We start from the raw sequence: 1,031,329 nt of genomic DNA on the forward strand, positions 1-1,031,329 counted from the left end.
TGCAAAAAGCTGGAGTACCTCAGCGGGACAGGCAGCGTCTCTGGTTATTAGGGTCGAGACCCTTCTTCAGACCCTTCCTTTGTCATGTTTGTTTTGTTTTTGAAGAGGCATCAGTAAACATTCAATTTGGGCAGGGATTAAACACGTTAAATTGTCAAGCTAACCATAAGAAGAGTTTTTTTTCCATTAGATTTCGAGAACTGTTTATTTGGATGGACAGTAGATGCCTAAGTCAGAAAATTTGTACGGAGCTCTGGCAAATATATATTTTCAGACAGCTACTCTGCAGAGAGCACCGCCCGTTGGAGTGTGTTCCAAGTGTACCGACCGCTCTTAGAGCTACACATTACTGCAGCATTTACATAAATATTGGCCCACTGTGGACTACCTAATCGCGGGTGGCATGAGAATCCGTCTTCCATTTGCATAGATGCATTTTTTATCAGAAAAGATGAAAGTCAGTGAATTTTCCATACTAATCTTGCAACACTGAAGCTCGTGTTCAAGCAGTGGAGATTCACAAGTTCACAAGATATAGTGGAATTAGGCCATTCGGCCCATCGAGTCTACTCCGCCATTCAATCATTCTTGATCTCTGCCTCCTTATCCCATTTTCCTGCTTTCTCCCCATAACCTTTGACACCCGTTCTAATCAAGAATTTGACTATCTCTGCTTTAAAATTATTCACTGACAGCCTCCACAGCCCTCTGCAGCAATGAAATCCACAGATTCACCACCCTCTGAATAAAGAAGTTCCATCTCACCTCCTTTCTAAAAGAGCGCCCTTTAATTCTGAGGCTATGACCCCTGGTCCTAGACTCTCCCACCAGTGGAAACATCCTTTCCACATCCACTCTATCCAAGCCTTTCATTATTCTGTAAGTTTCAATGAGGTCCCCCCCTCAACCTTCTAAACTCCAACTCCAGTGCAGTCAAACGCTCATCAAATGCTAACCCACTCATTCCTGGAATCATTGATTCATCAATGGGTAATGTCAGAATACAGATAATTCTGCTGTAACACTGATGAAGAGTCCGAACCCAAATCATCATCTGTCCACTTCCTCCACGAATGCTGCCTGGCTCGCTGAGTTTGACCATAATGCCATTTTGATCAGGCACTACAGAAACACAATTAAAAGTTACATTGGGAATTAACAAGCAGAAAAAAACTGTCTGAAAAAAAAATGTGTTGAGGGGGAAAAATTGCGTCCATGTAACCTCCCCACTTAAGCCTCTTAAGAACACGTAAGAATCATTTCCCCCTCTATTGTCACATGTTCAATGATACTCTATTAAACAATGTAACACGCTGCCTTTAATATTTTTAGCTTGCAGTAACAAAAATAGAATTATACTTATTATAAAATATTCCTTATTTATAAAAATCCTGTAGGAAAGAAACATGATTATTGTAAATTTGAAACTCTCTTGCTCCACCCCCCCCCCCCCCACCTTTCCCCATTGTTTTCATGACACAACCATCACATTATAGCAGAACTCCGAGTCAAATGAATATTAAATCAAGAACCCTCCGATCAAAATGCCTGATGACCTTAGGCCATGTGTGCATCGATAAACCATTTACCCATAGAGAGATCGGAGGAACTTTTTAATATATTGCAATCTCTTATGGGATAACATTTAATTTTTAAATTCATTTTTATCAACATGATCATGTGTGTGCTTGAGCGTGTACATGTAGAAGGACTCCAGTGAGTTTTCTAGCACTTCTTCAGTCATAACGATATTCCGATATAAAGTTCATTCCTTGGATAACTGTGCAACAAGTAAAAGAAACTAGTGAAGGCTGAGAAAGATGAATGAATGAAGGAAGGATACTTTATCATCGCATGTGACTTATCACAGTGAGATTCTTTGTTCTGCAAGCATGAGGTATGCAAATAATCGCCACATAAAGGGCACTGCCAAAGTTACAAAGTATTCCATTAAGTCCCCAATGGTCCCGCTTTGTTCTTGGTGGTCCCCCACACCGGTTCTCCCTTTGTTCTCAGTGACCAACACCCCCCCCCCCCCCCCGCCCCCCCACCATGCTAGGTCCCGCTTTGTTCTCAGTGGCCCCGCCACACCAGGTCCCTCTTTGTTCTCAGTAGACAGTCTGGCACTCACGTGGGCCTGTCAGACGTCTGGCACAACAAATGGTCCAACGTTGCAGCTTTACTATTATTTAGCTCCCACACAGTTTAGTATCTGTTAAAGTGAGTTAATTGGCTGCAGTTTCCTTTGTTTAGTAGAATAGATGGTGAGAGGAGGTATTGAGGGGGGTGGTTCTGGGACACTAGAAATAACTGATGAGCTTTCCCATGGACCTAACTCAACGAAACACCAGTGAAGGGAGGTGCCCACTTGATAACCCCAATGATATACTTGCATCTACACAATCAGTTTTTTTTAATGAGCTTGTTAACATGTTGGTAGCTGTTTGACGCATAGTTCGTTATTGTCCTTAGCATAAGTTGGTATATTCAGTTAGTACGTATTTTGGCTTGGGGCTTGGTATTCTTGTCTGAGCGCTTGTACTGGTGTTATAACACAAATACTTTGTGTTTTAATTGTAATCCACTGCCATTATTTATCAGCGATAGATTCTCAAATGTATTGGATTTCATATGTCATTGCACAAAAAGTGAGGGCTTCAATAAATTATTTAAACGTTCGTACTGTACTTCAGCTTATTTAATTGTAAATTATTTTGAAACATGTTACCATTCTAGCTATTGAGGGAGTGCAGCATAGGTTCACCAGGTTGATTCCCGGGATGGCGGGACTGTCATATGTTGATATTTTCTGAATGGTGGCCGATTAGGAAAAGGGGAGATGCAATGAGACCTGGGTGTCATGGTACACCAGTCATTGAAAGTAGGCATGCAGGTGCAGCAGGCTGTGAAGAAAGCGAATGGTATGTTAGCATTAATTGCAAAAGGAATTGAGTATAAGAGCAGGGAGGTTCTACTGCAGTTGTACAGGGTCTTGGCGAGACCACACCTGAAGTATTGAGTTTTGGTCTCCTAATCTGAGGAAAGACATTCTTGCCATAGAGGGATAACAGAGAAGGTTCACCAGACAGATTCCTGGGATGGCAAGACTTTCATATGAAGAAAGACTGGATAGACTCGGCTTGTACTCGCTAGAATTTAGAAGATTGAGGGGGGATCTTATAGAAACTTACAACATTTTTAAGGGGTTGGACAGGCTAGATGCAGGAAGATTATTCCCGATGTTGGGGAAGTCCAGAACAAGGGGTCACAGTTTAAGGACAAGAGGGAAGTCTTTTAGGACCGAGATGAGAACATTATTTTTTACACAGAGAGTGGTGAATCTGTGGAATTCTCTGCCACAGAAGGTAATTGTGGCCAGTTCATTGGCTATATTTAAGAGGGAGTTAGATGTGGCCCTTGTGGCTAAAGGGATCAGGGGGTATGGAGAGAAGGGAGTTATGGGATACTGAGTTGGATGATCAGCCATGATCAAATTGAATGGCGGTGCAGGCTTGAAGGGCCGAATGGCCTACTCCTGCACCTATGTTCTATGTTTCTATGTTTCTATGATAGAATGGAGCGGCTGGGCTTGTATACTCTGAAATTTAGAAGGATAAGAGGGGATCTTATTGAAACATATAAGATTATTAAGGGTTTGGACACGCTAGAGGCAGGGAACATGTCCCCGATGTTGGGGGAGTCCAGAACCAGGGGCCACAGTTTATGAATAAGGGGTAAGTCATTTAGAACGGAGATGAAGAAAAACTTTTTCACACAGAGAGTTGTGAGTGTGGAATTCTCTGCCTCAGAAGGTGGTGGAGGCCGGTTTTCTAGATGCTTTCAAGAGAGAGTAAAGGGCCTGTCTCACTTTCACAAGGTAATTTACAAATTCTCCCGAATTTTCCCCTGATTCAAACTCGCAGAATGTTCGCAACGAGTCCGTAGGAGGTCGTAGGAGTTTGTAGATATATCGTAGCGGCTATTTATGCTAGCCGTAGGCATTTGTGGCATCAGGTAAGTCGGGACGTTTTTTCCAGCCCGATAAAAAATGTCCACGAGCAAATAAATGGTCTTGATGAAAGAATTAAGTCGTGAAAGTGGGACAGGCCCTTTAGATAGTATGTACTCTCCAAAGAATACATACAAGTCCTGTCCTCCTGGGTTTTAGCAGGAATGCAAACCATCCCTCTCCCAAATGTGAACCAGTGTTTTTATTTATTTAGGGTTTTTAAGGCTGCAGTTCTTTGGAACCTCACTCAGATGAAGCATGGAACCAGAATTATTTTTGTACGCTTTATGTAAAGTTTGCTGTGTTGTAAATTTTAGTATGGAAGAGTAAAACAATATGTTGATATGATAAGATCTTTGGCTGGCTATCATTTTCTCTCAAAGTTTCCAAGCACGATTACGGCTAATCATCAGCAAACTTATTGTTTTTCTCTCTGGAAACACTGCAAAAATAATTTCAAAGACGTTAGCATAAAAGTCCACCAGGGTGCTAAACTGACATGAACCCTGTTGCCATTCAATGAATGATATGCTGAATGCTTTCAAATTTTGTGCAGACGAAGATATCTCCTGAGGTAGACTATAACCTTATAATATCCCAAAGGTTAGTAGGCAATGGAACATTTTAGAAGTGGTGTTATTGAAATGTAGGAAAACAAAGCAAATTTTGGTACTTAACTAGGCAGCAGAAATAAGAATTGCGAGTACAACCATGTTTGTATTTTTTAGATAAGAGCGTAATAACATATTCTTGTCTATTCATATTCAGCTAACAATGATCTATTCTACATGTTCCTTGATTTCCATTCCTATTGTCCCATTTTCACACCTTACAACTCCTTATCTATGTATCTCCCTCTCCCCTGACATCAGTCTGAAGAAGGGTCTCCACCCGAAACATCGCCCATTCCTTCTCTCCAGAGATGCTGCCTGTCCCGCTGAGTAACTCCAGCATTTTGTGTCTAATAACATATTCAGTCTTTTGAGCCGGTTTCGCCCATCATCGAGATCTGCCAGAAAACAGAAATCTTATCAGTTTGAACTCAGTGGCTGACTTTCCATTGTCTTCCTGATAGAGAATTCCAAAGATTTGACATTTTCTGCATTTTCATCTTTGTCCTAAATGTTTTGCCCCTTCTTTTGAGGTCCTCAGTTCTTTACTTCACTGCCATGTGAAAAATCCCACCAATGTCCATCCTCCAGCCTTGTCAGAGCTCAATGAGATCTCCTTCCTTTCTTGAGAACTCCGGGGATTCTTGACTTAAAACAAAGCGTAGAACAAAGAATCTCTCTTCACCACCAGAAACTGTATGGACTGATGATCCACAGTGATGGGTGGTGGGTACGTAGAACAATCTGCCAGTGGAGGTAGTTGAGGCAAGTGCTAGAACACCACTTACGAGGCATTTGGACAGGTACGTGGATAGAAACGGTGATGTGCTTGGAAGTGGGGTGAACCTTGACTTGGTTCGCTGCTGGCCGTGATAAAGGCCTCAGATGAGAGAATTGCGCAACCCTCTCACGAATGCTGTGCTTCTCCCAATTCCTTGCTTCTGCTCCATCCGTTATCATTTGTGCGAAGTGTTTCGGAGAGGGAAGGCCTCAGGGCCCCCGGCCCATGCTCACCCCTTGAATAATGAATTGGGGAGGAGGACGGAGACTAGGCTGACGCTGGACCGAGGGCCCAGCGGGAGAAACCGGGGGGGGGGGGGGGGGTCTTATCTTCAGCGTCCTCGAGGCCGGCTATGGGAATCCCCCCCCCCCCCCCTCCCCGGGGAACAAGGGCTGATGAGGACCGGAAGTGGTGAGAGACATCGGATCACGGGATGACCGGAATGGATGAGACGGCTGCTACGGGCTTTGTGGCCAACTGCAGCTGGGATTGTAGAATGGCCCCAAAATGGCGTCTCTTGCATATGGACTCAGTGGGCTGTTCTGTGCGTACTGTACTGTCCGGGGTGATTGTGCTTATGTACGGGGTTGGTCTTGCTGAGCTGTGTGTACAAGTTGTATTTGACTGTACCTGGCGCACGTGACAATAAAGAGACCATTGAACCATTGACATAGTATTTCACTACAACGCCATGAAGTGTAAACAGGTGTTGTTAAGGATCGATTAGGGAAAATAAGAAATACTAATGGCTGCCACACTATGAGAGAAAAATGTAGACTTACCCTGAAACAAAAATGGTCTGGGAAACTATTCACATAAAATGCTTACTTGCTTGTGCATAATGAACAAGTGGGGTACTATTTTTTCTCTTCTGTTGCCTGACAGGCCCAAGAGTGGGCAGTCATGCCTTCAGTACAAAGACACAAAATGCTGGAGTGACTCAGCAGGACAGGCAGCATCTCTGGAGAGAAGGAATGGGTGAGGTTTCGGGTCGAGACCCTTCTTCAGACTGATGTCAGGGGAGTGGGAGAACTGGGAAGGGGGACGGGATGGAGAGAGAAGGAAAGCAAGGGCTACTTGAAGTTAGAGAAGTCAATGTTCATACCGCTGGGGTGTAAGCTACCCAAGTGAAATATGAGGTTCCTCCAATTATGGCTTCAGTACAGTCGCACTTTGTGTGGCTCCAGATCGTTCACATAGGAAAAGAATGGGTCGACTGGGCTTGTATTCACTGGATTTTAGAAGGATGAGAGGTTATCTTATAGAAACATATAAAATTATTAAGAGATTGGACAGGCTAGATGCAGGAAAAATGTTCTCGATGTTGGGGGAGTCCAGAACCAGGGGTCGCAGTTTAAGAATAAGCAGTATGCCATTTAGGAGTAAGATGAGGAAAAACCTTTTCACCCAGAGAGTTGTGAATCTGTGGAATTCTCTGCCACAGAAGGCAGTGGAGTCCAATTCACTGGAAGTTTTCAAGATTTAGCTCTTAGGGCTAACGGAGTCAAGGGATATGGGGAAAAAAAAGCAGGAACGGGTTACTGATTCTGGATGATCAAAGGCTGAATGGCCTATTCCTGCAACTATTTTCTATGTTTTTATGTTCTGCTTTAGAGGTTCAGCCTTTCAGATACTGCTGTCAGCGTTTTTCGAACCAGAAAATGACTTGGCTGAGCTGCCTTTTGAAAGGAAATCACTGGGCTCCCTCCGAAGGTTATCCTGAATTCCAGTCTGAGATCTAAGCACTGACCAAGGGCTGTGTTTAGAACGAAATGTTATAGAAATGTGGAACCTGCAGTTTATTTTGATTACTCAGTGGTTACAGAAAAAAATGCTGTCGGAATTTACTTAAAGAATAGGGAGGTACCTGATTGTGTGCCAGCAATAACGCTGGGCAGGAATTCCATTTCATTTTATTTTGCAGGCCGGAAACTAACAGCATTCAGAGGTTGAAAGGGTGCTGTTTAATATTGGCAATTTGCTGCAAGCTCATTTTCAGGGCTCAAGTTGGGAGACATTAGCCTAGAAGATTAAATCTTTCATCTTTTCCAGTTTTCTCCACTCCTCGAAAGAATTATCCAGTTTCAGCTTCATGGCAAGAGAATCAATCAATCAACCTTTATTGTCATCTTGCAAGCAACAGTTGTACAGTGCAAAATGAAAAGACGTTTCCCAGTGAATAGCGGAGCATCACACATGAAATTTAAAACATTTCACACATAATAACACTAAAAACAATCCAGTCCCTGATGGAACAGTATAAATAGTTAAAAGCAGGTAAAAACACAATGTTAAAATACAATAAACCAATCATAAAAAATGTCCGGGGCAGCTGATTTGAGTGGCCAGTGCCAGTTATTAAAGTGTCCGTGCCAGCCACAGAATCAAGTGACTGTGAGTACAGAGTGACTGTTTAGCAGCCTCACAGCCTGTGGCAGGAAGCTGTTTAGCAGTCTTGTAGTCCGGGCTTTGATGCTTCGATATCTCTTGCCTGATGGCAGGAGATCCAGGTGTATGTGGAGGGGGTGCAGTTTGTCCTTAGCAATTCTCTGAGCTTTTTTCAGACAGCGGCTCTGGAACAGTTCTTGTACCGAGGGTAGGGAGACGCCAATGATCCTCTCTGCTCCCCTCACTACCCTCTGCAGAGCCTTCCTGTCCGAGCAGTTGCAGGTGCAGTACCACGTATTTATGCAGTACGTGAGTACAGACTCCACCGTGCCCCTGTAGAAAGTCCTGAGGATGTTGGTGGGGAGTGAGTGAATCAAGAGTGTTTTATTGTCATATGTCCAGGATGGGACAATGGAATTCTTGCTTGCTGCAGCACGACAGGTTATGTGAATATGTAAACATTGTACATAACGGGGGAGGAGAGAAATAAAAAATAAAAAGTTCAATAAATAACAAATATAGTGCAATAATAATATAGGCTTTTGCAGTTCAGAGCTCAGAGCTTATTCGTTGTAGTGTTTAATAGCCTGATGTCTATTGGGAAGAAGCTGTTCCTGAGCCTGGATGTTACAGTTTTCAGGCTCCTGTACCTTCTTCCTGATGGCAATGGTGAGATGCGAGTGTGTGACCAGGATGGTGTGTGGGTCTTTGATGATTTTGGCTTCCTTTTTGAGGCAGAGACTACGATAAATCCCTTCGACGGTGGGGAGGTCAGAGCCGGTGATGGACTGGGCAGTGGTCACAAATTTTTGTAGTCTTTTTCGCTCCTGGACGTTCAAGTCGCCGAACCAGGCCACAATGCAACCAGTCAGAATGCTCTCTATCGTGCACCTGTAGAAGTTTAGGAGAATCCTCTTCCACATGCTGAATCTCCGTAATCCTCTCAGGAAGTAGAGTCGCTGATGTGCCTTCTTTATAATTGCATCGGTTTGCTGGGTCCAGGAGACATCTTCGGAAATATGCACGCCCAGAATTGCTCCAAAGGTCAGGGGGCTGACTTTTGGAGCAATAGATGTGCAGTGTGTAGGAAGTGGATCCGTAAATGAGGAGGCATAGGACTAGTTTGTGTAGGAAGGAACTGCAGATGCTGGTTTAAACCGAAGATAGACACAAAAAGCTGGAGTAACTCAGCGGGCCAGGCATCATCTCTGGATAGAAGGAATGTGTGACGTTTCAGGTTGAGACCCGTCACCCATTCCTTCTCACCAGAAAAGCTGCCTGGCCCGCTGAGCTACTCCAGCTTTTTGTGTCTGTAGAACTAGTGTGATGAGTTGAGTGTGAATTTGGCAGACCGGTTGGCTTGTTTCCATGCTGTATCTGTAAACTATACTAGGGTACATATGTGGAGGTGCTAGCTGAGGCTTAGCTATCAACACTCCAGCCCTGAAAAGGTGGGATGAGGGTTCCAGGCTCATTCCAGAGACTTTAGTTCTGCCCTGCTCTTCAGTCAAAAGAGGTGACATTGTGGTTGAACTGTTACAGAAGAAACATATTGGGTGTTATCCCAATGTTTCAGCCAATATGTAACCCTTGAATAGTTTTACTAAAAATCACATTAGAGCTACGAGTCCCTTTTGATTATGAGTCTCAGTGCTCTTAGTGAGATTGACTGATTGTGTACCAATCGACTGACATCTTGGGCAGCACAGTGGCGCAGCGGTAGAGTTACTGCCTTACAGCGCCAGAGACCTGATACTCTTCGATCCTGACGACGGGTGCTGTCTGTGTGGAGTTTGTACCTTCTCCCCGTGACCTGCATGGGTTTTCTCCGAAATCTTCGGATTCCTCTCACACTACAAAAGCAAGTTCATTGGTTTGGTGTCAATGTAAAAAATTGCCCCTAGTGTGTTGAGGATAGTGTTAATGTGCAGGGATCGCTGGTCGCTGCGGACTTGGTGGGCCAAAGGGCCCGTTTCCGTGCTGTATCTCTAAACCAAACTATAGTCACAAGAGTGACCGCATTTCCAAAGTGTCTCATTCGTTGTAATGTGTTTATGTGGTGGCCTGACATCATGAAAGGCACTTTGTATTTATTTGGGTAAAACCTGCTATCTCTGTTAACTAGTGTTTTTTTTATTCCATTTTCAATCAAAAATGTAATGACACATTCACATATCAATTTACTCGCTAAACACGAGGGGTTATTCTGAATTATCTCAAAAATATGATCTGCGTAAATCTCCTTGCTTATGTACAAGGCATTACATTAGTTTAGTTTAGTTTAGTTTAGAGATACAACACGGCAGTTGGCTATTCGGCCAACTGAGTTCGCACCGACCAGCGATCCCCGCACATTAACACTATCCTACACACATGAAGGACAATTTTACATTATACCAAGCAAGTTAACCTACAAACCTGTACGTCTTTGGAGTGTGGGAGGAAACCGAAGATCTCGGAGAAAACCCACGCGGTCACGGGGAGAACGTACAAACTCCCGCAGTCAGGATCGAACCCGGGTCTCCGGCGTTGCAAGAGCAGTAAGGCAGCAACTCTACCGCTGCGCCACAGTGCTGCACTGGGGACTTGTGCAATCAAGTATATACATAGCTGAAATCTGACACATAGGTCATTAGTCATTGAGGTTTTAGGTCGTCTGGCTCTTTCCAGGTTATCAGTGGAGATATCATTGAGATGAATCAAGGAGGTCAAGGTTGCATTATTCAGTTGAGCCAACAACACCATCAAGGTTAACATATGATGAGCGTTTGACAGCACTGGGCCAGTACTTGCTGGAGTTTAGAAGAATGAGCGGGGACTTCATTGAAATTTACCGAATAGTGAAAGGTGATGGAGAGGATGTGGAGAGGATGTTTCCACCAGTGGGAGAGTCTAGGACTAGATGTCATAGCCACAGAATTAAAGGACATTCTTTGGAAAGCAGATGAGGAGGAATTTCTTTAGTCAGAGGGTGGTGAATCTGTGTAATTCTTTGCCTCAGAAGGCTGTGGAGGCCAAGTCAGTGGATATTTCTAAAAGCCCTGTCCCACTGTACGAGTTCATTCAAGAGCTCTCCCGAGTTTTAAAAAAATCAAACTCGTGGAAGCACGTATGTACGTAGCGGGTGCGTCGGAGCTTGGGGACGTCTCTTAGCGGCTCGTAACGCTAACGGCAGGTACACGGGAAACGCGGTAAGCTCGGGAAGACTCGTGAAGATTTTTCAACACGAGAGGCCATTACCGTAAATCTCCGAGTTCGAATCAGGGCAAACTCAGGAGAACTCTTGAATGAACACCTACAGTGGGACAGGGCTTTAAGGCAGAGATAGATAGATTCCTGATTAGTACGGGTGTCGGGTTATGGGGAGAAGGCAGGAGAATGGGGTTAGGAGGGAGAGATAGATCAGCCATGATTGAATGGCGCTGATGGGTCGAATGGCCTAATTCTGCTCCTATCACTTATGACCTTATGATCTTTTGATCCTCATCGCATCTGACCAGAAGTTTTAATTGACCTGCATGGGATTTCACAACCCAGGAAGTCACTGACTTGGACTTGTGTCACAACTGGAGACGATGCATACTGTGACTCAAAATGAACTGTTTAAATGTTATGTGTTGGACGGAACTGCGGATGCTAGTTTACACCGAAGATAGACACAAAATGCTGAAGTAACTCAGCAGGACAGGCAGCATATCTGGAGAGGACGGATCGGTAACGTTTTGGGTCAAGACCATTTTTCAGGCACAGTTCATAGTCTGAAAAGTGATGCTGCCTGTCCTGCTGAGTGACTCCAAATGCAGCTGCTGGAATCTTGTCATTCCGCTGACTGGTTAGCACGTGACAATAAACTAAACTGAAATGGTTTCGGAAGCTCCATACAAGAAATTGCAGCGAATTGTGGACGCAGCCCAAACCATCGCACAAAACAACTTCCATTCTATTGACTCCATTTATACCTCACGCTGCCTCGGCAAGGCCAGCAGCACAATCAAGGACGAGTCACACCCTAGCCACTCCCTCTTCAACCCTCTCCCATCAGGCAAAAGGTACAGAAGTGTGAAAACGCACACCTCCAGATAGATTGACAGTTTCTTCCCAGCTGTTATCAGGCAACTGAATCATCCTACCACAACCAGAGAGCAGTGCTGAACTACTATCTACCTCTTTGGTGACCCTCGGACTGATCAGACTTTACCTTGCACTAAAACGTTACTCCTTTATCATGTATCTATACACTGTAAATGGATTGATTGTAATTATGTATTGGCTTTCTGCTGAGTGGTTAGCATGCAACAAAAGCTTTTCACTGTACCTCCTAACAATCAACTAAACTAAAACTAAACTAAAGGTGGCAGAAATGGCAGAGAATAACATGCTGGAAGTTTGTTGGGTGAAAGATAGGCACCAGTGGGAGTGAGAGCAGAACTGCAGGGCACTGTGGAGACAAGGATGAAGGATACATCCACAACAGCAAGGGAGAACCACAGTTACTGAAGTGCAAGGACATCGTTCTATCTCTAAACTAAACTAAAAGAATCACAATATATCCCAGAGTGGAAAGCAGATGTGGCAGAGACAGAGAAAGTGAGACTAATGGGTCTGTCCCAGTTAGCCGATTTTTTAGGCGACTGCCAGCGACTAGTTCAATGGAATTCACCAAAGTCAGCGCCGGTGACATCATACGTCACCTGGGGGCGACAACGTACGACAGCCCAAATTGTTGCCACTGTCGGCGAAAAATGTTCAACATGTTGAATATTTTTCAGCAGTCGTCTGTAGTCGCCTAAAATAGCGCCTAAGTGGGACAGGCCCATAATGGAGGCGTTCTTACAGGTCCTTTGGGGGAGGAGATGGAGTCAAGTAACTGTGGTAGTCATAAGCTTATAAATGCATAAGGGATAGGAGTAGAATTAGGCCATTCGGCCCATTAAGTCTACTCCGCCATCCAATCATGGCTGATCTATCTCTCCCTCCTAACCCCATTCTCCTGCCTAGTGCCAGGAGTCGGTGGGTTTGTCGTAGACAACAGTCCATAGTCTGCCCCCCTGTGATGGAGACAGAGAGATGAGATGGGCCGGAGACGGTCCAAGTGAATTTGAGGATAATGTGGGTGTTCGTGGTAAAGTAGATGAAATCGTCACTATTCTGGGCAGGTGTAGGAGGCGGCCACCATGCAGTTTCCAAGTAGCAGAGAAAGTGTTGGAGAATGGTGCCAGAGTGCACTTGGAACGTGAGTGTTCAACATCACCAACAAAGGGGCAGGCAGAGCTGGGGCCCATATGAGTGGCCATGGCCACACCTTCGATTGTGAAGAGAGTGAGGAGAGTCATGAGGGAAGTTGTTAATGCTGAGGACAAAGGAGAGTGTTTGTAGAAGGGAACTGGTTGTGTCCCTGTGCATGAAAGAACCAAAGGTCCCCAAGACTTACTGGTAGGGAATGGAGGTGTAAATGGACTAAATGTCCACAGTAAAGATGAGGCAATGGGGGCAGGGACACTCTTCAAGTGTTGAAGAGCGTGTAAGATGTCTTGGGCTGAACAACTGGATAAGTGGGGATGGGGGGTTGGAGGTGAGTTTGGTGGCACTGGAGCAGGCAAACTGGATAGACACCACCTCATATTCTGCTTGGGTAGCTTCTTAGGCCCCCTTCGGTCATGGCTGACCATGGGTGACTCCATGGTGCTATTCCCTATATGGAGGATGCCTGTGCGTGACTTTGTTTAACGTGGGGAGACTGGTGCACAGACAGCCACCCCGCGTTCCTCGACAGATCTGGGTCAGGATCCAGTGGCATGGAGTCCAAGACGACCGGAGACCCTTTTCTGCTGCGGCCTTCATCCGCCTTCCCAGCCGTTGTGACGCTCCACTAAGGTCAGCCATCAACCTCCGCCTGTTCCACCGTTGAGGTCTTGGTTGGATTGCTCTTTGTCAGAGACCTCTCCCTCGACCTTACTGCCATCGGTGGCCCTACCAGGAGCATAGCTCCAGACGGCATCGCCCTCAGGATCTCAGGACCACACAAGCTTCTCCACCACGACAAGGTGACAATCCACAGAGAGGTAGGGTAGCTTACAGCCCCACGATATGAGCATTGAATTCTCAAGTTTCAAATAATACCCACTAGGCCCTCTCTATTTACCCTGTTTATCATGCTCCATTATGGACAGTTATAGTTTTCCAAACGCATGTGTGTTAAAATTCCATCCCCTCCCCAGGCACTTTCCCCTGCAACCATCCGGGATGTAAAACCTGCCCCTCTACCACCTCTCTCACTTCCCTCCAGGGACCACAACAGTCCTTCCAGGCGAAACAGAGGGTCACTTTCATCTTTTACAAACTCATCGACTGGATTCGGTGTTCCCGATGTGGTCTCAGAGTCGGGGAGTGGTACAGCTTGCGGTGATCTGTTTATAGATGATGGGAAAGGGAGGAAAGAAACAGTGCGGTCCAGGGGTGGAGAACTACAAGGCTGGAGACTGCGGAGGGGAGGTTGTGGTGGGAGTGAGATTGGTAACAGTCTGGGGGATGTTCGCCTGGTGTTCATCTGCGGGGGGATCATGGTGAAGGGGTAAGTGTGAGGAGGTGTTGGGGAGCTGACACCTGGCCTCAGCATAGTGGAGGTCAGCCTGCCAGACGGCAACAGAAACAATGAGCTTAGGACGTAGAGTATTGTGAACGTTTGGCTGGCTAAGTTGGCACAATACTGTCCCTTGCTGCTTTTTGATTTGTTGCAGCTGTTTTAACTAAGTGATTCACTTTGGAAAGAGTAAATATGCTGGCTAACTGGTGGGTTTTATTGACTTCCTGCAAGATCTTCCACAGCCCTTGACCTACTTGCACGTCTCTGGCTGATGCAATGGGTCATTTATTGGCCAGCATTGCACACCAAACACAGCTCGGAATGAGTGTCAGGGAACATGTGTCGGTCGGTCATAAGTGATAGGAGCGGAATTAGGCCATTCAGCCCATTAAGTCTATTGTGCCATTCAATCATGGCTGATCTATCTCTATCTCTCCCTCCTTACCCCATTCTGCTGCCTTCTCCCCATAACCTCTGACACACGTACTAATCAGGAATCTTATCTATCTCTGCCTTAACTACATCCACTGACATTGCTTCCACAGCCTTCTGTGGGAAAGAATTGGCACAGATTCACCACCCAAGAACAGCAGATGCTAGTTTAAAGAATCTGAGTCTGAAGAAGGGTCTTGACTCGAAACATCACCAAATCCTTCTCTCCAGAGATGCTGTCTGATCCGGTGTATTACTCCAGCTTTTTGTGCCTATCTTCAGGGAACACATGCCTCCTTCCTGAATCCTTGCAATCTCTAGTTTACAAATGTCCCTTCCTCCTGCTGCAGTGTTTTAATAGAATCAACATCTGTCTTTGCTGGTGACTGTGCCAAGTGTTTGCTAATTGCAGTTCACAGCTGATTAAGAGGATTATGGTTTCACCACTTTCATTGGCTGGAAACTTTCATTTGTAACATGTAGCCTACATTTTTGTTCTCAGACATAAACTGTAAGTGCGGAAATCAGTAGAAGGGTGTTTTTGTCTAGCCTTTTCAAAACAAAAGCCCCATTTTTTTTTTCCAAACGGTTTATCCTCTTGGTTTATGTACAAAAATCTTTAACCATAATGTCCCAAATCAAATTGCAATATTTCAAATAACTAAATTAGTTAATTTCTACAGCTCAAGCATTATTAGTATTACTTAAATATTCACCATACCCAACAATAGACATAGTAGAAGAACTTAGCTTGGTTTTGTAATGAAGATTTGCTAAGTGTTGGAAGGAAATGCAGATGCCATGATCACAATGAATGGCGGTGCTGGCTCGAAGTGCCGAATGGCCTCCTCCTGCACCTACTTTCTATGTTTCTATGCTGGTTCAAACCGAAGATTTGTCATAAATTGAGCCAGGATGTTTAGGCACTGAAAAACTCTGAAATAGGCAGGCAAAAAGGCATAATAATATTACAAAAAAGGCACGAAAAAGGCATTCATTGACTAAAAAGGCATGTATTTCCACCACCAAAATATGGATAAAAATTATAATATAAAGGTATACTACATTAAATGACCAAAGTTGCCGGTTGCACATAATTACTAGCATTTTTTTCAAATTATCTGATGTTAAACTATGCCGCCTGTCAGACAGAATATGCTTCAGTTGTGAAAAACGTCTTTCTACCTCAGCTGAGGTCACTGGTGCATACCCAAAACAAGCTACAGACTCTATATTCATGTCGATATCTTGTGCATTACAACTACCTTTGAGAACTTTAGCTATGTTTTGTATTTCTTCAAGATCTTTGTTAGCTAAAATCACTCTCTCACATTGTCCTTGTATGTCTTTACCTACATCGTCAGGAACTACGAATATCATCAGTTACTTTGTTGAAAACCTGCAAGTTATTCACTAATGTTTCGCCACGTTTCTCATGGGAAGTTATAGCTTTTGGGAAGTTTGCAAAATTAGAAACAATAAATAGATCTTGGAGAAGACTGAACCAGCGGGCAGCGGCACGAATGAATGAACGACCGATGGTGGCGCCCCCGGTTTCGCCCCGGTGGTGGAAATGTTCTTGTAATTTATACTATGTTTACACGTTAATAATAACATTAATATCAATGTGTTAACATAGTAAACGTCATTGGAATCACGGTACAATGAGAAAACAGCACGACCTTTTAGCAAAGCTACAAAAAAACGCTGATTTAGTCACTCGATCGTGAAAAAAGGGCATTATCCTGGTGATAGTCATGGCATATATGGCAAAATCCCGGCTCTAGTCATAAAGATTTAAAACTAAACTAGTTCGGAAACAAAAAATTGCACCAGGGCTCTGAACTATTGTGTAGGGGGGAATCGCAGATGCTGGTTTACACCGAAGATAGACATAAAATACTGGAGTAACTCAGCTGGACAGGCAGCATCTCTGGAGAGAGGAATGGGTGATGTTTTGGGTCCAGACCATTCTTCACTCTGAATTCCGTACTCGGTTTCAGACGTGGTGCAGCGGTAGAGTTGCTGCCTTACAGCGAATGCAGCGCCAGAGACCCAGGTTCAATCCCGACTACGGGTGCTGTCTATACAGAGTTTGTACATTCTCCCCGTGACCTGCGTGGATTATTTCTGAGATCTTCGGTTTCCTCCCACACTCCAAAGACCTTTGTAGGTTAATTGGCTTGGTAAATGTAAAAATTGTCCCTAGTGTGTGTAGGATAGTGTTAATATGCGGGGATCACTGGTCGATGCTGACCCGGTGGGCCGAAGGGCCTGTTTCCACGCTGTATCTCTAAACTAAACTAAGCTAATCCTCTGACCTACTATGCACTTGAGAATAAAGGAGTGCATGTTAAAAGCAAGCTTTGTAATCCTTAATCAAAACATCCGCTAAATCTTTATCTGCTCCCATTGTTCATTGAACAATACCTTTGTACAATGCACTAAAATCTCAGCTGCAGTTAAACAATTGAAAAGCTCTTCAGAACCAGGCTTGGCCAATTATATGAAAAACTGTGTACGAACTTGTTAACAAAATAAACGTCTTTAGGTAATGAGCCTGAGCTGATTTGAGGCATGAAAACAGACAAACTCCTTTTATTAAAAAAAAAGCATTGCAAACTGGAAAAACACCACAGTCTGAAGAAGGGTCTCGACCCGAAACGTCACTCATTCCTTCTCTCCAGTGATGCTGCCTGTCCCGCTGAGTTAAACCAGCATTTTGTATCCATCTTCGGTTTAAACCAGCATCTGCAGTTCCTTTCTACACACCTCATGTTCTGCTTGGGTAGCTTAAAGCCCCAGGATATGAACATTGAATTCTCAAGTTTCAAGTAATAGCCACTCGGCCCTCTCTACATCCCCTATTTATCTTGCTTCATTATGGACACTTCTAGTTTTCCATATACATGCCTGTTAAAATTCCATCCCCTCCCCAGGCACTTTCCCCTGCAAACAAAGGAGATGTTACACGATACGATGCGAGATGATAGAACTATATTTATCCCAGGAGGGAAATTGATCTGCCATCAGTCATAAAACACAAGGTACATGAAACATGAAATTAAAGTTACGAGTGGAAAGGATTGTGGATGTGAAAAGATTGGGGGGGGGGGGGGCCAGTCTCAGTCTACCTCACGATAGAAGGGGAGGAATTGTAAGTTTGATAGCCACAGGGAAGAAGGATCTCCTGTGGCGTTCTGTACCTGGCCCTATACCACCTCTCTCACTTCCCTCCAGGGACCACAACGGTCCGTCCAGGTGAGGCAGAGGATCACTTTCATCTTTTGCAAACTTATCTACTGGATTCGCTGTTCCCAATGTGGGCTCATAGAATCATAGAGTCAAAGAGTGATACAGTGTGGAAACAGGCCCTTCAGCCCACACCAGCCAACATGTCCCAACTACACTAGTCCCACCTGCCCGCGTTTGGTCCATATCCCTCTAAACCTGTCCTATCCATGTACCTGTCTAACTGAATCTTACAGGTTGGGATAGTCCCAGCCTCAACTACCTCCTCTGGCAGCTTGTTCCATACACCCACCACCCTTTGTGTGAACAAGTTCAAGTTCGCATTTATTGTCACATGCATCATTTGGTAAAGTTACCTCTCGGATTCTGGTTAAATATTCTCAGGTCCTTGATTCACCTCCTCTGGGCAAGAGATCTGTCCACTTACCCAATCTATTCCTCTCATGATTTTATACACCTCAATAAGATCACTCCTCATCCTCCTGCGCTCCAAGGAATCCAAGGAGTCCCAGCCTACTCAATCTCCTTTACATCGGCGAGGCCAAGATTAGATTAGACAACTGTTCTGACGAACGGCAGGTCTCGGTCCACCAAGGCTTCAATCAATCAACCTTTATTGTCATCTTGCAAAGCAACAGTTGCACAGTGCAACATGAGAAGACGTTTCCCAGGGAATACCGGAGCATCGCACATGAAACTTAAAACATTTCACACATAATAACAGTAAAAACATTCCAGTCCCTGATGAAACAGTATAAATAGTTAAAAGCAAAAGCAGGTAAAAATAGTAAAAGCAGCAACATTAAAATACAGTAAAACCAATCATTAAAATGTCCAGGACCGCTGATTTGAGTGGCCAGTGCCAGAGTTATTAAAATGTCAGTGCAAAGCCGCAGAATCAGGTGACTGTGAGTACAGAGTGACTGTTTAGCAGCCTCACAGCCTGTGGCAGGAAGCTGTTTAGCAGTCTGGTAGTCCTGGCTTTGATGCAACGGTATCTCTTGCCTAATGGCAGGAGATCCAGGTGTATGTGGAGGGGGTGCAGTTTGTCCTTAGCTATTCTCGGAGCTTTTTTCAGACAGCGGCTCTGGAACAGTTCTTGTACCGAGGGTAGGGAGACGCCAATGATCCTCTCTGCTCTCCTCACTACCCTCTGCAGAGCCTTCCTGTCTGAGCAGTTACAGTTGGAGTACCACGTGTTTATGCGGTACGTGAGTACAGACTCCACCGTGCCCCTGTAAAAAGTCCTGACGATGTTGGTGGGGAGTGAGGCCTGTTTGAGTTTCCTCAGGAAGTGCAGTCGCTAATGGGCCCGTTTCACAATCCCAGTGTTGTTCCTGGACCAGGTGAGACTGTCTGTAATTTGCACTCCGAGGAACTTTATGCTCTCGAAGAAAGCTTGCTGGAGCTTTCTGTCACTAACCATTTTAACTCCTTCCCATTCCCATACTGACCTTTCTGTCCTTGGCCTGTGAAATTGTGTGGGTGAGGCCACGCGCACACTGGAAAAGTACCAACTCATATTCTGCAGGGGCATCTTACAACAATATGCATAGTGACTTCTCCAGCTTCAAGTAATACCCCCACCCCCAACCTGATATGTACATATTTCTTCCACCATTTGCCACCACCCTAGTTACTCTGCTCCTTTCCTTTCCTCCGCATATTTATCTCCATCCCCAAGATCCATATTTCTCTTTTATCCTCCCTCTTTCCCGTATCCCCAGCTAATCAGTTTAGTTTATTGTCATGTGTACCGAGGTACAGTGAAAAGCTTTTGTTGCGTGCTAACCAGTCAGCAGAAAGACAATACATGATTACAATCGAGCCATTTACAGTGTGCAGATACATGGTAAGGGAATAACGTTTAGCGCAAGGTAAAGCCACCAAAGTCAGATCGGGGGGGGGGGGGGGGGGGGGGGTATTCCAGTTTTCTCACTCACTTCTATGCCTTTTACCTGATGAGCGAGGGGAGAAGAGGGAGTAGCCTGGGTGCGACTTGTCCTTGATTATACTGCTGGCCTTGCCGAGGCAGCGTGAGGTATAAATGGAGACAATAGAAGGGGGGGTTGGTTTGTGTGATGGTCTGGGCTGCGTTTGTGTGATGGTCTGGGCTGCGTAGCCCGTGACCCCTTCCACCCATAATATCTCCCTATGGCTTTACATTTCACACCTTCACTTCTTTCCTTATCTGACATCTCTTCTTCAGCTTCAGCCGCTTTGTCATTTATCGTGGCCCATCTGCCAACCATCCTCACCTGTATCCAACTAACACTTGTGAAAATATACGGAATTGCAGATGTTGGTTCACAAAGTGTTGCAGTAACTCAACGGGTCAGGCAACATCTCTAGAACGCCAGGCTCTGTCACGTTACCGCCATTTATTTTTCCAGCTTTCTCCCTCCATTTACGTTAGGCTGAAGAGAGGTCCCCGACATGAAACGCTGTCTATCCATTTCTTCCACTCCTTTCCAGGCCCCCAATCCCTCAGCTTTACTGTGGACATTCAGTCACTCTACACCTCTATCTAGGGTTGCCAACTTTCTCACTCCCAAATAAGGGACAAAAGACCAAAATATGGGACAAATTCCCGACGGCAATTCGTTGACTGACTTGGCTGTGGCTGGGTGAATGATGAGTTGGCCCGGGTGCTGGACTGCACACAAAGCTCAGCCCAGCGGGCCAGCTGAGGAGTTTTGGCCCACACGATGGCGCGCGCAAAGTCCGGCACCCCATCCAACTCATGAACCGATGATCGGCCATGAGAAGGAGGGGTGGTGGTGTCGGCGAAGGTCCGTAGGTCGGACAGCTGGCTGGGCTGCCGACTGACGGGGCCATGGGATGTCCCAGCTAATATGGGACAGTTGGCAACCCTATCTCAGCCTGATCTCAGACAACGATGAGAAGGCCTACCGGGAGGAGGTGGCTGATCTAGCACTCTGGTGCCAGGATAACAGCCTCCTCTTGAACATCAAAAAAACGAAGGAGCTGATCATGGACTTTAGGAGGGCACATCATCCGAGGACGTACACTCCATTGAGTATAAATGGGGATCCTGTGGATAGGGTGAACTGTTTTAAATATCTGGGAGTCCACATCTCTGAGGATATGACATGGGCATCACACGCCTCAGCACTCGTGAGTAAGGCAAGGCAGCGCCTTTACCACCTCAGGCAATTGAGGAAATTCAGAGTGTCTCCGAGGATCCTCCAGTGCTTCTACGCAGCGGCGGTGGAAAGCATCTTGTCCGGGAACATTACCATCTGGTTTGGGAATTGCTCTGCCAAGGACAAGAAGGCTCTGCAAGAAGGCTCGGCCGAACGCACTATGGGAACTTCACTCGCCCCCCTGCAGGAACTATACAACAGGAGGTGCAACTCCAGAGCAAACAAAATCATGAGAGACCCCTTCCACCACTGTAACGGACTGTTCCAGCTGCTACGGTCAGGCAAACGCCTCCGTTGCCATGCGGTGAGAACGGAGAGGTTGAGAAGGAGTTTCTTCCCAGAGGCAATTCGGACTGTAAACGCCTATCTCACCAGGGACTAACTCTACAGAACGTTTTTCCTTCTATTATTTATTGTGTAAAAGAATATGTGTGTTATGATTGTGTTTATAATTTGTTTGGTTGTTTTGTTGTTTGTCTTTTGCACAAAAGTCCGCGAGCATTGCCACTTTCATTTCACTGCACATCTCGTATGTGTATGTGACAAATAAACTTGACTTGACTTGACTTGACTTGACTATCTCCATCCTCCACCAAGAAGACCTTAAAACCTTCTGTTTCTTCCTCGACTGCAGAACCAGCTAATTTCCCTCCACAGATGCTGCCTGACCACTGAGTTCCTCCGGCCGTTTACGTTCTGCTCAAAATATGTTGATTAAATTGAGCACCTCTAATTAGTTCTGTTGCTAACAGTGTCTTTTACATCTGCCATCTGTGATGAATCTTTCCAGAGTGCAGTGCAGTGCAGAGCGGAGAGTCTGGAAAACACACAAGCAAAAGACCCTAACAAGCCAGTTCAAATCACAAGGCTGACCAAGAACGCAGGAATGCAGCACCCTACCATTGTGGTTTCAGTGGCTGTTCCGACAAATGCTGGAGACCAGCGTGATGTTTGTACTGCAAACAATAACATCTACATAAAAGTGAACGTGAGGGGCAAAAGTTACAAACTCACATCATGAACCCCTCTTGTCTCTCAAGGAAGAGCCTCAAAATGGTGTCATGGTGAGCGTGTGGATAAGATTTAGTATTTTTCCTGGCCAGTAAATTGCTGGCATGAAAAAAAAAACATCAGTTTGGCAAAGCAGAGTGCTGACGTCATTGAGTGCTGTGCAAACTTGTGCAAGCACTGCAGGGGAGATCATTTAGAGCCAGCATTCTCCATTGTTGAATATTTTATCACCAATTCCCCACGGTTCACCTTGTGCAATCAGTTACGCAATGCCGCTTCAGTTCCAGTCGTAAGATTTAATCTTGGGTTCGGGTTTTAGAGTTTTCAGATGCGAGCTATGATCTAACTTGAACATTTCAACATTGGTTTTGGTTTAGCTCAGTGGGTTTTTTTTGTGGGATAGACTTCAAACGAACATTTTTTTTGTATCAATATTTTGGTCTCTGTGAGCTTAATGTGTTGAGAACTTTTCCGAACATTGTTACTGGAGAATTGCAGTTTCCATTAAAGTACACCACCCAATTTCATTCTAATTGTCATGGAATTTAAACAGTAGACTGAAATAAAAACAGAAACTTCGAACGAAGGGTCTTTGTCCTGAAATTCTAGCTCTGTTTCTCTTTCCACAGATGCTGCCTGACCTGCTGAGTTTTTTTTCCAGTATTTTCTGTTGTTATTTGATTTCCTCTAAACAGGATACCAGCAGCTGAAGATAGACCCAAATTGCTGGAGCAACTCAGCGGACAGGCAGCATTTCTGGAGGGAAGGAATGGGTGACGTTTCGGGTCAATACCCGAAACGTCACCCATTCCTTCAATTGAGTTACTCCAGCATTTTGTGTCTATGCACTGTGTAAATGCGGAGTAGTCCAAAAGTCAAAAGAGACTTAGTTCCTCCCACTCTGTTGTCCATTGGGCAGCAAGCTATCGCCATTCTATTCGGTCAAGTGCGACGTCTTCCACCCTCGATAGGTTTGCGTCCCGGGCTTCCAAATCCTTCTGGAATGTTCACCTCCATGAGAGTTTAGGTCGGCCTCTTTGCCTTCTTCCATCAGGTTGCCATGTCATTGCTATCTTAGGTGTACATTCTGGTGACATTCTCAGTACATGTTCTGCAAATTTCATCCTGCGTACCTCTATGTCCTGGCTGAGAGACTTTGTTGCAGTTTCCCGGTAGATCTCCCTGTTTGTGATGTGGTCTCTGTAGCTAGTCTTCAGGATCTTCCTCAAGCAGCGTTGTTGGGATGCATCCAATGTATTTTTCATCTTCACATTGATTTTCCATGTGTCACTGGCATAGAGGGCTGTAGGGAGGACTACGGACTGGAAGAGTTTGACTTCAGACATCTTGGATATCCCGCCACTAGACCATATTGGCTGCATTCCTCTGAAGACTGATGCAGCTTTACCAATTCTGGAGATGATGTCGACCTCTACATCTCCATCTACTGTGAAGATGCTGCCAAGATAGATAAACCTTGTCGCATTTTCCACAGGTTCCCCATTGATTATCAGTTGGTCTATTGGTTGCTGGTCTCCAGTCTACATGGTCTTAGTCTTCTGGCAGCTGATCCCCCTTACTGCTTATTGTCGAGATCGACTATGTCATTCGGAAGACAATGAACAAACCTGACTTTGGAATACTGTAGAGAACAGGAAGACACCTCACAGACCTAGATTTTACCGACGACATTGCTCTACTAGCAGAGTCGTGACACACCCTTCAAGAGATGACAACCGCTCTGGAGGAGAATGCATCAAAGGTTGGATTAAAGATCAGCTGCCAGAAGACTAAAGAGACTGCAAAGACAAACAAATCTTGGAGTAAGAATTGTCGTTGCAGTAATGTTTAATGCTTGCAAGGAGTTTTATAGACTCTTTTTAAAAATCCAAGTTATTGTTTTTTTATTGCCAAAGGTGACACGTTTCTGATTCACAAAATGAGGTGTATATCCTCTCTGCTGTCATTATTTTAGAAAATTGCTAATACACACACTTGTAGGTTATAAAGTCAAGCTGACATAATTGATGGGTTTTCCATGAATATGTTGTTTATGGGGTTTTTTTTTGTGAAGTGTTTTTACGACATTAGTTTGTGATACTGCACCACTGAACAATATACAATAGGGAAACTACACATTTCAAAGTCACTGAATTAATTTCACAAAGGTGAAAATTCTTTAAAGATGTTTTTTGGTATGAGCGCAAAAAACATATTACCATTCAGAGAATTATGTAGTCGGCAAACTTTATTCGGTTGCAACGAAAATCCAGATCCCTGGAACAGAGATGCTTAATATTTTAGAAGTCCTAGGTTTTCTGGTTATTTGTGCACATAAATTATCTTCAGCAACAAAATGTACACAGAAATAAAATGTGAAACGGTTTAGCACTTGTTCTACAGTATACAAGACAAATCTATGAATGTTTCAAGCCAGTTTCACCGATGAAGGCACTGCTAACTGAAAAGTGGTCATCCTTGCTTACTTCTGTGTATCTCTCCCTCAGCTTCCCTATGCAACTCCTCGTCGTCTTATATCTATTATTGTTTTTCTTCTTCACGCTCCCTCTGGACTCTGGTATTTTTCTTGTTGCACTACTTGTTGTACTGGTGTACAGATTACACTCATGTATAGCATGACTTGACTGGATATCAGCAAACTATTTTTTGTTGTATCTTGGTCAAATCAACAATAACATACCAATACTACTTTGGCCTCTAAAGTACACAAGAAATCTGGAAAATCTGTCAGTAGAATCAGGATTTCCACGTTTGACTGTGCATGTGTGGAAGTCCTGGATTTGCTTCCTTAAAGATAGCAGAATCAAGGGAAATTGGGAGAAGGCAGGAACGGGGTACTGATTGTGGACGATCAGCCATGATCACATTGGATGACGGTGCTGGCTCAAAGTGCCAAATGGCCTCCTCCTGCACCTATTGTCTATTGTCTATTATTGAATGACCAGCTGTTTCATTCAGAACCATCAAGATGCAGGTAAAAGTACTTTGAACCCTTCCAGAGACTGTGACTAATATATATTTTTTTAGTTTTAATTTAGAGATACAGCGCGCAAACAGGCCCATTGGCCCACCGAGTCCGCACCGACGAGTGATCCCCGCACTTTAACACTATCCTATACCCGCTAGGGACAATTTACACTTACACCAAGCCAATTAACTTACAAACTTGTATGTCTTTGGCGTGTGGGAGGAATCCGAAGATCTCGGAGAAAACCCACGCAGATCACGGGGAGAAAGTACATACTCCGTACAGACAGCATCCGTAGTCGGGATCGAACTCGGATCTCCAGTGCTGCATTCGCTGTAAGGCAGCAACTCTACCGCTGCGCCACCGTGAAGCCTCTTGATGACAATTACTTTGTCATCCTCTTGGTGTCATTTCTAATGAAAAAACAAAACAATTTTGGATCTCTATCTAACTTGCACATGAAAAGCAAACCACGTGAACAAGATATTACGTTGCTCCCACCTTTGTACCCAGAAGTGTCGGAGAGAACTACAGATCCTGGTTTAAATCGAAGGCAGACACAAAATGCTGGAGTAACTCAGTGGGACAGGCAGCATCTCTGGAGAGGAGGAAAGGGCGACGTTTCGGGTTGAGACCCTTCTTCAGACTGATGTCAGGAGAGGGGGCGGGACAAATATAAAATGTAGTCGGAGACTGTAAGACTAGTGGGAGAACTAAGAAGGGGGAGGGGATGGAGAGAAAGGAAAAGCAGGGACTACCTGAAATTGGAGAAGTCAATACTCATGCCGCTGGGGTGTAAACTACCCAAGCATTATATGAGATGGCTGTTCCTCCAATTTGCGCTGGGCCTCACTCTGACAATGGAGGAGGCCCAGGACAGAAAGGTCAGATTGGGAATGGGAGGGGGAGTTAAAGTTCTGAGCAACCGGGAGATCAGGTGGGTTAAGGCGGACTGAGCGGGAGGTGTTCAGTGAAACGATCGCCGAGCCTGCGCTTGGTCTCGCCGATATAGAGAAGTTGACACCTGGAACAGCGGATACAGTAGATGAGGTTGGAGGAGGTGCAAGTGAACCTCTGCCTCACCTGAAAAGACTGTTTGGGTCCTTGGATGGAGTCGAGGGGGGAGGTAAAGGGACAGGTGTTACATCTTCTGCAGTTGCAGGGGAAAGTACCTGGGGAGGGGGTGGTTTGGGTGGGAAGGGACGAGTTGACCAGAAGGGAATGCAGAGGGAACGGTCTCTGCGGAAAGCAGAAAGGAGTGGAGATGGGAAGATATGGCAAGTAGTGGGATCCCGTTGGAGGTGGCGAAAATGTTGGAGGATTATGTGCTGTGTGCAACGGCTGATGGGGTGGAAGGTGAGGACAAGTGAGACTCTGTCCTTGTTACGAATGGGGGGAGTGGGAGTAAGGGTGGAGCTGCAGGTTATCGAGGAGAATCTGGCGAGAGCCTCATCTATAATGGAAGAGGGGAACCCCCGTTCCCTAAAGAATGAGGACATCTCCGATGAACTTTAATGGAAAACCTCATCATCTGCGCAGATGCGGAGTAGATGGAGGAATTGGGAGTAGGGGATAGAGTCTTTACAGGAAACAGTGCGGGAAGAAGTGTAGTTTAGATAGCTATGGGAGTCAGTAGGTTTGTAATGGATGTCAGTCGATAGTCTGTCTCCTGTGATGGAGACCGTGAGATCCAGAAATGGTACGGAGATGTCGGAGATGGTCCAAGTGAATTTGAGTGCTGGATGGAAATTAGTTGTGAAGTTGATGAAGTCAGTAAGTTCTGCACGGTGCAGGAGGTAGCACCGATGCAGTCATCAATGTAGCGTAGGTAGAGTTCGGGGATAGGGCCAGTGTACGCCTGGAACTATGATTGTTTGATGTATCCTACAAAGAGGCAGGCATAGCTGGGGCCCATGTGGGTGCCCATAGCTACGTCTTGGATTTAGAGGAAGTGGGAAGAGGAACAAGAAGCCCACTGGGTCCGCGCTGACCAGCGATCCCCACACATTAATACCATCCTACACCCACTAAAGTAAAACTAAAAATCAAATCATATTAGTCGCAGTCTCTGGAAGGACTAAAAGTACTTTTACCTGCATCTTGATGGGTCTGAATGAAGCAGCTGGTCATTCAATAATAGACAATAGACAATAGGTGCAGGAGTAGGCCATTTGGCCCTTCGAGCCAGCACCCAACCATTCACTATGATCATGGCTGATCATCCACAATCGGTTCCTTCATGTTTCCATGCTGTATCACTAAACTAAACTAAAGTAAACTATCAGTCGGCATGAATGTGATTGGATTTTTATGATGAACATTGCTGAACATTCAGCAACTGAGGAATTATATGATGCAGTAACAGATTATTAAATAATTCAAATATTACTCTCGGGAGCAAATCAGTCTCAGTTTAGCTGCCCTACAGGCATTTTTTTATGCTAATGTCTTTCCTTGTGGTCTGAATATAAGTGTACATTGTGCCAAATCCTCCCAAATGTAACCAGTATTAACCAACAGCTGGAAGAACCATGGAAAATGTTCCCAAATTAAGATCAAGCCAAATTGATTGTCATATGCGCGAGTACATTGCAATGAAACATTTTCAGGAGCATCATAGCCACACAAACTTGGACAAACACACAAAAGGGGGCGAGAGGGGGGGGGAGAGGGAGAGGTGGGGGGGGGAGAGGGAGGGGGGGGGGGAGAGGGAGAGAGAGAGGGAGAGGGGGGGGGAGGGGGGGTGGGAGAGAGAGAGGAGAGAGAGGGGGAGAGAGGAGAGGGGGGGAGAGAGGAGAGAGGAGGGGAGGTGAGAAAGGAGGAGGGGAGGGAGGAGGAGAGCAGGGGGGGAGAGAGGAGGGGAGGGTGAGAGAGGAGGGGGAGAGAGGAGGGGGGAGAGAGGAGGGGGGAGGAGGAGGGGGGAGAGAGGAGGGGGGTGAGAGAGGAGGGGGGGGTGAGAGAGAGGGGAGGGGGGTGGAGAGAGAGGGGGGGGGAGAGAGGTGAGGGGGAGAGGGGGGGGGAGGAGGGGGGAGGAGGGGGGGAGAGAGGAGGGGGGAGAGGAGGGGGGAGAGGAGGAGAGAGGAGGGGGGCAGAGGAGGGGGGAGAGAGGAGGGGGGGAAAGAGGAGGGGGAGAGAGCAGGGGAGAGAGAGGAGGAGGGGGGAGGGGGGGAGAGGAGAGGGGGGGGAGAGGTGGGGGGGGGGGGGGAGGGGGGGGGGGAGGGGGGGAGGAGGGGGGGGACAGAGGAGGGGGGAGAGAGAGAGGGGGGGAGAGAGAAGGGGGAGAGGAGGGGGGGGAAGAGAGGAGGGGGGGGAAGAGAGGAGGTGGGGGGGAGAGGAGGGGGGAGGAGGGGGTGGAGAGGAGGGGGGGGCAGAGGAGGGGGGGGAGGAGAGGAGGGGGGGAGGAGAGGAGAGGGGGGGGGAGAGGAGGGGGGGGAGAGGAGGGGGGGGAGAGAGGAGGGGGGGGGAGAGGAGAGGGAGGAAGAGAGAGAGGGCAGGAGAGAGATGGGAGGGAGAGAGGGAGGTAGGTGGAGAGAGGAGAGAGGGGAGAGAGGAGGGGAGAGGAGGGGAGGGGGAGAGAGGAGGGGGGGAGGAGAGGAGGGGGAGGAGGAGGGGGAGAGGGGGGGGGAGAGGAGGGGGAGAGAGGAGGGGGAGGGAGAGGAGGGGAGGGAGAGGAGGGGGGAGAGGATGAGGAGGAGGGGGGGAGGGAGGGGGGGAGGGAGGAGGAGGGGGGGAGAGAGGGGGGGGAGAGAGGTGGGGGAGGAGGGGGGAGAGAGGGGGAGGGGAAAGGGAGGGAGGAGGGGGGAGAGAGGAGGGGGGGGGAGAGAGAGAGGAGGGGGGAGAGAGAGAGGGAGGAGGGGAGAGAGAGGAGGGGGGGGAGAGAGGAGAGGGGGGGGGAGAGAGGAGGGGGGAGAGAGAGGAGGGGGGGGAGGAGGGGTGGAGAAAGAGGGGGGAGAGGAGGGGGGGAAAGGAGGGGGGGGGGAGAGAGAGGATGGGGGGACAGGAGGGGGGGGAGGAGAGAGCAGGGGGAGAGAGAGGGAAGGGAGAGAGGGGGGGAAGGGGGAGAGGGGGGGGAGGGAGAGGGTGGGGGGTGAGAGGGAGGGAGAGAAAGGAGGGGGGGAATCCTTGATGATAGATGCCGCCTTCTGTAGGTGTTTCCGATGGAGTGGAACGGTGCCTATCATGCATGGACACAGTCCACTGCTCTCTACAGCCTCTTGTGTTTAGATGGATTGGAATTGCCATACCTGGCCATGATGCAGTCTGTCAGGATATTTTTGCCTAGTGGTCTCCCGGTTGCTAAACGCTTCAACTCCTCCTCCCATTCCCACACTGACCTTCCTGTTCTGGGCCTCCACCATTGTCAGAGTGCAACCCAACATAAATTGGAGGAACACCACCTCATAGTGCACGTGAGCGGCCCCTTCCCTCCCCCTTCCTAGTTCTCCGACTAGTTTCACTGTCTCCTGATTAAAATTGACTGATTGTATGCCTCATTGTCACCTTCCCCATAGCTAACAATGGACCCTTCAGCATTTCCCTTGAGCATCGTCCCCTTTGATCTGTTGTTTTTACACCTAACCCTTCAATATCTCTATGTCTCCCTCTCCCCTGACTCTCAGTCTGAACATGGGTCTTGACCCGAAACATCACCCATTCCTTCACTCCGGAGATGCTGCCTGTCGTGCTGAGTTACTCCAGCATTTTGTGTCTATCTACTTTCTACACTACATCTAGTTTACAGTTTGCAGTTTGATCCTGTCTACGGGTGATGTCTGTACAGAGTTTGTACGTCTGTACCTTCTCCCCATGACTGCATGGGTTTTTTCCGAGATCTTCAGTTTCCTCCCATACTCGAAAAACGTACAGGTTTGTTGGTTAGACAGAGAGACACAAAATGCTGGAGTAACTCCGCGGGATAGTATTTTCCAGCTATTTGTGTCTATCTTCGGTTTAAACCAGCATTGCAGTTCCTTCCTACAACAGGTTTGTAGGTTAATTGACTTGGTATAAGTGTAAATTGTCCCGAGTGTGTGTAGGACAGTGTAATGGGTCTGCCCCATTTAGGCGATTTGTTTTTAGGTGACTGCCGGCGACTAGGACAATGGAATTCACCAAAGTCAGCACCGGCAACAACCTACGTCACCTGGTGACAACCTACGTTAACCTGCCGACAACCTACGACAGCCCAAATTGTCGCCACTGTCGCCGAAAAAATTTCAACACGTTGAAAGTTTTTCGGCAGTCGCCTGTAGTCACCTAAAAAATCGCCTAAGTGGGACAGGCCCATTAATGTTCTGCATTCGCTGGTCGGTGCGGAGGTTTGTTGGAGCATCCAGGGACTAATTTCTCTAAACTCCTAAGAAAGTAGAGGTGCTGGCGTGTCTGCTTTGTGATTATTTCACTGCGCTAGGCCTACAACAGATCAACCGAGCTGTTAATGCCCAGGAATTTGAACATGTGAAATCTCTCCTTTATCGATCTACCAATGAAAAACTAGCATATGGTCTCTTAAATGCAACATTAAGTAAGGCTGGATGACAACATTATTCCTTGCATGTATCTGCGGGTAGGTTGACCTTTGCTGACCTTTGTTCTTTGCTCTTTTCAGTGATGGAAGAGTTGATTGTGGAATTGCATCAATTTCTGGAACTTCTAGACCGTGAATACCTGACCTCATCCGCCAGAGAGAAAAAGACTTCAGTCTGCAACGTCCTGCGGAGGATCAAGTCAATCTCTGGTCAGTGTACAATACCATCCATTGCAAGTTAATATTCATTCCATTTCAGAAGACTTTAATGATTTATTAAGTGTCCGAAATTCCAATTGCTACTGAGTCAGGTCGTGGGTGGATCATGTTTTTGGGCAGAAATACAGCACATTGTTCCTTGCAAAGAAGCTTGTAATTCTAGTAGTGGATTAGAGTGAGCCTGATCGTCCTCCATTCAAATGTATCTCCAAAGAATCTCTGGGTACCATGGAAGTCCTGCCATTATGAGTATAGGTGCCAGGGGTTATGGGGAGAAGGCAGGAGAATGGGGCTGAGAGGGAGAGATAGATCAGCCATGATTGAATGGCGGAGTAGACTTGATGGGCCGTATGGATGATAAGACATCCACTGAACAATGGCAGCTGACGGCTGATATGAGATTAGGCGCAGTGCTTATAAATGGCCCAGTTAGGCCAATTGACATTGGTCAATTGTAAAGTTCAGCTTTCTGTTTGAGCTAAGATATTGTCAGCTCTGATGATGAAGCAGATTATCGGGGCCAGAGAGTCGTGGAGTTGTATAGCACAGAAACGGGCCCTTAGACCTTTCACGTACATGATGACTAGTTTGCCCATATACAATAAAGCCATCTGCACGCATTGGAACCAGTGTTGCCCACTAGATAAATGCCTTTTAAAGATACGTGTGGGAAGAAACTGAAGATGATGGTTTACATCAAAGATAGACACAAAATCCTGGAGTAACTCAGTGGAACAGGAAGGATCTCTGGGGAGAAAGAATGGATGTTGCATCATCAGACGGAGAGTCAGGAGGGAGGGAAACTAGAGATATGAAAGGGTACAAAGAGCATGTAAGGTGTGAAAAGGACAAAGGAAAACAGACATTTATCAAGGAAAATGTAGAATGGTTCATGTTGGCAGAGGGGAAGGTGACAACGAGGCATACAAACAGTAAAATTAATTAGGAGGACAGTGAAAGAATTTGGAGAACTAGTGTGGGGGAGGGATGGAGAGAGAGGGGAAGCAAGGGTTACTTGATGTTAGAGAAATCGATATTCATACCGCTGGGATGTAAGCTGCTCAAGCGAAATATGAAGTGTTGTTCCTCCAATTTGCACTAGTCCTCACTCTGACAGTGGAGGAGGCCCAGGACAGAAAGGTCAGTGTGGGAATGGGAGGGGGAGTTAAAGTGTTTGGCAACCAAGATATTGTGTAGACTCAAACGGACTGAGTGAAGGTGTTCAGCGAATTGAATCGAGGGAGGAAGTATTGGGACAGGTGTTGCATCTCATGTGGCTGCAGGGGAACGTATGGGGGGTTGGTTGGGAAGGGATGTTACCCAGGGAGTTGCGGAGGGATAGGTCTCTGCGGAAAGAGGAATGGGGTAGAGATTGGAAGATGTGGCTAGAGGTGGGATCCTGTTGGAGGTGACTTTAAGATATTACTTTTATTTGATTCCACTGCCTTGTCTGGCAAAGTATCAGCCAATCTCTGTTAAAAATTACTTTCTCCTCAGATCCTGTTAAAACTCCTTCCTTTCACTTTTAAACTATGGCCTCCTGTTTTTGATACCCGGGCTATGAAAAAAAAGAAAGAATTTGAATACCATAGCAACGCCTCTCATAATCTTATACACTTCTATCAGGTCACCCCTTAACTTGCTTTGCTCCAGGGAGAACGAGCCCAACTTATCCAAATATCTCTCCTGAACTAAATGCCTCCAATCCAGGCAATATCAGGGTGAGTCTTATTACACCTCTCCAGAGGAATTACATATTTCCTTTAGCATGGCAACCGGAATTGCAAGTTTGGCAGCCACGGTGGCGCAGCGGTAGAGTTATTGCCTTACAGCGAATGCAGCGCCGGAGACCCGGGTTCGATCCCGACTACGGGTGCTGTCTATACGGAGTTTGTATGTCCTCCCCGTGACCTGCGTGGGATTTCTCAGAGATCTTCAGTTTCATCCCACACTCCAAAGACAGGTATGTAGGTTAATTGGCTTGCTAAATGTAAAAATTGACCCTAGAGGGTGTGGGATAGTGTTAGTGTGTGGGGATTGCTGGTGTGCGCGGACCCGGTGGGCCAAAGGGCCTGTTTCCGCTCTGTATCTCTTCACTTTACAGTGTTTATAAAGTTGCAACATAATATTCAACTCTTATATTTTATACCCTGAGCTTTGAAGGCACCATCCTATCCTTCCTGTAATGCCGCGTTCTAGGAATTATGGATTTGAACTCTAAGGTCTCCCTGTTCATCAACATTCCCTGGTGCCCTATCTTTTGCTGGATATGTCCTACCCTGTTTAGCTTCCAAATTGGGATTGTATTCCATAATTTTATAACATTTCACAAACTAACAAACTATCAACAGAAGTATTGAGCAAAGTTAAAAAGTTGAAGTCATTTTTGATATTATTGTACCACAGAATCTGATTCGGCTCAAAGACTACCCATGAAATTTGGAAAACAGATGTTATATTAGTAAGTGTAGGAGAGATACAGCATGGAAACAGGCTCAAAGAGCTGGAGTAACTCAGCGGGACAGGCAGCATCTCTGTAGAGAAGGAATGGGTGACATTTTGAGTCGAGTCCCTTAAGTGTGCCTGTCCCAGCTGAGTTACTCCAGCTTTTTGTGGCTATCTTTGGTTTAAACCAGCATCTGCAGTTCTTTCTTACACATGGAAATAATGCAGGCTCTTTGGCCCACCATGGCCAAGGTGACCATCCATCCCCATTTACAATAAACCTACACTGATCTAATCTAACTTTATTCTCCCCATATTAGCACTCATTTGTACATAAGGGGCAAAATTCAGCGGCCAGATAGCCTACAAACCCGCACGTCTTTGGCATGTGGGATGAAACTGGAGCACTCTGAGGAACCACACGAGGCCAAGGAGAATGTGGAACTCAGGATTCCGAGATCAGGGTGGAACACAGGCGCTCTGACGCTGTGAGGCATTGGTTCCGTGAGCTGTGCTGCTGCGCCGCCTCTCTTCTCCAACATGAAGTCTCCTCAACACGTTACATTCAGCACAGGATTCCAGCGATGCGGTTTGGCACAACGCCGCAAAGCAGATCACGCAATGAAAGCCCTGATTCATCAAACCTGAATGCCGAATATGAACAGGCACATGGAGAGAGAGGATGAATGAGTTCAATAGATTAGTCAGAGGGTAGTTAATCTGTGGAACTCATTGCCACAGAGGGCTGTGGAGGCCAGGTCAGTGGACATTTCTAATTCAGAGGTAGACAAATTCTTGATTAGAACAGATGTTAAGGGTTATGGGGAGAAGGCAGGAAAATGGGATTAGGAGGCAGAGATCAGCCATGATTGAATGGCAGAGTAGACTAGATGGGCCGAATGGCCTAATTCTATTCCTATAACTTGTGAACTTGTGCCTAGTGCCTTGTTCCTCTCCATCAACACTGTGAAGTTTTGACCAGTGTATTATTATATATTTCATTAGGGGAGATTGAAGGCGGAATCCTGATGATGTAATTAGTTCCTGGAGGCGTTTTATCATAGTGCTACACACCTAGCAAGTTTTAAAGTCTGAAGAAATGTCTCAAACCGAAATGTCACCCATTCCTTCTCTCCAGAGATGCTGCCTGTCCCGCTGAGTTACCCCGGCATTTTGTGTCTAGCACGTTTTAAAGGCCAGGCGGGAAAAACCTGGATCGATGCAGAAAGCTGGAGTAACTCGGTGGGTCAGACAGCATCTCTGGAGACAAGGAATAAGTGAGATTTTGGGTCGAGAACTTCCTTATGCTCTGGAACTCCCCCTTCTCATGGCCGCTTCAGAGAGTCAGGGGAATGGGAAAAGAGAGATATAGACGGTGATGTAGAGAGATATAGAACAAATGAATTACAAAAAACAATGAAAAAAAGTAACACGATGAAGGGAACAGGCCATAGTTACCTGTGTGTTAGGTGAAAATGAGTTACAGGCAATGAAACTCAACAAGACGACTTTGAACCTGCTACGACTTGAGTAAGGGAGGGATGGGGAGAGAGGGGATGCAAGAATGACTTGAAGTTAGAGAAAAAAACTTGGTACTCAACGGGGACAGGCACTGAGAGAATGTGAGTGTTAAATTTAGCCAGATGCTAAGCGTTCCTCCTGGCACCATGAGCTGACCTAGCGGTTCCCTACATTTACCACAGATCGTTTAGTTTAGTTTAGAGATACAGCGCAGAAACAGGCCCTTCGGCCCATCTAGTTCACACCGCCCAGCGATCTCCGCTCGTTAACACTATCCTACACACACTAGGGACAATTTACACTTATACCAAGCCAATTAACCTACATTAACCTATAAACCTGTATGCCTTTGTAATGTGGGAGGAAACTGAAGATCTTGCAGAAAACCGACGCAGATCACGGGGAGAACGTACATACTCTGTTCCCTTAGTCGGGATCGAACCCGGGTCTCCACTGCTGTAAGGCAGCAATTCTACCGCTGCGTCACTGCTGTGTCACCCAATCATGCTTGCTTACTTGTCTGCCTGAGATCATTTCCATTGAGTCTTGGCCACCCTCCTCCTGTTTGTGTTCCTTCTCTTCCCATCCAGCACTTCACACCATTCCTGATAGATATGGACAGGAGCGATGCAGAGTAGAATAATACGCCTGGGAACGAAGATAGCTTGTGTTTTCTGCCAACAGGGCAGGGTGACCCTGCCTCTTGTCTTTCCCTCATGAACTCTTGCTCCAAGCTAGTGAAGGGATGTGTTTGTCACACTGGCTTAACCAGCTGTGACATGGAGCAGCTCGAATAAAACACGCCTGTTCACTGCTTCTCTGCAGTGATTTCAGAACAAGTCCGTTATATTTGACGTTGAATTGCATTTCACAGATCTTATGATCGATTTGGCACCTCGCTGGCCACGGTATTCTCTGCATAGTTCTCCATGGTTTCCCATTCCAGCTGCGGACCTGGATTTGTTGGGAGCCGTGTCTCTAATTTTGAGACACAAAGTTTTCAAGACTTTGTGAGAAGCAGCTGCACTTCACAGTAAAGGCTCCTAACTTGTGCAAATTCTACTTGTGGTGAAATTGGCACGCAGTTTAATGCGACTTTCCTTCAACTGACCTTTTTGCTGAAGAGTCTTAAATTAAATTAATCAATTAAACTTTCAATTAAAGCAAAAGTTTTATTTGAACAGTTCAGATTATCCAGATGTGATGGCAGGCAGTAATTCGTTGTCGTATAGGTGTGATCAGTTAAAAGGAATCTAGAAACATCTAGTATCTGCACCAACACACCAGCTCCCTGAGATGCCTGGTCTGTTTTGAGGCTGGTATCTCTTCTGCCAGGCTAATCAGCTCTGGTTTGCAACCCAAGATAGACACAAAAAGCTGGAGTAACTCAGCAGGACCAGGCAGCATCTCTGGAGAGAAGGAATGGGTGACGTTTCGGGTCCGAAGAAGGGACTCGACCCAAAACGCCACCCTTTCTTTCTCTCCAGAGATGCTGCCTGTCCCGCTGAGTTATGCCCCTGTCCCACTTAGGAAACCTGAACGGAAGCCTCTGGAGACTTTGCGCTCCACCCAAGGTTTCCATGCGGTTCCCGGAGGTTATTGTCAGTCTCCCTACCTGCTTCCACTACCTGCAACCTCTGGCAATCACCTGCAACCTCCAGAAACCTTGGCTGGGGCGCAAAGTCTCCAAAGGTTTCCGTTCAGGCTTCCTAAGTGGGACAGGGGCATTACTCCAGCATTTTGTGTTTATCTTTGATTTTACTTCGGAGTCACGAGAGTGACTACGTGAAGAACCCGCCAGGACGCATGCGTGCCATATTGCTACACGCATTTCAAAACAACAGGCGGGGTGGAACGACGTTCCCCCGCAGCGGGCAAGTTTAAAAGCCGGGACCGACAAGTAAGTGGTTACTCTGCGGTCATTATTGGTCCCATACTGTTTCACAGGTGGGGAAATGATGGATAAATCGAAAAAGTCAACTAGAGCTGCGACAAAGCTGGCGGGGGAGGACCGCGGAGTTGCGGGCAGCCAGCAGCGGTCAGCGGCACAGGAATCACCCGTAATGGGATCAGCTGTGCCCGACTTAGCCCCCGCACCGGCCAGATCAACACCGCGGCCGGGCGGGAAGGCAAAACAAAAAACAAACAGAGCCGTTGACTCTGATGAGGAGCCGTGAAGTGCCAGCGAGCGTGCGCGCTGGAGCCGGATGGAGCGGCTCATGGAGCAGATGCTCCAACGTGACAGACTCCGGGAGATGGAGTCTAGTCACCGTGGGTCATACATAACACCCACAGCAGCACCTTACGTAGGGCTGCACAGTGCATCTCCCCCGTCAAAGGGCAGTACTGGGGGTCAATTCTGGGCTGACCCCGAAGAGGGGTTTGCCGAACAAACTACAAGTGTGCAGGGGGTGCAGGAAGGAGAAAATCTACTGGACATGGTGTCCAACTACATACAGCTCGATCAGACTGGAAGAAACCTAGAACAGAAACTAGCTGCCAGCATTGATTTCCTGTCATTCAAGCAACTACAGGAACAGGCTGTGATGGACACCACTGCCAAATAACTGGCACCAGGAAATTGCGTATCCCTGAATGTTCCAGTCGTGAATAATTGTATCTGGAAACACGTCGGAACAGGAGTTAGAAGCCTGGATGTCAAGCTCCAGAAAATACTAAAAGTACTAAGAGCAGGGATCACAGCATTCGCTCGCACAGTGGATGGGAAGGAAATGTCGCAAGAACAACAGGATGCACTGGCACTATTCTGCAATACGCAGTATGAAATCAATAGTATCAGAAAGAGTGCCATCTGACCTGCCTTAAATCCAAAATTTGCAGGCCTCTGCAAACCTGGAGACACAAAGCCACCAATATTATTATTTGGGGGAAACCTGTCCAAGCAGGTTAAGGAGCTCGATGAGGAGGCAAAAACCCTGGGGCTCATAAAGGCAACAACAACAAGGACCTCCCACAGCCAAAGACAGCACCCTTATGCACCCACCAGCAGAACAAGAGAAGCTGGTGAATGCTCAAAGGCCGGGCATACAGGACAGCGGTCTTTTCTAGGCCATGGCCCAGACCGGCCTTCGTGGAAAATGCGCAAACCCCAAACCCAAACCCAAACCCAGACACCGGCGCCTCAACCTCCTAGAAGACTACACAGGAAGAAGTAAACCTTCCACTGGTAACGATGGAGGTAGGTAGGTCTGGTCCCTTACAAATTATAGGAAGTGTGGATAACACACATATTGGTGGAAGATTACACTTCTTTTGGGATGCATGGAGTACATTAACTACAGACACTTATATCCTAAACAGTATCCAGGGATATACCATTGAATTTGTGCACAAAATTAGCCCCCCAGTTCAGCATGTACCGAACCGAACGTTCGTAATTGACGAAAAGAAAAATTAGAAGCACATGCTGAACTGGTGAGACTTCACGCAAAGGGGATAATTGAAAAACCCCAACACAATTCTCTGGAATTTGTGTCTAATATCTTTACCAAAAACAAAAAAGATGGTGGTTGTCGCATCATCATAGATTTGACCAAATTGAATACATGTGTGCAATATATTCATTTAAAAATGGAAACCTTTGTTACTGCCAAACAATTGATTTGCAAAGGCTACTTCATGACTAGCATCGACTTAAAATATGCTTACTATTCAGTGCCTATACGGACTGATCATAGACGTTATGTAAAATTCAACTGGATGGGGCAGCTCTGGCAGTATAGAGCTCTGCCCCCAGGCTGTTTACAAACATTTTGAAACCAGCCCTAGCGTTTCTTCGGAAACAAAAACATATGATCATGGCCTATCTAGATGACATATTAATTGTGGGCAAAACTTTGGAATTAGCCAAACTAGCTGTATCAGCCACCAAACAATTGTTTGAGAAACTGGGGTTTATCATCCATCCAGTTAAATCTAAACTAACGCCTTCCACCATAATGGATTATTTGGGGTTCACTATTGACTCAGTTCACATGTCGGTGACTTTACCAAAGGACAAGGCTACAGTCTTAACTGAGGCTTGCAACAACCTCATTGACATCAGTGAACCATCTATCAGATTGGTAGCAAGGGTGATTGGCAAAATAGTGGCTGCTTTTCCAGCCACACAATTTGGACCTTTGTATTATCAAAATTTACGAAGGGCAAAAATACAAGCACTCAAAATGAATGCTGGTCATTTCGAAATGTTCAACGACAGAAAGATAGATCAGCCATGATTGAATGGCGGAGTACACTTGATGGGCCGAATGGCCTAATTCTACTCATATTCCTTATGACCTTATTCTATCTTCAAGTTGCTGCGTCATCAGGTTGTATGGCCGGTTCTGGAGGTGGGAGACAGAGAAACGGGCTGGTTTGTGCAACAGCTCAGATGCATCACGTTTGGGACCTCTTTAGCCTTGCCAGCATGTGGGGGCTGCCCGGTCCAGTCAGGTGGTCAAATCAGATGAATGTAGGAGGAATGATTAATAAGCCGCAGAGGACACTAAATAGGTTTGGTTGATATTGAGAGGAATGTAGAGTACAGCAAGATATTCATGAGTTGGTAAGAATGTAGATGTAATTTAGTCATGATAAGCTTAAAGTGATGCATTTTTGGAAGGACTGATATGGGTTGGGCACATACAATGAATGGTTGCATCAATTGGAGCCCTGTGGAACAGAGGGACCTCTGTTTACAAGCCCAACAATTGCAATAGGTGGCAGCACATGCAGATAGTCGCAAAAGCAGATTGAACACTTGCCTTCATCATCCATGTTGAGAATATAAGGTCACGACCATTGTGATACAACATTGATTGTGCCAGTGCTGGTGGATTGTATACAAATTTGGTTCCCAAATCAGCTGCCCAGAGCAGGTGAATCGAGGACCAGAGGATACAAGGTGAAGGGGGAAAGATTCAATAGGAATCTGAGGGGTAACATTTTCACACATGTGTGTATGAATATAACAAGGTGGGTGTATGGAACAAGCTGCCAGAGGAGGTAGTTAAGGCTGGGACTATCCCAACATTTGAGAAGCAGTTAGACGTACAAGGATAGGATAGGCTTGGAGGGATATGGACCAAACGCAGGCAGGTTGGACTAGTATAGCTGGGACAAGTTGGCCGGTGTGGACAAGTTGAGCCGAAGGGCCTGTTTCCACACTGTATCACTCTATGACTATGATTGGAAAGACAGAGTGAATTGGTCATTCACCTGGGTTATTACCGGGTAGAGATTGGATAGGAAACTTTTGTTTTTAGTTTAGTTTAGAAATATAGCGTGGAAATAGGCCCTTCGGCCCGCCGAGTCTGTGCCGACCAGTGATTACCCATACAATAGTCCAATTCTGCACACTGGGGACAATTTACCGAAGCCAATTAACCTACAAACCTGCATGTGCACCTACTTTCTGCCCACAAGCAGAAACTGAAAATGTTATGATCTAGTACGGGAAGTCATACAGTGCTGGTCTGTGGAAGAAGATGAAATGCAACGAGTGCTGGACTGATCCATAATCAAGGTCGCTGCGGCTAACCGAAAAGTGTATGCAACAACCATTGCGGGTTTCATCAGTAAACGTGTTAAGGAGTGCAAGACAGAGAAATCGATCTGAGTGTCCCGCAACAGGAATGGTGAGGTATACTCCCTGGTGAAGACCAATTCTGTACATTCCAGTTGGATGATCTTGACCCGTGGGGTGGGAGATTGCAACCTTCACGTGGTCCGCCCTGTTTCGACGAATCCAATCAACCCGGCGTGCACAATCAAATAAGATCAAATAGAACAAGTTGGCCTACAAACTTAGGCTGTGCACGCCGTACACAAGAAGAAGAAGAAGATCTCGAACCGTGAGGACATCAAGATACGACCTTCACAAAGGCAGCAGGGATGCCATGGGATAATTCTGGGCCAAGCTAGAATTCCAAAATAACCACACCGACAACCTTGAGGCTTGGCTTTAACGCCTCAATGGGCCACAAAGAGAAGTTGCACAGATTCACTGATAACAACGGCAACGCTTCCAGCGCCGGAGACCCGGGTTCGATCCCGACTGCGGGTGCTGTCTGTACGTTCTCCCAGCGACCCCGTGGGTTTTCTCCGAGGTCTTCGGTTTTCCTCCCACGCTCCATAGACGTACAGATTTGAAGGTTAATTGGCTTGGTACAAGTGTAAAATTTATGCCTAGTGCATGTAGGGTGGTGTTAATGTGCCGGGATCGCTGGTCGGTGCAGACTCGGTGGGCCGAAGGGCCTGTTTCCACGCTGTATCTCTAAACTAAACTAAACATAAACTAAACAAGGCAGGTCAGGGATGAAAAGCAGGTTATTGGAGTGACGTTGTCTGCCCCTACAGCCTCAGCTGCATCTATACATATTGTCGCCCACCACAGATGGAAAGCGACTGGGCCAGAAGGAGTTCCCTGGCCATGTCCTTGGAACCAGCAGGGACCAGCTAGCAGGAGCATTTGCAGTCCTTTTTTATTTCTCACTATGCAGGTCTGAGTTTTAAGAAGACCACTACCATCTCAGTGCCCAAACAAGGTCACGTGCCCTGATGATTACTCTCTGGTGGCTCTGTCATCCACCAGGAAATGCATTGAGAGGAGTTTTGAAGAGGATTTGATGTTTAAGGCATTTGCACAGAGAGTGTGGTTGATATCTGAAACCTGTTGCCAGAGGAGATGGTGGAATCAGTTATAGAGAAATATGTAGGAAGGAGCTACAGATGCTGGTTTAAACCAAAGATAGACATAAAAACCTGGAGTGACTCAGCGGGGACAGGCAGCATCGCTGGAGAGAAGGAATGGGTGACGTTTCGGGTGGAGACATTTCTTCAGTTTGAAGAAGGGTCTTGACCCAAAACGTTTCCCATTCCTTCTCTTCAGAGGTGCTGCCTGTCCCGCTGAGTTACTCCAGGTATTTGTGTCTATGAGAGAGATATGGCCACTTCAGTAGGCAACATTAGATTAGATTAGATCCTTTATTTGTCATTCAGACCTTTCGTTCTGAACGAAATGTCGTTGCCTGCAGCCATACATATAATAATAAACAACAAAACACACAATAAACACAAATTAACATCCACCATAGTGAGTTCACCAGGCACCTCCTCACTGTGATGGAGGCAAAAGTCTTAAAGGTACTGTCTCTTCCCTCCTCATTCTCCCTCGGCGCTGAGGCGATATGTTGTTACCCCACCGGGTGATGGTAGTCAGTCCCGCGGCTCAACCGAGCTCCGCAAACGGGCCGGTTCAAGCTCCGCGGCCTGGGGTGGTCGAAGCTGCCGCCCTCCAGTCCAGCGGACGCAGCTGTTGCCGCGGGAGCTCTGGAAAACAGGCACCAGCCTGTGACCTGCGAGCTCCCGACGATGTCGTCCACTGGCCCGCGGCCAAGCCCCGGATTCAGGTCGCCACCGCCGGAACGCCGCCTCAGCCACCGGAGCGCCGTCTCGGCCCCGCGCTGGACCACCCTCACCGGAGCGCCGTCTCAGCCCCGCGCTGGGCCGCCCTCACCGGAGCGCCGTCTCAGCCCCGAGCCAGGCCGCCCTCACCGGAGCGCCGTCTCAGCCCCGAGCCAGGCCGCTCTCACCGGAGCGCCCGAACGCCGCCACAGTTCTGAATTCGGCCAGCCTCGAGTTGGTGAGTCCTGTCTGGCTCTGACTTCGGAGCCTCGAGGTCGGTCGCAGTTGGAGGCCGCCAGCTCCGCCATTAGGCTTCAGCGCAGACGGAGGTAGAGAAGGGGGGATACGACAGAAAGAGTCGCATTCCCCCGAAGGGAGACAGAAAACCATGTTTCAGCCCCCCCCCCACACATAACACAACCTAATAACCAAAATTTAAGTAAAACAAGACAAAAAAAACAACAAAAAAAGTAGACAGATGGACTGCAGGCGAGCCGCAGCTGTTCAACAGCGCTGTCACTTCCGGAATGGAAGCTAATCTAATCAAATCTTCTCTCCCACCCCACCCCCCCCGCTCTTTTAAAGTACACTGTGCACGCCATCTTTAACCTTCCTGTTAATCATGGTGTGTGTCTGTATCACCTTGGCTTTGTACCGTGTGAATTTCAGGCAGTGCTCCCCCGCTTTCCCTGGTCCCCGCCTTTGTGATGTGTTTGTGTGGGTTCCACTCTGACGGTCACCGTTCCAGTTCGCGATTTTTCAGGCGAGTGCCGCGAGCTTGAAGGTCGCAGGCAGTCCGCTGAACTGTCGCCTAAGTGGGACAGGCCCTTTAGCAAACTGCAGGGTAAAATTAATTTTTACTCAGTGGGAAGAGAGCAGCATTCCTGCCAATGTTCAGTGAGGTAAAGGGGCTGCTCCTTGCCTTCTGGCTACACTTCTCACCCACCATCCTCATCTTCGGGCACCCTACGCTTAGGGGAGAGGGTAGGGCTGAGGATGTCCTGGTTGGGAAGCTGGCCATTCGCGAGTCACGGCACCAGGTGGAAGAAGGCTCTGCCTGAGCCGGCTGCCTGCCCCTTTTCCTGGGTTACGTCCGCACCCGCGTGGTGTTAGAGAGGGACTACGCGCTGTCTACGTACGCCCTGGTGGATTTCCAGTACCGCTGGGCACCGCAAGGGGTTGAATGCATCCTTGACAAGGAGTGTAACAATGTTGTATAGTACTTTATTTAGTATATTTGTTTGTCTTGTATTATGGTGGTGGGTTCTGTTTTGTTTTATTGTAAATATTATTTTAAATAATTGAATACCTTTTTATAATTTAAAAAAAAGTTCAGTAGGGACTATAGCTAACAGGGATAGCATAGCAAGTCCAGTGGAAAATGGATAGCTTGCCGTTTATTAATGTCACACCTTTGATATCAGGTGAGGATGTGCAGCAGTTGCAGAGTTCAGACTGAAGAAATACAGGGAATGTATTTAATCCCCAGAGTATACCTGTCCCAGCAAATTAGCTGGTTCGCTGCTAGTTTATTTTAAGGCTTAGACCTCTTTTGCATCAGACAGACAGGCTGAAGACCAGGAGCCAAAATAGTAACCAAATCCATGGACACCGCTGTGCAAGTTTGTAAAAACGTCACTTTTAGTTCCAGCAGAAATGATATCCTCTTCAATCGCTTCACCATGCTTTAATTCTAGCCAAGGATTGCAGTCTGATCAATCCAAGTACATTAGGAAACTGAATTATAAGATTGCAGGCTTCTGGTCCTCAAAATAAACTTGACCAAGACTCAGCAGCTCCTTTCACAAGCCACTGCTGAATAATGATTGTGCATGTTGGCAGTCTAGGCGTTCTATCCTTGCACATTCCACCTTTTCTCTCTCTTGCTTCATCTCTCTTCTTTTCTCTTAACTATAGCTAAAAGTCAAAATTGAAGCTGTACAATAACTGTATTATGTCATATGCCGCTGGTTATATTTTTGTACACTTGCTTCTAATAAATAAAAAAAATAAAAAGAATAATGATAGCGCTCTCCTGGGATAATGGACAGGTCGCTGCTCTCTGAAGGGAACCAGTTGCAGGCACGGTATGGTGTTACATATTATGCGTAATTTTGTTGATAAGGCAATCTAGCTGTGATTTATAAATTCATCAAGAACCATGATGATTTAAAAAAACCCTGAAATTTGTGTAATTTGTACAGAATAGCTCAAAACTATAGCCGAGATTGGAACTGGAACATAAATGAACACATTGCTTCCATGTAGGGTTGCCAACATTCTCACTCCCAAATAAGTGACAAAAGGTGACAAAATAAGTGACAAAAGGTGGCGCGCTGCCGCAGTGTGGGTACGGTGCTCACCCGGGATGAAGTGAACCGTGTCAGCCTTTCCGTGGGAGGAAGCGACGAGGGAGGGACTTGTGAGGAATCGTGCAGGAGGCAAGATGGACATTGAACGGCAACAGATCTGATGAGCCGGTTGATAAAATCTCAGAGCTGCTACCTGCTGTGACAATGCACCATGTGTTCACTCCAGCAGGGAGATTTAAGGGGCGTCGGTGTTCAGGGAATTGGTGAGCACTCTGACCGAACAGGGGCGGTGGTGGGAGTGGGGGTGGGTCGGGGCGAGGCGGGCGGTGGAGAGACGCCAAAGAGACTTCATAATTAAAACGTGGAAATTAAAAACACTCCAAGAGGCAGAGGACTGAAGAGGAGAGAGAGGGAGGAAACTAACCCGGAGAATGAAAACCCACACGCGCCTGGCGGTTCAACCCTGAACACTCTGGTGATCGTGGGTTAGGAGTATTAAATGCATTTTCGACTTACGATATTTTCGATTTACGATGGGTTTATCGGAACGTGACCCCATCGTAAGTTGAGGAGCAGCTGCTAGTGGCAGTCAAATACGGGACAAGGGCGGTCCCGTATGGGACAAACCAATTGAGCCCAATATACGGGATGTCCCAGCTAATACGGCACAGTTGGCAACCCTAGTCAAGTCAAGTCACATTTATTTATATAGCACATTTAAAAAACAACTCTCGTTGGCCAAAGTGCTTTACGTTTGTTATAAGAATAGCACAACAAAACAAACTACATACATATATACATGTAGCCCTCAATCAGAGGACGTCAGGAAAGGCTTGGGAGTATAGATAGTCTTTAGTCTTGACTTAAAAGAGTCGATGGAGGGGGCAATTCTGATGGGAAAGGGGATGCTGTTCCACAGTCTAGGGGCTGCAACCGCAAAGGTGCAGTCGCCCCTAAGCTTATGCCTAGACCGTGGGATATTCAGCAACCCCAAGTCGGCCGAACTGAGGGGCCTGGAGGTGGAGTGGTGGGTGAGAAGACTTTTTATGTAGGAGGGGGCCATTGAGGGCTTTGTAGACATGGAGGAGGATCTTGAAGTTTATACGGAACCGCACAGGGAGCCAGTGGAGAGAGGCCAGGATCGGGGTGATGTGGTCCCTTTTTCGGGTGCCCGTCAGGAGTCTCGCTGCGGCGTTTTGGACCAGTTGCAAGTGGGACAGGGAAGATTGGCTGATGCCAGTGTAAAGGGAGTTGCAGTAATCTAGGCGGGAGGAGATAAATGTGTGGATGATCTTTTCCAGGTCATCAAACTGGAGGAATTGTTTTATTTTAGCTATCGTCCGAAGCTGAAAGAAGCTAGCTTTTACCACGGCATTGACTTGTTGTCAAATTTCAGTGCTGAGTCAAATATCACGCCAAGGTTTTTGACATGAGGTTTGAGTAGTGGGGTAAGGCTTCCAAGGCTGCCTGCTATCATTTTGATTGAGTCTGAGGGGCCGAGAAGGATGACCTCAGATTTACTCTCGTTTAGTTGGAGGAAGTTCTGGGCCATCCAACACTTTATATCCTCGAGGCAGTAGGTAAGGTTAAACAGATTAGATTGGTTTTTGGGCTTCAGGGGGAGATAGAGTTGGGTATCGTCTGCGTAGCAATGGAAGGAAATGCCGTGCCCGAAACGTTGCCTATTTCCTTCGCTCCATAGATGCTGCTGCACCCGCTGAGTTTCTCCAGCATTTTTGTGTACCTTTGGAGTATTGCGTTCAGTTTTGGTCACCCGCTGCAGGAAGGATGTAATTCAGCTGGAAATGGCACGGAGAAGATTTATAAGGATGTTGCCAGGGGCCGTGGGCCTGAGCTATAAGGAGGGGTTGGGTAGGCTAGGACTTTATTCCTTAGAGTGCAGGAGGCTGAGGTGTGATCTGATAGAAATGTATAAAATCATGAGGGCAACAGATTGGGTAAATGCGCAAAGTCTTTGCTTTGAGTAGGGAAATCAAGAACCAGAGGACATACGTTTAAGATGAGAGGGAAAGATTTAATAGGAACCTGAGGGGTATTTTTTCCACCTGAATGGAATTATCTGCCGGAGGAGGTCATAGAGGCCTGGAGTGATGAGGGTCAGTAAATGCAATCAACTTAGATGGGGCATCTTGGGCAGGATGGACAAGTTGGGCCAAAGCACCCTTTTCTATTGCTGTATGACTATAGCTCTCATTTGTGGATACAGAGTGGAAATAGGCCCTTCAGCCCTCTGAGTCCGTGCCGACCAGAGATCCCCAGACACATACTAGTGACAATTCACAATTATACCCAGCCAAGGAACATACAAACCTGTATGTCTTTGGGATGGCCCTATACCTTCCCGAACGAGTGCAGTGCCTACAATTCCCAAGAAATTCAGCACCATCCCAAACATAGTCTGCCTGGTTGGCACACTTTCAACCGCCATGAACATTCATGTTCTCTGGTACCAGAGCACAAAGGCTGACTGTGTATTATTTAGAAAATGCACTGCACTGAATTTACCCACCCACACTACTTCAACACTCTCCCATACCCACGGCCGCTGGCCCTTCATCTTTGTAGTCTAAGTCATTATTTCATGTTAGAGCAGCAGAATTAGGCCATTTGGCCCATCAAGTCTACCCCGCCATTCAATCATTGGCGATCTATCTTTCCCTCTCAACTCCATTTTCCAGCCTTTGCCCCATAATCCCAGATCGCACTGATCAAGTCCTAGACTCCCTGTCTAAATAGCACAGTGTAGAACCTTCAGCAGAAACTAAATAATGGTTCAAGTAGCTTTCTCACCATAATCTTGCCGATGGTATTCAGGAATTAATAATATATTGTACAGGGCCCTCGTGAGACCACACCTGGAGTATTGTGTTCAATTTTGTTCTCCAAATTTGAGGAAGGACATTCTTGATATTGAGGGAGTACAGCGTAGGTTCACAAGGCTAATTCCCGGGATGGCGGGACTGTCATATGTTGATAGAATGGACATAGAATGGATAGAATGGAATGGCTGGGCTTGTAAACTCTGGAACTTAGAAGGATGAGAGGATATCTTATTGAAACATAAGATGATTAAGGGTTTGGAGACGGTAGAGGCATGAAACATGTTCCCGATGTTGGGGGAGTCCAGAACCAAGGGCAACAGTTTAAGAATAAGGGATTTAGGCCATTTAGAACGGAGATGAGGAAATACTTTTTCACACAGAGAGTTATGATTCTGTGGAATTCTCTGCCTCAGAGGGCAGTGAAGGCCAGTTCTCTGGATACTTTCACGAGAGAGTTAGATAGAGCTCTTAAAGGTAGCGGAGTCGAGGGATATGGGGAGAAGGCAGAAACGGGATACTGGTTGTGGATGATCAGCTGTGATCACATTGAATGGCGGTGCTGGCTCAAAGGGCCAAATAGTCTACTCCTACACCTATTGTCTATTGTCTAAATAAAGGTTTTACTGGTGATGACCAGTTCCTGAAAATTATTTCAAAATTTGCTCTGAGATCTTTGGTTTCCTCCCACACTCCAAAACCGTACAGGTTTGTAGGTTGTGTAAGAAAGAACTGTAGATGCTGCTTGTCGCTTCTTGTGCGTGGTGGTGGAAAGTTTGGTGGAAACAGGGCCTTGAATACTCTCTAGAATTTAGAAGATGAGAGGGGATCTTATAGAAACTTACAAAATTCTTAAGGGGTTGGACAGGCTAGATGCAGGAAGATTGTTCCCGATGTTAGGGAAGTCCAGGACAAGGGGTCACGCTTAAGGATAAAGGGGAAATCCTTTAAAACCGAGATGAGAAGAACTTTTTTCACACAGAGAGTGGTGAATCTCTGGAACTCTCTGCCACAGAGGGTAGTTGAGGCCAGTTCAGATAGCTATATTTAAGAGGGAGTTAGATGTGGCCCTTGTGGCTAAGGGGATCAGGGGGTATGGAGGAAGGCAGGTACGGGATACTGAGTTGGATGATCAGCCATGATCATATTGAATGGCGGTGCAGGCTCGAAGGGCCGAATGGCCTACTCCTGCACCTAATTTCTATGTTTCTATTTTTCTATGAAGTAAGTCGCAGCTATTGCAGTAGAGAGCCTGGTGATTTTTTTGGCGACTGCCGGCATCATTGACTGACGTATAGGCCACCAAAAAAATCGCGGCTTGATGCGGCGTGACGCAGTGTGATGACGTATTGACGCGCAGTGTTTCCGCAACAAAGTGCCGCAACATTTATTTTATCGCCACCTGATTTTGAAATGTTCTAATTCTTTTGGCGACCCTGATATGATGCCGGCAGTCACCGAAAAAAATCGCCAAGTGGGACAGGCCCTTAAAGTGACCGCTTGGTTGTAGGCTAATGTAACAGGCCTACACTTCACTACACAGTTCTGTATCTGAAGTAGGGCTGAAGATAACTTTGTTTTTTCTCCAACATTGTAGTGGGTATATGTTTATTGATTGGACTTTATCGGCATCTATAAATGTTGCCTTCTTTCCTGCTAATCCGTATATTTTGTTCCAGATTGTCAAATAAAAAACTCTATGCAGAAGCACAATTTGCCATGCAGCGTTCCTGCTCCACCTCAGATACCTCTCCCTGAGATCCCTCATCCATGGCAGGTAAGTATTCTTCTGCCTCTGAGCATGTTTAAAAAATATTATATGCCATATATAAAACTCAGTGTGTTATCCAGAATATTCCTGTCGTTAAAAAAAAAGCATGCAAAAAAAAAACCTAAACTATTAACTGTGAAGGAAAAGTTATTGATTGTTTGTTAAGCCACATTAGTTCATTTAGCATTCCAGAGATTTTAGAGGATTTTGTTGAGATAAAGTTGGTGTTACCTTCCCAGTCTCTTGAGGTAAATGATCCAGGTCTCAGGAACATGTAAGAGAACAGAGATTGCTGATATTCTGTAGATCATCACTTTCAGATCTTGCTCCTCCAATTCTCTCTTCATCAATCAATCAATGGTGCTTTGGCTCATTGAAAATAATAGTTAATTCGCATCATCAATGTCTTCTTTCACTTTGAGAAGTCTCCCGTGTGTGAGAATGTTGCACTCATCCAGTAATTTGCGGTGACTGTTTGTCGTCAGAGATGACGTTTGGTAGAGGGCCATTATCTTGCTTATTTTGAGCCAACCATTAAAAAAAGAAAACATTTCCATTCATTTCATTATATTTATTTAGCTGGTTTTATTTTAGTTTAGTTTAGTTTATTGTCACGTGTACCAAGGTGCAGTGAAAAGCTTTTGTTGCGTGCTAAGCACTCATCGGAAAGACATAGTGGAAAACACAAGGGTTTATATCCCTTATGAGGACTTACTTCCATGCTTCTTCTCGCATCCCGCGCTGATATCTAGCTTTGTATCCTCAGTAAAAGTTGAATGGAGCGACTGGGCTTGTATACTCTGGAGTTTAGAAGGATGAGAGGGCATCATATTGAAACATATAAGATTATTAAGGGTTTGGACACGCAAGGAAACTTGTTCCCGATGTTGAGGGAGTCCAGAACCAGGGGCCATAGTTTAAGAATAATTTAGAACGGAGATGAGGAAAAACTTATTCACACAGAGAGTTGTGAGTCTGTGGAATTCTCTGCCTCAGAGGGTGGTGGAGGCCGGTTCTCTGGATACTTTCAAGAGAGAGTTAAGGGTCTGTCCCACTGTACGAGCTAATTCAAGAGTTCTCCCGAGTTTCCCCTGATTCGAACTCGGAGAAATACGGTAATAGCCGCTCGTAGGTACTCGGGGCTCTCGTGAACATTTTTCAACGTGAAAAATCTTCACGAGCATACCGCGTTTCCCGAGTACGTGCCGCTAGCGTTACGAGCCGCTAAGAGACGTCTCGAGCTCCGACATGCCCGCTCCGTACATTCTATGTACTTCCCACCAGTTTTTTTTTTAAACTCGGGAGAGCTCTTGAATTACCTTGTGCAGTGGGACAGGCCCTTTAGATAGAGCACTTAAAGGCCCTTTAGATAGAGCTCTTAAAGTCAAGGGATATGGGGAGAAGGCTGGAACCGGGTACTGATTGGGGATGATCAGCCATGATCTCATTGAATTATGGTCTATTGTATTACACTTGGTTCCCTCATTTAAATCAGGACCTTTTACTAAAGATTCCGGCTGGGTATTGACATTTTGATTTCAGTGAGCCGTTGTTCGGAAAGGGAAATTGTACTGTGGCAAACGAGCAGAGATAATAAAAATGTGAATTCTGTCACGTGTTTGCTATTGATATTTGGACTGTTAAGATGTTAGGACTGTTGACCTATTGGTTTGTCAAGATCCGTACAATCAGTTAATCTGAACATTTTCTTGGTCTTTCAAATGTTAAATGTAGCCCGTTGGTCATCTCTGATTGGTGCTGGCCCGTTTAATATGTCAGTCAGGGTATCAGTGTAGAGTGTGTCATTTGGCAATGACAAGGTCGAAAATATAGAGAAGGCAAATCGCACGTTATTTGTTTCGAAAAAGCTAAAAAATGGGATCACAAGATTTAAAGTGCATTGCAGGATTATTGCACTGTGCGGCAAAATGTAATTTAATCATGGGGCCATTGATTTGTTAGCATCTGAAGTCCATGGCATTAATTGTAGGCACTGACGGAGGGAATTTTGTGTTATTTTTTGCTGTATCTGTACCCTGTTTCTGGCTTTGCTCAGATAGGAACAGACACATAGAAACGTAGAAAATAGGTGCAGGAGTAGGCCATTTGGCCCTTCGAGCCTGTACTGCCATTCAATATGATCATGGTTGATCATCCAACTCAGTATCCTGTACCTGCCTTCTCTCCATACCCCCTGATCCCTTTAGCCACAAGGGCCACATCTAACTCCCTCTTAAATACAGCCAATGAACTGGCCTCAACTACCTTCTGTGGTAGAGAATTCCAGAGATTCACCACTCTCTGTGTGAAAAATGTTTTTCTCATCTCAGTCCTAAAAGATTTCCCCCTTATCCTTAAACTGACCCCTTGTCCTGGACTTCCCCAACATCGGGAACAATCTTCCTGCATCTAGCCTGTCCAACACCTTAAGAATTTTGTAAGTTTCTATAAGATCCCCCCTCAATCTTCTAAATTCTAGCGAGAAATTTTACTCAGAAATTTTTACTCAGAAAAACACAGACACAACATAAAACAGCTTGTAGATCAGCGTTCAGTCTACCGAACATATCGGTTTATTGAAGGCCCTGACAGTGCGCACTGTTAAAAAACACTATGGGTTTTCTCAGACTGTTTCCCCGTGCGTACTATTCAGCCCCTCAATAAACCAACTTGTTCGATAGACTCACCGCTGATGATGAGCTGTTTTATGCTGTGTCTGTGTTTTTCTGAGTAAAAACGGATGCAAGGTAGAACGCAAAATAGCACAGACTGTCCATCCTACATAATGCCTCTCTTCACATGTACCAGGGAAGGGGGTGGTTTGGGTGGGAAGGGACAAATTAACCAGGGAGTTGCGGAGGGAGCGGTCTCTGTGAAAAGCCAAAAGGGGAGATGGGAAGATATGGCCAGTGGTGGGATCCCGTTGGAGGTGCGAAAATGTCGGAGGATTATCTGTTGTATGTGACGGCTGGTATCATGGTGATCACATCAATAACTAGCAACAGGTGATTTGCAAATAAGTTTACCAAGTTTTATTGGGGAAGGATTCGGAAGCCTCAGGGATGCTCTTTCCTGACCTACCATGGATGGATGTGGGAACGTAAGAAAAATCTTAGTTCACTGCAGTTCTTTTGGACTTTGGTTACTCATGATGCTAGGACATTGGTTGGGGTCGCATTTGGAGTAATGCGTGTGGTGCTAGTCGTTCCCATTACAGGTAAGATGTGGAGGCTTGGAGAGGGTGCAGATGAATTTTACCAGATTCTTACTTGGATTAGAGGGTTTCAGCTACAGGGAGAGGTTGGATAGACGTGGATTGTTTTCTCTGGAATTTCAGAGGTTGAGGGTAAGCAGCAGAATTATATAAGATTAGGAGACGCTAGAAAGGGTAGACATTCAGAACCTTTTCCCCAGGGTGGAAATGTCCAACACTAACGGGCATTCATATAAGGTGAGAGGGGTACAGGTTAATGGAGATGTGCGGGGCAGGTTTTTTGGAAAGGCCAGGGATGGTGGTGGAGGCACATACGATAGCGGCATTTAAGAGGCTTTTTGATAGACACACGGAAGTACAGGGAGTGGAGGGGTATGGATCATGTACAGGAAGATGAGAGCAGTTTATCTTGGCATCATGTTCGGCACAAACATTGTGGACCGAAGGGCCCGTTCCTGTTCTATGTTCTAAATCGTTCAGATAACACTGGGCTGTTGAACGACCAAGCTTTCAATATCACCGGGTGTTGCACAAATAGCTTCTAGAGGTGCTTCTGAAGACATGGGCTCTTAATGGGCCCGTCCCACTTACGCGCCTTTTTCGGCGACTTCTGGCACCCGTCATAGGTCGTTGCAGGTCGCCGAAAATGTTGAACATGTTGAAAATCCAGCGACGACCAGAAAGATGCTACAACACTTTAGGTGATTTGGAGACTAATAACGACCATACAGGCGACACCCTGGCGACATGTCGCGGGGAGAAGCCTGTATGTTCGTGAGTAGTCGCCCAAAGTGTCGTATCTTGTTCTGGTCGCCGCTGGATTTTCAAACATGTTGAAAATTTTCGGCGACCTGCAATGACTTATGACGGGGGGCCGGCAGTCGCCAAAAAAGTCATGTAAGTGGGACAGGCCCATAAGCAATTCATTCACAGGAGCCCAGCGGCTGTGCTTGTGAAATGTCAGAGGTAAACATCGCAAGCAGCTGGAGATATCCTGCAATCTCTGGGGCAATTGCGGTTCACAATCTCTTCCGCTCACCTCCAATAGTGAATTGAGTGGGAAAAATAAAACCACATCTTCCTTTCACAGCCACAGGAAGAACTGTGAAGGCCACATTAAGGAAATAGGTTTATGACCTGAGCAGCTGCAGATTTACACTAGGGTTTCATTATATCTACGATTTGTTGTCACTTTCCAGTATTTATTGCCTGTCACTAATTCCCATTGAAAGAAATGGCAACGGGTCATATTTTGACTTCCTCCCCCGCCCTGGTCTTTGTACTAGTTTCACTCTCGTCCTGGTGAGTTTCATTGTCTGCAAAGCTTGTTGTCACCCAGCCCACAGCCAACAACGGACTACTTCCTTGATCACCGTTAATTTTCTGCATGTCTTTCATTCATTTGTTCGATATCTCTCCACGTCACCGTCCATATCTCTCCTTTCCCTTTCCCCTGACTCTCAGTCTGAAGAAGGGTCTCCCATTCCTTCTCTCCAGAGGTGTTGCCTGTCCCGCTGAGTTACTCCAGCTTTTTTGTGCCTTTCTTCGGTTTAAACCAGCATCTGCAGTTCCTTCTTACACACCAAGTTTTATTTTAGTTTATAATCATGGTTACCGAGGTACGGTGAAACACTTTTTTGTTGTGCTCTATACGGCCAGTGGAAAGACATTACGATACATGATTACAATTAACTGGTGTGACTTAAAAAACAAATGAAGTGATGGTGTTTTTCCTTAAACCTAATATCCAGGTTCAAGTGAGTTCAATTGAAAAGAATGGTGGCAAGCGTTGTTCATCAGGACAAATTCAATCATTCTTTAGAATCTCACCAGGATATAATCAGATCAATTGGAAAACTTCCTGAATAGAAATAGTGATGAAACCTTCATACATCTTGTTATTGGTGTTAATATTAGTTTATTATTGTCACATATACCCAAGATACAATGAAAAGCTGTGCTTGCATGATACCCAGTCAAATCATAGGCACACGAGCACATTCAAGCCATATGCAGGTAATGCAATGAGAGAGACATCAGAGAGCATAATGTAATGCTACTGTATTAGAATGTTACGGTTAAGGGGCCTGTCCCACTTGCCGATTTTTTTCGGAGACTGCCGGCTTCATTGGCTGATGTATCAGGTCACCAAAAAAGTCATGGCGTGACGCGGCGCGATGACCTATTGACGCGCGGTGTTTCCTCAAGTGTCGCAACATTTTTTTTTGTCACCGATGGATTTTGAACTGTTCAAAATCTTACGGCGACCCTGATACGTCAGGCAATGACGCCAGCAGTCGCCGGAAAAAAACGCCAAGTGGGACAGGCCCTTTACAGGGAAAAGTATCCAAGGTCTGCTTTGAGGTGGGTTGGAAGATTAGGGCAACACCTCAGCTTATGAGGGATTGATAACAGCAGCAAACAAACTTCCTAAATCTGGTGCATGTCTGGTACATGTCTTTTCATGCCCAACACCATCCTGTAATGCCTATTCCCTACCACTGGTTATTTGACACACATGCATATTTTTGTTCTATTGAAGATAGACACAAAATGCTGGAGTAACTCTGCGGGTTAGACAGCATCTCTGGAGAAAAGGAATAGGTGACGTTTCCGGTCGAGACCCTGCTTCAGACCACCTTTTTGTGTCTATCTTCGGTTTAAACCAGCATATGCAGTTCCTTCCTACACTTGTTATTCTATTGACTTCTGTTGCCTCTTGTGCGACTGTGGTTTCCACTATATTCTGCCTTCTTTATTCATTACAGGTGTCCTCTGCATTGCATCTGTGCTATGTCCATATCATGATTGTCTGTATCATGATTTTCCATAACATGAATCTGCATTATCTGTGTTTTTTGTGTTAATTCATTTACTTTTTTTCACATAAATACCGTGAGAACGAATGTTATTCCGTATCTCAGATTTTTGGGTAGTGATTTGTAAATGCTGTATGGGCAAATTTCTGTTATTGGTTTAGTTTAATTTAGAGATACAGCACGGAAACAGGCCTTTGGCCCAGCGGGTCCGCGCCGACCAATGAACCCCGCACATTAACACTATCCTGCATGCACTAGGGACAATTTTTACATTCACCAAGTTAATTAGCCTACATACCTGTATGCCTTTATAGTATGGGAGGAAACTGAAGATCTCGGAGAAAATCCACGCAGGTCACGGGGAAAACGTACAAACTCCATACGGACAGCACCCGTAGTCGGGATCGAACCCGGGTCTCCGGCACTGCATTCACTGTTCAGCAACTCTACCGCTGCGCCACCGTGCTGGCCAAGGGGTTTGGGGACCAAGTCCATAACTTGCTGATAGTGGCAACGCAAGTAGATATAATTGACACCTGTGAAGAGAGTCACAAGTTCACAAGTTATAGGAGCCCATTCGGCCCATCGAGTCTACCCCGCCATTCAATCATGGCTGATCTGTGCCTCCTAATCCCATTTTCCTGCCTTCTCCCCATAACCCTTGACACCTGTTCTAATCAAGAATTTGTCTATCTCTGCCTTAAAAATATCCACTGACTTGGCCTCCACAGCCCTCTGAGGCAATGAGTTCCACAGATTAACTACCCTCTGATAAAAGAAGTTCCTCCTCACCTCCTTTCTAAAAGTCTTGATCAAAGAGTCTTGGCTTGTTTACCAAGAAGGAGCAGGAGTTTTTTTGTGTGAATGGGTCATGAAGGAGCTAATCCTAAATTGGAACCTGCACTATTCCCCAAGGGATAAGTAACAGATCTATAGGGCCCTCAAAGCCAAGGTACTGCAGGAATACAGGAAAGAACAAGATGCTAGATAAAAGGAGCATGAGGGAAGGAATCAGTAACCTCTCTCTGACAACTATGACATTTGTAAGTACTTTACGACAGCCAATGTAATCTACAGCTCAATCGCCTATTAGAGAGATGTTCTCATGTGGTAATCGGAAAGGGGTCTCACAGCTCTGCCTCAGCTATAGTCATTGCTAGGTTCCTGCTCAACCATATAGTCATACTCATAGAGTGATACAGTGTGGAAACAGGCCCTTCGGCCCAACTCGCCCACACCAGCCACCAATGTCCCAGCAACCCTAGTCCCACTTCGTGTGCGGATGTGGTGTCGATGGACGAGTAGCCGAAGCAAAAGAGGTGGAAGCCAAATAACCGAATAGAAACGAAGCCGAAACGCCAACTAACCAAAAGGGTCGGACACCTAAATGAAATAAGAGAAAGAGAGAAGGGGAGAGAGAGAGAGTGGGGGGAGAGAGAGGAGGAGAGAGAGAGAGAGAGAGGAGGAGAGAGAGGGGGGAGAGAGGGAGGGGGGGAGGGAGAGAGGAGAGAGAGAGAGAGGGGGGAGAGAGAGAGAGAGGAGGAGAGAGAGAGAGAGGGGGAGAGAGAGAGGGAGGGAGAGAGAGAGGGAGGAGGGGGAGAGAGAGGGGGGGAGTAGAGAGAGAGAGAGGGGGAGAGAGAGAGAGAGAGAGAGGGGGAGAGAGAGAAGGGGGGGGAGAGAGAGAGAGGGGAGAGAGAGAGAGGGGGGGGAGAGAGAGAGGGGGGGAGAGAGAGAGAGAGAGAGAGAGAGAGAGAGAGGGAGAGAGAGAAGAGAGAGAGAGAGAGAGAGAGAGAGAGAGAGAGGGGGGGGGGATAGAGAGAGCGAGAGAGAGAGAGAGAGGAGAGAGAGAGAGAGAGGAGAGGGGAAGAAGAGGGGAGAGAGAAGGTGGAGACGGGATCGTGGGGGTCATTTTCCCACACAAGCCCGAGGTGGCTGGGCAATCTGAACCCAAGCATCAAGTTATAAGCGGCCAAAGGTGTGCATCCCTCTGGACAGCCCCCACTCTCCCACGGCCACCCTCCGCGGGCTGCGGGTCAGGTGGAGCGGAGGTGTGGGACCAATGTTCATCCCTCCACAGTGATGTGATGGACGGGGGGGGGTCTGGACCAATCGCTGAGAAATCCCGCCACCCAGTAACATCATGTCCGTTATTTGACTTTTTTGTTGAGCGGCATGAGGCCCGTTGGCTTGTAGGCGACGCCGCCTTTCGGGTAGGTTGCGGTTTGTCAGAGCGGCCATTTGGTGAATTTGTTTTTAGGCGACGCAGCCTTTCAGGTAGTTGGCTTTTAGGCGTCCCACCCTTTTGGTTAGTTGGCTTTTTGGCTTTGTTTCCATTCGGTTATTTGGCGTTTTGGCTTCATTTCCATTCGGTTATTTGGCTTCCACCTCTTTGATTCAGCTTCTCGTCCATCGGTGCCACGTCTGAGTGCCGTCCCACTTGCCTGCGCAGGTCCATAACCCTCCAAACCTGTCCTATCCATGTACATGTCCAATTGTTTCTTAAATGATGGGACGGTCCCAGCCTCAACTACCTCCTCTGGCAGCTTGTTCCATACACCCACCACCCTCTGTGTGAAAAAGTTACCGCTCAGATTCCTATTAAATCATTTCCCCTTCACCTTGAACCTATGTCCTATGGTCCTCGATTCCCCTGCTCTGGGTAAAAGACTCTGTGCATCTAGTAAAATACTGTGCATCTATGGATTTTGTCCATCTCTTCCCAGAGGCCAACAAACAGCTGCCCAAATCACAGTTTGGACTCCATCCGTCTGGAACCACAGTGAACGTGCAACAATTCTGGTGGAAAGGCAAGCACCTACATCAGCCATTTCAACTTCACAATAACTATGGAGCAATCGTTTTATACTTGTCTTCATTTTTCCTCTTTCGTCACTGGATCTACACAAGGGGCAATCTCAGTGAAGGTCTATGTCAAACAAGGCTGTGATATTGTCCTAACATTTGACTGTCCTTCAAACGTCCTCACTGCAATGTCAGGGTGCAAACATCATGTGGGAGGGAAACTCTAATCTCTGGCAATGATGTTCCAGAGCAATGATTTTCCAAACCTCAATTGTTGAGCTTCTCTATACTAGTGAAACATAGAAACATAGAAAATAGGTGCAGCAGTAGGCCATTCGGCCCTTCGAGCCTGCACCGCCATTCAATATGATCATGGCTGATCATCCAGTCAGTGGCATGCTTCTGACCAAGATCCAGCCATTAACTGAAGCAACAAGGGGATGGACCTGACATTCAAGATCCATAAGAGAAAGGTTCTCTCCGCATTTGTTCTGCAGCAACACAATGATCCTAAACATACTGCAAAAGCAACAAAGGTGTTTTTCAATAGACATTAGACATTAGACAATAGGAGCAGGAGTAGGCCATTTGGTCCTTCGAGCCTGCACCGCCATTCAATGTGACCCTGTCTGATCATCCACAATCAGTACCGCGTTCCTGCCTTCTCTCCATATTCCTTCACTCCACTATCCATAAGAGCTCTATCTAACTCTCTCTTGAAAGCATCCAGAGAACCAGCCTCTGAGGCAGAGAATTCCACACAAAGTTAAAAAATGGTCAATTCCTGAGTGGCCAAGTCAATCACCCGATCTGAACCCAATTGAGCATGGTATTTATATGCTGAAGAAAAAACTGAAGGGGAATAGCCCTCAAAACAAGCATAAGCTAAAGATGGCTGCAATACAGGCCTGGCAGAGCATCACCAGAGCAGACACCCAGCAACTGGTGATGTCCATGAATCACAGTCAATGGGGGGGACTATGTCTAAACACTGCTGTAAATTTTACATGGTGAAACCAAAATGTGTAAAAATAGCCTTTAATAAAATCTGACAATGTGCACCTTAACCACATGTAATTTTTTCCTATTACAAATCTCAAATTGTGGAGCACAGAGGCAAATGAATAAATGATGGGTCTTTGTCCCAAACATTATGGGGGCACTGTATAGATGATGACGTGGAGAGATATAGAGCAAATGAATGAAAGATATGCAAAAAAGAAACATGGATAAAGGAAACAGGCCATTGTTTGCAAGGTGAGAACGAGAAGCTGGTGTGACTTGGGTGGGGAAAGGATGGAGAGAGAATGAATGCAGGAGTTAAAGCCCTGTCCCACTGTACGAGTTCAATCAAGAGTTCTTCCGAGTTTGCCCTGATTTGAACTCAGATATTTATGGTAATGGCCGCTCGTAGGTACTCGGGGCTCTCGTGGACATTTTTCATCCTGTTGAAAAATCTTCACGAGTCTTCACGAGTTTACCGCGTTTCCCGAGTACCTGCTGTTAGCGTTACGAGCCGCTAAGAGACGTTCCCGAGCTCTGACGTACCCGCTACATTCATTCTATGTGCTTACCACGAGTTTGATTTTTTTAATCTCAGGAGAGCTCTTGAATTAGCTCGTACAGTGGGAGAGAGCTTTTACTTGGTTAGAGAAATCAATATTCATACCCCTGGGTTGGAAGCTTCCCACACCAGCTTTTCTTGACCTTGACAGATTGCCTTCTCAGAAGAAGAGGCTAATTTAAAAAAAATATTCTGCACCTATTTGTACAGCATACCATTATCTTTAAATAGAAGGAATTTTTAATGTCACGGCTCCAGGCAACCTGTTTTGCGCATCACACTTTGAATTAAATTATTTAGTTTTAGATACAACTTTCAAGAGATATTTGGGTAGATTAATGGATAGGAAAAGTTCAGCAGGCTCTGGGCCAAATGCAGGCAAATAAAACTGGCCCAGAATTGGTCGGCATGGACATATTGGTCTGCATGGACAAACCTGTTTCCATGCTGACTAGCTCTTTGGCGCTTCTAGCATTAAAGGGCCTGTCCCACGAGCATGCGACTGCATGCGGCAAGCACGATCTAACATAATCGCTTGAGCCATACGGCCTCGCGGGGCCGGTCCCACTTCGATCGCCGGAGCCGTATGGAGTTGTGCCGAGCTGGTCCCGACATCGCGCGGAACTCAGCAAAACTGACACTGTCCAAAAATTCCGCGCGGCAATGGCCTGCCGGCCCGCAGCCGCATTGAAGCCGTACGCACCGCCTCGACGGGCATGCGCAGCGTCTCATCACCGTACGCAGCGTCTCGACGCCGTACTCAGCATCTTGAGGCCGTACTCAGCATCTTGACGCCGTACGTCACACGCGAACTTCCCGCGCACTTCGCTCGAACTTCACGTCAACTCGTACAGGATCACTCGACCTCCGCGCGGCCCCCGCTTCCGGTTTGCTCGTGCTTGCCGCATGCAGTCGCATGCTCGTGGGACAGGCCCTTAAGGCTCTGTGACCGTGTGGGTTCTGCCAGGCGCTCTGATTTCCTCCCATATTTCAATGTGGAGCTGTTAAGTTAAATTAACCATTATAAATTGCCACATTGTACGTGGTAAGGACAAATAAAAGCATCACAGGAGGATTGATGGGCATGTGTGAGAGAGAATAACTTATAGGGTTTCAGCGGGTTAAATCAGGATGGAACTAAAATAAATGGATTTAAAAAACTACTCCCCCTGGGAACCAGAATGGTCTGATAGACTGAATGGCTTCCTTTTGTGATGAGTACAAGATCATTCCTGAATATGATGGATCTCACAGCTGCATTACATTTATAAAATTAAAATTTATGGAATACTGATACTTGCAATGTTTTTTTCTCATTGTTGCGACGGAACTATTAAGGAGATTGCAAAGCAGAGATTCTCTAATCTTATTTAGTTTTTAGTTTAGAGATACAGCGCGGAAACAGACCCTTCGGCCCACCGGGCATGCGCCGACCAGCGACCTCCGCACATTAAAACTATCCTGCACCCACTAGGGACAATTTTGTTACATTTACCAAGCCAATCAACCAACAAACCTGTACGTCTTTGGAGTGTGGGAGGAAACCGAAGGTCTCGGGGGAAAAACCCACGCAGGTCACGGGTAGAACGTACAAACTCCATGCAGACAGCACCCGTAATCGGGATCGAACCCGGGTCGCTGTACCATTGTGCCACCATGACTGCTCTTATTTGAGATAAAACCTGTTTGTTTTCTTCCTGTCAATGTAAATTATTTTACACCATTTTTTTTTCGCCTACATGCAATCGATACAGCAGTAAATTCCATGTTACCAACGCATTAAATTGAAAACAGTTGGCTTGAGATTATTTATTGAATAGTACATTTACGATAAGAGTTTTTGCAATGGTTTCATCTGTCAGCTATCTAATGTCCTCGATTAAAATATTTGCTGGCTGCTCTCATGGCTGATGGTAAGACTTACAGAAGGTGTGGATGATTAGCACTAGGGCAGCTGGCTTGCAGGAATTGCCCTCCACCCAAATGTTCTCTTTATCCCAAGGGACTTTGATCGTACCACACGATGTAAAGTGAGAGAACTATGTATGCATTGTACTTTTTGTTTGGCCATAGTCTGTACATGCTTTTATTTAGACCATGCTTTTAGACCAAATTTGTCAGGACGATATTTTTTCATAACCCAGGAACCCGGTGAGGTGTATAAAATTATGAGAGGAATAGATCGGGTAGATGCACTGAGTCTCTTACCCAGGGTAGGTGATTCGAGGACCAGAGGATATAGGTTCACAGTGAAGGGGAAAAGATTTAATAGAAATCTGAGGGGTTACTTTATCACACAAAGGGTGGTGGGTGTATGGAACAAGCTGCCAGAGGAGGTAGTTGAGGCAGGGACTATCCCAACGTTTAAAAAACAGTTAGACAGGTACATGTATAGGACAGGTTTGGAGGGTTAAGCTGCTGTCCCCCTTAGGAAACCTGAACAGAAACCTCTGGAGACTTTGCGCCCCACCCAAGGTTTACGTGCGTTTCCCGGAGGTTGCAGGTGGTTGCCGGAGGTTGCAGGTAGTGGAAGCAGTTAGGGAGACTGACAAAAACCTCTGGGAACCGCACGGAAACCTTGGGTGGGGCGCAAAGTCACCAGAGGTTTCCGTTCAGGTTTCCGTTCAGGTTTCCTAAGTGGGACAGGGGCATTATGGACCAAATGTGGGCAGGTGGGACTAGTGTAGCTGGGTCATGTTGGCCGGTGTGGGCAAGTTAGACCTGTTTTCACTTTGTTTCATTCTATAATTCTATGACTAAACCATTTAAAAAAGTATTTAGTGTCTAATATATGTCAGTTTTAAAGCTATTCCTCATCTCCCAGCCTGGACCTGCATTCCCCTGCAAAATATGGTAGCAACGAGTAAGGCAGATGTCAGCTGTTAGGGATCCTGGGTGGAATTCTTCACTGACCTATGTTATGGGATTTCGATTCAAGTGTCTATTGTTAGGTAAGAATAAAAGCAGCAATTTCAGAGCTTCTTTGTCTTTCTAAGTTAATATTTTTCTCTAAAGCAACTGCACGGTCTCATTAAAATGGTAAACAAATTAAAAGTGCTTCACAAGAAAAGTCCTCCCACAGATTGGAAAACCTTGCTTGCATATCATGCTTTCAATCATATATTTTATTCTGAAGATAGACACAAAAAGCTGGAATGACTCTGCGGGTCAGACAATATCTTTGGATAAAAGGAATCGGCGACGTTCCTGTTTTCACACCTTATGTGCAGTGGGGGATGGTCACCCTGCTTCTTCCTGAAGTCAATGATGAGCTCTTTTGTTTTGTTTGTATTGAGTGCTAAGTTGTTCTCTGAGCACCAGCCTATTAACCTCTGCATCTTCTCCCTGTAAGCTGACTCATCGCCCTCAGTTCAAGTTCAAGTTCCAGTGAGTTTATTGTCATGTGTCCATGTATAGGACAATGAAATTCTTGCTTTGCTTAAGCACACAAAAAATAGTAGGCATTTACTACAAAACAGATGAATGTGTCCATATACCATGATATAAATATATACACACATGAATAAATAAACTGATAAAGTGCAAATAGCAGAAAGTGGTTATTAATAATCAGAGTTTTGTCCGAGCCAGGTTTCATAGCCTGATGGCTGTGGGGAAGTAGCTATTCCTGAACCTGGTTGTTGCAGTCTTCAGGCTCTTGTACCTTCTACCTGAAGGTAGCAGGGAGATGATTGTGTGGCATGGATGGTGTGGGTCTTTGATGATACTGCCAGCCTTTTTGAGGCAGTGACTGCGATAAATCCCCTCGATGGATGGAAGGTCAGAGCCGATGATGGACTACTTTTTGTAGTCTTTTCCTCTCCAGGGCGCTCAAATTGCCGAACCAAGCCACGATGCAACCGGTCAGCATGCTCTCTACTGTGCACCTGTAGAAGTTAGAGAGAGTCTTCCTTGACAAACCAACTCTTCGTAATCTTCTCAGGAAGTAGAGGCGATGATGAGCTTTTTTGATAATTGCGTTAGTGTTCTCGGACCAGGAAAGATCTTCAGAGATGTGCACGCCCAGGAATTTGAAGTTCTTGACCCTTTCAACCATCGACCCATTGATATAAATGGCGCTGTGGGTCCCCCTCCTACTACTTCCAAAGTCCACAATCAATTCCTTGGTTTTGCTGGTGTTGAGGGCCAGGTTATTGCGCTGGCACCATATGGGCAGTTGCTCGATCTCTCTTCTGTACTCTGACTCATCCCCATCAGCGATACGTCCCACAACAGTGGTGTCGTCAACGAACTCGATGATGGAGTTCGCACTGTGGTTAGCTACGCAGTCATGGGTATAGAGTGAGTACAGCAGGGGGCTGAGCATGCAGCCTTGAGGTGCTCCCGTGCTGATTGTTATCGAGGCTGACACATTTCCACCAATACGAACAGACTGTGGTCTGTGGATGAGGAAGTCGAGGATCCAGTTGCAGAGGGATGCGCAGAGACCCAGTTCTGCGAGTTTGGTAACCAGTGAGGAGGGGATGATTGTGTTGAATGCCGAGCTGTAATCGATGAATAACAGCCTGACATATGAGTTTTGTTGTCCAAGTGGTCCAGTGCGGAGTGGAGGGCCAGCGAGATCGCATCCACCGTTGATCTGTTGTGGCGGTAAGCGAACTGCAGTGGGTCCAGGTTTTTGTCGAGGTAGGAGTTGATTTGCTCCATGATCAACCTCTCAAAGCACTTCATCACCACTGGCGTTAGTGCCACTGGTCGATAGTCATTGAGGCACGTCACCTTACTCTTCTTGGGCACCGGTATAATTGATGCCCTTTTAAAGCAGGTGGGGACCTCAGCCCTCAGAAGTGAGAGGTTGAAAATGTCCGTAAAAATTCCCGCCAGTTGGTCCGCACAGGTTTTTAGAACACGACCGGGTATACCATCAGGACCAGGTGCTTTTCGGGGGTTCACCCCTCTGAAGGATTTCCTGATATCGGCCTCTGTGACTGAGACTGAAATGCCATCACAGCGAATGGGGGATCGGGAAGGCACATCAGTATTCTCCCTGTCAAAGCGTGCGTAAAACGCATTGAGCTCGTCAGGGAGTGATGTTTCACCGACATTCGAGCTGCCTCCTGGTTTCGCCTTGTAGGAGGTGATTGCATTCAGGCCCCGCCACAGCTGCCGAACATCTGTCTCATCCTCCAGTTTGGAGCAGGTCCCGTTTGGCCTTTTTGATGGCCTTTTAGCCAAGGTCAGGATCGGAGGTGACTTCTCATGTAGGCCACTGTATCATCGGAGAGCATGAACAGGACTGCCCTGCAGAGTGTCTGGACTTTCCCTTTGAAAGACTGCCAGGGTATCTCAAAGTTCATCCAAGGTTTCTGATTGGGAAACACTCGGAAGGTTTTTGCCCTTAAGTCAGTCCTCCACACATTTCTTTAGGAAGGGGGTCTGTAAAGTCCTGACTGTGGCGTATTCCCCTTTGTTCAAGTCCGTTGCCTGAGTCCTTGAACATGCGCTGCCCAGTCCTACAGACTCCAAACAGTCCTGGAGATCCAACCTCTGCTCCCCCCCCCCGACCAGTACCTGCTCTGTGCTGTCCTCAGAGTCTGGGAAGCAGCTTCCGAAAGTACTGCGCTCTTCAATTGCTGGACTGTAGGAAGCCCGTGGGTTCAGCTGCGGGAGATCGCGCTCTTCAATTTTTTGGAAGTTGTAGTGAGCCTTTTATTTTCCGAGCTCTGCAAAAGTGACTGTAGGCAGGAAGAAGCAGCTTACAGAGCAAGTTGGCCTACTGCTACGCAAAAACACGGTCGGACATTACCGAAGTGAGGACGAGGGATAGAATCTTTCTTCGCCATCTTGATAGGCATTCTGCTCCCGTATGCAAGTGACTTGGATGGGAGCAGTGGGGCAGTGGGGAGAGGGGGTGCGAGGGTGTTAGAGTGTGCTCTGGTGCGCAGCAGGAGGGCATGTTGGTGGAAGTTTATAGGGAGTCCGATTTCTTGAGGTTCGGGCCTTATTGAGGTCCCCAGCATATGGTGGGGGAAATGCCTCGGGGTAAGACGTAGTGTGTGTGTGGAAGTTGTTTGTTGACCACGGCGTCTTGTGCAGCTCCTCCAGTGCCAGACGGATGTCTGCCATGGGGTGGGATGTAGACCCGCGGTCAGGATAACGGAGGTGAATTCCCTTGGGAGGTGGAAGGGACGGCAACTTCACCGCCAGATGTTCGAGGTGTGGAGAGCAGGAGTTGGACAGGACTGCCAGGTCGGAACACCACGCAGAGTTGACCATGAGGCAGACGCCCCCTCCTCTCCCTTTCCCAGACGCCAGGGTACGGTCCATACGGTGGATGGAGAACCCTTCAGGCTGGGCCCGCTGAGTCTGGGGGAGGTGGGAGCTGGGGGATGTTGTGTTCGAGGCCATGTCTCTGTGTACGATTGTGAAAGCAGAACACAAATAGAGCATTCCCTCAGCTCCCTTTGATAAAGCAGCCAGGTTGCCTTTAAGTCCTCCACCTTTGTTTTGCAGTAGGATGTTTGGCTGTAGGACTAGCCCCAGTAGGATAGTAGGGAGAGGGGCTGAACATAGTTCCCCTGCGCTTCATTTTGACCTGACTTGCTGAAGTCCAATGCCCGTAAATTGAAGCCACAGTTCCCTAGAAAACGACACAATGGTGTCAGGCTTCCCCTTTGTTTATCAGAAAAAAAAATGTACTGTAGTTGCTCAAACTACATGTCTCGGCAATGTTTCGATCCCGTGCGAGCGAGGTGGTCCTGCGCTGGAATTGGGGATTCCCTCACAGAGGAAGAAGGCTCCAGTGTCATTGTTCCAGGGCAGTTCCAACCCGAAGTAACGAAGTCTCTATGCTGGGCTCATCCTGGGCCGTTTCCAGGCCAATACCGTACCATGGAGCTGTTCCTCAAACTGGTCGGGTGATTTCGCAGCCAGCGCTGGGAAAGCTTAAAGTCCGGGGACAAAGTACTCTCTTCAAAGTGAGGAAAAACTCTGATTCTGAGCCTTTAGCAAGGGTTGTGAAACGCAAAAAAGGCTGGAAAAAAAGTGAAGCGAGGTCCAGCTAAATGGAGAAGTTCAAACTAGAAAGAGGGAATGTGATGTTTGGTGGACTGTGTGGGGTGGGAGGACCCGTTGCTCCTCCCATGCAGCAGGTGGCGCTGCACAAGACAAACGGTGTGTGGGTGTGTGTGTGTGTGTCAAGTCAAGTTTATTTGTCACATACACATACGAGATGTGCAGTGGAATGAAAGTGGCAATGCTTGCGGACTTTTGTGCAAAAAGACAAACAACCAAACAACCAAACAAACTATAAACACAATCATAAACACACATATTCTTTTACATAATAAATAATGGAAGGAAAAACGTTCAGTAGAGTTAGTCCCTGGCGAGATAGGCGTTTACAGACCGAATGGCCTCTGGGAAGAAACTCCTTCTCAACCTCTCCGTTCTCACCGCATGGCAACAGAGGCGTTTGCCTGACCGTAGCAGCTGGAACAGTCCGTTGCAGGGGTGGAAGGGGTCTCTCATGATATTGTTGGCTCTGGAGTTGCACCTCCTGATGTATAGTTCCTGCAGGGGAGCAAGTGAAGTTCCCATAGTGCGTTCGGCCGAACGCGCTACTCTCTGCAGAGCCTTCTTGTCCTTGGCAGAGCAATTCCCAAACCAGATGGTAATATTCCCGGACAAGATGCTTTCCACAGCCGCTGCGTAGAAGCACTGGAGGATCCTCGGAGACACTCTGAATTTCCTCAATTGCCTGAGGTGGTAAAGGCGCTGCCTTGCCTTACTCACCAGTGCTGAGGCGTGTGATGCCCATGTCATATCCTCAGAGATGTGGACTCCTAGATATTTAAAACAGTTCACCCTATCCACAGGATCCCCATTTATCCTCAATGGAGTGTACGTCCTCGGATGATGTGCCCTCCTAAAGTCCATGATCAGCTCCTTTGTTTTTTTGATGTTCAAGAGGAGGCTGTTATCCTGGCACCAGAGTGCTAGATCAGCCACCTCCTCCCGGTAGGCCTTCTCGTCATTGTCTGAGATCAGGCCCACCACCACAGTGTCATCAGCAAACTTAATTATTGAGTTGGAGCTGAACCTAGCCACACAGTCATGTGTACAGGGAGTACAATAGGGGGCTGAGGACGCAACCCTGGGGCGATCCTGTGCTCAGGGTGAGGGGCTTCGATGTATTCCCTCCCATCTTGACTACCTGGGGCCTGGCGGTGAGAAAGTCCAGGACCCAGGCACACAGGGAGGTGTTGAGCCCCAATTCCAGTAGCTTCCCGGCCAGTCTGGTGGGGACTATCGTGTTGAAGGCTGAACTGTAGTCTATGAACAGCATCCTCACGTAGCCCCCCTTCTGGCTGTCCAGATGGGAGAGAGCCGTGTGCAAAACCTGGGAGATCGCATCGTCCGTGGATCTGTTCGGACGATATGCGAACTGCAACGGGTCCATGTTCCGAGGGAGGAAGGCGCAGATGTGTTTCTTCACCAGCCTCTCAAAGCATTTCATGACTACCGAGGTAAGGGCCACCGGACGGTAGTCATTCAGACAGGCTGGGGAGGCATTTTTTGGTACATGTACAATGCTGGATTTTTTGAAGCAGGCAGGGACCACGGACTTGTCCAGGGAGAGGTTGAATAATGTAGTGAGCACTGGAGCTAGCTGCGTAGCACAGGACTTGAGTACTCGCCCCGAGATGCCATCGGGGCCTGCAGCTTTTCTCGTGTTCACCCGTGTCAGAGCCCTCCTCACGTTGTGCTCGGACAGCAAGAATGTGTGCACATTCCTCCCTTCAGCTTCGGTAGCCAGCCCGCTGGCGGTATTGTCGATAGTCGGCAGACCTGGAGTGGTGTTGCCCCTCTCGAAATGAGCGTAAAAGGAGTTCAGGTCATCAGCTAGGGAGGTGCCGGCACTTGCGGATGAGGGAGGGGTGCTCCGGTAGTTGATTACAATCCGTAGCCCCTGCCACAGGCTTCTGGTGTCCTGCTGCTCCATCTGTAACTCCATCTTGTCTCTGTACCTCCTCTTTGCGTCCTTCACCGCCCTTCGCAGCCTTGTAGACGTCCATGTTTCCTGATGCCAGGCCCGAGTTGTAGGCAACGGTGCGAGCATTCAAGGCCACATGAACAGACCTGTCTACCCAGCGTTTTTGGTTCGTAAAGGTGCTTACCCTTACCGTGGGGACGATATTGTCGGTTACTGTTGCGATGAAGTCCATGACTGCTTCCGCGAACTCACTGACGTCACTGGAACTTGCTTCAAACATATTCCAGTCGACATCGCTCAGTGCATCTTGCAGCCTGGCCTCTGACTGGTCGGACCATTGCTTTACGCTCCTCGTCTCTACCGCTTCCCGAACTATCCTCTGTTTATACTCCGGCAACAGGAAAATGGCAGCGTGGTCAGATTTACCTAGGGGAGGGAGTGAAACGGCCTTGTAGCCTTACCTGAACGGTGTGTAGCAGTGGTCCAAAGTTCTCTCCACCCCCTGCCTGTCTAACTTTCAAGAGGGAGCTAGATAGGGCTCTTAAAAATAGCGGAGTCAGGGGATATGGTGAGAATGCAGGAACGGGGTACTGATTGGGGATGATCAGCCATGATCACATTGAATGGCGGTGCTGGCTCGAAGGGCCGAATGGCCTATTCCTGCACCTATTGTCTATTGTCTATTGTCAATTGTTTCTTACCCCCCCTACCCCAAATAAAAGAAGGAAATGCTGGGCTTTGGTCCGATCTTGGATCCATCAGTTAATTTACCAATCAATCCCTGTGCCTGTGCTGGCTTGGAATTTTGTGTTCCTGGCAACTAATCTCTGCTGGCCAGAAATGAACAAGGAGGGGCATTCCAATTCTGCAAGTAATATTCACTGGGATGTTTTCAATAAACTTTCCTTGCTTCAAGAAGTCTGGATGGATCCTTTGAGTAAGTTTTAAATCACATCCCCGATACATAGCTATGTTGTGGCCTTGATTACTTTTGAGCCCAGGTCCATTAATAGTGTAGGAAGGACCTGCAGATGCTGGTTATAAAAGCAAAGATAGACACAAAATGCTGGAGTAACTCAGCGGGACAGGCGGCATCTCTGGATAGAAGGTCTGAAGGAGGGTCTCGATCCGAAATGTCACTAATTTCTTCTCTCCAGAGATGCTGCCTGTCCCGCTGAGTTACTCCAGCATTTTGTGTCCATTCATAGTGATATCTTAACAAATTGCATCAAGCCATTTTTGAGGCCAAATAGCTCAAAACGAGATAGGTTGAATTAGAAAACAAGCCTGAGGGTTTCTTTGCCAGAAAATCTGCTGTAGGAGTCTACATTTGGGTAACATTCTGAAGGTGGAAATAAGTTTAGTTTAGTTTAGTTTACTTTAGAGATACAGCGCGGAAACAGTCCCTGCGGCCCACCAGGTCCATGCCGACCAGCGATCCCCACATATTAACACCCACAAGACAAGATACAAGATACATTTAATTGTCGTTTGGACCCCTTGAGGTCCAAACGAAATGACGTTTCTGCAGCCGTACATTACAAACAAATAGTCCATGCCGACCAGCGATCCCCACATATTAACACCCACTAGGGACAATATTTACATTTCCCCCCCCCCCACCCACCCCACACACACACCCCCCAACAAAAAATAACAAAAACTACATAAAACATAGACAGAAAATAATAAAATGCGGACAGACTGCAGAGGCCGCTGCTGACGAGAGTCGCGCCGCCTACCGGACAAGGGACACTAGGGACAATATTTACATTTACCAAGCCAATTGACCCACCTGTCCGTCTTTGTAGTGTCAGAGAAAACCGAAGATCTCGGAGAAAACCCACGCAGGTCACGGGGAGAACGTACAAACTCCGTACAGACAGCACCTGTAGCTGGGATTGAACCCGGGTCTCTGGGTTCATGGAAAATAACCTTTCTAATGGTTTTCGTGAAGAAATGTGACTGCACCATTGCTATGAGTTGCATCTTTATTTTTCATGCTCTCTGCTTATTTCATACATTTTCATAATTTTAACATTCTTAATACTTTTTTTCTCAATTTCTGGAAATTCATCTTTTGGAATTGAATTTTTTTGTCCCTCTTTGTGCAGAATGTCACAAAGTGGTAGGAATAGAATTAAGCCATTCTGGCCCTTCGAGTCTACTCTGCCATTCAATCATGGCTGATCTATCTCTCCGTCCTGACCCCATTCCCCTGCCTTCACCACATAACCCCTGGCATCTGTACTAATCAAGAATCTATCTATCTCTGCCTTAAAAATATCCACTGACTCCAAATTCATGTGTTGGAATTCAGGAAATTTGGCCCAAATGATATTGCAATCGTTAATTTAATTGACGGACATTTGGCAAGTTTTATGCTGGAGCACATGTTTGCTTTGCTGTTGGATTTCATAACATGACACCACAGGAGATCCTTCTTCTCTTGGCAATCAAACTGTACAATCCTCCCCCTTCTGTCGTGGGGTAGACTGAGACCTGACCCCCCGCCCCCCTCCCCAGTCTTTGCACATCCCCAATCCTTTCCACTCGTCACTTTCATTTCATGTTTCATGTGTTTTGTGTTTTATGACTGTTGGCAGATCAATTTCCCTCCTGGGATAAATAAAGTTGTATCGTGTCGTATCTCCCTCAATGCAGAAATCGTTTTTGGAACATGAAGGTGATTCATGCCTAGAAATGCCCTATTCAAATTCTGGAATTACATGAACTAACTTGGAAATGGCTATCATGTTCAGTCTGGTAGGAAAATGTTCAAGTTTTAGTTGCCCAACCCTGTGGAAAAAGAAGTGTTATGCAACTGAATTCTTTTTTTACCTCTGATATCACTTTCTGTTTCACATTTGAAAATTTTCATTGATGGATATTGAACAATTCAAAATTAATTCAGATTAACTATCATTTTGAAAATGGAAGTTGTGGTTAATTACAGATCTAGTTGCATCATTCAACAACAGTAGAATACATATATTTATGTTATGAATTAACTTAGAAGCAGCGGCTCAGCAAGTAGATGCCACTGCCTAATTCTATTTCACAAATCCAATGTTAAAATATCCTGATGACTATTTTATTTATAATTTCTGTATGGAACGGTGTCTGTCTAATCAGTTAGTTTTTCCATGGCCCATGGTTGTTGCCAGTATCATAACATGAACCCCTCTATCTGACATGGCTGCATTAGACCTTTATTTATAGTACATTTAGAAATTATACAGACCCCTTCACTTTTTCCACATTTTGTTACGTTAAGAGCCTGTCCCACTTTCATGATCTAATTCACGCCCTTTTTTACTCGTGGACATTTTTCATCAGGCTAGAAAAAAATGCCCTGACCTACTTGATGCCACGAGTACCCACGACTAGCATCATGGCCTGCTACGACCTACCTACGACCTCGTGACGACCATGCTGCGAGTGCGAGTCAAGGGCAAACTCGGCAGAGGTCGTGAATTAGGTCGTGAAAGTGGGACAGGCCCTTTATTTTCAAATGTATTAAATTATTTTCTTTATCATCAATCTACACACAATACCCCAGAATGAAGAAGTGAAAACAGGCGTTGAGAAATTTTTGCAAAGTAGTTAAAAAGAAATAACTGAAATATCACATTTACATAAGTATTCAGACCCTTTGCTTATGACACTCAAAATTGAGCTTCGGTTCATCCTGTTTCCATTGATTATCCTTGAGATGTTTCTACAACTTGATTGGAGTCCACCAGTGGTAAATTAAACTGTTCCAGGAAATGATTTGGAAAGGCTCACACCTGTCTATATAAGGTCCCACAGTTGACAGTGCATGTCAGAGCAAAAAACAAGCCATGAAGATGAAGGAATTGTCCGTAGACCTCCGTTACAGGATTGTGTCTAGACACAGATCTGGGGAAGGGTATAAAACAATTCCTGCAGCATTGCAGGTCCCAAAGAGCACAGTGGCCTCTGTCATTCTTAAATGGAAGAACTTTGGAACCACCAGGACTCTTCATAGAGCTGGCTGCCCGGCCAGACTGAGCCATCAGGGGAGAAAGGCCTTGGTCAGGGAGGTGACCAAGAACCCGATGGTCACTCTGACAAAGTTCCAGAGTTCCTCTGTGGAGATGGGAGAACCTTCCAGAAGGACAACTATATCTGCAGCACTCCACAAATCAGGCCTTTATGGTAGAGTGGCCAGACGGAAGCCACTCCTCAGTAAAAGACACATGACAGCCCGCTTGGAGTTTGCCAAAAGGCATGAGAAACAAGATTCTCTGGTCTGATGAAACCAAGATTGAACTCTTTGGCCTGAATGCCAAGCATCACATCTGGAGGAAACCAGGCACCGCTCATCACCTGGCCAATACCATACCTACGGTGAAGCATGGTGGTGGTAGCATCATGCTGTGGGGATGTGTTTCTGTGGCAGGAACTGGTCAGGATCAAGAGAAAGATGAACGGAGCAAAGTACAGAGTGATTCTTGATGAAAACCTGCTCCAGAGCGTTCAGGACCACAGACTGGGGCGGAGGTTCACCTTCCAACAGGACAACGACCCTGGTCCAGAGTCTGGACTTGAACCCGATCGAACATCTCTGGAGAGACCTGCAAATAGCTGTAATTCGACGCCTCCCATCCAACCTGGCAGAGCTTGAGAGGATCTGCAGAGAAGAATCTGAGAAATTACCCAAATACAGGTGTGCCAAGATTGTCGCATCATACCCAAGAAGATTTGAGGCTGCAATCGCTGCCAAAGGTGCCTCAACAAAGTACTGAGTAAAGGGTCTGAATACTTATGTAAATTTGATATTTCAGTTATTTAATTTTTAATTACTTTGCAAAAATCTCTACACGCCTGTTTTTGCTTTTTTATTATCGGGTATTGTGTGTAGATTGATGATAAAAAAAATGAATTTAATCCATTACAGAATATGGCTGTAACTTAACAAAATGTGGAAAAAGTGAAGAGGTCCGAATACTATCTGAATGCACTGTACTTCCTCAGTCTCCTGAAACCTATGTCAACATTGCAAGTAGTGCAGAGATGCTACTCTTTGAGGTGCTGGCCTTTTATTGGGTTCTTAGCTCCTGGTAACTTCCAAGCAGGATGTTCTGACTATGTTTCCCAACATTTGATATTCTATGTGAGTCACAGCGTTGGAATTCACACATGTCTTTTCAATGTCACCTTAAGTCACTTCCAGATGTTTGTCAGCCTGACGCCAATAAGACAAATGCCATATAGGACGTGTGATACTAGTGCTAGGGGGCGCCATCAAGTATTGCTGCCCTGCCAGCAGCTGTTAGTCCTCTCACTTTTTAAAAAAAATTTTAGTGAGTTAAAGTATTTGTTTTGGAGGTCTTCTAGTCTTTTATGTGGTGGGTGAGGGGAGGGGAAGGGGGGAAACTTTATTTCCTAGTCCCTACCTGGTCGGAGAGACGGCTTCCCTCCAAGCTGCTTCTTCGCCCCCTCCTCGCGGCCTACCATCGGACTGGAGCGGCGTTTCCTGGCGGGACCGGCTGGGACTACAGCTTCGGCGGCGGCACAGCGCAGGGACACCATCACGGAGCGGGCGATGCCTTACCGGGTCGCCGTACGGTGGGCTCCGGAGTGCTGTGACAGCCAACTCCAACATCGAGGAGCTGTGACTGCGGGCGTCCAGCCGCGGGCGGCGCTGGATTTAAAACACCGCGGAGCCTGGGATCCGAGATCGCCAGAATCGGAGCTCCAACCAGCGCGGCCTGAGGACTTCGGGTGCTGCGGTCTCCGGGGAGGGAGCAGCCGCTGCAGACATTCCAAGCCGCTGAGGAGTATTCACCCGACGCCGGAGTTCCAGCTTCCCGGCAAGAGGGCCTGAAAACATCGGACTGGCTGCGGAGGCCACAATAGGCCCGACTATTGGTGAACAGGGGATGGGACTGGACTTTGTTGCCTTCCCCCACAGTGGGAACCATTGTGGGGGGATGTTTTTATGTTTATTGTTAAATTCTTAAATGTTATGTCTTATCTTTATTCGTGTGCTGCAATGGCAAGTCAAATTTCACTACACCAATTGGTGTATGTGATAATAAATGTCCTTTGTATCCTTTGTATTTGTATACTACATACAAAACGTGAGTCATAGAGTGATACAGTGTGGAAACAGGCCCTTCGGCCCAACTTGCCCACACCGGCCAATGTGTCCCAGCTACACTAGTCCCGCCTGCCTGCGCTTGGTCCATATCCCACCAAACCTGTCCTATCCATGTACCTGTCTAACTGTTTCTTAAATGTTGGGATAGTCCCAACCACAACCTCCTCCTCTGGCAGCTTGTTCCATTCACCCACCACCCTTTGTGTGAAAAAGTTACCCCTCAGATTCCTATTAAATCTTTTCCCTTTCACCTTAAGCCTATGTCCTCTGTCTTTGATTCACCTACTCTGGGCAAGAGTCTGCATCTAACATGACACCCATTTTCCTAATAACTGATAAATCACTTCATAAAGGATAGGAGCCGAATTAGGCCATTCGGGCCATTAAGTCTACCATTCAATCATGGCTGATATGTCTTCCCCTCTCAACCCCATTCTCCTGCCTTCTCCCATTGACCCCTGACACCCGTACTAATCAATAATCTATCTTTGCCTTAAAAATATCCATTGACACGGCCTCCACAGACTTTTCCAAAAGCTTCACATCTTTCCTGTAATATGGTAACCCGAACTCCACATAATACTCAAAATGCAGCCGTTACAACGTGTTATAAAACTGCAACATAACTTACTGACTCTTATACTCAATGCAAACCATGTGCCTTCTGCATCATTTGTTTACTTTGCCACTTTCAAGGAGCTATGAACTTAGAACCAAGATTTCCCTTTGTTAAGGTGCTGGTTAATACACAAAAGGACACAGAGTGCTGGCGTAACTCAGCAGGTCAGGCAGCATCCTATCATGTTCTTCAGGGATGCTTCCTGACCTGCTGAGTTACTTCGGCACCTTATGTCCTCTCAATGCTGTTAAGGGTCTTTCTATCAACTATATACTTTCACCTTGCATTAGACCTTCCAAAGTGCAACAATTTCACTCAAATTAAATTCCATCTGACATTTCTCCACCCATATCAGTAACTGATGTAAATCCCACTGTATCCTTTGACAGCCTTGCTCACTGTTTGCAACTACACTAATTTAGGTGGCGTTTGCCAATTTACTCACCAACCCATTTATGTTTTTGTCCAGGTTGTTTTTGTCCACGGTGGCGCAGCGGTAGAGTTGCTGCCTTACAGCGGCAGAGTCCAGGGTTCGATCCCAACTATGGGTGCTGTCTGTACGGAGTTTGTACGTTCTCCACGTCACCGCGAAGGTTTTCATTGAGATCTCCTGTTTCCTCCCACACTCAAAAGACGTACAAGCTTGTAGGGTATAAATATAAATTGTAAGTGTGTGCAGGGCAGTGTTAATGTGCGGGGATCGTTGGTCGGTGCGGACTCGGTGGGCTGAAGGGCCTGTTTCCGTGCTGTTTCTCTAAACTAAACTAAAACGAAACAAACATTTGACTATACCTAATCAATCACATTGTGGCGTAGTGTGCACCGCACTTGTTGATCAGGCGCCTGTTCCGGGTCCGAGCGTAGTGTGCACCCGGTCTGGCCGTCGTGCACGCCGTCCTGTCCGTTTTGTACCTCGGGTACTTGGGGGGGGTCCTGTGGCGGTCCCACTCCTTGTGCTAGGTTTGCCACGGGGTTTACCGGTCGACTCCCGAGGGGTAGAGATAAGAATGTCGGTGTGTGTTCTTGAACTGTTGGAATTAAAAAGCTTCTTTTGAATCCGCCTGGCGCCCGGTCTTTTCCTGACCTTGACCAGGCCACTACACCATCTATTTTGTTCTTATTCTCCATTTTCTTGCAACTGACTGTCCGGAGTAAACTGTCCAGATACTCCTATCTTCCCCCATTGAGTCCCAGATTACCTTCATCACTTACTACCCCTCAGCAACTGGAGAGATTAAAGTCTTTATTTCAGGTGGCACAGTGAGCAGACAGACCAGCCATCTGCACTAAATTGACATCGGGCCATCTCCTGGGAGAGACTTCAAAATTAAGTCCAGGCATGGATACAGGCAGCAGCAGGGGGTGAAAAGGCGGTGAGATGGGGAGGATCACAGAGCAAACAAGATTGCTGAAAACAGCCTGCATTTTTTTTTAAACCTTCAACTCAGCTCTTTGTAGCATTTGTGATGAGTCCAGTGTGGTTGCTGAAGCATTCCAGGGCAACAAGCCCAGCCGTACGATCACTCATCAAAATCATATTCATAGAGCGGCCCTAAAGAAAAGTTTATTGCATCCTTAATATTTGCAAGTCCAGGCTTTTAAGGGAAAGGCCCCTACGGATTTGGCATTGGCTCAGAACTTCAGCATTGATAAGTTGCAGGACTTCTACCAATACACTGGATATTGTTCTGTTCATTTGAGCATGAGAAACAGGGGACACACCACAAGTTGTACCAGCTTCAAAGTCGTCTTGTTGAGTCTCATTGTCTATAACTCATTTTCTCCTAGCCCACAGCTAACAATGGCCTGTTTCCTTTATCATTGTTACTTTTTCGCATATCTTTCATTCATTTCGTTTAGAGATACAGCGTGGAAACAGGCCCATTGGCCCACCGTGTCTGCGCCGACCAGCGATCCCCGCACATTAACACTATCCTAGGGACAATTTATTTTTACATTTACCAAGCCAATTAACCTACAAACGTGTACGTCTTTGGAGTGTGGGGGGAAACCGAAGATCTCGGAGAAAACCCACGCTGGTCACAGGGAGAACGTACAAACTCCGGGCAGACAGCACCCGTTGTCGGGGTCGAACCCAGGTCTCCGGCGCTGCATTCACTATAAGGCAGCGACTGTACCACTGCGCCACCGTGACCATGTTCTATATCTCTCTACATCACCATCTATACCTCTTGCTTCCCTTTCCGTTTGAAGCTGGTACAACTTGACTCTCAGTCTGAAGAAGGGTCTCGACCCGAAACGTCATCTATTCCTTTTCCCCAGAGATGCTGTCTGACCCGCTGAGTTCCTCCAGCTTTTTGTGTCTATCTTCTTACAATACAGATCAATATCGTTCAACAACAAGGCAGAAACAGGAGGTAATATCAGTATTGGTTAACAATGCGGATGATGCAATATCTTCTACTGATCACATCATAATTAAACATAATGGGAGAAAGCTTGTGCATTGTGGCATCCTTATGGCCCCGTCCCACTTAGGTGATTTTTTCGGCGACTAGGCTGTTGCTACATGGTCACGGGGTGACGCCTGCATGGTCGTGAGGAGTCTCCTCAAGTCGCCTAAAGAGTCGTAACGTTTGTCTGGTCGCCACTGGATTTTGAAATGTTCAAAACCTTTTGGCGACTGTGGGCTTGACGTAGCTTGTCGTCTCCTGTCGTAGGTGCTGTCGTAGGTTGTCGCCAGGATGACACAAGTTGGCGCTAGGTGACGTTGATTGTCGCCGGGTGCAGGCTCCGGTGAATTCCATTGGCGACGACCTACGTCAACCGGCGACAGGTACCGGCGACTGAATTGTCTTCAGTTGGCTTCAGTTTTCACCGGCAGGGTCATTGCTTGTCGTAGCTTGTCATGGGTTGACTTTGGTTGACTTTGGTTTTTGTAGGTTGTTGCCTGTGTAGCATGACGTCGACTAGGTGATAGCTTGTCATAGACATTGTCGTGGGGGGGTCCAGTCGCCGCAAAAATCGCCTAAGTGGGACAGGTCGTTTACTGACATAATCTTGATGCAAGCCTTCGTGAACCTCTTGCAACTCGTGTAGCAGGGAATGCAGGTCTGATGTCAAAGAGCACACTTCCTTTTTTACAATATGTTTGTTATGTTTTTGTTCCCATTGTAATTCTTATAGTATCTTTGTGCTGTAAAACATGCAATAGTATGGTGAAAGTTGTTGTGCTAGTTCAGAATTCAGGAGGGTCCTTGCCTTGCAAACAGTCTGATAGTGTTCAGAATAGAACGCCCTGCAGAGATTGAAATGGAATCCATCTGTGTTGATATTGGCAGCGTTGTTCTGCTGCCCAGCTGTATGGAGTCACCATCGTGAATTCTCAGAGCACCACTGAGTCAGACAAGCAGCATTTGTGTCTCATTTCCTCTCTTGCAGTATCTGGATAAAACTTGGGAAAACGGGAAACTGTTCCACACATTTGACCTGTTTTAATTACAAGACAGTTTATGAAAGTCATGCTTTTCAAATAAACCATCATCTTTTTTTGTTAGGAAAAATGTTTTATGTTTCTGTAAAGTACTTGGAGACACGAACAGGACATATTCAAGGCATTCAAATCTGGCGGCAGGGTGGCGCAGCGGTAGAGTTGCTGCCTTACAGCGCTTGCAGTGCCGGAGACCCGGGTTGCTCATAGTTACAACTTGTTGCACATTGTCGTATATTTTTACACATTGTTGCACATTGTTACATATTGTAGCACGGGTGCTGTCTGTACGGAGTTTGTACGTTCTCCCCGTGCCCTGTGTGGGTTTTTTCTCCGAGATCTTCGGTTTCCTCCCACACTCCAAAGGGGTACAGGTTTATAGGTTAATTGGCTTGGCATAAATGTAAATTGTCCCTAGTGTGTGTGTGTGTGTGGGATAATGTTGATGTGCGGGAATCGCTGGACGGCGTGGACTCGGTGGGCCAAAGGGCCTGTTTCCACGCGGTATTTCTAAAGTAAATAAACTAAACTAGATACAACAATTCCTTACACTGGGCCTTTTCTTTTGTCTGTGATATTCATGGTTCAGGCATTCAAAAAATGAGAACTATTTAAATATTTCATAAACAGGAATTTATAACTTTATTTATTTTAAGAAAGAAAAGAGGGAGATATTTGATGGGCTGGGGGCACAAGCTGTTTAACACCTGTCTTGATTGTTTGAACGAATCACAGAAAGCCAGTTGTAACAGACTACCTGTCACAATTCAGAACTATTTTTAAATGTTTCGTAACCAAAATGCTTATTGAAAAGCCGACCTGGAAGGTAAAGAATTATATGTATTTATAAACATGGATAAAACTATTCATTCCAGCCAATTCAGATTGGTACTCACTCCTCATAGATTACACAGTGCTCATGCTGTGATTTTCTGCTGTTCCCAGAGATATATATTATCTCTTCCTTCAACCATCTATCAACAGTAGAAGTAAAGGGGCTGTCCCACTTGGGCGACTTAATCCGCGAGTTCTGGTGAGTTTGCCCTCGACTCATACTCGCAACATGGTCGACACAAGGTCGTAGGAGGTCTTCGTATCTCTCATTCACGCTCGAGAGTGGTGTCCGCATAGTCGAGGCCTCAGCTAGGTCACGGCGTTTTTTTCAATATGTTAAAAAATGCCCGGGAGTAAAAAAAGGTCGCCATGGAAAAAATCGATACTTTTTTTACTTGTAGGTTTAGTCGTAGTAGGTCTTAGTAGGTCGGCATGTTAGTCATAGGTAATTGAGGGTAGTCGAAGGAAGTCATAGATAGTCTTCATCATAGTCGAAGGGAGGTCGAAGGAGGTCGTCTTCACTCTCCACTATTCGGTGTCCAATTTTCCCAAAGTTAGTCGTAGCTAGTCGAAGCTGGTCTTCAACATAGTCGAAGGAGGTCAAAGGAGGTCTTCAACATAGTCGAACAAGGTCTTCAACATGTCATTTGTTCAAACTCTTCTAAACTCGCCAATTAGGTCGCCCAAGTGGGACAGCCCCTTAACAACTAAAACTTGGGTATCACCTTTAATGCACATTGGTAAAAGGAAGTTTGACCCAATTTCATTATCAGACTAAGTTTGAGGTTAAGACGCTTGAAAGTTATCTGTTGGAGATGAATCATCTTCTGCCTCCTCTGTTAAATCTCTTCATAACTTTAAATGCCTTTAGAGATAAAGCAAGTCCACGCCGACCTCGCACATTAACACTACCCTACACACACTAGGGACAATTTAACATTTTATACCAAGCCAATTAACCTACAAACCTGTATGTCTTTGGAGTGTGGAAGGAAACTGAAGATCTCGCAGAAAACCCGCGCAGGTACCACAAAGGTGGCAGCATTGATAAATTTAACGATGGCATTTGAGCTGTCTCTTTCCACAGTCATAGGTATAAAGAGAGTAGACAAGGAGACCGAGCACGCAGCCTTGAGGTGCCCGTGTTCTGATGGTTAGCGAGAAGGAGGTATTGTTGCCAATTTATGTGGTTCGAAGACTGTCAACGAGGAAGCTAGTATCTGAACCGAAGAAGGGTCTCGATCCAAAACACCACCTATTCCTTTTCTCCAGGGAATCTATCTGACCCGCTGACTTAATGCAGCTTTTTGTGTCTATCTTCAGGAAGTTGAGGGACCAATTGCGTACGAACGAGAAGAGAGTGAGCTCCCTGATTTTGACAATGAGTTTGGAAGGACTGATATTGTCGAGCTGTGGTCAGCCCGATATACATGTTCCTGTTGTCCAAGCGGTCCAGTGCAGAGTGAGATCGCATCTGCTGTTACTCTGTTTTGGCAGTAGGTGAATTGACATTATATTATGTGTCGGAAGGAACTGCAGATACACCGAAGATGAACACAAAATGCTGTAATGTAGTAGCTCAGACTTAAAGAAGGGTCTCGACCCGAAACATCACCCATTCCTTCTATGATGATGCCTGTCCTGTCTGACTTTATATTGTGTAGGAAGGAACTGCAGATGCTGGATAAAATCGAAGGTAGACACAAAATGCAGGAATAACTCAGCGGGTGAGGCAGCATCTATGGAGCGAAGGAATGAACAACATTTCGGTCGACCCGAAACATCATCCATTCCTTCGCTCCATAGATGCTGCCTCACCCGCTGAACTACTCCAGCATTTTGCGACTTTATATTGTGTCTTCCTTTCACGTGAAATTTAAATCTTCACAGACAGTATTTGAATGGTGTTTTTTTAATTAATATTCTATGAATATTAAATCCTATTATGATTTATTTTTGGTTCATAGTAAATAAGTATGGTTCTATAAAAGAACTATCTGTGCAGTAAAAACAGAAAATGCTGAAAATATTAAGTATAGAGGAACAGAATTAATATTTTAGGGTGATAACCTTTCTGTTTTTATATCAGATATCTACTTTTTGTGGAATACTGTAGGTCACTCCCCTACATTTGAGAAAAATTGACATTAATTCCTACTTTTTGTATGTTTGTTTGTTTAAAGGAAGTTATGTTTAACTTTAAAATCTTTCTCACAATTCAATGGATTTTACGAGGATTAATATATACCAAATCAACTGAATTTTCGCATGACATTTTTTTTTTTTTTTTTTTCAAACTTGACAAAGGGTGGTGGGTGTATGGAACAAGCTGCCAGAGGACGTTTCTGAGGCAGGTACTATCCCAACGTTTTAGAAACAGTTAGACAGCCACATGGATAGGACAGGTTTGGCGGGATATGGACCAAAAGCAGGCAGGAGAGACAAGTGTAGCTGGGACATGTTGGCCGGTGTTGGCAGGTGAGCTGAAGGGCCTGTTTCCACACTGTATCACTCTATGACGCTATGACAGGACAAATTTTCCACTGAGATGCATTGTAGATCAATCAGCGGATATGCTGATCTGATTGGAAACAGTGATGTAGATTTGCACCCAGCAGGTGTACAACGTCTAAGGTGCTTAACTGGACTCTTGATGGAGTCAAACAGTGAATTTCTTAACTTTGCAAATCTCCCTCCTGAAATCCATACTGTGTTAACCAGACACAAAGACAGTGAGCCACCTGTAGGGAATAGGTGAAATTGACTGCTGTGAGAAAGGTAACTGAAGCTTTTTTTATTGTTTCAATTAAGGTTATTAAAATGTTTAGATTTCCTTATGTGCGTTAATGGTTCTAGCATTAATTAAAAAAATTTTAAATGTCTTTATGAATGTCACTGCAACACGTGATTTTTAGCTTAGTTTTTAGAGATACAGCGCGGAAACAGGCCCTTCGGCCCACCGAGTCCATACCGACCAGCGATCCCCGCACACTAACACTATCCTACACACACTAGGGACTATTTACATTTACATCAAACCAATTAACCTACAAACCTGTATTTCTTTGGAATGTGGGAGGAAATCGAAGATCTCTGACAAAACCCACGTACTGTAGGTCACGGGGAGAAGGTGCAAACACTGAATAGCATCCGTAGTCGGGATCGAACCCGGGTTTCAGGGGCTGTGGGTTCTGTAAGGTGGCAACTCCACCGCTGTGCCACTGTGACCGCCCTTGTATTGGGCTATGCCCTGCCCTAAATAGACACCAAATGCTGGAGTAACTCAACATCTCCGGATAGAAGGAATGGGTGATGTTTTGAGTCGAGACCCTTCCTCAGACTGAGAGTCATTGGAGAGGGAGACACAGAGAAAAGGAAGGGGAAGGTGTGAAAATGAGACATCAAAAGAGATGGAGTTCAAGGAAAATGTTGAATAGATCATTGTTAGCAAGGGGAAGGTGACAACAAAGCAAACGGAGATGAAATGTAATCAGGGTCATTCAGAGCTGCCCAAGCGAAATATGAGGTGTCGTTCTTTCAATTTGCGCTGGGCCTCACTCTGGCAATGGGGGAGGCCCATGACAGAAACATCAGTGTGGGAATGGGAAGGGGGAGTTAAAGTGTTTAGCAACCGGGAGATCAGGTAGGTTTAGTCGGACTGAGCGATCGCTGAGCCTGCGCTTTGTCTCGCCGATGTAGAGTAGTCCACACCTGGAACAGCGGATACAGTAGATGAGGTTGGAGGAGGTGCAAGTGAACCTCTGCCTCACCTGGAAAGACTGGCTGGGCCCTTGGATGTAATCGAGGGAAGAGGTAAAGGGACTGGCCCTGTCCTACCCTGGCTGACCGAGAAGAAACATCACAGTCAGAGCAGATTTTCCTACATATGAACCATTTTTAGAATGATTAAACTCTAGAGTTTAGAAGGACTCTGGGTGAACATCACTAATTTATCAAACAATGGCCTATTCATGAGATTCTGGGACCTGCTGGGACATACTGCTTTCAGATCATAAAAACACACAGAAGGTCACAAATTACAAGTTCAACTGTCTCTGCCTCTGTCTCAGTAAAGACAAATAAAGCTTTAGCCTTTATACACAGGAAATAATATATTATGTAGAGACATTGCTGCAAAGAGAGTCATCAAGAATCAATGTCAAGATTTCATGTTTCCCATGGTTATTCCTCATGTTCAAACTGGTTATTTGCTAGGGGGGTGGGGAAGTTATTATAAACTGGTTAATTGAACTGTTCCCATTAATGATACATTGGACCTGATTGCCCAAAGTGAGGCCTATCACCAGATGGCTTCATTCCCCTAAACCTACCTTATCTAGATCTGGAAATGTAATCTCACTGGCCCAAATCGACCTCGAAACAAGCAGCAAAGTTAAGAGCAACACTGGTGGCAATTAAACACTGATAGACAGCAGAGCCTTGTAGATAGACACAAAATTCTGGAGTAACTGAGCGGGACAGGCAGCATCTCTGGAGAGATGGAATGGGTGACTGAACAAGGGCCTCGACCCGAAACTTCACCCATTCCTCCTCTCCAGAGATGCTGCCTGTCCCGCTGAGTTACTCCAGCATTTTGTGTATATCTTTAGTTTAAACTAGCATCTGCGGTTCCTTCCTACAGCAAACCCCCGGTAACCGAGCTACCAGTGGGTTTCTTAGTGTTTTTGAATGACTCTGCCATTGGAACCATTAAGGACAGAATAGACATATTACAAAAATACTGAAATTTAATTAAAATAATAAAAACAATAACTCAATTTATTCCCTTGGGTCTCTTCCTTTGAATTGGTTTGTGGATTTGCAAACAACTGCAGATCCTAGAATTAGACTTCACTTTAGACTTTAGAAATACACCATGGAAACAGTCCCTTCGGCCCATCTAGTCTTCGCTGACCATCGATTACCACGTACACTAGCACTATCCTACACACACAAGGGACAATTTACAATTTTACCATAGCTAATTAACCTATGAACCTGTACGTCTTTGGAGTGTGGGAGGGAACAGGAGCACCTGGAGAAAACCCACATGGTCACAGGGAGAGAACGTTCAGACTCCGTACAGAGGACACCCATAGTCAGGATCGAAGCCGGGTCTCTGGCACTGTGAGGCAGCGACTCTTTCTGTTTTATTACATCAGGTTTAACCTGGTGCAGGATCAGTCAGCTGGTGTCACAATTTGGCTTTGAATTGCTAACAAAATCCTCAGTACTGGAATCATTACATTTTCACAATCAGAATTTTTTTTCAAAAGCCCTTTGGGGTTTTTTTAAAACTGGACTTTGCTGGCTTTACCTTGCACTAAACGTTATTCCCTTATCGTGTGTACACTGTAAATGGAATGATTGTAATCATGTATTGTCTTTCTGCTGACTGGTTTGCACGCAACAAAAGCTTTTCCCTGTGCCTCGGTACATGTGGCAATAAACTAAACTGAACTGAAATAGCATCGCGAATAAATGTGGAGAAGAAGACATATGGGATGCTTACCTTCATTAACTGGGATGCAGAATATGAGAGCAGCGATATGTCCCGGCTTTGTCTTTCCCAGAGAGCAGGGCATGGAACGATTTTAGAGGACTTTAGCAAGACCACAGTATTGTGCGCAGTTCTGGTCACCACATCACAGGAAGGACATGTTTGCACTGGAGATGGTGCAGAGGAGAATCACCAGGATGTTGTCTTGTGATCTCGTATTTCACACATGAAGAGAGACTGGCGAGGCTGGGTTTGTTATCCTATGAGTGATGGAGCCTGTATGAGCTGGATTCAGGCGTATACTATATTGAGAGATACGGACGGTGTAGATAGGAAGCCTTTTCCCATTCACTCCTCCCTAAACATGTCAAAAATTCTACTGCCTTCTCCCCATGGGTATTGTGTAATTAAGAGTCTGTTTTGATGCTACATTACTAAAAACGAGGAAAACTTCAAGATTATTAATAAACCTCAAAAGGAAAGATTGGGGCCAAATGGCGACTCAAATGGCAAAAATGTGATTTTGAATGAATACTTTGCTTGCAGAGGAGTGGTTGATATGGGTATTGGCATCAAGGAGGAAGGACATGAACTATTAGTAATGAAAAACTCTGGCTGAGGATACATTTATGGGATCTAACACATTTAAAAGCTGCCAGCATCAGATAAAACAAATTCTAGGCACATAAAAGGTTCAAAATGGAATAGAAGAAGCCTTCACTATTATTTACCCTAGAAAGAGTGGATGTGGAGAGGATGTTTCCTCTAGTGGGAGAGTCCAGGACCAGAGGTCACAGCCATAGAATTAAAGGACATTCCTTTAGGATGAGGAGGAATTTCTTCAGTCAGGGTGGTGAATCTGTGGAATTCTTTGCCGCGGAAGGCTGTGGAGGCCAAGTCAATAGATATTTTTAAGGCAGAGATGGATGGATTCTTGATTAGTATGGGTGTCAGGGTTTACGGGGATAAGGCAGGAGAATGGGGTTAAGAGGGAGAGATAGATCAGCCATGATTGAATGGCGGAGTAGACTTGACGGGCCGAATGGCCTAATTCTGCTCCTATCACCCGTGAACATGAATCTATCAATCCCCTTTAATGTAGACATGGTGTAGGTGGACCGAAAGACAACAAATGTATTGACGTTTAATAATGGAGATGGGGATACTCTGGCTAACTGCAGATAATTCAGCTTGGCATCTGTGAAGACCAAACATTTAAACTGGCAATCAAGAACAATCACTGTGTTTGCATTTGTGAAGGGAAGGTTGTGTATAATCTGATTGGTTTATTAAGGAGATTTACTGATGAAATAACAATGGCTTCATGGAAGGAAACAGAGGGTGATGGTGGAAGGTTGCTTCTCGGACTGGAGGCCTGTGAGTAGTGGTGTGCCTCAGGGCTCGGTGCTGGACCCGTTACAGTTTGTCATCTACATCAATGATTAGGATGAGAACGTGCACGGCAAGATTAGCAGGTCGATTGAGCAGCTGAGTAGCAGGCAGTGACTGTGTCCTTGTAATCATCAGTTGTGCATGGAAATGCAGTGGAGAATTATTATAGCTCTGAAACTAGGCCATGAGTAACAGGATAATTTTTGTCAATGCTGCAAATGCTGTTGGCTAAACTTTGCAGGACAGAGGGAAGTGATTTATTGTTTTCCCAAAGCAAAGGTTGGGGAGAGAGAAGCAGCAGCCAGAAGCAGCGATAGCGAGTAATGGCTGGATGTAGGTGAGTCAGTGGGAACGGAGGTTTAAAAAGAGCGCCAAAGGCCCAGGTTCGAGTAATTTACAAATTAGCCCTAAAGTAGTTGATTAGGTAACAGATATAAATCAGTGCAGCTGTAAGGGAGCGGCCTTGTTGTGGTGAAGTGCCTTGGTGAGTAAAGTGCGAGTCTTTGGCTCGAGAGTCTTCGGCGAGGAGACTACGCTCAAAGGTAGAGAAGGTGAGAGGCACAACCAATTGGGATTTGCCGACTGAAATAATAGCAGGCAAGTTGCTGCAGTGGGACTCTTGCAGGATGTGGGAAGTCAGGGACACTGCTGGTGCCTCTGACGACTACACCTGTAGAAATACTGCCCAGGTGCAGCTCCTGAAGGATCGTGTTAGGGAACTGGAGCAGCAGCTGGATGACCTGGGGATCATCCGGGAAAACGAGAGCTTCCTGGACAGGACTTACAATGAGGTTGTTACACCAAGGATACTAGAAGAGCAAAGGTGAGTGGCGATGAGGAAGGGAAATAAGCGTGGAGTGCAGGAGATCCCGGTGGCTGTACCTGGTGTAAACAGGCACACCCTCTTGGAAGCTGTCGGGACGGACGACACTTCCAGTCCGAGCGGCGGACAGGTCCTTCAATTAAATCCTGGCGCTGAGGGTCAACCAGAGAGACCTACGTCAGGTAACGTGGTAGTGGTAGGTGACTCAATATTGAGAGGTACAGGCAGGAGATTCTGTGGCAACAGGCAAGACTCGAGGATGGTTTGTTGCCTCCCTGGAGCCAGGGTCCAAGATGTCTCGGACCAATTGCTGGGCATCCTCAAGGGGGAAGGGGAGCAGCCGGAAGTGGTTGTTGGCGGGAAGAAGAGGAAGGAGGTTTTGCAACGTTAGAGTTTAGAGATTTAGGAAGAAGACTGAAAAGCAGGACCTCCAGGGTGGTTATTTCCTGTTTGCTTCCAGTACCTCGTGATGGTGAGGGCAGGAACAGGGAGATGGGGGATCTGAATGTGTGGCTGAGGGGCTGGTGCAAGGGGCAGGGATTTTGATTTATAGACCACTGGGATCTCTTCTGGTCTAGGGGGGACCTGTACAAAAGGGATGGGTTGCAACTTAACTGGCAGGAGGTTTGCTAGAGCTACACGTGTGGGTTTAAACTAAATAGCGGGGGAGAGGGGTTGATAAATTGGGTATATGGATGGAGTTAAAGGGAATGAGAGTACAGGAAAAGACACAAAAGACTCCCAAATTAATGGGACGTAATATTCAGGGAATATCCAATCGAAAAAACAGACAGGTGGGCAGAGGGAGTGGGGTGACTCTGTTGGTAAGGAATAAAATTCAGTCCCTTGCGAGGGGTGACATAGAATCAGAAGACATAGAGTCATTGTGGATAGAACTGAGAAATTGTAAGGGTAAAAATACCCTAATGGGAGTTATCTACAGAGCCCCAAACAGTAGGTATGTTACAAAACCTACCTGAATCGTCATTGGGAATCTGCCCAAAGCCATGTCCGCGATTTTGGCGCTGTTTGGAGGGGGCGGGTTTAAAACGCGATTTTTACTAGGCTGTTCTAATCGCAGATGTTCAGCCTAGTAAATCATTAACGAAAAATCGCTGCAAGACCCGGTCGCAAAAGGTATTATTAGTTTTATAGGCCTCGATAATATAGTTATAATAATTTTAAAATCACTCTCTCACTTCGCAACCTCTCGCAGCCCCAGGGTTTTATAAAGCAAACAATTAAAGGTATGCATCTTATTTTTACATTAAATGGGGCGTGTATGTAACCATGTTTATAAAGTTTTCTATAGCGAGTAGTTCATTTTGGGCTTTTTATATCCCGCAGTATTATTCTCGGCATTTGAGGGCACTAATCCAGCGCGATGTGAACGTTCTAAACCAGCGCGTTCACAGGAACCCACTAGAAACCGATTTAAATGGGCATTTATTTACAGCAATTGAACACTAAATTCCTTCCATTTGGCCTATAAATTAATGTAAATTAGATATAAAAATCATGTTATATTGTGAATTATTTGTGAATAATCTTTGGACACTTAGGCTATTTAAGAAATGGATGTTTATATCTAGTAATTGAATTTTGATTAAACATGATTTTCTTTTTTAGTATTTACTATTTGTTTTAGCGTTTAACTTTATAATCTCTACCTTTTTTTCTAAAATTGAAAAATTGAGGAAAAACAACGTGTACAGAGTTGCTTATTGGTTGCAGTCTGAGGAGTATGATGATGCTACTGATTATGATATGCCAATGTACCAGCTAGCAATTGATCTTTTTCATAAAGACTTGGTCTTTTGCTAGAAATTGTAATTTATTTACCTATCCATAACTGACTTACAGCATATTATACAATAATATTAAACTTCTGATCTTGAGAATATCAAATGTTTGAATTTTCAAGGCAGTCTGGTTGAAAGGCAATACCATTTCTGTCACCGGGTCAAAGGTTTTGTAATTAGCTACAATTAGGTAATTAGCTCATTATATGCTTTAATTTCATGTCATCCAAGTAAGATTGTTTTATATTTTTTCAGAATGCTTCAATCTATGATAGGTGAAAATTTCATTCAGTTCTCTTACTTCTTAAGAAAGTTACGGGCTTTTGACTATCCAAGATCACAGCTTTTTGGTAATGTCCATTGAAAATCAATAGGAAACAAGATGCTAATTTCCGAGTATGAAAATGGCCATACCTTTTTTAATACTTGAGATATGAAAGTGAATTTGGTGTCAAATTAAACTTGTTGTTATGCTTTATCTGATGGGATAAATTGCAGACTTGATTTTTAAAATCTCAAAATTTTGTAACATTGCTACAAACAGTAGCCTTGATATAGGGTGCAAGTTGCATCAGGAGTAAAAATTGGCATGTTACAAAGGTAATGCTACAGTGGTTCTGGGAAATATACTGGTAGACTGGGAAAATCAGGTTGGTACTGGACCCCAAGAAAGAGAGTTTGTAGAGTGCCTCTGAGATGGATTCTTAGAGCAGCTTGTTCTGGAGCCCACCAGAGAGAAGGCAATTCTGGATTGAGTGTTGTGTAATGAACCGGATTTGATAAGGGAACTCAAAGTAAAGGAACCATTAGGAGGTAGTGACCATAATATGATACGTTTTAATCTGCAATTTGAGAGGGAGAAGGTAAAATCAGAAGTATCAGTATTGCAGTTGAATAAAGGGGACTATGGAGCCATGAGGGAGGAGCTGGCCAAAGTTGACTGGAAAGATACCCTAGCAGGGATGACGGTGGAACAGCAATGGCAGGAATTTCTGGGAATAATCCAGAAGATGCAGAAACATTTCATTCCAAAGAGGAGGAAAGATTCTAAGGGGAGTAAGAGGCGGCTGTGGCTGACAAGGGAAGTCAAGGACAGTAAAAAACTAAAAGCGAAGACGTATAACATAGTAAAGATGAAAGCCAGAGAATTGGGAAACATTTAAAGAACAACAAAAGGTAACTTGAAAGGTAATACGGGGAGAAAAGATGAGGTACGAAGGTAAGCTAGCCAAGAATATAAAGGAGGAACTGAAGGAAAATTACATTAGTCAGGAAATGGTGTTGGATAGACAGATGGGACTGAAGGCTGATAAATCTTTGTGGTAGACTCTCCTAAAGTCGCAAATAAGGTCGCCGAAGGGACAGGCTCTTCATAGTGAGAGTAGGATATAATTTCTAAAACACGTAGTACATTCCAGGAACGTACTTAAGAAAGAAGCTTTCCGATTGTCCCCGGGAAGTGCATCGAGTTCCCTTCATATTTAAACCAGTAATCTGGGTGAAAAAAACAATTTGCAATGTAAAAGACCATTGAGTATTGGGTGTGAGTTTAGTGTGCAATTAGAATATATGCAAATATCTTGCATCCGTTCATCAAGTCTTCCATCCAAGTTAATACTAACCCACAAAATGGACCAGAATATGCCTCATGGATCAGTGGGGCCTCGCGGGTTGACCTGCAGACGGCCGTGTGGCGATCGATGAAGGCGCGTGGGGACAGCCGTGAGGGGGGGAAGTGGGAAGAACAATAGAGGGGACGGTGTGGCGGGATTGCCGTGACGTTGGAGGAGGGGTGAGAACAAAGGTGAAGCTGGCGAGAGTAGTTTGTAACGTTATGAGCGACCTTAATGTAGCGACTATGTGCATACCTTGGGTAAGCAAGCAAAGAATTTCACTGTGACTTGTCACATGTGTCAATACAGTATTCCATTCCAAATATGAGTGGCCTCAAATTGTATTGATTTTTGTGTTTACATCATGACCCGATTACCGAGTAGCTGGAAACCAAGTTATTTTCCTGGTCTTTTATTTAAAATTTAATATAAAACTTCACTGAGATATTTACTCTACTTTAAATGTATTTTAGGGTAAAGTGCAAAGGTTCTATGGAAAAGATACAAAATGCTGGAACAATTCAGTGGGACAGGCAGGAATGGGTGATGTTTCGGGTCAAGACCCGTCTTCAGACTGAGAGTCAGAAGAAAGTGAAATGAGAGATATAGACAGTAATGTAGAGAGATATAGAACAATTGGTTTCTTTCCATTTGGGATCCAAATTATTCAATTTCTTTGTTCTATATCTCTCTACATCACCATCTATATCTCTAGTTTCCATTTCCCCTAACTCTCAGTCAGAAGAAGGGTTTCGACCTGAAATATCACCCATTTCTTCTCTCCGGAGATGCCGCCTGTCCCATTGAGTTACTCCAGCATTTCATGTCTACTTTCAGTGTAAATCAGCATCTGCTGTTTTTTCCTATACGATGGAAATGATATCCTGATTATACTTACTCCATCCAAGGACCCAAGCGGTCTTTCCAGGTGAGGCAGAGGTTCACCTGCATCCTCCTCCAACCTCATCTATTGCATCCGCTGTTCCAGGTGTCAACTGATCTACATCGGCGAGACCAAGCGCAGGCTCGGCGATCGCTTCGCCAAACACGTCCACTCAGTTCGCATTAACCAACCTGATCTCCCGGTGACTCACCACTTCAACTCCCCCACCCATTCCGAATCCAACCTTTCTGTCCTGGGCCTCCTCCATGGCCAGAGTGAGTCCCACCTCAAATTAGAGGAGCAGCACCTCGTATTTCGCTTTGGTAGTTTACACCCCAGCGGTATGAACATTGACTTCTCCAATTTCAGGTAGTCCTTGCTTTCTCCTTCCTACCCTTTCCCAGCTCTCCCACAGCCTACTGTCGCCGCTTCCTCCTTTCTTTTTCCCCGCAGTCCCCCCCCCCCCCCCCCCCCCCCCCCCCCCCCCCCCCCACCCCGACATCAGTGTGAAGAAGGGTCTCGACCCGAAACGTCGCCTATTCCTTGACTCCATAGATGCTGCCTCACCCGCTGAGTTTCTCCAGCATTTTTATCTAACCTGATTATACTTGGGTTTTTTTCAATGACCCTTTAAATGTAAAGTCTAAAACTTAAGACAGATAAATAATGTACTGTTATAGATTAATTGTTTCCTTGTGGTGGAGTTATTTACCTTGATTATGAGTATAGTCTAAAGAGGATTGAAAGGGATATTTGTCAGTGGGGTTCTTGTCCTCTAGTACATCTTCAAGATTTTTTTTGTGAATCAGACTCTGTGAACAAGAGAAAAGCTTTCCTTTGACAGCAGCTGAAATGTTACTTGTGCATTTTCTAGCATGGACCTTGGAGATAAGAGGGGGTGAGGGGAAGGGTTATTCATTTTTTGGGCTCAGCATCATTGTAAAGAGCCTGATAACAAATGAACACAAACTGAAGAGGCTTTGTATTGAAGTGGAGGAAGCTAAAGGGCCTGTCCTATTTGAGCGACCGAATTGGCAAGTTTAGAAGAATTTAGGAGAGTTTGAAAAAATGATATGTTGAAGACCTCCTTCGACTATGTAGAAGACCTCTTTCGATCTCCTTTGACTATGTTCACTTGCTACGACTAACTTCGGCAAAAATTGACACCGAATAGTGGAGCGTGAAGATGATCTCCTTTGACCTCCTTTCGACTATGATGAAGACTATCTACGACTACCTTAGACTACACTCGACTACCATGACTAAACCTACGAGTAAAAAAAGTATGGATTTTTTCCCATGCCAACCTTTTTTTACTCGCGGGCATTTTTCAACATGTTGAAAAATATGCCGCGTCCTAGCTGAGGCCTCGAGTACGTGGAGACCACTCTCGAGCAAGAAGGAGAGTTACAAAGACCTCCTATGACCTTGTGTCGACCATGCTGTGAGCATGAGTCGAGGGCAAACTCGCCAGAACTCGCGAATTAGGTTGCCCAAGTGGGAGAGGCCGTAAAGACGGAGGGAGGATAGGGGGGGGGGACTAGATAGAAGCACACAAATTATAAGGGACATAGACAAGTTAGATAATGGGAAATTCTTCCTCACGGCAGGTGTGTTTAAACCTAGAGGGCATAGTTTAGGTAAGAATTTTAGAAGGGGTCTGAGGAAGATTTTTTTTCTCCTGGAGTGTAGTTGGAATCTGAAACGCACTGCCTGAGGAAGGTATTCCCACAATATTTAAGGCATTTTTAATTGAGCACTTGAATCATCAAAGCACAGGAGACTATAGTCCTAATGCTGATGTCAGATTGGTGTAGATAGATGTTTGTTGGTCAACATGACTGTGGAGGCCCAATTGGCCAAAATGCCGCATGACTTGATGTTCGTATCTTCCAATGTATGCCTTTTCTTTGCCCCACAGCTCTGCCCTAACCTCTGTGTCTGAAGACAATTGCGGGAATTGTATGGTTATGTCTTGCTTGTCAGGTTTCTGTTTTAGAAATTGATGCTTTTACTTCACCAGCTGTGGCCCTTCCTTTGTTCTGGTGTGCAAGTTACATTCATGATAGTTATTTTGTTATTTTCTACATCAAGCAGTCATGTTTTCATGAAAGCGTTGAAACGTGAAATCAATGTTCACTGCTGCTGTGTGACCTTTCATGATATACTTCAGAGATATATATAGAGACATACTCAACAAGGGAGAGAGTTGAGGGCCTCTCCCACTATGGCGACCTTATTGGCGAGTTTGTGAGAGTCTGCGCTCGCCACAAGCTCGCAGCATGGTCGACACATGGTCGTAGGTGGTTTCTAGTAAGTCTCCTTCATAGTCGAGAGGAGTTCCCCCATTGTGGTTACTACTCGCGCCTCAGTTTGGTCGGGGAAAATTTTTCAACAAGCTGAAAAAATTTCCGCGAATAAAAATTGGTCGGCATGGAGAAAATTGATACTTTTGAACTCGTAGTGCAGTGGTAGTGGGGCCACCATGTCGTTGTAGGTAGTTGAGGTAGCCGTTGGTAATCTCCTTTGCTGACCGGGTATTTTAATTGGCTCATTGGGGGAAAAAAAATCGTAAGCATGAGTTTTCAGAACCAAGGAAAACTGACCGGTAATGTTAAATGCCCGCTGAACTTCACAGCTGTGTATCTCTGGCTTATTGAAAGTTGCCTGGCTTCTTAAAAGTGTCTCCACTCCTTCTCTCCCCCCCCTTCTCCCCACCTTCTCCTCCCATCACACCCCCCTCCCCATTCTTTTAAATGACTTACCGTACACTGTGCCAGCCGTCTTTAACCTTCCTGTTCAACTTGGTATCAACTTGGCGTATGAATTTCAGATTTTTGTGTGTCTGTCTGTCTGTCTGTCTGTTTGTCTGTCTGTCTGTCTGTCTGTCTGTCTGTCTGTCTGGCGGTTTTTCAGGCGAGTGCCCCCGAGCTTGAAGGTCACAGACAGTTTGTTCAAACGTCTCGTAAGTCGGACACGCCCTTCAGTCCATTGGGACCCCTCTAATCTGTGATGACCAAGTCAAGAGTGTTTTATTGTCATATGTCCCGGATGGGACAATGCAATTCTTACTAGCTGCACCACAACAGAGTATGCAAATATATAAACATAGTACGTCACTGGGTAAGAGAAAAAAAAAAGAAAAAATTCAATAAACAAGAAATATAGTGCAATAATAATATAGTCTTTTGCAGTTCAGAGCTCAGAGCTAATTTGTTGAAGTGTTTTACTCAGAGCTCCTGTGGATTTGGAAGCAACAGCAACAAAGAGAAGCAGGAGATAACACTGATTGGCTCTAGCCCGAGTGGGAGGAGAGTTAGAAGTGAGTCAGAGGGGGAAAACAGTTGAAAACTGAGGAAATTGGTTTGTAAATTGGTACATTAGGCAATTTATCAGTCAAAATAAGCAAGACGTCTCTTGGGGAGCGGCAGTGAACGAGCGGCCTTGTGAGGGAAGTGCCCATGTAAGAAAAGGTGTGAAAGCTGAGTCTCACATTGCGAGTTGACACAAGAGGTACCACAAAGTGAAAGACTCGTGGTTGTGTACGAGATTGCAAGTGTATGATCAAGAGTTTAACCGAGTTCCCACGGGTATGACAAGTTTGCCGTTTACTTGTCATTTCTGCGATGTTCCAAGTTCATCTCCTGAGTTACTCTTGAGCCAATCCTGATTGAAGGTTTGTTTTAATAAGCAACAGTGTTAAAGAAGACCTCTCCATCCTGTGGCTTTGTTTTAAAGATAGAATTCAGAGCGGCCGCATCTATTGATGTGACCTACAAAGGGAAAATGCGCACCATCCAGTGCCAGAGCAGTTATAATTATGCGGGATAGTTTTCTAAACCAACATGTAGAGGAACCAACGAGAGAGCAGGCTATTCTAGACTGGGTATTGAGTAATGATGAAGGGTTAGTTAGCAGTCTTGTTGTGCGTGGCCCCTTGGGCAAGAGTGACCATAATATGGTTGAGTTCTGCATTAGGATGGAGAGTGACATCATTAATTCAGAAACAAGGGTTCTGAACTTAAAGCAAGGTAACTTTGAGGGTATGAGACGTGAGTTGGCCAAGATAGACTGGCAATTGTTCTTAAAGGGTTGACGGTGGATATGCAATGGATGCATTTAAAGACTTGTAGAGGATGAACTACAGACAAGGCTCATCCCAGTTTGGCAAAAGAATAATCAGGAAGGTAGTGCATCCTTGTTGTAACGAGGGAAACTTGGGATAGTAGTCAAAACAATAGGTAAGCATACAAGGATTAGAGTGAAAAAGCAGCCTACAGAGGACAAGGGTTCTGAACTTCAAGAAAGGTAGCTTTGAGGGTATGACACGTGAAAGTGAAAATAGATTATGAAAGAAAACTGACAGGGAACATAGAAACTGACTGCAAAAGTTTTTATAGATATGTGAAGAGAAAAAGATTAGTTAAAACAAATGTGGTCCCTTGCAGTCAGAAACAGGTGAATTGATCATGGGAAACAAGGACATGGCAGACCAATTGAATAACTACTTTGGTTCTGTCTTCACTAAGGAAGACTTAAATAATCTGCCGGAAATAGCAAGGGATCGGGGGTCAAATGAGATGGAGGAACTGAGTGAAATCCAGGTTAGCCAGGAAGTGGTGTTAGGTCAATAGTCAATAGTCAATAGTCTATTTAATTGTCGACTATTGACTATTGACTATTGACTATTGACCTAACACCACTTCCTGGCTAACCTGGATTTCACTCAGTTCCTCCATCTCATTTGACCCCCGATCCCTTGCTATTTCCGGCAGATTATTTAAGTCAATTATACAATTGGATGGATTAAAGGCCGATAAATCCCCAAGGCCAGATAGGCTGCATCCCAGAGTATTTAAGGAAGTAGCCCCAGAAATAGTGGATGCATTAGTGATAATTTTTCAAAACTCTTTAGATTCTGGAGTAGTTCCTGAGGATTGGAGGGTAGCTAATGTAACCCCACTTTTTAAAAAGGGAGGGAGAGAGAAAACGGGGAATTACAGACCAGTTATTCTAACATTGGTAGTGGGGAAACTGCTAGAGTCAGTTATTAAAGATGGGATAGCAGCACATTTGGAAAGTGGTGAAATAATTGGACAAAGTCAGCATGGATTTATGAAAAGTAAATCATGTCTGACGAATCTTATAGAGTTTTTCGAGGATATAACTAGTAGAGGGGATAAGGGAGAACCAGTGTTTGTGTTATATCTGGACTTTCAGAAGGCTTTCGACAAGGTCCCACATAAGAGATTAGTATACAAACTTAAAGCACACGGTATTGGGGGTTCAGCATTGATGTTGATAGAGAACTGGCTGGCAGACAGGAAGCAAAGAGTAGGAGTAAATGGGTCATTTTCAGAATGGCAGGCAGTGACTAGTGGGGTACCGCAAGGCTCAGTGCTGGGACCCCAGCTATTTACAACATATATTAATCATTTGGACGAGGGAATTGAATGCAACATCTCCAAGTTTGCGGATGACACAAAGCTGGGGGGGAAGTGTTAGCTGAGGAGGATGCTAGGAGGCTGCAAGGTGATTTGGATAGGCTGGGTGAGTGGGCAAATGCATGGCAGATGCAGTATAAAGTGGATAAATGTGAGGTTATCCACTTTGGTGGCAAAAACAGGAAAGCAGACTATTATCTGAATGGTGGCCGATTAGGAAAAGGGGTGATGCAATGAGACCTGGGTGTCATGGTACACCAGTCATTGAAAGTAGGCATGCAGGTGCAGCAGCAGTAAAGAAAGCGAATGGTGTGTTAGCATTCATAGCAAATGGATTTGAGTATGGGAGCAGGGAGGTTCTACTGCAGTTATACAGGGTCTCGGTGAGACCACACCTGGAGTATTGCATACAGTTTTGGTCTCCTAATCTGAGGAAAGACATTCTTGCCATAGAGGGAGTACAGAGAAGGTTCACCAGACTGATTCCTGGGATGTCAGTTCTTTCATATGAAGAAAGACTGGATAGACTCGGCTTGCACTCTGTAGAATTTAGAAGATCGAGGGGGGGTCTTATAGAAACTTACAAAATTCTGAAGAGGTTGGACAGGCTAGATGCAGGAAGATTGTTCCCAATGTTGGGGAAGTAACTCAGCGGGTCAGACAGCATCTCTGAGTAAAGGAATTGATGATGTTTCAGGTCCTGACGAGCTAGTTCATTTGCCTGCATTGGGTCCACATCCCTCCAAACATTTACTCTCCAAGTACCCGTCCAAATGTGTTATAAATGTTGGAGTTGTACCTGCCTCTACTACTTCTCCTGGCTGCATGTCCCTTATGCCCACCACCCTCTGTATGGAAATGTTGTACCTCATGCACCTTTTAAATCTTTCCCCTCTTACATTCAATCTCAAGCTTTTGTTTAGTTTAGAGATACAGCATGGAAGCTGTATTGATCGGCTAACCGTGTCCTTGCTGACCATCAGTCACCCATAGATTAGTTTTATGCTGTCCCATCCTACACACTAGCGGTAATTTACAGAAGCCAATTGACCGACAAACCTGCACGTCTTGGGACTGTGGGAGGATGCCAGAGCCTAAGCAGCCACAAGGGATAACCTACAACTGTGCACAGACAGCCGGTGTAGTCAGCATTGGACCCAGATCTCTGACACTGTGAGGCAGCAGCTCTACCGCTGTACCACTGTGCTGCCTTAGACTCTCTGTGCTGGGGAAAATGACAGTGACAATTGCCTTTATCTATGCCTCTCTCATGATTTTATATGGCTCTATAAGGACACCCACCTCTCAGCCTCAGAAACAAGTCACGGTCAATCCAGCTTCCCATTCCTCAAGCCTCCTAGTCACAGTAACTTCCTTGTGAATCCTTTCCAACTTAATGACGTCCTTCCTATAAGTGTGTGACCAGAAATGTACACAATACTTCAAGTGTGGTCTCAACAACAACTTGTACAAATAAGGTCATAAGGTCATAAGTGATAGGGGCAAAATTAGGCCATTCGGCCCATCCACTCTACTCCGCCATTCAATCATGGTTGATCAATCTCCTTCCTAGCCCCATTCTCGTGTCTTCTCCCCATGACCTCTGACACCTGTACTAATCAAGAATCAATCTATATCTGCCTTAAATATATCCACTGACTTGGCCTCTACAGCCTTCTGTGGCAAAGAATCCCACAGATTCACCACCCTCTGATTAAATAAATTTCTCCTCATTTCCTTCCTTCGTCTTCTTACCGAGTCCACGCACAAGATTAGAAGTTGTTCAGAGCTGAACACACTTCAGGGCATCTGCACACAATGATGTCAGCCTTATGCTTCCTGTGTGTGATGGTGGAAAGATTGGTGAAACGGGGCCGTGACAAGAACGCTCTCTGCTTGACCCCATTTCCTTCCTAAAAGAACGCCCTTTAATTCTGAGGCTATGACCTTGAGTCCTAGACTTTGCCACTGGTGGAAACATCCTCTCCACATCCACTATCCAAGCCTTTCGCTATTCAGTATGTTTCAATGAGGTCCCCCCTCATTCTTCCAAACTTCCTGAATTCTCAGGCGACCTGAATCCGGGGCTCGGCCGCGGGCCAGTGGACGACATTGTCGGGAGCTCACGGGTCACAGGCTGGTGCCTGTTTTCCGGAGCTCCCGTGGCAACAGCTGCGTCCGCTGGACTGGAGGGCGGCAGCTACGACCACCCCGGGCCGCGGAGAACTGGCCCGTTCGCGGAGCTCGGTGAGCCGCGGGATTGATTACCATTGCCCGGTGGGGTATCGCCTCAGCGCAGAGGGAGAAGAGACAGTAACCCTAAGATTTTTGCCTCCCATCACAGTGAGGAGGTGCCTGGTTGAACTCACTGTGGTGGATGTTAATTTGTGTTTATTGTGTGTTTTGTTGTTTATTATTACATGTATGGCTGCAGGCAACGACAAATAAAGGATCTAAGATCTAAGTCTAATCTAAGTCTAAGTTCAGCGAGTACAGGCCCAGTGCCAACAAACGTCCAATTGTAACATGATGTTTCAACTCCTGCATTCAATGCCAGCATCTGCAGTTCCTTCCCACACATGACTATTCCTAATCAGTTCTTGCCTTTCCAGATGCTGCCAGATCCTGTCCCTTAAACATCCCTGCAGACACTTTCCCACCACTTAAGTGTGAAGAAGGATTTTGACCAAAATGTCTTGTCCTTTCCCTTCACAAACGCTGCCTGACCTGCTGAGCCACTCCAGCATTTATTTAATTGCCCCCGCTAATGTTAGGCTCACTAGCCTATAGTTCCCTGGTTTGTCCATGCAGCTGTTCTTTTTTTTTTGTTTTTTTGTTGTTTATTTTATTAGAAGTTAATACAGTACAAAACAGTACAGTGGAACCTAATTTTAGGTGTCAACTATGTCATACCGTAATCCATTCTATGTACAACCTCTAGTTTTATGTTATGAGAAGGAAGTAAGTAAGACAAGAAAAAGAAAACAATAGAAAGAGGAAGAAGTGGAAAAATAGATGGTAGAGAGTAGACAAACATGCAGCTGTTCTTAAATAAAGATACAACATGAGCCAACCTCCAGTCTACCAGTACTTTACCCGTGGCTAATGAGAATGCAAATATCTTTGCCAGGGTCCATACAATTACTTCGCTAGCTTCCTTCGCTAATGGCCTCAAAATATCCCTTGTCAACCAATATTCCCTAATCCTGCCAACCTTGGCCTTCATTCATGCATGCTGTCCCTGTTTTAATGTTGAAAGCCTCCCACTTGCCAGATATCCCTGTAACTGCAAACAGTCTTCCCCACTCAACTTTGGCAAGGTTGTGTCTAATGCCTTCTAACTTTGCCATGTCTTAATTCAGGACTTTAACTTGTGGACCTAGCTGTTTCCAAAACTCTTTTCAAATTAATCGAATTATGGTCACACTGTTCCAAACGTTTTCAGAACCCTTTTCAAACGAATGGACTTACGGTCATTGGTGTAAAAGTGCTCCCTTACTGACACTTAAGTCACTTTCTCTGCCACATTTTGCAATGGGAGGTAAAGTGTTGCCTACTCTTTAGTAGGGCCAGCTACATATTCTTTGAGAAAACTTTTCTGGACGCAAAATAACAAATTCTGACCCACCCAAACCTTTGCGCAGTGTCAGTCCCAGTTAATATGTGGGAACTTGAAGAAGGTAACCCTTTGACTACTATAATATCTGGAAATCAATTGATCTCAGTTTTGAATGCAGTCAAAGACTGAACCTCCATGGCCCTCCACGGTAAAAAATTGCAAAGTTTCATCCCTCTTTCAACTAAAGGAATGTCTCCTCTTTTCAGATCTATTTGGTCTGTCTTAGAGTCCTGCTTCTAGTTTCCTCAGCTAGCATAAACATTCTCCTCATAAGGTCATAAGTGATAGGAGTAGAATTAGGCCATTCTAAGGGTAAGGTGTGAAAACGAGGGATTAAAGCAGAAGATGTTCAAGGAAATGTAGAATGGCTCATTGCTGACTGAGGGGAAGGTGACAACGAGGCATACAAACAGCAAAATTAATCAGGAGGACAGTGAAACTAGTGGGAGAACTAGGGTGGGGGAGGGATGAAGAGAGAGGGAAAGCAAGGGTCAACTGAAGATAGAGAAATCAAGATAAATACCACTGCCCAAGCAAAATATGAGGTGCTGTTTCTCCAATTTGCACTCACTCTGACAGTGGAGGAGGCCCAGGACAGAAAGGTCAGTGTGAGAATGGGAGGGGGGGAGTTAAAGTGTTTGGCAACCAGGGGATCGCGTAGGCATGTGCGAAGGTGTTCAGTGTCCTTGTCATGAAGTGCTGGATGGGGGTGGGGTGGGGATAGGGATGGCGTTGTTGCATTTCACAACTGTAGTCCACAAGGCAGCACTGCAGTGTGCCTCTGTGACATGGGGCTGCATGGTGGTGCAGCGGCAGAGTTGCTGCCTAATGCCCCTGTCACACTAAGGAAACCTGAACGGAAACCTCTGGAGACTTTGAGCCCCACCCAAGGTTTCCATGCGGTTCCCGGAGGTTGCAGGTGGTGGAAGCAGATAGTGAGATTGACGAAAACCTCCGGGAACCGCAAGGAAACCTTGGGTGGGGCACAAAGTCTCCAGAGGTTTCCGTTCAGGTTTCCTAAGTGGGACAGGGGCATTACAGTGTTTGCTGTGCCGGAGACTGCTTCGGAAGCTTGATTTCTATGGTATTCGTTCCAACATGAAACGATGGATTTCCAGTTTCCTGACAAAACGTCTTCAGCGTGTGTGTGTGTGAACGGAAAGAGCTCCAATTGGCATCCAGTGTTGAGTGGTACACCTCAGGGCACAGTACTTGGCCCACACCTATTTTTGCTTTACATAAATGACATCCATGAAAAAGTCGCAAGTACGACCAGACTTTTTGCTGATGATTGTTTGCTGTACCGTCCAATTAAGTCAGCTGATGATGAAGATGCTCTCCAAAAAGATCTCGATACTATGGTTGAGTGGTCACAACAATGGGGCATGCAGTTAAGCCATTCAAAATGTGAAACTATGCGTGTCACCAGAAAGAGGAATCCAAGCGAAACATCTTGCAATATACTTGGTGCCACCCTGGAAGAATCCAAACAAACCAAGTATCTTGGCATCAAATTGCAGAATGATCTGCGTTGGAATGGTCAGACTCATCATGCAACGGTGAAAGCAACAGGTCTCCTAAACTTTCTGAGGTGCAACTTTCATCATTGTTCAACTTCTGTCAAGGAGAAGCTATACTTCACCCTCGTTAGACCTCATTTGGACTACGCAGTTGCAGCATGGGACCTATACACAAATAAAAACATTTCTTCCATCGAACGTGTCCAAAGACAGGCAGCTCGATTTGTTACTAACACCTATGAGAGAGAAGCGAGTGTCACCAAACCGCTGAATTCTCTGGGGTAGAACCCTCTCCAAGACAGACGTGAAGCTCACCGTTTGACCTGTTTTTACAAAATGTTAAATGGTCAGATCGACATAGACTACACGACCTACACCAAACCCAAACCAATTAGGAGCAGACGAGGGCATTCGATCCAATTTGTGATCCCAGCTACAAAGAACGGCAATTTGTTCTTAGGGCATTCGATCCAATTTGTGATCCCAGCTACAAAGACAGATGTATACAGCAATTCGTTCTTCCCCCGCACAATTAAAGCATGGAATAATCTCCAGCCAACTATAGTTACCCAACCAGATGCAACTAAATTTAATGTAGCTCTTTCTTCCCAATTGCCCTTTCTGGCTTAAGCCCTCCCTTCACCACCGCCAGTTTAAATTCCATTTCGAATATTTTGGAGGACCAAGAAACCAAGAAGAACCCAGATTCAATCCCGACGGGTGCAGTCTGTACAGAGTTTGTACGTTCTTCCCATGACCTGCGTGGGTTTTCTCCGAGATCTTAAGTTTCCTCCCACACTCCAAAGACATACAGATTAGTAGGTTAATTGGTTTAGTAAGTGTGCAAATTGTCCCTCATGTGTGTGTGTGTGTGTGTGTAATATGCGGGGATTGCTGGTCGGCATGGTCTCGGTGGGCCGAAGGGCCTGTTTCTGCACTGTATCTCTGAACTAAAATAAACTAAATTGTAGGTAACATATTCATTGCTGAGCATGCAGAAGTGCAACCCACATGTAAATAGTGGCACCAGGAACTGTAGATTCTGGAATCTTGTGCTGAACACAAAGTGCAGGAGTAACTCAGCGAGGCAGGCAGCATCTGTGGAGGATATGGATCGACAATGTTTTAGATCAGGACCCTTCTGAGACTCGAGAAAGGTCCCAACTTCAGTCTGAAGAAGGGTTTTATCCAGAGATTCTGCCTGACCCACTGAGTTATTCCAGCACTTTGTGTTCTGTACAGCGCAAGGAGAAGAATCTTTAAAACCCTTACTTGCAGCGATTTGTAAACCTTCATAATGATTCAACCTGTTTTGAACTGCATAGCTTCAGGCCATGGTTTCTTGCTTAAATGGAATATACCATATCTGTGAGAATTCTGGTGGCAATATCTGAGATGAGCTGTTAATGTCTCAAGCATTTGCAATTAACGCAAACTTGTGGAAAAGAGAACTAGATGTAATTCCCGCAGTGATGTTGTTGTGCAGCGAGACTGAGAGAGAAAGGTAGACAAAAAATGCTGGAGTGACTCAGCGGAACAGGCAGTACCTCTGGAGAGAAGGAAAGGGTGACGTTTCGGGTCAAGACCCTTCTTCAGACTGGGGAGAGAAAGGGTTTGAGTGCCTAGTACTGCCCTGCACATCTTCTTCCAGTCAGTGAGAGATAAGTATTTCAAGGGCTATGGGGAATAGTCTGCACATTTTCTTTGACTGCCTCGGCATGCTGTTTAGTGCGGACAGCAGCTAGAAGAAGGGCAAACAAAATGACAGGACTACATTCCAAAAAAACAGGCATTTATTTATTTAACTGAACTTAACTTCAAAAAACACATAGACTCAATTGCTTCTTCCATGTGTTTCTCCCAGTTTTGGCAGTTGTCCAGCCAATCTCCCCCATCCACTTTATTATCTTGACTGAGTTTAGTACTTGAAGTGTTTTGGTTTTCAAGGCTCTCCTTTTCAATATTTTTGTTCTGTTTTCTCTCCCTCCCTTGGCGTTTACAAGATTGTATCGTAAAATATAGAGCTATAAGATGGAGATGCCAGAACTTTTCATTTAATCAATATGTCACTTTCTGAAGCTTTTGGACACAGTTGTTGATTCAGATTAAGTAAGCCACGTTTAATGTGTGTCCAATGATATTTGAATTGGGTTCATCATTAATTATAAATGAGATTTTTGTAAAACCAGATTTGATGTAACGTGTTCTGTGGTTAGGTTATTTCTACACTTTACAGTGAACAGCAAATGATTGCAGTGGAGTATTTGTAGGAAGGAACAGTAGATGCTGGTTTACACCAAAGATAGACACAAAATGCTGGAGTAAAGGGCCTGTCCCACGAGCATGCGACTCCATGCGGCAAGCGCGACCTAAAGGGCCGGTCCCACCACCATGCGCCTGCATGCGGCAAGCGCGACCTAAAGGGCCGGTCTCACCAGCATGCGCCTGCATGCGGCAAGCGCGACCTAACGTGGTTGTTTGAGCCGTACGGCCTCGCGGGGCCGGTCCCACTTCGATCTCCGGAGCTGTATGGAGTTGTGCAGAGCTGGTCCCGACATCGCGCGGGGCTCCAAAAAACTGACCGCGTTCAAAAATTCTGCGCAGCAACAGCCTGCCGGCCCACAGCCACCTCTACGCCGTACGCACCGCCTCGACACCGTACGCCCGTCGGACTTCGCTCAAACTTCACATCACTCACTCGACCTCCGTGCGTACACCGTTGAGGCGGCTGCGGGCTTTAGGTCACGCTTGCCGCATGGAGTCACATGCTTGTGGGACAGTCCCTTAACTCAGCGGGAAAGGCAGCACCTCTGGAGAGAAGTAATGGGTGATGTTTCGGGTTGAAACCCTTCTTCAGACTAGTCAGGGGAAAGGGAAACGAGTGATATATGTCCTTGATCATCGTCTGCTTTGATCTGTTCTTTTCATACCCTGCATGTTCTTTGTACCCTTCCTTATCTCATTTCCCTCTCCCCTGACTCCCAGTCCGAAGAAGGGTCTCGAGCCAAAACATCTCCCATCCCTTCTCTGCAGAGAGGCTGAATTGCTCCAGCATTTTGTGTCTATCTTCATTGCTGATGGGTATCTGTTGTCCTAATCTAATAACTGTTCTTCATGTCCTCTAGCCATTAGATAACAGCCCACCACCACTGCCAACGTCCTCCTTGCCTGAAGGATATTATGAGGAAGCCGTACCGCTGAGTCCAGGAAAAGCTCCAGAGTACATCACTTCTCGAGGTACATCTAATGACAAGGAGGAGTCAAAATGAGCGCATATTTCTGAAATGGTTCATTCAATATTTTGAGGGTTGAATACATGTGTAAAATAATTCTAGACCCCATTTAAAAAACATTATGCACCAGCATTCTGTCACAACAACTTATGTGAAAATATGGGAGTATACAGTAGCTTCATTTGTATTCAAACACATTAAAAGGAAAACGCTTGAGTCATGCTTATGCTGTAGAAATGCTTTATTTTATGTAAGTTTAATTTTATGATATTTGTTTTACCTAGTTTTGAGATACAGCGCGGAAACTGGCACTTCGGCCCACCTATTCCCCGCTGACCAGCGATCCCTGCTTATGAACACTGTCCAACACATACACTAGGGACAATTTAAACTTATACCAAGCCAATTAACCTACAAACCTGTACTTCTTTGGAGTGTGGAAGGAAACCGAAGATTTTGGATAAAACCCACGTGGACACAGGGAGAATGTACAAACTCCATACAGACAGCTCCCGTAGTCGGGATGGAACTCAGGTCTCAGATGCTGCAAGCGTTGTAAAGCAGCAACTCTACCGCTGCGCCACCGTGACACCATAATTAGTTGATAGACTGTCTATTATACCAAAATCAGTAGCTATATAGAATTATATGACCAGTGATTCCTCTTGTGATACATTCACAAGCATGCAACAGAAAATCCTTGGGCTCGTTATACATTATTATAAAAGCTGAAATTATATTGAAATTATTTCAAAATGTAATGGGATTTCATGCCAAAATTTAATTGGCATCTTAAATTCTGGAAATTAGATTAGTAAACTGCAATTGGTCCTTAATGCACCCACCAGGAATAGTTATTATTGCTAAGTTGGTTTTGGACATTTTGAAAGTCCCCCCAAGTAGCATATTTTATCATTAAAACTTGCTCTCACATTGAGTTTATTAAACATATACATTTAAAACCGTAATAATATGATTAAATTGTATTACGATCAATTTTAAAAAAAAGTGACAAATTGTCTTTCTGTTGTTGGACATCTAACTTGATACGAGCGGGTACAGGCCATTTTTTTGATGAAATACCATTAATAGGCCATTTTTTGATGAGAGATAGTTGACCAAAACAAATTGTATTTCCCTTTCTGTAGATATAGCCTGACTCTCTACGCGTTCTAGCTTTATTAATTGAAAGATGCAGCATGGAAACAGGCCCTTCGGCCCACCGAGTCCATGCCGACCATCGGTCACACATTCACACTAGTTCTAAGTTACTTCACTCATGGTAATTTAGAATGTTCACTGAACCTGCGCACCCGTATGTCTTCAGGATGGGGCGGGAACCCGAATGAAACCCACATGGGCACAGGGAGAACATGCAAACTTAACATAAACAGCACCCGAGGTCAGGATTGAACCCCTGGTTTCTGGTGCTGTGAGGCAGAGCAGGTAGCAGTACTCGCTAGAATTTAGAAGATTGAGGGGGGATCTTATAGAAACATACAAAATTCTTAAGGGGTTGGACAGGCTAGATGCAGGAAGATTGTTCCCGATGTTGGGGAAGTCCAGAACAAGGGGTCACAGTTTAAGGATAAGGGGGAAATCTTTTAGGACTGAGATGAGAAAAATATTTTTTACACAGAGAGTGGTGAATCTCTGGAATTCTCTGCCACAGAATGTAGTTGAGGCCAGTTCATTAGCTATATTTAAGAGGGAGTTAGATGTGGCCCTTGTGGCTAAAGTGATCAGGGGGTATGGAGAGAAAGCAGGTACAGGATACTGAGTTGGATGATCAGCCATGATCATATTGAATGGCGGTGCAGGCTCGAAGGGCCGAATGGCCTACTCCTGCACCTATTTTCTATGTTTCTATGTTTCTGTGTTCTACCTGCTGTGCCACTGTGCCTGACATTTTCATTTTAGAATAGTTTGGCATTTGGTTTCTCCCTTGAAGTAATTAATCAAGTACTACAAGGTTCCAGTGTTCTCTGATCTCTCTGGTAACAACATAAAAAAACACAAGATAACTATTGCATCAAATAAATTAAGTGTATGTCTGTTGAGGCTAATTCCTAGATAGCGGGACTGTCATATGTTGACAGAATGGAGCAGCTGGGCTTGTATACTCTGGAATTTAGAAGGATAAGAGGGGACCTTATTGAAACATGTAAGATTATTAAGGAATTGCACACGCTAGAGGCAGGAAACATGTTCCCGATGTTGCGGGAGTCCAGACTCAGGGGCCACAGTTTAAGAATAAGGGGTAGGCCATTTAGAACGGAGAAAAACATTTTCACCCAGAGAGTTGTGAATCTGTGGAGTTCTCTGCCTCAGAAGGCAGTGGAGGCCAATTCTCTGGATGCTTTCAAGAGAGAGTTTGATAGAGCTCTTAAAGATAGCGGAGTCAGGGGGTATGGGGAGAAGGCAGGAACGGGGTACTGAATGTGGATGAACAGCCATGATCACAGTGAACTCGAAGGGCCGAATGGCCTTCTCCTGCACTTATTGTTTACTATCTATTGTCTATTGAAGGCAGATGCAAATTAATGCAGCTAAATATGACATTGCATATTGAAATGCAAATCAGAAAATGTGTCTGTATATGTGTAAGTTGGCACAAGATGCTGGAGTAACTCAGCGGGACAGGCAGTATCTCTGGATAGAAGGAATGGGTGACTTTTTGGGTCAAGATCCTTCTTCAGACTGACCATCAGGGGAGAGGGAGTTACAGAGATAAGAAAGTGTAAGAGATCAAAAGAGATGAAGATCAAGGAAAACATAGAATAGTTGTTAGCTCGGAGAAGGTGACAACAAAGCAAACAGAGATAAAATGTAATCAGAGGGACAGTCCGACTGGTCGTGGAACTGGGAAGGGGAAGAGATGGAGAGAGAGGGAAAGCAAGGGTTATTTGAAGTTAGAGAAGTCAATATTCATACCGCTGGGGTGTAAGCTGCTCAAGCAAAACATGAAGTGCTGTTCCTCCAATTTGCGCTGGGCCTCACTCTGACAATGGAGGAGGCCCAGGACAGAAAGGTCAGTGTGGGAATGGGAGAGGGAGTTAAAGTGTTTAGCCTATGTAAGGAACTATGGGATTATTTTGAACATTAACACTCAGATTTTAAAATCTGAAGACACACTACCAACAAATCTCTGAATCTCCATGCACAAAGGGGAATTAAGTTTGCAGGTGGAATTTGTCCTACAAATCTTAGGCCCTTCCCAAAAGTAAGGAAGAATTTATTATGTCAAAGGGAATTTAATATTTTTTTCACTTAAACAGCTCCAGGAAACTATGAAAATTCAGCAGCCTAAAAATAAATAAAGATACTCATCATAAAATTGACAGAATAGTATTGTTCTGCAGTTCTGGAATTATCAGCTGTTGAATTGAAATGACATGGTTGCAAATAGTGCATATAAGATTAGATTTGTCTTTGAACAATGACAAATATATTCCTTTATATGCTTAATGCTCGAGACAGACGTCAAGCCTAAACAATCTAAGATATAAAACATTTTATGAATGGAAACTATTCAACTCTAAACAAAGGAGCAGTCTGTTAAAAGATTATGCAAGGCCTGAGTTTCATCTGACTTGGCCTCTCCTTTCAGAAACTTAAGCCAACCATAGGTCCTCTGTATATTGTGAAAAATATTTGAGACTTCTGCCAGAAACGCTTCTGGTTGCCAGAAACGCTTCTGGTCATAATTGGTGAATAGTTTTCTAAGATAACCTTGGAAGATGTAATATTGACAGTATAAGTTCATACGTCATAGGTACAGAATTAGGCCACTTGATCTATTGAGTCTACTCCATCACTCAATCATGGCTGACCTATCTTTCTCCCACAACTCTATTCCCTTGCATTCTCCCCCTAACCTTTAACACCCTAACTAATCAAGAATCTGTCAATCTCCGCTTTAAAATTATCCAATGACTTGGCCTCCACCATCGTCTGTGGCAATGAATTCCACAGATTCACCACCCCCTGACTAATGAATTTCCTCCCACATTTCCTTTCTAAAGGTGTGTCCTTTTATCCTGAGATTGTGCCCTTGGGTCCTCGACATCCTTCTGAACTCCAGCGAGTACAGGCCCAGAGATGCCAAACGTTCATCTTATGTTAACCCACTCATCCCCGGGATCATTCTAATGAACTATCTCTGGACCCTCTCCATACCAACGCATCCATCCTCAGATACGGGGAGAAGGCAGGAACGGGATACTGATTGGGGATGATCAGCCATGATCACATTGAATGGCGGTGCTGGCTTGAAGGGCCGAAAGGCCTACACCTGCACCTATTGTCAATGGGGCCCCAAACTGTTCATAATATTCCAAATTAAGTCTGACCAATGCCTCATAAAGACTTAACGTTACATCCCTGCTTTTATATTCTTGTTCAGTTGAAATGAATACTAACATTACATTTGCCTTCATCACTACCAATTCAACTTGCAGGTTAATCATTTGGGAATCCTGCACCATCACTCCCATGTCCCTTTGTACCTCCTATTTCCGAATGCTCTCCCCATTTATAAAGTAGTCTACGCCTTTATTCTTACTACCAAAGTGCATGACTGCACACTTTATTACACTCTGTTCCATCTGCCACTTCCCTGCCCACTCTCCCAACCTGTCCAGATCCTTCTGCAAAGTCCCAGCTTCCTCTACACTACCAGTCCCTCCACTTATCTTCATATTTTCTGTAAATTTGGCCACAAAGCCATCAATTATATCATCCAAATCGTTAATATACAATGTGAAGAGTAGCGGACACATCACCAACCCCTGGGTAACCCCTGGGTAGTGGTCATGGTGGCACAGCGGTAGAGTTGCTGCCTTACAGCAAATGCAGCATCGGAGACCCCGGTTCGATCCTGACTATGGATGCTGTCTGTACGGAGTTTGTACGTTTTCCCCGTGACCTGCTTGGGTTTTCGAGATCTTCGGTTTCCTCCCACACTCCAAAGACGTACAGGTTTGTGTGTTAATTGGCTTGGTAAATGTAAAAATTGACCCTAGGGATAGTGTTAATGTGCGGGGATCGCTGGTCGTCACGGAACCGGTGGGCTGAAGGGCCTGTTTCCGTGTTGTATCTCGAAATTAAACTAAAAAAACTAAACGCCATTAGTCACCGGCGACCATCCAGAAAACATAGAAACATAGAAACATAGAAATTAGGTGCAGGAGTAGGCCATTCGGCCCTTCGAGCCTGCACCGCCATTCAATATGATCATGGCTGATCATCCAACTCAGTATCCCGTACCTGCCTTCCCTCCATACCCTCTGATCGCCTTGGCCACAAGGGCCACATCTAACTCCCTCTTAAATATAGCCAATGAACTGGCCTCAACTACCCTCTGTGGCAGAGAGTTCCAGAGATTCACCACTCTCTGTGTGAAAAGGCCCCCTTTATTCCCACTCTTTGCCTTTTGCCATCCAGCCAATCTGCTATTCACGTTAGTATCTTCCCTCGGAGACCATGGGTATCTCCTCTCAATCTCTGCGGTTCCAGAGGAAAGTTGTACTATATACCATGCGACAGATGTAGATTAGAGTAATCCTGGAGGAGGCTTAAAAGTTCAGGGTGAACATGACCCTCACTTCCACTACGAGATTTTTACGAAGCAACGAAGAAGCTGGAACATGAATGACATGAAGTCTGATAAGGTCACAGATGCGAGTGTGGACCAACTGTGAAAGTACTGTGGCACGGACATTAATCCTTTGACTTCCCGAGCAGCCTGGTTAGACAAGGTGTCGCAGGTGCTGAGCCCTTGTGTGCATCTGCAAACTGGTCCCCTTGGTACCTGCATTGACCTGAGGTACATCATGAAGGCTGGTGACATCCAATAAGAAGGCGGTTGGGCCAAGTGACATGTCTTTAATTTTGTGTGGCAGAAAAGTGATTGAAGATGCAAGGAAGGCCCATCGACAGTGTGAGCAGCAAGCTGCGTATGTTGTCAGCATGCAGAAAGGCAACAGTGTGGCAGTCAATGCAGGATTCTCTGCAAAGTTGCTTCAGAGTCTTTGGTGTTAGTCAGAAGCCGATTCTTCCGATGGGCTCCCATTGGTTCCTTTCCCCAGAGATGCTGAGTTACTCCAACTTTTTGTGTCTATCTCCCATTGGTTAATTGCACTTGACGTATTTCATAAGTTCAGAGTAGAATTAGGCCATTCGGCCCACCCAACGAGTGTGCTCCACCATTCAATCATGGCTGATCTACCTCTCCCTCTCAGCTCCATTCGCCCCATAACCCCCGACACCCTTACTAATCAAGAACCTATCAATCTCTGCTTTAAAAATATCCATTGACTTGACCTCCACGGCCATCTGTGGCAATGAATTCCACAGATTCACCACCCTCTGACAAAATAAATTCTTCCTCATCTCCTTTCTAAAGCTATGCAAGTAAGAAAAAAATGAATTGAAAATCTTGCTGATGAAGAAGGTTGGGCATCACACTATTGTTGACATTATTTGGGTGCATTCGATGCTTGGAAAGTCCACGAGTCAGCATGAAAGTCTTGTCCAAAATGTAAGCATATAATGATACGGACAATTGTAAAAAAACTTCAAAGTACTCTTTTGACCCGGTTTCCTGCATTGTTCTCGACAGACTATGATTCAGATGCCATGAGCAGCTCCTATGAATCGTATGATGAGGATGACGAGGACGGGAAAGGAAAGAAACTGAGACATCAATGGCCATCTGAGGAGGCCTCAATGGACTTGGTGAAAGATGCCAAGATCTGTGCATTTCTTCTGCGCAAGAAACGCTTCGGACAGTGGACAAAACAATTCTGTGTAATCAAAGACAACAAGCTACTGGTACGTTTAAGAAGGAACTTCGCATTTACACCCTTCACGTTTTTCTATTCTCTACCATCTATTTTTCCTCTTTTTCCATTTTCTATTGTTTTCTTTTTCTTGTCTTGCTTATTTCCTTCTCAAAACATAAAACTGGAGGTTGTACATAGAATGGATTACGGTATGACATAGTTGGCACTTAAAATTAGGTTCCACTGTACTGTTTTGTACTGTATTAACTTCTAATAAAATAAACAAAAAAAAAAAAAAAAGAAGGAACTGCAGGTGCTGGAAAAATCGAAGGTGGACAAAAATGCTGGAGAAGCTCAGCGGGTGAGGCAGCATCTATGGAGCGAAGGAATAGGAATCAAGACCCTTCTTCAGACTTAGGAGGAGATCTTCTTCAAAGTAGACATACCTTGGGGAGATTTCGCAGTGGAGTAGACTAAATGTTTAAGAAAGAACTGCAGATGCTGGAAAAAGGGTCTCGACCCGAAACGTCGCCCATTCCTTCGCACCATAGATGTTGTTTGACCCGCTGAGTTTCTCCAGCAGTAATCTAATGTTATGGTTATTTGGGTTTTATTCTGACTGTGCAATGCCTTTTAATTTAACATTTGACTTCTTGGGACCAAGTGTGAAGAATGACAGCTTGGGTGGTGTCATTCCTTATTTGCACAGCCCACCCCTCATGAGCATAAGCACCCCCCTCCCCCCCACCCCCCCCTGTGAAATGCATTCAATGAAGCAGTACATCTCTATTGCCAGACTGTGTGCAGGAAAGAACTGCAGATGTTGGTTTACACCGAAGATAGACACAAAATGCTGGAGTTTAACTCAGCGGGACACGCAGCATCTCTGGAGAGAAGGAATGGGTGACATTTCGGGTGAAGACTGAAGAAGGGTCTCTCCAGAGATGCTGTCTGTCCCACTGAGTTACTCCAGCATTTTGTGTCTACTAAAGATGTGTGGATTGATAGGTTCAATGGCCACTGCAAATTGGTAATTGATGGAATGGATGGGAATGTAGAAGGGGATTGCAGAGCAAATTAGTGAGGAAATGGGAAGTAAAGGCAGGAAATGCTGGAAACACTCAGCAGGTCAGGCTGCATTATGGGAAGAGAAATATAGTCAACCTTTTAGGGCAAAGACCCTTCATCCGATCGTCCTAAGTGTTTCCTGTATTTTCTGTTTTTAGTTTCAATTTCCAACATCAGCAGTTCTTTTTGGCTTTCACTTTCTTGGGGAAATGGGGTTGCACTGTGAGGGGACATAGTCTTGAGCGACCCAATTCCTCTTTCATAGTTTAGTTCAGAGATACAGCACAGACAGAGGCCCTTTGGCCCATCGAGTCCGTGCTGACCATCGATCCCCGCACACTAGATCCATCCTACACACACCAGGGCCAATTTACAATATTTACCAAAGCCAATTAACCTACAAACTTGTATGTGGAGTGTGGGAGGAAACCAGAGCTCCCGGAAAAAACCCACGCGGTCACAGGGAGAACGTACAAACGTACAGACAGCACCCGTAGTCAGGACCGATCCAATGTTTTTGACGCTGTAAGGCAGCAACTCTACCGCTGTGCCACCATGCCACCCCCTATATTTTCTAGGCAATAAAAAGACATAGTATCAATCTGATCAAGAATAAAGCTTATCACTATATACGTGACAAGAAAATAAACTGAAACTGCTGCACAGCACAGGTTCCATTCATCCATCTGGCCCCGAAACGTCACCCATTCCTTCTCTCCAGAGATGTTGCCTGTCCTGCTGAGTTACTCCAGCATTTTGTGTCTACCCTGGCTGTCCCACGATGCATTTACATAGTCTATTCTCTGCAAAGGCTGTTTCAATCTGGATGGACTGCAGGGCCTCATTGCAGGGCCTCCCAACACTGTTTCCAATGTTCCACTCTCTCCACAATGAGGTGGGACGCACAATGTCTGTTGACAACATGCTGTAAAGTCATTGAGAAGGTCCATTCCTTCAGGACACTATTACTTCTGATATTCTGCAAGATATTTCCCCCGCTCTCCTGAGATCCAAAGCCTGCCTTATCATCTGGATCAGTAAAAAATTATTCTGTAAATATATGAAATTTCTTCTCTACTATATGCTATAAGCAGCACTTACAATACAAGGCTCTGCTCAGTTTTGGGAAGTGACTGCAATAATCCTGTAAGTTGTACACTTGTTGATCATAAAACACTGAAGCTGTTATGCACTTGTTGGTAATTAATTTGGGATTTAATGTTTGATTTTAGTGCTACAAAAGTTCAAAAGATCATCAGCCTCAGATGGAGTTATTGCTGATGTCCCACAATATGTCCTATGTTCCGAAAGACAGCAAAAGGAAAAAACATGAGCTCCGCATCTCCCAGCAAGGAGCCGACGTGTTGGTGCTGGCCGTGCAAAGCAAAGAGCAAGCAGAGGAGTGGCTGAAGGTAGGAAGTTTGACATCTTGTTGACCTGGTGGGATTATTCATATTTGTTGGCTCCACCAATTTTTCACCATAATTGGCAAAATTAGCAGACCTTCAGAATTTGAGGTGGAACAGTTGTACCTTGTACCTTCCGAAGAGTCCACCAGGGACTATACTGGAAGTTGGACAATTTTATACTGGACAATTTTTTTTACCTTTATCAAGCCAATCGATCAAGCCGATTAACTTACACACTTGTACGTCTTTGGAGTGTGGGAGGAAACCGAAGATCTCTGAGAAAACCCACGCAGCTCACGGGGAGAATGTACAAACTCTGTACAGACAGCACCCACAGCCGGGATCGAACCCGGGTCTCCGGCGCTGCATTTTGCTGCAAAGCAGCAACTCTACCGCTGCGCCACACTCTTCTGGTTCCCTGCCTCAAAGTTACAGCAGATCTAGAGATCCTGCGGAAATGTTGGTCCATCGGCTATGGTGTATGGGGCTTGTAGGACTGAGGCAAACATTTTAGCAAAGGCAACATTGTGGGTTTCTCTTCTGATTTTATTTGCATAATGGGAAAGAAACTTGCATGTTTACCTGTCTGAATATGTTTGTTTCAATGAGTTATAAAATCATACAGAACGCAACCGGGCTCTGCCAACTGTTAAGCACCCATTTACATTAATCGCACAATTCCATTTATTCTTCTCACTTTCCCCTGCATACTCCCCTATTCTTCCATTCACCTACATACTAGCAGTGGTTTACAGTGGCCAATTTACTTAGCAACCTTCATGACTTCATGCAAAGGAAACGGATAATGTGCAGACAGATAAGAGTTGGTCTTGGCATCATGATCGGCACAGACACCAGGCCAAATAACCTGTTCCTGCGTTGTACGGTTCTATGTTCTGTGTAACTCTTATGTGAAAAACATAACCCTCATATTCTACAGTATTTAAATTTCCCCTCTCAACTTAAGCTTAGTCCCTCTAGTTTTAGACTCCCCTGCACTGCGGAAAAAAACTGTGGCTATCTATCCTATTCTGCCCCTCATAGTCTATAAACCTCCATTAGATCACTTCAGCCTCCTTCTCTCCAGGAAACAGAGCCGTAGTCTATCCAGTCTCCCTGATAATTCAGAGACCCAGGTTCGATCCCGACTGGGGGTACTGTCTGTACGGAGTTTGCACGTTCTCCCCGTGGCCGCGTGGGTTTTCTCCGAGATCTTCGGATTCCTCCCACACTCCAAAGGTTTATAGGTTAGTTGGCTTGGTATGAGTGTAAAACTGTCCCTAGTGTGTGTAGGATAGATTAGTTACTGTGCGGTGATCGCTGGTTGGTGTGGACTCGATGGGCCGAAGGGCCTGTTTCCGAGCTTTGTCTCTAAAATTGAAAATAAAACGAAAAATATTTTTACATCGAGAGTGTCAATTGCCTGGAAAGCAGAAGTGACAGTGATATTTAAGAGGCATTTAGACGGGCATTTCTGTATGAATATGTCGGAAATGGGGTGATCGGGATCACGTGCAGGCACAGGGGGTAGTTTAATTTGGCACCTTGTTCAGCACAGACATCATGGACTCGTGTCTTGTTCCTGTGATGTACTGTTCTATGCTCTATGACAAAACATTGTTTACTTGAGGACCAGATAGTTTGCTTAACAATGGCATCAATTATGTTCTGCACAATTAGATACTCATCTGGACTTCATGCAACTAATTGAGCCATTTTCAAATCTATGATTGGTTTGTAACTAAAACTGAAAGGCAATTTCCTCCATTGCAGTGGAGAAGATTGGAAACAGATCTGTATAATAGATGACCCAACAGCAATTTAGGGTCGATTGTAGCAATCTATGCTGAAATTCTGAAGTTGATATCCATTTTATGACAATGAATACACACACGTTAACCCACATTACTTCATGAAATCTGGACCAAGAAATTGTGTTAGAAATATGTACGATAAGCATTACGGGTGGCACGGTGGCGCAGCGGTAGAGTTGCTGCCTTACGGTGCTTACAGCGCCAGAGACCCGGGTTCGATCCTGCCTACGGGTGCTATCTGTACGGAGTTTGTAGCTTCTCCCCGTGACTGACGTGGGTTTCTCCACGTCACCACGTGGGTTTTCGTTGAGATCTCCTGTTTCCTCCCACACTCCAAAGACGTACAGGTTTGTAGGTAATTGGCTTGGTATAAAAATATGATAATTGTCCCTGTTGTGTGTAGGATAGTGCTAGTGTACAGGGATCGCTGGTCGATGTGGACTCGGTGGGCCGAAGGTATCTCGCACTGTATCTCGAAACTAAACTAAGCTAAACTGAATCAGGCTGCTACCAAATAATAGGAGAAAAACTGGCAAGATTAATTGCTTAAAATGTGGACTGATGAAAGATCATTGGAGTTGCACAAAATGCTTTCAAAGGATATCCAGAGAAGCAGTTAACTTTGGATCATTTGCCGGGGGATATTGTGGAGAATGAATGAAGAATAATGTTTGGTTTAAGCAATGTAATGCATTTCCTTCAACATCCTGAACTTATCAGAAAATGAACAGCTGCATCACAGACTGTAAAAACTTTAGATTCCAGAGAGGATTGAGAAATCTTTGAAAGGTCTTTCCCTGTCTAGCTTGTAGTTTAGGTCTGATAACAAACCTCACGTGCCCTGCGTGAGAGCTTCCCACAAAACCAACAAAGGCAGGCAAGGCCAGGAATAATTTCCTGAAGAGAAATACCCTGGATAACTGTGGTAATAGTGAACCTCAACTGCCAATTTTCAGCCACGATGCTAGTGTTTGTTGTGGCTGGGCCAACCATCAACAATAACAAACGTTGTACATTTAGCTTTTTTAATACAATGTAATACCAACATTTTATTGGCCGTCACTTATTGTCCCAATGGCATCTTCCATCCAATTTCCAAGAAAAGTAAGTACAAATCACTAAACTGGTTTTTAGATATTTATAGCAAAAGATAGGTTTAGTTTGGATATACAGAATGGAAACAGGCCCTTCAGCCCGGGTCCGCACCCACAACAGATCCCCGCACATTAACACTATCCTACACACACTAAGGACAATCCACAATTAAATAACATAAGAAAGGTTTTGTACCAAAATTATACTCCAAACCATTGTGACATTTATGAAGTGTAATGATGCTTTCTCAATGCAGTAGGCATGTATTTCAATGATAAACGTTAAAACTGCCAATTACTTTTGCTACAATTAAACTCCAACTTCCTTTTAAGTTAAACTGTGCCAAGAATCACTAGCAGAATTTTGATTTTAAAATGCTAACGTAAAAACAGCTATTCACTGGTATTTTTAAAGAAAATATTGATGGATAAATTTAGGAGAATATCCCTTCCCTGCATTCCTTCCTTCCCTCTTTGAACTGATGAAGTTACAAAAATAATGAAATTATTTTTAGTTGGCCTGTTAACCTCTCAATCTTTGCTGTGTGGGCGTGTGGTTAAATGGTGGAAAGTTGAGTGGGTAGTAGACTATTTCAGAGCTTGCAACAAGGAACTGCTGCTTTTGTGCAATTTTGTTAGAAGAAGGACTGTAAAAGAACTGTATTCTCTTTTCAGATGAATTTATGATCACAATGCAATCGCGATATTTCAATTTTTAAAATTTAGTTTCTTTCTTTTTAATACTCGTGCATGTTCTTACAGGTGATAAAGGATGTTGTTGTACTTTGCAATGTAACGACTGAAGCAGATGGATCCATGACGATATTTCCCATTAACAAGGCAGAATTGGAGAAGGTAATGTCATACTGATTTCCAATTACTAGGTCTGGCAGCAGCATAAACAAAGCCCAATGGGCAGATCTGAAAGTATTTATTAAAGCTGCTATTCACATGAATAAGTTGTAAGTTTTATATTGGCATCACAGATTGAAATCCAATTGATGAGCTGTCTTCATTTGTGTTAATCGATTACCAACATTAAAAGACCTTTATTCCCGAATCAGTTGGGGTCTATACACAGGCATATGTGATAGGAGTGTGGATCGCAGGCGGCACTGAGGCTTTATTCTTTGGTACGATCTCCATTTTTCTGGTGTGTGTCCCATTGCCGAATGATCATGGAAAAAGTGCTGCATTAAAGCAGCCTTACTTTCAACATCTCCTTTTCCTCTCCTCTCCAACTCAGTGGATATTTTTAAAGCAGAGATAGACAAATTCTTGATTAGAAAGGGTTATGGGCAGAAGGCAGGAAAATGGGATTAGGAAACAGAGATCAGCCATGATTGAATGGCGGAGTGGAATCGATGGGCCAAATGGACTGATTCTACTCCTATAATTTATGAAATTATGAAGCCTGTAAATCGGGGGTTCCCAGCCTTTTTTGTCCCATTTACCCCTGGCAACTTTAATAGCACATAACAATGTTATTTCACTTATTTATGAACAACCAATGATGAACAGATACCGGTATACCAGAAACAAACACAGTCAGTCAATGAGAAAAAATATGTACAAATCCAGAATCAACAAATTTACCCCCTGAGTCGGCAAAATTTACCTCCTGGGGATAAATTTACCCCAGGTCGGGAACCCTTGCTGTAAATGAAGAATTCAGTTTGATTTACAGACCATTTTTAAAACAAGATTCACACTCCCCATTTTCTTTCTTACAATTTAACTTTCTGTATTAGTGTTTGCTCTGGCCATTGCTTTGGCTCTTGTGTCTGTCTCTGCTGCGGTCTGATAATGTGGCTCTCTCCTCTGTATATATTTTTTCTTTAACTCTGCTTCCTACTTGCTGCCTTCTGAAGTGCTGCGTGCTAATAATAGATTTGAGTTGGCCAAACGTTCACATTTCCTTGAGAAGTGTGGGAAAAGAAACACATAGAGTCCAGACAAAAGATGTATTCTGATTGCATGCGGTCTTGGAATGTGTTAGCCTTCTGACTGAGAAAACGGAAAAAGTAAATGAAGCACATTTCAGTCCTCCATTATTGAGCATTACATGCACTCACTCACATACACCTTCACTCCTACACTTTCACTCATAAACACTCACTCACTCTGTCACACATACTCTTACACACAAACACACACTCTCTTAGTTAGTACAACATATATTAGGAATTGATGAATTGATGAACACTCAGCCTTTCCTAAACAATGCAAGGAAACCTGCTTCTGCGTAGAGTTTTAATGATCATGCAAGACCATGGAAGATGACTAGGTACTAAATCATTTAAGAGATTTAGCAATGTTTGAGAACCGGTTTAGAGCCAGGCTGCTAAATAGATTCTGCACAGTAATCTTCACAACTGAACCAATCATTAGAGTGTGGTTGGTCCTTGGCAGTGAGACTGCTGCAATTGGTCCTTTGGAAGAATTGATGAAATGGACTTGGCCGAGCCCCATGGTGACCGAGCACATACCGTTGGCGGAGGTGGCCTTCAGCAGCCTGATGGATGCTCTGTCCCCAGGGGCTACGACATAGGCCTCAACAACAGCCGCTTCACCCGAATCTTGTGATGGGTGAGGAAGGGCTCGGTGGTGCATTTACGACCCAGAATGGCGCCGACCATGTCCGCCCACTATAACCAGAATCCATTATTAAGGGCTCCATTAATACGCGGGTTTATGGTATAGAAGATGGGATTTTATGTTACAGTTAGTTTAGTATTTTTTTAGATTAGAGATACAGCGCGGAAACAGGCCCTTCAGCCAACCGAGTCCGCACCGACCAGCAGTCCCCACACATTAACACTATCCTACACACACTAGGGACAACTTACACCTATACCAAGCCAATTAACCTACAAAACTGTACGTCTTTGGAGAGTGGGAGGAAACCGCATATCTCGGAGAAAACCCACGCAGGTCACAGGGAGAATGTACAAACTCCGTACAGACAGCACCCGTAGTCGGGATTGACCCAGGTCTCCGGCACAGCAAGTGTTGTAAGGCAGCAACTCTACCGCTGCGCCACTGTGACTGCACCTTATAGGAAGGATGATATTAAGCTGGAAAGTGTGCAGAGAAGATTTAGAAGGATGTTGCAAGGATTCGGTGACCTGAGCTAAAGGGGGAGGTTGGGCCAGCTAGTACTGGTCCTTGGAGCACTGGAAACCGAGGGATGATCTTTTAGATGTGTACAACATCATGTGGAGAATAAATAAGATGAATGCATAGTTTCTTGTATCTGGAGTTGTGGAATCCAAAACCAGAGGACATAGGTTTAAGGTGAGAGTGTCATAAGTTCATGTCACACATGATAGGTGTAGAACTGGGCCATTCGGCCTATCAAGTCTACTCCTTCTTTCAGTCATGCCAGATCTATCTCTCCCTCCTAATCCCATTCTCCTGCCTTCTCCCCATAACCTCTGACACCCGTACTAATCAAGAATCTATCTGTCTTTGCCATAAAAATATCCATTGACTTGGCCTCCACAGCCTTCTGTGGCAAAGAATTCCACAGATTCACACCCTCTGACTAAAGGCATTTCTCCTCAACTTCTTCCTAAAATAACGTCCTTTAATTCTGAGGCTATGATCTCCAGTCCTAGACTCTCCCACTAGTGGAAACATCCTCTCCATATATTCACTGTTCTGTACGTTTCAATGAGGTCCCCCGCTCATTCTTCTCTCTTGGGTCTCATATTTCACCATAGGTCATTTATGAAATTAATCGTCATCTTCAATATGCCTACACAACCTTTGAACAATTAAAGAAATGCACATTTACTAGAAATCTGGTTCAAAAACCACAAAACAGACACTGGAAATCTGGTGTGATTTCCACCCATTCACTATGAATATAGTCTTGAATATACTCCAAGAAAAATGCTAGAAAAACATCAAGAACTGTCTCTGGCATTAACTGATCAGCCCAAAGCATCTGATTTCTTCAATGGTAGACATAAATGCTGGAGAAACTCAGCGGGTGAGGCAGCGTCTATGGAGCGAAGGAAATAGGCGACGTTTCGGGTTGAGACCCTTCTTCAGACTGATGATGGTGATGGGGGGTGGGGCTGGAAGAAGAAAGGAAGAGGCGGAGACAGTGGGCTGTGGGAGAGTTGGGAAGGGGAGGGGACAGAAGGAGAAAGCATGGACTACCTGAAATTGGGGAAGTCAATGTTCATACCGCTGTGGTGTAAACTACCCAAGCGAAATATGAGGTGCTGCTCCTCCAATTTACAGTGGGCCTTATTCTGGCCATGGAGAAGGCCCAGGACAGAAAGGTTGGATTCGGAATGGGAGGGGGAGTTGAAGTGCTGAGCCACAGGGAGATCAGGTTGGTTATTTCGAACCGAGCGGAGGTGTTGGGCGAAGCGATTGCCAAGACTACGCTTGGTCTCACCGATGTAGAGCAGCTGACACCTAGAGCAGCGGATGCAATACATGAGGTTGGAGGAGGTGCAGGTGAACCTCTGCCACACCTGGAAAGACTGTTTGGGTCCTTGAATGGAGTCAAGGGGGGAGGTAAAGCGACAATTATAGCATTTCCTGCGGTTGCAAGGGAAAGTGCCAGGAGAGGAGGTGGTTTGGGTGGGAAGGGATGAGTTGACCAGGGAGTTTCGGAGGGAGCGGTCTCTGTGGAAAACCGATAGGGGAAGAGATGGGAAGATGTGGCCAGTGGTGGGATCTCATTGGAGGTGGTGAAAATATCGGTGGATTATTTGTTGTATGTGATGGCTGGTATGGTGGAAGGTGAGGACAAGGGGGACTCTGCCCTTGTTAAGAGTGGGGGGATGGGGAGTGAGAGCAGAGTTATGGGGTATAGAAGAGAACCAGGTGAGAGCCTCATCTATAATAGAAGATGGGAACCCTTGTTCCATGAAGAATGAGGACATCTCTGATGCCCTGGTTTGGAACACCTCATACTGGTTGCAGATGTGGCGTAGATGAAGGAATTGAGAGTAGGGGATGGAGTCCTTACAGGAATCAGGGTGGGAAGAAGTGTAGTCCAGATAGCCATGGGAGTCAGTGGGTTTACAGTAGATGTCGGTCAGTAGTCTATTGCATGCGATGGAGATAGTGAGGTTTAGAAACGGTAGGGAGATGTTGGAAATGGTCCAGGTGTATTTGAGTGCCGGATGGAAGTTAGTGGTAAGCAGCACCTCATATTTCGCTTGGGCAGTTTACATCCCAGCGGTATGAACATTGACCTCCAATTTCAGGTTGTCCCTGCTTTCTCCTTCTTTCCCCTCCCCTTCCCAGCTCTCCCACAGCCCACTGCCTCCGCCTCTTCCTTTCTTCTTCCCGCCACCCCCTCCTCCCCCACCCCCACATCAGTCTGAAGAAGGGTCTCGACCTGAAACGTCGCCTATTTCCTTTGCTCCATAGATGCTGCCTCACATGCTGAGTTTCTCCAGCATTTTTGTCTACCTTCGATTCTCCAGCATCTGCAGTTCCTTCTTAAACAATTATTTATTCAATGGTGAGGTTCTGCGGATTGGTCTTCATTAGCTCGATTGCCTACTGAAGTCTGCCATCATGCTGAGACCCCCACAGACTAGCATACGTCCACCAGTGTCTTGACTGCGTGATGGAGTCAGAGATGGAGTCATGGAGTCATCACGGGAACAGGCTCCTTTGCCCAACTTGTTCACGCCAACACAAAATGTCCCATCCACGGATGTCCCACATTCCCATGATTAGCCCATATCCCTCCAAACCTTTCATATCCGTATACCTGTCCAAATGTTTTTAAAAAGTTGTTATCGTATCGGCTTCAACTACTTCCTTTGGCAGTGTGTACCATATACCCACCATCCTCTGTGTGAAAAGGTTAACCCTCGTATTCCCATTAAATCTTTCCCAGGAATGCGCAGGTTAACCTATGACGAGCGTTTGACAGCACTGGTCCTGTACTCGCTGGAGTTTAGAAAAATGAGGGGGGACCTCATTGAAACTTATAGCGTAGCACGAGGCTGGTGCTAGATCAGCCATGATTGAATGGCGGAGTAGACTTGATGGGCTGTCTGGCTAAATTCTGCTCCTATCACTTATGATCTTATGATCTTGCGATATGAATAAGATCTTGTTACGGGGTGTTTTTTGTTGTAGTACAGTACTGTGCAGTGGAGCAGTTTGGTCGAGATCCTTGGTGTTGTTTACTCCTGGAACAAAATTGTAAATGGCTTTGGGCTTGGCTGTCAGGCATGACTGCAGACTGCGGTGTGACTACTAACATTCAGGCGACCATGGTTCTTGAACAAATCACTGCAGATCGAGCAGTTTTGTGTTAGCTTTGAAATTATCTCCACTCCCATGGCAATGACAGGCCCGCCTTTACTCTAATTGACTCTAGTGTCAACTCTTTGGTTAAGACCATGTCTCCAATGACTGTGAATTAAATGTAGGTTGAGATGGATTTGTGTGGGAAGGAACTGCAGATGCTGGTCAAGAGTGTATTATTGTCATATGTCCTGGATGGGACAATAAAATTCTTACTTGCTGCAGCACAACAGAATATGTGAATATGTAAACAGGTAAACATAATACATAACGGGGGAAGAGAAAAAAAAGTTCAATAAATAACAAATATAGTGCAATAATAATATAGTCTTCTGTAGTTCAGACTTTAGAGCTTATTTGTTGCAGTGTTTAATAGCCTGATGGCTGTAGGGAAGAAGCTGTTCCTGAACCTGGATGTTACAGTTTTCAGGCTCCTGCACCTTCTTCCTGATGGCAATGGTTTACACCAAAGATAGACACAAAGTGCTGGAGTAACTCAGCGGGACAGGCAGCATCTCTAGAGAGAAGGAATGCGTGACGTTTCGGGTCGAGACCCTTCTTCAGACCAGTCAGGGGGAAAGGGAAACGGGAGATATAGATGATGATGTAGAGAGATGTCGCATCGAGTCCCTTTTTCATACTGAGAGTCAGGGGAGAGGGAGATACAGAGATATGGAAGGGCAAGGTGTGAAAACGAGACATCAAAAGAGATGAAGTTCAAGGAAAATGTAGAATAGATCATTGTTAGCTTGGAGAAGGTGACACCAAAGCAAACCTCGATAAAATGTTATCAGGGGAACAGTCAGACTGGTCGGAGAACTGAGAATGGGGAGGGATGGAGAGAGAGGGAAGGCAAGGGCAATCAAATTTGATCAATATTCACTGCGACCCCTTTTAATTAGTAGTCAAACGCTTCAGTGAGGTGGAAAATGGCCATGCACAGCGTTGCTGCTGCTTCTATGTGCATTTCATTTGGGCTTGTCATGTGGTGTATCTACATTTACTATGTGACATCCACCCAGATGGATGGACACCGCACTCTGACTTGGACATTTCAACACACATGAGGTGATTGAGCAGAGAACCCTTTGATGAAGATTGTTGACTGACAAGAAGTCAAAGACTTTTTTCCACTTAAAAAAAATCACAAGGGCAGTGGTGTGTGCACTGCGGTTTTAATATTACTTGATGAAGAGTTCACAATCTCATCGTCCATATCTGGAACTAAAAGCATATATTAGGAGACCTCAATAGACTCATAGAGTGATACAGTGTGGAAACAGGCCCTTTGGCTCAATTTGCCCACACCGGCTAACATATCCCAGCTACACCAGTCCCACCTGCCTGCATTTGGTCCATATCCCTCCCAACTTGTCCTACCCATGTACTTGTATAACTGTTTCTTAAATGTTGGGATAGACCCTGCCTCAACTACCTCCTCTGGCATCTTGTTTCCCTTTGTGCAAAAAAGTTACCCCTCAGATTCCTATTAAATCTTCCTCCCTTAACCTTAAACCTATGTCCTCTGGTCCTTGATTCACCTACTCTGGGCAAGAGTCTCCGTGCATCTACCCAATCTATTCCTCTCATGATTTTATACACCGCTATAAGATCACCCCTCATCCTCCTGCGCTCCAAGGTATAGATTCCCAGCCTACGCAACCTCTCCCTATAGCTCAGACCCTCTAGTCCTGGCAACATCCTCATAAAATGTGCTGTAATTATGACCACATTCAAAAAAGACAAATCCAATCATGCCATTCGTCTGCCACGGAGAATGTCGTCATCGAAATCTACTTGTAGATTGTGCAGCAATTGGAAAAAACATAATGTAACTGGCTGTATTGCTATTTATCAAGCTAGACATCCTTGTTTCCTGGACATTTATAAGCTTAGCTAATTCTGGAGAGTAAAGTGAGTGGGCGGCCCGGTGGCCCAGCGGGAGAGTTGCTGCCTTACAGTGCTTACAGCAGCTGAGACCCAGGTTCGATCCTGACTACGGATGCTGTCTGTAGGGAGTTAGTATGATCTGCCCGTGACCACCTGGGTTTTCTCCGAGATCTTCGGTTTCCTCCCACACTCCAAGGACGTGCAGGTTTGTAGGTTAATTGGCTTGGATTTGTATACTTGGTATAAGCGTAAATTGGCCCGTTTCCGCCCTGTATCTCTTTCCTAAACTAAACTAAATTGTCCACTTGTGAAATATTCATTCAGACATATATCTAAATGGAAGAAAAACAAGTCAGGTCATAACTCAAGTAAACAGTTTCCTGAGACGTGGTGAAAATGAAGGCCGATGAGAAGGGAGATAGATTAGTGAGAGGGAATGGCACTTCTAGTTAAGGTTAGAATGCTATAAATTAGCTGGGATTAGGATTTATGTTCTCTTGGAGTTTTGCCTGTGGGAGTCAGGAACTTTCTCAAGTTTTCTAAACAGACTTAAGGATTTATATCCTTATATTTTTCATTTCTCCCAAGAGATTACACAATTGCAGGGGTGGGCCAACAGTGTGTGTGTGTGTGTGGCTGCTTCGTGTGTGGATCTGGGAGGTCTGAAGGATATGAAGCCTTTTCCTTGCCTATCGCTCTGGATGTGTAATCTCCCAGAATGGTCAATGTGGGAATGGGAGGGGGAGTTAAAGTGTTTGGCAACTGGGCGATCACGTAGGTAGAGGCAGACTGAGCGGAGGTGTTCAGTGAAACGATCGCCGAGCCTGAGCTTGGTCTTGCAGGAGTCCACATCTGGAACAGCGGATACAGTAGATGAGGTTGGAGGAGATGCAAGTGAACCTCTGCCTCACCTGAAAGTCCTTGGGCAGAGTTATAGGGACAGGTATTGCATCTTCTGCAGTTACGGCATGTTACTTACTTACATACTTTTTATTACAGACTCAAGGTCCAGATAAAAGGCAAGACATTACATGGAATAAATTGCATACAAAGGCACAGTAAATTACATAAAAAAGCACAATTCATGGTTTAAGATCACAAATAAAATAAATCAGTGACAACAATACCAATGTCTCCACAGCTGGGATTGGTAGAGTGTAGTGCGAAACCTTATGTTTGATAAGGCCAAGGTGATTTCATTTTCAGTCATTAATCTGGCAAATAAATTTATACATAAGATTTCTTAAGACATTTTGTAAAGTATTGACTCCTGCAGCCACAAACATTTCACTTGTACTACACCATCTAGGTCTCTTAAGTAATATTCTCATGGCATCATTATAACCTACTTTAAGTCTCTGTAAGCTTGCCTTTCTGTAGTTTAACCACAGGTGTGCAGTATAGAGTGGTGTACAATATGCTCTGAACAGAGACAGCTTCACCCCATCTGTACACGCACTAAACAAGAAGTTTGCTTGTGCATATTTTAACTACAGGCGCACAACCTTTTATCCGAAAGCCTTGGGACCAGACACTTGTCGGATTTCGGACATTTTCGGATTTCCGAATGGAAGATTTTTAGCGTAGATTAGGTAGGTAGCGCGGGCGGCTTGAAAAGTCTGGAGCGGCTGCCTCCTCCCCGGAGACCGGGGAATCATTGGAAATCATTGCATAAATGTTAGTCAGTTAGTTTGGAGGGATTTTATGTGGTGGTGGTGGAGTAGGGGTGAAGGGGGAAACTTTAATTCTTAGTCCCCTACCTGGTCGGCGACTCCCAACCTCGCGGAGCTGGGGGCTTCGTCCGGCCGCGAGCGGCGCCGGTTGGAGCTCCGACCCCGGCAATTCTACTCCTGGCTGCGCGGCTCCAAATCCAGCGACGCTCCGCGAAAGTTGGGTCGGCGGCCACAGCGCCCCGGAGCTTGCCGCACGGCGACCCGGTAAGGCATTGCCCGCTCCCCGCTGGTATCCCAGCGCTGCGACGCCGCCGCCTCCCGACATTCGCGGAGCTGGGGCGTCCGGCCGCGGGCCGCGCTGGATTTGGAGCGCCTCGCAGCCAGGGGTAGAGTTGCCGGGGTCGGAGCTACAACCAGCGCCGCCCGCTGCCCCACCGGCCACAGCACCGCGGAGCTTACTGCACGGCGACCCGGTAAGGCATTGAACGCTCCCCGCCTCTCCGACCAGGTAGGGGACTAAGACTTAAAGTTTACCCCTTCACCCCCCCTTCACATAAAAGCCCTCCAAACTAACATTTAAGCAATGATTTACAGATGTTTAAGCGTCTCCCGGTCTCCGGGGAGGAGGCAGCCGCTACAGTAGTACAGACCTGGGTTGACCGTGGGTCGTTTCGGGTCAAGTTTGGCGCCAAACGCGAGCTTTGGTGCGCAGACGACACCTGGAAAAAATGGCCGGTTTTCGGAGTTTTTCGGTTTCCGGAACACCGGATAAAAGGTTGTGCACCTGTATTTGTAAAATTGCAGTATCCTATAATGGTCACCAAAAATGTTACATTCTTGCTGTACCTTATGCAAATTATGCTCTTACTGCTGCCATGGTAGTATAGGAAGTCAAGTCAAGGTGTTTAGGACTTGAATACCAGTGAGTTAATAAACTACTGTTCCTTTACTTCAGTTCCATTTTAACCCTTAGGAGGGCAATTGAAGGTCACACCAGGTTGAATCTAGCCATGTTAGCTTCTGGTCTTCCCTTGGACATTTCCTCTAATCTTATGACAATCATACCTAACCAGTCCAAGTCAACGGGTCAACGGTGTGGAAATATCAGTGAGGGTAGAAACAGAGAAACATAGAAGAATAGATGCAGGCCTGTTTCCGTGCTGTATCTCTAAACTTAAGATCTAAACTAAACTAAAATACAAAGTGATCAATTATGGAAACACTGTGATTGAATGTTGTTGGTTAAATGTCTTTTATTTTAAAACTTAATTCAAGAACCATTGGGTATTGCCAGAAATACCAACGCATAGAAATCTTTCTGTTTTTTGTCATTGCTGTAACACAGAGCAACAGGAGGAGGTCGTCCCTCCACCTTGTACTTAGGGGAAATCTGTGGAGAGCCTGCTGAGTCAGCGTTAATAAATGATTGATGATATCTAATTTCTTCTTCCAGAAGTTATCTTCAGAGAAGCCAAACTCAGATGGTGAAGGACACTTGGAAAATGGAACTCATTTTGGAACGACAGATAGTAAAGACCAAGGTGAGTACCTTCTGTCATGCAAGGATTCTCTGTTGACAATATAGTATTTTAATTATATTGTAATTATTTTAATTGCTTTGTAAGGGCAATAATGATACTGCCCGGGTCATTGCTGAAAGCGATGAATATGATTCAGTGAACAATTTCTGCTTTCTATCAACCAAAAAGACATTTCCTAATAGTTTATAATAACAAGGAACTGCCGATTCTGGTTCACACCACAGATAGACAAAAAAAGCTTGAGTAACTCAGCGGGTCTGGCAGCATCTCTGGAGAAAATAGACAGGCAACGTTTAGGGTTGGGACAGTTTAGTTTGGTTTAGAGATGCAGCACAGAAACAGGCCCTTTGGCCCACGTGTCCGTGCCGACCAGCGATTCCCGCACATTAACACTATCCTACACCCACTAGGGACAATTTTTACATTCACCAAGCCAATTAACCGACAAACCTGTACGTTTTTGGAGTGTGGGAGGAAACCGAAGATCTCGGAGAAAACCCACGCAGATCAGGGGGAGAACGTACAAAACTCCGTTTGGACAGCACCCGTAGTCAGGATCGAACCCGGGGTCTCCAGCGCTGCATTCGCTGGAAGACACCAACTCTACCGCTGCGCCACCGTGACCGCCCTGATTCTTCAACCTGATTACAGGGAGGGGTGGGGGGAGTGAGAAGAGAGAAGAGGAGTCCAGACAAATCGACAGGCCGCAAAAGATGACCTGAGGCGAGTGGCTTCACTGATAGGCAGATTTTTTGGACAAAGGCTAGAGGTAAAGGAAGGTGTCAGCCCGAATGGGAAGCATGCAGTTGAGAACTGTGAAGCTAGATGAAGGAGTCATGGTGGAGGGGGGAGGGAGGCCCCTTTAACAACCTCCTCCTTCACCCCCCCCCTCCCCCGTTGATTCCCTCCCCCCCACTCCCTTCTCCTGAACCCTGGCTGACCTGGCACCAGTTTCTTGCTCCAAAAATCTTTCATCTAGCTTCACATTTCCCAGCCATGTATTCCATTTGGCCACACACATACTCCAATCCCCAGCCTTCGTCCAACAATCTGCCTATCAGGGAACCTCCTCAAGACAGGTCACCTCTTGCCAGCTGTGAATCTTCTCGCTTCCAGCTGTTTTTGCCCCCCCCCCCCTGCAAATGTCACCTATCCATGTTCTCCAGAGATTCTGCCTGACCCCTTGTGTTCCTCCAGTATTTTGTGTCCATCTTTTCTAATATTGTGTCGTGTGATTTTTGTTTTCACTTGGCAGTATTATGAAAATATTAATGTATCCCTTCGTTTTCTGGGTGATTTGTCTGACGCGATTTAGTTTAGTTTAGTTTAGAGATACAGCGCAGAAACAGGCCCTTCGGCCCACCGGGTCTGCGCCGACCAGCGATCCCCGTGCATCAACCCTATCCTATACCCACTGGGGACAGATCCGGGCTCAATCCTGACCATGGGTGCTGTCTGTACGGAGTGTGTACGCTCTCCCCTTGATCTACGTGGGTTTTATCCGAGATAGAAACATAGACATAGAAACATAGAAATTAGGTGCAGGAGTAGGCCATTCGGCCCTTCGAGCCTGCACCGCCATTCAATATGATCATGGCTGATCATCCAACTCAGTATCCCGTACCTGCCTTCTCTCCATACCCCCGATCCCCTTAGCCACAAGGGCCACATCTAACTCCCTCTTAAATATAGCCAATGAAGTGGCCTCAACTACCCTCTGTGGCAGAGAGTTCCAGAGATTCACCACTCTCTGCGTGAAAAAAGTTCTTCTCATCTCGGTTTTAAAGGATTTCCCCTTTATCCTTAAGCTGTGACCCCTTGTCCTGGACTTCCCTAACATCGGTAACAATCTTCCTGCATCTAGCCTGTCCAACCCCTTAAGAATGTTGTAAGTTTCTATAAGATCCCCTCTCAATCTTCTAAATTCTAGAGAGTGTCGGGTTATGCTTGTAATAAGGCTCGTACGACGACGTAAACAGAGTATACCTTTAATCTGTACAACAGCACCAACTGCAACAGCAGCCTGCAACAACCTCGTGTGTAAGCCCAGGCAACTCCCTAACTGCCCACACCCTGGGTTCCAGTCACATCCGGTTACTGGAGCCTGGCTTCTGTCACACAGGGTCCTAGTGCCCCTCTGCTCAGCCTTACACTATTATTGCATAATACCACAGAGAGTCTTCTAAATTCTAGAGAGATCTTTGATTTCCTCCCACACTCCAAGGACGTACCGGTATGTAGGTTAATTGGCTTGGTAAATGTTAAAAAAAAATTGTCCCCAGTGGATGTAGGATAATGTTAATGTGCGGGGATCACTGGTCGGCGCGGACCCGGTGGGCCGAAGGGCCTGTTTCCCCCCTGCATCTCTAAAACTAAAAACTAAACAAGCTGCCAGAGGAGGTAGTTGAGGCTGAGACTATCCCAATGTTTAAGAAACAATTAGACAGGTACATGGATAGGACAAGTTTGGTGGGATATGAACTAAGCGGCGGCAGGTGGGATTGGTGTAGATGGCTGGCGTGGGCAAGTTGGGCCGACGAACCTGTTACCACACTATATGACTCTATTACATTTAAGCAGTACCCGGAAGATCACATTGTAAGAAATTGTTACCTGTAACATTAAAAGCTGAGAACTGATGGTTAGACTAGACCTATCGTGGATGGTGCACACACACCTGGCCAAATGTTGACATCCTGTAGCACAAATGTCTATGATCTCATGATTGTTTAAAGGAAACACAACACATAATTTTTATTGACACATTTGTGAGCTATGGGCAGAGTTTACAGATTCAATAATTAATGACTAGAATTTTACAGAACAGGAGGAGACCATTTGGCCCATCATGCCTGTAAAGAGGAGTCATCAACACACTGTGTCTTTACTACTATTTATTGATAATACACAAACGTTACTGCCCTAGCTGTACGTGGTCTGTCACATGAGCTAGAGAGAGATCAATGGGTGGGGAGGTTGCAATTATACTTCTGATATGGGGAGTGGTTAGTAGTGGTGAGGTCACTATATTAAAGGTACATGCACGTGTCATCTACAATGCCTTTGCTTATTTAGAAAGAACTAGTCAGATGGATGATTCCCACAATCTTCACCATGAAGTGGATGTTCACCCAACATTATCGTAAAGATGTGCAAGTTAATTAGGCAGAATAAGCCCATGTCATTTAGCTCTCTTAATGGGCATAGTTGCTGTCAGCCGTGCAGAAGTTAATTGGAAATTGTAATTATGGCGTCTTCGACTGAGGCTGGTCTTGTGTGTTCTACTGGCCGAATGACCCAGCACCTAAAGACTGAGCTTGACTTTCTCTAAAACATGGGCGGCACGGTGGAACAGCGTTAAACTTGCTGCCTTACAGCGCTTCCAGCGCCAGAGACCCGGGTTCGATCCCGACTACAGGTTTTCTCCGAGATGTTTGTTTTCCTTCCACACTCCAAAGACGTACAGTGTTGTAGGTTAATTGGCATGACAAATGAGAAAATTGTGTGTGTCGGAGAGTGTTAATGTGCGGGGAACGCTGGTCGGCGTGGACCCGGTGGGCCGAAGGGCCTGCTTCTGCGCTGTATCTAAACTAAAACTAAACAATCATGTTCACACCCTCTCACTGCACATCACAGATCGTGGATCTGCACTGAAACGTGACCTCATGCTTTTTCCTCAGGCTTCATTCTTGTTTTCAAGATGAAGGGTGTGCCTGCCAGAGCAACATCTTGTCTAACTATTAATTTATGTTGCTTTACTGCAACTATTCCTGCTTGCTAATCATATTGCTATAATCAATCTAAGATGACTTCAACCTGTTTGTTGAATCTCAGCTGTGGAATTTCTGGGCAATGAGTACTGGTGAAAATTAGTTTCTTAAGGGGCCAGATCATTCATTTCCTGCTGCTTGAGCACTAAGCTGTGACAACTGTTCTTCTGTCCAAATATTTATATTAAATCAAGGAGGAGTCTGTTCCTTGTTGAACTAGACATTGATGTACCCGCTCGGATAAGGAACCTATATTACTCGCTGGTTTAACATCCATTAAAATCTTGTTTCTGGTTGCCTTGTTTGTGATTTCATTTGGTGTGAGTCTCATAATGCAAAAATATACCGTCAATAGATCCATACTAAAAAGATAATTATAGAGGCGTAATAAGGGTGTCACGGTGGCACAGCGGTAGAGTTTGTGCCTTATAGCACTTGCAGCACTTTGGGTTCGATCCTGATGACGGGATCTGTCCATACGGTGTTTGTACGTTCTCCCCGTGACCGCGTGGGTTTGCTCCGAGATATTTGGTTTCCTCCCACATTCCAAAGATGTACAGGTTTGTAGGTTAATTGGCTTGGTGTAATTGTAAATTGCCCTTAGTGTGTGTAGGATAGTGTTAGTGTGCGGGGATCACTGGCCGGTGCGGACTCGGTGGGCCGAAGGGCCTGTTTCTGCGCTCTATCTCTAAACTAATGTAAACTAAAGATTTAATTACATATTAAAGAAAATTATTGGACAATGTGGGCTTTATTATGCTCATTCCACTGCATCATTTAAGAAATCTTTAATATTTGAGCTGATATTTTTGCAAGAATAGATACCTGGAATTAAATTAATTATTAACCAGTGGCAGAAGCAGTTGTTTTCACTTGTGATGGAATGGAATATGCGGGAAAGCTTGAAAAATGTGAAATACATGGGCATTTGTATGAAGGAACTCCAGATGCTGGTTTAAACACAAAGATAGACACAAAATACTGGAGTAACTCAGCGGGACAATCAGCATCTCTGGCGAGAAGGAATGGGTGACATTTCGGGTTGAGACCCTTCTTCAGACTGAGGTCGGGGGGGGAGGGAGGGGGGGGGGGGGGATACAGATATAAGGAAGTGTGAAGGTGTGAACACAGGGCAAAGGAAATGAAGGTTAAGGAAAATGTAGAATAGATCATTGTTAGCTGGGAGAAGGTAACAACAAAGCAAACAGAGATAAAATGTAGTCGGAGGCAGTCAGTCTGGTCGAAGAACTGGGAATGGGGAGGGATGGAGAGAGAGGGAAAGCAAGAGTTACCTGAAGTTAGAGAAGTGAATATTCATACCGTTGGGGTATAAGCTGCCCAAGCGAAATATGAGTAGGAGTAAACGGGTCCTTTTCACAGTGGCAGGCAGTGACTAGTGGGGTACCGCAAGGCTCAGTGCTGAGACCCCAGCTATTTACAATATATATTAATGATCTGGATGAGGGAATTGAAGGCAATATCTCCAAGTTTGCGGATGACACTAAGCAGGGGGGCAGTGTTAGCTGTGAGGAGGATGCTAGGAGACTGCAAGGTGATTTGGATAGGCTGGGTGAGTGGGCAAATGCAGTATAATGTGGATAAATGTGAGGTTATCCATTGTGGTGGCAAAAACAGGAAAGCAGACTATTATCTAAATGGTGGCCGACTAGGAAAAGGGGAGATGCAGTGAGACCTGGGTGTCATGGTACACCAGTCATTGAAAGTAGGCATGCAGGTGCAGCAGGCAGTGAAGAAAGCGAATGGTATGTTAGCTTTCATAGCAAAAGGATTTGAGAATCGGAGCAGGGAGGTTCTACTGCAGTTGTACAGGGTCTTGGTGAGACCACACCTGGAGTATTGCGTACAGTTTTGGTCTCCAAATCTGAGGAAGGACATTATTGCCATAGAGGGAGTGCAGAGAAGTTCACCCAGACTGATTCCTGGGATGTCAGGACTGTCTTATGAAGAAAGACTGGATAGACTTGGTTTATACTCTCTCGAATTTAGGAGATTGAGAGGGGGTCTTATAGAAACTTACAACATTCTTAAGGGGTTGGACAAGCTAGATGCAGGAAGATTGTTCCTGATGTTGGGGAAGTCCAGGACAAGGAGTCACAGCTTAAGGATAAGGGGGAAATCCTTTAAAACCGAGATGAGAAGAACTTTGTTCACACAGAGAGTGATGAGTCTCTGGAACTCTCTGCCGCAGAGGGCAGTCGAGGCCAGTTCATTGGCTATATTTAAGAGGGAGTTAGATGTGGCCCTTGTGGCTAAGGGGATCAGAGGGTATGGAGAGAAGGCAGGTACGGGATACTGAGTTGGATGATCAGCCATGATCATATTGAATGGCGATGCAGGCTCGAAGGGCCGAATGGCCTACTCGTGCACCTAATTTCTATGTTTCTATGTTTCTATGAGTTGCTGTTCCTCCAATTTGCGCTGAGCCTCGCTTTGACAGTGGATGAGGCCCAGGACAGAAAGGTCAATGTGGGAATGAGAGGGGGAATTAAAGTGTCCAGCAACCAGGAGATCAGGTAGGTTCAGGCGGACAGAGCGGATGTGTTTAGCGAAACTATCGCTGAGCCTGCGCTCGGACTTGCCTGATCCCAGCCCCTCTTTCTAGAATCTACACGTGCAGTTAGCCCTTGTGGATGTGGAAGGCCAAGCTTGTTGGACAGAACACTCCAGAAACCATTGACATAGATTGATTGGAAGCAATGTTTGAAGTGCTGAAACAAGGAGGCTCTCTCCACAAAACGTCCTTGAAAATGTTGGCAACTGTCAAAGCCCTGCCAGCTGTAAAGTCCGTGGATAATATTTAAAAAATAAATATTTCTGACATTTGGAGATAAATCACATAACTACAATCATAAAACAAATGTAAATTGCATTAAAAAAAAAAGTTGCCCAAGTATTCACATACAAGGAATTTGCCTTGGTGCTCTGCCCACAAGTGACAACATGACATACAGTGACAGTTAAGAATGATACATAAAACATTAAACATTAATAATAAAACATTATTCGTTAAACATAAAATACCAGTGCAAAAGGAGGCTACTGATATTTGGTTATTGAGTAGAGCTATTACTCTTGGGAAAAAAAAGCTGTTTTTATGTCTGGCTGTGGCAGCTATGACTGTCGCCTTCCAGATGGAAGTGATTCAAAGAGTTAGACTTGGAGAACGATACAAGAAGCAGCATAATACTCGGATATCTGAACATGTGTGCTGTGCACCTAGTTGCAGAGTGAACTGATAGATTTGGCTGAAGATAGACACAAAATGCCAGAGTAACTCAGCGGGACAGGCAGTATCACTAGAGAGAAGGAATGGGTGAGGTTTTGGGTTGAGAGTCTTTTTCAGGCAGATAGATGTGGCTAGTCACTGATTCATATTGTAACCTATGGTGATCCAGGCCATGAAGGAAACTTAACGGAATCCTCGGGATTGTTAGCCATTGGAATAGTCTACTTGAATCAAGCCGATTGAGGTGCAAGATTTATCAGCAAATTAATGTCAAACATGGTGTGAGCAAATTAATGTCAGACTTGTGCAAAGTGTTCACCTGGGCTCACTATCATCAATAGCTCACTTTAAGTGCAATATAAATCTCCTTAGGCCTGTCCCACTTATGCGACTTTTTCGGCGACTACCGGCACCAGTCCTAAGTTGTTGCAGGTTGGCGAAAATTTTCAACATGTTGAAAATCCAGTGTCGACCAGAAAGACGCTACGACTCTTCGGGCGACTGAGGAGACTACTCACGACCATACAGGCGACAGCCTGGCGACATGTCAGGCGACCCTGTATGGTTGTGAGTAGTCGCCCAAAGAGTCGTACCTTGTTCTGGTTGCCGCTGGATTTTCAACATGCTGAAGTGCGGGGGGGGGGGGGGGGGGGGGGTGGGGGGGTTAGGGGGGGGTGTCGACCCCCAGCAGGACCAAAAACAAGACCTGTCAAAGGGCGGATGAGCTTCTAGCCAGCCAACTGCCATGCACAGATCAGTAGAAGTTGCGACCACTGTCGTACATAGCATTGTAAGGAATGATGATAAAGCACACACACCAAAATCCTATACTTCCAGCGGCGGAAGTCTGCAGGAACTGGAGGACAGAGATGTGTGGTGCGTCTGTCACCGTTCCCATCAGCACCACTGCGTCGCTAATGTTTTCAACGATGTTGAATGAAATGAATGAATGAAATTATGTGAATAATGATGGATGAAGTGTAGTAAACCTTCTCTGTATAGCTTGTAATGTATTTACATCTTTACTTAAATAAGGGCAATTCTGCACCCAAGCCTACAGATGTGGTCTCTCCAATGCCCTTAAGGGGCTGTCCCACTGCGGCAAACTAATGTGAGAGTTTAGAAGAGTTTGCCCTCGACTCAAACTCGTAGCATGGTCGACACGTGGTCCTAGGAGGTCCTATCAGGTCACTGGAACTCTCCCACATGCTCGAGGGAAGTTCCCGTATACTCGCCGCCTCAGCTAGGATATGGAAGAGTTTTCAACATGTTGAAAATTTTTCCTCAAGTAAAAATTGGTCGGCATGGGTCTTTTAAACTCGTAGTGCAGTGGAGTGGGGTTGCTATGTAGTTACAGGCAGTCGAGGGCAGCCGTAGGCAATCTCCTTCACTGAACAGGCATTTTAATTGGCTCATTAGAGTTTTCAGGACCAAGGAAAACCGACCAGTAGGTAAATGCCCGCTAAACTCTATTAAACTTCTTAAAAGTGTCTCCCCTCCTTCTCCCCTCCTTCTACCCCCTTCTCTCCCTTTTCTCACCTCTTTCCTTCTCTCCCCCCCCCCCCCCTCTCTCCCCCCCCCTCCCCCCCCCCCCCCCCCCCCCACTATGTAGCCGCTTTTTAGAGTGGCAATGGTGGCTCAGGGGTACAGTTCCCCCGCTGCCTGACAGCACTTAGGGATGCTGGTTGGCGCGGAGTCCGTGGTCCGAAGGGCCCGTTTCTGTGCTGTATCTCTAAACTAAACTAAACCTAAACTAAACTCCATGTAGGGCTTTCTTAATGGGTCAACTCCTCTGATTTCTGAGCCAATGCATTGCAATGTAGATGTGGAATTAAGCTGGAGGTTCGGTAGCAGTGCAACAGTCCTCCAGCTCTGCCTTTGGACACAACAATTGGTTCAGGAACAAACTTCAGAGCAGAAGAGGACCCGGCGTTTGGGGGATTGCCGTGAGGGATGCTGTATCAGAACAATGGAGGTCCCAACAAGGGGGGACCACCATGAGGAGGGGGGGGGGGGTGCCTGACAGACGGAGAGAGGGAGGGGGGTGGGGGAGTCTTTGCAGGAGCGGCCCGGGAGCGGGGGGGGTGGGAGGGGGAACTAAAACAAAAGATGATACTGGCGCGGGATACTTTTTAACTTTTTCGGCGCCATTTTTTGTAGCGACTATTTGCATACCTTGGGAATGCAAACAAAGAATTGCACTCTGACTTGTCACATGTGACAACAAAGTATTCATTCAATCATTCAGATGCTCAAAGCACTTGGACCCTGAATATTGATTGTTGTTTGTGACATATCTCGCACCCAAGATCATAAACGGGAACAAATAATAGTAATTTTATTTTTTGTTACTTCATTTAATCATAATGTTTTTCACTAACTTAAGTTACACGTTGTGCTTTAAGGTCTTTTTTTCACTATTTTGTTAAAAATCATATTTTAATCCTTTCAACTGTTTCTAAATGAATATTATGATCAGGGATATCTAAGAGAAATTCAATGGTCTACAAAGAGCTATCAAAGGATCTCAAGATGCCCCAGCAGACCAGCTGCCTCCTGAGACCTGATAATTTCCCATGTATCACTCATCTTAAAGAGAAGGCAATGCCACCAAGGCTATAATTCCTTTGAACGCAACGAGTCGCAAAAATAAGCATGGCTTAGTGAAAGGCTTGTATAGAGTGGATGTGGAGAGGATGTTTCCACTAGTGCAAAAGTCTAGGACCAGTGGTCATAGCCTCAGAATAACAGGACTTTCCTTTAGGAAGGAGATGAGGAGGAATTAATTTTGTCAGAGGGTGGTGAATCTGTGGAATTCATTGTAACGGAGGGTTGTGGAGGCCAAATCAGTGGATATTTTTAAGGCAGAGGTAGATGTATTTTTTTGATTGTTACCAGTGTCAGAAATCAGGAGAATGGGGTTAGGAGGGAGAGGTAGATTAGCCATGATTGAATGGCAGGGTAGACTTGATGGGCCAAATGGCCTATTTCTGCTCCTATCACTTATTAAAATGAAATAGTGCAGAAAACAACAGTAAAGTGTAGACTTGATCAAATGGACATGCACATTTTAGTCAAAATCGTAATCTAAATCTATAACAATAAGGGGAATTTTGAAATGAACAGATTGTATAAAATGGGCAATTTGACTTCAAACAGCTGCTAACATCTCACTCATGGGAGGTAATTATAATTTGTAAATCAATCAAAATTGATTCATTAAAAATCACAAATTACAAATTACTTCCCTGATTAGGCAGTAAATAATAACATAGGAATATTATTTTTCTTATCGAGTCCACACACAAGATTAGAAGTTGTTCAGCCAGAGCTGAACACACTTCTCGGCATCTGCATAGAACGGTGTCTGTCTTGTCGCTTCTGGTTCGTGGTGGTGGAAAGATTGGTGGAAACAGGGCCGCGACGTTAACGCTCTTTCCTTGACCCCATAGGTACATTTAAAAGATATTTGGACAGGTACATGGAAAGGATAGGTTTAAAGGGATAGGGGTTAAATGCAAGTAAATGGGACTAGCATAGATGGGCATTTTGGTCGGCATTGGGCTAGATGGGCTGAAGGGCCTGTTACCATGCACTATGATTTTATAGTTGTCCAACCAAAGTGTGCCAGAATACTGTAGATGACAATAGACAATGCTAGAATGATGAGATAGAAAAACAAAATGCTGAAAAGAGATTCAACAGGTCAGGCAGCAGCCGAGGAGAGAGAAACAAAATTAGCATATCTAGTAGGTGACTTTTCGCCAGAACTGATGATGAGTGACGTGAGGTCCGGATGCCAATCCTACCGTCCATTTTGATGACACAATCACTTGGCAGATTTGGCACAGCATGCAGCTTTGAAATTGAACCAGGTGCAGAAGCTTGATGTCTTGAAGGGTAAATCTGAATTTCTTGCATCAAACAGGAAAAGGGAAGAAAAATGCAAAGGCTGAACCAAAAGGAGCTGTGAGCAAGGTCACAGGAAAAAAGATTACAAGGATCATTGGCCTTGGGAAGAAGAAGCCATCGACAGATGAACAGACTTCATCTGCAGAGGAAGACATCCCAACCTGTGGTAACATTTTCTCAATGTTGGCTGTTCCAAAGCAGTAATATAATATTTATATTTTTACAAGGATTATATGTTGTTTACTTTTTAAAGTCCCCATTTCATTGCAAATCTGAGGTTTTCCCCTTGTGACATTGATTGAACAGGACAACCATGGGAATAGGCCCTTCAGCCCATCCAGTCGGCGTTGACCCATTGGCGTTCGTTCTGTGTTATCCCACTTTCTCATTCACTCACTTCACCCCCGGGGCAATTTGCAGTGGCCAGTGAAAGTACAAACCCTTTGGGATGTGGAAGGAAACCGGAGCAGCCGGATGAAACCCACACGGGCTCAGGGAGAACGTGCAAACCCACACAGCACCCAAGGTTAAGATCAAACCCTGGCGCCGTGTGGCATCAGCTCTACCAGTTGCACCACTGACGTTGCCCTTATCCTTGGGGAACCTCTACAGAAATGCAACACCCATAAATGATCATGGAAACCAGTTTGGCAATAGACGATTGAGTAGATAAGTATTTCTATCTTCCATTGTGCTTTCTAATGAAGGTACATTAAGGACCTGTCCCACTTAGGCTATTTTTTAGGCGACTACAGGCGACTAGGCTGTCGCCACATGGTCGCTGGGTGTCGCCTGTATGGTCGTGAGTCGTCTCCTCAGTTACCCAAAGAATCATAGCATCTTTCTGGTCGCCGCTGGATTTTCAACATGTTGAAAAATGTTCGGAGACAGTAATCGACGTTGGGTTTGACGCCAATGAGCGTAGCTTGACTTCTTCTGACGTAGGTGCTGTCGTAAGCTGTTGCCGGTGCTGACTTTGATTTTTTTTTGTTGTTAAAGTTAATGGTTCCATTTCAAATTTTATGTCGAAGAGGGGGGTCCATTCGCCGTTTCTTCGGTGACCTGCAACCTGCGACCTGAACGTTCTTTGACCTGAAACATTAACTCTTTCTGTTTCTATGACAGTCGCCGGCAGTCGCCTAAAAAATAGTCTAAGTGGGACAGGCCCTTTGCTATTCACGAAGTCCATTTATTAGCAAAGGACATAGGCTCTAACCAGATTTGGTCAGGTACCAATAATGTGATTTTAGAACATTTATCATCAGCAAATGAACTATGGACTGCGAAACAAAAACACAAGCATAAAATATAACTGATATATATTTTCATTTACCTTGTTTCTAACCAAGAGCTACAACAGGTATGGTGTAGATGTGTAGAAAATGAATATTTTTCTGCCTTGCTCTGATCCTTCAAGGTTACCTGAACGTGCTGTCAAATAATCGGTGGAGAGAACGGTGGTGCATAGTGAAAGATAACAAGCTGATCCTTCACAAAGATAGATCTGACCTGAAGATTCACATGGCTTCCATTCCTCTGCGTGGATGTGAAATCATTCCAGGCTTGGATTCCAAACACCCACTGGCATTCCGCCTGCTCAGGAACGGACAAGAGGTTGCAGTCTTAGAGGTGTGGTATTGCCATTTTGATAAAAGTTCTTTGACCTGAAACGTTAAAGGGCCTGTCCCACTTTCACGACCTAATTCACGACCTTTTTTACTCGTGAACATTTTTCATCAGGCTAGAAAAACGCCCCGACCTACGTGATGCCACGAGTACCTACAACTAGCATCACGGCCTGCTACGACCTACCTACGACCTCCTACGACCTCGTGACGACCATGCTGCAAGTACAAGTCAAGAGCAAACTTGGCAGAGGTCGTGAATTAGGCCGGAAAAGTGGGACAGACCCTTAACTCTTTCTGTTTCCGCAGATACTGCCCGACCTGCTGAGTATTTCCAGCATTTTCTGTTTATTTAAATTTCAGAATTACAGCATAGTGTTTTAAAAAAATTTTAAGAACAAAGAACAGTACAGAAACAAAAAGCAGGAGTAACTCAGCAGGACAGGCAGCATCTCTGGAGAGAAGGAATGGGTGGCGTTTCGGGTTGAGACCCTTCTTCTGACCATTCCTTCTCTCCAGAGATGTTGCCTGCCCCTACTGAGTTACTCCAGCTTCTTTATCTGTGTCTATACCTTCGGTTTAAACCAGCATCTGCAGTTCCTTCCTACACGTAGAACAGTACAGCACACAAACTTGACACAATGTTTGTTTCAAATTAAACTGATCTCATCTTCCTACACTTGATCCATGTATGTCTATTCCCTGCACTTTCTTGTGCCTATCTAAAAGCATTATCTATTGTCTTTCATGTCTGATCATGTATTGTCGACAGATGGCACAATGGGCTAAGTGTTCGGCTGGCGACCAGAAGGTAGCCGGTTCGAATCCTGCTTGGAGTGCATACTGTCGTTGTGTCCTTGGGGCAAGACACTTCACCCACCTTTGCCTGTGTGTAAATGTAATGTAATTATGTGAAGCACTTTGGGGTCAATGCAAGTTGACTAAAAATGTGCTATATAAATAAGATTATTATTATTATTATTATTATTGTCGTTCTGCTACTCAAGTATGGTCTTACTGCTAATCATGTATTGTCTTTCGGCTGAATGGATAGCAGGCAACTAAAGCTTTTCACTGTACCTCGGTACACGTGACAATAAACTAAACTGTTACTGTTGCTGTTACAAGTTTGTAAATGCCACCATCATATCTGTCTCCACCACCACCCCAGGCAATGTGCTCCAGGTCCTTGCTACTCACTGTGTAAAAAATAACTTGCCCCGTACATCACCATTAAACCTTCCCCCCGCCAAGGGCACCATGTAATCCCGCGCTACCTGCTCCATGGGCGGACAGTCGGCAACTAAACCATCTCCCCCACCTGGTTTGCCAGGTGAGGAGAGGGCTGTGGACCCCCAACAGGACCGAAAACAAGACCTGTCAAAGTGGGATGAGCTCCTAGCGAGCCAACGGCCATCCACACTTCAGTAGAAGTTGCGATCACTGTCGTACATAGCATTGTAAAGAGCCTCTCCCACTTGGGCGTCATTTGCGCATCACACATTTGTGAATCCCCAAATCCTGGGGCGCCGCGCGCATCCGCACGTCACTGCCTACGCCACCACACCTCACCACGCGCCATGAGCACGTAATGCACGCCATGCACGCATCATGTGCGCGTCGTGACGCGTAAATGATGTCGCGTAAATGACGCGCAAATGATGCCCAAGCGGTACAGGTCCTTAAGTCACCGTGCCCTTTGATGTTTTCAATGATGATGATGACCTTATAGCTATGCCTTCTAGTGTTTGATATTTCCATCCTGGCAAACAAGTTCTGACTGTCTACCTTTTCTATGTCCTTCATAATTTTCTATACTTCTATCAAGTGTCACCTCAACCTCCGACATTCCAGAGATAACAATCCAAGTCTATTCAAACTCTCCCAAGTTGCAAGCCTCTAATCCAGGTCGCATTCAAGTAAACCTCCACTACACCCTCTCTGCATCCCTTTCTGTCATGGGGTGACCAGAACTGCATGCAATATTTCAAATGTGGCCTAACCAAAGTACATCATGATGTCCTGACTCTTATATTCAATGCCCAATATTTTATGATTAAATCCAGGTTTGTCCCTTTTTAAAAAGTAAATAATAAATATATGAATGAGAACAATCAAGTGAAGTCACAAGTGTCATCTACATTGGGAATAGAATAATGAAATTCGTACCTCATGCAGCTTTACAGGCGCACTAACACAACCATATATCACATACAGTGGCTTGCAAAAGCATTCATACCCCTTGAACTTTTCCACATTTTGTCACGTTACAACCACAAACGTAAATGTATTTTATTGGGATTTTATGTGATAGACCAACACGAAGTGGCGCATGATTGTGAAGTGGAAGGAAAACGATACAAAAACGATTACAAATAAAAAACTGAAAAGTGTGGCATGCAAAAGTATTCAGCCCCCTTTACTCTGATACCCCTAAATAAAATCCAGTGCAACCAATTGCCTTCAGAAGTCACCTAATTAGTAAATAGAGTCCACTTGTGTGTAATCTAATCTCAGTATAAATTCAGCTGTTCTGTGAAGGCCTCAGAGGTTTGTTAGAGAACATTAGTGAACAAACAGCATCATGAAGCCCAAGGAACACACCAGACAGGTCAGGGATAAAGTTGTGGAGAAGTTTAAAGCAGGGTTAGGTTATAAAAAAATATCCCAAGTTGAACATCTCACGGAGCACTGTTTAATCCATCATCCGAAAATGGAAAGAGTATGGCACAACTGCAAACCTACCAAGACATGGCCGTCCACCTAAACTGACAGACCGGGCAAGGAGAGCATTGATCAGAGAAGCAGCCAAGAGGCCCATGGTAACTCTGGAGGAGCTGCAGAGATCCACAGCTCAGGTGGGAGAATCTGTCCACAGGCCAACTATTAGTCGTGCACTCCACAAATCGGGCCTTTATGGAAGAGTGGCAAGAAGAAAGCCATTGTTGAAAAAAAGCCATAAGAAGTCCCGTTTGTAGTTTGCCACAAGCCATGTGGGGAACACAGCAAACATGTGGAGGAAGGTGCTCTGGCCAGATGAGACCAAAATTGAAGTTTTTGGCCTAAATGCAAAATGCTATGTGTGGCGGAAAACTAACACTGCACATCACCCTGAACACACCATCCCCACTGTGAAACATGGTGGTGGCAGCATTCATGCTGTGGGGATGCTTTTCTTCAGCAGGGTCAGGGAAGCTGGTCAGAGTTGATGGGAAGATGGATGGAGCCAAATACAGGGCAATCTTGGAAGAAAACCTGTTAGAGTCTGCAAAAGACTTGAGACTGGGGCAGAGGTTCACCTTCCAGCAGGACAACGACCCTAAACATACAGCCAGAGCTACAATGGAATGGTTTAGATCAAAGCATATTCATGTGTCAGAATGGCCCAGTCAAAGTCCAGACCTAAATCCAATTGAGAATCTCTGGGAAGACTTGAAAATTGCTGTTCACAGACGCTCTCCATCCAATCTGACTGAGCTTGAGCTATTTTGCAAAGAAGAATGGGCAAACATTTCAGTCTCTAGATGTGCAAATCTGGTAGAGACATACCCCAAAAGACTTGCAGCTGTAATTGCAGCGAAAGGTGGTTCTACTAAGTATTGACTCAGGGGGGCTGAATACTTTTGCATGCCACACTTTTCAGTTTTTTATTTGTAAAAAAAAATTGAAAACCATGTATCATTTTCCTTCCACTTCACAATTATGCACCACTTTGTGTTGGTCTATCACATAAAATCCCAATAAAATACATTTACGTTTGTGGTTGTAACGTGACAAAATGTGGAAAAGTTCAAGGGGTATGAAAACGTTTGCAAGCCACTGTAAATATACAATAACCCAATATACTATCAGTAATACTAGGTTACTAGATCATAATGATCCAAAATGAAATATGTTCTGCAACTTTTACTAAGTCCACAGTAGATATATGCTGAAGTAAGGTTGAGGTTAGGGTTGCGCAATGCGCAATTAGAACGGAGACGAGGAAACACTTTTTCTCACAGAGAGTGGTGAGTCTGTGGAATTCTCTGCCTCAGAGGTCGGTGGAGGCAGGTTCTCTGGATGCTTTCAAGAGAGAGCTGGATAGGGCTCTTAAAAATAGCGGAGTCAAGGGATATGGGGAGAAGGCAGGAATGGGGTACTGATTGGGAATGATCAGCCATGATCACATTGAATGGCTGTGCTGGCTCGAAGGGCCAAATGGGCTACCCCTGCACCTATTGCCTATTGTCTATTGTCTATTGATTCAAGAGCCTGATGGTTCATGAGATGAACCTATACATGTTCCTGGATGTCACAGTTCTCAGGCTCCGGTGCCACCATCCTGATGGGTAGCAGTGAGATGAGATCATGCCCAGGGTGGTGTGGGTCTTTGATAATATTACTTGCCGCTTTGAGGCAGTGCTCACTGCAGATATCTGTGGTGGCGGGGAGGTGAACGCCAGAGATGGACTGGGTGATGTCCACCTCTTTCTGCCGCCTCCTTCATTCTTGGGCATTCGAATCACCGGTTTTGCGATTAACTGCAGTGTTTAGTGCAAGAGTCGACGGCTTCAAGAGCAGGTCGTGAAACTCTCAGAACTCCTCCTGCAACAGCCAAAGATCTGCAGAACAAACTAATGGTTAATTATCATCATTGCTTTACTGCGTAAGTGACAGGAGGAATTTACTGAATGAACATTTTAAATTGAAGAGACCTGTACCGAAGCCAAACTGATAATGGGTGGTGCGTGGGGTATTGGGAAAGGGGAAGGTCTATAGTGGTGGAGATTGAATCCATGCTATTTCGGTTCTAATGGAGAAAGATAAATCCAACTCATTTTTTTTCCATTGCAAGATGATAGGAGGGAGAGATTCCACTTTTAACAGAATACAGATCTTCCTTCTTCTGCAGGAATTTTCCCTTGTTGTTTTTGAATATTGTGAGTAATAAAATGCTTGCCAGAATCAACTGCTTGAATCCTTTGCAAATATAAACACATGTAATCTCCGCAGCTATTGAACTGTGTCTGAACATTTAGTCAGCAGCTTTGTGGCTGTCACCCATGAAATGTTTATGTAGCGTACAGATATCAGAAAAGGGCCACATGTTTCTTGCAAAGATTAAACATTCTGGAAATTGTCTTAGCTCGACTGCATTGAGCATTCACTATTGTATCAGCTACTTCAGGGATGGGCAACCTTGTTCTGCATAGGGGCCAGGACGCATGTCTGTGAGCGGATGGCAGGCCACAACTATCACGTGCACACATGGATCCCCGCCCCTTCGAGGAAGCCACTCATGCTCACTCGCCCCCGGCCTGTTGACAACCCCGATCCCGACCAAAGATCACCGAGCGGATCATTGATCCCGACAGTCAAGCCCAGACACAGAAGGTGCGCGGCCTTGCCGGCGGCTTTGCGCAGGATGCGGTACAGCCAGAGTTTGGCGCTGCTCGGCGACTCCGCCATTGCAGCCGCCAGCGCAGGCCTCCTCGCGTCCTTGCCTCACCGCGCCGGGGTGCCACAGCCTCGGGCCCGGGAGGTACCGGAGATGATGGAAGTCTGCGGGCCGGATGATTATGGGAAAAAAAATACTTGTGCGAGCCGGAGGATTTCGAGTTACGGGCCGCATTCGGCCTGGGGCGGGGGGGGGGGGGGGTGTAGGTTGCCGAGCCCTGAGCTCCTTGTTCCAATCCAAATAGTAATTTCTGTTGAATAAAGCTTTTCACTGTACCTCAATACACATGGCAATAAACTAAACTAAACTAAACCTATAATCAGCAGGGAAGTATAAAAGCCATTTACTCCATTAACCAGAGATAAAGAAAATACACTAAATGCTGGAGTACCAGAAGCAGGTCAGGCAGCATCCATGGAGGACATGGATAGGTGATGTTTTGGGTTGGAAACATCAGAGTCCGTAGAATTGTCCTGACCTGAAGCATCTTCTATCCATGTTCTCCAGGGATGCTACCGGACCTGTTAAGTTAGTCCAGCATTTAGTGTCTTTCCTTGGTAAACCATCATCTGGAGTTCCAGGTCCGGCAGCATCCCTGGAGAACATGGATAGAAGATTTAGGTTGAATTTTATTACCATCACGTGTCTTGTCTCGTCATTGTTAATGTTTGCCTTAAGAAAACAATCTCCTTAGCTGTGGTCTAAAATAAATTATAAATTGATAATACCAGACAGAAACAATGGTCTCAGATATATTTGTTTGATTATTGAGCTGTAATTATTCACACTACTGCAATGAGTTGTTTTCAGTAATGAAGATGACATTTTATAAATATCGCCCACAATTATGTTATAGGCTGAATCCAAAATCTTCAGAAAGCACAAATTACATTCAATCTTTTTTTGAAAAAAATATCCTACGATATTGTTTTTTGCTCCCTGCCAATGTCACACATTTACAGAACTTCAGTTAATTTTGCACTGTTGAGCATTTGTGTTATGTGGGGCTATTCTAAATCTGCGAGCGGTGGAAAACTGATTTTAATTTATATGATTTAATTTGCAGTGAAGGGTAGGCCCCTTGTAAATGTGACAGAGCAGAGCGATCTAGGAGTACGGATACAGAGTTCCCTGAAAGTGGCGTCATGGGTAGATGGGGTGGTAAATGTTTGGTACATTGGCCTTCAGCAGTTGAGTATAGAAGTTGGGATGTCATGCAAAGTTGTGCAAGATGTTGGTGAAGCCACATTTGGAGTACTGTGTTAAGTTTTGGTCACCCTGAATAGTTTAGTTTATAGATACAGCGCGGAAACAGGCCATTCGGCCCACCTGGTATGCACCGACCAGCGATCCCCGCACATTAACGCTACACTAGACATACCGGGGTCTTTTTTTTACATTTATACGTTTATACCAAGCCTATTAACCTATAAACCTGTACGACTTTGGAGTGTGGGAGGAAACCGAAGATCTCAGGTTAAACCCACGCAGGTCACGAGGAGAACATACAAATTCAGTACAGACAGCACCCGTAGTCAGGATCGAACTCTGGTCTCCGGCGCTGTAAGGCTATAGTTCTACCGCTACGCCACTGTGCCGCCTATAGGCCTGCTACAGGAAGGATGCCATTAAGATGGAAAGTGTGCAGAGAAGATTTATGAGGATGTTACCAGACTAGAAGGACTGAGTTATAGGGAGAGGTTTGCTAGACTAGGACTTTATTCCTTGGAGCATAGGGTAAGGGGGTGATCTTATGGAGATGTATATAATCATGAGGAAAATAGATAGGGTGAATGCATAGAATCCTTTACGCAGAATAGGGGAAACAAGAACCAAAGGTTTAAGGTGAGAGGGGAAGGATTTAATAGGAAGCTGAGGGGCTTCTTATTCACCTGGAGAGTGAAGGGTATATGGAACAAGATACTAGAAAATGCACCCGCTGAGATTCTCCAGCTTTTTTGTTGCACCCGCTGAGATTCTCCAGCTTTTTTGCTGCACCCGCTGAGATTCTCCAGCTTTTTTGTTGCACCTGCTGAGATTCTCCAGCTTTTTTGTGTAAGAAGGGTTTCGGCCCGAAACGTTGCCTATTTCCTTCGCTCCATAGATGCTGCTGCACCCGCTGAGATTCTCCAGCTTTTTTGTGTAACCTTCGATTCTCCAGCATCTGCAGTTCCCTCTTAAATACTAGAAAATGTAGTTGAGACAGCTACAATAATTTTTTTTTAACTTCGGCAGGTATATGGTTAGGAAGGTTTAAGAGGCATATTGAGCAAACGTGGGGCACGGATGAGTTGGATTGAAGGTCTCGAGCCGAAACGTCACCCATTCCTTCGCTCCAGAGATGCCTGTCCCAGAGTTACGCCAGCATTTTGTGTCTATCTTCAGTTGGATTGAAAGGCCTGTTTCCCTGCTGTGTAACTATAACTGCAATATAATTTGTTATTACAGTCGCCAGATAGGTTGCCACTTGTATTTAAGATCACATACATTAAATGTACATAAGAATGTAAACTTATTTCCCACCTCACCTCATCCAAACAGTGTAACAATATCACCTGATATCCTCACAGTAAAAATAAGTTCCTAAATTAAATCACTTTTTTCCATTTTTTTCATTGGAAGATTAGCATTTTCTCAATAGAAATGTTTAGATCACGACACAATTATAACAAAGTATTTAAACTTATAAAACAGTGATCCGAGGAAGGTGAAAATACTGTAGCAAGGATGCTGAAGAGAGACACAAATTGCTGTAGTAACTGGCAGCGTCTCTGGGTCGTCCCATTCATCCAGAGATGCTGTCTGCCCCGCTGAGTTACTCCAGCATTTTGGGTCTATCCTCAAGGTAAAAATGCTGTCTCCAGTAGCTGAGGAGCCTAGAACAAGCACTTTAACCACAGATTAAATGCATAATACTTACAACCGCGGATAAAAGGAATTCCTACACAGAAAGCTGTGAGACTGTGGAATTCACTTCCGAGGGCTAACATTTCAATTACAAACTGTGTAAACATTCAAGATTAGATTAGGAGAGTTGATGAAAGAAAAGAGGCTGAAAGAAAAAGAGAACTAGGCAGTCAATTGTGATTAAGTCGGGAGGGTAAACATCAACATCTAATCATTGGATCAGTGGCATTTTTCCATCGTGTTGCTGCACCACCAGACAGGACAGTGCCCTGGAAGGTTTACATTTTAGAAGAGAAGGCCAAAACTTACAAATATGAAGGATGGAACTATCTCTTTGGAACAGGTAAAATTTGTTGATGTCCAGTCTACTATTGACTTAAAGGACAGAATCAAAGGGCGTTCCTTCAGGAAGGAGATGAGGGGGAATTTCTTTAGTCAGAGGATGGTGAATCTGCGGATTTCTTTGCCACTGAAGGCTGTGTCAGTTTATGTTTTTAAGATAGATTCTGGATTAGTGCGGGTGTTAAGGGTTGTGGGGAGAAGGCAGGAGAATGCGAAGGGAGAGATAGATCAGCCACGACTGAATGGCGGAGTAGACTTGCTGGGCCGAATGGCCTAATTCTGCCACTATCCCTTGACTGCCTTTTCTATTGACTTCATGAAATGTAAATCTTGTCTATCCTTTATCTGGTTGGAACACTCATTCTGTGCCTTTGCATGGATGTGCTTTGTTTAAATGCCGAACCTGTACTTGAATCAGCTGCAGCACGCTGACCTGTTATTGTGCTCTGCCATCTAGTGGTTGCAATCAAAGACTGTAAATATGTATCCATTGAAAATACTGGGAAGTAACCACCAGTGAAGAAGATTCCCAGCAATGGTTCTGATGTCTCCAGGAACCTGGTACTAGCAATACAGGATGGAGGAAAAGTCCATGTGGACCTTAAAAGAACATGTGTGTTTTTCATTTATTTTTCAAAATGTTCATGTATTAATTTGAAATGCCTTGGAAACGGGTGCCGTGGCAATGCAGTTATTGGACGAATAGCCAAACAATGGCAAATTGGCTGTTCGGTTTCAAGTGACATGCGATCCAAAGATGGGCTTGCCAGTGAACCAGTGGCAAGAATATAGGATGACTTAGGAGTGTAAGGCTTAGGAAGTTCGGCATGTCCCCAACCATTCTCACCAACTTCTACAGATGCACCACAGAAAGCATTTTATCAGGATGCATCACAGCATGATTTTGGAACGGCTCCATCCAAGACCGCGAGAAATTGCAGCAAATTGTGGACGCAGCCCAGAACATCACACAAACCCACCTCTCTTCCATTGACTCCATTTATACCTCACATTGCCTCGGCAAGGCCAGCAGCATAATCAAGGACGAGTCACACCCTGGTCACTCCCTCTTCTCCCCTCTCCCATCGGGTAAAAGGTATAGAAGTGTGAAAATGCACACTACCAGATTCAGGGACAGTTTCTTCCCAGCAGTTACCAGGCAACTGAATCACCCTACCACAACCAGAGAGCAGTGCTGAACTACTATCTACATTACTGGTGACCCTTGGACTATCTTTGATCAGACTTTACTGGCTTTCTCTTGCACTAAACATCATTCCCTTATCATGTATCTATACACTGCAAATGGCTCAATTGTAATTATGTATTGTCTTTCCGCTGACTGGACGTCCATAGTGAAGATGAGGAAGTCGGGGCCTGGAAAACGGAAGTTATGAAGGAGACGAGGAGCATGTGAGGTGTCTTGGACATAGGTGGGGAGGGATTGGACCGGGGGGGAGGTCTACTTAAATGTAGATGTTTTAACTAGTAAATTAAATGTAGATGTTTTAACTAGTAAATTTGCAAATGACACCAAGATTGTTGGAGTCATGGAATATGTGGAAGGCTGTCAAAGTGTAGAGAAGGCTATGTTGGTCAGTCAGTCAGTTACATAAATGGGTGAAGAAATATCAGCTAGAGTTTAATCTGAGCACTTTGGCAGGTCGAACTTTAAGAGGAAATGTACAATTAGTGGCAAGACACTTAGCAGCATAGATGGTCTTGGTGCAATCTTGGTGTCCAAGTCCATAACTCCCCAAAAGTGGGCGCACAAGTAGATAAGAGTTGCAAAGAAGGCATATGGCATGCTTACCTTCATTGTCCAAGGCATTGAGTGTAAGAGCGAGGAAGTCATGATGCAGCTTTACAGGACTTTGGCCTGGCCGCATTAAGGGCCTGTCCCACTTGGGCGACCTAATCAGCGAGTTCTGGCGAGTTTGCCCTCGACTCATACTCGCACCATGGTCGACACGAGGTCCTATCCTTCATGCTCGAGAGCGGTCTCCGCGTACTTGAGGCCTCAGCTAGGTCGTGGCGTTTTTTTCAATATGTTAAAAAATGCCCGCGAGTAAAAAAATGGTCGCCATGGAAAAAAATCGATACTTTTTTTACCCGTAGGTTGTAGTAAGTCGGCATGTTAGTCGTAGGTAATCGAGGGTAGTCGAAGGTAGTCATAGATTGTCTTCATCATAATCGAAGGGAGGTCGAAGGAGATCGAAGGAGGTCGGCTTCACTCTCCACTATTCGGTGTCCAATTTTCCCAAAGCTAGTCGTAGCTAGTCGAAGCTAATCTTCAACATAGTCAAAGGAGGTCGAAGGAGGTCTTATACATAATCGAAGGAGGTCTTCAACATGTCATTTTTTCAAACTCTCCTAAATTCTTCTCAACTCGCCAATTAGGTCGCCCAAGTGGGACAGCCCCTTTAGGCTGCATGCAGTTCTACTCACCCCAACACAGCAAGGATGGGGAGTCATTGGAAAGTGTGGAGAGGAGGTTTACCAGAATGGTGCCTGGATGAGAGGGCATTCCTACAAGGGGAGGTTGGACACTTGCATTGTTTTCTTTGGAATGTTAGTGGTTGAAAGGCAAGCGAGATAATCAAAACCTTGTTCCCAGGATTGAAATATCAAATACTAGAAGGCATAGCTTTATGGAGAAAGGCGATGATGAGGAATTCCTTTGGGCAGTGTGGTGAATCTGTGGAATTCATCGGCTGTGGAGGCCGTCAAAAGAATATTTTTATGGCGGAGATTGACAGATTTTTGATTTGCACGAGTCTCGGGATATGAGGAGGAGGCAGGAGAATGGGGTTGAGAGGGAAAGATAGATCAGCCATGATTGGATGGCGGAATAGACTTGATGGGCCGAATGGCCTAATTCTGCTCCAATATCTTCTGAATGTATGGTGAGAGGGGAGAGTTTAAATGAGTTGTGCAGAACAAGTTTTTTACACAGAGGGTGGTGAGTGCCTGGAATGCATTACTGGAGTGGTGGAAGCAGATGGATTAGTGGCATTTAAGAGATTTTAGGATAATCACAAGGATATGCAGGGAAAGGAGGGATATGGATTATGTGCAGAGTTGTTTTTTGTATCATGTTCGAGTTTGTTTAAACATACAGTGCGCTGTACTCTTCTATGTTTTATGAATTTAAAAAAGTAAAACTGTGGAACAGAAATCACACCAAAAGTGAAAATAAATAACTGATATGGTGTGTAGGAAGGAACTGCCGATGCTGGTGTACACCAGAGATAGACACGGAATGCTGGAGTAACTCAGCGGGACTGGGAGCATCTCTGGAGAGAAGGAATGGGTGACGAGAAGGGTCTCGAAACATCACCCATTCTTTCTGTTCCAGAGATGCTGCCCTTCCCGCTGAGTTCCTCCAGCATTTTATGTCTATAACAGAGACAGGTTTATTTTACAACTGGCCCATTCAGGATTGTAATGGGATATCAAGCAAAAGAAATAATAATCACAAACTTGTTTTGTTTGCCGACTTGGTTGTTTCAGTAGACGTTAATCTTCCAGAGAATATAACTAAATACCAGAATTAAGGGTAAAAATTGAAATGTTTCAATACTTTTAAAATGTTGCATCCTTGCAACTTCATTTGAGACCAAAGATAGATACAAAATGCTGGAGTAACTCAGCGGGTCAGACAGCATCTAGGGGGAGAAGGAATGGGCGATGTTTTGGGCTTTTTGTGTCCAAACCAGCTTCTTCCTACACATTTCCTTTGAGACCAAGATATATGAAGCCAAAAAGCAAATAGTGCCCATTCACTTTGTGATTTTGTTAAGCATAGTTATTTTTATTTCTCTTCAACCAAATCCTGGCTAATATAGAATGACCAGCCAATCTTTATTTATTTTTCTACACATTATGCTTCCCTGCCCATCCACTTCCTTATCCGTTTCCTTTTTGTCATGTTATCAACTGTTTTCATACACAATGTTCTGCTCTCTGTCATTCCTCCTGATCTCCTGTCTGCTCAATAATATTGGACAATAATTCAAACTTTTCGATTGTGACTATTTAATTTGAACTTGGCTGTGACTTTTGAATGAATGAATGAATAAGTTTATTGGCCAAGTATTCACATACAAGGAATTTGCCTTGGGGCTCCGCCCGCAAGTGACAACATGACATACAGTGACAGTTAGGAATGACACATAAAACATTAAACATATATAATAATACATTATCGATTAAATATGGGAATTAAATAAAATACCAGAGCAAAAGCAGGCTGCAGATTTTTGGTTATTGAGTGGAGCTCACTAAGAGCTTTTAATGCTAAGATTAAGACACTGCTTATAATCTGGTCAGCTGCTTCATCTTTATTGCTACAGGTGAATTTAAATGTGTAATGTCGTGTAATATATGAGCAACATTTAAAAGTCGAATTTTTTACAAAATCTGTAAAAAAAAATGTGTTCATTTAGTTCCTGTCCTAAATTTAATTCCACGCTATCCTCAATCTAATCGCTCAGACTGAACTAGGCAGTGTATTACTCAACCCACTGAGGTTCTGGTTTTGCATTATATCTATCATCAGACCACTTACTTCCATTAAAAATATTGCCCACCTTTGTACATTCCTGTCATACACTGCCACTGAAGCACTTTGTTCTTCATCTAGACCTGCTTTTTCAAACGCTCTGATTGCTTTGACCATTGGTGCATAAATCCATTTTTTTCTCAAATGAAAACTAGTTTTCACAAGGTCTCTTCCTAATCTATCATCTTTGACCTTGTTGCCCTAAATTGTCTTCCTGTTCTTTCATGCATGAATTTCTCTTACAATCTCTCCACAATCTACTCCTGCCCACATGACTTCTTTATCTTTGAATTTCCCACTTCAATTCTGGTTCCCCCAACTCTAATGTTTACACCCCAACTTGACCCTGTGTTTGGTTTCTGAAATGTGTTTGCTAAACCATTTACCCCTTCACTTAACATACCTCCTTTCCTAATCTGCCCTTCCACACTTCATAACCAATCTTCCACATGTCTTTGTTTAAGAAGGAACTGCAGAAGCTGGAAAATCGAAGGTAGACAAAAATGCTGGAGAAACTCAGCGGGGACAACAATGCTGGGGAAACTCCCGCTGAGTTTCTCCAGCATTTTTGTCTATCTTTTGTCTTTTGTCTATTTGTCTTTCGTCTCTTGTCTATTTTTTTATTTCTATTTATTTTTCATTCACAGTGAATGGACACTGGTTGAGCAATGTTTTTTTGTTTCCTCTGGGTATGTGAATACTCAGGAAATGACAATAAAGATATACAAATAAAAAAAATAAAAATAAAATATCTTCCACATATCTTTGTTCTATTCTGTGCTCTGATATCAACAGTCAACATCTCTTTTCATTTCCATCATACCGCCTTCAGTCAATGTAAAGTGTTTCATGACATTTTAAACATATTAAAAATACTTTATAAGCGTGGGCTACTGGTTCTATGTCACGGTAGTTTCAATGCATTAATGTTGCATCTCTGGCATTCATCCTAAATGTTACATAGCTGGGGCAAAGCTCATTTGTTTTTTTTTATCACATTTTTTTTTTAACTATTCTTAATAGGTACATGTGACAAAAAACTGACCTTGAAACCTTGTAACCATGAGTTCTGCTCAGTTTTGTTAATTGCCATGTGTGCAGTGCATTTTGTGATATTCTATCATTGATGGATATACATGTATTCAAAGTCATAAAAGTTAAGCTGAGCTCTTAAGACATCAGTTAAAGTGGAAAAGGGTTACTAAAACTGAAGATGAAGATATTGGGTAGATGCACAGAGTCTCTTGCCCAGAGAGCGGGAATCGAGGACCAGAGGACATGAAGGGGAAAAGATTTAATAGGAATCTGAGGGATAACTTTTTCACACAAAGGGTGGTGGGTGCATGGAACAAGCTGCCAGAGGAGATAGTTGAGGCTGGGACTATCCCAACGTTTAAGAAACAGTTAGACAGGTACATGGATAGGATAGGTTTGGAGGGATATGGACCAAACGCAGGCAGGTGGGACTAGTGTAGCTGGGACATGTTGGCTGTTGTTGGACTAATGGGCCCGTTTCCACACTGAATCACTCAATGACTATGACTATAACTGAAGATCTTGTAAACGTATCTTTTCTCCTAATAAAATGATCTATTTCTACAGATCGTGTCTCATAAGCTACCACTAGATATGCACCATTTTGTTTTTCCAGACTTCTTCCGGAGAGGAGCTGGGAAGATGGCTCGGCATTTTACTATCTGAAACGGGTTCATCTACAGACCCAGCAGCCTTGCATTATGATTACATTGATGTAGAAACAACCTCTAGTGTTATACAGACTGCAAAACAATGCTTCAAGTAAGATTTTTTTTTTTTTTTAAAGTTTCAAGTTTTAAGTAAGTAAATATGTTTATTGGCCAAGTATTCACATACTAGGAATTTGCCTTGGTGCTCCGCCCACAAGTAACAACATGACATACAGTGACAGTTACGAATGACTCAGAAAACACTAATAATAATAAAACGATAATGATAAAACACCATTAATCAAGCATGTGAAACAACAAGATACCAGATCAAAGGGAGGCTACAGATTCTTGGCTGTTGAGTAGAGCAACTACTTGTGGATGATACTTACCTGGCAGGGGATGATCTTGGCTGTTGAGTACGCCTGCGAGCAAAATGCTACTTTTGAGTTTATATAAAAATAGTTTTGGGGTCTATTTGTGTGTATGGCTGCAGAAATGGCATTTCGTTTGGACCTCCAGGGGTCCAAATGACAATTAAATTGACTCTTGACTCTTGGATAAAAACAGTTTTTATGTCTGGCTGTGGCAGCTTTGACAGTCTGGAGTCGCCTTCCTGAGGGAAGTGAGTCAAAGAGTTTGTGGCCAAGGTGAGAGGGATCAGAGATGATCTTGCCCGCTCGCTTCCTGACCCCCTGCAGTGTACAGTTCATCAATGGAGGAAAGGTTGCAGCCAATAACCTTCTCTGCTGATTGGACGATTCGCTGCAGCCTCCAATAGTCGTGCTTGGTGGCTGAGCCAAACCAGACCATGATGGAGAAGGTGAGAACAGACTCTACGATAATTTAGAAGTGAGCGACTTTTGAAAAAAATAAGAAATCTACAGCTAATAACATTGGTGTGTAAACTCGAGCAGGTTTTTATTGTAAGTGTTACCTGGTGGTCCTAATTTGTAATAAATAAATAATTACTGCATTAGCTAATGGCCCAGGTTTTCCACTGAAAGGCACACAACACAAATTCACCAACCACATGTGTAGGAAGGAACCGGCAGCATCTCTGGAGAGAAGGAATGGGTGACGTTAAAGGGTCTCGACCAGAAATGTCACCCATTCCTTCTCTCCGGAGATGCTGCCTGTCCCGCTGAGTTACACCAGCTATTTGTGTCTATCTTTGGTTTAAACCAGCATCTGTACTTTCTTCCTGTGAACACTTAGCTGGTGCCAAATTGCTGAATGTAAACCAGTCCTCCAATGCTGAGTAAAACTCATCAGAACCACAGGTGACAAATCCCCCTTCTCTGAATTGCCTAACTGCAGATTAGCAAATCATCCAAATTCACAGAGAAACTATTAAAGAGAGTGAATACCAGACACTATCACAAGCATGCAAACATTGGGAAAAAAAACTATTAAAAGTTATACATTTTTAGGTTACTTGAGTTTAGAAACACAGCACGAAAACAGGCCCTTCGGCTCATCGAGTCCGCACCGACCAGCGATCCCTTCACATTAATGCTACCCTACGCTAGGGACAATTTTTACATTTATACCAAGCCAATTAACCCACAAACCTGTACATCTTTGGAGTGTGAGAGGAAACCGGCATTCTCGGAGAAAACCCACGCAAGCCCCGGGGAACGTCCAAACTCTGTACAGACAGCACCCGTAGCCAGGATCGAACCCCGGTCTCTGTCGCTGTAAGCGCTGTAAGGCAGCAACTCTACCGCTGCGCCACCGTGCCACCCCATTGTTAAAATATTAAAATTAAATATACACTTAAAACTCCAGAAACACACTCAATTAAATCCAAGAACATGTAAATGTAAATTAAATTATATTTCTCCGTGGCATTCTGTCTTGTCCATTCAAGTGAATTGATTTAATGGATTTGAAGCTATCACATACAGAGCTACTGCCATTTCTGTGGATGCTCTGAGCCAATTCATTTATGTCCATAGAATGTTCACAAGGATACGGGACTTTTGTTGTTCAGAGAGTTTTGTTGTACAGAGAGTGTTGTTGGTTGTGCAGAGAGACTGTGGAAGCTGAGATTTGCTTTTCTGAGAGTACTTTAAGGCAAACTTAGAAATACCATAGAAACTAGATATCTAGATAAAGAGGTGTATAAAATCATGGGAGGAATAGATCGGGCAGAAGCACAGTCTCTTGCCCACAGTAGGGGAATCGAGGACCAGAGGGCCATAGGTTCAAGGTGAAGGGAACAAGATTTAATAGGAATCTGAATCACTTTTTCACACAAAGGGTGGTGGGTGTATGGAACAAGCTGCCAGAGGAGATAGTTGAGGCTGGGATTATCCTAACTTTTATGAAGCAGTTAGACTGGTACATGGATTGGACAGGTTTGGAGGGACATGGGCCAAATGCGGGTAGGTGGGACTAGTGTAGCTGGGACATATTGGCCAGTGTGGACAAGTTGGGCCAAAGGGCCTGTTTCCACACTGTATCACTCTATGACTCTAAGCAAAGATTATTAGTTTACAAAAAAAGATTACGTGCAAGTACAGATTACAAATTGAACTGTTTCGGTAAAGACACAGGAAACAATACATTATGTACAGACATTGCTGCTAGTATAGTCACCGCAAACATCAAGAATCCATGTCAATATTTCATTTTTCCCATAGTTATTCCTCATGTTCAAACTGGTTATTTTGAAAGATAGGCACAAAATGCTGGAGTAACTCTGTGGCTGAGGCAGCATCTCTGTAGAACATGGTAGAGGTAACAATTTGGGTCCAGGGCCCTTCTTCAGACTGGAAGAAGAGTCTGTAGGAGTGTACCAATCTTCCCCAGAGATGCTGCCTGACCCGCTGAGTGACTCCAGCACATTAAGTCTTTTTTTGAAATGAATTAAATTACATGAATTTTTAATATACTTGTGGGAGAATTGACAGTTTTGATCAAAAGCAAACAAATCATTATGGAGAAAAGAAAAATCAATGTTTATTCCCTGATGTGCTATAAAGGGGCTGTCCCACTTGGGCAACCTAATCCGCGAGTTCTGGCGAGTTTGCCCTCGACTCATACTCGCACCATGGTCGACACGAGGTCGTAGTAGGTCTTCGTAACTCTACTTCATGCTCGAGAGTGGTCTCCGCGTACTCGAGGCCTCAGCTAGGTCGCGGCGTTTTTTTCAATATGTTAAAAAATGCCCGCGAGTAAAAAAAGGTCCCCATGGAAAAAATCGATACTTTTTTTACTCATAGGTTAAGTCGTAGTAGGTCGTAATAGGTTGGCATGTTAGTCGTAGGTAACCAAGGGTAGTCGAAGGTAGCCGAAGGTAGTCATAGATAGTCTTCATCATAGTCGAAGGAGATCGAAAGAGATCATCTTCACTCTCCACTATTCGATGTCCAATTTTCCCAAAGTTATTTGTAGCTAGTCAAAGCTGGTCTTCAACATAGTCGAAGGAGGTCAAAGGAGGTCTTCTACATAGTCGAAAGAGGCCTTCAACATGTCATTTTTTTTTTTAACTCTTCTGAACTCGCCAGTTAGGTTGCCCAAGTGGGACAGCCCCTTAACTTATTGCAGATAGCTTGTAAAATGGAACTGGGTATGTATCATACAAAACCATGGCTATACTGATAGTGAGTGTAGTACTAATTGGATAATACTTTCAAAGATGCAGCAGAGGCATTTTGGACCAAATAGCTACCTCTTTCAATGACGTAAGGTTCAATAGGAAAACATTTTCAACTCTACATAATAAAAAATATGATGTATTAATTTTTCACCGATTTCTTTTTATCTTTTCAGTTTATTACATAGACGCTCAATATCACCAAACAGATATGGTGTCAACATCACCAATGGATATGCATGTCCTCGTGGAGTCTCTCTTCATTATGATGATGTACCTTGCCTAAATGGAACGGTAAGACAATTGAATTAGTATTTATTTTACCCTTGATAGTTTTGCACATAAATTTAATACAACTGGTGCAAATAAACTGCTTTAACCTGGAACATTGTGCTTGCATTTGCAGTTCTTGTGTTTGGGCAACGGGGCATGCATGCAACTTAAGGGCCTGCATCATTTATGCGTCATGATGCGCGCATGGTGTATGGTGACGTAGGCAGTGACGTGTAGTCGCGCGCGGCGCCCCAGGATTTGGGGATGTACAAAATCTTTGCGCGCCCAAGTGGGACAGGCCCTTTACTTTCTTAAAGCCAGTGAGAATTTTTATTTTCCCAATAGCCTAGAGGAACCTAAAAATAATGTGTTAGGTGAGCAGTTTCATAGAAAATCTATAACTCTGAGGGCAGCCGTTCGGGCCATGGTCTGTATCAAAATTGAGCGAATCAACCTAATAACTTTTTCCTCCATGAACTCTAGCTCTGCAGGTGACAGTTTTTCACCTACACATCCAAGTGGTCAATGATCAGAGGTTGAGAGTGTACGTAGCACAGTGGTGCCGCGATAGTCACTGCCTCACAGAACCAGAGACCCGGGTGCGATCCAGACTATCATGCTGTCAGCGGAGTTTGTAATTTCTCCTGTGACCACGTGGGTTTTCTCCGGGTGCTCCAGTTTCCTCTCACATTCCAAACATTTGCAAGTTTGCAGGTTAATTGGCTTCTGTAAATTATCCCTAGTGTGTAGGATGGAACAGGCGTGCAGGCACGGACTTGGTGGGCCGAAGGGCCCGTTTCCACACTATATCTCTAAAGGATAAAGAAAACTTATAACACCTTCCTCCCTGGACTCTGTAACTCCGTAACTGCAGGTGACAGTTTTTCATGTCAACATCCAAGTACTCAACAATCGGAAGCTTCTGCTTCTTCCATGCTTACTGGCAGTGTGTTCTGGACCCTGCCTTCATCCCACCAAATGCCAACTGAAATTTACCTTCTATCAAGAAGAGCATAGGTAATACCTGATGATAATTGGATAATTCATGACAATTTCAACCAAATAGAAAACAGCTCGGTTTGGATTGACTTGATGATAAAACTCTTTCTCAAGAAGCTCAAAAATTCTGAAAACTAAGAGAGCAAAACATAAATTTCTATTACATGCTAATTATCAAATGTTCTGAATAGCTGGTTAAATATCATAATGCAGTGAGTTATGGGAAGTCTATCATTATGTTGTGACTAAGCCCTGACAAGATTGGCAAAATAATGAAAATTTAGATGATTTTCACTATGCAATTGAATTATGTAGTTATTCTGTATAAACGTTGCGATCTAGTAATTCCCAGAAATATTGCAGCAACGTTCAACATTGGAATCTGATTGCATCATTAAAACTGTGGATGTATTTCGTGTGGAGGTTCTGCAATGTATTTGTAAAGGGCCTGTTCCACTTGGACGACCTAATCCGCGAGTTCTGGCGAATTTGCCCCCGACTCATACTAGCAGCATGGACGACACGAGGTCGTAGGAGGTCTTTGTAACTCTCCTTCATTGTCGAGCGTAGTCCCCGTGTACTCGAGACCTCAGCTAGGTCGCAACATGTTGAAAAATGCCCGTTAGTAAAAAAAGGTCGCCATGGAAAAAATCGATACTTTTTTTACTCGTAGGTTTAGTCATATTGGGTCATAGTAGGTCGGCATGTTAGTCGTAGGTAATCGAGGGTAGTCGAAGGTAGTCGAAGATAGTCTTCAACATAGTCGTAGGGAGGTCAAAAGAGATCGAAGGAGGTGGTCTTCACTCTCCACTATTCGGTGTCCAATTTTCCCGAAGTTAGTTGTAGCTAGTCATAGCTAGTCGAAGCTGGTCTTCAACATAGTCGAAGGAGGTCGACAACATGACATTTTTCCAAACTCTCCTAAACTCTTCTAAAATCGCCAATTAGGTTGCCCAAGTGGGACAGTCCCTTTATTCTGTGTCTATTATAGGAGTGGTTGGTGGAGTGGGGGCAGTAAATGGTCCTTTGAACATTACTGTTGTGGGCTCACATTGCCATCCAGTAAACGGGCTTGACAGACCAAACATGTGCATTAAAATGCATGCAAGCGGACTTTAGGATTTGATCCGCATACTATCCGCACTATTTTAGATTCCACTGCAACAAATTGGCCTTGTTGAAGGTAGACACAAAATGCTGGAGTAACTCAGCGGGTGAGGCAGCCTCTCTGGAGAGAAGGAATGGGTGACATTTCGGGTAGAGACCCTTCTTCAGACAAAACCCGAAACATCACCCATTCCTTCTCTCCAGAGATGCTGTCTTACCCGCTGAGTTACTCCAGCATTTTGTGTCTACCTTCGATTTAAACCAGCATCTGCAGTTCTCTCTTACACAAATTGTCCTTATCGTTGGTTTTAATGTCAACACCGATTACGTTGGTGAAATGACGACCATTTCATTTTATTTTGTAACTGATGCTGTTTTTAGTCATGATTTATTCTTTTTTTAAATTTTAATATTTATTTTTTTTCCTTCTTTTTTCTAATTATTTATTTATATTTATAGATAGAAGAAAATAAAGAAAGAGAGAAATAAATAAATAAATAAGAAAAATAGAATAAACTATCAATAACACAACTTGGGAGATAGGTCCGTAGGTCATCTAGTCCTGGGTTCAGGCTTCAGTCCGGCCTCCGTGCTGGTCCAACCTACCCCTTCAAATAATCTATAGCTCGTCATGATTTATGCACCGACGAAGACATTCTGCTAATGGATAGATAAAGAATATCAGCCCCGCTCTCTCAGCATTTTCCGCTTATTTCCAGTGCATGTTTTGCCTGTTTATCGGCACTGCGTTCAGCTGCTTGTTTCTTCCTCTAACATCTGAAGCTTGCTCCATATTGCATCACAGGAACAGGAGGTTTTCAGCACTAATACTAACACCAGCACCCCCTGCTATGAGGTGGTTGACAGTGGCACCACGGACCTGTACGACAACCTTCCGCCACCAAAACCAATCGCCCGCAAATCTCAACCAGCCAGGCTGCAGAATAAGCTTTCCACTGAGAAACTGTCCTCTAAAAATAACAAACCTCTTGCCTCTTCACCTCTGACTTCTACGCGGTCTATGACTAATAAAACTAACACCTCTGCTGCGGAAAAGGGAACAGTCAAGACAACCTCGCAGGTACTTCTGTAGTCCACAAATTGTATGAATGGTATTATGTACGTACATTATAAAACAAACTGTGGTCCTTCTGTGTAGAGCATAATTCACAATCTTTTTTTTAAATAGACATTTGTGCAGCTGATTGTTCTATGTATTCTGTATTAAAAGATGAGGGTGTATTTTAGAGAAGATTCTCCTTCGTCAGCATCATAAGTTTGATATCAGCAAAAACCTGGAAAATACTTTTAAGAGCATTTGTATCCACTTCTGCCATGGGTTCTACAAGTATTTCTGTAGAAATGTGCAGTGACGAACTGCAGATGCTGGTTTAAACTGAAGATAGATACAAAAAGCTGGAGTAACTCAGCGGGAGAGGCAGCATCTCTGGAAAGAAGGAATTGGTGACATTGGGTCGAGACCCTTCTTCAGACCTCTATAGAAATTACCCCTATCAATGTAATTTTAATTTTATGTGAGAGGAATGGTTAAGAATTGCTTCACCCTCCTTTAAGAAAGGTTTGATAGTGTTTTGATTTGGTAAACTTGATGTATAGATTATCCCAACTTCATTAGTTTGGGGGTTTTTTTGGGCATTGGGGAAAGGACTCGAGTTGCATGGTATTCTCGGGCAGTTATAGCGTTTAATCGCATAGCATTGAAACAAAGACAGCCACCTACTGGATTTCTACCTGTAGTACAACTATTCATGTTTCTTATCCAGATGTACTTGGATTTTCATCAGTTGTGGGAAGGATATAAATCTCACAATATGTTGACTTTTGTCAGTATTTTATGAAATGATAGAGACATGGGACATGGCAATGGGCCCTTCAGCCTAGTAAGTCACTGCTAACCTTTTTACGCCAAAGAAACCATTTTATTTTTTCACATTCCCATCAAATTCCCTCAGATTTTACCATTTATAGGCTAACTGCAATTTAGCACGGCAATTGACCTAAAACCGCGCTAGGTCAATTTTTTGGATTCTTTGGAATCCACTGGATTCTTCGGATTCACTATTTGGAATTTGGCTTTTGAGTAACTTCCAATGGGTGGCTTGTTTCATCCCAGTGCTCACAACATAGAAAATACCCCAAATACCACTGGATGGGAATCGTTTTAATAATAATAATATAAAATAATAATAATTTTGTTTCCCTCCCATTGTAACAATTTGGTGATTGAATTTGTGAGAAAATCGGAGTACCTGGCGGTAATCCACATGGTCTCAGAGACAACATACAAACTCACCACTGACGGCATCAGATGTCCAAGGTCAAAGTGTTCGAGGAACTCAGCGGGACATGCTGCTTTTCTGGAGGGAAATGGGCGTATGACGTGTTGGGTTGGAACCTTCTTCAGATTGATCAGTCTGAAGAAGAGTCCTGATTTAAACAGTCTGCTCATTTCCCTCCATAAATATAGCCTGAACTCCTTCTGTCTTAATTTAGGGCAGCACAGCGGCATAGCGGTTAGAGCCACTGCCTTACAGCGCCAGATACCCGGGTTCAATCCAGACCATGGGTGCTTGTCTGTATGGAGTTTGTACGTTCTCCCCGTGACTTGCGTGGGTTTTCTCCAAGATCTTCAGTTTCCATCCCACACTCCAAAGACGTACAGGTGTGTAGGTTAATTGGCTTGGTGGAAATGTATAAATGTAAAATTGTCTCTAGTGTGTGTAGGATGGTGAGAGGGGCAAAGTTTAAAGGAGATGTGCAAGGCAAGTTTTTTTTTTGCACAAAGGCAGATGCACTGGTGGCATTTAAGGGACCTTTGGACAGGCATATTTATGTGCAGGGAATGAAGGGATATGGAATGCAATGGAATGGAATCGAATACTTTATTGTCCCATGTGACAAGGCATGGTGAAATTCTTTGCTTTCATACATACCCAATGTATACAAATAGCGGCCACCTACGGCACTGACGTTACAAAGCACGCCGGCTCCTCCTTTTGTCCTCCCCCTCCCTCCACACAGGGGTTCCCCCACGCCTGGTCTTCCATTGTCCATTGTTACCCCTCCCTATTGTACATTGTTCTCTTCCCCCTCCCCATTGTCTATTGTCCATTGTTCTCTCCCCCCTCCCCTTTGTCCATTGTCCTTCCCCCTCCCTCACGGCCGTTCCTCCATGTTTTCATCGACCGTCGACCACGGGACGACCCACGAGGCATCGTGCCGCGGCGGCAAGGCTTCACCACCGCCGATGCCCCATCTCCACAAAGCTTCAATGCTGCTTGGTGCATTGAGCCACATAGAACAGAGAACATTACAGCACAAGAACGACATGGATTAAGTGCAGGTAGATAAGAGATGGTCTTGGCATCATGTTCAGCACAGACATTGTGGGCTGAAGGGCCTGATCTTGTGCTGTAATGTGCTATGTTTTATGTGTCTCAATGCGCCAAGCAGCCTTGATAACTACGTCTAGTAATGTATGATCAGGCTGCTCTAAGACAAGCAATGCATCAACAGCAGAAACAATGGAACAGAGGAAATCTGTCGATTTCTGGTAAGACGCATTGTGGCTTGAGGAATCTTACAAAAGGAACAGTGGCCAACTGCTCCAGTATCAATGAGCAGCCTCTGTTACCTCCCAACATTTCCTTCCGCTTCTGTGTCTGCAGGTTGACAATCATCAACATTGTTTGGGCAGCAGATTCAGCATTTAATTTCTGTAAAGCTGCAATATCTCACTCAGAATAAGGCTGTTAGGAAATGCAACACACAATTCTAATAATAGTGGCCGCAGACATAAGTCATGGTTAAAAGGATTTCCGATAAAAAAACAAGGCCAGCTGGATGCAATAAAGGATATTGTGACATCTCCTCCCACCATATCTTCTTTTGGGAAAGAAGTTTGTTTGTTTTTAGTTTCTGGTAGCAATGTGGCCAAAACTGTCACTGGTCCAGCCGTTGGGTGATGAAATGTCTTCCTAAGGAACAGATTCCCAATGTGTGCCTTTGAATATACAGACTTTGAAGTACATGATGCTTTGATTGACAGTAGAGGACTCAACCATCAAGAGAGACTCAAGAAGTTAGTTCTAGATATTTGTACACAAAGTGATGGAGTAACTGCGGGTGTTACGGATGTGCAGAAATGGATAGGTGACATTTTGGACTGTGGCCCTTCTTCAGACCAACATCTGCAGGTTCTTGCTTCTATATTTTATGGAGTTTAGGAGTGACCTTGTTTGTATATGTAAGACCCAACAACGGGATGGTGGCACAGTGGTGGAGTTGCTTCCTTGCAGGGCCGGTGACCCGGGTTCGATCTCGACTAAGGGTGCTGTCTGTACGGAGTTTGCACGTTCTCCCCGTGACCTGCGTGGGTTTTCTCCAAGATCTTCGGTTTCCTCTCACACTCCAATGACGCACAGGTCTGTAGATACATTGGCTTGGTGTAAGTGTAAATTGTCCCTAAAGTGCATGTAGGGTAGTGTTAGTGTGTGGGGATCGCTGGTCGGTATGGACTCGGTGGGCCGAGATACCAGTTTCTGCGCTGTATCTCAACAAAACTAAACTAAAGTGAGGGTATATGATAGGATAAATGTAGAGATATTTTCACTCGGGTAAGAGTCTTGAACTAGGCGACAAAATCACAAGATAAAGGCTGGTCATTTAAAACTGGTGTGTAGTAATTTATTTTTGCATAGGATAGTGAATCTCTGGAATTTTCTGACCCAGGGTTTCATGGAGGCGAGATGATCAGTCATATTTAAGGCAGAAGTAGATACATTTTTTGAAAGATCAGGAAGTCAGGAAAGTAACACTATAGAGGAGTGCCCAGCATACATCAGCCATAGATAGTCACAAAATTGGTCAGCATACATCAGCCGTAGATTAGATTAGATTAGATTAGATTTGTTTATTGTCATTCAGACCTTTCGGTCTGAACGAAATTCTGTTTCCCTGCAGTCATACATATAATTAAAAAATGACAAAAACACACAATAAACACAAATTTAACATCCACCACAGTGAGTTCACCAAACACCTCCTCACTGTGGTGGAAGGCAAAATCTTAAAGTCTCTGGCTCTTCCCTCTTTGTTCTCCCTCTGCGCCGAGGCGACGGTTCAAACTCGCCACAGCTCAGAGGCCGAGTCAGGTCTCCGCCGCTGCCGCCGCCGCCGCCGCCGCCGCCACAGCTTCGGTGCCGAGTCAGGTCGCCGCTGCTGCTGCCGCTGCTGCCGCTGCTGCCGCTGCTGCCTCGGTGCCGAGCCAGGCCTCCGCCGCTGCTGCCGCCGCCGCCGCCGCCACACCCTCGGTGCCGAGTCTGGTCTCCGCCGCTGCTGCCGCTGCTACAGCTCCGTTGCCGCCAGCTCCGCCATTAGGCCTCGGCGCAGACGGAGACGGGGGATACGACCGAAGAAAAAGTTGCATCCCCCGAAGGAAGAGGCCAAAGCATGTTTCTCCCACCCCACCCACATACATACACAACTTAATAAAAAACAAACTTAACTAAAACATGGCAAAGAACAAAACTAAAGAAAAAAAAACAGACGGACTGCAGGTGGGCCGCAGCTGTTAAGCCAGCGCCGCCATCTTGAATGCATTGGATGGCGGGGCAGGCTTAAGGATTTAAGTAACCCATATCTGCTGCTAGTTTCCTGTATTCCACTAATGAATCAAGCACCCTCCATAATGTAAGGAACCCCGAGCAGAGAGCATCTATGCAGAGGGTCAGAGTTATATGTCAAATTGGAATGGAGTGGAATGGAATATTTTATGGTCACATGTGAGAAGTCACAGTGAAATTCTTTGCATGCATAACCCAAGGTATGCAAATAGTCGCTACATAAAGGGCGCTGACAAAGGTACAAAGAACGGCGGCTCCTCCTTTTATTCTCCCGCTTCCCCCACCTCCATTGTTCTCCCACGTTCTCCCACCTCACAGCAGTCCTCCACGCTCTCATCGACCGCCAACCGCGGGCGGACCCTGTTTGTGTTGACCTTTTGCCAGACTCAGATAACATTGGGGAGGATAAAGGCCAATGCATCCCCCTGGACCCGAAGACTTGCATCTTAGGATATATGAGGAAGTGGCTGTAGAAATAGAGGATATATTTTTTGTAACCAAAAATCACTTGATTCTGAGAGATCATAAAGTGGAGAACTACTAAATATTCAAAAGTGCTAGTTCCGTAGAAACTGCTGGCCAGTTAGCTTAATGTGTAGGAAGACAGTGCAAATGCTGGTTTGCACGGAAGATAGACATGATATGCTGGAGTAACTCAGCGGGATAGGCAGCATCGCTGGAGAGAAGGAATGGGTGACGTTTTGAACCTGAAGTAAGGCCTCGACCCGAAACGCCACCCATTTTTTCTTGGCAGCCTGTTAGCTTAATACCTGTCATTGGGAAATTACTGGAATACATTATTAGGGGATTAATAACAGAACATTTTAGAAAATCATGAAAAAAAAGTCTGTGGTTTCATGAACATGAAAGCATGCTTGACATGTTGGCTATCGTGGATATAGAAACATTTGATGACGTCCCGCTTAATGGCTACTGTCACAATAAGAGCACATGGGTGTGGGATAGTATATTGTCACAGGGAAGTGACGAGCTAAACAGAAAACATAGTTGCGATGATTTACAGATTAACAATCAGTGATTTGTGCGGTCCAATGATTTGGCCTCAATTACTTTAGTTTAGTTTCGAGATACACCGGGTCCGCGCCGACCAGCGATCCCCACACATTAACACCATCCTACAGCTACTAGGGACAATTTTTACCTTTGCCAAGCCAATTAACCTACAAACCTGTACGTCTTTGGAGTGTTGGAGGAAACCAAAGATCTCGGCGAAAACCTACGCTGGTCAAGGCCCCCTAAAATGTGGCACCTAAGCTGGGTGAGGTGACTGATTTAGACCTGATCGGTACTTCCATGGCCCGTCGGCGGGTCAAATTTGCCCCCTGCAGCCAGAGCTCGGGAACTCCGAATTGTAAGGGGATCTTATTGAAACATCTAATATTATTTAGGGTTTGGACACGCTAGAGGCAGAAAACATGTTCCCGATGTTGGGGGAGTCCACAACTAGGGGCCACAGTTTAAGAATAAGGGTTAAGCTATTTAGAACGGAGACGAGGAAAAACTTTTTCTCACAGAGTGTTGTGAGTCTGTGGAATTCTCTGCCTCAGAGGGCGGTGGAGGCCGGTTCTCTGGATACTTTCAAGAGAGAGTGAGATAAGGCTCTTAAAGATAGCGGAGTCAGGGGATATGGGGAGATGGCAGGAACGGGGTACTGATTGTGGATGATCAGCCATGATCACATTGAATGGCGGTGCTGCCTCGAAGGGCCGAATGACCTACTGGACCTACTGTCTATTGTCGACTCCGTACAGACTGAACTTGTAGTCAGGATCGAACGTGGGTCTCCGGCGCTGGATTCGCTGTAAGGCAGCAACTCTACCGCTGCGCCTCTGTGACCACCATAATACTTGTAATCTATTAATAACTTGGATGAAGGGACTAGGTAGTTTTGTGGGAATACAAATTATAGCTAATAAATAGTATTTATTAATACTAATAAAAGTCATAAGGACTCGAAGTGGCTGCGAACTGTTATAGTAAGGTTAAATGAATGGACAAGATTTTGGGAATGAAAAAGCAAATGATTGTTTTAAGTGGAGAGAGGCATGAAAATGTAGTCGACGAAGGGATATGGGGACCTAGTACATGAAACCCAAAATGTTAGTTGGCAGATGTGCTCGGTAGTTGGGAAAGGCAAAGAAATGTTCATAAGTTCATCCATTCTAGCAGCAGAATAAGGCCAGAATAAGGTCTACTCTGCCATTCAATCATGGCTGTTCTATCTTTCCCGCACAACTAGCGTTGCCAACTTTCTCACTCCCAAATAAGGGACAAAAGTCTGGCGCCCCATCCAACTCATGAACCGATGATCGGCCATGAGAAGGAGGAGTGGTGGTGTCGGCGGTCAAGACAGACAGCTGGCCGGGCTGCTGATCGACGGGGCTACAGGCGAGGTGCTGTTGCTGCACTCCATGGGCTGCACTATGTCGAGACGGGTGAGACGGGGCCGGACGCAGCGCTCCGACCCGACAATCCCCTCAACCCGAGTAGTAGCAGTCAAATACGGGACAAGGGCGGTCCTGTATGGGACAAACCAATTTAGCACAAAATGCGGGATGTCCCGGCTAATACGGGACAGTTGGCAACCCTACTCACAACCCCATTCTCCGGCCTTCTCGCCATAACCTTTGACACCCGTATTAATCAAAAATCTCTCTATCTCTGCCTTAAAAATATCCATTCACTTGGCCTCAACAGCCCTCTGTGGCAATGAATTCCACAGATTCACCACCCTTTGACTAAAGAAATTCCTCTTCATCTCCTTTCTAACAGTACGTCCTTTTATTCTGAGGCATTGGCCTCTGCTCCTAGACGCTCCCACCAGTGGAAATATCCTCTCCACATCCACTCTATCCAGGCCTTTCACCATTCGGCAAGTTTCAAAGGGTGTGCCCCCTCATCCTTCTAAAGTCTGGCGAGTACAGGCCCAGCGCCTTAAAATGCTTCAAATGTTGGCATTTATTCCTGGGATGAAGTGATTGACATATATTATTGTGCCAATTCTCAGTAGAGTTTAGAAGAGTGAGAAATGAGCCTATTGATAATAAGACTTGGAGCGGGACTGAAGCTGAGAGCATATTTCCCCTAGTGAGGATTTCCAAAGCTAAGGGGCGTAGTTTCATAATAAGGATTCACTCGTTATAGACAGTGATGAGAAATAACTTCTTCTCTCAGTGGGCTGTGCACCTTTGAAATGTTCTACTCCATAAGAAAATAACAAGATTGTAAGGAAAACACAAAGTGCCGAAAGTGGGTCAGGCACCATCTGTGGACGGAATGGAGGGTCTTGCTCAGAAATGTCATCGATCCATTCTCTCTGCAGATGTTGCTTGATCAGCTGAATTACTCCAGCACTTTGGGTTTTGCCCAAGATTCCAGCACCTGCAGTTCCTTTTGTCATCAAAGTCGTATGGAATTTCATCAAATATTATCTAATGTCTGTTTTCCCTCCCACTTCTGCTAGGCAAAGGGGAAGAAAATGGCAACAATTGTAAACGGTATAACAGCAAAACCAAAGATTGGAAGCAGTCAAGTGAAGAAACTATGTCCTAGTGCAAGTGTTAAACGTGCTGCATTGAGTAAGTGTTTTAGGTTTTATCGTATCATATCATACTTAGTCCAGCAATACCTAGCCAAAACTGGCGATGGTGTCAGCTTTACAAAGAGTCATTCATTTACCAGACGATCATCTTTTCGAATTGCCACTGCAGTAAGTTCTGGTCAAAATAAATGGTAACGTCTCTTTTCATAGAACATGGTAAATGCAATGTAGGTTGCTGGTTTTGTCTAATACCTGCTTTGATCAATAATCTCAATGCTTGGAATTATTGGAATTGATGTCAATTGATAGGTTAGTTTTGACACCAGCCATTTGCTACTTCAGTCTAAAGTCATTAAAAGGATGTGGCATTAATTTGCAGATGCCGATCAGTATAAATATGGTAAAAATCGGGTGGAGGCTGACGCAAAAAGATTACAGTCAAAGGAGGAGGATCTCAAAAAGCAGAAGGAGATCTTACGCACCCGCCTCGCTCAGCTGAGAAAAGACAGAAGGGATCTGAGGACAGCCATTGAAGCTTGTGCAGGTATTCATTTTAATCCTTTCTAAATCCATCTAAAGAAGATGCTTCAGCTACAAAAACTGAGCTTTAAAATCCGGCATAGAAATTAATTGTTGACGACTGATACAGCAATAGAGTTTCTATTTTACAGCATCGGAGACCCGGGTTTGATCCCGACTACGGGTGCTGTCTGTACGGAGTTTGTACGTTCTCCCCGTGACTGCGTGGGTTTGCTCCGAGATCTTCGTTTTCCTCCCACACTCCAAAGACGTATAGAGTTTGTAGGTTAACTGGCTTGGTATAAATTTAAAAATTGTCCCTAGTGTGTGTAGGATAGTGTTAATGTGCGGGGATTGCTGGTTGATGCGGACTCCGAAGGGCCTGTTTCCGCGCTGCATCTCTAAACTAAACTAAGACCCATCAAGAAATCAACCAACTAACTGACCCATCAAGAAATCTTTCGAAGAAAAGCTGAACCTGGTTGATGCAGGTTCAACCAAAGCTGATTCTGCATGTTCATCGTCACAGCCCCAGCTGAATGTAAACAGAATGTTAACATTTTCTTCTCCCGTCTCTCTGTTTTCTCATTCCAATTTTCATCTGCTGAAATACAGATTGTGTACAGAAATCAGGCATGTCTACAATGTCATCAAAGATTGACTCTGGGCGAGGAGTGATTTTTATGCCGCAATGTCCTAATAGAAATTAAAATTGTGATGGCAATTGAATTGAAATTGAGTGGCGCTGAAGGGCCGATTTATTTGACAATTTCCCTCTAATCGTTGGGCTAAGATCGGGTGTGTGGTGAATGGTTCAGCTGAGTCGATAAACAAAAACCTAGAAGCTGCTTAAGAACGCAGCTTAGCAAATTTCAATTGTGTATAAAGTATATCAGACAAACTCCATATCGCCGAGGAGTTGTTTTCAGCTGTGAACCTTTCTCCCTGCACACCAGTAAATACTGGCATATGTACCTTGCAAAATCTGACAACTTGCTGGGGAAAGCCAACAGGATTCCTTCTGGCAGCTCTGCATGACAATGGGGTCTTCAAAGATGTAGTACGATCGTGAGGGTGGGGGCCAAGTCACGCCCTCGCCACAACAAGCTGTGAAAACAAGCAGCTCGACCATCTGCAACCACTGAATTAATTGGTTGTCAGGATTGCTAAATGCCTAAAATGCCGAATGCTTTGTTGTGTTCAAAATCTGTTGAAGCCATCATCAATATTGATAGGGATCGCTGGTCGGCGCAGACCCGGTGGGCAGGAGGTGCCCGCTTCCACGCTGTATATCTAGAACTAAAAATAAAAATACACCTAACACTGAACCAGGGGCCACAGTTTCAGAATAAGGAGTAAGCCATTTAGAATGGAGACGAGGAAACACTTTTTCTCACAGAGAGTTGTGAGTCTGTGGAATTCTCTGCCTCAGAGGGCAGTGGAGGCTGGTTCTCTGGATACTTTCAAGAGAGAGCTGGATAGGGTTCTTAAAGATAGTGGAGTCAAGGTATATGGGGAGAAGGCAGGAACGGGGTACTGATTGGGGATGATCAGCCATGATCACATTGAATGGCGGTGCTGGCTCGAAGGGCCGAAAGGCCTACTCCTGCACCTATTGTCTATTATCTATTGAATAAGGAGTGAAACGTAAAGCCGGAGGGAAGGATATGGGTGGAAGGGAATGGGGGAAGGGAAAGAGGGGAGATTAAAGGGAAATGGGACAGAGTAGGGAGGGTATGAGATGAGAGTATGGAGGAGCAGCAAGAAACAGTGTTGGGAGTGGCGGGAGAGAAATGTGCGTGCTGTGAGTTGGGGGGGGTGTGGGAGGAGTAATACGTGTGATCTAGGGATTTACTTGAGGTTGGGAAATGTAATGTTCATGCCATTAGGTGGGTAGGCTCCCCAAGGTATGAGGTGCTGTTCATAAATGAACGTTCCCACATTTGCATGTGCCAAAGAGGTGGCCATTCCGGTCCATCAAGTCCTTGCTAACTCAGCACAATCCCATGAAGCCATTGCCCACTTCCCACCCATGCCTTTCCGCTGCACTGATTCTCCTAACAACCCACAGTACAAGGGATCAATAGCAGTGGTCTATAACCCTACCACCTGGCACATGCTTGGGCTGTGGGAAGAGGCTAAAGAAATTAGTGTTGGCACTAGATAGTGTTAATGTGCGGGGATCGCTGGTCGATGCGGAAGCGGTGGGCCGAAGGGCTTGTTTCCGTGCTGTATCTCTAAACTAAACTAAACTGGGTAAATCTACAGCTATGGAGAATGTACAGACAGCAGAGGATGGGAAGGGTGTGATCGAATCTGGATTACATGCCAAGCCATGTTTCTCATCTGTGTTGTTACTGCTCACAGTATCACAGTGGTGCTCAGTTCTGGACCGCTTCATCTTTAGGTCCAATATGTGCAGTTTAGTTTAGTTTAGTTTAATTTAGTTTAGTTTCGAGATACAGCACCAACACAGGCCCTCCCAACCTCTGTACTCAATACTCTGACTGATGGACGCCAATGTGTCAAAAGCCTTTTTGACCACCCTCAATAAACCTTGCTCAACCAGGGCAGGGCGGTCATGGTGGCGCAGCGGTAGAGTTGCTGCCTTACAGCGCTTGCGGCCTCGGAGACCCAGGTTCGATCCTGACTACGGGTGCTGTCTGTACAGAGTTTGTACGTTCTCCTCATGACCGTGTGGGTTTTCTCCGAGATCTTCGGTTTCCTCCCACAATCCAAAGATGTACAGGTTTGTAGGTTCATTGGCCTGGTATAAGTGTAAATTGTCCCTAGTGTGTGTAGGATTGTGTTAATGTGCGGGGATCGCTGGTTGGTGCGGATTCGGTGGGCGAAGGGCCTGTTTCCGTGCTGTATCTCTAAACTAAACTAAATCTGGAATACAAATCAGAATTACTGAGGGGTATCTGCTAGATTGTAGAATGATGTTATCAATGCAATGAAGCAACCTCTGAGGCTCTAAGAAATTTCTAGAACTCGACCATGCTTTGTATTCACGATCATGCCTCAGACCCAAGATTTGAACAAGGTTCCTCCTCTTCTCATACCTTTTCTGAGTCAAACCCATCTTTCTTACTTTAAATAAATGGTTACAGACAAATCCTATGTTCATCTTCCCCAGCTGAGTTATCTCACCAGAGATAGCAGAAAAGCTCGAAGTTTTATAACAATCACAATATTCAGAAGTGTACAATAGACGATAGACAATAGACAATCGGTGCAGGAGCAGGCCATTTGGCCCTTCGATCCAGCACCGCCATTCACAGTGATCATCCACAATCAGTACCCCGTTCCTGCCTTCTCCCCATATCCCCTGACTCCGCTATCTTTAAGAGTCCTATCTAGTTCTCTCTTGAAAATATCCAGAGAACCGGCCTACATCGCCCTCTGAGGCAGAGAATTCCACAGACTCATAACTCTGTGTGTGAAAAAGTTACAATCTCCTATGATGGACATTTGACACATATTGCATCTCATGATATTCTCTGATTTCTCCTTCACTAAACTTCATTCTTCCAAAACCAAGAGGTTTGTTGGCGTAATTTCAACAATGCTTTGGTTGTAAACAGACTCTAAGGTCCAATGTTATTTTCCACTGTCTTTCATTTTTAATGTAGGTAAGAAGTCTCAGGTTGCTCTGGAGACGAAACTGAAGAGACTGGAGGAGGAGTGCAAGACGAAAGAGACTGAGCGTGTAAACCTGGAATTGGAGCTGACAGAGGTGAACGAGACCCTGAAGAAAGCTCTTGCTGGAGGCCCCTCACTGGGGCTGACAATAGAACCAAAGTCCTCAAGAACCTCCAGCCCACAGGTAAAGACAGGTGCACAGATATCACACCATATGACACGCGTGTGGTTTTAACGGACCAAGGAATCAAAGACCAAATCTGACACCCACAAACAAATAAAGACACAAACAAATAAAGACACACACATACAGTTTTAAAAGTATATAGATGTCCCGAAACGGAATAATTAAATTGTTACAGATGTGTACACATAGTGCTCTGGAAACACCCTAATAAACAATTCTAAAATAGTTCAGTAGCGGTAAAGGGCCTGTCCCACCAGCATGCGATTGCCTGCGTCTAACGCGACTAAACGGAAGTGGAGTTCGCGCTCAGTTCGCGGTAAGTACTTGCTAAGTACGCACAATGTTTGTACTCACCAATCAGTTGGACGTCGCACGGCGTCGGGCGGTGACGTCATCGCGCAATGGCACGCTGGGCGCTGATGTCATTGCGCAACGCCACTAGCTAGGCGTACGCCATAATGATGCTGCGTACGCCCGTCAAGACACTGCATACGCCCTCAATGCGCCTGCGGGCCGACAGGCCGTTGGCGCGCGGAATTTTCAAATAGTGCAATATTTTTGGAGCCTCACGCATTGTGGGGACCAGCCCCGCACAACACCATACGCCTCCGCCGATCGAAATGGGATCGGCCCTGCGAGGCCGTACGCCTCAAGCGACCACGTTTAGTCGCGCTAGATGCATGCAATCGCATGCTGGTGGGACAGGCCCTTAAGAGAGTCCAGGACCTCATGAGTCACTGAGTTCACTGTCTGGGCACACGTGTGGGGGTGCTGGTGATCTGGAGCGTGGCCTGACAACTCAGTCCTGATCTTGAAGGAGGCAGCGTGACGCTCTCCGGCTTCTCCCTGCAGTTCACTCTTGCCTTGGGAGAAGGCGCTGGTGGTCTCTGGTTTATCCTGGTCCCACAGCTTTCAGCTTGAAGAGATGGTGCTGGTGGCCTCTGGGTCACCCTCCTTTCTTTCTTGCCTTCTTTTCTTCTTCTCTTCCTTCTTTCTTTCCTTCCTGCTTTTCTTCCATATTTTCTTTCTTCTTCTTCTTTCTTTCCTTCCTCTCTTCCTTCCTGACAACGGCCAGGTGGCCAAACCAATATCACCTTCTCGGACCCGGCCGTTACCAGTGATGCTATGGATCGATCTCTCCTGGCCTGTCAGTCAGTGTAGGGATCAGAGCAGCATATCGTCTTGGTTGTCGTTACCGTGGCCTTCCTGTGGACTTTTTAGGGAACTATGTGTTTGTCTGCCTAAATCCCACCAAAATTCTTGATAACCAACTTCACTCAATTAAGCATTAATGTTTCAGGAGGGTGACTCTTCATTAGAATCTGAGCATTTGAAGAAAAGGGGAGAAAAAGTGGGCGATGGGATGAGAGAATAAAATAATAAAGGGGCTCTCCCACTTGGGCGACCTAATTGGCGAGTTTAGAAGAGTTTAGGAGTGTTTAAAAAAACGACATGTTGAAGACCTCCTTCGACTATGTAGAAGACCTCCTTGCACCTCTTTCGACTATGTTGAAGACCAGCTTCGACTAGCTACAACTAACTTCGGGAAAATTGTACGCCGACCTCCTTCGATCTCCTTCGGCCTCCCTTCGACTATGATGAAGATTATCTACGACTACCTTCGACTATCCTCGATTACCTACGACTAACATCCTGACCTACTACGACCTACTATGACTAAACCTACAAGTAAAAAAAATATAGATTTTTTCCATGGCGACCTATTTATACTCGCGGGGATTTTTTTAACATATTGAAAAATACGCCGCGACCTAGCTGAGGCCTCGAGTACGCGGTGACCACTCTCGAGCATAAAGGAGAGTTACGAAGACCTCCTACGACCTCGTGTCGACCATGCTGCGAGTATGAGTCGAGAGCAAACTCGCCAGAACTCGCGGATTAGGTCGCCCGAGTGGGGCAGACCCTTAAGTCTATGGTAGGAAGTAGGCCGGATGAAGTTAAAAGACAAAATGCTCTTCTGGACTGCCAGCCTCAGTGTAAGATGTAGAGTGAAGTGCGGGCACATTAAACAGGTGACCCAGTCTGAACCCAGCGGCCTGCAGGAAAATAGATATATAGATAAATACTTCATTGTCACATGTACCATGAAGGTACAGTGAAATTCTTTGTGTTTGCATACCCAGTACACAAAGCTGACCCTCACAACGGCTACAAAATCGAGATTAGCAATCTGGCCTAACCAGATTGTCCATTGGTATATATTGTGTAGGAAGGAACTGCAGATGCTGGATTACACCGAAGATAGACACAAAATGCTGGAGTAACTCAGAGGGACAGGCAGCATCTCTCTGGAGAGATGGAATGGGTCACACCTTACCCTTCCATATCACTAGACTCCCTCTCCCCCTGATTCTCAGTCCGAAGAAGTCTCAGTCTCGACCCAAAACGTCACCCATTCTTTTTCTCCAGAGATGCTGCCTGTCCCGCTGAGTTACCCCAGCATTTTGTGTCTATCTTCAGCGTGTATTTGTTGTCAGCCACTACAATTGAAGAGAAGAACTGATCCAGAGCATGCTCATCAAGTTCATCAAAAAGTAGTGAAAACGGAAGCTGGTCTCCTCATTCACGTAAATCAGGAAAACCTACAAGATGGCACATCCGAATCCAGTTTTCATGCTGCCATGCGAGCGCAAGGCATTCACCTCAGTACAATGCAACTTCTAATCAGGATCGCAGAAGTGAACGTCTTAGTAAAGCTTTAAGATAAGCACATGGCTATGTAGAGAATGGATGAAGGTAGGTTACATGCAGGCAGAGGGGATTGGTTTAACTTGGAATCGTGTTTGGCTCAGACATTGTGAGCTGAAGGGCCTGTTACTGTGCTGCACTCTTCTGTGTCGGAAGGAACTACAGATGCTGGTTCACACCGAAGATCAGCAGGACCGGCAGCATCTCTGAAGTGATGGAATGGATCTGAAGAAGGTTCTCAACCCGAAATGTCACCTATTCTTTCTCTCCAGAGATGCTGCCTGTCCCGCTGAATTACTCTAGCAATTTGTGCCTGTACTGTTCTATGTTCTATTAAATAGCCCAGAAATAACGATAAACCTGCATCTTTCCAACATGACGGGAGGTGTCTTCTGTTATGTGCACGCAAAATACAAAATTATGAATGGGTCCCTGATTTTTTCACTGTATGCATAGTGCTTAAACAAAATGTCCATGATAATGGAAACATTAAGGTAAAACTGAAATAGAAATAATGTATTTTCCAAAGTTCCCACACAATCATGATCTTAGTTTTTTTAATGGGTATTGTAATACATTTAATTGAAATATTTCGCAGGAGCAGGGTGCAGAGATTCCTAAATTTGCGATATTTATCATCTTGCAATGTTCCTTTTCCAGTCTCCTGTCTTGTTACCTCGTACGCTGGATAATTCTCCAGCCTCGAGCTGCGACACAAGTGACACCGAGCCGCCAGCACTGCCTGTCAATGCGGCTATTCTTGGCAGAAGACCAACTTCCATGGTTTCTTCCCCGAGTCGAGGACATGTCCGCAGGAAGGCCAAGGTAACCCAGATCAGCGGAACGCGCCGTCATTTCACCCAAAACCTCCCCGTTGCAGTCATAAGGTCATGTGATAGGAGCAGAATTAGGCCGTTCAGCTCATCAAGTCTACTCTGCCATTCAATCATGGCTGATCTATCTCTCCCTCCGAACCCCATTCTCCTGCCTTCTCCTCATAACCCCTGATACCTGTACTGATCAAGGATCTATCTATCTCTGCCTTAAAAATATCCATTGATAGCCTCCACAGCCTTCAGCGGCAAAGAATTCCACAGATTCATCACCCTCTTACTTACTAAATAAATTCCTCCTCATTTCCGTGCTACAGGAATGTCCATTTAATTCTGAAGCTATGACCTCTAGTCCTAGACTCTCCTACTAGTGGAAACAACCTCTCCGCATACACTCCATCCTAACCTTTCACTGTTTGTTTCAATGAGGTCCCCCCCCCAGGTCCTGGAGTGCTAGAGTATAATTAATTGTACCATTGAACAGTTAGGAAACATTTCCCAAAGATATTGCAAGGCCTTCAGCGCTTCATCAGCGCTTCAAACATTGTCACATTTCGGATTTTCTTGGGATATAGGAGGCAATTTGGCTCCTCTAATCTATGCTGCCTTTCATCGCAATGCCACCAATCTCATCCTCCCCCACCCCCTCAATAAAATGACCCTGTACCCTCTCCACGTTTGACTTGATTAAAAGTGGAATTAACTGGGGAACGCTCTGAACACACCGAAGCAGTTCTCTAAATCACACTGCTTTTAAAAGCAACTATTTGAGAAACACACAAAAACAATCAGGCTAATTTCACATTATTTCCTCTTTGATTTATTTTTCTATTCTTTGTCTCATTCATTAGCTTCTGGATGCACTGAGCCACACTTAGGGTTGCCAAATAACCTGTATTAGCCGGGACATCCCGTACATTGGGCCAAATTGGTTTGTCCCATACCGGCCTTGTCCCGTATTTGACTGCTAATATGCAGGTCAAGGGGACAGTTGGGTAGGAGCGCCGCATCCGGCCCCGCCTCACCCGTCCCGACATAGTGCAGCCCGTGGTGTGCAGCAGCAGCGTCTCACCCGTGGTCCGTTCACTTACCGCCGACACCACTGCCCTTTCTTCTCACGGCCGATCATCAGTTCATGGGTTGGATGGGGTGCCGGACTTTGTGTGCAGCTGAACACAAAGCCCGCCGGCTGGGCTTTGTGTGCAGTCCAGCACCCGGGCCAACTCATTAATCACCCAGCCACGGCCGAGTCAGTCAACAAATTGCTGTCGGGAATTTATCCCTTATTTTGACCTTTTGTCCCTTATTTGGGAGTGAGAAAGTTGGCAAACCTAGATACACTTCCCACTCTGGCCAACACTGAATATTGTGTCATGGAATCACACAGCGTGGAAACAAGCTCTTTGGCCCATTTCATCCATGCCGACCAAAACTCCCCATTTAGGCAAGTCCCAATTGCCCACCAAGTCCAGATCCCTCTAAATCTTTCCTATCCATTCATCTGTCTAAAGCTTGACATTAAACCTGCCTCAACTATTTCCTTTGGCAGCTCATTCCATATACCTACCAACCTCTGCGTGAAAAAGTTGCCCCTTAGCTTCCTATTAAATCTTCCCCCTAAATATGGGAGCTATTGATACTCCTGGGATTCCCTTGGTTTAAAGTGGGCTGCCTCAGATTGTCTTTAATAAAATTGGTACTTCACTGTTTAAGAAAAAAATAATATTTTTGTCATCCGAGTGGCCTTGTGACAAAATCAACTTTTGCCTCATTATACCTCCGCCCACGACTCCATCCAAGGACCCCGACAGTCCCTTCAGGTGAAACAGAGGCTCGCTTGCACCTTCTCCAGCCTGTGTCCATTGTTCCTAGATAAGGACTCCTATATATCAGCGAGACCAAGCGCAGACTCGGCGATCGTTTCCCTGAATACCTTAGCTCAGTCCCTGAATACCTTACCTCATATTTCACTTGGTCAGCTCACACCCCAAGAAGGGTCTCGACCCGAAATGTCATCCATTCCTTCTCTCCAGAGATAATGCCTACCCCGCTGAGTTACTCCAGCTTTTTGTATCTACCTTTGGTATGAATATTGATTTCTCTAACTTCAAGTATTCCTTGCTTTCCCTCTCTCTCCATCCCTCCCCCACCCTAGTTCTCCAAGTAGTTTCACAGTCTTCCTGATTGATTTTACTGTTTATATGCCTCCTTGTCAACTTCCCCTCAGCCAGCAATGAACCATTGTACAGTTTTCTAGAGCATCATCTGCTTTGATCTGCCCTTTTCACATCTTTGTACTCTTCCATATCTACAGTCTCCCTCTCCCCTGACTCTCAATCTGAAAAAGGGTCTCGACACGAAACGTCACCCATTCCTTCTCTCTAGAGATGCTGCCTGTCCCGCTGAGTTACTCCAGCATTTTATGTCTACCTTCAGGACTGAAGATAACTTGCATTCACTTCAGTTCTTAGGAGTAGAAGATGAATGAAGGAGTAGCAGGAATTCTTTAAACATAGGGTGACTATTGTTTGCTGGCTGCCACGTGCACCTGACAGAGAGGACCTGGAAAGTTGCAGACCAGTCTTTCTCACTTGCACATAAGTTTGAGCATCAGTCGTAGCTAATATTAATAGCTGTGAGTTTAGGGCCAAGTGATATTTTCCTATCTTTCTTAATCGTGATTTTGGAGTCTAAAAGAAATGTTTCAATGGCTTTTTAATCACTTTTTCTTTTTTTTTTACAGGAATGGGAGCTGAAGAATGGAACATAAAAATAAAAGTTTGCAATTTTTAATATTTATTTCCCTAACCATTACGTTCCAGACCAGAAGCACTGTTACTGAATCCCTTACTTCATAAAAAAAAACTATGCAGAGTTTGTGGTCACATTACTTGCGGAAAGTTAAGCAGCAATTCTATATTGAAGTGTAGTTGTTATATGTGAAATTTGATAATATTTAAATTGTGTCCATGAGGGCCCTGACCATCTCCACTTTTTTACCGTCTATTGGCCATGCGTATTTTTGCAGACACGGACACCACAAGTTTTTCTGCTTAAAGAATATCTTGGCTGCTTTAATAATTCTGGGCAAGATAAATTCTGGACAACATATGGCAACTTCACAACCACAATACAAAGGGAAATATATATTTATGACAAAAGAGGCATTTTGGTTGCCCTTTCAAATTATGATTGTATTTGTAAGCACAATGAGTATTTTGTGTATGGTGCTCTTCGAGGAAAAAAAACGTCATTGTAAACCAATGGGTCCAAGACAATTTACAGTAAGAATGTGAGAACGTATATGTAGTTATGTTCTTATGCTCTTGACAGTGGTGAATCATTTTATTGTACACACCATATTGTCTCTTGATTGTACACATTGCGTGTTTTACCATACACAATTATTGTCTGTTTTTATTATATACACTCTATCATCTGTTTTTATTTTTACACTTTTTGACATCTGTTTTTATTGTACACTATTGCTGTTCAAAGTGAGGAAAAGGGGACTGGTGTTCAAAAGAACCCCAGAATTCTGCAGGTTTTTGTAAAAATGTTGTTGGTTCTTTAAAGTTAAATTCACATTTAGTTTCCATTCAGTTTGGTTCCCATAATTGCTTGTTCATTCATGGGTCCCTGTCAGGATAATGTGGCTTTTCCACATGTCCTAGTATTTTAATTATCCATTTTATCTACAATTTGATACACAGGTAATTTTTGACATAGAATTTTGGTAAAGAATTTAAATTTTTTTTGTAAAATAGTTGATGTGCTTTTATACGTTTAAAATGTAATTATGTATAATTTAACTTGAAATCAGATCATATTTAAAATTTATTTCTCACAGCTCCCATTTGATTTCAATGGTGAAGTATAAATAGAATGAAAAACAAAAAAATGTGAATTTCAAGTACTAGATTTTAAATAGGGTTCGTTTTCTGGAAAACATTGTATTAATTTGATGACCAATCGTGACCATCACATTATGGGCTTGGCGACTGTGGCTGAATTATTTTTGTCATAGAGATTTTTCGCAGCAGTTTATCTTAATGTCATTTGATTTTCCGCATATTAATAATGAAAACTGAAAATGGTGAAAAATCTAATGGGTCTTCAGAGAGAGAAAAATAGATTTCATTTTTCAGATTGATCACTTACTGTATTCAAGGTGTGTAATGTCTACAGTGTTCTGTATTCACTTCAGAACATAATCTTCAGATTGGTTCTTATTTGGCCAAATAATTTATTGTCCTTGGACTAATTTGAAACAAACATTTCTGAAGAGGGTCTGATGAAGGGTCTCGACCCAAAACATCACCTATTCCTTTTCTCCAGAGATGCTGTCTGATCCGCTGAGTTACTCCAGCTTTTTGTGTCATCCTTTTTGTGTAAAGTTGCTGTAGTCATGCATTTCTTCAAATCACTTGTCCTCGATACCATTGAATTTGAATTATGTTCATCGAATACATCTCTGAAATGGTTTTATTTTTCAGAATATGGCAGCTATATTTAGTATTACAACTTTCTTAGAAAACATCCCGGGAAACTAACGATGTATATGTTGCCACAAAAGGTTTTATAGAATTATTGTGCCTTGCATTACTCATTTTATGTGCTAGTTCTTTGCTTTGCCTTGACCTTCGAACCATTCCGCCCTTCTGCTTTGTACTGATATTTATGGCCAGTCTCCACTGACCTTCTACTTTTTTCTCCCTCTTTCACTTATCTCGCTTCACCTGAAATACATCTTCGTTTCTCTACATCAAATTGTTATCTTTTGAAGACCTAACCTAAAAATAGACTCTCTACTGCAAAGGGAGAATCTGCTTTACTCAGCAAAAATTGAGGTCAGTCTATCCATTTTTGGACCATCAACATCTGCTTAATATCTAGGTTTCTAAAATATGTCCACTGTTTTAAGACTTCTGCCATAATCATGTGTGCTAAAGCCACCAGAAGCCAGTTTGTGAGTTAAACAATTTGAGTGTACGATTATGGACTGTAAATTTAGAGTAGAAATGTATTCAGAAAGGTAAAGTTTATGTAGCCATAATGTTACTACTCTAGATATTAAAAAATCGCTATGAATCATTTTTTTACTTCAGCTATAAAAGCTGTTAACAATAAGCATCAATTATGAGCCATGACTGCGAGCATAAATCAAAGAGAAATTCCTGGGCTATGATGAACTGCAATAAAGTTATCTCTGGGAATGAAGGTGAAAGAAGAAATACTTTTCTATGTTTTGTACGGCTTAGCTGTCTCTACTGCATTGCCAGAAATGCCACTGAAATACTGAAGGAATGTACCATTACCATGCTTTTGTCCTTCAATACCTGGATGAATGCATTGGATCTGGAAATATGCCTGCTAGACTCAGATTAATTTGCTCCTTGTACTGGTTTCCTTTTAATTATTAACTTAAACATAGGTTCAAGGTGAAGGGGAAAAGATTCTACAGGAATCTGAGGGGTAACTTTTTCACACCAAGGGTGGTGGGTGAATGGAACAAGCTGCCAGAGGAGGTAGTTAAAGCTGGAACTATCCCAACATTTAAGAAACAGTTAGACAGGTACATGGATAGGACAGGCTTGGAGGGATATGGACCAAACGTGGGCAGGTGGGACTAGTGTAGCTGGGACATTGTTGGCCAGTGTGAGCAAGTTGGGCCGAAGGGCCTGTTTCCACACTGTATCATTCTGATTGTTGACAGCTCTTGGGTATAAAGAGACAGCTATGTATTCTACAATTTCAAATCAGGCTTCCACTTCAATGCAAAAGGGTTACGGAAGTGGGTGGGATGTTGTCCCAGATACTTGTACAAAGGCCAAGGGAATTGCATTCAGGACATTTTTGGGTCGCTGTGAAGCTGCCTTAATAGCACAAGCCCTATTTCAGATTCTTAGCACCCTTAAAGAACAATTTACTAAATTTCTTTCAGTTCAATCAGAATGCACATCTGTTTTTACCTGATCTATCTTGGCCGAAATAATCATACTTAACTGCCTACTGAAGGTCATTGAAGAAGAGTAGACGTCTTTCTGGCTGTTGCTAGCATGTATTGCAGGTAAAATCAGACCAACTATGTTTTAACAGGTTGTACAGTCTCCCATGCTGTCAGTTCAGTAGCAGGCCATTGTTAATTTCTGGTCAAAAGGTTTAAAAATTCTTTCCCTACAGGGATTTATTCAACATCAAGGCATGGAGTCAAAAGCTTGAATCTCATTTGTTAAAGATTTCATCCATTCTTTGCTTGCTATCTCTGACAAAAATCTTTATGACTTTATTGCAATAGCAAATAATTCTCTTTTTCACTGTGATAGATTCCCATGCCTCGCACTGTCATAAAGTTAGTATCTCACATTGGTGTTCATAAGATCTTGCTTCTTACTCCAAATAGTTGGTACACTGTGTATTTCGTGCATTCTACATATTTCACTTCGTTCGCATTCATCTCACATTGCTTGTATCTCAAAAATCTTTATGACTTTATTGCAATGCAAATTTCTTTTTTTCCACTCCCATGCCTCGCACTGTCATGTAGTATCTCACATTGGTGTTCATAAGGTCTTGCTTCTTACTCCAAATAGTTGGTACACTGTGGACTTCGTGCATTCTACATATTTGAAGGGCATCCTCTGTTTAGTTTGGAGATACAGCACAGACACAGGCTCTTCGGCCCACTAGGTCCGTGCCGACCAGCGACCCCCGTCCGCTAACACCATCCTACACACACTGGGGACAATTTACACTCATACCTAGCCAACTAGCCTATACATCTGTATGCATTTGGAGTGTGGGAGGAAACTGGAGATCCTGGAGCAAACCCAAGCAGTTGCAGGGAGAATGTACAAACTCTATCCAGACAGCACCCGTAGTCGGGATCGAACCTGGGTCTATGGCGCTGTAGGGGCAGCAACTCTACTGCTGTGCCACCTTGCCACCCTGATGTAAATACATTTGCATTTTTACACAACAGATCTTTTTATAGGTTCACCGAATCAACTATTTTCAGATTTTTTTCAAAGATGAGCCAATTTTCTTCAAATTACATGCACAATTATTTTTAGTACTTATTTGTTGCCCACAAACCAGACAGGGCCCTGCCACTGGCATGTCGTGCCTGGTTGCTATTTATTTGTCTTTGGTAATTAAATTTATTATATATGAAATGTCAATTGAAAACTATAAATTTGAGATTATAAAATATTAGAATTTAGAAATAGGATGACTCATTGGCAAAAATAGAACCCGAGCAAATATTTGCAGTAAAATATTAATTCTCGATTCTGAACTTAGATATGCTGTGTTTTGCTTTTGTAAATTATTATAAATTTGTTTAGGTGTGATTTATTTTATAAGCTGTCTGATCAAGGCTTAAGATGACTGACGAAGCTGTACACTTCTATCCTTCATGAACTTGGTTCTCATAGAGCTTAATTTTTCTTTAAGGGAATTATTTTATCAATTTATACCACGTTGCTGGGAATATAAACCTGGACGAAACATTTTTACATTGTATGTTGATTTGCATTCTCAACTCCTGAATCTGGTCTCCTGATTCATTAAATGTGACCTCACTGCAAATAAAAATGTGTATATCAGGAATCCTCTCAAATATCAACTCTCCCTAAAGCCTAAACATGCAACATTCAAACGCAATTGGGTGCATAATGTCTTACGATATGATAAAACTTTATTTATCCCATGAGGGAAATTGAATAAGAACACAAGATCCATGAAACATGACATTAAAGTGATGAGTGGAAAGGATTGGGGATGCCCAAAGATTGGGGGAGGGGGCAGGCTCAGTCTCAGTCTACCCCATGACAGAAGGGGGGAGGAGTTGTACAGTTTGATAGCCACTGGGATGAAGAATTGCCTGTGCAATTCTGCTCTGCATCTTGGTGGAACCAGTCTGTTGCTGAAGGTACTCCTCACGTTGACTAGTGTGCCATGGAGGGGGTGAGCTGTATTGGCCAGGAGGCAGTCTTGACTATTTCAGTGCATTGATGTACTGGCGTGGCTGCACAATTTCTACTCAAAATGTTGACAATCCTTCCCTCCAGAAGGCCCACAGTTTGACTTGCTGTATGTCCCTTGCCAATTGTATGTTGCTCCACACCCTAGCACCTGCAGCCTTTAGTGTCTGGCCATCTAAGACCATCACAACTTTTGACCAATTTTCCAAAGGTAGATCCAGTCTTGAGCAATTTTTCCCCAGCGAACAGAACTGCTGACACGAAAAAACAGTGTAACATTTTGAAAGTTTGAGGTATCAATATTGACATTGGTTTAGTCAGAAGAATCTTTAGTCAGCGGGTGGTGAATCTTGGAATTCTTTGCCACAGAAGGCTGTGGAGGCCAGGTCAGTGGATATTTTTAAGGCAGAGATAAATATTGATTAGTACAGGTGTCAGAGATTATGGGGGGAAGGCAATAGAATGGAGTTAGGAGGGAGAGATATATCAGCCATGATTGAATGGCGGAGTAGACTTGATGGGCCGAATGACACCTATTCCTTATGACCTAATAAATGTAACTTAAACATAAAATGCTGGAAACACTCATCTATGGAAAACTGATTTAACACTTCAAGTTCAAGGCACGTTGAATGCAAGTTAAGCTTAAAAGGCACGCAAACAGAGCTTAACTCAAGGGTGGCAGATTAAATTACATACCGTAACAGATCTTGAGGAATCTAACAAAAAATGAGAGTACTTTATTTACTGGACTCAATAGTCCATATTACCTTATTATTTCAGTCTAGTCTATTGTCACCTGTATCGAGGTTCAGTGAAATCTTGGTATTATTTATTCATCCAGAATGTTCTAGAAAGCACAAAATGCAAACAGAGGATGCAAGTAAAATTGTTGTCAACTCTCATAAACTCAAAAGACTAGAGGACAATACTTTAACATACCACAGGTTTTTATTCACAGTACTTATAGCCAGTACTTGATTAGTACGGGTGCCAGGGGTTATGGGGAGAAGGCAGGAGAATGGGGTTAGGAGGGAGATGATTGAATGGTGGATAAGACTTGATGGGCCGAATGGCCTAATTCAACTATAACTTATGAACTTATGATATCCGCCACCCCCATCCCACCAGCACAATAAAAGAGAAGGGTTGTGTTGGGCAGGGCAAGGAAATGACAAACATTAAAAACTAAACTAAATGAGAAACTGAGGCATGAAGGACAGAATGTGTAAATTTCAGCTGAGATATTTGTCACCCCAGAGCTTCATTTATTTCTCATTATCCCCAGCATGGATTTAGCTTGGTATTTTGTAATGCCTCTTCCATCTTTGTGAACTGAGTATCATCTACAAGATCTTGTAGTTTACTGATGGCATGTGTGAGTTGACCAAGAGGTTTTTTTCGGACCACAACTTCACTGTGATGTAATGGTTCGCTTGTAGGAGTAGCCACAGTCTTGATTGTAACCTTGATATTACTTTTTAAATAAGTTAAGTCAACATGAGATCCTGTATAAACAAAACTTGTATATGGCAATTATTTCTGCACCTTAGTGTTTTGTTACTTCTTTTTGTAAACTATTAATGTCTATGTGTATTAGTCCAACTTAGACAACATTTGTATATTAAAAGCTAAATGAATTGAAAAAAAATCAGATTTCTTGCCATTTTTCCTCCCACCCAGATTATAAATGGGTATGTTGTGTTAGATGTAATTTTCATTTTAAAAGTAACTTTTACTGATTCATAAAAGTTCTCAGGCATCAAACCTCGTTAGCTCAGGGTAATGCAAAGATTACTAGAGCCAACACCATTGCCAATGTTTACTTTGATTTTTTACATTAATTTCCCAGTACCTGTATTGAAAATCACAAAAATACATCTTTTCACGCAATGTTTAGTATAGTTTAATTTAGAGATACAGTGCGGAAACAGGCCCTTCGGCCCACCGGGAACACGCCGACCAGTGATCCCCGCACATCAACACTGTCCTACACACACTGGAGACAGTTTTAACATTTACCAAGCCAATTAACCTACATACCTGTACCTCTTTGGAGTGTGGGAGGAAATCGAAGGTCACGGAGGTCAGCGGGAGAACGTACAAACTCCCACGCAGGTCACGGGGAAAACGTACAAACTCCGTACAGACAGCACCCATAGTCAGGATCGAACCCGGGTCTCTGGCCCTGCAAACACTGTCAGGCAGCAACCCTACTGCCGCGCCACTGTGACCAACCACTGTGAAAAGGCTAAATCTATTTATCAGCAACCATCCAAAACCCAGTTGCAACCCTCCATCAAATTATTCATGGCAGTGAAGCAAGAATGACCTGGCCCCTCTGCCTCTTCAATTATGCTGTTCAAAGGTGTTCCATTTATATCTCACTGGTCATGTTATCCAGGAGAAGCTGGAAGTGTTTACGTTGGTGAAGGCCCATACAAGTGTACAACATCATGTAAAAAAAATTCAATTCACATTTAAAAGTTCAGTGTTGCTGAAATTTAATTTCTCTACGCTCGCTCTGTCCTGTGAAACAAATGCGTAGAGGTGTATCTGCACTTCAGTGCCTGCCTATTGAAATAACATATTGAAATAAGTGACACACCAAAGAATGCTCAATTTCTCCATCCTTCCATTTAAGTTGACAGAATGGAAATCGGTCACGTGGAAGTCATGCATCAGGGCACCATTCATATTCTTGAAATGTCATTTCTTTCACAAAAGCATTTAAAATTGAAAACTTTCATACCCATGACAATTAATAATATGGAGCCACAGCAGATGATGGAATCTTGCATAGAACTCAAACTGCTGGAGTAACTCAGCGGGTCAAGGAGCATCTCTGGAGGACATGGATAGGCTACGTTTCAGGTCAGGGCCTTTCTTCAGATTTGAAGAAGGGTCCCGACCTGAAACGTTACTTATCCATGTATTCCACACATGCAGCCTGACCCACTGAGTTACCCCAGCACTTTGTGTTCTACAGTTAATAATGTTAGTTTCTACTTCTATGAGATTGCGGTTTTAAAGTTTTAGTTAAGATTTTTAGAGATTTACCCTAGTTCCGGTTTTTATGTTCTATATAAAAATAACAAAGCTGCAAGCACTCTTTGTACAAGCATATATTGTACAAGCAAATGTGATCTAGCATCATAAAACAGCATATCATGCAAACATTCACTTTATATAAAGAACATTTTGAATTGAAAGCTGACAATGAGCAATAATTCTGAATGATGTTTAAACGAACAGCTGATAAAGTTGTCTTCAAGAATTTACACTGAGATGTGACTGAGGCCTTTGTTCCTGAGAAGTCGCCCTTGCTCACCAATATATAAATTGCCACAAAAAATTAAATTTTAAAAGCATATGTAATGTCAAACCACAGGTACCACAATAAACTATATTGGTAATATAGTTTAATCTCAAAATAATATTTTAGGCATATGAATCTGCATTCAATATGGGTTTTTACTAGTTTCTGTAATTAATGTTTAGTTTTGTTTAGAGATACAGCACGGAAACAGGCTCTTCGGTCCACCAAGTCAGCACCGACCAGCGATCCCCGGACTTAAAACAATTTTTTTTTTTTTTTTAATATTTATTTTATTAGAAGCAATTGTTCAAGGAGAAAGTAATCAAAATAACAATTATACAATTTTCGTACAGCTTCGATTTTAACATTTTATAAACTAATAACTAAATCGGAAAAGAGGAAAAAAAGGAAAGAAAGAAAAGAAAGAATTTCGAAAAAGACACGAAAGAGAAAAAATAAAAAAACCCTGAACTAATGAAGAAGTGAAAGAAGCAGATATATATCCCACTAATTGATCTGGTTTGTCAGTCAAGCCAAGCCTTATTTTTTCCCAGATGTAGTGTCTCGGTCATTTCTGTGATCCACATCTTCACTGTGGGGACTGTTATCTTTTTCCAGAATTTAAGTATAATTTTTTTTGAAGTTATTAAACCCTAGTCAAGGAAGCATCTTTGGGATATCGTTAAATTAGGGCAGTCTTCTGACATTCCTAATATTATTAATTTTGAATCTGACTCCAATTGAATTTTAAGTGTTTTAGAAATGATATTTAATATACCCGCCCAGAAGTTTTTTATTTTTATACAGGATACAAAATAATGAGTTTCTCCGAGTGGCTTCTTGGAAGTGACATTTATCACAGAGGAGAGACAGTTAGGAAGATCTTGTTCAATTTGAAGTAGTATAACCTATGCAATACTTTAAATTGTATCAGGTAATGCCTGGCATTTAAAGAACAGTAGTGTAGTGTATGGCTTTCCTCCCATATATCTTTCAAAATGGGTAAACCCAGCTCGTCCTCCCTGTAAGATTTGAGAAGTTTTCCCTCATGCTACAATCAACAAAACCAAAGAGCTGCATTTTGGACATTTTTTTATACGGGACTGGGACTGAGAGAGAGAAAAGCTGCGGTCAGTTTTAACAAGGGATGTCACAATCAGTGGGGCCCAAGATGGCCGCGGGACCTCGTGACCAGCCACAAAAGCGAAACCCCACAGCCCAGTCTCTGGGTTTCTGCAAAGTCACGGCCTGAACAATAGATGGATATTGGCCGTGCATAAACCCTCGAAACCAGGTCAAAGTCCAGACTCTGGGGCGTTGACATCATCAGGCATCACAATACCCCAAGCCGACCTACATAGTTAATCTCGTTAATGGAGCACAATAGCCCATAGAAACCTACCTGGCCGGTGATGGGAAAACCAGTTAAACCCATTCTTATCGAGAAACAAATTAACAAACCGTCTAGCCATCACTGGTACTCCCGGACATAACGCAGAACAAAGAGAGAGCTCGAAACCCATCTAAGCCATCCCGACTGGTACTCAGGATTAGAATAACTGGCCACATAACGAAGAACAAAGGAGGGAGAGCACTCGAATCCCCGCGGAGTTGGAGAGAACAAAGGAAGCGCTTAAAAAGCGGTCTAGTGTGACCCACTCAGGGCGGAGGCCACGTGAAAGAAAAGGAAAGCCCCCTGGGCGAGGTGACCCCCCGGACCACCCCGAAAGACTGAGACGACCGCCGACGACCCTTCCACAGCCACCTAATCGGAGGAAGCAGCACGACCAGCCAGTAACCTCAGTAATCGCCCCATGGTGAGCATGTACCCCGATCCTGCACATCCTGGACGTAGTTTAGTGTAGAGGGGAGGGGGAGGGGGTTATATTAACGGGGTGTAAGTGTAGATGTGCTGGCAAATTTTACGATGTGCCGTACGTTCCCCATCCTGCACTCGAGTATTGTATCGTAGTTATTGCGTCTATGATCCCGAAACAGGAACTGTAATTATGCATATGCCTTATAGAACTGTGTCAAAGTATTCATGTACCATAGTCCCAACCGCTAAATAAAAGTTTTTTTCCTGTTTAAACCCTGGTCTTCAAATCTGGTCTGGTTGAATTTTCTGCACTATCAACGCTCCTGCAACTAAGTCCAGTGTCTAGAACCGTAGGGGGTGAGTGGGTCGAGCCACTCACGGGGAACCAGTGTGCGCGGCCTGGTCGAGGGACCAGAGCAAACCACAGGGACCTTAGGCGAAAGCTCGATGCAGAAAACCCTTACATCCCATGCTCGCCTGTAAATCTCAGAGGGTGGGGTGTCAATGTTTAGAAGAGTGTTATAAATGTAAGATATCAACTTACTTGTATTGGCATGTCTATTCAAACAATCGTCTAATATATCTGGACCCATAAGAGGACAGTCTTGTGTATATGTTTTCACATAATCTCAGATTTGAAGGTATCTAAAAAAATTATTGGCATTCAAGTGATATTTCTCCTGTAGTTGTTGAAAAGAAGAGAGAGTCCCCTTCTTATAGAGGTCTCCCACAGTATTGATTCCCAGTTTCTTCCATTGAACAAACACCATATCTAAAGTAGACGGTTTAAACAAGGGATTATTTGCAATAGGAAGAAGGAGAGACATATTTCTCAATTTAAGACTGAATTTCAGCTGCTTCCAGATACGGACAGTACTATGTATTATCGGATTTTGCTCATACGTTGACTTATTCAAATGTATTGGAGATAGGAGGATCGAGCCTATACTAAAAGGCAAACAATCTTCCCTCTCCATTTTTAACCAATTTACATGTTGACATGTATCGTCCAACCAGAAAGTTATATTTTTAATATTAGTTGCCCAGTAGTAAAAAAGAAAATTAGGAATTAAATCCTCCATTTTCTTTGGATTTGCACAAATGTCTTTTGTGTATTCTATGGGTTTTGTAGTCCCAAATAAAGTTAGTGACAATAGAATCAATTTTTTTTTAAAGCTTTTAGGGAGATATATCGGTATTGATTGAAATAAATATAAAAGTTGCGGAAGGAAGATCATCTTTATGGCATTTAATCTACCAATAAGGGAAGATAGGAAGTGTTTTCCAAAATTGGATGTAGGCATACAGTTTAGTGATTAATGGTGGGAAGTTTATTTTAAACAAAAAGGAATACTTTCTAGTCACGTAAATTCCAAGATATCTGAACTTTTCAGTAACGATTCTGAAAGGAAATTGTTGGAGTTGAGAAGGGTCTTGTTCTTTTATTGGCATGATTTCACTTTTGTTCCAATTTATTCTGTATCCAGAAAAAGAACCAAATTGTTCTATAATGTTTAGAACATTTGGAATACTAACTTGGGGATTAGTAATGTATAAAAGTACATCATCTGCATATAACAAGATTTTATTGGTGGCATATTTGGTATTATATCCATAAATGCCTGAATGGGGCCTGATACTCTCAGCAAGAGGTTCTATGGCTAAAGCAAATAACATTGGAGAAAGGGCACATCCTTGTCTGTTACCCCCAGATAAATAAAATTTAGGTGAAACCATTTGATTTGTCAGTATTCTAGCTGTCGGATTAGTGTATTAAAGCTTCACTCATAAAGTAAAGTTTTCTCCCAATTGAAAATTTTCCAACACTGTGAAAAGATAAGACCATTCCACTTGGTCGAAAGCTTTTTCTTCATCTAGAGAAATAAGCCCGCACTTTAACACTATCCTACACACATTAGGGACAATTTACACTTTACACCAAGACAATTAACCTACAAACCTGTACGTCCTTTGGAGTGTGGGAGGAAACCAAAAATCTCAGAAAAAATCCCACGCAGGTCACGGGGAGAAGGTGCAAACTCCGTACAGACAGCACCCGTAGTTGGGTTCGAACCCGGGTCTCTGGCACTGTGAGCGGCAACTCTACCGCTGCGCCACCGTGTTCGTAAGGAGAAGCTATAATAAATTACATGATGCTCCTAAAATGCAGAAAGAAAGCAAATAAACGTACTTTGGATCCATGTGTTTATTAAACAAAACTGCAAGTGCATTCAGTTTCACAGAAAGGTATAACTTTTTGAATGCGTTCGAATACACAGTAGGTTGCTTAGCTCCACAGCTTGGAAAAAAATTAATTGTGCTCAATGCATTAATCAAAATATAGAGATTGAAAAGATCCCATTGAACAAAATAAGTACCACATCCAGTCATTTATTTATTGATGTGCACATATTCTCTGTGCAATGAAATTAGACAGACACAAACAATTAATGATCAATTACACTGTGCAATCAAACTGCAGATTTTTTGTTAATCATTATAAGTAGCGTCAAACAAATAAATATACAGAGATCACCGTTTTGTTGCAACGAGTAGGACTAGCAGTCTAAAACATTACTCTAACTACCAAAAAAAACTGACCGGAGAAATTATGTACAATGGCAATGTACAAGTAACAACACACCCAGCTTGCCAAACGTATAATTAATGTGGGCATTTCTGTGTAGTGTGCAGTGTCGTTACTTATACTGCAGAGTGCACCATCTGAACACGTTAAATGTGACCAACAAGTAACCAAAATGTGTTCAGTTAACTGACAAAACACCGACAATGGTGAGTTGACTGTGTTTACAAGACCATCCAGTGCGATTGACCATATGCATTTTATCAATAAAAATGATCTTCATCGTTTTTTTTTTAAATATTAACACTTTCCATTAACCATTTGATCATTTGAATGACATCAAAACACCCTCTTAGAAAAACAATGTTGTTGCCAATTTTAAAACAAGATAGCCTGAACGCATTTTTTGATTTCAGATCAATTAAACTGTAGTCACTCGGACAAGGTGGTTTAAAAAGGAATGGCATAAAAATACATCCGATAGCATAAACAACAGGGGTAGGCGGCAGGGGCACTGGTGACCTCAGGTCCGTGTCACACGCAATAATCTACATCCTGCCACCACAAGCAGAGACGAGAGACTCCGATCCACATGGTGACAATAATAGAATCAAGTGTGTAAGTTGTTTAGAAGGCAGCACTAATGTGGCACAGCATACAGAATAAACTGACCTGTGTGTCTTAATTTCTGATCGGTTTCCAAGGCTCTATCTGCATTCTGGGCAATGTTGCCTAGAAATTCAAATAGGTTATATTTTTTTCCATTGTCATGCAATTGAAAATGGGTATTGTTTTTTCCCGAGTGAACACACTGAGGAACAGTTCTGGGCTCTCCACAACTTAATCAGACAATCCCACTGGGCCCTGCTTGGCTGTATACCTCGTTCCCTGCTTCGCCAAGATTCCAATCCTTCATTTAGTTTAGTTTAGTTTAGAGAAACAGGCCCTTCGGAGTCTACACCAGCCAATGATCCCCGCACATTAACACCAGCCTACACACACTAGGGACAATTTACTCTTATACCAAGCCGATTAACCTACAAACCTGTACGTCTTTGGAGTGTGGGGGGAAACCGAAGATCTCGGGGAAAATTCACGCAGGGCACTGGGAGAACGTACAAACTCCGTGCACACAGCACCCGTGGTCAGGATTGAACCCGGGACACGGGGCTCTGGTGCTGTAAGGCAGCAACTCTACCACTGCGCCACCGAGCCGCCACATCTTCCCACTCTCTCCGGTTCTAATGTTCGCAATGCCATTGAATGCTGGGCTCCGAGGCCAGTCACAGCCCTCCAGCTCATCGCCTGTGCAAATCCTTTGGAAAGGTGGCTCTGGTGTTACATTTCTGCCCAGGGAAATGTGTAAGATTGTGTCTGCTCACACCCGGGATCTCACAGTTTGGACACAACTGAAGTTTGATATATGGGTCAATGAGAGCCAGTTTCCCAGCACCCCAGACTCCACACCATTTCGCATCACCTTCATTGATGCACCAGAGGCTTCAGGTCCTTAACTGAGCAACTTAACTGTACCTTGTGTCATTTCAGGTACTTGATACCTGGTGGTTTTATTATTTGTCTCTTAAGGTGAAAGTCGACCTCTTATCAGCAGAACTGAGGAAAGCCTCGAAATGAACACAGGATCAAGTACTAAAGCAGACACAAAGTGCTGGAGTAACTCAGCGGGACAGGCAGCATCTCTGGAGAGAGGAATGGGTGACGTTTTGGGTCAGGACCCTTCTTCAGATGATCAAGTTCTAAATAGAGAACTGCATAACATTTGGTGACAGACTTCAAGGATATCCAAGACCTATATCAGCTATCTGCAAAGTACCTTTTAGAGTTGATTTTGTTTTAGTTTAGTTTAGAGATACAGCGCAGAAACATGCCCTTCGGCCCACCAGGTCCCCTCCGATCAGCGATTCCCGTACATTAACACTATCCTACACATACTAGAGACAATTTACACTTATACCAAGCCCAATAACCTAAAACCTGTACGTCTTTGGAGTGTTGGAGGAAACCTAAGATCTTGGAGAAAACCCACGTGGTCACGGGGAGAACGTACAAACTCCGTACAGACAGCTCCCGTAATCAGGATCGAACCCCCGTCTCTGGCACTGCAAGCGCTGTAAGACAGCAACGCTACCGCTGTGCCGCCGTGCCGCTCCGTGATATTTACGATCAATAGTGCACCAATCCTAAAGTTACAGAAAGGCACGGTACAATGGATTTTCAAAAGCTTGACTGTCTTGGACAAATCTGCACAGCCTTGTCAGTAAATTACAGTCAACAAATCAGATATCAACAGTGGATAGGGAGGCATAGCGTCATGCGTTGTGGAAACAAGCCCATTGGCCCAACTTGCCTATGCCAACCTACATGCTGTGTCTGCACTACACCCACCTGCCTGCATTTGGCCCATATCCCTCTAAACATATCCTATCCATGTACCTGTCCAAATGTTTTTCAAACATTGTGATATTACCTGCCTCTACTACCTCCTCTGACAGATCGTTCCATATACCTACCATCCTTTGTGTAAAAAAGGTGCCCCTCAGGTTCCTATTAAATCTTTCCCCTCTCACCTTAAACCTCTGTCCTCGAGTTCTTGATTTACCTACGCTGGGTAAAATTGCATTTACATTTATCCTATCTTGACCTCTCATGATGTTATACACCTCTGTAAGATCACCCCTCATCCTCCTGCGCTCCAAGGAATGAAATCCTAGCCTGCTTAACCTCTGCCGCCAACTCAGCCTCTCAATTCCTGGCAACATCCTCGTAAATATTCTTGGCACCCCTTTTCCAGTTTAACGGAGCTAATACACTGGTTAATAGCCTGTCATCTGGACTGGGAATTGCAAGGGGTGAAATGAGTTTTGTGACTCAAAGGGGTGACCGGAGGAAGGAACAAATGGAAGTCTTATAGAGGTGTATAACATCAGGAGAGGTAAAGATTGGGTAAATGCAAAGTATTTTACCCAGAGTAGGGGAATCAAGAACGAGAGGTTTAAGGTGAGAGGGGAAAGGTTTAATTGGAACATGAGGGACGACTTGTTTACACAAAGGGTGGTAGGTATATGGAACGAGCTGAAGCAGATAATAGGATGTGTGGCAAATCACAAACAGTGGAGACACAAGAGACTGCAGATGCTGGAATGTGGAGCAACAAAAAAAAAAACCAAACTGTTGGAGGAACACAGCGGGTCAATCAGCATCAGGACCTCACTGCCTGACCCTCTCAGTTCCCACAGCAGCTTGGTTTTGGCACATAAAACATTACTTCAGTGTTTCACTTCACGGATGCTGCCTGACCCGCTAAACATTTCCAGATTTCAATCTGCATATCAGATTGCCATCAGTTGAAATGTTGTGCTTTTGGCTAGTCCGTCCCACTAATGTTACAGTGAGAAAAGCCCTTCTTTTGTGAATAGGAACTCTTCTAACTGAATGTGGGACAGCAAGCCAATAGCCTTCTTAGAATAGCAAACGAAATTGAGGAGAAATTGATGGTAGGTATATGGAACGAACTGTCAGAGGAGGTAGTAGAGGCAGGTAATATCACAATGTCTAAGACTAAGTGAAACCTCGGTTGAGCATAGCGTGCAAGACATGTATAAAACTTAAAGATAGCGGAGTCAGGGGATATGGGGAGAAAGCAGGAACGGTGTTGCGATTGGGGATGATCAGCCATGATCACATTGAATGGCGGTGCTGGCTCAAAGGACCGAATGGCCCACTCCTGCACCTATTGTCTATTGTCTATTGTCAAAAGCTGGAGTAACTCAGTGGGACGGGCACATCTCTGGAGAGAAGGAATGGGTGACGTTTCGGGTCGAGACCCTTCTTCAGACTGGTTAGCGGTTAGCGATAAGGGAAACAAGAGATGTAGACGATGATGTGGAGAGATAAAGAACAACAAATAAAAAATATGCAAAAAAGTCACGATGATAAAGGAAACCAGTCAGCAGACACTCTGGTTTGAGGATGTTTGTAATTTTTTCCCCCCAGTATATTATTCTACTTACTGCAAGCAGCCAGGCTTTAGCAAGACTGGCCTCCGAGCTACGTGCCATCACATGTGATTTACTGGTTCTGATGCCATTCTGACCGATATCAGTTCGACTGCAGTGATACAGGCTGTTCACTCCAGTACTTTCGCTGGTGTTTACACTCGAAATCATCCCTCAGCACTTTATTTAATCTCACCAACAAATAGTTGTCACACACAGCATCACCGAGGAACACTAGTTTAAGTGGGATCTTCAATGAGGCTAGATTAATAGTGGCAGGACAGCAGCATAGAAAGTCCAAGAGAGGAAGAGTGATTTAGGAACAAGTACCTATCTAACATACGGTTCTTCAGCTCAACTTCTCACTGCAATGCATATTTCTCTTACTCCAGGAGCTCTCTGGCTCATTTGTGACTTCTGTCAATTTGTTGTCTAACTCAGCCTCATTTTTCAACAGCTTTAGTCCATACTGATTCAAAGCTGGCAGCTTGGTCGGCCCTTTGTGGGCTGGATGTTTAGCAATGACACTTTTAGCAATAATATTTAGGAATATTATTAATATTTAGGAATATTAATACGATATTTAGGAATAATAATCCTAGCATTTTATAGGCAATTGAGCCATGTGGTTATTATAGACAGAGAACTCCAAATGCAACAAAATATCTAGAAACAGAAGTAAATAGTTTCCCCTTTCTTCAGCTAATGTCTTAAATGGGAAAGCGAGGAAGAATGAACAGGAGACAAAGAGACGCCAACTAGAGGAATGATTGAAGAGCATTGGATGGCTTGTTTCATATTGCCAGCCTTCTCAGCCCTGAAACTCACGTATGCCCCAAATCAATCATTAATGGACAAGCAATATAATTAGATTATAAAGTTAAATCATCAAGCATTGCTTCAGACTCGTTTTGTGTAGATAACAGTCAATTCCTATGGCATTGTTAAATAAAACAAGCTCCTCTTCAGATTCTTATCGAGTAGATAACAGTCAATTCTTGTGGCATTGAACACACTGAACAATGCAGTGATATTAATGACTGCACGCTTAAAAGGTGAAATGTGCCTTTTGGTTACACCTGTAATGTTCAAATATGGATATATATTCAGCCTTGAATGTTAAAATAATGTGACAGTCCCCTCTGGGACTCCTTCAAACTTCACTCATTGTAATACCATCGCTTTTAGCAACAGTACACATGACACTGCATACTTGCATTTGATGGGGGAGACTTCATCTGAAGAGCATGATAAAAATTGTTAACATAGCTAATATCAGAGGAGGACCTATAAAATGTTAACCGATGCTTCACATCGCAGCGTAGAAAATATAGAGAGTAGAGGAAGCCATAAGCCCCTTACACCCGTTCTGTCATTCAGCGCTGATGTGAACCTCAAGACCATTTTCTAAGCTTGCTCCAGTTCACATAATATCTTTATAATATCAGTCACTGTTGGAAAATGTCTCACGGGAGTTACATCCCTCATATTGACTGCTATTTTGGTGAAAACTGACTCTGTTTTTACTTCTAAATATCCCAGCTGTAATTTCAACATTGTCACTTTATTCCGGATGACTCCCACCAAGTAGTTTGCAAGTAATTTATCTGCATCTGTCCTATTCAACCCAATTTGCATTTTAATTACATTAATCAGATCACCACGTGGCTACCCCCCCCCCCCCCCCCCCCCCCCGTCCGTCACCGAAAGGTTAATACCTTCTCTTCTTACCTTCATTTTTCATTTCTTAAAACTGCCCGGCAATTCAGGATTTCTACTATTTTTCTCGGCTATGAACGGTGAATCTAACAAAGGCGTTTGTAAAGGTGGTCGGCAAAGGTTTGCAATTTTTCGAAGAGCGTGATTATACGGAATTGTTTTTCTGCACTGGCCGATTTTCTTTGAAAAGAGCCGTCCAAATTGCCCCAGACCCCTGCTCTTTCATCTAAGCCATGCCATTTCCAGTGATCACCCCAAGCAGCCAACAACAGGTACTCCAGAGTAGCAGATCATAGAAGTCGTCAGATTTCAATGCAAAAGGGTTACTATAGATTTTAAGGGGGGGGGGGGTCAAAAAACATGTTTGTCAATTGAAGAAGCAATAAAAATCCATGAAAGGTTAACAGAGAATAAGAATGAGTTGGAAAACTATAGGCCTTTTATATATAATTGTGCAGAACGTCTCATCTGACAGGTTGGATCGCAGGTCCACTGAAGGACGTGAATAATTCTCATCTTGTTAATTGACAGGTGCTGGAAAAGAAAGTGAAGATAAACATTTACTCTTGCACGTTTGATCAAAGTAGATTGCCTGACAACCTAAGCAGGGATCAACGCCTTACTTAATTTTTTATATATAAAAGCAGATATGTTAAAAAAAAATCAGAATGTAATGGAAATAATGTGGACTGTCCGTACAGGAATGGGCAAATGTTTTACAACGCGAAAGTTTTCTTAGATGAGACGCAAGAAGAGGAAAGGTAGAGTGGTTCACGCAACAACTTATTGAAGGCTGCTTGCTCTCCTTCCTGGCAGAGCTCAATCATAGGAGGATGCAGGGCTTGGTATGGCACAGAGAGCTTCAGGGGTCTGATTGTGAATCCACTCTCTCTCTTCGGGTGCCTTTAACACACTGACGCTTAATTGAAGACTTTGTAATTCTAGGAGGCTAGATTGCCCACTGTCCCACCGCCACACTGGAGTTCGTTTCACTTCATCACTTCACCCGTCCCCAGGAACAACAAAACAAAATGGAGGCGAGTCTTCACGCATCACCCAGAGCGAACATCAGCTACTCAAATAATTGTGCGTTTCCCGGGAGTTTATGCTGAGAACCACAGCAGGGTGACCACCTGTCAAAATAAAATGGTTGATTAGTTCCAATCATAAATTGGACATTTCTACATTCTGCTGTCTGAAATTGTTCCAAGACTCTGGGCAGCACAGCGGCGCAGCGGCAGAGTTGCTGCCTCACAGCGCCAGAGAATCAGGTTCGGTCCTGACTATGTATGGGTGCTTGTCTGTATGGAGTTTGTACCTTCTCTCGGTGACTGCGTGGGTTTGCCCCAGGTGCTCTGGTTACACAGGATTGGTTTTGGTTGTAAATTGTCCCTAGGGTAGTGAGCGGGGGTTGCTGTCGGTGCAGAATCAGTGGGCTGAAGTTCCTGTGTCCACGCTGTATCTCTAAACTAAACTAAACTCCAAACCTTGGCAGAAGCCAATGACTGGAAAATGAGGTGCTTTGAGTGGGTCTCAGATCCACAAATGTAGACTGCATCTGCAGTTCCCTCTTACACACAATGCCATTGAGTTGAATTTCCAGTTTGAGAATTTAAACAAATTTTTAAAGAATGCAATTCAGAATGCACATATAAAATGCCTAATTTGCGAGTATTCTTTAAGCTGTTTATTTTTTAGGATTCTTTGTACATCCCATCACTTGATACCCAAATAGCTTGCTAGTACACTTTAGCGGGCACGAGAAAGCCCGTGGACCCGTTGGACCCATTGGGTCCCCATCGTGAAACCAGTCAAATGCACACGGTAGTATTAGATGAAAATGGCGATCTGAAAATGGCGATCGCATTCCATCAGCCGTGCCTGCACAGTTGGGGGAGGATTGCCGGGCCCAGCACCATTTTCAATTGTGTCGCGGCTGACGGGCCTGACACTGCTCCGGCACGACGGCCACGATGAAACTTCTCCTATTCTAGGATCATCTCGAAATAGCAATTTGTAAAATAGGTGCTTGTCAGAACAAGCAATTTTTCTAAACTGCTTGACGACAGGTTTTGACCTGAAATGTCATCTATTTCTTTTCTCCTGAGATCTTTCGCCTGTCCCACTGAGTTACCAGCAATTTGTGCCTATCTTCAGTTATCTTTCAATTAGATCCATTGTAGCGGCACATAGGATATAGAACATCTAACAGCACAGGGCAATGACAGGCACGGCTGTGGGGAATTAGTGAAGAGCAACAACAAATGGACAATTAGGGGAGGGCACTGGTAAATAGGGAATTAGGAGAGGGTCTCGACCCGATGTAACAGCATTGTCACTTTTACAAAGGGAAATGCTGGGCCATTGTTAACTAGAGAAAAACTAAAAAAGGAACAGGGGTACCTCCTCCGTTACCTAGCGTCTGTGAATCCAAATCATCATCGATGTATTCTTCCCCTTGAATGATGTTCTGTGTGTCTTCACTGTGGTTGACAGGACTAGTCATTTCCTGCTCTTTTTCATTATGCATCTGAGCATAAACATTCCGCCCAGGTATCTTCCTGCAACACAAAGCGACTGTCAGAGAGTTTTCACCCAGAGTGTTGCCAATCTGTGGAATTCTTTGCCACAAAAGGCAGCGGAGGCCAGTTCACCGGATGTTTTCAAGAGAGAGTTAGATATAGCCCTTGGGCCAAACGGAATCAAGAGATATGGGGAAAAAGCAGTATCGGGTACTGATTCTGGATGATCAGCCACGATCTGGGGGTCCTTGTTCATTAGTCAATGAGCGTAAGCATGCAGGTACAGCAGGCAGTGAAGAAAGTGAATGGCATGTTGACCTTTATAACAAGAGGATTTAAGTATAGGAGCAAATAGGTCCTTCTGCAGTTGTATAGGGCCCTAGTGAGACCACACCTGGAGTATTGTGCACAGTTTTGGTCCCCTAATTTAAGGAAGGACATTCTTGCTATTGAGGGAGTGCAGCGCAGGTTTACAAGGTTAATCCCTGGGATGGTGGGACTGTCATATGCTGAGAGAATGGAGCGGCTGGGCTTGTACACTCTGGAGTTTAGGATGAGAGGCGATCTTATTGAAACATACAAGATTATTGAGGGTTTGGACACGCTAGAGGCAGGAAACATGTTCCCCCGATGTTGGGGGAGTCCAGAACCAGGTGCCACAGTTTAAGAATAAGGGGTAGGCCATTTTGAACGGAGACGAGGAAACACTTTTTCACACAGAGAGTTGTGAGTCTGGGGAATTCTCTGCCTCAAAGTGCGGTGGAGACCGATTCTCCAGATGCTTTCAAGAGTGTGTTAGATAGAGCTCTTAAAGATAGCGGAGTCAGGGGATATAGTGATAAGGTAGGAACGGGGTACTGAGTCTGGATGATCAGCCATGATCATATTGAATGGCGGTGCTGGCTCGAAGGGCTGAATCGCCTAGACCTGCACCCATTGTCTATGTTTCAACGTTAAACCTCCATGGCATTTATTTCATTTTGTTTTAAAGGGTTAATATTTGGACCCCATGATCACAGAGGGGAGCCTCAACCATTGGGAGCCCAGGTTGTAATTGTGAGGTATAGGGTTTATTATTTTACCATTCCTTCAGATGAGGCAGGAAAGTTAGGTTCAATGCCGTTTAGGTAATGTTAAACGATTATAATCGTAAACATGCAGCCATTTGTTAAAATATTTACTTTGTCTGTTGAGATACCGGACCTGCTAGTTTTTAATACATGGATGGTTTTTAATTGATGCATGTAAATTGTCACAGTGCAATGACTCTGTAGGAGCTAGGAAAATAAAGGCAAAGTAGTTTCACCCCATTAGCTGTAAGAATTATGGAATCACAGTGAGTTCAGTGTTATTCTACATGTGCTACATCATTCTTCAAACATACTAACATTATATAGAATATACATTGTTTAAGAAGGAACTGCAGATGCTGGAAAATTGAAGGTAGATAAAAATGCTGGAGAAACTCAGCTGGTGAGGCAGCATCTATGGAGCGAAGGAATAGGTCATGTTTCGGGTCGAGACCCTTCTTCAGATTGAATATACATTAATGATTTAGATGAAGGGATTCCAAGTAACATTTAACAAATTTGCAGATGATACAAAGCTGGGTGGCGGTGTGAACTGTGAGGAGGATGCAGGGTGACTTGGACAGGTTGGTGAGTGGGCAGAGGCATGGCAGATGCAGTTTAATGTGGATAAACGTGAGGTTATCCACTTTGGTGGCAAAAACAGGAAGGCAGATTATTATCTGAATGGTGTCAAGTTGGGAAAAAGGGAAGTACAATGGGATCTGGGGGTCCTTCTTCACCCGTCAATAAAAGTAAGCATGCAGGTACAGCAGGCAAAGAAGAAAGCGAATGGCATGTTGGCCTTCATAACAAGAGGAGTTGAGTATAGGAGCACCGAGGTCCTTCTGCAGTTGTACAGGGCCCTAGTGAGACCACACCTGGAGTATTGTGTGCAGTTTTGGTCTCCAAATTTGAGGAAGGATATTCTGTAAAATGATAAAGAAATACACATTTCACCTTATGATTTGCTGGCTGCATGGATCATCTACACCTTCTGGGTATTCTGCTGGTGGTTATCGGAAAATAAACTTTGTTTTTTCCTTCTGTTTATTGCCCTAATTCATCTCCCTCTATCTGCAATTCTCCGGCTAGGTTAACTGCGATTAACAATTATTCATCACCCTCTGTTGGAGCCATTAAGCTTAAGTAAGTTTATTATAGTCATGTCTCGTTACCTCTATTCATTATCTGCCTGTGTGAATGTGGGTGGGATTTTATACGTAGTCTGGGGCGTGTTTTTGGCTAGAGGAGTCTGGCGGAGACACTCAGATGATTAGTTTCAGTTTGATGTCGGGCATGGATTGAAACAGACCACGAGCATGATCGGGACATATATATGTTGTCAGACGATGTACTTCCACAGGAAGATGTTTTTATGATTTATATGACATGAATGGAATGATGATTAAGAACGGAATGTGATGGACTATATCATTGTTTTGTATTACTACAATAAAAAACAATTAATCAAGACTGGAAGACTTATTTTTACTATCGCCGGAGCTCGTGGAGTGCGTGAGACTACTATTCTAATCATGCCCGATAAATGAGTGGTTGTCGAAATTGGATTTTGAGAAGGTTGTAAAAAAACACCATAATACCCTCTGTTAGACAGCTCCAATGGTATTAATGTTGCCTGTATATTCTTGGTCTCTACCCTCCCTTCCCCACTCTGCCTCTTCTCTGTAATTTCATACTGTGTTCCCACTTTTCCATTCCAACAGAAGGCCAGTATTTGTCATGCGACCTTTGTTCCTCTCTCCAACAGTGTTGCCCGCTCATCTGAGTGTCTCCAGCACTTTCAATTATTATTTCAGATTTCCATTCTGTAGTTTGTCGTGATTTTTTTTTTAACCAGCGTGTTGTGTTTGGGTCACACGAAGCCCAGTCTCCATCAGCAGCCTGACTGCCAGGTGAGTCGAACAAAACCTCTTCCGATTCACAAAGCTTGCCAATAACTCTGCCAGCAATTCCCTGGCATCAGAAATACTGGAATTGTGTGCAGGAGGAAGTTGGAATTGTGCCTCAGTGGGGCGTCTTTCCTAGCCGGGTGGAACAGGAAGTGTGGTCTGCACAAATATTTACATGTGCGTGCAGTGCTTTTTTTTGTTAACAATGTTAAATATAGAAAGGGAAGACAGTCAGAACTTTTTTCTCAGGGTGGAAGGCAGAGAGGAAAGTTTAAAAGAGACATGCAGAGCAAGTTTTTTTCACACACTAAGTGGTATGTGCCTGGCGTTTTAGGGGCTATTAGATAAGCACGAGAATATGCAAGGAATGGAGGGATATATATTGCATTCAGACAGAGGAGATTAGTTTATCTTTGTATCATGTTAGGCACAAACATTGTGGGTAAAAGGGCCTGTCCTGCAGTGTTCTATGTTCTATGTTTAATACAGCAAACCTTTGATATTACAGACCTCTTTATAACAGATTTTGGTTAGAGTGGACGGACCTACCGACCTTCACTGCCAGGCAGGGCTGTCGATGCCATTTCCCACCTGCATTGCCTCCTCACCTGTTTCCGGGCCGGGCTATCGATGCCACCCCCGGCCCAAAGCATCACCCTGGCAACTCCAAGGCTAGGCTAGGCCTATGCACCTTCATCACCAGGCCAGGCTGCTATCACCACCCCAGGCCCACAGTGACATCCCAGGCAAAGCTCCACCCTGGCAACTCCAAGGCTAGGCCTACCGACATTCATCACCAAGCCAGGCTGCTATCACCACCCCTGGCCCATAGCACCACCCTGGCAACTACAAGGCTAGGCCTACCAACCTTCATCACCAGGCCAGGCTACTAACACCGCCTCCGACACACAGTGCCATCCTTGGCAACTACAAGTCTGGGCCTACCGCCATTCATCACCAGGCCAGGCTGCTAACACCACCCCCGGCACACACGGCCCTCCCAACTGTTGCTAGGCTGGGCTGCCTCCCTGCAGACCGGAGCTACTGCTGCCTCCGCCGGCCACAACAGCTTCCTCTGCCATGGCTAGGCCACACCTGCCGCCGCCGGCTCTCACCTGCACTCCAGCCATCTGCGGGCCGCGACCAGTGACTCCACCATTCCTCGTCTCAACTCACTGGTTAACGGACTGTGTCCCCTCCCCATATATCATATACCTACACATCTAACCTCGCCCATACTTTGACAGCTAGGCACCTGTCAAAGCAAAGCCACTGTTCAGTCTGAAAGTCTGTTTTTATTTCAATTTTTAGGCCTATTTTAGATATGGTAATTTAAATTTTTAAGCTATATGTATTTATTCTGTTTTTATTAACTGCACTGACGGGAACTGATTGAGAAACAATTTTTTCGTTTCATCTGTGTATGTAAGTACTCAGTTAAAATGACATTAAAAGTAAATACTGAAATACTGAATACTGAAATACCTGTATTCTAGGCTCAGTTCCATACAGAGAGTCTGAAGAAGAGTTTTGACCTGAAGCGTCACATACAGTATCGATGTTCAAAGATAGACACAAAATGCTGGAGTAACTCTGCCTCAGAGGGCGGTGGAGGCTGGTTCTCTGGAATACTTTCAAGAGAGAGCTAGATAGGGCTCTTAAAAATAGCGGAGTCAGGGGATATGGGGAGAAGGCAGGAACGGGTACTGTTTGGGGATGATCAACCATGATCACATTGAATGGCGGTGCTGGCTCAAAGGGCCGAATGGCCTACTCCTGCACCTATTGTCTATTGTCTATAGTTGGATTCACCTAAATATTTAGCATTTAACATTTCATTAAAAAATTCAAAAAAAATTATTGACACCTCTAATAGTATAACCATCCTCTCTCTTTCCCTTCAAAAATACTTTATAAGTTGCCAAGTAATTTGAGATGTGTATGAGATCACGGATCGGCCTCTACAGACATCTGCAGACCCACAAGTAGTCGGTCCTATGGAGTGGAGAGGACAGTCGTACTCGTTTTTCGAGTGACCGCCGATCATGATTATAAGTACATAAATGTGTAGCGTACATGTCATTTTCTCTAAAGATGTGCCGCATTCAATTACTTACATGGATCACTATCAATCAGCTATTGATTTTTTAGAGACAGTTACTGGGGTCAGGATGAAGCCCTCATAGCTTTCGAAACAGCACAGTTCAATGTGGTAAGGAACAAACACTTAAGTTACTCTATTATAATGACCAGGAGGAAAGAGTGACCTTGACAATCACAAGTTCCAGGGCATAAATCAAACTAAGTGCTCCCATCTCTCAGTGCGACCAGTGCTACAATTCAATGAGCATGCCGATACTTAGATAGAAAGCTTAGCGGAGATTTGCCAAGTTGTTGGTGATTCAAAGGCAAAACACTTGCGGTGGACAGTTTATCCCTGTATTTTTGGCATTTGCTTTATAAATACTGAAATTTGATTGGAGAAATCTCAAATTGGCTTTTCAATATCAGGGATGTATGGTAATAATTTGTTGAACTAATGAAATTTGCCTTGCAGTGTGGTATGTTAAGCCTGCAGAAATCCAGTTTCTAACAACAGAATTGCTCTCCCCTTGTCTACAATGGATTAAATGTTGGTCGGAGAATGGTTTGTTGAAGAGACCGTTGTTGTTACTTGTTCATAAAATTTTAACATTCTTCTGAAAATTATATTAGCAGTCAAAAAAAGGAAAAAGCCAAAAACTGCATGTGCTCAACTTCTGAAAAATAAAAAATAAACTGTTGGAATTAAGCAGCAGGTCACGTTCGTTTTCATTCAGAGAAAAATGAATGTGCAAATGTTGCACGGTCATGGTGGCGCAGCGGTAGAGTTGCTGCCTTACAGCGAATGCAGCGCCGGAGACCCGGGTTCCATCCCGGCTACGGGTGCTGTGTGTACAGAGTTTGTACGTTCTCCCCGTGACCTGCGTGGGGTTTCTCCGAGATCTTCGGTTGCATCCCACACTCCAAAGACGTACAGGTTTGTAGGTTAATTGGCTTGGTATAAAATGTAAAATTATCCCTAATGGGTGTAGGATAGTGTTAATGTGCGGGGTTCGCTGGTCGGCATGGACCCGGTAGCCCGAAAGGCCTGTTACCGCTGTATCTCGTACATCTCGTATGTGTATGTGACAAATAAACTTGACTTGACTTGACTTGACTATCTCTAAACTAAAAACTAAACAAAGGGTCTCCTGTTGTCTAGAATCAACACTGGAGCCATTGCCCAGAATGTTGGCAGGGAGAGGATGCATTGTTCCTCTGCTGACCAGGAGATTCTTCAGCCAAGTATATAGACATAAAAATCTAAAGTAGCTCAGCAGGACAGGCAGCGTCTCTGGAGAGAAGGAATGGGTGATGTTTCAGGGTCGAGACTTCTTCTCACAAGTGGTTGGAAACTGCGGAAAGGGGTGCATGAAGAGATTTTGGTGAACGTTTGCCTGAAGATTATTCACCCAAGGGAAAAACCGCATAGTGGCAAAATGTTTAAAGAGTTCAAGTTTAAGTTCAAGTGAGTTTATTGTCATGTGTCCCTGTATAGGACAATGAAATTCTTGCTTTGCTGAGCAACTGAGAAAGAACTGAGCAAGGCAAGATTTCTTACTGTCCACCCTTGGCTCAAAGTTTCACTCCCTGCTGTCAACTACTCAAACATGATCCTGTTCACTATAATACACTTCATCTACTCCTGCTACATTCGGAAGTTCCATCTATCCTTCTGAAGAAGGGTCCTGACCTGAAATGTCACTTATCCATTTCCTCCTCAGTTGCTGCCTGACCTACTGAATTTCTCTGGCAATTTGTGTTTTGCTCACGATTTCAGCATCTGTGGTTTCTTGTAACTCCCTCCTCTCTTTGCCGTCTCTTAATCTTGATCACTTATTGAATGGATGCACACTTTGAAATTGAATATCTCATTCTGAAATCAACTACAAGGCTATCCTTCATGCATTATGTTCTTTCCTGCAGCACAAGCTGGTGACCATTTTGCATCAGCAGACCACAGCCAGTGGAGGATGAGACCTCTTTTAAAACTTACTCCCCAATGAAACAGATCATGGACTCCTCAGTCATAGAGTCATAGAGTGATACAGTGTGGAAACAGGCCCTTTGGCCCAACTTGCCCACACCGCCCAACATGTCCCAGCTACACTAATCCCACCTGCCTGCGTTGGGTCCATATCCCTCCAAACCTGTTCTCTCCATGTACCTGTCTAACTGTTTATTAAACTTATGCTGTAGTCCCAGCCTCAACTTCCTCCAATGGCAGCTTGTTCTATACACCCACCACCAATTGCATGAAAAAAGTTACCCCTCAGATTCGTATTAGGGATAAAGGCCATCAGTGAAAAGGTTGGAGGTAATGTTCCATCAGGTTTCCACTTATCTCATTCTACACATCTTGTATGACACCAGCAGGGAAAACTTCCTTGGCTGGGTTAGGCCATTACATTCTTATCTCCTCCCGCCTTGATTACTGCAACTCCCTTTACACTGGCATCAGCCAATCATCCCTGCCCCGCCTGCAATTGGTTCAAAACGCCGCAGCAAGACTTCTGACAGGCACCCGAAAAAGGGACCACATTACCCCGATCCTGGCCTCTCTCCACTGGCTCCCAGTGCGGTTCAGAATCAATTTCAAGCTCCTCCTTTATGTATACAACTTACCCCCACCTAAATTCACAATCTGCTAACCCACCATTCTACCTCCAGGTCCCTCAGGTCGGCTGACTTGGGGCTACTGACTATCCCGCGGTCCAGGCATAAGTTCAGGGGTGACCGCGCTTTTGCAGTTGTAGCACCTAGACTGTGGAACAGCATGCCTCTTTTCATCAGAACGCCCCCCCCCCCCCCCCCCCCCCCCCCCATCGACTCCTTTAAGTCTAGACTTAAAACTTGTTTCTACTCACAAGCATTTCTTGAGGTCCTCTGAGGGAGCGCTGTATGTATTTATTTCTTGTGAGATCTATGTACCACTGTACGTAACACGTTAGACCTGCACTAATGTAAAGCACTTTGGTCAACGAGAGATGTTTTTAAATGTGCTATAGAAATAAAATTGACTTGACGACTTTCTTGACCAAGGTACAAGACTGTTCAATGTTGGATCCTTTTGGCCAAAGCACTTACCTTTTCAACTTGTGCAAGATGAAAGCTCCGACGACGATCAGGCAGATCACAAACATCACCACGACAACCCACACGCCTTTTCCTCCAAAGCTTTTCTGGGTAACTGAAGAAACAAAATGTGACATAATATTGAAGACTAATAGTCTGATATCAAATTATAACATAAGGCTTTCTCTCCTTGAGCATGTTCCCCCAAAAAACTAATTATCCTTATGTACAAAAAGATAAATTTAATTAAAAAAATATTGTTCTATATCTCCACTCAAAATTTTGAATAAAAATCGATATGTATTTCATAAAAGATTAAATATGATAAGAACGGATGGGAATTGGTATTTAATATTTACACCCCTGTAGACCAACATCATATATATATTAATTCAATGCCTCAATACAATTCGATGGGCCGAATGGTCTAATTCTTCTCCTATGTCTTATGATCACTGAATGACAACAGGCTCTGAATTTGCACCAATGCTACAAGCAAGACATCTGGTGCAAGAAACATAGGAACATCAGAAATGGGAGCAAAAGGGCCTGTCCCACTTACGCGATTTTTTCGGTCACTTGCCGGCACCCGTCATAGTCGCAGCGGGTCGCCAAAAATTTCCAAAAGTTGACTATCTGGCAGTGACCAGACAAAGGTGGCGGGGTGACGCCTGTTTGGTCGTGAGTAGTGGCCCCAAAGAGTCGTACCTTTTTCTGGTCGGCGCTGGATTTTCAACATTTTGAACATTTTCGGCGACCTGCTGCGGCTATGGTGGGTGCCCGGCAAGTCGCCGAAAAAAATCACGTAAGTGGGACAGGCCCTTAGGTCATTTGGTGCCTCGCACCAGCACTACACGATCGACTTTTGATCAAATTACTATTTCTAACTCCATATCCCTTCCATTAATCCAAATAAAACCTCACAAATTCTATCTTGGGTACATTCATAAACTACGAGTGTTATTGCATTATTATTGTTTGTTTTTCATGTGTACATACGTGTGTGTGTGTGTATATACACGCTAAACTTTTTTTTTCTCATGTATGTTATTGTTTACAGTGAATAAGTTTTCATATTGTGTTGTGATGCTACAAGTATGAATTTTACTTCGGAGTCACGTGAGTGACTTCGTGAAGAAGCCCGCTTCCACGCATGCGTGTCATATCGCTACACGCATTGCAACGAGTCACACAGCGGGGAACGGCGTTCCCCAAGCGGGAGATTTGAAAGTCGGGAACAGCAGGTAAGCGACTCTGCGTTCCTTTTTTCTACTTACTTTTAGGTGGCTGCGGAAAGCCGGCGGGGAGACCCGTGGAGGGCGAGCAGCCAGCAGCAGCAATAGCACGAGTTTCCCTGGGGGGGGGAACAACCTGAGCCCGACTTTGCTCCCGCACCGGCAAAATTCACCTCTCGGCCGGGCGGGAAGCAAAGTAAAAAAGGTCCCTATGCCAGTCTCAAACGAGACTGGCTTGGGAGCAGTCGGTAGCAGCCAGCACAGAGGCTGCGGGACAGACAGCTCGGACCAGCGGTACCGGGGCTCGAAACGCTCAGCGAGTGCAGCGGCACTTATGGAGTAGGAACGGGACGTTCGGGCTGAAAACTTTCTTCACAAGGTAAGGGCCAGGGATCCATAGGAACAGCCGGGGTTACCGGCTGCGGAACTGCCGCGAAGGACCAGGCCCGTGAACACTGGGGTCGGTCCAAGCGGCTCGAACCCGACACAGGGAACGACGGTCACCGGCGGGAGAAGGAAAGTCGGGAACAGCAGGTAAGAGACCCTGCGTTTTCCTTCAACTTACCTTTCTAGGTGCAGACATGGACCAGGTCCATGTAAGGTGCAGAAGGCCGGCTGGAGAACCGCGGAGGAGCGGCAGCAGCAGCAGTAGCAGTAGCAGCAGCAGCGGCAGCGGCAGCAGCAGTGGCAGCCGGCAGCTGCAGGCGCACAGACAGCGGCAGCAGCAGTGGCAGCCGGCAGCTGCAGGAGCACAGACAGCGGCAGCAGCAGTGGCAGCTGGCACTTCGTGAGGGGCTGGCAACGGCAGGAGCAGCATGGGCACATCGGTTCCCGGAGAGGGAAAAACACCTGTGCCCAACTTCGCTCCAGCATGGTGAGAAAGTCATTTCTCGGCAGCAAAGGACTTTGCAGTTGACTGGCTGCAATCTACTACAAGGGACCAGTATGTGAGTACCAGGATCGGTCCCAGCGGGGTTTTAGTTACAATAATCGCTTCTCGGGTTTTTTTTGGCTAAGATCAAGTGTAGTATCTGTTCTTATCAGTTTAATATCTGATACACCCCTTATCTAGGGACTATATATATTATATAAAAACTATAGTAGCTGTTATCATCAGTTTTAATGTCTTATATGTCCCTTATCTAAGGACCATATAAGTAGGAGTGCCCAGAATTGAGGGCATTAGAATGGGGTTGACCGGCTGCAACGACCATAAGGGACCAGTACCGTCAGTACGGGGGTGGGTCCCAGGGGTCTTAGATAAAGGAGCAGCCAGGAGTGCTGAGAGCGTTGAAGTCAGGTTAAAGGAATAGATGGAAGCAGCTGTGCCAGTTATCCTCCACACCGGCCATATCCACTTCACGGAAGGAAGGACAAAACTGGAGAAGGAGGACCATGGAACAGCGGGCAGCCAGCAGCAGCCAGCGGCACTTGGATCAACCGTAGTGGGATCAGCTGTGCCCGATGTCGGCCCCGCACCGGCCAGATCCATGTGACCGAGCGGTAGGCTAGACACAAATCAAACAAGGTAGTGGACTCAGAAGGGTCCGACTTTGCATAACCACCGGCGACCAGCGCCCGAGAGGGCTGGAGCGGGAAGAAGCGGTGTATGGAGCCTTGCTCCAACGTGATAAAACCACAGCAGTACCTCTTTGAGGGCTGCACAATGCTTCTACCCCATCAGAGGGGAGCACTGTGGGTCAGTTCTGGGTTGACTTGCAAGAGGGGTCCGCAGAACAAAAGACAAGTGGGCAGTTAAGCCCCACATGGGTACCCCGTGTGGGACCCTAGAGATCTCTAACTCTATAAAAAAGAGTAGGCAGGACCCTGATGGGCCAGAGCCTGGTAATACAGCGTCCCATGATCCTAATACAGCAGGGACTCTGCTGGACATGGTGGCTGATTACTTTAACCAAGTCAAACATGGGTAGACTTGGATCCAGGATGGCAATAGTATTACTATATGTCTGGCCACATACGCCAACAAGAAAAATTTACAAACACTGGCCAGACATCTGCCACCTGGCAACAGTGAGGCATTACAGGTGCCCAGTGTAATCCAATGCATTTGGCAGCATATGGACGAACATCAGGAACCAGCTAAACGTAGGTAACCAAAGACCATCAAGACGCACTAGATCTGTTTAATAATATGCAATATGACCTGAACTACACGTGGAAGGCGGCCATTCAGCCAGCACTAGGACCCCAAAAATGCTACCATTTGCAAATAAAGAACCGTGTGTGGACTAAGCTAAGACACTGGGGCTCATCAAGGCCAGCGCTAGGGCCTATTTTGGAGCATGATACCAGCCACAGGCAAGGCCATACAAAATGTGGCTCATACCAGTAGCAGTGTCAGAAATCAATATAACCTGCAGGATCCATTTTAGGGTATGGCCAGGGCGGCCACCCTGTGGAAGATGCGGAAGCCTCAACCTCCCACACAACCCCGAACAAGAAATATTAAACCAGAACCTAAAAAAAAAAAAAAAAAAAAAAAAAAAACAAGGAACCAAACCACCCAACCATGGAGGTAGGTGGGTGGGGTTTCTTCTGTTAAATAGGGACCTACGAGGGTAGGGGAGGTTGCAACACTATAGTTATGTATGGTAGATAATCACTACAGATTCATATAATCTCAGCAGTATTCAGGGTTATCTGATAGGGTTTTTCTCTCCTCCCGCCTTGATTAACCACAGTACATCATACACCAGAAGGGCAATTTGTCCCTGTAAACCAAACAATCTAAAACACCGCCACATGGTGCTACAAGAATTGTACACAAAAGGGGATTGAACATATTTATTAAAAATAAGATAGAGTAGGGTTGCAGGATTATCATTGATTTTAACCCCTAAACACATTTGTTCTAGATATTCATTTTAGGATGGATGCTCTTATTATTCATAAAGACTTGGTGTCAGTTGCGGGTTTCTATATGGCAGGCATTGACTCAATAGAGGAACTTTGGCAATATAGAGCTTACAAAAGGGGCAATCATTAGCCCCAATATTATGTACTAAAATTCGTAAACCAGCTTGGCATTGTTATGTAAATAAGCCATAGGGTGAGGTTTCCCCCCGTTCGGACCCATCATTGGGGTATTAGGGAAAATTCAACCACACTCGGCATCTGGAATTTTCAGAGTACCCGACTGACTTTCTCAATCATGGTATTTCAGTCTTACAGGGGATGGTGTTAGAACCATGTTCCCTATGAACATTGCCAAAAAATTATTGATTTATCCAGTGACTGGAGGCAGTCATCCATGCCACAACACTTTGGATTTATTGATTTGTAGAGTCTAACAGACCCACTACACTGTCAGACAGGACGATGAATCTCATCTCATCTGCACTAAGACTGTCAACACGGAAGCAGTACCTTGGACACATCAAGAAATGGGGCATATACTGCTTGGACAACAATCTCGACCAAAAGGCCAAGAACATTCTGGCCGTATTGGAATTTTAACAAGCCTCCATTAGGATAATCGATGGAGCTACAGTGCCATCAATAGTGCCCCAAGTGCACTCTCCAATTACCTATCACAAGGATCGGAACGGCACGCGGTGGGAACGCACCCCTGGTAAGCTAACCAGGTACTCCGAAATCTGGGACATGGGTGTCGTTTTCTCAACATGCTGAGGAGCTCGTAGCTCATAACAGCGTTGTCACCTCAGTAACAGACCAGGAAGATGGTTATGCTCATGGTGTTATTTACCGCACAAGAAGTCCAGCCATTAAGCAAACTGAGCCTGGACTCCCTGATCATCTCACCGAGAAACTGGTGTTGTCATACAGGATTTAATAAAAGAAAACAGATCGGGTTCCTCGGGTCTAGGGTTTGATTTTATGATACACCCATATGGCAAACGACTGTGTATAACAAGACACATCTAACAATACATAGCATATACTCAGAACATTCGAGGTCAGAGTATGGAGTGGTTTATCTCTTACAAGAAACTGCATGATAGGGTCACGACTCAAACTATTTCAAGATGGCTAAAATAGGTCCTAAAAATGGCAGGAATAGACACTGATGTTTCAACTCTCATTCCACCAGGACTGCAGCAACATCCGCAGCAATATTATACAGGTACCCACAGACCAAATCCTCAGAATGGCAGGAGGGTCATTTAAAAAAAAAAAAAAAAAAAAAGGGGTTTTCCACAGGTTGTATAATAAACCAGTTAATTTGGAGCCATCATTGTATTAAGAAAACATTTTAGGTTCAACAAAATATTTTGGCCGATAGGTTACAGGGTTATGATTCTCAAATTTAAAAAAATGTTATATATTTTTTTCGTTATACCACACAACTCTTTGTATAATTGTGTTTTAAAACTACTAATGATGCTCTCTCCCAATACCCAAGGCAGTTGTGAAGCATGGACTCGTTCCACGGCATGAGGTCACAGAGCTTTGAAATCTTCACGAAGTCACTCACGTGACTCCGAAGTAAAATAGTAAGATTAAACGAGAACTTACCAGTTTGAAGTTTGATCTGTATTTTATGAGGAGTTACGATGAGGGAATTCGTGCCCTCCGCTCCCACCCTCTTATGATCATATCAAAAACTGGTATCTCTTTGATAATCTTACTATGTTAGATCATTATAGGTTTCTGTGACCTCACACCGCTGCTTTGAAGTATGACACGCATGCGTGGAAGCGGGCTTCTTCACGAAATCCCTCATCGTAACTCCTCATAAAATACAGATCAAACTTCAAACTGGTAAGTTCTCGTTTAATCTTACTATTTCATTGATCTATCAGGGACATGACAATAAAACACTCTTGACTCTTGATTCAGCAATATAGCCCCGACAGCCCTCATGGGAATGGATTTCCAATCATTCACTATCCTCACTGAAGACATTTCTTCTCATTTCAGTTCTGCACAGCTGACCCCTAATTTTCAGTTTGTAACCCTTGATTTGAATCTTCCCATTACTTTGATCCTAACAAAACATTAGAAGCGTAAGATATAATCAAACGGGCACAGTCTAATCAATATCTTCACAGGACATTCATCTTCTTTAAAGGAATCAATCTGGTGAACTTTTGTTACACTCTCGCTTGATATCTGTCCTTCGATAGGGAAAAAACATCTGTACATAGTTTCAAAGTATGGCTTTCTAAGGCCCATTAATGTTGCATTAAGACAATTTTATTCTTGTCTTGCAATAAAGGCCAACACACTTACATACCTAACTTCTCTAACTTCAAGTAGCCTTTGCTTTCCCTCTCTGTCCATCCCCTCCCCCTTCCCAGTTCTCCAACCAGTCTTACGGTCTCCGACCACATTTTATCTCTGTTCTGCCCACTCCCCTGACATCAGTCTGAAGACCCGAAACGTCACCCATTTCCTTCTCTCCAGAGATGCTGCCTGTCCCGCTGAGTTACTCCAGCATTTTTTGTCTATCTTCGATTTAAACCAGCATCTGCAGTTCTTTTCTACACTTACTTACCAATTGTTTGCTGTATCTGCATGGAAATAAACACAAAATGCTGGAGTAACTCAACGAAGCAGGCAACATCTCTAGAGAGAAGGAATGGATGACATTTCGGCTCGAGACCCTTCTCGAGACCGGACCCGAAACGTCACCCATTCCTCCCATGCAGAGATGCTGCCTGACCCGCTGAGTTACTTCAGCAGTTTGTGTCCACCCTCAGCATCTGCGGTTCCTTCCTAAACATTTTGGCTGCATGCAAATGTTCAGTAATTATTGTACAAGCACATTCTGGTCCCTCTGAACACCATTACCTTTCCATCTCTCACTGGCACAATTTAAGCTCTTCACTCAAGCCTAGTTACTTTATGTCCCACCTTCGTGCTTTCTAAATTTCCTGGGGTGATTAGTTTGCAACAGAAGGTAAATTCATCTGAAATTGGCTCATCGATAGTACGACTGGAGAGCAGATCCTCCAGAGATATTTCTCTCTCAAAACATGTTTCAGGAGCTCAGGCAATTATATCTTGGGCTGAGGTCAGACCAGTGGGTTTTTGACTTCAACGTTTCCAGTGTGTTGCAAGATTCTGGAATTGTAAACCTTACATTGGTAGGAGCTTTGTTGTCGAAAGTGTGGATGTGTACATTAGAACCTAACCTGACTTTAATAACTTTCAAGTCTGCTTTAATGGCAGACATAAAATGCTGGAGTAACTCAGCGGGTGAGGCAGCATCTATGGAGAGAAGGAATAGGCGATGTTTCGGGTCGGGACTCTTCTTTCGACTAATGTCGGGGGGAGGGGGGGGGAAAGAAAGGAAATAGGCGGAGACGGTAAGACTTGTGGGAGAACTGGGAAAGGGGAGGGCAAAGAGGGAGAAAGCAAATTAGAAAAGTCAATGTTCATACCGCTGGAGTGTAAACTACCCAAGCGAAATATGAGGTGCTGTTCCTCTAATTTGCGCTGGGCCTCACTCTGGCAATGGATGAGGCCCAGGACAGAAAGGTCAGATGTTGTGACCATACCTGCTCTGTAATCTGCCAATGTGACAGTCACTTCAACTCCAGGTTTTAGAGAGATTTTTACTTGGTTTTCCGTCAGAGCTTCGATTAAAGAATCGATTCCCTGTGTAGAGAAAAAAAAAAGCATAATAAAACCATTAACTGAATGAATAATTGCACAGCTGCAGGTCACTAACATCATTCTCAGGAACGACAATTCTAATCAGACATCAGAGCAACGCTCACTCAGATTGCAGGGGTAATTTAGTGGCAATAAACATACAACGAGTAAAATAAGCCATTTAATATGATGTTCATAGTAAATTTATGAAAGCATATTTAGTATTGGACTGGAGTCAAGGAAAGAGCGTTCACGTTGCATCCCTGTTTCCACCAATCTTTCCACCACCGCTCTCTGGCTGAACAACTAATCTTGTGTGTGGACTCGATAAGAAGAAGTAGTATTGGACTAAAATATTTTATCTTTCCTACTCTAATAGAGTCATAGAGTGATACAGTGTGAAAACAGGCTCTTCAGCCCAACTTGCCCACATGTCCCAGCTACACTAGTCCCACCTGCCTGCGTTAGGTCTGTATCCTTCCAAACCTGTCCTATCTATGTCTAACTGTTTCCTAAATGTTGGGATAGTCCCTGCCTCCACTACCTCCTCTGGTAGCTTGTTTCATACACCCACCACCCTTTGTGTGAAAAAAAAAACACCCCTTATCCTCCTGAGCTCCAAGGAATAAGGTAAGAAGGTACTAATGGGAGTTATCTACAGGCCCCCAAACAGTAGCCTGGATATAGGGTGCAAGTTGCAGCAGGAGTTACAATTGGCATGTTGCAAAGATAATGCCACTGTGGTTATGGGAAATTTCAACTGGGAAAATCAGGTTGGTACTGGACCCCAAGAAGGGGAGTTTGTAGAGTGCCTCCAAGATGGATTCTTAGAGCAGCTCGTACTGGAGCCTACCAGAGAGAAGGCAATTCTGGATTTAGTGTTATTTAATGAACCAGAATTAATAAGGGAACACAAGGTAAAGGAACCGCTAGGAGGTAGTGACCCATGTGTTTGTGGTGAATTCTAACACAACATTTAACTCCTTGAAACCCTGCACCAGAGGCTGCAGTACATTGTCAATTACTTAAATATCCATTAGTACTCCACAAGAACATAGCAACCAATTGTCTTCTCTGATTCATTTAATTGATGAAGAAAAAACTTTCACAAAAAAATGGAATGTGTTTTGCACATGGAAGCATTGACAATCAACTAAAGACAATGCCTTATAATCAACTGCTGCAGTAAACATGACCTGGTACCTGGCTTTTATCTAAAGGGAGATTTTGATTACAGACAAAATTAAGGTGCTACATTCGACTCTACAAGGTGTTTCCAGAGCTGGAAGGCAGCAGTGCAGCGGTTAGTGCTGCTGCTCCACACCGGACCCAACAACCGTGACCTTCAGTGCTGTGTGTGGAGTTTGCACCTTCTCCTTGCCACCATGTGGATTCCCACAGGTGCTCTGGCTTCCTCCCACTTCTCAATGACGTGCTGGTTGCACGGCTGTGAAATTACCCAAATGTTCATGAAATTCTTTTTCTCTGATGCTCTTGTTGGTTTTACTCTCGTCCACCCATTTTTGAAATATTATGGACAGATTCTCTCTTCTAAATTCATGAACCAAATGTAAATGTGACAAAATCCTTGATAAAATCAATGGTATAGAATTGGCTGTTTTCGCGCATATTTGCATGACCAGATTAACCACACAGCTTCACATCAGGCACCTTCTCATTGGTTGTGTTCCGTTTCCTCTTTGGTTTCTCTGGTGGCGGGAGCAGGTACAGTTCTGCCGTGGTGGGTAAGCCTATTCTTACCACTGTCAGCAGTAGTTCCTCAGGGATGCCTGTTGTCTGTAACAACAAGACAACATTAGTATATTTTAAACTTTTTCCGCTGACATTATTCTATCCCCTTTCAAATAATTGAATGGCGTGCAAGATACCTTTGTGCCTAGGATGAAATAACTATTAACGGACTGGCTATTAAAAATAGTTCTAAATGGCCACCACTTCAATTGGTCACCATGCCACAATCTTAGGTGTAGGAAGGAACTGCGCATGCTGGCTTAAACTGAAGATCGACACAATATGCTGGAGTAACTCAGCAGGACAGGTAGCATCTCTGGAGAGAAGGAATGGGCGACGTTTCGGGTCAAGACCACAATGTTTATGCCAAAATTCTAACAATGTTCATGAAGTTGAATGAAACATCATATCAGTTTAAGCACCCCAAAGGAAATTCCAAATATCCAAAGAGTGACAAGTTGGTCTTATAGACAGCACATGTGTATGTAACTATCTTGTAACTATCCGTGATAATGTGACCTACGTGGATATGAGAGACGCAAGCACAGCTTAATTCCAGATTTTTACATTCTTGCATGATAAAATAATCAATATATGTACTGTGCAGCAGCAGACAAAATTGTCAGTGTCATTTTCAGGGCAAAGGTTATATTCTTTAGCGAATGGTGAAATGTGATCTAATCATGCATGATTACTTGTGTAGGAAGGAACTGCAGATGCTGGTTTAAACTGAAGATAGACACAAAAAGCTGGAGTAACTCAGCGGGACAGGCAGCATCTCTGCAGAGAAGAAATGGGCGACGTTTCGGGTCGAGACCCTTCTTCAGACTAATTAGATAACCGCAGAAGATGCAACACCCGTCCCTATACCTCCTCCCTCGACTCTGTCCAGGGATCCCGACAGCCCTTTCAGGTTAGGCAGGGGTTCACTTGCACCACCTCTACTGTATCTATTGTTCAAGATGTGGACTCTTATACATTGACAAGACCAAACGTCAATTCCCTCGCTCTCTATCCCTCCCCCACCCAAGTTGCACAAGCTTAAGGGCCTGTCCCACTTGAGCGACCTAATCCACGAGTTCTGGTGAGTTTGCCTTCGACATACTCGTAGCATGGTCGACACGAGGTCGTAGGAGGTCTTCGTAACTCTCCTTCATGCTCGTGAGTGGCCTCCGCATTCTTGAGGCCTCAGCTAGGTCACGGCGTTTTTTTCAATAAGTAAAAAAAGGTCGCCATGGAAAAAATGGATACTTTTTTTACTCGTTGGTTTGGTCGTAGTAGGTCAGCATGTTATTTGTAGGTAATCGAGGGTAGTGGAAGGTAGATAGTCTTCATCATAGTCAAAAGGAGGTCGAAGGGAGGTCGAAAGAGGTCGTCTTCACTCTCCACTATTTGGTGTCCAAATTTCCCGAAGTTAATCGTAGCTAGTCGTAGCTAGTCAAAGCTGGTCTTCAAAATAGTTGAAGGAGGTGGAAAGAGGTCTTCTACATAGTCGAAGGAGGTCTTCAACATGTCATTTTTTCAAACTCTTCTAAACTTGCCAATTAGGTCACCCAAGTGGGACAGCCCCTTTATCGTTGTCACCCAACAATCAGCTAACAATGGCCTGTTTCCTTTATCATCGTTACTTTTTTGCATATCTTTCAATCATTGTTCTTTATCTCTACATCACCGCCTATATCTCTCGTTTCACTGATCCCTCCCTCGTCTGAAGAAGGGTCTCGATCCGAAACGCACCCATTCCTTCTCTCCAGAGATGCGGAGGCTGAGTTACTCCAGCTCTTTGTGTCTATCTTATGCATAAATGACTTGACTAATATTTAAGTCTATAAACAGTATACAGATAATTAGTTTGCGAAAGGGGCTGGATGTAAGTATTGGAAAGGCGCTGGAAATTCCAAAGCAGTGGGAAAGTAGGACCAGCTTGATTGGAATTGCATGGGACTGACATGTAAATGATTAGTTCAGCATCTTCTGTCCATGTTGTGATCATTCTATGATTCAATAGTAATAAAGGTGCTGTAAAGGTCTGGAAGATAATATAGCCTTTGTCACACTTGGGTATATTTTTAACCTGAGCAAAAATGACCGTTTATAGAAATGGTATTCTCCTTTCTCATTTCATATGTCTGCAAGATTCTAGCGATCTTTAATGGACACCGCACAATAATAAGTATCGCTCGCAACGATGCGATATAGGAGAAAGTATGTTTTACTCCAATACCTCTGCCAAAATCCTTGATATAACCTGTCCAATATCTTCTCTCCACTCTGGTACATTAGGATTGTAACTATCAATGTTCTGAGAAAATTCAAGGGGTAGGACTTCCAACTGATCTGAAAAAGACAAGGTTTGTTTAGTGTTTAAGAAAGAACTGCAGATGCTGGAAAATCGAAGGTACACGAAAAAGCTGGAGCAACTCAGCGGGTGCAGCAGCATCTATGGATCGAAGGAAATAGGCAACGTTTCGGGCCGAAACGTTGCCTATTTCTTTCGCTCCATAGATGCTGCTGCACCCACTGAGTTTCTCCAGCTTTCTTGTGTACCTAAGGTTTGTTTAGTCTTGTGGTACAGCATGGAAAGGTCAGCTGAGGTTCAAGCAAAGAGAGTGGGGAGGGGGTGCGAGGGTGGGTGGGGGAGAATGGGGGGGGGGGGGGGGGGGGGGGGGGGGGGGGAGAAAGGGAGGTGTTGTGGGAAGTTACCTAAAATTGGAGAATTCAATGGTCAATCACATTCACAACCGCTCTTGAAGGTGGCAGGGCTAATAAACAATGGGGTTAAGATGGCAAATGGTACACTCGCCTTCATTACCCGGGGCATTGAACACAAGAGCAGGGAAGATGTGCTCGAGCTTCATAAAACATTGGTCAGACCTCGGCTGGAGTACTGCGTACAGTTCTGGTCAACAAACTATAGGAAAAACATGGTGGCGTTGAAGAGGCAATGGAAGAGATGGAGGATCTCAGTTTTATGTTGCGACCAAAGAGACAAAGTCAGTTTTCCCTGGAGTGGAGGCGGTTAAGAGGGCATAAGATTGAGGGTATATAAAGTTCTTGATTAGTACGGGTGTCAGAGGTTAGGGGAGAAGGCAGGAGAATGAGGTTAGGAGGGAGAGATAGATCAGCCATGATTGAATGGTGGAGTAGACTAGATCGGCCGAATGGCCTAATTCTACTCCTATTCCTAATGACCTTATGACTTTATTACAAGGGGCGTAGATAGCAGAGACCGCAGGAATCTTTTTCCCTTATAAAGGTTAAGGGCCTGTCCCACTTGCCGATTTTTTCGGCCACTGCCGGCGTCATTAACTGACGTATCAGGGTCACGGAAAGATTTTGAACATTTCAAAATTCAGCTGCGACATAAACAAAATTGCAACACTTGAGGAAACACCAGGTGTCAATACGTCATCACGCCACGTGACGCCGCATCACTCCGCGACTTTTTCGGTGACCTGATACGTCCGACAATGATGCCAACAGTCGTCGAAAAAATCCCCAAGTGGGACAGGCCCTTTAGATAAAGCTAGAGGAGATAGGTCTAGGATATGGGGCAAGAGGGGTTGAGAGGGGATCTGAAGGAAACCTTATTCAGCCAGGGAATTGTGAGTACCTGGAAGACAGTGCCCGAGAGATTGTTGTGAGCAATGGCACTGATGGCATTTAAAAGCATCTAGAGGAGCATTTAAATTGCTCAGGCATTGAAGGCTGTGGACCAAATGCTGGGAGTAGGACTAATACGAATGGCAGCCTACTAGTCCGACAGGCCTGTACCCATGCTATGACTTTACGATTTTATTGAAATCCATTTATGAATGTATAATATGAAACAGTATTAAATATTATTGTAGGACAAATGGGATGCATTCTTTTGAAGTCAGCAGAAACATAGAAACATAGGGTGCAGGAGTACGTCATTCGGCTCTTCGAGCCAGTACCACCATTCAATATGATCATGGCTGATCACCCAATATCAATACTCCATTCCTGCTTTCTCCCCATATCCCTTGATTCCGTTAGCCCTAAGAGCGAAATCTAACTCGCTCTTGAAAGCATCTAGTGAATTGGCCTCCACTGCCTTCGGTGGCAGAGAATTCCACAGATTCACAACTCTCTGGGTGAATTTTTTTTTCCTCTTCTCAGTCCTAAATGGCCTACCCCTTATTCTTAAACTGTGACCCTGGTTCTGGACTTCCTCAACGTCAGGAACATTTTTCCTGCATTAGGCCTGTCCAATCACTTAAGAATTTTCCATGTTTCTATATGATCCCCTCTCTACCTTCTAAATTCCAGTGAATATGCCCAGTCGACCCTGTGAGGTCCATTGACCCTTATTGCCCTCCCTGCATTTCTCTGGGCGGAGGGGGTGCTGTGTACCTGGGATGGGATTCCTTGAGTATGGTGGGTACTATTGGACAGCTTCTTGGGTAAAATGGGCAATTGTGAGAGCATTCTTCTTCCCAGCTCCCGAAAATTGAAAAGCAAAAATCTCTAGAAGCTGGAAAAGTGAAGTAAATACAATGTTTTCAGGATAACACCAGGCTGAGGAAAATGGTACAAAACCCATTTTGGAATTCCCAATTCTGCCTAGGTGAAGATGGCCACAATGTGCGGGGTCATTCTGGTGCGATATCCAGTAAAGGGCCTGTCCCACTAGGCAATTTTTTAGGCGACTGTCATAGTCGTAGCAGGTCGCCTAAAAACCGGCGACTGGACTAATGGGCCTGTCCCACTTAAGCTATTTTTTAGGCGACTGCCGGTGACTATGACAATGGAATTCACCGAAGTCAGCACCGGCGACAACCTACGACAGCATTTGACAGAAGACATGCTACAACAAGTCCACGGTAGCCGACTGTCGGCGAAAAGTTTGAACATTTCAAAATCCAGCGGTGACCAGAAAAACGCTATGACTCTTTGGGCAACTGAGGAGACCCCTCACGACCATACAGGCGACACCCCGGTGACCGTGTGCTGAAAGCCTAGTCGCTGGCAGTCACCTAAAAAATCACCTAAGTGGGACAGGCCCTTAAAGAGATAGGAATTATAATGTCTGACAGTGTTTCTGTCAAAACGTTAACTGTTCATAAGGTCATAAGGAATAGAAGTAGAATTAGGCCATTGGGCCCATCAAGTCTATTCCGCCATTCAATCATGGCTGATCTATCTCTCCCTCCTAATCCCATTTTCCTATAAGGTCATAAGGAATAGGAGTAGTTCATTATAATATCTAAAACAAATAAGTCTTCAGGAACTGACATTTTCGAAGATTTTGAAAAGAATCGTTTTATACTTACCAAATATCCTCACCACTTTAGAGTCCTGAACCATGGAGCTACCACAGGAAGCCTGGACTGTGACTTTAATCTCACTATCCTCAGGAAAGCTGGTTATCAGACTGTTTTCCAGTGTGAGACGAGGCTGCAAGAAGTGGTACAAAAAACATGGCAAACCGTTACCTTTTCGCTCGTCGGAACGGCACTCGATAAGGCATGTATGTGTGAATCGTCACCCACCTCAAGACTGTCTCCCAGCCACCACTGAAAGACTGTGAGGTTGGAGTTGCTGGGCTGCAACAGTGCGGTCAGGTTCACTTGCTGGTTTCTGCGGATGACTGGCAGTACCTCCAGGTGCACGGCCAACAGTGGCGCTGAGGAGATCCGGGATAAAGGAGTCAACAAAGCATCCGCACACATCACCACGCAGCTAATCAGCATCTGGACAAGAACCGACTTAACAAGGTATTAAACATGTCTTGCATGCATTTGGCTAACCGGTTCACCGCCAAGATATTTTTTCCCACGTATATTTTTCTGCAGTCAAGGAGGACTTGACTAAGCCAAAACCAGTATATATCGGCGATGGCACTGAGATGTAAACAACAGCTGAGTATACTCAGATGTTGCCTTCAACAGGTTAACCTACTACATTTCACTTACAGTAACGGTTTTCAAACCATACACTATTGACTGTTGAGAAAGGTCGGGTTGGAAATGAGGAAATGTTTCTTCTCAGAGGTGAACAAATTATTGGAATTCTTTATCCTTAGAGCTATGGACATAGAGTCATTGAACATATTCGAGTCAGCTTCTGACAGGCATTTAAGTTATATGGAAGTCAAGGGAAATGGGAAGAGAATAAAAAATGACTTTGCAGTCAAGACTGTACCATCCGTGATCTTAGTAGAAGATAGACACAAAATGATGGAGTAACGCAGCGGGTCAGGCAGCATCTCTGGCAAAAAGGACTAGGTAATGTTTCAGGTCGAATCTGGTCGGCTTGAGAAGTTGACTGCCCATGTTTCTTATGTATACCTGGGAGGGAAACTAGATGAGTAACTATAGGCTGTGGATGGTACACACTGCCACCACTGTTGTTTGGGTCGGAGGGAATGAATGTTGGCAGTCATAGAGTGATACAGTGGGGGAAACAGGCCCTTCGGCCCAACTTACCCACACCGGCCAACATGTCCCAGCTACACTAGTCCCACCTGCCAGCATTTGGTCCATATCTAAGGTTCAAAGTTCAAGTTTATTTGCCACATGCACCAATTAAGGAACAGTGAAATGAGTTACCACGCAGCCACACAATCAAAAAGAGCACAATACACAATAGAATTTAACATGAACATCCACCACAGTGGAATAAACACTCTCAAATAGAATTACAGGTGCACAACCTTTTATCCGGAGTTCCGGAAACCGAAAAGCTCCGAAAACCGGACATTTTTTCCAGGATGTCATCTGCACACCAAAGCTCGCGTGAAGGAGGAAACTTTAATTCTTAGTCTCCTACCTGGTCGGAGAGGCGGGGAGCGGGCAATGCCTTACCAGGTTGCCGTGCAGTAAGCTCCAGAGCGCTGTGGCTGCCGACTCCCAACATCGCGGAGGTGGGGTTGCGGGCGTCGCGGTTGGAGCTCCGACCCCGGCAACTCTACCCCTGGCTGCGCGGCGCTCGAAATCCACTCCAGAGCTTACCGCACGGCGACCCGGTAAGGCATTGCCTGCTCCCCGCTGGTATCCCAGCGCTGTGGCCGCCGACTCCCAACATCGCGGAGCTGGGGCTGCGGGCGTCTGGCCGTGGGCCGCGCTGGATTTGGAGCACCGCGCAGCCAGGGGTAGAGTTCGCCGGGGTCGGAGCTCCAACCGGCGCCGCCGGCGGCCAGACGCCCGCAACCCCAGCTCCGCGATGTTGGGACTCAGCGGCCACAGCGCTCCGGAGCTTACTGCACGGCGACCCGGTAAGGCATTGCCCGCTCCCCGCCTCTCCGACCAGGTAGGGAACTAAGAATTAAAGTTTCCCCCTTCACCACATAAAATCCCTCCAAACTAACTGACTAACATCTAAGAAATGATTTACAATGATTCCCCGGTCTCCGGGGAGGAGGCAGCCGCTCCAGACTTTTCAAGCCGCCCGCGCTACCTACTTAATCTACGCTAAAAATCTTCCATGCCGAAATCCGAAAAATTCCGAAATCCGAGAAGTGTCTGGTCCCAAGGCTTTCAGATAAAAGGTTGTGTACCTGAATTCTACAACTTGTGAGCACATTTTCAAATAGACTTGAAGACAAAATAAAAAGTTGATTTATTCGTTTTGCCTCTATGGATACTGCCAGACCTGCTGAGTTATTCAAAGGTTCAAAGGTCTGTTTATCGTCATGTGTACCAGTTAAGGCACAGTAAAATTACCATACAAATTACCATACAGCCATACTAAAAAAAAGCAACAAGACACATAGCTTTTTCACACAAAGGGTGGTGGGTGTATGGAACAAGCTGCCAGAGGAGGTAGTTGAGGCTGGGACTATCCCAACGTTTAAGAAACAGTTAGACAGGTACATGGATAGGACAGGTTTGGAGGGATATGGACCAAATGTGGGCTGGTGGAAGTAGTGTAGCTGGGACATGTTGGCCGGTGTGGGCAAGTTGGGCTGAAGGGCCTGTTTCCACAGAGTATCACTCTATGACTGCCTTAAAAGTACCAATTGATGGCCTCCACTGTGGACAGCAGAGCTTTATTATTGATCTATTGGTCTGTGATCACTTAATTCTGACTATCGTATGATGTTTTTGCAAGTTAACATGTATGTTTTCCGATATTGTAGACTCATCGGACTGTCATGTCAAGGTTAAAAATTCCTGATGTTTCCTCAAGATTGACCCGTTGCACTTCTCACTGAACCGCTCTGGCCCCCCTGGTTTGACTGTAATGATTGAGTGAGTGAGTATACTGCGCCACGTGATTAAGTGGGAATAGATTTTCACTGCAATTGATGGTTCATTGCAACCCATGGTTGGCTGGTTTTGAGGTGCATGACCCATATTGAGTTTGCACCGGTTTGAGCTACTGCGGTACTTTGACTCCAAGGGCACTGTGCAATAGTATGATACGATAGAACTTTATTCACCCCAAGAGGGAAATTGATCTGCCAAGTCATAAAAACATAAAATACATGAAATTAAAATGGAAAGGACTGGGGATGTGCAAAGATTGGATGGGGGGGGTGGGGGGGGGGGGGGGGGGGGGGGGAGAGTCGAGTCTCTAAGTCTATCCCATGACAGGATGGGGAGGATTTGTACAGTTTGATAGCCACAGAGAGGAAGGATCTCCTGTGGCGTTCTGTCCTGCATCCTGGTGGAAAATCCCAACATGGTGAGATGCACCTGGAGCAGATAGATGGGCATGATTGAGTTCAAGTTGGTCGATCCCTCATGACCCTCATGATAGTTCACCCATCACCCGTCGACGGGACTCTGGCAGCTTAGTCTGTGGTGACACTGGCCTTGTTTATGATGGTGAAGCCCATCCACTCCAGTTACAAACATTTCCATTTCCCATTCCTACAATGAAAGCGGTGAAGCCTGACAAGCTCATGAGCAACACAATAATATTTCAACAAAACCGAACAAAGATAAATAATCTCACTTTCGCCACTCCCTGTTCGATAGCTTGAAGAATCAGGCCAAATGCTGCACATTTTCTCGACAAAATGGACACTTGTCATAAGTAATAGGAACAGAACTAGGCCATTCGGCCCATCTAGTCTACTCCTCCATTCAATAATGGCTGATCTATCTCTCCCTCCGAACCCCATTCTCCTGCCTTCTCCTCATAACCCCTGACACCTGCACTAATCAAGAATTTATCCATCTCTGCCTTAAAAATATCCATTGACTTGGCCTCCACAGCCTTCTGTGGCAAATAATTCCACAGATTCACCACCCTCTGTCTAAAGAAATTCCTCCTCATCTCCTTCCTAAAGGAAGGCCCTTAAATTCTGAGGCTATGACCTCTAGTCCTCCCACACACAGAGGTACAGAGGAACAGGTTTAACTCTCCTGAATAGAATGGTTTCCATTCCTAGTGGCAGAAAGTGCAAATTCAAGAGCAAAAGGGTTTAACGGTGGTCTTGCTGAATTGTATAGACTCTTCAAAACAATTCCCCTAGTAATCCAAAATCTTGGGAAAAGTGGAAAATATCACAATTTATACCATCAATCCCACCGAGCATTTTTTTTCTCATAAAGATCGTCAAACATTTTAAAGAATATGTTTAGTTTAGTTTAGAGATACAGCGTTCAAACAGATCTTTGGCCCACAAGTCCACGCTGACCAGTGATCACTAATACAACAGTGAAAATGCGATGCACCAACTTACTGTTGACCTGAATGTAAACCATGGCTTCATCAGACCCTGCAGAGTTTTCAGCTTTGACAGAGACGCGGTAGATTCCTGGGTTCTCGTATCCGTGCTGAATTGGCTCATCCATGAGTGTGAGGTTCTCATAAATGGCCTTGAAACCATCCCCGAGATCCACCTGATACTTTGTGTTCAGTGTGTCACCCTGTAAACGAAAGAAGTGTCAGAACAAAGGAGCTAATGAAGATTGTATATCAAGCGGTGGGTGCACTATACATTCCCTGAGGCGTGCAGACATAATCAATGACAAGTCCCCAAAGTCCCTGCTGAGTTGTGGCTGGATCTTTCACAAGGATGTGTAGTAAACACCATTCTCTGTCATGCAAGGTACATCTGTTTGGGCACACATCTTCCCTCCTCCCACCCATCCATCATCTCCCTCCCACCCTCCCCCACTCCCTCCTCATACGCCTCCCCACCCCACCCCACCCCCAACCCCCCACCCACCCCCCTCTCCTTTTCAAAGAGAAACTTTTAAAGAAAGATAAAATAGGAAAGGCACTGGCAAATACTAAATGTTGTTACAATGATTGTGAGCTAATTATGGAGAGGATTACTGAATAATATCCACAACACAATGAAACAATGAACACAATGAAACTCCAACTAACCACAGAGATGTTTGTACAGATAAAACTGATATTTCATTTAGGAATTATAACCACCTGCTGAGATTATATAATCATGACATTCTAGCCTGTGATATTCCACAAAATCTATGTTGAAGTGTTGACATACTGAAAGTATAACACAAAACATTTTCTCGTTCAAATTTCTATTGATGCAAACTCATTTATGAGGAATATTTTTAGGAGAAGGATATGAATTAATTGTTCATTAATTCTCCCTTTGAATTTTGATCTTATTTATTTCAGTGGGCAGTCACAGTGGCACAGTGCTGCCTTACAGCAAAATGCAACGCCAGAGACCCGGGTTCGATCCCGACTACGGGTGCTGTTTGTATGGAGTTTGTACATTCTCCCCGTGATCTGCGTGGGTTTTCTCCGGGATCTTCGGTTTCCTCCCACACTCCAAACACGTACAGGTTTGTAGGTTAATTGGCTTGATTTTACTTCAGAGTCACGTGAAGAACCCCGCCAGGACGCATGCCTGTCATATCACTACACGCATTGCAAAACAATCAGGCGGGGTGGAACGACGTTCCCCCGCAGCGGCAAGTTTAAAAGCCGAGACCTGCAGGTAAGAGGTACTCTGCGGTCTTTTTTGTTGTTCCCATACTGTTTTACAGGTGGGGAGTCAATGGACAAGTCCAAGAAAACGACGAGGGCTGCGACAAAGCTGGCGGGGGAGGACCGCGGAGAGTTGCGGGTAGCCAGCAGTGGCCAGCGGCATATAAATCACCCACAATGGGAACAACAGTGCCTGACTTCGCCCCCGCAACGGCCAGATCTACACCGTGGCCGGGCGGTAAGGCAAAACAAAAAACCAACAAAGTCGTTGACTCGGACGAGTCCGACTTCGAGCAGCCGCGAGCGGCCAGCGACCGTGAGCGCTGGAGCCGGATGGAGCGACTTATGGAGCAAATGCTCCAACGTGACAGGCTCCGGGAGATGGAGTCCAGTCACTGTGGGCAATTTATCACACCCACAGCAGCACCTCTTGTAGGGCTGCACAGTGCATCTCCCTCGTCAGAGGGGAGTACTGGGGGTCAATTCTGGGCTGATCTTGAAGAGGGGTTTGCAGAACAGAAATCAAGTGTGCAAGGGGTGCAGGAAGATGAAAATCTACTGGACATGGTGTCCAACTTCATACAGCCAGACCAGACTGGCCGAAACCTGGAACAAAAACTAGCTGCCAGTATTGATTATATGTCATTTAAGCAGCTACAGGAACAGGCTGTGATGGACACCACGGCAAGACACTTGGCACCAGGAAACTGTATATCCCTGAATGTTCCCATCGTAAATAATTGCATATGGAAACACGTCGGAGCAGGAGTTAGAGGCATGGATGTCAAACTCCAAAAAGTACTAAAGCTCCTAACAGCGGGAATAACAGCTTTCGCCCGCACAGTAGATGAGAAGGAGATGTTGCAGGATCAACAGGATGCACTGGCACTGCTTTGCTATACGCAATACGAAATAAACAGCATCAGGAAGAGTGCCATCCGACCTGCTTTAACACCGAAATTCACAGGTCTGTGCAAACCTGGAAACACAAAACCACCAATTTTACTATTTGGAGGAAACCTATGCAAGCAAGTCAAGGAGCTCGATGAGGAGGCAAAAACCCTGGGGCTCATAAAAGCGACATCATCAAGAACCTACTACGGCCATAAACAGCACCCTTATGCACCCACCAGTAGAACAAGACAAACTGGTGAAAACTCGAAGGTCCGTTACACCGAACATTGGTCTTTTTTAGGCCATGGCCCAGACCGGCCTTTTTGGAAGATGCGCAAACCTCCAACATCAACCAAACCACAAACCCAGACACCGGTGCCTCAACCTCCACGAAGGATTTACAAAAAGAAGTGAACCTGCCACTGGTAACTATGGAGGTAGGTGGGTCTGGTTCCTTACAAATTGCAGGGAGTATGGAGGTTGGGGGGAGATTACACTTCTTTCTGGATGCATGGAGTATGTTAACTACAGACACTTATATTTTAAGCAGTATCCAGGGATATACCATAGAATTTATACACAAATATAGCCCTCCAGTTCAGAATGTACCGAACCGAATGTTCGTACTTTCAGGTAAAGAAAAATCAGAAGCACATGCTGAACTGGAGCGGCTTTACACAAAAGGGGTAATTGAAAAATCCCAACACGAACCGCTAGAATTTGTGTCCAATATCTTTACCAAAAACAAAAAAGATGGTGGTTGTCGCATCATCATAGATTTGACCAATTTGAATACATTTGTACAATATATTCATTTCAAAATGGAAACCTTTGTTACTGCTAAACAATTAGTTTCCAAAGGCTACTTCATGGCTAGCATCGATTTAAAAGATGCTTACTATTCAGTGCCTATACGAGGTGACCAATGATGTTACTTAAAATTCAACTGGATGTGACAGCTTTGGCAGTATAGAGCCCTAACAAATGGGTTAACATCAGCCTCCAGGCTGTTCACTAAAATTTTTGAAACCAGCCCTAGCGTTTCTGCGGAAACAAAAACACATGGTCATGGCATATCTAGATGACATACTTATTGTGGGCAAAACTTTGGAATTGGCCAAAAAAACTGTAACAGCCGCAAATCAATTATTTGAAAAACTGGGGTTTATCATCCATCCAGTTAAATCCAAATTAACACCTTCCACCACAATGGATTATTTGGGGTTCACCATTGACTCAGTTCACATGTCGGTGACTTTGCCAAAGGGAAAGGCTATAGTCTTAATAGAGGCTTGCAATAACCTCATTGACATCAGTGAACCATCCATCAGATTGGTAGCAAGAGTAATTGGCAAAATGGTGGCTGCTTTTCCAGCCACACAATTCGGACCTTTACATTACCAAAATTTACAGAGGGCAAAAATACGAGCACTCAAAATTAATGCTGGTCATTTTGACAGACCAATGAAGATACCAATCAAAGCTATAATGGAACTAAAATGGTGGAGAAATAACATTCGGCATTGTTCCAATCCAATCATTATGAGCAACCCTTCCATGGTGCTACAAACTGATGCCAGTGCACTTGGTTGGGGTGCTACCAATTCCATCTCCAGCTGTGGAGGTAGATGGAATGCATAGGAGGCGTCATTATTACAAACACTGGGCATAAACTACCTGGAAATGTCGGGTGCATTCCATGGCCTAAAGTCATATTGTTCTGGGTTATATCACCAGCATGTTAGACTACACACACAATACACAATACACAATACAATTTATTTGTCACTTGAACCTCATAGAGGCTCAAATGAAATGTTGTTTCTACAGTCATATACACAAGAAAAAAAGACCCAAGACACAACACAATTTACACAGACATCCTCCTCGCTGTGATGGAAGGCAAAAAAAAAAACTTATCTCTCCCCTGCACTCCCCTCCCAATGTCAGAGTCAAAGCCCCCGGCCGGCGATGGCAATTGTCCCGCGGCCATTAATGCCGCGCCGGGTGATGCAAGGCCGACCTTTTTTTACTCGTGTACATTTTATATCAGGCTGAAAAAAACGGCGCAACTTACTTGAGGCCACGAGTAAGCGGAGACCACTCACGAGCATGAGGAAAAGTTACGAAGACCTCGTGGCGACCATGCTGCGAATAGTAGTCAAGGGCAAACTCGGCAGAGGTCGCCAATTAGGTTGTGAAAGTGGGACAGGGGCTTTAGCCTCATTTCATTTATTTCACCATTCTGTTCTCATGGATGCTTGGCTAGGAATACTATTACACTTCCCGTGCGTTGTAAGCAGATTTCATTCACAGGTTAGTTTTATCTAGTCTGTAGATTGATGAGCTAGTCTCCTCTCTCTCGCTGATACATCCAGAAGATTACCCACTTCAATTTTTTTTTTGTAATTGTGAAATACAAAAACAGTAGTTTCAATCAAGGAAACATTTATTTTGTAACACATTCACTGAAGACTAAATTTGTGCTGCTCTTATTTAATGTTATAATGGATCCTTATAAGAGCTGTTTTGACAATAGAAAATAGACAATAGACAATAGGTACAGGAGTAGACCATTTTGCCCTTCGAGCCAGCACCGCCATTGAATGTGATCATGGCTGATCATCCCCAATCAGTACCCTATTCCTGCCTTCTCCCCATATCCTTTGACTCCGCTATCTTTAAGAGCTCTATCCAACTCTCTCTTGAAAACACACAAAGAATTGGCCTCCACTGCCTTCTGAGGCAGAGAATTCTGTAGTAGCCATTTAACTTAACTCAGTATGTTATAACTATAACCAGTTACCTTTACATTTTATCTGCCTGTAATTATGTGGGTGTGATTTATAGGTAGTCTGTGGCGTGTTTGTGGCTGGGATTCTCGCGCAGACTCGCTAGTAGTTTAGTTTGAAGAAGCATGGGGCAGAGGTCACAGCTTTCCACCATGCATGAGTTTGACCACGAGTAAGATCAAAATGTGCTTAAACAAGAAGAAGTTTGGATGAATATCTTACTGTTTTTACTATTACAATAAATAAATTAATAATTAAGAGACTGTGTTTGGAAGATTTATCTTTTGACGGCATTGAATGTCTGGTGGAGAGCTCGTGGATGTGTATCGATTATCTTCTGATCCTGTCTTCAATCATATTGACTAAAGGAAAAAATCCTTGAAACGATATGAAAATCTGTCACTATGAATTCCAGATTCACAAAGTGAAAAGCTTTTTCCTCATCGTCGTTCTAAACGGCATACCCCTTATTCTTAAACTGTGGGTTTATTGTATATAATATCAATTCAAAATTATTTAATTGATATTACTAAAAATCAAATAAAAATTGGATACAAAAAGCCACAATCTGCAATCCCAGTCGCGTATTAACACTATCTCACTACTTTTGCACCAAACAGTAGATTATATTGATGAGGCAACAATTAGATGACTTTTTAAAATGCTTAGGAATGCGTAGGAAGGATCTGCCGGTGATATCTTACACCAAAGATAGACGCAAAATGCTGGAGTAACTCAGCGGGACAGGCAGCATCTCTGGAGTGAAGGAATGGGTCACATTTCGGGTTGAGAGCCTTCTTCCAACTGAGAATCAGGGGAGAGGGAGACGAAATATGGAAGTGTACAAAAAGCATGTATGGTGCTTTACACCTTAAGGGCCTGTCCCACGAGCATGCAACTCCAAGCGGCAAGCGCGACCTAACGTGGTCGCTTGAGCCGTACGCCCTCGCGGGGCCGGTCCCACTTCGATTGGCGAAGCCATATGGAGTTGTGAGGAACTGGTCCCGACATCGCGCGGGGCTCCGAAAAATGACCACGTTCAAAAATTCCGCACGTCACGCGCGAACTTCCCTCGGACTTCGCTCGAACTTCACATCACTCACTCGACCTCCGAGTGGCCCCTGCTTCTGGTTTGTTCACGCTCGCCGCATGCAGGCGCATGCTGGTGGGACCAGCCCTGTACGGGGATCACTCGACCTCCCCGCGGCCCCCGCTTCCGGTTTGGGCGCGCTTGCCGCATGCAGGTCGCATGCTCGTGGGACAGGCCCTTAACGTTCTTTCTGTTTCCAGGCATCAATTACTTAGTATGACTTGAATAAGTGCAGAGATGGGACAGAAATAAATTACTTTCATTTAATTCTTGAATCCAGAGAGTTGATAGATTTTATTTTGAATTATGTAAGTTCTGGAAATGCAGGTCTGCTGCTTCGGTTTACTATACCTATTCTGACTGCCAAATTATTTTCTGAAAGCGCTGAATTCCTTGGAATTAATCAGTCTAGCACAGTCTGTATCTTTTAAATATTTGGTAGACACAAATTGCTGGAGTAACTCAGCGGGACAGGCAGCATCTCTGGGGAGAAGGAATGGGTGACGTTTCGGGTCGAGACCCTTCTTCAGACATCTTTGAAATATTTATTGGATTCTAATTGCTCGTCGCTGAATTACTTTGGGCAAACAACTAAACTTTTTGTTGAAGATTAAAAAAAAACACAATTGAGGCGTATAAGAGAGGAATAGATCGGGTAGATGCACAGAGTTTATTGCCCAGAGTAGGGGAATCGAGGATCAGAGGACATGGGTACAAGATGAAGGGGAAAATATTTAATAGGAATCTGAGAGGTAACATTTTTACACAAAAGGTGGTGTGTGTATGGAACAAACTGCCAGAGGAGGTAGTTGAGCCTGGGACTATCCCAATGTTTAAGAAACAGTTAGACAAGTACATGGATAGGACAGGTTTGGAGGGATTTGGACCAAACGCAGGCAGGTGGGTCAAGTGTAGCTGGGACATTGTTGGCCGGTGTGGGCAAGTTGGGCCGAAGGGCCTGTTTGCACATTGTATCACTCTATGACTCTGATTAGGTTACACATGTTGTGACATCGGTATTATGGAAATGATGTTACAAAAACAACATCTAAATATGGAAAATGATTGTTGAGTGAATGATGCAACATTCTCACAGGAAATTCTGATAACATTAGCATCATTTTCAGCTGTGTACAGCTACACACTGCCCAATGTTAGAAGCGTTAGCTCATCCTAAGACTATTAATAGAATATTGTGATCATCATAATATATATATATATACATATATTTACTGACAGCTACTATCGAAGGTGGCAGCTGTGATCTTGTTAACACATGCAGTTTGTTTTATTCCTGTAACTTACGTCAGAGTTACAGCTGATGCTGAAGGCAGTCTGTAATTGAATCTACTTGCTAGCACAAATTGGAAATTTATACTTCCAGATGAATGTTAGTGCATTTTTGCATGGATTCAATGCCAGATTTTATCTGAATTTGTGAAGGAAAACTGGTAGAACATGCGGATAGACACAAAATGCTGGAGTAAGTCAGCGGGACAGGCAGCATCTCTGGAGAGAAGGAATGGGCGATGTTTCGGGTCGAGACCCGTCTTCCGACTGAGTCGGGGCAAAATATTAACTCGTGTTCTTAATTCCAATAATAGGTAGTCGATGGTAAACGTGTGCGGCAGGAGATTGATGGGGTCTTGAGATGCTCCAGTCAATGGGTGAGGTTTCATCAGCAATGGGAGAAAGTTCGTCGCTCAATGTCAACTCACCTGGAATTTGAGGTTTTGTATTTCACCTCAAGCGAGGTCAAAGAGACACAATCTGAACCAAACATCTGTTTAAGAAGGAACTGCAGATGCTGGAAAATCGAAGGTAGACAAAAATGCTGGAGAAACTCAGCGGGTGGGGCAGCATCTATGGAGCGAAGGAAATAGGCAATGTTTCGGGTCGAAACGTTGCCTATTTCCTTTGCTCCATAGATGCTGCCTCACCCGCTGAGTTTCTCCAGCATTTTTGTGAACCAAACATCTGGTGCCTTGTATGTTTTTAAAATTAAATAACATCTTCAAAAGGTTCTTCGTGATTAACGAGCAACAGGGTGAATGTTAACATTCTCCACAGAAATCAATGAAAAAATAAAATGCTCCAGATCAATAGTGATTGTTTGAAAGCTAACTAATTTTGACATGTTGAAGGGATGTGCATAATTGTCTAAGACAATTATAAAACTCTCGTCTTTTAAATGTCAAGGGCTGAGGTAAGGTAACTGATTAATTGATTGATTAATCAGAAGATACAGCAAGGAAGCAGGCCCTTCAGCCCGATGAGTCCATGATGACTATCTATCATCGTTCACGTTGTTCTATGTTTTCCCACTGTCACATTCATTCCTTACACACTAGGGTCATTTCTACACACTATCTATCATCGTTCACGTTGTTCTATGTTTTCCCACTACACATTCATTCCTTACACACATAGGGAACCCTTGGAGGAAACCCATGCAGTCACATGGAGAGCCTGCAAACTCCGCACAGAGAGAACCCAAGGTCAGGATCGAACCTGGGTCTCCTGAGCATTGTGAGGCACCAGCTGAGCGACTGTGCTGCCTCTGTTTCGTATTTGTGGCAAACCTGGGAAATCACAACCAGAATGGCGGGGGAAATAGCGTGGAAATAACAGAAATTAAGCTAAAAACCTACGTTTTTTGGATGTGGGAAAGGCAGAGCTGCGGGAGGAAATCTAGGGAGGCTGTGCGTCTCCACACAGACAGCACCCGAGGTCAGGATTGAACCTGTGTTGTGATGCAGCAGCTCCACTCACTGCTCTACTGTGCAGCCATTGGGACCAGAACACTCAGCGTAACTAAATTATCAGGAGCTGTTGAGGGCCTGTCCCCCTTTCACCACCTAATTCACGACCTCTGCCGAGTTTGCCCTTGACTCGGTTAAGGATAAGGGGGAAATCCTTTAAAACCGAGATGAGAAGAACTTTTTTCACACAGAGAGTGGTGAATCTCTGGAACTCTCAGCCACAGAGGGTAGTTGAGGCCAGTTCATTGGCTATATTTAAGAGGGAGTTAGATGTGGCCCTTGTGGCTAAGGGGATCAGGGGGTATGGAGAGAAGGCAGGTACGGGATACTGAGTTGGATGATCAGCCATGATCATATTGAATGGCGGTGCAGGCTCGAAGGGCCGAATGGCCTACTCCTGCACCTAATTTCTATGTTCTATGTTTCTATGACTCATCCTCGCAGCATGGTCGTCACGAGGTCGTAGGTAAGTCGTAGGAGGTTGTGATGCTAGTCGTAGGTACTCGTGGCATCAAGTAGGTCGGGGCGTTTTTTCTAGCATGATGAAAAATGTCCACGAGTAAAAAAGGTTGTGTATTAGGTCATGAAAGTGGGACAGGCCTTTTACTCGTGGGTCAGAATCTTCATGACCAACATATTATTAGCAAAGCGTGGCATCGCGGAGTACTGATTGTAGATGATCCATGGATGGTGATTGTGGATGGTGGATGGTGGTGCTGGCTCGAAGGGCCGAATGGCCACCTCCTGCACCTATTTTTTATGTTTCTGTTAACTTCACTTTGTGCTTGTTTAAATTCATCGACATGTCAGCATGATATATTTGAAAAGCGAAATTAAAATAATTGGATTTTCCCTAATGACCAGCCGGAGAATTGTACCAGGGGTTGCAGGCGTCAGATTAAGGAGGGTCCAAGGACAGGCCCAAGCTCGTTTCAGGGTGGGTGGCGATAATTCAATCAACAAACTGCTGACAGTTCTGCTTGCCCACTACAGGAAGGATATGGAGGCTTTGGAAAGGGTGGAGGGAGGTTTACCAGAATGCTGTCTGGATTAAGGGGTATTAGCTACAGGGAGAGCTTTTAAGGCAGAGATACACAGATTCTTAATTAGTGTGGGTGTCAGAGGTTATGGGGAGAAGGCAGGAGTATGGGGTTAGAAGGGAGAGATAGATCAGCCATGAGTGAATGGCGGAGTAGAATTGATGGCCTAATTCTGCTCCTATCACTGACAGTATGTCATGAACAGAATTGGATTGTTTTTTTCTGGATCGCTGGAGATTACAGGGAGACCTGATGGAAGTATATACAATGATGAGAGGAATGGGTAGGGTAGACAATCAGATTATTTTTATCAAGGTATATCAATCCCATTTCAAAAATGTGGTTTTAATGCTGAAATGTTTTAAGCTGCACCAGATGTACCACATCTTTCCACTCTGAAATGTGTGGGGAGCAGAGGGAAAATTAATATCTGTCTATGCTCAAGGCATCGAAAGACTACAAATCAACGATATTTCTGCAGTAATATTCATAGAGTGATACAGCGTGGAACGAGGTCCTTCCAGCCAACTTGCCCACACCGGCCAACATGTCCCAGCTACACTAGTCCCACCTGCCTGCGTTTGGTTCATATCCCTCCAAACCTGTTCTATCCATGTACCTGTCTAATTATTTCTTAAATGTTGGGATAGTCCCTTCTTCAACTACCTCCTCCGGCAGCTTGTTATGCATCAGATTCTTATTAAATCTTTTCCCCTTCGTCTTAAACTCCTGTCCTCTGGTCCTCGATTCCCCTACTCTGGGCAAGAGACTCTGAGCATCTACTCTCAACTACCTCCTCTGTCAGCTCATGCCGTACACTCACCACCCTTTGTATGAAATGGAGAAACTTGACTTTGACTTTTGTTTTGGTATAATTCAATACAGGTGTCAGGGGTTATGGGGAGAAGGCAGGAGAATGGGGTTAGGAGGGTGAGATAGATCAGCCATGATTGAACGGTGGAGTCGACTTGATGGGCCAGATGGCCTAACTCTGCTCCTATCACTTATGACCTTATGAACAGATTTGGATTGTTTTTTCTGGATTGCTGGAGATTTCGGGGAGATGGAAGTATATAAAGTTATGAGAGGAACGAGTAGGGTAGACAATCAGAATCTTTTTACCAAGATATAAAAAGATGGCCATGGTGGTGCTGCAGTAGAGTTGCTGCCTTACAGCGCTCGCAGCGTCGGAGACCCGGGTTCGATCCTGATTACGGGTGCTGTCTGTACGTTGTTTGTACATTCTCCGCGTGACACGAGTGGGTTTTCTCCGGGTATTCTGGTTTCCTCCCACACATCAAAAAGACGTGCAGGTTTGTAGGTTAATTGCCTTGGTATAAATGTAAATTGTCCCTCATGGGTGTAGGATAGTGTTAATGTGTAGGGATCGCTGGTCGGCGCGGACTCGGTGGGCCAAAGGGCCTGATTCCACGCTGTATCACTAAACTAAAAATCAAATACTCGAGGCAGAGGTTTAATATGAGAGGGACAAAGGAGATGTGTGATCAAGTTTGTTTTTACACAGAAGGTGGTGATTGCCTAGAACGTCCTGCCAAGGGTATTGATCGAGGCAGATATGTTAGTGGGATTTAAAAGGCTTTTGGGTAGGCACGTGGATATGTGGTGAACGGAGGAATATGGATTACCTGCAGGTAGATAAGTGATGGTCTTGGCATCATAATGAGCACAGACATGGTGACCTGACGGGCATGTTCTTGTGCTGTAATGTTCTATGTTCTATGTGTAAATTATCTATTTATGCTCATAAGTTAAAAGTACTGATCCAAAGTGATACATGCACTGGCCATTATGCTAGTGTAAAGCTAAGGGATCAATTACATAATGCTTGATTATGCCTGTGCTATACACAGTAGCTGTGGCAGCTAGAGCTTCATTCATGTATAATTGATGCATTTGCTCTTTTCATCAGTACCTCCCCTCTTCCTTGAAGATATTGATCCCTCAACAGAATGCAGAGACAGCTGCTGTAATTACAGTTCTTTTCACATCGCAATTTTCATGTGCACACTTTGCCACTTAATATAACCCTCACCTTTAGATATGCAGCTTGTCCTCACAACATTCCCATCACGCACATTGCCACGATTTTATCAATAGTGTTGAGCAGAAGGAAATAATTCACAGATTCAGAAGTTATCAGAGTAGAATTAGGCCATTCGGCCCATCGTGTCCACTTCGCCATTCAATCATGGCTGATCTCTGCCTCCTAATTCCATTTTCCTGCCTTCTCCCCCTATCTCTAAGATAGAATTTGTCTATCTCTGCCTTACAAACATCCACTGACTTGGCCTCCACAGCCCTCTGTGGCAATGAACTCCACAGATCTGACTAAAGAAGTTCATCCTCACCTCCTTTCTAAAAGAGCACTCTTTAATTCTGAGGAATTTAATAGTAAGATTAAACGAGTACTTACCAGTACGAAGTTTGATCTGTATTTTATGAGGAGTTACGATGAGGGATTACGTGAAGAACCCACCCAGCGCGCAGGCGCGGCATACTTCCAAGCAGCGGTGTGGAATCACAGATAGACACTAGTTGAAGTAAAGATAGTAAAGACCAACGAGACATTAGTCCGAATTTGATCTATATAATGAGGGTGGGAGCGGAGGGCACGTAATCCCTCATCGTAACTCCTCATAAAATACAGATCAAACTTCGTACTGGTAAGTACTCGTTTAATCTTACTATTTTACTTCGGAGTCACGTGAGTGACTACGTGAAGACTTCAAAGGTCTGTGATTTCAAACCGTGTAACAGTTATATCACTCACTGCCGAAAGATCATCGAGGGAGGAAGTGGTAGCTAAAGACCAACAAGTTTGTTTAGTTATAAAAGAAATGTTTATTAACTATAACAAAAAATAGCTCCCATGGGCTTTAAATCATAACTTTGCGGTTTCTAAAATGGTATCCGCAAAGACGTCCTGTTCCATCAGCGGTTTCCTGTAAAATCGTTGGAATGTCGATTCCCTTGACCATCCCGCTGCTCTGAGGATGTGGTCTAGGGGAACCTGCATCCTATCCGCCGCTGAGGTGGACGCTGCCCTGTTTGAATGGGATTTTAAAACATTTGTGTTAATCCCTGCCATGCTGAGGACCTGTTTCAACCATCTGGATAATGTCTGGCTGGTAACCCGTCCAAAAGGCTTTCTGTGGCTAACCCATAAGGCTTTCTCTCTCCCTCTAAGCGTTTGGGTTGTGTCTAGATAATGATGAAGGTGGGTCACCACACACAGCCTAGGTTCTGGAGGGTAAGCCCGGAAGATCAACGGGGAGTTTGATGTACCTGGTCTACTTTGTTTTACCAACCCCGGCATGGTGAAAGTAATGGTATCTGGGGTGGTCACCATGTAGTTCAGATTTAGCTGATGGAGCGACTGAACCCTTTGAGCTGAGACAAGCGCCATGAGCATGAGGGTCTTATAAGTGGACTGTTCCAGGCTCAGGGATCCCACCGGAGGCCAACCTCGAAGGTGTGTCAGAACTACACTCACATCCCACATCCCACATGTGAGTGTATCTAGGTGTAGGGGGTTTGGTATTAAAGATCCCCTTAAGGAGTCTGATGACCAGAGGGTGGGATCCCACACTATGCTGTTCTATCGGCATGAGGTATGCGGACAGTGCGCTCCGAGCCGTATTGATGGCACTGTAGCTCATCTTGAGATCATGGTGCAGGTGGGCCAGGAACTCCAGCACATCCGAGATCGAAGCCGTCTTGTAGGATGTCCCTGCGTCCAGACAGTACTGTTCCCATTTCCTGATGAAGGTCAGGTACTGTTTCTTGGTGGAAACTCGCAGGGATGCCGACATGGTGGTGATTGTTCTGTCTGATAACCCCAATCCCCGGTAAGGCCTGTTCAAAATCTGGAAACCAGGAGTTTCAATTTTTGGTGGCATGGATGGCTAATGCCAGTTACCGGGTGATTCAATAATTGGGGGTGGTGTTGAAGGACCATTGGTGTCTCTACCACCATGTCGTGGAACATTGGGAACCATGGTTGGGTAGGCCAGTCGGGCACGACCAGAATGCCAGAGGCTGAGTCTGCCTGAATTTTCTGGAGTACCCGACTGATGAGGCAGAAGGGAGGGAAAGCATAGAAAAAGAAATTTCCCCAATCCAGCGTGAAGGCATCTACCGCTGCTGCCTCTGGGTCTGGTTCCCAAGCCACATACATGGGTAGTTGGTGATTTAACCTAGACGCAAACAAATCTATATCTGGCGTACCATATTGCTTGACAATTTTAGCAAATAATTTTGGGTCCAACATCCATTCGATGTTGTCGTTGAATTTTCGTGACCTGGTGTCCGCCACTAAATTTAGCTTGCCTGGTAAATAGGCAGCTGATAGCCAAATATGTCTCTCGACACACCATTGCCAGATTATAGCAGTTAATTTGTCGCATGATACTGATTTAATGCCACCCATGTGCTGGATATAAGATACTGCCGTAGTGTTGTCGATCATAATTCTAACATGCACGTGCCGCATATCAGATGCATATGCTTTTAGCCCATAAAAGGCGGCGAGCATTTCCAAAAAGTTAATGCCCAGTGATTGTAGTAGCGATGCCTCTGAGTTAGTCCATCTGCCACCTGTGCTGTCTATGGAGTTAGTAGCTCCCCAGCCTAAAGCACTGGCATCCGTTGCAATGGTTATGTAAGGATTGGTTACGGCGATAGGACTGTGACTGTGCCAAATATTGTCAACCCACCACTGAAGTTCTGATTTGGCTTCAGCGGGTAAATCCATTTTGCGATCATAATGCCCCCTATGAAGGCGTAATGCATGAGTCCTTGCTCTTTGTAGATTTTGATAATGCAAGGGCCCATGTTGGGCAGCCGGAAATGCTGCTACTATAGAGCCAATAACTCTGGCTACATGCCGTATTCTAGGTTGCGGTGTAGCAATTAAATAGCTACAAGCTTCAATAAGTGAAACTGTTTTGTCTCTGGGCAGAGTGACAGTCATGTGAATCGTGTCAATAGTGAAGCCTAGGTAATCCATGTTAGTAGTAGGCTCCAATATTGATTTATCTGGGTGAAGGATAAAACCCAAAGTTTCAAGGAGTTGTTTAGTGGCTAACACTCCTGCGACAGCTTGTTCCCGTGTTCTTCCTAATATGAGAACATCGTCCAGATAGGCCACAACTAAATGTTTTAGTTCTCTCAATTTCTTCATGGCCACTTTAAGAATTTTCGTAAATAGTCTGGGAGCTGTCGTTAAACCATTGGGCAAAGCTCGGTACTGCCATAGCTGGCCCCTCCAGATAAATTTCAGATATTTAAAGTAATCTTTATGAATGGGTACCAAATAGTAAGCATCTTTGATATCTATGCTTGCCATGTAGTATCCCTTGGAGATCAGTTGTCTGGCAGTGACAAATGTCTCCATTTTGAAATGTTGATACTCAAAAGACTGATTAAGTGACGTCAGATCAATAATAATGCGACATCCACCATCTTTTTTGGTTTTGAGAAAAATATTTGATACAAATTCTTGCGGCTCGTGTGTGGTCATTTCTATGATGCCTTTAGCCACGAGCCGATCAAGTTCAGCTTGTCCTTCTACCTTCTCAACTGCCGAGGGAAGGAACACCCTTTGGGGCATGTGCTGAACTGGCGGTTCTACGCCTGGTTTGAACTCAATTTTGTATCCACTAATACTGTTGAGTATAAACTTATTGTTAGTAAGGGAGCACCAAACATGCTTGAAGAACCTCAAACGTCCCCCTGTTAATACTACACCCTTTGTCTGTGTATGTTGACAGGAACCAGACCCACCTACCTCCATGTTCACTTGTGGGGTCGTTTTCGGTGGGTCTGGCCCAAGGTTGTCCGTGTTGGTGCTGCGGTGGGGCGGCGCATCTTCCCACGGCTCCGCCCTGGGCCCCGCTCTAAAAAAGAGCTCTGGGGGTAGTGGGAGGCGGTCACCAGGCTTTCACCAGCTCGGTATCTGCTGGTGGCTGCCGAGGCGTGCGGCCAACTGGGTGTCTTCACCCTGCTCGGTCCTGGCCCTGCCCTCATGAGGCCTACTGGTTTTGCCGCCTCTTCCAACTCCTTCAGCCTTTTGGCCAGATCCGCACCAAATAGCAGCGCCTGTCGTTCGGGCGCTGGAGCTTTACAGAGGCCGGCATATGTTGGGTTGAGGGCAGGCCTGATGTTGTCCCGCCGTAGGTTATTTAGCTCATACGTGGTGCTGCACATCAGTGCGAGGGCATCCTGCTGGGGTATGGTCAGGTCTTCATCCCCAACGGACCGAGCAAAGGCGGTGACGGCTGCTGAGTGGAGCTTCAGGACTCGCTGCATTTTGACTTCCTGAGCCCTGATTTGCTGCCCCAGCTGGTTCCAGATCTGCCCATTGACCGTCTTGACCCTCAGCGCCTCGCAATTTTCTGGCGCTATGTAATTGTCAAGGGCCTGCTGGACAGCCTTGTCCTGCAGCGGGTTGTTGGACAGCCTGTTTATGGTGGCCGCCATTCTGGGTGGCAACACCATCCCAGTTGTTGGGGGCGCCGCATATCGGCCCACTACACCCAGTAGCTCTTCTTCCGGCACGCCCGGCATGCTGACGGTATCCTCCGCCTGCCCTTGGGATAGGCCAGCCCAGTCCTGGCCTCCCTTACTGCCCTCGAACATAGAGGGTACAGAAGGGTGTGGAGAGGAGGAGGCCAAAGCCCGTCCTCCTGGGAGATGCCGCATCTCCTCGTTTATCATTCGCTCTAGGAGCTGCCTCATGCAGCTGATCCGAGCGTCTCCCCTTTTCGGTGGGGGAGAGTGTTCCCGTTCCTCCGATTCATCGGAGGACACCGGCCGGTCGGTTTTATGAGTCGCCTTCCTCCCTGTGCGGGGCGTTGAAATCTGCAGCACTGGGGGCGGCTCGGTGTCGGGTGAGCGGGAGCGTTGAAAAGGCTCCTCCGCTGCGAGAGGCTGCCGTCCCGCTATGGACCCGTCCTCGGGTGGAGTTGGGCAGGCAGTCCTCCTGGCTGGTCGCTTGCGAGAGGCCATGATTCTCTCTAGAGCGACTCTGTAACAAAAAAGGCACTTACCTGAGGTCTTGTCTTTATGCTGCAGCTGGAGAGCCTGGCTCCAGCTGCTGCCGCTGTTGCACTGCTGACGTAATGCCGCGCCTGCGCGCTGGGTGGGTTCTTCACGTAGTCACTCACGTGACTCCGAAGTAAAATTCGCTTCTGCCTCCAGAACCTTCCACCAACCATGACTGTAATGCAATGACTCTGAACTCTATGTGGATTAGTTCCTACTGAAATAACCCGTTATGCTTATCTGAATTACTGAGAAGTTGTGACCACTGTTCAAACAGCAAAGTTTGCACAGGATGGTCGGATATAAAACAACTTAACTACGTTCAAAATATTCCAATTACACCAAAATGATTTCACACATTGCATAATTACAATTTTTTTTAAATTACAAAGATAGTGATTTGATTATCTCTGTTTATGTTTCGGACCAATTTAGCGTGAATAGACAATAGACAATAGACAATAGGTGCAGGATTAGGCCATTCGGCCCTTCGAGCCAGCACCGCCATTCAATGTGATTATGGCTGATCATGCACAATCAGTACATCAGATTTGATGTATTTCGCCAACCTTTGGGGATCAAAATCTTCAATAACACATAACAATATCCATGTGTATGTGTTAATGTGCACCTATTTGCAAATGTTGGCATGAAAACAAAACAGTAATGGCTTTTGGTTACAATGAGAAAGGTTGCTCCTACCTGGTTCTGCGAGATTAAGAAGGTAACAGTGTCACCAGGGCTGACTGCCAATCTCTCTCCTTTCGTGACTATCTGGAGACCTCTGGGAGCCATCAGTGGGCACAGGTGCTGCGTGGAACCTTGCCCCTTGTCCAAACCACCCTTGCAGACGTTGAGGGCCACCTTCCTGTAACTGTCCAATACATGGGAATCTTAAGCATTTGCAGCCACACATATCATACTCATTAAATGCACAGACAGAGTGAGGAAGAGGGAGAGAGAAAGGGAAAGAGAGAGAGGAAATTTGGCACACTACAAACTTCATGTATTTGGCTTTGTATCATTCTTCCTCCTGCCACCAATGTTATAGAGTCATAGAGTGATACAGTGGGGCCAAGGAAAGAGCGTTCACGTCGCAGCCCTGTTTCCACCAACCTTTCCACCACAACGCACAAGAAGCACAAGGCAGACACCATTGCGCAGATGCCGAGAAGTGTGTTCAGCTGGAAACAGACCCTTCAGCCCAACTTGCCCACACCGACCAACATGTCCCAGCTGCACTAGTCCCACCTGACTATGCTTGGTCCATATCCCACCTAACTTGTCCCATCCATTTACCTGTCTAACTGTTTCTTAAATGTTGGGAGAGTCCCAGCCTCAACTACCTCAACAAAGCTTGTTCCATACACCCACCACCCTTTGTGTGAAAGTTACCCCTCAGAATCCTATCAAATATTTTCCCCTTCACCTTGAACCTATGTCCTCTGGTCCTCGATTCACTTACTCTGGGCAAGAGGCTCTGTGCCCGATCTATTCCTCTCAAGGAATATGTTTTTTGCAATATGTTTCCCAGCCTAGAGAGAGAAGCACTAATCAAAGTTATGCTGAAGAAGCATATTTGGCAATGCTGCAAGATTTTCTCAATTTCACAGCCAGTCATGAGATTCTGAATGAAAACAAGCCATCAGCAGGTTGATCAACACCTAAAGTATCACATTTTTATATTTGCAAAAACACCTCAGGATGAAACACGTGTCATTTCCTTGACTACTTTACTTTGGTGCCAATCTGTTTTATACGTCAAACAAAATCACAGAGCATGTGAATAAAGAGCTCTGCCAAGCACAAAGCCCATCATACCCTATATCATGTACAATGCCACTCACTTTGCCTCCAAATGTATGAATGAAAGTTACCTGATCAGAGTGCAGGTGATAATAGAATCATGTCTTGAAATATACTTTATACTCCATCGTGAAGGAGAACTGATTTGTCTTTCATTAACAGCATGGAATAAAAACAGGCGCTTGTACAGATCCTCCTTGGGTTACCAATGCCCAACTTACGAACATAACCATAAACTGTTTGTTGATCACGCTCCAGGAACAATGATTAAATTCAAATCAAAACTTGTCTTGAAAGAAACCTGCTGACAAGTAACCTCCCAGTGGCTCAGCACTTCAACTCCCCCTCCCACTCCGTCTCCGACCTCTCTGTCCTGGGTCTCCTCCATGGCCACAGCGAGCAGCACCGGAAATTGGAGGAACAGCACCTCATATTCCGTTTGGGGAGTCTGCATCCCGGGGGCATGAACATCGAATTCTCCCAATTTTGTTAGTCCTTGCTGTCTCCTCCCCTTCCTCAGTCCCCCTGCTGTCTCCTCCCATCCCCCAGCCTTCAGGCTCCTCCTCCTTTTTCCTTTCTTGTCCCCGCCCACCCCCGCCCCGATCAGTCTGAAGAAGGGTTTCGGCCCGAAACGTTGCCTATTTCCTTCGCTCCATAGATGCTGCTGCACCCGCTGAGTTTCTCCAGCTTTTTTGTGTAACCTACCATTGTCACTTAGCCACTGCCAATTGTCGCATTGCCACTGCCAATTTCACCATGGGCCGCTTAAGAGAGTTGCTTTGGAAATTGTCAAGCAATTGTTTCTATTGCTTCATTGCTGATCATCCAAATACAGTACATTACAGAACTACTATCTACCTCATTGGAGACCCTCAGACTATCCTTGATCAGACTTTGCTGGCTTTACCTTGCACTAAACGTTATTCCCTTATCATGTATCTATACACTGTCAATGGTTCGATTGTAATCATGTATTGTCTTTCTGCTGACTGGTTGGCATGCAACGAAAGCTTTTCTCTGTCCCTCGGTACATGTAACAATAAATTAAACTGAATTGAACTGAATCTGTTTAATGATTTGGCTCCCGTTTCCTCTGTGATAGAGAAGTCCACAGGTTAATTGCTCTTTGGAAAAAGATATTTCTCCTCATCTCAGACCTAAATGACATACCCTGTGCCCATCGGCTAAGATTCCTGATTCAGGACTTCCCCACTATTGGGAATATGCAGTTGTAGTCTGTCAGTGCCATCAGGGTTTTATACGTTTCAGTCAGATTTCTTCTCATGCTATTAAACTGCTAGTGCAATATAGGGGCAAGCCAGTGCAGTGATAATGTAGCAGGCCAGCAAGAGATTCATATATAAAAAGGCAATTTGATGCTATCAATTCTTCCACCAATCATTCAGCAATAATTTTTTATCGATCACAGATTACTATTACTGCCCAATAGCTTTAGAAATTCCACTACCTCCTTGACAGTAATATGGATTGTCATGAACATTTCTCCATTAACTGCAGTTGGGAAAAAATGTTGGAGTAACTCAGCGGGACAGGCAGCATTTCTCTATTTTACTTCGGAGTCACGTGAGTGACTAAGTGAAGACCCCGCCAGCACGCATGCGCAACATAGCGTCTCAGGCAGTGCAACGCGACGGACGGGAGTACGAGCTCTCCCACAACAAGTTTAAAAACGGGACCTCCAGGTAAGTAAACTTACTCTGAGGTCGTGTTTTGCAACCCTTGTTCTACTTTACTTTAGGAACATGAACAAGGGAAAACAACCAAGGAAGGTCGTACCCCGTCCGACTGCGATAGACCAGGAGGGTCCCAGCAGTGGGGGGCGACACCTGGACCGCACAGGCTGCGGTCCTCAGTCACCGACAACATTTCCGAGCCAAGCCCTACGCCGCTAGTAAAGCTCGAACAACCACAGCGGGCAGGAGGTAAGGCAAAACGGAAGTCGGACCGGCAGGTCTACTCGGACGAGTCCTGCGCGGAAGACTCACCGCCCGAGAGTGGCAGAGGTAGCCGTTTGAGCCGTATGGAAAGGCTCATGGAGCAAATGCTTCAGCGGGACTTGCTCCGGGAGATGGGGCAAGCTCGCCAAGGGAGCGCAAGCACCTCCGCTCCAGTGCACTATCACGCATTGGCCATCGCATCACCCTCAGCAGAGGGGAGCGTTGGCAACCAGGACGGGGCTGGTCAAGAACAGGGGTCACTGGCTGAAGAACCCGGGAGTATGCAGGGGGTACATGATCAGGAAGAGCTGCTGGAAGTGGTGAACCGCTACGCGGCAACACCGCGAGCGGGGCGGCCGTTACAGTGTAAACTGGCGGCCAGCATTGACTACCTGTCCTTTAAACCACTCCAAGAGCAGGTAGCCAATGAGGCGTTGGATCTTTACACGCCTCCCGAAAATTGCATTTCGCTCAATGTGCCTGCCGTTAACAGTCAAATCTGGGGGTACACTGGGCAGGGTATCAGAACCCAAGAACTTAAATTGCAAAAAATATTGAAGCTCCTGATGTCGGCTATCACCTCCTATGCTTGTTCCGTGGACGGGGTTGACATGACAACAAACCAACAGGACACCCTGGCTCTACTGTGCAACACACAGTACAAGATTAACAAACTCCGGAAGGAGGCCATTAGACCTGCCCTCAACCCAAAATTCGCAGGACTGTGTAGAATGCCGACCTCAGAACCACAGACCCTGCTATTTGGCAAAGACTTACCAAAGCAAGGCTAGACCTGGATGATGAATCCAAGGCATTTGGTCTCATGAGGGCAGGGCCCGGAACGAGCAAAATCACGCAACCCAGACGGCAGTACCCCCACGCATCCACCAGTAGGCGTCTACTTCATGGTACTGGTGAAAGCTCGGGGCCCGCATATCATCCTCGGAGGTCTTTTTTAATACAGGGCCCAGAGCGGGCCCCATTGAAAATGCGCCACCCCCCAACAGCACCACCCTGACAAACAAGGAACCAGAAACTGAAGAAGTAAACATCCCACCAATAACAATGGAGGTAGGCGGGTCTGGTTCCTACCAGTACATAAAAGGTGGAGGGATTGTGCTAACATGGGGAGACTACACCTGTTTTTGGAAGCATGGAAGTCTATCACACTTGATAATTATATACTAAAAAGCATTCAAGGATATAAAATTGAATTTATTCAAGAAAACATGCCACCAGTTCAGCATGCACCTCAAAGGGGCTTTACCCTCTCACTAAAAGAAAAAAACATGAGGGACAAGCAGAACTGGTGAGGTTACATACAAAGGGAGTCATAGAGAAATCTAATCATGAACCTTTGGAATTCGTTCGTATCAAATATATTTACTAAAAGCAAAAAAGATGGTGGATGTCGCATCATCATTGACTTAACCACATTGAATACTTTCGTTAGGTATATACACTTTAAAATGGAAACATTTGTGACTGCCAAACAATTAATTTCCAAAGGATACTTTATGGCAAGCATCGACTTAAAAGATGCATACTATTCAGTACCCATTCATAAGGATCATCGTAGAAACCTAAAATTTACCTGGATGGGGCAACTATGGCAGTACAAATCGTTGCCTAATAAGTTAACATCAGCCCCGAGACTGTTTACCAAGATATTAAAACCAGCCCTGGCAATATTAAGAAAACAAAAACATATCGTCATGGCGTATCTTGATGATATTTTGATAATAGGCAAAACCCTGGAATTAGCTAATTCAGCAGTATTAACTACTAAACATTTATTTGAAGCTTTGGACTTTGTCATACATCCAGGTAAATCTGAGTTGACGACATCCACAACTATGGACCATCTGGGATTCACAATTAACAATTAACTCAGTCCAAATGTCTGTAACGTTGCCAAAAGAAAAATCAACAGAATTGGCACAAACCTGTAAACAAATTAATGGTTAACAATCAACCAACCATTCGGCAAGTGGCAAGAGTAATTGGGAAATTAGAAGCAGCATTTCCAGCTACCCAATTTGGACCTTTGCATTATCAAAACTTACAAAGAGCAAAGGTGCAAGCGTTAAAACAACATGCAGGTCACTTTGACCGAACCATGAAATTGCCGATCGAAGCATTATCAGAGTTACAATGGTGGAAAGAGGACGTTTGGCATAGTTCCAGTCCCATCATTATCAATAAGCCAATATTAACTATACAAACAAATGCCAGTGCTCAAGGCTGGGGAGCAACTAATACCATATCCAGTACAGGTGGTAGATGTGCTAATCTAGAATCATCACTACTACAGACACTGGGCATAAACTATTTGGAAATGATGGGTGCGTTCTATGGTTTAAAAGCATATTGTTCAAATATGCACCATTTGCATGTTCGTTTACAAATTGACAATACCACAGTGGAGGCCTATATTAACCATATGGGCGGGATAAAATCGATATCATGTGATATTTTGGTCAACACAATCTGGCAATGGTGTATCGACAAACATATTTGCAAATCAATAACTTATTTACCAGGTAAGCTAAATACAGTGGCAGACACCAGGTCACGCAAGTTCAATGATAACACCGAATGGATGTTAAACCCTAAAGTATTTGCTGAAATTACAAAGCAATATAGCACACCAGATATCGATCTCTTTGCATCCCGACTGAATCACCAGGTACCGATGTATGTCGCTTGGGAACCAGACCCTGAGGCAGCGGCGATGGATGCATTCTCGCTGAACTGGGGGAACGATTTTTTTCTATGCCTTTCCCCCCTTCTACCTTATCAGTCGGGTGCTACGCAAAATACAGATGGACTCTGCTTCAGGCATTTTGGTAGTACCCGACTGACCTACACAGCCATGGTTCCCAGTGGTCCTTGACAGGGTCATAGAACCACCCATGGCCATTCCCAGCGGACCAGATCTACTGATCCACCCTGTCTCAGGCGAAAGTCACCCATGCCATGACAGAATAAACCTGTTGGGGTGCAGATTCTAAAAAGACCTTTACTGGACCTGGGGTTGTCAAATAGAACCATGGACACGATGACAGCATCTCACCGTCTTTCCACCAAGAAACAATATCTCTCCAGTATCAGAAAATGGGAAACATACTGCTCGATTACAGTGACAACCTACAGATCAACCACCATAACAAATGTACTGGAGTTCCTGGCCAGCCTTCACCACAGTGAAGGTCTGAGCTATAGCACTATCAATTGTGCTAGAAGTGCACTGTCAGCCTATCTAAGGCAGGCACCAGGACAACAGGCCATAGGGTCTCATCCACTGGTGGCCAAATTAATGAGAGGGACCTTCAATTCAAACCCCCCTAGACCTAGGTATACCAAGATCTGGGATGTCAGCGTTGTCCTGACATACCTAAGGGGATGGCCACCAGCTAGATCCCTCACTCTGGAACAGCTAACCCTGAAAACGGCCATGCTGATGGTGTTAGTCTCAGCACAAAGGGTCCAGTCCCTTTATCTACTCAGACTGGACAATATGGTCATAACATCAGACCAAATAACATTCACCATTCAGGAGCTGGTAAAACAGAGCAGGCCAGGAACTTCAGGACCCATTATGGAATTCCGGGTGTACCCACCTGACCCCTGTTTATGTGTCATGACTGACCTACTACTATATATCAACACAACCAAAGATTCCCGAGTGAGAGAAAAGGCACTATGGGTCAGCCACAAAAAACCTCATGGTCGGGTGTCGAGTCAAACCATTTCTAGATGGCTCAAACAGGTATTGGGAGCTGCTGGAGTGGATACTGATATTTACGCATCTCACTCCACCAGGGCAGCATCCACGTCTGCGGCTAACAGAATGGACGTGCCATTGGACCACATCCTGGCAACAGCGGGGTGGTCCATGGAAAGAACTTTTCAAACATTCTACAACAAGCCATCAGCACAACCTGTTTCATTTGCAGAGAGAATTTTAGACTCTGCAAATATATAATTTAAGCCCGGGGGAGCATTATTTTCGTTGTTATTGTTTCAAATAAATACCATTATTGGTTTATAAACAGATTTATGTTTGATTACGATAACATACTTCCTCCCTTGGATGACTTCGGCAGTGAGTGAAGCATGGACTGTTACACGGTTTGAAATCACAGAGCTTTAAAATCTTCACGTAGTCACTCACGTGACTCCGAAGTAAAATAGTGAGATTAAACGAGAACTTACCAGTTTGAAGTTTGATCTTTATTTTATGAGGAGTTACGATGAGGGATTACGTGCCCTCCGCTCCCACCCTCAATTATAAAGGTCTACTGGTATCTTAGTTCTCCTTATCTGTACTATGTTTATTTCAGTTATTGTGTTGTTTCTGTGATTCCACACCGCTGCTTTGAAGTATGTCGCGCATGCGTGCTGGCGGGGTCTTCACGTAATCCCTCATCGTAACTCCTCATAAAATAAAGATCAAACTTCAAACTGGTAAATTCTCGTTTAATCTTACTATTAACAACCACAGGTTCCCTCAGCTTCTCCACAGTAACAACAGAGGAGAAATACTCAATGAAGATGTGCACCACTCAACCTACCTCCTGTCCGCTCACTCATCATCACCGGTGAGTCGGCCAGCCACAATGGAAATGTTGGTGAATTTACAGATAGCATTGAAATTGCTTAGTCAGATGTTAGGATTGAACCCAGATCACTGGGGCTGTGGGGCAGCAGCCCTACCAGCTGTGACATCCCATATTCTTACACGTACTAATGCCACATCCACATAAATTAGTCATTGGCAGGAAGAAGAGATGAGGTGAAGACTTCTGTTTATGCCTGATTAGTGCAGGTGTCAGGGGTTATGGGGAGAAGGCAGGGGTTAGGAGGGAGAGATAGATCAGCCATGATTGAATGGCGGAGTAGACTTGATGGGCCGAATGGTCCAATTCTCCTCCTATCACTTATGACCTTATGTTCTAAATTAAGCATTGGAAGAAAGCAATTACCAATGTATCCCATGACACAGCGCAGAGAAACCGATGATAACACGTGAACTGTGAAAGGGGAAAGTATAAAGAGAGGGGCGGCAGAACAGACAGAACAGGAGATATGAAGTTTTTAACTTTGACAGACAAGTTTTTTTTTCCTTTCCCAACATGCAGCACCTACCCAGAGCTTCTGGTGTACGACTGTCCAGACTTGCAATCCTCTGAAGGTGACTCTGGGTTGTACCAAAATGCAGGGACACATCTGCCATTGGCCTGCTGCTCAAATCCGTAATCACTGCAAAAGAAATACAGCCATGAAGGAACGGAGACCATGATGATGAAATAGTTCAAGCAGCATCGAGTCGATTTACAACCTGTTATCAGGCATGGTAATTCAGACAACTGTTACTACAATCCATCATTTTCATTTTTCTGATGATATTTGAACAGATAATAATAATAATAATAATAATAATAATAATAATAATAATAATAATAGTAATAATTATACTTTATTAGCCGAGTATGTTTTGCAACATACGAGGGAGTTCATTTGCCATACAGTCATAGCAATAAAAAGCAACAGAACACACAAAATACATTTTAACATAAACATCCACCACAGTGACACCTCCTCGAAAAAAAGGTTCAATCTCTTATCTTCTTTGTCCTGCCGTGGTCGGGGGCTTCCCGTGACGGGGTGATCTTGGTTTCCGTAGCTGGAAATCAAGCTCCCACATCAGGGAGATCTCATCTCCCCCGCGCCGGGTGATCGGACCCCGGGTCGGGGCTGTTCGAACCTCTTGCAGCTTGTTGCTTCCTGACATCAGTCTCCGCCCGAGACAGCGAGCTCCTCAATGTTGGAATCCGCAGGCCACGGCTGGAGCGTTGATCCCAGGCAAGGGATCACAGGCTCCGATGGTAAGTCCATGTCCTCGCAGTGGGGCTTAAAGTCAGTTTCGAGCAAGGCCGCCAGCTCCATGATATTAGGCCGAAGAGTGACCGGAGATATGATCCGGAAAACAATCGCATCTCCGGCAAGGTAAGAGATTGAAAAAAATTCCCCCTCCTCCCTCCCCCACCCACATAAAACAAACCAGAGAACATTAACACAAACTTTTAAAACACACTAAAACTAACAAAAAAGACGAAAAGACAGACCGTTAACGAGGCTGCCATCGCTGATGGCACCACCCAGATGCTAATCTATGTCATGTTACAATAAGATAGAACTTTATTTATCCCAGGAGGGAGATTAATTTGTTAACAGTCATAAAAAAAACACAAAATACATGAAGCATGAAATTAAAGTGGCGAGTGGAAAGGTTTTGGGGATGTGCAAAGATTGAGGAAGTTGGGGGATGGGGGGGGGGAGTCACTCAGTCTATCCCACGACGGAAGGGGGAGGAGTTGTACAGTTTGATAGCCACAGGGAAGAAGGATCTCCTGTGGCGTTCTGTACTGCATCTTGGTGGAGGATGTTCATGCCTGGAAAACATGTTGACAGTCTACCCAATAGGTTCTATATAACATTCGCGTTAAGAAACAATTGTGTTAAAATTAGAGTGGTGGAAATTCCCCCGTGAAACTTCTAAATTGCTGCATACTTGTCTTCAACTGGTACCTATGACCTCTTGCTGAAATAGATAGCTGGAGTTGGATGGAATGCCTTCTTAGACGTGGGTATCACATCTATACTTTTGTGATTATGTGGCACGTTTTAGTTAGATTATTACAGCTGCAGTACTTTCCTTCTATTTATTGAGTATATTCATAAGTATAATCTTATCCGAACTTATAGAGGTGTATGAAATCATGGGAGGAATAGACGCACAGAGTCTCTTGCCCAGAGTAGGTGAACCGAGGACCAGAGGACATAGGTTCAAGGTGAAGGGGAAAAGATCTAATAAGAATCTCAAGGGGTAACTTTTTCACACAAAGGGTGGTGGGTGTATGGAACAAGCTGCCAGAGGTGGTAGTTGAGGCAGGGACTAACCCAACCTTGAAGAAACAGTTAGACAGGTGCATGGATCGGACAGTTTTGGAGGGATATAAACCAAATGCTGGCAGGTGAGTAGTGTAGCTGGGATATTTTGGCCAGTGTGGGCAAGTAGGGCCAAAGGTGATCCATACTGTATCACTCTATGACTCTATTAGAAGTGCAGACATTTCTGAAAAATGTGACAAGGAGAGTGAAGAGGGAGCATTTTAATCATTTAAACAAGTACAGACACAACATATAGTGCTGGATAACACCTGTTTTCTGTACATGTAGATGCCTACACCAAAGGACAAATTGGGACATATTCACCAATGGTCGAAAATTAATTAGCTGAAAAGAAGAGAACTATTTTGCAGTCCTCTTCAGAGTCCTTGATGCTCATTGCCTTGATCTTTCTCCCGAGCATGTTGTATAACTTGATATACAGAAGTGTTTTCCTTGATTGAATACAATCAGAAGCATGCTGTGAGACTGTCAGGCAGGAATGATTCATCGGATGTTGAGACAAGATGTTGAGGAAAGATGTGGGCGACTAGGCTTATGTTGACACAAGTTTAGAATGAGCGGAGCTATCAAAGACAGCAGTAAAGTTCTGCTGGCTGGTGTGCACAGACTTTATATCAGAAAAATATCTCCCCTGGATTGCAGATCCAGGACCAGGTTTCACCATGCCAGGATATAGGGAAAACATTTTGCAAGTTCACAAGTTGTAGGAGTAGAATTAGGCCATCCGGCCCAATGAGCGTAATCGTGTATTGTCTTCCTGCCGTCTGGATAGCACGCAAAAAAAGCTTTTCACCGTACACGTGACAATAAACTCAACTGAAACTGAAACTGAATGTGATTTTCCTCAATTGGAGCCCGCTAAACCTATGGAATTCTCCACTACAAATGGCTGTGGAGGCCAGATCACTGGATATATTTGAGAAGCTCCATGGATTTCTGGGTATAGGGGTCATCAAGGGACTCGGGGAGAGAGCAGCATTGAGGGCATTACAGTTATAGAGCTGCACAGCATGGAAACAAGCCATTTTGCCTGCTTAGTCTACGATAAGCAAGTTAACCTATTGGGCTAAGTTGCTTATATTACCCCATTGCCCTTTAAACCCTTCCTATTTATATATCTTTCTAAATCTATATTACTAAATCTCTGATCTTGACCGCTTTTGGCCGACTGTGCGATTTCCGAGAGAACACCGCCAGCTATGGCCGTAATTTTTGGCCACCTCGCTCAGAGCCCCCCTCCGTCGTGTGAGTGCGGAGGATTTTTTCCGTTGATGAATAATTAGAGAGATATTAATGTTTCTACAAAATTCCTCATTCTCTCTGCTGCCCAACTGGCGGCAGGGGGAGGGACTATAAAACCAGGAAGTGTCGTGCCTCACTCAGTCTCTGCCAGAACCAGGAAGCGAGAGGGTCATGGCTCACGGCTCTCAAAGCTGCGAATAACACTGAAGGCACGTCTACTCCACGGTGAGTCCCCAAGATGCGGCTGTAAAGTGGCTGCAGCCCTTTTAAAAAAGTTTGTGTTCACAAGTGAAATTTGGTTGTCGGGTGTCTGCAGTTCAATTGTTTGCCTCGCCTTTTTTTTAACAAGTTTGTGTTCACAAAGTGCATTTTGGCTGTCGGGTGTCCGCAGCCCAATTGTTTGCCTTGGCTTGGCTTTTAAAGTCGTTGCAACAGTTGGATGCCTGCCCAAGCATCCATACGGACCACAATGTCTATACTAGCCCTCTGGAAACCAGTACCTTTGGCCCGCAACACCCATAATAGCGCAACAGACAGCACCCCCCACTGGTGAGCAGTATTGGAATTGGTGGAGAGGTGGAATATTGCGTTGGTGACCAGCCCTCCTGTGTGATGCTGGGACCCACTTAGTCTAGTTATTTATAAATATAATACATTATGCAATTGATTTAAAAAAAACATGTAGTTACCATTCAAAATCAAATTCTGTGCACTGGCAAGGTTTGGAGGAGAGGGCTGATGTGAAGTTCTTTCCTTTAATACACCAGGATGATATTTTCCGTCTGCGGAACCGTCTCTGCTCTCCCATGATGCATTGCTTCTCCTAAATAGAGACATGCTGGTGGGTCAGTTGGCACAACTTCATATCTCATAGACAGGCACAAAAAGCTGGAGTAACTCAGCGGGACAGGCAGCATCTCCGGAGAGAAGGAATGGGTGACTTTTGTGGGTCGAGACCCTTCTTCAGACTGATACCTCATAAAACACACAATGGGAATCGACGTGCTGCGCTGTCCATATGCTAGTATTCCCAATACCCCTTCATGTTCCTTCCATGAAATGTCAATTGCTAATCAGTCACAGGCTAACCTTAGCAAATTGATACTGTCCTTGAAAAATCAGTATCGTTCTAAATGCTGATTTGCGCTGTACTTGGGATGTATTTTCCATTAATTTGCCCACTTTTGATGTTATATAGATTGACCCCAACTGATCCTCCCATCTCATTTTGAACACAGCCTCTGCTAGTTCCTACTTTAGCAGTCTGAGTGCTTGGTTATTTAAAGATATGAAACCGTTCAATACTTCACATGTTATCGCATCCAATTTATCATATTTTTCTGCATGGTGGCGCAGTGGTAGAGTTGCTGCCTTACAGCGCCAGAGACCCGGGTTCGATCCTGACAATGGGTGCTGTCTGTATGGAGTTTGTTCATCGTCCCCGTGACCTACATGGGTTTTCTCCGACATCTTTGGTTTCCTCCCACATTCCAATGTATCTAATTGGCGAGCTCACTGTGAATAGCATATGATCTAAACTCTCAGAGTGGCCTACCATACTGGAGGTTAGATTACTTTAGGTTAGAGGTACAGCGCGCAAACAGGCCCTTCAGCCCACCAAGTCCGCTACAACCAGCGATCACCCTGTACACTAGCACTATCTTACATACACTAGGGACAATTTACAATTTTTACTAAAGCCAATTTCTCCAGCTTTTTTGTGTACCTTCGATTTTCCAGCATCTGCAGTTCCTTCTTAAACGCTTAACCTACAAATCCGTTTTTGGAGTGTGGGAGGAAACTGGAGGACGTGGGAAAAACCCACATGGTCACGGGGAGAACGTACAAACTCTGTACAGACAGCACCAGTGGTAAAGATCGCACCCAGGCCTCTGCCGCTGTAAGGCAGTAACTCTACCGCTGTGCCACAGTGCCATCCTTGCCAAAATAACAATAGCCCATTGTAATATTTCTTTATCTGCCTGTGAGCATATTACAACCTTCTTATTCGTTTAACAAAGTTCAATAGCATCGGTTTAAAGATATTAAGGACTACAGTTTATTTTTAACTGGCGGTAACCCCTTGTTTTAGGACTAAGTACTAAACAAAGTAAGAGTCTCACTCTAAACAATCGAAACAACAAGTTTCAAACACAAGAAGACACGTGGAACTGAAGGTGCTGGTTTACAAATATAACACAAAGTGCTGGAGTAACTCAGCGGTTCAGGCAGCATCTCTGGAGACACAGATAGGTGACATTTTGGGTCAGGACCCTTCTTCAGACCTGTATTCACCTATCACTTGCCAGACTTTGCCCCACCCCGCTTTTATCCAGCTTTCTCCCCTCTACTACAATCAGTCAGAAGAAGGGTCCCAGCCCGATATGTCACCCATCCGTGTCCTCCAATGATGCTGCCTATCCCCCTGACTTGCTCCAGCATAGTTATTGCACGGCATGGAAGCAGGCCCTTCACCTGCCGACCAAGATGCCCCATCTAATCTAGTCCCATATACCTGTGATTAGCCTCTTATTCCCTTCCCATCCGTCTATATATCCAAGTGTCTGATGAAGGGTCTCAACCTGAAACGTCACATATTCTTACTCTCCAGAGATGCTGCCGGACCCGCTGAGTTACTCCAGCATTTTGTGCCTATCTTTGGTGGAATACAACATCCTGCAGCTCCTTCATAATCTTAAGAAAAACAATGGGTTTCAATATATGTGCTTGCAGCAATTAAGAATTTCTAATATCTTAATGTTTCTCTAGTTCTCTCTGCAATACCTGGTTCCTCAGGTCCCAGGAGTCATAGTCATCCGGTAAGCAGTGTCTGTGGAATGATGGTCTGAAGTCCACTTTCACCAGTTCCCAATCCGATCGGAAGCTAATGTGACCGAAGATCCTGGAACAGAAATACAGTCCGAAGATTTAACAACATTAACAAAAGAACACCTCTTGGGACCAAACTCGGGACCGAGACCTAAATGAGTGCAGGCATGTAACATATGAATAACTTGCAGCTAAGGGCTTTCACTGCAAGCCCTGCACCAGCTTCATAGTGGCTGGACTGAGTATGATTGTTAAGGGCTTGTCCCACTTGGCGATTTTTTTCGGTGACTGCTGGCATAATTGACCGATGTATCAGGTCACCGAACAATGTGTGGCGCAGCGTGATGTTGTGTGACGCAGCGTGATGACGCGCGGTGTTTTTTCAAGTGTCGCAACATATTTTTTGGCGCCGCTGGATTTTGAAATGTTCAGAATCGTTTGGCGACACTGATATGATACCGGCAGTTAGGAGGAAGAGATAGATCAGCCATGATTGATGGCGGAGTAGACTTGATGGGCCGAATGGCCTAATGCTACTCCTATCACTTATGAATTTATGACCTATCACAATTGTTCACTCATTCACTATTTCTGCCCCAAGTAATCTGAAATTACAAAATAGATAATGATTGAAACATTCCGTTCCTTGAACTGGTCGGTTTCTCTCTCCAAAGGTATTACATTTGCTGAGTTTCTTAAGCATTTACTGCTTTTGATTCATATTTCAAATGCTGCACCATGTCTATACAGTTACCACAGCTCCGTGAGACACCTACACTTTGCAGCTAATGCTCATCAGCTAATACCTTGCAGCTAGGGTAGCCAACTTTCTCACTCCCGACTCAGCCGTGGCTGGGTGAATGATGAGTTGGCCCGGGTGCTGGTCTGCACACAAAGCCAGCCGAGCTGAGGGGTTTTGGCCCGGGTGATGTCACGAGCAAAGTCCGGCGCCCCGTCCAACTCATGAACCGATTATCGGCCATGAGAAGGAGGGGTGGTGGTGTCGGTGGTAAGCGAACATACAAACTACGTACAGATAGTGCCCACTGCTGCTGCACTCCATGGGCTGCACTACGTCGGGACGGGTGAGGCGGGGCCGAACGTGGCGCTCCGACCTGACAGTCCCCTCAACCCGAGTAGTAGCAGTCAAATACGGGACAAGGGCTGTCCCCTATGGGAGCAACCAATTTAGCCCAATATACGGAATGTCCTGGCTAATACAGGACAGTTGGCAACCCTAGCTGCAGCTGAAAACCAATGGAGCAAAGATGAGTCAAGTGGCAACGTTAAACAGAGCTTTGTCTTTGACAAATAAAAACTTGACTTGACTACCTATTCCAATATGCCGAAGGAAGCCGCCTCTATTAACATGCTCATGAACAAAGCATAACACAGAACCTGATGGTCAATGCTTCAACTTGCACAGCTACCCAAGTAGAAGGCACCAATGTATAAATACCTAGGAATGTACCCGGACAATAAACCGTGTAGGAAAGAACTGCAGATGCTGGTTTAAATCGAAGGTAGACAAAGGCAGCATCTCTGGAGAGAAAGAATGGGAGATGTTTCGGGTCGAGATTCTTCTTCAGACTGATGTCAAGGGAATCAAGTAATGCCCTGTCTGGTCCAGGAATGCTGAAGTGCTGTACAGGAAGGGACTGAGCTGGCTTTACTTTTTGACAAGGCTCCACTCCTTCAACATCTGCAGTAAGCTGTTGCAGATGTTCTACCAATCGGTGGTGGCCAGTGCCATTTTCTTTTCTGTCATGTGCTGGGGCAGCAGGGCGAAGACTGCAGATGCCAATAGGATCAACCAACTCATCAGAAAGGCTAGTTCTGGCCTGGGGGCAGAGTTGGGTTCATGGGAGGTGGTCTTGGAGGGGAGGATGCTCCTCAAACTATGGAACATCCTGGACAATACAGCTCACCCCCTCCATGACACACTGGTCAACTTGAGGAGTACCTTTAGCAACAAACTGGTTCCACCAAGATGCAGCACAGAACGCCACAGGAGATCCTTCTTCCCTGTGGCTATCAAACTGTACAACTCCTCCCCCTTCTGTCGTGGGGTCGACTGATACTTTCCACTGGTCACTTTAGTTTCATGATTCATGTATTTTATGACAGTTGGCAGACCAATTTCCCTCCTGGGATAAATAAAGTTCTATTGCAACGTATTATATTGTTTGGTGACTGTGATGGAGCTGGGACTGTTGGCATTATGGCACCATGTGTACAATGAGACCTGCAGGATGTTATGGAAAATTGTCTTCCAATACGTTAGGGAACATTTTTGCAAAGGGAAACAGAGGCAACATTTCGGGGCAAAGTCACCTCTGCAGTGCAGGGAGCTTAATCCCAAACATTAATGATGCTTCTCTTTCCACAAATACTATCGGATCTGCTCAGTATTTCCTGCATATTGTTTTTGTTTCAGAACAACAGCAACTACTGTCACCTTGATTTTTGTTGCCCTCCATTAATTATTAACATTGCTGAAATAGCAGATGCAATGGTTATATTAGCTGCATATCTACCTTATTCTCTGAGTTTGTGCAGCATTTATAACCCCACGATAGACACAAAATGCTGGAGAACAGTGCCTCTACTTCCTGAGAAGATTACGGAGAGTCGGTATGCCAAGGAGGACTCTCTCGAACTTCTACAGGTGCACAGTAGAGAGCATGCTGACTGGTTGCATCGTGGCTTGGTTCAGCAACTGGGGTGCCCAGGAAAAGACTGCAAAAAGTTGTAAACACTGCCCACTATCATCGGCTCTGACGCAGAATTCTACGAGTCGCTGAGAATGTTTTAAACTCCAATCTAGAAATAACTCAACAGACAAAAAGTGCATGGTCTTAATTATCCTGATGCCGACTGGCAAAGAGGTCCTCACCTTCCTCAGCAAATGCTATTGGAATAAAAGTAGGTGAAAATATCAGCATGGGCATCCTTACATGTGTCTGGCACATTATGAAGCGCGCACGGCAGAACTCCTGCCTGCATACATTTAGTATCCTCCATATATAGTGATACAGTGTGGAAACAGGCCTTTCGGCCCAACTTGCCCACAGCAGCCAACATGTCCCAGCTACACTAGTCCCACCTGCCCACTTGGTCCATATCCCTCCAAACCTGTCCTATCCATGTACCTGTCTGACTGTTTCTTAAATGTTTGGATAGTCCCAGCCTCAACTCCCTCTTCTGGCAGCTTGTTCCATACACCCACCATTGCCGTTTGTGTGAAAAAGTTACCCCTCGGATTCCTATTAAATCTTTTCCCCTTCACCTCGAACCTATGTCCTCTGGTCCTCGATTCACCTACCCTGGGCAAGAGACTCTGTGCACCTACCCGATCCATTCCTCTCATGTCTCCCTCTCCCCTGACTCTCAAGGGTCTGTCTCACGAGCATGTGACTCCATGCGGCAAGCGCGACCTAAAGGGCCGGTCCCACCAGCTTGTGCCTGCATGCGGCAAGCGCGACCAAACCAGAGAGTGGTGGCAGTGGAGGCCGCGCAGAGGTCGAGTGAGTGACATGAAGTTCGAGCGAAGTCCACGGGAAATTTGCGCGTGATGTACAGCGTCGAGAAGACAGACGTATCAGGTCACCGAAAAAGTCGCGGTGTGATGCGGCGGTGACGCTGCATGACGTGGCGTGATAACATATTGACGCGCGGTGTTTCCTCAAGTGTCGCAACTTGTTTTTTTGTCGCCGCTGTATTTTGAAATGTTCAAAATCTTTCAGCGACCCTGATACGTCAGTCAACGATGCCGGCAGTCGCCGAAAAAATCGCCAAGCAGGACAGGCCCTTTAGAGTTTTGGGTCGGTGACCTATAATTTGAAATCATGGTTGTAATGGTCGACTCGAAACGTCACTCATTCCTTCTCTTCAGAGATGCTGCCTGTCCCGCTGAGTTACTCCAGCATCTTGTGTCTATCTTTAGTATTCTGCAAAGAAAGTTTCTCCCTTTTTCTCATCCAGCTGTTCGTCCTGCTCAGCCTCTCCTCTGCTCGTGGTTTCAATCTTGGTGCATTGAAGGGGACGCTGACTAATACACCCTTGCCTGCTAGCAGTGTTTGTGAACAGGCCATGAAGCTGGTCCTAATGCTCTTCAGAACTGCTGCACAAGGTTCAATAAAAATCAGCAACTTTAACAATTAACTTAAGCAGCAACACATACAGAGTTGAGGCATCATTCAGTACAAAATATAGTTACCTAATGATTCTTGTATACACTAGTTAATCCAACCAGTTAACAATGCTTTTCAATGCTAATAGAAACAGGTTCTCCTTGGTGCTGAATTGCCACGGAATTTGCACGTTCTCCCTGTGACCGCGTGGGTTTCCTCTGGGTGCTCCAGTTATCTCCCATATCTCAAAAATGTGCAGGTTTGTAGGTTAACTGGCCTCTGTATCGATGGTCGGTGGGCTGAAGGGCCAATGTCCATGCTGTCTCTACCAATCCAATCCAGTCAGCAGGATGGTTTAGTGCCAAAGGAGAAGCAGTGGTATGAAATGAGCTATGCATGTTTACATGCTTCCAGTTGATGTCATCTCATCACATAGTAATCCCTTTTTCAATATGTTACCCAGCACAATTTGTGCCAAACATCTGTGCCTATGCATGGAAAGTTGTTTTGGAACTACTTTCGAATCCTCGATGCATAAAAACTCATACTACAGTACTGATGGTTTTAGTTTAGTTTGACATTTTTAGTTCAGGATCAAGTTCTAAGATAGACACAAAATGCTGGAGTAACTCAGCGGGACAGGCAGCATCTCTGGAGAGAAGGAATGGGTGACGTTTCGGGTCGCGACCCTTCATCAGATGATCAAGTTCTAATTAGAGAATAACAATAACTGCATAACATTTGGTGACAGACCACGGGAGGCTTCAAGGGCATCCCAGACCTATATCAGCTATCTGTAAAGTACCTTTTAGAGTTGATTTTGTTTTAGTTTAGTTTAGAGAAACAGCGCGGAAACAGGCTCTTCGGCTCACCGGGACGCGCTGACCATTGTTCCCCACTATCGTGGATCAACAAATCAACTATCCTCCACCCGCTAGGGACAATTGACATTTATACCAAGTCAATTAATTAACCTACAAACCTGTACATCCTTGGAGTGTGGGAGGAAACCGAAGATCACCGAAGGGCGGTTACGGTGGCGCAGAGGTAGAGTTGCTGCCTAACTGCGAATTCAGCGCTGGAGACCCGGGTTCAATCCCGACTATGAGCGCTGTCTGTACGTAGTTTGTACTTTCTCCCCGTGACCTGCGTGGACTTTCTACGATATCTTCTGTTTCCTCCCACACTCCAAAGACGTACATGTTTGTAGGATAATTTGCTTGGTAAATGTGAAAATGGTCCCCAGTGGGTGTAGGATAGTGTTAATGTGCGGGAATCGCTGGTCGGCGCGGACCCGGTAGGCCGAAGGGCCTGTTTCGTCGCTGTATCTCTAAAACTAAAACTAAAACTAAAACTAAAACTAAAACTAAAACTAAAACTCAAACCTCTGAGAAAACCCACGCACGTCACTGGGAGAACTTACAAACTCCATACAGACATAACCCGTAGTTGGGAAATCGAACCCGGGTCTCTGGCGCTGCATTTGCTGTAAAGCAGCAACTCTACCATTGCGCCACCGTGCCGCTTAAATAATCCATTTGGATTTACAGTAGTCCACCAACAAGCCTGGTTTTAAAATGTGCAATTACGCATCCATTAATTTGTGCTTTTGCAGTAATGTATTTTGCTCCGAATCAATAGTGAAGCCAGCTATTTATCAACACAAGAACATTTTGTGAGCGAAAATGATCTCTGTATCGTCAGTACATTCTTTTAAATATATGTCCTAAACTGCTTTTTATATCAATCCCATTTAAAAAATGTGGTTTTAAAGCTGAAATGTTTTAAGTTGCACCAGATGTACCACATCATCCACTCTGAAATGTGTGGGGAGCAGCGGGAAAATTAATATCTGTCTATGCTCAAGGCATTAAAAGACTACAAATCAACAATATTTCTGTAATCATAGTCATAGACTGTTTAGCCTGGAACCAGGTCCTTCGGCCCAACTTGCCCACACCAGCCAACATGTCCCAGCTACACTAGTCCCACCTGCCCGCGTTTGGTCCATATCCCTCAAAACCTGTTCTATCCATGTACCTGTCTTAAACTGTCACTTAAACGTTGGAATAGTCCCAGCCTCAACTACCTCCTCTGGCAGCTTGTTCCATACACCCACCACCCTTTGAGTGAAAATGTTACTCCTCAGATTCCTATTCAATCTTTTCCCCTTCACCTTAATCCTATGTCCTCTGGTCCTCGATTCACCTACGCTGGGCAAGAGGCTCTGTGCATCTACCCAATCTATTCCTCTAATAATTTTATTATCGATCAGAATCCACATTTTGTTCCTTTTCTTATGATTATTAGTAATATCTATTTCAGAGAACAGACTGGTGATTTTCTTAAGTGGGCTGTCGAAAAAAAATGCTCTGCCACCATTAGCTTGAAGAAGAAATTGGAACGTGTTCTTGTCATTGATCGTTGAATGTAACAATCCATTCATACTGGGTAATATTAGTAAGGAGAATAATAGACTGTGCAGCCTCTTCAACAATGGGTGGCTATTTATGAATGTCATTCACGTGCCCTCTTCATATACCGCTGCAAGATTACAGAAAATTGTAGAATATTACAAGCCTTGCCATTTAATTTTTTTGAAGGACTTTTGGAAATGACTACTTCATCTATCCATGTGTGGGAAGGAACTGCAGATACTGGTTTAAGCCAAAGATAGACACGAAAAGCTCGAATAACTCAGCGGGACAAGCAGCATCTCTGGAGAGAAGGAATGGGCGACGTTTCGGGTCGAGCCCTGTCTGAGGAAGGGACTCATCCCAAAACATCACCCACTCCTTCTCTCCTGAGATGCTGCCTGTCCCGCTGAGTTACTCCAGCCTTTTGTGTTCACCTTACTTCATCTCCCTAATTTGAAGCATGCGTGTGCGTTTTACCTACACTCCACTTGGGGGAGATAATAAGCCACAGGAAACTATTACCAAAGGAAGAGGCTCACACAATGATGTCCAAGAATACTGATCAATGAAAGAGAAATAAACTTGTGTGCGCAGAGCACAATTACTGAAGGCACAGGATGAGAAAAACGACCGTTTTCAATCTCGCTCACTAGTCCACGGATTAATTAATGGACAGCATCCTCCATTTGCAATACATTTATCCCCAATCACATTCTCATTCTGTCTCCTCCACAACCGTATGCCTTACCTTGCTTAGTTCCACCTAATCAGCATAATCAGACTAAATAAAGAATTTGTCGTGGTCAAGGAAAGAGCGTTCACGTCACGGCCCTGTTTCCACCACCGTGTACAAGAAGTGACAAGACAGACATCATTGTATGCAGATGCCGAGAAGTGTGTTCAGCTCTGGCTGAACAACTTCTAATCTTGTGTGTGGACTCAGTAAGAAGAAGAAGCGTTTGTCAACCTCAAACTGAGCAAAGTCATTCATTCCTTAAGTCCGACTGAAATAACCAAATTCGGATATTCGGATAAAAAGCTGGAGTAACTCAGCGGGTCAGGCAGCATCACTGGAGAAAAGGAAAAGCTAACGTTTCAGGTCGAGACCCTTCTTCAGACCCCGAAGAAGAGATATTCTGAGTATTTTCTTTCACTCAGAATTCAGCAATTCCCTAGTGAGCAAATTACACAGTGCTGTATTGAACTCAGTGGCTCAGGCTGCTGCTGTGGAGGAAATGGACAGGTGATGTTTCAGGTCAGGGCTCTTCTATGTAGTCTGAAGAAGCATCCTGACCCAAAATGTTTCCTGTCCGTTTCCTTCCACAGATGTGGTGTGACTCGATGAGTTCCTCCAGCATATTGTATTTTACTGAAGATTCTGGTATCTGCGTTTCCTTGTGTCTATATTTCGCTTGTGAGACTTTCAGCTTCAGGTTGATTAAAGGGCCTGTCCCACTTTCACGACCTTTTTTACTCGTGGACATTTTTCATCATGCTAGAAAAACGCCCCGACCTACTTGATGCCACGAGTACCTACGACTAGCATCACGGCTTGCTACGACCTACCTATGGCCTTGTGACGACCATGCTGAGAGTATGAGTCAAGAGCAAACTTGGCAGAGGTCGTGACTTAGGTCGTGAAAGTGGGAGTTTCAACAAGTTGCACTAATAAATAGGTTTTTTTTATGAATATGTAACAAATGAATAACTCCTGTCACTTGACCTTTAATAATCAAAAATGCCCCAATATTCACCATTCAACCTGAAATATTAACTCTGTTTCTCTTTGCACAGATATCATCTGACCTGCTAAATATTTTCATTATTTGTTTCAGATTTTCAACATTTTGTTTTAAGACTGCAATTTTTTTTTAACAATCTTGGGATGTTCCATTGTGTTTTAAAGTGACCAGAGTCACTACCATCAAAAAAGAAAATGCAGCAAGGAACTTGAAAGTATCAAGCTATCCCAAGCAGCAAAGTGACAACAAGCAGATAATCTCAGTTACTGATGTACATTAAGGATTAAATATTGGCACACTTAGTTTAGTTTAGTTTACAAATACAGCGTGTAAAGCTGTATTTGTAAACTAAACTAAACTCCTTCAGCCTTACTGAGTGGGCACCGACCAAGAATCACCCGTACACTAGTTCTATCCTCACAACTCTGGGGACAATCTACAGGAACTGATTAACGTACAAGCCTACACATCTTTGGATTTTGGGAGGAAACCGGAGCACTCAGAGAAAACCCACGGTAGACAAAAATGCTGGAGAAACTCAGCGGGTGCAGCAGCATCTGTGGAGCGAAGGAATAGGTGACGTTTCGGGTCGAGACCCTTCTTCAGACTGGTTTCGGTTTGTCGCTCTTCAAGGGAGATGCTAAATGCATTTCGTTGTCTCTGTACTGTACACTGACAATGACAATTAAAATTGAATCTGAATCTGAATCTGAATCTGAATCTGAATCTGAATCTGGACCCTTCTTCAGAGTGAAGAAGGGTCTGAAGAATCAGTCTGAAGAAGGGTCTCGACCTGAAACGTCACCTATTCCTTCGCCCCACAGATGCTGCCTCACCCGCTGAGTTTCTCCAGCATTTTTGTCTACCTTCGATTTTTCCAGCATCTGCAGTTCGTTCTTAAACAGAGAAAACCCATGAGGTCATAGGGAAAACGTACAAAATCTATATGGACAACACCCGTAGTCGGGATCGAAACCGGGTCTCTGACGCTGTAAGGCCGCAACTCTACCACTGCGCCACCGTGCCATCACTTTTTCTGTTTACATGTGCCACCTCTGTACTGTTTAATCCCATCTTTTTACTGTCACGGCCAGATCAAATGGATTGAGTGGGCAGGGGAGGGTGGGTTCTTTAACGGCTGCCTCAGAAGGCTGTCGAGGCCAAGTCAGTGGATATATTTAAGGCAGAGATAGATAGATTCTTGATTAGCACGGATCTTAGAGGTTTTGTGGAGAAGGCAGGAGAAGGGTTTTGCGGGAGAGATTAATCAGCCATGATTGAATAACGGAGTAGACTTGATGGGCCGAACCACCTAATTCTACACCTATCATTTATCACCTTAAGGTCTTTTCTGAAAGTCAGTGATCGCAACAGTGTAGCACTCTCATAGGACCGCATTAGATGCAGTCCACTTTGAGTTCCTTCCATCTCAAAGCCAAATCCATCCATTATTTATTAAAAGCTGTCTTGATTTTTATTACTCATAGCGCCAACTTTTGCTGGAACAACATAAAAAAGCAAGCATCCTCTAGCTTTTTCCTGTTGTTGGTTTCTTCTGCTTCTCAGCCTGTCTTCCGCTGCTTCCATGTGATAGGGGTCCATTAGTAATGCTGCTTGTCCAACATGCAAGATAATCGAATGCAGAAGATAGACACAAAATGCTGGAGCAACTCAGCGGGATAGGCAGCATCTCCAGATAGAAGGAATGGGTGACGTTACGGGTCGGGACCCTTCTCGACCCGAAACATCACCCATTCCTTTGCTCCAGAGATGCTGCCTGTCCCGCTGAGTTGCTCCAGCATTTTGTGTCTATCTGCGGTGTAAACCAGCATCTGTAGTTCCTTCCTACACACTCTAATGGGCCTGTCCCACTTAGGCAATTTTTTTAGGCTTCTTCTTCTTCGTGCATATGGCGTGCACAGTCTAAAGTTGTAGGACAACTTGTTCTATTTTATCTTACTTGATTGTGCACACCAGGTTGATTGCATTCGTTGAAACAGGGTGGACCAAGTGAAGGTTGCAATCTCCCACCCCGATTTTTTAGGCAACTATAGGCGACTAATTTGTCGCCACATGTTCGCTGGTGGTCGCCGGGAGTCGTCTCCTCAGTCACGCAAAAAGTCGTAGCATCTTTCTGGTTGCCGCTAAATTTTCAACATGTTGAAAATGTTTTGCCGATAGTGGGTTTGACGCCAATAAGTGTAGCTTGACTTCTCCTGACGTAGGTGCTGTCGTAGGTTGTCGCCAGGACGACGTAGGTTGGTGCCGGTTTTTCGGCGACCTGCTGCGACTATGACAGTCGCCGACATTTGCCTAAAAAATCGCCAAGTGGGACAGGCCCATAATGCTCCTAGGCTGAGGTGGGAAACTCTCCCTTTCATCAGTATGTGATTGTCAATATGTGTTGAAAATCACTTCTAGATGCAAGCCTGAGTCTGTGTGGTGTGGCTGTGTACTTATAATTAACATTTAACATTAAATTAACTATCTGTGGATAGATTTCACACTGCTGCTATGCTACTGCTATGCTAGATTTTTAATCTATTATTAAAGAAAAACCTTATGAAAATCTGAAAAGATTATTACCAACATGCAATGAGAAACTGGGTCTTTACCCATATCTTAATTAAATCATCTGCTTTTCCATCTTGAGCTATGCTTTTAAACCTGGCAGTTCCCATTTATTCAAGGAAGATTAAAACAAAGCACATGCCTTCAAAAATACCTGCACAATGATTTTCAAACAAAAATATAAGCTCTGCCAATGAAAACAAACTGCAGACGGTGGAAACCTGAAATAGGATAACAAAATTCCAAAAGCACCTCAGGAGGTTAGGCAGCATCTGCATAGAAAAAAGGAGTTAACTTTTCAGATTGTTGATTTTTCATCAGAATTAGAAAAAGTTAGAAATCAAATCTGTTTTGTGTGAAATATACATCTTCTAGATGCACTGGAACACATCCTCAGTGATGTGACCTGGGGTCATCGGGTGTTTCGGGTCTCACAACATCAGACACCCTCGCCAGGGCGGCCCAGCCAGGGTTGATCAGGCCCCGACTTGCATCCCAGCAGCAACCAACCACGGAACTTAACAGAAGGGAAGGATTGGAGAGAACAAGGGGAAAGTCTGTGGTGAATGGAGATTGAAGCTGAATGGCATAAGTGCGGGCGCGTACTGAGCAAGGGTAGTGGAACGAAAGCTGATCGGTCGGTCAGGAAAGGTAAACGGGGGAAATTGAACGAGAATAGAGAAAAGATTCAAAACATAGAACATTGATCAGTACTGCACACGAATAGGCCCTTCGGCCCATAATGTCTAAACTAAACAATAAGGGCGGTCACGGTGGCGAGGCGGTAGAGTTGTTGCCTTACAGCGAATGCAACGCCGGAGACATGGGTTCGATCCCGACTATGGGTGCTGTCTATACAGAGTTTGTACATTCTTCCCGTGGCCTGCGTGGGTTTTCTCCGAGATCTTCGGTTTCCTCCCGCACTCCAAAGACGTACAGGTTTGTAGGTTAATTGGCTTGGTGTAAATGTAAAAAAAATGTCCCGTGTGGGTGTAGTATGGTGTTGATGTGCGGGGATCGCTGGTCGGCACGTACCTGGTGGGCCGCAGGGCCTGTTTCCGCGCTGTATCTCTAAACTAAACTAAGCAAACATAATGCCAAGACCTGCACAGAACCCATATCCCTCCATTCCCTGCAAATCTATATGTCTATCAAAATATATTTTTAATGCCCCCTAACATATCTGCTTCAACTACAACCACGTTCTACAACAACTACAACAACTGCAGCGCGTTCCAGGCACTCAACATCCTTTGTGTAAAAAAACTTGCCCCGCACATCTCCTTTAAACTTTGCCCCTCTCACCATAAAGCCAACAATGCAGTTACAGAGCATAGAAAGAATGCAGTCGCAAGGAATTTAAAATATGAGAGAATGTTGAAAGGACCCACAAGGTCAGGCAGTGTCTCGGGACAGAAAACACGAGTAAAAACAACAAAGTGATGATCTTTCATCAGAACTTGTCAGCTCTGAAACAAATAAGAAATGCTGATTATCTAAAAATCATAAAATTCAATGCAGCTCATGACAGTTAATATGCTGAGTCAGAAGATGAGATGCTGTTCCTCAAACTGCTGTCTGAGGGACAGCATCTCATGGTACCCGTACTAATCAGGAATCGATCTTTCTCTGCCTTAAAAAATATCCACTGACTTGGCCTCCACAGAATCAGGGGCCACAGTTTAAGAATAAGGAGTAAGCCATTTAGAACGGAGACGAGGAAACACTTTTTCTCACAGAGAGTGTGAGTCTGTGGAATTCTCTGCCTCAGAGGGCGGTGGAGACAGGTTCTCTGGATGCTTTCAAGAGAGAGCTAGATAGGACTCTTAAAAATAGAGGAGTCAGGGGATATGGGGATAAGGCAGGAACGGGGTACTGATTGGGGATGATCAGCCATGATCACATTGAATGGCGGTGCTGACTCGAAGGGCCAAATGGCCTGCTCCTGCACTTATTGTCTATTGTCTATCCTTGAAGTCAAATGATTTTTATGGACAATTTAACTATCTTTCTAACGTTGACATATTTAAGCAAGTAAATCGTTCATGATTTGTTTTCCAGCATAACGATATTCAAGGATATGAAGCATGTACTATGTTTACATATTCTGTTGTGCTGCTGCAAGTAAGAATTTCTGTGTTCTATCTGGGCCATATGACAATAAAACACTCTTGACTCTTGACTAGGGTTACCAACTTTCTCCCAAATAAGGGAGAAAAGGTCAAAATATGGGAGAAATTCCCTATGGCAATTCGTTGACCGACTCAGCCGTGGCTGGGTGAATGATGAGTTGGCTCGGCTGCTGGACTGCACACAAAGCCCAGCCGGCGGGCCAGCTGACATTGCGCGCAAGGTCCAGCTCCCCATCCAACTCATGAACTGATGATCGGCCATGAGAAGGAGGGGTGGTGGTGTCGGAGGTAAGCGAAGGTACGAAGGTCAGTCAGGCCGGGCTGCCGACTGACGGGGCCACGGGCGAGGTGCTGCTGCTGCTGCTGCTGCACTACATGGGCTGCACTACGTCGGGACTCTTGATTAGGAGGAATGACTAACAGCAGCTTTTTATGAGTGGCTTCTCCCAAAGGACTGTAGCAATTCAAAGCAGCTTGGCACAGGCCTCTCCTCAAGGATACTCAGGGATGTTGTGCAATACATACCGGCCTGGCCAGCAAAGGCCACTTCCAGAAAAATGAAAAAACTGCTAAGTATAAGTCAAGTCAAGTCAAGTCAAGTTTATTCGTCACATACACATACGAGATGTGCAGTGAAATGAAAAGTGGCAATGTGGTATAAAAAACTTCACCTATTTTTAAATATAGAAACATAGAAACATAGAAATTAGGTGCAGGAGTAGGCCAATCGGCCCTTCAAGCCTGCACCGCCATTCAATATGATCATGGCTGATCATCCAACTCAGTATCCCGTACCTGCCTTCTCTCCATAACCTCTGATCCCCTTAGCCACAAGGGCCACATCTAACTCCCTCTTAAATATAGCCAATGAACTGGCCTCAACTACCCTCTGTGGCAGAGAGTTCCAGAGATTCACCACTCTCTGTGTGAAAAAAGTTTTTCTCATCTCGGTTTTAAATGATTTCCCCCTTATCCTTAAGCTGTGACCCCTTGTCCTGGACTTCCCCAACATCGGGAACAATCTTCCTGCATCTAGCCTGTCTAACCCCTTAAGAATTTTGTAAGTTTCTATAAGATCCCCTCTCAATCTCCTAAATTCTAGAGAGTATAAACCAAGTCTAACCAGTCTTTCTCCATAAGACAGTCCTGACATCCCAGGAATCAGTCTGGTGAACCTTCTCTGCACTCTCTCTATGGCAATAATGTCCTTCCTCAGATTTGGAGACCAAAACTGTACGCAATACTCCAGGTGTGGTCTCACCAAGACCCTGTACAACTGCAGTAGAACCTCCCTGCTCTTATACTCAAATCCTTTTGCTATGAAAGCTAACATACCATTCGCTTTCTTCACTGCCTGCTGCACCTGCATGCCTACTTTCAATGACTGGTGTACCATGACACCCAGGTCTCGCTAGATCTCCCCTTTTCCTAATCGGCCACCATTTAGATAATAGTCTGCTTTCCTGTTTTTGCCACCAAAATGGATAACCTCACATTTATCCACATTATACTGCATCTGCCAAACATTTGCCCACTCACCCAGCCTATCCAAGTCACCTTGCAGCCTCCTAGCATCCTCCTCACAGCTAACACTGCCCCCCAGCTTAGTGTCATCCGCAAACTTGGAGATATTGCCTTCAAATCCCTCATCCAGATCATTAATATATATCGTAAATAGCTGGGGTCCCAGCACTGAGCCTTGCGGTACCCCACTAGTCACTGCCCGCCATTGTGAAAAGGACCCGTTTACTCCTACTCTTTGCTTCCTGTTTGCCAGCCAGTTCTCTATCCACATCAATACTGAACTCCCAATTCCGTGTGCTTTAAGTTTGTATACTAATCTCTTATGTGGGACCTTGTCGAAAGCCTTCTGGAAGTCTAGATACACCACATCCACTGGTTCTCCCCTATCCACGCTACTAGTTACATCCTCGAAAAATTGTATAAGATTCGTCAGACATGATTTACCTTTCGTAAATCCATGCTGACTTTGTCCAATGATTTCACCACTTCCCAAATGTGCTCTTATCCCATCTTTAATAACTGACTCTAGCAGTTTCTCCACTACCGATGTTAGACTAACTGGTCTGTAATTCCCCGTTTTCTCTCTCCCTCCCTTCTTAAAAAGTGGGGTTACGTTTGCTACCCGCCAATCCTCAGGAACTACTCCAGAATCTAAAGAGTTTTGAAAGATTATTACTAATGCATTCACTATTTCTGGAGCTACTTCCTTAAGTACTCTGGGATGAAGCCTATCTGGCCCTGGGGATTTATCGGCCTTTAATCCATTCAATTTACCCAACACCACTTCCCAACTAACCTGGATTTCGCTCAATTCCTCCAACTCCTTTGACCCGCGGTCCCCTGCTATTTCCGGCAGATTGTTTATGTCTTCCTTAGTGAAGACGGAACCAAAGTAGTTATTCAATTGGTCCGCCATATCCTTGTTCCCCATGATCAACTCACCTGTTTCTGACTGCAAGGTACCTACATTTGTTTTAACTAATCTCTTTCTTTTCACATATCTATAAAAACTTTTGCAGTCAGTTTTTATGTACACTGCCGGTTTTCTTTCATAATCTATTTTTCCTTTCCTAATTAAGCCCTTTGTCCTCCTCTGCTGGTCTCTGAATTTTTCCCAGTCCTCTGGTATGCTGCTTTTTCTGGCTAATTTGTACGCATCATCTTTCGCTTTGATACTATCCCTGATTTCCCTTGTTATCCACGGATGCACTACCTTCCCTGATTTATTCTTTTGCCAAACTGGGATGAACAATTTTTGTAGTTCATCCATGCAGTCTTTAAATGTCTTCATTGCATATCCACCGTCAACCCTTTTAGAAATAATTGCCAGTCAATCCTGGCCAATTCACGTCTCATACCCTCAAAGCTACCTTTCTTCAAGTTCAGAACCATTGTTTCTGAATTAACAATGTCACTCTCCATCCTAATGAAGAACTCAACCATATTATGGTCACTCTTGCCCAAGGGGGCACGTACAACAAGACTGCTAACTAACCCTTCCTCATTACTCAATACCCAGTCTAAAATAGCCTGCTCTCTCGTTGGTTCCTCTACATGTTGATTTAGATAACTATCCCGCATACATTCCAAGAAATCCTCTTCCTCAGCACCCCTGCCAATTTGATTCACCCAATCTATATGTAGATTGAAGTCACCCATTATAACACCCATTTGCTTTTGTTGCACGCATTTCTAATTTCCTGTTTGATACCATCTCCAACATCACTACTACTGTTAGGTGGCCTGTACACAACACCCACCCGCGTTTTCTGCCCCTTAGTGTTTCGCAGCTCTATCCATACCGATTCCACATCCTCCAAACTAATGTCCTCCCTTTCCATTGCGTTAATCTCCTCTCTAACCAGCAACACTACCCTACCTCCTTTTCCTTTCTCTCTATCCCTCCTGAATATTGAATATCCCTGGATGTTCAGCTCCCAGCCTTGGTCACCCTGGAGCCATGTCTCCGTGATCCCAACTATATCATAATCATTAATGGCTATCTGCACGTTCAACTCATCCACCTTATTACAAATACTCCTTGCATTGAGACATAAAGCCTTCTGGCTTGTTTTTACAACACTCTTATCCCCTTATACAATTATGTTGAAAAGTGGCCCTTTTTGATTTTTGCGCTGGTTTTGTCTGCCTGCCACTTATACTTTTCACCTTGCTACCTATTGCTTCTACCCTCATTTTACACCTCCTGCCTCTCTGCTCTTGTACCCATCCCCCTGCCACATTAGTTTAAATCCTCCCCGACAGCACTAGCAAACACTCCCCAAGGACATTGGTTCCATTGCAGCCCAGGTGCAGACCATCCTCTTTGTACTGTGACTCTGGATACAATTATCTGATATACGTCTATCAATAGCCTTGCAGGGAAATTATGTACCACATTGAGATACACTCTGATTCAAGTCAAATTAAAAAAGTGCTTATTTTACCTTAACAGAGTGCCAAGGTGGGAAGAAATCACGTTTTGATAGACACAAAATGCTGGTGTAACTCAGCAGGACAGGCAGCATCTCTGGAGAGATGGAATGGCTGTGATATGGGGTCGAGACCTTCTTCAGACTGAGTCGGGGAGAGGGAGACACAGAGATAAGGAAGTGTAAGGTATGAAAACGAGACACATAGACCTTCGCATTCTGAGGCCTGATGATCCTTACACTCAGGCATGGAAATCGCTATCAAAATATGGAGGAGAACGGGGGACAGGGGGGACACAATTTTTTGGCGACTGCGTGCGCACGTGCACACTCACACATACATGCGTGAGGCTTCAGAAGCTCAATCCAGCGCTAAATGCAGCTCAACTCTGCCTCTCTCGCCAGGTTAACCTACAGCCCTGCTTGGACTGACGGGACATCAGCACTACGTCTCTCTCCTCCAATCACCACTCTCTATCCTCAGTCCCACCCCACCCACTCCTCCCTTCTCCAATGATCGCGCTGAATCATCATGTCCCGCCCCCAGTGCAGATGCGGCGTAGGCAGAGGAATTGGGAATAGGGGATGGAGTCCTTACACAAAACAGGGTGGGACCAAGTGTAGTCCAGATAGCCATGGGAGTCAGTGGGTTTATAGTGGATGTCGGTCAAGAGTCTATCCCCTGCAAAGTGAGGATCAAGAAATGGTAGGGAAATGTCGGAAATGGTCCAGGTGTATTTGAGTGTCGGATGGAAGTTAGTGGTGAAATTCATGAAGTCAGTGAGTTGTGTGTGGGTGCAGGAGGTAGCAGTCGTCAATGTAGCGGAGGTAGAGTTCGGGGATAGGGCTACCGTATGTCTCGAACTAGGATTGTTTGATATACCCTATAAAGAGGCAGGCAGAGCTAGGGCCCATGCCAGTGCCCATAGCTACACCTTGTATTTGGAGGAAATGGGAGTAGTCGAACAAAACGTTATTAAGGGTAAGAACCATCTCCGCTAAGCAGAGGAGAGTATCAGTAGACTGGGATTGGTTGCTTCCCCGGTCGAGGAAGAAACAGAGCTATATTTTTCCTGTGTCTCTAAAGTGAGCACTCCTGCTATATTAGTCTCATATGTGTAGAAAGGTATAAAATGTAAATATGACTTTTAGGAGCCTCTTCTGCATGATCCATCTGCCTGCATGGTTGACTGGGCAATAGTTATTTCACCATTTGGGACTGTCAACTGAGTTATCGTTCACATCTGCTCAGGAGAGCGTGTTATACCCGATGGGTGGGAAACAGTGCAGGCTCTCTGCAATGACGTCCCGCTGAGTTTATTTAACTATTCTCATGCCAGAAACACATCAGAGATATACAGTCGCTGGCTCTTCTTTATAATCTGATTCCTTATTTGTAAATTGTGACCGGCTAGTCATAAATTAGATAGCTGCGGATATTTTTTGCATGTTACACATAAAAGCTGGAGAAACTCGGCGGGTGCAGCAGCATCTATGGAGCGAAGGAAATAGGCAACGTTTAGAAATAGGAAATAGCCTATTTCCTTCGCTCCATAGATGCTGCTGCACCCGCTGAGTTTCTCCAGCTTTTTTGTGTAACCTTCGATTCTCCAGCATCTGCAGTTCCTTCTTAAACACGATATTTTTTGCATGTTGGGTTGAGAAAATATGTTGCTCTTCCCTTCCCCCCATCCCCAAGTGTTAATCTCCAACTGTACACAAAAATGATGGAGAAACTCAGCGGGTGCAGCAGCATCTGTGGAGCGAAGGAAATAGGCAAGGTTTCAGGCCGAAACCCTTCTTCAGACTGATGGGTGGTGGGGGGGAGGGGCGGGGAGAAGAAAGGAAAAAGGAGGAGGAGCCCGAGGGCTGAGGGATGGGAGGAGACAGCCCGATGGCTGAGGAAGGGAAGGAGACAGCAAGGGCTAACAAAATTTGGAGAATTCAATGTTCATGCCCCCAGGATGCAGACTCCCCAATATATGAGGTGCTATTCCTCCGATTTCCGGTGTTGCTCGCTCTGGCCATGGAGGAGACCCAGGACAGAGAGGTCGGATACGGAGTGGGAGGGGAAGTTGAAGTGCTGAGCCACCGGGAGGTCAGCTTGGTTATTGCGGACCGAGCGGAGGTGTTCGGCGAAACGATCGCTCAGCCTCCGCTTAGTCTCACCGATATAGATCTGCTGAGATCTAGAGCAGCGGATGCAATAGATGAGGTTGGAGGAGATGCAGGTAAACCTCTGTCGCACCTGGAATGACTGCTTGGGTCCTTGAATGGAGTCGAGTGGGGAGGTAAAGGGACAGGTGTTGCATTTCTTGCGGTTGCAAGGGAAAGTGCCCGGGGAGGGGAATGGTACGGGAGGGAAGGGAAGAATTGACAAGTGAGTTACGGAGGGAGCGGTCTTTGCGGAAGGCAGATATGGGGGGGAGATGGGAAGATGTGGCGAGTGGTGGGGTCACGTTGGAGGTGGCGAAACTGACGGAGGACTACTTGTTGTATGTGACGGCTGGTGGGGTAAAAGGTGAGGACTAGGGGGAATCTGCCCTTGTTGCTAGTGGGGGGATGGCGAGAGAGAACAGTATTTTGGGGTATGGAAGAGACCCTGGTGCAAGCCTCGTCTATGGTGGAGGAGGGGAACCCCCGTTCCCTGAAGAATGAGGATATTTCAGATGCCCTGGTGTGGAACGCCTCATCCTGTGAGCAGATGCAGCGTAGACTGAAGAATTGGGAGTAGGAGTCCTTACAGGAAGCAGGGTGGGAAGAAGTGTAGTCCAGATAGCCATGGGAGTCATTGGGTTTATAGTAGATGTCGGTCAGAAGTCTATCACCTGCAATGGAGATAGTGAGGTCAAGAAATGGTAGGGAAGTGTCGGAAATGGTCCAGGTGTATTTGTGAGCCGGGTGGAAGTTAGTGGTGAAGCGGATGAAGTCAGTCAGTTGTGTGCGGGTGCAGGAGGTGGCACCAAAGCAGTCGTCGATGTAGCGGAGGTAGAGGTCGGGGATGGGGCCCTGGTACGCATTGAACAAGGATTGCTCGACATGACCGACAAAGAGGCAGGCATAGCTAGGGCCCATGCGTGTGCCCATAGCTACGCCTTGTTTTTGGAGGAAATGGGAGGAGTCAAACGTGGTTATTGAGGGTAAGGACCAGCTCCGCTAGGCGGAGGAGAGTGTCAGTGGCCGGGTATAGGTTGCTTCTCTGGTCGAGGAAGAACCGGAGGGCTTTGAGACCATCCCGGTGGGGGATGGAGGTGTAGCATGACTGGACGTCCATGGTGAAGATGAGGGGGTGAGGGCCTAGAAAATGGAACGCGAGGAGACGACGGAGAGTGTCTGAGGTGTCTTGAACATAGGTAGGGAGGGATTTAACCAAGGGGGATAAGATGGAGTTAAGGTATGTGGAAATGAGTTCGGTGGGGCACGAACAGGCAGAGACAACGGTTCTACCGGGACAGTCAGGTTTGTGGATTTTGTGGAGAAGGTAAAATCGGGCCGTGCGAGGCTGGGGAACGATGAGGTTGGAGGCTCGGTCCGGAGGGTTTTGAGACCGGAGGGTTTTGAGACCATCCTGGTGGGGGATGGAGGTATAGAGTGACTGGACGTCCATGGTGAAGATGAGGGGGTGAGGGCCTAGAGAAGTCAAGGAAGAACCACTTCTCGTTTGACTCCTCCCATTTCCTCCAAATACAAGGCGTAGCTATGGGCACACGCATGGGCCCCAGCTACGCCTGCCTCTTTATCGGTTATGTCGAGCAATCCTTGTTCAATACGTACCAGGGCCCCATCCCCAACATCTACCTCCGCTACATCGACGACTGCTTTGTTGCCACCTCCTGCATCCACTCACAACTGACTGACTTCATCCACTTCACCACTAACTTCCATCCGGCACTCAAATACACCTGGACCATTTCCGACACTTCCCTACCATTCCTTGACCTCACTATCTCCATTGCTGGTGATAGACTTTCTGACCGACATCCACTATGAACCCACTGGCTCCCATGGCTATCTGGACTACACTTCTTCCCACCCTGGGATGCCCCTTTCCCTCTCTACCCCTCTCCCTCTACCCTCCCTCTCTACTCCCCTCCCTCTCTACCCCCTCCCCATCTACCCCCTCCCTCCATTGCCCTCTCCTTCTCTACCCTCCCTCCAACTCTACCTTCTCTCTCTCCACCACCCCCCCTCCCTCTCCCTCCTTTGCCCTCCCCACCCTCCCTCCACCCTACCCCTCCCTGCCCCTTCCCTCTCTCTACCCCCTCCCCTCTATGCCCCTCTCTCCCCCTCCCTCTCTACACCCTCCTCCTCCCTCTCTACCCTCTCCCTCTCCACCCCCCTCCCACTCCCTTTCTACCCCCTCTCTCTCTACCACCCTCCCTCTCTACCATCCCTCCCTCTCTACCACCCACTCCAGGGATTGAAGATGGAGGGTGAAGAGGAGGAGGAGGGAGTGCTGGGGGGTGAGGAGAAATGAGCCGTTTGCACCTAACAAACAACTAAGAACTAACAACAAACAACTAACAATAACTTCAGACTGGTTATCCCTAACCAGCCTGTCACATTGAGTTACTCCAGCCTTTTGTGTCCATCCTCGGTTTAAACCAGAATCTGCAGATCCTTCTTACAAACAACTATGGCCCCTATCCCATGATGCGAGTTTACCCAAGAGCACTCCTGAGTTTCAAAAAAAAATCAAACTCGTGGTAAGTATATAGAATGTATGTAGTGGGTACGTTGGAGCTCGTGGATGTCTCGTAGCAGCTCGTAATGCTAACGGCAGGTACTTGGGAACGTGGATACTCGTGAAGTTTTTTCAACACTGTGAAAAATGTCCAAGTGTAAAAAAATACTCGTGATGAAGTACCACGAGTTTAATTTTTTCTTTAATCTCGGGAGAGCTCTTGGGTAAACTGGCATCATGGGACAGGGGCTTAACCAGGTAGCCTGTTTCCCTTATCATCCCTACTTTTTTGCATATCTTTCATTCATTGTTCTTTATCTCTCTACATCATCGCCTATATCTTTCGTTTCACTTATCCCTAACCAGTCTGAAGAGGGTCTTGATTGGGGAAACGTCACCCATTCCTTCTCTCCAAAGATGCTGCCTGTCCGCTGAGTTACTCCAGCTTTTTGTGTCTATCGTCGGTTTAAAACAGCATCTGTAGATATTTTCTTCACTGGCCCACAGATGGCAGTAGAAGTAGATTAGATTCAGTTAAGTACATTGCTTGAAAACAAAGCTGACCAGCAGAAAGAAGAGCCATTAACAGCTATAACAGAGGACGCGATTATTCAGACATGATTGCCTCTGCCAGAGGCTGATGGAGGGAGGGCACACAAAGTCTACTCCAGCCAGGGGTCACAATTCAGGCCAATTCACTTAAACATCGTGAAGCCCGCGGCCTCTGGTAAGAAGGGGCCGACTCGGGAGCTCCATGCCGCGGAGAGAGTTTCAACCGCCCCGACGCGGGAGTTTCGATCACCCCGACGGGGGCTTCGATCGTCGGCTGCGGGGGCTTTGATGGCCCCGACTGCAGATGGTTTGACTGCCCCGACCACGGGAGAACTAGAGGAAGAAGCTTGAACTTTATTGCCTTCCATCACAGTGAGGAATGTGGAATCCACTGTGGTGGATGTTTATGTTAACTTTTATGTTGTTGCTTTTCACTTTGTTTGACTGTATGGTAACTCAAATTTCCCTGTACCTTAACCGGTACATGTGACAATAAACTGACCTTGAAACTTCAGTTTCAACACCTTTCCTACCAGTTCGTCTGGCTGCTTTAATCAACCACTGCATCTTTTATGCTGATTACTTAAGAACCTGTCCCACGAGTATGCGACTGTATGCAGCGAGCGCGATCTAATGCGGTCTCTTGAGCCGTACGGCCTCGCAGGGGTGGTCCCACTTCGATCGCCGGAGCCGTATGGAGTTGTGCGGGGCTGGTCCCGACATCGCGCAGGGCTCTGAAAAACTGACACTGTCCAAAAATTCCCCGCCTGTCGACCCGCAGCCGCATTGAGACCTACACAGCGTCTCAACGCCGTAACAGCGTCTCGACGTCGTCCGCCTAGCGCGTGGCATTGCACGATGGCGTCACAGCCCAGCGTGCCGATGAGTGATGACGTAACCGCCCGACGCCGTGCGACATCCAAATTCAGTCGGCCCGCCTCCTGCCCAGCGGATTGGTGAGTATGATGTCCGGACCAGCCCTGCACAACTCCAGACGGCTCCGTGGTTGTAAGTGGGACCGGCCCTGCGTGGCCGTACGCCTCAAGCCACCACATTTGGTCGCGCTAGACGCATGCAATCGCATGCTGGTGGGACAGGCCCTTTAGGCTTTCAGTTGTCCCCAGAACACTGACAGTGGGTCATATTTTAAAAACAATCAACTTCTTTCAGAAGCAGATGTGCTGAATGCGAGGAAAGGAACCGCAGGTGCTGGTTTAAATCGAAGATAAACACAAAATGCCGGAGTAACTGAGCGGGACAGGCAGCATCTCTGGAGAGAAGGAATGGGTGATTGTAGAAGGGTCTCGGCCCAAGACGTCACCTGTTCCTTCTCTCCAGAGATGCTGCCTGTCCCACTGAGATTACTCCAGCGTTTTGTGTCTGTCTCCGTGCTGAATGCGAAGTAAGATTTTGCTGATGGTGTCATTTCAACTTCTGCGCCAGCTCAGATTTCCTTACTGAACACCGGGTAAAGCAATTAGATAGTCAGAATTACTTCAAGATTAATTACAGCAATAAGTATTAAATGGAATAGAATCATAAAGTGATGCAGACTGGCAGTGAGGTGTGGAGTGATGAGAGTGTGGAATGAGCCAGTACACTGGGGATGCGAGAAAGAGCGTGAAATGAAAATTGGGCTATCTGTGATAAATATCTGAGACGGCTATGGAATTGAAGGTCATTGAAATATGCGTGGGCTGCATTACATTGCTGTTCACTAATTCTTAATAAATCAGAGTGGGGGGTAATCCATTCTGCCTTTCAAGCCGGCAGCCTCATTAAAAAAGCTCTTGGCCGACCTCCTCCTACAGCACTATATAATTCCCTCTGTCCATATCCCTCGATTCCTCCAGTATCCAAAAATCCATCAATCTCTGCTTTGTATTCAGCCCATAACTGAGCCTCCACAGTCCGCAGGGTAAAGAATTCCAGATTCATCACCCGTTGAGTGAAAAAAAATCAGCTCGAAACGGCATGTCCCTTATTTTGAGACTGTCTCCCAGCGTAATAGACTCTTCCAGGGAAACATCCTCTCCATAGCTAATCTGTCAAGAAATCTACAACTCCTTTTTAATGTTTCAATGAGGGCACCTCTCATTCTTATAAACTCGAGCAAATAAAGATAGAGCTGCGAACCAAACATCTTTTACTTTCGTTAGTCAATATTCAGCAATGGTCGGTACTACAATGTATCAAACATCATGAACAGATGTCATTTCGGGTCAGAACCCATCCTCACTTTTACAGATCAGTCTGGAAGAGTCCCGAGCCAAAACGTTACTTGTCCATTACCCTCCACAGATGTTGCATAGCCTACTGAGCTTGCACCTCCAGCAACTAGCTTCTTGCACAAGATTGCTTCAAGCTGATGTAAACACATATGACAATGGTGAATCCAGATGCAGTGTAAAAATGACTGGATTTGTTTCTCAATACCTGGACGTTTGATCGAGACGTACAACCTCATATCCCATTGTTGTTGAAATTGGGAATTTAAACTGAGGTGAACAGGAACAGAGGTCGGTCATGGTAGCCATGAGATATCTGGGCGTTGTACACTGAGCAAGGACAGCACACATAATGACGTATGCCTGGAACTACTGCAGGCTTAAAAGGAACTTGATTAGTATGGCTGTCCAGGGATTATGGGGAGAAGGCAGGAGAATGGGGCTAGGAGGGAGAGATAGATCAGCCACGATTGGAAGGGCAGAGTAGACTTGATGGGCCGAGTGGCCTAATTCTGCTCCTATCACTTATGACCCTATGAACATGGAGGGATGTTGATTCTCTTCCATGGTGTGTGTAGGATGGTGTTGGTGTGCGGGCGGGGATCGCTGGTCGGTGCCGACTCGGTGGGCTTAAGGGCCTGTTTCCGCGCTGTTCCTCCAAACTAAATTAAACAGGGAGAACAAACTTGTCTCAGTCATCCAGGATATTGTGAAATAAGCAAGCTGCCTAAGGGTTATTGCGAGTTGATTTAACGACATAACCAGTTCAGAAAAAAATCGGACTCGACGGCATGCCGTGGTTTAGACACTGTTTTAATTCATTTTGCTTAGAGCAGAGCTCTCTTCATGCCAGACAAGTTTTAAAGCACCAGCCTACTTTGTCCCATCCAACCCCAATTACCTGACCATTGTTAGCTCTTATACTAATACTTTTGTCATGTAGTACATTCACTCAACAGGCACCCGTGCCACAGACTCTGATTATCATCTCATCTTCCGGGTGAATCATTCACTCATTACTCAGACAAACGTTTGACACTGGGGAAATAAGGTCATAAGGTCATTAGTAATAGCAGCAGAATTAGGCCATTCGGCCCATCAAGTCTACTCCGCCATTCAATCACGGCTGTTCTATCTGTTCCTCCTAACCCCATTCTCCTGCCTTCTCTCCATGACCCCCAAACAAGGTTTCATGGCCAGTTTATTGTCACATGTACCAATTAAGGTACAGTGAAATTCGAATACTAAAAAAAAACAAGACACACAACTACATAAAAGTTAACATAAACAAACAGCACAGCAGATTCCCCACATTCCTCACTGTGATGGAAGGCAATGAAGTCCTAACTTCTTCCTCCTTTATTCTCCCGCGGTCGGGGCAGTCAAAGCTCCGTCGTCGGGGCGATCGAAGCTCCGGAGTTCCCGCTTGGAGTTCCCAAAGTCGGTCTCTAACAAGGGACCGCGAGCCCCACGAATGTTAAAGTTCACAGGCTCCCGCAGTTGGAGCCCCAAAGTCGGCCCCCCGACAGGGAACGCGGGCTCCTTGATGTTACATCCATAGGCTCCCCGCGGTGGAGCTCCTGGTCGATCTCCAGCAAAGACCGCCAACTCCTCAATGTTAGGCCGCAGTGCGGACGGAGATACGATACGGAAATATATCACATCACCGTCGAGGTAAGTGATTACAAAAAGGTTCCCCCAACTCCCATCCCCCCCCACCACTCCTCACGTAAAACAAGCTAAAGAACACTAAAAACATACATTTAACACATACAGACAACAAAAGAAGGAAGGGACAGACAGATCGTTGGCGAGGCAGCCATTGCTGCCGCCACCCGGTGGTACACCCGCACTAATCAAGAATCTATCTATCTCTGCCTTAAAAATATCCATTGACTTGGTTTCCACAGCTTTGCCTCCCCCCCCCCACCCCGACCAACCAGCGTTACCTATCCATGTTCTCCAAAGATGCTGCTTGACCAGAAGAGATACTTCAGCACTTTTGTATCAGTTTTTGCTGGAAGTTCAAATCCGGTCAGCCAGAGCTGAGACCCTGCATCGTTTTTGACTACATAAGTGTGAGAGAATAGTTTACAGGGATACCTGACTGTCCTGGTAGACCGATTGTCTCTGCTTGTTTGTGCCCTACCGAACTTATTTCCACATACCTCGACTCCATCCTATCCTCCTTGGTTAAATCCCTCCCTACCTATGTTCAAGACACCTCAGACACTCTCCGTCGTCTCCGGGTATTCCATTCTCTAGGCCCCCATCCCTTCATCTTCACCATGGATGCCCAGTCTCTCTACACCTCCATCCCCCATCAGGAGGGTCTCAAAGCCCTCCGGTTCTTCCTCGACCAGAGAACCAACCAATCCCCGTCTACAGATACTCTCCTCCGCCTAGCGGAGCTGGTCCTTACCCTTAATAACTTTTCGTTTGACTCCTCCTATTTCCTCCAAATACAAGGCGTAGCTATGGGCACACACATGGGCCCCAGCTATGCCTCTTTGTAGGGTACATCGAACAATCCTTGTTCAACACATAGCAGGGCCCCATCCCCGACCTCTACCTCCGCTACATCGACGATTTCATTGGTTCTACCTCCTGCACCCACACACAACTCACTGAGTTCATCCGCTTCACCACTAACTTCCATCCGGCACTCAAATACAAGTGGGCCATTTCCAACACTTCCCTACCATTTCTTCACTATCTCACTATCTCCATCGCAGGTGATAGACTTCTGACCAACATCCACTATCAACCCACCGACTGCCATGGCTATCTAGACTACACTTCTTCCCACCCTGCTTCCTGTAAGGATTCCATCCCCTACACCCAGTTCATCCATCTACGCCGCATCTGATCCCAGGATGAGGTGTTCCACACCAGGGCATCGGAAAGGTCCTCATTCTTCAGGGAACGAGGGTTCCCCTCCCCTACCATAGATGAGGCTGTTACCAGGGTCTCTTCAATACCCCGTAACACTGCTCTCTCTCCTCATCCCCCCACTCGTAACAAGGGCAGAGTCCCCCAGTCCTCACCTTTCACCCCACTAGCCGTCACATACACCAAATAGTCCTCCATCATTTTCGCCACCTCCAATGTGACCTCACCAATCGCCACATCTTCCCATCTCCCCTCTTGTCTGTTTTCCGCAAAGAGCGCTCCCTCAGCAACTCCCTAATCAATTCTTCCCTTCCCTCCCGCACCACCCCTTCCCCGGGCGCTTTCCCTTGCAACCGCAAGAGATGCTACACTTGTCGCATTACCTCCCCCCTCGACTCCATTCAAGGACCCAATCAGTCGTTCCAGGTGCGACAGAGGTTCACCTGCAACTCCTCCAACCTCATCTATTGCATCCGCTGCTCTAGATGTCAGCTGATCTACATCGGTGAGACCAAGCGTAGACTTGGCGATCGTTTCGCCGAACACCTCTGCTCAGTCCGCATTAACCAACCAGATCTCATTGTGGCTCAGCACTTCAACTCCCCCTCCCATTCCGAATCCGACCTTTCTGTCCTGGGCCACCTCCATGGCCAGAGTGAGGACCACCGGAAATCGGAGGAGCAACACCTCATATTCCGCTTGGGCAGTTTGCACCCTAGTGGCATGAACATTGACTTCTCCAATTTCCGGTAGCCCTTGCTGTCTCCTCCCCTTCTCAGCTCTCCATCAGCCCTCTGGTTCCTCTTCTTCCTTTCCCCTTCCCCTGTCTTCCCCCCCCCCCCCCCCCCCCCCCCCCCTCCCCACTCTACATCAGTCTGAAGAAGGGTTTCGGCCCAAAACATTGCCTATTTTCTTTGCTTCATAGATGTCGGTGTGGGGTGGGAGGAAGGAGGGGTGTATATGGATGGGGAGGTGTGGGGGGGGGGGGGGGGGGGGAGAGTGGAGGGTGGGGGAGAGGGTGGTGTGGGCGGAGTGGGGGTGCGTGGGGAGGTGTATATGTGGGTGGGTGTGGCTGTGGGAGTGGGAGGAGTGATGTGGGAGTGGGTTGTGGGGAATGGAGGGTTGTGGAGGGCGGGCAGGAGGGGTTTTTGGGCGGGGGGGTGTGTGCGGCGGCGGAGTGTGTGGGGAAAGGGGGGGTTATGGGGGCGGGACATGTGGGGAGGGGGTGTGGGGGAGTGAGGGTAGTGGGAGGGAAGGGTGTGTGGGCAGGGTGTTGTGTACGGGGGGTGAGGGGGGAGAGGGGGCTGTGGGGGCGAGGGGGAGTTGTGGGGGGAGAGGGGTGCGTGGGCAGATGGGGAGAGAGCTCAGAGAAAAGACGGGCGAAGAGCCATGGAGAAGAGGGGGGCATTATAGGGGAGGGGGGATGAGCCAGCGAGGGGGACCAGAGGGGTAGTGGCTGGAATTGGCGGCGCGATGGGGACTCACAGCGGGCGCTGGTCACTGGTCGTTCTCCTCCGCGGGATCAGAGTCTCTGCTCTCGGTTTGGCGACATCAGCGACACCTCTGATGCTGGGCTGGGCTGGGTCTCCGACGCTGGACTGCTCTGGGTTGCTTTGGGCAGGGATGGGCTGGGATGGGCTGGGCTGCTTCGGGTCCCTTAAATTCCGGTTAGAAACCTCCGCCAGCTATCCTCAGCTCCAGTAAAGACGCAATGGAGCAGGAAGGGGCAGACTGTCCCGGGGAGTGACAGGGGAAGAGACTAATCCGTGCGCCGCTGACTGGCGGGGGAAGAGAGCGATCTGCACATGCGCGGTTTTACGATTTTTTAACCTCGCTAACTTTTACAACATTCAACCCATCGGAACAAAACTTGGTGCAATCGCAGCACAGGAGAACGGTGAGTGAACCCTTTGGGTCCCAGTATCACACGGGAGGGCTGGTCACCAACGCAATATTCCACCTCTACCAATTCCAATATTGCTCGCTAGTGGGGGGGTTCTGTTGCGCTAGTATGGGTGTTGCGGGCCGAAGGTACTGGTTTCCAGAGGGCTAGTATAGACATTGTGGACCGAATGGATTCTTGGGCTGGCAGCCTACTGTTGCAACGATTTTAAAAGCCAAGCCAAGGCAAACAATTTGGCTGCAGCCACCCGACAACCAAATTTCATTTTGTGAACACAAACTTTTTTAAAAGGTGAGGGAAACAATTGGGCAGCAGCCACCCGGCATCCAAAATTCATTTTTTGAACACAAACTTTTTAAAAAGGCGAGGCTTTTATAAATCCCACAGAATACAAAGAGCACACCTTAGTAAACCAAAAGAGATGGGTGGTCTAGCGCTCCCTAACTTTGTGTACTATAATTGGGCAGTAAATATTACAAATATGATTCACCTGCTGGACAACTCTGCCCAGCAGGTGGACTGGATTGTAATGGAGAGAGAGGACTGCTCTCCGTGTAATACAGGAGCGGCTCTCCTCTCACCAATGAATCTGAATAACAAAAATTATAATAAAAATCCAATGATACATAGCACAATTACAACTTGGAAATAAATAAATCAGAATCTAAAATTAAGAAATCTATCTCTTTTAATGCCAATAGTCAATAACCCGTCGTTTAAACCTTCAATTATAGATAAATCATTTACACAATGGGAAAGAATGGGAATCAAAAGCTCGGAGACTTGTATGAATTAGGAAAATTATTATCATTTCAACAATTACAACTGAAATATAATTTGAAAAATAATCAATATTTTAAATATCTTCAAATCCGTGACTATCTGAAAAAATACACAAAAGACTATCATAACATGTCCCCATACTTATTGGATGAAGCCATGAAGACAAGGGCTGAATCAGCAAGTCTAATATCATACTTATACAACATTATTTTAAATATAGAAATACCTACAACCGATGGTATTAGAAGAGACTGGGAAGAACTAGCTATACAAATTTCAAACGAGAGGTGGGATAAACACTATATGTGCATAAATGCACGATCAACGTACGACATAGTCTAATTCAATATAAAACATTACATAGACTATATTATTCAAAAACTAAAATAAATAAACTTTTCCCTAATGTCTCACCCACTTGTGATAAATGTCAGTCACACGAAGCTACCATAGTGCACTCTTTTGTTTTTTGTATAAAAATAAAAAAATTCTGGAACGAAATATTTGAAATCTTCACAAAATTATTTAAAATAAAACTTGTACCAAAAGCAGAATGGATCATTTTTGGAATATCGGAAGGTAACCCCGAATTAAACGTGTTTCAAAAGAACTTACTTAATTACGGGCTAATAACGGGAAAAAAGCTTATACTCAAATTTTGGAAAAATGCTCCAATACCAACAATAAAAATGTGATTTCAAACATTTTCGAAACACTACACTTGGAAGAGATGAGACTCCTCCTAGCAGGCAAAGCAGACCACTTCCAAAAGACGTGGTTTGCATTTATGGAACTATTACAAGCATAAGGTGCAATAGTAATTTAAAATATAAATGGTACCAGGATCTGGTAACGGGGGGTATAAAATAAATTTTAAAATATATATATACCGTCGGTATATCCTTTTTTGCGGAGTTTTGTGTTACAATAGAGCGATTGTTTTTCCTTTTTTTTTTCCTTTTCTTTCTAGGGTCTTATTTCCTTTCTTTACTTCCTTCTCTAGCTTCTTCCCTAAGGGGCTTTGTTTCCCCAACACTTTCCTGCACCTTCACGATTCTTGCTCACTTTCCTTACTTCTTTTATTTCTATCTTTTTTAAAGCTCGAAAAACGAAGTGGTACAACAAATGTAATAAGATATATCTGATGTGTATTATTGTAATTTACTGTACTTCTAATAAAAATAAAATAAAAAAATAAATAAAAAGGCGAGGCACCTTACAGCCGCATCGATGGGACTCACCGTGGAGTAGACGTGCATTCAGTGTTATTTGCAGCCCAGAGAGCCGTAACCCTCTCGCTCCCTGGGTCTGGCAGAGACTGAGTGACACTCTCGCTCCCTGGGTCTGGCAGGGACTACACCTCCGGGTTTTATAATCCCTCCCCCCTGCCACCAGCGGGGGCAGCAGAGAGAATGGCGATAAAAAAAAACATTAATATCTCTCTGATTTCTCATCGATGGGAAAAATCCTCTGGTCCCGGAAGGTGGAGGGGGGCTCTGAGTGAGGTGGCCAAAAATGACGGCCGTAGGTGGCGGCGTTCTCTCGGAAATCGCAGCACAGTGGGCCAAAAACCGGTCAAGATCAGACTTTTAGTAATATAGATAGATAGATGTCAAGGGAATTACATTTAGTGCAAGGTAAAGCCTGCAAAGTCCAATCAAGAATAGTCCAAGATTCACCAATGAAGTAGATAGTAGTTCAGCACAGCTCTCTGGTTGTGGTAGGATAATTCAGTTGCCTGATCGCAGCTGGGGCAGAAACTGACCTCAAATCTGGTGGTGTGCATTTTCGGACTTTATAGAAGTCTGAAGAAGGGTCTCGACCCGAAACATCACCTATTCTTTCGCTCCATAGATACTGCCTCACCCGCTGTGTTTCTCCAGCATTTTTGTCTACCTTCAATTTTTCCAGCATCTGCAGTTCTTTCCTTAACATGCTGATAATGCCTGATCTGCTGACTATTTACAGTATTTTATATTGTAATTGCCAGATGTTATACTTACTGATGTGACGACCTTAACATTTGGAAGCATTTATCTTCCGGGTGGGAAGGAAGCCGAGTCTTAAAGTTCAAGCACTACCTAAGTGATCCCATTGCAACTGCTGCCTGCCTGCTGCAAGATTGCACACAAATCCTTGCAAGCCCACAGGAAACATTGTAAATATTGTTGAATGCAGGCAGTTTATGGAGCAGGCTGTGATAATTTGCTACTTGGTACAGGTGAACAGGTGCCTGGAGGCTGTCATGGAAGGTGAATTGTTCACTGTGTATAGAAGACCTTCAATATCCTGAACCTGCACAGCAAGTGACCTCGCAGTGGCTGTGGTGGACAATAGTTAAAGACCTGATGTTATCCACACCTCCCTACCATTGTTGCAGTCTCCAGACCCAGAGCTGAGACATCTGCCGGGCCTTGAATGAGAGAATAATTGGGATAAATTAGATATCACTATCTCAGTGACGGTGGATGTCGCAGTGTCCGAGGAGCTCTGGATGTGAGCCGGATCATGGTGCAACTGTGTGATCAGCAAGACTTCCCGTGGGCTCTCTCTGCATCTCGGCAAGGCCAACAGCATAATCAAAGACAACTCGCACCCTGGCCACTCCCTCTTCTCCCCTCTCCCATCTGGCAAAAGGTATAGAAGTGTGAAAACGCACCACCTCCAGGTTCAGGGACAGTTTCTTCCCAGCTGTTATCAGGCAACTGAACCATCCTACCACAACTAGAGAGCAGTGCTGAACTACTGTCTACCTCATCGGAGACCCTCAACCTATCCTTGACCAGACTTTACTGGCTTTACCTTGCACTAAATATCATGTATCTGAGCGGCGTGAATGATCACGTGTAGTCTTTCCGCTGACGGGTTAGCACAAGGCAAAAGCTTTTCACTGTACCTCGGTAGATGCTGGTTTACAAAAAAAAAGTCACAAATGTGTTGGAGTAACTCAGTGGATTAGGCACCATCTAATCAACTAACCAACAAATCTGAACATCTTTGGGATGTGGAAGGAAATTGTACCTGGAGAAAATCTTTGTGGTCACAAGGAGAATGTACCAGGTCCTCAGAGCAGCAGGGTTCTCGCTTAACCTTGGCAGCTTTTTAGGTTGCCAAATGACAGTTTAGGTGGTCATTTAAGACGGCTTGCATGAAGCGTGCGATAATGTGCTCGGACGAAGTGCGTAGTTACCAGTCGGAATTATACTTAAGAGCATTGATTTGCCTTTAAAATGAATTCTGTAATAACGTGTCAACGGTAGCAGTGACAATCGAACACTGCGGTTTTAATATTTCACGTATTCGCAATTTAATTAATCCATCTTTATGGATTAAAACAAATAATAACACTGGGAATTAAACATTTGATTGCATTCTGTTATCAAACATAGTCAATGTTCGCTCTGAAGACATTCCCAGGACAATGGGGTCACGGAGAAGAGTGTGTGTGTGAATCAGTGCGGGGTTGATAGATGGCGGGAGAGGGAGTGGAGTTAGAAGGCAGTCGGTGCAGAATGGATGGATTGAGGCAGGTGAATTAGTAAGTGTTGGTTGGAGTAGGTAAAATTGTGAGGGGAGAGCACGGGGGATGTCAGTGGTGTTGTGGGGGGGTTCAGTACGGGATGGATGGGGGTAGACAAAAGTGCTGGAGAAACTCAGCGGGTGAGGCAGCATCTATGGAACGAAGGAAATAGGCAACGTTTTGGGTCGAGACCCTTCTTCAGACTGTTCCCCCCATTCTTCTTGAATGGGAGGATCAGTACAGGATGGATGGGGGGGGGGGGGGGGGGGAGATCAGTGCAGGATGATTGGGTGGGGAGTCAGTACAGTGTGGATCGGAGGGTCTGTGCAGGATGAATGGGGGATCACTACAGGATGAATGAGGGGAAGGTGTAGGGTAAATGGAGGGTGGGTCAGTACGGGATGAATGTGTGGATTAGTACAGGATGGGTGGAGGAGAAGTGCAGGATGGATGGGAAAGGGGTAAGTACAGGGTGAATTGGGGAACCAGTGCAGGATGGATGGGGGGGAGTGGCAGGAGAATCAATGCGAGGTGGATAGGGTGATCAGCGCAGGATGAATAGATTGGGGGGGATGGGGAGGGGAGCACAGGGGATGTCAGTGAGGACTGAATACAGGCGGGAATGGGGATCAGTGCAGGATGTAGAGGAAGAGGTCCAAGAATAAGGGGGGGGGGAGAGGGAGAGGGAGAGGGAGAGAGGAGAGGGAGAGGGAGAGGGAGAGGGAGAGGGAGAGGGAGAGGGATAGGGAAAAAAAGGGGGTGAGGTGGGGAGGAAGGAAGGTCAGCGCTCCTCGGACAACATCGCCCCGCTGCCTTGGCCGTTGGGATTTCCTCGTCACCGCCTCCCTCCTCCGCCAGCCGACAGCAAGGTGCGGGGCCGAGCGGTGCAGCTCAAAGATCCTTTAGCTATAGGATCTATGGTGCAGCTGCTTCAGAAGTGTCGGAGCGAATGATGGGCCCCGCACAGCAGCGGCCGCGACAGCGGCTCCATCTCCTCTTCTTCCCTGATATCGGCCGCTGCTTGCAAACCCTTCCCTCTTCCCTCCCTCCCTCCTCCCGGCCTCAGCGTGCGGGAGGGTTTGTTTTTAAAGCGCCGTTAGCGGGTTTACAAGCAGTGGCCGCTATCAGGGCGGGCGGGTTCGGGAGGAGGAGGAGATGGAGCCGCTGTTCGGGGCCCGTCATTCGCTTCGACCCACGCAATACAGCCGTCACCGCCGACACAAAACGTCGCGTTCCTTTTCTCCAGAGATGCTGCCTGACCCGCGGAGTTACTCCAATTTTTTGTATCTATCTTCGGTACAAACCAGTATCTGGTTGCCAAGCAGGGCAAAATGACTCGGTGTTTAGTTGCCCGGCGGCGCTTTGAGTGGTCAGTGGCACCCGGGCAACTGTTAATTTAGAGCCCTGGAGCAGTCAGGAATGATCCTGCACCTCTAGAACAGTGAGGCAGCAAAGTCACTAGCTACGCTCTGTACCACAACGTGCTCTTCTTAGTTTAGTATAGTTTAGAGATACAGCGCAGAAACAGACCCTTCGGCCCATCGAGTCCGCACTGACCAGGGAACCCCGCACTTTAACCCCACCCTACACACAAAAGGGACAATTTTACAGATACATCAAGCCAATTAACCTGCAAACCTGCAAATCTTTGGAGTAGGAGGAAAACGAAGATCTCGGAGAAAACCCACGCGGCTCACGGGGAAAACGTACAAACTCCGTATAGACCGCACCCATAGTCGGGATAGATCCCGGGTCTCCAGCACTGTAAGGCAGCAACTCTACCGCAGCGCCACCTTGCCGTCCATTGATGATACTGTTGTCTGCTTGCAATGGCGAGTGTGCTTTGAAGAGCTGATGCCCTTCTCAATACTGTGCAGCAAAATACCGCAGCAATGCTGAATAGCTTGTAGGTTCTCCCCATGACCCGCGTGGGTTTTTTTTCCAAGATCTTCGGTTTTGGGAATGGTGCCTATTTACTTTTGGCTAATTTGGTAATTTTGCAAGAAGAATCTGATATAGTGCTGCACTAAATGCAGGGACATTTTGTGCACTAAAAGTATGCGGACCAATTTCTAATCAAAAGTACTGATTACATCTTGGCTACTGAAACTTAACAAACCCTAATGAAGTGCACTTGATACTCTATTTCAGCTTACTGGAGATGTTACATTTAAAGGTCAATGAAATTCAGCTCAAGGAAGGGCTAATTAATGTCTTATACTGAAGTTTAATTGCAGCAATAACTACCTGCCTGCCAAAGCTAATTAAAGTCATGACTGCAGGGAGCAGGTTGCAGGTGGCATATCCAAACCCACCTGTATAAATTCTGAGTGAGTTTTTTGTGTTGTGATCTATTTTGACTGCCCCCAACCAAGCTGGGGGTTGACCAAAGAAAGATCTCAACCCAAAATGTCACCTATCCATGTTCTCCAGAGATGCTGCCTGACCTGTTCAGTTACTCCAGCACTTTGTGGCCTTTTCCATAAAACAATTGAATAGAACGCAAGTGATGAATTGGAGAACACTATTTGCATGTTGTGGGCTGAGTTTGTTTATAATGCGATTTTGAGTGGGAACTAGTGAAGCATTTAAAAGTTGGAAGTAGGAAGAAGGAAGTCCAGATGCTGGTTTGGAAAAGTAGACATGAACTGCTGGATCAACACACCAGGTCCAAGTTCAAGTTCAAGTGAGTTTATTGTCATGTGTCCATGTATAGGACAATGAAATTCTTGCTTTGCTTAAGCACACAGAAAATAGTAGGCATTTACTACAAAACAGATAAATGTGTCCATATACCATGATATAAATATATACACACATGAATAAATAAACTGATAAAGTGCAAATAACAGAAAGTGGTTATTAATAATCAGAGTTTTGTCCGATTCAGGTTTAATAGCCTGATGGCTGTGGGGAAGTAGCTATTCCTGATGCTGGTTGTTTCAGTCTTCAGGCTCCTGTACCGTCTACCTGAAGGTAGCAGGGAGATGAGTGTGTGGCCAGGATGGTGTGGGTCTTTGATGATACTGCCAGCCTTTTTGAGGCAGCGACTGCGATAAATGCCCTCGATGGAAGGAAGGTCAGAGCCGATGATGGACTGGGCAGTGTTTACTACTTTTTGTAGTCTTTTCATCTCCAGGGCGCTCAAATTGCCGAACCAAGCCATGATGCAACCGGTCAGTATGCTCTCTACTGTACACCTGTAGAAGTTAGAGAGAGTCTTCCTTGACAAACCGACTCTCCGTAATCTTCTCAGGAAGTAGAGGCGCTGATGAGCTTTTTTGATAATTGCGTTAGTGTTCTCGGACCAGGAAAGATCTTCAGAGATGTGCACGCCCAGGAATTTGAAGTTCTTGACCCTTTCAACCATCGACCCATTGATATAAATGGGGCTGTGGGTCCCCCTCCTACTCCTTCCAAAGTCCACAATCGGTTCCTTGGTTTTGCTGGTGTTGAGGGCCAGGTTATTGCGCTGGCACCATATGGACAGTTGCTCGATCTCTCTTCTGTACTCTGACTCATCCCCATCAGTGATACGTCCCACAACAGTGGTGTCGTCAGCGAACTTGATGATGGAGTTCACACTGTGGTTGGCTACACAGTCATAGGTATAGAGTGAGTACAGCAGGGGGCTGAGCACGCAGCCTTGAGGTGCTCCCATGCTGATTGTTATCGAGGCTGACACATTTCCACCAATACGAACAGACTGTGGTCTGTGGATGAGGAAGTCGAGGATCCAGTTGCAGAGGGATGCGCAGAGATCCAGTTCTACGAGTTTGGTAACCAGTTTGGAGGGGATGATTGTGTTGAATGCCGAGCTGTAATCGATGAATAACAGCCTGACATATGAGTTTTTGTTGTCCAAGTGGTCCAGTGCGGAGTGGATGGCCAGCGAGATCGCATCCACCATTGATCTGTTGTGGCGGTAAGCGAACTGCAGTGGGTCCAGGTTTTTGTCGAGGTAGGCGATGTTTTGCTCCATGATCAGCCTCTCAAAGCACTTCATCACCACCGGCGTTAGTGCCACTGGTCGATAGTCATTGAGGCATGTCACCTTACTCTTCTTGGGCACCGGTATAATTGATGCCCTTTTAAAGCAGGTGGGGACCTCAGACCTCAGACCAGGATCTCAATCCAAGATTTCACCTCTCCATGTTCTCCAGAGATGCTGCCTGACCTGTTCAGTTACTCCAGCACTTTGTGTCCTTTTCCATTAAACAATTGAATAGAACGCAAGTGATGAATTGGAGAACACTATTTGCATGTTGTGGGCTGAGTTTGTTCATAATGCGATTTCGAGTGGGAACTAATGAAGCATTTAAAAGTTAGAAGTAGGAAGAAGGAAGTCCAGATGCTGGTTTGGAAAAGTAGACATGAACTGTTGGATCAACACACCAGGTCAGGCAGAATCTCAGGAGAACTCAGGAGAAACAAACATCTCTGGTTTTGTACTGGAAGGAACTGCAGATGCTGGTTTAAACTGGATGGACACAAAAAGCTGGGTGGACACAGACAGCATCTCTGGAGAAAAGGAAAAGGTGACATTTCGGGTCGAAGGGATGTTTCGGAAGAGAGGTCCCAATCTGAAACGTCGCCTATCCATGTACTCCCGAGTTGCGGCCCGACCCACTGAAATATTCCAGCACTTGAAAGTTACTTTGGAAATTGACAAGCATAAAAAACTGTACTGTTTCCACATAAACTCCCAGTATTAATCAGACACTATTTTTTCTTTATAAAACAGCCGCTACTTTAACCGTGGGTGGCCATTGAAATTGATGCATAATCACACCTGAAGAAGGGTCTCGACCCGAAACGTCTCCCATTCCTTCTCCCCAGAGATGCTGTCTGTCCCGCTGAGTTACTCCAGCATTTTGCGTCTACCACTTATATTCACAGTTGTGCAACCATACTCTATTGAACAATGTAACACATCGCCTTTAGTGTTTTTAGCTTGCAGTAGCAAAATTAAACTTTTGCCCTTGAAAATCTTGCTGAAAAAAATAACTCTGGTACTGCGAGTCTGAAACTTGCTCGCCTCGAAACATCTTTCCCCCTTCCACATATCTGTTCTTATAACTACCAAGATTCAGATTCAGATTCAGATTCAATTTTAATTGTCATTGTCAGTGTACAGTACAGAGACAACGAAATGCATTTAGCATCTCTCTTGAAGAGCGACATAGCAAACGATTTGAAGAAAAATAATAAGTGGGGGGGGGGGGGGGGGGAGGAGGTGGTGGCGCTGAACCCCAGGCGACCATTTGTGTGCTAGCCACAGAAGCCGATCTACAAACTGATATTACTATCGCTCCACGCTCTTAAATCTTTACACTGTAAATTAATTTAAAAGGCCTGTCCCACTTAGACTATTTTTAAGCAACTACAGGCGACTAGGTTGTCGCCACGTGGTTGCCGGGGTGTCTCCTGTATGGTCGTGAGTAGTCCCCACAGTCACCCAAAGAGTCGTAGCATCTTTCTGGTCGCGGCTGGATTTTCAACATGTTTTTTTCGGAGACAGTGGGTTGACGCCAATGAGCGCAGCTTGACTTCTCCTGATGTAGGTGCTGTCGTAGTTGTGGTAGGTGACGTACGTTGTCGCTGGTGCTGACTTCGTTTTTTTTTGTTAATGTTAATGTAATGATTCTATTTCAAATTTTATGTCAAAGGGGGGGTCTAGTCGCCGGTTTTTCGGCAACTTGCTCCGACTATGACAGTTGCCGGCAGTCGCCTAAGGCCTGAGTGGGAAAGGCCCATAATCATGTATTGTCTTTCTGCTGACTGGTCAGCATGCAACAAAAGCTTTTCACTGTACCTCGATAAACTAAACTATAAATCGAGGTGATTTCTTATGAAGGCAATTATTGCTTTAAAGCAGAGCTACGTGATTTGGGAAGAGAAATCTGCATGTCTGCTGACATTATATTATCCATGCCTTACAGACATGTTCATTAGAAAGTCTTGCATTTATTCTTATATTTTTCTATTGCTAACATTTAAATTATACTCTACGTGGAACTGAAGAGTGCTTTCTCAAGTGATCTTGAGGAAACAGCTTGTGATTTCATTGAATTTGTGTTTGTGTGTATAATTAGTATTGTTAGTATAGTTTAGAGATACAGCGTGGAAACAGACCCTCCGGCCCAGCGAGTCTGCACCGACCAGCGATCCCCACACATTAACACTACCCCACACACACTAGGGACAATTTACATTTATAACAAGCCAATTAACCTACAAACCTGTATGTCTTCGCAGTGTGGGAGGAAATCGAAGATCTCTGAGAAAAACCACGCAGGTCACAGGGAGAACGTACAAACTCCGTACAGACAGCACCCGTAGTCAGGATCGAACCCGGGTCTCTGGCGCCGTTAGGCGGTAGCTCTACCGCTACTCCACCGTGCTCATAAACAGAACTCGTGACATATTTGCAGTAGTTATATTACTTGTTGTATCTGAGGCACGCAGGAGGCAGGAAACATGTTTCTGATCTTAGGGGAGTCTAGAACCAGGGGCCACAGTTTAAGAATAAGTGGTAAGCCATTTAGAACGGAGATGAGGAAAAAATGTTCACATAGAGAGTTGAGAGTGGAAACTGGTGCTCTCAATGCTTTCAAGAGAGAGCTAGACAGAGCTCTTAAAGTTAGCGTAGTCAAGGGGTATGGGGCGAAGGCAGGAACAGGGTACTGACTGTGGATGATCAGCCATGATCACATCGAATGGTGGTGCTGGCTCGAGCGGCCAATGGCCTACTCCTGCACCTATTGTCTATTGTCTATTGTGAAGAAGGATGTCAACCCGAAACGTCACCCATTCCTTCTCTCCAGAGATGCTGCCTGTTCCACTGAGTTACTCCAGCTTTTTGTGTCTATCTTTGCTATTTGTTGAGTATCTGCCCATTCTCTAGGGAAAAGAAAATCAGTGAGTGAGCTAATTCCTGCGTAGGAAGGAACTGCAGATGCTGGTTTAAACCAAAGATAGAAACAAAATGCTGGAAGAACTCAGCGGGACGGGCAGCATCTCTGGAGAGAAGGAATGGGTGAAGTTTCGGGTCTGAATCATCACCCATACCTTTTCTCCAGGGATGCTGCCTGTCCCGCTGAGTCAGGCATGGAAATCGCTATCAAAATATGGAGGGGACAGGGAACAGGGGGGCCACAATTTCTTGGCGGTCGCATGCGCATGCGCACACCCACAGACACACGTGCAAGGCTTCGGGGGCTCAATCCAGCGCTAAATGCAGCTCAACTCCGCCTGTCTCGCCGGGTCAACCTACAGTCCTGCCTGTACTGATGGGACACCAGCGCTGCTTCTCCGCGCTGGCCGTAAGCCTAGGCCATATTCCTCGCAAGTCCAGGAAGGGCTGTAGGTTAACCTGGCGGGCAGACAGAGTTGAGCTGGGTTTTGCGCTGCTGCTCCTGCGCTGGCTGTGGGCCTGGGGGCACCACGCCCATCTGACTCCTGACGTCTCTGGCCACCCATGGGGGGGCACTCGGGTGGGGACGGGATAGCGCCGGAGAGCAGGTGTCGATCCTGGCTGTGGATGAGGCGCAGGTCTGTGCTAAGAGTGTTTTGAATCGTCTCCCTCCTCCAATCACCGCGCTCTATCCTCAGTCCCACCCTCATTGCCCGCTGACCGACGTCTCTCTCGTCTAATCGGCGCCCTCGATCATCAGTCGCACCCCCATTGTCTCCCGGAAAGCGGAGATTTCACCGGGATTTAAAATCCGGATTACAAAAACTTGGGGGGGATCGGCCCCCACCTCTCAAAAAACTGGCCTCTCCCGAGATTTTCGCCCCTGCGCTGAGTTACTCAGCATTTTGTGTCTATCTTCAATCTAATTGCTGTGTCTGTTTAAATGCCCTGTTTGTGAGATTTTGACACATCCTCAAAACTTTACAAACAGACAGAATATTTGTTATTTATTGAACTTTTTCTTTTTTTCTCTCTTTTTCCCCGTATGTTCAATGTTTACATATTCTCATATTCTGTCGTGCTGCAGCAAGCAAGAATTCCATTGTCCCATCAAGGACATATGACAATAAAACACTCTTGACTCTTGACTTGCACATTTCTCATGGATCTTCAAAGCATTGAGGAAAATAATTTGTCAGCAAACTGAACTGAAACCCTCAGAAATTACTTTCAAGAAAGCATAACTGCAAAGCAGCATGAACAATTTGTAACTGCAAAATTTGAAAAAAAAATTGAAATGCAATTAGAATTAACCATGTATCAATTCAAGCTGTGGAACCAAAGGTGCTACAAGGTGACTGATAATCCACATGGTGGCAGCAATAATTGTTCCAGCCCAATAACCATCTTCAATCAGTGTATATTGTTACAATCTATTATTGCTATATGCTCTGTAATTGAATTGAGCGCAGTGCGTTTTGCACACAGTTTGAGCAATAGTTCGCAGAGTATAGAAACAATTTATATTCACACCTTCTGTGAATCATCCTTGTTCTAACCTCTCTTGCCTGAAAGGAGAGATTTGGAGGTCAGACCACAAAATGCCCGCGCCAACATTTGCTTTATTTAAAACATAGTGCGTTTAATGTATTCAAACACTCACGTCATGACCAGTGTTTCATCCCCTGGTTCACTCAGTAGTCCATCGACAAAGACGGAAGTGCTGGTAAAATTGTGTGTTGTCCAAGTATGTCCTTCGTCTACACTGAACCTAAGAGGTGAAATATGTCATAAGAATTTCAGTTGCTCTCCTCATAGTTAAGGCAGTAATACAACCAATTCCAACGCTTCACTTGAGGTTGTTAAGTCACTTAGCACTTTTATTGTTCCCGATTTACTTCCACAGCTGAAGTTGCTGAAGTAGATTAGAAACAAAGCTTGCAGCGTTATGAATTCCACTCAGCAGTTGCTCCCGATATGAATTCTCTATATTACAATCTGGATAGGGCTCTTAAAGATAGTGGAGTCAGGGGATATGGGGAGAAAGCAGGAACGAGGTACTGATTGGGGATGATCACATTGAACGGCGGTGCTGGCTCGAAGGGCCGAATGGCCTACTCCTGCACCTATTATCTATTGTATATTTTCTTTACCGTTTAGCCAATTTTTAAAATACACCTCCAGATCATTGTTTAGTTTAGTTTAGAGATACAGCATGGAAACAGGCCATTCGGCCCACCGAGTCCACCCCGACCAGCGATCCCTGCACTTTAGCACCATCCTACACACACTAGGGACAATTTTACATTTACACCAAGCCAATTAACCTGCAAACCTGTATGTCTTTGGAGTGTGGGAGGAAACAGAAGATCTCGGAGAAAAGGTGGAGATCATGGTGGAGATCGTGCAAACTCCATACAGACAGCACCCATAGTCACGGATTGAACACGGATCTCAGGGGCTGTAAGGCAGTGACTGCGCCACCGCTCTATGCTTCTATGTGCCGTGTTCTATGTTCCCACAGCCTGAGCAGAACGCTGGAAGAGGAGACCAGCAAAGCGTTCGCAGGCCAGAACATTAAGCCCTTGTAGGCGTGACGTGTTCAACAGAGGGCAAGGAACTACTGCAGTTCTGCAGTTGTATAGGGCTCTGGTGACCACATCTGGAGTATTGTGTACAGTTTTGGTCTCCTAATTTGGGGAAGGACATCCCTGTTGTTGAGGCAGTGCAGCGTAGGTTCACGAGATTGGGATGGCGGGACTGTCATATGAGGAAAGATTGAAAAGACTAGGCTTCTATTCACTGGAGTTTTGAAGGATGAGGGGGGTCATATAGAAACATATAAAATTATAAAAGGACTGGACAAGCTAGATGCAGGAAAAATGTTCCCAATGTTGGGCGAGTCCAGAACCAGGGGCCACCGTCTTAGAATAAAGGGAAGGCCATTTAACTCTGAGGTGAGAAAAAAACTTTTTCACCCAGTTAGTTGTGAATTTATGGAATTCCCTGCCACAGAGGGCAGTGGAGGCCAAATCACTGGATGGAATTAAGAGAGAGCTAGATAGAGTTCTAGGGGCTAGTGGAATCAAGGGATATGGGGAGAAGGCAGGCACGGGTTATTGATTGGGGACGATCAGCCATGATCACAATAAATGGCGGTGCTGGCTCGAAGGGCCGAATGGCCTCCTCCTGTATCTATTTTCTATGTTTCTATGAACTAGGCAATTGCTGGCTGAGAGATGGCAAAGCGGTCTTGTTGATCTGACCACCTCTGACCAGAAACGAAGGTAACTCTTGTCCTGTTACACAAATTTGTTTTGCTAACCCTATTGAACACTTCCCGTCTATTATCATTTGCTTAATGTACGAGTGTTAATTTGAGTCAGGATAAATATAGCTTTTCTTAACAAGGCGCTTAATAAATTATTGATTATTATTCATTTTTAAATTGCCATTGGATTTCCTTACTTGAGTATCTTCAGGGGGATTGAGGTGTCCTTGATGGCAACAATAACTCCGCCATGATCAAGGTAGAGAATATGATGCTCTTCCTCAAACACCTGAAATAAATAACAAAAATTAATGTACGACAATGCTGAGATTACAGGAGCAGTTTCAGCAGACAGACTGGAGTCTCTTTGCTACTCAGTCCACCTCCAATTCACAAGTGGACATCAACTCATACACCTCAACAGTTCTGGACTATATAAAATTCTGTACAGATAATGTCACTACACACAAGGAGATAAAGACTTTCCCTAACCAGAAGCCGTGGATGAGCAGGGAGGTCAGACTCCTACTGAAGGCTCGCGATGCCGCTTTCAGATCTGGCGACGCTGAGGGATACAGCTCATCCAGGGCCAATCTGAAAATGGGAATTAGGACTGCTAAACTAAATCATAAACGGCGGATTGAGGAGCATTTCCACAACAACTCTGACCCCAGGCGCATGTGGCAAGGAATCAAATCCCTTGCCGATTATCAGAAAGTTAACACCCCTCCCCCAGACAACGACACCCTGCCTGATGAGCTAAACCACTTCTATGCTCGCTTTGACCGAGACAACAAAACCCCAGCCATTAAAGTTGCTCCACCCCCGAATGAACAACCTCTCAGCCTCTCCACCTCTGCTGTACAAGATGCACTGAGCAAGGTGAATGAGCGCAAAGCTGGCCGGGTGCTTCGGGCATGTGCTGGACAACTATCCCCAGTCCTCGCCGACATTTTCAATCTCCCACTGGCCCAGGGTGTTGTCCCCACTTGCCTCAAGACATCAACCATCGTGCCAGTGCCCAAACAGTCAGCTACAGGGAGTCTCAACAATTTCCGCCCAGTGGCACTCACCCCTGTCATTGCAAAGTGCTTTGAGCGGCTGATCTTGGCTCACCTCAAAGCCTGCCTCCCCCCCACACTGGACCCCCATCAGTTTGCCTACCGGACCAACAGCTCTACAGAGGACGCCATATCGGCGGCCCTACACTCTGCCCTGACCCACCTGGACTACAACAACTCCTACATCAGGCTGCTGTTCATTGATTTCAGCTCTGCCTTTAACACCGTCATCCCAGCCAGCTTGATCACCAAACTCAGTGGACTTGGCATCTCCACCTCCCTCTGCAACTGGACATTGGACTTCCTCACTAACAGACCACAGTCTGTTAGGGTCAATAACCTCACCTCCTCCACTATAACACTGAACACCGGAGTGCCACAGGGCTGTGTGCTCAGCCCTCTCCTCTACTCCCTCTTCACCCACGACTGCATCCCAAAGTACGGATCCAACGCCATTATTAAGTTTGCTGACGATACCACGGTAGTAGGACTGATCAGCGACAACGATGAGTCAGCCTACAGGGATGAGATCCAGCACCTGACCACCTGGTGTGCCGACAATAACCTCATCCTCAACTCCAAAAAGACGAAGGAGATTATTGTCGACTTCAGGCAGACCAGAGGAGGCAGTCATACCGCCATCCATATCAACGGGACTGAGGTGGAGCGCGTCTCCAGCTATAAATTCCTCGGAGTGCATATCTCGGAGGACTTGTCCTGGTCCCTCAACACCTCCAAGCTGATCAAAAAGGCACAACAGCGCCTTTACTTCCTTAGGAGGCTCAAGAAAGCCCACCTGTCCCCCCAGATCCTGACCAACTTTTACCGCTGTACCATAGAGAGTATCCTGACCACCTGCTTCACGGTATGGTACAGCAGCTGCACTGCTGCGGACAGGAAGGCACTACAACGGGTAGTGAAAACCGCGCAGCACATCATCGGTGCCCCGCTCCCTGCCATGGATGCCCTCCACCGAAAACGGTGTCTGAGACGGGCTGGAAAATCATCAAAGACCCCTCACACCCCAACCATGGACTGTTTGCCCTCGTCCCATCAGGGAGGCGGTACAGGAGCCTCAGGTCACGTACCAGCAGGATGAGGAAAAGCTTCTATAACAACACAATCACACTGCTGAACTCGGAGTCCCGACGATAGACTTCTCTGGTCCCTCCGTACCCCTTTGTTTAATCATTCTGTATTTCCTGATTATTCTGTATCTTCTCTCTTTCTATTTTTTTCTTGTTTTTTCTCTTTATGTACAACTACTACGGACTGACGCAAAACTGCATTTCGTTGTACTGATACTTGTATTTTGTGCGATGACATTAAAGTTGAATTGAATTGAATCACTGAACCTCACATACCCCTAATGGCCCTGTCCCACTGCACGAGTTCATTCAAGTGCTCTCCCGAGTTTAATAAAAAATTAAACTCGTGGTAAGCACGGAGAATGAACGTAGCGGGTACGTCGGAACTCGGGGACTTCTTTTAGCGGCTCGTAACGCTAACGGCAGGTACTCGGGAAACGCGGTAAGCTCGGGAAGGCTCGTGAAGATTTTTCAACATGTTAAAAAATGTCCACAAGAGCCCCGAGTACCGTCGAGCGGCAATTACCGTAAATCTCCAAGTTCGAATCAGGGCAAACTTGGGAGAACTATTTGAATGAACTCGTACAGTGGGACAGAACTTTAACTCTGAAAACAATAAGCAAGTTCAATACTTTTTCAAATTAATTTAAGTAAAGGACAACAAACTGCAACACCAATAGTACCTCTTTGGTCCAAATTATGTATCAGAAAAAGTACCCGGGCTTAAATGGAAACATATTTCCTTATTCATAGGCCCCATAGCAGAAGCGTCCACTTCGCGGGGCTGGAAACTGGAAGTATCCTGAGCTAATTCTGCTATCACCATCATCTATTGTAACAAGTGATGGCTCCCACTGAGTGTCGCCGGAAGCTTGCGTCTATTTCAGGACAGACGATGATAGCGATGTCAACATTTGAAACATGGAAGATGGACACGAAGGAAGAAGAATTCATATGACCATAAGTGATAGGAGTAGAATTACGCCATTCGGCCCATCAAGTCTACTCCACCATTCAATCATGGCTGATCTATCTCTCCCCCCTGGGTGTCAGAGGTTATGTGGAGAAGGCAGGAGAGAATGGGGTTAGGAGGGACAGATAGATCAGCCATGATTGAATGGTGGAGTAGACTTGATGGGCCGAATGGCCTAATCTTGCTCCTACCCTTATGACCTTTTGACCTATCCTTTCATTCTCTGGCTTTATCTAGAAATTTCCATCACGTATTTTTATTTAAATTTCAGAACAATGGGGCTATTGCAAATTTGCAACCCTGAAGTACTTGAAAATGAAAATGGAACAAAAACACAAATTGCTGGAGTAACTCAGCGGAACAGGCAGCATCTTTGGGAGACAGGGGTAGGTGACGTTTCAGTGCCCTTCTTCAGATGAAGGGGTGAGAACTGAAATGTTGCTAATCCATCTTCTAGGGATACTGCCAGGGTTGCCAACTGTCCCATATTAGCCGGGACATCCCGTATTTTGGGCTAAATTGGTTTGTCCCATACGGGACCGCCCTTGTCCCGTATTTCACTGCTACTACTCGGGTCGAGTGGACTGTCTGGTCGCAGCGCCGCGTCTGTCCTCGCCTCACCCGTCCCGATGTAGTGCAGCCCATGGAGTGCAGCAGCAGCAGCGCCTCGCCCGTGGCCCTGTCAGTCGGCAGCCCAGCCAGCTGTCCGACCTTCGGACCTTCGCTTACTGCCAACACCACCACCCCTCCTTCTCATGGCCGATCATCAGTTCATGAGTTGGATGGGGTGCTGGGCTTTTGCACACGGGCCAAAACTCCTCAGCTAGCCCTCTGGCTGGGCTTTGTGTGCAGTCCAGCACCCGGGCCATCTCATCATTCACCCAGCCACGGCCGAGTCGGTCAACGAATTGCCTTCGGGAATTTGTCCCGTATTTTGACCTTTTGTCCCTTAATAGGGAGTGAGAAAGTTGGCAAACCCTAGATACTGCCTAACCCGCTGAGTTACTCCAGTACTTTGTGTTTTTTGCCGAAGACTCCTGCAGTTCCTAGTGTTTCCTTGCTGAGTACGGTGAGACCTGATTCATCTCTTCTTCTCTTTGTCACTGCATTTTTGTGTTGAAGCAACTTCAAACTGGAACAGATGGACCTCTGACAAAATGATGGCTCGAAGGGCCAAATGGCCTCCTCCTGCACCTATTTTCAATGTTTAAGATGAGCTCCCAGCTTGGGGAATTCCAAACATACTGCCAATCCCAACAAAGGCCATTAGTTTACCAGCATATTACACAAACTAATGTGAAATAAATGCTAATTTGTAGCTGAATGGAAAAGCAAAATGCAAAGATGATAGGAAAGAAATGAGAAGGGCACTAGTGGAAATATTAAATTTTCCCTGTAATGCAAATACAGCAGTTGTTACTGACAACTGAAGATCATTTTCAAACTCATTTTCAAACCACTTATTCATTTTTTCATCCTTTAATCAATAGGATTATTTAATAATTCAAAACGCATATCACATTTCTACCTGTTATTACGAATGCAAAATATGTTACTTTGGTATTTTATGCACAAAATAAAATCCTTTATTGATTCACTGATCTAATTTTATAGCAACTGATTTATGGATGGACGCCCTGTGATTTAATTCACCCTATAATAATAATTTTTCTTCTGCAGTGCGGCTAAGGTTCTTGTCGGGACACGGATTCTGTCTGCTGGCTGGCTCATCTGTTACCCCCGGCAATGAACCCACTGCACCTGGTATTCCCAGATGGTCTTGTGTTTGAGTTCTAAGCAGGCCTGAGTCTATTTAACGGAGTTCTCACATTAAGAACAATGAGAACACAAACCTATTGGTTTCACAGATTGCTGAGATCAAATAACAACCTGAATTTCTTCTGATCATACAATGCTCTTTACCACTCTGTTGAAAGGCTAAAGATCCAAAGCATCAACTTCTTTCCCAACCTCAAAATGCTGCACATTTGACATTATTGTGTCCATACACTGCACAGTTAGCATTGTGCTCTTTCACACGCCTAACGTCATTATTGGCTCCTGTGAAGCTGTTAGCTTCTTGAGCCACATATCTGCAGACAGAGAATAAACATCCGGGCAGATTAAGGTTTCAGGATTAAAATATCCTGAATGATTAAAGAGTGTCGAATCCAAGAGGAAAAAATATACATTTCTTTTAAACTAGTGTTCATAGCATTTATGCTCTAATTTTTACAGTGAAAATTAACAAAGAGGTCCGGATAACAGCTGCACTGCATAAATGCACACAATGACAAAAGATTAACAAAGTCATCAGCAAGGCTGGCTCCGTCCTGGGGGCGGAGTTAGATTCATGGGAGGTGGTCCAGGAGTGGAGGATGCTCCTCAAACTGGGGAGCATCTTGGACAATACAGCTCACCCCCTCCATGACACACTGGTCATCCTGAGGAGCACCTTCAGCAACAGACTGGTTCCACCAAGATGCAGCGCAGAATGTCACAGGAGATCCTTCTTCCCTGTGGCTATCAAACTGTACAACTCCTCCCCCTTCTGTCGTGGGTAGACTGACTCCTCTCCCCCCCCCCCCCCCCCCCCACCCCCACCTGAGAATTCTGAGAAACACTGGCACTGTTGAATGTTCACACAACCCCCCCCCCAAGCTTTGCACATCCCCAATCCTTCCCACTCGTCACTTTAATCTCATGTTTCATGGATTTTGTGCATAAATTACTGCATTTCCCTACTGGAATAAATAAAGTTGTATCGTATTGTATCGTATCATATCGTATCAACTATAAGGGTAGAACACGTCAAGCCACTGTGGAAAGCAGTAGGTTGATTCACTTGCCTGCCTCCATGTATTTCCACAGTCGGAGGTTATGTACATATCTTCCTTGTACTCAACCAGCTGGGCACCCAAGTTTCCTACGAGACAAGAAGCCATTCATTTATGAAACATAAAGGCAGAAAAAGTCTTAAGCTGCTGTGAACATATTGCTCATTGTGACGGTACAGAGGATAGAAGGATTATCTCCAGTGTCCTTTCCCACCAGAGGCCACACTATGAATTTTCACCATTCATCATTGTGTTCATTTCGAAGCTGCAAGATGCCACGCATTTTGAAAGGCAAAAGTGTGCACCGGGAAAATGGAAGAGCATTTTGATTCAGAGAAAATGCTGCAGATTGCTGCATTTAACAGCTCCCTGGGATGGATTTAAATCCACATACACTGAAGGAATGGCTTTCTTCTCTTGACTCTAATGGGCCTGTCCCACTTAGGTGATTTTTTGAGCGACTGCAGGCGACTGCCACAAAAGTGGCAACATGTTGAAAGTTTCCGTTAACAGTGGCGACGATTTTTGCTGTTGTAGGTTAACGTAGGGGTTGTCGTAGGTTGTCGCCAGGTGTCGTAGGTGGATTCCATTAACATTAGTCCCTGGCAGTCGCCTAAAGAGTCGCATAAGTGGGACAGGCCCATAGAATGTTGTTGTTTTATTTCCAGTTTCGCTGTGCTGTGACTGACAGGATGCTGCTGAACGTGAAGGTGATAAGTATCCACCACCTATCTTTTCTCTCACTATAAAATTCCATGGACGTCCCACTTAAAGACTTGCCCTCAACTTCCACTGGAACTGAAATAATGCAGCAAGTCCAAGTGAGGAAATTCACACAAAAAAAAACTGTCCATGAATCTGAACAAAGGTGGCAAAATTGATAAAGGAAGCAGGAATTCTGAGAAAACACTGGCAATGTTGAAGGTTCAGTTCAGTTTAGTTTATTGTCACGTGTACAGTGCAGTGAAAAGCTTTTGTTGCGTGCTAACCAGTCGGCAGAAAGACAATACATGATTACAATCGATCCATGTATAGATACATGACAAGGGAATCTGTGGGAATAAGAGATTTAAGTTCATTTCACTGCACTTCTTTGTGTATAGGACGAATAAATCTGACTAGACAAAAGTGCTGGAGAAACTCAGCGGGTGCGGCAGCATCTATGGAGCGCAGGAAATAGGCAACGCTTCGGGCCAAAACCCTTCTTCAGACTGATGCAAGGTGGGGGGGGTGGGGGGGGGGGAAGAAGAAAGGAAGAGGAGGAGCCAGAGGGCTGAGGGAGAGCTGGGAACGGGAGGAGACAGCAAGGGCTACCGGAAAATGGAGAAGTCAATGTTCATACCGCTGGGGTGTAAACTGCCCAAGCAGAATGTGAGGTGCTGCTCCTCCAAGTTCCGGCGATGCTCACTCTGCCCATGGAGGAGACCCAGGACAGAAAGGTCGGATTCGGAATGGGAGGGGGAGTTGAAGTGCTGAGCCACTGGGAGGTCAGGTTGGTTAATGCGCATTGAGCGGAGGTGTTCGGCAAAACGATCGCCAAGTCTCACCGATGTAGATCAGCTGACATCTACAATAAATCTGACTACTGACTATTGAATATTGACAAGAGTGTGGAGAGATTGTAATATGAGTTTGTAGATCTGCTTCTGTGGTTTGCACGTAAACATTCGCCTGGGTTGGGCGACATCTTGGATGGGAGGTTACACGCATCACTTTAGAAATAAAGTCAATTTCTTTTCTTGATATGTTCAAGATTGGTTTCCATAATTCAGACCTAAATGCACAAGATATGACAGGATATCGATGTTGCCGTGGGATGAAGCCAAACTACTTTCATGATTACACCAAGCATTTATTTCTTTAAGTACTTATGAACGAAATGCCAACGTTGCCTTGCTGCAGGTAGAACGACAAAGAAAAGAGAAAGAAAATCCCATTAGAAATCTATTTTCCCCCACAAGTTGAGAACGAGTGGAGATAACCGATCGTGTTTTGATAGAATTGGCATGGTCTAAAACATAAGATTTACACGCAAATATCAATGTCTTCTAAGTAAAACAAAATTGCGTACAATTGCTGAGGAGCGATTAGGTGATTGTACATTGAGGGGTGACAAGATGTTTGAAACCCTGTGAACCTGAGTCAAAGATTATTTCCTTAAACTTCCACAAGAGAGGATTCAGAAATAGTGGTAGAACCGATATAGGCAGTGAATTAAGATGGGCGAATTCAACATCAAGGATAGGCACAAAATGCTGGATTGACTTGGTGGGACAGGCAGCATCACTGGAGAGAAGGAATGGGTGACGATTCGGGTCGACACCCTTCCAGTCTGAAGAAGAGTCTCGACCCGAAACGTCACCCATTCCTTGTCTCCAGAGATGCTGCCTGTCCCACTAAGTTACTCCAGCTCGTTGGGTTTATCTTCGGTTTAAACCAGCATCTGCAGTTCCTTTCTACACAGAATTCAATATCAAAACATGTGCAGGATATAGTAGAATGGGGGGGGGGGGGGGGGGGGGGGGGGGGGGGGGGGGGGGGGGAGAACAGCATTATGAGAGAAGTAAGACAGAACATTAAATTAAATTATTTAAAAAAGAACCCAAAACAATTCGTAAACCAGTTCACAACCTAAAAAAGTGTGACATCCCTATTTTTTGTCCTACGTTTAAGGTGGTTTGATAAGCAGTCTATATATCATTAAAAAAAAAAACACTACTTCTGTTAATTACTTGGTTTAATTTCCTCTGGTAAGTTTAACAGCAAGTTACGGTGCAAATGTTACAATTTCACAACAAAACTGTGGGGTCATTAAGCTGGTTTCATGAAGCTAACATTAAAGTGGTACAAATCACCCATAGCCCTACAAGCTGTTTGTGCACCTACAAGCTTTTTGTGCAAATGCAACAATTTCACAACAAAACTGTGGGGTCATTAAGCTGGTTTAACGAACAGTAAAGTGGTGCAAATTGATGAGCAATTCACAGGGTGCCACTTCCTTCCTCCAACTCTGTGGGATAACAACTGCCTACTTTATTGCCTAGAAGTTGGATTCTGATTTGGTATTTACACGAAATTCAATGTCAACATGAAAGACAATTTCCCATTTGGAATATCCTTGTTTCAAGAGATTTTTATCATCTTTTTCATCCCTGAAAGATGGCTTAAACCTCACCCGCGCTCTTCACAGGTGGCAGTTGTGTTCAAGACAAGCCATTGCAACGTTGCTTAAAGACTGACCCATATGGAGTGAGTCAGTGATGTTCAAGTAATCTCTCCAAGGTAGTCTAAGGGATCGAGGGGAGGTAACAGTTTCTGGATAGCTTGGAGAGAACTTGGATAATGGAACAAGTCAATTATGTCTTATTTTACTTTCCAAAATGCATTTTCTTGTATTAATTTGCAATAAGGTCCATCACCCAATGCTCCACCAACTTTTCATCTGGTCCATATCTTACTGAGGCAATAGACAGCTTTTCTTGCTATCTTCAACACCCACTTTCATGTTCTCTGCACACTTAAGGGCCTGTCCCACTGTACGAGGTAATTCAAGAGTTCTCCCGAGTTTCCCCTGAATCGAACTTGGAGAATTACGGTAATAGCCGCTCGTAGGTACTCGGGGCTCTCATGGACATCTTTCAACATGTTGAAAAATCTTCACGAGCTTACTGCGTTTCCCGAGTACCTGCCGTTAACGTTACGAGCCGCTAAGAGACGTCCATGAGCTCCGACGTAGTCGCTATGTACATTCTACGTACTTACCATGAGTTTGATTATTTTTTTTTAACTCGGGAGAGCTCTTGAATTACCCTCGTACATTGGGACAGGCCCTTTACACTTCCTACACTTGCATCCAAGCAATTAAATATATCAGAAACAAACAAGGGTCCAAGTGCCAATACCTGTGGTACCTCACTGGCCACAGGACTTCAATCAGAAAGCCATTCATCCACCACTACCTGCTTTCTGTCATCAAGCCAATTTTGAATTAGTTCACACAGCTCATCTTGGATCCCACATGGTTTAACATTCTCCACCTGTGGGACCTTGACAAATGTCTGACTAGGGTCCATACAGCCAATGTCCATTGTCCTGCCTTCAACAATCTCCTTTGCTACCTCCTCAAAAATCTCAATTCCACACAAAACCACATGCTTACACTCCCCGATCTGTCCCAGCTTGTCCAAATGTACATGAATTCTATCCCTTGGGATTTTCTGCAATAATATCCCGACCACTAATTTAATTGAGAGTCATAATTTACAATGTTTTGTAAGTTTCACTGTTACTTTATTAAAATAAACTATGCTATATTGTTGATATCATTGCATCCACAAAATATGATGGGAAACTGAAGCCTGCTTTATGTGAATTGCAACAACAAAATGCTCAGCCCAATTTTCTGATGGATGGGACTTCAATTGAAAGTGGTTGCAGGCACTTCAAAAGCAGGTACAATAGGCTTTTTATGTGCAATCTATGCATCAAAGAACAGTTTCAATAGGAATCAATTTCTATGCAGATATGCTCTCAGAAAAACCTGACCCAACATCATTGTACCTGTCCCGTTCCATTCTTTTACATTCACTGCACTGTGATGGTAAACACATTGCTGATTCTTAATGAACAGCAGGAATGCTCAAATGACTGAGAATTTGAGCAGTATTATGTGCCAAATGTGGCTGCATCAACATGCTTTGGTGCCAGGTCTTTCTGAAGACCGATGCCCCGGCTCAGCCAAAAAAAGATATTCTCCGTCACAGCAAAACACCATCAAATGTAATCTGCTCAATGTACTTGAATCTTGAGAGCAACATGTCAATGCAACAATGCCTTTTGGCTGATCCACATTAGTTGACAAAAGTAGACAGAATGGCAAACAAAAATGTAAGTGAGAAGGATCACAGGATTAATGCCCATTGCCATGAGTAATAATCTTGGGGAGAGACCACAAATCTTTATGGCAATTCTTACTGATTGGTTTAGTTTTGTTTAGTTTAGAGACACAGTGCAGAAACCGGCCCTTCGGCCCACTGAGTCCGCACCGACCAGTGATCCCCGCACATTAACACTATCCCACACACATTAGGGACAATTTACACATACAACAAGCCAATTAACCTACAAACCTGCACATCTTTGGAGTGTGGGAGGAAACTGAAGATCTCGGAGAAAACCCACGCGGTCACGGGGAGAAGGTACAAACTCCGTACAGACGGCACCTGTCGTCGGGATCGAACTTAGGTCTCCGGCGTTACAAGCGCTGTAAGGCAGCAACTCTACCACTGTGCCACCGTGCCACCCACTGTGGTCAAATTATACATACTGACCATATTCAGACTAAATCACCGACGAAGCATATCTCAAATTGGTAGGCTGTCTTATGAGTAAAGATTGGGGAGCCAGTCTTGTATCTGCTGGAGCTTAGAAGAGTGAGAGAGGATAAATTAAAAATAGATGATCCTGAGGGGTCTAAACAGGGTGAATGTAGAAAGAATATTTTCTCTTGTGGGAGAATCTGGATCTTGGGCTCACCGTTCTTAAATAAGGGAATCACTTATTTAAGATGAGAGGAAGCAATATTTCCTTTTTTTCCCAGAAGGTAGTGAATTTGAATTTTTTTATCCTCAGGGAGGAGGCTGATTATTAAGGGCCAGTCCCCCTTAGGTGACATTTTAGGCGAGTGCAGGAGACTCTGCGCTCGCCACATGGTCACCACACGTTCGCCAGTGGTCTCTGGTCAGTCGCCTTCGTGGTTGCGAGGAGTCCTCGCATTCTGGGAACTAGTCGAGGCCTCAGTATGGTCGCCGTAAATTTTTCAACGTTGAACATTTTTCTGCGACCAGAAATTGGTCGCCATGGAGTTAATCGATAATCCTGTAATCGTACGTGCAGTTGTAGTGGGGTCACCATGTAGTTATGGGTAGTCAAGGTAGTCGTAGGTAGTTTTAGTTAATCGCCTTTGCTGACCAGTCATTTTCATTGGCTCATTGGGGGGAAAAAACGCAAGCACGAGCTATCAGAACCAAGGATAACCGACCAGTAATGTTAAATGTCTGCCGAACTTCACAGCTGTGTATCTCTGGCTTATTAAAAGTTGTCTAGCTTCTTAAAAGCTGTCTCCACTCCTTCTGCACTCCTTCTACTCCCCTCTTTTAAAGGACTTACCGTACACTGTGCTAACCATCTTATTCATCGCGTTGTGTGTCTGTATCACCTTGGCTTTGCACTGTGGGAATTTTTAGACAGAGCCGCCCCCCGTTTGCCCTGGCCCCCGCCTTTGCTATGTGCGAGTGTGTGTGTTCCACTCTGACAGTCGTCGTTCCAGTTGCCGGTTTTTCAGGCGACTGCCGGCAACTTGACAGTCGTCAGCAGTCTGCTGAAAAGTCGCGTAAGTGGGACAGGCCCGTCAGAATATTTTTTTGACAAAAGTACACAGAAACAAGGACAACAGGCAGAAGTACACAGACACAGGGCAGGAAAGGCAGTGGAAGGTTATTGTGCGATGAGCTGAAACAACAAATAAGCCATGACCTTATGAAATGGCACAAAGAGGATGTACGGTTAAGTGATCTGTTTGTGCCCCTAATTCCTCAGCTAATCAGTTGGTAATATTCAGCAGCCAGCAGCTTCACTTCCTGTAAATCTTGAATAAACTTGTAAACCTCTCCAATTTGTTACTACATCTGCTGCCACTTTCAGGCAATGAAACTCAATGTGCAGTAATTTCCTGGGCTGCCTCTGGTACTTTTTGCCAATCACATTAGTTGTTCCTGGGGGATAGATTATTCGGCCATTAGAAACACTTTTTTTGTTAATCTATCAAAACTACTTCTGTTTAAGCACCTCTATCATATCACTTTTGACACGTTCTGCTCAAATGAGAATAGTCCATACTCTATAGTCCATCGGGTGGCACCACCGAAGTGGCTGCCTCACTAGCAGCTGTTAATCATTTCATCCTTTTTGTTATTTTTAGTGTGTCTAAAAGTATGTTTTAATGTTTCTCGGTATGTATTATGTGGGGGGTGGTAGGGGGGAAAAGGGGGAAACCATTTCTCAGTCACTTACCTGGACGGAGATGCGTCTTTTCTCTGAGTCGCATCTTCCCTCTCCCCCCCCCCCCCCCCCCCCCCCCCCCCCCCCCGCGGCCTACCAACTGAATTGGCGTGGCCTTTCCAACCGGAGACCGGCTAGAGCTTCAGCAGCGGGGCAGCGCTGAATTACCATCGTAGTGTTGGAGCTCCGGAGTGTTGGGCCTGCTGACTTTAACACCGTGGAGCTGTGGTTTGCAGAGCCTCTAGACGCGGGCGCGGCGTTGACTTTAACATCGCAAAGTCCTGGGATCTTTTGCCGGGGATTGCCAGTGCTGGAGCTCCGCCCAGTTCAGCCTGTGGACTTCGGAAGCCGCGGTTTCCGGTAGGAAGTGGCCGATTCGGAAACTCCAAGCCGCGAGTGTGTTCCGATCCGTTCCGATGCCGGAGTTTCGATCATCCCGGCGAGAAGGCCTGTACATCGGGCTGTCCGTATCGACGACTGCGGAGGGGTTCAAAGGCCCCGACCATGGGTGCACAAAGAGGAAGATGACTTTATTGACCTCCTTCACAGTGGGAAACGTTGATTCCGCTGTGTGGGGATGTTTATGTTAAACTCTATCGTGTTCTTTTTATTTGTATGGCTGTATGGTAACTCAAATGTCACTCAAAGGTAACTCAATTGGTGCACGTGACATTAAATGTGAACTTGAACTTGTACAAATTCCTCCACATAATGAAGAACGCACTTGAGTCAATTTCTCTTGCATCCTCTCTAAGGTCCTTGATAAACCATCCACCTGTGTTTTACTGACGCTAGGCCATTATTCTTGCTTAAACCCTTATTAATAAAGGCAATGATCTCAAAAACGTTCAACGTTCTCCTGTATTACATTCCAAGTTTGGTAAACACTTAATTCCATAGTTCTCTGTTCCTACACTCTGTTTGTATTTGTTGTAAAGTATATTATTCATTTTGTTCCAATTTCAAACTTTAAGATTACGTCCTGCCTACTCATAATATATAATGTATGACAAAAATTCTAACATTAATTCCAGGGAGGAACATATTTATTTCCTTCTAAATCAAATACACAATCACCATCCTGTGCCTTTGAGATGATTTGGCATTCACACATCTTAATCCCACATATTTCAATTCTCCAGCGAATCTATCATGAGGCACATCTTTAAACATCTTTTGCAAGTCCAAATATGAATCAATTGCACTGTCATTAATAACTCCTTCATTACTTCATCAAACAACTTGAAAAATCTTTGTAAACATGTTACCTCCAGTTATATTTATTGCTCCACAGCTTCCCAAATAACAATTCAGTCTAGATCATTTTTAAAACATTTTCCATCCTCAACATTGGGATAACAACCCTCTAATTTCCAGGTGTATCTCTCACCTGTTTTTCATTAATTATAAGTGTAATACTTGTAATTCTCCAATCTTCAGTCATTAGCACCACTTATAAAATACACCCCACCAACTCCTCACACACGGAGGGTTCAAGAGTCAAGAGAGTCAAGAGTCAATTTAATTGTCATTTGGACCCCTGGAGGTCCAAACGAAATGCCGTTTCTGCAGCCATACATTACACACAAATAGACCCCAGACACAACATAATTACATTTTACATAAACATCCATCACATAGCTGTGATGGAAGGCCAAAAAAAACTTATCTCTCCACTGCACTCTCCCCCCCCCCCCGATGTCAGAGTCAAAGTCAAAGCCCCCGGCTGGCGATGGCGATTGTCCCGCGGCCATTAAAGCCACGCCGGGTGGTGCGAGGTCGCACACCGGGTCTTGGTGTTGGAGCCCCCGGTGTGCGCTCGTAAAGTCCCGCGGCCATTCCAGCCGCGCGGGGCGGTGTAGTGAGGCCCCGCTCCAGGAGCTCTTCGACCCCGCAACTCGGGCGGGAGAATTCGCCGTTGCAGGAGCCCCGAAAAGCGGTCTCCCTCCAGGGAGCCGCGGGCTCCCCGGTGCCGTCGTCCGCAGACCCGCAGCAGCAGCCTCCGACTGAGCAGCGGCATCGGCAGCAGCAGCAGCAGCAGCAGCAGCAGCAGCAGCAGCAGCGCTCCTCCACCGCTCCAACCGCTCCGGACTCGGCCAGCCCCGCGACGGCGACGGTGAGTAGCACCAGAGTCCCCGGCTTCTTCCTGTTGGAGGCCGCTCCTCGTTGCGGCCCCAACGACAACGGAAACCCGACGAGAAAAGGTTGGGTCTCCAGTGCAGGGAGAGATTTAAAAAGTTTCCCCCCCCTCCCACCCCCCCCACACACACACCCCAACAAAAAATAACAAAAACTACATTAAAACACAGACAGAAAATAATAAAAACGCGGACAGACTGCAGAGGCCGCTGCTGGCCAAAGCCGCGCCGCCTACCGGGCATTCCAAGAATAACCTTCAGCAATTTCCTCTTCTTAATAATCTCTTACCAATCTAGGAACTGATCAACTCCTTTTTATTAATCTAGGAATTCCATGAGAATAGAATGACAAGACTGACATATGGATATCAATTTAATTGTATCCGATTGTGCGTTGCTAATACCTCCTCCTGCTCCATCTGTACACTGGAGGCATCCTCTTCTCGAAGACATGTACAAAATGCTGGAGTAACTCAGCGGGACAGGCAGCATCTCTGGAGAGAAGGAATGGGTGAAGTTTCGGCTCGAGACCCTTCTTTAGACTGATGTCAGGGAAGAGGGAGATACATAGGTAAGGAAGCGCATGGTGTGAAAAATGGACAAAGGGGATGCATATCAAGGAACCTCTCGACCCGAAACGTCACCCATTCCTGTCATGTCAGTCATGTCATTCTATTCACATGGTTACCTTGGTGCTCAAAATGAACAGTAATCTCCCAACTCACACAAATGCACGTTGCACTTCGCTGTCTCCATTCTCATCTGCAGGCTTTGTTTTATCTAAATGAGTTGGGTGACATTGATGGCGTTGTGTCTGAAAGAGAACTTCAGCACTTTGGATCAGATTCTGCGATTCCACTTCCTTTCTTGTTGAGCTGTAACGCATGAGATTGCTAACTGCCTGCTTTTGCAGCGGTCAATTAGATTTTCCACCACCTTATCATAATGTTTCCATAGAGCAGCTGATTTCGAGCCCACGTGAGGCATGAATAGATCAGGTGCCTCAGGTCGGCCGTCTTGAGGCGACTGACTATCCCGCGGTCCAGGTATAAGCTCAGGGCAACCGTGCTTTTGCGGTTGCAGCATCTAGACTGTGGAACAGCATCCGTCTTCCCATCAGAACTGCCCCCACCATCGACTACTTTAAGTCTAGACTTAAAACTTATTTCTACTCACAAACGTTTCTTGAGGTCCTCTGAGGGAGCGCTGTATGTATGTATTTATGTATGTATTGTTTAATCTATGTACCATTGTATGTAGCACGTTAGTACCTGCACTGTAAAGCACTTTGGGCAATGAGAGTTGGTTTCAAATGTGCTATAGAAATAAAATTTACTTGACTTGACGACTTGATATTGGTTCATTTTTGCTCCTGGTTAGGTATTGTCATAAATCATTAATAAAACATGCTCCTCTCTGTACGACAGCCCCGAGAATACTTGAGTGTGGTATGAACAACAGGCCACATGTGATAGTTGCCTGGCCAGGGCTCACTCTGTATATTTAGTTAATAGGTTCATATGTTCTAGGAGCAGAATTACAGTGCCCTCCATAATGTTTGGGACAAAGAACCATCATTTATTTATTTGCCATTTATTTACATGACATTGCTGTGTCCCAAACACTATGATGCCCTGAAACATAGAAACATAGAAAATAGGTGCAGGAGGAGGCCATTCGGCCCTTTGAGCCAGCACCGCCATTCATTGTGATCATCGCTGATCGTCCCCTATCAATAACCTGTGCCTGCCTTCTCCCCATATCCCTTGACTCCACTAGCCCCTAGAGCTCTATCTAACTCTCCCTTAAATCCATCCAGTGATTTTGGCCATAAATTCACAACTAACTGAAAACGTTTTTTCTCACCTCAGTCTTAAATGACATCCCCTTTATTCTAAGACTGTGGCCCCTGGTTCTGGACTCACCCAACATTGGGAACATTTTTCCTGCATCTAGCTGGTCCAGTCCTTTTATAATTGTATATGTTTCTATAAGATATCCCCTCATCCTTCTAAACTCCAGTGAATACAAGCCTAGTAATTTCTAAATGGGGAGACTATGTCTAAACACTGCTGTAATTTCTACATGGTGAAAATAAAATGTATAAAAATGCCTTTAGTAAAATCCGACAATGTGCACTTTAACCACGTGTGACTTTTTTCTATTACAACTCTCAAATTGTGGCGTACAGAGGCAAATAAATAAATGATGGGTCTTTGTCCCAAAAATTATGGGGAGCACTGAAGGCCAATCGGTCCATCAAGTGGACTCTGCCATTCAATCATGGCTGATCGATCTGCCACTGTTGCTACAACTTACATTGTGCTGCAAGAAACTGTAGCTCACTCTAGGGTTTTAAGACAGAGGTCCTGGCAATGTAATATTGTGAGAAATAGTCCCAGAAAACAACAGTGTGATGGGAAGATGTGAGGTAGGAAATTTAGTGACTCTTTTCATTGAAGGCATCTTCAGTGGGATTACCAGTCGTTACTAAGAGTTTACTGAAAGACTGTAGTTGTAATGTAACAAGGCTGGTTAAATGTGGTAGTGTAACACCATTCCAGGTTTTGGCAAAACAGTGCCAGAAAAAAAAATTGGGATACACTTCAAGGAATGAAATACCCAACCGGGAGCATCGGCCAGAACTATAGATCTTGAGCTGATGGTACTGCAATAGCTAGTTTGCAAAGCTTCCTGCTCAACTGCATGCAAATGCTGAATGAGCATTCACCAGCACGGTGGTGTCACGGAAGAGAACTGGGTTCGATCCTTACTATAGGTGCAGTCTGTACGGAGTTTGTACGTTTTCCGTGTGACCGCGTGGGTTTTCGACGCATGCTCTGGTTTGCTCCCACACTCCAAAGACGTACAGGTTCGTCGGTTAATTGGCTTCAGTAAAAAAATGTAAATTGTTCCTTGTGCGCGGGATAGTGCTAGTGTATGAGGATTGCTGGTCGGCACAGACTCGATGGGCCGAAGGGCCTATTTCCGTGCAGGGTCTCCAAACTAAACTAAATGTAAACTGAACTAAATTCCACAAAAAAATTAAATCCATTCCTTCAAAAGAGTACCTTCTAAACAAAAAGGATTTTTATTATATTTAATTTCAGTAAATATTGCATTTAAATAAATTATAATATTACCTGCTCCCATTATAAGTCCTGGCGCGGAATCTTTGGTGTGAACAGTGCCCGATACATACGGGTTATCAGCCCAACGCAGGTGCAAGTGGACGGAGCATTCAGGCTGCAGAGAAAGACAAGCAAAAAAGATAGGTTCTTCATTATCATAATAATCATAATAATCATAATCAGACTTTATTAGCCAAGTATGTTTTGCAACATATACGAGGAATTTGATTTGCCATACAGTCATACCAATAAAAAGCACCAGAACACACAAAATACATTTGAACATAAACATCCACCACAGTGACTCCTCCACATTCCTCACTGTGATGGAAGGCGAAAAAAAGTTCAATCTCTTCCCTTCTTTGTTTTCCCCCGGTCAGGGGCCTAGAACCTTCCGTTGACGGGATGATCTTGGCTCCCATAGCCGGTGGTCGGGCCCTCCGTGTCGGGGCGATCAAGCTCCTGCATCGGGGGGGAATCTCAGCTCCCCCGCTCCGGGCGATCTGACCCCGGGTCGGGGATGGTCGAAACCTTCAACGTCGTTTGGAGCTTCCCGACATCAGTCACTACCCGAGACTGCAAGCTCCTCGATGGTTAAATCCGCAGGCCGTGGTTGGAGGGTCGATCACTGGCATGGGATTGGCAAGTCCACAGCCCCGCGGTGGGGCTCAAATTCAGTCTCGAGCAGTCTTTTGTGCCTTTTGAAATTTTCATTTAAGTCCTCATTTTATACAAAGCATATCAGTTTATTTCTATTTCTAAAAGAAGTTTTGTTTCCAATTGTCAAATAAAAAGCATGATATAAGATAGATTGAGATACCCTGCTAATATATGCAAACATAATTTAAACTTCCGGAGTATTGTCAAGTGCTTTGCCACAAATCAGACCCAGTCCATGGAGAGGTTTTTTTTCGTTTTTCTCGCCCCAATGTTTAACAAGCATCTGGTGCATGAGAACGCAGATTCACATTTCTTGTTTGTAAATTGCTCCGTCAACCACAACATAACCAAAATCTCCACAAGAATAGTCTTCTTCAGTCTGAAGAAGGGTCTCGACTAGAAACGTCACCCATTCCTTCTCTCCCGAGATGCTGCCTGTCCCGCTGAGTTAGTCCAGCATTTGGTGCAACCTCCACAAGAATACGTTCTAAGCCCTATCTAAACAGAGAGTTGAAATAACTTCATTGGTGCATCAGAGGGTTCCCTGGTCCTCAACTTTCACATCATTAGCCTCCACAAGCCAAAGGTGCAGCCATGGCTACGCATATGTGCCCAGCTATGCTTGTCTTTCTGTCAGTTACGCTGAACACTTCTTGTTGCAACAGTACCCCAGCACCATTCCCCAACTACATTTAGTTTTAGTTTAGTTTACAGATACAGCGCAGAAACAGGCCCTTCAGCCCAACGAGTCTGCACTGACCAGCAAGCCTCGTATCCTACCCACACTAGGGACTATTTACACTTATACCAAGCCAATTAACCTGCAAACCTGTGGAGTGTGGGAGAAAACCGAAGATCTTGAAGAAAACGCACGTGGTCACGGGGAGAACGTAGAAATTCTGTACAGACAGCACCCGAAGTCGGGTTCAATCATGGAGCAAATCAACTCCTACCTCGACAAAAACCTGGACCCACTGCAGTTCGCTTACCGCCACAACAGATCAACGGTGGATGCGATCTCACTGGCCCTCCACTCCGCACTGGACCACTTGGACAACAAAAACTCATATGTCAGGCTGTTATTCATTGATTACAGCTCGGCATTTAACACAATCATTCCCTCTAAACTGGTTACCAAACTCGCAGAACTGGGTCTCTGCGCATCCCTGTGCAACTGGATCCTCGACTTCCTCATCCACAGACCACAGTCTGTTCGTATTGGGGGAAATGTGTCAGCCTCGATAACAATCAGCACGGGAGCACCTCAAGGCTGCGTGCTCAGCCCCCTGCTGTACTCACTCTATACCCATGACTGCGTAGCGAACCACAGTGCGAACTCCATCATCAAGTTCGCTGACGACACCACTATTGTGGGCGTATCACTGATGGGGATGAGTCAGAATATAGAAGAGAGATCGAGCAACTGCCCATATGGTGCCAGCGCAATAACCTGGCCCTCAACACCAGCAAAACCAAGGAACTGATTGTGGACTTTGGAAGGAGTAGGAGGGGGACCCACAGCCCCATTTATGTCAACGGGTCGATGGTTAAAAGGGTCAAGAACTTCAAATTCCTGGGCGTGCACATCTCTGAAGATCTTTCCTGGTCCGAGAACACTAACGCAATTATCAAGAAAGCTCATCAGCGCCTCTACTTCCTGAGAAGAATACGGAGAGTCGGATTGTCAAGGAAGACTCTCTCTAACTTCTACAGGTGCACAGTCGAGAGCATGCTGACCGGTTGCATCGTGGCTTGGTTCGGCAATTTGAGCGCCCTGGAGAGGGAAAGGCTACAAAAAGTAGTAAACTGCCCAGTCCATCATCGTCTCTGACCTTCCTTCCATCGAGGGGATTTATCGCAGTCGCTGCCTCAAAAAGGCTGGCAGTATCATCAAAGACCCACACCATCCTGGCCACACACTCATCTCCCTGCTACCTTCAGGTAGAAGGTACAGGAGCCGGAAGACTGCAACAACCAGGTTCAGGAATAGCTACTTCCCCACAGCCATCAGGCTATTAAACCTGGCTCGGACAAAACTCTGATTATTAATAACCACTTTCTGTTATTTGCACTTTACCAGTTTATTTATTCATGTGTGTATATATTTATATATCATGGTATATGGACACATTTATCTGTTTTGTAGTAAATGCCTACTATTTTTCTGTGTGCTTAAGCAAAGCAAGAATTTTGTTGTCCTATACAGGGACAAATGACAATAAACTCACTTGAACTTGAACCCGGGTCTCTGGCACTGAAAGCGCTGCAAGGCAGCAACTCTACTGCTGAGCCACCGTGCCACTGTATCTATCTATTGATCTGAGTTCAAGTCTCTATTTTACCTAACTAGGGAGCACAGTAGTGATTTATGAATGGAACCAGCAGCAGCCAATACACACAAAAGTTGGGTCAACATCCTTCAATTTATTAGAAAAACATCATACATACAAACTTTAGATTTATTCGCTAAGAGATTGCAACGTTCACATGGTCTGCTCTGTTTCGACGAATGCAATCAACCTGGCGTGCACAAACAGAAGATCAAACAGAACAAGTTGTCTTACAACTTGAGGTTGTGCACGCCATACGCAAGAAGAAGAAGAAGAAGAAGAAGAAGAAGAAGAAGAAGAAGAAGAAGAAGAAGAAGAAGAAGAAGAAGTGAAGTTTTTTAAAAGCCATTAAGAGAATGTGAAAAAACCCATGGTGCAAATGTACGCCTTTGGTATATCTCTGTGCATCAAGTTGTGTAAAGACAGCAGTAGAGAAGAAGCGAGTTCGGTATGCGGGAAAACGCAAGGAATCATGGGATTTGTCAAAGGTCAATCACAAAAAAAAACACAAACGGGGGTGCCAGGTGGCGGGAGAGCGGGGTGTAACAGCGAGAGAGAGAGGGGGGGGGCAGATGCGAGTGGGAGACAGGTGGAGAGACTGGACCAGTGGAGAGGTGGGGGAGAGAGAAGGGGGTTTTGTGTTTTGCTCACAGATGTTTAGTTTAACATTCCATGGGGAGTGCCCAGGTTTGCACGTTGGTTGCAACGGTGGCCAATGTCCCCCAGTCCCTCCCTCCAGTCCGGGGCGGGGAGGTCGGGCGGGGCGGAAGGATTGTCCAAGCGCAGGGGAGTTCCCGCGAAGACGGGGTTTCCAGGACCTGCAGTGAAGTCGCGATAGCGAGTTCCTCTCTCCCCATCCCTCTTCCCATCCCTCTCCGCACTCCTCTCCCCATCTCTCACCCCATCCCTCTCCCCACCTCTCTTCCCACCGCCTCTCCCCTCTATCCCCCAGTCCCTACCTCCCCCACTGCACCCCCCTCCTCTCTATACCCCTCCTCCCCCAATTCTCCCTCCTCACCTCCCCAGGAACTCGATGTAAACCACCACCGGCCCCATTTTCACCACGACGTCGGTGATTTCAAATACCGTACTTGAGGTGGGGGATATAGGGGGGATGGGTTGAGCAGCCTGGAGCAGGGGGAGGGGGAGGGAGAGGCCGAGGCCTAGTCCTTGCCCTGGGTCACGCTCCTCTCCCTCCCCGCCGGCCCGGGGCAGCAGCGCCGCCCCCCCCAGACCCAGCCTCTCCTTCACCAGCAGACCAGGCGCTGCTTTGTAGGAAAGAACTGCAGATGCTGGTTTACACCAAAGGTAGACACCACGTACTGGAGTAACTCAGCGGGACAGGCAGCATCTTTGGAGAAAAGGAATGGGTGACGTTTCTCCAGAGATGTTGCCTGACCTGCAGCATTTCCCCGTTGATGACTGGTGTTCTGCTTTCGCCGGCACCGAGGGGGTTAACCGACATCCACTGGATAAGGCGAGAGGTGCAGCTGACGGTCCCCGGCCCATCGGGGAACGGGCTCCTCAGGAGCTGGAGCAGAGTTGAGCTGGAGATAGCACTGGCACTCCAGACATCTCCGGCTGCCAGCGGACAGTGATGGGACACTTGGGAAGGGACGGGGACGGTAGTGAGATCACCCGTTCGCACTTGTTCGACATTATCTAACTCCAGCAGCAATTCAACAGCGCTTGCAGCACCGGAGACCCGTGTTCGATCCCGGCTACAGATGAAACGCCCGTCTGTACACACGCAGCAGCTCAGCTCTTTATTGCGAATGACCTATGACCTGGGCGTGCGCAGTCGGAATACCGAACTCACTTATTAATAATCACTTTCATTTTGATCTCTACGACAGCATCAAACCATTTGAGACAAGGTGACAAGGAACCATTCAAGGGGTTTCAACATCACCGTGGCAACGTGCAAATTCTCAACTTCATATCACTCACGGCACGGTGGCGCAGCGGTAGAGTTGCCGCCTTATCGCGCTTGCAGCAGCGGAGACCTGTGTTCCATCCCGACTATGGGTGCTGTCTGTACGGAGTTTGTACGTTCTCCCGTGACCTGCGTGGGTTTTCCCCGAAATCTTCGGCTTTCTCCCACACTCCAAAAACGAACAGGTTTGTAGGTTAATTGGCTTGGTACAATTGTAAGAATTGTCCTTAGTGTGTGTAGGGCAGTATTAATATTTAATTACATCTCCAAACCCCGCCCCTCCCGCCATGGAGGTGGCCTCACTGTTATTTTCAACCAGAACTTTCGTATTACTGAACACACCTTTCCCCCAGTAGCATAATTTGAATTCCTTGCCTTCAAAGCCCTTTCCTCCATGACAGTCATCCTCATTTACCGGCCACCTAAACCAAACCCCTCCTTCCTATCTGACTTCACTGAACTCCTCACACTTGCCTCATCCCTCTCCCCACGTCTGCTGCTACTTGGTGACTTAAATATTCACATGGACTCCCCCACCTGGAAGCTCGCATCTGAATTCGCCTTTTTACTTGACAACTTCCCTCTCACTCAGCACGTCACCTTTCCCACCCATGACAAAGGTCACATCCTCGACCTGGTCTGCTCCACAAATCAACCGGTACTCGACCTCCATCCATGCCTCTTCCCCCTCTCTGATCATAAGCTTATACGGTTCACCATCCCTTCTCCGACACCTCGCCCCCGTTTCCTCCGAGAAATCACCTTCCGTAATCTAAAATCCATTGATCCCCACCATCTCTCTGACCTGCTCTCCACCACTCTCCCCCTGGACTCAACCCCCATCTCACCTGATGATCTCACAAACCATCTCAACTCCACCTTGTCTACCTCCCTTAACACTATGGCCCCCCTCAAAACAAGAACCGTAACTTTCAACACATCTTCACCCTGCTACACCTGGTCACCCCTACTGAAATCTCCAAACTCATCAGCTCTTCCAAACCCACTACCTGCTCCCTCGATCTCTCCCCACACCCTTGCTGAAGTCCTGCCTCCCCGTTCTCTGTCCCTACCTCACTAATCTCTTCAACTCCTCATTGTCCCAAGGAATTGTCCCTCCGCTTTCAAAACTGCTGCTGTTACACCAATCTTAAAGAAACCTGGTCTTGATCCCTCCTCTCTCATTAACTACCGCCCAATCTCAAACCTCCCCTTTCTTTCAAAAACCCTGGAGCGTATCGTTACGTCGCAACTTCATTCCCACCTCCTTGCGTATAACCTACTTGAACCCCTCCAATCTGGCTCTCGCCCCCTCCATAGCACAGAAACTGCTCTCCTCAAAGTCCTCAACATCCTCCTCACCTCTGCTGACACTGGTTCCCTCAACATCCTCATCCTCCTCGACCTGAGCGCAGCCTTCGATACAGTGAACCATAACATCCTGCTCACCAGACTCAAAGACCTCGGCACTGAAGGCTCTGCACTCAGCTGGCTCCGTTCCTACCTTTCCAACAGATCCCACTTCATCTCTCTCCACAACCACACCTCTGCTACAGCCACAGTCACTCAAGGCGTTCCCCAAGGCTCCGTACTCAACCCCCTCCTCTTCATCATCTACATCCTCCCCCTTGGTCAGATACTCCGCCACTTCAACCTGGACTTCCACTGTTACGCCGATGACACCCAGATCTACCTCGGCACCAAATCCCCCCACAACCCCCCCCTCTCCCATATCAACTCCTGTTTGTCAGCTATAAAAACCTGGATGCAACATAACTTTCTCAAACTCAACAGCGATAAGACAGAATTCCTCCTCATAGGCTCCAAAACCACACTCAGCAAAATCAATAACCCCACTCTCACCATCGACGGCACCACTGTCTCCCCATCTCCCCAGGCCCGCAACCTTGGCGTGATCTTTGATTCCACCCTCTCCCTTGAGCCTCACATCCGCCATGTCATTAAAACCTCCTTCTTTCATCTCTGCAACATCACCAAACTCAGACCCTCTCTCACACCTCCCGCTGCTGAAAGACTCATCCATGCCTTCATCTCCTCCCGACTGGACTATTGCAACTCACTTCTCCTTGGCATCAGCTCCACCTACATCAACCGACTCCAACTGGTCCAGAACGCAGCCGCCCGACTCATCACCCACACCAAATCCTGGCATCACATCACTCCAGTCCTCAAACAACTTCACTGGCTTCCCATCTCCCACCGGATCACCTACAAAATCCTGATCCTCACCTACAAAGCCCTCCACCATCTGGCCCCCCCATATCTCACTGACCTCCTCTCCCCCTACCAACCCTCACGGTCCCTCAGATCCACATCAGCCGGTCTCCTCTCCATCCACGTCCAACCTCCGCAGTTTTGGGGACAGAGCCTTCTCCAGGGCAGCTCCCAGGCTCTGGAACTCCCTCCCCCAACTGATCCGCAATTCCGTGTCCCTCACCATCTTCCAGTCCCGCCTCAAGACCCATCTCTTCAGCAAATACCCGCCTTTGGTAAACGATATCTCTTTTTGGCTAAGCCTATCCTTAGCCCCACGTCCCCCTCCCTTTTCATCTGTGCATTAATTGCCTCATATTGTGTTTTGAATTGAATTCTGTCTTTACTTTGTGTACTAGTCATGTCTCTACTATTTATTTCATTCCCTTTACATGTTTTTCCTCTACCTGCTAAATTTTTGTAAGGTGTCCTTGAGACTCTTGAAAGGCGCCCATAAATAAAATGTATTATTATTATTATTATTATTATTATGCGGGGATCGCTGATCGGTGTGGATTCGGTGGGCATAAGGGCCTGTTTCCATGCTATATCTCTAAACTAAACTAAACTAACAATGCGCTAAGAAAACTAATCTCCTACCATAAACAATTCCAATTACTAATAACATTCACGTTAAAAGAAATACAGTAGTTATTTGCCTATTTGCAGAGCATCTGCATTATTAAATGCAATTCAATTTTCTTGGGCAGAAGACACAGTTCAGAAAATAATGAACACATCGACAGTAATAAATTTGGAAGCACATAGATAATTGATGATTAAAGCACTTCAATTTGTAATTATACCTGGAGCATGTTGGTCTGGAGCAAGTAATTCCTGGTTTTCATTATCCAGAATGTGCGACATCTCATTAATAACATTTGCAAATTAACAAATATAATCCCAGTGCTACTCAACCAAAACTGGAACCAGAACAGTCTAAAGGGCCTGTCCCACTGTATGAGGTAAATCAAGAGCTCTCCCGTGTGTGAAAAAAAATCAAACTCGTGGTAAGTACGTAGAATGTACGTAGCGGCTACATCGGAGCTCGTGGATATCACGTAGCGGCTCATAATGCTAACGGCAGGTACTCGGGAAACGCGGAAACTCGTGAAGTTTTTTTCAGCACCGTAAAAAATGTCCACGAGAGCCCCGAGTACCTACGAACGGCTATTACCGTAATTCTCCGAGTTCGATTCAGGGGAAACTCGGGAGAACTCTTGAATTACCTCGTACAATGGGACAGGCCCATTAAGATTTTCAGAAACATTGTAAGAGCAAAATGAAGAACAAGTAGGTTTCCACCGAAAAACTAAAATTCTGCTTCAATGGAAAGACTAGTTGAGCAGGTATATCATATTTGGTTAATCTGCTGTTGTTCATTCCAAACCTTTGCAAATTTCAGCTCGGTTATGGAGATTCATAAAGTTCAAGAAGAGATGTCAATCTGGCATTGCCACTAACCGTGTATGTCAGGAAGTAATTCAACTATATGTAGGAAGGAACTACAGATGCTGCTTAAAACCAATGATGGACACAAAATGTTTGAGTAACTCAGCGGGAGTAACTCAGCATCTCTGGATAGAAGGAATGGGTGATGTTACGGGTTGAGACCCTTCTTGAGACTAGAGTCGGGGGAGAGGGAGTCTCGAGATATGGAAAGGTTAGGTGTGAAAATGACAGATCAAAGCAGACGGTGCGGGAGAGGGTGCTGCAGAACTCTTTGTCAGAGAGAGGAGGAGAACTTCTTCAAAGTAGGCGTACCTTGAGGAGATTTTGCGGTGCAGCAGACAAAATGTGTAGGAAGGAACTGCAGATGCTGGTTTACACTGAAGATAGACACAAAGTGCTGGAGTAACCCAGTGGGGCAGGCAGCATCTCTGGAGAGAAGGAATGGGCGACGTTTCGGGTCGAGACCCTTCTTCAGGGTCTTAAGGGAGAGGGAAACCTGCTTTGTCCACTGTACGCAAAAAACAATAGTAAGGTGTTTGTGATTCTCATTCGCAAAGTTGTCATCCTACTGTGAGGAAAGATCCCCCAGCTTTAAGCAGGATACATAATAAAGCTCTGTTATCTAGGTCACCTGGTGTACAAGAGGTATGCATGTGTCCAATGGCTCAGATCCCTGGAGGAAAAGACAATGATCAGCAGTACAGTATCCTTATTTAGTTTAGTTTAGTTTAGAGATACAGGCCATTCGGCCCACCGACAAGCGATCCCCACACATTAACGCTACCCGAGACACACTAGCGACATTTCCTTTTTTTACACTTATACCAAGCCAATTAACCTACAAACCTATACATTTTTAGTGTGGGAGGAAACCGAAGATCTCAGAGAAAACTCGTGCAGATCACGGGGAGAAGGTACAAACTCCATACAGACAGCACCCATGGTCAGGATCGAACCCGGATCTCCGGCGCTGCATTCACTGTAAGGCAGTAACTCTACCGCTGCGCTGCCGTGACTGCCCTTTACGCAGGGCATAAACTGTTTCTTTATGCAGTTGGAGTCCCCACCCCGAGAAAATAAGGGTCTGAAGAAGGGTCTTGACCCGAAACGTCACCCAGCCCTTCTCGGGTCTCTGGCACTGTAAGGCAGTAGCTCTACCACCATGCCGCCCTTGTGTATGGTATGTTTTTGTACAATTCTCCTTGCTGTGTCTTCCCCTTATTACACAATCTCTTCTGATTATGAGCTGCTGACAGTCAGGTTTGTGCTGCTTCATTGCTGTCCTCTCTTCAGCACATCCCATATTCTTTATTTTCTAGGGATAGCCAAGGTTGTCCACTTGGACAGGTAGTGGTAGCTGAGCACAAAGTGAACAATGATGAAGGCATCCCCTTACTCATTAGTATCAGCTCAGATACTTGTTCATTGCTAACATTCGAGCTGAACTGAGCCAGCACTTGGATAGAGTGAGTTCTCTGGACATGAATGGCCTGCATCTAGGGTGCGGGGCGGGGGGGGTGGTGGATAGTGGGGAGAATCTAGACCACATGTTAACTCTCTGGAGGACGAGGTGGTTCAGTTTAGTTTTGAGATACAGTGCGGAAACAGACCCTTCGGCCCACCGAGTCCGCACCGACCTGTGATCCCCGCATATTGACACTATCCTTCACACACTAGGGACAATTTACTCTGACACCAAGCCAATTCGCCTACAAACCTGTACGTCTTTGGAGTGTGGGTGGAAACCGAATATCCTGGAGAAATATCACGGGGTGAACGTACAAACTCCGTCCAGGGTCTCTGGCACTGTAAACGCTGTCAGGCAGCAACACTACCGCTGTACCACCACGCCGCCCACAGACAAGTACAAATACATAGTCAAGCACGAGCTTTATCTTGGGATCTGTTATGGAACAGCTGACTGAAGAGAATTGATGAGTGCATTTAAGGAAATCCTCGGTGCATCAGCAATTCTGCCAGAAAGACTGCATAAACTTTCGAAAAGCATGCATGAATTGTGCAGGAGACTGGAGGCCGAACTTTCCAGATGGTGACCGTTGTGTAAAGTACTATTGCCACAGAGCCATTAAACTTCATAATAAGAACTTTAATGTCCCGTTTTTGGCCAAATTTGCTACGGCTGTAAAAGGCGCAATCATTTCTGGTCTCCGACTGCAGGAGTGGGTTCGAATCCCACTTCTGACACCATGTGTAAAGTACTATTGACACAAGCGTCATTAAACTACGTAATAAGTACTTTAATAAGAATACATACCAAGACCATAGCAATAGGTACTGTAGGCTCGAAGTCTTAGGTGAAACTAAAACGTCATGGCTGCTCGCATTTCACAAGATGACATAGTGGAAAAGTGACATGGATTATGGATCGGGTCAGCTATTAGCAAAACTAGGCATGGATCAAATCAGCAATAGTGATTGATCTACACATAAGCACTTAGATACATCTCAGATAAGCATCTCAGAAACGGTACAAGAGTATAAGAGGACATGGATAGGGCAGGTTTGGAGGGATATGGACCAAACACAGGCAGGCGGGGCTAGTGTAGCTGGAACATGTTGGCCAGTGTGGGCACGTTGGGCCGAATGGCCTGTTTCCACACTGTGTCACTCTATGGCTCTAATAGTACACTAAGACAGTGCACAGAATCGCCAGTTTGATGCACAATGGATGGCATGAAAATCAGCTGGGTAATGGGAATGAAATGTTCATGAATGGTAAGTTGGGATAGTGCTTATTGAATTTCTTGGACATTTGGTTTCATCATTGGTGGAAAATGTAAAGGAATCCCTACAATATTGGCATTGCAACCAGAATTGTATACGATACTTCAAGTACAATCAGTTAAAGGTTTAGACAAATGTTGGCTTGCATAATTATCAATTGTATCTCTCTGGGTGTAAACCCTAATGCTTACATTGGTTTCTGTTAAAGTCTTGCTGACCTGTGGCATAAATATCAGTTGTTAGTGCTGAGTTTAGTTTAGTTTAGAGATACAGCGTGGAAACAGGCCCTTCGGCCCACCGGGTCCGCACCGAACAGCGATCCCCGTACATGAACACTATCCTACACACACTAAGGACATTTTTTATATTTACCAAGCCAATTTACCTACAAACCTGTACGTCTTTGGAGTGTGGTAGAAAACCGAAGATCTCGGAGAAAACCCACGCGGTCACGGGGAGAATGTACAAACTCCGTACAGACAGCACCCGTAGTGGGGATTGAACCTGGGTCTCTGAGGCTGCAAGCGCTGCAAGGCAGCAACTCTACTGCTGCGCCACTGTGACTGACCTACCGAGTTTAGGTTCTACCACTACAAATTGGCTCCAGATTTAATTACAATCTTTGCCTAAACATGCAGAGAGAAACCGAGTCCAGATGTGATATCAGAATAATCACCCTTCACATCAAGGCAACATTTGATTAAATATAACATCATGCAGTATTGTAAGATTGGGGGAGTCAGTGGGGAAATTTCTTTCCTAACGAAGTAGGAATCATAGATCATAGTCAGAGAGTACAGAATCAGATTCTGCAGCCTCATATGTCAAAGCAGTCTTCTTCTATTTACTGTCATTTTATTTTCCAGCACTTAGCACCTAGCTTTCTATTTCACAGTGATTCGAATGCTTATCTTAAGTATTTGACAAATATTGAAATACCTGCATCCATAACCCTCACAGGCAGTGTGTTCCAGATTCCAATCACCATCAATTTAACAAAAAATAATTCCTGAATTCCCATCGAAACTCGTATTCCTCTGGCAAGGGAAAACCATTTCAATCAATCCCATTCATGCTTATCATCATTTTGGATCCCTCAATTAGGCTCTCCACAAACACTCCGATATATCGGCGAGACCAAGCACAGGCCCAGCGATCGTTTCACTGAACACTTCCGCTCAGTCCGCATAGGCTTATGTGATCTCCTGGTTTATTGTCCCCTCCCGTTCCCACACTGACCTTTCTGTCCTGGGCTTCCTCCATTGTCAGAGAGAGGCCCAACGCAAACTGCAGGAACAGCATCTCATATATCGCTTGGGCAGCTTACACCCCAGTGGTATGAACATTGACTTCTCTAACTCCAAGTAGCCCTTGCTTTCCCTCTCTCTCCATCCTTCCCCCATCCCAGTTCCCCAACTAGTTTAACTGACCTCCTGATTAAATTTTAATGATTGTATGCCTCATTGTCACCTTCCCCTCAGCCAACATGATCCGTTTTACAATTTCCTTGAACATTGTCCCCTTTGATCTCTTGTTTTCACACCTTACCCTTTCATATCTCTATGTGTCCCTCTCCCCTGACCCTCAGTCTGAAGAAAGGTCTCGATCAAAAACATCATCCATGCCTTCTCTCCAGGGATGGTGCCTGTCCCGCTGAGTTACTCCAGCATTTTGTGTCTGTCCCCTCAAGCCTTCTCCACTCCAAGAAAAACAAGCCTATGAAGTAGTTCCTGATAGCAAAACCATTTCTTCCAAGGTAACATCTTGTTGACTCTCTTCCGTTCTATGCTTAACTACCCTTAGCTTTATATCAGTCTACTTTCTATCATTTCAGAAGAAAAGTTGAACAGCTTAATTTGCAACTAATGCAGAAATGCATATCTGTTATTAACAAAACTTGGGTTACATTTAGTTTAGTTTAGAGATACAGCGAGGAAACAGGCCCTTCGGCCCACCCAGTCCGCGCTGACCAGCGATCCCCGCATATTAACATTATCCTACGCTAACTAGGGATAATTATTACATTTGCCAAGCCAGTTTACCTACATACTGTACCTGTGCGTCTTTGGAGTGTGGGAGGAAACCGAAGATCTCAGAGAAAATCTATCAACCAGGCTGAATGTCAGGACTGTCTTATGAAGAAAGACTGGATAGACTTGGTTTATACTCTCTAGAATTTAGGAGATTGAGAGAGGATCTTATAGAAACATACAAAATCACGGGGGTCACGGGGAGAACGTACAAATTCTGTACAGATAGCACCCATAGTCGGAATCGAACCCAGGTCTGCACTGCTGTAAGGCTGCAACTCTACCGCTGCGCCACTGTGCTGCACACTTAGATTTATGCTGGTGCAAGTTACCCTCCAAATTTCATATCATGGAAAGACATAAGTACCACACCGCTTGTTTCCTTACTGTCACAGGGTAAACAAAACGGAACTCCCTCCCGGCAACAGTGTAGGAACACATTCACTGTGCTCAATACAATGGCTCCAGCAGGCAGCTGAAGAGAAATTGGGGACAGTCTGGAAATAGTGTTAGCGGAGTCAGGGGATATGGGGAGAAGGCAGGAACAGGGTGCTGATTGGGGATGATCAGCCATGAACACATTGAATGGCGGTGCTGGCTCGAATGGCCGAATGGCCTACTCCTACACCTATTGTCTATTGTGACCTTGCTTCCAGAAAAAGAATAACTACAGGCTACAACTAAGCAAGCACTTCATAGAAGCTGGCTGGGCATGAGAGAAAATTGATGGATTTCCACCGTGATCCAAACATCAGCTTGCACTTAGTGCTTCCTGGCCTCTTCTATCAACTCACTGGCTGTTCCCAGCATAGCTAACTACAATCCCCTTTGAGAACCATTTATTTTGCTTGCATATGCCCGGAACACAAGAATGCAAGCACTCTTTCAAAAGCTCTCCCAACCATTGCCTTTGGGAAGTCTTATAGCCCTGTCCCACGGTGCAAGTTCATTCCAAGAGCTCTCCCGAGTTTTAAAAATAATCAAACTCGTGGTAAGCATGGAGAATGAACGGAGCGGGTACGTCGGAGCTCGGGGACGTCACTTACCGGCTTGTAACGCGAACGGCAGTACTCGGGAAGACTCGCTAACGGCAGGTAAGAACGGAAAGACTCAACATGATGAAAAATGTCCACATAGAGCCCCGAGTACCGACGAGTGGCCATTACTGTAAATCTCCCGAGTTCGAATCAGGGCAAACTCGGGAGAACTCATGGAATGAACTCATACCAGTTTATTCAAGGTTCAATAACTCTGAGTGACAAGTGAATATCAACTCTCCGAATCAAATCCCAAATCACAGTCCACAATTCTGTGAAACTCTTTTTAAATCATCCTTGGAGACTTCATTCTCTTCCTTCCACAATGAAGAGCAAATTAATTTTACAAATTAAGCTGTGAATGTAGATCAAAAGGCTACAAGAAGTCACTGGATCTGATTTGTGAAATAACCGTTTCCTCTTCTTCACCATCGCAAATCACTATGGTTAAAAGGCAAAGAAGATTCAATCGCACATGATCAACATTTGTTCCTCAACCTTAGATCTTCCCTGCACTATAAGCTGATTCCAGGTCTAGAGCTCAAGAGCTAACTTGAAAGCAACCTTATATCAGCTCTCTGAGGGCCAAAATAAAAGCTGCACAATTAAGGGCCTGTCCCACTTACGCGATCTTTACAGGCGACTGCCGCGACCCGTGATAGGTCGACGGAATTTTCAACATGTTGAAATTTCAGCGGTGACCAGAAAGACGCTACGACTCTTTGGAGATCTCCCACGACCATAGGAGACATCTCATGATCTCCCACGACCATAGGAGACCTCTCAAGACATCTCACGACCTATCACGGGTGCCGACGGTCGCCTGCAAAGGTCGCATAAGTGGGACAGGCCCTTCACAACGTATCAGTTTTTTAATGCAGTGCTAAGACTAGTTTGGCAACCTTCACAAGTCCACAAGTTACGGGAGTAGGATTAGGCCATTTGGCCCATCAAATCTACTCCGCCATTCAATCATGGCAGATCTCTCCCTCCTAATCCCATTTTCCTGCCTTCTCCCCATAACCTCTGACACCCGTTCTAATCAAGAATTTGTCTTTCTCTGCTTTCAAAATATTCACGCTTGGCCTCTACAGCCCTCTGTGGCAATGGGTTCCATAGATTAACTACCCTCTGACTAAAGAAGTTCCTCCTCTATAAACCTTTATATAGCTATACTATAATTTATAACGTGAAGACAATTCTGGGTAGCTCTCTTCTTTCCTTTTAGTTCACCTTATGTTTTATTTTATCAAGATGTGAGCCTGGATAGTAAGTGCTGCTGACTATTTGATGAGAAGGCCAGGTTGAGTGAAGTCTGATTCTGTATTCGTGGCACACAAGCATTTTACAACAGCGTTCAATGTACACAATCAGCACCATCTGACATCTCCACTCTCTTGCTCAGTCAGACCGAAGCAAATGTCTCCATCGCTGAAAAAGAGCCGCGTTTACTCAGCATGTAATTCAACATAACTGTGAACCTACACACACACTCACCAACAACCTCCGTTTATACCGCACCTTAAAGGGCCTGTCCCACTGTACGAGGTAATTCAAGGGCTCTCCCGAGTTTAAAAAAAAATCAAACTCGTGGTAAGCACGTAGAATGTATGTAGCGGGTACGTCGGAGCTCGGGACGTCTCTTAGCGGTTCGTGACGCTAATGGCAGGTACTCGGAAAACGCGGTAAGCTCGTGAAGACTCGTGAAGATTTTTCAACATGTTGAAAAATGTCCACGAGAGCCCCGAGTACCTACAAGCGGCTATTACCGTAATTCTCCGAGTTCGAATCAGGGGAAAACTCGGGAGAACTCTTGAATTAGCTCGTACAGTGGGACAGGCCCATAAGCAGCAAAACATTCCAAACAGCTTTATAGACAAGAAATGAACAAAATATTTTGAAAAATATGCTGGACCAAAAGCGATTTTAAGATTGTGACAAAAAAGAGGATCTTACAAATTAGAGGGAGATCAAGAAAGGAAAATGTAGTTAGTGTACAATGATTACACAATTCAATACACGTTTAAGAAAGAACTGCAGATGCTGAAAAAATCAAAGGTGCTGGAGGAACTTTTGTCAATGCTTCCTTACCGGCTGAGTTCCTCCAGCATTTTTGTCTGTACAATTCAATACATATCTATCAATAGAGTCAAAAGTTTGAGATGAATAATCAAATGGTAACGGGAGGTAAAATAACAAAAACAGACTTGGTTGGTAGTCCCCTTTCTGCGGAGTTTAATGTTATAATAGAGCGTTTGTTTCTATTTTCTCTTTCTCTCTTTTCTAGGGTCTATTTTCTCCCTTTACTTCCTTCTCTAACTTCTTTCCTAAGGGGCTTTCTTTTCCTTACACTCTTGCACTGCACGAATCTCTTGCACTTTCTTTACTTTCCTTACTTCTACCTTTTTCTTAAAGCTCAAAAAAAAAAAATGAAGCGGTACTAAAAATGTATTAAGATATATGTGTTGTGTAGAATTGTAATTTACCGTACTTCTAATAAAAATAAAATTAAAAAAAAAAAAAAAAAAAAAAGAATAATCAAATGGCAAGACAATGTAGATTACGTTGAGCTAATGTTATGCCTCTATTTAAGGTCTGTAAAACCTGGAACAATAGCGGAACAATATATGGGCGGCATGGTGGTGCAGCGGTAGAGTTGCTGCCTTACAGCACCAGAGACTTGGGTTTGATTCTGTTTACGGGTGCTGTCTGTACAGAGTTTGTTTGTTCTTCCTGTGGCCGAGTGGGCTTACTTCTGGTGCTTCGGTTTCCTCCCACACTCCAAAGACATGCAGGTTTGTAGGTTAATTGGCCTTGGTAATAAAAATAGTAAATTGTCCCTAGTGTGTGTAGGATTGTGTTAGTGTACGGGGTGACCACTGGTCGGCGTGGATTCGGTAGACCGAAGGGCCTGTTCTCCACTGTATCTCTAAAATGTTAAAGTTCAACAAACCATTAAGACCTAACATCTATGGTAGGAAGGTTAATGGAGAGGAGATTGAGGGATAAGATCTTCATCTTCTTCTTCGGTCATGACAGACAGCCACTACACAGTCCTTGACAGATCTGGGTCAGGATCCAGTGGCATGGAGTCCAAGACGAACAGAGACCCTTTTCTGCTGCAGCCTTCATCTGCCTTCCCAGCTGTTGTGACGCTCCACTAAGGTCAGCCATCGTCCTCTGCCTGTTCCAACATGGAGGTCTTGGTTGGATTGTTCTTTGTCAGAGACCTCCCCATCGACCTTACCAGGAGCATAGCTCCAGACGACATCACTCTCAGGATCTCAGGTCCACACAAGGTTCTCCACCACGACAAGGTGACAATCCAAGATATACATGCATTTATTAATTAGCGAGAGTCAGCGTGGTTTCATGACTCATTAATTTGATTGAGGTCTTTGAAGATTGTGGATAAGTCTTTTGATAAGATTCCACATGATAGGCTGCTTTGAAAGGTTAGATCGCATAACATCCAGGGAGATCTGGGTAACTAGGTACGCAATTTGCTTCATAGCAGGAAACAGGAGAATGGTGGACGGTTGCGTTTATGACTGAATGCTCATGACTAGTTTAATGCCTCAGGGATCAATGCTGGGCCTATTGCCGTTTGTCATCTACATCAATGATCAGTCTGAAGAAGGGTCTCGCCCTGAAACGTCACCCATTCCTTCTCTCCAGAGATGTATCTACCCTCATGATTAGTAAGTTTGCAGATGACACGAATAAGGCGTGGTATCACAGAGAGTGAAGATGATTATCAGGATTACAGTGGCATCTGATCAGCAGGGTATGTGGGCCAAGAAATGGCTCATGAAGTTGATTGTGGGTAAGTGTAAAGTGTTGCATTTTGTGAAATCAGGGCAGTGCATTGGCAGTCAACAGTAGCAGAGAAAAGGGATCTTAAGGGCCTGTCCCAATTGGGCGTCAATTGCGTGTCACTTACGCAACATCATTTATGCGTCACGATGCACGTGACGCGCACGTGATGCGCGCATGGTGCGCATTACGAGCGCATGGTGCATGGTGATGTAGGCAGTGACGTGCGGTTTTACGCGCCGCTCCAGGATTTTGGGATGTACAAAATCTTCGCACGCCATCTGCGTGACGCGCAAATGACGCCCAAGTGGGAAGGGCCCTTAAGGTTACGTACATGCATACACTGAAAGTGGCACCTCATATAGATTGGGTGATAAAAAAAGGCTTTTGGCACGCTGGTCATCAGACAGGGAAATGGGTATTAGTGGAGTTTAGATTATTATTAGTGTTCTATACAGTGGGTTACAGTGAAAATCTTTTTTGTTGCGTGCTGTCCAGTCAGTGAAAAGATTATTCATGATTACCATCAAGCTGTGCACTATCTGATACAGGATAAAGGGAATAGCATTTAGTGGATGATAAAGTCCAATAAAGTCCGATAAAAGATAGTCTGAGGGTCTTCAATGAGGCCCGCTCTCTAGTTGTTATAGAAATTCGGACGAAGATAGACACGAAATGCTGGAGTAATTCAGCGAGACAGGCAGCATCTCTGGATAGAAGGAATGGGTGACATTTCGGGTCAAGACCCTTCTTCTCACCCAAAATGTAACCCATTCCTTCCATCCAGAGATGCCGCCTGACCCGCTGGGTTACTCCAGCATTTTGTGTCTATCTTCGGTGTAAACCTTCCGACACAAGTTAGAGTGTTATGTTATTGTTGTACATGATATCGGCAAGGCTGCACTTGGAGAATTGTGTTCAGCCTGGTTCACTCTGCTGCAAGTAAGATGCCATTAAGTTGGAAAGAGTGCCAAAAAGATTTCCAAGAATCAAGTCAGGACCTGAGGTCCAGAGCTATAGGGAGAAGTTGGGCAAGCTAGGACTTTATTCCTTGAACTGCAGGAGGTTGAGGGATGGTCTCAAAGAGGTGTATAAAATAATGAGAGAATATAGATAGGATAAATGCACAATCTTTTATCTTGGGTAAGGCTATCCAGAACTAGAGGGCATAGATTTAACGTGCAAGGGGAAAGATTTAAAAGGAACTTGAGGGGCAACTTTTTCATACAGAGGGTGGTAAGTATATGATCTAGCTGCCAGATGAAGTTGGTGAAGCAGGAACAATTAGCAGGGAATAGTATTTGGACATGTGGATGGGTAGGAAAGGTTTGGAAGGATATGGGCCAGATGCGGGCAAATGGGACTAGCGTGGATTGGGGCATCTTGGTCAATATGGACAAGATAGGTTGAAGGGCCTTTCTCCGTACTGCATGACTCAATGAATCCAGAGGTATTGGGTTCAAGAGGAGCAGGTTGAATAGATAGAATGTAGGAACTAAGATTGATGTAAGTTGTCAAGAAAAGAGTGATCATTGATCAGGACCTGGCAGGGGATGGAACTCAAGCACATTATTGAATTAAACGTACCTTATAGTGAGAGCAGCGTGGAAAGGACATCAGATAGTGCTGTCTGAATATCACCAAAACACAATGAGCAAAGGTTCTGAAGTTATTAAACTGAAGTGGAGCAGGTGATGTTACGTGACTGCAATTGGATGGTCTTTGTGAAACGGGAATGGCAATTTCAACGGTATGACAGCGGGGAGACAAGGGTTAACAGTTAAAGAACCAGTGCACAAAATGGGAGAAAAAACGTTCACAGTACTAATACTGATAATGGAAAAGTGTTTCATCCATGGATGGAAGTCACATTAAATCCAAGAAGGAGGCTATAACGTTGCCAGAAATAGCAGTAAGCCTGAGGATTGAGGGCATTTTAGAACCAGTATGTGCGGACTAAGGCATTGAAAAAAGGAAGAATAGAAAGAATGTGAGAGGAACCTGGCGAGAAAGATAGAAATCTTTCACAAATAGTCATAATAGTTTTAAATAGGAGCTTTTAGGGGCATGTACAAATATAGAAAAGGATTACTGAGGACAAATCAGGCTGCCTTAAAGACACACAGATGGGTTTATGAAGGGAAATAAGAAAATTGCAGAAGCATTAAACACTGTGTCTATTTTCATGGAAGACATACAAACCATACTCGATATAAGAGAATCATTATTAGTAATCAATATTATTGATCAATATTATCATTTGAAAATAAGCAACTAAAGGTCATATTTAGCACAAACAAAACCACTCCAAAGACGTACAGGTTTGTGGGTTAATTGGCTTAGTGTATGTGTAAATTGTCCCAAGTGTGTGTAGCATAGTGTTAATGTGCAGGGGTCATGTGGACTCGGTGGGCCGAACGGCCTGTTTCCATGCTGTAACTAGAAAAAAACACTGGAAAAGTTGATGAATATGAAAGCCTGAAGTTCCTGCTAATTTACATCCCAGAGAATTTTGAAAGAGGTAACTTCAAATATAGTTGGTGCTGTAATGGTCAACTACCAAAGTATTTATCCGAGTCAATCACCCATTCTAACACATTCTATGTTATCTCACTTTCGCATTTTACAGAGGCCAATGAGCCTACAAACTGCGCATGTCTTTGGGATGTGGGAGGAAGCCGGAGCAGCCGGAGAAAACCCACGCATTTGCAGGGAGAAGATGCAAACACCACACGGACAGCATCCGAGGTCAGGTTCAAACCCGGGTCTCTGCCACCGTGAGGCAGCAGCTGTGCCACTGTGCCGAATGATAGAAGAATTTTCAAATGATGCCACTTGGTTAGAACTTAGCAACAAAAAGGAGGCAGTCACTTTTTAACAGGGTATGCTATAGACCTTCTAACAATCGGTTTATAGCATACCCTGTTAAAATGTGACTGCCTCCCCAAAATGGGGAGCAGAGAAATGTATTCAACATATATTGTAATGGTAATTATAAAGGTGGAGGATTTCAGCTCCGAAAATATTACTTGGGAAGCAGAAGGAAGATGTGGAGGAGATGTGCCTCATGACGCCAGCAACCTGGGTTTGTTTAATCATGAACATTATTATCAGTGTGGAGTTTTCATATTCTCTCTGTGACTGTTTAATGGGCCTGTCCCACTTAGGCGACTTTTTAGGCGACTACAGGAGACTGTGCAGTCGCCACATGTTCGCGGGTGGTTGCTGGGCAGTCGCCTTCATGGTTGCGAGTAGTTCCCGCATTCTCGGAATTAGTCGCGGCATCATTCTGGTCTCCGCTAATTATTCAAATTTCAATTAGGTGCAGTGGTAGTGGGTAGGTTGTCATAGGTTCCCGTAGGTTGTAGCCGGTGCCGACCGGTGAATTTCATTGGCTCATTGGGAAAAAAACAACGTAAACAGTAGTTTTCAGAACCAAGGATAACCGACCGGTAATGTTAATGTCCATCGAACTTCACAGCCGCGTATCTCTGGCTTCTTAAAAGTTGCCTACCCCTTCTCTCCCCTCTTTTAAAGGACTTACGTAACCCTTCCCGTACACTGTGCTTTCACCATCTTAATTACAGCGCCGACCTTCCTGTTCATCGCGGTGCGTGTCTGTATCACATTGGCTTTGCGCCGTGTGAATTTCACTCAGACAGGGCTCCCCCCGCTTGCCCTGTCCCCCGCCTGCATAACGGGCTGGTGAAGGAAGCGATGTGTGTGTGTGTCCCTTTCTGACAGTGTGTGTGTGTCGACGTTCCAGTCGCCGGTTTTTCAGCAACCTGCTACGACTTGACAGACACCAGCAGTCGCCTGAAAAATCACCTAAGTGGGACAGGCCAATTATTGTTTTCCAGTTGCTCTGGTCTCCCCCCCCCCCCCCCCCCCCCCCCCCCACCTCCATATCCCCAAATTGTTCCTAGTGCGTGTAGGATAGTGTTAAAGTGCGTGGATCGCTGGTCGGTGCGGACTCGGTGGGCTGAAGGGCCTGTTTCCGTGCTGTATCTCTAAAACTAAACTAATGACTGAGATAGACTAGGGGAAGCTTCCTGTACTGGATTTACATTGAACAAGCAATGGAGGAAATTATCATTAAAAAGTGAAAAATAATGAGAATTCACAGCCAATGTTTTCCTATCAAGGTGAAAGATAAGGGCAACAAGTCCAAGGACGTCAAGGGCAGGATGAGGAAAATGCATATAGCAGGTGGAGAGAACTGACAAAGGGTGAGGCCATTCTGGAATACAGAAAATGCTTAAGAGAAATTATTTTTAAAAAAAATTGAAGGGCAAAGGAAGATGTGAAATATAGATGGCAGATAAAATTACATACATTAGGGGCACAATGATAACCAGGGAAAGAGCAAGACCTATTTAGTTTTAGTTTTGAGATACAGCTCAGAAACAGACCCTTTGGCCCACCGAGTCCGCACTGACCAGTGATCCCCGCACATTAACGCTATCCTACACACACTAGGGACAATTTACACTTATACCAAGCCAATTAACCTGCAAACCTGTGCATCTTTGGAGTGTGGGAGGAAACCGAAGATCTTGTGGAAAACCCACGCGGGTCATGGAGAGAACGTACAAACTCTGTGCAGACAGCACCCGTGGTCAGGATCGAACCTGGGTCTCGTGTGCTGTAATGCAGCAACTCTACCGCTGCCCCACCCGATTTATTAAAGACAGTTTATGAATGGAGTGAGCCGGTGAGGTCATAAATGAACACAGGCAGTCCCTGAGTTATGTAAGAGTTCCTCTCCTGAGAAATGTCCACACCGGCTTAAGTAAGAAAGGACCACTTTTTGTAGCTGCCTATTTTGCATTGCTCTACACACACTTGCTATAATTCTTTCAGTTCATTAAAAATTCCCCCGAGGACTAATTGCACTCAGCCGTTAATAAATACCATTAAACATTTCTTCGTTATTATAATTACAGGATACCCCATTTACAGCGGTTTGGGTACCAGAAATTTGATCGTATAAACATTAAGAATTCACAAATCACTACCAAAAAATTTAAGATGCAGAATAAAAATCACTCTTACAGAATTTATGTGAAAAATAATGTACACAATCACAAACTGTGAACAAAATGACAAATTTTGTCAATCTTTGTCAAGGGTTTGCAATACGGAAACATGTGACGAGGAAGGTTTTCTGGAACTCTCCTTCCAACTCTCCTTCCTGACTAAAGAGTTTGTACGTTCTCCCTGTGACTGCGGTGGTTTTCTCCGGGTGCTTTGGCTTGGTAAATTTTCCCCAGTGTGTGTAGGATAGTGCAAGTGTGAGAGAATCGCTGGTCGGTACGGACTTGATGGGCCGAAGGGCCTGTTTCCATGCTGCCTCTCTAAACTAAACTAGACTAGAAAAGCAACCACGTTAAAGTGTGTGGGCCTGCTGTGTCCTGTAAAATACTTTAATAATGAGATAATATACACAAAGTGTGCTTTCCATTATGTCAGGTCATCACCCCGAAACCCGAGAAACCTCTGTACTTCTCATCAGTGTTCACTAAGAAGAAGGATATTGTCAGTGGAGAACTCGGGGAGAGAGCGGCAATGTTCCTTTGCCGGTATGACAATTGAACATGCCAGACTCTTGAGAATCTAGAAAATGTTAGTATTACAAAGGAAGAAGTATTAGCTGTCACATCAGGCTTTGGTGTGGATAAATGTTCTCCCATTAGTTTTATGCTTGGGGAGGGGAGGGGGAGGGGGAAACTCTTTTGGAGTTTCTTACTTTACCAGAGATCCGATTGTTTTCCGGGTCGTATCTCCGGTCGCTCTGCGGCCGACCATCGATGGAGCTGGAGGCCTCCTCGGACTGATTTGAGCCCCACCGCGGGGCGTGGACTTAACATTGGAGTTGATCCCTTGCCTGGGATCGATGTTCCAACCGCGTACTTTATATCGGGAGCTCGCAGTTTCAAGAGAGAGCTAGATAGGGCTCTTAAAGATAACGGAGTCAGGGGATTTGAGGAGAAGGCAGGAACAGGGTACTGATTGGGGATGATCAGCCATGATCACATTGAATGGCGGTGCTGGCTTGAAGGGCCGAATGGCCTACTCCTGCACCTATAATCTATTGTCTATTGTCTCGGGAGAGGCTAGTCGTGAGCTCCAACAATGCAGAGGCTCGACCAGTACCGACTCGGGATCCAATCGCCATATAGGGGGAGCTGACATCCCCACGATGCAGGAGCTGATTGCCTCGATGCTGAGGGCACAAACGCCACCGGCTACGGGAGTCAAAATCGTCCCGTCAATGGAGGGCTCGACCCCCCGACCGCGGAAGAGCAAAGAAGGAAAGGGATTTTAATTTTTTTTCCGCCTTCCATCACAGTGAGGAATGTGGAGGAGTCACTGTGGTGGATGTTTATGTTAAAATGTATTTTACTTCGGAGTCACGTGAGTGACTACGTGAAGAACCCGCTTCCAACGCATGCGTGTCATATCGCTACACCAGAAAGGCATTTTGTCCTTACAAAAACCGAACAATCTAAAGCCCACATGGTGCTACAAAGATTGTACACAAAAGGTGTGATTGAGCATACTATTCATGAAAAAATTAGAATTTGTATCAAACATATTTATTAAAAATAAAAAAGATGGGGGTTGCAGGATTATCATTGACCTTTCAACCCTAAACACATTCGTTCAATATGTTCATTTTAAGATGGATACTCTTATTACTGCTAAAGAATTAGTGTCAGCTGGGTTTCTATATGGCAAGCATTGACTCAAAAGATGCATACTATACAGTACCCATTAGAGGGGATCACAGACGGTATTTGAAAAACCGGGTACTAAGGAAAATTCAACAAGACTCGGCATCTGGGATTCTCATAGTACCCGACTGGCCTACTCAACCATGGTATTCGGTCATACAGGGGATGGTGTTAGAACCATGTTCCCTTATGGACATAGCCCGAATTTATTAATTCATCCAGTGACTGGGGACAGTCATCCATGCCATAAGACTAGGGATTTGTTGATTTGTAGTCTGAAAGACCCACTACACGGCATGGGGCTGTCAGACAGGACGATGAATTTTACTTCGGAGTCACGTGAGTGACTTCGTGAAGAACCCCGCTTCCAGCGCATGCGTGTCATATCGCTACACGCATTGTACGAGTCAACAGGAGGGGGAGGACGTCCCCCAGTAACGGGAGTACAAAAGGACCAGCAAAAGGCAGGTAAGGACTCTACATTTTTGCATTTATAGGAAAATGGATAGAGTTAAGAGGAAGCGGCCTGCAAAGAAGCTGCCCGACAAACGCGTGGAGAACACGGGTGAACGGCAGAAACAGCAGCCGCCGACTATGGATACCTCGTCAGAGGTACCAGCTGTGCCAGAAACCGTTCTGGCACCACCAAAACCTATTGCCCGGGCGGGAGGAAAAGTTCGGCGAAAGACACACCACCTGGAAGAGCCCGACTTTGTGCCGCAACGGGAGACCAGCCCATATCAACACACTACGGCTGAGGAGCGGGGGACGCAACTAACCCGCTATGAGTGGGTGCACACAGAGCAGCCACAAGACACCGCGGACCGGGAACACAGTCAGGAACGGTATGGTCAGCAGCCCGATGAAGGAAGCCCGCAAGCCAGCACCCGTGAGTACCAGGGACGGGAGCAGCGGGGATATAGCAGAAAACAGCACATTACTGAAAGCCTGCAAGATTTGGGGCAGCCTAAAATGCCTAGTGCAGCCCAGCACAGAGAGCGCTTAAAGGAGCTGCTCAAGGAGCTCATTCACAGTGGCAGTCCCGAGAAGGAGACTTGCCAGAGTGAGCAGGCAAGCCCCATAGGGATACCCCGTGAGGGACCCCCACAAATCTCAGACTCCTCGGAGGAGAGTGGGCAGGACCCTGAGGGGCCAGAGCCCGACAATACAGAGGCCCATGATCCAAATACAGCAGGGACTCTGCTGGACATGGTGGCCACTTATTTCATGCCAAGTCAAACAGGGGGAGACTTGGATCCCAGGATGGCAGCAAGTATATGTCTGGCCACAAGCTACAACAGGAAATATTCACCGAAACTCTGGCCAGACTCTGGCCACCGGGAAACTGTGAGGCATTACAGGTGCCCACCGTGAACCAATCTATTTGGCAGCATATGGGGAGGAACATAAGAACTCAAGACCTCAAGATCCAGAGAACACTTAAGGGGCTGACGGCAGGTATCACGGCCTACACCCGCACCTTGGACAAAACAGAGCTCACCAAAAATCATCAGGACGCACTAGCTCTGTTTTTCAATGTGCAATACGAATTAAACAATATGCGGAAGACTGCCATTCAGCCAACACTAGACCCCAGATATGCGCCTATCTGCAAACAAAAAACCACCAATACATCAACCCTTTTATTTGGGAAGGACTTGACCGCACAAGTCAGAAAACTTGATGACGAAGCAAAGACACTAGGGCTCATTAAAGCCAGTGCAAAGGCCTATTTTGGAGCTAGATATCAGCCACATACAAGACCTAAGAATGTGGCTCAGACCAGTCGCACTTCCAAAAATCAACATTACCAACAGCAGCCTTTTTTAGGGTATGGCCAGGCCCGGCCACCCTGGAAGATGCGGAAGCCTCAACCTCACACACAACCCCGAAAGGATATCAAACCAGAACCCCCCTTTTTCAGGAAACCAAAGAAATAAGTCAACCACCAGTAACCATGGAGGTAGGTGGGTGTGGTTCTTCTGTAAAAAAGGGACCCACTATGGTGGGGGGGAGGTTGCAATACTACAGCTATGAATGGTGTAAAATCACTACAGACTCATATATTCTTAGCAGTATTCAAGGTTATCTGATAGAATTTACTTATCCCCAAAAACCCCCAGTTCAACATATACCAGAAAGGACTTTTGTCCTTGCAAAAGCTGAACAATCTAAGGCCCACATGGAGCTACAAAGATTGTCCTCAAAAGGGGTGATTGAGCATACTATTCATGAAAAATTAGAATTTGTATCAAACATCTTTATTAAAAATAAAAAAGATGGGGGTTGCAGGATTATCATTGACCTTTCTACATTGAACACATTTGTTCAATATGTTCACATTAAAATGGATACTTTTATTACTGCTAAAGAATTAGTGTCAACTGGGTTCTATATGGCAAGCATTGATTTAAAAGATGCATATTATACAGTACCCATCAGCAGGGATCACAGACGGTATTTGAAATTTAACTGGATGAAGGAACTTTGGCAATATAGAGCCTTACCAAATGGGCTAACATCAGCCCCGAGATTATTTACTAAAATTCTGAAACCGGCTTTGGCTTTGTTACGTAAACAAAGCCATAGGGTGATGGCATATTTAGATGACATCTTTACTGTTGGCACAACTTATGAATTGGCATATCAAACAGTGCTCGCCACAAAACAATTGTTTGAACAACTAGGTTTTGTCATCCATCCACTTAAGTGTAAATTGATACCAGCAACTAATATGGATTATTTAGGATTCACCATTAACACGGTCAATATGTTAATAACTTTACCAATAGATAAAGCCGCAGCCCTTCAGGAGGATTGCAGCGAGCTTCTTAACACCTTCAGACTCTCCATTAGACGGGTAGCCCGAATAATTGGGAAAATTGTGGCCACTTTCCCGGCCACACAATTTGGGCCATTACATTATCAAAATTTGCAAAGAGCCAAAATTAGAGCACTCAAATTTAACAAGGGTCATTTTGATAGACCTATGGAGCTGCCTACGGAAGCTATCATTGAACTACAGTGGTGGGTTCATAATATTAGGTATTGCTCCAACCCCATCATTATTGACAACCCGCTATGGTATTACAAACAGATGCCAGCGCCATTGGTTGGGGAGCCACTAACTCTGTTTCCAGTTGTGGAGGGAGATGGAAGGAAGAAGAGGCAGTATTACTTAACTCACGTGGCATTAATTACCTAGAAATGTTAGGGGCTTTTTATGGCCTTAAGTCATATTGCTCAGCTATTAACCACCAGCATGTACGATTACAAATTGATAATACCACCACAGTGGCATATATCAATCACATGGGTGGAAACATTTCGACATCTTGTGATCAATTGGCGAATTTAATTTGGCAATGGTGTATCCAAAGAAACATATGGATATCGGCTACTTACCTTCCAGGTAAGCTAAATTTAGTGGCAGACACCAGGTCACGCAAATTTAACGAAAACACGGAATGGATGTTAAATAAAAATATATTTGCTGAAATTGCAGCAAAATATGGCAGACCAGATATTGATTTGTTTGCATCTAGGTTGAATCACCAATTACCAAGGTATGTGCCCTGGGAACCAGACCCTGGGGCAGAAGCTACAGATGCTTTCTCTTTGCATTGGGGGAATTGTCTCTTTTATGCATTTCCCCCGTTCTGCCTCATCAATCGGGTACTAAGGAAAATTCAACAAGATTCGGCATCTGGGATTCTCATAGTACCCGATTGGCCTACTCAACCGTGGTATTCAGTTATACACGGGATGGTTTTAGAACCATGTTCCCTTATTGGACATAGCCCAAATTTATTAATTCATCCAGTAACTGGGGGTAGCCATCCATGCCATAAGACTATGGATCTGTTGATTTGTAGAGTCTAAAAGACCCACTACACGGCATGGGGCTCTCAGACAGGACGATGAATCTCATCTCATCTGCTCAAAGACTGTCAACAAGGAAGCAGTACCTTGGACACATAAAGAAATGGGGCTTATACTGCTTGCACAACAACCTGGACCAGAGGGCCAACAACATTCCGGCTGTATTGGAATTCTTAACAAGCCTCCATCATGATAACCGATTGGGCTACAGTGCCATCAATAGTGCAAGAAGTGCACTTTCCAATTATCTGGCACAAGGATTGGAGCGGAACACGGTGGGAACGCACCCCCTGGTAATAAAACTTATGAGGGGCATATTTAATGCAAATCCTCCTAAAACCAGGTACTCCGAAATCTGGGATGTGGGTGTCGTTCTAAACATGCTGAGGAGCTGGTCGCCCATGACAGCATTGTCACTCCAGAAACTGACCATGAAGATGGTTATGCTTATGGCACTAGTTACCGCTCAAAGAGTCCAGTCATTAAGCAAACTGAGACTGGACTCCCTGATCACCTCACCCGAGAAACTGGTGTTTATCATACAGGAACTAATCAAACAAAACAGACCAGGTTCATCGGGTCAAGTGATTGTATTCATGGCGTATCCATATGACGAACAACTGTGTATAGTAAGGCACATCCGATTATACATCAAAAATACTAAGAGCATACGAGGTCAGGAAATGGCCTTGTTAATCAGTTACAAGAAACCGCACAAAAGGGTCACGACCCAAACTATTTCAAGGTGGCTCAAATATGTCCTAAAGATGGCAGGAATAGATACTGATGTTTTTAAATCTCATTCCACCAGGGCTGCAGCAACATCCGCAGCGAAAATGCTGGAGGTGCCCACGGACCAGATCCTCAGAATGGCAGGATGGTCATCCGACAGGACATTCCAAAGGTTTTATAATAAACCAGTTTTGGAGCCATCATCATCATCATTTTCAGAAACCATTTTACGTTCAACCATATAATTTGCCCTAAAGAATACAGGGCTATGATTTCAATTAATAAATGTAATTTTGTTTTTTACCACACAAGTCTTTGTATAAGTGTGTTTTAAACTTACTAATGATGCTCTCTCCCAATACCCAAGGCAGTTGTGAAGCATGGACTCGTTCCACGGCATGAGGTCACAGAGCTTTGAAATCTTCACGAAGTCACTCACGTGACTCCGAAGTAAAATAGTAAGATTAAACGAGAACTTACCAGTTTGAAGTTTGATCTGTATTTTATGAGGAGGAACGTTGAGGGAATACGTGCCCTCCGCTCCCACCCTCTTATGATCATATCACAAACTGGTATATCTTTGATAATCTTACTATCTTAGGTCATTATAGTTTTTCTGTGACCTCACACCGCTGCTTTGAAGAATGACACGCATGCGCTGGAAGCGGGGTTCTTCACGTATTCCCTCAACGTTCCTCCTCATAAAATACAGATCAAACTTCAAACTGGTAAGTTCTCGTTTAATCTTACTATTTCATCTCATCTGCACAAAGACTGCCAACACGGAAGCAGTACCTTGGACACATCACGAAATGGGGCATATACTGCTTGGACAACTACCTCGACCAAAAGGCCAAGAACATTCCGGCCGTATTGGAATTTTAACAAGCCTCTATTATGATAATCGATTGAGCTACAGTGCCATCAATAGTGCCAGAAGTGCACTCTCCAATTACCTATCACAAGGAACGGAGCGGCACACGGTGGGAACACACCCCCTGGTAACAAAACATATTCAATGCAAATCCCCCTAAAACCAGGTACTCCAAAATCTGGGAGGTGGGTGTCGTTCTAAACATGCTGAGGAGCTGGTCGCCCATAACAGCATTGTCACTTCAGAAACTGACCATGAAGATGGTTATGCTCATGGCGTTAGTTACCGCACAACGAGTCCAGTCATTAAGCAAACTGAGCCTGGACTCCCTGATCATCTCACCCGGGAAACTGGTGTTTGTCATACAGGATTTAATAAAACAAAACAGACCAGGTTCATCGGGTCAAGTGTTTGAATTTATGGTATATCCATATGACGAACGACTGTGTATAGCAAGACACATCCAACTATACATAGAATATACTAAGAGCATTCGAGGTCAGGAAATGGCGTTAATCTCTTACAAAAAAACGCACAAAAGGGTCACGACCCAAACTATATCAAGGTGGCTCAAATATGTCCTAAAGATGGCAGGAATAGACACTAATGTTTTTAACTCTCATTCCACCAGGGCTGCAGCAACACCCGCAGCAAAAATTCTAGAGGTACCCACAGACCAAATCCTCAGAATGGTAGGATGGTTATCCGAAAGGATTTTCCAAAGGTTTTTATAATAAACCAGTTTTTGGAGCCATCATCGTGTTTGGAAACCATTCTACGTTCAACAATATAATTTGCCCGAAAGGTTACAGGGCTATGATTTTCAATTAAAAAAATTATATTTTTCATTATACCACACAACTCTTTGTATAAGTGTGTTTTAAAATTACTAATGATGCTCTCTCCCAATACCCAAGGCAGTTATGAAGCATGGACTCGTTCCACGGCATGAGGTCACAGAGCTTTGAAATCTTCACGTAGTCACTCAAGTGACTGAAGTAAAATAGTAAGATTAAACGAGAACTTACCAGTTTGAAGTTTGATCTGTATTTTATGAGGAGGAACGTTGAGGGAATACGTGCCCTCCGCTCCCACCCTCCTATGATCATATCAAAAACTGGTATCTCTTTGATAATCTTACTATGTTAGGTCATTATAGGTTCCTGTGACCTCACACCGCTGCTTTGAAGAATGACACGCATGCGTTGGAAGCGGGTTCTTCACGTATTCCCTCAACGTTCCTCCTCATAAAATACAGATCAAACTTCAAACTGGTAAGTTCTCATTTAATCTTACTATTTTGTGTGTTCCGTTGCTTTTTACTTGTATGACTGACTCGGCAAATGAAATTCCTCATATGTTGCAAAACATACTTGGCTAATAAAGTATTATTGCCATTGTGAGGAGTTGATGCGATATATCCAAAGTAAAGATGGCAAGGACAGAGATTGCTGGAAACTGACACAAAAAGCTGGAGTAACTCAGCGGGACAGGCAGCATCTCTAGAGAGAAGAAATGGGTCATGTTTCGGGTCGAGACCCTTCTTCAGACTGAAAGTCACGGGAAAGGGAAACGAGAGATATAGACGATGATCTAGAGAGATATAGAACAATGAATGAAAGATATGCAAAACAGTAACGATGATAAAGGGGAAACAGGTAATTGTTAGTTGTTTGGGAGTTTGCTGGGACCTGACCAGAGACTTTTGAATCTTTTCTGGCAATAGATGAGGTGGTAGATGACTAGAAGGCAGCAAATCTGTAGCTGGAAAGCACGCTTCGGTGTCTAATGTCCGTGATGGGAAATTGGTGGAAACATTTCTCATGGTCAGGATTAATCTACACCTGGAAAAGAGGGATAAATCAAAGATAGTCAGCTTGGTCTCATTTGAACAGAGATCCCATGACTCTCAGTCTGATGAAGGGGCTCAACCCAAAACGTCACCCTTTCCTTCTATCCAGAGATGCTGCCTGTCCCGCTGCTGTCCTCCAGCATTTTGCGTCTATATTCCTACAAACCAGTACATGGGTGAGCGATTGGAGTTGAATACAATTAAGTACATCACAGCAATAGACTGAGAGGAACAAACTTGGTCATGCACCAATTCACAAAGATTATCACTTGTAACTGTGAGTATGGTCTTTCCAGGGCTTAGCGAAATGGACTGTGTAGGAAGGAACTGCAGATGCTGCTTTGAACCCAAGACGGACATAAAATGCTGGAGTATCTCAGCGGGACAGGCAGCATCTCTGGAGAGAAGGAATGGGAGCCATTTCTGGTCGAGACCCTTCTTCAGTCTGAAGAATGGTCTGGATCCCCGAAACGTCACCCATTCCTTCTCTCCAGAGATGCTGCCTGTCCCGCTGAGTTACTCCAGAATTTTGTGTCTATTATAGAGAAATGGACACCTGACTGAAGATTGAAATCTACAACTGAAATTGGCTCAGATTTGAAAAGTGCTAAAGGGCTTGTCCCACTTGCGATTTTCACGGCGACTGCCAGCATCATTGACTGATGTACCAGGTCACTGTAAAATTTGTGCCGTGATGCGGCGGTGACGCGGCGCAATGACGTATTGACACGCAGCGTTTTTTCAAGTGTCGCAAGATTTTTTTTGTCGCCGCTGGATTTTGAAATGTTCAAAATCTTTTGGCGACACTGATATGACGCCGGCAGTCGCCGAAAAAAAGTGGTACAGGTCCTTAAGGCATTAAACAATGTGGAATAAGGATCTGGAGATTGGCAACAGGAGATAGTAAGATAAGGTCAGAAAGTACGGAGGTCAACAGGGTCTCATCTACAACCCCAAACACAAAACCTTTGATATACATTTTCAGTATTAGTGGTATGTCAAGGTTTTTAAAGCTGTTGGATAGTTTTGACACAATGTGAAGCTGAGTACGCTAACTATTTTGTTTAAACCATTAATGTACTCTCTACAGGGCCTCATAGGTAACCAAAGTGAATTCAGAAACTAAAGAGTTAAAGTTCACATTAGAGTTTAAACTATTTTTCAATTTCTTTTATCGCGACCAACCAGCGATTGGTTCAAACTCGTAAAATGAGAATTATTGATAGATTTTATGTCAGTAAAAAAAGCAATCATAATAATAGATGAAAATATTAATATGCAAACTAAAGTATGAAGATTACAGGAAGTATGTATTCATTATGCACAAACCTTTAAGAATTATGTGTATTATATGAGATGACTTTTAATACATTATAAATTTAGCTTTGCTATTGGCTGAATAATCAATAAAATAGATGCTTTTTAAGAAGCTCTCTCCCATTTACTTACCATAGAGAGGAACCTGTAGATGCAGTAGAATATATATTTAATGATGGCAATTTTATTTAGAGTACTTCAGTTAGATATTAAGTCACATTGTTTCAAAGGGCACTTGTCATTGTTCACAGCTCTGGAACCGTGCAATTTATAGGACGATTCACTTAAACCTTAAACAGTCAGTTGCTGGGCAGCTGAGGTCAGAGAACGCATTCTGCAATCATGTTGACCATGGAGTGTTTCTGCTATAGCATGTCACCATGGAGAGGGTCACAGTAAAGATAGACACAAAAATCTGGAGTAACTCAGCGGGATAGGCAGCATCTTCGGAGGGAAGGAATGGGTGACGTTTTGGGCCGAGACCGTCCTTCAGATGCAGTAAAGACTGGATTATGTCCTGTTTGCTGTGCAGTGAAACGCTGGCAGTTGTGAAAAATCAAGCACCAGACATCAGTGCCACCCTTATTTGGGAGATGTGTTTCCCAGACAAAATGCGCATTCACTACAAGGTTGAGATTGAAATTTAAAATTCTGAAACCGCTGCACATAAACGAATCAATACCAGTGAACGATGCAACAGTGTTCGAACAGTCAAAGAAAAAACAAAACTTGAATTTCAAAGGAATTATGCTTCACAATTATACCGGTAGGAACAAATCTCCAGGGCAAATCTTACCAGATGACATTTGGTTTGCTTGCCATTCATGTCAGTGGCTGGTGGAGTTAATAATTGCCAGTCACGACCTTTGTTGTAGGTGATGTACGTTTTCACTTTACCGTCCACTTTCTTATTTGCCAAGAAAACGCCTTTAACTCCTTGTACCTTAAAGGCAAACAGAGGTAGGAAAAAATAACAACAACTTTAGTAGAGAACTCTCAAGAGTAAAGTCCCATTCAATATTTCGTCCACAAAGATCTCTCCGGCATAATTCCCTCTTCCTACATCTTAATCCATGGTTTTCTACATTATTGCATATTGAGAGCTTGATCGAATATAAGAGGGAAGGTGGAGAGGCACAAATGTTGTGAATAAAATTGATTCTTTATTCAGGCATTGTAGGTTGGATATGCATGCACGTTTAGCACTCTAACATAATAGTCATTGTTGTCACTGAGAGGCTGTTGCCTCGTGGGCTCGGTTGAGCTCCTGCTGAGGTGGCAGGACACTCTCATGAAGAGAGAGGAAGAGGAAGAGAGAGGGAAGATCGGTTCTTATATACTAGGGCACACCCCTATACCCTGTGACCCCTTCCCGTGACTGCCGATGATTCACATAGCAAGAGTGGCCTAACCACTAGGTGCCGCTACAAAGGTAAACAGTTAATGCCAACAACCTTAACAATGTTGATATGCAGAGGGATTTTGGGGACTAGGTCCATAACACACCGAATGTGGCAACACAAGTGGAAAGAGAAGTAAAGAAGCCATGTGTTATTCTCCCTCAACTTCACTGGTTGGGGCAGTGAATATGAGTCAGGAAATCAAGATGCATTTCACTATAATGTACTTCGAGCTACATAGACCTAAGGGCATCGTTTATGTGTTGCACTATTATTATTTGATTGTATTCAAACTGAATTTCTTTTTATTGTTTATTATCGCATTTATGGAGTACAGGTGCACAACCTTTTATCCGAAAGCCTTGGGACTAGACACTTGTCGGATTTCGGACATTTTCGGATTTCCGAATGGAAGATTTTTAGCGTAGATTAGGTAGGTAGCGCAGGCGGCTTGAAAAGTCTGGAGCAGCTGCCTCAGGAGAATCATTGCATTGCAGTTAGTTTGGAGAAATTTTATGTGGTGGTGGTGGAGTAGGGGTGAAGGGGGAAACTTTAATTCTTAGTCCCCTACCTGGTCGACGACTCCCAACCTCGCGGAGCTGGGGGCTCCGTCCGGCCGCGGGCGGCGCCGGTTGGAGCTCCGACCCCGGCAACTCTACCCCTGGCTGCGAGGCTCCAAATCCAGCGACGCTCCGCGAACGTTGGGAGTCGGCGGCCACAGCGGTCCGGAGCTTGCCGCACGGCGACCCGGTAAGGCATTGTCCGCTCCCCGCTGGTATCCCAGCGCTGCGACGCCGCCGACTGCCAACATTCGCGGAGCTGGGGCGTCCGGCCGCGGGCCGCGCTGGATTTGGAGCGCCTCGCAGCCAGGGGTAAAGTTGCCGGGGTCGGAGCTACAACCGGCGCCGCCCGCAGCCCCACCGGCCACAGCGCTGCGGAGCTTACTGCACGGCGACCCGGTAAGGCATTGACCGCTCCCCGCCTCTCCGACCAGGTAGGGGACTAAGAATTAAAGTTTACCCCTTCACATAAAAGCCCTCCAAACGAACTGACTAACATTTAAGCAATGATTTACAGATGTTTAAGCGTCTCCCGGTCTCCGGGGATGAGGCAGCCGCTACAGTAGTACAGACCTGGGTTGACCGTGGGTCGTTTCGGGTCAAGTTTGGCGCCAAACGCGAGCTTTGGTGCGCAGACGACATCTGGAAAAAATGGCCGGTTTTCGGAGTTTTTCGGTTTCCGGAACTCCGGATAAAAGGTTGTGCACCTGTACTATGTTTAGATATCGGTTGTGCTGCAACAAGCAAGAATTGGTCATCCTCTGCTGTAATTCGTCGTTTTCACACCTTGCCCTTCCATATCCCTAGTTTCCCTTCCCCCTGACTCTCATTCTGAGGAAGGGTCTCGACCAGAAATGTCGCCCATTCCATCTCTCCAGAGATGCTGACTGACCCACTGAGTTACTCCAGCATTTGGTGGCTACCTTAAGACTTACCCTTGGACCATGACCGCACTGACGAGCACCAGGCCACCATATCTAGCACCATAACCGACTTCATCAATTCCCACGCCCTGCCCGATCAAGCTTCCAACCTCATCGTTCCCCAGCCCCGCACGTTGCGTTTTTACCTTCTCCCCAAAATCCACAAACCCGGCTGTCCCGGCAGACCCATTGTCCCTGCTTGTTCGTGCCCCACCGAACTCATCTCCACATACCTTGACTCCATACTATCCCCCTTGGTCAAATCCCTTCCCACCTATGTTCTAGACACCTCAGACACTCTCCGCTGCCTCCGCGCATTCCACTCTCTAGGCCCTCACCCCCTCATCTTCACCATGGATGTCCAGTCACTCTACACCTCCATCCGCCACCAGGATGGCCTCAAAGCCCTCCGGTTCTTCCTCGACCAGAGGAACAACTTATACCCAGCCACTGACACTCTCCTCCGCCTAGCGGAGTTGGTCCTCACCCTCAACAACTTTACGTTTGACTCCTCCCATTTCCTCCAAACACAAGGCGTAGCTATGGGTACACGCATGGGCCCCAGCTACGCCTGCCTCTTTGTCGGGTACGTTGAACAATCCTTGTTCAATACGTACCAGGGCCCCATCCTCTATCTCCGTTACATTGATGACTGCTTTGGGGCCACCTCCTGCACCCACACACAACTGACTGACTTCATCCACTTCACCACCAACTTCCATCCGGCACTCCAATACACCTGGACCATTTCCGACACTTCCCTACCATTCCTTGACCTCACCATCTCCATCGCAGGGGACAGACTTCTGACCGACATACACTGCAAACCAACTGACTCACATGGCTATCTGGACTACACGTCTTCCCACCCTGCCCCCTGTAAAGACTCCATCCCCTACTCCCAATTCCTCCGCCTACGCCGCATCTGTTCCCAGGATGAGACTTTCCACACCAGGGCATCGGAAATGTCCTCGTTCTTCAGGGAACGGGGATTGCCCTCCGCCACCATAGATGAGGCTCGCACCAGTGTCTCTTCCATACCCCGCAACACTGCTCTCTCTCCCCATCCCCGCACTCGCAACAAGGGCAGAGTCCCCCTAGTCCTCACCTTTCACCCCACCAGCTAGCAAATACAACTCATAATCCTCCGCCATTTCCGCCACCTCCAATGTGACCCCACCACTCGCCACATCTTCCCATCTCCCCCCATGTCTGCCTTCCACAAAGACCGCTCCCTCCGCAACTCCCTTGTCAATTCTTCCTTTCCCTCCCGTACCACCCCCTCCCCGGGCACTTTCCGTTGCAACCGAAGAAATGCAACACCTGTCCCTTCATCTCCCCCCTCGACTCCATTCAAGGACCCAAGCAGTCGTTCCAGGTGCAACAAAGATTCACCTGTATCTCCTCCAACCACATCTACTGCATCCGCTGCTCTAGATGTCAGCTGATTTACATCGGGGAGACTAAGAGGAGGTTGGGCGATCGTTTCGCCGAACACCTCCGCTCAGTCCGCAATAACCTACCTGAACTCCCGGTGGCTCAGCACTTCAACTCCCCCTCCCATTCCCAATCCGACCTCTCTGTCCTGGGTCTCCTCCATTGCCAGAGTGAGCAACACCGGAAATTGGAGGAACAGCACCTCATATTCCACCTGGGTTGCTTGCGTCCGGATGGCATGAACGTTGAATTCTCCCAATTTTGCTAACCCTTGCTGTCTCCTCCCCTTCCTTAACCCTCGAGCTGTCTCCTCCCATGCCCCCGCCCTCGGGCTCCTCCTCCTCCCTTTTTCCATCCTTCTACTCCCACCCCCCATCAGTCTGAAGAAGGGTTTCGGCCCGAAACGTGACCTATTTCCTTCGCTCCATAGATGCTGCTGCACCCACTGAGTTTCTCCAGCATTTTTGTGGACGTTTTAAGAATTTCATTGTTCCGTTTCGGGACATATGACAATAAAACTTTCTTGACTCACTTGATCTTTTGAAGACTTTGGTTACGTCACGTTTGGAGTGTTGAGTGCAGTTCTGGAAGGGTACGGATGCTTTGTAGGGAGTGTAAAATATGTTCACCAGAATGCTGCTTAGATAAGGGCTATTGGCTACAAAGGAGAAGTTGAAGAAATGTGGATTGTTTTCTGGAACACCTCAACTGAGGTTAAGGGGAGACCTGATAGGTATATAACATTGTGAGATGCATTGATAGGGTGTACTGCCAGAACCTTGTCCCTTGATAACCAGTTTCATCCAGTTTCTTTCCCCTGCATCTTCCACTTATTATATCCCCCTCCTTTCCCCATTTTCATCTGCCAGTCACCACTTCCCCCCCTCCAAAACCATCTATCACTTGCTCTACCCCATCCCCTCACTTTTCTTTACGAGATTTCTCCCCTCTACTCAGTCAGCTTGAAGTAGGACCTGGAACTGAAACATCATCTGTCTATTTCCCTGCACCGCAGCTTCCTGGCCTGCTGATGTTCCTTCAGCACTTTGGCTGTTGTGTAAGTCGCCCTTTAGTTGGCGATTATTTGCATACCTTGGGGAAGCAGGCAAGGAATTTCACAGTGACTTGTCACATGTGACAATAAAGTATTCAATTAATTAATTAACTTCCTCCCACTTTAATCATTCAACACCACAAATCACCCTGAACCTGTCGCCAGATCAATCCAGTATCCAAGTTTATTAATGCTATCAAATTATGTAGAAAAATAAATTCTGAGAATTCAGGTTCAAAGAATCTGTAAACAGATCTAGAAGGGTTTCAAAATTCTACTATTCAATGCACCAATCACAACTTCCCAATCACTCCTAAAAGTCCAAGTTTCTAATGACTCCAATCTGAGGCTCCCCAGCTCATGGTACTAGCTTTCCTAATATTTCCCATTAGTCTTCTATAACTACTATAACTCAAATTCTCATCTTGACCACTTCCGGTCTGCGTTGTAACTAAATCTGGGCAGAATCGACCCCCCATAGCTCTACAATTTTTCGCCACCTTATTCACCATTCTCCTCTGCTGCAAGTCATATAAGTTTTGTTCCGATCGGTGAAATAATACAAAAGTTTCCCTTTCCCCACACCCCCCTACCCCCACCCCCCTTTACCCACACCCCCTTCCCCATCCCCCCTTTCCCCACACCCCCTTCCCCCACCCCCCTTTCCCCAGCACCCCCCCCCCCCCTCCCTTCGCCCCCACCCCCACTTCCCCCCGAACCCCCCCCCCACACCCCCCATCCCCACACCCCCCCTTCCCCACCCCCCGCCTCCCATACACCCATCTCCCACCCCCTCTCCCTCACACACCCCCCATCCCCTCTCACCTACACCTCCCCACACCCCGTCTCCCCCACACCTCCCCTCCCCCACACCCTCCCCCCTCCCCCATATTCCCCCTCCCTCACACCCCCTACCCTGAGTGGTGAAATATTACTTTGTGGGAACGGGTTGCATTGGGGGAACAGGTGATTGGTGGAATATTACGTTGGGGAATGGGTTGCGTTGGGGCCACAACGGGTCCCACTCAGTCCAGTACATAACTAAAACTCTGATCTTGCTATCTTCCGGTTTAGCGGTCTTTCTATTTGCGCAAAAAAGTTTGTGATAGCGCAACGACTTTTCGCCAGTTCATTCACCATTTTCCTGTGCTACGAGTCCACTAAGTTTTGTTCCGATCAGTTAAATGTCATAAAAGTTAGCGAGGTTTAAAAAATCTTTAAAACCACGCATGCGCAGATCAATCTCTTCTCCTGCCAGTCAGCGCCGCGTGGATTAGTCTCTTCCCCTGTCACTCCCCAGGACGGTCCGCCCCTTCCTGCGCCATTGCGTCTTTACTGGAGCTGAGGATGGCCGGCAGAGGTTTCTAACCAGACCTTCGGAGGGACCTGAAGCAGCCCAGCCCCAAGCAGCCCAGCCCCAAGCAGCCCAGCCCCAAGCAGCCACCCCACCCCAAGGAGTCACCCCACCCCAAGCAGCAGCCCAGCCCCAAGCAGCAGCCCAGCGTGGGAATCCCAGCACAGCCCAGAGTCGAAGACCCAGCCCAGCCCAAACGGAAAGCAACGACTCTGAGCCCGGCCGAGAACAACCAGCGACCACTATGGTCCCGTCTGATCCCCCTGGCTCCTCCCCCCTCCCCCATGATGCCCCCCTCTCCCCCATGGCTCTTCGCTCCATCTTTCTCTGAGCTCTCTTCCCATCTGCCCCGCACACACCCCCTCCCCCCACACACTCCCCCCGCCCACACTCCCCTCTCCCCCACACACCCCTCTCCCTGCACACAACTCTCCCAGCCCACACCCCTCCCCCCCACAAGCCCCCCCGCCCAAACACCCCCGCCCCCACAAACTCTCCCTCCCTCCCCCCACCTCCCACCCACCCCCACACACCCCACCCCCCCCCCCCACACTCCCTGCTGCCCACACACCCCCTCTCCCACACCCCTCCTCCCCCACCACCCTCTCCCCCCTCCCTACACTTCCCAGTCCACACTCACCCCTCCTCCCCTCCCACCCTACACCCCCCCCCCCCCCCCCCCCCCCCCCCCCCCCCCGCCACCACGCACCCCACTTCCTCCCCCCTCCCCTCCTCCCCTCCCACACATGAAGAGGAAGGGGAGGGAGTGCTTGGGGATGAGGAGAAGTGAGCAGCACCTGCGCAGCAGGGGGTATGGGTGAGTGGTGGAATATTGTGTTGGGGGAACAGGTTGTGTTGGGGAACCAGGCCTCTCGTGTGACTGGGAGCCAATGGGTTCCACTTAGTTTAGTTATCCTTAAAAATAGAATTATTTAATTCTATTACTTCTATTTTACTATATTAACCTTGACACAAATCTGTTTCTTAAACGTTGGGACAGTCCCTCCCTCAACTACTTCCTCTGGCAACTAGTTCCATATACCCACTACCCTTTGTGTGAAAAAGTTGTCGATTTGTCTGCTTGATTATAACCCTGATGTTTATGATAGGAACTTAGGGAATATGAACAGGATCAGCCAACTCAGTCTTGAGGCCTGGTCTGCCATTGCCATGGTAGTGATACAGCGTGGTAACAGGCCCTTTGGCCCAACTTGCCCACACCGGCCAATATGTCCCAGCTACACTAGCGCCTGCGTTTGGTCCATATCCCTCCAAACATGTCCTATCCATGTACCTAGCTGTTTCTTAAAGGTTGGGACAGTCCCTGCCTCAACTACCTCCTCTGGCAGCTTGTCTCATGCATCCACTATCCTTTGTGTGAAAAGGTTGCCCCTCAGATCCCTATTAAATGTTTTCCCCTTCACATTTTTTTTTAATTTTCTGCCCTATCATCATATCCTTCTCAGCCTCATGTGTATTCAAGTCTAGTCTAGGAAGAACATTCTCAAGATGTTTACTCCTGAAGGTGATTCCTCTTAATCTCAGTCATTCTTCAAAACTTAGTTTTGTGAATCCAGTTATCATACTGTTACAGTTATATAGTAACCTCTTCCAATGTAGTGCACCAACAAATAATGCTTTAGTTTAGTTTAGTTTGTTTTAGTTTCGAGATACAGCATGGAAACAGGCCCTTCGGCCCACCGAGTCCACACCAATCAGCGATCCCTGCACACTAATGGTATCCTACACACACTAGGGACAACTTACAATTACACCGACCCATTAGCTTACAATTAGCTTACAAACCTGTACGTCTTTGGAGTGTGGGAGGAAACCGGAAATCCTAGAGAAAACCCACGCAGTACACGGGAAGAACGTACAAACTCCATACGGACATAGTCAGGATCGAACCCGGGTCTCTGGCGCTGTAAGGCAGCAACTCTACCGCTGCACCACCGTGCCATCCTCTGCTCATTAATAGTTTTTTTTCCGGCTTCCTCCTTTTAGCTCAGAATGTACTGCAAATTCTTCATTGTCAAAACCACTCTGCAATTTACCAGTAGGTGTTCATTTCAATGGGAACAAATTGCACAAATACAGAATTGCCCTTTTCACCAAAGAGTTAAGTAACTGTGGAAGTTAGCAATTAATACTTCAATGCCCTGGATAAATGCTGTAGAACCTGCATTGTCAGATAAGCTTTCATCCATGTCACAAGCAATTGTTATGCAAATTCCACCCTCACAAAGCAATACTTGAAGTTGTGGAATTCTAAACAAAATGTGCCAGGTTTCAAACCTTGAAAAGGACATTTTATTATTCAAGAAGATCAGCTGTTTCAAGTCAGAAGAACCTGGAATTTCAGATTTGTTCTGTCTGAGTTGGGATGGTCCCAGCTGTCACCAGGCAACTGAAACATCCTACCACAACCAGTAGTGGTGCTGAACCACTATCTACCTCTTTGGTGACCCTTGAAATCCAAGGGCGGAAATCCCGGGGGGGGGGGGACATGTCCCCCTCCCCATGCTTTGAGAGGTGGGGGACAATCCCCCCCATGTTTTGTAATCCGGATTTTGAAACTCGGTGGAAAAAAAAGCTATTAATATTCTCCGCTTTCAGCAAGACAGTGGGGGGTGGGACTGATGATCGAGGGCGCCGATTGGACGAGAGAGACATTGGTCAGCAGGCAATGGGGGGACATGATGATTCAGTGCGATGATTGGAGGAGGGAGATGTCGGTCAGAGGCGGAAGTAGGGGGGTGTGGGACTGAGGATAGAGCGCGATGATTGGAGGAGGGAGACGTCCTGGTGGAGCAAAGATCATAGAGCGGAGTTTGAATCGGCCCGTTGGCGGGGGCTTTCATCGCCCGGTGCGCAGTCGCGGGATCTTCCACCGCCCCGCGGTCAAATTGTGGTGTGACATTAAGAGAAAGGGTTTCAATAAATACTTTATGCCAATCTTCACAGAAGAGGACCAATGACCAATGCACAACCCAGAAATATGGGAGAATCCAAGTAAATGTACATGAGATAGTAAAGAAGATTGATATTGGTTAAGAAATACAGAGAGAAGGATTGATGTGCCTGAAAAACGAGAAATACAATGGATCTGATGATCTAAATCGTAGAGTTTTGAATGTGATGGCAATTTAGACAGATGCTGCTCTGTTTAGCGTTTTTCAAAATACAGTACTCTATATTTGGAATTATTCGTGCAGATTGAAGGGTAGTATATGTAACCCCACTTATTAAGTAAGGAGGGACAGATGGGACAATGAACTAATTACCTATTCGCCCAACGTTAGGAGTGGGTAAGATGCTGAAATCTATAATACAGGAAATAATACAGATTTGTTGGCATGGTACTTCAACATGAACATCAATGGCTGAAAAGGATTTGCGGTTGTTCTGAAAGAGATGTGAATGAATGAACAAGTTTATTGGCCAAGTATGTTCACATACAAGGAATTTGCCTTGGTGCTCTGCTCACAAGTGACAACATGACATGCAGTGACGTAAAGGTACTCCGTAAATGCAAGTCCTCCATTCATTGAAGTACGTAAAATAATAGAGATGGTTGCAAGCGAAAAATAAACAATTGTCAATTTGACAGTTAACTGTGTGGCATTAGCATCATGTGACCATGGGGCTTGAGCAGGTTCCATCCTCTTGTTACAGCAACTCTTTAACCTCACCACAAACTATATGTACATTCTGCATGAAGCTTCAGCAACATCTGTAGTGCGGTTACACTGGAGTAATGCCAGAAAGTTTGGAGACATTTAGAGCCATAAATAATAATTGTGAGCAAAGTTTTGTTGATATGATCTTTTGCTTTGAATACAAAGAAAAATATTTTTAAAACCCTTCCAAGTGTACCGTCCGTCCTCTAATCTGTAATGTGCAGCATAAAACAGTTCAAATATATATGTTAATATAATTGTTTCCCTTTTATGACCTCCATCTCCTACCATCCAGTTCAGAATGGAAAGAAATTCCTTTCGGACCTTTGTGCACAGTGATTATTTTTAGGTGGGACGGATTGCTATTGAACAAATTGAGATGGATGCCTGCAACATATTCATATCTACTTAGCTATTCAGATGACCATCATCATCATCATCGTTGAAAATATCAACGGGCACGGTGCCTTACAACGCTATGTACGACAGTGATCGCAACTTCTACTGAAGCTGGTCAGGTGTCTGATCACATGAACTATAATACAGGCCAAACGGCCTAATTCTACTATAGCTTGTGAACCTGTAGGTGTCAAGGGTTATGAGGGAAATGGGATGAGGAGGCAGAGATCAGCCATGATTGAATGGCGGAGTAGACACAATGGGCCGAATGACCTAATTCTACTCCTATAACTTGTGAACTATATATATGTTTACAATCACAGTCAGAGATTAGAATAGGCCATTGATGTAATGGACTGTGTTTTCTTTCTTAACATCAACAGTGAAGCTCAAGGTACGGTTCCAATCTAATTTGTGTGGGCAACAGATATCACTGCTTTTAACGCTGATCACTGCCCCATGGCACGGCAAAGCAATGAAACATGTACACCACTTTCCCACCAATGATTTCCAATCCACATCAGTTTGAATGAATGTTGAAGCAGTATTTACCTCATGAATATCTATTATAACATTTTCTTCTGGTTGCTTGGTGCTCCTGACATCCTCCAGAGCGAGCGTGAAGTACACGCCCTTTGTGTCCGACAGGTAGAGGTTATAGGTGTCCGTCTGATGCCATTCCTTGACAGCCACGAACACTTGATTCTCGTCCGTACTGATGATCTGCTTATCCTGGAAAAAAACCAACATCGGTTTGCCTGACATATCAGAAAAAAAATCATGCCCTTTCAAACAGCAGGTGGAAATAACTTTCTAATCATCCCCACCTGAACATATAAAAATATTATATTCACATAACTAAGATGACTGTTCCTAACAGTGAATCCCAAGCCTTTTAATGATTTTATCTAGTCCAGTGGGTTTTTTAATTTGGGACCCAGTAAAACACATCTTCATCAACTGGAATCAGTTAGATGGGCCAAAAAGGTGTGCTTCAAATTTCACTTGGAGCATCGACGTCTATACACAAAATGCTAGACTAACTCAGTGGGACAGTCAGCATCTCTGGAGAGAAGGAATGGGCAACATTTCAGGTCGAGAGGTTTAAACCGGCATCTGTAATTCCTTCCTACACATTGACGTCTATACTTTGGTGTGAAATGAATATGATCTTCTGCTGAGCATTTAAGCACAATTGTCAACTGTTTCACAATTACTGGAGCACATCCTGATGTTCATCCAATATTTCATCCAATAATTGTGCTCTTAACATTTAAAGTGTTATTCCTATCGTGTGAAAAATAACCCATTACAAGTAATAGGGCAACCTCCTTGAACGTAATTAAAACATTCGCAAGCAAATCAATTCTCATTATTTTATTGTTTAGTTCCAAAAGGAAAATGGTCCACAATTGATGCAGTAATTAAGTGCCCACTTTCACCAATGCAAATATATCCCAAACCAAGTGCGGTCTCCAATAGCAAGCGGCCATTTCGAAACCGCTGAGAGTGTTCTTCTGACGCCGGAGCTCCATCATTCCGGCGAGAGGGCGTGAAACATCGGGCCGCCGTAGTGGCGACTGCGGAGTGGCGACTGCGGAGGCCTCAAATAGGCCCCGACCACAGTTGAACATGGAGGAAGTGGACTGAACTTTGTTGCCTTCCCTCACAGTGGGAAACGTTGATCCCGCTGTGGGGGGATGTCTTTATGTTTAATGTTAAATTCTATAATGTTGTGTTTATTTTATTGGTATGCTGCAATGGCAACTCAAATTTCACTACACCAATTGGCGTATGTGATAATAAATGTCCTTTGTCCTTTGTTTGAAATTCCATTTTTATTTGGCCAGGTAGTGTTTGAGAATTGCCATGTTTCCACTTTGGGAAGGAGGTGTGAAGTGCATGATCAAGATAGAACTAAATTGGACCATTTTACTTCAGAGTCACGTGAGTGACTACGTGAAGAACCCGTCCAGCACACATGCGCAACATGAGCGTTCACGCAGTGCAACAGCGACGAACGGGAGTACAGGCGCTCCCGCTACTGCTTAATAAAGACGGTTAAGTTTATTCTGAGGTTGTTTTTTCCAAAAATAAGTAGGGTTAATGATGATGACAGGGCTGGAACTATGCGTACAACAGCGTACTCCCGACATCTTCGGCCAGTGACCCCTCTTCTTGACCAGCCCAGCCCTGGTCGCCAAAGCTGCCCTCGGTTGAGGGGGAAGCGATGGCCAGTACGTTGTGAGGCCCTGTGGTGGGAGTGCCTGAACTCCCTTTGCGAGACTGCTCCAGCTCCCGAAGCAAGTCTCGCTGGAGCATTTGCTCCATGAGCCGCTCCATGCGGCTCAGGCGGCTGTCTCTGCCCCGCATGGGCGATGAGACGTCCCCATCGGAGGAGTCGGATACCACCGGCCGGTTAGTCTTCCGTGCTGATTTACATCCAGCCCGCTGCTCAGGCTGCGCTAGCGGGACTGGGCTTGGCACGGCGTCAGGGATGGCGGACCGCAGGGTTTGCGGTCCTACCACCTCTTGCCCCCCACTGATGGAACGCTCCTCTGTTGGAGCACGGGGGGCGGACTTCTTGGCTTGTCTTGTTTTGCTCATATTCCTGGTGAGACAAATTCCGGGCTTACCCAGCAGAACCATAGTTATGTGACATGACCCACCTACTGAACTATATTGACACAACTAAAATCCCTCGAATTTCCCTCCCTCGAGAGAAAAAGCCTTATGGGTCAGCCACAAGAAACCTTATGGCCGGGTAACGAGCCAAACCATTTCAAGATGGCTCAAGCAGGTGCTGAAAGCCGCTGGTATAAATACTAACATGTACAAATCTCACTCCTCCAGGGCAGCATCCACGTCAGCGGCTAAGAGAATGAACGTACCAATAGACCACATCCTGGTTACAGCGGGGTGGTCTGGGGAAAGAACGTTTCAAACTTTTTATAATAAGCCGTTGGCAGAACCTGCATCATTTGCAGAGAAAATATTACAATCTGCAAATATATAATTTAGCCCGGGGGAGCAATTTGTTTTTTGTTATTGTTAAATAAACACCATTATTGTTTTACAAACAGATTCATGGTTGATTACGATAACATACTTCCTCCCTCGAATGACTTCAGCAGTGAGTGAAGTATGAACTGTTACACGGTTTGAAATCACAGAGCTTTAAAATCTTCACGTAGTCACTCACGTGACTCCGAAGTAAAATAGTAAGATTAAACGAGAACTTACCAGTTTGAAGTTTGATCTGTATTTTATGAGGAGTTACAATGAGAGATTGCGTGCCCTCCGCTCCCACACTCAATAATAGAGATCAAACTGGTAACTAAGCTCTCCTTTTCTTGACTATATTTATTTCAATTATTGTGTCTTTCTGTGATTCCACACCGCTGCTTTGAAGTATGTCACGCATGCGTGCTGGACGGGTTCTTCACTTAATCCCTCATCGTAACTCCTCATAAAATACAGATCAAACTTAGCTCGTTTAATCTTACTATTTTATATTGCAACACTCCATTATTTAAGGATTAATGATAGAGAAATCTTAAAGCATCAAAATCAAACAAAAACTGAGGACTCTGTCACTGCTGTCACAACATCTTACAACACAAATTTTAAGTTGTATTGATGTTTAATCATGCTGAGTTTTCTGGATTTGACTAGCATAACATTGCATTTCATACAAAGACAATTGACATTGCTCCTCCACATTACAGTCAGTTCTTTCACTAACAAAATCACTTTTATTGATTCATATTGTTGCTAACAATGCATTTTTACACTTCTCACCACACATGTTAGTACAGTAGATGTCAATAACAGCTCTGATAATTTTCATTTTGCAGAGAACAGCATTCTGCTAAAATGTTCCACATCATTCAGGATATGTAGTTAAGGAATATGTTGGTAAGAAATCCCTATAAGTGTAAAAAAAAGCATTGCCACAGATATCTTACAAATGGCCTGGCAATAACTAAAGGTTGCACCTAATACAGCCCATGGCGTTTTCTCTTCCCCTAACAAGGCAATTCCTACAACACGTGTTCATGAAGGAACAACACAAGATGCTGGAAGATCGAAGGTACACAAAAATGCTGGAGAAACTCAGTGGTTGCAGCAGCATCTATGGAGCGAAGGAAATAGGTGACGTTTCGGGCCGAAACCCTTCTTCAGACTGATGGGGGGTGGGGGGGGAGAAGGAAGGAAAAAGGGAGGAGGAGGAGCCCGAGGGAGGGGAGATGGGAGGAGACAGCTCGGGGGTTAAGGAAAGGGAGGAGACAGCAAGGGCTAGCAAAATTGGGAGAATTCAATGTTCATGCCACCCGGACGCAAGCAACCCAGGCGGAATATGAGGTGCTGTTCCTCCAATTTCCGGTGTTGCTCACTCTGGCAATGGAGGAGACCCAGGACAGAGAGGTCAGATTGGGAATGGGAGGAGGAGTTGAAGTACTGAGCCACCGGGAGTTCAGGTAGGTTATTGCGGACTGAGCGGAGGTGTTCGGCGAAACGATCGCCCAACCTCCGCTTAGTCTCACCGATGTAAATCAGCTGACATCTAGAGCAGCGGATGCAGTAGATGAGGTTGGAGGAGATACAGGTGAACCTTTGTCGCACCTGTAACGACTGCTTGGGTCCTTGAATGGAGTCGAGGGGGGAGGTGAAGGGACAGGTGTTGCATTTCTTGTGGTTGCAATGGTAAGTGCCCGGGGAGGGGGTGGTACGGGAGGGAAGGGAAGAATTGACAAGGGAGTTGCGGAGGGAGCGGTCTTTGCGGAAGGCAGACATGGGGGAAGTTGGGAAGATGTGGCGAGTGGTGGGGTCATGTTGGAGGTGGCGGAAATGGCGGAGGATTATTTGTTGTATTTGCCGGCTGGTGGGATGAAAGGTGAGGACTAGGGGGGCTCTGCCCTTGTTGCGAATGCGGGGATGGGGAGAGAGAGCAGTGTTGCGGGGTATGGAAGAGACCCTGGTGCGAGCCTCATCTATGGTGGAGGAGGGGAATCCCCATTCCCTGAAGAGCGAGGACATTTCCGATGCCCTGGTGTGGAACGTCTCATCCTGGGAACAGATGCGGCGTAGGTGGAGGAATTGGGAGTAGGGGATGGAGTCTTTACAAGGGGCAGGGTGGGAAGACGTGTAGTCCAGATAGCCATGTGAGTCAGTTGGTTTGTAGTGTATGTCGGTCAGAAGTCTGTCCCCTGCGATGGAGATGGTGAGGTCAAGGAATGGTAGGGAAGTGTCGGAAATGGTCCAGGTGTATTGGAGTGCCGGAAGGAAGTTGGTGGTGAAGTGGATGAAGTCAGTCAGTTGTGTGTGGGTGCAGGAGGTGGCCCCAAAGCAGTTGTCAATGTAATGGAGGTAGAGGTCGGGGATGGGGCCCTGGTACTTATTGAACAAGGATTGTTCAACATACCCGACAAAGAGGCAGGCGTAGCTGGGGCCCATGCGTGTGCCCATAGCTACGCCTTGTGTTTGGAGGAAATGGGAGGAGTCAAACGTAAAGTTGTTGAGGGTGAGGACCAACTCCGCTAGGCGGAGGAGAGTGTCAGTGGCTGGGTATAGGTTGCTCCTCTGGTCGAGGAAGAACCGGAGGGCTTTGAGGCCATCCTGGTGGGGGATGGAGGTGTAGAGTGACTGGACGTCCATGGTGAAGATGAGGGGGTGAGGGCCTAGAGAGTGGAATGCGCGGAGGTGGCGGAGAGTGTCTGAGGTGCCTTGACAACTGTTCCCACTACAAGCACATCTAAAGCACGCAGTATGTGCCCAGGCCAGCATGGAAAACCACCTCAAGTCAATTGATAGAATTGAGCGGCTGGTCTGGTATACTCTGGAATTTAGAAGGGTGAGAGATGATCTTATTGAAACGTATAAGATTATTAAGGGATTGGACACGCTAGAGGCAGCAAACATGTTCCCGATGTTGGGGGAGTCCAGAACCAGGGCCCACAGTTTAAGAAAAAAGCGTAAGCCATTTAGAACAGAGATGAGGAAACACTTTTTCACCAAGAGTTGTTAATCTGTGGAATTATCTGCCTCAGAGGGCAGTGGAGGCCAGTTCTCTGGATGCTTTCAAGAGCGAGTTAGAGCTCTTAAAGATAGCGGAGTCAGGGGATATGGGGAGAAGGCAGGAGCGGGGTAGTGATTGTGGATGATCAGCCATGAGCACATTGAATGGCGGTGCTGGCACGACTCCTGCACCTATTGTCTATTGAGTTCATTGTTGTGTGCAGTATAGTTAGATACAGCCACAATGAAGGATATTGGTTTGCAGCAGCAGCATCATAGGTACATATATCCAGACAAACACACAAAAGCAAATTGACAACAATGATACGACATTTGTACATTACATCCTGAAAGAATAGTGCAAGAAACAATAATTGGAAAAAAAAAATCCATATACTGCAAGAGGTAGATCGTAGAGTTCCATTAGGATTAGGGTTGTGCAGGTTGGTTTAAGAACCTGACATTTGTAGGTATAGTGGCCATTCCACAACCTGTGTGGGGTGTGGGACATCAGGTTCCTGAACATGAAACTCAATGGTAGCAGTGAGACAAGGGCAGGCCCAGATGATGGGGATCCTTGGTGATAGCTGCTGCCTTCTTCAGGCAGCATCTCATGCAGGTGCTTTGGTTGGTGGGGAAGGCTGTGCTCATGATGGATCAGGCTGAGGTCACCATTCTCGGCTGCCACCTGCGTTCGTGTGAGTTGGATTGATCATACCCAAGCCATGATGCGAGTTCAGGCCGAGAAATAGGTTAACCCACTCATCCCTCGGATCAATCTTGTAAACCTCCTCTGGACCCTCTCCAGAGCCAGCATATCCTTCCTCAGATGTGGTGCCCAAAGTTGTTCACAATATTCCAAATGCCACCGCCTTATAGAGCCGCAGCATTAAGAGCCTGTCCCACTTTCCCGGCTTAATCCAAAACCTTTCCCGAGTTTAAAGGACCAAAAAAGAAATTTAAATTTTGGTGATCTACAAACTCCTACAACCTTCCACGACTATGTTCACGAACTACTACGAGTATGTCTACGAATTCCCATGACTATTTCGATGCCCTACTTACAAATATTTCTACGGTCTCCTCCGTTCCTCCCCCCTCCTCCGTTCCTTAGTCTTCCACATCAAGGATCAACTATGATTAGCCACGAGTGGAAAATGATCACAAACCTTCTTGAAATAAATGCTCGCATTGAGTTTGCTTTCTTTACTACTGATTCTACTTGCAGATTACATTTTTGGGAATCCTGCACCAGCACTCCCAAGTCCCTTTGCACCTCCGATTTCTGGATTCTCTCCTTATTGAGATAATCGTCTACGCCTTGATTCCTACTACCAAAATGCATGCCTTCACATTTTGCTACACTATATTCCATCTGCCACTTCTCTGCCCACTCTCCCAACCTGTCCAAGTCCTTCTGCAGAGTCCCTGCTTTCTCTACACTACCTGCCCATCCACATATTTTCGTATCATCCGCAAACTTGGCCACAAAGCCTCCAATCCCCTCGTCCAAATCAGTGATATACAAATATATTGAGTATATTCAATTCCAAAATAGATTTTTGGTCTTTGGATGAAGTCAAGGGTTATGGGAAATAGGCAGGAAAGTAGGGTTGCAGCTATGACTGGTTCACCCATCTTCTAACTGAGTGGTGGAGCAGGGTCTTAGATCTGCTTCTTCATAAGGTAAGTGGCAATTAATTGTGTCCTATTAAGATTTAGTTATCCCACAAATATTAGTCATCGCATGTATCTACGATTTCACCCATTAATTGGGCATTTGCAATGAAAAGAAATTCTGTGATTTAATGCCCATCTTATAGGTGCTTAATCATTCAAAAAATCATTAAGTGAACCATTGAAGTTGCTTATTCATGGCCTCGACGCTCTATACAGAATCTCTGTGTTCTCATCAAACTACAAAGTTTGCATTCTTTGTTTGAAAACTGCAGTTCTATGTTTCCTTACCACAAATGCTTGAACTGTATGTCAAATTCTTAAATTCATCTGAATTAGTTTAGTTTAGAGATACAGCGCGGCAACAGGCCCTATGGCCCACCGAGTCCACACCGACCAGCAATCCCCGCACATTAACATTATCCTACACACTATGGCCAATTTACAATGTCACCAAGCTAATCAACCTACAAACCTGCACATCTTTGGAGTGTGGGGGGAAACCGGAGCGCCCGGAGAAAACCCACGCAGGTCACGGGGAGAACGTACAAAGTCCATACAGACAAGCACCCGTAGTCAGGATCAAACCCAGGTTTCTGGCGCTGTAAGGCCGCAACTCTACCGCTGTACCACCGTGCCAACCTTGCATTATTTTAGTACTTCCCTGCATGGGATTTCAATGGCAATTTTCAGACTGGGAAATGCTTGTTTATTATTAAAACAAATGCTTTCATAAAATCTAATTTAAATGACTCTTACCAGCTTTGAATAACTAAACCATCATTAATTAATTATACTAGCATTCCATATGGAACCATAGTGTAACTCTGGGACATTTTAATCTAAAATTGAATTGTATAATGACGTGTTATTGAGTACATAGTGATTTGGTTTCAATAAAAAGTAAATAGTCAGAAAGGATAATTCTATAATTACAACAGCTCCAATGTCTGTGAATTGTTTTCTGGTTCTTCTTTAATTTTGCCTCATGTGTGCATAGTTCACGACTGGCATGAACCTCTCATGCAAAAGCAGTTTGAGCCCTGCATCATCATTGCTTGACCTGTCATGGTGGTCGTCCTTAGGATCCGCTCCACACCCCATCAGTTCCAACTAATCACTTGCTACTGATTATTACTTTCAACGCTCCAAATTAAACTATTGCCCAACGTTCCCACTTTGTTGAACTGTACCATTCTGGTAGAAGGGTTATGATGGCGCAGCAGTAGAGTTACTGCCTTACAGCGAATGCAGCGCCGGAGACCCGGGTTCGATCCTGACTACGGGTGCTGCCTGTACGGAGTTTGTACGTTCTCCCCGTGACCTGCATGGGTTTTCTCCAAGATCTACAGTTTCCTCCCACACTCTAAGGACGTACGGGTTTGTAGGTTAATTGGCTTGGTTGTCCATAGTGGGTCTGTTCCGCGCTGTATCTCAAAACTAAATTAAACTAACGTAAATACCCAAAACGTTACCATTCCTTCTCTCCAGAGATGCTGCCTGTCCCGCTGAGTTACTCCAGCATTTTGTATCTACCTGTATCATTCTGGTGGTCTGATCTGCCCATTTTGATTCTTTCCCGTTGATTCACTGAGTTATTCCAGCTTGTGTCTATCTTCAGTTTAAAACAGCATCTGCAGTTCCTTCCTACACATTGATTCTTTCCACTATCTACTCAGAGATGTCTTGCCTGAAGCCATCACACAAACTGTGCTGCATGACTAATGGGCCTGTCCCACTTACGCAACTTTTTCGGCATCTGCCGGCACCCGTCATAGGTCATCGCAGGTCGCCGAAAATGTTCAACATGTTGAAAATCCAGTGGCGACCAGAACAAGGTATGACTCCTTGGACGACTACTCATGACCATACAGGCTTCTCCCCACGACATGTTGCCGAGCTGTCGCCTGTATAGTCGTGATTCGTCTCCTCAGTCGCCCAAAGAGTCGTTGCATCTTTCTGGTCGCCGTTGGATGTTCAACATGTTGAAAATTTTCTGCGACCTGCGATGACCTATGACGGGTGCTGGCAGTCGCCAAAAAAGTTGCGTAAGTGGGACAGGCCTATAAGGCTCTTAAAAAACAATCGGTTGCTGTATATAGACACAAAAACCTGGAGTAACTCAGCAGGTCAGCCTGCAACTCTAGAGAAGATGAATAGGTGAGAAAAGAAGGGTCTCGACCCGAAATGTCACCTATTCCTTTTCTCCAGAAATGCTGTCTGACCCGCTGAGTTACTCCAGCCTTTTGTGTCTCTTCGGTTTGAACCAGCATCTGCAATTCATTACTACACATTTAATCTGTCACTATATTCCCAGCATCCAGTCATGGCCTCTCAGACCAAGAGTTGCTGATCTCCTTGATTGAGGCCTCTCTCCCCATGATCAACATGACTACCTTCAAAAAGAATGAGGCTGCAGACTTTTGCATTCATGAGTGTTTAACTCGGGGGGAAGAGCAATGGGGAGGGGGGAGGGAGGGAGAACAAAGGAGGAACTGTCACGGGGGGGTGGGGAATTTGTAACTTTGTAAGTGCCTCTAAAGTCCAAAGATCTTTTAAAGCAATCACTCTTTTCTCAAAGCTAAGTGTGCACAGTCCAAGCTGAGGGTTGTAACCACCAGGGCCAGGTGGGCCTGTCGTCACCAGCGAATGTCCGTTCCTGCAGGATTTCCTGGCCGTGGGCAACTGCTGCCTGCTGCTGCAGATACGATCTGGTGAAAGGAAGGCCGGCCTCTGTGATGGAACCGGCACAGAATGCTGCGACCCCACCCCACGGGACTGAGCTTACAACTGGTCCTGTTCACATGCAGAATACACAAAGGAGTTCGAGAAAATGGGGTGGTGCGGTGGCACAGAGTTACACACTGAACGATTTCTTCTCGTTTATGATATTGTTTACAGTGTACTATGTTGACACATCCTGTCATGCTGCCTGCAATTGTTCTATCTGGGACACATGACAATAAAACACTGGACTTTTACAAAGGCAGAGACTGGAGTTCGATCCTGACTATGGGTGCTGTCTGTACGGAGGTTGAGTTTAGTTTAGTTTAGTTTAGTTCACAGCGCAGAAGAAAGCTCTCCGGCCCACCGAGTCCGCACTGACTAGCTGTCTCCGCATATTAATGCTATCTTACACACACGCACGTTCCCTGTTGGATTGCAACCTTGTCGTGGTCGGGGAGCTTGTGTGTCTCAGTGACCCCTAGAGCTATGCCAGCGGGAGATTCATCTCCTGTTAGGATCTCCCATGCTGGACAGGTCGAAGGGTAGCGGCGAGACGAAGAGCGATCCACTGGTCCTCCAGGTTGGAGGTTGAGCACAGGGCTAACAACCCTGTCTCGTAAAACAAATATGTTACGGAAACAGCCACTGAAGGAATCAACACTACTGGTGGAGGACCTTTGTTTCTGCCCTACATGCCAGGAGACATAGTAAGTAAGTAAGTAAGTAAGTAACATACATGCACACACACAGAGATAATGGATAACTTTTACACTTATACCAAGCCAATTAACTTACAAACCTGTACGTCTTTTGGAATGTGGGAGGAAACCGAAGATCTCGGAGAAAAGCCACGTGGTCACGGGGAGAACGTACAAACTCTGTACAGGCAGCACCCGTAGTGGACTATTTGCATACCTTGACAAATAATTTTACTGTGACTTGTCACATGTGACAATAAAGTATTCAATTCAATTCAATTCAATTAGGCAGAACAGTTTGTGGCCAGCAATGCGCCATTCTTCCAGTGCACCGTTACAAGCACATTTCACTTCTCGGATTTCTCATTTACAGACATACAGTTGGTAGAATTTCGTAATGATTTACTAGTTTTACTTTCCTATCCAAATAATATCCTTTCCTTATCAGTAGAAAGCGAGGCATTTCATGAAACTAGTCACTGGAGCCATGGTTCTATTCCGCAGATGATGGACACAGCCTTGTTTTCTATCATCATTTTCCACGGGTGTTTCAAGTCAATGGCATCAGATTAGTCTGTTACGGCAGTAAAACAGCTCAGCCTAATGCTGTCTTTATTCTCCTCACAGTCACTGAAGAAAAGACTAAGCCCCAAAGCCGTGAGTATGATCTGGCAATGCATTTAGAATGCGTCGTCAAAACTACATTAACAGCTCAATCATTATATCTAATTTACTTGTAACTAACTCTTATACTTTACTTCATTTATTGCACCAGTGCAGAAAATGTGCCCAGCTCAGAAGCAAACATGTATGGTCAACCTTCAGACTGAAGAAGGATTTCGAACCGAAACATCACCCATTCCTAATCTCCAGAGATGTTGCCTATTTCAACCAGCATCTGCAGTTCTTTCCTGCACATACATGGTGAACCCATGTTGATTGCTTTCATCTCCTTAGCTTGAGGATCGACATAAAATGCTGGAGTAACTCAGCGGGATAGGCAGCATCTCTGGAGAGAAGGAACGGGTGACGTTTCAGGTCGAGACCCTTCTTCAGACTGATGTCAGGGGAGTGGGTTAAAATGTTGTCGGAGACAGTAAAGGGTCTGTTCCACTAGGTGATTTTTTTCGGCGACTGCCGGCACTGACGTATCAGGTCACTGAAAAATTTTCGGCGTGATGCCGTATTGACACACGGCGTTTTTTCAAGTGTCGCAACATTTTTTTTGTCGCCGCTGGATTTTGAAATATTCAAAATCTTTTGCCGACCCTGATATGATGCCGGCAGTAGCTGAAAAAAATTGCCAAGTGGGACAGGCCCTTAAGACTGGTGGGAGAACTGGGAAGGGAGAGGTGATGGAGAGAGAGGGAAAGCAAGGGCTACTTGAAGTTACTTAATGGGACACTAAACGAGTATCAGTAGTTCTTTCATGCACTCCTTAGCTCAGGGCTTGCACTCGGCATCAACAAAACCTTCAAAGGGAGAATTTGTTGGAGTGTGATAAAACCTCACATTCTTTTTTTTTAAATGTGCTTCTGTCAAGAACATTTTTCTGATCAAGGTGTGTAAAATCTAGCGAGTGAAGGTTTCGTCAGACCATGTGCACATCGGCATGTTTCAGTAGGAGCAAGCAGTCATTGTCAATGAGCTTTTCAAATCCTGCAGATGCCAAGTGAAATAGTAATTTAAAACGTTTTACTACTGTCAAACTTGAGGTGTGCAACATTGCAAAAAGCCAATGAAAGGCAACAGCATCTTGTCTGGCAGCCACACCAATGCCTGGCTGACAACTTCAATAGAAGCTTTCTTCTCGAAGAAAAAAAGGTACTTCCTCCCCATTTTTAGGTTCATCTCTTGTTTTTTCAGATTTTGATTATTGTTTTTTTCTATCTCCTCGTTTGAGTTGCTCATCATTCTCAGCGGAAGGGAAATGAGGCCCAACCGGCTTCTAGATAATGAATCCTCTTGCTTAGAGCTTGAGAATTTAGTTTCTCCAAAAAAAAATGGCAGATTAGCCCATTGAAGTGTAAAACAAAGCTACAAATGCTGGAAAGACTCAGCGAGTTAGTCGTCATCTGTGAAGCTTGAAACACAGTTAAGAGGAAAAATGATCATTATCTCCAATTTGCGGCCCCAATCGGGTTTCGTTTTCAAGAGTTGTGGCCCTGTCACACTTAGGTGACTGCAGGCGACTATGCGGTTGCCACATGTTCACGGATGGTTGCCGGGGAGTTTCCTTCATGGTCGTGAGGAGTTCCCGCATTCTGGGAACTAGTCAAGGCCTCATTATGGTCGCTGCAAAATTTTCAACATGTTTTCGTGCCATAGGTGCAGTGGTAGTGGGTTGCCAGGAGGTCGAAGGTTGTAGTAGGTTCTCGTAGGTTGTAGCCGGCGCTGACAGGTGAATTTCATTGGCTCATCGGGAAAAAAATACGTAAGCAGTAGTTTTCGTAACCAAGGATAACCGACCAGTAATGTTAAAGTCCGCCGAGCTTCACAGCCGTGTATCTCTGGCTTCTTAATAGTTGTCTCCACTCCTTCTCCCTCCTTATCTCCCCTTCTTTTACAGGACTTACGTGACCCTTCCCGTACACTGTCCTTTCACCGTCTTATTTACAGCGCCAACCTTACTGTTCATCTCGGTTTGTGTCTCTATCACCTTGGCTTTGCACCGTGTGAATTTCACTCAGACAGCGCTCCCCCCGCTTGCCCTGCCCCCCACCTGCATAACGGGCTGGTGAAGGAAGCGATGTGTGTGCGTGTGCGTGTGCGTGTGTTCCATTCTGACAGTCGACGTTCCAGTCGCCGGTTTTTCAGTCGACAGCCGGCGACTTGAAAAATCGCCTGTAGGACAGGCCCATCAGTTTCTCACCCTGTCAAACGTAGCTCTTACTTCTTCACCTACCACTGTCTGTTGACATCTATTCTCACAATAATTTAAGGCGACACAATAGCCCCGCTGGTAGAGTTGTTGCTAAACATCCCCAGAGACTCAGGTTCGATCTTCTTTGTGACCACAACCAATGGATGTCTGGAAGGAGATTACGAAGAAGATCTTGGTTGGGACAAAAGCACAGTCAATGTTTGGGGAAGACCGTAAGGCAAGCAAATGCCCATGCGCACTTTTTCCTCTTAATAGGGGGGTTAGGTGAACGGGTGATTGATGGGCAGCGTGGACTCGGAAAAATACTTTGGAAGTTGACCATTACAGCACCAACTATGTTTGAAGTTACCTCTTACAAAAACTCTGGGATGTAAATTAGCAGGAACTTCAGGCTTTCATATTCATCAACTTTTCCAGTTTTTTTTTCTGGAGTTACAGCATGGAAACAGGATGTTCGGCCCACCGAGTCCACACCAACCAGCGATCCCCGCACATTAACACTATCCTACACACACTCGGGACAATTTACACATACACTAAGCCAATTAACCTACAAACCTGTACGTCTTTGGAGTGGTTTTGTTTTGATAAATACTACCTTTAGTTTCTTATTGTCAAATGATAATATTGATCAATAATATTGATTACTAATATTGATTCTCTTATATCGAGTATGGTTTGTGTGTCTTCCATGAAAATAGACACAGTGTTTAATGCTTCTGCAATTTTCTTATTTCCCTTCATAAACCCATCTGTGTGTCTTCAAGGCAGCCTGATTTGTCCTCAGTAATCCTTTTCCATATTCGTACATGCCCCTAAAAGCTCCTATTTAAAACTATTATGACTATTTGTGAAAGATTTCTATCTTTCTCGCCAGGTTCCTCTCACATTCTATCTATTCTTCCTTTTATCAATGCCTTAGTCTGCACATACTGGATCTAAAATGCCCTCAAACTACAGCCTTACTGCTATTTCTGGAAACGTTATAGCCTCCTTCTTGGATTTAATGTGACTTCCATCCATGGATGAAACACTTTTCCATTATCAGTATTAGTACTGTGAAAGTTTTTTCTCCCATTTTGTGCACTGGTTCTTTAACTGTTAACCCTTGTCTCTCCGCTGTCATACCGTTGAAATTGCCATTCCCGTTTCACAAAGAAGGCTCATCAGCGTCTCTTCTTCCTGAGGAGACTGAAGAAGGTCCATCTGTCTCCTCAGATCCTGGTGAACTTCCCCCCCCCCGGACACTTATTATTTTTTATTCAAATCGTTTGCTATGTCGCTCTTCAAGGGAGATGCTAAATGCATTTCGTTGTCTCTGTACTGTACACTGACAATGACAATTAAAATTGAATCTGAATCTTGAATCTAAATCTGAATCAAAGACCATCCAATTGCAGTCACGTAACATCACCTGCTCCACTTCAGTTTAATAAGTTCACAACCTTTGCTCTTTGTGTTTTGGTGATATTCAGACAGCGCTATCTGATGTCCTTTCCATGCTGCTCTCACTATAAGGTGCGTTTAATTTAATAATGTGCTTGAGTTCCATCCCCCGCCAGGTCCTGATCACTGATCACACTTTTCTTGCCAACTTACATCAATCTTAGTTCCTACATTCTATCTATTCGGCCTGCTCCTCTTGAACCCAATACCTCTGGAGTCATTGAGTCATGCAGTATGGAGAAAGGCCCTTCAACCCATCTTGTCCATATTGACCAATATGCTCCAATCCACACTAGTCCCATTTGCCTGCATCTGGCCCATATCCTTCCAAACCTTTCCTACCCATCCACATGTCCAAATACTATTCCCTGCTAATTGTTCCTGCTTCACCAACTTCATCTGGCAGCTAGATCATATACTTACCACCCTCTGTATGAAATGAAATGATTCAATTTATTGTCATTGTCAGTGTACAGTACAGAAAAAGTTAAAATACTTCCCCTTGCATGTTAAGCCTATGCTCTCTAGTTCTGGATTCCCTTACCCAATAGAAAAATACTGTGCATTCACCTTATCTATACTCTCTCATTATTTTGTACACCTCCTGCACTTCAAGGAATAAAGTCCTAGCCTGCCCAAGGCCACCCTTGAAGCTTCTTTGTGACAATAGCCAATGCATATCTGGCAGGAGGTTACCAGCAGACATGGAAATCGCTATCAAAACGTGGGAGGGACCGGGGGGGACACAGTTTCTTGGCGGCCGCGCGTGCATGCGCACATTCACCCAGATACCCGGGTTCAATCCTGACTTCGGGTGCCATCTGTGTGGAGTTTGCCCATTCTCTCTCTGACCATGTAGGTTTCCTCCTGTTCGAACAAGGGTCACGACCCGAAACGTCACCCATCCTTTAACTCCAGAGAAGCTGCCTGACCATCTGAGTTACTGCAACACTTTGGAGTTTTAAATAATCCTAACGTCAGACGGGAGCAATGCCCCCAGTCCCACAGCCAGCGCAGAGAAGCAGCGCTAAATCCAGCTCAACTCTGCCTGTTAATTTGCCAGCCCTGCCTGGACATGGGAACGATGGTCCAGGCTTACGCCCAGCGCGTAGAAGCAGAGCTAAATCCAGCTCAATTCTGCCTGTTTCGCCGGGTTAACCTACAGCCCTGTCTGCACTGACACGACACCAGTCCGGAGCCGTGGAGCTAGCGCTGCTTCTCCGCGCTGGCTGTAGGTTAACCTGGTGGGACAGGCAGAGTTGACCTGGATTTAGCGCTGCTTCTCTCCACTGGCTGTGGGCCTGGGGGCACTGCTACCGTCTGACTCCCGATGTCTCTGGCCACCCCCGGGCATGGGGGTGGGGAGGGCACTCGGGTGGGGACTGGGGATGGTCCAGTGGTGGTTCAGCAGCAATTGACGCGCCGGAGACCCGGGATCGATCCTGGCTGCGGATGAGGCGCAGGTCCGTGTCCAGGGCTGCCGAGAGTGGTTTTCCCTTTTGACCCTAGGACCTGGGCATGCAATTCAAGCTCCGCTCTATGATCTTTGCTCCACCAGGACATCTCCCTCCTCCAATAACTTAGCTCCATCCTCAGTCCCACCCCCCCTACTTCCGCCTCTGACCGACACCTCCCTCCTCCAATCATCGCGCTGAATCATCATGGTCCCGCCCCCCCCGGCACCCTTGATCATCAGTCCCACCCCCACTGTCTCGCGGAAAGCGGAGATTTTACCAGGTTTTAAATTCCATATTACAAAAAATGGGGGAGATAGTCCCCCACCTCTCAAAACGCCCCCCTCGGTTTTCCGCCCCTGGTTACCAGGAATATCTTGGTAAGGGACAAAACTACTTTGTGACTTTGTCAGCGCTGCATGTGTCGACTATTTCCATGCCTTGGGTATGCAAGCAGAGAATTTCACTGTGACTTGTCACTTGTGGCAATAAAGTATTCCATTCCACTCCCAGCACAGTCAATGTTTGGGGAAGATTGTAATGCAAGCAAATGCCTTGGCCCACTTTATCTATTAGTGGGGGGGTTATGTGAAAAGCAGAAGTCTCTTCTCCTTGATTGTGGACTTTGAGTGACCTTCCCTTCGAAGCAGTGAATAGCAAACTGTGAGATTAGCAGCAGAAGCAGCCATGGATGACCCTGTGGCTAGGATGATGACAGTCACCATGACATTGACATCCATCAAGCTGTCAAGGCGAGTTTGTGAAATTGGATTTGAGGTTTCCGGAAGTGATGGGCGACAGCAAGGCTGAAGTAAACACTTCAATGTTTAGCTCTTCAAGTTTCACATGTCAAGGAAAACCAAAGTGTGAGTTAACCTGGGTGTTCGTGAAGTAAATAAGGAGCATTATTTCTCAGACCGACGAGATTACGAGTCCCACTGCAGACAAACTTTGCGTATTGCAACATTGGGGCAATTCATGTCAGAAAATAAGTGCGAGAGAAAATGAAAATTTTGCTGAAAATTGAGGAGATAAATTTGCGGACGGATGTTGAGACACACGAAAATGTGCAAAACATTGTTCTCCAGATACAACTGCACAGTACAGCTATATTGAAATTGGGTGAATGAATCTGCAGCCCACTAGGTTTTATCAACAAAGTACGATTTGTTACATTACAGAAACAATTTAACTTTGCATGCAAGATCCTCTATGTAATGCGGATACGTTCAGTAGATTTTATTGCTATTTTCATATAAAGTTTAATTTGCTTAAAGCAATTACCTTTGGTAAGGCATATTTGGGTAACTTCATCTGAACAAACTGGTCCCGCCGATAAGAGACAAAATATTTTGTCTTATTTCCAGAGGTTGCCTGTGGAAAAAGGTACAAGATGTCAGGGATCACCTTAATGGAGAAAGTACTAAACAGACAACGATTAACAAACAAAACTGCTTCTCAAGAAGGGTCTCGACCCGAAACGTCACCTATTCCTTCGCTCCATAGATGCTGCCTCAACCGCTAAGTTTCTCCAGCATTATTATCTACCTCCTAAACTACAACGGTTGGTAACTTCTATATTTAGCCATTATGATACCACAAATCAAATTGTTATACAAGGCAGGAACATTGCCACTCTTTAGAATTTGTATTTATTTCTTATGTGATTCACTTCTTTTCCCATTTACTCATTCACTATCATTGCACTGTTATGACAGGTCAAGGGGAGAGGGGAGAGGGTAGGGCCAAGGATGTCCTGGTTGGGTTGCTCCTGGGCCTGGCCAAGCTGGCCATCTGCGAGTCACAGTGCCAGGCGGAAGAGGGCTCTGCCTGAGCCGGCCGCCTGCCCCTTTTCTGGGGTTAGGTCCATGCCCAGGTGGTACTTGAGAGGGACTACGTGCAACAGGGGGATTTCCGGTACCCACCGCTGGGCACCACGGGGGGGAGGGGGGGTGGGGGGTGCAATGTCGAATGCTTCCAATGTTGAATGCATTGACAAGGATTGTAACATGGCTATATAGTAGCTTATGTAGTATGTTTAAGAAGGAACTGCAGATGCTGGAAAATCAAAGGTAGACAAAAGTGCTGGAGAAAAGTGCGGGTGAGGCAGCATCTATGCAGCGAAGAAAATATTTGTTTATCTTGTATTATGGTGGTGGATTCTGTTTTGTTTTATTGTATTGTAAATATTATTTTTAATATTTGAATAAATATTTTTGTTTAAAAAAAAGGAAGGAGCTTGAACCCAGCTTGGGCATTGTTATTCAAGAACCATAATCCTGATGGTAGGCTGAGGTTTATGCGCTTTCCATTTTATTTCCGCCTTCCATGGGGAAATCTGTCCTCTGTGGAGAGTAGTTATTCCCTAATCACTAGAATGCATGGAATTTCAGATACATCCTACATTATGGCACCACATAATGAAAAGTGGAAGCAAATATTTAAAAAAAAGATAAATAGAATGTAAGCTTGAGATGAGAGTAGCAGTCCATGGCTGCATAAATCAACGAGCAACATCTGTACTTCCCAAGTCATGTAAGGAATTAGGGAAGACCTTAGAGATGAGGTGAGTGATACCCAAGGGAAGGAAAACACACATGAAAAAATGGTAATCTCTTTGAACAGGCTTTGCTGCATTAAAGTGCTATGGGCAGCTGGAGATTTGTAATGACTTAACAGATGTATGTCTTGAATATTCATAAGAGAACAACTAAGTGGATTGAGTCAAAAAATGGATGGGAATTATATAAATGGGAGAAACAAGATAAGGGTTTACATTGAATATTACATGATTTTTACTCTGATCGTTAAGAATGCTCAGAAATGAAATCACAAGAACCGTTATATATGTTTAATCAATGTCCCAAAAATATCAATCCATTATAAAGGAGATATTAAAAATGTAATTCATTTTTTATCATCATGGACATTAGAAAACAAGATCAAGGTAACAAAGCAGTTTGTTTAGAGGTACCAGATTATGCAGATTACATATTTATTTAGCCCTGCAAAACGTTACTGCAAAACATTACTTTAACAAGAACTAATGATCGATACCACTAGTTTAATACTAGTTTAGTTTGGTTTAGATGGAAACAGACCCTTCGGCTCAACGAGTTCACGCCGACCAGCGATCCTCGCACATTAACACTATCTTACACACACAAGGGACAATTTACACACACACCCAAGCCAATTAACCGACAAACCTGCACGTCTTTGGAGTATGGGAGGAAACCAAAGATGTCGGGAAAAAAATCCATGCGGGTCACGGGGAGAACGTACAAACTCCGTACAGATAAGCACCCACAGTCGGGATTGAACCCGGGTCTCTGGCACTGCAAACGCTGTAAGGCAGCAACTCTACCACTGTGCCACCGTGCCTCTGACAAATAATGTTATGTGACGAGGCAAAGGTATCTGAAGGAAAGGTAAGAGAAGAGAAGGACCCCAGAGCCTAACTAACTGGCATGATGAGTAGTACATTGATTTTAATATTGAACAGTTTATGTTAAAAAGTAAAAGAGTAAATGACATCTTTTTAATGTCATTTACTCTTTTACTTTTTAACATAAACTGTTGGAGGAGAAAACAATGCATGTGGGAAAACTGATCACTTGTAGGAAGTTAACATAATGATAAATAGTTTTACCTTAAACTGTACATAATAAATATATAAAGTCATTTGTTCAGTCAAATGTCAATACATTATTCCACCTTTCTCGTCATTAGACTATAATTTGTGCCAGGAGGCTCAAATTAGTACGCAGGAGGATTAAGGGCATCTAAAATCATGAGAGGAATAGATCGGGTAGATGCACAGAGGCTCTTGCCCAGAGTAGGTGAATCGAGGACCAGAGGACATAGGTTGAAGGTGAAGGGGAAAAGATTTAAATAGGAATCCGAGTGGTAACTTTTTCACAGAAAGGGTGGTGGGTGTATGGAACAAGCTGCCAGAGGAGGTCGTTGTGGCAGGGACTATCCCAATGCTTAAGAAGCAGTTGGACAGGGCCATGGATAGGACAGGTTTGGAGGGATATGGACCAAATGTGTGCATGTGGGAGTAGTGTAGCTGAGACATGTTGGGCGGTGTGGGCAAGTTGTGCCGAGGGGCCTGTTCCCACACTGTATCACTCTATGACTCTCAAATAATATGGAAGAGCATGCAGATACTGGAATCTGAGTACTTTTGATTGTTTTGTGTATGGTTGGATCAGGCTGTGTGTAGAGACAGAGCACGTGGGCACCAAGTGTCACTACCTGCTGAGGCTCTAACTGTCCCCTGGTGTTGTGAATGATGGGCCTGGCACAGATGCCACACAATGTGCCAGTCAGCTGGACATTGCCGCCCCATCTGTCCTTTGTGCAAAAATGTTCTTCCGGACCAACACCTTTGACCACAGGTCCATCAGGCAGTGGTCAGCACGGAACGTCCTACAGGAAACGGACTTGATGGATGCTGTGGTGTGGTTCCCAGAGCAGACTGCCCAGCTTGTCAGGTGAAATGCCTCATCGCCAGAACTCACCAAGCTTGGCTTGGTTGGCGATGAGAGGGGAGCCCTCCCAGTCAGATCCTTCCAGTACCGTCGGGACCTCACTACCAGCGTACGCGGCTCCTGGGATGGCTGCTACTGAGTGGACGGTTGCCCACCTCTTCACAGAGTGTGGATTTGCAAAGAGAGTCTGGAGAACGATGCAAGGGTCCCTGTCACAGTTTATCCCAAACTACTCCGTCACAGAGGACTCAGTGGTTTACGGACTGTTCCCAGGGACACATTCAGAGTCAGACGTCGAGTGCTGCTGGAAGGTCATCAACTCTGTGAAAGACGCTCTTTGGTCTGCCCAAGCTTTGTTGACCTCTCAGCGGAGTGAGATGTCCGTCACGGAATGTTGCCGACTGGCCCGCTGCGGACTGCAGGAGTACGTGCTGAGGGGCGCACTGAAGCTCGGTGCAGCCAATGCCAAGGCTCAGTGGGGGAGGAACACAGATAGGGTCCTTCTGCTGCTGGACTTGGGGGGCAGGGTGTGGTGGTGACACTCCTCAAACAAGGGAAGGGATATTAATCCAGGGGCACTTGAGTTAGTGAACACTACTGAATATAGCACATTACTCCTGTAAAGAGTCTCCGGTAAAGACTCTATCCCGTACTCCCTATTCCTCTGTCTACGCCGCATCGGCACGCAGAATGAGGTTATCCATACAAGATCATCGGAAATGTCCTCATTCTTTAGGAGACGGGGGTTCCTCTCTTCCTTTCTAGATGAGGCTCTCGCTAAGGTCTCCTCAATATCCCGCAGCTCCGCTCTTGCTCCCCTTCCCCCCATTCGCAACTTGTCCTCACCTTCCACCCCATCAGCCGTCACGTACAACAAATAATCCTCCAGCACTATCACCACCTCCAACGGGATCCCACCACTGGCCACATCTTCCCATCTCCACTCCTTTCTGCTTTCCGCAGAGACCGTTCCCTCCGCAGCTCCCTGGTCAACTTGTCCCTTCCCACCCAAACCACCCCTTCCCCAGGTACTTTCCCCTGCAACTGCAGTAGATGCAACACCTGTCCCTTTACCTCCCCCCCTGACTCCATCCAAGGATGCCGACAGCCTTTTCAGGTGAGGCAGAGGTTCACTTGCACCTCATCCAACCTCATCTACTGTATCCGCTGTTCCAGGTGACAACTTCTGTATATTGGCGAGGCCAAGCGCAGGCTCGCCAATCATTTCGCAGAACACCTCCGCCTAAACCTACCTGAACTCCCGGTTGCTCAGCACTAACTCCCCCTCCCACTCCCACACTGACCTTTCTGTCCTGGGCCTCCTCCATTGTCAGAGTGAGGCACAGCGCAAATTGAAGGAACAGCACCTCGTATTTAGTTTGGGCAGCTTACACCCCAGCGGTAGGAACATTGACTTCTCTAACTTCAAGTAGCCCTTGCTTTCCCTCTCTCTCCATCCCCTCCCTCTGCCCAGTTCTCCCACCAGTCTTACTGTCTACGACTGCATTCTATCTCTGTCCTTCCACTCCCCTGACATCAGTCTGAAGAAGGGTCTCAAAGTTGTGACATTGTGGAGCTTCAGACTGAACAATGGGTGATGGTTTGGGTCGAGACCCTTCTTCAGATTGATCATTGATCAGTCGGAAGGGACTCAACCCCAAACGTCACCCAATCCTTCTCTCCAGTGATACTGCCCATCCCCCAGCATTTTTTGTCTATCTGTGGGGCCTTGTTTACTGAATTGGGAGTTGGGGCTGTGTGGAGTTATGTAGGTTAGCTCGTGTCAGCATGAATTTCCTTTGGGTGCTCTGGTATTCTTCTACATACCAAAGACGTGCATGTTGATTGGTCTACTTGCCACTGTACATTGCCCCGTTGAGAGTGTAGGTGAATGGTAGAATCTGGAAGGTTTTTGTGGGATTGAAGGGATAATAAAAAAGGGGTTAGGTTAGCATTAGTAGTAAAATACATGTTTAATCTTCTTCTCGCGTTTGACGCAGCAGAGGTTATGTAAAGCCCACCAGGCCCTGTAGCCAGTTCAATGTGTTGATGTCGAGGGCCATGAGGTCGACCCTTCCAACGGGGGGGGGGGGGGGGGGGGGGGGGGGGGGGGGGGGGGGAGGGGGGGGATAGTGCAGTCGAAAATGCCGTGCTGCGCTTTTTGCTGGTCTGCTCCACACACGCAGGCTGCTGATGAATGCAGCCCCCCAGCGATGCATGTTGGCGTTGAACTGGCCGGCCCCTGTACGGAGCCGGGTCAGGGCGACCCAATCTTTGCAGGTCCAGCAAACAACTAAGCTTAATGGTCAGCAAGGAGTCATTAGGCCAAAGGGCCCGTTTCCATGACTATGTAATCAATGTTGCAGTCAGGGAAAGTATCACTGAAAGATTATTCAGGCTGGCATGTTGCCATCTGAAACAGGCAGATGTTATAGCTCCGTGCTCTGCACCTCTCCCTGTGTGCCAATTGTCTTAGAGCAAACAGCTCCTGCAAACAAAAAGAGTAAAAATCAAATCTATAAAAAGGCAAGAGGCAAAAGGCAAAAAGGCAAAAAGGTATGTGTAAATAATGCACAGAAGTATGGGCGGTCACGGTGGCGCAGCGGTAGAGTTGCTGCCTTACAGCGACGGAGACCCGGGTTCTACCCGGCATTCCCGGGTTCGAGACTACAGGTGCTGTCTGTACGGAGTCTATATGTTCTCCCCGTGAACCGCGTGGGTTTTCTCCGAGATTTTCGGTTTCCTCCCACACTCCAAAGACGTACAGGTTTGTAGGTTAATTGGCTTGGTAAATGTAAAAATTGTCCCTAGTGGGTGTAGGACAGTGTTAATGTGCGGGGATTGCTGGTCTGCGCGGACCCGGTAGGCCGATAGGGCCTGTTTCCGCGCTGTGTATCTCTAAACTAAACTAATTGGCTCCATAAGATCATAATGCCATAAGTGATAGGATTAGAATTAGGCCATTCAGCCCATCAAGTCTACTCCACCATTCAATCATGGCTGATCTATCTCTCCCTCTTAAACCCCATTCCTTTGCCTTAACCCCATAACCTCTGACATTGTTCATGTCAACCCTTCGTGGTTAATTTCTCGGGGAAGGTAAATAAAAATGTGAAGGAAAGAAACATGACTACAATGTGGAAAGACAATAAACAAGCCATAATCCAAAGTTTCTACCAAATAGTTTTCATCTGGTGTATGGTTTTGAGAATACCTTTGAAGGAAATGTTGGAAGAAAAGTATTAATCCTACAAATGAAACGGAAAACACGAGGAAACAATTTTTTTTTCAAAATCACACTGCTTGACAAATTCTCCCCGAAGGAAAGAACAAAAGGTTTACAGACAATGCAATCTTCGGTTTTCACTGCACTTGTTATCCTTACGTAGAGTAGATTCTCGCATTTGTTGGACAGCAATGAGAAATGTCAGTGGAATGCTTTGTCTCGACACTTAATTGAACAAGGACGGAGTTAGAGGATTGCATCTGCTGTACCGTTCTCTTTAAGATCAATATGTGTATTTGTTTCATCTCTGTTCTTACCAACACGAAGAATACACCTAAAGAGGCACATTTTAACTTCCTGGTGCTTTAATTTTACTTCAGTTATCGGTAAAGGCATCTGTCCAGCCTCTTGTAATTCTTCTGCACACACACATCTTTATATTGAACCTGATAGTTTACGAGGCACAGAGGATTAATTGAATGCAAATTAATTACCTGAACGAAAATGTAGTCATCATTGACGAGCAGTGAGTTCTGGTCTATGTTTCCAAAGAAAGGGGTTTTGAGAGCTTTCTCCGAGCAGTTTGTAATTTGGCAGGTGATATAAAGAAAACCTGTACAAACAAAAAACCCCAATACTTCTCAAAAAATAATCAACCGTAGAAGAAAAATAGTCATAGTCATAGAGTGATACAGTGTGGAAACAGGCCCTTTGGCCCAACTTGCCCACATGTCCAATGTTTTCAAAAGTGCTTGAGTTTCATACCGACATTAACCACTGTTAACAACTCAATATAAATGTTATTTAATTACCAAACTCAGTTTGATAATATTCTAAATCAGCACAGTGTATATTTTTTGAACCTGCCAGACTTTACGCATTGCTTTTGTGGAAGGGACATGCCTTGTGGGATTATCATTGAGTCATAGAGTGATACAACATGGAAACAGGCTCTTCGGCCCAACTTGCCAACATGTCCCAGCTACACTAGTCCCACCTGCCCGTGCTTGGTCCATATCCCTCCAAACTATCTCATCCATGTACCTGTCTAACTGTTTCTTAAATGTTTGGATAATCCCAGCCTCAACTACCTCATCTGGCAGCTTGTTCCATTCACCCAGCACCCTTTGTGTGAAAAAAATTACCCCTCAGATTGTTATGAAATCATTTCCCCTTCACCTGAAAACCTATGTCCTCTGGTCCTCGACTCCCCTACTCTGGGCAAGAGACTCGGTGCATCTACACGATCTATTCCTCTCATGATTTTATACACCTCTATAAGATCACCTCTCATCCTTCTGCGCTCCAAGGAGTAGAATCCGAGCCTACTCAGCCTCTTCCTGTAGCTCAGACCCTCTAGTCCTGGCAATATCCTTGTAAACATGATAAAGAATGATCAGCAAAAATGTCATCATGTCTCCCTCCATAGATACTACCTGGGTTCCTACATTCCCAATGATTTCTGTTTCACCTAAGATTTCCAGCATCAGCAGGGTTTGGCTTTGTAACTGCATACGAGAGCTTGTTTACACCTTCCAAACTTTAAAATCTACTCTGCAAAGCACAGTACACAAATTCATTTTTCTATATCTATATCTATATTCTATACCAGACTGATTCCTGGGATGTCAGGACTTTCATATGAAGAAAGACTGGATAGACTCGGCTTGTACTCGCTAGATTTTAGGAGATTGAGGGGGGATCTTATAGAAACTTACAAAATTCTTAAGGGGTTGGACAGACTAGATGCAGGAAGATTGTTCCCGATGTTGGGGAAGTCCAGGACAAAGGGTCACAGCTTAAGGATAGAGGGGAAATCCTTTAAAACCGAGATGAGAAGAACTTTTTTCACAGAGAGAGTGGTGAATCTCTGGAACTCTCTGCCACAGAGGGTAGTTGAGGCCAGTTCATTGGCTATATTTAAGAGGGAGTTAGATGTGGCCCTTGTGGCTAAGGGGGATCAGGGGGTATGGAGAGAAGGCAGGTACGGGATACTGAGTTGGATGATCAGTCATGATCATATTGAATGGCGGTGCAGGCTCGAAGAGCCGAATGGCCTACTCCTGCATCTATTTTCTATGTTTCCATCTCTCTGCATCACCGTCTATATCTCTCTCGTTTCCCTTTCCCCTGACTCCAGTCTGAAGAAGGGCCTCGACCCAAAACGTCATCCATTCTTTCTCTCCAGAGGTGCTGCCTGTCCCGCTGAGTTACTCCAGCATTTTGTGTCTATCAACCAGGTTTAACCAGCGTCTGCAGTTCCTTCCTACACAAACTATTTCAATCCTATTTCAAACTCGTGCCTCAGAATTTTTCAACACTGCCCTGCTGGTTGACCTGTTTTTAAAATCCTATTTCTTCCATGTTTCCACACTCAGGCAGCAAGAAAGAATCTGATTGATTGGCACTGTTAATGGATATTTTGTTGTGGTCTAAAATAGAGACGCAATGATTATTTCTGCACTGAAACATTTCACTGTGAGTAGTCACTTCAAAAAGGTGAAAAAGCAGTATGCATTTTGCAGTTAGCTGAGCTTTCTTGATAACTAGCCTAACCTCCCAAGCACGCCATCGTAAATGATTTTTTTCTTCACAAGAAATAGGGGTTATTGCTTAATATAGACAATAGCACAGTCTCAAACTATGTCCGGATAAGGCGTTCTGCACATTATCTCGTTAAACGTTGCACTGTGTACCCCAGAAGCAAGTCTGACAGGTTTGCTGACAGAATCTTGAAAGATTCATCATAGATTCAGAAACACCTAAACATTCTGCAAAATGTTGCTCAGCCCCAATCAGTCGCACTTCCCCGGGCAAATAACAACTTCTTTCATCTGCATAACATAATTTGCACATAACAATTACCCTAAAAAGAATTACTTGACGATTACAATTATGACAATATTAATCATATATGTAAAGCACTAATCATCAAATCTACAACTTTTCAAAAGTAGATGCAGTTAATAAATAAACTAATGGTCGAATGAAAACAGCTGCTAACTCAAATTTATTTCAGTAGGAAGTAAAGCAGCTCCCAGCAGTCTGGGTGACCCGACTAACCAAAATCAGACTTGATGTATCTTCTCCCGTACATCTCTAGTGCACTTTTAAAGCTGGTAATGGTAACAATAAAATGTGTTTACTAATGACTGAATTCCATTAGTTTAATTATGGGTAGCGTTAGGATAAATATTCAATGAAATGAAAGAATTATAGTAAGTGTATGCAGAGTAATAGGATATGGGTTACCGCAGAAAATTAATGTTACTGACTTGCAAAGAAATTGGCTTATGATCCTTGTTAAACCAGGGACCGCCTGTATTTTCAGTTTTAACCTTAACATCATTTAGGTCACATTCAGTTACCAGTGCAGCTAACAACAGCCCTTCTGTGCAGAAATTGCTGTGTCTGTCTTGTTTTAATTCAAAAAGGCTAAAACTCCACTTCATCAGGGGTAAAATGGCATTTCCCCAGCTAAATCACTAAATCACTGGATTGTGCTTTTAGAAGCTAAACGCGTGCCTTAGTTTATAGGAGGGCCACTTTGAAAAGGGGTGACTTGATGGAACCACCAGTGCTGGCCGAACCCATTTATAATTGAATCTTTGAAAAAAAAAATGTGTTAGATTTCTCCAACCATCATCATCGGCAGTCACTTGAAACGAGTATGACTGTCCGCTTTTGGGAGGACGCCAGTGCTTGACTTTGTTTAACGTGGGGAGACTGGTGCACAGACAACCACCACATGGTTCTAGACAGATCTGGGTCAAGATACTGTGGCATGGAGTCCAAGACGACCGGAGACCTTTTTCTGCTGCAGCCTTCATCCGCCTTCCCAGCCGCTGTGACACTCCACTAAGGTCAGCCATCATCCTCCGCTTGTTCCACCGTTGAGGTCTTGGTTGGATTGCTCTTTGTCAGAGACCTCCGCCTCGACCTTACCGCCATGGGTGGCCCTACCAGGAGCATAGCTCCAGACGGCATCACTCTCAGCATCTCAGGACCGCAAAAGCTTCTCCACCACGACAAGGTGGCAATCCACAGAGCACCAAACTGGGGCACCATCAGTTGCTGTGACTATGAATCTTAATTGTGATTTCATGGCATGGATAGTTAATGATTATTGGGATAGGTCTGAAGTGGAAACAAGCCGGAAGTGACTGCTGGCTTGAGGAGATGATCATGTTTCATACCAATCAGCGGTAAAATTTAATTGCACTTCCAATGGCACAGTTGTATGCAAAGGAGGTCAGGCAATGCATTAATTGCCTGGAGACATACTCTGCAGCTGGACTACAGACGTCATCAGAGGCATTCTGTAATGCGCAGGTGATATAAATCTCTTTTATGATATATACATTTATTTTAATATTATTCTTTTCTCTCATCAATGACTCATCCGCTGCACTCACCTGGTTGCTCATTGTGCTGCTGTGTTGATATTAGTTTATTTTTGTCACGCACATTGAGATACAGTGGAAAAACGTTGTTTGGCGCTATCCAGCCAAATGCTACGTACATCAGAACATCAGGTAGTTCCAAAGAGAAAATAAACAAACTGTAGAATATAGTGTTGTAGTGTGATGCAGGCAAGCAGCAGCTTTGAGGTTCTACAGTAGTCTTTTGAACCGGACAGGGGGAAATCCAGGAAAAATCCGAGTGAAAGTTATATCTGGTGTTCCTACCCTTATTCAGTGACACCCCACATTTTGCAGGGAGCAGGGCTTTAAAGTGAGAGACACAGGCAGCATCTCCGGATAGAAGGAATGAGTGATGTTTCGGGTGGAGACCATTCTTCAGACAGTGAGAGACCCTATCAGAGGTGGTCCTATTATATAAATGCAACATTTAATTTGTTTCTAACAGCAACTTTTACGGTGAAGGGGAAAAGATTGAATAGGAATCTGAGGTGTAACTTTTTCACACAAAGGGTGTTGGGCGTATGGAACAAGCTGCCAGAGGAGGTACAGTAGTTGAGGCTGGGACTATCCCAACGTTTAAACATAGAAACATAGAAAATAGGTGCAGGAGGAGGCCATTCGGCCCTTCGAGCCAGCACTGCCATTCATTGTGATCATGGCTGATCGTCCCCAATCAATAACCCGTGCCTGCCTTCTCCCCATATCCCTTGATTCCACTAGCCCCTAGAGCTCTATTTGAGAATCAGTTAGACAGGTACATGGATAGGACGGGTTTGGAGGGATATGGGCCAAGCGCAGGCAGGTAGGACTAGTGTAGCTTGAGACATGTTGGCTGGTGTGGGCAGGCTGAGCCGAAGGGCCTGTTTCCACACTGTATCACTCCATGACTCAAGTATGTTGAGACGTGACTGGAGAAATGAATTTTTCACCATAGTGAAGCCAAGGTTCATCACACTGATTTAAACCACCCAATATCTGCATCTTGGGAATATAATTAGCTGCACTGGTCGTTAAAAAAGATAACGCAAGTAAAGTTGTATTGGGCAATTGGATGAATAACGACAGAGGTATGATACAAACACCCAAAATGATGAAAACAATTCAGAAACACATATTTTACATATCACAATGTTAAACATTGCAACCAAATCACATTTGTAAAATTGAGCTCTTTGAAAATGAACAGACATGTCTGAATAAAATAGCAGGCAATATGTTCAGCTAATGTTCTGTGTACATCTTTCCTGCTCTGCGTAATTTCATGATCCTTCCCCAGAATGCTCTCCAATAAAATGAAATGAAATAAATTAATTTGCTATCATTTATTTTGCTTTCCCAAAGTTGAATTTTAATAAATCACAATTATGGACATCGTTTGCAATGATCATATCGTACACATCATGTAACATAGATAAATCACTGAAAGTGTGTACAGGATATTAACAGTCAATCTTTACCTGCACTGTTGTCCTGTATTTCCATGTGAATCAAATCTGGATCACCATCGACCCCGGGTACAGACCTGGAATAAGAAATAGACATGTTTCTTCCCCGTTCTAACCAGAGATCCAAATTAGTGAAATGAATTCAATATTTCCCGTGATTCTTCTCTTTCAATTACTGTTTACAAATAATATCAACTTATTTTAAATAATCTATAAAATATTAAAATTTCAAAAACCTTCACCTCTGTGTGGTAAAATTATCAGTGTGATAGTGGCTAAAAAACTGGAGTTATGTGTTTTTTTTCTTTGGGTTTGAAATGTCATATTAAACTGCACACAGACAGCAGTTGAGCTCAGGATCGAACCCCCCGGTCTCAGGCACTGTGGGGCGGCAGCTCTAACAGCTGCTTCACTGTGACCAAGAGGAGATTTTATTTTGGTTATGTGCTACTATTTAAAAAAAGACACAGTGCTGGAGTAACTCAGTGGTTCAGGCAGCATCTCCGGCGAACATGGAGAGGTGACGCTTCGGGTTGGGACCCTTCTTCAGACTATGTTCAGACATTGTACTGTGCTATATTTAACAGTAATTTTAATTGCATGAGAAATAACACTTTTTTTTATTCATGCAATTTTGAAATATTAAGAGCACTCCATTCAAGTGTTATTTATCTAGCAGTGACTGCCTGTAATTTACAGAAATAATGAGCAGCCAGGAAATGTCGAAATGTGACATTTTTATTTGAATGAGCATTATGTTTATATCAAATTCATCTGCACTATTTTAATATTGGCATTAGCCTCATCACATTACTATTCAAACCTCAAAATAACTTAAATAAATTATGATTGCTCATATTCCAGAACTTTTCTCGCATTGCCGTGCTCATTGGTAAATATAACTTTTTGATGGAGCGTGGGCATGAAGTGTTTTCAAACTGAGTTCAAGTTGAAAGTTCAAAAAACATGTATGATTCTCATACGAGGCAAGAGGAGAAAATGCTTTTTAAGGAAGACAAAAATTGCTGGAGAAACTCCGTGGGTGAGGCAGCATCTATGGAGAGAAGGAATAGGCAACGTTTCGGGTCGAGACCCTTCTTCAGGCTGATGTGGAGGTGGGGGGGGGGGGCGGGAAAAAAGAGAGGAAGATGCGGAGACAGTAGGCTGTGGGGGAGGGGAAGGAGGGAGAAAGCAAGCACTACCTGAAATTGGAGAAGTTAATGTTTGTACCGCTGGGGTGTAAACTTCAGGTAATCCTTGCTTTCTGCCTCCATCCCCTCCCCTTCCCAGCTCTCCCACAGTCTCCGCCTCTTCCTTTCTTTTTCACGCCCTCATATCAGTCAGAAGAAGGTTCTCGATCCTAAACCTGCTGCCTGCCCTGCTGAGTTACTCAAGCTTTTTGTGTCTGTCTTCGATTTAAACCAGCATCTGCAGTTCCTTCCTACACATTCCATCTATTACCTGCCAGGCTTCGTCCCGGCCCATCCCTTCTTCAGCTTTCTTCTCCTAAACCTTTTTACTTCTCACCCTAAACCTGCATATTTAGTTCTGGATACCTTTGGTCAGGAAAAATGTTTCCAACTTCCCACAGCTCTTTCAATTTCAAATACAGGGCGGCACGGTGGGGCAGTGGTAGAGTTGGTGCCAGCGGAGGGACATAGGTTCAATCCTGCCTACGGGTGCTGTCTGTACGGAGTTTGAATGTTCTCCCCGTGACCTGCGTGGGCTTTCTCTTGAGATCTCCTGTTTCTTCCCACACTCCAAAGACGTACAGGTTTGTAGGTTAATTGGCTAGGTACAAATGTAAATTGTCCCTAGAGTGTGTAGGATAGTGTTAATGTGCGGGGATCGATGGTGGGTGCGGACTAGGTGGGCCAAAGGGCCCGTTTCTGCACTGTATCTCTAAACTAAACTAAAATCTCTCAAGGGTCTGTCCCATTTAGGCAATTTTTCAGGCGACTATTAAGTCGTAGCAGGTCGCTGAAAAAACGGCGACTGAAACAGCGACTGTCAGACACGCACATCGCTTCAATCACCAGCCAGTTATGCAGGCGGGGGACGGGGCAAGTGGGAGGAGCGCAGTCTGAGTGAAATTCACACGGTGCAAAGCCAATGTGATACAGACACACACCGCGATGGACAGGAAGGTTGGCGCTGTAATTAAGACGGGGAAAGCACAGTGTACGGGAACGGTCACTTAAGTCCATTAAAATAGGGGGGGGAGAGGGGGAGAAGGGGGGGGGGGGGGGAGAAGGGGGACGGGGTGGGGGAGGAGAAGGAGTGGAGACAACTTTTAAGAAGCCAGTGATACGCGGCTGTGAAGCTCGGCGAACATTAACATTACCGGTCGGTTATCCTTGGTTCTGAAAACTACTGTTTACATTTTTTCCCCCGCATTGAGCCAATGAAATTCACTGGTCAGCACCGGCGATAACCTGTGAGAACCTACGACAACCGACGACCTCCTGGCGATCCACTACAACTGCACCCACGTCACGCTATTTCTCGCTATTCTCCATGGCAGCTTCATTCTGGTCGCCGCTAATTTTTCAACATGTGGGAACTACTCACGACCATGAAGGCGACTCCCCGGCAACCACCCGCGAACATGTGGCGACTGCATAGTCTCCTGCAGTTGCCTAAAAAGTCACCTAAGTGGGACAGGCCCATTAGGAACCCACCTATTTTCATTAAAACAAACTGCTTACAACTGGAATGCCCCAAGCCTGGCAATATTCCAGTGAATCTCCTCTGATTGTGTAGTAAACAGAACTAGATGAGGCCCAATCAATTTCTTATTAAGTTCTGATCTCTGACTAATAATGGCAAATAGCCCCTGTACCTATCTCCAGCTGCCGTTGATCATTCATGGTGTTGGTCCACTTGATTTCCTGAACAACTTTGCTTCTGAAAGACCGGCTGCATTTTTCACGGAAGACATTGAGCTTCTCTCCAAGATCCAAAGCATTCACAATGCTATGGCTGAGAGCTACTTATCAGGAATGGAGACCAATGACATTGACTATTCTCGGTTAGCAAATGACTCTGTTCAATAGATTTATAGAGCCGATGTGTCAAACAGCTTGGAAACAAGTCATTCAGCTCAACACTTTCGCACCGATCAGAGGGCACTCATCCATTTTAATCATCTTCCAGCACTCGGCCTGTAGCCTGAGGGCTTGGGCAATTTCATGACTGCTGTCAGCAACTCGGCTTCAAGCCCTCTCTCAGGTATGTATTCTGGATACTCGCTGTGTCTGATATGGCCCAGTCAATAGTAAAAAGGTTCCGCTCAAATCCCTCTAAATCTCTTGCCCCCTTACCTCAAATTCGGGTCGAAACCCTTCTTACAGGCCTGTTGTGGAGAGTTCTGTGCTGGTTTCATAATCTCACCTTTGCAAACCCAGAAGTTATCATGATGGATAGAGGGTTAGTTTAAGTTTTGGATTTTGGAATTTCAATTTTTTATCTGATAGACAATAGACAATAGAGTAGGAGTAGGCCATTCGGCCCTTCGAACCAGCACCGCCATTCACTGTGATCATGGCTGACCATCCACAATCAGTAACCTGTTTCTGCCTTCCCCCATATCCCCCTATCTTTAAGAGCTCTATCTAACTCTCTCTTGAAAGTATCCAGAGAACTGGCCTCCACTGCTTCCTGAGGCATAGAATTCCACAGATTCACAACCCTCTGTGTGAAAATGTTTTTCTTCATCTTCGTTCTAAATGGCTTGCCCCTTATTCTTAAACTGTGGCCCCCTAGTTCTGGACTCCCCCAACATCGGGAACATGTTTCCTGCCTCCAGCATGTCCAAACCCTTAATAATCAGCGACAATGATCGCTGAACCTATGCTTGGTCTCGCCTTCATATAGGAGTCCACACCTGGAGCAGCAGATACAGTAGATGAGGTTGGAGGAGGTTGCAAGGGATCCTCTGCCTCACCTGAAAGGATTGTCGGTGTCTTCCTGCACAATGTTATTCTGAGTAGGTGCAAGACCAGGAAGTGTGAACAAATGAAGATTGGAGATCAAGCCGATCAGATGGCTAATCAAGTACATCGGACCCTGACGATTGCTAATTGAGATACAAGTTAAATCTTTACCAAACACCGGGTCAGGTCCCATCTGGCTTCCTGGGGGCATGCTAGGCATTACCCTGAGGGTAAATACCGAGGCTTGGAGAGAAAACAGAGAAGGGATAGCAAGGAGACATTACACACTCAGACTTTATAAGGCAGTCTCAGTTTTCTCACAGAGAGAAAATGAAGGGACCATATACAAAATTATTAACAATTTAAAAACGGCCAGGTGGATTGATGAAAGAACTAGAGGGGAATTAAGGATGATGGAATTAAGTTCTGCAGGAAATTTCAAAGAGCCATGAATCTTGGATCAAACATTAGTCTTGAATCAAACCAGTCCGAATATAAAGAAACCCTTCTACGCATAAGCTTCGACCATCAACTTGAGAGTAGATTGCCAACGTTTATGCAGAGGAAAGTATCTTTATATGTCTAAGAAGGGTCTCGAACCGGTGATCTTCAGACTTCAGTCTCGACCCGAAACGGCACCCATTCCTTCTCTCCAGAGATGCTCCCTGTCCCGCTGAGTTACTCCAGCTTTTTTGCGTTTATCTTCTTTATGTCCAATACAGGTGACAGCATTTTCAAAATTAGAATCAGAGTCAATTTATTGGCCAAGTATGTACACATACAAGGACTTTGACTTGGTGCTTTGCTCGCAAATGGTAACAACACAATATATGGCAGACAATTAAAAAAAAACATAATTCATAAATGTAGAAATAAAGTGCAAAATAAAAAGGGGCAGCTTTGCTATATATTTGGAATAATGGGCTGAAAGATGGCAAATGGAATTTAATGCTGATAAATGTGAGGTGCTACACCTTGGCAGGACAAATCAAAATAGGATGTACATGGTAAATGGTAGGGAATTGAAGAATACAGTTGAACAGAGGGATCTGGGAATAACCGTGCATAGTTCCTTGAAGGTAGAATCTCATATAGATAGGGTGGTAAAGAAAGCTTTTGGTATGCTAGCCTTTATAAATCAGAGCATTGAGTATAGAAGCTGGGATGTAATGTTAAAATTGTACAAGGCATTTGTGAGACCAAATCTGGAGTATGGTGTACAATTTTGGTCGTCCAATTATAGGAAGGATGTCAACAAAATAGAGAGAGTACAGAGGAGATTTACTAAAATGTTGCCTGGGTTTCAACAACTAAGTTACAGAGATAGGTTGAATAAGTTAGGTCTTTATTCTCTGGAGCGCAGAAGGTTAAGGGGGGACTTGATAGAGGTCTTTAAAATGATGAGAGGGATAGACAGAGTTGATGTGGACAAGCTTTTCCCTTTGAGAATAGGGAAGATTCAAACAAGAGAACATGACTTCAGAATTAAGGGACAGAAGTTTAGGGGTAACATGAGGGGGAACTTCTTTACTCAGAGAGTGGTAGCGGTGTGGAATGAGCTTCCAGTGGAAGTGGTGGAGGCAGGTTCGTTGGTATCATTTAAAAATAAATTGGATAGGCATATGGATGAGAAGGGAATGGAGGGCTATGGTATGAGTGCAGGCAGGTGGGACTAAGGGAAAAAAAAGTTGTTCAGGCACGGAGTTGTAGGGCTGAGATGGCCTGTTTCTGTGCTGTAATTGTTATATGGTGATATGGTGTTATATGGCATATGTAGATATCTAAAATGCACTTGGAGAGTTCATATGAGTTTGTCCAACGGACCAGAATGTAGTGGTGTGGTGCGGCTTTTAAGTAGAGCTAAGTGGCAAGAAGCTGTGTCTGACTGTGGCGGCTTTGACAGTCCGGGGTCGCCTCCCAGAGGGAAGTACTTTAAAGAGTTTGTGGCCGGGGTGAGAGGGGTCAGAGATGATCCTACCCGCTCGCTTCCTGCTGCTTGCAGCGTGCAGTTCATTGACGAGGGGGAGGTTGCAGTTTCAGAAGGTTTCTGTTAGAATTTCTACATTTTCAACCCAGCATAAGCTCTGATAATGTCCAACCTCCCACCACTGTATCCCGCACTTTATCTGTGTAGATAATCCAAAGAGGACAATCTTCTGCTCACGCTTGTTTCCTTTCAGCAGTGGTTCCACTGCTGCATTATCTATCTATTCAAACCGCTCATTGACCCACCACTCCAACTGATCAATGAACTGTAATTATATCAGATTTTACTTATCAAAAAAACCCTTTCAAATGTCGTTGCAAGCTTTTAACTTCCAGCAGCAACGCTTTATAATTGTAAAGTGCCAAGCTCCTAGAGCCTTGTTATTCTACAAAGCACGAGTCACATCACCATGCGTAATTAAATCTGATCCCAGAAGATCAGGGATGTTAAGCTTATGCAGCGGCAGAAGCTTACTGTACTTGGTTCCTGTGTGATTCATGCAGTTTGGAAGAATGCCACACTCTAGTTATCTGCGGACAGAGTCAGAGTTGTAAGGCACATCAATGGGCCCTTTGGCCTACCAAGTCCATGCCAAATGGGTTTAACATCTATACTCGTTCCACTTGCCTGCATTCGGGATATCAATTAAAAGACATTTGGACGGGCACATGGATAGGAATGTGATAAGAGGGATATGGGCCAAACGTGGGCAGGTGGGACTATTGTCAGCATGGGTAAATTGACTGAAAGGCCCTGTTTCTGTGCTTGGTGACATAATGACTGCGGAAGAAATGGGAAGGTGACATTTTGGGACCTGACCCATAAGACATGGCAGTAGGGCGGCGAAAGCTGGAAAAAAAAGACAAAGACTGGCGGGTAACATGGGTGGAGTAAGTGACCAAGTTTTTAGTTTTTAGTTTTAGTTTTAGAGATACAGCGTGGAAACAGGCCCTTCGGCCCACCAAGTCCGCACCGTCCAGCGATTCCCAAACACTAACACTATCCTCCACACACTACAGACAATTTACATTTATACCAAGTCAATTAATCTACAAACCTGTACGCCTTTGGAGTGTGGGAGGAAACCGAAGATCTCGGAGAAAACCCACTTGGTCATGGGGAGGACGTACAAACTCCATACAGACAGCACCCATAGTCGGGATCGAACACGAGTCTCTGGCGCTATAAGGCAGCAACTCTACCGCTGCGCCACCGTGTCTTCCTTGCCATGCCTATTCTCGGAGAAAACCCATGCAGGTCACAGGGAGAACGTACAATCTTCGTAAAGACAGCACCCGTAGTCAGGATCGAACCTTGGTCTCCAGGCACTGCAATTCGCTGTAAGGCAGCAACTCTACCGCTGCGCCACCGTCTATTTTTCAGCTCTATCTTTCACTTACTCTGCCAACGTGTCACCTGTGTCTTGTTTTACTGCTTTCTCCCCCGACTACAATATCTTAAGAATGGTCAGGACTAGGGTTGCCAACTTTCTCACTCCCAAAGAAGGGACAAAAGTTCAAAATAAGGGACAAATTCCCGACGGCAATTTGTTGACCGACTCGGCCGTGGCTGGGTGAATGATGAGTTGGCCCGGGTGCTGGATTGCACACAAAGCCCAGCCAGAGGGCCAGCTGAGGAGTTTTGGCACGGGTGTCAGACTTTGCCCAGGCCAAAACTCCTCGGCTGGCCCCCCGGCTGGGCTTTGTGTTCTGCTGCACGCAAAGAACGGCACCCCATCCAACTGATGATCGTTCATGAGATGGAGGCGTGGTGGTGTCGGCAGTAAGTGAAGGTCCAAAGATCGGACAACTGGCCAGGCTACCGACCGACGGGGCCATGGGCGAGGCGCTGCTGCTGCACTCCATGGGCTGCACTACGTTGGGACGGGTGAGGCGGGCCCGGATGCGGCGCTATGACCTGACAGTTCCCTCAACCTGAGTAGTAGCAGTCAAATACGGGACAGGGCAGTCCCATACGGGACAAACCAATTCAGCCCAATATACGGGATGTCCAGGCTAATACGGGACAGTTGGCATGCCTTGTCAGGACCCAAAATGTCACCTTTCCACTTCCTCCACAGAGAGTCACAGTATCACTAAGCACTGAAACAGGCCCTTCAGCTCAACTCACCTATGCTAACAATTGTCCCACGTTGGTCCCCTACCCCTCTAAACCTTTCCTATCCATGTATCTGTCCAAATGCTTTTTATATTGTAGTACCTACCTCAACTATCTCCTCAGGGAGCTCATTCCATGTACCCACCACTCTCTGTGTGGAAAAGGTTACCCCTCAGGTTCCCCTTATATCTTAGGTAGACGTAAAATGCTGGAGTAAATCAACGGGTCAGGCAGCATCTCTGGAGAGAAGGAATGGGTGACGTTTCGGGTCGAGACCCTTCTTCAGACCCAAGACGTCACCCATTCCTTCTCTCCAGAGATGCTGCCTGACCCGCTGAGTTACTCCAGCATTTTGTGTCTACTTTCGATTTAAACCAGCATCTGCAGTTCTTTCCTGCACACTCCTGGTATATCTTACCCTTTGGACATTAAACCAATGTCCTCTGGTTCTTGAGTCTCCTAATCTTGCTAAAACACTCTGTCCAATTTGGCATTTTGGCACCTGCCCAATCTCTTCCTAATAGCTCAGGCCTTCAAGTACTGGCAACATTCTCACAAATCCACTCTGCACTCTTTCCAGCTTAATGCCATCGTTCCAATAACAGGGAGATCACAACTGAACACAATACTCTAAATGCAGCCTCACCGACATCTCATACAACTGTAAAGTATAGAAACAAGAAGGGTCTGACCCAAAACGTCACCTATCCACATTCTCCGAAGATACTAGCTGACTCACTTAGTTACTCCAGCGCTTTGTGTGCTTTCATTCCATCTTCTATACTTTAGAGCCAATACCCTGACGGATGAAGGAAGGCCAATGCACTGAAAACATTTGACTACAAAATCTACATATGACACCATATTCAAGGAACTATATATCTGCACTCCTCGACCCCTCTGGTCTCCATCACTCCCAGGGCTGTGCCATTCACTGTGTAGGTCCTGCCCCAAAATGCAACACCTCGCACTCATCTACATTAAACCCCATTGGCCATTCATCAGCCCGCTTGCCCAACCTATCAAGATGCTGCTATACTTTTATAGTCTTTGCTGTCTACTAAACCACCCATTCTAGTGACATTTGCAAACTTACTAATCGTGCTTTCGACAGTCGCATCCCAATTGTTGATATGAACCACAAACACCAATGGGTCTGATCCCTGAGGCACAGCACTAGTCACAGACCTCCAGTCTGAAGAACAACCTTCCACCATCATCCTTTGCTTCCTTCCGTGAAGCCAATTCACCATGATGCCTGACCTGCTGAGGTACTCCAACATTTTGTTCTTTTATCCTCAAGGTTCCTTGCATCTCCATTTCATTTCAAAGTCTTATTATACACAACACCAGAATATCTATTGCCAAAGGTCTGAAATAAACATTGCACAATGGTGGCACGGTGGTAGAGTTGCTGCCTTATAGCGCTTGCAGCGCCGGAGACCTGAGTTCGATCCCGACTACAGGTGCTGTCTGTACGGAGTTTGCACGTTCTCCCCGTAACTGTGTGGTTTTCTCCCAGATCTTCGGTTTCCTCCCACACTCCAAAGACGTACAGGTTTGTAGGTTAATTGGCTTGGTATAAGTGTAAATTGTCCCCAGTGTGTGTAGGATAGTGTTAATGTGCGGGGATCGCTGGCCGGTGTGGACCCGGTGGGCGGAAGGGCCTGTTTCCACGCTGTATCTCTAAACTAAACACATATAGGTGAAAGAACTGAATGTATCCTGCAAACTTGATATATTGTTGTTCTAGACACTATTATTGCCTTCAATGAAGGATGATATATTGATAGTTCCACGTCGTTTCTCAGTTAAGTAAGGAGCAACAGAATAAAAGTCTGCAGATGGCACATTACCATCAAGTTTCGTACATTGCTGCTTGCTGGAATAGCCAAACGGTGAGATAAGTGATGGAAACAGACAGCACACTTCTCCGCAATGAGCAGAGATGGCGGCAGAGAATAAATGCAGTAGATATGTTGGCCAGCTCAAGTGATTCAAGTGGACATATTCTCGAGGGTGGATAATATCGTCAAGGTCACAATAACCTCAGAACAAAGAAATCTAGTGATACCCAAGGAAACGTACATACTGTTTCTGGTGGTAAGGCTGGAGCAAAGAAATATTAGTACGCGTACTTGTCTGATAACTGCAAAGACTCAAACAAGGCCATATTAATAACCTTAAATTAAATTATAACTTGCCGAAGGCAGAAAGTGAAGAGCTCTGTTTGGCAATTTTAACCAGGAACCAGGGGAAACGGCTGATAAATACACTGTCAGGTTAAAAGTGGCAAGGAGTGGTTCGCAGACGTTCTGAGATTGAGAGCAATAAACAATCTGCCAGGAGCTCACTGGGCAGATCGGCATCTGAGGGGTGAAAAGAAATGGTCGAAACGGGGGGGGAAGAGTGCAGTGGAGAGATAAGTTTTTTTTGGCCTTCCATCACAGCAATGTGATGGATGTTTATGTAAAATGTAAATTATGTTGTGTCTGGGGTCTGTTTGTTTGTAATGTATGGCTGCAGAAACGGCATTTCGTTTGGACCTCCAGGGGTCCAAATGACAATTAAATTGACTATTGACTATTGACTATTGACTATTGACATTTTTGTTCAACATCCCGCATCAGGACTGTGAGTGGAGAGGGGAGAGAGCTAGTATTGAGAGAGGAGATGTGCTGTGATCATAAGTGATAGTAGTCGAATTAGGGCCATTCAGCCCATCAAGTCTACTCCGCCATTCAATCATGGCTGATCCATCTCTCCCTCCTAACCCCATTCTCCTGCCTTCTCTCCATAACCTCTGACACATGTCAGATAGCAGCCAGAAGTGATTGGAGGATCAAGGAGAGGTGGGGGGGGAGGGAGGAGGGGGGTGTGGGAGGATAACAAAAGGAGGGGGAGAAGTGGAGTTAGGAAACAATGGCAGCTCTCGCACACTTCTGCACTGCTGTATCTTTTTAAACTAAACTGAACTAAGATGAGCTCTGGCATCAAATGCCCGATTTGGTGCATCTTCCAACAAACGACTTTGACCTTGCAAGGCCACAAATAACACAGGACACAAACACAGAAGCAGACATTCACAAAGTATGCAAGACTTGCTTCTGCGGAAGATAAAGGAGGTCTGGCTTGTCTGGTTTGTGGATTTGATGTGTAGGAAGGAACTGCAGATGCTGGTTTACACCCAAGAGAAACACAAAATGCCGGTGTAACTCAGTGGGATAGGCAGCATCCCTGGAGAGAAGGGATGGGTGACGTTTTGGGTCAAGACTCTTCTTCAGACTGAAGAAGGGTCTCGACCCGAAACGTCACCCATTCCTTCTCTCCAGAGATGCTGCCTATCCCTCTAAGTTACTCCAGCATTTTGTGTTTAGCTTGTGGATTTGATGTGCTGTCCCCCTGTCCACTTTCTATTACCCAGCCTCTCTTAGCACCTAAAACTCCAGTCCTCCAAGTCGCAGCAGAAATTAGATCCATGTCCTCCAATACGCCATGACACACTCTTTTCTAACATACTGCAGGAATATCTGTGAAATAATATGTTTAAAATAACCCTGTTTCAAATAACCCAGTTTAGGCAACAGGCCTGGCCCCTCTTCATTCTACCAGGAGGTACAATAAGTATGGATTGATGGTCTATTTCTATTTAAAAAATCATATGAAATATACAAAAGTGACTTTCTATATTGGTTTTGAAGTTCAATGATAGCAAGTTGCGTTACTGCAAATCTACTTTAGAAATGAAATCACAAACAAAAACACAGAAGCTGCTTCCAAACGTTGAGAAATATGGCAGTATGTGTCAGGATACTCCATCTGCTTATGTCAGTGGTTCCCAAACATTGGTGCCTGATCTCCTTGCGGAAGGGAGGTGGTGAAAAGACCACAAGAGGTAATTACATGTGGGCGGTCACGGTGGCGCAGCGGTAGTGTCGCTGCCTTGCAGCGAATGCAGCGCCCAGGTTCGATCCCGACTACGGGTGCTGTCTGTACGGAGTTTGGACGTTTTCCCCATGACCTGCGTGGGTTTTCTCCGAGTCTTCGGTTTCCTCCCACACTCCAAAGACTTATAGGTTTGTAGGTTAATTGGCTTGGTAAATGTAAAAATTGTCCCCAGTGTGTGTAGGATAGTGTTAACGTGCGGGGATCGCTGGCCGGCGCGGACTCGGTGGACCGAAGGGCCTGTTTCCGCGCTGTATCTGTAAACTGAACTAAACTAAACTAAAGGTCTTTGGAGCCTCAATAATATTGAGACGATTTAGAAAGTTATATGCAGCACTGCTGCTTTCCCAGTTCTAGTGCTGCTATCACTCATTGGAAATGCTAAGTTTGAGGCTCAACCCCTTCAAAGGAAAGGCTCTGATGGACGCAACGGGGTTGCACAATTTAGCCGGTGCGAATAAATGGGGCTTTCATTTGAAAACGCTTGGAATGACTGCTGATATACTGACTGAGCACATGGTCAGTCTGATAAATAATGTGATACTCACCAATAAAATCGTTCCTTTGTCACTTGTTCTTGCAGCAACTCCCATTTCTTTCCAAAATCAACAGAAACATATAGCTACAAAAAAAGAAAACAAGTAGTTATTTTACCAGTGCTTCAAAAATGCACATGTAATACATGCTGTCACTTTATTATTCAAAGCCAGCTGGATACATAGCCCACAGCACTGGAACTTCGTTGTGGATTCATGTGTTATTCTTCAATCCACCTCCAGGCTTTGTGGCAGACACTTCCAAGGAATGACAAGAAGGGATTATGCATCTTATGTGGGGGAGGACTAGGTGCCATAGTCATCTGATATTCTGTGTAAACACCAGTGTCATTATTCAGGAAAATTAATAGCAAAACGTATGGGCAGCACGGTGGCGCAGCAGTAGAGTTGCTGCCTTACAGCGCTTTCAGCGCCTGGAGACCCGGGTTCGATCCCGACTACGGGTGCTATCTGAAGGGAGTTTGTACGTTCTCCCTGTGACCAGCGTGGGTTTTCTCCGAGATCTTCGGTTTCCTCCCACAACCCAAAGGCGCACAGGTTTGTAGATTAATTGGCTTGGTATGAATGTAAATTGTCCCCGGTGTGTGTAGGAGAGTGTTAATATGCGGGGCCGCTGGTCGGTGTGGTCTCGGAGTGGGGGAGAAGGGCATGTTTCCGCTCTATATCTCTAAACTAAACTAAAACTTTTACTGGTAAAGAAATTACGAACACAGTGAATCACAACTGTATTCCTATGTCATTTGTATTTCACACTCTTTTAAGGGCACCCATTTATGGAAGGATTCACATACATCTATAGTCATTATAGCAGCAGTTATTTTTTAACACCCTCTCTCAAAAATGGACGATAATACGCCAAGGGAAGCTAGAAATTAATTTGTAACTTTATCAGTTATTATTTTTCAAATACAGGTGCACAACCTTTTATCCGAAGATCCAAATAACGAAAACCTCCGAATAGCGGACATTTTTTCAGTCCTTGAAAAAAGGTCCTTGAAAACGTTCACGGAGGGCGGCCCGCAGAGGTGACAGCGGAACCTCCGGTCGGTCCTCGAAGAAAGGGGAACTAAATCCCCATTCATAAAAGAGAAGGTGAGGGTATATTGCGCGGGAGGGTTAATAATTGACAATGTGCTGCTGTCTGCCCGCTGAATTACAAAGTTCCCACGGTAGACTCACGATACACAGTGTATCGTGAGTCTTGCGTGGGAACTTTTTAACTCAGCGGGCAGGGAGCAGCAGATTGTTGCTCCCTTCAGTTTCACCCCACCTACACCCCTCTGCTTCCCGGCCATGTGTGTGACCCCTTCCCTCCCCTCTCCAGCTCCCCGCCCATTGCACCGGCGTAGGGGCTTTGCACTGTCTTCACGTCGGCAATGCCAGTCACCGGAGACGTCAGGACCAACGGGACACCGACCCCCAGGCCCACTGCAAGCACGGAGATTCCAGAGACCCACAGCCAGCAGCAGCCCAGGCCCGTTCCAACTCCAGAGGAAAACTGCAAACTAGCGGGAGACATCAGGACCACCAGAAGCCGCTCCCAGATGGGCCGCTACGGCGACAAGTGGCAGTTCACCCACAGCCCGAGCTGTGCCCCCTCATCGGGACACCGACCCCCAGGCCCACTGCAAGCACGGAGATCCCAGATCAGCAACTCCAGCCCAGCCCCGTTCCAACTCCAGAGGAACACGTAGGGGCAGAAGCTGATGATGTGCAAGGTAAGGTACGTCTACGTCTTGGGGTCGCGCAGCTCGGGCTGTGGGCGAACTGCCACTTGTCGCCGTAGCGGCCCATCGGGGAGCGGATTCCTCTGGAGTTGGAGGGGGAGGGGGGTATTGTGCTGTTTGATCGCCCCCTGCTATCCCAGGGACAGGGAGACAGGACGTTCACCGAGGGCGGCCCGCAGAGGTGACAGCGGAACCTCCGGTCGGTCCTCGACGAAAGGGGAACTAAATCCCCATTCATAAAAGAGAAGGTGATGGTACATTGACCGGGAGAGTAGGAATCCCAAGACAAAGTTGAGTGAGCGTTCACCGAAGGCGGCCCGCAGAGGTGACAGCGGAACCTCCGGTCGGTCCTGGAAGAAAGGGGAACTAAATCCCCTTCATAAAAGAGAAGTGGAGGGTATATTGCCCGGGAGGGTATATCGCCTACCTGGAAGAAACCAGACATTTTTTCCAGGATGTCGTCTGCACACCAAAGCTCACGTTTGGCGCCAAACGCACGTCGCCTCTGCTGCACACGGATATAAGAGTGTGAAAATGTCGCCTAAGGGCATGTAGCCCCGCTAGGGTGACATGAGTGCGAGAGGTGATTCAATGCTGCGGTCACATTTACAAATTCAGGAATTCATTCAACACACTGCATTTCATACAGACATTTATTCTGCAAGAAAAAACTACATTGAAGACTCAAACTCGCGACCGAGGAACTGCCGGGATCAAGGCGCAAACTCGCGACCTTGCGGATATGAGCCGGGCACTCTACCACTGAGCCAGCCATTAAAATCTACGCTAAAAAAATTCCATTCCGAAGACCGACAAATTCCAAATTACGAAAAGTGTCTGGTCCCAAGGCTGTCGGATAAAAGGTTGTGCACCTGTACCAGAAGAAACAAGTTGGAAATCTAATGTCCACTAATGTCCCACTAAGGCAATTTTCTGGGCGACTACAGGCGACTGCCGCAAAATTTTCAACATGTTGAAAAATCTTTGGCGTCAGTGGCGCCAATTTCTGCTGTCGTAGGTTGTCGCAGGTTGTCGCAGGTTGTCGCCAGGTGTTGTAGGTGAATTCCATTAAAACTAGCCGCTAGCAGTCGCCAAGAGACCTAAGCAGCAACCTCTGGTGACCTTGCCCGCCACCCAAGGTTTCCATGAGGTCACGGAGGTTTTGGTCTCTCTCCCTAATGATCGAAAGTGGTTTCCGCGTGGTCGAGGCTTCATCTAGGTTGCTGCTATTTTTTCATCATTATTAAAACCGGCCTCGACTTAAAATAGGCTGCATTTTTAAACTGGATGATGTTTTAGTCGCATCGTCTAGTCGAAGCCGGATTTCTTCATAGTCGCGGAAGGTTTTCAACATATGCGTGGGAGGTGGTAGGAGGTTGCAGGTCACCTCGACCTTGATTTTTTTTTGGGTGGCGGGCAAGGTCACCGGAGTTTGCTGTTTAGGTCTCCGAAGTGGGACAGGAGCTTAAAAGATAAATAAGAAGAAACCTAGGTAAATGGGAAAGATCAGAGAAGAGAAATAGAGATAGACACAAAAAAAGCTAGAGTGACTCAGCTGGACAGGCAGCATTTCTGGAGAGAAGGAGAGGAGAGGAGATGACAAACTAAGTTTAGCTACCATACAGTTAAAACTTTATATTGCCCAAGTTTCCATCTACTATACATTGAGTAAGATACTCTGATACCAGGATTACGAAGAGGAAGTTGAAAGGATGGCTCATTTACGAGAAATCAAATTTGTAATAGAAACATAGAAACATAGAAAATAGGTGCAGGAGTAGGCTATTCGGCCCTTCGAGCATGCACCGCCATTCAATATGATCGTGGCTGATCATCCAACTCAATATCACGTACCTGCCTTCTCTCCATATCCCCTGATCACTCTAGCCACAAGGGCCACATCTCACTTAAATATAACCAATGAACTGGCCTCAACTACCTTCTGTGGCAGAGAGTTCCAGAGATTCACCACTCTCCATGAAAAATGCTTTTCTCATCTCGGTTCTAAAGGATTTTACTTCAGAGTCACGTGAGTGATTCCGTGAAGAACCCGCTCAGCACGCATACGCGGCATTACGTCCAGCAGAGCAACAGCGGCACAGCGGGAGTCAGGCGCTCCAGCTATGGAGGTGAAAGAACGGACCGTCAGGAAGCTGACGTCGGGTTTTTCATTCATAGGGAGCCTTCTGCTGTCCGGCAGAGAAGAAAGGCTCTGCAACAAACCTGTCCCCTGCTCGACTCCACGGAGGAGCGTTCCATCTGGGGGGGCAGCATCAAGGTGGTAGGATCACTTACCGGCGCTCCGCTATCCCGACGCCGTGCCGAGCCCAGCCCCGCTAGCGCCTGAGCAGCGGGCTGGAAGTACCGCCACGGAAGAGGCGTCCGGCCGGTGGCTCCGACTTATTGGACGGGACGTCTTTCCACCCGCACGGGGGGAAAGACAGCCGCCTGAACAGACCTGCCCCGCTCGACTCCACGGAGGAGCGTTCCATCTCGCGGGGGCAGCAACAAGGCAGTAGGACCGCTTACCGGGCGGTCCGCTATACCCCGACACCGCGCCGAGCCCAGCCCGTTAGCGCCTGAGCAGCGGGCTGGATGTAAAGCCATGGAAGAGGCGTCCGGCCGGTGGCTCCGACTTATTGGACGGGGACGTCTCTCCACCCAGGTGGGGGAGAGACAGCTGCCTGAGCCGCATGGAGCGGCTCTTGGAGCAGGAGCTCCAGCGAGGTGCACCCCAGGAGGGGCGCTCTCGCAGAGGGGGGGTCAGGCACTCCCTCCACAGTGCCTTGTGCACTGTCCATTGCTTCCTCCTTTCCAGAGGATAGCTTTGGTGACCAGGACTGGGCTGGTCAAGAACAGAGGCAATGGCTGAAGATCCCGGGAGTATGCAAGGGGTGTAGGAACAGGAAGAGCTGCTAGGTGTGGTGGATAGCTACGTGGAAACCCCACGTACAGGAGGCCGTTAAAAGCCTGACGTCAGCCATCACATCGTTTCTCCTCATTCCATGGACAAATACGGAGATGACCACAACCTTCGTAAACAAGTCATAAGACCTGCCATAAATCCTACATTGCGGGGTTGTGCATACCCCAGCCACTGAACCAGACCCACTGCTCTTTGGCAAAAACCTCACAAAGCATATGAAGGACATGCAAGAGGTTTACAAAACTTTCCGCTCACGAGGGCAGGGCAGGGACGAGCAAACCAAAAACAGTCATTCCTACGCAGCAGCACCCCATCGCGTCCATCAGTCAACGTCTACCATATCGGACTGATGAAAGCTCGGGGTCCACATTCTATCACCGAAAGTCTTCTTTAGACCAGGGCCCAGAGCGGACCCCATGGAAAATGTGCGACCTCCCAACATCACCGCCACGTCAGACGACGTGCAACACTCGTTGGACCGGCAGGAAACAGAAGAATACCCATAACCATGGAGGTAGGTGGGTCTGGTTCCTACCAGTATATAGAGTAATACTAACACATGGGAGTCTATCACGAGTGATCAGTATATACTCAATGGCATTAGTGAATACAAATACAATTCATACTAGAAAAATTGCCATCAGGTCAACATTCACCCCAGAGGGTATTTTTCCCCTCTCCGTTAAAGAAACAAGAGGGACAAGCTGAACTGGTGAGAATAATTACAAAGGGTATCATGGGAAAACCTGAACCCTTGCAATTCGTATCAAATATATTCACTGAACCCAAAAAAAGATGGTGGATGTCACATCATCATTGACTGAACTTCACTAAATATGTTTGTTAAGTATATACATTTCAAAATGGAACCGGTTGTTACTGCCAAACAACTAAATTCCAAAGGATACTTCATGGCAAGCATTCATCTTAAAGATGTTTACTATTTAGTACCATTCACAAGGATCATCGCAGATACCTGAAATTTACCTGGAGGGGGCAGCTATAGCAGTTTAAAGCGTTACCCAATGGGTTCACATCAGCCAAGAGTGTCACCAAGACACTAAAACCAGCTCTGGCAATATTCAGAAGACAAAAACATATTGTCATGGCATATCTCGATGATATCCTAAATGGTAGGCAAGACCATGAAATTGACTATGTTAGCTGTTCAGCTACCAAACAGTTATTCGAAACCCTGGGGTTATCTTACATCCAGATAAATCTAAGTTGAAGCCATCCACTATCATGGACTGCTTGGGCTTCACAATTAATTCAGTCTACGTGACTGTAACATTGCCAAGAGACAAAATAGTTGAAGTGGCACAATCACGCAACAATTTAATGGTCAACAAACTACCAACTACTCGACAAGTAACAGAGTAATTGGGAAAATGGTAGCAGCATTTCCGGCTACATAATTCGGACCTTTGTACCAAAAACGACATACAGGTCATTATGATCGTTTCATGAAGTTACCCACTGAAGTAATATCGGAACTACAGTGGTGTGCAAAAAACGTTTGACATAGTTTCAGCATTATCATCACTAACCCTACGTCAGTTATCCAAACAGATGCCAGTGCTCAAGGCTGGGGAGCAACTAACTCTATATCCAGCACAAGTAGAAGATGGACTAACCCAGAATCATCGTTACCACTTACACTGGGCATTAATTATCTAGAGATGTTGGGTGACTTTTATGGTTTAAAAGCATATGCATAAATATGCATCACTTGCATGTATGATTATAAATAGATAATACTACGGTGGTGGCCTACATTAACCATATGGGCGGCATAAAATCGGTATCATGCGACAAGTTGGTCAACACAATTTGGCAATGGTGAGTCCAAAGACATATTTGGCTATCAGTAACTTACCTGCCAGGTAAGCTAAATACAGTGGCAGACACCAGGTCACGTAAATTTAATGACAACATCGAATGGATGTTAAAACCCCCAAAACATTTTTCACAAAAGTTAATATGGCACGCCAGATACCGATTTATTTGCATCAAGGCTAAATCACCAGGTACCTATGTATGTCGCTTAGGAACCGGACCCTGAGGCAGCAGCGGTAGATGCGCTCGCGCTGGATTGGGGAAATTCTTCTTCTATGCATTTCCTCCCTTCTGCCTCATCGGTCGGGGACTACGCACAGTACAAATGGACTCTGCTTCAGGTATTTTGATAGTACCCGACTGGCCTACACAGCCATGGTTCCCAATACACCATGACATGGTTGTTGTAACTCTGATGGTATTCCCCAGTGACCCAGAGTTATTAACACCCAGTGTCGGGCACAAGTCACCTGTGCCATGAAAAAATCAAACTCCTGGGTTGCAGATTCTGCACAAACCACTTCTGGGACTGGGATTATCATAATAAACCGTCGACACCATGTCAGCATCCCTCCGAACATCCACTAAAAAACAGCACTTGTCCAACATCAAAAAATGGGAGAAGTACTGCTTGGATACAGGGACCACCTACTCAACCGCTACAGTTACCAACGTACTGGAAATCCTGGCGAACCTTCACCACGATGGACTCAGCTACAGAGCCATCAACACAGCTAGAATTACCCTGTCTGTCCATTTAAAACCAGCTCCAGGACAACATGCCATGGGGTCCCACCAGCTGGTGGTCAAACTAATGAAGGGTATTTACAACTCTAACCCCCTAGACCAAGGTACACCCATATATGGGATGTCAGTGTGGTCCTGACATACCTCAGGGGATGGCCACCAGCCAGATCCCTCAACCTGGAACCATCTATGCTCAAAACACTCATGTTGATGGCACTTGTATCTGCACAGAGGGTCCAGTCACTACACCTATTGCGACTGGACAGCATGCTCACAGCTCCAGACCAGATCTCTGTCGTTATCCAGGGAATGATCAAACAGAGCAGACCAGGAACACCTAATCCAGTCGTGGAATTCCGGGCTTACCCGTCAGAAACACGGTTATGTGCCATGACCCTACTATCCTACATAGACACAACCAAAATACTCGAGGGAGATGAAAAGCCTTGTGGGTCAGTCATAAAAAACCTTATGGTCGGGTGACGAGCCATTTCAAGATGGCTCAAGCAGGTGCTAAAAGCTGCTGGGATAAAAACTAACATGTACAAATTTCATTCCACCAGGGCAGCATCCACGTCGACGGCTAAAAGAATGGACGTGCCTATAAACCACATCCTGGCTACAGCAGGATGGTGGGGGGAAAGACCGTTCAGAAATTTTATAATAAGCTGTTGGCAAAACCTGTTTTATTTGCAGGAAAGATTTTACAGACTGCAAATATTTAATTTAAGCCCAGGGGAGCAATTTAATTTCTTTGTTGTTATTGTTAAAAAATACCATTGTGTTTTTCTACAAACAGATTCATTGGTTGGTACGATAACACACTTCCTCCCTCAAAGAATTCGGCAGTGATGTAGTAATAACTGTTACATGGTTTGAAATCACAGAGCTTTGAAATCTTCACGGAATCACTCACGTGACTCCGAAGTAAAATAGTAAGATTAAACGAGAACTTATCAGTTTGAAGTTTGATCTGTATCTTATGAGGAGTTACGATGAGGGATTACGTGCCCTCCGCTCCCACCCTCAATAATATAGGTCAAATTCATAAACCGATGTCTCCTTATCTTTACTATGTTTACTTCAATAACTGTGTCTATCTGTGATTCCACACCGCTGCTTTGAAGTATGCCGCGCATGAGTGCTGAGCGGGTTCTTCACGTAATCCCTCATCGTAACTCCTCATAACATACAGATCAAACTTCAAAGTGGTAAGTTCTCGTTTAATCTTACTATTTCCCCTGTATCCTTAAGCTGTGACCCCTTGTCCTGGACTTCCCCAAAAGAACAATCTTCCTGCATCTAGGCTGTCCAATCCTTTAAGAATTTTGTAAGTTTCTATAAGATCCCCCCTCAATCTCCTAAATTCTAGTGAGTACAAGCCGAGTCTATCCAGTCTTTCTTCATAAGAAAGTCCTGACATCCCAGGAATCAGTCTGGTGAACCTTCTCTGCACTCCCTCTATGGCAAGAATGTCCTTCCTTAGATTTGGAGAACAAAACTGTACGCTGTATGAATCAGAAGCTCATTTTCCCTGGGGACAATATGCCTGTTCAGGATTATCGAGCAACTAGAGAATCACCGCCTTCTTATTTACTCATTTGAAGAATGGTAGCATGGTTTTTGTTGGGAATGTAGTGCTGGAGGAACTGCATCCATGAGTATAGTGCATACAAAGAAAGGTCAAGGTGCCTGACTTAAGTGGAGGAAAAATCCTGAACTCCTGGATTCAGCATAGAGCACGGATACATGCAAGTGAATCACTGGTGCACTGTGCAAATCATACACGCGTGCACTGGGGAAAATTATCACCTCATCCTTTTTAAGCAATTCAAAGCCTGCATGGATGCGCACTGGATGCAGAATTGGCTAGCATCCATTCTGAAGACAATAGTTAATTCCTGCAGGATCTAATATGGGTTTGCTGCAATGCTGTGTAAGTGCTTGTACTGCAGAGGCAGTAGTTCCGTACGCTCTATCTTCCCATTTGCTCCTCATAATGTAATTGAGTTTGGCATGGTTGTAGTTATGTCCAGTATTATCAAATTTGTTTGGATACCATGAAAAAAACAAAGCTTTTCAGTGCCTCCTCCATTGGCAGAGTGAGGCCCAGCCCAAATTGGAGGAACAGCCCTCATATTTCACTTGGGTAGCTTACACTGTGGCGGTATGAACATTGACTTCTCTAACGTCAAGTAGCCCTTGCTTTCCCTCTCTCTCCATCCCTCCCCTTCCCAGTTCTCTGATCAGTCTGACTGTCCCCGACTACATTTTATCTCTGTTTGCTTTGCTGTTACCCTCTCCCAGCGAACAATGATCTATTCTACAGTTCCCTTGCTCTCCATTCCCTTGGTCCTATTTTCACACCTTACACTTCCTTATCTCTGCACCGCCCACTCCCCTGACGTCAGTCTGAAGAAGGATCTCGACCTGAAACGTCACCCTTTCCTTCTCTCCGGAGATGCTGCTCGTCCCGCTGAGTTACTCCAGCATGTTGTGTTCCATCAAAGCTTTTCATTGTACATATCCCGGGACTCGTGGCAATATTAAACCTAAACTTATGCGTAGCAATCTGAAAAAAATTTGTTTTAAGGCGGTACTTACCCGGCCCTCCTTGCTGTGCACAAGCAACTTATCTTGTTCTTTTGGATGAAACACCAAGGTCTCCACAGAGAAGAAGATTTGCTGCCGTTGAAAATTGGCTCCCTCGTCTGTGCTCATGAAGAGGCTCTGATCACGATCATTCATTGATGAACTCACGAGAATTATCTGAAGGAGAACAAAAAGAAAACGGATCAATTTCCTGCCTTAACAAAAAAAAGTGACCCAGTACAAGAGTAATCTTCTATTTCTGTGTTATCAATGAAGCAGCTTTTTTTTAAATCAAAAATAATTATTAAAATATTAAAATATACAGTACAGTAAAAAACAAAACAGAACCCACCACCATAATACACGGCAAACGATAAACTATTATACAACTATCTTACACTCCTTGTCAAGGATGCAACTTTCTTACTCTTTATTGTCAAGGGCCTGTTTCCGTGCTGTATCTCTAAACTACACATAGGCACATCTTAGATATAGTACAAGTGTATAGGAATAGTACACTGAGATAGTACACTCACTAGGTATGGTGTCATTTTTAGGTCCTAGTTGTTATAATTGTAGAGTTCTTAACCTGGCCATGAAGGCCCGTTGTCATGGCAGCATTGCAGGGTCAGCCTTGCCAAGGGTATTCACTGGTATCCATCAATTCCATCATTCAAATCACTAATATAAAATTTGAAAGGTAGCAGACCCAACACCGGCCCCTGCAGAACACCATTAGTCACCGGCAGCCAACCAGAAAAAGGCTCCCTTATTCCCACTCTATCTTCTTCCATTCAGCCAATCCTCTTTCCATGATAGTATCTTCCTTCAGATACCATGGCATCTCATCTTGTTTAGCAGCCTCACGTGCGGCACTTTATCAAAGGCCTTCTGAAAATCCAAGTAGCCCATATCCTCGCAGTGTAAGAGTCCCAGGTTCGATCCTGACTACGGGCATTGTCTGCGGAGTTTATACTTTCTCCGTGGGACTGGGTGGTTTTTCTCACGGTGCTCTGGTTTTCTCCCACACTCCAAAAAGGTGCAGGTTTGTAGGTTAAATGGTTATTCTCCATTGTCCCTAGTGTGTAGGATGTGAAAGTTATATTTATGATAATTATGGATAGGGACAGAGAGGTCCACGAGCTAAAATGATAAATTGGGGCAAGGCCAATTTTGAGGGTATGACAGGTATTTGCTCAAGTAGTTTGGAACAGGTTGTTTGATGGAAAAGGAAGTCAGGAAAGTGGACAAAAATGCTGGAGAAACTTAGCGGGTGAGGCAGCATCTATGGAGCGAAGGAAATAGGCAACGTTTCGGGCTGAAACCCTTCCAACGTTGCCTATTTCCTTCGCTCCATTGATGCTGCCTCACCCGCTGAGTTTCTCCAGCATTTTTGTCTACCTTCGAGTTTGCAGCATCTGCAGTTCCTTCTTAAACCTTAGGAAAGTGGGATCTTTAAAAGTGTGCTGACAAGAGTTGCACAACCCTATTAGAGTGAAGGGCAAGGCAGGCAGACGCAAGGAAGTCTGGTTGATGAGGTAAATTAAGGCTGTGCTTAAGAAGCAGGCATGGGACATGTATGAGCGGTTGGGATCATGTGCATCCCTGGAGGAGTTACAGGAACTAAGGAGTAAACTAGAAAATGTAATCAGAAGGGCAAAAAGGGGACAGGACATAGCTCTGGCGAGTAGCATTAAGGATAATCCCAAGAGGTTTTTACAAGCACATGACGAGGAAAAGGTTAACTAGAGAGAGAGTGGGACCCCTCAGGAATCAAAACGGTCAACTCTGTGTGGAGCCACAGGAGATGGACAATGTCCTCAAGGAGTATTTCTCCTCTGTATTTACCGTGGTGAAAGACAGGAGAACGCGGGATCTTGGGGCATGAAAATGGAAGTGTCTTGAGATCAGTCAGTACTACGGTCGCAGATGTGCTGAAGGTCCTGATGCCGTATAAAGGTGGACAAATCTCCTGGGCCTGATCAGATATATCCGAGGACATTGTGGGAAACTAGAGATGAAATTGCAGGAGCCCTCGCTGAGATTTATGAATCGTCGTGAAATACAGGAGAGATGCCGGAAGACATTTTGCAGGGTGGCAAATGTTGTGCCTCTATTCAAGAAGGGCTGCAGGGAAAAGGCTGGGAACTACAGCCCCGTGAGCTTACCATCTGTGGTCGGAAAGTTACCAGAGTATTCTGAGGGATAGGATATACATGCACTTAGATGGACCTGGGCTGATCAGGGATAGTCAGCATGGTTGTGTATGTGCGAGGTCGTGTCTCACGAATCTGATTGAGTTTTTTGAAGATGTGACCAAAAAGGTCGATGGCAGAGTTGTAGACATTTTTGTACATGGATTTTAGTGAGGCACTTGACAAGGTTCAGCAAGGCAGGCTGCTCTGGAAGGTTAGATCCCATCGGATTCAAGGAGAGATAGCTGAGTAGTTAGAAAATTGGCTTCATGGAAGGAAGCAGAGGGTGATGGTGGAAGGTTGTTTTTCAGACTAGAGGCCAGTTACAAGCGGTGTGCCTCAGTGTTTCGTGCCGGGCCCTTTGCTGTTTGTCATCTACATCAATGATTTGGATGAGAACGTACATGGCATGATTAGCAAGTTTGCAGATTACACTGAAGTCGGTGGTATTGTAGATAGTGAAGATGGCTGCCAAAAATTGCAGCAGGATCTTGATCAGTTGGGCAGTTCGGCTGAGGAATGGTTGATGGTTGATGGAATTTAATACAGAGAAATGTGAGGTGTTGCAATTTGTAAGCACTAACATGAGTAACACTGAATAGTTTGGGAGGGATGTTGTTGTTGCATAATGCGTTGGTGAGGCCGCATTTGTGTATTGCGTTCAGGTTTGGGCACCATATTATAAGAAATAAGTTGTCAAGCTGGAAAGGGTGTGGAGAAGATTCACGAGGATGTTGCCAGGACTTGAGGGTCTGCGCTATAGGGAGAGGTTGAGCAGGCTAGGACTGTTCCTTGAAGCGCAGGAGGATGAGGGATGATTTGATGGAGGTGTACAAAATCATGAGAGGAATAGATCGGGTAGATGCACAGAGTCTCTTGCCCAGAGTAGGGGAATCGAGAATCAGAAGACATAGGATCTGAGGTCAGGACAAAACCAGGTGTTCTGGCACTGGGAGACAGCAGCTCCATCAGCTGTGCCACAAGAATAAATTAAGATGGTTAAAAATGCAAAAAAGGAATGCTTTCCTTTATCAGCTGAGACATGAAATAGAAATTTAGGAAGTCATACCAGAAATGTACACAATGCTCATCCAACCACATGTCTAACTACAATGTATATTTCTGGCCAACACATGACAGGGAATATGTGACTTAGACGGCCACAGTAGAACTTTGTATAGATGTTGCCAGGACTGTCAATTTTTGCGTAAGAAGAAATATTGGATAGGTTGGGGACTGTTTTCTTTGGAAGAGGAAAGTCTGAAATGATGTGTATACAATTATTTAGGCTTGTGATTGCCTTCCAATAGATGATGAGGCAAAAAAACCCCACTATGTTCAAATCTAATGGAATTGACATCGACAGATTAGAGGGCAGGTAAGGAATTGTTTTTCATCCAGCGCTTGCTGAAACTCACTGTCTGGCAGCTTGGCTGAGACAGAAATCTTTACGTGGAAGTATTCGTGTTGAAGAGCAATGAAGCTAGAGGTGAGATTAAGTCGAATATCTATTTCTTTATGACCAGCATCCGCACGATGGGCTGAACAGCCTCCTGTTTTACATCTTGAATTCTCTAACTGAGTCTGTTTCCAGGCACCCTTTCAGGCAGTGATTTTCCAGATCACAGGATGAAAAAGATTTTCCTGATGCCATCCCTGATTCGTTTACTAGGGAAATGTCTAAGATTAATTACAGTATGTGTAGAATATGACAAAAAGATCATTCAATTGTATGCAGAGGATTCACAACACAGAACGCTACAGATGTATGCCCCTCTCCATCCGTCGTGCAACGTCTTAGCCATGTTTTTAAATTTGCTGTGAGAGCATTTTGCTAATGCTGATCAGAGGCATCTTCTCCTCCTGGGTAATTTGCAATTAAGCAAACAGCCTTGACAGGATTCTGAAGTGCTAGTTCAGGTTATTAAAAACACTTGACGTAACCTTCACACTCAAAGTGGCTTAAATTAATTGTGTATTAATCATATTGCCACAATCGCTCATCTGAGACAATGCTCTTTAAATAAAAGTAAACAGAGTCTGTCCTTTAAAAAAAAGCACAACAATTTACGTGGAATGTCATTCTGCAAGTCTGCCAGCAATTAAGATGCAATTTGCCACCAACTTAGAGAAATTTCTTTGGTATAATGCAATGAACACAAAGCCATCAGTTCATTTACAGCATTTACAGCATGGTTTTTCACTCCGTATCAAATAAGGAGACCACAAATAATCGCAAGTGTTGTTAAAAGTGCAATAATCTTAAATTAACATCTTCCAGTATTTCCAACACTTACAAATTATAGGTTGTTTATTTCACATATCTCCTTCAGAAAGAAAGTCATGTTTTGCTTAATATACCCAATGAAGGTCCAGGCTGATGATTTGAGTGAGTACTATTAAATCTCACTGTGAATTTTGGTGCTCAAGTTCTACACGTGAGTTTTATTTAATATTAGACCAAGTGGGACCCGTTGGGCGTCTTTCCCCCAACGCAATAATCCACCACTCACCCATTTCCCCAACGTAACACGTTCCCCCAGCTCAATATTCCACCACTCACCCATAGCCCCCACGGTAGGCCTGGCCCCCCAACACAACCCGTTCCCCCAATGCAATATTCCACCACACACGTATAGCCCCCAACTGCGCAGTCACAGCTCATTTTCCCTCACACCCCAACACTCCCTCCCCCTCTTCTTTACCCTCCCTCTTCTTTCCCCTCTCTTCCACCACTCCCCCAATCCCTCCCTCACCCTCCCTCTTCTTTCCCCTACCCTCAGTCACTCCCTCCCTTCGTCCATAACTCCTCTCCTCTCCCTACCCCCTCCTATCCCTCTGTTCACCCTCCCCCACTCTCCCTCCTCACCTCCCCAGGATCTTTCCCCTCTCCTCCTCTCCTCCCCCAATCCTTCCCTCATCTCTCCCTCCCTCTCCTTTCCCCTACCATCAGCCACTCCCTCCCTCCATAAAAAAACAGCATTTGCAGTTCCTTCCTCCACAGATTCATTGTTAGCAGTGGATTAGATCCCGTTGTCAATTGGACCGGTTTGCATCGTGTGTGCATGTATGAGTTACACAAACTCTATGCAACCTCCTCGGCCATCTTCACTATACTCAAAGCCACCAATTTTGGTGTCATCCCCATACATGCCATCTAAAGTACATTGTCATCCAAATCATTACTATAGTAGACCCAGCACCACTGGTCACAGGCTTCCCATCTGAAAACAAACACTTCACTACCACCCAAGCTAATTTTGTATCCAATTCATAAACTAAGCCTGGACCGCATGTGTTCTAACTTTCTTGTTACAGGCCAATAGACAATGAACAATAGGTGCAAGTGTAGGCCATTCGGCCCTTCGAGCCAGCACAGCCATTCAATGTGATCATGGCTGATCATCCTGAATCAGTACCCTATTCCTGTCTTCTCCCCATATCGCCTGACTGTTATCTTCAAGAGCCCTATCTAGCTCTCTCTTGAAAGTATCCAGAGTACCAGCCTCCACCAGAATTCCACAGACTCACAACTCTCTGTTAGAAAAAATGTTTCCTCATCTCCATTCTAAATGGCTTACCCCTTATTCGTAAACTGTGGCCCCTGGTTCTGGACTCCTCCAACACCGGGAACATGTTTCCTGCCTCTAGTGTGTCCAAACCCTTAATAAACGTACATTTCAATAAGATTCCCTCTCATCCTACTAAACTCCAGAGTGTACAAGCCCAGCCGCTCCACTGCTAAAGTCTGTGGAAGGCAATATCTACCCACCCTGAATATCATCAATCTTTTTGGTCACCTGGCCGGTGTGGGCAAATTGGGCCAAAGGGCCTGTTTCCACACTGTATCACTCTATGACTGCCAAGCAAATGCAAGTCATGTATGTTGTCAGGTGCACAAGTGTGGTGAGGTACAGGTTGAAAATGTTCGGCAATCTGCTGCGACTATGATGGGTGCCAGCAAGTCGTCGAAAAAAATCGGATCAGTGAGACAGGCCCTTTACACAGTTATCTCCTGCACGACTGACGTGAGGCTGGCTTTGTTGCCTCAGCTTGTAATATAAATCACACACTCGGATAGTAATTTACCTGTTTAAAGGTAGTGGTAACAGGGCTTAAAAGCTCACCACACTGCACTCGAATGAATTCATTAACTTTAATTGTTTCAACTGAAGGAAATAAATCAATAATTATTGGCTCTGTCTGACTTTTGGCAATGCAGGCAACCTGAAAACAAACTAAGTGCTTTAGTGGCGTGCAATGAACAGCTGTGTCCCCATTAGATGTTGATACACACCTGTAACCACAGATAAAACACTTTCAAATGTTCAGATTCACATCATAAAAAAGCAGAAAGTGAGTTTTTAAGTTGTAGGTGTACTTCTGAATTACAGAGCTTTCATCGAGAGGGGGGAACTCCACTGGTTGAGATTGGGATTCCCAAAGCATAAAAATAAAAAGAAATGTCGCAAATTTCCCGTTTCAGGACCTGTTCCAGGACTACATAGAAACATAGAAAATAGGTGCAGGAGGAGGCCATTCGGCCCTTCGAGCCAGCACCGCCATTACGTTTGAACCGTTGCAAGTGTCCTTTGGAAGTGTATTTATTTTCCAAAACGATAGACATGGAATGAGGATGAACTAAGCAGGGAACTTGTGTTGGAAAGAATTGCAGATGCTGGTTTAAATCAAAGATAGTCACAAAATGCTGGAGGAACTCAGCGGGACGGGCAGCATCTCTGGAGAGAAGGAATAGGTGACGTTTCGGGTCAAGACCCTTCTTCAGATTGATGTCGGGGAGTGGGTGATACAGAGATAGAATGTAGTCGGAGACAATAAGACTGGTGGGAGAACTGGGAATGGGGAGGGGATGGAGAGAGAGGGAAAGCAAGGGCTACCTGAAGTTAGAGAAGTCAATGTTCATACTGCTGGGGTGTAAGGAGCCCAAGCAAAATATGAGGTGCTGTTCCTCCAATTTGCGATGGGCCTCACTGATAATGGAGGAGGCCCAGGACAGAAAGGTCAGTGTGGGAATGGGAGGGGGAGTTGAAGTGTTGAGCAACCGGGAGATCAGGTAGGTTAAGGCGGACTGAGCGAAGGTGTTCAGCGAAACGATCGCCGAGCCTGTGCTTGGTCTCACCGAGATACAGGAGTCCACACCTGGAACAGCGGATACAGTAGATGAGGTTGGAGGAGGTGCAAGTGAACCTCTGCCTCACCTGAAAAGACTGTCGGGGTCCTTCGACGGAGTCGTGGGGGTGGCATAGGGACACGTACTTTCCCCTACATCTCCTGCGGTTATAGGGGAAAGTACCTGGGGAGGGGGTGGTTTGGGTGGGGATTGGATGGGTTGACCAGGGAAGTTGCGGAGGGAACGGTGTCTGCGGAAAGCAGAAATGGGTGGAGATGGGAAGATGTGGCCAGTTGTGGTATCCCGTTGGAGGTGGCAAAAATGTTGGAGGATTGTATGCGACGGCTGATGGGGTGGAAGGTGAGGACTTGGGGGACTCTGCCCTTGTTACGAATGGGGGGAGGGGGAGTAAGGGAGGAGCTGTGGGATGTCGAGGAGAACCTTGTGTGGGCCTCATCTATAATGGAAGAGGGGAACCCACGTTCCCTAAAGAATGAGAACTATCTCCGATGACTTTGTATGGAACAGCTCACCCTGGGTGCAAATTCAGCGTAGACGGAGGAATTGGGGATAGGAGATAGTCTTTACAGGAAGCAGGGTGGGAAGAAATGTAGTCTAGATAGCTACGGCAGTCCGTAGGATTTAGTAGATGCCAGTCTATAGTCTGTTTCCTGATTGGAGATGGTGAGATCTAGAAATGGTAGGGAGATGTTGGAGATGGTCCAAGGAAATTTGAGTGCAGGATGGAAATTAGTCGTGAAGTTGAAGTCAGTGAGTCCTGCATGGGCGCAGGAGGCAGCACCGATGCAGTTGTTAATGTAGCAGAGATAGAGTTCGGGGATAGGGTCATTATACGCCTTGAACAGTGATTGTTCGATGTACCCAACAAAGAGGCCGGCATAGCTGGTGGCCATGCGGTGCCCATAACCACGCCTTGGATTTGGAGGAAGTAGGAAGAGTCAAAGGAGAAGTTGGTAAGGGTAGGGAACTTGTCATTCCAATTGTTGGATGGACATGGTGTGATGTTTTCCATGTAATTTTAAATGTTGAAAAGCCTCCCAACTGAAGCTAAAATATCATCTTTGTACACAATGCCAAACTAGAGAAGGAGTATGTACCAGGAAATGATGGTTGCGTCTCGGACTGCAGGCCTGTGACTGGTGGTGTACCTCAGGGTTTGGTGCTGGGCCCGTTACTGTTAGTCATCAATATGAATGATTTGGATGAGAACATACACGGCAAGATTTGCAAGTTTGATACAAAAGTGGGTGGTTTTTCAGATCGTGAAGATGGTTGTGAATAATTGCAGCAGGATCTGGATAGATTGGCCAGATGAGCTGAGGAATGGTTGATGGAATTTAATACAGAGAAGTGTGAGGTGTTGCATTTTGGGAAGTGTAACATGCGTAGGACCTGCACAGTGAATGGTCGGCTTCTCAGGAGTGTTGTACAGCAGAGGGATCTAGGTGCATGGTTCCTTGAAGGTTAAGTCGCAGGTAAATAAGGTGCTTTAGGCACATTGGCCTTCATCAGTCAGAGTATTGAGTATAGAAGTTGGGAGGTCATGTTGCATTTGTATAAGATGTTGGTGAGGCCGCATTTAGAATACTGTGTTCAGTTCTTGGCACCATGTTAGAGGAAATATGTTGTCAAGCTGGAAAGGGTACAGAGAAGATTTACGAAGATGTTGCCAGGTCTAGAGGGTCTGAACTTTTGGCAGAGGTTGAGTAGGCTCATCATACCAAGTGCTCATGTTAATGGTGTACATCAGCTGTTGTATGAGTAGCTTGTTGGATGACAGTGCATATGCCTGGATGTATATGCATGTCCCAGAAGGGCAGCACTGTGGCACAGCGGTAGCGTTGCTGTATTACAGCGCCAGAGACCCGGGTTCGATCCTGACTACGGGTGCTTGTCTGTACGGAGTTTGTACGTTCTCCCCTTGACCTGTGTGGATTTTCTCCGAGATCTTCGGGTTCCACCCGCACTCCTAAAAGATGTACAGGTTTGTAGGTTAATTGGCTTGGTCTAAGTGTAAAATTGTCCCTAGTGCATGTAGGGTGGTGTTAATGTGCGGGGATTGGTGCAGACTCGCTGGGCCGAAGGACCTGTTTCCGCACTGTATCTCTAAACTAAACTAGATAAAAAATCCCAGATTCCATGGGATCCATGGAATAAGTACTCTACATTCTTTATACTGACTCTTATTTACGAAAAGGGCTTATATTTATAATTGTATGGATTATATTCAATCAAGGTCAGGCATCTAGCTCACATAAACACTGACGACACCAATCAAAGTTCAAAACCATCATCTTTTATTGCTCTCTGCCTGCTGCGGTTCATAGGGGGATTTTGAAAGGCAATAAAGGGGCTTTGTAGATGACATTTCATCCACATTAACACTGGAAATCCTCTATGGTCATCAACTTCTGCAAATAAGGGCAGAGCAACTTTACCTCACTGGAGACCTTCATGAAGGGTCATCAGACCTGAAAGATTATCGTCCCATGGAGTCAGAGGAGAATGAACTACTTCCCCTCTACCTGCATTGCATATCTGAACCTCCACCTAGACCTACTGTCCCATGTCAGTAGATCTATATATCCACCAGTCCTTGAACTGCTATCCTCTATAAGATCACCCATCACCCTCATGTGCTCCAAGGGATAGAGTCCTAGTTTGCTCAACCTTTCTCTATAGCTCAGGCCCTCGAGTTGTGACAACATCCTCGTAAATCTTCTCTGTACCCTTTCCAGCTTGACAATATCTTTCCAAAAACGTGGTGCGCAAAACTGAACACAATACTCTAAATGTGGCCTCACTAACGTCTTGTATAAATGCAACATGATCTTCCAACTTCTATACTCAATACACTGACTGATGAAGGCCAGTGTGCGGAAACCATTTGTAACCACCCGATCACTTTCTGCTTCATTCCCTGGTAAATTCTGTATTCAGGCAGATCGCTCTCCCTAAATGCCAAGGGATTCTAACCATACAAAGCAACCGAGCGTGCAGACGCTTATCAAAGGCCTTGCTGAAGTCCATACGACAATGTTTACGGCCTTCCCCTTGTCAACCTTAGTCATTTCTTCAACATTGTTCATTCAGTGGAATTCTCTGCCTCAGAGGGCGGTGGAGGCCAATTCCCTGGATGCTTTCAAGAGTTAGATAGAGCTCTTCAAGCTAGCGAAGTCAGGGGACATGGGAAGGCGGCAGGAACGGGGTACTGATTGTGGATGATCAGCCATCATCACATTGAATGGCGGTGCTGGCTCGAACGACTCCTGCACCTATTGTCTATTGTCATCAGCCTGTGGCAGCCATTGGAACGCTGAACGAGTGGTAAGATTAGTGATGCTGTCGTGAGCTTTGATATGCAGCAATAATATGCAGAAGGCATACATGAGGGGCGAGAGGCAAATAATACTGACAGCACAGGACAACGAAGTGGTAGAGCAGTGAAACTGAAGCGTACACAATCACCAAAGCACGACAGCCGTCTGCTGCTTTGACAAAATCTCTAAATTCACAATTCCGTGTCGCGTTATGCTTGCCGCTTCTTCAGCCTGCTCTCACAGATATGTTCGGGGGGGGCAGGCTATTAAGTAGTCTGAACACTGCATAGAAGATCTCAGATGTTATCGCCCACCCACTGACACTGGGGTGTTAATGGCATGTTACAGTACAGCTGCCATCCCCTTCACATTCAGTACCACGGGCTGCAGGAATCACAATCAATACCCTCCTGGAACCGCAGACCTAAAAAAAGATTTTCAAGCATGGTTGATTTTTTGAGACTGAGTTAGGTGCAGTAATTGCAATGTAATTAATTTAACAGCAAGCGTGAGTCTTATCATTTCTATTTTTGAGTTTTCCCCTCTCTGTCTCTGACAGTGATGCTCTGCATTTGACTGCTGAGAAGTGAGGTGGAATTACCCAGGGGTCCACATGAGTCACCGGCTACTTTTTCCTCTTGGTTCTGTTTGAAAGCTCCTCACCTCCCCATGACACCCTCGCAAACAGGCCAGTCCGACTGGTCACTCGCCGCGCCAGGGATAATGTGTACATTCAGCATATCCATCACTGCCATGCACATCCCCCCAAGCACATGATTAGCAACGCATGACTGGCGTCATGAAGGCGAGAGCACAAAAGCAATTTGGATGCGAGTCGTGCCTTCTTTAGGATGTTTTGATTTCCATGCTTCCATTATCCTGAGTAGATCTATTTCCGGACTATCTGAAAAGCTCTTTGAAAACTTATTATTAATAAGTCTGAGAATTCTCGATCAGACTTAAAACTGGCCCATGCTGTAGCAGATTTGATGCCTCCAGCAACAATTTCTCTCTGTCAGTAATCCAGCATGCTTGCAAAGGAAGCATGATGATTCCTATCAGATCAAACTGGGAGCCAGATGATCAGTCTTTGAGCCTCTCACTGGCCGATTGCATACCCCTAACTCACCAGCATACAACCCTTGCCCTAACATAACCCACCATCCAATCACTCTGCCATCATATTGTTTCCAGATCACCTCATCTTTCCCTTTTGGGTCAATGGCAGTAATATAAAACATAGCATCATAAGAGTTGCAGAAGACCACAATCATGGCTATTCTTCTACCTAGTCGAGACCAGAATATAGCTATTCTGCCATCAAGTCGAGACATTGGCCACACTCGCCCTCAAACAAACCTCGGAAAATGGGAGACTAACATGGCAAACGTTATCCTGTCAAAAGTGAGGTAGACAAAAAATGCTGGAGAAACTCAGCGCGTGAGGCAGCATCCATGGAGCGAAGGAATAGTTGACGATTTGGGTTGAGACCCTTCTTCAGACTGATATGGGGGTGGGGGGGGGGGGGGGGGGGTGGAAGAAGAAAGGAAGAGGCGGGGAGAGTAGACTGTGGGAGAGCTGGGAAGGGGAGGGGAGGGAGGGAGAAAGCAAGGACTACCTGAAATTGGAGAAGTCAATGTTCATGCCGCTGGGGTGTAAACTAGCCAAGCAAAATATGAGGTGCTGCTCCTCCAATATGTGGTGGTCCTCACTCAGGCCATGGAGGAGACCCAGGACAGAAAAGTCAGATTGGGAATGGGAGGGGGAGTTGAAGTGCTGAGCCACCAGCAGATCAGGTTGGTTAATGAGAACTGAGCGGACGTGTTGGGCGAAGCGATCGCCAAGCCTGCGCTTGGTCTCATCGATGTAGAGCAGTTGACACCTAGATCAGCAGATCAATAGATGAGGTTGGAGGAGGTGCAGGTGAACCTCTGCCTCACCTGGACAGACTGCTTGGGTCCATGGATGGAGTCGAGGGGGGAGGTAAAGCGACAAGTGTAGCGTTTCCTGCGGTTGCAAGGGAAAGTGGTAGAAGAGGGGGTGGTTTGGGTGGGAAGGGACGAATTGACCAAGGTGTTACGGGGTGCGGTCTCCGCGAAAAGCCGAAAGGAAAGGATGTGGCAAGTGGTGGGGTCACGTTGGAGGTGGCGAAAATGTCAAAGGTTTATCTGCTGTATGTGGCGGCAGGTCGGGTGCAAGGTGAGGAATAGGAGGACTCTGTCCTTGTTACGAGTGGGGGGGGGGGGGGGGGGGGGGGGGGGGGGAGTGAGAGCCGCCAGAGTTCACGCCTCCATTCTGCCGACCAGCCCCCCAGCCGCCGGCGCTGTCGGCCGCTTCATCCGACCCAGGCTTCTACCCACGAGGCCCTGACCCGTGCTTCTACACGATGATCCGGGAGGCGTCGGGACCGCGGTGCCTCGATAAAGGCCTCTGGCCGCGTTCACAGTTCGTAGCCGCGAATAATTAAATAATTTGACCATAGATTTAAGGAAATGAAATATTTAATTTTAAATTTTGGGAGATATTATTTTCAAATAATGAATAATAAATTCATTTGGCATTTAAATACAACGGTAAAGGATACTTCTCTCTAATTAGAGTGGACACGCAAGGAACAGGTATGTTACAAATACATGTAATATGAAATGTTTTCAATATGACTTAAGGGTAAACAGGCAAGGAGCTGGTGTCAGTTTAAGGTTTGCTTATCACAAATTTTCTCTGTAAATTAAGAAGTGACAAGCAAGTACAATGTGTTATTTTAATTTAAAAAAATGTATAAATTAAGGGTAAACAGGCAAGAAAACAGTCATTTATCAAGAAATGGGGTGTTACCCCTTGGAACCCTACCAGGGGGGGCAATGTTCCCTGGACCCCCATCTCACTTCCTCTTTTTTCATTTTTTTCTTGTCTAATGCCTGAGAGGAGATCTTGGTGAGAGTTTCATCTATAGTCGAAGAGGGGAACCCCCACTCCCTAAGGAATGAGGACATCTGCGATGCCTCCAAGCCAGGGCATCGGAGATGTCCTCATTTTTTACGGAACGTGGGTTACCCTCCGACTATAGATGGCTCTCACCAGGGTCTCCTCTATATCCCGTAGCTCTGCTCTCACTCCCATCCCCCTACTCGTAACAAGGGCAGAGCCCCCCTTGTCCTCAACTTCCACCCCACCAGCCGTCACATACAACAGATAATCCTCCGACATTTTCGTCAACTCCTACGGGATACCACCACTGGCCACATCTTCCCATCTCCTCCCCTTTCGGCTTTCCACAGAGACCGCTCCCTCCGTAACTCCTTGGTCAATTTGTCCCTTCCCACCCAAACCATCCCCTCCCCTTGTACTTTCCCTTGCAACCGCAGGAAATGCTACACTTACCTCCCCCCTTGACTCCATCCAAGGACCCAAGCAGTCTTTCCAGCTGAGGCAGAGGTTCACCTGCACCTGCACCTCCTACAACCTCATCTATTGCATCCGCTGCTCTAGGTTTCAACTGCTCTGCTTGGCGATCGCTTCGCCCAACACCTCCGCACAATGTGCACAAACCAACCTGATCTCCCGGTGGCTCAGCACTTCAACTCCCCCTCCCATTCCGAATCTGACCTTTCTGTCCTGGGCCTCCTCCATTGACAGAGTGAGTCCCACCACAAATTCGAAGAGCAGCGCCTCATATTTTGCCTGGGTAGTTTACACCCCAACGGTATGAACATTGAATTCTCCAATTTCAGGTAGTCCTTGCTTTCTCCCTCCTTCCCCTCCCCTTCCCCTGCTCTCCCACAGCCCACTGTCTCCGCCTCTTCCTTTCTTCTTCCTGTCCCCGTCCCCCACCCCCACATCAGTCTGAAGAAGGGTCTCAACCCGAAACGTCACCTATTCCTTCGCTCTATAGATGCTGCCTCACCCACTGAGTTTCTCCAGCATTTTTATCTATCTTCGATTTTTCCAATTATAGTTAGGCAAATTACTGTATGACAAGAGTAAAAAGCTCCTGTTCAAACAGGATATAGATGAGATCTGTGTTGTTGCCATTACTGATATAAAAAATGATATTTCAGGTCTACAGAGGGGTGATATATTAGATTTTTTTTTAGAGATACAGCGCGAAAACAGGCACTTTGGCCCACCGAGTCCACACCGACCAGCGATCCCCACACATTAACACTATCCTACACACACTGGGGACAATTTTACACTTATGCCAAGCCAATTAACCTACAAATCTGTACGTCTTTGGAGTGTGGGAGGAAACCGAAGATCTCGGAGAAAACCCACACAGGACATGGGGAGAACGTACAAACTCTGTACAGACAGTACCCATAGTCAGGATCAAACCCGGGTCTCTGGCGGCTTAAGCGCTATATGGCAGCAACTCTACCGCTGCGCCACCGTGCCACCTAATACAAAATGTATTTAATTATTGAGTAATTAAAATAGTTCCCCAAATTTAAGTATACTAAGGTGAAAAAAATGCAGGTTATTGTGGGAGTGGGAGAGGTAAGTGAAAATAATTGATTGCTTATAGAAACATAGAATATAGGTGCAGGAGGAGGCCATTTGGCCCTTCTAGCCACCACCACCATTCATTGTGATCATGGCTGATCGTCCCCAATCAATAACCCGTGTCTGCCTTCTCCCCATATCCCTTGATTCCACTAGCCCCTAGAGCTCTATCTAGAAACCCTAGAAATCCATCCAGTGATTTAGCCTCCACTGTCCTCTGTGGCAGGGAATTCCATACATTCACAACTCTCTGGGTGAAAACGTTTTTCCTCACATCAGTGTTAAATGGCCTCCCTTCTATTCTAAGACTGTGGCCCCTGGTTCTGGACTCGCCCAACATTGGGAACATGTTTTCCTGCATCTAGCTTGTCCAGTCCTTTTTATAATTTTATATGTTTATATAACATCCCCCCTCATCCTTCTAAACTCCAGTGAATACAAGCCTAGTCTTTTCAATCTTTCCTCATATGACAGTCCCGTCATCCCAGAGATCAATCTCGTGAACCTACTGCCTCAATCACAAGGATGTCCTTCCTCAAATTAGGAGACCATGATAGTACTTCTATGAGTAATGTAATCTGACAACTCCATAATTTATTGTAAAGGAATAGAGTTAAGCTCAAAGAGGCTGCAGATTTTCTCAATACACAAAAGGATTAGAGATCTAGAAATTCTCTGGTGTTTTCTGATCACACAGATGCCGATTTTCTTCATGGGCCTGCCATTTGATAAATTTTAGGACTTAAATTTCGAGGTTAAACAGTACTGAGTTAGCCACAACCAAGGAAGGTTTTTCCTTTTCACATGCTCCATAAAATACACCAGGGAAATCAGGTAAGCGAGGTTACAGTTAAGGGGCTGTACCACTTGGGCGACCTAATTGGCGAGTTTAAAGGAGTTTAGGAGAGTTTGAAAAAATGTCATGTTGAAGACCTCCTTCGAGCATATTGTAGACCAGCTTCGACTAACTTCGGGAAAGTTGGAAACCGAATAGTGGAGAGTGAAGACGACCTCCTTCGATCTCCGATCTCCCTTCAACTATGATGAAGACTATCTACGACTAGCTTTGACTACCTTTGATTACCTTCGATTACCTACGACTAACATGCCGACCTACTACGACCTACTTCGACTAAACCTACGAGTAAAAAAAGTTTCGATTTTTTCCTTGGCGACTTTTTTTTACTCACAATTTCAACATGTTGAAAAATACGCCGCGACCTAGCTGAGGCCTCGAGTACACGGGGACTACTCTCGAGCATGAAGGAGAGTTACAAAGACCTCCTACAACCTCGTGTTATCCATGCTGTGAGTATGAGTCAGGGGCAAACTGGCCAGAACTCACGTCGCCCAAGTGGGACAGGCCCTTTACGTGGAACTGTGGGGGAATTAAGATGGCAGTAGGTGACAGCAGAAGAGATGGATCAAGTCAGTGGTAAGTCTAGAGCCTGCAATTGGCAGTCAGCGGCTCAGTGTGAAGTCAGAGATTTGTAAATCATGGTCAGCATTGAGAAGAGTGTGGAGGTGTGAAGAAGAATCTAAAACCGAAACGTCACCTATTCCTTCTCTCCAGAGAGGCTGTCTGACCCGCTGACTTACTCCAGCTTTTTGTGTCTATCTGAGGTTTAAAGCAATTTCCTTAATGCCTCAGCAAAAAAACTATAAAAGATTGGCTGGGCTGAGAGAACCCAACAACAGGCATGCTTCAATTCTACAAGAATGTTCTTCCGGCAGCGATCCCTGCAGGAAAAATGAGAGCTATGTGGAAAATGACATAAAAACGTGAAAAACATGGGAAATTCCTGACCCACACGGGCCTGATTTACAACACTAAATGCCTGGTCAAATTTCCAAGTTAGTGTTCAACATGGAAACCAGCATTCCACTTCAAAAGATCCTGATCCTGATCTCCTTCCTGAGTTCCCGGTTGCTAAACACTTTAACTCCCCCGTAGACACAAAATGCTGGAGTAACTCAGCGGGTGAGGCAGCATCTCTGGAGAGAAGGAATGGGTCGAGACCTTTCTTCACACTGATGTCAGGGGAGTGGGTGGGACAGAGATAGAATGTAGTCGGAGACAGTGAAACTGGTGGGAGAACTGGGAAGGGAGAGGGGATGGAGAGAGAGGGAAAGCAAGGGCTATCTAAAGTTAGAGAAGTCAATGTTCATACCGCTGGGGTGGAAGCAGCCCGAGCGAAATATGAGGTGCTGTTCCTCCAATTTGTGCTGGGCCTCACTCTGACAAAGGAAGAGGCCCAGGACAGAAAGGTCAATTTGGGAAAGGGAGGGGGAGTTGCAGTGCTGGACCATCGGGAGATCAGGCAGGTTAACACGGACTGAGCGGAGGTCTTCAGCGAAACGATCGCCGAGCCTGCGCTTGGTCTCGCCGATGTAGAGAAGTTGACACCTGGAACAGCGGACACATGTAGATGAGGTTGGAGGAGGTGCAAGTGAACCTCTGCCTCACCTGGAAAGACTGTTAGGGTCGTTGGATGGAGTCGAGGGGGGCAGGTAAAGGGACAGGTGTTGCATCTACTGCGGTTGCAGGGGAAAGCACCTGGGGAGGGGGTGATTTGGGTGGGAAGGGACGAGTTGACCAGGGAATTGCGAAGTGAACGGTCTCTGCGGATAGCAGAATGGGGTGGTGATAGGAAGATGTGGCCAGTAGTGGGATCCCGTTGGAGGTGATGAAAGTGTCAGAGGATTATATGTTGGAAGATCATATACTTTAACTCCCCCTCCCATTCCCACACTGACCTTTCTGTCTACTACTTGATTTAGTTATACTGTTCTTGCAATTTTGAGGGTTTTTGTTCACTATTTCAGACTGCAGTACAATCTTTGCACCATTCTGCATTTGTTGTATTTGTCATCATGATACACATGGGCTTCAGGCAAACACAAATTTCATTGCACCAAGGCGTGTGTGACAATATGTGGCACAGGAAGGGACTGGTTGACTCATGAACACCGTATTGAGATCCCAACCATCGTTCTATGTATTTTTCCCTGCCCGATATCATGACATCCATCCCCACCACTCTTTTACTTCAAAACCAACATAGTCTGCTCTGTTGATTCCTCCCACCCTCTGCAGACCAAGGATTAGCCACTGACTCTAATTTGGCCCTGTCTTTTTGTTAGTACACAGAGCTGTCCTTGTTCCAAGCCTATTCTGGCACACAGGGCGGTCACAGTGGCGCAACGGTGGAGTTGCTGCCTTACAGTGAATACAGCGCCGGAGACCCGGGTTCGATCCCAACTATGGTGTGAGACAGATTTTCCAGATCACTGGGTCTTATTGCCATTAATACCCAAACACAGTATTAATTCACTTTTTTGGTGTCAGGAAACACTTTAATAATTTTTCCACTGAATCAGTTACGTTTAAAGGGAGGTAGACACAAAATGCTGGAGTAACTCAGCGGGTCCACGCTGACCAGCGATCCCCGCACATTAACACTATCCCTCACGCAGCAAGATCTCGAGAGGGGGAGAAGGCAACAACTCTACTGCTGCGCCACTGTGATCTTTGCACTCTCTTGGTGAAGCTCCAGTGCAACTTCTGGATGCTCTCATGTTATTCCATCCTTTGTTCTTTCCCCAGTCAGACTCAAATCATACTCTCCATCTGGTAGCTGCTACAACTACAGCGCACCTTGTCCACAAATTAAAACGGACTGCACCTTTACAAAGAGCAGTCTATCTTTAATTGGAACCAGCCACTCATGAACCTGACCCCTTGCTTGATGCTTTTAGCCAATTAGCCAGATGGTTTGTACTTCGGGGGTGCTGAACTCATTGATATGAGCAAGAGGCACTAAGTTGGCGAGCTGTCTGCATTCCAAACAAACGATTAGGCAGCATGATCACTGCATCCATTTTTGAAGATGATTGATTTTAACGCGGCAATCTCCTTTGGCACAGGAAGGGACTGGTTGACTCATGAACACCGTATTGAGATCCCAACCATCGTTCTATGTATGTTTCCCTGTCCGATATCATGACATCCATCCCCACCACTCTTTTACTTCAAAACCAACATAGTCTGCTCTGTTGATTCCTCCCACCCTCTGCAGACCAAGGATTAGCCACTGACTCTAATTTGGCCCTGTCTTTTTGTTAGTACACAGAGCTGTCCTTGTTCCAAGCCTATTCTGGCACACAGGGCGGTCACAGTGGCGCAACGGTGGAGTTGCTACCTTACAGTGAATACAGCGCCGGAGACCCGGGTTCGACCCCAACTATGGGTGCTGTCTGTACGGAGTCTATATGTTCTCCCCGTGACCTGCGTGGGTTTTCTCCGAGATCTTCGGTTTCCTCAAACACTCCAAAGATGTACAGGTATGTAGGTTAGTTGGCTTGGTAAATGTAAAAAAATGTCCCTAGTGGGTGTGGGATAGTGTTAATGAGCGGGGATCGCTGGTCGGCACGGACCCGAAGGGCCGAAGGGCCTGTTTCCGTGCTGTATCTCTAAACTAAACTAAACCCACAATTCTTTCTCTGCTGTGTCAATGCCCAAAGCTGCGCTCCCATCTACACTCAGGCAGAACTGGTCAATTTTATCACCTCCACCATTAACTCACACCTTGCCTTCAGATACACCAGGACTGTCTGACATTTCCCTTCCTTTTCCCAATCTCTCTGTCTCCCTGTCAGGAGGCAGGCATGCCACTGACATCTGTGATGAACCCACCGACTCACACAGCGGCAACTATTCCTCCTCTCTCCCTGCCTCCAGGATGAATGCTAGTGCCGGGGCTGCCGCAAGGCTCAGTGCTGGGACCACAGTTCCCATGATTAATGATTTAGACAAAGGAATTAAATGTGACATCTCCAAGTTTGCGGATGACACAAAGCTGGGTGGCAGTGTGAGCTGCAAGGAGGATGTGATGAGGCTGCAGGGTGATTTGGATAGGTTGGGTGAGTATAATGGGGAGAAAGCAGGAACAGGGTACTGATTCTGGTTGATCAGCCATGATCATTTTGAATGGCGGTGCTGGCTCGAAGGGCCTATTCCTGAACCCATTTTCTATGTTTCTATGCTTCTTCTCAATTTCTCAATCTTCTTCTGTTATCCAGACGAGATCTTCCATTCTAGGACTTCCAAAATATCCTCTTTCCAGAAACATGGCTTCCCCTCCATAGTTGACAGACCCCTTGCATGTATATACCCCATTTCGCACATGCCAGCTTTCACAACACTGCTACCTACAGTGGATGGGGACACAAAATGTCCAAGTTCCCCAGAGATGCTGCCTGACCTGCTGAGATACTCCAATACTTTGTGTCCTTTTGGGTAAACTAGCCCAATCTACAGGTTCTTGTTTCCACTAGACAATAGATAGACAATAGACAATATGTGCAGGAGTAGGCCATTCGGCCCTTCAAGCCAGCACCGCTATTCAATGTGATCGTGGCTGATCATCCCCAATCAGTACCCCGTTCCTGCCTTCTCCCCATATCCCTTGACTCCGCAATCTTTAAGAGCCCTTTCTAGCTCTCTCTTGAAAGTATCCAGAGAACCTGCCTCCACCGCCCTCTGGGGCAGAGAATTCCACAGACTCACAACTCTGAGAGAAAAAGTGTTTTCTCGTCTCTGTTCTAAATAGCTTACTCCTTATTCTTAAATCCATGTCCAACAATTGTCTTGTTGGTGTCGAAATGTGGTTCATCTAGAAATTCGGTGACATGCTGTTGCTTTTTTTGGCACTTTATGTATAAATATTGATTTTGATTTATTGAAATGGAAGACAGACACAAAATGCTGGAGTAACTCAGCGGGACAGGCAGCATCTCTGGAGAGAAGGAATGGGTGATGTTTCGGGTCGAGACCCTTCTTCAGACAGACGTCAGGGAGATACATAGATAAGGAAGTGTAAGGTGAAAACAGGACAATGGGGATGGCGATCAAGGAAAATGTAGAATAGATCATTGTTAGCTGGGAGAAGGTAACAACAAAGCAAACAGAGATAAAATGTAGTCGGAGACAGTGAGACTGGTCGGAGAACTGGGAAGGAGGAGGGGATGGAGAGAGAGGGAAAGCAAGGGCTACTTGAAGTTAGAGAAGTCAATGTTCATACTGCCGGGGTGTAAGCTACCCAGAAAAAAATTAGTTTAGTTTAGTTTAGTTTATTGTCACTGTGAAACAGTACAGAACGCTACGAGTACAGGTACAGTGAAAAGTGCTTTTGTTGCGTTCTGCACAGTCAGCAGAAAGACTATACATGATTACTATTGAGCCGTCCACAGTGCACAGATACAGGACAAAGGGAATAACATTCAGACCACAATAAAGTCCAGCAAAGTTCAATTCAAGATAATGTGGGATAAATTCACAACGCTCCTCAATTGCCACAGAGGCGAGGCTTACTGGTGGGTTTGGCAGAGATGAAGAGCAAAGATCAGTCACCTGCTTTGTAAAAAAATCTCCCCTCTAAAAACGGTCCACAATGTAAAATATTAAATCGCAAGCAGATGTTACAAAGGATTATTCATCAATTTTAATTAGAACAGCTGCATGGGAGGATAGGGCTCTTAAGTGGCAAACATAATCCTGACTTGGAGGGAAAAAAAAATTCTGACCGGGCTCAGCTCAGAGACGGAGTTGCAAAAACCGAGTCTGACAAGGATCGCTGCTTAATTAGGAGCACCAGCTGGTCAGTGTTCGGCAGACGTCTCGTTTGTGAATGATGATACGCAGACAGGAGAGCGAGAGAGCTGATCTTCAAATCGCGGTCGTGAGCCCAAAATTACTTGTCAGCTACCTGAAGAGATCAACATGGGCAGTTACAACAATCATTTCACTGGGAACAATCATTTCACTGGGAACGTACAAACTATGTACAGACCAGCACCCGTGGTCGGGATCGAACCCGGGTCTCCGACGCTGCATTCGCTGTAAGGCAGCAACTCTACCGCTGTGCCACCCTGACCGCCTTGTGTGCCAGAATACGCTTGGAACAAGGACAGCTCCATGTGCTAACAAAATGCCAGGGCCAAACAAGAGTCCATGGCTAATCCTTGGTCTGCAGAGGGCGGGAGGAATCATTTTTCTGCCAGCTACTGAGGGCAGCCTGAGATATGCCTAACCATTTAGTTTAGTTCAGTTTTGTTTAGTTCAGATTTAAAGGATGTTCCTTTAGGAAGAAGACGAGGAGGAATTTCTTTAGTCAGAGGGTCGTGAATCTGTGGAATTCTTTGCTTCTGAAGACTGGAGGCTAAGTCATTGGATATTTTTAAGGCAGAGGCATAAAATAATTCTTGATTATTAGTACGGGTGCCAGGGGTTATGGGGAGAAGGCAGGAGAATGGGGTTAGGAGGGAGAGATAGATCAGCCATGATTGAATCGCGGAGTAGACTTGATGGGCCGAATGGTACTTATGACCATATAATCCTTCCCAAAGAAGGCAAGCATGCCAAACAACTCTTCACCACCCTGGCCACCTGACTTGGCACTTTCGGGGAATCATGAACCTGTACTTCATTCCACATCACACTCCAGGGGTAACATGGGCATTGAAACATGGACAATAGGTGTAGGAGTAGGCCATTCGGCTCTTTGAGCCAGCACCGCCATTCAATATGATCATGGCTGAATCACCCAAAATCAGTATCCCGTTCCTGCTTTCTCCCCATATCCCTTGATTCCGTTAGCCCTAAGAGCTATATCTAACTTTCTCTTGAAAACATCCGTCAAGTCCAGTCAACTTTATTTGTCACATTCACATACAAGATGTGCAGTGAAATGAAAGTGGCAATGCTTGCGGCTTTGTGCAGAAACAACAGAACCAGTATTTACATTTTAAAAAAAGAAGACGCAACAGTATTTATGCCCTGGTGAGATCAGAGTTTACAGTCCTGATGGCCTGTGGGAGGAAACTCCGTCTCATCCTCTCTGTTTTTGCTGTGTGACAGCGGGGGCGCTTGCCTGACCGCAGCAGCTGGAACAGTCCGTTGCTGGGGTGGTAGGGGTCCATCATGATCCCGCTGGCTCTGGCCTCCAGTGAATTGGCCTCCCGTGCCTTCTGTGGCAGAGAATTCTGTGCTTGTGTTCACTGCACAGGTCCTACCCCGCTTTGACATGCCAAACTATAATGCCCCACGCTTGCCGGAGTTAAATTCCATTTGCCGTTCCTTGGCCCACTTTCCCAACTGATCTAGATCCTGTCATAAACGTAGATAATCTGCCAATTTTGGCGCCATCTGCAAATTTACTGACAACGTTAGCTACATTGTCATGCAAATGATTATTCATTCACAGGGCAACAGCCAAATGATCCTCACCACCCACACCACCCAGTTCTCTTCAACAACACTACCCGCCTTCTCAACAGCTATCTCCTGGAAGGTGATCAGGTCCATTGTGAGGTCACTACTCGGAAGTTCCATTAGTTGCACACCATCCTGACTTATCACTGCTGGATCAGAATCCTCCATATACACCTTCAACACGCAGACCATAGTCTGGAAGACGTGGACTTTGACCGCCAGCCTCACTAACACAGACCTCATCTTCATGAATGAAAGTTACTGACTAGCTGTCCTCGCCAACTGCTAGAATTGCTAACTCCTGGAGCAGCCAGCCCTTTGTTGCGATTCTGCCACTGTGTGAAGATGCCAAGCACAGTGGGAATTAGGCACAAAAAGCTGGAGTAACTCAGCGGTACAGGCAGCATCTCTGGGGAGAAGGAATGGGTGACGTTTCAGGTCGAGACCCTTCTTCAGACCCAAAACGTCACCCATTCCTTCTCTCCAGACATGCTGCCTGTCCCACTGAGTTTCTCCAGTTTTATGTCTCTATCTTCGGTTTAACCCAGCGTCCGCATTGGGAATTTGTAGCGTTTCTGTCTTCTCTGAATTGTTGGTGATTAATGCTGGGGGCTGGTGTCACTGGCAGCGGAAGCCCTTGGGGACAGGACCAAGCTGTCATTAATTAGTCTAGTCAGTGAGTGTGGCCGGGCTCTTCATTCTCTGGTGGGGATCACAGCCCAGTGCGAGTTCTACACCGAGTCAGCATCCCCCCCCTCCGTGTACACCAGCAATTCCCCTCCCGCGTCCAAGCGTGCAAAGGACAATTACACTACTCAACCGCTGTCCCTTCCAACAGCAGAGCTAGAAAGAATTAATCTTTCTTCATTCCGGTGAACAAGCAATCACGAGAGGCCAGAGAGTTTTCAAAATAAGTGTGTTGTAAATGCAAACGACTGCCCGTTCATATCAAAGACGTTGAAAGATGGCGCCGCGTGATAAAGAATGATGCAGCTTGTCAATCTGCAGTCCGGTGAGAAAGCGGAGGTGGCCGGAATTAAAGAGCTGTCCCTTTTAAAAACGTGTCAGAAGGAACCGCAGATGCTGGTTTAAACCGTAGACTAAAAAAGCTGGAATAACTCAGCGGGACAGGCAGCATCTCTGGAGAGAAGGAATTGGTGACGTTTCGGGTCAAGACCCTTCTTCAGACTCCAAGAAGAGTCTCGACCCGAAACGTCACCCATTGCTTCTCTCCAGATATGCTGCCTGTCCCACTGAGTTACTCCAGCATTTTGTGTCTATTTTCCCTTTTTAAAACAATGACTTCCATTAATGGCCTGCAGCAACATCCGGGGCAAAGTGCTTCTCCATGTCCGAACAAACGTGGTTCGATTAAGATTTGTTGCGGACTGCTCTTTACGGATCATAATGTGTCGACCCTGAGCTGACGGCAGTACCAGAACAAGCTTCTTCATCAGAGCTCCAGTAAACCCGATACTGCTTCACGCATCACATAGAAGAATGGAATAGCAGAGATGGAGAGTAATCGGAAGATCAACCTAATATCACTCCACAATCCAATGACATTTTCTATTATGTGCAGGGAAGAACTGCAGATGCTGGTTTAAATCAAAGATAGACACAAAATGCTGGAGTAGCTCAGCAGGACAGGCAGCATCTCTGGAGAGCGGCAATGGGTGATGTTTAGGATGGAGACTCTTCATCAGTCTGAAGAAGGGTCTCAACCACATACATAAACACTCATCGATACACACCCATATAGAAGTACAATCTTGAGTAAAATAGGATGTTGCCAGGACCAGAGGGAGCTATATATAAGGAGAGGTTGAGTAGGCTGGGTCTCTATTCCAGGGAGCACAGGAGGATAAGGGGTGACATTAGAGAGGTATACAAAATCATGAGAGGAATAGATTGGGTAGAATAGGTGCACAGAGTCTTTTACCCAGAATAGGGGAATCGAGGACCAGAGGGCACAGGTTCAAGGTGAAGGGGAAAAGATTTAATAGGAATTCGAAGGGTAAAATCCCTGTCCCACTTAGGAGAGCTAAACAGCAACCTCTCGTGACTTTGCCCGCCACCCAAAAAAAAATCGCGGTCGTGGTGACCTGCAACCTCCTACCACCTCCCACGCATATGTTGAAAACCTTCCTCGACTATGAAGAAAACCAGACTAGACCTGCGACTAAAAAATTATCGATTTTTAAAACGGCAACCTATTTTTAGTCGAGGCCGGTTTTTTAAACATGATGAAAAAATAGCAGCAACCTGGATGAAGCCTCGATCACACGGAAACCACTTTCGACCATTAGGGAGATTGACCAAAACCTCCTGTGACCTCATGGAAACCTTGGGTGGTGGGCAAGGTCACCAGAGGTTGCTGTTTAGGACTCCTAAGTGGGACAGGGGCTTAACTTTTTTACACAGAGGGTGGTGGGTGTATGGCATAAGCTGCCAGAGGTAGTTGAGGCTGGGACTATCCCATCATTTAAGAAACAGTTAGACAGGTACATGGATAGGACAGGTTTGGAGGGATATAGACCAAGCGCGGGCAAGTGGGACTAGTGTGGCTGGGACATTGTTGGCCGGTGTGAGCGAGTTGGTCCGAAGGGCCTGTTTCCACACTGTATTAATCTATAACTCTATGACTGCCTCTGAACTTCAGCTTTTCACATGATTTATTCTCACTGCAACTATAACAAACATTAAGCTCTGTTGAAAGTAATGCAACTAGATTTTCAACTGATATATATGTGTCTCCATTTCTTGCCCTGAAATGTTTTTATTTTTCAAATGAGAAGTATCGTTAACCCAGATAACATTTGGACATTTTCATGAATTTAGAATAGTAACTTCTTTGACATTCCTTTTCCTATTTTAATCACGCCTATGCACCCAAAATGTATAGGATGTGTAAGAAGGGACTGCAGATGCTGGTTTAAAGTGAAGATAGACACAAAATGCTGGAGTAACTCAGTGGGGCAGGCAGCATCTCTGGAGAGAAAGAATGGGTGACGTTTCTGGAACGATTAGGCCCAGGATGATTGCATCCATTCATCTACAGCGTGTGAACGTGAGACTTATAAAGGGCCTGTCCCTCTTTCACGACCCAATACACCATCTTTTTAACTCGTGGACATTTTTCATCATGTTGAAAAAACGCCTCGACCTACTTGATGCCACGAGTACCTACGACTAACATCACGACCTGCTGCGACCTACCTACGACCTCGTGACGACCATGCTGCAAGTACGAGTCAAGGGCAAACTCAGCAGAGGTCGTGAATTAGGTCGTGAAATTGGGACAGGCCCTTTAGGAGAGTGCGGAGAGGTGATGGGTGGGTCTAGGGCACCATTTATGCCAGTGCTCTCTGTAGTGAATTAATGAAGAATGAGGTGATGCTGCAATATTGGAGAGACCATCTTTTGGATGAAGTGTTATGAAGTTGGAAGCTTCTATTTCCACTCTTGACAGAGTTAATGCGGTGGTACAATTCTAACCAACCCTTACTGCTCCACTTTTAACCATAGATTCAAACTAGTTTAGGTTAAGTTATTTCTCTTTTTTAACCATTCATCAAATTTAACCTATCATTTTTGGCCAACAAATGTACACATCAGTTGATGAAAGTTTGAAATTACTCCATCGGAAAGCGCAACAGTTAAAACTATATAAAGAATGATAATGGAGGAGTAGAAATACATTAAGGTAATTTTGAATAATATATTCTTCCAATCCCATGGGTGTACTGTATAAAGTTGCTTCAGTAAATTTTAATGTTGAACTTATTGAAGTCGTGTTGCCTTTAGCAATGTGTATTTTTAATTGGCTTATTGTGAAACATTTGTATGTACATCATGAAAGACCTGAGCAAAGATGCTCAATTGCATTCAGATCACAAATTAATACATTTAATGCAGTTGCACATCTCTAACCAACCCTTATTGCTCCACCTTTAACCAAAGATTTAACCTGGTTCAGGAAGCAGTATCTGAAATGAAGGAGTGTGTGTCAGAAGGAACTGCAGATGCTGGTTTAAACCAAAGACAGACAAAAAATGCTGGAGTAACTCAGCTGGACAGGCAGCATCTCCGGAGAGAAGGAATGGGTGATGTTTCAGGCGGAGACTTCTAAAGAAGGGTCTGGACCCGAAACGTCACCCATTCCTTCTCTTCAGAGATGCTGCCTGTCCCACTGAGGTACTCCAGCATTTTATGTCTATCTGAATAGAAGGAACTGTGTTGCTGAATTATTGTGGTCATGCTCTTTGGCTCACAGCAATATATCAGTTCATTAATTTTTGATGGAGACACAAACAGACTGCAGACACTGGAATATTGAGGAACCAAAATTGCTGGTGGAACTCAGTGGGTCAGGCAACATCAGCAAAATAAACTGGACAGACGTGTTTCGGGTCGGGATCCTTCTTCATGTTAGTCTTGGATACAACATTTGCCAGCTAACTCAGGAATATGAAATGTACACCAGAGGTCTCAACCTGAAACATCACCCATTCCTTCTCTCCAGAGATGTTGCCTGTCCCGCTGAGTTACTCCAGCATTTTGGGTCTATCATCGGTGTAATCCAGCATCTGCAGTTCTTAATTTCTGATAATGCTTCCTAAACTTGGTTACGACTTTGGTTACAGATGGAGCAGTGAGGGTTGGTTAGAAATGTACCATTGCAGTAACTCTATTTAGTGGAAATAGAAGCTTCCAACGTAACACTTCATCCAAAAAAGATGGTCTCTCCAATATTGCAGCATCACCTCAACCTTCATTGAAATATTTGCCTAGCTTATGTGCCCAAGTTTGAGAGTGGAGCCCTGTTCACGTAGCTCAGAAGCTGAGGTTGTTTGCAAGTCCAACTTGTGCTACCAACTTCCAACTGAGTACAATCGTCCTGGACCTCCTGGTTCTGAAGTTGGGCATTAAAGTGTTCTTATTGTCAGGAGCACGGCAGATTTCTCTGTTGAATAAAACAGAACACCTTCACAGCCTGATACCAGCAAATATATGCACAGTATTCTCTCCTGGCAGAAACCCTAAATCCCTTGTGTGCATGCACGTCCATTAGACATAGAGATTAGCAACAATCATCTCCCGACGCACTTTAGTAAAAATGTTACACTTCAACAAGTCGAGTTTGTAGTCATATGCGCAACTACGTTTCAAGAAGGTATAATAAAATCCTTGCTTGCAGGTGCACTGTAGATGCATTGACTCAGACAACACAAAAGAACAAATTTTACTTCGGAGTCACGTGAGTGACTATGTGAAGAGCCCACTCAGCACGCATGCGCGACATTGCGTTCACGCAGGCAACAGCGACGCAGCGGTAGTAGGCAGCTCCCGCTAAAAGCCTGAAGGAAAGGACCGTTAGGTAAGTACTTACCTTCAGTTTAAAGTCGGACTTTGCGTTTGTTTTTGCTCCAGGGGGAGCAAAGCAGCAGAGGGAAGCGGTCCCCGTTCGACTCCAGGGAAGGAGCCGACAGTGGAGGGGGGAGTGGCGGCAACGGGACCGCACACGCTGCGGTCCACAGTCACGGGTGCTGCGCTGATGCCCAATCCGCTAAACAGCTGTCTGACCAACAGCAGCGGACTGGTGGGAAATTCAAAAACCGGCCGGCACCCCTGCAGACTCCCGACAAGGAGACTCGCCGCCCGAGAACCACTGAAATGCCGCCCGAAAACGGCAGACAGTCTCTAACAGCAAGGTCAGGACCAAACCTCAGGCTGGAGACAGACACGGAAGATGGGATCAGCACTTCAAACAAGAAACAAGAGTGTCTGTTTCTCCAAGCTAGAGGAAGGTCATGGAGCTAAAAACTCCAGCGAGACTTGCCTCAGGAGTAGGGGCAAATCCGCCAAGGGAGCTAACACTCCCACTCCAGTGCCTAACAGCACTGGCCATCTCCCTTGTCGAGGGATTGATGGGGACCGGACTGGACGGGTCAAGAAGAGGGATCACTGGCTGAAATTTATCGGGAGTATGCTTGAGGTATAGGATCAGGAAGAGCTGCTGGGTGTGGCCGCTATGTGGCTCCACCACTAGCGAGATGGCTTTTCAGTCTCAACTGATGGCCAGCTTACTACCTGTTCTTTTCAAAAAACCTCTCCAAGACAGGTAGTCATGAGGTGTTGGATTCATCACGCCTCCCCTAAATTGCATTTACTCAAAGTGCCCACTGTTATTGGGGGGTACATTGAGCATAGCTTTAAAACCCAAATATCTTAAAATGCGTTTGATATCCCTGACGTTGGTTATCATTTTGCATGCTCATTTCAGAGGGACAGGGTAGTATGGCAAAACACCATCTCTACTGCTTGCAGTGCTCCGCAACTTCTTAGGAAATAATAAAACCTGCCCTCAACTTAAAAAAATTACAGGACTGTGAGAATGCTGACCTCTCAACCACAGATCCTGCTAGCTGGCTAAGTTATCAAACTAAGCCTAAAAAACTGGAGAAGTATCCAAAATTCGGCATCTAGAGTCTGGAATGAGCACCACACGAAACCAGCAGCAGTGCCTCTACACGTCCACCAGTAGGCGTCCACCTAATAGTACTGGTGTAAGCTCGGGGCCCGCATGCCAACTGTAAGCCCTGTTTTTTCAGGCCAGGGTCCAGAGCGGGCCCCCTGGAAAACTGTGCCACCCCAACAACACCATCCCTACGGACAAGGAACCGGAAACCGAAGAGATGAACACACCACGGAACAACAGTGAAATAAGATAAGTATGGTTCCTGCCTTCACACAAAAGAGGAAGGGTTTGTACTAACAAAGCATTCAAGGATAAAATTAAATTAGATCCCATCCTGCTCGGCCTTTTGGCTAAGATTAGTAGTAGCCTTATCAGTTTATATCTGATATGTCCCTTCCCAGGGACCATACAATACCAGTACAGCATGCACCCTAGGGGTCTACCCTCCCACTAATAAGAACATGAGGGACTAGGAACTGGGGGTTATAATTATACAGGGGTCATATAGAAGCCTATATGAACCTTTGGTACTAACTAACCAAGATGGTAATGTCGCCATCATTGATATCAAGGGGTCATAATAAACCCAGTATGAACCTTTGGCTATAAAAATCCCAACATGGTATATGACACATCGTCATTGACTTGCCACTTGAGTATCTCGCCAGGCCACGCTTGGAATATTGAAACTGCCAACCTTTCATTCCAAGCATACTTAATGGTAGACATCAACTTAAAAGATGCATACTATTCAGTACCCATTCAAAAAACTTGGAGATAACTTGGCAGTATTAATTATCGACTATGGCTATTACAGCCAAACTGGTTCCAGATATTCTAACCAGCCCTGGCTATATTAAAGAACTATCGTCATGGCATGTTCCAATGATATTAACGACGACTAATCCATGGGTTTAGCTATCACAGCTTTAGCTATTATTCTTTTAGCCGAGCTTGTCATGCAATCCAGATGGATCTACGATTGAAACCATCGTTCTCAGCCTTGACTAAGATCAAGCGGAGTATCTGTTGTTGTTAGTTCTATTTTGACTCGTTCCTTATCAAGGGACCATATATCAATTGATTTGGAACAGGGAGATGGGGAGGGGCTTGCTCCGTCCACTCCACGCATCAAGCAGTATTGCAGTACCTTGAAATATAAATCCTCTACTGTTGACTATTTGGTATTCAACACTCTACCCACTTATCTTTAACTTGGCATAGGAGAGTCAGTATGACACAACCTGTAACAATTAATGGTATCTACCTACCATTCAACAGTGGCAAGAGAATTGGGAGTTAGTAGCAGCTGTTCCAGCTACTTAACTTGAACCTTGCATTAAGGCTAGGTGCTAATGTTTAAACTATCCACACCCAAAACATGGTGGCATATGGACTAACCTGGAGTCGTCATCACCATAGACACTAGGCGTAAAACCTAGTTTGGAAATTTGAGTACGCTCTATTGGCAAAGCATATTATCCTGCAGTGCACCATTTTGCATGTTCGTTTATAATTAACAACATCACAGTAGTGACATACACAAACCACTTGGGCAGAATAAATCGATATCATGGGACATTTATTTAAAAATTGGAAACTACAGGTTGTCAAAAATAGATGACCATCAGCGAACTTACCTACTAGGTGAGCTAAATACTGTAAACAGACATATTAAACCCAAGTATTGCTGGAATTACAAAGCAATATGGAACACCCGATATCGATTTCACTGTATTCAATTTAATTCTCCACGTACCGATGTATGTCGCAAGAAACCAAATTTGAGGCAGGGGCAATGAATTCATTCCCACTGAATTAGGAAGCGTGAGGGGGGAATCTAATCTATGTTTTTCCCCTTTTTTCCTACCTCATCAGGTACTACGGCCTCATCAGTCGGGTACTACGCACATGCCACGATAAATTAAACTATTGGATTGCAGATTTGAAAAGACCATCACTGGGCCTGGATTGCAGAATTGGGAAGACGGCTGGGCCTGGATTGTCAATAGCGCAATCAACACAAGGATAGCATCCCATCGCATATCCACTAGGGAACATACTTGGCGAAATCAAGAAGTGGGATGATACCATTCAAATACAGGAACTACATATTCAACTACAACAAACCTGTATTGGAGTTCTGGCAGGTCTTCACCACAATGAAGGATTCAGCCAGAAGTGCTCTGTCAGCCTACTTAACTTGGGCACCAGGACCACAGGCCATAGGGTACCTCCCGCTGGTGATCAAATTTAGGAGAGGTTAACCCCCCAGACCCAGGTACACCCAAATCTGGGATGTCAGTATGGACCTGACGTACCTTAGGGGATGGTACACAAAAATGCTGGAGAAACTCAGCGGGGCAGCAGCATCTATGGAGCGAAGGAAATAGGCGACGTTTCGGCCCGAAACGTCGCCTATTTCCTTCGCTCCATAGATGCTGCTGCACCCGCTGAGTTTCTCCAGCATTTTTGTGTACCTTCGATCTTCCAGCATCTGCAGTTCCTTCTTGTACCTTAGGAGATGGTCACCAGCCAGGTCCCTCACCCTGGAACAGCCCACCCTGAAGGGACATGCTGATGGCCTTGTCTCAGCACAAAGAGTCCAGTTTCCTCCATCCACTACGATTGGACAATATGGTCCACTACACCATGTTACATTTACCATTAGGGACTGGGCAAACAGAGCAGACCAGGAACATCAGGTCTAGTTATGGAATTCCGGGCATACCCACCTGAACCACGGTTATGTGTCATGACCCACTTATTGAACTACATCGACACAATAAGTAATCATCGAGGGAGAGGAAAAGCCTTATGGGTCAGCCACAAGAAACGTTATAGTCGGGTGACGAGCCAAACTATCTCAAGTGGCTCAAGCAGGTACTGGGAGTTGCTGGAGTACATATTAACGTGTATTAATCTTACTCCACCAGGACAGCATCCACATCAGTGACTAAGAGGATGGACATGCCTATGGACCACATCCTGGCTACAGCGCGGTGGTCTAGGGAGTATACGTTCCAAACTTTTATAACAAACCACTGGCAGAACCTGTATCGGTTGCAGAAAAAGAATCTGCAAAAAATATATAATTTAAGCCCGGGGGAGCATTTGGTCTTGTTGTTGTTAATAACACCATTATTGTTTTTACAAACAGCTTCATGGTTGATTACAATAACATACTTCCTCCCTCGAATGACTTTGGCAGCGAATGAAGTATGAACTGTTACACGGTTTGAAATCACAGAGCTTTAAAATCTTCACGTAGTCACTCACGTGACTCCGAAGTAAAATAGTAAGATTAAACGAGAACTTACCAGTTTGAAGTTTGATCTGTATTTTATGAGGAGTTACGATGAGGGATTACGTGCCCTCCGCTCCCACCCTCAATAATATGGATCAAACTGATAACTGATGTCCCCTTTTCTTTACTATGTTTATTTCAATAACTATGTCTATCTGTGATTCCACACCGCTGCTTTGAAGTATGTCGCGCATGCGTGCTGAGCGGGCTCTTCACGTAATCCCTCATCGTAACTCCTCATAAAATACAGATCAAACTTCAAACTGGTAAGTTCTCATTTAATCTTACTATTATACAACACTAGTGAAAAGAAAATGACTGTGCAAAGACAAAACATTAGTGCAAGGTTCAAATAGAAAAACAAGTCCATGACAGTACAAGAGGTGGTCATAAACAGGATCCTGGAGAGGTTAAAGGGAATTTGGGAAATGGGGATCCAGCAATTTCAAAGGAGACGGCAAAATGAGAATCCATTAAGTTTCAAGAGAAACTGACACATAAAGCTGGAGTAACTTTCAGTTGGGTCAGACAGCATCTCTAGAGAAAAGGAATAGGCTACTCTTTCGGATCAAGAACCTTCTTGAAGAAGAGTCCCGACCTGAAACGTCACCTATTCGTTTTCCTCAGAGATGCTGTCTGACCCGCTGCTGTCTTGATCCGAAACTTCACCTATTCCTTTTCTCCAGAGATGCTGCCTGACCCGCTGAGTTACTCCAGCTTTCTGTGTCTATCTTCGGTTTAAACCAGCATCTGCAGTTCCTCCTTCCTACAGTTTCAAGAGGGGGTGGGATAGGGGACCCTGTAAGTTTGATGGGAGAATAGTAAATAGGTAAATAGTAACTAGAAATAGTAACTGAGCTAGATACCAAACCACTAGGAATCCTTAATAATCGGAGAATGTCTTCTCAGAGTTTATGTACTGAATAAAAGTGCCCACCTAAAATGTTGTGCTCAACTCTCTGGATTAGGAATTGAACCAAGAATCTTCAACTCTAGCTTGAGCTGCTGATTTTACCTTTTGGCCCAAAACGTTGCCTATTTCCTTCGCTCCATAGATGCTGCCTCGCCCGCTGAGCTTCTCCAGCATTTTTGTCCACCTTACCCTTTTCTAGCTTATTTTCTGACCAGAATTTTCAGAATGCATTGCATCATGAGATATTGCAAGGCTTCCAGTTCACTTAATCGGAACCAATAATAACCATAGATTAGTTTATAATGAGAACATCAAATCCTTCTGTTTTTCATTACAGCAATCTATCTCCCACAATCTGCCTCCAGCTAATAAATTGCCAGTGGTCCTAACAAAATCACACTTATCGCCAGCTCCGTTTTATATGGTCATTAACCAGTATGAGTTCCAGCAAGCTTCTATGCAGAGGTCTTGAAACTCAAGTCTGTTGTTTAATAGATTCTTCTCTTCATGAAAAGAAACACTTATGTAGCATAAAACACCAATCATGCTTCACTGCAAAGAACACCAAACAAAGTTTGATACCCAACCACAGAAGGATAGTTAAAGTAGAGGGAACATCCTCTTGGTAGAATGAGTGATAGAGAGGTTTAAGACCATAAGACGTATGAGCAGAATTAGGCAATTCAGTCCGTCGAGCCTGCTCCACCATTCAATCATGGGTGATCTGTTATTCTCACTGAACCCCATTCTCCTGCCTTCTCCCCATAACCTATGCTGGCTTTACTATTCAAGCACCTATCAATCTCCGCTTTGAAAATACACAATGACTTGGCCTCCAATAGGGGGCAATACAGTGGTGCAGTGGAAGAGTTGCTGCCTTACAGCGCCAGTGAACAGTGTTCGATTCTGACTACGGGTGCTGTCTGTACAGAGTTTGTACATTTCCACCCCCCGTGATCTGCCTGGGTTTCCTCCCACACTCCAAAGACGTACAGGTTTGTAGGTTAATTGGGTTGGCATAATTGTAAAATTGTCTCTAGTGTGTGTAGGATGGCGTTAGTGTGCGGGGGTGGTTGGTCGGCACAGGCTCAGTGGGCCGAAGGGCCTGTTTGCGTGCTGTATCTCTAAACTAAATTAAACTGAAAACAGTGTGGCTGTGAATTCCACAGATTCATCACTCCCTGGCTAAAGAGATTCCTCCTCATCTCCATTTTAAATGAGCAGCAGCAATGGACCAGAAATCAATGTTGGCCAGTGAGCGCATGAGAATTGATGCAGTGATGAAGAAGCAGAGTTTAGAAGTAGCCCGAGTGTGTCTAAGGTAATTTGAGGAATGGCAGAGAGGAGAACATTGCTACAGTTCAGGCAAATCAAAGGCATCTTGAAGGAATCAAATTATCTTATTGAGGTGTATAAAATAATGACAGGAATAGATTAGGCAGATGCACACAGTCTTGTGTCCAGAGTAGGTGAATCGAGGACCAGAGGACATAAGTTTAAGGGGAAAAAATCTGAGGGCTAACATTTTCACTCAAAGAGTGGTGGGTGTATGGAACAAGCTGCAGGAGGGGGTAGTTGAGGCTGGGACTATACCAACATTTAAGAAACAGTTAGACAGGTACATGGATAGGACAGGATTGGAGGGGTATGGACCAAACGCGGGCAGTTGGGACTAGTGTAGCTGGGACATGTTGGCCGGTGTGGGCAAGATGGGCCTGATTCCACTCTGTATCACTCGATGCCTCCATGGCAACTATTGGAAATTCAGTAGCAAATGAGCTGGAATAGAGGGATGGTAATATAGGTAGAAACAGATGATGTGTGGTTGGAAGGTAAATAAAAATGCTGGAGAAACTTAGCAGGTGAGGCAGCATCTATGGAGCGAAGGAATAGGTGACGCTCCAACCTTCTAGATGGAGGGAGTATAGTAGGGGACTTCTTGATGGAGGGAGTATAGTAAAGCCCCTGTCACACTGTACGAGGTAATTCACGAGTTCTCCCGCGTTTTCCCCTGATTCAAACTCGGAGAATGTCCGTAGCGGGTCCGTAGGAGTTCGTGGATATCTCGTAGCGGCTCGTAATGGTCAATTACGAGTAAAAAGTAACAATTTTTTTAATCACGAGTATTTTTTTACTCGTGGACATTTCTTACAGGGATGAAAAAAGTCACGAGTTTACCGGATTTCCCGAGTACCTACCGTTAGCATTACGAGCCGCTACGAGACATCCACGAACTCCTACGGACCCGCTACGGATATTCTCCGAGTTCAGGGGAAAATTGGGGAGAACTCGTGAATTACCTCGTACAGTGGGGCAGGGGCTTGAGGGACTTCAAGACGGAGAGAGTATAGTCATGGGAGACTGAGAATGCATCCTTTTGGAGCATCGTTGTTGATTAGAAGGAGAATCGCGACTTTGCGCCCCACCCAAGATTTCCGTGCGGTTCCCGGAGGTTGCAGGTGGTGGAAGCAGGTAGGGAGACTGACAAAAACCTCTGGGAACCGCACGGAAACCTTGGGTGGGGCACAAAGTCTCCAGAGGTTTCCGTTCAGGTTTTGTAAGTGGGACAGGGGCATTAGAGTATTGTTTACAGTTTTGCGCACGTTATAGGAAAGATGTCGGCAAACTGGAAAGGGTGCGGAGAAGAGCCTGTCTGACTGCGGCGAACTAATCCGCGAGTTCAGAAGAGGTTAGGAGAGTTTGAAAACATGTCATGTTGAAGACCTTTCGATTATGTAGAAGACCTCCTTTGATCTCCTTCGACTATGTAGAAGACGAGCTTTGACTAGCTACGACTAGCTTCAGGAAAATTGTACACGAATAGTGAAGAGTGAAGACGACCTCCTTCGATCTCCTTCGACCTCCCTTCGACTATATTGGAGACTATCTACGACTACCTTCGATTACCTTCGACTACCCTCGATTACCTACGAATAGGTATACGGATACGAATAACTCTTCTGAACTCGCAGATTAGGTCGCCGCAGTGGGACAGCCCCTTTACGAGGATGTTGTCAGGACTCGAGAGCCTGAGCTGTTGGGATAGGTTGAGTCGGCTAGCACTGTTCCTTGGAGTACAGGGGGATGAGGGGTGACCTTATAGATGTGTATAAAATCATGAGTGAAATAGAGTGGAGCAGATGCACAGAGGCTCTTGCCCAGAGTAGGTGAATCAAGATCCAGAGGACATAGGTTTAAGGTGAAGGGGGGAAAGATTTAATAGGAACCTGCGGGGTAACATTTTTAGACAAAGGATGATGGGTGTATGAAATGACCTGCTGGAGGGTGTAGTTGAGACAGGTACTACTGCAATGTTTAAGAAAGATTTAGGCAGGTACATAGATAGGATAGGTTTAGAGAGAAATAGGCCAAATGCAAGCAGGTGGGACTAGTGTAGATGGGATGTGTTGTGTGGGCGTTGGGCTGAAGGGCCTGTTTCCATGCTGTATCACTCTATGACTTTTCATGTATTATATATAGGCAGATAAGAGTTGGTCTTGGCTTCAAATTCAGCATAGACATTGCGGGGACGTGAGCCTGTTCATGTGATGTTCTAAAACTGACAGATTAAAAGGTGTCTTCAATGTAAATTCATGCTACGAAAAGCAGTCTTTACTGTGAAAGTGAAGTGGGAAATGTAATTGAAGCAGCATAAATTAAATGTGTAGGAAATAACTGCAGATACCAGACACAAATATAAGATAGACACAAAATGCTGGAGTAACTCAGCAGGACAGGCGGCATCTCAGGAGAGAAGGAATGAGTGACGTTTCGGGTCGAGACCCTTCTTCAGACTGATGTATGAAAAAGGATCTTGACCCGAAACGTCACCCATTTCCTTCTCTCCAGAGATTCTGCCTGTCCCGCTGAGTTACTCCAGCATTTTGTGTCTATCTTCAACATAAATTAACTCCCATGCCGTGAGTGGGAAATTGACTAACCAGAGCGTGAACAGAAACAAGCCACGAGAGTATCTAGCTGACTGCACTCCACTTGAGTGCAGCTTCTTGTTGGAAGCATAGGGTTGAAGAATTAATCTGACTTATCTTTCACTCATAATCATGGGAAAAGAGCAAGTTAATGAAAAGCTAAGTCTAGCAGCAAAAATACAAATGTACTGAGCCAAGCGAGTAACTGCAGCCGCATAGAATCCAGTCGCTCGGGTTTGCCGACCTTGAATGAAGAAAATACTTGCCGCAGATAGTTTAGATATTTTGCTCTCGTTTATTATATTTTTTCATTTAAATCAATTTTTTACCAGATTGAGTTATTTTAAAGATGACCTTTTTAGATTGAGTTTTTAAAATAATTTTCTTTAGACTTTAGGCTCCTTTGTTGAGTTTAGTTAAGTTTTTGTCACGTGTACCAAGATACAGTGAAAAACGTTTGTTGCGTGCTATCCAGTCAATGCATGATTACAATCGAGTCATTACAGCATATAGATAAAGTCTGATCAAAGATCATCCGAGGGTTGCCGATGAGGTAGATAGTATCTGGTTGTGGTGGGATGATCCAGTTGCCTGATAACAGCTGGGAAGAAACTGTCCCTGAATCTGGTGGTGTGCCTTTTCATATTTCTTTGCATTGTGCCCAAAGGGAAAGGGGAGAACTTTATCCGTTATCCTTATCCTTGATTATGCTGCTGGCCTTGCCAATCAGTGTGAGGTATAAATGGAGTCAATGGAAGGGAGGTTGATCTGTATGATGGCCAAGGCAGCGTAATAAGCAGGGTGGGTTGCAGGAGAAACGGAGAGTTGTGTTTCCAACTGATGATTAGACACATAAGGCAGGGGTAACTCAGCGGGCCAGACAGCATCTCTGGAGAAAAGGAATGGGTGATGTTTCGGGTCGAGACCCTTCTTCTGAAGAAGAGTCCCAACCCGAAACGCAACCCATTCCTTTTCTGCAGAGATGGGGTCTGACCCACTGAGTTACTCCAGTTTTTTGTGCCTATCATCCGAGTTCATGAGTCAGTAAGAAAAAAATAGGCTACAGGGAAATATGTAGGGAACGGAACTGGTGAAAATGCAAGAGAGCCAGCGCAGACTGAATGGACTGAATGAGCTCTCTCTCTGTCATAAGAAAATATAAAAGATGGGAGAAATATATAACTTACTTATCTGGTTTCTGACACCGATTCAGCAGCTTTTAATAACAAGCAATCAATAGATGAGAAGTAAATTAATTCTTCTTCTCTCGAAAAGCCTTTACATATTAGTTTAGTTTAGTTTAGTTTAGTTTAGTTTAGAGATACATCGCGGGAACAGCTCACTGAGTCCCCGCCGACCAGTGATCCCCGCACATTAACACTTTGCAACACACTACTCACACAAATTACATTAATGTCAAGTCAATTAGCCAACAAACCTGTACGTCATTGGAGTGTGGGAGGAAACGAGAGCACCCAGGGAAAACCCGGGTCACGGGGAGAAAGTACAAACTCCGTACAGACAAGCACCCGCAGTCAGGATCGAACCCGGGTCTTTGGTGCTGTGAGGTAGCAACTCTACTGCTGCGCCATCCGCAGCTTGCTGCGCTGAGACTAAACTATTGCACAAAAAACAGGTGCAGGAGGAGGCCATTCGGCCCTTCAAGCCACCAAACAATTTATACTTTGACACATTCCAGAAAATTTAACGTGTAGGAAGGAACTGCAGATGCTGGTTTAAACCGAAAATGGACACAAAATTCTGGGGTAATTCAGCGGGACAGGCAGCATTTCTGGAGAGAAGGAACGGGTGACGTCTTGGGTTGAGCCCCTTCTTCAGACTAGTCACCAATTCAGAAACGTCACCCATTCCTTCTCTCCAGAGATGTTGCCGGTCCCACTGAGTTACTCCAGCATTCTGTGAATATCTTCAAGAAGATGTTATGTTTGGAATAAGGATTATGAATGCAACTAACAGAAAAGACAAATCCATGACCCTATTTCTGTGATTATGCATCCATTAAAGTGGCTCCCATGACACATTCACACAATTTAGCGCAATTGCAGTGTTGGCTCAAGCCCACATTCTGTTATTGATTCAAACTTTCCCTCGGATACAGGAGATACCCGTTCCAAATTTAGTAATATTTCAGACTGTGTGAGCAGAACAGTGTAATCTCTTTCATTCAAGATCCTTCTTCAGGCCGATGTCGGGGGGGGGACGGGAAAAAGAAAGGAAGAGGCGGAGACTTGTCGCCTATTCCTTCACTCCATAGATGCTGCCTCCCCCGCTGGGTTTCTCCACCTTTTTGTCTACCTTCAATTTTTCCAGCATTTGCAGTTCTTTCATAAAAATCTCTTTCATTCGCACGCCTAATGTCTGGATTACCTACTGTCCGTTTTAGTTTAGTTTCGAGATACGGCACAGAAACAGGCCCTTCGCCCCACCGAGTCTGCGCCGGCCAGCGATCGCCGCACATTAACCCTATCTTACACACACTAGGGACAACTTACACTTATACCAAGCCGATTAACCTACAAACCTGTACATCTTTGGAGTGAGGGAGAAAACAGGAGCTCTCGGAGAAAACCCACGCGGTTACAGGGAGAACGTACAAACTCCGTACAAACAGCACCCGTAGTCAGGATCAAACCCGGGTCGACTGGCGCTGTGAGGCAGCAACTCTAATGCTGCGCCACCGTGCCACCCTACACAGACGTGAAGTGAAAGCCCCATGGTCCAATGTATGTGGTGAGCATTCGCCCCGAGATTGTGCTTCAGCACCACACTGCTTCCTCCAAATTCCCCCTCGCACTATGTCCCATTCCCACCACTCTCTCACACACTCCTTGTTGCAAGATTCAAATGGGAATGCCTTTAACACGTGCAGCATGTTCTGCATCATGTGTACCAAGGTACAATGAAAAACTATCCAGTGACTGCTATCTTGTCAAATCGCTCAATAATGGCCTTTCACAAGCATAAACGGTAGTGCAAAGAGAAAGAATGTAGTGCTGCAGCTACAGTGAAAGCGCTGATAATAAAATAAAAAGTGCAAGGACTGCAATAAAGTAGGTTGGAAGATTAGAACGGTACACTCAGCTTATGGGCTGTCCATTCAGTAGCCTCTCTGGAGAGAAGGAATCATTCCTGTCTGTCTGTCCCGCTGAGTTACTCCAGCATTTTGTGTCTATCTTCGGTTTAAACCAGCATCTGCTGTTCCTTCCTAACCATTCAGCGGCCTGATACCCAGAGGGAAGGCGCAGTTTCTGAATCTGCTGGTACGTGCGTTCAAAGTTTTCTGATCTTCTGCCCGAGGGAATGACGTGTCGGTGATTATGTTTCTTCAGAAGCTTAGACTCGAATAGGCCGGCCCTGAGCTCTGAAGCACATCCCTTAGTTAATTGTGACTGCTTGGCTCTGCAGTATTAGCAAAGGTCGCCTACCTCTCCTTACTGTCTCGGGCACTGAAAATGATATCTGCAACTTGCCAATAAACAAGTGAGACTAGCAGTCTCAGAACTGCCGACATAATCTTATTCGGCACATTCAGTAGGTGCCATAATTAAAACACATTCCGGTTGAATAGAATTACAGAATATATTGGTGGCTGGAAGGTCCATTGAAGCAGAAAATACCTCTATATTGCACGTACTGGAGTATTGAGAGCAGATTTTCACCAGCAATAGGGGAGATGAACCAACAGATTTTAATTCAAGCTGCAGGTTTCACTGCATTTAAGCAGGAAAACAACAGTTTTGAAAGAGCGGTTCACACATTCTTTAGTCAGAGGGTGGTGAACCTATGGAATTCTTGGCCGCAGAAGGCTGTGGAAGCCAAATCAAGGAATATTTTTAAGGCAGAGATAAATAGATTCTGGCAAAACAGGATCACGTGGCGTGTCTTGTGTTCTATGAAACTCAAATTTCAAAAAAAAAAAAATCTAAGAGAAAAACGACCTTCTTATTGTGGAATGCACAAAGCCAACAATTTTCTTTTTGGAACTTTAAATGAATGAATGAATTAATAAGTTTATTGGCCAAGTATTCACATACAAGGAATTCGCCTTGGTGCTCCGCCCGTAAGTGACAATATGATATACAGTGATAGTTAGGAATGACACATAAAACGTTACACATTAAAATGAACATTAGCACCTATTTTCTGGCGTTGCACGCCAGGGTCTAGAATTTTCATTCAGCCCTCACCATGCTGATGCCCTCACCATGCTGATGAGATCTTCTTCAGTGCTGCCTGAGATCCATGGAGTCCACATGAGGAACCTGGCCCAGCTGGATACCATTGTGTGCTTACCTGGCACTTCCTTGAGCCGCCATCTCTGACTCTCTCCTACCACAAGTAACCCCTGTCAATCCTTGGGCAGCCACCCCAGCCACTCCCCAGTCAACATCTCACTGCACTCTTCTACTCATGGTGGCCGCCTATCTTTATCCAGGCCATTTAGTTTCGAAATGGGACCTGATCAATCCCCATTCCTGAATCTCCCTCCTCTCCAAGAAGACTGCAAAAAGTTGTGAACATTGCCCAGTCCATCACCAGCTATGAGCTCCCCACCATCGAAGGAATTTATCGGAGTCGCTACCTCAAAAAGGCTGCCAGCATCATCAGAGACCCACACCAGCCTGACTCTGCGCTCATCTCACCCCTGCCATCGGGAAGAAGGTACAGGAGCCTGAAAACTGTAACATCCAGGTTCAGGAACAGCATCGTCCCTACAGCCATCAGGCTGTTAAACACGACAACGTCAAATAAACTCTGAACTACAAAGAGTATTATTGTTATAAGAGCTATATTTAAGAGGGAGTTAGATGTGGCCCTGGTGGCTAGAGGGATCAGGGGGTATGGAGAGAAGGCAGGTGCGGGATACTGAGTTGGATGATCAGCCATGATCACATTGAATGGCGGTGCAGGCTCGAAGGGCCAAATGGCCTACTCCTGCACCTATTTTCTATGTTTCTATGGTATTATTGCACTGTTATTGTTCGGCTTTGTGTGTGTGTGCGTGTGTGTGAGTATATACACATATAATCTATATATAAGTGTATTTGTGAGTACAGGTGCACAACCTTTTTATCCGAAAGCCTTGGGACCAGACACTTCTCGGATTTCGGAATTTTTCGGATTTCGGAATGGAAGATTTTTAGCGTAGATTAGGTAGGTAGCGCCGGCGGCTTGAAAAGTCTAAATGTTAGTCAGTTAGTTTGTAGGGATTTTATGTGGTTGGGGGGGGGGGGGGGGGGGGGGGGTGAAGTGGGAAACTTTAATTCTTAGTCCCCTACCTGGTCGGAGAGGCGGGGAGCGGGCAATGCCTTACCGGGTCACCGTGCAGTAAGCTCCAGAGCGCTGGGGCCGCCGACTCCCAACATCGCGGAGCTGGGGCTGCGGGCGTCCGGTCACGGGCGGCGCTGGATTTGGAGCGCCGCGCAGCCAGGGGTAGAGTTGCCGGGGTCGGAGCTACAACCGGCGCCGCCCACAGCCCCAGCTCCGCGATGTTGGGAGTCGGCGGCCACAGCGCTCTGGAGCTTACTGCACGGCGACCCGGTTTCACTGTAGCCGCAGTGCAACATTCTTTCTCTTTGCACTATCGTTTATGCTTGTGAAAGACATTATTGAGCGATTTGACGAGATAGCAGTCACTGGATAGTTTTTTCACTGTTTCTTGGTACACATGATACAGAACATGCTGCACGTGTTATAGGCATTCCCATTTGAATCTTGCAATGAGGAGCATGTGTGAGATTGGTGGGAATGGGACCACTCTCTTTTTTACCCAGAGAGTTGTGAATTTGTGGGGTTCTCTGCCTCAGAAGGCAGTGGAGGCCAATTCTCTAGATGCTTTCAAGAGAGAGCTAGAAACAGCTCTTAAAGATATGGTGAGAAGGCAGGAACAGGGTAATGAATGTGGAGGATCAGCCATGATCACAGTGAACGGCGGTGCTGGCTCGAAGGGCTGAATGGCCTGCTCCTGCACCTATTGTTTATTGTCTATTGTCTATTGTAATCTATTTCTTATTAAGTTCAAGAGTCAAAAGTGTTTAATTGTCATAGGCACTTACAATGGAACAATGAAATTCTAACTTGCAGCAGCATAACAAGCACGTAACACAATACACCTTGATAATATATATTATAAACAAGATTGCACTAAATTAATAATGCTAGTGCAAAAAAAAACCCCAAAGTTCTTAGTGCAAGGCAAGACAGCCCAAAGTCTATCGGCTCGGCAACTTGAACGCCCAGCAATGAAAGAGATTTCAAATTAATCATTTCATACAGCAAAAACCTTGAAGCTAAAGACCTGCCAACACTTCTGAATATCTAAGCAAATGAAACCATGCATGATATTCCATTTATCCTCCTCAACCTGGACCAAGGACTGCATGGCAGAAGCCAACAATTAATTACATACTGCTGAATAAAAAGGCTTTGTCCCATGACATAAAAGTCCACATTAACGGGACGGAGGTGGAACGTGTTTCCAGCTTCAGGTTCCTGGGGGTCAACATCTCCGATGACCTCTCTTAGACCCACAATACCTCAACTCTGGTCAAGAAGGCTCACCAGCGTCTCTTCTTCCTGAGGAGACTAAAGAAGGTCCATCTGTCTCCCCAGATTCTGGTGAACTTCTACCGCTGCACCATCGAGAGCATCCTTACCAACTGTATCACAGTATGATATGGCAACTGCTCTGTCTCCGACTAGAAAGCACTACAGAGGGTGGTGAAAATTGCCCAACGCATCACCAGTTCCTCACTCTGAGTCTGTCCAAAGCAAGTGTTGTCTGCGAAGGGCGCTCAGCATCATCAAGGACTCATCTCACCCCAACCACAGACAGTTTACCCTCCTACCATCTGGGAGGCGCTACAGGTCTCTCCGTTGCCGGACCAGCAGGTCCAGGAACAGCTTCTTCCCTGTGGCTGTTACACTACTCAACACTGTACCTCGGTGATTGCCTATCACCCCCCCCCCCCCCGGACACTCCGTCCACCAGGAAAAAATAATTGCACTACTATGACTGTATGCACGTAAATATATTTATTTATTCCTCATATTCTATGTCGCTCTTCTAGGGAGATGGTAACTGCATTTCGTTGTCTCTGTACTGTACACGGCACAATGACAATAAAGTTTGAATCTGAATCTGAATCTGAATATACTCAACAATATCCAATCTAAGGCAGAATTCTTCTTTCTGCACCAGTTGCGGTCTTTAAAGACCATGAAGTTGATTACAAAACAATTCAGACTCTCTGAAGTTATATGCTTGAAACGCTTGAGGAACAGCTTGGCAGGCAGCATCTCTGGAGAGAAGGTGCAGGAAAGAACTGCAGATGCTGGTTCAAATCGAAGGTAGACACAAAATGCTGGAGTAACTAAGCGGGACAAGCAGCATCTCTGGAGAGAAGGAATGGGCGACGTTTCAGGTCGAGAACCTTCTTCAATCAGGGGGAGAAGAAGACAGGTTACAGTATCCTCTGAGAATTTTCATATATGATCTATTTGAACCTGTGACTAAATGTCTTCCAGAATCTACAGTACATCTAAGCTTTTTATATGGTGTCAATTATTTTGACTGAATATTAGCGAATCTATATTTCACACCTCAGAAGAAATTTCAAAAAACATGATCATGCCTCACCACAATCGCAATAAAAACAGTCTGTAGAACTCACCAATGCCTCTAAGTATCAGTAGTACTCAGTGTGTGGTGCATTTTTACTTTCATAGATTATGAAATGTAGATGTCTCAAGAGAGAAAGAAATAAAGAAAGAAGGAAAGATAGAAAGATTGAGAGAAAGAAAGAAGGAGTCGGGAAGGATGGAATACACCCCCAAAGTAAGTTTCTCCAAGGGACCAACAAAGTCATTATCACCAGAACCTTCAGTGAAGCACCCTGAAGATGCACAGAGTCTCTTGCCCAGAGTAGGTGACTCGTTGACCAGAGGACATCGGTTCAAGGTGAAGGAGAAAAGATTTAATAGGAATCGGAGGTAGACAAAAATGTTGGAGAAACTCAGCGGGTGAGACAGCATCTATGGAGCGAAGGAAGAGGCGACGTTTCAGGTCGAGACTCAGGGTCTCGACCCGAAACGTCGCCTATTCCTTCACTCCATTGATGCTGCCTCACCCACTGAGTTTCTCCAGCATTTTTGTCAGCCTTCGATTTTTCCAGCATCTGCAGTTCTTTCTCAAACATAGGAAACTTTTGGTAATTTATTCACACCAAAGTTGGGGGGTTTAAGGAATGAGCTGCCAGAGGAGGTAGTTGAGGCAGGGACGATTCTAATATTTAAGAAACAGTTGGACCGGTACATGGATAGGACAGGTTTGGAGGGATATGGACCAAACACAGGCAGGTGGGACTAGTGTTGTTGGGACATGTTGGACGGTGTGGGCATTTGGGCCGAAGGGCCTGTTTCCATGCTGTATCACTCTATGACACTGAGACCTTGCTTGGCAGATGGTTAGAGGATTCTTCATCCGTCAGATTCTAGTTGCTCATTCTGCTGCCCACTATACTCATGCTATGGATAAGATCTTTCTACAAAAGCTTCACAGAAGGAAAAACACAAAGCCCAGCCGGCGTGCCAGCAACTGTGGCTGTGGCTTCTATTTACTGTGGCTTGCAGCAACATGGTCTGCTATACCCAGAATAACTACTAATTTATTCTGAATATATATATATATATATATGACTTTTCTGTCCAAGGTCTCCTCCATTGTCAGAGTGAGGCTAAATGCAAATTGGAGGAACAGCATCGCATATTTCGCTTGAGCAGCTTTCAGCCCAGTGGTATGATTCTTGATTTCTCTAACTTCAGGTAGCCCCGGCATTCCCTCTCTCTCTATCCCTCCTCCTCCCAAGTCACACCAGCTTCTCATTTTCACCTAACAAACAGCTAACAAAGGCCTGTTTCCTTTATCATCGTTACTTTTTGCATACCTTTCATTCATTGCTCTTTATCTCTCCACATCACCATCTATATCTCTTGTTTCCCTTATCCCTAACCAGTCTGAAGAAAGGTCTCGACCCGAAACATCACCCATTCCTTCTCTCCAGAGATGCTGCCTGTCCCGCTGAGTTCATCCAGCTTTTGTGTCTATCGTCGATTTAAACCAGCATCTGTAGTTTCTTCCTACACACACACACACACACATATATATATATATATATATATATATATAGTGTGTGTATGAATGTATGTGTGTATATATATATATATATATATATTTATATTACTAAATCTCTGATCTTGACCGCTTTTGGCCCACTGTGCTGCGATTTCTTACAGAACGCCGCCACCTACGGCCGTCATTTTTGGACACCTCGCTCAGAGCCTCCCTCCGCCTTACGGGTGCAGAGAATTTTCCCATCGATGACAAATCAGAGAGATATTAATGTTTTTTTTTAAATCACCATTCTCTCTGCTGCCCCTGCTGGAGGAAGGGGGAGGGACTATAAAACCAGGAAGTGGTGAGCATCATTCAGTCTCTGCAAGATGGATGAAGCCAAGGGTCACGTCTCTCTGAGCTCTGAATAACACTGAACAAATGTCTTCACAACTGTGAGTCCTCTTAATGTGGTTTGAAAATTAAAATATGGTTTGTTTGAAGTAAAAAGGCACTGCCTGCAAATGGTTGTTTGGGTGCTTTGCTTTGAAGTTGAAAGGCACTACTTACTGCAAATGGTGGCTTGGGTGCTTTGACGAAGTTGAAAGGCACTACTTACTGCAAATGGTGGCTTGGGAGCTTTGGTTTAAAGTTGAAAGGCACTACTTACTGCGAATGGTGGCTTGGGAGCTTTGGCTTAAAGTTGAAAGGCACTACTTACTGCAAATGGTGGCTTGGGTGCTTTGGCTTGAAGTTGAAAGGCACTACTTACTGCAAATGGTGGCTTGGGTGTTTTGGCTTGAAGTTGAAAGGCACTACTTACTGCAAATGGTGGCATGAAGTTCAAAGGCACTACTTACGGCAAATGGTGGCTTGGGTGCTTTGGCTTGAAGTTGAAAGGCACTACTTACTGCAAATGGAGGCTTGGGTGCTTTCGCTTGAAGTTAAAAGGCACTATTGCAAATGCACTTACTTCCTGTTTGCACTGTATATTGATTTTAGATAAAACGCTACCACTTATGGCTGTGATTTTTGGCCATCTTACTCAGTCCCCCCTCCGCTGAGCAGGTGCAAAGAATTCTTCCCATCAATGAAAAATAAAAGTGTTATTAGTGTTTAAAAAATGTTGAGAATCTCTCTCCTGTCAATCACACCCTGAAAGCCACACCTTTTCCGGTGGGAGGGGGAGGGGTTATAAAACCCGGAAGTGTGGGTGTGGCTAAGTCTCTGCATGATGGGAAAGGGAGAGGTCATGACTCTGTCTAAGCAGTAAATCAACTGAACACACTGAATGTCTACTGAACTGTGAGTTTGGTGTTTTGTGTGGTTTAATGGTGGTTTCACCCTGCATGAAATGGTATGAAGCTGCATTTGAATTTGGTGACCTTGCACCCTGCTTGAAGTGGTATGAAACTGCACTGAATTTGGTGGCCTTGCACCCTGCTGAAAGTGGTATGAAACTGCACTTGAATTCAGTGGCCTTGCACCCTGCTTGAAGTGGTATGAAACTGCACTTGAATTTGGCGGCCTTGCATCCTGCTTGAAGTGGTATGAAACTGCACTTGAATTCGGTGGCCTTGCACCCTGCTAGAAGTGGTTGGAAACTGCACTTGAATTCGGAGGCCTTGCACCTTGCTCATAGTGGTAAGAAAATGCATTTGAATTTGGTGGCATTGCACCCTGCTTGAAATGGTAGGAAACATGGATTTGAATGTGGTGACCTTGCACCCTGCTTGAAATGGAATTTCAAGGAATAGTCATGAGTTAACTGCCAGCCCACCAGCCGTGAGTGAGCTGCCAGCAGATCAGGCTTGAGGGATTGAGCTGCCACCCCAAGAACCCATACCAGCTCTCCAGAAAGCCCCCCCCCCCCCACTGGCCACTAATATTGTAATTGGTGGAGAGGTGGAATATTGCGTCGGGGGACCAGCCCTCCCGTGTGAACATGGGACCCAATAGGTCCCACTTAGTCTAGTATACATAAATATATATGTGGGAAGAAACTACAGATGCTGGTACAGTATATGGTCGATGGGGCAAATCATCAGTTTAGTTTATTGTCACGTGTACCGAGGTACAGTGAAAAGCTTTTGCTGTGTGCTAATTAGTCAGTAGAAAGACAATACATGATTACAATCAAGCCATCCACACTGTACAGATACATAATAATGGAATAACGTTTAGTGCAAGATAAACCCAGTAAAGTCTGATCAAAGATAGTCCAAGAGTCACCAATGAGGCAGATAGTAGTTTAGGACTGCTGATGATAAAACACTTGACTCCTCTTTAGTTTTTGATGATAATTCCAGGTCTCTTTCTCTAAATCTCTTCCTTCTCTGCTGTAGCTCCAGTCTCCTCCACTCCATGCATTCTGTGGGCTGCCACCTAACTACTGTACCTGGGAGGTGTGACTTTAAAGACCATTTTCCTTCTCTAACAGACGTGCAGCTATGTTCAATTGATCCACTGGGGCCAGTCAGGAACCATGCACATCCTCGTTTAGTGCCCCATTCAAGGTGTAAACTACTATTAAACTGTTTCTAATGTCTTTTTGACAATTTTTTTTTTGTTTCAGTTATACACATGACGGCTAAGAGGTGCCAGAAGTGTGAAATCCTATTTCTAGGCAGTCGATACTAAGCTCTTCACCTCTTCAAATCTTTTTGCATCACGGATAATGAAGCTGCAGAAAACTGAAAATAGTTTTCCGTTGCTGTAGCTGTTGGTGTGTTTATTTATTCTATTCGGAAAATGTATCGGGTCAATCAAATAATGGTGGGAGAAGGAGAATGTCATCTAATCTACAAGATTTCTACTGTGAAAACCAGGATCTGGGGAAGTATTGTTTTGTTACTTTTATTTGAAAATAGGTGAGAAGCAGCATTTTCAAGTTACTGAGGCAGTAGTTGTTACTTGGGTCGGACGGAGCCCGCGGTCTGGGCCTGGGGCGACGGAGCCTGCGTTGAACGTAGGGGAACACAGGAGGACCCGGCGAGGAGGGACCGGCGTGAATGTGGGAGAGAGACGGGGGGGATGAACAAAAGAGGGCGGCGTGGGGGAGAAAAAAACGAGGACTTGGCGTGGATACTTTGTAACTTTGAAACCCCGGTGCAGCGGTGAGGCCTCAGCGGTGGCTAAGCTTCGCAGGTCGACCCGTGGTTGGTGGTCGGTGAGGGCGTGGGGGAAGCGCCGTGAGGGAGGTAGGGGAAGAACAATGGACATTGGGGACACGGTGTGGGTGAACTGCTGTGTGGAAGGGGGGGGGGGGGGGGGGGGGGGGGGGGGGGGGGGGGGGGGGGGGTGAACAATGGAGGAGCCGGCGTACTTTGCAAATTTGTCAGCGCTGTGGGTGGCTGCTATTTGTACACCTTGGGTATGCAAGCAAAGAATTTCACTGTGCCTTGTCACATGGGACAATAATGTATTGCATTCCATTCCATTCCACACTGTCGACACCCTTTTAGTGGTGCCTATTTGCATACCTTGGGTATGAGACCAAAGCATTTCACTCTGCCTTGGCACATGTCACAATGAAGTATTCAATTCCATTCAATACCTGCGCATCCAATTGTATTTGGAAATACATCATAAGTATAAAATATTGCTCAGCTTTGAGCAATACATTTTTACTACACTCAAAAGCAATTCTGTTCTACTTATGGAGTGCCTGTTTTCATCAGAGAAACAGGTTGAGACACAGGTTACGTTAGACGTTTGCCGTTTGATTTCTGTGAAGTCGTGCGTTAGAAGTTGCAGCACGTGGGAGAAAAGTAGAAAAAGGAAATCATGGGTTTTTTTAGTCAGTGTGAATAGCAAAAACAATGCCAGTAATGAATAACAAAACTCAAAACAAACAAGTGTAAAATTAGAATAATGAATTCAATGCCAAGCCAGATATAGGTAGGACGATAATGAGAGCTAAAGAAATATGAATTGGAAAAAAATAAAATGTTTTTTTTTAAACTAACAATTAAAAGCTTAAACAAATCACACCTGCAGTTACTAATTTTCAATAAATTTTAGCTGTAGATAGATTGGTTGTTTATAATTGCTACTTATGCAATGCAGAGTGTGCTAGCGATATGGACAAGACACAAAGGAGTAATTTCACAAAATCAATGTGTTTCGATGACAAAACAGACACAGTGAAGCAATTTACAAAGACGTTAACTTCAGAGCAGTACAAATTGGACACTAGATTTTTCCATTTCACCTATATATTGCTATTAAATAAAATTGCTGTGGCATTTCCATATAAATAGAAGCCAATGACTTTCGGTCCATTCTTATTTTGTTAGCAAATTATAGCCCACAATGTCAATATTAGTCCTGTGCTTTATACATTTGGTTTTATTTACAATCCATTGTATTTTGTTCTTCCACCAAGTGCAATGCATGCTCTGTTCTGTAGAAATAAGCAAGGAAGTTAAATCAGGAAACCCAGCTGCAAGAAACAATTCCTGCTAATATCTTTCGGGGGGGGGCCAGAAAGAGCATGAAGGTCTCCATTCAATGTTCCACATCCAGGTCCATGGAGGCTTCTTGATTAGTAAAGGGCCTGTCCCACTTACGCGATTTTTTCTGGCGACCTATGGCACCCGTCATAGTCGCAGCAGTTTGCCGCAAATTTTCAACCTGTTGCAAATTCAGTGGCGACCAGAAAAAGGTGCGACTCTTTGGGCGACAACTCACGATCATACAGGCGACATGTCGCGGGGGTGACGCCTGTTTGGTCGTGAGTAGTCACCCAAAGAGTAGTACCTTTTCTGGTCCCTGCTGAATTGTCAACAGGTTGAAAATTTTCGGCGACCTGCTGCGACGGGTGCCGGCAAGTCGCCGAAGAAATCGCGTTAGTGGGACAGGCCCTTAAGGGCTTCAAAGGTTACAGGGAGAAGGCAAGAGAATAGGGTTGAGAGGGAAAGGCAGATCAGTCATGATTAAATAGCAGAGTAGACTCAATGGGTTGAATGGCCTAATTGTGCTACTATTAGTCCTGACAAACTACTGAAACAGTTGTCAAAATTAGCATATCCACAGTATTTTTCTTTTGACACCAAGGAACTCCAGTTGCCTTCTCTTCATGTGATTCGTAGTTCAGCCCAAACTTTGTAATTTAGTGCCTTTTCCCAATGTCAATCCGCAGGTACAATTCAGGATAGGTTATTCATCTTAATAGTAGGAAGGTTGTGGCTTCCCCAGTTCTACCTCATTTCTAAATAAACGTAATTAGAAGCTGAAATCAAATTTACAAATGTAAAAACTATACCTTTGCTGTCAGTCTCCTCCACAGAGGATACAATGCAATGAGATAAGGAAAGACGTTTTCAGCCAAAGAGTTGTGAATCTTTGGAATTCATTGCCACAGAGGCAGTGGAGGCCAATTCACTGGATGTATTCAAGAGAGTTAGATTTAGCTCTTTGGGCTAACGGAATCAAGGGATACTGGGGAAAAAGCAAGAACGGGTCAGCCATGATCATATTGAATGGCGGTATTGGATCGAAGGGCCGAATGGCCGAATCCTGCACCTATTTTCTACGATCTATGTTTCTATCTGAACAGTAAGAATGCACACAGCAACAAGAAGATTAAAATTAAATTATAGATACGTTGTTAGCTGTTCATTTTGCATTTTGATGTTAGTTTTCCAAAGTAACAACATGCTGATTGTTTAAGAAGGAAGTGCAGATACTGGAAAATCGAAGGTAGACAAAAATGCTGGAGAAACTCAGCGGGTGAGGCAGCATCTATGGAGCAAAGGAAATAAGCAATGTTTCGGGTCGAAACACTTCTTCTGACATGCTGTTTGTTTTTTTATTATAATCCATAGTCACTTTAAAAAGGTTTAAATTGCATCGGAAACAAGGCGCAAGACAAGTTGGAAACAGAAAGGCAGAACATAGAACAATACAGCACAGGAAAAGGAACGTTGACTCATGGTGTTTATGCCGAACATGATGCCAGTGCTGCACATGATGCCAAGTTGAACAAAGAGACGATAGACAGAAACTGCTGGAGTAACTCAGCGGGTCAGACAGCAACTCTGGAGAGAAGGAATATGTGATATTTCAGGTTTGGATACTTTTACGGGTTGAGAGTCGGGGAAAGGGACACACGAGATATAGACGGTGATATAGAGAGATATAGAACGACACTGGGCCTGTGCTCGCAGGAGTTTAGGTGAATGAGGGGGGACCTCATTGAAACCAACCGAATAGGAAAGGCTTGGATATAGTGGATGTGGAGAGGATGTTTCCACTGGTGGGAGAGACTAGGACTAGAGGTCACAGACTCAGAATTAAAGGACATTCTTTGAGAATGGAGATAAGGAGGAATTACTTTAGTCCGAGGGTGGTAAATCTGTGGAGGTATTTGGCACGGAAGGCTGTGGAGGCCAAGTCAGCGGATATTTTTTAGGCAGAGATAGATAGATTCTTAGGTACACAAAAAAGCTGGAGAAACTCAGCGGGTGCAGCAGCATCTATGGAGCGAAGGAAATAGGCAATGTTTCGGGCCGAAACCGTTCTTCAGACTCAAGAAGGGGTTCGGCCCGAAACGTTGCCTATTTCCTTCACTCCATAGATGCTGCTGCACCCGCTGAGTTTCTCCAGCTTTTTTTTGTGTACTTTCGATTTTCCAGCATCTGCAGTTCCTTCTTAAACACAATAGATTCTTGATTAGTACGGGTGTCAGAGGTTATGGGGAGAAGGCAGGAGAATGGGGTTAGGAGGGAGCAATAGATCAGCCATGATTGAATGACGGAGTAGACTTGACGGGCCCAATGGCTTATTATACTCCTATCACTTATGACCTTAAGACCTTTTTTTAAATCCTTTTTATCGTTTATCATATAAACAATTGAAATATAAAAATCAACTCCATTGAAACATTAATAATTAAGAACATCAATATAAAATTAAATCAATAAAAATAAATGACAGCATGCTGATCACCAGGCCACGATGCCCATTCACATCAATGCCGACTGACAAGCGGCACGGTGGCGCAGCGGTAGAGTTGCTGCCTTACGGCGCCAGAGGCTACGGGTGCTGTCTGTACGGAGTTTGTACGTTCTCCCCGTGACCGTGTGTGTTTCCTCCGCGATCTTTGGGTTCCTCCCACACACCAAAGACGTACAGGTTTGCAGGTTAATTGGCTTGGGTTTGTATACTTGGCATAAGAGTAAATTGTCCCCAATGTGTGTTGGCTTGCGCTAACGTGCGGGGATCGCTGGTTGGAGCGGACCCGGTGGGCTGAAGGGCCTATTCCTGCGCTGTTTCTCTAAACTAAACTACATTAATTCAGAAGGGTGGAATCCATAATCTATCACAGAAGACTTCCAAAACAGGTCTCCATTGAAACCCAGCAATGGAGCAGAGTTAAGGGCCTGTCCCACTTTCATGACCTAATTCACAACCTTTTTTACTCATACTCGCTAGAAAAACGCCCCGACCTACTTGATGCCACGAGTACCTACGACTAGCATCATGGCCTGCTACAACCTACCTACGACCTCCTACGACCTCGTGACGACCATGCTGCGAGTATGAGTTCACCAAACTTGGCAGAGGTTGTGAATTAGGTCGTGATAGTGGGACAGGCCCTTTACCTATGTCCCAGCATCTGTATCTTGCAAATCCTGGATTTACTGAAGGCTAAATGTTACCTGTTCACTTCAGACTGATAGCCACAGCCAGCACGATTCAATCATTGGAATCACAGCTGGTTTGAATGGCGTTGATTGAAAGTACAGTATGCAATGTTAGGTGAGATAAAGATGAAATTATTCCGATACCAAAATAGAATTTCAGATACCTTTGTTAAAGTAGATGTAGTAATTCATGAAGGTAATTTGTGCTGACTTTACTGAACACCTGTATTTTTTGTACTTTAATTTGATAGAATTTGGAGGACTTTCCCCACAGGATTTTCCAAGGGGCTGATCTCAGAATTTCTATTAGCGTCTCCACCACTGGTCACGGGGTTGGCTTAACCTTGATCGTGTAATGTGTGCAGGACAAATGTTATCAAAGATTATTATTACTCTTCACATTTGAAGTTGATGGGGTCAAACAGTCACAATGATTCAATGTCACCTAGTCGTTCATGCACACAGCTCCATTAGACGGCCCTAACCAAATCACTTGTACAGTGTTTCACCATGACTTGACACTAGGAATGTCTGTAACGTAACGTGTAAGTTTATCACTGCGCACGATATTTCACATCCTTCAACAATAATGAGAAATTATTCTGTTACAATTAGGCTGTAATCTTCGAACAGCGAAAAGACTGCAGATAAATCTTAAATAATACTGCAAATCCCGGAGGTAGCCAGCTGATTGACATTTTTTGGAAGGCTCAATAGACCTGGACTATAGGGTGATTTCACCAAAGGTCAAATGAGCGTAGATCCCCCCTCACGTGACCGAAAATTCTGACTGGAGGACATCTCTCAGTTTGGTACATGTAAGTGAATGGGGAAACACGCACTTTCCCACCCGTTAAAAACATGGAAAACGGCCGATTTTTGAGCTGAAATTTTCTGTGCTAGTCGGGGTGACCCTGAAGCACAGCGACCTAAATTTTCAGGCAAAACAAAAGATAGAAAGTGAGGTAATTACAAGAGGGAACTGAAGGTAGAAAGCGGCGGAAATGAACAGCTGACAATTGCCGTGGTGATTTTAAGATCCAAAATATCGGGAATTATCGCATTTGCTCGCTGAATTTCATCAAAACTAAGGCATTATTAACTTACTTTTGATGAAATTCAGCGAGCAAATGCGATAATTCCCGATATTTTGGATCTTAAAATCTCCACGGCAAATGTCAGCTGTTCATTTCCGCGGCTTTCTACCTTCAGTTCCCTCTTGTAATTACCTCACTTTCTATCTTTTGTTTTGCCTGAAAATTTAGGTCGCTGTGCTTCAGGGTCACCCCGACTAGCACAGAAAATTTCAGCTCAAAAATCGGCCGTTTTCCATGTTTTTAACGGGTGGGAAAGTGCGTGTTTCCCCATTCACTTACATGTACCAAACTGAGAGATGTCCTCCAGTCAGAATTTTCGGTCACGTGAGGGGGGATCTACGCTCATTTGACCTTTGGTGAAATCACCCTATATGACGCATATTTATGTACGTACTAACTAACTGGTTTGCTCTGCATATGGAGAGAGTGATGCAGTTTGGAAACAGGCCCTTCGGCCAAACTTGCCCACACCGGCCATCATGTACTATACGATACGATGCGATACAATAAAACTTTATTCATCCCCGGAGGGAAGGTGGTCTGCCGACAGTCACAGCACACAACAAGGTACACAAATACATTAACTTAAAAGTGAAAACAAACAGAAAATGACAAGCGACTGTTGTTTGGCTGCAGTGTGCACAGTGCCTTCACCGGAACAAATGAACAAACACAGACTTATCCCCATGGGCAGAGGATTCTAAACTAGAGTGCGACCTCCCCTCCCCCTCCATTGTTCACCCACCGTCCCTCACAGCGGTCCCTCCACGCCGGGTCCTCCATTGTTCTCCCCCAATGCCAAGGTTCCCGCTGACGTCGCCGAGGCTCCCATCGCCGCCACCACCGAGGCTCCCTCGGCCCAGACAGGCCTCGCCACCAGGCTTCACCGCAGTCCCCTGTGGGGCGAGTCGGGCCAACCGGGGTGCGTTCTGGTCGTTGCTCTGGTCGTCGGCAGCGCGGTTGTTCAGCGGATGGATCAGTACCAGCGCGAGTCATCAGGACACTCCTGCCGCCCGCACGGTTCCCCGGCAGTCCCAGCTACACTGTCCCAGTATTTGGTCCATATCCCTCCAAACCTGTCCTATCTATGTACCTGTCTAACTTTCTTAAATGTTGGGATAATCCCTGCCTCAACTACCTCTTCTGTTTAAGAAGGAACTGCCGATTCTGGAAAATCGAAGGTAGACAAAAGTGCTAGAGAAACTCAGCGGGTGCAGCAGCATCAATGGAGCGAAGGAAATAGGCAACGTTTTGGGACGAAACCCTTCTTCAGTCTTCTCCAGCCCTTTTCTCAACTACCTCTTCTGGCAGCTTGTTACAAACATTCACCACTCTTTGTCTGAAGGCTTTGTTTGTTTGTTTGGAAGATTTGGCTGTACGTGGATTATATAAATGCTTACAATGTGGTCAGCCTTCTTCAAATGCTGTCCATCCCCATTTATACTAAAGGTGGATCTTTACAGTGCACTGAATTAAGACATTATACCAATTCTGTTCATAAGATCATAAGTGATAGGAGCAGAGTTAGGCCATTCGGCCCATCAAGTCTACTCCACCATTCCATCATGGCGGATCTATCTCTCCCTCCTAACCCAATTCTCCTGCCTTCTCCCATAACGCCTGACACCCGTATTAATCTAGAATCTATCTATCTCTGCCTTAAATATATCCACTGACCCACTATCTATAGGCTGGGGCTATCCCAACGTTAAAGAAACAGTTTAGTTTAGTTTCATTTAATTTAGAGATTAAGTGTGGAAACCTTCGGCCCACCGGGTCCGCGCCGACCAGCGATCCCCGCACGTTAACACTATCCTACACGCTAGGGATAATTTTTACATTCACCAAGTCAATTAACCTACGAACCTGTACGTCTTAGGAGTGTGGGAGGAAACCGAAGATCTCGGAGAAAACCCATGCAGGTTCATGGGAGAACGTACAAACTCCGTACAGACAGCACCGGTAGTCAGGATCGAACATGGGTCTCCGGCGCTGCATTCGCTTTAATGTGGCAACTCTACCGCTGCGCCACTGTGACCGCCCATTAAATATATCCAGTGATAAGCTTACGTTGATCAAATGGCAGAGCTCAAGGAATTGTTATGCAGGGAAATGAACTTTGAACTAGATTCCGTTTTGACACACTATCCAGAAAGGCCAACGAAAGGCCGACGATGACATACTCTGCCAGCTAACACAAGTCAATTCACACCGTGTTCAGCACTCTGGCTCCCATTAAGCAAATACAATAATGCCCTGACCTTCATGCCAGAAGATATGTGACGTGATTCTGCCTGTGCATGTTTGAATTAACTGTGCCAAGTCCTATTAACCAAGGATGGCTCTTATTATGCAAACTAGACACCTGCACACTAGACACAGTGTAATTAAAATATTTATTAAATTATGCAGACAGTCCTACGGATTGCTAACATATTGGAATAGTCGCTTCTTTTAAAAGAGAAATCATTCTTGGAGAGGTTTGTGCTTCATTTGCAACAACAGCTGTGAGGAACTTTTCCATTCACGCTTGATGGTTGTCCTGGCAACTGATCAAGAACATGCGTGTAACAGAAGTGGGGAGGATCCTGTGGAAATCCACCATCAAATTGCACACTGGCTAAGCGCTACCCTGGCAAAAACTACACGTGGAACTCAAGGAAAGCTCAAAACAAATAGCTGGCGAAGAAGAGCTGCCCAAGCTCTGGAAATGTCAACAGCAGAAATACCCACGCTGGCATCATCCAGCTGTTTCTTATCCCTATTCAGACTGAGAGCAGTCGGTGGATGAGGGAGTTACCTTCTGTAGCCGTCAACTGTGGACTATCGACAGATATCTTGGCCACTTTGCCCAAACAGTTACCGTTGGAGGCCATGGTCTAATTTCTTATTCTTTGTATTTTTCAGATGTGAAATCATTGTCTAAGTGGCGTTATATAGTATACAGGGGCAGCACAGTGGCACAGCAGTAGAGTTGCTTCCTTACAGTACCAGACAAAGATAGCTCTAGTATCTTTGGTGCCAGAGTCCTGGGTTTGATCCCGACTACGGGTGATGTCTGTACAGTTTATACGTTCTCCCAGTGACCTGCGTGGGTTTTCTCCGGGTGCTCCGGTTTCCCCCCACACTCTAAAGACGTACAGATTTGTAGGCTAATTGGCTTCCAGAAAAAAATGTTAATTATTCCTCGTTTGTAGGATAGTGCTGGTGTACAGGGTGGATGCGGTGGGTCGAAGGACCCGTTTCCATGCTGTATCTTTAAAGTCTAAAGTAAATATAGTGGGTGGCACAGTGGCCCAGTGCCAGAGACCTGGATGCGATCCGGATCTCGGGTGCTGACCGCATGGAGTTTTCATGTTCTCCCTGTGACCACGTGAGATTCCTACGGCTGCTCAGCCTTCCTCCGAAAGATGTGTGGTTTTGTAGCTCTGTAAAATTGCCCTTAATGTGCAGGGAGTGGATGAGAAAGTGGAATAACAGAGAACTAGAATGAATGGGTCAGCATGGACTCTGTGGGCCAAAGGGCCTATTTCCATGTTTTATCTTCCCATTCAATTCACAACGTATTAAGTTGTCAAAGGAAATATACCTTCGACAACTGAATAACTAAAGGTTGTAGCATGCTGCAAAGATCATCCTCAGATGGTGGGCCATCTTGTTTTGAATACCACGCATGAGCAGTGTTTAATGAACGTAAAGGACTAGAAATTCCTCCCCGGCTTTTTAATAGTAAAACAAACAGCACAACATGTCACCATAAAGATGTTCCTGAAAGTCTCATAATATTATTATGAGTCTTTCAGGATTTAACCTATGACACTAGGACTTACGGAACTTACATAAAAACATCAAAAGTACAAGACAGGAACAGGCCCTTTGGCCCATGTCGAACCAAGATAAACTAATCTCCTCAGTCTGGACATGATCAATATCTCTTGATTCCCTGCATATCTGTATGACTATCTAAACGCCTCCTCGATACCATTAACTTGGCCTTATTGTCAGGCATCCATGTTACTTAGTTCCAACCCTCGATCTACTGCAAGGCACACACGACTGCAACCATGGCAGTCAGCCCTGCGAGGGATGCATATACTCTTCCCAAATAGAATACTTCTGCTTTAATAACGCATGTTGCAATGGCGGTAGAAAGTGCGCGGAATGCTGCAGAGAAGTCAGATAAACCTGTCAAGGCAGGTGGACAGCATCAACCTTGTTGGCACCACATTCATATGGTCATAAGTGATAGGAACAAAATAGGCCATTCATCCCATCCAGTCTACTCCGCCATTCAAACATGGCTGACCTATCGCTCTACGGTTGCCAACTGTCCCGTATTAGCTGGGACATCCCGTATTTTGGGCTAAGTTTGTTTGTACCATACGGAACCGCCCTTGTCCCCTATTTGACTGCAACTACTCGGGTCAACGGAAATGTCGGGTCGGAGCGCCGCGTCCGGCCCCACCTCACCCGTCTCGACGTAGTGCAGCCCATGGAGTGCAGCAGAAGCGCCTCGACCAGTGGCCCAGTCGGTCGGCAGCCCGGCCAGCTATCCGACCTTTGGACCTTGGCTTTCCGCCGACACCACCACCCCTCCTTCTCATGGCCGATCATCGGTTCATGAGTTGGATGGGGCGCCGGCTGGGCTCCTCAGCTGGCCGGCCCGCCGGCTGTGCAGTCCAGCACCCGGGACAACTCATCATTCACCCAGCCACGGCCGAGTCGGTCAAGAATTGCCGTCGGGAATTTGTCCCGTATTTTGACCTGTTATCCCTTATTTGGGAGTGAGAGAGTTGGCAACCCTAGTCATCACCCTCCTAACACCATTCTCCTGCCTTCTCCCCTTAACCCCTGACACCCGTCATTACCAATCCTACATTAGCACCAAACCACTGCAGACATTGCACTGCTATTGCTGCTCTATGTCTTTTTTTTCCCCTTAGTTTATGAAAGAATAACTGATAAATTATCGTATATTTATTTGTTGTTGTTGTTCTTGTTGTCTCTAAAGCACCAGGAAAGCTGCAGCAAGTAAGAATTTGATTGCTCCGGTTCATATTTGGTGCACAAGGTAAAAAAATGTATGGAGTTTAGGTCACTTCTGTAACGCAGCAATGAACAGTAAACTGTGAGATACGACAACAAAAACAACTGCCGTCTGGAAGAATCCCGAGGATAGGAAACTGATCAAGGACTCACACTACCCTATGCATGCTCTCATTTCACTTCTACCATCAGGAAGAAAGTACAGGAGTCTGAAAACTATGACCTCCATATTTATGGACAGCTTCTTCATAACAACCGTCAGGCTTTTGAACACTACACACACCAACTAAACTTCAAACTACAGACTGGCTTGGTTGCACTAGGGACCTCATGCTATTGTGTTGTTTTGAAGTAATATTTTTTTATTTATTGGACTTTTTTTGGTTTATTTTATTACTTTGTTACCTATAGAGTACTGTGTTTACAGACTTGTTATGCAGGTGCAGGAAAGAATTTCACTATTCAGTGTTGATACAAATGGCAATCCAACACCAGCAATTATTTTGAGAGGGCTTGCATACAAAAACAGGGATGTAATGCCGAGGCTCTATAAGGCGCTGTTCGGGCCACATTTGGAATATTGTGAGCAATTCTGGGCACCACACCCGAGGAAGGATGTGTGGCTCAAGAGAGGGTTCAGAGGAGGTTTGCAAGAATGATCCCAGGAATAAGTAGGTTAACATATGATGAGCGTTTGACAGCATTGGGCCTGTATTCGCTGGGGTTTACAACAATGAGGGGGGACCTCATTGAAACGTACCGAATAGTGAAAGGCTTGAATAGAGTGGATGTGGGGAGGATGTAGCCACTAGTGGGAGGGTCTAGGACCAGAAGTCATAGCCTCAGAATTAACGAACATTCTTTTAGGAAGGAGATGAGGAGCAATTTCTTTAGTCAGGGGGTGGTGAATCTGTGGAATTCTTTGCCACAGAGGCTGTGGAGGCCAAGTCAGTGGACATATTTAAGGCAGAGATAGATATATTCTTGATTAGTACAGGTGTCAGAGGTTATGGGGAGAAGGCAGGAGAATGGGATTCGGAGGAAGAGATAGATCAGCCATCATTGAATGGCGGAGTAAACCTGATGGGCCGAATGGCCTATTTCTGCTCCTATCACTTATGATCTCATGACCTTATGAAAACTCTTGACTTTTGATCTCATGTGATCCAGGGTGAGTTAGTAAAATGGATACAGAACTGGCTTGGTGGTAGGAGGCAAATACTGGTAGTGGAGGTTTGATTTTCAGATTGAAAGACCGGTGGTGAGCCACAGGAATTGGTGCTTTGCCTTCTTTGTTTGTCGTAAATACTAGCAGTGGCAGACTGGGTCTAAAAATATTGGTTGCAGGAGCCCACCCACAACTACAATGCTATCATTTAACAGGGGCCCACTTGCCATCACTTGCTATCACTTCATCAGGGGCCCACTTGCCATCAGGCAAGCTGACACCCTGGCCAGTCCGTCACTGAATACTAATGATTTGGATTAGATTGTGCGTGGCCATGATTAGTAGTTTGTAGGTGACACAATGTTATACCGAGCCGTGATGAAGGATTGCTACGGTCACAGCTGAATACAGATCAACTGAGAAAGCGGACAATGGAAGAGTAGGTGGAATTTACTTTGGATAAGTGCAAAGTAATGCATTTTAGGAAGTTAAATGGCAACACAGCTAGACAGGGTGGTGAGAGAGGCATTTGTTAGTGCAAGTGTTGGGATGTCAAGTTAAGGGCCTGTCCCACTTTCACGACCAGTCGAGTTTGCTCTTGACTCACACTCGCAGCATGGTCGTCATGAGGTCGTAGGAGGTCGTCGGTAGGTCGTACGGAGGTCGTGATGCTAGTTGTAAGTACTCGTGGCATCAAGTAGGACGGGGCATTTTTCTAGCCGGATGAAAAATGTCCACGAGTAAAAAAGGTCGTGAATTAGGTCGTGAAAGTCGGACAGGCCCTTTACATTTATACAACTTTATACACTTGGAGCATTGTGTGCAATTCTGGTCACCACGCCGGAAGAAGGATGTTACAGGAGAGAGGGTGCAGAAAAGATTCACAAGGATGTTAGATACAAAATGCTGGAGTAACTCATGCAATATTTCCAGGAGAAAAGGAATAGGTGACATTTCGGGTCAAGAGAGATTCTCAGTCTGAAGACGGGTCTAGACCCAAAAAGTCACCTATTCATTTTCTTCAGAGATGCTGCTTGACCCGCTGAGTTACTCCAGCATTTTGTATCTAACATCCTTTCTCCGTGTCCCATTTTCGCCCCCCTGGATTGGTGCGGCCTTTCAGAACGGAGATCAGCCCAGAGCCTAGAGCTTCAGCAACGGGCGCAGATTGGACTTCAACATCGCGGAGCTCCAGTGTTGGAGCGCGGGGGGGCTGCTCTAACATTGTGGAGCTCGGTCTGTGGAGCTTCTAGCCGCCGGCGCGGCACGTGGAGCTGCCTGCGACCTTCGCCGAGGATCGCCTGGAGAGGTGGCCCGACCGCAGGGCCTGTGGACTTGGCACCGTGAAGCCGCCGTCTCTGGCAGGAAGCGGCCGATTCGGGAATACCGAGCCGGGTGTTCCCATCCGTCCTGACGTCGGAATTTCCATCATCCCGGCGAGAGGACGTGTACATCGGGCCGTCCGTAGCGGCGACTGCGGAGGGTTTAGAGCCCCGACCACGGATCCACAGAACGAGGGAGACTGCTGACCTTTTGTGCCTTCTGTCACAGTGGGGAGTGCTGGACCCACTGTGGTGGATGTTTTGTGTGTTTTATGTTTAATTTTGGTTGTGTATTGTGTTCTTTCTTTCTTGCTGGGAGAGGCCTTGCTCATCTGCCCAACTTGCCCTTGACCAAAACTGTGCAATGCAGATGGCACCACTCAACCTCAGTTGGAGTGAAAGCCACTTAATGTTAATGTAATACTCTAAATCTAGAGCATACAGTTGTAAGGTGTGCTGGAGGAGGTTTCAAGGAGATCTGAGAGGAAGCTTGTTCACACAAAAATCTGGAATGTGCTGTCAGAGAAGGTGGTGGAGTCAGGAATAGTAACACCTTGTCAGATGATCTTGATAGTTTCTTGAATGAGCAAAACATGGAGGAATATGGAATTAATGCAGGCAAATGGGTTTGTTACACATTGACGTTTGCCGTGATGAGGCGGGCTCAAGGCCCTTTCACTATCTATACAACTCCATGCCTCTCTAAAGGGGCTGTCCCACTTGGACGACCTAATCCACGAGTTTAGGAGACCCTAGACAAGTTGAAAAAAATGTCGCCGAAGTAAAAGACCTCCTACGACTATGTCTACGAGCTCCTATGATCCCCCTTGACCTCAGTCTTCCACACCTAAGACCAACTACGACTAGCTACATAGAAAATTATGACATGATAAAATGATGTTGTGTTTGCATTTTTTTCTCAGGCCAGTTACCGACGGACGACTACGACTACCTTCACGACCTACCTACGACCTACCTATGAGTAAAAGATATCAATTTCTTCCATGCTGACCTTTTTTTTACGCGTGGACATCTTTTATCAGGCTGGAAAAAAATGCCGCGATCTACTTGAGGCCACGAGTACGCAGAGCCCACTCACGAGCATGAGGAAGAGTTACGAAGACCTCCTACGACCTCGTGGCGACCATGCTGCGAATATGAGTCAAGAGCAAACTCGGCAGAGGTCGCCAATTAGGTCGTGAAAGTGGGGCAGGGGCTTAATTACATTTACCTGCCGAGCATTTTGACACACATATTGAAGACGCACAAATGCGACATACTTTTCTTTCATTTAATAAAAAAATTAATTTCTACTGTTTTCAAGGTCTGAATTGCTTTGCTGCAACTGGCAACTCTGGAATTTGGAGTAAATCCAACTGGCAGGCAGCACAGTACAGACTGTTCAGTGTAGTTTCAACAAGTCCAAGATCCAACAATAGCCAGACATTTGATCCTTGTTATGAAGCGGATATCCGAGAGGGGAAACATTTTTTTTCTTTTTGCCACATACAGTTCTGGTTACTCCAATTGTTACACCGAGCAGTGAGAGCATGGAGGAAGGGGGATCGTTCTGCTTAATTCTTCGTGGAAGTCAAATGAAGGTGAACATATAAATCAAACAAAAATAAGAATAAGAAGAAGCAATGTGTTCATTGCCTATCATGCTCAATCAAAGTGCTGCTGACAACTGCCAAAATTGTACTGCATGGATTAGATGTATCGTCGACCCATGAGAAAACTAGGGACTATAATCTTTAGATGAGATGAATCAGCTTTCTTCACTCATTCTTACTTGCTTTGTACATGCTCTTTTTGTACTAACTCAGCTTCACAAAGTAACACTGATTACAAAAGGCTTGCTTAGTTTAGTTTAGAGATACAGTGCAGAAACAGGCCATTCGGCCCACCGGGTCTGCTCCGACCTGCTCCGACCAGCGATCCCCACACATTAACACTATCCTACATTTACCAAGCCCATTAATCTACAAACCTGTGCATCTTTGGAGTGTGGGAGGAAACCGGAGATCTTGCAGAAAACCCGCGTACAACGTATAATCTCCGTACAGACAGCACCATTAGTCGGGATCGAACCCGGGTCTCTGGCGATGTAAGCCAGCAACTCTACCACTGTGCCACCGTACTGCCTTGGAGGAGAAATGAATCAGGTTTCTTCACTCCGAGTTACTCATTCTTACATGCTCTGTGCATGTTCTCTTTGTACTAACAGCTTGACAACGTAACGCTGATTACACAGGGCTTGCTGTTAGTGTTGTTTCTTTCGTACATTACACAGTTAAATATCAGTGTTTCTATCACGTAGAAAGTTGCTGATGAAAGATTGACCTATGGTCTTCATAGTGAGAAAAGCATTCTTCCATTCAGTGTGAGTTCATAGACACAAGACAAGTCTGTGAGGAGTTTACATGTTCCCCTTGTGGCTGTGTGGGTTTCTTCCGGACATTCCAGTTTCCTCCCAAATCCCAAAGACGTGCGGGTTTGTAGGTTAATTGGCTTCTGTAAATTACCCATTTTGTGTAGGAAGTAGATGCGTGAGTGGGATAACATAGAACTAGTATGAATGGAAGTCGATGTCGGCATGGGTTGAAGGGCCATTTTCCCGGCTGTATCTCTAACCTGAAACTCAACGCTGCAGGTATTAGAATAAAGCACTGGAGAAACTCAGCAGGACAGGCAGCATCGGTGGAGGGAAATGAACAGATGACACCAGGTTGGGACTCTTTATCGATCTCAACGGTCCAGTCCATTTTCCTCCAAAGATGCTGTAAGATTACTTCAGCTTTAACGCCTCACTTAAGCAGCATGTTATTTATTTCCATTCATTCCACTTCTAGGAAACCTCCATCATTCCAGTCTCCAAAAAAAGTAAAATGACCTGTCTCAATGATTAGAGTGCCCAATCACTCTGACATCAACCATAGTTAAGTGTCTTGAATGATTGGTAATGTTACACATCTGCACCAGTCTAATGGACAACATGCGAATTGTGTTCAGGAATGTAGGTCCAGGGAGGATGCCATCTCCCTTGCACTCCATTCATCTCTGGGTCAACTTGATAATATAAATATCAGTGTCAGCAAGCTAATCATTGCATGACAGCTCCGCCATCAATGCTATCATATCAAAAGGCTCATCTGCAAACTACAAGTCCTTGGCCTTGGTGTCTAGGGTTGCCAACTGTCCCGTATTAGCCGGGACATCCTGTATATTGGGCTAAATTTGTTTGTCCCATACAGGACTGCCCTTGTCCCGTATTTGACTGCTGCTACTCGAGTCGAAGGGACTGTCGGGTCGGGGCGACGCGTCCGGCTCCGCCTCACCCGTCCCAACGTAGTGCAGCCCACAGAGTGCAGCAGCAGCACCTCGCCCGTGGCCCCGTCGGTCGGCAGCTCGGCCAGCTGTCTGACCTTCAGACCTTCGCTTACCGCCGACACCACCACCCCTCCTTCTCATGGCCGATCATCGGTTCATGAGTTAGATGGGGTGCCGGATTTTGCGAGCGACGTTGCACGGGGCAAAACTCCTCAGCTGGCCCGCCGGCTGGGCTTAGTGTGCAGTCCAGCACTCGAGCCAACTCATCATTCACCCATCCGCAGCCGAGTCGGTCAACAAATTGCCATCGGGAATTTGTCCCTTATTTTGACCTATTGTCCCGTATTTGTTGTGAGAAATTTGGCAACTCTATTGGGGTCATCGTTTGCAACTGGCTTCTGGACTTCCTGAGCTCTGTCAGTTAGAGTTGGTCATAAAATCTCCTCCACCCTGGTGTGTGTTAAGTCCCTTTCTCAACACCCTATGCACCCATGACTAAGTGACCAAGTATAGGTAATACCAACTCAATGTTTGAGCTTGCCGATGATGCCAGTGTTGTCAGCCAGATTAATAGTAACAATGAAATGGAGCAGAGGGAAGAGATGGGGAAACCGGCAACACAGTATCAGACCAACACCAGTCCTTGATGTCAGCAAGACTAAAGACTTGGACATTGATCTCGGGAAGGTGGGGCAATCTTCGTTGCATCTTCTTTATGGTAAATACATCTTTTTCCCTATAAGGACTCCACAACTGCACACAAAACCACAGACAGTCTCTTCAAGAACAAATATAATTAAGTATTCATGGCTTTTCTCAAATCCTCTTTCACTAAAGGCCAACATTTTATTTGGCTTCATTCTACTGGGGTGTGTGCACCACGTCACTTCCTGAAGTTGTCTTGTTCACATTGAGGGAGAAGTGGTTGTTTACTTTAGTTTAGTTTAGAGATACAGCACGGAAACAGGCCCTTCGGCCCAACGGGTCTGTGCCGACCAGTGATCACCGCACATTAACACTATCCTACACCCACTAGGGCAACTTTTACATTTACCAAGCCAATTAACCTATAAACTTGTACGTCTTTGGAATTTGGGAGGAAACCGAAGATCTCGGAGTAAACACACGCAGGTCACAGGAAGAACGTATAAACTCCATACAGACAGCACCCATAGTCGGGATCGAACCCCTGTCTCCGGCGCTGCATTCGTTGTAAGGCAGCAACTCTGCCACTGCGCCACCGTGACCACCCTGTGTTGTCTTGACAGGTTAATAATCTCTCCACATCCATCCTGTCATCTATCTCATCATCACTTCGGCATCTGGCCCATCACAGTTGTGTCATCTGCAAACTTGTGAATGGAGTTAGAGCAGAATTTGACTGCATCGACGTGAATGCAAAAGGAGTGCAGTAATGGGCCGACAATGCATCCTTGTGATGCACCAATGTTGAGTATTATCATGGAGGACGTTTTTGTTGCCTATCCTCACTGATTGTGGGCTACGTGGTCACAAAATCAAGGGTCAAATTGTGGCATCATATCAACATATGATGACCATTGATAGGAGTTAGACGGCACTGGGCCTGTACTCGTTGTAGTTTAGAAGGATGAGTCAAGTCAAGTCAAGTCAAGTTTATTTGTCACATACACATACGAGATGTGCAGTGAAATGAAAGTGGCAATGCTCGCGGACTTTTGTGCAGACAAACAACAAAACAACCAAACAAATTATAAACACAATCATAACACACATATTCTTTTACATAATAACAATCATAACACACATATTCTTTTACATAATAAAGGGAGGACCTCATTGAAACACACAGAATTGTGAAAGGCTTGGATAGAGTGGATATGGAGAGGATGTTTCCACTAGTGGGAGAGTCTCTGAATTAAAGGACGTTCCTTTTAAGATGGAGATAAGGAGGAATTTCTTTAGGCAGCGGGTGGGAATCTGTGGAATTCTTTGCCACAGAAGGCTGTGGAGGCCAAGCCAATGGATATTTTTAAGGCAGGGATCGATAGATTCTTGATTAGTGCGGCTGTCTGGAGTTACGGGGAGAAGGCAGGAGAATAGGTTTAGGAAGGAAAGATAGATCAGCCATGATTGAATATAGACTTGATGGGCTGAATGGCCTAATTCTGCTCCTATGACTATTGAACATGATCCAATGGCAGAGGGGAGTGTTGACTGCGAGATCCAGGAGTTTGGATATGGTTGATTGGGATTATGGCCTTGATGGGGGAGCTATTGTCAACAGACTAATCGAGGTGTCCACATGCTCCAGGCATGAGTGTAGGGCCATGGAGATGGCATCTGCCGTGGACCTGTTGCCGTGGTGAGCGCATTGTGTGCGTACAAACTAGTCAAATACTGCAGTTATTTTCTTTAAATTTCTAATACATATGACCATAGCAACAACTGACACTTATTTAGCATTAAGTAGATTAGAGTCATAGACTCATTGAGTGTTACAGTGTGGAAACAGGCCCTTCACCCCAACTTGCCCACACCAGCCAACATGTCCCAGCTACACTATTCCCACCTGCCCGCGTTTGGTCCATATCCCTCCAAACCTGTCCTTTCCATGTATCTTCGAACTGTTTTTTAAACGTTGAGATAGTCCCAGCCTCAACTACCTTCTCTGGTAGCTTGTTCCATACACCCGCCACCCTTTGTTTGAAAAAGTTACCCCTCAGATTCCTACTAAATCTTTTCCCCTTCACCTTAAACCTATGTCCTCAGGTCCTTGATTCACCTACTCCGATGCTGCACCGACTATAATACATCATCCGCAAGGCTAATTTTATCATTGTGTCTCATGCTGATCGATGCATTAATTTCTCCAATATTTGTCATATAACCAATAGAAGCAGCGCAGGAAAGCATGAAATGTCAGACAAAAATGACTTGACCCTCATTAGATATTAAAAAAGTTAAAGTACATACATTGCTAAATCGGGACTTGTAACTAAAGAGGTAGAACCCTTCATTCCTGTTCCTCGGCACTGTATTTATCCTGGGAATCCATCTGGCTGTCACTTTGAGCTCATAGCCAGTCATCATCAGAGCACTTATTTCCCTTATGGACCATTAATGTTTCAAGATGATCATCTGCAAAAGTCTCGTCCTGGCAGAAGGGGATGGGAGAAACTCATCAGGACCTGCCCGGTTTAATTTGGAGCAAAGATTCCACAGGGTGCAGGAGACACAACAAGCAAAAGCAGCAGTTTGCATCATTACGGCATCACATGCACAGAGAGACCACGGCTTGAGTGGCTTGAGTAGCACAAAGCAAGCACAATTCTTCACCAAATACAACGATCCAAACTACGAGCACTGACAGCAAAGGTGCTGCTGCTGACACCAAGGTCTTAATATTATATTAAAAAAAGAGACATAATTTTTCTGGTGAAACTTAAATCCTGCAAGCAGCATCACTTCATTTACTGCACCACAATTAGGGCTGAATCATCAGAGGGTAACTATTTTGTTGGAAGGCATTTGCTGCACAGATCAGCTCAGTTATTAAACCTCACAGAATATTTTACAGGCCACTCTCTTGAGTGAGCCACTCAGCGACTCAGTGGCACATTCAAGTGAGCAGCAGTAGAGTTGCTGCCTTACAGCGCTTGCAATGCCAGAGCCCCAGGTTCGATCCCAACTGAGGGTGCTGTCTGTACGGAGTTTGTACGTTTCCCCCGTGATCGCGTGGGTTTTCTCCGAGATCTGCGGTTTCCTCCCACACTCCAAAGACCTACAGGTTTGTAGGCTAATTGGCTTGGTAAATGTAAAAATTGTCCCCAGTGGGGTGTGGGATAGTATTAATGTGCGGGGATCGCTGGTCGACGGGTACCCGGAGGGCCGAAGGGCCTGTTTCCGCGCTGTATCTTTAAAACATAAAACTATGAAATATCTCACCACGGCCAAGATTACATTTTTTTTTTTAAATGCTTGCCCTAATGTAGTTGTCAATTCAAAATCTAAAAATAAATTAACGAGTAACAACATGCAAAGAAAACACAGATAGCAAAGTTTGCTCCATTATATATCGGATCCAACATGCCCCTCGTTACTTATCTTTTGACTGTTGGTGACAACTAATTAGTTTGGTTGAAAGATCGTTCAAAGCTTTCATAAGGCATCATATTGAGTTGTGCTCAGCTGACACATGCCTTAAGATTGCATGTCCCTGAGCTACCTAACCACCACAACATGCATTTAAAAATGACATTCAAACCTATGAACTACAGTCTATTCTGAAGACTTTCTTTAGCTAATTTAATGTCATTTCTGCTTTCTGGCAAAAATCAATTCATTTCCTAAATGCTATAATTTATCCAATTTAAAATAAAATTCGTAAATATTGGGGCAGGGATGAAAAATAATGTAAAGGCAATTAAGAAAGTATCAATTATATTTGTAATAAATAAAAAGAACAAGGTCATAAGGTCTAGGAGCAGAATTAGGCCATTTGGCCCACCAAGTCTACTGCACCATTCAATCATAGCTGATCTATCTTTCCCTCCTAACCCCATTCTCCTGCCTTCTCCCCATAACCCCTGACACCTGTACTAATCAAGAAGACTAACAAGGACAGAATGCAAATCTTCAGAGCTGGTAATGGAGCAACTTAAATAACCGTGGTTGTTGGAAAATGTTGCCCAAGTTAATATTCTATGGAAGAAAAGATGGCAGAAACCTAATTTTTGATGGGCAAAGGTTCACATCGGAGCCTCATGAAAGGAAATCCTAATCATGTAAGGAGAGAGAGAACAGACACAATGATAAAGGGACTGATTTTACTTTGCAATTTTAGAGATTCTGCTCAAATAAGGAAGTCCCACATTTATTGTCTGAGCTCCACTGGCTCCACTGCTGCAGTTTATATTCAGAGCAGGAGCTTCATTCAATCTGCTGACAGATACTGGTTGAAACAGCCACAGCATTTGTGACTCCACATAGAAGAAAGGAAGAGGAGGAGCCAGAGGGCTGAGGGAGAGCTGAGAAGGGGAGGAGCCAGTAAGGGCTACCGGAAATTGGAGAAGTCAATGTTCAAGCTGCTGGGGTGCAAACTGCACAAGCGGTATATGAGGTGCTGTTCCTCCAATTTCCGGTGGTGCTGAGTCTGGCCATGGAGGAGGCCCAGGACAGAAAGGTCGGATTCGGAATGGGAAGGGGAGTTGAAGTGCTGAGCCGCCGGGGGATCAGATTGGTTATTGCGGACCGAGCGGGGGTGTTCGGCGAAACGATCTTGGTCTCACTGGTGTAGATCAGCTGACATCTAGAGCAGCGGATGCAATAATAAATGGGTATTGCCACCAAAATGTTTCATTTTAGTTTAGTTTGGAGATAGAGCATGGAAACAGGCCCTACTGCCCACCGATTCCGCACTGACCAGTGATCCCTGCACATTCACACTACACACTAGGGACAATTTTACACGAATACAAAGCCAATTAATCTACATGCCTGTACGTCTTTAGAGTGTGGGAGGGAACCGGTGATTACGGGTACAATCCATGTGGTCACGGGGAGAACGTACAAACTCTGTACAGACAGCACCTGTAGTCGGGATCGAACACGTGTCTCTGGTGCGCGGCGGCGCGACTCTCGTCAGCAGCGGCTTCTGCAGCCCGTCTGCGTTTTTATTATTTTTTGTCTATGTTTCTATGTAGTTTTTTGTTATTTTTTTGTTGGGGTGTGTGTGTGGGGAGGTGGGGGTGAGGGTGGGGTGGGAGGGAGGGGGTAACTTTTAAATCTCTCCCTGCACGGGAGACCCGACCTTTTTTTTGTCGGGTCTCCGTTGTCGTTGGGGCTGCAACGAGGAGCGGCCTCCAACAGGAGAAGACCGGGGACTCTGGTGCCGACGACTCACCTCACCGTCGCGGAGCTGGCCGAGTCCAGAGCGGGTGGAGCGATGGTGGAGCGCTGCTGCTGCTGCGGCCCGACCTCCGGAGATTCGGAGGCTGCAACTGCGGGTCTGGCGGACGGCGGCACCGGGAGCCCGCGGGTCCCTGGAGGGAGACCGCTTTTCAGGGCTCTCGCAACGGCGACTTCTCCCGCCCGAGTTGCGGGGTCGAAGAGCTCCTGGAGCGGGGCCTTACATCACCACCCCGCGCGGCTTGGAATGGCCGCGGGACTCTGCGAGCGCATGCCGGGGGCTCTAACACCAAGACCCGGTGTGCGACCTCGCACCACCCGGCGTGGCTTTAATGGCCGCGGGACAATCGCCATCGCCAGCCGGGGGCTTTGACTTTGACTCTGACATCGGGGGGGGGAGAGTGCAGTGGAGAGATAAGTTTTTTTGGCCTTCCATCACAGCAATGTGATGGATGTTTATGTAAATTATGTTGTGTCTTGGGTCTATTTGTTTGTAATGTATGGCTGCAGAAACGGCATTTCGTTTGGACCTCAAGGGGTCCAAATGACAATTAAATTGAATCTTGAATCTTGAATCTTGCTGCAAGCGCAATAAAGGGCCTGTCCCACTGTACGAGGTAATTCAAGAGTTGTCCCGAGTTTCCCGATTCGAACTCGGAGAATTACGGTAATAGTCACTCGTAGGTACTCGTCTCGTGGACATTTTTCCACATGTTGAAAAATCTTCATGAGTCTCCACGAGCTTACCGCGTTTCCCGAGTACCCGCTACGTACATTCTACGTGCTTACCACGAGTTTGATTTTTTTTTTAAACTCGGGAGAGCTCTTGAATTAGCTCGTACAGTGGGACATCCCCTTCAGGCAGCACTGTGCTGCCCTAAATGTTCTAAAGGAGTTTTGTAAGCTGGGTTTGTTCTGGCCCAGCCTCATGAGTTGAGTACATTGCTTAAGGCTCTATCCACTCGGGAATTTCACACACAGCTCCAGCGCCATCTGAGCCAAGAAGGTGATTTTCTGGATGCATACAAGTAGTGCACGTTATCGACACATTTCTGTACAGATGGCAGGCAGTAAACTCCACATAAAAATCCCATTACCAGAAATTACTGCTCCCTCATCTCAGATATTGCCACATTTCTTCTATCGAATGAAGTTCCATCCTTTTTAAAAATATATATTTTACATAATTATAAAGAATGAAAAAATAAAAAAGATCATACAGATCACATCCCTTCTGTAATTACAAAATGTGGAGAATCAAATGTTCATATTGCTGCAGTTTTAAGTTGCAATAGCTGCTGTGGATGCTTAGACATCTGAATGTACAGGCACAAACATGTTGGAGAAGTCAACACCATTGGCTCTCTTTATTGCAATAAGATGGTTGCAGCCCCACTATAAAATCTCTCCAGTGCTACAAAAAAAAATTGTTCACTTAAAAAATTAATTAATTCTGCAGCACTCTGAGCTACCATTCTGTTTTGGGGCCATTTGTCTGAAGAAGGGTCTCAACCTGAAACGTCCCCCATTCCTTCTATCCAGAGATGCTGTTACCCAGTTACTCCAGCATTTTCTGCCTATCTTCAGTGTAAACCAGCATCTGCAGTTCCTTTCGACACATTTTTACAACGCTTCTCTGGTTGAACAGATCAGTCCCAGCCAACAGAAATTCAGTGCCGTTCACTCGACACGACTGTGGGGTAGCATCAGCCCTGTGGTCCTTCAGGCCCTGATTGACCTCTCTTCAGAAGCTTCACACGTTCACAAAGTCATAGCAGTAGAATTAGGCCCTTCGGCCCATCGAGTCTACTCTGCCATTCATTCATGGCTGATCTCTGCCTCCTAATCCCATCTTCCTGCCTTCTCCACATAACCCTTGACACCCGTTCTAATCAAGTTCAAATCAGTTCTCAGCAAGGTCCTGCAAATGAGAACAGCAGGGCTCTGTGAGGGCCGTGGGCTGGAGAAACTACCTGAAGATAGTCTCACACTAGTTGGAGGAAGTGAGAGGAGACTAGAATTAGGTTAGGTGAGATATTAGGGGATGCATGGAATGATGGAAGAATGGAACTAAATTTAATGTCATATTAAATGGTTTGAGCAGAGAATGAGTTAGAATGCATGGGACCCATGTTGTCACAATGGGAACGTGCAAACTCTAAACAGGCAGCATTCGAAGTCAGGATTGAACTGGGGTCTCTGGCACTGTGAGGCAGCTGCTCTACTAGTTGTGCCACTGGGTCACGCCGCCCGCACAATAATCGGTTTAATATGGGGTACCTGCTAAAGTAAATCATGATTGCAAATTTATTTTAGCAGGAGTAATAATGGAAGAAAATTAGCCTCTCAGTTTTACAGTGGAATTGAATGGATTTCTAGGGCTTAATTAAACCTGTCCACAGGCAACGCCCACTTTGGTGTGAATAATTGTAATATATAGTAATTGCTGCCCTGACCTATGTTTTTTCTTTCAATCCTGTACTCATGACAGGTTTAGTTTTATTTTTGGTACAAGTGTGACTTCCTAATTAAAGCTTTATTTGCTCATTGAGTCTTGACTGTATCCAAACCGTTGAGCTCCTTTGTCGGACTGTCAAACTGCAAAGAGGAGACACATTAGTGAAAACACCATTCCTTCTTTGATTTCTTTTCCGCCTTTAAGCCCGGTGAAATGATTGAAATTAAGACAATGTCTTCTGGGGAATTGTTCAACTGGATATTAAAACCTTCAATTACAAAGACTGAGGCAGGCCAAATGGGTAGGTTTGATGCTTAACATCAGAGCAACATTTGTATTCCACCAAATCTAAGAAAGTGTGTAAAAACAATGGTGTAAATTGGGATTTTTTTTAAAATTTGAAATCCTTGTATAACATTAAATTCCTCAAGAATGTGCTTGAATCATGATCTCAGGAAACAATGGTTAAATGGTTTCCCTTCAGGCCTCAAAGCAGACATGAGCAATCCAAGGTAATTAAGATTGCATTTAATTAGTTGTGTTTTGATCATTGTTTAATTGATTTTAATTGATTAGCACTTCAATGTTATTCTTATTAAGTTAAAGTGGTGCCATTACTTGATTATTTTACTTCGGAGAAACGTGAGTGAGTACGTGAAGAACCCCGCCAGGACGCATGCGTGTCATATCGCTACACGCATTGCAACGAGTCACAGCAGGGGGAACGACGTTCCCCTTAGCGGCAGAATTTGAAAGCCGGGAACAGCAGTTAAGGAGACTCTGCGTTCCTTCCACTTACCTTACAGGTGGAGACATGGACCAGATCCACGAAGGCTGCGGGAAAGCTGGTGGGGGAGAACCGCGGAGTTGCGGGCAGCCAGCAGCAGCAGCAGCAGCCAACGGCACGCCAATCTCCCGAAATGGGAACAGCTGTTCCCGACTTCGCTCCCGCACCGGCCACGGCCGGGCGGTAGAGCGAAGCAAAAAAATAACAGAGTCGTTGACTCCGATGCGTCCGACTCTGAATAGCCGCAAGCGGCCAGTGCCCGTGAGCATTGGAGCCGGTTGGAGCGGCTGCAGGAACTGGAGCAGCCGCGAGTGGCCAGTGCCCGAGAGCATTGGAGCCAGTTGGAGCGGCTGTTGGAGCAAGTACTCCAAAGTGACAGGCTCCGGGAGATGGAGACTAGTCACAGTGGGCAGCTAGTAAGTTCTACAGCAGTACCTCTTGTAGGGCTGCAGTGTTTCTCCCTCATCAGAGGGGAGTACAGGGGGTCAATTCGGGGCTGACCCTGAAGAGGGGTACAGAACATATCCCTAGTGCACATGGGGTGCATGAAAACCTATTGGATATGGTGTCCCAGTTTATTCAACCCGACCGAACTGGCCAAAACCTGGAACCTAAAATAGCTGCAAGTATCGACTACTTGTCATTCAACCAGCTATAAGAACAGGCATTATTGGACACCAAAGCAAGACACTTACCACCAGGGAACTGCAAAACGCTGAATGTTCCCAGTGTCAACCAGTGTATTTGAAAACATGTCGGAGCCTCAATCAGAGCCAGGGACTTGAAACAACAGAAAGTTCTGAAAGTCCTAACAGCGAGAATTACGGTTTTCGCCCGCACAATAAACAAAAAAGACATGACACAAGATCACCAGGATGCACTGGCTTTATTTTGCAACTACCAATACGAGTAAACAGCATTGGGAAGAAGTGCCATCCAACCGGCTTTAGACCCTATTTTGCAGGCCTATGCAAACCTGGAACCTCCAAACCACCAACATTACTATTTGGAGGCAACTTATCAAAACAGGTAAAATAACTTGACAAAGAGGGTAAAACCCTGGGGCTCATTAAAGCAACGTCTAAAAACTACTTCGGCCAGGGAGAAGGCACCCCAGTCGGCCAAGACAAACTGGTGAAAGCTCAAAGGCCAGGAACACTCAACATCGGTCTTTTTAGGCCATGGCCTAGACCGGCCTTCCTGGGGAATGCGCTAACTCTCAACACCGACCCAACTACAGATCCAGACACCGGCGCCTCAACGTGCCACGGAGGATGCCGAAAAAGTAACAAACCTACCAATAGTAACCATGGAGGTAGGTGGGTCTGGTTCCTTACGAGGTTGGTGGGAGATTACATTTCTATCTGGATGCATGGAGTAAATTAACTTCTCTAATCTTACTATGTTTAGTCATTACAGTTATCTGTGATTTCACACAGCTGCTTTGAAGAATGACACGCATGCGTCCTGACGGGGTTCTTCACGTAATCCCTCAACGTTATTCCTCATAAAATAACGATCAGACTTCAAACTGGTAAGTTCTCGTTTAATCTTACTATTAATGGTTACAAGTTTGTGACCAAGAATTATCAGGCATTCAAGAAGATTTGTAGCCCTTAATGGATTTGACTACTTCAGAGTTGTGAACAGTTTTTTTGTCAACAATTTTTTTTCAATCAGATAACAATTCAATTTTGTTGGCATGGTTTCCACATAGGACAATGATGTTGTGGCCATTACATAGACATAGTCACGAGAGGTACATGACTGTCAGTTCAATGTTGCAGGGTTTTGATGTTTGAGACATATTACAGAGGGAGGTTAAAGAGGTGGAAGATAGTGAATCCTTTGTGCGCTTGAGGGGATCTTATTGAAACATATAAGATTATTAAGGGTTTGGACACGCTAGAGGCAGGAAACATGTTCCCGATGTTGGGGGAGTCCAGAACCAGGGCCCCCAGTTTAAAAATAAGGGGTAAGCCATTTAGAACAGAGACGAGGAAACACTTCTTCACACAGAGAGTTGTGAGTCTGTGGGATTCTTTGCCTCAGAGGGCGGTGGAGGCTGGTTCTCTGGATGCTTTCAAGAGAGAGATAGATAGGGCTCTTAAAGATGGTGGAGTCAGGGGATATAGGGAGAAGGCATGAACGGGGTACTGATTGTGGATGATCAGCAATGATCACATTGAATGGCGGTGCTGGCTAGAGGGGACGAATGGCCTACTCCTGCACCTATTGTCTATTGTCCATACTAGTACAGCATTTTGAGGTTAACAAAGTGGTGTTATTGGATCTCTTGAAAAGCATGAAAGTTGCCTTCATGCATCTGCCACTCTCTCTGTAAAACAAAAATCAAGACCCCTCTCTATACCAATGTTGTTCTGGGTCCTTCCATTAACTTTATATTGTCTCCTTTCATTTTACTTCTCAAACTACTCTTCACGGGTGTCCAGATTAACACAAAAAGCTGGAGTAACTCAGCGGGACATGCAGCATCTCTGGAGAGAAGGAATGGGTGACGTTCCGGGTCGAGACACTTCTTCCTCCTGAAACGTCACCCATTCCTTCTTTCCAGGGATGCTGCCTGTCCCACTGAGTCACTCCAGCTTTTTATGTCTAACTACAAACCTATACGTCTTTGGAGTGTGGGAGGAAACGGAAGATCTTGGAAAAAAACACAATGAAGTCATGGGGAGAACGTACAAACTCTGTACAGACAACACTTGGAAGACGGGATTGAACCCGGGTCTCTGGTGCTGCAAACGCTGTAATGCCCCTGTCCCACTTAGGAAACCTGAACGGAAACCTCTGGAGACTTTGCGCCCCACCCAAGGTTTCCGTGCGGTTCCCGGAGGTTTTTGTCAGTCTCCCTACCTGCTTCAACTACCTGCAACCTCCGGCAACCACCTGCAACCTCCGGGAACCGCATGGAAACCTTGGGTGGGGCGCAAAGTCTCCAGAGGTTTCCGTTCAGGTTTCCTAAGTGGGACAGGGGCATTAGGCAGCAACTCTACCGCTGTGCTGCCCTGAAATCCAACGAAACCAATTCTGCTGTTAAACAAACAAGAGCAGATAAATGTTCCTATTCTTAATTGTCTTGCAAATAAATCATTTGCTTTATGGGCAACCCTTCTTCAGACACTGGATTCAGATTCTTCGGTCTGAAGTAAGCTCTTGACCTGAAATGTCACACATTCCTTATATCCTGAAATGCTGCCTGTCCCACTGAGTTACTCCAGCATTTTGTGTCAAATCTTCGGTTGAAACCAGCATCTGCAGTTCCTTCCTACACAACGCGTTGGCCAGCATCAGCGCACGTTGGCCAGCATTGATAAACTGAAGTAAGTGTTGTTTACTGAAAGGACTGCGTGCTTTGATTTTCCAATAAATCTTGGAAAATAAGTCAGTGACCAAACACAAAAGCTCCCGAGGCAGGTAATGTAATAACAACCCTTAGCTTCATCCCTAAGCAATTATCTTTTCTGATGCAATTCTCTGATTCTAATCATACTGAACGAGACACTAACGAATAAGAATTGGTGTAAAAATCTACTCCATTTACACAGTGTATATTGAATTGAAATTGTAAGGTATGCCTGCCACTTCATCAATCATTAGTGTGCCAGCACTTTGTGTGCAGTTCTGATCAACATATAACAAAAAGGATATTGCATCTATTGAGATAAGCGACTGAGCGATGGAAGGATTTCACGAAGGGAATGTATATGTAAATTGGAAATGATCTCAGTGGAAATGAATAGGCTGGGGTGTGGTAGGATTACAGATATTAGGATGCTGAAGGGACAAGATGATATGGACCATGACGGGGATCGCTGGTCGGCGCGGACCCGGTGTGCCGAAGGGCCTGTTTCTGCGGTGTATCTCTAAACTAAACTAATCTAATGGATTGGCATGGTAAAGGAGGCAGGGACTACGTTCTGTAAGTAAACTGGCAGGAAATTCAGACCTAATCTGTGGCAATCATTTTTATCACCTGAAACGCATCACTTTAGTGGAGATTGGATGCAGACAGCAAACAATCATCCCACAAGGAGAGTTAGGATTGTTGAACTTTATAGGAAACCGCATGTATTCCTTGTAAGGATTTCTATTATAATCCGTTTGGCCTGATGTTACCTGACTCAAAGGATACAAGAGACATGAGTTTACAGTTATGCCTTTACTCCACTGTTTGTTGGCCAGAGGGAACAGGATTATCATAAGTGTGACAGGAGCAGAATTGGGCCATTCGGTCCATCAAGTCTACTCCGCCATTCAATCATGGCTGCTCTACCTCTCCCTCCTAACCTCATTCTCCTGCCTTCTCCCCATAACCTCTGACGCACGTACTAATCAAGAATCTATCTATCTCTCCCTTAAAAATATCCACTGCCGTGGCCTCCACAGCCTTCTGTGGCAAAGAATTCCACAGATTCACCACCCTCACTACTCCAACCGCAAGAAACTAAGACCAAGCTGATATTGTTGAAAGCGGAGATGGTTATCAGGTATCTACAGCACAATCTTGATCAGTTGGAAAAGCTGATTATGGAATGGTTAATGGAGTTTGATACAGATAAATGTGAGGTATTACATTTTGGGAAGTCAACCACGGCAGGATCTTCATAGTGAACAGCAGGATACTGGGGAGAGTTGAGGAGCAGAGGAATCTAGGAGTGCAGGTGCATATTTCCTTGAACGTGGCACCACAGGTAGATGGGGTGACCATTAAAGCTTTCAGCACATTGGCCTTCATGTCAGTATTCAGTATAGAAGTGGAGAGGTTATGTCACAGTTGTACGAGACAATGGTGAAGCCATATTTGGAGACCAGTGTTCAGTTTTAGTTCAATTAGTTATTGGAAAGATGGTGTTAAGCTGGAAAGGGTGTAGAGAAGTGTTTAAGAAGGAACTGCAGATGCTGGAAAATCGAAGGTACACAAAAATGCTGGAGAAACTCAGCGGGTGCAGCAGCATCTATGGAGCGAAGGAAATAAGCAACATTTCGGGCCGAAACCCTTCTTCAGACTGATAGGGGGTGGCGGTGAGAAGGAAGGAAAAAGGAGGATTAAATGTTCATGCCCGCAGGATGCAGACTCCCCAAGCGGAATATGAGGTGCTGTTCCTCCAATTTCCGGTGTTGCTCACTCTGGCCATGGAGGAGACCCAGGACAGAGAGGTCGGATGGGGAATGGGAGGGGGAGCCCAACCTCCGGCTTAGTCTCACCGATGTAGATCAGCTGACATCTAGAGCAGCGGATGCAATAGATGAGGTTGGAGGAGATACAGGTGAACCTCTGCCGCACCTGGAACGACTGCTTGGGTCCTTGAATGGAGTCAAGGGGGGAGGTAAAGGGACAGGTGTTGCATCTCTTGCGGTTGCAACGGAAAGTGCCAGGGGAGTGGGTGGTACGGGAGGGAAGGTAAGAATTGACAGGGCAGTTACGGAGGGAGCGGTCTTTGCGGAAGGCAAACATGGGGGGGAATGTGAAGATGTGGTGAGTGGTGGGGTCACGTTGGAGGTGGCGAAACTGACGGAGGATTACTTGTTATGTGTGACGGCTGGTGGGGTGAAAGGTGAGGACTAGGGGGACTCTGCCCTTGTTGCGAGTGGGGGGATGGGGAGAGAGAGCAGTGTTGCAGGGTATGGAAGAGACCCTGGTGCGAGCCTCATCTATGGTGGAGGAGGGGAACCCCCGTTCCCTGAAGAATGAGGACATTTCAGATGCCCTGGTGTGGAACGCCTCATCCTGGGAGCAGATGCGGCATAGATGGAGGAATTGGGAGTTGGGGATGGAGTCCTTACAGGAAGCAGGGTGGGAAGAAGTGTAGTCCAGATAGCTATGGGAGTCAGTGGGTTTATGGTGGATGTCGGTCAGAAGTCTATCACCTGCTACAGAAGATGTACAAGAATGTTGCTAGGACTCAAGGGCCTGAGTTACAGCGAGAGATTGTGCAGGCTAAGACTTTATTCCTAGGTGCACAGGAGGATGAAGGCCGATCTTATAGAGCTCTATAAGATCATGAGGGGAATAAATAGGGTCGATGCACAGTCTTTTACCCAGAATAGCGGAATCAAGAACCAGAGGTCAAAGGTTGATGGGGAAAGATTTAATAAGAACCCTAGAGCATACCTTTTCAGACAGAGGGTGTCAGGTATGTAATGAGCTACCAGAGGAGGTAGTTGAGGCAGGTGCTATAACAACATTTAAAAAAAAACATTTGGACAGGTACATGGATAGGAACACTTTAGAGGGATTTGGACCAAATGCAGGCAAGTAGGACTAATGTAGACAGGGCATGTTAGTTGGCATGGGGAAGTTGAGCCGAGCGGCATGTTTCCATGCTGTATGACTCTGCCATTCTAAACAATCCCATGAATACCCGATACTTCCAAAATCGCTCCTCACATCATCATTGTCAAATGCCCCATCATCAAACTCTCCCTGTGTAGGAAGGAACCGCCGGTGCTGGTTTAAATCGAAGATAGACATCAAAATGCAGGAGTAACTGAGCGAGACAGACAGCATCTCTGGAGAGAAGGAATGGGTGACATTCCGGGTTGAGACCCTTCTTCAAACTCTCCACGTTCACTGACCCAGTTTAATCACCTGCACTGTCCTCAAATCTCTATTTTATATTCATTAAAGCCAGCTACAACTTCTGGAGATTTGCTATGCTACCCAGTAGGCAATTTAGTGCATCTAAGATAGACATAAAAAGCTGGAGTAACTCAGTGGGACAGGCAGCATCTCTGGAGAGAAGGTTTTGGGTCGAGACCCTTAAGAAGGGTCTCGAACCGAAACGTCACCCATGCCTTCTCTCCAGAGATGCTGCCTGTCCCACTGAGTTACTCCAGTTTTTAGTGTCTATCTTCAGTTTAAACAGCATCTGCAGTTCCTTCTGACACAACCTGGTGCATCTGTCCTGGGTCTCCTCCATGGCCACAGCGAGCAGCACCGGAAATTGGAGGAACAGCACCTCATATTCCGTTTGGGGAGTCTGCACCCCGGGGGCATGAACATCGAATTCTCCCAATTTTGTTAGTCCTTGCTGTCTCCTCCCCCTCCTCAGCCCCCCTGCTGTCTCCTCCCATCCCCCAGCCTTCGGGCTCCTCCTCCTTTTCCCTTTCTTGTCCCCGCCCACCCCCGTCCCCGATCAGTCTGAAGAAGGGTTTCGGCCCGAAACGTTGCCTATTTCCTTCGCTCCATAGATGCTGCTGCACCCGCTGAGTTTCTCCAGCTTTTTTTTGTGTAACCTGGTGCATCTGTCAGGCTGGTTTCACGATGAGAAATCCACTTTAAAAACCCGGAGATAAGACAATACTTTTTCTCAAACCTCCCACTCTCAAAATCTCATCTCAGGGCCTTAATTTAAAAGAGATCCCTGGGGTAGTTTAAGAAAATGGTATTGCGATTCAAATGAGCTAACGCACCATATTGGTATACAGTCTAAGAGAATTTGGGACGAGGCGCACATTTTGAGTGTGATATGCCTGGGAGGATCGATGACTCTAGATCTATGTAAGAAAAATCTTTTCACCTCTAAGTTTTCCTCATCTTCTGTTAAAGTCTTCTACAAAATAATTGCGAAAAACGGATTGCTATAGTTTAGTTTGGAGACACAGCGCGGAAACAGGCCCTTCGGCCCACTGGGTCCGCGCCGACCTGCGATCCCCGCACATTAACACCATCCTACACACACTAGGGGCAATTTTTACATTTACCAAGTCAATTAACATACAGACCTGCATGTCTTTGGAGTGTGGGAGGGAACCGAAGATCCCAGAGATAACCCACGCAGAACGCACAAACTCCGCACAGACAGCACCCGTAGTCGGGATCGAACGCGGGTCTCCAGGGGCTGCAAGCACTGTAAGGCAGCAACTCTACCGCTGCGCCACTGTGCCGCCCTTAATTGTATGGCTATAATTGTATCAATTCTACTAACTTAATAACCTGCATTGTCAGGATGGATGAAAGTGAATTAGATGGATATTGATCTCATACCATCCAGTCATGCTGATGCTGAATCATCTCATAATTAATAAAACAGTCTATAACATGCAAGGTTTCTTGTTAGCTTTGCTAACGTAAGAGAAGGGACTTGCTATTTTATATTTCTCGTGCACTTCTCCGGAGAGGTGGTAGAGTGGGATTTAGTTTGACATTCACTTTGATGGAAAGAAGAGAAATCCAGTATCCTGACGCACAATAGGCGGCACGATGGCGCAGCGGTAGGGCCTTTCAGCGCCGGAGACCCGGGTTCAATCCGGACTACGGGTGCATGTCAGTACGGAGTTTGTACAATCTCCCCGTGACCTGCATGGGCTTTCTTCGAGATTTTCGAGGTTTCCTCCCACGCTCCAAAGACGTGCAGGTTTGTAGGTTAATTGGCTCGGTAAATTTATATACATGTAAAATTATCCCTAGTGTGTGCAGAGTAGAGGTAATGTGCGGGGATCCGCTGGTCGGTGCGGACTCGGTGGGCCGAAGGGCCTGTTTCCGCGCTACATCTCCAAACTTAAACTAAACAGTGATAATCAGGGTTAATCCCCCTCCCAGCTCTCCCACAGCCTACTGTCTCCGCCTCTTCCATTCTTTCTCCCCCCCCCAACATCAGTCTGAAGAAGGGTCTCAACCCAAACATCGCCTATTCCTTCGCTCCATAGATGCTGCCTCGCCCGCTGAGATCCTCGAGCATTTTTGTCCACCTATGATAATCAGGGGGTGTGTGGAGAGGATGCAATAAGGGTCAATGCACAAATATTGATCCCATTATTCTGGTTACAGGTTTAGGTTTAGTATTGTCACATGTGCCGCAGTACAGTTTTGCATCCTATCAAACTAAATCAGATACCACTATACATAAATACATTCAAGTACAACAGGTAGAGTGAAGGGAGCACAATAGAGTGCGGAATACAGTTCTCAGCATTAAAGCGTAGAGGGATTGTATCAGATGATAGTAGGGACCTTCTTTGGGACCAGCCCGCCAAGGGTCGCCATTTAAGCAAACAAAAAGACACAAACTGCTGGAGGAACTCAATGGGACAAGCAGCTTCTGTGACTGAATCTTGAATCACTGAAGAAATGCCCTGACCTGAAACATTGTCTGTCCATTCCCTACACAGATGCTGTCTGACCCATTGAGTTCCTCCAGCACTCCGTGTTTGATTCAAGATTACAGCATCTGTAGCTTCTTATAGACAATAGACTATAGGTGCAGGAGTAAGTCATTCAGCCCTTCAAGCCAGCACCGCCATTCAATGTGATCATGGCTGATCATCCCCAATCAGTATCCAATTCCTGCCTTCTCCCCATATTCCCTGACTCCGCTATCTTCAAGAGCCCAATCTAGCTCTCTCTTGAAAGTATCCAGAGAGCCGACTTCCAGGCAGAGAATTCCACGGACTCACAACTCTCTGGGTGAAAAGTTTTTAAGAGCCCTATCTAGCTCTCTCTTGAAAGCATCCAGAGAACCTGCCTCCACCTCTGAGTCTCTGAGGCAGAGGAGGCAGAGTCTCTGAGGCAGAGAATTCCACAGACTCACCACTCTCTATGAGAAGAAGTGTTTCCTCATCTCCGTTCTAAATGGCTTACTCCTTATTCTTAAACTGAGGCCCCTGGTTCTGGACTCCCCCAACATCGGGAACACGTTTCCAGCCTCTAGCATGTCCAATCCCTTAATAATATTATATGTTTCAATAAGATACCCTCTCATCCTTGTGTTAACTTGTGTTATATTGAATTTTCTTTAATCTTTCGAAACAATAAAAAAATCATAATTTCTATGCAATATATGATTGTTTCTAATGTAATATCAAACCAGCCTGTGCCACCTCGCTTGTCACATGATGATATCACCACACACACCAGAGGCAGGAGATCACCCAGCAAAACCCAGTCATGAGGCTGACGATTCAAGATTCAAGATTCAAGATTCAATTTAATTGTCATTTGGACCCCTTGAGGTCCAAACGAAATGCCGTTTCTGCAGCCATACATTATGGGGGACGAAGGGGGATAAGCGCAAAAACCCGGAGTAACACAGCGGGTCAGACTGCATCGCTGGAGGAAAGGAATTGGTGACGTTTCGGGTCAAGACCTTTCGTCACCTATGCCTTCTCTCCAGAGATGCAGTCTGACCCACGGAGTTACTCCAGCTTTTTGTGTCTATCTTCGGTTTAAACCAGCATCTGTTATTCCTTTATACCCAGAATCTAAAAGCAACAAAAGCACATTGCCTTATTTGAGGAGCACATTTACTTGCTTCTCACTGTCCTATAGTACATAGCTTCAATGGGCTTCAATTCCCTGCTGCCATGTATTCTGAGTAATTGTAATTGTAAATCTTTATTGTCATTTCCTGAGTATTCGCATACTCAGAGGAAACAAAAAAAAAACGTTTCTCGACCAGTGTCCATTCAGTTTTCGTTCAAAATAAATAGCAATTAAAGTAAAATACCCAATTTAACCCTCTAAAACATTCAATAAAAAACAGCACATTGGCCTTTTGTGCGCGATACTTGGCAGGGGGGAAAGTTCATTTAACATTTATAGCTGTGGGAAGAAGCTGAGGAGCATCTCAGCTGTCTCCTGTATCTTCCCAGATGGGAGGATGGTGAAAAAGTCATGCTTGGTAAGGGTCTTTGATGATGGGATGGCTCTGTTGATGCATTCTTCTTGCCAGCAGGAAGGGGAGTGGAGCACCAATAATCCTGCTTGCGGTCTTCACTATCCTGTCCAGTTGGTGCCGTTCGTACGCCTTGCAGCTCCCGAACCAGGAAGTGATGCCGTATGTCAGTGTGCTCTCAACAGTCCCCCTTAAAAAGTCCGTTCACCTGCTTTCCGCTTCGTAGTAAAGCTCCAAGGTCATCAGCAGGTGGTGTGCTGACATCTCCGTCATGTCAAGGTAGATATCACTCTTTTTCCTTGTTACTCCAAACAGCTGCATCTGATTTGGGTATTTCTTTCCGTTAAATGCAAGATTTGGGATTTATTTCTTTTAGTTTGGAGATACAGCGCGGAAACAGGCCCTCCGGCGCACCAAGTCCACGCCGACCAGTGAACCCCGCACATTAACACTATCTTACACACACTCGGGTCAAATTTTTTACATATACGCCAAGCCAATTGACCTACATACCTGTACATCTTCGGAGTGTGGAAGGAAACCGAAGATCTCAGAGAAAGCCCACACGGTCACGGGGAGAACGTACAAACTCCGTGTAGACAGCACCCCTAGTCAGGATCGAACCCGGGTCTCTGGCGCCGTAAGGCCACAACTCTACCGCTGCGCCACCGTGCCGCACCTGAATTGTCAATGTGTTTGATTTTCTTTGCCTCAAGGTTTCCATGCTTGATAGGATATTTTGGGATAATCAAGTGTAAAGATTTCACTGCTTTAGAGGGTGCAAGCTTTCATGTCTACACCAGATTCACTGCCAAGGACCAACACTGTTAACCATTGTTTACAGGGAGAGCAGGGCAATGCATTTCCAGCCCACTTAGGGTTTCACCAGCAAAACAAACCAAATTGCTCTTCCTCAAGAATATATTGTCAACAAATTCCTGATACTGGCCAGATATTTAAGCCCTTTCATTGTGCCTCGGAGTACGTCACAATAAACTAACCCATAAACTGTATCTATAAAAAGGTGTGAATGTCTATTATAATCATACTATACACATATTGAAAGGCATAGATAGAGTGGATGTGGAAAGGATGTTTCCACTGGTGGGAGAGGACCAGAGGTCATAGCCTCAGAATTAAAGGGCACTCTTTTAGAAAAGAGGTGAGGAGCAACTTCTTTAGTCAGAGGGCAGTTCATCTGTGGAGCTCATTGCAACAGAGGGCTGTGGAGGCCAAGTCGGTGGACATTTTTAAGGCAGAGATAGACAAATTCTTGATTAGAATGGTTTATGGGGAGAAGGCAGGTAAATGGGATTATGAGGCAGAGATCAGCCATGATTGAATGGCGGAGTCGACTCGACGGGCTGAATGGCTTAATTCTACCCCTATAACATGTAAATTTGTGTGAGCATGTGCATAAAACTCATTTTACTCATGTTTGAATGTGACTGTACGCATTGCTGTATAGTCCTTTCCATCAGAAAACTGGAATGCTGTGATCTATTTTCGCACCAGAGTAATTTCTGTGGGGTCATTCGTAGACATAATTATGTCATCAATGCGCACGATATTCATAACTTCTTTTTAACAACCGGGTTTAATACAATAACTTGCAAAGTCTGACCAATGCTTTTCCTCTCACTGCCACGTTAGCAGAACATTCCATGGGAAGTCACAAACTGAAACTGGAATCAATGTGTTCCTGAGGACCTCACTGTGCCTGCCAGCATGTGAGTGCCTGCTGCAGCCTTTCATCAGAGATATCATGTAATAAGTGTAAGAGTAGAATAGTGGAGATAGACACAAAAACTTGGAGTAACTCAGCGGAACATGCAGCAATTCTGGAGTGAAGGAATGGGTGACTGAAGAAGGTGTTGACCCGAAGCGTCACCCATTCCTTCTCTCCAGAGATGCTACCTGTCCCGCTGAATTGCTCCAGCATTTTGAATGAATGAATGAATGCATGAATGAATGAATGAATCTCTTTATTGTCATTGCACATGGTACAACGAAATTTAAAAGTCAATCCAACGGAGCGATTCACAAGAACAATTTGAAATATATAAGATAAGGTAAAAATATATACATATAAAAAAATTACAGATAATTTTTGCCACTAATTTGCCATTATGAGGTATTCGGTGTTGTACAGTTATATACAGTTATGTAGTAGTGCAAATGGTTAAGTACATTCAGGATGTTTTTAAGGTGCTTGTGAGTAAGAACCATTCAGTTGAATGTGAGTGTTATTTCTTATTTTGCATTGTTAAGTTCACATATGGCTATGGGGTAGGAGCTGTCTCTGAGTCTGTTTGTACGAGTTTTGAAAGACCTGTACCGTCTGCCAGAGGGCAGCAGGTGGAACAGGTGGAACAGGTTGTGTCCAGGGTGGGAAGGGTCCTTCAGGATGTTGGCTGCCCTGACAAGGCAGCGAGAGCTGAAGATGTCCTTCAGGGAGGGCAGTGGACAGCCAGTGATTTTTTGTGCGGTGTTGATGACCCTTTGACCCATGCTCCTTCTTCCTCCAACCTCAATCTCAACAGAGGGGCAACGTTTCAAGGAGATACATGGGGCATGTTTGATTTACACAAGAGGTGGTGGAGGCAGATACAATAGTGGTGATTAAGAGACTTTTAGAAGACACAGTTTCAAGGTGAAGGAGGAAAGATTTAATAGGAATCTGAGGGGTAACGTTTTCACATAAAGGGTGGTGGGTGTATGGAACAAGCTGCCGGAGGAGGTAGTTGAGGCTGGGATTATCCCAACGTTAAAGAAACAGTTGGGACAGCCACATGAATAGGACAAGTTTGGAGGTATATGGACCAAGTGCCGGCAGGTTGGACTAGTGTAGCTGGCCGGTGTGGGCAAGTTGGGCCAAAGGGTATGTTTCCATTCTGTATCACTCTATGACTCTAGGTAGGCATGAGGATATGGGGGGGATGCAGGTAGATGAGATTAGATTATCTTGGTTTTATGTTTAGCACAGAAATTGTGGACCAAAAGGGCCGTTCCAGTGCAGTACTTTTCCATGTTCTATGTTCTAATTCTCCTTGTCTCCAACTAATGTAGTTTGTTGCATCTGCAATGGAGAATGCACCTGAAGCTCTGAGACACTTCTAATGATCTTCAAACTGCAATGACACCGCAAGTGAGATTAGTAATTAAACTGGTCAATTTATCATGCACTGTAATTTGGTGGGGGTGAGAAGAAATCATCCCTGTAGGAATTTCTTAAAGGCAAACTATCCAGATTTTGCCATTTCTGGGCAGCTACCTGAATGAATATTACTACGAACTACAGACTTCATTTATTGTACTATTAAGACATGAAATTTGATTTCCAGGCACCCAAGATGGCCAATAAATCATATAATTCCACTGCCAGAAACTCTTCAGTGTGGCGCGTCACTCCTGTTGATTGTTGATTTTTCAATCATGTTTGATTTTTCATAGAAAGTGAATTCATCCTATCTTGATTCAATTTCTAGATACCCACCTTTACTACAGTAGTGAGCATATTGACTGGTTGCATCATGGCCTGGTCCACGGCCTGGTCCGGCAACTTGAACGGCCAGGAGCGAAGAAGACTGCAGAAAGTTGTGAACACTGCCCAGTCCATCACGGGTTCTGACCTCCCCACCATTGAAGGGATTTACCGGCGTCGCTGCCTCAAAAAGGCAGTCAACATCATCAGAGACCCACACCAACCTGGCCACACACTAATTTCACCCCTGCCATTGGGAAGAAGGTACAGGAGCCTGAAAACTGTAACGTCCAGGTTCAGGAACAGCTTCTTCCCTACACCACACCTGTAAAACACTACAACCTCAAATAAGATCTGAACTACATATTATTGTTATTATTGCACTATTATTGTTTGTTTTTTATGTGTATGTATGCGTGTGCGTGTGTATATATATAGCACAATTTTTTTTAAATATATATACATAAATATATATATATATATGTATGTGTGTGTGATAATGTATATATGTTTACAGTGTACTGTGTTTACATATTCTGTTGTGCATCAGCAAGTAAGAATTTCATTGTTCTATCTGGGACATATGACAATAAAACACTCTTGACTCTTAAAAATGGCAAACAATCTATGAACAAAACTGACCTGTTAAAACAGAATGCGTAAATAAATAAAAGAAAGGAAAAGCCTCTACTGGGTTAGTTCCTGGAGTGAGTGGTATTTACCTGCTTCAGTGGGATTTCTGCCACCTTTATAGCAAGAGATTCATATTTATACCCAGATTTGATTTGTCAGTTGTGTGAGACAAGAGTTTGCTTACATGTTATTTTTTTTATTCTTGGCAGTTTTCAGAAGCATCACCAACCAGCGCTATTGCATAATGAAGCAAACAAGATAAGTTCACAGAATTTGAGAACATACAGCACCTTTCACGTTTAAACCACTGAAGTTATTTGAAGTATGATTACATAATAAATGTGTCTTAACATCAAAATACAGAAAACATACCCAAAAAAAACTAGTTACGTAAATGTGGCACAGCCTAGTTCGCACCATTGAGGTACACAAAAATATCTGCAAAATCTAGATCATGGAATAACTGTGTCGGAAGGAACTTCAGATACTTGTTTAAACCGAAGATAGACACTAAATGCTGGAGTAAGAGGCAGCATCTCCGGAGAGAAGGAATGGGTGACACTTCGGGTCGAGAAACCTTCTTCGGACTGAAAGTCAAGGGAGAGGGAGACAAGAGAGGTGCGAAAACACAGATCAAGGAAATGTGGAATTGTAGACTTTAGGAGAGCTCCCCCTCCCCTCACCCCACTCACCATCAACAACATCACAGTCACATCTGTGGAGTCTTTTAAGTACCTGGGAACCATCATCTCCAAGGACATTAAATGGGGGGCCACCATCGACTCCACAGTCAAAAAGGCACAACAGAGGATGTACTTCCTGCAACAGCTGAGGAAGCACAATCTGCCAAAGGCAATGATGGTCCAATTCTAAGCGGCCATCATAGAGTCTGTTCTCACCTTCTCCATCATGGTCTGGTTTGGCTCAGCCACCAAGTACGACATCCGGAGGCTGCAGCGAATCTTTCGATCAGCTAAGAAGGTTATTGGCTGCAACCTTCCCTCCATTGACGAACTGTACACTGCAAGGGCCATGTAGCGAGCGTGTAAGATCTTCTCTGATCCCTCTCACCCTGGCCACAAACTCTTTGAATCACTTCCCTCTGGAAGGCGACTCCGGTCTGTCAAAGCTGCCGCAGCCAGACATAAAAACAGCTTTTTTTCCACGAATGGAAGCTATACTCAATAACCAAAAATCTGTAGCCTCCTTTTGCCCTGGTATTTTATTTAATTCACATGTTCAATCAATAATGTTTTATTATTAATGTTTAATGTTTTATGTGTCATTCCCTACTGTCACTATGTCATGTTGTCACTTGCGGGTGGAGAACCAAGGCAAATTCCTTGTATGTTAATATACTTGGCCAATAAACTTATTCATCTGTGCGGCATACCATCGAGCTGGAGCAGATTAGCGGCGTTTCTTAGAACTACCTTCGCCGGCGTGTAATGGGACTTAGAAAAAGCTCCGGGCACTGGACACTACATCGTTGAGCTGCGGCTACAGGTCAAACTGGATTTACAGCACCGCGGAGCCTGGGATCCGAATCGCCATAGTCGGAGGTCCGGTAAGGAAGCGGAGTCCAAGCCGCTGCACCAGACGCCGCGGGCAAGAGGGCAAAACACCGCAGATATAGGCCCCGAGTGACGGGGAGAACTGCTGCTTAGTGCCTTCCCTCACAGTGAATTCTGCTGTGGGGGGACGTTTCACCTCATGGATTTATTGACGATCTGTTCACCAGAGACTTTGGTTCCAGATATAAATAAACATTATTATTATTATATTATTATTATTATTCAAGGGATTAGTTCACAGTTTGGTCAAACTGGTCCAATAGAAATGGATCATGCAGGGGGAAGTCTTTTAGGACCGAGATGAGAAAAACCTTTTCACACAGAGAGTGGTGAATCTCTGGAATTCTCTGCCAGAGAAGGTAGTTGAGGCCAATTCATTGGTTATATTTAAGAGGGAGTTAGATGTGGCCCTTGTGGCTAAGGGGATCATGGGGTATGGAGAGAAGGCAGGTACAGGATACTGAGTTGGATGATCAGCCATGATCATATTGAATGGTGGTGCAGGCACGAAGGGCCGAATGGCCTACTCCTGCACCTATTTTCTATGTTTCTATCCAGGTTCAATCCTGATCTCGGGTGCTGTCTGTGGGGCGTTTGTTCGTTCTCCTTTTTATCGGTTTTGAGTCGGAAAGAGATGTCAGGTGAGGAACAACGGAAAGGGCAGGGATACATTGTGGGCTGCAATCAATCCCCGGGGGGAGGTTACAAAGGTAGGTGAAGTCATGGGCCTGTCCCACTTACGCGGTCTGGGATGACGGGAGATTTGATGATGTGATTTTGTGAATCTCCTTGTAAATTGTAATGCCTTAGCCTGATTCTGCGGAGCTCTAAGGTATCCCATCCGAGAGAAGTCAGCATATTATTCACGCTTGATTTGCGCTTGTAGCCATTACATACAAAGCGGGCTGCTCGGCGTTGTACTTTCTCCAGGGTGATCTTCTTGTTGGTGTTGAAAGGATCCCGTATGGTTCCACAATACTCTAATTTGGGCCTGACCAAAGGCATGTGGGCATTCTCTTTGACGGATGTACTACATGTGTGAAAAATTATTTTGAGTTGGACGAGAGTTCTATTTGCTTTGTTGGGCACCTTTCCTCAGGTTGACCAGTGTGTCATGGAGGGGGTAGGCTATATAGTCCAAGATGCTCCACAGTTTAGGGAGCATCCTCCCCTCCAAGACCACCATCCATGAATGCAACTCCGCCCCCAGGATGGAGCCAGCCTTCCTGATGAGTTTGTTAATCCTGTTGGTGTCTGCAGCCTTCGCCCTGCTGCCCCAGCACACGGCAGCAAAGAAGATGGCACTGGTTACCACCGATTGATAGAACATCTGCAGCATCTTACTGGAGCCTTCTCAAAGAGTAGAGCCGGCTCTGTCCCTTCTTGTACAGGGGCCTCAGCGTTCCTGGACCAGTCCACTGTCCACGTACACTCCCAGGTATGTGTACTCCTTGGTCAACTGCACATCCACACCATTGATGGAAACAGGAGACAGGGGACAGGGGTGTTCCTCTCCTCCTATAGTCCACCACTAACTCGTTATGCCGCTGTCCCACTTAGGAAACCTGAACGGAAATCTCTGGAGACTTTGCGCCCCACCTAAGGTTTCCGTGCGGTTCCCGGAGGTTTTTGTCAGTCTCCCTACCTGCTTCCACTACCTGCAACCTCTGGCAACCACCTGCAACCTCCGGTAACCGCACGGAAACCTTGGGTGGGGCGCAAAGTCTCCAGAGGTTTCAGTTCAGGTTTCCTAAGTGGGACAGGGGCATTAATCTCGTTGGTGTTGAGCTGCAGGTGATTCAGCCCACACCACAAAACAAAGCAGTTGACTACACCTCCGTATTCAGCTTCCCTCCCCTCACTGATGCAGCCCCACAATATGTAGAACAGAGCATTCAAGAATCCAATCTTAAAATAACAAAGGGCTGCTTTCATTTTCCCAAGCCACACATGGTATTGATTAACACATAAATGACCCAATGCCAAAGCAATGGCTGGTGTTATCATGAAAGCCATGTTCAGAGTATTGCTCGTAAGAATTTTTATTCGCTCCCCTTTTTTCTCTAATCAAAAAAAAGCTGTTAATCATTAGCACCGTTAATTTTATTTCCGCCTTATGAAAAATACCAAAAATCTCTTAAGTTAGCAGTTTCTTAAAAATGTGTTTTTCTTTTCATTTATCAGTCATTTAAAGATAGTGGAGTCAGGGGATATGGGGAGAAGGCAGGAACGGGGTACAGATTGGCTATGATCAGTCATGATCACATTGAATGGCGGTGCTGGCTCGAAGGGCCGAACGGCCTACTCCTGCACCAATTGTCTATTGTCTATTGAGATGAGTACGGGGGCTTGATAATATTGACACAGATATGTCTCATAATTTCTGGTCACACTAATATCTGTTTCAGCAGTCACTAACCCAGGCCCATTCTCAGCCTGAAGAAGGGTCTCGACCTGAAACGTTACCCATTCCTTCTCTCCAGAAATGGCTGCCAGTCCTGCTGAATTACTCCAGCATTTTGTGTCTATCTTCCATTCTTAGTAAAGTCGGAAGTGTACTGTACCAAGGTTTCAACACAGCTCCCACAATAATTATAATTTGTACATAAAATGATAATTTTTTTCTATCAAATTCTTCCAAGGTATCTTAAGTGAAATGAAACATTCAAGTTAAAAGTAAGGTAGTGCTATAAGATATACATAGGCAGTTTGAGCTGAGTGCACAGAAAATTGACTGGATGGTAAATTTAATCAGACAACATTTGGCGAAAGGCTAAAGTTTATGTTGATGTGAACATGGCAACTATGGGTGTTTGGAGTTGCTGACACAAAAGAACGGAGGGTTGGATGATAATTAAAAAGAAAATATAAAAGAAAATTTTATCCAGAAATAAAAATGTTCGATTATCATTCATTGCCGAAGGCAATATCATTACCGAAGGAACCATTTTTATTCAAATGGCACAGTGTAATCCTGAAAACCTAAATATTGGTTTCAGCCAGCTAAAATGAAAAAAAAGCATTGGCATAATCCCACCTTTGGTCTTTACATATTGTTAAGGACAACTTTTTTTAGGTATTCTTCTATTGTGTGATAAATTATTTCATACATGTATAAAAAATAGGACATTTTGTCCAGCTCTCAAAAGGAATTTCAATATCCTCACTAATGTCTTTTGTTTTGCAGTCTTCATTGTTTTTATTGTCTTGCAGGATTTATGTGTGATTTATGTATAATTTATCTTCTTGTGTGTGTATGAGTCTTTGTGTGTGTGATTCTGCCACAAGCATCATTTTCATTATACTTTTACCTCACAGAACTGTGCACGTGACAATAACGACTTCACTATTTCAGTTTAGATTCTGGAAGATCATGTCATTAACAAACGTGTTTTCATGTATAAATAAGGATCAGTGAGACTAATATCAGCAGACAGTAGGTAAAGCCAAATTATTACATTGCAAATAACTCTTTGGTATATTCAATGGCAATATTTCCCAAAATAAAAAGCAATGACTTTTAGATAGACACAAAATGCTGGAGTAACTCAGCGGGACAGGCAGCATCTCTGGAGAGAAGGAATGGGTGACGTTTTCGGTCGAGACCATTCCTTCTCTCCAGAGATGCTGCCTGTCCCCCTGAGTTACTCTAACATTTTGTGTCTCCCTTCGGTTTAAACAAGCATCTGCAGTTCCTTCCCACAGCATGGAGTTTTATTCTGCTTTCAATATCCCTCCCCAAAATCTTTAAGACAGACATCTCGTGCTAAATCAAGATTCAAGATTCAAGAGTTTATTGTCATGTGTCCCAGATAGGACAATGAAATTCTCGCTTTGCTTCAGCACAACAGAATATGGTAGGCATGAATAGGCATCATAACCACTCATACCATTATCTTCAGCGTTGCCAGTAACACTAAGCCCTAGTTTGCATACGTCTGGCTTGCAGCTGGTTGCTCAAAGCCCATGTGTCAAAAACGAGGTGCAATATAAAATCAGCACCGACCAACAGAGGAAATGAACCCTCTCCGTGCTCTGCATGATAAAATGTCAATTTTCTCCCAATTTCTTTACAAAATATTATGATACCAAAATGAAAACGCAGCCTCAAACATCCTGAAATGGTTTGCTGTCCTTTTTCATTAAAATGATTTTTCAACAGCTTAAAATGTGAGGCCAGAAAGTATATTAGCCACAACATTCAGTCTGCTAATAGGAGAATTACGTTAATTAGCAAATGATCCAAGTGAACAAGACACATTAAAACATAGAATGTGAGATAAATATATACAGCTCACTGAGCCCACTGCCATCTGAGATCAGATAGCATCTGACCTGCCCTGGGTTCCGTCCTAATGCTTTAATCTCCTGAAGGAAGGTTAAACGATAAAGACCTCTGATATATATCCTTAATCTTAATATTAACAGACAACATAACCTTGCAGTCTACATAACATAACTCTGATCAATTGGATTCCACAGAGCACGTTGGACAGCAACAGTTTATGCTCCCCTCAATATTTGATCCCATTCTCAACGGGCAATAAAATAATCGTATATAGACACAAAAAGCTGGAGTAACTTAGGCAGCATCTCTGGAGAGAAGGAATTTTTTTTTTTAAATTTCAAAATAGTCTTTATTCACGTGATAAATATATACAATACATGAACCGTGCAAAAAATTAATCCGACATTTTCGGAGGCTATACAAATTGTTCAATAGTCTACATACATTGCTCAAAGTTCATGAATTTGTCCCCCACCCTTGCCATTCATGTGGCCCACTGGCGTGGAATCCCTTCCCTTATTTTGAGGGGCGTCTCCACCACACCCTGCCCCCCATGTCCAGCAGCGGAAGGGCCCTAGACTGTGGTCCTCCCCCACCGAGCCTCTCTGGAGAGAAGGAATGGGTGACATTTTGGGTCAAGACCCTTCTTTAGGCTGATTAGGGATAAGGGAAAGGAGAGATATAGACGGTGATGTAGAGAGATAAAAAAAAATGAATGAAAGATATGCAAAAAAAGTAATGGACAAAGGAAACAAGCCATAGTTAGCTGTTTGTTAAAACGAGAAGCTGGTGCAACTTGGGTGGGAGAGGGGTGGAGAGAGAGGGAATGCTGGGGCTACATGGTTAGAAAAATCAATATTGATACCACTGGGCTGTAAGCGAAATATGAGATGCTGTTCCTCCAATTTGCGTTTAGCCTCACTCTGACAATGGAGGAGACCGAGGAAAGAAAGGTCTGTGTGGGAATGGGAAGGAGAATTAAAGTGTCCAGCAACCGGGAGATCAGGTAGGTACTCCAGCTTTTTGTGTCTATCTTCGTTTAAACCAGCATCTGTGGATCTTTCCAACATAAGAATCGTATACATGTCCACTGATTAGCACAGTGGGTCTTATTCAGAAATTTGGTTTCCGTGTGGACTAGCCAAGAAGCAGGTTACAAACCAGGGATCTACTCTACTCACTGCCATCGACTGGCAATATTGGACCGCGAAATATGGCCGAGCGGTAAGACTAAACTTTTATCCTGGGAGCTGGCAACAGCATTCAGTCTCTCTGCAGGTCACTAACTAATTGGCAAGGAAGGGATTTGGGCATTTGGACACAAACTGGTCAACGGCAGCCACAGCCGGTAAGGATTAGTGGATATGTGATGGTGCGGAATGCAATGAAACTGCAACAGCAAAAGAAGCAGCTGACGCGAACATTACATCTCCTCTCGATTCTGTTGAACGTTGACACAGCAAAGATACGAACTGAAAATTATAAAGGTGGAATCAGTGGCAACCAAATAATTTGATATTACTGAATTGAAAATTGTACAGGTGGAGTGCGCAGATAAATTCTCAACCTGTCCTCAAAGTGGCTGTGCAATGGCAGCTCCAATTTGTAAAGTTACTTTTGATCAAAGGCCTGCCGACTGAGGCCAGAACAAAGCTGTTTGCAATTGACACTGATCATTATTCTCCAAAATGGTGGCAAAAGAAATCAGTCAATTCTGTGAAAAGAAACGGTGCCGGTGTCTTCTGTAGAAAGGTAACTAGAGAGGTTTCTGTAATCCAAGATAAAACTATTTCTGCAGGTTGATATAATATTTGCTTCTTTTGAGACCGAATAGCTCCATTCATAAAAGGACATCTCGAATAAATGGAATATATTGCATGGTGTGGCCTTACGCAGATTTCCCCTCAATATTATTTTCCATTTGGTACCAACAACATACTGTAGGTGAATGTATTTACCAAAGGCTCCCCTCTATTAATTTGCACCAATTATTTGGCGGCTATTACAATTAAAAAAGGCTTTAAACCAATAATGAATGATCCGGGGAGGATGTTTCCACTAGTGGGAGAGTCTAGGACTAGAGGTCATAGCCTCAGAATAAAAGGATGTTCCTTTAGGAAGGAGATGAGGAGGAATTTCTTTAATCAGAGGGTGGTGAATCTGTGGAATTCATTGCCACAGAAGGCTGTGGAGGCCAAGTCAATGGATATAATGGAAGAAGAAACTGCAGATGCTGGTTTAAACCGAGGATGGACACAAAAAGCTGGAGTAACTCAGCGGGGCAGGCATTATCTCTGGAGAGAAGGAATGGGTGATGTTTCAGGTCGAGACCCTTCTTCAGACTGGTTAGGGATAGAGAGGAGGAGAACTTCTTCAAAGTAGACATACCTCGAGGAACTTCTTCAAGAGGATTTGACACAGTTATCCTCTCTATCCCTAACCAGTCTGAAAAAGGGTATCGACCCGAAACATCACCCATTCCTTCTCTCCAGAGATGCTGCCAGTCCCACTGAGTTACTCCAGCTTTTTGTGTCTATCTTAGATTCTTGAATAGTACGGGTGTCGGGGTTATGGGGAAAAGGCAGGAGAATGGGGTTAGGAGAGAGAGATAGATCAACCATGATTGAATGGCGGAGTAGACATGGCAGGCCGAATGGCCTAATTCTGATCCTGTTACTTATGACCTTATGACCCTATGAACATGTGGAACCATCACACTACATGTAGTGCAGCCTAGACTGACACCACCTGAACTCCCACGTGGTCTGCAGTGAAATCACCTGAGCATTTCTTTTTCTCTGGAAATTCTGACCACGATGGTAGTGGTGGTGTACCAAAGCCTCAAACTCCAGGAACGTTAATTTGTAATACCCCAAATCAAAATTAGCACCTGCAGTTGGAAATCAGAAATAGCTACTTTATTCAAATACCATAAATTGTTAGAAGTATGAACTGAGAAATGTGAAAATGTGAAATGCAATACTACAGTAAAATAACATTTGCAATTTACCTAATGGATTTATAAGACTTTCCATGGACATATTATTTTCCCACTATTGACAGCTTAGATCAGAATGGACAATAAACAATAGACAATTGGTGCAGAGGTACAAGAGTGGTCATAATGTACTATTACTGATACCACATATTGTACTGAGTTAAGATAAGGGTTGAGCAGATTAGTTTGTATCAAGAAGCTGTGGAAACATAGAAACATCGAAAATACAATAGGTGCAGCAGGAGGCTATTCGGCCCTTCGAGCCTGCACCACCATTCAATGTGATCATGGCTGATCATCCCTGATCAGTACCCCGTTCCTGCCTTCTTCCCATATCCCCTGATTCCGCTATCTTTAAGAGCCATAAATATCAAGTGATAGGAGTAGAATTAGGCCATTCAGCCCATCAAGTCTACTCCGCCATTCAATCATGGTTGATCTATCTACCCCTCCTAACCCCATTCTCCTGCCTTCTCCCCATTACCTCCCCAGTTTATATATGGCAAACAGGATCAATAAAGGCTTGATGCGTTCAGGCTGTTGCTTTACACCTTGAGCTTTTCGCATATTTCAGTTCTGTAGTTGGAATTTCTTTCCGTCCACTTCCATTTAGTGAGTAAATGGGATTTTTCTTCATATAATCCACTGAATATTTTTAAAATGCATTGTTGTTGTGCACATCAACATGGCATTTATGCTGAACGGAGGTTAGCTGCCTGTAGCTGTCTGTAACAGCTGTCAGCAAAATAACTTTCGCTGTCAGTATTGTTTGACTGCCTTGTACAATAGCAAATTAAGAGTACATTTTGAGAGGCACACGTTGATTGAAGGATAAGACGGCTGCTAAGCCCTTCAATAAAGCAACCTGTCCTCAATTATAGTCCAGTGCATTGTCTATCTTCAGCTATTGTGATGGGGTCAAGGAAAGAGAGTTCACGTCGCGACCCTGCTTCCACCACCACCCACTAGAAGCACCAGAAGCGACAAGACAGACACCATTGTGTGCAGATGCCGAGATGTGTGTTCAACTCTGGCTGAACAACTTCTAATCTTGTGTGTGGACTCGGTAAGAAGAAAAAGTTATTCTGATTCAAGTAAGAGGTTGTTCTAAAATTACGCTACATTTTATTCCTGCATGCCGTCCCTGTATTATAACTGCCCGACATGTGGACATCCCTGCATACAAGCCAGCTTCCATAATATTATTAAATTAAAAATGAGTGGCACGGTGGAGCAGCGGTAGAGTTGCTGCCTTACCGTGCCAGAGACACCGGTTCGATCCTGAGTACGGGTGCTGTCTGTCTCTCCCCTTCACCTGCATGCGTTTTCTTTGGGATCTCTGGTTTCAGGCCACATTCCAAAGACGTACAGGTTTGTAGGTTAATTGATTTGGTATGAATGTAAATAGTCCCTAGTGTGTGTAAGATCGTGTTAATGTGTGGGAATCGCAGACTCGGTGGGCCGAAGGGCCTGTTTCCGCACTGTATCTCTAAACTAAACTGTCTCTCTGTCTCACAGTCTCTCTGTCACTCTGTCACTGTCTCTCGTCTGTCTCTCTGTATGTCTCTATATGTCTCTGTCTCTCTCTCTCTGTCTATCTGTGTGTGTGTCTCTCTCTTTCTGTCTGTCTGTCTGTCTGTCTGTCTGTCTGTCTGTCTCTCTCACACTCTCTGTCTTGATGCCTTTCATTATGATTCTGCTCAGGTACAGCTAGCATACCGAGTGATTCTTGTGCATTTTCCATCTTGCCGACAAAGTTGATTTATAGATGTCTATAGAATCACAGCCCATGTGTTTCCTGGGAATGGCCTGTATTTGGACAGAGGTGGCTGAAATAGACTGACCTAGACCCCTCCCAAAGAGACAAATACTACTGATGGTCTGATCTACAGGGAGAGGTTGAGTAGGCTGGGACTCTATTCCTTGGAGCGCAAGAGGATGAGGGGTGATCTTATAGAGGTGTATAAAATCATGAGAGGAATAGATCGGATATCTTGACCAGAGTAAGTAAGAATGAAAGACCAGAGGACATAGGTTTAAGGTGAAGGGGAGAAGAATTAATCGGAACCTGAGGGATAACTTTTTCACACAAAGCGGGGTGGGTGTATGAGAAGCTGCCAGAGGAGGTAGTTGAGGTTAGGACTATCCCAACGTTTAAGAAACAGTAAGACAGGTACATGGATAGGGCAGGTTTGGAAGGATATGGACCAAACGCGGGCAGGTGGGACCAGTGTAGCTGGGACTATTGTAGCTAGGACATGTTGGCCGGTGTGGGCAAGTTGGGCCGAAGGGCCTGTTTCCACACTGTATCACTCTATGACTGATTATGCATGAAATCTGAAATTATGGAAGATAATTACCCATAAACATCAACTGGTGCTGAAGAGTACAGGTGCTGCTTGACACACTGAGTATTACTTGTATTTTCTATCTTAATTTCAGACACCTACCTGAAACTCCTTTAAAAAACACTTATTTGTGCTGTCTGGCCTTTCAAGGCTACTGTATGTCTGACAACTATCAATTGCCATTTTCCAGCTATTATCCTGTCCTATACCAACATCCTGGCATCAAAATCCAAGCACATTCACAGATTTCAAATAATTAAAAATTATTGATTTTCTCTTACATCAATTAGCTTCTTGGTGACTTGGGCAATTAATTGTATGCCATATTATCCTAAACAATACAGGCAATTAGTTAATGTGCAGGAAGGAACGGCAGATACCGGTTTCAACCGAAGATAGACACAAAATGCTGAACTCAGCAGGACAGGCAGTATCTCTGGATTGAAGGGATGTTCGAGACCCTTCTTCAGACTGAGTTAACCTATTCTTAGTGCCCTGGCCATTCCTCGAATTCATGCAATGAGACGGTCATAGCTGCCAAGCCGCCACTACCAACACGCATGTCCTGGGATGTGGAAGGAAATGGAGCACCCGGGGAAACCCATACGGTAACAGTGAGAATGTGTAAACTCCTCACAGGCAATACCCAAGGTCAGGGTTGAACCGGGGTCAGTAAAGCTGTGAGGTGGCACTGGGTCAACTTTGCGTCCCATGATTGCATGTGAGTAGGGTTGCCAACTGTGCCGTATTAGCCGGGACATCCCGTATATTGGGCTCAATTGGTTTGTCCCATATGGGACCGCCCTTGTCCCGTATTTGACTGCTACTAGCAGCTGCTCCTCAACTTACGATGGGGTTACGTTCCGATAAACCCATCGTAAATCGAAAATATCGTAAGTCGAAAATGCATTTAATACTCCTAGCCCATGATCACCAGAGTGTTCAGGGTTGGACCGCCAGCCGCGTGTGGGTTTTCTTTCTCCGGGTTAGTTCCCTCCCCACCTCCTCTCTCTCCTCTTCACTCCTCTGCCTCTGGGAGTGTTTTTAATTTCCACATTTTAATTGTGAAACCTCTTTGGCGTCTCTCAAATGTGTCCTTTTGTCCTTTATTTGGGAGTGAGAAAGTTGGCAATCCTACATGTGAATGAAGTCCTTCACGTTACCCATCCATGATCCCATCTGCTGTGGACAACACAGTGCCCCCTTCATCTGTCAGACAGTGCAGTTCAGATCAATGGATTCCTGCAGGCTTTACAAATTTTACAGGTCAATTTTTATTTGAGTGGAACAAATATGGCAGGTTCTGACAAGGTCTGAATGATCTGATTCACAAGAGTGCCTCTGCACAGTGAAGATAAAGAAATACCGCCAGGTGACCAGAAATCTAAGAAATCACAGCGCAGTCCGTGACACTTCACTCATATTTAACCTTTTTGTTAAACCCCACTGAGAGTCCATGAAGGCCATAAATTGTTCCTCTCTGATTCATTGTACGGGATAGGCACCTAGGATAGACACAAAATGCTGGAGTAACTCAGCAGGGCAGGCAGCATCTCTGGAGAGGAGGAATGGGTGAAGTATCGGGTCGAGCCCCTTCTTCAGACAGATGTTAGGGGAGAGGGAGACACATAGATAAGGTAGTGTAAGGTGTGAAAATAGGACAAAGGGAATCGAGATCAAGGAAAATGCAGAATTGTTATTCTACATTCTGCCGTGAATTACCTTCTCTCAGCTAATAATAATCTATGTGTAGGAAAGAACTGCAGATGCTGAAGAAGGGTCTCGACCCGAAACGTCACCCATTCCTTCTCTCCAGAGATGCGGCCTGTCCCGTGTTGGAAGTAAATGAAGTACATTTTACATACTTCCTGCTCTCAGCATTTCTTCAACACGGAGGAACGCTGAGAAATAATCGGAAGTAATTTCCTTGCCCAAGTGAGATTTCATAGGTATAGGAAGGAACTGCAGATGCTGGTTTACACCCAAGACAGACACAAAATACTGGAGTAACTCAACGCGGCAAACATTATCGCTGCAGAGAAGGAATGGGTGACGTTTTTGGATCGAGAGCCTTCTTCAGTGAGTCAGGGGAGAAGGATACACCGAAATAAGAAAGTGCAAGGTGTGAAAATGAGACATCAAAGTGGGTGGGGGTCGTCAGTATTTTATGTCTGCCTGAGATTTGCAGTCAATGTTGACGGATCCCGAGGCCATTCATTTCTACCTAAATATTATTGTCAAACCTCTGATGAATCTGCCCCTTTGATGGGTCAGGAAATACTCAGAGATTGTTAAGGACGGATTGGAGATGTTAACTGGAAACCTGCAGCCTATTCTTAGGGTTATTTATCTGCAAACCTTTCCAGGTTTGAAAGAAGGGGAGAAATTCATGCTTCAATCAGTACGCTAAACACCTGATATTAGAACTGCCCGCTTGCTATTCCCTACTTGAAAAATTTAGTACTACATCTGACATTAGCAATACCAAAATACAAAAATTAATTTCAACATTTCTGAAGGTAGCTTTCCAAAAGATCTATATTCTTCACAAATATTATGAAATTGTCAACGACCTTTCATTGGAACCCATAGTAGTTTATAATTACATTTATTAGTAGCATCGAGCAAGAGGCCCAGAGTTTGACACGGCCAACATTATTTCTTGATTAATATCAAAGGGAAAAAGTGTTCTGAAATGCAAGTAAGGCGGAGGCAGCCATTTCCAGAAAAACACACACACGACAAGCTCATCAAAGTGGCTCGTGTCTCTCAGACCGTGTCCTTCATTTATCCATTTAGTTCAAACAAGGCCCTTTTTAAAGCATTAGAGCTCAATCATTCTATCCTTGCTTTTGCATGAGAATAAATCAAATTATTTTAGTTTGGAGATACAGCGTGGAGGCCCTTTGACCCATCGGGTACGTACAAGGGATCGCCAAACATTAAGGTTACCCTATACACACCAGGGACAATTTTACATTTATACCAATTAACCTACAAACCTGTACGTCTTTGGAGTGTGGGGGGAATCCAAAGATCTCAGACAAAACCCACGCAGAACACGGGGAGAACGTATAGACAACACCCGTAATCGGGATCGATCCCGGGTCAAGTCAAGTTTATTCGTCACATGTGCAGTGAAATGAAAAGTGGCAATGCTCACGGACTGTGTGCAAAAAACAAACAAACAGTATCTCCACTGCGATGCCACCGTGCCTGTATTCATCAAATTTCTTCCAGCCACTTGACATATGAAGATATTTTACTTTTGTCTAACAAAATAATTAAATTAAAATATTATTGAGGATTATTTTCCTTTTAAAAGTGTCACCAAAACTGACAACTACACCTGCAGAAATTGTGCCCATGTACAGCTCCTGAATTGGGTAGCTCTTTGACTCAAATATTGTCATGTAGAAATTGTCTTTGCAAGTTATTGTCATTTTAATTTAATTTAATTTAATTTCACTTGTTTGCAGTAGGCACTGAAACACTCGGTGGAGGATAATGTCCTGATTGAATCTCTTCAGCATTTCAAAAGCATTGCCAAATATTGCCAAGTGAGATTCTCTTTGAGTAGAAATAAATAAGTCAATCTTCAAACATCCCATGATATTTGTGGTAATAGTCTTAAATTGATTCCTTATTGACAGAATAAGCATTTTCTCAATTGGAAACTTCAAAAGGTAGGTGGTGTACCTGTCCAGGTTTTTCAGCAGTCTTGGTGGTGGGGCATAGTCTGTTCCTGGCCCATAGCAGGATTTACATGTGAAAGAGCACACGGGGTCACCCCAACATGGTTAAAGCCAACGTATCTAGATGCACAGAATATCTTGCCCAGAGTAGGGGAATCGAGGACCAGAGGACATAGATTCAAGGTGAAGGGGAAAAGAATTAATAAGAATCTGAGGGGTAACTTCTTCACACAAAGGGTGGTGGGTGTATGGAACAAGCTGCCAGAGGAGGTATTTGAGACTGGGACTATCCCAACATTGAGGAAACAGTTAGAGAGGTACATGGATAGGACAGGTTTGGGGTGATATGGACCAAGTGCAGGCAGGTGGGACTAGTGTAACAGGGAAATGGTGGCCAGTATGGGTGAGTTGGGCTGAAGGGCCTGCTTCCACACTGTATCACTCTATGACTCTATGATGTTTCTGCTGGACAGTCTAAGCAAGACAAATATAGGGTTAGGTCATGGGGAAGTCATCAGGAAGGTGGCTGATATGATCAAACTATGACGGACCTGGCACTGTCAAGTTAACAGGGATTGAACAGTGTAGAGAGAGAACTGAACAGAGGAAGCAACAGAAAACAACGAGTTCAATGTAAAATGATGTAACAAATCTACTCAGACGCACATAATTGAAGAGCCATAAAATCTGCAGTGAAATCTGGAGAACAAGAGGGCAAAGCAATAAATTGTTATATTACCAGAGTCTGTTGCTATTACTTATCTGGATTGTTTGATCACACAGATGCTTGTCAAGCAGTTATGTACAATACAGAATGAAACCAGTGATTTGCTGGCCTGATTAGATGGCGTGGTTTGAAATTATTTGGTTTTAAATAAATAAAACAAATATAAAAATGATGTCACAGCATTGGGTTAAAAGGGTTAAAAATGAACTAATGGAGACGTTTAAATGGGGCTGAATTTATGTGGCACATCCAGGAGAGTTTCTTAACACAGTATGTGGATAATCCAGACAGGTAACCTGATCTCTCGGTTGCTGGACACTTTAATTCTCCTTCCCATTCCCACACAGACCTTTTTGTCCTCGGTCTCCTCCATTGTCAGAGTGAGACTAAACGCAAATTGGAGGAACAGCATCTCATATATCGCTCGGGCAGCTATGAATATGGATTTCCCCAACTTCAAATAGCCCCGGCATTCCCTCTCCCTCTATCCCTTCCCCACCCGAGATGCACCAGCTTATCATTTTCACCCAACAAACAGCTAACAATGGCCTGTTTCCTTTATCATCATTACATTTTTGCATATCTTTCATTCAAAATTCTTTATCTCTCCACATCACTGTCTATGTATCTCGTTTCCCTTATCCCTAACCAGTCTGACGAAGGGTCTCGACGCGAAACGTCACCCATTCCTTCGCTCCAGATGTGCTGCCTGTCCCACTGAGTTACAATAGCCAATAGACAATAGGTGTAGGAGTAGGGCATTCTGCCCTTCAAGCCAGCACCGCCATTCAATGTGGTCATGGCTGATCACATTGAATCCAGCTTTTTGAGTCAATGTCGATAATCCATATGTGTTGGAAGGAACTGCAGATGTTGGTTTACACCAAAGATGTTTGGTTTTGGGTCGAGGCTATTCATCAGACTGCAGATGCAGGGATTGGTGCTGGAGGTCCAGCTGGTCACAATCTATAACAATGTAATGGGTGAAAAGGCCAAGTTTGAAATGAGTCAAAACTGAGTGACAGTATAATTTATGGGGGATGCAAAAAAAAAGAAAAGTGACGATAAAAAGGTGAAGTCAGGCAAAGTATTTTCCCAGTGGTGAGAGATACAGAGGAACTCAGTAAACCAATGAGTGTTAAAGTCCAAGGATAGCAAGTAGGACAAACAATAATCTAAAGAAGGGTCTCGACCAGAAACGTCACCCACTCCTCAGGTGTGACTGCGTATGATAGAAACAAAATGCTGGAGTAACTCAGTGGGACAGGCAGCATCTCTGGAGAGAAGGAACGGGCGACGTTTCAGATCGAGACCTTTCTTCAGACTGTCAAATCTATAACATACAAGTCTGGTCTCCCAGTTGAAGGAAGGAGAGTAATGATTATTCACAGATTGGTTCCAAGGTTGGGAATTTTAATGCTCTCTAATGTTGCAAGAATGAGAGGTGATCTCATTGATTTTTGTCAAATTTGTAGTAGTCGATGATGTTGCAAGATAATGCCAAAAAATAAGCTTTCAGAATAATGGGCCTGTCCCATTATTTTTGCCGACTTTGCCGATTTTTTTTGGCGACTATAGGTGACTGCCGCAAAATCTTCAACGTGTTGAAAAAATGTTGACGACAGTGGCGACTATTTTTTCTGTCGTAGGTTGACGTAGGTTTTGGCCAGCTGTCGTAGGATATCGACAGGCGTCGTAGGTGAATTCCATTAAAACTAGTCCCTGGCAGTCGCCTAAAGAGTCGCCTAAATGGGACAGGCCCAGAAGGTGTTCACCATTCAAGACCAGATGAGAAGAAATTTGCCAGATGCAATACAATAAGTATGTTCAAGACTGCGATCAATACCAAATTAAATGGAGTTAGAGCAGGAATGCGATGCTGAGGTAAAGGATTAGCTTGTAATCACACAACATGGTGAATAGGCACAAAAAAGATGAGAGCTCTACTCCTTTTAGATTGTTATTTTCTTATGCCTTGAGCTTCATAATTTATTCAGAGTTAGTTAAATCTGTGCTCTCACTCCACGGCCTCTGATTTCTGATTGTGATGATGTCTATTTATCCTTTCTCGATACTTGGTATCTCATTCGTTTTAGTGCTGCCGATTTTCTCATTTCACAATAGACAATAGACAACAGGTGCAGGAGTAGGCCATTCGGCTCTTCGAGCCAGCACCGCCATTCACTGTGATCATGGCTGATCAAGCACATTCAGTACCCGTTCCTGCCTTCTCACCATATCCTCTGACTCCGCTATCTTTAAGAGCTCTATCTAACTCTCTCTTGAAAGCATCCAGAGAATTGGCCTCCACTGCCTTCTGAGGCAGAGAGGTTTTTCCTCATTTCCGTTCTAAATGGCTTACCTCTTATTCTTAAACTGCAGCCCCTAGTTCTGGACTCCCCCAACATCGGGAACTTGTTTCCTGCTTCTAGCGTGTCCAATCCCTTAATAATCTTATATGTTCCAACAAGATTCCCTCCTGTCCTCAGAATTCTGGGATGGGAGGGTGGGATGGGGGCGGGGCGGAGTGGAATGGAGGTGGGTGTTGAGGGGGAAGAGGGATTGAGGGTGGGTGTGGTGGTGGTGAGGGGAGGAAACATAATTTGTAGAAAACCGATAGTTTCCTCAGATGGCGTTGCCTTAGGTGAATCGAGGACCAGAGAACATAAGTTTAAGGTGAAGGGGAAAAGATTTAATAGGAATCTGAGGGGTAATCTTTTCACATAAAGGGTGGTGGGTGTATGGAACAAGCTGCCAGAGGAGGTAGTTGAGGCTGGGACTATCCCAATGTTTAAGAAGCAGTTAGACTGGTACATGGATAGGATAGGTTTGGAGGGATATGGACCAAACGCGGGCAGGTGAGACTAGTGTAGCTGGGACATGTTGGCCGGTGTGGGCAAGTTAGGCTGAAGGGCCTGTTTCCACACTGTATCACTCTAAGGCTCTATGACTCTAGTTAATGGTATTCCAGCAGTCAATATTGTTCCCAATGCTTTCCTTGTTGCATATACATATGCAGAATGTGTGTTTAGGCAATACAATTCTACAAAGACAACAAATGGCAGTGATTGCAAGCAGACCTCAAAGGCATCAATGAAATGGGCTCTGGGCAGTTACAATTCATTGGTGAGACAGATGAAGTGATGCACTCTGGAATAACAGCAGGGTGAGGAATTATAATCTAAATGTTATTATTTTTAAGAAGCAAAAGCAGAAAAAAAGCATGCAGTGCATATTTATAATCTTTGCAAACAGCAGGACAAATTGATGGGGTCATCAAAAGGCTAAACCAAAGATCAGTTTAAAAAAAAAATAAGAACACTGAATAAAGAAATAAATACATTTAATAATAACGATGAAGGATTTTAAATGAGAAACACTGAAGAAATATAGAAACAAAGAAAATAGGTGCAGGAGTAGGCCATTCGGCCCTTCGAGCCAGCACCGCCATTCAATATGATCATGGCAGATCATCCACAATCAGTACCCCATTCCTGCCTTCTCCCCATATCCCTTGACTGCGCTAGTCCTAAGAGCTCTATCTAACTCTCTTTTGAATGCATCCATAGAATCGGACCCAACTGCCTTCTGAGGCAGAGAATTCCACAAATTCACATCTCCCTGCGTGAAAACTTTTTTCCTCATCTCATTTCTAAATGGCTTACCCCTTATTCTTAAACTGTGTCTCCTGGTTCTGGATTCCCCCAACATCGGGAACACGTTTCTTGCATCTAGCTTGTTCAATCCCTTAATATTTTTATGTTTCTATAAGATATCCTCTCATCCTTCTAAATTCCAGTGAATACAAGCCCAGTCACTCCATTCTTTCATCATACGATAGTCCCTCCATCCCGGGAATACACCTCGTGAACCTACTCTGCACTCCCTCAATAGTAAGAATATCCTTCCTCAAATTAGGAGACCAAAACTGCACACAATACTCCAGGTATGTTCTCTCCAGGGCCCTGTACAGCTGCAGAAGGACTTCTTTGCTCCTATACTCAAATCCTCTTGTTATGAAGGCCAACATTAGATTTCTTCACTGCCTGCTGTACCTGCATGCTTACTTTCAGTGACTGATGTACAAGGACACCCAGTTCTCGTTGCACTTCCCCTTTTCCTAATCTGACACCATTCAGATAATAATCTGCCTTATTGGCTTGCCACCAAAGTGGATAACCTCACATTTATCCATATTATACTGCATCTGCCATGCATCTGCCCACTCACACAACCAATCTGTCACCCTGCATTCTCATAGCATCCTCCTCACAGTTCACACCGCCACCCAGCTTTGTGTCATCTGCAAATTTGCTAACGCTACTTTTATTTCCTTCATCTAAATCATAAATATACATTGTAAATAGCTGCGGTCCCAGCACCGAGCCTTGCGGCAGCCCACTAGTCACTGCCTGCCATTCTGAAGGGGACCTGTTAATCCCTGCTCTTTGTTTCCTGTCTGCCAACAAAAGTTCTATCCATGTCAATACCCTACTCCCAATACCATGTGCTCTAATTTTGCTCACTAGCCTCCTGTGTGGGACCCTATGAAAGGCTTTTTGAAATTCCAGATACGCTACATCCACTGACTCTCCCTTAACCATTTTCCTAGTTACATCCTCAAAAAATTTCAGAAGATTAGTCACGCATGATGTCTATTTCATAAATCCATACTGACTCGGACCGATCCTGTTACTGCTATCCAAATGCGCCGCTATTACATCGTTAATAATTGACTCCAGCATCTTCCCCACCACCACCGATGTCAGGCTAACTGGTCTATAATTCAGTGCCTTCTCTCTCCCTTCTTTCTTAAAAAGTGGGATAACATTAGCTACCCTCCAATCCACAGGAACTGATCCAGAATCTATAGAACATTGGAAAATGATCACCAATGTGTCCACGATTTCTAGAGCCACCTCCTTGCGTGCCCTGGGATGCAGACCATCAGACCTGGGGATTTATCAGCCTTCAGTCCCATCAGTCTACCCAACACCATTTCCTGACTAATGTGAATTTCCTTCAGTTCCTCCGTCACCCTAGGTCCTCTGTCCCCTAGTACATCTGGGAGATTGTTTGTGTCTTCCTTAGTGAACCAAAGTACCTGTCGAACTCGTCTGCCATTTCCTTGTTCCCCATAATAAATTCAACTAGTTCTGTCTTCAAAGGACCCACATTTGTCTTAACTAATCTTTTCCTCTTCACATACCAAAAGAAGCTTTTACCATCCTCCTTTATATTCTTGGCTAGCTTACCTTCGTACTTCATCTTTTCTCCCCGTATTGTCTTTTTAGTTACCTTCTGTCGTCCTTTAAACGTTTCCCAATCCTCTGGCTTCCCGCTCATCTTTAGTATGTTATACGTCTTCTCTTTTAGTTTTATACTGTCCTTGACTTCCCTTGTCAGCCACGGTCGCCTCTTACTCCCCCTAGAATCTTTCCTCCTCTTTGGAATGAAATGATTCTGCATCTTCTGGATTTTTCCCAGAAATACCTGCCATTGCTGTTCCACCGTCATCCCTGTTAGGGTCCCTTTCCAGTCTACTTTGGCCAGCTCCTCTCCCATGGCTCCATAGTCCCCTTTGTTCAACTGTAATACTGACACTTACGATTTTACCTTCTCCCTCTCAAATTGCAGATTAAAATGTATCATGTTATGGTCCCTACCTCCAAATGGTGCCTTTACTTTCAGTTCTCTTATCAAATCCTGTTCATTACACAACACTAAATCCAGAATTGCCTTCTCTCTGTAAGGCTCCAGTACAAGCTGCTCTAAGAATCCATCCTGGAGGCACTCTAGAAACTCCCTTTCTTGGGGTCCAGTACCAACCTGATTGTCCCAGTCTACCTGCATATTGAAATCTCCCATAACCATCGGAGCATTATCTTTGTTACATGCTATTTTAACTGCTGATGCAACGCACCCTATATCCAGGCTACTGTTTGGGGCCTGTAAATAACTCCCATTAGGGTCTATTTGCCCGTACAATTTCTCAATTCTATCCGTACTGACTCTATATCTTCTGATTCTATGTCATCCCTCACAAGGGACTGAATTTAATTCCTTACCAACAGAGCCACCTCACCCCCTCTGCCCACCATTCTGTCTTTTCGATAGGACGTATACCCCTGAATATTCAGTTCCCAGCTCCGATCCTCTTGCAGCCATGTCTCTGTAATTCCCACAACATCATGCCTACCAATTTCTAACTGAGCCTCAAGCTCATCCACTTTATTTCTTACACCTTGTGCATTCATATATAACACTTTTAATCCGATATTCACCTCCTCTCTCACACCGGTTCCCAATTAGTCAACCTCTACTGCCACAGAATCTCCAGCCTGCACCTCTTAATATTGAGTCACCTACCACTACGACGTTACCAGACGTGGGTCTCTCTGGTTGACCCTCAGCGCCAGGATTTAATTGAAGGACCTGTCCGCCACACGGACTGGAAGTGTCGTCCGTCCCGACAGCTTCCAAGAGGGTGTGCCTGTTTACACCAGGTACAGCTACCAGGATCTCCTGCACTCCACGCTTACTTTCCTTCCTCATCGCCACCCACCTTCGCTCTTCTAGTATCCTTGGTGTAACAACCTCATTGTAAGTCCTGTCCAGGAAGCTCTCATTTTCCCGGATGATCCCCAGGTCATCCAGCTGCTGCTCCAGTTCCCTAACACGATCCTTCAGGAGCTGCACCTGGGCAGTATTTCTACAGGTGTAGTCGTCAGAGGCACCAGCAGTGTCCCTGACTTCCCACATCCTGCAAGAGTCCCACTGCAGCAACTTGCCTGCTATTATTTCAGTCGGCAAATCCCAATTGGTTGTGCCTCTCACCTTCTCTACCTTTGAGCGTAGTCTCCTCGCCGAAGACTCTCGAGCCAAAGACTCGCACTTTACTCACCAAGGCACTTCACCACAACAAGGCCGCTCCCTTATAGCTGCACTGATTTATATCTGCTACCTAATCAACTACTTTAGGGCTAATTTGTAAATTACTCGAACCTGGGCCTTCGGCGCTCTTTTTAAACCTCCGTTCGCTCTGACTCACCTACATCCAGCCATTACTCGCTATCGCTGCTTGTGGCTGCTGCTTCTCTCTGATCTTCACCAAGGATGGCTTTGTTTTACTTTGAGCAAAGGTGGTGAAGTGGAAACTTTTCAAAGTTCAGAGATCTTGATGGGGTCAATGGGAAGAAACTGTTTCATTAGAAAATTCATTGGACGGACAGAAAACAATTGGCCAAAGAACTAGAAGGAAAATTGTCTTTGTTAATATCTGAAAAACACTTGAAAGTTGGAATCTGGTTTCACAGGAGCTTTCCAATAGTAATTTATGCATTTCGTAAAAAATGTCAAGGTCATAACAAAAGGCAAGAATGTGGGACTAAACTGAATAGTTCTTGCAAAGAGCCAGCACACGCTGTAGACGATAGAACAAGTGACCTCCGTCTGCGATCTACCATTTTATAATTCTGCAAATCGATGATTACATTAGGGAATAATTTTCATCTACGTCAACCAGTCTGTGCAGACAAATTTACGCCCCAGGTGATCAACATCTGATGGTAATTTTATGGATTTCTGACATGGCCCATTTCTTACTTTGCTGGAAGGTTTAATCAAGGCAGTCGGATCCAATTAGAATCAGTTATTCATTGCTGCTTATATAAAATTATAACATTAGCAGGTGCCCTGCAGCGATTTTCATCATAAAGCAGGTAAATTGCTGTATTGTGGTGTGATAGATAGGTGATCTAACATCAGGACCACCAATTTATTGCATCTGTGTAAGTAGACTATAGCTGTTAGTAATTAATACTATTATGTCAGGGGTTATGGGATTATGGGGAGAAGGCAGGGGAATGGGGTTAGCAGGGAGAGCTAGATCAGCCATGATTAAATGGCAGAGTAGGCTTGATTGGACCGAATGGCCTAATTCTGCTCCTATCACCTATGACCTTATGTAATGGTGTTTTCAGACCATTATTGTGAAAAGTTTAGTTTAGTTTTAGTTTAGAGATACATAACGGAAACAGGCCCTTCGGCCCACTGAGTCTGCACCGACCAGCGATCCCCGGACATTAACGTTATCCAACACACACTAGGGAAAATTTACAGTTATACCAAGCCAGTTAACCTACAAACCTGTACGTCTTTGGAGTGTGGGGGGAAACCAAAGATCTTGGGGAAAACCCACGCAAGTCACGGGGAGAATGTAAAAACTCCGTACAGACAGCGCCCATAGTCAGGATTGAAACAGCATCTCTGGTGCACACTTAGGAAACCTGAACGGAAACCTCTGGAGACTTAGCGCCCCACCCAAGGTTTCGGTGCCGTTCCCGGAGGTTCTTGGGGTTTTTTGTCAGTCTCCCTACCTGCTTCCACTACCTGCAACCTCCAGCAACCACCTGCAACCTCCGGCAACCGCACGGCAACCTTGGGTGGGGTGCAAAGTCTCCAGAGTTTTCTATTCAGGTTTCTTAAGTGGGACAGGGGCATTAGGCAGCAACTATTGCTGCTCCACCATGCCATCCACCTCCGCCCATTAGACTGCTGTTTAACCTTTGTTTAAGAAAAAAACTGCAGATGCTGGAAAAATCTAAAGTAGACAAAAATGGACTGAAGAATGGTCTGAAGAAGGGTCTCGAACCGTAACGTCACCTATTCCTTCGCCCCATAGATGCTGCCTCACCCGCTGAGTTCCTCCAGCATTTTTGTCTACCTATTGTTTAACTTTTGTTCTTTACACAAAAACAATCTTTATTCGCCCTCGCGTGCCACACACCTTTGTGCTCTCACATGGTACAACAATATTAAGAAGACAATCGAGTACAGGGTCTTGTCTTCACATAAAATGGATTTTAAAGTCAGCATATAAACTGCAGCAGGTCACACAGTGACTGTACATTAAATTTGTATGCATATTCCTTTTCTCCCTCGATCTGGGATGAAAGAGAGGACTGGCAGTAATAACCAAAAACAATTTCTACCACACCCACAGTCTACTTTCACGATGCTTGTGCAGATTTCGTCCACCCCCTCGGTCTGCCAATCTTGCACTCATAGATATCAGAATTCGAACATTTACATTGTCTAAATAGTCAAACACTTGTGAGAGAAGGTTACACAAAAAAGCTGGAGAAACTTAGCGGGTGCAGAAGCATCTATGGAGCGAAGGAAATAGGCAACATTTCGGGGCGAAACCCTTCTTCAGACTGATCGGGGGCGGGGGGTGGGTGGGGACAAGAAAGGGAAAAGGAGGAGTAGCCAGAAGGCTGGGGGATGGGAGGAGACAGCAGGGGGGCTGAGGAAGGGGAGGAGACAGCAAGGACTAACAAAATTGGGAGAATTCGATGTTCATGCCCCCGGGGTGCAGACTCCCCAAACGGAATATGAGGTGCTGTTCCTCCAATTTCCGGTGCTGCTCGCTGTGGCCATGGAGTAGACCCAGGACAGAGAGGTCGGAGGCGGAGTGGGAGGGGGAGTTGAAGTCTGAAACACTTGTGAGAGAAGGGATGTGTAATCAAGACCCTTCTACATTCCTTTTATATTATGACTGCGGCTAAATACTAATCCAACTCAATTTACAAATTCGCAGACGCCCGCCGTGGTGGGCTGGATATCAAGTAATGATGAGACGGAGTACAGGGTGGAGATTGAGAACCTTGTAACCTGGTGCCAAGACAACATCCTCTTCCTCAATGTCACCCAGCAAAGGGTATTGAGATCAACTTCTGGAATCAGCACACACACAGTAAACACATTGATGGGGGCAAAAGTAGAGATAGTGGACAGCTTTAAGTTCTTAGGAATAAATATCACCCGGAATTTGTTCTTGACCAGTTACACGGAAGCAACGTCCAAGAAAGCACATCGACTCCTCCACTTCCTTCGAAGGTTTAGGAATGTCGGCATGTCCTCAACAACCCTCACTCCCGTTTATATCAATGGTGGAAAGGGTCAAGAACTTCAAATTCCTGGGAATGCATATTTCCGAAGATCTTTCCTGGTCCCAGCACACTGATGCAATTACGAAGAAAGCACATCAGCACCTCTACTTCCTGAGAAGATTACGGAGCGTCGGTATGTCAAAGAGTACTCTCTCGAACTTCTACAGGTGCACAGTAAAGAGCATGCTGACCGGTTGCATCGTGGCTTGGTTCGGCAACCTGAGCGTCCAGGAGCGGAAAAGGATGCAGAAAGTTGTGACCACTGCCCAGTCCATCATCGGCTCTGACCTCCCCACCATCGAGGGGATCTATCGCTGTCGCTGCCTCAAAAAGGCTGCCAACATCATCAAAGACCCACTCCATCCTGGCCACACACTCATCTCTCCGCTGCCATCAGGTAGAAGGTACAGGAGCCTGAAATCTGGTACAACCAGGTTCAGGAACAGCTTCTTCCCCACAGCCATCAGACTATTAAACACTTCAAACAAACTCTGAACTATGTGTTAAAGAAGGAACTGCAGATGCTGGAAAATCGAAGGTACACAAAAAAGCTGGAGAAACTCAGCGGGTGCAGCAGCACCTATGGAGCGAAAGAAATAGGCAACGTTTCGGCCCAAAACCCTTCTTCAGACTCTGAACTATAACAGCCCATTGCACTTTACCTGTTTATTTATGTGTATATCTATATATTCTGTGGTATATGGACACACTGATCCATTCTGTATTTATGCCTACAATATTCTGTTGTGCTGCAGCAAGCAATAATTTCATTGTCCTATCTGGGACACATGACAATAAACTCTCTTGACTTGACTTGATTTGACGAGATGCACCAAAGAAAGCATTTTACCAGGAGGAATCACAGCATGGTTTGGGAACAACTACATACAAGACTGCATGAAGCTGTAGAGTTGTTGACGCAGCCCTGACCATCACGCAAACCACCCTCCCTTCCATCGAATCCATCTACACCACATGCTGACGTTGTCTCGGCAAAGCCAGCAGCATAATCAAAGACCAGTTTCATCCTGGTTTCTCTCTCCCATTAGGCATGAGGTACAGAAGTTTGAAAACACATACCTCCAAATTCAGGCACAGTTTCATCCTAACTGTTATCAGGTGAACTGTCCTATCATCAACGAGAGAGTGGTCCTGACCTCCAATCTACCTCATTGGAGACCTACGTACTATCTTTCATCAGATTTTACTGGACTTTATCTTGTCCTAAACGTTATAACCTTATCCTGTATCTGTACACCATGGACGGCTTCATTGTCTTTCCACTGACTGGATAGCACATGACAAAAACATTTCACTTAAGTACACTTGACAATAAACTAAACTAAACTACACTAAATAATCAGACATTAATTAAATCGTTCTTTTCTTTCTTAAGGGCCTGTCCCACTTACGCTATTTTTTAGGCGACTACAGGCGACTAGGCTGTCGACAAAATTTGTGCATTTTGTGAAGTTTTAAGTAAACTAATAATCCATTATTGCCTGCACACATACACGCACAGTTTTGTTGAAGAATGCAACCTTGTATAATGCCTTTGAAATTTGTTACATACATTTAATTTAAATGATTCCAATGCACCATGAACAATTTGGACAAAAATATTGGGTCCAGATTTGCGCTGCCTTCAATTAAAAACTTTATGATGATATTAAAATACATGGAAAAACAATTCTATGAATAAATTAATCATGTTAAGACAAAATATGTAATTTGTAAATAGCTCTGCACAGCTGTGCAAGATGCAAAACTGCAGTTAATGTAAAAATAGATATGCAACAACACCAATCAACACTGAAACTGAAAGCTTATGGAGAGGTTGTAGGGATAAATCACACAATGACAATGAGATAAATTTACATGACATTCATGGTCGCATCAGCAGTAATTTACAGGATTGAAAATGTATCAGTGTGCAGCAGATTGCAACTAAACCATCTCATAGAAACATAGAAACATAGGTGCAGGAGTAGGCCATTCGGCCCTTTGAGCCAGCACCGCCATTCAATATGATCATGGCTGATCATCCAAAATCAGTACCCTGTTCCGGCTTTTTCCCCATATCCCTTGATTCCCTTCGGCCTAAGAGCTAAATTCAATATGATCATGGCTGATCATCCAAAATCAGTACCCTGTTCCGGCTTTTTCCCCATATCCCTTGATTCCCTTCGGCCTAAGAGCTAAATTTAACTCTGTCTTGAAAACTCATATCTTAACGCCATTCAATATGATCATGGCTGATCATCCAAAATCAGTACCCTGTTCCAGCTTTTTCCCCATATCCCTTGATTCCCTTCAGCCTAAGAGCTAAATCTAACTCTCTCTTGAAAACTCATATCTTAACTCCAGACAAGAGCTTTGAAAGTGAGAATGTTGGTTCTCCAAGACTATCAATAGTTGAGACTGATTACTGATACTGAGACAGGTACTGGATTTTAGTTCATGCTTTAAAGTGATCTCTTGTTTAGTCTATTTTTGTGGATGAGGATTCCATAGATGTGTTTTCTCAGTGTCCTTGCGAAAGTTTCTCATACACTCAGTACTACCAAAACCACGTTATTAGCCATTACTGCTGTTTTTATAACTTTTATAGCTTGCATCACTTGCCACTTTACCATTTTTATCAATTTTTAGTTGAGTTTAATAAAGAAATGCAGCGCATAAACTGGCCCTTCGGCCGACCACGCCAACCAGCGATTCTACGCACACTAGGGACAATTTTACAATTATACCAAGCCAATTAACCTCCAAACCTGCACGTCTTTGGAGTGTGGGAGATAACCGGGGATCCTGGAGAAAACCCACGCTGGTCACGGGAAGAACGTACAAGCTGCTTACAGACAGCACCCATAGTCAGGATGGAATCCGGGCCTCTGACCTCTAAGGCAACAACCCTACAGCTGCGCCACCATGCCGCCTGGTTAACGTGTTGGGTTGTGGTGGATCACGTTATAAGTGATATCAACTTTGATCAACTTTGTAAGTTTTATCAACTTTAGTAGTATCACATTAACAAGCTATATAATGTCTGCAGAGCAGTCCAAGACATTCTGAAGAACATTCTACATAAGTGAATCTCCTTGTAAGAACGTGTTATCATATGAAGGAAATTATAACCATGCAGAGGTTACACACAAGGAGGTGTTTACGTATTGAGTTCTCTTGGATTTAAATTATTTAATATTAAAAAAAGTATGCTATATTTCTTGCCTTGCTATGTGGTACACATCATATAGAGGGAGCTAGACACAAAATGTTGGAGTAACTCAGCAGGACAGGCAGCATCCGTGGAGAGAAGGAATGGGTGACATTTTGGGTCGAGACCCCCCTTCAGATTCTAGTCTGAAGAAGGGTCTCGACCCGAAACATCACCCATTCCTTCTCTCCAGCGATGTTGCTTGTCCCGCTGAGTTACTCGAGCATTTTGTCTCTATCTTTGATGTAAACCAGCACCTGCAGTTCCTACCGACATGTAGAGGGAGCTATTGAATGAGGTCAGGACGCTACTTAAGAAGAACAAAAGCTGCTTCTGCTCTTCGTTCAAAACTATCAATGAAATCATAAACAATTAAAATATCACACAAACATCATGGTCCTTTATCTGAAACATAAAATGCCATCACCAAATGTGTGGAATTTCTCGATTATGAAGTAAAATGTTTAATTTCTAGATGTTTAGAGTTAGTAAATGTTGTTAATAAATACTGTTTTCCATTGTACTTGTGAAGTGTAATTGACTGGAATGTCTTCTGAACAAATGAAGCAAATCCGCAGAACTACCGAATCACTACTGAATTACATTGAAATAACATTGGGAGATTAGGAGGTTCAGGCAACAATTCTTTTTTGTTTCTGACTCATGGTAGCTATGTTGAGAGAGTTCTGAGAAGGCTCATTAGAATTTATGAGTAGAGCTATTTAGATTCTACACCAGCAGGATGTAACCTTGACCAGCTCCTCTCCTACTTGTCAAATAGACACAAAATGCTGGAGTAACTCAGCGGGACAGGCAGCATCTCTGGGGAGAAGGAATGGGTGACGTTTCGGGTCGAGGACCTTCTTCAGACTGAAGAAGAGTCTCGACCCGAAACGTCAGTCCGAAGAAAGGTCTCGACCCAAAACGTCACCCTTCCTTCGCCCCAGAGATGCTGCCTGACCCGCTGAGTTACTCCAGCCTTTTGTATCTATCTTCGGTTTAAACCAGCATCTGCAGTTCCTTCCGACAAATTTCTCCTACTTGTCAAAGGGTGACCACCAAAGGTCGGGATCAAAGCAGCCGCATGCAGCAACTCAGAACATGAGTTCCACTCAATTGTGTTGTATCGTACATTCTACATCATAGGCTAACCTAGTCCTTTGAGTATTAACATTTAAAATTGTATTATGGGGCTCATTTTTGGTATTTTATTTTATTAGAAGCAATTGTACAGAGATAAAACATTCAGCATCTAAAATGATACAATAATTTGTACAGCTTCATTTTTAACCTTATAACCTAAATTATGAAAATGAAAAAAGAAAAGGAAGAGAAAACGAGAAAGAAGTTGAAAGTGAAGAGATAGATTGAAGAAGAACAAAAGAGAATCCCTTAAACTACCAAAGCAGTGTAGCAGATAGATAGAGGAATTAAAAAAATCAAAATCAAAGTGGAGATATACCTTATGGGGCTCATTAACATAAAAAATGTAAGTTGTGGAGAGAATTGTGATTTTCCACTCTAAGCATTTAAAATGAATCAGATGGATACACTGCTCCTCACCTCCAAAGTCAAATTTGTAATTAACTTCTCTAGAGCAATTGTGCCTTGCTGCATTCCTTCTTAATAGGGGCAGCACGCTGGTGCAGCAGCAGTTGCAGCATCATGGTTCCTTCATGACTATGGCTGCTGTCTGTACAGAGTTTGTACATTTTCCCCGTGATCCTGCATGGGTTTTCTCTGGGATCTCCGGTTTCCTCACACATTCCAAAGACGTACCGGTTTGTAGGCTAATTGGCTTGGTTAAAATTGTAAATTGTCCCTAGTGGGTGTAGGATAGTGTAAGTGTGCGGGGATCGCTGGTCGGCTTGGACACGGTGGGCCGAAGGGCCAGTTTCCGCGCTGTAACTCCAAACTACACAAAAGCAGGAAGTGATGAGGACCAACTTTTTCACCCAGAGTTATGAATCTGTGGAATTCTCTGCCTCAGATGGCAGTGGAGGCCAATTCTCTAGATGCTTTCAAGAGAGTTAGATAGAGCTCTTAAAGATAGCGAAATCAAAAGATATGGTGAGAAGGCAGGAACGGGGTACTGATTGTGGCTGATTAGCCATGATCACAGTGAATGGTGGTGCTGGCTCGAAGGGCCGAATGGCCTCCTGCACCTATTGTCTATTGTCTATTGAGTGTGATTACACTGTTGTCGAGAATAATCACCAGGGCGTGACGAGTGTGGAGAGGCTTAGTTTGTTTTATTTGGAGTGGAAAAGGCTGTGGAGATTATTAAATGAATTGCACAAAATTATGATGGGCAATTGTGGGCGCAGTGATCATCATTTTAGGACCAGTGAACTCAGTAAGATTTTAATATGGAGGAAGGAACTGCAGATGCTTGTTTAAACCGAATACAGACACAAAATGCTAGAGTGACTCAGCGGGACAGGCAGCATCTCTGCAGAGATGGAAAGGGTGACGTTTCAATAGGTGCAGGACCAGGCCATTCTGCCCTTCGAGCCAGCGTGATCATGGCTGATCATCCACAATCAGTACCCGGGTCGAGACCCTTCTTCAGACGTACTTCAGCAAGTATTTAGATGGTCATGGATAAGGTTCTGTCTGGACCTGGGGGTAAGTGCCTAGTCGCACCCTGGCCACTCCCTCTTCTCCCCTCCCCCATAAGGCAAAAGGTATAGAAGTGTAATCAGGGACTCGAAATGCTGATCGTTACATATTCTCTCTCTTCATTCACACATGTGACATTCTGACTTGCATCAAAACCTGGACAGGAAACACAGTTAGCAACACACAAGAGCTCAACCTCCTCACAATCATCTGTGCATGTATGGCTCCCGGATAACACGTTGTACTCTGCAAAACTCAAAGAGACCTGACTGAAAGGATTCCCTCCCATGGGAGACAATCGGCAGAACAAGCTGCAAGTCGGTGCCTCTTGAGCTGAAACCTTACCATAGAAACATAGAAACATAGAAAATAGGTGCAGGAGGAGGCCATTCGGCCCTTCGAGCTTGCACCGCCATTCATTGCGATCGTGGCTGATCGTCCCCAATCAATATTCCGTGCCTGCCTACCCTCAAATACCCTCAGTTTCTCTCACAACCTGGCCCAGATCATTTCACAATGGCAGAGAAAAGGTCTTTGGACATTCTAGTCAATTGCACACAAAGTCTTTCCTGGCATGTCATGCATGCACCACATGTTTAATGTCCCCTTTCCCAGGTGAAAGAATTATTCTTGAAAGTGTAAACATTTTCTTGTCTGAAGCAAAGAAGAAGAGGTTTATTTTAAATCCAATCATAGATAGAGTGGAAAATGCTTATACTATTAAAGGAAAACTCAATCGCCTAGTAATCAGAACCCGCAGCAACAACTTTTGGGTGCTATGTAATTAAATGCAATTGAAATTCTGTTCCTTTGTGCAATCTGCAATCTGTGTAAAGTCTACAATTTTGTTTTCTGGACATCACTTGTAACTCATGTCCCAATGCATAAAAAAATAAAGCTTGGACATGTGCAGTGATGTCCAACACAGTGCAGCATGTGCCATCAGTGGTTCCATATTGCACGCCTGTCCTGATCATAGGCTTTTCATGGAGCAGATTCCAAAGCTCCTAAAAGGTTTGCTTCAACAACACGTAAAAGCAGTGTAGAAAGGAACTGCAGATGCTGGTTTATGCCGGAGGTAGACACAACATGCTGGAGTAACTCAGCGGGACGGGCAACATCCCTTGAGAGAAGGAATGGGTGACGGACGTTTTGGGTCGAGACCCTTCTTCAGACTCCAGGAGCTCAAGAGCTGTTGCTTGTCCAGGAGCCACCTGTCCAGGAGCTTGAGACACATGAGAGCTCCCTGCTTGGTCAGGACCCAAGTTATTGCTGGATGCCTGTCCACGAAAGGTCTGTACAAGGTTGGTAGTCACTTGGGTCCCCTATGGGCCCACCCAGTGCTTTCACTCCTCCTGGAGCGACAGCTAACAAATCCCTGCCCAATCTCAATATCCACACGGAAGCTCCCAAACACCAGGCTGGCGGCACCTTGTGCCCAGTGATCATATTCAAAACCACTGGCGCCACAACAAATAACAATCAAACCAGCCAACTCTGTTTGGAGGGCAGTCACGGTGGCATTGTGGTAGATTTTCTGCCTTACAGCGAATGCAGCGCCGGAGACCCGGGTTCGATCCCGACCATGGGTGCTGTCTGCACGGAACTTGTACGTTCTCCACGTGACCTGCGTGAGTTTTCTCCGAGATCTTCGGTTTCCCCCCACACTCCAAAGACGTACAGTTTTGTATGTTAATTGGCTTGGTAAATGTAAAAATAAATTGTCCCCAGTGTGTGTAGGATAGTGTTAATGTGCGGGGATCGCTGGTCGGCGCGGACCCGGTGGGACGAAGCATCTGTTTCCGTGCCGTGTCTCTAAACTAAACTAAACTAAACTTTCTTTCCTGCATCTTCCTTCTTCAACAGCAAATTCAACCTGACAGAATTGACTGGGAACACTTTTACATACTTATCCTATACTTCAAAGTGTTCTGTCAGAGATCTTCTCCCCTCCAACTGGCTGCATCTTCAGGGTCCCTCACTGGGTGGTATCCAGAGCAGTCCCTATTTAAAAGCAGGCAATGCCTGCATTACTCACTGCTTCAAAGTCTTGCCACAGAAAGAAAGTGACCAACGACAAGATGACCACCAGACCTGAGTTTACTCAGAAGTTCCCGACAATTCCTATTAAACACCAGCAAGTCTTGATCAAAGCCAAAGAGCTTTCCAGCATGTAAAGGTCTGGCCATCTGTGTCAAGTCAGATGCTCAATCTGGCAGGCTGTGGCCAAGGAACAATGTTTTGCCAATGTTTCATGTCACGGTAGTGCAGCGGTAGAGTTGTTGCCTTACAGTGCTTGCAGCGGCGGAGACCCCGGTTCGATCCCGACTACGGGTGCTGTTTGTACGGAGTTTGCATGTCCCCCCTATGTCCGCATGGGTTTTCTCCGAGATCTTCGGTTTCCTCCCACACTCCGAAGACGTACGGGTTTGTAGGTTAATTGGCTTGGTATGAATGTAAATTGTCCATAGTGAGTATAGGATTGTGTTAATATGTGGGGATCGTTGGTCGGCACGGACTCGGTGGGCCGAAGGGCCTGTTTCCGCACTAATATCTCTAAACTAAACTAAGATTAGCAGCAGGTAGACACAAAATGCTGGGGTAAATCAGCGGGTGAGGCAGCATCGATGCAGAGAAGGAATTGGCAACGTTTCCACACTAAGTTACTCCAGCGACCTTCGATTTACCAGCATCTGCAGTTCTTTCTTAAACAAAGGATTAGCAGCAGGCCAGAGCCATGCATACTTCATGATATACTTACCTGGACATAGCTTTTCACGCCCTCCCCACCAGTAGGATCATAGCCAGCCAGAAATGGTTCTTTTAAAATCAATTTGGTCAACCTGTTTTCACTGTACTTAAAATGACGCACTGCTGCAAATCGCTCTGGTCAAATTAACTCATTATCATTAGTTCAGCATCATAACAGTCAGGAACCTCCTTACTATAAATATATCAGTACATTAGGTGTTGAAAATAAACTCATTTTCCACAAGAAAAGCATGATGATCGGCACATTACATGTTACCAGGCTAAAATTAATTATCTGCGCACTGTTATAATTTTAAGTGTGAGACCTTGACTTACCCCAGCTTATTCTCCAACTATTATAGTGGATGAATGAGGCCCCACTCATTACAGAAAAGCGGATTAACTGTGCAGTCATCAAATATTGTGATATCCTCAAATTCACAGAGGTTCTTTCCAACAATTAAGTATTAAATATACTGATCATTTTTAGACCCTCAAGCAATCTCTGGATCCTCTTGTTAAAAGGAATTGTGGTTCTTATCAAAGCAGTTCAAAATAGTCCCTCAGCTATTTATTCCATCTGCTGGAATAGACAGTTTCAGGTAGACTCAAAATGCTGGGGTAATTCAGCGGGACAGTCAGCATCTCTGGAGAGAAGGAATTGGGCGATGTCCTTCTTCAGATTGATGTCAGGCGACGGACAACGATAGAATGGAGCCGGAGACAGTAGGACTAGTGGGAGAATGGGGAAAGGGAAGGGGAAGGAGAGAGAGGGAAAGCAAGAGCTATCTGAAGTTAGAGAAGTCAATATTCATACCGCTGGGGTGTAAACTACCCAAGCGAACTATGAGGTGCCGTTCCTCCAATTTGAGCTAGGCCTCACTCTGACAATGGAGGAGGCCCAGGACAAATTTGATTTAAACCAGTATCTGCAGTTCTTTCTTACACACAAACTGGATGGATTATCATTATATGAAGCCATTTTGATGTCCTTTTTTCGCTTTTATTCCAAACATTTACCTAGTCTGGAACTGTTTTGAGCTCACTTGGAGTTCAGGGCTCACACTGAGCCTAACAATGTGTCCGGATGCAAAGTCATTATGGAGATTCCCAGCCAACTATTCTGTCTATGGGCCATGAGCCTCCAAGCAACAAATGACATTTTAAGTGTCCTGAGGTTCACAAATATGTCGGAAGATCCCATGGATCAGCAAGACCCTGCCGCATTCAGGTCTGTGTGGCATTCATGACTAGAGGGCGGCACGGTGACACAGCGGTAGAGTTGCTGCCTCACAGCGCCAGAGACCCGGGTTCGATCCCAACTACCGGTGCTGTCTGTACTGATTTGTTTACGTTCTCCCCCATGACAAAAAATAAAATAAAACATTTTTCCTATTTATTCCTATGGAAACCGTCACTGTGATGGATGTTTATGTTAAAATGTGTTGTGTGTGTTCCGTTGCTTTTTATTTGTATGACTAACTCGGCAAATTAAATTCCTCGTGTATTGCAAAACATACTTGGCTCATAAAGTATTATCGTGATTGTGTGATTGTGATTGCTGTAGAATAAAACGCAGCAATGAATGTATGCACAGGTATCTCCCGCAAACTTTTCCATTCGCTCCATAGATGCTGCCTCACCCCCTGAGTTTCTCCAGCATTTTTGTCTACCTCACACACACAACATGTTGATTAATAAACATTAGCCATGGATCATGGCAAAACTCACCTATCTCTGCAAACGTGTGATTTATATAAAAAAGTGGTGAAGCTTTGGCCTGACATCTTAGCTAAAGGACAGCACTCCAGTCGAGTCTTTGGATTGGGGCCTGACTTAGGGATAAGATGTTAAGTGTGAGTGAAAGCTGGCATTTCAGCCACTGATGAAAAAGCATCCAAAGATCATTACTTCCTGCAAATCCTCTGTCAATTTCTGAACATTTAGAAGGCTATATTCTTCAGTGGCCATTTGAGATCAGAAACATGTTCTCAATCAATGTCAGTTGAAGATAGACAGAAGAAGCTGAAGTAACGCAGTGGGTCAGACAGCATCTCTGGAGAAGAGGAACAGGTGACCTTTAGGATATTTTTAGAGATACAGCGCGAAAACAGGCCCTTCCGCCCAACGAGTCCATGCCGACCAACGATCCCGCACACTAACACTATCCTACACACGAGGGACAATTTAAAATTTTACCGAAGCCCATAAGCCTACAAACCTGTACGTATTTAGAGTGTGGGAGGAAACCGGAGCACCCAGAGAAAACCCACGGAGAGAATGTACAAACTCCGTACAGGGAGCCCACCCGCAGTCAGGATTCAACCCGGATCCCTGGTGCTGTAAGGCAGTAATTCTACTGCTGCGCCATCGTGCTGCCCTTCTTCGAAGGGTCGAGACCCTTCTTCAGACTGAGAGTCAGGGGAAAGGGAAACGAGAGGTGATGCAGAAAAATATAGAACAAATGAATGAAAGATATGCAAAAAAGTAACGATGATAAAGGAAACAGGCCATTGTTAGCTGTGTGCTAGGTGAAAACGAGTTGCAGACAATGAAATTCAACAAGACGACTCTGAAGCTGGTACGACTTGGGTGGGGGAGGTTGGAGAGAGAGGCAATGCAGGGGTTACTTGAATTTAGAGAAATTGTTTTCATATCACTGGGTTGTAAGCTGCCTAAGAGAAATATGAGATGCTGTTCCTCCAGTTTGTGTTTGGCCTCACTCTGACAATGGAGGAGGCCTAGGACAGAAAGGAATGTGGGAATGGGAAGGGGAATTAAAGTGTTTGGCAACCGGGAGATCAAGTAGGCCCAGGCGGGCTGAGCCTGGACCTGAAATACAGGTCGCACATTATCTCCAGGAGAAGTCAATAGATTTCAGCTTCTTGGCTGGGATCGTTCTAGCAGCACTTACCAGCAATGACCCTGGAAGAGTTTGCAGTTTCAGAAGGAGGAGGAGATTGAGCACAGATAATCTACACAGACGTCAGCATCACGAAGATGCTTCCTGAGCGCACACCGGCTGAGATAGGGTGGAAGATTAGTGATTAGTGCTGCTTTTCTGCAGCATATTTCCCCATCTCACAGCAGTGACTATGCTACACAAGTATGAACCAGTCGTTAAGTGCTGTGAAATATCCTGAAGACTGAAAGCTCTTACGCAAATGCAGGTCCTTTCGCTCTTTCCTTTTGTTCAGAGAATGTTGCTAAGAACAAAATCCAACAGCAATGACAGACTATATTTACAGACTCACTTAACAAAAATGGCTGCAGGCATTTCATGACAGCACTGTCATAAAATAAATAAAATCTAACGCCATGCTACACAGGGTAACATTAAGGTGGTGGAACAAAAAGTTACTGGAAATGTAGGCTTTTAAGTGAAAATGATTAACAGCAACATTTCCAGACCTTCTTCTGAGGAGGAGCGTTCAGTAGGGAATTTTGCATTTACTTTTTCCAAACAGAAATAAGGAAAAGGCTTTTAACATAAATCCATGTACACGGGCGGTCACGGGTGGTCACAGCCGTAGAGTTACTGTCTTACAGCGTGTGTAGCGCTGGAGACCCGGGTTCGATCCCGACAACGGGTGCTGTCTGTATGGAGTTTGTACCTTCTCCCCATGACCTCGTGGGTTTTCTCCGAGATCTTCGGTTTCCTCCCACACTCCAAATAGATACAGGTTTGTAGGTTAATTGGCTTGATATGAATGTAAAATTGTCCCGAGTGCGTGTGGGATAGTGTTAGTGTGTGGGCATCGCAGGTCGGTGCGGACTTGGTGGGACAAAGGGCCTGTTTCCATGCTGTATCTCTAAACTAAAATAAACTAAAACGTCAGGCAATTTTCTGAAAATTGCGAATGTGAATTGAAGCTAAATGATCAAGGTTTCCCCGTACACTTTTAAGACTGCAACCTAGCCACGCAATGGAGAAAAGGAGAGCTCGCAAATTACTCCGGTGTAGAAATCCATTCTCAGTAGCAATGATACTCGATGATACTTTATTGTCACAAGTACCTCGGTACAGTGAAAAGCTACGTTTTGTACACAATCGGGTAAAATCACGTAGCAGACCTCAACTAGGCAGTCGCCACTTGTCTGGCGCCCACTAGGTGACAAAAGTTCATCGAACGGTCATATCTACTGCCTACCACCGCACGTGGCATGTACTAAAAGCACAACTGAATAATGTATCAGCTTCTGAAATGTGGCTCCATCGATGGCAAAGGCAGAGTGCAATGCAGGCATGTTGCATATTCACCACTGCATAGATGTCCATCCGGGAACGTTACCGGCTGGCTCGCTGCAGACTGCAGCAGTACCTGCCGAGGGACGCACTGAAGCTCGGTGCAGCCAACGCCAAGGCTCGGTGGGGGAGGACCACAGTCTAGGGTCCTTCCGCTTACGAACATGTGGGGGGCAGGGTGTGGTGGAGACTCCCTTCAAAAATAAGGGAAGGGATTCCAGTGGGCCACAGGAGTGGCAAGGGTGTGGGGTAAATTTGTGTAATTTGTGTAAACAGTATTGAATGTATGTACAGCCTTCGAGCATGTCGGATGGAGTCTTGTTTAGGATCATGTATTCGATTCATTATTTCTTGAATAAAGTATATTTTGACATTTTTTAAATATGTTCACCACTGCATTTCTGTCACCAAGGTACCACAAAACCAATTCCTCAAGCAAAGGACTTTGCAATTTCATTCATCTGCTCCGATCCATTCTCTATTTCACAGTCATGAAGTTTGGTAAAATTGGTTAAGAATGACAAATTCAGTTAAAGGTAAGACGTATAAGACCATTAGGAGCATAATTAGGCCATCCAATACATCGCGTCTACTCAGCGATTCGACATGGCTGATCTATTTTTCCCTCCCAACCCCATTCTCCTGCCTTCTCCCCTTAATGTTTGACGCGCTTACTGATAAAGAGTTTATCAATCTCCGCTTTAAAAAGACTCCTCCACGGCGTCTGTGGCAATGAATTCCGCAGATTCACCACCATCTGGCCAAAAAATCTCCTCCCCATCTCCATTCTAAAGGTACATCCTAAAGGGTGCCAGCGTAGGGCTGCACCTCCAGCCCCCACCCCCTCCCTGGATCCAGAGAGGCAGAGACTGGCAGAGTACCTACCACCTGCAGCTCCGGAGTGCGGGCTGGATTACGGATGGCTGCGGGCGGTGAGTGTGCGATGGAGCAGCATAACTCACCCCCTCCCTCCCCCGCTCCTCACTATTCCCTGACCACCCCCCCCCCCCCTCCCTCCTGGCCCCCCCCCTCACCTGACCCCCTCCCCCCCCCCAGCCCTTGACCTCCCCCTGACATTCTGACCCCCTCCCCCCTGCCCCTCCTCCCCTTCCCCTCGCTCCTCCATGACTCCTTCCCCCCCTCGCCCGCTCCTGACGCTTCCCTGTTGTTTTTGAGTCAACCCCCTGCTGTTCTCTGCATCTCTCCCTCCCCTACCCCCACCCCACCCCTCGACCCTCTGTCATTGGCCAAGTCTGACAGGGTGGGGAGTGGGTGAGGGCTGGTGCAAGAGACCCGCGTTCTCCAGTCTGAAGAAGGGTCTCGACCCGAAACGTCACCCATCTATTCTGAAATGCTGCCTGTCCCGCTGAGTTACTCCAGCATTGTGTGCCTATCTTCAGGTTTGTAGTTTAATCGGCTTTGGTTAAAATTGCAAATTGGCCCGAGTGCTAGCGTACGGGGTGATCGCTGGTCGGCGCAGGCTCAGTGGGCTGTGTCTCTGTGTCTCTGAACTAAATCCTTTTATTTTGAGGCTGTGCTCTCTCATTCTAGACTCTCTGATTGCAGTACTGAAACCATCCTTTCCACATCCACTCTGTCTAGGCCTTGCGTTATTTGGTGCGTTTCAATGAGACCCCTCCCCTGCCTTCATCCTTCTAAAGTCCAGGGAATGCAGGCTCCAAGCCCTCATATGTTAACCCAATCTTCCCAGGGATCATTCTTGCAAACCTGCACTGGACCCTCTACAACAATGGCACTGGAATCACAAGTCGTGTAAAATGCAGACACAATGTCACACACGAGACACAATACAACCTGTACCCAGGCGAATAAAGCATTACTTGCACAGGTTCACAGACTGTAAAAACCAATGTGAGTCAGCACTTGATACAGCAATCAGGTTTCAGAGCACACTGCTACATAAGAGGCCGCTACTTGTTACATGTTCTGCCAATTGCTCTTCCTCGCACCACAGCTCTCCTGTGGAGCCTTATCTTTATTGAGTTCATGGGAGAAGCACGCACAGGGCCAAATAGAATTAACATTTGGAACCGCTTTCTATCCACGTCTCAGGCCTTTGACAGCGTGGGTGCCAGAACTAAAACTGATGTTGCTGCTGTAACACAAAACTAAGCAAAATCCAATTAGATATTTAGTTGTTTCAATATCCAAATTAAATTAAATGCTCACATAATTTCATCAAGCTAATTATAATCGCACAACCAATTTCACACACATTAGTGCAATATTGTCTGTATGAAGGAACTGCGGAGAGTCGGTATGTCAAGGAGGACTCTCTCTAACTTCTACAGGTGCACAGTAGAGAGCTCATCTCTGCATCGTGGCTTGGTTCGGCAACCTGAGTGTCCAGGAGCGGTAAAGGCTGCAAAAAGTTGTAAACATTGCCCAGTCAATCATCGGCTCTGACCTCCCTGCCATTGAGGGGATCTATCGCAGGCGCTGCCTCAAAAAGGCTGCCAGCATCATTAAGGACCCACACCATCCTGGCCACATACTCATCTCTCCGCTGCCAGCAGGGAGAAGGTACAGGAGCCTGAAATCAGCAAACAAGAATTTCATTGTCCTATCTGGGACACATGACAATAAATTCTCTTGACTTGACTTGACTTATAGATGCTGGTTTAAACCGCAGATCTACACACAAGCGGGACAGGCAGCTTCTCCCGAGAGAAGGAATGGGTGACGTTTCGGGTCGAGACCCTTCTTCAGACAAAGAAGGGTCTCGTCCAATACGTCACCCGTTCCTTCTCCCCAGAGATGCTGCCTGTCCTGCTGAGTTGCTCCAGCATTTTGTGTCTTGTGTAATATTACACCTATTAGCAGTCAGGAATGGACTCCGATTTGTACATAAATACATGTGTAAATCTATGCGGAATTGTACTCCAGCATGTGTCAACAATTTCTGATTGGGACAAGACAAGGTTGAGGTTCAACACCGGCTCACATATGAAGCCCCACTGATCATGTTTGATTCGTTTCCGATTCTCATTTTTGTTCAGTTAGCTGAGACTTGCCACGATAATGCCTGTGTGCTTATAACTGGCCTCTAACGCCCGAGGAATACAAATGTCCTAAATTACAATTTCCTCCCTACAAGTGCAAGTCATTGTTCTTGTTTGACAACATGCTGAAGGGCATTATTAATTGGTTTCAAGACTACACTGGTGTTTCAAAATACAAGTAGCATTAATCTTGCCTATAAGTTCATTTCCAATCACTGCACTGAATACATACAGAAATGTCAGCCATCTTGTTTTAGTTTAGTCTAGTTTAGAGATACAGCGAGGAAACAGGCCCATTGGCCCACTGGGTCCGTGCTGACCAGCGACCACCACATATTAACACTATCCTACACCTACTAGGGACATTTTTAACATTTACCAAGCCAATTTGCCTTCATACCTGTACATCTTTGGTGTGTTGGAGGAAACCGAAGATCTCGGAGAAAACCCACGCGGTCACGGGGAGAACGTACAAACTCCATACAGACAGCACCCGTTGTCGGGATCGAACCTGAGTCTCCTTGCGCTGCATTCGCTGTAAGGCAGCAACTCTACCGCTGCGCCACCGTGCCGCTCATCTCTGCAATTGACTTTGTGGAATGGATATCAGAGTACAACTACCGCCGTTTGGGCGGCACAGTGGCGCAGCGGTAGATTTGCTGCCTCACAGCGAATGCAGCACCGGAGACCCGGGTTAGATCCTGATCTTGGGTGCTGTCTGTACGGAGTTTGTACGGTCTCCCTGTGACCGCGTGAGTTTTCTCCGAGATCTTCGGTTTACTCCCACACTCCAAAGACGTAGGTTAATTGACTTCGGTAAAAATCGTTAACTGTCCCCAGTGTGTAGGATATTGTTAGTGTACGGGGTGATGCAGACTTACTTGGTGGGCCGGTTGGGCCTGTTTTTCTAAAGTCTAAAATTCTAAAGTTTATTGTAGAATGCGTTGAATTCCACCAACCAAGAATTAATTTCTGGGCAACTCACCTCTCTCCCTCATTCAGTTGAGTACACATTAAACCCCTCCGTTATGGAGGATTTGCTCCCCCAGAAAAATGTATCGTTATTATGCCTAATGCAAACCCATTTGTTTAAGAAGGAACTGCAGATGCTGGAAAATCGAAGGTAGACAAAAATGCTGGAGAAACTCAGCGGGTGAGGCAGCAGCATCCATGGAGCGAAGGAAAAAGGCAACGTTTCTGGTCGAAACCCTTTTTCAGACTGATATGAGGGTGGGAGGGGGGTGGGCGGGAGTAAGAAAGGAAGAGGTGGAACCAGAGGGCTGAGGGAGAGCTGAGAAGGGGAGGAGAAAGTAAGGACTGCCTGAAAATAGAGAAGTTAACCTGGGGTGTAAACTACCCAAGCAAAATATAGGGTGCTGCTCCTCCAATTTCTGGTGGGCCTCATTCTGGCCATGGAGGAGGCCCAGGACAGAAAGGACGGATTCAGAATGGGAGAGGGAGTTGAAGTGCTGAGCCACCAGGAGATCAGTTTGGTTATTGCGAACCGAGCGGAGGTGTTCGGCGAAGCGATCGCCAAGCCTGCGCTTGGTCTCACAGATGTAGAGCAGCTGACACCTAGAGAAGTGGATGCAATAGATAAGGTTGGAGGAGGTGCAGGTGAACCTCTGCCGCACTGGAACGACTGCTTGGGTCCTTGAACTCCATTTGACCCTTGCCTATCATTTCCTATTTCCTTTGCTCCATAGGTGCTGCCTCACCCACTGAGTTTCTCCAGCATTTTTGTCTACATAATTTGTATATCTTTATTGTCATTTTGTCGTGTATTTTGCATTTTGTGTTTATTTCGTCATTCTTTTCCTCACATAAATTCTGTAAGAATTAATTATTATTGCATACCTCAATTTTGGGGGAATTTCTGAACAACATAAGGATGGATTTCCGTAACCCAGAACACGAGGGGAACATGAGGCGGCACGGTGGCGCAGCGGTAGAGTTGCTGCCTTACAGCGCTCAAAGCACCAGACACTGTTTCGATCCCGACTACGGGTGCTTTCTGTACGGAGTTTGTACATTCTCCCCGTGACCACGTGGGTTTTCTCCGAGATCTGCGGTTTGCTCCCACACTCCAAAGACGTACCGGTTTGTCGGTTAATTGGCTTGGTATAAGTGTAAATTGGCAGTAGAGTGTGTTAAAGATAATGTTAATGTGCGGGGATTGCTGGCCGGTGCGGACTCGGTGGTCTGAAGGGCCTGTTTCCGCGCTGTATCTCTAAACTAAACTAAACCGTATTGTGTAACAAATAAATATTATCCCAAGTGTGTCACTAAAATTCCATTACTTTATTCCTTCCCTCTCTACCCTCTCACATGCATCATCATTGAGTTTAAAAAAAAACACCACTCACTAATAATTTTAACTCCATTCAGCATTTTAAGTATCCCATAGCCAACGCTAGCTGAACAGCACTGACATAATCCTGGAAACTAGATAAACTGCACATGCACAAACTCCACAATCCAACCTCCATATTTTGAATTGAATTGAATTGAATTGAATTCAGTTTATTGCCACATGTGATAAGTCACAGTGGAAATCATTGCTTGCATAACCCGAGGTATGCAAATAGTCACCACATACAGGCGGCGACAAAGTGACAAATTATCCTGCGTCAGATCCACTCTTGTTCTCCCCTGGCCCCCCCTCACGGCAGTTCCCCCACTCCAGCTGCCCCACTCCAGTGTCCGGCGAAACGATCGCCAAGCCTGCGCTTGGTCTCACTGATGTAGAGCAGCTGTCTCCCTCAGCTCTCCCCAATTCCAGTCCCCCCACTCCAGCTCCTTATTTCTTCCCCCCATCCTCACGATGGCCCACACCAGGTGAAAATACCCAGAGCATCAGAAACTTTATTGAAAGACAAGACCTTGAAAGTAAAGAAGCAGTAAAATCATTCATATATATATATATATGAATGATTAATTATTAATATTTATAGTGATATGAATGATTAATGATTAATATATTGTAATACGAATGAATGATATATATATATATATGAATTATTTTATTATTTCTTTACTATGTATATATAGTAATAATTCCATCATGAAATGCATGTTGCTAATTATTTTAAAGCTTTACATGGAACTAGTTTTTACAACGAAGCAGTTCAGTGTAAAAGTGCTCAAACAGTTCTCAATACTCTTTGTGGCAATCAGTCGACCGCATTGAGCATATAAAACCTAGCCACCTGGCCAATAACCACCACTATGCATCAAATGCGAAGCATAATAAACATTTAACACACTCTATTACTGACAAGAATAACATGTACAGCAATGAAGCGAAAGTCCCAAGTGCCAAATTAAATAAATACCAAATGGATTCATGTACAACAAATGCGCCATATTGCACCACATATAATATTTCTACACTAAAAGTTCACACATTTGCATCGCAACACAGATTTTTGAATTGTAAATACATAGCTGGATGCTCAGCAAATCATGCATGAGCTGCAGAGTATTTGCAACATGCAACCTCAGATCTTTTATCTCAGATAGTCAGCTGCTTTTCCATAGTTGGAGCTGCTTTCGATAATCATGTTAGCGTTATGAAGTCACAACTATAAGGCTTTTTGACATTGCCTCACTACACAAGGGATTCAAGATTTAATTAATATAAAACTGATGCTCAGCTCTTAGAACTGTCAGTGAAGGCATCTATAAAATCAAGTTTGACTGAATTTGTTAATAAATCACTTGGCTGAAAAGGTTCTGATTTTGCCACAGCTGCAAATTCAATATATAGTTGTCAGGATGTGGAAATATCAGTCCAATAACTGGAGTTTGGTATATTCAGTATAATCATGAGGGGAAGAAACCCAAATAAACACTCAGCACTGTATCCGACAAAGCCAAACGGTGAGTTCAGGTGAGGACCACACCATCAAATTGGTTCCGTCTCATTACATTCACTCAGCGAGAAGCAAAAAATATTGCAACAAATGAACCACAGGCTCACTCTCTCTCTCTCTGACAGTCTCTCTCTCATCTCTCTATCCCCCTCGCTCTCTCTCCCTCTCCTTCTCCCTCCTCTATCTCTGTCACACTATTTCACTCTTCCTCCCTCTCTCCTCTCTCTCTCTATGGAGATTGTCTCCTGGCACCCTATATTTAAAACCCATTCCGCCACTGTGTGGATCCCTCTCTATCTCCTCTCTCTCTCTCCCTCCCCCTCTCCCTCTCCCTCTCCCTCTCTTCCTCCCCCCCCCCCCCCCCCTCACAACACACACACACACACTGAAGGTCAGTCTTTCTGCATGATCTGCCTAAGTGAAAGTAAATGGATGTGGAGATCAAATAATCCGACACTTCAAGGTTTACTTTGTTAAAGTACAGCTCCAGTTTGTGCACTCAAACCTGGCAAGCTGCCTGACACACAATTTGCACTGAGCCGGCACCGAAAGAATATTTGGATTGAGGAGTAAATTTTAAATGGATTCTGAACTCCTGTGCATCGTGATCAATAAGCACTCAATAGAAACAAAAGAATATAGACTGGGAACAAGGATAGCAGAGGAGAGCCCAGCACAAACTGAGTGCAAGTTTGTGTAGTACCTGCCCGGCTTATAAGAGGGGCAGGTCATTTCTCTCTGCAAAGGGAAAATGTTTCCCATTGCGTGAAAATAGTCACCTCCAGACCCAAAAATGGTTTGCTTGTTATTTGAGTACTCAGAATGTTAATCCGCTTAAAGGTAGAGCATTCACTTGGTTCAAGAAATCTTTTTTATGATTATGCTGAATGTACAGACATGATGAAGGGTCTCGACACGAAACGTCAAACTTTCCTTTTCTCCAGCGATGCTGCCTGTCCCGCTGAGTTGCTCCAGCTTTTTGTGTCCATTTTCAGTACAAACATGTTATTCTGTTTAAGCACAGAAAGATAAAAAATAGGTGCAGGAGTAGGCCATTCGGCCCTTCGAGCCAGCACCGCCATTCAATATGATCATGGCTGGTCATCCAGAATCAGTACCTTATTCCTGCTTTCTCCCCATATCCCTTGATTTCCTTAGTCCCAAGAGCGATATCTCTCTCTTGAATACATCCAGTGAATTGGCCTCCACTGCCTTCTGTGGCAGAGAATTCCACAGATTCACAACTCTCTGGGTGAAAAGATTTTTCCTCATCTCAGTTCTAAATGGCCTACCCCCTTATTCTTAAACTGTGACCCCTGGTTCTGGACTCCCCCAACATCGGGAACATTTTTTTCCTGCATCTAGACTGTGGGTGCTGTCTGTACGGTTTTTGCACGTTCTCCCCGTAACCGCGTGGGTTTACTCTGGGTGCTCCGCTTTCCTCCCACACTGTAAAGACGTACAGGTTTGTAGGTTAATTGGCTTGGTATAAGTGTAAATTGTCCCTAGTGTAGGTAGGATAGTGTTAGTGTGCAGGGATCGCTGGTCGGTGCAGACTCAATGGGTCGAAGGGCCTGTTTCCACGCTGTATGTCTAAACTAAACTAAAAAAAATCCGATGTCCCCATGATCACGTGGGTTTTCTCCGTTGTTCTGGTTTCCTCCCATGCTCCAAAGACGTACGGGTTTGTAGGTTAATTGGCTTGGGTAAACTGTTTCTAGGCTGTCGGATAGAACTAGTGTATGCTGATTGCTGGTCGGCAAGGACTCAGTGGGCCGAAGGGGCCGGATGGCACGGATGGGCCGAAGGGCCTGCTTCTATGCTGCAAACTAAACTCTAAACTATAAACTAAACTAAACAGTATGATTAAGATTGATTATGTGAATTGACACAGTGCTTAACTTTGTTGTTGGTGCATTATCTCTCATGGAACAAAAATGCATATTCTTCTGGATCATGATTACGATTTTTTTCTGCTGAATTCTAAAATCCCAGTTTCAGCTTGCATTGTGAGACTAAGATATAAGGGCCTTTCCCACTTTCACAACCTAATTCACAACCTTTTTTACTCGTGGACATTTTTCATCAGGATAGAAAAAGGCCCCGATCCACTTGATACCACGAGTACCTACGACTAGCATCACGGCCTGCTACGACCTCATGACGACCATGCTGTGAATATGAGTCAAGGGCAAACTCGGCAGAGGTCGTGAATTAGGTCGTGAGAATGGTACAGGCCCTATAGGCTCCTACATGTGGTCTATATCTTCCACATATAATCTTACTTTATAGAAGCTGAATACTACGATTTGATAAGAAATTACTTTACCCAAGTTAAGAATGTAGAACCTGCTACCATTGAGGGCAGTTGTGAGAAATGGCATGTGAGTGATACATTTAAGAGGGGGGTGACAATGGACTAATTGATGACATGAGTGGACATAAATCCCAGCATTCTGTAGGAAGGAACTGCAGATGTCGGCTTAAACCGAAGATAGACACAAAATGCTGGAGTAACTCAACAGGACAGGCAGCATCCCAGGAGAGAAGGAATGGGTGACGTTTCAGGTCATAGAAACATAGACAATAGGTGCAGGAGTAGACTATTCGGTCCTTCGAGCCAGCACCGCCATTCAATATGATCATGACTGATCACCCAAAATCAGTTCTCCGTTCCTGCTTTCTCCCCATATCTCTTGATTCCGTTAGCCCTGAGAGTTATATCTAATTCTCTCTTGAATACATCGAGACATCTGAAGAAAGATCTCGACCCGAATCGTCACCCATTCCTTCCCTTCAGAGATGCTGCCTGTCCCGCTGAGTTACTCCAGCATTTTATGTCTAAATCCCAGCGTGTGGCTGGTTTGGGGCATCTGGCCTGCTTGAGTGTTGTATTTACTATGAAGGTGCCCTAACAGAAAATACACAACCACCTCCACTGCTTCAAGCACTGTTTCCAAAACACAAACCAAGGCACTGAAATTGCTTAAGTGTTTCAGCAGAATTCTGTCACAATTACTGTGGCAAATTGGTGTCACCTCCCATTGTCTGGCTCCCCACCATTTAAATGGCATGGGGCATGATTGCATCTGATCTGCTGCACTCCTACGAAGCGAGAAGATAAATTCTGGAATTCACTTTTGCTCATGTGCCCATTCTTAGTCACGTGTGACCAAAAATATGAAATGAAAGCTTGTGGAATACATCCCTTCTAATTCTGAATTTTTTTAAAATATGTTATGCTGACAATGTTTGTCTAGGGTCATAGTTCAAATATGACGTGTGTGACACCACACCGAAGCATTACACAAACTCTGTGAATTTTAAAAAGCTAGAATCTTTAGCAGACATGCATTATAGTTCTGAGGGCAGGAAATTGGCAACGAATAAGATTAATCTCTTACAAGAATTTTTTTTTAATGTATCACTTCGTGATGACACCTGGTCACGTGTGTGACATTCCGCTTCACTTTCCCAAGAATGGGCTCTAGATTTTGCTCATTTACTTTTCGTCAGTGGTGGCCGACCCAAGAGTTGATGGGCGCTTTCCTCTTTCTGTTTCTTAAATTGTATTGAGGTAAATACCGCACTGGAGGTGAAGCCCAGGTTCGTGGTTTGCAAGAAGAACCCGTTGTAAAGTGGCACACCACCAGTTGAGATAAGGTGCACTTGCCTCTACAAAGTTGCATAAGTCTCCACTGAACAACATTTTATTGCTTCTTACTGACAAGTGCTGGCAGAAAGGGTGTGCATTTCTGTGATAATTGTGCATGCCCATAAAATAGAGTGCCACCTAAGACTTCACTGCCTAGTCCTGCTCCCACCTTACTTACAGGTGCCAAACGTTGACTTGGTGTATAAACAAAGTATACAACAATACAGGTCATAAGGTCATATGGTCATAAGTGATAGGAGCAGAATTAGGCCATTTGGCCCATCAAGTCTACTCCACCATTCAATCATGGCTGATCTATCTCTCCCTCCTAACCCCATTCTCCTGCCTTCTCCCCATCACCTCCAACTCCCATATTAATCAAGAATCTATCTATCTCTGCCATTGACTTGGCCTCCACAGCCTTCTGTGGCAAAGAATTCCACAGATTCACCACCCTCTGACTAAAGAAATTCCTCCTCCCTCCTTCCAAAAAGAATATCCTTTAATTCTGAGGCTATGACCTCTAGTCCTAGACTCTCCCACTGGTGGAAACATCCTCTCCACATCCACTCTATCCAAGCCTTTCACTATTCTGTACGTTTCAATGAGGTCTCCCCCTCCTCATTCTTCTAAACTCTAAGCGAGTACAGGCACAGTGCCATCAAACGCTCATCATATGTTAACCCAATCTTTCCTGGGATCATTCTTGTAATAGTTCTCGTGCATGCCCATAAAATAACATAAAATAGAGTGCCATGCAAGACTTCACTGCCTAGCCCTGCTCCCACTTTGCTTACAGGTATCAAACATTGACTTGGAACTATATGTAGTGACAGATTTTATAACATTTCAAGGATTAGTCCTTTAGTCACTAATTGAAGACAGGGGATCAGGAGATAATCGATACACACCCACGAGCTCTCCACGAGACATTGAAAGCCGTTGAAAGATAAATCTTCCAAACACAGTCTCTTGATTAATAGTTTCTTTATTGTAGTAGTAAAACACAGTAAGATATTCATCCAAACTTCTTCCTGTATAGGCTGTGACCTCTCCCCCATGCTTCTTCAAACTAAACTAGCTACTAGGATGTCTGGACGAGAATCCCAGCCGCAAGCACCCCTTAGACTACGTATAAATCCCACCCACATAATTACAGGCAGATAAAATGTAAAGATAACTGGTTATAGTTATAACATGCTAAGTTAAGCTGAATGGCTACTACAGATTAAACATAGTTGCGTAGAACAGTACGGCATAGGGACAGGCCCATCAGCCCACAATGTCTGTGCTGAACATGATGCCAAATTAAGCTAATCCTTCTGCATGTACATGATGCATATCCTTCCATCTGCGCATATTCACGGGCCAGTCTAAAAGCCTCCTGAAAAAAACACTATTGTATCTGCTTCCACCACCAACCCTGGCAGCACGCTCCAAGCAAGCATTACTCCGTGAGTGAAAAAGATATGTCCTTTAATCTTCCACCTCCTGATCTTAAAGCTATGCCCTCCGGTATTACATTTACACGCCGCACAAGGTTTTGACTGACTACCTTATCTACGCCTCCCTTGATTGTATAAACCTCTATCCGGTCTCCACTCCTTAAGTGTGCAGTTAGTAATCGACAGTGAGCAATGCTTGTGTACATATGCTGAATTATACTCTAGCATGTCAACCATTTCCGATTGGGACACGAGAACGCACCAACTCACCCATGAAAAGACACATTTTGTGTCGATCCACTGATGGCCGGGATGTTTGAGAACAATTCATCCAGCTCCAATACTACTCAAATTCACTTTCTCCCATCACTGCATCTACGTGGCCATAGTCTCAAAGTTAGTAATCGACAGTGAGCAATGAATCTGGCAGGTTAATGCCTGTTACCCTGGCTGCAGTTTTGATGTCTTCATTCTGCATTAGCTGGGGAGTGCCCTTTGCATTTGAGCCACCGCAAAAAATCGATAGCTTGCTGCTTGGTGTCAAGTGAAATAACTGAGTACTTTCACGTACTGAAACATCGATTCTGCTACCTGAGTTGCACGGGAACTGCTCGGCAGATTCGTGCTGATCTGCTGCCGCACCCTCCACTAATTCCCTCACGGAAAGAAGGATTCAAGTTCAAGTTCTAGTGAGTTTATTGTCATGTGTCCCTGTATAGGACAATGAAATTCTTGCTTTGCTTCAGCATACAGAACATAGTAGGCATTTACTACAAAGCAGATAAGTGTGTCCATATGCCATAATACAAATATATACACACATGAATAAATAAACTGATAAAGTGCAATGAACAGATAATGGGTTAGTAGTGTTCATAGTTTTGTCCAAGTTTAATGTCTGTGCTGAACATGATGCCAAATTAATAGAGTTTAATAGCCTGATGGCTGTGGGGAAGTAGCTATTCCTGAATCTGGTTGTTGCAGTCTTCAGGCTCCTGTACCTTCTACCTGAAGGTGGCAGGGAGATGAGTGTGTGGCCAGGATGGTGTGGGTTTTTGATGATACTGCCAGCCTTTTTGAGGCAGCGACTGCGATAAATCCCCTCGATGGAACGAAGGTCAGAGCCGATGATGGACTGGGCAGTGTTTACTACTTTTTGTAGTCTTTTCCTCTCCAGGGCACTCAAGTTGCTGAACCAAGCCACAATGCAAGCCAGCATGCTCTCTACTGTGCACGGGGAGGAGAAAGTGGAAGTGAGGGAGAAAGTGAATTTGAATAGTGTTGCAGCTGGATGAATTGTTCCCAAACATTACCCTGTGAGTGAAAAAGGGAAAGAGGAAAGAAGGAAAGTCCACTGATGGCTGGTGTGTAGGAAGGAACAGCAGATGCTGGGTTAAACCTAAGATAGACAACAAAATGCTGAAGTAACTCAGCGGGACAGGCAGCATCTCTGGAGAGAAGGAATGGGGGACATTTCGGGCCGACTCTGAAGAAGGATCTCAACCCGAAACGTCACCCGTTCTCCTTCTCTCCAGAGATGCTGCCTGTGCCGCTGAGTTACTCCAGCTTTTCGTCTAGTGCAATATTATGCCTACTAGTAGTCAGGAATGAACTCCCGTTTGTACGTAAATGCTTGTGTACATATGCTGAATTATACTCCAGCATGTCAACCATTTCCGATTGGGACACGAGAACGCACCAACTCACCCATGAAAAGACACATTTTGTGTCGATCCACTGATGGCCGGGATGTTTGGGAACAATTCATCCAGCTCCAATACTACTCAAATTCACTTTCTCCCATCACTGCATCTACGTGGCCATAGTCTCAAAGTGGACGTACCAAGACACATTAAAAAGTCAAAGCTTGGATTTGCCGTCCACCAAACAACAGCAGCAAGGGCACTATAGAAGTAGCATGATGAGAGGACAACTGATGATGTCTGGAGGAAGTCAATACATAGGGGGGTACTGGAGGGTTGGATGGAGGAAGAGAGATGTTCTGCATCCACTGACAACACTACAACACTGCTAACCTTTTGAGAGGTGCAGGCAGAAGTGAACCACTGCAAGCTCCGATTAAGCATTGTAAGTAATGTCCCTGTCCCACTTAGGAAACCTGAACGGAAACCTCTGGGAGAAGCTTTGTCCCCACCCAAGGTTTCTGTCTATTCACGGAGGTTTTTTTCAAACCTCCATACCTGGTTCCCTACCTTAACCTCCGGCAACCACCTGCAACCTCCGGAACCGCACGGAAACCTCAAAGTGGGGCGCAAACACTCCAAAGGTTTCCGTTCAGGTTTCCTAAGTGGGACAGGGGCATAAGTTACTAACAATATCAGGAGCCTTGCTGAAGCATATGGTCAACCAGCTGAATAGTTCGCACTGGCTGCATACTACAATCATGTCAATGAGAACATCATGAATTTAGTGTGTCAACTTCATCAGAAGGTCATAAATAGTAGGAGAAGAATTAGGCCATTCGGCCCATCAAGTCTACTCCACCATTCAATCTTGGCTGATCTATCTCTCCCTCCTAACCTCATTCTCCTGCCTTCTCCCTATACCACTTGACACCCATACCAATCAACAATCTTTCCATCTCTGCTTTAAAAATATCAATTGACGGCCTCCAGAGCCTTCTGTGGCAAATAATTCTACACATTCATCACCCTCTGACTAAGTAAATTCCTCCTCATTTTCTTCCTAAAGCAGTGGTTCCCAACCTTTTTTGGGGCCATGCCCCACCCAATCACCTCTAAAATCCTGATTTCCCCCCCCCCCCCCCCATGTAAGTGATATATAATTCTTATCATGCTGAAGCCTCTGTTTAAACAAGCTTCAAAAGAACATGGTTCAATAAATAAGGTTCTCCCATGACCTCGCGCACTTCGTACGACGTGCATGAAGAGCGATGGTGCGGTGATTATGTAATAACTACACAATAAAGACCTTTTTTACCCCCAAAAAATTATTTACTCAAAATAACATCTGAAACATAAACTACATATGTTTACCTGATGGAAAATCCAAAAAAATTAAAATTGGAAATTTGGACCCAGACCTCCTCAGTTGCGCTCAATTGCCCCCCTTAAAAATCAAATTGCCCCCCTGTGGGGCGTACGCCCCACGTTGGGAATCACTGTCCTAAAGGAACGTCCTTTAATTCAGAGGCTATGACCTCTAGTTCTAGACTCTCCCACTAGTAGAAACATCCTCTCCACATCCACTTTTTCCAAGCCTTTTTCAATGAGGTCTCCCCTCATTCTTCTAAACTCCAGCAATCACAGGCCCAGTGCTGTCAAACACTCATCACGTGTTAAAGCACTTATTCCTGGGATCAGACCAAATTGGCACAGGTTAGTCCTGGATCACAGTCCCTTTGTTCACTTTGGGAACTATTCAAGTTATGTCCTTGTACACCTCCATTGAATACTAATCTGCACATGTTTAGTTTAGTTTAGTTTAGAGATATAATTCGGAAACAGGCATTGTATGTCATGTTGTCACTTGCGGGCACAGCACCAAGGCAAATTCCTTGTATGTGAATACTTGGCCAATAAACTTATTCATTCATTCATTCTCTTTCTCAAGTTCCTTTCTACTCTTATTTCATGTCCCTTTCTGTTGGCCTTCTAAATTTGTGTTTCCCATTTTTCCTTTTTATTTCTCCTGCTTGTACTCGTACTACTAACACATTCCAAACGACACTATCATCAGCCCTAGAGTCAGGTGGATATTAAGAGGGATCACCAATGATGGGCTTAAGGACTGTGGAGACGACGTTTCCACCAGTGGGAGAATCTGGGACTAGAGGTCATAGCCTCAGAATTAAAGGACCTTCCTTTAGGAAGGAGTTGAGGTGAAATGTCTTTAGTCAGAGGGTGGTGAATCTGTGGAACTCTTTGCCACAGAAGGCTGTGGAAGCCTAGTCAATGGATATTTTTGACGCAGATAGATTCTTGATTAGAGGTTATGGGGAGAAGACCGGAGAATGGGGTTAGGAGGGTGAGATAGATTAGCCCTGATTGAATGGCGGAGTAGACATGACTGGCCGAATGGCCTAATTCTCCTCCTATCATTTATGACCTTATGATGAAGTTGACACAACAAATTCATGATGTCTTCAAATTGACGTGATTGTAGCATGCAGCCAGGGATAGATAGATTCTTGATTAGTACGGGTGTCAGAGGTTATGGGGGGGGGAGGCTGCCACGATTGAATTTCGGAGTAGGCTTGAGGGGCCGAATGGCCTAATTCTACTCCTATTACATAATCTTAAGACCTTATGACGGAAGGTGCAAGCTAAAGGACGTTGAAAACCCCCCTGTTGTTGGCTTTCTGGAAGTTAACCTGGATTTGCCAGATGGCAGGGGACTTGTATAGCTCTACGGTGCGCTGGCCACACTCCAGCTGGAACCTTCACTCCCAATGTGGCAGCAAGCCACTCAAAGTGAGGTAAGAAAGATGAATGAAAACTGCTCACCCCTGTTAAGATGTGTTGGCAGCCGTAGTCAATCTGGCAGTTGCAACACAATAGATGTATCTCTTAGTGGTTTCAGGTGGGAGTTATGTTGGAGCAGTTAATTGTATAAATTATAGTGCTGTTCCTCGGGCAGTTAGAAACTGGGACTGTTCACTTTGTTGTAGAGAACAGACAATTCAGTTTTGGTCTGATGTTTAGTTTAGAGATGCAGCACAGAAACAGGCCCTTCGGCCCACCAGGTCTGTGCTGACCAGCGATCCCCACACATTAACACTATCCTACACACTCTCGGGACAATATTTACATTTACCAAATCAACTTACCTACATAGCCGCACGTCTTTGAAATGTGGCGGGGAAACCGAAGATCTCGGAGAAAACCCACGCAGGTCACGAGGAGTTGTGATCATCCCGTCGAGAGGGCCTGTACATCGGGTCGCCCGTAGCGGCGACTGCGGAGGGTTCATGGCCCCGACTACGGTTGAAGAAAGGAGGAGGGACTGACTGAACGTTACTGCCTTCCCTTCCACCACAGAGAAGAATGTTGATTCCACTGTGGTGGATGTTCATGTTATATTCTATTGTGTATTGTGCTCTTTTTGATTGTATGGCTGCATGGTAAATCAAATTCCACTGTACCTTAACTGGTGCATGTGGCAATAAATGTGAACTTTAACTTGAATGTACAAACTCCATACAGACAGCACCCGTAGTCGGGATCGAACCTGGTTCTCCGGCCCTCCAAGCGCTGTCAGACAGCAACTCTACCGCTGCGCCACCATGACCACCCTCGTGAACTCATGTTCAAGTTCTCCTGGATAATGGTGGAAATAGACATCCCAATACGAATAAATACTGGTCTAGTTACCTGGTATAACTGATAATTTGTTGTGTTTTTAATATATATCTGTTGTGTTGTGTTAAAGTGTATGTGAAGCTGCGGCAAGTAAGGATATTATTATTCCAGTCTTGGTGCACATGGCAATTAAGCACCCCCTGGCTTGACAATAAGTGTACCCTCACCATGCACAATGCTGGTCAATACCTTGTCAAGTCAGGTCAGGTCAACTTTATTTGTCACATACACATACAAGATGTACAGAGAAATGAAAGTGGCAATGCCTGCGGGATTGTGCAAAACAACGGAACAACAGAATAGAACAGAACCAGTACTTATATTTTTTTTAAAGACAAAACAGTTGGGATTTACTTGATTTTGTTGCCCTCTGTACAATGTGTTTGGAACACCCGAGCAATCACTAACCATCACTAGCCTCAGCCATTCTTACCACGCATCACCTCTCCGACCTCCAACAAGTATATTTTTGGATTTCCAAGCCTTTAATAAAATGGCATTAGTGCATGTGTGGGCCGTCACCCCTTTTACTGCTTCTGTGGTTCTACATTCCTGCTCAAAATCCCTGTCGTGGATCCTGTGTATAGTCAAATACTAATTCAAAAGGTTATTTCAGTGCAGATAATGTGTGGGCAGGCAGTATACAATGGCTTTTAATGAGCCACCCTGCATTTCCACACACTGGCACAACAGATTAGAAATTCACTGGACAATTACAAGCTTGCCTAAAGGGCCTGTCCCACTGTATGAGGTAATTCAAGAGTCCACCTGAGTTTTCCCCTGATTCGAACTCGGAGAATGTCCGTAGCAGGTCCGTAGGAGTTCGTGGATGTCTCGTAGCGGCTCGTACGAGTAAAAAGTAATGATTTTTTTCATCACACGTATTTTTTTACTCGTGGACATTTTTCACAGTGTTAAAAAAACGTCACGAGTTTACCAGATTTCCACAAACTCCTACGGACATTCTCCGAGTTCAAATCATGAGAAAACTCGGGAGAACTCTTGAATTACCTTGTATGGTGGGGCAGGCCCTTAATAATCCTCAATTGGGGCTTGAGGATAGTAAGTCGTTTGGATACATTTATAAAAGGTATTAGAAAATAGAAAAAAATAGGTCCAGGATTAGGCCATTCAGCCCTTCGAGCCATTTACTGCCATTCAATATGATCATGGCTGATCATCCAGAATCAGTACCCCGTTCCTGCCTTTTCCCCATATCCCTCGATTCCTTTAGCCCTAAGAGCTAAATCTAACTCATCCTTGAAAACATCCAGTGAATTGGCCTCCACTGCCTTCTGTGGCAGAGAATTCCACAGATTCACAACTCTCTGGGTGAAAAAGTTTTTCTTCATCTCAATCCTAAGTGGCCTACCGCTTTTTATTAAACTGCGACCTCTGGTTCTGGACTTCCCCCAACATCGGGAACATGTTTCCTGGATTTAACCTGTCCAACCCTTTAAGAATTGTATATGTTTCTATAAGATCCCCACTCATTCTTCTAAAGTGTTGGGTGATGAAGCATCAATCACGCTAAATGCAATGACTTTACTGTATAAGTAGAATTACTGATATAAAATATCAACTCAGTTCAGTACAGTTCATCACTTGACATTAAAAGCAATGTACTTCACTGAAATGTTAATGAAATATTCAAGGTGACCTGTCTTACATAAAAGTAATTTATTGTGGCAATCACATTGCCCTTTTATTCAAAGACACTTATTGAAAAACAGTGCCAAACCAATTTTCCTCAGTTTCTTCCCTCTCTCTGGAAGGTATCTGTGGCTCCCGAGATTACATTTCCTAATTCCAATTCCAGTTCCTTATCAGCATGCTTCATCCCCATGTGTAAATTTACTAATAATGATACCAATAGACTTTTAGCCACTTGTCCTTTGCACATCCTAGTTACCAAAAGTTGCAATGTATTAAAATTAATTCACTCAACTTCCACAACGTATATCAGGACACTGTGGCATGTATGTTTACAACAGATTTATGGATGCGGTTCAGAGGTGCAAGATACATTTTGGATCTAAACTATTATTAACTATTGATGCCTGATTCTAGTACATGACTTGATCGCCACTTCCAGGCATGTACCTCTCTCCGTTTCGCACTAACTGGGTTTCAACTACAAGATATTTTGCTGTAAAGCTTACATTTTTAATATCTTTCACGACATTTGAGGTCTAGTCACTTCAGCCTTCAAGTCATTTTGCAAAACCACAAAAAGCACTCAAAGCAAAAAAAATGAATTATTTACCCAATCTGCAGCTATAAGCTTTTTAAAATCTGTCATACCACGGAGAGTGGAAGTCATTTTTGTCCGGCGAAAGGGTGGACAAAAATAACCCTGACAACAGGGCACTGAGGGCCTGTCCCATTTGGCCACTCTTTAGGCGACTGCCAGGGACTAGTTCTAATGGAATTCACCTACAACACCTGGCGACAACCTACGACAGCACGTCGTACAACACCTGCGTCAACATACAACATGTTGAAGATTTTGTGGCAATCGCCTGTACTCGCCCAAAAAATCACCTAAGTGGGACAGGCCCATTAGAAAAACTGGCAAGTTGCACAAAGCAAGAAACCCACTATTTCCAACAAATGACCATGCGTGGAAAGAATAATATAAACATGAGTGAAATGCTCAGCTAATCCTAAACCATAGACAACATTAATTTCAGGTTTGGTCATACCATGCGGTTTAGAGATGATTTGTAAACATTTCTTTCAGCCCAAGACATCTCCAATGCAACAATCACGTTATAATTCAACCATGGATGTTTCTCCCTCTCAATTAGTCATGATTACTCCCTACCAAATGAATCTCTTTGTCCTTCCTTCATATCTATGAGCTCTTTGGTATCCTCCACGGATCCCCATTGCCATTTAAGGGCCTGAACCACTTAGGCGATTTTTTTCGGCGACTGGCGGCGACTGTCACAGTCATAGCAGGTCGGTGAAAGAGCGGCGACTGGACCCCCCCACTACGACAATGTCTACGACAAGCTACGACAACCTACCACCTAGTCGACGTCAAGCTACCGACAACCGGCGACTCATTAGGACGTCCACCTACGACCACACCTACGACACGTACAACCACATAGGCGACAATCTACGACAACCAAAGTCAACCTAGGTCCACCCGCGACAAGCTACGACAAGCTACGACCCTGACAGCGACAGCTGAAGACAACTGAAGGCAATTCAGTCGCCGGTACCTGTCGCCGGTTGACGTAGGTTGATGTAGGTAGTCGCCAATGGAATTCACCGAAGTCATCACCCGGCAACAACCAACGTCACCCGTCGACAACCTGCGTCATCCTGGCGACAACCTACGACAGCACCTACGACAGGAGAATACAAGCTACGTCAAGCACACAGTCGCCAAAATGTATAGAACATTTCAAAATCCAGCGGCGACCAGAAAAACATTACCACTCTTTAGGCGACTTGAGGAGACTCCTCACGACCATACCATGGGAAGTCGGTCTCAGTCTACCTCATGACATATTGGGGGGGGGGAGTTGTACAGTTTGATAGCCACAGGGAAGAAGGATCTCCTGTGGCATTCTGTGCTGCATCTCGGAGGAACCAGTCTGTTGCTGAAGGTACTCCTCAGGTTGACTAGTGTGTCATGGAGGGGGTGAGCTGTATTGTCCAAGATGCTCCGCAGTTTGAGGAGTGTCCTCCCCTCCAAGACCACCTCCCATGAATCCAACTCCGCCCCCAGGACAGAAACAGCCTTCCTGATGAGTTTGTTGATCCTAGTTTTGTAGTTTAAACTATGCTGTCCACACTTCACCTGAAATTACTTTTTCCACGGCTATTGCCATTGGCTCCAGGGAAATGGGAGGAATTTTTTTTTGTACAAATTATGGCATGTAACGTTTCATAGCAAATTAACAAGATATTCATCTTGTTTATGATTTTAACTGTACATAAAATATGCATCCGCATATTACCAACCATCAAACAGATCCATCTTGCCGTTGCCCTTCCTTTGAACTGTGCATGTTAAGTATTCATGAGGTGAACAGTAACACATACCAAATAATGAATTTGTGTATAAAATAATCTGTCACTTTCTTAAGTGTCGCGGTGGCATTTTCTTGTGTGTGGGGTCACTCATGGTGCCTGAACAGTCATGCAAGTGGAAGGGCCCGAGGCAAGCGAACTGACATTAATGCTTAGTTCCAACCACTAATTTACCTTGATGTTGAAAGACCAAGGAGCTGCAAATTGGTGGCTGGTGAGTGGAAAAAGACATTTGTCATTCTATCCAGTGAAGCAGCAAAGCAACCATATCGCTGATTTACTGCTTGCACTTCAGGATACTTTTGACCAAAGATCCTATAGCAAGCAAGATAGCCCACTCGACGAAAAAGACTTAGTACGGTCATGGGCAGATTCATGGGTAATTCTTGGCCCCATTTCCGTAACCACCTTCCGTCTCCCCACCAAAGATCCCATAGCGGAGCAAAGATACGAGTGCGGAGACGGAAGTCGGTTACGGAAACATCCACGTAAAAATAAAAGTTCTTTGGTAAAAATCTTCTCCTCATTTTCAGAATTATAATTTAATAACACGACTTCCGGTGGCTGCTATGAAGCAGTGAAGGCAGCTGCACTGAGCTCTCCTCCAGACAAATCGCGTTTAAAGTCGACTCCCTAGCCAGGATCGAGTTAAAAATTCTTATCAGGTTTGCTGAACGTCAAGGGTACTGACTCCATCAAACGGTACTGGTGGTTTTGGGATTTAAAACGATCTTATCGTAAAAACTGGATGAGAAAGAGAAGAGGTCAGAGAGGACCCAAGAAAACTACAATCAGTCTCCAGCTCCAAAAAGCTCTGGATGAGCTTGAAACTACCCCTGAACTCACGTTTGAAAGTTTGGAAGAGGAGCTGGAACCTCAACAACCTACATGCGATATGGCTGCGAGAAGTGATACAAAGGAGAAAGAAATGAAAAGCTGGGAAGAAACGGTAAGAGCTAATATTCTTAAAGACATTAGTAAAGATCTTCAGAAGCAACTTGCCAAAATGAATTCTACAATTCAGAATAACTTCTCCACTATGGAGGGCAATCTTTCTAAGAAAATTGATAATAGCTGCGGCGAAGTAAAAGAGCTTTATGTAGCCCTGAATCAGCAGTTTAAAGATTTGGAGTCCACGACAGCGAAGGAAATGGAAAGTATGCGGAGAGATTATAACAACAAACATGACATCCTGCTGAAGCAATTAACAGACACGGAAAAATTGATGGAAGAAATGGAGGGTGAGATGGAACAGATGAGCCAAGAGATAACAGGTCTGAAAAAACAACATGATACGAATTGGGAGTTAACGAATAAACTGAATGAGAAATGTCAAGATTTAGAGGCCAGGTCTAGGAGGCAAAATCTGAGATTAGTAGGAGTTAAAGAGGGTGCTGAACACGGCCTTCAAATGCGTGATTTTATTACTAATCTACTTAAAGATGTTTTCAAACTTCCTGAAAAACCAAAGATAGATCTGGCTCATCGAGTGGGTCGCCTCCAAAAACACGATAATGCTAAACCAAGGCAAATTATTGTAAAGTTTCTAGATATTTCAACTGTGGAAACTCTATTAAAGAAGATAAACTATGGAGAAAATCTTACATTCGCTGATAATATCGTAAGATTCTACAGGGATTACCCTCGGGAAATTCTGGCAAAAAGACGCGAGTTTAAAAGGGCAAGCAGTGTTTTATATGGACATTCTGAAGTTCGTTATGGCGTGATCTATCCAGCAAAAATGCTAATTACGTTTAAGGGCAAGCAACGCTCATTTACCGACCCGGACGCTGCTTGCAAATACGCCGAGGAGATTTTAAACAAAACTCAACCAGGATCAGATTAATTGACATTTTGTCTGGAAACTGTTTTTTCTGTTCAAATTAAAACACTTGAACGCTTCAGACAGTTACCAGACAGTCTTATCTGGCAAGAATGTGCTGTTTAATAACATAGGCCGAACTAATCTTCTGAACTGAAAGCACATATGAAAGCTCAAGGTTGCAAGCACATCACCAAATCCTGCAGCACGGAGAACTATGAGACTGTCTCCTTTTGAAATGGCCATGATAAGAGGCATCTGTTTCACACTATATGACCTATTATTTACACATATAACTAACTAACTAATTAACCAATTACGCACAATATACTCAACCAACGTTAAAGGCGTAACGTCCTATACTAACACGATGAACTATATAGCAGGAAGGGTGGGGGAGGTTAGACATATATTTTAATTACTAAATACTAATAATGAATTAACTAACATACAGTTAAATGAAAAGTGTAATTTTTGATGAGGTATTTTAACCCATAATTATTTTTATTTTAATCCAAATCTTCTACCTTCCCTTTTATTTTATTCTATTTTAAACTGTTCAGCGATGACCTGATATGATAATTTTGGTAACAATTAAAGGGAACCGACTAACGTTGGGTCAAATTCTAACAGGGGGATAGGGCCCAGTGCATAATCTCATCGACGGAGGTCAAATTAAAACCAAATCCAGCTACCTCAGGTGGCTTTTTTGTAATTTATCGCTTTTTTGATAAATTACATTCACTTTTTTTGTTTATTCACAATTATGTGGTGTATGAATCAATCATTTTTATGTACACTTTATTTTATGTTTTTCTCTTTCCCTTAATTATGTTTAATAATGTCAGGAGATGTAGAACTACTGTAGAAATTATGAAGGACAACTCTGGATTCGGGATTCTGAGGTACTTGGCTGCATCACATGAATCATACAGTCTGGTAATAATAGCCAATGCAAGATAATAGTCGAATAAATATCGGAGGTCTCACCTTCTGTAGTTGGAACATCAGAGGTGCGAATGAGCCAATTAAAAGAGGTAAAATTCTGGCACAATTAAAATCATTAAATATGGATATTGCGTTCCTACAAGAGACACATTTGAAACAACAAACTCAGATCAGATTAAGGGCAAATTGGATAGGTCAAACCTATTACTCCTCATTCACCTCTAAAGCAAGAGGCACGGCCATTATAATTTGGAAGGGCATACCTTTCAAATTAAAGAATTCCATATCTGATAAAGAGGGAAGATACGTTATAGTCACAGGAGAAATTTACAATACACCATTAACTATGATAAATATTTACGCGCCTAATTTTGATAACCCACAATTTTTTAGGAAAATAATAGATTTAATCGCAGAGCATAATTTTCAAAATATAATAATGGGGGGAGATTTCAATTGTGTTATAGATCCATACTTAGATAAATCAATAAAGCTAGGGAAGCGTCTTGTTAAAACCAAGACCTGTGAATTTTTAAATAATTATATAAAAAATAATAACATAGCTGATGTTTGGAGAATAGCAAATCCAAGTGGTAGGGAATACTCATTTTATTCATCAGTTCACAAAACTTATTCGCGAATTGACTATTTCTTACTGGACACAAAATTGATCCCGTATACGAATAAACCATCATATCATAATAGTATTATTTCTGATCACTCACCATTGACTTTTATACTTAAAATTGAGGGAATGCCGAGTATAAAGCCTTTTTGGAGGTTCAATGCACACATATTAAATAACCCGCAGGGTTATGAGTATATAAAAGAACAAACAAAACTTTTTTTCGAAATAAATGACACACCGGGTATTTCTGCACCGCTATATGGGAAACCTTCAAGGCATATATTCGCGGTGTCATAATCTCTTACCAAAGTTTTCAAAATAAGGAAAATAAAAGAGAACTTCAGCGGATAGAATAGAAAATAAAATTACTAGAACTGGACAATGCAACTGACCCAACCATAAATAAACATAATAAGATAACTTTATTGAAATATAAAGTCAATAGAATACTATCGGCTAGAGTAATAAGATTATTCCAAATTACAAAACAAGCACACTTCGAATTTGGGGATAAGCCACATAAACTGCTTGCAAGGCAACTGAAGCAACGAAAAAATGAAAAAACTATTACAAAAATTAAATCGGACAATGGTGAGTTTCTAACATTGCCTAAGGATATTAATAAGAGGTTTGCCCAATTTTATCATAATTTATACACATCCAAAATAAAGACAGATGTAAGTAAAATTACAAATTTTTTAGATAATTGCAAGCTCCCAAAATTGGATAGTTTAGAACAAGAGCAATTAGGAGCACGGATTACTAGTGAAGAAATAAAACAAATAATAAACTCATTGAAAAATGGGAAGACCCCAGGACCAGATGGCTTTAGTAATGAATTTTATAAAAGATTTCAGGAGTCAATTGTACCAAGATTATTTAATTTATACACGCAGGCTTATACTGAAATATAAACTACCAGAAACCCTAGCAGAAGCAACAATAACGCTTATACCAAAAAAAGATAAAGATTTAGATGAACCTGGTTCTTATAGAGCTATATCACTTCTAAATACGGATCAGAAAATTTTAGCAAAGATTCTAGCTAGAAGGCTAAATAATTATATTAACAATTTAATAAATACGGATCAAACGGGATTTATACCCAAAAGACAATCATTTAATAATTTGAGAAGGCTTTTTAATATAATGTACTCTCATAAGGAGGACAATGAAGATATCTCAGTGGTCACGTTGGATGCAGAGAAGGCATTTGATCAAGTAGAATGGCAGTATTTATACAAGGTACTCCAAAAATTCAATATGGGAGAGAATTTTATTAGATGGATTAAACTACTTTATGATAGACCTACGGCAAGAATATTAACTAACAATACGCTATCTCCAAAATTTTACTTATCAAGGGGTAATAGGCAAGGGTGTGCCTTATCACCATTGCTATTTGCCCTTATGATAGAACCGCTGGCCGAAAGGATTAGAAATCACCCGAATATTCACGGATATAACAGCAAGGACTCAAAGAATAAAATTTCATTATACGCTGATGATATCCTTTTATATATTACTAATACACAAACGAGTATACCCACCTTATTAACACTAATTGAGGAATTCGGCTCTTTTTCAGGATATAGAATAAATTGGAATAAAAGCGAAATTATGTCTTTAAAACCACAAGATTCGAGACACTTACTAAAATTCCCCTTCAAAATTGCAACAGAAAAATTCAAGTACCTGGGTATTCAAATTACGAGAAGACACAAATCATTATTTAGTGCCAATTTTATACCACTATTAAATAAACTGAATGATACGATTAAATTTTGGAAAACGCTTCCGCTCTCATTGATAGGTAGAATTAACGCTATAAAAATGACTTTCTTACCACAATTAATATATTTGTTTCAAGCGATCCCAATATATATTCCAAAATATTTTTTCAAAAAATTAGATTCCACTATCACTAATTTTATATGGGACTACAGAACACATAGAATTCAACGAAAGCATTTGTGCAAATCTAAAGAAGTTGGGGGTTTATCATTACCTAACTTTATATATTACTACTGGGCAGTGCATATTAAGAACATAATATACTGGCTGGATAGTTCCACTCAGCAGTTGGAGTGGATAAGAATGGAGAAAGAGGAGTGCTATCCGCACGATATAGGAACGATCCTGCTCTCACCGATAAAATTGAATAGTATAATATATAAGAAGAACCCAATTATTCACAATATAATAAGAATTTGGAAACAAATAAAAATATCCTTGAAATTAAATAATTTATCAGTACTAACCCCACTATTGAACAACCCCGTATTCAAACCTTCTCTCATCGACAATACATATCAACAATGGGATAGACTGGGGATTAGGAAAGTAGGGGATATGTATGAAGTGGGCAAACTGTTATCATTTCAACAATTAAAATTAAAATTTAAATTGAAGGATAATCAATATTTTAAATATATACAGGTATGTGACTTTATGAAGAAATATACACATAGATTTCAAACTATATTTTTAGATCCTTTAGAAGAAGCAATGAATATTAAGGCTGATTCACAAAAATTAATATCATACTTTTATAATAATATATTAAATAGAGAATCACCCTCAACAGAAGCATTAAGGGAAGATTGGGAACAAGAGCTAATGATAAAGATCTCGAAGGATAGATGGGAAAAGTAAGTATTTGATGAATACACATAACTGTTCTATTAATGCAAGACATAATTTAATTCAATTCAAATTATTACATAGACTATATTATTCAAAAACGAGGTTGAATAAATTTTATCCAAACGTCTCTCCCAGATGCGATAAATGTTTGTTTCAAAACGCTAATATAACACACTCATTTGTAGGATGTACAAAGTTGAATAAATTTTGGAGTGATATATTTGATATATTTACAAAGATTTTCAAGTCAAGAATAGAACCCAAAACGGAATGGATTATATTTGGAATAATAGGAGAAGATACCAATTTAAATAAAGATCAAAATGTTTTTTTTTAATTATGGGTTAATAATTGGAAAGAAATTGATACTTAAATTTTGGAAAAATACAACCACACCAACTGTTAAAATGTGGATTAGGAATATGATGGACATAGCACGCCTTGAAGAAATGAGACTCCGACTAATAGATAAATATGACCAATTCTTAAGGAGTTGGTCTCCTTTCATCGACTTTTTGGAATCATGTGATGCAGCGGTACCGTAAGGATTGCTGATTTCAGTTCATGACGCGGATAGATCTACATCTCCGAATACAGATTTGAAAAATTCTCTTTTAAGGGGCCTTCTCTTCTATTTCTACTTTCCACTTTCTCTCTTCCTTTTTTTATTTTTTATATACACACTTCACGTTTTTCTACTCTCTACCATCTATTTTTCCACTTTTTCCCCTTTCTATTGTTTTCTTTTTCTTGTCCTGCTTACTTCCTTCTTATAACATAAAACTAGAGGTTGTACATAGAATGGATTACGGTATTACATAGTTGGCACCTAAAATTAGGTGCCACTGTACTGTTTTGTGCTGTATTAACTTCTAATAAAATAAACAAAAAAAAAAAAAACAAAAAAAAAACAAATAATTTAATAACACAAACTGTTCCCCCTCAACGTTGATTACACAGCGAGTCGGGTCAGGTTACTGAAATGGATGAAAAAAAGGCCCACGTTCCGCTCCGTTGCGTACTACACGTCAGCCCATTGTATTTAGCAGGAGTGGTCTATCTTGCTCCACTATAGGATCTTTGCTTTTGACAATTGCTGTTCTGGCACGGGCCACTGGTATTGGGTGCGCTCATATCGTGAAATTACAAACAGACTCTGAAAAATTCTTCAATGTTGCCAAATTAAACTTTTGTGCCAACACAATGTGCTAATAAAAGTTCACCCTTTTTTTGAGAAATGATTAGCAAAGAAGCTGTATACCTTTCAATTGAACCTGTGGTTCATCTGCATGAATGCAGAGCTAAAGATAGCAAAAAGATCTGAGATTCGGGAATTAAAGGGCCTGTCCCACTTGGGCGTCATTTACCCGACATCATCAACACGTCATGACGCACGACATGCGCATCGTGACGTACACGTGATGCGCGCATGTTGCGTGGTGACGTGGGCAGTGACGCGAGGTCGCGCGCGGCGCCCCGGGATTCTGGGATGTACAAAATCTTGGGCAAAATTACGCCCAAGTGGGACAGGCCCTTAAGACATTTCAAGGACCTGACCAAATATATTTAACTCAGCATGCAAATTAGACCACAGGAAATGGGTAGCTCTTTGGAAATAGTAAAGTATTTCCATGTTGACTCATCCCTAACCACATTGCAGAAGGCAGAAACCGCGGAGCCAATTTGTTGGTGATGTGGTCATCCTGATGCTGTCTTTGATTTTCCAAGGCATTGTCCAATTACCACTTCCATTGCTCCACATTTATCCTCCGTACAACAATGCCTATTTCAGCCACTTCTGCTTTCACACGTCGGCAGATGCAGTACATTACACATGTATCCTCTTGAAGACATTTCCCATTCCTTCTCTGCAGAGATGCTGCCTGGCACGATGATTTATTCCAGCAATTTGTGTCTATCTTCGGTTTAAACCAGCATCTGCAGTTCCTTCCAACAACAATGAAGTAAGCTATTTGGTCTCTTAAGTTTCTTTCAATGTACGATGAAATCTATAGCTTCTCCCCTTCCGCCAATATTCGCCTCAAAGCATTTGAATTTTATAAAATCTACTGATCTTAAATGTGAAATAATTGTCTATCACCATTTGCCATAAAAGTCACAGAATTCTAAATATCTAACACCCTTCGCATGTAAAAAATATTTTCAAGCTGCTTAAAATACTGAACTTTTATTTCCAGACAATTCTAATCTAAATCTTAAAGTAAGCATACATAGCATTGTAAGGAATGATGATAAAGCACACACACCAATATCCTATACTTCCAGTGGCGGAAGTCCGCAGGAACTGGAGGACAGAGATGTGTGGTCCGTCCGTCACCGTTCCCGTCGGAAACCAGCACCACTGCGTCGCTAATGTTTTCAACGATGATGAATGAATGGAAAAGACGATTTGTCCAGTTTCCAAGAAATGATGGGTTAATAAAGGTTAATTCTGATGGATGATTTAGACAATAGACAATAGGTGAAGTAGTAGGCCATTCGGCCCTTCGGGCCAGCACCACCATTCTATGTGATCATGGCTGATCATCCCCAATCAGTACCCCGTTCCTGCCTTCTCCCCATATCCCTTGACTCCGCTATTTTTAAGAGCCCTATCTAGCTCTCTCTTGAAAGCATCCAGAGAACCATCCTGCATCGCCCTCTGAGGCAGAGAATTCCACACTCGCCACTCTCTGTGAGAAATAGTCCTCTTCTCCGTTCTAAATGGCTTACTCCTTATAGCAAAACTCTGTGCAGAAGGAGAAACATCTCCCCACATTTAGATCCTTGCTGTTATCATTTGCAAAGGTTAACAACAAATCGACACTCTGAATGCTTGTGAAAGCATGGAGTTAAGGATCCTTTTTAAATCTTGCTGTAGCCTTAAGGGCCTGTCCCACTTGGGCGACCTAATCCGTGAGTTCTGGCAAGTTTGCCCTCGCAGCATGGTCAACATGAGTTCGTAGGAGGTCTTCGTAACTCTCCTTCATGCTCGAGAGTGGTCTCCGCGTACTCGAGGCCTCAGCTAGATCGCGGCGTTTTTTTCAATATTTAAAAAAACGCCCGCGAGTATAAAAAGGTCGCTATGGAAAAAAATCGATACTTTCTTTACTCATAGGTTTAGTCATAGTAGGTCGTAGCAGGTTGGCATGTTAGTCGTAGTTAGTCGAGGGTAGTCGAAGGTAGTCATAGATAGTCTTCATCATAGTCGAAGGGAGATCGAAGGAGACCAAAGGAGGTCGGCTTCACTCTCCACTATTCGGTGTCCAATTTTCCCGAAGTTAGTCATAGCTAGTCGTAGCTAGTCTTCAACATAGTCGGAGGAGGTGGAAAGGCGGTCTTCTACATAGTCGAAGGAGGTCTTCAACATGTCATTTTTTCAAACTCTTCTAAACAGCCCCTTAAGAAGCACATTAGATGGGGACTGGACTTTGTGCCTTCCCTCATAATGGGAACCATTGTGGGGGGATGTTCTTTATGTTTAAAACTCTTATTAATGTTATGTCTGTATTCCTTCTTTATGTGCTGCAAAATGGCAAGAAGCATTTCACTTCACTACACCTAGGTGTATGTGAATGTGACCAATAAAATACCTTTGATACCTTTGATAGATACAACAACAAATAGAACCAAGACTGCAGGAAATTGCAGTTGTGGGCATTGCCCAGTCTATCACATGGACCAGACTCCCCACCATTGACTTCATCTGTACTTCGGAAAATCAGTCAACATAATCAAAGACCTTTCTCACCCTGGTCTTTCCTTGTTCTCTTCCTGCCATTCACACAAGGTACGGAGACTTGAATGCGAGCACCACCAAACTCAGGAACAGATTCTTCCCCTCTATTATCAGGCCTCTGAACGGTCCATCCGTGAGTTAGGGTACAGTCCTAATTCTACCTCATTGCGAATATTGGACATTTTCTCTGGAACTGTTACACTACAATACTATACATACTGATCTTTCCCATTGCTCCATCGTACTTACGTTTTGCTAGATTCTACTCATGTATAGTATTATCTGTCGGAAAGAACTGCAGATGCTGGTTTACACCGAAGATAGACACAAAATGCTGGAGCATCTCTGGAGAGAAGGAATGGGTGACGTTTCAGGTCTAGACCCTTTTTCAGAAACATCACCCATTCCTTCTCTCCAGAGATGCTTCTGTCCTGCTGAGTTATTCCAGCATTTTGTGTCTACATATAATATTATCTGATCTGGTTGGATCGCAGTGATTGGATTTCACTGCAAGTGGGGAAATATGACATATAATAAACTTTCACCAAAATTTAAAAAAAAACATACCATAATCATACAAAACCCGAAGTAGGTTAAGCAACCATAATGGGGCAAAGTGCTTAATGGTTCGGTGCAGAAGTAGGGTTGTGGATTGTGTTGTGCAGTGTGATTCAAAACCCTGATGGTTGATGGAAAGAAGTTGTTCTTGAAGCTGGAGGTAATACTTCTCAGGCTCCTGTATATCCTTCATGATGGTGAAAACAAGATGAGAGTGTGGCCAGTGTGGCCTGGGTCTTTGATCATATTAGCTGCCTTCTTGAGTTTCCCGTAGATCCTTCGATGGTGGGGAGTCAGTATCTGTGATGGACCAGGCAATGTCCACCAGTTTCTTTTTAGTTTCATTTAGTTTAGAGATACAGCGCCCAAACAAGCCCTTCGGCCCACCTAGTCTGCACAATCAGCGATCCCCGCACACTAACACTCTCCTACAAACACACCAGGGACAATTAGCACTTATGCCAAACCAATTAACCTACAAATCTGTGCGTCTTTGGAGTGCGGGAGGAAACTGACAATCTCGGAGGAAACCCACACGATGATGGGCAGAACGTCCACACTCCTTACCGTGGAAAATTGTAACGTCCTCACTGGCGATCCCTGACCTGCCTCCACTCACCCATCAACCTTTGAATCACCTCCAGCATCCCAGTGACATTCTGCACATAATCACTGGCTTCACCAGTCATGTCACAATCCACAGAATTAAGGGCGTGCACCACTTGCCGATTTTTTCGACGACTGCCAATACATCATCACACCGCGTCACCGCCGCATCACGCCGCAAATTATTCGGTGACCTGATACGTCCGTCAATGATGCCGGCAGTCGCCGAAAAAATCGCCAAGTGGGACAGGCCCTTTAAAAAATGGAAGCAAATCATCCTCTAGTACAAGGGTGCTCCCTTAAGTAAGTGGTGGTGGTCAACCCCACCGAATAGAGACCGCACTTTGAATGAAGTTTGCAAATTAAAATGATTATTCATTATTTCATTATATTACACATTTGAAAAAGTAATTATCCTTGAAATATGTTATTCACTGGAACACGGCTTTGAACCACGATATTCAGTGTTCAGACAAAATCCTGCAGGCAGCCGTAGTATTTAAATCAGATAATAACTGAGCAAGAACATGGACAAAACCCACAAATGACAAGCGAATGCAAGGGGAAAATTGTTTATCGTGCAGGATAATGAGCAGAGGGATTGAAGGCTCAGAGAAGGAAATGTTAATTTTAAGTCAACATGAAAAGTTTGTGAATCTGTTGGGAAGGAAGATTTATGGAGATACTACAAATGCCGTGTTCAAAGATCTTCGAGGTGCTGCAAAACATTTTTATGTGTCTTAAAGTAAGTGAGCAAATTACAATAATGATGCTCAAATAAGGTGTAAAAAAGAAACAGAAAAATGAGAAGAAATGAGCAGCTCTTTAACCCTGTTCCACAATTCAATATGATCAGGACTGATGATCTAGCTCAGTATCATATTCCTGCCCATCCTTTGATATCTTTTGAATCGGGATATTTATCTGTCTCATTAAAAATATTCAGTGATTTGGTCTCCTTTTTGCTAGCGAACTCCACTGGTTAACTCTTTGTAAAAAAACATCTCTTTATCTCTGACCTAAAGTTCTTGATCTGCAACCTAAGATGCTTGCTTTTGACGCCTGTGCCAGGGATTCTTCCCGCATTCTTCCTGCATCGCCCATCGAAACGAGGCAGAGTTTTGTAAACTTCAATTAAATACTCTCTCATTCCTCTAAGCTCTTGTCCATACAAACCTAAACAGCTTAAGTTCTCCGCATACTTCAGCCCCGCCACCCGCAGAATCTTTCTGGTGAACTTTAACAGCAGACCATGAATAGCATGTTTACTCTTCCTTAAGTAAGGAGACTGGATCTGCACAAGACCATGTGTAAGTAAGTGTGAGAAGACATTCTTGTTTGTGCGATCAAATCCTCTTGCTATGATAGCCAACATGCCATTAGCCTTCTTATCTGCTTGCTTCCCAATGTGTTTAGTTCTGGTGGATAGTTTGAAAGGGTACGCAGGTCTCTTTGTGCATCTTTTAAATAATGACACCATATAAATCCTACACCAGCTTTCAGCTATTCCCACCGAAACGGATTCACCTTTGTCTGCGCTAAACTATGCCCACCATGTTATTCACCTTACTCAATCTATCACCGTAAAGGCTCTCTGTATCCTTCTCGCAACTCACGATCCAATCCAATTTAGTGTCATCAGAAAAATTCAAAGCAGTTCATTTGGTTTCCTCATCTATTGTCTTTACACCTGTCTATCTCCCTCCATGGCCAGGGTCCAAGTTCCAAGTCATCCTCAACTTACTTAGTAAAGTCTAAGACAGAAGGAGTCTGGCTTTAAAACAAGCAAAACTCAAAGACCCTCAACTAATCTGCGCCCACTGTAAACACCAAACACTGACTTTATGCAACTCTGGAAAATGCAGACCACTTTCCATATCTTGGGAGCCTCTTGGTGAAGAAATTCATGAAGGTAACACTAAGTGTCAGTGCTACAGCACAGCTTTAATCTGAGGAGAAGTGCATGATTACCAAGCATAGACACAAAATGCTGGAGTAAAGGGCCTGTCCCACTTTCACAACCTAATTCACGACCTCTACTCACAACATGGTCGTCACAAGGTCATAGGTAAGCCGTAGGTAGGTCGTGATGCTAGTCGTAGGTACTCGTGGCATCAAGTAGGTCGGGGCATTTTTTCTAGCATGATGAAAAATGGCCACGAGTTAAAAAGGCCATGAATTAGGTCGTGAAAGTGGAACAGGCCCTTCACTCAGTCTGCATCTCTGGAGAGAAGGAATGGATGACGTTTACGGTCGAGACCCTTCTTCAGGCCCGAAACGTCACCCATTCCTTCTCTCCAGAGTTGCTGCCTGTCCCGCTGAGTTACTTCAACTTTTTGTGTCTTTCTTCGGCTCCAACCATCATCCGCAGTTCCTTCCTACACATGATTACCCAGCATCATTGATCTTTAAAGTCTTAGTCATGGAGTAATACAGTGTGGAAACAGGCCCTTCGGCCCAACTCACCCACACCGGCCAACAATGTCCCATCTGCACTAGTCCCACTTGCCTGCGCTTGGTCCATAACCCTCCAAACCTGTTCTATCCATGCACCTGCCCAACTGTTTGTTAAACGATGGGATAGTCCCAGCCTCAACTACCTCCTCAGGCAGCTTGTTCCATACACCCACCGCTCTGTGTGTGAAAAAGTTACCCCTCGGGTTCCTATTATATCTTTTCCCCTTCACCTTGAACCTATGTACACTTCTGAAATATGGACTTACTGCAGGAATAGCTCAAACTACTGAAGAACTACCACCAATATCGCCTCTACATTATTCTTCAAATCCACTGACAGAACCGTGAGACAATATCATTGTCCTCTCTCTGGCCAACATCCACTATACTGAGGAATAGCGACACTCATCTGCACCCTTTATTGCCAGACTCCTAAAACACGGACACAGAATGCTGGAGTAACTCAGTGGGACAGGTAGCATCTCTGGAGAGAAGGAATGGGTGACTGTTTCGGCTCGAGACCCTTGTTCAGACCTCCTAAAATATGGACTCTATGCTGTTTTCCGACATGGCTCTGGTCCCATTCAGATGACTCCAAGGAGCAGCGCCTATCATTTGCCTTACCAAACCAGATCTCACGGTCACGGTGGCACAGCGGTAGAGTTGCTGCCTTACAGTGAATGCAGCGCCAGAGATCCAGGTTCGATGCCGACTACGGGAGCCATCTGTACGGAGTTTGCGTGGGTTTTCTCCGAGATCTTCGGTTTCCTCCCACACTAAAAGACGTACAGGTTTGAAGGTTAATTGACTTGGTAAATGTAAAAAAAAATTGTTCCTAGTGGGTGTAAGATGGTGTTAACGTGCGGGGATCGCTGGTCGGCACGGACCCAGTGGGCCGAAGGGCCTGTTTCTTTAAAAAAACTGAAGATACTCCAGTGGGATAAATTTGTGTCCACAAAAAAAAGAACTCTGCTGCTCAACATACACATGGACCTTTTTCAAAGCAAAACTAATGCAGGGATTTTTCTGCCCTCACAACTGAGGGAGAAAAGATTATTACATGGGATTCGCAGAATGTGTTCACACAGATAAATCATTGTAATAAAACCTGTGGCTTAATTCTAGGAAAAAGTCTGTTTTAGTCCTCAACTTCTGCCAGGGTCCAAGTATTGGCAAGGTAAAAATGTTCACATCTTTTTTTCAAGTCCACCAATTCAGATAAATAACTTGTTTAAGAAAGAACTGCAGATGCTGGAGAAATCAAAGGTAGACAAAAATTCTGGAGAAAGACAGCGGGGGAGGCATAGATGACGTCTCGGGTCGAGACCCTTCCTCAGTCTGAGTTTCTCCAGCATTTTTGTCTACCTCAGATAAATAACTTGGGTGATCGATTGCTATTGATATTCATGTTATCCATGAATACAGCAAATGTGGTTAGTCGAGTCGCTGTGATTAACTATATAATCTGCAAAGCTTTAAAACTCACAATCAGTATGTCTCCACCACTCATTTTCAAGGAACCATGTGATCAATATCCACATAAAGTCAACATGCCTACTCCATCAGCAAGCCACTACAAATACGGTGATCATCTGGAACTGATTGATCAACTAATTTAACAATGCCACTCTGCGAGAACAGACTCAAGGACTCCGAGCACATCGCCGGGTAAAGGTTAAACCATAAATCAAATTACCAACATTTCACTAAAGACAGGAAATCCAAGAATGAAGAATGGTTTGAGAAATTACACGCAGGGAACATCCACAACATCTCGTGGTTTGGCTGCTCTGTGCACAGTAAAGCAAGATATTTTAGATGAAGTTGAAAGGAACAATTTTATTTTGTTTTCTTTCTCCCTAATGTGTCAAGTGTTGCCACCTTTTTCTGATTTATTTCAGATTTCCAGTAACTGTAATACTTCATTTTATTGTTTTGATATTAGTTTCATTTTTATTTTTCAAAAATATTCGCTGTAAAATCTGAGGTTTTGCCTCATCGACTAGTTGGAAAAAAAGGTCTTCATTTCATAATTTTTTCCATTGAATATTGGCCAATTATGTTTTCGTATTAACACATGAAGTACATTAAATACGTCAGTCTGCAAGATGGTGACTGTGGGGTGCTGATCCCTGTGGAGAATCCACTATCATCCATTACAATCGCAACACTCTTTTAAATCCCTTTCCACTTGTTTATCTCTGTGGATTTTTCTGTTCACTCTACCTTTTGTACTTGTTTTTAGATACATAGAAAATAGGTGCAGGAGTAGGCCATTCGTCCCTTCGAGCCAGCACCGCCATTCAATATGATCATGGCTGACCATCCACAATCAGTACCCCGTTCCTGCCATCACCCCATATCCCTTGAATCCACTAACACTAAGAGCTCTATCTAAACGGCATGTCCCACTGTACGAGGTAATTAAAGTGTTCTCCCGAGTTTCCCCTGATTCGAACACGAAAAATTACGGTAATAGCCGCTCGTAGGTACTCGGGGCTCTCGTGGACATTCTTCAACATGTTGAAAAAACTTCACGAGCTTACCACGTTTCCCGAGTACCTGCCGTTAGCGTTACGAGCAGCTAAGAGACGTCCCGAGCTCCGACGTACCCGCTACGTACTTACCACGAGATTTGATTTTTTTTTTTTAACTCGGGAGGGCTCTTGGGTGAAATCGTATAGTGGGACAGGCCCTTAACTCTCTTTTAAATGCATCCAGTGAATCGGCCTCCACTGCCTTCTGAGGCAGAGAATTCCACAGATTCACAACTCTCTGGGTGAAAACGTTTTTCCTCATCTCAGTTCTAAATGGTCTACTGCTTATTCTTAAACTGTGGCCCCTGGTTCTGGACTCCCCCAACATCAGGAACATGTTTCCTGCATCTAGCGCGTCCTATCCCTTAAGAATTGTATATGTTTCTATAAGATTCCCTCTCATCCTTTTTAAATTCCGGTGAATACAAGCCCAGCAGCTCCATTCTCTCATCATTTGGCTCAATTATATTCTTGTACAGTATTATCCAATTTGTTTGGACAGCATGCACAAAGCATTTCACTATACTGCAGTACACATGACAATAATAACCAAACAACAACAAAATTGTCAGTTTATAACGAACATCGCATTTTTCCACATCTATTCCGTTGAGCTAACTGTCTTCAGCATCATCAAACCACCACTTCTGTTTGAAGTACAAGGACAATTTGGATCTAAACTAGTGTAGGAAGGAACTGCAGGTGCTGGTTTAAACCGAAGATAGACACAGAATCCTAGAATCACTCAGTGGGACAAGCAGCACCTCTGGAGAGAAGGAATGGGTGACGTTTCGGGTCTCACTGAGTTACTCCAGCATTTTGTGTCTATCCTCGGATCTAAACCACTCATAAATTAAAATGTACATGGTGCTAAAGAGGAATTTGAGGTGGTAAATGGCTAATATCCCAACAGATTTTGCAATTTTTAAAAAGAAGGAATTTCTAAGGGTGTATTATTTTAAGGATGATTATACTCTGGGTAAGAAACAAAACCTACAAAAAAGCTTTGCATCTATGCAGTGCCTTTCAGGTCACTTTTTCAACGTTTCAAATCATTTTACAATTCACGGATTATTTCTGAACCATAATTACTTTGCGAATGTAAAAAGCCAATTTGTTCACCAGGAGCTCCTGCAAACAGCAAGGTGAAAATGTACAAAATAATCTGTTTTTTGTGATGTATATTGAAGGCTAAATATCAGCTGGAACATTGGGAATAATCTTAACTATTCACACCCACCCCCAGAATGAATAAATGTATCTTGGGTTTAAATGCAAAACAGGAAGAATATTTTTCAGGAGGGGGAGGGGGAGGGAAGGCTATATTGACAATCGGGAACACTTTCGTGGGCCACTTATTTGAAGCATTTTCTTTTAACAAAGCCATATATTTTCATTGAATTTTGGAACGTTATGCTTAAGAATAATTTTTATAATATTTTCGGTACCATAACATTCTCTCCCTTATTCTGTTGTTCCCCTCACATCTTGTTATGTTCCACATGGTGGCGCAGTGGTAGAGTTGCTGCCTTACAGCGCCGGAACTCCGGGTTCGATCCCGACTACGGGTGCTGTCCGTACAGAGTTTGTATGTTCTCTCCGTGACTGGGTGGGTTTTCTCCGAGATCATTCCAAAGGAGTACAGGTTTGCAGGTTAATTGGCCCTGTCACTTTCCTCAGAGAGTGGTAGCTGTGTGGAATGAGCTTCCAGTGAAGGTGGTGGAGGCAGGTTCATTTTTATCATTTAAAAATAAATTGGATAGTTATATGGATGGGAAGGGAATGGAGGGTTATGGTCTGAGCGCAGGTATATGGGACTAGGGGAGATTATGTGTTCGGCACGGACTAGAAGGGTCGAGATGGCCTGTTTCCGTGCTGTAATTGTTATATGGTTATATGGTTATATCGTGTAGGGTAGTGTTAATGTGTGGGGATCGCTGGTCGGCGCGGATTTGGTGGACCGAAGGGCCTGTTTCTGCGCTGTATCTCAAAATTAAAACTAAACTAAATCATCTTCTCCTCTTGGGTCTTGCTGTTCTCACTATCTTATCTCTGCATTCGGTGTCACTTGACCACTCTGCTGCCCCCTCAACACATCGCCTCCGTCTCCGCTGTTCCCCCATCCTTCTCTGCTGTTTCCTTGGCAACAGCCCCCTCAGCACCGCTGTTCCCCGACAACCCCTCCCCTTGTTGCTCTCTCACCCCTTGCTGTCTCCAGCACTCCTTACAACTTCGAAGTCTATCAGAAAAGACGACACTCAGATCAGCCAGGGCAAACTGTAGTCGAGAAGCAGCCTGGCTTCCCACACATGCAGCTACACCATAGTGATGAGATTTTAACCTGCATTCCCTTGTAACACCTTGTCAAGCATCTTAACAAGCTCTGGGAAGGCCTCTCTGAAAGCAAGTGCAAGAGAGGGAATAGGGAAAATGCTGGAGTAACTCAGCGGGACAGGCTGCATCTCTGGAGAGAAGGAATGGGTGACGATTCGGGTCGAGACCCTACTTCAGAAACGTCACCCATTCCTTCTCTCCAGTGACGCTGTCTGCCCTGCTGAGTTACTCCAGCATTTCGTGCCTTATCTTCGGTTTAAACCAGCATCTGCAGATCCTTCCGACACAGGAGAGGGAACCACAGAACAGGGAGCACTGTAAAGAAAGATCACAAGAGCAGCACCTAGTCAGGGCACATGTGAGAAAGTGGATCAATGCCGACACAAATCTGACACGAGTGAACCTGGGAACTGTCATTTGTGAAGGGCACATTCTGATGAACTGCAAGAGCACTAACTGGCATCCATGTCATGATAGAACTGATAATTGAGGTCATTGTGAACAGTGCCAGTAAGAATTCGAAGGGGGTCAGGGTTGGTTAGGGACTGGGCTTATAGCTGCGTAAATGAGCGATGAAGCAATAAGTAACGTCTGGAAGATATGCAAAGAAATGTATAAAAAGTTGACATGAAATAATCAGCAGGAATAAGTCAATGTCAGAAGATCCCGAGCAAAGGGAGTCAGAGAAGGACTACCCGCTTTAAACCCTGACCAGGTTCATCTGGAGCCAGTAGGTTTTACACACTGCGAACGGCTCCATTGTAATCACGTATTGTCTTTCCGCTGACTGGATAGCACGCAACAAAAACTTTTCACCGTACCTCGGTACACGTGACAATAAACTAAACTGAACTGAACCAAACTAAAACTGGACAACTAATAGGTTTGGAAGTGGTGAAACTAAAGAGTTAAGTAATTGTTTGAACTACAGAGTAAAACTGCAAGTTGTGTGAATTCACCGTGATTAATAAAGTATAGTTGAAAGGCAAGGTCATTTTGTGAAGGTCTGTTCTGTAGAATGGTTTTGGCCCGAAACGTTGCCTATTTCCTTCGCTCCACAGATGCTCCCACAAATATGTAATTCTGATTCTGTTCCATTCTGTTGTGTAGTTTTTTTGCACAATCCGCAAGCATTGCCACTTTCCATTCCACTGCGCATCTCGTATAAACTTGACTTGACTGGATGTGATGCTGCCGCATCTGCTGAGTTTCTCCAACACTTTTTGTCTACCGTCACTTTGTGGTGTGTTTTAAAGTGCGTTGACAACATCATCTCTTGCAAAAATTTTTGAAGGATTGCAGGCTTTCACCACATTACACTAATTTCCAAGTACTTTCTACAATGCAAATAGCCAAAGAATGGCTGTAACCCTGGAGACATGAATGATGGCAGTAACATTGCTTTCAGTACATCAAGTGTATGAGGCAGTCGTAAGAATAGTTTATGCTAAAACCAGAATTGCTTAATTTAATAGTACATCAAATATGTCATTACCCTACCAAATGGGTTGTCATTCAATAAAAAATAATAATAAGCAATGCACATTAAAAACTGACATGACAATTGCAACTGTGGAATTAAATGCTGATTCCAAGATCCTTTGATCAGAAAGCGTTCTTTTGACGAAAGCTTTGCCAAAAACAGGACAAGTTCAAATTAGTACCAGTTCCTCCAAACCACAGTAGCCGTTCTGGAGTAGGTCAAATAATTTAAAAAAAAACAAGATTCAAAAGCAGCACAATTATCTATTATCAATGGTGTTTAACAAATGGCGACATAAAAATAACCATTACAGTGATAACCTGAAAAGCAGTGTCACACAATAAAAATGCCATCGCCTCCCATTCAAATTATATTTCATCGACTAATAAATGCTCACACACGCAGTATATTTATTGCCTTATCAAATTTACATCAAGGCAATCTTGCACTAGAAACAAAGAGACTAGATTTGGCAGGGATATGTCAGTAGATGTGTGCAGAAATGCTATTGTTGGTTCTCTGCAGAGAGGTTTCAGATCCTCATGCAAATTCCCAAATCCCAGACTTACTTGGCTGGCAACTCCGGACTGTCAAAGCCGCCACAGGCAGACGTAAAAACAGCTTTTTTTTTCACGAGTAGTAGCTCTACTCAAAAACCAAAAGTCTGTAGCCACCTTTTGCTCTGGTATTTTATTTCATTTACATGTTGAAACTATCATGTTTTATTATTAATGTTTAATGTTTTATGTGTCATTCCTCACTTTCACTGTATGTCGTGTTGTTACTTGCGAGCGGAGCACCAAGGCAAATTCCTTGTATGTGTATACTTGACCAATCATTCATTCATATTCACTGGAATTTAGGTTTAGAGGGGATCTTAGAGAGACGATATAAAAATCTTAAGGGATTGGGCAGGCTAGATGCAGGAAAAATGTTCCCCATGTTGGGGGAGTTCAGAACCAGTGGTCACAGTTTTGGCTATAAGCCATTTAGGACTGAGATGAGGAAAAATGTTGTTACCCAGAGGGTTGTGAATTTGTGGAATTCTCTGCCACAGAAGGCAGTGGAGGCAAATTCACTGGATGTTTTCAAGAGAGAGTTAGATATAGCTCTTAGGGCTAAGGGAATCAAGGGATAAGCGGAAAAAGCAGGAACGGGGTACTGATTATGGATGATCAGCCATGATCATATTGAATGGTGGCGCTGGCTCGAAGGGCAGAACGGTTAACTCCTACACTACTTTCTATGTTTCTATGCTACAATTTTCTGCATGTCTTCCAGCAGCATGTTTAAACTTGCAAAATCTTCCCGATATGAATGGGAAGTGCCATTGGTAGAAAATCAAAATTAATATATACTCTTTGTGAATTGCATGCATGTTGTTCAATATTTGAAATATCAATAGAAAGTAATAGAAAGTGGGTCTGAAGAAGGTGCTCAACCCGAAACATCACCTATCCCTTCGCTCCATAGATACTGCCTCACCCGCTGAATTTCTCCAGCATTTTTATCTACCTTCAATAGAAAGTATTAAATGTTTTTCAATTTTGTTCATTTTTCCAAGAGATTTTTGATAATTTTCTGATTTATTGATTTATAATTGAACAGTTTTTACCAAGTTTGACAGCTGGTTAAACAGTATGGAAACAGGCCCTTTGTCTGAAAGTCCATCTGTCTCCTCAGATTCTGGTGAACCTCTTCCGCTGCATCATCGAGAGCATCCTTACTAACTGTATCACAGTATGTTATGGCAACTGCTCTGTCTCCGACCGGAATGCACTGCAGAGGGTGGTGAAAACTGCCCAACGCATCACCGGTTCCTCACTCCCCTCCATTGAGGCTGTCCAGAGCAAGCGATGTCTGCGAAGGACGCGCAGCATCGTCAAGGACTGCTCTCACCCCAGCCACAGACTGTTTACCCTCCTCCCATCCGGGAGGCGCTACAGGTCTCTCCGTTCCCGGTTCAGCAGGTTCAGGAACAGCTTCTTCCCTGCAGCTGTTACCCGACTTAACTCTGCACCTTGGTGATTGCCAGTCACCCCCCCCCCAGGCACTCCTTCCCCCAGTGACTGATCCCCCCCCCTGGTAAATTGCACTACTGCTACTGTATATACATGTATATATTTTGCTGTTCCATTATTCCATTTTCGCACTTCTGGGTGAGATGCTAACTGCATTTTGCTGTCTCTGTACTTGTACACTGCACAATGACAATAAAGTTTGACTCTGAATCTGAATCTGAATCTTTGGCCCATCATTGGTCCACTAATTATATACTTGTCGACATTTTTATTTTCTCCAATCAACTTCCCTACTCCCTCGCAAACAAGAATCAACTTACAGTTAAGATAGACATAAAATCCTGGAGTAACTCAACAGGTCAGGTAGCATCTCTGGAGAAAATGGACGTTTCGAGGTTGGAACCCTTCCTCTGAATGATCATCTGTTTTACCCAGTGCCTACCTTTCCCTATTTAGCACAGGGCTGAGAGAGAAAACATGTATTGCAACCTATTAGCCTGACAACGCTAGTGGGGAAAATGTCACCATTTTTTCTCAGGAGATACTGCCTGACCTACTGAGTTACTCAAGAATTTTGTGTCCACCTTTGGTATAAACCAGAATCTGCAGTTACTTTTTGTTTCAATTGGAGTTGATGATTGACCAACCAATAAGTAGTTCCATATGCTCTAACCTTGTCCACAGCCTCCTTTGTGGGTGCATATCACAAGCCTACCAAAGATCTAGCACTACAGCAACCAATTCTCCTTAATACATTCTACTCAATATATTCACAAAGGATTCCGATATATTGGCAAAAACGATTTTCCTTTTATAAATCCATGATTATTCAGTAGAATCCAAATATTCCATTTTACACGTTCTGTTATTACATTACTTCGTTATAGATCCATGCATTTTCCCCACTACTGTGGACTCTTATACATCGGCGAGACCAAACGTAGACTGGGCAATTGGTTCGCTGAACACCTTCTCTCAGCCCGTCTGAACCTACCTGATCTCCCGGTTACTAAACACTTTAATTCCCCTTCCCATTCCCACACTGACCTTTCTGTCCTGGGTCTCCTCCATTGACAGAGTGAGACTAAACGCAAATTGGAGGAACAGCATCTCACATTTCGCTTGGTCACAGCCCAATGGTATGAATATTGATTTCTCTAACCAAGTAACCCCTGCATTCCCTCTCTCCCCATCCCTCCCCTACCCAAGTCGCAACAGTTTCTCATTTTCACCCAACGCAGAGCTAACAATGGCCTGTTTCCTTTATCATCGTTACTTTTTGCATATCTTTCATCAATGTTCTTTATCTCTCTACATCATCTCTCGTCTATATCTCTCGTTTCCCTTATCCCTAACTAGTCTGAAGAAGGGTCTCGTCCCGAAAACTTCACCCATTCCTTCTCTCCTGAGGTGCCGCCTGTCCCTCTGAGTTACTCCAGCATTTTGTGTCTACCCTCGCGGCTGTTGTCAGGATAATAGGTTGCAATTCCTGTTTTCCCTCTCGGTCCTCTGTTAAACAGTTAAAGATAGGCACTGAGCAAAACGGACGCTCACTCAGATTGAATTAGAAAATAAATTCTGATACCACACTGAGGATGTTTTTACTAAACCCGGGCACTCTGCCTGCAGCCAGCAGCCAAGGATTGAAACTATTAGGAAGAAGCCTGAATCTGAACAACACGGGTGTGGTAAGTACTTTCTGGATGCATCAGCCACATGGCTTCACTTAAACATTTCAGTCCTGTGATTGTTGTCGTTTGGCTCTTTTCTGCTTGCATCCTAAACTGTGCTTTTGCAAGTGCAGGCAGCAACTATCTACAGTAACTTAAGTATGCATTAGCAGTTAATAACATTTCACAGCTGACAAGCTGAAAACACGATTATTTCAGTTGAGTATTATACAACACTTTTGAAAACTAGGCAAGGTTTTCATAAGAAAAGAGCAAATGCTTGTGCTGTAATTTTGCAGGTGAAAAGTTTATCCAAAGGCTCAATGAGCCGTTAGTGCCATGGGTCATGTAGATATTTGGCAAACTAGACAGTGGAGGCAGGGTAGGAAAGAGACCATCAGTTATCAGAGTTGATCAATTATTTTCATGTTTTATTGCTTATGCAGATTCAGCATATGTGTGTGCTCTGAATGCTAGCTTGCTTGTTTGGACAAAGAGAAAAGTGAAATTGTGTAATTACAGTAGTATGGTGGCACGGTGGTGCAGTGGTAGTGCTACTGCCTTACAACACCAGAGACCCAGGTTCGATCCTGACTACGGGTGCTTGTCTGTGTGGTGTTTGTACGTTATCCTCGTGACCTGTGTGGGTTTTCTCCGATATCTTTGGTTTCCTCCCACACTCCAAAGCCGTACGGGTTTGTATGTTAATTGGCTTCTGTAAAGTGTCCCTAGTGTGTGTAGGATACAGTGTGATCACTCATCAACGCAGACTGGGTGGGCTGAAGGGCCTGTTTCCACGCTGTATCTCCATACAGCTGTTTCCACGCTGTATCTCTGAAGTCTCGAGTCTCAGATTGGAGACAGCAGGGAAATTAAGTAAAAAGACTGAAATGAAGGCTCTATATCGCTACCATGCAGAATTTGAAGCAAGATTGTTGAATTAATAGCATAAAGTGAAATAAGTGGGGACGAGCTAACAGCCATTTACAAAGTAACCAAGGTTGGGAGTTAAATAGGAGATGGCACTGAACTTTCAAAAGATATAATGGAAACGGAGTCAAGGAACTTCTCATTGTGTGAGTCAGAGTCTGTGGAAAAACATAGAAAACCTTTGAGAAATAATGGCCAGCTATAGATCAAAAATGAATGGATAATTGAAAGAAAATAGCATTCAATGAATTAATGTGCATTAAAGTGCTTTTTTCATCTTTTAAAATTCCAGATTCTACACAGATTAAAACAAAATATGACCCCATTATTTAAAATTGGGGAGATGGAAAAAACAGGAACAATAATGCACAGGGAGGCACGGTGGCGCACTGGTAGAGTTGCTGCCTTACAGCACCAGAGACCCTGGTTCAATCCTGACTACGAGTGCTGCCTGTATGGAGTTTGCACGTTCTCCCTGTGACCGCCTGGGTCCGGGATCTCTGGTTTCCTCCCACATTCCAAAGACGCACAGGTTTGTAGGTTAATTGGCTTGGTATAAGTGTAAATTGTCCCCAGTGTGTGTAGGATAGTGTTGGTGGGCTGGTGGACTGGGTGGGCCGAGGGACCTGTTTGCATGCTGTATCTCTAAACTAAACTAATCTAAGCTGGAATTTATTACTAGAGAAATGCTAACAGGTCACTTCAGAAATAAAATTGGGCAGAGTCAACATGAATTCATAGATGGGAAATCATGACTGACAAATCTACCAGGTTGGAACAAGCAGGATAAGAGAAAAGCAGAAAGTGGACTTTCAGGATGGTGGTGCACAACAAATTAATAAACAAAAATATTAGCAGAAAAGGCCCTTGAGAATCAATGGAATTGATGCACTCTCATGAGATTTCAATGTGCTACAGGGAATAAAGTGTCCATCTGATCAATAACTTACCATCATTGAATGTTACTGCACTGAATCAGACCATTACTGGTTCTCGTACATCAGCACTATTAGCCACTCGTGTTGGAAGGAACTGCAGATGCTAGTTTAAACCGAAGATAGGCACAAAATGCTGGAGTAACTCAGTGGGACAGGCAGCACCTCTGGAGAAAAGGAATGGGTGACCCTTCAGACTAAAGGAGGGTCTCGATCCAAGACGTTGCCCATTCCTTCTCTCCGGAGATCATAAGGTCATAAGGAATAGTAGAATTAGGCCATTCGGCCCATCTAGTCTACTCCGCCATTCAATCATAACTGATCTATCTCTCCCTCCTAAACCCATTCTCCTGCCTTCTCCCCATAACCTGTACTAATCAAGAATCTATGTATCTCTACCGTAAAAAAATATCCACTGACTTGGCCTCCACAGCCTTCTGTGGCAAGAATTCCACAGATTCACCACCCTCTGACTAAAGAAATTTCTCCTCATCTCCTTCCTAAAAGAACATCTGAGATGAGATAAGAAAAACATTTTTCACACAGAGACCTTTTCTTCCTTCCATGATTTTACAAGATCCCAGTTCTCTGCTTTCACAGAATGGATTGGCAAGTCGAGATCGGGACTCTTTGCCTTGGTTTTTAATTCTGTAATAGAAAACGAGATATTGCCAGTAAACAGTTCCTTAAGAAAACATCACTACCATGGTGTGTATTCCTTCTATCTTTCCCAAATAATAAAGACCTAACTTGTTCAACCTTTCTCTGTATCTTAGTTGCTGAAACCCAGTCAACATTCTAATTGATCTCCTCTGTACCCTCTATTTAGTTAACCTTTTCCCTATAATTATGCCTACCAAAATTATACACCATACTCCACAATTGACCTCACCAATACCTTGTACAATTTAACATTACAACCCAACTTCTATACACAATGCTCTGATTTATAAAGGCCAACACACCAAAATCTTTCTTTACCATCCTTTCTACACGAGATTCCACCTTCAGGCAATTATTCACAGTTATTCCTAGATCCCTCTGTTCAACTTCATTCCTCAATTCACAATCATGGAGAGAAAGCAGGTACAGGATACTGAGTTGGATGATCAGCCATGATCATATTGAATGGCGGGCAGGCTCGAAGGGCCGAATGGCCCTACTCCTGCACCTAATTTCTATGTTTCTATGTTTCTAACATTCTTAAATTCTGAAGCTATGACCTCTAGTCCTAGACTCTACCACGAGTGCAAAAAACCTCTCCACATCCACTCCACTTCTCGAACTGAAACGTCGCCTATTCCTTCTCTCCATAAATGCTGCCTCACCCGCTGAGTTTCTCCAGCATTTTTTGTCTACTTCCATTCCATCCTGCCTGTTCACCTGTCTCGCTGAGTTACTCTCGCATTTTGTGTCCATCTACTATTAGCCCCTTTCTCTCTGCAAATTATCCTTCCTCAAATTCTAACTCCTTGGGTTTTTTTTTTCAGCATGTTTCGGGCCCAGTCTGCACTTACTCCTAGTTGATGTCTGTGGTCGAGTGCGATGCAGTTTAAAACAGAGGCTCTCCCAGTGTTAGTGTACCGGCTGCATTGATGGAGCCATTCTGACAGCTGGTGAGAGCTTATGCTTCAGGCTCACCAGCCGTGAAACCTGCCACTATTACAGAACCTGTTATAAATGCCTCCGTAATTCACAATCGTTCAGAACCATTCGGGGCACTCAAAAATAAAAAAATATATTTTTTTCAAATGAAAATTATTCGCAAGAACACCCACAGACTAAGCTCATTTAAATGAAATAAAATGTTTTACTTTTCATCTTGGCAGTGGATTTGCTCCATTCATTTGAATGGGTGCAAATACTTGGACACGATTTAACCTGGCATAGGTTCAGAGCATGAATATCCCAGCCTGGGAGCTTAGAAACGTCTGGAAATTGGTTTTGTCTTACAGGACTCCATGGAATCCACTGAGACAACACAGATATTCAGACACAGTGCTTGGCTGAGCAAAAAGCTGTGCTTCAGCAGAAACTCAGGCTCGGCTGCCAACGGATACAGGTGGAAGATGTGCTCTAATATTTGCCCATAAAAGGAACGGGACAAAGCAGAGACATATTGCATTACTTTACATGCATGCATTGGTTCACACAGAATATAATGCCGCCTATGAGACGATATCCTGCAATTCTTGACTTTGCACTATTGTAGGATTCTCCAGTATGAGGCAGCAATTCATGCTGCTACCTGATAAGAACATATGTTGAAGATAGATACAAAATGCTGGAGTAACTCAGCGGGACAGGCAGCATCTCTGGAGAGAAGGAATGGGTGGCGTTTCGGGTCAAGACCCCTCTTCAGACCTGTCAGGGGACTTCTTCAGACTGGTAAGTACACAAAAATGCTGGAGAAACTCAGCTGGTGCAGCAGCATCTATGGAGCGAAGGAAATAGGCAACGTTTCGGGCCCAAACCCTTCTTCAGACTCCTTCAGACTTCTTCAGACTAATCTTTTTTGCCTATATTTCATTCATTGTTCTTTATCTCTCTACATCATCGTCTATACATCTCTCGTTTCCCTAACTAGTCTGAAGAAGGGACTCAACCCGAAATGTCACCCATTCCTTCTCTCCAAAGATGCTGCCTGTCCCGCAGAGTTTACTCCAGCTTTTTGTGTCTATCTGCGGTTTAAACCAACATCTGCAGTTGCTTCCTACACAAGCACATACGTCTCCTTGCTGGGGGTGCACAGAGCCTGTGTAAGGAGCGCACAAACCACCCTACAACCTGCTCCATCAAGCGAGACCTCTCAAATGGAGTCTACAGATTCCACTTTGGCCTCACCAGCCTGGACAACTGGAGTGGGAGCAAGTCAACCATGACCCTGAAAGAGTGCCCGAGAAGATGGCAGCATCAAACCTAGTCAGTGTGGTTAGTAACCAGCGATCCACTTCAGTGGAAGCAGAGATACAGACAGACCTGATCACATGGAAAGCTTGCTGAAGGGAAGGTTCCAGGAGCCTCTTGAAAGCACACAGCTTAAACTCGTCTGAAAAGCATCAAAGAGGTTGACCAAAAGACTCTGGAGAAAGACAGTGAGATGGTTCAATGGTTTCTTTATTGCCACCTGTACCAGGTACAGTGAAATACAATGTTGACACGCAGCTCAGCATTACTAGCCCTGTGTCGGCGGTAAGCGAAGGTCCGAAGATCAGACAGCTGGCCGGGCTGCCGACCGACGGGGCCACGGGCGAGGCGCTGCTGCTGCACTCCATGGGCTGAACTACGTCAGGATGGGTGAGGCGGGGCCGGACGCGGCGCTCCGGCCCGACTGTCCCCTTGACCCGAGTAGTAGCAGTCAAATACGGGACAAGGGCGGTCCCGTACAGGACAAACCAATTTAGCCCAATATATGGGATGTCCTTGCTAATATGGGAAAGTTACATCCTTAGCTGTGGGAGGCTCCCCCCCCCCGGGTATGCAGGGCTGAAGAGGGCCGGGCATGGAGAGGGACATCACACATCACGGGTCGAACAGAATGGAGGCGATGGCTGCCACGGGCTCTGTGGCCAACTGCAGCTGGGACTGTAGAATGGCCCCAAAATGGCGTCCCTTGCATATGGACTCAGTGGCCGTAGAAGATAGCCACCCTTCCCCGGATCTTGGTACAGGGCCCTTTGTCCAGCATTCACCACTTATGTCGTCTCCTTCCACCTCCACACTAATTTGAAGCTGAGATGTGCCAAACGTAGTGTGGGAAGGAACTGCAGATACTGGTTGACACCGAAGATAGACACAAAATGCTGGAGTACCTCAGTGGGACAGGCAGCATCTCTGGAGAGAAGGAATGCCAACAGAATTTGTTACTCTGCATCCAGAGTGGTTGCATGAGAGGATATACAATATAGACCATAAGAACGGAAAAAACCTGCAACTGGAAAGGAATGTTTCAGCACAAAATGAACAAATAAGCCTGCATTAGTATATTACACACATATTCACATCGCAGGGGCTGCTCAACAAATAATAGCAGGCCGGGAACAAGGAAAGATCCTCAAATGATGAAAGCAACGAGGTGAAGTCAATTTTGTACACAATTATTATGTTGCATGTATGAATTCCTACTAGAAATTTCGATAGGCGATAGCATTTTGTGTTTTTTGACGAACACCACTCACACCCTTCATTCTCGACCCGAAAGGCCACCCATTCCTTCTCTCCAGAGATGCTGCCTGTCCCGCTGAGTTGCTCCAGCTTTTTGTGGCTGTCTTCGATTTAAACCAGCATCCGCAGTTCTCTCCTGCACCACTCACACCCTGGTAATTAGCTCTTCTCCTTGAAAGCACACACCACCCGTTTCAGGAAGTGCTTTGTATCCGCTGATTAGTTTTCCTCCAGCTGTTGTCAGGCAACTGAACCATCCTACCACAACCAGAGACCAGTGCTGAACTACTATCTACCTCTTTGGTGACCCTTGGACTTTCTTTGATCAGAATTTGCTGGCTTTACCTTGTACTAAATGTTATTCCCTTATCAAGTATCTATACACTGTAAATGGATCGACTGTAATCACGTCTTGTTTTTCTGCTGACTGGATAACGCGTAATAAAAGCTTTTCACTGCGCCTCGATACACTTGAAAATAAACTGAATTAAACTAGTTTAGTTTAGAGATACAGCATGGAAACTGGCCCTCCCACAAAGTCCACGCCGACCATTCACACTGGTTCTATGGCATTCTACTTTCTCATCCACTCCCTACACATTATCGGGAAGTGGACAGAGGCCACCTAACCTACAAACCCGGCGGCTTTGGGGATGAGTGACGAACCTGGAGCACCTGGAGGAAAGCCACGTGGTCACAAGGAAATCGTGCAAACTCCACAAAGACAGCACATGAAATCCGGATAAAAACCCAGGTCTCTGGCACTGTGAGTTAGCCGCTCTATAATGTGTTAATTCAGGCTTTTGCCTGACAGGAGAGACGAGAAGAGGGAAGGACCAGAGTGTGAGTGGTGTTTGATCATGTTGTCCGCTTTTTAGAAGATGTTTGGGTCAGGTACTTAGGTAGGAAAAGGCCAGAGAGACACGGGACAAATGTGGGCAATCGGGGGATTAGGATAGATCGGCATCGCCGTCACGGTGGCCATGGGCTAAAAGGCCCTGATTTTGAGCTGTGTGCTTCAAAGAGTGGAGTGAATCTGTGGAATTCATTGCCACAGAAGGCTGTGGAAACCAAGTCAATGAATACTTTTGAGACGGAGATAGACAGATTCTTGATTAGTACGGGTGTCAGGGGTTATGGAGAGAAGGCAGGAGAGAAACATAGATCAGGCATGGTTGAATGGCGGAGTAGACTTGATGGGCCGAATGACCTAATTCTGCTCCTATCAATTATGAACTTGTGAAGAATACAAGGCTAAGTGAATCAGAGTTCCAATATTTTTGAAAAGTGCAATAACTGCTGTATCTGTTCTGCTGCTGTTCAAGTTTCCTGAACATTTCTTCCATCATGGCCCATCTATTAGACTCTCTGGCAGCTGAAAGCAAATATAGGAAATTGCACGACCACCCTACCCCCCCCCCCCCCCCCCCCCCACATGACATTTAATGATGCTCGCCATCCATTATTCTTCAAGTGCACCCACTATCAGCAAGCTAAATCTTCGTCATAAAAACACAGCCTTCCTTCATTGCCATGCACGGGATCAATCCAATATAACTCAGAGTTTTAAGGGCGGCTTTCAAGTCTCAGAACAAGGCAGGGAGATTGTTGGGAGGGAGAGGGAAGGGTGAGGGGGGTAGGAAGACACACAAGATACAGTGTTTACTGCCAGGCACACAGGCGCAGTTTAAGTTGCCACTGATGAAAAGGCTTCTGGTAAATTGTATTTAGTCAGGGCAATGGAGCCTGATCTGGCCAATTAATTATCACTCCAGCTCGGCTTGTCATTGTATCAGCCGCGGTGTGGGAAACAATCCCACTGCTTGTTCCGTGGCTTAAAGCTGCTTATTTATCTGATCTGAACAAAGTCAAACAATAGAGGCCTTTCTGGCAGTCAGTAAAGTCCAGGACAAGCAATCTGGGAATTATTACACCCAAGAATCATTTACCTTCAATATTAGGTTGCCAGATAATGATAACACAGAGAGTCTTAAAGTTTAAATGCGCATTGACTACTCGAATCGATTGAGCAAATTAAAAATCAACTCAGTGTCTTTAGATCCTCACAATGTACACGTTGCTCCTTGCAATTATCTGTCTGCTGTGCCATCACCAGCCAGCTATTCACTTATCATTTGAAAAAGATATATTTGAGAATCGGCAATAAAAAGATTTTATGAGCTGGACAAGAGACAGATAATGGTTTAATGATACCAAGGAATGTATGTTGTAAAACAATTAGTTATATTTAAAGACTGAAAATTATTATTATCACGATTTTTTAATGAATCCACAAACTGGATGTGGCACAGCAAATCACAATACTTTAGAATTCAAATGCTGATAGATATATTTCTAATGATTTCATAAAAAGTGAATTATTGGCATTGATTTTGTGTTTCAGTGTAAACCAAGTGAGGAGCCCATTTTATATCTCTTTACAGTTTAGTTTAGTTCAGAGATACAGCGCGGAAACAGGCCCTTCAGCCCACCGAGTCCTCCCTGACCAGCGGTCCCTGCACATTAACGCTATCTTACACACACCAGGGACAATTTACATTTATACCAAGCCAATTAACCTACAAATCTGTACGTCTTTGGAGAGCTTGTAGAATGATCAAAGATAAGCTAGTACTTTCCATTTTATGTTAATATAATGCAATCTGCACCATAAATCCCATTGTACAGGGATGAACTGCAGATGGTGGTTTAAACCAAAGATGGACACAAAAAGCTGGAGTAACTCAGCAGGTCGGGCGGCATCTCTGGAGAAAAGGAATAGGTGATGTTTTGGGTCGAGACCCTTCTTCAGACTGAGTGAAAGTTTCCCTTTCCCCGACTCTCAGTCTGAAGAAGGGTCTTGACCAGAAACGTCCCCTATTCATTTTCTCCAGAGATGCTGCCTGTCCAGCTGAGTTACTCCAGCATTTCGTGTCCAGAAATCCCATTATTGGGTACCCAAACTCAATATTCCTCTTCACAAAATGAATGCAGATGTATTTTAATTGGTGCACAGGCTGGTGAGACAGAAAGCAGTGTTCACTCTTTGTTGTTCTGTGCTGCACTTCTATGCTTCTTCACTGTGCCGAGTATTTGTTAAGTAAATGGAAACAAAAATATACTAATATTGTTTCGTTCACATGGTGAAAACAGTGTTGACGCACCCATGCTGGAGGCCAGTCTGAAATTACCTTTGGTTGACAGAGACATATTTCCACCTCCCACCCTAATCCGTTCACTTCCAGAGATCTTGCCAAACTACAACATCAGTGAGCTAATGTGCATGAGCCTCTTTGAATCATAGAACATGTGAAGGAAGGATTTAAGTAGAATGGAAGTTTGGAATAATAAAAATGTATTTGGACCTTTGAAATTGGTCAGAGCTCACATATCACTTTGAATACATCTCAATGGTTTTGACTAACTTTCTCCTGAAAACAGAAACCATCCTGAATAAACTTACCCACGCCCCCTGTTAAATAAGCACAAAGAGCATCAAGACAGCACTGTGGAATATGGGACTCGATCCAACAGTCACCATGCAACAGATTTCAGGCAGGGGATAAATGTGTATGGGAGCACGTTAGTGTCGGTAAGTTAGAGTCACGAAGTCTTCGCAGCATGGAAACAGGCCCTTTGGCCCATCATGCCCATGCCAATCAAGTTGGCAATTGGCCCGAGTCCCATTTGCTTACATTTGTCCCATAACATTCTGAACCCCTCTTATCCACATATCTGTCCAAATGTCTTTTAAAAATCATAATTTTATCCGTTCCTATAGCTTTCTCAGGCAGATCATTCCAGTCACTGACTATCCTCTGAGTGAAAAAGTTGCCCCCGAGGTTCCCTCTTAATCTCACCCCTCTCACCTTAAAGGACCTGTCCCACTTAGGCGACTTTTTTTGCGAGTGCAGGCGACTCATAGTCTTGTTGAATCGCCAAAAAGTGAATGTATCAAACGCATCCTACGACTATGTCGAAGACCTCCTATGACTATGTAGAAGACAAGCTATGACTATCTACGACTTAATCACGTGCTGCTGTTTACATACCTTTTTTTTCGCAATGAGTCAATGAAAATGACCGGTCAGCAAAGGCGATTAACTAAGACTACTGTGATGTTTGGTGGAGGATCATGGCTCACATTGGCACCAAAATGTTCACCGTCCAAGGACAATTCAATTCAATTCAATTCAATTCAATTCAACTTTAATGTCATCGCACAAATACAAGTATCAGTTCAACGAAATGCAGTTTTGCGTCAGTCCGTAGTAGTTGTACATAAAGAAAAAACAAAAAAAAAATGTGTCTTGTATATAGTTTATCCAGTCTGTATGTGTGTGCAGTCAGATTCTGTGTTGCAGCCACTTTGGAGTTGTCTTGCTGCCAGCATTGAAGTAATGTAATAAAGACTATTGTTGCACCTTGAAGACTGTCAAGTACTTGTGGAGACTTAGAATACGAACACGAAAACTACCTACGACTACCTACGATTGCCTACGACCCCACTACGACTACAAAAGTATCGATTTTCTCCATGGCGACCAACATGTTGAAAATTTTTCGGCGACCATACTGAGGCCACGACTGGTTCCCAGAATGCGGGAACTACTCACGACCATGAAGGAGACCACCTGTGACCATGTGGCGATCTTGTGGCAAGCGCAGTCTCCTAAACTCGCCTAAGTGGTCGCTTAAGTGGGACAGGCTCTCAAGTCTATGCCCACTATTTTTAGAATCCTGTGTCCGGTATAAAGTCTGTGAGCAATCACTTTATCCATGCATCTTGATCTTGTACATTTCAATAAGGTAACATTGCCTCAGCCTCCAATGCTTCAAAAACAAAAATGTAATCCAATTCAATCACTCCCTATAACTCAAACCTACATATCCAGGTAACATCCCGGTGAATCTGCTGTGTAATTTAATGACATTCTTCCCATAAGCTGAGTGGCCAGAACAACACGCCGTACTCCAAGTGTGGCCCACCAATGATTTATGCGGGTACATCATGATGACTCAACTCTTGTATGCAATATCCTTCCCAATCAAAGCAGTTACTTTGCAAAACACTTTCTTCACCACTCTGAAAAGTTGTGAACACTGCCCAGTCCATCACGGGTTCTGACCACCCCATTGAAGGGATCTATCGTAGTCACTGCCTCAAAAAGGCTGCCAGCATCATCAGGCTCAAAAGAGAGCTAGATAGGGCTCTTAAAGATAGCAGTGTCATGGGATATGGTAAGAAGGCAGGAACGGGGTACTGATTGGGGATGATCAGCCATGATCACATTGAATGGCGGTGCTGGCTCAAAAGGCCGAATGGCCTACTCCTGCACCTATTGTCTAATGTCTAATGTTTAGTACACTGATTTCTTGATATTTGCAGTATTGACTATTCATTCTCAGAATGAACACCTGGAAAATAATATTATTCCCAAAGGTTTAAATGCATTGTAGTTTTGCTTATCATGCAACTCTGCTGGCCACGCTTTTGCTCATCACATCATACTGACCCATGCGAGCAGACCCCATTCTTATTTTAACTTCACAAAAATGTGCTCATTATTGATAAATATTTCTTGTGCATTGTGGCAAATAAGTGGTAATGGGAATCTGGTGATGCAGAAGTATTTAAAAGAGAAAATGTGATAACTTAAACCCCCAAAAATTGTTGATAAGACACAAAAATGTTGGAGAACTCAGCGGGACAGGCAGCATCTCTAGAGAGAAGGAATGGGTGACGTTTCGGGTCGAGCCCCTTCTTCAGTAACTCCACTCTCACCATCGACGGCACCACTGTCTCCCCATCTCCCCAGGCCCGCAACCTTGGCGTGATCTTTGATTCCACCCTCTCCCTTGAGCCTCACATCTGCCATGTCATTAAAACCACCTTCTTTCATCTCCGCAACATCGCCAAACTCAGACCCTTTCTCACACCTCCCACTGCTGAAAGACTCATCCATGCCTTCATCTCCTCCCGACTGGACTATTGCAACTCACTTCTCCTTGGCATCAGCTCCACCAACATTAACCGACTCCAACTGGTCCAGAACGCAGTCGCCCGACTCATCACCCACACCAAATCCTGGCATCACATCACTCCAGTCCTCAAACAACTTCACTGGCTTCCCATCTCCCAATGGATCACCTACAAAATCCTGATCCTCACCTACAAATCCCTCCACCATCTGGCCCCCCCATATCTCACTGACCTCCTCTCCCCCTACCAACCCTCACGGGCCCTCAGATCCACATCAGCAGGTCTCCTCTCCATCAACAAGTCCAACCTCCGCAGTTTTGGGGACAGAGCCTTCTCCAGGGCAGCTCCCAGGCTCTGGAACTCCCTCCCCCAACTAATCCGCAATTCCATGTCCGTCACCATCTTCCAGTCCCACCTCAAGACCCATCTCTTCACCTCTGCCTATCCTTAACCCCACGTCCCCCTCCCTTTTCATCTGTGCATTAATTGCCTCATATTGTGTTTTGAATTGAATTCTGTCTTTACTTTGTGTACTAGTCATGTCTCTACTATTTATTTCATTCCCCTTACATGTTTTTCCTCTACCTGCTAAATTTTTGTACGGTGTCCTTGAGACTCTTGAAAGGCGCCCATAAATAAAATGTATTATTATTATTATTATTATTCAGTCCCAAAACGTTTGTGTTGCAGGTTAACGTATTTTGAGCGCTCCACTGTTGCTGGGGCATAACTCCGAATGGCCTACTCCTGCACCTAATTTCTATAATGCAGGAATAATTCAACCATGTGTTCCACGAAAAGAAAAATAAATTAGTGACACTGTTTCTCACATGACACAAAACGTTTAAAAAAATTTGGTGATAAGTGAGAAGGTCAGGGTAAAAAAATAAATAGACATTAAGCATCTGAATGAAGGATATTATCCAAAAAGGAGTGATCCTCGGGATCAGAATCTAATTCACCAGAAAGCAATTAGCCTTTGTGAACTCTTTCATGATACAACTAAAGATTAGATGATCAAGCACTAACAGCTCACCTAATTTCCTTTCGAGTTGGGACAAGTGCAAAAGAAAAGATTCACGTTACATAACATATAACTCTCAGGTGAGGCAGCATCTGCAGAATCCAAGGTTGCAGAAACTCAGCCAGCCACACTTCTCAGACTGATGGAAGAGGAAGGCTGTGCGCACAAATGTGCCTTCTGTGAGGATAAGATTGCCTTATGGCGGAAGGGAATGCTTGCCACTCGTACGCTCCAATGCAAAGTGGCAGTATATGATTGATTAACTCTTCGGCACGGTGGCGCAGCCGTGGAGTTGCTGCCTTACAGCGCTTACAGCACCAGAGACCCGGGTTCGATCCCGACTACGGGTGCTGTCTGTATTGAGTTTGTACGTTCTTCTCGTGACCGCGTGGGTTTTCTCCAAAATCTTCGGTTTCCTCTCACACCCCAAAGACGTACAGGTTTTATAGGTTAATTGGCTTGGTTTAAGTGTAAATTGTCCCCAGTGTGTGTAGGATAGTGTTAATGTGCGGGGATCACTGCACTGTATCTCTAAACTAAAAAACAAACTTCTTCTCCTCTGTAGCAAAGCTGTGGGATTTGTGATGCAAATCCATATTTCTACACTGTGACAATAAATCCTTGGGTATTAAAGAGTAAAAGCAAAATAATAAAACCTGTGTTATTGCATTGTTGTTTATGAATAGGCTGCACAGTGCTTTCTTATGCAAGGTTAAGAAATATCCGCAGGAGTGGGGACTAGATTTCAAGGTCCTTGACATCCTTTATTATCCTTGATAATGTACTGGAACACCATAAGGATTTCAATGTTGTTCACCCTTTGGTCAAGGTGATTGTTCTTTCATCTCAGTCTTCAGTCTCCCAGTCTTAACATATGATGAGTGTTTGACGACACTGGGCCTGTACTCGCTGCGGTTTAGAAGAATGAGGGAGGACTTCATTGAAACATACAGAATAGTGAAAGGCTTGGATAGAGTGGATGAGGAGAGTACACAAAAATGCTGGAGAAACTCAGCGGGTGCAGCAGCATCTAGGAGCGAAGGAAATAGGCAACGTTTCGTGCCGAAACTCTTCTTCAGACCTTCTTGCAGTTTCTTGTTAAACACGTGGATGTGGAGAGGATGTTTCGACTAGTGGGCGAGTCGAGGACCAGAGGTCATAGCCTCAGAATTAAAGGAAGTTCTTTTAGGAAGGAGATGAGGAGGAATTTCTTTAGTCAGACGATGGTGAACGTGTGGAATTCTTTGCCAAAGAAAGCTGCTGCCGAGACGTATGGAATATAAAACAATTAAACAAATGCCTAGGTAGTGTTGGTTCTCTAGACAGGAGTTCATGGCTTATGTTGCCGGAGATGAGATTGTTTTCCGGGTTGTATCTCCGGTCGCTCTGCAGCCTAACATTGTGGAGCTGGAGGCCTTGCTCAGGACTGACTTTGAGCCCCAGCGCGGGGCGTGGACTTACCATTGGAGCCGATTCCTTGCCTGGGATCGACGCTCCAACCGTGGGCTGCAGACTTTAAATTCAAGGAGTTCGCAGTCTTGGGTTGAGACCGACATTGGGAAGCTCCAATAGCCGCACGACGTTCGACTAGCCCCAACCCGGGGTAGATCGCCCGGAGTGGGGGAGCTGAGATTCCCCCCCGCTGCAGGAGCTTGATTGCCCCGATGAGGAGGCCCGTCGCCGGCTACAGGAGTAAGATCGTCCTGTCAACGGAAGGTTAGAGGTCCCCGACTGCTGGAGGACAAAGAAGGGAAGAGATTGAACTTTTTTTTGCCTTCCATCTCAGTGGGGAATGTGGAGGAGTCATTGTGGTGGATGTTTATGGTAACATGTATTTTGTGTGTTCTGGTGCTTTATATTGGTATGACTGTATGGCGAATGAAATTCCTCGCATGTTGCAAAACATACTTGGCTAATAAAGTATGATTATGATGTTGTTACTTTGCCGTTCTTAGTTTAGTTTGTTGTTTTGATGTCACTGAGCCTGTGAAGGGGAGCAAGAGATATTTTGTTCAAATATCTATAACATGTGGCCCACTTGCTGTTATTAAAGCTGCCCTCTGAACTGGAGTTTCAACTCCTGTCCAACATGCAGTTGTATCAAAACATTCAGAACACGTTATATGCTGCAATTATCATTTTTCTTTAAGCGATGATATTGTTTTTGTATTTAATAACTGATGTAGGTACATATCTTCATTGTTATTGTGTATGTCTTTAATGCAGAGAGGTTGGACAAGCCTGGATTTGTTTTAGTTTAGTTTAGTTTAGTTTAGTTTAGTTTAGTTTAGTTTAGTTTAGAGATACAGTGCTGAAACAAGCCCTTCGGCCCAGCGAGTCCGCACCGACCAGCGATCCCTGCACACTAACCACTACTCGACACACACTAGGGACAGTTGCTTTTACATTTATACATTCATACCAGTCATGCCAATTAACCTACAAACCTGTACGTCTTTGGAGTGTGGGAAGAAACCGAAGATCTCGGAGAAAACCCATGCAGGTCACGGGGAGAACGTACAAACTCCATACCGACAAGCACCCGTAGTCGGGGTCGAACCCAGGTCTCTGGCGCTGAAAGACAGTAGCTCTACGGCTATGCCACCGTGCTGCCATAAATATCATAGATGAAAGGGAAACCAGACAGAAGAATATAAAATGATGAGATAAATAGATAGGGCAGACAGTCAGGACCCTTTCCCCCCAGGTGGAAATGTCAAATACTAGCTGGCGTAGTTTTAAGGTGAGAGGGGCAAAGTTTTAAGGAGATGTGCAGGCCAAGTTATTTTTATTGGTGGGTGTCTGGAATGCACTGCCAGGGGTGGTGGAGACAGATACAATAGTAGCATTTAGGAGTCTTTTAGATAGGCATATGGATGTATAGGAAATGGAGTTAGATTCTATAGTGTTGTGTTTATCTTATTTGTTTGCTGCATGGTAATTCAACATTCACTGCACCAATTGGTGTATGTGACAACAAATGTCCTTTGTCCTTTGAGGAATATGGATCACATACACAAAGAGGAGATTGGTTTAAACTTGGCATCATTTCGGCATGGACATAATTGGCCAAAGGGTCTATTCCTGCGCAGTACTGTTCTAACTTTGCAATGACCAAAATAATTTTTTATTAGATTTCCTATTGAGAACATTTGTAGAACATATCATCGTGGATACAAGAGATGAGCACATTAGTAATGGGTAGACAAAAATGCTGGAGAAACTCAGCGGGTGAGGCAAGAAGGGTCTCTGAAGAAGGGTCTCGCCCTGAAACGTCACCTATTCCTTCGCTCCATAAATGCTGCCACACCCGCTGAGTTTCTCCAGCATTTTTGTCTACCTTCGATTTTTCCAGCATCTGGAGTTCTTTCTTAAACATTAGTAATGGGGATCATGAAACCAGAGCACATCTTTAAAAGTTGATCTGTTCCACCAACGTTCTTCAGGAATGTAATCAGTCACCTTTACCTAGACTGGTCTAAACCCAACGCTATATTCACCAATATGGTGAAATGTTACATGCCTGCACATGTCACTTGATACAGAAGGTAATTAGGACAGCAGTAACTACTGTCCCGAAGGTAGACACAAAAAGCTGGAGAGAAGGAATGGATGACGTTTCGGGTCGAGACCCTCCTTCAGACATCTTGACCCGATTCCTTCTATCCAGAGATGCTGCCTGTTCTGCTGAGTTACTCCAGCTTTTTGTGTCTATCTTCGGTGTAAACCAGATCCGCAGTTCCTTCCTACACAGTAAATACTGTCCTTGCTAGTACTGTCCATCTTCCATCATTAAGCGAAATAAAGCCAACTAGTGGTGGCATGGTGGCATAGTGGTTGAGCTACTGCCTTACAGTGTCACACCCGGGTTCGATCCTGACTATGTGTGCTGTCTGTACGGAGTTTGTACGTTCTCCCCATGACCTGCCTGGGTTTTCTCTGAGATCTCCGGTTTCCTCCCACACTCCAAAGACGTACAGGTTTGTAGGTTAATTGGCTTGGTATAAATGTAAATTGTCCCCAGTGTGTGTAGGGTAATGTTGGTGTGCGGGGATCGGTGCAGACTCGGTAGGCTGACGGGCCTGTTTCCGCGCTGTGTCTCTAAACTAAACTATCAGACTATGCTTTATTTGGTGACTGTTATTAACTCAAAAGTCCGGGTCATCTTTCGATCTTCCCACTACATCTTTATAAAGCCTGAGTAAGTTGTGAAGCCAAATTAATGTTAAGAGCAATAACATGTTAGGTGAATAATATTGATTCAAATAGTTTCATAACAATCTAGTGATGATTATACCCTGTACATAACCTTGGTTTGCAATGAACTAATTAATTAACCCGAAACCAGGTTTCTACTGTTTGAAACATTAATTGGACAGGCAGAGCTCCAAGTTCAGTGCATTTTAAGTGCTGCATTATTTATGATTACAGTGAGAAAGTAGCAATTGCTTCAGAGTTTCAGAGCCAGTCAATGAATCTAACTGAGGCCACACATAGCTTGTGATCACTGCCACATTCACAATTCACAACTGAGTCTATTTTTGGGATTTTAAACATCCATCGAAGGGCATAGTTGATAAAGACCAAGTCATCAAGGCAGGTGATTGAGACTCAAACGGGCTTGGCGAGATGGTACATCCATCCTGAACGGAGAACTTATGAAATCACTCATACCTTCTTCAGACAAGTCATACTTCTTCAGACAGTCATACTGTCTGAAGAAGGGTCTCGACCCGAAAAGTCACCTATTCCTTCGTTCCATACATGCTGCCTCACCTGCTGAGTTTCTCTGAGCATTTTTGTCTACATACCATTATAACAATGTTATTGTTAGAGTTACAGTTAAACTACCCCTTAAGGGTGTAGTTAATCTGTGGAACTCGTTGCCACAGAGGACTGTGGAGGCCGAGTCAGTTGATAGTTTTAAGGGAGAGATAGACAAATTCTTGATTTGAACGGGTGTCAAGGGTTATGGGGAGAAGGTCGGAAAAATGGATTCGGAGGCAGCGATTAGCCATGATTGAATGGCAGATTCGACTCGATGGGCTGAATGGCCTAATTTTATTCCTGTAACTTGTGAACAATGTACTAAAGGGATTCAGGCTTTACTTTAATTGACACATTTACAAAACCCCGAATGGTAAGGGGAAGGGGGAGAATAATGCGGTGTGAGATTCTTATTTTTCTTCTCTGCGGAGTATTGATCTTTGGTAAGTTTGGAACAAAAGGAAATTAGGAGAATATATAGGACTGTACGAATAAAGATGCCCAGCTTAAATTTCAACATGGACCAAGTTAGTTGACTGTCGCAAAGGAACGCAGTAGAACAGGGGCATGGTGGTCAATTAGCGCAGAGGCGGAGAGAGGGAGAGGGAGAAAGAGAGGGAGGGAAAGGTGGAGGGGGAAGGAAAGGGAGAATGGGAGGGGGAGAGGGGTATGTGGAGGGGGAGGGAGATGGAGAGGGGTATGGGAAGGGAGATGGTTAGGGGAGAGGGGGAGGATGAGGGTGAAGGTAATGACGAGAGGGGGAGGGGGGAGAGAGGGAGAGAGAGAGAGAGGGAGAGAGAGGGAGAGAGAGAGAAAGCAGTACAGTGCAGCACAGTAACAGGTCCTTCAGCCCACAATGTCCCCAAGTTAAACTCATCTCCTGTGTCTGCACAGGATACATATACATCTGCACCCTGCACATCCATGTGCCTACCTATAAGCCAGTTAAATGCTCGTTCTTTCTTTTGCATTCTTTTAACAATCTTGCAAGACATACCTTCGCATAGAGAATATTAGAGAGTCCACTAGTTAATGTCAAGCTCAAATACTGGCCGGCATGGTGGCGCAGCGGTAGAGTTGCTGCCCCGCCAGAGTCCCGGGTGCTTGCAACGCCAGAATCCCGGGTTCGATCCCAACTACGGATGCTGTCTGTACGGAGTTTGTATGTTCTCCCCTGCGTGGGTTTTCTCCAAGATCTTTGGTTTCCTCCCACACTCCAAAGATTTGCAGGTATGCGCCGGTGAGGACTCGGAGGGAGTGCCGTGAGTGCAGTGATCTTGGTGTTTGCGGGGACATTGCACCAAGAGGACATCCCGGAGTCACGTGAGAGTGTGGACGGCTTTCTTAAATAATATTTTTTATTAGAAGCATATCATAATCCAAACCAATACAGACTTTCTTTAACGATTACATATTATTAGTATCTAGTGTCTCGGACGGCTTTCTGACTGTTTGGGGGGACAGGGTCTGCAGAGAGAGTGACAGCGGTCAGCACAACTCTGGTCACATCACGGTGAAGGAGCGTGTGTGTGTGTGTGTGTGGCCCGGACATTGAACTGATGCTGTGGGTCTCCACTTATGCTGTGGGCCCTGGGGATTCTCACACGCCGCTGAGTTGGCTGTTTAAGTCCATGTTTAATTCTTATGTATTTTTTAATCGTTTTTGTATGACCGTATGGCAAATCAGATTTCACTGTACCTCGGCACACGTGACAATAAAGGATCATTGAATAACATGACGCCAAATAATAATCTGTAATGAAGATATTTTACACAGACATCAGGGATTAAAGGATATCAGGGACTTCGTCCCACTGAGGGCAACTCTGTGCTTGAAAAGAGACCATTGAGCAGACACGGCAGTCATGATGAATGCAAGTTTCACCTGGGTCACATCAATGTGTGCATCACTAGAGTTGGTCTAATGCAGATTATTGAGCAGTCTAAGTGCTATCCTATTAAAGGATTGAGAGCGACTGAGGAATTAATTTTTTTTATTAAGCCCCATGGCTAAAGGCCCACAGAACTGTGCTGACACAGGCATTCTTCACAGGGATCATCAGCAGACTGATCGAGGTTAATAACACACTGAGTCCATCTGATACTGAACCTGCCCAAAAGAAACCTACGGATGTCAAGTCATCTGTTCATCTATAAAAGAATCATAATGGGATGCCGTCCACATTGATGGAAATTATATGCAGCAGCCTCTGTTGGCATGGTGAATATGAATGACATGCAGTTTAAGAGTCTGGAACTGCTCTATAAAAGATTGGCTTGAAAATGTGCAGAGTGTATAATGGCCCTAGAGTGAATGCAATGAAAGACAAAGGCTAATTAGATGGGGAGGTCAGGTTTAAGAAGCAGGCAAGTAGGCTCAATGAAAAGAGGGTGGATTTGACAAATTAGAAAGGAGATGAGAAGAAATGTCTTCGGTCAGAGGGCGGTGAACCTGTGGAATTCATTGCCAAGGATGGCTGTGAAGGCCAAGACATTGGGCATTTTTAAGGCAGAGACCGACAGATTCTTGATTAGTAAGGGTGTCACGGGTTATGGGGAGAAGGCAGGAGAATGGTGTTGAGAGGGAGAGATAGATCAGCCATGATTGAATGGCGGAGTAGATTTGATAGGCCGAATTGTGGCCTTATTCTGCTCCTAGAACTTATGAACTTATAAATTAGTGCATCTAAACAGGAACAGCAAATAAATGCAAAGTTTTTTTTTAAATTGGAGACAGGCAACTGAGGAAAAACTTGATAGCATCAAGATGGCTGCTGGTATCTTGGACTTTATTTTCCAGAAAATGGCCGTCACCAGCAGAAAGAGAGTTTATTAGAACGAGTGCACAAGTATATACAAAAGGCCAAGGAAACATGGCAAAGCATGAAACTTCAGTGTGTGTGTGTGTCACTCTTATGGGCCTGTCCCTCTTGCCGATTTTTTAGGCAACTGTCAGCGACTGTCATCGTCATAGCAGCTCGCCAAAAAACAGCAACAACCTACGACAGCACCTACGTCACGGGAAGTCAAGCTACGCTCATTGGCGTCAAACCCACTGTCGCCAAAAATGTTTCAACAGGTTGAAAATTTAGCGGCGACTAGTTGCGCGACTGAGGAGACGACTCCCGGCGACCACCAACGAACAACTAGTCGCCTGTACTTGCCTAAAAAATCACCTAAGTGGGACAGGCCTCTTATACCTTTACTCAACATTAGAGACTGTTAGATTAGTAGGATGGGATAAAATAACGCACCGTAGGAAATGCAAAAGGGGATAAATCAGGCATTGTGTGCGATTTCACATTCGGGGGGGGGGTTGATCATGCTGATGTTTCAGAAACTATTCATGGTCTGCTGCCAGGCACCAGGGTGAAGGACATCACAGAGTAGACTGAGTCTGAAGAAGGCTTCAGATCCGAATCATCACCCATCCATGTTCTCCAGAAATGCTGCCTGACATGCTGAGTTATTTGTTTATAGATACAGCACAGAAACACAGTGTTTGGCCCACCGAGTCCGCACCGACTAGCGATCCCAGCACATTTCAACATGTTGGGTTCGAGATAGGGCTCTTAAAAATAGCAGAGTCAGGGGATATGGGGAGAAGGCAGGAATGGGGTACTGATTGGGGATGTTCAGCCATGATCACATTGAATTGAATTGGAAACATGCAAACTCCACAGAGACTGCACCCGAGGTCAGGATTAAAATTGCTGCCTGGGCAAGGCCAGCAGCATGATCCAGGACGAGTCGCACCCTGGCCACTCCCATTTCTCCCCTCTCCCATCGGGCAAAAGATGCAGGTGGGAAAACGCACCCACCACCAGATTCAGGGACAGTTTCTACCCAGCTGTTATCAGGCAACTGAATCATCCTACCACAACCATTGGTGACCCTCGGACTATCCTGGATCGGACTTTGCTGGCTTTACCTTGCACTAAATGCTATTCCCTTATCATGCATCTATACACTGTGAATGGATCGATTGTAATCATGTAGACACAAAATGCTGGAGAAACAGCGGGTGAGGCAGCATCTCTGGGGAGACGGAATAGGCGACGTTTTGGGTCAAGAAAGAGGCATTGGGTGGTCATGGTGGCGCAGCGGTAGAGTTGCTGCCTTACAGCGCTTGCAGCACCAGAGACCAGGGTTCGATCCCGACTACAGTTGCTGTCTGTACGGTGTTTGTACGTTCTCCTCCATACTGCTTGGGTTTTCTCTGAAACCTTCGGTTTCCTCCCACACTCCAAAGACATACAGGTTTGTAGGTTAATTGACTGGGTAAAAATGTAAATTGGCCCTGTAAGCAGGATAGTGTTAATGTACGGGGATCGCTGGTCGGTGCGGACTCGGTGGGTCAATGGGCCTGTTTCCACGCTGTATCTATAAACTAAACTAAACTAAACAATGGTAGACAAAAAATGCTGTAGAAACTCAGCGGTTGAGGCAGCATCTATGGAGAGAAGGAATTGGCGACATTTCGGGTTGAGACCCGTCATGAGACTGATACTTCAGTCAAAAGAAGGGTCTTGACCTGAAACGTCGCCCACGACCGTTCTACAGCAAGCAGCATTGCATTTTATTTGAAAAGGCAGGCAGTTTGAATGCACTGTCTCTCGCTCCTGTATCTCCCTAATGTGTTGCTGTTATTCTTCACTTCTGATCTTTTTTCTCTTGTATCTCTCTGCATTTCTAATTTATCTCCCATTTGCTGCTGTCCTTCAGTTCTGAACAGCTCTTTTATCACAGTCTCCCTGTTCTCACTGGGATTTGTTTGCCGGCACCTGAGGTCTGTGCTGTCCAACCATCAGCCTGCAATGTCTCGTTTAATCAAACAGGATCCTTTAAATGGTTTATCCAGTGGGCGATCCAGTCATCGTGGTGTGAAAAGATTGGGAGATAGCATAGCTGGGGACTTCCCACAGTATTAAAGAAAGCCTGCAGGAAGTTTTAACGTGCAGGCGGTGTTAATGTGGAACTGGTTTTATTGCTATGGCTTTCGCAGTGAAAAATTAATTTGTGTCAATAAAATTGTGAAGGGGTTTAAATGTGCACAAGTGGACAGTTTGTGTCAGGAGATGAGTGCAAAAGCAACGGCTCCATTTGATAGGAAGGAACTGCAGATGCTGGTTCAAACCAAAGATAGTCGCAAAATGCCGGAGTAACTCAGCTGGGCAGGCAGCATCTCTGGAGAGAAGGAATGGGTGACGTTTCGGGCCGAGACAATCAGGTCTTCTGAAGAAGGGTCCCGACCCGAAATGTCGTCTCTCCAGGATTGCTGCCTGTCACGCTAAGTTACTCCAGCTTTTTGTGTCTATCTTTGATGTAAACCAGCATCTGCAGTTCCTTCCTACACGTGTTTTATTGTCATATGTCCCAGATAGAACAATGAAATTCTTACTTGCAGCAGCACAACAGAATATGTAAACATAGTACGCTGTAAACAATATAATAAACGAGAAAGAAAAGTTCAGTGTGTGTATATACTCACAGATACACATATATACAGATCTTTTTTTTGTAATACACACACACATGCATACGTGAACATAAAAAGCAAACAAACAGTAATAATGCAATAATAATAATAATAGTCTATGTAGTTCAGAGTTTTTTTGAGGTTATCGTGTTTAATAGCCTGATGGCTGCGGGGAAGAAGCTCCTGAACCTGGACGTTACAGTTTTCAAGCTCCTGTACCTTCTTCCCGATGGCCTCATGTTCATTTGGTAAAGCAGTCTCACCCTTATAAGTCCTCAATCTAATTTTCATGGGACCGTACATTGACCAGAAGGATGCTGGTGGTGGGGAGGAAGGGTCTTGATCCCTGTTGTTCAGTCTTACTTGCAGGTCGCCCCCAATGACCAGCTTTGCAGGCGGATCCTGGCGCCTCCAGATACTGCACTCGCTGTTTATATAAGCTACAGAGCTAGGAACTCCACTGCCTTTGGGAGCTCTGTGGTGGTCCGGAGATCACAGTATCGCTGTTATTTATCATCAATAAATAGTCGAGGAGACTATCCGTAAAAGCACTGATTTGCGCTGTTTCACGTAACCTCTTAACTTGTGCAGTTTCAAGCAGCTTTACTAATCTTCGCCCGTTTGTCACACTCTGGAGCCATTTAAAACATTTGTTACTGCCTTTTGCAACACAATAACCGTTTCAATTCATACCAACCTTTACAGAGAGAAGGGGCTGTCCCACTGCGGCGATCTAATCTGCGAGTTTAAAAGAGTTTGCCCTCGACTCCAACTCCCAGCAAGGTCGACACGTGGTCCTAGGAGGTCCTATGAGGTAACTGCAACTCTCCTTCATGCTCGAGGGAAGTTCCCGTATACTCGCGGCCTCAGCTAGGTCACGGAAGATTTTTCAGCATGTTGAAAAATTTCCCGTGAGTAAAATTTGGTCGGCATAGTTCGTTTGAACTCGTAGTGCAGTGGAGTGGGGTCGCTATTTAGTTACAGGCAGTCGAGGGCAGCCGTAGGCAATCTCCTTCGCTGACCGGGGCATTTTAATTGGCTCATTGGAGTTTTCAGGACCAAGGAAAATCGACCGGTAGGTTCAATGTCCGCTAAACTTTATTAAACTTCTTAAAAGTGTCTCTCCTCCTTCTACCCCCCCCCCCCCCCCCTTCTCCCCCTTCTCTCCCTTTCTCTCCTCCTCTCTCCCTCCGCGCTCTCAAAAGGACTTACCGTTACTGTGCAGCCGTCTTTTACCTTCCTCTTCATCGCGGGTGTGAATTTCAGACAGCGCTCCCCCGCTTTTCCTGGCCCCCGCCATTGCAGTGTGTGTGTGTGTGTGTGTGTGTGTGTGTGTGTGTGTGTGTGTGTGTGTGTGCGTGTGTGTGTGTGTGTGTGTGTGTGTGTGTGTGTGTGTGTGCGTGTGTGTGTGTGTGTGCGTGTGCGTGTGCGTGTGTGTGTGTGTGTGCGTGCGTGCGTGCGTGCGTGCGTGTGTGTGCGGTCGATCCAGTTTGCGGTTTCATCGCTGATGGTCGGTCCAGTTCGAGGTATTTCAGGCGAGTGCCCTCGAGCTTGAATGTCGAAGACACTCTTTTGAACTCGCGGATTGGGTTGCCGCAGTGGGACAGCCCATTGAAAGGTTCCAAGGCGTTTCTGAGGATATTGTTACCAACAATTAATGTAAAACCACTTCTTAGGAGAGATATTCAGAAGCTTAGTCTGAGAGGTAGGTATTAAAAAGTGTTTTGAGGATGAAAGATGGGTCAAGAAAGAGGTGGTAATCTTACGGGAAGATGTTGCTTACAGCTTTGGAAGTCTGAAGCATGTTCGCAAGCCATGGAGGCTTTTGAAAGTGAGAATTAAAATCACAGGGCTGCTTAACTGAGATCCAACATAGGTTCTATAACAGGGCGGCATGGTGACGCAGAGGTAGAGTTGCTGCCTTACAGCACTGGAGATCTGGGTTCGATCCTGACTACGGGTGCTGTCTGTACGGAATTTGTACGTTCTCCCCATGGCATGCGAGGGTTTTCTCCAAGATCTTCGGTTTCCTCCCACACTCCAAAGACGTACAGGTTTGTGGGTTAATTGGCTTGGTATGAATGTAAAATTGTCCCTCGTGTGTAGGATAGGATAAGTGTGCGGTGTTCGCTGGTCGGTGTGGGCTCAGTGGGCCGAAGGGCCTGTCTCCGTGCTGTATCTCTAAACTAAACTAAATCATATAAGCAAAAGGGTTATAAATGATTGATATGGTACAGATTCGTTTTTGAACCATGAAAGAGCAGCCAAAAAGGATTAGAATAGTCCAGAAGCAATAAGGTAATGCATTACAAATCCAACACGACATTAGATGAAGCAGGAGTAGGAATGAGGCTGAGTGGTGATGGAGCTAAATACTCTCACAGGTTCTCAGTATTTAGACAAATCTCCAAAAGGATTAGTATACATGAGTATTAGATGGTCAGTATGGAAGATGGTAGGCCAAAGTTCTTAAATTCACAAGTGATAGGAGCAGAATTAGGCCATTCGGCCCATCAATCATGGCTGATCTATCTCTCCCTCCGAACCCCATTCTCCTGCCTTCTCCCCATAACCCCCGAAGCCCGTGCTAGTCAAGAATCTATCTACCTTTGCCATAAAAATATCCATTGTCTCGGCCTCCACAACCTTCTGTGACAAAGAATTCCACAGATTCACTGCCAAAGGACTTGTAACTGTGCTGCATGACTTTGGCTTGGAGTTGGATTTGTTGCAGACGTGGAAGTAACTGGTCTAATTAGGCCAAGTGGTGTGAGAGCACATCTCATGGAATCTTTTCCCCTTACCAGAATGGAATGATAGTGGAGGACATAGATTTGGGGTAAAGGACAAGAGATTTGGCGGATCAAGAGGGATAATGTTTTCCAGCCAGCGTAGTGAGTATCTGCAATTTATTGGGGAGAGTGATGGACGGAGGGTCACTAACAGCATTTATGTTTGGCTGGACCAGCATAGAGTCATACAGCGTGAAAACAGGCCCTTCAGTCCAACTTGCCCATGCTGGCCAATATCCCCATCTGCAGTAGACCCACCTGCCTGCGTCTGGCCCATATCGCTCTAAACACATTCTATCTATAATTGCGCTTGAATCAGCTAGACCTTGTAGGCCACGGGAAAAGTATTGGAAGATGGGATTAATATAGAAACATATAAAATTCTTAAAGGTAGACAAAACTGCTGGAGAAACTAGGCGGGTGAGGCAGCATCTATGGAGCCGAGGAATAGGTGACGTTTCGGGTCGAAATCCTTCTTCAGACGGATGTGGGGTTTGGGATGAAGAAAGGAAGAGGCGGAGACAGTGGGCTGTGGGAGGGCTGGGAAGGGGAGGGGAAAGAAGGAGAAAGCAAGGACTACCTGAAATTGGAGAAGTCAATGTTCATACCACTGGGGTGTAAACTACCCAAGCGAAATATGACGTGCTGCTCCCCCAATTTACGATGAGACTCACTCTGGCCATAGAGGAGACCCAGGACAGAAAGGTCGGATTTGGAATGGGAAGGGGAGTTGAAATGCTGAGCCACCGGGAGATCAGGTTGGTTAATGCGAACTGTGCGCAGGTGTTGGGCGAAGCAATTGCCAAGCCTATGCTTGGTCTCACCGATGTAGAGCAGCTGACACTTAGAGCAGCAGATGCAATAGATGAGGTTGGAGGAGATGCAGATGAACCTCTGCTGCACCTGGAATGACTATTTAGGTCATTGGATGGAGTCAAGGGGGGAGGTAAAGGGAAGTGCCAGGGCTGGGGCTGGTTTAGTTCTTAAGGGATTGGACAGGCTAGATGCAGAAAAAATGTTCCCAATGTTGGAGGAGCCCAGAACAGGGGGCACAGTTTAAGAATAAGAAGCAGGCCATTTAGGACTGAGATGAGGGAAAACCTTTTCATCCGGAGAGTTGAGAATCTGTGGAATTCTCTGCCACAGAAGGCATTGGAGGCCAATTCACTGGATGTATTCAAGAGAGTTTAGCTCTTAGGGCTAACGGAATCAAGGGATATGGGGGAAAAAGCAGGAACGGGGTACTGATTTCGGATGATCAGCCATGACCATATTGAATGGCAGTGCTGGCTCGTAGGGCCGAATGGTCTACTCTTGCACCTATTGTCCATGTTTCTGTGTAATATGATGGGTCCCCGCTGGTCAGCGTGGATGTTTTGGGCTAAATGGCCTATTTCCATGCTGTATGATTTCCAGGTGAAGCACACCACTAATGTTGTGACTGATTTGATTCAGATTCATACAACTACATAAAGATGGAGGTTACACAAAAAAGCTGGAGAAACTCAGCGGGTGCAGCAGCATCTATGGAGCGAAGGAAATGGGCAACGTTTCGGGCCAAAACCCTTCTTCAGACTACATAAAGATGGATTTGGCCCAATTGCCAAGGAGTGCATTTCGAACAAACATGCTTTCAATCTTCTGACGAGTTAGATGGATGATATTTCAGCTCTCCCAGAATTGGATTTCATTCAAGGAATTTAATAATCCAGAGGGAGTTAAGGAATCAACAAGTATAATGTTAATGGCAGATCTCTTAACGGAGGAATCTTGGGGTCAGAGTCCATAGCTCCCTGAAAGTACTGACATAGTGGATAGAGTGGTGAAGAAGGACTATGGTATACTTGCCTCCATCAGTCAAGGGCCTGTCCCACCTGGCCGTCATTTGCGCGTAATTTACGCAACATTATTTACACGTCATGACGCATGACGCGCGCGTTGTGACATGCACGTGATGTGCGTATGGTGCGCAATGACAGACAGTGATGAGCAGCCGTGCGCGGCATCGCAGGATTTTGTGATGTACAAAACCTTTGCTCGCCATCTGCGTGACGCGCAAATGAAGGCCAAGCGGCCCTTAAGGGCACTGCAAACAAAAGTCAGAAAGTCACCTTGCAGCTTTACAAAACTTTGCTGGGGCCAAATTTGGAATATTGTGTGTAATTCTGGATGTCCCGTTACCAAGAGGTGATGGAGGCTTTGGAGAAAGTGCAGAAGAAGTTACCAGGACGTTGCCTGGTTTGGAAGGCATTAGTTAGAGATTGAACATGCTTGGATTGTCTTCTCTGGGGCATTGGAGGCTGAGGAACTTCTGATTGAAGTTTATCAAATTCTGGGAGGCGAAGATAAGAGTCGCCAGTCACAATCTTATTCTCAGTGGGGATATGTCAAAGCCAAGAAGGCATAGCTTTAACGTAAGGGAGGAAATTTAATACAGATGTACAGGACAAGTGGGTTTTGTTTTCAGACTGAAGAAGGGTCTCGACCCGAAACATCACCTATTCCTTCGCTCCATAGATGCTGCCTCACCCGCTGAGTTTCTACAGCATTTTTGTCTACCTTCGATTTTTTCAGCATCTGCAGTTCTTTCTAAAACAGACCAAGACTGAAGGTAGATTGAGGAGTGCAGAAAGTAATAAACAAAAACGTTTATCACAAGCAAGAGATATCACTTGTGCTGTTTGATTACTTCACAGTGACGGACAGTGAAAATTCAAATAGGCAAGTTGGCCACAAATATATAATCCCACACCAAATTCAAGCTATTTAGACATAAGGAAGTGAAAGTTGGAGCAATGTGTTCCACGGACAGAAAGCTCAAGGTTTAGTTTCTTGAGGCAAGGGATAATGTGAAAGAGACAGAAAGTCTGGTGAATTTTGTCTTTCACTTTGTGATGGAGACTCGGTTGAATGCACCTCCTCCAACCTCATCTACTGCGTCCGCAGTTCCAGCTGTGGACTCCTGTATATCGGCGAGACCAAGCGCAGGCTCGGCGATCGTTTCGCTGAACAAACCAAGTAAGAAAATTCGCTGAACACCTCCGCTCAGTCCACCTAAACCTACCTGATCTCCCGGTTGCCAAACACTTTAACTCCCCTTCCCATTCCCATTTCGGTCCTGGACCTCCCCCATTATCAGAGTGAGGCCCAGCGCAAATTGGAGGAACAGCACCTCATATTACGCTTGTGCAGCTTACACTCCAGCGGTATGAAACAGCGCTACTTCTCTAACTTCAAGTAGCTCTTGCTATCCCCTCCCCCTTCCCAGTTCTCCCACCAGTCTTACTATCTCCGACTACATTTTATCTCTGGACCACCCACTCCCCTGACATCAGTCTGAAGAAGGGTCTCGACCCGAAACGTCACCCATTCCTTCTCTTCAGAGATGCTGCCTGTCCCGCTGAGTTACTACAGCATTTTGTGTCACTCTTCAAAAACAGTTAACGTGGTTTTTGAAACCTACTAACAAACGCCACTCAGAGTAGCATTTGTTTTGTATTACTTGCAGATGAAATGTCATTTGAACATAAATCCTATCTCCAACACCTCTCTCAACACCCAAGAATATTTAATTTTCTTACTTGACGTGACTGGATAGTGCAAGCTCTTTACTAATTTCAAACAGTGCCCAAAGCTATACAAATGTAACTAATAGCATTTTGTGAAAACAGTAAATTTAAGAGATTTTCTTGTCTTCTTAGTACGAGAAGATTGGACGTGCATAAAAGCTGGTTATGAAAACATTGTGTGTACATTGCCTGGCCCGAGGGACAACTCCAAAGACTGGGTTATCAATTTCACTAAAGTAGACAAAGAGCAAGGCCAGAAAATACCATCCATCTAATTACTTTGCACCAGTCTGTCAGGTTGATATCGACACGTCACGGAAATGACCTTGCACTGCCGCGCCCGTTCAAGTACACAGCAATACAATTTTGTTTCATTTGCTTGTCGTGCAGATGCAGCTGTTGAATGAAACATTGCACTGTATGTAGTAATGTATAATTCAAAATGCAGATATTTTTAGGCTTCAAACTAAGGCCTTAATGCTGGAACCAGTCATCGAACTAGAAAATGTTGAATTTAGAAGAAAATAGCTCAGTTGCAACAGAGAAGGTGTCTATGCTGCTCTTAAAGTTGTATTTTCACAGATAATATACCAGATGCTGGGCTCAAAATTCAAAGCAGTGTGTGTAATTTCACACTGAAATTTAAGCCTTTCATTCAGGAACCAACATATCAGTTCATTCAACTCACATTAGAAAACACTTATCAGCATGTTTCTGCCAATTACAGACTGGAACACTCAATACCAAACTGTTCAGGGTTGTCGACTTTCTGGAATAGTAATGGGTTTAATGTTACCCTGACAATGGATCTCATTTTAAGTCTTACAATGCGAATTTTAAAATAGCTTATTTCTTTCTACCTGGCTTTCGCTGTTAAGACAATCACGAGAGAAAGACAGGCCTTCAGACTAGGTGTGGGCTTCATGCTCGGGCCTCGACATGTCAACCCATTGACAAATAAACAAGTCGACGGAAAGAAATAAAATAGACCAATTCTCTTGACAACGCTAAAATAGTGGCATCCTCTGGGGAAATCACCAGTGTTCTGGCATTCGTTTCCCTGCCACATTGTACAGCATGCAAGTGAGACACAGCAGTGACATTTAACAGCAAACATCTCTTCCTTTCAATATCAATACAAAAAAAAATACATTGGAGATAATGCAGATATGGCAAAACCAGAACATAAAGGTCATTTTAAATAGCCGGTCGGTTCAACCCCTCTCTGCCTCTGACTGCTCTCCTGCTCCACTGTATAGTTTGCACATACCTTTTTCTTATTTGCAGGGCAGATATAAAAATTGGTAATTATGTTGGTGGTGCCAGGCTGCAGGTTCAGTTTCACGTAGGTAGTTCCATAATCGGATGACCTGCCATCAAAAACAAGAAGCGAGTGTTAATTATAGTTGGAAAGAGAGTCAGACAGCACTCATTTCACTATTGCCATAGGGAAGAAGGAACTGGAGCCTGAAAACTGTAATGTCCAGGTTCGGGAACAGCTTCTTCCCTGCAGCCATCAGGCTATTAAACACAACAACAAATAAGCTCTGAACTACAACAGACTATTATTATTATTATTGCACTATATTTGTTTGTTTATTGAGTATGTGTGCATGTGTATATACACACACTGAACTTTTTTTCTCCCGTTATGTACGATGTTCACATATTCTGTTGTGCTGTAGCAAGCAAGAATTTCATTGTCCTATCTGGGACATATGACAATAAAACATTCTTGACTCTTGAAATCAGGCCCACTGAGTCTGCACACACTATTGAGCGCTCTTTGTGCGCTAATGCTTCACTGATCCAATTTTATTCTCCCTATATTCATATCAACCTTTCCCAGATACTACACACATCCTGGACTAAGGGCGTGGAAAGCAGCCATTGAACCTCCCAAACTGTACATCTTTGGAATGCGATTGGAAACAGGAACACCCAAAGAAAACCACACAGTCTCATGAAAATTCTACACAGACAGCACTGGAGATAAGGATTGACTTTAGAGATACAGCGAGGAACAAAGTCCTTCGGCCCAACAAGTTATCACCCTGTACATTAGCACTATCCTGCACTCTAGAACAATTTACAATTTTACTGAAGGCAATTAACTTACAAGCCTGTACGTCTCCTACTCACCTGCCAGTGTGGGAGGAAACCAGAGCACCCGGAGAAAACCCACGTGGTCACAGGGAGAACATACAAACTCCATACAGTACCTGTGGACAGGATCAAACCCGGGTCTCTGAGACTGTAAGGTAGCAACTCAACCGCTGCGCCAGAGTGCCACCCCTGAACCCAGGTTGAACCCAGGGTTTCTGGTGCTATGAGGCAGCAGCTTGACTAGCTTTGTCAGTATGTTGCCCTAATTAATGGTGGTATTAGTGTGCTTGTTACAGCAGCAAATATGGAATGACAGGCAGAATGACGTTTCACAAGTATGCTTCAGGGATACTTCTACCTGCACTACTTGCAAAACAGAGTAAAAGCAGCAACTTGCACTTCCGACATAGCAAATTGTCCCGAGGCACAACATAAAGGCTTGAGGAAAACTGATTGTGCGATGAAAAAAGGTGATAATGTAGCAAAAAAGTTTGAAGGAGGGAATTGAAAAATTTAGGGCCTCAGCAGGCGGAGAGCTGGTCGCTACTGCCAACCAGGTAAATCACTTGCATAGCAGCTCGAGAGGTTTTTGCCCTGCAAAGTGCTGTACATGCAAGTTCCTAATAGAGCATCTGGACCTGATGGGACCAGGGTGGCACGGTGGCGCAGCAGTAGAGTTGCTGCCTTACAGCGAATGCAGCGCCAGAGACCTGGATTCGATCCTGACTACGGATACTGTCTGTACGGAGTTTGTACGTTCTCTCCGTGACAGCGTGGGTTTTCGCCGAGATCTTCGGTTTCCTCACTCTCCAAGACGTATAGGTTTGTAGGTTAAGTGGCTTTGTAAATGTAAAAATTGTCCCTAGTGGGTATAGGATAGTGTTAATGTGCGGAGATCGTGGGTCAGAGCGGACTCAGTGGGCCGAAAGGGCCAGTTTCCGCGCTGTATCGCTAAACTAAACTAAACTAAAGCATGCTTTTATGCAGTGACATTTAAAGAAAGAATACAAATAAAAGGTAAAAGAGTGATCTAGGTGTTAAATCTTGGTAGTGAAAAGATTAGGAGAGAAATAGAACAGTAGATAAATATTATTTGATAAAATATTTAAAAAATCTCATTGAAAGTTACGAGCTATAGGATTGCTGCGGCACCATTTACATCCGTAATTCCCTTTCTGTGCTCAGGAAGTTGACTGGCATTGCAGAAATGCAAAATCTCCTGATTAAAATGGTACTTACTCTGCTAACCCTAACTTTCTTTGTCAGGTAGAGCTGGCATTAATGCCCAGTTGCAACACTGCACAGTTGCAACAATTCATGATCCTCATGGGAAAGTTAAGGATAGCCCGCTGTTTTTCTAAGGCTGAAGGAAGAACAGCAGAAATAATCTTGTAATTTGTGTGGGGGGGGGAGGGGGGGGGGCATTCACAATTCACATGTTCCCTCTTCATCACACCGCCGTATAATTTACAGTCAATTATGGAAAGCACAATTGGACTCATTATCTTTGGCAGCGAGATCTTTTGCATTATATTACATAATATACTTGGTTCACCCCTACTGCGACAACCCATCAGTAGCCTGGAACCTGGAAAAGCTAAAGTTTGTTGTCAAGAGCCCCAGACAATCACACAAGGGTTCCCAGGCCAAACTTAATCCACTTTTATACTGGTCGTCTTTGATTTTTGTTCCAGCAGCAACATCCACAAGTCGACTCGTGATCAACATGCCATTATTAAATCATACACAATTATTCATGCAACTGACTGGTAAACAAGTCAGATTTAACAGCATAAATGCTGGTCATATCTATACCAGAATCGGAATGTAAAATAATTAAATAATTTAACACACTGAGCGGCACGGTGGCGCGGCGGTGGAGTTGCTGCCTTACAGCGCCAGAGCTCCTGATTACGGGTGCTGTCTGTGCAGAGTTGGTGCCTTCTCCCCGTGACCTGTATGGGGTTTCATCGCGTGCTCCGGATTCCTCCCACACTCCAAAGACCTACAGGTTTGTAGGTTAATTGGCTTGGTAAAATTGTAAATTGTCCCTTATGTGTGTAGGGTTGTGTTAGTGATGCGGGGATCGCTGGTCGACCCTGACTCAGTGGGCCAAAGAGCCTGTTTCCGTGCTGTATCTGTAAACTAAACTAACGTAGACAATTTGAACAACCTGAAACCTATAGACTTCCTATGTAAGTTTACAGCATAATTCCGGTCTGCAATCAGTGCCAAATGATCATGTGTAAATGTCCCAAAGGTCTTTGATCCTTCCACATTTAACGTTATAATGGCCACATTTAGTAAGCAGCAAAAATGTATATATACATTTTACAATTTATTTCTATGAATTGCTGGAAACTTTTAAACTATCCAGGATTAATTCAAGTGAAAACTGCCAAAAAAAAATCGTCATCTTTTGGTTATTTGGTGAGACAAATGAATTGTTCCTTTGCAAGTCAGATAACTGAGAATTAATCCTACAAATGTCAAAATCCTTCACACAGGTTTGAATGAAATGTGTGGACTGTTGAGAGTGGAAGATTTTCTGCATGTCCATTGGGATGCAGAAGTATGCAGAATGAGAAAGCGAATGACAGAATGCAAAGCGACTCATTTGACTCGCCATAGGCAGAATGCAAAGAGGACGCACACAGTGACAACTTGAAAGCTGTAACAAAACAATGGTTCTTGCCACTGATCTTGAAGAAAGCTCCCCACAAAGATCTATTCAACTTTGAGTCATATACATTCTACTTTCTGACACATTTTGTTAACGGCGGGCACAGTGCTTGCAGCGCCGGAGACTCGGGTTCGATCCTGACTGCGGGTGCTATCTGTATGGATTCTGTACGTTCTCCCCGTGACCCACGTGGGTTTTCGCCGAGATCTTCGGTTTCCACCCACACTCCAAAGACGTACAGGTTTGTAGGTTAATTGGCTTGGTACAACTGTAAAAACTGTCCCTCGTGGGTGTAGGATAGTGTTAATGTGCGGGGGTCGCTGGTCGGCGAGGAATCGGTGGGCTAAAGGGTGTTTCCGCGCTATATCTCTAAACTAAACTAAGCTAAACTCTCAAAAGTGATCCAACTTGCTGCCGTTTACATAACTGAGAACCAATATTGAATCATTTTGATTAATAACAAAACAGGATGGAAAAAACACAAACTCAAATAATGCTTCAAAAACATGCGAAGGTTGAACAAGGTGCAAGCGTTAAGATAGACAACAGGAATGTTTATTTTAGCATATTTTTCAAAACCTCATATTTTAAACTTCTTTGTCATTGGGATTACCAAACACTCATAAAATACGTTTATTTTTATGATGAGATAGTTTATCAAAGAGTGATTAAGGAGTTAGTAGGCCATGTAACAGAAAAAACCCACTTTAACTTTCTGTAACAAAGTGTCAACATTTCAACCACTTTACAGCGAGAATACTTCACGAACACATGACATTCAAAAAACATTATAACAATTTTCCTTGATTAAAACTGCATAGCCTGTGGAGGAATGTTGAATCACTGACACGTTTGTGTTCATAAGGTCATAAGTGATAGCAGCAGAATTAGGCCATTTGGCCCACCAAGTCTACTCCACCATTCAATCATGGCTGATCTATCTCTCCCTCCCAACCCCATTCTCCTGCCTTCTCCCCATAACCCCTGACACCCGTACTAATCAAGAATCTATCTCTCTCTGCCTTAAATATATCCATTGAATTGGCCTCCACATCCTTCTGTGGCAAAGAATTCCACAGATTCACCACCCTCTGATTAAGGAATTCCTCATCTCCTTCCTAAAGGAATGTCCTTTAATTCTGAGGCTATGACCTCTGGTCCTAGACTCTCCCACAAGTGGAAACATCCTCTCCACATGCACTCAACCCTGCCTGTCCCGCTGAGCTACTCCAGCATGTTGTGTCCATCTACTATTAGACCTCAAATTATCCTCCCCCAAATTCTAACTCCTCGGTTTTTTTTCAGCATTTTCACTATTTGGTAAGTTTCGATGAGGTCCCCCTTTCATTCTTCTAAACTCCAGTGAGTACAGGCCCAGTGCTGTCAAACGCTGTTCAACCAAACATGTTAAACCAAACAAGCATGCGAATCACAGTTGTCAAGTTTCAGAAAATAGGTCGATCACAATCACAATAAACTTCTCGTTGCTATTTGTTTCCATTTTGATAACTCTCTGGTGACTTTCCCCTCGAATGTGAGAGTGGTGTGGGCCGGATGGAGCCCCTGCAGTAGCCGGGGGATCTTGTCCGTTGGGTGCGGCCTGCACCAGAGAAGCGGAACCAACGACCGGCACCATGGCCTGGCCGGGTCGACCCCTCAACTCCCACCCAGTTCCACTCTGGGGCCAACTGGTCTTCCAGGCCAAGATAAGACCTCATCTTAACAACATTGAAACTTGAAGAATACAAGTAGACACCAGAAATGCGGCGAATCTTGTGGTCTGCTTCAGTGCAATGTTATGGTAACTTAAGGGTTATGGGGAGAAGGCAGGATAAAGGGGTTAGGAGGAAAGATAGATCAGCCATGATTGAATGGCAGAGTAGACCTGATGGGCCAAATGGCCTAATTCTGCTCCTATCACTTATGACCTTAATCTACTATTCATATAATCCTATTCTAGGTTATGACTGTGCATACCAGTATAGTAAGATTGTGCATTATAGTAAGATCTTACTGAATTGTGCGCAAATAAAAATGTCACTGTACCTAGGTAGATGTGAGAATAACGAACCTTTGAACCATTGAATGGGGTCAGACATCTTCCTAAAATTGCTGATATTGTCGACTTCCCAGGCCAATCTGGTTGTGAATGCCGAAATAAAAAAGCTTGTGCATTTGCTTTCCTTTCATTCCCAAGGCCGCACTCAGTAATTCTTAAATTAAAATCATTCAGCTGCATGAATCTTTAGTATCACAAAGATCCCATTTAATCTTCTCCCTGATGGAATACTCATTGTCAGAGGTTAAGGGTCGTTCCGTGTTTTAGAGGCTGTATAATGTCTTCATGTTAACATAGTGATCAGATGGAGAAGAACCAGGGCCTAATTTCTATACAGATATGAAACCTCCTAATAATTATGATAAGGCTGAATGATGTTAAAAATATAAAATGGATTCCTGGGCTAGATTACACTTATAAAAGTCTCAAGCCTGGGCTTGCCTTTCTTTATCAATCTACTGGAGAAAAGCCTGCTTTGAGACTAAAGAGCCTGTCCCACTTTCATGACCAAATTCACGACCTCTGCCAAGTTTGCCCTTGACTCATGCTCGCAGCATGGTTGTCACGAGGTCGTATGAGGTGGTAGGAAGGTCGTAGCAGGACGTGATGCTAGTCGTAGGTACTCGTGGCATCAAGTAGGTCGGGGCGTTTTTTCTATCCTGATGAAAAATGTCCACGAGTAAAAAAGGTCGTGAATTAGGTCGTGAAAGTGGGACAGGCCCTTAAATATAAGAGTAATCTAACCCAGAAATCCATTTTATATATTTAACATCCTTCAACCTTATCAATTAAGCTCACAAGATAGAGGAAATGTCTCCCTTGCTACTCAGGAGGGAGAAACAATGTATTTTTGCAAAAGACGTAATGAAGATAGATTCAGTAGAGTAACAGGCTTATATAGCATGGGACAAGCTCTTTGGCCAAACATGTCCATGCAGACCAAGTTGCCCATCTGAGCTTGCCCTATCTGCCATATTATTGTCTGGTGTACTGACACATACTTTGACCTATCTCTCTCTGACTTTTCTATCGATGCACCTGTCCAAAGTCTTTTAAAAGTTAGAATTGTACCCACCGCTGCCACTTCCTCTGGCAGCTCGTTCCACATACCAACCTCTGTGTGGAAAAGGTTGCCCCTCACCTTCCCTTTGTACTTTTCCCTTCTATGCCCTCTTGTTTTAGTTTTCCCTCCCTGGGTGTCAGGGGTTTATGGGGAGAAGGCAGGAGAATGGGGTTAGGAGGCAGAGATGGATCAGCCATGATTGAATGGCGGAGTAGACTTGATGGGCCAAATGGCCTAATTCTGCTCCTATCACTTATGACCTTACAGTGGGAAAAATACACTTCCTATTCACCTTATGTATGTCCCCTTGTGGATTATGTATACCTCTATCTGCTCATTCCTCAGCATCTTGTGCTCCAGGGAAAACAGTTCCAGCCTATCCAGGTTCTCCTGATAATTTTCCTCTTATAGTTGAATAAAAAAATAAGGAAACGCATTTTTAAGCCAGAGATGACACAATATATTTTCTATCATAGAATCGTTAGTCATAAGGTCATGTGATGGGGGTATAATTAGGCCATTCGGCCCATCACGTCTACTCCCCCATTCAATCATGGCTGATCTATCTCTCCCTCCTAACCCCATTCTCCTGCCGTCTCCCCATAACCCGACACCCGTACTAATCAACTGTACACCCATAAATAGTCTTAGCTTGATCCTCTCAAAAGGCAATTGAATCGGAGAGTTTATGTTTTTAAAAACAGAGGTAAATCGGGGGGAAAAGGGTTAACAAAGGGAGAAAGGGAATGTGGAATTGGAATCACAATCATATCAGCTGTGATGGTATTAAGGGTCAGCAGACTGGAAGGGCTAAGTGCTATGAAGTGCTCCTATGTCTGACAACGATTGTTCCACTGGACTTTTCCAAAACTCCTGTTTAACTTCCGCTAGAGATATACATTTGTGTTCTCATACATGCTGTTCTCCAGGGTTTACGGTGATTGTACTCACGCCTAGAATGATTAGACTGAAAGTACACAGACAAGGCTTTTCACTGTATCTCAGAATATGTGACAGTAGTAAACCAAGATCAACTTCCGAACTTGGAGAGTCCAGGGAAATGACTACATCTACCGACACGTTTGATCTTGGACGGCTGTGTGAAACCTGCTAGAATCCTTTAATGTACGCGCAGGAACTCAGAATAAAAACAATAGGGTCTGACAGTACAAAAGATGCTGGAGCAGGAAGAGAGATGGTACAAGCAATTTAAAACAAACTGCTGGAGGAAGTCAGCAGTTAGGCAGCATCTGTGGTATAAAATGGACGAGATGATGTTTCAGAAGAGGACCCTTCTGATTGATATGATTAAGTTTAATGTGGGGTAAAGTTACAAGGTTATACTTAAGGGTCTGTCCCACTTACGCAATTTTTTCAGTGACTTGCCGGCTCCCGTCATAGTCACAGCAGGTCGCCGAAAAATTTCAGAACGTCAAAAATCCAGCGGCGACCAGAAAAATGGTACGACTCTTTTGGCGACATGTCGCGGGGTGACGCCTGTTTGGTCGTGAGTAATCGCCCAAAGAGGCGTACCTTTTTCTGGTCGCCGCTGGATTTTCAACATGTTGAACATTTTCGGCGACCTGCTGTGACTGTGACGGGTGCCGGCAGTCTCTGCAAAAGATCACGCAAGTGGGACAGGCCCTTTACAGTTGAAAGAAAAATTAGGAAATGGCAATGTAATGATTTCACAACTGCTCCACATTCCTAACCAGGCTTGGAATCATGTGAGGTTGGGACTTCGGGATTATAGATGGCCCTTTATTTACTTGTACCTCAACAAGATATGCAGAGTGTAAGAACTTGGAACTTGGAAGTTCTATCACCTGCGCTAACATGAACATATGTGTAGGAATGAACTGCAGATGCTGGTTTCAACATAGAAACATAGAAAATAGGTACTGGAGTAGGCCATTCGGTCCTTCAAGCCAGCACCACCATTCAATATGATTGTGGCTGTTCATCCAAAATTAGTGCTCAGTTCCTGCTTTTTCCCCCATATCCCTTGATTCTGTTAGCCCGAAAAGCTGAATTTAACTCTCTCTTGAAAACATCCAGTGAATTGGCCTCCACTACCTTCTGTGGCAGAGAATTCCATCCTTTTCTTGCTAAGAAATGGCTTGGGCAGAAACCTATCAAAGATTTGCAAAATAATGAAAAGTTTTGATACATGAAATTCAGAGAGAGATGTTTTCACATACGCCTAGTGTCTACTCTTTTATTGATGAATGCTGTACACAAATTGGCTGATTTTCCAGAATGCAACAGTGGAATTCTCTGCCACAGAAGGCTGTAGAGGCCAAGTCAGTGGATATATTCAATGCAGAGATGGATAGATTCTTGATTAGTGCGGGTGCCAGATGTTATGGGGAAAAGGCAGGAGAATTGAGTGAGGGATAGATCAGCCATAATGGAATGGCAGGGTAGACTTGATCTGCGGCGTTTTGGACCAATTGCAGGCGGGACAGGGATGATTGGCTGATGCCAATGTATAGGGAGTTGCAGTAGTCAAGGCAGGAGGAGATGAATGCGTGAACTTATATGTCTTCAGAAGAGCACAATAATCTCAGGCCTCCCAACTGCTGTAAATAGCATTTTGAATCAAGAAAATGGAAGGAATGACATGGCTCCTTACCCACAATCCCATCTTCCCCAGGCCTCACGCTGGGCAGTCGGAACAGGCCTGAGTCTGTCAGAAGCAAATTAATTTACAAAGCTGCACTCATGATACCCTCGTGATCCTGATTTGTATGTTATGATTCAAATAAGCATAATTTGCCGGTGACCCAGCCAGAAACATAATAAAAGGCTTATTATAAGACATTATACATGGTTACAGCACTATTCCGCACAGACCCTCAAGTCATTTTGGACATTTGATAAAATTAAGCCCAATTTGAACCTGGTCACAGTCTGAACTCCATTACAATCCATTCCTGGTAAATTAGAAGATTCAGATATGACAGGCTGGAAAACTCTCCAGTGTAGAAAATTTCAAAAATTAAAAAAATAAAATCACTGGAATTTAGAAGGATGAGAGGGATTTCTTATAGAAACATATAAAATTCTTAAAGGATTTTTGGACAGGCTAGATGCAGGAAAAAAAGTTCCTGATGTTGGTGTAGTCCAGAACCAGGGGTCACAGTTTATGAATAAGGGGTAGGCCATTTAGGACTGAGATAATGAAAAATTTCTTCACCCAGAGAGTTGTGAATCTGTGGAATTCTTTGCCACATAAGGCAGTGGAGGCCAATTCACTGGATGTTTTCAAGCGAGAATCACTGTAGATTTAGCTCTTAGGGCTAAAGTAAGCACGGGATATGGGGAAAAAGCAGGAACGGGGTACTGATTTTAGATGATCAGCCATGATCATATTGAATGGTGATGCCGGGTTGAAAGGCCGAATGGCCTACTCCAACACCTATTTTTCGATGTTTCTATATTTTCGATGTTTCTATGTTTCTAACACTTTGAGGAAAGAAATTCCTTTTCTCAATCTTAAAATGGCATCCCTTTACCATGAGAGTGGTGCAGCAGGTAGGGCTGCTGCCTCGCAGCGCCAGAGACCCACGTTCGATCCTTACTATGAGGGCTCTCTGTGCTAGGTAGGTTCCTGTGTTGCCTGTGATCGTGAGGGTTTTCTCTGGGTGCTCTGGTTTCCTCCCACATTCCAAAGGCCAGCAGGTTAGTAGGTTAATTGGCCTCTGTAATTTGACAAAAGTGTGTAGGAAGCGAAAGTGGGATTACGTAGAACTAGGTGTGAACGGGTGATCGATTATCGGCATGGACTCGGTGGGCCGATGGGCCTGTTTCCACACCCCTGTATCAACTAAACCTGAAACTAAATTAAACTAAATATGAGGCTGTGCTTCCTCACCAGATGAGGGGGTAAAGCCTCACCTATTTTTACATCATCAGCCAACCTGGATACAATAGATGAACCAAAATAATGGGAATTACGGTAGCTGCGAAATACATTCTTGCCCTCTTGTGCCATTGCCAGTGGATGCGGACAGGCTGCTTACTTGTATCGCTGAATGTGAGGAGAGAAACCGAGGGCTGGGAGCGAGCTATGGACTCAATGGACAAAGCATGGGGTCAGTGGGACGAAACCCAAAATATAATTAAAAAATGCATTTCCTTTAAAGAATGAACCATCACCTCGGTTTTTCCTTCCCATCCAATATAATTCTATTTTTCCACAACTTCAAAAATACTGCAGTATTTAAATCAATTAAACTTGATAATCACAAGCAAAAAGCAGAATTGGATCGAGCCAACAGTCCAAATCATGTTTCCCGTGTGCCTTTTGGATACTTACAGTACCTGCTAAACTGATTTTTCTATTTAACAGAGGTGATTAAGTCGAAATAGTCGTTCTGGGCAAGGAATAATCCAACAGCTGTCAGGTTGCGATAAACAAAAGATTGTTGCCAAGCCAGTAATTAAATTCTCTATTTAAACTTAAAATGCCAATTTACCTTTAAAATAAATATCCAGCTGAATCACAGAATGCAGGCAAGCCTAAACATTGAGAAAAGGTTTGAACAGATGCAGCCAGTTTCCAACAGTTGCAATGGAAATGAAGACTTCAATGATAACTTCATTGGGAAACACAAATAGGGAAGAATGGAAATGCCTGTAGATCACACTGCAGGTGTGAAGAGGGAAACAGAGTTAAGGTCTTGGTTTGATGACCTTTCTGTGTTACTCTCCCCAAGGATGCCACCATCTTGAATGTGTCAGGCATTTTCTATTTTAACGTTAAATATCCTGCATCTGTGGTCTCCATTGGAGATCGACCGACTGACCAAATGGTGCCAGCACAACAACCTGGCTCTCAACATCAGTAAAACCAAGGAACCGATTGTGGACTTTGGAAGGGGAAGGATGAGGACCCACAATCCTGTTTACATCAATGGAACAATGCTGGAGGGTCAAAAACTTCAAATTCTTGGGTGTGCGTATTTCCGAAGATCTTTCCCGGACCCAGCACACTGATGCAATTATAAAGAAGGCACATCAGCGCCTCTACTTCCTGAGGAGATTACGGAGAGTCGGTATGTCAAGGAGGATTCTCTTGAACTTCTACAGGTGTACAGTAGAGAGCATACTGATTAGTTGCATCGTGGCTTGGTTCGGCAACTTGAATGTCCAGGAGCGGAAAAGACTGCAGAACGTTGTGACCACTGCCCAGTCCATCAACGGCTCTGATCTCCCCACCATCAAACGGATCTATCGAAGTCGCTGTCTCAAAAAGGCAGCCAGCATCATCAGAGACCCACACCATCCTGGCCACACACATATTTCACCACTGCCACGGGGAAGATGGTACAGGAGCCTGAAAACTGTAACATCCAGGTTCAGGAGCAGCTTCTTCCCTACAGCCATCAGGCTATTAAACACAACAACAAATAAGCTCTGAATTACAACAGACTATTATTATTATTGCACTATATTTGTTTATTTATTGAGTATGTCTGCAGTTGTACAGGGCCCTAGTGAGACCACATCTGGAGTATTGTGTGCAGTTTTGGTCCCCTAACTTGAGGAAGGACATTCGTGCTATTGAGGGAATGCAGTGTAGGTCTACAAGGTTAATTCCCGGGATGGCGGGACTGTCATATGAGTGAATGGAGCGGCTGGGCTTGTACACTCTGGAGTTTAGAAGGATGAGAGGGCATCTCATTGAAACATATAAGATTGTTAAGGGTTTGGACACGCTAGAGGCTGGAAACATGTTCCCGATGTTGGGGGAGTCCAGAACCAGGGGCCACAGTTTAGGAATAAGGAGTAAGCCATTTAGAACAGAGATGAGGAAACACTTTTTCTTCCAGAGAGTGGTGAGTCTGTGGAATTCTCTGCCTCAGAGGGCGGTGGAGGTAGGTTCTCTGGATGCTTTCAAGAGAGAGCTAGATAGGTCTCTTAAAAATAGCAGGGGATATGGGGAGAAGACAGGAACGGGGTACTGATTGGGGATGATCAGCCATGATCACATTGAATGGCAGTGCTGGCTCGAAGTACCGAATAGCCTATTCCTGCACCTATTGTCTATTGTCTATTGAACTTTTATTTCTTCTCCCGTTATGTACTATGTTTACATATTCTGTTGTGCTGCAGCAAGTACGAATTTCATTGTCCAATCTAGGACATATGACGATAAAACACTCTTGACTCTTGATTTGACGATCAGCAATGGATGGGAGAACACAGATCAGGCCTTTCAGCTCACAATGTCTGTGCCGAACATGATGCCAAGTTCAATTAATCTCACAGATCCAATGCCCTCCAATCCCCGCAAATCCACGTGGATATCTAAAAATCACGGATTGATCTGCCTCCACCACCAACCCTGCTAGCACCCACCGTCCTTTGTATACAAATCTAGCCCTGCATATCGCCTTTAAACTTTGCCCTTCTCACCTTAAAGCTATGGCCTCTAGTCTTTTATATTTCCACCCGGAGAAGAATATTCCAATTGTGTGTCCTATCTATGCCTCTCTCTAATTTCACAAACCTCTATCAGGTCTTCCCTCAACCTCGAAAGTTCCAGAGAAAACAACATGTCCTTACAGCAGACATCCTCTAATCCAGACATCATTCTGGTCTGAAGAAGGGTCTTGACCCGAAACGTCACCCATTCCTTCTCTCCAGAGATACTGTCTGATACCGCTGCGCTACTCCAGCCAGCTTTTTGTGTCTATATTCAGTTGAAACCAGCATCTGCAATTCCTTCCTACACATTATTCTGGTAATAAATTCCTTTTAAATCAAGGTGAACGGATTTTGTTTTAGCTTGCGTGAAAGTGTTAAGGGAGCAGAGTCAACGTGCATCTAAGTTTACAACTCCCCTCATTTCCGTTCTCTTTTAGTTTTTCAGGATCTGGGTGGGACAAGCAAGGTCGGAACTTACTGTCCAATCTTAACTGTTGCTGAGAAGGCGTTCGGTAGCCGTCCTGAACTTCTCAAGACTTAAGTTTAGTTCATAGTACTGTAGGAGGCTCGTTTAGGAAAGATAAGAGGAGCACTAATGCAAAGGTGTTGATGGGAACTAACAGGAACCTTTTAGACAGCCGTGGACATGAATTCAGGGTGATGTGTTACCTTCCTGGTGCCTGATTCAGTCTAAGCGGCATGGTGGCGCAGCGGTAGCGTTGCTGCCTTACAGCAGTTGCAGCCCCGGAGACATGGGTTCAATCCCTTCTTCAGGTGCTGTCTGTACAGAGTTTGTTCGTTCTCCCCGTGACCACGTGGGTTTTCTCGGAGATCTTCGGTTTCCTCCCACACTTCAAAGATGTACAGGTTTGTAGGTTAACTGGCTTAGTAAATGTAAAAATTGTCCCTAGTGGGTGTAGGATAGGGTTAATGTGCGGGGATCGCTGGTCGGCACGGACCCATAGGGTCGAAGGGCCTGTTTCCGCGCAGTAACTCTAAACTAAACATATCATGTTGAGAAAATAGTATTGCAAGTCATTCTGAATTCCACTTGGAATCCATTTGAGAAAATGGGACAAGGTCAACTTCAATCTTCCTGACTAGAAAGTGATGCATGATTCCAGAAGAATAAGGTATCATTAGCCAATCAACAATAAACGTTCTCTGTACTCATCCAATTCTGAGCAGCTTCTACTGAACTAATTTTAATTATGGCTCCTGTAGCAAGGAACTGCAGATGCTGGTTTACACCAAAGGTGGACACAAAATGCTGGAGTAACTCAGCGGGACAGACAGCATCTCTGGAGAGATGGAATGGGTGACGTTTTGGGTCGCGACCCTTCTTCAGAATAAGAGGCTCTGCTCTAGACCAACAATGTGATCTCAAATTCCCTTTGGTGAGCCGCCCCAACTTACTTCCTCATTCAGCTCCCTTTTTAAGATGCTTTATAGAAAGATAGTTATTAACAAAGCACAAACATTAAAAAACAGGTTTAAAGGGCCTGTCCCACTTCAGTGATTTTTTAGGCCACTGTCGGCGACTAAGCTGTCGCCACATGGTCGCTGGGGAGTCGCCTGTATGGCCGTGAGTAGTCTCCTCAGTCGGCAAAAGAATCGAAGCGTTTTTCTGGTCGCGGCTGGATTTTGAAATGTTCAAAACTTTTCGGCGAAAGTCGCCGAGCGTGGGTTTGTCGTAGCTTGTCTTCTCCTGTCCTAGGTGCTGTGGTAAGTTGTCACCAGGATGGCATAGATTGTGACCAGGATGGCCTAGGTTGTCGCCAGGATGAAGTAGGTTGCCTCCGGTGCTGACTTTGGCGAATTCCATTGTTGTAGTCGCCCCAGCAGTCGTCTAAAACAATCGCCTAAGTGGGACAAGCCCATTAGTCCAGTCGCTGGATTTGTCGGCGACCTGCTACAACTATGGCAGTCGCTGGCAGTCGCCAAAAAAAAATCGCCTAGTGGAACAGGCCCTTTAGGCTCTGGTCCCATGAGCTTGTTCCAGCATTCAATAAGATCATGGGTGACCTTGGCCCTAGAGCTACGCTTCTGGCTGATTTGGCGATGTGCAATACTCTCTATTTGGTAATACAGGTGCACAACCTTTTATCCGAAAGCCTTGGGACCAGACACTTTTCATAATTCAGAATTTTTCGGCTTTCGGAATGGAAGATTTTTAGCGTAGATTTTAACAGCTGGCTCAGTGGTAGAGTGCTCGGTTCATATCCGCAAGGTCGCGAGTTTGCGCCTCGATCCCGGCAGTTACTCGATCGCGAGTTTGAGTCTTCAATGTAGTTTTTTCTTGCAGAATAGGAGAGAATAGGGAGGGTTAGGCTGGGATCATTCTCTGCGAGATAATCTTAGTGCGGGAGACAAGTGTAGGAGAGGTGTACTGACTGTGTGGGCAGAACTTTGGAAGTGATTGCCCACCATTCTCAAAAGCCGCTGTGTCTCCCTGTCCCTTCAACTCCAGAGGAATCCGCTCCCCGATGGGCCGCTACGGCGACAAGTGGCAGTTCGCCCACAGCCCGAGCTGCGCCCCCTCATCCGCAACCAGGGTTCCTCTGGAGTTGGAGCGGGGCTGGGCTAGAGTTGTTGCTGGCTGTGAGTCTCTGGATCTCCGTGCTTGCAGTGGGCCTGGGGGTCGGTGTCCCGATGAGGGGGCGCAGCTCGGGCTGTGGGCGAACTGCCACTTGTCGCTGTAGCGGCGCATCGGGGAGCGGCTTCTGGTGGTCCTGACGTCTCTCAGCTCTTGTCCAGGGGGGTGGCCGGAGACGTCAGGACCAACAGGAACCCGCTCCCCGATGCGCTGCTACAGCGACAAGTGGCACTTCGCCCACAGCCCGAGCTGCACCCCCTCATCCGCAACCCGGGTTCCTCTGGAGTTGGAACGGGGCTGGGCTAGAGTTGCTGCTGGCTGTGAGTCACTGGGATCTCCGTGCTTGCAGTCGGTGTCCCGTTGGTCCTGACGTCTCCGGTCATCGCTCTGGACTGGAGCTGAGACTGGGAACTGTACCGCCCTTGCCCCCTCCCTCTGCAACTGCAAACAACTCCACAGTTCCCAGTCTCAGCTCCTGTACAGGGGGTGGCCGGAGACGTCACAGCCCGAGCTGCGCCCCCTCATCCGCAACCTCAAGACCAAGACGTACCTTGCACACCATCAGCTTCGGTCCCTACGGGGAGCGTGTTCCTCTGGAATTGGAACGGGGCTGGGCTGCTGCTGGTTGTGGATCTCTGGGATCTCCGTGCTTGCAGTGGGCCTGGGGGCCGGTGTCCCGATGGTCCTGACGTCTCCGGTGACTGGCACTAGCTCCAACGTGAAGACAGTGCAAAACCCCCGCGCCGGTGCAATGGGCGGGGAGCTGGAGAGGGGAGGGAAGGGGTCACACACATGGCCGGGAAGCAGAGGGGTGTAGGTGGGGTGAAACTGAAGGGAGCGACAATTTGCTGCTGCCTGCCCCCTGAGTTAAAAAGTTCTCATGCACCGTGCACTTTTTAACTCAGCGGGCAGGCAGCAGAAGATTGCCAATTATTAACCCTCCCGCGCAATATACCCTCATCTTCTCTTTTATGAATGGGGATTTAGTTCCCCTTTCTTCGAGGACCGACCGGAGGTTCCGCTGTCACCTCTGCGGGCCGCCCTCGGTGAACGTTTTCAAGGACCTTTCTTCAAGGACTGAAAAAATGTCGCTATTCGGAGGTTTTCGTTATTTGGAACTTCGGATAAAAAGGTTGTGCACCTGTACTCTCATTTTACTTCGGAGTCACATGAGTGACTACGTGAAGAACCCACCCAGTGCGCAGGCGCGGCATTACGTCAGCAGCGCAACAGCGGCAGCAGCTGGAGCCAGGCTCTCCAGCGGCAGGATAAAGACAAGACCTCAGGTAAGTGAGTCTTTTGTGTTACAGAGAGTCGCTAACGGAGGAAAAAGCTATGGCTACCCGAAAGCGACCAACAAAGAGGACTGCCTGCCCAACTCCACCCGAGGAGGGGTCAATATCTGGGCGGCAGCCACCAGCGGCTGAGGAGCTGTTTGAACGCTCCCGCACACCCGACGCCGAGCCGCTCCCTGTGCCGCCGATTGCGACGCCCCGCACAGGGAGAAAATCAACCCGGAAAACAGACCGGCCGGTGGCCTCCGACTCGTCGGAGGAACGGGAACACTCTCCACCGGCGAAACGGGGAGACAGCCGCTTAAGCTGCATGAGGCAGCTGCTCGAGCAGATGCTCGACGAGGAGATGCAGGCAAGGCATCTCCAAGGAGGACGGGCTATGGCCTCCTCCAAACCATCACCACACCCTTCTGTTCCCTCCTTGTTTGAGGTCAGTAAGGGAGGCCAGGACTGGGCTGGCCTATCACAAGGGCAGGCGGACGACAGCACAAGCATGCCAGGCGAGCTGGAGGAAGAAGAGCTACTGGGTGTAGTCAGCAGGTATGCGGCGCCCCCGAGGACCGGAATGATGCTAGCGCCAAGAATGGCGGCCAGTATCAACAGGCTCTCCAATAAGCCATTGCAGGAGAAAGTCATACAAGAGGCCCTCGACACTTACACAGCGCCGGAAAACTGCGAAGCGCTGCGAGTAAAGACCGTAAACGGCCAGATATGGAGCCAGCTGGGGCAGCATATCAGGACACAAGAGCTGAAGATGCAGCGTATCCTGAAGCTCCACACCGCAGCCATTACCGCCTTTGCTCGGTCCACGGGGAACGCGGAGCTCTCTACACCTCAGCAGGATGTGCTGGCCCTAATGTGCAACACACAGTATGAGCTCAACAACCTAAGGCGTGAAAACATCAGGCCTGCCCTCAACCCCAAATACGCGGGCCTTTGCAAAGCTCCGGCGCCAGAAAAGGAGGCGCTACTATTCGGGGCCGACTTGGCAAAAAGGCTCAAGGAACTGGAAGAGGCGGCCAAACCTGTAGGCCTCATGAGGGCAGGGCCAGGACCGAGCAGGGTGAAGACACCCAGTTGGCAGCACGCCTCGGCATCCACCAGCAGGTACCGAGCTGGTGAAAGCCTGGTGACCGCTTCCCACTACCCCCAGAGCTCTTTTTTAGAGCGGGGCCCAGAGCGGAGCCGTGGGAAGATACGCCGCCCCACCACAGCACCAACAAGGACACCCTCGGGCCAAACCCATCGCAAACGCTCCCAGAAATGAACATGGAGGTAGGTGGGTCTGGTTCCTGTCGACATACGCAGACAAAGGGTGTTGTATTAACAGGAGGGCGTTTAAGGTTCTTCAAACATGTTTGGTGCTCCTTTACTAGCAACAAGTTTATACTCAACAGTATCAGTGGATACAAAATTGAATTTAAACCAGGCATAGAACCGCCGGTTCAGCACATACCCCAAAGGGTATTCCTTCCCACAGAATCAGAGAAGGTAGAAGGACAAGCTGAACTAGATAGGCTTGTGTCCAAGGGCATCATTGAGAGGGCCAGACACGAGCCATTGGAATTTGCATCGAATATATTTATCAAAACCAAAAAAGATGGTGGATGTCGCATTATCATTGATTTGACATCACTAAATCAGTCTGTTGAGTATCAACATTTCAAAATGGAGACATTTGTTACTGCCAGACAACTGATCTCCAAGGGATACTTCATGGCAAGCATAGATATTAAGGATGCTTACTATTTAGTACCCATTCATAAGGATCATTTCAGATATCTGAAATTTATCTGGATGGGGCAACTATGGCAGTATAGAGCATTACCCAATGGTTTAACGACAGCTCCCAGATTATTTACTAAAATTCTCAAAGTGGCCATGAAAAAATTAAGAGAACAAAAACATTTAGTCATGGCCTATCTGGACGATGTTCTCATATTGGGGAGAACAAGGGAACTAGCTGTCGCAGGAGTTTTAGCTACTAAACAACTCCTTGAAACATTGGGATTTGTTCTACACCCAGATAAATCAATATTGAAGCCAACAACTAACATGGACTATCTAGGCTTCACTATTGACACTATCCGTATGACTGTCACTCTGCCAAGAGATAAAAAGGCTACATTAACAGAAGCCTGTAACAACTTAATCGCAAAAACACAACCAAAGATCCGGCATGTAGCCAGAGTCATTGGTAGTATAGTAGCAGCATTTCCAGCTGCACAATATGGCCCCTTGCATTATCAGAATTTACAAAGAGCAAGGACACATGCACTACGTCTAAGTAGGGGGCATTATGACTGACCTATGGATTTACCCGCTGAAGCCAAATCAGAACTTCAGTGGTGGGTGGATAACATTTGGCACAGTTACAGTCCTATCGCCGTCACCAATCCTAACATAGCCATTACAACGGATGCCAGTGCTTTAGGCTGGGGAGCTACTAACTCTATATCCAGCACAGGTGGCAGATGGACTAATTCAGAGGCATCGCTACTACAATCACTTGGCATAAATTATTTGGAGATGCTGGCCGCCTTTTATGGGCTAAAAGCATATGCATCCGATATGCGGCACATGCATGTCAGGTTAATGATTGATAACACGACGGCGGTGTCTTACATCCAGCACATGGGTGGCATAAAATCAGTATCATGCGACAAATTGACTACTATAATCTGGCAATGGTGTGTCGAGAGACATATTTGGCTATCAGCTGCCTATTTACCAGGCAAGCTAAACACAGTGGCGGACACCAGGTCACGAAAATTCAATGACAACATCGAATGGATGTTAGACCCAAAAATATTTTCTAGAATTGTTAAGCAATACGGTACGCCAGATATAGATTTGTTTGCGTCTAGATTAAATCACCAGCTACCCATGTATGTGGCTTGGGAACCAGACCCAGAGGCAGCAGCGGTAGATGCCTTCACGCTGGATTGGGGAAATTTCTTCTTCTATGCTTTCCCTCCCTTCTGCCTCATCAGCCGGGTACTCCATAAAATACAAGCAGACTCGGCTTCAGGTATTCTGGTCGTACCCGACTGGCCTACCCAACCATGGTTCCCAGTCTTCCATGACATGGTGGTAGAGTCACCTATGGTTTTTCACAGCCACCCACAACTATTGACTCACCTGGTATCCGGCATAAGCCATCCATGCCATCAAAAATTGAAACTCCTGGTTTGTAGGTTCTGAACAGGCCTTACCAGGGATTGGGGTTATCAGAGCGAACAATCACCACCATGTCGGCGTCCCTACGAGTCTCTACCAAGAAGCAGTACTAGACCTACATCAGGAAATGGGAGCAGTACTGCTTGGATGCAGGGACATCATACAAGACAGCCTCGATCACGGACGTGCTGGAATTCCTGGCCCACTTGCACCATGACCAAAAGATGAGCTACAGTGCCATCAATGCAGCACGGAGCGCCCTGTCCGCTTACCTTATGCCTACAGGACATCACAGCATTGGATCCCACCCTCTGGTTATAAAACTCCTCAAAGGGATTTATAATACTAAACCCCCTACACCCAGATACACCCATGTATGGGATATAAGTGTAGTTTTGTCACACCTTAGAGGTTGGCCTCCGGTGGGATCCTTGAGTCTGGAGCAGTCCACTCTCAAGACCCTCATGCTTATGGCGCTCGTCTCTGCGCAAAGGGTTCAGTCACTGCATCAACTAAGACTGGACAACATGGTAACCACCCCAGACTCCATTACATTTACCATGCCGGGGTTGGTAAAACAAAGCAGGCCAGGTATGCCCAACTCTCCGTTAATCTTCCGGGCCTACCCTCCAGAACCTAGGCTGTGTGTAGTGACCCATCTATACAACTACGTAGACACAACCCAAACGCTTAGAGGGAGTGAAAAAGCCTTATGGGTCAGCCACAAAAAGCCTTTTGGACGGGTTACCAGCCAGACAATATCTAGGTGGTTGAAACAGGTCTTAAAAGCCGCGGGGATTAACACGGATGTTTTTAAATCCCATTCTATCAGGGCAGCGTCCACGTCAGCGGCGGAACGGATGCAGGTTCCCATAGACCACATCCTTAGTACAGCGGGATGGTCAAGGGAATCAACGTTCCGAAAATTTTACCACAAACCGCTGATGGAGAAGGACTTGTTTGCGGACAAAATTTCAGAATCTGCAAACTTATAATTTAAAGCCCAGGGGAGCTATTTTTGTTATTGTTAAATAAACATTTTTATTTCAAAAAACTAACAAACTCGTTGGTCTTTAGATACCACTTCCTCCCTCGATGAACTTCGGCAGTGAGTGATATAGCTGTTACACGGTTTGAAATCACAGACCTTTGAAGTCTTCACGTAGTCACTCACGTGACTCCGAAGTAAAATAGTGAGATTAAACGAGTACTTACCAGTACGAAGTTTGATCTGTATTTTATGAGGAGTTACGATGAGGGATTACGTGCCCTCCGCTCCCACCCTCATTGTATAGATTAAACTCGAGCTGATGTCTCTTTAATCTTTACTATCTTTACTTCAATATTGTGTCTACCTGTGATTCCACACCGCTGCTTGGAAGTATGCCGCGCCTGCGCACTGGGTGGGTTCTTCACGTAATCCCTCATCGTAACTCCTCATAAAATACAGATCAAACTTCGTACTGGTAAGTACTCGTTTAATCTCACTATTAAACCATTTGAAATCTTTACTATTTTAAAAGCTTTAAAAAAAATGCAAGGTACTGCTACTGTTGCAAATTCAAATATTATACCGAAAATATTTATCCTGTGCAGGAGAGTTGAACATGCAATATAATAATGGCAGCATATTGTATGGACCCTCCCTTATTTCGGACTGATGGACTGCAGCTAGGATGCATTCTTTAGTTTAGTTTAGAGATACAGCGCGGAAACAGGCCCTTCGGCCCACCGAGTCCACGCCAACCAGCGATCCTCACACATTAACACTATCAAACACGCACTAGGGACAATTTACTCTTATACCAAGTATACAAACCCAAGCCAATTAACCTACAAACCTGTACGTCTTTGGAGTGTGGGAGGAAACCGGAGCACACTCGGAGTGTGGGAGGAAACCAGAGAGAACCCACGCAATGACGGGGAGAACGTACAAACTCCGTACAGAGAGCACCCGTAGTTGGGATCGAACCCAGGTCTCTGGCGCTGCAAGTGCTGTATGGCAGCAACTCTACCACTGTGCCACCGTGCCGCCCGGACTTGCTTTTAGGACCACCAACCGAGGACACCTTTCTTGGCATGGATGTTTTGACAAATATCGCTCTTGAACTCTGATTTTAACTCAACATGCTCGGAATTCAGTTAAACAGCAAATATCTGGGATGGCTATGTGACCCATGCAGACAATTTTGCAGTCCTAGGTTCTTTACTGAGAGAGCCAACAGAGGTCCCTAGACAGCAGCCTATTTTATACACAAAACCACAACCGCATACATCATTGTTGCCACAACACAATTAAAAAAAACTTCAACTGCAAGAGAATTGTTCTTTGGCACCAAACATCAGGGAAAACGGAAAGGAGTTGAACCAATCTGAGGTATTAAAAGCACAAACGTCATATTAATACAGAACAAAGAATAGTAGAGTATAGGAACAAGCCGACGATAGACATAAAAAAGCTGGAGTAACTCAGCAGGACAGGCAGCATCTCTGGAGAGAAGGAATTGGTGACTTTTCGGGTTGAGAACCTTCTTCAGATGAGTTTTGGGTCGCGATCCTTCTTCAGTTTTGACCCGAAACATCTCTCCAGAGATGCTGCCTGTCCCACTGAGTTACTCCAGCATTTTGTATCTATCTTCGGTTTAAACCAGCATCTGCAGTTCCATCCTACACATAGGAACAAAACCATCGGCCCACAATGTCTGTGCTGAACATGATGCCAAGACAAACTCTTATCTGCCTGCACGTGATCCACATATCACCATTCCCTAGATATCCATGTGCCTACCTAAAAGCTTCTTAACCCCCACTATCATATCTGCCTCCACCACCACCCGGAGAAGCGCGTTCCAGGCACCCACCACACTCTGTGTTGAAAAACTTGACTCGCACATCTTTTTTTAAACGTTGGTCTTCCCTCAACCTCTGGCATTTCAGAAACAAACAATGCACGTCTGTTCAACCTCTCCTGGTTCATACCCTTTAACAGGGCTGCCAACATTGTGTGAAAGTTGGGAGTGAGAAATTGCGAGAGACCAAGCCCAAGGGAATATAGCGACCGGGGGGGGGGTACGTAACATTTGCATTTTTCAGCTTGAAATTGTGCAATATTGTGCATACTGTAGTGTCTTTTAACTTACACTTGAATGTAATATATATGCTTTAAATTGGATTGGAGCGTTTTTGAAAGGGGGGAGGCTGTGCGATCACTGATCACTGGCCTTGGGGGTACCCGGTGAGGGAGTGGAGCAACCGAGTGGGGAGAGGGTGTGGAAGAACGGTGTCCCCCCTCCCAGGGTGGGAACGTTTTGAAATTTGATGTATTAGAATCATGTTTTAGTGCACTGTAGAAGTATGATTTCAATGTTTTTTGTATGAAATATTTTTAAGAGATAACTTTTTAAGGGGTAACTTTATCCACACAAAGGGTGATGGGTGTACGGAACAAGCTGCCAGAGGAGGTAGTTGAGGCAGGGATCATCCCAACATTTAAGAAAAAGTTAGACTGATACATGGATAGGACAGGTTTGGAGGTATGGACCAAAAGCAGGTGGCGTAGCTGGGACATGTTGGCGGGTGTGGGCAAGTTGCACCGAAGGGCCTGTTTTCACACTGTATCACTTTATGACTACATTATACCTCCACCATGCATGAATGCTTCAAAATCAGGTGATCGAGTTTTATTGCCATATACTCAAGCATAGAAACATAGAAAATAGGTGCAGGAATAGGCCATCGGCCCTTCGAGCCAGCACTGCCATTCAATATGATCATGGCTATTCATCTAAAATCAGTTCCTCTTTCCTGTTTTTTCCCCATATCCCTTGATGTCGTTAGCCCCAAGAACTAAATGTTACTCTCTCTTGAAAACATCCAGTGAATTGGCCTGCACTGCCTTCTGTGGCAGGGAATTCCACATATTCACAACTCTCTGCTTGAAGAAAGTTTGTTCTCATCTCAGTCCTAACTGGCCCCCCTTTATTCTTAAACTGTGACCCATACAGTTACAGTAAGTGAAAATCTAGCAGGCAAGCAGGATGCTTTCACCAACCACCCCCATTTGAAGTCCACTATCTTCCACTGTATCTACCCAGTGCTGGGTACTTACTTCCAGCAGCCACTGGTTGTCCTCCAGGATGCACCGAGCCGCAGCCTGATCCATGCCGGTCACCTGGGCGAATTCGTCACAGAGACTCTCACGGCAGCGGCGCAACGCTTTGACGCCTCCGACGGCCCGGGACTCTTGCACTGAGGCTGCTCCATGGCCGGAGCAGCAGTGAGCAACTCGCCAGCCCGGCAAACACTCGCCAGCCCCGCTCCCCGCCGCTGCTTCCGCTTCCAACATCCGCGGCCCATGCAGTTGATATGAGTTTTGAAATTATCGTTGATCACCGAATTTCTCACAACAGAGCGAGAGAAATTTGTGATCAGCTTGAGAATTTGGTGAAATGCGTGATTCTCACGCTCAATGCATGGGAGTTGGCAGCCCTGCCTCTCTATCCCCCTCTCCCTCTCCCCTCTCTCTCCCTCTCTCTCCCTCTCTCCCCCTCTCTCTCTCTCTCTCAACCTCCCTCTCTCTCCCCCCCTCTCCCTCTCCTCTCCTTCCCCCTCTCTCTCCCCTCTCTCTCCCCCCTCTCGCTCTCCCCCCTCTCCACTCTCTCTCCCAATCCTCTCCACTCTCTCTCCCCTCTCTTGCCCCCTAACTCTCTCTCCCCCCTCTCTCCTCTCTCTGCCCTCTCCCCCCTCTCCCCCTCCTCCTCCTCTTTCCCCTAACTCTCTCTCCACTAACTCTCTCTCTCCCCTCTCTTTTCCCCTAACTCTCTCCCTGCCCTCTCTCTCCCCCCTTTCTTCTCTCTCTCCCCCCTCTCTCTCTTTCTCCCTCCCTCTCTCTCTCCCTCTCTACACATTCTCCCTTCTATCTCTGTCTCTCCTCTCACCTCTCTCTCTTCCCCCCTCTCTCCCCCATTTCTCCCTCCCACCTCACTCTCCCCCTTGCTCTCTCTCCCCATCTCTTTCTCCTCTGTCTCTCCTCTTTCTCTTGCCCCTCATCTCTTTCCCCGTTTCTCTTTCCCCCTCTCTCCCTCTTCCTCTCTCTCCCTCTCTCTTTTTAGAGCGCTCTCTCTTCCCCCTCTCTCTCCCATCCTCTCCTCCCTCTCTCTCTCTCTCCCTCTTTCTTCTCTCACCCCTCTCTCTCTTCCCTCTCTCTCTTCCCCCCTTTACCACCTCACTCTCCCCCTCTCTCTCACCTACCTCTCTCCCCCCTCTCCCTCCTCTTCTTTCTCTCCATTCATGACCCCTCTGTCTCTCCCCTCTCTCTCCTCTCACCCCCCTCTCTCTCCCCCCACTGTCTCCCTGTCTCCTTCCCCTCTCTCTCTCTCCACCTCCCTTTGAGAGTCTGTCCCTTCGGCACAGAGACTCTCGTGGCAGCGGCGCGATGCTTCCGACGGCTCCGCGGCCCGGGACACTCGCACTGTCCGGAGTGCTCCATGACCAGAGCTGCAGCGAGCGACTCGCAGCGCCGCAAACACTCGACAACGCCGCAAACACTCGCAAGTCCCGGCTCCCCGCATCTGTTCCCGCCGCTGGTTCTGCTCCCATCCCTCCCGCAGCCCCGGCTCTCCAACACCCGCGGACCATGCAGTTTATCCGAGTTTTGAAATTTTTGTTGATCACAAAATTTCTCACCAATGAACGTGAGAAATTTCTGATGAGCGTGAGGGCGTGAGAGTTTGCTTGAGGGCGAGAGTCTCACGCTCAAAGCGTGAGAGCTGGCAGCCCTGCCTTTAATCCAGACTCCCTGTGGGATCCAGAATAGACTATAAAGTCCTCCTTCTTGTCGATATGTCGATATTGTCGGAGCAGCATATTTTACAGTGTCCCTCCTTCCCTATGCCCCTACTCGAGCGCTCAGGTCTTCTGATGCCAGCCTGTTAACTACTCAATGCCGCAGCAATAAGAAAATTGGTGAAGCAGCCTTTTTCAATTACGCCCCCAGTCTATGGAATACCCGACCCAGGGCTATGAGAGATGCCCACGGTTGACGGCAGCTAAAAACGTATCTTTTTAATGACGTTTTTAACTGGCTTTGTCCTTTTTCACTCTCAATTTTATATTTTATATTTTTTATATAAATCTGTGCTTTATATAACTGCCTATGTCCTTAATGCTTTAAATTGTATTTTTGTTCAGACCTTTGTGGAAAGCACTTTGGGTTGCATTCAATTGTATGAAAAGTGCTATATAAATAGTTATTAGTATTATTATCATTATTATTATTATTATTATTATTATTATTATTATTATTATTATTATTATTATTATTATTATTATTATGTTCAACCTCCACTACACTTTTTTCAAAGTATCCAAATCCGCCCTGAATTAAGGACAACCAGGACTGCATGCACTACTCCAAATGGGGCCTAAAGTCGCCCTAGTAGGCCGTAGCGGCGACTACGGAAGGTCAGGGCGCCAACCACGGGTGAACAAGGGAAGAGGAGGCGGAGGAGGACTATCTGAATTGCATTGCCTCAGTGAAGAATGCTGTGGTGGATGTATGTGTTGAATTATGTTGTGTATTGTGTCCTTTTTTAATTGTAACGCTGCATGGTAAATTACATTTCACTGCACCTTATGGTGCACGTGACAAATACATTTGAACTTGAACTTAAACAAAGTCCTATCAAGTTGCATCATGACTTCTCGACTATATTGACAAATATATAGAAAAGACTGGCATTGACTTAATTTATTTTGAATATTAAAGAAAAATCGCAATTTAGTTTAAAGCAGATTGACGGGTATAAATAATAAAACTGATATGTTGTAAATCCTGGTCTAAATATTTACCTCTTTAGAAAATGATGACATGTTTTGATAGAAATAAAAAAAATGCTCTGTAAATATCAGCCCAGTATTTACATGTTCAACAAATGCAAACTCTTCCAATCCTAGCTATCAAAAATATGCCGACAAGAAAAAGTGATTCAAGTCCTTTGAGGGAGGGATTTTTAATGATCATGTATACTGTACCATATTCAGAAACGGGAGTTAGGGTAATATTTTTAGGAGGAACTTCCAAGAAGTGATATGCTGAATTAGCAGAAATAAGTGATGAACTGACTAGAAACTGATGAAAGAAAATAAAATCAAAAAGAGTGGCACCGTGGAGCAGTGGTAGAGGTGCTGACTACAGGTGCTGTCTTTATGGAGTTTGTACATTCACCCTGTGACTTATTGGGTTTTCTCCAGGTGCTCTGGTTTCCTCCAACAGTCCAAAAACATACAGGTTTGTAGGTTAATTAGCTTGAGTAAAAATTGAAAATTGTCCCTAGTGTGTAGGATAGTGTTAATGTGCGGGAATCACTGGTCGGTGTAGACTCGATGGGCCAAAGGGCCTGTTTCCACGCTGTATCTCTGATCTAAACTAAACTAAGAGATAGTAAACCAAGGTGAAAGACTAGGAAAATATTTGTTTGAGGAAGTGTTGCCTGAGGAACTAACAGAGATAGGTGACACAATAAATAAATGGAAGGAAAAGCCCCAATAACACATGCTTGGAAGACTTGTTAGTTCAACCATTGCCTAAAATGTTACATACTTAGTAAATATTTGAAGAATGCCAGAAATGAAAACCCTCATAGATCAGTTAAAGAATATTAACATTCCCCCCACTCTGAACATAAAGTGGACCATTTTAATTATTTGCAAAGGATATCTAATTGCAAGTAAGATTTAAAGTGTTCACTAATTTAATGAAGGTTGGTGTCTTCATCTTTGATGCTATCGGGATCCTTTGGTTGAATATCCACCTTACTTTTCTAGGCGCCTTTGATGAGCTGAGGGCCTTAGTCCATCACAGTTTGACATTAATGATCTATTCCAGAGAAATTCTCATGAAATCTCTCTGCCTCCTCCACATTTCAAGTCATGGTTACCGAAGATAGACACAAAATGCTGGAGTAACTCAGCGGGACAGGTAGCATCTCTGGAGAGAAGGAATGGGTGACGTGTCGGGTCAAGGCAATTCTTCAGACCAGCTGATAGTTCAAGTTCAAGTTATATTTATAGTCGCATACACCAATTGATGCAGTGAAATTTGAGTCACCATGCAGCACACAAATAAGATAAACACAACACTTTAACATAAAACATCCCCTCACAGCGGAATCAACGTTTCGCACTGTGCGGGAAGGCAACAAAGTCCAGTCCACTTCCTCTTGTTCACCTGTGATCGGGGCCTATTGAGACCTCCGCAGTCGCCGCCATGGTGGCCCGATGATTCAGGTCCTCTCGCCAGGATGATCGGATAATCGGAGCTCCGACGTCGGGACAGAAGAACACTCTCAGCGGCTTGGGAGTTTCCGAATTGGCCACTTCCTACCGGAGACCGCGGCTTCCGAAGTCCACAGGTTCAGAATCAAGGCTGTCTTCACTGTCTTCATTGAAAGCCTGTCCTTTTTACCTCCTTAGTTTTGGGATAATTAGGGAGAATAAATAAATTCACAGCCCATGAATAAATAAATAAATAAAGACGTTGCAGCAGACTCTGGATGTCTGGCGGGTTCACCCCCATGTAAAAATATTGCTTCTGACTGATAATTCAAGGCAGGGAAACAATGTCAATTTTCTAAATGATAAGGCGATCAAGACTCAAGAGAGTTTTATTGTCATGTGTCCCAGATAGAACAATGACATTCTTACTTGCTGCAGCACAACAGAATATGTGAACAACGAGAGAAAAAGTTCAATGTGTGTGTGTGTATATATATATACAGGATATAGGGTAGGCACAAATGCTGGAGTAACTCAGTGGGTGAGGCAGCATCTATGGAGAGAAGGAATGGCCGATGTTTCGGGCCATTTATATGCTGTGTGTGTGTGTGTGTGTGTGTGTGTGTGTGTGTGTGTGTGTGTGTGTGTGTGTGTGTGTGTGTGTGTGTGTGTGTGTGTGTGTGTGTGTGTGTGTGTGTGTGTGTGCATATACATTTACACACACACACATATAAATAGTGAACATCTTATCACACACAAGCAATAATAATGCAAAAAGGAAAAATCAATGCCCCCAAGTCTAAGCAGTCCAGCGCTTATTTCGAGGTTGCAGTGTTCAATGGGGAAATGGCTGCTGATGAACTTGGACGTTACAATTTTCAGGCTCCTGCAGGGGCGGAAATCCCAGGGGGGACTGGTGGGACATGCCCCCCCCCCTATTTTGAGAGGTGGGGGGCAGTCCCCCACAATTTTTGTAATCCGTATTTTAAAACCTGGTGAAATCTCCACTTTCTGCGAGACAGTGGGGGTGGGACTGCAGATCGAGGGTGCCGATTGGACGAGAGAGACATCGGTCAGCAGGCAATGGGGGTGGGACATGATAATTCAGCGCAGTGATTCAGTGATTGGAGGAGGGAGACATGTCAAAACACTCTCGGCACGGACATGCATCTCATCCGCAGCCAGGATCAATACCGGCTCTCCGGTGTGTCCCATCCCCACTCGAGTGCCTCCTCACCCCCCCCCCCCCCCCTCCACGCCCAGGGGTGGCCAGAGACGTCGGGAGTCAGACGGGAGCTGTACCCCCAGGCGCTCAGCCAGCGCACAGAAGCAGCGCAAAACTCAGCTCAACTCTGCCTGTGCCGCCAGGTCAACCTACAGCCCTGCCTGGACATGCGGGAAATATGGCCCAGGCTTACAGCCAGCACGGAGAAGCAGCGCTGGTGCCCCGTCAGTCCAGGCAGGGCTGTAGGTTAACCCGGCGAGACAAGCAGAGTTGAGCTGCATTTAGTGCAGAATTGAGCCTCCGAAGCCTCGCACGTGTGTGTATGAGTGTGAGCATGTGCGCGCGACCGCCAAGAAATTGTGTCCCTCCCCTGTCCCCCCATATTTTGATAGCGATTTCCGTGCCTGGCCGCTCCTGTATCTTCTTCCCGATGGCAGGCGTGAAATGAGTGCGTGGGCAGGGTGGTGTGGATCTCTGATGATGCTGGATGCCTATTTGAGGCAGCGACTCCGGTAGATCGTTTCGATGGTGGGGGGGTCACAACCCCTGATGGACTGGGCAGTGTTCATTGTACGAAGTGTTCAATTTATATCTGTGCCAGGTAGCCCAGCATGTCACAGGATAAAACTGGAGTTCAAATTAGGAAGGAATGGCCAAATGATTCTCATCACCGACTCCTTGCTCTCACAGGATGTTCTCACTGCCCTCTGATCAATAACTTTATTGCATTTTTTGTTCAGCACAGAATAAACACATTGGTACCAAATGGGAACTGCTGACATATTCATTCCCTTGATGTTGTGGAACAGTATAACAGATCAGGGCATGATAAAACTGAACCAGTGGGTAATATCAGCCATGCTTTATCAATGGCTCATGGTAATCTGACAAAGAAGAACTGCTCAGCCGATTTCCAGCTCTCTGCAGAAGTGCAACAAATCATTCCAGATTGCAGAGAAACAAGCAATGGGGACAGAAAAGAATAACCTCACGGCAGTTTGGTTTTTGATGTATGTGACAAGATGTTCAGTGAAATTCAGAAATGAAGCCAAGGATTTTTCAACTGTGCAGCATGGGATAGCCAACAAATCTAAAAGTATTGAACCTGCCATGGAATCTCATTAAGTATTGTACCAAAATTTATCCTCAAGACACAATTTTTAAGCTTTAGTTTTAGAGATACAGCGCTCTCTAAAACTAGAGAGACTTGCCCTTCGGCCCACCGAGACCGCACTCACCAGCGGTCCCCGCACATTAACATTAACAAGCCTACACACCTTAGCTACAATTTACACTTATACCAAGTATACACTTATACCAAGTACACAAACCCAAGCCAATTAACCTACGCTGCTGTACGTCTTTGGAGTGTGGGAGGAAACCGAAGATCTCGGAGAAAATCGATGCGGGTCACGGGTAGAACGTACAGACAGCACCCGTAGTCAGGATCGAACCTGTATCTTTGGCGCTGTGAGTGCTGTAAGGCAGCAATTCTACAGCTGCTCCACCGTGCCGTCCCAGTCTTGATAATTTACACAAAATGTGGCTCAAACCTATTTAATTCTACAGGTGTGCATTATTTTTAACATTTATTTGCATAATTTCAACTTGTAATTAAAACTATTGGAGCCCAGTACCTTGCAGGCATACACTTTATGTTCTTAGTTTAAAGAAGAATTACTTCATTAATATTAATTGAGTCATAGAGTGATACAGTGTGGAAACAGGTCCTTCGGCCCAACTCGCCCACACCGGCCAACATGTCCCAGCTACACTAGTCCACCTGTCCACCTGCCACCATACCTTCTTGAGGGGGCTGGGGTTGGAGGGTGCAGTGAGTCCTCAAAACCAGATAGACTCAGCGGGACAGGCAGCATCTCTGGAGAGAAGGAATGGGTGATGGGTCCAGACCCTTCTTCAGACAGAGAATCAGGGAGAGGGAAACGAGATAGCCAGCTTGCTAAACACTTTAACTCCCCCTCCCATTCCCACACTGACTTTTCTGTCCTGGGTCTCCTCCACTGTCAGAGTGAGGCCACACTAAAATTGGGGGAACAGCACCTCTTATTTCATTTAGGCAGCTTAGAACCCAGTGGTAAGAATTATGGTTTCGCAAACTTCAAGTAATCCTTGCTTTCCTTATCTCTCCATCTCTCCCCCACCCTAGTTCTTCTACTAGTTTCACTGGTCAGTTTTACTGTTTGTATGTGTACATTTTCTTGATCACCATCTGCTTTGTTCTTTTTACATCTTACATGTCCTTTATAGCCTTCTATATCTCTATGTCTCCCTCCCTCCTGATTCTCAGTCTGAAGGATGGTCTCGACCCGAAACGTCACCCATTCCTCTCTCCAGAGATGCTGCCTGTTACTCCGGCATTTTGTGCCTCTCTTCGGTGTAAACCATCATCTGCAGTTCCTTCCGACACATCAAAACCAGATGGTTGCTTTGTGATCTCAGCAGAAGTAACAGGAAAATTGGGTTGTGAAACCAAGCATCAACCCATTCCCAAAGTAGGGTCGTCACGGTGGCGCAGCGGTAGAGTTGCTGTCTTATAACGCTTGAAGCGCCGGAGACCCGGGTTCGATCCCGACTACGATCCCGACTACGGGTGCTGTCTGTATAGAGTTTGTACGTTCTCCCCGTGACCTGCGAGGGTTTATCTCCGAGATCTTCGGTTTCCTCCCACATTCCAAAGATGTACACGTTTGTAGGTAAATTGACTTGCTATAACTGTAAATTGTCCACAGTACGTATTGGGGAATGGTAATGTGTGGGGAACGCTGGTCGGTGTGGGCTCTGTGGGTCGTAGGGCCTGTTTCTGCGCTGTATCTCTAAACTAAACTCCAGATCACTCGGCTCTCCAATTCCACTTTGAGTCTGAGTCATAGTTCCGTAGAACAGAAGAAGGTCCATGCCAACTAAGATGCCCTAGCCAAGCTAGTCCCATCTGCCTGTATTAATTGCATATACTCATATAAATTGCATATAAAGATTTCTTATCAATATACATATATTATACATATCTGTTGTTATATCAGCCTTAGCTACTTCCTCTGACAGCTCGTTCAATACACCTACCATCTGTGAAAAAGATGAGGTGGGCAAGGTCATCAATGGGTATTTCTCCTCTGATATTTTTACCCTGGAGAAAGGTATGAGGGCTGGGGAACTTGGGACAGTCAATGGCAGTGTCTTGGGGGCAGTCAGCATTACAGTCAAGATGGTGCTGAAGGTCCTAACAGGTATGAAGGTGCACAAATCTCATGGGCCTGATCAACTATATCCGAGGACACTGTGGGAAGCCAGAGAGGAGATTACAGGTGCCCTGGCTGAGATTTATAAATCGTCATTAAATACAGGTGAGGTGCTGGAAGACTGGAGGGTGGCAAATGTTGTGCCTCTAGTCTATTCAAGAAGGGCTCTAGGGAAAAGCTTGGGGACTACAGGCCAGTGAGCTGAACATCCATGGGCGGAAAATTACTGGAGAGTATTCTAAGGGATAAAATATACAGTCATTTAGATGGACAAGGGCTGATGAGTGATAGTCAGCATGGTTTTGTGCATGGGAGGTCGTGTCTCACTAATCTGATTGAATATTTTTAAGATGTAACCAAAAAAGTTGATGAGGGCAGAGCTGTGGATGTACATATGGATTTCAGTATGGCATTCAACAAGATTCTGCATGGTCGGTTGCTCTGGATGGTTAGATCACATGGGATCCAAGGAGAGACAGCTGAATAGATAGAAAATTGGCTTGATGGAAGGAAGCAGAGGGTGATGGTGGTGATCTGTGACTAGTGGTGTGCCTCATGGTTCGGTGCTGGGCCCATTGCTGTTTGTCATCTATATCAATGATTTGGATTAGAACGTACATGGCATAATTAGCAAGTTTGCAGATGACACAAAAGTGGGTGGTATTGTAGATAGTGAAGATGGTCGTGAAAGCTTGACACCTCTCTGGGTGTTATAAGGCAGTACAAGTTAAAATATCACCACTATTGTGTAGCTGCAAGCGTTGGAGGCCATGCTACAATTTGCCCTGGCTGATCTGAGTGAGGGGTGAGGGAACAACAGGGGAGGGGTCGTTGTGGCAGAGGGGGCTGGTGTCAAGGAAACAGCAGAGAAAGGAGGAAAGGGGACAGCGGAAACAGAGGGGATGTGTTGAGGGGGCAGCAGTGCGGAGGGCAGTCAAGTGGCACTGAATGCAGGGATAAAATGTTGTGAAAAAGAAAGACCCAAGAGAAGAAGATAATGTGGAACAAGATGTGAGAGGAACAGAAGAGTAAGGGGGGGAGAATATTTTGGTGCTGCAAATATTGTAAATAATTATTCGTAAGCAAAATCAATTCCAAAATTCCTCAATGAAACATATGGTTTTGTTAAAAGAAAAAGTTTCAAATAAATGTTTGCAAAGCATTTCAAACAGGCATCCATGTAATTATAGGACTGATGGATGTAATTGTGAAAAGTGCCAGTAAGAATCTGAAGGGTGTTAGTTGTGCAAGAGCAAAGCATTCAAAAGGTGCCACATGGTAGACTGCTCTGGAACGTTAGATCACATGGGATCCAAGGAGAGATAAATAAATGGTTAGAAATTCGGTTTCATGGAAGGAAGCAGAGGGTGATGGTGGAAGGTTGATTCTCGGACTGGAGGCCTGTGACTAGTGGTGTGCCTCAGGGTTCGGTGCTGGGGCGGTTACTGTTTGTCATCTACATCAATGATTTGGATGATAGTGAAGCTGGTTGTGAAAAATTGCAGCAGGATCTTGATCGATTGGCCGGGTGGGCTGAGGAATGGTTGATAGAATGGTTGATGGTTGATACAGAGAAATGTGAGGTGTTTCATTTTGGAAAATCGAAACTGGGCAAGACGTATACACAGTGAATGTAAGGAATTTGGGGAGTGTTGTGGAGCAGAGGGATCTAGGAGTGCAGATGTATGGTTCCTTGAAAGTGAAGTCACAGGTGGTCAAAAAGGTTTTTGGCTCAATGGCCTTCATCAGTCAGAATATTGAGTATAGATATTTGGAGGTCATGCTGTATTTATACAAGATGTTGGTGAAGCCACATTTAGATTACTGTGTTCAGTTTTGGTCATCATGTTATAGGAAAGATGTTGTCAAGCTGGAAAGGATGCAGAGGGAATTTAAAAGGATGTTGCCAGGATTCGAGGGCCGGAGCTATAAGGAAAGGTTGAGCAGGCTAGGATGTTATTCCTTGGAGCGCAGAAGGTTGAGGGGTGTTCTTATATCATCATCATCATCGTTGAAAACATCAATGCCATTAATCAATTAATTAATTAATCAATGCCTTACAATGCCATGTACGACAGTGATCGCAACTTCTACTGAAGTGTGGATGGCCGTTGGCTCGCTAGGAGCTCATCCGCCCTTTGACAGGTCTTGTTTTTGGTTGTACTGGGGGTTCACAGCCCCCTCCTCACCTGGCAAACCAGGTGGGGGAGACGGTTTAGTCGCTAACTATCTGACCATGGAGCAGGTAGCGCGGGATTATATGGTACCCGTGGCGGGGGAACTCCCCCAGACCTGTCCTTGATCACGTACAAAATTATAAGAAGAATAGATCAGGTAAACGCACAATGGGTAAATAAATCGGGTAAAATGAGTCTTCTGCCAAGAGTAAAGGAATCAAGAACCAAAAAACATAGGTTTAAGATGAGGGGCGAAAGATTTAATAGAAACCTGAGGGGGCAATAGTTTTTTTGACACAAAGTGAGGTGGGTGTATGGAACAAGCTGCTGGAAGAGGTCGTTGAGGCTGGGACTATCCCAACCTTTAAGAAGCATTTAGACGGGTACATGGATAGGATATGTTTAGAGGTACATGGGCCAAATGTAGGCTGGTGGGACTAGTGTAGATGGGGTATGTTGGTCGGAGTGGACAAGTTGGGCCACTCTCTAGTCCTTGATTCCTTTACCATGGGTAAAAGATCCTACCTCCATCCCTCATGACTTACGCACCTCTGCAACTTACTAATCATGTCTTGTGATGCTCATCCAAATTGTTGATTGAGGGACAAACGAGAATGGGCCAAGCGCCAATCCCTGAAGCACATCACTGGCCACAGGCCTCCAATCTGAAAGACAACCTTCCACTACCAAGTGTAGGGTAAGAACTGCAGATTCTGCTTTTAAACCGAAGATAGGCACAAAAAGTTGGAGCAACTCAGCGGGACAGGCAGCATGGAGGGGAGGAATGGGTGACCTTTCAGTCTGAAGCAGGTTCTTGACCTGAAACGTCACCCATTCCTTCTCTCCAGAAATGCCGCCTGTCCCACTGAGTTACTCCAGCTTTTTGTGTCTATCTTCCACAACCATCATCTATTTCCTACCATGAAGCTAGTTAGCTAGTTAGTTTGCTAGCTCTCGACAGATCCCATGTAATTTAACCTTACAGAGCAAGCTACCATGTGGAAACTTATCAAAGGCCTTGTTGAAGTCCATGTAGACTATTCCGCAGCCCTGGCCTCAGATGTTAGACGTCAGGGTCTATAGTTCCCAGGTTTTTCTTTGTAGCCCTTTGCAAATAGAGGCACTCTCCAGTGTTCTGGCATCTCACACTGTTTATATATCCCAGCCAGGACTCCTGCAGTTTCCTATCAAACTGCCCACAGTATCCTTGGGTGTAAATGATCAGGAACAGGAGATTTATCTAACTTCAGATGTTTTAGGTCCTAGAGCACCTCCTTGACTGTAATATGTGCATCCTCAAGACCATGTCATTAAAGAGCCTGTCCCACTTGGCGATTTTTTTCGGCGACTGCCGGCATCATTGTCTGACGTATCAGGTCACCGAACAATTTGTGGCGTGTTGCGGCGGTGACGCGGCGGGATGACGTATTGACGCGCGGTGTTTTTTTCAAGTGACGCAATATTTTTTTTGTCGCCGCTGGATTTTGAAATGTTCAATATCTTTTGGCGACACTGATATGACGCTGGCAGTTGCCGAAAAAAAATCGCAAGTGGGACAGTCCCTTAACTTTCCCACGCTCCCAGCCCTCATGTCCTTCTTCAGTAATATTCTTCAGACGACCTTGCTCGTCTCCTGCAGATCCACAAAAAGATGGCCACTTTGATTTCGAAGAGGCTTTAGTCTCGTCACCTCTGTTCCCTTAATATATTCATAAAATCTCTTTAGATTCTCCTTATTATCTATCAGAGATATCCCCATACCTCCATTAGGTCTCCTGATCACCTTCTTAAGTCCTTAGCTCCCTGAAAGTAGCAAACAAGAAGGTAGGGTGGTAAAGAGGGTAGATGGTGTCCTGGCCTTCACAGATCTGGCTACTGTGTATAAGAGGTAAGTTGCACCTTTATAAGACTTGATAAGGATGGATTAAAACAAGCACGGTGGCGCAGCAGTAGAGTTGCTGCCTTACAGCACTTATACCATCAGAGACCCGGGTTCGATCCCAACTACAGGCACTGACTGTATGGCGTTTGTACGTTCTCCCCGCGATCACGTGGATTTTCCCTGAGATCTTCAGTTTCCTCCCACAATACAAAGACCTACAGGTTTGTAGATTAATTGGCTTTGGTTTAATAACTTGGTGTCAATTGTCCCTAGTGTGCGTGGGCGTGTGTTAATGTTCAGGGATCGCCGAAGCTCCTGTTTCCACGCTGTATTTCTAAACTAAACTAAACAGAATGCCTCTATACTTTGGCGCGAGAGGTGGCATATTTTGCCAGTAAAAACTGCACATAAGCTGCGATTTTGGCAGTGGATCACTCCACATACAAATTAAAAGAACCTCACGTCTTTTGAAACCTGCAATACCCGCTCAGGGAAATCTGCAGAGATTGCCACACAAGTACATCACACACACAGGATAAATAATTGGGTGATTTAACTGTCCAGTTGAAACTGGAAGCTTACTTTAGCAGCACGTGCGAGTTTGATATCTCTACCATCAAAGAGTACAGAGCCAATATCACCATTAGTGATGTGGGCTTACCTGATATATAATCACAATCACAAGAACACTTTATTAGCCCAGTACGTTTTGCAACATACGAGGAATTTCATTTGTCAAGTCAGTCAGACAAATAAAAAGCAACAGTACACACAAAATACATTTTGACATAAACATCCATCACAGTGACTCCTCCACATTCCTCACTGTGATGGAAGGCGAAAAAAAAAGTTAAAACTCTTCCCTTCCCTTCCCTTTATTTTTTATATATATATATTTTTTTTGTTTGTTTTGTTCTGTTTTGTTAAAAAAATTGTGTAAAATAATAAAAAATATTAAAACTCAAAACTCTTCCCTTCTTTGGTCTCACGCGGTCGGGGGCCTCGTGCCCTCCATTGACGGGACGATCTTGACTCCCGTAGCCGGCGGCGTTTTGGCCCTCCGCGTCGAGGCGATCAGCTCCTGTATCGGGGGGATGTCAGCTCCCCCGTGCCGCATCGGGGCTGGTCGAACCTTCCGCTCGAACCCTGCGTCTGGGCTGGTCGAACCTTCCGCGACATTGGAGCTCCCGACTAACCTTTCCCGAGACTGCGATCTCCCGATGTAAAGTCGGCAGGCCGCGCGCGGTTGGAGCGATGCCAGGCAAGGGATCGACTCTGATGTAAGTCGCAGTGGGGCCTGCAGTGGGGCCCACGTTCAGTCCGAGGAGGCCTCCAGCTCCATCGATTGTCAGCCACAGAGCGACCGGAGAATGCAATCCGAAAATTAATCGCATCTCCGTCAAGGTAAGAAACTGAAAAAAAAAGTTTCCCCCGACCCCCTCCCCCTACCCCCACATAAAACAAAACGTTCTTCCCAGTTTACAATACATCAAATTTTTCAAAATCTCAGTTACGACATTCCTGTAATTCTCCACCACAAAACTCTACTAGGAGCCACAAAAGGATTCCAAGTACAGTAGTCCAAGAGATTAACTTTTTCAGGTGAAAGAGCTATGGATTGTGAACATAGAATTATCACTGTGTATGAATGAACTGCAGATGCTGGTTTACACCGAAGATAGACACAAAGTGCTGTAGTAACCCAGCGGGACATTTGTCATCATTGGAGAGAAGGATATCTTGACCCAAAAAGTCACCCATTCCTTCTCTCTAGAGATGCTGCCTGACCCGCTGAATTAATCCAGCGTTGTGCATCTCTCTACAGAATGACCACTATTGCCCCTGGCAGATCACAGCCACAATCCACTTCATCTCCTCCGCTCCTGAAAGTACACATCCTTCCCACCACTTGCTTCAGCTCAACTTTTCAAAAGACTCTCTCACATGGCCCCCCCAAGACTGCAGTTTGTTCAGTTAACTTCAATAAGACACGTGAAAACGAAAGTTGCAAATGAAGGAAAAGAGAAAAGTTATGCCAAAATCACAAAATTGCTGGAGTAGATGGTTTGCAACTGTGTGATCTTCTTCGCCGATGGGACATAGGAACCGGCTATGCCAGCGAACCCACTGTCCTACATAGTGGCCAGACCTGCTTCATGAACAAAGAGAAGTTGGTGCTAGAGATCTAGCAGCCAGAATAGCCAGCCAGCTCCACGTTGTACAACATCAGGAGGTTCAGCAAGGCTCCAGCCTCAAAAACACATATGTAAATACAAGCAAGCATTGGTCCTTAGTGTGATGAATGGCTTTGCGATAGCGGAGAAGTGGGGGAAGTATGCTTATGTCTCTATCATTCCCAATCTACCCCATTTTTGTGCCTTCCACCGCAGTGATGAATGCTGTGGTGAATGTTTGTGTTACATTTTTATTGTATATTGTGTGTTCTTTTTCATTGTACCGCTGCTGGCAAATCTATTTCACTTGCACTTTATGTGCAAGTGCCGAATAAAACTGATTGATTGATTGATTGATTGATTGATTGATTGATTGATGAATGTCACGAATGAATGTGAAACCTTATACATCAGCGAGACCGAACGTAGACTGGGCGATCGTTTCACTGAACACCTTCGCTCAGTCCGCCTGAACCTACCTGATCTCCCAGTTGCTAAACACTTTAATTCCCCTTCCCATTCCTACACTGACCTTTTTGTCCTAAGCCTCCTCCATTGTCAGAGTGAGGCTAAATGCAAATTGGAGGAATAGCATCTCATATTTCGCTTGGGCAGCTGACGGCCCAATGGTATGATTTCTCTAACTTTGATTTCTCTAACTTTATTGATTTCTCCAATTTAAGGTAGCCCCGACATTCCCTCTCTCTGTATCCCTCCCCCACCTAAGCCGTACCAGCTTCTCGATTTCACCCAGCAAACGGCTACCAGTGGCCTGTTTCCTTTATCCTCATTTTTTATTTACATATCTTTCATTCATTGCTCTTTATCTCACTACATCATTGTCCATAACTCTCATTCAGTTTAAACCAGCATCTGCAGTTCCTTCCTACCCATGATTGTCACTGGTCACCAGTAGAAATTGCTATCAGGGTTTGCTGGGCACATGCAGCTACTCTACAGTCTGTACTGTTGGGTTATTCATGTTGGCGCTTTCCAAAGATTAGCCAAAGTTCTCAGGAGCAGCAGCCACAGTTGCTGCCTGGTGGTTGCCCAAACGCTACCACTGTGAATGATGAGGTGCTCCAAGAGAGAAATGAAGAATCCTTTCTGATTCCTGGATGCAACATAACTTCCTCAAACTCAACAGCGATAAGACAGAATTCCTCCTCATAGGCTCCAAAGCCACACTCAGCAAAATCAATAACCCCACTCTCACCATCGACGGCACCACTGTCTCCCCATCTCCCCAGGCCCGCAACCTTGGCATGATCTTTGATTCCACCCTCTCCCTTGAACCTCACATCCGCCATGTCATTAAAACCTCCTTCTTTCATCTCCGCAACATCGCCAAACTCAGACCCTCTCTCACACCTCCCGCTGCTGAAAGACTCATCCATGCCTTCATCTCCTCCCGACTGGACTATTGCAACTCACTTCTCCTTGGCATCAGCCCCACCTACATCAACCGACCCCAACTGGTCCAGAACGCAGCCGCCCGACTCATCACCCACACCAAATCCTGGCATCACATCACTCCAGACCTCAAACAACTTCACTGGCTTCCCATCTCCCACCGGATCACCTACAAAATCCTGATCCTCACCTACAAAGCCCTCCACCATCTGCCCCACCACCCCATATCTCACTGACCTCCTCTCCTCCTACCAACCCTCACAGTCCCTCAGATCCACATCGGCTGGTCTCCTCTCCATCCACAAGTCCAACCTCCGCAGTTTTGGGGACAGAGCCTTCTCCAGGGCAGCTCCCAGGCTCTGGAACTCCCTCCAACTAATCCGCAATTCCGTGTCCCTCACCATCTTCCAGTCCCGCCTCAAGACCCATCTCTTCACCTCTGCCTATCCTTAGCCCCTTGTACGGTGTCCTTGAGACTCTTGAAAGGCGCCCATAAATAAAATGTATTATTATTATTATTATTATTATTATTATGATACCTTCGCCTAATTGTATTCCTCATTCAACATCAGCCCAACAGATGGCACCTTGTTGCTTGGTGCTCACAAAATGGCTGTTGCTTGCCCCTTGCACCCAGTGTCTACACTTGGCCAGTACATTGGCCAGACCATGCTTTGGAATGTTGCGATAGACAAGTTGGCACCATAAAAATGTAACCAAATCATTACATAAGCTCATAAGTTCTAGAAGCAGAATAAGGCCATTCGGCCCATCAACTCCACCATTCAATCGTGGCTGATCTATCTTTCCCTCCTAACACCTTCTCCTGCCTTCGCCCCATAACCCCTGACATATTTACTAATCAAGAATCTGTCAATTTTCACCTTAAAAATACAATTGACTTGGCCTCCACAGCCACCTGTGGCAAAGAATTCCACAGATTCACCACCCTCTGACTAAAGAAATTCCTCCTCATCTCCTTCCGAAAGGGAGGTCCTTTTATTCTGAGGCTGTGGCCTCTGGTCCTAGACTGTCCCACTAGTTGAAACATCCTCTTCATATTCTCTCAATCCAGGCCTTTCATTACTCGGTAATTTCAATGAGGTACCCACTCATCTTTCTAAACTCCAGTGAGTACAGGCCCAGTGCCTTCAAACTTTACACATGCCAGTGACACCCTAACACTCACAGTACATGGTTGTTGGGAAGAAGCTGTTCCTGAACCTGGTCGTTACATTTTTCGGACTCCTATATCTTCTTCCTGATGGCAGGAGTGAAGTAAGCGTGTGGCCAGGGTAGTGTGGGGCTGCGGCCCCCAGCACGCTGATGCAATTATAAGGAAAGCCCATCAATGCATCTACTTCCTGAGAAGATTACAGAGATTCGGTATGTCAGAGAGGATTCTCTTGAACTTCTACAGATGTACAGTAGAGAGCATATCGACTGGTTGCATCAAGGCTTGGTTCAGCAACTTGAATGCCCAGGAGCAAAGAAGAATGCAGAAAGTTGTGAACACTGCCCAGTCCATCACTGGCTCTGACCTCCCCACCATCGAAGGAACTTACCGGAGTTACTGCCTCAAAAAGGCAGCCAGCATCACCAGAGACCCACACCGCCCTGGCCACACACTCATCTCACCCCTGCCATCGGGAAAAAAGTACAGGAGCCTGAAAACTGTAACGTCCAGGTTCAGGAACAGCTTCTTCCCTACAGCCATTAGGCTATTAAACACGACAACCTCAAATAAGCTCTGAACTACATAGACTATTATTATTCTTATAGCATTATTATTTTTATGTGTGTACCTATGTGTGCATGTGTATGTATATATATATATATATATATATGATTTATATACATGTGTATTTGTAAGTATGTATATATCTACACACACTGAACTTTTTTTCTCTCTCATTTATTATATTGTTTACAGTGTACTATGTTTACATATTCTGTTGTGCTGCAGCAAGGATAAATGTCATTGTTCTATCTGGGACATCTGACAATGAAACATTGAGGCACTGCCTCCTCCAGATCCCTTTAATGTTGGGACGATCAGTGCCTGTGATGGGCCCGGCGGTGTCCATCACATTTCGTAGCCTCCTTCGCTCCTGGGCGTTCGGGTTGCCGAACCAGGCTGTGATTCAACCAGTCAATATACTCTCTACCGCACACCTGTAGATCACTGTGATCATGGCTGATCATTCACAATCAGTACCCCGTTCCTGCCTTCTCCCCATATCCCTTGACTCCGCTATCTTTAAGAGCTCTATCTAACTCAGGGTCCAGGGCAGATCTGCAGAGATATGTTCACCCAGGAACTTAAAGTTGTTGACTCTCTCCACTTACAGCCCCATCGATGAAGACTGGCTCATGGACCCTCAGCCTCTCTCAGCCAAGATCCTCAGCCAAGTCAATGATCAGCTCCGTGGGCTTGCTGGCATGGAGAGCAAGGATGTTGTTCTGGCAACATTCAATCAGTTAATCAATCTGCCTCCTGTATTCTGGATCCTCATTACCCGTAACACATCCAACAATGGAAGCGTTGACAGCGCATCTGAAGATGGCGGTGGAACCGTGACCAGCTCCATGGACATGGATGTAGAGTGAAGCAGGGACTGAGCACACAGCCCTGTCATGCACCTGTGCTGATGGTTATTGAGGAGGAAGTGTGTTTGCCATTTCATACCAATTGTGGTTTGCTATTGATGAGGAAGTCGATGATCCCGTTGCAAAGGGCAGAGTCCCAGTCCCCTGAGCTGAGAGAAAAGCATGAGGAGGGCGGCACGGTGGCGCAGTGGTAGAGTTACTGCCTTACAGCGCTTGCAGCGCCAGAGACCCGGGTTCGATTCCAACTACGGGTGCTGTCTGTGCGGAGTTTGTACATTCTCCCCGTGACTGCGCGGGCTTTCTCCGAGGGCTTCGGTTTCCTCCCACACTACCAAGACGTACAGATTTGTAGATTAATTGGCTTGATATAAGTGTAAATTGTCCCTAGTGTGTGTAGGATGTGTTGATGTGCGGGGATCGTTGGTCGATGTGGAGCCGGTGGGGCCGAAGAGCCTGTTATTTATAAACTAAACTAAAATAAACAAACTGAAGTTAAAATGTTACATGTCAACCTGAGGCTACAATGAATAATATTTCTTTGTTGTGCATCTTTGAATTTCTAGTTGAGGTTCTGTTGGATCCTTTAGCCTAAAATTATGGGTAAAATCTGAGTTCATTTGAGGGAATGATTAAGCCTCAGCCTTCCAGTCAGGCACTCTGCAAGTTTACTGCGAGTTCACTTACTCTCTTTAGGCAGCAACTCTACCACTGCGCCATCGTGCCGCCCTTCATGACCCTTAGTTTGAACTTCTAAATATCAAATATCGTTTGACACCTCAGGCACTGATAATAGCCCCTGTTCCTTTCCACATCACTGGGCATGCTATGCAGGCCATCCTGGTACGGTAATCCTGATTCAGCACACATTTAGCATATGGTTAGTCTGTGCCCTTCTCTATGAAACAAGATGTATAAAACCGTCTGCACGTCAATAATGCATTTTATGGTGGATAAGACATCCTGAAGGCAAAAAAGTTTAAGAATTCCACCTATTTGAAAAACCGTATTTTAATGACATCGCAGGCCCTACCGTCCAACAAAAAAGATTAGCAATGTTTTAAAAAGGTGCTTATTCAGGGAAATGGTAAAATGGTATAATCTTATCTTATATATATCTTAAATCATATAAAATCTATCTTTTTCTTGCTATATAAAAGCCTGCTGAGTTTTGTGCATGAGAGAACACAGCCTGCCATGTGAGTGCTGCTTAGTGTTACAAACTGTGCATTGTTCCATTGCTTGTGCCTTCATTAACTAACCTCCAACCTCTTGGTGTCCTCTCCCATCCAACAGCAATTCTCCTCTTTATTCAATATTTTTGTAACTTAAATTCAAATAAACAGTGGGGGTTAAAGAATTACCTTTCATAATGCCCCAGTGACTTTACTCCGAGGCTGTTGGCAGCAGACCACAGCAGATCAATATTCAATTCCTGGCAAGTCAGTGAGTAATCTTGGATGATTAGCGACCAAATGCAAGACTGATATGGTTTTCACTGTTTTATTTGCACATCAGCGTAATAGAGTTTGACAGTGATCAAGGCATCCAATTGTCACCAAATCTCAGAAGAGTGGTTAGATCAATCATAAAACAGAGCTCTGACTACACGATACGATACGATAGAACTTTATTTACCCCAGGCGGGAAATTGATCTGCCATGAGTCATAAAAACACAAAATATACGAAACATTAATTTAAATTGACGAAAGGAAAGGATTGGGGATGCGCAAAGATTGAGGGGGCGTGGAGGGGGGTAGAGTTGCCAACTTTCTCACTCCCAAATAAGGGACCAAAGGTAAAAATTCGGGATAAATTCCCGACGGCAATTCATTGACCGACGTGGCCATGGCTGGGTGAATAATGTTGGCCCGGGTGTTGGACTGCACACAAAGCCCAGATGGCGGGCCAGCTGAGGAGTCCGGAACCCCATCCAACTCATGAACCGATGATCGGCCATGAGAAGGAAGGGTGGTGATGTCGGCGGTAAGAGAAGGTCTGAAGGTCGGACAGCTGGCCGGGCTGCCGACCGACGGGGCCACGGGCGAGGCTCTGCTGCTGCACTCCATGGGCTGCACTACGTCGGGAAGGGTGAGGCGGGGCCGGACGCGGCGTTCCGCTCCCACAGTCCCCTCGACCCGAGTAGTAGCAGTCAAATATGGGACAGAGGCGGTCCCGTATGGGACAAACCAATTTAGCCCAATATATGGGATGTCCCGGCTAATACGGGACAGTTGGCAACCTGAGGGGGGGGGGTGAGTCAGTCTACCACAGAGAAGCCACTGTGGATGTTTCGATTGCCCCGATTTCAGGAGAAAAGGAGGAAAGAAGGTAAGTTATTTGTCCTCCATCACAGTAGGGAATGTGAAGTCGCCGAAAAAACAAGATGGACGTGCTGCCTGCACTGGTGGGGACTCGGAGGGGGTGCTGTAGGTGCAGTGATCTCTGTGTTTGTGGGGACATCGCATCATGCGGACATCCCGGAGTCTCGTGGGAGTGTGGGCGGCTTTCTGACTGTTCAGGCGGACAGGGACGGCAGCGAGAGTGACAGCAGTCGGCACAACTCTGGTCACACCACGGTGAAGGAGCCTGTGTGTGTGTGTGTGTGGCCCAGATATTGAACTGATGGCTGTGGGTTTCCACTTATGCTGTGGGCCCTGGGGATTCTCACACGCTGCTGAGTTGGCTGTTTAAGTCCATGTTTAATCTTTACGCAGTTTTGTATCTTGTTGCTTTTTTTTGCATGGCAAATCAAATTTCACTGTACCTCAGTACACGTGACAATAAAGGGCCATTGATCCATTGAAGAAGGATCTCCTGTGGCGTTCTGTCCTGCATCTAGTTGGAGCCAGTCTGTTGCTGAAGATACTCCTCAGGTTGACCAGTGTGTCATGGAGGGGGTGAGCTGTATTGATAGAATGGGGACAATGCCACAATGTTCACTCCTATTACACTCACTTAGTTAAAACCCCGATGTTTCAGTCCTTCAATTTTATAAACTTCATGTCAAATTTGCGACAAACTATGCACAATTAGTTTGTGTGCTGAACACTTAAGTGAGGTCATAAGTGATAAAGGCAGAATTAGGCCATTCATTCCATTAAGTCTACTCCGTCATACTCTGGGGTTTAGAAGGATGATTGTATTGAAACATATAAGATTATTAAGGGTTTGGACATGCTAGAGCAAGGAAACGTGTTCCCGATGTTGGGGGAGTCCAGAACCAGGGGCCACAGTTTAAGAATAAGGGGTAAGCCATTTAGAGCGGAGACGAGGAAACACTTCTTCACACAGAGAGTTGTGAGTCTGTGGAATTCTCTGCTTCAGAGGGCGGTGGAGGCCGGTTCTCTGGACACTTTCAACAAAGAGCTAGAAAGGGCTCTTAAAGGTAGCGGAGTCGGGGGAAATGGGGAGAAGGCAGGAACGGGGTACTGATTGGGGATGATCAGCCATGATTACATTGGATGGCGGTGCAGGCTTGAAGGGCCGAATGGCCTACTCCTACACCTATTGTCTATTGTCTATTGCCATTCATTCATGGCTGAACTATCTCCTTAGAACTATGTAATACTTCTGACTATATAGTTCCTCCCCATCTGGGCCACCCTTTGCCAATGGTGTGCCAGTGCTGCCTGGGACTATCCCTCAGGTTGTATCATGTGTCCTCCAGCTATCAACCACCCCAATCCTTCAGTGTCACCATTGGCTTGATGCCCTCTATCATCATGTGGATTTTTGTTACACGGCTCGATGGTTCTTCAACATTGGTCAGCAAGCCCAACATTTACATTAAACAGGCGTTGAAGAGGAAAAAGGAAGGCAAAGGATTATTTCTCATTTCCCTTCCATTAGCCGCTTGGGCGATATGCAGAAGTGACTTGGAGAACATTTCTCGAGCTCCTGGCGATTTCAAGCACACAAAGAGGTGGGTGGGCAATTTCCTGCCAGACCGCTCCTAATTCTGCTCTGCTACTGTCACAGAGCATGAGACCAGTGTTTACGATGAAAGCCAACAGCCCCAGGCAGGCAAAAGTTCAGATGGCTGCAAACGTTCCACCCCCGGACTCAACATTCAGCGAGCACAGATTCGCAGGAATGAATTTTAAATGAAGTTGGGCAGCACAGCGGCACACCCGACAGAGCTGCTGCTTCATAACACCAGAGAACCGGATCCGATCTTGACATCGGCTGCTGCCTGTGTGGAATTTGCATGTACTCTCTGTGACTGCGTGGGGATCCTCTGAGTGCTCCCGTTTCCTCCCACATCCCACAGACAAGCGGGCGTATAGATTAATTGGCCTCTGCAAATTGCTCCTAGTGTGTGGGAAGTGGATGAGAAAGTGGGATAACATAGAACTAGTGTGGCAGGGCAGGCCCGTACGAAGCTTTCTCAAAACGTGGGGTGGCATGACAGGAGCGTGGAGTCCCTCGATGCCAGGGTTTTTAGATGCTCTCTGATGCATTCTGAGCCTTATTTTGGAGCATTTTTGCACCAAATTTATGACCAAAATTTCACACCACCCCAATATTTCACCCCAAAATTTATGACCAATATTTCACCCCAACCCTTCAGTGTCACCATTGGCTTGATGCCCTCTATCATCATGTAGATTTTTGTTACACGGAACAAATTAACAGGAACCTAAGAGGTCGTTTTTCACACAAACTGTGCTGGGTGTATGGAATGAGCTGCCAGAGGAGGTAGTTAAGGCTGGGACTATCCTACTGTTTAAGAGACATTTGGACATGTACATGGATAGGACAGATTTAGATCGATATCAGCCAGACGCGTGTGAGTGGGACTAGTTTAGATGGGACATGTCGGTCGATGTGGGCAAGTTGGGCTGAAGGGCCTGTTTCCACACTGCATCATTCTATGACTAAAAAGTGAAGAAGAAAAATGCCTGTAGATAAGTAGAGCAGATTTGAAAGAGGAGTGAAATGTAAAGGCAGAGAGAGGTTTATGGGTGGAAAAGAACATAGGAAAGGAGGGGGGGGAGAGTGGGCTTGGGCAGATGGGTGAAGGGAAAACCGTGCTGGAGTAACTCAGTGGGTCAGGCAGCATCTGCGGAGAATATGAATAGGCGACGTTTCACAGAGTGCTGGAGTAACTCAGCGAGTCAGACAGCATCTGTGGAGAACATGGATAGGTGACATCCCACAGAGTGCTGGAGTAACTCAGTGGGTCAGGCAGCATCTCTGGAGAAATGGTATAGATTATATTTTGGGTCAAGACCGTTCTTCAGTAATATTCATGATGTGACATGCATAGACATTCCTGAATGGTACCCAAACTATCGTGAGCTACTTTGTTACGGTGCTTGCCGTATAACATCTCTGCTGCCTTGGGTGATGCAGGACAGGACACAAGCTTTGGGACATGGTGTGAAGCTGTTGCCGTCTGTCCCAGCCTGGTAAAAACCTGGATGGAGTGGATTTGGAGAGGATGTTTCCACTAGTGGGAGAGTCTAGGACCAGTGGCCACAGCCTCAGAATTAAAAGATGTTCCTTTAGGAAGGAGATGAGCAGGAATTTTTTAAGTCAGAGGATGGTGAACTGTGGAATTCATTGCCACAGACAACTGTGGAGGTCAAGTCAATGGACATTTTTCAGGAGATTGATAGATTCTTGACTGATACGGGTGTCAGAGGTAATGGGGTGAAGGCAGGAGAATGGGTTTGAGAATGAAAGATAGTCATAGAGTGATACAGTGTGGAAACAGGCCCTTCAGCCCAGCATGCCCCATCTGCACTAGACCCACCTGCCCACGTTTGATCCATATCCTTCCGAACCTGTCCTATCCATGTACCTATCTGACTGTTTCTTAAATGTTGCGATAGTCCCTGCCTCAACTACCTCCTCTGGCAGCTTGTTCCATACACCTACCACCCTTTGTATGAAAAATATACCCCACGGATTCCTATTAAATCTTTTGCCCTTCACCTTAAACTTATGTCCTCTGCTCCCTGATTCACTTACTCTGGGCAAAAGACTCAACCATATCTATTCAAATCATGATTTTATACACCATTATTAGATCATCCCTCATCCTCCTGTGCTCCATGAAATAGAGTCCCAGCCTACTCAACCTCTCCCTATAGCTCTGGCCCTCTAGTCTTGGCAACATCCTCATAAATCTTCACTTTACCCATTCAATCAATCAACCTTTATTGTCATCTTGCAAGCAACAAGTACAGTGCAAAATGAAAAGACGTTTCCCAGTGAATAGCGGAGCCTCGCACATGAAATTTAAAACACTTCTCACATAATAACACTAAAAAAAAACAATCCAGTCCCTGATGGAACAGAATAAATAGTTAAAATCAGGTAAAAAACACAATGTTAAAATACAGTAAACCAATCATAAAAAAAATGTCCGGGGCCGCTGATTTGAGTGGCCAGTGTCAGTTATTAAAGTGTCCGTGCCAGCCGCAGAGTCAAGTCAAGTGACTGTGAGTGCAGAGTGACTGTTTAGCAGCCTCACAGCCTGTGGTAGGAAGCTGTTTAGCAGCCTCGTAGTCCGGGCTTTGATGCTTCGATATCTCTTGCCTGATGGCAAGAGATCCAGGTGTGTGTGGAGGGGGTGCAGTTTGTCCTTGGCAATTCTCTGTGCTTTCTTCAGACAGCGGCTCTGGAACAGTTCTTGTACCGAGGGTAGGGAGATGCCAATAATCCTCTCTGCTCCCCTCACTACCCTCTGCAGAGCCTTCCTGTCCGAGCAGTTGCAGGTGCAGTACCACGTATTGATGCAGTACGTGAGTACAGACTCCACCGTGCCCCTGTAGAAAGTCCTGAGGATGTTGGTGGGGAGTGAGGCCTGTTTTAGTTTCCTCAGGAAGTGCAGTCGCTGATGGGCCCGTTTCACGGTCCCAGTGGTGTTCCTGGACCAGGTGAGGTTGTCCGTTATCTGCACACCGAGGAACTTTATGCTCTCCACTCTCTCCACTGCAGTGCCACTAATGTTGAGCGGTGTATGCTCTGGCTGCGCCCTCCTGAAGTCGACAACCATCTCCTTAGTTTTTTCGACATTCAATTCCAGGTTATTTTTGCCGCACCAGTCCACCAGTTGTTCTACTTCCTCCCTGTACCTTGTTTCGTCATCTCCACTGATGAGTCCCACCACTGTAGTGTCGTCCGCGAACTTTATGATTTTATTGTCCCTGAATCTGGCAGCACAGTCATGTGTGAGCAGTGTGAACAACAGCGGGCTGAGCACACAGCCTTGAGGGGAGCCGGTGCTCAGCGTGATCGAGCCTGAAGTGTTCTTGCCAACACGGACTGACTGCGGTCTCTCTGTGAGAAAGTCCAAGATCCAGTGACACAGGGTGGTGTTGAGGCCCAGCAGGGTTAGTTTCTCCACAAGTCTCTGTGGGATGATGGTATTAAACGCTGAGCTAAAGTCAATGTACAGGATTCTGGCGTATGTATTCCAGTTTGATGACATCTTTCCTATAACATGGTGCCCAGAACTGAACACAATATTCTGAATGCGGCCTCACCAACTTCTTATGCAACTGCAACATGACCTCCCAACTTCTATACTCAGCCTGACCCGCTGAGTTACTCCAGCACTCTGTGAAACGTCACAGAACAGGGCAAGATTAGCAAATTTGCTGATGATACAGAAGTGAGTGGTTTTGCAGATAGTGAAGATGGTTGTGAAAGATTGCAGCAGGATCTGGATCAATTAGCCAGATGGGCAGAGGAGTGGTTGATGGTTGCATGGTTCCTTGACGGTTGAGTCGCAGGTATATCAGGTGGTCAAAACGTATTTTGGCACTTTGGCCTTCATCAGTCAGAGTATTGAGTATAGAAATTGGGAGGTCATGTTGCAGTTGTATAAGACTAATTGGGTGAGGCCGCAATTAGAATATTGTGTTCAGTTCTGGGCACCATGTTATAGGAAAGATGTCAAACTGAAAAGAGTACAGAGATTCCATCCTGGATCAGTCCAATCCGGGTTGTGTCATCGGCAAACTTGAGAAGCTTGACAGAGGTGTCTGTGGAGGTGCAGTCATTGGTGTGGCGAGAGTAGAGGAGAGGGGAGAGTACACATCTTGCGGTGCTCCTATGCTGAGTGTTTGCGGGTCCGAGATATGCTTTCCCGCAACACATGCTGCTTCCTGTCTGTCAGAAAGCTGGTGATCCACCGACAGAGGGGTTCAGGCACAGTCAACTCATAGGTTCCCTGGCGGTCTAGGTGCTGGAGGATGAAGTGCAGGCCCAGGTTGACTGCATCATCCACAGCAAAATGCAGATGGTCGAACAGAGAGATTGTGATATTTTTCAGCTTGGCCAGCACAAGCCTTTCGACGGTCTCCATGACTACAGAGGTCTGTGTGACAAGCGGATTTTTTTTTTTTTTTTTTTTTTTTTGGTGATTTTTTTCTTAGGGGGAAAAAAAAGGGGGTGCGGTCGCACCCAACGCACCCCCCCTTCGGACGGCCATGCAGGGTGATCGATGGTCGGTGTGGACTCGGTGGGACAAAGGGCCTGCTTCCATCCTGTATCTCTGAACTGACCGAAACATCTAAAAATCAGCTTTACATCAGGGAGGAATTAAACTGAATGGGGACATTGACTCAGTGGAAAAAGGTAAATGCAAATAAGTGCTCACTTTTTAAACTTTTATTATAATCTTTAGATATTTTAATTTAGTTTAGTTTAGAGATACAGGGCGGAAACAGGACCTTCAGCCCACCGAGCCCGCACCGACCAGCGATCCCCGCACATTAACACTATCCTCCACACACTAGAGACAATTCACATTTACACCAAGCCAATCAACCTACATACCTCTAAACTAAGCTAAACTAAACTAAACTGCAAAAGGAGGCACCCAGCTATTCAATATTACACCTGAACTTCAATTATCTTTTGAACATTCGGTCCCTTCATGAAGACTGCAAGATAAAGGGACTCACTATCCTATTGAAATGGAAACAGGCTGATTTGACTTCTTAGTACTTAAAACTTAAATAAAACAAGTAACTTGAAAGACATACCGTAAAAATCCTGTCTATTAAACGATACTGAAGATTAGTTATTACAATACACATTCTGAGCGTTAATGTATTTGATATATTATAGTTTAATCAACTACACTGTTCAACTGCAATGTTATCTATAATTAAATTGGTGCAGAATTTTTTTTAAAAAGCTCAATACTATATCAGAGGAAGTAATATTACATTTCTTTGAAAGTGATAAAATGCATTAAGCCATCGCATGAGGGATTCTCTTGGTGTAATAATAAATGAACTACAACCAGAGCGAACAATTAATTTTCAAATTAATTCTCTTAACTAGTTCTCTGCTGTGCTGTAACCAGTCGTGTCTCCCGAAGAAATATATCTAACGTACAATAAAGCAGTTGGAAGTAGATAGTGATTGTGCTTTTTCCAGTATGATTACTGCATGTCTAAAATGCACCGTTACGTCTTTGCACAATGGCCTTTAATCTTTAACTTTGAACTCCTCCACATTAGCTATTTCACTCCTGCTTACAACCTTTCCTAACCGTTTTTATAATATCATAAAAGGGCTTGGTGGCCTTGCAACTGTTAATTTTATCATTTGAAGCAGACAAGATAAATAAGCAAGGGGTTTATGAGAATGTGTTGTGTACAATAAACGGGGTCTAGCATTAGATGAGTGTAGATGGATGGTTAACTTAAATTCAGTGGGCCAAAGGTTCGATTCTCAGTATCTCATTTACTCTTATTTTTTTTTGCTGCATCTCTCTAAGACTGTCATGACTTCAAATCCTATTGACTTCAACGGGAACAGAACTTCAATGGTGGCTGATACTCTCACAACTGCCAGCAACAAGCCAACTTTCTCTCCCATTGTTTCTTGTTTGTAAAGATTCCAAAGAATAGCAGGATTTAAGGTTGGCACAATATGCTGGAGTAACTCAGCAGGGGGACAGGCAGCATCTCTGGAGAGAAGGAAGGGGTGACGTTTCGGGTCGAGACACTTCTTCAGACCCGAAACATCACCTGCTCCTTCTCTCCAGAGATGCTGCCTGTCTCGCTGAGTTACTCCAGCATTTTGTGTCTACCTTCGATATAAACAAGCATCTGCAGTTCTTTCCTACACACAATAGTAGGATTTATCTACTTTACAACACAGGTCATTTGGCCTATGTCAAGACTGAAGCATTGTCTCTCTCCTTATTTCTCTATACCCCTGCAAGATATCTGCCCATCAAAACCCCTTTGATCCTTTGTGCCATTGACTTACATTAATGGGACTGTCCCACTTAGGAGATTTTTCAGGAGACTGCCGACGACTGTCAGAGTGGAACACACACACACACACATCGCTTCCTTCACCAGCCCGTTATGCAGGCGGGGAACAGGGCAAGCGGGGGGAGCGCTGTCTGAGTAAAATTCACACGGTGCAAAGCCAAGGTGATCCAGACAGATGAACAGGAAGGTTGGCGCTGTAATTAAGACGGTGAAAGCACGAGGCGATGAGAAGGGTCACGCGAGTCCTTTAAAGGAGGAGGGGAGAAGGGGTGAGAAGGAGTGGAGACAACTTTTAAGAAGCCAGAGATACACGGCTGTAACACCACAAGTTTCTACCCCAAGGCCATCACCACTCTGCACTCTGCACTGAACACATGGCCTCCAGAGCCAATATTTTGTACTGCCACAACACTATACTGTGAAATATTGCCTATTTTGACCACTTTTTCTGCTGTTTTTGCTGTTTCCATTTTCGTTATTATTTATCTGATTCCTTTGAATTGTGCTCGGGCAGTGCGCCTGACATTTTGTTGTATGTATTTGCAATGAAAATAAAGTGTATTAATATTATTATTATTATTACTATTATTATTATTTCAGCCTTAGTTCCTGCACCTTCATGTTATGCAGGTCATTATCACCCTCCATGAAATTAAATAAACATCTTTGGTGGTCTCTACATTTGCGTTAAGTGTATGTTCCACTAACCCAGTGGAGCACGATCAGAGTGGTTTGTGACAAACTCTTCAACATCCCATAGTCACTTCAGTCTCACAGTCCACAGTGAGGCATATCGACTTTGATTTTACTTCGGAGTCACGTGAGTGACTACGTGAAGAAGGGCCGTCCGTCTGCATGCGCGTCATTACGTCTGAAAGCAACGCGCGCAACAGACTGGAGAGGCACTGCGTCCTCCCAGCCGTTGGGATTCAAAAAAGGCGGCAGGTAAGAAAAGTTGAACCACTTACCCTGCGCTTTCTGTTCGGGCTAAGGAATCATTTGTTTTTCAGAGCCCCAAAAAATGTCGAAGAGACGGTCCGCGGGGAAACCGGCTGCCGAAGACCGCAGCATTCCCGGTAGCGGACGACGGTCATTTTCGCCGACATTGCCGCCGGCATCAGAACCGGCAGCAGCAGACTTGGTGCAGGAGGAAAGCACCGTGGTGGTCCCGGCGGGACGTAAAGCCACCCATAAGTCTGCCAGACCCATAGACTCGGATGAGTCCAGGGAAGAGGGATACCCTCCCTCATCGGGAAGTGTCCGAGGACGACTCTCCCACATGGAGCAGCCTGTGGAGAAGCTGCTCCACAATGATAAAACTCCGGAGAAAGGAGCAATATCAGCACGAGTCCCTTCTACAGACCGTGCCAGCAGCCTCATACTCTGGGCAGCAATATGTCTTTCCCATGGAAGGGGGAAGTACATGCGGGGATTACCCGGATTCAGAGTTTGGAAGCACAAGGGAGGAACACTCCCAGGGGAGATTAGAGGAAGTACCTCTACAATCAACTAAATTTGCGATTACCACATCACTGGGTGCTCCCTTGGATGAAGACCTAGCAAGTAACATCAACTACTTGGCGTCTCATCAACTCAAAGGTCTCGTCATGGAAGAAACCCTGAACAGGTAAATATTGGGGATCATAGTCCAGCCATTAACGGTTGTACCTAAGAGGAGAGATCTCCTAGTAAACACAGTTTCAGGGAGCAACCATCCACTTTCTGACCGGATTAATTTGTTGGTTTGCAGATTCTGAGGAGGCCATTTCAAGACATTGGACTATCCAAACGAACTGTGGATGTCATCACAAAGGCATGGAGGGACAATACCAAAAAACAGTACGCCACTCATATTAAGAAGTGGGAAGCTTTCTGCCATGCAAACGATATAACATACAACACAGTTCGGATAACGGATGTCTTGGAGTTCCTATCAGCCCTGTACTATGACTATAAATTAAGTTATAGCGCAATCAACAGTGCCAGATGTGCACTATCCTCCTATCTGACACTGGAGGCAGGGCACGGGCCGATAGGAACGCACCCCTTCGTAATAAAAGTCATGAAGGGAATTTATAATTCGATACCCCCAAGGCCTAGGTACACGGATACATGGGATGTGAGCATGGTACTGACCTTACTTCGTCAGTGGGGACAGCCAATGGCCTTATCTTTGTCAAAACTAACATTGAAAGTGGTTATGCTGATCGCGCTAATAACAGCCCAAAGAGTCCAGACACTACAAAAACTACGACTGGACTACATGATCAGCAATACGAATAACATAACATTCGTTGTTAAGGACCTGATCAAACAGAGCAGGCCAGGAATGCCAGGGATGAAGATCCAGTTCCTGGCATATCCAGAGGACCAACGATTGTGTGTGGTAACACATTTACACCACTACCTGAGAGTCACGGAGAACCTCAGAGGCTCAGAACAATCGGTCCTCATCAGCCACAAGAAACCACACCGAAAGGTGTCAACACAAACTATCTCCAGATGGTTAAAGGAGGTAATGGTGGTAGCGGGAATAAATACTCATATCTTTAAATCTCACTCCACCAGGGCTGCATCTACGTCGGCGGCAAGAACGATGGACGTGCCCCTTGATGACATCCTAGCGGCTGCAGGATGGGTGAATGAAAGAACGTTCCAGCGGTTTTATAACAAACCCATTATCAGACCAGGGGTATTTGCTCGTGCCATCTTAAGTTCTGTTACCTAGTTTTCCCACAGGTTCGGAGGGGAAGCTAATAAAACATTTATTTTTCTTTATTTTAAAGCATCAGTGTCTTTACTAACTACGTTATGTCTGAATGCTTCAATAACACTCTCATCCATGGTCAATCCATTCAGTGTGTGACGCCTGGATTCGTAACCGGCGTGAAATCACACAGCTTTGAAATCTTCACGTAATCACTCACGTGACTCTGAAGTAAAATAGTAAGATTAAATGAGAACTTACCAGTTTGAAGTTTGATCTTGATTTTATGAGGAGTTACGATGAGCGATTACGTGCCCACTGCTCCCACCCTCATATTATCAAGGTCATATGGAAGTTCTAGTTTTTCACAATCTTACTATTCTCAGGTCTTCTTTTTTATCTGTGATTTAACACCGCTGCTTTGAAGATTGACGCGCACGCAGACGGACGGCCTTTCTTCGCGTAATCGCTCATCGTAACTCCTCATAAAATCAAGATCAAACTTCAAACTGGTAAGTTCTTGTTTAATCTTACTATTTCATGTTACTATTTTATTACTGTTCAGAAAGGCTTCAGGGGCCAAAATATGCGGTGCCACCAAAAGTCCATCATCTTGTTTCTTCTCCAAATCTGGACTGTTTATATCCAGTGAGTGTTAAATTGATTTGGCAGACCTAGGATGAACTTGTGATAGATGGGAATAACAATGGAAGGCACAAGGTAGGAACGAAAGGTCACAAATTAAGGAGACTTTCGACCGTGGCGCAGTGGTAGAGTTGCTGCCTCACCGCACTTGCAGTACCGGAGCACCGAGTTCGATCCCGTCTACTGGTGCTGTCTGTACAGAGTTTGCACGTTCTCCCCGTGACCGCGTGGGTTTTCTCCGAGATCTTCGGTTTCTTCCCATACTCCGAAGCCATACAGTTTTGTAGGTGAATTGGCTTGGGAAAATTGTAAATTGTCCCTTGTGTGTGTAGGATAGTGTTAATATGCGGGGATCACTGGTTGGTGGGCCGAAGGGTCTGTTCGTGCGCTGTATCTCTAAACTAAACTAAACAGACATATACTGAAAAATAGGGTAATCCTGTATACAAATGTTCCAAAACTGTACTTAATTTCTTCTATTTGCCAGAGCTACAGCCATTGTTGGATGTGTTATTGAAATTACTAGTAAACATGGTGATGGAGTCAGCTTGCTGCTTCTATTGATGGCAATGAAAACATAATACAATGTAATGAACAATGTATTTCTCAGAGTTTATTATGTACCTTCTAATACTTGCAAGGGAAGAATTATTTTTGTCAGCTCAGTATTAGAAAATCACGAATCTATTTATAAGGACTATTTTGTACAATTTTCTTGTCTCGCACACAAAAAAAACTCCTGTGATGTGTTATATAAGCTCTGGGTTATGAGGCATAGTAACAGGTACCCATTGGCCAACTGTGTCCATGCTGGCCTTCACGTACCTGTCTGCAGTATTTCAGATTTCATATTATCTTACGGTCAAATGCCCCATGTGCAATTGAATTCCGAATTTATATAAAGTTCTCAGATTCAACAGTATATACACAGTAACAATAACTACATGTATTCTCTGACTTACATAGAAACATAGAAACATAGAAATCAGGTGCAGGAGTAGGCCATTCGGCCCTTCGAGCCTGCACCGCCATTCAATATGATCATGGCTGATCATCCAACTCAGTATCCCATACCTGCCTTCTCTCCATACCCTCTGATCCCCTTAGCCACAAGGGCAACATCTAACTCCCTCTTAAATATAGCCAATGAACTGGCCTTGACTACCCTCTGCGGCAGAGAGTTCCAGAGATTCACCACTCTCTGTGTGAAAAAAGTTCTTCTCATCTCGGTTTTAAAGGATTTCCCCCTTATCCTTAAGCTGTGACCCCTTGTCCTGGACTTCCCCAACATCGGGAGCAATCTTCCTGCATCTAGCCTGTCCAACCCCTTAAGAATTTTGTAAGTTTCTATAAGATCCCCTCTCAATCTCCTAAATTCTAGAGAGTATAAACCAAGTCTATCCAGTCTTTCTTCATAAGACAGTCCTGACATCCCAGGAATCAGTCTGGTGAACCTACTCTGCACTCACTCTATGGCAATAATGTCCTTCCTCAGATTTAGAGACCAAAACTGTACGCAATACTCCAGGTGTGGTCTCACCAAGGCCCTGTACAACTGCAGTAGAACCTCCCTGTCCCTATACTCAAATCCTTTTGCTATGAATACACATAATAGGATCAGTAAAATTACGTAATAGGAGACTCGCGTATACTCGCACCTGCATAAGTAATTCTTTAGGCTCACTGGCGCCCATGCAGTCCCTGCACAGAGCTCCCCCCCCCCCTCCCCCGTGGTCTCCATGTCGAAGTCCCCCATCCCCAACATCCCCCTCGTAGGGCGGCACGGTGGCGCTGCGGTCAAGTTGCTGCCTTGCAGCGCCAGAGAACCGGCTTCGATCCCGACTACGGGTGCTCTCTGTATGGAGTTTGTATGTTCTCCCCGTGACCCCGTGATAATTGTCAGGCATTCATTTAATTAAATTTTACCAAAAATCCTCTTTTGGCGTCCCTTACAACCACTGTACAGATTATACTTGGCCTTCTTCTACAGTGAAGGATCATTCTTCTCGATAGCCCTTGGATATAGACTTTCTCAGAGAGTGAATCTTCCTGGTCATCCAAGTTTTCTGGTTGTGAGAGACTCGAATTGCTTTTGTCGGAATGTGGTCATCAACACATTTCCGTATGCCACAGACGGCTGTAGAGGCCATCAGTAGATATATTGAAGGCAGAGAGTCAAGAAAAAGTCCTGATCTTTCAAATTATTAGAGCAATGATGTTTGCTACAGGTGAGTTAGATTTGGCTGTTGGGGCTAACGGAATCAAGGGATATGGGGGAAAAAGCAGGAACGGGGTACTGATGTTAGATGATCAGCCATGATCATATTGAATGGCGGTGCTGGCTCGAAAGGTCGAATGGCCTACCCCTGCACCTATTTTCTATGAATTTTAAAGATCTTAATGCACTAATTAAGTAAAAGTAGTCTTTTCTGGAGACAATATTGACACAGATGAAAACAGATTAACTGGTAATTCATTTCATTATTGTTGAGATAATCTTGGTTGCCTGGCAAACACAAGAGCAGTCACAATACTGCAAAATAGTTTATGAAAATGCTTCGAGATGGTTTTGAAAAATGTTTCTCTACCACATTTTATTCCCTGTCATGTCAGAACAATGTACAGAAAGAAAGGCAGAGACAGATGCTGAGAGAGAAAAGGAAATACAGAGGAAACAACAAAGAAAGAGACAGTGCGGATGTGCAGCGGTAGAGTTGCTGTCCAACAGCGCCTGTGACCCAGGTTTCATCCTGACGACGGGTGCTGTCTGTACAAAGTTTATACGTTCTCCCTGCGACTGCATAGGTTTTTCTCCTGGAGCCCCAGTTTCCTCCCACACTCCAAAGTCGTACAGGTTAAGCTTAATGGGCTTTGGTAAAAGTAGTAAATTGTCCCTGGTGTGTAGTACAGTGCTAGTGTGCAGGGATCGCTGCTTGGCCGAAGGGCCTGTTTCTGCGCTGTATCTCTAAACTAAACTAAACTAAACTAAAGGGGCTGTCCCACTTTCGCGACCTAATTCACCACCTTTTTTTACTCATGGACAAATGTGTCTATCTTCAGTTTCAACCAGCACCTGCAGTTCCTTCCTACACATTAGGAGCAGTTTAGTTTCATTTAGTTTAGAGATACAATGCGGAAATAGGCCCTTCGGCCCACCGAGTCCGCGCCGACCAGCGATCCCCGCACATTAACTCTATCCTGCACACACCAGGGACAATTTACACTTATACCAAGCCAATTAACCTACAAACCTGCATGTGTTTGGAGTGTTGGAGTAAACCGAAGATCTCTGAGAAAATCCAGGCAGTCACGGGGAGACCGTACAAACTCCGTACAGGCAGCACCCGTAGTTGGGATCGAACCCGGGTCTCTGGCGCTACAAGTGCTGTAAGGCAGCAACTTTACCACTGCGCCACCGTGCCGCCCAGTTGCATTGCAAAATGCTAATCGACGTAAAGCTAAAAGTTAATTTAGACAGATAATCTATGTAGAAATCAGGCACCAAAACTAACTGATTAAAATAAAAGACTATGTCGGTTTTCTTTGTCAATTCTCTAAATCTCAATAAAATGCATACAGCCAATTAAGTGTTTTATTGCTTTTATTTTGGGGTGGAACTTGAATTTACAACATGATTGCATCGGAATAACGATTAAAAATTATTAGCATAGTTTTCACTTGGTTAGCAAATGCCTTAATGGCTAAGGATTGTGAAATTAAACACAAAGAGATGCTTCATAACAATGACAAATTGTACTTAATAACCACTTTCAACACATTAAACATCATGTGGTACTTCAAGCTAAATTACCGACTCATATAAGGAGACGTTAGAATCAATGACCAAAAGCATGTTCAAAGGCACAAGATTTAAGGAATGTTTTCAGATGAGAGAAAGGTAGTAAACAGCTTCTTTCCGGCGGCTGTCACTCTACTCAACAACGTACCTCGGTGACTGCCAATCACCACCCCCCCCCCTCCGGACATTCTTTTTTTATTCAAATCGTTTGCTATGTCGCTCTTCAAGGGAGATGCTAAATGCATTTTGTTGTCTCTGTACTGTACACTGACAATGACAATTAAAATTGAATCTGAATCTGAAACAGAAATATTTGGAGAAAGAATTCCAAAAAAACGTGTCATCAGAAACTATGGTAGCCAAAGGTGTACAGAGTTCCAAAAACAAAACCTCGGGCTGAAGGATATTTCACAAGTGCAAGTGATGAGTTTACAGCAGGATTTAAAGACAATAATAAAAAATGTAAGTGTAAATCTCAGATTGACAGCCAAGTGTAAAAAAGCGAGCACTGAATACTCAGCCTCAATGTGATAACATAAGCAACAATGTTCTGCATCAGCTTAAATCTACCAGGACAGACACAACATGCTGGAGTAACTCAGCGGGACAGGCAGCATCTCTGGAGAGAAGGAATGGGTGACGTTTCGGGTCGAAACCCTTCTTCAGACCACCAGGTCTGCCAGGTCTCATTTGCCCTTTGTACCTGCAATGCCCTTCTGAGTGAAGAGTCGATCGTTAAAGCAGAGTCTGATCAAACATTGTACACAATGGAGGACAACGGCCGGCCGTGGTGGAGGAAGGTGAGGGTATATAACTTTGTTTTTTTTATTTAGATTTGTTTGAGTTCATTTGAATGTTAGAACAAGAATACAGATGCTCGCCGGTTTACGATGCTTCAAGTTACGATATCTCGACTTTGCGATGGTGCAAATGCAGGGCAAAGGCAGCATGCCACAGCTCACTTCCGGGTCAGGTGAGTATTAAATGCGTTTCCGACTTACGATATTTTCAATTTACCATGGGTTTATCGGAACGTAACGCCATCACAGGTCGAGGAGCAGCTGTAGTACAGCACAGGAACAGGCACTTCGGCCCAGAATCTCTGCACGAACATAATGCCAAGATAGTCTACTATGAATGCACTTGATCCATATCCCCCCCCTTCTCTGCATATCCATGTCCTCATCTAAAATTCTCAAACAGCATTCTTCTTTCGGCTTCCTACATCACCCCTAGCAACACGTTCCAGGCACCCACCCGTCTCCACATAAAATACTTGCCCTGCTTATCTCCTGCCTTAAAGCCATGTCCTCTAGTCTTTGATATTTCCACCCTCGGGATAAATGTTCTGACTGGCTGTCCGATCTATGACTCTCATCATTTTAATTAGCTCTATCAGGTCTCCCTTCAACCTCCAGCGCTCCAGAGAAAACAATACAAGTTTGTTCCACTTAATTAATACCAGGCAGGATTCTGGTAAACCTCCACGCCACCCTCTCCAAAACCTCCGCGTACTTCTTTCCTTGGGGTGGCCAAAATGGTCCACAATACTCCAAATATGGTCTCACCAAAGTTTCATAAAGCTCCAGCATTACTTTTTGATTCTTATTCTCAAGAACTGTTCTTAATTGTTTGATTTATTATTAGGTCAGGTCGGGGGAAGTTTCCCCCCCCACCACGGGTACCATGTAATCCCGTGCTACCTGCTCCATGGTCGGATAGTTGGCGACTAAACCGTCTCCCCCACCTGGTTTGCCAGGTGAGGAGGGGGCTGTGGACCCCCAGGAGGACCAAAACCAAGATCTGTCAAAGGGCGGATGAGCTCCTGGCGAGCCAACGGCCATCTACACTTCAGTAGAAGTTACGATAGCTGTCGTACATAGCGTTGTAAGGAACGATGATAAAGCACACACACCAAAATCCTATACTTCCAGTGGCGGAAGTCCGCAGAAACTGGAGGACAGAGATGTGTGGTACGTCCGTCACCGTTCTCATTGGAAACCAGCACCACTGCGTCGCTAATGTTTTCAACGATGATGAATTAATGGATGAATTATTTATATGTTATTAAGTCATCAATGTCATCAATCCGACGCCATCATTAAATTTGCCGACGACACCACGGTGGTAGGACTGATCAGTGACAATGACGAGTCAGCCTACAGCGATGAGGTCCAGCACCTGACAACCTGGTGTGCCAACAATAACCTCGTCCTCAACTCCAAGAAGACGAAGGAAATTATTGTCGACTTCAGGAAGATCAGAGAGGGCAGACATACCCCCATCCATATAAACGGGACTGAGGTGGAGCGCGTCTCCAACTACAAATTCCTCGGGGTACACATCTCGGAGGATCTGTCCTGGTCCCTCAAAACCACCAAGCTGATCAAAAAGGCGCAGCAGCGCCTTTGCTTCCTGAGGAGGCTCAAGAAAGCTCACCTGTCCCCCCCAGATCCTGACCAACTTTTACCGTTGTACCATCAAAAGCATCCTGACCACCTGCTTCACGGTATGGTACAGCAGTTGCACTGTAGCGGACAGGAAGGCACTACAACGGGTGGTGAAAACTGCGCAGCACATCATCGGTGCCCCGCTCCCTGCCATGGATGCCCTCCACCGAAAACGGTGTCTGAGACGGGCCGGGAAGATCATTGAAGACCCCTCCCACCCCAACCATGGACTGTTTGCCCTCCTCCCATCAGAGAGGCGGTACAGGAGCCTCAGGTCTCGTACTAGTAGGATGAGGAACAGCTTCTACAATAATACCATCACATTGCTGAACTCGGAGTCCCGCCGATAGATCCGTCCACATTGTTTGATTATTCTGTATTTTTATTTCTATATTGCACTACTACTACGGACTGACGCTAAACTGCATTTCGTTGTACCCATACTTGTATTTGTGCAATGACATTAAAGTTGAATTGAATTGAATTGAATTGGAAGGAACTGCAGATGCTGGTTTACACCAAAGATAGCTACAAAATACGGGAGTAACTCAGCAGGACAGGCAACATCTCTGGTGACGATTCGGGTCAACACCCTTCTTCAGTCTGAGAGTCAGGGGAAAGGGAGACAAGAGATGTGGAAGGATAAGGTGTGAAAACAAAAGATCAAAGCAGACGATGCGCAAGGAAATATACAATGGTTGGCAGAGGGCAAGGTGTCAACGAGGCATACAATCAGCACAATGAATCAGGAGGATAGTAGATGGGAAGATGCGGCTCGTGATGGGATCACGTTGGAGGTGGCGAAAATGTCGCAGGATGATTCATCTATGTTTTAAAAGACTTGGGTGTTCTGAAGATGGGTCTCGACCCGAAATGTTGCCTATTTCCTTCGCTCCATAGATGCTGCCTCATCCGCTGAGTTTCTCCAGCATTGTCTACCTTTGATGTTTTTGAATGTCTCTGACAGTTTTTAAACCAGTGGATGTAGATTATTGGAGACATAAAATAATACAATTGTTGGAAACTTGAGCAGAAAACAAAGTGCTCAGTGAGTCAGGCAACATCTGTGCAGGAAAATACACACACAACGTTTCGGTTAGGAACCATTCTTCAGATGTGGTTTGTTGGCCAGTTAAACTTTTGTCCGTTTCATGGGCTGGGCTCATAATGACTTGAGAATGGGGCAACTGGGCTTGTATTCACTGAAATTTAGAAGAATGAGAGGGGATCTTATAGACACATATACAATTCTGAAAGGATTGGACAGGCTAGATGCAGCAAAAATGTTGGAGGAGTCCAGAACCAGGGATCACAGTTTATGAATAAGGGGTAGGCCATTTAGGACTGAGATGAAGAAAAACTTTGTCACTCAGAGAGTTGTGAATCTGCGGAATTCTCTGCCACCAAAGGCAGTGGAGGCCAGTTCACTGGATGTTTTCAAGAGAGAGTTACATTTGGCTCGTAGGGCTAACGGTATCAAGGGATATGGGGGGAAAGCAGGAACTGGCTACTGATTGTGGATGATCAGCCATGATCATATTGAATGGCGGAGCTGGCTCAAAGGACCAAATGGCCTACTCCTGCACCTATTTTCTATGTTTCTATGTTTTTATGCCAGCGAATGATTGCAGAGGGTTCTGAGGCACAGGATTTGAGTTCACTTGGAAAGACAGGCATTGATTAGGAGCAGGGCTGTTGACAGGCATGAACCAAAGGGTTAAGACACAAGGGATCCAAGGTGCGTTGGCAAACTGGATCCAAATTCGGTTTAGCGATACGAAGGAGAGGGTAGCGGTGGATGGCTCCTTTTCTCGTCGGGTCTCAGGTGTCGTTGAGGCCGCAACGAGGAGCGGCCTCCAACGGGAAGAAGCCGGGGACTCTGGTGCCGACTCACCGTCGCCGTCGCGGAGCTGGCCGAGACCGGAGCGGGTGGAGCGGTGGAGGAGCGCTGCCGCTGCCGCTGCTGCTGCTGCTGCCGATGCCGCTGCTGCTGCTGAGTCGGAGGCTGCTACTGCGGGTCTGCGGACGGCTCGGACGACCCCGCGCGGCTCCCTGGAGGGAGACCGCTTTTCGGGCTGCTGCAACGGCGAATTCTCCCGCCCGTGTTGCGGGGTCGAAGAGCTCCTGGAGCGGGGCCTAACACCATTGCCCCGCGCGGCTGGAACGGCTGCGGGACTTTGCGAGCGCACACCGGGGGCTCCAACATCAAGACCCGGTGTGCGACCTCGCACCACCCGGCGTGGCTTCAATGGCCGCGGGACAATCGCCATCGCCAGCCGGGGGCTTTGACTTTGACTGTGACATCGGGGGGGGAGAGTGCAGTGGAGAGATAAGTTTTTTTGGCCTTCCATCACAGTTATGTGATGGATGTTTATGTTAAATGTAATTATGTTGTGTCTGGGGTCTATTTGTGTGTAATGTATGGCTGCAGAAACGGCATTTCGTTTGGACCCCCAGGGGTCCAAATGACAATTAAATTGACTCTCTCTCTCTCTCTCTCTCTCTCTCTTCTGACTGCAAGTCCATAACAAATGGAATTTTGCCTTTGATGAATACGGAGACGGTCTGCTTCGGAAGTTTGCAGACAACACTAAAATTAACGGAGTCGTGAATAGTGAAGGAGATTGTCTGAAGATACAGTGGAAAATAGATCATCTGGAAAGATGGGTTAGAAGATGGAATTTAATCCCAACATGTATGAGAATGCACTTTGGGAAGTCAAATTCCAGTAGGATATATACAGTAAATGACGGACCTCAGGAAGGTGGACAAACAGAGACACCCTGGGTTACAAATTTATAGCTCTCTGAAAATAGTGACATGGGTGGATAGGATAGTGATGAAGACATTTAATGAATTCACCTTCGTAGGCTGATACATTGACTATGATAGTTGAGACCCTATGTTGCAGCTGAACAAAACATTGATCAGATCATGTGTATAAAATCATGAGAGGAATAGATCAGGTAGATGCACAGAGTTTCTTGCCCAGAGTAGGTGAATCGAGGACCAGAGGACATAGGTTGAAGGTGAAGGGGAAAAGATTTAAATAGGAATCTGAGGGATAACTTTTTCACACAAAGGGTGGTGGGGGTAAGGAACAAGCTGCCAGAGGAGGTAGTTGAGGCAGGAACTGACTCAATGTTTAAGACACAGTGGGACAGGTAGATGGATAGGACAGGTTTGGAGGGATATGGACCAAAGGTGGGCAGGTGGGACGTGTGTAGCTGGGACATTATTGGCCGGTGTGGTCGAGTGTGGCCTGTTTCCACACTCTTATCACTCTATGACTCAATGACTATCACACTTGGAATATTGTGTGCAGTTCTGGTCACCACAACACAGGAAGGATGTGGTAGCCATGGAGAGAATGCACAAAACAATTAATCAGGACGTTTCCTGGAATGGAGGGCTGCAGTTAAGGGAAGAGATTGGATAGGCTGAGTTTGTTCTCCCTGGATCAAAGGAGCGGTACAGATAGGATAGTTAATAATCTTCTTTCCCTAAGGCAGTGGAGTCTAAAACTAGAAGGTCCAGGGGAGAAATTTAAAGTAGATCAGCGTGGTTGGTTTTTCGTATAGTTTAGTTTAGTGATACAGCTCAGAAACAGGCCCTTCGGCCCACCGAGTCCACACCGACCCGCACATCAGCACTATCCTACACACACTAGGGACAGTTTACATTTCTACCAAGCCAATTAACCTACAAACCTGTACGTCTTTGGAGTTTGGGAGGAAACCGGAGATCTCGGGGAAAACGCACGCGGTCACGGGGAGAACGTACAAACTCTGTACAGACAGCATCCGGAGTCAGGATGGAACCCGGGTCTCTGGAATTGGGGCTCAACACCTCCCTGTGTGCCTGGGTCCTGGACTTTCTCACCGCCAGGCCCCAGGTAGTCAAGATGGGAGGGAATACATCGGAGTCCCTCACCCTGAGCACAGGATCGCCCCAGGGTTGCGTCCTCAGCCCCCTATTGTACTCCCTGTACACACATGACTGTGTGGCTAGGTTCAGCTCCAACTCAATAATTAAGTTTGTTGATGACACTGTGGTGGTGGGCCTGATCTCAGACAATGATGAGAAGGCCTACCGGGAGGAGGTGGCTGATCTAGCACTCTGGTGCCAGGAGAACAGCCTCCTCTTGAACATCAAAAAAACAAAGGAGCTGATCATGGACTTTAGGAGGGCACATCATCCGAGGACGTACACTCCATTGAGGATAAATGGGGATCCTGTGGATAGGGTGAACTGTTTTAAATATCTGGGAGTCCACATCTCTGAGGATATGACATGGTCATCACACGCCTCAGCACTGGTGAGTAAGGCAAGGCAGCGCCTTTACCACCTCAGGCAATTGAGGAAATTCAGAGTGTCTCCGAGGATCCTCCAGTGCTTCTACGCAGCGGCGGTGGAAAGCATCTTGTCCGGGAACATTACCATCTGGTTCGGGAATTGCTCTGCCAAGAACAAGAAGGCTCTGCAGAGAGTAGTGCGTTCGGCCGAACGCACTATGGGAACTTCACTCACCCCCCTGCAGGAACTATACAACAGGAGGTGCAACTCCAGAGCAAACAAAATCATGAGAGACCTCTTCCACCCCTGCAACGGACTGTTCCAGCCGCTACGGTCAGGCAAACGCCTCCGTTGCCATGCAGTGAGAACGGAGAGGTTGAGAAGGAGTTTCTTCCCAGAGGCAATTCGGACTGTAAACGCCTTTCTCACCAGGGACTAACTGTACAGAACATTTTTCCTTCTATTATTTATTATGTAAAATAATATGTGTGTTATGATTGTGTTTATAATTTGTTTGGTTGTTTTGTTGTTCCGCGAGTATTGCCACTTTCATTTCACTGCACATCTCGTATGTGTATGTGACAAATAAACTTGACTTGACTTGGTGTTGTAAGGCAGTAACTCTCCCGCTGCGCTACCGTGCCGCCCCACATAGAGGGTGGTGAAAAGCTGAAATTATGGTAGAAGCAGATGCAATTAGAACATTTTTACAAGGCTTTTAAGGCAAGGATAGGAAAAGCATGGAGGGATATGGGCCAAATATAGGCAAAAGGGATTAGCATAGATCAGCATCATGGTCAATGTGGACTAGATGGACTAACAGGGCCTTTGTAGTTGCTGCATGATTCTATTCTATGATTGTGGTGAATCTCTGGAACTCTCTGCCGCAGAGGGTAGTCGAGGCCAGTTCATTGGCTATATTTAAGAGGGAGTTAGATGTGGCCCTTGTGGCTAAGAGGATCATAGGGTATGGAGAGAAGGCAGGTATGGGATACTGAGTTGGATGATCAGCCATGATCATATTGAATGGCGGTGCAGGCTCGAAGGGGCGAATGGCCTACTCCTGCACCTAATTTCTATGTTTCTATGATTGTCAAGGCAAGAAGCCAGAGATAGATTTTCTTGCCAGAAGTGGGTAGCTGGACCTATATGTGTAGGAAGAAACTTAAACCGAAGATAGACACAAAAATGCTGGAGTAAATGCTAGGTTAACCCGCTTTTGTTGTCTAGCTAGACCTATAGTTCCATACACTCCACACACATATCTGAACAATAGCAAGGATACCTTACACGAGGATGATTGTAGTCAAGGGCCACACACACCAAGAAAAATGAGGAGACAGTTTATCATGAACAGGTATTTGGCAAAAGGTTTGATTGTTTGTGTATTTAAATGTTTGTCAAAAAGGACTGCAGAGAACAGTGGGTTTTCATGCTGTCAAAATCTATCTTTATACCTTCACCAGACTTGTGTCGGGTGCCTCAGACAGGGAGTGCATTCCCTGGTTGTTCAGGCATTCTCTTTGAACTGAGTACTGATACAATGTCAATAAAAACTGCCTCAAGTTAGTTCAGCGTCTCCCTTATTTAATACCAGACAGATGGCACCGACGATACTAACTATAAACAGGGTTCTCTCACCTGCTCAGATCAGTACCAATACCTTTCAATATGAAAGACTCAAGATACAGAGGTGCTTTTGACAGACGGAAGATAATCCATAAGATAAAGAGGCATCATTAAATATGAAGGGGTTGTATAGGTTTACTGAGGATTTGACAGCTCTGCTTGATGCTGGCAGCTGCTCTCTTAACAGAGAAAAAATGCTGTATGAAGGAACTGCAGATGCTGGTTCAAACAAAGATAGACACAAAAAACTGGGGGAACTCAGCAGGACAGGCAGCATCTCCGGAGAGAAGGGATGGGTGACGTTTAGGATTGAAACCCTTCTTCAGTCTGAGGGGTATAATCATAAATAAATGCTGAATGTTTTGGGAGCATACCATGTCATCAGCTGTCTGAATAAAGTGGTCAACACTCTGACCGAGGGTCTTAGACATAAGATATTAGCTGATTTTGTCCCAAAGATGCAGCCCGACTTTTCCACATTTTGCGTTTTTAACCAGAAACCGAGAAAGAGACACAAGGAGCTGCGGATGCTGGGATATTGCGTGGAATTATAAGTGTTGTCACCTCAGTGAGTCAGCCAGCAAGGTTGGGACCTTACTTCAAACAGACTGTAGTGGAGGGGGGGTGGGGGGGAGCGGGGTGAGAGAAAGATGTGGGGGATGGGACACAGCCTGACAAATGACAGGTGAATAATCGTGCAATCCATGAGATAACCAAGGGCTGTGTGCATTGTTGGCTGAAGGTCGGAATGGACAGGAGCTGAGAAAAGCCATAGGGAAAGGCGAGATAACAGGGCAAGTGTGAAAAGGCTCGAGGGCACTCAGCCGAAGGAACCGATAATGAGTCAGACAACAAAGACTCCCACTGAGTTACTCCAGCCGTTTTGTGACTATCTTCGGATAAAACCAGCATCTGCAGTTCCTTACTACACAAAGACTCCATCGCATTACAGTGGCCAAATAATGACTATGACTTCACTTCAAAATAAACAACTAAAATAAAATCCGCTAACATGCACTTAATAAATGGTATTGTATTTGCCAATCAGTTACGCAATCTGCAGTGCCATATGCAATTAGCCAAGACATTTGTAACTAGTTTAGAATGGTGAAATGATGCATTCGATTAATGTATTCACACTGGGTCATGTCCACAGGCATAACTGGTTCATTCGGGATGGCCACGTGTAGGACTCTTAGAATAAAGGGTAGGTCATTCGAGACTGAGGTGAGAAAAATCCTTTTCACCCAGAGAGTTGTGAATTTATGGAATTCTCTGCCACAGAGGGCAGTGGAGGCCAAGTCACTGGATGGATTTAAGAGAGAGTTAGATAGAGCTCTCGGGGCTAGTGCAGTCAAGCGATATGGGGAGAAGGCAGGCACGGGTTTTTGATAGGGGACGATCAGCCATGATCACCATGAATGGCGGTGCTGGCTCGAAGGGCCGAATGGCCTCCTCCTGCACCTATTTTCTATGTTTCTATATGACAGAAAGCGGTTTGACCATGTGCGAAAAAAGTAGGTTTGTCACCGATGGAGTGAACGCCACCTTTGAACTGGGATTGTGCGTGTGCCAATATACAGAAAAATAAAAGGAAAACTCTCGCACATTGGCTGTCGCCAAGAGTCTAGAGCAGCGGGAAGAATGCAAGAACACCATTTTACTTGTGAATTCTTTGTTTCTCTGATCTATTGAGAAGGTTCTCCTTTGTAACTGGGGCCATGATTGGCATTATGTCCTGTTGATGACTCCTGTTTGACATCACCAGGGGTCTCCATTAGCAGTAGGACTAAGAGAGTGGTTGTTTGCTTTCATAGAGCAAACTGCTTTCTCCTTGTAACTAATTGCTTCATAAAACTATGACCTTGGATGACCAAAGAGAGTGTGAATTTGGTCAAAAGAAAAACATGGAAGCATATGCAAAGTTTAGGAAGATGAAATCAGAGGACATTTGAGGAACATAAAGCAAGTAGGAAACTCGTGGATAATTAGAAGGGCATGAAATATCTTTAGTGAGTGGGATAAAAGAAAATCCCAAGACTTTTTTGTAATGAGACGAGTCAAACACATATCAAGAAACAACACATGTTTATTAAAATCCACTTAAGGGCCTGTCCCACTTACATGTTCTTGGCACGCAAATTACATTACCTCGTGGTCGCATTGAGCCGCGACGGTCCCGTGAAGGTCGCGTGCGATTTCATGCGTACGCACAGCCGTCTGTAGCGCGTGACGTCATTTGAAGATTGACACAAAGCTGGAGTAACTCAGCAGGACCGGCAGCATCTTCGGCAGGAGAGAAGGAATGGATGACTTTTCGTGTCGAGAGTCTTCTTCAGTCTGAAAAGAAGGGTCTTGACCCGAAACATCACCCATTGCTTCTCTCCAGAGATGCTGCCGGTCCCACTGAGTTACTCCAGCATTTTGTGTCTATCTTCAATTTTCTTGCCCCGGCTATGGGAGTAGAAGTGGGGGCGGATCCGGACGGCAACGGCCGTGAGCCCCAGGCCGAGTTCGGCATGCGTTTGCCTGCTTCTGCTGCTGTTGGAGGTGAGATGTTGTGTCGCGCCAGGGTCTTGGGCCTGTCCCACTTTGGCCGTCAGTTAAGCGACAGCACGTTGGCGTGCGAAAATTTTGTTTGCTACAAAAATTTCGGAGCCCCGCACCATTATTAATGTTTAGTGTTTTATGAGTCATTCGTAACTGTCACTGTATGTCATGTTTTTATTTGTGGGCGGAGCACTAAGGCAAATTCTTTGTATGTGAATACTTGGCCAATAAACTTACTTATTTACTTACTTATTTACACAATGTATACAGATAGTGGTCACCTACCGCGCTGACAACATTACTAAGCATGCCGGCTCTTCCTTTTGCCCTTCCCCCATGCCGGGTCCCCATTGTCCTTTGTTCCCCCACCTCCCCTTATTGTCCATTGTTCCCCCTCTCCCCTCCATCAAGTCAGTCCCCCGATCTAGGCAAGCGTGAGAAGTTGCACTTTGGGAGCATGAAAGCAAGGGAAAAGCATGCAGTAAATGGCAAGACCTTTAACTGCATCGGCATACAATGTCTTCTTGTGCTCCAAGTCCATAGTTGCCTGAGAGTGCCAAAAGTAGAGCGATAAAAAGGAATTGGTGACGTTTCGGGTCGAGACTGTTCTTCAGACTGTCCTGCATCAGACTGAAGAAGGGTCTCGACCCAAAACGTCACCCATTCCTTTTCTCCAGAGATGCTGCCTGTCCCGCTGAGTTACTCCAGCTTTTTGTGTCTATCTTCGATTTAAACCAGCACCTGCAGTGTTTCCCCACACATTGATCCCCAGAGTGATAAAAAAGTATACTTACCTTCGTCAGAGTATTGTCAAAAAGCCACGTTCAGATTTAGTGGACTTTGGTTAGGCCACATTTAGAATATTGTGAAGATAGACGCAAAATGCTGCAGTAACTCAGCCGAACAAGCAGCATCTCTCGAGAGAAGAAATAGGTGACGTTTCGATTCGAGACCCTTCTTCAGAATATTGCTTGTCGTTTTGATCACCCCATTACAAGGAGAAGGTGTAGAAGATGTGTACGAGAATGCTGCCTGGATTGGAGGGTATTAGCTACAAGAAGAGACTGGACAAACCTGGGTTGTTTCTTCTGGAGCATCAGAAGTGGAGGGGCGACTTAATGGAAGTGTATTAAATGATGAGAGGCATACTGTAGATGGGGTAGACAGTCGTAACCTTTTTTCTCCAGGGGGCAAACGTTGAAGACTAACGGGCATAATTTAGGCTGGGAGAAGCAATGTTTAAATGGAATGTAGACAAAAATGCTGGAGAAACTCAGCAGGTGAGGCAGTATCTATGGAGCGAAGGAAATAGGCAACGTTTCGGATCGAAACCCAGGGGCGGAAATCCTGGGGGGTACAGGGGGGACACGTGCTCCCCATGCTTTGAGAGGTGGGGGACGATCCCCCCCCCCCCCCAATGTTTTGTCCTCTGGACTTTATCAGCCACTTTCTAAGGGCTGAATCGGGCCTTTCAGCGCCCGTCGTGGCTTAAAATCAAACTGCTGCATCGAGGGTATCAAGGCTCCCGATGTTGAAGCCTCCGCCGGCCGATGAAAGGCCCCGTGAACGGGCCGATTCCAGCCCATGGCCGAAGCCTCGCATGCATCTCGCTCTCTCCTCCTGCCCAGCGCACCGCTTGACTCGGGGGTTATTCGGTGCAGCGTGGAGTCGGCGCCCGATGAGCAGAGGGAGCCGGGACTGGGTCACCGCCAGGGATGTGGTTCTCTATCTGGAAGGTGGAAGGTCTGCTGCAGCTGCTGGCAGGTACAGAGAGAGAGAGAGAGGCCACTCGGCCCCGCACGTTGCTGCTGCCTCACAGAACCAGGGACACGGGTTTAGATCCTGACACCGGGCACTGTCTGTACGGAGTCTTTTTCTCCCGACTAGCGCCTTGTCTGATGTTGACCTCACCCTTGCTGCTGAACAGACCGAGCACAGCACCGAGGGCTCACTCCACCGCCTCTGTTACTTTGGTTTATTTAGACAGTGGGTCTCCACAGGGCCTACGGCTGAAGCCTCCAAAGCCTTGCGTGTGTGTGTGTGTGTGTGTTTGGGTGTGTGTGGCCTCGTTTTGTGCTTTATGTCCCTGCGTGTGTGTGTGTGCCAAGAAATTGTGTGTGTGTGTGTGCCCCGGCACGAAATTTTCCCTCCCATGTTTTTATAGCGCTTTCCGTACCTGCTTCCTTCAGACTGATGTGATGGGGGGGGGGGGGGGGGGGGGGGGGGGTGAAGAAGAAAGGAGGAGCTGGAGCCAGGGGGCTGAGGAAGCTGAGAAGTGGAGGAGAAAGCAGGGACTACCTGAAATTCGGGAAGTCAATGTTCATACTGCTGGGGTGCAAACTGCCCATGCAAAATATGAGGTGCTGCTCCTCCAATTTACAGTCCAATTTACTCCAATTAAAGAAGATGAGTGCCTGGTGGGTGCCTGGAACATGCTGCCTGGGATGGTGGTGGAGGCAGACACATGAGTGTCTTTCTAAGAGCCTGTCTGAAAAGTTACATGAATATGCAAGGAATTGGAAGAATGCAGATCAAATGCAGGCATGGAAGATTAGTTATCTGGTACCATGTTTGGCATAGACAATGTGGGCTACAGGGCGTATTCCTGTGTCTCACCATCCCATGTTTATGTTTATGCTAGTCAGTAGATTTAGTTGTCATGTATTGGACAGATCTACCTGAAGCTGCAGGGAGATAAAGCTAAAACGAGGCCTTTCCCAAATGCAGGCTGAAGCACAGCTTTCCGCTTCATGCGGCAACAGTTACAGGTCACCAGTGCCGCAGTAGAAGGCAGAATAGTACCAGAGTTTTGTATTTGATTTCATATTTTAATTGTTTTTAAGTGTTCAAGCTCATAAATAGTCGCAGTAAAGCAAATACTTTATTTCCTTTTAAATGAACTGTGATTTTGAATGTCATTCAATCCCTGCCTCGCTAACTTTCAAAAGCATCCTCATGAGCTCAGGGGGTTGTTTGCACAGAGACACTATTCCATTCCCAGGGAGGGTCACACTGGAAGTAACAGTGTGGACCAGTAACAGATACCTGCGGATCTTCCATTATATTCCACCTATATAACAGGGACTATTTTTTGTGTCTATAGGTAATTACACATCAGAGTGGACAAATATGACATGTGGAGTTCCCCAGGGGCCTCTTCTGTTTGACATTTATCTACATGCTCCTTCTGGCTCGGATTATGGAAAACAACAAAATAAGTTACCATAATTATGCAGACGACACAAAAATTTACATAACCATATCACCAGGGGACTGTGGTCCAATCCGAAGAGCGAGTTAAGTGCATCGAACAAATCAACGAATTTATGTGCCAAAACTTTCTTCAATTAAACAAAGACAAAACTGATGTTGTTTTTGGAGCCAAAGAGGAACGATTGAAAGTCAGTGTTCAGCTTCAATCGGCAATGCTAAACATCACGTACAAATCCAGAACTCGGTGTAATCATGCTCAGACATGAACTTCAACAGCCACTTGAAGACAATTACAAAGTCAGACTACTGTCACCTGAAGAATATATCAAGGGTTAAAGGATTTATGTTTCAGCAGAATAGGAAAAGCTTGTCCATGCATTTATCTTCAGTAGACTTGACTACTGTAATGCTGTCTTCACAGGTCTCCCTAAAATATCGACTAGACAGCTGCAGGTGATTCAGAACACTGCTGCTCGAGTTCTCTCTAAGACCAAGAAAGTGGATCACATCACTCCAGTCATGAGGTCTTTACACTGGCTTCCTGTCTGTCAAAGAATTGATTTCAAAATATTACTGTTGGTTTATAAAGCACTGAATGGTCTAGGGCCAACTGATCTTCCGCTACATTATGAACCATCCACACCTCAGATGTTGTCTGGGACAGGTCTGCTTTCTGACCCCAGAGTCAGAACTAAACATGAAGAAGCAGCGTTTAGTTTTAATGCAGCACATATATGGATCAAACTTCCAATAAAATGAAAGGTCCGCTCCAAATCTCGGTTCTTTTAAATCGGGGCAGAAGATTTTTCTGTTGGACGCAGCCGTTACTTAAATTAATTAATTATTCACTTCCTACACCGCACTGGAACTTTTATTCTTGTATTTTATACTTGTCATTCTATTTTAGCTTGTTTTTATTTTCTATTATTTTTAATGACTGTTTTTAATTGGTTTTGATTGCTCTTTAATGCATTGTGTAAAGCACTTTGAATGGCCTAGTTGCTGAAACGTGCTATATAAATAAACTTGCTTGATTGCTATATGCTTTAGTGAAGGTCTGGGCTGCAGTTGGGTCCTAAGAGCTTAAAGTAACTTGTGACTGAACTGTTCCTCAGAAGTAGTCTGAAGAAGGGTCTCGACCCGAAACATCACCCGTTCCTTCTCTCCAGAGATGCTGCCTGTCCCACTGAGTTACTCCAGCATTTTGTGTCCTCCTTGTTCAAACCCATTGATAAAGCTTTACATTTAGATTGTGTCGGAAGGAACTGGTGATGCTGGTTTAAGACAAAGTTAGACACGTATTGCTGGAGAAAGTCAGCGGGGCAGGCAGCATTTCTGGAGAAAAAAAACGTTTGATGTTTAAAGAATTGGATGGTAATCTATCGGCTGAAGATAGAAGAAAAAAAGATTGTATTTAGTGGAGAAATATGTGATGTTTTGTCCCCGGGTTCCAGGTAGAGCAATAAATCTAACAGTTTAGTGTTAAAGCAGTGAGCAATGTTTTGTGTGCACTATACTTTGGAGAGGCACTACTCAGAAATGGCCCCAAACCTCTCATTTTTCTTCCTAAAATACCACATTGTGAGCGAAACGATTCCAGAAAGAGAAAAAAATGTGCTAAATGTTTGTTTCCATCACAGAGCAATTTGAAAAGCATGATCCAGTTTTATGAAATAGCAACAAGAACAGAACCAGCAGCTCCAAATTGGCATTATGATTTCTAGCATAAGCCTTCAGCAAGATGAGACAATAAACAATAAAATACTGTTTCCATGCCAAGTCCCAGCCAAAAGAATTGGTGCAAATCAGAGTGTTCTATTCAAAAGAGAATTTGGATGTTGGAAGAAATTAAAACCATTATAAATAAGAACTGATCAAGATAATAAAATGCTAAATAAATTGTTTTCAGATGGTAAGACCACTGAATTTTCAGGCATAAATTGCTTCCAAGATGGCACCCAACCCAGGCGACCATTTGTGTGCTGGCCACAGAAGCAGATCTACAAACTCATATTGCAATTCCTCCACATTCTTAAATCTCTATTCCTACAGCTACTGTATGCACCGTAAATGGCTCAATTGTAATCACGTATTATCTTTCCGCTGGATAGCAAGCAACAAAAGCTTTTCACTCTACCTCGGTACACGTGACAATAAACTAAATGAAATTCAACTAAAATACATCAAGGAAGAATCATTTCAAGTACAATATAAATGTTCTTAAATTATTTTTACTTCTGTTGGGTAAAGGAAGCATCACGGCCAATTGAAGCACAACAGGACACATTTCCTCAGTCTGCAGAAGGGTCTCGGCCCGAAACGTCACCCATTCCTTCCCTCAGGAGATGCTGCGTTAAGGGCCTGTCCCACTTGGCCGTCATTTGCACCACATTTACGCATCATATGTAAAATAGGTCGACGCGACGTTGCACGCAAATCACGTGTCATCATGCCGTCTGGTGCACGTGACGTCATTAGAATACCCTGCGGCGCACGGCGACGCATGGTTACGCACGGCGACGTAACCATGCATCACCACGCGATACATGTGAGACGTCGGGATGCCAGCGTGCGACGCCAATGCGTCAGCTTGCGTACCCCATGCGTCAGCGTGCGTACGCGAGACGTCACACAGGTGGCGCGCGAGGATTTCATGCAGCACGAGATCCTGGAGCGCGGCGCGATATCGCGCGCAACTCCACGATCCTCCACCCCCATCCCGCGCTACCCACACGCTACCCGTGTGTCACAACGCGACGACCACATTTTTGGAGGTCGCGTAAATGGAGAGCAAATGACGGCCAAGTGGGACAAGCCCTTTACTCCAGCATTTTGTGTCTACCTTCAATTTAAACCAGCATCTGCAGTTTTTTCCTACACTTTTCCTCATTAAACTGACTGGATGGAAATGGTCCTTTTGATGAAAGAGCTCAATGATTAAAACAAACAATGTTTTAAACATAGAACCTAGAAGAGTACAGCAGAGAAACAGGCACAATGTCCATGACAAACATATTGCCGAGTTAAACTACTCTCCTCTGCCAGCACGTGATCCACATCTCTCCATTCCCTGCATATACATGTGCCTCTTAAATGTTGCTGGAGCCATTAAGCTTAAAGGCCCTGTCACACTGTACGAGGTAATTCAAGATCTCTCACGAGTTTAAAAAAAAATCAAACTCGTGGTAACCACGTAGAATGTACATAGCGGGTACGTCGGAGCTCGGGACGTCTCTTAGCGGCTCGTAATGCTAACGGCAGGTACTCGGGAAACGCAGCAAGCTCGGGAAGACTTGCGAAGATTTTTCAACATGTTGAAAGGTGTCCATGAGAGCCCCGAGTACCTACGAGCGGCTATTCTCCAAGTTCGAATTCGGGGAAAATCAGGAGAACTCTTGAATTAGCTCGTACAGTGGGACAGGCCCTTAAGTAAGTTTATTATAGTCATGTCTCGTTATCTCTATTCATTATCTGCCTGTGTGAATGTGGATGGGATTTTATACATAGTCTGGGTGTGTTTTTGGCTGGAGGAGTCTGGCGGACACTCTGGCGGATTAGTTTCAGTTTGATGTCGGGCATGGATTGAAACAGTTTTGCTACCATGACCACGAGCATTATCGGGACATATATAAGTTGTCAGACGATGTCCTACAGGAAGAAGTTTTTATGATTTATATGTCATGAATGGAACGACGATTAAGAACGGAAAGTTATGAGTTAGTATGAGTTTTGTATTACTACATTAAAGAAGCTATTAATCAAGACTTTGACTTTGAAGAGACTACCTCTGGTAGATTCATCTTTACAGTTTCAAATGTGTCGTGGAGTGCGTGAGACTACTTTTCTAATCGTCCCCGACAAATTAGTGGCGTTCGAAATTGGACTTTGAGAAGTTATAAAAACCGCCTCTACAAATGTAACCATGATATCTGCCTCCACCACCACCCCTGGCAACACTAGGGTGGTGTTTTATTCTCTTATTCATCATCGTTTTGTTTTCCTTTTGGCTCTGTTAACGCTGGCGCATTTTTGCCCGTGATCTGAATGGTATAATTAGCATTTTAAATAGCAAAATAACAAAACTAAACTGGTAATTGCTCACTTTCCTGTTTAATAAGTAATATGCTAACACAATCATGGGTGCAGATGGCTTAGGAATGCTTGACTTTTTGAGAGTAACTCTCGGATATTATCAGCCTGTTCACAGGAGAGAGAAGTAAAAGGCATTTTCCTTTCAGGGATGAAACAGAGCAGCATTGTAAAAGGTAGACACGAAATGCTGGAGTAACTCAGCGGGACAGGCAGCATCTCTGGAGAGGAGGAATGGATGACGTTTTGGGTCGAGACCCTTCTGCAGGTTCAGTGCAATTTTCGATTTGACACTTTACCTACAGACTTGGCCTCCACAGCCTACTGTGGTAAAGAATTCCACAGATTCACCACAGTTATTCACCACAGATTCACCTACAGACTAAAGAAATGTCCCCTCATCTCCTTCCGAAAGGAACATCCTTTAATTTTGAGACTCTTCCCCTAGTGGAAAAATCCTCTCCCCATCCACTCTATCCAAGCCTATCACTATTTGGGACATTTCAATGAGGTTTCACGTTTGATACCCATGTGACCCCCCCCCAATGGGTAGGCTTCAAAGCCCCCCCCCCCCCCCCGCTGAAGCGAAAGCCCCAGCCATTTCCTTTTAGTCCCAACCTCACTCCCCCACTCCACTTACCCAACCACATTTTCAACCCCCAGTGGCGTCCAAAAAGATGCTACCACCACCCTCATTCTTCTAAATTCCAGTGAGTACAGGCCCAGTGCCGTCTAACTCCCACTATATCTTAACCCACTCATTCCTGGGATCATTCTTGTAAACCTGCATGTTAATTACTGCTAATTTATTCATTTGATTGGATAGATAGGCAGTCCTAGTCATTGTAAACAAAGTAGCTTCAGCGCTGTTCTTGAGCCCTTTACAGCCACTTAAGTTTTAATATTATTATATTTAAAAAAATTAAGCAGCTAATTTTCAATGTGTTAAATTATCCTTTTTAATAATGTTTGCAGACAGATAAATACTGATCGTTTCACGTTTGATACAATGCCATGTGACATTTCAGTTTCCCATCAATGGGTAGGCTTCAAAGCACTATTTCAGTTCTCCAGTGCTGATATAACTAGAGTATGATGTGAATCCACACCATCTAACGCTGAAGCGAAAGCACTCGCAGCCATTTCCTTTTAGTCTATTATTAGGGTTGCCAACTTTCTCACTCCCACATCAAGGGACTGTCCCACTTACGCGACTTTATTGGCACATTTTCAACATGTTGAAAAATTCAGTGGCGTCCAAAAAGATGCTACGACTCTTTGGGTGACTAGGAGACGACTCACGGCCATACAGGCGACAGCTCGGCGACATGTCGCAGGGTGAAGCCTGTATGGCCGTGAGTAGTTGTGAAGACGGAACCAAAGTAAGAGTCGTAGCATCTTTTTGGACGCCACTGAATTTTCAACATGTTGAAAATGTTCTTTTCTGGATTTTCAACATGTTGAAAATTTTCGACAACCTGTAATGACCTATGACGGGTGCCGGCAGTTGCCGAAAAAAATCGCATAAGTGGGACAGGCCCATAAGGGACAAAAGGTAAAAAAAAGGGACAAATTCCCAACAGCATAAAGTACAGAAGGCTTTTGTTCAGTCACCACTGACGGGCTTAACCAACGTCTTTTGTGCTTCCCATTGCTTGTTACACAGTCTTTTCTTTTTTGCAGGTTTATCCATATTTGCAGATGCCAAACCAACCGAACACGTTACTGAAACTTTGTGTGTTTTGGCAGGAATTGGCAAAATATAGCGTACAACTGGTGCGCATAAGGGGGCCTGTGATTGGATGACAGGTGAATCACTCGTGCACACTGTTGTATCAGATCTAGGATCTGTCTGTAAGCGTGGCCCTCTGGTGATTACAGAGCACAGATGCTCCTCGACTTGCGATGCTTCGACTTACGATATTTCGACTTTACGATGGTGCAAAAGCGATACACATTCAGTGGAAACCGTGCTTTGAATTTTGAATTTGGATCTTTTCGACAAACCAGGCATGCAACTGATTCACGGAAAGTGACTGGGCGTCAACCAAGTCACCAAGTCCAGGGCAATTCATTGACTGACTCGGCCGTGGCTGAGTGAACGATGAGTTGACCCGGGTGCTGGCCTGTACACAAAGCCCAGCCGGCGGGTCAGCTGAGGATTTTGGCCCGCGCGAGGTCGCGCGCAAAGTAAGGCACCAAGGCCAACACTCCTCAGCTGGCCCACAGGCTAGGCTTTGTGTTCAGCTGCACGCAAAGTCCTGCGCCCCATCCAACTCATGAACCAATGATTGGCCATGAGAAGGAGGAGTGGTGGTGTCGGCGGTAAGCGAAAGTCCGAAGGTCGGACAGCTGGCCGGGCTGCCGACCGACAGGGCCACGGACGAGGTGCTGCTGCTGCACTCCATGGACTGCACTATGTCGGGATGGGTGGGGCGGGGCCAGACACGGCGCTCCCACCCGACTGTCACATCGAACCGAGTAGTAGCAGTAAAATACGGGACAATGGCAATACACGGGATGTCCCGGCTAATACGGGACAGTTAGTAACTACGGCGGTCCCGTATGGGACTAACCAATTTAGCCCAATATACGGGATGTCCCGGCTAATACGGGACAGTTGGCAACTCTATCCATCATACCTGCCAGTCTTGAAACAGAATGACATATGCAAAACAGTAACGATGATAAAGGAAACAAGCCATTGTTAGCTGTTTGTTGGGTGAAAATGAGAAGCTGATGCGACTTGGGTGGGAGAGGGAGAGAGAGAGATAGATTGAATGCCGGGGTTACTTGAAGTTATAGAAATCAAGATTAATACTGCTGGGTTGTAAGCTGCCCAAGCGAAATATGAGAAGCTGCTCCTCCAATTTGCATTCATCCTCACTTTAAAAGACATTGGGACAGGTTCATAAATAAGGTAGGTTTAGAGGGATATGGGCTAAACGTGGGCAGGTGAGACTAATGTAGTTGGTCGGCATGGGCAAGCAGGGCCGAAGGGCAGTATGACTATGAAAAACATTGTCCATTATATTTCAAAGTATAATTGCCTCATCTTAAACATAGATAGGACAAATTACCTTACCATAATTATTTTTGGCACGTTGAAATAACATTTAACAGTTAGCAAAGACGCTAATAACAGCTATATCAAAAACATAGTTAGACAACCAGAGCTGCAGAGGCACCTGGAAGTAACACTTGTCAATAGCTCTTAATTAACCTCAAATATCATATTAGCTTCTCAGATAGTAGCAAAGAAAATATCCTTGGCTTTCTTCCCACCTCTCCAGCTGCATAAGCATCTGTCAGCTCAGAGACCATAATGGCTTCAGCTGGAATACAGACCAATTGATTAAGGACACACTACGCATTCCAATAATAGGTTTTAATTTGAGTTCTTTACTGCCATAAATGCTTCGATAACAAAAGAATTACAGGCCCATTAAAAGTTAATGCTGGTACTACTCAATGGCGGGCTAATTTACAGGTTTCGCATAATTTTTCACATAAAGGTTAAACTCCCTTTGGGAAAATATAATCTGGCAGTAAAAAAAAAACTTACCTCACAGATTTATATTTTCCAATTAGCAGTTGCTCGGTGCTAAAAGTACTGACAGCCTCACGTTTACACCATGCGTTGTAAGCGGGCGAAAACAACATGACAGCTATTAAAAAAATGTCATCAAAGTCATCATTTGAATCTTCTGCAGCAGAATCATGTGTAACCTTGCAACTCCAGCAAGCTGCTCCTGTTCTAATCTTCCCCTAATCTGACTGCAGTGCGCCTGTGATGGATATCTCCCAGCTCTTACCATTATACATAGCATCATTATCTGAGCTAATGGGTACAAATGTGAAATCGTATGCTGGGGGCCTTCATCTATCTATGTCGATTTACTTCCTGTCTGAAAAGGGAGCATTTCTCCGGAAAAGCTATGAGTAAAAGGGAAAAAAGAGCATCGAAAGCAAGAAATGCTATGTTTGCACCATCCACAGGTAATTTGGCTTGAGAGATGGCCGGGAAAGGCCAAGTTGAAAGCGAAGGAGATTGGGTATACGCAGACTGGTCACAACCTCTGCAATGGATCTTCTGGGACTGCGATCGTTTTACTTTCATAAGGATTTACAGTGCACTTTTCCCCTTCCAGATAGTCCCTGCTGCCTCTGGCTATGCGTATTTTCTTCTGAAAGGGAAGGGATTATGTCAGTGAGGAACATATGTAATACAGTAGGTGTGTGGCCTAAGATTGTCAGATAACTAGCTTTTAGCTTGTTCAAGTTACAAAAGCTGGGTGCTTTGTGAGGAGACGATGAAGGACGTGAATTTTAGGGGTAAGAGTGATTGCGAACGGCGGGACCAATAGTCATAGAGTGATGGGGTGGGAGATTGCAACCTTCACGTGGTCCGCCCTGTTTCAACGAATGCAATCAACCTGGCGTGTGCAATCAAATAAGATCAAATAGAACAAGTAAGATCAAATAGAACAACTTTAGGCTGCGCACGACATACGCAAGAAGAAGAAAAGATAGAGTGATACAGTGTGGAAACAGGCCCTTCGGCCCAACTTTGCCCACACTGGCCAACATGACTCATCTACTCTAGTCCCACCTGCATGTACTTAGTCCATATCCCTCCAAACCTATCCTATCCATGTACCTGTCTAACGGTTTCTTAAACACTAGGATAGTCGCAGCATGAACTACCTCCTCTGGCAGCTTGTTCCATACACCCACCAGTCATATGGATGTGGTGGTTGAGGTTAACAGGACAAGTGATGGGATATGGTATTTGAAATACATTTATGAATGAATGATTGAATTAATACTTTATTGTCACATGTGACAAGTCACAGTGAAATTCTTTGCTTCCATACCCAAGGTATGCAAATAGTCACCACATAAAGGGCACTGACAAAGTTACAAAGTATACCGTGGCAGGTCCACCTTTGTACTCGCCCCCCCCCCCCCCCCCACTCACGGCACCATCATCGACCTCCACACCGACCTCTCCACTAACGCCGATGGGTCCTCCGCGGACACGGGCAGGATCAACTCTGTCGGCCGCAGTCTCCGACCTGCGAGGCTCTGGCCTGGGCTCCTTCGCGGCCCGCCGAGAAGCGTCCTTCACCGTGCGTAGGGTCATCAAAGTTCCTCTTGCACTGCGTTCAAATGCTCAGAAATAGCTCCTTCTCCTTCCCACTCTGCAGCAGGTACAAGGTATCTCTTTGATCTATCTCTTCAGCCCATATCTCCAGTGCAGTATGCAAAATGCTTAGTCCCCACTCTCTCCCCTGGTCATTGTTGACGATGATACAAGACATAATTTGCATTGGATTCAACCTAGCTAGAGGCAGAGAGAAAACATATAAAATACATCCTTCAGCCCACCAAGTACAAGACAACCATCAACTAGCCACTTTCACATTTTTTTATTCTCGCTAACAGCCCTAATAAAGCTGCCATGAGCCTCTTGAAGAGAAGTTGCAACTATCTCTCGTCATTATCATATTGTGCCATTAATGTTATGTGCAGGTCGTTCTATCCTCTGCTAATTGCAAATGTAACGAGCAGCCCCCACAGACCTAACACCCTGCCTGCATACCACGGAGATAAGTACAGGGTAATTGCAACCCTAAGTCTGTGACAGAGACTCCCAATGATCACCATCTGCTGTCCTCATCCTTATCTTAGTGCCCAAGTGCCAGCCTGGATTTATAAACTAATCTGTTTGTTAAGGCTAAGGTCAACGGTCTTCGGACTCAGTGAACCAAGGCCATCACCTGTAGAAATCCATGTGTGATTTATTGTTTCAGTGCTGAACGATTATTTAACTGAATTACACTGTATTAATTTGTTCATTCATCATCATCGTTGAAAACATTAGCGACGCAGTGGTGCTGGTTTCGGATGGGCACGGTGACAGATGCACCACACATCTCTGTACTCCGTGCAGCTGGCTCTTTTGTCTCTTTTGTCTCTACACATGCAATTGTCTTCCATCAACGTCTTCAGCATCGTCTTGATCGGCCGTCCCATGTCACGTCTTCCGTGGGTGGGTCCCACAGCACAACCTTGTTCACTGGTCATTTCTGGCTGGGGGTGGCAGTGGCCAGCGAGCCTCATCCTTCTCCACCTCATCTTCTCGCTCAGAGGTGGAATCTCCCCATAGAGTTGGGCGTTGGTGATGTGGTCCCTCCAACTGACATTTTAAACTTTTGAACTTTTTTGAACTATTAAATGTCATGGAAAATAAAGGCAAAAGTAAACAACTCTACTGATATTTAGATCAATAGTAAAAGAGTTCAAAGTAAAGTCAACTCTAGGAATTGTATCAAAGCTCATTGGTACCTGAAACGTACCGATTCAGTTTAGTTTATTGTCACGTACCGAGGTACAGTGAAAAGCTTTTGTGGCGCGCTATCCAGTCAGCAGAAAGACAACACATGATTACAATCGATCCATTTACATTGTATAGATACATGATAGGCGAATAACGTTTAGTGCAAGGTAAAGCCAGCAAAGTCCGATCAAGGGTAGTCGAAGGGTCGAAGGGTCACCAAAGAGGTAGATAGTGGTTCAGCACTGCTCTCTGGTTGTGGTAGGATGATTCAATTGCCTAATAACAGCTGGGAAGAAACTGTACCTGAATCACGAGGTGTGCGTTTTCACACTTCTATACCTTTTGCCTGATGGGAGAGGGGAGAAGAGGGAGTGGCCAGGGTGCAACTCATCCTTGATAGTTTAAGGTATTGTTCTTTAGTTGGCCAAATCTGATTTACAAGTTATGTGCCCGTATGCTTTTACAGATGCCAAGAGATATAAAGGAGAATTGTACAAAACAATTAAAGTTCTTAAGACTCTAGAAATTCTCCCGCTTTCAGAAGTGTTGCCAATTTGTTAAAATCCATGAAACTATGCACAGATCAGCAAGTGCTAGGACACTGGAATTCCTGGCGATGGTCAGTTCTCTTCACAAGTCCCTGCTCCGCTCCTCTGACTCCACCAGCCATTACCTATCCCAGGGCAATTTACGATGTGATAGCCAAAAATAATCTATCCTTCCACCTCTTCCCTTCCTTGGCCATTCCTGCCTGGTGACGACATTATTCCACTGGCACTTCTTCCGATTTAGTGCATTGCATTCAATGTGGTTGCCGATATATTGGATGAACCAAATACTGATTTGCTTTGGGTAATTGCAATGTGAATCACCTATACAGCTGCTCCTCGACCTGCGATGGGGTTACAATCCAATAAACCCATCGTAAATCGAAAATATCACAAGTCGAAAACGCATTTAATACAATGTGATCATGTGACAGGAAGTGAGATGCGGCTCGCTGCCGTCGCCGAGCGTTTACACCATCGTAAAGTCGAAATATCATAAGTCGAAGCATCGTAAATCAGGGAGCATCTGTATTCAGTCCACAGAATCAGCCCTGAGCTTCTGGTTTTTTTCCACATCTCACTGTACTTCCTCTCTAATCTATTTGTGCATGGCCTCCTATTATTACATAGCATAGAAAGTAGGTGCAGGATTAGGCCATTATGCCCTTCGAGCCAGTACCGCATACAATATGATCATCCCGAATCAGTACCCCGTTCCTGCTTTCTCCCCACATCCCTTGATTCCTAAGAGCTAAATCTAACTTGCTCTTGAAAACATCCAGTGAATTAGCCTCCACTGTCTTTTGTGGCAGTGAATTCCACAGACATTATTGTTTGAACAAGATGCAAGGTTGAGAACAACAACTTATCCTCCATGTTGGTACGTTTGCAGTTTCAGATTTAATATTGAATTCACTATCATTTGGTAACAATATTTTTCTTTCTATCTTAATCATAGCTGGCGATTTCTGCTCGGCATGCATCTGTGATTGTGGCTGAATTTAATTATCTTTCCTTCAATGTAGTCTGACCTGCTGGGCATGTCCCACAGCTTTACTCTTAGCAACACAACCAAGAGCAAGCATGATTAGATTTTACTTCGGAGTCACGTGAGTGATTCCGTGCAGAGCCCGCTCAGCACGCATGTGCGGCATTACGTTTCAGCAGGCAACAGCGGCAGGCGGGAGTCAGGCGCTCCCGCTACAAGCCTGAAAGGAAGCTTTAGGTAAGTACTTACCTTCAGGTTAACCAGCGACTCGCGTCTGTTTGTTGCTCCAGGTGGAGCAAAGCACCAGACGCAAGCGGCCCCCGTTGGACTCCGGGGAAGGAGTGTTCCGTTTCACGGAAGGGGGAGAGACGCCACAGGACCGCACACGCTGCGGTCCACAGACAGGGAGCTGCGCCGGGTTCCAGTGCAGAGGCCCAGCGGGAGTCAGGCGCACCCGCTACAGTTAAAAAACGGACCATCAGGTAAGTCTTCTCTGAGGTCGGTTTAACTGGCAAAGGAAAGTTTTGCTTGTTCCAACAGCCAAGGAAAAAGAACAGAACAAGACTCTCCAAGAAACGTGTCCCCAGCTCAGCTCCAGCAGACAGACCGGCGTCTCAGTGGGGGACAGAGGGCGGTAAGACCGCCAACCCGGCGCTCCGCCATCCCCGACACCGAGCCGAGCCCAGTTCCCACTAGCGCCTGAGCAGCGGACTGGATGTCAAGACATCCGGCCGGTGGTATCCGATTCGCCGGACGGGGACGTGTCACCGCCCGCTTAGGGCAGAGACAGCCGCCTGAGCCGCATGGAGCGGCTCATGGAGCGTAAGCTCCAGCGAGACTTGCTTTATGGGGAGCAGTTTCGCAGAGAAAGTTCAGGCACTCCCTCCACAGTGCCTCATGCACTGGCCATTGCTTCCTCCTCATCCGAGGACAGCTTTGGCGACCAGAGCTGGGCTGGTCAAGAAGAGGGGCAATGGCTGAACAACATCGGGAGTATGCTTTGAGGTACAGGAACAGGAAGAGCTGCTGGGTGTGGCCGCTACTTGGTTTTACCACAAGCAAGATGGCTTTCAGTCTTAACTGATGGCCAGCCTACTACCTGTCTTTTCCAAAAGTCCTCTCCAAGACAGGTAGCCATGAGGCGTTGGTTTCATCACGCCTCCCCTAAATTACATTTACTCAAAGTGCCCGCCATTATTGGGGGATACATTGAGCAGCGCATTTAACCCAAATATCTTAAAATTGCATTTGATACCCTGACGTCGGCTATCATGTCCACCTGCTCATTCCAGAAGGGCAGGGTAGTATGGCAAAACACCTGACCCTACTGTTCAACGGTATACCCCATAACTTCTCAAGGGAAGTCACAAACCTGCCCTCAATCTATGAAATTAACAGGACTATGAGAACGCCGACCTCACAAGCACAGATCCGGCTACCTGGCATTTACCAAACCAGTCCTAAAATACTGGACGAAGTGTTCAAACTATTCGGCACAAGAGGGCAGAGTCTGGAATGAGCACCACACTAAACCAGACAGCAGTACCTCTACGCGTCCACCAGGGGCGTCTACCTCATGGTACTGGTGAAAGCTCGGGGCCTGCATGCCAAACCCGTAGCATTTTTAGGCCACGGCCCAGAGCAGGCCCCATGGAAAATGCGCCACCCCCCAACAAACATCGTCCCTACAAGAACAAGGAACCAGAAACCGAAGAAAACAACAATGAAGACAGATAAGTATGGTTCCTACCATCACATAAAGGTGAAGGGTTGTACTAACAAGGGGTGGGTGAATCACGCCTGGTTAGGAAGCTATCACTCTTGGTAGTTATATACCAAAAAATAAATACAAGGGGAATAGAATTAATATCTTGCCACCAATTCAGCAAGCATCCCAAGGGGTCTACCCTCCCACGATGGTGAATGTCGCACCATCATTGATTAACCACTTGAGTATTTCACCAGGTATACCCACTTATGGGATTGTAACTTCTACCATGGATCCAAGGATACTTTATGGTAGACATCGACCTTGAAGATGCATACTATTCAGTACCTTTTCATATAAGTTTCGGATATACCACAATTACCTGGATGGAGTAACCATGATGAGCATTGCTAATTTCATTCACTGCACATCTCGGCGTGGGTATGTGACAAATAAACTTGATTTGAGTATTGGATTGGCATTTAAGATCGAAGCTATCCAGAATCAACCAGCCCTGACACTTAAGAAACATTCCGTCATGGCATGTCTATATATTAACGACAGACTATCCTTGGATATAGCTTATTAGCTGCATTAGCTACTAACTTATTTAGCGGGCTCTGTCATATATCCAGATATTTACATTGACCATCCACAACATTGTCTATCTGGTATTCATTAAGAATATCAGTTATGGTAACATTAACCACCAATCAACTACGTGGCAAAGTAACTGGGATAGTAGCAGCATTACCAGCTACTGAACATTGTACCTTTCCTATCAGCTGAGATACTAGTGTTCAAACTATCTCCATACCTGTAATATGGGGGCAAATGGACTAATCTGGAGTGTTATCATGGAATTTATCGGCATAGGAAGGATTATGCTTGTACACTTCCACCTGTTTTGAGTAACATCTTATGTGTCCTGATGTGTTACTGAGCTTGTAGTGTTACTGAGCATAAAGTTCCTCGGTGTGCAAATAACGGACAGCCTCACCTGGTCCAGGAACACCACTGGGACCGTCAAACGGGCCCATCAGCGACTGCACTTCTTGAGGAAACTAAAACAGGCCTCACTCCCCACCAACATCCTCAGGACTTTCTACAGGGGCACGGTGGAGTCTGTACTCACGTACTGCATAAACACGTGGTACTGCACCTGCAACTGCTCGGACAGGAAGGCTCTGCAGAGGGTAGTGAGGGGAGCAGAGAGGATCATTGGCGTCTCCCTACCCTCGGTACAAGAACTGTTCCAGAGCCGCTGTCTGAAGAAAGCACAGAGAATTGCCAAGGACAAACTGCACCCCCTCCACACACACCTGGATCTCCTGCCATCAGGCAAGAGATATCGTAGCATCAAAGCCCGGACTACGAGGCTGCTAAACAGCTTCCTACCACAGGCTGTGAGGCTGCTAAACAGTCACTCTGCACCCACAGTCACTTGACTTGACTCTGCGGCTGGCACGGACACTTTAATACTGGCACTGGCCACTAAAATCAGCGGCCCCGGACATTTTTTATGATTGGTTTATTGAATTTTAACATTGTGTTTGTTTAACCTGCTTTTAACTATTTATACTGTTCCATCAGGGACTGGATTGTTTTTAGTGTTATTATGTGTGAAGTGTTTTAAATTTCATGTGCGATGCTCCGCTATTCACTGGGAAACGTCTTTTCATTTTTCACTGTAACAACTGTTGCTTGCAAGATGACAATAAAGGTTGATTGATTGATTGATTGTAATACTTAGTGCCAATGTGAATTGACTTAAACGTGTTATATATTAACTTACTTACTTCTAGTGAAGCATTTGCTCAGTAATCCACCAATTTTGCATGTTCGTTTATAAGTTAACAACATCACAGTGGTGGCATATACCAAACCACTTGGGCGGAGAACATCGATATTAGGTGACAATTTATTAACAATTGGTAACCGTATGTCGTCAAACATGTTTGACCATCAGTAACTTACCTATCAGGTGAGCTAAATACTGTAAACATACATTTAAACCAAAAATATTTGCTGAAATTACTAAGCAATATGGACACCAGATATCGATTCCTTATATTCAATTAAATCACCACGTACTAACCTACGTCACATGAAACCAATACAAGGCAGCGGTGATGGATACATACGATGGATATATTGAGGGGTGGGGGGAATCTAATCTCTATGTTCTCCCTTCCTTCTACCTCTTCAATAGGTACTACGGCTTCATCAGTCGGGTACTACACAAATTACAGTGGACTAAGTCCACAGGCATGGTTCCCAGTGATCCTCGACGTGGTCATTAAAAGAATTGTAGAATTGGGAAGACCACTGCTGTGCTTGGATCAGCAGCACTATCAACATGATGACAGCATTCCGTCGCATATCCTATGGAACATGCCTGAGGACCATCAAGAAATGGGACACTGTTCCAAAACAGGAACTACACATTCAACTACAACAAAAAACTGTACTGGAGCTCCTGGCAGGTCTTCACCACAATGAAGGAAATGTTCTGTCAGCCTACTCAACTTGGGTACCACTAAAGGGTACCACTCACTGGTGATCAGATACAGGAAAGGTATATTCAATCCATTCCCCAGAAATAGGTACACCCAAATTGGGATGTCAGTGAAATCCTGACACACCTTAGGGGATGATCACCAGCCAGGTCACTCACCCTGGAACAGCCTACCCTGAAGATGGACATGCTGGTGGCCTTACCTCAACACAAAGAGCCAGTTCTCCCATCTACTGCGATTGGACAACATGGTTATAACACCAGATAGTGTCACATTTCCCATTCAAGGGCTGGCCAAACAGAACAGACCAGGAACATCAGGTCCAGTCATGAAATTCCGGGCATACCCACCTGAACCACGTTTTATGTGTCATGACCCACTTAGAGATCTACATCGACACAATAAGGAATACCGAGGGAGAGGAAAAAGCCTTATGGGTCAGCCACAGGAAACCTCATGGTCGGGTGACGAGCTAAACTATCTCTAGTGGCTCAAGCAGGTACTGGGAGTTGCTGGAGTAAATACTAACGTGTATAAATCTTATTCCACCAGGACAGCTTCCACGTCAGTAACTAAGAGGATGGACGAGCCTATGGACCACATCCTGGCTACTGCAGGGTGGTCTAGGGAGTATACGTTCCAAACTTTTATAACAAACCACTGACAGAATCTGTATCGTTTGCAGGAAAAGAATCTGCAAAAAATATATAATTTAAGCCCGGGGGACCATTTGGTCTTGTTGTTGTTAATAACACCATTATTGTTTTTACAAACAGATTCATGGTTGATTACGATAACATACTTCCTCCCTCGAATGACTTCGGCAGCGAGTGAAATCACAGAGCTTTGAAGTCTTCACGGAATCACTCACGTGACTCCGAAGTAAAATAGTAAGATTAAACGAGAACTTACCAGTTTGAAGTTTGATCTGTATTTTATGAGGAGTTACGATGAGGGATTACGTGCCCTCCACTCCCACCCTCAATAATATGGATCAAACTGATAAACTTATGTCTCCTTGTCTTTACTATGTTTACTTCAATAACTGTGTCTAATTGTGATTCCACACCTCTGCTTTGAAGTATGCCGCGCATGCGTGCTGAGCGGGCTCTTCACGTAATCCCTCATCGTAACTCCTCATAAAATACAGATCAACATTCAAACTGGTAAGTTCTCGTTTAATCTTACTATTTTAATTGCTACATTTGTTTCATCACGTCAGAGTTAGCCCTGTCTTTCATTTTAGAGATAGAGCGCGGAAATAGGCCATTCGGCCCACCGAGTCCGCACCGACTGGCGATCCCCGCACACTAACACTATCCTACACACACTAGGGACAATTTACACATACATCAAGACAATTAACCTATAACCTAACCACTTTGGAGTGTGGGAGGACACCAAAGATCTCAGTGAAAACCCACGCAGTCACGGTGAGAATGTACAAACTCCGTCCAGATGGCACTCTGTAGTCCGAATCGAACCGGAGTCTCCTGTGCTCTGAGCGCTGTTGCTGGAGGTTGCAGGTGGTTGCCGGAGGTTGCAGGTAGTGGAAGCAGGTAGGGAGACTGACAAAAACCCCCAGGAACTGCACGGAAACCTTGGGTGGGGTGCAAAGTCTCCAGAAGTTTCTGTTCAGGTTTCCTAAGTGGGACACGGGCATTAGGCAGCAACTCTACCGCTGCGCCACCATGCCGTCCTGTGATTCGACCCATCCCTCTCTCACCTTCTACACGACTGAAAACCAACATGTCTTATCTTACCCAATCTTGACAAAGGGTCTCAGATCTGAAATATTAACTTGATTTCCCTTTCCATGAATGTTGGCTGGCCTGCTGAGTGTTTCTAGAATGTTCTGTTTTCATTATGGATTAAAGGTGATGCATGACAATCATACAATTTACAAAAACACTGACTTATCACCTTCCTGCTGCTTGCCAAAGAGGAGCAATCTTATATTAAGACAGGATTACAGAATTATTGGGCAAAATGGCAACAGTCGCGTACACCCTAGACATTGGAGAGAACAAAATTCTATTCACTCAGATACCAATCTTCTGCAGAGGAATATAAAAGTCCACATGCCTGCCATTTTCCTTAGGAAAACCAAGCACGTGCAAGAAGCGTTGTACTTGAATGGAATTGAATACTTTATTGTCATATGTGACAGGTCGCAGTGCAATTTATTGCTTGCATACCCCGAGGTATGAAAATAGTCGCCACATAAAGGGCGTTGACAAAATGACAAAGTAACCCGCGCCAAGCCCATCTTTGTTACTCCCCCCTCCCCCCTCACAGCGGTTCCACCCACCTTGTGTGGGCTTATCTGTGACTAGTAGAGTTTATGAAATATCCACTTGGTAAATATCTTGATTCACTGCAATCTAATGAACTTTATCCAATTCTCTCATAGCCCATGGAAACTTGTTGGCTCACTAGCACACTAGAGGGCCGCAAAATGGCTCGGCGGTAGAGCTCGTACAGGTTTCTATGTTAATTGGCATGATGTAAATGTAAATTGTCCCTAGTGTGTGTAGGATAATGTTAGTGTGCGGGGATCGCTGGTCGGTGCGGACTCGGTGGGCTGAAGGACCTGTTTCCGCGCTGTATCTCTAAAACGAAACTGAACTAAAACAAGAGCCAAACTCTGGTCATAAAATACTAGCAAATGTGTTTTCAGAAATAATTCATCGTCCTCTGTGCTTGCAGGACTATTGAAGAAGGGAACATAATCGATAAGAGGAGTAATGCCTCAGCTGGACATGTGTACTAAAGCAGATTTGAAGGTAGAACAGAAGTCAAGAAGCAAAATAATCAGTCCTGTCAAACTCAGCAAACAAACAGACATTACAAATGAAGTTGATCAACTTCAATGGCGGAGCTCTCGAAAAACAAACTTGCAGCATTGAAGTAGTTATTAAAAAAACGATGTACCACAAAATGGCAGGGAGAATTGGCTGGGGATAATTGTAAGTATCTACAGTAGCTGGCAATGAAATTGCTTAATGCAATGGACTCATCATGATGCTGTCCTGGTGCCCCACTCAATGGAATAGACTTTGGGCAACACAGTTAGTCCAAAATTTTTTTTTTTTTTTTATTAGCAAAGAAACCTTGCAGAAAAAAATGAAATAAAAATAAAGAACGCTCAACATATGCAGCAGATCAGGAAACATTTGTGGAGAGAGAAACAGAAATAAAATGCAACTGTAAATGAGATTGGTGGGAAAGGGGAGGGATGCGGCGAACAATGGGAATTCTGTGGCACGGTGGCGCAGCGGTAGAGTTGCTGCCCTAACAGCGAATGCAGCGCCGGAAACCCAGGTTCGATCCCGACTACAGGTGCTGTCTGTACGGAGTTTGTATGCTCTCCCTGTGACCTGCGTGGGTTTTCGCCAAGATCTTCGGTTTCCTCCCACACTCCAAAGACGTACAGGTTTGTAGGTTAATTGGCATGGTAAATGTAAAAATTGTCCCTAGTGGGTGTAGGATAGTGTTAATGTGCGGGGATCGCTGGTCGGCACCTTTGTTTCTGCATTGTATCTCTAAACTAAACCATACTAAACACATCGCTGTCATCTGGATTCTCTTCCGATCTACCGCATCACAAAAACATTTTGTTCCCCTTCACCACCTCTGCTCTACAACTTCAAACATGTAGATCATTAGTTCAAGTTCAAGTGAGTTTATTGTCATGTGTCCCTGATAGGACAATGAAATTCTTGCTTTGCTTCAGCACAACAGAACATAGTATAACCATATAACAATTACAGCACGGAAAACAGGCCATCGGCCCTTCAAGTCCGTGCCGAACACTTATTTACCCCTAATCCCATCTACCTGCACTCAGACCATAACCCTCCATTCCTTTACTTACTTTACTTTACTTTAGATCCTTTAATAATCCTTTACAGGAAATTACAGTGCCACAACAGCTTCAAGACAGACATAACACCACACATTTCCTCAGATAGCTTCCATACTTAATAAATTAAAATACAATGAATGAATATTAAAAAAAAAAAAATGCAAAATTACTTTTGTGCATTATAAAACCTTATAGCAGCTGGTATACAAGACTTCCTATATCTCTCAGTTTTGCACATTGGTGCAATCAGTCTCTGACTGAAGATGCTGCTCTTGATCACCTTCAGGGCGTGGAGTGGGTGAGTGGGGTTGGTCATTATTGAACCCAGTTTGTTCAGAGTTCTGGCCTCTGCCACCTGCTGGACCATTAGTTGCTCAGCCCCGACCACTGAGCCGGCCTTCCTGATCAGCTTGTCCAGTCTGTTTTTGTCCGCTATGCGTGCGCCTTCTCCCCAACAGGCCACAGCAAAAAACAGAGCACTGGCCACCACTGAATGGTAGACACTGCACAGTAGGGGTTGGCAGATGTTGAATGACCTTAGCCTCCTTAAGAAATACAGTCGACTTTGTCCCTTCCTGTACACCGCCTCCATATGACTCTTCCAGTCCAGCTCACTGTCAAGCTGCACACCAAGGTACCTGTGGTTGGCGACCACCTCCACCTCAGTGCCCCTGATGGTGATTGGTGTTGGTTGAGTCCTCCTCCCCCACCCCCCTCCTGAAATCCACAACTATCTCCTTCGTTTTTGTGGTGTTGAGATGGAGGTTATTGTGTGCACTCCACTCCACAAAGTTGTTTATTGTATCTCTATACTCCTCCTCATTGCCCCCTTTGATGAGGCCGACAACAGCTGTGTCATCTGAAAATTTCTGCAAAAAGCAGCTGTTGGTGTTGTATTGGAAATCCGCTGGGTAGATGGTGAACAGGAATGGAGCCAGCACAGTTCCTTGTGGAGCCCCTGTGCTGCTCAGGATGGTGCTTGAGACATTGTTCTGTAGGATGGTGCGCACGTACTGTGGTCTGAGGAAAAGGTAATCCAAACACCACAGTACCAGTAATGGATCCACCTTCATCTTCTCCATCTTCTCCCCTAGCAGTCGGGGTTGAATTGTGTTAAAGGCGCTCGAGAAGTCAAAGAATGTAATCCTTACAGATGCATCAGGGATGTCCAGATGTGTGTACGCCCTCTGCAGCATGTAAATGAGGGCATCATCGACACTGATGTTGGGCTGATATGCAAACTGTAAAGGATCCATTTGAGTTGACACACTAGTCCTGATGTAGGAGAGGACAAGTCTCTCAAATGTCTTCATAATATGTGAGGTGAGCGCTACTGGTCTGTAGTCATTGTGGTGAGTGGGAATGGTCTTCTTTGGGACAGGTACCAGGCAAGATGTTTTCCACAGCCTTGGGACCTTCTGTAGACGCAAGCTCAGGTTGAACAGGTGTGTTAGAATACCACACAGCTCTGAAGAGCAAGTCTTCAGTAGCCTTGGGCTGGTGTCATCGGGCCCCACTGCTTTCCCTGGCTTCAGTCTGTCCAGCATCATCTTGACCTGAGCAGTATGAAGAGTCATAGGTGGGGCTGCTGGTGGAGTAGGAGGTTGGAAAGAGGGGACTCCGTGCAGGTGACATATCAGGAGTGTTGGAGAGAGGGAGGGGAGGTGGAGAGGAAGCAGCAATGGTCAGCAGACCAGGTGGGGGAGGCTGGGATGGTGTGGGGCAGTCAAATCTGTTGAAAAATCTGTTCAGATCATCAGCCAGACTCTGTTTGCCATCAGGCAGTGTACCGACCTTCTGCTTCATGCCCGTGACCTTTCGCATTCCAGCCCATACCTGCTTCACTCCATCTTGCTGCAGCTGTCGCTCTAGTTTGAGCCTATATGCTTCTTTCCCCTCCTTAATCCTCACCTTCAGTTCCTTTTGAAGTTCTTTGATTTTATTCCTGTCGCCCTCCCTGAAAGCCTTTTTCTTCTCATTTAGTAAGGCCTTCAGGCTGCTGGTAATCCATGGTTTGTTATTAGGGTAGCAACGAATTACCCTGGATGGCATGGTGTCATCATAACAGAAATTGATGTAATGGGTAATGCATTCTGTTAGGCCGTCAATGTCTTCCCCATACTCCTCACAGAACACATCCCAATCTGTTGTCTCAAAACAGCACCTCAGGGCTTCGTCAGCCTCAGGATACCAGCCTCTTGATGTTCTGGTGGTGACAGGCAGCCTCTTGGCAGCTGGGGTGTAGCTTTCCCGTCCATATAACTATCCAATTTATTTTTAAATGATAAAATCGAACCTGCCTCCACCACTTCCACTGGAAGCTCATTCCACACAGCTACCACTCTCTGAGTAAAGAAGTTCCTCCTCATGTTACCCCTAAACTTCTGTCCCTTAATTCTCAAGTCATGTCGTCTTGTTTGAATCGTCTCTACTCTCAATGGGAAAAGCTTATTCACGTCAACTTTGTCTATCCCTGTCATCATTTTAAAGACCTCTATCAAGTCCCCCCTTAACCTTCTGCGCTCCAAAGAATAAAGACCTAACTTGTTCAACCTTTCTCTGTAACTTAGTTGCTGAAACCCAGGTAACATTCTAGTAAATCTCCTCTGTACTCTCTCTATTTTGTTGACATCCTTCCTATAATTAGGCGACCAAAATTGTACACCATACTCCAGAATTGGTCTCACCAATGCCTTGTACAATTTTAACATTACATCCCAACTTCTATACTCAATGCTCTGATTTATAAAGGCCATTGTCATCTGGATTATAGTAGGCATTGACTACAAAACAGATCAGTGTGTCCTATACCATTATATATATCATTATATAAATTATCTAAAATGTACTGGGTAGTTTGTCCAGAAACTATGTTAGATTCATAGGGTCATACAGCATGGAAGCAGGCCTTCGGCCCTACTTGCCCATGACGACCAAGTTGCCCCGTCTTTATCTGCCTGCATTTGGTCCATACCCCTCCAGACCTATCCTATGCATGTACCTTTCCAAATGTTTTTTCAATGTTGTGATAGTTCCTCTCTCAACTACCTCCTCTGGCAAATCATGCCATATACCTACCACCCTTTGTTTAAAAAAATTGTGCCTTAGTTTCCTATCAAACCATTCCCCCCTCACCATAAATCTATGCCCTCCGGTTCTTGATTCCCCAACTCTCAGGTACAATACTGTGCATTTACTCTAGCTAATCCTCTCATGATCTTATACACCTCTATAAGATCTGCCTGCATCCTCCTGCACTACAAGGAATAAAGTCCTAGCCTCTTTAACCTCTCCCAATAGCTCAGGCCCTCAAGTCCTGGCGACATCCTCGTAAATCTTCTCTGCATCCTATCTAGCTTAACAACGCCTTTCCTGTAACATGGTGACCAAAACGGAACACAATATTCTAACTGTGGCCTCACCAACGTCTTATACAACTGGGACTTGACCTCCCAACGTCTATACTCAATACTCTGACTGATGAAGGCCAATGTGCCAAAAGCCTTGTTGACCGCCCTATCTACCTGAGACTCCACCTTTAAGGAACTATGTACCTGCACTCCTGGATCCCTCTGCTTTACAACGAATGAATTAATGAATTAATCTCTTTATTGTCATTGCACATGGTACAACGAAATTTAAAAGTCAATCCCACGGTGCGATTCACAAGAGCAATTTTAAATATATTAGAAAAGGTAAAAATATATACATATTAAAAAAAAATTACAGATAAATAACAATAGCAGCTGAGGTAGAACCATTCAATTGAATGTGAGTGTTATTTCTTATTTTGCATTGTTAAGTTCACGTATGGCTATGGGGTAGAAGCTGTCTCTGAGTCTGTTTGTGCAAGTTTTGAAAGACCCGTACCGTCTGTCAGAGGGCAGCAGGTGGAACAGGTTGTGTCCAGGGTGGGAAGGGTCCTTCAGGATGTTGGCTGCCCTGCCAAGGCAGCGAGAGCTGAAGATGTCCTTCAGGGAAGGCAGTGGGCAGCCAGTGATTTTTTTGTGCGGTGTTGATGACCCTTTGAAGGGCTCTCCTGTCCGCTGCAGAGCAGCTGGCATACCATGTGGTTATACAGTACGCCAGCACACTCTCGATGGAGCAGCGGTAGAAGGACACCAGCAGCTTCTCCTCCAGGTTGTTTTTCCTGAGGATCCTCAGAAAGTAGAGTCGCTGCTGGGCCTTCTTGACTGCTGTGGTGGTGTTTGTAGTCCAGGAGAGATCCTCCGTAATTTGTGTGCCCAGGAATCTGAAGTCTGAGACCCTTTCCACACAGTCCCCATTGATGAATAGGGGTTTGGGGGCTGCACTGTTCTTACAGAAGTCTATGATAATTTCCTTTGTTTTTGTGGTGTTTAGGATGAGGTTGTTGTCTGAACACCACGCTGCCAGTCTTTGGACTTCCTTCCTGTAGGCTGTCTCATCTCCTCCTGAGATACGTCCAACCAGTCGTGTCGTCCACAAACTTGACGATGGTGTTGGTGGAGTGGGCGGGGGCACAATCGTGGGTGTAGAGGGCGTAGAGGAGGGGGCTCAACACACAACCCTGTGGGGAGCCGGTGCTGAGTGTGATGGGGGTGGAGAGGTAATGGCCCAGTCTGACGGTCTGGGGGCGGTTAGACAGAAAGTCCTTGATCCAGAGGCAGATGGGTTGGGAGAGTCCTAAATCCATGAGTTTGGTGACCAGTCTGCTGGGGATGATGGTATTGAAGGCGGAGCTAAAGTCAATGAAAAGCATCCTCACATAGCTCCCCTGGTGTTCGAGGTGGGTCAGTGCAGTGGCGATAACATCCTCAGTGGACCTATTTGCTCTGTAGGCAAACTGGTGTGGATCGAAGGTGGGCGGGAGGCTGGCTTTGATGTGCTGCTGGACCAGCCTCTCGAAACACTTCATGATGACTGGTGTGAGAGCGACCGGTCGGTAGTCGCTAAGGCCGCTGATAACAGGCTTTTTTGGTAATGGGATGATTGTGGCAGACTTCAGGCACGGTGGGATGATGGATTTGGACAGGGACAGGTTGAAGATTTTCGTGAAGACCTCGGAGAGCTGGTCCGCACATTCCTTCACGCCATCCGGGCCGGCAGCCTTCCTCGGGTTCACCGCCCTGAGTACCCGCCTCACTTCATGCTCCTGCACAGTGAGGGTGTTGTTGTTGTTGTTAAGGGCTGGTGGGAGAATGGTGACAAACTCTTTTGGTTCTGCCTCGAAGCGAGCAAAGAAGCAGTTCAGCTCCTCTGCCAGTGAGGCGGCGCCGTCGGCTGTCGTGCTGTTGCTGGGCTTGTAGTTGGTGATGTGCTGGATGCCCTGCCACACCCGCCGTGGATCGTTGTTGTTAAAGTGGTCCTCTATCTTCCCCTTGTGGGCCGCTTTGGCATCCCTGATGCCTTTCTTCAGGTTGGCTCTTGCAGCGCTGTACAGGGCTCTGTCGCCAGACCTGAAGGTGGTGTTGCAGTCCTTGAGGAGAGTTTGGACCCCTTTTGTCATACACAGCTTCTGGTTGGGGTACACCCGGATGAGTTTGTCGACGGTGACGTTGTCAACACAGTTCTGGATGTAAAAGAGCAACGTGGATGTGTACTCCTCCAAGTCCTGATTTCCAAAAATGTCCCAGTTTGTCCTTTCAAAGCAGTCCTGTAGCTGTGAGGAAGCTCCTTTTCCCTGTGACTATGCAGGTTTCCTCTGGGTGCTCCAGTTTCCTCCCACATCCCAAAGACGTGCGGGTTTGCAGGTTAATTGGGTGCCTCTGTAAATCGGCGCCCGTGTGCAGGGAGTGAAGGTGAAAGTGGGATTACATAAGAGCATTGTGAACGGGTGATCGATGGTCGGCGTGGGCCGAAGGGCCTGTTTCCGCGCTGTATCATTCAATCGATCAATCAATTTGGGATCCATACAACACTCTTTGTGTGTGATCTGTCCGGTTTAAAAGAAAAATAAAGGACGTTGGATGCTAAACTGAATTGTAGAACAAATGTTGAGGGCAAAGTAACGGTTGGTACTTAAAAAGATTTTCACTTCACCCTCAGTACACGTGACAATAAACAAAACTAAACTAAATTAAACTACTAGACAGGCAATGCATCTAGTTTTTAATAACAATGCAAAATATTTAACCACATGCAGACTTTTAAAAAGGACAAAGCATAGTTAAAAGCAACAGCTGTAATAGAAACTGCTTCTGAATGGATCTGCTTCGAAGCATTGTATACTTCATTAACCATGTGCCGGAAAACACTCTACTAAATCAGTGAGCCCCATGTCAAAGATATGACCGTCTATGAAGCAGCAAGATAACAAGTCATAAATTGACAAAGTAGATCTTTGCAAAGGTAGTTTGATAAGATTACAGGAAATTTCAGTAGTCTGTCAATATGGTGATCAAGTAACCTTCGGAGCATGTACAGGAATTATATATGCCGTAGTCATATCATATCGTATCGTATCGAATCATATCAGATTCATAAGCTACATGTATCTGAAGAACATGGGCTTTCATAGAAACATAGAAAATAGGTGCAGGAGGGGGCCATTCGGCCCTTCGAGCCAGCACCGCCATTCATTGTGATCATGGCTGATCGTCCCCAATCAATAACCCGTGTCTGCCTTCTCCCCATATTCTTTGACTCCACTAGCCCCTAGAGCTCTATCTAACTCTCTCTTAAAGCCATCCAGTGATTTGGCCTCTATTGCCCTCAACATTTTCTCACCTCAGTAATCCCCTTTATTCTAAGACTGTGGCCCCTGGTTCTGGACTCGCCCAACATTGGGAACATTTTTCCTGCGTCTAGTTGGTCAGTCATTTTATTATTTTATATGTTTCTATATGATGCCCCCTCATCCTTCTAAACTCCAGTGAATACAAGCCTAGTCTTTTCAATCTTTGCTCATATGACAGTCCCGCAATCCCAGGGATCAATCTCGTGAACCTATGCTGCACTCCCTCAATCAAAAAAGTGCCTCAATAAAAGTGGACAAGCAATTAGCCACATGAAGTGGGACGGAAGACAAAATGCTGGAGAAACTCAGCAGGTGAGGCAGCATCTATGGAGGAAATAGGCAACGTTTCGGGTCGAAACCCTTCTTCATGAAGTGGACCTCTTTGAAAAGAATGTTCAGCAAAGAAACAGCAGGATTCTGTGGTTGACGTATTAACACAATACCGTCATTTACTTTGATTATGGCTTGAGCATATTTCTACGTGGTTGCTGTGATATTTGGAAGAGAACAAAACCTGACACTACAAACATTTCTAATTGCAAATATCAAAGGACCTCGCTGAAGGGAAAGAGTGCTGGGCATCATTGCAATTGAAATAAAACGCAAGGTAAAGTCACAGAATGGCCATCATTCAGCAGTGAGCGTGCATGAAAGGGGCCGAAACTGTTGGATTGAAAAGCAAATTAAGGAGGCAAGGAGTTCTATTTCTGGGATTCAAGGAAAAAATGAGTCAGAATATCATGTGCAGTAAATTTTCATTTCAGCACAATGTGATTTCAAGTCAAAGATAAACGTGTAGAGTAGTGTGTTTCCATAAATAGACCATCCCACATGAATTCACGGACAAATTTCACATGGAAACACGTCAGTCAGGGAAAAGGAGGCAACTTCAACAACAGTTCAATATGAGGACATGGGATGATGATCAAATCACAAATCGTTGGAGTGACTCGCGATTCAGTTCAGAAGACGCGACCCCACCGATTTACTCCAGCAATCTGTGTGTTATAGCGTAGGTGTCACTATTTGGTTAGGACCACTGCCCTCTGCGGTTATTGATGCACTAGATTTGTGCTTCATGAGTTCCTGACGATATCAAATAATGCATTATTTTCAGTGTTATAAATTTGAAAGGACTAGTTTTCACCTTCAAATTAGTTTTAGTTTTAGAGATACAGCGTTGAAACAGGCCCTTTGACCCACCAAGCATGTGCCGACCAGCGATCCCCAGACATGAACACTATCCGACACACACTAGGGACAATTTACACTTATACCAAGCCAATTAACCTACAAATTAAGCTGCAAACCTGTCTTTGGAGTGTGGGAGGAAACCGGAGCACCCGGGGAAAACCTACGCAGGTCACGGAGAGAATTTACAAACTTTGTGCAGACAGCACCCATGGTCAGGATTAAACCCGGGTCTCTGGCACTGCATGGCAGCAACTCTTTGTGGAACTGTGTTGCCTCTTTCTACTTCCTGAAGTTTCATTGAGTCATGGTAATTGCTACATATTTCTAATAGCAAATTTCCAGGCCACTTGTGAAGTTCATCCAACAAGCCATGTTCCCACCAGCACATATAAAAATTGCATGAGCTGGATAGGAGTCATACTGGGTAAGAAAGGAAATTGATCCCAACAATTTATTCCTTTCAAATAAACATATTTTTATCCTTTAGGAATATTCACAGAGATGATGTTATTTTTCTTTTTCTTTAGCCCTTCCCTTGGCTTTTATCTTGGCATTCAAGTGAACGATGTGGGGGTAACATCCCATGTCAGAATTATCTCATGGAATCATAGAGTGATACGGTGTGGAAACAGGCCCTTCAGCTCAACTTGCCCATACCGGCCAACATGTCCCAGCTACTCTAGTCCCCTCTGTCCATATTTGGTCCAAACCTGTCCGATCCATGCACCCGTCTACCGATTTCGCTAATGTTGGGATAGTCCCAGCCTCAACTACCTCCTCTGGCAGCTTGTTCCATACACCCACAGCCATTTGTGTGAAAATGTTACCCCTCAGATTCCTATTAAATCCTTTCCCCTTCACCTTAAACCTATGTCTTCAGGTCCTCGATTCATCTGCTCTGGGCAAGAGTCTCTGTGCATCTACCCGATCTATTCCTCTCATGATTGTATACACCTCTATAAGATCACCCCTCATCCTCCTGCGCTCCAAGGAATAGAGTCCCAGCCTACTCAATCTCTCCCTATAGCTCACACCCTCTAGTCCTGGCAACATCCTCGTAAATCCTCTCCGCACTCTTTCCAGCTTGACAACATGTCATCTGCTATCTGCGGGAATTGCAGCAATTATGGAGTAGATTAATAACCTGAAAGATGCAAGACCATAGGTTAAGATCGCCAGTACTTCTGGAAACAGTTCAATGGCCAACAACAAAACAAAGAAAGTGGAGGAGTACATTGCTGCAATGGTATTGATACAAGGGTGGTGAGAAGGCAAGAAAGGCCAGGACAAGATCACAACTTATATTGTCCGAATAGTGACCTGAAGGAGATCCAGAAATTTTACTTCGGAGTCACGTAAGTGACTACATGAAGAACCCCGCCAGGACGCATGCGTGTCATATCGCTACATGCTTTGCGAAACGTCAGACGGGGTGGAACGACGTTCCCCCACAGCGGCAGTTTTAAAAAGCCGGAACCAGTAGGTAAGAGTTACTCTGCGGTCTTTTTGTGTGTTTCCTATACCAACTTACAGGTGGGAAGCATGGACAAGTCAAAGAAAGCAACAAGGGCTGCGACAAAGCTGGTGGGGGAGGGCCGCGAAGTAGCGGGCAGCCAGCAGCGGCCAGCGGCACTTGAATCACCGATAATGGGATCAGCTGTGCCCAATGTCGCCTCCGCACTGGCCAAATCCACTCCGCGGCCGGGCGGTAAGGCAAGACAAAAAACTAACAAAGTCGTGGACTCAGATGAGTCCGACTTTGAGCAACCGCCGGCGGCCAGCGACCGTGAGCGCTGGAGCCAGATGGAGCGGTGTGTGGAGCATTTGCTCCAACGTGACAGGCTCCGGGAGATGGAGTCGAGTCACTGTGGGCTCTATGGAAAACCCACAGCAGCACCTCTTGTAGGGCTGCACAGTGCTTCTCCCTCATCAGAAGGGAGCACTGGGGGTCAGTACTGGGCTGATCCTGAAGAGGGGTTCGCAGAAGAAAAATCAAGTGTGCAGGGGATGCAGGAATGAGAAAATCTGCTGGACATGGTGTCCACCTTCATACAGCCAGACCAGACTGGCCAAAACCTGGAGCAAAAGCTTGCTGCCAGTATAGACTATATGTCTTTTAACCAGCTACAGGAACAGGCTGTATTGGACACCAGGTCAAGACACCTGGCACCGGGTAACTGTATATCCCTGAATGTTCCAGTAGTCAATACTTGTATATGGAAACATATTGGAATAGGAGTTAGAGGCATGGATGTCAAACTCCAAAAGGTATTAAAATTCCTAACAGCAGGGATAACAGCATTCACCCGCACAGTGGATGAGAAGGACATGTCCCAGGACCAACAGGATGCACTGGCATTGCTTTGCAACACTCAATATGAGATAAACAGCATCAGGAAGAATGCCATCCGACCCATTTTAAATCCGAAATTCGCGGGTCTGTGCAAACCTGGGAACATAAAACCACCAATACTACTATTTGGAGGTAACCTATCGAAGCAAGTCAAGGAGCTCGATGAGGAAGCAAAAACCCTGGGACTCATAAAAGGGACTTCATCAAAAACCCACTACAGCCACAGACAGCACCCCTAACGCACCCACCAGTAGAACAAGACTGACTGGTGAAAGCTCGAAGGTCCGGTACACCAAACATGAGTCTTTTTTAGGCCATGGCCCAGGCCGGCCTTCTTGGAAGATACGCGAACCTCCAACATCAACCAAACCACAAACCCAGACACCACCGCCTCAACATCAACGAAGGACTTACAAAAAGAAGTAAACCTGCCACTGGTAACTATGGAGGTAGGTGGGTCTGGTTCCCTACAAAATACAGGAAGCATGGAGGTTGGGGGGAGATTACACTCCTTTCTGGATGCATGGAGCATGTTAACTACCGATACTTATATTTTAAGCAGTATCCAGGGATATACAATAGAATTTATATGCAAGTACAGCCCTCCAGTTCAGCATGTACCAAACCGAATGTTCGTACTTTCTGGTAAAGAAAAATCAGAAGCACATGCTGAACTGGAGCGGCTTGACGTAAAAGGTGTAATTGAAAAATCCCAACACTAACCGCTAGAATTCGTGTCCAATATATTTACCAAAAACAAAAAAGATGGTGGTTGTCGCATCATCATAGATCTGACCAAATTGAATTCAGTTGTACAATATATTCATTTTAAAATGGAAACCTTTGTTCCTGCTAAACAATTGATTTCCAAAGGTTACTTCATGGCTAGCATCGATTTAAAAGATGCTTACAATTCAGTGCCTATACGAGGTGACCACAGATGTTTCTTAAAATTCAACTGGATGGGACAGCGCTGCCAAATGAGTTAACATCAGCCCCCAGACTGTTCACAAACATTTTGAAACCAGCCCTAGCGTTTCTACGGAAACGAAAACACTTGGTCATGGCATATCCAGATGACATACTTATTGAGGGCAAAACTTTGAAATTGGCCAAACAAACTGTAACAGCCGCAAAACAGTTATTTGAAAAACTGGGGTTTATTATCCATCCAGTTAAATCTAAATTAACGCCTTCCACTACAATGGACTATTTGGGGTTCACCATTGACTCAGTTCACATGTCGGTGACTTTGCCAAAGGGAAAAGCTATAGACTTAATAGAGGCTTGCAATAACCTCATTGACATCAGTAAACCATCCATCAGATTGGTAGCAAAAGTAATTGGCAAAATGGTGGCTGCCTTTCCAGCCACACAATTTGGACCTTTACATTACCAAAATTTACAGAGAGCAAAAATACAAGCACTCAAAATCAATGCTGGTCATTTTGACAGACCAATGAAGCTACCAATCAAAGCAATAATGGAACTAAAATGGTGGATGGATAACATTTGGCTTTGTTTCAATCCAATCATTATCAGCAACCCTTCAATGGTGCTACAAACTGATGCCAATGCACTTGGTTGGGGTGCCACCAATTCCATCTCCAGCTGTGGAGGTAGATGGACTGCTCAGGAGGCATCATTATTACTCACACTGGGCATAAACTACCTGGAAATGTTGGGTGCATTCTATGGCCTAAAGTCATATTGTACTGGGTCATATCACCAGTATGTTAGACTACAGATTGACAATACCACCGTGGTAGCATATATCAACCACATGGGTGGAAACAAATCAACATCATGTGACAATCTGGCTAATATAATTTGGCAGTGGTGTATCCAGAGAGATATTTGGATATCAGCTACTTACCTTCCAGGTACACTAAATTTAGTGGCAGACACCAGGTCACGCAAATGTTATGAAAACACCGAATGGATGTTGAATAAAAAAGTATTTGCTGATATTACAGCACAATATGGAACACCAGATATTGATCTATTTGCATCCAGGCTTAATCACCAGTTATCAAATTATGTTTCGTGGGACCCAGACCCTGGGGCAGCGGCGACAGATGCATTTTCGCTGCATTGGGGGAAATTGTTTATTTATGCATTCCCTCCTTTCTGCCTCATCAGTCGGGTATTAAGGAAAATACAGGAGGACTCTGCGTCTGGTATTTTGGTAGTACCCGATTGGCCTACTCAACCATCGTTCCCAGTGATACTGAACACGGTATTAGAACCATGTATCACCATCCCGAATAGACCAGACTTGTTGGTTCATCCCGTAACAAGGGATAGCCACCCATGTCATAACTATTTGAATTTATTAATTTGTAGAGTTTAAAAATACCTCTACTACAATTGGGACTGACGGACCGAACAATGAACATGATTTCGGCAGCCCAAAGACAGTCCACCAAAAAACAGTATCTGGTCTATATCAGGAAGTGGGAGATGTATTGTAACAAAAACAGCATCAACTACAGAGATATGAACATCCCGTCTGTGCTGGAACACCTGGCAGGCCTCCATTATGATGAGGGGCTCAGTTATAGTGCCATCAACTGCACCAGAAGTGCCATAAACTTATCTATGGCAAGGAACATAGCGTCATTCTGTTGGGACTCACCCACTGGTAACAAAACTTATGAGGGGAATTTTTAATACCAATCCCCCAAGAACCAGGTACTCCCAAATATGGGATGTGAGCATTATCTTGAAGATGCTCAGGAATTGGTCTCCAGCAACAGCTCTGTCCCTACATAGACTGACATTAAAAACAGTCATGCTAATGGCATTAGTCACGGCACAAAGGGTACAGTCATTACATAAATTAAGACTGGACAACATGACTTCTTCATCTGTAAATATTACGTTTCATATTTATGAATTAGTAAAGCAGTTATCCATTTTGGTGGCAAAAACAGGAAAGCAGACTATTATCTAAATGGTGGCCGATTGGGAAAGGGGGAGATGCAGCGAGACCTGGGTGTCATGGTACACCAGTCATTGAAGGTAGGCATGCAAGTGCAGCAGGCAGTAAAGAAAGCGAATGGTATGTTAGCTTTCATTGCAAAAGGATTTGAGTATAGGAGCAGAGAGGTTCTACTGCAGTTGTACAGGGTCTTGGTGAGACCACACCTGGAGTATTGCGTACAGTTTTGGTCTCCAAATCTGAGGAAGGACATTATTGCCATAGAGGGAGTGCAGAGAAGGTTCCACCAGACTGATTCCTGGGATGTCAGGACTGTCTTATGAAGAAAGACTGGATAGACTTGGTTTATACTCTCTAGAATTTAGAAGATTGAGAGGGGATCTTATAGAAACTTACAAAATTCTTAAGGGGTTGGACAGGCTAGATGCAGGAAGATTGTTCCCGATGTTAGGGAAGTCCAGGACAAGGGGTCACAGCTTAAGGATAAAGGGGAAATCCTTTAAAACCGAGATGAGAAGAACTTTTTTTCACGCAGAGTGGTGAATCTCTGGAACTCTCTGCCACAGAGGGTAGTTGAGGCCAGTTCATTGGCTATATTTAAGAGGGAGTTAGATGTGGCCCTTGTGGCCAAGGGGATCAGGGGGTATGGAGAGAAGGCAGGTACGGGATACTGAGTTGGATGATCAGCCATGATCATATTGAATGGCGGTGCAGGCTCGAAGGGCCGAATGGCCTACTCCTGCACCTAATTTCTATGTTTCTATGTTTCTAGAACAGACAGGGATCAGCAGGCCTCAATATAGAATTTAGGTCTTACCCAACAGATGATCGTCTCTGTATAGTAAGACATTTGTCGTTATACATGGAGAAAGCAAAAATCATCAGAGGCAATGAGAAGGCACTTTTAGTCAGCCATAAGCAACCACACAAAAGAGTGACGGTCCAGACCATCTCAAGATGGCTGAAACAGGTTCTAACACAGGCTGGGGTGGATACTAATATTTTAAAATTTCATTCCACCAGGGCTGCAGCTACATCGGCAGCTATGCAGTTGGATGTACTACCAATGGACCAAATCCTCAAGGCAGCAGGATGGTCAAGGGAAAAAAACATTCCAACTATTTTATAAACCAGTCATGAAACCTGGAACGTTTGCAGAAACAATTTTAAGTTCTGTAATTTAATTTACCCCATAAATAGGGGTTATAATTTGTGTTAATAAATTTCATGGATTTTAATGTCGAATTCATGTCTAAATTATGTTGACACAATTCCTCCTACAGTCATTAAGGCAGATGTGATGCATGGACTCGTTTCCACGGCATGAAATCACAGAGCTTTGAAATCTTCACGTAGTCACTCACGTGACTCCAAGTAAAATAGTAAGATTAAACAAGAACTTACCAGTTCGAAGTTTGAACATTATTTTATGAGGAGTACGTTGCGGGAATACGTGCCCTCCGCTCCCACCCATGATCATATACTCAACTGGTATTTCCTTCTCTAATCTTACTATGTTTAAGTCATTACAGTTATCTGTGATTTCACACCGCTGCTTTGAAGAATGACACGCATGCGTCCTGGCGGGGTTCTTCACGTAAGTTCTCGTTTAATCTTACTATTAAATCTGTTTGCTCAGTATTTGATGTCCCTAATAACATCTCTGAATACATTATGTGCACATATTTCCAAAATAAACACGTAGGATACAGGTTGAACACCGATTTTCCGGCAACTAATGCTCCCGCACTCACATAAAATCCAGACAAAATTACGTGAGCTCAGTTGAAATTCCCAGAGCGGCCACCGGTGCCTTTGCGAGTGGTGAGCGCACTTTTGGGTCGCGTCCCTCCATCGCACAAGAGTTAATTGTTTACATCTAAACATTGAAATCCCTCCTTGGCCTTGTCTAATTCTATCTGCTGGCTCAGTGTCCCGGGGAGCCGTGCCTGCGGTGGGAGTACCAGGGAGCCGCGCGGGCCCGATCCACCCGCCGAACAACCGTGCCGACACCGCCGACCAGAACGACGACCGAAGACCAAAACGCGCTCCGGTAGACCCGACTCGTCCCACGAGCCTCCCAGGCGACTACGGTGAAGCCTGGTGGCGAGGCCTGTCAAGGCCGAAAGAGCCTCAGCGGTGGTGGCAGTGGGAGCCTCGGCGGCGGTGGGAGCCTCGGTGGCAGTGGGGCCTCGCGGTCGATGAATGTGATGGGGGAGGGAAGACAGCGGAGGACCTGGCGTGGGGGAGGGGAGGGGGCACTCTAGTTTAGAATCCTCTGCCCAGGGGATAAGTCTGTGTTTGTTCATTTTGGCTGATGAAGGCGCTGTGCATATGGCTGCCAGACAACAGTCACTTGTCATTTTATTTTTGTTCTCACTTTTAATTTCAATTTAGTTTTTATGTACCTTGTTGCGTTGTGACTGTTGGTAGACCAATATCCCTTCAGGGATGAATAAAGTTTTATCGTATTGTATCATAATATTTTTGTGTTTCATCTCTGCCTGCCCCCCACGCACCAGCCCACAACCCCTCCTCCCTCCATTCTGTTCAACTTTCCTCTCACCCTCTGGAACTCTGACCCACCTGTCATTCCTTCGCTAATTTATCGGGCACCTTTAACGAGCTGCCTCCCAAAATCCCTATTCAGCTGTGCTCCTCAATCTTCTCTCCTGGCTGTTTTGCAAAGACAATACAGTAAAACCTCATTTTAATGGACCCCTTTATAACCCCCTGGATATAGCGGACAGACCTGCCGACACGTCCCAGGTTCCCATCATCTCCCCGGCCGTTTAGAGCCCCAGTTCCGACCCCATTCCCCACTCGTAAGGGGCACCAGCGAGTCCTTATTCATCCTCCCCATGGTCTGGTGATATGATTGTTGTTGTGGCTCACATTGTAGCCCCTGGGAACGCCGCTTTCTTCAGGCCTCCGCCACTGACAAGATGCGCTCAGTCACCATGGGCCTTCCTCCTCTCTCACCTGCGTCTTTTCCTTGCTGTCAGCGGGTTGGTCCGCTCCTGCTCCACCGTCACCGCCTGCTACTCCTGTCGGCCTCTTACCCCCCGCCACTGCTGCATCCTCCTCCTCCTACCCGGAGTCACAGACCTATCCCACCTTGCAAGCAACAGCAGGTGAGAGGAGAGGGAGTGCCACGGTGACCGAGCGCGTCCTGTCTTTGGCGGCGGCCTGAAGAAAGCGGAGTTCCCAGGGGCTACAACGTGTGCAGCAACAACAGCCGAGTCACCGGATGGGCCGTGCGGTGCGTGAAGAGTTCACTGGTGCACCTTGTGAGTGGGGAGTGGGGTCGGAAGCTGGGGATCTAAACGGCCATGGAGATGCTGGGTCGGCAGCTCATTCCATTCACATTTAGTTCACATTTTATATTTGAAGAAGGGTTTCGACCCGAAACGTTGCCTATTTCCTTCGCTCTCCTTAGATGCTGCCTCACCCGCTGAGTTTCTCCAGCATTTTTGTCTACCTCACATTTTATATATGTTTAATTTAAGCTCCTGGCACTCTGTGGTGCTTTGGAAACAGGGAAGGGGCGTCATTAGCGGGCAAGTGGTGTATTGCCTTCATTTTCACATACCTCTGTTGGTCCAGAAAAACGGATAATCCAAGAAGGCCTTAGAACCGAGGGTGCCAGAAAATCAGTGTTCAACACTTACTACATTTAGGATTCCTCATGCTAAATGTGCAAATAAGATTCAATTTAATAAAATATTGTTTTATTTTACAGTATATATCTTAGCATATTGAAATTACCCACAGGGGCACTGTATGTTCCTATTAAGTTTGAGCTATAGGAACAGACAGTTTTCAAGGTGCATGGAATTGCACACATTTTAATAAAACATTATGTAAGGTCTGTTTACATAATTCACAACCAGATTACTGTCAATTGAAAAAAGCAAGGTGACACAAAGTTGAAACAGATATGAAGGGATTTCCTTACCTCAAAGAATGATGCCATTTTCTCATTTATTCAAGTCTAAACAAATAACAATTTTTCTACATGTGGCCAAAATGTTCAAAATGCATCGAGGGAGTAAAATTGTGTAGGAAGGAACTGCAGATGCTCGTTTAAATCGAAGGTTTAAACAAAATGCTGGAGTAACTCAGCGTGACATTCAGCAATCTCTGGAGATAAAGAATGGGTGAAGTTTCGGGTCGAGATCCTTCTTCAGATTTTGAAGTAGGGTCACAACCCAAAATGTCACCCATTCCCTCTCTCCAGAGATAGAATATAGAACATAGAAACATAGAAAATAGGTGCAGGAGTAGGCCGTTTGGCCCTTTGGGCAAGCACCGTTATTCAATATGATCATGGCTGATCATCTAAAATCAGTACCCCCGTTCCTGCCTTTTTCCCATATCCCTTGATTCCTTTAGCCCTAAGAGCTAAATCTCTCTCTTGAAAACATCCTGTGAATTGGCATCATCTGCCTTCTGTGGCAGAGAATTCCGCAGATTCACAAAGGAATAAGCAATACCTTCATTCCAAAATAAAATTCACATTCCTTCCCTGATAATTATCCAGAGTCTGGACTAAGTGGGAAAATCCCTTTGAGTCTATTGATTAATAGACATCAAATGAAACACACTCAATATAATTTATTGTTGCTGTAGTCTGGGTGGCTTTACCCATTTATTATCCATTCCTGGGGCAATGAAAGAGTTAACCATGTGGTGTGCAGATTTAGAACATAGAAACACAGAAAAGTAGGTGTAGGAGTAGGCCATTCAGTCCTCCGAGCCAGCACCACCATTCAATATGATCATGGCTAATCATCCAGAATCAGTACCCCGTTCCTGCTCTTTCCCCATATCCCTTAATTCCTTTAGCCCTAAGAGCTAAATCTAACTCTCTCTTGAAAACATCCAGTGAATTGGCCTCCATTACCTTCAGTGGCAGAGAATTCCACAGATTCACAACTCTCTGGGTGAAAACGTTTTTTCCTCATCTCAGTCCTAAATGGCCTGCCTTCCCCTTATTCTTAAACTGTGACCCCTAGTTCAGCACTCCCCTAACATCAGGACACTGCCTGTCCCGCCGAGTTACTCCAGCATTTTCTGTCCACCTATGAGTAAAATTAATGGAAATAAAATCAGGATAGGCAGCTGATGTGCAAACTTCCTTAATTTAGTGGCAACAAGATTGAATTAAAGCTCGTGGTCCACAAATGATCAGGTTATGGAATAATTGACTGATTTCCAATTAACACACAGATGATGAAATTAAGGAAAGTTTTTAAGAATATTTTTGAGCCTATACTTAATAACACTTTTTTTATCTGACTGTAAACAGTCCACTGTGTTTTTGATTTTCTGTTTTTGGATTGAATTCTGTTTTTAATTTGTGTCTCTGTGGCGTCTTTATTACTTATTTTATTCCGATTATATGTTTTTATTCCGATTACTATGTAAGGTGTCCTTGAGATGTCTGAAAGGCGCCCATTAAATAAAATGTATTATTATTATTATTATTATTATATTATCCAAGGAAGACAAAAATGCTGGAGAACCTCAGTGGGTGTGGCAGCATCTACGGAGCGAAGGAAATAGGCAACGTTTTGGGTCGAAACTCTTCTTAGGGTTCCGACTCGAAAAGTTTCGACCCGAAACGTTGCCTATTTCCTTCGCTCCGTAGATGCTGCCTCACCCGCTGAGTTTCTCCAGCATTTTTGTCTACCTTTGATTTGCCATCATCTGCAGTTCCTTCTTAAACATTTTGTCCATATTTTCCATATTTGTTTTATGACTGTTGGCAGATCAATTTCCCTCCTGGGATAAATAAAGTTCTATCGTATTGTGTATTGATCTTAGTTGTACATCATTTTTAATTCCAGATATATGGAAAAGTGGAATTCTCTTATCTTGATCGCTTCAGCACCCCAATATTTGAAGTGTGGAGAAAGGAACTGCAGATGCTGGTTTACACAGAAGATAGACACAAAATGCTGGAGTAACTCAGCGGGTCAGGCAACATCTCTGGAGAGAAGCAATCGGTTCTGAAGAAGAGTCTCGACCCGAAACGTTACCTATTCCTTTTCTCCAGAGATGCTGCCTATCCCGCTGAGGTATCCCAGCATTTTGTGTCTATCTACAATATTTGAAATAGAGGGGCAATAATTTTGACATTTCCATTATTCTTTCCCAGAGTGAAACAACAAATGGAGAAAAGGTTGTCTATTAATTCACCTGAATGCCGTCGTGTTCTTGAATACTGTTCCTAAATCGAAAGGTGGTTGTGGTTGTTTCTGGGTTGAATCACATGTGTGCTGACAAGCTGTTTTCCACAATGGATGCATATGTAGTCATGTAATTCCTGCAGCGATACTCATTTAGAGGCTCATTAGAAGAAATTAGATACCTTTACTCCAAAGCACTCAAAATCCAACCAGATTTATTTACAATACTTGCCCTGCAGATGTTTGATTTAAAAAGAGGCCCTGAAGGCTTAGTCTGGAGCCGGGAAGCCAGGTGTAATGATCAGACGTTAAACTTGGCCAATGTGGCGTAGCGGTAGAGTTGCTGCCTCATTGCTTCAGAGACCCAGGGTTCGATCCTGACTACGGGTGCCGGCTGTACGGAGCAGTACATTCTCCCTGTGACCAGGTGGGTTTTCTCTGGGTGCTCTGACTTCCTCCCACATTCCAAACACATGCAGGTTTGTAGGCTAATTGGCATTGGTTAAATAAATGCTGGCGCAGGGGTGATCGCTGGTGGCTGCGGGCTCGGTGGATGGACAGGCCTGGTTCCATGGCACCCGGACGCGGTGCCGACAGACACGAGGCCGAAGCAAAGAAGCCGAAGCCAAAGAACCGAATAGAAACGAGGCCAAAAGAGTCAAAGACGAAACGCCTACTAACCGAAAGGATGGGACACCTAAATGCAAGCTAACCTAAAGCGCGGGACGCCTAAATGCCTACGAACTAAAAGGCTGCGTCGCCTAAAAGCAAACTTACCGAATGGCCGCTCAGACGATACGCCACCTACCCAAAAGGCGGCGTCGCCTACAAGCCAACAGACCGACTGCCGCTCATCAGAAAAGTCCAATAACGGCTTGGTGTTGCCGGGGGGCAGAACATGTCAGCGATTGGTCCAGACCCCCACGTCCATCGCATCACCGTGAAGGCACGAACATTGCCCCAAACCTCCCCTCCACCCGACCCACAGCCCGCGGAGGGTGGCCGTGGGAGAGTGGGGGCTGTCCCAAGGAATGCACACCTTCGGCCGCTTTCAACTTGGTGCTTGGGTTCAGATTGCCCAGTCACCTATGGCTTGTGTGGGAAAATGAACTCCACTCCCTTCTCTCTCTAGCCTCTTCTCTCTCTCCTCCTCTCTCTCCACTCTTCTCTCTCCCCCTTCCCTCTCTCTTCGCCTCCTCTCCTCCCCCCCCCCCCCCCCCTCCCCTCCCCTCTCTCTCCCCCTCTCTCTCCCCCCCCCCCCCCCCCCAGAGCCGCCCCCCATCCCGCGGACCCCAGCCTCCACACCAGGGTGACCCCCCCCTGACCCCCGGTCTTTGACACCCACTCCAGGGTAATTCGCCCCGGCCGCGGGGACAGACGGTTTATTTATTACCGTCTCGGTGTTTGCAGAACACACCCAAGCTCCCACGCACAAAACAGGCTGCATCTCTGGAGAGAAGGAATGGGTGACGTTTCGGGCCGAGACCATTCTTCAGAGTGTGTCTGAAAGGGTCTCGACCCGAAACGCCACCCATTCCTTCTCTCCAGAGATGCTGCCTCTTCAGCTGAGTTACTCCAGCATTTTGTGTCTAGCTTTGGTGTGACAGTTGTGTCATTTCACCGGCTTCATGTATTGCACGCCCAGGAGAGAAGCTGGACATGCCGCTTGCATCCATTCAAACAAGTGCGCTCAAATTGAAATCCCACATCCTTGCGAGGGAGGGATGGAATAGATGTAATTAACCATGTTCCCGAATGTAAGAACAAGTACTATATGTAATACATGATATACATTTATACATGGTTAATTAACTGGTGGCATTATTTCCCTGTCCTAACGGCCTTTGTTTTAGCTGGTGATTACATCTATTCCATATGGCACACACATATGGCACACACATATGAGCGCGCAGGCACACAAACAGGCACACACATACACACATGCGCGCGCGCACACACACAGGCACACAAACAAGCACATACACACATGCACAGGCACACACACACACAGTCACACACACATGCAGACATGTACACACACACACACTCACACTCAAGGGCACAAGGGTACCAAAAAATGCCTCCCCAGCCTGTCTGAATGACTACCGTCCGGTGGCCCTTACCTCGGTAGTCATGAAATGCTTTGAGAGGATGGTGAAGAATCACATCTGCGCCTTCCTCCCTCGGAACATGGACCCGTTGCAGTTCGCATATCGTCCGAACAGATCCACGGACGATGTGGTCTCCCAGGTCTTGCAAACCGCTCTCTCCCATCTGGACAGCCAGAAGGGGGGCTACGTGAGGATGCTGTTCATAGACTACAGTTCAGCCTTCAACACGATAGTCCCCACCAGACTGGCCAGGAAGCTAATGGAATTGGGGTTCAACACCTCCCTGTGTGCCTGGGTCCTGGACTTTCTCACCGCCAGGCCCCAGGTAGTCAAGATGGGAGGGAATACATCGGAGTCCCTCACCCTGAGCACAGGATCGCCCCAGGGTTGCGTCCTCAGCCCCCTATTGTACTCCCTGTACACACATGACTGTGTGGCTAGGTTCAGCTCCAACTCAATAATTAAGTTTGCTGATGACACTGTGGTGGTGGGCCTGATCTCAGACAACGATGAGAAGGTCTACCAGGAGGAGGTGGCTGATCTAGCACTCTGGTGCCAGGATAACAGCCTCCTCTTGAACATCAAAAAAACGAAGGAGCTGATCATGGACCTTAGGAGGGCACATCATCTGAGGACGTACACTCCATTGAGGATAAATGGGGATCCTGTGGATAGGGTGAACTGTTTTAAATATCTGGGAGTTTACATCTCCGAGGATATGACATGGGCATCACACGCCTCAGCACTCGTGAGTAAGGCAAGGCAGCGCCTTTACCACCTCAGGCAATTGAGGAAATTCAGAGTGTCTCCGAGGATCCTCCAGTGCTTCTTGTCCGGGAACATTACCATCTGGTTTGGGAATTGCTCTGCCAAGGACAAGAAGGCTCTGCAGAGAGTACTGCGTTCGGCCGAACGCACTATGGGAACATCACTCGCCCCCCTGCAGGAACTATACAACAGGAGGTGCAACTCCAGAGCAAATAAAATCATGGGAGACCCCTTCCACCCCTGCAACGGACTGTTCCAGCTGTTACGGTCAGGCAAACGCCTCCTTTGCCATGCGGTGAGAACGGAGAGGTTGAGGAGTTTCTTCCCAGAGGCAATTCGGACTGTAAACGCCTATCTCACCAGGGACTAACTCTACTGAACGTATTTCCTTCCATTATTTATTATGTAAAAGAATATGTGTGTTATGATTGTGTTTATAATTTGTTTGGTTGTTTTGTTGTTTGTCTTTTGCACAAACGTCCGCGAGCATTGCCACTTTCATTTCACTGCACATCTCGTATGTGTATGTGACAAATAAACTTGACTTGACTTGACTTGACTTGACACACACACACAATCAGAATCGTTGAGCAGTACTACCCTCTTTGGGCCAACCATGTTAATGTCAATCATTGTGGCTTACTATGCTAATCTAATTTGCCCACATTAGGACCACATCCTTCCATGCCTTGGCTATTCACGTGTCAGTCTGGATGCCCGTTGATTCCAGCAGGCTCCACCATCTCCTTTGACCGATCATTCTAGACATCAACCATTCTCTGTTGAAAATCTTTACCCCTCTGGCTCTCTTTAAAATTCCTACTTCCCATCTTAAGGAATGCTCCTGCCACGCCCCATATCCTTTTATTCACCTTTATCAAATCACCCTCATCCTCCTCTATTCCAGGGAACAGAAACCCAGCTATCCATTCACTCCTCACAGCGAAAGTCCTGATTTGGGAGGCACGGTGGCGCAACAGTAGAGTTGCTGCCTTACAGCGCTTTCAGCACCAGAGACCCGGGTTCGATCCCGACTACGGGAGCTGTCTGTACAGAGTTTGTACGTACTCCCCGTGACCTGCGTGGGTTTTCTCCGAGATCTTTGGTTTCATCCCACACTCCAAAGACGTACAGGTTTGTAGGCCAATTGGCTTCGGTTTAAGTGTAAATTGTCCCTAGTGTGTGTGGGATAGTATTAGTGTGCGGGGATCGCTGGTCGGCGCGGACTCACTAGGCCAAAGGGCCTATTTCCGCACTGTATCTCTAAACTAAAAATCAAACCATGGTCCTTCAATCCAGGAAACGTCCTGGTAAATCTCCTCCACACCCCTCTAGCAGAATCACCTGTGTGGATGGAGAGATATAATAGGTACAGGACCCACCACTTACAGGATATGTGCTGCACTTACTTGACTTCCCAACATATATTCCATCACACTGGTCAGGATTTAATTCATCTACCAATGTTCTGCCCAACTCTCCAGCAGATCGATATCCAGCTGTAGCCTCAGACAACTTTCCTCACTACCAGATTCACCACAAACATATTAATTATACCCAATGCATCCACAGTTCTGATAGATCTCATCAGGCCTTGACGATTCTTTCACCCTTATGTGTTCCGAGACAACAAACACATCCTCTTTATTACTGATATGTTCTCTTGGAATCAAATTCATGATAAAAAAAAATGTTTTCCAACATCATACTTCGACCAGCTGCAAATGCACAAGGTACCAGAAGGCCCCAAGTTGCCCAAAGGACAGCGCCCTGCAGTAAATCACCTCCTTCGAGAGAGAGGAAAGATGGTGAGATGATGAAAATTGCACTTCCCTCCAATATGAAATCCCAGTTACACTGTTTTGATGGTAAAAATTGGGTACCAATATTTAGATCAGTCAGTGTGATGAATAATAGGTCCGTGATTCTCCAGGTGAAGGACTGCTGCTCTGAATCTACAATTATCGAATTTGCTCTGAAACTATAATGATAAAAAGTTACAGCCACACCTTGGAAATGTCAATGTGTCAATGTTTTTTTTTCTTTTTTGTGAAACATTTTTTTGTAGATAAAATGTACCTTATAGGTCATAAGGTCATAAGGAATAGGAGTAGTATTAGGCTATCACGTACACTCTGCCATTCAGTCATGGCTGATCCATCGCTCCCTCCTAACCCCATTCTCCTGCCTTCTCCCCATAAACTCTGACACCCGTACTAATCAAGAATATATCTGCCTTAAAAATATCCACTGTTGGCCTCCACAGCCTTCTGTGGCAAAGAATTACACAGATTCACCTAAGACTAAAGCTATTTCTCCTCATCTCCTTCCTAAAGGAACATCCTATAATTCTGAGGCTATGACCTCTAGTCGTAGACTCTCCCACTAGTGGAAACATCCTCTCCACATCCACTCTATCCAAGCCTTTCACTATTCTGTATGTTTCAATGAGGTCTCCCCTCATTCTTGAAAGCTGGCCCAGTGCCGACAAACACTCATCATAGAATTAACCTATTCTATACTTCACGGTTATAGAGTCTACGCTGCCAACAATGATTTGAACCTTTCCAAAGCAGACTGCAGGAAGAAAGTGCAATATTATTCTGGTGGCAGAAAGATACAGGGATTGTCTAACATTCAAGCTAGACCCACACACATACATCACAGGGGATCTTACTTAAACATAAAGAACAAACTCTAATAAATAATGAAGTGCTTCTGCATTTCAAAAGAATAATAAGAAAGCGATGAATGAAAAGATCTTTACACAAAAAAAGAGACAGATCCTGGTCAAAGTCAGCACCAGAATAACAAATTCAAAAATACTCAACTTCTAGTATTATTTTGAAACTTTGTAAAATCATACATTCACAAAGAAATAAGCAATGCCTTCATTCCAAAATAAAATCCGCATTACTTCCTTCATAATTATCCAGAGTCTGGACTAAGTGGGAAAATCCCTTTGAGTCTATATGATGTATAATAGACATCAAATGAAACGCACTCAATATGATTTATTGTTGCTGTAGTTTAAGTGGCTTTATCCATTCATTATCCATTCCTGGGGCAATGGAAGAGTTAACCATGTGGTGTGCAGATTTAGAACATACAAACACAGAAAAATAGGTGCAGTAGGTGGGGCCAGCACCGCCATTCAATATGATCTTGGCTGATCATCTACACTCAGTTCCTGCTTTCTCCCCATATCCCTAGATTCCTTTAGCCCAAAGAGCTAAATCTAACTCTCTCTTGAAAACATCCAGTAAATTAGCCTCCACTGCCTTCTGTAGCAGAGAATTCCACAGATTCACAACTCTCTGGGTGAAAAAGTTTTTTCTCATCTCAGTCACTAAATGGCCTACCCCTTATTCTTAAACTGTGACCCCTGGTTCTGGAAATCCCGAACATCTGGAACATTTTTCCTGCATCTAGCCTGTCCAATCCTTTCATAATGTTATATGTTTCTATAAGATCCCCTCTCATTCTTCTAAATTCTTGTGAATACAAGCCCAGTCGACCCGTTCTTTCATCACATGTCAGTCCCGTCATCCTGGGAATTAACCTGCTGCACTCCCTCAGTATCCTTGCTCGAATTAGGAGACCAAAACTGCACACAATACTCCAGGTGCGGTCTCACCTGCAGGGTATATGTATACATTTATAGTAACATGCAGGCCAGATCTGGAAAAGGCTACTGGTTCTCTTACCAACAGAACAACGTTTCAGCAGTTATCCGCATTGTTCTCTACAACTAGTCCATAACGTGAATTAAGTGTAGGAACTTGCTTGAATGAGAATATAAACAGATATTTTGCAGTTTCTATTCCAGTTCGACAATGCCAAGGCTATCATGGGTGACAGTTAAGCAGACTTCAATCAAAAGTCATTTCATTGCATGCACCTTGGTTTTAGAGTAAACTCCACAAATAACATGACCCCAATTTACACTTCACAAGATATGTTGTGATACACAACAGGATCAGTTAATATCTGAACTCACACGTAGCTTCTATACTAACTATCCAATGCGGCTGAGTAGCAGAATTAATTAGAAAATGCTCTCGTGAATGCAAAATATATTATTTTCCAAGACTGATGCATCACACAAGAGAATTCTCCTTTTTAAGAAAAGCTTGTTCTTCACCAATCGGGTGATCCTCGACTAAGTTGCTGCATCAGAGGAAGCGGCTGGGCTAACATCAGGTTGACGATTAGCCGTTACCTGTCAAGTCTGGCAGATGCCAGATAATTAAGCATTTACTGTACTAACATTGCGATCAATGATGTTGATTTATTTCATTAGGCCAAGGCTGTATTTTAAGCCTTAAAAGGCAGCAAAGCCCCTGCATACACTTCAGAATGCCCCAAAGCTTTTTACAACCGATTAAATGCTTACAACAATGACTACATTTTGATGAACATGGAGAGGATAGCACCAATTTATGTATGGCATGATATTGGCCAGATAATTTGCTTTAATAATGTTTTTTGAAGACCTAGACATTGGGAGAAATATCCTCACCTCATTGAAATGTTGCTATGGGATCCTTAAGTTCTCTAAGTAGGTAGAATGTATGTTGGATAATATCTCATCAATCGGTGATACCCTATCAGTACTGTTCTGAACTGCTGGGAAACAATATGTGCTCAACTCTCTGCACTGGAACTAACATTGATATTGGTATATGACTGTCACATGTCATATGTGCAGAGATGTTTTATGTGGGGGGTGGGTGGGGGAAACTTGTTTTTAATCTCTTATCTCGACGGAGATGCAACTTTTTCTATATCGTATCTCCGTCTGCACTGCAGCCTAACATCGTGGAGTTGGCGGCCTCTGCTGGAGACCAAACTTGGGAGCTCCAACCGCAGGAGACTGCGGACTTTATCATCGTGGAGCTCGCGGTCTCTGGTTAGGGACCAACTTCGGGAGTTCCAGGCCGCAGGGGCATCGACCACCCCGACGCGGGAGCTTCGATCGTCCCGACTGCGGATTGTTTGACTGCCCTGACCACGGGAGAATAAAGAGAAAGAAGACTAGTCTTTATTGCCTTCTATCACAGTGAGGAATGTGGGGAATCCGCTGCGGTGGATGTTTATGGTAACTTTTATGTAGTTGTGTGTCGTTGCTTTTGTTTTAGTATGGCTGTATGGTAATTCGAATTTCACTGTACCTTAATTGGTATATGTGACAATAAACTGACCTTTGAACCTTTGAACAGAATCGGTCCACACAGTTGTGAGTGTATAGGGAGTTTAGTGTGGGGCTGAGAACGCATCTTTGTGGTGCACCAGTATTGAGGATTATCGTGGAGGATGTTTTGTCACCTATCCTCAGTGATTCTGGTCTATTGGGGAGAGAGTCAAGGATCCAGTTGCAGAAGAGTTGCTAACTCCTAAGTGAGATGCTAACTCCTAAACAATGAGCTTGGCTGGGATTATGCTGTTGAAAAAGCTCCAGTCAATAAATAAGAGTCTGGCGTAGGTGTTATCTGAATGTTCGTGTATCGGTGGGGGCGCTGCAATGGCGGCAGCCCTGTCAGCAGCGCGTTAGTTTTTTCAACTTTTTTTTTTTTTAGTATGTTTTAAAGTATGTTTTTAATGATTTTTTGTGTGTTTTGTGTGGGGGGGTGAGGGGGAAACTGTTTCGATCGCCTGCTCCATGGAGAGGCGACTTTTTCCAGGTCGCCTCCCCCGTGGCCTAACAGCAAGGATCGACGCGGCCTTCCTCGGAGACGCGCCCGGGGCTTTAGCGGCGGGCGCAGCGTGGACTCTCGGCATGGAGCGGGCGAGCCCTCACTGGGGCTCGCCGGAGGGTAGCGCTCCGTTTCGCTGGCCCGGTACAGCTGGCAGCCTGAAGCCGCGGTCTGCACAGCTCAAGCTGGCGCGGCGTCTACAGCCCGGGATCCCTTGTGGGGGACCCGGGGGAAGAAGAAGCCATCACTGCCGGCCCGCAGCCAACTTCTACCACAGGCGCGGTGGTGACTTACCATCACCCGTGGAGGGGAGCTTCGACCGCTGGCCCTGCGGTGCTTCTGGCTGCGGCGCGGCGGGAACTTTAAACTTTAAATCTTCGACCGCTGGCCTGCGGCCTACACCAACTTAAAGCCGTGGTCTCCGGTGGGGAAGAGCCGACTCTGGACTTGTACCTTGTCCTTTTACCATCTGGACGCCCGCAGCAACGGCTGCGGAAAGTTGAGGTCCTGACCACGGGGGAAAATGGAGGAGGACGGGCCAAATTGTGTGCCTTCCACCACAGTGATGAATGCTGTGGTGGATGTTTATGTTAAATTTTTATTGTGTTTTTGTGTATGTTCTTTATAATTGTACCTCTGCTGACATATTCCTTTCACTTGCACTTTATGTGTAATGTGACAAATAAACCATATTGTATTGTATTGTATTGTATAATGTTCCAGAGATGGGTGTAGCAACATGGAGATGGGATCGGCCTTGGTCCTGTTGTGACAGTAGGCAAACTGCAGTGGATCAAGGCTGTCGGGGCGGCTGGAGGTCATGTGGTCTGTGGAGACTGGAATTAATGCTGGAGTTAACCTCTACCAACTTCTAACTCAGAAGCCACAGAGCTACTGTTGGGCCAACACTCGAGTATGAGCAAATCCAAAATGTAGCTTATAACTGGAACTGTAGTTATTCAGTATTCAAAATCTCTCTTGATGTTTTTGGTTGTCCCGGACATTACTGGAAGTGGAACAATGCAGTTCATCACTGGCTGAGGTGAATTCTCTTGTAATTCTGGACTCCACACGTGGTCTGGCCTTTCAGCATTCAACACCATTGAGTCACGAACTGCAGCTGTTAATCTTGACCTGTAGCCCACCGAGTCTAATAACCAAAATTATAGTTTCTCAAATTAGATGCTAAACGACTCAAGTTGGGGTGGAACCATGAGATAATTAACAGTAATAACATTAAAAAAAAAACATACATCAATTATTTCAACCTACGAATTATCACATTTAATGCAGCCGTGTACTTTTAATTTTAAAAATGCCAATTAAAAGTAAGCTTCGTTCCTCACAACGATATATTTTCTTCAATACGGTGAAATAATGTGCACTCTGTTTGTTTAATTCAGGCCAGTTTCATATCCTTCCTCTGTAGACCTGCCTCACCAGATACTCACACACAAGCGAATGGCCCCACTTCCTTTCACCACACTTGCTCCCACACTCTGTAGGGGTACAGGCATTTCTCATCACTACGCCCCTGGTATCATCCTCTTAAAAAGATGCTAATCCGATTTAGGATTGGGTAAACTCCAGCATTAATATCAGTAAAAGTAGGGCGATCACAGACACGCAGCGGTAGGAAATGCAGCGCCGTAGACCCGGGTTCGATCCTGACCACGGGTGCTGTCTGTACAGAGTTTGTACGTTCTCCCCGTGGTGACCTGCGTGGGTTTTCTCCGAGATCTGCGGTTCCCTCCAACACTCCAAAAACGCACAGGTTTGCTGGTTTAAATGTAAAAATTGTCCCTCGTGAGTGAAGGATAGTGTTAATGTGCGGGGATCACTGGTCGGTGCGGACCCGGTGGGCCGAAGGGCCTCTTTCCGCGCTGCATCTCTAAACTAAATGGGAGTGTGCTCAAATGTGGCGGCACAGTGGCGTACCTGTGGAGTTGTTGCCATACATTATCAGAGACCCTGACTACAGGTGCTATCTGTAGGGAGTTTGCACGTTCGCCCCGTGATCTGCGTGGGTTTTCGCCGAGATCTTCGGTTTCCTCCCAAACTCCAAAGACGTACAGGTTTGTCGGTTAATTGGCTTGGCATCAATGTAAACAAAATTGTCCCTAGTGTGTGTGTGTGTAGGGTAGTGTTAATGAGCGGTGATTGCTAGTCCATGCAGACTCGTTGGGCCGAAGGGCCTCTTTCCGTGCTGTATCGCTAAACTAAACTAAACTAAATGTCTAACTCCCTCTGGTCCAACTTCATGTATCTGGAAGCAGTGCGGGAAATCAAAGATTAATAAAAAAAAATGAAAAAAAAAACAGGTTTATTGCCCAGGCAAGTGGCTGAATCGCTGAAGCCAGTGATATAGTGGATGAAACCACAGCCTGGAATTCCCTTAAACGGGAACACTATCTTCTGTGCATTAGAAAAATCATCTGTAATAATTGAGGCCCTTTTGGCCAGCAGATGCGGTATAACAGCTTCAGTGTGGGGAAGCTGCTCACACTGTTCTGTTGGGCAGGGAGTAATTAGTCCCGAAAGTGAAGAACTGGCAACAAATTTCTTCATCAGGTTGGTCATAAGTGATAGGAGCAGAATTGGGCCATTCGGCCCGTCAAGTCTACTCCGCCATTCAATCATGGCTGATCTATCTCTCCCTCCTAACCCCATTCTCCTGCCTTCCCCCCATAACTTCTGATGCCTGTATTAATCAAGGATCAATCTATCTCTGCCTTAAAAATATCCACTGATTTGGCCTCCACTGCCTTCGGTAGCAAAGAATTCCACAGATTCACCACCCTGTGACGAAAGAAATTCCTCCTCATATCGCTCCTAAAGGAACGCCCTTTAATTCTGAGGTTGTGACCTCTAGTCCTAGACTCTCCCACTAGTGGAAACATCCTCTCCACATCCACTCTATCCAAACCTTTCACTATAACGTGTAGGAAGGAACTGCAGATGCTGGTTTAAACTGAAGATAGACATAAAACATTGGAATAACTCAGCCGGTTAGACAGCATCTCTGGAGAGAGTTACTGCAGCTTTTTGTGTCTATCTATAGAATGATGTAAATCAGGTTAGGGCAATAAAACTAATAATTATTATACTCACTTGTCAAAAAGGAAGATATTGTATTTTTAATTAATTAAGTAGAAAGAGAAGGTTGAAGATTACTCTGAGAGAGAGTGAACAAGGATGAATTAAATATTGATAACTGATGAATAATTTGAAAAATGTAATATCTGTCTGTCGGCTGTGGGTGCCGTGAATGTTTGGCTTTTCTGTGTTCTCTCAGCTGTGTTTCCCAGTGCGTATAGCTAAGACCTTGAATAAATCAACTCAGTTAAGAAACAACACAGGTTTTGGGCAACCAGTCAATAGATCAAAAGCCAAGATCAAAAGCTTGCCAATGCTTCGGTTCCAGAAATGTATGGGAGATGACTGCAAGATATTGGAGATTAGAGTCCGAGAACTTGGATCATACTTAGATTAGTGAACAATTGTAGTCTACCATGTAGGATTTCTGGAAACTGACTTGAAGCTTGCCCGGCTCTGACAAGACAAATTATTCTCAAGCCGGTTTTTGCATTCCTGATGAACAGCATATGTGAAGATATCTGTTGAACAATGTAATCATAATGATGCTTAAATATGCATGAATCTTCTGAAGAATTAGCAACTAGATGCAAACAAAATTACTTGTGCTCAATACAAGATGCTATAATTTAATACATAGGTCGTCGGAAAGAACTGCAGATGCCGGTTAAATCGAAGGAAGACACAAAATGCTGCAGTAACTCAGCGGGACAGGCAGCATCTCTGGAGAGAAGGAATGGGTGACGTTTCGGATCAAGACCCTTCTTCAGACTGAAGATTAAACCAGCATCTGCAGACTGAAGAAGGGTCTCGACCCGAAATGTCACCTATTCCTTCTCTCTGTCTGTCCCGCTGAGTTACTCCAGCATTTTGTGTCTACCTGATATTAACCATATAACCATATAACCATATAACAATTACAGCACGGAAACAGGCCATCTCGGCCCTACAAGTCCGTGCCGAACAAATGTTTTTTCCCCTTAGTCCCACCTGCCTGCACTCATACCATAACCCTCCATTCCTTTCTCATCCATTAATAGGTCGTTCATGTTAAGTGGTTCAAAACACATTGTGATTCCTCTGTAAATAATACCCAATATATCAGATCAGACAAGGTCAATGTAACCCAAGGGCTTTTGGCCAAGCATTGATGGCAGTTCTGGCCTTCTTGTGAACACTTTGAAATGAAGAGTGAGCACAAAAGAAACCAACAACAAGCAAACGGAATTAATTCCAGGGATGAAGATGGTGCGTTGTAAAGATAGAATGAGCCATATTGGTTTACACCCACTGAAGTTTAGAAAAATATGTGGTGGCTTTTAGTTTAATTTAGAGATACAGCGCGGAAACAGGCCCTTCGGCCCACCGAGTCCGCACTGACCAGCGATCCCCGCACATTAACACTATCCTACACCCACTAGGGACAATTCACACATACGCCAAGCCAATTACCCTATAAACCTGTACGCCTTTGGAGTGTGGGAGGAAACCCACGCAGGTTACGGGGAGAATGTCCAAACTCCATACAGACAGTACCCGTAGTCGGGATGGAACCCGGGCCTCCGTTGCTGCATTCGCTGTAAGGCAGCAACACTACCGTTGCGCCACCGTGACTTGGTCTGATTGACACACAGGAGATACTAAGCATGAATGACAAGGGTAGCTAAAAAGATGCTTTGTATTAAACCATCTTGAAGAAGACGAACAAGTGGTGGAGCACGTGGAATTGGATCAATAGATCCCACCGTGTTTTGGGTAGGGGAAATATCCACCCACCGGCTGATACATCTGTACCCTGCTTGAACAATTCTTGACCGAATCTTTGCAAAGTGATGTTAAAATATTATTGTTTAGGAAGGAACTGCAGATGCTGGTTTAAACCGAAAGATAGACATAAAAAGCTGGAGTAACTGAGCGGGTCAGACAGCATCTCCGGATAGAAGGAATAGGTGACGTTTCGGGTCGAGACCCTTCTTCAGACTGAGAGTCAGTGGAAAAGGTAATTAGAGATGTAATTGGCGATGTAGAGTGATATAGAACAAATGAATGAAAGTTATGCAAAACAGTAACGATGATAATAGAAACAGGCCATTGTTAGCTGTGGTCTTGGTGAAAACGAGTTACAGACAATGAGACTCAACAAGACGACTTAATCAATGTGATTCTCACCTAGAGAGCTACTTGGACTCTAGCACCCCAAGAATTACTTGGATACTAAGTTCTTGCTAAGATAGACACAAAATGCTGGAGTAACTCAGCGGGCCAAGCAGCATCTTTGGAGAAAAGGAATAGGTGACATTTTGGGTCGAAACACTTCTTCAGATCCCAAAACGTCACACCTATTCCTTTCCTCCAAAGATGCTGCCTGACCCGCTGAGTTACCCCAGCACTTTGTGTCTATCTTTGGTGTAAACCAGTATCTGCAGTTCCTTCCTACACAAGTTCTTGTTGAGGTGAAGGTCATGAAGAGGAAAGGGTCAGTGCTTCAGATATATCCAGTATGGGTGATGATACGGCAGCACTGTTTCCTCTTGATGTCAGGGGTCACTCACATAGCGGGGGGGTGTTCTGCACCTTCAGACCCTGATGTCCTTGCGGTGCTTGAAGGACAACAGTATTTCCAACTACTGCATTGTCAGATCCCTTATCATGTTTAGATACACACGATCTCTTCTACATACAGCCCTTCTCGCCTCCTTTACCATTTAATTCTGGGTGCACAGTTCAACTCAGCCATCCTAGATGAAACGATATAGAGTAATGTATCCATATTTTTAATATACATTTTGTTAAGGCCAAATATTGATCCCTGCAGCAGTTTGACAACAGGCGACTTACTGTCCAGTTAAAGATACCGTCATTCAAGTTCAAGTTCAAGATACATTTATTATCACAGGCGCCAAGTCGGACCGTTAGATTTGAGTTACCATACAGCCATATGAATAAAAAAGAACACAATGCACGATAGAGATTAACATAAACATCCCCACGCAGCGAAATCTACATTCCCACTGTGAGGGAAGTCAATAAAGTTATGAAAAATCGACGCAAAATGCAGATGCTGGTTTAAACAGAAGATAGACACAAAATGCTGGAGTAACGCAGCAGGACAGGCAGCATCTTTGGAGAGAAGGAATGGGTGATATTATGAAAAGTGGTGTCTACAGTGCTATCAAATTACTCTGATTCAACAACAATCTGCTCACTGGTGTACACTTTGGGATTTGAAGGAGGGTCTCGACCCGAAATGTCGTCTATGCCTTCTCTCCAGAGATGCTGCCTCACCCTCTGAGTTTCTCCAGCATTTTGTGTCGACCTTGGGATTTCTAGATCACACTGCAGCCTTGTTTCAAACAAGGACTAAATAACAATTCTGAAGTAGGATGAGAGTAATTCTGTTTGACGTCAAGGAACCCCAATGCTAAATAAATGATTAAGAATCAGGTGGAAATGGTTGTATTGACTGGAGTCATACTACTCACAGAGGATAATTGTGGTTCTTATTCGTCAATCGCCTCAGGCCTGAGACACTGCTGTGGGATATCCTCAGTCTGCCAACCTCAAACTCCTCAGAATCAGAGTCATAGAGTGATGCAGTGTGGAAACAGGCCCAACTTGCCCACACGGCCCAACATGTCCCAGCTACACCAGTCCCACCTGCCTACATTTGGCCCATATCCTTCCAAACTTGTCCTATCCATGTACCTGTCTAACTGTTTCTTAAACATTGGGATAGTCCCAGCCTCAAATACATCCTCTGGCAGCTTGTTCCATACACCCACCACCATTTGTGTGATAAAATTACCCCTCAGATTCCTATTAAATCGTTTCCCTTTCACCTTGAACCTATGTCCTCTGGTCCTCGATTCCCCTACTCTGGGCATGAGATTCTGTGCATCTATCTGGTTTATTCCGCTCGTGATTTCATACACCTCCTCGTCATTGTCAAATAATTTCCTTCCATTACAGGACAGAAGTGGTGATTTTCACTGATGATAGCACGGTGTTTGATTGCACGCGCAAGTCTGTAGTAAAAACAAATCATGTCCGCATACAGCAAGGTTCAGGCATGGGCTGACAACAGCAATGCTCTCTCCACGTGAATGTCAGGAAGTAACCGTCTCCACTAAAAGAGTCAAGACATTTAATTTTCATGTTCACCGTCGTTAAAACCACCCCCACATTTTCTTTCCCTCTACGCCCAAAAGCTTCTACAACATGCATCCACCCAGTCCTGAACTGTGGAGACTCATCCGCGTTCCCTGCATTCTTTCCCGGCTTCATCTCTTAAACTTTTCCCGTCCCTTAATTCTGTTTCATCTCGACTCTCAATCATTCAACGCCCTCCCCAGTCACATAATCCCATCCTCCTTTTATGATTAACACTATATACCTTTATTTAAGAAAAACAACAGCATTATGCCACCTCTGTTGTAACCACCCTTTCTATCTTTCTGGGTCTTGATTAATTATGTTGTTTCAATGCTTCAAACTCTCTGGTTTCATTTTCACTAGTTTTATAGCATCAATTTTATAGCATCATTGCTCAATTTTAACGGCCACCAATCTCCACTTCATCCTTAGCCTCTTTGCTGCAGATGATTACATCTCTTCTTCCACTAATGTTCGTCCATAAACCTGTGCATTGGTCAACTGGGATTTCTTTAATATTATTCACATTTGTAATATTGAAAGCTTTGGAGAAGATGGAGAAGAGTTTCACCAAAATGGTAACTGGATTCGAGAGTATTCCCTATAAAGAGAAGTTGGACAATCTTTGACAGTTTTCACTGGGACATTGGAAACTGAGGGGAGATCAAACAGAAGTTTAGAAAAAAATGAAAGGCATAGATAGGGTAGACAATCAGACCCTTTTTCCCCAAACAAAACACAAAGTGCTGGAGTAACTCAGTGGGTCAGGCAGTATCTGACAGGAATGGATGGGCAACATTTCGGGTCGGGGTTAAAGTAGGATGACAACCCAAAACATCGTCATCCTTTCCTTCCACAGATACTGCCGAACCCACTGTGTTACTCCAGCGCTTTGTGTTTTCCTCAAGAATCCAGCATCTGTGGTTCCTTGTATCTCCAAAACCTTTTTTCAAATGAGGAAATGTGAAATGCTATAGGGGACAGCATGAAGGCGAGAGGGAGAAGGTTTAAGGAAGATGTGCTGCACAAGTTTTTTTTAATATACAGTGGGTGCTTGGTGCCTGCAATGTGCTGTTGGGAATGGTGGTGGGTGTAGCTACAATAGTAAAGTGTTTTTAGCTAGGCACATGAATGTGCCGTAAATCGGCTGGTGTGGATCACATGCAGGCAGAATGGATTTGTTTAATTTGCCATCATATTATGTTTGCCAACAAATATCATGGGCTGAAAGGGCCTGGTGCCTTGCTGTACGATTCCATGTTCTATCATCAGTCACTATTTCTGTTTGCAAGCTAATGATACCCACATCCCTATCACAATTGTTGTTATTATTGCACTATTACTGTTTTTGTTTTTGTGTACATATGTGTGTGTATGTGTGCATATACATATATATATATATGTATATATATACACACACACGCATACACACATGTATATATATATGTATATATATATATATATATATATATATATTAGACCAGGTGCTCCCCCAACGCAATATTCCACCACTCACCAGTTCCCCCAATGTCACCTGTACCCCCAACGCAATATTGCACCACTCACACATAGCCCCCAACTGCGCAGGCACGGTTCATTTCTCCTCATCCCCCAGCTCTCCCTCCTCCTCCTCTTCACCCTCCCTCTTCAATCCCTAGAGAAGGAGGGGTGGTAAAGATGGAGGGGGGATAGAGAGGGAGGGGTAGAGAGGTGTGGGGGGTAAGAGAGGGAGGGTGAGGGAATAGAGAGGAAGAGGGATGGGGAGGGAGTAGAGAGGGAGGGGGAGGGGGTAGAGAGCGAGGATAGAGGGAGGAGGAAGGGGTAGAGAGGGAGAGAGGGCAGAGAGGGAGGGGGTCGAGAGAGAGAGGGAGGGGGGGGCAGAGAGGGGGAGGGGGTAGGGTGGTAGAATGGTGGGGAGGGAGGGTAGCGAGGGAGGGGGGTTGAGAGGGTGGGAGTGAGGGAAGCGATGGAGGGGATAGAGAGGGGGAGGGAGGGTAGAGAGGGAGGGAGCAAGAGTGGGAGTATAGACATGGCAACTACCCTCCCCTACCCCATCGTCTCCCACAATTCCCCCCATTCGCCCTCCTCACCTCTCCAGGATCTTTCCCCTCTCCTCCCCCCCTAGCCGAATCACTTCTTCACCTCCATTTCCCTCTCCTTTCCCCTACCACCGCCACTGCTCCATCTCCACGATGCCTCACTGCCGCCACGGCCCCATCATTGCAAGGCCTCACCGCAGCGGTCTTGATGGCGGCATAAAACCCCGGCCGGGGTGTCGCGCGTAGAAGGCAGGGGCATTAATTCAAATGTGGCCCTCCCTCTGACGTCACTGGAAGCTGGTGGCCACCCACTTCCCATTGGTGGCCGCCCACACCCCCCTTTGTGACGTCACTCGAAGCGGGTTGAAGGAGGTTTGCCGTTTAAAAATTTGGTTTGGGCTATTGTTTTAAATGCTATAACTTGCGAAATATAGCATGAAATGTGAAGTGAAGCAGTTTATTTTGTCGACGGGGGATAATGTGATTAATAATCTGTGAAAATGTTTGCGCTAGCGTGTGACGTTTTGACGAAGGTAGAAAGACACATACGCACACACGCATACACGCACACACACATACATACAAGATGAGACTTTTATAGGTATAGAGATATATATAATTTGTTTCTATGTGAGTATGCTGTATGTATACATACACACACTTTTTTCTTGTTTATTATATTGTTTACAGTGTACCATGTTTACATATTCTGCGTTGGAATGAACTGCAGATGCTGGTTTAAATCGAACATCTGAAAAAGGGTCTTGACCCGAAACGTCACCCATTCCTTCTCTTCAGAGATGCTGCCTGTCCCGCTGAGTTATTCCAGCATTTTATTTATGTTTACCTATTCTGTTGTGCTGCTGCAAGTAAGAATTTCATTGTTCGATCTGGGACATGGGACAATAAAACACTCTTGACTCTAGACATTTCACCTAACTCTATGATCACTCCTATGCTATTAGATTGCCTCCAATGAGACAAATCTGCCTACAACTGAACAATAGGAATATTGAATCCTAGTTTCCCACAGCTACCACAGACTGTGCTTCCATCCCATTAATGTCAGTTCAATGACTGCTGCTTCAAATTAATTGCTCAAATTTTCTTTCTGAGAGGCAGTCACTTGGAATCAAGATTATTTGCTCCAGCTCTGCGGAAGCAGGTGCCAAAAAGATGTCTGGGGGATTGTGCAGTGACAACTTTGTTGATGCCGCACTGTATTTTTTTGTGCCTTGAGGTGCCTGCTGTGGATGTTGTCCGGGCCTATATATTTGCCAACTATGAAGATAAGCAACATAAGCAAAGCTAGTAAGATTGACTCTCTGCCCAATTTCTCCCATGGGAACTTTTCAGGCTTTTACAGAAAATTTCTCTGCACTACCGTGGGTGAGATCATTGCTCAGCCATCCTTGTCTAAAAGCACAATGATGTATTCTGTGCGGCAGCTGCAGATACCTGCAGATTTACAGTTTATATCCTTTGAAACAGCATAATTTACAATCTGATCTTGTATTTAACTATATAATCCACCGTGCACTCTTTAACATTTAACTCTCACCAGTGTTCCTTTTTGTGACTGTATGGGCGGTTCGTATCTCTAAAACGTTGGTAACTTAGTACTATACAGCAGCTAATAACATGGAATGAATTGACTGTTATATGCATACCAGCATCTTTAAGTCCACAAAAGAAAAAGTACTGGCTTTGATCCAGCAGACCCAATGAAAATTCTTGCAGGATGAGGCTTAAGATCCACCTTAACTCAGCTGAAAAGACTGCGTTCAAGTGGCACTATGGTAAAAGGAATAATTGCAACAACAAACTAAATTTAAGAAGGACCTGCATGCCATTATGTTGGCTAGTAACCCAGACGTTATAAAGAAAGTTAACTGTCCGCTTACATTTTTCTTTGGCAGTTGCTGGATTCAAGTTATGAAGAGCGTAGGAAGAAACTGCAGATATTTATGAAGAGTTATCTATGCCGTTGGAAACATACCCACAATAAATTCCTTGAGATAAGATATGACAATTAAATGATAATGAATTACTATCTTGGAATCCAAGGCTTCTGTTTTCCAGGATAAAGCAAAACTTTATTGGTGTAGTAACAACTTTGACTTTTGTACCTGCAATAACCGCGTGGGTTTTTTCCGAGATCTTCAGTTTCCCCTCACATGCCAAAGACGTACAGGTATGTAGGTTAATTGGCCTGGTGTATGTGTAAATTGGCCCAGTGCCAATGTGCGGGGATCGCTGGTTGGTGTGGACTCGGTGGGCCGAAGGGCCTGTTTTTGCGCTGTATCTCTAAACTAAACTGTAAATAGCTGTAAATCACCAAGTGTGAAAGTAGTCTAACACGAATAACACAACCATCAGGAAAATGAGACACAGTATATTGTCAGAGCTGCAGGCGATAATTTTCTGGTAGGATTTCATCATGAGATCTCGAAGGAAAAGAAGATGAACTGGTTTTAATTTCCCCAGATTCAGGGAACATTGGATTTGAAAATGGCAAATTTAATTATTTTATGTAAAAAGAGCAAAACCCAAAAATTAGACTACACTACTCTAAAATAAAACTAATTAGAATCTTCCCACAAATCTCTCCTATTTGTGATAAATGTCTACATCTAGACGCTAATTTAACACATACGTTTGCAAACTGTATAAAACTTAAACATTTCTGGACTGATATTTTTGAAACAATTTCAGAAGTTATTAATACAAAACTGGACCCAGACACAAAATTAATAATACTTGGAATATCAGAACAAAGTTTAACACTCACAACAAACCAAAGAAATTTCCTCGACTACAGTATAATAATCGGGAAAAAATTAATGTTAAAATTTTGGAAAGGCCCTACAACCCCCACAATTAAAATGTGGATTACGGAAATGTCGGAGACCCTATACTTAGAAAGAATTAGACTCGTCTTAATGGACAAACAAGATCTTTTCGATAAAATCTGGGCTCCATTCATTAACTATCTGAAGGGATAGATTGGCACAGCACGAGGACCCAACTGAAACTTGAACTCAGGATTAGATGAAAAGCTATATTTTATAATCTAAGAACCTATCTCCATTGACGTATTATAGGCAACCCATTCCACCTCTTCCTTTTCTTTATTTTTTTTAAATTTGTAACTTTCTACCCTCTCTTTCTCTTTCTATAAAAAATGAAAATACTAGAAGCAGAAGTAATTGATAATTGAAAATGTTAACAATGTATGATTGATGTATATGAAAAGTCTTTTTACTATTATTATGTAACTATACTTTATAATATGTCTACTTCTAATAAAAATATTTTTTTAAAAAAGGAGATGCAGTTAATGTAGCACCTGTCAGCATGAAAGTGTTAAGAGTTAGTATTAAAGACATAATGGCAGGACACTTAAGGGCCTGTCCCACTAAGGTGATTTTTTCAGCGACTGCCAACGATTGTCATAATCGTAGCATGTCGCCAAAAAAACGGCGACTGGGCCCCCTTTACGACAATGTCTACAACAAGCTACAACAACCTACCACCAAATCGACGTCAAGCTACGGCAAGCTGCTGACAACCAGAGGACGATTAGGATGTCGACCTACGACCACACCTACAACAACCTACGTCCACCCGAGCTATGACAAGCTATGATCCTGTCGGCAAGAACTGAAGACAACTTAAGTCAATTCAGTCGCCGGTTGACGTAGGTTGATGTAGGTAGTCGCCAATGGAATTCACTGAAGTCTGCACCGGCGACAACCTACGTCACTTGGCGACAACCTACGACAGCACCTACGTCAGGAGAAGTCAAGCTACGCTCAATAGCGTCAAGCCCCACTGACGCTGAGAGTCAGAAAAAAAATTGAAACATTTCAAAATCTAGCCCTTTGGGTGACTGAGGAAACTACTCTATAAGCAGTGGATGTTGTATATATAGACTTCAGTAAGGCCTTTGACAAGGTTCCTCACGGAAGGTTGGTTAAGAAGGTTCAATGGTTGGGTATTAATGGTGGAGTAGCAAGATGGATTCAACAGTGGCTGAATGGGAGATGCCAGAGAGTAATGGTGGGTGGTTGTTTGTCAGGTTGGAGGCCGGTGACTAGTGGGGTGCCACAGGGATCTGTGTTGGGTCCACTGTTGTTTGTCATGTACATCAATGATCTGGATGATGGTGTGGTAAATTGGATTAGTAAGTATGCAGATGATACTAAGATAGGTGGGGTTGTGGATAATGAAGTAGATTTTCAAAGTCTACAGAGAGATTTATGCCAGTTGGAAGAGTGGGCTGAAAGATGGCAGATGGAGTTTAATGCTGATAAGTGTGAGGTGCTACATCTTGGCAGGACAAATCAAAATAGGACGTACATGGTAAATGGTAGGGAATTGAAGAATGCAGGTGAACAGAGGGATCTGGGAATAACTGTGCACAGTTCCCTGAAAGTGGAATCTCATGTAGATAGGCAGGTAAAGAAAGCTTTTGGTGTGCTGGCCTTTATAAATCAGAGCATTGAGTATAGAAGTTGGGATGTAATGTTAAAATTGTACAAGGCATTGGTGAGGCCAATTCTGGAGTATGGGGTACAATTTTGGTCACCTAATCATAGGAAGGATGTCAACAAAATAGAGAGAGTACAGAGGAGATTTACTAGAATGTTGCCTGGGTTTCAGCAACTAAGTTACAGAGAAAGGTTGAACAAGTTAGGGCTTTATTCTTTGGAGCGCAGAAGGTTAAGGGGGGACTTGATAGAGGTCTTTAAAATGATGAGAGGGGTAGACAGAGTTGACGTGGATAAGCTTTTCGCACTGAGAGTAGGGAAGATTCAAACAAGGGGACATGACTTGAGAATTAAGGGACAGAAGTTTAGGGATAACATGAGGGGGAACTTCTTTACTCAGAGAGAGGTGGCAGTGTGGAATGAGCTTCCAGTGAAGGTGGTGGAGGCAGGTTTGTTTTTATCATTTAAAAATAAATTGGATAGTTATATGGATGGGAAAGGAATGGAGGGTTATGGTCTGAGCGCAGGTATATGGGACTAGGGGAGAATACGTGTTTGGCACGGACTAGAAGGGTCGAGATGGCCTGTTTCCGTGCTGTAATTGTTATATGGTTATATGGTTACTCACGACCATTCAGGCGACACCCCGGCGACCATGTGGCGACAGCCTAGTCGCCGGAAGTCGCCTAAAAAATAGTCTAAGTGGGACAGGCCCTTTAGAAAATACAAAATAACTGGCAAAGGCAACGCGGTTTTGGAAAAGGGAATTTGTGTATGAACTATTTATCGGATTCTTTGAACAAGTAACATAATGTTGGTGAAGGGAATCGATGCTGTGGGTCTCAAACGCTTACAATTTTTTTTAAAATGAACTTCGAAAAGTGTTTGGAGATGCTAAATATGGTAATAATACAGAGATAATTAGGAAAATATTAAGGGGGAAGAAGACTAAAGAATGCTATAAGGGGGAGAATGATAGATTAAGGGAAAGGACAAAGATCCAGCAAATTGGGTACAATATAGAAATAAACGTGATTATCCATTTTGACAGGAAAAGCTAAATAAAAATAGTGCAAATACTGAGATAATGTGGTACTCTGACATACAATGGAAACCTAGCATAGGTGCAGGAAATAATTTAGAAAGCAAACACAACATTTTCATTTATTATGAGGGAAATTGAATAAAAACGTTTGAGAAGTTATGGTTAAGTTATACAAGGCATGGGTGAGACAACTGGATACTGTGTCTGTCTCATGTAGAGGAGACTGTTATTGCAGTTGGAAGCACTTCTAAGAACATTTATTTGATCGGCCAATACTGGACAGATAGGACTATTTTATGAAGAAATGTGGGACAAACTAAACTTAAATTCTAGATGCGAGGAGAGTGAAAAAGGATTTGATTGAAACATTCAGTGATCTCCATAATGTTTGAGACAAAGACCCATCATTTATTTATTTGCCTCGCTACTCCACAATTTCAGATTTGTAATAGAAAAAAATCACATGTGGTTAAAGTGCACATTGTCAGATTTTATTAAAGGCCATTTTTGGGATATATTTTGGTTTCACCATGTAGAAATTACATCTGTGTTTAAATATAGGTGCAGGAGTAGGCCATACGGCCCTTCGAGCCAGCACCGCCATTCAATGTGATCATGGCTGATCATCCACAGTTCCTGCCTTCTCCCCATATCCCTCGATTCCATTAGCCCTAAGAGCTCTAGCTAACTCTCTTTTGAATGCATCCAGTGAATCTCCATCTACTGCCTTTTGAGACAGAGAATTCCACAAATTCACAACTCTCTGTGTGAAAAAATGTTTCCTCATCTCCGTTCTAAATGGCTTATCCCTTATTCTTAAACTTTGACCCCTGGTTCTGGACTCCCCCAACATCTAGCGTGTCCAATATCCCCTCATCCTTCTGAATTCCAGTGAATACAAGCCCAGTCGCTCCATTCTTTCGTCATATGGCAGTCCCGCCATCCCGGGAATTAACCTCGTTGAATTAACCTATGCTGCACTCCCTCAATAGCAATCGCGAGACAAATGCATGGAAGAGTTGTGAATTGTGAAGCCAGAGGAAGGAATGTAGGGAGAGGGGAGTGGCGCGGTGAGGGGGGGGGGGGGGGGTGGGGGGGGGGGGGGGGGGTGGGGGGGGGGGGGGTGGGGGGGGGGGGGGGGGGGGGGGGGGGGGGGGGGGGGGGGGGGGTGGAGCATTGTTTGAGATAGGGAAGGGGAGAGGGATGGGAGGGGGATTGTTAGATGTTACCTCACATTGGAGAATTCAGTGTTCACACTGTTGGGGCATAACCTACCCAAGCGGAATGAGATGAGACAAAGAACTGCAGGTGCTGGTTAATACACAAAAGCACTGGAGTAACTCAGCAGGTCAGGCAGCATCTTTGCAGAACATGGACAGGCAACGTTTCGGGTCGCGACCCTTCTCCAGACTGATAAAAACAAGTCGGAGTTGGTAGGTTTAATGTAGATGTCAGTCGATAGTCTGTCGTCTGTGATGGAGACAGAGAGATCACAATAGGGGAGAGAGGAGTCAGAGATAATCTTGGTGGAATTGAGAGCAGGGTGGAAGTTAGTGGCGAGGTTAATTTAATCCGTTAGGTCTGCACGGGCGCAGGAGGCAGCAGCGATGTAATCGTCGAAGTAGCAGAGAAAGAGTTGGGGGATAGGGCCAGTGTACACCTGGAACTAAGGCTGTTCGAAGCAACCGACAAAAAGGCAGGCATAGCTGAGTCCCATGCAAGTACCCATGGCGACACTTTCAACGTGGAGTAAGTGAGAGAAGACGAAAATAAATTGTGGAGGGTGAAGACAAATCTCACCGGGAGGAGGAGAGTGGTAGCAGATGGAAAACGATCTCTCGTGGAGGAATAATTAGAGGGCCTGTGACCTTCCTGGTGGGGGATGGAGGTGTAGAGGGATTGGATATCCATGGTGAAGATGAGACAATGGCGACCGAGAAATTGAAAGTTATTAAAGAGTTGAAGGGCGTGTGAGGTGTCTTGGACGTTGGTGGGAGGTGACTGGACGGGGGGGGGGGGGGGGGGGGGGGGGGGGGGGGGGGGGGGGGGGGGGGGGGGGGGGGGGGGGGGGGGGAATTGAGGTACGTGGAGATGCGTTGAGTGGGGCAGGAGCAGGCAGGGATGATGGGTCTGCCAGGGCAGTCCTGTTTATGGAAGGAGGTAGAAGCGGGACTGGGGAATTCCACACCAGGGCATCGGAAATGTCCTCGCTCTTCAGGGAACGGGGATTCCCCTCCGCCACCATAGATGAGGCTCGCACCAGGGTCTCATCCATACCCCGCAACACTGCTCTCTCTCCCCATCCCCGCACTCGCAACAAGGGCAGAGTCCCCCTAGTCCTCACCTTTCACCCCACCAGCCGGCAAATACAACAAATAATCCTCCGCCATTTCCGCCACCTCCAACATGACCCCACCACTCGTCACATCTTCCCATCTCCCCCCATGTCTGCCTTCTGCAAAGACCGCTCCCTCTGCAACTCCCTTGTCAATTCTTCCCTTCCCTCCCGTACCACCCCCTCCCATTGCATTTCTTTCCGTTGCAACCGCAAGAAATGCAACACCTGTGCCTTCACCTCCCCCCTCGACTCCATTCAAGGACCCAAGCAGTCGTTCCAGGTGCGACAAAGGTTCACCTGTATCTCCTCCAACCTCATCTACTGCATCCGCTGCTCTAGATGTCAGCTGATTTACATCGGTGAGACTAAGCGGAGGTTGGGCGATCGTTTCGCCGAACACCTACGCTCAGTCCGCAATATCCTACCTGAACTCCCGGTGGCTCAGCACTTCAACTCCCCCTCCCATTCCCAATCTGACCTCTCTGTCCTGGGTCTCCTCCATTGCCAGAGTGAGCAACACCGGACATTGGAGGAACAGCACCTCATATTCCGCCTGGGTTGCTTGTGTCCGGATGGCATGATCGTTGAATTCTCCCAATTTTGCTAGCCCTTGCTGTCTCCTTCCCTTCCTTAACCCTCGAACTGTCTCATCCCATCCCCCTGCCCTCGGGCTCCTCCTCCTCCCTTTTTCCTTCCTTCTCCCCCCCCCCCCACCCCCCATCTGTCTGAAGAAGGGTTTCGGCCCGAAACGTCGCCTATTTCCTTCGCTCCATAGATGCTGCTGCACCCGCTGAGTTTCTCCAGCATTTTTGTGTACCTGGGGAATGATAAGGTTGGGGCTGTGGAGGAGAGATCAGCAGAGGTGAAGAGGTCAGAGACAGTTTGAGAGAAGATGACCTGGTCTTCATCTGTGGGGTCATGGTCAAGGGGTGGGTATGAGGTGTACAGAGAGATGGTTCCTGGCCTCAGCACGATATAGGTAAGCCTGCCTGAAAACAGCACCTCCTTTGTCGGCGGCTTTGAAAACAACGTTGGGATTGCTGCTGAGTGGGGGGGGGGGCAGGAACGTCTGAAGAAAGGTCTCGACCCGAAACGTTATCCATCTATGTTCTTCAGAGATGCTGCCTAACCTGCTGAGTTGCTCAAGACATTGTGGTACATGTGGCTTCACTCTGGCAATGGAGAGACCCAGGACAGAAGGGTTAGCATGGGAATGTGCAGGGAGGTAAACTTGGAGAGCGTAGGAAGGAACTGCAGATACTGGTTTAAACCAAAGACAGACCCACAATGCTGGAGTAACTCAGCGGGACAGGCAGCATCTCTGGAGAGAAGGTATGGGTGACGTTTGGGTCGAGACAATGTTAATTAAACATTGCAATTGTACTTTCCGCTCCCACTTCCTCTGGCAGCTTGTTCAAAATACCCACCTTCCACTGCTTGGAAAAACTTGCCCCTAAAAAAGGTTCATATTAAATCTTTACTGTCATGTTTAAGATATGTCTTCTAGTTAGAGACTCCAACCCAGAGAAAATGATGTGATCATCCATGTTATCTAAGCATAGCTAAGTCAAACGGATAAAATTGGCCAAGCAGAAACTCGGTGACCATTTCACAGAGCACTTGCGCTCAGTTCACCTAGGCCTGCTAGATCTCCCATTACTCTCCATTTTAATGAATGGGTGACGTTTCGTGTCAAGATCCTTCTTCAGACAGTGGAGGGTTGGGAAGTCTGAAGAATGGTCTGAAGAAGGGACCCGAAACGTCACCCATTCCTTCTCTCCACAGTGTATGCATATGAAAGAGACACAAAAGGCTGGAGTAACTCGGCAGCACAGGCAGCATCTCTGGAGAGAAAGAATGGGTGACGTTTCGGGTCGAGACCCTTCCGACTTTGTAGTCCTCCACTGCCTGAAGAAGGGTCTCGACCCAAACCGTCACCCATTCCTTCTCTCCAGAGATGCTGCCTGTCCCACTGAGTTACTCCAGCCTTTTGTGTGTCTTCGGTTTAAACCAGCATCTGTGGTTCCTTCTTACACATATGGATAGGAAAGGTTTATAGTGATAAATGCCAAATGCAGACAAATGGGACTAGCTCGGGTGGGCACGCCGACTTTTACATTGGCCTCAGGAGCCATTTCAGAACCTTCAAAACTAGCCATAATAAATCACTCTCGATGCCCCAGATGAAGATATTTTTTGACCGGTGCAACGTTGTTCTGTTCTGGAATCTAAATAATGTTGCTCAGCAAGAACAAAGTTAATATTTGATATTAGAAGTTTATAGTCTTGAAAGACTATTGTCAACGGCTGGGCAGTACAATAACTTGTTTTTTGACAGACATTTCTGAAATACCCTTGCACACATATATTAGCAGCCCCGTTCATGTTGATTATGTCTGAATTCTGAAACTGCTTGCACAACGGCATTGTTAACTGAAAGAACTCGAGGAGTTCAACAAAATGTTTCACCATCACCTTCTCCGATAAATACTAGCCTTGCCAGAGACACCAAAATTTAATAAAAACAACAAATATATAGACGTTGCAATCACACAATGAGGCTACAGAATTACTGCTCCATGAAATCCTGATATTCCGTTAGATTACTTAGCTAGGATTGAAGTCTAATACCATCTGGCCCATTGCTCAAGAGAGACAGTTTATTTGACTTGCTCGTCTGGGAACCAATTATCAATGTGCATGCAGCTTAGCAGCAGAAAACGACGGTGTTCCCACAACTAATTCCCTCGATCGTCCTTGGCTGCTGAATCCACGATTACACCAAAGCCTCTGCATGAACATTTGTCGAGCAGTCAAGGAGTCCGTTGTTCCAGGAAGTTTGTCTTCCAGACTGACAGCTCCCATTTTGTCGAAACACGAGAGCCAGCCAGCCAGCACTGCAGCATTGTCTGGGAGATGTATTTGATAATGCCAATGGGCCAAGACATCTTCAGGGCCACCTGCCAATTGAACCTGAAGCGATGATGTAATCTCCATTTGCACTGGGCTGAATAATGGCATCGTATCAGCACATTCCACCAGGGACTCAGCTTTGATCACATTTCTCTGTACTTACACTCACAAGTGCTAGTAATTCTGGATTAATGACTCTATTGACTCAGCTGATCGGGGTCCGAGACATTTGGATCACACGAATAGTTGAAGTTTCATTCCTCATTGATTACAGTTCCCATCGTTCCTACGTCCACATTGAACAGCTTATTCTTCCAATTTTGGCTTCATAAATCAAGTTCAAGTTCAAGTTACATTTTTTGTCACATGCACCAATTGGTACAGTGAGATTTGAGTTACCATACAGCCATATGAGTAAAAAGAACACAAGACACGATAGAATTTAACACCAACATCCCCCACAGTGGAATCAATGTTTCCCACTGTGAGGGAAGGAAATACAGTTCTGTCATCTTCAATCATACTAATTTTCCAATAAACAGCAAAGAACCTGACCCCAATAAACACCTTGGTGCTCTATTTCAGCAAATAGGAAATTGATAGAGAGCAAAAATAGCAGAGGAAGAAATTACAATCCAATAAACAAAACTATTGATCTAAAACTAATTATTGTCACCTTTACATTAAACCTATTTGCACTGATTATACTTCCCTGTTTCTCACCCAATTAATGGTAAGTATTAATTATGTCCAAAAGATAATAGATAACGATAGATACTGGAAATCTGAAATTAGTTTAGTTTAGAGATAGAGCATGAAAACTGGCCCTTCGGCCCTCCGTGTCCACACCATCCTACACACCAATGACGATTTATAGCGACCAATTAACTACCAACCCAAGGTAGGCAACAAATGCTGGAGAAACTCAGCGGGTGAGGCAGCATCTATGGAGTGAAGGAAGTAGGCAACGTCTCGGGTCGAAACCCCATCTTCAGGCTGATGTGAGGGTGGGGACTGGGGGGGGAAGAAGAAAGGAAGAGGTGGAGCCAGTGGGCTGAGGGAGAGCTGAGAAGGGGAGGAGAAAATAGGGACTAGCTGAAATTAGAGAGGAAATTAGGGAGGAGAAAGTAGGGACTACCTGAAATTAAATCTAATCTCTAATTTCAGGTAGTCCCTACTTTCTCCTCCATAGATGCTGCCTCACCCACTGAGTTTCTCCAGCATTTTTGTCTACGATTTTCCAGCATCTGCAGTTCCTTCTTAATAACTTTAGAATATGGGAGGAAACTGGAGCACTCAGAGGAAAATCCATGTGGTCACATTGGATTGTATTTAGAGCATACAATCTCTGTACAGAAGTCAGGATCGAACCCAGGACTCTGGAGCTGTAAGGCAGCTATTCTACCACTACGTCACAGTGCCGACCTAAATTTAACAAAAGGAGGATGCTGCAATCTCTCTGCATACCAGGCTACACGTAGAAAGAAAAACAGAGTTAACTGGTCAGTTCATCAGGACGGAGAAGGAAAGAAAACAAAACCGTGCAGACAACAGTAAAAGTCAGTCTGAAGAAGGGTCTGGACCAGAAATGTCACCTATTCCTTTTCTCCAGCGATGCTGCCATGTCCCGCTGAGTTACTCCATCATTTTGTGTCTGTCATCAACATTAAAAAGTTATATTAGACAACAGTGAAAGTGACCAAAGATGCTCTTTATTTGCATCTGCAGAGAAGGTTCCATTTTCCGGGATGCCCTGCATCTTCTTAGTGTCAAATGTTGGCTGGGCTATTCCACTACAGGAGAGGTCTCAGACACATCTAACCCTGCTCTTGTCAATATCCATATATATTGGCTAGCAATTCGTGGCAAGCAACATTTTCCATTTTCTAACTGCTGTTAATTGTAACCAAGCATACTGACTATAAACAAAATATGTTTTGTATCTCATACTAGCTAAACCAACCGAGGTTCTCTGAATCTAGATGGTTAGGGAAGGACATGATTTTCTAACTCCACGAGACACAAGAGACTGCAGATGCTTCAACTGGAGTGAAAATCTGACCAGCGGCCCTTCACTAAGATCTTCACCCGTAATTCCAACAATTCCCTTCTTGTGCTCACACAACCCCCTCCCCCAGAGCAGAGATAGCATTATTTTATCTTTCACCTTTCACCCACCAGCATACCAACCTCCGTCATTTCAGTCAGTTCCAAACGGGCTCCAGTCATATCTGCCGCTCCCATCCCCTCCACTTTCTGCTTTACACAGGGATCTTTCGCTCCATTGGTCTCTGGTACGATTATTCCTACTCACCCGCTCTTCCCTGTACGTTGGCCTTACCCTGTGCAACCTTAGGAGATGTTAACAATTTGTCCTGCACTTCCTCCCTCATCTCCATCGAGGGACCTGAACAGCCCTTCGCAGTGAGGCAAAGATTCACCTGCACCACCTCCATTGCATTCGGTGCTCTCGATGTTGCTTCCTCTACTTCAGGAAGACTAAGAACGGACAATGCCGCCATGTTAGGGAATGCCTGTGCTCTGTCCACAATGTTCAGCCTGACCTCACAGTTGAATGAACCTTCCCAGTCTCACACTGACCTCTATGTCCTCGATTTTCTCCACTGCCAGATGCAAACGAGAAGAATCACCTCCGGGCCTGCCCCTCTTTATACTGATTATCTCCCCGTGCCCCTCCCCTCTCAATCATCATAGAAACGTACAAACGTAGAAAATAGATGCAGGAGTAGGCCATTCTGCCCTCGAACCAGCGCTGCCATTCAATATGATCATGGCTGATCGTCCAAAATCAGTACCATGTACCTGCGTTTTCCCCATATTCCTTGATTTTGTTAATCTTGAAAACATCCAGTGAATTGGCCTCCACTGCCTTCTGTGGCAGAGAATTCCACAGATTCACGATTGTTTGGGAGAAAATGTTTTTCCTCATCTCAGTCCTAAATGGCCTACCCCTTATTCTTAAACTGTGACCCCTGGTTCTGAACACCCCCAACATCGGGAACATTGTTCCTGCCTCTAGTCTGTCCAATCCCTTAAGAATGTTATATGTTTGAATAAGATCACGATGAATATAAATTCCAGTGATACAAGCCTAATGCAAGGTCAGCAGCGTCTTGACTCTCGATGCAAGGTCTTGACTCAAAACATCCCTTTGCTTCTGAAGATGCTGCCTGCCCTATGGGTTCTTCCAGAAATTCGTTTTTTTTTTCCTCTGATGCTTCTTAACATTCATAAAAGGACAATGCAATTCCACAAATGTCAAAGACAGAGAATAATTATAAAAGAAATAAACATAAGCTAATATAAAACCAATTTCAAAATCCGTAGTAGGCCCCTTTGGGAATTACACTCCTTTTAAGAGAGAATAAACTACAAGAATATGAGAATAGGTTCATCTCTTTTCTGAGCAATCCAATTGCAACATAAATTAAAGCAAAAAAAATTGTATTTTTTTCTCTCTGTTGAACAAGACTGAAATAAATTAACATCTGTTCAACCAGTTGGAATAATGACACTTCAGTGAAGATATCTTTCAATCCTCAGCTGGAACTCCACTCAAGCCAGTGAAGATGACCTGGAGAGTAATTAATTGGGATGCAAGATCAGAAGGCGCATTTTCTTCAATTCTCGTAAAATAGCCCCATGCGGAAACAGATTTTTTTTTCTCTCATTGACAATCAAGAAGTCGCTTTTAATTATCTTATTCCCGGAAGGGTGAGATTAAATGAGAGGTACATTCTATTTCAGCAGAAATGCATAAGACAAGAGAGCCGCTGTAGGCGTCCGATGGTTCAGGAGAAGGTCAAACCTGCAGATGTTATCTCCCAAACAACAGATGCAATTGACTAGTAGTCCGACATCCTACTAGAATAGCGCCTTGTTGTCTCACGTCGAATTACAGCAAGGTTCAGATGCCTTGTCAACATTCCACATTAGTCAAAGTCATCCTGGCACATCAGCAATACCCCTGCTGGGTATGGGGTGGTCCTGCAGAATAAAAGTATTTGGCTCACTACAAAAAGGCTGCATATGATGGTTACTGCCTGCAATGTGTCGGGAGAAAGTCAGGAGCCAAGACTGAATAGTATTGCAATTCAGATGGAGAGGATAAAGATCGAGCACTATACAAAGGGAGCTCGATGTCAAGCCATCAGCATCATGTGTTCAATGTTCTGTACACAGTTTCTGCGTCATTTATCCCAATGGTTTCCAAAATATCTTAAAGCTGTTACCTTGTGTAAGTTCCAATGACAGAAAAGGAACTCGTCATGATGGGAAGACGAAAAGTGTAGGAAGCAACTGCCGATACTGGTTTAAACCGAAGGTAAGACACAAAACGCTGGAGTAACTCGGCGGGACAGGCAGCATCTCTGGAGAGAGGGAACGGGTGACGTTTCGGGTCGAGGACCTTCTTCAGTCTCGACCCGAAACGTCACCCAACCCTTCTCTCCGGAGTTGCCACCTGTCCCGCTGAGTTACTCCAACGTTTTGTGTCTACGATGGGCAGACTGACAGAGATCAGTGCCAAAGTAATGCAATCTTGGGCAAGACAACCAGTTGGAGCTCTGTTTAATAATGGAATCGTAGTGAGGAGAATTCAGGAGTGGAATCTGGGTACACAGCAGAGCGGAAGTGAAATCAAGATCATACTGCCCAGAAGAGGCCATTTGATCCATTTGCCTGTGCTTGTTTTTGGTTTTGTTTTTAAAAGTGATATCCAGTTCGCCTGTTCCCCTGCTGTGGAGCTAAAAATTCTGTACGTCTGTTTTTTTTTCTTTTCGATGGCATGTTCAAGAATAGAAGCATATTCGGAGCATAAACAGAGAAGAAAGGCAGCTGCAGGCAAAAATGTTTAAGAAAGAACCGCAGATGCTGGAAAAAATCGATGATAGAGAAAAAGCTGGAGGAACTCTGCTGATGAGGCAGCATCCATGGAGAGAAGGAATCGGGTCGAGACCGTTCTTTATACTTGTATCTGCAATGAAAAAAGAGGGCAGACTACCGGCAGTGGTAATGCCAGCCCTCCTTTGTCCAATAGTAGAAGGTTAAACCACAAAAAGGCATCAAATACATGGCATATGTTGAGGTCTGTTCAATGCTAATATTCTCATCTGTGGTTAACATGAAAGACCACCTAATATGAGATGTGTGGGAAGCAACTGCAGATGCTGGTTTAAACTGGATAGACACAAAAACCTGGGTCTCAGTGGGACAGGCAGGCAGACAGGATTGCTTCTCTCCAGAGATGCTGCCTGTCCCACAGAGTAACCAGCTTTTTGTGTCTATACATGGCATATGTTGCCTATTGGAAAGGGTGGAAAATGCATACACAGTGCATTCAGAAAGTATTCAGACCCCTTCACTTTTTCCACATTTTGTTACATTACGCCTTATTTTAAAATGGATTAAATTCATGTTTTTTAATCATCAATCTACACACAATGAAGAAGCAAAAACAGGTGTTTAGAAAGTTTTGCAAAGTAATTAAAAATAAATAACTAAAATATCACATTTACACAAGTATTCAGACCCTTTGCTATGACACTCAAAATTGATCTTAGGTTCATCCTTTCCATTGATTATCCTTGAGATGTTTCTACAACTTAATTGTCGAGTTCACCAGTGGAAAATTAAATTGATTGGACATGATTTGGAAAGGCACGCAGCTGACTATATAAGGTCCCGCAGTTGACTGTGCATGTCAGAGCAAAAAGCTAGCCATGAAGACGAAGGAATTGTCCGTAGACCTCCGAGACAGGATTGTGCCAAGACACAGATCTGGGGAAGGGTATAAAACAATTTCTGCAGCATTGCAGGTCCCGAAGAGCAAAGTGGCCTCCGTCATTCTTAAATGGAAGAACTTTCGAACCACCAGGACCATTCATAGAGGAGGCAGCCTGGCCAAACTGAGCAATCGGGGGAGAAGGGCCTTGGTCAGGGAGGTGACCAAGAACCCAATGGTCACTCTGACAGAGCTCCAGAGTTCCTCTGTGGAGATGGGAAAACCTTCCAGAAGGACAACTATATCTGCAGCACTCCACCAATCAGGCCTTTATGGTAGAGTGGCCAGACGGAAGCCACTCCTCAGTAAAAGGCACATGACAGCCCGCTTGGAGTTTGCCAAAAGGCATGAGAAACAAGATTGTGGTCAGATGAAACCAAGATTGAACTCTTTGAACTGAATGCCAAGCGTCACTTCTGGAGGAAACTAGGCACCACTCATCACCTGGCCAATACCATACCTACGGTGAAGCATGGTGGTGGTAGCATCATGCTGTGGGGATGTTTTTCAGCGGCAGGAACTGGGAGACTAGTCAGGATCGAGGGAAAGATGAACGGAGCAAAGTACAGAGAGATCCTTGATGAAAACCTGCTCCAGAGCGTTCAGGACCTCAGACTGGGGCGGAGGTTCACCTTCCAACAGGACAACGACCCAAAGCTCACAGCCAAGACAATGCAGGAGTGGCTTTGTGACAAGTCTGTGAATGTCCTTGAGTGGCCCAGCCAGAGCCCGGACTTGAACCCATTCGAATATCTCAGGAGGGATCTGAAAATAGCTGTGCATCGACGCTCCCCATCCAACCTGACAGAGCTTGAGAGGATCTGCAGAGAATATTGGGAGAAATTACCTAAATACAGGTGTGCCAAGCTTGTAGCGTGATACCCAAGAAGACTTGAGGCTGTAATCGCTGCCAAAGGTGCCTCAACAAAGTACTGAGTAAAGGGTCTGAAAACTTATGTAAATGTGATATCTCAGCTATTTCTTTTTAATTACTTTGCAAAAATTTCTAAACACCTGTTTTCACTTTTTTATTCTGGGGTATTGTGTGTAGATTGATGATAAAAAAAAATGAATATAATCCATTTTAGAATAAGGCTGTAACGTAACAAAATGTGGAAAAATTGAAGGGGTCTGAATACTTTCTGAATGCACTGTATCAAAGTCCTGCTCTGCTATACATTTTGATTCAATACCCGAGACTGATAACAGTAATCTCTTTTGACAGACGTATAAAATATGCAAAGACCTTCCCTAATAAAATCCACCCTTGTGTTTTCTCCTGGATAACCATTCTGCTGCCTACAGCTGAGAAGATTCATAATGAAGCGCAGTGCACTCATCATAATGTACAGACATTCACAATGTTGTTACAATAATGATATTCCCCATATGCCCAATGACATGGCACAAGGGGAAAGCAAATATTATCAAGTCAGGAAGCAAGCACTGATGTGGAGAATTGTTGTCAGTTCTTTGCATTAAGAGCACAGATTGGATACAAAATGCCAGAATTTGGAGCAAAGCACAAACTGTTGGAGGGACTCAGCGCAGAGGCTCACCCGTTTGCCTTCAGAGATGCCGCGTGACATTCTGAGTTCCTCTAAGAGCAGTTTATTTCAGTTCCTTGTGCAACATCTGTTCTCCTCAAGATATCAGCACAATCATGTCGGACAATAAAATAGCTCTTGACTATCCCATACTGCACAAATGCTACCTATGCTATCATAGTTTAACGTTAGCCAATTGAAGGCACCATTGAAAAGGGGAAGATCTGTCTATACAACATGTTACTGTGTGTCATCACTTAAAGGCTGGATAGCAAGCAATATAAGCTTTAAACTGGACCTCGGTACACGTGACAATAAAATAAACTGAAGAATATATCATGCAAATATCTGCTCTCAGATTACAATTATGTTTTACATTAAGTTCTGGTTCCTCATAAAACAGTAGAGCACAAGAACAGGCCCTTTGGCCAACAATGTCTGTGCTGAACATGATGCTAAAACCATAACATCGGGGCCATTCCCTTGCCTGGGATTGCTCCAACCGCGGCCTGCGAACTTTACCATCGTGAGCTCGCAATCTAGAGAGAGAGAGGCCGAGTCGGGAGCTCTAACGACGCAGAAGGTTTTGCCCGGTCCCGACCCGGGGTCCAATTGGCAGTTGACATTCGGCCCGATGCAGGAGCTGATCGCCGCAACGCGGAGGGCCCAAGCACCGCCAGCTACGGGAGTCACGATCGTCCCGTCAACGGAGGGCTTGAGGCCCCCGGTCGCGGGAGAACAACGAAGGGAAGCGATTTGAACTTTTTTTCTCCTTCCATCACAGTGAAGAATGTGGAGGAGTCACTGTGGTGGATGTTTATGTTAAAATGTATTTTGTGTGTTCTGATGCTTTTTATTAGTATGACTGTATGGCAAATGAAATTCCTCGTACGTTGCAAAATATACTTGGCTAATAAAGTATGATTATGATTATGTTTAAATTCCATTAACCCTATAATTGTTGATTAAGAAAAGCCAATGTAGAATCAAAGCAAAGTTTCATGATCAGGATACTGACATGTACAAGGACAGAACTGCAGATCACATCTCTGCAATGGCTATTATAAGTGCAACAGTACTTTGGCAACATAGATATAGCATTAAGGAAAGGCATTCAGACAATCGAAAGTTCAGTAAAGTATCTTGGCCAGAGGCATTTTTAAATATTATCAAGGAATGGAAATGTGTTGCATTCCACTAAAGTCAAAAGCCAGGGCAATAAGCCATGCACAAGCACTGATAGTTTCAACTAGTGAAAGTATCATTCATTCATCCATCCATTCATTCATTCATTCATACATTCAATCATGCATTCATTCATTCATTCAGAGTGACCAACAGGATCTCAACAGATCAGTGTGCATGGCACAGCAGATAAAGGTGCTGCCTCACATTGCCAAAATTTGATCCTGGCCTTGGGTGCTGTCTTTGTGGAGTTTATAAGCTCTCCCTGTGACAGCACGCGTTTCCTCCGGGTGCCACGGCTCCCTCCCACTACCCAAAGGCGTGTGACTTTGTAGGTTAGAACAGTAACCCTGCTTTTTTTTAAATCATCTGCCTGATCTACTGTTCTGCTGGGAAGGGGTGAATGAAAATAGAATCAATTTGAGAAATGCATTCAGCATGAATACACTGGATTATATTTCAGACAGTTGATGAAGAGCTTTCCCCATGCAACATACCTCAGAGATGCCTCGGGGCGGCACAGAAATGCCGCAGCGGTGGAGTTGCTGCCTTACAGCGCCAGAGAACCGGGTTCGATCCTGACTACGGGTGCTGTCTGTACAGAGCTGTAAGGCAGCAGCTGTACTGAGATAAAAACAGCTCCGTAGAATAAGGGGGAGGCCATTTAGAATGGAGATAAAGAAAAGCTTTTTCACACAGAGGGTTGTGAATTTGTGGAATTCTCTGCCTCAGAAGGCAATGGAGACTGATTCACTGGATGCATTCAAGAGAGAGTTAGATAGAGCTCTTAGGGCTAGCTGAATCAAGGAGTATGGGGAGAAGGCAGGAACAGGGTACTGATTGTGGATGATCAGCCGTGATTGTTCATTCTGGCCAAATTAGAGATGCCAGGACACTAAAATTGAGTAAAGGCTTCTGGGCTGCTAGGCCATTTGGTCAATTTAAATGTGCCTTCTGCAGAAATGGGACAAGCTGCAGAATGGTGCCAGCTTGTCTAGAGTCTAGATAAGAGTTGCAGGGAAAGAATGGGAATTCTTGAATATCCAAACACATGTTGCATAATTCATCTCTTTTAAGTTGCATCCAGAAGAAGGGTTTCGGCCCGAAACGTCGCCTATATCCTTCGCTCCATAGATGCTGCTGCACCCGCTGAGTTTCTCCAGCAATTTTGTGTACCTTCGATCTTCCAGCATCTGCAGTTCCTTCTTGAACACAAGAATGGGACATCTGCAGGTTCTTACAATTAGGTGGAAATTACATGAAACGGATTGGGTGAATGCAAACCAGACATTAACATTGTAAATCAACATTGTAATTATTGTTACTTTGCTCGATGTTGATTGGGTTAAGTGTTGAGCCTTGTCTTGGTTTCTTGAATATCCAGACACATGTTGCATAATTCATCTCTTTTAAGTTGCATCTAGAAACTTCGTCAGATACATTGTAGGTCACTGTATTATTGGGTTAAGGAAATGTCTATCATGTATTGTGTTAATCGATCTGTTATTGGACTGTATAGAGACCACCCCCATGTGGTTCGGCACCTCAAGGTTCGGGAACCTATAAAAGGCCGCTCCCACAAGGTCTTGTGTCGATCTTCTGGGAGAACGCTTAAGACTGCATGACCTTCTGGAGTGTCTCTGCTTGCACGAGGCTAGGAGGGCTTGGCAAAGCAGATACGAGGATCGAACCCGCGGTGGTTAGGTATAGTAGTGGGAACTGTTATTGTATTTTTCCAAAATAAAGTTTAGATGTGCAAGTGCTTAACTCAGTATCATATTGACTGAAACTAGACTAGGGGGAAAGCTTAGAACGAGCTATTTACATGATCACATTGAATGGCAGTGCTGGCTCGAAGGGCCAAATGGCCTACTCCTGCACCTATTGTCTATGTATCTATGTAACAGGCAGATGATTAAAAAAAAAGCAGAGTCCAGCGGAGTTACTCCAGCATTTTGTGTCTCTATTCCATGACAATCATCCACAAGCAAGTGTCGACGATGGGATTTGAGAAGGAAGGAGAGAGTTACAAGCAACCAAGTCCAAATAAATCCTCTGTCAATGCACAAAGAAAGATGAAACACTGTTGACATTTACACGATGTCCCAAAGCACTTTATGGCTTTGGCGTTATTTAAAAAGCATTGTAACTTATTTTATACTAGGCAAACACAGCAGCTGAACTGGGCACAGGAGAGTCCCAATAAATAACAAAACAAATGCCCCATGAATCTGCTTTGCTCTTTGATGAGATTAACAGCTACATGACCAGCTAAACACTACTGCTCTTTAAATGGTGCCATTGATTATTTTCTATCCACAAACAGGCAGGGCTCAAAGCTAGCACTTCGAACAATGGAACCACTAACCATGTGCCATTACCGACAGAGGAGAACTCTCTCTTTCCCACACAAACTTGGTACATCTACATTATGTACCATGAAGGGTCTCGGCCCGAAACGTCACCCATTCCTTCTCTCCAGAGATGCTGCCTGTCCCGCTGAGTTACCTCAGTCTATCTTTGACTCAGGAATTTGATCTCCATCTGTGCCATTTCCTCTAAGACTCAAATGATGTGCCTGACACTATTTGTAAGCTGATCCCAAACCTCAGCTCTAACAATGATTCATTATATGCATTAATGATTAATAACATTATAATGAATTTCACATTATAATATGAAAGTAAATCTCTAGTCCATCTATTACAAGACAGCTCACACTTTTCAACAGCAAGTTGGGACGAAAGCAAGGGAAAAATTCACATCTGCATAGAATGTTTGCTAAAAACAATCTTAAAAACATGGAAAAATAAAAACTGTAAAAGAGCAGAGAGAGTCTGGGCAGAGAGTGTTCTATCATGCAGTGTGCGGCTGGATTGGCTCAGTCGAGGGATGGTGCCAGGCCATTTATTGTAAGAGTGGCTGGCACTGTTGCAGCTTGTAATGGATCTCTGCCTCTTGCACACCATCTTATCGCAGAGCCAAGAGGCTGTTTAGCACCCAGAGCATTCTGTGGCTCAATTTCACTTCCTCCTCAAACAAACAGCACATTGATGAACAGAATTGCCGAGTCCAGCAGCATATAGCGGTCTGCAAGTGGTGTTGTGTCTCACAACTCCAGTCTTCCCGGATTCATTTCTGACATCTGGTGCTGTGTGTGTGGAATGTGCATGACGTCACCGTGACTACATGGGACTCCTCGGGGTGCTCCAGTGCCCTCCCAGAGCACAACAACTTAGTTTAGTTTAGTTTACTTCAGTTTAGAGATGCAGCACGGAAACAGGCCCTTCAGCCCAGCACCGACCGGCGATCCCTGCACACTAACACTATCCTACACACACTGGGGACAATTTACATTTACACCAAGCCAATTAACCTACAAACCTGTACGTCTTTGGAATGCGGGAAGATACCAAAGTTCTCGGTGAAAACCGACGCAGGTCACGGAGAGAACGTAGAAACTCCTGACTACGGGTGCTGTCTGTACGAAGTTTGTACGTTCTCCCCGTGACCTGCGTGGGTTTTCTCCGAAATCATCGGTTTCCTCCCACACTTCAAAGATGTTCAGGTTTGTAGGTTAATTGGCTTGGTGTAAATGTGAATTGTCCCCAGTGTGTGTAGGGTAGTGTTAATGTGCGGGGATCGCTGGGCGGCACGGACTCGGTGGGCCGAAGGGCCTGAGTCTCACGCTCAAAGCGTGAGAGTTGGCAGCCCTGCTGACGTTGGGGAGTCCAGAACCAGGGGCCACAGTTTAAGAATAAGGGGTAAGTCATTTAGAATGGAGACGAGGAAACACTTTTTCTCACAGAGAGTTGTGAGTCTGTGGATTTCTCTGCCTCAGAGGGCGGTGGAGGCCAGTTCTCTGGATACTTACAAGAGAGAGCTAGACAGGGCTCATAATGATAGCGGAGTCAGGGGATATGGGGAGAAGGCAGGAACGGGGTACTGATTGGGGATGATCAGCCATGATCACATTGAATGGCGGTGCTGGCACGAAGGGCCGAATGGCCTACTCCTGCACCTATTGTCTATTGTCTATCTCTCGACATCATCGTCTTTATCTTTCCTTTCCCCTGACTCTCAGTCTGAAGAGGGGTCTCGATCCGAAACGTCACCCATTCCTTCTCTCCAGAGATGCTGCTGCCTGTCCCGCGGTGTTACTCCAGCATTATGCGTCTATCTTCAGCTTGTCGTTGGATGTCACTCTCTGTCCATTCATCTCTTTGAACCGAGTTTGATACCACTCCGGATTGGAACAAAGAAATCCTCCTTTCTCAGTAACCATTAGTACAAAAGATATTTATGCGCACTCATTCCGAAAATTGAGGAGCCTGGTTTGGGTGGGGGATGGGGGGACACCATGGGCTGGAAGGGACCCGGCAGGGGTGGTTGGATGTAGAGAATAAAGGGGAGGAGCAGGGACACAGCGGGAGGGGCCGCTGAGAACTGAGGGACCCGGCGTGAGAAGGGGTGGGGTGGGGGGGGATAGCAGGTACTAAGAGAGACCCAGTGCGGAGGGGGGGGGGGGGGCAGGTACTAATAGGGTCCTGGTGGGGAGGGGGTGGAGGAGGGGGGGGGGTCTGCAGGGAATATGAGGGACCCAGTGCGGTGGAGGGGGAGGGGTTTGGGGGGGTGGGCTGGGCTGGAAGGAGGGGGGGTGCAGGTACTAGGAGGGGGGGGGGGGGGGGGCAGAGGTACTAAGAGAGACCCTGTGCGGAGGGGGGATGCCAAGAACTAAGAAGGACCCGGGAAAGGGTTGGGCCTGTTGCCACATGCGGCAGCAGGCAGTAGATAGGACTGTACGGGGAACGTTTGTAGCTTTGCCGGCACCAAATCGTGGCGACACTTGCTTGCTCTCTCGATGAAGTCTGCTGTACCATGTTACCGGATTGTATACAAAACAAAGCATTTCACTGTACCTACGTACTTGTGACAATAAAGTATGATTGAACCTTTCAGGCTCTGGGCACAGAAGCAAACCATACATCGCTGCACACAAATCATCACCATGTCAGCAGTCTCAGACAGACCATCGAGTTGTGCATCAATGTGACAGACATGCATTAAAATAACTCTCTTCCCATAGGGTTGATGGCACAGAACCCTCCAAAATTCACAACTCCAGTGTACCGATGCAGCTACATGTACACAACAACGATTCACCCCATATTTCAGAAAAAACTATTAATGAATCTTCTTTCACTTGTCACCCAAACCATAAATCATAGATCACTCTTAGGTGATATTGGAACAAAAAACAAATAATTTCTGAGCACACTTCAAATATTTGTGCAGATCTGGTTGCCAAGCTGTTGGAACGATGCCATTAAGCTAGAAAAGGTGGAGGAACTATTAGAAACATAGAAACATAGAAAATCAGTGCAGGAGTAGGCCATTCGGCCCTTCGAGCCAGCACCGCCATTCACTGGCTGAACATCCAAAATCAGTAGCCGTTCCTGCTTTCTCCCCATAACCCTTGATTTCTTTAGCCCGAAGAGGTAAATCTAACTCTCTCTTGAAAACATCCAGTAACTTGGCCTTCACTTCCTTCTGTGGCAGAGAATTCCACCGATTCACAACTCTCTGGGTGAAAAAATGTCTTCGCATCTCAGTCCCCTAAATGGACCGCCCCTTATTTTTAAACTGTGACCCCTGGCTCTGGACTCCCCCAACATTGGGAGCATTGTTCCTGCATCTAGCTTTACGAATTTTATATGTTTCTGTAAGATTCCCACTCGTCCTTCTAAATTCCTGTGAATATAAGCCTGAGGATGTTTCCAGGACAGAAAGTAGAGACTGAATAGGCTGTGACTTTCACCCCTGGTGCATGGAAGGCTGAAGGGTAACCTTATGGTGGTGAGTAAAATCAGGAGTGGCATAGATACGGTAAATGTTTACAGTCGTTTCCACAAGGTCAGAGAGTGAAGAGTGAAGGCTGAGAGTTGTAAGATTTAAAAAGGAAAAACATTTTCCACACAGAGGGTGGTGGGATATGGAAGTAGCTGTCAAAGGAAGCTGTAAAGTTGGATACAATTGCAATAGTCAAAGGACAGGTAAATGGGTGGAGAAGGTTTGGCGGGATATGGGACATCTGCAGGCAGATGGGGCAAAACTCAGATAACATTTTGTTCAGCAAAGGCAAGGGGGCTGAAGGGCTTGTTTCAGTGCCGTACAACTCTATGATTATATGGCTCCACAAGGATGTTTCCACTAGTGGGAGAGTCTAGGACTAGAGGTCATAGACACATAATTAAAGGATGTTCCTTTAGGAAGGAAATGAGAAGGAATTTATTTAGTCAGAGGGTGGTGAATCTGTGGGATTATTTGCCACAGGTGGCTATGGAGGCCAATTCAGTGGATATTTTTAAGGCAGAGGTAGATAGATTCTTGATTAGTACGGGTGTCAGAGGTTATAGGGAGAAGGCAGGAGAATGAGGTTAGGAGGGAGAATGGATCAGCCATGATTGAATGGAGTAGACATGATGGGCCGAATGGCCTAATTCTACCCCTATCGCTTATGGCCTTATGACCACATGACTCCATGACGTACATCAATACCGGAATGAAATTAGATTTGTGTGTACTTGAAATAAAACTTGTGTGCAAGTGCAGATGGCTCGCTGGCATGCCAAGTGAAAAATGTCAACGTTATGCGTGGTGAACGCCAAGGGCAAAGTCTCCTCAAAAAAATCACAAGAGAGGATGTGTAAAATGTGAAAGGAGACGGACAGAACGTCTGCTCTTTTATGACAGATTAAAGGAGGAAGTGCTCTGGGCAATAAGAGTGAGAATACCATAAATCTATTTTCAAATAGTGGTGTTTAAAAATGCCATTCAACACAGCGACTTGTTTTCCATTTGGGAACAGACAAAGGGTTTGGTTCTGCATGTGGATCTATTACCCCAAATCGGAGGTTAGTTTTGCTGCAAACTGTTCTGTTAATCAATGCTAATATTCTCATCTATCGTCAACATAAAAGGCCACTGACAGTGCATTCAGAAAGTATTCAGACCCCTTCAATTTTTCCACATTTTGTTACATTACAGCCTTATTCTAAAACGGATAAAATTATTTTTTTATCATCAATCTACATACAATACCCCAGAATAAAAAAGCAAAAACAGGTGTTTAGAAATGTTCGCAAAGTAATTAAAAAGAAATAACTGAAATATCACATTTACACAAGTATTCAGACCCTTTACTCAGTAGAGGTGCACAACCTTTTATCCAAAGTTCCAAATAACGAAAAGCTCTGAATAGCGGACATTTTTTCGGTCCTTGAAGAAAGGTCCTTGAAGACGTTCACCGAGGGCGGCCCGCAGAGGTGACAGAGGAACCTCCGGTCGGTCCTCGAAGAAAGGGAAACTAAATCCCCATTCATAAAAGAGAAGGTGAGGGTATATTGTGCGGGAGGGTTAATAATTGACAATCTGCTGCTGCCTGCCCGCTGAGTTAAAAAGTTCCCACGGTAGACTCACGATACACAGTGCATCGTGAGTCTTGCGTGGGAACTTTTTAACTCAGCGGGCAGGCAGCAGCAAATTGTCGCTCCCTTCAGTTGCACCCCACCTACACCCCTCTGCTTCCCGGCCATGTGTGTGACCCCTTCCCTCCCCTCTCCTGCTCCCCGCCCATTGCACCGGCGCGGGGGCTTTGCACTGTCTTCACGTCGGAGCCAGTACCAGTCACCGGAGACGTCAGGACGAACGGGACACCGACCCCCAGGCCCACTGCAAGCATGGAGATCCCAGAGACCCACAGCCAGCAGCAGCCCAGCCCCGTTCCAATTACAGAGGAACACGCTCCCCGTAGGGACAGAAGCTGATGGTGTGCAAGGTACGTCTTGGTCTTGGGGTTGCGGATGAGGGGGCGCAGCTCGGGCTGTGACGTCTCCGGCCACCTCCCTGTACAGGAGCTGAGACTGGGAACTGTGGGGTTGTTTGCAGTTGCAGAGGGAGGGGGCAAGGGCGGTACAGTTCCCAGTCTCAGCTCCATTCCAGCGGGGTGACTGGAGACGTCAGGACCAACGGGACACCGACTGCAAGCACGGAGATCCCAGAGACTCACAGCCAGCAGCAACTCTAGCCCAGCCCCGCTCCAACTCCAGAGGAACCCGGGTTGCGGATGAGGGGGCGCAGCTCAGGCTGTGGGCGAACTGCCACTTGTCACTGTAGCGGCGCATCGGGGAGCGGGTTCTTGTTGGTCCTGACGTCTCCGGCCATCCCCCTGGACAGGAGCTGAGAGACGTCAGGACCACCAGAAGCCGCTCCCCGATGGGCCGCTACAGCGACAAGTGGCAGTTCGCCCACAGCCCGAGCTGCGCCCCCCTCATCGGGCCACCGACCCCCAGGCCCACTGCAAGCACGGAGATCCCAGAGACTCACAGCCAGCAACAACTCTAGCCCAGCCCCGCTCCAACTCCAGAGGAACCCGGGTTGCGGATGAGGGGCCGCAGCTCGGGCTGTGGGCGAACTGCCACTTGTCGCCGTAGCGGCCCATCGGGCAGCGGATTCCTCTGGAGTTGGAGGGACAGGGAGACACAGCGGCTTTTGAGAATGGTGAGCAATCACTTCCAAAGTTCTGCCCACACAGTCAGTACACCTCTCCTACACTTGTCTCCCGCACTAAGATCATCTCGCAGAGAATGATCCCAGCCTAACCCTCCCTATTCTGCAAGAAAAAACTACATTGAAGATTCAAACTCGCGATCGAGTAACTGCCGGGATCGAGGCGCAAACTCGCGACCTTGCGGATATGAGCCGAGCACTCTACCACTGCGCCAGCCGTTAAAATCTACGCTAAAAATCTTCCATTCCGAAAGCCGAAAAATTCTGAATTACGAAAGGCGTCTGGTCCCAAGGCTTTCGGATAAAAGGTTGTGCACCTGTACTTTGTTGAGGCACCTTTGGCAGCGATTACAGCCTCAAGTCTTCATGGGTATGACGCTACAAGCTTGGCACACCTGTATTTGGGTAACTTTTCCCAATCTTCTCTGCAGATCTTCTCATGCTCTGCCAGGTTGGATGGGGAGCGTTGATGCACAGGTATTTTCAGGTCCCTCCAGAGATATTCGATCGGGTTCAAGTCCGGGCTCTGGCTGGGCCACTTAAGGACATTCACAGACTTGTCACACAGCGACTCCTGCGTTGTCTTGGTTGTGTGCTTAGGGTCGGTGTCCTGTTGGAAGGTGAACCTCTGCCCCAGTCTGAGGTCCTGAACGCTCTGGAGCAGGTTTTCATCAAGGATCTTTCTGTACTTTGCTCCGTTCATCTTTCTCTCAATCCTGACTAGTCTCCCAGTTCCTGCCACTGAAAAACATTCCCACAGCATGATGCTGCCACCACCATGCCTCACCATAGGTATGGTATTTGCCAGGTGATGAGCGGTGCCTGGTTTCCTCCAGACGTGACGCTTGTCATTCAGGCCAAAGAGTTCAATCTTGGTTTCATCCGACCAGAGAATCTTGATTCTCATGCCTTTTGGCAAACTCCAAGTGGGCTTTCATGTGCCTTTTACTTAGGATTGTCTTCCATCTGGCCAATTTACCATAAAGCCCTGATTGGCAGAGTGCTGCAGATATAGTTTTCCTTCTGGAAGGTTCTCTCTTCTCCACAGAGGAAGTCTGGAGCTCTGAGTGACCATCGGGTTCATGGTCACCTCCCTTACCAAGGCCCTGCTCCCTCAATTGCTCAGTTTGGCTTGGTGCCCAACATCTTTGAAGAGTCCTGGTGGTTCCAAAGTTCTTTCATTTAAGAATGACGGAGGCTACTTAGCTCTTCGGGACCTGCAATGCTGCATAAATTGTTTTATACCCTTCCCCAGATCTGTGTCTCGACACAATCCTGTCTCGGAGGTCTATGGACAATTCCTTAATTTTCATGGCTTGGTTTTTGCTCTGACATGCACAGTCAACTGTGGGACCGTATACAGACAGGTGTGAGCCTTTTCAAATCATGTCCAAACAATTTAAATTTCCACTGGTGTACTCCAATCAAGATGTAGAAACATCTCAAGGATAATCAATGGAAACAGGATGCACCTCAGCTCAATTGTCATTTTGAGTGTCATAGCAACGGGTCTGAATACTTATGTAAATGTGATATTTCAGTTATTTAGTTTTAATTACTTTGCAAAAATTTCTAAACACCTGTTTTATTATGGGGGAATTGTGTGTAGATTGATGATAAAAAAAATGATTTTCATCCATTTTAGAATAAGGCTGTAACGTAATAAAATGTGGAAAAAGTAAACGGGTCTGAATATTTTCTGAATGCACTGTAAAATGAGATGTGTAGGAAGGAAATGCAGATGCTGGTTTAAACCGACGAAAGCCACAAAAAGTTGGAGTAACTCAGCGAGACAGGCAGCATCAATGGACGTTTCGGGTTGAGACCCTTCTTCAGACTTACAGCTTGGAAGCTAGATGGGGAGGGAGGGGAAATGTACAAATCTCCAAATAAGTAACATTGAAACTGAGAAGGAGCATGCAACAGCAATCAGTGCTTGTGAATGGACCCCTAGTCCAAGAAGAGAAATGATCAGGGAACACTGTCAACTTTTTCTGAATTAGCGCTTCACAGGATCCGTTATCACCAGTCGGCTGAAAAGAGGCAGACCACTGCGTTCAAACAGAGATAATCTTTCATTATTAAATGAAAGGTTCATTTGGGAGCCATCTGCATGAAGGCCAAGAAAAACATGCATAAACAAGAAGCAATGATTGTGTCCATCCTTCTTCATGCCAATACACATCTCCAATCCCAGCTCTTAGTTTTCACTCCTTTTTCACATTCAGCAGTTCAGAGCAACACAGTGGCACAGAAGTAGAGTAGCTGCCTTACAGCGCAAGGGACCCGGTTTTGATCCAGACGCAGTCTGTACGGAGTTTGCACTGTAACTTCCTTGCTTTATCCTCTAGATGCTCCGGTTTCCTCCCATATTCCAATACGCGCAGGATTGTAGGTTAACTGGCTTGTGTAAATTAGTGTGTAGGTTGGAACTAATGTAGTGGTCGGGCGCAGACTCGGTAGACCGAAGGACCTGTTTCCACATTGTATCTCTAAACTAATACTAGAGCATTGAGTGCCCCTAAATTCACTACTGAATCTCAGCATTCTCTTCTTAATTCGGAAAAATAATTGCTCTGGGGTCATTCTTCAGATATTAACGTGAAAGACAAATTAATTCCAACTAACTTTTTCGCACAGAAAGTGGTGAGTGTGGAATTCTCTGCCTCAGAGGGCGGTGGAGGCTGGTTCTCTGGATGCTTTCAAGAGAGAGCTAGATTGGGCTCTTAAAGATAGCAGAGTCAGGGGATATGGGGAGAAGGCAGGAATGGGGTACTGATTGGGGATTCCAGTGGGCGGCGCGACTCATGTCGCAGCGGCCTCTGCAGTCCGTCTGCCTTTTTATTATTTTCTGTCTCGTTTCAATGTCGTTTTTATTTTATTTGTTTTGACGGGCTATGTGTGTGGGGGGCGGTGGGGTGGGGAAACTTTTAAATCTTTCCCCTGCACGGGAGACCCGACCTTTTCTTTGTCGGGTCTTGGTTGTCGTTGGGGCTGCAACGTGGAGCGGCCTCCAGCAGGAACGACCTGGGGCTCCAGTCGCGGAGCTGCGGACTTACGTACCATCATGGAGCTGGCCGAGTTCGCAGCGGGTGGAGCGGTGGTGGCGCGCTGCTGTGACCCGACCCCCGGAGGCTCCAACCGCAGGTCTGGCAGACAGGAACACCGGGAGCCCGCGGGTCCCTGCTGGGAGACCGCTTTTCGGGGCTTCCGCAACGGCGACTTCTCCCGCCCGAGTTGCGGGGTTGAAGATTACCTGGAGCGGGGCCTTACATCATCGCCCGGCGCGGCTTGGAATGGCTGCGGGACTTTGCTAGCGCACGCCGGGGGCTCCAACAACAAGACCCGGAGCGTGGCCTTGCATCAACTGGCGTGGCTTTAATGGCCGCGAGACAATTACCATCGCCCGCCGGGGGCTTTGGCTCTGACATTGGGGGGGAGAGGGGAGTGCAGGGGAGAGATACATTTTTTGCCTTCCATCACAGCGAGGAGGAGATGCACTGTGATGGATGTCTGTGTAAATTGTGTTGTGTCTTGGGTCTTTTTCTTTTTGTATGTATGAAATGTATGCAGAAACAACATTTCATTTGGACCTCAACGAGGTTCAAATGACAAATAAAATTGTATTGTATTGTATGATCAGCCATGATCACATTAAATGGCGGTGCAGGCTCGAAGGGCCAAATGGCCTATTCCTGCACCTATTGTCTATTGTCTAATTCAATTGGGATGGGTTATTTCCCATTTTTAGGGGTTATGGGGAGAAGGCAGAAAAAATGTCAGGGGTTATGGGAAGAAGGCTTGGGAATGCGGTTGGCAGGGAGAGATAGATCAGCCATGATTGAATGGCGGAGTAGACTTGATGGGCCGAATGGCTCCTATCACCTCTGACGTTGTGGCCTTTAAAAGTGTAATTTGATATGTGCATCAACTGTGCACAGGGCTGGAGTTCCACACTACCTTGATAGTGATAGGATATGCAACTTACTGTCACTATCTCAGATCTGAACCAGCCAAGTCAAATACCTCAGAAACATAAACAAATAGAATGAATACACATGATTTAGTTTGAGATAATTTCAACCTTAAAATAGACCAAAATAGAAAATACTTTTTAATGACTAGTTCATTATGGAGTCCTTTTTGAAGTAAATGTATTTAGACTCTAGACGTTAGAGATACAGTGCGGAAACAGGCCCTTCAGCCCGACCTGTGATCCCCATACACTAACAGTATCCTACACATTAAGGACAATTTTACCGAAGCTAATTAACCTACAAAACTGTATGTCTTTAGAGTGTGTAAGGATAGCAGAAAACACCCGGAGAAACCCCACGTGGTCACTAGGAGAACAAACTCCGTACAGACAGCACCCGTAGTCAGGATTGAACCCAGGCCTTTGATGCTATAAAGCAGCAGCACTGCCTCTGTGCCACCGTGCTACCCACTTTGGTCAATAATTTATACCAGACACCTATTTAACTGTGTTCCTTATGCCTCTGTCCCACTTAGGAAACCTGAACGGAAACCTCTGGGAGACTTTGCGCCCCACCCAAGGTTTCCGTGCAGTTCCCGGAGGTTTTTGTCAGTCTCTCTACCTGCTTCCACTACCTGCAACCCCCGGCAACCACCTGCAACCTCTGTTGTGGTTAAGCTATCTCTTCTATGATTTTTTTCTGGGTCTTTTTTTAAATTCAAATAAATAAATTAAAAATGGTCTTTAAAGATGGATGTTTTTATTGGCCGCAATGCCATCTGGGAGGAACATCCTGAGAGTTGGTGGGGGGGGGGGGGGGGGGGGGGGAGAGAGAGAGCAATACCACTGCATCATGCAGCAGATTATTTTGACAACCTGCTTCTGGTTAGAGTCAACCCCTAAAAAAAATCGGAGCAGTTTACTAAATGGCAAGGATGAGGAATAAATGTATTGCAATAGTTTGCAGTCAGCTACAGAGAGATGGATTACAATTATAGCAGTAAACTAAGACTTTTAGGAAGTAATGCTAAGATATAAAAGTGATATATCATACATGTATGTTAATTGAACATTAGATAGATCCCCTGGAGAAGATAAGACATTCTGCAGCAATTAGACCTCAAAGCCTCTGTTGATATTGTTTGTAATACCTAAAGAGGGAATGTTCCCGAGCTCATGAAATGAAACATCCATCATAATACCGAGTGCTCTTCAGAATTAACAAGAAACTCTCGATAGACACAAAATGCTGGAGTAAATCAGTGGGACAGGGGGCATCCTTCTCTCCAGAGATGGAACATCCTTCTCTCCAGAGATGTTGCCTGGCCCACTGAGTTACTCCAGCATTTTGTCTATCTTCGGTTTAAACCAGCATCTGCAGTTCCTTCCTACACAATAAACTCTACCCAGTTCTCCAGTGCCTTGGTGAGACAAGGAACAATACAATATTGTTCCGTGCTGCAGAGTCTCAGCGTAATGTTCCGACCTTCACTAAGTTAGCTGATCTCATTGAGTTGTTCAGCATCCTAAGCCAAGAAGGAGGAAACCTATAAGAACATCCAGTCTTGTGGTGACCCTTGTCATCAGAAACTGTATAAGCAACTGATGTGCTACCATGCTAGGGTTACCAACTGTCCCGTATTAGCCGGGACATCCCATATATTGGGCTAAATTGGTTTATTCCCTTCGGGACCGCCCATTATTGATCCCGAATACCACATCCCAAAATGTATCCTAAAGAATGAAAGTAAATTACATAGAACGAGTACAGAAACAAGGATCTGCAAATGCTGGTTTACAAAAAAAGACAAAATACTGAAGTAACTCAGTGGGTTCACCTCTCAACTCATCATCTCTGGAGACGATGAATATGTGACATTTTGGTTTGGGTACCATTCTTCAGACTCAACTAAAAACCCGACACGTCACCAATCCATGTTCTTCTGAGAAGAACATAACTAGTTTCAAATAGTTATTAATGGAAATTAGCATTAAAACTGATCTTTCAAAATTTGGTGTGTGTGTGTGTGGAGTATTTTAACCACATATTATATGGCCTTCATAGTTATATAGTTTAACTATAGTTCATAGTTAAAGTCATTCCAATCATATTATTATACCCAAACCACCCTCAGCTACTGGGTTTAACTTTAATTCAAGAATCTAAAAACAGATCTAAACACCAGAATCTGAAATGAATATAAATCAAATAAATAGGAATTGAGACCTATAATTAGCAACTTAAAAGTAGTGGAGATAATCCAAGGAATTACCAGGAGCACCCAGCCTTAAGCAAACTGTGCACAGCCTTGCCTTTCATTAATAGCTGCCTATTTGCAGACCTTGTTGTAACTGCACTCTTCAAAGTGCTCAGAATTTACAAAATTCACAGAGTTTGTGAGAAGAAGGTAGATTATTGGAATAGGACAAGATAATTAAAACCTCAGGTGGGAAGAAAATAAAGTTCACTTTTCAAAAATTCTGCAGATGTATGAAAAGACAATAGACAATAGGTGCAGCAGTAGGCCATTCGGCCTTTTGAGCCAGCACCGTAATTCACTGTGATCATAGCTGATCATCCATACCTAGTACTCCGTTCCTGCCTTTTCCCCATAAGAGCATCCAGAGTATTGGCCTCCACTACCTCTGAGCAAGAGAATTCCTCAGATTCACAACACTCTGGGTGAAAATGTTTTTCCTCATCTCCATTCAAAATGGCCGTCCCCTTATTCTTAAACTGTGGCCTCTGGTTCTGGACTCCCCCAACATTGGGAACATGTTTCCTGCCTCTAGCGTGTCCAATCCCTTAATAATCTTATATGTTTCATTAACAAGTCCCTCTCATCCTTCTAAATTTTTTCAGTATACAAGCCCAGCCGCTCCATTCTTTCAACATTTGACAGTCCCGCCACCCCGGGAATTAACCTGGTGCACACTAAGCAATTAGAAATACCCCTGCAACACTTAACCCTGGCAATAAGTTTCCTTCCAGCTGCTCCACCTCCATTTAACACATTTAAATGGAATGGAGCAGAGACGTCAAATTCAATCAGTGCCTGCTGCAGGTGAGCATGGTTCTCTTGCGGGATGGTAATACTGTGCAATCAGCCCTACTTTTCAGCAACTGGTGGTCAATTCTGCATGATGCGCATTTGGCAAGGCTAACAGGCGATGGACAAAATCAAAGCTGAGCCCTAAGAAGAAAACAACGGAAATAAACAGTATCAAATTCACCCCCATTAACTCAGATACAGTAAACAATTTGTTTTCACACATCAGAACAATAGGAAATACATCTACTCCACTCCCCCACTCTAACCTCCAGGCCCCAGGACCATCCACACAACAGGTAGAAGGTAGTTGGAAATATGTGAACATCATCTGCTATTTAAGAAATCTAAGAGTAATAATCCAGGAAATTATACACTAACTGCTCTAACATCTGTTTCAGCAAAGTACTAATGGTAATACATCAGAACATAATGAACAAAGACATTGAATATTTTCAGCTGATCAGTGAGAGTCATGGTGGAAATGTAAAATGAAGAAAATGCCAGAAACACTCATGATATTTCCTTATCGTGTATCACAATAAATGGATCGATTGTAATCATGTATTCTCTCTCTGCTGACTGGTCGAGAGTCAGGCGGGCACAGCGCCCTCAGGCCCACAGCCAGCGCAGAGAAGCAGCGCTAAACCCAGCTCAACTATGCCTGTGCCGCCAGGTTATTCCCTGCCTGGATTTATAGGAACTATGTCATCAGTCCAGGAATGACCAGGCGAGACAGGCAGAGTTGAGCTGCATTTAGCGCTGGATTAAGCCTCCGAAGCCTCGCGCATGTGAGTGAGTGTTCGCATGCACGCGCGGCCGGCAAGATATTCTGTCCCCCGTCCCCTCCATGTTTTGATAGCGATTTGAGCACAGATGCCGGTGTTGTCCAAGGAGCGCTGACCTTCCTTCCCACCTCCTCGGCCCCTTCCTCTCACTCTCTCTCTCTCTTGTACGCCCTCCTCCACCCCCCTTATCCTGAAACCCCTCCTCTCCATCCCGCACTGATCCCCATTCTTGCCTCTATTCAGTCCTCAGACATCCCCTGTGCTCCCCTCCTCATCTACCCCCCTTCCCATCCATCCTGCACTGCTCCTGCCCTTCATCCAGCACTGCTCCCCCCATCCATCCTGCACAGATTCCCCTCCCTCATTCAACCCACTGTCATCCCCGCGCTCCCCCCTCACAATTTTACCTACTCCAACCAACACACACTAATTCCCCTGCCTCAATCCATCCATTCCGCACCGATTGCCTTCTCAGCTTTATCCAGGTTTTACTTCTACAGTCGGTCATATACATCACAAATTTGGTCAGGAGATATTTCAGTTGAAATTTTAAAGTTAATTCTGAAGTGGGAATGATGGAAAAAGCGTTTATCAACAATTTTTTTTTAATTTGTTGCTTACAAACTGTGTACCTTCATTGCTGTTCACAACACATACATCTAATCTGAATGTCCAGTAATGTGGCGTCTTGACACCTTTAAATATATTACCAAAAGAACATTTGCTGCATTTATGTCCTTTGGCCATCTCTTGTTAGTTAGTGTAATGTTTAACCTGTCAGATGGGTATAGTCAGTTTTGACAGCCATTATCATAAAATGCCTTTAGAAAATTCCTTGCAACCTGTATATTTTGTTGTGGATAAATTATGTGGGAAGCGAGAGTATTTCTGTACCAATAGCAATAACGACCCATGCGGTGGCCATGTCATGATAATTTTCGGTCCTTCACAGAAAACATGCTTGCATCAATCTGTAGTGTGCATGGTTAAGCATATATGTTATCACGGTTCAGGATTTATTGACACAAGTTGATCATATGCTGAATAATCCAACCACATTTTTGTTTGGAAGTGGAAATAAATAATAAAAATTGCATTAATTGCAATGTGTAAAAAGAGTTGAGATACTGTATTATAATTTTGCTGCATGTCATTGTGGTATATATCATGTCTTGAATAGTGAATATGTTAGTTTGTGACTGTATTTGAATCAGAAATAATATGTGAATGCTTCATTGAGCATAATTCCGACTTCGTCGTAGCACATTATCGCACACGTCATGCAAGCTGTCTTAAATGACCACCTAAACTGTCATTTGGCAACCTAAAAAGCTGCCACGGTTGCCCGGCTGGCAACAAGGAAAAAAAGTTAAGCGAGAGCCCTGTAATTCAAGAGTTCTCCCGAGTTTCCCCTGATCCGAACTCGGAGAATTCCATTAATAGCCGCTCGTAGGTACTCGGGGCTCTCGTGGACATTTTTCAACATGTTGAAACATCTTCACGAGTGTTCACGAGCTTACCGAGTTTCCCGAGTACTTGCCATTAGCGTTACGAGCCGCTAAGAGACGTCCCAAGCTCCGACGTACCCACTACGTACATTCTATGTGGTTACCATGAGTTTGATTTTTGTTTAAACTCGGGAGAGCTCTTGAATTAGCTCGTACAGCCCCTTAACTATGCTACTGTGGGTGTACAGAGTCTCTTACCCAGAGTCGGTGATTCGAAGACCAGAGGATACAGGTTTAAGGTGAAGGGGAAAAGATATAGTTGGAATCTGAAGGGTATCTTTTTCACACAAAGGCTGGTGGGTGTATGGAACAAGCTACCAGAGGAGGTAGTTGAGGCTGGGACTATCCCAACGTTTAAGAAACAGTTAGACGGGTACATGGATAGGACGGGTTTGGAGGGATATGGACCAAACGCGGACAGATGGGACAAGTTGGGATGGTGTGGGCAAGTTGGGCCGAAGGGCCTGTTTCCGCACTGTATCACTCTATAACTATGACTAAATGCAGATGAGGAGACTGCTTTATTGAGCAGCTTTGAACAATTTATAGCAACAACACAGAGCATCCAGTTGCCTGTCACTTTAACTCTACATTCCTCTCGCACACTCTGGCCTATCTGTCAAAGGTGTTCTACACTATTCAATATCGACTGACAGAGTCTTGAGGAACAGTGCCTCATCTTCTACTTTGTAGCCTTTGGCATTCAAAAATTTCAATTAATTTCCAAATCCACTTAAGCTACCATGATCCCCCCATTGCTAAACACTTTAACTCCCCCTCCCATTCCAATACTGACCTTTCTGTGTAGGAAGGAACTGCAGGTGCTGGCTTAAACCTAAGATAGACACAAAAAGCTGAAGTAACACAATGTCATCAAATTGGACGAGGATCAGGGAAAATGTAGAATGGACCAATGTCAGCTGAGGGGAAGGTGTGGAATCTTATATATCGGCGAGACCAAGCGCAGGCTCGGCGATCGTTTCGCTGAACATCTCCGCTCAGTCCGCCTAAACCTACCCGATCTCCCGGTTTGTAAACACTTTAACTCCCCCTCCCATTCCCACATTGACCTTTCTGTCCTGGGCCTTCTCCATGGTCAGAGTGAGGCCCAGCGCAAATTGGAGGAACAGCACCTCATATTTTGCTCGGGCAACTTACACCCCAGTGGTATGAACATTGACTTCTCTAACTTCAAGTAACTTCTGCCGATGCTCGCAGGTATCGCACCCGCCCAGCTTCGCAGAGAGTACTTCGCCCACAGGCTGGTGTGCAAGGCCCCATCAGACGCCAAACATCCTCTGCACCACCTTGCCCAGGACTCACAGCAACTGGGACTTCAATGCCTGGCATCTTGTCACCCCTTCTCCCATCACGCAGCGACCCTCTGTGGCTCCGGTTTCAACACACTAGGAGCATTGAGAACGAGCTGGGATCAGACTTCGCGACCTCCTCGATTCACTGTTGCACCGAACAGCACAGCACCACCCAGCTCAGACCTGCCCCGCAAAGAGTGGGTCGCCCTGAACCGGCTCAGTACAGGGGTCGGCCGGTTCAATGCCAACATGCATCGCTGGGCAGCCTGTGTGTGTGGAGCAGACCAACAAATAGCGCAGCACGGCATTTTCGAAGGAGGGGGAGACCTCATGGACCTCAACAACAGCTCAATGAACTAGATGCAGCGCCTGGAGGGTGTTACATAACCTTTGCTGCCACAAACGCAAGAAGAAGAAGTACCCCTTGCTTTCCCTCTCTCTCCACCGCTCCCCCTTCCCAGTTCTCCAACCAGTCTGACTGTCTCCAGATTGCATTTTATCCCCGTATGCTTTGTTCTCATCCTCCCCTAGCTAACAATGATATATTCTGCATTTTCCTTGATCTCGTCTCTATTGATGTGTTGTTTTCACACGTTACACTTCCTTATCTTCAGTTTCCCTCTCCCAAGACTCTCAATCTGAAGAAGGGTCTCGACCCGAAATGTCACCCATTCCTTCTCTCCAGGGATACTGCCTGTCCCGCTGATTTACTCCAGCATTTTGTGTTCAGAATCTTCATTTTCTTTAATTCAAGTGAAGATTGTGCCAGGCAAATTTAATTCTTTCAAGAGGAGACTAAATTAGCAAAGAGGAGATTGTCTGGAGATGTTGTTTACAAGGGCTTTCAGAGGTATTTAAAGAAATCCCAGATAAGAGGCTTATTACCGATGTCGAAGTTCACAGAAATGAAGACAGATTATTGACCTGGCAGCTGTTTGAGGAGCAGGAAAAATTTAGCAGAGATATTGTTCTGGTTTTCTAATAGACGGGGAAGCAGACTGTGATGTCCCACAGCAATTTGTTTTAGGGGCTCAATTTTCATTAAGTTCTTAAAAGTGGGCTACACGGTGGCACAGCGGTAGAGTTGCTGCCTTACAGCGTTTGCAGCTCCAGAGACCCGGGTTCAATCCCGACTACGGGTGCTGTCTGTACGGAGTTTTATATTCTCCCCTTGGTTTCTGTACACTTTGCTAAGCGGGGATTGTGCTTGGCTATGATAACACTTTACTGGACTGTATGTAAGAAACTAATTTCACTGTGCATTCACACACGTGAGAATAAAAGCACTATTGAACCATTCAACCGTTAAAAGAACTGAATTAACCCCATGGATAGTACTTCTCAAGTCTAGAAGGGAAATTGAGTGCCCGTTATGATATTAAGGCAGACACAAATGTTCACTTCAAACTAACAGGCGCTGAATGTGTAGAGACTAGAACTCTCAGGCCAGCCTTAGCTGCACGAGATAATTAGTTTTAATGGAGAAGCAATCAAGTTAAGTTATAGAGCTGAGGCTCTATAAGGCGCCAGTCAGGCCGCATTTGGAGCATTGTGAGCAATTGTGGGCACCATATCTGAGGAAGGATGTGCTGGCTCTGGAGAGGGTTACAGCAAAGCAAAATTAACTCATGCATAAAAGGTAAATCAGATCATATGTCTGTAGAATTCAACTTTCTTGAGCCTTCAAAAAGCAAAAAACAGCAATGCTGGAAACCTTAAAATATAACAGAAGATGCTGCAAAGAAAAACTCAGTAGATCAGACAGCATCTGTGGAGAGAAACGCATTTTGCAGCTGGATTTCATTGCACCAGCACGCAGTGAATGCTCCTCATTAAGGTCCTGTCCCACTTAGGCGTCATTTGCGCCTCATTTATGCACCATGTAGAAAATTGGTCAATGCGTCGTGACGCGTCGGGGGCGCGTGGGTAATGCGTGTATAGCACATGGTGAGGCGTGGAATTGCATGTAGTGGCGCGCGGCGCTGCAGGATTTCGTAGTACCGAAATCCTCGTGCGCCACCTACATGACGTATCGCTTTAGTTTAGTTTAGTTTGGTACGTCACCAAAATAATCCCTTCAACATTTTACAGGTGTACGGTGGAGGGTATACTGACTGGTTGCACCATGGTCTGGCTTGCAAACGTGAACGGCCAAGAAGGAATGAGTTTGCAGAACACTGCCCTGGTCCATTCCTGCTATTGACCTCCCCACCATTAAATGGGTCGACAAGAAGCGCTGCCTCAGTAAGGCAGCTTTTGTCAACGACCCACACAACCCTGGCCATGCTCTCATCTCCCTGCTACCATGGGAAGGTAGTACAGCAGCCTGAGAATAATTATCTTCAGGTTCAAGTACAGCTTCCTCCCATCAACTATCAGGCTCTTGGACTCTAACCTCAGCCACAACTCTATCTACCTCAGCAACGAGTCACTTTTTTTTTTTGACATTTATTGTCACATACACCAATTGGTGTAGTGAAATATGAGTTGCCATTGCAGCACACAAATAAAATAAACACAACATTATAGAATTTAACATTAAACATAAAGACATCCCCCCACAGCGGGATCAACATTTCCCACTGCGAGGAAAGGCAGCAAAGTTCAGTCCACTTTCTCCATGTTCACCGGTGGTCAGGACCTATTGCGGAACTTTGTATAGGTTTCCACTATGGCAATTAAACACTCTTGGCTGTCCTGAGTTTGGCCAATTTGTGTAGGATAGGTAAAGATCGGAGGGTATGACCATACATTCAATGGATTGTGTAAACCTATTGAACATAAAACATGTTCATTTATCCATTGCAAAACATAGGTAAAACAGCATCACATACCGGTTGTTGTGCTATAATGCGTGCTTCCATATAACAAATTAGATATAACAAGATTGATGAATTTGGGAAACTATTGGCACTCTACTGGCCAAATTGGTTATAATGTGATTGTGATCAGGGTTTAGAGATCCACTTCAAAGTTATTTTGGAAATTGACTAGCAGAAACAAACCTGCCTTGGAACAAGAAGTCAAGGACAAAAATACCCTTCCCTCTGTATTTGGACGATTAAAATTGAAAAGCTATGGCTTTCATTGATACGTGCCATGATACTCTATTAAACCATATAAGATGCAGCCTTTAATATTTTTTTATCTTGCAGTAACATGAATTAAATTAGTTATTAAAAACATTTATGTTTGAAAAAATCTGCAAGAAAATGTTTTTGTGTCTTTGAAACTCTCTAGTCCCCTGTTCCCCATTGACATTACTGTTTTTAATCTAACAATATTCTACAAAATAAGTTTTCTCGGGAACAAAACCATCAATTTACCGTAGAACTACCTATAATCCATTTTCCAGGCTCTGTTTCTCACAGCTGAAGAATGGCAAAGGAACTGCTAAGTAATCAGAGAATTCTCAAATGCATCTTAATGACTGTTGCTACACTCAAAAGTAGCTCAGCGGGACAGGCAGCATCTCTGGAGAGAAGGAATGGGTGACATTTCGGGTCGAGACCCTGCTTCAGATTGTTGCACTGTGCAACGGCAGAAGCCATGGGGCAAATTAACTGTTTGTCTAGCTTGCATATGAAGGGGAAAATAAATGACTGAAACACCTATGGGTGAAGTATAAACACACACACACACTCACTAGCTGTTATCATTTGCTTTAAGGAAACTAAAATACTATAAACTGAAACAGACATGAAGCAAGAGTTCAGCAGACATCAAATACACAAGGTTAATATCAGTAGACTGTGCGAATGCTTATGATAATGAATTAGATTAAATTTTACAATTTTCAATTATCAGTCAGGTCAATAGACAATAGGTGCAGGAGTAAGCCATTCGGCCCTTTGAGCCAGCACTGCCATTCAATGTGATCATGGCTGATCATCCCCAATCAGTACCCCGTTCCTGCCTTCTCCCCATATCCCCTGACTCCGCTATCTTTAAGAGCTCTGTCTAGCTCTCTCTTGAAAGCATCCAGAGAACCTGCCTCCACCACCCTCTGAGGCAGAGAATTCCACAGACTCACAACTCTCTGTGTGAAAAAGTGTTTTCTCATCTCCGTTCTAAATGGCTTACCCCTTATTCTTAAACTGTGGGCCCTGGTTCTGGACTTCCCCAACATCGGGAATATGTTCCCTGCCTCTCGCGTGTCCAAACACATAATAATCTTATATGTTTCAATAAGATATCCTCTCATCCTTCTAAATGTTATACAAGCCCAGCCGCTCCATTCTCTCAGCATGTGATAGTCCCGCCATCCTGGGAATTAACCTTGTAAACCTATGCTGCACTCCCTCAATAGCAAGTTCAATACCTTAATCATTGGAAACCTTTTAATTCAGACAAGAATGGAAGTTGGCGTCGTTTGACTGCCATTTTAGATATCAACTGCTTGGACCTTGCATTGTGTAAAATGTTCATTCAGTCCTATTAGCAGTGAATGAGAAGAGGCGCTCAAATGACAAGTCTTGGGTTGGGTTGCGGCCTCCTGTTTGGCACCATGTTCCAACTGAGGTCATTCGACGTGGGAACGGATATCTCAAAACGAGACATTATTATTATTTTTATTAAACTTTATTTGACTCAAGGTCCAGATAAGAGACGACATTACATAAAATACATTGCATATAAAAACACCATAAAATACATATAAAAGCTTAGTAAATTACTTATAAGAGCATCATGAATTATATATTGTCCTACAACAAGACAACTATACCAATCTCCACAACTGGGATTGGTAGTGTGTAGTGCTAAACCTTATGTTTGATAAGACCACAATAATTACAGTTTCAGTCATTAATCCTGCAAATAAATTTATACATATGATTTCTTAGGATAGCTTCTAAAGTACTGACTCCTGCAGCCACAAACATGTTACTAGCCATACACCATCTAGGTTTCCTTAGCAGTATTCTCATGGCATCATTATAGGCCACCTTTAGTCTCTGTAAACTTGTCTTTCCATAGTTCGACCACAGATGCGCAGTATAGAGTGATGTGCAATATGCTCTAAACAGAGACATCTTCACCACATCTATACACGCACCGAACTTATGCGAGGGAATATTCGCCTGTACATACAGCATACGTCGTTGCCCATAAATATCCTCATCATCTGTCATTTGTTCTGTAATAAAATGTCCAAGATGTTTTACCTTATTACTAAAGTTATTTTCAGATAATTAAAAATCAGGAAATTTTTGACATTTATCCTCTGGTTTTACAGATCATAACAGCACTCTTACCAGCGTTATATTTGATATCATGTTCCACACCATACACCGAGCTACTTCAGAGGTACTACATGTGATTCCACTGATCTTATCGGAGTTATCTCATCCAAGTGCAACCAAAGAAACATTATTGAATTGAATTGAATACTTTATTGTCACGTGTAAAAAGTCACAGTGAAATTCTTTGCGTGCATATCCAAGGTATGCAAATGGTCGCCACATAAAGGGTGCTGACAAAGTTAAAAATTCAACCCCGCACCCGGTCCCTCTTTGTTATTCCCCCCTCCCTCACGGCAGTCCCCCTACGCCGGGTCCTCCTTTGTTCCTTCCCTGGGCAGCGACGTCCTCACTTCCACGTGTTCCGTCCTCATCCATCGGTCGGCGCCATCACCGACCGCCGCACCGACCTCTCCACTATCGCCGCCGGATCCTCTCCAGACGCCTCCTTGGCACCGACCCAGCCCCAGACGTGGGCTCCGCAGACCCAGGGGCCGGTGGCTGCGGGCTTCGTCAACCTGCGAGGCTCCACCTCTGACCCGTGAGGCTCCGGCCTCTGCTTCTCAGCTTCACAACGTGGTGGCCACAGCAGCAACTCCAGAAGGCGTCTTTAGCCACTAGGTCTAGAAGCCTTTGATATCAGCAATGTGACCCAGTTTTCTCAACTGTTGCACCATGTTCTATACTGTTCCCTGAGAAGGTGGATGGAGACATGGATTGAACCCACAGTGTTTCAGAATGAGAATCAAAGTCTCAAGGGCAGAGGATTCATCCGGCATTTTGGAAGATTAAAGCATAAACTCTGAATTGCTCGAAAATCATTTTTCTTTTGTTCTCTTCTATTGACTTAAACTTACATCATTAATATTTTCAGTCATCTTGAAATATTAAATCTGAATAAATCACCATGAATCCATCACGGTTAAAAAAATACTTAACAAAAGCTGACATTAATGAGGCAACCTTTGGCTTAAGCGGTTTCTAGTGCAAAAGGAACCTCGACTGCAGTGATGGGTGCAGTGATGACGCACATCATCAGTATTTTCATTGGAAGGTCAATTTAAAATTACAATGCAAAAAAATAATAGGTGGTCAATGTGTTGCACATGCCGTAATGGCACTTAGCAATCACCTGAATCATTGGAAATCAGAAATGAATTATGTTTGCACAGATGCAATACACATTGGTTCAGATCAAAAAATCCACTCAACTCGCCCCTCAGCTTGATTAACCACTGTTGTATGTGATTCCATTATGCTGTGCAGACTCCAACTATACAGGCACCAGGTATCCCTTATTGCTTCACTCATTTTTGCAAAAGATGGGTCTGACCATATGCCATTAAATATTCTATTATATCAGACATCAAACTACCACTCACCTGTCGTAAAGTTTATACAGAGAATCACCTTTAACCGCAGTCCGCACAAATATCCTCGATGTCCTGCAAGTTATTTGGCAGAATGTTCCATCGACAGAACTTTCACAAAAGCACCAAGAGCTTGCTTGGCTAGCGGTGAGACGGGTGTGTCTGTCAGGTTCTATATGTACCGTAGGTGTCTCTCTAAGTTGCCACAAGTGCCTTCCTCCAGGTGACAACACTGTGGGCTAGACTGTCACCCTTCTCATCCTGCAATGTACATTTACAGAGATAATTTGGAAAGAGATGCAGTGGTTTTTGTTGAGGTGATCCTGCGCATTTACTGTGTGTAATACTGGATCATGGTCTCCAGGCCATCGCAAGGAATGTACAAACTCATATACAGATGCTCCTTGACTTACGAGGCTTTGACTTAAGATATTTCGACTTTACGATGGTGCAAAAGCGATACACATTCAGTGGAAATCGTACTTTTGAATTTTGATCTATACCCGGGCTAGTGATATGCGGTAGGATACTCTCTCGTGGCGCTGGGAAACGGCAGGGAGCCGCAGCTCCCAGTCAGCCACGCCATCACGAGTGTAAACAACCGATACTCTACATCAGGGGTCGGCAAACCTATGGTCCCCGTAACCCGAAATTATCCGGCCCGCAGGCGGATTTTTTTCCCGTATTCATACGGCCCGCCAAGCGGGGCCGAGCGCCGAGCTCAGGTTGTATCTTATCCTGCGCAAAGCCGCCGGCACGGCCGTGCACCTTCTGTGAACACGTTTAAGAAAAAACTGCAGATGCTGGAAAAATTGGTAGACAAAAATGCTGGAGAAACTCAGCGGGTGAGACATGCAAGGATTGCATGAGGCTGCCTCACCCGCTGAGTTTGTCCAGCATTTTTGTCTGTCTTCTGTGAACACGTGATTTGATGTCTGCCATCCGGGGCGGGATCCATGTGTACACGTGATATAGATGTGGCCCGCCATCCGCTCACAGACATGCGTCTCGGCTCCTGTGCAGAAGAAGGTTGTCGACCCCTGCGCTACAGTGTACTGTGTTGTCAGCGTTGTTTTGGATACAGTGTACTGAGTTTTGTGTTTTGGCATCGCATCATGTCTACAAAATGCCCATCTATGTCTCGGGCCTCTGGTGAGAAGAAGAGGAAGGTGTATTAGATGCATTTTCAACTCACGATATTTTCGATTTACGATGGGTTTATCGGGACCGTAAGTTGAGGAGCAACTGTAACTGCGAAAAGAGCAGCGCAGTGAAACACGGCGTTTGATTCGTCTGCATTTTGTGTCTAACTTCAGTTTGAACCAGCACCTGCAGTTCCTTCCTACACTTTTTTCTATCTGTCGTTCAAGGATGTGTCTGTAATGGAATATTACAGACAAGCACGTTCCGGGATTCTACTTGCTGAGCAGTGCACGGATATCTAGTGAAGCTGCTGCAACAACTCCACTGGGATAAGCTTCTGATTAAACCCTCCTTCCAGTGAACACTATGGGGCTGATACACATTTGAACTGAAATGTTTTGATCAGAAATAATTTATATCCCAGTAAAATGAATCCTGAATGCAATTGGAATAGGGCAGTGTACAATATACTGCACATTTCAAGAAATGATCAGCATTGTAATGTTGACATTATCATTTTGAACTTACTTTAATTTGCTCAAAACATAAATTACACAAAATAAATATTACTGGAAAATTGCTCAATTTAATTGCATTTCCTGTTGCTGTGTTTTTTTAACCTTATTTTAAAGCTACAAGCAAAGCATTTGTTGTTCATTGCTAGTGTTGCTTATGCAACTAGGTGACTTGCCAGGCCAATTCAAGAGGCATCACACAGCAAGCCAGTAACATAGCTTTCAACATTAATGGGTAGCAGGTTCCTTCCCCTTCAGATGATCAGGTGTATTTTAATAATTTAGCAACTTTCAAAGGTGATTTTATTTTTCTCAATGAATAATACCGTTGCAATTTGGGCTTCAGTTACAATTGCTTTTTGCCGCAAATGCTAACAACCAATTTGTTGCTTCCCCACCGCATCTGTGCCAATTCCAAAACACCCCAGCGGATGTATCAGAACACTGAATACATTTCCTTTACCAGATAATAAGATGGCACGGTGGCGCAGCAGTAGAGTTGTTGCCTTATGGACCTGTCCCACTTAGGCGATTTTTTCGGCGACTGTCATTGTCGTAGCAGGTCGCCGAACAACCGACGACTGGACCCCCCCCTTGGACAACTTACTATCTAGTCAACCTCATGTTAGCGACCCGGTAGGACGTCCACCCACGACTACACCTACAACGACCTACGTCCACCCAAGTCAAGCTACGACAAAGTAAGACAATTCAGTCACCAGTTGACGTAGATAGTCGCCAATGGAATTCACCGATGTCAGCACCGGCAGCAACCACCAGCAATCGTTCCAGGTGCGACAAAGGATCACCTGCATCTCCTCCAACCTCATCTACTGCATCCTCTGCTCTAGGTGTCAGCTGATTTACATCGGGGAGACTAAGCGTAGGTTGGGCGATCGTTTCGCCGAACACCTCCGCTCAGTCCGCAATAACCAACCTGACCTCCCGGTGGCTCAGAACTTCAACTCCACCTCCCATTCTCAATCCGACCTCTCTGTCCAAGGTCTCCTCCATTGCCAGAGTGAGCAACAGCGGAAATTGGAGGAACAGCACCTCATATTCCGTCTAGGGACCTTGCGTCCGGATGGCATTAACATTGAATTCTCCCAATTTTGCTAGCCCTTGCTGTCTCCTCCCCTTCCTTAACCCTCGAGCTGTCTCCTCCCACCCTCCTATCCGCCCGCCCTCGGGCTCCTCCTCCTCCCCTTTTCCTTCCTTCTTCCCCCCCCCCCACCCCCCCATCAGTCTGAAGAAGGGTTTCGGCCCGAAACGTTGCCTATTTCCTTCGTTCCATAGATGCTGCTGCACCCGCTGAGTTTCTCCAGCATTTTTGTGTACCTTCGATTTTCCAACATCTGCAGTTCCTTCTTGAACACTATGTCGAAGGGCCAAATGGCCTACTCCTGCACCTATTGTCTATTGTTTATTGACAACCTACGTCATCCTGGCAACAACCTACGACAGCACCTACGTCAGGAGAAGACAAGCTACGCTCATCGGCTTCAAACCAACTGTCGCCGAAAAGTTTTGAACATTTCAGAATCCAGCACCAACAAGAAAAAACACTATGACTCTTGGGCGACTTGCGGAGACAACTCATGACCATACAGGCATCACCATGTGGCGAAAGTCTTGTCACCTGTAGTCGCCTAAAAAATTCCTAAGTGGGACGGGCATTACAGCGCCAGGGATCAGGGTTCAATCCTGACTACGGGTGCTGTCTGTACGGAGTCTGTACGTTCTCCCCGTGACCACATGGGTTTTCTCCAGGATCTCTGGTTTCTTCCCGCACTCCAAAGACGTACAGGTTTGTACGTTAATGGGCTTTGTATAATTGTAAATAGTGCCTGTTGTGTGTAGGATAGTGTTATAGTGTGCGGGTAACGCTGGTCGGCGCCGACTAGATGGGCCGAAGGGCCTGTTTCCGCGCTGTATCTCTACCGCTTGGAAACAGGCCCTTCGGCACACCAAGTTCGCACAAACCAGTGATCCCCGCACATTAACACTATCCTACACACACTCGGGACAATTTTACATTTATATCAAGCCAATTAACCTACAAACCTGTACGTCTTTGGAGTGTGGGAGGAGATCTCGGAGAAAACCCAAGCAGTCACGGGGAGAACGTACAAACTCCGTACAGACATCACCCGTGGTCAGGATTGAACCCAGGTCTCTGGCGCTGTAAGCTCAGGAAGGCAGAAACTCTACTGCTGCGCCACCGGGCCGCCCGTGGTTATTGGCAGCAATGTTTTGAAAGAATATCCATCAGTAGAAAAACAAACATCTATTTGCATTTCTTATTCCACCTCCTTGCACTTGCTGTAGGAAGATACAGGAATTCCAGTCATTTTCTCATCTAAAATTAAAGACTTGAAGTGGTAGGTTAGTGTGCACCATATTGCAAACCAAATTAATGCACTGCGATTTCAATACGATTCATATTCTTTGAACATATTTGGAGAGGTAACATAACATTGACATTCGTAGAATTGTTACATTTGGAAATGACCCAGGAGACCAACCCAATACCTTTGATTCTACAATCCTTTTGTCAAATGCCTCAATGATTTTTACCACTCCACCACACTGCTGTAACATCACAACCCCACACATGTCTGTGAGCACAAAAAAACATCTTGCATCAGGATGCATGTACCATCGAGAACCACACATGTTTTCAGATTTCACGTTTCCTGAAGCACTACAATTTTGGCACAATTTTGGCATCAAGGCAAGGCCTTAGCCTTCATACTGTTTGGTACTAAGGCTATGGCTACTTTGGTGACCCAGGATAAGAACTCTCATCTTTTCAGACTTGCATTTCACATGGCATTCTTGGGATAAAGTTATTGTTCGTTTTTTAATGTAAGTGGAGCGTCACACTCTTTCTGCACAGATACACCCTTGCTGTGCAAGTTTTAAACTTACAGGCCTTTGTCTGTTTTCCCCCATTCCTGTGGCAGCTCTGTAATACCAGAATGGTGCTCTGAGGGTGATTTCGTCCTTAGTCACTGGATGCTGGAGGACAGGGGCGGTGGATGGAGATGGCTCATTCCACTGGTTAACAATGCACCAGCAATGAAGCATTAGCAGGACCACAGGCACACGTTAAATTGTGCAGTCATGTCAGTATATTCTCTGACTTGAATTGTTCAGGCTGGAGGTATCGAGTGAAAACACAGTTTCACATGTTTTAGAGTCTAACCTTGCGGAGAAGCAGTGACTTGTTTTGAAGGTGTATTGGTGTATCAGTGTAACCACACGCCCCTTCAAGTCAGAAGGTCCAGGGATTCATTTATGTGTGGGAAGGAACTGCAGCATCTCTGGAGAAAAGGAATGGGAGACGTTTCGGATCGAGACCCTTCTTCAGCTTTTTGTGTCTATCAGGGATTAGTTTAAATTGGCTTCACGGTGGGTAGAGTTAATGTGTGTCAACGGACCTCTGCCAGTGCTGTACTGGTAACTGATGTGTGTTATGCAAGGGGGGGGACTGCTCTTCCAAAAAACTGTCAGTATCTCGATTTTCCATGACGTAAAGTCGTAGATACATAGAAAATAGGTGCAGGAGTAGGCCATCCGGCCCTTCGAGCCTGCACCGCCATTCGATATGATCATGGCTGATCATCCAACTCAGTATCCCGTACCTGCCTTCTCTCCATACCCCCTGATCTTTTTAGCCCTTTAGTTGTGTCATTTGAAAAACGAGTTGAAAAATAAATTGTATTATACTTTAATTTAATATTATAATTATCAAAATTTATTTCATGTTTATTGTTTTCCACATACATTCCTTGAAGCCAAATTTTATTCTGGATCTCAAATTTTTGGAGAGTGATTTGTGAATTATGAATTGTGCATTTCTACATTAATTAAAAAAGGAAGCTCACCTCCATCAAGAAATTCTGGGTGAATTTCCATAATGTGAATGGTCATTCTTTACCTGTACTTTGCTATGTACTATGTTTTTGGTTCAAACTCCACTCCTGAAATTACAGTACAGAGATGCATAGGAATAAATTGTTGTTGTGTTTCCTGAAGAGATGTTTAAATCCTGACCCACTCTGCTCTCAATCTGGTGCAATAGATTCCATCCCATGATAATATTTGATAATTACAGGAGTATTCTCCATGAAGTTCCAGCCAATGCCTATCTCTCCACTACCATCAACAATTATTTGACTAATATCAGACTTGTGCTTGATGATAAAAGCATGTGCAGATTGGCCAATAATTTTCTTGAACTATTTTAAATGTAAACACCTTTGGATGTGTATAAAATCATGAGAGGAATAGATCGGGTAGATGCACAGAGTCTCTTGCCCAGAGTAGGTGAATCGAGGACCAGAGGACATTGGTTCAAGGTGAAGGGGAAAAGATTTAATAGGAATCTGAGGGGTAACCTTTTCACACAAAGGGTGGTGGGTGTATGGTACAAGCTGCCAGAGGAGGTAGTTGAGGTAGGGACTATCCCAATGTTTGAGAAACAGTTTGACAGGTACATGGATGGGACAGGTTTGGGGGGGATATGGACCAAACGCAGGCAAGTGGGACTAGTGTAGCTGGGACATGATGGCCGGTTTGGGCAAGTTGGGCCGAAGGGCTTGTTTCCACACTGCATCATTATAACTCTGTGTCTATGAGTTGCAAAGGCCTTTTGGATGTTGGTACATTGTTTTAGGAAGCTATATACATGCAAATGCTTTCAAGTCAATTCCTTCCATGGAGTTGCGTACATTGTCTACGAAATTAGGCTGTAGAAAGAGTGCTTACAATTGAAGTGAATGGAAGACATTATGTATTAGCATTGATGAACGGTAAAATGTTAATTCCTCATCCTATTTTGAAATCTGATCACAAACTAAAAAGAAATAGCAACAGGGAGCAGTTTCCACATAGCATTAAAGGCAGTAATAATCCAGTCACTGGTAACCATGTGTTAAATTCAGTGCCTCAAGAAAAACCTTTGGTCAATAATTAAATGCAGGCAGAGTGAATCATAAGACTTCACGGTGACTGGATCTGCTGATTTACAACTTGAAACTAAATTCAATAAAATACTGTGTTCAGAAGTCCTGCGTTGAATGAGCATGATAGTCAAAAGACAATCTTCAAACTCAAACCCTTTAATCCTCTGCATAATTTGTTGCATAAATCAACACAAAAGAACAAATATTCAATATTAAAGAGACTAAGCCTGGCTCCATCCCATCTGTCCTCAAGATTATTCCTTGTTCTTTTCCTATCCACACCCGCGAGTATGTTTGTTGGCTTTTTTACATGAAATAAAAAGGTAGCTCACCTCCATAAAGAACTCTCCAAAACTTTTCCCATATCTGAATGGAACAACTTGGTGAGAATCAGGATCACCTGCAAAACATAGTGGGAGCAAAGTGAGCAAAACTGTGCAGTTTTTATTTATTCAGTTACAGGGTGGGGAGTCATTGATATTTCCAACATTTATTGTCCATCCCTATTTGGCCCCGAAACAAGGATATGCTCAAAAGCCAACTACGTTGCTGAATTTTGTGCAAGGAGAGCAGATTTCATTTCCAAAGAGCAAATTTTTAATTTTCAGTAGTATTTATGAAATGAATCCAAGGAAAATGCCCATTTGACTCTAGGCTATTTAATGCATATTCAAATAACACAAAGGGAAACATTATCACGTTATATGCAGTGGGCAAATGTTAAATCAGACTAGCAAACACACCAAGGATTGAAGGATTCCAGCCTTTGCTGCCATTTGGTAACTGCGTTAGAAATGGAATTTGTACACTCATTGCGTAAGGAAAGAGTTAACAAGTTGACTGGTTGAGTTTCCTCAATGCATGCTGACACAAAATATACTGAGTGCTACATCATCAGGGTCTCGACCCAAAACGTCACCCATTCCTTTTCTCCGGAGATACTGCCTGTCCCACTGAGTTACTCCAGCATTTTGTGTCTACTTTTGGTTCAAACCAGCATCTGCAGTTCCTTCATACACATAAATAGGCCATCAATGATATGAAGGAACTATTTTGGCCCTCTCACTCCCATCTTTATTCAGCATTGTACATTTAGTCATTGGCTGCAATTTAATACAACCTTTCAAGAAATGTACTTTGCCCATTCCAAAACATTCATAGTATTGGTGCCACAAGATTGGTTCTGGTGCAAAACATTGGCCATGAACAGATGCCTCTTCTTGACATTTTGCCAAAATGCTAATAGTGGATGTACAGTCAGATTTGTTTTTTGTACTCAAAATGAAAAATTTCCTTAGTCCAGTGTTTTAAGACCATACGACATAGGATAGAATTAGAACATTTGGCCCATTGAGTATGCTCCGCCATTCAATCATGGCTGATCTACTTTTCTTTCAACCCCATTCTCCCCATAAACTTTGACAGCCATCCTCATCAAAAATCAATCAATCTCCGCTTCAAAAATACCCAATGACTTGACCTCCACAGCCACCTTTGTCAATAAATCCCACAGATTCACCACCTCTGGCTAAAGATGTTCCTCCTCATTTCTATTCCAAAGGCATGTCCTTTTATTCTGAGGCTCTGCCCTCTCGTCCTCAACTGACCCACTACTGGAAACATCCTCCACACATCCACTCCACCCAAGCCTTCCATCATTCGATGGGTTTCAACGATATCCCGATTCATCCTTCCAAACTCCAGCAGGTATTGAATTGAATTTAATTTCCTTTATTGTCTTTCAGACCTTTCAGTCTGAACGAAATTCCGTGCCTGCAGTCATACATACAATAATACAATAATAGACAACAGAACGGACAGTAAACACAAATTAACATCCACCACAGTGAGTCCACCAAGCACCTCCTCACTGTGATGGAGGCAAAAATCTTAGGGCCGCAATCTCTTCTCTCCTCTTCTCCCTCTGCGCTGAGACGATACCCCACCGGGCGATGGTAAAATCAGTCCCGCGGCTCACCGAGCTCCGCGAACGGGCCGGTTCAAACACCGCGGCCCGGGGTGGTCGAAGCTGCCGCCCTCCAGTCCAGCGGACGCAGCTGTTGACGACGTCGTCCACTGGCCCGCGGCCGAACCCCGGACTCAGGTCACCGCCGCCAGAACGCCGTCTCAGCCACCGGAGCACCGTTCCACCCTCGGGCTGGGCCGCCCCCAGGGGAGCGCCGTTCCACCCTCGGGCTGGGCCGCCCCCAGGGGAGCGCCGTTCCACCCTCGGGCTGGGCCGCCCCCACGGGAGCATCGTTCCACCCTCGAGCTGGGCCGCCCCCACGGGAGCGCCGTTTCCCTCGGGCTGGGCCGCCCCGACGGGAGCGTCTCAGCCCCGCGCCAGGCCGCCCTCACGGGAGCATCACAGCCCCTCACGGGAGCGCCGTTCCAGCCCCGAGCCGGACCGCCCTCACGGGAGCGAGCCCAGGGCGAGTCCTGACAGGCTGCCTCCGGAGCCTCGAGGTCGCCAGCTCCGCCATTAGGCCTCAGCGCAGACGGAGGCAGAGAAGGGGGATACGACAAAAAAGTCGCATTCCCCCGAAGGGAGAGACAGCAAGCCCCGTTTCAACCCCCCACCCACACACACATAAACACAACCTAAAAAACCAAAAACGTAGCTAGACAAAACAAAAAAAACAACACAAAAAAGTAAAAACAAACGGACTGCAGGCGAGCCGCAGCCGTTTACCAGCGCCGCCACTTCCGGACTTGGTATAGGTATAGGCCCGAAACCATCAAACGCTCCTCATACAATTACCCCAAGGACCATAAACCTCACCTGGACCCTCTCCAGTGACAGCACATCATTCCTCAGATATCTGGCCCAAAGGTGCCAAGGATTCTAGTGTAACATCCAAATAAACAGGAAAGGGAGCATCCTTCACCTTGTCTGGCATACCTCCCTCAACTAGAATTATTCAAGTTGGTGAATGAGCGATAACGATCATTATGTCGATGAAACCTTCACAATCACAATCGCAATAACACATTATTAGCCAAGTATGTTTTGCAACATACGAGGAATTTCATTTGCCAAGTCAGTCATACAAATTAAAAGCATCGAACAAACAAAATACATTTTAACGTAAACATCCACCACAGTGACTCCTCCACATTCCTCACTGTGATGGAAGGTGAAAAAAAGTTCAACCTCTTCCCTTCTTTGTTCGCCCGTGGTCGGAAGGGGGTCGAGCCCTCCATTGACAGGACAATCTTGACTCCCGTACCTTGCGGCGTTTGGGCACGCCGCGTCGGGGCGATCAGCTCCTACATCAGGGGGGATGTCAGCTCCCCCGAGCCGGACGATCGAACCCCGCGTTGGGGCTGGTCGAGCCCTCTGCGTCATTGGAGCTCCCGACTAGCCTCTCCCGAGACTGCGAGCTCTCGGTGTAAAGTCCGCAGGCCGTGGTTGGATTGATCCCAGGCAAGGGATCAACTCTGACTCCACAGCAAGTATGTTGTGTCTGTCCATGCAACAGACCTTTGTCCATTAAACACAAAATAGAAACATCGAGCCCAGAGAAGGTTTCTACCTGCCTGCCCTATTCATTATGATTATGGCTGATTCATCTAGACTTCAACTCTTCAGTTATGTACATACTGAGAAATTCTATAAATGTGGATTTTTTTTCATTACTTCATTCCTAGTAACATCATTCGTACATGAGTCATAACTATTGTTGGCAAATTGTATGTGTCTGAGCCCAATCATGACCCCACTTGTCGTTGATTCAAAGTGTTTGGGAGTGAGGAATGAGACATATTTTAGGTTATAAGGTCACAAGTGATAGGAGCAGAATTAGGCCATTAGGCCCATCAAGTCTACGCCACCATTCAAAAGGCTGATCTATTTCCCCCACTTAACCCCATTCTCCTGCCTTCTCCCAATAACCCCTAACACCCACATTAATCAAGAATCTATCAATCTCTGCCTTAAAAATATCCACTGTATCTCCTTGTAAACCAGATTGGTGAGCTAAATTAGCCACCAAGCTAATATCAGGACCTTACTGCTCTCTTCAGCAAAGCCTTATCATACTGAATAATTCACATGGTCACCAGGATTTCCCTAAATTACCCGGAGCAGATGTAATTTGCAGAGCCATAATAACAGACTCAATGATAGCATCATGCACCTACTTTTAGTTTAGTTTAGTTTAGCGATACAGCGCGGAAACAGGCCTTTCGGCCCACCGGGTCTGCGCTGACCAGCGATCCCCGCACAGTAACACCATCCCACACCCACTCGGGACAATTTTTACATTTACCAAGCCAATTAACCTACAAACATGTAGATCTTTGTAGTGTGGGAGGAAACCGAAAATCTCGGCAAACACCCACGCAGGTCACGGGGAGAAGGTACAAACTCTGTACAGACAGAACCCGTAGTCGGGATCGAACCCGGGTCTCTGGCGCTGCATTCAGTGTAAGGCAGCAACTCTGTTGTTGCGCCCTTGACCGCTCTTCTGTAAAAACTTGACAAAAATATTTTGTCAAGTTGACCAGCCACTTCTAAGTTTAAAGCACGGATGATTTATTACTGAGGTACCACATAGGAGGATTAACAGCGTGTTGTCATCAAAAACCATTCTTATTGATTTGTAACTTTGCTAGATGTTAGTACTTTTATTTAATACAATTGTTACTATGGGAAAATTAGATTCACAAAATTAATCCGTGCTGTTATGAGGCACATATAGCTCATCGCAACGTAATCTGTGACAATGGCCAGATCGGTTTACTGCTGCTTTTCCCTTGATGTTCAACAGTCATGCCAATAGGGGTTGGCAGTAAAGAGAAGGTGAATATGTGCCACAGACGCACTTGCACAGACGCATTTACATCTAATGCTACTTTGAGCGCAACAGGAATGGTGGGAGGAAATAAAAAGGGGTTGTTGCGATATTCAGCATTATGAGTAGGCTCAGCGGACCACTCAATATCACCATTCCATATCTCTCTACATCACCGTCTATATCTCTCATTTCCCTTTCCTATATCTCTCATTTCCCTTTCCCCTGACTCTTAAGGGCCTGTCCCACTTAGGCGATTTTTTAGGCGACTACAGCGCACTAGGCTATCGCCACATGGTTGCCGGTGTGTCGCCTGGATGGTCGTGAGTAGTCTTTTCAGTCGCCCAAAGAGTTGTAGCATCTTTCTGGGCGCCGCTGGATTTTCACCATGTTCAAAAATTATCGGCGACAGTGGGTTGACGCCAATGAGCGCACCTTGACTTCTCCTGACGTAGGTGCTGTTATAGGTTGTCGCCAGGTGACGTAGGTTGTCGCTGGTGCTGACTTCGGTGAATTCCATTGGCAACTACCTACGTCAACCTACATCAACCGGAGACAGGTACTCGGTGACTGAATAGTCTTCAGTTCTTGGCAACATGGTCGTAGCTTGTGGATGGACATAGGTTGACTTCGGTTGTCGCCTTGTGGTCGTAGGTTGTCGTAGGTGTGGGCGTACGTGGTCGCCGGTTGTTGGTAGCTTGCCATAGCCTGATGTCGACTAGGTGGTAGCTTGTCGTAGACATTGTTGTAAACATTGTCGTGGGGGGGTCCAGTCGCCACTTTCTCGGCAACCTGCTACGACTAGGACAGTCACCGACAGTCCCCTAAAAAATCTGCTTAGTGGGACAGGCCCTTTAGGCTGAAGAAAGGTCTCGACCCGAAACATCACCCATTCCTTCTCTCCAGAGATGCTGCCTGTCCCGCTGAGTTACTCCAGCATGTTGTGTCTGTCGCCATTTATGAACAGAAAGAAGCATCCTTACATGTAAATCAAAACACTGTTCATCATGTCAAAACCTCAACTTGCACCTTATTATAAACCAGTCTGCGATGGATGATAAACTTACAATTAACTTAATCAATGTGGAGGTTGAGCCTTTCAGACCAGGAAACTAAGCACATTTCTTCCCTCCTTTAGGACAACTTAAATGACTTAAAGAAAAATGGCTGCCATGACTCTTATCTACCCCAAGTAAGGGAATAGGCAGCCACTAGGGTTGCCAGTCCCTTCCACAGTCAGGAGGCCTGTGCAGCAAACCACTTCAATTCACCTCCTTCCCTTCTTCTCCCTTTCTACTTTCATTTTGAGACCATCATCTAATTGGACCCAGTTGTTACCAATGAGAGTCGGCGCAGACTCGGTGGGCCGAAAGGCCTGTTTCCATGCTGGATCTCTAAGCTAAACTAAACAAGGTTCACAGTTGGCAACTGGGTACCTCTCTTGGACTCACACCTGTTTCTATATCTAGCCTTTCTCCACCAATCTGCCTAATGTGACAGCATCCTTCCTTTAGATGTCGTTCTGATCCCTTTAACAAGCTGACAGGCTAGGAGAGGCCAATCCTCAGCATCATTGGTAACAACCGGGCCCGCTGGGTTAAAGTGGTTAGCAAGCGGGAGGCCTTTGCAGAGCAAGTGTAAGAAGGAGGTATAAGGGCAGGTGTTACATCTCCTGCCCTTGCAGCCGATAGGGTGGAATTGAGAGTAGGGGGTAAGCGTCTTTGTGAGAGAGTGAGAGGCCTTGTAGCCCAGACAACTATGGGAGTCAGTAGGTTTATGGTTGACGTTAGTCGATGCTCTGTCCCCTGTGATGGAGACAGAGAGATCAAGAAAGGGGAGAGAGGTATCAGAGATCGTCTAGGTGAACTTGAGGGCAGCGTTGAGGTTAGCGGTGAAGTTAGAGACCTAACTATCCTTAACTATTGCCTATTGAAAACGTGAGCATAGCACTGGATAACAGCATGCCGTCATTGATTATATCAGAGCACCAGAAGAGGTGAAAATGAAAAAAAAAAAAAAAAATAAATAAGCAGCGCACAGCTTTTAGAAATTTCTTGATTGCTTGGAAGGGTTAATGAGTACATGAGAGAGCTATCTAACACCAATCATATTAACACATGGTCCTGACATATTGCAAACTATTCGATGCAAAATGCTGGAGTAGCTCAGGCAGCATCTCCGGAGAGATGAAATGGGTGATGTTTCTGGTCGAGACCCTTCTTCAGACGGAAAGTCACGGGAAAGGGAAACGAGAGATATGGATGATGATGCAGAGTGATAAAGAACAAATAAATGAAAGATATGCAAAATGTCGCAATGATAAATTAATCAGGCCATTGTTAGCTGTTTGCTAGGTTAGAACGAAAAGCTGGTGTGATTGGGTGGGGGAGGGATTGAAAGAAAGGGGTTACTTGAAGTTAGAGAAATCAATATTCATTTCCCTGGGTTGTAATGCCCCTGTCCCACTTAGGAAACCTGAACGGAAACCTCTGGAGACTTTGCGCCCCACCCAAGGTTTCTGTGCGGTTCCCGGAAGTTGCAGGTGGTTGCCGGAGGTTGCAGGTAGTGGAAGCAGGTAGGGAGACTGACAAAAACCTCTGGGGACCTCAGTGGGACAGGGGCATACGCTGCCCAAGCAAAATGTTAGCGTTTTCTGACCTTAATATCGCTATTAAGGACCACAAAAGGAAAACCATTTGATTCATACCACTACCACACATAAAACCTCATCCACACATTTTTGGCAAGATTTTGTTGGTATTATGTAACTTTCCAAAACAAGGAAAGCCATTAGACGGAAGTTTGCAAACAGTGCATGCATTTTAATTTGTCTTAGTGAACAACAGCTGTTGCCAAGCATTTGCTAAATCATTTAGCAGTTCTCTCTTACACTGTGGAACTTTAACCCCATCTCCACACCACTTATTTCAATCGTAATCATAGCCTTTGTCGGATGTACAGTCAAGATTCAAGGACAAGGAAATATAGCAAATTATTGCTTTAGTGTATCTGGGCTGAGAGGTCTGTTTTTTTTCCCCCTTTCCTTAATAAATTACATTTTGTTCCAAAAAACAGCCTTCACTTTCCAGGATAGGCCAATGACCATGACAATCTCAGTTACAATAGTATTGCTTACATCTTAATCCTACCCTTATGCCTTCTCCCATCATCAGAGTTTGAATTGGGTCCATGTCTTAAACTGTCTGCACTGGTCTCATCGGATTCATACTGTGTTTCATCCATCCAAAGTCCTTTCTTCTCATCAGCAGTTCTCTCCCCACCATGATTCCACATATATCCAACCTGCTCACAAATATGCAAATATGCATCTTGGCTCTTTAGACCTTCTGCTGCGAAGATGATGATAGATAGATAGATAGATAGATAGATAGATAGATAGATAGATAGATAGATAGATATATAGATAGATAGATAGCTAGATAGATAGATAGATAGATAGATAGATAGATAGATAGATAGATAGATAGATAGATAGATAGATAGATAGATACTGCAGTTCCTTCTATATGTGTGTTTCAATATCTTTCTCTACGTGTGTTTCTATATCTTACTTTTAGTTTCTTCAAGCTCAACAATTCATTTTTACAATTGTATAGGTTACTGAAAGTTTATATTTTTAATAATTGACTATGCGCTGTGAGTAATAAGGGAAGCAGAAAGAAGAATAACTGGAAGGGAAGGAGGAAAAGTTGACTGTTCACAAAAGAGAAAATACATTTCAACATCTTCCCATTAAACTACTTTGCCGGTAACAAAAATGAATGATAATTCAACTGGAAAGCCATCTGGAAATTGTTCTTAATTTTCTCCATTGTGTATCAAGTTTGTAACAGATTTGATAGAATATATCCAGTCTCAGGAGGGCCCCAATGGATTTAGGGCATTGGTGAGCCCGCATAGATTGAGCAGATTGAAGTGGAAGAGCATATTGCACTTGTCAATAAAGAAGCTCCATACTGTAGTTGCCTTGAAGGGAGCAGTTCCCATCTGCATGACCGCAGTGCACCAGAGTCAGGCAGGGCCTGGTTGGCAGCTGTGTAATTGGCGTGGGACCAGTGCAATCTCTGTGGTCAGTAACTGTTTTCACACTCTCTGTGAGCTGCCAGTGTCAAACATTTCTCTGAGCAGCTCGCCAAACTGGAGGTGGGAAACTGGATGTGGCAGCTGGTGAAAAAAAGGCCACTGTACTCCTTTCTGTGGCAACGGAACAAAGCAGCTTTGTTGGGCAGGATGTGCAAGGGACAGGGTGAATGCGCAGCTTGAAGAACTGCAGAAGCTTTCAAGTCCATTTCTATGGGAAACCCACATTCAACTGCTCAAAAAGGGACTGGAAAAGTCCCACCAATTCCCGCCTGTTCCCTGCCCCTTTAAGAGTCGCTGGAAATGGGCAGCTCCTAATCTGTGCCACACTTGGTTGACAGGCTAGAGAAAGAACGTGCGACAGTCACAGTTGGAGGAGTCAAAAGTGGTGCCTGGGGAAGTAAATGGCATGCACTGAATTGTATTTGTGCGTATCCTTGCTTGATGTCGCAGCTTAAGACCAGGATTCTCGTCTGTTCAATAATCAGATCAGGCATTGGAGCAGGAGTACAAGTGGCAGGACCAGACGCCACTTTATTCTGTTCTACAACGGACCACTCACAGGAACAAAGATAGTCACGGTGAAAGAAACACACGTCACCAACAGCGCACCCATTACGCAGCCCATTTTAATCAGGCAAGGAACCCGATCAATTGACCTAGTGGCTAATCACCTTTTGTCTGCAGGAGTGCAGGAGTAGGCCATTCGGCCCTTCAAGCCAGCACCGCCATTCAATGTGATCATGGCTGATCATCTACAATCAGTACCCCGTCCCTGCCTTCTCCCCATATCCCCTATCTTCAAGAGCCCTATCTAGCTCTCACTTGAAAGTATCCAGTGAACCGGCCTCCACCGCCCTCTGAGGCAGAGAATTCCACAGACTCACAACTCTCTGTGTGAAAAGGTGTTTCCTCGTCTCCGTTCTAAATGGCTTATACTTAAATTGTGGCCCCTGGTTCTGGACAATCACAATACCTAGCTTTAAACGAAAGTAAACAATTTACGATATGATTCGATACGTTAGCACTTCATTCATCCTCAGAGGGAAATTGGTGAATAAAATAAAATTATTCACAGCAACTTAAAAAATATACACCTAACTTTCAAATTCCAATGAGCCGAGATTTTTTTTTTACCTAATTCAACTTTAATTAAGAATTCTGTTGTTTTCTTTGGGCCCAGGGATAATAATTTCTTATCATGCCGTTTTCCTCAAAATGCATAACGTAGATTTCAAAACATTTTCACACAGAAGAGGAGTTATTGCAAATCCTAACTACCTTCCAGTGGGATCTTCAGAGCACGTGACTGCACATAACAATAAACTATGGTCATTAAAAGGATCTGCTCCACTGCCTGGTGGCAGAAATTGCTTCACAAAGTTGAGAGCATTCTGCATCTGGGATTTGCAAAATACCATCATGTAGTTACCAGCAAGCAATCATATCTTTTATTGTCCGCCTCATTGATGTGGTTGGTGTCTGCCCTTGTCGTCAGAAAAATCAAACAACATCAAAGAAGTTAGACAGCCCATTGAAGTTCACCATTGAGCTTCAAATGATAAAAGGACTTCATTTTGTGAGTGCATTGAGAAGCCATTTCTCTTGAGATAATTCAGAGGCTAAGGAATTCCGATCATAATCCAGTATCATGAAAACAATGAGGGAAATCTGGAGCTCACTCGATGCAAACAGTACCTTCCGTTTACTTGAACCCTTTAATGGAACTAAAGGTAAAGTGCAAATTAAAAGAAAATTTGACAACAAGCCAAATGTTAGAATAGCTGACCACAGTTTTAAGGAGCATTTTCATGCAGTGTTTAGTTTAGGTTAGTTTAGAGATACAGTGCAGAAACAATAGACAATAGGTGCATGAGTAGGCCATTCAGCCCTTCGAGCCAGCATCGCAATTCAATGTGATCTTGGCTGATCATCCCCACTCAGTACCCCATTCTTGCCTTCTCCCCATATCCCCTGACTACGCTATCTTTAAGAGCCCTATCCAACTCTCTCTTGAAAGCATCCAGAGAACCTGCCTCCACCACCCTGAGGCAGAGAATTCCACAGACTCACCACTCGCTGTAAGAAAAAGTGTTTCCTCGTCTCCGTTCTAAATGGCTTACTCCTTATTCTTAAAACTGTGGCCCCTGGTTCCGGACTCCCCCAACATCGGGAACATGTTTCCTGCCTCTAGCGTGTCCAAGCCCTTAACAACCTTATATGTTTCAATTAGATATCCTCTCATCCTTCTAAACTCCAGAGTGTACAAGCCCAGCTGCGCTGGGGCCACAGTTTAAGAATAAGGGGTACGCCATTTAGAACAGAGATGAAGAAAAACCTTTTCACCCAGAGAGTTGTGAATCTATGGAATTCCCTGCCTCCGAAGGCAATGGAGCCCAATTTTCTGGATGCTTTCAAGAGAGAGTTAGATAGCAGAGTCAAGGGATATGGGGAGAAGGCATGAACGGGGTACTAATTGTGGATGATCAGCCATGATCCCTGTGAATGGTGGTGCTGTCACAAAGAGCCAAATGGCCTACCCCTGCACCTATTGTCTATTGAAACACCTAGTCCACTCCAACCAGCGATCCCCGCACCTTAACACTATCCCACACACACTAGTGAAAATTTACACATACACCAAGCCAATTAACCTACAAACCTGTACGTCTTTGGAGTGTGGGATGAAACCAAAGATCTCAGAAAAAATCCCACGCAGGTCACGGGGAGAATGTACAAACTCCATACAGACAGAACCCGTAGTCGGGATTGAACCCGGGTCTCCGGCGTTGCATTCACTGTACAGCCAGCACCCATAGTCAAGGCATGTGCCAGCCAGTTGCGCGGAGTACGCCAATATATCTTCAACCTGAGTCTGAGCCTGGAGAGGGTTCCTGTGATGTGGAAGACATCTTGCCTGATTGCAGTACCATACAGGGCACGCCCCAGCTCCTCCAATGATTGCAGACCAGTGGCGCTGACTTCACACATCATGAAGTCCCCGGAGAGGCTGTTGCTCACTCACCTGCGACCCCAGCTTAAACCCTACCTGGACCCCCTGCAGTTCACTTAACAAACAAAGATGAGGACGCCATCACCCACTTGCTCCATCATTCCTATGCTCACCTGGATAAGCCGGCAAGCATTATGAGGGTCATGTATTATTACTTCTCCAATGCTTTTAACACCATCCGGCCTGCACTGCTAGGGAGCAAACTGACGAAGATGCGGGTGGATGCTCCATTGGTGTCCTGGATCATCAACTACCTGACTGGACAACCACGATATGCCAGGCTACAGAACTGTGTCTCGGACATGGTGGTAGCAACACAGGGGACAGTCCTCTCTCCATTCCTGTTCACCATCTAGAGACATTGGACTTCAGATATAACAAGGACTCCTGCCACCTGCAGAGGTTTACAGATGACTCTGCAATTGGGGCTGCATCAGTGAGGGGAGGGAAGCTGAATACAGAGGTGTAGTCAATGACTTTGTTGAGTGGTGTGGGCTGAATCACCTGCAGCTCAACACCAACAAGACTAAGGAGTTGGTGGTGGACTTTAGGAGGAGATGAACATCCCTGTCCCCTGTCTCCATCAATGGTGTGGATGTGCAGTTTACCAGGGAGTACAAATACCTTGGAGTGTACCTGGACAGTAAACTGGACTGGTCCAGGAACGCTGATCCTCTGTACAAGAAGGGACAGAGCCGTCTTCACTTTTTGAGAAGGCTCCGTTACTTCAACGTCTGCAGTAAGATGCTGCAGATGTTCTACCAATCGGTGGTAGCCAGTGCCATCTTCTTCACTGCAGTGTGCTGGGGCAGCGGAAGGCTGCCCCCAACCCCGGAAGCCAATAGGATCAACAAACTCATCAGGAAGGCTGGCCCTGTCCTGGGGGCCAGTTAGATTCATGGGAGGTGGTCTTGGATGGGAAGATGCTCCTCAAACTGTGGAGAATCCTGGACAATTCAGCTCATCCCCTTCCATGACACACTGGTCAACCTTCAGCAATAGACTAGTTCCACCAAGATGCAGCACAGAATGCACAGGAGATCCTTCTTCCCTGTGGCTACCAAACTGTACAACTCCTCCCCCATCTGTCGTGGGGTAGACTGACACGCTTCAAAGACTATGGAGCAAAATTATGGAGCAAAATTATGGAGCTATGCTGGAAATGAACAACACTACACTCATGAGAATGGTGTACGAAGGAACTGCAGATGCCGGTTTACACCAAAGAGACACAAAATGCTGGAGTAACTCAGCAGGACAGGAATCATCTCTGGAGAGAAGGAATGGGTGGCATTTCGGGTCGGTTGGTCAGTTCATAAGGTCATATGGGTCATAGGTGATAGGAGCAGAATTAGGCCATTCGGCCCATCAAGTCTACTCCGCCATTCAATCATGGCTGATCTATCTCTCCCTCCAAACCCCATTCTCCTGCATTCTCCCCATAACCCGACACCCGTACTAATCAAGAATCTATCTATCTCTGCCTTAAAAATATACATTGACTTGGCCTCCACAGCCCTATGTGGCATTGAATTGTCACGGTTTAAAATGTATAACCACTAAACATGGACATGGGAATTGCATTGCATAGTTTGCCCGCTCATTCACCACATGCCAAGCAGTTTGAGAAATTGGTGCTGCCAGATTTCCGTAACTGCTGCCTGTAGGCTGAACACTGGCCTTATCCATCAGCAGGAGCAGAGAAATCATGTGTTGCCTTGTGCTACATTACATCCATCTGAAACTTTAAAGTGGATGTTCACAGCGGCGGCAACAAACAGGGGAGGTTTGTTAGAATGAAGGAACTACAGATGCTGGGCTTAAACCGAAGATAGACACAAAAAGACTATGGAGCTGGAGTAACTCAGCGAGAATGGTGTACCAGGCCGGTTTACACCAAAGCATCTCTGGAGAGAAGAAGGAATGGGTGGCGTTTCGGGTCGGTCGGGTCAGGTCATAGGTGATAGATGGGCCGGCCCATCAAGACCCGCCAAACGGCTCTATCCCATGCAAACCCCATTCTCTCATTCTCCCCAGAGTACTTCTACTACTCTGGTGGAAGGCAGTGGCGGTTTAAAATGATGGTGGGTCGCAGATAGACCAGGCTAGGATCAAGAACTGCTGCCTGTGTTGGCCTTATCCATCAGCAGGAGGGAACTGCACCAAAGTTAGATACAAAATATTAGAGCAACTCAGTGGGACAGCAGCATCTCTGTAGAGAAGGGATGGGTGATGTTTTGGGTCGGGTCTGAAGAAGAGTCTACACTCAGGCAAACATTGACAAGTTTAAAAATAATTTTATTGCAGACAAGGTTTTAAATGCCGTTTATGAAGGATTAAATAGGACCCTGCAGATGCTGCATCTCTCAATAGGATTCCCAAAATGGATCTCATCCAGTTAACCAGAATGTAATCTTTTTTTTATATCAAAAAGTTTATACAATTATTAAAAATAATATTTAAAATAATATGAAACAAAACAGAACCCACCATCATAATACAAGACAAACAAATTTACTAAATAGACTGAAGAAGGGTTTCGGCCTGAAACGTTGCCTATTTCCTTCGCTCCATAGATGCTGCCACACCCGCTGAGGTTCTCCTGCATTTTTGTCTTACTAAATAGACTACTGTGTAACCATGTTACAATCCTGGATGCATTCAACCCCCCCCCCAGCAGTCCCGGAAATCCCCCAGGGCGCCCGTGGACAGCACATAGTCCCTCTCGAACACCACCCTGGCGTGGACGTAACCCCAGAAGAGGGGCAGGCAGCCGGCTCGGGCAGAAGAATGTAATCTTCTTGGGTTCGATGTGGCAAAATGACAACTTGTGTCAAGAACAGTTGCCTTCCATGCAACAATGAGTAAATCCTTCCAGCCTGTGTTCGTACGTAAGGCCTGTACACAAGTTGGGCATTTGTAAACTGGGGACAACCTGTATGTCCTGCAGAGGTTATAAAAGGGCTTCATAAAGGATAGTAGCACTAATATAAAAGCGAGGGGAGAGGTACAGGTGCACAACCTTTTATCCGAAATTCCAAATAACGAAAAGCTCCGAATAGTGGACATTTTTTCGGTCCTTGAAGACGTTCACCGAGGGCGGCCCGCAGAGGTGACACGGAACCTCCGGTCGGTCCTCGAAGAAAGGGGAACTAAATCCCCATTCATAAAAGAGAAGGTGAGGGTATATTGCACGGGAGGGTTAATAATTGACAATCTGCTGCTGCCTGCCCGCTGAGTTAAAAAGTTCCCACGGCAGACTCACGATACACAGTGTATCGTGAGTCTTGCGTGGGAACTTTTTAAGTCAGCAGGCAGGCAGCAGCAGATTGTCGCTCCCTTCAGTTTCACCCCACCTACACCCCTCTGCTTCCAGGCCATGTGTGTGACCCCTTCCCTCCCCTTTCCAGCTCCCCGCCCATTGCACCAGCGCGGGGGCTTTGCACTGTCTTCACGTCGGAGCCAGTGCCAGTCACCGGAGACGTCAGGACCAACGGGACACCGGCCCCCAGGCCCACTGCAAGCACGGAGATCCCAGAGACCCACAGCCAGCAGCAGCCCAGCCCCGTTCCAATTCCAGAGGAACACGCTCCCCGTAGGGACAGAAGCTGATGGTGTGCAAAGTACGTCTTGTTCTTGGGGTTGCGGATGAGGGGGCGCAGCTCGGGCTGTGACATCTCCGGCCACCCCCCTGTACAGGAGCTGAGACTGGGAACTGTACCGCCCTTGCAGGAAAGTGGGGTTGTTTGCAGTTGCAGAGGGAGGGGGCAAGGGCGGTACAGTTCCCAGTCTCAGCTCCTGTCCAGGGGGGTGGCCGGAGACGTCAGGACCAATGGGACACCGACTGCAAGCACGGAGATCCCAGAGACTCACAGCCAGCAGCAACTCTAGCCCAGCCCCGTTCCAACTCCAGAGGAACCCGGGTTGCGGATGAGGGGGCGCAGCTTGGGCTGTGGGAGAACTGCCACTTGTCACTGTAGCGGTCCATCGGGAAGCGGGTTCCTGTTGGTCCTGACGTCTCCGGCCACCCCCCTGGACAGGAGCTGAGAGGTCAGGACCACCAGAAGCCGCTCCCCGATGGGCTGCTACGGCAACGTGGCAGTTCGCCCACAGCCCAAGCTGCGCCCCCTCATCGGGACACCGACCCCCAGGCCCACTGCAAGCACGGAGATCCCAGATCAGCAACTCCAGCCCAGCCCCGCTCCAACTCCAGAGGAACACGCTCCCCGTAGGGGCAGAAGCTGATGGTGTGCAAGGTACGTCTTGTTCTTGGGGTGGCGCAGCTCGGGCTGTGGGCGAACTGCCACTTGTCGCCATAGCGGCCCATCGGGGAGCGGATTCCTCTGGAGTTGGAGGGACAGGGAGACACAGCGGCTTTTGAGAATGGTGAGCAATCACTTCCAAAGTTCTGCCCACACAGTCAGTACACCTCTCCTACACTTGTCTCCCGCACTAAGATCATCTTGCAGAGAATGATCCCAGCCTAACCCTCCCTATTCTCTCCTATTCTGCAAGAAAAAACTACATTGAAGACTCAAACTCGCGATCGAGTAACTGCCGGGATCGAGGCGCAAACTCGCGACCTTGCGGATATGAGCCGAGCACTCTACCACTGAGCCAGCCGTTAAAATCTACGCTAAAAATCTTCCATTCCGAAAGCCGAAAAATTCCGAATTACGAAAAGTGTCTGGTCCCAAGGCTTTCGGATAAAAAGTTGTGCACCTGTATAAGCACCACAATGCAAGTTATTTTCCCTTATAATTCACTCCTAAACTGACAATCAGCACCATGTCGAAGACAGACATAAAATGCTGGAGTGACTCAGCGGGACAGGCAGCATCTCTGCTGACAAGGAATGGGTGTCTGAAAAAGGGTCCTGACCAGAAACGACATCCATTCCTTCTCTCCAGAGATGCCGCCTGTCCCGCTGAGTTACTCCAGCATTTTTTCTCTAACTTCGGTATAAACCAGCATCTGCAGTTCTTCCCTACACTTCAGTACTGCACCACTCATCTCTGCTTTCAATCTGTCCTTTGCTCACCATTGTAACCCCATAGAATGTTGCTACACCCCCTTCAAACAAATGAATTTAACAAATTCACTTGGGCAATTGTGCTTTACCTCAAATTAATTTCTTAATAACATATCCCATTGTCAACATTACACGGACTCGCCTGATTGAAGTCTGAAGAAGGGTCTCGACCCGAAACATCACCCGTTCCTTCTCTCCAGAGATGCTGCCTGCCTGAGTTACTCCAGCATTTTGTGTCTATCATCGGTTTAAACCAGCATCTGCAGTCCCTTCCGAGACATTGAACAACATTGCTTTGCATTTAATTTCAAGCGCAGCTAAGAACAAGGTCCTTTGCGATTACGATGAGAAGGTGCCAGACATGTTTTTTTAGATACTGAAGTTGGAACCAAAGCCAGGCTTCATCAGTATGAACAAAAGCCATACGAAGAATTGAAAGAATTTGGATTGCCAAATATTCTGGGCTGCTTCGTACATATTACAACTGAAACTAAGCAGGCATGCTAAATGCATCCGCAGGGTGCAACAAACAGACAATAAAAGCTGGAATAACTCAGCGGGACAGGCAGCAACTCTGGAGAGAAGGAATGGTGACGTTTCTGCAGTTCCTTCCTACAGTGTGCATCATCTCTACCTTCAGAAAGGTCGGTCCAATTCAAATAACCTTCTTATATTACTCAAAGAACCATATTCAATTTTTTTGAAACATCACACAATCAATACTGTACAATTTACAAGACAAATATAAAGAGGATTTAGACAATACACAATAGGTGCAGGAGTAGGTCATTCGGCCCTTCGAGCCAGCACCGCCATTCAAAGTGATCATGGCTGATCATCCACAATCAGTGCCCCGTTACTGCCTTCTCCCCATATCCCATGACTCTGCTATCTTTAAGAGCCCTATCTAGCTCTCTCTTGAAAGAACCTGCCTCCACTGCCCTCTGAGGCAGAGAATTCCACACTCACAAATCTGTGTGAAAAAGTGTTTCCTCATCTCCGTTCTAAATGCTTAATCCCTTATTCTTAAACTGTGGCCCCTGGTTCTGGACTCCCCCAACATTGGGAACATGTTTCCTGCCTCTACGTGTCCAAACTCTTAATAATCTTATAAACTTATATTTATTTTTTGATTACCTCATGATCAAAATGCCACAATCTCCAAGAGTTGATCCACTTTCCAAAAGACCAGGGAACACAAAATAAAAGTGAATATTTCACATAACTGACAGTGAACAAAATGACTAAGTGGTACTGTGGTAGCAGTAGATGATCTAGGGGGATTCAGGGATTAACTGAGAGCAATATCCGACCAGTCCGACAGGAATTAACAAGGTAAGCAGATGATTCAAGTGGCCTGAATTGTGCATCAGCTGTTCGGTCTGTTAACCACGGAAAGCAGAGGCAACTTTGGGAAGGTTCAGTAAAGTCAGAGTTAACGTGGGTAAGAAGGAACTGCAGATGTTGGTTTCACCGAAGATTGACACAAAATGCTGGAGTAACTCAGGGGAACCCAATCCCACCTTAAGAAGGTGGAAACAAAATGCTGGAGTAACTCAGCGGGACGGGCAGCATCTCTTGAGAGAAGGAATGGGTGACGTTTCGGACCTGAAACGTCACCCATTCCTTCTCTCCAGAGATGCTGCTCGTCCTGCTGAGTTGCCAGCATTTTGTGTCTACCTTCTTAACATGGCATTGGGTATATCCTTGCTGCAATGTATTAATTCATATTTATGTCCCAGTGGCTCAATGTTTGCTACAAAATAATATTTGTATGCAGCCTGGAAAAGTAATCTTGTTTTGTTTTACAAAATTGACAAGACATTTGTTATTCTAGCATGTATTGATGATGTACAATTAGTCTCGCTGCAGCAGACATGTTGAAGCACAGGAAAGATATCAACAGCAATGTCATGCCTGCAAAATTCTCTAAATTAATTGGCAGGATAAAAGAACAACATAATCAAAAAGAGCATCCTCTCCCTGGCCAATGTTCCCACCAGCGGGACTCTTATTAAACTCAGTTGACATCAATGTGCAGATCCAATCAATCACATGCCTGACCCTTGACTTTAAATAAACCCCACAGCTAGGGTTGCCAACTATCCCGTATTAGCCGGGACATCCCGTATATTGGGCTAAATTGGTTTGTCCCATGGGGGACCGCCCTTGTCCAGTATTTGACTGCTGCTACTCCGGTCGAGGGTACTGTCGGGTCGGAGAGCCGTGTCCGGCACTACCTCACCCGTCGCAACGTAATACAGCCCGTGGAGTGCAGCAGCAGCAGTGCCTCGCCCGTGGCCCCGTCGGTCGGTGGCCCGGCCAGCTGTCCGACCTTTGGACCTTTGCTTATCGCCGACACCACCACCCTTCCTTCTCATGGTCGATCATCGGTTCATGAGTTGGTTGGGGTGCCGGACTTTGCGCGCGGGCCAAAACTCCTCAGCTGGCCTGCTGGCTGGGCTTAGTGTGCAGTTCAGCACCCGGGACAACTCATCATTCACCCAGCCACGGCCGAGTCGGTCAACGAATTGCCATCGGGAATTTGTCCCTTGTTTTGATCTTTTGTCCCTTTTTTTGGGAGTGAGGGAGTTGGCAAACCCTACCCACAGCATTACAAGGTCTGTCAAGTGAAGAGATTACCTGTTCAACAGAGGGTACTCAATGATGAGCTTCCTTGTAAACAGAAATGCAACATCTCTGCCAAATTACAGGAGGGGCATTTCAGATGGCATTAAGAAATTCAAAGTCCATGAATCAGAGGTACCCAGGTACCCAGCGTAAACAACCAAAGGCGTGCACTACCTCACAAATGACACCCCCTTTCACACACTTGTTCTCATTGAAGAGTCTCATTGAAAAGTCCCAGGTCAGCTTCCTCAACTGTTTCAGAAACTACAGCATGGTTGAAGCAAGTTATCCCCGAGGAGGGAGTCGGAACGAGGCCCGGTATGTGGAGCAGCGAGCAGCGGCAGTGCAGGCCGTTGGAGGCCCCTGAAGCAGCCTAAGTGCTCGGCCCAGCGGCCCTGCAAGCCACGGCCATATCCCAACCACAGGATTGGCTCATCCAGGGAGGGAAGGCCGCCGAGCCCGACCCCTGCTCACCCCGTGGATCCGGAATTGGAGAGTAGGGCGGAGGGAGACGGTGGACGCTGGACCAAGGGCCCGGTGAGAGGAATTGGGGGGGGTCTTTTACCCTCTGCCTCGAGGTCGGCTGTGGGAGGCCCCTCCCCCGCAGTGGGAACAAAGGGCTGTAGAGGACCCGGCATGGAGAGGGACATGGGATCCCAGGAAGACCCGAATGGAGGCAATAGCTCCAACGGACGTAGTGGCCAACTACAGCTGGGACTGTAGAATCACGTTAAAATGGTGCCTATACACTCAGTGGGCTCTTCTGTGCGTACTGTACTGAGTGGGGTGATTGTCTTGCTGAGCTGTTTACAAAAATATTATTTCACTGCTAGCAAGATCACATGCCCTGTTGATCTATTGTGGCGGTAGGCAGTAGGTCCAGATCCTTTAGCATTAGTAAGCACCATATAGTATAGTGTAATATGCACCATAACCAATCTCTCAACGCACTTCATTACCTCAGATATTATTGCCACCACTTAGAAGTAATTGAGGCATGTTACCTTACTCTTCTCGGGCACCAGTATTATTGATGGGAACCTTGGACCTCAGTAACAAGAGGTCAAAGATGTCAGCAAAAACTCCAGCCAGTTAGCCTGCACATGTTTTAAGAATGAGGCCAGGCCAAGCCACTCTCCAAGAGTTCACTATCATGAACGTTGGCCTCAGTGACTGAAATGACAATGCTGTTGAGGCTTACGAGGTCTGAGAAGATACGTCAATGATTTTCCCTTTCGTAGACTTTGGTCTCTTTTGCATTAGTATTGTGGTTATTAACATTACATTTTTTGATTATCATTTTTATCCATGTATATTGTGTTTATGGGCCTATCATGCTGCTGCAAGGAAGAATTCATTGCTCCATTGTCAATAATCATGACAAATGCTCTTAACTCTTGAAGCTATAAAACAGCCTGATTTCTTTAAACTTGTTGGTCCTACCTGTCTGGGACAAGTCTGCTTGCTGTCCCCAGTGTCAGAACAAAACATGGAGAAGCAGCGTTTAGTTTTTATGCACCACATATATGGAACAAACTTCCAGAAAAACTTCCGCTCCAACTCTCAGTTCTTTTAAATTGGGGCTGAAGACCTTTCTGTTTGACGCTGCTTTTAATTTGAATGAAATTAAATAATTATTCATTTCTTACACTGCACTGTAACTTTTATTCTTGTATTTTATTTTTATCTTATTTTATTTCAGCCTGTTTTTATTTTCTATTCTTTTTAATGACAGTTTATAATTGCTTTTGATTACTTTTTAATGCTTTGTGTAAAGCACTTTGAATTGCCTACTTGCTGAAACGTGCTATATAAATAAACTTGCTTGCTTGCTACATTTGCTCCATATTCTTCCCCCACACAGGATTAAAGCATGGAATAGTCTTCACCCTACCATTGTTACTCAACCGGACGCAACTAAATTTAAGGTAGCTCTTCCTCCAAGAATCCTTTTTTGCTTAAGTCCACCCTCTGCCACCTCCAGTTTAAATTCTATTTGGAATATTTTGGAGGACCAAGAACCAAGAACCTCAGTTAAAATTGGGATTTTGTTTCTACTTATCACAGATCGATCAAGTTGTCTGGTTATGTCAAATACTATTTCAAATAAAAATGTCTTGGTTCAATACTTAAAACAAAGATCGATCACGTTGTCACATTCAGTGTCCAATAATATCAACATGATTAATAGTCAAAAGAGAAAGAATCATTGGCATAGGTCTCTCTGCCCCCTGGTTCAGGTAAACTTGGACATTACATTTTAAAGTCAAAGGGTTTACAATTTTGCATAGAGAACAAGAAAGACCTGGTTAGGTAAACTTTTTTAACCTGAAGCAACACCTGGTTACAAAGCATCAAATATAATGTAGTTAGAGGACTGAGTTCACAAGGTCATAAGGTCGTAGGTGATAGGAGCAGAATTAGGCCATTCGGCCCATCAAGTCGACGTCACTATTCAATCATGGCTGATCTATCTCTCGCTCCTAACCCCATTCTCCTGCCTTCTCCCCATAACACGACACCTGTACTAATCAAGAATCTATCTATCTCTGCCTTAAAAATATCCATTGGCTTGGCCTTCACAGCCTTCTGTTGCAATGAAATCCAGAGTTTAAAATGTTTAACCCCTAAACATGGACATGGGAATTACATTGCATGGTTTGCCCGCTCATTTACCACATGCCAAGCAGTTTGAGAAATTGGTGCTGCCAGATTTCCGTAACTGCTGCCTGTAGGCTGAACACTGGCCTTATCCATCAGCAGGAGCAGAGAAATCATGCGTTGCCTTGTGCTACATTACATCCATCTGAAACTTTAAAGTGGATGTTCACAGCGGCAGCGAGAAACAGGGGAGGTTTGTTCGGAGAAGAAATTACACATGTTAGTATAAACCGAAGATATACACAAATTGCTGGAGTAACTCAGCGGGACAGGCAGCATCTCTGGAGAGAAGGAATGGGTGATGTCTTGTGGTCCAAAACATCACCCATTCCTTCTATCCAGACATGCTGCCTGTCCCGCTGAGTTACTCCAGCGTTTTGTGTCTATCTGAAGATTGTAAGAAAATGACTCAGTTACAATACCTTGAGCTATAGCTGAACATGGGAGCGAGTGAGATCAAAGATTTTCCGATGGCGTTTGGAGCAAGACGTAGAGAAGAGATAGGACATCTAGTAACGGAAGAGTGGCTCGAGCCACCCCCTGGCAGGTGCACAGATGACAAAGGTGTGTGGACCCTAAGAACATAGGTGCATTGCAGCAAGAATAGAACAACCCCACACAAATTATCAAGGTGAACAAATCCATTTTCGATAGCTACTAGACTAAGTGGGACCCATTGTGTCCCAGTCACACATGAGGCTTGGTCCCCCAACGCAATATTCCACCACTCACCCATAGCCCCCAACCGCACAGGCGCAGCTCATTTCCCCTCATCCCTAGCACTCTCCCCCCCACCACTTCGCCCTCTCCTCCTCCCCAATCCATCCCTCACCTCTCTCTCCCTCTCCCTTTTCCGCTACTCTCAGTCACTCCCTCCCTCCCTCCATAACGCCTCTCCCCTCCCTATTCCCTACTCCCTCTCCCATCCCTACTCCCCTCATCTCCCTCCCCAGGATCTCGAGGTTGCCGCTCCTCTCCCTTCTTGTGTGCCCCGGATGAGCATCTGCCGACAGTACAGATCCTCGGCTCGGCCCGGAAGCACCAGCAGCAACGGCCGTGCGGCGTGTGGACGGGGAGGGTGTGGGGAGCTCTGAGAAAAGACGGGGGGAGAAGGGGTATCATGGGGGAGGGGGACAGGAGCCAGCGAGGAGGACCAGAGAAGGGGCTGGAGCTGCGGGGCGGTGCGTTTGGGACTCACAGCGGGTGCTGGACGCTCTCCTCCGCTGGGATCAGATTCTCCGCTTTCCAATTGGTGACATCTCTGAATCTGGGCCGGGTCGCTTCCAATCCCTCCGAAAATTGTGTCTGCTAGCCAACCACTACGTCCCTCAGCTCCATAAAGACGCGATGGTGCAGGAAGGGGTGGACTGTCCCGGGGAGTGACAGGAGAAGAAACAAATCCGTGCGGCACTGACTGGCAGGAGAGGAGATCGATCTGCGCATGCATGATTTTTAAACCTCGCTAACTTTTACATAATACCACTGATCAGAATGAATCTTGTTGCACTCGCAGTGAGTGAGCTGGCGAGAAATCGTAGCACTATCATGTACCGTTTTTGCGCAATAGAAAACAAAAACATGGAGGGTTATCCCTCTTCAGACTAAATGTGTAGGAAAGAACTGCAGATGCTTGTTTAAATCAAAGATAGACAAAAATGCTGGAGTACCTCAGTGGGCGGGACAGGCAGTATTTTGTTTTTATTAGCACTGATGCAGTCGTTAATGTAGCGGAGTTAGAGTCGAAGATAGGGCCACTGTACGTCTGGATCAGTGATCGTTCGACATACCCTGCTGAGTATTGTATTTTTGTTTGCACGATGCAGTCGTCAATGTAGCGGAGGTATAGTCCGATTTTATTTTCATTCGCAGTGCTGCCTGTCCCGCTGAGTTACTCCAGCATTTATTGTCTTCTTCAGACTAATTAGGATCAGACATGCTTACTACACTGTTAAAATTACACATTTGCCTCCTAGTTTTCTACATCGCAAATGGATGCTTTGAGGTCCAATCTCACTACTTCACTGCTGGTCCAACAGGAAGCAGTCGGAAGCCCCATCTGAGCTATGAATAACAACCAAGCTACTATGTACACCAAGTCAACAAAAAAAATCATAAAGTACAACAAACAGGTGGAAAAAATAAATCCACTTTGTGTCACTTTTCAGATCTAATTCTGAATTCTCGCCCGGTCCAGTTCGATTCTGACTATAACAGTGAAGGTCTCTAGATGTCAGATTGTCATCGTGAGCTCGCAGACTCGGGAAAGGCTAGTCGGGAACTCCAACGTTTGACCAGCACCGACGAGAGGTTCGATCGCCGGCGTGGGGGAGCTGACACCCCCCCGATGCAGGAGCTGATCACCTCGATGCGGAGGGCCCGAACGCCGCTGGCTACGGGAGTCAGGATCGTCCCGTCAACGGAGAGCTCGAGGCCCCTGACCGCCGGAGAGCAAAGAGAAGTTTTTTTCGCTTTCCATCACAGTAAGGAATGTGGAGGAGTCACTGTGGTGGATGTTTATGTTAAAATATATTTTGTGTGTTTTCATTTGTTTGACTAAATTGGCAAATTAAATTCCTCGTATGTTGCAAAACATACTTGGTTAATAAAGTATGATTGCAATTGTAATTGTGCTGGTGATTGTGATATGTCAGTCCAAAATTTACAGCTGTTAACTTAATATGTAAATTGATAGTTAAATTAGGCTTCATAAAACATGGGAAACTTGAGACAGCAAATTGCAAGGTTTTCGAAACAGTGCTAGGTAGCCAACACTATCTTGATGTTTTTTAAAACAAACCGGAGGCCAACTCACACCTTATATTAAAGATAGACACAAAATGCAGGAGTAATTCAATGGGACAGGCAGCATCTCTGGAGAGAAGGAATGGTTGAGACCCTTCTTCAGACTGATGTCAGGGGAGTGGGCGGTACAGAGATAGAATGTAGTCGGAGACAGTAATGGGCCTGTGCCACTTAGGCAACTTTTTAGGCGAGTGCAGGAGACTATGCAGTCGCCACATTGTCGCAACATGTTCGCGGGTGGTTGCCCGGGAGTCGCCTTCATGGTCGGGAGGAGTTCCCGCATTCTGGGAACTAGTCGTGGCCTCCCCCACCCCTCTCTTCCCCTCCCTTCCCCTCTCTCCCCCACCCCTTCCTCCTACCCCTCTGTTCCTCTTCCACCACTCCCCCGTCCCTCTTCCACCACTCCCGCTACCCCTCTACCCCTCCCTCCCTCCCTCCCCACTCTTCCACTTCTCTCCCCTTCTCTCCTCCCCCCTCCATCTCCTCACCCCTCTCCCTCTCCCATCGCTCTCTCCCCCCACCCCTTCCCTCTCTACCCCACCCCCTTCCCTCTCTCCCCCCCCTCCCCCTTCCCCCTATCCCTCGACTCCCTCGAAAATTACGACTCTTTAGCCACAAGGGCCACATCTAACTCCCTCTTAAATATCCAGCCTGGCCTCAACTAACTGGCCTCAACTACCTTCTCTGTGTGAAAAATGCCATCTCGGTGAATTCCTTAGAGATTCCCCAACCAACAATCTCTGTGTGAAAAGAATTTTGTAAGTTTTATCTCCCCCCTCAATCTCCCCGAGTTATCCTTAATGAAAGTGTGACTCCCAGGTCACTGGTGACTTCCCCAACATCTGGCAACTTTGAACATTGGGCATTGTGACAGCACACGATGGAACGTTCACAGGTGTCTTCCTGCATCTAGCCTGTCCCATTCCCCATCGTGAGTTGCAGGGAATCAAAGGAAGAAAGGCGGCCGGCAGCCGTCCATGTAAATGGATCCATTCCGATTGGACATCTGTGAGTATTGGGCATTGTGACATCACACGATGGAAACGAATCAAAAGGAAGAAAGGCAGCCGCAGCCGGATGGACGGACGGCAGGCGGCAGCCACAGACTTTTATATGCAAGGAATGGAGGATTACATACAGGCAGAGGAGGTTAGTTCATGTGATAGTAGCAGAATTAGGACATTCGGCCCATCAAGTCCAGCTGCACATATGGATCGGCACAATGGCGCAGCGGTAGAGTTGCTGTCTTACACCGAATGCAGCGCCGGATACTCAGGTTCCATCCCAACTACTGTCTGTCTGTACGCAGTTCGTACGTTGTCCCCGTGACCTGCGTGGGTTTTCTCCGAGGTCTTCGGTTTCCTCCCACACTCCAAAGATGTACAGGTATGTGGGTGAACTGGCCTGGTAAATGTAAAAATTGTCCCTGGTGGGTATATGATAGTGTTAATGAGCGAGGATCGCTGGTCAACGCAGACCCGGTGGGCCGAAAGGGCCTGTTTCTCTAAACTAAAAAATTAAACTAAACTAAGTCCACTTTGCCGTTCAATCATGGGTGATCTATCTTTCCCTCCTAACCCCATTTTCCTAACTTCTCCCCAAAACTGCAGACACCCCTGCATGTCCATGTGTCTATCTGAAATCCTCTTTAACACCACTATAATTTCTGCCTCCACCACCACCCCCGACAGCACATTCCAGGCACCCATAATTCTTCTGCATAAAAAAATTGCCCCTCAAATTCCCTTCAAACTTTGCCCCTCTTATCTTAAATTTATGCTCTCTAATCTTTGATATTACCATCCTGGAAATGAGTTTAACGTTTGGCAGGCATATAGTGTGCCGAAGATGCTGGAGTAACTCAGTGGGACAGGCAGCATCTCTGGAGAGAAGGAATGGGTGACGTTTTGGGTCGAGACCCTTGTGCCGAAGGGCCTGTTCCTGTGCTGTATTGTTCTATGCTTTATTTTCTAAACCATGGCTAATGATGGATTTACACCACGTAGCACGGCTTGTTGTATTATAGAAAACATAGTCCAAATGGCCACAGGACGGAACTCGATCCATTAGCTGTTCTGAAAACATTTGCATCTGATAAGTCAGCATGGATGGTATTTCACAGCTTGCATATCCTTCAGCACTTTACACGACTATGAAACTTGAAACTTTCCTTCAATGACCGTCTTCGTAGGTTATATGCTGCAACACATGCAGCTTGCAAGAGCTTTTAGTCATTGTTTTCTTTTTGCTTCTAGCAAATTTGAAACTTGGGAAGCCTCCTAAACAAATGCTGCTGTAGAAATGGTGCATAAAACAGCACCAATGCCACAAAAGGTAAAAAATAAAACGTCACTTGTGAGTGAATAAAATCTCACTTCTGGACAACAAACTTAATGAGTCCAAGATCCAGGTTTACGAGCCAGTCATTCAACCCAAGCCTTCTAAATCCACTAATCCCCCACAAACCCTGTAACTGCCAGGAAGTTTGCATATCCCATCTGATTGTCCTGAACAATCCCAAACTAGTTGGCTGCTCCTCGCCAGGCTTTACTGATTGCAATCCAACTTTGTATTCTGCAAGGCCTTCGAGCTACAGGGAATGCGTTTACTGAAAACCCACAGTATGAAGGTGCCCACCAAAACTGGCTTTGATCTGGCCCGGGAACAGGATTTCCAGTGAGGACCAATGCTACGAGAACCAAGGCAGAATTTTGAAGCAAGGCAAGAATTTCAGATTTTTCTCATGAATGTTTAAGAATATTTACATTGATTTTTTTTTAAAGTACAATTGTCACATTGATTTTCTCCTTTAATTTCTTTTTTAATGTTTCTGTTTACCACAGATCGAGTTATCAGCCTAGAGGCCTGGTTTAGCTGGGGATTTATGTTGTTTTTAGGCACATTGTGAGATATGAGCTTTCCTGCGCCTGTATACTCATTGTAGAACTGGAGATTTGTTACTGTGCTGCAAGAAATTATATAAAAAAGGCCTAATTCAGAAATAAACCCCATTTAAAAAAAAACAAGCTGCTGATTTGCACCACAATGTTGGATTATTGGGAAGCATTAACCTAGCTAGAGTTTTCAAATGACTCTAATCTCTGAATTGCATTTTCCATTGTTCATTAATGCGTCAAAAGACGGATTTTGTGGGCAATTGGCGTTGGGGAAAGAAATCTTCCAAGCTACTGTTCTTTACAGCCAACAACAAGGCAGTGGAGGCCAATTCACTGGATGTTTTCAAGAGAGAGTTCAGGGCCTGTCCCACTTGGGCGGCCTAATCCGCAAGTTCTGGCGAGTTTGGCCTCAACTCATACTCGCGGCATGGTCGACACAAGGTCGTAGGAGGTCTTTGTAACTCCCCTTTATGCTCGAGAGTAGTCCCCGTGTACTCGAGGCGTCGGCTAGGTCGCTGCGTATTTTTCAACATGCTGAAAAATGCTCGCGAGTAAAAAAAGGTCGCCATGGTAAAAATCGATCATTTTTTTACTCATAGGTTTAATCAAAGTAGGTCGTTGTAGGTCGGCATATTAGTCATAGGTAATCCAGGGTAGTCGAAGGTAGTTGTAAATAGTCTTCAACATGGTCGAAGGGAGGTCGAAGAATATCAAAGGAAGTCGTCTACACTTTCCACTATTCGGTGTCCAATTTTTCCAAAGTTAGTCATAGTTAGTCGAAGCTAGTCTTCAACATAGTCAAAGGAGGTCGAAGGAGGTCTTTTACATGGTCGAAGGAGGTCTTCAACATGACATTTTTTTCAAACTCTCCTAAACTCGCCAATTAGGTCGCCCAAGTGGGACAGCCCCTTTAGATATAGCTCTGTGGGCTAACGGAATCAATGGATACAGGGAAAAAGCAGGAACGGAGTACTGATTCTGGATGACCAGTCATGATCACATTGAATGGCGGTGCTGGCTCGAAAGGTCAAATGGTCTACTCCTGCACCAATTTTTCTATATTTCGTTTTTAAAAAAACAACTGTGTTTAGCGGTGAATGGACCACATGGATGCAGCTAGTGAGGCTGCACACATCATTTCTACCTCAGAGGAAACAACAACCTTCATCCCATTTTTGATACAATAATCACAGGTTGGTGTTGAATGCCGTCTTGTTACTACAGAAACCTTCCCCATAGTTTTTAAAATCACGTGATAGAATAATTTAGTATCACATTTTACATGGTAGCATGAAAGGGGAGGAATTCCAGTCAATTCTAATAACATAGTGCCGACCCTATAATGCTAATGTCTGATTATTAAGTTGTCAAGGACACTGAAATAACGGGGACTTTTTTTGGCTATCAACTAAACTCGTTCTTCTTTGTGAACTATTTACAGTATCTTCAGCAGAGATAGATGCAGGTGAGAATCATGGAACCAATAATAACAACTGGAAATACAGGTGCGCTACCATTTGAAAGAAAAATATTTACATCTGCCTGTCCCGCTGAGTTACTCCAGCTTTTTGTGTCTACCTTTGGTTTAAACAAGCATCTGCAGTTGTTTCCTACACATTTCATCTGCTCCACTGCGAAACCTCCTCAAGTTGTGTCTACTTTGAAGAAGTTCTCCTCCTCTCTCCGACGAGAGTTCTGCAACACCCTCTGTCGCTGCTCTCTCTCTGTAATTCCTCCCGCTCTCTGACTACAACATTTTTACACATCTTTCATTAATCTATATTATTAAAAGTCTCATCTTGACCACTTCCTGGTGTTCTGTATATTGTTATATATTGTATTGTTCGGTATATTGATTTTACTCAGTCCCCCTCCGCTGCGCAGGACAAGAGGACTTTTCCCATCGATGAAAAATATCAGTTCTCTGCAAGATGGGGGAGCGAGAGGTCGCAATTCTCAGTCTGAGCTGTGAATAACACTGAACACATGTCTACTAAACTGTGAGTGGTTTTACTGACCTGTCATTGCCCTTAATGTGGTTTGAAAATGAAGTTTGAAAATGCAAAAGTGTGTTTTGGTTTGAAAGTGCTAAAGCTGTGTTGCCTTTGGTTTTGAAAGTGCAAAAGCAAACTGTGTTGCCTTTGGTTTTGAAAGTGCTAAAGCAAACTGTGTTGCCTTTTGTTTTGAAAGTGCGAAAGCAAGCTGTGTTGCCTTTGGTTTTGGAAATGCTAAAGCAAGCCGTGTTACCTTTGGTTTTGAAAGTGCTAAAGCAAGCTGCCTTGCCTTTGGTTTTTAAAGTGCTAAAGTGAGCTTCCTTGCCTAATTAGGGCGGCCTTGCCTAATTAGAGCTGCCTTGCCTAATTAGAGCTGCTTTGCCTAATTAGAGCTGCCTTGCCTAATTAGAGCTGCCTTGCCTAATTAGAGCTGCCTTGCCCAATTAAAGCTGCCTTGCCTAATTAGAGCTGCCTTGCCCAATTAGAACTGCCTTGCCTTCAATATAATTAAAAGTCTAATCTTGACCACTTCCTGTTTGCGCTTTATATTGATTTTAGAAAAAATGCTACCACGTACAGCTGTGCTCTTTGGCCATCTTTGAGTTCCCCCTCTGCTCATCAGGCCGAGGATTTTTCCATTCAATGAAAAATAAAAGAGGTATTAGTGTTTTAAAAATGTTGTGTTTCTTTCCTGCCAATCATGCCATGAAGGCCACGCCACTTCTGGTGGTGGTGGGGGCTATAAAACCCGGAAGTATGGCGTGGCTCAGTCTCTGCAAGATGGGGGAGGGAGAGGTCATGACTCGCTGTCTTTAGTGGCCTTGCACCCTGCTAGAAATGGTATGAAACTGCACTTAAATTTGGTGCCCTTGCACCCTGCTTGAAATGGAATTTCAAGGAATAGCCGTGAGTCAACTGCAAGCCCACCAGCCGTGAATGAGTGAGCTACCACCATAACAGGCTTGAGTGACTGAGCCGCCAGCCCGAGAATCCATTCGGCCCATAATGTCCATACTAGCCCTCTGGAAACCAGTCCCTTCAGCGCACAACACCCATACTAGCACTACAGAAAGCCCCACCCCCCTCCCCACTGGCCACCAATATTGGAATTGGTGGTGAGGTGGAATATTGTGTTGGGGGACCAGCCCTCCCGTGTGATGCTGGTCTAGTTTGTTCTATACCTCTCTACATCACTGTCTATATCTCTCGATTCCCATTTCCCTGACTCTCAGTCTGCAGGAGGGTCTTGACGCCGAAACGTCACCCATTCCTTCTCTCCATAAATAATGCCAGTCCCGCTGAGTTCCTCCTGCACTTTGTGTCTGTTTACATTTCATCCAATTGAAGTAATGTTGTTAGGTAGCTAAGATTCCATGTCACAACTCCAACAGAAGCAGGGGATTTAAGGGCCTGACCCACCTGGCCATCATTTGCGCGTAATTTACGCTACATCATTTACGCATCACGACTCACGAGCACAGGTCATGTCGCAAGTGATGACATAGGAGCGCATGGTGTGATGACATAGGCAGTGACGTGCGGCCGCACGTGGATTCGCAGGGTTTTGTGATGAACAATATCTTCGTGCGCCATCTGCGTGATGCACTAATGAAGGCCAAGTGGGACAGGTCCTTTACTCACCATATCGGCAACTACATATTTCATGTGTAGGAAGGAACCGCAGATGTGGGTTCACCGAAGATAGACACAAAAAGCTGCGGAACAGGCAGCATCTCTGGAGAGAAGGAATGGGTGTCATTTCGGGTCGAGACCCTTCTTCAATCACCCATAACCTATCTCATCATTAGCTCACTGATGTTTGAGGCAGTGTGCTTGTGAATAAACTGTCATGTTGTCACGCTGGCTCCCTTATGAGCCTGTCACACTTAAGCGATTTTTTAGGAAACTACAGGCGACTAGTTTGTCGCCACATGTTCGTCGGTGGTCGCCGGGAGTCGTCTCCTCAGTCACTCAAAAAGTCGTAGCGTCTTTCTGGTTGCCGCTAAATTTTCAACATGTTGAAACATTTTCGGCGACAGTGGGTTTGACGCCAATGAGCGTAACTTGACTTCTCCTCACGTAGGTGCTGTCGTAGGTTGTCACCAGGATGACGTAGGTTGTCATCGGTTTTTCAGCGACCTGCTACGACGATGACAGTCGCCGGCAGTTGCCTAAAAAATCGCCAAGAGGGACAGGCCCAATATTCATCATAATTCCATTTTATATACTGAAGTCATAAATTAATCTCCTACTCTTATAATTTTAGGCCAAACATTTTCACGTGCTAAAACCAAAAAAAACTTTTGATTATATTTCAGCAAATCAACTGACCCAACAAGCAATTTTCCACACTGTCACCAAGATTTGCCGACAGGATGGTGTTACTTTGGCCAACATCCCAACAGCTTAGTTTAGTTTACAGATATAGTGCGGAAACAGGCCCCTCACCTACCAGGTCCGCGCCGACCAGCGACCCCCGCACATTTTTACATTTACCAAGCCAATTTACCTGCATACCTGTATGTCTTTGGAGTGTGGGAGGAAAACGAAAATCTCGGAGAAAACCCACGTACAGCGTACAAACTCTGTACAGACAGCACCCGTAGTTGGGATCGAACCCGGGTCTCCAGCGCAGTAAGGCAGCGACTCTACCGCTGCGCCACCGTTCTCATCAGGAAGACACTCCACCCCCTACTCTGACCATCTCTTATAAAGCCAACTTAAAGGCAGCACACAAACGTACAAACACAAAAATCAATGACTAAAGTTATCCATGTCTATCAACTCTCCTCATTACTAATATGGCACCATCACGCATACATTTTTTGAGGCAATCTCATGAGAAATAAACACGCATGCCTAAAAAAACAAAGGGAAATCAAACTAAATTGCACAAGAACATGATAATTCATCACTCGTCAACCAACCAAGTCTCAGTCAGAATTTTTCTTTTCATTCAGCAGGTCAATTAGCCTTCGAAAGAATTTAGTAAGTCCGCATCACATATTCCTAACACGTTCCAGTAAAAAAGGATTTTACTGTAATACTTATACTGTACTGTGATGCCGTAGAATGCATTTTATCAGGATGCACCACAGCTTGGTTTGGGAACAGCTCCATCCAAGACCACAAGAAATTGCAGCGCATTGTGGATGCAGCCTAGCCCATCACGCAATCCAACCTCCCTTCCATTGGCTCCATTTATACCTCACGCTGCCTCGGCAAGGCCAGCAGCATAATCAGGGATGAGTCGCACCCTGGCCACTCCATTTACTCCCCTCTCCTATCGAGCAAAAGGTATAAAAGTGTGAAAACGCACAGCTCAGGGAGAGTTTCTTCCCAGCTGTTATCAGGCAACTGAACTATCCTACTGCAACTAGAGAGCGGTCCTGAACTACCATCTATTAAATTGGAAAACTTTGGGCTATCTTTGATCGGACTTTACTTGCTTTGAGTGTGGGTGGCGCCTTGTGGCAGCGGCTCGACTGCAGTCCGTCTGTCTTTTCTCTCTTTTGTCCTGTTAGATGCATGTTTTTGGTTTTAGTTTTATTTTATTTTTAGCTGTGTATATGTGGGGGGGTGGCGGGAATCTTTTTAGTCTCTTCCCTGCAGGGGGACTCGCCTTTTTCCCTGTCAAGTCTCCGTTGTCGTTGGGGCCTAACATCGTGGAGCTGGCAGCCTCCAATCGGAATCCACCTGGGGCTCCAGTCGACCTGCGGACTCACCATCGCGGAGCTGGCCGACTTCGGAACGGGGAGCACTGTGGTGGCGCGCGGCTGCGGCCCAACCGGAGCTTCAGAGGCTTCGGCTGCAGGCCCTGTGGACGGTTATATCGGGAGCTCGCGGGTCCCTGGTGGGAGACCGCTATTTGGAGCTCCCGCAACGGCAACTTCTCCCGCCCGAATCTAGGAGTTTAAATCAACCCGGAGAAGGGCCTTACATCGCCCGGCGTGGCTTAAACGGCCGCGGGACTTACCAACGCCCGCTGGGGGCTTTAACATCAAAAACCTCGACCAGCTCGATGCAGCAGTTTGACTGCTTGACCATGGGAGAAGAAGAATAAAGAACAGAGAACAGGGAAGAGATAAGACTTTTGCCTTCCATCACAGTGAGGAGGTGTTTGGAGATTCACTGTGATGGATGTTTGTATGGAATTGTGTTAATTGTGTGTTTTGGTTTTTTGCTGTTATGACTGCAAGAACGTAATTTCCTTTGAACATTGTATGTTTAAATGACAATAAACGGCATTCTAATTCTAATTTATCTTGTACTAAATGTTATTCACGTTATTCCCTTACCATGTATCTGTACACTGTGGATGGTCCTTGGTAATCATGTATTGTCCTTCTGCTGACTGGTTAGCACGCAACAAAGGCTTTTTAGTCTACCTCGGTACACGTGACAATAAATTAAAGTAACTAAGCAACAACTTTGAGAGAAAAAAGATATATTCTGGCAAAATAATCTACTGTTTGCTAAAGGGTTATCTATATTACTAAATCTCTGATCTTGACCGCTTTTGGCCCACTGTGCCGCGATTTCCGAGAGAACGCCGTCACCTAAGGCCGTCATTTTTGGCCACCTTGATCAGAGCCCATGTCTGTCTTCCTGGACCAGAGTATTTTTCCCATCGATGAAAAATCAGAGATAAATTAATGTTTTAAAAAAATTCACCATTCTCTCTGCTGCCCCTGCTGGAGGGAGGAGGAGGGACTATAAAACCTGGAAGTGGTGTGCCTCGATTAGTCTCTGCAAGATGGAGGTCTCTCTGAGCTCTGAATGATACTGAACAAATGTCTACACAACTGTAAGTACCCTTAATGTGGTTTGAAAATGAAAATATGGTTAGTTTGAATAAAAAAAGCACTGCCTGCAAATGGTTGTTTGGGGGGTTTGGGTTGAAGTAAAAAGGCATCTCTCTCTCTCTCTCTCCCCTCCTCTCTCTCTCCCCTATCCCTCTCTCTTTCTCTCTCTCTCCCCCCCTGTCTCTCTCCCTTTCTCCCCTCCTCTCTCCCCACCCCCCACACCTCCCCCCTCTCCTCTCCCCCCCCCCTCTCCTCTCCGTCCCTCCCCTCTCTCCCCTTTCTCTCCCCTCCTCCCCTCTCCCTTTCCCCACCTCCCCTCCCCCCTTCCCCCCCCTTCCTCCTCCCCACTACCGCCCCCTCTCCTCTCCCCCCCCCCCTCTCCTCTATCCCCCCTCTCCTCTATCCCCCCCCCCTCCTCTATCCCCCCCTCTCCTCTCCACCCCCCCCCACCCTCCCTCCCTCCCTCCTACCCCCTCCCCTCTTCACCCTCCCCTCCCTCTCCCCCCTCTCCCCCTCACCCCCTCTCTCCCCCCTCTCTATCTTCTCCCCCCCCCTCCTCCTCTAACCCCCCTCACCTCTCCCCCCTCTCCCCCCCTCTCTCTCTCCCCTCCATCCCCTCCCCATCCTCCTCTCCTCCTCTTCCACACACTCTTTCCCTCCACCCTCTCCCCCCTCCCCTAAATCCCCCTCCCCTCCACACACCCCTATCCCCCTTCCTCTCCCTCTCTCACCTCCCCCCCCCCCTTCCTGCTCCCCACCATCCCCTCCCGCTCCCCTCACCTCACCACCCTCTCAGCACACCCTCTCCCCCCTCCTCTCCTCCTCCCCTCCCCCACCTCCCCCCTCTCCCTCTTCCCTCCTCCTCTCTCCACCCCCCTCTCCCTCTCCCCCTCCCTCCCTCTCTCTGTCTCCCCATCTCTCTCTCTCTCTCTCTCCCTCATCCTCAATGCATTTACTTTGGGGAGAATGATCATTCATCCTATTCCTCAATCAGTTCATAACCATTCAACTTATCTCAGTTAAAATACTACAAAAGAAGAGTCTCGACCCAAAACGTCACCTATTCCTTCGCTCCACTGATGCTGCCTCACCCGCTGAGTTTCTCCAGCATTTTTGTCCACCTTCTTTTTGCACTGGATCACTTTATCGACTCAAGATAATTTTAAGGTGTGATGAAATGTGTAAGAGTCGGAAGAAGGGTCTCGACCCGAAACGTCACCCATTCCTTCTCTACAGAGATGCTGCCTGTCCCGCTGAGTTACTCCAGCATTTTGTGTCTATCTTGTCACTGCACCAATTGGTGTACGTGACAATAAAATGTCCTTTGTCCTTCCACTGTAGGGCTGAGATAGACTAGTTTACTTCTTCCTCCATTTGTTGCTGCTCCACCTTCTACCAGAAGGGAATAGGCTTCCATGGAGAAAGTAAAGCTCCGATTTTGAGAGCAGTTGAAGAGTTAGGACAGCTGTTCCTTAAAATTATCCGATTTGACAAAAAGTTTCTGTAAAAGTTCTTGCAACAAGAGCCGGGTGTGCTCTGGCACATGTATCACAGGCAAGGATATCACTGACCCAAGATCACAGTTGTCTTCTTTATCCCCCACTTCCTTCAGATTGCCACAAGGGAAATCAATACCAACAAGACTGTAATTTATACGTCCATTAATAAAGTGACTTTTAACGTTTTCCCCACGGACAACATCAACATTCCACTCCCTGCCTGCTGCCAGCGCGCTGTTATCTTGCTTTCATTCTCCATTTTAAGTCATCTCACCCTTTGACCTTGCCTTGCACGTGGAAGGCTTGATGTTTTGATGACCCTATTTCGTTTGAGTTGGGGTAATGAATTCCCTCAGGAATCCAAGCCTAATGGCAAGGCCGCTCCACAATCAGATCGATGGTTCGAATAGATCAGACAGCGAGAAACTCAACAAATGACTCTAGGCCGGGACGCAACGGATAGTGCACTGCAATGCAGTTCACACAGAATGATCCATCTTTCATGTCTCGGTTGCTTAGAAACATAGAAACATAGAAAATAGGTGCAGGTGTAGGCCATTCGGCCCTTCGAGCCTACACCGCCATTCAATATGATCATGGCTGATCATCCAACTCAGTATCCTGTACCTGCCTTCTCTCCATACCCCCTGATCCCTTTTGCCACAAGGGCCACATCAACTCCCTCTTAAATATATGAACTGGCCTCAACTACCTTCTGTGGCAGAGAATTCCACAGATTCACCACTCTCTGTGTAGAAAATGATTTTCTCATCTCGGTCCTAAAAGACTTCCCTCTTATCCTTAAACTGTGACCCCTTGTTCTGGACTTCCCCAACATCGGGAATAATCTCCCTGCATCTAGCCTGTCCAACCCCTTAAGAATTTTGGAAGTTTCTATAAGATCCCCCCTCAATCTTCTAAATTCTAGCGAGTACAAGCCAAGTCTATCCAGCCTTTCTTCATATGAAAGTCCTGCCATCCCAGGAATCAGTCTGGTGAACCTTCTCTGTACTCCCTCTATGGCAACAATGTCTTTCCTCAGATTAGGAGACCAAAACTGTACTCATCCCATGAAATCCTGTTGCATAGCAGAGACAACAGGTGCAGTTAGCATTGGATGAGAATCTTCAATTTGTGAGGGAGAAGGTAATCGTAAAATAGCCAGGCAATGGGTCTGCTCCAAAACTTGCTTGTAATCATATCTCTAGCATAGGGGCAGCAGCTCAACAGAGGCAGCTTCAGCTGCCCATTCTCAATATTGGCGAAGGTACACAAAAATGCTGGAGAAACTCAGCTGGTGCAGCAGCATCTATGGAGCGAAGGAAATAGGCGACGTTTCGGGCCGAAACCCTTCTTCAGACTGAATATTGGCGACCCTGTTTAACATTATTCAAAATCCAGCTACCCCCAAATAAACTGCAATTGGCCAAAGACCAAATAATATTTTTCTGTCTCCTCTCACTGCAGATGGTGGGGCCACCAGCCAGCAGATGAGTAGTCTTCACGTGCAAAAAATTCTAATTCACTTTCTTTCCAGCCAAATTTAGACAAACTAATAATAGTGATGCAGCGGTAGAGTTCCGACAGCTTATGTTCAACAACTGACAGTTTCCAGAAATGGTCCAACTCACCTCGCCGTTTGACAGCACAACCAACATAAACTGAAGAGAGACACATAAAGCTGGGGTAACTTAGCGGGACAGGCAGCATCTCTGAGGAGAAGAAATGGGTGACGTTACGGGTCAAGACCCTTCTTCAGACCCGTAACCCATCCTGACCTGTAACCACATCCATTCCTTCTCTCCAGAGATGATGCCTGTCCCGCTGAGTTACTCCATCATTTTGTGTTTGTCTTCGGTTTTGTAGATTAACCCTTATTCATTCATGCCTTTCATAACCTTCACCACACAAATGTGCATGCCTCCTTTTACAGGGTATTATGGAACTCCACAAAGACTCTCTCTATCTCTCGCTCGGGCACACTAGTTAGTAAGCCAGACACAAGCAGCTGGCTGTTGAAATGTTCCAGTGTATTTGATGGAATAAAGTTGGATTTCACCATGAGTGTGTTTTTATTATTGGGCCGCCGATAAACATGGTGTCAGAAGTGGGATTGGATAACTGACGGGGCACGAACTTGTGGTTCTAGTAGTTGCTTGGCCATAGGCAGAGTGGAGCGGGTTCACCATGACATGAGCCGTTCGGCTGCAGATCCCAGGAGAGGGTCGCGGATGATGTTCCGAAGGTTTAGGAAGTCGAGATAAACATCAGAGCCAACCCCGTGTGAGCGTTCCATTAGTTCCTTTGCGCTTTTTGCCGCGCGCTCAGCCAGGCCGTTGGACTGCGGGTACTCGGGGCTACTGGTAATGTGGTTGAAAATCCCAGATTTTCACGAAATTCCTGAAGAGCTGACTGGAGAACTGAGGTCCATTGTCTGTGAGTAGCTTTAGGAGGCCTCCGTGGGCAGAGAAGTGAAGAGTTAGTTTCTGAATGTCCATGGCTGAGGTCGGGCTCCTGAGCAGGTCGATTTCAAAACCATCCTGAGTAGGACTCAACTAAAACCAGGTATTGTTGGCTGTGCCACTCGAAGATGTTATCTGCTACTGTGGACCAGGGTAAGTCTGGCGTGGGGTGCGGGAGGAATGGTTGCTTCTGTTGTTGCGGGGTCAAGCTATTTCAGATCGGGCAGGCAGCAACCTTCTCTAGACTGTAGCTAGCCATGTCTGGCCAGCATTCCTTTTGCATGTTGAAGGGTTATTTCTACAGTGGGATGGCCCCCATGGACAATGTCGAAGTACTTGCTGTGAAGAGACGTCGAGATGACTGCCTTGTGTCCTTTCATTATCACGCCGTCCTGAATGACCAGTTCATCACAGACAGGTTAGAATGGGCGGACAGCTTGCGGCAGGTGGTGCTGTTGGTCTGGCCAGCCGCGGCAGATGACAGTGGCCAGCGATTGTAGTGTTTCGTCTGCAGTTGTTTGTGACACTAGGATGTCTAAACCGGCAGATGGGAGGCAGGAGACCATCATAACCTTGTACCCCTCGTGCTCATCATCAGACAGGTGTTTGTCGCAGGTTGGGCGAGGTGCCCGTGTGAGGGTGTCAACTAAGTGCATGTCCTTGGTGCAAGGAATAAAATTCACCATGAGTGTGTTTTTATTAGTGGGCCGCTGAAAACAGGTTTAAACCGGCATTTGCAGTTCCATCAACACAACACAAATTGAAGCACAATCGAAGGTCCAAACTGATACCATCGTGAGTGAAAACAAGAATTTCAAATTTCCAATATAGGACTGAACTACCACTGAGCTGCGTTCAGTAATCCTAGCCATATCTGTCAGGACAACAAACTGGAGATCACATCATTTACACCTGTTATCCACCTGTACGAATGCAAGACCAAAACTTACACAATACCTACCTTGTAGAGATAAGCATCTCCGAATGAAACTACTGATTAAGCCTTAACCCTTATACTTTAAGGTGAAGGGGAAAAGATTAAATAGGAATCTGAGGGGTAACTTTTTCACACAAACGATGATGGGTGTACGGAACAAGCAGCCAGAGGAGATAGTTGAGGCTGGGACTATCCCAAAGTTTAAGAAACAGTTAGACAGGTACCTGGATAGGACAAGTTTGGAGGGACATGGACCAAACGCAGGCGGGTGGGACTCGTGTAGCTGGGACATGTTGGCCGGTGTGTGCAAGTCAGGCCGACAGGCCTGTTTTCACACAGTATCACTCTTTGAGTCGTACAGGGATGTAACAAAGGGACGTGCAGTAGTGCCAGATGTTGCCTCCGCTCGGGTGAATACCCTCTCCACTGTTACCTGCAGGGTGTCAATATTAATCACTCAAATCTACAGATGCAGAATATTGTAATCATGTATCGTCTTTTCAATGACTGGATTGCACACAACACACAAGTTTTTTATCTCTACCTCAGTTCACGAGACAATAATAATAAACTAAACAATTCCTGTCACACTCTGAGATGCTGTGCAGCTTCCTCACTCAAATGGATGAGGGATACCTTAAACTTACAAGAACATTGGAAAGTGGACCATAAATACTAGTCACCACCAGAGATAGCTAAGCTTTCAAGAATATAATTTCATGATAATCGTAGAGTTGTGCCATCTTCATGGTAACGTCAACTTCAAGATGACAAGGCTCAGTGATGTTCTAGCAGTGCTTATACCTTTATTACCTTTTAGTTTAGAGATACAGGGCGGAAACAAGCCCTTTCGGGCCACCGGGTCCGCACCAGTGATCCCCGCACATTAACACTATCCTATACCCACTAGAGACATTTTTTACATTTACCAAGCCAATTAGACCACATCCCTGTCCGTCTTTGGTGTGTGGGAGGAAACCAAAGATCTCGGAGAAAACCCACGCAGGTCACGGGGAGAACGTACAAACCCCGTACAGACAGCACCCGGAGTCGGGATCGAACCTGGGTCTCAGGTACTGCATTTGCTGTAAGGCAGCAACTCTACCGCTGCACCACCCTGACCGCCCTGAACCTTCACCTGAAGCAGAGAACTTAATGATGGAAAAAGAATATCTTGCAGAATTGTTGGCTGCAAGGAAACAAACACACAAGGTTGCTATGTTAAGGGAATACAATGGTTGATAAGAAAGGATCCACTTCATCAATTAAACGGCTGGCTTTCACCAGCCCTTTCATTTGCCTTGTTGAGAAACATTTTCTTGAACTTTCTCCTTCTCTAATGAAGTGACTGGCAGATTTGGAAAGAGCCATTTAGTCTGTGTCAGACCTTAAAGTGAGTAGTTAGTAGCCAAGTATGCACTCTGGGATAACATAGCTGACAGCTAATGTGTAGTTGAATGATATAGTGGCGGCTCACAGACTTGGGAAACTAGTAAACTGTTCAGTCTGCGTTACTTTTTGCTAAATGAGATACGGATCACATTCTATTAATTTTGCACTGTAAATGAGTTCTGTTGAACCTAGGTGGACAAAAATGCTGGAGAAACTCAGCGGGTGAGGCAGCATTTGTGGAGCGAAGGAAATAGGCAACGTTTCGTGCCGAAACGTTGCCTATTTCCTTTGCTCCATAGATGCTGCCTCACCCGCTGATTTTCTCCAGCATTTTTGTCTACCTTAGATTTTGTCTACCTTCTTAAACCATCTGTTGAACCTAGATTGTTTTTAAAATTCCGTCTTGATATTGCCCACCTCCAGCTGCCTTTGAAAAGCTGATAACGATCCATTTTTTTCAAGCACTGTAGCCCTTATTATGCTGTACTACAAAATCCCACCGTTGTGATACACTTGAAAGTTTCAGGATTATGAGCCAGCAATCATGAAAGAATGATAAAAAAATATATATCTCCAGGATATCGATTGCACTGAAACAGCTCTACCACATTCTTCTGCCATGGAGGGGCTGCAAATACTGGAATCTGGAGCGAAAAAAATATACAAATTGTTGGAAAAACTCAGCTGGTCTTTGTGGAGGCAATGGTAGAAAAGTGCTGGAGAAACTCATTGGGTGCAACAGCATCTATGGAGCAAAGGAAATAGGCAACGTTTTGGGCCGAAACCCTTCTTCAGACTGATGTAGTGTGAGGGGGGGGGGGGATGTAGAGAAGAAAGGAAAAAGGAAGAGGAGGAGCCCGAGGGCTGAGGGAGAGCTGAGAAGGGGAGGAGACAGCAAGGGCTACTGGAAATTGGTGAATTCAATGTTTATGCCACTAAGGTGCAGACTGCCCAAGCGGAATATGAGGTGCTGTTCCTCCAATTTCTGGTGGTGCTCACTCTGGCCATGGAGGAGGCCCAGGACAGAGAGGTCGGATTCGTAATGGGAGGGGGAGTTGAAGTACTGAGCCACCGGGAGATCAGGTTGGTTAATGCGGACCGAGCAGAGGTGTTCGGCGAAACGATCACCAAGCCTACGTAGATCACCTGACATCTAGAGCAGTGGATACAATAGATGAGATTGGAGGAGATGCGGGTGAACCTCTGTCGTACCTGGAACGACTGCTTGGGTCCTTGAATGGAATCAAGGGGGGAGGTAAAGCGCCTTTGTGGAGGCAATGGTCGAGTCACCAGTCAAGTTCAAGACCCTGCAGCAGTCCTGATGTTGACTGATCCACTGGGTTCCTCAGCCGTTTTTATTTGCTCCAGCATCTACAAGAATGCATCTTTTCGAGATATAACTGGATAGATAAGAATGGAACTACCTGACTTAGGTTCCAGCATTTGCTCATATACAAAGATCATTCAAGTTCAGAAAGACAAGGGGGATAGATGATCTTTGTCATGTTCACATGAGGTATTAATGAATTCAATAGGAGCCAGTGCAGTACTGTGGTAACTAAGCCAAATATAAATAGAAACATAGAAACATAGAAACATAGAAATTAGGTGCAGGAGTAGGCCATTCGGCCCTTCAAGCTTGCACCGCCATTCAATATGATCATGGCTGATCATCCAAGTCAGTATCCCGTACCTGCCTTCTCTCCATACCCTCTGATCCCCTTGGCCACAAGGGCCACATCTAACTCCCTCTTAAATATAGCCAATGAACTGGCCTCAACTACCCTCTGTGGCAGAGAGTTCCAGAGATTCACCACTCTCTGTGTGAAAAAATTTCTCCTCATCTCGGTTTTAAAGGATTTCCCCCTTATCCTTAAGCTGTGACCCCCTTGTCCTGGACTTCCCAACATCGGGAACAATCTTCCTGCATCTAGCCTGTCCAACCCCTTAAGAATTTTGTAAGTTTCTATAAGATCCCCTCTCAATCTCCTAAATTCTAGAGAGTATAAACCAAGTCTATCCAGTCTTTCTTCATAAGACAGTACTGACATCCCAGGAATCAGTCTGGTGAACCTTCTTTGCACTCCCTCTATGGCAATAATGCCCTTCCTCAGATTTGGAGACCAAAACTGCACGCAATACTCCAGGTGTGGTCTCACCAAGACCCTGTACAACTGCAGTAGAACCTCCCTGCTCCTATACTCAAATCCTCTTGCTATGAAAGCCAACATACCATTCGCTACCCTTAGAAGGCCAAATGCAGTGATTTAATTTTCAACGATTAAACCTGAATGACTACAGACCAAACCATAGTCATGTAGACACAACAGTAGGACTGCTGCAGTATATAGCTCAACAGACACAACTGCTGACAGAGAAGGCAATGAGATTGCACAGCGGCACAGTGTTGGAGTTGCTGCCTTAAGGGCCTGTCCCACTGTATGAGCTAATTCAAGAGTTCTTCCGAGTTTCCCCTGATTCGAACTCGGAGAATTACGGTAATAGACTCTCGTAGGTACTCGGGGCTCTCGTGGACATTTTTCAACATGTTGAAAAATCTTCATGAGTCTTACCGCATTTCCCGAGTACCTGCTGTTAGCGTTACGAGCTGCTAAGAGACGTCCCGAGCTCCGAAGTAGCCGCTACGTACATTCCTCGTACTTTCCACGAGTTTGATTTTTTTTTAACTCGGGAGAATTGAATTACGTCGTAACAATGGGACAGGCCATTTACAGCACCAGTAGACCTGCGTTTGATCCCGACTACGGGTGCTGTCTGTACGGAGTTTGTACGTTCTCCCCGCGACCGCGTGGGTTTTCTCTGAGATCTTCGGTTTCCTCCCACACTCCAAAGACGTACAGGTTTGTAGGTTAATTGGCTTGGTGTAATGCAAATTGTTCTGAGTGTGTGTAGGATAGTGTTAGTGTGCGGGGATCGCTGGTCGGCACGGACCTGGTGGGCCGAAGGGCCTGTTTCTGCCCTGTATCTCTAAACTAAACTAAACTAAACCTGATCCTGACGTTAAGTTAGTCAGCCATTTACAGTTGTACAACATCAACAACGCAACACTAATAGAAGATGTCCTCCCTCCTCCACCTATTTTTAGGACAATATTACAATCTTCAACTGGTGGCTTCTTGCTTAACATATCACAGGAAGATTATATCCACTCAGTGCTGCTCCATGTAATCAATGCCTATCCTGCGAATAAATACTGAAATATCAAGGACGTCAAATTTTGCTTCAGCTTCACTGATGTATATAGTTACTAAAATCCTATTTGTGCAATCTACATATCCAATATCTCATATTTAGGGAACTCTATCTACAGCCTTCAGGCTAAACACATCAATCATTCCAAACACACTGGTCGACCTGAGGAGCACCTTCAGCAACAGACTGGTTCCACCAAGATGCAGTACAGGACGCTGTAGGGGATCCTTCTTTCCTGTGACTATCAAACTGTACAAGTCCTCCGCCTTCTGTCGTGGGGTACACTGACTCCCCCCCCCAAGGCATCAAAGGAACAGTTTACTGAGAGGCAACTGGTGCACTGGCAAAAACTAATGTCAACCAATGTCAAGGAAAAACATTCCAATGGTCTGGCTCATATTTTTCATCAAGGAAGATGCTTGTGGCTGGACACGAGATGCTGGAGTAACTCAGCTGGAGAGAAGGAACGGGTGATGTTTCGAGTCGAGACCCTTCTTCTATCTTATCATTCCTTCTCTCCAGAGATGCTGCTTGTCCTGCTGAGTTACTCAAGCATTTTGAGTCTATCTGCGGTTTAAACCAGTATCTGCAGTTCCTTCTGACACGAGATGCTTGTGGCCATAGGGAGGTCCATTATTAGAGCCCCTGGAGGTCGCTCGGATCAATGCTCTTGGCCCAAATATCTTCAGCTTCTTCATTACTGACTTAACTTCTGTTATGCCGAAAACAGAGATATTTGCTGATGATTGCTATTCGGTTTGCAACTCCTCAGAAAATAAATCAGTGCATGCCTGCATGCAGTAAGACCAAGATAACATTCCAGTATGGGCCCACCAGCAATGCCTCAAGGGGTCGTCAGCAATGGCCACATCCCGAAAAGTCAATTACATGGCACACAATTGATGTGGAATTTGGCTTATCCAGTTTAAGAGAAGCCAATCTCAATGGCCATCTTTCTGTGTAACAGCATCAACATATATATAGACCTTGCAGAGACAAAGTGTCACTACATTGAGTTGTTATCTGACCACATGTAATGGAAGGGTCAAACTTTTGCCACACAATGCTCCATCCAGCCCAACTGCATCATACAACACATTGATAGACACAAAACGCTGGAGTAACTCAGCGGGACAGGCAGCATCTCTGGAGAGAAGGAACGGATGGCGTTTCGGGTTGAGGCCCTTCTTCAGACTTCAGTGCAAAAAGATCAAGGTTCATCCCATTCAGCAGAATAACACACAACTCTACACACAATGGACTGTTCCCAAGGAACACACATGGGAACACTCATCAACTAATACTGGAAGATTATCCACTCTGTGGAAGAATTGTTGTCTTCTTCCCTCTGCATGTCCTTGACCATGGAATGCGTTGCAGACTAACTCATTCATGTTCCAGGACTATAAGCTGAAGTACACAACAATGCCTGGTACAACCATTGTGTATGAAGGGGATGGAACCCGTGTTGAAATCTTATGGTTCATCAGTCATGCCAAGTACGTGAAAGATAAATTGATGGTCTGCTAATGTAAAGCAAATCTCACAAGCAAACACAATGGTTTGTGCTGTGAATGGTCATGCACAAATTTATGGTGACATATTTTCACAAATTTTATGAATATATAGTTTTCCCCCAAAAAAAATAGATGGGCCGTAACGGTGGTGCAGCGGTAGAGTTGCTGCCTTACAACGAATGGAGCACCGGAGACCCGGGTTCGATCCCGACTACAGGTGCTTTAAGATACAAGATACAAGATACAAGATACATTTAATTGTCATTTGGACCCCTTGAGGTCCAAACGAAATGCCGTTTCTGCAGCCATACATTACAAACAAATAGACCCAAGACACAACATAATTAACATAAACATCCATCACATTGCTGTGATGGAAGGCCAAATAAACTTATCTCTCCACTGCACTCTTCCCCCCCCCCCCCCGATGTCAGAGTCAAAGTCAAAGCCCCCGGCTGGCGATGGCGATTGTCCCGCGGCCATTAAAGCCACGCCGGGTGGTGCGAGATCTTATATACGGAGTTTGTACGTTCTCCCGGTGACCTGCGTGGGTTTTCTCCGAGATCTTCGGTTTCCTCCCACACTCCAAAGACATACAGGTTTGTAGGTTAATTGGCTTGATATAAATGTAAAAATTGTCCCTAGCGTATTCGGTCTTCTTCTTGTGTATGGCGTGCACAGCCCAAAGTTGCAGGACAACTTGTTCTATTTGACCTTATTTGATTGTGCACGCCAGGTTGATTGCATTCGTCGAAACAGGGTGGACCACGTGAAGGTTGCAGTCTCCCACCCCCCCCAAATGGGTGAAGGATAGTGTTAATGCGTGGGGATCGCTGGTCGGCGTAGACCCAGTGGGCCGAAGGGCCTGTTTCTGTGCCGTATCTCGAAACTAAACTAAACTAGACAAGAACAGTAAATGCTGGCCAAGAATGACACACGCATCCTATTTAATGAATTCTAAACAAAAAAGCAGGCCCAATGGTCTATTTGTGTACTGGTGGTTGTGCACAATATTATGCGAGCAGCTGTTATAGTGCGCCTCAGGCAGAGAAGTATGTTTAGTTTATCTATGATGTTATGTGCAATCATTTTGTATTGACACAGTACACTGGTTTAGCTGCAGCATTTCTTGTATTCTTCTGTAAATAAACACAGAGGTGCAGCTTTCTATAGTTACATAGACCTCGGCAAAGCCCGCAGCTATTGTTTACAATTTTGGTTTCCTCGCCGGAAAAATGATAAACTTGAAAAAAACAACATTACAAAGTGCTTAAGGAACCCAGTGGGTCAGGCGGCACTGCACGATGTACCTCTCATTTTAAGACATTACCTCTGGTTCTAAACTCTTTAGCTGTGGCAAACATCCTCCTCACATTTACAGTCTCATGCCCTGTAAGAATTGTGCATGCATCAATTGGATCACTTTTTATTCTTCTACACCCTGGAAAGTACAGGGCTAGCTTCTTCGAACGAGCATCCCTTGGTTAGTACGAGTGTCAAGGGTTATGGGGTGAAGGCAGGAGAGTGGTGTTAGGAGGGAGAGATAGATCTGCCATGACTGAATGGCATAGTAGACTTGATGGGTCAAATGGCCCAATTCTGCTCCTTTCACATGACCTTATGATTCCAGGAACCGGTCTGGTGAATCTTTGCTGCAAGTACTGTACCTTGTTGTATGTTGATCTTTCTGAGGAAAGGACCCGACCCAAAAAGTCAGCTGTCCACGAGAGCCCTGAGTACCTACGAGAGTCTATTACCGTAATTCTCCGAGTTCAAATCAGGGGAAATTCGGAATAAGATAAGATGGTGGAAGGGAGATTTGCATTTGCATTACATTTAAGAGAACATAAAAAAGCCTTGGTGTAGGAAGGAATTGCCGATGTGTAGGAAAGAACTGCAGATGCTGGTTCACCAGCTGAGTTACTCTTCATCTACCTGATCTCCTGGTGGCTCAGCACTTCAACTCCTCCTCCCATTCCCAATCTGACCTTTCTGGCCTGGGTCTCCTCCATTGTCAGAGTGAGGCCCAGCGCAATTTGGAGGAACACCACCTCATATTTCGCTTGGGTAGTTTACACCCCAGCGGTATGAATATTGACTTCTCTAGCTTCAGATAGCCCTTGCTTTCTCTCTCCATCCCCTTCCCCTTCATCAGTCTGAAGAAGGGTTTTGGTCTGAAACGTTGCCTATTTCCTTCGCTCCATAGATGCTGCTGCACCCGCTGAGTTCCTCCAGCACTTTTGTCTACCGCCCACTAGTCCTACTGTCTCTGACTACATTCTATGTTTGTCCCGCCCCCTCCCCTGACATCAGTCTGAAGAAGGGTCTCGACTTGAAACGTCGTCCATTCCTTCTCTCCAGAGATACTGCCTATCCCGCTGAGTTACTCCAGCATTTTGAGTCTACCAAGTCAAGTCAAGTCAAAGTTTATTCATCACATACGAGATGTGCAGTGAAATGAAAAGTGGCAATGTTCGCGGACTTTGTGCAAAAAGACAAACAAACAAACAACCAACAAACTACAAACAGAATGGAACAGAATCACATATTCTTTTACATATTAAATATTTTGGGGGAAGGAAAAAGGGAAAAACCAGCAATTTTAAAAAAAAAGCAGTAGATTGGTACAGTAAAGTTAGCCCCTGGTGAGATAGGAGTTTACAGTCCTAATGGCCTCTGGGAAGAAACTCCTTCTCAACCTCTCTGTTCTCACAGCATGGCAACAGAGGCGTTTGCCTGACCGTAGCAGCTGGAACAGTCCGCTGCAGGGGTGGAAGGGGTCTCCCATGATTTTATTGGCTCTGGAGTTGCACCTCCTGATGTATAGTTCCTGCAGGGGGGCGAGTGAAGTTCCCATAGTGCGTTCGGTCGAACGCACTACTCTCTGCAGAGCCTTCTTGTCCTGGGCAGAGCAATTCCCGAACCAGCTGGTAATATTTCCGGACAAGATGCAATGAACTGCAGATGCTGGTTTAAACCCAAGACAGACACAAACTGGTGGAGTAACTCAGTGGGACAGGCAGCATCTCTGGAGAGAAGGAATGTGTGACGTTTCGGGTTGAGACCCTTCTTTAGACTGAGAGTCGGGGAAAGAGGAGATGTAGACAGCGAAATAGAGAGATTTTGAACAAATGAATGAAAGATATCCAAAAAGGTAACGATGATAAAGGAAACAGACCATTGTTAGCTGTTTGCTGGAGAGAACAAGAAGCTGGTGCAACTTGGGTGGGGGAGGGATGGAGAAAGAGGGAATGCCGGGGTTACTTGAAATTAGAGAAATCAATATCCATAAACCACTGGGCTGTAAGCTGCCCGAGCGAAATATGAAATGCGTTTCCTCTAATTTGCATTTAGCGTCACTCTGACAATGGACTCTGATGAGTTGAAAGAACTGATACCAAAACAGGAGTTGTTCATTAAGCAATGAATAACAAAGAAAAGGATCTGATTAACTGTCCCTGAGGATTTTTCAGAAAATATTTGTTCGCCTGCTTTACTCTTTCTTGACATGTTAAAACATGATACTCAATGCCTTACCAATGAAGCAGCAATCAGGACACTGTCCTGTGAATAGCAAATACAACAAGAAATGATCCCTATGGAAATTATTTCAAAGGTGAAATGGTTCATTTGTTCATTGTTTCATTAATATCTTGTTTCTTTATTTTCTTATTGTAAAATGATCAGTTTAGAGAACTTGTTTAAGAAGTAACTGCAGATGTTGGAACAATCGAAGGTAGACAAAAATGTAGGAGAAACTCTGCGGGTAAGGCAACGAAGGAATGGGTGACGTTTCGGGTCGAGACCCTTCTTCAGACGAGAGATTAGAGAATTCAGACTTCAGATTACAAGAGAGATACAAGATACAAGAGAGTTTATTGCCATGTTTCCCGGATAGGACAATGAAATTCTTGCTTTGCATCAGCACAACAGAATATAGAAGGCATGAACACAGAACAAATCAGTGTGTTCATATACCATTATATAAATAAATACACACATGAATAAATAAAACAGATAAAGTGCAAATAAACAGATAATGGGCTATTAATGTTCAGAGAACTAGAGAATTTGGCTGGAGATTTGGCACAAATGTATTGATTTGTTCAAATGCTCAGTGCATTGATTAACCAGATGTGAAGTGAAGAATTTCCTTTGTTTTCTTCTGGATTTGGTTTTTACCTCACAAACTTAAGAACACCCAGATGGGTTTGTAAAGTAATTTATCTATCACGCATCTCCTGCGGCCAAAGTGAAAAGATGAAGTTCTGTGACAGGAGATTGGACTACACATGTTTGGTTCAGTTTATTATTGTTGTCACCTGTACCGAGGTATCTGCAACAGTGACCCTGGGAAGAGGTTGAGTCTGTCGTCTCGGATGTCATCTCAAGGGTTGCCAACTGTCCCGTATTAGCCGGGACATCCCATTTATTGGGCTACATTGTACCGCCCTTGTCCCATATCTGACTGCTACTACTCGGGTCGAGGGGACTGTCGGGTCGGAGCGGCGCGTCCGGCCCTGCCTCACCCGTCCCAACGTAGTTCAGCAGCAGCGCCTCGCCCGTGGCCCCGTCGGTCGGCAGTCCGGCCAGCTGTCCGACCTACGGACCTTCGCTTACCGCCGACACCACCACCCCTCCTTCTCATGGCCGATCATCGGTTCATGAGTTGGATGGGGTGACGGAATTTACGTGCCAAGCCGCGTGGGCCAAAACCCCTCAGCTGGCCCGCCGGCTGGGCTTTGTGTGCAGTCCAGCACCCGGGCCAACTCATCATTCACCCAGCCACGGCTGAGTCAGTCAATGAATTGAATTTGTCTCTTATTTTGACCTTTGGTCCTTTATTTGGGAGTGAGAAAGTTGGCAACCCTAGTTGTCACCCTGTTGGCCTTCTGAATGCATTGAGCTCATCAGGGAGGCTGCACTAACACCATTGATGTGCCTGACTACGATTTGCAGCTAGCTACGGTATTCAGACCAAGCCACATTCTGCGGGTGACCGAAATGATTGTAGTGGGACTCAAGGTTATCCCGGTATTGTCTCTTGGCATCCTTGATGGCCTTGATGAAATGGCAGCCAGCTGGCTGGGCATCCAATAATTTCTGTCTTTCCGTTCCATGCAACATACAACCAGCATCTCCTATTTCACGAAAGACACAGATGATTTATGAATTCCCTCCATATCATAGCCACTATAGAATTTCAGAGCTTGATACTCATCTGTGAAACAATAGCCTTATAAAAACACAACAGTAATGGAGCCCTGCTTTCGGCTTCTGGAAACTCAGCCAGAAAACGACCTGGGATTTCAAACCTAAATATTGAGGATTATTCATGGGTTATAAAATTACATATAAAGTAGCAGTCATTAATAAAAATTCAAAAACAGAATACCAGAGGTGCTGTTCCTCTAGTTTGCATGTGGCCCCATTCTTGCTAAAGGGGGAGACTAATGCCAGAAAGGTCAGTATGGGAATGGTGAGGGGAATTAAAATGGTTAGCAACCGGAAGATCCTACAGGCCTTGGTGGACAAAGCACAACTGTTTTAGTGAAAGGGTCACTTGGTCCGCGCTTACACTCGGCCTTGCTACATCGTTTAACTTGAAGAAAGTGAGAGGAGTCAAAAGAGAATTGTTGAGGGTGAAAACAAGTTCACTTGACCATGACTCGTGTTGTAAACAAGGCATTGTGAATATGTTCATTGTCCTACATCAAGCCAGATATCTTCAGTAGTGGTTACAAGTCATTGTGATTGAAATGAAGGAAGCTTCCAAACCAGACTTATCAATCTGAGGAAAGGTCCTGACCCAAAACATCACCTATCCATGTTCTCCAAGGTTGCTGTCTGGCCCTTTGTGTCATAGTTTAATTTTGTTTACTTTAGAGATACAGCGCGGAAACAGGCAATTCGGCCCATCGAGTCTGTACCGACCTGCGATCTCCGCACTTTAACACTATCCTACACACACTGGGGACAATTTACAATTCTACCAAGCCAATTAACATAGAAACCGGTACTACTTTGAAGTGTGGGAGGAAACCGGGGCACCTGGAGAAAACCCACGCCGGTCACAGGGAGAACGTACAGACAACACTCGTGGTCAGGATCAACCCGGGTCTCTGGCGCTGTATGGCAACAACTCTACCACAGTGCCACCGTGCCGCCCCTAAACTAGCATCCGCAGTTCCATATTTCCACTGACTTACTTGTCACTTGGTACATCAAGCATGGCCACAGTCATATTTGTCCATCTATAAATAACTGGGGTATATGTGTACTCAAGAGGGGAACATTGGATGCTTTTAAACCATCCATTTGAATTACCATTCAGAGGTGTCATGGCAGATACAATATGCTCACACTGTAAATAGTAATTCTGCAAAGTTACTTGTCTACACGCAACGTTAAATAAATTATCTCCATCGAAACAGTGGTTAATCATTTATTGTTGTCTTCGTGTGCAAAACATAACTAAACTCGATGTACTTTGAGTTTGGAAGATTCTACCGAGAGGGTCTCTTGACAAATAAAGGCTTTCATATCAACCAGTGTAAAAAGGAGCTGCAGATGCTGGTTTACACCAAACAGACACAAAAGGTAGGTTGTGGTGAGACCAGGCAGGTTGAGCAAAATAGTTTTTTATTGACGAAAACAAACAGAAACTCGTAAAACCGTGTACCTGGTCTAGCTGACGGACACCGCTCCTGTCGAAGGGGAGGAGCGCTAATAACTAACTAAAAGCCCGCGAACGAACCCACATGGTCACGTGACAGTGCCGACCAATGACAAGAGTTCTGACTTCCCAGACCCACCACTTGGTGCCGCTACAAGATACCCCTTTAAGAATAAGTGGCAAGACATTTAGAACGGGGATGTGGAAAAACTTTTTCACACAGAGGGTTGTGAATCTGTGGAATTCTCTGCCTCAGAAGGCAGTGGAGGCCAATTCTCTGGATACTTTCAAGAGAGAGTTAGATAGAGCTCCTAAAGATAGCGGAGTCAGGGGATATGGGGAGAAGGCACGAACGGGGTACTGATTGTGGATGATCAACCATGATCATATTGAATGGCGGTGCTGGCACGAAGGATCGAAAGGCCTACTCCTGCACCTATTGTCTATTTTCTAAAATGCTGGAATAACTCAGCGGGACGGGCAGCATCTCTGGAGAGAAGGAATGGGTGACGTTTCGGGTCGAGGCCCTTCTTCAGACTGAGAGTCTTGGAAGGGTAAGGTGGGAAAACGAGAGATCAAAGGGGATGAGGTTCGAGGAAAATGGAGAATAGATCATTGTTAGCTGAAGGGAAGATGACAACAAAGCATTCAATCAATAAAATTGAATCACTAATTTCTGAAGCGAGATCCGGTATTCCAAAACATCCATATTCACCAGAGATACTGCCTGACTTTGAGATATTCCTGCGTTTTGTTCACCAAATTAATTTCTACTTTTTGCATCATTCATGTGTAAACATTGTCAAGATCGCTTATAATGATGTAGTCCATATTGAATCAAAGCAGGAAGCCGGACAAAAAAGGCACTCAACGTTCCTTACATCTCAAAGGATTCATTCCTATGTCAGTGCAATGTGAATTCCTAACAGAAAGAGTCTCCAAATCCAATCACATTTTAAGGGACTATTTCAACAAAGGCCCTCTCTCTTCATAGTATTTATTTAAACAATGCTTGCACTTGGCTTATACCGATGGATCACACCGCCATATTTAGTCAGAAAATCACTACATTCTAAGGACAAGCTTTTCCCTTTGAGAATAGGGAAGATTCAAACAAGAGGACATGACTTCAGAATTAAGGGACAGAAGTTTAGGGGTAATATGAGGGGGAACTTCTTTACGCAGAGAGTGGTGGCGGTGTGGAATGAGCTCCCAGTGGAAGTGGTGGAGGCAGGTTCATTGGTATCATTTAAAAATAAATTGGATAGGCATATGGATGAGAAGGGAATGGAGGGTTATGGTACGAGTGCAGGCAGGTGGGACTAAGGGGAAAAAAATTTGTTCGGCATGGACTTGTAGGGCCAAGATGGTCTGTTTCCGTGCTGTAATTGTTATATGGTTATATGGTTATATTCAGACTTGGCCAGAGGAGAGGAATAAATGAATGACTGTTATGTAAAAGCAAACTACTTGCACCTCAACGTCAAATATATATTTTCCTCCATTTTTAATATTTAGAGATAATTTTGCCATGAGAAAATCTATTCAAATCGACCACATTGCATTTGGACACTTATGGGCCTGTTCCACTTAGGCTATTTTTAGGCGACTGCTAGTGATTGGTGACTGCCCCCCCCCTTCCACATAAAATTTGAAATAGAATCATTACAACAACAAAAAAACGAAGTCAGCACCTGGCGACAATCTACGTCACCTGGCGACAACGTACGTTAACAACACCTACGTCAGGAGAAGTCAAGCTACGCTCATTGGCGTCAAACCCACTGTCGCTGACTGTCACCGAAATGTTTTCAACATGTTGAAAATCCAGCGACGACGAGAAAGACGCTACGACTCTTTGGGCGACTGAGGAGACGACTCACAACCATACAGGTGACCATGTGGAGACAACCTTGTCGCCAGCAGTCGCCTAAAAAATCGCCTAAGTGGGACAGGCCCATTAGGTATCCTTTTTTTTTAAAGCCACAAAAGGATCAATGGTATTAATATTTTAATCAGAACATTACCCGCCAAATATGCTATTCTTCCAAAAAATCAAAGTCATTAGTAAAAAGCTATTTGCTTTGTTTGAGGAAAAGCAACAATTCTGGAGAGAAAAAACTCAGCGGGACAGGCACCATCTCTGGAGAGAAGGAATGGGTGACGTTTTGCGTTGAGACCCTTCTTCAGACTCAGTACAGCACAGGAACAGGCCCCATGGCACATGATGTCATGATGAACGTAATGCCAAGTTTAATTCCCCTCCGCTGCCTGCATGGGATTCCATGCTCATCCATGTGTCATCATTCCATTCCGAGCTCATCCATGTGCCATTTTTAAATACCAGTGTGACATCTGCCTCCACCACCATCCCTGGCAGCGCGTTCCAGGCATCCACCACGCTATCAGATAAAACTTGCCATGCACCTCCTTCAAAATATCCCCCCTCTGACCTTTAAGCTAAACCATTGAGTCCTTGACATTTCCACCTTGCAAAAAAAGATTCCGGCTCTCCACTCTATCTAGGTCTCTCAAGTACCTCATATCAGGTACAGGTGCACAACCTTTTATCCGACGATCCAAATAACGAAAACCTCCGAATAGCGAAAAAAATTTCGGTCCTTGAAGAAAGGTCCTTGAAAACGTTCACCGAGGGCGGCCCGCAGAGGTGACAGCGGAACCTCCGGTCGGTCCCGGTCCTCGAAGAAAGGGGAACTAAATCCCCATTCATAAGTGAGGGTATATTGCGCGGGAGGGATAATAATTGACAATATGCTGCTGCCTGTCCGAGATCCCAGAGATCCACAGCCAGCAGCAGCCCAGCCCCGTTCCAACTACAGAGGAAAACTGCAAACTGGCCGGAGATGTCAGGACCACCAGAAGCCGCTCCCCGAGCTGTGCCCCCTCATCGGGACACCAACCCCCTGGCCCACTGCAAGCACGGAGATCCCAGATCAGCAACTCCAGCCCAGCCCCGCTCCAACTCCAGAGGAACACGCTCCCCGTATGGACAGAAGCTGATGGTGTGCAAGGGCCGTCGTGTTTTTGGAGTCACGCAGCTCGGGCTGTGGGCGAACTGCCACTTGTCGCCGTAGCGGCCCATCGGGGAGCGGATTCCTCTGGAGTTGGAGGGGGAGTGGGGTATTGTGCTGTTTGATGGCCCCCTGCTATCCCAGGGACAGGGAGACAGGACGTTCACCGAGGGCGGCCCGCAGAGGTGACAGCGGAACCTCCGGTCGGTCCTCAAAGAAAGGGGAACTAAATCCCCATTCATAAAAGAGAAGCCGAGGGTACATTGCGTGGGAGAGTAGGAATCCAAAGACAAAGTTGAATTAGCGTTCACCGAGGGCGGCCCGCAGAGGTGACAGCGGAACCTCCGGTCAGTCCTCGAAAAAAGGGGAACTAAATCCCCTTCATAAAAGAGAAGTGGAGGGTATATTGCCCGGGAGGGTATATCGCCTACCTGGAAGAAACCGGACATTTTTTCCAGGATGTCGTCTGCACACCAAAGCTCACCAGTTTATGTTTAAAGTTTTACTTAACGTTTATCTCGTCTTTATTATTTATTCGGGGGATTCAAGAATCCCCGAGCTAGGCCACCTATGTATCATGAGTCTACCGTGGGAACTCTTTAACTCAGGGAGGCAGCAGCAGATTGTCGCTCCCTTCAGTTTCCCAGCGACAGTCACCTGCCACGGGAGAGAGATCATGCACTGTTGTAGGTCTCCTTTGCACGTCGGTGTTTCTGCCTTTCTCCACTCATTGTTGGCCCCATCTGTCACCACCCCCATCTACACCCCTCTGCTTCCCGGCCATGTGTGTGACCCCTTCCCTCCCCTCTCCAGCTCCCCGCTCATTGCACCGGCGTGGGGGCTTTGTACTGTCTTCACGTCGGCGATGGCAGCAGATCGGTGCGAGTCACCGGAGACGTCAGGACCAATTGGACGTCGAGCACCAGGCCCACCGCAAGCACGGAGAACCCAGAGACCCACAGCCAACAGCAGCCCAGCCCCGCTCCAACTACTTAGGAACCTGGGTTGCGGATGACGGGGCACAGATCAGGGCGTCGTAGGGGCCCATCGGGGAGCGGGTTACTGTTGGTCCTGACGTCTCTGGCCACCTGCTATCCTCCGGGAACTGTACCGCCCTTGCAGGAGAGTGGGGTTGTTTGCAGTTGCAGAGGGAGGGGGCAAGGGCGGTACAGTTCCCAGTCTCAGCTCCAGTCCAGGGGGGTGGCCGGAGACGTCAGGACCAACGGGACAGCGACCCCCAGGCCCACTGCAAGCACGGAGATCCCAGAGACCCACAGCCAGCAGCAACTCCAGCCCAGCCCCGCTCCAACTCCAGAAGAACACGTAGGGGCAGAACCTGATGGTGTGCAAGGTAAGTCTTGGGGTGGCGGATGAGGAGGCGCAGCTCGGGCTGTGGGTAAACTGCCACTTGGCGCCATAGCGGCCCATCGGGGAGCGGATTCCTCTGGAGTTGGAGGGGGAGGGGGGTATTGTGCTGTTTGATCGCCCCCTGCTATCCCAGGGACAGGGAGACACAGCGTCTTTTTAGACTGGTGGGCAATCACTTCCAAAGTTCTGCCCACACAGTCAGTACACCTCTCCTACACTGCATTTCATACAAACATTTATTCTGCAAGAAAAAACTACATTGAAGACTCAAACTCGCGACCGAGTAACTGCCGGGATCAAGACGCAAACTCACGACCTTAGATCGCCTAAGGGCATGTAGCCCCGCTAGGGTGACATGAGTGCGGGAGGTGATTCAATGCTGCGGGCACATTTACAAATTGAGGAATTCATTCAACACACTGCATTTCATACAAACATTTATTCTGCAAAAAAAAACCTACATTGAAGACTCAAACTCGCGACCGAGTAACTGTCGGGATCAAGGCGCAAACTCGCGACCTTGCGGATATGAGCCGAGCACTCTACCACTGAGCCAGCCATTAAAATCTACGCTAAAAAATTTCCATTCCGAAGACCGACAAATTCTGAATTACGAAAAGTGTCTGGTCCCAAGGCTGTCGGATAAAAGGTTGTGCACCTGTACTTCAATCTTCCACAATCTATAATCGGATGCCAACATCTAAACAAAACAATAAAATAATTTTGATAAGATAGATAGATAATCCAGCATTGGTAGACAAAAATGATGTGGAAACTCAGCGGGTGAGGCAACATCTATGCAGCGAAGGAAATAGGCAACGTTTCGGGTCGAGACCCTTATTCAGACCCAGTCTACCTTTGATTTTCCAGCATCTGCAGTTCCTTTTTAAGCACTTAATCCAGCATTGGCATGGCTATGTTTCTCACTTGTTTCTGCACTCTCTGCACTAAGGGAACCTGATGAGCAACAGTCATTCCCCGCAGAAAAGATGAAAGAGCTGTGCTCCCTCAACCAGAAGCCAGGCAACCTACTTCCATCCATTCTGCAAATATCCTGCCAATATCAGGGGCTAGAATGACTTGATCTCTTCACTGAAAGTGGCAGCTCCACTTGCAGGGACAACATCAGAACTGATTGATTACCAACAATTAATTATCAGCTCCTTCTTCTTCTCAGCTACTCCATCAGGATCACAATCGTAGAAAACAGAACATCACAACACAGAACGGAGCCTTCGGCCGACAATGTCCATGCCGAACATGGTAGCAAGTTGAAGTAATCTCATCTGCCTGCAGATGTTCTATATCCCTCCATTCCCTACATATCATGTCTCTCTGACAGTCTCGTAAACACGATTACCATATGTGCCTCCGCCATAACCTCTGATAACGTGTTCCAGGCACCCACCACTCTCCCCATCTACAGTTAACCCTCGCAATTACAGACCTCTCTATATAATGGACAAGATTAAGTGGGACCCGTTGGGTGGGTCCCATGTTCACACGGGAGGGCTGGTCCCCCAACGCAATATTCCACCTCTCCACCAATTCCAATATTGCTGGCCAGTGGGGGGGGGGGGGGGGGGGGGTAGCATGGTGTTGCGGGCTGAAGGGACTGGTTTCCAGATTGCTGGTATGGACATTGTGGGCCTAATGGATTCTTGGGCTGGCAGCTCAGTCACTGAGATCACTCTCACACTCACACTCACACACATGCACACACACACACACACACACACACGCACACACATGCACACACACATACACTCACAAACACATACACACACACATACACACACACACATACACACATGCACACATGCACACACACCTACACTCACACACACACACACAGATACTCACACGTAGACACACACAGACACTGGGTGTGCATGTGGGTCTCCATTCGTGGTGGCAATTGTTGGATGAGACAGTGCAGTGGAAAGGCAGCAGTGGGGACAGAGCAAGCAGTAAAACACTCATGCAGGGCATCACATTGGACAGGGGTTTGCAGCGGCTGTCACAAAGTGAGGTCCTGGGGTGATGGATGCCGACACAGCCCAACGACACTGCACCCACGTCGACGGGGCACCGCGTGCCTCGGTCGCCCGGTAAAGGCACGAGGCTCCCCCAGGCACCGGCCCCAGGTTACACAACCAGCTGGCGTCAATTGACGGGAGCGGAGGGAGCGAGCAGCATGACAGTGGCGTGATCACCACGACCGTCCCTGGCGCACCTCGTGTGGGGGCAGCGGCTCTGGTGAGACTGGGTGAGGCCAGAGGAGGTAGTTGAGGCTGGGACTATCCCAACGTTTAAGAATCAGGTACATGGGTAGGACAGGTTTGGAGGGATATGGACCAAACGCAGGCAGGTGGGACTAGTGTAGCCGGGACATTTTTGGCCGGTGTGGGCAAGTTGGGCCAAAGAGCCTGTTTCCACGCTGTATCGCTCTATGACTCTTTAACTCACAGGCTTTAACTCACTGGTTTAACCCTCTCGTTGCCGTATTTCTTCCCACCCGGCCTTGAGCTAAACATTAATATTTACCTAACATAGCGGTTATAGCAGACAATCGACAATAACGGACACCATTCCTCCCCCTCCCCCCCTCCTGTGGTCTATTACTGCGAGGGTTTACTGTACTTTAAACTTTGCCTTACTCATCTTAGACCTATGCCCTCTAGTCTTTGACATTTCCACCCTTGGAATAAAGCCTTTGACTGTCCACCCTACCTTTGCCTCTCATGATTTTAGATACTTCCATCAGTCTTGCCTCAGCCTAGAAGCTCCAGTGAAAACTATCCATGTTTGTCCAACCTTTCCATGTAGCTAATACCCTCCAATCCAGCCAGCATTCTGGTAAACCTCTTCTGCGCCCACTCCAAAGCCTCCACATCCGTCTTATGACTGGGTGTCCAGAACTGCACACAATACTCCAAATGTGGCATAACCAAAGCCCTATAAAGCTGCAATTCAACTTCCTAACTCAATGCCCCCACCGATGAAGACAACCTTATAATATAACTACTTTACTACTCTGCTGGTGATGCCACTTTCTCATAGCTGTGGGCTTGGACCCCAAGATCCCTCTGTACATCAATACTTTTAAGGGCTTTACCATTAACTGTATGCTTTCCCCTTTCATTCAACCTCCAAAAGTGCAACATTTCAAACTTGCTAGGATTAAATTCCATCTGCCATTTCTCCGCCCATGTCGACATCTGATTTATATCTCTGTGTACTTTCACTGCCTTCTTTACCGTCTGTAACTTCACCAATTGTGATGTTGTCTGCAAACTTACCAACCAACCCATCACCATTTAAGTCCAAGTTGTGTATAGACACATGTATAAATCAATGCCTAAATCAAATATACAAACAGAAATAAATTCCATAAACAACAAGGGTGGCACGGTGGCACAGTGGTAGAGTTGCTGCCTTACAAAGCCTGAGACCCGGGTTCGATCCTGTAGACGGGTGCTGCCTGTACGGAGTTTGTGAGTAGAACAGAGACGAGGAAACACTTTTTCACACAGAGAGTTGTGAGTCTGTGGAATTCTCTGCCTCAGTGGAGGCCGGTTCTCTGGATACTTGCAAGAGAGAGCTATATAGGGCTCTAAAAGATAGCGGAGTCAGGAGATATGGGGAGAAGGCAGGAACGGGGTACTGATTGTGGATGATCAGCCATGATCACATTGAATGGTGGTGCAGGCTCGAAGGGCCAAATGGCCTACTCCTGCACCTATTGTCTAATGTCCTCGCTGTGACCGCGTGTGTTTGCACCGGTTTTCTCCCACATTGCAAAGATGTGCAGGTTTGTAGGTTGATTGGGTTTGGTAAATAAAAATTATAAATTATCCCTCGTGTGTGGAACAGCGCGGGTGCATGGGGATCGTTGGTCAAAGGGCCTGTTTCTGCACTGCAGCTCGAAACTAGACTAAAACTAAACTAACATCGCAGCAAAGGTCTGTGCAGAACCCCACGAGTCACAGACCTCCAGCCAAGGTAACATCCTTCCACCACAACCCTCTGTCTTCTATGAGTAGTTTACTTAGAATAACTGACAATTTGCTGTATATTTATTCTTGTTGTTGGGCAGAACCTGTATTGAACATTGGCTATGAGAAAGTAAAATGATGGGATGTGGAAATGTGGCCATAAAATCACAGCGCAAATTATCTCCACAGATTAATGACAAGGCAGGGATGGTGAAGATGTGGCTGGTGACAGAAATGATGAGAATAATCTGCTGAATGTGGATGCTGGTGGAGTGGAAGATGAACACAAGAAAACCTTCTCCTTGTCTCTCACTGGGTGGAGAGGTTTAGTTTAGTTTAGAAATACAGCCCGGAAACAGGCCCTTCGGCCCACCGGGTCCGTACCGACCAGCAATCCCCGCACATTAACACTATCCTATACACACAAATCTTTACATTTACCAAGCCAATTTACCTACAAAGCTGTACGTCTTTGGAGTGTGGGAAGAAACCGAAGATCTCATAAAAAACCCATGCGGTCACGGGGAGAACGTACAAATCCGTACAGACAGCACCCGCAGTCAGGATCGAACAGGGGTCTCCGTCGCTGCAATCGTTGTAAAGCAGCAACTCTAACGCTGCTCCATCGTGCCGCCAGCGATGAGAGCGAAATGCAGGGATTAAAGTAGTTGAGAACCAAGTCAATTCTGGTGGAGAGAAAGCCACAGTTAAGGACCGTGGGAAAACGGAGGAAAAATGAAGATATCTTAAAAGATATTGGGTGTTGCAAGTCTTATCATAAGTGCGGATACAATGGAGAAACTAAGAGAATGGAATGAAGTTGTTAGAGGAAGCAGGTTGTGATGTATTGGAAACACATCTCAACACTGTCTCATCTTCATCATGGGGTTCTAATCCTTCTTTGCCTCTCTGTCAAATTACGACAGTTTGCTCACACTTCACTACTTCCCTGAAGAGAGGCCCATTCAGTCCCTTCCCTCCCACACTCTCCTTCACCTGAAGGACCCCGGTCTGATATTAAAACAACCTTCCCATCAACTCCATGCTCTGTCTTCAATTACCTTTGCAAATCTCTTCATTGAATACATGGGAGAATTCATGTTTCGTAACTATTTAGACTTCCGCCCTCAACTCTCCTATTTGTCATGTGTAGGAAGGAACCGCAGCTGCTGGTTTACGCCGTAGACACAAAATGCTGGAGTAACTCAGCGGGACAGGCAGCATCTCTGGAGAGAAGGAATGGGTGACGTTTTGGGTCGAGACCCGTCTTCAGACTGTTCAGTTCAGTTTAGTTTATTGTCATGTGTACTGAGGTACAGTGAAAAGCTTTTGTGGCGTACTAACCAGTCAGCAGAAAGACAATACATGATTACAATCGATCCATTCACAGTGTATAGATACGTGATAAGGGAGTATCATTTAGTGCAAGGTAAAGCCAGTAAAGTCCAATCAAGGATAGTCCGAGGGTCACCAAAGCGGTAGATAGTAGTTCAGCACTGCTCTCTGGTTGTGGCAGGATGATTCAGTTGCCTGATAACAGCTGGGAAGAAACTGGCCCTGAATCTGGAGGTGTGTGTTTTCAGACGTATTTGTCCTTTGTCTGATGGGAGAGGGAGGAAGAGGGAGTGGCCTGAGAGTCAGGGGAGAGGGAGACTATAGATATGAAAGTGTAAGGCATGAAAATGACAGATCAAAGCAGCCAATGCTCTAGGAAATATAAAATGGTTCATTGTTGGCTTATATTGGGAAGTATTACATTGTGCTTCTTGCAATTGCATGGTGAAAGTATCATTGCCTTTGCTGCCTATGTTCACTTTCCTCTCATTCTAACATTGCCCACATCAGATTTTTCCCTTCCCATTCTTGGTATTCTCAAAGTAATTGAAAGTAAATGTTATAGTGACAATTTTGGTTTGCAGCCATCAAAGACAACTCCATGCTCTCTCCCCTCTTTCTCTCTCTGCAACTTAACAGATCTCTTTTCTCACTTTCCAGTGAAAGTTTTGAATGCAGTTTTTTGTGTCTGATTTCCAGCATTCATTGTATTTTTATGATCCAAGTGCTGTACAGGCATTATTCAAAGCCCGGGGGAGCCAAACCATCCATGTATGAATCCTATCCCTGTCCGGTTCGTTACTTACGCCTGAAAAAAGCAAAGCTTGATATATAATTAGATGCTGACCAGCTGAGTTGAGTTCAAGCTCAGGGTTTAGCCAAATAAGCAGCAAGTCGAACATGCTGGGCGTTTGCCCGGTCTGTAGACTGTGTCAAGGAATAAATATTGTTTAAATATGGCTAAATATGAAGACCATGGTTCACAAAGCAGAGAAAGCACAACAAAGCTTGTCCCCAAATCCACATTGTGAACTTCCCTGATGTCTCATGATATCTGTCACAGAGAACAAACAGAAACCGAAAGACTCAGAGCTCACACCTGCAAAGTCTGTTTTATCACATTCTCCTGATCTATCAAATGCTCCGGGATTTGAAGGCAAAACTAAATAACCAATGGCATCTGGCACAAATGTATATTTTGAGCAGCAGTAATCGTGGCCCTAATTGCTATTGAGAGAGCGCAGAGCAGTTTCACAAGGTTAATTCCCGGGATGGTGGGACTGTCATGTGCTGAGAGAATGGAACGGCTGGGCTTGTATACGCTGGAATTTAGAAGGATGAGAGGGAATTTTATTGAAACATATACAATTATTAAGGGTTTGGACTCGCTAGAGTCAGGAAACATGTTCGCAATGTTGGGGGAGTCCAGAACCAGGGGGTCTACAGTTTAAGAATAAAAGGAAAGCCATTTAGAACGTAGACGAGGAAACACTTTTTCACACAGAGAGTTGTGAGTCTGTGGAATTCTCTGCCTCATGAGAGAGCTATATAGGGCTCTTGAATATAGCGGAGTCAGGGGATATGGGGAGAAGGAAGGAACGGGGTACTGATTGGGAATGATCAGCCATGATCACATTGAATGGCGGTGCTGGCTTGAAGGGCGGAATGGCCTACTCCTGCACCTATTGTCTATTGGTTACTGTCTATCTTCGGATTCCTCCCAAACTCCAAAGACGTACAGGTTTGTAGGTTAATTGGCTTGGTATAAATGTAAGTTGTCCCTAGTGTGTGTAGGATAGTGTTAATGTGCAGGATGGCTGGTCGGCGCAAACTCGGTGGTCCTGTTTCCGCGCTGCATTTCAAAACTAAATTAAAATGGGACATTTACATCCTTTTCAATCAGAGATGAAGAGACTGGGATGCTCAGGCTCCTGGTGATATGATTATGAATTGTCTTTGACTTCTTTGCATAATATTTACAATTGCTACTTTTGTCTTCCAATGCATTCATGCTCTGAGCATCAACATGCCTTATGACAATGGATTGACACAAAATGCTGGGGGAACTCAGCGGGACAGGCAGCATCTCTGGAGAGAAGGAATGGGTGACGTTTCAGGTTGAGACCCTTCTTCAGGTGTGCCTTGGGACAAATCCTCACTCCTCCAGAGGATACATCGTCACGAAACATAGCGGCACGCAGCAATGAAGATAGCAAATCTCTCCAATAGAGATTGATCTGTAGAGGGTTCTGATTCTGGTTGATTTCTGCGCAAATATCTCATAAGTAGTTATTTCGCACAGGTTGGAGTGAGTAGAGTAGTGATTAAATTTGGAAGTGGTCCTTTTTGACCATGTTGAAGAGATCTAGTTGCTCAATCCCCCTTTTAAATGACAACATGGGCAGCAGCACATGTGTTGGGTGGTAACATATTCCATTCCCTTATCGTCCTTTGGTAAAGGGAAAGTTTATTGAAATTTAGCGAGCTTTTGTTCAGAAGGGTATGGTTTAAGTAAAGGGATACTGTTATGAGGCACCATGCATTCTCATTAGCAGTAGCAAAGATGAGAAATAGGGATCAAATACAAAGATCTGCCTGAATGAGAATGGCTGATAGAGATTCAGATGATCATGCAGCACACAGCATTGGAATTTGTCATTGATCTTCACCAGCTACTATTGGTTTAGTTTAGTTTAGTTTAGAGATACAGCGCGGAAACAGGCTCTTCGGCCCATCGGGTAATCAATGATCCCCACATATTAACACTATTATCTACACACACAAGGGACAATTTTTACATTTACCAAGCCGATTTACCAAAACACCTGGACGTCTTTGGAGTGTGGGAGGAAACCGAAGATCTCAGAGAAAACCCACGCGATCATGAGGAGAATGTACAAACGCCGTACAGACAGCACCCGTCGTCGGGATTGAACTCGGGTCTCCGGGGCTGCAAGTGCTGTAAGGCAGCAACTCTACCGCTGCGCCACCGTGCCACCCCTAGTTACTCTATGGTTAAGTGGTGGGAAGATAGTAGTAATGGCCAAGGGAAGGGGTAGGCTCGAAGTGCAAGGGAAGTCGGAATCCCATTAACAACGCTCCTACCGTCAGCTTTGCCAACTCCAGCCCTGCTTCCTGGCTCCTCTCACTAATTTGATCCCAGGTAAAGATGTAATTGCCGACAGGGACTGCAAAAGCTGGAGGCCTTGTGCCAAAAGCTGCTCGGGAGTCGGAGCACCCTGCCGATTGCACAGTGAAAGCCACATGGAGGAACCATGTAGAAGCAGCACTTTTTACTTGAAAACAATTCTTGGCTGACAGGGTGCTGTAATTTTCTCCAACGTGTGTTCGGAAAGATATTCAATCAGGGATCCTTCCTCTACCACACTTTCAAGAATTGAGATCCAATTTTCTGCCATTCTGTGGGGGAAAATATGCTTCTCCTTATCTCACCTCTAATCCTTTTTACCAATTACTTTAAATCTACGCCTTCGGTGTATCAGGCTCAGGAACAGGAATGGGTCGCACATTTTTACTTGATCTCGTCTTCTCACGATTTAAAATTCTTCAAATGTGTCCTCAGTCGACTTTCATGCAAGGAAGCAATGGAGAAATAAATGGGCAACCGAGATTCACCAATGCAGGCAGGCAGGCAGGCAGCATCCTCTATCTCTCCTGTACCATTTTCAATGCAGTCATATCTTTCCTGTTTTGTTGTGGCCACAACAATATGGACTCAAACTGCAACACATTTTATATTGTGTTGGAAGGAACAGCAGATGATGGTTTAAACCGAAAATAGACACAAAATGTTGGAGTAACTCAGCGGGACAGACAGCATCTCTCGAGAGAAGGAATGGGTGACGTTTCGGGTCAGACCTGAAGCAGCCTGAAGTCTGCAGTCTTCAGGAGGGTTTCAACCCGAAACGTCACCCATTCTTAGCTTAGCTTGGAGACACAGAGTGGAAGCAGGCTCTTCAGCCCACCAAATCCACGCCGACCAGTGATCCCCGCACATTAACACTATCCTACGCACACTGGGGACAATTTACACATACACCAAGCCAATTAACCTACAAACCTGGACGTCATAGGAGTGTAGGAGGAAACCGAAGATCTCGGAGAAAACCCACGCAGGTCAAGGCGAGAACGTACAAACTCCGTACAGACAGCACCCGTAGTCGGGATCGAACCCGGGTCTCCAGCGCTGCAGCGCTGTGAGGCAGCAACTCTACCGCTGCGCCACCGTGCCGCATATTCCTTCTCTCCTGAGATGCTGCCTGTCCCGCAGAGTTACTCCAGCATTTTGTGTCTATCTGGGGTTTTACATAGTTCTAGCCTAACCCCCTTGCTTTAATCAAGATCACTGAAGACGGGTCTCGACCCGAAACGTTGCCTATTTCCTTCGCTCCGTAGATGCTGCTTCACCCTCTGAGTTTCTTCAGCACTTTTGTCCACCCCCTTGCTTTAACTCTGTCATTGGCAATAGCGAAAAACATCCCAAATCACATCTCTACCGATCCTGAGACATGCCATTGAATTGTATTGTATTCAAATTTATTGTCATTGTCTCAATTAGAGACAACAAAATGAATTTCCCTTTACAGTCAGTATCATAAAAATAAATAAATAATAAATATTAAAACATATTAAAAAAATAAAATAGAATTTAAAAAAAAGCACAAACACAGAAAGTCCACGACACAACACAACACAGTGGCACCAAGGTGAGGAAGGCACCATTGTCCAGCCAGCCTCCCCTCCGATCTTCCCAGATGTTCATCCGTGGTCGGGGCCTTCCGAGCACCCGCAGTCGCCGCCCCGGGTGGCCCGATGTTCAGGCCCTCACGCCGGGCTAGTGGAACGCTGACGCCAACGCCGATCCCCGACGGTGAACATCCTCCTCCTCAGCGGCCCGGACCTCCCGCAGCCGGAGTCCGCAGCTCCCGTGTCCGCAGGTCGAGCCGAGCAGAGTCGCAGGACCCCGCCATAATGCCATAATCCTGCTGCATGTCTACTCGTTGGTTACCCTACAATTAATTGGGCATTTCTTTGCTTTGTTTTCCTTCCCCACATGGATTATCTTCGACCACCCAAGGTAATCTTACCTAACCTACCCACCTGACCCACCTGATAGAACTTTATTCATCCCCGGAGGGAAGTTGGTTTGCCGACAGTCACAACACACAAGGTACACAAGAATTTGAAACTAAGATTAAATTAAAAAGTGAAAACAAAAGGCAACATAGACACGGCGCCGTCACCGGAACGAACAAACAAACCAACGCAGACTTATCCCCTGGGCAGAGGATTCTAAACCCCCTCCCCCACGCCGGGTCCCCCTTTGTCCCCCCACTGTCCCCCACGGCAGTCCCCCAACGCCGGGTCCCCGGTGTTCTCTTCCTGCAGTTAATAACCATCTGAGCAATGAGCAAACACACAGGAAACTTTGTTATCACCCGCACAATAGGCAATGGTCCCCATCTCAGAATCTAGGTTCAGTGTTACAGGAACTCAGCGGGTCAGGCAGCAATTCTGGACAACATGGATAGGTGATGTCTCATGTCGGGACCCTTCTTCAGACTGATAATTCCCGAAATGTCACCATTCCATTTTCTCCAGAGATGCTGCTGACCCGGTGTGTTACTCCAGCACTTTGTGTCTTTTTTTGTAAACTAGCATCTGCTGTTCTTGTATCTTCATAACATCTAGGTTGCTGATAATGTAATAATATTATAATATAATAATATATTATATTATTACTGTTGTGCCTTCCCGAGGTGTCGTGGGCCTAATTCAACGAAACGCCAAAGGGAGGGGTCCACTTAATAACCCCAATGATATACTCGCATCTACAGGATTTGTTTTTGTTTTTAAGAGCTAATTAATGGTAGGTAGCCCTTTTTGCATATGGAGTCATTTATTGCAAGTTGGTATATTTAGTTAGATAGTTAGATAATACGTTGGCGTTGGGCTTGATTTTCTTAGCTGAGCACTTATACTGGATATAGCACAAGTACTTCTTGTTTTAATTGTAATTTATAACTGTGGACCTAATCCAAGGCATGCAGATGCCATTACAAAAAATCTTCCTGCGACCTCACAGTGCTACCTCACAGTGTACCCAAAATGCCAGCGACCCGGATTTGATCTTGACCTTGGGTGCTGTATGTGTGGAGTTTGCATGCTCTCCCTATGATCGCATGGCTCTCAAGCTTCCTCCCACATCCCAAGACATGCAGCCTGTAGTTTATTTGGCTTCTGTAATATTGCCCCTTATGTGTAGGGATTGGATGATAAAGCGGGATAACATAAAACTAGTGTAAACGGGTGATCGATGGTGGGCATGAGCTCTGGACCCATTTCCATACTGTATCTGTAAACTAAACTAAACGGCAACCATTGTTCTTTGCTTCTTGTGACTGATTTAATGTTACCATTTTTCTTTGGCTCCCAGGGACTTATCAGCACAATCTGCCTTGTGATCTTTGTTATGTCCTCGAAAAATCAATTGGGTGTGACAGACACAAGAATCTTTAATCAAATTCATGCTGACTTGCCGATAATTATGAGGTCCAAACGGTAAATGGTTAACAATCCTAAACCACAGAGGATAAGAAAAACGAAGGTCTAGCTTTCTGGTATTTTCTCTCCTGCTTCTTTGAGCAGTTTGGAGTGCATTTCATCCTGTCTGGCTGACTTATCCACTATCAATAGTGTCATGGTATCATGTCTGAATATGACCTGAGATACTGGGGCTGCAGGGTGATTGAAGGATAGCCTAGTGCAAAGAGAAGAAAATCAAGGGATTTCATTATTTTCTTTCGAATTATTACCAGTCCATGGTAATGAGTTCACTACAGGCAAACCTAAATCATCTATCCTGAGAAATAAAACTCAACCGTTATGTCTAAAAGGTGATATCCTAATAACAGCGTAACATTATTCAACAGAATATGCTGAATATAAATGTTAAGAAGTTAACATACCACTCTCAATATCGTTAGCAAGGGTAGAATAAGGGACTGTACACTAACATTTAATGGAACTGGCGTAGAAGGTAGTTTTGATATATTTAAATTATAAAGAATGCTAATGAATGGGTAAACATTTTTTGGTAAATTGCCGTCCTGCTTTACCTGAAGATAACATTTTCTGTAAAGTAACATTTGCTAATTGTCCCGTGTTTTTGCCTAATACAGTCAGGATTTAAAAAAATAGAAATAAAAATAGAAATAACAAATATATTAATGTTTTTCTCTTATATTTCAGTCCATTTTAACGAGTGGAGTCATACAAGATATCAACTAGAAAACTTATTTTGTATTGCTTGGCTTGACATCGCTTGTTGAATTTATTAAATGTTACAAATAGGAAACCTCCGTATATCTATCTATATTACTAAAAGTCTGATCTTGACCACTCCTGTTGTTCTGTATATTGATTTTAGAAAAAACGCTGCCATTTACAGCTGTGATTTTTGGCCATCTTATTCAGAGTCCCCCTCCACTGCGCAGGACAAGAGGATTTTTCCCATCGATTAAAAAATAAAGTTATTAGTGTTTAAAGAATGTTAAGATTCTCTCTCCTGAAGGCCACGCCCCTTCCGGAGGGACTATAAAACCCGGAAGTGTTGAGTGCCTCAGTCAGTCTCTACAAGATGGGGGAGAGTGTCACTTCTCTCAGTCTGAGCTGTGAATAACACTGAACACATGTCCGCTAAACTGTGAGTGGTTTTACTGACCTGTCAGTGCCCTTAATGTGGTTTGAAAATATAGTTTGGAAATGCTAAAGCTGTGTTGCCTTTGGTTTAGAAATGCTAAAGCGGTGCTGCTTTTGGTTTGGAAATGCTAAAGCTGTGTTGCCTTTGGTTTGGAAATGCTAAAGCTGTGTTGCCTTTGGTTTGGAAATGCTAAAGCTGTGTTGCCTTTGGTTTGGAAATGCAAAAGCTGTGTTGCCTATGGTTTGGAAATGCTAAGGTTGCCTTGCCAGATTAAAGATGCCTTTCCTGATTAAAGTTGCCTTGCCCAATTAAAGTTGCCTTGCCTAATTAAAATTGCCTTGCCTGATTAAAATTGCCTTGCCCGATTAAAGTTGCCTTGCCTGCTTAATGTTGCCTTGCCTGCTTAATGTTGCCTTGCCTCATTAAAGTTGCCTTGCCTAATTAAAGTTGCCTTGCCTAATTAAAGTTGCCTTGCCTTCTATATAATTAAAAGTCTAATCTTGACCATTTCCTGTTGTTCTGTATATTTAGTTTAGAAAAAAAGCTGCCACTTACGGCTGTGATTTTTGATTTTTACTCAGAGTCCCCCTCCGCTGTGCAGGACAAGAGGATTTTTCCCATCGACGAAAAATAAAAGTTATTAGTGTTTTAATAATGTTGAGATTCTCTCTCCTGAAGGCCATGCCCCTTCCGGAGGGACTATAAAACCATCACGTGTTGAGTGCCTCAGTCAGTCTGCAAGATGGGGGAGCGAGAGGGTCATGTCTCTCAGTCTGAGATGTGAATAACACTGAACACATTACTAAACTACTTTTACTGACCTGTCAGTGCTCCCCCCCCCTTACTGTGGGAAAGCCTTCGTCACAATGACCGAAGGAGTTAAAAAGGTGTCTCATCACCAACTTTTGACAGTCATTTAGAATGTGAAAATGTTTGCTTTGCCAACTGTCTGCATGCCCCATAAATAAATTTAAGGATGAACGAGAAACTAGAAATTGCACTTGGCATTGACAGTGAATTTTTTATCGTTTGGTAATTGTGCAATGAAGGGTGGTATCGACATTGACGCAACAGTCCTGTACTCTCAACTGAAGGAATGTTGGCGAGCCTACAGCGGGCCGATGAAACGCTTCAAGGCCGATATCAAGAACAGTCTGAAGAAATTCCACAGCACATCGAGCAACTGGGAGCACATTGCACTGGACAGGCGTTCCCGGAGGAAATCTGTGCAGGAAGGAGCTGCACGTCATGAAACGGAGCGATGCCGTGTCGCAGAGACAAAGCAACAGCAACATAAGGAGAGAGAGAAGGGGGCTCGACGACTACCAATCACCGCCAGTCTCCACTGCCCACGTTGCACCAAGGTGTGTGGATCGCGGATCGGCCTTTACTGACATCTGCAGACCCACAAGTGGATGACCCTATGGAGAGGAGAGGACAGTCATTCTCGTTTCGAGTGACCGCCGATCAGAGCTGCTGCCTAACTGCAGGGGAGACCCAGGTTCTATCCTGACCTTGGGGTGTGTTTGTGTGGAGTTCCACATTGTCCTTGTGACTGCATGGGTTTCCTCTGGGTGCCCCGGTTTTCTATCAATTCTACAAGATATGCAGTCACCTTTCACCCCATCAGCCGTCTCATATAATACATCATCCTCCGACATTTTCGCCCCACCACTAGTCAAATCTTCCCATCTCCACCCCTTTCTGCTTTCCGTAGGGACCGTTCCCTCCACAATACCCTGGTTTACTTATCCCTTCCCACCCAAACCACCCTCCCCCCAGGAACTTTCCGCAGCGTCCGCAGGAGATGCTACACCTGTTCCTATACCTCCCCCCTTTACTCTATACAGGGACCCCGACCATCCTTGCAGGTGAGGCAGAGGTTCACTTGCACATCCTCCAACCTTATCTACTGCATAGGCTGTTCTCAGTGTTGACTCCTGTATATTGATGAGACCAAGCGCAGACTGGCCGATCGTCTTGCTGAACACCTCCGCACAGTCCCCACCTCGACCAACGTGATCTCCCGGTTACCAAGCACTTTAACTCCCATTCCCACACTGACCTTTCTGTCCTGGGACTCCTCCACTGTCAGAATGAGGCCACATGCAAATTGGAGGAACAGCACCTCATATTTACACTTGGGCAGCAGCATGAATGGTGATTTCTCTAATTTCAAGTAACCCTTGCTTTACTTCACTCCCCACCCCCTTCCTCCCCCACCATACTCGTCTCACTAGTTCCTCCGTTCACATCCTTGCATCCATTTGTTAACATCATTTCCCCAGCCAACATTGGGCCATTATGGGCTCCACGCTTCCTTGGTCATCTGTAGTCGGTCCTGCTTTGTTCTGGCCTTTTTTTAAAAAATCTCCAGTTCCCTCCCCTCTACTTTCAGTCCAAAGAAGGGTCCCGACCCGAAACGTCACCCATCTTTTATTCTCCAGAGATGCTGTCTGACCCACTGAGATAGTCCAGCACTTTGTGTCTATCCTCGGTATATACCAGCACCTGGAGTTCCTTTCTACACCGGTTTGTAGGTCAATTGGCCTCTGTAAACTGCCCCTAAAGTGTAGGGAGTGGATGTGGAAGTGGGTTAAAGGGCCTGTCCCACTGTACGAGGTAATTCAAGAGGTCTCCCGAGTTTTCCCCTGATTCGAACTTGGAGAATATCCGTAGCGGGTCCGTAGGAATTCGTGGATATCTCGTAGCGGCTCGTAATGCTAACGTAGGTACTCAGGAAATCCGGTTCACGCATGACATTTTTTCAACACTGAAAAATGTCCACGAGTAAAAAAAAACTTGTGATGAAAAAAAATGGTTACTTTTTACTCGTACGAGCCGCTACGAGACATCCACGAACTCCTCCCGACCCGCTATGGACATTCTCCGAGTTCGAATCAGGGGAAACCTCAGAACTCTTGAATTACCTCATTCAGTGGGACAGGCCCTTAACATTGAACTAGTCTGAATGGATGATCAATGATCATTGTGGACTCAATGGAGCAAAAGTCCTATTTCAGGACAATGAAGTAGGGTCTCGACCTGAAACATCATTAATTCCTTCACTCTGTAGATGCTGCCTCACCCGCTGAGTTTCTCCAGCTTTTTTGTCTACCTTCGATTTCTCCAGCATCTGCAGGTCTTTCTTAAACAAAGTCCAATTTCTTTGCTGGATTTTTTAATCAATCAATCAAGTTCTGAACAGATTTCATATGACATTTAACAAATTCACAAATCGAATATGAAAATGCCAACTTCCTTCCTGTAATCCTTTGTCTGAGTTCCAAGATCTTACAGTAAAACCCTCTGGTTATTATGAGGACGTCTATTTTTGATCACTAACACTGAATGTAAGTAGTATTAAAATAAATAACATGACTAATCCTTTGACACTGAAACACACAGGCCCCTTTAATGCAATTGGATAGAAGATACTGTAAGTGAGGCGAGCGTCACGCAAATGGCTTTGTCCTTCCTGGAGGCTGCAGTTAAACTTCTTTACAAGAAAAATATCCTGCACTTGAGCAAGAAATCAATGTATCAATTACATAACATCCCCCAAAAGATGTGGATTTAAATGTCGTTGAGGATTGGCGACATTGTATGTGAAGCTCTTCGTAAATCGGTTATAACAGCCTTCTCTCGTCATTTCTCCTTATTATCGAGCTGTCCCAGTTTCGAGGAGACTCATTCATTCCAGCGCTGAAAATCTCCTGCCAATCTCTGCTGCATCACGGTAACGCCCAGAAATACTGACCTGAAGCCACTAGCCAGGTGAATATTAACCAAACAAGGAAGTGTGGCTGTCAGGATATTGGCAATGGGGGAAGGGGGTGGCCTGGGTGCGGCTGAACAACGGGAATCTCGGATCCGTTCCCCGGCATTAGGTCCACAGTTAACATTCAATCACAAGGGAATAGCTTGAGGAAGCTACGAACAAGGCTGTTGTTTCAAAGGGAGAACAGAGGCTGCTATGTTCTTTGTTCTTTGTTTCACCGGAACATGGCTCACCCCTGACTCGCCTGACCCTGCGATCCAACCTAAGGGTTTCTCAATTCATCACATGGACTGTAAGGAATCTTCAGGGAAGGGGAAGCATCTGCTCTTTGGTCAACGCTTCAAGTTGTCCTCATGCGACAATCTTAGCTAAATTCTGCCCTCTGACATGGAATACCCTTTTATAAAATGGCAAGCCTTTTATTCCACATAAGAAATGCAACTACTAATCCTATTTCTGATCTACGACGATTCCAAGACAATGCCAAGGTGACGATGGACAAATTACACATGGCCATCAACTCCCTCAAGGCAACACACCGTACATTTAGTCAGGAGACGAGGGAGAATTTCTTCAGACAGAGGGTGGTGAATCTGTGGACTTCATTGCCACAGACAGCTGCGGAGACCAAGTGTAAGGGTATTTTGAAAGCGGAAATTGATAGATTCTTCATTAGTACGGGTGTCAGGGGTTATGGGGAGAAGGCTGGAGAATGGGGTTGAGAGGGAAAGTTAGATCAGACATGATTGGTGGAGTAGACTTGATGGGCCAAATGGCCTAATTCTGCTCCTATCACTTATTAAACGTATGAATAAATCCTGATGTGCGGTTCATCGTGGCCAGCGACCACAGCCAAGCTAATCTCAGGAACGCTCCCCCATTACCATCAGCATGTCTCTTGTCTCGCACACGTTATAAACGCTCTAGACAACTTCTACACTGCCATCAAGAAAGCCTACCACTCTATCCCTCGCCATTACTCCAGCCGGTCTGGTCATCACTTGGTGCTGCTCCTGTCAGTTTACAGTCAAGATTTAATCGCTAGATAGCAGGAAAAAGAGCAATGTAGAGATAGCCTGAGGAGATTGAGGGTTAGAGTTGCCAACTTTCTCACTCCCAAATAAGGGAAAAAAGGTCAAAATAAGGGACAAATTCCCCGACGGCAATTCGTTGACCGACTCGGCCGTGGCAAAGTCCTGCACTCTATCCAACTCATAAGCTGATGATCGGCCATGAGAAGGAGGGGTGGTGGTGTCGGCGGTAAGCGAAGGTCCAAAAGTCAGACAGCTGGCCGGGCTGCCAACCGACGGGGCCACGGGTGAGTCACTGCTGCTGCACTCCATGGGCTGCACTACATCGGGACGGGTGAGGTGGGGACAGACACGGCGCTCCAACCCGACAGTCCCTTCGACACGGGTAGTAGCAGTCAAATACGGGACAAACCAATTTAGCCCAATATACAGGATGGCCCTGCTAATATGGGACAGTTGGCAACCCTAATCCCACCTGCCAGCATTTGGTCCCTATCTCTCCAAACCTGTCCTATCCATGCAAAGTATAATCTACCAGGGTTATGATGTCAGGAGAGAATTCCAAAACAAACCAGAGCTTCCACTCAATCAAGTGGATGCCAGGTGATTGTGTCAAGGCTTGAACATAACTCTGGAATAATGAAATTGATCTGTTTCGGCAACTGCAGCTCAGTGGCTTTAACTTCAACCATGATGAAGTACTTTGAAATAGTGATAACTGCCCATAACTGTGACGGTCTTCTGACCAATCCAGACACTAGCATTTTGAAAACATGTAAAGTAGGTCTAGAGAGGATGCCAACTCTCTGGCATGACGTTCAGCTCTGTATCATCTGGATAATAAGAACACCTACGTCAGGATGCCATGCATTGACTACGCTTTGCCGTCAATACTATAATTCTACGCAAGCTTATTCCTAAAACCTCTAGTCCTTGGCCTTGGGAATTCCGTCTGCAACTGGCTTCTGGAATTCTAGCCACGGGCATAACATTTAGATTTACTAGAATGTTGCCTGGGTTTCAACAACTAAGTTACAAAGAAAGGTTGAATAAGTTAGGTCTTTATTCTCTGGAGCGCAGAAGGTTAAGGGGGGACTTGATAGAAGTCTTTAAAATGATGAGAGGAATAGACAGAGTTGATGTGGATCAGCTTTTCCCTTTGAGAATAGGGAAGATTCAAACAAGAGGACATGACTTCAGAATTAAGGGACAGAAGTTTAGGGGTAACATGAGGGGGAACTTCTCAAGTTCGGTAGGCGGCGCGGCTCTGGCCAGCAGCGGCCTCTGCAGCCTGTCCGCGTTTTTATTATTTTTTGTCTGTGTTTTTATGTAGTTTTTGTTATTTTATGTTGGGGTGTGTGTGTGGGGGGGCGGGGGGGGTGGGGTGGGAGGGGGGGGGAAACTTTTTGAATCTCTCCCTGCACTGGAGACCCGACCTTTTCTCGTCGGGTCTCAGGTGTCGTTGAGGCCGCAACGAGGAGCGGCAGAAGCCGGGGACTGGGTGAAGTTGCCGTCGGGAGCTGGCCGGGTCCGGAGTGGGGTGGAGCGACGCTGCCGTCGCGGAGAGTCGGAGGCTCCAACGGGGTCCGGAGACGGGTGGAGCCCGTGGAGGAGACGTTGCAACGCTGCTGCTGCTAGCGGGGTCGAGAGCTCCTGGAGGGGGCTCCAACGACGCGCGTCTTACAAAACCCAAGCCCGGTGTGCGACTCCCACCCCGGCGATAGGGACAATCGCTTTTGGGGGGCTATGACTGACTCGAACTTCTCCCGGGATGGATGAATGGAGGGGTTATGGTATGAGTGCAGGCAGGTGGGCGGACTAAGGCGAAAAAACCGGGCGGCTCCGGCACGACACGGGTGTGCGGCACGAGGCCCGCGGGACAATCGCCATCGCCAGCCGGGGGGGCTGTGACTGTGACTCTGACATCGTTAGAGTGCAGTGGAGATAAGTTTATTTGGCCTTCCATCACAGCTCTGACTGTTTTATGTTAAACTAATTATGTTGTGTCTGGGTCAGGGTGTGCGTGTATGGCTGCAGAAACGGCATTTCTTTGGACCTCCAGGGGTACAATGACCTCTTGACTCAGAGAGTGGTGCGGTGTGGAATGAGCTTCCAGTGGAAGTGGTGGAGGCAGGTTCGTATCATTTAAAAATAAATTGGATAGGCATATGGATGAGAAGGGAATGGAGGGTTATGGTATGAGTGCAGGCAGGTGAGACTAAGGGAAAAAAGATGTTCGGCACGGACTTGTAGGGCCGAGATGGCCTGTGTCTGTGCTGTAATTGTTATATGGTTATATGGTTATTTCCCCCACTATGACTCCCAACACTGGCGCTCCTCAGGGCTGCGTGCTGAGTACCTTGCTCTGCTCCGTACACACCCACGGCTGTGTGGCTACTCCAACTCTATCCTTAAATTTGCCAACAACAGCACTTGTTATTGGCTTGTTCAACAACAAGTACAGAAAAGAGATTGAAAACCTTGCGTCACGACCTCTGCCGAGTTTGCCCTTAACTCGTACTCGCAGTATGGTCGTCACGAGGTCGTAGGTAGGTCGTGATGCTAGTCGTAGGGACTCGTGGCATCAAGTAGGTCGGGCGTTTTTTCGACATGATGAAAAATGTCCACGAGTAAAAAAGGTCGTGGATTAGGTCGTGGGACAGGCCGTTAACTGTCTCTTGAATCGGCCTCCAGTACCTTCTGTGGCAAAGAATTCCACAGATTCACAATTCTCTGGGGGATAAAATTTTTCCTCATCTCAGTCCTAAATGGCCTAAATTCTTATACTGTGAATCCTGGTTCTGGACTCCCCCAACATAGGGAACATTTTTCCTGCAGCCAGCTTGTCCAATCCCTTAAGAATTCAATATGTTTCTATAAGATATCCTCTCATCCTTCAAAATTGAGGGAGTGAGCACAACCCTGTCGTCAGCAATCGAGATGCTGTGGGTATGGTCGACAGCTTCAAGTTCTTAGGTATCCATATCACCTGTGATCTAATTTGCTCCTTTTACTTTGATGTAGTGATCAAGAAAGCGCATCAGTGTATTTACTTTTTTACGGGCCTGAGAAGATTCGGCTTGTCCATGAGTTCAGACTGAAGAAGGGTCTCAAACCGAAATGCCACCCATTCTTTCTCTCCAGAGATGCTGCCTGTCCTGCTGAGTTACTCCAGCATTTTGTATCTAGTGCCAAACCAAACTGTGATGCATCCCGATAGGATGCTTTCTACAGTGCTTCTGTAGAAGTCGAGTCATTGGAAATATGCCAAACTTCCTTAGACCTGAAGAAAATAGGGGGATTAGTGTGCTTTTTAGTCCGTGATATCATGGTAATACTGTAATTCAAGGGGTGTTGGTGTATTACAACAAATTATTGGTGATAATATTTTTGCCATCTCCACTTTGGCACCATGGATGTTGGGACATAAACAACACTTTGCTTCCTGAAGTCAATAACTAGCTCCTTTGTCTTGCTGACAGGGAGGGAGAGGTTGTTCTCTTGAAAACATGTTACTCACCTGTGTGCCCTAGCGAGACCACACCTGGAGTATTGTGTGCAGTTTGGGTCTCCAAATTTGACGAAGGACATTCTTGCTATTGAGGAAGTGCAGCGTAGGTTCACGAGGTTAATTCCCGGGATGGCGGGACTGTCATATGTTGATAGAATGGAGCAGCTGTGCTGGTATACTCTGGAGTTTAGAAGGGTGAGAGGAGATATTATTGAAACATGACATGCTAGATGCAGGAAACATGTTCCCGATTTTGGAGGAGTCCAGAACCAGGGGCCACAGTTTAAGAATAAGGGGTAGGCCATTTAGAACGGAGACGAGGAAAAACTTTTTTACCCAGAGAGTTGTGAATCTGTGAATTCTCTGCCTCAGAAGGCAGTAGAGTCCAATTCTTTGGATGCTTTCAAGAGAGAGTTAGATAGAGCTCTTAAAGATAGCACAGTCAGAGGATATGGGGAGAAGGCAGGAACAGGGTACTGAATGTAAATGATCAGCCATGATCATTCGGTGCTGGCTCGAAGGGCCGAATGGCCTACTCCTGCACCTATTGTCTATTGTTTCCTTCCTGTATTCCGTTTCGGCATTGTTTGAGATCCGGCCCACTACAGTGTCATCATCTGCAAACTTGTAAATGGAGTTAGAGCAGAATTTGATTGCATTGCTGTGGAGTACAGTGAGTATTGTACGGAGCTGAGAAGGCATCCTTGTGGAGCACCGGTGTTGAGGGTGGGTCGTATTGTTGCCAGCCATACTGTCCGATTTCACTTTGTAGCCCGATATTGCATATAAGACTTACAAAAAAAATGGGTCCGTGTAGTTATGCTGGAAATCTCAGTCCGGAATTTGCTCGTGGCAATTTTTGATAACTTTATTACATAGAATTACAATGTGATCTAGTTAAAAGTTAATGAACCACCACTGTTATTCCCCAACTTGGTCTAAGATTTTCCACTTAGACAGGGTTAACGTTGTCCTGCCAGAGCACCCTCTGGTGTGTCTACACCTGTAACCACACCAGTAGTTCACAACTCATTGCCTGAGTCAATGACTCTTTTGAAGCTGATTTAATTTTTGTGATGCCACAACTCACAGTGCATAATGTGGGAAGAAGGCAGTGTTCAGGTCAGACAACTGGAATGCTGAGCATCGACAGGCAACGAAGGGCGGCTGGAGCCACTTCAACCACAATGATGTCTTTCTTTCTTTCTCTGCTCAACTGAAGACCAAAGAAGCAACAGGAAAGGACGAATAATAGACTGATTGTAAGTTAAAGTCTGGCCTGGAGGCAAACAGATTTATTGTAGCCGGTCGTCTTCTCTCTCAGTGACTGCAGTGTCACCTTTCATGGGGTGGACCTACATTTTATATAATTCAGGGAGATATTTGAGTATTTGTATAGCTTGTCCCCAAAGTTGGAATATGTTACTTTCAGACCAGTTGTGTGATTGTAACGAGACACAGAGACTGCTTCAAAGTTTCCTGATTCCTGATATTAACGGGGGGGGGGGAGTGTTGGTGTATGACACAGATTGGCACAATAGTGAACTTATTGCATTTTAAGGGTGCAAGTGCCCACATTTCATCAGGCATTGATAAAAAATGTATCAATCTAAAGTTTTGATCATGTATGGAGGGTCCTGTTTCATGTTGCAGTGATCATACAGTGACTTTCTCTAAATGCAGAGAAACATCGTCAAGATAGACAGACAGACAGAAGATTCTTTCACTGCCATTGCCAGGCAGTCCGAAGAAAGGTCTCGACCCGGAACGTCACCCATTCCTTCTCTCCAGAGATGCTGCCTGTCCCGCTGAGTTACCCCAGCATTTTGTGTCGATCTTCGGTGTGAACTAGCATCTGCAGTTCCTTCCCACATACCCATCAGAACGTGGGTAGCATCAGAGTGAATCTTAAAAGCATGGTGTTAATCGTATTTAATTTACCCAGCTAGAAACTCTCAGAATCCGCAAAATCCCGATTTAGAACATTGAACATAGAACAGTGCAGTGTAGGAACTTGCCCTTAAGCCCACAATATCTGTGCCAAACATGCTGCCAAGTTAAACAAAACTCCTCTGCCTGCACGTGATTCATATCCCTCCATTCCCTGCATATCAAAAAGCTTCTAAAAACCCTTATAAACGCCACTATCTCATCAGAACCATCCCTGGCAGTGCATTGCAGGCACCTACTACTCTCTGTGTAAAAGACTTGCCCACATATAATCTTTGAACTTTACTCCTCTGACATTAAAGCTCTGCCTTCTGGGTCTTTGAACTTTTCATCATGGGAAAAAGGATCTGTCTGTTTACTGTACTTACGCCTTTCATAACTTTATTAACTTCAATCAGATCTCCCTTCAACCTCGAAAGCTCCAGCTTAAACAATCCAAGTTTGTCCAAGCACTCCTTTAGCTATAAATCTGTAATGCAGGCACGTTCTGGTAAACACCTTCCCCAAAGCTTCCATATCCTCCCTGTAATGGGGAGAACAGAACTGCACATAACACTCCAAATGTGGCAGGACTTTGCTGGCTTTACCTTGCACTAAATGTTATTCCCTTATCATGTATCTATACAATGGATCGATTGCAATCACGTATTGTTTTTCTGCTGGCTGGTTAGCATGCAACAAAAGCTTTTCACCGTTCCTCGGTACACGTGACAATAAACTAAACTGAACTGAAATGAACTGATAACCAAAGTTTTATAAACCTGCAGCATGATTTCCTGACACCTACATGCAACATCTTGACTGATTAAGGCAAGCGTACCATGTGTCTTGTTACCACTCTACAAACTTGTGTTGTTGTCACTTTCAGGGATTTATCAGGTTGGACTCCAATATCTCGCTGTGCCTCAATGCACTTTAGGGTGTTGCCATTAACTGTACACTTTCCCCATTACATTAGCCCTCCCAAAGTGCAGTACCACACACTTGCTCGGATTAAGTTCCATCTGCCATTTCTCCGCCCATAACTGTAACTGATCTACAGCCTGCTGTCTCCTTTAAGTCTTCCTCAATGTCCACCATTTTGATGTCATTTGCAAACTTACTAACCAATTCATCTTCATGTACGTTCAAATCATTTATATAAGAATAACCAGAATAACTTCAACCAGAATAACTTCCATTCATCACTACCCCCAGTCTTCTATGGGTAAGCCAGAGGTTAGCCAGTGCTGAAGTCACCATAGATTCCCAGCATCTTCATCCTCTTGATTAACCTACCATGAAGTATTTTACCAAAGGCCTTACTAAAATCCAAATAGGTAACGTCCACTCACTCCCCTATCCTCATCAATCACATTCTCACCATTTTAAAAACACTGATAAATTAATAAATCATGACCTGCCACAGACAATACCAAGCTGACTGCCCCTGATTATTCTGTTCCCTTACAATAGTTTCCCACCACTAACATGTTCACCTTCCTATAATTTCCTGGATATCTCTATTTCCCTTCTTAAACAATGGAACACGTTTGGCTGAAGATAGACACAAAATGCTGGAGTAACTCGGGGGAACAGGAACGGGTGACATTTCGGGTCGAAACCCTTCTTCAGACTGAGAGTTATGGGCCTGTCCCACTTAGGCGACTCTTAGGCGACTGCCAGGGACTAGTTTTAATGGAATTGACCTGCAACACCTGGCGACAACCTATGACAGCACCTACGACAACCTACAACAGCAGAAATTGTCACCACTTCGCCGTAAATGTTTCAACGTTGACATTTTCAACAGCCTGTAGTCGCCCAAACAATCGCCTAAGTGGGACAGGCCCAATAGGGGAGAGGGAGATGCAGAGATAAGGAAGGGTAATGTGTGAAAACGAGATATCAAAAGAGATGCAGGTCAAGGAAAATGTACAATAGATGATTGTGAGCGAGGAGAAGTGGACAACAAAGCAAACAGAGATAAAATGTAGTTGGGGACAGTCAGGGAAGGATGGAGAGAGAGGGAAAGCAAGGGTTACTTGAAGTTAGATAAGTCTACATTCATACTGTTGGTGTCGCCAGTCATCAAATAATAATAATAATAATAAATTTTATTTATGGGCGCCTTTCAAGAGTCTCAAGGACACCTTACAAAAAATTAGCAGGTAGAGGAAAAAAAAAGGGGAATGAAATAAATAGTAGAGACATGACTAGTACACAAAGTAAAGATAGAATTCAATACAAAACACAATATGAGGCAATTAATGCACAGATGAAAAGGGAGGGGGAAGTGGGGCTAAGGATAGGCAGAGGTGAAGAGATGGGTCTTGAGGCGGGGCTGGAAGATGGTGAGGGACACGGAATTGCGGATCAGTTGGGGGAGGGAGTTCCAGAGCTTGGGAGCTGCCCTGGGGAAGGCTCTGTCCCCAAAACTGCGGAGGTTGGACTTGTGGATGGAGAGGAGACCGGCTGATGTGGATCTGAGGGACCGTGAGGGTTGGTAGGGGGAGAGGAGGTCAGTGAGATATGGGGGGGGGGCAGATGGTGGAGGGCTTTGTAGGTGAGGACCAGGATTTTGTAGGTGATCCGGTGGGAGATGGGAAGCCAGTGAAGTTGTTTGAGGACTGGAGTGATGTGATGCCAGGATTTGGTGTGGGTGATGAGTCGGGCGGCTGCGTTCTGGACCAGTTGAAGTCGGTTGATGTAGGTGGAGCTGATGCCAAGGAGAAGTGAGTTGCAGTAGTCCAGTCGGGAGGAGATGAAGGCATGGATGAGTCTTTCAGCAGCAAGAGGTGTGAGAGAGGGTCTGATTTTTGGTGATGTTGCAGAGGTGAAAGAAGGAGGTTTTAATGACATGGCGGATGTGAGGCTCAAGGGAGAGGGTGGAATCAAAGATTACGCCAAGGTTGCGGGCCTGGGGAGATGGGGAGACAGTGGTGCCGTCGATGGTGAGAGTGGGGTTATTGATTTTGCTGAGTGTGGATTTGGAGCCTATGAGGAGGAATTCTGTCTTATCGCTGTTGAGTTTGAGGAAGTTATCAGATATCAGTTATCAGATGCTCCTCTCCTGCCTCTCCAAATAACCTGGGATAGATTCAGACGTTGGAGATTTATCCCCTTAGTGCTTTTTAAAAGACCCAACACCACTTCCTTCTAGATCTCACACTGCCCTCGCCAATTAGAATATCCCACACTGTCCTCTCTGCCCGCTATGTCCTTATCCTTGGTGAAGACAGGTGCAAAGTACTCATGTGTAGGGAGGAACTGCAGATGCTGCTTTAAACCAAAGACAGACACAAAAAGCGGGAGTAACTCAGGGTGACGTTTTGGGTGGAGATGGTCGGGTCTGAAGAAGGGTCTTGACCCGAAATGTCACCCATTCCTTCTCTCCGGAGATGCTGTCTGTCCCGCTGTATTACTCCAGCTTTTTGTGTCTATTTTCATGCAAAGTACTCATTTAGTACCTGGCCTACATCCTCTGACTCATGGCACAAATTCCATCCTTTACCCTTGAGTGGTCCTTCTTTTCCCTACTTGCCTCTTGTTTTTAATGTACATATCAAAAGCCTTGGGATTTACTTTAATCCAAGTTGACAATCATATCCCATGGCCATGTTGGCCATTCTAACTGTCTGCTTGAGTTATTCCCTACTTGCTTTATATTTCTCAAAGGCCCTGTCTGATTTAATTTGCCTAAACCTTACATAGGCTTCCTTTTCAAAAAATAAAATCACAACCTCTCCGATCACCTAAGGTTCCCTTGCCTTGCCATCTCTATCCCTTCACAATCAGGTCTTCCTTTTAATGTGCACTCTGTAACCTCCTGGGATAACCGGAGACCTAGAAAAATTGGACCTTCAGCATTGTCTGAAGTTGTCACGTATCTTCAAACTGATCAGCAATTCTGCAAATATAACAGCCCCCAAATCATGTATCGATCAGAGATTCAAGCAATGCAGCAGAACAACGTTTGTGGAAAGACAAGAACCTGTGTCCAGGATTCTGCCAATAATGGCTGAAGATCCTTTGAAAGGATGCAGAGCAGATTCACTCAAGTGTACTAAATTATAAAACAAAGCAAAGATCAAGCTTGCACTTACGCAAAGAAAATTAAAGCTTGATATGAATGTTAATCGGGATGATTAAAAGAATTGAGAGGATCGGGCAAAAAAAAAAAAAAAAATTTTGCCAGGGGGGCCATCAATAACATCAGAGCCTTTTCTTGAAATTAAATATGGAATGTAGAGTAGGTCCTTCTTCATACGAAGGATCATAGCGGAATGGAACTCTTCCACAAAACTGCAGGCCAAAGTAAAGTGAAATATTAAAATTAAATTGATTGATTTTGTTCGGTAAGGAAACAAAGCACTGCAGAACCAAGGCAGGTTGATGAGGTCAAGACCACATATCACCCTTGATCTTATATAATTGAGGAATGGTCTTGAGGCTTTCAAAGCTTCCCAATGACAGATTAGAATGGTATTTCCAAGACGCAGGCAACAGACATAAAAGTTTTCCATAGCATGTTTGCAGAACATGGATAAGACAGGTTTGGAGGGATATAGACCAAATGCAGGCAGGTGGGACTATTGTAGCTGGGACATGTTGGCTGGTGCGGGCAAGTTGGGCCAAAGGGCCTGTTTCCACACTGTGTCACTCTATGACTCTAACCACTTCAACACAGCCATGGTGGGCATATTATATCCAGGTTCCCCAAACTATTAACAGGCATAAAGAAGATGAACAACAATTTAATTCCAGCTTCAGCATTAAAGACACACTCGAGCAAGAAATCTGTACAGACACCGGTGCTAGATGCACTAGACAAGAGAGACAGAAAAAAGCATAACAGACATGCCAAGCCTGCCCTAATATTCAATGACTCCTTGCTAGATATTACACTGCAGCCTTCGGTATCTATAGAGATATTATTATTGTTGGTGAGTGAGGGGAAAACCCTGCCAGTAATACCATTATGACGGTGTTGGTGGTGGCCACATAGACAAGCATCTATGTGTGGATGTTGAGAGGATATTTCCACTAGTGGGAGAGTCTAGGACTAGAGGTCATAGTCTCAGAATTAAAGGGTTTTTTAGGAAGGACATGAGGAGAATTTAGTTAGTGAGAGGGTGGTGAATCTGTGGAATTCTTTGCCAGCGAAGGCTGTGGAGGCCAAGTCTGTGGGTATTTTTAAGGCAGAGATAGATAGATTCTTGATTAGTACGGGTGTCAGGGGTTATGGGGAGAAGGCAGGAGAATGGGGTTCTGGAGGGAGAGTTAGATCAGCCATGATTGAATGGCGGAGTTGACTAGATGGGCTGAATGGCCTAATTCTACTTTTACTTATGACCTTATGAAGCAGTAGAAAGGCATTCCATCCGAAAGCTTTTAACTTAATCCTAAAGAATAGTTTGTAAATGTCATGAAATCAGGAGTGTAAATTTGTTGTCAGGGCAAAGGAGAGCAAGAATAATACTTGGGCCTAAGACCTCAGGTTGTGAAGGCAGTGTATTGCCAGATCTGCAAAATGGTCCAGGAACATCAGAGCACATGTGAACCTCCCTTTTTGCAAAGATTCTTCTCCTTGCTCTCACAAAAGTGCTAACTGCTCAGCGGGAGCTCAGGACTTTTCTGCACCTAAGCATGTCCCAAACAAAACAGTCAAAACTCAAACAAGGCAGAAGCCAAGCAGTACAATTGGGTTCGGCTTGGCTGGAACTTGAATATCAGTCAGGCAGACAGCTGCAATACAAGTGGATTCCTTAAATAATAGCATCTTCAATTCTGTGGCGGTGAATGGAAGACCAACCTCACTGGTTGACCTCACATTGGCAACGTGACAACAGTACTGTGGTTAAAGCCAGCACCATTACATACGTGTTAATTGGCCCCTATCTGTTTACTTCATGCCACCCAATTTTGCAGGCCGTTGCCTTTTGGCAATCCTTTATTTCTCACAACAGAGCCTGATGACGTTTCACCATGGAGACGCACCCAGCATGCACTAAAAATAAAGGATTCCTGCAGAGGAGCCAGCCGGCAGCTGAAGGGCAGTGCAAATATATTAATTCCAAATCAATGAAATATTCAGCACACAGTTTGCTGTTGGGTCACAATACAAATCCTTAATACTGCAGTCGGATTACCCCACTGCAAGGACATGGAGTGTAAAAAAATGCAATGTCTTTGTCTGCCGCTGAATTTGTCAATTATCTTTAATGTGGCTTTGAAATAATGAGTTCGTACTGGAACCAACTTCCTTTGCCCAAGTTCAAGATGAAAGCCTGGAGACTAATTGACAACAGAAGCAGGTCAGGCTGTTTGATCTGTGAATTAGTCAAAGAGAGAAGGTCATTTTCACATTCACCCCCAGGCAGGCAGTAAGTACCACGATGGAGCAGTTCACCTGCCTGGTTTAGGATCCAGCTGATTTTTATCCTTCATATTACCACCCAGACAGTAGAGCCAGAAATGATGGAGGTAATAATACTGTGTAGGAAGGAAGTGCAGATGCTGGTTTACACCGAAGATATACACAAAGTGCTGAAGAGAAGAAACGGGTGATGTTTCGGGTCGAGAGACCCTTCTTCACACCTGAAGAAGTCTGAAGTCTGGCGTCTGAAGAAGGGTCTCGACCCGAAACGTCACCCAGTCCTTCTCTCTAGAGATGCTGCCTGTCCCGCTGAGTTACTTCAGCATTTGGTGTCTATCTTCGAGGTAATAACACTACCTCAAAGCATCAAATGACAAACAGGGCTGGAAAAATCCAAATGCAGTGTTTGACCCGAAACATCACCCATTCCTTCTCTCAAGAGATGCTGCCTGTCCCGCTGAGTTACTCCAGCATTTTGTGTTTGTCAATAAATCTGTGTAAAATTTGTTTTGTTCTACTCTCATACGGGTGGTTTGGTCTTTAGATAATCAGTGGGTTTAGATTGTTATTAATATTTCTCTTATGTATAGAGGTTGCTTTATCCATGGAGCTAAACTCCCTGCAAATCATATTGGAATAACAGCTCTGATTGAATGCCGATACCTGATGTGTGAATGTTCGCTTTGATGTGATGAGTATTTCCAGCATCCAAAATTAAACAATAATGCAGCTGGATTGTGCTGGACGACTGGCTACTGAGCTTCCCCACTTACTATCATTACAAGGATTTATCTCACCAGCCCTCCGCATCAGACTACAGCAGCTGCATTGATACGATACGATAGAACGTTATTTATCCCAGGAGGGAAGTTGATCTGCCAACAGTCATCAAAACACAAGATACATAAAACATGAAATTAAAGTGACGAGTGGAAAGGATTGGGGGGTATGTGCAAAGATTGGGGAGGATGGGAGGGGGAGTTAAGAAGGAACTGCAGATGCTGGAAAAATCGAAGGTAGACAAAAATGCTAGAGAAACTCAGCGGGTGAGGCAGCATTTATGGAGCGAAGGAATAGATGACGTTTCATGGCGAGACCCTTCTTCAGACAGAAAGTTCTCGACCCAAAACGTCACCTATTCTATCGCTCCATAGATGCTGCCTCACCCGCTGAGTTTCTCCAGTATTTTTGTCTACCTGTCATTTAGTTTAGTTTAATTAAGATTGGTTTAGAGATACAGTGTGGAAACAGGCCCTTTGTCCCAACGAGTCCACAGTGATCCGCACACATTAACACTATCCTACACACACTAGGGACAATTTACACTTTATACCAAGCAAATTAACCTACAAACCTGTACGTCTTTGGAGTGTGGGAGGAAACCGAAGATCTCGGAGAAAACCCACGCGGTCACGGGGAGAACGTACCAACTCCGTATAGCAGCACCCATAATCGGGATCGAACCCAGGTCTCCGATGCTGCATGCGCTGTAAGGCTGCTACTTGGCCGCTGCGCCACCGTGCCACCCCAAATTATTTGTATTGTTAGTTATAAAGTATCTTTGATCAAAATCCTTTTAGTTTAGAGATACAGCACGGAAATAGGCCCTTCAGCCCGCACCATCGGTCACCCGTTCACACTAGTTCGATGTTATTCCACTTTCTCATCCACTCCCTACACACTCGGGGAAAATTACAGTCCAATTAACCTATAAACCTGCACTTCCAAGAGATGTGGGAGGAAACCAGAGCACCCAGAGGAAACCGACGCGGTCACAGGGAGAGCGTGCAAACTCCACCAGAGGTCAGGATTAAGCCCAGGTCTCCAGCGCTGTGAGGCAGCAGCTCTACTCACTGCGTCACTCCTTTAATGTTTTTAATCATTTCTACGTAATTCACCTTCCCCGCTACCTCCTAATTCCTTTCCCGCAGTGCAGGAGGATGAGGGGTGCTCTTATAGCGGTGTATAAAATCATGAGAGGGATAGATCGTGTCTCTTGCCCAGAGTTGGGGAATCGAGGACCAGAGGACATAGGTTTAAGGTGAAGGGGAAAAGATTTAATAGGAATCTGAGGGATAACTATTTCACACAAAGGGTGGTGCTTACATAGAATGGCAAGAGCTGATTTTCCACCAGCTGTTAACTTATTTTTCTGGCGGCAAGCTTAAAATCCAGGTTTAGAATCCAGTCCACAGTTAAGGCTAATACACTCTCAGTTGCACAGTACAGGTGCACAACCTTTTATCCGAAGATCCAAATAACGAAAACCTCCGAATAGCGGACATTTTTTTGGTCCTTGAAGAAAGGTCCTTGAAAACGTTCACCGAGGGTGGCCCGCAGTGGTGACAGCGGAACCTCCGGTCGGTCCTTGAAGAAAGGGGAACTAAATCCCCATTCATAAAAGAGAAGGTGAGGGTATATTGCGCGGGAGGGTTAATAATTGACAATATGCTGCTGCCTGCCCGCTGAGTTAAAAAGTTCCCACGGTAGACTCACGATACACAGTGTATCGTGAGTCTTGCGTGGGAACTTTTTAACTCAGCAGGCAGGGAGCAGCAGATTGTCGCTCCCTTCAGTTTCACCCCACATATACCTCTCTGCTTCTCGGCCATGTGCGTGACCCCTTCCCTCCCCTCCCTAGCTCCCCGCCCATTGCACCGGCGCGGGGGCTTTGCACTGTCTTCACGTCGGCGATGCCAGCATATAGTGCCAGTCACCGGAGGCGTCAGGACCAAAGGGACACTGACCCCCAGGCCCACTGCAAGCACGGAGATCCCAGAGACCCACAGCCAGCAGCAGCCCAGCCCCGTTCCAACTCCAGAGGAAAACTGCAAACTGGCCGGAGACATCAGGACCACCAGAAGCCGCTCCCCGATGGGCCGCTACGGCGACAAGTGGCAGTTCGCCCACAACCCGAGCTGTGCCCTCTCATCGGGACACCAACCCCCAGGCCCACTGCAAGCACGGAGATCCCAGATCAGCCCCACTCCAACTCCAACTGATGGTGTGTAAGGTACGTCTTGTTCTTGGGGTCGCGCGGCTCGGGCTGTGGGCAAACTGCCACTTGTCGCCGTAGCGGCCCATCGGGGAGCGGCTTCCTCTGGAGATGGAGGGGGAGGAGGGTATTGTGCTGTTTGATCGCCTCCTGCTATCCCAGGGACAGGGAGACAGGACGTTCACCGAGGGCAGCCCGCAGAGGTGACAGCGGAACCTCCGGTCGGTCCTCGAAGAAAGGGGAACTAAATCCCCTTCATAAAAGAGAAGTGGAGGGTATATTGCCCGCGAGGGTATATCGCCTACCTGGAAGGAACCGGACATTTTTTCCAGGATGTCGTCTGCACACCAAAGCTCACCAAAGCTCACGTTTGGCGCTAAACATGGCACGCCAAAGCTCACGTTTGGCGCCAAACGCACGTCGCCTCTGCGACGTTATAAGAGTGTGAAAATGTCGCCTTAGGCCGCCTAAGGGCATGAGTGCGAGAGGTGATTCAATGCTGCGGTCACATTTACAAATTCAGGAATTCATTCAACACACTGCATTTCATACAGACATTTATTCTGCAAGAAAAAACTACATTGAAGATTCAAACTCGCGACTGAGGAATTGCCGGGATCAAGGCGCAAATTCGCGACCTTGCGGATATGAGCCGAGCACTCTACCACTGAGCCAGCCATTAAAATCTACGCTAAAAAATTTCCATTCCGTAGGCCGACATATTCCGAATTACGAAAAGTGTCTGGTCCCAAGGCTTTCGGATAAAAGGTTGTGCACCTGTACTTACAATGTTGCTTACATTGGTTAATGAACCTCTCATTGGTATTGGTATATTATTGATATTAGTTTATTATCCAGTCAAATCATATTATACATGAATACAATCAACCATATACAGCTACAACATGTAGCGCAAATAGGGAAAATACCAGAGCGGTCACGGTGGCACAGCGGTAGTGTTGCTGCCTTACAGCGAATGCAGCGCCAGAGACCCGGGTTCGATCCTGACTACGGGTGCTGTCTGCACGGAGTTTGTACGTTCTCCCCGTTCTCCCCGTGTACGTCCTCCCCATGACGTGGGTTTCCTTCCACACTCCAAAGACGTACAGGTTTGTAGGTTAATAGGCTTGGTAAACGTAAAAAATGTCCCTAGTGGGTGTAGGATTGCGTTAATGTGCGGGGATTGCTGGTCGGCGTGGACCCAGTGGACCGAAGGGTCTGTTTCCGCACGGTATCTCTAAACTAAACTAATCCAGAGGGCAGAATATAGTTACAGCATTATTGTGTTACACTGGCAGAGGAAAAACTGCAAGGTCCGCAATGAGGTAGATTGGTAGATCCTTAGCTTAGCTTAGCGGATGACCGTACAATGGTCTGATAACAGTGGGAAAGAAGCTGTTTTGGTGGCACGTGCTCTCAAGCATTTGTATCTTTTGCCCAACAGGAGAGAGGAGAAGGAGGAATGACTGGGGTGAAAAAGGTCCTTGATTATATTTATGCCTTGGAACTTCTCGACTGTTTCCAATTGGGAGCCATTGATGCTGATTGGAGAGTGTACAATACTTTACATGCTGAAGTCGTTAACTAACTCCTTCATCTTACTGACATTTATGGAGTGGTTGACACCACATTACTAAGCTCTCTATCTCATCAGGTCATAAGTGATAGGAGTAGAATTAGGCCATTTGGCCCATCAAGTCTACTCCGCCTTTCAATCATGGTTGATCTATATCTCCCTCCAAACCCCATTCTCCTGCCTTCTCCCCATAACCTCTCACACCTGTACTAATCAATAATCTATCTATCTCTGCCTTAAAAATATCCAGACTTGGCCACCACAGCCTACTGGAGAAAAAGAATTCCACAGATTCACCACCCTCTGCCTAAATAAATTTCACCTCGTCTCCTTCTTAAAGGAACATCCCTTAATTCAGAGGCTATGACCTCTAGTCCTAGACTCGCCCTCTAGTGGAAACATCCTCTCCACATCCACTCTATCCAAGCCTTTCACTATTTTGTATGTTTCAATGAGGTCCCCCCTCATTCTTCTAAACTCCAACGAGTACAGGCCCAGTGCCGACAAACGCTCATCATAGGTTAACCCACTCATTCCTGGGATCATTCTTGTAAACCTCCTCTGGACCCTCTCCAAAGCCAGCACATCCTTCCTCAGCTATGGTGCCCAACATTGCTCACAATACTCCAAATGCAGCCTACTAGCTCCTTATGGAGCCTCAACATTACATCCCTGTTTTTGTATACAAGCCCTTTTGAGTTTTGAGAATTGAGTTTGCTTTCTTTACTACAGTACTGATTCCCATTGCTGACATTTAGGGAGAGGTTGACACCACATTACTAAGCTCTTTATCTCCTTGTTTCGGAAGGAACTGCAGATGCTGGTTTAAACCAAAGATAGACACAAAAAGCTGGAGTACCTCAGCGGGACAGACAGCTTCTCTGGAGAAAAGGAATAGGTAACATTTCGGGTCAAGCCCCTTCTTCAGACTGAGAATCAGGAAAAAGAAAAACAAGAGATATAGACAGTGGTTTGGAGAGATATTGAACAAATGAATGAAAGATAGGCAAAAAGATAACAATGATAAAGGAAACAGGCCATTGTTAGCTATGTGCTAGATGAGAATGAGATACAGACAATGAGACTCAACAAGGCGACTTTGAAGCTAGTACGACCTAGGTGAGGGAGAGGTGGAGAGGGATGGGATGCAAGGGTTATTTGAAGTTAGGTAAATCAATATTCATTCTGCTGGGTTGTAAGTTGCCCAAGCGAAATATGAGGTGCTGTTCCTCCAATTTGCATTCAGTCTCACTCTGACAATGGAGGAGGCCTCGGACAGGAAGATCAGTGTGGGAATGGTAAAGGGAACTAAAGTGTTTGGTAACTGGGAGATCAGGTTTGTCCAGGCGGACTGAGTGAAGGTGTTCAGCAAAACGATCGCCCAGTCTACGTTTGGTCTCGCTGATATCTCTCGTTTCCCTTTCCCCTGACTCACAGTCTGAAGAAGGGTCTTGACCTGAAACATTACCTATTCCTTTTCTCCAGGATGCTGCCCAACCCGCTGAGTTACTTGAGCTTTTTATCCCTATCACCTTCCTGTACTCCGTCTCTCATTGTTTAAGATCCAGTCCATTACAGTGGTGTCATCTGCAAGCTGTCAATGGATTTAGCAAACATAGAAAATAGGTGCAGGAGTAGACGATTTGGCACTCCGAGCCAGCATCATCATTCAATATAATCATGGCTGATCATCCAAAATCAGTACCCCGTTCTGGCTTTTTCCCCCATAACCCTTGATTCCGTTAGCCCCAAGAGACAAATCTAACTCTCTCTTGAAATTGGCCACAGCCATGAGTGTATAGTGAGTATAGTGAGGTGGGAGATTTCAACCTTCACGTGGTCCACCCTGTTTCAACTAATGCAAACAACCTGGCATGCACAAACAGAAGATCAAACGAACAAACGAAGAAAAAGGAGGAGGAGGAGGAGGAGGAGGAGAAGGAGGAGAAGGAGGAGGAGGAGGAGAAAGGAGGAGAAGGAGGAGGAGGAGGAGGAGAAAAGAAGAAGAAGAAGAAGAAGAAGAAGAGAAGAAGAAGAAGAAGAAGAAGAAGAAGAAGAAGAAGAAGAAGAAGAAGAAGAAGAAGAAGAAGAAGAAGAAGAAGAAGAAGAAGAAGAAGAAGAAGAAGAAGAAGAAGGAGAAGAAGAAGGAGAAGGAGAAGGAGAAGGAGAAGGAGAAGGAGAAGGAGAAGGAGAAGAAGTGAGTATAGTAAGGAACTGAGAGTGCATCCTTGCAGGTAACCGGTTTTGACGGATGATGGTTTATCGCCTTTCCTCATTGATTGTGATCCACAGATCTTGCGGGCCAACTTGCGGGCCAACTCATCTTTCCTACAGATCTCCGATTCATGCTGCAAATTTAGCCGCGAAACCTGACATCCTTGGAGTTGTTTTGAATGTTTGATTTTTTGAGTTTGCCGACAGTCACATTCATTCCCCTTTCCGTGTGCGGCACATGAACTGTTAAAGGCTGATCAGGACGCCCGAGAAACTAGGGCGAATGTACCCCAGTCGCCTCTGGCTCAATGAAGAAAGAAAAAACGTTATTTCATTATGATTGCATTCAGACATCCTGATTGAAGGTACATGCGTGCCTGTGAAAGTCAGAAGGGATAAAGGTAATTTAAGACGGAGCAGTGCAAAGCGATGCAAAGTGACATGGAGGGAAAGGCAAAGGATCCTTATTATTCTGTCAAAGTGATTAAAAATGACAGCTTAATGCACCCTGACACTAAACCACCTTTGATATCTCTGATTTAGTACCTTCTGGCTAAATTTGGCTTAAAGAAACAAATGTGATTCCACCCAAAATACCCAGGTCAGCTAGCCAATCCCAAATCTGTCAGTTGTTCCATTGTTTTACTAACTACTTAACATTTGATTAGTACAGCTGTCTTTTTTAGTTTAGTTTAGAGATACAGCGCAGAAACAGGCCCTTCAGCCCACCGGGTCCGCGCCAACCAGCGATCCCCGCACACTAACACTATCCTACACCCACTAGGGACATTTTTTTGCATTTACCAAGCCAATTAACCTACAAACCTGCATGTCTTTGGAGTGTGGGAGGAAACCGAAGATCTCTGAGAAAACCCACGCAGGTCACGTACACACAGCACCTGCAGTCTGGATCAAATCCAGATCTCCGGCGCTGCATTCACTCTACCGGGGAGAAGGCAGGAGAATGGGGTTAGGAAGAAGAGCTAGATCAGCCATAATTGAATAGCAGAGTTGATTTGTTGGGCCAAATTGCCTCATTCTGCTTTGATCACATATGACGTTATATTATCTAACAAATTTATGCAAAGTATATATTTTGACATATATACAGATTTTGGGATAAAGTCCATTTACAAAACAAAATAGTATGACTCTTCCTCAGTATTCACCTGGAGAATGAGATATTATACACAATTATATAATGAAAGGAATCAGAGATTATTCATAGACAATAGGTGCAAGAGTAGGCCATTCAGCCCTTCGAGCCAGCACTGACATTCAATGTGATCATGGCTGATCATCCACAATCAGTACCCCGTTCCTGCCTTCTCCCCATATCCCCTGACTCAGTTATCATTTAGAGCCCTATCTATCTCTCTCTTGAAAGTATCCAGAGAACCGGCCTCCACCACCCTCGCTACCCCGAAGAGCTCTATCTAACTCTCTTTTGAATGCATCCAGTGAACTGGTCTCCACTGCCTTCTCAGGCGGTGAATTCCACAAATTCACAACTATTTGTGTGAAAAAGTTTTTCCTCATCTCAGTTCTAAATGGCTACCCCTTATTCTTAAACTGTGGCCCCTGGTTCTGGACTCCCCCAACATTGGGAACATGTTTCTAGCGAGCCCAATCCCTTAATAATTTTATATGTATCTACTGGACTAAGTGGGACCCATTGGGTCCCAGCATCACATGGGAGGGCTGGTCACCCAACGCAATATTCCAGCTCTCCACCAATTCCAATATTGCTCGCCAGTGGGGGGAGGGGGGCGGCTTTCTGTTGCGCTAGTATGGGTGTTGTGGGCCGAAGGTACTGGTTTCCAGAGGGCTAGTATGGACATTGTGGGCCAAATGGCTTCTTGGGCTGGCAGTTCAGTCACTGAGGCCTGGCAGTACAGTCACTCGTTCATTTTGTACAAATTCATTTTGTGAAAACAGTCACTCATACAAATTAATTTTGTGAACACAAACTTTTTAAAAGGCGAGGCAAACAATTTGGCAGCAGCCACCCGTCAACCAAAATTCATTTTTTGAACACAAAATGTTTAAAAAGGCAAGGCAAACAATTGGGCTGCAGCCACCTGACAACCAAAATTCATTTTGGGAACACAAACTTTTTAAAAAGGCGAGGCAAACAATTGGGCAGCAGCCACTTTACAGCCGCATCGAGGGGACTCACCGTGGAGTAGACGTGTGTTCAGTGTTATTTGCAGCTCAGAGAGCCGTGACCCTCTCGCTTCCTGGGTCTGGCAGGGACTGAGTGAGGGACTACACTTCTGGGTTTTATAGTCCCTCCCCCCTCCTGCCAGCAGGGGCAGCAGAGAGAATGGGGATTTTTTTTAAATATTAATATCTCTCAGATTTTTCATCGATGGGAAAAATCCTCTGGCCCCGGAAGGCGGAGGGGGGCTCTGAGCGAGGTGGCCAAAAATGACGGCCGTAGGCGATGACGTTTTCTCAGAAATCGCACCACAGCGAGCCAAAAGTGGTCAAGATCAAACTTTTAGTAATATAGATAAGATACCCTCTCATCCTTCTAAATTCCAGTGAATATAAGCCCAGTCGCTCCATTCTTTCACAATGTGATTATCATTTCATTCCATTATGATTTCATTATTATATTATTGATGGCACAGCGGTAGAGTTTCTGCCTTACTGCGCCAGAGCCTGGGTCAGATCCTGACTATGGATGCTGTCTGTATGAAGTTCGTACATTCTTCCCGTAACCTGCATGGGTGTTAGTGTGCGGGGATCACTGTTCAGCACAGACCCGGAGGGCCGAAGGGTCTGTTTCCACGCTGTATCCCTAAACTAAGCTGAAAAAAATGTTTAAGTAAGAATGTCACCCTTGAATGTCACCCTCAAGATTGATAAAATTTGACTTATTTCGTATGTAGCTGTTTAGAGGCAGAAATTGTGCATTAAGGCACATTAAGCAACAGAAATGTAAACTTACAGAATTCGCAAATCACCACTAAAAAAATCCAACATCTGGAATTTATATCACTCTTACGGAAGTTACATGAAAAACATTGACAACTCTCATTCCTTGATGCATATTCAGAAGGCATAGCTCGAAAAAAAATCACAAAATTACAATGCTTACCATATTCCAGGAAAGCAAGCTTGCAGTAACTGGAGGGGTGGGGGTGTGGGGGGTGCATTGCCTCTATTCATTGCTTCCTTTAATGGATGAGATCTTGTATCCTTCATTTGTCTATCTCTGCCTTAAAAAAATATCCACTGACTTGGCCTCCACAGCCCTTTGTGGCAATGAGTTCCACAGATTAACTCCCCTCAGACTAAAGAAGTTCGTCCTCACCTCCTTCTAAAAGAGCGCCCTTTAATTCTGCGGCTATGACCTCTGATCTTAGACTCTCCCACCAGTGGAAACATCCTTTCCACATCCACTCTATCCATGTCTTTCAATATTCTGTATGTTTCAATGAGGTCTCCCCAAAATGTTAAGTCTTCAAACTAGAATGAAAACATACAAGTATCAGTCGAATTTCTTGTGTTTAACTGTTCTAAATACATGAATGCACTCGTTAAACAGCCTATTATGTCATTAATCTGTGTTCCATTAAATCTCAGGCAAAAAGAGACATTTCTGCACAAAAATGCAAAGTAATTGTGACAGTTGCCCTTGTCTCCCGTGGAAGGGAAATGTCCGATCTGGAATCTCTAACCACACACGACTTTAGCTGTAATGGTCACACGACTTGAGTTCATGAATTACCAATAATACCTTCCTCTAAACTGACTACTGTAAGTAGCTTAAGGCAGAAACAATTCAATTCAACTTATCTCAGTGCAAAACATGTTAACATGTTAAATGACATTCACACAAAACAATGAATTAAGGAAATATCACAATTCTGCCCCCAATATGCTTCAAGTATTACGGTTCACGACTTAATAAACAGACAACTCACAAAAACGTCAGTTAGGCCAACTCAAGCTTTACTGATCATCGGCCGGGAAGTGATGGGGATGCACCAGTCAAGTAAGCAACACAGACACTGTCTTCCCCCATGCCACCACTTCAATGAGCAAAGAGTTGCATGATGTTTTATACTGTGTGTTTGTCACTTAAGCACATTCCAAAGACGTTAGTCATGGTCAGAGATACAGTCAATACACATTATACGCAGGATGCGTTTGAGCTTATCTCTTGTCAATTAGTAGACACATTTCAAAGGCAGCTTATTAGTTGGTACATTCAAGACAAGACATCTCAAAGGCATCGGTCATTGTCTCAATATACAAAGTCTGGGCTTCTCTCTCTCTCTCATCAATTGGCAGACACATTTCAAAGGCATCGGTCATTGTCTCAATACACAGCAACTCGAGTCAAGCCCGGACTTGTCTCTTTCTCTTATCAATCCACTGGAAAAGGCTTGCTTGAGATGAAATATAAGCTATAACCTAGTCCAGGATTCCATTATATATCTTTTATATATTTAAAAGCATTTAACCGTTTCACAAGTATTTAACAAGACTGGAATGCCGTTCTTTTCATTGATTATTAGATTTCTTTAGGTTTTATTTGTGTGTTCTCATTTCGTCTCCGGCCTCTCAGTCATCAAGCTTCAGTTGAGATGGTGCAATTAGTACAATCTTTTACTTTAAAGGGCATGTCCCACTTAGGCGACTTTTTAGGCGACTACAGGAGACTATGCAGTCGCCACATGGCCGCGGATAGTTGCCGGGGAGTCGCCTTCATGGTCATGAGTAATTCCCGCATTCCCGGAACTAGTTGCGGCCTCATTATGGTCGCTGATAAATTTTCAACGGTGAAAAATTAGCGGCAACCAGAATGAAGCCGCCATGGAGAGTAGCGAGAATTCTCATGCCGTAGGTGCAGTGGTAGTGGGTCGCCAGGAGGTCGTAGGTTGTCGTAGGTTGTCGGTGCTGACTGGTGAATTTCATTGGCTCATTGGGGGAAAAAAACGTAAACAGTAGTTTTTGGAACCAAGGATAACTGACTTTTGAAGTTGTGACCGGTAATGTTAATATCCACCAAGCTTCACAACCGTGTATCTTTGACTTCTTATAAGTTGCCTCCACTGCTTCTCCCCCCTTTTCCCCCTTCTTTTAAAGGACTTAAGTGACCCTTCCCGTACACTGTGCTTTAACCGTCTTAATTACAGCGCCAACCTTCCTGTTCATCGCGGTGTGTGTCTGTATCACGTTGGCTTTGCACCGTGTGAATTTCACTCAGACAGCACTCCCCCCGCTTGCCCTGTCCCCCGCCTGCAGAACTGGTTGGTAAAGGAAGCGATGTGTGCGTGTGTGTTCAACTCTAACCGTCGCCGTTCCAGTCGCCTGTTTTTCAGCAACCTGCTACGACTTGACAGTCGCCGGCAGTCGCCTGAAAAATCACCTAAGTGGGACAGGCCCGTAAGGAAATCTACTTTTTAAGCTTCACTTGAATTTGCCACTGGAATATCCATTGAAACTAGTGACATGAACATCAATCTGTCAGTAAATGGACGATGCTGTCATAGTTGAAATCATGAAAAATAAATATTAATCAGCAAAGAGGGAAGGAAGGAGGTGCTGAAAGTACTATCATGTATGAAGGTAGACAAATCTCCAGGGCCTGATCAGATATAACCAAGGACATTGTGGGAAATCAGACAGGAATTAGCGGGAACCCTGGTGGAAATTTACGAGTCGTCCTTAAATACAGGAGAGGTGCCGGAAGACTGGAGGGTATCAAATATTGTGTCTCTATTCAAGAGGGCTGCAGGGAAAATGCTGGGAACTATAGGCCAGTGAGCTTAACATCTGTAATTGGAAAGTTACTAGAGAGTATTCTGAGGGATTTTGTCTCACAAAGCTGATTGAGATTTTTGAAGTTGTGATCAAAAAGGTCGATGATGGCAGAGCTGTATATATTGTATACATGGAACTCAGCAAAGCATTCGACAAGGCTCCACATGGTAGGCTGCTCTGGAAGGTTAGATCACATGGGATCCAAGGGGAGATAGCTAAAATCATGAGAGGAATAGATTGGGTAGATGCACAGAGTCTCTTGCCTAGAGTAGGTGAATCAAGGACCAGAGGACATAGGTTTAAGGTGAAATGGAAAAGAATTAATAGGAATCTAAGGGATAACTATTTCACACATTGGTGGGTGTATGGAACAAGTTGCCAGAGGAGGTAGTTGAGGCTGGGACTATCCCAACATTTAAGAAACCAAGAACCAAGAACCAAGAAACAGTTGGACAGGTACATGGATACGACAGGTTTGGAGGGATATGGACCAAACGCGGCAGGTGGAACTAGTGTAGCTGGGTCATGTTGGCCGGTGTGGGCAAGTTGGGCCGAAGGGCCTGTTTCCACTAAATCAGTTACTTCAAACCAACAATATTTAGCTTTTGATTTATTTACCATCTGATGAGAATAATTGAACTTGTGATTACTTGACACATTAGAAGTAAACCAGTTAGCTATCATAAAACTTTTTTTTAACTCTTATTCTATAAATTAAAATTAAACAAGCCTGACACTCCGATATTTTGTCTGAGAGCAGGACTATCTACAACAGGGTTTATCAAGGCGCCAGGAAAATATCACCATCGCCATCACTGCAAAATCCTCTAAATTGAGTTTATATTGATTTAGAGATACAGCGCAGAAACAGGTCCTTTGGCCTACCGAATCCGCGCTGACCAGCGATCCCCGCACATTAACACTATCCTACACACACTAGGGACATTTTGGAATTTTACTAAAGCCAATTAACCTACACACCTGTACGTCTTTGGATTGTGGGATGAAACCGGAGATCCTGGAGAAAACCGACACGGTCACGGGGAGAACGTGCAAACTCCGTACCGACAGCACCCGTACTCGGGATCAAACACGGGTGCTGCAAGCGCTGTATGGCAGCATCTCTACTCGCTGCGCCACCATGCCGCAGACCACGTCAACATCGTCTTTCAGGCAGCAACCCCAGCACCAGGTCACATTGCCAGTGCTAACAGCAGCACTTCACTCAAACAGGTATGACGGCTCAGCTGTGTTCATCACCTGCCTGGCACCACACTTCCAAAACAGAAGCTTGATCCAAGTTCTGACATGGGAGGAGATTACTAATTGAACGTAGGAAAAGATTCAAGGACGTGCTCGGCTTATTTGATGAGGTGTGTTGTCCTAGCCCATGGCTGGGAACCTCTCGCCCATGGTACATAAGGTCATAAGTGATAGGAGCTGAATTAGGCCATTCGGCCCTTCAAGTCTACTCCGCCATTCAATCATGGCTGATCTATTTCTCTCTTCTAACCCCATTCTCCTGCCTTCTCCCCACAGACCCTGACATCTGTACTAATCAAGAAATCTATCTACCTCTGCCTTAAAAGTATCCATCAACTTGGCTTCCACAGCCTTCTGTGGCAATGAATTCCACAGATTCACCACCTTCTGACTAAAGAAATCCTCGTCATCTACTTCCTAAAGGAACATCCTTTAGTTCTGCCTTAAAAATATCCATTGACTTGGCCTCCGCAGCCTTCTGTGGCAATGAATTCCACTATGGTTGCTTTAATCGGAGAAGGAACGTTCAAGGTGGAATTGAGAATGTTGAGTCCATGCATTGGGAGTAAAGAGAAGCCCAGCTTCAGCGGTGGAAGGAGGTGAATCGACCCACTCAGCTGCCTCATCAGCCATCCGCTGCAAGATCTGTGTAAGAGTATACAGTTTGCACAGTGGCCTCACTCCCCACCTCCGAACCCACAAGATGGGCGTGGGAACAAATCATACTCAAACCCATGGGATTAGTCTTAAAAAATTAAAATGCTGCTGTCAACTTAACTTACCCACAAAGTCCAAGATTCAGAGTAACACGGAAAGTAATGAAAGTCCCTTAGTTATAAAGCTGAAGTACAGAACAAGGCAGAAAATCAAAATGGCATAGTTAATAAGGAAGACATAACTTCAATTTCATCTTCAACAGAAAATGACACTCCTTATATCTTCTAATCCACAGGTTTAAGAGCAGTAGTTTGGAAGAAATCTATCGTATCACCAACTACAAACACTAAAGGCCAAGTTTCAACATTAAGTAATTGAAGATGGAAATGCTTGAAACGCATTTGCGTGCAGCGTAAATTTTACAAATTAGAGGGTTGGAGCTTATTGTTACAAATGCCGTTCTTTTACTCCCTCAATGTTTACTGTTGGATAATCGATCACTTACAGAGATCCTATTGTACAACATATTGTTCCAGCACGTAACTATCGAGCCAAGATTTTGTATTGACAACCAGCAGAGAGGTACCCTTCACTACGACTGATCTTGACTGGGCATGTTCAAAGTACAAGTCAAGTGTCAGTTCAAACATTCTCTACAATAGACTAAATAGAGCAAAGACATTTCCGTAGATGAAATACAAACCAAGTTGGAAGTGGTTACTTTCCAGATAAATATCTTTCAGCAGATGGCATTCAGAAAGACAGACTGATGTAGCTCAAAACTGATTCTATGGCACACATGATCCAATTTCTGTGAAGCACAAACTGTAAACAAAAATAAGCACTGTTGAACCACCCATTACATTGATGAATGGTTCATATTGCAGACCAGGAGATTGACACAGCATCAAATAAAGCACAAATATTGCAGACCAAATGGCCTGTCCTTGTGCTATGCTATTCAATGTTCTAAGCTAGTAACTCTCTGCTAATAGCAAAGCCAAAGAAAGACACAGAAAGCTGGAGTAACTCAGCGGGACAGGCAGCATCTCGGGAGAGAAGGAATGGGTGACGTTTCGGGAGTCAACCCAAAATGCCAGCTATTTGTGTCTACTTCAGTACTGCATTGAGTTGACTACTACAATGTTTGATTTCAAGCCCTTGAAGCAGAATTTTTTTTAATCAGCATTGATGTTGTGTAATTGATGCAATAAAACATGTTTTATCGTTCAATAAGCCAAACCTTAACATTTCTCTAATCTGTGCCATGCAAACCTGCATACCTTCATGTTAAATATTCTTTAAATAAGTAATTATCTGAACAGCCAATACATTGTCAGAACTTTTAATGAGATAATGACATTAATAAATTTTATTGCACGATTTAGTTTAATAATGAAACAGGCCCAAACTATTGGGTCACGCTTCTCTCTGTACATGTGACCCAACATTTCAGAATAGTACTGAATACTATATTTCAGGATATTAGGTAGCACAGTGGTAGAGCTACTGCCCTACAGCGCCAGAGACCAGGGTTCGATCCTGACCACAGGTGCTGTCTGTATGGAGTCCGTGCGTTCTCCCCGTGACCTGCGTGGGTTTACTCCGAGATCTTCAGTTTCCTTCCGCACTCCAAAGACATACAGGTTTGTAGGTTAATTGGCTCAGTAACATTGTATAAATATAAAATTGTCCCTAGTGTGTGTAGGGTAGTGTTAATGTCCGGGGATCGCTGGTTAGTGCGGACTCGGTGGGCCGAAGGGCCTGTTTCCGCGCTGCATCTCTAAACTAAACTAATTAAACCACACTTAAATATTACACCCTAATTAGTGTAGATTCAAACCTTTGTTTCCATTTTAACCAGGAAAGCACCTGTAAGACACTTAACCTGAAAATTAAGCGTAGACAACAAGATTGGAAATTTCAAAAAATCCACATTAAATTTAAGAGCACTCCTGTGAATAAGAAATTGATGTTAAACATTTTAGGTATCAACAATTTATATTCCAATGTCAATGATAATTGGCAATTAATATTCAGATGCCAGAAACACAGTAGAAAGCATAAAATCCCGAATGCATTGAGAAATTTCTGATTAAATCAGAAATATAAATATAATATAAAGATGATAAATTCTGGTAAAGAACTATGTCAGTTGAGTAAGGTTTTTAAGATATTACATCATATGATACGGCGCCCAAAATTGAACTGGTCATAAGGTCAAAAGGACATGTGCTAGGAGCAGAATTACACCATTCGGCCCATCATTTTCCGCCATTGAATTCCGCCATTCAATCATGGCTAATCTATCTCTCCCTCCTAACCCCATTCTCCTGCCTTCTCCGCATAACCTCTGATACCCATACTAATCAAGAATCTATCTATCTCTGTCTTAAAAATATCCATTGACTTGGCCGCCGCAGCCTTCTGTGGCAAAGAATTCCACAGATTCACCACCCGCTGAGTAAAGAAATGTCCCCTCACCTCCTTCCTAAAGGAACGTCCTTTAATTCTGAGGTAGGACCTGTGGTCCTAGATTCTCCCACCAGTGGAAGCATCCTCTCCAGATCCACTATATCCAACCCTTTCACTATTCTGTAGCCCCTGCTTCCTTCTAAACGCTAGTGTGTACAGTCCCAGTGCCGTCAGCAATCAAACAGCTGCAGTTTGATTATACACCCTGTAGGGACTTTAGCTCAGACTTTTCCTGAATTCATGTAATAGCCAGTACAATTATTGACAATCATAGAGCAGCTTCACAAACTCACTGGGCGATAGTTGACTCATTTTGATGAACAATTACCATTTACAGTTGCAAATGGTCTCATTAATCTACTGCCTAAAGCTGCAAAAGCATACAATGACATTTGACAGTGTAATACTTCTTATGGAAGTTAAGTTACTTAATAAAACCTGAGCAAATTCCAAAAGAGTTTTACTTTCAAGGTTTTCGTTAAATATTTTGTTTTGTTTGGAGATACAGCGCGGGAACAGAGCCTTCGGCCCACCGGGTCCGCTCCGACCAGCGATCCCCGTACACTAACACTATCCTACGCACTTGGGACAATTTGACATTAATTCCAAGCCAATTAACCTACAAACCTGTACGACTTTGGAGTGTGGGAGAACGGAAAATCTCGGAGAGAACCCACACAGGACACGGGGAGAACGTACAAACACCGTACACTTAACTATTGTGATTACAGTTCAAAATTAAGGTGAATTTTACAAGATGTGAAATTTTATTTCAGATCTGCTGCTGACAGAATGGGTAGAAGTGTGGTGTAATGTAAACTATATTGAATGGAGAGTCGCAGGTTCAACTCCCAAACTTGCTTGGCTAACTAATGTCAAATTTTGTGGAAATTAAGCAGCTATAATTTGGCCTTGCGCACTGAGGAGAAATAACTCTTGGTTTCCTGTTCTCGTCCAAGTTCCCAGCAATTTCTATTGTTGCGCAAGGACAAAACTGCACTGAGCTACCATTGCCCTCTGTGAGGTGAAACTGCCAGCTTGCCTTAACTATATAAACTAACATGAGGATAAAAGATTGCAAACTCCTATATGTGCTTGGGGCCTCCTCCACTGTCAGAGTGACGCCCAATGCAAATTGGAGGAACAGTGCCTCATATTTTGCCTGGGCAGCTTATGAATATTGATTTCTCTAACTGCAAGTAACCCTGGCTTTCCCTCTCTCTCCGCCCCTCCCCCACCCTAGATCTCCGACTAGTTTCACTCTCCTCCTGATTAATTTTGTTGATTGTATGACTCACTTCCCCTCAGCTAACAATGAACCATTCTACATTTCCTTGGTAGACAAAAATGCTGGAGTAACTCAGCGGATGAGGCGGCATCTATGGAGTAAAGGAATAGGCGATGTTTCAGGTCGAGACACTTCTTCAGACTGACGTCGGGGGAGGGGGGGGCGGGATAAAGAAAGGAAGAGGCAGAAACAGTAGGCTGCGGGAGAGCTGGGGAAGGAGGGAAAAAGCAAGGACTATCTGAAATTAGTAGTCCAGGTGGTCCTTGCTTTCTCCCTCCCTCCCCTCCCTTTCCCAGCTCTCGCCTAGGGTCTCGCCTATTCCTTCGCTCTATAGATGCTGCCTCACCCGCTGGGTTTCTCCAGCATTTTTGTCTACCTTCGATTTTTCCAGCATCTGCAGTTCTTTCTTATACATTTCCTTGGTCATTGTCTACTTTGATCTGTCGTTTTCACACCTTACCCTTCCATATCGCTAGTCTTCATCTCCCCCGACTCTGTCTGACAAATGGTCTCAACCCGAAACGTCACCCATTGCTTCTCTCCAGAGCTGCTACCTGGCCCTTTTGAGTTACTCCGGCATTATGTGTCTGTCTCCTATACAGGTATCTCTTTTTGTTATGTAGCAGCACTGGCACACGGTGGGAATGGATACGCTGAAGGCTTTGACAAAACAGAAGCAAAACATCACTGGAAGCACAAAAGAACAAACTATTAAACCTGCACCTGTCACACCTGGAATCTCCAGTTTCCAGCTTTTTGTCTGAACACAGGCTGCTAAAACTCCACAGGAGAAGTAACTAAGTTCACTAAAGAGTGTCAGGATGATCAGAAGAAGCATTAAGTTAAGGCTTATCTAAATTTCAGGTCGGGAGGAGTTCCCCCCACCACGGGTACCATGTAATCCCGTGCTACCAGCTCCATGGTCGGATACTCGGCGACTAAACCGTCTTCCCCACCTGGTTTGCCAGGTGAGGAGGGGGCTGTGGACCAAAAACAAGACCTCTCAAAGAGCGGATGAGATCCTAGCGAGCCAACGGCCATCCACACTTCAGTAGAAGTTGCGATCACTGTCATACATAGTGTTGTAAGGAACGATGATAAAGCACACACACCAAAATCCTATACTTCCAGTGGCGGAAGTCCGCAGGAACTGGAGGGCAGAGATGTGTGGTCCGTCCGTCACCGTTCCCGTCGAAAACCGGCATCACTGCGTCGCTAATGTTTTCAACGATGATGAATGAATGAATGAACTAAATGAGGTGCCGAAAGACAGTACGTGGACATTTCACTCCCACCTCACACTAACTTCCAGGGAGACCACTGGGATCTTCACAGAATTTCAGGTCCAAACATCTCAAACTAATATAATCTAAAGATGAAATCTTTGATGAGAAGTCCACAATCTGAAAGATTAGGAGGCGTAAAAGATTGTAGATGCTAAACCTTTTCTATCCATGTACCTGTACAAATGTCTTTTGGATATCGTTATGGTACTTGGCTCAACTACCCCCTCCAGCTGCTCGTTCCATATACCCACCGTGTGATAAACTTGCCCCTTGGGTTTCTATTAAATCTTTCCCTTCTCACCCTCAATCTCTGTCCCCTGGTTCTATTCTGAATATGAGATGCAGTTTACAAAAATTGCATTTTATGAAATTGGTGATAAGGCTACATTTAAATTGATATTTGAAATTGCTATTTTTGGAGATTGGAACATTTAGGAATGCTCGATCTTCGTCCCCTTTCATCTCCCATTTTCACAACTTCCATATCTCTGTGGATTCCTCTCCACTGACTCTCAGTTTGCAAATAGGTCTCGACCCGAAATGTCGCCCATTCCTTCTATCCTGATATACTGCCTGCCCCGCTGAGTTACTTCAGCACTTTGTGTCTATCTTTGGTGTAAACCAGCATCTGCAGTTCCTTCCTACACAATCCTAAAGCTTGGTTTGAAGAAAAGAACGTTACTTTCTCCAGAAGTTTAAAAGATATTTCGCAGGACTTTTAACATGCTGCTTTTCAGTTTCAGTGTTCCTTTGGAAAAACTGTTTTGATGTAATCAAGCCTGATACATTTTATGGCAGGAGAATGGGGTTTGGAGGGAGAGATAGATCAGCCATGATTGAATGGCGGAGTAGACTTGATGGGCCGAATGGCCAAATTCTGCTCCTATCACTGATGACCTTATGACCTCATCTCACTAGATGTGTTCGATTTCTGAGACAATCAGATGCTAAAGACTATTACACTGTTAGATATTGGACAGTCTATTTACTGTAACCGTAAAATATTCATGTATTTGATGGATTATAGCATCTTTGAACACAAGAAAGCATTTAAGCACCTAACGTTTTGAACAGTACTCAAATTCCTTCCAAGCTGGTGTCTAAAAGATACTTACATGGTGCCGAAGAGGTCTCATTCAATAAATTTCCCCCAACCCCCACCATAAGAAAGTCCATGGCCTCATTCAAAATCAATTTTGAGCTGCCGAGCTGACACAGAGACAAGTTATTTTTAAAATGGGAGGAACAATGGCACTCCCCTTTGCACAGAACACAGGGTTTATACTGCACTACCATTTTTCACACAGCATTTTTGAAGGGTCAAGATGGGTTTTTTCCCTCAGCTACATACATTAAGAGTTACTACTGACAGCAACATTTCTACTGAAGCCGCAGAATAAAAGTGTATGCTTGCTTGTAACTCAATACCATCTCATTAAATTTGGATCTCTTCGCTTCAGGTCACTATATCGACCGCCTCACACTGCCGTAGAGTGTGGGATGTCAGGTGCATTGCACAATCTATGTGCTGGCACATGTGGATTGAACTTTCCACTCTTTTACCCCCCTCCCCCCCCCCCCACAACAACATGACATGACAACTTTGCAGAGAAAATTAAGTTCACCTGTGCAAAGGGCCTGTCCAACTTTCCCAAATTTTCCCGAGTTATTCACGAATTCCCACGAGTTTTCCCCTTGATTGAAACTCGCAGAATGTTCGTAACGGGTTCGTAGGAGGCCGTAGGAGTCCGTGGATATATCGTAGCGGCTTGTTATGCCAGCCGTAGGTACTCGGGGCATCTTCCCGAACATTATTTTACTCATGGACATTTTTTATCAGGCTGGAAAAAACGTCCCGACTTACCCGATGCCCTGAGTACCCACGGCTGGTATAACGAGCCGCTACGATATATCCACGGACTCCTGCGGCTTCCTACGGACCCATTACGAACATTCTGCGAGTTTGAATCAAGGGGAAAACTCGGGAGAACTTGTGAATAACTCGGGAAAGTGGGACAGGCCCTTTGGTCTCGATAATTCCCCCACGGAAAAGTTCTAATTGAGACAGTAATTTTTATAAAAACCTGAATCAAATTGTTACAATGAGAACGTGCCCAACAGAATTTACAATGAATATTTATGGCCCTTTACAACCAATGGAAATATCAAGCATTGCTATAAAAACCAAAGTAATAACTCGAAGACCTGGAATAATAATAAACCAGAAACACAAGTTCAAATTTTATCAAGGCAGGTTGAGAATTTGAAGTTAGTTCAACTGTAATTTGGAATGATGGAAAGCTGAATAAAGCTTGAAATCTGGTTCCAGCTGATGGATATACAGTTGGGGCGGAAACTATTAAGGGCGGTTACGGTGGTGCAGCGGTAGAGTTGCTGCCTCACAGCACTTGCATCGCCCGAGACCCAGGTTCAATCCCGACTATGAATGCTGTCTGTACGGAGTTTGTACGTTCTCCCCGTGACCGCGTGGGTTTTCTCCAAGATCCTCGATTTCCTCCCACATTCCAAAGACATACAGGTTTGTAGGTTGATTGGCTTGGGATAAGTGTAAATTGTCTCTGGTGTGTGTAGCATAGTGTACGCGTGTGCGGGGATCGCTGGTCCGTGTGGACTCGGTGGGCCGCAGGGCCTGTTTCTGCACTGTATCTTTAAAACTAAAGTAAACTATTTTACCTCCACCTGTTCTGTGCTTCAGATCCACACCAACATGACTGATATTTAATTCTAAAGTTCCCCATCAATACACTAACTTCACTAAGTCATTGGAGACGAACACTGTATATAGACGCTGCCAAAAATCCCGCAAGCAAAAAAATATACTATATAGTATTTTATGAATTAAAGCCCACAGCAGTCAGATGACCATAGCTTGCATCAGTATATGTTGCAAGCCCTTCCGTTCAGTAAAAAGGCTTGTTTTCATGCATGTTATCTGAGGGTTTCTGGATGAATATTATCTAGATAAATTTGTCAGACTGGTATCATTTCATCCTCAAACCAAAAATAATAATAATAATAATATTAATAATAATACACTTTGATCTGAACAGTAAAGCCTGGAAACTGAAGATCTCTGGCATGTCTACAAGTAGGTTTACTTTAGTTTAGTTGAGAGATACAGAAGTGGACACAGGCCTTTCGCCCCACTGAGTCCGCACCGACCAATGATCACCCCATACACTAACACTATCCTGCACACACTGGGGATAATTTATAATTTTACTGAAGCCAATTAATTTACAAACTGTGCGTCTTTGGAGACTGGGTAGTAACCGAGCACCCGGAGAAAACCCATGAAGTCACGGGGAGAACGCACGAACTCTACACAGACAAGCACCCATAGTCGGGATCGAACCCGGGTCTCTGACGCTGTAAGGCAGCAACTCTACCGCTGCGCCACCGTGCTGCCCCGAGCAGATCTTTACAACAGATCCCCTAGGCCTTTAACTGATGCAACTACATGTCTTCTAGCAATCTCAAGGTGGCCAAAAGAATTGTTCTTATGTTTGCCTTCTAATCATAGAATATTGTAGCAGAGAAGATGACATATGGTTCACAGAACTGGTGCCAACTCGTTCCATGAAAAACGCAGCTGGTTACACTCCCTCACTGTTCTCCATGTTCTCCTTTTTTTGCCTTTTATATAACTGAAAACTACCAATCAATCTATCACAGCTAAAGCATTTCAGATCACAATCACATAAATAAGTACAGTAAGTCTCCATGTCATTTTCAGTTCTTTCCTAATCCCTTTAAGTCTCTCTTCTCAGTTTATCAACTCATCAGTCTCCAGAAGGTTTGTCCTAACATAATCTAGTGTCTGGTTTACTCCACCTGAACCCTTCTTCATTTTAAACACCACATTATTTTAAATCTCTGATTATTTGCCCGCAAAAAAAAAAACATTCCAGCTTTAGATCTCAATTCTCTCATTATTCCCAAACTTTATTGCGTTTGCCTAAAATGCCTCAACAAAATAGAGAGAGTACAGAGGAGATTTACTAGAATGTTGCCTGGGTTTCAACAACTAAGTTACAGAGAAAGGTTGAATAAGTTAGGTCTTTATTCTCTGGAGCGCAGAAGGTTAAGGGGGGACTTGATAGAGTCTTTAAAATGATGAGAGGGATAGACAGAGTTGATGTGGACAAGCTTTTCCCTTTGAGAATAGGGAAGATTCAAACGAGAGGACATGACTTCAGAATTAAGGGACAGAAGTTTAGGGGTAATATGAGGAGGAACTTCTTTACTCAGAGAGTGGTGGCGGTGTGGAATGAGCTTCCAGTGGAAGTGGTGGCGGCAGGTTCATTGGTATCATTTAAAAATAAATTGGATAGGCATATGGATGAGAAGGGAATGGAGGGTTATGGTATGAGTGCAGGCAGGTAGGACTAAGGGAAAAAAAGTTCTTCGGCAAGGACTTGTAGGGCCGAGATGGCCTGTTTCCGTGCTGTAATTGTTATATGGTTATATGGTTATATGTTCACAATATTCCAGATCTGGCCATGGATACGGCATGTACATTTTCAATCATTTTCTTGTTTTCACACATTACAATTTTTACTCCTGAACGGCATGGTGAGGCAGCGGTAGAGTTAATGCCTTACAGCGCCAGGGACCCGGGCTCGATTCTGACTACGGGTGCTGTCTGCGCGGAGTTCGTACGTTCTCTCCCTGACCGCCTGGGTTTTCCCCGGGCGCGCCGGTTTCCCCCCACACTCCAAAGACGTCCCTGATGTGTGGGATAATGCTAGTGTACGGGGATCGCTGGTCGGTGTGGACTCGATTGGCCGAAGGGCCTGTTTCCACCCTGTATCACCGAACTAAACCAAACCCAAAACTCACACCAATTTCAGTCAGCAAGTTACAGATGAAGCCTCCAACCATGCCCCCTCAGAGCCTAAAATAGATGTACACAGCCTACAACAAGCACATCAAAGGACTTCAGAAAGAGTGGCACAGCTGGTGGAGACACACAGTGTCAGAGCGTTCAGTCTGAAGAAGTGTCTCGACCTGAAACGTCACCCATTCCTTCTCTCCAGAGATGCTGCCTGACCCGCTGAATTACTCCGGCATTTTGTGTCTACCTTCGATTTAAACCAGCATGTGCAGTTCTTTCCTACACAGTGCCAGAGACTTGGGTTCATTCATCACCTTCTCTGCTGCCTGTGTGGATTCTGCACATTTTTCCTATGACTGCGTGGATTTTCACAGGCTGCTCCCTTTCCTCCAACATCCCAAAGACAAGCAGGTTGGAAGGTTAATTGGCCACATAAATTGCCCCTAATGTGTAGATGCGCGGTATACATCTGGGAGAGGTTGATGAGAATGTGAGGTGCATCAAATAAGAATGAATATATGTTGAGTGAATTGAGTTATCGATGGCCAGCAGGGACTCGATGGGCTGAATGGCTCGCTATCACGATGTATCTGCAGCTCTCAATACAGTGCATGAAAGTTTCAAGCCCCATTAACACCATTTATTGTTCTGCAGATGCTGCTGATCTGCTGAGTATCTCCAACCATTTCTGCTTTAATCTCAAATTTCCATCAACTGCGGGAGTTTACATCTGAAATAATCTGGGATTTGTCCATGGGAAACCTAATACCAATGAAAATTGGTGGATAATATCACCCAAATATTCAGGGGATTAAGTATAAGGTGCAACAGAATTCTGAAAATAAACGGTTTCAGGACCTGGTGAGGGGTGAGTAAAAATACGAAGTTGGTCTTTTATCATTTTTTTTAACTTTTAATATATCTTCTGTTTTCTTTTTCTCTTTTTCTTTTTCTATGGCTTGCTTCTTAACTCTTTTTCGAATTTTTTGTTTCTAAGGGTCTCTCTTGATCACTCTTTCACACACTTACTATCCTATTTAGCTCTCTTTACTTTTCTTCTTTTTAAAGTTTAAAATATGAAGTGGTACAGGAAATGTATTATGTTATTGTTGGCTTATATTATTGTAATGTACACTGCTTCTAATAAATAAAATTAAAAATAAGTAAATAAATAAATAAATAGATAAATAAACAGATAAATAGATAAAAAAAAGATAAAAATAAAAAAACAAATATTCTGGGGATTGTTTTTGCCACGCTTCGACAGCTTCGACTAGTTTCACACATACAAGAGCTTTCCATCGCGCCGTCATCAAAATTACACAGACAGCTAAAAAGAAACAATACTTATGTAGAAAGGAAAAACTGTGTGATGAATTTAAATTTTAATTATATTTTCAAACATTTTGGTTCAGCTGCTTTGAAAAATTATTTTGTAAACCATTAACAATAAAATGGACTGTAGATCGTTAAATTCAATGATACTCAACAATGAACATTCACACAATAGGTTCCCAATCATTGTACATAACGCACAAAGCTGCTTTTCTAAAATTAAAATGTAATATTTTTGATGAGTACAGAATTTCTGTGTTATCAAAGAATGCTTCATCAGCATTGCTAATGCCATGTGGTTAAATTCGATTGATTGATTAGGCAAAAGTAGCAACATGTGGATAAATGTGAGGTTATCCACTTTGGTGGCAAGAACAGGAAGGCAGATTTTTATCTGAATGGTGTCAGATTAGGAAAAGGGGAGGTGCAACAAGACCTGGGTGTGCTTGTACATCAGTCACTGAAAGTAAGCATGTACAGCAGGCAGGCGAAGAAAGCTAATGGCATGTTGGCCTTCATTGCGCAAGGATTTGAGTTTAGGAGCAAGGAAGTCCTACTGCAGTTGTACAGGGCCCTGGTGAGACCGCACCTGGATTATTGTGTGCAGTTTTGGTCTCCTAATCTGAGGAAGGACATTAATGCTATTGAGGGAGTGCAGCGTAGGTTCACCAGGTTAATTCCCGGGATGGCGGGACTGACATATGATGAAAGAATGGATCAACTGAGCTTGTATTCACTGGAATTCAGAAGGATGAGAGGGTATCTTATTGAAACATATAAAATTCTTAAGGGATTGGACAGGCTAGATGTAGGAAAAATGTTCCCGTTGTTGGGGGAGTCCAGAACCAGAGGTCACAGTTTAAGAATAAGGGGTAAGCCATTTATGGGTGAGATGAAGAAATAATTTGTCATCTAGAGAGTTGTGAATCTGTGGAATTCTCTGCCAATTCACTGGATGTGAATTCAAGTGAGAGTTAGATTTGGCTCTTAGGGCTAAAGGAATCAAGGAATATGGGGAAAAAGCAGCAACGGGGTACTGATTTTAGATGATCAGCCATGATCCTATTGAATGGCGGCGCTGGCTCGAAGGGCCGAATGGTCTACTCCTGCACCTATATTTCTATGTTCTATGTTTCTATGGCATTTTTTATCCTTCTGCATCTGTAATATAAAAATGACAAAAACAAAAAAAATCACTAATTAGTTTCTTCTTTGCAAATGTCAAAGACACTGATCATGCTGGGTCTATCTGTCACTCCACACAGAAAATCCAACAACTTCAGAATAAGTATTCTGGATTCACAAACCACACCTGGAGTATTGTGTGCAGTTTTCGTCCCCTAATTTGAGGAAGGACATTCTTGCTATTGAGAGAGTGCAGCGTAGGTTTACACGGTTAATTCCCGGGATGGCGGGACTGTCATATGCTGAGAGAATGGAGCAGCTGGGCTTGTACACTCTGGGGTTTAGGATGAGAAGGGATCTCATTGAAACATATAGGATTGTTAAGGGTTTGGACACGCTAGAGGCAGGAAACATGTTCCCGATGTTGGGGAGTCCAGAACGAGGGGCCACAATTTAAGAATATGGAGTAAGCCATTTAGAACGGAGACGAGGAATTTTCTCACTGAGTCTGTGGAATTCTCTGCCTCAGAGGGCGGTGGAGGCAGGTTCTCTGGATGCTTTCAAGAGAGAGCTACATAGGGCTCTTAAAAATAGCGCAGTCAGGGGATATGGGGAGAAGGCAGGAACGGGGTACCGATGGGGGATGATCAGCCATGATCACATTGAATGGCGGTGCTGGCTCGAAGGGCCGAATGGCCTACACCAGCACCTATTATCTATCAGTAAAGTTAGCGCAGCAGTTATTAAGTTTTGCTCTGTCTTCAGAAGCCAAAGAACAGAGGTTCCTGATATAACACAACACTTGTTAATAGTAAATACTGGAGACGTTAGCTGGTCAGGCAGCATCTGTGGAAAGAGAAATATCTTATATTTAAGGTCCTTGACCAGTTTTCTCTCTTTTGCACATCTGATGAATTGTCTTGGAACTCACATGGTAACTGTTTAATTTAGGGATATAGATCGGAAACAGAACCTTCGGCCCACAGCATCTGCACCAACCAGTGATCCGTGCACACTAGGATTATCCTACACACACTAGGGCTAATTTACAATTTTACCAAGCCAATTAACCAACAAACAAACCTGTACGTCTTTGGAGTGTGGGAGGAAACCGAATATCTCGGAGAAAACCCACACTCCAAAGACGTGCAGCTTTGTAGGTTAATTGGGTTGGAATTGAGTATAAATTGTCCCTTTGTATGTTTCGGATAGTGTTAATGAGCGGGGATTGCTGGTCGGCGCGGACCCGGTGGGGCGAAAGGGCCTGTTTCCGCGCTGTATCTCTCAACTAAACTAAACTAAAAAATTGGCACTTTTAAATAAATGTGAATGTGCAGGGAAAGGGGGAACCTTCTCAGCGTGCAAGAGCAGTCTTGAGAAAAAACAAGTAATGGCAGACAGAATTTAATCAGGGCATTTATGAGGTGCTGCAATTTGGGAAGTGAAATACAAGCGGACAGTATGCAGATAATGGCAGAAAAGTTCAGAAATAACTTGAGGTCCAAATCCATAGCTCTCTAAAAAGTAGCAACAGAAATAGACAGAGTGGTAAAGAAGGTGTGTGATATCCTTGCCTTCATCTGTCGGGGGGGCACTGAGTATAAGCGTCAGGAAGTCAGCTGTATAAAACTTAGCTTGGCCACATTTTGGAGTTCTTTTATGTGCAGTTCTAGTTCACCCCATTCCACAAAGGATGGAGTGGGTGTAGAAGAGCTTTACCAGCATGCTGTCTGGATTATAGGGTATTAGCTGTATGGAGAGGTTAGACAAACTGTGGATTGTTTTCTCTGAAGTGCCAGAGGCCGAAGGGAGACCGAATAGAAGTTTATAAAATCATGGGAGGCAGAGAGGGACATCAGTTATTTTCCTCAGCAGCGTACATTAAGGGTTACTCTGACTGCAACATTGCTATTGAATTCTCAGACTAAAGGCTGACGCGTATGTTTGCTTGTAACTCAATACCATCTCATTAAATTTGGATCTCTTTGGTTCAGGTCACTTTATCGACCGCCTCACACTAAGGCAATGCTCATGGAGTCTGGGATGTCAGCTGCATTGCACAATCTATGTGCTGGCACATGTGGATTGAATCTCCCACCCTTCCACCCCACAAAATGCGATACAACAGCTTTGCAGAGAAAATTGAGTTCACCCGTGTTAATAACCCCCACCCAAGTCGCACCAGCTTCTCGTTTTCACCCTACAAACAGCTAACAATGGCCTGTATTCTTTATCATCGTTATATTTTTCATTCATTGTTCTTTATCTCTCTACATCACCATCCATATCTCTCTTTTCCCTTATCCCTAACCAGTCTGAAGAAGGGTCTCGACCCAAAACGTCACGCACTCCTTCTCTCCGGAGATGCTGCCTGCCCGCTGAGTTATTCCAGCTTTCTGTGTCTATCTTCATGTTAATCTCTACATTTCCCACATGGAAAAGTCCTAATTGAGATAGTAATTGTTTTGAAAACCTGTATCAAATTGTTACTATGAGGCTGTGCCATTGGAATTTATAGCCTACACAGCCAACAGAAAGATCACGCATGGCTATATGAACTATTGTGTTACTAAAGTAATAACTCAAAGGCCTGAAATAATAGCCGGGAACACAAGTACATTTTTTATCGCAGCAGGTTGAAAATTTGAATTCAGTTCAACAATAAATTGGAAATCTTGCCACCTTTGCCAGTTCCGTGACTTCAGATCCACATAACATTTTATCTATGTATGCCTCGCTGTCATCTTCTCGCTAATAACTAATAATTATTTATTCTACATCTAACTTGAACTTCATCCCCTTTGATGTCTCCTTTTTATACCTTACCCTTCCATATCTCTACGTCTCCCTCTCCCCTGACTCTCAGTCCGAAGAAGGGTCTCAGCCCGAAATGTCACCCATTCCTTCTCTCCGAGATGCTGCCTGTCCCGCTGAGTTCCTCCAGCATTTTGTGTCTATCCTTGGTGTAAACCAGCATCTGCAGTTCCTTCCCACTCAAAATGACTGAGATTTAATTCTGAAATATCCTAACAAGACAGTAACCTCATTACGCAATTAGAGGTGAAACACAAAAAAAATCATCATTGCCAAATATCCTGCTAGCAAAAATATATAATATATACATTTTTAATGAATTGAAACCTACAACAGTCAGATGACCGAAATTAATGCCAGCATATGTTGCAAGCCCTTTTGCTCCGTGCGGCCTATTTTCCTGAGGGTTTTGATGAATTTTATCCAGATAAACTCCTCGGACTGGTATTCTTTCATCCTCAAACCAAAGATAAGAATAATCTGAACAGCGGACGGCGGCACCGGGAGCCCGCGGGTCCCTGGAGGGAGACCGCTTTTCAGGGCTCCTGCAACGGCGACTTCTCCCGCCCGAGTTGCGAGGTTGAAGAGCTCCTGGAGCGGGGCCTTACAGCACCACCCTGCGCGGCTTGGAATGGCCGTGGGACTCTGCGAGTGCACGCCGGGGGCTCTAACATCAAGAACCCGGTGTGCGACCTTGCACCACCCGGCGTGGCTTTAATGGTCGCGGGACAATCGCCATCGCCAGCCGGGGGCTTTGACTTTGACTCTGACATCGGGGGGGGGGAGTGCAGTGGAGAGATAAGTTTTTTTGGCCTTCCATCACAGCAATGTGATGAATGTTTATGTAAATTATGTTGTGGCTTGGGTCTATTTGTTTGTAATGTATGGCTGCAGAAACGTCATTTCGTTTGGACCTCAAGGGGCCCAAATGACAAATAAATTGAATCTTGAATCTTGAATGCTTAGGCCTTTCATGGATGCAGTTGCATGTCTTCCTGAGATCCTAATATCGCCAAGGGATTGTCCTGCTTAGAATTACAATGTGATTGGTAAATACTGGTTTGAATCTACACAAATTGATAGCTGGAAATCTGATGGCCAATAATATGGGGCGGGTTAATGTGAAGAATCTCGAGCAGAAATTCAGGAAAAGAGAAATATAGATTGAGAATAAAAAAGTACAGCTTAGAATTGAAGAGACACAAAAAGCTGGAATAACTCAGTGGGTCAGACAGCATCTCTGGAGAAAAGGAATGGACACAGAAAATAGGTGCAGGAATAGGCCATTCGGCCCTTCAAGCCAGCACCGCCATTCAATATGATCATGGCTGATCATTCAAAATCTGTACCCCATTCTGGCTTTTTCCCCATATCCCTTGATTCATAGAAACATAGAAATTAGGTGCAGGAGTAGGCCATTCGGCCCTTCGAGCCTGCACCGCCATTCAATATGATCATGGCTGATCATCCAACTCAGTATCCCGTACCTGCCTTCTCTCCATACCCCCTGATCCCCTTAGCCACAAGGGCCACATCTAACTCCCTCTTAAATATAGCCAATGAACTGGTCTCAACTACCCTCTGTGGCAGAGAGTTCCAGAGATTCACCACTCTCTGTGTGAAAAAAGTTCTTCTCATCTCGGTTTTAAAGGATTTCCCCCTTATCCTTAAGCTGTGACCCCTTGTCCTGGACTTCCCCAACATCGGGAACAATCTTCCTGCATCTAGCCTGTCCAACCCCTTAAGAATTTTGTAAGTTTCTATAAGATCCCCTCTCAATCTTCTAAATTCTAGAGAGTATAAACCAAGTCTATCCAGTCTTTCTTCATAAGACAGTCCTGACATCCCAGGAATCAGTCTGGTGAACCGTCTCTGCACTCCCTCTATGGCAATAATGTCAATTCCCTTAGCCCTAAGAGCTAAATCTAATAGGAAAATATGAAAAATCTAATAGGTGACGTTTCGGGTCGACACCTTTCTTCAGACCGGATCTATTTTCAAACCGAAACATCACCTATTCCTTTTCTTCAGAGATGCTGTCTGACCCACTGAGTTACCCCAGCTTTTTTTTGTCTATCTTCAGTTTAAACCAGCATCTGCAGTTCCTTCCTACACTGCTTTGTATTGTTGAGGAGTTTAGTTTATTGTCACGTATACCAAGGCACAGTGAAAAGCTTCTGAATTTCTGCTCGAGATTCTTCACATTCAGCTGCCCCCATATTATTGGCCATCAGATTTACAGCTATCAATGTCTGTAGATCCAAACCAGTATTTATCAATCACATTGTAATTATAACCGAGTCCAAAATAGTTCAAGCCCTGCATGAAATCTTTGCACACAAGATACACTGTGCTTATGTAGAGATTGAAATTAATTCTTCATGTTTATCTTAATGCTTTTAATTGGTGGGGTATTGCTGCCAGTATCTTTTCAAATGACTTTACTTCCGAATAAAATTAGCCAAATGTCAAGATGTTCATTTGTTGTTAGACTTATCGCTGGACAAGTTGTTGCTAAATGTCATCAAAATGTTACAAACATTTGCAACCTCGTGAAATCTACCAGCTTCCGACACATCAGCTAACATTTTAGATTCATGGTTTTGTATTAATGAAGGGAATGATTGATTATGGAGTAAATTTTCATTTCATAAGATAAAAGCAAACGAGGTTCCTCGAAAGATGTGGGGGAAGGAGGTAGGAATTGGGCTGGTGTAGAAGCAGAATACAAATCAAATCAAATCACCTCATATTTCGCTTGGGCAGATTACAGCCCAGCGGTATGAATATATAATTCTCTAACCTCAAGTAACCCTTGCTTTCCCTCTCTCTCTCCATCCCTCCCCCTTCCCTGTTCTCCGACCAGTCTGACTGTCCCCGATTTTTATCTCATTTTATCTCTGTTTACTTTGTTGTCACCTTCTCCTCGCTAACAATGGTCTATTCTACATTTTCCTTCAATCTGCATCTCATTTGATGTTTCGTTTTCACATCTTACCCTTCCTTATCTCTGTGTCTCCCTCTCCCCTGATGCACAGTCTGATGATGGGGCTCGACCCGAATCGTCACCCATTCCTTCTATCCCGAGATGCTGCCTGTCCCGCTGAGTTGCTTTTGTGTCTATCTTTCCTCTGCTGATTTTCCATAAACTCATTTATTAAGTAATATAATCCAGCTTCATGTTCGCATTAAGTAGCTTTTAAAACATTACATCCCCTGAAGTCAATGATAAAATGCCTGAAACCATGCCGAAAATAAAACATAATAGCTGAATAATTTTCATGAGTAAATTTAATGTTGTGTCTTACCAATATGTTTATGGCCTAATAATTGCAGAGAGTACGATGTCCTAAATACTTGGCATCTTGCACAAATAATTCTAGCTGGCACTACTCTCCTCCAAACATCAGCCTCATAAGCAGTGATTACAAGCCTAACACACACACACAGGTTATTCAAGTCCATTGACCTGCCTGAACATATTACAAATATTCATGACATTTCACATTTTTTGTGAAGTTTGAAAGCATTCATAACTAATCAAAATCCAAATGTTCTGAGCTGTTCCTAACAGCATTAACTAATTTCGCAATTCGCAATTTAAAAAATGTCAAAGTGCAGGCAAGGAGAAAAACAGCAGATTTTGTTTTCATGCTTTTACTGATATAAAATCAAGAGAATCACTAAAATAGTACACTAACGGATTGAAAAAAAGTAATGTCAAAATAATAACAGCTGTTTAATGACTAAACCTTATGGTCGTTCTTTTTGAGGCAAAATGAACACAACAAAAAAAATAAAGTAATGATATTTGCTGAAAACTGCAGCTACTGACGATTATTGTTTGGATGGGAAGATGTAAGTGATAGGGGCAGGTCATAAGAATTCCACAGACTCATCACTCACTGACTAAAGAAATCCCTCCTCATCTTCCTAAAGGAACGTCCTATAATTTTGGGGCTATGACGTCTAGTCCTAGACTCGCCCACTAGTGGAAACATCCTCTCCACATCCACTCTATCCAGGCCTTTTACAATTCGGTATGCTTCAATGAGGTCCCCCCTCATTCTTCTAAACTACAGCGAGTACAGGCCCAGTTCTGACAAACACTCATCATAGGTTAACCCACTCATTCCTGGGATCATCCTTGTAAACCTCTTCTGGATCCTCTCCAGAGCCAGCACACCCTTCCTCAGACATGGTGCCCGAAATTTCTCACAATCAGGCACAGAAATCACTATCAAAATATGGGGGGGGGGGGGACCGGGGGACACAATTTCTTGGCGGCCACGCGCACATTCGCACACTCACGCGAGGCTTCGGAGGCTTCAGCCGTGGGCCCTGTGAATAGTAATTTCAACTCAATCCAACGCTAAATGCAGCTCAACTCTGCCTGTCTCACCGGGTTAACCTACAGCCCTGCCTGGACTGACGGGACACCAGTCCGGAGCCATGGAGCTAGCGCTGCTTCTCCGCGCTGGCTGTAAGCCTGGGCCATATTTCCCGTAAGTCAAGGCAGGGCTGTAGGTTAACCTGGCAGGACAGGCAGAGTTGAGCTGGATTTAGCGCTGCTTCTCCGCGCTGGTTGTAGGCCTGGGCGCACCGCTCCCGTCTGACTCCCGACGTCTCCGACCACCCCAGACGTGGGTGGGGACGGGGATGATCCAGTGGCGGTTCAGCAACGATTGCAGCGCCAGAGACCCAGGATCGATCCTGGCTGCGGATGAGTCGCAGGTCTGTGTCCAGAGCTGCCAAGAGTGTTTTTCACTTGTGACCCCATGACCTGGGCACGTCTCCCTCCTCCAATCACTGGGCTCTATCCTCAGTCCCACCCCCCTACTTCCGCCTCTGACCGACACCTCCCTCCTCCAATCATGGCACTGAATCATCATGTCCCGCCCCCACTGCCTGCTGACTGACGTCTCTCTCATCCAATTCGGCGCCCATGATCCCCACTGTCGGAGATTTCGCTGCCGAAAGCGGAGATTTCACCGAGTTTTAAAATCCGGACTACAAAATATGGGGGTTCGGCCCCTCCTCTCAAAACCGGGGGGTGGGGGGGGGGCGTGCTATTTCAAGAGGACCAGCACCTTATAGAACCACAGCATTACATCCCTGTTTTTGTATTCTAGCCCTCTTGAAATAGCATTGAGTTTGCTTTCTGTATAGCAGGGAGGAAGCAAATCCAGATGAGAAAAGGGCCAGAAAGAAGTACACAAAAGCATACATGAAATAAATGGAGCTAAAGGAAGAACCAATGCGAATGGAGTAGGATGTGTGGGACGTTTTTAAATTTATAGTGCATTCTTTATTAAAATGATAGACAATGAATGGTAGAGACAAAGCAACAAACATAAGTCACTGTAGGCTGGCATGGCTCCAGCTACTTTTTATGTGAATAAACTGCAAAATCAGAGTACATGTGGACATTAATTTCCAATATTCACCTGGCAGGCAAAGCACATGACAATAGGGAGATGTCAGAAAATTACACCTCAGCCGTTTTCTTGTTGCAAGGAAAGATTAACATTTGCCAATAAACATTTAGAACACTATCCATCAATTCATCTACGTAACTTTTTTTGTTTTTTTAGCATTATGGATACGAAAAATTAGTTTCATATCCAAGGCAATTCCAATGGCTTCAGTAAAACTGCATAACTCTGCAAATTCCACTATGTATTTCTAATCACAAACTTCACTTGCTGCAAAGTGAAATTCTCCATGCAACACCCCTTTGGAGCATTGTCTGCAAAATAAGGTTACATTACAGGTAGGAGTGGGGTTGAGAGGATAAAACAGATCAGCCATGAGTGAATAGCATAGTAGACTTGATGGGCCGAATGGCCTAATTCTGATCCAGTGTTTATGGTCTTAGTACTCTGCACTGCATTTGTCATTGAGCACTGTCAGAATGCCCATAGTTTAACCTTAGTCACGTAACTTACTGAAGTTGCAGACTTAACCATTTGTCCCTTTGTACCTACCTATTCCATCAGTCGATACAGCATGGCTGACCTCTCACCGCCTGCACTGATCCATTATCTCAATTCCCCAGAAGGCCCAGAGATTCAATTTGCTTCCTTTATGAGCCTGTCCCACTTAGGTGATTTTTCCGGCGACTGCCAGCGATTGTCATAATCATAGCAGGTCGCCAACAAACCGGCGACTGGACCTTCCCCTACGACAATGTTTAAAACAACCCACCACCTAGTCGACGTCAAGCTATGGCAAGCTACCGACAACCGGCGACCCATTAGGACGTCCACCTACGACCACAACGTACTGCCCTATCGGCGACAACTGAAGCCAACTTAAGACAAATCAGTTGGCGTTTGACGTAGGTTGGCGTAGGTAGTTGCCAATGGAATTTACCAAAGTCAGCACCGGCGACAACCTACGTCATCCTGGCGACAACACCTGTCATAGAAACATGGAAACATAGAAAATAGGTGCAGGAGTAGGCCATTCGGCCCTTCGAGCCTGCACCGCCATTCAATATGATCATGGCTGATCATCCAACTCAGTATCCTGTACCTGCCTTCTCTCCATACCCCCGATCCCTTTAGCCACAAGGGCCACATCTAACTCCCTCTTAAATATAGCCAATGAACTGGCCTTAACTACCTTCTGTGGCAGAGAATTGCAGAGATTCACCACTCTCTGTGTGAAAAAAGTTTTCCTCATCTCGGTCCTAAAAGATTTCCCCCTTATCCTTAAACTGTGACCCCTTGTCCTGGACTTCCCCAACATCGGGACAAGGGCCTGTCTAGCCTGTCCAACCCCTTAAGAATTTTGTAAGTTTCTATAAGATCCCCCCTCAATCTTCTAAATTCTAGCGAGTACAAACCGAGTCGATTCAGTCTTTCTTCATATGAAAGTCCTGACATCGCAGGAATCAGTCTGGTGAACCTTCTCTGTACTCCCTCTATGGCAAGAATGCCTTTCCTCAGATTAGGAGACCAAAACTGTATGCAATACTCCAGGTGTGGTCTCACCAAGACCCTGTACAACTGCAGTAGAACCTCCCTGCTCCTATACTCAAATCCTTTTGCTATGAATGCTAACATACCATTCGCCTTCTACACTGCCTGCTGCACCTGCATGCCTACTTTTAATGACTGGTGTACCATGACACCTAGGTCTCGTTGCACCTCCCCCTTTCCTAATCGGCCACCATTCAGATAATAATCTACTTTCCTGTTTTTGCCACCAAAGTGGATAACCTCACATTTATCCACATTATACTGCATCTGCCATGCATTTGCCCACTCACCCAGCCTATCCAAGTCACCTTGCAGCCTCCTAGCATCCTCCTCACAGCTAACACTGCCCCCCAGCTTCGTGTCATCCGTAAACTTGGAGATGTTGCATTCACTTCCCTCGTCCAAATCATTAATATATATCATAAATAGCTGGGGTCCCAGAACTGAGCCTTGCAGTACCCCACTAGTCACTGCCTGCCATTGTGAAAAGGACCCGTTTACTCCTACTCTTTGCTTCCTGTCTGCCAGCCAGTTCTCTACCCACATCAATACTGAACTGTCGGGCTACAATCGTTGGCGTCAAGCCCACGGGCGCCAACTGTCGCCGAAAAGTTTTGAACATTTGAAAATCAAGTGGCGACCAGAAAAAAGGTACGACTATTTGAGCGACTGAGGAAACCATACAGGCGACACCCCGGCGACAGCCTATTCGCCTAAAACATCGCCTAAGTGGGACAGGGGCATTACTAACCTTCTCCCTATCAGACCAACCTTGGCATCATCTGGTCTCCCTCCCACTCACTGACCTCACCCCTGACTCGACCATGACCCTCAATGAACACTTGAGTTAACCCCCAAACAAACTCCAGAGAGAGAGAGTGGCACACAGATGTAAACTGACAGTCACAGAAGCTAAATCGCCTTGGGCTTCCCACATTGTTCCATTGTAAGGTTGAGGACTAACACTTGCATCTTCTGTGAGTACGGTGAAGCTCTTAATACCGAACCTAACAATTTCAAGTAACCACTTTTTCTCATTCTCACTGAACAAACATCTAACAATGGCCTGTTTCCTTTATCATTTGTTCTATATCTATCTACATCACCGTCCATATATCTCGTTTCCCTTTCCCTGACTAGTTTGAAGAAGGACCTCATTCCTTCTCTCCAGAGATGCAGCCTGTCCCGCTGAGTTACCTCTATCTTCGGTGTAAACCAGCATCTGCAGTTCCTTCCTACACATAACCACTTCTTTAACCTCTCCACGGATGTGGCTGCACCTTACCGTTTCCATTTGCCAGTCGTTTCCTAATAGTTCAACTTCCAGGTTCAAAGATAATTGTCACCTTGATCATTTTGGTGTGCACAAACATACCGTCCATTCTCTCTATCCCCTTCCCCCTCCACATCCCTCCGTGCAACTTAAAACCTGTTTGTTTTCCCTCTTTTCTGGTTCAGATGAAGTGTCCTGGACCAGAAAACTCCTTTGATTCTACTGCCACTGACATTGCTTGACCTGCTAAGTGTTTCCAACATCTTGTGTTTTCTTTTCCGTAATGGTTGTGCAAATGTTTCAATATCCAGTGTTGAGCTTGGATTTTTTTTTTAAAAGATCAACTCCATATGATTGAGGTTAGCTTTTACATGGGGCGTGCATGGGATGGCAAATCCCCAGAAAATTCCTTTAGTGCTTTTTAACAACACTGACAGTTTGCATAATCTCTCTCCCTCTCTCTGCCCAGATACCTTCCAGTCTTGCTGTCATACATTTCTAGTTTGATTTAAAAGACTGAACAGTTTAGCACAGGAACCGGCCCTTTGGCCCACAATATCTGTGCCGAACATGATGTCAAGTTAAATTGATCTCATCTTCCTGTACATGATCTCCATCCATCTATTCCCCGCACTTCCATGTGATTATCCAAAAGCCTCCTAAACACCGGCATCATATTTGCCTCCACCACCACCCCTGTCAGTGAGTTCCGGGCCCCCACTCCTTTCTGTGTTAAAAAAAAACCATACCCCACACATCACCATTAAACTTACCCCTCTCACCTTATAACTATGCCCTCTAGCATAAGGCATTTCCACCCCGAGTAAAAGGCTCTAACTGTCTATCCTATCTATGCCTCTCATTGTTTTATATACAAATTGGTAAGCAAAGGGTAGGCTAATCACAGTGGGTGGCTTCAAATAAGGTCACAAGTGATTGGAGTAGAATTAGGCCATTTGGCCCATCAAGTCTACTTCGCCATTCAATCATGGCTGATCTATCTCTTCCTCCTAACCCCATTCTCCTGCCTTCTCCCCATAACCCCTGACGAATCAACCTCTACCCTGCCAGTTTGAAGGGGGGAAAAAAACTTTCATCCACTTTTAATTTATTCAGTGCTTGCTGCTGGAAATATATGTCTCACATGTGGGAAAACCTTACAGATCGATGCCAGTGTGGCACTGACCTCTAAGCTCAGCAACACCTTTTGAGATAAGCAGGAAAATAAAATTGAAAATAAACAGCGGCCCTGGATTTCATTCCACGTTGAGAGTTATTATTGTTTTAAATGCTGTCAACAGTATAGTCAACGCGATTTTTTCCCCTGACAAACCAAATAACAATTGAACAATGTATGTATGCTACAAATTGACGCCAGCCAGCGTTGCTTTTACTTTCACTCTGCTCCACGTGTGTTCTAAGGAGCTCCCCTGACTTTGATATCTGTCAGCATGCTAATGCCCACGTGCGTTTTCACCCGAGTTCCGCCCAGATCCCACTAGGAGAACAACATCATTCCTCAAGGTCGGGGAGCAGGAACAACAACAGCAACAAGACCGATCAACGCAACGGTTGCAACGTGGTGAAGATGCAAAGGGACTCTTAAGCAGCTGCAAACTTGACCCGTGGCGATGATGGGCTCCTCCCTCGACCTGGCTGACAACATATTTCCGCATCGGCCTGAACAAGTTTCATTCAAATTATTGCAAACTCCCCCCACCCACCCACCGTTTTTTTTTCCCGTGCCAGCCTCTGGTATCTGGCGTGGGCGGTGTGGAAGTGAAGAGAAGTTTGAGGCGCGCTTCGGATGGAGAATACACACACATACACACACACACACACATATATATATATATATATATCCCCGGGGTTCAGCCACTACACGCAGCGGAGAGTTTACTTCCAAAAGAGTTTGCTCACTGTAGATCAATCACTATTAGAGTTACTCATACTTCATACCCGGGGATTGCGGGGTTTCCAGTAACTCCACAACCCAGTGACAGCAAACGGGCATATGTTCATTATTCACAGCCCTCCCCGCGGCGAGGTGAAGCGAAGAAGGACTTACGCTGCTGTTCTCCCCCGTCCAGTGCACCATCGCCTGGTTGTGCGAAGCGTCTCCTCGCAGGATGAACGAGGTGCTGAGCAGAGCCGCGTCCTGCGGCGGAGCGGACCTCTTCTTCTCCCGGCTTGGCCCGGGGGCTGCTCCCTCGCCGCCTCCGCCGCCGCCGCCGTGCAGTTGCCGGGCGATCCGGACTCCAGCCGAGCGCCGGGGCAGAGCGCAGGGCAGCAGGCAAAGTAGCCCGTAGCATATGCAGAGCCACAGGTAGCTCCGTGTCTGGGCTGCCGCCGCTGCCGGGGAAAGGGCGCTGCCCTTGTGTACTGCCGCCACTGCCATGCACGTTGAGCTGTGGGGAAAGGCAAGCCGGCTGCTGGCCACAGTGTGTGTGTGTGACAGACAGAATGATCCTAACCCGCGGGACCGAGCCGCAGCCTCCCGCACGCAGACAGACAGACAGGCACAAGAGAGAAAGAGGGTGGAACGGCAGGCAGCTCACTTAAGGCTCGTTCCCCCCCTTGCTGCGCTCCTTCAATCACTCGTCCACAGAGCACCATCTGCTGGAGGCGAGGCAAGGCGAGGTCCGAACGACCCAGGGCTCTGCTCAGCGCCGCTTCCGAGGCCCGAGACGAGGAGCCTTGTTGGTGTGTGTGTGTGTGTGTCCACCTCTAGGTTGTAGCCCAACCTGCCAAGATTGTCCTGGTACCTCCAGTAATACGTGGGTGTTGCCAGGACTGGATGGTCTGAGCCACAGGGAGAAGTTGAGTAACCTTGTCACTCTTCAAGTCACATCTCGACAACTTGGACCTGGATCATCTCAGCAACCATGCCCACATACATATCTAAATGACCCTTTTGCAACCAGTGCCCATGCGAGCGTAACCTGCACGATATAGGCCAGCTGTTTGGCGGTTGTGTAGTAAACAAGCAGAAACAGAAGAGTAAACTGGGACTCTCTTCCTTAGAGCGCGGGAGGATGAGGGCTGATCAGGGGCCGCGGAGCGTTTTTGAAAGTGGGGGGGCTGAGCGATCACTGGCCTTGGGGGTACCCGGCCATGGGGTGGAGCGACCGAGTGGGGGGAAGGGGATGCCCCCCCCCCCCCCTTCCCACGGTAGGGACTCTTTTGAAATTTGATGTATTAAAATCATGTTTTAGTGCATTGTAGAAGATAATGTAGGGCAGTGGGCAGGTGCTATAGACCTGCACGGGAAGATGGGGCTCGTCAGCCTGGGAAGGCGGTCCATCTAGTAGCAATGTTACAAAATTTTGAGATTTTTTAAATCAAGTCTGTAATTTATCCCATCCGATAAAGCATAAAAAGAAGTTTAATTTGACACCTAATTCACTTTCATATCTTCAGTATTAAAAACGTTATGGCTATTTTCATACTCGGAAATAAGCATCTTGTTCCCTATAGGGTGATTTCACCAAAGGTCAAATGAGCGTAGATCCCCCCTCACGTGACCGAAAAATTTAACTGGAGGACATATGTCACTTCGGTACATGTTAGTGAATGGGGAAACACGCACTTTCACACCCGTTAAAAACATGGAAAACGGCCGATTTTTGAGCTGAAATTTTCTGTGCTAGTCGGGGTGACCGTGAAGCACAGTGACCTAAATTTTCAGGCAAAAAAAAGATAGAAAGTAAGGTAATTACAAGAGGGAACTGAAGGTGGAAAAACAGCGGAAGTGCTTCGCAGACATTTGCCGTGGAGATTTAAAGGTCCAAAATATCGGGAATTATTGCGTTTGCTCGCTGAATTTCATCAAAAGTAAGGCATTATTGACATTGTTTTTTAACGGGTGTGAAAGTGCGTGTTTCCCCATTCACTAACATGTACCGAAGTGACATATGTCCTCCAGTTAAATTTTTCGGTCATGTGAGGGGGGATCTACACTCATTTGACCTTTGGTGAAATCACCCTATTGCTTTTCCATTGACTGAACATAAAAGCTGTGATCGAGGACAGTCAAAAGCCTATAACTTTCTTAAAAATGAAGAGAACTGAAAGACAGTTTCAGTTATTATAGATTGAAGCATACAAATATGAAACAATCTTACTTAGATGACTTGAAATTAAAGAATATAATTAGTTTGTTACCTAATTGTAGCTAATTACAAAATTCAATTACTAGATCTAAACATCTATCAATTTCTTAAGAATAGATTAACATTTTTAAATAGCCTAAGTGTCCAAATAACATTGACACAAGAATTCACAATAAAACATTTTTTTTAAATCTCATTGTCATGGATTTATAGGCCAAATGGAAGGAATTTAATGTTTAATACCTGTAAATTAATGGCCATTTAAATCAATTTGCGAGTGGGTTTTACTGGAACGGGACCATTTGGAACGTGGAGGTTGTGGTGATTTATACCCCCATATCGGCAGCAAATACACTGCCGGTTCGTATGGGGACTAAATCGCCGTTTCGCAACTTAACATGTAAACTAAAGGCATCTTAAGAAACACTTTTATACATAAAAATAAATGACTTTCTTTTATTTGTCACCTCCATGAAATCCGTCCCCGTTGTCGGCGTTTACGGCTTTAGAAGCTGGTTTTAAAATGACTCCAGCATTGAAATTGTCGGGCGATTAAAAAAAAGAAAAGACACAGAACGGCCGTCGGAACTATTCTTCAGCAAACACTTGGACTCCGCCAAAATATAATCCAGGACAAGGTAAGAGAAAATCACGTTTTAACCCCGCCCCGCCCCCCCCCTCAAACGCTCCAAAATCGCGCACACGGGCAGTGGCAGAACTGCAGCGCTGCTGAAGGTAAGTATTGTAACATACCTACATCTAGGAGAGGGAAAACTCTGATTTAGAACCTCCACTGCCTTGTGGTCATATCCAGTCATGGAAAAGGCTCCAGGAGTAAACCTCAAGAAAATCCGGAGTCTTAGCCCCGAAGGCAGTTCGTCGTTGACTACAACCTCGCTCTGGCAGCTCCTGCGACGGCGCTGGTGCCAAACTGTTACGGCCCTGCTGGTCCTTTGGATCGATCAGCACCGTGGATAGGGGGGGATGTGCTGCATGGGCAACAGCCTGTCTTCCATATGACATAGCCCAGGCTTGCATCAGACCAGGATGCATCACCCATGGTCAGTCATGACCGAGAAGGGCCTACTACATGAGAGATAGGAGCAGGTGATTATTATTTTTGTTATTGCTTGACCTCCAAAAATTGGGGGATAATAATACAGGCCATCCCCCACCTCAAAAAGTGGGGGGATATATCCTCCATCCTCCCCCCCCCCGATCGACACCAGCCACTGGTTGTCCTCAAGGATGCACTGAGCCGCAGCCTGGTCCATGCCAGTCACCAGGGCAAATTGGTGCAGAGACTCTCACGGCAGGGGCGCAACACCTCCGATGACCCGGGACTCTTGCGTTGAGGCTGCTCCATGGCCGGAGCTGCACCGTCCGCATCTGCCACGGCCGCTGTTTTGCTTCCATCTCTCCCTCCGCCCCGGCTCTCCAACACCCACGACCAGGTTGCTCAGAGCACAGCAGCGCCTCGTCCAAAGCCGGAGACATTGAAACATATCTAACCCCCCCCCCCCCCCCCCACGGCCCATGTGATCTCATTGAAGTGTATAAAATCATGAGAGTAATAGATCGGGTAGATGCACAGAGTCTCTTGCCCAGAGTAGGTGAATCGAGGACCAATGGGCATAGGTTTCAGGTGAAGGGGAAAAGATTTAATTGGAATCTGAGGAGTAACCTTTTCACACAAAGGGTAGTGGGTGGATGGAACAAGCTGCCAGAGGAGGTAGTTGAGGCTGGGACAATCCAGACGTTAGGCAGGTACATGGATAGGACAGGTTTGGAGGGATATGGACCAAACATAGGCAGGTGGGACGTGTGTAGCTGGGACATGTTAGCCGGTGCAGGCAAGTTGGGCTGAAGGGCCTGTTTCCACACTATCACTCCATGACTCTATAATAAGCAATTAGTGTGGGGACTGTGAGACATCAGGCTGAAGTTTATTGTTTTTGTTGAGGCGAGTACTCTATAGTTTACAGCAGTTTGGTAGGGTAAAGAATGTGGGGCAAGGCAGTGGAAAGCAAGGCATTTGCATATCCACAAATGTTCCCCTGCCAGGTAGCGGCAATCGTTCGTGCACAAGTTGAAAAAATTCAAAATATTTTCTGCATTCGGCTCTACCTTGTGTACTTGAATCTGGCTTAATTGTGTTAATGGAAGTATTATCTGATTTGATTGTAAGCATGCAAAATAAAGCTTTTCACTCAACACCTGACTGCAATAAACCTAAAATGTATTTTACTGCCAAAACCTGATGTTGAATAGTTTAAGTTGAGTGGTGAACACGGGTCACAGCACAAAAAGTGCAGATTTTAGTTTGAGAGATATAGTATGGAAACAGGCCCTTCGGCCCCCCGATTCCACACCTACTATTGAGCGCCTCTTCATACCATGTTCTCCCAATTTCTACACACAAGGGGCAAATTTTACAGAGGCCAATTAACCTACAAACCCGCACATCTCGGGGATATGGGTGGAAACTGGAGCAACCCACCTGGTGAACATGCACATTCCACACAGACAGCACCCGAGGTCAGGAAAAAACCCGGGTCTCTGGCACTTTGAGGCAGCAGCTATACCAGGGAAAGATTGATAGGCAACCGAGTCCACTCCCTGCACATTAGGGGCAATTTACAGAGGCCAATGAACCTACAAACCTACACATCTTTGGGACGTGGAAGGAAACCGGGTGCAAAGGTCGGCATCAAACCTGAGTGCCTTCTAACGTGATTAATTACCTTTTTCTGGAGTCTATACTTGGTCTCATCACTGCTTCCAAAAAATGCCACACAAAACATCCCCATACTGAGGAACAGTTGCTGCCCTCCTGCATGCATCATTTTATGGCTTTCAGTGGGGTCAAGGAAAGAGCGTTCACGTCGCGCGTCTGTTTCCACCAATCTTTCCACCACCATGCACAAGAAGCGCAAAAAGCACAAGACAGACACCATTGTATGCAGATGCCGCGAAGTGTGTTCAGCTCTGGTGTGTGAACTCGATCGAACTAATCTTGTGTGTGAACTCGATAAGAAGATGGCTTTCAGTGCATTGTGATTGCCCGCGTCTTTTTCAGAAATGAAGACTTTCTTTGCCCCTCAGTTCCTGAAGGCATTGAACCTAGAACATAGAACAGTACTGTACAAGGAAGGGGAATCAGCAATGTAAAATATAGAGTGCAGCAGCAGGTCCTCATGGCCACAATGTTTGTGCCAAACATGATGCCAAGCTAAACTAATGTCCTCTGCCAGCACTTGAACCAAATTCCTCCATTCCCTGCATATCCATCTGCCTATCTAAAAGCCGCTTAAGTGCCATTATCGTACAGTATCTGCCTCCACCACTAACCCTGGCAGCATGCTGCAGGCACCCACCACTGATATGGTGGTGCCAGAGGTGATGGGGAGAGGGCAGGAGAATGTGGTTAGGAGGGAGAGATAGATCAGCCATGATTGAATGGCGGAGTAGACTTGATGGGCTGAATGGCCTAATTCTGCTATTTCTTATGACCTTATGATACGATATGATACTCTATTTCTTTCCCTGGAGGGAAATTGGTCTGCCAACTCCCACTGTCTGTGTAAAGAAAAAATGCCCTGTACATCTTTAAACTTTGCCTTTCTCACCATAAAACTATGCCCTCTTGTCCTTAACATTTCCGAGCTTTATGGTTGCACAAGTATTATTTGATCTCATCCCAATTAAGCAGCCATTCTTCATATTTTAAATGTTATTGAATTGTAATTCAGTGCTTAATTGGTTCCTGAATACCACTACTTGCAACAGTTATCATAACTTCTAAAGAGGGAGCCATCGCTGATTCAACTTCCTAAATCCTGAGGTCTATTTTCGACACCTGCTCTTTTAGCTGAGATTAATTAATTCAGCATATACTGAACATTATAACTAGGGCCTATCTCTAGATGTTCCAAAACTTTAATGGCCAATATCTATTTTTGAAATATGATCGCTGTTTAGTTTAGAGATACAGCATTGAAACAGACCATTCAACTTATTCAGTCCACATCAACCATCGATCATCCATTCACACTAGCTTTATGTTATCCTACTTACTTATCCACTTCCTACATGGGGGTAATTTTACTGAGGTCCATTAATCCACAAACCTGCATGTCTTTGGCGTGTGAAAGGAAACCGGAGTACCTGGAGGAAACACTCGCAATTGCATGGAGAACTTGCAAACTCCACACAGACGCACGCACACAATGTCAGGATCCAATCAGGGCCTCCAGAATTGTGAGGTAGCAACTCTACCAGCTGCACCACTGTGCTGTACAATGCGTAAGAGGCAAGTCATTTTTCCCCCATAGCAAAGTCCCATGGCCACCAATGAGATATTGAACAGACATTCAGTGTTATTGTTGATGTTTAAGGGTTGAGTAACTCGGGGACCGGAGAGTTTGGCCTCCTCTTCTTTTAATACCATTACAGAATCTGGAACAGGGAAATCATTGGTGTGCACCAATGTAAGATCCTTAATATGATTTCATCTTCAGTGACATTGTATCTTATGCACTGGAAATGGTGATCTCGAGTCAGACTGCCATCTTCATGTTATTTCACCTTCTCTGATTCCATCATTTCTGACTTTCTCTTCGGAATTTAATTTTCCTATTGTCTTTCTTTTCCACTTTTAATCCATTCATTTATTTCGGCGATTTGTGCAGTTCTGACAAAGGCAGTGTTTATTGTCCATCTCAAATTGCACTGGAGAAAACAGGTGATGAGCTGTCTTCTCAGACCTGTGCAGCGTGGCTTGTCAAGGTGCACCCGCAGCGCCTGCTGCTTGAGAAATAAAAGGGCTTGGACCCAGTGGCCATGAAATTGCTGACGTGTTCTCCAGCTTCTCAAATAATTTTGAAGCATTTTGGAGCAACTTGAATCCAAAGAAAAACATTCATTGGAAAGTTCCAACTGAATGGAGTAATAGCATCCCGAAAAATTAGGAACAATACACCTGCTTGGACTGCACACTTCAATTCCACCTCCTCAACCCAGCCATTAATCCCAACACAGGCTTTTGGCAGAAGGGAGGCGGGCACCGAGAACAAAGACGGAGCATTGGAGACTAAATGAAATACTTTGTTACTATGTCGGTGCCCTTTACGTGGCTACTGTTTGCATACCTCCTGCATGCAAAACAAAGAATCTCACCGTGACATGTCACATGTGATAATAATGTTGCCATTTATGCATTCAAGTTGTGGCCTTTAGTGTGAAAAAATAATCAGTTAAGGCATTAAAGTCATTAGGTAGACAAAAGTGCTGGAGAAACTCAACGGGTGCGGCAGCATCCATAGATTTTCCAGCATCTGCAGTTCCTTCTTAAACATTAAAAATCATTATGCAGCTTTTAAATTTAATCATGTTATTCAAAAATACTTTTTCTTAACTTTTGGAAGTTAATCTCATTTTGGGGACTGAGAATCGTAGGGGTGGAGAATGAAATGGGTATAGGGAGGGGGGGGGGGGGGGGGGGGGGGGGGGGGGGTGGAGAATAACCACCAGACATTTTGAGTGGTTTGTGGTGGAAGGATACTGTATGAAGGTGCCATCTGCTGACAAAGATCTGTAATTGAATACAAATTTAAATCCGTTGTAATACTGTTTGATAATGAATGTCGTACTCCAGTGTTCAAATTATTGTTACTATTCCTCAGAGGCACCGTTTAATAATAAATATAAATAAGTGTTGTATATTGGAGAAAACAACATTCAACATGGTAATACTCATTTTTATTTTGAACTGCCAAATAACAATATAAATAATTTGTTTTGACATATAAATATCATAACAGAATTTCATAACAGAAGTTCTAGCTAGTATCTACTTTATATTAAATAAAACCAATTGATTAAATCCATTAAAGCAGACGACTCAAACGAGTTGGAACAAATGCTGTTCAATTCGTGATATTTGACCTAAAGCAATGTTGACTGTCAATCAAGTTTCACATTCCTGTTGACAAAGACACTCAGAATAATAGATTACAAGCATGCGATCCACTCTGCAATAATTTAGTCCTTCTCAGATGTTATTTAATCTATGCCATACATATTTTCCCTGCTTTTGGAAACCATACAGCAGTTACATAGCTTGTTCCCTGAGTTAATTTTGTTAATTAACATGTATTAAAGTGAGAATGAAAGCATAGCTCCTGGTATATAGGAAATATTTAAAAATATAGTTCTCCATTAGATCTATCAATTCCGAGCAAACAAAATGCCAGACAAAGCCTGATTTGCATTTCACAGATGAGTTTTTCCATTAAATTAACGAGCAAATGTCAGGGTATTATGAGTTTGTTTACTCTGTCATTGCATGCAGATCTACTCAAGATTGTCATTTTCATATAAAAGTAAAAATGGCACTGCATAGTGTTCCGAATAACAGTAAATAACAATGAAAATCATAAAACTATAATTTCTCTCTAAAATGTGATTTATTTTTCATGAATGAGGGTGCAACAAAGCAGAGTTATAGATCTGCAATCTATAATTATGCTGTTTTAATTCATTGTGATCCAGAAAACGGAAGTGGAGAATATGCCTGGCCTTGAACATTGAACACAGATGGCAAAATATGACATAAACTAGACAGATCCCCGCTGGAAACCGCCGTGTAACTGTTATTTGAACTTCTTTTTTGCTACACTCTGTCTGACAGATGGAGACAGATGTGACCCATATCTTCTCTGCAGTGTGCTAATCATCCAATTCTGCCCAGAAATTTCATAGTGTTTATTTAGGCTGCTTGCTTTCTGGCCGCAGTTGAGGTGTGGTGATGGTGTTATGAGCTAGTCCCACATCTATTACAGTGAATTACTACAACATTGCTGCTGTGATTACTTAATTACAACTGCCAAACCTATATCGATGAGCATATGAGGGTATACAGTGACTAGCAATTGAGTGGAATCTAATGTAGTGCATAGGTTCTAACAATCCAACCAAAGAGATTTTGGAGTTAATGATCCAAGTTACTATTCTCAAGTAAAATGCTAAACACGGTGGACAATTCAACTACAAAGACATCAGATCCTTGGAGATACACCTAAAGTAGCAATCATTGGCAGCAGGAACTTGATCTTGGCCTGAGAGGGCCAAGAGAAACATGTGTAAGAAGGAACTGCAGATGCTGGTTTAAACCGAAGAGAGACACAAAAAGCTGGAGTAACCCAGAGGGACAGGCAGCATCTCTGGAGAGAAGCAATGGGTGACGTTTCAGGTCGAGACCTTTCTTCAGGGTCAGACCTGAAGAAGGGTCTCGACCCGAAATGTCACCCATTCCTTCTCTCCAGAGATGCTGCCTGTTCCGCTGAGTTACTCACGCTTTTTGTGTCTAACCAAGAGAAACTTAGACATTACAATCTTGAAGGTCCCTTTAGGTAGGGTGGAAATACAGAAAAAAGATACGATTGAAGGACTAGATATCTCAGATTTTAAACTGATGAGCAAAAAATGTTGGATGAATGTAAGGGGGGAAAAACATTTTGGTAGAGTGATTATCAAGTGGATTTCAAAAGGAAATTGGGTTGATAGTGGATGTAACCCAATTTACGAGAAAAATGTAAGGAAAGAAAAAGGGCAATGGGGTTGAGGAAATTGCTGTACAAGGAATCTGAGCTGACACCAGGTTAAATCAGCTCCTTATGATTCTAAAATAACCAACCATACAACCAAGGCCAAACTGGAATATTTTTGTTATATACGTATTAACCACTTATTTGCATACTAAGCCATCAGTAGAGACCACAGCATTTTCTGATTTGTATGTGTATCATTTGATACACTTGAGCCCAAAACATTGGTACATTGTAGCAAATTATCACCTTCAACCAAATTGGTAAATTCATAGAAACACAGAAAATAGGTGCCGGAGTAAGCCATTCGGTTCTTCGAGCCAGCACTGCCATTCAATATGATCATGGCTGATTATTCAGAATCAGTACCCTGTTCCTGTCTTCCCCTCATATCCCTTGATTCTGTTAGCCCTATCTATCTCTTCAAACCATCCAGTGAATTGGCTTCCATTGCCTTCTGTGGCAGAGAATTCCACAGATTTGCAACTCTTCGGCTGAGAAAGATTTTCCTCATCTCAGTCCTAAATGGCTTACCCCTTCTTATTAAACTGTGACCCCCTGGTTCTGGACTTCCCCAACATGGGGAACATTTTCCTGCTTCCTGTCCAATCCCTTAAGAATTTTATATGTTTCTATAAGATCCCCTCTTATCCTTCTGAATTCCAGAGAATGTAAGCCTAGTCAATCCATTCTTTACATATGTATAGGGTTACACAAAAAAGCTGGAGAAACTCAGCGGGTGCAGCAGCATCTATGGAGGGAAGGAAATAGGCAACGTTTCGGGCCGAAACCCTTCTTCAGACTGATCGGGGGCGGGGGTGGGCAGGGGACAAGAAAGGGAAAAGGAGGAGGAGCCCGAAGGCTGGGGGATGGGAGGAGACAGCAGGGGGGCTGAGGAAGGGGAGGAGACAGCAAGGACTAACAAAATTGGGAGAATTCGATGTTCATGCCCCCGGGATGCAGACTCCCCAAACGGAATATGAGGTGCTGTTCCTCCAAATTCCGGTGCTGCTCGCTGTGGCCATGGAGGAGACCCAGGACAGAGAGGTCGGAGACGGAGTGGGAGGGGGAGTTGAAGTGCTGAGCCACCGGGAGGTCAGCTTGGTTATTGCAGACCGAGCGGAGGTGTTCGGCGAAACAATCGCCCAACCTCCGCTTGGTCTCACCGATATAGATCTGCTGACATCTAGAGCAGCGGACGCAATAGATGAGGTTGGAAGAGATGCAGGTAAACCTCTGTCGCACCTGGAACGATTGCTTGGGTCCTTGAACGGAGTCGAGGGGGGAGGTAAAGGGACAAGTGTTGCATCTCTTGCGATTGCAAGGGAAAGTGCCCGGGGAGGGGGTGGACCGAGAGGGAAGGGAAGAATTGACAAGGGAGTTATGGAGGGAGCGGTCTTTGCGGAAGGCAGATATGGGGGGAGATGGGAAGATGTGGCGAGTGGTGGGGTCACGTTGGAGGTGGCGAAACTGACGGAGGATTACTTTTTGTATGTCAAGGACCCAAGGACCCAAGCAACCCCCCTCGACTCCTTTTAAGGACCCAAGCAATCGTTCCAGGTGCGACAGAGGTTTACCTGCATCTCTTCCAACCTCATCTATTGCGTCCGCTGCTCTAGATGTCAGCAGATCTATATTGGTGAGACCAAGCGGAGGTTGGGCGATCGTTTCGCCGAACACCTCCGCTCGGTCCGCAATAACCAAGCTGACCTCCCGGTGGCTGAGCACTTCAACTCCCCCTTCCACTCCGTCTCCGACCTCTCTGTCCTAGGTCTCCTCCATGGCCACAGCGAGCAGCACCGGAAATTGGAGGAACAGCACCTCATATTCCGTTTGGGGAGTCTGCATCCCGGGGGCATGAACATCGAATTCTCCCAATTTTGTTAGTCCTTGCTGTCTCCTCCCCTTCCTCAGCCCCCCTGCTGTCTCCTCCCATCCCCCAGCCTTCGGGCTCCTCCTCCTTTTCCCTTTCTTGTCCCCGCCCACCCCCCCCCCCCCGATCAGTCTGAAGAAGGGTTTCGGCCCGAAACGTTGCCTATTTCCTTCCCTCCATAGATGCTGCTGCACCCGCTGAGTTTCTCCAGCTTTTTTGTGTAACCTTCGATTCTCCAGCATCTGCAGTTCCCTCTTAAACACTTTACATATGTATATATGTATATTCCTGATATATATCATTGGAGTGTGAACAGCTCCGTCTGCCTAAACCTACCTGATCTCCCGGTTATTAAACACTTTAATTCCCCCTCCCATTCCCACACTGACCTTTCTGCCCTGGGCCTTCTCCATTGTCAGAGTGTGACCCAGTGCAAATTGGAGGAACAGCACCTCATATTTTGCTTGGGCAGCTTCCACCCCAGCAGTATGAAAATTGACCTCTAACTTCAAGTTACCCTTGCTTTCCCTCTCTCTCCATCCCTCCCCTTTCCCAGTTTTCCGACCAGCCTGGCTGTCCCCATTACATTTTATCTCTGTTTGCTTTGTTGTCAACTTCTCTCCACTAACAATGATCTATTCTACATTTTCCTTGACCTGCATCTCTTTTCATGTCTCGTTGTCACACACTTTACCCTTCCTTATCTCAGTGTCTCCCTCTCCCCTAACCCTCAGTCTGAAGCAGGCACGGATATCGCTATCAAAATATATGGGGGGGGGGGGGGGGGGGGACCGGGGAGGACCGGGGGAGAGGGAGGGACACAATTTATTGCCGGCCGCGCGCGTGCGCGCACACTCGCGCACACACACACACACACACACGCAAGGCTTCGGAGGCTTCAGCCGTGGGCCCTGTAAACGGTGATTACAGCTCAATCCAGCGCTAAATGTAGCTCAACTCTGCCTGTCTCGCCATGTTAACCTACAGTGCTGCCCTGACTGACGGGACACCAGTCCGGAGCCATGGAGCTGCTTCTCCACGCTGGCCGTAAGCCTGGGCCATGTTTCCTGGAAGTCCAAGCAGGGCTGTAGGTTAACCTGGTGGGACAGGCAGAGTTGAGCTGGATTTAGCGCTGCTTCTCCGCGCTGGCTGGCTGGCTCCGCGTTGGCACCACTTCCGTCTGACCCCCGACGTCTCTGGCCACCCCCGGGCTTGGGGGGGAGGGGCACTTGGGTGGGGACGGGGATGATCCAGTGGCGGTTCGGCAGCGATTGCAGCGCCAGTGAGCCGGGATCGATCCTGGCTGCGGATGAGGCGCAGGTCCGTGTCAGGGCTGCGAAGAGTCTTTTTTGCTTGTGACCTATGACCTGGGCTCGTCTCCCCTTCTCCAATCACCGTGCTCTATCCTCAGTCCCACCCACCCCCCCACTTCCGCCTCTGATCGACTCTTCCCTCCTCCAATCATCGTGCTGAATCATCATGTCCCGCCCCCATTGCCTGCTGACCGACATCTCTCTCGTCCAATCGCCGCCCTCAATCAGCAGTCCCACCCACCCCCACTGTCTTGCAGAAAGCGGACATACAAAAAATGTGGGGGGGTGGGGGGGGGGTCGTCCCCCACCTCTCAAAACAGAGGGGGAAAGTGTCCCCCCTGGCCCCCATGGGATTTCCGCCCCTGGTCCGAAGAAGGATCTCAAACCGAAAAGTCACCCAATCCTTCTCTCCAGAGATGCCGCCTGTCCCACTGAGTTACTCCAGCATTTTGTGTCTATCTTCGGTGTAAACCAGCATCTGCAGTTCCTTCTCTGACTTGGAGTAAAGTCATATTCAATTAATCCAACACCTTTGGGACTCTGGTAGTGCTCGGCTAGCACATCACATTCAAACCTCCGGTTCATGTTCTGGACCAATGAGTGAGCCAGATGCCAAACTATTAGGATTTCTGAGCAATTGAATACTAGATCATTGGAGTTTTACTATACTAATTTGTGTTTGTATGTATGTTAATTATTCACTTTTTAAATGTTAGAATCGGAATATATTCGATTATTGCGAAAAGTTGTTTTCTTCATTACTTTGAAGAACTGTTTAAAAAAGATCAAAAATAGCCAGCCTTAATGGCTAACAAAATAAAATTTTACAATGATATTTAAGTCATTATTTCTGGCCATATCGTGAAAAGAAGTTAACCTCCTAAGATTTAGTAGGTCATTAGGTTAGTAGATTTAGATTCAGGGGTACTATTGTCAAATGAATAATTAAAAGAGACAGTATAGACTAACACGCACAATGTTAGCAATGATTACTGCTGAATTGACATTTATTACCATATTTTTTTAGCAAGGAGCTTGACAAGACAGCACGGAACAATCAGTTAGCAACATCCAAAGCAGATGTTCACATTACGTGTGTGGTTAAATATTAGCCTGGATTTGGAATATCCCAGCAAGAATAAGAGAATTAGAGAGGCCTGTCTATATTCATATCATATGTTACTCAGTGATAGATATGAATAATATAGTGTGTCATATATTTGAATCTAGTGGTTAGAGACATCTGTTTTTACATGAATGGTTTGCTTTGTGTAAATGTACAAGAGGTATATGATTCTAAAATATTAACAGACCACATTTATGTGCAATACATGCCTTCAACTAGCCGCAACTTATTTATCCTTTTCCATATGCCTGGCAGATTCTGCAAATAGGGTTCACCATGGTGTCAGAGATAAGATAAGGATAATCTGTATGCCTAAAAATCCTTGCCTTTTCTCGAAAACAGAGACGAGTCTGAAAGCTAACTCATCACTTTGTGGTAAAATGGATGTGGAAGCACATAGCAAGATCATAATGACTGCCATGTAGTAAAAGTTGTGTTATTGAAGAGGTTATTTGCAGATCTAAAGCCCTGAAGTATGACAAAACTCACTATCTCTGAGCGGTTTTGATATCTGCCCCTATTGTATCTTTCTGATACCTGGACTATGTCAATCCTGGAGAAAGGCCATCAATCCTGTCTCTGCAAAATCACCCATCGTTGGATAGATAAGCAAAGCCATTTCACAATTCTCTTCCAGGCTAACATTCCTAGAAATATGTAACTTGTTATTCTCAGTCGTCTCCTCTGGGCAAGCTTTGCTGTTCACATGCTCGACTGCTGAATCGGGCTTCTGGAAATTACTGAGCACCAGAGAAAAAGTTTCAAGGATATTCTCAAAGCTCCCTCGAAGAACTACCACATGCACATTGACTCCCGGGAATCTCCAGTACATGACCACTAAAATGAAGAAGGCGTTTTCAGGATGGTGTGAAGAATCGGGAAACACAGAGGCACTGCATAAGTAGTGGTAATTACAACACTGCTTCACAGACTGCCATCTGCCTGACATGTCAACCCCTGGTAGACACTGAATGCTGGAGTAACTCAGCGGGACAGGCAGCATCTCTGGAGAGAAGGAATAGGTGAACGTTTCAGGTCGAGACTCTTCTTCAGACCCTGTCAACCCCTGCTCCATTTGTGCAAGAGTCTGTGGCTTCCATATTACAGGGTGGCACGGTGGCACAGCGGTAGAGTTGCTGCCTTACAGCGCCTACAATGCCAGAGACCCGGGTTCAATCTCATCTATGGTCGCTGTCTGTACGGAGTTTTTAAGTTCTCCCCATGACCACGTGGGTTTTCTCCGAGATCGTCTGTCCATGTAGAAGAAGTAGAGGTTTGTAGGTTAATTGGCTTGGTATAAATGTAAATTGGCCAGAGTGTGTGTAGGGTGGTGTTAATGTGCGGGGATCACTGGTCGGCGCGGACCCGGTGGGCCGACAGGCCTGTTTCAACGCTGTATCTGTAAACTAAACTAAAACTATTCACATCATTGGCCGCTCAAATGATCAGAGTGGAAGCAAGTCATCCACAATCCTAAGATACAGCTTAAGAAAAAGCTATAAATAACTTGAATGAATTTCTACAGTGCAGTATTGACAGCTTTTTAGAACAATGCTCCAGAAATTCAGGCACATTTTGCCAGCTAGTCTAACATGGACTGCATTAAGCAGACAGAAAGAACATTTACATTTCTAGATGGAAATGTGCCACCTGTCCTAATGACTAAACTGAATGTGCAAGGATCAGTAGTGCATGCCATTAATACAATTTAATCAGACTCACACAATGCTACAGTGCCCTCCGTAATATTTGGGACAAAGACCCATCATTTATTTATTTGCCTCTGTACTCCACAATTTGAGATTAGTAATAGAAAACATCACATGTGGTTAAAGTGTACATTGTCAGATTTTATTAAAGGGTATTTTTATACATTTTGGATTCACCATGTAGAAATGACAGCTGTGGTTATACAGTCCCCCCATTTCAGGGCATCATAATGTTTGGGACGCATGGCTTCACAGGCGTCTGTAATTGCTCAGGTGTGTTTAATTGCCTCCTCAATGCAGGTATAAGAGAACTCTCAGCACCTAGTCTTCCCGCCAGTCTTTCCATCACCTTTATCAACACGAGGACCAAAGTTGTGCCAATGAAAGTCAAAGAAGCCATTATGAGACTGAGAAACAAGAATATAACTGTTAGAGACATCAGCCAAACCTTAGGCTTACCAAAATCAACTGTTTGGAACATCATTAAGAAGAAAGAGAGCACTGGTGAGCTTACTAATCGCCAAGGAAGACCTCCACAGCTGATGACAGAAGAATTCTCTCTTTTGATAAAGAAAAATCCACAAACACCTGTCCAACAGATCAGAAACACTCTTCAGGAGTCAGGTGTGGATTTGTCAATGACTACTGTCCGCAGAAGACTTCATGAACAGAAATACAGAGGCTACACTGCAAGATGCAAACCTCTGGTTAGCCGCAAAAACAGGATGGCCAGGTTACAGTTTGCCAAAAAGTACTTAAAAGAGCAACCACAGTTCTGGAAAAGGTCTTGTGGACAGATGAGATGAAGATTAACTTATATCAGATGGCAAGAGCAAAGTATGGAAGAGAGAAGGAACTGCCCAAGATCCAAAGCATACAACCTCATCACTGAGACTCGATGGTGGGGGTTATGGCCTGGGCATGTATGGCTGCTGAAGGTACTGGCTCACTTATCTTCATTGATGATACAACTGCTGATGGTAGTAACATTACTAATTCTGAAGTGTATAGACACATCCTATCTGCTCTAGTTCAAACAAATGCCTCAAAACTCATTGGCCGGCAGTTCATTCTACAGCAAGACAATGATCCCAAACATACTGCTAAAGCAACAAAGGAGTTTTTCACAGCTAAAAAATTGTCAATTCTTGAGTGGCCAAGTCAATCACCTGATCTGAACCCAATTGTGTATGCCTTTTATATGCTAAAGAGAAAACTGAATGGGACTAGCCCCCAAAACAAGCATATGCTAACGATGGCTGCAATAAAGGCAGAGCATCACCAGAGAAGACACCCAGCAACTGGTGATTTCCATGAATCGCCGACTTCAAGCAGTCATTGCATGCAAAGGATATGCAACAAAATACTAAACATGAGCACTTTCATTTACATGACATTGCTGTCCCCCAAACATTATGGTGCCCTGAAATGGGGGGACTATGTATAAACACAGCTGTAATTTCTACATGGTGTAACCAAAATGTGTAAAAATGGCCTTAATCTGACATAATCACACATGATTATTTCTATTACAAATCTCAAATTGTGGCAAATAAATAAATGATGGGTCTTTGTCCCAAACATTATGGGGCCACTGTATGTTCAAGAATTGCAATAAGTGTATTCAGCATGATCTTCGCATCAATGATATTTTCCATAATTGTTTACACTCTCTACTTAAGTATCAAGGCCCACGATTTTTCTGATGTACTTTTGTTTGTAGTGTAAACAAATTGCAGCTCTGGGTGGTCTGGAAGAGCTGACTTTAGTGTTGGAGCTTAAGGGACAGCAAAAGGGAAGCAGAGACTAGGCCACTGGAAGGGAAGGAAAGCTGGAAGAGATGAGGATGGAGACAATATTCAAAGTAGATGTTCATAAGAGTACATATCCCAACTTAGCTTTATTGGAGAAAATGTGTCAGTGTCACCAATTTCACCAAGGATGTTTCTTACAGACTGCATAAGATTTTCAAATAACTCACAACAGACAATGGACAGAATATGCTCTATGATTCTAAATTTTCGTTATTCCACTTGAAGGAGTGTGTTTTGGCCTTTTTTACTGCATGGTGTAGTGCAACAAGGAAGATGCTGCAATTATCACGAGGTGCAATTTGCAAGAAACCCATGGTTTAGCACCTGAAGTGCAGTCTATGGCACTAGGCTTGAGCTGTATCTATGGAGAACTATGCAGGGCTATATCAAGATTGTAGTGTTTTTCAACCTCAATGCCGTGGTTACTTTGAGAATGTATCAGCAGCATCTTCCAATTCACGATGCACCAAGGTATCGAGGACAGTGAGGCCACTGACCCCCACAGTAAAGGAGCAAATGCATCAATCAGCACAATAAATCAGGGTCGCCAAAAGATTTTGAACATTTCAAAATACAGCGGCGACAAAAAAAATGTTGCGACACTTGAGGAAACACCGCATGTCAATACGTCATCATCCCGCGTCACACCGTGACTTGTTTAGTGACCTGATACGTCAGTCAATGATGCCGACAGTCGCCGAAAAAAATGGCCAAGTGGGACAGGCCCTTTAAAGCTGCAAACACTGATATGTACCTGAAAAATGTCCCAAATTGCTCAGGTAAATTCAATGTTCAGCATACTTACAATCAATACACTGCTACTTCACTCAGGATGTGTTTCCTGAAATAGGCCGTGAGTAGAGAGTGCCAAAATAGTCACTTCAGCATTATATAGAGAGAGTCACAGGAACTTGGATCAAAGCCCTGTCCCTCCCCATTGCTGCACGTTGCTGTGCCAGGATGCTGGATAAAGGATTGGCCTTTTGGTAACACTGCTTTTTTTATTTCAAAATAAACTTTATTCAGAACTAATATATACAACGCAAAAACCATGCGAAAAAACTCTTCATACATTCTCTATACATTCAATAGTGTCATACTCAGCAGTGTTCACAAGTATCTTTACACAAAACACCTTTGCAACTGACGTGGGCCCGAGGTGGATTCCCCTTCTCTTGTTTAAGCGGCGTACCAATTGAATTTAGCCCCTCAACGTCCAGCAGCGGAAGGACCCTAGACTGTGGCCCTCCCCCACAGAGCCTTTATGTTGACTGCACCGAGCTTCAGCGCATCATTCAGCACACACTCCTGCAGTCTGGAATGAGTCAGTCGGCACCGTTCCCTGACGGACATCCCGCCGTGTTGGTAATATTGCTGCAATGATGAAATGGTTTAAGAAATCTCATGTTTGTGGCAATGTGCAATGTCTGCCTGTGAGGAAGAGATGAGGCCAAGGCTGCAGCCACTCAGTGCTGAGATGTGAGGCCTAGGGCTCCACCCTGGTTGGCACATTGAGTGTGGCCATTATCAGAGACTGACACTACCTATGTGTTGTACCTAGATCCTACTGACTCATCATCTCCGACTGCATGTGAAGGAGGCTACAGTCTCTGCTTTTCCTTGACTGCAGAGCCCTCCCTGCTATCTATAAAAGCCATTCCATTATTATAGCAATTTACCGTGTATAAAAATGTATCCATATATAGACTAAATATTCTGACTGGGTTGCAATGACCTATAGTTCACATTTGATTCAGTGCAAGGTAGAGTTGGTCATGCAGCTCAGAGAACTGACATTCATTGAACATTTCAACACTAACATTGGCATCAGTAGTCTTTGTAAAGCAATCATTGGGGAGTTTAAAACATTGGGGTTCCTTAATTCTAGATTAGACTAAGGGTGCAATGCTGTGCTTAAAGATGAAATAGGATTAAAGTAGAATTGTGTAGAGTGCGAATGCCTTTGCTGGGCAATTTGCCTGTTTCTGTAGTTAAATTTACTAAATTAAACACTAAATCTGTTTGTCTCACCTTAATGTTCACAGGATACAGAGACGTGCCAATAAGTTCAGAATACTACACAATTATATTTGTCCTGAACCACTTGATTTTTAGTCTGTTTAGTACTGATAACCAGATTCAGGCTTTTGCTTTTTTACTTGAAAATAATATATAGATATCCAGAAGCTCATTGTTGATAAATTTTTTCGAGAGACAACAGCAGTTGAATAATATTCATCATCTTCCTGTGAATATTAGCCCTTATTCTATGAAATCTTCCAAACTAATACAGGCAACATAATGCTCCCCAAATAGATGCAATCCAATCATCTTGCAGGTAGGAAAAGATGTTTCTAATTTATCTAATCCTCTGCTGCTTAGTAATTTACAGATATTATAGCAAAAGAACAAAAGGCAATGGTGATCCTCCCTACACTCTGACCTTGTGGTCACCTACGTTCTTTGTCTACCATCTTCACTATCCACAACTCCACCAATTTTTGTTTCGTCTCCATCAATGTTTTTTGTCCAAAAAAAAAGGTAGCTTACAACCTAACGGTATAAATGCAAAATTATCCCATTTTAAGTTACGATCTTCCTTACCCCCTCTCTCTCTGTCTCTCTCTCTTTTGGTCCTCCCCACCCATTTCTTCCAATATCCCACCCCTCTTTTCCCCCCCTCTCAAGTCAAGTCAAGTTTATTTGTCACATACACATACGAGATGTGCAGTGAAATGAAAGTGGCAATGCTCGCGGACTTTTGTGCAAAAGACAAACAACAAAACAACCAAACAAATTATAAACACAATCATAACACACATATTCTTTTACATAATAAATAATAGAAGGAAAAACGTTCTGTAGAGTTAGTCCCTGGTGAGAAAGGCGTTTACAGTCCGAATTGCCTCTGGGAAGAAACTCCTTCTCAACCTCTCCGTTCTCACTGCATGGCAACGGAGGCGTTTGCCTGACCGTAGCGGCTGGAACAGTCCGTTGCAGGGGTGGAAGAGGTCTCTCATGATTTTGTTTGCTCTGGAGTTGCACCTCCTGTTGTATAGTTCCTGCAGGGGGGTGAGTGAAGTTCCCATAGTGCGTTCGGCCGAACGCACTACTCTCTGCAGAGCCTTCTTGTCCTTGGCAGAGCAATTCCCGAACCAGATGGTAATGTTCCCGGACAAGATGCTTTCCACCGCCGCTGCGTAGAAGCACTGTAGGATCCTCGGAGACACTCTGAATTTCCTCAATTGCCTGAGGTGGTAAAGGCGCTGCCTTGCCTTACTCACCAGTGCTGAGGCGTGTGATGACCATGTCATATCCTCAGAGATGCGGACTCCCAGATATTTAAAACAGTTCACCCTATCCACAGGATCCCCATTTATGCTCAATGGAGTGTACGTCCTCGGATGATGTGCCCTCCTAAAGTCCATGATCAGCTCCTTCCTTCTGTATCCCTCCCTCGGGCTTTACATTTCACTCCTCTTTGTAGTCTTTGTCCACCTATCTGCTCATCAAACCCCCCTCACCTGTATCCACCTATGTCCCACCCCCAGTTTCAGTGACCTACCATAATCAGATTGAAAGTGGTCCCAATCCAAAACATCGCCTGTCCAATCTTTCCACAAATCCTGCCTGACCCATTGAGTTACTCCAGTACTGTGTTTTACACAAAATTCCATCATCAGCACTTCCTTATGTTTGCCCAACTCATTTTTTTACATCACAAACAATGGTGATCCTGGTAGTTATCCCTGCAGGACACCACTGGTCATAGACCTCCCCACTCAGAGAAACACACCTCCACCACTGCTCATTGTCATATCGCCAAGCCAATTTGGAATCCAATCGACCAACTCATCGTGGAACCAATGTTTCTTAATATTCTGAATCAGCATGTCATGAGAAGCCTTGTCAAATGCTTCACTAAAGACAACATCCATTGTCCTATCCTCATCAATCATCTATATCAGCTGCTCAAAAAGTGTAATCATGTTCATAATGCATGGCCTGCCCCAAAGAAAGCTGTGCTATCCTTAATACACTAATGCCTTTGTACATGGACATAAATCCTACCCCTAACAATTGTTTCAAAGTTTCTTGCCAGTGATTTAAGGCTCGGCAGCCTATATTTTGCAGGATTATTCCAATTGTCCTCCGTATACATAGGACCAACATTGGCTTCTTTCCACTTTTCTGCAACCTCGTCCATGGCGACAGTGGACGTTAAGATTTGTGTTGAGGTTCAAACAATATCCTCCCTTGCCGCTCTCCACAACCTGGGATAGATTCCATCAGGCTCTGAAGACTTATCCACATTACTTGTCTTTAATAGACCCAAGACGGGCGGCCCAGTGGTAGAGTTGCTGCCTTACAGCGCCAGGGAGTTCAATCCCGATTACGGGTGCTGAATGTATGGAGTTTGCACGTTCTCCCCAAGACTACATGGGTTTTCCATGGATGCTACCGTTTCCTACCACATTCCAAAGACATACAGGTTTGTCGGTTAATTGGCTTTGGTAAAAATTGTTAATTGTCTCTGGTGTGTAGTGTGTGGTAGTGTAATGGGGATCGCTGGTCAGCCCGGACTTGCTGGGCCGAAGGGGCCTGTTTCCACGCTGTATCTCTAAACCAAACTAAACAGCTCCACATATACACGAACATGCCCTAGAATATTATCTCCTTTGCTTTCCCTCTCTCTCCATCCATCCCTTTCCCAGTTCTCCAACCAGTCAGACTGTCCCTCTGATTACTTTAAATCCCTGTTTGCTTTGTTGTCACCTTCTCCTCGCAAACAATGGTCTATTCTACATTGTCCTTGATCTGCATTGCTTTTGTTCTCTTACACTTCCTTATCTCTGTAACTCCCTCTCCCCTGATGCTCAGTCTGAAGAAGGGTCACGACCCAAAATGTCACCCATTCCTTCTCTCCAGAGATGCTGCCTGTCCCGCTGAGTTACTCCACCATTTTGTGTCTACCTTCGCTGTAAACCAGCATCTGCAGTGCTGGTATACAGTTGACGTTTCGGATTGGGACCACCCATCAGAATGAGAGTCAGAGGAAAGGGAAACCAGAGATATAAAAGGTACATAGAACAAATGAATGAAAGATATGCACAAAGCAACGATCAAGGAAAGGAGAAGCCCACAATGGTCTATTGGTGGCCATGGGCTCGATGATAACGAGTAATACAAAGAGAGGAACGCAACAGGACGATAGTCAAACCAGCGCCACAGCGACTAGGGTGGGGAAGGACAGAGAGAGCGGGGATGCAAGGGTTACTTGAAGTTAGAGAAGTCAATATGCATACCGCTGGGGTGTAAACTGTCCAAGCGAAATATGAGGTGCTGTTCCTCCAATTTGCATTTGTCCTCACTCTGCCAGTGGAGGTGACCCAGGACAGAAACGTCAGTATAGGGGGGTTGCACGTAAGGTCACCGGGTCATAGGGCTTGACGCACGGAGCCGCTCAATCCATCTGGAAGACATCCGTCACTTCTGGTACATGTTATTAATGCTAGAAACGCATATATTCCTACCTGTTAAAAACCGCCAAAATGTTGAATCTTTGCGCTGAAAAAAATTGTGGAAGTCGGGGTAAGTGTGAGAGACATGCACCCAACTTCAGAATTCCAAAAGTGAAGCGAAATGAAGGTATAGAGAAGCGAGAACTGAAGGGACTACAGCAGCTAAAGTGCTTGGTAAACATTGGCCATGCAGATATCGGAATTGAAAATATTGGGAATTATCGCGTTTGCTCATCAAGTAAGGCATTATTTGTGTTTTTTCTTGATTCCTTTGGTATCTAAAAATTCTCAGAAGTGATAAATGTGTCTAGATTTTTCTTCAGATGCGTTTTCATTTTGTAGCTAAAAACCCACATGGGAACCATGGGCGATTTAACAAAAATTACAGCCAGATTTATCACTTCTGAATCTTTTTAGATGCCAAAGGAATCAAGAAAAAACACAAATAATGTCTTAGTTGATGAAATGCAGTGAGCAAAAATTGACAATTTCAGCGGGTTTTAACGGGCCCACTTCGCTGGAAACAATGGTAAGTGTTTACCTGCAGTTCATCGCGTGTAATCCATTTGGAGTAGCGTAGCAACAGTACGGGTCATGGGTCGTGACCCGACTGCCGTGAAACCTCCCTATGGGAATGAGAGTTTAGTTTAATTTATTTATTTTCACGTGTACCGAGTACAATGAAAAGCTTTTGTTGGGTGCAAACCATTCAGTGGAAAGACAATACACGATTGCAATCGAGCCATCCACACTGTGCAGATAAATGATAAAGGGAATAACGTGTGTATAACGTTTAGTGCAAGATAAAGTTAGTAAAGTTCAATTAAAGGTAGACCGAGGGTCTCCAATGAGGTAGACTGTAGTTCACAACTGCTCTCTAGTTGTGGTAGGATGATCTAATAATGGGAATAACATGAATAACGTTTAGTGCAAGAAAAAAACAGTAAAGTCTGATCAAAGATAGTCCGAGGGTCTCCAATGAGCTTGATGCCAGTTCAGGTGGCACAGTGGTGCAGCGGTAAAGTTGCTGTCTTACAGCGAGTGCAGCGCCGTAGACCCGGGTTTGATCCTGACTGCGGATGCTGTCTGTACGGAGTTTGTACGTTCTCCCCGTGACCTGCATGGGTTTTCTCAGAGATCATCGGTTTCCTCCCACACTCCAAAGACGTACAGGTTTGTAGGTTAATAGGCTTGGTGAATGTAAAAAAAATTGCCCCTAGTGGGTATAGGATACCGTTAATGTGTGGGGATCGCTGGTCGGCGTGGACCCAGTGATCCAGAAAGGGCCTGTTTCCGCACTGTATCTCTAAACTAAACTAAAGGACTGCTCTCTCGTTGTGATATGATGGTTTAGTTGCCTGATAACAGCTGGGATGAAACTGTCCTGAATCTGGAATCTGGGGTTAATTTGGATCCGAAGAAGTGTGTAGGAAGGCAGAAGGTACACAAAAAAGCTGGAGAAACTCAGCGGGTGCAGCAGCATCTATGGAGCGAAGGAAATAGGCAACGTTTCGGGCCGAAACCCTTCTTCAGTGTAGGAAGGCAGATGCTGGTTTACACTGAATAGACACAAAATCCTGGAGTATTTTGTGTCTATCTTCTGGAGTAACGCAGCGGGACAGACAGCATCTCTGGAGAGAAGGAATGGTGACTTTATGGGTCCCCACCATCAAATTAATTTATCATTTTATCAGAGTCACTGCCTCAAAAAGGACGCACACCATCCTGGCCACGGGAAGCAGGTACAGGAGCCTGTAAACTGTAACATCCAGGTTCAGGAACAGCTTATTCCCTACAGCCATCAGGCTATTAAACACTTCAACATCAAATGTGCTCTGAACTACATAGACTATTATTATTATTGCACTATATTTGTTATTTATTGAGTATGTGTGCATGTGTAAACACACACTGAACTTTTTTTTCTTCTACCGTTTTGTACTATATTTATACATTCTGTTGTGCTGCAGTAAGTAAAAAAAATATTGTCCTCTCTGGGTCACATGACAATAAGACACTCTTGACTTGACCAGAAACATTACCCATTCCCTCTCTCCAGAGATGCTGCCTGTCCCGCTGAGTTACTCCAGCATTGATTTGGTGTCTTATCTTCGGTGGAAACCAGCACCTGCAGTTCCTTCCGACACTGGTCATGCAAGGCTGGCGCCTCCTCCTCCACCACCATGTGGAGGAGGGCTGGCGCCTCGCTGCTGCAGCAGCCCCCCCTGCTGCCAGTGAGCGGCGACCGCCCGGCGCAGCCAGCCGCCAACCGCCGTCCTCCCCGCCCCGCGCATGCGCCCGAGTTCAAAAAGGTGCGGGGAGGTGGACAGTTGACGTGGGCGGGGAGGGACGTGGTGGGTATGGGGGAGGGGCGGGGGAAGGTGCGTGTTTAACGTACGGGGGGGGGGGGGTGCGTGGTGATTGATGCGAGAGCGGAGAGGCGCGTGGGGACGCAGTGGGGTGGGGGGGGGGGGGAGAAGATGGCGGCCGCTGATTGGCCGGTGGTGGGGTGATGGGGGAGGGGCGACGTGCGTGGTGACGCAAGGGGGGGGGGGAGATGGCTGCCGCTGATTGGCCGGCAGTGGGGTGGTGGGGGAGGGGGCGACGTGCGTGGTGACGTTCGGGGGGGGGGGAAAGGATCAAAGATGGCGGCGGTCATGGCGGGTGGGTGCTGGGGCTGCGGCGCGCGGGCGCTGCCCGGTAACGGTCGGCTCGCGCTTCTACTGCTCGCGGCCCGGGCGCGCGGGGCCTTGTCTGCCGGCAGGTGGGAGATGGTGGAGGAGCAGGGGGTGTGGGGGGCAGGAGGGTGATGGGGCAGATGGATGTGGGGGGTGAGAGGCCTGGGGTAGGGGTAGGAGGGTGAGGGAGGAGATAGGAGGGTGAAGGGGGTAGGAGAGTGATGGGGAAGTGGGGGGCGCTGGAGGGTGAGCTCCCCAGAGCTGGTGGCAAGAGCCCGGTCTGCCCACTCAGCCCTGACCTTTGGCCGGTCAGTGAGGCCGGCCGCCGCCGCCTCAGGGGCCCCCATTTCGGCCGCTCTTACTTCGAGGCCCATGGAATCGATTGGCTCCTGGGAGCCCTTCTCTCTGCTCCCTCTGTAGTGTCTGTCCGCCCACGCCTGGTCCAGGGCTCGCTGCCCCCCCCCCCCCCCCCATCTCCCTTAAATCAGTCTGAAGAAGGGACACGACCTGAAATGTCACCTATCCATGTTCCCTTGAGATTGCTCCTGAGCCGCTGAGTTTCTCCAAAGTTGGGTGCCATGCTCTTAAAACAAACCTCTTCCTGTCTTCCGTTCTCTCCCTCTACTTCCCCATTGCCTGCCATGCTTGCATTCCCTCCCCACCATCCCTGGACTCTTCACAAACTAATTGAATATCCCTGCTATTCTTCCATCCCTACAGAATTGTCCTCAATATGTGTCAGATATCCCCTTCTTGAAACTCGAGCTCCTGCACTCAGTAGGCATGTTTTTGTTATGACTTTAATCTGCCTGTCTTTTTGCCAGTTGCCTAATATTGCATCAGCTTAGCTGTCCCATCACCTTGGCTGGCAATGGACAGTATACTGGATGAGAATGCATCTCGTATTAAAAAAACATATCCTTAAAGACAATTGTTTATGAATGTACAACGTTGATCAGGAAAGGTCCATCATTGCTACCCTATGTAACATAGCATACCTTTTCCACTCTTTATTTTTCCAACTCAAATTGTGGATTAGAACAAGTCATGTTTAATTTGTTTTATTTATTAAAGTGAAATAAGTTGAATACATTCCCTAGGCTACTTTGTACAGCTACACAGCAAAAAAATACTGGACAAAACTATGAAGATGACCAGAGCCATTCTCAGAATGGAGACAAAGAACTACCAAACTCCACAGAGAAAACTCTAATAGAAGATAAGACAAAGCTAGAGAAACAACTGAAGGATCTAACGGTAAATATGAAATAAGAAACGGTACATTTATTCTTCTTGCGAATGAAACATAAATAAACCAAATTAATAGTTAGATCTCAAGCCGGGTGTTGAGCAGCCTGGTTGTTGTCTCTGTGTCAATGTTTGCCAGGCCCTGAGCTCCATTTGGTGGTTGGGAGAGCGGGCACCTAGATGGTTGGCTGTCTGTTCTGCTCCGCATTCACAGGCTGGGCTCTGGCGGAGCCCCCATCTCCGCTTGCTGGCATTGAAAAGCCCAACTCCAGTACGAACACTGTTGAGCTTCACCCATGCTCCTCTGGGGAGGTCAGACCCTGGACAGCTTTAATCTGGTGAAGTGATGTAGTTGTGCAATGAAGATGAGGTTGCCTTCCACTCCTGTGACCGCTTGGTGGCTATCCAGTGTGTTTTTGAAAACCTTTATTGATTTCTTGCTTGTTATAATCATGAGGGTCTGCTATTTGAAGTATAGTTATATTTGTCCAACACAAAATGTACTCAATTTCTTCAACTATCTTTACTTGGAGATCGTTCGCTCGTGTGACAGACGATGTATAGCTCGCTGTTGGCTTGTCGTCGTCCAACATGTTGACAGAATTGGTCGCCCGACGTGTCACAGAGTGCATCGTGTCGTCGTCGCCACGAGGACGCTTCTGTCATGATACCCAACTTGGAGATAAAGATACAGATGGTACGCTGAATGAAAAGCAGAGAGGGATGTGGTTTTGCAAAGTCTTTTACCCTCGCCTCCCCGATAAAATGCAGGTTTGCATAAAGTAATACAATACATAAACAGGCCCTTTACCCCTTTCTGTCCAAACCAACAATGTGCCTTCCCGATGTTATATGAAGCTGTACCATAACTTCCCAGCTGATGTATTGAATGCCCCGGCTAATGAAGGCTGACATCATATTCGTATTAACCCGATTTATCAGCACTTGGTCCAAAGCCTTCTCTACTTTGGCGATTCTAATGCTCCTCTAGATACTTAAATGAGATTACTTACCTCCACAACTCTCTCAGACAATGTATTCCAAACTGCAACCACTGAAAAAAATCATCCATGTACCTACTTGAAATTTCTTGCTCCTTACCTTATATCTATTCTCTTTGGTTACAGATTTTATTGCTATGGGTAAAAGTTTGCTACTGTACCCTATCCATGTCTTTCATAATTTTGCACATCTCAATCAGATACTCTTCAGCTGCCACAACTGAAGGAAATAAATGCAGCTTATCCAGCTTCTCCTCGTGACTGAGACATTGTGTTCCAGGCAAAATCCAGGTGTATCTCCCCTATATCCCATCAGACATCCCTGGTCAATTCGTCCCGAACCACTCCCTCTCCGGGCACTTTCCCTTGCAACCGCAAGAAATGTTACACTTGTCGCTTTACCTCCCCCCTTGACTCCATTCAAGGACCCAGCAGTCTTTCCAGGTGTTGCAGAGGTTCACCTGCACCACCTCCAACCTCATCTATTGCATCCGCTGCTCTAGATGTCAGGTGCTCTGCATCGGTGAGACCAAGCGTAGGCTTGGTGATCGCTTCGCCGAACACCTCCGCTCGGTTCGCAATAACCAACCTGATCTCCCGGTGGCTCAGCACTTCAACTCCCCTCCCATTCCGAATCCGACCTTTCTGTCCTGGGCCTCCTCCATGGCCAGAGTGAGGACCACCGTAAATTGGAGGAGCAGCACCTCATATATCGCTTGGGCAGTTTGCATCCCAGCGGTATGAACATTGACTTCTCTAATCTCAGGTAGTCCTACGTTCTCATCCCCCTCTCAGCTCTCCCTCAGACCTCTAGCCCGACCTCTTCCTTACTTCCTCCTGCCCCACCCTCACATCAGTCTGAAGAAGGGTTCCGACCCGAAGCATTGCCTATTTCCTTCGCTCCATAGATGCTGCCTCACCCGCTGAGTTTCTCCAGCATTTTTGTCTACCTCCCATCAAGCAAATATGATTTTTTTCTATACCATGGCAACTAACGTTCCAAATGTGCCTGCCTGATGTTATATGAAGCAGTACTATTACTTCCCAGCAGATGAATGCCCTGGTTAAAGATGACTTGACATCCCATGGTCTTCTCTGCTACCCTATTTCCTTGTGCACCACAGTCTCTCCGTTCACAGTGTATGTCCTATCCTTAATTTAACCTCCTAAAAATGTATCATCTTGCACTTATCAGAATTATATTCCATCTTCCATTGTTTTGCTCATTTATCTAGCTGATGAATATCTTTCCATAGCCTGAGACGATCCTCGCTATTTACAACACAAAGTCACAAGAAATTAGGAAAAACATTCGATCTTCAAGCCTGCCCCACCATTTAATATGATCTTGGCTGACCTTTACTGGCCTCAGTTGAGAATTCCAGCAATTCACCATTGTATGTAACTCTGATTTTAATGACCAGTCCCTTTTCCTGCATATATGTCCCCATAGTTTTGTACTGTTCTGTTTTCTTCCACTAGTGAAAATGTTCCATTGTCAAGCTGCCTAGGGAGGTGAGAGTAAAAGACTGCAAAACCACATCCCTCTCTACTTTTCATTCAGGGTACCATCTGTATCTTTTATCTTTAAGTAAAAATAGTTGAAGAAATTGCATTGTCCGTCTCTCTTCTAACTTCCCAGGGCGATAGACCTAAATTATTCAATTTCTCTTGTCATCCCGGGAATTAGCGTGGTGAATCTCCTTGGTACTGCCTACTTCATCTTTTCCATATATATATCATCTATGTGGAAAAACCTGCCCCTCTGGTTCTACAAAATATTTTGCTCTCTAATTTAAACCTAAATCTAGTTCTTAATTGCCTGATTCGGAGAAAAAAAAGCTGCGTGCATTCACCCTGTTTATTCCCATCATGATTTTATATGTTTATTATATACTTCAGTCTCCTATGCTCCATGGAATAAAATCCTAGCTTGCCCAACCTTCCCTCCAGCTCGTTCCTTCAAGTTCCGGCAACATCCTATGCTATTTCCAGGTTAATGGGGCATTTTCTCGTGTTGGGTGACCAAAACTCAACACAATGTGCCAAGTGCAGCCTCACCAACGTCTTGTACATCTGTAACATAGTGTCCCATCTTCTGTTTTCAATTCCCTTACTAAAGAAAGCCAGTGTGCAAAAAGACTTCTTCAACATCCCACACAGAATACTTCAAACAGAATTAAACACCATTTGTTCTCGACCAGCAGATTGAGATCCTACTATAATTGTTGATAACCATCGTCAATGTCTACGATACCACCTATTTTGGGGGCATCTGCAAACTTGCTAATCATGCCTCTTTAAACTTTGGAGCACAGAAACAGGCCCTTCAGCCCACCGAGTCGGCGCTGACCAGCAATCACCCTGTACACTAGCACTATCCTACTCACTAGGGACAATTAAACTTTTTTTTAACCAAAGCCAATTAACCTACAAACCTGTACGTCTTTAGAGTGTGGGAGGAAACCGGAGCACCCAGAGGAAACCCACACGGTCACAGGGAGAATGTACAATCGCCATACAACAGCATTCATAGTCAAGATCGAACCCGGGTCCCTGGCGCAGTCAGGCAACAATTCTACCCCTGTGCCAACCTGATTCTCATCCAAATCATTAATACAGATGACATCAGCAAAGGACCCAGCTTCAATCCCTGAGGAACACCACCAATCACAAGCCCTCTGAGAAGCTCCCATTATCACTCTCTGCTTCCTAACATTTCTGTATCCAGTTAGCTAGCCCTTCCTGGATCTAACATTACAGAGCAGCCTACCATATGGAAACTTATCAAAGGCCTTGCTGAAATCCATATACACCACATCCACAGTCCTGCCCTCACTAACCTAATAGTTTACTTCAAAAAACTCAATTAAATTCACGAGACATGATCTCCCATACTCACAACCGTGCTGACTATGCTTGATCAATCCCTGCAATTCCAAATATGTGTACATTTTATCTCCCAGAATTTTTTCCAGTAACTTTCTGACCTGGTTTACTGGTCTACAGGATTTCTTTGCAGCCTCTCTCCAGTCTTTTGGCACTTCACCTGTGTCTGATGATGATTCGTACATCTTGGCCAGGGCTCCTGCAATTTATTTTCTAACTTTCCACATTGTCCTTGGATATATCGGATCATACTGGGAGGTTTGTCTAAATTCATACATTTTAGGATATCCAACACTACCTCAGACTGTAATCAAGCTATCGCCATTAATTTTCCCAAATTCATGCATTTTTGTGGCTTTCCGCAGAAAAAACAGGAACATTTTAATTGAGGAGCTTGTTTGGCTCGTGCGCCCTTTTCCCTTTATCTCTATACTTATAAAACTCTGATCTTGGACATGTGTGTATTGTGCGATGTTCGTGTGCGTTTCACATCTCGAAAACACGACGTGCTAACGGTTGAATATTTTTCATATTTGGATAGATTTACGCCATGATGTCAAAAATCACCGTATCTGAAAATTTCATGCATTATTTCCCCCATACATTATGCCTCGAGTTATTTATGAAAATAAACGAGATGGCCTCGCTGATGATGTCACAATGGATCTGCCTGCCTGCCTCTGCTCACGCTGCAAGTGACGTCACCCCTGTTCTGTCTTCTGTACTTTCACTTCTTTAAATTTGTCACTTAGCATTTTTAAACTGCTGCTCAGGTCGTGCTGCGCACTCCGCTGGGCTCCTTGAAGTTCTAGAACATGGCGACAGTCGTTATCGCGGCACGGGGCAGCGCGATGGGAAGGTGGCCGTCGCGGCCATTACTCCCTCTAGGAGAGACCGTCTTTGGAAACCTGCGATTCCTCCGTCAATCGCAGGGACTCGTGACGCCTTGCCTCGCTGCTGATCCCGATCCCACCTGGCGATCTCTGACCATCACAGAGGACGACCTCCTCTCCGTCTCACCCGCCCGATCATCTGTCACGCGGGTGGGTGCGCTTCCCCTCGCGGAAGCCACGATCGGCCGGCCCTCCGCTGCTTTTGACTGTCCTCAGATCGCTCCGGGCCTCGCTCGGGTCCATGCCGGCCGCAGCCTCGCTCGGGCCCGGCGCCTGGTGCGGAGGCTCCTGCTCTACGACTTGGGTAGGTGCTGCAACTACTCCCTCTCCACGCCCTCCACGGGCAGAGAGGGGGGGGGGGGGGGGAGGGGGGAGGGAGGGGGGGTAGGCGGGGGGGCCTCGCTCTAGTCCACGCCCACCCAGCCTCGCTTGGGCCCGGCACCGTGGCTGCTGCTGTACGACCTGGGTAGATGCTGCCTCTACCCCCTCCCTCTGTGTCCACTCCCTTTTTGCCCCCCCCCCCCCCCCTCACTCTCTAGGGAGTGGTGAATATTGGGACCTATGGGTGAGTGGTTGAGTATTTCGTTCGGGAACCAGCCGTGCACCCCCCACCCCTCAATCTCTATCCCTCTCCCCCCACCTCTAGCCACGCCTGTGCAGTTGGGGGTTATGCGCGAGTGGATAGGGCGGGGGATGGGGCAAAAGGAGCCGCCCCCCGGCAACTGCAAGTTGAGGGGACGGGACCCAACCGGTGGCCCACTTGGTCTAGTAAACACTTTTAAAAATCTCTTTCGATTCTCCTTAATGCTATCTCCTAGTGATATCTCATGCTCTCTTTTTGGCGTTTCTTCTTAAACATGCTCCATAATCCTCCTGGGGTACACTTGACCACAACTGCTTCCTTTTTCCTAACTGCACCCTCAATTTCTCTCTTCCACGGTTCATTACCGTACCTGCCTTGCCCTTTATTCTAACAGTTACATGCATTGAACTTGGATTCTTATCTGTGTGTACTCTTCCAGCACATATTGTCAAGAATAAGCACTTTATTCTAACCCAATTGTTCCAGTCAGTTTGTATCCATATAATTGCTTACGATTGTAACTCAGATAATCAATTAGAAATTATGATGGAATTTTTTATAGATTTAATGTAAAGATAATTATTTTTAATGATATAAAATTTTCAAATATGTGGCTATTTAAGGTGAAAATTGTATGGAACTTTTTATTTTTGTAGGACAAATATAAAAGAGCACTAGCAGATACTGAAAACTTGCGTCAGAGAAGTCAAAAACTTGTAGAAGAAGCTAAGTTGTATGGTAAGAGCATTCTAACATTGGAGATCAGTAACGTTTCATTTATATGTAATCCACAATCTCATGATTATTTTACATTTGCAGATTGTTTATATGAGATTCTTAGTTTTATAATTTGAATTGACCAACCTGTCGTTTGTTAAGTGGCATGATTATTTCCTTTAGATGCTGGATATCTTTTCAAATCGTAATATCTATGAACTTGCTGGTTTGGTTTATTATTGTCGTGTTCACTGAAATACAGGGAAAAAAACATCACAATTTTTAAAAAGTCCAGTTAAAAAACTTCAGTGGTTCGACCAGGACAGATTGTAGCTGATATTTACACCAATGAACTTGATTGACATCCATTTCCACTTTGGTGCTGATTGGCGCAATGACTTCACCATGCTTCCTGTCTTGCTGACATTAAGAGAGGTTATTGTCTTGAAACCATATTATTAAGTTTTCTCACTTTCCTTTAAACCGTCTCGTCATGTTTGAGGTGTGGCCTTCAGCAGTCGTGCCATCTGCAGATTTGTAGATAGACTTGGAGCAGAATTTTACCATGCAATCACGAGTGTATTGAGAGCATAGTAGGGTTCTTCTACTAGCTGCAATTTAATTTTTTCCCTTGCAATGACCATCTCTTTAAATCCCAACTTTGATCTGTTTTAACATAATGTTATTCTTCTATCTTGAATTTCCCCTTTTAGTTTCTACATCAGTAATTTAATTTTCTTTCCATGTAACTTGTTTGAAATAGTAAAAGCTAATAGTATTATTTTTACAAGTAGTGTCTTAAAATTTTCCTGATTGTTATAATCGGGAGCAGCTGTTATTGGGTAAGTCCATGTCTGACGTGAGAGTCGTTTAAAGAGCAGCCGATCAGAGTTCGTCTGGCATGTTCAAATGAGGAGGAGGGACAATGATCTCAAGATTAGGAAACCTTGGATGAAGAGTGGGTGTAAATTTGGTAAAAAAAGAAAATAGAAGCATAGTGATTAATAGGAGATAGTGATCGACTTCAGGGAGCGAATCAGTCCACATACGCCAGTTTGCATTGGCGCCGAAGTAGAGATGGTTGAAAACTTCTAATTCTTAAAGAGTCAATATCACCAAACAACTTCTCCTGAACCACCCTTATTGAAGCAACGACCACCAATGCCTCTCCTTCCTTAGAAGGCTCAGGAAGCTCGGCCTGTCCCCGACGTAACTCACACCAACATCTACAGATGCACCATAGAAAGCATTTTATCAGAATGTATCATAGTTTGGGGCACAACTACTCACGTTCTGCATCAGAAAACCATCTTATCAGGTGATAAATGATTTTTAAAAAAAATCATACGCATAAATCAGAATTTGGCTTATATAGAGATTTAATTGCAAAATTATTGTAATCTTCCTGGTATAAATTAGCCTAAGGATTTGATGAAATCTTGTTTGTAAAATGTCACAAAAGGCAAGAGAACACAGGGACAAAACTGATATTTTCCTTTGTAAAACCAGATTCATTTATTTTTGCTTCATCTCATTATTTTGGCTCTACACCATAATCTATACTAGTTAAAATACAAGATATGAAACAATGGGAATATTACATAAAAAACAGGAAAGTAACCTGAAAGTTTGGATACATTCAGTTTCACTACTTAGTGCTGCATTTACGGAAATACCCGCACATGATATAGTTAAAGGCAAGACTGTTTTGCAGCATTGATGTACACAGGAATCTTGGGGATCCACAAACTTAGTTCCCTGAAAGTGTCAACACAAGTAGGTAGAGAGGTGAAGAAGGCATATGTTATGCTCGCCTTCAACAGTCTGGATATTGAGTAAAAGAGTCAGGAGGTTGTGCTGCAGTTCTGTGGGACTTTGGTTGGGCTGCATTTGAGGTATTGTGTCATTAAAGGAAGGATATGAAGCCTTTGAAGAGGATGCAAACGATGCTGCCTAACCCACTAGGTCACTTACACTTGTTCTCCAGAGATGCTGCCTGACCCACTAGGTTATTCCCACACTGTCCGTTTTTTCTATCGTGAATAGGTGACCAATGCTCTACATGGACCTGATGGGCCAAAGGACCTGTTACATTGCCGTATCTCCCAACAAAAACGAAACTAATTTATGAATTGCAGATCTTTTCTTAATCCAGTTTAAAGTGATTGACGTTACTTACTCCTATGATTTTAGGCAAACCTCTGCTCCATGTCTAATTCAAGAAGCCCCTCTAGTTATCATGGCAGATTAAATGTTACCCATACCAACTCCATGCATACGTCATTTTGTGGGATGCGTGCTGCATTTTACCCTTAATAAACAAACAACAGTAGTGTAGGAACCGGCTCTTGGGTTCATAATGTCTGTGGTGAGCATGATGCCTACTTATACTAATCCCTTTTGCCTGTTCCAGGCACCTCCCACTCTTTTAAAAAAAAAAGCATGCTGGGCACATTTCCTTTAAATTTTCCCCCTCTGACCTTGGAGGTATGCTCTCAAGTCTTTGGTGTTTGCACCATGAGAAAATGTTACCTACCGTTTAACCTTTCTGTGCCTCTCAATTTTATAAACTTCCATCTGGTTGCTCAATCCTTGATGCTCCAGGGAAAACAATCCAAGTTTGAAGTTTCCATAGAGCTGATGTCCTCAAATGGAAAGCCTCATCTTGGGGGCAGATGTGGTGGTGATAGTTGAATTGAGTGTAGGAAACAGTGGCAGGATGGGAGGAAGTATAACCCAGATAACTGCAGGAGTCGGGTAAGTTTTTAGTATGTGTCACTCGATAATCTATCCCCTGTGATGGACACAGATCAAAAAAAAGGGAGAGGTGTCAGAGATATTCCAGGTGACTATGAGGGCAGGGTGGAAGTTAGTGGTGAGGTTAATGAAATTAATGAGTTCTGCATTGACTGTAGTTGTCAATGTAATGGAGAAAGAGTTGGGGGATAGTGCTGGTGTATGCCTGTAACAAGGACTGTTTGACATAACCAACAAAAAGGCAGGTATAGCTCGGGCCCATGTGAATGACCATGCCTACATCTCTAACTTGGAGAAAGTGAGAGGAGTCAAAAGCAAAATTGTTGAGGCCGAGGACAAGTTCTGCCAGGCAGAGGGGTATGTTAGTAGAACGATATTGATTGGGTCTCTGTTTAAGGAAGAACGGAAGGCTTTCAGACTTTCCTGCTGGGGGATGGAGGTGTAAAGAGACTGGATGTCCATAGTAAAGATGAGGCAATGGGGGCTTCGGAACTGAAAGCTATTGAATAGTTGAATGGCATGCGAGGTGTCTCGGATGTAGGTTGGAAGGGACTGGACAGGACAGGGGGTGGGGGGAAATAGGAGAAAATCACAATACATAGAGATGCGTTCTGTTGAGAGGAGTGGATTTTGGGAAGGAGATGGAAGTGGTCACTGCAGGGCTGGGGAACAATAAGGTTGGAGGTTGTGGAGAATACAAACAGTATAAGAGATGATGGCCTGGTGTTTATAGGATCATGGTCAAGGGGTAGACATGACGAGCTGGTGCCTGGCCTCGGCACAGGGACTAGACGGGGGTTGGGAGGATTAGGATGGAATCCAGGGCAATTTTAGAGGCCTATCTGAATCATGGTACGCTTTTTCTGTAGAAATGTCATTACACAAAATCTTACGGTATTTTTATTTCATTAACGTTTATGTGGATTGATATTTTTAATTGATGGGTAAATCTATCTTGCAAACGTTAGCTGAGGCAATATTTTTTCTAGCTATTGAAGTAGAATATAGGTTACTTGATTTTTGATTTTGAGAAAATGTAGTTTGACATTTTAATTTGATAGGGTGTTGATGTTATGTTCTTTTCAACATTACTCTATCCACACTTTGGTGATATTGAAATGATCCAACTGGTGATGGTCATTATAACATAAAACATCAAACAATCAATTTTCTAAAACTGAAAACAAGAGAACAGGAAAATAATTTTAAATACCAGCACCTTCAAACGATTTAAAATGTCACTATTGGTGAGACTAAATCACAGGATTAACAATTACAATACTTTTCAATGATTTATTACTTTCTATTGCTACTATATATTTACAAGTATCCCATCATTTTATTCCCCCATTTTAAGGTATTCAAGGGTTCTGCAAGGACCTTTTGGAGGTGGCAGATGTTCTTGCGAAAGCAACAGAGAGTGTACCCAAGGAGGAGATAACTGATGCAAACCAGCACCTTAAGAGCCTCTACGAAGGTCTCATCATGACAGACGGACAACTACAGAAAGTGTTTTCCAAGCATGGCCTTGTCAAACTGAATCCTATTGGAGCCAAGTTTGATCCCTATGAGCATGAAGCTCTTTTCCACAGTCCCGTGGAAGGGAAGGAGCCAGGCTCTGTGGCACTAGTGTCCAAGATTGGGTACAAGCTCCATGGACGCACGCTTCGACCAGCATTAGTTGGAGTTGTCAAAGGAGTAGAATGATGGTTTTAGGACTGGCTGATGTAGTATAGTTCAAGAAGGACCATTATACTTCATATTCTTTGACAATGAATTTTTATGATTTCCTGTTTATGAAGATATTACTGAATTCTATATCAAATAAGGATCTGCATATTTGAAGGATTTCTATTAAAAGTGGGTGTGCTGTTAAAATGTGTTTTTTTTTTCTGATTCTGGTAGCAGTCACCAATAAATATCCAGATCTTTATTAGCCCCTGAGTTTCTTACAGACTATTCTGCTGAATTCAAAATGTTGCAGACCTGCTCATATTTGGTATCGACGCTGGGCTGCTTCAGAGAATTCAGTTAATCTGATGATCACACATTTCTCTCCTGCTTCAAACTCTTTGTTCTAACTATTGATCTTAATTCTAGAATGGGGGGGAGAATAGTCCTTTCTTCAGTGTCCACGTATCTTTTTAACATTATTGTCCATTGTATTCTGTGCAAAATTGAATGCATTTAAATTCTGTTTTTGGAAAATCGATCAAGTATTAAGTTGAATGTTGTGAAAAATGCTTTACTGTTGCAATATCACTAGTATAACAGGAATGTTTCATACACATTCAGTGGATTAAAAAGTACTATTAAAGTCAGATACAGCATGCTAATAGGCCCTTCAGTTAATTGTGACTATGCAAACCAATTTACACCAATTCCATTTTATTCTCCAAACTCTTCCCAGATTCGACCTCGCTTACACAGGAGGGGCAATTTAATAACGATGATTAACCTACCATCTTTGTGAGGAATCTGGAGTAAGCAGATGGTCCACGAGGGCATAGAATGCACAAACAGAAACTTGAGGGTGGGGAGAGAGAGTATGTGAGATTGTCATTGGCAATAGGGTGGGTGATTACAGGCATGGAGCTACAAAGCAGCACAAAACTTGCCCCTCAAAACATCTACTCCGCATCCTTTATGCCATGCCTAGTGCCTCTTAACTGCAGTGATTGCTGACTCCATCACCTGTGGCAGAGTGCTTCTGATGCCAACCACTAAAATCCTTCTGATCTCCAAAATTCCTTCCTTTCACCTTAAACTTACGGTATCCTGACACCCCCATCATGGGGGAAAAATGATTCCAACTAACCACCCTGTCTCCCATAAACCCACCCATCTTGGGTCACCCCTAACCAATGCCCTTCAATCCAGACAACATCCTGGTAAAACTCCCAAGCCCAGCCATGTCCCTCCTGTAGTGCAACATCCAGAATAGCATACAATTCTCCAGGTGCTGTTCAAATGCTGCTTAATGAAGTTGCAACATAATCTCCCAACTCTCACATTCTGTGCCCCAATCAAAAATGGCAAGCATGCCACACACCCTCCCACGACCCTTTACACTCATTGCACCAACTCCAGTGAAGCACACATCTGAACCTAGGACATTGGGGGAAGCTTGGTAAGAAATTGCTGGAGCCCTGGCAGAGACATTTACAGCATCTTTAACCACAGGGAGGTATCAGAAAACTGGCTAATGCCGTGCTTTTATGCAAGCCTGCAAGAACAAGCATGGGAACTATAGACCAGTGAGCCTCACGGCAGTGATAGGAAAGCTGCCGGAGCGGATTCTGAGGGACAGGACCTGCCAGCATATGGAATGGCAAGGACTAATTAGGGATGGTCAACGTAGTTTTGTGCGTGGGAAGTCACGTCTCGCAAACTTGATTGGAGTTCTTTTTGAAGAGGATTATTGAGGGCAGGGCAATAGACACTACATGGACTTTAGCAAGGCTTCATATGGTAGGCTAGAGTGTAAGGTTAGATTACATGGGATCCAGGGTGAGCTAGCCAATTGGATAGCTTGGTAGAAGGAGTCAGAAGGTGGAAGTGGAAGGTTGTTATTCAGATTTAAGGTTTGTGATGAGTGGTTTGGTGCAGGGATTAATGGTGGGTCTTCTGTTTATCATCCATATTAATGATTTGGATGACAATGTGTTAGCATGGAAAGTTTGCAAATGACACTAAAATGAAAGTTGCCTACAAGTACAAGATCTAAGATGTACTGGGGAAGTGGGCCGTGAAAAGGTAGGTGAAATACAACTCAGAGAAGTGCGAAGTGTTGTATTTTGGCAAGTTAAACTAGGGCAGTACTTGCAAAGTAATTGGCAGAGTCCTGGAGAGTGTTGTAGAACAGAGACATAGGGGCACAGAAGCCTAAAAGTGATGGTACAGGCAGGCAGTTGGCACATTTGCTTTCTGCAGTCAAGGCATTCGAGTACAGGAGCTCTTGTCAAGTGCAAAAAGCAAAATGCTGAATGAACACAGCAGGTCAGGCAGCATCTGTGGAGGGCAATGGACAGATGACATACCAGTTTTGGACCCTTCTTCAGACTTAAGTCTTCTTGCGAATGAAACATAAATAAACCAAAGGAATAGTTAGATCTCAAGCCGGGTGTTGAGCAGCCAGGTTGTTGTCTCTGCGTCAATGTCTGCCATGCCCTGAGCTCCATTTGGTGGGTGGTAGAGCGGGCACTCAGAGATGACATGGTTCGCTGTCTGTTGTTCTGCTCCGCATTCACAGGCTGGGCTCTAGCGGAGCCCCCATCTCTGCATGCTGGCATTGAAGCGCCCAACTCCAGTACCAAGTCTGTTGAGCTTCACCCATGCTCCTCTGGGAAGGTCAGAACCTGTACAACTTTTATCTGGTAAAGAGATGTAGTTGTGTAATGAACATGAGGTTGCCTTCCACTCCTGTGACCACTGGGTGGCTATCCAGTGGGCTTTTGTCTCAGTTGGCTGGATGGATGCTAGAAGTTGTTTTCCATGTGGAGCAAAAGGGTAACGGGACTTCTGTCAGGGTAGCCTCTGCTCTCTGATGATAGCCTGAAGGAGGTGATCTAGGTCCTTGACACGACAAGATAGTGCCAGAGTTGCTGCTTGCTTTGGATTCCTGCCCGCGGAATGCCTTCAAGTATAGGAGCTGCTCGACTGGAGTAGGTTGAAGGCACCCAGTGATGGTTCGCAAGGTGCTGTTCAGGCTCGTGTCTACCAGGCTAGTATGTCCGCTTCTACATACGGGTGCGCAGTACTCAACTGGAGCATACACAAGAGCTAAGGCAGAGGTGCGAAGAGTTGATGGACTGGCTCCCCAACCTGTTCCTGAAACTTAAGTCTGAAAAAAGATCTCTACCCAAAACGTCATCAGTTGCATTCCCTCCTCAGATGCTACCTGAACCACTGAATGCCTCCAGTACGTAGAGTTTTGTTAAAAAAATTACAGCTTCAGTTTCTTGCATCTCCAGTTGGAACGTCAAATTGCAACTGCAACGTTGGTGATACTGCACTTGTCATATACAGTAACATGGAAACAATTCAATTATACCTTTGTCCCATGCACCTAGGTACAGTGAAATGCTTTATTTTGCAAACAACCTTGTAAAATCAATAAAGCAATATTGTTTAGATGTATGTCCATGTCAGACCAATCCAGGGACCACAGAAGTGTTGGTGCATACAGAGACCTCACCTGGGAAGCATGCAAGAATTGCCACATTTCTGACATCGACAAAGTTACAAAAGTTCACCGTAGAGTTCTGCCTGCCGCCACTCATTCTCAGTAGCCCCCCACCCTTCGTTCTCAGTGACACATGTCCCTACGCGCTCGACAGTCCACCTCACCTCTTGGTGGTTGGTCACGGGTCCCTACTTGCTCTCAGCAGCATGGGTCCAGTTGACATCGGTGGCTTGGAGTAGAGTTTGGATTGCGTTTTTGGTCTACCAAGGGCCTACCAAGAGGGTCCTCCAATCTCGGTTCACGAGTCCTCGGTCCATGTTGGGCGAGCCAGGCCTGCTGGAGGGATTGGCTCCTGTCGCATTGCTCACCCTTTGGTCCAAATGATCCATGCTGACAAAGAAGTCACATCAAAGTTGGTCTCATTAAACTCCATTTGGCCCATATCCCCTCCAAAACTTTTCTATCCATGCATTTTCCAAGTGTAATTCACATGCTGTTATTGCATAAGCCCTAACTCCTTTCTCGGGCAGATTGTTCTTTTTACACACCACCCTCTAAGTAAAAATGTCTTCCTCAGATTCCTATTAAATCTTGTTCCTTGCACTTAAACCCATGTCCTCTGGTTCTTGATTTCCCTACCCTGGATAAAAACTTTATTTACCCAATTTATTCCTTTCACGATTTTATATGCCTCTGTAAGTTCACCCCTCAGCCTCCTATGCTCCAAGGAATAAAGTCCTAGCCTGCACAACCTCTCTCTACAGCTCGGGTTCCTCGACTCTTGACATCCTCTCAACTCTCGCTATACTCTTTCTAGCACAATGACATCCTTCCTAAAGCAGGGTGACCACTGTTTTGGAGTGTTGTGTGCACTCCTGGTTGTCAGGCTGTAGAAAATATGTTATTAGGCTGAAAAAGCCACAGAAAAGAATCATTACAATATTTGTTACCAGGACTGGCAGACTTGAGTTATACATAGAGGCTGGGAACCATTTCCCTGGAGCGGAGGAGATTGAGGGGTGACATTAGAGGTAAAACTCAGGAAGGCCATGAACATGATGGATGGTCATATTCTTCCACCACAGCCAGGGAATCTGGAACTTGTTGGCATAGATTTAAGGAGGAAGAGAAAAGATTTAATAAAGGGACCCGAGGAAAACTTTTCACACGTTGGATGGTAGCTAAACTGGAGAACTGCAAGTTAATATTTTGATGACTCTGCATCTGTAGACTTAAGTTTTTTTTTAATAGATGATGACTAAGCCATTTCTTTCCAGCAGTTGTATATTGTACCACCTTGTGGTAGTTACACTATTTCCATTATTATATTAGTTCTCTCATTCAATATAATAAAACCACACTGCAAGATTAAAAAAATAAATAATAGTTTACAAAAAGACTTCTCAACGTCGGGTTAGAATTAAAGCTATGAAATCCAAAGGCAGGGTAGAAATTTAAGTTCTAATTCTTAAGTAATGCAATAATGGAGAGACATTAGCTTGGATGTTGTAGAATCAGCGTGGGTAGAACTGCGAAATAGCTAAGGGAGGAAAACACTTGTTGGAGTTGTATACAGACCACCAAACAGCAGTAGGGAGGTTGGGGACAGCATCAAGCAGGAAATTAGGCATGCGTGTAGCAAAGGTACAGCAGCTATCATGGGTGACTTTAATCTACATATAGTTTGGGCCAACCAAATTGGTAACAGCTTTGAGGTGGATTTCTTCAAAAGTATACGGGATGGTTTTTTAAGCCAATATGTAGAGGAATCGACTAGAATGCAGGCCATCCTAGACTGGGTATTGTGTAATGAGGAAGGATTAGTTAACAATCTTGTGCAATGCCCCTTGGGCAACAGTGACCATAATATAGTGGAATTCTGCATTAGGATGGAGAGTAACACAGTTAATTCAGAGACTAGGGTCCTGAACTTAAAGAAAGGAGACTTAGAAGGTATGAGACAGGAATTGGCTAGGATAGACTGGCAAATTATACTTAAGAGTTGACGGTGGAGATGCAATGGCAAACATTTAAAGATCGCACGGATGAACTCCAAAAATTGTTCATCCCTGTCTGGCGAAAAAATAAAACGGGGAAGGCGGCTCAACCATTTCTAACGAGGGAAATCAAGGAGTGTTAAATCCAAGGGAGAGGCATATAAATTGGTCAGATGAGGCAGCAAACCAGAGGACTGGGAGAAATTTAGAAGTCAACAGGAGGACAAAGGGGTTAATTAAGAGGGGGTTAAAAAAAAAACATGAAAGAAAGCTTGCGGGGAATATAAAAACTGACTAAAAGCTTCTTTACATATGTAAAAAGGATAAGATTAGACAAATTACTGGTGAATTTATAATTGGAAACAAGGAAATGGCAGTTAAATTTGTACTTTGGTTGTCTTCACTAAGGAAGACAATCTCCCAGAAATACGAGGGGACTGAGGAAATGAAGGAAATCCACATTAGTCAGGAAATGGTGTTAGGTAAACTGTTGGGACTGAAGGCAGATAAATACCCAGGACCTGATGGTTTACATTCCAGAGTACTCAAGCAGGTGGCCCTAGAAATTGTGGATTTTTTTTAAATTTTTAATTTTTTAAATTTTTTTCTCCCTATGTAACACCACTTTTAAAGGAGGGAGAGAGAAAATAAGGAATTATAGACCAGTTAGCCTTACATCGGTAGTGGGGGAAGATGCTCGAGTCGATTATTAAATATGTTATAAGAGCGCATTTGGAAAGCAGTGACAGGATCGGTCAAAGTCAGCATGTATTTACGAAGGCAAAATCACGTTTGACTAATCTTCTGGAATTTTTTCAGGATGTAACAAGTAGAACGGATAAGGGAGAGCCAGTGGATGTGGTGTAACTGGACTTTCAAAAAGCCTTTCACAAGGTCCCACACAAGAGATTAGTGTGCAAAATTAGAGCACATGGTATTGGCGGTAGGGTATTGATATGGATTGAGAACTGGTTGGCAGACAGGAAGCAAAGAGTAGGAATTAACAGGTTCTTTTCAGAATGGCAGGTCAGTGACTAGTGGGGTGCCGCAAGGCTCAGTGTTGGGACCCCAGTTATTTACAATATATATTAACGATTTTGACGAAGGAATTAAATGTAACATCTCCAAGTTTGCGGATGACACAAAGCTGGGTGGCAGTGTGAGCTGCAAGGAGGATGCTATGAGGCTGCAGGGTGACTTGGGTAGGTTGGGCGAGTGGGCAGATGCTGTATAATGGGGACAAATATGAGGCTATCCACTTTGGTGGCAAGAACAAGAAGGCAGATTATTATCTGAATTGTGTCAGATTAGGAAAAGGGGAGGTGCAATGAGACCTAGGTGTCCTTGTACATCAGACACTGAAAGTAAGCATGCAGGTACAGCAGACAGTGGAGAAAGCTAATGGCATGTTCGCCTTCATTGCACGAGGATTTGAGTTTAGGAGCAAGTAACTACGGCAGTTGTACAGGGCACTGGTGAGACCGCACCTGGAGTATTGTGTGCAATTCTGGTCCCTTAATTTGAGGAAGGACATTAATACTATTGAAGGTAGGTTCACCAGGTTAATTTCCAGGATGGCGGGACTGACATATGATGAACGAATGGGTCGATTGGGCTTTGTATTCACTGGAATTTTGAAGGATGAAAGGGTATCTTACAGAAACATATAACATTCTTAAAGGATTGGACAGGCATGATGCAGGAAAACTGTTCCCGATGTTGGGGGAGTCCAGAACCAGGGGTCACAGTTTATGAATAAGGGGTAGGCCATTTAGGACTGAAATGAGGAAAAACATCTTCACCCAGAGTTGTGAATCTGTGGAATTCTCTGCCACAGAAGGCAGTGGAGGCCAATTCACTGGATATTTTCAAGAGTTAGATTTAGCTCTTAGAGCTAAAGGAATCAAGGGATGTGGGGGAAAAGCAGGAACGGGGTACTGATTTTAGATGATCATCCATGATCATGTTGGCTCGAAGGGCGTAGTCCTGCACCTATTTTTCTACGTTTTCTTTGTATCTATCCAATTTCCAAAATTGAATATGATTAAGAAAGCCCACATTTACATGCTACGACTTCAAAAAAACTCATCTATGAGGTACAGAATTTGGAGAGAATGATTGTGTAAATTGTTTCAAGTGCGAATAATTTAACTGTTCAGCTTCCCATGAGATAGTAGTTATTTTAAATAAATTGCTGGAGCAACTCAGTGCATCTTGGAAGATCTATGTGAGGAACGGAATTGGCGATGCTTCAGGTCAAGAATGCGAATGAGGACACAATTCTTTACACAAGGGAACAAGAAAAATAGGAACCCAAGTAGGCCATTCAAACATTTAGATCACGACTAATCTTTTGCCTTAATACCATTTTGTCATATTCCAAATCTCTTTGCATCCAAAAATAATTCTTATCGGACATACTTGATGGCCAAATGTCCTCTTATATTGGCTCTCAGAGCAATTCCATCAGTCCCTTATGTATTCATAAGTGTCATCCCAATACTCATTATTCACTTACATGTGGTAATTTACAGTGGTCAATTAAGCTACCAATTGGCATTAACTGTCAAGCTCTTTAATTTTGTATGTTTTAATGAAATCCTCCCTAAAAACTCTAAAGGAATTGAGATTCTAAATTAAATACTCCATACTCTTTCCTTAGCTTGCTTCTCCTTTGAACAATATTGAGGTGAGAAAGAGAAATGAGATCATGAAAAAGCAACATTATTGCAGCTATATTTCTGCTTTAATTTACAAATATTACAATGTTCTAAGACTGGTCAAAGCATTCAAGGGATATGACATTACGGCAGACTTTAGTTACCAGGTTCCCATAATTTAAGTCCTTATCAAATAAATCAAGACATGATATCTTAAATTTGTATAGTGTATTCTGTATTGAAACGGTTTTTAAAAAATGGTAGATAAGTTTCACAAAATCAAGACGTTTTACATTAAAAAAAAACAGGCATGCTTTCTTGAAACATTTCATTGCTTTCATGAAAGTATTGTCATGTTTTAGTTTGTGTGCTATCCAATTACATTCAATCATAGTATATATGAGTAGAATCAAGCCATACACATGTATACCTCATAGTGCAAAGAGGAAAATACCAGAGTGCCGAATATACTGTCACAGTAATGTACCATTACAGTTAAAGAAAAAGTTAAACATCCGCAGTTACCTCAGTTGGAAGGACAGGACTACACCCTAGCTTATGGGCAAACTATTCAGTGGTCATTTAATGGCAGGGAGGCTGTTCATTAATCAGGGGGAACATCTTTCAAGCTTTTGTATCTTCTGCCTGACCGGTAAGGGGGAGAAGAGAATGACCTTGATTATATGGGTCCTTGATTACGTTGGCGGCTTCGAGGAAAGCATGAAGTATAGATTGAATCAATGGTGGGGAGGCTGGACTGTGTGATACACTTTGCTACACACACACTCTGCAATGTCTTGGTCTTGGGCAAAGCAGTTCTCAATAAACCAGATGATATGGGTTCTACGGTGAATTTGTTTAAGTTAGGACGTTGTTGGGAGACATACCACACTTACTTATTCTTCTGAAGATGTAGTTATTGATATGCTTTTTTGGCTGTAGCTTCGTCATGTTTGGACCTGGATAAATTGTTGGTGAACATAAAGCATTCAATCATTTCCACTAGAGCATCATTAATGCTGACCGGGGCATGTACTACACCGCTCTTCCTGCAGTCAATAACTAACTAGCTCCTTTATCTTGCTGACAGAGGGAGAGGTGATTTTATTGATACCATATTACTAAGCTCTCCATCTCCTTCCTGTAGTCCATCTCAACACTGTTCTAGTTTCAGCCCACTACGTGTCATCTACAAGCTTGCAAATGGAGTTTGAGCAGGATTTGGCCAACCTTGAAGGTAAAGGAGCATAATAAAGGAGCTGAGAATGCACCTATGAGGCACCAGTGTTGAGAATTATCATGGAGTTGTTTTGTCACCTATCCTCTCACTTATTGCAGTCTATGTATCTGAAAGTTAAGGATCCAGTGGCAGAGGGGATTGAGTTCTTGGTCCAGGAGTTTGGGGACAATGATTGGAATTATGATGTGGAGCTGGAGCTATAATCAGTCTGACGTAGATGTTCCAAAGAGTGTAGGGCCATGGAAATGACATCTATTGTGGGCCTGTGGCGACAATAGGCAAACTGCCGTGCACCAAGGATGTCTGAGAGGCTGGAGTTAACATGTACCATGACAAACCTCTCAAACACTTCATGATGGTGGATATCAGAACTACTGGATAGTAGTTATTAAGGCATATTACCTAGCTTCTCTTTGGCACAAGGATGATAGTGTTTTTCTTAGCAGCTAGGACCACAGAATGTAGTGAGAAGTTATAGATGTCATCAAATATCCCTGCTCAGGTCCCGAGGATGAAGCTAGGGACACCATTTGACTCGGTTGCTTTCCACTGGTTCAGTCTCAGGAAGGCCAATCTGGAATGACATAGTACAGCGCTACCATACAACTCCAGTTACCCAAGTTCAATCTTGAACGCCAGTGCTTTCTGGATGCTTTTGCTTCCTCTCATATCAAAAAGATGTGAAGCTTGGTATACTAATTGACGGTCAAGCTTCCCCTAGGGGTAGATTCGGGTAGGATAAATTCAAATGTCAGGAGAACAAAATGAGCAAATGAGTAAATGCTCAATGGTTGAAAATGGCCTGGTTCCATGCTGCACCACCCTATCAGTCTGAATTCCGAGGATGCTCATCATCAGAATTGGACCTAGCGATATTATTATTCCCACCCTCCCTTGTCCCAAGCCCCCACAATACAACTCAAACACACATGTGTGAATATGTTCACCACAAGGATCCCAAAAGTTGTATGGATGACATCAAGAAAACTAGGAATAATCAACAGATGCCATCCTTGGCAGCAACAGCCATCTTCAGGAAATAAACAAAAGCAGACTATCAAAAATGACTTAAATGATAATCATAACATTTAGACCCATTGAGGCTTCAGTAGAAAAGCAGAGTCAATACTCACCTGCTTTTCTAGCAATAGTGTAATTCAAGCAACATATGCAATTCCATTAACTGTACAACACATTTACTGTAACATGCTTTTTTTTAATAGTAGCCATTGGCAAAGTGAACAGAAATTACTTTCACAAGCAATACTAAACAAGAGAAAAGTACTATATTATATGCATCAAACAGCTTGTAGTGTCCTTTTCCTCACATTCATCCTGTTTTCACACTGCCTTGAATACACTACATTCAGTTCAAAATTATCAACCATCAAAGGTAGCATTTCTGCTTCAAAATTAAAATATTCTGAATCATTTAAAAAACATTGAACATATTCCAAACCATTGAATCCAAGTGTCCTGCAATTCTTTGCAGGAATCTAATCTATCCTTTGAATATCTAGTAATGCAATTTTACAAAAATAATCCACATTTTTCTCAGTGTTACATGGATTGAAAGTTTTCTCAATTGAGAATAAAGACTTAATAAAAAAATATAGTTTGCCTTCTGCTATTCCCACCAACAATCTCAAGATTCTTATTTTTTCAAACTTATTAAAAGTCAAAAATTGCTGTTTACAACAAACTTCACCAGTGGGTCATGACAACCTATTTGATAACCATGTATTATTTATATTTACAAAATATACAAGCAGCAAAACAAATAAAGGTTACGCAGGATTTTAAAAAAAACCCTTCTTATTTGCTACAGTGTATACAGAGGTATCCATGTACCATGATGCAAGATGAAATACCATAGAGATCTGCTTCTTCAAAAAGTACAAACAATAAATTAAAAGGTACAAAATGGAAAATAAATGTAAAATTCCGAATAATGTGTCCGTCACTCTACACTCTGAACATTATATCTTCACCCTGCATTCAGGGTAAAGCCAAGTATATTATTTTAAAATATCTTCCCCATCATAAATAAATCTCAAAAGTACAAGATTTACAAAACACCAACAAATAGAAAAAGATGGTCAAAAACATTTCCAGCTGAAACACAACAACATTGTTCTACTAATATGTCAAACAGAATGACACATGAATTATTTCACTCTGAAAGTTCTTTTCCACTCTTGAGCATTTCAGAGTACTTGGGTTTATTCAAACTTTGAGTCCAAGTCAACAAAAAGGTGTCTGTCTTGCATGTAACACAAAAAAATTAAGCTACATACATGCCTGTAATTTTCCAAGATATGGTGCACTAAATTAAGTGCTTTGACATTTGTTCAGTCACCCAGAAATTAGGCACATTAATAGATATACGTTATAATTATTCATTTATCCAAAGATGGTCATTTTAACCCCCTAATACTCCCCCAAAAATCTCAACACAATAATGATGTATATTATGTTGCACAACTATACATTCCATTTGGTTATGACCTTTCACTTTAGCTGTCTGCTACATTTAGCTACTAGAATAAGTCAATTTAGCTACTAGAACAAGTCAACATGGTGCAAACAAAATCAAGGCAATAATCTAACCGAGTTTCCTGAACCTTGTAATTGAAGCTATGTGAGCTAATAGTGGAAGTGGTCAGGTTGTATTTTAAAGATCCCTTCTGCATTAAAAATCATATTTAGATTTCTTCAAAATGCCCACTCTGCAATGAAGAGTGAGCGGGGCCAGCATAATTAATGCAGTTATCATATCATGTCATGGGATTCAAAACATGTCACCCTCAACACTTACGGAAAAGCCATTGGACCTTCTACAAATATTCAAAAGTAACTTCCAATTATATAAATAACAATGAGCTGAAAATAGTGCAACAATTCCATGGATACAATTTAGTGTGTCAAATCAAATACAGAAAGTTTCTGATTTTGCGATATAGAACCCCTTCCATTCTAATAAGGACATCTTTCCCATTTAGTGCGCTAATAATTTTACTCCTGCTAAAAACTTAGACTAGTTCAGAAACCCACCCTCTTTTTTTATTGTTGAGGTTTATGGATAGTCAAGCTACGAAATTTAGTATAGTTAATGAAATACTTCCTACCCAGTACAAGCAAACAATGAGATGAGGCATAGCATAGCACATCTCTCCAATTATTGCCAGGGCCAACCGTGCTGAATAGTGGATGATTAACTGCAGGGGAGGGAAGAGGAGGCCTAAATACCAGGAAGTAGGTTGAATCTCAAGCTTATTTTGAATTGGCAGGAAATGGTAAATGTACAAGTATACAAGTACAAAGAAACAATTCAATGTATCCACTGAATAGGACCTACCTACTATTAATAGTTTCCCAATTTTACCCATTGTTTACATGCTCAATGCTTATTCAACATGGGCCACCGGATAAAGAGCAAGAGCGTGGTCAACATTCACTCTCACAATAGTAAGAGTCAACCGTGCCACAAACCACTTTATACCCAAGCCAATTCAGCACAAACTTGGAATTCATCCTGACCTCTAGGCAAGCTCCTGTAGGCACTTGTATTTTGTACAAAATTACCAACCAGTCAGAAATGAATTGCAATTACCATCTTGTTGGTTATGGGCTTTTGAGTGCACTGGTGATATCAAGTGTGCACAAATCAGAAATTAATTTATCTAAATAATTTATGGGCTATATTATTAAAAGCCAAAAATTATTAAATGGATCAACAAAAACCCATGTTTGTTTCATTTAAAAAAGTTACAGCTCCCCTGTACATTCCCTGTATATTAACCTGCATGAGAATATTCTTCACTTATCACAATATTCATTTTTTGAGGAATCCAAGTTTTCAAAATTCCCCTATCACAAACATATAATGTTTTGTCCATTTCCATTAACAATGACATTTCTTGAAAATATCAACTGAAGACCCAGCTCACCGGTTATACAGAGGAGAAATCTACCAACTAAACAATTAGAGGTGCATAAGGAATTGTGACATTTTTGCACGTTAATTCACATTCAATGAAAATACTAACAGAGTTTTCCTTTGATGGTTCACCCAATGGAAGTCAGAAGCAGAGAGGCAGTGCTTTTTCTGAGTTTGCACAACAGTACATCGTGTCTGAGTTCACCTTGCTGACAACAAAAAACACTCCTCAGGAATGATATTAATGGAAGCCCCCCCCCCCCCCCCCCGCTCGCCCCCAATCTTCCCAAAGGAGTAAAGGCATTGATGGGGATTTTTCTTTTAAGTTTACACAGAAGCATAAAGAACACAATTCAGAATTGTGTTGTAAAAAGTCTGGAGTGCCAATGGTGTAGCTCTTTTCTTGTTAAAAGCTGCAGACAATTAATTCCCCTTTCACACATTTTGAAAAGAATGCACCACTGAACCAGGCAGTACATCACTTATACATCTATTCAGATTCCAGTTACAACTGTTCAGTGCCACATAAGTAATATTTGTTTAAATGGAAATAGTGACCTGAATGGTACCAGAAACTCTAAAACAAGTTCATGAGTTGCGGTATAACCATTTGCAACTTTTGGTACTTCCTCTAAAAATATGTGTTTTGTATTAATTGTATTATTTTGCATACTTTGTTTTTGTACTTAGTACTTGTAATCTCACTGTCTGAATTGTGTAATCTTCAGAATATGGCACAAGTTATCTGTATAAAAACTCCTGTTCTCACCAAATGACGTTCACAAATTTTGTGCTTTTTCACATAATTTACTTACAAACATACCTTACATACTCTAATTGGGCATTTAATTCCATGCAGTTTCATGGTCCAAGGATAATTTTAGTCAGCCCTGAGGTTTTTTTAAGCAACAAACGTTGCATTTTTCTTAAAAGTTACAACATTATCATTTTCATTCTCATTAACGTTTTAAATCAGGATATGGATATTATAACTATGATTTGTTACAATGTTGAATTTTCCAATAAGGGCAGGCCCTTGATTTCAGTCAGTCCGACAAGGATGCTGGAGTAACTCCAAATGCTGGAGTAACTCAGCGGGACAGGCAGCATGTCTGGAGAGAATGAATGGGTGACGTTTTGGGTCAAGACACTTCTTGAGACTCGACAAGAGGGTTTAAAATTGGGAACAGGTAACTCAAATGGCATTTAATGAAAGAGGGAAGAAACAGATCTTGTGATGGCAAACAGTTACAGTACATCAATGTAGAAGAAAAGTCACTGCCAAAATACTCAATGTTGAAAATGGGCTCAGAATAGGATGTAACATGTTTGTACTAAAATATAATGCCCCATTAAAGAGTGAACTTTTTTTTTTTTTTAAAAGAGATACCTTCACTTTTCAAGTCACCAATCTTTCATCTGCTATAATGAAAGATCATTTACTTGAAATATTAAGTTATTGAAGGGAATTTTGTGGCTGATGAGCTAAGTGAATGAATTGGCCAGCCCAATCAAAATCTCCATCAATTCAATATATCACAGCTCAATTTGAATTCTCTTCAATGTCAGTCACATTTCTAAGATCTCCACTGAATCAGTAAAAGTCAACAATGCATTTAAAATGCACATTTTCCAGGTAAAAAGCTAGCAACTGAGTTGCTGATGTGAACTACACAGCACTATATCTCTGATGGGACCCAAGTTTTATGTCAAGCCTTCAGAGCTCGAGTGTCGAGCTTGCACAAATTCCCAACATGCAGTAGCTTGTCTACACTTTACAAGTTAGCTGTATCTTCTGCTAACCTGTATATTGGGCAACTCGCACCCTCTGGGTGTTACACAAACACCTATCTGAAAGTGTGTTGATCAAAAGTTCCTCTACATATCCATGTCCAGTAATAATACATCATAATCCTGAACCCCGTATAATCCCATGTCTTTCAGCAAAATAATTTTGTAGAGCTACAAATGGAACCAACTAATCTGGCTGGAGATCATTAAGTTCCTGCTGCGGTCTATTAATAAATAGAAAATTAAGCCATTTAAAATAACACCATTTTTAATTCCTCAGTTTAGTGGCTGAACAATTTGAGGCTCAGATTTCGAAGTCAACAGTCTGTCATCACCACCCTTCAGTCAGGCCAAGAGCTTTCATGACCATAGTTGTCTGTTATTGTTTAAAGGATGAATTGTGAGAAAATAGAGTTTATGCAATAATATCCCCAGGTGAGATGACATTAAAAAAAATCAGTGCGGTCAATTCCACTTGCATGGAAACCTGGTGCTGTCTCTCCGGGAGTGGGGACGACTGATTGGCAGCATTTGCACCTTTCAGAAGAAACATTTGCAGGCGGGTATTATCTTTGCACCTCACGCTTCAGTGGAAGGCATCAAGAAGTGTCCCGGGCGATCCAGCCGCTCTCAGTTAGGAAGCTCAATATCCTCTTCTTCAGCACCTTGTCCAAGTAGCCGGGCAGGCGGCTCTTGGACGGGATGCCCTGCCTCTTCTGCAGGTAGTCCTTGATGATGATGGTCTTGACGGTGAGGTAGCGCCCGGGGCTCAGATTCAGCGAGCCGCACAGGACTTTCTCCCGCTCGGAGAGCAGGTCGAAGCCGGAGAGGTTCTCCATGGCGTTGTTGAAATCGGCGGCGGCGGCGGCCGCAACTGAAGCCGCCGACTCGTCCTTGGGCCGCTTGGCTGCGGTTGTGGCGGCCGTGTTGGCTGTCGCCCCGCCGCCGGTGGTGGTGGTGGTGGTGGCGGCGGCGGCGGCGGTGGTGTTGGCGGCGGTGATGCCAGCACCGCTGGCCCGCAGTTCCTTGCGGCGCTCCCGCTTGTGTCGAGCCGCCTCGTACTCTGCCGACTCCTCGCTGCTGGCGATGCCGTTGCGCCGGTGCCGCTGCAGCTCGCGCACCTTGGCCCGCAGCGCGCGCTCCCGCCGCAGGTTCTCGAAGCAGTCGTCGAACTCGCGCGCCGTCAGCAGCTGGCAGGCGGGCCTCAGCCGCGCGCGCAGCTCACGCTCCTCCCGGCACGACGACGACGACGACGACTCTCCCCCTCTATCACGGGCCGCCGCTGCCGCTGCTGCTGCTGCCGCCGCCGCCGCCACCGCCGCCGCCGACTCCCTCTCCCTGGCTGCTGCCGCTGCCGCCGCTGCCCGCGCGCGCTCCCGCTCCCGCTGCCGGGGAGGCGGAGAAGGAGTGGGTGGGGTCGGCGGCGGCGGAGGAGGAGGGGGAGGAGGAGGGGGGAGGGAGGAGCAGGAGGGAGGAGGGCGGGGGCAGCGGCAGTGGCGGCGCTCGCTCCCGCTGCTCCCGCCGCTCGCGCCCCAGGAAGGCGGGCACCAGCCCGTGGTCGCGCGCCACGTCCTTGCGCCGCTGCCGCTCGCGCAGCCGCCGCACGTACATGTCGACGTGCGCGCGCTTCAGCTCGATGTCCACCTCCTCGTCGTCGTAGTTGAGCGCCAGGCCGCTGATGAGCGCCTCGGCCTCCTGCAGGTACTCCACCTCATAGTCGTCGCGCAGCGGCATGTAGCCCAGCTGCTGCTGCTCCGCCTCGGTGATGTCGAGCGGCGGCAGCGGCGTGGTGAGGCTGGGCGACAGCGGCGCGCCCGCCCCGCCCGGGCAGGTGTGGTCGGTGACGCGGTTGGGGATGACGTCGGGGATGCAGGCGCGCCCCAGGTTGCCGTGCACGTACGCGCTGACGTAATGTTCCATCACTTCCGGCGGCGCGCGCGCCCCCGCCAGGCGCGCCACGTCTTCCCAGTTGCCGAAGCCGTACTGTTCGATGGCGTCGAGCAGCAGCTCCTCCTCCCGGCTCGTCCAGCCGCCCTCCGCCTCGGGCCCCCACACCGTCAACCTGCCTCCGTCCACCAGCTGGTAGCCGTGCCAGCGACGGTGGCTGCCGATCTCGGCGCCGGCCGAGAAGCACTCGGGGCACAGCTCAATGTCCTGGCACTCGGTGCAGCGGAGCCGCAGGCTCGTCACGTCGGCCAGGCAGTAGACGCAGTACTTCTTGCCCAGCTCCGCCATTGTGCGCCGCGCCTGCGCACTGCGCCCCCCTCTCTCACCCCCCCACCCCCCGCGAGCATGCGCGGAACAGCGGCACCCTCTGACCACTTGCGGGGTCACACCAGCCACATTGTTTCCTCTTAAGGTAGACAAATGCTGGAGCAACTCTTAGAAACTTAGAAAATAGGTGCAGGAGTAGGTCATTCGGCCCTTCGAGCCTGCACAGCCATTCAATATGACCATGGCTGATCATCCAACTCAGTATCCTGTACCTGCCTTATCTCCATACCCCCTGATCCCTTTAGCCACAAGGGCCACATCTCTTAAATATAGCCAATGAACTGGCCTCAAGATTCAGATTCAATTTAATTGTCATTGTCAGTGTACAGTACAGAGACAACGAAATGCATTTAGCATCTCCCTTGAAGAGCGACATAGCAAACGATTTGAATTAAAAAAAATAATATAAAAAGTGACAGCCGCCGGAAAGAAGCTGTTCCTCGACCTGCTGGTTCTCAACTACCTTATGTGGCAGAGAATTCCACAGATTCACCACTCTCTGTGTGAAAAACTCAAGATTCAAGAGAGTTTATTGTCATGTGTCTCTGATAGGACAATAAAATTCTTGATTTGCTTCATCACAACAGAACAGAAGAAGACTACAGAACTGATCAGTGTGTCCATATACCATTATATAAATATATACATACATGAATAAATAAACTGATAAAGTGCAAATAAACAGATAATGGGTTATTAATGTTCAGAGTTTTGTCCGAGCCGAGATTAATAGCCTGATGGCTGTGGGGAAGTAGCTATTCCAGAACCTGGTTGTTGCAGTCTTCAGGCTCAGCGGGTGAGGCAGCATCTATGGAGCGAAGGAAATAGGCTCAATCTTGTTTTGTCTCTCTTGAATTGAATAAATGTTATTAGCCAAGTATGTATAGATACAAGAAATTTGCCTTGGTGCTTTGCTCGCAAGTAATAACACCGTACACAGTAGACAATTAAAAATCAAACATTATAAATTAAACATGTGAAGAATGAAATAAAATACCAGACCATAAGGAGGTTACAGACTTTTGGCTGTTAAGTAGAACTGCTCATGGGAAAAAAAGCTGTTTTTATGTCAAGCTGTGGATTTGCGACTTTGACAGTCCAGAGTTGCCTTTCAGAGGGAAGTGCTTCAAAGAGTCAGGCAAGGGTGAGACAATAGATAATAGGTGTGGGAGTAGGCCATTCGGCCGTTGAAGCCAGCACCGCCATTCATTGTGATCATGTCTGATCATTCACATTCACTACCCTGTTCCAGCCTTCTCACTGCTATATATCCTGCTATCTTTAAGAGCTCTATCTAACAATTGAAAGCTTCCAGAGAATTGGCCTCCACTGCCTTCTGAGGCAGAGAATTCCACAGATTCACAACTCTGGTGAAAAAGTTTTTCCTCATCTTCATTCTAAATGGCCTACCTCTTATTCTGAAACTGTTGCCCCAGGTTCTGGTCTCCCCCAACATCGGGAACATGTTTCCTGCGTGAGCGTATCCAATCCCTTAATAATCTTATATGTTTCAATAAGATTCCCTCTCATCCTAAATTCCAGAGCCCAACTGCTCCATTCTATCAACATGTGACAGTCCCGCCATCCTGGGAATTAAACTTGTGAACCTACGCTGCACTCCCTCAATAGCAAGATTGTCCTTCCTTTGAAGACCAAAACTCTGCACAACACTCCAGGTATTGATATCCACAATATGATCCCGGTACAACTGCAAAAGGACCTCTTTGCTCCTGTACGCAACTCCTCTTGTTATGAAGGCCAACATGCCATTAGCTTTCTTCACTGTCTGCTGTACCTCCATGCTTACTTTAAGTGACTGATGAACAAGCACCCCCAGATCTCTTTGTACTCCCCCTTTTCACAACTTGACACCATTAGGATAATAATCTTCCTTTCTGTTTTAGCCACCAAATTGGATAACCTCACATTTATCCATATTAAACTGCATCTGCCCACTAACCCAACCTGTCCAAGTCACCCTGCGTCCTTATAGCATCCTCCTCACAGTTCACACTGTGAGAGATCTTACTCACTTGCTTCCTGGCCCTTGCAGTGCACAGTTCGTAAATGGGGGGAAGGTTGCAGCCAACAACCTTCTCGGCTGTTCGAACGGTGCACTGCAGCCTCTGGATGTTATGCTTGGTGGCTGAACCAAACCAGGCCATGATGGACAAGGTGAGGACAGACTGTATAATGGCAGTATAAAACTGGACTATCATTGCCTGTGGCCGATTGCGTTTTCTCAGCTGCCACAGGAAGTACATCCTCTGTTGGTCATTTTTGACTGGAGTCGATGGTGGCTTCCCATTTAAGGTCCCTGGAAATGATGGTTCTAATGAACTTAGATTACTCCACATACATGACTGTAGTGTTGTTGATGGCGAGTGGGGGGAGGGGAGGAGGAGCTCTCCTAAAGTCTACAATCAATTCCACTGTCTTAAGAGCATTGAGCTCCAGGTTGTTGCTACGGCACCAGGACGCCAGCTGTGTCACTTTCTGTCTAGGCAGATTCCTCCCCATCCCGGATCAGGATTATGTCGTCCGCAAACTTGAGAAACTTGACTGAGGTGCAGTCATTGGTGTAGAGAGAGTAGAAGAGAGGGGAGAGTACGCAGCCTTGCGGCGCTCCGAATGCTGAGGGTCAGCGGGTCCAAGATGTACTTTCCCAGCCTCACATGCTGCTTTCTGTCTGTCAGGAAGTAGATGATCCACTGACAGAGGCTTTCAGACACAGTCAACTGGGAGAGATTGGAGTGTGGTAGCTCTGGCACAATGGTGTTGAATGCAGAGCTAAAATCCACAAACAAAATCCTTGCATTGGGCCCCAGGCGGTCTAGGTGCTGGAGGATGAAGTGCAGGTCTATGTTGACTGCGTCATCCACTGATCTATTTGCCCGGAATGCAAACTGCAGGGGGTCCAGCAGGGGGTTTGTGATATTTTTCAGGGGAGCCAGCACAAGTCTTTCAAGGGTCTTCATGATTACAGAGGTCAGTGCGACAGGCCTGTAGTCATTAAGTCCAGTGATCCTTGGCTTTTGGGTACGGGATCAATAGTGGAGACTTTGAAGCAGGCAGGGACAGTGCAGGTTTGCATAGACCGATTGAAAAAGTCTGTGTAGACTGGTGCCAGTTGTTAGGCACAGAGCTTGAGGATAGAGGGGGAAACATTGTCCGGTCCTGGATATTTCCGGCTTTTCTGTCGCCTGAATAACCTTTCCACCTCCTCAATTGCTATTGTTAGTGATGGTGAAGTAGCCAGCCTGATGTTGAGAGGGGGTGGGTAGTAGAGGAGGGCCCAGTCTTTGCAGACTGGAGTCAGGCTGTAAGTGGGTGTGAAGTGGTGATGGGGAGGAGTGGGTGGTAGAGGGAGAGAGGGGATATCGGGGTTATGTTTCTGTCTATCGAACCTGCAGTAGAACTCGTTCAGTCCAAGGAGTGGGAGGTTTTCCTCTTGTAGATGGTGATTTTTTGCAAGCCCTTCTACACTGAAGAAGAGGCATTTGCTGAGAACTTTCTCCTAAGCTTCTCAGAGTACCTTTCCTTGGCAGCTCTGATTCCTCTTCTCAGCTTGTACTTGGCCTGCCTGTGGAGGTCTGCATCCCCGCTCCTTTAGGCCTCATCTTTAGATTGGTGGAGCTGTCTGAGTTGTAAACCTGCTGTAAACCAGAGCTTGTCATTGTTGAACTTGGTCCTAGAATGCAACTGTCCTCACAAAAGCTGACATATGATGATACAGTGTCTGTATACACATCTTGTGGTTGCTTCCCTGAGCACATTCCAATCATTGCAGTCAAAGCAGGATTGTTGGTTTTTAATGTGCTCGCTTGTCCTCTTTTTCATTGTTCTGACCACAGGCTTAGTAGATTTTAATTTCTGCCTGTAGGTCGGAATAAGGTGAACTAAACAATGATCAGAGGCATTAGGAACCGCCCGGGGAACAGAGCGATATGCGTTCCTAATTGTAGCATAACAATGATCGAGTGTTCTCTCCCCTGTGGTGGGCAGGTAACATGATGTCTGTATTTTGGAAGCTCTCGGCTGAGCCTTGTTAAAATCCTCCAAAACAATCATTGAGTCCAGGAAATCACTCTCTACTCTCATTACCTGGTCAGCGAGTTGCGTTTGCGCCTCACGTATGCAGGCTTGGGGAGGGGAATGTCAACTCCAGCGAGAATAAAAGAGGTAAATTCCCTCTGAGAGTAAAAGGGTTTGCAATTTATAAAAAAAGATTCCCGATTAGTAGACCAAGGCTGGGAGCTGAACATCCAGGGATATTCAATATTCAGGAGGGATAGAGAGAAAGGAAAAGGAGATGGGGTAGCGTTGCTGGTTAGAGAGGAGATTAACGCAATGGAAAGGAAGGACATTAGCTTGGAGGATGTGGAATCGGTATGGGTAGAGCTGCGAAACACTAAGGGGCAGAAAACGCTGGTGGGTGTTGTGTACAGGCCACCTAATAGTAGTGGTGAAGTTGGGGATGGTATCAAACAGGAAATTAGAAATGCGTGCGACAAAGGCAAAACAGTTATAATGGGCGACTTCAATCTACATATAGATTGGGTGAATCCAATTGGCAGGGGTGCTGAGGAAGAGGATTTCTTGGAATGTATGCAGGATAGTTATCTAAATCAACATGTAGAGGAACCAACGAGAGAGCAGGCTATTTTAGACTGGGTATTGTTGTACGTGCCCCCTTGGGCAAGAGTGACCATAATATGGTTGAGTTCTTCATTAGGATGGAGAGTGACATTGTTAATTCAGAAACAATGGTTCTGAACTTAAAGAAAGGTAACTTTGAGGGTATGAGACACGAATTGGCCAAGATTGACTGGCAATTAATTTTAAAAGGGTTGACGGTGGATATGCAATGGAAGACATTTAAAGACTGCATGAATGAACTACAAAAATTGTTCATCCCAGTTTGGCAAAATAATAAATCAGGGAAGGCAGTGCATCCATGGATAACAAGGGAAATCAGGGATAGTATCAAAGCAAAGGATGATGCGTACAAATTAGCCAGAAAAAGCAGCATACCAGAGGACTGGGAGAAATTCAGAGACCTGCAGAGGAAGACAAAGGGCTTAATTAGGAAAGGAAAAATAGATTATGAAAGAAAACTGGCATGCTGACTGCAAAAGTTTTTATAGATATGTGAAGAGAAAGAGATTAGTTAAAACAAATGTAGGTCCCTTGCAGTCAGAAACAGGTGAGTTGATCATGGGGAACAAGGATATGGTGGACCAATTGAATAACTACTTTGATTCCATCTTCACTAAGGAAGACATAAATAATCTGCCGAAAATAGCAGGGGACCGCGGGCCAAAGGAGTTGGAGGAATTGATTGAAATCCAGGTTAGTCGGGAAGTGGTATTGGGTAAATTGAATGGATTAAAGGCCGATAAATCCCCAGGGCCAGATAGGCTGCATCCCAGAGTACTTAAGGAAGTAGCTCCAGAAATAGTGGATGCATTAGTGATAATCTTTCAAAACTCTTTAGATTCTGGAGCAGTTCCTGAGGATGGCGGGTAGCAAACGTAACCTCACTTTTTAAGAAGGGAGGGAGAGAGAAAAAACGGGGAATTACAGACCAGTTAGTCTAACATCGGTAGTGGGGAAACTGCTAGTATTGAAGATGGGATAGCAGCACATTTGGAAAGTGATGAAATCATTGGACAAAGTCAGCATGGATTTACGAAAGGTAAATCATGTCTGACGAATCTTATAGAACTAGTAGCGTGGATAGGGGAGAACCAGTGGATGTGGTGTATCTGGACTTCCAGAAGGCTTTCGACAAGGTCCCATATAAGAGATTAGTATACACACTTAAAGCACACGGCATTGGGGGTTCAGTATTGATGTGGATAGAGAACTGGCTGGCAAACAGGAAGCAAAGAGTAGGAGTAAACGGGTCCTTTTCACAATGGCAGGCAGTGACTAGTGGGGTACCGCAAGGCTCAGTGCTGGGACCTCAGCTATTTACAATATATATTAATGATCTGGATGAGGGAATTGAAGGCAATATCTCCAAGTTTGCGGATGACACTAAGCTGGGGGACAGTGTTAGCTGTGAGGAGGATGCTAGGAGACTGCAAGGTGACTTGGATAGGCTGGGTGAGTGGGCAAATGTTTGGCAGATGCAGTATAATGTGGATAAATGTGAGGCTATCCACTTTGGTGGCAAAAACAGGAAAGCAGACTATTATCTAAATGGTGGCAGATTAGGAAAAGGGGAGATGCAGCGAGACCTGGGTGTCATGGTACACCAGTCATTGAAAGTAGACATGCAGGTGCAGCAGGCAGTGAAGAAAGCGAATGGTTAGCTTTCATAGCAAAAGGATTTGAGTATAGGAGCAGGGAGGTTCTACTGCAGTTGTACAGGGTCTTGGTGCGACCACGCCTGGAGTATTGCGTACAGTTTTGGTCTCCAAATCTGAGGAAGGACATTCTTGCCATAGAGGGAGTGCAGAGAAGGTTCACCAGACTGATTCCTGGGATGTCAGGACTGTCTTATGAAGAAAGACTGGATAGACTCGGTTTATACTCTCTAGAATTTAGGAGATTGAGAGGGGATCTTATAGAAACTTACAAAATTCTTAAGGGGTTGGACAGGCTAGATGCAGGAAGATTGTTCCCGATGTTGGGGAAGTCCAGGACCAGGGGTCACAGCTTAAGGATAAGGGGGAAATCCTTTAAGACCGAGATGAGAAAAGCATTTCTCACACAGAGAGTGGTGAATCTCTGGAACTCTCTGCCACAGAGGGTAGTTGAGGCCAGTCCATTGGCTATATTTAAGAGGGAGTTAGATGTGGCCCTTGTGGCTAAAGGGATCAGAGGGTATGGAGAGAAGGCTGGTACGGGATACTGAGTTGGATGATCAGCCATGATCATATTGAATGGCGGTGCAGGCTCGAAGGGCTGAATGGCCTACTCCTGCACCTAATTTCTATGTTTCTATGTGGTGCAGTGGTAGAACGTTGTCAGCAGCTGTTGGGGCAGACCAGTCTTTTTTAATGTCCTCAGGAAGAACAGTCGTTGCTGTGCCTTCTTGACCAGCGCAGCGGTGTTGGTGGACCATGTGAGGTCCTCTGAAATGTGAGTGCCCAGAAACTTAAAATTGGACACTCTCTCCACACTTTCCCCGTAGATGGCGATTGGGGCGTATTCTCCATTATGGGACCTCCTGAAGTCAATAATCAGCTCCTTGGTCTTGGAGGTGTTTAGTGACAAGTTGTTACGTGCGCACCAGTCCGCCAGGTTCTGCACCTCCGCCCTGTATTTTATTTCATCACCGTTGGTGATCAGCCCAATCACTGTTGTGTTGTCTGCAAACTTCACGATGGTGGTGTCAAATGCAGGAACACAGTCATGAGTGAAGAGGGAGTAGAGCATGGGGCTTAGTACACAGCCCTGTGGTGTGCCGGTGCTCAGGGTGATAGTGGAGGACAAGGGCCACATCTAACTGGCCTCAACTACCTTCTGTGGCGGAGAATTCAGGAGATTCACCACTCTCTGTGTGAAAAATGTTTTTCTCATCTCGGTCCTAAAAGATTTCCCCCTTATCCTTAAACTGTGACCCCCCTTGTTCTGGACTTCCCCAACATCGGGAACAATCTTCCTGCATCTAGCCTGTCCAACCCCTTAAGAATTTTGAAAGTTTTTATCAGATCTCCCCTCAATCTTCTAAATTCTAGTGAGTATAAGCCGAGTCAATCCAGTCTTTCTTCATATGAAAGTCCTGACATCCTAGGAATCAGTCTGGTGAACCTTCTTTGTACTCCCTCTATGGCACGAATGTCCTTCCTCAGATTAGGAGACCAAAACTGTACGCAATACTCCAGGTGTGGTCTCACTAAGACCCTGTACAACTGCAGTAGAACCTCCCTGCTCCTATACCCAAATCCTTTTGCTATGAATGCTAACATACCATTCGCTTTCTTCAGTGCCTGCTACACCTGCATGCCTACTTTCAATGACTGGTGTACCATGACATCCAGGTCTCGTGGTATCTCCCCTTTTCCTAATCTGCTACCATTCAGATAATAGTCTACTTTCCTGTTTTTGCCACCAAAGTAGATAACCTCACATTTATCCACATTATACTGCATCTGCCATGCATTTGCCCACTCACCCAGCCTATCCAAGTCACCTTGCAGCCTCCTAGCATCCTCCTCACAGTTAACACTGCTCCCCAGCTTCGTGTCATCTGCAAACTTGGAGATGTTACACTCAATTCCCTCGTCCAAATCATTAATATATATTGTAAATAGCTGGGGTCCCAGCACTGAGCCTTGCGTTACCCCACTAGTCACTGCCTGCCATTGTGAAAAGGACCCGTTTACTCCTACTCTTTGCTACCAGCCAGTTCTCTATCCACATCAATACTGAACCCCCAATACCGTGTGCTTTAAGTTTGTATACTAATCTCTTGTCTGGGACCTTGTTGAAAGCCTTCTGAAAGTCCAGATATAACACATCCACTGATTCTCCCTGCACGTCCTTACCCGGACCAGCCTGCCAGTCTTCCCTCATGCTCCGCCAATGCCATTCCAGCGATTCCTCTGCCATAGCCACCACCATCCCTGCCTTCCCCATTGCCCCCATCTCCACCTGTGTCTTCTCCACCGCCTACGTTCACCCCATAAGGGACTTGCTCCTTCAGAGAAGGATGAGGTGCACGAGAGGTACTACTGTACACATGCAGGTCGTTTCTGCAAACCAAACCCGCTGATTGGAACATTCACCGGCTAGACTTGAATTGTGCATGGCCCGTTTCATTTTATGTGTTCACATATGCACAAGTATGTACACGCAAAATAATAAATGCTCACACATTATACTGGTGTTTTACAATATGCTCCACTAAGCACTCTATATATGCTTTCCTTCTTTAAGAGGAAGGATGGAGATTAACCCTTAATAATCCATACCATTGATAATCCCCACTACACATATTTTTCAAGCCACCCATTACATGGTATTACGGTACTACACAGCTTTACACTTGCAAGGTCAGTTTGCTCTCACTCTCTCTCTCACAAGCCACGCTGAGCTGAATGAGAATGGCTGGAAGTTTATATGTTCCTGCTTACTTATGGAATAAAGACTGATCTTTTACCATGTGTGTTAGTGTGGAATAATCATAAACAGCGTTCAAGATGCAGCTCTAAAGCATCTGATGCGATGAACTCTTATTTGAGAAAAGTAATTGCTCAAAAGGAAACAACAGCTAAACCAATTCTGCAGCCAGAGGATATCCGGCCTCGTGACTCAGAACTAGCACATGGCCAAACGGACAAACTTCATCTCAGCAAGTGGGTGCTAGACTGAAGCAAACTACTGATGGGGCATCTGTAGAGGCTCGGGACAAACCGACAGCTCAGTACGCTCGCTATTCCGTGGCCTGATACACAGGCTCGAGCAAGCCAGTGTTATTATCAGAGACCTGTCTATCATTCGTTTGCGACAAGCCAAGAATCTCAAGAAGGATTACATGAATTGGCAGAGGAGCAAGTTGAATTCAACAAGCTCATAGCTAAACAAAATCTCTCTTTCACCCTCCCACCAATAGAAATTCTTACATATAATGTTGATCCTTTCTGGTATGAAGCTTTCATAATAGCGTTTGAAGAAGTAGTAGAAATGAAAATTACTGATGAAAAGGAGCGCTAACGATTTCTGGCATATTACACAAGTGGAAGTGCTAAGGTGCTTGTACAAAGTTGTCAAAATAAGCCTAACAGCCAAAGCTAACAAGAGGCAAGAAGGTTACTTAAAGAGCGTTATGGTAATAGGCAATAGACAATAGGTGGATGAATTGACCATTCGGCCCTTCGAGCCAGCACCGCCATTCAATATGATCATGGCTGATCATCCTCAATCAGTACCCAGTTTCTGCCTTCTCCCCATATATCCTGACTCCGCTATCTTTAAGAGACCTATCTAGCTCTCTCTTGAAAGTATCTAGAGAACCAACCTCCACCACCCTTTGAGGCAGAGAATTCCAAAGATTCACAACTTTCTGTAAGAAAACATTTTTCCTCGTCTCCGTTCCGACTGGCTTACTCCTTATCCTTAAACTGTGGCCCCTGGTTGTGGACTCCCCCAACATCGGGAACACATTTCCTGCCTCCAGCATGTCCAAACCGTTAACAATCTTATATGTTTCAATAAGATTCCCCCTCATCCTTCTAAACTCCAGAGTGTACAAGCCCAGCCGCTCCATTCTCTCAGCATACGATAGTCCTGCCATCCCAGGTTTAACCTTGTAAACCTACATTGCACTCCCTCTATAGCACAAATTTGGTCCTCCCTCAAATTAGGGGACCAAAACTGCGCACAATACTCCAGGTGCGGTGTCACTTGGGCTCTGTACAACTGCAGAAGGACCTCTTTGCTCTTATACACGACTACTCTTGTTATAAAGGCCAACATGCCATTTGCTTTCTTCACTGCCTGCTGTACCTGCATGCTTAATTTCATAGACTGATGAACAAGGACTCCCCAGATCCCGTTGTACTTCCCCTTTTCCCAACTTGATGCCATTTAGATAGTTATCTGCCTTTTGTTTTTGATACCAAGGTGGATAACCTCACATTTATCTGCATTAAACTTCATCTGCCATGCATCTGCCTACTCCCCCAACCTGTCCAAATCACCCTGCATTCTCATAGAATCCTCCACACAGTTCACACTGCCACCCAGCTTTGTGTCATCTGCAAATTTGCTAATGTTACTTTGAACAGAGGATTCCTAACGTATACATGGAGAAGGCCTACGCTTGGAAAGATATCAAGCCAGAAGATGTGGGAGGCATTGATTTTGCTAAATTTAGAGGTTGGTGTAGCTCGATGAAAAATCTCAACCACATGGGGGAGATGAATTTTGTTAGTAATACTAGAGCCATCATTCTAAAACTGCCCAGCTGACTGAGAGAAAAGTGGTGAGATAAAGCAGGTCGAATAATGGAAACCGGAGCAAATAGAACAGAAGGAGAAGCCAGCTACTAGTGATGCTGTCACCTCACCTCAAGTAACTGCTCAAATTGGTGTTGGGGTAGAAGCCTGTATCTTCTCTATCTTACCAGTTCAGGTAAGGAATAGCAAGACGAATACAGTGTTGCAAACATATGCATTTTTAGATCACGGAAGTTTGGCTACCTTCTGCATAGAAGGCTTGATGAGAAGGCTGGACATCACAGGAGAGGAGATTAAGATTCGGTTGCATACCATGAATAAAGAGGAGTCCGTTAATCATTACATTACAAGTATGGAAATATCTAGTCTGGATGAAGATAATTTTATACCAATATCTGAAGTGTTTACACATGAAACCATGCCTATTGGTCATCAAAATATACCCAGTCATGCAGGGAAGAGTTAAAGTTCTTGGATATTATGAACTACTAGTGTGGCGTCTGCAGCCTGGGATCCCTCGTGGGGGGACCCGGGGGAAGATGAAGCTCCAAATGCCGGCCCGCGGCCAACTTCTACCGCGGACGAGGTGAGGACTTACCATCAGGTGAGGGGTCCTTCGCCAAGGATCCCTGGAGGGGAGCTTCGACTGCCAGCCATGCAGTCTGCGGTGCTTCCGGCTGCGGCGCGAACTTTAAATCTCCAACCGCCGGCCTGTGGCCTACACCACTAGCCGAGAAGACGCTACACGGAGAGGATGCTGGCGCTGTTTGTTCGCCACTTCTCCGTCTGCTGTTGCCTCTTGTGTTCTTGTTTGTGTTCCCTGCACCCTTGAAGGAAAGCAAGTTTCTTTCCTTCAACTCATCCCTACCGGATCAACTCTACATGCTCTCCATGTGTATACCAGCTGACACCACCAACATCAACGATATTCCATCGTTACCTGCTGCCGCTGCCCTCAAACACCGGCCGGGTCAACCTCTGGGTGTCGGCTGGCTAACACTGTGGGTTTCACCGCTGGACAGCCTCTCAGCTGCTTCCCGAAGTCGCTCGGGCTCCTCGACCGGACTGTTGCCTCTTCGGTTAGCCGCTTGCTGGCTGCCCTCGTTCAGCCAACGAGTGGCGGCTAATGCTAGCTGCTACAGCGGCTAACCTGATCGCCTCCGTCCTTCTTACAGGCAATCCCCACCAGATGCGAGCCGTGACCAAGACTGGATGTTCATCTCCTCCTGTCATGCCGTGGATAATTTTGGCACTCACAACAGTCATCCACCTCTGTGCACCTAGCCCACGGCTAACCGCTATCACGGAGCTCTCAGTTCCTCCGCTCGGCATCATGTTCAAATATTCAACTTTGCAGCTGATTGAACTCTTCAACTACTCCATCCCATCTTGCAGCCCAGTCATCAAACAGCTCGGACTTCTACATCGACCCCGTTACATCCACAGAGGCTCTCGCCGCAAGTTTGTTTACTTCCACCACGGACAATCCATTCCATCTGTCTGGTCACCTGCACGCTCTGTCACACCTCTGCCACGGCATCAGAGTGCTGCCGCCACTGGAACACACAGCGCTGAACACACTATCAGGCTGCACAGAAAACCTGGACTGGACTCCAGTGCTGTCCGCCCTTCACATACACCTTCACATACACAGGCTAGCAATGGAAGAGCTGCAAGCTGCTATCAGCAAACAACTAACTGCACACCCAGAGGGGGCTTTTATTGTTGCGGGTGATTTTAACCACTACAACCTTAAAACTGTACTTCCCAGGTTCCACCAGCATGTCTTCTGCCCAACCAGAGGAGACAATATTCTGGACTTAGTATATACTAATATTACTGAAGCTTACAAAGCCCTCCCCCTCCCCCACCTGGGCCAGTCTGACCACCTCTCTCTGTTCCTGCTCCCCAAATACACTCCTCTGATCAGACGTGTGAAACCTACCATGAGGACAGTGAAGGTTTGGCCTGAGGGGGCTGTCTCTGTTTTACAGGAACAGTTTCAGCAAACAGACTGGAGTCTGTTTGCCACCCAGGTCACCTTTAACTCCCAAGTGGACATCAACTCATACAACTCAACCGTTTTGGCCTATATAAAATTCTGCAGTGACGACGTCACTACCCACAAAGAGATAAAGACCTTCCCTAACCAGAAGCCGTGGATGAGCAGGGAGGTCTGACTCCTGCTGAAGGCTCGCGATGCCGCTTTCAGATCTGGCAACACTGAGGGATACAGCTCATCCAGGGCCAATCTGAAAAAGGGAATTAGGAATGCTAAACTCAATCACAAACGGCGGATCGAGGAGCATTTTCAAAACAACTACGACCCCAGGCGCATATGGCAAGGAATCAAATCCATTGCCGATTACCATAAAGTTTACAACCCCCCCCAGACAACGCCTCCCCTCCTGACGAGCTAAACCACTTCTATGCTCGCTTTGACCGGGACAACAAAATTCCAGCCATCAAAGTTGCTCCACCCCCGAATGAACAACCCCTTAATCTCTCCACCTCTGCTGTACAAGATGCACCGAGTAAGGTGAATGAGCACAAAGCTGCCGGCCCCGATGGCATCCCCGGGCGGGTGCTCAGGGTATGTGCTGGACAACTATCCCTCGTCTTCACTGAAATTTTCAACCTGTCACTGGCCCAGGGTGTCGTCCCCACTTGCCTCAAGACCTCAACCATTGTGCCAGTGCCCAAACAATCAGCTACAGGGAGTCTCAAAGACTTCCGCCCAGTGGCACTCACCCTTTTCATTGCAAAATGCTTTGAGCGGCTGATCTTGGCTCACCTCAAAGCCAGCCACCCCCCTACACTGTACCCCCATCAGTTTGCCTACCGGACCAACAGGTCTACAGAGGACGCCATATCGGCGGCCCTACACTCTGCCCTGACCCACCTGGACAGCAATAACACCTACATCAGGTTGCTGTTCATTGATTTCAGCTCCGCCTTTAACACTAGCTTGATCAACAAAGTCAGCGGACTTGGCATCTCCACCTCCCTCTGCAATTGGACACTGGATTTCCTCACCAAGAGACCACAGTCTGTTAGGGTCAACAACCTCACCTCCTCCACTATAACACTGAACACCGACCAGCGTGCCACAGGGCTGTGTGCTCAGCCCTCTCCTCTACTCCCTCTTCACCCATGACTGCATCCCTAGGAATGGCTCCAACGCCATCATTAAGTTTGCCGACGACACCACGGTGGTGGGACTGATCAGTGACAATGACGAGTCAGCCTACAGGGAGGAGGTCCAGCACCTGACAACCTGGTGTGCCAACAATAACCTCGTCCTCAACTCGAAGAAGACAAAGGAAATTATTGTTGACTTCAGGAAGAACAGAGGGGGCAGACATACCCCCATCCATATAAACGGGACTGAGGTGGAGCTCGTCTCCAACTACAAATTTCTCGGGGTACACATCTCAGAGGATCTGTCCTGGTCCCTCAATACCTCCAAACTGATCAAAAAGGCGCAGCAGCGCCTTTACTTCCTGAGGAGGCTCAAGAAAGCTCACCTGTCCCCCCAGATCCTGACCAACTTTTACCGTTGTACCATCGAAAGCATCCTGACCACCTGCTTCACGGTATGGTACAGCAGTTGCACCGTAGCTGACAGGAAGGCACTACAACGGGTGGTGAAAACCATTCAGTTCATCATTGGTGCCCCGCTCCCTGCTATGGATGCCCTCCACCGAAAACGGTGTCTGAGATGGGCCGGGAAGATCATCAAAGACCCCTCCCACCCTAACCATGGACTGTTTGCCCTCCTCCCATCAGGGAGGCGGTACAGGAGCCTCAAGTCTCTTACAAGTAGGATGAGGAACAGCTTCTTCAACAACACTATCACAAAGTTGAACTCGGAGTCCCGCCAATAGATTTCTCCAGTCTCTCCATCCACATTGTTTGCTTATTCTGTATTTTTATTTCTATATTGCACTATTATTACGAACTGACGCTAAACTACGTTTTTTTTGTACCCATACTTGTATATGTGCAATGACAATAAAGTTGAATTGAATTGAATAGAATTGAATTGAATTCACCAAACACCAAAACTGAACTACCCACTGTCCAATCATTTGCAAATCCACTCACTGCCCCCCTCAACTGCAACACGCCCCCTCCCCACTGACCACATGCACTGTTAACCAGGACAACCTCAGATCTCTCCAGCCTGCCCCCATCCCACCACCCTCTCATCATGCCAACTTTGCCCTCCTCTACACCCGATCACTCAACAATAAAGCCCCTGCCCTCCATGAACTAATCCTTGACAACACTCTGGACTTCCTTCTGCTCACTGAAACCTGGCAACAACCCAATGTCTTCTTCTCCCTCAACCAAGCATCCCCCCCTGGTTTTAACAACATTTCCAAACCCCGCCCCTCCCGCCATGGAGGTGGCCTCGCTGTTATTTTCAATCAGAACTTCCGGATCACAGAACTCACCCTCCCCTCATTTGAATTCCTCGCTTTCAAAGCCCTTTCCTCCATGACAGTCATCCTCATTTACCGGCCACCTAAACCAAACCCCTCCTTCCTCTCCGATTTCACTGAACTCCTCACACTAGCCTCATCTCTCTCCCCACGTCTGCTGCTACTCAGTGACTTAAATATCCACATGGACTCCCCCACCTGCAAGCTCTCATCTGAATTCACCATTTTACTGGACAACTTCACTCTCACCCAACATGTCACCTTTCCCACCCATGATAACGGACACATCCTCGACCTGGTCTGCTCCACAAATCAACTGGTGCTCAACCTCCATCCTTGCCTCTTTCCCCTCTCTGATCATAAACCCATTTGGTTCACCATCCCTTCTCCCACCCCCCGCCCCCTCAGAGAAATCACCTTCCGTAATCTAAAATCCATCGATCCCCACCATCTCTCTGACCTGCTCTCCACCACTCTCCCCCTGGACTCAACCCCCATCTTACCTGATGACCTCTCAAATCCATCTTGTCTACTTCCCTCAACACTCTGGCCCCCCTCAAAACAAAAATCGTAACTTTTAACACCTCTTCACCCTGGTACACACCTGCACTCCGTAAGTTGAAACAGACTGGCCGCCAACTTGAACGACTCACAAAGAAATCATCTCTCACAGTCCACCATGAAGCTTACAAACTCCACCTCACTGCCTACAAAGACGCCCTCATTGCTGCCAAGTCTGCCTACCTCTCCACCATCTTCACCGACCCCTGCCAAAACCCCAGAACCCTCTTCTCCACAGTGGGCAACATCCTCAAGCCTCGGACCAACACTCTCCCTACCTCTACTCCGGATCTTTGCAACTCATTCCTCCACTTTTCTGCTGACAAAATTAACATCATTTATCGATCTTTATCCCCTGTATCTGACCCCCCAGCATCTCTACTCCAGCACCTGCCAAGGCCCCTCTTCTCCCCATCTCTACTGACCTCCTGACCCCTCCTGCACACTGCCTCCTCTCCCAGTTTGACCCGGTCACCCCTCCTGAAATCTCCAAACTCATCAGCTCTTCCAAACCCACTACCTGCTCCCTCGACCCCCTCCCCACTCCCCTGCTGAAGTCCTGCCTCCCCGTCCTCTGCCCCTACCTCACTAATCTCTTCAACTCATCATTGTCCTAAGGAATTGTCCCCTCCACTTTCAAAACTGCTGCTGTTACACCAATCTTAAAGAAACCTGGTCTGGATCCCTCCTCTCTCAACAACTACCGCCCAATCTCAAACCTCCTCTTTCTTTCTAAAACCCTGGAGCTTATCGTCGCCTCACAACTTCAATCCCATCTCCATGCCAATAACCTACTTGAACCCCTCCAATCTGGTTTTCGCCCCCTCCACAGCACAGAAACCGCTCTCCTCAAAGTCCTCAATGACCTCCGCACCTCTGCTGACACCGGTTCCCTCAACATCCTCATCCTCCTCGACCTGAGCGCAGCCTTCGATACCGTGATCCATAACATTCTGCTCACCAGACTCAAAGACCTCGGTATCGAAGGTATAGCACTCAGCTGGCTCCATTCCTACCTTTCAAACAGATCCCACTTCATCTCTCTCCATAACCACACCTCTGCTACAGCCACAGTCACTCAAGGCGTTCCCCAAGGCTCTGTACTCGGCCCCCTCCTCTTCATCATCTACATCCTCCCCCTTGGTCAGATACTCCGCCACTTCAACCTGGACTTCCACTGTTACGCCGATGACAACCAGATCTACCTCAGCACCAATTCCCCCCCCCCCCCCCCCCCCCCCCCCCCCCCCCCCCCCCCCCCCCCTATATCAACTCCTGTTTGTCAGCTATAAAAAAACCTGGATGCAACATAACTTCCTCAAACTCAACAGCGATAAAACAGAATTCCTCCTTATAGGCTCCAAATCCACACTCAGTAAAATCAATAACCCCACTCTCACCATCGATGGCACCACTGTCTCCCCATCTCCCCAGGCCCGCAACCTTGGCGTGATCTTTGATTCCACCCTCTCCCTTGAGCCTCACATCTGCCATGTCATTAAAACCTCCTTCTTTCACCTCCGCTACATCACCAAAATCAGACCCTCTCTCACACCCCCCGCTGCTGAAAGACTCATCCATGCCTTCTTCTCCTCCCGACTGGACTACTGCAACTCACTTCTCCTTGGCATCAGCTCCAGCTACATCAACCGACTCCAACTGGTCCAGAACGCAGCCGCCCAACTCATCACCCACACCAAATCCTGGCACCACATCACTCCAGTCCTCAAACAACTTCACTGGCTTCCCATCTCCCACTGGATCACCTACAAAATCCTGGTCCTCACCTACAAATCCCTCCACCATCTGGCCCCCCATATCTCACTGACCTCCTCTCCTCCTACCAACCCTCACAGTCCCTCAGATCCACATCAGCCGGTCTCCTCTCCATTCACAAATCCAACCTCCGCAGTTTTGGGGACAGAGCCTTCTCCAGGGCAGCTCCCAGGCTCTGGAACTCCCTCCCCCAACTGATCCGCAATTCTGAGTCCCTCACCATCTTCCAGTCCTGCTTCAAGACCCATCTCTTCACCTCTGCCTATTCTTAGCCCCACGTCCCCCTCCCTTTTCACCTGTGCTTGAATTGTTGCTCTGTTTTTGTTTTGTTTTGTTTTGTTTTTGATTTTGTTTTTTTTTGCCTTGCCTTGTAAAGCGACTTTGAGTCCCTGAAATGCGCTATATAAATTAAATTAATTATTATTATTATTATTATTATTATTATTAGTCTGCTGACTAATTGTCATATGGCAGAGGAACACATCCACAATTTGAAACGCAAGTTTGACAAGAATACGAAATTTCATGAGGAATGTACGTCTTTCCTAAAGGATATGATTGACAAAGATTATGCTGAACTGGTACCAACAAACCAACTGAATCGAAGTGATGGAGAGCTATGATACATTCCGCACCATGGGGTGTTTCACTCGAAGAAAGGGACTTTGAGGATGGTATTTGACTGGGCTACAGTCTTCAAAGGAACATCACTCAACTGTCAACTACTGCAAGGTCCAGACTTTACCAACTCACTCATTGGAGTTCTCATTAAATTCAGACAAGAACCAATTGCTTTGATGGCTGATATCAGAGCGATGTTTCATTGTCAAAGTATCAGAAAAACACATTGACTACCTGTGATTCTTATGGTGGCCTGAAGGGGATGTACAACAAGATCTTGTTGAATACAAGATGAAGGTACATCTCTTTGGAGCAGTGTCATCAACAAGTTGTGTGAACTTTGCATCAAAGAAGACCGCAGAGGACAACAAAGTTCATTTTACAGTGGAATGATAACCACTTTGAAGAATCATTTCTATGTGGGTGATTGTTTAAAATCCATGTCTACTGAGCAGGAAGCAATTCAAATGGTAAAACATCTGACTTCCCTCTGCAATAAGGGAGGATTCATGCCTTCCAAGTGGATCAGCATCAGTCGCGTTGTATTGGAAGCATTCTACCAGATGATAGAGCCAAAGAGACCAGAGAGTTAGATTTGGACAAAGACAATTTGGCAATGGAAAGAGCATTGGGAGCTACTGATGTTTCATTCATGGAAATATTTTAACACAAAAGAAAATCCAGCGGATGAAGCTTCCAGAGGACTGACAGCAGACCGCTTCTTAAACAATAAGAGATGGATCAATGGACCAGAGTTACTCTGTAAGCCAGACAGAGAATGGCCAAAACATGAGCTGGGATTTGAAACCTCTGCTAATGATCCAGATATTAAACAAAACATCATAGTGAACGTTAATACTAAAAATCCTATTATTCTCTCGAATGTTTTTCACACTTCAACATCATTGTAACAACATATCCATGAGTTGATTGGACATGAAGGAAAACGTTTCATGCTGTCAAACTTTGAGCTTTGTGTTTTGGACAATATATGATATTATGCTTGATGTTATGGGTTTGGTGCGCACAGTACGACTTCAAACTAAAAACAATGTTTTAATAAGACTTTTAAACAATAACCAAGTGATGCCATACTTCTAGAAGGCAAAGGTGAAGATGGAAGAATCGCTGAAGAAGTCTGAATGTGGATATATAATGGACCTGCCAATGGAGTGGAGACAATGGAGGGATGAGTTTGAGCTCGAGGTTGATTTGAGCATGGCAGGGAAGGATGATAAGATAAAGAGGAAAATGCTCATGTAAATAGTTGGACCACAAGGGAGAGAGCTCTACCAAACGATAAAACCGCGAGGGACACGGACATCGGATGGCAATGTACAAGAAGTGATGCTAGTGCAGGCTCTCGATGCTTTTGAACAGCATTGTTAACCCGTGAGGAACGAGACCATCGACAGGTATTGATTCTTTACAAGGAGCTGTAATGTATATAATGTAATTAGCATATGTTATGTCTTGTGCGAGGGGCCGCATGTGCTAGAGGAGACTCATGGTGGCGTCCTACAATAAAGAAGCTTGTTAGTTTACTCCTGTATCTGAGAGTTCTTTTGAGTCAGTTCCAAGTACCCAAAATACACTACAATTGGCGACGAGGATGGGATAGAGTTTGTGAACTCACCCACAGGACTGTTTTGCAACACACAGGATTGTTTAACAGTTTAAACTGTAGATACGGAGTTGTGTCACAGTTGTTTGTGAGCTGTTGTTTGTGAACATTTTCCAGGGCTGTGTAGCCAAGGCAAAAGGACAGAAGAGGCCCAGCAGCTGCCACCGACTTCGGACGTTATCCAGGGCTGTGTAGCCCACAGCCAGGCCCAGGAGCTGCCAACGATGTCGAGTGAGGGCCTAGTACCTGGTACGTCACGGACAGGTCCAGTGAAGCCACCGACGAAACGGAGTCAGCCCGGCTGGGAGAAGAGTCAACCCAGTCGAGGGAGAAGCGGGTCCGCGCGAGAAAAGCGGGAACTAGCAGCAGTAACTAGCAGTAGTCGACTTGGCAGCGAGCCAGCGGCAGCAAAAGTAACGGTGAAGCCCAGAGGAGCCAACAAAAGCAGCAAAAGTGGAGGTCTGGCGAGGCCAGCAGCAAAAGTACCGGTGGGGACAGCTCGAGAGGTCGAGAAGGCACTGGTGTCCATAGGCCGACAAGCTGGACCAGTGAAATCCATCAAAGTAAAAGCAGGACTGTAGAATGTAATGCGTTGTTCACTATTCCTTCACAGTAAAAGCGGGACTGTTTGTAATGCATTGGTCACTGTTATTAATAGTAAATCTGTGTGCACAGCAGGAATATGGTTAAAATGTTCTAAATGTCCATTAACATGAAATGTTGGTTAATAGTATAAATCTATTATTATAAGAATTAGTAATAGTCAGTGGGCTGGATCACTTCTTAGTGTGTAGAAGGAATCTAGTGCAGAATACACAGTGAGAGAAAAGAAGATAGTGCACCTGAATAGCAACAGGTAGCATGGCTTTTCAAATTGTAGGAAACGTGCCCCAATTAGATTATGGGAGTAATTTTGAGAAATGGACCAAAGTCTTGGAGGCTTGTTTCATTTCCAATGATATCGCTGCAGAAGAGAAGAAGAGAGCATGGTTCATAGAAACATAGAAACATAGAAATTAGGTGCAGGAGTAGGCCATTCGGCCCTTCGAGCCTGCACCGCCATTCAATATGATCATGGCTGATCATCCAACTCAGTATCCCGTACCTGCCTTCTCTCCATACCCTCTGATCCCCTTAGCCACAAGGCCACATCTAACTCCCTCTTAAATATAGCCAATGAGCTGGCCTCGACTACCCTCTGCGGCAGAGAGTTCCAGAGATTCACCACTCTGTGTGAAAAAAGTTCTTCTCATCTCGGTTTTAAAGTATTTCCCCCCTTATCCTTAAGCTGTGACCCCTTGTCCTGGACTTCCCCAACATCGGGAGCAATCTTCCTGCATCTAGCCTGTCCAACCCCTTAAGAATTTTGTAAGTTTCTATAAGATCCCCTCTCAATCTCCTAAATTCTAGAGAGTATAAACCAAGTCTAAGAGTATAAACCAAGTCATGCTTAGGAGAGCTTAGGAAGAGAGGGTTATCAGACCTTACGCATGTTACTGCTGCCAGCAAAACCCACAGATAAAATGTATGAGGAGTGTAAGGAGGCTTTAATGGCTCATTTCGCGCCAAAACCTCCAAGGGTGTCCAGAGCCTTCCGGTCGCGAGGGGGGCCCCCGGTGGGGGTCCCTCTATGCAGGGATTCTCCCCCTCTACATTGGGGACCTGGGATGGAGGGTATTGCACCGAGTAGTTCCCTGCAACCTGTTTCTCTCGCGGTTCACAGACTCGCCAGCCGCCTGCCACTTTCGCGGGCTGGAAGAGTCTGTGTACCACGTGTACATGGAGTGTGTGAGGCTGCAGCCACTGTTTGAATATCTAAAGGGGCTGCTCCTTGCCTTCTGGCTGCATTTTTCACCCACCATCCTCATCTTTGGACACCCTGTGCGTAGGGGAGAGGGTAGGGCTGAAGATGTCCTGGTTGGGTTGCTCCTGGGCCTGGCCAAGCTGGCCATCCGCGAGTCACGGCGCCAGGCGGCGGAGGGCTCTACCTGGGCCAGCTGCCTGCCCCTTTTCCGGGGTTACGTCCGTGCCCGGGTGGGATTAGAAAGGGAATACGCCCTGTCTGTGGGCACCCTGAGGGAGTTTCGGGACCGCTGGGCTCCGCAGGGTGTTGAATGTATCCTCAATAAGGATTGTATCATAATTGTATAATAGTTTATTATGGATATATGTTTGTATTGTATTTATGGTGGTGGGTTCTGGCTTGTTTTATTGTAGTGTAAATATTATTTTTAATAATTGAATAAATTTTTTTGAAAAATAAAATAAATAAATAAATAAATAAATAAATAAAGGGTGTCCAGAGGCAAGGAGCCTGAACTTAAGAGGGCAGAGAGTCTCTCAAAGGACCAAGGTCAAGTGCAAAAGGACAAAGGTCAAATGCAAAAGGACAAAGGTCAAGTGCCAAAGGACAAAGGTCAAGTGCAAAAGGACAAAGGTCAAGTGCAAAGGGACACAAGTCAAGTGCAAAGGGACTCAAGTCAAGTGCAAAGGGACTCAAGTCAAGTGCAAAGGGACACAAGTCAGGTAAGGGACACAAGTCAGGTGCAAAATGACACAGGTCAAGTGCTAAGGGACAAAGGGCAAATGCAAAGTGGCAGAAGTCAAAGGCAAAGAGAAATTGCCATCCAAAGGGCAGCCCTAGCTATTCAAACTGCATTCAGGGGTATGAAGGTACGGAGAGAAATCCGGAACAAACAGAAGGCAGCAACGGTAATACAAGCAGCATTTAGAAGGCTCAGAGTATACCGTTAATACAAGGCAATGAGATTGGCAGCTATAATAGTACAAACCCATTATAGGGCACACCTTCAAATGGAAAGTGATCGCAAAACTTACATTAAGGTACGCAGAAGCGTTGTACTGCTTCAGGCAGCTTACTGTGGAATGCTTGTTCGAAGGCAACTGCGGGGCATGCATAAATCTGTCAAGGTCATACAGACTTATTATCAGATGTACAAACAGCGTCAGTATTTTAAGAAACTACGCTGGTCTGCCATTGCTGTACAGCAATGATACAGAGCATGCCAGATAAGAGATGTCCAAGTGAGACAGTATAAGAGTTTGAGAGAAGCAGTGGTGTGTATTCAGGCCTTATACCGCGGGATCAACGCCAGAGTATTGGTAGAGAAAACCAAGGCAGCACGCTGTATTAAGTCATTCATAAGAATGTGCATTACTAGAAAGCATTTCTTGATGGAAAAGGCGGCTGTAGTCACTCTGCAAGCTGCATACCGTGGTTACCGATTAAGGGTACGATACAGAGCTATGCGACAAGCAGTCATTTCGATCCAGAGATGGTACAAAGCATGTAAAATAGGGCATTCCCAGTTTGTGCAATATCAGTCAATGAGGGATGCAACTATTACCATTCAAACTGCCTACAAGAGTATGGTGGTTAAGCAAAAGAGAGCTACTGTAAAAGTGCAGTCAGTACTCCGTATGAGTTGGTATAGGAAAGACCTAAGGAGACAACAGAAAAGGCTGAAACGATACAAAAGGCTTAAATGATATAGGAAAGACTTCCTCAAACCGATTTATACAGCAGTTGTACATTGCTTTTGTAGTAAGAGAAATATACAGAGCGCAAATCAAAGCCACTGCTGTATTGCAAGGACAGTATAGTTCCTACTTCTTGATGAATAACCAGAAAGGTGATTTAAGAAGACAAATAGACGAACAGCAGAAAAGGCTTAAACATTGCAAAGAACGGTTAAATAAATGTGTGACGATGAGCAAAAAGCTGTTAACAGAAAGTCTAAAGAAGAGAGGCTTGTCGAGACAAAAGTATGCAGGACCGATTGTGATTAGGACACTTCAGTGTAGTCCAGCATGGAGCTTCCTTCACTGAGCAATGGACAAATGTTTATGCATTGCAGAATGTCATTATACACCAAGAGCAGATAAATATGTAGCACCAAGAAATTGAGCGACAGAGAGCGACTGAAAAACGAAAACCTGCAGTCATGTGTCAGATCCCACCTACAAATAAGGAACAGAAACAGAGGAAATATTAACTTTAGCAGACTATCAAGAACATGAAGAAATCTGCAAATTACATTAGGATATTTAAAAAGGGAAGAGGCAGAGATACAGGTAGAGCTAGAGTGATTAGAAAGATGAGTGGAATGAACCATTATAAGTGCTAAGTTTAGATACAGTTTACAGTTATGAGGATGTAATGTCAGATGACCAATAATATAATTTTGACACTGTGTGTTAATCAATTATATTTAACGTACTAGAAATTGTGTTATTCGCCTCCAAGCTAAAGGGGAAGCAGTGTAATGTATATAATGTAAATGGTGTAACCTGCCTCCAAGTAAAAGGGGGAGCAGTGTAATGTATATAATGTAATTAACATATGTTATGTCTTGTGCGAGGGGACGCTGGTGCTAGAGGAGACTCATGGCGGCGTCCTACAATAAAGAAGCTTGTTAGTTTACTCCTGTATCTGAGAGTTCTTTTGGGTCAGTTCCAAGTACCCAAAATACACTACAGGAGCCAAGAAAGAGGGGAGACATTTGTTCTAAACAGAACTGAAGCCCTTGGCAGTTCATTGCAATTTCAGAGAGTTGAAGGATTCACTGATAAGTGATAGAATAATATAAGGCATAAGAGATGACATGCTGCATGAGAGACTTCTCCGAGAAACCTCACTAGTGACGGGTGAGTGACCGGCGAGTGACGGGCGAGTGACCGGCGCGTGACGGGTGCGTGACGGGTGCGTGACGGGCGAGTGACGGGCGAGTGAGTGACGGGCGAGTGAGTGAGAGAGAGTTGGTAAGATAGTGGGATAGTGAGTGGGTGAGTGTGTGTGTGTGTTAGAATTATGCAGAACATACCAACATTATCCCAGAATAAAAAGACAGAAAAGTTATAAATGCCACCTTCCAGATAGTTGCGACTGCCCCTCCATGACACAGATCACAATGTAGACACAAAATAACCGTTCTATACGAAGCTGACCAGAATGTTGAGACCACTTTTACACCACATTTAATTATCCCAGTTGGCCGATCCGTTTCCGACTTGACTGCAGTTGTCCTTTTTCTTCAGGATAAAGTGAACGTTGGCAGCGGGGCCCACCGCGTAGTATATGTTGGCGTCGTCAGGAATGACCACCGCTGGGGACAGAAGAGAAAAAAAACAATCAGTACATTTCCAAACGTAGACTGGGCGACCGTTTCACTGAACACGAGGCCTACGAGGCCCACGTGATCGCCCGTCTGACAAACATTTCAATGGTCCTTTGTTGTCACGTGTACCGAGGTACAGTGACATTTGGTTTATTATATAGTCACACCAAAAAAGCAACAAGATACAAAACTACTTAAAAATTAAACATAAACAGCCACACAGCGGCGTGTGAGAATCCCCAGGCCACACAGCATAAGTGGAGCTCCACAGCTATCAGTTTAATGTTCGGGCCACACACACCCACATGCTCCTTCACCATGATGTGACCAGAGTTCTACGGACTGCTACCACTCTCTCTCAGCAGTCCCTCACACGGCACTCCCTCCGAGTCCTCACCAGTGCAGGCAGCACCACCATCTTGTTGGTTTCAGCAACCTCACATTCCCCACTGTGATAGAAGGCATATAACTTATACCTTCATCCCAGCTTTGAACACCCCTTCAGAATTAAAGGATGTTCTGTTAGGAAGGAGCTGAGGAGACATTTCTTTAGTCAGAGGGTGGTGAATCTGTGGAATTCTTTGCCACTGAAGGCTGTTGAGGCCAAGTCAATGAACAAGGCAGAGATAGACTCTTGATTATAATAGTCTATCTGCTCCTCAACACCTTAAAGACAAAGGAATTAATAATAGACTTTAGGAAGAATAAAACGGACATGGTACCATTGATTATCAGAGGGGACTGTGTGGAGAGGGTGGCGGATTTCCGCTTCCTGGGAATCCATATTGAGGAGGACCTGACGTGGAGCGTGAACACCACTGCGCTGCTGAAAAAGGTCCAGCAGAGACTGCACTTCCTGAGGGTGCTCAGGAAGAATAACATCACTCAGAGACTGCTGCTGTCCTTTTATCGGTGCTCCATTGAGAGCATACTAACATACTGTGTATGCGTGTGGTACACCAGCTGCACAGCGGCTCAGAGGAAAGCGCTCCAGAGGGCCATTGACAACGCCCAGAGGATTGTCGGCTGCCCTCTCCTTACCTTGGAGGACTTACACAGTTCCCGCTGCATCAAAAAAATCCCAGAGTATTATAAAGGACATTTCCCACCCCGGACACTCCCTGTTTGAACTGTTGCCGTCAGGCAGACGGTACAGATCTACAAGGACAAGGACGAACAGACTAAAAAACAGTTTTTACCCCACTGCTATAAAAGCACTAAATGTAGCCGCCAAGGAACGCAGGGGCGATACATACTAAGGGACTGTGGTACACTGTGAAATCGACAGAAGGATGGAGGGTTGGGTGTTTATGCGTGCTATTTTCATGATATTTATTTTAGTTGTTTATCTTTTAATATTTTATCTTGTATGTATCGTTAGCTTTTAGAAATGTTTGAATGGTGCACTGACTGGCTGACATTTTTAAATTTTGTTGTACGTGGTTCATGTTACAATGACAATAAAGAAACTATTCTATTCTATCCTATTCTATTCTATTCTATTCTATTCTATTCTATTAGTACAGGTGTCAGGGGTTATGAGGAGAAGGCAGAGGAATGGGGTTAGGAGGGAGAGGTAGATCAACCATGATTGAATGGCGGGGTATGATTTGATGGGCCGAATGGTCTTATCCTACTATTCCTGACCCACACTGAGCTTTCTGTCCTGGGTCTCCTACACTGCCAGAGTGAGGCCAAACACAAGATGGAGGTACAGCACCTCATATTTCACTTGGGCAACTTGTACATAGCTTCATGTTAGTTACAGTTTAGTTCATTGTCACATGTACCGAGGCACAGCATCAAGCTTTTTGTTGCATGCTAACGAGACAGCAGAAATACAATACATGATGATCCATTTACAGTGTATAGATACACGATAAGGGAATAATGTTCGTGCAAGGTAAAGCAAGCAAAGTCCGATCAAGGATTGTCCGAGGGTCACCAATGAGGTAGATAGTTCAGGACTGCTCTATGAACATTGAATTGTCTAATTTTAACTAACTTCATCTTACACCCACTCCCCCTCTACCCTTGTCCCCCTTACTTCTCCCTGGTCATCTTACCACAGTTCTCCACATTGTTTCGCTTGAGATCTCACCTTCAACTAGTCAACAATGGACCTACCAGGCACTGCCCCATCTGAGCTCATTTGTGGCCGACCCTGATGGCTCCTGATTTTCTCACCTCCAGCTCTTCACCTCTTCCTTCCCCCCACCCCACCTACATTCAGTCTGAAGAAGGGTCCCGGCCCGAAATGTTACCCATCCATTTTCTCCAGAGATGTTGCCTGACCCGCTGGATTACTCCAGAACTTTGTGTCTATCTTTGATATTAAACCAGCATCTGTAGTTCTTTGTTTTTACATTTATTTACATTGCAGTCTTGCTTTGTGAATAGAAAGCGACATTTCCAGTGAATAAGTTTGTAAATTATAGGAGCAGAATTAGGCCATTCGGCCCATCAGGTTTACTCTGCCCTTCAATAATCGCTAATCTATCTTATCATCTCAACCCTATTCTCCTGCCTTCTCCTCATAACCTCTGACACCTGCACTAATCAAGAATCTGGCAATCTCAGTTTTAAAAATATCCATTGGCTTGGCCTTTTCAGTCATCTGTGGCAATGAATTCCACAGGTTCACCACCCTCTGGCGAAAGAAAATCCTCCTCATTTCCTTTATAAAGGTATGTACTGTAGAAGTTATAGAATTCTAAATGATTCAGAGTGGGGCTTATTTGCAATACAGTCTCAAATCTTGCAGCACACTACAAAAGGGTTTACATCACTTGGATTTACACTCAATAATATTATAATAGAATCATAGAAACATAGAAAATAGGTGCAGGAGTAGGCCATTCGGCCCTTCGAGCCTGCACCGCCATTCAATGTGATCATGGCTGATCATCCAACTCAGTATCCCGTACCTGCCTTCTCTCCATACCCTCTGATCCCCTTAGCCACAAGGGCCACATCTAACTCCCTCTTAAATATAGCCAATTAACTGGCCTTGACTACCCTCTGTGGCAGAGAGTTCCAGAGATTCACCACTCTCTGTGTGAAAAAAGTTCTCTCTCATCTCGGTTTTAAAGGATTTCCCCCTTATCCTTAAGCTGTGACCCCTTGTCCTGGACTTCCCCAACATCGGGAGCAATCTTCCTGCATCCAGCCTGTCCAACCCCTTAAGAATTTTGTAAGTTTCTATAAGATCCCCTCTCAATCTCCTAAATTCTAGAGAGTATAAACCAAGTCTATCCAGTCTTTCTTCATAAGACAGTCCTGACATCCCGGGAATCAGTCTGGTGAACCTTCTCTGCACTCCCTCTATGGCAATAATGTCTTTCCTCAGATTTGGAGACCAAAACTGTACGCAATACTCCAGGTGTGGTCTCACCAAGACCCTGTACAACTGCAGTAGAACCTCCCTGCTCCTATACTCGAATCCTTTTGCTATGAGAGTATATAGATCCTAATATCAAGTAGGGTTAATTATTTGTTCAAAAGATGATCCTTTGCCAAACATGGTGTAAAGGCATCAGAAAAATCAATGTAAATGTCAATAATTTAAAATTAACGAGACCTTTGCCTACTGCAGTGGATGTTGTAACTACATTAGACTTACAGTGTCGGAAGCAGGTCCTTTCTCCCACCGAGTCCATGCCGACCATAAATCACCCCGTACACTAGCACTATCCTACACACTAGGGACAATGTACAATTTACAGAAGCCAATCAACCTGCAAACATGCACGTCTTTGGAGTGTGGGAGGAAACCAGGGCACCGGGAGAAAACCCACACGGTCACAGGAAAACGTACAAACTCCGTGCAGACAGTACCCGTAGTCAGGATTGAACCGGGTCTCAGGCGCTGTATGTAAGGCGGCAGCTTTGTACCACCCAATTGTTAGCAACCTTATCCGCATCTGTTGTAGACCAAGTAAACAATAGAAAGATTTCAACTCCACCCGATTTGTTTCTTTGTAATACAGTCCACTTTAATTTCTGTTGCCACAGAGGCTGTAGATAGCAATGTTACAAAGTGTTGCGATTTAAAAATCAAGTCTGCAATTTATCCCATCAGATAAAGCACAAAAAGAAGTTTAATTTGACACCTAATTCACTTTCATATCTTCAGTATTAAAAAAAGTTATGGCCATTTTTATACTGGGAAATTAGCATCTTGTTCCCTATTGCTTTTCCATTGACTTAACTCAAAAGCTGTGACAGTCAAAAGCCCACAACTTTCTTAAAAATTAAGAGAACTGAATGAAAATTTCAGTTATTATAGATTGAAGCATTCTGAAACAAATATGAAACAATCTTACTTGGATTACCTGAAATTAAAAGCATATAATTAGTTAGTTACCTAATTGTAGCTAATTACAAAATTCAATTACTAGATCTAAACATCTATCCATTTCTTAAAAGATTAACATTTTTAAATAGCCTAAGTGTCCAAATAACATTCACACATGAATTCGCAATATAACATGATTTTTAAATCTCATTGTCATGAATTTATAGGCCAAATGGAAGGAATTCAATGTTTAATTCCCGTAAATTAATGGGCATTTAAATCATCTTGCGAGTGGGTTTTAGTTTGTGGAACGCGATTGATTGGAACGTTGCGGTTGCAGTGAATTTGAACCCCATATCGGCAGGAAAAACACTGCCGGGTTCGTATGGAGCCAAAGTCCCATTTTCGCCGATTACTTTGGTTTAAAGTAATCAGAAGAAGCAAGTTATATGTAAAATATATGACTTACATTATGTTTTGTCCCCTACTTGAGATCCATCCCGTTGTAGGCATTGAGGGCGTTAGAAATATCTTTTTCATTTTACTCCAGCGATTAAATTGTCCCGCAATTATTTTCTAAACTTCCGAGAATGGAAGTCCAGTTGATTGTTCTGCAGCAGCTGGCAGCCTGAGGAAGTTCGCCTCCGACAGGCAGGAGAAAACGGCATTTTAATCCCTCCTCCTCAAAGCCACCAAAGTGGCTCACACGGCCAGTGGCAGAACTGCAGCGCCGCTGAAGATAAGATTTGTAACATCGCTAACTTAGAGGCCAAGTCAGTGGATATTTTTAAGGCATAGATAGATTCTTGATTAGTATGGATGTCAGAGGTTATGGGGAGAGGGCAGGAGAATGAGGTTAGGAGAGAGAGATGATCAGCCATGACTGAATGGCCTAATTCTACTCCTATTCCTTATGAACACGGCAGCAGACAGCATCCGTAGTCGGGGTCGAACCCAGGTCTCTGGTGCTGTACGGCAGCAACTCTGCTGCTGCACCACCGTGACTCCCTACATTTCCTTGATTTTCTGCCTTGTGGCTCTTTTGAAAGATTACTGGTATATTATCTAGTTACAAACTGAAGCCAAGTGAGTGCAGTGGAAATAAAAAGCTAAAATATACAACTCTGACAATGAGGAAAATATTGCATGTGTTAAGAGTGCATGACTACATCAACTGGTTACCAAAGGTGTGTGTGTATATTTATATATATATATATATATATAAAACAAAGATTAGGGATTAACGGGTCCCTTTCAGAATGGCAGGCAGTGATTAGTGAGGTACCGCGAGGCTCGGTGCTGGGATCGCAGCTACTTACAATATATTATTAATGATTTGGATGAAGGGATTACAAGTAACATTAGCAAATTTGCAGATGGCACAAAGCTGGGTGGCAGTGTGAACTGTAGGAGGATGCTATGAGAATCCAGGGTGACTTGGACAGGTTGGGGGAGTGGGCAGATGCATGGCAGATGTAATTTAATGTGGATAAATGTGAGGTTATCGACTTTGCTAGCAAAAACAGGAAGGAAGATTATTATCTAAATGGTGTCAAGTTGGGAAATTGGGATGTACAACAGGATCTGTGAAGGTCCTTCTTCATCAGTCAATGAAAGTAAGCATGCAGGTACAGCAGGCAGTGAAGAATGCGAAAGGCATGTTGGCCTTCATAACAAGAGTAGTTGAGTATAGGAGCAAAGGGGTCCTTCTGCAGTTGTACAGGGCCCTAGTGAGGCCACACCTGGAGTATTGTGTGCAGTTTTGGTCTCCAAATTTGAGGAAGGACATTCTTGCTATTGAGGGAGTGCAGCATAGGTTTACAAGGTTAATTCCCAGGATGGCAGGACTGTCATATGATGAGAGAATGGAGCAGCTGGGATGGTATACTTAGAAGGATGAGAGGATATCTTATTGAAACATATAAGATTATTAAGGGTTTGGACACGCTAGAGGCAGGAAACGTGTTCCTGATGTTGAGGGAGTCCAGAACCAGGGGCCACAGTTTAAGAATATGGGGTAAGCCATTTAGAACGGAGATGAGGAAACACTTTTTCACACAGAGAATTGTGCGTATGTGGAATTCTCTGCCTCAGAGGGCGGTTGAGGCCAGTTCTCTGGATACTTTCAAGAGAGAGCTAGATAGAGCTCTTAAAGATAGCGGATATGGGGAGACTATCACAGTCCTCATCCGCTGAGGCAGCCCCGAGGATTTTTCCGATCGATGAAAAATAAAAAGTTATGAGTGTTTAAAAAATCTTGAGATCAGCTGATTGGTCCTCTCGCCTGTCAATCATCATGATGAATGTAACACCCCTTTCCGGGGGAGGGGAAGGACTGTAAAACTCCAGATGCCTGGACGTGAGTCAGTCACTCTGGAAGATAGCGAGGGAGAGTCCACAACTGTGATTCTGTGAATCAACTGAACTATGAGTCGGCAATGTACTTACAATAAGTATTTGTTAGCCCTTAATGACATTGCAGTGAGCTGTTTGGCAATTTGGTGGCCTGCACTCTGCTTGAAATGCTATGAAACTGATCCTATGAAATTGAATTTGGTGGCTATGAAATGGAGTTTGGTGGCCTGCACTCTGCCTGAAATGCTATGAAACTGAGTTTGGTGGCCTGCACTCTGCCTGAAATGCTATGAAACTGAGTTTGATGGCCCTCACTCTACTTGAAATGGAATTTCAAGGAATAGCCGTGAGTGAACTGCCAGCCCACCAGCTCTGAGTAACTGAGCTGCCAACCCACCAGCCCTGAGTGACTGAGCTGTCTGCCAACCAGGCCCGAGTGACTGAGTTGCCAGCCCACCAGGCCTTAGTGACTGAGCTGCCCTCCCGTGTGAAAATGGGACCAAAAAGGGGGGGGGGGGAGGGGAGAGAGAGAGGAGAGGGAGAGGGGGAGAGGGAGAGGGAGAGGGAGAGGGAGAGGGAGAGGGAGAGGGAGAGGGAGAGGGGAGAGGGGGAGAGGGAGAGAGGAGAGGGAGGGAGAGGGAGAGGGGGAGAGAGGAGGGGAGAGAGAGACTCTCTCTCTCTCTCGGCCCCCCTTTCCCTCTCTCTCTCTCTCTCTCTCTCTGAGAGGGAGAGAGAGAGGGGGAGGGAGAGGGAGAGAGAGAGAGAGAGAGAGAGAGAGAGAGAGAGAGAGAGAGGGAGAGAGTGAGAGAGAGAGAGAGAGAGAGATAGAGAGGGAGAGAGAGAGAGAGAGAGAGGGAGAGAGAGAGAGAGAGAGAGAGAGAGAGAGAGAGAGGGGAGAGAGAGAGAGAGAGAGAGAGAGAGAGAGAGAGAGAGAGAGAGAGAGAGAGAGAGAGAGAGAGAGAGAGATAGAGAGAGAGTGTCCTGACTACGGGTGCTGTCAGTACAGATGTGTACATTTTCCCCTTGACCCGCGTGGGTTTTTCCCGAGATCCTCAGTTTTCTCCCACAATCCAAAGACATGTAGGTTTCAGATTCAGAATCAATCTTTATTGTCATTGTGCAGTGTACAGTACAGAGACAGCGAAATGCAGTTAGCATCTCACCCAGAAGAGCGAACATAGAATAATGGTACAGCAAGATATATATATATACGTACATACAATTTTTGCGTAGTGCAATTTTTCTGGGGGAAGGAGTATCCGGGATGGGTGACTGGCAATCACCAAGGTGCAGAGTTAAGTTGTGTAACAGCCGCAGGGAAGAAGTTGTTCCTGAACCTGCTGATCCGGCAACGGAGAGACCTGTAGCGCCTCCCGGATGGGAGGAGGGTAAACAGTCTGTGGTTGGGGTGAGAGCAGTCCTTGAAGATGCTGTGCGCCCTTCGCAGACATCGCTTGCTTTGGACAGCCTCAATGGAGGGGAGTGAGGAACCGGTGATGCGTTGGGCAGTTTTCACCACCCTCTGCAGTGCTTTCCGGTCGGAGACAGAGCAGTTGCCATACCATACTGTGATACAGTTGGTAAGGATGCTCTCGATGGTGCAGCGGTAGAAGTTCACCAGAATCTGAGGAGACAGATGGACCTTCTTTAGTCTCCTCAGGAAGAAGAGACGCTGGTGAGCCTTCAGTGTTGAGGTATTGTGGGTCCAAGAGAGGTCATCAGAGATGTTGACCCCCAGAAACCTGAAGCTGAAAACACGTTCCACCTCCGTCCCGTTGATGTAGATGGGGGGGTGTGTGCCACCCCTAGACCTTCTGTAGTCCACAATGAGCTCCTTGGTCTTCTTGTAGTTACAGGCCAGGTTGTTGTCAGTGCACCATGCTGCTAGGAGCTGGACCTCCTCTCTATAGGCCGACTCATCGTTGTCGCTGATGAGGCCAATCACCGTTGTATCATCTGCATACTTGATGATGGTGTTAGTACCATATACAGGTGTGCAGTCGTAGGTGAAGAGGGAGTAGAGGAGGGGGCATAGGAAACATAGAAAATAGGTGCAGGTGTAGGCCATTCGGCCCTTTGAACCAGCACCGCCTTTCAATATGATTTTGGCTAATCATCCAAAATCAATACCCCAATCCTGCTATCTCCCCATATCCCTTGATTCTGTTAGCCCAAAGAGCCACATCTAACACTCACTTGAAAACATCCAGTGAATTGGCCTCCACTGCCTTCTGTGGTAGAGAATTCTACAGATTTTCTGCGTGAAAATGTTTTCCCTCTTCTGAGTCCTAAATGGCCTAACCCGTTATTATTAAACTGTGACCCCTGGTTCTGGACTCCCCCAACATCGGGAACATTGTTCCTGCATCTAGCCTTAACTCCTGTAAGAATGTTATATGTTTTCATAAGATTTCCTCTCATCCTTCTCATTTCCAGCGAATTCAAGCCCAGTCTACCCATTCTTTCATCATACATAAGTCCCGTCACCCCGGATATTGACCTGGTTAACTTACGCTGCACTCCCTCAATAGTAAGAATGTCCTTCTGCAAATTAGGAAAGGTACAGGAGTGTGAAAACGCACACCTCCAGATTCAGGGACAGTTTCTTCCCAGCTGTTATCAGGCAACTAAATCATCCTACCACAACCAGAGAGCAGTTCGTCTGAATTACTATCTACCTCATTGGTGACCCTCGGACTATCCTTGCTGGCTTTACCTTGCACTAAACGTTATTCCCTTACCAAGTATCTATACATTGTAAATGGCTCGATTTTAATCATGCATTGTCTTTCTGTTAACTGTTTTTAACACGCGACAAAAAGCATTTCTCTGTACACGTGACAATAAACTCAATTGAACTGAGTTCCTTGTATCTAACACTTGAGTCCAGTTGGTTATAACCACTGTGACCTGTGGTCATATGGTGAAGTGGTTTATTCCCTTCTGGGCCAGCCTTCCATTCATAAGATCGCAAGTTTGTAAACCATCATAATCAGAGGTGACCTCATAATGTGCCTGGCCGGCGACATCACAGTGAACTGCATCCGTAACCATGAGAGACGGACGGGCTCCATTCCATCCATCAACTTGAAGTGGGTTCACTGTTTGCGAGATATTGAACAGATCAGAGCTTTAAAATTCACTCTACGTTATTTAGAAACAATGGAACCTGTATCAAAAATGCCGGTGGAGAGTGCCAAGCAGGATGATAAAAGGAGATCTAAGGTAGATTTGAATCCGTTAATAGACCAAGATAAAAGGTGGAGTGACTCAGCGGGTCTTATTCTTAAACTGCGACCCCCTGGTTCTGGACCCCCTACATTGGGAACATAGGGACGTAGGGCTCTACTGCCACCTCTGAGCTTTTCTTTATGGGAGAGAATCCTATCCATTCCATCCATTGGCAATCCTGCCTCCAGTCTTCAACATTACTCCACCCACCTCCGACTCTCCCCCTACCCAGCCAGCCTTCTACCCTCTCTGGACCTTTTTATATCCACTGTTGGTGCAACAACTGTCTTGGCTTCTCTACTCCACTGGCCCACTCAAACCGGAAGGGTCCTGACCTGAAACGACAAATGTTAGGGAGCATCTCTGGAGAACATCTCTGGAGAAGGATATTGAATTATGTGAGGTAAGGGAAACAAGTAGAATAGCTATGGAAACTATCAGATTAAAAGAAGAGGAAGTACTGACACTTTAAAAAAATATAAAAGTGGATAGGTCTTGAGGGAAGTTGGTGTAGAAATAGCAGGGGCTATGACAGAAATGTTTCAAATGTCATTAGAAACGGGAATAGTGCCGGAGGATTGGCGTACTGTGCATGTTGTTCCATTGTTTAAAAAGGGGTCTAAGAGTAAACCTAGCAATTATAGACCTGTTAGTTTGACGTCAGTGGTGGGCAAATTAATGAAAAGGATACTTAGAGATAATATATATAAGCATCTGGATCAACAGGATCTGATTAGGAACAGTCAACATGGATTTGTGCCTGGAAGGTCATGTTTGACTAATCTTGAATTTTTTGAAAAGGTTACTCGGAAAATTGATGAGGGTAAAGCAGTGGATGTTGTCTGTATGGACTTCAGTAAGGCCTTTAACAAGGTTCCTCATGGAAGGTTGGTTAAGAAGGTTCAATTGTTGTGTATTAATGATGGAGTAGCAAGATGGATTCAACAGTGGCTGAATGGGAGATGCCAGAGAGTAATGGTGGATGGCTGTTTGTCAGGTTGGAGGCCGGTGACTAGTGGGGTGCCTCAGGGATCTGTGTTGGGTCCACTGTTGTTTATCATGCACATTAATGATCTGGATGATGGTGTGGTAAATTGGTTTAGTAAGATTGCAGATGATACTAAGATAGGTGGTGTTGTGGATAATGAAGTAGATTTTCAAAGTCTACAGAGAGATTTAGGCCGGCTGTGTGGGCTGAGAGATGGCAGATGGAGTTTAATGCTGATATGTGTGAGGTGCTACATCTTGGCAGGACAAATCAAAATAGGACGTACATGGTAAATGGTAGCGAATTGAGGAATGCAGTTGAACAGAGGGATCTAGGGATAACTGTGCATAGTTCCCTGAAGGTGGAATCTCATGTAGATAGGGTGGTAAAGAAAGCTTTTGGTGTGCTGGCCTTCATAAATCAGAGCATTGAGTATAGAAGCTGGAATGTAATGTTAAAATTGTACAAGGCATTGGTGAGGCCAATTCTGGAGTATGGTGTACAATTTTGGTTATTTTGATTACGATTAGGGGAAAATAAGTGTTCGGCAAGGACTAGAAGGGCCGAGATGGCGTGTTTCCGTGCTGTAATTGTTATATGGTTATATGGTTATAACATGGATAGATGACATTTTACGGAGTGCTGGAGTAACTCAGCGGGTCAGGCAGCATCTGTGGAGAACATGGGTAGGTGACGTTTCACAGAGTACTGGAGCAACTGGAGCAGGCAGTGAAGAAAGCAAATGGTATGTTAGCATTCATAGCAAAAGGATTTGAGTATAAGAGCTGGGAGGTTCTATTGCAGTTGTACAGGGTCTTGGTGAGACCACACCTGGAGTGTTGCATACAGTTTTGGTCTCCTAATCTGAGGAGGAAAGACATTCTTGCCATAGATGGAGTACAGAGAAGGTTCACCAGACTGATTCCTGGGATGGCAGGACTTTCATATGAAGAAAGACTGGATAGACTCGGCTTGCACACGCTAGAATTCAGAAGATTAAGGTGGGATCTTATAGAAACTTATAAAATTCTTAAGGGGTTGGACAGGCTAGATGCAGGAAGATTCTTCCCGATATTGGGGAAGTGCAGAACTAGGGGTCACAGTTGAAGGATAAGAGGGATGTTTTTTTCCGAGATGAGAAAATCATTTTTTACACAGAGAGTGGTGAATCTGTGGAATTCTCTGCCACAGAAGGTAGTTGAGGCCTGTTCATTGGCTATATTTAAGAGGGAGTTAGATGTGGCCCTTGTGACTAAAGGGATCAGGGGGTATGGAGAGAAGGCAGGGATGGGATACTGAGTTGGATGATCAGCCATGATCATATCGAATGGCGGTGCAGGCTCGAAGGGCCGAATGGCCTACTCCTGCACCTATTTTCTATGTTTCTAACTAGGGTTGGGGATGGTGGAGAGAGAGGGAAGGCAAGGGTTACTTGAAGTTGGAGAAATCAATATTCATATCGCTGAGTTGTAATCTGCCTGTCCCGCTGAGTTTCTCCAGCATTTTGTGTCTATCTTCAGTGTCATCCTGCATCTGCTGTTCCTGCACATTTTGTCTTGCCCACGTTGACCAAGATGCCCCATCTACACTAGGTCCTCCTGCCTGCATTTGCTCCACATCTCTCCATACCTATCCTATCCATGTACCTGTCAAGAGTCAAGTGTATTTTATTGTCATATGTCACAAACTGAACTATTAAATGCTGACTTACGATACGATAGAACTTTATCTATCCAAGGAGGGAAATAGATCTGCCAACAGTCATACAATACAAGATAAAGACGGACATGGTGGCACAGCGGTAGTGTTGCTGCCTTACAGCAAATGCACGCCGGAGACCCAGGTTTGATCCCGATTACGGGTGCTGTCTATAAGGAGTTTGTACGTTCTCCCGGTGACCTGCGTGGGTTTTCTCTGAGATCTTCGGTTTTCTCCCACACTCCAAAGACGTACAGGATTGTAGGTTAATTGGCTTTGGTAACATTGTAAGTGTCCCTAGTGTGTGGACTAGTGCTAGTGTATGGGATGATCGCTGGTTAGTGTTAATGTGCGGGGATCGCTGGTTGCTACGGACCCGGTGGACCGAAGGGCCTGTTTCTGCGCTGTATCTCTAAACTAAACTAAACTAAACTAAACTAAACTAAACATGAAACATGAAACATGAAACTAAAGTGATGAGTGGAAAGGATTGCGGATGTGCAAAGATTGGGGAGGGGGTTAGTCAGTCTACCCCATGACAGAAGGGGGTGGAGTTGTACAGTTTGATAGCCATGGGGGAGCAGGATCTCTTGTGGCGTTCTGTGCTGCATCTTGGTGGAACCAGTCTGTTGCTGAAGGTGTTCCTCAGTGTGTCATGGAGTGGGTTACGTAGCAGCACAACAGTAGTGTAACATATTGCACTGTAAAACCCTTACTAAACAGCAAAAAAGGTTCAGTGTATATTAGAGAAACAGACAATTAGTCCAAATAGTCCTGACCAAATATCTTCTAAATGCCATTGTACCAGCCTCCACTACGTCCTCTGGCAGCTTGTTCCATATACCCATCTCCTGGGTGAAGGGAGTGAATTTATTATGATAGACAAAAATGCTGGAGAAACTCAGCAGGTGAGGCAGCGTCTAGATGCACGCTGGCTCATCCACTGAGTTTCTCCAACATTTTTGTCAACCTTCGATTTTTCCAGCATCTGCAGTTCTTTGTTAAACAAGTTAATTATGGTAGTGCTTTAGGAATGTTGGATTCAGCCGAGTCTTAAACGATGCCTCTGTAGAATAATCTATTCCGTTTTGAACTAATCATGCTTTTTTTTGTTGATGGGGTGAGAAAACGTGAATCTTTGAGGCTGGGCAAATATCCATGGGTCAGGCAAACTAGTTTAAATTGGACAAATTGCATTTTCACTTCAAATGAAATAAATTGGCTTGTTTAACCGTTGCTTATTCTTCCACCAGGGCTGGTGATGGGAACTGAATATTCAAGGATATATCTCCTATAGAATAGACAGACAGGTGGGCAGAGGGGCTGGGGTAGCTCTGTTGGTGAGGAATTAAATTCAGTCCCTTGCAAGGGGTGACATTGAAACAGGAGATGTGGAGTCAGTATGGATAGAACTAAGGACGTGTAAGGGTAAAAAGACCCTAATAGGACTTATCCATTTGGGGTTAGCAATGGTGTTAGATAAGGGGGAATTTTGTCCCCAGTTCTTTTTAATCTATATATTGATGATCTGTCTAAACAATTGAAGGCCTGCAACACTGGGTGCGTGATTGGTAATATTTTACTGAACCATATTATGTATGCAGATGATCTTGTGGTCTTTAGTCCATCTAGCGCTGGTCTCCAGCAGCTCCTTACTATATGT

At 45.1% G+C, this 1,031,329-nt stretch overlaps 4 protein-coding genes, 2 long non-coding RNA genes and 2 pseudogenes across 11 annotated transcripts in view; 4 read left to right on the top strand and 4 right to left on the bottom strand.

The window, feature by feature from the left end:
• afap1 (actin filament associated protein 1) overlaps positions 1 to 186,062 on the top strand; it is a 334,355-nt gene extending 148,293 nt beyond the window's left edge. For 2 of the 5 annotated variants that reach the window (XM_055644812.1, XM_055644831.1), the window contains exons 2-18: positions 30,832 to 30,960; positions 49,177 to 49,274; positions 105,379 to 105,490; positions 112,109 to 112,320; positions 114,572 to 114,751; positions 118,419 to 118,511; positions 128,967 to 129,054; positions 140,000 to 140,149; positions 141,401 to 141,612; positions 156,513 to 156,658; positions 160,327 to 160,444; positions 163,335 to 163,610; positions 171,659 to 171,773; positions 172,116 to 172,280; positions 175,891 to 176,084; positions 179,457 to 179,621; positions 182,373 to 186,062. In XM_055644812.1, coding sequence (XP_055500787.1) covers positions 30,832 to 30,960; positions 49,177 to 49,274; positions 105,379 to 105,490; positions 112,109 to 112,320; positions 114,572 to 114,751; positions 118,419 to 118,511; positions 128,967 to 129,054; positions 140,000 to 140,149; positions 141,401 to 141,612; positions 156,513 to 156,658; positions 160,327 to 160,444; positions 163,335 to 163,610; positions 171,659 to 171,773; positions 172,116 to 172,280; positions 175,891 to 176,084; positions 179,457 to 179,621; positions 182,373 to 182,399 — 2,480 coding nt within the window. In that variant the 3' untranslated portion in view covers positions 182,400 to 186,062. The remainder of the gene's footprint in view (positions 1 to 30,831; positions 30,961 to 49,176; positions 49,275 to 105,378; positions 105,491 to 112,108; positions 112,321 to 114,571; positions 114,752 to 118,418; positions 118,512 to 128,966; positions 129,055 to 139,999; positions 140,150 to 141,400; positions 141,613 to 156,512; positions 156,659 to 160,326; positions 160,445 to 163,334; positions 163,611 to 171,658; positions 171,774 to 172,115; positions 172,281 to 175,890; positions 176,085 to 179,456; positions 179,622 to 182,372) is intronic. The other 3 variants (XM_055644821.1, XM_055644848.1, XM_055644840.1) reach the window with 3 other exon arrangements.
• Positions 186,063 to 194,943: 8,881 nt separating this feature from the next.
• On the bottom strand, positions 194,944 to 199,107 carry LOC129702844 (uncharacterized). Its single transcript, XR_008724450.1, has 2 exons — positions 198,927 to 199,107; positions 194,944 to 197,824 (listed from the first exon to the last, which is right to left on the bottom strand). It is a non-coding gene; the product is annotated as an uncharacterized LOC129702844 (long non-coding RNA).
• A 1,930-nt stretch (positions 199,108 to 201,037) lies between these two features.
• sorcs2 (sortilin-related VPS10 domain containing receptor 2) lies at positions 201,038 to 937,950 on the bottom strand. 2 transcript variants are annotated; one of them, XM_055644862.1, is made up of 27 exons: positions 937,156 to 937,950; positions 810,979 to 811,046; positions 626,855 to 626,954; positions 421,997 to 422,161; positions 412,145 to 412,218; positions 399,624 to 399,688; positions 394,237 to 394,355; positions 387,305 to 387,394; positions 369,669 to 369,848; positions 359,103 to 359,249; positions 324,645 to 324,747; positions 312,317 to 312,393; positions 306,543 to 306,634; positions 304,738 to 304,845; positions 262,601 to 262,718; positions 260,506 to 260,639; positions 256,748 to 256,861; positions 248,535 to 248,706; positions 230,958 to 231,144; positions 226,816 to 226,949; positions 226,597 to 226,720; positions 223,524 to 223,636; positions 221,219 to 221,344; positions 219,451 to 219,550; positions 211,743 to 211,845; positions 203,475 to 203,632; positions 201,038 to 202,204 (listed from the first exon to the last, which is right to left on the bottom strand). In XM_055644862.1, the coding sequence occupies exons 1-27, from the start codon at positions 937,483 to 937,485 to the stop codon at positions 202,140 to 202,142; spliced, it is 3,366 nt and encodes a 1,121-aa protein (XP_055500837.1). In that variant the 5' UTR covers positions 937,486 to 937,950; the 3' UTR covers positions 201,038 to 202,139. The 2 variants fall into 2 exon arrangements, with proteins under 2 accessions (XP_055500837.1, XP_055500845.1); XM_055644870.1 differs by having other exon boundaries at positions 203,487 to 203,632; positions 937,156 to 937,949.
• LOC129705144 (U2 spliceosomal RNA) lies at positions 213,955 to 214,065 on the top strand (annotated as a pseudogene).
• Positions 452,898 to 453,076, top strand: LOC129704757 (U2 spliceosomal RNA; annotated as a pseudogene).
• Positions 937,951 to 952,904: 14,954 nt separating the features above from the next.
• LOC129702848 (uncharacterized) lies at positions 952,905 to 962,438 on the bottom strand. Its single transcript, XR_008724455.1, has 4 exons — positions 962,206 to 962,438; positions 960,705 to 960,789; positions 960,176 to 960,209; positions 952,905 to 953,234 (listed from the first exon to the last, which is right to left on the bottom strand). It is a non-coding gene; the product is annotated as an uncharacterized LOC129702848 (long non-coding RNA).
• Positions 962,439 to 962,777: 339 nt separating this feature from the next.
• grpel1 (GrpE-like 1, mitochondrial) lies at positions 962,778 to 974,807 on the top strand. The gene is made up of 4 exons (XM_055644896.1): positions 962,778 to 962,927; positions 963,942 to 964,098; positions 970,112 to 970,193; positions 974,287 to 974,807. Exons 1-4 carry the CDS (start codon positions 962,809 to 962,811, stop codon positions 974,634 to 974,636), a joined length of 708 nt encoding a protein of 235 aa, XP_055500871.1. The 5' UTR covers positions 962,778 to 962,808; the 3' UTR covers positions 974,637 to 974,807.
• A 10,400-nt stretch (positions 974,808 to 985,207) lies between these two features.
• Positions 985,208 to 992,014, bottom strand: tada2b (transcriptional adaptor 2B). The gene is given in 2 exon segments (XM_055644887.1): positions 985,208 to 991,023; positions 991,025 to 992,014. Coding segments are annotated over 2 exon segments (1,635 nt in total). The 5' UTR covers positions 991,978 to 992,014; the 3' UTR covers positions 985,208 to 990,341.
• Positions 992,015 to 1,031,329: the final 39,315 nt, after the last annotated feature.

This window comes from Leucoraja erinacea, chromosome 1 (assembly GCF_028641065.1).
Source record: "Leucoraja erinacea ecotype New England chromosome 1, Leri_hhj_1, whole genome shotgun sequence".
Classification (NCBI taxonomy): Eukaryota; Metazoa; Chordata; class Chondrichthyes; order Rajiformes; family Rajidae; genus Leucoraja; species Leucoraja erinaceus.

Excerpts from the sequence above, each read along its gene's own strand:
- sorcs2 (XM_055644862.1), bottom strand. The coding sequence starts at position 937,485 with ATGGCAGTGGCGGCAGTACACAAGGGCAGCGCCCTTTCCCCGGCAGCG. Across the intron at positions 626,955-810,978 it reads TTGGAGAGTTCTTTATGGAG|GTCATCCGATTATGGAACTA; the intron begins GTGAGCTACCTT and ends TTTTGATGGCAG. Across the intron at positions 359,250-369,668 it reads TTATAATAGATATTCATGAG|GTACAAGGAGTTAAAGGCGT; the intron begins GTAAATACTGCT and ends TTTGCCTTTAAG.
- grpel1 (XM_055644896.1), top strand. The coding sequence starts at position 962,809 with ATGGCGGCGGTCATGGCGGGTGGGTGCTGGGGCTGCGGCGCGCGGGCG. Across the intron at positions 964,099-970,111 it reads AACAACTGAAGGATCTAACG|GACAAATATAAAAGAGCACT; the intron begins GTAAATATGAAA and ends TTATTTTTGTAG. Across the intron at positions 970,194-974,286 it reads AGAAGAAGCTAAGTTGTATG|GTATTCAAGGGTTCTGCAAG; the intron begins GTAAGAGCATTC and ends CCCCATTTTAAG.